A 1,153,433-nucleotide genomic window follows, 5' to 3' on the forward strand; every position below is an offset into this window, starting at 1 on the left:
TCCTAACTTCTGTGAATACCAAAAGTAGTAAGTTCATTCTGCGAATGCCAAAAGTAGTAAGTGCATTCTGTGAATACCAAAATAGTAGTAAGTTTAGGATTGAGTCTTAAGTTCATTCTGTGAATCGGGCCCAAAGATTGAGGCTGGAGCCCGGGAGACCTGAGTATAAGTTGGAGGCTTAATTACCTAAATTGAGAAGGGCTTTTGCGTGGAACCTTAGTGTGAAAAGGAGCCTGTGGGACTTAGGTGTGAGTAGGAGCTTCAGAGATTTAGCAGTGAGTGGGAACCTCAGGGCACCATGTTGTATTTACACTAGTGCAGAATTAGTAGCATAAGACACCTTATCCTTATCCTATGGTCATGCAGATAAGTGCTCAATACAAATGAGGGAGAAGGGGCGCAAATAGGTCCAGCATACAGGCCCCAATAAATACAATGTAGCACCAAAGGAGTATGCAGTTCCTGTCAACGAGGCAGAGTGAGGGGTAGGTTCCCAGCACCTGTTTTCTAGGAAAACTGATGGTGTTAACTTTTGTAACGATCTTTGCTCTGCCTAACTATTGATGAGGCGTGACTTGAACCCGAATTGGATTGGTCCCATGATTTGTCTTATTAAGGTACCTCATTGAAAGGTCATCAGAGTGATTGGTTCATTTTTCATAACCAACTACCCGTGTTGATAGTGAATCAAGATAGGTCCTGAAGAATTGTTGAGTGATTTACACACATAGGGAAAGAAACATGTTGACCATGACTACATACATATAGACACCTCCGACCATTATAATCGGCGGTATCCCTATTCTGGTTTTAATTGAGATGAGTGGGCTTGCAGATTAAAATTCATTTTGGAGCACCACCTCGCCTCATTTTATTTCTCCTCACATCACCTCACATCTACACCACTAGGCCCCTCACACGCACCTCACCTATACGGTTTGGGAAAAAGATCTCCGACAAAGAGCCCCTCATCGGGTGCCCGTCAGGCATTGCAGTACCAGCCTGAAAAGGAGCAAGCCCTATGAAGAAGCATGACACACAAATGGGTGTGTGAGTGCCCCACTTCCAAAATTGGCAGACACCCACACTCCACTAGGACGCTTGGACGCCTCAGGGCAGCAATCGCGCTGTACAAATGTATTTTCATTCATTCACTACTGAGTAAGGGTGTTGACCCAACTAGCCTCCTTCTCTTCTTCCCCCACCGACAGGAACTGCATGCAGATAAGTTCACTGTTGGTAACCAAGGAGTAGGATTCAATTGCTAGGGGTGGGGGGGGGTGCAGGTTCCATTCCATCAAGGAGGGGGTCTGTCGAAGAGCCAGGTTTTGAGGTTTCTTGCGAAGATGGGGAGCGATGTTGTCTGTCTGAGGTGAAGCGGAAGGGCGTTCCATGCTTTGGCCGCGAGGAAGGAGAAGGAGTGGCCTCCCGATCTGGTCTTTCTGGTGCGGGGGACCTGGCGTAGGAGAGCTGGGCTGATCGTAGGGTCCTTTGGGGTGCGTGGAATTTGAGCCGGCTGTTAAGGTATGCTGGTCCGGTGCCGTGGAGGGCCTTGTGTGCGTGGGTGAGCATCTTAAAGGTGATTCTCGCCTCGACGGGGAGCCAGTGGAGTGTGTGCAGGTGCTGGGAGATGTGGCAGTGTTTTGGCAGGTTGAAGACCAGTCTTGCGGCGGCGTTCTGGATGTTCTGTAGCTTGAAGATGAGGTTTTTGTTTATTCCGGCGTAGAGTGCGTTGCCGTAGTCGAGTCTGCTGGTGACCAGGGCGTGAGTGACTGTCTTTCGGTGTTCGAGGGGGATTCATTTGAAGGTCTTACGAAGGAGGCGGAGGTTGTGGAAGCAGGAAGATAAGACAGAGTTGATCTGGCGGTCCATTTTGAGCTCGGAGTCCAGGATGATTCCCAGGTTGCGTGCGTGGTCTGTGGGGGTTGGCGGGTTTCCGAGGGCGGTGGGCCACCAGGTGTCGCTCCAGGCATCGGGGTTTGGGCCCATGATGAGTACTTCTGTTTTGTTGGTGTTTAGTTGTAGGCAGCTGTTTTTCATCCATTTGGCAACGGCTTCCATGCCTTCTCGAAAGTTGCGTCTGGCAGTGTTGGGCTCGTTGGATAGGGAGAGGATGAGCTGGGTGTCGTCTGCGTATGACATGATGTTGAGTCCGTAGGTTCTGACGATGGGGGCAAGTGGAGCCATGTAGTGAAGAGCGTCGGGCTGAGGGAGGAGCCCTGGGGGACTCCCCAGGTGGTAGGTGTGGGGTCTGAGAGGAAAGGGGGGAGTCTGACCCGTTGCGTCCTGCCGGAGAGGAAGGAGCAGATCCAGTCGAGGGCCTTGTCCTGGATTCCTGCGTCGTAGAGTCTGCGTATTAGGGTGCGGTGGGAGACTGTGTCGAATGCCGCTGATAGGTCTAGGAGGATGAGGGCTACTGTTTCTCCTTTGTCCAGTAGGGTGCGGATGTCATCTGTTGCGGCGAGGAGGGCGGTTTCCGTACTGTGGTTTTCTCTGAAGCCGGATTGGGAGGAGTCGAGGATGTTGTGTTCTTCAATGAATGTGGCGAGTTGGCTGTTGATGGCTTTCTCGATGACTTTCGCTGGGAAAGGGAGCAGGGAGATGGGTCTGTAGCTTTTGAGGTCGGTGGGGTCCGCTGAGGGTTTCTTCAGGAGGGGGTTGACCTCGGCGTGTTTCCAGTCGTCGGGGAACGAGGCGGGCGCCAGGGAGCGGTTGATGGTGTTGCAGAGCATGGGTGCGATGGTGTCAGCGGCTCTGTTGAAGATGTGGTGGCGGCAGGGGTCTGTGGGGGCCCCTGAGTGGATTGACTTCATTGTCTTCAGTGTGTTTTTGGTGGTGAGGGCTGTCCAGTCACCAATTGCTGGTTTCCGGGTGTCGGGGTGGTTGGTGAGGGTTCAGTGTGTTGGTTGTCTTCGTCGAAGTTGTCGTAGATGCTCTTGATTTTGTGGTGGAAAAAGGTGCTGAGTTTGTCGCAGAGGTCTTGTGAGGGAGGGATGTCGGTAGACTCGCTGGTGGGTTGGGCGAACTCCTTGATGATGCTGAAGAGTTCCTTGCTGTTGTGTGCGTGGGTGGAGATTTTGTCTTCAATCGTTTTCTCTGATGAGTTGATGGTGAGCGTTGGTGGCGGCTCTGAAGTTGTTGTGGGCTTCTGTGATTTGGTGTTTCTCCTGGCCTTTTGGAGGCGGCGGCATGTGCGCCTGGACTCTCGAAGTTCGGTGGTAATCTCGAAGTTCGGTGGTAACAACACGTTGGGTTCCCTCAGAACTGGAAGTTTTCAGGCTTCGGAGGCGGAGCTGCAGCAAGTGGAAAATACGGAGGCCAGATTGTCTATTATGGAACAGCAAATCAGATTTTTATCTGACATAACTTTTGATTCCCTCTCTGCAGCAGCGGCTTCTACAGGTTCAGCGATCTCCACCACGTGTCATACGTAGATGAGGGCTTGGAAGGCGGACAATGCTCAGAAAGCCCTACTGAGTGAGTTTCCTTGCAGTGGGACAAATCTATTTGGTCCTCAAGTAGAAGAGCTATTAAAAATTTTGGAGGAAGACCGGAAGATATTAACACCTGGGAAAGCTTTATTTCCAGGAAGGGGTTTTGGATATCACAGAACATTTGTATTTATATTCATTAAGCGCGACATTCATCCCGAGAGACATCACGGAGCTAGGAATGAGTAAACCTGAAATGGCAATTGCAAACAGTGTGAATGGAGTGGCTTAAGAAAGCTAGTAATAAACAGTTTCAGTTAGGTTGTAGGGAACAATTTGAGCAATTAAAGTCTTCAAGGGCAAATAATCAGCATTTTGAGGCAGGGGATATGGCTGTGGTGATCGCTATGCTGACCAATCCCAGCAGCAACCTACAGTGTCCCCTGCTACCCATTTAACCACACAACCATGGCTGTCCAGAGAAAGTGGAGGGAAATTCAATTATTTTGTTCTGTTTGGAGAACAGATCTTTCAGAATTTAGGATCCTTCGTCTAGTGGAAAGGTTATGAAACCGACTTTTCCTCTTGTACCGACGACTTGTTTGTTTTTACTACTACATCCCCCAATCCTTTAAAAATCCAGGGCTTTTTGAAAAGGATCCAGGATTTGATAAGGAAGAGATTAGCAATTGCAGCACTAGCTCTCATGATTCTTGACCAGGAGACCTCAGGAAATTTTGTCCGGTCCTAGATTTGAAGAATGTCATTGTTATAACCAGATGGATGATTACAATCATGGGTAATTGCAAAAGAATAGTCAAGCCAGTAATTAAGGAGGACAATTGGTCGTGAAGGGGGTCCTACATTAAATACAGTAGCTCTAGTAATAAAGAACCTCACATTATAACCATACCATTCCATTCATCCAGTGTATTTAATCCATTATTGATTGCTTTGCAGAGTAAAATCCAGCGGCATTCACACTGTGTTAGCGTGTGCGATAAGTCGTTGCCCCTTATTGGAAGACGTGGCTATTCAATCAATCACCAAGTGAAGTCATTATCCGTGTGATTGTAGGAAACAAAATAGGATAGCAGAGGCATATTCTCTACACCACATCTGATACAGCTTCTATGCTGGATAATGCGAGCTTTAATCATCTCTGTGGTTTGTCCGATATATAGCAGACCACAGGGACATTGAATGGGACAAACCACATTAGTGGACCGACAACTGGTAAACTGTGTTGCTGCAGAGGCTCACATTTATCCAACTTGCATGTTAGTTGGCACTGGTACTCAGGAACACATTGTGTGAGTGCATAACTTGCTTGAATCTTTCTGGGAGTACTCTGGAACCATGTCACGCCAATAACTCAAAGGTATTTTCAATGGGGTGCCGGTCTTTCATACTTTTTCTTGCGAGAAACTGCGCCATGGTGATCATTTGCATTTTGTATAAGTGTGTGTACCTACCTCCTCATATGTGGAACTATCTGACCGTTGCATATTATTGGAGTTTCTAAGAGCTACCCAAAATGTGCTCATTTGAACAACTTTGTACACTTCTAGCCAAGCACTTTTTCTACAGTGCAATTTATTGATAATTTATCTTTCATTTTAATTTATCTGTCAGGAACTGTTTTGCATTTTAGACTACCTATGTAGGCCTGTGCTACCTTCATTAATACTCCTCCAATCTTTCTCAAGGAATCTTTAAGTTCAGTCCCACATTACAACAGAGACAGATCCGTTTGATGTCTTCAAGTCTGGTTTTCGGTTCCAGTCCAATGTCTCCTTGTGTACTAATTATAATGCAGTGGACTTTAAGTCCCTTCCAGGTCTAGGATGCAGGATAAATAGTGCCTTGAAGTCACAGTGCTTTCTTTTTGGAAGGGCAGTGTAGCAATAGCTGTATCTATGCTTCAACCTGAACGTAGATGCAATTGAAGGCTGAGGGCCTCATTAATGAAAAGCGGCGCATCGCTGGGCAAACACAGCAATGCATTACTTTTCACAGCGCCATCCTTACGACACCATGGATGGGCCATATTTACAATAAGGTGCTCTGTGGCCCATGGATTTACAGATACATCAGGAATTCTGACGTATCTAATGGTGCAAAAATGATGCATTGCTGGAGTGTATCGGAAAACGGGGATGTATGACGTTACAACGCATGCTTTTACCACGCATGCCTTTACAACGCGGTTTTTACATCGCAAACCTTTACAACGCATAGCGCTTTGAGGTGCTGAATAGTGAGAAGTTTAATTTACTATTCCAACACCAGTCCCCGTGGACACTAGGGAAGGTGTTGGAAAGTAAATTAAACTTATTCCCTATTCTAGAGCGCCCCCCCCTCCAGCGCAATGCGTTGTAATGGCTTGCGATGTAAATACCGCGTTGTAAAGGCACTGCGTGGTAAAAGTTTTGTTGTAAAGGTCGTTCACCGGAAAACGGACACAACTCCAGCAATGTGTCATGACCCATGGGCATGCCCCATGTGAAAAGGTCTGCGTCGACCCTTACCCCTGCTTGAAGCAGGCGTAAGGATTTTGGCGCAGTCAAGTGGTAGAAGTTGCGTAGGGAAATTTCATACATTTCACTGCACCACTTCTACAAGGCTTTTTTACAGGGGAAACACCCACCCTCAATACATTATACCTGACTCAGGTACAATGTAGCGTAGGCCTTTACAAACTGACACATCTGCCTAGATGCGTCACTTTGTAAATGGGATGCAGTGTGGCGAATTGATTATGCTGCTGCATCGTCACAAATAAGTGGCGCAATCTCTTCATAAAGTCTTCTAAATTCCTCCCTTAGAGAAGCTACTGTACCCTCCGCATGGAAACACGCGATGATTATGCCGTTATTAAAAAAAGTTAATGCCGACCCCAGCATTCCAGCCAATTTCCGTCCCATCTCGCTTATTCCGGTATTTTCTAAAATCTTAGAAAAGCACATTAATTCTCAACTGTCCACCCACGTTGAGCTAAGGGGAATCCTACATCCGTCACAATCCGGCTTCCGAGCAGGCTTTTCGACGGAATCCACTCTGCTGGGAGTCTCAGAAAACATCCGTCACCGTGTTGACAGGGGGGAAACCGTGGCACTCATTCTGCTGGACTTGAGCGCCGCATTTGACACGGTTTCCCACCCCATTCTTGTCAATGCCCTCCGATCATCTGGCATCACCGGTTCAGCCCTCAACTGGCTTGTCAGTTTCCTATCCGACCGAACCTTCCAAGTCTTCTCTTCATCATCCGCTTCCCAAACTTTTACATCTGCGTATGGAGTCCCACAGGGTTCCATCTTGAGCCCCTTGCTCTTCAACTTATACGTCAGACCTCTGGCGTCTGTTGCAGAGCAAGCTGGGCTCACTATTTACTCCTACGCAGATGACACCCAGATCATCTACTCTCTTTCCTCTGACTCTCTTGCCCCCTCATCCGCTCTATGTTCAGGATTGAGAAACATCGCAGCCTGGATGTTGGACAACAAACTGCAACTGAACGGTGGAAAAACAGAACTTCTGCTGTTTGGCCACAATACCACTCTATGGGGACCCCAACACTGGCCCACTCAATTGGGCACTCCTCCTACCCCTTCTAAATCAGCACGCAACTTAGGCGTGATCTTTGACGACCAGCTGTCAATGAAAAACCATGTGGTCAAAACCTCCTCCACCTGCATCACAATCATTAAGTGGTTGCGCAAGATCATCTGGATGCTGCCTGCGGACACCCAGAAAACTGTAGTCCAGGCCTTAATCACTTCTAGGCTGGACTACAGCAACATTCTTCTTCTGGGTGCCAGCAAAGAGGTGACCCGCAAATTGCAGACAGTCCAGAATATGGCAGCACGACTGCTCTGCAAACTCCCCAACACTTCTCCTACCTCTAATTCCCTCCGCTCACTACACTGGCTCCGTATCGAAAACCGCACGAAATTTAAGGCTCTCTGTTTCATGCACAAAATAAACACTGGCCGGGCCCCACCTTATCTGACATCCTTGGTTCACCACCATTGCCCCCCCCGCACTCTGCGCTCATCTAGCCAATACCTTTTCTCAGTGCCCAGAATCAGAAAAGCCAGAATGGGAGGCCGCTCTTTTGCCTGGCTAGCCCCTTCACTATGGAATTCTCTTCCCCTTCAGTTACGAAAAGAGCCCAACTACCTTAGCTTTCGCAAACAGGTGAAAAATTGGTTATTCAACATGTAGCCTCCTCCCCTCTGACTTCCCCTCTTTATCAGTTGGTTTTAGCGCCGGGAAACCTTCGGGTAGCTGAGCGCTTTATAAACTTAAATATAATAATAATAATAAAGTCTCAGACAATCCATGAGCGGACATAGGTGCAGAAGAAGCCGCTTACAAATGTGAGCTCTTGGGACCTGGTCAAGGTGCACCTATGCTCATTGCACCATCAGGATTCAAGCAAGCCGGGCCGACGACGGCTGAAATGCCAGAAACCGGTCCCCGGAAGCTTGTTTCCTTCCCAGTATAAGAATTGGCTTGGTAGTTTGGTTTGCCCTGTTCCCATCATGCACTGGGACAGGAACCGACTAATTTGCATGTAGCCAGGTTCTGAGCTGGGATGGTGCAGTGAGCTAAAAAATGGTGATAGATCAAGCCCTGATCTTTGGACTGGGTAGGAGTGTTCTGCTTAATTCAGACACTCTGTTCATCACCACCCCCTTTTCTGAATCATCCTATTCAAAGAAGAGCACCCAGTTCCCCATGGAGGCGGTCATTCAAAGGGGTTGTACCCCCACCTGTTCCCTCTTTGAGGCTCTTAGTGGAGCAAGACATGGGCAACACGTGTAGGCTTTGTCCAATAAACTCCCTGGTGTCTTTGGAAAGAAATGACTCTTACCAAACACCCGCGACATCCAGACATCGATTCTAGATGAACTCCAACAGAGGGTGTAATCAACACATGGCCTTTTGCTGACCTGAATGTGCCAAATCTTTTCAGGGCCTCATTTACTATATTTTGACGCACGGCAGAGCAGCAAGCCTTCCAGCTGCTCGGTCGTGCTTCAAAATGAAAGGGCAGGAATGCTCCGTATCTACAAGTAATGGCGCATTCCTGTCCTTCTCCCCTGCGCCGGAACAGAAAGAGCAGCTGTGTGCCAATGCAGACACTCTTGTGCCTTGGTGCAAGGTTGCCTGCAACGCACTAATGACTGTTGTTGTACAGAAAGGGACACCTTCCTGCACAAAAACAGACATCAATGGCGTTTTGCTCCTGTACCATCGATGTTACGTGGGAACACCCACAGCAACACCCATGGAACACCCATTTCACGCAGAGTAATGCATGAAAGGGGGCCATATTTACAAGGCCATGAAAAATCATGCAGGGTGAATTCATGTGGCCTTGTAAATATGGGCAGGCACACCTAAAAAAGTGACGCACCGGCACTGGCATCGTTTCAGCAGCCTAGCGCCAACACAGGCATGCTGCACCATGGTGCAAGGGTGCCTGTGTTGTCGGCATGATTGTTTAAGTGCAGGAAGGAGCACCTTTCTAAAGAGAAATAATCCATTGAGGTGTGTTCCTCTTTCCATGTGAGCTGCAGAATGCAGCACAAATAGAAAGAGGAAAAAACAAGAAGAAATTATGTTATTTCTCCCCGTTACGCCTCACTTCAAGAGGGGTTTTGGAGCATCCCAGGTTTACATGGTCTTGTAAATCTGGGGAAGTATAAAAATCCATGGTTGTTGCGTGGGAACACCCACCACAACGCCTCCTTTGCTCAGAGTAAGGCCTCCGGTGCAGGGTTCAAGGCTTCCCTGCTCCTTTTTTTCACCTTGTGCATGCTCACCGTAATTCTGCTCCCTATATTTCATTAGTATTGTGTCTGCTGCTGATTTTGTCTATCTCTTCATTTGTGCCCCTCACTCTCTAGTTGTTCCCTGTTTTCCCCGCCGCTATCCTTGACCCCTCCCACCTCGCTCCTCCCTCCCCTACTAATGCCGACCGCTGCATGGTCGCGCAGCGGACGCTCCCAGTTTGCGCGCCGCTTGCGTGCCGAAGGAGCGCCCAAGGCAAGCTCATCTGCACCTGTCTGCGCCTGGCCCGCGCCCAGCACCAGACCCTTGGCTCCACACGACCGACCCGACGCTGCTACGACTCAAACACCCTCCATGCACTCAACGCCGGCCGAAATTCCACCTGCTTCCAGGCCACGCCGAGACGCACCCATAGACCCTTCACCTGCCAAAACTGCAGCTACACCAGCCAGAGCACACCGGCACGTCCTGCCCATCCCTACACTGCAGACCACAACCATCTCAGCTGCATATTGCTCAACACCCTCTCAGTCCACAAGCACACCATCGAACTCTGGGACCTGCTCGACTCCTCCGCCCCGGACGTCGCAATCCTGATGGAGACCTGGATGAACATCTCCTCAGCACCGGACATAGCCATAGCCATCCTGGATGGCTACAAGATCACACGCAGGGACCGGAACAATAACAAACCAGGAGGAGGATTCACCATCATCCACAAGAACACCATCAGAATCTCAATCAGCACAGAGAACTCCCTCATCAAGGCCGAACACCTACACTTCCAGATCCACGTGAATTACAACACCACCCTGAGAGAAACCCTTGTATGCAGACCTCCAGGACCCCAATCACAGTTCAGCGAATCCATCGCCGACCTCATCAGCATGCACGCCGACCGAACTCCACTGGACCGACCACCACTGCATCCACTTCTACTTCGAGAAACACACCGCGCACATCCAACCACAACGTATCCCACAGCGCAACTGGAAAAGTCACCGAAGACCAGCTCACCACCACGCTTGCCCATGACCCTCCACCTGAGCCCTCCGAGACCAACGCAGCAGCCCACAACTTCAGACAATGGATCGACGACTGCGCCAACACCCTCGCCCCGATCAAGAAACGCTCCAACAGGCGCACCAACATGAGAGCCATCTGGTTCAACACTGACCTCCAGAACTCCAAGCACACCTGCAGAAGACTCGAGAAGCAATGGCGCAATGACCTGACAACCACGTAGCCCTCATAAACGCCAGACACAAACACCACCAACTCATCCGATCTGCCAAAAGAACCTCCTTCGAGGAACGCATCGTCAACAACGAACACAACAGCAAAGAGCTATTGAACATCGTGAAAGAGCTCACCACCCCCAGCTTCAGCACCAATGACGTTCCTCCGTCACAAGAACTCTGCGACTCCCTGGCTACCTTCTTCCACCGCAAGATCGCAGACATCCACAACAGCTTCGACACTCAGGCACCGACGACAGACGCCAACACCCCTGACCCAACACCCACCAAACGCACTGACCTCCTGCTCTCCTGGAACAACATCAACGACGAAGACACCATCAAAATCATGAACACCATCCACTCCGGCTCACCTTCCGACCCCTGCCCCCACCACATCTTCAATAAGGGCAGCTCCATCATCGCACCCCAGCTCCGAAAGATCATCAACAGCTCCTTCGAGACCGCCACCTTCCCAGAAAGCTGGAAATACGCAGAGATCAAAGCTCTCCTCAAGAAACCTAAGGCAGACCCAAAGGACCTCAAGAACTTCTGACTCATCTCCCTGCTCCCGTTCCCGGCAAAAGTAATTGAGAAGACCGCCAACAGACAACTGAGCAACTTCCTGGTGGAGAACAACATCCTGGACTCCTCCCGATCCGGCTTCCGCAGCAACCACAGCACCGAGACCGCCCTCATCGCCGCCCCGACGACATCAGGACCATACTGGACAAGGGCAAAACCGCAGCCCTCATCCTCCTGGACCTCTCGGCCGCCTTCGACACCGTCTGCCACCATACCCTGGGCACACGCCTCCTCGATGCCGGGATCTGAGGCAAAACCCTGGACTTGATCACCTCCATCCTCATCGGCAGAATCCAGAGAGTCCGCCTCCCCCCCTTCCGATCCAAAGCCACCACGATCACCTGCGGCGTACCCCAAGGATCATCCCTCAGCCCAACCTTGTTCAACATCTACATGGCACCGCTCGACAACATCGTCCGAGCGCACCACCTCAACATCGTTTCATACGCTGATGACACACAGCTGATCCTCTCCCTCACCAAAGACCCGGACATCGTCAAATCCAACATCCACGAGGGAATGAAGCCCGTCGCAGATTCGATGATGACCAGCCGACTGAAAGTGAATGAAGACAAAACGGAGGTCCTCATCCTCTGCACCACCCCCTCCGCATGGAACAACTCCTGGTGGCCGACCGCGCTGGGACCACCCCGACACCCACAAACCATGCACGCAATCTGGGTTTCATCCTGAACTCAACGCTCTCTATAACTCAGCAAGTCAACACTGTTTCCTCCTCCTGCTTCAACACCCTTCGAATGCTCCGCAAGATCTACAGATGGATCCCCACCGAAACCAGGAGAAGGTCACCCAACACTCGTCAGCAGTAGGCTGGACTATGGCAAAGCCCTCTATGCAGGAACCACGACCACACTCCAGAAGAGACTGCAACGAATACAGAACGCCTCCTCACACCTCATCCTCGGACTCCCTCGCCACAGTCACATTACCACCCACCTAGGAGACATGCACTGGCTCCCGATCAACAAGAGGATCACCTTCAAACTCCTCACTCAAGCACACAAAGCACTCCACAACACCGGACCTGCATACCTCAACAAGCAACTGTCCTTCTACACCCCGAACCGCCAGCATCGCTCCGCCGACCGCGCCCTCGCCACCGTCCTTTCTACACATCCGACGAACGACCACCGGCAGCAGATCATTCTCTCACCTCGCTGCAAAGACATGGAACACCCTCCCCATCCTCCTTCGGCAGGCCCAGGACCTGCTAGCCTTCAGGAGACTTCTCAAGACATGGCTGTTTTACCAGCAGCTGCTTCCCCCACCCTTTTGAGACCCTCACGGGTGAGTAGTGCGCTTTACAAATACTTGATTGATTTATTGATTCAGAGGTTTGCACTGCTTTGCCTCCCTCCAAATCTATGAGGCCATTCAAAGCCACACAAAGTAGCTTTGCGTGGCCTCATAAATATGATTTGATGGTTTGCCCTGCCAGAGCGTCACAAAAAGTGAGGCTTCATCAGCGTAAGGGGCTCATAAATGTGCCCCCTGTTGTTTACAATATGCATGAAGTGGGCTATCAATAAGTCCCCTTCAACCATTGGTTCGTTTGAATTTTGCCCCCTTCAGCCAATGCTTTGAGATGGTGTCAATCTTTTCCTGGCTCAGTCCAGAGGAGTATACATCTCACATCTCATGCTATAGGTGTAACATTTCCACTTCTATGAAGCAGATTCATTGGAATGTATGAGGGACTATTTTACATGCAAAAAGTATAATCGGCCATCACACCTTTTGTGTCACATTTAATTCTTTATGTTATTCATGCATCATATACAAAAACAATCAGGTTGTTTCAAAATCAACTTTTATGCCACCCCTAGGGAGTCATAGGCATTTGAAGCAATGTCAGGTTTATAGCATGTTTTAAATCCAGGAATGTGTCAAATGCCATGGGTGTTACATGGGAACACCCACCGTAACAGCCATTGCACGCCTCCGCATCACAGTGTGAAGCAACGCAATGCCTCGCACCATATCTACGACACCATAAATTGCAGCGCAGGGTGGCTTTCCGTGGCCTTGTAGATATGGCTAAGCCATGTGCACCACCAGAGCATCAAAATAAGTAACGTTCCGCGAGCGCGCATGGCTTGTAAATAAGCCTCTCAATGTCTATTACTATTAGCACTGAAACACATAGTGGTTTACTTAATAGAAAAGTAAATGAATTGCTAGGAACGTCAATGCAATGTTCTTCTTATACTTTCCATTAGCGGGATGACATCCCTGGCAAAGATTCAGCTAACCTGGCAGCCTCCCTGCTCCTGCCGCTGAACTGCTAATGAAATACAAATTCAGCATGACAGATGGTTTTGGCAAAGCTAATAGGTCTGCCTTATAACTGAAAATGCAATCCATATCACTTGGCCTTGCCAATGCTTTCTTTTTTAATTAAATCAATGGAGCTTAAAATGGTAAGAAACTAGACAGTTCTATGTTTCCTCCTCAGGGAAAGGCTGGCTATCTGAACCTTCTTACATGTGTACCTGAGTAAATCTTCCTGGATAACCCCGGCGTCTCATGAGTAACCACACAGGATGCTCAAACCACGGAGGTAGAAGTTACCACAGGTGGGATTCAGAAGGATGCATGTGCCCTCTTCCAAAAGTCTCACACTCAGGCAATGAGGGAGAACAAATGGACTGAAAAGTGTGCAGCCTGAATGAGGTCCTTCTGCAAGGGAAATTACTCCCAACAAGTGTAGCGATTGATGGATGTAATGCCAGGGGTCAGCCCAGAGGGTGTACCGCATGCATAACTAAACTCACTAGGACATCACCTGTGCACAGAAGAGACATTTGAGCCTCTCTGTCAAGTTACCTGCTCAAATGTTGAGTGTCAACTATCACTTGCTGCTTCCTGGAGACTGCCTCATGTTCTGAGACTGGCACAAGACAATGGTATTGGTGTTGTAATGAACACATACCTGAAAGAACCCTCATTCCAGGGTTGCAAGTGATGAGGGCTCCTACTGTCATGCTGAGGAGTGGTGTTTACATGGTTGCACAGTGACAGCACATAGTTGGAAGTTGTCAGAGTTATCCAAGTAGTGAATCAGAGGTTTCAGTGGCCTGGGATACCTGTTCACAACACACCCATGGGTACCGCATGTATTGACACCCATGAGTTCATCGCTTATAAATAATTGAAGGAACTCAGAAAATGCTAGTAACCACTGACGACTTTGCAAAATAGGACTTTTTATCCAATCAAAAATCTGCCACTTGATCCCAAATCCACGCAGAATTATTTTACCAAATCCAAGATTATTTGATCAGGAACATTTCATGAGCATCCTCTGTGGAGCCCCAACCGGAACAACCAATCAGGGCTCTGCTATACACATCAGGCACAAGGATGAAACCACAGAAGGGGCTGTGAAATCCGTACATCTCCACCCTGGCTCATGCCAGGGTTGTACTAACCTACAGAGCAATCTGGCAGTGCCAATGTGTCACAATCACTATTGTAGATGAAACATATTGTCTATTTCTACATAGTTATGATTTTATCTTCTTTTCACTGGCTGGCATAGTACTTGGCCTCACTCCCCTGATGAAGAGTTTCACCCTGGTATGCCCTGTGGTATTCCTGAACAATTCAAGGACACATGAGATGTTTCCACTCTTGAAAACAGACAGATGTTTTTTAAACAAATTGAAACTACGCTTCAAGATTACCAGGTCTGTACTTTCTTTGTACATTGAACAATCCATTATTTTAGACTTCTGGTGTGCAGTGGAGACTATCCTACATTCTTGTCTTATACTTGCCTGATTTTACAGAACAACACAGGTCAACCTGCTGATAATCTATACCATATGCTATTTATTAACCTTTTCAACACCACAGTTGTTTAGACATCCTTTAGAATCTATGCCACATATTATACATTCAAATCCTTGGTATAATGGGACTGGCGCAACAAGTGCACACTGTTGTAACTTTGTTTACCTTACTCCACAATGAGAACACCTACTATGAGGGTTTGCAGTCTAGGTGCTCGAAGAGATGTTATGGTTGTTCTATCTGCGGAGGCATTTAGTGTCCCTGGAATAGGAACTTTCACTGTGTATGCTTCAACTCTGACCATCCTATTCCAAAGTTATTGATTAAAACCAAATTATGGATACCATACTTCTAAATGAATAGGAGTGAGGGGCATTAATTGGTTTCTTAATTCCATCAATCAGCATTTTTATACATCAGCACTGTTACTACTAGGGATATCTGGGCACTGTGGATGTGACGTCAAAATAAAAGTTAGAAACGAGCAGAACGAGGCAGAATAAAGGTTAGAAACAAGCAGAAAGAGGCAAAATAAAGGTCAGAAAAGAGTAAAAATATAAATTAAAGGTCGGAAACTAGCAGATAGAGGCCGAAAAAAGGTCAGAAATAAGTAGAATAGGCAAATAAAGATCTGGAATGAGAAGAAAGAGACAAAACAGAGGGCAGGAAAGAGCAAAAAAAGAGGCAGAAAATGAGCAAAGGAGGCACAAACCGAAAGCAGCATAGGGTAGCGGACTGTGGGTAAGCTGGACAGGGGGACTGTAGCAGGGGAAGCTGGCACGAGAACAACAACAATGCTAGCTTTGTGCCTCAAATTTCTTCCTACTCCACTTTTGTGACGTTGCATGGAATGGTGCTGGTATAATGATATGTAAGCATCGGCTAAGCTGAGTAGTCAACCTGAGGAGCAGGGAGCCGACTACAAAGGTAAGATGATGTCCATTGCTTCACATGGCATATACAATAGTCTCTCGAAATAAAACATACAATGACAAATTTTTCAAAATTTATTAAATACAAAAACCTCTTTGATATGACAATATGCATTCAACATATGCTCTAAAAGTAAAAGGACATTCAAATGTACAAAAATCACTGTTTTCCTATGACACAGGATGTTGAAATATTTTCACATTCAAAAACCGGTGGTTGCCTCAGAGAAGCATTAGACCCTGTTTAGGGCAGACCTAAGAAGACCCCAAACAATTCAAAGCAAATTAAAGTACAAAATTCCAGTCAATTGTGTCCTGTTAGTGTACCTGGAGAACAATATTAATGTTGTTCCCAAGTGTTTGTTGTACAGGCAAGGGACAATGTGGCTTCTGTTGATATACATTATGAAACGACACTCCAGCAAAGGAGCAAATAATATTAAATCATATTCTCTGGATAACTGAGCATTCCAACACATACAAAATTCAACAGTCAGTGTGTGTTAGGCAAATCAATATGTAAGAAAACCTTTCACCCTTGAGGCACATTTTAGCACCTCTACCTGTGCGGAGGATGAAACTTGTCATGGTCTGAAATAGCATCTGATTTGTGTATTCTACATCAACGCAATTTTGTCAAGAGGTAAAATGCCTTTCTTGCACGAGCCTTGCGGTGCTTAAACTGTTCACTTTGATTACATAGGCAGGTATCCTCCTGAGGAATGGCACTTCCGAAGACCTCGTTTTTACATTTCTAACAATTTTTCCACAACTTTGGTCTGGCTTGAGTTGGGATCTAGAAGGGGGCACTGGTACCCAATCCTACTTACTGCATCCAAAGTGCCAAGGCTAGTGAGGTCCAGGAAGAGAAAGGTAGCAACTAAGATGAGTAGACCAGGGAAGACCAGGGTGATATGTTCTTCGGCACTTTAGTGCCACCAGAGAAGGGATGATGTAGCCCTGGGCTCAGCACCTCAGGAAACTTGACAAAATATCTCAGTACAGTAAACTACTAAAAGCATCAAAAACAAAAACTGGATGCCTCATTTACAAGATGCCTGTTCTGCCACAGCGCCACTTTTTATAAAGCTGGGTAGTGCAGGTCTCTCAATCATATCTATGAAGTTACACAAAGCCACACTGCGTGGTTGTGCACGGCCTCATACATATGGAGTAAGGCAAGGCAGGGCAAAGTTTTTCGTTGCCTTACTCTACTTTAAGGAGGCGTTTCATGGGCGCTGCGGCGGGTTTTGACATTCCCAGATTTACAAGGATCAGTAAACCTGGGAATGCGTCAAAACTGTTTCGCCTCCCCAGTGGAGGCGCAATGAGGAGAAAAAACGTTATTTCTTCTAGTTTTTTCCTCTTTCTATGCATTCAGCAGCACACTTAGAAAGAGGAAAACGCCTCCATTGACTGTTTTTGTGTAGGAAGGTGTCCCTTCCTGCATAAAACCATTGTGTCAATGACACAGACACCCTTGCACCATGGTGCAATGGTACCTGCGTAGGCACAAGGCAACAATTTGTTCACCGGAACATTCAGAAAGGACAGGAATGGCCCATCTTTCATTAATACTGCAATAGGGGCAGATGTATCAAGAAACCATTTTGCACTTCTCTAATAGCGATTGTTAAGGAATCGCTATTTGAGAAGTGCAAAATGGAATGTATGTAGAATTTCACTATTTTTTAGCGATTCCTTAAAATTCCTTAATTGTGATTAGCAAATTGCTAATCGCAATTAAGGAATAATTTTCCCATTCATTTCTATGGGCCAGGAGGCCCATAGGAATGATTGTGCAGTAATTCTCAAATTGCGAATTCGCAATTTGGTAATCGCAATTTGAGAATTATTTCAAGGGTGCAGGGGTGTCTCATGGACACCCTGCTGCACCCCTGAAACTTACATGTGTGTGCATATGGCACACATACATGCCCTATGGGCATGTATGTGTGTCACATGCCACCTTCAAAATAGTCATATTTTGTTTTTTAAAAGGATTTCGCAAATTAACACAAACCTCAAATTGGTGTTAATTTGCGATTCCTTAACCCAAATTCGCAATTTAAAAAAGTTTCATACATGCCATTTAAGGAATCGCAAAATTGCGATTCCTTAAATGCATAAGCAAAATAAGGAATCGCAATTTTTTGCGATTCCTTATTTTGCTAATGTGTGATACATCCCAAAAGATGCTAAATGTCCGTTTGCGATTCCTTAAGGCCGAAATTCGCAGAATTTCGGCCTTAAGGAATCGCAAAAGGCTTGATACATCTAGGCCATAGATACTGTGTGCCCGATTCACAGAATGAACTTAAGACTCAATCCTAAACTTACTACTTTTGGTATTCACAGAATGCACTTACTACTTTTGGTATTCACAGAAGTTAGGATTTTGTCTTAAGTTTGTCTTAAGACAAACTTAAGACAGACTTAAGACAGACTTAAGACAAACTTAAGACAAACTTAAGACAGACTTAAGACAAACTTAAGACAGACTTAAGTTAGGATTTTGTCTTAAGTCTGTCTTAAGTCTGTCTTAAATTTGTCTTAAGTCTGTCTTAAGTCTGTCTTAAGTTTGTCTTAAGACAAACTTAAGACAAAATCCTAACTTCTGTGAATACCAAAAGTAGTAAGTTCATTCTGTGAATACCAAAAGTAGTAGTTTAGGATTGAGTCTTAAATTCATTCGGTGAATCGGGCCCTGTGTTATCTAAAAGGAGATTAATCAAGGTACATATCTGGTTCATCATGTCAAAGCATTCAAATAGACAGCACTAATATTCTTTGAATCACTGCCAATCCACAAATAAGGGCCTCACTATCACTGAATGCATCAAATCCTTTTATAAAACAGGGACATCCATAGTGACCTGCGCCTATATTAATACCCATGTGGATGCTTGTTGGTGAGCATCCATGCATGTCATGTGTAACTGGTCCATTGGGAGAACCAGGGACCAGTGACAGACGTGTGAGACACAACAGCACTTATCTTTCAATGCATTTCCCATAGACAGAGAATATGTTAAAGACTTTGTTGCATAAGGCCCTATGCACTCTAGCTCTGTTATAGTTCTTAGAGGCTAGGAAGGATATCAAACAGACATGTAGCACCAGTCACTCACCACCGCCTTCTTGGTCTGCTTGAGATTTCTGCCTGCCAGCAGGAAAAGCTTCTAACTGATTAAAACTTGTAAACAAGTGAGAAGATCCAAGGATATTTTTCAATGGATTTGAACTTGTCAACCCCCGGAGCAACCAACAAAAGAGCGCTACAGGAAGAAACGATCGAGGAACCAATCAAACTCCGGGTGTAGAACAGCACCAAAGGAGGAAGTCAGCCAGAGCCAGAGAATTTTTGGACTACTTTGCTACAGCAGTGCGAGTGGAAGCCAGCCAATGGGCAATGGACCTTCATGTGTTATCCTATCACACCTCATATAATGTGATGAATCTCTGTGAATCTATTGTGGAAATGGACTTGTGGGAGAAATTAGAGAAGGTTGGGCAAGTTCAACATGTCTAAATACTAAGCTTTATAGTCAATGTGGGTGCCCCAAAGAGCTCACTAATATGTATAGAAACAAAAGGTCATCTGGCAACTAGTAAACATCTTGCAACCCCGAGAAAGACCTGCTGCGGGTCGAAACTTTAAGTGTTCACGTCTAGAAGGCCAGAAGTAAGGCTAGCCTAAGGTCATCTAGACATTACCTTGGATCTCTTGAGCATCAAACTGGTCTTCAAAAGCCTTAGGGCCTAATTATCAGTGCCCCGTTAAGTTGCAACCCCTCTGCAAACACCTAGTTCTGCATAGATCATAATTATAAGGGGTGCGTTGTTTATCACATCCGATAATACCCAAGTGTGATAAGGTTCGCACTCCCCATATATTCTGACAGAGCAAGCCATGAAAAATGCAGGAAATACATATTTGTGTGTGATAAGCACTATAATCGGTATAATGTGCCCCATTTGCTGTGTAAAACTCATGAGATGTGGTTGCACCTGAGAAATTCCAAACCAAGAGGTGTCAGATTTTATTGGCGTGATAAATTCCATATAAGCCTCCAGGGCACTCGAGATCAGGCCATGAAAGGTGACACCTGCAGTAATTTTACAGGGAGGAGCCGGTAATCTACAGAGGCACCAACCAGGATGCACCAAAGAGACATCGGGCAGCAGATGCAGGCTGTCTGGGGGATTTGGATCCTGAGAGGGGACGTGCAGATTAACTAAAGAAAAGAGTGACCTGATCCCAGGACGTCACTTCCCAATACCTTCCATGCCATAAGGCAGCATCCTCTACTCCCTTCTTCTTATATATAATGACCTCCACCTCGATTCAGACTGCGCGTTTGACCTGCAGTGGTGATCTTGCACCAGACTTTATTGCCTTGAGTCAGGCATGCTTTCCATGATCTGGGGACACTCCCTATTCATTGCATTTAGCGATAAATGTTTGACCTGCGAATGGTAGAGCCTTCACCCTGAAGGTACATTACAAGAAATGTGAGGGATACGCAGGTAAAAATAAGCTAATGGAAGTAGATAAGCAAATCGTACATGGTGCACTTCCAGTTCATGGCAAAGAGTGAGAACAGTAGAAAACAAATTATCATTAAACAAGTAAAAATGTTCAGGTATTTTTCACTTGCTTAGTAACTTCTATCATTATTTAAAAATGTTTTAACATATTTGATAGCCAATTTAATCTAAAAATACTAAATAAATCTATTTATATAGAATGTGGAGAAGAATTGTTTTTCCCATTTGTGGTCCCCAACTTTGAAGCAAATGCCATAAAGCAAACAGGGCGTGTCGGCCTCTCTCAGGAGGAAGGTACTAACACCTATTCATGACATGTGCAATTAGATGGTGACAGATTCCTAAAATGAAACATATGTATGTGCCTACTGTTTAGTGATCATATGACATTGAAACACATTCTCACAACGGCATAAACCAAATACTTTTCAACCATGGTTGAAAGAAGTTAGTTAACACCCAAACTTCTCATTAGACACCAATAATACAAACAAACAGACTGGGAGACACAGTAGGTACATTACAGAAACACTGCTTTTTCAAGATGGCTGCCTCTTTTTTTTCCCACATTCAATTTGCCTTTTTATTGTGGTCAATCCACATAATTGGTTCTGTGATTTTTCAAAGTGTGTTCTGTGTCGTGTAGGCACAGATGCATTCTTATGGTGAAAATAAATAATTTCTTCCTCTCAATCAACAGCACTTGATTGACTCATTAAAAGAATTGGTGAATATAGGGAACAGTAGAACAAAACATTCAGAGAAAGTTAAGTAGCAAATCCAACAATCGATAGCCAATGGAGCATGTTAAATCAAACTGCCAGCACCAATGACTTTATTATTAGAAGAAATGACTTCCCTAGTCTGTTTTTGTGCTAAAATTAAATCAATACTATAAAATACATACAGTGGGTCTCTTCCAGCATATTCAAACAAAGAAATAAAAAAATATAGAAAGAGAAAAAGTTCTTTGAACTGGACATGCAGATAAAGTCTCAACAAAATGAAAAATAGGGACTCCGTAACAAGGAGGCCCATACGTTCTGTTTTGCACTTAGAATGCAACGCTCTCCAGGTGTCGGTACCTTTCACTGACAAAAATACTAAAGGCATCAGAGCAATCGATAAACTGTGTACATAGATATATACAATTATATATAAAAACAAAAATTCTCCAACAGATTGACCCAACTAGTCAGTCTTCCCCCTTTTCTTCTGAAGTTTGAGAACAGATTTGGCAGATATTACTGACAACCTCAGATATTCATTGTCTTGGTTTCAAACTGGAACCCGTCTTCTGTGCTGCCGTGGAACAAAATGTAGGTCCATGAAAATAAAAATGTCTCCTAAAAGGCCTCCACTGAAACCCATAGAGGGGATATATCAAAAACTCATGACCTTGATTACATCTGTATCAGCCAGTCCGTTTTCTCTTTTTCCTCTGCCCACTTGCGGTGACGTACAAGATGGCCGATCATGATCCGCTGATTTTCTGTATCAGTCCATAAAGGCATCTTTTCAGATGTCAGCTGCTGGGGCTAGTAAAGCTCTGAGGTCTTTATGTAACGTGTGCAAAGTATGGGTTCACATGCTTAGACGTTTCTGTGGTAAAGGGCTCTGTCCTACTGATGCTGGAGACAGCAAGTGTCTATATGTGAGTTGCACAATCCCCCCGTTGAGTGGAAGAATCAATATTAGAACTTCATCAATGCGCAGAGATAAATCCAGGCAAACCCTGGGGATCTTGGTGTCTCAACTTTAAAGTGAACAAGAAGACCATTCCTTAAACTCCCAGAATCCTTTTCCTCTCCGTGACCAACAACCCCTTCACTCTACTTTTTTTATGGTCAGGCCGGTTGTGTCCTGAGCCACGCCCTAGAAGACATGCCGCAGTATGGAGGCAAGGTCTTCCCTAGGAGACTATAGCTCATGTGTAGCAATGGCAAGATCCACACTTGTCTTTGAGTAACAGCTTTGGAAGACCCACCAGATGGTGTGTGTGAGGGAGCTATTGAGGCCGAGGTAAAGCGAGAGACCAGCTTTTAAAACAGCACCCGGTCTACTTTCAATGCCCCCTTGTCGGACAGTGTGAATGGAGACAAGCACCGTTGATGCATTCTTAATCTCTAGAGAAGCACATTCAAAACCCTGGTTTTAACTAGCTCTGCAGGGAATCCAGAGATGCTACTACTTGAATGTTAACATTATATGACACAGTGAAGAGATGGGGCCGTGCTAGATGTTGGGAGACATTTAGAAACTTACCTCTTCCAGTTGCAAATTGGATTCCTACCTTGAGAGCGCCACGACCCTTGGGTGATTGCGCACTTCATAAAATCTCCTCAAGCCATATCAAATGTCGGCCACAGATCTCGAAGAAGCCTTCACGGATTTAACTTCCATAGGAGGCTGCCCATTGAGAACTGTCCCACCTGAGGACCCCAGCAGGCCAGATTTCCGCCTCTGAGACTGTATGCTTCTCCTGTTCCTTTGGTTTGTTGGTCTAGACCTGGGAGTTTAATTAAATGTTTGTCTTGAAAATAATAAAACTGTATCACAACCTGCTAATTTCATACAAATCAGGGCACGTCATATGGCTGGTGACATCAGAACTAAAGATTAATCCAAATTGGACATCAAGCGTCAAAAGTCTCTGGTAACAATGGCCGCCTTTTTAAGGAACATCTATGGTTCTTTTAAAACACCAGCCAAAGACACGAGTTAATGCAAACTAGGGAAGAAAGAGAGTCTCTTTTTGAGAAAGGACAGATGCGCCCAATCCAATCACAATATTCCAAGATCATTGTTTGTCTTCAGCTATATAAAAATCAAAGCAAAAAAACATTGAATCGAGGAATTCGCCATTCTTTTGCTCAGTGTTTTGATGTGCAGTTTCATTATTATTTTCAAACAAAAGTCTGGCTCATATAAGACCATCACAATGGAATTATAGAAAACTATTTCAAGTTTAAAGAACTAACCAATTGGCCCCCACGTGAGTTTTGAGAACTTTTTGCAAGGACACAACTCAGAGAAGGGTTTCAGCAGGCCTCTGCCTTCACCACCAACACACAGTGAGAGGTAGGGTCTTTAATATATGATAGTGTCTGGGCTGGTGGGGATGTGGGCTGTGACCTTGGCTCTTAAGTGGAGGGATGACCGATTGGGCAGAATGTGGTAACCCCCCCTCCAACTTCTCGTTAATTGTACTCTGAATGCAAGGAAACTTGGTGGCCTCAAGGTTGTGTTCAATATAGGAGATTGTGGCCACATGCTCTACAATCAGGTATGGGTGGCTTTTTTGAGTCAATGTGTAAGTTCATGATGGTAATACAGGCACCCGGATGAAAAAGTGGGTTAGCTGGATCTCTGCTGCAGTGATGAAGGTCTTTTAAAAAAGGAAAACGAGGGGGGCCAGCCAGGGCTATCCTCTCGCTGGCCGGGGAGGTGGTTTGCCAATATCCACTGTTATGTTCGTGTACATAGGGCTCTTTGCAAAATGGACCACGCGATATTTCAGGGAGTTGATTCCGTCCCGTCGCATGGTCATCTTGGTGTTCTGAATTTTTGTAAACCTGAAAGAGAACAAATAAAAATATGTTTTATGTATATTCTTTGGTCTCCACATAACTTTTAAACTTAAAATATAGCCGCGGCAGAAGTGAGTCAAAACCAATCCCAATCAGACATTAGAAAAACATCAATGTAGATGAGTTTGAGGCCAAGTAGAATGCCACCAAAATGACCCCCACCGCCAGAACCAGCAGATCCCGAAGCTGTGCGGGGGACCCTTTCCTGGTACTCCTTCATTGCTCTTGACTAACCGGCCACAGTCAAAGCAAGGAAACCAAACCTGGTCGTTAGATCTTCCAAATCAGGGCTAAATTTACAAAGAAAGCACACAATGCAGTTAAGCAAGTTAAGGTGCTGCGCTGTGCTGTGCAATCAGGAGGGGGTAGACCAATAACATATCTACTAAGATCTGGCGCTATTCTGTTCTCTACCTGCTTTTGTGCACTTTTGGCTACCATGCGCCAATGCAGACACCATTGGGTCATAGAGCAAAGGTGTCTGTGTTGTGATAATTATAATGTTTGTGCAGAAAGAGGTACCTTAGTGTACCATAACTATACTTTAAGGCCTTACCCTCTTTTTATGTGTACTGTAGAATGCGGCACACATGCAAAAAGGGAAAACAAGGCGATATAAAAACATTTCTCCTTATGGCACCTGCCTCAATGAGGTGCAAGGCTTTGGCGCAAATCCCTGTCTACAAATCTTTGTAGATGGGTGTGTATCGAAACCCATGGGTGTTTGCATGGGAGCGCCCATGCACCACCCAGGGATCGCCCCACTGACTTATTGCGCAGCATTGCATTGCTTTAGGTTGCAATCTAATACAAATCTCTTGATTTGAGTTGGTTTGTAAACCCCTCCAGTGGGCTTTGCATCAGGTTTGCTCTAAATAAGTTACACAAGCATGACACATAGTCTTAGTAAATCTGGGCCTGAGTGTTCAACAGGGAACAGCAGCAGTGAATTATCACCATTCATGAGCCTATGATCTGTGATCTTTGCTTCCTGGTGGGTGATATGCAATGGTTGCAGCATGTTTTGTTCATTCATGATGTTTTTGACTTGCGTGCATATATGATATAGGAATATGGGATAACCTTAATACCTGTTGCCATTGCCTGTATTCAGCAATGTCTTTTGAAAGCGTGCCATGGAATTGCGTCATGTATCCAGCCCGGGAAACAACCATTACAAGGCAGCTGTTTCCAAGCATGCCATTACAACGCGTGTCGTTACGTGTAGACTTTACTACGCATTTTTTTACTACGTATATGCTTTTACCATGCATGCCTTTACAACAAATTTCGTTGTAAAGGTATGTATGGAAAAAGCATATGTGTAGTAAAAAAATATAGGCATAATCGTGGGTACAGCCGTGTTGGGAGGCGATCCACGCCGTTAGAGGAAACGGAGAGACTCTTCAGCTTCCTCACAACAACGGGCACCGCCCGCTCAAACGAGCTGCCTTCACCGCACGAGCCACGTGGTGAGAGTTAAGGGGGATTGGGCTTGGGCTGGGAGGCTGCTATTTTAGGGGTAGGGGAGGTCATGCAGGAGTAGTGTTTTAGGTTTTAGGGTACAGAAAGTCCTGGAGGTCACGCAGGGGTAGTGTTTTAGGGTAGGGAAAGGCTGGGGGCCAGTTGGTGGTGCGCAGGGGGTAGGGGTTTAGGGTTTAAGGTAGGCAAAGGGCTGGGTGAGGTCACGCAGCGGTAGGGTTTAGGGCAGAGGAAGGGCTGGAGACAAGGGGGTTGCGTTGGGGTAGGGCGTTAGGGTTTAGGGCAGGGGAAGGGTATTTTTTTTTAGAAGGGTTGGGGGCCAGGTGTGGGGTGTGCCAGGTACTGGGGTTTGGCTTTAATGTAGGAGCCACAGAAACCTTAACTACGCATATGATTTTATAAAAAATGCAAGGAAGGTGTAAAAGACATTTTTCAAAAAGTGCGTAAAATCCTCACTTTTGGTAGCTCAGTGGACATGCAATTTATTCCAGGGGCACTATGGCCTCAATTACAAGCGACTTGATAATGAAAGTACCCTGTGCATACACTGGTTTGATCTGGGGTCTCAATTACAAGTGACTCACAAATTTCCCTAGGAAAAAAAATTGCTGAAATACCAGGGGAAAATGCTTGGAAAATACCGGGACATGCAGAATTTGTCTCCAAACCATCAAAATCCTCGTTATCCCCATTTAAAAGCAGAACGTATGTAAAAATTTGGGAAAAATTTGGAAATTAAAAGATTTAAAAATAAATAAATAAATAAAAGCAGAACGCCGGCCATATGTGCTTATTTTCAGTGACCTGGGGTATCAGATTTTAGCAGGAGCAATAACTATCGCCTACTCCTCCAGAGGCACCTTCTAAAGGAGGCCTGTGTCAGGTTAGCCAAGGATCCTGCATATGAACTATAAACACTTACTCTGGTAAGAGGGCCCTCGCCATCTCCGACCTAAGGGGAGTTTGAGGGGATTTTATTATATGAATTTCTAGCAGAGACACAGAAAGTCAGGTACAGGCTTTTTGTGGTCCTTGGTAATATGTTAGGTTTTTATAGCCTGCCTACATTGCTAACAATCGCCTGTGCTGCTGTTTCATTTATTTTTACCTGACATTTCTTATGGTCCAGGGTAGTGTTATATAAAGACCTTTACAATATATAACTGTGGTTTACTTTGACTTCAGAGGACACACTTCTATAAATGACTCTGCATTCGCTGCAGGGCTTGAGGTAGCCTCCATACTAGTCCATCCTCCTCGACCACGCCCACTGATCTTTTCCAAACTTAGAATACGATTGGCATGAGTCATTGAGTCAAGAGGACAAATTCCGCTGCAAGCCACAAAGGAGGCTGGGATGAAGCTATCAACGTGTCACAATGGCCTGCTGCACAAAATGCACTAGTGAAGTCCACAACGAAACAACATTGAGCTTCATGTTTTTCGAGAAGTTGTTTAAGCCAGATATCTCGAGGAGCAACCTCTGTGTCCCACAACACACGGAGGACCTTCGGGAAGACTTCAAGTCAAAAATAACATCCAAGCCTCCATCTTCAAATGTTTAGGACCAGAATGTCCCAGGCCCCAAATTTCGATTCAATACCACTTCACCCCAATCAGACCTTTAGCAAGCATAGAAGTCCTGAAAAAGACCTAAAAAATAAACGTGCCTGTAGAACCATGACCAGATGCATGCACTAAACAAATCCACTCCTCACTGATTATCGACATCAAACATGAAAACAGCATCCCTTTGAAAAGGACCGAATTCCTATTCTCTGAAACATGCCATCAAAGCCCCCTCCTGAGAAGAACATCAGTAGAGATTAGGAATCCGGCAACCAACTACCCGCCAATACCTATGATGCAGTCAGAGGAGCCTCTTGTGAGACCGTGAATCTGGCTTATCCACCACCGGCAAGAGGCCTCCTCTCACTGGACGAAGACAAGGACCTACCCACAGCACTTCTTGACCTATCTGCATCCTAGGATGCAGCTGATCATGGAATTCGACTAAAGAAAAGTTACAAGTTTGTGCAGACATCACTGGGCCGGCCCTGGCATGGATTCAATCCTTCACCTACCGTCCAGTTCCAGTAATGAGGCTGGCAGATTAAACGGATACAATGAGGCAGAACAGTAGCATTGGCAGCACAAAAGCGTCAAAACACCAGAGATGTTGTGGCCAGTAAACAGCTATCCGCTATCTGCCGTTCTCATATTTGCAGCACTCGGAACCAAAGTGTTGTACAATGGAGCTGTACAAACCAGGACAATATGGATGCTTATGTCACTTCACATGCCATGAAAAATTAGTTTCTGGCATGACAATAATGCTAAACACACACAAAGTGATGGGAAGAATGCTGGCAAACAGTCTATACCACTGGAAATTGCTCTAAGTCGCATTCCAACTCTCCCTTTTTTACCTACTGTGCCACTCTAGACTAAGGCCCACCTTCTCAAATCAGTACTGGCCCTGCTCCTTTTGGGATGATATGATACAAGAATTCCTACTTGAGCTGTATTGTTTCAATAATGGCTCAAAGTGCCCAATGTCTCGACCAACAGCCACTCCAAGGGGTTGTCCGACAGTACAACGCTGGTAAATGCATCGCATGACTTTACCTCGAATTTGTTAGCATGCATGTTTTTACCGTGATTATGCATTTACATCACATGCCATGCATTGTTTTTATATTTGAAAAAAATGTATTTGTGGGGGGAGAACCCCAATCCCCCAACTTACCTTAAATGCGTGGTATTGGTATTCGATGTAAATGCATAATCGAGGTAAAAAGATGCATGCTAAAAAATACGACGCAAATGCATACGATGTATTTATCTCTTTGTAAAGGCTATTACCCCTCCAAGGACAACAACATAACATTTAATGTATACGTTTTATTTCATTTATCATTTTTATCTTTTCTACTTTTTCAACATTATTAGGTCTCAGCTCTCAGAAGGCGTGCATGCGCTATCTCCAACTGAGACATGGTATATCTACATCAGGGGCTTCTGCCCGCCGATAGGGTTGCCATTGGCTGGAACCATCGTCATCGCTCCATTTTGGGGTCTCACCATTTGGCAAGACATGCATAAGTCATGCTTCTTCCGGTTTTTAGTCCAGCCCAAGCGACCGCTCTAACCACTGTTGAACATATGCAGAGGTCATTGTGGACATTGTTTCTGGTTTACTTTTTGAAAAATCTCCAGCCTGAATTCAAAAGGCATAAAGGGCAATCCCTCTTTCACCCGGCTCCTATCCTAATGAAGCATTGGATACACGTTACCTTTGATCTGAAGCTCCAGTCACATTCTTCCCATTATGGGTGTTTATTGACAGTTGCAATTCCTCCCAGAAAGAGTGCAGGCCTGTTTTTAACCCACCAAGTCCCTTCATCTGACCCTGGGGGTAGGACTCGCGTACTTTGCGCAACTCATTTGCTATGCGAATTGCATGTAGCACAGTGCAAAACCGCGTAGGGGGCATTTTTTGCTTGCTCGCGGCCCTCAACATCAAGTTGGCGACCGCGAGTGAGCAGAATAACATCCCAGCTAGACTTTTTCCTCGTTCGCGATCAGCAACATCAAGTTGGAAAATAAACCTCCCGGCGAGATTCTCAACGCGGGGAGGTCAGGTTTCTCATTGCGAGTGGTAGCGTATGCTCGCCACCACTCGCGATGAGAAACTACCAGTCCGCGTTGAGAAAGCTGCTGCTCGAGTACAAATCTACTTGAGCGGCAGAAAACGACCGATTGCACTGTGCAAGGTGCAGTTTGCAATGATTGCACAGTGTGGACACGCATCCAACACTGTGCAATCAGTGCGAACAGCAGTTTGCACAGTGCACTACGCAGTTCGCGTAGCTTGCGTAGTGCAAAGTGCACTTCACGTAGCTATGCGTAGCGCTATTACGCGAACTACGCCCAGGGTTACCTTCATCGGACTGATGCGTAAGAACTGGTAACATGCACACTCTCCCGACTGTGATCCCGCGGGTCACCCTCCCGCTGCACAGACTTCATGCTAAATATCCTGTTGATTCTGCCCTAGTCTAATTAAGTTATCTCGCAGGAGCAATGCTGCTTGGTGCACTGGCCAGCTGAGTTCAGAGGGCTTGAGAACCGTAGCCAGGTCCCTTCGGCACCCTCTGGCTTCCCTTCAAAAGCCTCATAGGAGGCACCGCAGACCATGAGGTCTTGTTTCCTGTTGCAGAAACAGGCTGGGCTCTCAAGGGTTTAGGTCTAAAGTGCAACCCTTCGATGAGTGCACACTGAAGCATCTCCACCCCTCCCCTAACATATTAGGCAATCCTCCCGTAGGCAGCTTCTTAATGTGCCAACAGACTACCTTTCTTTCAAGGCAGACAACTTCCTCTTGCTTTAGTCAGCTCGACCATGCGTGTTCTTGTCTTAACGGGCAATCTGATACCGGCTACAGTCTCTCCTTGCCCCAAAAGGCTCCTTTTGCCTCCTGAAAGGTAACCCTGCTTTCTTCTATCATGTGCACCAAAGCACTACCATGTGGTCACTGGCAACATGTTGCAGATTCATGTGCGTTGGTGCAGAACAGGAGTTCTGCCCCATGAACATACAAGAGAAAGGCTATATTCACTTCCCACTATGGCGTTTTCGAGCCACCTGCGCCCTTTGATCAAAGTGTTTAATTGCCTTCACCACTGTTACATGCCGCTTATTCCTCTCAAGTGTGCCACACTCTTTCACAACTGTCTCTATCTTTTTCACAGCTGTCTCCTCTCTCTGATGGCTTTAATCCATCTCTCACACACACCTGTCTTTTTCTGTTTCTCACCTGTCTCTCGGTAGCATCCTTTTCCTCTCTTCCTTGCGTTATTTTTCCCTTCTTAGTCTTTTCACTCTACCCCCTCTCTCTCTCTACCTCCCCTCTGCCTCCCCTCCTCTATATTTCTTCTTTCCTTCGCATGCTTGGGAGCACTAGGAGGTACAGAGATGCATTTTACAGGGGTTGGATCCCCTTGTAAAATAACTAATAGTTTTGAAAGTGTGTTACTTTGCTTAGATCCACGTGCTGATGGGAGTGTTCATGCCTTCTCGTGCACGTGATGTACAGGAGAAGCACAGCAAGTTAACAAGGCTTACTAGAGCCTTATTTACTTTCTGTTTGTGATACTGCCCTTACCATCTCTGAGCCCAGGGTTCACAAGGACAGTTCCAGTGGCCACAGGAGACAAGCCAGTGGTCTCAAATGCAACCCATGGCGACCTCTAAATGATGTCCATGGTTATAGGGCAAGACAGGGCTGGACTTGGTTTGGTATAGAGAATTCTAAAAATTCTAAACCCGGACTGGTCCTCAGCAAGGACTAAATCCCAGAAACCATATGAAGTATGCTGCCCATGGAACAGCAAACTACTTTGGGACCCATAATAATATGGCAACATTCTATGGTATGGGGAAGGTAACCATAATTATATGTTAGTGGGACAGTAAACCTTCCTGTCTCTCCAAAGCAGCCTGTGCTGGTCTCTCTCCACATTCTTTGCTCTCCTTGACCACCCTTCCACCACTACCATCCCCGACTGGCGCAGCCGGGGCAGGCACGGCATCTTGCTGCTCCGTCATCATCACCCACCAGATTATCTCCTCACCACATAATTACTAGCCACATAAATCCAATGCACACCATGCCACATATTTCCACTGCACATATTTACACTCAACACCACATAATTCCACTCCACACCACATACATCCATCCTACTCAATAACACATAGCTAAAAGAAATTCATATTGACAACGCCTATAGCTTTCGGGTTGCCGAGGCCCATTGGCTTTGCCAATTCTTGTTTATAATTATGTTAGCCATACAAATGTAAATTACATATATACAAAACAAAAACACATCATGTTACACATTGATATACACACTTTTTACATCAATATCTTTTTTTTGTATAATCCCCATATCTCAAATCATTCACCACCACTTCAAACACCACACAGACTCATTCTCACTTCAACCACTCATTCATGCCCCAGACTTATCTCACATACACCTTAAGTTATATTCGGGAAAGATCTCTAATTTCTTTTATTGTTGTGTTGTGAACTGGGGTTTTCCAAACATACAGGTTATGGGAACCATTCATCACAAACTTCCAGGCAAGGTCCGCTCCAGAAGTGTACACGAGCAACCCATCTAAGTTGCTGTCGCAGCAACGGTGCACAATCTTCTTAGACACAAAATCGGTACCTAAGAACATCAGTGCAAGATTCTCTAACCGACAGAAAGCTCAGCATTGCTGCCATTAGCACAGCGGGTGCAGTGCCAGCTGCATCCGCACCCAGGGGCGCGCGTGGGACACTGTATCTTACTTGTCGCTGTCCTTGCCTACCTAACAATGGGGCCTACTTAGCAAATGTTTTTTAAAATATATTTTTGGTGAGTACCCATGCCCCCAAATCCTTCAGGAAGGTGGAATTACAAGCGGCGGCATGCAAAAGGTCTGGGGAGCTGAACTCGTTTTGTTGTTGTTTTACCATCGAAGGTCTGTGTAGAGGAGACAAGATCTCAAACGTATCCCTGCACCCTGATGCTGCACGTAAAGATGCTGAATGGCCAATAAACAGTATACCCTCATTTTTGCAGTCGGATGCAAACTAAGGGGCATTTTGACCAGCAGTTCACGCAACTCGGCGCAGTAAGGCAAGTTGCTGCGCTGTGTTGGGTAGAGGGAGAGAGCTGAAAAGCACCACATGTTTGAAAACATGGTGCTGCTCAGCTCCATCTGTTACTGGTGATGGCCCTCTTGTGGCAGCCTAATGCTAATGCAGGCGCCCTAGTGCAATGGTGCAAAGGTGTCTGTGCTACGGTTAGAATGTCTTTAGTGCAGACAGGGACAACTTGCAGCACAAGAAAATCTTTAGAGGCATATTTTACTGTCCACATATGCTGAAGAATGCAGCACGCTTAGAAAGAGGAAACAACAAGGATGGAAAGAGGAAAAGACGAGGAGAAAAGACTATATTTTTCCTCATTACGCATTTGACGGGTAGGCACTCCATTTTGGCGCAAACCCAGGTTTACAATTGTTTGCAAATCTCGGTTGACATCAACCTACATGAGTGCATGCACAGGAAAGACAATGCTCTATCCATGTAACGCCTACCAATGCAAAGTAACACAAGGAAGCGTAATGCATTGCTCAGTAAATGCCAAAATAGATTTAACGTCAGTCTGCACCACAAAAGGGACTCAACCGTGACCCGAAATCTTAGTAAATCAAGGCTGATTAATGGAAAAAGATGCATGGATCCTGGGACTGGAATGATGTCCAAGTACTGTGGTATTTTTGTGCGTGCTTTGAACTCACATTTTAGCTTGAGTAGTGAGGGTGCGTCTTTTTTTCATAATGCAGAGAAGCAAATACCATGAACTTGAACAGTATCATTGATTTGAAGAAAGTCAGCGATTGTGGTCCAACATAGTTCAGAAAGAGCCACGCCTTGCCACATTTTTCAAGGTAAACACCAATAATATAAACATTTGGATTTCACCATCAGTATATCCAAATGTACCTTTTGTGGACATCTTTAAACGTGCTTTTTGGCACATTAGAACAGACATTGGAAAGAGATATCTTCAACAAGAATGGCTGGAGAAAGTAGGGTTAAACAATGCATTTTCAAAGACATTTTTCCAAGTATATTGTCTAAAAAGCCATGCCTCTGAGATACAGTTTGGAACAGAAGCTCATAAAAAAACATAATACTTTAGGGTCTGTTCCCAGACAATTTACCCCTCAGCAAGAAACACAAAAATGCAGCTATTAAAATCCTGTGCATGATGCAGAAACATTGCCTGTAGAGCAGAAAGCAATGATCTTTGCACATGTGGAATAATGCCCGCGCCCTTTATCATGAATTCTTTTCGGATTTACTCACACACAAATGCACTCCTATCCCTGCTTCAGCTCCTTAGAAAGCAGATGGTCAGCATGCACAGGGGTCTCAATAAAAAGCAGTGTTTGCGTTTGCGACTTTTTCTACGCAGTAAATGACCACCGTACATATAAGGCTCCATTTCAATGTTTAACGAGAATATGTATTGTTAAACTCACAATAACCTCACGAGATTCCCAAACGTTTGAGCAGTAGCAAACATATTGCCACCACAAAACTTTTCATAGTAGACTACAATATATCTTAATAATTGACTTAGGGGAGGGAGCTGACCTACATAAACTTCCCTGTTTGAGCTCAGAAGATGTTGGCAGGTTTTGCCTTCATGCCTCAGCAACACAATTTGGAAAATATTATTTTCAGAGAGTTTATAGGAGAGAAGAGAAGAACCCTGGTGATTGATAGGCGATAAAGGCTGATTATTGGAAAAAGATGCATGGATCCTGGGACTGGAATGATGTCCAAGTACTGTGGTATTTTTGTGCGTGCTTTGAACTCACATTTTAGCTTGAGTAGTGAGGGTGCGTCTTTTTTTCATAATGGAGAGAAGCAAATACCATGAACTTGAACAGTATCATTGATTTGAAGAAAGTCAGCGATTGTGGTCCAACATAGTTCAGAAAGAGCCACGCCTTGCCACATTTTTCAAGGTAAACACCAATAATATAAACATTTGGATTTCACCATCAGTATATCCAAATGTACCTTTTGTGGACATCTTGAAAATCTTGTTTAGATAAAGCCTTCCTGAAACTATGTTTGATGCCCTTTACCTAAAGTCATGATGAAGGAACTTTCGAATAGTATAATTTACTATTCTAACGCCAGTCCCCGTGGACCATAGGGAAGGTGTTGGGATAGTAAATTTACTATTTTTAATCCTTTAGCGCCCTCCAGCGCAAGTCGTGGTAACGACTTGCATTGTAATGGCAGTGTGGTAAAGGTACCGCGTGGTAAAAACTTTGTGGTAAAGGATGTTTACCGTCTGTGGGACCACTGCCTGCTCTTAAAAAACGTTTTGCAGCCAATCACACAGGGGAAGGTGTTACATCACATACTGTTGTCCCTTTCCCTTTAAGCCTTTGTATATATTTGATTCTAGCATCTGTCAGGTTTTGTATGGGTTATAAACAGAACTAGAACCTGGTCATTCTGGATCTGCCTGCTGCCAGGATGGTACTGTGACTTAGAGATTAAGCCTCTTTTTAGGTCTCGCCTGTCGATGCGCATGCGCATCGAGCAAGGCGAGAGTATTGGCACTTATCCGCTCTTTATCCACACTGCAAGGAATCGTGGCGATTCCTTGCAGTGCACGAGAAATTTAAGCTCAATGCGCATGCGCATTGAGCTTAAATGCGCGTGCCACATGCCCCCAGCCGCCTGCCTTGCCTACTCTCTCTCACAGCCTCCCCCCAGCTCCGCCCCCTCACTACTTGATTGCACGGCCGCTAGGCCGTGCCTCCCCTACTCTCCTCCCCCCTCCTCCTCTCCTCCCCTGCCTGCCTGCCGCTAGGCCGTGCCTCCCCTACTCTCCTCCCCCCTCCTCCTCCTACTCTCCTCCCCTGCCTGCCTGCCGTGTCGCACCTCTCCCCTCTCCGCCCCCTCCCCTGCCCGCCCCCTCGTCGCATTTCTCCTCCCCCCTCCCCTCTCTTCCGTCCATCCGTCTTGTTTTCTTTCTCTCCTGCCTCTCCTCGCCAATGTCTTTCTACTTGTAACCCCATTCCATCACTCGCCTCACTCTTCCCTTGTCACCCCACTCTCTCCCTTGCTCCTCTCATTTGCTTTGCTTCCCCACCATGTCCTCTGACGTGTGCCTTCCCCTCCCCTACCCTCCCCCGCGGCTCACCCCACCTCTTCTCGTTTTCCCCTCGCCCTCCCCCTCCTCCCTCAGCCATCGCTCCCATCTCTCTTTGATCTGAGTGAATTATTGGTATTGATTTTGGACTGGAAAGCTGCAGGGATTCTCCCTTGCTCCTCCAATTAATTGAGAGCTGCAGGAAAAAAATGTTTCATGTGAAATTCTAAAAGCTCACCACCCCTTCGAATATGTCGTTATGAGAGAAAGCAACTGAATGTGCCCACTTTCCGTGGTAGCACCCCTCCACACCCACATACGCAGTGCGCCGTTAATTATTAAACGCTGGTGCCCCCTCCCCTGCCCGCCGTGTTACGGTGAAAGGCTTGTTTTTGGTTTGTATAATTTAACCCGCTCCGCCCCCTCCCCTTCCCTCCGTGTCGCATTTCTCCTCCCCCCTCCCCTCTCTTCCGTCCGTCCGTCTTGTTTTCTTTCTCTCCTGCCTCTCCTCGCCAATGTCTTTCTACTTGTAACCCCATTCCATCACTCGCCTCACTCTTCCCTTGTCACCCCACTCTCTCCCTTGCTCCTCTCATTTGCTTTGCTTCCCCACCATGTCCTCTGACGTGTGCCTTCCCCTCCCCTCCCCTCCCCCTCGCCCTCCCCCTCCTCCCTCAGCCAACGCTCCCATCTCTCTTTGATCTGAGTGAATTATTGGTATTGATTTTGGACTGGAAAGCTGCAGGGATTCTCCCTTGCTCCTCCAATTAATTGAGAGCTGCAGGAAAAAAATGTTTTATGTGAAATTCTAAAAGCTCACCACCCCTTCGAATATGTCGTTATGAGAGAAAGCAACTGAATGTGCCCACTTTCCGTGGTAGCACCCCTCCACACCCACATACGCAGTGCGCCGTTAATTATTAAACGCTGGTACCCCATTTTAGATTACCATTTCCAAATGGTGCCCCAATCACTCACCAAACGCCGACTGTATTTAAAACTACTGGTCTGTTGCCGGTTCTGTGCCGGGTGTGTTGGCTTGTGTGTTTAGTCTTTGCTGGATGTCTGTTTGTGTGTTGGTTGACTCTATGTGTTATGTGGGTGTGTTTGTGTGCACGCGGGCCCGCGCTGCACGTAGGTTGTTGGTTGGTTAACTGCTGGCTGGATTCTAGCTAGTGCAGGTTGTGCAATGGCTGAGTTTTGCCTCTGTACTGCATGTGTGCGTTGCCTGCTTGTAATGCCATTGCTGGCTTCTAACTGGTTATGCTGGCAAAATCATACATTAATAGTTTAGAGAACAGCAGATTTAGAGTATTTGGAATACATTATCTTCACTCTGTGTATTTTATAGACTGTAAACATTCCTCAAAGTTAGTGTGAGAAGCTGGCTTGGTATATTGTATTGTATTGTATTGTAATTCTTCACTCACCCTCAACCCCTCACCCTCACTCACCCTCAACGCCTCACCCTCAATCACCCTCAACCCCTCACCCACCTTCACTCACCCTCACCCTCACTCACCCTCACCCTCACTCACCCTCACTCACCCTCACCCACCCTCAACCCCTCATCCTCACTCACCCTCAACCCCTCACCCTCACTCACCCTCAACCCCTCACCCTCACTCACCCCCACTCACCCTCAACCCCTCACCCTCAACCCCTCACCCTCACTCACCCTCAACCCCTCACCCACCCTCAACCCCTCACCCTCAATCCCTCACCCTCACTCACCCACACTCACACTCACCCACCCTCACTCACCCTCACCCTCACTCACCTTCACCCTCAACCCCTCACCCTCACTCACCCCCCCTCACCCTCAACCCCTCACCCTCAACCCCTCACCCTCCCTCACCCTCACTCACCCTCAACCCCTCACCCTCACTCACCCTCAACCCCTCACCCTCAACCCCTCACCCTCAATCCCTCACCCACACTCACCCCCACTCACCCTCACTCACACTCACCCACCCTCACTCACCCTCACCCTCACTCACCCTCACCCTCACTCACCCTCACTCACCCTCACCCTGACTCACCCTCACCCTCAACCCCTCACCCTCACTCACCCTCACTCACCCTCACCCTCACTCACCCTCAACCCCTCACCCTCACTCACCCTCAACCCCTCACCCACCCTCAACCCCTCACCCTCACTCACCCTCAACCCCTCACTCACCCTCACTCACCCTCAACCCCTCACTCACCCTCACTCACCCTCACCCTCAACCCCTCAGCCTCACCCTCACTCACCCTCAACCCCTCACCCTCACTCACCCTCAACCTCATGCTAAAGATTTAAAAAAAAAACCCATAAACAATTCTAAAAGCACTAACTCTAATGCTGCGAGACCTATTGCATTTCTAATGCTTGTTCTTACTACTTCTGGATTCTGCTTCTACTTTCAATTGGGATTCTTACATTGGCGACGAGGACGTCAAATGTTTTCAAGATGATATTCTTATATTTTCTGGTGATAAAGAGGTACACTCTGATCATCTTAGAAAAGTGTGTGTTGTTCTGAGAGAACATGGATTAACTCTCAAAAGGAATAAATGCAACTTGTATAGAGACTTAGTGGAATACCTAGGACACAGGTTACCTAAAGAAGGTGTGGTACTCAAAAAATCCCTTGTTGAGGCTATCCTCAAGGCCCCTGCTCCAGATTCGAAAGATAAACTACTCTCTTTTTCAGGTCTCTGCGAGTACTACAGTAAATGTATTAAGAACTTTGCGTCCAAGGTGGAACCTTTGCTAGAACTTACAAGGAAGAACGTTGAATTTGTCTGGGAAGAAAGACAGCAAAAAGCCTTTGAGAGTATCAAGGCTGAGATGATGACAGCCCCCACTTTAAAACGGTATTGTATTAATAAGATGTGCATAGTTACAGTAGATGAAAGTCTGCAAAGTTTGGGAGGGGTTTTGTCACAACGAGCTGGGAAAGGAGTGGAATGTAGCTTTCGCTTCCCACACCCTTAATGAGACAGAGAGGCACTCTGCAGTTATTGAGAGAGAGTCATTAGCTTGTGTGTGGGTCGTGGAGCATTTCCACAACTATGTTTGGGGAGCTTGTTTTATTTTGAGAACAGACCACAAGCCACTTGTAACCATTTTGTCTCCTAGGGGTGGTCAAAATGCAACTGCTCGCATAGCGAGGTTAATGTCTCGCTTACAAGAGTACCATTTTCTGGTAGAATGTGTACCAGGGAAAATTAATGTAACAGTGGATTGTCTTTCCAGGTTGCCTCGTGATTTAAATGAAGAAAGGGATGATGAAGAGATTGTGGCCAATATTGAGGAAGTGGTGTCAGGGAGATTTGGTATCATTTCTGAAGCGATGTGGAGAAGTCCTATGAAGTGTGATAGTTTGCTTCTTAAAGTTACAGAGTATGTGAGAGGAGGATGGCCTCCCAAGAGTGAAATTTCTGCAGATTTGTTTCCTTTTTGGAAAATCTCAGGTGAACTAGAAATGGGGGGGGGGATCTGGTATTCAGGCAAGGTAAATGCATTCCACCCTTATCTCTTCGTGATCGCAGTTTGTCTGTGGCTCATGAAGGTCATCTGGGAATGTCTTCCATGAAGAGATTGGTCAGAACTGTGTTTTGGTGGCCTGGTTTGGACAGATGTGTGGATAGAGTAGTAAGGGAATGTTCTGAGTGTGCTGGCAGTGAAAAGATGCTTAAGTGTAACAGTCCTCCCTTGATTTCTGTGGAGTGGCCGGAGTTTCCCTGGCAAAAGCTTGGCTGATATTTCAGGACCGTTTAACTTTTTACCTCATGATTGCAGATTTGCTTTGGTGATATATGATTATCACCCTAAGTGGCCTGAAATCAAGCTTTTACCTCACGTTAATACTTCTAATGTGATTGAGTTCTTCAAAGAAGTTTTTGCTAAAGAGGGTTATCCGGAAGTACTAATTACGGATAACGGTGTACAGATGAAATATCAAGTTATGGAAGATTTTCTTACTTATTTTAACATTTGTCAAGTCACTATTGCTTTATACGAACCTCAAGGCAATGGTCAAGTGGAGAGATATAATAGAGTCTTGAAACAGGATATTCTGTGGGCACGCAGTTTTTGTGCAGAGTGGAAAGACAAATTGAGAGAGAAATAAAGGCTGTACCGCATAATGCCTCACACGATCACTGAAGTTAGTCCTTTCAAATTGCTGAAACGCAGGGAGGCCATCTCTAGGTTATGCTCATGGTGGTTTAAGAAGAAGAGATGTGTGAGGCCTTGTGGGAGGAACAAAGAGGATGTAGCCCTGAGAGTGGACAAGAAACAATTGAGATTCAAACACTATTATGACATTAGAATAAATGTGAAGCAACCTCATTTCGCTGTTGGTGACTAGGTCAGAATACGTAAACCAGGTATTTTGCTTAAAGGAGAGGTCAAGTTTGGCAGACCTATCAAGGTCATAAAAGTTATTCGCCACAGTGTTGTCACCCAAGATGGTAAGGTATGGAATGTCAGGAGAGTGGCTACAAGTGTAGGTGTCTGTTCTTAATTTTTGTTAAAGAAGGAAAATGTGTTACATCACATACTGTTGTACCTTGAGCCTTTCCCTTTAATCCTTTGCACCTGCCAGGTTTTGTATGGGTTCTAAACAGAACTAGACCCTGGTCATTCTGGATCTACCTGCTGGCAGGATGGTACTGTGCCTTAGAGATTAAACCTCTTTTTCTTACTACTTCTGGATTCTGCTTCTGCTTTCAATTGGGAATCTTACAGACAGGCTCCCCTCTGGACTTTTTCCCATTTGCGAGTGGCTTTCCACCTACTTGAAGTAGGTGGTACACTGGAATTGTTTTGTGACCGCATTCCGGTCGAAAAACAATCATACATTCCTCTGCGGTTCGCTATTAGGATGGGTAGCCCTTGGCACACCCTTTCCCAATAGTGGCTTGTAAACCCTATTTTGTAAGTTGATAACAGGTTACCGACTCGTAAAATAAGGTTAATACATGCTACAGCCATTTTTAGGTCTCGCCTGTCGATGCGCATGCGCATCGAGCTTGCGAGACTATGGGGGCTTAACCACTCTTTAACTGACTTGCAAGGAATCGTGGCGATTCCTTGCAGTGCCCGTGACTTTTAAGCTCAATGCGCATGCGCATTGAGCTTAAAAGCGCGTGCACATCAGTTCCCTCAGCCGCACTCCAGGCCCCCGCGTCGCCCCCTCCCCTGCCCGCCGTGTCGCATTTCTCCTCCCCCCTCCCCCCTCCCCTTATCTGCCTTCCCTCCGTCTGTTCCCTCTCCCCGCTCCGCCCCCTCCCCTGCCCGCCGTGTCGCATTTCTCCTCCCCCCTCCCCTTCTCTCTCTTCCCTCCGTCTTGTTTATTTATTTTTTTACCCGCTCCGCCCCCTCCCCTGCCCGCCGTGTCGCATTTCTCCTCAACCCTCCCCTTCTCTCTCTTCCCTCCGCCCTGACCCTTCGCCATGTTTACTTTTACATTTCAAGTTAGCGCGCAGCTGGAAGTATTTCATTAGCACCTTTCGGACTTTTAAATGGCACTATTTGGTGTGAGATCTCTCTCTTTTTGTTTCATTTAGTTTATTTCACGGGAAAATCGTTTTTTTTGTTCACTCCCCACTGAGGAATCAGAACGCTTGCATTGTGTGTCCACCAATTGTTACGAAACTCTGCATATGTCGACAAATGATTATCAGTTGCAACGACTAGCAGTCAAAGTCATTGTCACGTCTCGTAATCCGTCACCTACCCTTATTACACTCAGCTGTACAGAAATAATAAGCTGTAGAAGGGTCCTGCCGGGTTCACTCTGTTAGTCTTTAGTGCGTTAATACAACTTTATGTATTAACCCACTGAGCTCTCTTTCCTGCATACTGTCTTTATCGGTGGGGCACTGTTAGTGCTACCCAGCGCCATAAATTGTTGGTAACCGGATCGTGCCTGGTTGGTCCTTGGCACAAGTAGCACTGCAGTGCTGATCAGAACATCTTGTAATATGAATGCGTCGTCATCATACACCAGTAGTATTACACATGCCCACCTGGAAATGGATGCTTACCAGTTCCCTCCTTACCGGACACCTCAAACTCGGTACAATGCTACATTACATGTGTAAGCTTAATTTCTCCTCCCCCCTCCCCACAGCAATGCCCTCCGTGTTGGCTCGCTGTTCTTTTAAAAACTACTCGCATTGTCTGAGATAAATGAACGAGCGTTGCTGCTGATCCCTCTAAACCTGCCAATTAGCAGCCCAGCTTGTGTTCAATTAGCTCCCGCTCAGAAGGCATGTCTTCACGGACCCCCAAGACCTCCCGGGCTCCCGTAGGCTGCCTGGAATCTGAGTGGCGCTCGTTAACATCGCATCCCTAATTACTGCTCAGGAGGCCGAGAGCCTCTTTGATGTGCCGCACTCTGCTATTGGTCAATGCGACCTGCATGTTGTCAAGCAAACTAGGAGCAGCGTTAGCTAACGTATGCTCAGAGAGTCAGAGTAGCTCCACTTTACGACTCCATTTTTGTTGTTGTTATTTTAAGGTTAAGGAATACAAGAAAAATAGCCGCTGCTACAAATCACTGAACCCCTACTACACCAGTTGCTCAAAGCTACCAGCTTACTCAGGGCTTTAAGTGGGATGTAAAAACTGGGGGGGGACGGGTGTCTCTTAAAGGGGCGTGGGCAATGTAATTAAGTAAGCTACAAATGGAGGAGCTTCGCGGGCGACCAAGATGGCCGCGTAAGCTCGGAGCCCCGTGGACCGTCCGACCCACCGCAACTATCCTGCCCGAAATCCTGGTCCACATTGGTGGAATTGTAATGCTGGTGGCCTGCTGAGGTGGGGACTGCAATCGGCTTCCGAATCGGTGGATCCTGAGCAAAGTTACGTCGAGCTGAACTCCGCTCTGTGACGGTGCCATTGTCCCTCCGGACTTCGTCACTTCGCACTATCGGACTGCGTAGTGCCCGCCTGCCGCCTTCGTTGGCGAAGTAACTGCGCTCCTGTTTGAGCCTTCGGCACCCTGGTCTTGCCTTCTTGATCCGTCTGCCTTTCGGCTGTGGACCCAGACCTGTTGCCACCTCGCCTTTGTTCTCACGTACCCATCATGGCGGGCAGAGGTGATCCGGACAGGGCATCGAATAAAGGTGGTCGGGGCAAATCGCAAACGCAGAATAATCGCATGGAGCGATATGTGAATCTCAAGTCGCCACCTACATCTGGGGCCGTCTCTAAAGGGACCCCATCGACGAGCCCGCCGGATAGATCGGACCCCACCCTCGTGGACATCATGGGTGCCATTACTAGCCTCCGTGCCGACATGCAGCAGCAGCACGAGACCCTGACTCATAAAGTGGACTCCATGGCTGTTGATATCACCCTCATTAGGGCCGACTTGGGCAAGACCAACGAGCGTGTGAAGGCTCTCGACATCAAGACCGCCAGCCTAACCTCGGACGTTTCCGAGCTACAGACTGAGGTCCGCAACCTGCGGACGACCGCTGATCTATTCTCAAGGCGGCTGGAGGACTTTGAGGGGCGAGCCAGGCGGCAGAACGTCCGCATAGTAGGGGTACCGGAAGGATCCGAGAATGACGCAGCTGACCTATTTGTGGAGGACTTGGTTAAGACTCATTTGGCGCCCTCTGGACTGAGTAACTTTTTCTCAGTGCAGCGTGCCCACCGTGTACCGGGGGGCCCGCCGAAAACGGGAGCGTCGCCGCGACCGATTGTGGCGCGCCTCCTCAACTTCAGAGACCGGGACGCGATCCTCCAAGCTTCCAGATCGCATGGACCACTTCACTACCAAAATGCGGAGGTTCACTTTTATCCGGACTTCACCAGGATGGTGCAGCGTCAGCGCCTGAGCTACGCGGGGGTGAAGAGACGCCTCAGAGACTTGGGTCTCAAGTACTCAATGATGTTCCCTGCGAAACTCCGTATTGAGCACAAGGGACGTGCCCTCTTTTTTGACTATCCTGAAAATGTCAGTGAATGGCTGGACACTGTTTCGCCTACTCGTGACGAGCAAGAGGATGAAGTTGGAGGCGCCTCGGGCGGAGCGGAGCGGCAAGACTGAACTAGGAGCTGATGCTACCCCCGCCTCGAATGACCGCCGGACTGGTGCTTTGTTACTTAATGGTCTCTCCTTCATTTACATGGTGGGTGGCGGGACGATTTCACGGGGATTCCTTACTCCTCTGGGTCTTTCGTAGAGTAGTTAATGGGGCGACAGGCACACTGCTGGTTGGGGGGGCTTTTTAGTCTACTGCAGGGGTGCAGGGTGGGGGGTTTGTTGGGGACAGTTACTTTGTATGTTGTTTTTTCCTTTCTTTCTCTTGTGTGGCAATGGGACATTGGTGCTCCTGAACTGTTTTTGATGCGGGTGTCTTTGGGCATTGGGTGGGACGGGCAGTGGGGGGATGGGGGGTAGGATGTTGAGAATTCTCAGTTGGAATGTTAACGGGTTGGGCGACCGAATCAAGAGAGGGGTGGTGATACAACTGATTAAACGGCACATGCCAGATATTGTCCTTCTTCAGGAGACGCACTTGGTGGGCAACGCTTGTAAAGCTCTGAATCGTAAGGGTTACAAAATGGTGGCGCACTCGGGGTTCTCTTCCGGCTCCCGGGGGGCGGGCATCCTCGTGCGCGCGTCCCTTCCCCTAGAGATAGAGACCACCTTGATTGATGACAGGGGGCGGTACGCCGCCGTGGCTGGAAGATGGGAAGGGCGTTCCCTCACGTTGTTTTCTGTGTACGTCCCCCCGGGGCTCCAATCTAGTACCTTTCAGGACCTTGGTGGTGCCATCTTGTCTATGCCGGCTGGCCGGTTGATAGTGGGGGGTGACTTTAATTCAGTTTGCTCTGGTCTGCTTGATCACCAACCACCCCGCGATCTACGTAGCCCGCAGATGTGGCTGCCATCCTTTCTCGAGTCCATGGGTCTGGTAGACGGATGGCGACTTCTGCATCCCACGCTCCGCCAATTTTCCTTCCTATCGGGTGCACACGGGAGTCTTTCTCGCATCGACTATGTCCTCACATTGGCTTCGGACGCACTAGCCGTTTCCGAAGCCCGCTTTCTGGCGCGGGGCATTTCTGATCACTCCCCGTTATGGGTCTCCTTTGACTTTGGGGTGGTCCTGTTGGAACGACCGGCAGCGGTCAATCCGTGGTATTTCCGGAACTTCAAAACTCGCTCCCTCCTGGCCAAAGCCATTGATCTTTATTTCTCCGAGAACGTGGGCTCGGTGAGGTCGGCCGTTACGCTCTGGGAAGCCTTCAAGACGGTGCTCCGTGGCGAGGCCCAGGCGCTCATCGCTGAGGCCCGCCGGACTAGGGATTCTGACATGCTGGTTGTTGAGCAGGAGGTCCTGCGACTCGAGGCCCAGCTGGGGCCCGAGCCGGACCCCTCTGTCCTGCACACCCTCTCGCTGAAACAAGCGGAGTACCATGCCTTGGCCACGAATGCCGCACTCGCTCTAGCCAAGGAACAGCGAGGCCGCATCTACGATGTGGGCGATAAGGCCGGGAAGTTGCTGGCTTGGTTAGACAGAAGGGAGATGGCCAGCCGTGTGGTGCCCGAACTCCTCGGAGATGACGGTGTGGTCCTTAGGGACCCTAGTGCTATCGTTGACTCATTCGCTGGCTACTTTCGGGGGGTCTATGAGTCTGCCTCTGACTTTTCGGAGGCGGACTCATCGGCCTTCCTCTCGGATATTGACCTACCCTGCCTTTCCGAGGATGAGAGAGCGGACCTGGATAGAGACATCACCGCTGACGAGATTGACCTTGCGATCCGCTCCCTACGGACCGGAAAGGCCTCCGGGCCTAACGGCATACCGGTAGAACTGTATAAAATCCGCTCGGACGCGATCTCCCCGCACCTCCGTAAAATGTTCTTGGAGTCCTTTGAGAGGGGCTGTCTCCCCCTGGATCAACGACTAGCTACCATCGTGGTCACCCACAAGGAGGGTAAGCCACGGGACGTCTGTCGATTGTACCGTCCTATCTCTCTCCTTAACGTGGAGCCCAAGGTCCTCGCCAAGCTGCTCGCCAACCGACTGATTGGCGTCATTAGCGACCTCGTGCACCCCGACCAGTCGGGATTCATCCCCCACCGGAACACCGCCCTCAATTTGCAACGCCTCCATGGTGTCATGGCCAGGGCCCACACTCTCGAAGAGCCGGCTGTCCTGGCGTCTCTCGACGCCACTATGGCCTTCGACTCGCTCGAATGGCCATACCTCTGGGCAGTGCTGACCAAACTCGGGTTCGGACCTGTCTTTGTGAGCTGGGTGAAGCTATTGTATGCGGACCCGATGGCTAATGTTACGGTCAACGATCGCCTGTCGGCGCCATTCCCCCTACGTCGGGGTACTAGACAGGGTTGCCCCCTGTCGCCCCTTCTGTTTGCCTTGGCCCTTGAACCGCTTGCAGCTTTACTGCGTGTGCATCCTGACCTGCGAGGCATTACATGGGCCCCTGGCTTCGAAGACAGGGTCTCCCTGTACGCCGATGATATCCTGCTCTATCTGACTTCCCCCTGCAGGTCCCTCATTGTGGCCTGTGATGTGATCAGACTTTTCGAGCGGTACTCTGGCCTGATTATCAACTGGACCAAGTCCTCTCTATATGTCCTCAAGGGGGATACTCCACGTCTCCCCAGAGGCTGCAGGATTCAGATTGCCACGCGCGGCTTCAAGTACCTGGGCATCTACATCTCTGGTAATCCCAAGTTGAGGCATGATAACAATTTACTCCCTCCTCTTCAGCGGTTACGGCGTGATGTGGACAGCTGGCGTAAACTGCCGCTCTCCCTTCTTGGCCGTGCCGCTCTATTCAAGATGATGGCCCTGCCCAGGTTCCTATACGCACTCCAAAACGCTCAGGACCCGGTCCCGGCGCGCTACTTTCGTGATCTTGAAGGCCTTCTCCGGACCCTCCTCTGGGATGGTCGGCCCCGCGTTGCCTTCCACAAACTCACACTCCCCTGGTACGACGGTGGCATCGCCCTCCCAGATGTGCGCCGCTACTATTGGTCTTCGCAACTAGCTGCCCTCAACCACGGCTTCTATGGCCCAGTGGGGAGCCCCGGCTATGCCATGGATAGATGGCTGATGGGCGATGGTAACTATTATCGGGCCCTATACTCGAAGTCTTTTGAATGACGGTTGACGGGCCCCACCCGTACGGCGGTCCGCACTTGGCGGGCGGTTACTAAGGCACAAGGGTGGCAGGGCAGACTCACGAGGTTCACTCCCCTCTTTGACTCGGACATCCTGGGTAGACTATGGCACACCAAGGGATTTGATAAGTGGGACCTTATCGGCATCAGCAGGGTTGATGATATGCTCTCCAGGGGCTCAATTAAGACCTTCCCCCAGTTACAAACCGAATACCAGCTGGGCGCGACGGAGTTTTTTCGCTACGCTCAACTGCGACACGCGCTGCTCTCGGCCTCTCCGCCGGACGGCGTCATTCCTGAGAGTTCCCCACTGGAAGACAGGATACTAGATGGGCACATGCCGGACAGCGCAATCTCCCTCTCCTATAAAAAATTGATCAATGTGCGCACGGACCTCCTCCTTAGTTTGAGAGACCAGTGGGTGGCGGATGGCCTTGAATTGGACGATGAGGATTGGCAGAGCGCAGTTTCCTCCCCTAAGGAGGTTGCCATTTCTTCCCGTCTTCGCCTCGTGCAATTTAAGATCCTGCACCGGGTGTATATGACAGGACCCCGATTAATGCGCATGGGTTTCTCGCCTGACGGTCTCTGTCGTAGGGGCTGCGGAGCTCTTGCCACTTTCTTGCACATCCTTTGGGACTGCCCGGTGATCGCCTCCTACTGGAGGAGAGTGCACCGCGTTATGGAGGAGGTGACTGGCGTGGCTGCTCACGCTGAAGCCCGTCGATGCCTTCTGAACGTATGGGAGCCTTCCGATCACAACGTTGCGCAGACTAGGTGGGTTACCCTTGGGAACATGGTAGCTAAGAGGGACATAGCCCAGAAGTGGGGTGCGTCCGAGGCCCCCCTGCTGGTACAGTGGAAGGCCAACATGGACTGGTGCATGTTCAGGGAGAAGACAGTCTATGTGGCCAGAGGGAGACCTCGAACTTGGACTAAAATTTGGGGAGCATGGAATGAGTACAGGGGAGATGTGTGCTTACCGCCTGAATCAGTCAGCCTGCATGATAATATGTCTCCCTAGCCTGTGACGCCAACTGAGCTCTATTGTACTGTATTCTCCTGTCACCTTCCCCCTCCCTCCTCCTTCCCATTCTGCAATCTATCCTTGATGCACATTTCCCTGCCTTCTTCCCCTACCCATCCCCGGTGGAGAGGTGTGGCTCACTGGTTAGAGGCGGCAGACCCGAGTGCAGAGAACGGCCCGGGACCAGGGTTCGATTCCCGACGCGGCAGGGTCTTGGACCAGGATCAGCGGACTGATAATTCTCGCATCGGTGCCTACTCCGACCAGGGAGCACACTCGGCAACTCTGGGCATCAGCTTGCCTCATCTCCACAACGGCCCCACACAAACGCCGGGGATGCCTGGTTTCACCTTGGAGACCCCCAGGAGGGACTATCTCACAGGGAAAGCCAGGACGGGTTCCCCAGCGGTCTATAGCGCTACGAGGCCTCCGGGTAGCAGTGCGCTTTACAAGACACAACAATTACAATTACAATTACACCCAGCGTCACACTATCCCCACTGCCACTTTCGCGCCCGCGGGCGCCTTGTTGTTGCATTCATCTTAATATAAAATTAACCTTCGACGATTATGTCTCAATTGTTTGACACTATTTCTCTCCTGTTATTCCTGCTGCCTTGCCTCCGGGATGTCAGGCTGAATAGCTGTGTGTTCTGATTTCAATAAAGGTTTTCAAAAATTTAAAAAAAAAAAAAAGTAAGCTACAAATCTGTGCTTAGCATAGTGTGCCGCCCGACTTGTATTTTGCAGTTTCTGTCATTACATCCAGATATATAATGCAACAAGTAACATCAAGTCAGGACTATTGGCTTCGTCAATGGTTGTTAGTCACCATCACTCTCTCCTCCGTGCTTCTATTCCTTGCTGCACTCTCTGCTCCCTCTCTGTGCTTCTCTCCCCTGCTGCACGCTCGTGCTCTATAGAGATGTAGCCTAACTACCAGAGCTGCCATCTAAGTCACGTAAATACAAAACATGTTGCATTCCAAATGCTATAGGTGTCACATTCGCGAAAGTTATAACTATTGGAATTGTAAATGACAAATCTATCCATTTAGCTATTTTAAAAACCAACACATAAATAAAATATTTGTAATTTACAAGACCAATAGCTCCAACTTTTCTAATGCGAGACCTATTGCATTTCCAATGCTTGTTAGTGGTTGCAGATGGCCTGAATCTCCGATTGCCTCTGCCAAAAACGGTCCAACATGTGGCCCCTAGTGTGGTAGATTTTACTTGGAGCAATTGGTTTTAGGTATGTATGATATAAAACGTTTAAATAAATCAGCTTAAATCCGGCATTACCTCACCAGTTCACAGGCCATTCCCAATCTTTATCTGTAATATGATCACTTATGCCCTTTCTCCAAATCAGCTCTAGCCTGGTTAGTCTAATTTTCAGGTCTTGTACATTAATATAACACCCACTCTCCAGTGACCGACTGTCATATCCTTGCAAAGTTGATGGAATGGCTGTAGATCACAAACATTTGAATCCCTTGCAAATGGCGGCTGCTGGAGAACTCTAACTATCCTCTCCCAAATCCTGGCCATCCGCCACACCATGTAAGGGAGTGGGGATCCACCCTCTCTCCATCATGGGCAGAGGGATGTATGACGTTACAACGCATACCATTACAACTACCTACCATTACAAGCACTATGCGTTGTAATGGTATGCGTTGTAATGGTCGCGTTGTAATGGTAGGTAGTTGTAATGGTATGCGTTGTAACGTCATACATCCCTCTGCCCATGATGGAGAGAGGGAGCATATTCCAAAATGGTATGGATAATCTCAGGCCCTCCAATACTTGTCAGGTGTTGCGGCTGCCATAATTCCTAAATAATGAAACTGATCTACCTCACATTGCAGACACAAACCAAGCAGCTGTCAGCATGTCAACTTTCCCAAGTAAAAATGAATGGTCTTTCACTTGTTGACACGGATGTCAGCCACTCCATCAACTGGTCCAAGATAGTGCATCAATCGTGGAACTGAGGTCCTAGGCGATCAGAGATAAAAAAAGTGAATCATCCACTTTTAGTGAGACCAGGTAAGCAGTGCCTCCTATAGTAATCCGATAGCCACCGAGTTCTGCCTGAAGCTTGGTGGCTAGTGCTTCGAGGGCCAGAACAAACAGGTGGAGGGGGAGAGTGGACATCCCTGCGGGGGTACCCTGCCCAATATTCCAATTATGAAAGACAGTACAGCCCAAACTCACAGAACAACGGGCCGAAGCCCATCGACCTAAGAACCTCCACCAAACGTGTCCTACTCTGCGTATCAAAAACTTTCTCTCAATTGACCACAACCAGGGAAAGCCCCTTCTCATTCTGTGCAACTGAATGAAGAACATGGGTAAGTCTACGAATATTCATAGTTATGCTATGTCCTGGAATGAACCCACATTGATCCTCATGCAGCAGCCACCCCACCACCTATTGCAGTCGTCAATAGACCAGGTTCTCGCACAGTACTTTAGCATTCAAGTTAGCCATGGTAAATGATCAACAGGCCGATGGGTCTGCTGGATTACCATCTGGCATGGGCATCATGCAAATTATGCTCCTTCACATAGTGAGAAGAAGAATCCCTGGAGATTTTCAGCAATCTCACAGACAACTGCAGTGCAAACATTTGATAGAATTCTGTCGGGAAGTCATCACCTTCTGGTACTTTACTATTGACTGCAACACCTCCCGTAATTCTTCTAGCGTAATATCAGCCTCAAGCAGCTCCAACATCCCCTACTGGAAGTGCTTGCATATCCGCCAGCACTGGGAATGCCTCTATTAGATCAGGTGAGCTAGCATGCATATTCTGGTATAAGGCCTACATGTGCTCCTGAAAAGCATATGTAATTGCCTATTGCATCACAGCCAAAGCACCACCTAGGATCTAGGTGAAGCACAGGAGGTGGGCACTCTGACGTCGCAGCATCAAGGCATGCCACCCACTAGCTTTATCCACTTCTCTATGCAACCTTTGCCTGTATTCCTTAAAGGTCAGTCCATCTAATCGGTCCCAGATTTCACCCAGTCTGCGCTGAACCTCCAACTTCCTCTCCTGGGATTCCATTTTATGTTGCTATATTTCAGTCAGCCAGGCTAGCTTGAACCCAGTGGCGCAGCGAGAAAGGGATCCACGGCTGGGCATACCTTTGGCCACTTAGGGCGAACATAGCAAATACACAAGATGATGGACAGAGTGCTAAAACCTTTCAACTACTCACCCTCAGTTTTTTGCCCGATTGGTCTATTGGGTGGAAATATTACTGCATAGTTTCTATGTTTTTCCCCAGGCTGGGGTTTGGGAAGGGGTTCAAATGCATTTCATGGCACAGAAAGTTTAATGTTGTGTAATGTTCCCATATATAGTATGTATGCTTTTCCCGTCCTTCTGTTTAGTTGGTGTTCCTTGAGCATACAAGGTTCGCTTTTGGTTACTCTTTGTAGTGCCATGAGGACATGGTATAGGATAATTTCACAGAATGTCGGTTTTACCCTTTTAAAAACGTAACTAGGTTGATATTGCGTGTATGCTAGAGACACCTTACAGATGCTGAGTCCATTAAGATGTGGAAGAAATGGAGAGGTCAGCTTTATTCCGCTACATTTCCCTAATATTCCAGATGCCCCATCTATCTGGGTTGGCACAGGAGTGCCCTGTCACCTCACCTTTGGAGTCAGATGTAGAGGGCAGATACATACTACTCCATGCATCCTGGAGGAGAGGAAATATGTGTTCTGAATACATATGCACAAAATACTGACGATATGAAATGTTTATAGAGTGCAAGACCTGACCTCTGATTATAAAGAGGTGCAGATTACATGAGCTGTAGATTGTGATTGTGTACTAGATGGCACATTAGCCACCAAAACGTCACACAAAGCCGGGAATGACAGCTGGCCTTTGGAAGTAATGCCCAACACCAGTTTTATTCATGGCTGGAGGGTTCTACATCTGGTGGTCAAGGCATATTCTTGTCATTCACTGATACATAACACCTTCAGTCGCTTCAATTAGCTCTTGGTGGCTATTATTCCAGTCTCCGAGTTGCTCTCTGGCAAATATTTGGGCAGGCTCTTATCAGACCTCTCTCCGTTACTGATGTAATGTACGTGGGGGAGTGTGGGGGGAGGGGGGAGGTCAGTCACCTGCTGGGAAATCCTGTCTGATGTACTGATAGCTGCTGCATGCTTGGACGCTTTCGATACTGTGCTCACGGCCTATTAGGAGGACAACTGGGGACTAGCACCTCCAGGGCGAATGAATGGGAAGCAATGAAAGCTGTGATGAGGGGAATATAGTCGCTTAACTTGTTACTTTTTGTGAACTGCAGGTATGTTTGGGGAATCCATGCTGGACTGGGAGGCTACTTACCCTTGATATCTGTGCAACATTATTTCAAAGTCATTCTTGTTAGCAAAAGTGTTTGAAGTTGTGCACGCCGTCGAAATGAGAACTGCATCTCTTCACGTAAATATCTGGACTCCCATCTCGCCTGTCTTCAATCACTACACTGGCCACTACATTGGCAATCATGTATATTGCATTGCGAGCCATCCATGGACCACTCTTCCTCCAGCATAAACTCCACACCTACTGCAAAAGTATATCACTACAGCCAACTCTTGACTGTGCCTTGCACTGGTAGCAGCTCCTTGCAAGGTCACCCTGCCAAGTTCTAGGGTTCCACTAGAACATTAGACAGAAACCTCGAATTCTAGAGGACATTAAAAACCCGTCTCTGACCTCTTACGCAAATTTATGAGTCTTATCTACTCTGGCAAATAAAGCAGGGGTCGGCTGCATCCTCCAACCCTAGCCATTTGCCTGGCTACCAGTTTGGTATACGTAAATAGGACAAAAACCCTTTATGCCCGGCGTTCGAACCAGGGTACAATGTTAGAAACAGAACAACAGTTCTGTCAGTCGAATCCAATCACAGTTCTGCACCAGTTGTGTGTGGAGCCACTACCATCTACATTTAAATCATCATTATGAATCAGAAGGGCCTTTTGGATTCTAATTAAATTGAAATTGTATCCTCCTCTGTATATACAAACATTAGTGAGAGTGATTACGATGCAGTGCTCAAAGGTTAAGGCGCTGTGACAATGTAAAAAATGATCCACAAAATAAATACACACTCAGGCCTGCTTGCAATTACACAGGTTTGAAATCCAATCATAACTGTTCCTTTTAGAACTACAAATCTTCGGTATATTACCCCTGAGTTTTTGTCAACAAACGTTTCGACCCAATCTGTCATTTTAAAGGGTCTTCATCAGGACGTGAAATGCTCCATCTCTCGCCTACACCAAGGGCGGTACAAAAAGGCTACAGAGAGGCCTTTCAGCCACAAAACCCCACCCCCTTAGTCAGGGGGAAACGGACATACGTCAACACCTGTATTCAAGGCACTGTGTTTCGGGATATGTTGTGTGTGTTACAGATAATCAATCATCCACTAGGTAATTGCTGCAGGACAAACACAATCATAGCACGTTATAGGACCCCTTAATGTAAGGTAACCCATGTGTTTGGTCGGAGCCACCTTCTGAGTGAATATATGGAGTGCAAACACTGTAGAGCCCTCCTTGAAACCTGACCAATGGAGAGCACGGTGTACAATTGCCGTTGACATAAAAGACTCACTATTTCTTTCATACTCACGAATACGGGAAAGTCTTGTGCAATATTCGCTTAAGAAGATATGTCACAAACCACTTAAGCATACAATGTGTTGAAATAGGAAGGAAAAAAAGGCTGATCCTGCTGTTCGGTGTGGACGGCCTTATTTGTGAAGCAAGTTTTTGTCGACTGCTTCTATTACGTATCAACAAGGAGAGAGGTAGGGAGAAGGGAACACTTTTATTCCCCACTGGTCATCAAAAACAACAACAAAAGAGTGTTCGTAGCTCATTGGGAAGGCGAGATTCAGAGCACTAAGAGAAAAACAACACCCATGGGGTGTTATAGAAAGCCCTCACTCACCGACCTAGTCGGTGACATGCTTCATCATTGGGCCCCACTGGGAGTGGCCGAGTGCCACCCCAGTGTGCTTCAACGCCAGATTTACTGCGGAGCGGGTAATGTGAAGTCGTGAGTGGCTAGGTGGTTGTATAGGTGAATAAAGGAAGTGTAAGTGGTGAGGTTAAAAATGTCTTAATTGTATCAACAAATTCCTTTATTGCCTGATCAATAAGACATATATAAAATATGTGTAGGAAAATGAGCCCAATAGATTGAATGGCTTGTTTGCTATAGATTTACGTGCTGGTCAACATGTTTCTGCCAATGTTGGTGTTAATTTACCTGGCATTCGTCAGGACCTATAGTGTACTAAACCCCGGCGGTATGGACACGCTAAGGCCCACCCTACCAAAGGACGTGAAAGTAAAAAGTTATGTCAAAAAAGTGCAACAAAATAATAGGTACTCGCAATTTTGGAGACCACGCATAAATTAAAATGCACCTGTGGAGGAAAGGGAGACAGACACACATGAAAAAGACATACAAACAATTAGATATCTTAAATCAGAGGTGTGTCAATTGTCAACAGTGACTCTGTGCTCTGGTGATACCAACCACACATTCCCACATTGGGGACTAGCAGTGAATTCGGGGCTCCGCCTGTGGGTATGTGCAGGTCTGCGGTAGTGTACAGCAGACCTATAATGCCTTAATCGATGGACTAGGCTCTGATTGATAGGCACAAGGATTGTCCATCGAAGCGCGTGTGTGTATGAGAACGCCTGCAGCCTGTGAGCTATTAGTGATAACAAAATACTAGCGCTACACATCCGGAACTGCGCTTGGTATAGTGCGTGGGAGCAAGTGAAGGATCAATGGGCCAAAGGCCAGTGAACTCTGTTTAGTGCAGGCGAAGTTAAAACAAAAAATAAAAACTTATTAAAAAAGGGTTCTCACTTGACAGGTGAGATTCTATCACACCATAGACCTCGGGGAGGGGGTGGTGACGCAATTGGCACACCCTAGGGGAGGAGGGGAACACAGGGGTTAGACTACATCAAGTGCGCGAAAAGGGAAGCAAACTACTTAGCTGGTAGCGATTCCGTGGCGTTTCAAGCACTTACGCCCTCAGCATCAAGCACCCGCTTGGTACCTGCTACTACCCTCGGAAACCGGGTCTCGTGGATGCAGGGCTGAGACCGGTGCTGGGATAATATGGACAGAAAGCGAGGACGCTTGCGTTTCCTGGGTGGGCGGGGCCTGCGTGGGAGCGCGTAGCCAGAGCCAATCGGTGGCCGCGCTGTAGTGAGGATAGGAGGACGTCTCAGAGAAGACTAGAGCGGAGAAAATGTTATCGCGATGAAATTCCTGAAACTTTATTGAATCCCGTGCTAGTGTGAAACACCACACGCGGGGGGTAGCAGCCTGTGCAGGCGGTACAGTTTTAACAAAGGCGGCTAGAACGGATGCATTATCCAGAATACATAACGCATGTTTAAACAACCTGTGCACACGGTGCAGTGCAGATGGTACAGTTATTGAATGGATACATTAGTCTGAACACAAAGCGCATGACCATGGTGATCATAGCGTATGTGAATATGTGCAGAGACCATTATAAACCCGGTGACCACCATAAAAGGCCGGGGTTCTCCTAGGACCAGTGCATACTGGACTCAGTCTTCCCTAGTGAGGGTACCGCAAGAATGATGACATTCTATGCCTAAAGGGAGGTCCCATGTGGGGACCAGGGCGAGATTCAAGGTCCGAGAGTTGACCATGTGACACGAGATGGTGGGATCAATGCTGCCAGAATGTGGGGAGATGTTCCCACTGTGTATGCTCAAGAGTAGCCAAGTGGCAGAACACATATAGGCCGGCCAGAGGCTAATGGTCATGTCCGATGCTGATTGGCTCAAAAGGATGCAGTGGGATCTACAGGGGGACTGGAGTAGTTCATTTGAGGATAGATGACCACGGGATTTCATTGTTAAGTCCGTGGATGTGGGTACCCAAACGGTACACCGAAAGAGTCTGTCAGTAATATTTGTGCCTCCGTTTATTTGCTCAATTACGGTCCACCTTAGATCATTTGTGGTATGGTTAGTCTGCAAAAAATGGTCACTCATTTTGGTTGAAGCTTTTCTGCATCTTATGTTGCTCCTGTGTTCACAGATCCTCTGTTTGAATTTCCTCGTTGTCATCCCGATATTTCGTAGCTCGCAGGGACATGTGATTAGATAAATCACATTGGCAGATTTGCAGTTGGTGTGGGTTTTCTGTATCCAGGTTTTCCCTTGTTCTAGTGAGAGGGTTTTGGTGGCTGCCGTCAAATGGCTAACACTGCAGTTGGAGCAAGGGAAGTGTCCCGTGATTTTGGGCAGGCCCCATGCATCAGTGATGCTCCGGATTGGGGTGTCTGTGGTCTCTTTCGGTCGGATGTGTACTAGGGCATCCTTCAGGCTGTGTCCTTTTCTGAAAAAAAACAACGGTTTTTCCCATGTCTTTTTTGTGCTTGTGACAATTTTCCCGTTTTTGTTGATGGATTTTTTCATCAAGTTAGAAAGACTGCTGCTGTAAGTAGTCACACAAGTCAATGGTGGCTCCTCAGGGGTTCTCTCAGAGGTCTCAAGGAAGGCTTCCCGTGGTTGATTACGTGCCCGTTTGAAGCCCTTGCTAAGGATGTTGCTCGGGTATCCTCTTGCTTCCAGTTGGTGAGACCTGAAGACTGTTGTTTAACCCCTTCGATGCTGTTGACGGAACGGTTCCGTCATGCACGTCGGTTGAGCTGTGCGGATGACGGAACCGTTCCGTCATGACTCCGCCCACGCAAGGCGGGGTCAGCATGGGCGGGGAATTCGCGCCGCAGCGATGCGGTTAAAGTCCTCAAAGTTGCTGCAGTTTCGTCTAATCCTCAGATATTGGCCATAGGGTAGATTTTCCTTCAGGGGGCGAGGGTGAAAACTGGTGAATTCTAGCAGATTGTTTTTCGCGGTGAGTTTGTAATGGGTTTTTGTCATGAGAGATGTACCTGTGTTGGTGATGACCACGTCCAGGAAGACCACTTCGGTCAAACTGACTGTGTTGGTAAACCTGAGGTTTTTTCTACCGTGTTGATCCATTCCAGGAACTCGTCGATATCGCCTCCAAAAATAAATATTTGGGGCGAAAGGTTTGGTGGTCGGCAGAATGTGTCTAGCCTCGAAATCATAGACATACAGGCCCGCTACACTGGGGGCGAAAGTGCTGCCCATAGACGTCCCGAAGCACTGGAGCTAGAGCTGACCTTTGTACGCGAAGAAGTTCTCCTTAAGTGGGATGGTCGCACAGTCCAGGATAAACTTATTTGGGGTGTTGTATTCCCAGGTTATTGAATCCAGAGCTGAGCCTAGTACCCTGATGGTGTCATCCTGAGGGATGCTAGTGTATAGGCTCTCTATGTCCAGAGTAGCCAAAATCACTGTGTCCTCTTCAAAGGACATGGTTTGTAAGAGCTGGAGGAGACTTTTTGTATCCTTTAAGTAGGTGGGGGTGTGGTCACAAAAGATCGAGAGTGGTCAAGAGTATAGAGCCAGAGTGGTTCAAGTATAGAGCCAATGCCTGACACTATTGGGCGTCCTGGAGGCGGAGACTTGTTTTGTGTGTCTTTGGCAGCGTGTAAAAATATGGGACAGTGCCTTTGCTCTTTGTCAGAAAATCTGCCTCGTTTTTAGATAGATGCCCATTCTCTTCTGCTTCCTTAACCATGTCGATAATGCGACCCTGAAGTTCCGCGGAGGGGTCTTGGTTAAGAGGGGTGTAATTCCTTGTGTCGTTCAATAGTTCCTGACAGACTTTGTCACAGTCAGTAGTGTTCTGAACTACTATCCCGCCACCCTTATCTGCAGGTTTCAATGTGATCGCCATGTCGTTTTACAGGCTTTCCGGGGCTAGGTACTCAGCAGTGTTAAAGTTGCCAAATGTGATAGGCTCTTGGCATGACTCTAGGTTCTGGAGGACTGCTTGTTCGAAGGCTATGATAGCTGCGGGTACTGAGTGGGGTGGTGGTGTGAAAGTTGACTTGGTCCGGACACTTTTGTCCCCATTCCGGAGAGCCGCATTGGGATCATCCTTTCCTTCAAAGAAGGCCTTCAATTTTAGTTTTCTGAAGAACTCGGCGAGTTCGCATTGCAACTTGAACTTATCGGGCGTGCCGTAGGAACAAAACCTAGGCCTTTTTCTAGGACCTTCAATTGTATAGGTGTTAGTTCTGTGTCCGATAGATTGGTGACAAGACTCACCACGTTCCCTGGCCGCTCGTTCCAGGAAGCGGTGTCTTGCTCCGGGTGTGGTTGGCTACCGGGTCTTCTGTATCCCAGGATACCTGGTTGTTGGTCCCTCTTCTCTTGCCTCTTCCTCTCCGGCCCCTCTCTAAAAAAGGCAGCTGGTACTGGGCCTGGTACTGAGGTGGTTGCCAGGCGGGGTTCCACCCCATTGGTGGAAACTGTGGTTGGTGGAAGGGGAAGGGGGCGGTCCTCATCCTGGTGGAAATGCTGATGGCCATCTGGGTTGTTGATTGTAGTACCCAGGTCTACCTCGGTTGCCTCTATTTCCTCGTCTCTGTCCTAGTCGATTGGACCCATTGCTGGACCCGCTGCTGTTTGAGGAGTTGTCATCAGAGTAGTCAGTGTCTTTCTTGTTCCTTGCCGGTGGGGTAAAGTTGGGGTCAGCGTAAGGGTAGATTTTATTGAATTCAAATTGTTTAAGGTTCTTTTGGAACTTGCTGACTTTCGACTGCATCAAGTTCTCCTTGTAGTCGTTCAGTTCGCTGTTGATCTCGTCAAACTTCTTCTTGTAGCCAGTCACAGTCGTCCGGAACTGGGATTCTGTCTCCTGAATTTCGACCTTCAGTGCCTCAGATAGGCGTAAAGCAGTTTTAATAATTAAGACGAGCCAATCACGCGTGCAGTGCCACGCGATAATGGCCCATTCTTTGCGGAAGGTGGCGTCATTAAGAAAAATTCGGGGGGCATTGGTCACCAGGAGCCCTCGTGGTGCCGTATTAGATGTCAGGTACTGCTTGAGAATTGTTCCATGCAGAATGGTGCGAATGCGGTCCCGTTTCTGCTCGGTAAGTTTGTCCCAATCCGAAGTGTGGGCAATGGCTTGAAAGTTGCAGGGTCAGACTAAAAAGAGGAATCGGACATGATTGCCTCTATTTCGGCTTCAGAGTAGGTAAGTCCCAGGTTCGCCATGGTGTGGAGGTCAATGGTGGTTTCGTGAGAAGGGAAAAATAGAGGCTGGAAATAGACAGGTGTATCTACCAGCTTGGGCTGAAAAGGACTCTCACAGCTGTGCGATGCTAATTATGTATCAACAAGGAGAGGGGTAGGGAGAAGGGAACACTCTTATTCCCCACTGGTCATCAAAAACAACAACAAAAGAGTGTTCGTAGCTCATCGGGAAGGCGAGATTCAGAGCACTAAGAGAAAAACAACACCCATTTGGTGTTATAGAAGGCCCTCACTCACCGACCTAGTCAGTGACATGCTTCATCATTGGGCCCCACTGGGAGTGGCCGAGAACACTACTGACTATGACAAAGTCTGTCAGGAACTATTAAACGACACAAGGAATTACACCCCTCTTAACCAAGACCCCTCCGCGGAACTTCAGGGTCGCATTATCAACATGGTTAAGGAAGCAGAAGAGAATGGGTTTCTATCTAAAAACTTGGCAGATTTTCTGACAAGGAGCAAAGGCACTATTCCATATTTTTAAACGCTGCCAAAGACACACAAAAATAAGTCTCCGCCTCCAGGGCGCCAAATAGTGTCAGGCATTGGCTCTATACCTGAACCACTCTCGATCTTTTGTGACCATTTCCTAAAACCGATCATCCAAGACACCCCCACCTACTTGAAGGATACAAAAAGTCTCCTCCAGCTCTTACAAACCATGTCCTTTGAAGAGGACACAGTGATTTTGGCTACTCTGGACATAGAGAGCCTATACAATAGCATACCTCAGGATGACCCCGTCAGGGTACTAGGCTCAGCTCTGGATTCAATAACCTGGGAATACAACACCCCAAAGAAGTTTATCCTGGACTGTGCGACCATCGCATTTAAGGAGAACTTCTTCGCTTACAAAGGTCAGCTCTACCTCCAGTGCTTCGGGACGTCTATGGTCAGCACTTTTGCCCCCAGTGTAGCGGGCCAGTATGTCTATGATTTCGAGGTTAGACACATTCTGCCCACCACCAAACCTTTCGCCCCAAATATTTATTTTTGAAGGCGATATATCGAAGACATCCTCCTAATTTGGAAAGGGAGCAGGGCCCTCCTCTAGGAGTTCCTGGAATGGATCAACACGGCAGACAAAAACCTCAGGTTAACCAACACAGTCAGTTTGACCGAAGTGGTCTTCCTGGACGTGGTCATCACCAACACAGGTACATCCCTCATGACAAAAACCCATTACAAACCCACAGCGAAAAACAATCTGCTAGAATTCACCAGTTTTCACCCTAGCCCCCTGAAGGAAAATCTACCCTATGGCCAATATCTGAGGATTAGACAAAACTGCAGCAACATTGAGGATTTTAAACAACAGTCTTCAGGTCTCATCAACAAACTGCAAGCAAGAGGATACCCGAGCAACATCCTTAGCAAGGGCTTCAAACGGGCACGTAATCAACCTTGGGAAGCCCTCCTTGAGACCTCTGAGAGAACCCCTGAGGAGCCACCATTGATTTACGTGACTACTTACAGCAGTCTTTCTAACCTGATGAAAAAATACATCAACAAAAACGGGAAAATTGTCACAAGCACAAAAAAGACATGGGAAAAAACGTTGTTTTCTTTCAGAAAAGGACACAGCCTGAAGGATGCCCTAGTACACATCCGACCGAAAGAGACCACAGACACCCCAATCCGGAGCATCACTGATGCATGGGGCCTGCCCAAAATCACGGGACACTTCCCTTGCTCCAACTGGAGTGTTTGCCATTTGACGGCAGCCACCAAAACCCTCTCACTAGAACAAGGGAAAACCTGGATACAGAAAACCCACACCAACTGCAACTCTGCCAATGTGATTTATCTAATCACATGTCCCTGCGAGCTACGAAATATCGGGATGACAACGAGGAAAGTCAAACAGAGGATCTGTGAACACAGGAGCACCATAAGATGCAGAAAAGCTTCAACCAAAATGAGTGACCATTTCTTGCAGACTAACCATACCACAAACGATCTAAGGTGGACCATAATTGAGCAAATAAACGGAGGCACAAACATTACTGACAGACTCTTTGAGAAAGAGCAGAGGTGGGTGTACCGTTTGCGTACCCACATCCACGGACTTAACGATGAAATCCCGTGGTCATCTATCCTCAAATGAACTACTCCAGTCCCCCTGTAGATCCCACTACATCCTTTTGAGCCAATCAGCATCGGATATGACCAGTAGCCTCTGGCCGGCCTATATGTGTTCTGCCACTTGGCTACTCTTGAGCATACGCAGTGGGAACATCTCCCCGCATTCTGGCAGCATTGATCCCTCCATCTCGTGTCACATGGTCAACTCTCAGACCTTGAATCTCGCCCTGGTCCCCACATGGGACCTCCCTTTAGGCATAGAATGTCATCATTCTTGCGGTACCCTCACTAGGGAAGACTGAGTCCAGTATGCACTAGTCCTAGGAGAACCCCGGCCTTTTATGGTGGTCACCGGGTTTATAATGGTCTCTGCACATATTCACATACGCTATGATCACCATGGTCATGCGCTATGTGTTCAGACTAATGTATCCATTCAATAACTGTACCATCTGCACTGCACCATGTGCACAGGTTGTTTGGACATGCGTTATGTACTCTGAATAATGCATCCGTTCTAGCCGCCTTTGTTAAAACTGTACCGCCTGCACAAGCTGCTACCCCCCACGTGTGGTGTTTCACACTAGCATGGGATTCAATATAGTTTCAGGAATTTCATTGCGGTAACATTTTCTCCGCTCTAGTCTTCTCTGAGACGTCCTCCTATCCTCACTACAGCGCGGCCACCGATTGGCTCTGGCCACGCGCTCCCACGCAGGCCCCGCCCACCCAGTTAACGCAAGCGTCCTCGCTTTCTGTCCATATTATCCCGGCACCAGTCTCAGCCCTGCATCCACGAGACCCGGTTTCCGAGGGTAGTAGCAGGTACCAAGCGGGTGCTTGATGCTGAGGGCATAAGTGCTTGAAACGCCACGGAATCGCTACCAGCTAAGTAGTTTGCTTCACTTTTCTCGCATTTGATGTAGTCTAACCCCTGTGTTCCCCTCCTCCCCTAGGGTGTGCCAATTGCGTCACCACCCCCCTCCCGAGGTCTATGGTGTGATAGAATCTCACCTGTCAAGTGAGAACCCTTTTTTAATAAGTTTTTCTTTTTTGTTTTACCTTCGCCTGCACTAAACAGAGTTCACTGGCCTTTGGCCCATTGATCCTTCACTTGCTCCCACGCACTATACCAAGCGCAGTTCCGGATGTGTAGCGCTAGTATTTTGTGATCACTTATAGCTCACTGGCTGCAGGCGCTCTTATACACACACGCGCCTCGATGGGCGCATCCTTGTGCCTATCGATCAGAGCCTAGTCCATCGATTAAGGCATTATAGGTCTGCTGTACACTACCGCAGACCTGCACATACCCACAGGCGGAGCCCCGAATTTACCGCTAGTCCCCAATGTGGGAATGTGTGGTTGGTATCACCAGAGCACAGAGTCACTGTTGACAATTGACACACCTCTGATTTAAGATATCTAATTGTTTGTATGTCTTTTTCATGTCTGTCTGTCTCCCTTTCCTCCACAGGTGCATTTTAATTTTTGCGTGGTCTCCAAAATTACGAGTACCTATCATTTTGTTGCACTTTTTTGACATAACTTTTTACTTTCACGTCCTTTGGTAGGGTGGGCCTCAGCGTGTCCATACCTCCGGGGTTTAGTACACTATAGGTCCTGACGAATGCCAGGTAAATTAACACCAACATTGGCAGAAACATGTTGACCAGCACGTAAATCTATAGGAAACAAGCCATTCAATCTATTTGGCTCAGTTTTCCTACACATATTTTAATATGTCTTATTGATCAGGCAATAAAGGAATTTTTTGATACAATTAAGACATTTTTAACCTCACCACTTACACTTCCTTTATTCACCTATACAACTACCTAGCCACTCACGATTTCACATTACCCGCTCCGCAGTAAATCTGGCGTTGAAGCACACTTGGGTGGCACTCGGCTACTCCCAGTGGGGCCCAATGAAGAAGCATGTCACCGACTAGGTCGGTGAGTGAGGGCTTTCTATAACACCCCATGGGTGTTGTTTTTCTCTTAGTGCTCTGAATGTCGCCTTCCCGATGAGCTACGAACACTCTTTTGTTGTTGTTTTTGACTGCTTCTATTAGTCACCTGTCGGTGGATTGAGTCCCTTTGTTAAGCCACCTCTGTATTTAGTTGTATTAGGACACCAACGAGACGGCTGTACGAGGTTTGCGTTTACTTAGGCTGAAGCATTATTTCCTCAGATTGAGTCACCAAGTTGAGCCACCTCCTTTTACCCAGGGCTTTAAGTGGGGTGGGTCCTGCCAGTGCTCAGCACCGGCAGTTCTAGATAGCAGGTGCTGAGAAGGATGCCCTCATCCTCAGAGTGTAAAGCAAATATTAACTCTGCAGCAGTACCACCCTTCCCTGCCCTGGATGTCACTTCAAAGAGACTCTTTGTAGTTCTTTGAAGCTTGTTCAATATTATATACAACAAAGCCATAGTTGTTGCTTATTTATCTTATGCAACTAATACCCATTGACAAAGCCAGTAGTCCTGGCTTGTTGTAGCCGTAATGTTACTTGTTGTATTATATGTCTGGAAGCAATGACAGAAGCAGCAAAATACCAGTGGGGCAGCACAGATTTTTTTTAGCTTACGTGTTTTTAAGCCACACCCTTAATTATATTTCTTTTAAGAGACCTCCCAGTTTTTTATCCCACTTAAAGCCCTGCTCATACCCTTGTATAAGACACGATGGGCGGCTTTGCCGGGCCCTTTAATATCTAGGTTTTCAGCCATGTTTCCACCTCCGAGGGCCGCGATTCGTCGTAGCTACACTGTCCCACCCAGTAGATGTTTGTGTGACACGTTCATTTGTTACACCGTCGCCGCGCGCCCTGACCAGTTTGGAGCACATGACATGACCCTCACACACTTCTCATGTATGCATCACGACAAACAACAACAATTAACTCTGATTTGGACATCCGAAGTCTCATCGGGGGCATGCAGCACTGCAAACGTTTTACAGTACCTTGAATGCTATCACTCTAAAACTTTCCCGCCGTCACAAGTGATGGTGTCACTTAAAATCCCTGAAAGATTCCTCTGCCTTTAATTAATTCTGTTAGTTCTGCAGGCCCGATTTCCGGGCACCTGTCTGTCGAGCTTCACCATAACTCAATCAATCGATACACTATTTTCACCCACGTTGTTTCTTTTTGCCTCTTGCTGCACGGTCAGAATCCTAAAATCGTGAGCACGTACACTATAAGACGTAATGTAATGATCGTGCGTGTCCTGTAATCATTAAAGCACTTTATCGCTACTTGTTCAGGATTTTATATGAGGAACAGTAAATAAACAAGAAACGTTGGTTGAAAGAGAGTCAGGCCCGGAAAAACAGACGTAGAAACGGCTCAAACTTACAGAAATGGTGAAACTTTTGTTCGTGGAATTCAAAGAATTTCAGAGGCGCAATACGGAAATTGTGACTAATTTAGGAACAGTGGGAACCATTTATTGGATACAGGCGGCTTAACACAGTTAGACGGCAGGGGGCGCGCTTGAGCTATGTACACGGAAAGACCTCCTTGCACGTCCCACAGTCACTGTGGGAGAGGGGACGCCCTGCGAAGCGCCCCACTGCTTTCCGAAGTCACTTTTGTGTATTCTAAGTACAGCCTGCATGAAGAAATAAGCGCTACGGCGTGGCCAAAATTCGTCACGCAAAGCTACGGGAACCGACAAAAGAACCCCATACACAAATATACTCGCTCAAAGAGAAAGAGGCATGTTGAGACTATAATTATCCACGTTTCCACTAGGGAAATAATGAATGTCGTCACACACTTTAGAAATCCTGGCTTCATGGTAATTTCAGTACATAAACCTTTCCGCGAAGATGCCACGAGGGGTCACCTTTACCAGATTCATATAAAAGGCATCTCCGAACTCGTTCACTCTAGTTCCTGTCCTTTCCAACGATTAAAATAAAGTTTCTATCTAGGCATACCTATAATAAAAAAAAATGTATTGAATTATTGATTGTCAACTTGGGCTTCAAAACTGATCCATTCACTAAATCGGGCACCATCAGGGCCGTACACAGAACAAAAAGGATCCCTGGCAAAAATGCTTCAACCAGCCGCGCTCTTTTGTTCGGGAAACCCTATATTAGGTTTTTAAGACACTGTTTTTAAAGCCTAAGCAAACAGAGTAAGGTCCACTGGAAGCAGCTGAGCAGCAAATCATACAATATCTTTATGTTTAAGTACTAAAAGCCCAGATTATGAGGCTGTTAACCAATGCATGGTTCGTAAATAAGTACCTAATATGTAATAAGACATGGGTGGAAAGGAGAACCCTTCAGGGATATGACGCCGGCTTGCTCTGGAGCTGGAATGTGGGACCACGGTGGACCACAGTGAGGCCTACACTCCACTTTCACTGGGGAGATAGCTGGAAAAACATTTGCTTATAGCCGTTCATAAGTCTACAGAATAATAAAATGTGCACTATTGCCACTCCCAGCTCAAACGAATCCCTAAGATCCAGCCATCTCCTCTCAGAGATGCCCACCAGCAGGATCAGGAGACTTGAGCATTCAAGATATACCTTCCCTACAGATATGCACACAAACCTCTCCCAAGCCACCCTTTAACTGTCCCCTTACAATTAAAAATTAAGATTCCAGAACAACGTTCTACATTCATTGTAACTACACATAAGACACTCCATCTCCGAAAGCACAACAAAGGTCAACATTTCAATCCCACCAGCCCCAGGACAACCACATCTCATAAAACCTGGTGCAAAGGCAGTAAAACCCGGATTATTCCAAAGACATTTCTTCCTGTGGAGGATCCTCTGTGGTGATCTGTTTGCATCTGATCCCAGAACCTTTTTCTTTAATTAGTTTCCCTGCACCTCCGTTAACAATCTTATTTCGTTTACACCACCAGGATTGTCTCTCACAGTGGTCACTGTGGTGTTATCTGTGATGCCTCATTAAAGCTGTTCTTTTGCATCTAAACTATTTGTTTATTCTATTTCTTCGCTTGTATTACGCAAATTGACACTTTGTAAAGTGCTCTCTTTTCTACTTAGATCTGGTTTGCACTACATACAACTGCAACTAAATCAATAAATAAATAGAGTGCCCCCCAGCTGCAGACTAGGTTTCATTTGCTAGATGTTGACCTCCAAAGATAAAAGATAGATAAGGGCAAAACCGAACTGGACTCCACACATTGGATGACCCCCCCAACAGCAACAGATACTGGTTTCCTAATCTGACAGGACAACAGACACACTGGGGCATCTTTTGTTTTTGGTTTATCTGTGGGATGATGATTTTGCGGAGTTGTTTAGGAAGAACGTGCAGAATGACTGAGAAATTATGAACAGTGACATGATGAAGCAGGGATATCTAATATGATGAGGTGAACATAGATTTCTTTTCAAAGCGGTGTGATTGCCTCCAAAACATATATGGATTGGGCTGAGACTCCCAAGACTATCCATGCTTTCACAGGATCCAAGGCGTTCCATGCTTTTGCAAAGAGTCAAACTATCCTTACTTTCATAGGGAGTCAAAAATAGCCACCCATGAACAGGTAGTCAAGACTACCTGGGCTTTCAAATGACAACAATACTACCCAGGCGTATTCAAGTAATGTAATCCCACAAATAGATATAACTTCTTTTATTAAGCAAGTAGCAGCACAAGAGAGTCTCCTCTGCTGTCCCGGAGCAACGGGCAAAGCGAACCACACTGACCTCACACTGTGCCTGCTTACATATAAACATGCCCACTCCCCACTGTATTCCAGGTCTCGCCCATCTGTTGTTGCAACAACATCGTCTTTGCTTCGCTGCCTCCCACAGAGTTAAACCTCTCACACTGCTCTGCATGGCACTGTGGGCCCACAACATTTCATCCACTGCATCTTTTACATTCTTTCTAGCACTTACAGCCAACTAGTCTGTGCCAGTCAGAAAACGATTGGCGAGTTCTACCACACTGTTGCTTTGAGCATTATACAAAGCAGTCCTTACTTTCTTTATGCTTTATGCATTAACATTTTTTACATCATATTAGAGCTAAGTTGTGTACATTATCCGTAACTAAAAACCTTCTCTATTAAATAATGTTGGACTCAGTATTAACATTCTTCAGTAATGAAATTCCAGTGAATCTGCAACATCTGAACATCGGAATAGCGGGAGTGGCTTGCTGTCGGCCAATATCTAAGAGACTCCTGCTGGTGCTTATAATCAAGCTTATTGGGTGTTGAGACTTAAGTGCGTGGATTCTTGAAAGTGAGCAGGATTGAGCAGGCTGATGACGGCTTAATCTTTGACCACTGGTGGACTGTCATCATGGGGCATATTATCAACAAGTAGCGATATTTATCGCTAATTGAGCTTAGCGACATTTTTTCTATCGCCGGGTTTCGCCTGATTTTAATCGCAGAGATAACGTGCTATTAGCAACGTTTATCTCAAATGCGATAACATTTTAGGCATTAGCGGCGAAATGCGTAAATATCGCTGGTAATCCAGCGATATTCACGCATTATCGCCAATGGGGACTTAGCCAGAATATCCACCTCCCATTGGATATAATGGCTAAGAACTGGTCTGAGCAGGCGTTCGTTTTCAGCAATATTCGCGCTTAGCGTGAATATTTTAATCGCTACGCCTGCGTTGATAATAGGTGATAGCGATGTTAGCGACTGATTTCAGTTGCTAACAGGTTGGGTACGCCCACTTTGCATGTCATTAGCGATAAATATTGCTGACATGCAAAGCGGGCCCCAAACCACTCGCTATCGCCTACAAACTGTCGCTAACTGCTGTTAGCGACAGCTTGCTAATAGGGCGATTAAATTATCGCCGCTTAGCAGCCGAAAACGGCCGCTAAAGCAGAGATAATTTCATATCACCCGCCTTGATAATATGTCCCCATGTTTCTTGCACTGCTTGGCTGGGGGTTGGGGGCAGAATAGAATGTATCAATATGTCAAAACCTGGGGCAATGAAAGAGTATTAAGTAGCAGAATGAAGTCCTGGCAAGCCTCTGTTGTTCAGTGTGGCACTCCTGAATGAAAGGGATTTTGTCCGGCACACTTCTAGCATGTCTGAAGTTGTTCTCATTTTCCTTGAATTTCACATCGCAAGACACCGAAAGGTGTATAGCCAGGCAAATGCGCCACCCAACTGAAGTAATGTAGTCCTACAACACGAAATAACTTTTAAACTTATTTTATTAAGTAACAGTGTAATGGAGTTCCTGTGCCTGTCCAGGAGAAACCAAGAAAGTTACCCCTAGAACAAAGTGACCTGCTCTGGGTCTTGCTTACTTACAAGCCTTCCAGAACTATGGCAGTGACTAGATGTAGTTAGCGCCTGCAGCTAAGTAAACCTCATGGTATAACATATTTAACAGTGTGGCTACCTCACTGTCTTCTACTTTTTCTATATGCAGGTTAAGGGACCAGTGAGCAGGGACATTCCCAAATATTTAAGGAAGGGGCCTGTATGGACTGGAGGTCTATAAATTAGTACCTCGGCTACTGATTAGTGGGGTGACAGGGAGAGGTGGAAGTCCATCACGTCCGTATCTTCAAGTTCCACAATAGGGATAGACATACAGTCGTAATCTTCCTTATAGTTACTCCACCTACTCTTCCCCCAAGACAGTCCTTCCTATAGATTTTATAGCCTCAAGGAATGGCAGTGGTTATTGTAGGATTGGCTGACTCGGATAGCCATGTTTCGGTCATAAACAATAAATCTGACTTCTCTTCACTTAGGAAGTCGAAAATGTTAGCATCATGTTTTTGCAATGAACGAACATTAATCAAAGCTGCAGAGAACTGCCTATTCCATTCCCTAATTTCAGAGGGGGCGGTAGTTACATTTGCTTGTAATGGAGATTTTAGTTGCCAGTCGCACTGGGGGCAGGAATAGCCATCCGTTAATAGAAGTGGAGGACAATGAGGCATAAGGGATATTGGCCCGAAGAGGAGGGCTGTGTGCTCCCCTCCCCATTTAAAAAGGTAACAGGTCCGTGGTGCTAAACTGGCCTGGGGAGGGTGGTCACGTACCCCCCCCATCCCCATAAATCCAACAGTGGACCCCGGGGAATGGGGTCCCAGGGCCAAAAACGGCTTGGGGAGGGAGCCAAGTACCCCCTCCCCTAAAAAAATGTATTGGGCCCCGGGGATGGGGTCTAGGACCATATTATCGGCCCAGGGAGGGTGACACATGCCCCCTCCAGAAAATGTGCCAGGTCCTGGGGGATGGGGTCCCCAGTCCCAAATCAGCCCGGTTCGGAAAGCTGAGTGCCCTCCTCCAGTTTGGTTGCCTTTGGGGGTTTGGCCACAGGGCAGCTCCCTATGCGTACGGCCAAAGGCCATGCGCTGCATGCAGTTGGCTGTATTACCCTGCAGCCAACGCCCCTACCATGCACGGCGGTGGTTGGATTAACATATGGTAATTAAATATTACTTTACATTAAAGGAAACTGTAGAAATTCACTGAAACAAATAAAGGTTACAGGAACGTTATAGGTAGGAAATAGAATTAAAAACACCTTAGAAATGTTACTTTAAATAAAAAGGTTACAGGGACGTTATAGTTAGGTTCAGATGTTACACACACAAAACCATTGAAATTCTGCAGTTATAGTTATACTTATCTCAAGAACTATAACTCATGCCGTAAGGTAACTACAATTTGTGCCCCCGCCATGCATTGTTTGCTCATCAATATTTTTATTGGAAAAGCTGCAGTGATATTATGAATGATGTCATAAATCTCATGACTGTGGAATATTTAGCAGTGCATGGTGGGGGCTCGACTTATAGTCATCTCAGCAAGCCTCTCATTAATAAGCCCCCTATTGTGGACATGGCAGTCCAGTAAAAGACCTATTGCGGGCATGCAAGACTCCAGTAAAAGATCGGGTGTGGGCATTCCAGTCGTCAGTAAAAGACCAAGGGACCAAGTTAGAACTAGTGAAGGCATGCCAAATTCCAGTAAAACACCCAGTGTGGGCATGTGACAAGTAAAAGATTTAGTGTGGGCATCCCTCTCCGTCTCTTTCAACAGCTATCTGTCACGAAGTGAAGGATCTGCTGTTTTCCAGTACAAGATCTACAGCGCACCTGCCGGTTTGAGGTAAGAGGTGTCGTATGAGCATGCCAGTCTCCAGTAAAACACCAAGGGCCCGATGTAGGTCACCGAATTCGGCCGTTACCGACCGGTATTTGGTGATTGAGATGTAGGGGCCAATATTTTACAGAATCGGTAAATTTACCGAATCGGTAAATTTACCGATTCTGTAAAATACCGAATTGGTAATTTTACCGATTCTGGAAATCCCAGATGTAGGTAGCACTGTTTACAGTGCAACAGGCCTTCAGAATTCGGTATTTTATCACCCAATACAATTGGGTGGTAAAATACCGAATTCAGGTGTACATGCACATCTGTGCATGTACACCTGTGCCATGTGACACACAGACATGCCCTTAGGGCATGTATGTGTGCCACATGGCACACAAGCCTGGAATTGAGGTGCTACAGGGTGTCAAAGTGACACCCCGTTCACCCTTGCAGGATTCGGTATTTACCGATTCGGTAAATACCAAATCGGTATTTCCCATTGATTCCTCTGGGCTTCAAGGCCCATAGGAATCAATAGGAAATACCGATTCGGTATTTACCGAATCGGTAAATACCGAATCTTACAGATTTGGTAATTCTAAAATAAGAATTACCTACATCTGCCCCCTTCCTATTTACCTACTCTTAAATACCGAATCGGTATGATGCGGTATTTAAGAGTAGGTAAATAGGAATTACCTACATCGGGCCCTTGGGGCCTTATTAAGAGCTTGGCGTCCTACTATCGTCCCGCCACCGCCGTGCCGACAGGAGGACCGCCAAGTCCGGTGCTGCAGTGGTCTCATGGCGGTGCCTGTATAAGGCTCATAGGTAAGCCTTAACTGCAGATGCCGCTGTGACAGCGCCTGCAGCCCGTTCCTGCATGATGTGGCGTACATGCCACACAGTGCAGGAACTGGGGTGCAATCCAGGGGGGCACAACGTGTCCCCACCCCTCACATGCACCCCAGGCCCAGGAGCCTTAGTTGCCTCTCTGCCACCCTTTTTATGGTCGGCTCGCTGCCATGAAAGGGGCGGGGACAGGCTACCTGTAATATGCACGGTGGTACTAGAGCGGCACTCCCAGCATATTGCTGCCCCCTTCTGCTTCACGACCACCACAGAATCATTGATCCTTGGTGGATCCGGCGGTCCTACGGTGGTCCGACTGCCACACTCTGAATATTACAGCCAGACCCCAAGTGGTGGCGGTGGTCTAACAACCACCGCAAGTTCGGAGGTCCTGTGGCTCGTAATAAGGCCCCATGTGTGAGCATGCTGGTCTCTGGTAAAATATTGAGTATTGCGATGCCGGTCTCCAGAAAAGACTTTGTGCAGGCATTTCTTTCTACTTTTCATAATTTAGTCTAGGCATGGCAGTCTCCAGTAAACACATCTGCTCCAGTGTTCCAGTGTCGATATGCAGGTCTCCAGTAAAATATGTAGTGTATTCATACAAGTCTTCAGTAAAAGATATGATTTACGCATACTAGTTTCTAGTACAAAATATAGTCTAGGCAAGTCGGTTCTAATAAAGGATTTAGTCTCGGCATGCCTGCTTACAGTAAAATATCTGTCTTCACATGACTGACACCAATAACAAGTCTAATGTAGGTATACCAGTCTCCAGTAAAAGTGAAGTATCTAATCTAGGCTTGCTACTAGTCACCAACAAAAACCTGACTGCGAGTTTGACCGATGGTGCGCCATCCAACAGGGTGAGGGAAGACATTACTGCCACCATCTTAATGGACTAGAGTCTCTCAGATTTAGAGATAACTGCCAGCCCAGCAATCATCTTTGTACATTGAAAAGAACCTCTGTCACTGCAGTTCCTTTTACTATAAAAAAAATTGGATGAACAGCAGCTGTCAGTTTTAATGGGCGTTCACCAAACTTTTTCAACTTTTTGTTTTTCAGGAAAAAACTTGTGAAGCCAGTGTTGGTTTTTGAAATGCAAAAAAATAATTACCCCCCCCCCCCCCCCCACACACACACACAAAACTCCCCCCACACCACCACTGCCAGGTTTTACCTGGTGGTGACGGACAGAAAAAAATCTTTACACCACGCACCATATAGGGTGGGCCATGTCATGTCCTTCCTCCGTCAGCCCTACTCCGTCAGTGCCTCAGAGGACGTTTTGCATCAACGAAGCCCATGGGGACTCCATTGACAGAAAAGTTAAAGTTCGCCCATCTCCACATAAGCGGGTGGACTGAGAGCTTGTCGAGCAGGGTACTCCATCATGTTTCAACAGAGTCAGGCAACTCTAGATAGACCCCCTTGACTGGGCCTGCCAGTCACCAAAAAAAGGTATTGTCTTCACGTGCTGGTCTGAAGTAGCAGGTTTAGATTTGCCCGTGTCCAGTAAAACAAGCATTAGCAAAGACAACAGATCTGAGCTTAATATTCCTCCACATTAAAGGCAGACAAGAAAAAAAGGCGAACTGTATCTGAGGGTCCCATGTCAGCACAACCATTCCCTTTTTGTTTCTATTTCAAGTAAAGGTTGGCTAGTAACGAAGTCGTCAATATAATCCTCCTTCAGTTTCCACAACAGGGAAAGGAAGGACTATAATGAAGGCTCCCTTACCACCCGACCTTATTTTTACATAGGAACAAAAAGGGGATAGGACTGAAGGCAAAAGAGCCTTCACTATAGCCTGCTTTTCATTTACATCTAACAACAAAAACACCCTATACTAGCAGCACTTACGAGAAGCTTCTAGGAGGGATGGGATGGGGGTAGAAAAGAGACACACAGAGGGTAGGGTACGGCAGGGTTACGAGAGGATTGTGGGACTTGGAAGCTTGAAACGCACATGGGAAGAAGAGGGGGCAGGGGAGATATGAGAGGGAGATGGGTGGGGGAATAAGAAGAGCACGGAGGGGAGTGACGGGCTTGAGGGAACATAGAAGATGAGATGAGCGAGATACAGACAAGGGACCAGGCAATAATGAACAGAGTTGTAAAGTTTTCATCATGCAACTTAAAGCAAGGGCTCAAGTGCAGGTGGAAAAATACACGCCAACAGCCAATAGAATTACGTAATTGATGAATGATCCACTAGGCTGAACCAATAAGGAGTTGACAAATTCTCGAGCCAATGACTGAAAGAGACTGGTTTAATCAATCAATCAATACATTTGTAAAACGCACTACTTGCCGGCGAGGGTCTCAAGGCACTGGGGGAGGGGAATGCTGCTACTGCTCGAAAAGCCAAGTCTTGAGGAGTCTCCTGAAGGTCAGCAGGTCGTGGGTCTGCCGAAGGTGGATGGGGAGGGTGTTCCAGGTCTTTGCGGCAAGGTGGGAGAACAATCTGCCGCCGGAGGTTGCTCTTCGGATGCAGGGGACTGTGGCGAGGGAGAAGTCGGCGGAGCGTAGTTGGCGGGTGGAGGTGTAGAAGCTGAGTCATCTGTTGAGTTATGCTGGTCCGGTGTTCTGGAGTGCCTTATGTGCGTGGTTGAGGAGCTTGAACATTATCCTCTTGCTGACCGGAAGCCAGTGCAGGTCTCTCAGGTGGTGTGTGATGTGGCTGCGGCGAGGAATGTCGAGGATCAGGCGTGCAGAGGCGTTCTTGATGAGTTGAAGCCTTTTCAAGAGTTTGGCCGAGGCTCCTGCGTAGAGTGCATTTCCGTAGTCCAGCCTGCTGCCGACAAGGGCCTGGGTGACTGTTCTTCTCGTTTCATTGGGGATCCACTTGTTGAGCTTGCGGAGCATGCGGAGGGTGTTGAAGCAGGAGGAGGAGACGGCGTTGACCTGCTTAGTCATGGAGAGGGTGGAGTCGAGGATGATCCCTAGGTTGCGTGCGGGGTCGGTGGGTGTAGGAGCTGTTCCCAGTGCGGTCGGCCACCAGGACTCGTTCCAGGCCGAAGGGGTTGATCTGAGGGTGAGGACCTCCTTTTTGTAAGAGTGCAGCTTCAGTCGGCTGATCCTCATCCATTCGGCGACGGCCTTCATTCCTCCGTGGAGGTTGGTTTTGGTGGTGTGGGGGTCCTTGGTGAGGGAGAGGATCAGTTGGGTGTCATCGGTGTAGGAGATGATGTTGAGGTCGTGTAGTCAGGCGACGTGGGTGAGCGGTGCCATGTAGAACGGGACAGGTCCAGGATGTTGTTCTCCTCGAGGTAGCGGGTCAGTTGTTAGTTGATGGTCTTCATAATGACCTTCGTCGGGAACGGGGACAGGGAGATGGGCCGGAAGTTCTTGAGGTCCTTGGGTTTCTTGAGTAAGGCGTTGATCTCGGCGTGCTTCCAGCTCTCAGGGAAGGTTGCTGTCTCGAAGGAGATGTTGATGGCTTTTCGCAGATGGGGTGCCATGGCAGCGCTGGCTTTGTTGAAGATGTGGTGTGGGCAAAGGTCTGACGGAGATCCGGAGTGGATGGCGTTCATGATCTTGATGGTGTCGTCGCCGTTGATGTTGGTCCAGCAGAGCAGGCGGTTGGTGTGGGTGGTGGTCGTGGGTGCGGGTGTCTCCGTGGTAGTGGGGGTGGTTGTGGGGTTGAAGCTGTCGTGGATGTCTGCGATCTTGCGGTGGAAGAAAGTGGCAAGCGAGTCACACAGGTCTTGCGAAGGTGGAATGTCATTGGTGTTGGAGCTGGGGTTGGAGAGTTCCTTCACGATGTTGAAGAGCTCTTTGCTGTTGTGTGCGTTGTTGTCTAGGCGGTCTTTGAATGAGGCCCTTTTGGCGGATCTGATGAGGGGATGGTGTCTGCTGGTGGCGTTCATGGTGGCTGCGTAGCTGTCCGGTGTTCGTTCACAGAGCCAGTTCTTCTCTAGCTTTCGGCAGGTCTGCTTGGAGGACTGGAGGTCTTCAGTGAACCAGCTGGCTTTCTTGCTGGTGTGGCTTTTGGAGGGTTTCTTGAGCGGGGAGAGGGTGTTGGCGCAGTCGTTGAACCACTGTCTGAGGGTGTGGGCGGCGGTGTCGGGGTCGGTGGGTTCGTCAGGTGGGTTCTGGGCGAGGGTGGTGGTTAGCAGGTCTTTGGTGACTTTGCTCCAGCAGCGGCGGGGTATCTGTTGGGTGCGGTGGTGCGTGGTGGGTTTCCGGAAGGTGAAGTGGATGTAGCGATGATCGGTTCAGTGGAGTTCGGTGGTGTGGCTGAAGGTGACATGGGAGCTTGCAGAGAAGATGGGGTCAAGCGTGTGGCCGGCGGAGTGGGTGGGTGTTGTGACGAGTTGTCTGAGTCCGAGGTTGTCGATCAGGGTGGTGGAGTTGGTGTTGTTGTTGTTCTCGAGGTGGAAGTTCAGGTCCCCGAGGAGGATGTAGTCCATGGAGGCAAGGGCATGTGTGCTGACGCAGTCGGCGATGGAGTCGCTGAACTGTGGTCGGGGTCCGTGGGGTCTGTAGACGAGGGTTCCTCTGAGAGTAGTGTTGGGGTCGGTATGTATCTGGAAGTGCAGGTGTTCGGCGGTGCTGAGGGTGTCATCGGTGTTGGTCGAGACTCTGAGAGTGTTTCTTTGGACGATGGCGATTCCTCCTCCTATTAAGTTGGTGCGGTCCCTGCGGGTGATCTTGTAGCCGTCCGGGATGGCTATGGCGATGTCGGGTGCCGAGGAGGGGTTTATCCAGGTCTCTGTCAGGAAGGTGACGTCTGGGGAGGTTGAGTCGAGCAGGTCCCAGAGTTCGACGGCATGTTTTCAGGTGGAGCGGGTGTTGAGAAGGATGCAGCTGAGGTGGTTGGGTTTTTTCCTGGTCGAAGGGTTGTTGGGCCAGATGCTGGTGAAGCTGCAGTTCCGGCAGAAGAAGGGCCCTTGGGTGCGCTTCGGGGCGGCCAGGCAGCAGGTGGGATCTCGTCCGGCATTGAGTGCGTGGAGGGTGCTGGAGTCGTAGTGGAGACGGGCATCGTGGCGGCCAGGGGTTCTGGCGCTGGGCGCGGTCCAGCACAGACAGGCTTGCCATAAGCGCGCCCACTGCGCACGGCCGCGCAGCGGCTGCCATAAGAAGGGGAGGTGGGAGGGAGGAGGCAGCTGGAAGGGGAGGGTGGACGAATGGGAGCGGGGTCGCAGGGGACGCAGCGGCGGGAAAGCGGGACCGGAGAAGGCCACAGAGGGCAAAAAACGGGCACAACAAAGAAGGGAGGGTGAAGAGGGGCGAAAAAACGAGCACAACTAAACAATTAGGGAAACAGGCCACAACAGCAGTAAGACAGGCAAAAGCGGGATCAGCAAAGGACACAGAAGGCAAAAACGGGCACAACAAAGCAGGGGGAATGAAAGGCGGAGAGAAACGAGCACAAGTAACAATTTTAGAATGAGGCAACAGCGGCAAAAACAGGCGTAGGACACAGAAGGCAAAATGGGCAGAACAAAGCAGGGGGAATGAAGGGGGAGACAAACGCGCACAAGTAACAATCATAGCTTCAGGCAACAGCAGCAAGAACGGGCAAAAGCGAGAGAGCAAAGCAAGGGCCTACCACTGGCCACCACGGATGAGGCGCAGGTAGTAGCCTGCGGGTGGAGGCAGTCCTCGATCTCCCAGCAGTAGCTGGGCTAGGACACGGGCACAGGCTGCTGGCGCTGCACAGCGTGGGTAGCGACCTGCCTGGATCAGGGTCGAGGGTCGAAAGGAGCACCTAACTGCATGATTATTGAAAGTAACAGGTCTCTTGGATAGCTGTGAGGTCAAAAGCCACACCAACAAATGGCCACCACAGAGTGAAATCTTGAACCACATACGACCTCAATAGAGATTGCAGGGCCCACACCTCTAACTTGTTTACATGAATTTAGGAATCTTAGATTTGGGGAAAGTGGGTGAAGTTTGCTCAGCTAATAACTTATTATTTTCACCACCAAATTCACCACAAGAACAAATTAACAAGTACAAGTTGCTGACTTTTCCATACATAGGTTAATGGAGAGAGAGAGACGGCTATTTCATAGGATATTTCTTGTCACTACACCAATCTATCCCTGCATTCCCTGACATTAAATCATTTTGGTGGAAATCTCCTGAGCCCCCTTTTTAGGTCTCGCCTGTCGATGCGCATGCGCATCGAGCTTGCGAGACTATGGGGGCTTATCCACTCTTTAACCAACTTGCAAGGAATCGTGGCGATTCCTTGCAGTGAACGAGAAATTTAAGCTCAATGCGCATGCGCATTGAGCTTAAAAGCGCGTGCACATGCCCCCAGCCGCCTGCCTTGCCTACTCTCTCTCTCACTGCCTCCCCCAGCTCCGCCCCCTCACTTCTTGATTGCACGGCCGCTAGGCCGTGCCTCCCCTACTCTCCTCCCCCCTCCTCCTCCTACTCTGCCTGCCGTGTCGCACCTCTCCCCTCTCCCCGCTCCGCCCCCTGCACACTGGCCTGAATTGTACCGAAGACTGGACCTCCCAGATCTAGGCTACAGCGTTGTCCTGCTTATTGGAACTTTTCTTTTATGTCCATTGGTGTAACTGGACAACTACTGACTTTTGGAAAGCTGTACATGACTCTGACTGGTTATTTACAATTTATTCATGGTTTTTCTTTCTACTACGATTTTCACCTTATCAGGTTCACTGTAAATTGTTTTCTTTCAAATTACTAATGTCGCTCAATTATGACATTGCCTAAATGTTGCTTGGCCCATTTGAAATTGTTCACTGCGTGATTGTGCACTGCGGTATCTCGAATTGCACCACTCTTACTCTTAGAGCTTCCAAGCTCTTTCTTCTGTATGCCCTCAATCCATATTGTGGACCCCTTGGCTCCAGTTCCCTCAAGAGGGCCGCCGCAGGCGCTCTGCATGCACCTTTGGTCTGTCCATATATTGTTTCATTACACTCCCAACCCAAAATGGCCGACACTTTCTGCCGCGCGCCCATTGGTCATTTGCTTCCATGTGACCGCGAGCGGCTTTATTATTATGACAACACATTGCTGAGGGCGTATCGTGAAGATCTCTCACGCCTAGCAAGGACCCCCATTGCGGACCTGCAATTCTTCCTGTGGGGTAAGCCCTTATAGATGCGCGACATATTCGAGGCTCCAGACATGCTTTATTTATTTGAACCCGCCTTCAATTTTTATGTGTCAATTGTTTATGTGCACTTTCCCTTCCCGCAAATTATCCATCAAGGGCACTGTTCCCGCTGGTAAGCTCGTTTATTAGAGCACCCTTTTTTCACTGCACACTCGGTAATTGATACCCCAGTTCACTCTCCCCTCTCTCCCCACAGACGTCTTCAATACTCCCCTTGGCCCCACCTCGTGGTAAGTTTTTTCCGCAATAATGGCAGCCCCTTTTTTGGGCAATATGACCGTAATTAACTGTCTAATTCCTTTCCCCTTAGACACTTGTTATACTTTGCATACAGCGCTGAACTCCTCTCAGCTTCATTCCACCGGTAAGCCTCTCTCACGGTCCCTTACTCCTGCACTCCTTTAGAGTCCTTCACTTATGGCTAGCAATGTTGCATTCCAAATGCTATAGGTGTCACATTCGCAAAAGTTATAACTATTGGCATTGTAAATGACAAAGCTATCAATTTAGCTATTTTAAAAACCAACAAATAAATAAAATATTTGTCATTTACAAGACCAATAGCTCCAACTTTTCTAATGCGAGACCTATTGCATTTCCAATGCTTGTTATTTCTCAGTTTAACTATGCTTCCCTTTAATTTAACAATCCATACCATTTACCTCTTCAGCTTACCTTCAATGAGGTGTATCTGACTACAGTAAAACTAAAATACCTCATCTGGGCTTTCAGGTCACCAACAAAATGTTTAGGGCCTGACTGTGGGTGCTGCTGCAGTGAAAGATCGTAGTGGATGCAAAGTTGAGGGGTGCCCCAAGCGGGTGGAGAGAGAGGGAGAGAGACAGAGAGATGGAAGCACGGAGAGCAAGGGAAATTAAGAAAAGGAGACAGTGGAAGAGTGAAAAGGAGGTAAGGTGATAAGACAGGAAACACTGTATGTGTTGCAGATGAAAAGAATCCTCCCTCTGGTACCCTCTTAGGCTGAAGAGCCAATCACAAGGCTCGGTTGAGTGTCTCCATCACCGAAGCCTCACTCATGTGCTTCAGAATGTGTCTGGCATGGATTTATACAAGTGAAAGGAGGTGCTCCTGACAAGACTGGGGTGGATGGCTGTGGAAAGGGAGCCTTTCCACTATAGTGCAGGGATGAACCTGCGCCTCTGACAGTCCCACACTACACTTTTCCCTTCTCCTAGGAGACTGCTAGAGTGGCACAGGAAAGCGCCAATACAATAAGAAGAAAAAACATTCAGGTGTGATCTTCACCTCCTGCCAGTCACATGTATCTCTTTCACACCTAAGGGATTAAGTAGGCTCAGAACTCAAAGTGAAAACATTTTAAAACAAACAGGTGCCTTCATTAGCACTTTTGAGAAGTGTACTTTTGACTGTCACTGAGTGAATGAAATGTGCTGCTCGTGTTGTTTTAGTGCATAGTTTGCTTGTTACTGGAAAGAGAGGACTTGGATAACGGTCAGACATACTGTCAGTAAACGCCTTTACTTCTCTTCCTCCGATGGGTGCTGCTTCTGAGGGCACAGACGTGTTTCTGCCAAAGGAAGCAATATAGAAAAATTGAGAAAGGTGAGCTCATGGGATAGAAGGCTCACATTACCAATGGGGCCTTTGGAAGGCGGGGGCCCTGGGCAATCGCCCACTTTGCCCATGCCTCAAAGCGTCTCTGTCGCCACCCTGAGAGAAGGAAAAGGTAAGACCAGAATGGCTGAGGCAGCCGGTATCCACAGCCTCTGGAACTCCTGTGCCTCCCCAATCTATCGCCTAAGGCCAGAAGTAGGTGTTGTCATCAGGGGACCATGCTCTGCCAGCCCAGCCATCAGCACAGAGAAGGGAGCTACCTCCACCTACACCCACTATCCTTGAGCAGATGATCATCAGTGTAGAAGGCACATTGACCTTCCACTTGCCAGATGGACAGAAGGCTGGTCCTCCATCCCCCACTTGGTGCTAAGAAGATCAAGCGGCCTGCGGTCAGCCCACTCACAGAAGTAGAACCCGTAGGCACCAGACACGCTGAAGAGGATCCTGTGAATCTCTGGTGGAACTCTACCTGCCTTACGTGGAAAAGAGATCATATTACACTTGTCAGAGTAGGTACCTGGGTAGGTTGTCTCACTAATTTAGGCACTGGTCTCTATTTAGGTTAAATCGGGAAGGCTTGCATTTGCTAAAAAGGGAGAAGCAAACAGCAACGCATACTATCAATCAATCAGGACTAATAAAGCGTGGCTAATCGCCCGATAGGGTAGCCCAGCACTTCCAGGTCCTGGAGGCTTGTTCGAACAGCCAGGACTTGAGGTCCATTCAGAATTCTGGAAGTGAGGTGATGTTCTGGGGGTGCTTGGAGAGGCTTTGCCGTATTGTGGGAGAAGGATCATCCTCCGCTTCTGCTTCTGTGGATGTGGGGAGTATGTGCAAGAGAAAGGGAGGTGGAGCTTAGTCTTCTTGATGCTCGGTGGACGTTCAGGTGGTGGTTAATGTAGGCTGGTCTGTGGTTGTGTAGAGCTTTGTTTGCGTGGGTCAGGAGCTTGAATTGACATCTCTTCTGTACGGGGAGCCAGAGGAGTTTTCTGAGGATGGGTGGGATGTGGGTTCGTCGGGGAAGGGCAAGGATGAAGCTGGCTGTGGCATTCTATATGGTCTGATGTCTCTATAGGATGTGTGTGGTGATTACTACGTAGAGGCCATTGCCGTAGTCCATTCGGCTGGTGATGAGGGCTTGTGTCACAGTGCGTCTTGTGTGTAGGGGTAGTCACATGAAGATCTTACATAGCATGCGCAGAGTGAGGAAGCAGGCGGAGAAGACAGTGTGGAGCTATGATTTCATGGTGAGTTTCTTGTCAATGATGATTTCGAGGTTTCTGGAATGGTTGGAGGAAGTTGGAGTGGATCCCAGGTCTGATGGCCACTAGGAGTTGTTCTATATGTTGCTACTGTTGTCAAAGATCAGTACTTTCATCTTGTCTGTGTTCAGTTGTTCTTCAGCCAGTCAGTCTGTCATGTTCATGTTCATGTTCAAAAGCTTTTATTCGATTTGTACATACAAATCATACAAGCAAAAACACAATTGAAATATTAAAATCACAAAATAATCTTTCCTGAAAAAGGGAAAAAGCTAAAGTGCAGCAAGTGGAAGGTATTCATGCCTCTATAGGTCAAACATGTTCTTATAAAATACACGACGTTCTTACATGGACTAACTGGGAATCAATAGAAATTACTTACTAGGCCTTTACTGGGGACTGTATATTAAAATTATTAAATAATCATTCAATACTGTGGGGCACTGCATAAACACCTTAATACAGACATTGATATAAAATTCAAAGAAAGATAAAACATATGTATACAGACAGGGATAATAACATTAATTTCATCGTGAATAAACCCTGGCAGCTGTATAGCACAAGTACAGACAGGTCAGTAAACAACATTAAAGTACAATACTTTTCCTGGCAGCTGTACATTTTAAAATAAAAGTAGCCAAGAAGAAACAAATCTCCTCGTTCACTAGTAAGGATAAAAATATCAGTCTGTGTTCAGTTGTTCTTCAGCCAGTCAGTCTGTCATGCATCTGTGGAAGATGGCTCGGGTGGGGTCGTCTTTGAGTGAGAGGATGAGTTGGGGGCCATCTGCGTAGGAAATTATGTTGAGACCGTAAAATCTGATGATGTTGGCCAGCAGGGTCATGTATGCGTTTCAGAGCATGAGGCTGAGGAATGAGACCTGGGGGCACCACAGGTGATCTCCTTGAGTTCAGAGGTGAATGGTGGGAGGTGGATCCTCTGGGTTCCTCTGCAGAGTCCCCTTGGATGCCGAAGTGGTGGAGTATTTCGGTCAGTGTGTGGTGGGATACTGTGTCGATGGCCACCAAGAGTTGAGAAGGGTTTGGATGTTGGCGGCAGCTACGATCAGGGCGATTTGGATGCTGTGATTGCTGCGGAAGCCTGATTGGCAGGTGTTGAGTAGCTGGTTCTGCTCCAGGAGTGTCATGAATTGATTGTTATTGATCTTTTCCAGTATCTTCGCTGGGAATGTGAGCAGGAAGATTGGGAAGTAATGTTTGAGATCGCTGGGGTCGGCAAGGTTTTTTTAAGTAGTGGTCTGACTTCGGCATGTTTTCAGGCATCAGGACTTCTGTTGGCGTGAAGAACAGTGAGTGGGAAAACCTGGTCAGGAAAACTCTAGCAGGAAAACCCAGGAAGCTGAGGTATCACTGGATCAGTCTGAAACAAGCAGGAACTAGAGGCCGCAGGCAAGTGGCAAGCTCAAATGTTGTTTACAAATATATCGCCCCAATAACAATTAATAACATAAGATTTACACAAACTGAAGTAAATAATATAAAATGTACACCCAATTAAGTATATATTATTACATTTATACACAATGGGATGATATTTTTGTAAACAAAATTGCTACATACAATATCCTGACATACAAAAGTGCACAAACCCTGTGATAAATGACCTCCCTTCGGCAAAGGGATTTTCCAGAGAATGCGGTCAGCTTTTGCAGGCCTGGAGGCTACACGTCTGATGTTGCCTGAGGAGAACAGGGTCAGTGGACCTGCTGTCTGCATAGAGGCCTCACACTCAGTATTATCTGTACACAATGCTGCCATGCATCCTCAGTCTGAACCTATCAGCTGCCGCAAGAGACTGTACGAGTATTCATTTTATTCCTGCATGCGCAGAGAATGCCCAGACAGGACCATCAATTTGCACCCCATAAAAGGACAGGCACTCTAATCCAGGAGGGCACTACCCTGCTCACCGAGGGAGAACCAGCTAGTAAAGGCCATACCCGCTCCTTAAGACTGCTTCTGGCTACTACTACTTTTGACAATGCACTCGGGCTAATTACTTTTCCTCATTTACCCCACCGGTCTTCCTTCTTTATGATCCTTCCAGGAAGTCTCTCAGTAGACGGGGAGTGGCTGCTGGCTTGTCCATGTCACCATCCTTGGTAACCACACACGTTGGGGCAGGCCCACTTGGGTTTGTGCCCAGGCTGCACAATCATCCTCCAGTGCCCTCTGCGTGACCCTGACACAAGCCATGCAGCCCTGCTTACAACCATCATCAGTGACCCAGGACCTCATACCATTCCGGTGTGCCACCTCTGCATGCACAGCCAGCCTTACAATCTGGCACAAAAACACATTTGCCCAGGGCGGCAGGAGAAAAAGGGGTCGAAATCCTTTCATCAAAGGAAACCAACTGATCCCAACGCTACTCTTTTATTGTTATGGCGAGTGATCGTCAGGCACTGTCTCACCATTGCTAAAGGCCGTTGGAGCGGAGGAGCGTTGCCCCACTTAAATTCCCTCCCAAAGCCCCCGAGATGAACAATAAAGACCATTTTATTTTTCATCGTGTCCCGAACAGGATGGGGGTGGTGCCCCTGAGTGACAGCAGCAGGGAGGAGGGTGGGCTGGCTAGGCACTGTTTAAAGTGTGCCTGTCCCTTTGACCAGCCGTCTTGCGACTGCCAGCCAGACATGAAACCTCTAACTGGGTTAGACTAAGTGCAGGCCTCCGGGGCACTGTGGAGAGATGAGTGAGCCACTCCCTCCAATCAGGGCGCTGCTCTTACAGCATGAGACCCGCTCCAGGATTGGTTAAAGGAGTTGCAGCATCCAGTTCCTGTGAGCGTCGGCGAAAGAAGAGCCGAGGACGTTGTTCGGTAAGTCTTTTAAATTCAATTTTGCGCACATGTCAGCTTGTCCCTCCCGGTATATGCCAGCCGCCACTGCTAAAGGTGTTTACTGGCAACATGTCTGACTGTTGTCCAAAGCCCCCTCTCACCAAACTGCAAACAGCACACTAAAAAAATACAAGCAACTCATTTATTAACTTGGTGACAATTAAAGGTACACGTTTTAAAAGTGCTAATGAAGGCATCGGTTTGTTTTAAAATGCTTTCACTTTGAGCTCTAAGCTTAATTAATCCTTTAAGTGCGAAAGAGGTACATGCGACTGACAGGAGGTGATAATAACATCTGAATGTTCTTTCCACGTATTCATTATATTTTTCTTTCATGTGCCGCTCATGCAAGGGTCTGCTTCCAAATGCCATTAAAGAGTTGACACATTCACTCATGTTATACACTGAGTCACGCAGGCGTCTGCTAAATATAATTCACATCCAGTTAATGAGTTTGAAGTGCAAATAATAACAATAATGTGAGTACCTAACTACTTAAAGAAATCTATTTGAGCATTGATTTTTAGTTCATCATTGCCCGATGTCTGTACCGAGGGACATGGGGATGGATACACAATTAGGTTAACATGTAAGCAGCTGGGAAGTCTGTATATATGTACCTTGTAAAATATATAAGGGCTACGGGTTCTACTCAAGGCTGCAAGGTATGTAGTATAAGGTCTAACTGTGACTTTCTCCTGGTTTTGTGTACCCTAGTCCGCAAGGTGTGGCTCGGTGTAGCTGGGCATTTTTGCTTGAGGTAACATGAACTCTAGGGCCAGCCTGAACTCAACGTCATCCGGCCTAACTCAGTTATTAGGGAGGGGGACACTTCTAGTAGAGATGAGGGTGGACTATCTACAGCTTTGGGACCCACGTTGGCCCTGATGCCTGCTGCCTTGTCAGATCCTCCCAGGGAATACACCTTCATTCTCCAGCAGCCTCTAGTAATCTTCTGTTTTGGATTGCTCTTCGCTTTAAGTATTGTTTGTGCTGTGGGCTTGTGATGAGCCTTATTTCTTTCCCCCACTGCAGGTGCTACTCTCAGCCTCACTATAACCCACTGCTTAGTGAGTTTCTGAAGCCACGGGTGTGGCAGACTCGCCTACACTGATCCATAGCTCGGGGGCGGGGCAAGCATGAATATCCATTCACTGAAATGTCTGAGTGATGGAAGTGAAATCACACGTTCTTTATCCCTCTCAGACATTACAGGATCTCTCCCCTAGTTCCTCAAAAGCATCCTAGATACTCGTGAGCATAAGTAACTAAAGAAAGTAATCAGAGCTCTATGGGCCCAATTTACTTTCTGGTCTTTCCGCTTCTTTCTTAACCCTTGAGATCAAACGTAGTAAGGGCACTGCAGGTGGTGCCAGAGGGCAAGCCGGGGCAGCTAGCCCTAATTGACGTCCACAGTGCCAAGCGGACACGAACAACACAATTGGAGGCACTTGCGCCAAGCCTTTCCCGTTCAGGCTGAGTAGAGCTCTTCTGACCCTCACGGGGTGAAAGAGAAAGGCAAGTAGAACGGTCCTGTTCACTTTCCATCGGCTCTTGTCAGCACCACCAACCACCGGCTGCACAAGAAAGAGCGCTCTCTGGTTCTTGAGCTGAAACACACAGTAACCTGACTTAATGGCACCAAAGGTAAGACCTGATGTCCCTCTGCCAACTCGGATGAAATACCGTAGTTGCAGTATTATTGCAAATGTGGGTCAGGACTGACCAAAACGGGCTAAGGATCCAAGATTCACAAGTATAGTGTAGCAGTATACCTAGGCTCTGGCATAAGCCCTGCGTCCAGACGAAGAGATTTCATCGCTCCAGGACAGTGAAGCAAATTCTATCAGTATTACCAGGCTCACGGATAATCTGATGGGGAATATCTAGCAATCATCACAAGCAATCGTTTTAATGTAAATCAAGAGAAAGTGTATACGAGGAGTTGGACAAAAAAAAACTTTAAAGAAGACTTACTGTGTATACTGCCTGGGCCTCATCAAATAAATTGGGCGTTCCTTCAAAAGAGAAGCATTCTCTGGCTGCAGCAACAGGTTTTTACCATTGCCACCAAAGTGTGGTCTGTATGCAAGGGACGAGCAGTTCTTCAATATGATGCAACTTAATCCTGCATAAAAAAAAGGACTACCTATCCAAGATCTCCCCTTACTAATCACACCCAAGCCCCTCCACCATTAGGAAACACCAGTCCGCAGCCCTACTGGACTTAAGATTAATTTACTACTTGCTAGGATCTGGGATGCGGCTTAGAATTGTTCTTGGGTTGATTTACTTTGTACAAAGATTCTCCTTTTAAAAAAGTTTTATTTAATGATATACAAAAATAAGAATAGAAACAGAAAGTTAGAGGATGCACGCCCCTATAAGGTAAGTTGCAAATATGGATGGATATATTTGGGTAAGAATCACAAAGTCCTGTAACAGCAGACGCTCTTGATTGATATCATTTTAGAATGTGTCGGTATACAATTAGCTATGGACTGTGAAGCTATTTTTCAAATTTACATGACAGCTACTTATATGTATCAGAGGCAGTCATTCTAAAACATTCAAAGAAAAACCAAGGAAAAGTATGAGGCTTTTCAAGGTTGCATGCAAAATAGCATTTTGCCAGTTGGAGCATTCCCTATACAATCAAAAAAACACTTTCTTGCTCCTTCCTTACATTACCTTACTTATCAGTGTGCATTGGACAGGGACTGGTGCTCTGTTGCAGCATCAAATGGTTTTCTGATGACCTTGGTGGGGTCTCATTACTTACCTAATGGCAGACTCTGATTTGTGAGAGTCCTTCTTCTTCCTTTTACCTGAACACTCAAGCACATCACGGTTATCAGTCATTTACCAATAATGTGGTTAGACTGTAGGCATTTGTGTGAGGTACTCTCCTGAGGCATGTCTACTTCTCCAATATTATTTCACATACGCCTTAAATGTAATCTCTGCCCTGATGGTGACCCCTTGATTTGCACAAACATGGGTTGAAACGTCAATGTATTAAGAGTGGATTGTGAGGATTGTGTAGATCTGATATCTGATTGTTACCAAAAACTTAATTTTGGACTGACCCTTTTTCTGGTTCTCCTTGTCAGTTGTTGGTGCCTAAAGGCTTGAATAGGTTTTTATTAATTTCACACTCTTTTCTAAGCATGCAGCACACCTAAGCACTGAGCTGACCACACTTCTATTTATCAGTTTTTCCAGATTGTTTTATACATATGAGCAAACTCTTGCTTTGTTCATACAGGAGACCCATGTTGAATAATTGTTACAATAATTATATACATTCAGAAATAGATCTTTAACCCGTTTAGCGCGTCGAACATTCCGCCCCAGTGCGGACGTTCGATCGCGCTAACGGGATTCGGACGTCCAACGGTCGTGCGCAGCACCAGCGAGGTAGTGCACGCGACGACCGTTGGACGTTCGAAGCACGGAAGGGGTTAAGCCTATCTATTTCTCCCTTTAAGTGTTATTATTTGTACACCTACAACAATTTGCAGGTATCACTTTTTTGTTTTACCTCAGCTTGTGGAAACTCCGTCCCATTCTTTCCTTTTCCCCACCCTAGCCCACAACGTGACAGTGTGTGCACAATCAGGTGAAGTTCCACGATCTAATTAGGTGCCTTTACAGCAGGGTGCGGCTCCTCCACTATGGGGGAGGAGAGTGACCTCACTGCTTGCTCGCAGTGCGAGAAAGGCAAAATATAATATGGTAATTACTAAAAGTTATTACCATTTTATGTTTGCTTTGCGCATTGCAGGCAGGCGCTGCTGCTCTGCTCTTTGACCACTACTCAGTGCTCAAAGACTGTTTGGTCAGCCCTCTCGGGCTGCGCAAACAAGCCATGCACACTCCGACCTTCACCATGAAGGCTGCATTGCAGCTAGCATGGAGCACATGGCCACCCCATTAGCCCCTGGTTGGGCGGCGTCCAGAACAATCCCAAAGCTGCTTGTAACATTGTGATTGGCTTAGGTGAGGGAGCCTGGCTGCCTGCTTCCTGTTCCTGTCAGAGGCAGGAGCCGAGAAGAAGCGGGAACAGGCGGAAAGTTAAGTTGGACTGTCTTTTTTTCTAAATTTCCCCACGATCCCCCCCACCCCCGCGACACTCTCCCTCACGGCCACCCCCCACCCACGATCAATGCCAGCCGCTACAGGTGTGCTTTTGGTGTTTAATTTGTAAATTTATAAATGCAAGGAACCTACCACCAGCTTTGGTGAACGCCAGTGTTGTTCAATACCAAGACTGCCCAATCTTGTTTCTATTACATGGCTCTTTCTTTCACTGCCAAGACCTCCTTTCTCGTCTTCTCAGACTTGCAGGTTTTTTCCTCTCTTCTTTCTCCCTTTGACATTGTTTGCCTGCCTTTCTTTTCCTTCATCTTTGTCTCTCATCTGCGTTTCTTTCTCTTGTGCTGGGTCAGTTAGATAATAAAAAAGAAGTCCTGATCCCCAAGAATGAGTACTGGTGTCTACCACCTGCAATCACGGTCACAAATTGTGCACTGCGCACTTTCAATTACATTTTATAAAATATAGAAGCACAAACCAGGGGATGTTATCTAAAGTAGACAATTTTGCAGCCTTGTGAAGTGGTGAAGATTGTTAAAATTACACAACGGTGCCCAAGGGGGAAATAGCTTGCAAATCCTTTGATTTTAGAGGATGAATGTTTTTTCCCAAAAACCCAATTTTTATAGGAAAAATCTTGATAAGTGGAAAGAAGTGAACTTGCCCAATTTCATTCATCCCGCGTACAAAGCCATCAAGTAGGACATGTACAAGTATTATAGGCCAGCCAAACAAAGCGGTCATACACAGTCCGTAACCATTCAACTGCTAGGTATGGATTCTGAAACCGGTCCATGTCCAGCACATAACTGCAAGCATATATTTTAGACAGTCTTAGATCTATGTTGTTTATGGATTTCCATCTCATAAATATAGTGTTAGGTGCAGGCAACAGCCCAGTCTCATTGCCCTGATTCTCTTCTAGCCAATGCTGAAAGGCTGGACACCTACTTCAACCAGCATGGTTGTAGGGTTTTGTGATGGAGCTTTTTTAATTGGTGTGGAGACTGTCTATGGGTTTTCACTAGAAATACTGGACCACTACGTACAACTGTAAAAATGTGAATTTGCCCCATTCTGAGAGAATTGTCACCAGCAGGTACATGAAGGGAGCAAACTCATTCAATTTAATTTAGTAGATAGATATATGGAACAGTCAGCAGTGGATTTCCCTACTTCACAGGCCAACTTACATGCAATTCCCAAGTCCCTGTAGGCTATTAGTTCAGATAATCTGATCTCCCAATCGTGTCCTCATTTCATTAGGTAGCTGAACTCAAGGTCACAATATGGATTGATTTTGGGAAAAGAATTTGTCACAATCTTTCAGAAATCTATAAAGTGTGAGCAACGTTATAAACACTTGACCCAATCTACGAAGGCAATGTCTTTTCTTCTCAGAGCTTCATCAACTGCGATAGGACCAGCAGGGCTATAAAGACCTTTTACCATTTCAAGGCATTTTCGTCCCTACATTTGTATGTTTTCAGTATTATAAAGGCATCACTTTAATGAATTTGCTTATGTTGCCTTAATGAGATACTTTCTTTTGATTGAATTATTCAGTTACCTTATCATTCTTAATACTGACATAGAGTCTGCAATTTTTCTGAAACTAAGATCTTTTTTGCTCTTGGATGTTAAGTCGTGGCCACACTTACTCTAATAACATCCATAACGCACAGCACAAAAACAAGTCCACTCATCCGCATACAACAATCACTGTTTTCATTTAACCTTTTCCATGCTCAGGCACGGTCTCATGACGAGCTCAGCTTGTCATGAGCCGTGGAACGCTCAGGTGCGGGGATAATTCCCCTGCTGTGCTGAGCATTCCAGGGGAGCTGGTGAACCTGTGACGAGCTCAGCTCGTCATGAGCACAGGAGCGCCGTGCCTCATGGCGAGCTGAGCTCGTCATGAGCATGCAGGTGCTGTGCGCGCCCCCCTCCCCCTCAGCACAGCGGGGGAATTACTCCCGCAGCGAAGGGGTTAAGACCATGAACACACTAGGTCAGACAAAGAATTGAAAAACTCTAAGGTCCTGATTTTGATTTCGGCAGACGGGTTACTTCCACACAACGGTGACGGATATCCAGTCCGCCGGAATATAAGTCCCATTATATCCAATGGGAATATATATTTCAGCAGACGGTATATCTGCCACCGTTGTGATGAAGCAACCCGTCCGACCGAAATCAAAATCAGGCCTTAAGTCACTAAACAAACAGAAAATGACATCCAAGAGAACTCGAATTTGAGAAAAGCACTACACAAATGAGCCAGGTGAATCAAAATGATTGCACCTCTTTTCTGTTGTTCTTCCAGTGATCACAGGAGAAAAAAAGACACAAAGATGGCTGTGTGCACTTGATGTAATCACGGACCCCCTGGTAGCAAATATAGAAAAATAACAATAAGGGTCTCCGTGGTTGTAAAAATGCAAAACAAAAGCATAAGGGGCTCCTTGGTACCAAAAGTAAAATGAGAAATAACAAGTGTCTCAGATGCAGAATATAAAAAGGTTCTTCTGATCTTCAGGAAGGTGCTGCTGATCCTATACAGGAGACGGTAAGCCTCAGGGAACAATGTGACCGCAAGTGGTTGAGAGGGATACTAGAAATGGAAAAGTTCTGCTGCACACATACCCTAAGCCATAGTGCAGTTTGTAATACAGAGGTGGATTCCTGCCCCCTACTGGGAGGCAGCAAATATAACTGTAGAAATTATATTCAATGAGCAATTAGAACAGATGTAGTAGGGGAATGATTGTCGATCCAATGAATAGTAGTATAAAATCGGGTCTTCAGAATGACATATAATATATATACTATATAATCTCCACTGAAATTCCTTATTTTGTAAAAAGGCTTAGTATATATTCATAACTGTATTGTATTTGATTGTAATTGTATTTATATAGCGCTTACTACCCCTGAGGAGGTCTTGAAACGCTTTTCGGACAGCAGCACGCTACTCCAGAGCCCAAAGACGAGTTGGCCTAACGGCTAGGGCGCTCAACCTCGGACCTGGGGATCTGGGTTCGAGTCTCGGTAACGACGCCAAACATCCTGTGATTCTGGGCAAGTCACTTAATCTCCCGTGCCTAACAAAAATGAATGTGTGTCCTCATGTAACGTAACTGGTGCTATGTAAAGCACTCTGATACCCGATTCGGTTCGGGTCAAGCTCGCGCTATATAAAACTCTGCAAAAAAAAAAAGTGGATTAGTGATGGATTAGGAAAAGGAAATCTAAATTGTTAATTTGAGCGATGGATAACCTGAAAACTAGACTGGATTTTGGTACGCTCTGGGTCAATGAAAGCATCCTTATGAGTGAACAGAGGTGGGGAAGTGTAGTGGCTCACCCTGCAACCAACCAGTTTGCTGGCAAAGAGAAGCTGCAGGAAATGGGTACAGAAGAGAGTCTCTCTACTGATTGTTGAGAGATTGTAGGTGATAATTGACTGGTTCAGGTGAAATCGCAGCACAAATGATAAAAGATAATTTGATCTCTATCGATGTTAAAGTGATAAGGAAAGAAATCACTCAATTTGGCTTACCTTGAGTTTTCTAGCCCTGCTACATAATAATACACTGGATGGACTTATTTTAAAAGTTTCTCATGATAAATAAGATCATTTATTGGTGTAATATTTGCCGCATAAAGACAAAATCATAGATAATAAAAATAAATGTAATAATGGCTAATTTTCATTCACCCTCATCAGAAGATAGGCTCAGAGGCCAAGCTTGTCAGTATGACATCTAAGACTTACCTTAAGATCTCAAGCTCTGCAAATATTATGTTACTCTCAGCTGACAGAACTTGTCAGAAAGCGGTATGAATTTAAGAACATTTGATGCTCTGCAAGAGGGTACATCACAATAATTGAAAGTATTCTATTGTTAAACCCCGCCCTCCCCTTCCCCAAATCCCGAGGTCTAGGTTCTCCAACTGTGTCTCTTTTGCCTCCTTGACTTTAGTGCAAAGTAACTCAACATGGATTTTTTATTGGTACAAGGTCTAGGTGTATCGAGCAATCGCTCAGGAATGCAATTACTTATAACCCTTCACAGGAACCTTAAAATCATGTTCATTCCTAAATTTCACCCCTCAATGCTTCCATCTACCTGTGGACAGGCTGGCTTGGGCACTACTACAGACTGATGGAATTCAGTGCCAGAAACAGAAAAGAAAATAGGTGACCATCCTTGCCAAACCCTCATCCCCAACCCAGAAGAAGCTGTGATTCTTGCAGGATAGAAAGGTTTGCCAATTAGACAATTCTTTTCCTAAGTGTGGTCTACTCTCTCAGCACCAGTGTCAGCCCCTGCACACACACCAAGCAGATCAAGCATTTAGCAGGCTAGTGATGTACTCTGTTTCAAAAATAGGCCCCTTATGCCTGAATCGCATTCATCGAGGGATCAATGGCTCACCTCTGAGGATTCGGCTCGTTGTGCTTGTCCCGGTCATGCTTGATCATGCGGTACCTTCCGATCCGTACATCTGGCCTCGACACTTTCATCCCATTCAGTGTGATCCTTGTGGTAAGAGACAGAGAAAGAGTGAGGCATGGGGAAGAGCTGCAGGAAGACACTTTAAAGGTATTTCAACTTCCACCCAAGCATACTGTGGCATCTCTACTTCAAATGTCTTTAATGGTATTTCGAGGAATGTGTTTAACAATATAATTTCCTCTCAGTTTTCGTTGTTTGCAGATATTCAAAGTTTTGTAAGTTGATAAAGGTGGCCTTCAGCTTCATTTGCATAATAAATGTATCCCACAATGCACCTGATCAGGTTTTTCCTTTGCTGTTATTTCTAATTGCAATCTTGAAACGCATAGTTGAGTAGCAACTAGTAAACAATGAAGGTGAATTGGTAAGCGACTACATTCCCATATATAATGTAGAGAGTCAAAAGAAGTCTGCAGAACCTAGCAATGTAACTGGCTACAGAACTTAAAAACAAGGATCACACTAGCCAGGTGTGGTGCAATTTCCATGGCTCTCTGGCAGGACCCTCGCCTCCAAGTGAACAGAGGGTTTTCTGTGCAAGGACCAAATCTCTGGAAGAAACAGCCCTGCACACCAGAAACAGCAATACTCTTAAGGTCTTCTGAAAGAAATTAAAAAACAATATCTTCCACAAAGCCTAATGCATCCGTTACTCCAGCCCACACTACCTCAACTCCATGTCTTATCCAGCAAGAATGCATCTATGATTTCTTGCAACTTGAATGTTCACCAGTTTTTCTTCATAGGCATTCCCAGTAGGCCTGGGCAAAATTTAATTTAAAATTACACCAGTGTAATTCACATAATGTCAGGAATTTTATACTATGTTTGTTACACAAAATTCACAAAGTATGCCATTTTGCCACGTCACATAATTACATGCCATTGATGGTTAACATTTACTGTGAATGCTCCATTCGTTGTAAAAATGTACACAAACTCACGGGAACAACAGAAAGCGAGCAGCATTTCTTCGATGTGCTTTTTTTAAAATGCGCCTTCATTTTGCACTAAAATATAGCATTTACATTTTCCGTAATTATGCATAATTTCAAGTAACTTTGCCAAAATATCACATAATTACACAAATGTAAATTAGACACATTTTGCACCCCCCTAATTCCCAGTGTGAAACCCAACACCTGCAGTTCCCCTTAAGGTTATTGCTATCATGGTGCATGTAATATTAGAATCATAATTAAAAATGAAAAAAATATTTAGTCAAGTGGCTGAATGGACAATCCATCGTTTGAAGAAATCGCACAGCACCTGACAATCAAGAGCCCTGGCAGACTGCAGCTTGCCTTCGTCCTTTCACTAGTTATGAGAAGAAACAGAAGGCGCTGAAAAGCAGTAGGACTCCTCGTGATTAAAGAAGTTCAGACATTTAATAGTGCTTTAGATGCACACTCGCTGCGCAATGTAGGTGCGAATGGAAGATACAGAGCCCGGTCACCCGAAATAAAGGACCAGCAGGCCACAAACAGGAGCATCACCACCCATTCATCTTGACTGCTTGTTTAGATTTGCACCATCACTTGAAAGACTTGGCTACAGGGTCACATTTCATTTTTCACCATGATTTTTGTTTAGATTTTGACCACCCCCCAGTAATTATTAGTGCACCCTGTGATTTTCAGCATCACTCACTCATCCTTAGATCACACCCATATTTCCACCATGAATACCAGTCAGCATAAGTTTCTCGCCTTTAACAGGGACCCAATGAAGGCTGCTGTGGCGCTGAAACTTGATGAAGGTGGTATTGACTATACTATAGTGCCAGTGGCGGCTGTCTGGGAACGGGGGTGGTGAGACAAGGGTGGAGAGGGGATGGATTAAAAAAAAACTTACCTTCTAGCTGCACCGCCGCACGCCGCCTCTCCCACCGCCGCACGCCTCTCCCACCGCCAAACGCCTCTCCTCTGTCTGCTGGAAGCATTGGAAGCATTTAGACTTCCAGACTCAAACCCAGCCAATCAAGACGCTGCACGAGCAGCATCATGATTGGTCTGAGCATCCTGTTTGGAAGCTCAGGCAGTGCCTCGGAGTCAGGGAATGTCCTCCATGGGACTGTGCAACCCAGCACCTTGGAGAACATGACAAGTGCGCATGGTGGTTTGGCCGGCCCTAGATGGCCGGCCAAACCGTCATGTGCACTTACAGGAGTCCAAACCACTGCTCACCTGCTCTGGTGTCACAGATCCCAGCCCGACCCGACTCCCGCATAGAAAAATAAAAAGGTAATAAAGTCCGGTTACTCTAATTTTATTTTTTTGCACTGCTGAAATAGCAGTGGGGAGATGCTCCTTCACCTTCAATGGAGGAACCGCCCCGGTATAGGCCAGGGTTCCCAAAAGTCGGTCCTGGAGGGTTGGATCAAGCCAGATTATTAGCATATCCCCCTTTAGATAAATATTGTTATCCTAAAAACCTGGCATTGGCTCCGTCCCTCCAGGGCTGACTTTAGTAGTACCCTATAGGCAGTCAGGACTGCACGTTTTGGTTCTTCAGTGCAATCAGTAGGCACTGCATGAGTTACCTCATGGCTGACGTGGGAAACGTGCAGGCAGCTTCCGGGCAAAGCACGGGCCCATCCTTGCCAAGAAGGAGCAGGGCCACCCCCTTTTTGCCCAGGCCTTGGGCTCTTGCCTGTACCAGGAGTCGGCTGACAGGTACTGATCAGGAGCGGTTCCACCATGCAGTTGTAGCCAGAAGCTGGGCATACAGGTTACTGCGCCGCCCTGATTTATGTGAGGGTATTTTTTAGTTGTCTTTCACGTGCACCTTACACACTATAGCTCTGGTCCTGAAGAAGCGCCAACGATCCTTATGGCAATACAGGCGTGAAACATGTTGACCTATGTCGTTCTACCCCCGGGTATAGTATGCCATTGGGGCTAGATTTTAATCAGCAGTTGAGTCTGCTCTGGGTACACCAGTTTACCTTCGCTGCATGGTGACCCTAATTTTTTATATCACACTTGCACGTCTCTATATTACCCTCTATTGAACACGATAAACCCATCCCCCACACCCCACACACCCACATACATCAACCGGCAGTCCTGTAAAAAGATCTCCGATAAAAAGACCCTTCGGGGGACCCATAGGGAATTGCAGCGCCGGCCCTACGAGGAGCAACTGCCCGATGATGAAGCATGACACCTTTCGGGGTGTGTGAGGGCAACAGAGGACAACAATATGGTTTTCCTATCACTGGTGGGGGCTGTTACCTAGGATTTCTGTTCTTTTTCTTCTTTTCCCATTTTTTATATGGGTGACTTTTTGCACCCTCTTGCATGGGTGACTTTTGCACCTTGCATTAGGAACAGTGTCCCCTTTTTGGTATACATTTATAATTAAGGAGCATGGACACTGGACCTGAAAAAGCTCCTTGGTCCCCCTCTCTTTTGTTGAAGCTGTCTTGCCCCTACATCACTTGCAGCGAGTTGTCTGTGCTTGATGAATGCCACCTAGTCCATTATAATACTAACAATGAGCTCTGCAGATTATATTTGCTGTACATCTGCCAACGTGTCGGTGCCATGTGTGGTATCTTCAGCAGTCTCTGCTTTTTAGGCGGTACAAAAGGGGGTGGTGATGGACGGAGCATCTGAACGAATCAAACACTCACACCCAGTCAACAGATCTGGGTTTAATCCATCACCGTTCTTTAGCCCACTCTGCCACCCCAGTTCAGACATGGCCATATGCAAATCAGTCTGACCCTGTGCCTCATGGGAACAGTCCAGCCCGAACTGCCAAGCCATGCCTTCCCTGGACCGGTAACAAGCTTCCGAGGACCGGTTTCTGGTATTTGATGGATTAAACCCAGATCTGTTGACTGGGTGTGAGTGTTTGATTGGTTCAGATGCTCCGTCCATCACCACCCCCTTTTGTACCGCTTTGTTTGCCATAAGTTGGCAGGGTATGCTCAGACGTGAGTCCCTTCCTCACTTTGCCACTGTATTCAAGCAAGCCGGGCTGAGGACGGCTGAAATGCCAGAAACCGGTCCTTGGAAGCTTGTTTCCGGTCCAGGGAAGGCATGGCTTGGCAGTTCGGGCTGGACTTTCCCCATGAGGCACAGGGTCAGACTGATTTGCCTATGGCCATGTCTGAACTGGGGTGGCAGAGTGGGCTTAAGAACAGTGATGGATTAAACCCAGATCTGTTGACTGGGTGTGAGTGTTTAATTGGTTCAGATGCTCCGTCCATCACCACCCCCTTTTGTATCGCTCTGCTTTTTAGGCAGCAGCACTGTGGATGCTGGGCCTCTTAAACACATCTTCACAATGTCAAAACCAACAATGCAGGCCACGTATTGCAACATGATTTTGGCTAAAAAGGCAGGACTAACTGAAGGTGTCAGATATACACAGGCATCCTTGCCAGAGGTGTCTGGCAGAGGTCCAGCCATTAGTCTACATGACATCTGTGCCAGTTGATCGTGGCTTCGCCGACACTATGCTGCCCCACCAGCAGCACAGTTGCCAGTTCTCCAAGACACCCTCCTCGTGGCCTGCGAATAAAACTCCCAGAAGCAGTAATGCCCTTTGAGCAGCAGCCACAATTGTACAGCGCATTGAGGCTGCCCGTGACCGCCTGCAGCACATCAGGCTTTTCTGCGCTATCCTAACTCATCTAGATGAACATGGTGACTCTCCTTGAGTGATCACCACTCGCTACCACCCCCCATATTCAGGTGCACATGCCAGTGTCGCAGCGCTGCACCCGGAAGTGCCAGGATGTGATGACGTAACCAGGCACCACAACCCAGCACGCACCATGTTCTCATGCATGCCAGTGCATGGCAGGTCACTCCGAACGCAAGCCACATACCAGCCTCAGGTGTCCAGCACAACGTCAGATTTGTACAGTTCTATGGTGACATGGGAGTAGGTATTACTGGTGCAGCAGGCGTAGCTGGCATTGGTGCAGCAGGCGTAGCTGCCATTAGTGAAGCAGGCATAGCTGCCATAGGCTCAGCAGGAGTAGCTTCCATTGGTGCAGCAGGCGTAGTTGCCATTGGTGCAGCAGGCATAGCTGCTATTGCTGCAACAGGTCTAGCTACCATTAGTGCAATGGGCAGAGCTACCATTGGTGCAGCAGATGGATCTACCATTGGCTCAGCAGGTGTAGTTGCCATTGGTTCAGCAGGCATAGTTGCCATTGGTTCAGCAGGCACATCTGCCATTGATGCAGCAGGCATAGCTGCCATTGCTGCAACAGGTGTAGCTACCACTACACAGGAGCATCTTATATATCAGACGTCCCTTATAAAGACCACCTATTACACCCATTTCAGTGCTCAGGGTAAGAGAGGTGAGAAAGTAGTGCGACTAGGAGAAGTGTGAGTGGGCCTGCTGGGGAGAATGTTAGGCCTGGAAGAGATTGACATCAACCCTACAGAATGGTAACCGCTATGCATCTGCCAAGAGAGTCTGAAGATGCTGCCTAGGCTATGCGCCTTCTACGAGAGTCTGTAGGTCCTGATTTAGGCTACGTGTCTGCTATGAGAGTCTGACGTTCCAGCCTATTCCTATGCTGTGCGTCTGCTATGAGAGTCAGAAGTTGCTGCCTATGCCTATGCGACTGCTATGAGAGTCTGAAGCTCCTGTCTAGGCTATGCGTCTGCTGTGAGAGTCTGAAGTGGCTGCCAAGACTACTGCAATGAGAGTTTGAAGTTGCTGCCTATTCCTATGCTGTGCATCTGCTAGTAGTCTGAGGTTCCTGCCTCTGCCTATACGACTGCTTCGAGAGTCTGAAGTTCCTGCCTATACCAATGCTATGCGACTGCTATTAGAGTCTGAAATTTCTGCCTATGCTATGCGTCTGCTGAGAAAGTCAAAAGGTCCTGCCTATACTATGCATGTACTACAAGAGCCTGAAGTTCTAGCCTATGCTATGCGTCTGCTATGAGAGTCTGAAGTTCCTGCCTATGCCTATGCTATGCGTCTGCTATGAAAGTCTAAAGTTCCTGTGTATACTATGCATCTGCTATGAGAGCCTGAAGTTCCAGCTTATGCAATGCATCTGCTATTAGTGTGTGAAGTTCCTGCCTATGTCTATAGATTATACAAGTGCAGGCTAGATAATGCTCGGTGCCAGAGTGCACCTCATACCTCATTGGGGCTGAATGCCATAAATGCCGATGCAAGTTCCTCCATATGCGCAAGGAGAGGCATGGCTTTCTCCTCATCACTTGTGCCGCATGACATCAAATCACTCATGAAATTAGTCATAAAGCCTATAGATTATAATGGGATCCTTTTGTCTGAAGGATTTTCAGACTGAAAGAGGGAAACGGGTATACTGATTTAAATGGAATATCTTTGTGTAGATAATTTACTTTGAGGTGTAAAACTCTGACCTGCATGTTGCTATCATGTTATTTATTTCTTAAACCTGGCGTGTTGGATATATTAATGCAGCTACTAAAACCACAATTGTAAACTAAATGGAAGGAAGAAACCTGGTGCCATATTCTTCATCGCACCGGCCCTGGAAGCACTTGCAGTCGTCTGTTAAGGCTCGTGAGGAATCAGCCCATTGTTGGCGCCTCAACCACTCCACGGGGAGATTGATCTCCGTGGCATACCTGCCTGAAACCCAACCCTGCCAGAAACGTAATCACCGTTTAAGCTGCCCGTTTAAATTGGGACCATCCGGTTCCTCGCAGATAACGACTGCCCCCTACTCCCTGCCACCGGCCGGCACCCACTGTGTGCGCCTCGCCCAATGCGGCTATCATAGCTAGGAATGATTAGGCTTTACTCAGTCCTGATGATGATCCCTGTAACTATGTAATGGGATCGAAACGCCGTCGACAACTTCTACACCATATACTCTGTTGTGTATCTGTTACTATATTTCAAGTAATGGTGTAAATGTGAATTCTGTTATTGCTATATGCACAGAAAACAATAGCTTTTGCCTAAAAACCTTTCTCTACCTTCTATCCACTCCGCTAACCATGACAATTTGTAAACGTCTGGGTGTGCCCATCTCCAAGAAATTGTTGAAGGTATCTCCTAATATTGTGTTTCTAAATTAAATATTAGACCTCTGCCCGGCTGGGCAAGTCAATTTACAATATAGTTTCCATTGTGTCTATATTTACCTTTTGACTATATCCCTCCTTGCATAGGACCGCTGTTGTCTTTACTCATATTCTTCATCCAGGGCACATGTAATTCTACCTGACTGAAGTGGTAGAGAGAAGGTTGCCCTGGCTCATGTGGAAGATTATTTTGGGTTAAGGTTCTGCAGCTTTGGCCTGCGGACTAAGCACATAAAAAGCTGACTCTTGTTTGATATGCACCAGAGGGCACTGAGAAGTTGTCACATAAAGTTTGGCAATCAATCCCAAAAAGCTGCTGTTCTGACATGAACCTCCAGTGCTGAGGTGTGGGGTTTTGCCAACAGTTGACCTTTGGTTGATATTGGAAATCAATATCTTTATGTCAATAGTAACTACTGCTTGTCTCATCCCGTACGAGAGGTGTAAAGAAAACTGCAGCTGCAAAGCCTGCTACTTGGTGGAAGTGAATGTGGGCACTTTCTCTCTAGATGGCTGTGCAGAGGAAAAAAGAGATCACCCAAAAAGAAACAAATATATATTCGGCATTACACCATAGTATTGTGCGCCTATCATAACGTCAAACAGAAATAATGGCTCCTGGAAAGTGTTGAGTGACAAAATGACACCAGCAGTGATGAGCCAGGGGAAACAAAGCTGCCAAAGAATGTATGCAAGGAAGTAAAATAATATCCTGAATACTGTGCCAGGAGAAATAATAAAAACCAACAAGCATTGGCAAATCCAATACTTATGCAATAGCTATTGGCAAAGCAAATGTGTTTTAGTCAGCTTGTACACCAGCGTGGCTGCTGTTTAGTATGGCTAGAAGTTAGTTACTGAACAGGTGCAGCACTGGCCTAAGTGGGACAAGCTTCACTCACAGTAAATAGGTGCAGCACAGGGGTCTTACCAGGTTGTACACCCGCATGGTTGCTATTCAGCATGGCTAAGAGTTAGTTACAGAACAAGTGCAGCACTGGCCACAGTGGGACAAGCTTCACTCACAGAAATAAGTGCAGCACAGGGGTCTAGTTTCTTGGAGAGCGGCACAAGAGCCAGGCAAACACTTCCTTTCTAAAGTTACTTTATCTAAGTACTGGCAGAAGCAGGACAAGCTTCCCTCGCAGTGACCAGGAGCAGCACGGGGGTACCTGGAGAGGGATAGGCAAGGATGGCAAACGCCTCTCTAAAGCTACTTCATCTGCTTCTGACCAGAGCTGGAGCTTTAACTATTTGGACTCAAGTCTCTGGGTTGTGATTTATTCTGAAGCCACTAAACACTTTGCCAAATACAACACACTTTTGCTGTTTTTGAGAGCTTCTTCTTGTGCATACGAAGACTGACTGGTGTGACATGGGCCCACAGGCTTTAAAAGGAGCGGACACCAGGCAGCTGGAAGTTGAAGCAGGTCACCTGACTGAAGTGGTAGAGAGAAGGTTGCCCTGGCTCAGGTGGTAGAGAGAAGGTTGCCCTGGCTCATGTGGTAGAAAGAAGGTTGCCCTGGTTCAGGTGGTAGAGAGAAGGGTGCCCTGGCTCAGATGGTCGAGAGAAGGTTGCCCTGGCTCAAGTGGTAGAAATAAGGTTGCCCTGGCTCAGATGGTCGAGCGAAGGTTACCCTGGCTCAGGTGGTAGAGAGAAGGTTGCCCTGGCTCAAGAGGTAGAAAGAAGGTTTCCCTGGCTCAGATGGTAGAGAGAAGGTTGCCCTGGCTCAAGTGGTAGAAAGAAGGTTGCCCAGGCTCAGGTGGTAGAGAGAAGGTTGCCCTGGCTCAGGTGGTAGAGAGAAGGTTGCCCTGGCTCAAGTGGTAGAAATAAGGTTGCCCTGGCTCAGATGGTAGAAAGAAGGTTGCCCTGGCTAAGATGGTAGAGAGAAGGTTGCCCTGGCTCAAGTGGTAGAAAGAAGGTTGCCCAGGCTCAGATGATAGAGAGAAGGTTGCCCTGGCTCAAGTGGTAGAAAGAAGGTTGCCCAGGCTCAGATGATAGAGAGAAGGTTGCCCTGGCTCAAGAGGTAGAAAGAAGGTTTCCCTGGCTCAGATGGTAGAGAGAAGGTTGCCCTGGCCCAAGTGGTAGAAAGAAGGTTGCCCAGGCTCAGGTGGTAGAGAGAAGGTTGCCCTGGCTCAGGTGGTAGAAATAAGGTTGCCCTGGCTCAGATGGTAGAAAGAAGGTTGCCCTGGCTAAGATGGTAGAGAGAAGGTTGCCCTGGCTCAAGTGGTAGAAAGAAGGTTGCCCTGGCTCAGATGGTAGAGAGAAGGTTGCCCTGGCTCAAGTGGTAGAAAGAAGGTTACCCTTGCTCAGATGGTAGAGAGAGGTTGCCCTGGGCTCAAGTGGTAGAAAGAAGGTTGCCCAGGCTCAGATGGTAGAGAGAAGGTTGCCCTGGCTCAAGTGGTAGAAAGAAGGTTGCCCTGGCTCATTGGTAGAAAGAAGGTTGCCCTGGCTGATTGGTTGAAAGAAGGTTGCCCTGGCTCAAGTGGTAGAAATAAGGATTCTCTGGCTCAAGTGGTAGAAAGAAGGTTGCCCTGGCTCAGATGGTAGAGAGAAGGTTGCCCTGGCTCAAGTGGTAGAAAGAAGGTTACCCTGGCTCAGATGGTAGAGAGAGGTTGCCCTGGCTCAAGTGGTAGAAAGAAGGTTGCCCTGGCTCATTGGTAGAAAGAAGGTTGCCCTGGCTCAAGTGGTAGAAAGAAGGTTCCCCTGGCTCATTGGTAGAAAGAAGGTTGCCCTGGCTCATTGGTAGAAAGAAGGTTGCCCTGGCTCAAGTGGTAGAAATAAGGATTCTCTGGCTCAAGTGGTAGAAAGAAGGTTGCCCTGGCTCAGATGGTAGAGAGAAGGTTGCCCTGGCTCAAGTGGTAGAAAGAAGGTTGCCCTGGCTCAGATGGTAGAGAGAAGGTTGCCCTGGCTCAAGTGGTAGAAAGAAGGTTGCCCAGGCTCAGATGGTAGAGAGAAGGTTGCCCTGGCTCAAGTGGTAGAAAGAAGGTTGCCCTGGCTCATTGGTAGAAAGAAGGTTGCCCTGGCTCATTGGTAGAAAGAAGGTTGCCCTGGCTCAAGTGGTAGAAATAAGGATTCTCTGGCTCAAGTGGTAGAAAGAAGGTTGCCCTGGCTCAGATGGTAGAGAGAAGGTTGCCCTGGCTCAAGTGGTAGAAAGAAGGTTACCCTGGCTCAGATGGTAGAGAGAGGTTGCCCTGGCTCAAGTGGTAGAAAGAAGGTTGCCCAGGCTCAGATGGTAGAGAGAAGGTTGCCCTGGCTCAAGTGGTAGAAAGAAGGTTGCCCTGGCTCATTGGTAGAAAGAAGGTTGCCCTGGCTCATTGGTAGAAAGAAGGTTGCCCTGGCTCAAGTGGTAGAAATAAGGATTCTCTGGCTCAAGTGGTAGAAAGAAGGTTACCCTGGCTCAGATGGTAGAGAGAAGGTTGCCCTGGCTCAAGTGGTAGAAAGAAGGTTACCCTGGCTCAGATGGTAGAGAGAGGTTACCCTGGCTCAAGTGGTAGAAAGAAGGTTGCCCAGGCTCAGATGGTAGAGAGAAGGTTGCCCTGGCTCAAGTGGTAGAAAGAAGGTTGCACTGGCTCATGTGGTAGAAAGAAGGTTACCCTGGCTCAGATGGTAGAGAGAGGTTACCCTGGCTCAAGTGGTAGAAAGAAGGTTGCCCAGGCTCAGATGGTAGAGAGAAGGTTGCCCTGGCTCAGATGGTAGAGAGAAGGTTGCCCTGGCTCAAGTGGTAGAAAGAAGGTTGCCCTGGATCATTGGTAGAAAGAAGGTTGCCCTGGCTCAAGTGGTAGAAAGAAGGTTGCCCAGGCTCAGATGGTAGAGAGAAGGTTGCCCTGGCTCAAGTGGTAGAAAGAAGGTTGCACTGGCTCATGTGGTAGAAAGAAGGTTGCCCTGGATCATTGGTAGAAAGAAGGTTGCCCTGGCTCAAGTGGTAGAAAGAAGGTTGCCCTGGCTCATGTGGTAGAAAGAAGGTTGCCCTGGCTCATTGGTAGAAAGAAGGTTTCCCTGGCTCATTGGAAGAAAGCAGGTTGCCCTGGCTCATGTGGTAGAAAGAAGGTTGCCTTGGCTCATGGGTAGAAAGAAGGTTGCCCTGGCTCATTGGTAGAAAGAAGGTTGCCCTGGCTCGTGAGGTTGGGTGGAAGGATGGAGAGTCCCATGGCTTGAGGAAGAGAAGATGCAAAGCCCTGGCACATGGTAGCGAAGGACGGTTGCACCATATGTCATTGTACAAAAGGAGGTGTGCCCAGGTCTGTTAGTGAGTCCTGGCCAAGGGTAAGAGAGGTGTTCTGGTTCATGGAGGCAGAGATGCCCTGGATTGGGAGAGGAAGGTATTCTGCGGGACACCCAAGTGTCAATCCTTCCACCTGCAAGGACACATCCGCTGGAGTTTCAGGGCTGGACCCTCTATGGTGGAGCTCAGACTAACTCTGAAAAACGACATGCTGTTGCTGGAGATCAGGTATGGTCAGCATCCTCTCAGCCTTCCACCAGACTGTGTAAATATACCAATATTAATCCTAACCCTACATGTTACTCTTATGTTATGCGTTCATGCTGTTAAAAAACACACACCAATGCTTTGTTCCTCAACGATTGACATCATGTTAGTTTAAGTCAACCACATACTGCTGCTAATGCCCTATGTGCTGACAAGAAAGCCCTATTGTACATGTGCGATTGAAATGTTTTTCTGTTGCAACAATAAAATAATAATAGTAATTAAGGAATAAAGCAAGGGATAACACAACTTGTGAAGAAGGTGTTTTATGACACGTTGGAGAGTGAGCTGGGTACCGTGAAGCATGTGACAGAAAGGCGTGTTTCATGTGGCAGGAAAACCTGCCATGGTCTGGGAAGAAGTAGTATTTGCTCAAGGGGAAAAAAGAGGGCGGATGCTCTTGTTCACGGAAGTTATTGATCTGTGGGAGAGGAAGTCCTAAAAACGAGAAGGCGAAGGCTCCTAATAGAATCACTGGAGTGCAAAGCCTGCTTTTGCTTGAATGAGGCTCTGGCAGTACTTAATTTGAGCCGGTGGTGGCAGGTGGGGGGCCACTGGCACTCATTTTTTGGGGGCGTGCGTATATTTTTCATAATCAGACTTTGATCCAGAGCAAGACACAGAAAAACACAAAAAAGAGAAAAGGAGGAGGTAAAGAATAACAAAGAAAAAAAAGCAGGGGTGAAAAATAACCTTAAAGAGCGAAATAAAGAGGCAGTGAGTGTCTGGTGGTGGATGACTGAGGCATGAGGTGGAATCAAGACTATGCAGCCTTGGTAGTCTGCACCCGCGGCCTTTGATAGCGCCGGAAGTGGACTGCTCAGCCACTACTCAGCAAAACTATGGGGACCGGCAACAGGGCTTTAAGTGGGATGAAAAACCAGTGGGGTCTCTCAAAGGGGGGTGGCTGATGTAATTAAGAGCGTGGCTTTAAAATACTGCCTGACTGGTATTTTGCTGTTTCTGTCATTGCATCCAGATATATGATACAACAAGTTAGATTATAGCTACAATAAGTCAGGACTATTGGCTTTGTCAATGGTTGTTAGTTATGTAAGATAAATAAGCAGCAACTATGGCTTTGTTTAATATCATTTAAAACATGCGTCAGTTCTGAAATGATGAGGCTGTGAAAGAACTACAACGAGTCTCTTTGAAGCTACATCAAAGGCAGTGAAGGGAGGTATTGCTGCAGAGTTGAGATTTTTTTTTTTTTATCCTCGAGGGTGAGGGCAAAAATGGAGAGCCTGATAGGGACCCGTCTCAGCACCTGCTTTTAAGAACTGCCGGTGCTAAGCACCGGCAGGACTTGACCCACTTAAATCCCTGCCCAGCACAAATTATTTTATAAATTAAGCACAGGGCTCAGGCTATGCAAAGATGAAAGTATCGGGGGAGATATCGGGCGAGGCTCAAGGGACTTTAGTCCAATGGTGGCTGCCTCTGAATGGGGGTGGTGTGACAGGGTTTGGGGGTTGTGGGGTGGGGGTAGTGGTGAAAAAATAAAATAAATAAATGTACCTTCTTCGCCGCTGCAGGCACACGCCTCTGCTCTGTCTGCTGGCAGCACCGGAAGTACCCAGGCTTATGGACTCTCCCAGTCAATCACAACGCTGTCTGAGCGGCCTATTTGGCCACTCAGGCAGTTCGCCACGGGGTTGTGCAACACAGCCAAATGGAGAACATGCTGTGTGCACAAGGCGATTTGGCTGGCCCTAAAGGGCTCATCAAGCTGTGATGCGCAAGTAGTGAGTGGGTGCAAACCGCTCCTTCTCCCTCTGAGGCAAGTCAGCCCGCCCCACCTGACCTGGCTGGAGCAAAGAAAAATAAAATGATAACTTCTTGTTATCCGCTTAACCGCGGCGGCAATTCTGCCGCGGTGCGACGGTTTAGTAGAGTGGGCGGGGCCGCGTCAGCCAACGGACGTGCGCAGCACTTTGAAGGTAGTGCGCGCTGTGGCGCTGGTCGACAGAAGCACTCAAGGAGTTATTATCATTTTCTTTTTCTTTTGCACTGCTCAAGTAACAGTGGGTCAGCACTCCTCCCCCTTAGCAGAGGAGCCACCACTGCATTAGTCCAAAGCATAAGGGAGGCTCTGTAAGTGGGAGAGAATGGGCCAGGCTTATGGAAGAGAAATGCTGTAAAAGTGTGAGAAAGAGCAGGCTTCATGGTAGAGCAAAGCCAAGTTTCCTGGAAGGAGGCTGAGCTGGTTAAACATAGAAAGCTTCCATAAGTAGTGTCTTGGTGAGCATGAAGCTCCAGATCACAGGAAGCGGAAGGGTTTGTCGAAGACATGGGGAGGGGCACCTACAACGACTGGCACCAGTGCAGGGCTCAGGAGGTGTAGAGGTGCAGGCCTGCATTCAGAGCAGCCCTCTCGGCTCTGCAGAACGAGGGCACCCAGTCCATGCATCACAGAATTACATTCTATTAAAAGTGGCTTTGCCTTCCCATCATCCCTCCTACCGGAAGCCTGGAAGCATTCCACAATCTGTCTGTGGAAAGACCAGTGAGTGGAAATTGCCTCTTGGGTCCTCTGATTTGGCAGCGGCTACCAACACATTCACTTTCTGGCCAACTCCCTCTTCTCCCTGGGTCTCCAGAGCTGGAGGCACTACTACAGTAGCACTGATGAGCTAGAGACTGCGAGAGATGTGTGGTAGTGTTGGGACACGCAGCATTGATCACTCCCTGCTGAACTTCCATTACTTTGTGAAGTATTATGACTGTAGTGTAGCCTTAGGCCTGAAACGAGGCCATCTGGAGTGGTGCTGAGGTGTCAGAAATGATCAACAGAGGTGCTAAAAAGTTAGTTCGACGTCTATACATGAACAGCCCTTCCTAGTCCCGAGGCCCAGGGGCTGGTAGAACGCGCCGAAACGCTTTACGCGTCTGCTAGTCATGCCATCTGTCATGTCCTCTGTGTGACATAGCTAGAAGAAATGGGGCTGCAGCAGTAAAAGGATGGGAGGAGGTTGTGACAGGAGAGCCCACACCAGGAGTACAGTAAGAAGACAGAAAATGCAGAAAATAGGCATGGCGAAGGTTGAGATCCCCATGAGAACGAGACTCTGAAACGGGGTGAAACACATTGACAAGCCTATTAAAAATGTTCTTGATAGATCTGAACCTCTCACTGGCAGAATCCCAGCTATCCCTCGTGGCTGAACTAATATTTGCAAATAAAAACTCTGAACTGCCTTTCCATTAAAAAAAACAAGCATTGGCAGCTCAGCTTTTGGCTTTGCCAGTGCTTGCTTAGATTTGTTATTGTTTTTGCCAAACGTTTTTGTTGTGGAAGCTAGTTTACCCACATTCATATAAAAAAATTACTAAGAGCAGCAATATTTTCTCAAAGCACACATTGCCATAGTAGCCCCTGGCCTCGATTCTGTGTGGATGTAATCCTTGTGAAAGGGCAGAATCCTGTCAGAGAGAAGTTAGCCAACGGCTGAAATGGGGGAACCACTGCCCCATGTTGAATGCTGTAGTGAACAGAATCAAGGTATAAAAGACACAACAACAAACCAATGGCTGAAGAGGGTTGGCTAAAAGTACAGATAACTAAGTACATATATATATATATATATATATATATATATATATATATATATATATATATATATATATATAAAACAACACGATGCAACTCGATCTTGTCGCAAAAATGGTCAGCACGCTGGTATCCAGTTTTCAGATTTTTTTATTGCAAACCCCCCTCGCCCAGACAGACGCGTTTCGCTCTACTAGCTTCGTATATATATATATATATATTTATTTCAGAAATCTCAAAAGCAAGTCAACATCTAAAAAACCGAGAGATGTGACTGAACTTGTAATAAAGTACTGACACAATCTCTGAACACTAATATCAAACCCATTCTAGACAGAGGTCAGAGCGGTTCAAATGCTGACCAGGTAATATTCATGGCACTCAAATATGCTAGACACCTTAGGCAGACAAGAGCTTTCTATTCCTACCTCCAGTCTCGCCTTGTACCAGCCATGCCAGTCCAAACCCCACTATTTTAGACCATTTAAGAAATACTTCCAGCTGGCCCCACCACAGTGCCAAACTTCACTCCAGCTGGTCCTACCATGATACCAAACTCCACTCCAGCTGGTCCTACCATGATACCAAACTCCACTCCAGCTGGTCCTACGGCTGTGCCAACCTCCACTCCAGCTGTTCCTACCACAGTGCCAACCTCCACTTCTACCCCAACTAATCAATTATGGAACTGGCAAAAAAAGCTTTTCGTTGAGATCTGGTGGATGAGTTTCTGGTGGCACCAGGAACCTGTCAAGTGTTATATGAAAGATGGAGATAGCGGCTTGTCTCTAAAGGTAGTTGCTCTGGTTCCACTGGAAGTAGAGATCTGGAAACGAGGAATGTGAAAGTCATGCTGGATTGATCAGATTTAGACAGAGTTTCTGAATGGCTTTGAAATATGGAGGTAAGCTGTGCACAGAAGGGAGGTGGTTGACTCTGAAGACATGGAGCATCTTCCAAAATCATTTCAAGAGTAAATCATCTCCTAGTGATCCTGGTTTCCAGCACATCCAAGAAGCAATAAGGCACAGCTGTGAATGTGTTTTCAAAGGCCTGTGCTGGTGAAAACATCTATTAGGCAAATTGCACTGTGCCAGAAAGATTCAAGGGAGGGCTTCCCTTTAATGTTCGCATTCACGACTCAGGTGCCTTGCACTAGTATTGAAACGTGCTTTTACAGCGTGACACAAGTCAAGCAGCAAGGGAGTGCTGAAGACACAATTTAAGAGTAGGGTTTGTTTTAAGTGTTGTGTACTTTTAAAGGGATAGAGGAGATGGGTTTCGTTGTTGGATCCTGAGACCAGAGTTCAAGTGTCCCCTAAAAATAAAAATGTGGTATCCCCTTTCAGAAGATCTAAGGAGTATTCTCTGGCTCTGGAGCACATGCAGCCCCAGTAAAGTGCAGCACACGCAAGCACATTTTAAGTCACTAATTTCCATGATGCACTTCCCACCTGAGCCCAATAAAAATGTGGAAATAAGACACTGTTCTTTGTATTAAAACCTGAACAGTCCTACTGCTTAGGTGGTCCTACCTTGTGAAACCATGGTGAAGTTCTTTTGCTGCAGTTTCTGAGAGGCTACGTTTCATATGCCCACATGCATCAAGGTAAATTGTATTCGCAAACGGTGCGAATCGCAAAATTCGGCCATTTGCGAATGCAATTTCCTTTTTTGGGATGCCTCATGTTTTTTTATATTTTCGCAATTTAAGGAATCGCAATTATGTTGCGATTACTTAAATTGCGATTGCATTTAAGAAATCCCAATTTGCGATTTCTTAAATGCAATGCACCACACTTGCGAATTCGCAAATAGGGAGAGGTAAATTACCATGAAGTTCATCTTCATGGTAATTTGCGAAAACCTTGAAAAATGCACAAAAGTGCATTTTTCAAAGTTTCATTTTACACACACACATGCCCTTGGGGCGTGTGTGTGTGAAAAATTTTCTTAAAGTTAAGTTTCAGGGGTGCAAAGGACCTCCCCTGCGCCCTTGAAATAGCATTCTCATTTTGCGATTCCTTAATTGCGAATCGCAAAATGAGAATGGCTTCACATTCATTCCTATGGGCCTCTAGGCCCATAGGAATCAATAGGAAGGGATTCCTTAATTGCAATTCGCAAATTGTGAATCGCAATTAAGGAAAATTAAGAAATCGCAAAAAAATTGCGATTTCTTGATGCATTGCCGTTTGCGAATTCTTAATTGCGATTGATTAATTTTCGCAATTAAGAATTCGCAAACGGCAACATTGATGCAAGTGGCCGTAAGAGACTAGCAGACTATTTTGGATCATCAAAAATGCCTTGTCTGCTTCCATGATCTCCAGTCGGTGATAGCGTCCCTGCAGTGCTTTGTTGTGGATGTAGTTTTAGGGTCTGCACTATGCTCACTTTGAATGTCGACTTAAGAACCGGTGTATAAGCATGGGATTTTTATTATTAATGAGTAACGATGGTCATGCATATTTTTCTTTTTATGCTTTTAGGAAGAATGTAGATTCTAAGGTTGTACCTCATATTTCTAATTTCCTTTTCCTCTTCAACATCTCAGTTTGTCCTATTTCTATCATAAATTTGACAAACATAGATTGCTTATTCTATGTTGATCTCTTGGACTTCCTTCCTTGTGATCAAACATGCTTTCAATTGTTAGTTAGCACAATTGGTGTTTACCCTTCTTATAAATACAAGGTCTTTCGTTTACAATACAGGTTGGAACTAGTAGGTATTCCCAGTACATGGATCTTGTTTATCTCGAAGTAAAAGCAACTGGTTTAAAAGAGGTCAAGAACTTTAGGGAAATCAATGTGAGGAATTTTGTTTTAAAAACAGTTAAAATGAATAAATCGCATAAATCTCTCCACCTATAAAAAAAAAAGACCACCTTCTAATGTGCAGGGTGAATATTGAATACTTATCAAACAAAATAGTTGCCATTTATATAGGCTGCTAATTAAGTTTAAAAAGAACATGGATGCCATTTTCGTTAACTTTTTATCAAGTCTTTACTTCACAGTTCTGTTACCTAAAATGTTCCTGAGACTGTCATGCTTGTTCTATGTTCTGCATTGGTTTTACTTTGCGAGATAATGTGCTTTGATGGGTCTGCTCCACAAATTCTGCAGATGGAAACAAAGAGGGCTTTTAGCGGCAGATGAATCCCTGCACTTGTCACAGCCCCGGGAAGCTCCTCTCTCACATCCCTTGTAATCTATTGGGACAGCTTCACGTAAAACACTGAAGTGATGGCTGACACTGTGACCTTTTGTGTCTGTGGAGCTTGCTAGTCTCCACACAGACTGCAAAGCTTCCCCTTACTACACCTGCCACAATCTACACCCACCCTCCCTAGACTGCAGAACCCGGTCTCCACCTCCTGATGGTCAGTCATGACATCTCTTGACAAAGAGGGGACCTCATGAGGTTCTCCAGTCTGCACTGCTTGCATCCTGGTACCATGCTAGGTACTGAATGCTGTATTACCCCTAATCCCCAGTGAAAGAGTGGCTGAATCGCAACCTCCATCGCTGGTCCCTGGGTGCAGCATCATCCCTTTGTAGCACCCGTGGAATCCAGTGGGTTGACAACATCACAGATAACAAATAACCAAAAACACCTCACCTCAAACAAATTAACAAGAATGAACGAAGGAAGTTCTGTTCTGGCCAAGCCAACAGCTAGTGGCCCATCCCTGCTACCTCGCGTAGTCCCACAACCTTCAACCCAAGTGCCTCCTGAGCTCGGTGCAGCTCCTCCAGCTGCTGCAAAAAGGTGGCTTACGAGGCAACTGTTTTAGCAAGAAAACCTCAAGAGCCATCCCTCAGAGGCTTTATGCTACACAGGACATCTCCACCACGTGGTGCTGTGAGCAACTTCTGACTCCCTCATTAAAGGTAACAGCCTTGCCGTCCACAGGCTCAGCATGGACTTAAGAAACCTTCTTGGGCCTCCATTCTGCCTCGCCCACTTGTCGCCAGAGATGCTTAACGCCCCGCACCATGCAGGAGGTGTAGGACATTGCCTGCCAAAAGGACATTTTCGTTATCGGAAGAGCAGCCCAAACATGAGATGCTTTACATAGCACATTATGGTGTCTGGGATCAAATCTAGGTGGGTGTCTTTCAAAGAGCTTAATATGAATTACAGCAAAGACATTTTACCTAAATGCACATAGAGCAAATTCGAGAAAATATAATACATCTTAAAGGGATCCAGTGTTCTATATAGTAATTAAGCGGTCATTGTGATTTACCATGTGGTGCTTTTTGTCCTATGTTTAGGTCTGCCCTAGAGACAGCTTCAGCTGTCTCACCAGCCTCTGCATTTAAGAATATTCATACCTATATTCACACATAGAAAGGCTGGCCTCTTCATTTTTTGTTCTGTTCAACTGTCATTCACATTTTGCTTCTGCCTACCACATCATAAAGCATGGGACAATGGATAAGCCACTACAGACACTGACTCTCTTGACTGCCATTATTTTTTTACTGATCACATATGCACATCCACCTAGGATGTAAATGAGACTGCTATAAGGCTGCTTGGGATGTAAATGAGACTGCTTCAATGTAATGTATGAGGTAAATGAGTTGTTTATAATGGATTTAAGACTGCTACAAGGCGAATTATGAGTTAATCAGACTGCCTCAAGCCAAAGTCTCTTACTGCAACATGGAGAGAAAAAAATGAATGGTGTGCGCGAGAGCGCATCGACCAAAAAAGGAGATCCAAATATACATAGACAAGCTACAAGCTCAGTGACAGGACGAGATGTGCCAAAGCAGCAATGACAAAGGACATTTGTCAATGTTACCTGCTTCGGCGACTCCCGCCTCTTTCTCGTCAGGCCACCTGGCTAATGCTTTGCACACATCTAAAGCTAAAACAGAAAAGCGCTTCCGACCCAGGAACGCCTGTCAGCAGTCTGCTGAGGCAGCGGTCCGTCCACACGGTCAGCTGTCCGTCAGGCACGGCTCTGTCATCGTTTTTAGGTTTTGCCTGCACAGCGCTCACGCTGTGCTTGTGCAATCCCTTGTATTTAATATATCTTAAAAGGGGCTCTTATCAGTTCCCATAGCTGAATTACTGTGTTCATTCGCTTTTGTGTGGGACCTTTTTTTTATTAATTTCCCCTGTCTGCACGCATTTATGATACTTCTACTAAAGCTGTTCACACTTTTTATGCCCCATTCACTGTCAAGATAAGATCTCTTCCCAGGAAAAGGCAGACAGCTTCTAACAGTATGCTGGAATACTTGTTTTTAATTACTTCGTTGTGTAAAGCAGGTGCTTTAGCCTCAGAACGTTTATGACATTGCCTATTTATGCCTCAGTACCTTTCTTTGCACTTTGTAGGCATTATCTGATTGATGTTTTTCAATCTAGTTGGTCATTATGATCAAATTCTAAATGTTATAATAAACGTTGCATGTTAAAAAGAAAGTCAATATACAAGAGCGATGCTATATTTTACTACTAAACAGGCAGCCACAAGTGCAGTTACCTTGTAGACAACAGGGTCATGATTTGAATGCTGCAGCAGGTGCAGTAGCACGGGAAACCAAAAGTTGTCAGAACTACTCAAAACATATAATATTGTTATATTTGACTATAAACAGGCAGTTACAATTGCAGTTACCTTGCAGTTAAAAGGGACTTGATTTGAATAGTGCAGCAGGTGCAGTAGCACTGGGCCCAAAAGTTGTCAGAACTCGTTTAAACTCTTAATTTTGCTATATTTGATTACTAAAGAGGTAGTCACAAGTGCAGATATCTTGCAGGCAACAGGGTCATTATTTTAATGGTGTAGCAGGTGCAGTGGCACCGGTGTCATAAGCTCTAGGCACCCCACTAAACCCAGATTATTGCTAAATGTTACTACTAAACAATACAGTCACAGTGCATTTATCTAGCAGGCCATAGGGTTATGATTCGATTGGTGCAGCAGGTGCAGTAACACCAGGACCAAAAACTCTAGCTAGCCACTAAACACCTAATATTGCTATATTTTACTACTAAAGAGTCAGTAACAAGTGCAGTTACCTTGCAGAAAATAGGTTCATGATTTGGATAGTGCAGCAGGTGCAGTGGCACCGGGTCCAAATTAGCCATGACCTCCTTGTAACACCAAATATTGCTATATTTTACTACTAAACAGGCTGTCACAATTGTAGTTATATTCCAGCTAAAATGGGCTTGATTTGAATGGTGCAGCAGGTGCAGAGGCACCGGACCCAAAAGTTGTTGGAACTCCTCTAAACACATAATATTGCATACTACATCAATTCATTCTATCATTTCCCTGTTTCCTTTTAATTTTTCAAACTTTTGCTGTAACTTACCCGCACTATATCAATAGTAACAGCACAATATATTGCCTCTTTGTACATAAACAAGTCATAATACTTTAACAGACTTTCTGTAAATTATATTGTACAACTACTCAGCAAGTTACAACTTCCAACATAATACAGCTGCTTATTAATTACATTGGCGAAACCTAATGCATTTACCAATGCTTGTTCACAAGGTGACGTTAAGGGAAGAGCCCCTGGGGACGTCAATGATCGTGGACCAGAGGAAGGCTCATTTATACTAACAATGTGTCTAGGTACAGTGTTTTTAATGGAAATATAGAAGTTCTTTAAGTGTATTGCATTACTGCTGAGAAGTGCAGGTACTCACTCTCTCAAATTAAAGACGTGCAGGTACTCTTTACCCGACACTACCTGCCCATTTAAAGGACTGTCTATGTATGTGACAATATTTGTACAATTTAAGCCGAGCAAAGGAGCAGCAGAGCCCTTAACAGAGGGCGCAGGTGCTGCTACACAATCATTTACAATAAGGCAGAGTATTTGGGGGGGGGGATCCATTCGTCTAAGCAGGTAGTGACGATCAGTTTGGGACCGAAAATTGTAATTGGCACCCAAAAAAAAAAGAGGTCCATGTTTGCAAACAGAGGTATTTTTGAACATGTAAAGACACGTAAAAGTATTTTGCCTGCTATGGAAATCTGCCTAGATTTGAACTTGTTGCAGGCAATGTTTGTTTTAATATCAGGTAAGCCAACAACAAACATTGGCCTATCACACCATAAAACAGGCTCACATCCAGCCAAGGCATACATCCCATACTGGAACCAATGACAGCAACCCTTCGGACACTGCCTGCTAGCTTTAACCCCTTAGTTGCGGGGCTAATTCCCCCGCGGTGCTGGAGGGAGGGGGGCCGCGCGTGGCGCCGCGGTGCTCGTGAAGAGCTCAGCTCGTCATGACCACGCCCGTTTCTATAGAACGCTCAGCACAGCAGGGGAATTATCCCCGTGTGGGAGCGCTGCGGTTCGTCATGAGCACAGCGCCACCGTGCCTCATGACAAGCTGAGGTGTTAAAGGCCAGTCCGACCCCAGAGGTTATGCTCCCGCAATAGATGCATCTTCAGTTCCCGTCTCAATTGCAGGAGGGTAGAAACGTTTGCTGCAGAGCCTGGTTGGACAGATGATGAAGACAACCTGCTTCCTCTAATTTTCTTTCTTTGCATTTCTTTGTTTCGTTTCTAGCAACATCCTGGATAGTGGTATTTCACTGCCCCCCCCTGAGGTGTTACATTTATAGTCAGTGATGCCATTTGCCTATTGGTAAGGATAGCCCTCACTACGGGAACAAGCTGGAATGCTTTGAACCCTTATCAGAGGATCTTTTCTATACCATTGCAATGTCTACCTCTACCGGCTTTCCTCTCGCACCTTTACTTCTTAGGGTGTGGAAAAAACTAGTGCATGAACTGTTTCCGCTGCTAATGCAACTTTGCACTTAGTCACTTGAATCTTGTACGGTACCTTTAGCCTGGAAGAAGGTGATTGTAACTCCTATACTAAAAAAAAACTTCCCTTGACCCAGAGGTGCTTAGTAGCTACAGGCCTATCTCTCTCCTTCCATATCCAGTCAAAATTCTGGAACGTTTTGTCAGCCGGAAACTGTTCAATTTTATGGAGGACAATCTTCTTCTTGAAGGAGAGCAATTTGGTTTTAGACCAAATAATGGCACAGAATCTGCCTTGCGTACGGCCTTGGAGGCCAATCAGTTGTCCTGGTCCTTTAAGATGTTTTAGCCATATTTGATACAGTGAACCACCTTACGATCTTGCATCGACTTGATTAGTTTGGAAAAAAATTTAGCTCCTGTGTTGTTCCTCAAGCAAAGTCCCAACTGCAATTCCTTCGAACTTCTGGCCCTCGGGAGTAGATTTATCTTCTTCTAAATCTGTTTTAACCTAGGGGCTACGTTTGATAATAAACTGTCCATGGAAACACATGTGAACAGAGTAGCAGGCATCTGTTTTACCATTTCTTCGAGGTCTGTGGAAGATGCTCCCACTGGTGTCTCCCACTGCTGAAACACTAATTGTTCGCAGTGCTATTTTAAGCAGAATGGATTATTGGTAATGCCCTTTTGTTCGGTGTACCTGAGTATCTTTTCAACAGATTGCACAGAGTCCAGGTCTCTGCTGCCAATTTGGCCTTAAACAGACGCAGGAGATCATCTGCCTCCATGGCCTTGAAAGATCTGCAATGGCTTCCGTTGCGTCTGCGCAGTTTTTAAACCTGCTTGCCTTTGTAAAACGTACTTGTTCTTATTAGTTTTTTATACTTTTGTGGGAGTTTTCCTGAATTGTGGACTTCATTCAAATATGGCCGACGGTATTCCGTGATGCGGTCGGATCTGAATGCGCAGGGGCACTAGTGGTGCCTCACAGGCACAGGTGTGCGGCATTGACATTTACAGCAGGGAGTTTGGAAAGGGACGCAGTTCCAAGTTCGGTTTGATCTTGCTTCTCTGCAGGAGGAGTTCACAATGGCTTTCCTGTTGCGATTTCGGCACCCAGTGTAGTAAGTATGTGTGATGTGAGGAGGATGGGGCTTCCTTCACATTGGGTGCGCGGTGCTGGCATTCTTGAGGCGCATGTGATAGATCACTACGGAACACCTGATTACTTGAGATATGGCATTGAACCCTTTGGTTCGCTGTGACGGTACCTTTTTCTTTATTTTTAGGTGCCATAAAGCGGTGGATGGACCCTTTGTATTCACATATCATGATATAATACAACTTTTTGTCCGGCAACTTGACTGAACACTGGTATAAGGACGGTAGTGAATGATTAATTTGTAGCCTTTTCATTCTCAGGTGAGACATCTTATTGCAATTTTTTAAGTATTTTGTTTTTTTGTATAGATGCAATGACATGTGGTTGTTCTCTGTTCTCTTGTTCTCCTGCCGCTGACAGACATTAAGGTGCCCCTCGACATCCCTGATCTCACTCTTGGCACTGCCTGACAAGATGGTGGCAATTGAATGTATTGGGGAAACCTTCCTCCCTACAACCTCACACTGTGATCTATATACACAAGCGTCTGGTAGGTTGGGCATGTCTACCACACGATGTCTAGACACCTCATCGAGGCTGCGGTCATGGACACCTCATCGAGGCTACAGTCAGGGCCCCCGACTCAGATTTCCCCCGCTATCAACAGCAGACAGGGTCGGGTTTCTACTGCCGAACTTCTCTTGACGACCTGAGAGATGTTCGTCCAGATGGTACCGATTTCCAGCAGCCTTCGTTCCTCTTGGTCCTGCGCCTGCCTTCCCCAACCAGTCCTGCTCCTGGAGGTTGGTTTTTGCTCCTCAGATTTTTTTGGGGCGTTCATTTTCTGGTGATCTGGGAGTCTGCCATTTTGTGCCGAGGTTGTTGGGGACTGTGGCTCTGGACACTCCACCTTGACTGCCTTTGACCGGTTTCTCAATCCCTGCTTATCGCTGGTCCACGCCTTTGGCCGCCTGCCGGTCCATTGCCCTGGGATGACCCCCACTTGGATGCTCTCTCCCCTCCAGACTTGATTTTCCACTTATGGGGCTCCCTTGTCTCACCCCCTCCTTATAGTCCCCCAACTTTGCAGAGATAACCCAACGCGGTGATTGAATTTGGCGCTGGACTTAATGACTATGTGACTCCACCTGTGCTATTGTCCCTTTCACTTTTTTTGGGCCTTCATGAGGTACTGTTCCTCCACTGCCGGTCTGCCAGAATTGACCTGCTTCCCAGCCCTTTTTTTCAACTCCCCTCCCCTTTTCCCCCATCCTCTTTTGGGACGTGTTATTCTATGTTTGACTAGGCTACTGTATCTAATGTAACTTTGCAAAACTGTTATCTTTATTTTTCCTGACGGCTGAGAGCTGAGCTACATGGCTGATGCCCAGTGGAGCTGCTAGACAGCTATAGAGGAAATTAAACTGGGCTCACCCCCTCGACCATCACCTACCCAGCCGGACATTGGGCACAGTTCTTCTCGTCTCCCCGATGTGTCTCCTTTCCTCCCCTGACCTTTCCCCTCACCTGTCTTGGCCCTTAGTCCCCACCCTGTTTATCTGTAAATTTTCCCTCGTCAATTGAGATCTAGCTATTTTGTCTGATGCCCGATGGAGCTACCTGGTTTAGTTATAGGGGAGACTGGCCGGGGACTCCCTCCTTGGACGTCACCTACCCAGTCGGTCTTTAGACAGACTTCTTTTCGTCTCTCCTGTCGTCTCTTGCCACATCCTCCCTCTATTTATGTCTCTCCTTCTCTCCTCTCTCAATGTATTGAGACTGAACTATTTTGTCTGATGCCCGATGGAACTACCTGGTTTAGCTATAGGGGAGATGGGCCGTGGATTCCCTCCTTGGTCGACATCTACCCAGTCGATCTTTAGACAGATTTCCTTTCGTCTCTGCTTGTTGTCTCTTCCCTTATCGTCCCTTTCTCACCTCCCCTGCAACCTCCACTACTTTTCTCTCTCCTGTCTCTCCTCTACTAATCGTTTTGCCTATTTTTTGATGTATTGTGTAATTGTTGATCTTTTTCTGTTACATTGTTGATTCTCATGTAAAGCGCTCTGATACCTTCCGGTCTAGCCAGCGCTATATAAAACTCTTTACATAAATAAATAAATAAAGATGTTCTTTAATTTCAATCCTCTAAGACGTGGGCATCCAAGTGTCTTGGGTCATAAGGCATATGATATATACTTTATTATGTTCACCTCTAGATTTCTCTCCTGGCAAGGCATTATGTCCAGTAATGATAAAATATGTTACGGTTCCATTCTCTTCTATTTTTGTACCATTATCTACGATGAAAGAGCAGTTTGAAAATAGGATGACGATATTAATTATGCGATGATGAATTGTTTGTGAATAACATGATGGAATTACACACACACAGGAGATGGGTCTTGTCGTCCACATATCTTGACGGCAACTTCTTAAGTTGTGCTGTTTTTAACATTTAACTGAGAGTTGATATATTTTGTTTGCTATTTTTCACTTAAGGTTGGATGGGGGTTCTTATTTGTAACTTTCCATTTAGGAATATAAATGTGTAACAATTGTTTCAATTTGTAGCTCCTTGATTTTTTCTAAATGTGTTTTTTTAAACGGGTCTTAGGAAAACGGGATATACACTTATTCAATTGTACGGTTGTAAATATTCATGTTATAGGTAGTTTTATTTGTGTTTTTTTTAATGGTATCTATTGTCGTTGCAGACCTGAAGAAGTCCATTGTTATGGACGAAACGCGCTGGCTGTTTCTGATGTAAACTTGTGACAGTTTTAAGAAGGATACGAAAATAAAGAGAAGGATTTAATGTACTCTGTAAATTGTTCTTTATTTCTTAATATTGTTATTAATTGTGGTGCACCTCTCTTTGGTAAAAATAGAAATGTCCTTCTTTTAGGTATGTACCATGGCAGCAGTTGCTTATATTGTGTACACGCACATGGCAGAATTTTTTGTGACACTTACTTAGGGATACAGGATAGGCACGGCGACTCTTTGTCCACTGCCTTAATCTTTGCTGTTCTACTTTTTAATTCGCTTTGAATTATTTTTAAAGACCTCCAGGGTAGAGGACCAGTGACACTACAAAACAGACTAAACAAATATTCCGCTGGAAGGTGCCTTCGCTCTGCAACCGCCAACCTTGTGTGCATTCCAAAAATCAGGGAGACCAGAATCAGCCTCCTGCCCCCATCAGATGCCGGACCAATTTTCTGCAATTCAGAAAAGCCCTGAAAATGTAGCTCTTCCCAAAGCAATGCAGGCGTATAATGTAGCACTGTATTTAGCAGCATTTTTGAACACTCTTGATATTATCTCAATTGCAGTCTTCCCGTTACCCCTTCCTTCTCCCTCTCATGTCCCGGCGAGTCTTTACCAGTGCCAGGATACTAGAATGGTCACAGTGAGCTTTATAGATTTTTTACATTTGTCGTTGCCTAGTGTAGGGTGAAGCTGGTCTTGAAGCTTGGAGGGAGAGCTAATGTAGTTCCGTTAGCGTTGGGTTGATATGGTTGAACGTCTTCAGGCTTTCGAACATATGTGCTGCAGTGAGTATGTCTCCTTTCATAGGGTGAAAGTGCTGTCAATGGGCCATGGAGCAGAATTGATGCAACCAGATGAAAAAGGACCATGGCTGGTACTGCTGTTCTGAAATCTGTCATCAGGCTGGAAAGCTTCCCTTTAATTAGGAGGTAGCGCTGGCACCATGTCGCTCTAATTGTCAGGAGAGATCTGTGTTGATGGTGCTTCTGCACTGACTGTCAGCTGGAAAGTGAAGCCGGTCAAGGCATGCATTTAGGATACCGAATGGCCATCTTTTCTGATTGTCACCTATTCATTGTTCACGCCTAAGTGGCTGGATTAACTAGTCAGGTGTGTACCTTACCGAGATTAACAAGCGCACCACTTTTATTTGTGTCTTAATAATTGCTATTAATTCAACATCCAGCTGTAAACAACTCATCAGCTATGCAATCTGCAACAATCTCTTTTCAGCAATCAATCAGCAAACAATCACCTCACTTGTGACTAGTAACAGGAAGGCTACAAGGAGGAGGGTGTTGGAGCAAATCATTATGGAAAAAAGGTATGTCAGTACATCATGGGCATCGCCTGCCATACATTGGTTCCCAATGCAAGCGCCGAGATGCCCTAGGGTAAGTCGAGCGCTATATAAGAACACACATACATACATAGATACATACATACATACATACATTGTGTGCCTGATTATATTTTAAAAATATATTATCTCTGTGGGTGTAGATTTTCTATTGTTAACTCCAGCGAGACAATACTTTTGTAAACAACATTTAGGGTACAATATTTATGTCAGAAAATATTATGACCACAATTTACAAGCACCATACCTGAAAACCCAACAACTTTAAGCTCCATATTTCAAGCAAAGAGTAACATCCATATCCACGTCTCACTATTGGCCAACTGTGGAACAATTAAATTCAGACTAAAGACGATCAAAATCTTCATCGTATGGAAATAACCAAGCACCATGGTGCAGTCCATCTCCCACCCCCACGCTGCGGCTACGACGGCACTTGGAGCTTCCACCTGCATAGTATATGCATGCAACCCTTGTATGTGAAAATGCATACATTGCTGACGGAGATAGGACTAACCTCTATGGGATAACTATATCCCCACAATACATCCATTAAATGGACAGACCCCTCATTTTGTTCTCATCAACTTCCCCTGAAGAAATTTGCATACCTACGACTACGTACGGCTGTCCGATCTTTATACCCCACATTTCCGGATGAACCCATACAACTGAATACATTACAAATATTATTAACGGCTCCCAATCGGAAAGGTCTGGTGACATGCTTATATAACGCAGCCCAAGAGGAACAGGCTGAGAAACCTACTGCAGCTTTGGATAGGTGGGAGCTGACCCTAGGAGAGACAATCGATGAACAAGACTGGCAATACAGCTGCACACAACTCACACTTTCCACGTCGAATTGCAACTTGCGTATCATTCATTTCAAATTCCTCCATCAACTATAACATACGCCGGCCAGGCTACACAGGCTAGGCCTGAGAGAGACTGACACCTGCCAGAGGGGCAATGTACGGGGCTCTGACTTTTTACACACCTCTTGGTCATGCCCACAACTGCAAACATATTGGGACGAGATCACCGCCACACGTCCGAAATGCTGTCAGAGCAGATCCCTAACACTCCGTTGGTAAGCATTCTAGGTGTTAGGAAACGTAAACATGCTAGACGCAGGAAAGTCTTGGCGGTAGCATTGCTGCTTGCTAAAAGGCATATTGCGATGAAGTGGTGAAGCAAAAGACCCCCAGACTTAAGGACTGGATCACAGACATGACCTATTGTAAGACGATGCTAGAGATTTATGCAAAGGATATCCCACAAGCTTCGAGGCATAGAGACTTCTGGGAGCCGCTTGCCCAATACTTACAGAAAGCACAGGAACCCAAATCATGATCCGACTCAAGACGTGAATGGCCCTTACGACACCATGCCTGGGACACCACACAGGGAATAGGCACTAAGGGACACAGTGAGTGTCGGACTGTTGGGGAGTGTAGGAACACATGTAAGGAGAGATAACATCTGCTGATCCAAGAATTACAAATGTGATAACTGATATGTGTATGATGTAGATTGTGACTCCAAATGTTATGTAATACTGAACAGTGTAAACTGACATGTCTTGTGTGATATGAACTACTGTTTGGATGAAAAATAAAATAATACTTTTTTTTTAAACCCTTGTATGTGACTCTTTATTTGGCAGGATAACGAAGAGTGGCTTCCACAGTGAAGGTAGTTCTTTTACTCTGTTGCAGCTCCCCACATTCAATGTTGTGTGCTCCTGTTGTATTTGGAGACAAGCCGCACCCTCAGGTGTCTGCTTTCTTCCAGTCACCTCTCTCTCAGCTCCTCAGTGTTTCCAACACTGAACCCAGGGACTCTAAGCCCTCCTGTGGACTCTTTGGGTAGTTGATATGCTTATCAGAGATTTGCAAGGACCATCTAGAAAAACAATCTTGTTTGCAAAAACTCAGTACTGATTCCTGGTAGTGACACATTTTCTGCAAGCTGTGAGACTCCAAGCAAAAGGAGATTTGCTGTCCTTGATGAGTCCTTCAAAAACTCTACCTGAGATCCAAGTGGATCAAAGCAGTGGTACCAGAGCTTCTGAATCCACCCTACTATTACCATACGGCTTTACTTCTACCACTGAGGACTGACTTTGTATGACCTTTGTAGAAAGTCTATGTACTGAAGCTTCCGCAGCATGTTTAAGTTTTTTCGTGGTCAGTAAAGTCAAAGTCTCCTCTACCAAGGTTACTTCTTTTTCATTATTCCTTGTGGTGCCCTGTAATCAGAAAGGGTTTCTAGAATCAGGGAATGAGACTTTCCAAGGCATCTGTCACCCATTAAAATTGGGGTTCCTCACTCTCTACCAGGGTGGCTAAGTGTCCCGGTTGAAAGAAAATCTGACTTAACCTAATTGGCCTTTTTCTTATCTTTGTCGTCTTTCAAGGGCAATGTTGCGTGCCACTACTTTCTGATAAATAGTGACAACAACACTGTACATTAGGATAACCCTTGGCAGACAGGATCATCCATAGGTAGGTCTTGAATTCATGAGGCTCATGTCGATTAGCCAATAATTCTGCAACCAAGCCCTGTTTCTTCTCAGGGGACTGCTCACATCTTTCTTATGCTGCTACTTTCTGTGCAGTCTTCTTTGCCACATCCACAGCCGCAGGAAAGAGGGCCAAGGCAGGTTGCTGGTCCATCTGAGAATGTTCTCACTACCTCTTGTTTCTGAATTAGGAAACCAGTTCTGCATCTCCTGCCTCAGAATTGCAATTTTCTGCTTAGTTGTCTGCATCCAAAGTGGTTCCTCTACGCAGATCTACACTTGAATGGTGGTTCAACTCCCCTCTCGAATAAGCACCTCAAAATGTCGTAGCACCTGAGCTCTTAAGAATACACATCTTCTGAGATACCCACCAAGATGTGCCCCCTGGCCCAGCAAACTCCAACCCTGCAGCGTTAACATGGGGGATAAATAAATATGTTTCAAAACCCAAGGGTGTTGGGTGTTATATACACCATGCAGTGTTGTATAATGTCACACTCTAAGTCATTCTTGTTTCTCCCTTTCTCTAAGTTGGACAGACATGTAATGGACCATGGTCTCATATCATATGATGGACCACCCCTCCCAGCTGTCATGAAGAAGATGCAGTCCCACTAAGAGGTGCACCTTTGGTCAACATTCATGTCTCATCTCACACTCTTGTGACTGCAGACACTCCCTGTCTTTCCACCAATAGGTGGGTGTCTCCTATTAAAAAAGTAAGAGGGCACAATTGTGTTCTGTGTAGGGATGTAAATATGTAGGGCTACTCATACAGCACCTCTAAAGCTGGGAGGCAATGGAGAGTGGGGCTCATTTTTTTTCTTAAGAGCAAATGCTCTCAGACACAGATGTGTTATTGAAGGAAGTCTATCTCCAGACTGAGTGGGCTTCTGTATTCAGCACCTCTCACCTGTTGTAGATGTCGTCATCTTCTCCGCCCCAGCCCCAGTACTCATTCGGGAAGCCATTGATCTTCATGAACTGAGTCCTGCTCAAGCCGGATACTCCGCCAAAGTATCCTGCGTACGGTAGCCTGGAATGGACAAACAATTTACAAGTCAACAGGTCCTCAAACTTTAACACAATGTGTGCTTGCCTCACTGGTTGTCAGACAGAAGAGTCATCTACAGCAAAAAACAAAATACCATCTTACCATCTATATCTTCTCAAGAAACAAAAACCTTTCATTTACCAATGCACCACTGCCTGCTCTCACTACTGCTGTCTACTAATTGTGTCAACTATTGAGCAAGTGGCAGTAAAATATATGAGGACAAACTCCATCCCAAGCATGAAGGCCCGGCACGATCCACTAAAAATCAAGAAATATGATAATGATTTGCCAGTCTTTCCAAATACTTTTGCAGGATTTAATGCTGTGTTTGAGACCCTGGAAAGAATAATACACTTTGGGATTAAAACATCAATATTGATAAGAGAGGGATAATGGACTGGAACATCAATAAAACTCAAGGTCAAGGGCAATCAAAAACTTCTGCCTCTGTGGCTATGACCGCACTCTGCAAATATTGTTATAAAATAAATAATACTCTCGCCTGCCAAGATGCTGAAACTCCCTCCCACAAATTAGATGAAAGGCCATGGGAAGGAACTATGTTTAAGTATGGTGCTCTATTGATATGATATGCCATTAGTTTATTCAAGGGTGATATTGTGTTGCGGGATGCTAAGACATGCAAGAACTCTATCCTAAATGTAAATAAACAGGCATTACAACACAAAGATTTTTTTTTACACAGATGACCTAAGAGGCACGCTTGGAACAGAAGACAGGGAGTTTTCTGGCTATGGCAATATTAGTTAATTTAAAAGACCATGTTGATTGTAATGTTCACAACTTAAGGCGGGTGTTGCTGCTGCTTTGTGCACTGTGTTGCATTAACAATGTGTCATGCCTTTCTGTCAAGTTACACAGTGGAAGCAGATTCTTGTTGCACCAGATACCTGAAGAGATGGGATCTAGTTAACCTGGATCCCAAGGTCCCTGATGGACAGGGAGATTGCAAGTTGCCTTTAGATTCAGAGAGAAGATACGCTGCCTGTCCATTTCTGAGAGGCACAAGTACAGTGGGGCTTCTGATTTGAAGGGGCTTGCATAAGAAACACTTGGAGTAGACACAGTCAGAAAGAGTTTGAGACAGAGCTGAGGACTGTGGTGAGAGATATTGAGGTCACTTTGTTGCAGAGACTTGCTTTGTACTTGTAGACGACACAACGCATTCATAATTTTATCCTGGCCGTAAAAGAGAGCACCTATAGGTTTTAGAGGTGAGGAGCATGATGTCCCACCATGTCAGGCTGGCGAAGAATTGGGCTCCTATGGTTTAAGGTTCTGATAACTAGGCAGTGGGTAATGAACACTGCAGACAAAGATTACATTTCTATAGTGTAGTTAGGTATTGACTACTGAGCTGAGTAGTTTTTTCCAGAGATAGCAGAGGTGATAGTGTATTTCAAGATCATAGGAAAGAGGTGATGTGGGTGGGAGGAGACGTGTCAAAGGTCCAGTCACAGGACTGCCCCTTGCATTTAAGACTGACTGCTTCTTCGCATCTACTCCTTGAAGATCTCCATGCACGAACCGATGGAGGTCTCACCTATATTAATAATGTAGAAAATATATATGTTAAAGAAGTTAGATAAGACCCTAGGGGCTCTACATGTGAATGGGAGGTTCAAAGTTTAATGGATCCAGTTTGACTATTTGTTGTCGGTTGCTCAGGAAGTGGTGCAGCCTCTTGCATGTGGGGCCTTTTCTGCTAATGGTACTGTCCAGCACTTCAATTATGTTTTTTTATAAGCCAATTTTTATTGACACATGAAAAAAGAACATAAAACAGGATTAATCAGAATGATGTATACAGACAGAAAATAGGAGGACAAATTCCGGTAAGGCAGAGATGACTTGTGTGCCCCCCATTCGCCTGAGAAGCTTGGTCTCCACTGTCTCTTTTAGAATATAGAAAATGAAAATTAACCGTACCCAAAAAGAAAGGAAGACAAAACCCTCCCCCCACCTAGGACACTCTCCGGGGCAACAGTATTAAGGATTACCGCCAAGTCGAAAGAGTGTAAAAAAGCAGTCTTGGGGCTGAGGAAAAGAAGATGCGGAGGGTCAAGTCTGCAGTCAGATAGATGGGGGGCTAGGTGGGCAGAAGGGCATATGGTCTCGCCAGGGGAATAAATGAAGGGCCGAGGATGCATGTACAGAATCACCTAATACAGGCCTACTGGGAATCCTCTTCTAACTGTGGCAGGAGGTCGCAAATGATCAAGTCCCAGTAATCTGCTATGGGGAATTTTTGAATATCCCAAAATTCTTTTCTCTGTATCACATGAAAGCCCCCCGAGCCCCAAGGACCCTCACCCAAGGGAATTTTCATTTCATCCGCGTGGTAGCCCGTCAGTCACGGGGCCACCCACTGGAGCTGGGCAGTCAAGTAGTGATGCCTGAAATTTGGGGCACCATACCTCCCCAGCAGGGGGCAATTCAGTGTGAGCAAAGCCACTCTTTGCCTTCTAGAATACTAGATCAGATCTAAAAGCATGGAACCGAGACACTGCAGGTTAGGCCTAGGGGTTGCAACCGGGAGAGGCCTAAGGGTTGTCACCGGGAGATTGACAAAGTGGTATAACAACCTGGGGAGCATCACCATTTTGGACATGGCTACTCGGCCTGCCATCGAGAGAGGAAGGGTGGTCCAGAAAGATATCTTAGAATGCAACGAGCGCATCACTCTGTCAAGAACATCCGTCCCATGGTATATTTGGGATCTACTGATATTTAAAGGTTTGCGGGACCCATGTCAGGCACCCCAAACCAACTAAGATCAGTCGCTTAGGGAGGTGCTCTGAAAGAGATAACAACAGGGAATTTGCAAAAGCATTGAAATTATTACATCAAGCTGCGGTTCCACTAGTCGTTACAAGAAGTCCCTCACAAGTCAAATGCAAAAGCATTGAAACCCTTTCATGAAGCTGCAGTTCCACTAGTCGTTACTAGGTGTCCCTCATGAGGCAAATGCAAAAGCATTTGACTTGCGGGACACCTAGCAACGACTAGTTGAACTGCACCTCTTTGTAGAATTATTTTGATATTGGGTACTATAATATTCACTGCCCACTGCTAATCTCGTTCCATAATGCTTTGCAGGGCCTTTGGTTGGGATTTTTGCCTAAAACTGTGCTTGGGGTGTGAATACCGCTGAAGGGACCACCACTGAATCTTTCAGCATGATATGCTCTTTGTGTTCAAGGAATCAGCTTGGTCCTCCCCCTAGGTTAGGGGGGACCCCAGAATCATCACCTCTCTCATTGCCCAATATTTTTCATTTTTAACGTTCACTTTTGTGAATTGGTTATATGCTTTTTAACCATTAAAGTTGCTTTATCAAAGCATTTGTGGGTGCAGTTCAGTAGCTCGCTACGTGGAGGAGCAGAGTTTTTGCCTGAATTCCGCAAATCTTCGCAAACTCTGCTAGGGGAGCGGAGCTCATTGCCCAGGCCTACTTTTAAGGCCTTCCATAAAGGCTTTAATTACTGGATATTTGAATAGGGATAAATGTGCTTCTGTGCTCCAATGTAGAACGGGAGTCACGGATCTCCACTAGTATATGATCAAGGAGATCGGGCGTGGGGTCGGCAGAGGAGGCAGGAGATGTGGAGGTCTGTAGAGTTGCAGTGAAGCCCTCCATGATCTCCTCAATGGACGTGTGGCACATTGCTTTGGCATTCGTCAGCTTGGTCTGGCTCATTGTAGATGGCAAATCACAGAATTCGAGTATAAACAGCCCCCCTTCACCTACGGTTGTCCCGAGGGCAGCTATTAGGCCCGACAGGCACCTCTGCAGAGAGTCTGGCACAAGCAGCCTCAGGATCCAGGTCCACACTTCATCGTTCGAGGCAACATCCGGATTGGCAGGGACAACCGCCGGAAAGGACCAGGCCTATGGTCCTCTCTGGCCTCTTGTTAGGTCACTCTATTATTGGGGCCAACACTCCAGCCCCATCTCCACCAAAGGAGGTGGCATCCTCCAGTCACGCCCCCCCAGGATGTGGCTGTGAGACCACCCTTGACAGGGCCGTCACACGCAGCCTCGGGTCACGCTGCCACACTCCCTCATCTGGGGTCCCAGTCTGTGTCAGTGAGGGGTCATCAGGTCTGAGGTTCCAGTCTGGGTCAGTGAGGAGCTGTCGGTAGGGACCAAGGCAGGATCTGCAGTCCGCTCTGGCCCCACCAGCAGCCGCCAAATGTCTCAAGGCTGATGGTCAGGCTCCTTCGGAGCCCCAGGGGTTCTCCCAGGTGGAGACCTCACTACAACTCTCGTCGCCACTTCTGGCTGACCACCAGCAGCACAACTTGGCAGCAGGGGTCCCCCACCGCGCGACTTCCAGGGCCACAGCCATAATAGCCAAGAAGGGAGTGAGGACCTACTGCCACCACACCACTGTCTAGTGCCCGGTGCAAGGCCACTTACCGCCACATGGCTCGGACCCTGGTTTCGGGTTCACAGGCAATTCGGCCACCCCCATGGGTTCCAGCCACCAGTCCGGTATAGCGTGGGCAGGAAAGGAGCAGGCTGTGGGGCACTAGATCCTAACAGTGCTCAGGAGGCCAGGGGCTGCTGCCGCCCTGCAGCCGCAGCCTTCTCCTTTGCCCAGCCAGTGGTAGGTCTTATCCAGCAGGTCTCTTTGACTGTAGCCCGCAATGTCAGCCGGATGTCTCGGGTCCATCCAGGCCCCAGGCAAGGGCCCGGTCTAGCAGCAGGTCATTTTTCCCCCAGGCAGCGGTGGAGCTCTCCTAAGCTCTCCTGAGGTGCTGCCGCCATCTTGTACGCCTCATCACGCCCCTATTATTATGGTTATGGAGTTTGACATTTGCAGTGGCAGAATCCTGCTGAACTGGTTCAGCCATTTCTGCTCTGTTTGTTGGCTTGGTGTTTTTTTATCTCCTAATTGCAATAATTGTGCTTTTGGCAGACACCTGTATGCGTCCAGGTCTGGTGTGCGTGCAGCTGCACAGACCAGTGTTTTAGGAAGTAGGTGTGAAACATATATTTCTTCCACCTGTTTTGAAAACATAACATGAAATTCTACATTTTATGTTTTTCTGGCAGCTTCTGCTGCAAATGAGATTTCCTGAAATATAAAATAAAATGTGGCATTTAATTTGAAACTTTAGAAGCCAAGCTGCAACCTTGGCATTGATAGCATTTTCTGATCAGATAACCTTGGCTTGCAAGTGAAGTGGTGAAGTTAGATTTCAGGTTCTCAAATGCCCTCCAGCCTTTATGAGATATAAAATATGTTCTGACTTAGCTCAGCTGTAATGCATTCTAGTGACATATACACTGCTGTCTAGAATCACACTCACTTTATACTTTGTGTTGATTGCACTCTAACTTTCAGTGAATTTTAGGAATTATATTTTTAACATAAGTTAAGGTCATAGCACCTAACCTAACTGTGAAGTCATTTTAGCCTTTGTTTTTTTCAGTGAAAGTGTATATGTATATCCTCTACTTCAATTTGCATTCACCAGCCAGCTGCCTGAATACCGGGGGTGCTCATAAAGACTCTTGTGTCCGAGCATATACTCATTGCAAAATCCTGTCTACTGACAATAGAAAAAGAAAAAGAACGGCACTCTGGGAGTTTAATCATCATCCATATCCATTCAGCAGTTTAACAGAACGTCAATGTGTTTCGGCTGCCATAGCCTTGTTCAGGAAGTTGGCGTCAACAGGTTTGACATTCTGTTAAACCGCTGAATAGGTATGGATGGTACTTAAATTGGTCTACATCACCTGAAGTGCCATTCTTGTTCTTCCTTTTGCCATTGTTAGAGGACAGGACATGGGTATGCTGGGTAAACAGATGTGTAAAGAGGATGCTATACTTAAATGTTAATATTTTTAAATTAAGGAACTGTTTAGCGACTAAGAAAATGGATTTGCCGAGTAAACAGATGTGTAAAGGGGATGCAGTACTTATGCATGTGTCTTTCTAACTAGTTTTAGCCCCTTTACAGTGCTAACATATAATATAATTTTTAAAGGGGCTAAAACTAATTAGAGAGAAATGTGCATAAGTACTGCATCCCCTTGCACATCAGTTTACTCAGTAAACCCATTTTCTTAGTCGCTTAACAGTTCCATAATTTTAAACTAGTAACATTTTAGTTATTATATACAACATATATGTGTGTGCGTGTGTGTGTGTGTGTATGTCCCTCTCCAACTAGTTTTCATTTCAAGCCTTCATTAACATCTCAAAGCTCATTTACTTCAGCCTGTTCTTCAGGAAAGGCTTTAAATTCAACAGCTTCTATTTCAACACTATGGCATTCAGAAGTGCCAAGCTTTTGTCTTGAATGAAAAATGTTAGCGCTCTAGTTGTTCATTAGAACTCTTTGGGGGTGCTGCAGTTGATCACTAGGGATTTAAGAGAAAGAATGCTGCTGGTGTTGAAAGTACATGTTTTGCTCTTCGTTTCAGAATAGTCTATTTAAATGGATGAGGAAGATATTTGAAAAGTCATAGAAAATGTGTCCTCATTTTAGCTTTCTCGAGCACTAACCATAATTTCTATGACAAAAGAACCATCCATATCGATTCAGCAGTTCAACAGAATGTCAATATGTTTCAGCTTAATTTGTATATTTTGTACAATAATTTTGTAAATTTTTAAAGGAAATGCTTTATGTTTTGCAGCTTCGATTCCAGCAAGATGGCTTCTGGCGTGCCACCATTTTGGCATGGATACAGAATGTTAGCATTCAACTTGTTCAGCAGAAAACAGTGGGAAGCTGTGGTGGTACACCGGGGAATAAACTGACAGGTTGCTGTTGTTGGAAGTGCATGTTTTGCTTAGAATGTCAGAAATAATCTTACATGGCCTCAGAAGATAGAGTGAATCTATAGGAAATGTGCTCTCGTTTTAGCTTCTGGAGCACCTGCCAAAACCTTCATGAGAGAAAACCGATTTCTCTCAAACATCACGTGACACGGGGCCACGCCCACCCTCGTAGCCACGCCCACTCCAGGAAGCTTTATAGCGCTGTGCTTGCTAGAAGCCGGTGTTGACCAGCTAGGACCCTGAGGCGGAAGCCGGGGTGTCTAGTCTGCTACTAAAACGCTGCTGTATTTTAAAACTTGCTCATTTGCACATCAGAATTTCATTTTAAAACTCGATCTTTTGTTGACTGTTAAAACGCTCTAAACAGCGCCTGAAAAGGGAAGTCCTTTGTCTCTTTCAGCGCCGCTGCATCACGTGACACGGGGCCACGCCCACCCTCGTAGCCACGCCCACTCCTCTCATCTCCTTTTACTATGCACAGGACCCGACAGCGCAGCGGTCGAGCGCAGCGGGCACACCTTCAGCACGCCGAAGACACGCCAAAGACTAGCCCGTCTGTGCCCGTCCGTGTCAGGACGGGGCACGAGGGCGAGGCTCTCTCTCCAACTGCACCCTCCCGATTGGTAAGAACGTCCTCCGCTTTGAGAGTGCTGCGCCCTACCCCTAAACCAAACTGCTCTCTGTCCAACCTTCACATAGTCGGAACCCATGTTTGCTCCGAGTGTAAACTATCCACTGACGTCCGGAAACCCTACTCTGACCCACCTAGGAGACGCAGGAAATGTAAAATCCCACGTAATAATGTACAGCCAACATACGTATTTTACAGTACAAACTGCAGATCATTGCCCAAGCACAAGCATGAAATTTTTAATCTCCTCACTGAAGAATGTCCTAGTGCCATCTTCCTAACCGAGACATGGTTACATGACAGTGCTGGCCCAGACGTTGCTATTGCCCTCCCTGACAATTACGCCATTGCCAGACTCGATAGGGAAAAACAGGTTGGGGGCGGGATAGCCATCATTTGTAACAGAGACTACAAATGTACTTTGGAACCTGTTCTAATTCCAGATTGTGAAGCGGGTCTTTTTAAAATTACCTTGAACCCCAATTTCACTATGTCAGGCCTTCTGATATATCGTCCACCAGGTAACCCCTCTCAATGGGTATCAAACTTCGCAAATCTTATTACCCCCTACTATATGTCATCTAGCAATTTCTCTCTGCTAGGTGATCTTAATCTACACCTGGAAGATCCCACCATCCCCTCATGCTATAATTTTCTGGAAGATCTAGCTGCACTGAATTTATCTATTATCAACTCCAGCCCCACTCATACAGCTGGCCACTTGTTGGACCCCATAATAACTAACATCAGTGAACTCACGTACATCGCCACCGTACCTTCTGGCTGGTCCGACCATCACCTTATCAGCTTTAGCTTCTCTTTTCCACCCTCCCCTAGAGCGAAACAAAATACTACTGCCACTAATCGAAGGAATTGGAAGTCAGTCGACATAGACGCCTTAAATGAGGCACTCAAACTAAACCCTCCTAGCCCAAACTCCAACATGGACCACGTAGCAATTGAGACACAAAATTGGCTTACAAATGCCGCTAATAGCTGTCTGCCTTCTACTCAAATCAAAGGGAGTAGACATCGTCCCCCGGCTCCATGGTTTAACGACAGCCTTAAAACCGAAAAGTCTAGATGCAAAGTATTAGAACGTAAATGGCGTAAAAAGTACGACCCTTATGCCAAAAAATGCTATCATGAAGCCAGAAACCACTATCACGCGGCATGTACAAAGGCAAGAGCGGCCTTCGTCTCAAAAGCAATCACCGAAGCAACTAACATGCCCAAAACTCTTTTTGCTAAAGTTAAGGAATTAGCGGGCGCACATACTACAGCAGCTGCACCCCCCTTAAGCGCTCAACAATGTCAGGCATTAGCTTGCTTCTTTACTGAGAAAATCGACAAAATTATCTCAGACATCAATACTAAAATATCTAATGATGATCCTCCCCCTCCGTCTAACCCCAGCCTACCTCAACCCACTACTGTTGACAAAAACCTGCTGGAAGCCTGGCCGAATCTCTCATTAGAGAATCTCAAAGGAATCCTAAAAACTGTCAAATCCGGTTCCCCTAGGGACCCCATCCCTATTAAAATCATAAAAAAATTGGATGACCAGTCCCTGAATATCATTGCCAACCTCTTAAACTTGTCCCTCGACCTCGCCACTGTCCCGGCCTTATGGAAGCACGCCATGGTGACACCCCTCTTGAAAAAGCCTAATGCTAACCCAGAAATACTGGCCAACTATAGGCCTATATCTCTGCTTCCTGCTTTTTCTAAGTGCCTCGAGAGACACGTACACTCCACGCTAGCCACTTTTGCAGAAGAAAACCTCCTACTCCACCCTTCGCAATCTGGTTTCAGGGCTGGTTTCTCGACGGAGACCGCCCTGTTAGGTGTCACTGAAAATATCCGACAACGTTTTGACCAAGGCCAAACGGTAGCACTTGTGCTGTTGGATCTAAGCGCGGCGTTCGATACCATCTCCCACGAAACGCTCCTTAGAGAACTACACACAAATGGCATAAGAGGAAAGGCTCTGGAATGGATCAAATCCTTTCTGGCAAACAGAACCTTTCAGATCGCATCAGAACAGGCCGTATCAGACACCTCACCCGCAGCTCATGGAGTGCCACAGGGGTCCATTCTGAGCCCTCTGTTTTTTAATATCTATCTCAAACCATTGGTAGAACTTGTTGAGAAGCTAGGGCTCACACTCATGAACTACGCTGACGACACCCAAATCATTTTTTCCTTGTCTAATTCTTGTCCCCACTCCCCGTCACTACTCAAGGAAGGATTACTAAAAATACTGAACTGGATGACAGCAAACCAGTTAAAACTGAACGGGGACAAGACGGAAATTCTGATTTTGGGAAAAGACAAAGATCTCTGGAACCCCGCGCATTGGCCAGAACAGATGGGTATTCTTCCTACCCCGGTGTCCCATGCTCGAAATCTGGGTTTTGTACTAGACAACGCCTTATCCATGGATAAGCAGGCCAGCAAAGTTACTGGAGTGTGTCTCACCATAACCAGATGGTTGAGAAAAATCCTATGGATGTTGCCTATGTCAACTCAGAAGACCGTAGTCAATGCCCTTATCACATCAAGGCTTGACTACGGCAACATCCTATATTTAGGCGCAAATAAATCTGTCATTGGACGACTACAAGTGGCGCAAAACGCTGCGGTCAGACTCCTGTGTAAGATTCCTAGGAACGCTGGTGTCTCGAACCATCGCCGAGACCTTCACTGGCTCAGGATTGAGAACAGAGTTCGCTTCAAGGCCTTGAACTACATGTTCAAAATAAAAACAGGAGGAGCCCCAAAATACCTCCAATCCCTTGCTTGCCTTTACACACCTAAGAGAAACCTCCGGTCCCAGACAGCAGCATGGTTCTGTATACCAAGGTTCAAACGTGTAAGATCAGGGGGCAGATCTTTTGCCTATCTTGGACCCTCCCTGTGGAACACGCTTCCTCCAAGCATTCGGAAGGAAGATAACTACCATAGCTTCAGAAAGCTTGTAAAGACCTGGTTGTACGAACAATAATCCCTCATTAGTTCCCTCCGTTTCTGTCTTTTCGCTTCTAGCTGTGTCTAGGCGCCGGGAAACCCTTCTTGGGTAGCTGTTGCGCCCTACAAATTGACAAAATAAATAAAAATAAAATCATATCCCAGCAGGGGTGGAGAGCGGTTTCAAACTTTTCACATGGTAACATCACTAGGGAACTCACTGAAATGTCTTTTTTTTAAGTTCAAAAAAAGGTTTAACTCACTGGAATTTCTAAACAGAGTATAATACCACCAATAAATGGCTATTATTGTGGCTATAATCTGTGATTAGCATTTATGTGCTCCTTTTTGTGACCCTCAAAACCTGGCATCACTACAATGCCACTGTATTTTGGCGGGTCGATAATTCTGTCCTCGATATTCTGGCATACAGCTATGAAAAGGAACTTGATGTAGTGGGAAATGCGGATAGAACCATCGTATTGGTGAATAAGATGCTGGACTTTTGATGGTTTATACAAAAAATGGTGCTTTACCACTGGGACAACAGATGTAACCATGAAAAGCTAAGGTTATGGCGGAAACAGGTATACAACTTGTGCTTCACATAATGGAGGCAATGGGTACCGCAGTGTAAGGGACTGCAATTTAGAGGCAACGTGGACACTGGCATGGCAATGATACTGTGTATACTGAAACAATAAACTAGCAAAACAATTGTATGTACTGACTTAAATATTTGCTTTGCTGCAGCATCAGTAACCTAATGTATAACTGCTTTCTAAACCTTATGCATTGTAGGGTCCGTAATAAATAATCTGTACAAATGCCTGCCCACCAAGCAACACGCCTTGCCGTTGCCCAAGCTCCCCCATGGCACAATGAGCAGCCCCTGGCGCTAATATGCAGTCTTTAGTTTATCAATAGGAAGGAAGAGGAATGGCTGTCCTATCGGTTCCCCGAAACAAGGTACAGTTTATCAAAAGGAGATAGGACACTTGTAACCACTTTTTCCAAGAGATTTGAAAAAGCCCTCATAAACGCTGCGTATCTCGAGAAGCGGTATATTTTGTTCTCCGCCCCACGCAAGCGTTATGGCAACAGTCATTGGGCTTATTCAGTCAGTGTCTTGCCAGCCTCACCCTGCTAATATGCAGTCCTCTGACACAAGTTACTTGGGCTCATTTGAGCACTGATGCCCAAGTGGCAGGCTGGCACACTAACCAGCAGCGTGCCATATTTGAAAAGCACCCTTGTCCGGCTAAGACACTGAGCACAGGGACAGCGAAGCCAACAAACCCGGGTCTGTGATTTTATATTGAGAGTATTTTACGGTTTCCATGTGATTTTTGGAGCAGTTAGTCCATATTGTTCTCCTATGGTGCAGGCATTTGACTCCTGGGCTCACTGTGTGTTGTATTGGGCATCCAGTTTTCCTCGTGGGCTGGGCACACACCATTGTCTGCTATGGGGAAATCTTGCAATGACCGATAATGTTTTGAAATACCTCTTCCTTTCCCGAACTCCTTATAAAACCTCTGGGCTTTTGGACTGCACAGATGGAAATCTGTGTTGTAAAATGAACGCTGGCAGCCTTTTCCCCAAGATGCCTGGAGAGGAAAGCCCCCCTCGACACTGATGGAAATGGTTGGAACCATGGGCTTCCCTGCTTCACTCAATGGTGCAGGGGTGAAACCATTTTCCGGAGAGCTTATCTTCTTCTGCTTGACAATGCTGGAGTGGAGCTGGAATGCCATGAATTTTCTAGATGAAAAGGAAAGGCTCGCTCACGCCGAAAAGTGCGGAAATATTCTAACCTTAAACTGACAGGATTCACTCTTCCTTGTCCAGGAAACAATCAATTACAAGAACCGAAAACCGAAGGGTGGAACGTGCTGGCTTGACGTGGATCCTTCTGTAAATGGATCATCAGCCCTCTGCCCGGGGTCACGTGCCAGCCTCTTCCATCTCCCTACAGGGGGTGTCCTGCAGCTTCTCAACTCGCTGCTCTGAGGCAGAGTAGGGGCAGTGGCTGGAGAATGAGGGAGCAAGCAGGCCTCAGCAGAGAAGACGTTTATTAAAGCTTTGTATCTTCAAGAAAGATCTGTTCATTCAATGTGGATATTTCCGAGGGTGCCCTACATATTTATTCGCACCTTTCCAATTTCTCTTTTCTCACACTCAGTGCTTAATTTGTAAAAAAAACAAAAAATGCCTGGGCTTTCGTCAGGAGGCCACTGCAACTCGCATCACATATCACCCCTGACATTCTGCCAGTGATAGTAACAACACAACTACTAACCATCACACTTCTACAAGCGTGACAATTCGGACTCTTTCAGGTGTCCCCCAAAGCTATACGAATGGCTTGGGCACCAGATAATAGTCATTTTTATGTAATTTGAATTAATAGTTAACTGTTGTGATCATCTCTAAATTAGCCAGACAGCGCCTCCTTGTGGCAGACTGTCACAAGCACCAGTGTTGACAATTAAGTGTCGGTGCCTAGCACCGAAAACCACCAGCTCAAATTAAGCACTGCTCACAGGTTACCAGCTAGTAGTTTTACATCGGCTGCAACCGCTTTGTTAAGATGACTGATCTTGGCGCAAGTTCCCTCCATCAATCCGCTCGGTCATAGGGTCTTATTTGGAAGTGGGTAGCAACAGCCATCCACCACAAAATAGAAGGTGTTGAGTTCTCCCACCTCCACATTAGTCACTTCATTTAGAATCGCAGGAAAACAATGTATTAATGGCAGGGTGGTCCACTACTCCACGGGGGGCAACACTCTTTCCAGTCCTAGCACCAATACGGAATGGCTGTGTATTGTATTATGGTGTATTGTTGCATTGCATAGCGTTTACTGTCCCTGTGTGGGGCACTGAAGCCTTTAGCCGGAAGCACTTCGCTATATGGACAGCTAGCTATGCCATGTAGGCAGGGAATTAGCTTCGGGGGGGTGTTTGGGGTGCTACACCCCCCCACTAAATGTAGTTTCTGATGAATAGTTGGGTGCAGGTACTTTCAGTCGGGTATGGTGAGGTGTCTGTGAAATTTCACCTGGGATTCTAGATGCACACACTGACAAAAACATACCCACGCTCTCTCTCATCTCTGTTTTGAAAGCCCTAAATGTTTTTTGTATATTTAACAAAATATTGTGTTTCCCTCAGTTAGTACTCCTACCAATCGGCATTCCTCTCCCTTCCACTGCTTCTTCAGCACCTCTCACACGCCGTGCTTGTCCTATAATTTAACATTATATGCAGCATGATTGTCGGAAAATCACATCCCCCCAATCTTACTGACCAAGCTACGCCCCCACATGTAGGGTGTGTGCTTGGAAGTTGTTTTGTGATCCTATTTGGGGAGTGTTTCCATGTCGTGTGCGATGACCACAGAGGTGCGGTTATCATGTTATGAGACGCCGCGTGTAGCAGTGTGATGGATGATGAGGTGCGAGAGACAGATGCACAGTTTATTGTTTCTTGCACTCAGGCCGCTTTAAACAGCTCTGCAGCTCCCTTTATGATATTTCATATGATTATAGTCTGTTTAGCTGGTTACTGCACTGGAGGTTGCGCCCAATTGAGGATGGCTCATCCAATGTTATTCTCTCTGGAGGTCCGTTTGTTCGGGGCAGCCACTGAAGCCATGGTACTCTCAAAAAGAAAATCTTTTCAATATTCTTCATGTGCTAGGAGAAAACTCCCAGTTCAAGAGTGATTTTCATTATGTGTGTCCTGCAGATGGACGCTTGCTAAGTAAGGCTATCTTCAGAACAGGTATAAGTGATGGGTGTTCTGTCAGGTTTCCCTGCCACCTCAGAATGTCTGCAGTTGTATTTTCCCTGAAGGAGTTGCCACTTAAAATACAAGAGTCATTCAAGGGGAAAAGGTCCACCCCTGAGACTCAAATCTCTGTCACTGGTACGAAGCGCCTCACCTCAACAGCTGCTTGACAGATCAGCTGCCAAACAACAAGCAAGGTACTTGAACTTCTAGCACTCATTGCCATTCAAACTCTCAAGGCAAATGAGCTCTAAAGCCTTGAGTCAGACATGGCATGGTGGACAAGTATGTGGGAAAGGGAATCTCCTTCGTTTTGGATAAAACATCCACATTAACTTGTCAATACGTGTGGTATCTTTGAGAGTGAAGCTGGCAGTACTAGGCTCTCAAAGTCAATCCCATGCAGCCTCTACTGTGTTGACTTTTACCCATCCCGTCTCAATTGATCGAAATAAGACTTTATCTCCTTTTTTATGTGAAACTACAAAGGGCATGATTTAGATTCTGGCAGGGCCCCTGCCCCGCCAAACTTGTGGTTTTCCTACCTTGGTTAGAGGTGAGAGCATCACCATCAGCTGGCTGTCCTGTCTGACACCCTTCACCTGGCAGCCACTGCATCACAAGGTTACAGTAGTGGTAGCCCTGTTCTATGTTGGGTGGGACTAGGCCATGTATTCACCTGCCAGACCCACCAGTCACATAAAAAAAGAATGCAGAGTGGCCTGAAACAAAAGGGTAGACAGCAGTGCATTCACCGTTGCTGAAAGTGCATCTTTTGCAGAGGCAAATTCACTTTTAGCAAAGAGACAGATGATGATATTTAAATAAGGCGGGCGGTCCTGCACTGGAAGAGCAGAAGGTAGGACCTCCACCAACCAAAGCCTACATGATGTCCCAGTGCGTATCTGCCTCACCAGCCTGGTAGTCGCCAATACCGTTCACTGAGATCTTACCGGAATCCAAACTTGTCCATGGCGATTGCAAAGTGGCGCGGCTGCTCGTAGCAGTGATACAGGTTCCGGTCGTCCATGGGGATGAGGTCCACATCACTGAAGATGAAGCAGTCATAGTCCACTTCCTTCAGGGCCTCCAGAAAGCCAACGTTCAGCAACTTGGCCCGGTTAAAGCTGTCCTCGCCCAGCTGTGAAGGACAGACGACAACATGTCATTTCAGCTTCACGGTCAGGCAAGCAAAAAGAATTGGAGCAGGCAAGTTCAATCGCTGTTGAGTTGCTTAGGGCAAGCAGTGTGTTTCACAGTCATAGACAATGACATATAAGATTCTTCTTGAATTCAGAGTGAGGAGAACTGCAGACACATTTCTGATGGGATATAAATTAACTTCATAATTCAGCATAAGGTACACAAATGTGGGAGCAAGATTTGAAGGCGCTCCTTGCAGTTTACTGACCACGCTACTCACCAGTCAAGTGATGGGCTTGTTTTTACAACAGCATTTTTTCTATAAAGCATCTCAAACTTCAAATCTGCTGTTTCTAAGCTTTGTTACTTCTCACTGATTAATGGTATTCAATCAATCAAAAATCTTTATTTCAGCACTATCTCCATAGGCCATAAAAGCACAATAAAATTCAATACAATACATCATTATTTTTTAAAAAACATGTAAAACATTGAACTATGCCTCTAGAGCTTGATGATAAGATAACAATGAAATATCGAAATTATTAAAGCATTATTTTCCTGATTCCTATTACACTGTAGATATATGAAGCAACATTCAAACACACAGCAGAAGATCCCAAAGGACACAAAGTTCATAGCATCTGTATGAGCATGAATATCGTGCAAGATAAAAATAGGGATAAAAAAAATTCCCTTATGTCCAGATGAAACTGACAAAGAAGCATAAAGTGCAAAGTGCTCTGCTTTGAGGTTCCATTACAAGGGCATGGAGCAAGCAATCTATTCCACTGGTTAATTTTGGGGAAGGAAACAAGTTGATGTACAATGCTCAACCACAATCTCGTTAAAACAAAACGGTGTTGCAAGTTTGACACCTGGGCCAGATAAGGTTGAAAGCCCTCTGGAGAAGTGTAGGTTATATATGCAACTATCGTTTGTTTCTCCTCGTCATCAAAGACTCTCTTTCTTTCCCTTAAATCAGACAGGAGAACCTTAACCTCCAATTTCCCATAAGACAGAATTCTACCTGGATCCTGAAACCCAGAAAAGTCAAACACCGACCTTGGATTGTCATTCATAAAAGATAGCCTTGGAATTTTAAAGGTTAGATCTAAAGCTTAACACCCCCGTATCATAGCCTGTGTAAATTCAGTCTCCGATTTGGCCCAAACTGAGCGCTGTAAGAAAATGGGCTTACAAGCTAACATATTTCCCAGGTGGCTCAGCCATATCTCCCTATGGATGATGGCGGATGCTGTCGAAGGGGGGATACACAGAAGGCGTTTGCCTCGACCTGTAAAGAGCCACTCGACACGAAGCCCCACACTACTCCTCCATAACTAGCGGCAGCTAAAGCTCTTGCTTTATAGATACTGAGCATGTCCTTAATGGGTCGGCTGCCTAGTTTACTGGAAAATCTCAACACACCCTCACACACTCTTTTTATCTTAAGCGAGGTATTCGGAACATGTTCAGCCCAGGAACCGAATACAGAGAAAAGAATACCCATGTAACAAAAGGACTTCACTTTAACTACAGGGGTAGCATCTAAGTAGACCTGTTTAACGTTCCTTGGGACTTACCCACAGATCATTGTAAATGTCTTAGATTTGTTAGTCTTTAGTTTCTTAGAGTCCATAAAACACGCAAAAGAATCCATCAGTCGCTGCAGCCCAACAGCAGTGATTGACAATAGGACCACGTTGTCTGCACAGGAACCGGACAACTGGCAACAGTTGGCTCGTCGGCCTGCAGGGTCCATGAACTATCGTCAAGCCAATTTAAAATGAGAGAATAAAAAGGGGGTCAGCACACACCCCTGTCTTGCACCCCAACTAATTCTAAAAGAGAGAGAACGTTCACCATTAGGACCATACCGTACTGGAGATGAAAAGACCTACAGCTTAAAAACAAGAGAAACTATATTCTCAGGAGCCCCATTAAAGCTCAGAGTACGCCAAAAAATTAAATGATCCCCTAATTCGAATGCACTGCTGAGACCAACAAAGCACAGAAAAAGAGATCCTGGCTTAGCTCTTGTGTAATTTCCTATTAAAAGGTCAAGGTTTAAGCATTGTTCCACCATCTCAAGACCTTTCCTGAATCCATACTGGACTTGAGAAGGATGGAACTGTTGGTTGCCCAGTCCTCTAGTTTCTGCAAAACAATCCTACTCAGGAGCATCACAGAAGAGTCCAAGAGGGAAATGGGATGATGGCACTGTGGATTGGCTCTGTTTCCTTTCTTATGGATAAGAATAATTATGGATCTGGTCCATGATGAAGGCACACAGCCCGATGCTGACTTGTTGAAAATGTGGCTAAGAATTGGTACCCAGAGTTCAACCATCACAAAAAAGGCATCAACTAGTACCCCATCAGATCCAGGTGCTTTCCCTTTGGCACAATTAACAATGCATCCCCGAGCTCCTCCAGCGTAAGGGCACACCAATCTAGAAGGAGAACTCCTCATAGAACTATTTAATGCCGGAGGAACTGACTTTGAACTGCAATATGCCAAAGAGTCAAAAATTCCTTTAAAAAAATGGTCTACCCATGTTTGTGACAGAATATGTAATGTCGAATCAGGACGGGTATCATGTTTCAAATAGGGAGCATTTACGGTGTTCCAAAACAAAAAGGTGTCCAGGTCTCAGCAGCCTCAACCAAATTGATCCAGGCCTTTAACCTAAGCACCTTCTTCCTAGCTGCTAGCGTCTCATTATATTGTTTCCTTAATAATTTAATGGTAGAGTAATTTCTTGGAACATGGTGTATGCAGAAATCAGGCCTTCATTGTCCACAACAGAGGCTAAACTGATGGCAAACTCAACTGCCTTTTTAATTAGCAACTTCATCAATATGCTCATTGGGTCAATTCTTGCCCATTTGCGACGTACTCCATTTGGTCTAACAATATGTAAGATCTTTGAGGGATTTACAGTGCAGTCAGCAAAAAAAACATGGTTATCACTATCAGGCTGTGGTCACTTACTACAGTGCGTTAGACTATGATCCTATGTTCAATTGTGGCACTGATAAACAAATGGTCAATAGCAGAATGTCTACCCTTCTCACAAAAGTATGGATCTGGAGTTTACCTTACCGCATATGGGATTCCAACAACAGAAGATCATATTTGTGGATCAATGTGTTTAAACGCTTCCATACTCACTGTGTTGAAAGTGTCCGGTACCCGCCCCAGACCAGTTAGTGAAACCACACAACCATCTCGGCGGATGGCTGCATTGTTGAATATTAATATCCCCCCCATACGATTGGACAAGCAGGCTTGAAATGTGATAAGAATACATTCAAGTCAGAGTCCAAAGCACGGACGACCTTGCAACGGGTGGAGTCAAACACATTATTGTAGTAATTAATTATGATCGTGTCACTCCTTCCCTTAAAAGCAAATCAGACAAACCGATAATATCAGTAGGGCGTGACCGATTTTCAAATATTGACGGGTAATTAGTCTGAAATCAACAACTGTAGCCCACCCCTTAGCACGTCTGCAAGGGATGGAATAGCTGCTGTGAACAATGAAAAGAAACCCTCAACATGAAGAGGTATCCCCAGCCGGGTTTCCTGAATATATATTATATGGGAAGTAAGAGTAATATGAAGCAGGCAGAGGTGCTTTAAAAATGAATAAATAAATAAACACTCTCAATGCTTTAAAAAGAAAGTTCCCTAATCTGAAATTATTCCATATAATGATGTCCCCCCTTCGTCAGCACTCAGGGCGTCCGGCTGTTGTACCACTAAATGCTACAATGTTTGCATTGTTCAGCATTCCGTCCATCATTTGTTCCTTTTGCTTTTGTGGTACTAGGTGGAAAGGGTATGCCCAGACGTGGATCCTGTGCTCACTGCGACACTAGATTAAAGCTAGCCTGGCTGATGAGGGGTGATGCCCAGAAACAGGTCCCAGGATGCTTGGCCAGGTCCTGTGAGGACCTGGCCAGGCAGTTTGGGCTGGACTGCTACCATGGGGATCAGGGTCAAGGCTGATATGCATATGGCTAGGGTTAGAATGGAATGGAACAGGGAGCAAACAAATGATGGATTTAGGTCCAGATTTCCGTATTGGGTGATTGTTTGATTTCGTTCAACATTCTGCCCATCAATTGTTCCTTTTGCATTTGTCACCCTCAGTGGGACGGTTATGCCCACACATGGGTCCCGTGCTCTCCATGCCTCTGTATTCAAGCTAGCCTGGCCAATGAGGGGTGAAACCCTGAACTGGTCACAGGATGCTCGTTTCCGGTCCAAGGAGGACCTGTCTTGGCACTTTGGGCCTGACTAAGACTGATTTGCATATGGCTGGGTCCAAACTGGGGTGGCGTGGTGGTGAGCAAAAGAACGACGGATTAAACCCAGATCTTTGTGGCTAGGGGTGAATGTTTGCATTGTTCACTATTCTGTTCATCATTTGTTACTTTTACAAAAATTTGAGCAGCAAAAAACAATAATTAAATATTACAAGCAGGTGAGTGCAATAATGGTGCATGCACAATGTAATATGGCACCAAGATGCAGACTCGGACCGGGCTAGTGTTCACAGTTCTACTGGGACTCAATGACACCTTAAAGACATAATCAGAATGCTCAACTGAGTAAATTAGCACAGTACCTGAGGGGGTCGTGGTGTGTAGAACAGTCACCGCTGTCGTAGCGCAGAGCCCAATCCAAGAACAAAGGCCAAGTGGAGTGGGTCTGCCCAGCCTCTTCCTGGCTCTGACCAGTATAAGACAGGCCCGGGCTTTGCCCAGGCCTGGCCTGTGCGCGTCTAGTGCTGTGTCTAGAGTGCATGGTCAGATTGGTAAGCATGGCACTCGGGCAATGGGCCGCTTTTCTGGATTGCATGGAGGCCGATTTGGGCTGTGTCTGTGCTGTTCAGATGATGCCAGCAGCCCAATGGGTTCCTGAGAGGCCTTACCTGAGGTAGATGTTCCTCTACTACCTCTTTTACCAATGAGGCAGAGGTGTCATTCCCAGTCTCTCGCTGGGCCAGCCCAATAATGTATGTAGATTGAGTAGGGGTGAGGGGCCTGTGCAAAAGTGGCCTCACTTACAATCAGGTGTGGTTCACAGGAAAAGTCTCCCCTTCTCTTCATGATACTTAATTGAGTGAAGCAGTGTTTGCGAAAAGGCACAATCCGTAAATGTGGGCTCCTTTTTTTTTAAGGTGCCCAATCCTACTTTGCATCCCAAGCCCACCTGGTAGAGTGCGCGCACTTTAAGCCCAACCTACCCTACTCCAATCTACTCTACCCCATCTCAATCTACCCCACATCACTCTATCCAGCTCCACTCTAATCTTCTTCACTCCGATCTACCCCACTCTAACCCATTCTACTACAATTCAATCTACCCCATTCCAATCTACCACACTAATCTACCCAACCCTCCACTCCAATCTACCCTGCCCCAGTCTACCTCAGTTCACCCCACTCCAATCTACTCCAATTCACCCACACCATTTTACCTCACTCCACTCTACACCAATAATAATAAAAAAATAATAATAAAGCGTTTTATAAAGCGCATGGCTGCACAACTGTGTATCCCCGCGCTAATTGCTGACAAAACTCCCTACGGCCCACCGGAACAGAGTACAGAAAAGTATTAATGGGGGAAGAGATGAGTTTTTAGTTTAGCTCTAAAAAGGGTTTCTGACGGCTCCATTCTCAGATGAACTGGGAGGGCATTCCAGTGTTTTGCTCCAAGGAATCGAAAGGAGCGGCCACCCAGTTTTGCTCTATAGATCCGGGGAAGTTTAAATTGTGACATACCCGAGGATCTGAGGTTTCTGGTAGGACGATGGATAGGAACAATAGTTACTTACCTGTAAACAGGTGGTTCTCCAGTATTGGTGTCTTTCATAGATTCACATGCCTGAATCATTCCCCGTCGTCGGAGTAGGAGTCTCACGGTATATAAAAAAGCAATAAAATGCCATAAAATATATAGCATATCACAGAAATACCAAACCAGGAAGTAAGTAGCCCCAGCTACAGTAGAAAAAACTTCCACCTTCGTGACTATCTAAGTCATTATGTGTTAGTCCAAATTGCAGCCAATCAGGCGACAGCACCCACCAGAATGTTCTCCCCAGAGGCTCAGGCTCTCAGATTTTCTCGCACAGGAGTGAAGTCCCATGCTATTCGAGAGAGTCTCTGGGGGAAGGCGGGCGGGTTGCATGTGAATCTATGAAAGACACCAATACTGGAGAACCACCTGTTTACAGGTAAGTAACTATTGTTCTTCTCCAGTATTAGGGGTGTCTTTCATAGATTCACATGCCTGAATCAGAATAGTAAGCAGTACTCACATTATAACGCTCGTAGACGTCAGAATATCACGTATGCATATAATTAAATATACCTATGTATATAGTAAAGGAGACATGCACAACAGTAATCACATGTTCTGAGCAAACGTCTAAAGAGCATAAATGAGGAGGTGGAAACAGAGGCTCACCTTATTTGAAAAGATTGCGAAGCACTGCTCTCCCAACCGAAGCATCTGCATCATCTGCCGAGTCCAGACAGTAGTGTCTAGTAAAGGTGTGCCTGCTAGACCACGTGGCAGCTCTGCAGATCTGTCGAAGTGGCACACCAGCAAAAAGGGCAGTGGAAGAGCTAACTGCCCTGGTTGAATGTGCTCTTGGCAAGGCTTGTAAGGGCCTACCAGCCTGTTGGTGACAAAGTCCAATCGTAGAGGAGACCCATCTAGCAACGGTCTGTTTTGAAACAGCACAACCCCGGCGTTGCCGGCCATAGGCCACGAACAGTTGGTCTGTCTTGCGGATGACCGAAGTTCTGGAGAGATAAAATCGAAGGCATCTTCTAATGTCTAAAGAATGCAGTGCTTTCTCAGCCGTAGACTGTGGGTTAGGAAAGAATGTTTTAAGGACAACGGGTTCATTAAGATGAAAGTCCAGTGGTACTTTAGGCATGTATGTGGGATTAGTGCGCAATACCACTGAGTCCGTGGTGAATTGAAGGAAAGGTGCCTTAGATGTAAACGCCTGAATATCGCTGACCCTCCTAGCAGATGTCAAAGCCAGGAGCAACGATACTTTCCATGTCAGAAATTTCAGGTCCACCTTATGAATCGGTTCAAAGGGGTGTCGCATGAGCTGGGATAGGACGATGTTCAGATGCCATGCCGGAGGAGGTCTTCGGACCGGCGGAAACATGCGAAATAAGCCCTTGAAAAATTGTTGGATGATCCGTACAGAGAACAGAGAGTTTGATCCATCTTGGCGAAACCTAGAGATGGCTGCTAGGAAGACCTTAAGAGTAGAGTGCGCCAAACCCAGTCTGGCTAGATGCAGAAAGAAAGGAAGGATTTGTTCTGGTGTTGCTTGAATGGGATGTAAGTCATTAGCTTGGCACCATGCACAAAACCGTTTCCACTTGAGTTTGTATGTTTTGATCGTGGATGGAGCCCTGGCTTTTGCAAGCACCTCCTGACAATCTTGTGGAATGTTTAGGTGTGCAAATTCCATGTGTTGAGGAGCCAAGCTGACAATTTCAGCGAGTTCGGGTCCGGATGGTATACCCTGCCTTGCTGGGTGGATAGAAGCTGCGGAATGCGTGGTAGTGGTATAGGGTTGCATTCCGAGAGAAGGAGTAGTTCGGGGAACCAGTATTGTCTGGGCCATCGAGGAGCAATTAGGATCAACCGGCATGGCTGTTTCTTCATTTTCCTGATAACTTTCGGGATCAGAGGTATCGGTGGAAAGGCGTACGCGAAGATTTGATTCCAGTTCAGCGAAAGGGCATCCCCGCACGAGTCCTTGTGGGGAACCCAGCTTGCAAAGAATGGGCATTTCCGGTTCTGGAAGGTTGCAAACAAGTCCAAGTCCGGATGCCCCCACATCTGAAAGATGCGACGTAGAGATGGGAGATGAAGTTCCCACTCGTGAGTGCAGCCCCCGGACCTGCTGAGAGAGTCCGCCAATACATTTGCGATCCCCGGAACGTGGACCGCTGACAGATGAATATCGTGAGTCAAGGCCCAACTCCATATTTCTTGTGCTTGTTGAGATAGTCGGACTGATCTGGTCCCGCCCTGTTTGTTTAGATAATACATGCAGGTGGTGTTGTCTGTCCGTATCAAGACTGTGGCACCTTGCAGAGTTGCTTGAAAGGACTTCAGGGCTAAAAATATGGCGTGTAACTCTAACCGGTTGATGTGCCATTTCATTTGGACCTGGTTCCACTTCCCGCTGACCGTCATGCCTTGGAGGTGTGCACCCCAGCCTGTCATTGATGCATCGGTCGTCACTATGAACCTGGGAACTTCCGTTAGCATGGAGCATCCCACTTGTAGGTTGGATCGGTGGGTCCACCATGCGATTGCTTGTCGCATGCGAGGTGTAATGTGGAGGATATCTTCGAAAGATCCTGTGGCTTGGATCCATTGGCGGCTGAGTTCCTCCTGTAAGGGTCTCATCCGAAGACGGCAGTTGGGAGTGAGCAGAATGCAGGAAGAAAGCATTCCGAGGAATGACTTGAATATGCGTACTGAAACGCACTTTCTTAGTGACAATGTCGTCGCGAATCTTTGAATTTTGACTTGTCTTTCTTCTGAAATGAATACTTGGGCAAGGTTGGTGTCCAGTGTCGCTCCTAAGAAGTCCTTTCTCGTTGTAGGTGTGAGGCGAGACTTCTCGAAGTTGATTGAGAAACCTAGGTTCTGCATTAGAGACAAAGTTTTTTGAACGTGATCTTGAGCCGTGTCGAAAGAACTGGCCTTGATAAGGCAGTCGTCCAGGTATGGATAAATTTGAATCGATTGCAACCGAAGATGGGCCGCTACTGGGGCCAGCATCTTCGTAAACACTCTGGGGGCTGAACGCAGGCCAAATGGGAGGACCTTGAACTGGAAGTCCCTGCCAGCCACTCTGAACCTGAGAAACTTCCGATGCCGTGGGAAAATCGGTACGTGGAAGTATGCATCCTGAAGGTCGAGTGTTGCCAAAAACTCTCCCGTCGAAAGAAATTGGAGGATTTCCTGAAGTGTTAGCATCCTGAATGTGAGTTTCTTCAGAAACTTGTTTAATGCTCGCAAGTCGAGGATGGGGCGCCACTCTCCTGACTTCTTGCGAACAAGGAAAAATCTTGAGTAGAAGCCTCGTCCCCTCTGATGATGAGGCACTCTTTCGATTGCCCCTTTCCGGATCATGGTGTTGATCTGGACGAATAGCTCCTTGAGGTGCGCTGGATCGGGTCCTTTTGGGGGGCAATTTGGGGGGATTTTTACGAATTCTAAAATGTGTCCTCTGGCTACTACATCCAGGACCCATTTGTCTGTAGTAATTTCGGACCAATTTAAGTAGTGCTGGGATATTTGACCTCCAATTTGGTTCGGGTTGGCACAAAGTGATGGCAGGATGCGTTCCTCATTTCTTGTTGTCTCTTCCTCGATAATTAGATTTTCCTCGAGGTTGAGAGTAATTTCCTCTCTTTTGTCCATAGGTTTGTTGCCGGTAAGGCTGAAATCTTTGGTTTCCCTGGGTGGAGGGATAAGAGCGTTGTTGGGCGTATCCTCCTCTATTGTTGAAATTCCCCCTTCCTCTTGTGCCACGAAAGGAAGATTTCCGGTACTGAAGGGTACCCAGTGAACGCGCTGTTTCAGTGTCTTTCTTTATTGCCTCCAGGGCCTCATCAACATGTTTGCCGAATAGTGACTCTCCATCAAAAGGCATGTCAATGATTCTGTTTTGAACCTCCTGCCTAAAGGAGGTTGCTCGTAACCATCCTTGCCGTCTTAAAACAGCTGCACCTGCAAGCTGTCGAAAGGCAGTGGCAGCAACGTCCACAGCAGCGTCAATCATCTCCGAGGAGACACACTCTCCTTCCTGAAGGATTTTCTTGGCCTCAGTGCGATCAGGCTCGGGGAGCTTGTCTACGTACGGTGAGATGTCTGACCACATCTGTCTATCATATCTCCCTAAAATGGCGAGGGAGTTTGCGGCCCGGATGGTCGTGGCTGCAATGGTAGAAACCTTCTTGCCAATGGAATCAAGGCGTCTCCCATCCTTGTCTGGAGGGACAGAGACCTGAGACGTAGGGTTGGAAGATCTCTTCTGCGCTGCCTGTGCCACCACAGAATCGGCTTTAGCTTGCCCGACAAGGCATGCTGGAGAAGTAGCAGGCGCCCTATATTTTTTATCTACTCTAGGGAGCACTGCTGGTAAGGAATTCGGCTTGGCCATGATCTTAAGACCCTCCTTCCAGATGAAATCTATAATTGGAATGGTCCAACTCTGCTTATGAGGGGTAGATTTAAAATCATACAAAAAGCAGTCTTCTTGTTTAGCTTCCATGGTTATTAGAAACCTCCTAGTCGCTCTATCCATGATCCTGTGAAATGAGGCAACGTCCACGGGTGGTGACTCAGAAGCAGTAGGCTCCGCCGGAGAGGGTGTGTTCGCATTGTAATCCTCATACTCCGACGATTCAGAGGCTTCATTCAGCTCTCCTTCTTCCTGATCATCCTGTTCCGAAAGCTCCTCTTCTCGTGGCTGAGGAGATGAAATTGGTGACGTATGCAACGTTGAGCGACTGTCCTCCAACGCATTAGAAGCCCTTGGTCTTGTCCGCGGAGAGAGGGAAGGCCTTCCCTGCGGCAAAGGTGCAGACATCACTGAGTCACCAGACTCAGAAGGTGGGAAACGTCTATAATAGTCACTGAGCATGTACTGCAAGTTGCGGAATAGATCTTCAGGCAGTTGCCTATCAGTGTCAGGTCTGTCAGCACGCGGAGCAGGCTGAACGTCCTCCATGTTATCCTCAACATCTTCCTGAACTTTAATATGGAGTTCGGATGGACTTCTAGCTGGCCCAAAGTTTTCGTCCTCATAGTATTCTTCTTCATCGGAATCCAAGAGCTTGTCAGGCACCACAATGGTAGTAGAAATAGAGTCCACAGTAGCTCTCTTTTTTAATAAAGTAGCAGTGGTCGCAGGAGATGGCAATGGAATCCCTGCTGTTTGCGCGGACCAAACCTGCAAAGTAGTGCAGCTTGAAAGAGGCGGCGTCAACGGGACGCCTGTATACTGCTGACAGTGCTGTCTCGCCGACGGAATCGTCGTCGTCGGGGTCATCGACGGGGTCGTAGACAGTAGCTTTGTCGACGAGTGCTTTGCCGTCGACGATGATCTTTTCGTCGACGAGGTCGTCGACGGTGGTGTCGTCGTCGAGGCCGTCGACGGTGGTGTCGTCGTCGAGGCCGTCGACGGTGGTTTCGTCGTCGAGGCCGTCGACGATGGCTTCGTCGTCGAGACCGTCGACGATGGCTTCGTCGTCGAAGTCGTCGACGGTGGCTTCGCCGTCGACGTCGACGGGATCGTCGACGTAGACTTCGTCGTCGACGAAGAGTTTACCTTCGACGGGAGGGCCGTCGACGTCGATGCTTTCGTCGACGGTGGCAATTTTTTCGTCGACGGGGATTTCAAAGATGAAGATGACAAAATCGTCGGCGGTACCTTGGCCATCGTCGTCGGGGCAACTGTCGACGACGAGATAGGCCTAATCTGGACATGAACCAGTGTGGGCGAAGAAGCTGAAGACATGACAAGTGTAGGCTTCGGTGAGGAGAAAGTCATAGTGCAGGTGGTAGAAGTGGCCACATGAGAAGAAACACAGTCCTTCCTTGACGTTGAAATTGTCAATAATGGCAACTGAGGAGGCACAGATTTAGAAGATTTCTTAGGCACTGTCTTAGTCCCAGACTTCTTAGAGGGCGTAGAATCCCCTTTGGAAAGTGGGATAACTTTACTTGAAGAACTAGGCCCAGGAGCATCCTGGGAAGATTTAGACTTCTTAACCACCTTCGCCCTCAGAGATGAAACATCAGTTTCAGCCTTCCTCTTAGTTGATAGAAATGAAGAGCCGGAACCAAAACTTCCTACCTCAGAGACAGGGTCATCCTTGTTCTTTAGTCTATTGAGCCACAATAGAAGGCGCCCTTCTCTATCCTTGATGGTCTTGGAGGGGAAAGTCCGGCAGATCTTGCACTCCTTCACCTCATGATCAGGATAAAGACAATACAAACATTTCTTGTGGGGGTCCTCCTTGAAAAGTCTTGGCTTCCCACAAGAGTCACAGGCTCTAAACAGGGATTTAGATGAAGACATCTGTGAAAGTTGAAGAATTTTAGTGATATAGAAGAAAAAACTGAGCAGAGCTCAGGGAGACTCCCTTCACACAACGTGCGGTAGAAAATCTGAGAGCCTGAGCCTCTGGGGAGAACATTCTGGTGGGTGCTGTCGCCTGATTGGCTGCAATTTGGACTAACACATAATGACTTAGATAGTCACGAAGGTGGAAGTTTTTTCTACTGTAGCTGGGGCTACTTACTTCCTGGTTTGGTATTTCTGTGATATGCTATATATTTTATGGCATTTTATTGCTTTTTTATATACCGTGAGACTCCTACTCCGACGACGGGGAATGATTCAGGCATGTGAATCTATGAAAGACACCCCTAATACTGGAGAATGAGAAGATTTCTTAAATAGGTAGGTCCTTTGTTGTGTGCAATTTTATGGGCATAGCAAAGACTCTTGAATCTGATTCTTTCTCTAACTGGGAGCCAATGCAGCTTAGACAAGGCCGCTATGGAGGATGTTCTTTTTGGTAAACCCAGTACCATGCGGGCGGCAGCATTTTGAATCCATTGAAGCTGGTGCAGTTGTTTTTGGTTCACACCTAATAGGAGAACGTTTCCGTAATCCAGGTGAGGTGTTATTAGTGTGTGCACCAGAGTTTTCCTTGCTTCAATGGGAATAAGATCGATAGTTTTTCGCAGGATTTTTAACATGCCCATACATTTGCCTATTGTTTTATTGACTTGTGATTTTCCCGACAAATCCGAGTCAATCATGATCCCTAGGTTTTTGACTTTTTCGACTGGGTGGGGGCACTCACCCAGTGTAGTAGGCCACCAAGCCTGGGACCATATTGAGGTTTTGTTCCCTACCACTAGCACCTCCGTTTTGTCACCATTTAAACGGAGGCAGTTATTATCCATCCAGGTGGCAACTGCAGCCATGCAGCTAGAGAAATTGGTGGCAAATTTCTCGCTATCTGGAGTGAGCTTGAACATGAGCTGGGTGTCGTCAGCATAGCTGACAATGCCCACCCCAAAGTTCTCTACGACTCGAGCTAGGGGTTCCATATAGATGTTGAACAAGGTAGGGCTCAAGCTAGAGCCCTGTGGAACCCCATAGCTGATGTCGCGAGAAGATGACTTGAAGGGTGGGCAATGTATCTGGAATGATCTTTTGGCGAGGAAAGATTTAAACCAAGCAAGAGCATGATCCCTCACTCCAATGTCCGAGAGTCGGGACAGCAGAGTGTCATGTAGCACAGTATCGAAAGCTGCACTTAAGTCTAGCATGACAAGTGCAGCTGTCTCCCCCTCATCTACCATCTTGCGAATACACTCAGTGGAGTAAAGAACCGCAGACTCCGTGGAGTATCCAGGTCTAAAACCTGATTGTGTGGAATGAAGTATGTTTCCTTCTTCTAAAAAAGCCATTAGTTATTTGTTGACTATTTTTTCTATAATTTTAGAGCATTGCGGCAAGAGGGAGATGGGTCTAAGATTTTGATATTGGGTAACCGGAATATTAGGTTTTTTTTTGAGAGGGATAACTTGTGCTGTCTTCCAAGCCTCTGGAACATAGCATTCTTGGAAGGACAGGGTGATCAAGTGTCTAATTTGATCAATAAGAACATTGTTCATGATGTCTTTACATTTAGCTAGAGGGCACACATCATTAGGGGATCCTGAATGGATACTATTGATAATGCTGACCAAATTTTCTTTGTCAGGAGTAGTAAAGCAGGTAAGAATGCTCTTTTGGGTAAGGAGTGGTTCATTTCCTTCTATAACAGATTTTGGAAAAGTGGCGTGTATTCTCTCAACTTTATTGACAAAGAAATCAGCTATCTGTTCGCATATGTCATTAGAATATGTGTGCTGCATGTCTAAGGTGGTGGTATCTGTAAGTTCCTTGTAAATGCTGAATAGTTCTTTCATGGGGTTGGTTGCCTCTTCAATTCTTGTCTGGTAGAAGGAACTTTTTCCCTCTCTAACCATTTTCTGGTATGATTTTAACTCCAGTTTGTATAATTCCTTAAGTTCAGGAGAATAGTTTTTCCTCCACTTGCGTTCTGTCGCTTTACAGTGTGTTTTCGCAAGTTTTAATTTTTCCGTGTACCAAGGTTCAGATTTGGTTCTTCTGACTGGGGGCTTGGAAGTCCACGGTGCAATTGTATCTAGTGCCTTACTCAGCCATGTTTCATAATTATTCCAAGTATCTTGTAAGGAGTATCCTGTAGGCGGGGTGTGTTTCTGTAATTCGCTGGTCATGCGTTCAGGGGTGTAGTTTTTCCAATTTCGACGTTTTGTAAACAGAGGTATGTTGGGAGCTAACTTACTCTTGTTAATGGGGATATTAAAAGTAATTAGGTGGTGGTCGGACCATATAATAGATATTGGGGGGACATTTCAATGCCCTCCCAGGTAGCAAAAACTGGGTCAAGAAGGTGACCCTGTTGATGCGTGGGGGAGGTTGATAGCAATGTTACTCCTATCGCGTGTAAAGCAGTCCTAAGTACTTGAGCTTCTTTCGCGTTGTTATCTTCAAAATGAAGGTTCAAATCACCTAAAATCATGAAGTTATTGTGTTTTATAGCTAATTGAGTAGCTGATTCTATAAGCTGACTGCAGAAAGAAGTTGCATTGCCAGGGGGGCGGTATATAAGGAGGCCAGTAACGGTCATCAATGGAGTCATTTTTATAGAGAAGGTCCCACATTCACTATTTGTAATAACTGTATTAGTGAGTGTGCATTGTAATTCCTTTTTACAAATCAGTGCAATTCCACCCCCACGTTGTTTAGGTCTGTCGATTCTTAGAAGGCTATAACTCAGAGGTATCGTCTCTACGATGTCAGGGGCTGAAGATTCTTCTAACCATGTTTCTGTGAGAAACAGCACATCATAGTCTCGTGACTGTAATACATCTCGTAATTCCGTCTTATGTTTTACCATAGATCTGCAATTTAGCAGCAGCATTTTTAATTTGGGTGTGGGGGCCTTATGTGGTAGAGCATTGCTGAATGAGTAGTTACATATATTACAGTGTGGCGGGATACAATTGGGGTCAATAGAATGTAAACAGGGTTTGTTGGCGATTTTACCCAAATCGAATAGAGTCGCGCTAGAATAGAGGATTCTCGGCTGGTCCACCATCTTGTCAGAGCCCAGATCTATGGTAGTGGAGCCAGAGTGTCTAGCCCCGCGCCCCGGTCGATCGCGGACGGGCGCAGACGGGCAGGACTCTGGCTTGACTCCGGCGCGCGATCGGCGCGCTCGCAATGCGCGTACGCTGCGCGGAGCCATGGACGTATGCTTTTAAGCGCTCGGTAGAGCGACGTGCAGCGTGAGCCCTCAGTAAGATGGCCGCTGCCTGACTCTCGAATTAGCCTAGTCCCGCCTGATACCGGTCAAAGAGTCGACCGTGCTACCAGGGCAAGCAAGTAAGAAGTCTCTCAAAAGAATAACCTGACAGTTGTTTTAGGCAAATCGGCGCTAATGTAGCAAACAGGACATAATTAAATCAGTGCAGGGGGGAGGGAGAGGACACACGGGAAAATGGTGAAAAATAATCGGAGCACAATTTTAAAATATCCTCCCGGCTCAAGCCTCAGGAGTAAGTGGTAGCAATCTCAAATCCCCACGAGCCTTTCCTGCTTTTAAGCGCTCGGTAGCGCGACGTGCAGCGTGAGCCCTCAGTAAGATGGCCGCTGCCTGACTCTCGAATTAGCCTAGTCCCGCCTGATACCGGTCAAAGAGTCGACCGTGCTACCAGGGCAAGCAAGTAAGAAGTCTCTCAAAAGAATAACCTGACAGTTGTTTTAGGCAAATCGGCGCTAATGTAGCAAACAGGACATAATTAAATCAGTGCAGGGGGGAGGGAGAGGACACACGGGAAAATGGTGAAAAATAATCGGAGCACAATTTTAAAATATCCTCCCGGCTCAAGCCTCAGGAGTAAGTGGTAGCAATCTAAAATCCCCACGAGCCTTTCCTGCTTTTAAGCGCTCGGTAGCGCGACGTGCAGCGTGAGCCCTCAGTAAGATGGCCGCTGCCTGACTCTCGAATTAGCCTAGTCCCGCCTGATACCGGTCAAATAGTCGACCGTGCTACCAGGGCAAGCAAGTAAGAAGTCTCTCAAAAGAATAACCTGACAGTTGTTTTAGGCAAATCGGCGCTAATGTAGCAGACAGGACATAATTAAATCAGTGCAGGGGGGAGGGAGAGGACACACGGGAAAATGGTGAAAAATAATCGGAGCACAATTTTAAAATATCCTCCCGGCTCAAGCCTCAGGAGTAAGTGGTAGCAATCTAAAATCCCCACGAGCCTTTCCTGCTTTTAAGCGCTCGGTAGCGCGACGTGCAGCGTGAGCCCTCAGTAAGATGGCCGCTGCCTGACTCTCGAATTAGCCTAGTCCCGCCTGATACCGGTCAAAGAGTCGACCGTGCTACCAGGGCAAGCAAGTAAGAAGTCTCTCAAAAGAATAACCTGACAGTTGTTTTAGGCAAATCGGCGCTAATGTAGCAAACAGGACATAATTAAATCAGTGCAGGGGGGAGGGAGAGGACACACGGGAAAATGGTGAAAAATAATCGGAGCACAATTTTAAAATATCCTCCCGGCTCAAGCCTCAGGAGTAAGTGGTAGCAATCTGCCCCCTGTCTACCCCATTCCACTCTATCCCAATCTACACCACTCCAATCTGCCCCACCCCACTCCACACCACTAACTTTTAGCCATGCTGAACAGCAGCCCGAATGGTGTACATAATGGCTAAAACGTATTACTAAAGCCAATAGCTCTCACATAGGCGAGACCTATTGGCTTTGCCAATGCCTATTGAATTCATCACCAGTGCAGTGCTTGTTTCATGCATCATCCTGTTAAGTGGGATGTCTTTAGGATTTCACTGATGAGAACAGGGGCAGTGGAAGAAGATCCCTGCTCACTGACATCGACCTTCTAAGGGAGGATCTCTATTGCGGCTTCTTCACCGAGGCCTCCACAGACCAGTCCTCTGCAGCGGTTGTGGGATCCTGGCAGTGGCATGTTAGTGGGATGGAGGGGGTTCGAGAGGGCATAGAACATCTAGCAGAGATGACAAGCGTGAATGGGTAGGGTGCTCATGGCTCAGTACTGAAGAGCAGAATCTAAGTAAAGATTGAGTTTGTATGTTTGAGTCTATCGGTCCTCTTGGGGTACAGCAGCCCAGTTTTCTTGTGAAACCGGGTTTGTAATGTAGGAATTCGGGATTTTGGACTGCAGGTGGTTTGTGTGCCGCAGCAGTGATGGGTCGACTTGTTCACATTGCCGCCATCATCTCCACGACATTCGTGCATCAATACTGCAGAGTCAAATCTCTTACAAGGTCTCCAAATCTCATAAGTAAAGCCCACTGCGGAGTGCGAGCTCGGGGTAAAAGTCCCTCATCGTCCCTATCTCTCTTCTGTGTCTTTAGCTAAAGGTGCCCACTGTGGGTCCATGAGGGCACGGTTCATGCCAAATTTGTATATGGTTATCCTGAAAATCAGCACTCTTGGGCATACATTGGGCACCCAGGCTTTGGCTCCTCACACCAACCCAGGCTTCCTGCTCTGCCTCTAGGTCTTCAAAATGGTTTTACCACCAGGAGGGCCTCATACTTTTTTCAAAGACTGAATCAACCAGCACTGCTTCATTCCATAACGTTAGGAGTGTCTTAATTGCGCACATCCAGAAAAAAACAGTAATTAGGGGATTATGTCAACATGAAAATATATAATTAAGCTGGAACTAATATTAACAGACTTATTTAGAATAAAGTTTCCTTTTTTGGTCACTATGATTAGCACAGAAATAACTGAGAAAATATAATGTTTCATCATCACTAACTGAAGAATGAGACAGTTAGGGGGGGAAAGTGTGTAAAAATGCTATGGGTTGCTATGTACGTAGGGTTAGCACTAGTGTAGAGTTGAGTTAGTGATAGGGCTAGATTTAAGGTAGTGGTTGTTGTCAGGTTAATGCCAATAACGAGGTTTACGGACAGGTTTCGTTTTAGGGCTAGTATGGGTGATGGTGGTTGAAGTACATTTTCACATGAATTATTTATAAAGGTTCAATAGCATAGGCATTCTATTGGTCCTCATATTGGTATTTCTCCATTAAATGAATCCTTATTCCAGCACAGATAGATATTTAAGGAAGGCCATTGATCTGAGTCCTCACAAAAGTCCTCAGGGTAATCTCCATGGTAACAGTACATGTTGTTACAGGTACCTGCCGCTCAAATTTTAAAACAAACAGAGAAATGTCACATTCACCCAGCCCTGGTCCCTCATGTGCAGAAAAGATGCAAAGGCAAGTGTGTTTTTTTTTCTGGACAGGAATCGATAAAGTAGTTTACATTTCTTGCAGGACATTGGTAACTGTATTATACTGACTAGAAAGCTTCAATTTCTTAAAAGAAAAAAGATTAAGTTTACTTACCTGTAACAGTGGTTTCACAAGCTAGCTTGAGATGTAAAATAGTCCCTCGTGCATTGCAATGCAAGCAGTCCTGAGCTGGTAGAAAAAGGCACCAAACAGCCAACAGCACCAGTGAGGAGACAGACATTTGCACTTCTGAGTGGAGCAAAGCCCACTTGACATGTGTTTTAAAGTATTACCAACAACAGGTCATCAGACAGCTGCCCTGCCAGCCAGACTTAAGAACTGAGCTGCTCATAAAGGCACGAAGCTGATCTGGGGTTTGTGATTGCACTGTAAAAAAAAGTTTCAGAAAATCAAGAAGAACGAATAAATGAGCACATGTTCTTGTTCATTCATCTTGTTTTTGAAGGCAGCTCAGTTTTGGGCACCGCTGTCTGACGTGTCCTCGTGTTCAGAGATGAGGCTTGTTTTGCTAAAACATAAGAAGGGAAGATGGGAGTGGAAGAATTTTAAATGAACTGGAACTAAGCAGAATGAGCTTCCCAGGCAGAATTGTCAATTTTAAGATCAATGACACCATCTGTCCTTGGTTATCTGTTCGGTTGTGTCTGATGTGTTGTACTTTATGTGAAGCTGTCATTACATGAATTATTTGTTTATTATTATTTTATTCATGTGTTTTGTGCCAGCCCTTGAGGCAATCTGGGGGGCATATACCGCTCTAAATTGAACTCAAACACACAAAGACATGATTGTGATGCCTCCGGAAAAGGGTCTGATTCACCGATTCACAAACAAAAGTGAAAATTTGCAGCTGCAGAATCCCCCCCACCTCTTCTCCCCTCCCAAAGCATGGGTGGATATTTTCCCAATTTTTTGTAATTCACAGGAGGTTAACAGATACTACCTGAAAACCTGCAACAGTTTTAGGATTCCGGGCATAAACCTGAAAACATTTGGTGAATTACATTTTCTGTCAAAAATATATATGTCATTTTTTCCTTCGTGGCGCCAGTGCTTAATTTGAGCCAGTGGTTTCCGGTGCTCAGCACCATGACTTAATTGTCAGCACCGGCACGTATGACAGCTGCCCCATGGTGGCACTGATTGTGAAATATAAAGATGAGCAGAACAACTGTTGTTTATTTATTCAATATAAATTAAAAACAATGAATACTTGCCACACAATCCATTCTTATAGCTCTGGGGGCCTGAAACAGTCTGAATTGTCACACTTGTAGCAGTGTGAGGGTTAGTAGTTGTGTAAGTGCTGTCACTGACAGTGGCAATGTGTGGTGCAAGTTGTGGTGGTCTCCTGATGAGGGCCCTGGCTCTTTTTCCCCCCCACAAATTAAGCACTGTACCATGGAAAAGAATCTTACGCACACTTTCCCACACTGGAAAAGATTGGAAATAGTGTTGAAAAGGTTTACCCTTTACTAATCAGGAGCAAATTTGTAAACGTCTCCAAGTTAGGATGTGGTAGAAAATGCGCTAGTGAAGACCCCCTAACCACACATGTAAATTCAAAGGGCATTAGTAGCCTTGTCAGCTCACAGCACCATTGTGTGTCACATGCAGTGCTTAATTTGTCCAAAAGAATAAGTGCCAGGGCCCTCGTCAGGAGGCCACTGAAGCCTGGACCACCCACTGCCAGTACCAGCGCTTCCAATGACAGCACCAGCACGTCTACTGACCATCACATTCTTGAAAGTGTGACAATTGCTGGCCCTCAAAGCTGTAAAAACGGTATGGTGATAGGTGTTAGTCATTTATTATTGTGCATTGAATTAATAAACAGCTGTTGTCCTTATCTCTAAAGTCGACTGACAGTGCCATCATGTGCAGACTGTCATAAGTGCCAGGGCAGAAATTAAGTGCCGGTGCTGAGCACCGGAAACTACCAGCTCAAATTAAGCACCGGTCACATGATCTCGGCTCTCTTCACTCAGTCACTGGTGCCGCTGGACCCCGAGGTCCCTCCACACAGTCGGATCGCAGCTGGAGGGTGTGCATGGATTAATGAAGGCATTACACATTTTTACAACTTCTGAGGACATGGCAGGCAGCTTCAAAGGCTTTTGTTTGGGGAGTACAGTAGTGCCTTTCCGGATAAGGCTGGATATAGAACCTTGCTCCCGCCTCCTTCATTGTCCATCATGGCCATGGTGGTCCGAAAGTCCTGCCCTTTTACAGAACCACCTTACACTAACCCTCCAAACCCATCCGAGAACCCCCCTCCTCACTAATATGGGGATAACCTTTTCAAAGTTGGCAGGCTTGCATTAGACAAGTGATTTTGCACTCGTATATCAGGTGTGCGTAGGTTTGATTTAAGTGGACAAATACCTTTGAGAATTGGGCCTTGGATACACAGGCACTTCCCCGCAGAGCAGCTGGTCATGAGTGATTGATTCATTGACTAAGTACAGTCATTGCCCGCTCACCTAAAACACAGCTCTCAAGCGCGTGTTCAGGCGGAGAATGGTGCAGAAAAAAAACCCAGGCACCAAAATAAATTTGGCCCTAATTAATGAATTAGAAAGCTAAAAAAATGTGACAATGTTTGCAAACTTTGACTGTTTTGAAATTGTAAAGACACTCTACATAAATGTTTTGCAGGACATAGAAGACTGCTTGGATTTGAGCTTGCTGCAGGCAATGTTTGTTTTAATGTCTGGGAAATTAACAGTAAAAATTAGCCCAGCATATCATAAAACAGGCCCCCAGGCAATGAGTATTGGCAAGTCAATAGCTCTTGCCTATGTGAGATCTATTGGCTTTGCCAAAACAGGTCCTCAGCCAACGAGCATTGGCAAAGTCAACAGCTCTTGCCTATGTGTGATCTTTTGGCTTTGCCAATGTCTTTAGCCATGTTGTACAGTAGCATGGCTACGCAGCATGGCTGAAATGAACGTAAGAAAAAAAAGTGCTATGATGCGGCCACCTATGATTTAGCGCTTTTTGGAGGGCTGGATGGGCAAGCATAGACAAGGGGCTGTGGTGGAGGCACGGGTACTAATAAATAGGAAGCAATTATGAACTTGGTCCATGCTCCACAGAAGGAAAAGGTAGTGATGCCCGGCATGTGCTGGTCAATTAGGAGGCAGCAAAAGAGACTTGACAGTGAAGCCAGCAAATGGTAAGCAATCAGTCCGCTCCAAGCCCTTTATTGTGTAGAAAACCCCTCGCAGGGACAGCACATGCTCTGTAAGCAGGTGAGACCTAAAAAAGTTGGATCACATACTGATCTGTCAGATCTGCACTTCGGGCACTGCCTAGTTGGATTATTGGCCAGTCCCACCCTGCCAGTCGCAGTGCCCGGAAGTCACCTGGAGGTAAGTGGAACACGGGGCAAGTGGACAACAGAGGTGCGTTGAGAACAGAGGAAAGACATTTAAAAAAATATATTTTTTTATGGCCTGATCTTGGCCTAGGTCATCAGAGAGCTTTCCATGATCACCTGAGTACATTACACATGGTCATATTTATTAAATTATGTTCTTATGCGCAGGGAGAGTAAGTGATTTGCCCAAAATCTCACATCTTGAGCCGACGTCCGGACTCAAACCTGTTTCCCAGTTCCAAAGTCGGCAGTTCTGGTCTCAGGCCACATCTCCCGTCACTGGGAGTCGATACACACTTAAGGGTATATTATCAATGACCGGTGTTAAAATTATCAACGTTTTATCGGCAGGAAACTGCCGATAAAACGGCGATAATGGGCTTGATAATATTCCCTTGTTAATTCCCATAAAAGCCCATGTTCTGATGTTAACATGGGCTTGTATGGGAATTAACAAGGGCGTATTATCAAGCCCAATGTCGCCGTTTTATCGGCAGTTTCCTGCCCATAAAACGGCGATAATTTTAACACCGGTCCTTGATAATATGCCCCTAATTTCCGCTGGTAGTCTCCGCAGAAGGACACAACTTATACACACAGAAGAAATCATCAGAGTGTTCCTCCATCATTCCTTGCTGACAGAGAAGAGCCTCTGAGGCTTGCCAGTAAAGCTGGCACAGCGCACACGGATAGACCCGTCGTGGGCACGCACAGATGGTTATGCTGAGAATATCTTTAGAAAATGGGTCCTGAGTCTTTTCGGCGGGAAGGCAAGGGCTTGTATTTAAAGAGCCCTGCATATGTGATTTGTAAGATACGCAGAGCTCTCTTTACAAGTGCATTATCCCACTGCTCTATCTCGCCTGCTAAATATCTGTTATCGCTGAATGGATTATTACATGAATACAGTTGAAAGGAGATGTAAGGGCTGATCAGTTGCCAGCTTCCGCAAATTCTCTTCCAGTTACCAAGGTTTAGAACGTAAATGCAGTAATGCAAATCTTGCTTCAGGAAGGTAAGGAAAAACATGTTTTAGTCCTCAAATAACTCATTTTCCATACTGTGCTTACTACCCAGTGTTATTTCGTAATCCTGTAAATAACAAGTATTACTATTGACCTTATTAATTACTCAATTGATCGACCTCCGCAGAATGAAGGCTGATATTGCCATAACAAGATTTAAAGTTGGTACCCACAAGCAGAGACACATATAAGCAACAATCCCTTAATCCTCTGAGCTATTTTACCAGCAAGGAAAACAGCCTCCAGCAGACTGAAGTGCACCTTAGTAACTCACAACGAATGGAGTAAAATAGCCCCTTAGCGGTGTCCGGCTCAGGTAAGCACGGTGGAGCGGTTGGGCGTTGCAGGGGAAAGTCGACAGAAAACGGAACAGGTATTATTTATTTATATAATTATACCTATTCCATCATCTGTCGACTTCCCCCCTCTTCCACACCACGCCTCGCCTCACCGAGTTTACCTGTGCCGGCCGCCGCTGAGCACAGTAAAGACCGTGCACTCTACGCCATTGAACTCTACGCCAATGCAGTCTTTTCTGCACCACTCAACTGCATACCACTCCACTCTGTCACTGCACTCTACGCCAATGCAGTCTACACTACTTTACTTAATACAAATGCACTCTACGTGAATCTACTCTGCACCACTGTAGTTTATGCCACTTCACTCTAGGCCACTCTACAACACTTCACTCCACAAGACTACACACAATGGTGGATGAGTGAAAGAAATGATGGATGGATGGGTGAAAGGGGATGGATGAATCAAACGGTGGATTGATGAATGAGAGAAAGAATGGATTGATGAGTGAAAGGGTGGATGGATGAGTGAAAGGGTGGATGGATGCGTGAGAAGGTGGATGATGATGAGATAAAGGATAGATGGATGAGTGAGTGAGTGATTGAAAGGATGGATGGATGAGTGAAGGGGAGGATGGAAGGTTCGATACAAGGAAGGATGGATGAGTGACAGAATGGATGGATGAGTGAAAGGAAAGGTGGATGGATGCATGAGAGGGTGGATGAAAGGATGTGTGAAAGAATCGATGGAGGAGTAAAAGGAAGTGGGAATGGATGGACAGATGAGTAAAAGCGTGGATAGGTGAGTGGGTGGAAAGGATGAATAGATGAGTGAAATGGCAAATGGATTGATGGAGTGAAAGGGGGATAAATGACTGAAAGGATGGATAGATGGATGAGTGGAAGGGCACCTGGAGAGATGGATAGCTGGATGGATGGGTTTAATGGATAGGTTCGGAGATTGGTGGATAGGTTTTGAAATGGATAGATGGACTAACACAATGGTTAAAGAATGAATGATGGATGAAATAATGAAAGGATGACAGAATGTAAAGGTGAAATGGTAGACTATACCAGGAAGGATGAAAGGATGAATGGATAGATGCTTGGAGCTCTTCTGGAGAGGGGCATGTTGACTTGCCTCATTTGCTTGGTGCCATAAGAGCTTTGGTTCGAAGTGGGGGGGTTATTTTAATTTTCTGGCTACTCCCTTGCAGCATGGTTTCTACTCACTGTAGTTTCCCCGGTGTCAAGTCAGCTTAGAGGTGACTTGTTTCAATGTCCCATATTTCCGTTCTGAATATCTCTGCCTCTGTCCTTGTTTCACGCTCCTAGTTTCTGTAGCCAATTTCTTCTGTCTCGCACCCATCGTTCTGCGGCTTGTCACCCCTTGCATTCCGTGCCCACGCTCTGCCTGACACACATATTTGGCATTTGCATAGCTTCATTTATCACTTGCAGCCTATATCCATCACATCCTTCTCCGGGATGGCATCTGCCGCAGCGGCCTGTCATGGAGAACAGATTGATCGCTGACACTACTGGACGGTGTATCCAGGAGCTCAGCAGAGAGGCTGGTTCACAGCATCACCATGTGCCTAGACCAGTGTGATCCTTACAAAGGCTGCGCGAGCACAAAGTACATTATTTATTTATTTTGAAGGTTTTATATTATTGACCTGGTGGTTGTGCCCGAAGTCAGTTGGACCCGGAGTCTGTGGTCTGGCACAGAAGCCAAGGGGGTCCTTACCAGGATCACCTTGATCCATTTTGGGATGCACTAATACAGAAATCCCAAACAAGGGGTTACCGGTAGACAGGGCCTGGCCGTTGCACCCACCCCCTAGGGGTCTGTCCAGGGAGAGTGCCCTCCGTTCCACTACAAGAGGGCAGCCAGGTGAATGAGTGCAGAGCTTGAGTCGAGCACTCCTCAGATATAGTTGACTTGACAGCTAAGCACTGTGCTGCATAAACCTGTCTACGGATGGCCCTGTGCAGCGGGCACATGAAGCCATCATTCGCTTACATTGAGGCCTCTCCACAGCTCGAAAGTTTACCTGTCCAAGTTACTCCCACAGCTGTAATGATCTAACAGAGAAAGTCCTCTGTACCTCAGATGGCTGTGAAGGAGTCGGTGTCCTTCACTAACACTGAGGTATATCACTATTCCAGCAAATGGGCGCCCTAATACCAGCAGGATGCCAACGTAAACAAGAGGGGCCCTTCTGTATGCAAGCTTCTGTAAGGATCTTCAGAGCCCCTAGCAGTGGGACAAGTCTCCACATAAAACACATGCTTTCATGTGCATAAAGCCAATCCTGCCTGGCAGTATAGAGCTGTTTGGGGTACTCCATGGCCTTGACTACCTTTATGGGTTCATTTTGGTTGGAGATATATTGGGGATGTTTGTGCAAATACTCAAACAGGTCACACTGTATGGGTATTACAAAGATCCCCCTCCTCTCCTGGGAGTGCACCTGGTCCCAGCTCTTTACCACCATCAACCTGGGTACAACTCTGGCATTTGGAGCTGTTTTACATACACGGCACACTTTCCCTTTTTGCGCCATGATGCACCTTTAAATATGTGTGTCGTGCACAAACAGGGAAAGTGTGCCATATTACAGTGAATGTGCTCCCACTATGGCAGCTGCAAGCTTGTGCTGCCCTGGGGGCAGTGCATTCAAGTGAAATACAGAGCGGTTGCTTCAAAATCGCTCTGTGTTCCGCTATGGAGGTTGCAACCCGCCTGTACTTTTAAGAGGGGAGAGCAGTGAGATGTCTGCACCTGACTGCTCGGGGGTCCCTTGAGGTTCCTGGGATCCCCTCTCCACTCCAGAGGGCTGACATCAGGGGGCACATTGACACCTTTTTGTGGCGCACTTTCAGTGTGCTTCCTGATAGCTGCTTTGCCTATGCACCCGCGTCCATAATACCTCGAAGGCAAAGAGATTCCCTCATTTGCATAGGGCCAAACCCCCATGCACATAAGAGAAAGCCCTCTTGGGATTATGCTGGTGTTACATGTGATACACTTTCTGTAATATGGTGTATGGTTATTGTAAAACTCTGCACTGGTTACGGCCTGCCTGTGAGTGTGAATATCCACACCTTCTGAATGCATTGACCAGTGTGTGTTAGCAGCATCTATAGAAGACACAGCCTGGCCTATCTAAGGCGTGCACTTTTGAGTAATCTACACATGTAATATACTCTTACACTGTTAACTAATTTTTCATTCTGATATTGTGAATGACCAAAAGTAGTAAAATTACTCAAAAGTATAAGAGTAAATTGCACATTTAATTTTCTCACAAGTGTAAGTTACCTTTGTGAATCGCCCTAATAGGGTTTCACATTGAAATTGCATGGGGCTTTTCTTTACACTTTTGAGCAACGTTTTCTGCTTTTGGCTATTAACAAAATCTGAGTGTAAAGTTACTCAAAAGTGAAAGAGTAAATTACACGTGTAAATGGCTCACAAGTGTAAGTTACCTTTCTGAATAGCCCCAAAAGGTATTGATCCCAGCAACACAGTTCAGTTCAGTATGGAAAGCAATGTGTCTAAATCGAAAAAAATTACAATTTAAATCATTAGACGCTGACACATTGTCCAATAGACATCTGTGCATTTATGCACTAGTAGGGCCAGCATAAACTCAGAAATAAGGCATATCAAGTAAAATGAATATTTCTGCCCAGCCCACTCAAAACGTAGCACTGGAGTGCACATAGCCTGAGTCCCTCGTGTAGTACAGTCGACTACTCTGTGCATAATTACTTCCCACTGTCTAGCTGACCTGTATAGCAGAAGGTCACACATGTTACTAAGGTGATCTGTACAAAACAAAATCGTCAGCCATTTAAAAGAAGCACATGATGGCTGAGGCAGGTGCACATGCCCCAGTCATCTGGAAATGTCAACAAAAAGCGTGATAATAAAGCAAATCCTTTCTAGAATCACAAAGTGGCTCCTGGGATCCTGGCACAAAGGCTTCCACTAAACTTTACCATAGGAGTGTGTGGGTGCACCGTCCACTAGAATATCTGTATGACAGTGATCTCCCAAAATTGAGGGGATTGGGGAAGGTGTTAGCCTCAACGTTGATTATGTAATGTGTTCCCGAGACAAGATTCAAACAGCATTTTAAAAATAAAGTTTAAAAGAATGGGCTTTATTTAAAAAGGGAGCTCGAGATCAGAAATTAAGGAAAATACATGAAGGTTTACTATAAAAACAAAGGTACAATTCATACAATTAGGAAATGCAAATATAGCAGTAATCTCATCAAAATGCATAGACGCCATTTGCTACAAAGGGTCTCAAATACAAAATAATGCAATAATTTGCAAAAATTGAAAAATGATAATTTTCGAATGTGCAGCAAATCAACTAAAAAACGGGCAGCATCCCTAGAGGCTTGGGAAAGAGTCTAAAGATCTCTGGCTCACCCCCAAATTCAGAGGTTTTTATAAGCATTTTCAGAATAGGAAATCCTGGAAACCGCAAAGCCAGCATGATATGAACGTCTTACCACAAATCATAATTTGTTATTTTGAAACACAACATAACCCTACCATTTTAGCACTAACACACTACATAAATATACAACTGCCCCTTCTGAACTAACGTCATCTGGAGGTGTCAGAAGAAACCAGCTACATAAACAACAGAAATCAAATTGTGAATGAGTGTAATACAGTATTCAAGCAAGAAGAGCCTTGAAAGTAATGAAAGGCTTCCTCAAGCGGGTTCTTCGAGAATAATATATCACACAAGCAGGGGCGGATTGGTAAGACGGGCACTCGGGCATTGGCTCAAGGGTCGGTATCCGAGTATCAGCTGTGGGCTGCTTTTGAGGGCAGCCTGGAGGGCCGATTTGGGTGGTGTCTGTGTTGTTCGGATGCCGCCAGTGGGTGCCTGACTGGCCTTTCTGGAGGCAGATGGGCGTCCATTACCTCCCTCTTATCAACAAGCAGAGGTGCCACTCCCTTTCTCTCGCTGGGCAGGGCCATTAATGTATGCATAGTGAGGGGGGCAGGGAGCCTGCCTCATTTGTTTTCAGGTGTGTTTCACCAATGAGAACTAATCCGTGCATTTTTTTTATCTAAGTAAAGTTCAGAAAACATGTCTCTGTCAGAGGCACCCGCCCCCCTCTCCCCCTTCTTTTTATAAAACGTCACCGAAGCACTGTTTTGCGGAAAGGCAATATGCAAATGCCGTGCACTTCTTTTTAGCGTGCCCGGGTCGATTTTTAATCCCAATCAAACCCTGCATACAAGATAAACAGTGCACATCCTGCTGCAGTTAGAGTCAAATGAGCAAATAAACAGAGAATTTACACTATGGTGCAGCATTTATTATAAACGAAGATGGTGGTAAGGGCTAACAATAAACTAGTGTTAGTCTAAGCCAAAAACATACTTAAACACATCAAATGGTTTCATTTTAATTTCAACAGCTCTATGCCAATACACCTGTGTGAATAAAAATGAAAAGCAACCACACAACGCACATTGAAGTCAAAACATAGAAAAGCTTCTTCGCGTGCACAACTTCAACAGTAAAACCAGTATAACAAGCCAAGACTCTTAGATCACAGGGCCAAACTTAAGACAAAATCCTAACTTCTGTGAATACCAAAAGTAGTAAGTTCATTCTGTGAATACCAAAAGTAGTAAGTGCATTCTCTGAATACCAAAATAGTAGTAAGTTTAGGATTGAATCTTAAGGTTATTCTGTGAATCGGGCCCTAGGACCTCACTTTCTGCCAGCTGCCCCAGGTTTTTTATTACATCAACATGGCTAGACGTGACCTGGTTCCAAGCAAACTTCAGTCAGTTGAAAATATACACGTTTATGCACTGATACAGAGAGAAGGGGTGTCATAGTGCACAGTTATGAATGACTACCTGTGTCAAAGGTCACATTACTCAGGCCTATTATTAGGCATACACTGGTTACAATAGCAGACTGGATGTCTACACCTAGAACCATTGGTTCTGAGTTACTACTGGCACTTTTGTTGTGTGACACATGTTCTGCGGATTTAGACACAAGATATTACATCTGATATTGTGCTGCTGTTTGAGGTTTACTAGGAGGCGGGAGCTTGTCCTCCCACCTCTGCCGCCTGCAGCTTCCCTGATGAAATCCTGCTGTAGGAGAGATGTGCTGCACATGCATGGATTCACTTGGTAAACATTTATCATCTAAGTAAATGTGGACACATACCCATTGCAACTTTTTTCATCCACCAAAAGTAAATGTGGATACAATGGTAGGGGCTACGATTCTGTCTAGAATCGATTACTGTAATGCACTCTATCTGGGAGCATGTGCGACCCAGTTGGCCAAACTTCAATCAATTCAAAATGCGGCAGCCAGAACCTTACTTGGGCTACCTAAGCATCACCCTACATCTAAGCCTATAAAACAACTTCACTGGCACCCAGTCAGACGGGGTGTCGATTTTAAGACGCTCTGTGTGGTGCATAAAGCCTTGTTTGGTGGTGGGGCTGAGGACGTTCAATCATTGTTCTCTCATTATTTGCCATCACGGCCCCTAAGGTCAGCCTCCCATGGCCTGGTACAACTCCCTAAAATAATAAAAAGACTAAGGTGTGGAGGAAAAGGTTTTTTCTTCCTGGCGTCCAAACTTTGGAATTCATTGCCCTTACATCTGAGGAGATTACCGAACAGATCGATTTTCAGGAAGGAAATTAAAACATGGCTCTTTTCCCAACATTAAACATGTCAGTTGGCTGTTTGTCATCTATCTCCAGCGCCAAGACGCCTCGGCAGTAGTGCGCTGTATAAATACCCTCAGTTAGTTAGTTACATACATGAGAAAAATATAGATAAAAACGGAAGGGAAGGTTGAAGAAATATAATCCACGAAACTGGGAGTTCTAATGATAATCTATAATTCTCGAGGGGCGCTAGGTGGCGCCAAACCAAGATGGCCGCACTGTAGTGAGGCTCCCACCGGACTGAGCACATAAACTATCCTTCTGCCCTTCCTGACCAGCATATCCTGCTCGAAACCTACATCACAGTGTTCTGGAGTGCCTGCGGAACGTATCGGTGCCAGGACATATCGGGAAGACTGGAGGACGGCAGAGTGAGCGGAGCCGTAGTCTGGAGCGCCTGAGCAGTTAGCTCCGTGACCTGTGGTCCTGCCGGGAACTAACGCTGGGAGAGCTCGGGGCTTTGCGGCCTGTGAGACGGAGGCGCAGTATTGGCAGCATTGAGGATCGGAGCTGAGGAACCTTGCCGGGGCCGCTGAGCCTACACTGTACAAGCGGTGAGCGGAGCCGTCAGCACCGGGGGGAACCCTGTCGCCTCGGAGACCAACGCAACTGCGGGGCCGTTTCGGCGGTAAACCGGCCACTATCCCTGCCGCTTAAAATTGTGCCGACAATGCTGGGCGGGAGGACATAGGCCCAGGAGACACCCCCCCCCTTGCATCTCCACCAACACCGCACAGGGGATATTGCCGCCTCTCCCTCCCCCGCCTGCCGGTACCTGAGTGCCCCGTGGGTGGCCGAAGACGTCAGAGACTGCTGCACGACCCCGGGGCTCGGGGGCCTGAGCTGCGGAGACTGGGGAGTCAATAGGCGGCCAGCAACGCGGCCCCCCCCATCGCACTGCTGCCACATACTGCGAGACACAGCGCTGAGGACAACGTGCACAGAGGGTGCAATTGGCACGGTTTCAACACACGCTACTGGGGCCTGCATGTAACCAGTGCTGGGGGGGGGGGAGGGGGGGGGAAAGGCGCCAAACACGTCGGACCAGTGCCTTGCTAACAGCATAGTTTGCCAGAAAGTGGATTCAGGGGGACCCCCCCTTCAGTTTACACCCCCCCCCGCCCCCCCCCCCAACCCGGACCGTCTCGACACTGCCTTGGGCCCTGCAGTACAGTGTACAGTGTGCCTGCATATAGCGTTTTCCACACAGCAGAGAGAGGCTCCACGGCAAGAGATTTACAAAGACCTGGCCTCTCATAGGAAATACTTGCCCACTGCGGCTCACAACAGATTTGCCTCCTGGCTCGCTAATATCGTGCCACGCACCCAGCGGCGATCATAGTACTTTACGAGGTCCGTACCTCATTAAGCACCTGACCTCTTCCAGTAATGCGACCACCAGCGCTACAACAGCAGTAGTGTCCTGCACCGAGATACCTGGTGGAGGACACCCCCTGGAGGTGCCGATACCTTGCCTATCAACCAGAACCACTCTCTCGAAGACACCTGCTCGCCACATCGCTACCACATTTCGCAAAGGGCACGAGGTTCATGAGATCCCACCGCCCAAGCTGTCCCACACCTGCTTAGCCTGCCATATCTTGCCTACATCCTGGCTACTGCTGCCGCACCGGCCTCGCGAACGCCAAGACGCGACATGGGCCGCAACGATGCCAAGCAGTCCAAAATACCATTCGAAACAAGGAAAAACCCCAAAGGGTCGCAGGACCCTGAGACCAGCCCTACAGCCACGGCAGCCCCGGGAGACGGCAGCCCCGGGAGACGACTGGAAGTCCTTATTGATAAACATGCAACAGAGCCTGTCGACCATTGACTCCAAAATCGACACCATAAACTCGCGCATGGACAGCGTTGTCACTAAATTGGAGCACCATGATACTCGTATCAAGGAGGCAGAAGACAGAATCTCCGAGTTGGAAGATGGGGCCACCTCTAACAAAAGACAAGTAACTCAAATGGACAGGCTACTAAAAATTATTGCGGAAAAGAACGAGGATTTGGAAGCGAGGTCCCGCCGCAATAACATTCGCATTTTAGGCCTGGCAGAATCCACCAATACGGGGAAAATGGAGGTATTCATTGAAAACCTAGTGATCGAACTCTTTGGGAAAGAATCCTTCTCCCCGCACCTCATAGTAGAGCGTGCCCACCGATCCTTAGCTGCCCGCCCACCACCAGGGGCCCAGCCGCGACCCATCATCGCGAGATTTCTAAACTACAGGGACCGAGACGCGGTGTTGAGACGTGCAAGAGAGATCGGCACGGTGGAATATTGCAACACTACACTCTCCTTCTTCCCCGACTTCACCCCAGCCGTACAGGAGGCCAGGCGGAAATTCGCAGGAGTTAAGAAGAAGCTGCAAGATCAAGCGTTGCCGTACGCCATGCTATATCCAGCAAAACTAAAGGTCTCCCATCAAGGCAAGCAACATTTTTTTCAAACACCGCAGCAAGTGGAAGATTTCCTTAAACAACACAAGAAAGACACAGCCAGAGACCATGCAGAAAGGCGTCGATCTGGTTCTTCCTCACCAATGAACCAACAGGACTAAAGTGTGGCGCGAATCTTTGGACTTTATTCTAGGAAGACAGTAACGGGACTCCACTAGTTTGGTGAGGTACAATTTTATGTTACTATATGATCTGGTCACTATTACACTTCGTGCTCGGTCAACCACCTCCGTCCCACATAGAGAGACTAGGTACCTTCCTAGCTCCTAGTGGGTGTAAGTAGGGAGGTGGTTGGAAGGTTGGGCGCTCCTACCCCCAATGGGCGAGCCCCATCACCCCCACTCTGTTAGTAGAGTATGGGTTTTTGAGAAACTACTTCTGTTTTTAGGTTTGATAGGGGAGGGAATGGTTGGGGGAGGGTGGGATTTATTTGCCCGGCGGATTGGGGTTGCCGGTGTGGGAGGGGTCTCGCTCCACCACGTTACTGGAGCTGCTGAACATTTTGACATGAATTATCGTTGTTGGAGGGGCAAAGAGGGAAGTTGGGGTTTTGGGTCTATATGTGGTACTAAGAGATATAGGAACATGGATGTCACAATCTTTTGCTACATGCTGATGCTTTTCTCCATTCCTTGTATACCAGTTTTGATGCGATACTGGGAACTGGAGGGGAGGGAGAGGAGGTTTTGGAAGATGTTGATGCTTTTCAATCCGTTGCTGTCTGTTGGACTTGTGTTGATATACGTGCCAGCCTTTTTGACCTTACAGTGTGGGGATGGGTGAGGTACAAGACGCAATGCCTGCGCACAAACTCCAATTGTTGTCATGGAATGTGCGGGGACTGAACAATCCTAGAAAGAAAAGACAGGTGCTGGGGTATTTGGACAGGCATGGTGTCAATATAGCTATGTTGCAGGAGACACACCTCGCGCCGAATTGCTCCCCCCTATTTGCTTCTCGATGGGCATCATGTAAAGTTTTCTCGTCTTACTCGAACTATGCCAGGGGAGTCACTATCCTAATAAAAAAAGGGGTGGGCTTCACCCCGGCGGGATCTGATTCAGACTCGGAGGGCAGATATTGTATGGTCTGGGGGAATCTGTACTCTCACATGGTGCTCTTTGCCTGTTATTATGGTCCCAATATTGATGATCCGACTGCGCTGCTCACCTTGTGGGGAAAAATTCAAACCCTGGGCATCGCCCATGTCGTACTGGGGGGCGATTTCAATACTACAGTAAACCCTGCCATGGATAGGTCGCACCCACAGTCTCAACATTATACACGAACCCAACGCATACTGCAGGGCTTCCTGGGGGACCACCACCTGACGGACTCCTGGAGACACTTACACCCCCTCCTTAAACAAGGCACACATTACTCGGCCGTCCACAATACGTGGGTCCGCATCGACTACTTTTTCCTGACTGCCGGCCTCGCTCCTTGGGTACTAAAAACTATACACTTAGCGCGCACATTCTCTGACCATTCACCTGTCCTCCTTACTTTACGCATCCCCCTTGCTGTCTCTCCTTACCTGAACTGGCGCCTCAACCCTGCGCACCTCACGGATTCGGCCTTCAGGGCGGACCTAGAGCAAGACATAACAGACTTCCTTGACCGTAACATTAATTCTGTATCGAGCCTTACTACTGTGTGGGAAGCTTTTAAAGTCACTGTAAGGGGATGGTGCATTTCTAAAGGTGGGGGGGTGCTAAAGTCCCTACGAGGCGAGCTGCGTAGGCTGGAGGCAGACATTCGTACCCTTGAGCGTGATATCCCCCACGGGGAGCAGGGACGCACGAGGCAAGCCCAGCTCCGGGACAAAATAAATGCATACACCGAGGCTGCAGATAAGGAAAGCACATTTCTGGGGAGACCTTTTGCAGCGCGCATATATGGCGAGGGAGATAGGCCGGGGAAAGCACTGGCTTCGGCGGTTCGACCCCCCCGCCACCACAATTATGTTACCGTCCTGCTTGATAACCAACAGGAGCCACAGAGGGACCTCCCAGGGCAGCTGCGGGTACTCTCTGATCATTACCAGGCACTATATACCTCCCATAGGCAGTCGCCACTAGACCTACATGCATATCTTGAGGATACCGCTATAGCATGGATGGGCCCGTCACAACAAAAATTCCTACATCACGAACTAGAGCTGGATGAAATCAAGGACGCCATCATGTCCATGAAATCCGGCAAGGCTCCGGGATCGGATGGCCTACCGATAGACTTCTATAAAACCTACATCCACTTGCTAGCCCCCATTCTTAAACAAGTCTATTATGAGGCGCTGGAGGAAGGACTCCTGCCACCTAGCATGCGCGAAGCCCTGATAATCTCCTTGCTTACCAGGCAAACCCCCAGAACAATGTGACTCCTACAGGCCCTTGTCATTGCTAAATTCTGACGTTAAAATCCTTGCGAAGGTCCTGGCGACCCGCCTGAACCTCTTAATGGATCGGCTGGTTCTCCCGGACCAAGCCGGATTTGTCCCTAATCGCGCGACTTCACACAACCTGCGCACCCTACAGGCGGTACTTCAGGACATTAATCCCAGGTGCGAGGCGGCTGCTGTCTTCCTGGATGCCACTAAGGCGTTCGATTCCCTGGAATGGGACTACCTACTGAAACTAATGGAGCGGATGGGAACTCCCTTTAACTTCCTAGACTGGATCAGATTATTATACACTAAACCACACGCTTCAGTCCTTTTAAATGGTTCCCGGTCGGCCCCCTTTGACATACACAGGGGCACTCGCCAGGGCTGCCCTCTCTCCCCAGTGCTCTTCGCGATCGCTATTGAGCCACTCGCGGCCAAGCTTAGACAACATCATAATCATCGGTCCTTGATCTATCCAGAGCGACAACTGCTCATTTCATTATATGCCGACGATATGACGTTGTACATTCACAGACCGCAAGAAAATCTGAACCCACTCCTGCGCGAAATAACCAAATTTGGGGCCATCGCGGGGATACAGATAAATTGGACGAAATCTGCCCTCTTCCCCCTTACGGATAAGACGCTTCGGTTCCCCCTAGACTACCCACTGCTATGGGAAGATGATGAGATCAAATACTTGGGGATCACGATAACCAGAAACCGGGAAGCCATGATAAGGGCGAACTATGGTACTGTCCTGGACAAATTAACAGATAGCGTCACTAAGTGGATCCACCTCCCACTGTCCATGGCAGGACGCATATCACTGATTAAGATGGTAATCCTCCCTAAGCTGTTATACCTATTCACTAATATTCCATACAACCCGGGATCTCACTTTTTCCACGCCCTTGATTCCCAGTTCTCGAGACTCATATGGGGGGGGAAACAGGCGAGAATGAAGTTAGGAACACTAACGTTGCCGTACCACCAGGGAGGATTTGATGTGCCGAACTTTAGATTATATTACGACTGCGCACAGGGACACTTCGCCGCTTACTGGCTCCACCCACCTCCCTTTATGGCACACCTGGCCGTGGAAGACGGGTACATGAGACCCGAGAAACCATCAGGCTATCTCTACTCGGAGGCCCTTGCCTCTAGCCGTGACCCTTCCACAGTGGACTGCACGGTGGTAGCCTGGCGTAGAATAGCAAAACGCATAGATGTCTCCTTTTTATATTCCCCTCGCATGCCCCTGGCATATGACCCCCGGTTGAGCATCACACAGGAAGAAATTGGCCGCAAATTACTTACCAAGCTAGCTCTGCATACATGGGGGGACTTATACATTCAGGGGCAGTTTCGTAGTGCAGCCCAATTCTTTGGGGAACATACACCCTCTATCATGGATACATTCCTGTACGTCCGCTTGCGACAAAACATTAAGTCCGCCACACCCTGCTTCCCTGACGAGCCGGAAGTCATGGCTCCCCTGCACGCTCTTCTGCAAAATGACGGCTCCCACACCCCCAGATCTTAGGGCAAGACGGAATTGGGAGGAAGACCTGGGTTCCCCACTCTCGGACGAGCAATGGGAGTTCAGCTGCGCACACACAAACTCAGTTACGGGGAATGCCCGGCTCAGATTGGTCCATTTAAAATTTTTGCACCGCTTATATTACACCCCTGCTAGGCTACTGCGCTTCGGTCTGTGGGACAATGACCGCTGCCTACGGTGCAAACGGTCCGGGGCAGACTTCATTCACTTGGCATGGACATGCCCGGCAGTCGCTACTTACTGGATTGCGGTCTTCGAAGCCATGTCTGACATGATATAGGTGGCAGTCGAGCCCTGTCCCAAAATTGCCCTGCTCGGCCACTCCACTCCAGCGATCAAGACACACCGGAAGTTTTTTGCACTGGGATTTCTTCTAGCAAAACGCCACGTGGCATGTAGGTGGGGTAGGGGGAGGGGCCTCAAATTCAAGATTTGGCTACATACCATGGCCACATGGCAGGAACAGCTACACAGCTATGCCGAACTTTTGCCCCATAAATCACGCCCAAAGGACCTATGGGGCCCGCTCACGGCCTATCTGCTCCGGACCCAGTCAGACGAAGATTCCGTCCCTGATGACCGGGAGGGAGGGGGTGGCGCTGCGCTTCCCTCTGCGCCCACAGATACAGGCGATCCACACCCTGCGGCCCCCACTCTCTGACTACACTGCGCGACATAGAGTTTAGATACAAGTGGGGGAATTGTCCCTGACCCCGGGCACATGTCAGGCGAGTGCATGCCTGAGGGATACACCCGCTTTGAGTGAGCGGAGGGTAGAACGTCTGCCCTCATGACTCAGGCGGTATACCCACCCTGCCTTTGGAGACTAGCACGCACTCTGGCTTCTTGGCACTTCCGCTACTGCACAGACACGAGCACGGATTACACTTCTCCCCCTCCCACGACACGCTTCTGAATCAATACACTGCAGAGCACTCTCGCTGATGACATGAGTGGCCTCACTTTGCGGGCCACACTATGAACTTGCTCTGCGCTGGTCTGTCCTTTGCGCCACATACTATGTATGGTGGACTCATTGTGGGTGGGGAACATCCACCTTTGGATTTCATAATGTACTACGAACAGTTATAGTTCCGAAAAAATGATAAAATGAGACCTCAATTGTCCAATGTATGCTAAAGATTTGTTATTTTCCTGATTAATGACGTTTCCTTTGACAGCTACAGACACCTTAAACCGCGGCCGGCCCTGATGGGTTGTAGGCGACATGCTGTGTTAGGCAAATGTTCCTATAGGCATGAACATCTGACGGGACAATCGCTTGCTGCTGAAGCTGCCGGCCTGCCGCCTCAGGTTGTAGGAGACTAAGCTGTGTATTGCTACTGTGCTATCTCAATAAAGGTCTTTAAAAAAAAAAAAAAAATCTATAATTCTCGGTACTTGTGGTCGTCTATCAGTTATCAGTTCTGCACTGCTGCATTGCAGTTTCCACTCCCACTGTGATGTTAATTATTTATTTTAAATACATATATTTCCAAGGTTCATTAATTTTAATTACTCGAGCATGGTGCCTTTATTTGATTATAACGAGTAAGGCTATTGGATGGACATTGAACTTCAGGGGGATGTGTTCAAAGCACTGCATGGTTGGATTGCGCGAAGACTCGGTGCACTAAAGTGCTGTTTCTTTTATATATCACATTCAGGTAGCTGGCACTGGCAGACTTCTCTGCGAAATGTGCCCACTTTACTTGCTATTTTATTTTAACTGAGCTTTTTTTTAAATTCTTCGCCAAACGGATTTTTGAAAGGTATGCACTCTGAAATAAGCAGTGCTTAATGATAATGATGGGCTATGACATGCAAGCAGAAAGAGCATGTAACACAGTCGCTGCACCAGTCGTGTCGCATCACACAGTCGCTGCACCAGGCTGAAGCATTACATACGAATATTTCACATTTTATTAAAGATTGGTATGAATGTCGGCTATCATCATAAACCGACTATAAAATATAAGAGAAAGCCTTGTTTAGGATTTGCATTTTCTGGGTATTACTGGCATCGCTATCTATTTGAACCAGGGGAGCGGAGGGGTATGTCCTCAGCGCCCGACATCGCCATCGCCATCCCAGAGGGCTACAAGATCACCCGAAGAGACCGCGTCAAACAGACTGGAGGAGGCATCGCCATCATCCACAGGGACACCATCCACATCACGACCAACACCGACGACACCCTGAAAACCGCCGAACACCTACACTTCCAGATCCGCACCGACCCGAAGACCACCCTCAGAGGCACCCTGATCTACCGACCCCCGGGACCACGCACACAATTCAGCGAGGACATCGCCGACTTCGTCAGCCCGCATGCCCTCCCCTCCGCTGACTACATCCTCCTGGGGGACCTCAACTTCCACCTGGAGAACAACAACGACCGCAACACCACCACCCTGCTCGACAACCTCGCCAACCTCGGACTCAAGCAGCTGGTATCCACCCCCACCCACCTCGCCGGACACACACTCGACGCCGTCTTCTCATCCAGCAAAGACATCGCCTTCAGCCACGCCACTGGACTCCACTGGACGGACCACAGCTGCGTCCACTTCACCTTCAGAAGAACGACGATCCACCACCACCAGCAACCGGTTGCTCGAAGAAGCTGGAACAAGATCACAACCGACCAGCTCGTCGCTTCCATGAGCCAACACCCCCCCGCCAGCTCAGCGAACCCCAGCCAGGCCGCCGACAACCTCACGAAGTGGATCAACAACTGCGCGGACGAACTCGCCCCTCTGAGGACCCCGCCTAGCAGACCCGGCAGCAAGAAGGCCCCATGGTTCACCGACGAACTCAAGAGCTCCAAGAAGAACTGCCGAGCCCTCGAGAAAGCCTGGAGAAGGGAACCAACACCGGACAACATGACCGCCCTCAAGCTTGCCACCCGGAAGCACCACCAACTGATCCGCGCCACTAAGAAAACTGCATTCAAGGACCGGCTAGACAACAACGCACACAATTGCAAGGAACTCTTCAACATCGTCAAAGAGCTCTCCAACCCCAACGCCGGAAACAACGACATCACCCCATCGCAAGACCTCTGCATCTCCCTCGCCTCCTACTTCCACAACAAGATCGCGGACATACACAACAGCTTCGGCACTCAACCGACGCACGCCACAACCGAACCACCACCCCCCACCACCACCCTCCGCGCCTGGACTCCAATCAGCACCGAAGACACCATCCGCTTGATGAACTCCATCCACTCCGGATCTCCGACCGACCCCTGCCCTCACCACGTCTTCAACAAGGCCGACGCAGTCATCGCACCCCACCTGCGGGACATCATCAACACCTCCTTCGACACCGCCACCTTCCCGGAGAGCTGGAAGCACGCCAAACTCAGCGCCCTACTCAAGAAACCTACAGCGGACCCCACCGAACTCAAGAATTACCGCCCCATCTCGCTCCTCCCGTTCCCAGCCAAAGTCATCGAGAAGACCGTCAACAAGCAGCTGGCCGCCTTCCTCGAGACGAATGGATCCCTCGACCCCTCACAGTCTGGCTTCCGAGCCAACCACAGCACCGAGACCGCCCTCATCGCTGCCACCGATGACATCCGAGCCCTGATGGACAACGGAGAAACAGCGGCCCTCATCCTCCTAGACCTCTCCGCGGCATTCGACACTGTCTGCCACCGCACCCTAGTGCAGCGCCTCAGCAACATCGGAATCCAGGAGAAGGCACTGGAATGGATCATCTCCTTCCTCGACGGAAGAACACAGAGAGTCCGTCTACCACCGTACAAGTCAGAGGCCACCGAAGTCATCTGCGGCGTCCCACAAGGATCCTCGCTGAGCCCCACCCTCTTCAACGTCTACATGAGCCCCCTCGCGGCCATCGCACGCCAACACAACCTCAACATCATCTCCTACGCTGACGACACCCAGCTGATCCTCTCCCTGACCAACGACCCCGCCGCCGCCAGAGTCAACCTTCACGAAGGGATGAAAGACGTAGCCGAGTGGATGACGACCAGCCGCCTGAAACTGAACTCAGACAAGACGGAAGTCCTCATCCTGGGTTCCTCGCCCTCCCCCTGGGGCGACTCCTGGTGGCCCCCCGCCCTGGGCAGCGCACCCAAACCGACAGACCACGCACGCAACCTGGGCTTCATCTTGGACTCCTCCCTCACCATGACCAGACAAGTCAACGCCATCTCCTCGTCATGCTTCAACATCCTGCGCATGCTACGGAGATCTTCCGGTGGATCCCCACCGAGACCAGGAAGACGGTCACCCAGGCCCTCGTCACCAGCCGACTGGACTACGGCAACGCCCTCTACGCCGGAACCACCGCCAAGCTCCAGAAGAGACTCCAGCAGATCCAGAACGCCTCAGCCAGACTCATCCTCGACATCCCACGACACAGCCACATCTCCGGACATCTGAGAGACCTGCATTGGCTCCCCGTCAACAAAAGAATCACCTTCCGCCTCCTCACCCACGCACACAAAGCCCTACACAATCAAGGCCCTAGCTACCTCAACAACCGCATCAACTTCTACGCTCCCAAACGACATCTCCGATCAGCCAGCCACGCCCTCGCCGCCGTCCCCCGCATCCGAAGAACGACAACAGGAGGAAGGTCCTTCTCCTACCTGGCCGCCAAGACCTGGAACTCCCTATCGACCGACCTGCGCCTGACCCAAGACCACCTCTCCTTCAGAAAGAAGCTCAAGACCTGGCTATTCGAGCAGTAGCAGCACCCCCCCCCCCCCACCCCCCTAGCGCCTTGAGACCCTCCGGGTAAGTAGTGCGCTATATAAATGCCTGTGATTGATTGATTGATTGAGCAAATTCAACACTGCATTGAGGTAGATCACAGATACAGGCTTACAAATTCCGCCACATTTGTCAGGTGGGGGTACATAATAAAAAAAAGTCAAGATCACGCTATCGGTATTATACCAGCAGCACAATGCAGGATCTGGGGTTAGGGAGGAGTACCCCTTTGCTGACGCCCATGGACAACTACCAACCAGACACAGTAATGGGCCCAGATCTCAAGCAACTAAGCCACCATTAGAGTTAACATTGATATTGGCAGTATCCGCAGCCGTGTGCAGGAGCATGTGGTCACTCATGTCACATTAGTGTCATTAAGCTTCAAGGGTGGCGTGGATCCTCAATTGTTACATTTTGAGCTCCTACGTAGTACGTGAGATTACCAGGTGATATCCGAGTGGCTTCCAAATTTTCGAAGCACGGCTGGACAATTCTTGGGATTTCAAGGCTTAGTAGATCTCTGCTGCAGAGCCAGTAGGTCGCATGTCCGATAATGTGATTTTTTTTTGTCAATTAGCTTTGGATGTAATTGTGAACGGACTTTGGGGTTAGAGAGATTCTTTGGAGGCCCGCGACCTTCAAAAGAAACCAGAACAGGCATTGTACAGTCCGTGTGGTGGGTGCATGACAGTAGACTTGTTGCGGCATTTTAAAATGGCTTTGAGGTACTGCTATTCAGAATGTCCATCAACATTGTGGCTGCAGTCCAAAAGGCTTCCCGCTTATAGATTCATAACTTGGTGGAAGTCAATTACCAATAAAACATTTTTACAATAGAGCCGGTGAAGCTTGAGATGTGCTCCACTCATTGATAACTTGAATTTACTGTTTGAGGTGCACTTTACAATACAGAAACACCCCTTTTGCTACGATTACGGTGAGCCAGTTTTGCAAATTGAGGGCGGAGTTTGAAAAATATAGTGTCTAGTACTCAATAATTGATGGCAGAAATATTAGTCTATCCACAGGATTGCCTTATAATACCTAATAAGAGTAAACCAAATAATCTTGTTATCTCACTGCATCTATGGTGTCAATACCATCTCTGAAAAAACAGTATATTAAAACAAGCTTAGAGCTGTGATGAAATTCATCACGATTTTATGAATATTGGGCGCCCTCCTTTAAACTGACAGTTATTATCAGTTTCAATTCAAAACTTCTTGGTTAGATGATATACTAAATCTAATAAGACCAACATGGCTACCTGATGAAGGCGTACTGCCAAACCGCGCGTAGAATTACGAATTAAGTTAGCCATGACCACATTGTTTTGTTATTTAATACCATTTACGTATTGAGTTTTTTGCTCTGATCTTTTTATTTTTTTACTAATTTATTTCTAATAGTATAAGCGGAACATATGATTCACATAGCACAATGTCCCACAGTACAAAAACTGTGCTAAAATCACATAGCGTAGAAGCTAAATCAACACCTTCTTCAGATGCTTTGATAAAGCATTTTTACATACTAAAAAGCATATAACCATATCACAAAAGTGAACTTTTTCTATTGAAACAATTAGGCAATGAGAGAGGTGATGATTTTGGAGTCCCCCCTAACCTAGGGAGAGGACCAAGCAGATGCCTTGAACACAAAGAGCATAAACAAAAGCATATCTTGTCGAACTTCAGTGGTGGTCCCATCCTCTTAGGACCACCCCAAGTACAGTTATTGGCAAAAAAACAATCCCAACCAAAGGCCCTGCAAAGCATTATGGGACGAGATTAGCAGTGGGCAGTGAATATTATAGTATCCAATATCAAAATAGTTCTACAAAGAGCTGCAGTTCAACTAGTCGTTACTAGATGTCCCTCAAGAGTCAAATGCAAAAGCATTGAAATTATTCTTACATCAAGCTGCAGTTCCACTAGTCATTACTAGATGTCCCTCACGAGTCAAATTCAAAAGCATTGAAACCCTTTCCTCAAGCATTTGCATTTGACTCGTGAGCCGCAAGCGCGACGCAGCTCCAGCAAGACTCTGAGGGGCCCTACCTTGTTAATGCTGCGTAAATCCTTACGCCTGCTTCAAGTAGGCGAGGGTTTTGACGCAGCATGGGCCCAAAAGGGACTGAGTGAAATCTTTTAGGAGTCGTTCCTGCACCGGAACGCCCCCCCATGTGCAGGAAGGCCTCCTTCTGGCCCGGGCTTTACAATGTGACGCATCTCCCAGATGCGTCACGTTGTAACTACCCCGCACCATGGCGCTTCTTTTGCGCCGCTGCTGCGTCACTTAAGTGACGCAATGATGGCGTAAAAGGGGCGCAAGGGGCTTGTAAATCTGCCCCCACGAGCATATCATGCTCAATTATTGTGGTGGTCCCATCATCCTAGGAGCACCCCAAGCAAAGTTATGTGCAAAAATACAATACCAACCAAAGGCCCAGCAAAGCTCTTCGGATGCGGGGGACGGTGGCGAGGACATGGTCGGCAGAGAGGAGCTGGCGGTTCGGAGTGTAGAAGCTGAGTCGTCTGTTGAGGTATCCTGGTCCGGTGTCGTGGAGTGCCTTGTGTGCACGGGTGAGAAGCTTGAAGGTGATCTTCTTGTTGCCGGGCAGCCAGTGCAGGTCTCTTAGGTGGGGTGTGATGTGGCTGTGTCGCGGGATATCGAGGATCAGGCGGGCCGAGGCGTGCTGTATGCGTTGCAGTCGTTGCAGTAGTTTGGTCGGGGCTCCCGCGCAGAGGGCGTTTCCGTAGTACAGCCTGCTGCTGACGAGGGCCTGGGTAACCTTTTTTCTTGTGTCGGTGGAATCCATCTGTAGATCTTGAGGAGCATGCAGAGGGTGTTGAATCAGGAGGATGAGACGGCGTAGACTTGCTTGGTCATGGAGAGCATTGAGTCGAGGACGAACCCCAGGTTGCGTGCGTGGTCGGTGGGCATTGGTGCGGTTCCCAGGGCGGTCAGCCACCAGGAGTCGTCCCACGCTGAGGGGGTGGAGCTGAGGATGAGGACCTCCGTCTTGTCAGAGTTCAGCTTCAGAAGGCTATTCTTCTTCCATTCGGCAACAGCTTTCATTCCTTCGTGGAGGTTGGTCTTTGCGGTTTGGGGGTCCTTGGTGAGGGAGAAGATCAGCGGTGTGTCGTCGGCGTAGGAGATGATGTTGAGGTTGTGCAGTCTGGCGACGTGGGCGAGCGGGCCATGTAGATGTTGAACAATGTCGGGCAGTGGGATGATCCCTGGGGTACGCCGCAGATTATCTGGGAGACTACGGATTGGAAAGGGGGGAGGCGGACGCTCTGGGTTCTGCCAGCGAGGAAGGAGGTCTCAGATCAGATCAGGGCCTTGTCTCAGATTCATGCGTTGTGGAGGCGTGTGCGTAGGGTGCGGTGGCAGACCGAGTCGAAGGCGGCTGAAAGGTCCAGGAGGATGAGGTTCGCTGTTTCGCCATTGTCTAGCAGGGCCCTGATCTCATCGGTGGCGGCGATGAGGGCTGTTTCAGTGCTGTGGTTGCTTCAGAGCCCGGACTGGGACGGTTCCAGGATGTTGTTCTCCTCGAGGTAGCGGGTCAGCTGTTTGTTGACGGTTTTCTCTATGACCTTTGCCGGGAACGGGAGCAGGGAGATGGGCCGGACGTTCTTGAGGTCCCTCAGATCTGCCTTGGGTTTCTCGAGCAGGGCGTTGATCTCGGAGTGCTTCCAGCTCTCTGGGAAGGTCGTGGTCTCGAAGGAGATGTTGATGGCCTTGCGGAGATGGGGTGCATTGGTGGCGCTGACTTTGTTGAAGATGTGGTGTGGGCACGTGTCTTACAGGGAGCCGAAGTAGATAGTGTTCATGATTTTGATAGTATCGTCATTGATGTTCGTCCAGGTGAGCAGGTGGTCGTTGTGCGTGGAGGTCGTGGGATCTGAGGTGTCGTTGGCAGGTCATTGAAGCTGTCGTGGATGTATGTGATCTTGCGATGGAAGAAGGTGGCCAGGGAGTTGCACAGGTCTTGCGATGGTGGGATGTCTTTAGTGTTGGAGCTGGGGTTGGAGAGTTCCTTCACGATGTTGAAGAGCTCTTTGCTGATGCGTGCGTTGTTGTCGAGGCGGTCCTTAAATGAAGTCCTTTTGGCGGATCTGATGAGGTGGTGGTGTTGGCGCACGGCATTCTTGAGGGCTGCGTGGTTCTCTGGTATCTGTTCGTGGTGCCATTTCTTCTCTAGTCTTCAGCGGGTTTGTTTGGATGTCTGGAGGTCCACGGAGAACCAGCTAGCATACTTGTTGGTGTGTCTGTTGGTGGGTTTCTGCGGAATTCCGTGTAGTGGTAGTAGCCACTCCACCCAGGTGGCCCACGTGTCCACATCTGAGCAAGACCATGACACCATGAGCAAAGTAAGCTTAACACAGCTCAATAATGTATATCTTACAGCTACATACTGAAATCAGTTGTTTAACAGTCAAACCTAATGACCCTAATATAAGGGTAAACAGTTCACACTAACTAAACATACATGACAAATTTTTAATAACATATTTTGCACATATGCTAAGAGCACCTACTAAAATGGTTACATCTGTCATAGAAACTGCTAATCACGGGTTATTTCACGCGTGCAACAATATTGGACTTGATGTCGTCTTGGCATGTTTGAAAATGATTTAGCCTATATGTCCTGTACCTAAATTGCCAAAAACATTTGCAATGATTACATTTGCATAGGTAAGCTTTTGGGACATTTTAGGCATTTAATGTCTTGCGTTAGAATCAGCTCCGAGATGCACTGCAGAATAGATTATTTCAAGTGCAGGGAAGCTCAGGTGATTACCGCACTACACAAATCCCAATCCACATTTCTGCAAAACCTTTCTAATTTACAAGCATAATTCAGCATTCATGATTGAACTTCAAATCAGCCAGGAGCTTCGCATATGTATGTTTATTAAACCCACAAGAACATGTTCGGTTTTCTATATACTTGCTATTCAGTGGAAGTCATTAAGTGAAGATACATCTACGTTAGCCCCAGAGATGAATGCGTCAGGAATAACTCCTATGCATCAACCAACCCCAGTACACCAACGACATGAAACACAACCCGTGCTTCTGAGAAGTGGCGCGTGTTAGGGACTGTTCTTGCACACAGGAAGTTAACTTTACACTGGAAGTGCTTCTGGTATGACATAGGAGAAGAGAACCCTGCAGAGACTAGCAGAAAAGGGCGAGATGAGAGTGTGGATGAGGTCGTGGTCAGAATTAGAGACGATTTAAAGAGAAAATCAGAGAGCGCAGAAAAAGGAGAGGGAAGAGGAGAAAGGTCTAGAGAAAGGAGGAACGAGAAGAGGGCAAACAAAGGTTAACCAGCCCTGCCAAGTACCACGCCTCAGGCGTTAGACTAACACATTTTGGTGGTTGATGTAGTCACATCACTGCACCAAAATGCAAAGTCACGCTTTTATAGCGCCTCCTGAAGTAGCTGACAAACAGCAATGGGAGCGCTGCTATTAACAAAGCAGGGACCGTGTAATGCTCTGGCAGCCCATAGTGTGTTGCAGACTGCACTACACTGTGCAATGCAACTACTGCCCTGATCTGCTCCGGGGTTTAATTATAATTAACATCCTCATCTGCCAGGAGGTTGTTCTGGTTGCGCCAGCCAGGCTGGGCACAGCAGTGCCGTCACTGGCTAGAACACTGCGGTGGCGTTCGCAACATTATCCATTGGCTGCCCAAGACAAAACATTAAGTGATCAAGTGGGCGGCGCGAGAGGTGCGGAAGCTATGTTTGTTAGTTTTGTTGTGAAGCTGCCAGTCCACCACTGCTCGCACAACCGCCTGTACCTCCCATTATGATCCCCTGCTGTGACTGACCGGACCAGGCCTCTGGAGACTACTCATCACAGCCGTGGGACTCACAGTCACTCTCGAGACCGAGGGCTGCTGCCTGCCTGTGGACCCGCTGCTACGTTTGCCTGCAAAGGCAAATAAAACTGACAGCTTCGAGGACACAGTGACCCCTGTCCACTGTGAATCATTAAGCAAATCCCAGACTTGATAGAAACTGCACTTACACCTCTGCTAAATACAGTTCTGTCCTCTGGTATCTTTCCCAAATTATGGAAAACAGCCTCCGTGCTGCCACTTCTGAAGAAACAGTCATTAGACCCTAAGGACCCTAACAACTATAGACCTATCTCTAGGCTTCCGCTGCCAGCGAAATTGCTAGAAAAAGAAATAAATAGACAATGAGCGATTTTCTGCTGATCAATAACATCTTAGACGCATCACAATATGGATTCAGAGCTTATAATAGCATTGAGCTGGCTTTATTAAAATCAACGGAGGAAATCAGAGAGGCCGTCGATAAAGGAGGAAATGCCATACTAATCCTATTGGACCTATCTGCGGCCTTTGATACCGTTCACCATAAGGTACTATTGAACCGGCTATCGGATATAGGAGTAAATGGTTCGGGATGGGAATTGTTGAGATCATTCCTATCAGATAGGTCTCAAACAGTAGACCTTGACGGAAACATCTCAGAACCTTTTACCCTTCCATGTGGGATGCCACGGGGCTCGGCACTCAGCCCGACACTTTTTAATATCTATGTGGCACCTCTGGCCGGTATCATCAGATCCTTCAGCTTCCAGCTCACCACGTTTGCTGACGACACTCAAATTGTGCTGTCGCTGACGGAGGGAGCGGAGAAGAAGGTGGGTGAGCGTTTCCATGAGTATATGGGTTAGATTTCAGCCTGGATGTCCTCTAATTGCTTAAAACTAAACTCAGGTAGGACCAAGGTTTTGAAATTTAGTAACAACCCTGTGGTCTGGACACCGGATTGGTGGCTGTGGCGATTTGGGTCTGTGTCCTGAACCATCAAGGAAAGCCAAGAATCTGGGAATCATCGTGGATAATAAACTCACCATGGCAGACCAGGTTAACATGGTGACTTCAGCATGTTTTATGGTCCTCAGAATTATTAAGAAAATAAAGGTCTTCCTGACTAAAGTCAATCTCAGGACGGTGGTGACCGCACTCATAATGTCGCGTCTCGACTATTGCAACAGTCTATATCTTAATGTTCAAAAACAACATATGGACAGGTTGCAATTGGTCCAGAACGCGGCAGCTAGAGTGTTGACCGGAACATCAAGGTTTACCTCGGTCAAGGGAGATCTTAAAAAACTTCACTGTCTTCCAATTCCGTTAAGATCGCGCTTTAAAGCACTGTCTATTGTCTTTAAGGCAGTCAACGGTATTGGTCCGGATTTTATGAGGAAGAAATTCTCTTGGCATACTCCAGGGAGGACATTTTTGATCTACTGGATCTAAACTCGTTCAGACCCCGTCCCCCTTTTAAAAAAAAAATAACTGGAGAGGGAGAAGTTTTGTTCATTGTGCAGCTAAAGCCTGGAATGAACTCCCCTTCCAACTTAGAAATGCTCCAGATCTAATTTCTTTTCGCAGGGGCCTTAAGGCATGGCTTTTCTCTTACTATTAGGCTCATGTTATGTTTCTCAGCCAATCAGTACTTAGTGCCAGAACACCCTAGGGTAATCACGCGCTCTCTAAGTATTAATAACACAGCGCTGGTAAGATACGTAGGGCCAGTAGCCACACTGCTAGACAGTCAGTCACCATTCAAAGTTGTGTGCTCAGAGCCAGATGCCAGCCACATCCACGTGGAATAACTGGAACAGGCACAAAACCTGGCCCCAGAAGACTCTGATCCACTTCTGTCTCCGAAGGGGAGAGGCCGCTGCAGGCGGGGCTGAGGGGGGTGCACTTCCCGAAGCGCGGTGCACAGATCAGACGAGGCCCAGCAGCGAGTCACTTCCAAGCTGCGGGGGACAGGGGGTCTCAGCGCCCAAGTTACGAGGGGCACAATCTTGGCAGTGCCTGTCTTTGCGGGGCAGCCTGTACCTCGGGGGTCACACAGGCGGCGATGCTTGGACCGGGCAGGTCCTCCCTTTCCTTTGTTAGCGCGGCACGGCGCGGACAGTCACGGCGCTCGGACCAGCGTGGGGCCGGTCTTCACTTTGCAGCTGGCACACGATCAGGCCACAGTCACGGTGGTCGGGGGAGGGACACGGCTGCACGAATTGTCAGAGAGCGTGGCGGCGGGCACAGCGCTCTCAAGTCTCCTTCACTCGGCGCTGTAGAGACACACAGCACACGCCAGCAGCAGCTTCCTTCAGAGGGGTAGCGCCCACTGTTCCTGGGGCGCTGGTCAGGGGGCAAGTTCACAGGCAAGCCCTTGGAGATCTTTCAGCAGAGTTTGGCACAAAGTTCAATAAAAGCAAAAGTCTCTTGGTAGTCTTTTCTTTCCTCTCCTTCTGCAGCAAGGCACCAGACACAGGCCAGAGACAGCACTCCTCCTTGTCCTTCCAGGTCCTTCTCTTCGGGCAGAGTTTCTTCTGTAGCACAAACAGGATCTAATTTACAAGGAGCAGGGCTCCTACTTTTATACCCAGTTTCTTTTGTTCTTACAGGCCAGGGGGGCCTTTGCATAACTGTTCTCAGTCCCTGAGCACTTGTGGTGGGTACTTCTGCTTCTGCATTCAGTGTGAGGGCAGGCACATCAGCCGCTCCCCAGGGGGGCGGAGCCGGCATTGTGAAGACAGGGGGCAGCTTGAGCACTTTGTTGACAAGCTTCGGTCCTTCCTGGGCCAGGTGCAGGCTGAGTCATCAGTCGCTCCCCAGGAGGGCGGAGCCAGCATTGTGGAGGCAGAGCACAGCCTGATGCATCATTCAGGGGAAACTCCCACCACCCACTAAGGTGTCATCCTGCTATTCACAACCTGTCAACTCCCAGCCCTGTCACTCACACACTCAGACAGTCAGATACACACAAGAGCAGAGGCGGGCTGAAATGGTTAGACAAGCAAATGCTAACTTTCTAAAAGTAGCATTTGCAAACCCAGGATATTAAAATAAACTTTACTAAAAGAAGTATTTTATTATTCTGAGTTCAGGCATACTAAACATGACTCTCTACCATGTTCCCTGAGCCTGCTGGGATTATAGAGTGTAATAATTCCAGCAGCCCATTCTGGCCTAAAGGGAGCAGGTAGCCTTACAATAGTGAAAAACGAATTTGGTTGTAATTCACTACTAGGACATGCCAGACACATCAGGGCTTGTCCTACCTTACACTTACAATGCACCCTGCCCTCAGGCCTACCATAGGGGTGACTAATATGAAGTTAAGGGAAGGTTTAGGGGCTGGCAAGTGGGTGCACTTGCCCAGCCAGCATGACAGTACCAGACTGCACGCAGGTTCTGCAATGGCAGACCCTAGTCACATTTTAAGGCTGCTTCTGTGGGTGGCGCAACCAGCGCTGCAGGCCCACTAGCAGTATTGGCATTTACAAGCCCTGGCACTCCTGGTGCACTTTACTAGGGACTAACAGTAAATCCAATGACCCAATCATGGACATCAATCACATGTACAATTTTACAGTAGGGAGCACTTGCACCGCGGCACGGGTTGGCCGTGGCGCAGTGCCCTGAGTAGCGGACACCAGCAAAACATCTGAGGCACAACAGCAAAAAGTGGAAGGGAAACTCCCGCCAAGGTGCCAGGTCTAACACGTGTCCCCTCCAGCTGAAATGTGGGGGGAACTACCCTTCCCCAGGGAGTTCCACATCACTAAGGCGGAAAAATCTGGACAGACCATCAGCATTGGCGTGATCTGTGCCAGGGCGGTGTTCCACCGTAAAGTCCATACTCTGTAGAGAAATGGACCACCTCAACAGTTTTGGGTTCTCACCCCTCATTTGCATCAACCATCTGAGGGGCCTGTGGTCCGTCTGAACTCGGAAGTGAGACCCAAACAAGTAGGGACTTAGCTTCTTCAGCGCCCAGACCACAGCAAATGCTTCTCGCTCTATTGCACGCCACCTACTTTCCCGTGGAAGTAACCTCCTACTGATGAAGGCTACGGGTTGGTCCCAGCCCTCCTCAGTCATCTGTGAGAGAACAGCCCCTACACCATGCTCTGAAGCGTCTGTTTGCACTATGAATTCCTTGGAGAAATCAGGAGCCAGGAGCACGGGCGCCGTGCACATGGCAGTCTTCAGGGTGTCAAAAGCCTTCTGACAGGTGTCAGTCCAAATCACATTCCTGGGCTGCTTCTTAGAAGTCAGCTCTGTCAAGGGGGTCACAATCGTGCCATAGCCCTTGACAAACCTCCTGTAATACCCAGTGAGCCCCAGGAAGGCTCTCACTGCAGTCTGGGTCTTGGGGGGTTCCCAAGCCAGGATGGTCTCAATTTTGGGTTGCAAGGGTGCCACCTTGCCACTCCCCACTTGGTGTCCCAAGTACACCACTGAACCCTGCCCAATCAGGCACTTGCTTGCCTTGATTGTGAGGCCTGCCCTGCGCAGGGCCATCAACACTCCCCAGAGGTGTCGCAGGTGTTCTGGCCAGGTGCCACTGAACACCGCGATGTCATCCAGGTAGGCGGCACTGAACTCATCCAGCCCAGCCAACACCTGGTTGACCAATCTCTGAAAGGTGGCGGGGGCATTCTTCATTCCAAATGGCATCACCCGGAACAGGAAATGCCCATCTGGTGTAGAGAATGCTGACCTCTCCTTTACCCCATCGGTCAAGGCGATCTGCCAGTACCCAGACGTTAAATCAAACGTGCTGAGGAACCGGGCAGCCCCTAGCCGATCAATGAGCTCATCAGCTCTGGGGATGGGGTGCGCGTCAGTCTTGGTGACTGAATTGAGTCCTCTGTAGTCCACACAGAACCGGAGTTCAGGTGTGGCTCCCGGCGCAGCAGCCTTTGGGACCAAGACCACGGGGCTGGACCAAGGACTGCTGGAAGACTCAACCACCCCAAGAGCAAGCATCTTGGAGACCTCCTCCTTGATGCAGGCCCTGACCCTGTCAGTCACTCTGTAAGCCTTATGCTTCACAGGTAAGCTGTCTCCCGTGTCCACATTATGGACGCACCAATCTGTGACACTAGGAACCAGGGAGAACAGATCTGGAAACTGCCCCAGCAACTGGCGGCAGTCTTCCTGTTGTTCAGGGGTCAGGGTGGGTGAGAGGTTAACTCCATCCACTGACCTGTCTTTCTCACAGGCCACTAAGAGGTCAGGAAGAGGCTCAGACTCCTCCTCCATTCCATCATCAGTTGCCAACAACATGCCCACTTCGGACCTTCTCAAGTGGGGCTTGAGGCGGTTGACATGTAGGACCCTTAAAGAGTTCCTGGGCGTCTTCATGTCCACCAAGTATGTCACTGAGCTCTTGCGCTCCACAACCTCAAATGGTCCTGTCCACTTATCCTGAAGGGCACAGGGTTCCACTGGGGCCAAGACATACACCTCTTGTCCAGGCTGAAGCTCGACCAGAGTGGCATTCTGGTCGTACCACCGCTTCATCTCTTCCTGGCTGGCTTCCAGATTTGCCTCAGCAAGTTGTCTGAAGCGCCTGGTCTGGTTTCTGAAGGCCAGCATGTAGCTATATACATTCTGGGGAGGTTTCCTGGGAGATTGCTCCCAGCCTTCCTTTACCAAACTCAGTGGTCCTCTCACGGGGTGACCATACAGCAGTTCAAAGGGGCTGAACCCTAGGGACTTCTGTGGTACCTCGCGGTATGCAAAGAGCAGGCATGGCAAGAGGACGTCCCACTTACGCCTCATTGGACCTTCCAGGCCCATGATCATGCCCTTCAGGGTTCGGTTGAATCTCTCAACCAACCCGTTTCCTTGGGGATGGTAAGGTGTGGTGAACTTGTAGGTTACACCACACTCTTGCCAAAGGGACTTCATATACTTGGATATGAAGTTGGTCCCCCTGTCGCTCACCACCTCTAGAGGGAATCCTACTCATGAGAAAATTCCCATCAGTGCACGCCCCACCACGGGGGCTGTCACTGTCCTCAGAGGGATGGCTTCAGGGTACCGGGTGGCATGATCCACCAAGACCAGGATGAACCTGTTGCCCATGGCTGTCTTGGGGTCCAGAGGCCCAACAATGTCAATACCCACTCGTTGGAATGGAGTACTGACCACAGGGAAGGGTTGGAGGGGAGCCTTGTTCTTCCCTCCGCTCTTCCCACTTGCCTGGCAAGTTGGACAGGTCCTACAATGAGCATCTGAGCTCTTGTGCATTTGGGGCCAGTAAAAGTGGGTGACAAGCCGGTCATAGGTCTTGTCCATCCCCAAATGTCCTGCTAAAGGCACATCGTGAGCCAGCCCCAGTAGGAAGGCTCTGAACTTCTGGGGTACCACCAGCACACGGGCTGACCCAGGTTCAGCAGCCTTAGGCTCTGAATACAGGAGGTCATTCTCCCAGTACACATAATGTGTTTTGGCCTGAACACCATTGGCCTGGTCTGCAGCCTGCTGCCGCATACCCACGAGAGAAGGGCATTCTTTCTGCTCCCTGCAGAATTCCTCCCTGGAGGGGCCTCCTTCTTGCTGCCAATGGGTCAGCTCAGGCAGGTCCCCCAGTTCAGCAATCTGTTCCCCAGTAGGCTCCAGGGCATCCCCCTCAAGGTCTGCTTCCTCCTGGACCGTGGGAACTTCAGGGGCCGGTTTCCCGCGCCCCCTGCGCCTTCTCCCTAAGGCCGGTTCCTGGGCCTCTCCTTCAGGCCCCAGGATCTCTTGATCACCCCTACTGGCTGCCATCGACCGGGTGGTCACGCACGCCCAGTCAGGTAGACCCACCATCTTCAGGTGAGTCGTCTTCTCCACCTTTTCCCAAGGGGAGTGCTCCAAGTCATTCCCCAGCAAACAGTCTACAGGCATGGCCGTTCTCACACAAACCTGCAGAGTACCAGAGACCCCCCCCCACTCGAAGGGAACTTGAGCCATCGGACACTGACTCTCTGAATTGTCAGCATTGATAACCCTACAGTAGGCATGGGGTACAACCTGCTCTTGAGACACCAGGTGCTGCCTCACTGCAGTCACACTGGCTCCTGTATCTCTAAGAGCCTCAGCTTCCCTACCATTGATGGTCACCACCTGCCCATATTTCTTAGTGTTAGAGGGCAGGTAGTTTGTAGGGACCATCTCACTGTCTCCTAGTGAGACTAGGGTCATCTGAACAGGATCTCCACCCCCCGGGACCATCACTTCTTCTCCTAAGTGAACACTAGTCACTTGTCGGGGCGGAGCACCAGTGGGTGCGGGTTTTCCAAACAGGCGACACTTGGGGTCACTGGATATGTGCCCCGGGTCACCACATTTGAAACAATTGAAGGGCCCCTTTGGAACAGGTCTACCTGTCGGGCCCCCATTCTGCTTTGGGGGTGGGGGAGGCTGAGAACCTTTCTGCTGGTCCCCTTGGGGATTACTTTGGGGGCCTTTTTAGAACCCTTTCTGTTTTCCCTTGTCCCCCCCACACTTCTGCTGGGGACCCTGCCCACCCTTGGCGGAGTCTCCTACTGGACCCTTGTGGACCCTGGTGCTGAGCCAGCGGTCCGCCTCCTCAGCAAGCTTCCTCGGGTTGGACAGCTTGCTATCAATCAGGTGCTGGCGTAACTCAGGAAAACAGTGATCAGACAAGTGCTCCCATGCAAATAAATCAAAGAGACCTTGAAAATCATTCACTTTGTTACCCTTTACCCAACCATCCAGTGCTCTGCAAAAAAAAGTCACATACTCCACATACGTATTCCCAGGCCGCTTAGTACACCCCCTAAACTTCTGTCTATACATTTCAGGGGTAAGCCCATACCTGTTCATTAAAGCTTCTTTCATGTGGGAATAGGATCTCTGGTTTTCAGTGGGCAAATCTAGCAGGGTGTCCCGCCCTTCGCTAAGGAACCTCCCCCACAACCCCGCTCCCCAATCCTTGTCAGGGACCCGGTGGGAGGACATGGCTACCTCATATGCCCTAAACCACTGTCCTATGTCATCCCCCTTAAAGAACTCCTTTACTACATCTTTGGGGATGTGCACTCTAGACTCTACCTGCACCGGCGTTGCGCTGCCACCAGAGGGAGGATGATCCAAGGTTCTCTCTTTTAGATTCATCTCCCTCATTTTCACTTCATAATCCATTTGGTGTTTTCGCTCTTCCAGAGCCATTCTTTTGCTCTCAAGCTCCAGTTGGCTCTTCAATTTTAATTCTGCCAGCTTCATTTCATGATCCCTGGTTTCATTCCTGTCTGCCAGCTCCTCTGGCGACAGGCCTCTGCCAAAGCTATGCACGCTGTCTGGTTTTTCAAGATTCACCAGATCCACAGGTGCATTCTGATCCTCAGGTGCCTCCCTAGATTCAATCCAGGCTTTCATGGCCTTGTAGAGCTCTGGTTTGTTCCTGCACCCTGCGTGTGGAACCTTGAGTTTCTTGCAAAAAAACTTCAGTTCATTCTTTGTGTAGTTGTCCAGCTTTGATGCATCCCATTCAAGCTCCGCCGCATCAGAGGCTATGGATTCTCCTCCATCAATGCTGTTTGTGCCAGACATGATTTCAACACTAGGGATCTTCTCTTGGCAAAAATTAAAAAACAAAGTCTGTGGCTAAGTTACTGGACTGTAATCACTATGCAATGGTCAGTAGCTAAGGTAAAACACTGCAAATGTAAATTCGTGATCCTCACCGCTGCGTCCAATGTAGGAAGGGGGAGTCTCTAGTTGGCGCAGTGTAGCACGAGCGACAAGCAGGGACTCTCCTTTCCTCGTCAGGGCTGAGGGTTACCTTCAAGACAACCTCTGCTTACCCTCTAGGTAGTGTGGCTTAAGCAGTCTTAGGCTAATCTCTGGGGCACATAGGGTTAAACATTTGCAATATTACACCATCACAACCAACCCACCACACAATGACACCAAACTGTATTTGTAAAAATATATATTCTTTATATAATTTCAAGCAGGCTTGTAAATACAGTCTTGGTTCAAACTTTAGATATCGGTTCCAGTTTACTTGGTTTCAAGTTGCCACAGTTCTTTCTAGCAATAAGCAATCTTTTGGGCCTTCTGCCCAGGTTCAGCAAGGTTCAGTGTCTTGTAGCGCCTCAATGCGCTTTCCGCTGTCTCCGCTCGCTTCAGAGAGGAGATCGGGCCCGGCCGGCCAAAGCTCACGCTTCCCGCGTGGGCCTCGGGGACCAGGAGCAGTGCGAGCCTCGGTTTCAGAGGCGGCTCGCGTTGTGAAGCAGGCAGCGCGGTGCGAGCTCAGGTTGCAGGATGCTCGCACCGTGAGGACAAAAAGCACAGTACCTTGGACTTCTGAAGCGGACGGCTTCAAGGGGAGCTGTCCCAAGTCGCGTTGCTTCCCGGGCGGGCGGCGATGCTCGATGGGATCACGGGCTCTTCCGAAAAGGGTCCACTTCTGTCTCCGAAGGGGAGAGGCCGCTGCAGGCGGGGCTGAGGGGGGTGCACTTCCCGAAGCGCGGTGCACAGATCAGACGAGGCCCGGCAGCGAGTCACTTCCAAGCTGCGGGGGCCAGGGGGTCTCAGCGCCCAAGTTATGAGGGGCACAATCTTGGCAGTGCCTGTCTTTGCGGGGCAGCCTGTACCTCGGGGGTCACACAGGTGGCGATGCTTGGACCGGGCAGGTCCTCCCTTTCCTTTGTTAGCGCGGCACGGCGCGGACAGTCACGGCGCTCGGACCAGCGTGGGGCCGGTCTTCACTTTGCAGCTGGCACACGATCAGGCCACAGTCACGGTGGTCGGGGGAGGGACACGGCTGCACGAATTGTCAGAGAGCGTGGCGGCGGGCACAGCGCTCTCCAGTCTCCTTCACTCGGCGCTGTAGAGACACACAGCACACGCCAGCAGCAGCTTCCTTCAGAGGGGTAGCGCCCACTGTTCCTGGGGCGCTGGTCAGGGGGCAAGTTCACAGGCAAGCCCTTGGAGATCTTTCAGCAGAGTTTGGCACAAAGTTCAATAAAAGCAAAAGTCTCTTGGTAGTCTTTTCTTTCCTCTCCTTCTGCAGCAAGGCACCAGACACAGGCCAGAGACAGCACTCCTCCATGTCCTTCCAGGTCCTTCTCTTCGGGCAGAGTTTCTTCTGTAGCACAAACAGGATCTAATTTACAAGGAGCAGGGCTCCTACTTTTATACCCAGTTTCTTTTGTTCTTACAGGCCAGGGGGGCCTTTGCATAACTGTTCTCAGTCCCTGAGCACTTGTGGTGGGTACTTCTGCTTCTGCATTCAGTGTGAGGGCAGGCACATCAGCCGCTCCCCAGGGGGGCGGAGCCGGCATTGTGAAGACAGGGGGCAGCTTGAGCACTTTGTTGACAAGCTTCGGTCCTTCCTGGGCCAGGTGCAGGCTGAGTCATCAGTCGCTCCCCAGGAGGGCGGAGCCAGCATTGTGGAGGCAGAGCACAGCCTGATGCATCATTCAGGGGAAACTCCCACCACCCACTAAGGTGTCATCCTGCTATTCACAACCTGTCAACTCCCAGCCCTGTCACTCACACACTCAGACAGTCAGATACACACAAGAGCAGAGGCGGGCTGAAATGGTTAGACAAGCAAATGCTAACTTTCTAAAAGTAGCATTTGCAAACCCAGGATATTAAAATAAACTTTACTAAAAGAAGTATTTTATTATTCTGAGTTCAGGCATACTAAACATGACTCTCTACCATGTTCCCTGAGCCTGCTGGGATTATAGAGTGTAATAATTCCAGCAGCCCATTCTGGCCTAAAGGGAGCAGGTAGCCTTACAATAGTGAAAAACGAATTTGGTTGTAATTCACTACTAGGACATGCCAGACACATCAGGGCTTGTCCTACCTTACACTTACAATGCACCCTGCCCTCAGGCCTACCATAGGGGTGACTAATATGAAGTTAAGGGAAGGTTTAGGGGCTGGCAAGTGGGTGCACTTGCCCAGCCAGCATGACAGTACCAGACTGCACGCAGGTTCTGCAATGGCAGACCCTAGTCACATTTTAAGGCTGCTTCTGTGGGTGGCGCAACCAGCGCTGCAGGCCCACTAGCAGTATTGGCATTTACAAGCCCTGGCACTCCTGGTGCACTTTACTAGGGACTAACAGTAAATCCAATGACCCAATCATGGACATCAATCACATGTACAATTTTACAGTAGGGAGCAGTTGCACCGCGGCACGGGTTGGCCGTGGCGCAGTGCCCTGAGTAGCGGACACCAGCAAAACATCTGAGGCACAACAGCAAAAAGTGGAAGGGAAACTCACGCCAAGGTGCCAGGTCTAACAGCTAATAAATAAATGGAGCTTGCACATCTCATCGAGCTTCGTCCTGGGTTAGGGATTAGCGTAATTAATATTTTGTTAAAGTCATCATGGGAGTGCGCTCATTCCTGCAGGCTGATTTAAACAGTTCTACAGGGACTCCATTGGATCTCGTTGACTTACCTATTGGTATCTTTTAGATGGCTTTGGCTTATTTGTCGGTGATGGGTCATATACGACTAGTCAGGCTCTCGTTCTAATGGAGGGAGATTTAAGGGCAAGAAGAAAATGTCTTTGTTGCGTTTGCAAACTCCCTTCATAGCCCACTTCAATGTAAGGGCATATTTGCCCCAACAACTACAAAACCCTTTCTTATTTGGTCGCAATACTTCTCTTGGTTCTTTATTTGTCTCCTAGCCACTGATTCCAAGTTACCCAAATTTGTGTTTGCTTGGAATAAATATCACAATCCTACCAATGGCAAATGATTGGTATAAAATTCAATGTTATCATCAAACTTTCATATGCTCGTCACTTTCCAACAGTTATTCATCTCAATTGCTTTGAAGACTATCAAATGTGAAAAATACCCGACTTTACCCTCTTTTGAGACTCTACTGTTTCATAGGTAAGGTCAGCGCACCCTTCAATGGCGCCTCCTTCGCTAAGGCGGAGGAGCGTCGCCCCACTGAGCTATGAACAACGGAAAAATAAAATGATAATAACTTAACGCTAATATAATTTTATGTAAGCGTACTGGCTCAGTTGGTTGGAGGGGCGGGGCGGGGCGGTACGGGCTGGACTGTTTAGAGGCTAGGTGAGGAGTGGTAGACATTTCCTAAGTGCGCATCACATTTTGACCGGCGGTTTCGGGCCAGACAAAATGTAATGCGCCCTTTGCATGTTCTCCACCGAGGCTGCAATACATCCTGGGTGGAGAACATGCCCAGCATCTCAGGCCCTGTGTGAGTGCTGAACTACGGTGCTCAGACCAATCACAATGCTGCTGTAAGGCAGCGTTGTGATTGGTCAGGGCGGTATGGGAGACTGCGTGCTTCCTACTGCCCCGGGAGAAGAGAAGAGACAGAGGAGAGGTGGCGGCCGGCATGCAAGGCGGCTGCATCCAGGTGTTTTGTTTTTTTATTCCTTCGCTCCTCTCCCCACCCCCACACCCGTTTGGTAGCTGCTGCTACAGCCCTCATTTCAGTGTAAGTTGTCCATCGGCTCTCTTTCTAAGGACTCTTCAGTGCAGCTGTATTGTCACCATATCTGGGAAGCATTGATCCTCACAGATTGATTCCTCTTAGCTGTGTTTACCTGTAGCTGGTGTTAACCCTTTCGGCGCTATTGACAAAACCGTTCCGTCACGCCCCTCGGGTGGGCTATGCTCATGACGGAACGGTTCCGTCACGAGCCGCTCGCCGCGCCTGCGCGGCGCGTTTCATTAAGCGGGCGGGGCCGTGACGGAACCGTTCCGTCACAAGCACAGCTCACCTGCGAGCCGTGACGGAACAGTTCTGTCACCCGCGCAGGTGAGCCGCGCGCCCCCGCGACCGTTAGCGCTGCGGCGGAATAGCCGCCGCAGCGAAGGTGTTAAGCTCATACTGAAAGGAAATGATAAAGGCTAATGAGGAAGTGGGCACGATTGGTATAATGGCGTCTTTTGACTCACCAACTTTCTTGGCTAAGACTGCCACTTCAAGTCCGGGATAGGCATTCTTGAAGGTATGGAAGTAAGGTAGCTGGGAGTCATACACAGTGGAAGCAAGTGTATCCAGGTCCCGCCCACACACCCATTACCTCGTCATGAAAGCACTACTATATTAGTTTGAAAACTGATGTAAATAAAGTGCTATAATAATGTTATAAATAAATAGGGAACTAAGGGCCTCATGTACCAAGTGATTTTAAGATTGACAAGGTGAAATTTGACCCTTTCTGATCGCATTCCGGCTTTTTTAAATGTATAAAACCCAAATTGTGATTCTGTAACACGTTACCAAAACGCAATTTGGGTTTTAGAATAAATGCAAAATCTGCATTTGGAAAGGGCATGTAAAGGACATCCCTTCCAAATACCGATTTTTTAGCTTATGTAAATTCGGTCCGAAAAAAATAAATATTTTACCACCAAATCAAGTTAGTGGTAACTATTTGCACTTTTTGCACTTGAAGGAGCCTCTAATGGAACTCCTTTGATTTGCAAATGTCGGCCCAAATTTTTTTTTGTTGTAAAAGTATTTCTTTTCTTTTAAACGCATCCCATTTTCCTATCAGGAAAACAGACTGTGTTTAAAAAAAACGACTGCTTTATTTAAAAGTAGTCACAGACATTATGGTCTGCTGACTCTAGCCGGCCATGAATGTGGCTCTAACCAATTGGAAAGGGTCTTAATTTGTGACCTACCTCATACATATTAATGAGGTAAGTCAAATTGTGTCTCACTACGAATTGGTATTTTATGAACCAACCTACAAATACATAGGATTTTTCACAATATACTAACCCCGCCCCCCATCAAGTCAACACCTATTCCCCGTTTGTCTCACTGTCTGGGAGCAATACAAAATGACTAACTCCTAGCTACACCTTTTTATGTGACCCCAAATACAGGCTGCAGGCACCAAATGGTTAGGACAAGAAAATAAATGCAAATTTTCTAAAAGTGTATTTTCAGAATTGTGACTTAAAATCCGACCTTGCAATAAAGTGGGTTTTAAATTAAACTCAACATTCCTACTTGCTCCCAACTGAAGGTTTGCACTAATTAAGTGTAATAGCACTTATTAAATGTAATATCCTATCCTATGTTAGAGATAAGCCTAGCAGTAGTGCAAAATGAACTTAAAAGTCCATGTCCAACTTTTTTAATGCACTGCACCCTGTCCTCTGGGATGTGCCGAACCAACTATAAGGGTGATGCATCTTTATTAAAAAATGGAAGACTTAGGCCTGGCAAAAGGTTTATTTTACCAGGTAGAAATGGAAGTTTACAACTGTGCACACAGACTGCAATGGCAGGTGTGAGACATGTTTTGAGGACTACTGAAATGGGTGACACAATCAGTGCTGCAGGCCCACTAGTAGCATTAAATTTACAGGCCCTTGGTACAGGTAGTACCACTTAACTAGGGATTGTAACTGTGTTTTAGGGAGTGAGCACACACACTTTGGCACTAGTAAAGTACTCAGAGTCCTAAGGCCAACAAAAACGAGATCAGCAAAAATGGATGAGTAAGGCAAAAAATTTAGGGGAAGACGCACCTAAGGCTGACAGGTTTAACACCACTTAAATTGTCATCTTGCAGCTCCAGTCAGTGGCCTATTGTAAAATGATGGGGCCCCATTGCTGAATCTGAAGAGGGGCCCCATATCTCACAAATATTCATTGGTATTACGCAGAATGGGGCCCTTCTGAGGAGTTTGAGAGCCCCTCGCCACATGGCTTGCAGCTGCCAGTGTTACTGCCCATGGTCCCAGCCATCGACAGAATACTCCTGTTCGAGCTGAGCCCTCAGGAACATTTGCTACCACATTATGTCTCTGCTGTTGTCTCTATTCATTTGATTTGTGTTCTTGGCAAGTGTTCTCAGACTCAAAAACCACCAAAATCCATCAGTATCTCAATAAACAATAAATAAACAAGAAATAAGGGAATAAACTGCAGATTGCCTGCTTCGAGTCAGCATTTCACGGCACATTTAATGCAAAATCCAATGTTTGTATATTTGTCTGACACTAACATTCTCTCTTTGTGTACATTATCGTTCTTCTTAGCCTCAAGGTTAGGCAAACACGGTTAAATAAGTGCAGAGTTGTTTGGAAACAAAACAGGCAATCAAATTGTTTTATTAGCAAGGCAATCTAAAATGACCTCAAACAAAAGCAAATAACATTTATTTCAGTTTTGCTTCCAAATAGAAAACCTAACTAGAGGTTTAGCTTTTCAATCTCTAGCTAGGAACTCTTTGTCTCGGGCTTAGAGACATTGCTATAAATACAGAATTATAGATGGATATCTATCAATAATTGGGGTGTTAGCATGAATAACAGATGCAAAATCCAGTTATTCAATGCTCTTACGTCGACAAGAGAAAAAAACAAAAACATATGTGTTCTGTGCTGTGACGTCAGCCTCTTCTTTCCCTGCCTCGTCCAAATCTCTAGCGAACCACTGGAATGGCAGATGGTGGACTGCTTCCAAAGGGATTCTAATGGGACAGACAGAACTTGAGGGCACAAAAAAAAACAATATAAAATTGTGGATAATTAACTATAAATAACAGTGCTTACACTGCAGGCCTCCAGTTGACATCAAAGACAATTCAAGCCTTGCTCCTGATGTCTACTTGATATTACTTAGAACCACTAATTTGTTAGCAATCTTGTTAGTGATTTTTATCCAGCTATAATTTTAGGTATTTTTCACTAGATGGATTGAATTCACATAGACCAGGAGAGCAAAGCTCCAGGCGTCTGTGATGTCACTTGGAACCTTGAGGAGCTTAAGTATTGATAGCTACCGATCTACAATTTTCGATTGAGTATACCTCCATACGCCCTCAGTAGGCAGGTCCCCTGGGTTCATCGAGCAACTAATCACAACAAAGCCTTTCTTACCCTCCATCCAAAACTCTATTCTCTGTCAGAAAAAAATTGCAAATTGAGTACCATATATATCCGACCCACCTCTTCCTGCATTATCCTTGGCAGCAAATCCCTCAATGTTGTACTACTGAACATTGATCCCTAGAATATTGTGGTACAAGAATACTGAAGTCAGAACATCACGGACAAAACAGTGAAAGTTGAGTGCATTCAGGGAGCTATGGATTTACTATTCCCAACTTTACATTTGCATACCATAAAGATATATGTACCACCTAGGTCAATATATGTATGTGGAGTTATGCATAGAAAATCTAGACTTACTTATTGGTTACCCCTAACTCTTAGGCAGAATGATAACTTACTCAGTTTCAGGAAACATCTGAAGACCTATCTGTTTCCTTAAGATCATTGTATTGAGCCTATTAGAGCTTTCAGCGCTAGGAAGCCTATTGGGCCGTCATGCGCTTGATAAATCCCTTTGCACTCAATTTAATTGAATTCTGCGACCTCCCTCAACTCAGCAGAGAGGCAGGGTGACGGCGGACTGAGGTCTGCAGTTTCACAGTCGCCTACACGTCTCCGGACTTCCAGAGGAAGGAACAACTTAGGGGCCAATTAGGATGGCGGACGGACTTTGCCCGTCCGCCATCCCTTTGGAAACAAGACCGTCCGCCACGTATGCGGCGGTCCCGCCATGGCAATTATGATGCGCCCGCCACAATGGCGGGCGCATCAGGCATTTTTAACATTGCGGCGGGCGTTGCTAGGTCTTTGAATTGTGATATTACCTTAATGCATACATTAAAAAAAAGCCAAATGATGAATTAAACATGGGGAATCACAGAGCATAATATGCTATTTATTAGCACTGTTCAGGGAGGGGAGGACATCACGACCCACTCATGGCTTCTCCTCTCATTAGTCATGGCCCCTTACCTCACTCAAAAGTGGTAATAAATAGCATATTACACTCTGCACATCATCTCCATTTATTATATATATGTGTGTGTGTGTGTGTGTATATATATATATATAGGGGACTCGAGGGGAGACCGGACGTGGGAGGATTCAGCAGATGGTGTCATTGTGCCTGCCAGCTACTGGGAACCGCTACAAACAACTTACCTTCCATCCCCGTTATTTTCACCGACCAACCTTGCTGCCACACCGCATTGTGGGAGTTGCAGTTCCAAGATGTGAAAAAACTGCAACAGGTGAATGCGATCATCAAGGGGGAGGAGCGGACCTGTTGGATCTATTCTTAACTGCAGCAGGATACTCACAGTGATTCTTGGGTCCGGTGCAGGGTGCTGAAGAAGGAAATGTCCGAAATGCATTCGCCGCCACTGGAGCAGTTTCCTCATCATTAAAGTCTCTTCTACCTGTAAGCCTAGGTTCCTGCTTCTTCCTTTCCAGGCAGAATTTACCTTCATATATTTCCTGTGTTTGCCAGCAGCGCAGTTCAGGACACGCCTGCCACATTTTGGGTTCAGGCTTCTACTGGCACGCCTCACGGCTTTTCTACTTGTCCGGATACGGAATTTCCTGGCACCCGCCCTGGTTGAAGGAGTAAGCAAGCAGTTGAGGTAATTTACCTCTCTTGGACAATTTGCATTGCGCATTCTAGTCCCTGCCTTATTGACTCTTGACACTGGGGACTGTGGTAGTAAAGGGGACTCGAGGGGAGACCGGACGTGGGAGGATTCAGCAGATGGTGTCATTGTGCCTGCCAGCTACTAGGAACCGATACAAACAACTTACCTTACATCCCCGTTATTTTCACCGACCAACCTTGCTGCCACACGGCATTGTGGGAGTTGCAGTTCCAAGATGTGAAAAAACTGCATCAGGTGAATGCGATCATCAAGGGGGAGGAACGGACCTGTTGGTACTATTCTTAACTGCAGCAGGATACTCACTGTGATTCTTGGGTCGGGTGCAGGGCGCTGAAGAAGGAAATGTCCGAAATGCATTCGCCGCCACTGGAGCAGTTTCCTCATCCTTAAAGTCTCTTCTACCTGTCCCCCTGGGTTCCTGCTTCTTCCTTTCCAGGCAGAATATATATATATATATATATATATATATATATATATATATATATATATATATATATATATATATATATATATATATATATATATATATATATATATATATATATATATATATATATATATATATATATATATATATATATATATATATATATATATATATATATATATATATATATATATATATATATATATATATCTCATACATAAACCCATGTTCAGTGTTCCGTTGCTCACTGGCCTAAAACATCACCTCATGCTGTTGACTCTGTACCTGCAATGGTGCAATTTCATCTCCTTCTACTCCCTGGTGTGTTCTTACAATCACTGCACAAGTAATTTGGTTGGGGTGCATAGCCCAGAGCTGCTTCTACACCCCATGGAGTACAGGTTCCTGAGGAGCAGCCAACTCCCGCTGGATGCAGGCATTGACCCTGCACAAGGGTGTTGATTGCTGGGCCTGCACAAAACGTCGCTCGGCAACTAACCCCTCTGTGCATGGCCTTTGGCTGACTGCAAACCAGACAGCTACACACCAAATAAATGGATCCTAAAGGGTGCAATAAGTCACAAAGAAATAAAAGATCCCAGATATATGTAACTCAAACAGAGGTACTCACCAAAGACCAAAATATATTTACACTATAATGTTACAGCTTCTGCATTCCTCAGGGAGTACAAGGTGGTTTGCTCAGTGGCTGCACAGATGACACAGTTGAATTTTCAAAAAGCATCATGAGAGAAGATTCCATTTGGAATGTGTAATCAATGCAATCCTGAGAGCTCTTGAGATATACAGTTATCAAGTGGTATTGTCAGCGATGTTCAGTTCATCGGGATGCAGTGATTTTAAACAGTACATCCAGATGTTTTCTCTGGAGCCCAGTAGTTCTTCCTTTAAGACATGTTCCACAGGGAAAATCTTCAAATCTGATAGTAAATAATCCACAAGGTTAGAATGATTGACTACAGCCTGGTCAAGTTTCTTATTAATTCTTACCGATTTGTGGTTCCTGAATCGTGTACGGAGATCATTCACTGTTTTGCCTACATATTGTTTTTTTACAGCTTTGGCATTGAATCACATAAATAATGCATGTTGAGCAACATGACAGTTACTGTCTTATTCCATAGGTCCTTCTCGTAACAGAACTAGTTACTGATGATGTTTGTAAAAAGTATTCACATGTGATGCACCTTTTATAGTCACAGAAATGAACCCCTGCATTTGTTACAGCTTGCTTGAGTTCAGCTCTCACAATAAGAGTTTGTAAATTTGGAGCTCTGCGGTAAGCAATGAATGGCGGTTTTGGAAAAACATTTAGCAAGTTTTCATCAATGTATAGTAAGGTAAATGTTTTTTGCATTATATTTCTGTAGTTGGGAGCTGATGGATGATAGCCAACCACAAATGGAGTTCTGTCACTTTTGTTTCTTTTGTTGGTATTCCACATAAGTGCTTCCCTGGGTGACTGCAAATACTTGTCAATTTGTTGCTGTATGGGATGGTCCTTATAGGTGTCCTCATTGCTGCAGATGTGTCTTAGTCTGAGTGCTTGGCTGCAGATGATGCTGACTTTAGTGTGGTGTGGGTGACCTGAAGTCAAGTTTAGATACAAATGAGCATCTATAGGCTAAAAGGAAGTAGAACATTGGAACAATTTACAGCTTATATCAACAGTATCCATCCTACAATCAAATTCCCCAGGAGCAATACTAAACAGAAGCATCAGATCCCTTGTCTGGATGGGCTATTCACCTTTCATGAACAAAAAATTATAACTGTTCTGTACCAGAAACCTACAGATGCTCATTTGTATCTAAACTGGACTTCATGGCCCCCTTCATATTGTTTATTAGGCCCCAAGGAGGTGGTAGTCCCTAGGGCTTCAAAAAGCCTGTGTGGCACCCCTCCTTTTGGTGGTTCTAAGGGCCCGGGGGGGTGGGAGGGGGGGGGAGGTGGTCTGCGCAACCCCCTCTATATGTTTATGTAGCCCCAGGGAAGTAGTGTTCCTGGGGCATAGAAATGCAGGAGGGTCACAAGTGCCCCCGTCTTTTTATATTTATTATACATGTCATCTTCCCGGGACCTGACCCACCTGGGAGCTTTATTAAAAACAAGAGAGCGTCTATTTTTTTTCTTTTTACCACGGATTTGAAGCTCTATTGCATTTCCGCTGCAAAATTTAAAAAAAGAATGTGCTTTTTTGCCCTAGCAGGATCCCTCTGGGTCCCCAAGAGCAAGGGTTTGGGGGTCAGGGTATATCTATCCTCTATGCGCTTTGAAGTGATTATAACGATAGCATCGTTGACTTGATGCTGTGTTTTATATCTTGATCACGGTCAATCTGACCATATACTTTGTGACTGATCACGTCTCACACTTTGAACTATACATGTTGCATCTTTAACTTACTCTTTGGCTTTTAAGGTACTATACTTGATATGATTGCACAACTCTTTCGGGTGCCTTTTTTCCCCAATTGGCACAGGTCGGTGAAATTGGGTCATGTCATCTCACACTATTTTGGACTGGCCTTGTGAAGGCAATGTACTGGTGAGGGTGTACTTGCTTCCACAATGTACTAGTGAATGTGTCACTTGGCTTGTGAGTTTTATATGGCTAGGTCTATTGGTGTATTCTTTTAGTCCATTTTAATCTTAACCTTGTATGTTTAGTAGTTTATTGTTGTATTTATCTTAGACACAAGGCAAAAAATGCTTATGCATGTTAAAATCTTTTGCAGCCCTGACGAAATTCCCAAGGCACGAAAGGGAATGAAACGCGTTGGCTGTGCCTGTGTATTTTAAAAGAAAATAAAGAACGCATTAAAGAAAGATCAGAAGACTTACAGAATCAATGAACTTTTTGTACTGTTGACTTTATCGTGTGCACCTCTCAAATTCTATTGTAAAATTGTTCTGACGGACATCCTTGGCGGCGGATGGTGAGAGTGGTTGCACCACCAGATATTTGGAAACAAAAAAAGTTGATGTGCTGAACCTTGGTCTGCTGCTGCTTGCTTTGGTTTGTTATATCTATCCTGCCCTCTTTTCTTTTTTTTTTTTTTCAAACCTTTATTCAAAAAAGAAGGAGATACATGCGCAGGCCCACAACCATCATGGCCGGCCGCAAAGGCAATCAATGAAAACAGGAGAAGCTGAAGCCAAGCAGTACAGGATATATCAAAGTATACCAAATGTGGTTGTGGGGCTCGCAAACAGGATGTGAGGTTTTCATTTTAAATTTTAGAGAAAGAGTAGGGGCTGCAACAACAAGGACATCACACCTCACAGGATAGGAGCACAAAGGAGACAGTTGGGAATTACCCCAATTACAGTCGGAGATAGGCTATAACTAAAGCGACTATGCAATCCAGGCAGCCACGGCGATAATACTGGACAATAAACCACATTACAATAATCCACATTTCTAAGGATCACCCCAGAAAGCCTACCCCCCAAGAACAGAAAAACAGAGGCTTGTCGAGAAGCCGAAAAAGAAAAAGGAAAGGTGCAAGACCAAGAGACAGCCAACCCTACGGAAGAGGAAAGAACCCTCCCAAAGCCGGAAAAGAGCGATAGGGACCATAGAATAAAACAAACTAAAATAACAAACCCCCCCCGCACCCGCCACCCTGCACCCCTGTAATGGCTACGGCCTAACCCACTAACAGCGTGCCTGTCGCCCCGGAACTGCCCCACAGAAGGGAAATTATATATGAAGAAGTGGAGGAGGAGAAAAACAAACAAGCCCCCGGACACCTGATACCCCCCGCCGGCGGTGACCCCCCCATAGCACAATCATCATCAATAAAGCAAAGAACAGTCAGCATTATCACGGGGAGGACAGTCACCAGGAAAAAACCCCCACCCCCTCCCACCCCCGGCCCGGTGAGATATTCGGTGCAGTCCCGGCAAAAATAAACGGAGCAACCTCAGGGAAATAGAAGCAACCCTGCAAGCCTCACGAGGAGATTTATCGCCAGAGTCATAACAGTTACAAACCAAAGGAGCGTCTCAGATGGTCCAAAGCAGTGGCGAGGAGCAAGAAAACCTCAAAGTCAAAGTCAGCCCTGGCCAGTACGAATCCGTACTGGAGCACATCCCAACCAAGCCACATCCGACCAGAGGTAGTCAAAGCGTCCATGGCGGACCAAGGCAGTGAAGGTGGAACAAAGTCCGGTCTCAAAATGGCGGCATCCGTTATGTAGACGGGCCGGAACAAAGGAAAATGGCGATCCTCTTCGACAAGACCCTGAGACTCGGCAATGAAGAACAGGACATCCAGCGACGACACACCATCGGATAGGAGACTTAGAGGGAAGACCATGTACTGCAGAAGATGAAGGGAAGGTGAGGTCGACTCTCCGAGGAGCATAGTCGGGCCGCCGCTCGGGCCCCTGCAAATGGCGGGTCAAATCGCTCGTCTGGATCACAGACTCCTGTGCAGGCGCTGCAGCGTCTGTGGATGGTCGCGAGCAGGCATCATCAAGTTTCGCCGCCAGGGAGACACATGCGCCGGTGAATTGCGAGCGGAGCGCCCCAATTGCCGCCATTACGGATCTCAATGAATGTGCGCCATCCATCCCCTCCATTCCGGGGTCGAGAGGACGGAGGGGGACACAGTCTCCAGCCCACATCGCCGGGCTCCGGGCACACATTCGGTGATCGCAACAACAAGGGCGCCCCGCACTGGCACACTCAGGACCGACCGTGGGTGCAGCCCGTTAGCCCCCGGACCGGGAAACGAGGGTCAGGCACACAACCCACAGCCACGGTGCAGGAGGATCGTAGCACGTCACAGTGTCTCTTCTCCGGCACCATCCAGCAACAAGGACAAGAGTCCAGAGCGAAAAGAATTATCCAGACCTGGAAGACCGGCCACAATCGCGGTCCCACAGCCGATGTTGATCAGGGCCCTCTCGGGTGATTCAAAAATCGAGGTCCCGGCGGCAGCCCGGGAGTAGGCCAGAAATGGGACACGACATAACTTCGTCGCTGAGTAGGTTAGGAAATCCGGGAAAGCACCGCTGGCATCAGGTAACCTTCAGACATCCAGGCACAGGGCGGGGGTGGAGGATAAACGACAGGATAGACGAGCCGCCGGCGGAGGTCGGCGGAGCCGGGAGCTTATGCGGCCATCTTGATTCGCCGCGTAGCTCCTCCTCCTCTTTTCTTTTTTTTTAAACATTTTTGTGGGACTCAGCTGAACCCAAGTCCCAAGATAGCTGCCAAAACTTCCTGGTTAAAGTGTTGGCAGCCAATCAAATTTCAGCACAGGAACTGTCAGATCCTTGGAGGATCAGCGTCCCTATGTATCTAAATTTGTATTTTTTTATATCTCAAAACCTACTGAACGGATTTACAACAATTCACAAAAAGAGCAGCTTTTCTGAACCAACAGCTATCTTTCTGCCAAATATGGTGCAAGTCTGTTCAGTAGCTCAGGCTGTAGTCTGGTCTAAAATCATAAGGGAATTTGCATTGGGAAAATGCGTTTGGGACTCCCCTTTTTTCTCGACCTGCGCTTGACGGATCACCCCAAAACTTTTAAGACAGCAGCTGAAGGGAGCGTCATACTCATTTTGGAAATTTGACAAGGCTTCGTCAAACAGCACCAAAGTTACTGGAAACAAAAAATGCTCTTCCGAAAGAAACAACGTCCTAACTATCACTACCTACTGGTGAACAATAGTAGATATTACTATCTATCTTTCTATCTGTCTATCTAAATATATATAAGGAGCGCCCTCCGGCAGAAGATATTTGCCACAGAAGAAGTTGAAAGGAAGGGCCACAGGTTTGGCCCGCCTCACCTTTGATGTGAACATTTTGAATATGCCAGGCGTTGCCAATAGGGATCTTCCCTAAGCACGTCGTACCGAAGAATTTCATATGGCAAGGAAGAACAAACAACTGTGGTTGCAGAATTCACCAATGTCACCCTGACCATCGGAAGCAGCCGCAAAATGGTACTAAACCTGTGAAGGCTTTTGGAGAGTGTTGGGGTAACACCTGAGAAGTTTGCCAAGAGCAGCATTGGAGAAAAATTGGAAGTTGGATTACCGACAAGAGGCACTGTGAGACTTGAAGTCCGTGGATGAAATGAAACTGCGAAACGGCAAAAAGTTAAGGTGAACAATATGATATCAATGAGACTTGTGTATTTAACATGACAAAAGAATCAAGAAAGTACTTTAAACCTTAACTGAACGAACTTATTTGATGAAACACACAGAATAACGGACTGCCTCTTTAAAAGTAATGAACGTTAGTCCTTCTTCAATGCCCAAGCCACGTTTGAAATAAGCTAACAAACCGTTTTTTTGTTTCTTTAATAACTTTGGCACAGTTCGAGGAATCTGCACAAATCTCTACAAAAAAAACAGTTCACTCACTTCGACTCTTTCATGGACATTTTTATGCTGACTAAACATCAGTTTCCCATGTTTCTTCCCATAGAAAACTTTGCTCTCCGATACAGAAAAAATTACTGAACTGAATAACATCAAATGTGGCATGAAGTTAGAAGTTAACTCAAAGCGTTCTCATTATTGGTGTAAATCCCCTCAGCAGTTTTCGAAGAAATTTACGTTAAAGGAGTTGCTCAGGGTGGTCATGAAGGGGTTAATCTCCTGATAGAGTTGGTGATATCTGACCCATTATATACTACCGGAGTCCCATGGTACCAAAATGTAAAAAATACTTGAGTCGCATTCCCTGAGCGAGGCTTTCTACCGTAGGTTAATGTGGTAAGCAGCACCTGGGCCCGTATTGCATGAACTAATTGGTCAGGAGCAACTGCTAAAAAAAAAGGTTGCGGAGGCCATTACAGTACTCAGGGACTCGAGCTAATTATCTGCAAAAAAGTGTATGAGTGGGCAGGGTAGGGACATCCTAACCCCCAGGCACTTGTGAGGGGGTTCCAAAGGGGAGTAAATACAAAAATAATTCACTCACGTTGCAGTAGTCTTGGAAGGCCCAGCGCCACTCTTCTGTGAAGAACTGGAGTACTCCTGTGGGATCTGCCACTCAAGCTACACACCAGGCTATTGTGGTGCCTTGCAAGCTAGTCAATTGAAGCTTGCACAGTACCATGGAGTGGAGGTTTGAGGGGTTATTACCATGAGAATACAGCGGTACACACAAAAAACCTTTACAAAATTAATAAATGGGGAAGGTAAAAGTCCATGCATGGCAGGCGTGGACCACCTGCGAGAGTTGGGTGGAGACCCAGGTCCTGCAGCCAGCCCGTGCTGCTCACGGCTAAAGGCCATGCTGCACGTAACGACAGGGACCAGCGCCTGGCTCTGCGGCCAGCCTCCACTGCACACTGCTGAAGGCCATGCATAGTGGATGGTGGGCACAGGGCCTGGCTGAGGCCAGTACCATCGGCTCACTTCCGCTGTGCACAACTAAAGGTCATTTGCAGCAAGGTAGGTCGCATGAGGGCTTGGACGCAGGACTTTCCGGCCATTTTAGGTTGCCGGAGTGTTTGGGTCATTCCAATGTTTATCAGGGTTTTGTTCCAGATCATGTGGGTGTAGATGGAGGAGGCCTGACTTCTGGCTTTAAAACTCTGCACTCACTAATGAGTCTATTCCAGGAGGCAGACCTGTCTCTTTATTATATATATGGGTAACATACAGAACACAACTTTATTTATTTTGCCTCAAATGTTCTAAAATGTACTATTTTTCTTATGCATCCTCCAGGTAAGCGTGGAATATAGACCGACATATTTATTCTCATTGGTCTCTGCATTTGGCTATAAAAAACATTTATGGGTTTTCAATATGTTTGGGAACCCCAGAGGGGATAATACAGAAGCAGCGCATGTCAGGTTTTCAGAACTCATGCAGAAATGCCGGCTGATGTCAGGTCAAGTTTTTGCCTTCATTTTATCACTGTCAACACTTTCTATTACAGAAAGACCTGCACAATTTATCAACTTCATAATATTATTGCATTCTGGAAGAGAGGGCCACGGCTAGAATGCAAAAAGGCCAGCATGGTGGGGGTGGCCTAACACTGGGGAAGGGCTGGAGAAAGGCAGTATGACTTGACTGAGAATCGACTCTGAGGGAGAAGATGATGAGAGAGTGGAAAAGGTCTGCAAAGTGATGGACATGGTTGAGTGAAGAATACTTGCCAAATCCAGCGACCATACTGTTCGTTCCAGATCCTGCGTGAGTTTGAGTGCAGCTTACCTGCTCATTGACTGTTGTGTTTTATAGGTCATTTGTAAGACCCACAGATGTGCTATGCAGGTCGGAACTACACAATATGCAGACATTTTTACTTCATTTTCAGACGTTTTAATTGAATGCTTGTGGAGATTCCATATAGTGGCTACAGGGTACATAGCATAGCAACAAAGTACCCTCTCTGCCAAACTTTCTGTCTGCCTACCTGAATTAAAGGTGCGAGGACTGCCAGATTTACGCCAAAGTAGCAAAGATGTTAATCTTCCTCCGACAGCATGGGGAGAAGTGGCCGCCTGAGGTTAGCCATCTGGCCGGCTGCCCTATTTAGAGGGGCCAGTAGGATGATTTTGTTTTTATTTTACTGTCCCGCACCACCAAGTGGCGATGAAGGACAAAAAAAAACAAAAATGCCCCTGTACTCTAGTATAATAAAACTCCCATGGTGTGGTAGTCATTAGTTTTTTTATTTTTCAAAAACAATCTCCCGATTTTGGAGCTTGTTTTTAACAAATGAAACATTTTGGAAATGTTTGACAGCCGGCCTTTATGTTTAACAGAGCCTGTCATCAGACTTTTGATAGGTACCGCCAAAGCGGCGTTCCTTCCAATGTATAGGGATGTCCAACGGGCATCTCTAAATGTGGTGGTCAGAGAAATCTGAGTGTAGTGGATGTAAAGCTTTCCCTCACCATGTATGTCTTTACTCCATCTGGCAAATCCTAAAAAAATGCCTAGAATTTGGGAACTAAGGGACTGAAAGGTTACAAATACCTCCCAGGGATAGAGAAAGTGTCAGTAGATCTGAATGTAAGAAATTATGCTTTCAAACAGATGGGAGAAAGAGATGAAACAAAAAATTAAGACTTTTATAGAGCATAAAGAGTTCGAAGGTACTGATCAATACAAAACTCTGTTACTGACGAAGGCAGTTTCATGTAATTTTTGTAAACATGGCCTCTAGCTGGTATTGCATTATCAGATATGAGGATAAAGAGTAAGAAGGTACTATAAGAAGTGTGGCCTAAAAAAAGAATGGACTGAAACAAAAATCAAGTTGTAGGCTACTACTGATGTGGTTAAGAGCAATAGAGAGTAGAGTGAGGAAAGTATCTTATAATGCATTATAACTAAAATAAATGTCTTTAGGAAGAGCAAAAAGCCATGTAGGAGAAACTGGTTGAAGATGGAGTCAGGGCTGGGAAAAGGAATGTTGTTATTGGCATGCAGTGTGCCATATATAGCGAGCAGACAAAATGTGTAGGAAAGAATAGCTTAGTGGGTTAACTACTTTTAGGCAGCACAAACGAGCCCCCTCTGTCCGACCCCAACACTCATGAAACACACAAGCCTCGCTGTTTGCTTAAAAAAGACCTAAGATATATATCACGTCTTTTAGATCACTACAAATTCTGAGCTCCCTTCTCAGAGAGGAACTAAAGCGGCAGGTGCAAGCCTGGCTACATTATGGGGTAAATGGCGGATTTGGATTGTGCGTAATTACATGTCATTTTGCATAATTTTCCTGAAATTCTGCGTTTTCATGCAAAAGCAAAACATGAATTTCACACACCCCTGGGGACCCTGCTGTCTTGTCATTTGGGAGATATCTGAACTTCAGGACTAGTGGTTTTGCAGGAGCAGAGTTGTTAAAAGGCCTGGGGCAGGACGGAAGAAATACTTGTGTTGCTGTGGAGAATGACAAACAGAAGGTTGGTTAAACAATGAACACACAAATAACCCCATGGTGAGAGTCTCTCACAATGAGGGACTCATCAAAGCTGGGTTTTTGCTCAGTAAGCAACTGAGGTTCAGGAAAAATGTTCGGTCCCAGCTTGGGTTTAGAAATGTTTAAATATACCTACCCGAAGCCCAACAGACAATGCTGATGTTTAACAAATGTAGAATCCGAAAAAACTCCTGTTACATCAAACATTAACATTTTCCAGATTTAGGGGAAGATTTACAATAACTAGCGCATCCCCAGAGATGCGCCAGTAATTGAGCGCCGCGGCTCGCCACCCATGGTGTGACGCATTTACAATGCGGCATACCATGGGGCAAAAACGGCACAGATGCGTGACGCATCTGTGCCGTAAAGGCGGCGCATTGCTGAATTGTGTCGGAAGCGCGACGCAGCTCCAGCAATGCTCTGGGGGGCCCTATCTGTCCAATGCTGCGTCAAGCCTTATGCCTGCTTGAAGCAGGCGCAGGGTTTTGACGCAGCATGGGCCCAAAGTGACTGGATGAAATCTTATAGATTTTACTCAGCCACTTTTAGGAGACGTTGCTGCGCAGGAACGCCCCCCCCCCCGCGCCGGAACGCCTCCTTATGGCGCAGGGCTTTACAACGTGACACATTTCCCAGATGCGTCATGTTGTAAATACCCCGCACCATAGCGCATCTTTTGCGCCGGCACTGCATCACAAAAGTGATGCAACGGCGGCGTAAAAGAGGCGCAAGGGACTTGTAAATCTGCCCCTATGTCTGTTTGAGTGGTACGTACACTCTGTATGCTTCCAGCTACAGGGCAAAGGGCAGAGCAAGGGTACACTTTTCCTATCTCCAGGTGGTCTCATTTACGAGATTTAATAGGTGTGAAGGATCTTTCTAAAAGTGCATGGATTATTTCACAGTCAGCTTCTAATTTGCAAGTCCTCCTTGGAAATACAGTTTTATTACCTACTGGGGTCCTTCCCACACCCAAAGTCTTTGGTGGAGCTTTCTGCAGACCAGCAGTAATTAGGGCGTCCAGCTTTTTAAAACCCGGACATTCCTGAAACATAGAAGTAGGACTAGACTTTTACACTGGGTGACATTCACACAATGACTAAATTGATAGCTCTCAAGAGCATAGAAAACAGACAACGAGGCACTAGGAGATAATTAAATTAAACATTTAAACAGTATACACGATTATCGATTTTCATTTTCTCTCTGCTGAAACGCTGCTAAATAATTCTACACTAGAACACATGAAAACGTGTTTCCTTCTATTCAGTCGATCCTCTCTGAAAAGTGGGGCGCCTGGACACCCTAGCAAAAATATTCCCTGGTGTGTGCTACTGCTACGCCTCTGATGTGTGTGCTTGGCAGAGTACTAGGTGTGTGTGTCTGGGCCTGATGTGTGCTTGGCAGAGAGTGTGTGTGTGTCTGTCCCTGGTGTGTGCTGCACCTGTGTGTATGCTTAGCAGTGTGTGTGTGCTGCATGTCTGATGTGTGTACTTGGCAGAGAGTGTGTGACTGTCCCTGGTGTGTGCTACTCCTCTGATGTGTGTGCTTTGCAGTGTGTATGTGTGTCAGTGTCTGTCTGTCCCCGGTGTGTACGTGGCAGAGAGCGTGTGTCTGTCCCTGGTGTGTGCTGCACCTGTGTGTATGCTTGGCGCTGTGTGTGTGCTGCATGTCTGATGTGTGTACTTGGCAGAGAGTGTGTGACTGTCCCTGGTGTGTGCTACTCCTCTGATGTGTGTGCTTTGCAGTGTGTATGTGTGTCAGTGTCTGTCTGTCCCCGGTGTGTACTTGGCAGAGAGCGTGTGTCTGTCCCTGATGTGTGCTGCACCTGTGTTTATGCTTGGCAGTGTGTGTGTGCTGCATGCCTGATGTGTGACATTCCAACTAAGAGTGACATGGATGATGGGAAACGAGGGACATTGAAACTGAGAGTGACACTTATGATGGGAAGCCAGGGATATTTGAGCTGAGAGTAAGACCAATGATATAACACCAGGGACATTATAGCTGAGCGTGACAATGATGATGAGAAGCCAGGGACATTCCTACTGGTAGTGACACAGCTGATGAGAAGCCAGGGACATTCCACCTGGTAGTGACACCGATGAAAAGAAGCCAGGGGCACTCCAGCTGGAAGTGACTCTGATGAATAGAAGCCAGAGACATTACAAGTGAAAGTGAAACCACTGAAGACACGGGAGGGACATTCCAACTGAGATTAACACAGATGATGGGGAGGCAGGGACATTCCAACTGAGAGTGACACTAATGATGGGAAGCCAGGGACATTCCAAATGAGAGTGACACCATGATGGGCAGCCAGGTACATTCCAAACGAGAGTGACACCGATGATGGGAAGCCAGGGAAATTGGCAGAGAGTGTGTGACTGTCCCTGGTGTGTGCTACTCCTCTGATGTGTGTGCTTTGCAGTGTGTATGTGTGTCAGTGTCTGTCTGTCCCCGGTGTGTACTTCGCAGAGAGCGTGTGTCTGTCCCAGCTGTGTGCTGTGCCTGTGTGTGTGCTTGGCAGTGTGTGTCCCAGGTGTGTGCTGCACCTCTGGTGTGTGTACTTGCAATATAGTATGTGTCTGTCTCTGGTGTGTGCCGTCGTCTGTCTCCAACGCTCTCTCTGTCTTGCTCTTGTCTCTTTTCTCATATATCCTGCCCTTCGCTTCACTAGGTTTCCTACTTCTGTTCCACTTCATTTTTCATTGACCACAATTGTCTTCTGTGCCACAAAATTCATATTCCCCCACTGTTTCCCACTGCTCCTTAACTGTTAGTCCATGTGATCACCAATCTGCAATAAGCAGTAAAGCCTACATGCTCCCATCAGGCCCCTGCAGTGAGTACGGAGAAGTATAGAAGCAGGCCACCAGTCACAAAAGCAAGACCCACGCAGACCTGCCTGCTGGAACCATAGATAACCTTTATTAACCTTCCTGCTTCCTCAAATTTGCTTGAAAATGCACCATTTTCCCACTATTTTTTCAAAATGTTCTCGGGGGGAAATCCCCCCGAACCCTCCTTGGGGGGGGTTCGGGCTCGCTCGCTATGGTGCAGTATGATTAGCATTTTACGCCGCACCACTTTGAAATGTCACCAGCCGCCACTGCCTATGATGTGCAGAGGTAGGGCATAGGGCACTTTTTTATTTTATTTACTCAGCACCTAATTCCCTTCCATGGTCCACTTGTAACACAAAAGGTGTTAAAGATGTGCCAATGCGAGCCATTTCACATGTACTAATGTAACCCCTTTTTAGGGCGAGCAGACCTAAAAGCAGGCGGAGCCTGCTTTGTCTGCGAAGACAACTGTTGTTGGCGTGTTAGAAGGAATCTGAGACGGAGCTCACGCACGAGCGTCGCTGTCTCAGATTCCTCCTCGGGGCCGCGCACAGCACCACACACGCATGCGCATACACAGAGACACACAAGCGCCCATGCACGCACCCATACACGCACCCATACATACAGAGAACCCACCCCCGCCATCGCATACACACACGCGCGCAGACACACACACACTGCATACACACACGCTCCCGCCCCCTTCACGGCGCTGTGCCCATCTCCTGCCTCGCAAGCACCACACACGCATGCGCATTCACAGAGACACACAAGCGCCCATGCACGCACCCATACATACAGAGAACACATCCCCGCCGTCGCACACAAACACACTGCATACACACACGCATACACAGAGACACACACACAAGCACGCACGCACCCATACATACAGAGAACACACCCCCGCCGTCGCATACACGCATGCGCACCAAGACCCCCGCCGCCCCACTCACCAGGTTCTTTGTTCGTGTCCCTCGGCAGCCATCCGGTCATTCTGGGCAACAGGCGGGTGCCGCGCTGAGACACAGTCACGCAAATCTTCCGGCGGGCACTGGAGCGCGGGGTAGACTCCCGTCTGCTTCCTGTATTTCTCTGGCCCCGCCCCCGTCCCAACACAGATTGCCTGGCTTCCTGTTGAAGCCGGGCTGCGGCGTTTCATTATTTTTCTTCTCAACGGCAAAAATATTAATCTTCACTGGCTGACTCCATTGCAGGAGTTGTAATCTTGGCTCGCTTTAAATTAATTGGAATATAATCGTTTTTAAACGAACAAATTGAATAAAGCCTTCACTTAGGTGTGGGCGGAAAATCCGTTTCGCTCGCGGATTTTGCGGATTTTCGGGAAATTCGCAATCCGCGAGATTCACGAATCTCCCGCAAAATCCGCAAATCCGCGAGCAGCGGATTTTGCTCGCACTGCTCGCACTGTTCGCGTGAGTTCGCGGCTTCCCAGTACAACTTCGCGCCCCGCGAATAAGTGCAAAATTGCAGAAATACGATCTAATCAAAACTGAAACTACTTACCAGGTTCAAAAGTTCAGGCTCATCATTAGTAGCCATTTCCTGTAGTGCTTGCTGAGGGGCCCCTCCAGAGTTCAGTTGCCAGTTGCAACTATTATGTGACCCTGCTCTGAACCTCAGAATAGTTACACATATGCCACAAAGGTCCTGAATTACAGCTAAGGGAGACAAGCAGGAGCCAGGCTGGCAGTTCAAATCCATTAATCAGCCCCTAATTCATTATTGTCAGTTGGGGCAGGGCAGGTGTTGTAACTAATTTTGCAACAATGAAAGCACTTAGCAAGTGCAAAAGTTCACTAATCAGGAAGCACTAAGGAAGCAGGTGCCAGCTAAAAAAATATTCTGTGACACATTAATCAGCCCCAAATTAATTCAGGTCACTTGAGGCAGGGAAGGTGTGCTTGCGTTGCCACAATAATGTACACTGACTGGACAACCAGAGGGTGCTGTGATGAAACAGAGGGTGGCATGGGTGGGCCAGAGGGTGGCATGAGTAGTCAGAGAGTGGCAGTGGTGACAGAGAGTGGCAGCGATGAAGAAGAGTGTCCCAAACAGGCTGGACACGTAGAAACAACAAGTTCGCGAAACTTGCGACCCGACAGGTAAGTTCGCAATTTGCGACATTGTACAAAACCCTCGCGAACTGGCAGAAACCCGCGCAAACACAAAAAAAAAAAAATCCGCAAATTCGCGAGAATTCGCGGATTTTGCGGATTGCGAGTTCGCAAATCTGCAAAATTCGCGAACGCGAGATTCGCAAAATTCGCCCATGCTTACCTTCACTGGACATACGCTCTCATCGTACGAGAAGGCACAGATTACGTGAAGAAATTGCCATAATTGGATATTCCTTGTTTTTTCTTCTTTTCCTCACTGCTGTCTTTAAACGGAAACCCGAGGGAGCCAGGCTCTGCTTGGGAATTGCCGCATCGGATGTTTTCTTTTCAGTTGAAAAGTGGTGGACTTTTGTGCAAGACTGCATTGCCTCAGATCCTAATTCGTCCACTTGAACAAACCGTGTGATCCTGTGCAAACTATGATCGCTTTCTTTAACCTTGTAGAATTCGGAGAGCTTAGTGCTCCAGATATCTAAGTTGAATAATAAACTCGGCTGTGTCAACTTGCACAAAGCGCTCCGAAGTAGTTGACACAGGGTGCGCTGGCGCATTATTGAAGGTACACACACTCAAATGCAGAAGGCATGTTAATGTGTCATGCACCTCTTTCAAGCGTGCGCTGTGCTGCGGAGCAGCTGAACTGTAAGCACATATTTATAAAATCACAATGTTGTTGGTTTGCAAACCAAGCTTGTAGCTTCTTGCCATTGTCGGGTACTGTTTGGAGAAGAGAAGAGATGTCCGTTGCTTTAGCGCTGGCTGTTGATGGGACGAACCTTGGCTAATTGGTCGTGTTTTAGTTAGCGGCTGTAGTGTCAAAGCACTGCCAGTAAGCAACATTACCATTTCGCAGCCCACTAGCCATACTTTCATCAACCACTGGAAGATGAAAGGCTGCGCTGGAGCGTAGACGCAGCGACATGTAGATCGCATGCAGAATGCAGCAGCAGGTGCAGTAGCCCACTGAGCTTTAGTGGCTGGGGATCAAAGCGCAGATAGTTCTTGTGACACTTTCACGCACTATGCCCTCATCAATGCAAGGGGATGTTTGTTTACAGCGGAGATTTCCTCTCCTGGCACCCTGCTCTGGGCACGGTAAACACAGCAGGGTAGTGTTACCAGACACAAAAGGTACTATCGCCTCTTTGAAAGGAGAACAGCTTTAATAAAGATTATATAAATATGCCGCTAAAAGGAGCTTCCTCTGCTGCAAGCCTCACAAGTAGGTTCGATTTTGTTTCTCACGACAAACAAAAGTAGTGCATGAATTGTGCTCCCGTGGGCGCTGCTCGTGCCAGGACTGACGTTGTAATGGCCCGTTCTTTCATTTTATTAATTTTGACCCTCTATAGCGCCTGCGCAAACCAGACTACTTCTAAGTTCTTATATGCAAAATTCATCTTAAAAAATAACGTGGATGCATTTTTACCGACCTCACTATGATGAAGAGCTGAGTTGCACCTACTAATTCACATATCTCCGGAGGCAGAGCGCACAAACGGCTGTTTCCCTATGTCACCTCTTCAATGCACTCAAACGGAGAGCAGAAACGTGGCGCCCAGAGGCCTAACTTCTATTTGTACAGCAGGTGCAGTGGCACCGGTCACAGAACCCTGGGGCCATTTAACCCTGATAATTGGTGCTATTTTCCTTGCACCAGGCCCAATGATATCCATGCTACACTACCGGCTCCTCCTTTGACCCCGCCCATCCCCCCTCCCATCTCCACAGGGCTTCCATCCCTGCTGGGGGCTGCGCTGTCAAGCAAGCTCCTTGCTCCTCGGCTTTCCATTTCTAGCTGACAGCCCTGCAAGGGGCAGAGAAAGAGGCGCTGCTGACAGCAAAGTGTGGGTTTTAAAAAGCATCCTGAATGAGGGGCTTCCTAAGCGCCCCCTAGCCCCCACCGCCTTCAACCCCACCCGTGGTCTGACGGGTCATTGCATGACCTGCATTTATATAATCTGTTTTACATCACTGCACACCCGGACCTCCTGTGCGTTGGGTCACTTTAAATAACTTGTATTCAGGGAACACAAACAGCAGCTCCTGAACCCTACATGCAGCTCTGATCAGAGTAATATGTCCTTTCTGCGTTATGAAGCTTTGTCTGCAGAAGTCAGAAGTTTTAAACCTTTCTCAGGAACGACAGCTAACAATGGGCACTGATTGCTGCTGATGAATCGAAGTGCGGGGGTGACGCAGGCCCGAGTATCTTGATGCGATCTTCATTGGAAACCGTTCACATGCCTACATTTTCTGAGATGTGTGCAACACGGCACGGAATGCTGTAGCGCTGCGCTGGTGTGAACTGCAAATACTGCGCAGCTCTGAGTTTACCCCGTGTTACTTGCTGACGTCACTGGTGATGGTTTCGCGAAAAATGTCACTTTTGTGTAATGCTTAAGAGGATTTATCATTGTGTAATGGCAAATAAGTGTGTGCACACCCTCCAGGACCACTCTTTACACACGCACACACCCACCCGAGGCTAAATCAGCAATATGCGTCCCTTTCAAGGAAGTTTCACGCATTGGCCATGGAACAATGTTACTATTTACCCTCTGTTCCTTGGTTGCGCCTATTTTCATTTGGCGCCGGGATTTCACGCAAAGGCAGGTGCGCACATTTGCGTCACTTAGTGGCTCGTGCCTTGTGTGGAATCCTGGTGGTGCTTGTTTTTATGGCGAATATAGCAGACGAGTCCAGTGAGCACGTCCGGAAATTTCAAATGAGGCAACGTCCGCTTGCAAAGTGAACAAGCATTTGCAATGCAATAGGTCTCACAGATGTGAGCGTTTGAGCTATTGGCATTGTAAATGGCAATGCCTTTTATTTATGTTTTGGTTTTTAAAACATAAATGAAAGGCATTGTCATTTACAAAGCCAATAGCTTAAACTCTCGCAAATGCGAGACCTATTGCATTGCAAATGCTTGTTCAGATTACCAACAGTATTGGTGATCACATATGATGGACGACTGCATTGTAATTACAGACATGACCGGAATGGCAGGCGCAGTGAATTCTCACTGTGTATCAGGAACTCTAGGAGGCACCAGGCACCTATAGACGTACTCCAGCATAAACATTAGTGGTATAGGAGTAAGACACCCGGTGCCAATATGAGATATCACCCAGGGCAAATCTGCCCCATGTATCAAGAAAATAGTAACTCAATGTAGAGGGGCCGTCATCAAACTACGGTGGGGAAGATATATTCTGAGCCGCAGTCCTCTCTCATGAGGGTGGTGCTGCTATGCACTCAGTCGTATTCATTTGTCCACCTTTGAAAGGATGAGAGCAGAGGTAACACCTCCCGGGAGCCTCGCACGTGACTCCAGCATTTTACTCATATACCTTCTACAGCACGTGCACTGACCCGTTCCGCAATCTCACTGGCACGTGCAAATCTCTCATCCGGTGACGATGAGGTCATGTTTCATTATGTTTGGGAGAAGCCGAATGTTATGTTTCTCAGCGATGGATTTCAGGTTTTTCCAGATTTCAGTTTCCGTCAAGTCTGTGCAGGTAGCGGCGCCCTGCAGCTAATTAAGATGCCTTTTGGGCCCAGCTCCGAAAATAACGCTTTCTGTTTCGAGCTTTTAATAACTGGAAATAATCAAGGGGTGCTTTAAATAAAGGTTGTTGCAGTGGGGTTGCTTCTTTATGGCCGAATGGGTCTAATGTGAGGGAAAGCAGGACGCCTTAAACATACCCTTGAGATTTCTGGTCTGTCCCAAGTGGAGATCTATTTACCCAAGAGCACGTAGAACACGCTGCAATTGTGTTACTATGCAGGCGTTTAAAATGTTTTTGCATTTAGGGCCGAATTACGTGTCTGGCAGTCCGAGGGCCGCCTGACTCGCAGGGGCGCAGTGGTGGTGGTTCACCCACCGACGCACTGGTGGTCTGACGGCCATATGCACCCACCACGCATGTTATGAGTTTCAGGACTTTCAGTGGTGTAATGGCAGTCTTTACTCCATGAAAGGACAGAGGGTCCTGAAATAAAGGGGGTCCTACAGGGCTAGGGTGACCAGATTCTCAACAAGCATTTACAATGCAACGATCTCGCCTTTGCAAAAGTTAGAGCTATTGGCATTGTAAATGATAAACTTTTTATTTATGTGTTAGTTTTGAAAAGAGATAAATAAATGGCATTGTCATTTACAATGCCAATAGCTTAATCTCTCGCAAATGCAAGACCTATTGCATTTTCAATGCACTAGGTCGCGTATTTAAGCTATTGGCATTGTAAATGACAATGCCTTTCATTTATACGTTTAAATAAAAGGTTTGTTATTTACAATGCCAGTAGCTCAAAGTTTTGCAAATGCGAGACCTATTGCATTGTAAATGCTTGTTATACAGATTGAAATTAAACTGTTCCTTGCTGATAATTTAATAGCTTCTGGTTTAATTCTTTAATTAGACATGTTGTGCTGATAAGAATTATAGTAATAAGACCTGATTAGGAGCTGGGCGAAACTCAGGTGGAAAGGGGGCATATTTATCCCTCATTAATACCACTGCCCCAGAGTGAGGTATTTACCAGGTGTGACAATTACCTTTTTTATTAATGTGTGCCTAGGGAATGAGGCATAACATGTTGATGTACTATTTATTTGGGGTGATTGTAATTTAGGGAAGCTCAATTACGCAAAATTACTGAAAAATTATGCGTAATTACATGCGAAGCATATCGCCCTAAAGAAATTTCGGGAACGATCTTCACGAGTATGAATTCAGCGTAAAATTTTATTTTTAGGTGATTTCCAGTTGCTCGCATTCAAATTACTGTCGCTCGCATTAAGATTTGCAGGTTTGCGCTAAAAAATTGACCTGAACTGTTCACTCAAGTAAAAAATGTACTAGAAATGCCCCCCCAAACAATTCTCTGAATGGTTCATCTCGGATTAAAATTTTCCCGGAAAATACACGATATGGAGTAGTGGCGTAATCTTGGTAATTTTGCATAATTTTGTCATGCAAAATTACACCGATTACTCCAGTGTAATAAAATTTTTGCCTAGGCCTACTATTTATCACACTAAAATCTGCATGTTTTGCCTCTTTTACAGGATTTTTACTCCAGATATGCATCACCAGGGTCTTCCTGGAGTAATGCATCAAGGGGAAACAGTCAGGGGGATTTCCTTATCAAACAACCCATAAGTACTATAACTGTCAAAGTTCATGTTAGTTTACGAATTGGCACTTACCGCCTGATTCGTAATTAGGCCCTAAGAGGACATTTAGAACTCACCATTAAATACCCTAGTAATGGCTGATAGGAACATGATAAAGAAACATTACTACACATCATTATTACCATAGTGAGAAAAGAGGATTAGCCACACATAGTAATGAGGTTAGGGCCGTTTCCTGGTGTTTTGCCACCCGAGGCAACAATTAAGAAATGCCGCCACTCCCTTTTACTACCATCACTCTCTCCCCCTGTCATCAAGGCTAGAAGAATTAATTGACAGGTGAGACTCGTGGGTGCCAAGGAACATCACTCCGGTTCTATGCATGTTGATAAGCAGGTGACATAGCCCAGATATGTACCGAATTTACGTACAATAACTGGAATGCACTTTATTTTATTGATTGGGCAATCACTGAACTACAAATACAGGGGCCTATGACGTGGGTGCGTGATCGTGCTGGGCACAGATGTGTGTTTGTTTTTAGGTGAATTTATTGTGACTTTTAAGCTGGGGACCAGGTTGGAGTCTGGAGGGAGGCTCAATCATCCTGTGATTCTGGGCAAATCACTTAATCTCCCCGTGTCTACAAAAGAACAAAAATGAATGTGTCCGTCTGTGATTCTGTAATGCAACTGGTGCTCCTGTGACCTTCCAGTCGAGTTTGCGGTATATAAACTACTAAAAAAAAATACAAACATTTCTCAGAGGATGTGCAGCAAGCAGCATAACTAGAATGCCAGGCAGTCACCTCCAGCTGAACGCACGCCTTCATGACACCATCCCAGATCTTATCTATCGTTTTAGTATTTACTATACATGAATCTCTCCTGCACAGTCAGCATGCACAATGCCATCGTTCACTGGGCCTAGCCAAAGACTGTAAAAAGATAAAAAAGCCAATTTTACTGATGTGTAACGCATTTCATTTCTAGTGTGCACTAACGTCTCATAATCTTCCACTAATTCATGTTTGTTCTTCTGACAACGTTTCCCATTGCAGCATCAGGCAAAGTAGCCTGTTGGTTAATGTAAAACTTGTCTTTGCTCCCGAATTTGAAGGAAACGCTTCAGTCGGTGTGACCTAGTCTGAAATCTAGCCCATAGGACTCTCAGATGACAGATAGCCTACATGCTCCGAAAGGAAGGGTTTATCTTGGAATACGAAACCTCGCCACCTGTAAGCGCTGTACAAAATTTTCTTAAAGCATGACAAAATCTTGCCATTGTACACAAAAAACACAGCACATAACTATACTACTCAGAAAATCAATAAGTACATCTACATTGGGCTTTCAATAGTTATCAAACCTCGCGTCTTTTCTCGCTCATGAGCACGACTTTTAGTACATTTCTTCTCTGCATATAATAAAAGAGAAAACGTATTTTTAAAAGGCGCACAAACGACTGTGCAGCATTTTGGTGCCTGTGTTATGTTTTTCAGAAGCGCTTTCTCTAACGAGTACAAGCTACACGTGTGGTTGGTTAAAAATGAACCAGCCTTGTGAAATGCTGGGTAGGGTCAGCACAAAATCAGGTTTTTTGCCGCCCTCTGCCTTTTGCCGCCCTAGGCGGCTGCCTAGTCCTGCCTAACGGTAGAAACGGCCCCAGTTACCGCCAGTATATAGCACACTGCAACAATTCTGTTTATCAGCAGTATTTACCCTATGAGGAATCACTGCTAATAACAGCTCTGAGGTCTTATGTTATTACTAGCAATTGTGTATGGAGTATAACCAGATTACATGAACTTTTTACAATGACCACTGGTTCTAATAATTAACTCACAAATGCAGTTAGAGGAATTATATTTACAAGGCCATTTGTTAATTTTAAAGAAAGTAGGTTCATCGTGTTTATGTTATGTTACGTGAGTATTTATATAGCACACGTAAACCAACAAGTCTCTCGGCGAAGGGAGTCTGAATGGGGAAGAGTTAGGCGAGTAGCATCTAATTGTAGGCCAAAGTGAACAACCAGGTCTTAGTTGTATCCTGAACCGTAGGTAATCAACCTCAAGCCTGAGGAAGGTAGGAAGTGTGTTCCAGAGCTTCGGGCCCAGAAAAGAGAACCGGGTCCCACCAATGTGTTTTCGTCTGATTCTGGGCACCATCAGAAAGTTCTGATGCATAGATCTCAGAGTGCTTACTGATTAGCGAGGCAGTGAATCTAGGGCCAGTTTCTTGGGTAGCTTTAAAAAGAAAACAGCCAGTTTTAAACATAGCTCGCTGCTCCACTGGGAGCCAGTGGAGATCTTTAAACAAGGGGGCAGCGTCTGTCCTTAAGGTAGATGATTCTCGCTGCTTGATTCCGGATCATTTGAAGTCGATGTTTCTGGTATTGTGGGAGGCCTAAGTAAGGTATACAACGGTTAGCACGCATTTTTTACAACGCGGTGCTGTTACCACGCTACTTTTACCACGCAAGTCGTTACAACGACTTGCGCTTCCCTAGAGTCCACGGGGACTGGAGTTGGAATAGTAAATTAAAAAATTTACTATCCAGCGCCCCTCCACGCAAGTCGTTGTAACGACTTGCGTGGTAAAAGTAGCGTTGTAATGGTACGCGTTGTAAAAGTACGCGTGGTACCGTCATACATCCCTAAGTAAAGGGCGTTACCGTAGTCAATTTTCGATATAATAAGGACGATTGCAATTTGGGGACTGGCCTCTTTACTAAAAAAGCTTCTGATCTTACGCAATTTGGGGAGTTGTACAAAGCAAGCAGATGTAACTGAGCCAATTTAGGCGCTCATAGGGAGATCTGAGTCATTTTGAGGGCCCAGACTCTTTATCACTGGTGTAGGAGTAGGTGCCACCCCTAACTCAGGGGGCCAGTAGGAGGGAGTCCAATGAGCTAGTTTATTACTGGGAATAATTATCTCAGTCTTTTCAGAGTTTATCTTTAATTGGTTGTTGTTCATCCAAGTTTTTACATGCATCATTGATCTCCTGACGTAGTCTTTAGATTCGGAGGAGTTCTCCTAGTCAAAGATTAGCTGCATATTGTCAGCATAATTGAAGATCTTTACCCCCTTCTGCCAAAGACTAGAAATCAGGGGGCCTATGTATATGTTGAAAAGAATCGGCGAGAGATTAGAGCCCTGTGGGACACCACAACTCATTGCTACAGTTTTAGATTTTAAAGGTCAGAGCCACACCGACTGTTTACAGTCTGCTAAAAAGGATATGAAACAGTCAAGTGTCAAAACCCCCAGACCTGATGCAGCAATGCGGCCCAACAAAATGTTGTGGTTCACGGTATCAAATGCCGCAGACAGGTCAAGGAGGATCAAAGCCTGAGTGCAATCACTGTCAGCCTGTCATTTAAGGTCATCCATAACAGATAGAATCACAGATTCAGTGGAGTGCGCTGGACAAAAGCCTGCCTGATGGGTGTCCAAGAACTTGGTGGCTTCCAAGAAGGAACTCAGACAGGTGGCTACGAGAGTCTCCAGCAATTTGGATATGGGTTTGTAATTCTCCAATTTTTGGGGATCCAATCCCTGCTTTTTTTTTAAGTGGGGTGACCACTGTCTCTTTGAAAGCTGGTGGTACAGTGCCATGGGGTTTTCAAAATTCTAAAAAATACTTGGCTCCGGAGTCTGAATACGACAATGTTCTTTTCAGAATATCTTTACAAGATACGCATACAGGGCTCCTCCTCAGCTTACACCTCCTCTATTACTCCTTGTTCCCTGAAGCCTTTCTAAAGTTCAGGGGGGCCCTGGAAATTGCATTCTTGGCAGGCATTTGGGCATTCTCAGGGTTGACCGTCTAGGGAGTTAATAGTTCCTGAGTATTCAATGACCTGGAAACCAATTCTTCTGTTACCTTCAATTTCCTCACCTTTACATGAGCTCAGGTAGCCGCCAGACAACATCAATACTTTTTAAAAAACTGATTATATACATAATTAAAATAAATATGCCTCCAAGGCAGTTGCTGACCTTGATAAGGGGTGGTGTCAATGTGTATTTAATATAGTTTACACCCAGACACAAATCCTAAACAAAGAAGTGGGGTGACTAACCTAGGTAGGCAGTATGCAAGTGACATTACGAAGCGCAACATCACGGTGCATGACATCATGGCGCATGACATCACACATGTCATCACAGGAATTGACATCATAGAAAGTGGCATCACAAGCCACGACTTTACAGGAAGTGGCATCACAAGAAGTGACATCAGATCTAAAGCCCTCACATATATTTTTAACAGGTCTACAATGTGTATGTTTGAGTGCATTGTGAGGATAATAGCACAGTGAGCTATGGATGATGATGTGTGACTTCTACACCTTGCAATCCCCCAGTTTTATGTAACACATCCTGTACATTAATTTACAAACGTATATAATTTATTGTACATGTAAAATGCACGTGTTGATATAAAGCGCTCTAATAAAGCGCTCTGACACCCTGCATTGGAATGAGTTGGGCTATACAAGAACAAATAGTGGTACTTAAATTATTTCAACGCCTCCTCAGGGGAAGTAAGCTCTATATAAATGCAATTTGCTTTGTGTAAATACTGGGAAAGACCAACACATCACCTATTCTTACAGTGCATGCATATCTCCTAAACAGGGACTGATCAAAGTGAAAAGCTGCCTCTCATAAGTATGTGTGAAGTGCTAACAAGGTGTGGGCCTTTGTTTCCCCTCTGCTTCATTTTCATTAGGTGTGAGGCTCCTAACTGCTCTCAGCCAAGAGCCTCAAAGAAAAGTAGGCCTGATGATCCCTCAAATTTGAACTTTGTTATAGACCCAGCAAGAGTCTTAAATAAGAAAGCCCCGTCTCTGCCTGAAAGTTGTTGCAGATGGAAAGCAGAGAAAAGTGCAAGTGGTGCTGAAAGTGTCCCGGTGTTTGGAAATTACACCGGGACCAGTTCAGCACAATATTCAGTGTGGTCCAAATTCTCGGCAGGGTGGACGGCGTTCACCCTGTGAAAAACGTGGGTGGACAGGGTCCACCCACATGGTCCCCAACCCCCCCTGCCCTGGTTTACCACTTAGATGAAGAAACTACGGTGGCCATCTTAGCCACATGGAAGATCACCGGTACACTCGTGGGATTGATTCCTCAAAGCAGTGTTTTTGCTGCATTTAAAAAAAGATGTAGGAATAAAAATAAACACCCCATGAATATTTGATGGCAGACGGCAAAATACATGTGCTGAACCAATTCCCAGACTTCGCCTTGAGTGAGGAAAGATGCGTGGCTGACCTGTTCTCTAAGCAAGTATCCAATCAGAACCTTTCTTTCATTCCAGAGAAGGCAGATTGGGCACAGATCAGGCAACGTAATACTTTATTTCCTGCTTTAATTGTCTCCCCGAGGAACTCATTAGCGTGCGGTAATATTTTGCCTGGGAAAGCTGTAGTTCTGTTTGCTGGTGCAGTCTCGCTCGTCAAATCCGCTTTCCTGAACATTCTCTTCCAGGCACGGCTGCCTGCATCGTGCAAAAAATCATTAGATTTTGCCAGCTCGACTTTCTCCTTATAATCAGGGCTTTACTTGTAAAATAGTATGTGCCGAGTGTAAAGTAGCGGGCCCTTTAGTGTTTAGGGTCCTAGGCAGGGCTTTAAGTGGGGTTAAAAAACTAGGGGTCTCTCAAAGGGATGTGTCCAATGTAATTTAGGGTGTGGCTTAAAAATACATAAGCTAAAAATCTGTGCTTAGCATAGTGTGTTGCCCAACTTGTTTTTTTGCTATTTCTGTCATTGCATCCCGATATATCATACAAGTATCATCGTAACTACAAGTATGTACTATTGTCTTTGTCAATGGTAGTTAGTGTTATAGGATAAATAAGCAGCAACTTTGGCTTGTATATTGAATTGAAAAAGCTTCCACTTAAAGTCCTGGTGAGACCACGACAATGTTGCTGTGAAGAGAAGAGAAATCAAGAGAGAAAATGACTCTAAAGGATTTCCCACCCCCTGGAACACTCACCTGGCATGCCGTAACTTCATGCCGTAACTTCTCCACTTGCGAGAAGTGAGCAGTGTGAGCACGCGTACATCGATGTGCCTGCTGTCACTGCAGTCCCAAAAGAAATGACCGCCTGAGCCAGGGCACAAAACAGATCCTGATAGAGGCCTGTATCGTGGCCCTATTTAAAAAACTGCTCAGCGCCGCTGAGGCCCGGCCTACTTAAAGCCCTGTCCCTGGACCCACATACAGTGCTATGAATGACACGGACACATCATGGAAGTAACTGGGACCAGCCACGTGAGCACGTGCGCCCAAGCTGTTTTATTGGCAGGGTCACCTGACTGGTGATGCCTGTGTTAGAGGGGAGTGGGGTGGATGGGTCAGCCCTCAAAAGAGTAGCTGGTAAATATGTATATACTGAACACTAGAAAGTGTCCAGCAGGACACTACATTCCTCCCAAAATGTATTGAAAAACAAAAACACCACAAGTCCAACCTGTTGGACTAAAACAAAAACAGAAATGAACACAACAGGGTCCATCAGCTTCTAAAGTCAAACAGCAGGATAGTAGTGGACATGTGGGCTGATGACAACTGCAGCAGGACATCTCCGCTTGCATTTATAATTTAACCTGGGACGTTCAGGACACGAACGCTGGATGGGAGACGCCAGCAGCATTCTGGCAGCACTGGGTGGAAGCATGTCCTTGGTTTGAAGCTGTTTCACTCTGCTGATGATGAGGACGATTTGTGGTAGGTCTCAATAGTTCAAAAACAGGGTGAGCCAGGAGCATGGTCGGAGTCCATTTTGAAGGTTCATGATGGTGTTGCTTGATCCACTGAAGACAGTCTTGGCATGCTGTGACTTGTTGGAGTGTCTGTAAGACGGCCTAGCTACCTTCCTGAAATCTGCCGGTGGGGCAATATCAAGTCTACCTCTCGCGCTTGGGGGGCTTTGGTTGGGTTGGCAAGGGACGGCTTGTGGGATGTGCTGGTGCTGCATGTGTGCCTACGTCGAGGCAGCTGCAAGACCGCCGAAAAGCAGCTGCCTAGTCGACCACGCAACCTCAGGGGTAGATGGATCCTGGTCAACACGTGCTCTCGCTACCAGGATCCAGATACAATCCAGGTGAGCAGGTACTCATAGGTTCTTCAGATCGTCACTTGTTTTTCTTGTCAGTAGGTATGGCAATGGTGTAGTACTCCATTCCAATTGTTCGATACTCCAGGGGTGGTAGCGTTGACGCACTCGACCTGGGCTTGCCTGATTGGGTTGTGTGCTCCGTGGTGTACCTGGATGACAGATGGTATAGACTTGCAGTGAGCAGATGACTGGAGGGACTTCGTGGCCACTTAACTTGTTATATTGATGGTGCGGTTCTTCTTCGCCTTTGGCATGTTCAGTTGCTAGCATAATACCATCTGTCTCAAGAAACCGACGATTGAGAATGGATGGTCGCACTGGGAAACATGGGATAGAGTTGTGGTTCGCACTTGCTGGTGGCTTACATTTAGTTTTCCCACTGAAGCTATCGCCAGGGACGTTGCTCCGCATTGGTGGCTGGCTTGTGTCTTTGGGTGCACTCTCCAGTAGTGGCACAAGTCCTCCATCTCTTTAACACCCTGTGATCTTGTGCTCATCTGCGGTCGTCCGGTCTTTCAGTGTGACAGGTCTGGTCACACGCACTTCTCCAGTGTGGCAGGTCTGGTAACACACTTATCTTTCTTCCACGGTTCTTGCTCGTGATGTGGCATCCTACAACGTGTCGCACGTGTTTTCTTTACCTTGTGCGAGGTGGGGTCAGGCCACGTTTTGTCAGTTCTCCTCACTGGAACCTTCTGCCAGCTGTAAAGATTAACCACAATGCACCAAAGCTCATTCGATCACTATATCTATGATCCAGTTTGTGAAACAATACACACTTCTCAATTGCAGCAGTTGTAGGAACAGTTCCCTTGTAATAGGTTTCCAATGAGTCCTTAAGCTGTAGTCCCAAGTACAGAGCTTAAAAAAAAATGTGTTTCAGCCACACTCCAAAATCAGGTAATTTCCTTTTATTTTCAAGACAAGCGAAGACACGGCAGCAGCCGACGCGCGTTTCGCCCGCAGGGCTTTTTCAGGGCTGCCAAGGGATACATATGTAACAACTATTGTAGATGTTCCTTTCCAAACAATGTTTACTGTTCATACATATGTCTTTCCGTTAGCCCTCAACATGCATAATGTTAAAACAAGAGGCTTACTTACATTGTCAGCATGTTCAATCCAAATGTTAGTAACTTTGTGTGATGGTATCAATGTCCAGAGGTAAGAATTATTACGTAAAATCAGAATCTATAGCAAAAGGTTGAATACATACTGAGAGGTGAGCCAGACATGCGATTCCTAAGAATGAATTAGAGCGAGTGGGAAAGATACCTTATATAACTAACAAGCACTGGCGTTGCCAATAGGTTTCGCATTTGGAAAGTTGGAGCTATTGGTTTTGTAAATGACATTTTATATTTATATATTGTTATTGACAATGCCAATAACGATATATAAATATAAAATGTAATTTACAAAACCAATAGCCCCAACTTTCCAAATGCGAAACCTATTGGCAACGCCAGTGCTTGTTAATGCTTGTTTCAGTTGTTTCAGCTCTCTCCAAGAGTGCATGTTGTCTCCCTTCCTCCGCCTAGCGCTATGTTCCTCTCTCCCATATATGCCTTTACCGAGGGCAATGTACGCACGAAGGTCTGTAAATGTACAAAAATGAAACACTATCAGTTTTGAAAATGTCTCCCCTACTGTGATTCGTGTGCCAAGGATGTCTCAGTGTTACATAAACAGCCCCTCTCTGCTAACCCTTCACAGACTGCGGTGCCCCCCTGGGTCCACCTCCATGTAATGAAGAAATACCCTCCCCCTCTTTCAAATGAGCCAGGGTAAGGCTGTAAGCCGGTCACTTTAGGCTGCAGAAGTAGCACTACCAGAAGCCCCCCGCCACACACGAGAGCACCCTGGTATTCTCACAGCGGGATGTTATTTGTCACAGAGAACACGGCTCCATGCTGGTGCCGCTCGGATAACAATCCGCAGTGACAGCACTAAAAGCGTTGTGTGTGTTTGTGCTGGGAGGCGGCGGGCTGGGGGCGGGAGGAGTGTTTCACCAGTGGATGGCTGGGGAAGCTTTAGTAAGCACAGTAAATGGGAGGCATCTCGCAGAGAGCGCACACCAGCCATCTCAAAATGAAGACACGACCAGGAGGAAGCAGCTTTAATGAAACTTTAAACTGGCAGCAGCAAATGCGTCTCAAAGCACACTAAACACGCTGCATTCTAAACAAATAATTAAAAAAAACATATTGCCAACCGATGAAATAAAGGAAGCAAAAAAAAAAGATGCCTAGCTCAAGGTAGATCATTCTGTTTCCCACGCAGACCTCTATGCCAGCAATCCCACCACTTTATTACCAGTGGACACTTGTAGGAGATTGCAGAGTTAGGGCCAACTTGAATTGTTGGCCATTTAAGGGCGCGCGCTGTGTGGTGCATGATAATACCGACGCTCAGATTGCAGTTCTGAGTACATAGCACTTAAAGGCTCTTGGCAGTTTTTCACAAATTAGATGTAAACACAAAAGACATTTGAGTCATTCAGTAATTAATCCGTTGACCAGGCACCAGCTACAGCCATCCTGCAGTCACAGCCTTTACCACAGCTCAGGAGCTTCGAATAACCAGAATCAGTTTACGTTCAGACCCCAAAGCACTGCATCATCTCCCACCAAGCCAAGCCTCATCTTAAGCAGCGAAGCACCAACCAGACCCTCTCAGGACTGAATTGGCCAAAGTCGAGACTGTTCCCCCCGAAACCAGATAGGCCCCCTTCGGACGAATTGGGATGCCTACAGTGGGAGCCCACCTGTTGAGAATATCTGGGGTGAGAGTATACCACGGAGCTGCAGATTTAGCGGAGGACAACGGGTATACGTTCCCTCCAATCCTCTATGGAGTTCTGGGGCTCCCTGCCGCTGTCCGTGGCGGGCAGGGTGCCCCTGCTGAAAATGGTGGCACTCCTGCGCCTGCTCTACATCTTAGGGACCCTCCCGATATGGATCCAGAGTGCGACATTTCGAGATCTGAACAACTCCTATCGTTTATATGGGAATCAGGCCGTAGATGTGTTGCCTTCGCCACGATACAATGCTCCACGACGACGGGGGGGGCTAGCGGTCCCGGACCTTGAAGTATATTATCTCGGGGCACAGCTCCAATGGTTTGTGAGGTGGCTGGCGGCCAGAAGGAACCTGGGAGGGACACATTGCCCATTTGCTCCAGAGACCCCAGACCTGGCGAGAATACTATTACGTCTGAAGGGACGACAGTGCATAGACTCTGAAGAGACAAAAACAGTGACACAGTGCTGTACCAGATGGTTGCAGCGCGCCTAGTGAAGAATCCCCTACTCCCCAGACTTGTCCCTGTAAAATGCTCAGGTACTAACCGCACGGACGGAACTGGGCAGGACTGGACGACTGGAGGGAAGCGGGATCGACTGTAGTGGGAGACCTATTCCGAGACTCCCAGATGCTTCCTTCTGAGGACTTCTGCAAGGAGTTTGACCTTCCCCAAGGTCACTTCTTGATGCACAGAGCCCTTACCGCGGCATTTAAGAAACATTGGGGCACTGGATCCACAGAGCTGCGGGCGCAAGTCTGCAGTAGATAAGTGGCCCTGTCAGCAGATAGAATTAAAAGGATCTTCTGTATTTGCAGGGCGATCAGGAGTGACATCCAGAGACCCATGGAGTGATTATGGCTGCAGTGGGAGGAGGATCTGGGAGTTTCACTTCCAGATGAAAGTTGGGAGGCCATTGTGGAAAGGACCCTTAAAATATCCAGAAATATGCGTCTTAAGTTGATAAACTACTATGTCTTACACAGGGCGTACCTCACACCTGCACATATCAGACGATACTTCTAAGCAGATGAGGCGGCTTGCCCTAAATGCGGGGAAAGAGAGGCACATGTACTGCACATGTTCTGAGACTGCCCTGGTCTCTGCCTTTTTTTGACGAGGTGGTAACCACGATAGCAAATGTTATAGATAAATAGATACAGCACACATCAGGCCACTGCTTATTGAGCTGGTTCCCATATACTGCCAAGACGAAAAAAAAAACAGAAGGTTCCAGGACCGTACATATATATTAGTTAAGTGAGAAATCGCTAAGAATTGGAAGTCAACAGGGGGACCCAGAATAGGGACTTGGAAAAGAGAACTAGAGAAGTGGGCAGGCGCAGAAGGCAGAATCCTACTGAGGGAAGCAGGACGGGGTAAAGGAACACTCGAAACTGCACAGGCTTAGGGGAGGCGAGTAGATTACATGCGGGCACTAAACTTGGATGAGGCAGCAACAATCCAATTGGGCCAACACCGTCACCAGACAGGGTAGAAGGCGCAACGGCCCAAAGAGACTAGGGGAAGGCAAACAGCACATGGCCGCTCTAACTACAACCCGACCCCCAATAAGAGTAACAGTTGAGTTAGTAGGCATGCTCATACACTGCTAGATTTACCAGGCTGCAATTAAGCGACTCAATTAAGCGACTCGCTTAGGGGGGAGGGTGGAGAGGGAGTTGAATTAAAACTGCAACAGAACAGAGAGATGATGGGAATGTAAGTTGCAAATGTGCTTGGGTATCCATAATACATGCAATGTATTTAAGTCAAAGCCAATAAAATCGGTTTAAATAAAAAAAAGCACCACCCACACACTTAGGCATGGCTTATAGTCTCTGAAGAGAATTATTTGAACCAGGACGGGACTGGGAACCCAAGGCAGCTCAGGCAATTATGTAGGACAAGCCGCCCCCCTTCCCCCACCCCTCAGGGCAGGATGGGTGCAAGTGTAAAGCACTGCTGCTTTTGATATTGGGGGCCGATATTGCTGCATCGCTGCAAAACCAGACCCCGGTACCAAAAAAACACCCCCCCCCACTGCTACAAAATCGCCCCCCACCCTTACAGCCTCCCAGCAAAATGCCTGATGCTTGCTACAGTCAGTTCGGCCCTGATTTGAGCACTGGACTCTTGAGCGAAGACAATAAAGCAGCAGCGGGTTATGAACACTGGCATCGGCCCTCTGCTGCCAACTTTCCAATATCCTAATAGGCAGCCTCTGACTCGCCTGCTCCCCTGCCTCTCCAGGATATGTGGATTGCACAGGGCTATGAGACAGGCAGAGGCGGCAGGAGAGGACACACAGCAAGCTCCGCCCACCCTCCTGTAGCTCAGTGTCAGCTGAGCCGTGGAAGGAGGGATGAAGAATTCTCCTCGCCTCCTCTTTCTCCCCCAGCTCTGCCCAACATTGAAAAGAAGTTTGTCAGAGTATATGGAGGTTCAGGGGCTCAAGTCACCTTTCTTACACCAAACCTTCTGGGTATGTCTGATCTGTGTGTGCACACAGCAAGGGGTGTGAAAGGCACTGAAGGTTTGAAGACTTAGGGGTTTTAAAACCACTGTCTCTCCCAGAAGTCCGTTTTAAAAAAAGAATTAGGGCATTCTGCCCTCATTGAGTGGAATGTACAAAAAGTCTGATAGCCAACGGGTATTACAGTTCCACTCTTTTGTTGTAGGCTGAAATGAAGCTGAAGCAGACCTTTAATGGCCAGAATAGTCCACTACGACCTACAAGGCTATATTAGAACATTGGAATTTTGGGAGATGCATGAAAAACAATTGAGTGTCTCTCTTTTTTTTTGTCCTCATCATGCAGAGTTTCGAGAAATAGTGTGTTTATAGCAAAAGTAACCACTTAAAGAGAGCGTTTCTTGTTGGTCTGTACCTTCCATGGCCCTTTCCCGCACTGGAGTGTCTCAGGGCCAATAATGGATGGTATAAGCCTTCTCTTCCAACATTCCAATGTTTGTCTTTCTGTTTAGAAAATACTACCCTAAGTGGGTGGAATGCTAAAAGCCTGCTCCAGTGTTAAAGGCCTTTAACAAGGGAGCGGACCTTTAATGGCTGGTAGAGCCCGCTACGGAGGGCTCTAAGGCTATTAGAACATTCTGCTCTTAGATGGCAGAATGTTCTAATTTGTCATTTGTTTAAATCCTTTCAGGATCAGAGAGGCCTTTGTTCACAGCAACAGCTGTGAAATGAAACCAGCATTCGAATGTTGCTCTCCGGGCTTCTATCGTCCATTAGAAGCCCGGAACACTCCATTGTTTTCAATGAACCGCTCAATATTCCAATGTTCTCATTGGAAATATAAAAGTTCAGATTATCTGTGTGCTACAAAGAATTGCTGAACTCTCGCATTAAACGTACTGCACCAGTGATGAGAAGTGCCGGTACTCGTCCCTTCAAATTAAAGAAGTTTAGGTACTCAGCCCCTGACAGCACCTGCCCATTTAAAGGCCTCCTTTTCAGACTTTCAGCTGTCTGGGAAGAAGCTGAACTTGTACAAGAAGATTGCTACTTTACTCACAGGCACAAAGTGTTCGAACTAAAAGCCCATTCCACCTTCAGGAAATACGCTCTGGGCCTCCAACTAAGCAATGTGCCCCCTGTGTGACATTTCAGATGGTTGCCAGGATACCAACCAGCTGATGAGGTTACGGCATGCGGAGCAGGACAAATCTACTTGGCTCACCCAGCCAGGCATTTCCAGACGGGGAGCGTTCGAAAAACATTGTGCCTTCAGACAATATGTTGATAAAAATGTTAAAATCGCCTTTTTCTACCTCCGAACTCACTGAATAAACATGATCACTTGCATTTGTTTTGGGAGAGGTGACTGGGGTAGAAGTGAAATAAACAGAACACATCACAGGTGCCCTTTAAATCATGGGGGCTCTATTCCAAGACACCTCATTTTCAGAGATGGACTACTTGTTACTAAGAAGGGAGTGGAGCCATCTCCCTGCCAGCCTTGCGCATCACCTTGTGTTCAGTGGGAGAGCGCACAATGAAGCGGAACAGATGCACTGCGAGTCCCAAAAGGCACCGAGGTCGCCCTCCTCAATATCCCAAACACACCAAGACAGCAATCTCTACCTTGTTGGATATTTATGTGAAGCCCTGCTGCCTACCACCAAGGGGCAGTGTAGTACATACACACAGCTCCCCAGTGGTTAATTTATAAACAAAAATAAGTTCAGGGTCTCTCGTCAGGAGGCAGCTTGCATCAGTCCATTTCACCTGTGAGCGCCGCCTAAAACAGAACCAACTACTAACTGTGAAAGTGGGGAGCGGATGTGGCATAATGGCCAGAGCTGCCGACTTTGAGGCGATTTGCAGCGTCCGCTCAACATCCTGCGCATATCACTTAATCTCCCCGTGCCTACCATAAATGAATGTGTCCTTAACTGGTGCTCATGAAAAGAGCTGGTGTTGATGATTAAGTGCCGGTGTTGAGCACCAGAAACCACAGTCTCAAATTAAGCACTGCACAGTGGCATAGCAAGGTGGGGGCGGGGTGGGGGGAGTGGTCCACCCTGGGCAGCAAGCAACGCCAGTCTGAAGTCTAGGGCCTGTGGGCCCCACATACGGAGGAGATATTCAGGAACAGCAATTTCGTACACAAGGGCACTGGAATTAGGGGCGTAGGAGGTTGGTACAGCACCCCCAAGATAACCTTGCAAAACAAAGTTCAAAAGACAAATAAGAAATAAAGAGTCAATTAAATTGTGTTCTTAACTTGAACTTTTGCTGTCAGTTCAAAGCAGAGGTCATCAGGTGTCAGGCAAGGTTTCCTGACAAACTGCTGCCCCTTAACATGAACGCTGGTGTTTACTTTTACTTTCCTTGATTTTGTATTTGGAATTTTGCAATGAGAAGGAACTGACAATTTTGCTGGGGTGCAGGAAGCGTGAAAGTAAAGGGTGTAGGTTGTCAAATATTTTGTAACACACAACAAAATCTAAATAGTACATTAACTCAAATATATAAAAATATATCAGGAGCAAAGAAAGTACAAATGAGGTACATTGTTTTTTGTAATTCTAAAGTGTGATGGAAAAAAGATTTTAATGAGGTCGAAACAAACCAAGACACTTTACTTTTGTGATGTGCAATCTGATTTTCATGGGTTGTTTGTTGCCACTCAGGTGTAGCAGTAAAGATGCATGTCTGACTCTATCTGAGATTTCATTTCAAGAGGTCATTTCAATGGAAATGTGCTCTCTGTAAATGGGACTTCCCAGGCACACCATGCTTTAGTCATAAATGTGGGTCAATGTGCACCACTGGATGCACTCGGCTCCCTCACCATTGATACACATGTTCTGTGTGTAATGATTGGATTATTCACTAGGCTTGTGGGGTGCCGGACCACCACATCATCACATTCCACATCAATGTATCAGTTAAAGAACTCTCCGTCCAACCCCGAGAAAGAAAATCTTGAAGAGAAACCTAAATAATGTAGGTCCCAACCTGCTTGCATCCTCTAACTCTAACTTCATGCTTCCACCGGAGGGTGTATCCGATGGGCAAGATCTGACTAACCATTATTTCAATTCCATGATCAGGTTACTAGACAACTTAGCCCCCTTACAGCTGAAAAGAGTAAGCACAAAAGACTCAAAACCCTGGTATGATGGTAGGCTAAACGAAGATAGACGTTCATTAAGAGTAATGGAACGACGATGGAGATCGGCACCATTCTCTGACCATCTCAAGCTAATAAGAAACACAAGAAATTCTTATTACAGAAAGATAAGAAGATCAAAAGCAGACTTCTTCAGTAAGCAATTAGACCAAGCCAAGAATCATCCCAAAAAGCTATTCGAACTAATCAAATCTCAATCTAAGGGTATCTTGCACCTCCCCCAAGCTAATGCAGATACATTACCCAACTGCGAGAAATTTGCCTCTTACTTCATTAGAAAAACAGAAATCATAAAGCCAGACTTGCGCAATTACCTATCATCCCATACAGTTACTTGCATGGACACTCCACTGCCCCCGATATGGGACCCTCTCCTATGCCCCGTAAAGTTAGACCTCAAAAACAACGCCTCCTGGTCATCCTTCAATACTTACAGTGAATTATCTATATTGTAAAAGCTTTCCCCCTGAATCCCTCCAACCACTACACAGACACTCTTCCCGCAAATTACTTAAGAGACTTCATTCCATTGATATTGCCTCTATGGACCAAGATTATAAACACCTCGCTCCTTCAAGGAACCATCTCTGAAATCCTCAAAGCAGGCCAGGTGTACCCAATCCTAAAGAAGCCATTGGTGGACCCTTGACCTGAATAACTATCGCCCAATATCCAACATCCCTATCTTGGCAAAACTGCTTGAAAAATGTGTTCACTCGCAGTTTGCCAACCATATAGATCATTTCAGCTTGCTTGATCAATACCAATCGGGATTCCGTGCAGGACACAGCACTGAATCAGCCATGACCCACATAATTGACGATGCTTTAACAATCCTGGACCAAAACGAAGCCTGTCTACTAATCTTGCTTGACCTATCTTCGGCCTTCAACACCGTCAAGCACGATAACCTGCTTGACCTTCTGAAATACAGAATGGGTCTTTCCGGTTCTGTTCTTAAGTGGTTCTCCTCCTTCCTTCAAGATAGAACACAAAGAGTCAAGATCAATTAATCCCTATCTAAGCTCACTCCAGTCACCTTAGGAGTACCGCAGGGATCATCCCTCTCTCCAACACTTTTCAACCTTTTTATGGAACCACTCACCAAACTGCCCAGGTCTTAAAATGTCCATTATCACATGCATACAGATGATTCACAACTCTACATAAAGAGCCACTCACTTGAGGACATCAAATCTCTTAATGCAACAAACACAGACCTGGCTGGCCAAAAACCATCTGAAACTAAACACCCTCAAAAACCGAATTCCTTTTAATCGCCTCCCCAGTCAATCAACCATCTTCCTCGATTGGCTGAAACACTTGACAGCACTCAATCAGACCCTCCAGGATTTCGCGATTTCGGGGTTTGCCGCGAAATCGGCATTTTTGTAAAAATGCAGCGATTTTTACGTGCCCCATAATAGCAATCAAGGATCAAGGAGAGGTGGAGGGGAGCATGCCATACCCCAAACAACCTGGTTAGCAAAGACGGCTGTCCGAATCCAGTCCAGGGTACCAGGGTAGCCTTGTGCAATGTTGTGCTCTTTTAATGACGATTACGCATTTGCAATGGAAGCACTCAAGGACTCGAGGAAATGAACTGGTAGGTTTCCCTTTGAGACGTGTCATTAGCTTTTAAGCTGCTTAGCAAAGAGAAGCTGCAGGACAAGTTGATAAAAAGAGGAATAGAAAAATAATTTTGGTGGACATTATGGTTTTGTACAGGGACAGGTCATTACAAGTGAGAGTCAATCTGCGAGGAAATTATTTACCTTGTTTAGGACTTCATAAAGTTTAAAGCATGGTTGCTCACTTGTTTCAACAATCGTGTTCTTGCACATGAATGATATGTACCGTGGGAGCCTCGAAGCTCACGAAATAGGCTTGAGATGGTAATTTTTGGGAAATATGGAGTCTGCTATTTGTAGCCAACTCAATCAATTATGTAAGAACTGAAAACCCCATCAAAGCACAATTACATGGAGTGCACATATATTTCCAGAATATCAATCCGAAAATGAACAGGAGACATAAAAGAAGAAAATCAAATAAAAATGGATAAGAAAATAAACCCTGAGGTAGAAATTCTGGAAGAAAACAAATTACTTCTCTACCAGGGGATATTGATCCCCAGAAATCTAAAATACAAAAGGCATGACGGCATTGCCATCAATATATCAAAACTGTCTCTGTAATATCAGGATTCGAAGAGCAATATGGCAACAGAATCACCACATAGTGCTTAGACAAGTCTGCTGATCAGCTATGCATATTTAACAGGCGTTCGGGAAACCGCTGATTTTCTTCATGAAAAGTTTCCCCTCTGCTTCATTTGAATGATCTACTGTTAGGTGTGGGCCAAGTGAAATACTATCCATGCAAAGTCGGCCAAGGAGGGGGAATTTCACTCTACATGAAGTGGATAGTACTTCACCCGAGGCATAGTTTCGCTCAGTTGCATGCAGTTTCACCCGAGTCAATCACTGCAGTCAGATATCCAACCCAACATCAGTCTGCAGGCAAATATGTTTCTCTAATATCAATCATCAATCAGGGGTGTCCTAGCCCTAAGCAGCAGCAGGGAAACATACTTGGCTTCCTTTCTCCAATGCAAGAAGTCATTTTCTCCTGTGCCTTTCCCTGGCAGCCATCCTCTCCTTTCACCAGTGCCAGAAGTCCCAGGGACCTCTGGCAACAAGGAACAGAGAGATGCATGGGAGCTGCTGGAAACTGCTGTGTGGCAGCATGAATGCCCTAGCTGCAGCAGAAGGCCATTTTCCTTTCATGTTTTAAATGGTGTGAAATTAATCTTTTGTAAAAAGTGGCATAGTTTAAGAAAAAAGTGCTATGTACGAATAATTTTTGCTGTCGTAAGCAACCGGATTCGCTAAATCTGGCTGTTTGTGAACGCAAAAATGTTTTTTTGTAATGTACAAACACCAAATTGTGATTCGGTAACTTGTTACCAAATCACATCTGCAATGTAATGGGAAACACAGGCTCCACCCCTGTTGGACACATAAATATTTGTTGACTTGAGGACCAAAAAAATTATGTCAGCACCAGAAGGCCCTCAACCTGGGGCAGAAGGCAAGGCTGGGGGTGGGAGGAGGGAGGAAGAGCGAGAGAGAGAAAGAGAGAGAGGAGTTACTTTCATAGGAACTTTAGGACTTCCTTCAAACAATGTATGCGTTGCGATCAGAAGTACCAGTGCTACATCTCAGTCGAAAATTCCAGGATTTCGCGGTTTGCCGCGAAATCGGCACCTTGAATCCAAACAAAGTGTCTCCATTGTAAATAAACCAAATATACATAGCTTCATGTTGTTAAATAACTCAAAAAACGAAGATATCTGTGTTTGTTGTAGGAAAAATGGCCAAATAAAATGCCGCAAAATTGATGCTAAATTTCCATATTTGTGCCGCAAAATTTCCATTTTTGTGCCGCTAAATTTGCTAATCCATGCCGCTATATCCTGGGGGGTCTGCTCAATGGTCAACCTCTTATTAGCGAGTCAGCAAAATCGCTGGGAGTAATTCTAGATAGTAAACTGAATATGCAGAAACACATCAGCGCCTCCACAAAAGGAGCACATTTTCAGTTGAACACCTTAAGAAAACTCAAACCCTTCCTGCCTGCAAATGGCTTTAAGCAGGATGTTTAAGCGCTAGTAATCCCTATAGTGGACTATCAGAGTATTGCTCTCTGCGGCCTTCCCAGATCGACGACGGCCCCTCTAAGAGCTTCAATGAATTCAGTGGCGAGACTCATCACAGGCTCCAAAAGGATCTGTCACATTTCCCCTGACCTTCGTGCCCTCAACAGGCTACCTTTTGAGGCGAGAATCCACTTGAAAATCACCTGTATGAAGCACAGGGCATTTCATCACAATACACCTAGTTACCTAGCTGGCAAATTGGTGCTATCTTGTGGTAACAGATCCACTAGGAGCTCAAATAACCTGTTACTGAAAGCACAACATTTTGCTAAGAAGAAAACTTACAATCGGACCTTCTCAGGAATGACTCCCAGGATTTGGAATGCCTTGCCCCCAGAAACAAGATGGAACCCTTTCACTGCATTCTTCAAGAAAGAAGTGAAATCTATTCTCATGTCCAAATTCACCTGAACTATTGGTATATCCTTGAATATATTTGTCATTTTTTATTATTAGTTTACTATTATTGTTCTTATTCTACACTATATTTTTCTTATGCGCATTTCGATTATTCACATTTGCCTGTAAAGCGCTCTGATATCCGCAAGGGTCTTGTTCGCCCTATCCAAAACTTTTAAAATTAATACATTGCGGGGGCCCACTTAAGTTTCGTTACACCTCTGCTACCTGATTGTGCCCCGGCACTAGGCAGAGGGGAGGAGAGTGCCATAACTCTGTAAATACAGAGCTCTCCTGCTCACGCAGCTCAACATTTTTGGCTGTTGTACGAGAATTTTGTAAATAGACCTTTATGTGCCAACATGATTGGTGGGGAATCTGAAGCCTCCGGCCCCCCCAATCTTACTGACCAAGCTACGCCCCTGCCCACCAGCCACTCTCTTAAACACAAGCGCCTTGCGCTTTTAAGGGCGGCAGCAGGACCCAGGCTCTTTGGTCACATGCTTCCCGCCTCTGGACTCAGTCCTCCTGAGTGCTGTCCCAGTTTTATTTGTTTCATGTCACATTGTTTCAAGGTTATTGTGTTAGAGCATGTCTTGATTTAGTTATTTTATATGAATGTTCAATATTAGCAGAGTTAGGGCTTTTTGTCATGCAGTAATTGAAATGTCGTTTTTTGTCACTCTATGTTTCCATTGCAGGGTTTTCATTGATAGAAACTCAACAAGCATTTGCAATGCAATAGGTCTTGCATTATTAAAGTTAGAGCTATTGGAATTGTAAATGGCAATGCCTTTCATTTATGTTTTTGCTTTTAAAACATAAATAAAAGGCATTGTCATTTACAATGATAATAGCTTAAACTTTTGCAAAAGTGAGACCTATTGCATTGCAAATGCTTGTTTAAAGGACGCCCCAGACACTTCTTCCCAACCTACCAACCTTCAGCGATAGGACAAAACTGCAAGCTTATCTTAGCAAGTCCATACCTGAATACAGCGTGCTTCGAAGAGCAGCACATGCGCTGCTCAGGATCGACCTAAAAAGTCTCTGGCAGGAGAACGGTGACTGGGCAGGAGAGGGGTGACTGGGCAGGAGAGTGTGACTGGACAGGAGAGGGGTGACTGGACAGGAGAGGGGTGACTGGGCAGGAGAGGGGTGACTGGGCAGGAGAGGGGTGACTGGGCAGGAGAGGGGTGACTGGGCAGGAAAGGGGTGACTGGGCAGGAGAGGGGTGACTGGGCAGGAGAGGGGTGACTGGGCAGGAGAGGGGTGATTGGGCAGTAGAGGGGTGACTGGGTAGGAGAGCAGTGAATGGGCAGGAGAGCGTTGATGGGCAGGAGAGCGGTGAATGAGCAGGAGAGGATTTACTGGTTTGTGAGGGGTGTTGGGCAGGAGAGGGGTGTTGGGCAGGAGAGGGGTGTTGGGCAGTAGAGCGGTGAATGGGCAGGAGAGCGGTGAATGGGCAGGAAAGCGGTGAATGGGCAGGAGAGGGTTGAATGGGCAGGAGAGGGGTGAATGGGGGAGAGGGGTGTACCTAAATGCTAATAAAAAGTTTTTTTTAAAAAATCTCCAGACCTGAGGGTCAGCATGATCTTTTACAATTCTGTTGGTCAGTGGAAACTGAGGACGCCCAAGGATGATGGTGGTGAGGGCAATCATGGATCTCAGGGTGAGTGGGGCTGAGGGACCTAGGAGTGAGTAGCAGATTAAGGGATTTAAGGGTGGGATGGAGATTAAAAACCCGAACATCATGAGACCCGAGGGCGAGTATCAGTGTAATAATGGCATTTTCAATCTTTACCAAGGGTACTCGCCTTACAAGCTTTAAAACACCCAACTTATTGCAAACGTCTCCCAAAATTGGCCCCCTCATAGACGGAATGTTTTTCACAAATTCCCCATCTGCAAATATGGACCACGTTTTTTGATGTGGACGAGAGGGTGCGGGTCTAATTGTGGTCCTAATCTGACTTGAATATCTTTCACTACCACCGGGAACTGCACTTGCACACCTAGCATTAGAGTCTCAGAAGATCACCATACCTGTACTACAAGCAGGGTCAGCCTTTAGTATGTGCAAGCTGGGCCCACGCCCAGGGCGTAGACCCCTATAGGGGTGCAGAAGCCGCCTGCAGCACTCTTTTCTGAGGTGGCTCTAAACAAAAGTGTATTTAAACACTCTTTCTGGAGGCTGCTGGTGCTCATGTCTACATTTTGACAACTTTTGTCTCATGGCTCAACATTCTCTTCTCCCCTCGCCTTCCTCCTACCCCTCCTATATTTTTCAACACACAGTCTGTTAAAGAGGATGGGTGGGCGGGGTGCCACGTTTGGTTTTGCTCAGGGCGCTCTCTGAGCAAAGGCGAGCCCTGGCACCAGGTGCCTTCTTCTGGGGAGGGTGGCACTACACCTATGCTCCAAGTATTTTTTATCAGCATTAGGTAGGGTGACCAGAATTTTATAGCCAAAAATCGGGACATTGCCGAAAAATAGAAGATCTACAATTTTAATCAACCCAGTTACCCAGCGTACAGAATGACAGTGCTCCTTAGATAATTACAGAAGAGGCAGTAAGAACATACATAAAATGCCGATGTTAAAGCCAATAGCGTGTCTTTTAATTAAATTACTTTCTTATTACAGCCGCTAACTATCCCTTCTCTGCAAAACATAAAAAGATACCTCCAGCCGTTTTCAGCAAACCCTCTCTAAAAACCGGGACAAACTTAATTTCCTGAAATGTGCCCGGACAGCGGCAGAAACACCGGGACTGTCCGGGCAAAACGGGGACTTCTGGTCACCCTAGAATTAGGGCACTACATATGCCTTGTGAGATGGAACACTGTGCCTGTGCCACCCGCGCTGGTCTTCACTTCAGAGCCCAATAACTGATCTCTGCTGGAGGGAAACATCTTCTGTCGTACAAGAGATGGTCTCTGGGGTGGCAGACACTGTATTTTACGCCATAAATGGATTTGTGAGGGAGAGGACACACTCCAATAGTTGGACTAGGGGCGAGGTGGATGCAGGATGGCTCTATCACTGTACTCGTGCTGTAAGAGTGAAGGTGACGGGCCGTGCACCAGTACTCCTGGTGCGAAGGAGCTGTCCCTGTAACCTGGGTGCTAGTTCTTACTGGGAATAGGGGCACTGCGCACGTGCCAAAGGTAATTTTTAAAGAGGTGTTCCGGGGGGTGGGGGGTTGTTGCACTGCGTTGCAAGCGTCGGTCTCGGATATAGGGAGGGCCCTATGGAAGATACTGTAGGAGTGTTCTAGGCGTCGGTCTCTGGAGGGAGGGGTGGGCAGAGTACCTGTGCTGTAGCTGTAGGGGGTGATATCCGTGGGGTGCAGTATCACTGTTGCAGGTCTCTGGGGGTTACTGCACGCGTGCTCCAAGGGCTGTCCTCCCTTGCTCCGAGCTGCCCACAGACTGCCCTCGGTGATTCCCCCTCTGTCCCTCCCCGGCATCCGTGACTCAGAGACAGGCACAAAAGGGAAGTTCAAGTTCTATGTTATGTGATCTCGCGGGCCACGTGACTCCATCCACCTTTCTAGCTGCGCTCTTCTCCGTCCAGATTTCAACTTGGTAAACAAGTTTCGTATGGGCCAGGTGCGAGGAGGCGCAGAGCTGCTTTGGCTGGAGCGTCTGGTCACTGCGCATGCGCGTTTGAGCCAGTTCCTTTGGGCGGGACTTCCGTCTTCGGAAGTCTCGCGCACGCGCCCACGGAGTGCCTGAGAGCAGGGCTCCCATGCCCGAGGGAGAGCCCCGGCTACCGAAGTCCCGAATGGTGGTAAGTGGGGCTTAGTTCTAGGGGGGGAGAGGGGGTGCGCTTGTGCGCGTGTGTGTGTATGTGTGCGATGGCGGAGGCGGCGGGGGGAGGGAGGTCTTTGTATGTGTGCGTGTGTGTAGGTGCGCTGGTGTGTGTGTGTGGGGGGTCTCTGTGTGTGCGTGTAGGTGCGCTAGTGTGTGTGTAGGTGCAGCGGCGGCGGGGGGGGTGTGTGTGCATGTGTATGCGTGTGGCTGTGTATGCGTGTGGCTGTGTATGTGCGCATGCATGAGTGTGGGTGCGCGTGCACGCAGTGAAATCCAGCCGAAGAGAGGCGCGTGGCACTTTCTTGTCCTTCATTCCCCCGAGTCAGCTAGCTATAAGTCTCCACCTGGACTAATACCAGGCTCGACCTAAAAAGGGCCTCATTTGTCCTCATGGACAATTGTAATAATCGTGCTAAGGACTGTGGACTGTAATATTCCCCTTTACCGGCTGACGGTTGTGTCTGGGGGCCTAATCTGTCACTCCAACACCGGTGCCCTTGACCCTGGCCATCGGTCCACCGGGAGGTCTGGTTCTGGAGGCATATAGGGCCGCTTCTTTGGGTCCCTCAACGGGACGAGAAGGTTGAGAAAGTCTCCAAGGGGTGCCCTCTGACCCACATTCTTTTGCTGCATGTTCTCACAAATTGTTGGCATTCAAATTGTGATGGACAGGGTTTTTACGTGGTTGTGGTGTGGTATGGTACATTGAGACCCTGATGGGTGATTGACCACACTTTATAAATAACTGATTGAGTGATTTCTGTTAAACGCTGTCTTGTATTCTCCAAAAAGTGCATAATATCGCCATTGGTTACACTATGGCGGTGGGGCAGCTGACCTCCTGTCTCAAGGTAGATGCGATGGAAGCAGGGCCGGCTTTAGCGCTGTTGGCGCCTGGTGCTAATCTTTTGGCGCCCCTCCTCCAATGACCGCCTCCCTAGACTCCCTCACTACCATCTGGCAAAAGTGCCCCTCCTCTCTCCCAAGCCCCTGTCTCCCATACATTTCAGTTGTTTTAAAGTGCTGGTAAAGGCTAGCTTTACTAATCCACTCACCTAGCCTCAGAAAATACAGACCTGTTCTTTGCAGCAGGCATATTAACCCTCTGCGCAACTTTATGGCGAGTCAAACCTGCCAATAGCCAAAATTCTGATCGCTCTCTCTAGCAGGAACTTTAATCACAAGAGTTATCTTGACTTTTTTTATTGCTGCCTGAAAGCTGGATGCACAAGGAACTCTGTAGCAGGTGTTTCTTTAAATTGTAAGAAATTGTTAAACATAGCCCACCCCCCCTGAGGTCAGGGCCTTTCCCTCTCCAGCAGGGCCGGACTGGCCATAGCGGGCACTGGGCAATCCCTGGTGCACCGCACGGGTGGGGGCCAGTTTTGGGCCCCTGGAGGCCGTTTTTGTAACCAAAATCGGTACCAAAATCGGCCGAAAACCGGCCCAGGCAAAGAGCTCAGCGGCATTCCCACCCCCCCTGCCCCCCCACCCCCCCTGCCAGAGGGGGAGGAGGGTGGGGGGGGACGGCTGAGCACTTTGCCAGGGCTGGTTGTGATTCCCAGTCCGGCCCTGCCCTCCAGGTCAGTGCCCAATGCGGCCGCACCAGTCTCACCTGCAGAATGCACTGCCCGGAGTGCCACCTGCAGAATGGTCACTGAGACCATTCTGTTTCCAATCAGAGGGAAAGGGTGCGTGTCCGTTTTTAGTCCATGTGTGTACAAATTCCTGGTGAAATCCAACAGACACCTCACCATACCGGACTGAAAGCACTTGCATGCAACTATTTTCACGAAATACAATTATTATGTGGGTGTAACACCTCAAACACTCCTCCCTCCCAAAGCTAGGCCCCTACTGGTGGGATTATTTTCTGAGACTGCACCTGGTCTGTTGGTGCACCCCTTTTCGGAGTTCATTAGCACACCCTCATGATGACTTCTCTCACCTGGGCATGGAGAGATTTGTCGCAGCAGAAAGCCTTGAAGGGCTTACAGGTGGTATCTTTGTCATGGTAGTGGCACAGTGTGAGTGACAACAATTACTCATTAACAACGCACCCTACCAGAGGTATAATGAAAATGATGGGGCCCCATGCAGAGCGTGATGAGGGGCCCCAGTGCCGTCTCCCATAACTCAGAGGTATTCATTGGTCTTGGGCTGAATGAGGCCCCCATTTAAGGGTTGGGGACCCCCTCGAGGCTTGGGAGCCCCAATGCACCGTAGGCGCTACAAGGGCCTGCGTTACACCTTTACACCCTCAATGTCACAAAGCGTTGAAACGGATGCATGCTATCTTGTAGTTGCTGGTGACCTGTACCACCAATGGTGCAAGAACAATTTTACAGTTAGGGGTGCTACCATCAAGGTTATGATTCTGGGCAAATCACTCAATCTCCCCGTGCCTAACAAAAATGAATGTGTCCTCATGTAATGCAACTGGTGCTATGTAAAGCGCTCTGATATCCGATTTGAGTCAAGTCCGCGCTATATAAAACTCTGTAAAAAAATAAATGGGTAGATTACGTGATTTACCCAGAATCACAAGATGAGGAGCGCCCCTACAGAGACTCGAACCTGGTTCCCCAGCATCGAGGTTGACCGCTCTAGCCGGTAGGCCACATCCTCTCCCCTGTTTCCCTGTTCTCCCATGTTTTTCTAGTATCTTACCTGCACTGGGTATTGGAGAGACTGGTCTAAAATTACCAGTTGCAGTGTGTCTAAGGCAGATTTTTCCCGGAAAGGTTTTACCACTGCAAGACTTGGCGGGGGTCGGGAGTGGGTGTACAGTCCCACTTCTTAAAGATAAGATGAGCAAATCTAATAAAACAGGAAAGATCACGCTCATCCCTTGCTTCAGCACATATAATGAGGCAGGATCAAGTGGGGAATCTGATTTTTGCCCTATCGGCTAGGGACACAAGATCTTCACCGCTAATGAGTGAAAAGTATGTGAGATACCCCTTGATGGGCTTGGCTTGTCTGGAGGTGTTGGACCATTTGGGGTCCCCACTACCCGTGGAAAAGGTGGTGTATATGTTGGTGAACTTTTTCAGGAAGAATTTAGCCAAGTCGTTACAACAAGCTACTGCGGTGAAAGGAGAAGATTAGAGGGTGGGACTAATGAGGAATTTAACTATTTGAAATCACTAATATGGTTATCTCTTTGTCGCCCCTTATTCCATCAGATGTTGATGCATTGTGTTTTATTCTTGGCGTATAAGGGTAGGGTGTGGAAGGCAGACAGAAATCACTTGGAAGCCCAGCTTCTTTTGAGGTCCTAGCTCAAAGGGGGCATCAGGCTCAAGCCAGAACTAGGCACCTGGCTTGAGCATTCAGTGGCTCGCTGACCTTGGAGTTGGGACACGTGGGAGGGGTTAGGATGGGGGAGGGAGAGAATGGATGGATGGAAAGAGTCAAATTGTGTGAAGAGCCTTGTTGGGCTGCTTTCGTTTCCCTGGACTGTGCTCGTTTAGGCGTTGCATGTGCGTGTGTGTGTGTTCTGTATGCAAGTCTTAATGGTACGCTCAGCCAAGCATAGAAAATGCAGGACGAGATGATAAGCGGAATTGACACAAAAGGAAAGGCAGATGTGAGGAGGCTGGATACGAGAAAAAAATACACTAAGAAAAGAACAAAAGGGAAGGAAAAAGTAAGATAGAAAAAATAGAAATTAAGCACAGAACCTGAGAAAGCACAACAAATTAAAAATAAACGCACCAGCTTTTTCTATTAAGATAAACCTGTATTGTGTTCCGAATCCCCACATCACAGAAAAAGCTGGAACGCTAAGGCAAAAAGGCGTCAGAGGTGTCGGAAAGCTTTAATTAGCTTTTCTAATTAAGATGGGCAAAGGGCACCGTTTGAGACAAATGCAATTTACATTTCAATCCAATAAAGGCCGGGGGCTGGTAAATAGCTTTGTGCATTTATCTCTCGGGCTGTCAACGTCATTCTCTGCAGCGGGCTCGAGCCCTAGCAACAGGCTCGCGAGGGGTACCTGCGCCGACGCTCAGGTGCGGCATCTTTTGGAGCTCGCATGCATCTGTGCTTTTGTAATTTATGCTCAAAATTTAAAGCTTTGCGCCATGGAACTTTATTCGGCCTGATCGAATCTTGAACTGCGCTGGCGTAATTTGCATAATTTGGGAATTCCTCATTAACCTTGTTACAGCGAAATGCTCCATCCGCAGAAAAACATTTACCACAAATGCATAGGAACAACAGAATGTAAGTAGCTGTTGTTTGCGGCACTTTTGGTTTCTGCACAATATTTTAGCGCTAGGGCGTCCTTGTGTCAAAAATTAACTTAAGAACACTTTTTGCGCTAAAGCATAGTGCAAAATTACGGAATTGCATTTCGCCTAATTACGCGTAATTTCTATCATTTTGCAAAGCAAATTAGACCAATGCCACACACCCCTAAACTGCAGTCGAAAAAGAAGACCTGTAAGTTTTGAATAAGAATAGCTGGTTAACCTATTCTAGGGGCCTCCTGAATTTGCCATACTTTAGTGTGGGTACACTAGGAAGGAGAGGATGGAGGGGGGGCGAGGGGGGGGGGGATTAGTGCAATTGCAATCAACAATACCAGCCTATTACCCTGCACTAAAAGCTAGCAATTGAAATGGTTTGTTCTGGAATGGGGAATAACCTCACGGAAACAGGAATACCGAATCGCTTTTATCCCCAGGTCTGGCGATGGGGCTTGGGAAGGGGAGATTTGTGCAGTTTGAGTCACCAATACCAGCCGATTGTCCCGCCCCAAAAAATCAAGCAATTAAAATGGTTTGTTCTGTCCGGAATGGGAAATAACCACACAGAAGGGGGGTTAATTTTTCCGTGGTAGGTTAGAACACGTTACCCGCGATTCGTTTCACAGACACCGATAGATACTGTTCATTTTCATTGTTCACGATGTTTATCGTACGGGCGATTTCAACTTTTGCACTTCTATTTACTGCCGTTCTCATAAGCCACATGTTTAACCACGTCTTGGAATTAATCTCACACGTATGTTTTTATGAAGCATTCTCAGCACCAGTATTTTTATTTGGTTAACATTACGCGTTCACAAACGCATTTATAGCAGTGTTTTCACACATTTGATTTATGTGTTTAGGCACACTTATTCATGGATGTTCATTTCGTTTATCTGTGTATATTCTTTATTAATCTCACGCCATGAAAGAGGTGACAAGCATTTGGTTTATGTGGTGCAGGGATACCTCTCCCTGTTTTTTGATTGGTGACCAATCAGTTTATCTTTTGCCTGTTAATTTTGTAGATATTTCCCAGACTAAGAAAGACCTGCCCGAAATGCATTGAGAATTATGTTTGAACTATTGTTACACAACCAATTGATTTATTTTTTAGATGAAGCTCTGATACATTATTAATAAATACAGTTCAAGACCTGACCAGCCCTCACTCTTTCAAAACCATCGTTGAACATTCAGATTCTTCTGTGCCCAGGGGGGTGTCACTGATTTGAGCGTCTCTACCCACATTGATTTTTTATCTACACCCCAGTCAGAGGGTGATACCCCGGTGCACGCCTCAACTTCACACCTGATAGAGCGAGCTTTAGAAATATTTTATTCAAGCTTGTGATGTCATACTCCCATAATTTGAATTAATACATTAATGAGTGTTTGCATGATTTGTTTTATTAATTCAACCTAGATTAAGTTTGCACCACACATGAACACGCGGGAAACTAATTAAATGTGCTCCTGTTGCATTTTCAAGTCTGTTTTAGTAACACATTATTAATATTGTCCTGTTTGTTATGTCTTTCCTATTGTCTTTGTCACCATTAACATGCAGCTGATCATTCATGGCATGTGCTTTTATATGTGCTTATATGTATGTCCTATGTTGTGTTTGTCTGTCCGTGTATTATTTAATCATCTTTTTACTCTTTCAGAAACATAAAGCTGGATTACATGAAGAATGGTAGTTATTATATGTGTTGCTTTATTTGTTTGCTTCTGCTAGTTGTCATTTATTAATGGGTTAATTACTAGCAGGGAAAGGGTGGGTAACAGAAGGGTTTGTTTTACCTGAATTAATTATTGTTTTGTGTTTGTTTAAATAATAGTTTTCTGAAAAAGTGACGCAGGCAGAAAGTGGCGCAGTGACGCAATCAGAAGCAGCGCAGAAAAGGCCTGCTGATGCAAACCCACATGAGACAACTTTATTCTGAAGTGGAAGAAAAGCCTTTTATTATGAAAGTTTTAAAAAATGAACTGCTAAAGACAACTCTGTGGAGTGGGTTTGGATGTGCCACGAAAGTTTAGAACGGTCTGGCTCAAGGCTAAAAGGAAGAGACGTGACAAGATTTCCTATTGCTTGAACATTTTTGCTACAAATTGTAGCGGACTATGGAACTATTGCCAGGATTCTGTACATGAACAATGACTTTGTGTAAAGCCTGGTCTCGTGGTGGAAGATGTCACAGTTTACTGTGGCGTGAGGTGATTCAGCCAATGGAGAGCCAGAATTCAGCTGTTGGAATGTGAAAAATAGTTCGCTCAGCTTTTTTAGAGTATAAGAATAGGCGTTAGCTGCAAACTTTTGGCTTACGCTCTTGATTCCAGAAGGACGTGTTCTGCTGTCCGATGATTACACGTAAGAAATGTAACTTTTAAAGACTTTGTTTTCAGGCGATGAGGGTAGAGTCAGAGAGATAGTTAGGTTTTGGAAATGCTCTTTCTCACTTATTTCTGCTAATGAATAATAATTTCTTGAATTAAGCTCTCTTTATTAAATGCTGAATAAAACTTATATGACTTTTTCTAATGCTTGCTTAATAAAGTTCCAAACCTAAGTTTTCTTAAATATGTTTTAATAAACTTTTTAAAATGACAAGCTGGTCTTGTTTTTGTAGATAGTTTATTGCTAAAAGTTACACAACATATAGTATCCATTCACCTCATTCACTATGTTTATGGGCCTGGTATTGTTTGGTAAGTGTGGTAGTGGAATGTGTCATCATTTATAAAGAATTTTAGTTTCTAGGCTCCATCAATTTGGTAGCTTCAGACGGTTTATATGTTGTTTTTGACATGCATGTTACATATATGTTGGTATAGACATAGGATTGATGTTTAACATATGTTAAGTTTTTGATTTTGTCAGGTTGTTATATGTAGTCTTAAGGAATTTTTCCAGCAGTGTGAAAGATTCCTGGTTAACTGCCGGCCGGCAAGGTAGTGTAGCTAGAAGAGTTACACAGTGCATTTGTCTGTTTCAAAATTGTGGTATAGCATATATCACGTGTTGTGGGCGTACAACACAAGTTTAGGGACCTTAGGTTGCATGGTTGAATGTATAGTGAGGATTGCCTATGAAATTGTAGCATTAAGCAGAGGGACCCGGTGAGCCTGTTTTAAAGCTTTCTGTGAAAAGAGTAGTAGATATATCCAAGCTTGTGTGAAGGGTAAGGGTTGTTTTCTCTTCCAAGGTTAGAGTCCTAGGAGGAAAAATAAGCGTTGATTTCTCTTCCAAGGTTAGAGTCCTGAGGAAGGAAATAAGCGTTGTCTATTCTTATCAACGCCTGACGTTTTCTGTGGTTGGTTCAAGTCCTGCCAAGAATTTGTGTGTATGAACAGGGTTTTCTTTGTTTGAAAGTGTGTGAATGATTTGTAATGTCAACTGGGTTGAGTTTGAACTTGCTGGATCTAGGTGTCCGCTTTTAAATGAGACTCTTTTGATTATTACCTGTTAGAAGGGTAGGGTAAGAATTGCCTTACTAGTGAATGAGACTATTCTGTGAGAATAGCGTCGTCTATTCCACGTTAGGGATACTTGAATGAATGTTTAAAACTATCTCTTTGTTAGAGAAGCAGATAAATGGTTTGTTTTCATGTTGTTGTTAATTGCGTTTTAAATAGATAATAGGAAAGCGTTTTTAAGCCTTCTTGGTAAAGAATGCGCTATTTTTAAAATATTGTAGAGCGCTCTGAAGCCTTTTTAGGTGAAGTCTGCGCTGTTTTAAAGTATTAAATTGTGTTTATGTTATTAAAATACCTTCAAAAGGCATAGCGCGCTATTTTAATTCATTTAAAAGTGCCCCGATCGATAATTGTGAAGGAGGGGCTATTTTAGGAGTGAGAGCGTGTGGGGACAGCCTGCAGCTGCAGCCTGCTGCATACGTCAGAGCCTGCCGCGCTCTGATTGGCTGATGATTCTAGAGTGTCAGAGGAAGCGCTTTCATTGGTTGAAGCGCGATCTATGTTTAAAATACTGTTTACTTTTATAAGTATTTTATCCTTGTTTAACTCTTGCGAAATTGCGCTTTATAGTTACTTATGAAACGTAATTAGGTCCCATCTGCTGCTCTGTGCTGCGTGTGCTTTGCTTCTTAGCCGAGTTTGCAGATTGTTTGTGAAGGAGGGGGGGGGGGCTGCTAGGAGCGAGTAGGAGAGCTGCTATTGGTGGAGACGCCGTCGCGTCATAACCAAAGCCGCGCTCTCATTGGGCAAGGCCTTTGTATGTGTGACATTGCTGGTGCCTTCACGAAGCGTCATTGAGGAGCCGCGAATGTCCTGTTTTGTTCTTCGTCTTGTTTGCGTTGTCAGAGGAAAGGCGTGTATGAGCGCAGTATAAAAATAATACTTCCCAAAGTAAAGATCGATTGAGGGAAGAGAGACTGTAGTAACGCCAGCATACATCATAGCAACAGCTGCTGTGCAGTAATTGGCCGATGCGCAATACCTTTTTTATTGATTATAAGGGAGGGGCTGTATGTGGAGTGGAAGCGCTGAGGGAGAGAGCTTGGAGCTGCAGCGGCTGGGTGTGTCAGAGCCGCCGCGCTCTGATTGGTTGAAATGTCCGGAGTGTCAGCGCACTCTGATTGGCTGATGCGTGTAGACATTGCTTGCCGAGTGACTTTCAGTAAATGAGTATTGCCGATTTGAGGTTTCCTTTCTGTATGGTGGAGGCTGGTGAGCGTTGTGCGTTGTGTGTTGGGCTTTCTTAGCGAGGGAGGGGCCGTTTTGTATAGAGAGAAAGAGAGAATGTATTAGCAGCAGCACTCGTTACAGCAGTGTTGAAATTAACGGAGTAATGCGGAAAGCTGCGTTCTGATTGGCTGAGGCGTTTGTGATGTCACAGCAAAGTCGCGCTGTGATTGGCTGAAGCGCTATTGTGTTATTTTGTTTTAGAATTAATGGCACGATGTTATGAGCCATACCTTCCTCATATTAAATGTTAAATTAATATTACCCCGCTGTTTGAGGTGCGCAGATGTATGAAGGGCTGAGCGCGAGGGGAGGGAGACGCTGAGCGCGAGGGGAGAGAGTATAGCAGCAGCAGTAGTGTTACAGCTACAGCTGTGTTGTGATTGGTTGCGCGTCGTGGAAGCAGCGCTCTGATTGGCTGGAGCGCCGTGCTCTGATTGGCCAAGGCATTTGCGATGCTGTGATTGGCCGAAGTGTTGTTTACATCTGCCAAGGATGTTAGGGCTTCGATTTTTCTAGTGTTAGTGCCCAGAGCTTCGTTTTTTTAAAATGACATAAATAAAAATTAAAATAAAATTGAAAGAAAAAGTCCCTCATTAATAATATTAAGAATGGGCTTTTAGAAGCAGAGTCACTGAGGCTTTGTTCTCATCTGCTGATTTATGCCTAATAACTGATTTTATAAATAAGTGAGCAGAGCGCCTGGTAGAGAATGAGCATTGTTATTAGTACCTGCTGTTATTTAACGTTCTAAGAGCTTAGTGCTTGGCAAAATTTCGGTCCTGAGGCAATGACTTTACTGACCTTGTTTTATTTCTCATACATTTTTGCAGCAAAAAAAATTTATTTAAATTAAAAGCAAGCACATTTAGGCTTATTTTTTTACAGGTACATGTTGCAGAAGGTGTGTAAGTGAAAAAAAGTACATTTAAAACACATGTGATTATATGTTGGTATTTATTGTTGAAAATAAATATTTTGCGTTGCTATTGTTTTTGCAAATTTATGTTTTCCTTTTCAGGTTTATTAAAATTAGCGATGCAGGTAAATTAGGAGTTATATTAAATTGATCAGGTTATAAAGTTATAGTTCACCTGACCTTGTTAAATTAATTAATTAATTGATCAGTAAACGCTATTAGGCCAATTAAGTGAACGTAATTACTTATTAATTATTTTAATTAATTTTAATAAAGGTAAGTATATTAAAACATGGATAAAAATTATTCAAAGAAGAAGAAAACGTTTTTCTGCTATCAGAAAATGAAAAATGTATTTAAAAAGGCTAAAAAGGTTGTTGCTACATGTGAGAGCAAATTAATGAATAAACAGGTGAGTAATGAAGTAACTAGTAAGCATAATAAAGATACAGATGCTACCCCAAAAGAAATGATTTTTAATGAAAATCCAATTCCTGAATTAGCGAATGTAAATAATAAACCTGACAGAGAAGAATTAATTGATCATTATAACAAAAATGTTGTAAATACAGATCAGGATAGAAATTCAAGCAAACGCCCAGAGCAGATTAATGTGTCGCCAAGAGTCCCAGTTCAAATTAATAGAGTCCCAGTCCATACCTCTTCTCAAGGTGTCACAACAGGTAGGTATGATGAGATGCCTAGTACTTCTAAAATTAATATTCCTGATCATGTAAGTTCTACAAATGAGTTAATTGAGCAGTTAACGTCAGACATGGAAGCAGTGATAGTTCCTGTGATAATTGGACCTGTTCCCCCAGTGCTTGGAAAAGATGAAACTAGTCCCACAGCTTTAACGGTCCCAATTCAAAAGTTTGCTGAAAAACTTTATTCTAATGTACCTGAAAATGAGTTAGTAATGATTCATACTCAGCAAGAGAGAGTGATGACTTTAGTTTCACCTAGTGAAAATACTGACGTTGACCTGACACAGCCTGGTGAGTATAAATTACTGAATAATACAATGAGTACAGACAGATTAAAAAGATTACAGGATGATGAGGACATGGAAGGCTTGAGCAATACAGGTAAAATTGCCTCTGCCCATATAAAAGATTTAATTTGGGCTTTGAGAAAAAGGGGTAGTCTGAATAAATGGAAAACAAAATGGACGAAGAAAAAAGAGAGGGAAAAAGCGACTTTAGCTTTTGTAGGTGAGTGTAAAAATCCACAGATGCAGAGTGAGATAAATCAGCAGCAGCAGTTACTGAATAAACAGCTACAAATACAGCGACAGGTGGTGATTGAGCAGAAAGAGATAATTCTCAGACAGGTAACTATTGAGAGAAATAAAATGATTCAAGCAATGGAATTCCCAAAGACACAAAAACAGGTAAGAATGCTCCTAGGCATGGCTGGTTACTGTTGCCAATGGATTAGTGCTTTCTCAGTATTTGCAAAATCATTGCAGAGACCGACAAAAGCAGATATAAAAGACCAAATTGTCTTGAAAGAAATTAAACTTGAGGCCTTTGAGCAATTTAAAAAGAGTTTGAGTGAAGCTCCTGTTCAGGGCATGCCAGACTTCAACAAAGAATATGAGGTTCTAGATCAAATAGCAGAAATAAAATGTGCTGCAAATGGAGAGAAAAATGATCATGTCTCAAAAGGTAATGAGCACGCAAGTACCATTGTTAGATTTTGTGCTCAGAAGAGGGTTGCAATCAAAGGGGAAAAATTCAATGAACATGTTTCAAGCATCCTCATACTAATATTTGCAATTCAGACATGGCAAGAGTTAAAACAATTACAAGATGAGGCACATGATGAGGACAAAAACACATGGCTCAAAGAGGGTTTCAGACAGCAAGAGGAAGATGAAATTTGGGTTTACAAAGGTGGCGGACCTGTTAAGACCAATTGTATGATTGCTGACATGGCACAGATGTACCATGGTCTAGGTTGTTTAGCAAGAGACACAATGATTCAACTGTTCAGGGAAACATGTCTGACATGCCAAGAAAACAATCCAGATCAAAAGACAATTGAGAATTTGGGAACCATAGGCCGGGAGGGTGGTTCATTTGCAAAAATTCAAATAGATTTCTTTGAAATGCCCCAACAAAACAAACTGAGATATGTCCTAGTCATCATTTGTTTACTTTCAAAATATTTAGAAGCTTTTCCAACAAGAAAGAATGACACAATTTCTGTATTCCATCAATTGGGAACACAAAAGGAAAAGGAGCAAGCTCATGATCTATTGCCAAAAGACTTGGTCAGAACAAAGGCTCATTGGAGGAGAAACTGTCTAGTACCCAAGTGGCAGAAAGCAAGTCAGGTGACAACAGATACTGGATGGATGCATATCAGTAATACCCTTTGTGCACCTGTACCTGATAACACTGATGAAGTTAGCGAAAACACTACAACTGATTCAGACTCTGAAAAAATTCCTGAAGAAAATCCAGATCTTGAAGATCGACAAGGTGGTCGACATCTGGATGATGATGTCAAAAATCCAGATCTTGAAGATCGACAAGATGGTCGACATCTGGATGATGATGTCCATGTGAATGAAAGATTGAATGAAGAAGATCTAGAGATTGTGATTCTAGATTCAGAAAATGAAGAAAATCTGCTAGAAAAAGAATCTCAAGCAGAAAGAGAAGATTCAGAAGCAGAACATTCTGAGCAAGAAGATAATCAAGTCCAGGAGAGTATTGAAAAGCAGAAGAGTAGCTCTGTGTGCGGGAACAAGAATCCTGAAACTGGGAAGCTAATGGTGATCCCTGAAGAAGAGGAAGTATTACCAAGTACCAGCTGTAAGGATGATGTTTCTAACGGAGTGAAGCTGCTGAGTAAAGAAGTTCCTTGGTACAGATTTAAAGTCTCAGAAAATGTTACAGATGGGAGTGATGAAGAGTCTGAGATAAGAACATTCGGAAAAAGGGCTTGGAAAGCTGAATGTAAAGAAAGCAAGCCTAAGAAGAAACTCTTGAGAAAAGGTGATGTCTGGCCTAAAGATTTAAAGTTCAAATATGAAGTGTCAAGTCAGAAGAGTGATTCAGACAAAAAAGAGCAAGCTGAAGAGAAGATTGAAATGATTGCCAGGAAAAGCAAAAGACCATTGAGACCAAATGTAAAATACAAGTCTCCAGAATGGGCCTACATAACCATCTCTCCAATAGTTGAAGAGCGCAGTAGCAGTCAGGTGGTCTTGAAAGAAAATGGTGACAATGACTAAGTATAGTTTTCTTTAAGTTAAGGTTTATTTTTGGCATAAGGCTGAAGACATTGTGTTAGTTTTCTTTAAATTGAGATTTATTTTTGGCATAAGGCTGAAGAAATTATGTTAGGGTGACACAAGGTCGAAGAAATTGTGTTAGCTGGAAACACTTCTATGTAAGACACTAGGTCGAAGAAAACATGTTTTAGTTTGAAAAAAAAAAAAAAAAAAAAAAAAGAGAGGGGGTATATACTATGTATTAATTTTTCAAAAATTTTCAAAAATTTACTTTTGTTTTTTGTTTTGTTTTATAATACTCAGATTGATATTTGTTTTGTTGGTGCAAATCAAAATGTAGTTATGTAATTTTAAAACTTAGTTTTTTTTAATAAATTCATTGGGGGTTGGGGATTCAAAGGTGGAAAGGATTCAACTTAGCTGAATAAAGAAAGGGTAAAGGATACAGAATTAGTAATATGTAAGACTCAATACTAATTATGAAATATAGATGAAATTAGAGCTTAAATACTAATCCTGAGTAAGCCTGAAACATGTTCAATAGATAAAAATTTTAATTGAATTTTTTTTTGGGTGTTGTTTGGTGATTTTGAAATCACCAGATGAGGGAGTTGATAGAGCGAGCTTTAGAAATATTTTATTCAAGCTTGTGATGTCATACTCCCATAATTTGAATTAATACATTAATGAGTGTTTGCATGATTTGTTTTATTAATTCAACCTAGATTAAGTTTGCACCACACATGAACACGCGGGAAACTAATTAAATGTGCTCCTGTTGCATTTTCAAGTCTGTTTTAGTAACACATTATTAATATTGTCCTGTTTGTTATGTCTTTCCTATTGTCTTTGTCACCATTAACATGCAGCTGATCATTCATGGCATGTGCTTTTATATGTGCTTATATGTATGTCCTATGTTGTGTTTGTCTGTCCGTGTATTATTTAATCATCTTTTTACTCTTTCAGAAACATAAAGCTGGATTACATGAAGAATGGTAGTTATTATATGTGTTGCTTTATTTGTTTGCTTCTGCTAGTTGTCATTTATTAATGGGTTAATTACTAGCAGGGAAAGGGTGGGTAACAGAAGGGTTTGTTTTACCTGAATTAATTATTGTTTTGTGTTTGTTTAAATAATAGTTTTCTGAAAAAGTGACGCAGGCAGAAAGTGGCGCAGTGACGCAATCAGAAGCAGCGCAGAAAAGGCCTGCTGATGCAAACCCACATGAGACAACTTTATTCTGAAGTGGAAGAAAAGCCTTTTATTATGAAAGTTTTAAAAAATGAACTGCTAAAGACAACTCTGTGGAGTGGGTTTGGATGTGCCACGAAAGTTTAGAACGGTCTGGCTCAAGGCTAAAAGGAAGAGACGTGACAAGATTTCCTATTGCTTCAACATTTTTGCTACAAATTGTAGCGGACTATGGAACTATTGCCAGGATTCTGTACATGAACAATGACTTTGTGTAAAGCCTGGTCTCGTGGTGGAAGATGTCACAGTTTACTGTGGCGTGAGGTGATTCAGCCAATGGAGAGCCAGAATTCAGCTGTTGGAATGTGAAAAATAGTTAGCTCAGCTTTTTTAGAGTATAAGAATAGGCGTTAGCTGCAAACTTTTGGCTTACGCTCTTGATTCCAGAAGGACGTGTTCTGCTGTCCGATGATTACACGTAAGAAATGTAACTTTTAAAGACTTTGTTTTCAGGCGATGAGGGTAGAGTCAGAGAGATAGTTAGGTTTTGGAAATGCTCTTTCTCACTTATTTCTGCTAATGAATAATAATTTCTTGAATTAAGCTCTCTTTATTAAATGCTGAATAAAACTTATATGACTTTTTCTAATGCTTGCTTAATAAAGTTCCAAACCTAAGTTTTCTTAAATATGTTTTAATAAACTTTTTAAAATGACAAGCTGGTCTTGTTTTTGTAGATAGTTTATTGCTAAAAGTTACACAACATATAGTATCCATTCACCTCATTCACTATGTTTATGGGCCTGGTATTGTTTGGTAAGTGTGGTAGTGGAATGTGTCATCATTTATAAAGAATTTTAGTTTCTAGGCTCCATCACACCTTCAAGAACATCGTTGTGCGTGAATGATTAAACATTCGGTCAAAAACGTACTCTTTGCAAACATAACAGCCGGCATGTGTCAGAAAGGTGAAGGCGTTCCAGAGGCCCATAGAATAGGGAGAGATTTTAAATATGCGATGTCATGGAAACTGAAATAGGACCCAATTCCAACTTTAGAGTTTGCTTCCTCTTGATAAGTCTGTCTTCTTTTCCATTTGTCTCATCTTCTCCTCTCTTGACTTGCCCTAGTAGGGTCATTTCAAAGAGACGTTTTCCTTGCGTCTGCCTTACCAGGAAAATGCCATCCTCAACCTTTTCTTTTGTCTCCTCCCCCATGGTGCTGTTCTGTTCTTCCCATATACCCGCTCATACCTTTGCCTGTCTATACGTGGCCCACAGCAGAAAGGGAAACCAATCATACACAGCAAATCCCCTTTTATGTCTTTTGTGGAAGAGGTGTGGCGCAGCGGCCAGGGCGACTGACGTCGGATGCTGGGGATCATGGTTCGATCCCCGGCACTGGTGGCAGGGGTCTGCCCAGCACCATGTGACTCTGGGCAATAGCTTTCCTAATCTTCCCGGTGGCCCCCAGCGCCGGAAAACCTACTAGGCTAGCTTTGCGCTTTACACATACATGATTATTATGAGATGGCAAGAAAGGCGTAAGATCATCATACATGCCCTGGTTACCTCTGAGCTGGTTCCGGCATATCTGGTTCACAGATTATAGATTGTGCAGAATGCAGCAGCAAGGCTGATCTGCATGGTGCCCTTCTGACATGTTATTTCCCCTGACCTGAGACTGCTACATTGGCTCTCGGTGAGCAAAAGGATTGCAAACAAGGCCTTGACGCAGACTTTTAGAGACGTAAGGGGTGGGTGCCCCGGCTATCTTAAGCATAGGCTTAGCCTGTACCACCAGAATCGCGTCTTGAGAATCGTGTCTGCTTGTATGCCATGATATGCCAAAGAGCGTCAAGGGGGAAGGTAATTCTTGGTCAGGGCAGCCAAAGTCTGAAATGCCGTGCCCCCCACAAGCGCCTGATCAAGTCAGAACTAGAGTTCAGGAATACCTTAAAGACTCTGCTTTTCTCACAGATGTAGTACCTCCACGCTCTTCACTTTTAGTCTACACTAGTGCCAGGACACCTCCTTCGAGGTAGCTGCTGCGCTCTACAAAAGCACTTTAAAAGCAGTGTTGATCTGAACCTGCAACAGTGTGATAAAGGTGCTCGGACTTTAGGGTGCTGGAAGACACAAGGTGGAATCGAGGCTAGGCAGCCTCGGTATTTAGCACTGCTAGTGTTGGGCTCCTAAAAAATCCCAGGGTCCTTGTACTTATCGTTATACAAATTAATCACTGCTTATAGGACAACTGCATCAGATGCCCCAAACTAATGCAGTACCCAATGAAAATAAATAGGAGCTAACGGTGACGGTGCTCGATTGGTGAGGACTAGCTGCAGAGAAAGGGAGAGAGGCTCGCTGCTGCGGAGAGGCGAAGAGGAACAGTGTTGATGGCGCGCAAGAACCCTGGGGGAAAGTGCAGAAGAAGGAGCCGCACTGGTATTTAAACCGATTTCACCAGCGGTAGTCGCGAGGATGCCGCGTTCTACTGCGAACGCTTCTGAGAACTCTGGCGATACAGAGAAACAAGCTGTTAAGCCACAACCTATTCGCCCGCACCCTCTTCCTTTTACTACGCCTTCTAAAGACAAAAATTCCCCGCTAACCCCCAAAAACAGAGATAAAATAAAAGACCTATCGGTCAATAAGACTTTTATTAACAACGGGGGATCAGATGGTGCAGGCAGCTCTGTGTCAGCTGGTGAGACGGATACCAATAAATCATTGGGGACTATTGCCCCTAACGAGAGCCAGAGTGTGGTGTCTATGGTGTCTGTGGAGTCTATGAAGGACCCAGGGGAACCAGGGGGAGCAAACAGGGCGCTGATTGTGGAGCTAGATGAGGAGCTGGAGATATCCCTAGTAAATGGCACTTCTCAATCTGGCAACAACTGCAGGAACAACTGCAGGACTAACTGCGATGGCGGTGGCTGCTGCTGTGGCTACGGAAACTACAACTACTTTTCACCTACAAACTTTTCAGTTACAAGCACCAGATTTGAGAACAGAGAGTAGATAGAGACGGTGCTGAGGTGTTAGAAGAAATACAAGAGAATGATTCCAATGATGAATATGAGGAGTTTTCCGAGGAAGGGGGTGGATACGAAAAGAGAGAACATGTTACCTCCCAAGTAAAGGACAGTAACCCCTCGGGCCTTAAGAAGTGGGGAAAGATAAAAAATAAAGCAAAGAAAGGGGGGAGAAAAATGAAACCTATAGTTCTATCTACTACACTAGTACCAATACCTACTGGAGGGAAATCGATCAGAGACCAGACTCCTTTGCTCAAGTGGATGCAACCTAGAGGGGGCGCTAAGAATATGGTTTTGTGTTTATCGGGAACCACCCCCACAGAAGGAGACATTTAAAAAAAATTGCAAAATACTCCCTCTAAAAATGCGGTTTTATTAGATCCAGATCTAGAGCTACTGGAGGTACCTTCAACCGCAGCCTCCGCTGATATTACACCATCTATTGGATATACCACATTGAACCCTAAAGATAAACCCCCTGTCTGTACCACTTCTGGTGGTGAGGCCTTGCCTGTGTCACTTGCTACATCCCCCTACTCTCCCACGGCATCCTCTGATGCTTCTTCCCTGGATTTAATTTTAAAAACTTTAATGATACATCGTCAAGCGGCTCAACAACACTTTCTTCAACTAAGGGAAGATAATAGTATGGTGCATAATTGCTTGCAGGAAGTTACTAACAAATTGAACGGGGTTACAAAGGAGATTGAAGAACTACAACAGAGGGTTGTCGAAGTGGAGGAGATGCTAGTTACTACTACGGCCCAAACAGGTCAACATAATGAAGATAGAGGGTCCTTACAGAATAACGTGGAAGAATTGGAAAATAGGCAGAGGCGGCAGAACTTGAGACTTTTTGGAATACCCGAGGTGTCAGAGGGCTCAGATGCCAGGGCTTATTTGGTTAAATTATTCCAAAGGGCATTTCCGGACCTGTCTGACTGGGATTGGGACTCCCAACTCCAGCGGGTACACAGACTGCCTATAATTTCAAGAAATAAAGAGAGTAAATACCCACGACCAATTATGATTTACTTCGGCAATTACCTGCTAAGACAAGCGGTCTCAAGTAAAGCTAGACCAAATACTCCTGTGACATTAGATAATGTAACTTTTTTTGTAAAATCTGACCTTAGTAAGATTCCCATGGATAAAAGATGGGTGTTGCGCAAACTGATTGATCCTTTTAAGTCTCAGGGGGCAACGGTATACCTTCAAGAACCTTCTCGCCTCAAAGTTATGAAATCTGGACATACTTATTTTTTCACTGATGTAAAGGAGGCTGAGCAACTCCTCGTAAAAATGGATTAAAATACTTAAAACATTTTTTTTCAAAAAAAATTTTTTATGCTTAATGGTAACCCACTGGGGCACCTTCCTTTGGTTTTTGATTTTTGCGTATGAGGATAATACGGAGGGATGGGGATTCTGGGGAGACCTCTCTGACTGGCTGCCGTTTTAGCTGCAGCAGAAGATAGAGGTAGGCTTCCAGGTAGGTACTGGGGGGATTCTAAGGGCTGGGGGGTAGGTTTCGGGGGAGAGGGAGGGGAGGGGAGGGGATAAAGGAGGAAAACTGACAACACAAGCATAGATGAGCTTAGCTACATAGAGATCAGAAGTATTTTTTTTTCTGCTGAAGTTGAATAACCAGAAGCAATGTATCAAATAAAATGTTTAGCCTGGAATGTCTCAGGTCTTAATAATAGAAGTAAAAGACAATTAGTCTTTGAAGAACTTAAAATGTACAATGTGGAGAAGTGTGGCTCACTGGATAGAGGAGGCAGACCCAGAAGCAGAGGTCAGCCCAGGACCAGGGTTCAATTCCCCGCCTCGGCGGGTCTTGGGCTCAAAATTCCACGGACTCGACAATTCTTGCTCCGGTGCCTACTCGATTCACGGGTTCACACTCTGCGACTCTGGGCAATAGCTTGCTTAATCTCCACAACGGCCCCTTGCGGTGGGATGCCTGGCTTTCACCTTGTGGATACCCTTCCGGGGTTATCTCACAGGGGAATACCAGGACGGGTTCCCTAAGTAAGCGCTTAGATACCGGGTCGGTGATTTGCGCTATATAAATGCATGTACAACCATCATTTTGCACTTTTAAATGAGACTCATATTCGTTTTCAGGACCGAAAACAATTGGAACAAGGGGGATATGAATTCATAACTTGGACTGCGTTAAATGCATCAATAAGGGGGGTGGCTATACTTAAGAAGAAAGCATTTAAGGTTGATGTACTTAGAGTTGCCTCTGATAATGCTGGTCGATGGGCAATTTCTCAACTTAATTTAATAAATTCCAAATATGTATTATTTGCACTGTATGGTTCAAATATTGATGACTCAGGGGTTTTTGACCGTCTTAATATAGAATTATTAAACTGGGAAGGGGAGCTAATAACCATGGGCGATTTTAATTGCGTTATGAACTATGCTAAAGACACTAGTAAGCTCCACCCATCTCAACGGATGCGAAAAACAAGAGCCGCTATCCTCAAATTATCTTGCATTCATAATTTAAAAGATGTATGGAGGAATCTTTATCCCATGTTAGCAGGATACACGTACTACTCAGCCCCTCACAAAATGTGCTCTCGTATTGACATGGCCTGGGCCACTGATAATATTTTGGACGGGTGTAAAATGGATATCTGCCCTAGAATAACATAAGACCACAATACCATCCTTTTACGGTTTAATATTTCATTTAAAAAACAAGAACTCAGGTTATTTTAATTCCCAAGATATTTGTTAACAGATACATCATTTGTTACTCAATTGAAAAATCACATAAAAGAATTTTTGGAGTTTAATGTAGAATCTGCTCAACTCATTTATGTGTGGGATGCTTGTAAAGCAAGTATTAGAGGGTTCGCCCAACAATATATTATCAAACAAAACATAGAACGAAAAAACGAGATTTGGGAAGTGACTTCCAATATTCGTTCATTGGAAAAACATCTAGCAGAAGTTATCAGACAAGAGAGTACAGGGGAACGCATTACTCAAAACAAATCTTTACTAGAACTCAAACTGATTACTTTGCGATCTGAAACTAAACAGTTTTTAAGAGAAAGAGTGAGTTTGAAACTACATAAATATAAGATATCGCAATATGAAGGCGGGGACAGAATTGGTAAGATTCTGGCTTAAAAGGTAGCGGAAGACAGAGCTAATTCTTTAATTAAAAATATAAAAGGGGTTGACGGAGTTATCTAGAAATCAACCAGGAGATATTTTACAACAATTTGTTACATACTATAGTAAACTTTATACTCCTGAGTATACACCTACTGAAGATATTTTGCAGAGATATATAAGCAAGAACTGGGCATTAGAAAAGGAAACAGAAATGATAGAAGAAATGGAAAGACATTTTTCACTTACAGAATTACAATTGGCTATTTCTTCCCTTCCTTTGGGGAAAGCCACGGGAGATGACACGCTCCCCATTGAAATTTACAAAAGCTGCAGCGAAGAACTGTTACCTATTTTGTGCTCAGTGATAAATCAAATAGGAGAATCAGGCAAAACACCTGACTATTGGAAAACTGCTAAAACAATATTTTTAAAAAAAAGGATAAAACGCCGTTGGAGTGTGGGTCCTATAGGCCCATCTCCTTGATAAATGCTGATGCTAAAGCATACGCGAAATTATTAACCTTGAGATTAGCTCCTCTCATGCCCAAATTAGTAAGTCAACAGCAACATGGCTTTGTGACGGGTAGAGATACGTCTGCACATGTTAACATGGCCATCACAGCATTCGATGTTGCTTCTACTAACTCCTCCCCACTCGGCATGGTGCTACTAGATGCTGAAAAAGCGTTCGACCGAGTGGGGTGGGACTATCTTTGGGCAATCCTCAGGGAGATTGGCTTTGGGACACGATCTTTAACAAGAATCCAAGCACTTTATGATTCCCCAAATGCGAAAATAGGATATGCTTATTTATTATCCCTGAGTTTCCCAGTTTTAAGAGGCACTCGTCAAGAGTGCCCCTTGTCTCCACTTTTATTTGCTCTCTCTATGGAGCCATTCATTAATGCAATACAGGCTCAGGAACGCATCAAACCTTTTATTCATGGCATCCACTCCCTTAAAATTACAGCTTATGCCGACGACCTTGCAATTTATAGTACTGATGTGGCAGTAGCCATGGTTGGGATTATTAAAGAAGCCAACAATTTTGGTATGGTTTCAGGATACAAATTAAATTTAAACAAAACGCAAATAATTGTAAACCATAAAATGCAGGTCTCAGTCACTGGTATCTGCCACAAAGCCACTTATTTAGGCATTAAAATAACATCTAATATTAGGGATATTAAGGCACTAAACTATGACATCTTACTAAGGGATACAACATTGCTTCTGAAAAAATGCCATAAGGTTCCCCTATATTTGCTTGGGCGAATTAACCTTATTAAAATGAATATTTTACCTAAATTTCTTTATTTATTTAGGTCTATTCCGTTGCTTATTAACAACTTATTTTTTAGAAAATTGGATGGTATTTTTGGTAGCTTCATCTGGGGTTAACAAATAAATCGTAGAGCGCTTTCCCTTCTGAAACTAACACCTAACACCTATTAAAGGCGGTTTAAATTTCCCGGATTTGAAAATTTATTTCTATGCTTCTTTTCTGGGCCGAATTCGCAGTTTCTTTAACTCTAAAAATCCCTACTACTTTGATCAATTTATGTTAGGTCTTAAATCCATACAATTTTTTGCGAGAACCAACGATCCAAATTATTTTAAGAGAGTCAGGTTTAAGACTGCTAAAGACGCGGTACGCATTTGGAATATGATAATGGCTATTGATAAAACCTCGTTTTTTCACCCTAAGTTATCATTGTGGAAAAACCCGGGTCTACCCGACATCTTTAGCGATTCCTCAGGGATAATCTGGTCTAATCATGGTATAACCCAGTTGACTGACTTATATGGCTCAACAGGCTTCTTAGAATTACTTTACGAACTCACCGAAAACATGCGATTTAAATATATGCAGATTCACAATTTTTTATTGGTAAAATGAAACTTAAAGAAATTTCAGATTCAGAAATATGGAAATGTATTTATGGGGAAAAAAATAAAGCTTTAATTAGTCTAGGGTATAAATGCTTTAGTCAATTTAAAACGGACGACAGCCCTAAAATGGCGCAGAAATGGGCTTCTAAATTAGGGATTTGTATATCTCCAAACATCATTTCTACATTTTTTCATAATAGCAATAATTTGGTTCATTCATCCAGTTTAAAGCTTCAAGCCTATAAGACTGTATGTCAATTGTATTATACTCCGCTCAACATTTCTAAGTGGTCAGGAAATAACACTCCCTACGATCGTACAAAATGTCCAAAATGTGACCTGTTCGCTGCTGACCTGGAGCATATGATCGTTTCAAGCCAAATTTTACATATATTTTGGGATAATGTGGAAACCTTACTGAAACAGAAACAATTGATAAATGCTTCATTATCAGCTGAGATGATACTTTTAGGAACGCAACCAATTACTTCTCCTTTCAGGGATTTGTTGTTTATTTTCATATCCTGTGCTAGATTGGTCGTAGCAAGGGCATGGATCTCGGATAAACCACTTTATATAATCGAATGGTGGCGGTTGGTGAAAGAAATTTACGATATGGAACTCTCCCTAGCTAGAATACGAGGCGAACGCTCACTCAAGAAAGTTGATACAATTTGGGGAACAATGTTTCCATGTATGAGTTGACATTTTATTATTATTTAATAAGTGATACACACTTATTTTTGTACTGAATGATTTCTTCTGCTATGTGATTTAGTACTTTATGAACTCTGGAACTTTCTGTTAATGTTTTGTATTCAGTAAGGAATTACTTTTGTAATGATTATATGCTTGTGTTGTCAATAAAAATTATAAAAAAAAAGAAGAAAATACATATCCAGCACTTACATCATTCTAGATCTCTTTAAACTGCTGGCTGAGGTTCATACTGTTAAATCCTGGATGTGCCCTGATGCTATGCAGGGAGCCAGCGAATGGTATAGGAGCAAAACAGACTTTCAGGCAATCCAGACAATAATACGAACTACACTATCTAGATTCCAAGGAGTATTGAAATGGTGTCAAATAGATAGAAAAAGCAAAGGAATTCTCTGCAACTTTTGTAATGCATGGAAAAGTAACTTGCTGCAGCTCAGACTAAGTTTCTCTGAATGATGTAAAACAAGGATTGTCATAGCCAATAAGTTTTGGTTGCCACTCTTTTGACTTTGTCAATGTTTGTTTTCTTATTGTTTTTGTAAAACTTTATTGTTGTGGTGCTAGAAATTGGGTTTCTGGTTGGCTAGGGTATGCACCTAAGCCAGGCAGAACCCACCACTCTAGTCAGGGTAAGGGAGTTACACACCCAAGATATAACCCCTGCTCACCCCCTTGGTAGCTCGGCAGAGCAGTCTGGCTTATCCCAGAGGCAATGTGTAAAGCATTTGCACAACACAAACACACACACATACCAGTGACACAAAAAATACACCACAAAAGAGACTTTACACCATGTTAGATAAAAAAATCTCATATATTGTATAAAAAACACATTAGACCACAATCACATAAATCAATTTGCCAACTAGGCAATTGTCATAAAATCATAGGCAGTGCAATAAAGTTAATACTCATAGGTTCCACACGTCCTGAAAACATTATGAAAACAACACCGTACACCAATAATGTACACATTATGCATGTCCTGAAAATTATACTTGTTATCCTGTCCCAAGGCAGGAAATGTAGGCTTTTTGGGTTACACATAAATCATAATATAAGGCATTAGCCTAACCATAACCTCCATTAATCTCTGTCAGCGCCCCTACGCTCTTCTTATAGGTTGCAAAGTACTTAGGCACCATGTGCAGGACATAGCAGCCCCTAGGTGCCTCCGAGCATAAAAATGAGGCACATCCATATATCAGGTCAGAGAAAAAAACAAATGCAGCAGTTTAAGTTTGAGGCCTAGCACATAAATTGCTTAATTTCAATCAGGCCCGGAACAAAGGGCGCAGGAACACCTGCGCACCTACTGCATGCAGTGTGGTAATTTTCAAGCAATGCTCCCATGGTATGTATTATCACAGCTGCATGCATTCGTGCGGCACAGCGACGACTGGTTTCAGAAAGAGGTGGGGGAGGGAACTTACATGGTCCCCCTCCAGTCCCCAGTCGGGACCTGCCAGTAAGTTGCAATGCAGCCTCTCCGGCTGCACAAGGCGGGAGGCACAAAGGTTCTCCAGTTCGCTGGGCTGCAGCACGCCAATCCAACACGGTTGTGAGTCTTCTGCTCTCCTTCACTCGGGGCAGCGTTCACGCTCTACCTTGCAGTCAGCTTTCACTGAAGAGGCGCAGTGCACTCTACACGGCATCTTGCTCTTGGCGGGGCCGCGGCGTGCAGTGGTTCCTTCTCCGGGCACCTCGAGGCTGGTTGCCAGGCAACGCCTTGTGCTTTTGCAGCACTCGCTCAGGTGACAAGCGGCTGCACTCGAAATCAGCGAACCTCTCAGGACTCAGGCTCAATACAGAGTGGGTAGGGCTCACACCACAACTCAGGCATACAAGCTGGTAACGTGCAATGCTCCTGGTGATTCTTAAAGAGCGAAGTACAAAGAACTTTCAGATAATAAAGCGCTCCACACACGCTTACTTCTTTGCAAGGGTAAATGAAGGGGGGCGTGCTCTCTAGGCAATAAACAGCGCTCACCCTTCAGCTTGGGATGCAAAATAAAGCGCTCCACAAGCACTTTAAAATAAACTGGGTGAAGAACAATCCAATCCTTTTCCCGCTCCAGACAGGAGCAACAACTGCAGACCATCCCACCCCACCACACATCAGGGGCAGCACTCAATACGCAGTTCTTCAGCTCTCCTTTCAGGCAGGTTACTTTGGATCCAGCGAGGATCTTTTTTGCGAAATGTTATCTCCCTGGGACTTCCAACAGGATGGAGTAGTTTCTGTCCTGTAACTCCAGTTCTGTAGTAGGGGTATCTCTGTTATAGTCATAATCTAGTGAATAGTCCCGCCCATGTGCGTGGACCCCGGCAATCAAAAATAATCTCTTAAGGTGTCAAAATAATGCAGAAACTGCAAAGACACTTAAGAGAGAATTTAAAGACAAATAATGCAGCCTATATCCACAGGCTACACTGTCCAGTACTTCAACTAGAATTTCCACCAAAAAAACACCACACACAACACAGCCTGCAGTTTCTACCATAGAGAAACTTGCCTCCCCCAGTCAAAGACTCTGGAATGATATAGAGGAAGGTAGGGACAGACAAGACCCATAGGCTGCCATTATGTGGCTTAAATAGGATACTGTGCCTTTAAGAGAACTTTCCAGAACTTCTCCCAGTATCCCAGAATGCATAGCAGGTCCCTCTTACTTCAGTTCTTTTTGAAGGCGAAGCACGCCAGACCTGTCGCATTCTTGTATGATGAAAAAATCTCCACCGGGGAGGAGGGCGGGCGCTTATGACTATAACAGAGATACCCCTACTACAGAACTGGAGTTACAGGACAGAAACTACTCCTTCTGTAGTAGGGGATCTCTGTGTATAGTCATAATCTAGTGAATAGAATGGCAAGCCCATCCCCACACCAAAGCGGCGGTGGAGAATAATACATAACGCCACTACTGTGCGAACAAATTCCGCAGCGAAGCCTGTCCAACCTGAGCGTCTGCCCTGGCGTCAGTGTCCAGGCAGTAATGCTTAGCAAAGGTATGAACCGACTTCCAAGTGGCTGCCTTGCATATTTCAGCAAACGGCACATTACGGAGCAGAGCCGTCGTGGCAGCTTTGCCCCTGGTGGAATGAGCCTTAGGCTTACCTCCTACGGTCTTATTAGCTTTCTGATAACACAATTGTATGCAGGACACAATCCACCTAGAGATGGACTGCTTAGAGGTCGCAAGACCCGTCCTGGCCGATCCATAATTGACAAACAACTGGTCAGACCTACGAATATCTTTGGTTTTATCCAGATAAAATTTCAAGACCCTCCTCACATCCAGGGAATGGAGAGACCTCTCCGCTGGAGATGAAGGATTCTGAAAAAACGTAGGCAAAGTTATAGTCTGGTTGATATGAAAATCAGAAATAACCTTGGGAAGAAATTTAGGGTGAGTACGCATAACAACCTTAGCAGCATGAAATACAGTATAAGGTTCATCACAACACAACGCCTGAATTTCACTCACCCTGCGGGCCGATGTAATGGCCACGAGGAACGCCGCCTTCCAGGATAGGTGCTGCAACGAAGCCTTATGAATAGGTTCAAAAGGTTCCTTCATCAATCTGGACAGCACCACATTCAATTCCCACGAAGGCGAAGGAAGCCTGACAGGAGGGAATACTTTCTTCAAACCTTCCAGAAAGTCTTTGATCACAGGGATCTGGAAAAAGGAAGTCTGTGAAGGGCATTTCCTGTAGGCAGTCAATGCAGCAAGATGTACCTTAATGGAATGGACATTAAGGCCAGACTGCGCCAAATGTAAAAGATAAGGAAGGATGACATCTTCCTTGCAGGTAGTAGGATCATGGTTCTTAGAATGGCACCATATACAAAACCTCTTCCACTTGTAAGCATATGAAGTCCGAGTGGAAGGTCTCTTAGACTCCTTCAGTATGTCCATGCAATCATCGGGCAGATTCAGATGGCCATATTGCACTATCTCAGGAGCCACGCCGCCAAACTCAAAGACGAGAGGTTGGGGTGTAACATCCGTCCCCCGAACTTCGTGAGAAGGTCCGGCCTGCACGGCAACCGAATGTGAGGAAGGAGAGACCGGTGAAGTAGGTCCGTGAACCACCACTGCCTGGGCCACTCCGGGGCGATGAGTATCATCCGAGTCCTGGATCGGGCCAGCTTGATGAGCACCGCCGGAATCAGGGGAATGGGAGGAAAGGCGTACAGAAAGCTGTTCGTCCAGTTGATCCACAACGCATTCCCCAGCGTCCCTTGTTGGAAGTACCTGGAGGCGAAGTCTCTGCACTTGCTGTTTTCGGCGGTGGCGAACAAATCTACGTCTGGAGTTCCCCACCTTGCGAAGACTTCTCCTAGTACTTCGTCGTTTATGACCCATTCGTGGTTTTCCTGAAGCAGCCTGCTCAGCGCGTCTGCCTGAACATTCTGCACACCTGGCAGATGGGTGGCCGTTATCGACAGTCCTCTGGCTAGAAGCCAGTGCCAGATCGTCTGCGCCTCCTGCGACAGGGTGCGCGATCTCGAGCCCCCCTGCTTGTTGAGGTAATACATCGTGGTGGTATTGTCCGTCTGTACAAGCAGAGAGTTGGTCTGGAAGGACGGAAGAAAGGCCTTCAGCGCCAAGTGGACAGCCCTGAGTTCCAGGAAATTGATGTGATACGTGGCCTCCATCGGTGACCACGTGCCTTGAATCTGTAGAGTCCCGGAGTGCGCTCCCCATCCCAGGAGAGACGCATCCGTCACAACAGTCTGCTTGGGTATGTCCTTGTGAAAGGGAACCCCTTTTAGGAGATTCTCCGCCGAACACCACCACTTCAGAGACTGAAGAGCATGCAGCGACAGTCGAATCCTGTCGTCCCAAGATCCTTTCCTCTGATCCCACTGATCCTCCAAGCACTCCTGCAACGGTCTCATGTGCAGCCGTGCGTGTGGCGTCAGGAAGATACAAGAGGCCATCGATCCCAGTAGAGAAGACACCGTCCTCACTGTTGTAGATGGAGACGTCATGAGAGCCTGAGCCTTCCGAAGGAGTGATAATCGTCGCTCTTCCGAAGGAGACACGCTTGCTGACAGCGTATTGATGGAGGCTCCCAAGTACTGTATGCATTGGACCGGAGACGGGACAGACTTGGCCATGTTGATGTGCAGCCCCAGCTTGTTCAAGAGAACGCACGTCTTCTGGAAGTGTGCTCGCGCTTCCGAGAAGGAGGATGCCTTGATCAACCAATCGTCCAGGTACGGGTAGACGAACACCTTGTTCTTCCTCAGGTGTGCTGCTACCACCGCCATGCACTTCGAGAAGGTTCTCGGCGCAGACTTCAGTCCGAATGGGAGTACTGTGTATTGATAGTGATTGGTGCCGACTTGGAACCGCAGGAACTTCCTGTGTTTGTGTGCAATGGGCACATGGAAGTAAGCATCCTGTAGGTCTATAGCGCAAAGCCAGTCCCCCTGTTGCAACTGAGGGTAAATCTGATGCAACGACAGCATGCGGAACTTTTCTCTGCGAATCCATTTGTTTGCCTGTCGCAAATCCAGAATGGGCCTGAACTCGTTCTTGTCCTTCTTGCGAACCAGGAAGAACCGGGAGTACAGACCTCTTCCTCTCTGAGACCGAGGTACGTCTTCTATCGCCCTTTTCCTCAACAGGATATCCGCTTCCGCCTGAAGCTCGCGCAGCTGAAACTGCGAGCTGACCGGGGGAATAGCTGGAGGAGGGCTGGTGAACCGAAGACTGTATCCATTGCAAACAATATTCAGCACCCACTTGTCCTGAGTAATTTTTCTCCACTCTGCCAGAAAAAGTTGGATGCTTCCCCCTACCGGAGTGGGTAACGGATCCGGGGGAAGTAAGTTCCTAGGGCCTAGGCCCCGCCTGGCCCTTGGGCGCCGGAGCCGACTGCTGGCCTCCCCTGCCCTTCTGCCGCTTCTGGAACGGCTTCCGGAACTGCTGCTGCTGCTGGGAGTGTCCTGAGGCCTGTCCTCGGCCTCGGCCCTGTCCGCCGAACCGCCGTTGGAAGGGGCGGTACTGCTTCTTGGTCTCTTTGGGCTTTTCCAGGCCCACAGCCGTCAGCGTTTCGGCCTCCGCCTTCATGCGGGCCATTTCATCATCAGCATGTTTCCCGAAGAGGGTCTCACCGGAAAACGGCAGATTGGCCACCCTCTGCTGTGCGTCCGGTTTCAGGGACGTAAGCCGGAGCCATGCGTGACGCCGCTGGTTGATCCCGTGGCAAAATCCGTGAGCCGCCAACAGGGAAGAGTCCGCAGACGCGCTGATTATCTGGTTGGCCACCAGCATCCCCTCACTCAGGACTTCCGTGAAGTCTTCACGCTGCTCCCGGGGCAGATGCTCCGCAAAGCGCTCAAGGGAGTCCCAGAGGGCGCGGTCGTAGCGACCCAACAAAGCCGTGGCACTCGCCGCTTTCATGGAGGTCGCGGAAGTACCACAAACTTTCCTTCCTGCCGAGTCCATCCATCTCGATTCCTTGTCCGGGGGAACCGTGGAGGTCGGGGTGGTGGCATGCTGCTTGCGGGCCGCCGTGACGATGACGGAGTCAGGTGGAGGCTCAGCCCTCAAAAAGGCCGGATCCGAGTCGGGAGCTCGGTACTTCTTAAGTAATCGCGACGGGGCCGCCCTCGTCACAGCCGGGGTGAGAAACAGAGCCATAGCAGGTTCTTCCAGGCCCGGCACCAGGGGCAGGAGAGGACGAGACAGATGCCTCTGATGCAGCGTCTCGAAGATGACCGATGTCTTCGGTGTAGGCACCGTCAGGGAGATGCCGAGCTTCGCTGCGCCCCGCAACAGTACGTCCTGAAAGGCCACCAGGTCATCTACCGGGGACACTCTGGTGTCCGGAGACCCCGATAGGGTAGGTGAATAATCCCTGGTCCCCGAGGACCTCGTGTGAGAGCGAGACTCGCGCCTCCTATGGCGGTGCCTCGATCTCGTTGATGATCTGTGCCTCGATCTGTCCTTCCGCCCAGAGCGAGAGCGAGACCTGCCAGCTCGTGGGCGCTCCTTCGGTTTGCGCGGAGGGGTCTTCCTCGGCTCATCACGAGGCGTCTTCGGTTCCTCCCGGGGTTTCGGTTTCGGAGTCCCCTTGGGAGGAGCAGGCAGGGACGGCAGGGAAGTGGACCTCGGAGGAGGAACCTTCGGCTGCGGTGCGGGCCCATGCGGAGGGACCGGAGGTGGAGAAGTGTCCCCTGAAGGCAGTGGCGGTTTGGGCGGAGGGTCCTCCTTAGGCACGGGGGGAGGAGTCGGAGTCCTGGGCCGGGACGGAGTGTACATTTCCGAGTACACCGAGCCCGGTGTCCCTCCAGGCGAGGGGCGCGGAGAGCCATCCCCATCCGCAGGCGACCTCTTCCTCTTGCGACCACCGCTGGAAGCAGCGTGACTCCTGGGACTAGAGTCCCTTTTTCGCCGTTTTGGAGCAGGTGACCTGCTCCCCGACGCTGACCGCCGTCTGCTGGACGCAGAACGACGCTTCTCCGGCGTCGAATGACGTCTCCTGGACTCCGGCGTCGAGCGCCGTCTTCTCGGCGTCGACCGCCTCCTCCTCGGCGTCGAACGCCGACTCCTCGACGTCGACCTTCGTCGTCCTCTCGACGTCGGGCGGCCCGCCCTCGACGACGAGCGCCGCCGTCGCCTCGATGTTCCCGACGTCGAGGAGCCCCTCGACGTCGATCGGCGGTGTCGCCGCGACGGAGATCGACGGTTTCGCCTCGACGACGACCGACGGTGTCGCCTCGACGGCGAGCGTCGGCGCCGCTTCGACGGCGAGCGTCGATGTACGTCACTGTGCCTTCGGCGTCGGTATGATCTCGACGTCGACGAAGACGATGACGTCGACGGCGGCCTCGACGTCGGTTTCTCCTTAGCCGTCGAGCCGTCGCGCCGTCTCGACCCGGAGCCCCGGGGAGAAGGGGAGCACGCCGTCGTCATCCCTCTCGACGCCGTCGTCGATGCCATCGACGCCGACGGAGAATGGGATCGTTGGCTGGACTTCCTGCCCCTGGGGAGCCCCCCAGGGGCCTCAGCAGAGGCAGAGGGATCCCTCCCAGGCTGCCCAGACCCACCTGCAGCACGTTGGCGCCTATCCTCCAGGCCAGCCAGCCTGATCTTCAATCTGTCCCTGAGGGTCCTAGCAGAAAGTTGCTGGCAGATAACACACTCCTCAGGGCCATGATCTTCTGGAAGGCACACGATGCAGACATCATGGGGGTCGCTTTTGGCCTTCTTCCTCTCACATGCTGGGCACTTGACAAAAAGGCCAGGCATTTCGGAGCCCCAAAACGCCTAAAAACAGCACAAAAGTGAGAAGAGAACACCAAGCAGTAACTGCAACACTTTTAAAAGTTAAAAGTGCAAAAAACGATTTCAATAAACCCTTGTAAAAGGGAGAGCTCAATGCCAGGGTCCTGTAAGCAGGAGCCGGAAAAAAGAACTGAAGTAAGAGGGACCTGCTATGCATTCTGGGATACTGGGAGAAGTTCTGGAAAGTTCTCTTAAAGGCACAGTATCCTATTTAAGCCACATAATGGCAGCCTATGGGGCTTGTCTGTCCCTACCTTCCTCTCTATCATTCCAGAGTCTTTGACTGGGGGAGGCAAGTTTCTCTATGGTAGAAACTGCAGGCTGTGTTGTGTGTGGTGTTTTTTTGGTGGAAATTCTAGTTGAAGTACTGGACAGTGTAGCCTGTGGATATAGGCTGCATTATTTGTCTTTAAATTCTCTCTTAAGTGTCTTTGCAGTTTCTGCATTATTTTGACACCTTAAGAGATTATTTTTGATTGCCGGGGTCCACGCACATGGGCGGGACTATTCACTAGATTATGACTATACACAGAGATCCCCTACTACAGAAACAAGCATACACAAGCCCATGGAGATTCTTCACAGGCAGAATACCACAGCAGGGCAAAAAGAGTCAGTCCCTTTCTTCCACCACAAACAAAAGCAGCAACTGCAGCCCAACCCACCACTCACACAGAAAAGGCAGAGTTCTCCACACAGATCATCAGCTCAACTTCTAGGCAGGGTCCTCTTGTTTCCAGAAGTAATCTAAAGTCCTGGGGATTTAGGTTCAATATTTATACCCCATTTTCGTATTGTTCTCTTTGCTTTAGAGTGTCTGAGCTAAGTCCAAACCTGTTCTGTCCTCCCTGGTCCAGCATGACCACAGGGGGTGGAGAAAGCATTGTGCAAAGGAGACACAGCCTATTCAGGTTGTAGCGAAACTCCTCCTACCACTTTAAATGCAGACCAGGCCTATTCAGCTTAGCGATGAGTCACCCAGGCAAGACAGGACACACCTCACTCCCTCCCTTGTGACTGTCTAGTGTGAATGCATATCCCCAGCTCCTGTCACTTCAAAACCAGATGGCGAAGACACAAACGGGAAGAGGCACACAGAATGACAAAGCAAAGAAATACCCACTTTCTAAAAGTGCCATTATCAAACACACAATTTAAAAGCCACCTTCACTAAAAGGTGTGTTATTAAATTCAGAGATCAGAGAGCCTAAACTCCATATCTCTATATTGGCCCAACTGAAAATTACACATGTAAAATGTTACAGTGCAGCTCCAATGATAGCCTATGAGACATACAGCCTTTCAACAGTGAAAAACGAAATACACAGTATTTTACTATCAGGACATGTAAAACACATCACTCCACTGGTGGGCCTACAAACCAGTAGGTCTACAGACCACCCAGAAACAGGGCTATGAACTTGGCAGTGAAGAGTCAACACGCTTCAATGCAACTAGGTTTGTACGTTTCCGAAGAGAATCAAGGAACCTTCCATCAGCGAGTACGCTATCCTCCTGTTTGTGGAGCCCATGGATGTTACAGACTTGAGTTCACCTATCATCTAGCAGTGGGCTTATGATCCTCAGGCAGTAGATATGCAGACCACCCAGCAGTAGACCGGTACCTTACCAGTGCTTTGACAAACAAACATCTGAGCGGTGGAGTGTACAATCCTGCTGCTAGTAGGCCTACTAACCTTTCTGAAGTAAAAATACAAACAAAACGACAGTGCGATAAATCTCTGCCGAATTAGCGGATGATCTACCATCAAAGGCCAATGAATCCCCCACCACCCCCCAACCGCCCCCCCCCCCTTATGGGTCAATGAAGCTTGATGACAAAATAGGGTGAACTAACTTACAGAGAGGGAAAAGCCACACACTGATTGGATGAATGAAGGGTGAATAGATCTCCTATGAGAGGGAATACTTAAGTCTAGAGGGTGATTAATCTGCTATAAAGGTGAAGGAACCTCGAATTAAAATGAAGGATTCCCCAGTGATGGGGAAAGAATGCTGGGCTGCATGGTCAATATTAATGGACAAATCGCTTATAAGGCCTTCACATCTGTGCTCTGCCCAATTACAGCCCGACAAAGAAAACTGTTGTTAATTGCGGCTGAGCAAGCCAAGGCACCGATGCAGGTTGGTGCTTTTTGAGAGGGCTCCTGGCTGTAAGCTCCACATCTGTTATCTGCTCCCCGAGGCTTAGGCACAAATAAAGCTTTCTCTCTTCCTGTCATTGCACATGACGGAGGGTGTGCCTGGTGCTTCGGGTAGCTTGGAGAAAGATTAAGCAAAAAGTGGCACGAGTCAAACCCGCTGCCAAGGTCGTGAGGCAAACTCATAAATGTGTTTCGAATACATTATTCAAATGCGGTTTCTCCATGGTGCTTCTGTTTTCGCTCCCTCCCACCTGTGTCTTTTTGAGTACTTCAGAATCGTACTGTCGCAGAGTTTTGCAGCTCTGACTTTGAAGACCTTCAGGATTCTTCCTAACTGAACACTTATGGTTGTGTTTTCATCTTCCTTCTGCGCATACTTATTCTTTGTCGCGTCACATGGAACCCACAGGGCGGGCACTTGCCTTTGTGCAGACACATATGTAGTCATTTAGACCCACCAGTGGCAGTCAAGCACATGCTGTTCCATGCTAGAAGTTGGGCATCACAGGTCTTGGTTAGGGGTGCCAATAAGGTCACCTCATTCCTTTGAGGTGGTTCTATGTGGTTCTGGGTCTGCAAAGACGTAGGTGGGAGGAGGCAGATCCTGGCATGGTCACAGCAGGCTCAGAGTGAGAAGTTAGCCTGGCATATGATGTCCACTATTCTAGTGGGCACCTTGCACCAGTCTAAAAGACCCTTATTGACAGTGGTTGTAAAGTCAACCTTATAGACCAGCTAGCCTAGTGGTAGCATGGACCAGCAGTCATAGGCTAAGACTTCAGAGAGCATGTAAAGCAAGCTGTTTTACCAATTATAATCCCTTGAATACCAAATGAAAGGACACCACACAAGGTATATATCAAATATATATATGTATTTATTTATAACACAACCCCTCTGCACTCTTTATGAGGTCAGAGATCGAAGTACATCACAAGTTACTCAATTAGCATACGATAAGTAACACAAATACTGTTATACCCTAGGGGCCTCACAAACCATATACTAAGTAAGTGGTATATGAACCACTTCAGAAATAGTGAATAGACCTAGGGCCTAGGGAATCGTTGGGGCTACACTAAACAACCAAAGGTTAGGAAGCAGGAGACCCACGGGAGACGCGTGCAGTGTCTAAACACAGTCACGAGTTACCATTGACTAATAAAGGAGAACGAAGAAGTTACAAAGTTACTGATTAAGGACACCTCCGGATAGACTACGGTAAAACTCCTTTAGACTAGGACACTGCGAGAGTCAAGACCCACGGGAGTACCGGAGTACTCGTGTTACCTCACCCAGGGAAGCCGGGTGCATAGGCGTCTTTTTGTGTCGGGTTTTGTCGTTGTTTTCTATGGAGATCTGCAAAGAAGTGCTGCAGGCGACCAGAGGAAAAGTGTCCGGATGGATCCAAGGGTGTATCGAAGAAGTGAAGAACCTGAAAGCAGAGGGGACAGAGTCTGGGTCACTAGCCAGTGACCAGGAAGGAACCAGGCGGTCACGTTGATCTCAGGTGAAGAGGTGAAGCTTGTCTCTGCAGCCACGAGGACCAGGAGGTGTCGACGACGACCAGGAGCTGGATTCGAGCTGTCCCACGAAGGATCTAGTTGACTGCGGTGTTGGTATCCGGACTGGACCCAACAAGCCTTGGCAAACGCAATCCATGCAGAAAGTGAAGATTGGCTTCGAGTCAGACCAGCAAGGTCTGGGGAGCGTCTCCTTGGCAGGAAAGCTGGAGCATGCCTAGAGCAACCAGGAAAGCAGTTTGGTTTCAAAAGAAAGTCTTCGGAGGGCTAACTAGCCAGTGGGCTAGCAACCGGGAAGAACGCGTTGAGCTGAAATGCAAGAGCAGGCCCCACGCGGCACTCGTGGAGTGTGGAGGGCTGAGCTTCGGTGCAAATGGCGCTCAGGTCTGGGGCTTCTCATACCCCAATGCACAACTGCGAGGGTACCTCGGGAGTCGAGGAGTTAGCAAAATGCAGGATGTCCAGGGTGTCCGGTCGCACGTCTCTCGTGTCCGCCACGGATCTCAGCTTTGCTGTGGATGTGGGTCGGAGTCGGAGAAGTCTGAGAGTCCAGTTTCTGTGTCGCTGAATCTTCGGGTTCCGGCGGGAGCGTCGACAAAGCAGGCCGGCAAGTTACTGGTGGTACCTGTTTGCACAGGGTGGTCACTCCTTGACCATAAGGGAGATGTCCTCAGTCTTCTAGTCGGTATAGAACGTCGAAGGTCCAAGAGTTCTGTGTCAAAGTTCCATTCTAGGATAATCTAAAGTCTGTGGACACAGCTCCTATCTTTATACTGATTTTAGGGGCTGGATTACCTACTAGGTCCCTCCTATGGGTGGATCCGGGAAGGGGGTGGTTACACCCCATTTCCCTTTGTCCAGTTTCGCGGCAGAGCGGGACTGGAGTGCCCGAGCAACTGTTTTGAACCGGGCTATGCATGGAGCACCTTGTGTGCCCCAGGCAGTGTCTGGAAAAGCATCTTTCCATTCAACCCACCCTGCCTCAAAACTCTACAGGCTGTCTGGGGAGGTGCTAGCACCTCCCTGGACAGGAAACCTATTGTCCAGGCCTCCCTTGCTGGAGTTTCCCCCAGCAGCAGGATGTCAGACTCGTGTCTGTGGCAGCAGCATCTATTTTGTGATGCTGGGGCTCTGTTTCACTCTAACCGGGTAAAGCAGAAACATACATGTCTTTTCCCTCTAGAAGGGTGGAATGATACCCCCGCCGCCAGAATTGGCGGGAGGGTAGTATTCCAAAGTGTTTGACACCTTACACAACATGTTTTGATGAAGCTAAACCAAAGTTAGCATTAACCGCGAGGATTATAATGTACTTAAGAGTATATGGTATGGCTATATCATAGAGCATCTATAAGGAGATGGTTCCGAAAGCTGCAGAGGTGCTCAGCTCATGCTAGGGCACCCTCTCACACAAAACCAAGCACTCTACCTCCAGGATTGTTGAGGCCTACCATAGGAGTGACTTATAGGTGCATATGTGTCTATATATAAGGTAGATATAGATATACTATATCTAAGTAAGGGATGATTACACCACCTTACCCAAGCTGAGTGATCAGCCTGTGTTGTCAGTTTGGATGGACAGCCAGGGGTGGCATAAAACGTGCTGCAGCCCCTGGTAGGCCTTGGATCCACCTACGGTACACTATACAGGGGCTCACAAAGGTGACCCAATACCCAATCAGGTATGTACCTAAAGTACATGGTATCAATTTAGAGAGAGAACAGCTGGGCTGTGGGTCTGATTAGCAGGCCCACAGCCACACTAAAGTCGAAAAACCAGAGAATCACAGCAAAAAGTGGGGGTGACCATAGGAAGCAGACCCTACTCTCCTACACTCAGGCCCTGATTACAAGTATAGGTGGTATTCATTACACATACTTAATAATAATACCACAGAGTGTGTTATTTATCTAGTGTGATAAATACCACCTATTGCAAGTTGTTTGGGAAAAACATGTGGATGTTGGTGTTTAATGCATCAAAATCTGCATGATACAAAAAATTCCGTATGGTTTCCCCATTAACTTGCAGCGGGTCTGACCTGCCGGAATTTAACAAAGGTTGAGTTATTTAACAAATCCGATAAATATTGGATGCATTAAATACTGAACAACACATTCCAACCTGTGCGTAAACAGGGGACGGAATATAACAGCCCACTCATGATCAGGCTTTTAGTGTGCTACTTTACAGATCAGTGGTTTCTAGTTTTTTTCCTTGCCCTTAGAGCCTTTATGAGTTAAGGCGTTATTTATCGCATCTGATAAATAACAATAGCGCAGGGTTCGTTATTTAACGGGTATGATAAATAGCACCTATAACGAGTTTCTGCGAATACCTTATGGATTTTGGTGTTGAACTCACCAAAATCCGCATGATACAGAAATTACCGCGTGGTTTTCCCCTGTTAAATGTCGGCAGGTTTGACCTGCCGATGTATAACTACGGTTGGGGTATTTAACGCACATGATGATTATCAGCTGCGTTAAATACCTTCAACCTATGCGTAAAGAGGGGTTTACACAAGGACCGGAATATAACAGCCCATTCGTAATCAGGCCCTTAGTGTGTTACTTTACAGATCACACACAGGTTTCTAGCCTCACCCTTTCCCTTTCAGTGTGCCCATGGCACATGATAAATGGGATGCAAGGAGTGTAGTGCAATAAGGGGCCCTCTTGGTCAGGGGTTATGATGAAGACAGAGGGAACCAGTGGTGCTGGGGGGAGGAAAACAGGGAAACTCGATTTAATTTTTCTACAGCTAGGAAGATGGCTCAATATGGAGATTTAGGAAGCTATTGCCCAGAGTCACAATTTGGGACCCATGATTAGACTAGGCACCGAGACAAGAATTATCAGGTCCGGGGAGATTGAGTCCAAGAGCCGCCGAGGCAGGAATTGAACCCTGGTCCCGGGCCACACCTCTGCATCAGGGTCTGCCGCTCTAACCATTGAGCCACACTTCTCCACTGGCTTTACACCACTCCAAAATAAGAGCTTGACATTAAATAATAGAAACACGCTTAAAACATCAAATACGACAAAAAACATTTTTCAATACGTTTTTTATAATATTTTTATGTATCCAAGCAAAGTGAAAATAAAGTCATTCAAAAAGGGTATGGTTGAGAGGCAAAAGCACTCATCTTCTGATTAGGAACTTGTGACACACGAGTGACCTTGGGCAAATCAGTCCTTCTCTGCCATCATAAAATCACAGGTTTGAGCGCTGTATTGGTTTTTACTAAATATTTACTTAGATGACGTTTTCTTGTTCGGACAACTGTCCGCCAATAAAGCCACTGACAGCAACTCCCAGATGTGTCAAAGGGCCCGGAGGGAGAATGAAATGTGCCAACATCACTCATGAATTATTCACACACCATACTCGTCGTGAAGCGTAAAAGACCATCTTATTAGGAGAGCTTTGTAGTACTGTTTATTAACTTCAATACAACTTTAAGACAACATCAACTTCTTCTAGACATCTCGATCCTGACACAAAACCCCTTCTGCCCCCAACAATTCTCAGCGCCCACCAACTTTTCACCCCCCAAATCCCCACACTCTGGCCTCATTCTTTCACCTTTCAATCACTGAGCTCTTTAACCTCTTCCATGCTCATGACGGCTCCCGGCCGCCATGAGTCACGGTGGGCGTGTGCTGATGACGGCCGGGAGCCATCATGACCACGCCCGCGAGTGGAATCTTCAGCATTGCGGAGGAATTCGCGCCGCAACGATGAGGTTAAACCCCCCAGTCTCTCTCTCACTTACCCTACCAAACATCATTCAATGAAGTCTACTGGTCCTGTTCCAATACCTCCCCTGGTGGACACGCCCACATCTGACTCTCCATCCCCCCAAGCTACCTGCATCTATGGACTCACAAACCCTATCCTAATATGGCATCACTGAAAGCCTCTAGTGCTACCCCCAAAACATGCAGATTGGGTGGCTCAATTGGAATCTCTCCCGGTCTTCTACTGGTGGAGAAGTCAGCAAGAGGCCGAATCCTGACATTCCGAACTCTTAAAAAAACGTTCTGTAGCGCCCGCCTCTTCCTCCTTCCTCTGTCCCTAACCTATACCCTGTCCTGGCCTGCTCCATTTCATAAATTAACCCGGGTGAGACTGGCTTTGCCTGTCGATCCCCCAGGTCCCTTCAATGACAGTGTTTCACCATTCTCCAGCCAGTGGGGACACATGCACTCAGGGGGGCTTCACCCTCTCTTTTAACTGACTCACTACACTGGACATTAGTTAAAGCATCCACAGGCCGCGTGCAGTCACCCTGGGACAGTTCTCAGCCCAAACCAATGCGTATTTTATTCCTTGGTCTCTAATGAGAAAAGAGAACTTGCACAAGAGCACACAGTGCCAGGCAGGTGGCGAGGCACGGCGGCCTGCCTCATACACGCTGACCACTAGCGCATTGAAAAATACAAAACTAAAATGCACCAGATATGTTGCCTGTCTTTGAGTGTGTAAATCAGTGTTTGTTTTCCTCGTGAATTTATATTTCTCAGTTCTTTGCACGGGTGTGGCACAGGTGATGTGCAGTGGTACAAAAGAGGATGGTGATGGACGGAGCATCTGAATCAATCAAACACTCACACCCAGTCAAAAGATCTGGGTTTAATCCATCACCGTTCTTTAGCCGACTCTGCCACCCCAGTTCAGACATGGCTATATGCAAATCAGTCTGACCCTGTGCCTCATGGGAACAGTCCAGCCCGAACTGCCAAGCCATGTCTTCCCCGGACCGGAAACAAGCTTCCGAGGACCGGTTTCTGGCATTCCAGCCGTCTTCAGGCCGGGTTATTTGAATCCAGTGGTAAAGTGAGCAAGGGACTCACGTCTGAGCATACCCTGCCACACTTATGGTGGCCAAAAGCGGTACAAAAGAGGGTGGTGATGGACGGAGCATCTGAATCAATCAAACACTCACACCCAGTCAAAAGGTCTGGGTTTAATCCATCACCGTTCTTTAGCCCACTCTGCCACCCCAGTTCAGACATGGCTATATGCAAATCAGTCTGACCCTGTGCCTCATGGGAACAGTGCAGCCCGAACTGCCAAGCCATGTCTTCCCTGGACCGGAAACAAGCTTCCGAGGACCGGTTTCTGGCATTCCAGCCGTCTTCAGCCCGGGTTATTTGAATCCAGTGGCAAAGTGAGCAAGGGACTCACGTCTGAGCATACCCTACCACACTATGGCGTTCTTTAGCCCACTCCCTTTTGTACCGCTTTTGGCCACCATGAGTGTGACAGGGTATGCTCAGACGTGAGTCCCTTGCTCACTTTGCCACTGGATTCAAGCAAGCCGGGCTGAAGACGGCTGGAATGCCAGAAACCGGTCCTCTGAAGCTTGTTTCCGGTCCAGGGAAGACATGGCTTGGCAGTTCAGGCTGGACTGTTCCCATGAGGCACAGGGTCAGACTGATTTGCATATAGCCATGTCTGAACTGGGGTGGCAGAGTGGGCTAAAGAACGGTGATGGATTAAACCCAAATCTTTTGACTGTGTGTGAGTGTTTGATTGATTCAGATGCTCCGTCCATCACCACCCCCTTTTGTACTGCTTTTGGCCGCCATGAGTGTGGCAGGGTATGCTCAGACGTGAGTCCCTTGCTCAATTTGCCACTGGATTCAAGCAAGCCGGGCTGAAGACGGCTGGAATGCCAGAAAACGGTCCTCGGAAGCTTGTTTCCGGTCCAGGGAAGACATGGCTTGGCAGTTCGGGCTGGACTGTTCCCATGAGGCACAGGGTCAGACTGATTTGCATATAGCCATGTCTGAACTGGGGTGGCAGAGTGGGCTAAAGAACGGTGATGGATTAAACCCAGATCTTTTGACTGGATGTGAGTGTTTGATTGATTCAGATGCTCCGTCCATCACCACCCCCTTTTGTACCACAGGTGATGTGCAGTGGCATAACGAGAGGTGAGGGGGTTCCCCTGCAAAGTAAATGAAAGAGGCCCTCCAAGCTTTGAACCCAGTCAGGACTTCTCAGTGCAAGGGGCTGCCGCCTGTTAAAAATGGCAGAGGGGGCCCCCTGGAGGTCGGGGCTAACCCTGCACCGCGGGGCTAATGTTACACCACTGACGCTATGCAGGCTCAGGGCACCTAAACAGCCCCAGCCCTTCCGAGGCGTTTATCTTGTGCTCGCGTTCTGCATTTTCAAGCGGATGCTTTTACCTCAGACTTGTCGCTCCAGGATAATGCAATTGTGGTCAACTTTGAAAGGTGACAGCGTCACAAGTGTTTGTTTCTATCTGAAATTAATCTGTTGAACCGTGCGCCAAAATGAAAAATATACAAATACATAAGGTCGTTACGCATTCGTAAAGTGTACGTTTACAATGGGAGGTTGATTAATAATGACTATCTCCCAGTCACATGCTGTGGTTTCCAGGGGGATTAGACGCGACCCGGTCAAATAAAACAGAACTCCAGCACGGACTCCTTCACGACCAAACAGAACACAAAAAATATTTCTACTGGAAGTGTCCCACAAAGCCACTGGCTCTGCCCAAGGGTATCTGACTTCTGGCTGGCGGTATACGACAAAGTGAATAAAATCGCCGATTTGTCGTTGATCCCCTCCCCGCTACTGGCCCTATTGGGGTACTCTAAAGATATTGCACCGGCAAGACGGAGACTTGTGGATATGGCCTTCCTAGTTGCCAAACGATGTGTCGCGCTCACCTGGATGCGGGGACCGTCCCCGACGATAGCCAGGTGGTCACATGACATGTTATATTGCTGCACGCAAACGGGGCTGTACAGTGAGTTGCTCCCTCCCCGTAACCGACCTAAGAACTACTGGGCGCTGTACCTGGAGTGGAGGGCTGTGCCTGTGCGGGGGGATAGTGATTAGAGCGACACACATTCAGTCTTAGTGACAGGGAGCATACAAGAGGATGCACCACTTCACGCTAATGTAGAGACTTTGGTTTTAAGAATTAGGACTGTACCTTAACTGCTGACGGCGGAACGGATGGGGGGGAGCACTGATAACATCAATGAAGTTTGAAGTGTGGCCGTATATTGTGTATATGATAACAACACCATCTGAGTTAGGGGTGATGCCGTTGCCTTTGAATAATGTGTAAATGTCACAGAGTTATTGTAATAATATTGTCCTACACGTGCCAATTTTGCGCTACTTGATTGTAAATTGATGAAATTCCAATAAATAAATTAAAAAGAAAAAAGTGTCCCACGAAGCCAAGGGAGCCCCAGCGAAAGAACGACAATCTAATTAAACAAGCATTTGCAATGAAATCGGTCTCGCCTTTGGAAACTTATATGTATTTAGCTATTCAGCACATTAGCCTGGGTGCTGAAACATCTACTGTTCTTTAACATGGTGGGAAAGTAAGCACCAAACTGCGGAACACACCATGTATGGGAACACATGGAGAACATTACTGCTTATCAGCAGGAAATTGTATTGTCCAAAGCTCTGTTTTTAATATAAAATCAGCCCCTGCGGTGGTCATTTAATTGAAAATACAAGATTTGAAAAAAACGATTATTGTCTATGGGTGCTAATTGAATACAAGATTCTATGGCCTGGAATCTAGGGAATGCTAAAGTGATTTTGGTATTTTACTGACCTCTGCTGGTAGTATTCCATCAAGAAAGGTAAATAGTGGCAGTTGCCAGAAAAATTAAAAAGAGAAACAACAGAAAAAACAGAAAACAATTATGGTATTTTACTGACCTTTACTGGTCGTTTTCTATCAAGACAGTTAAATAGAGGCAGTTGAACAGAAAGAAAAAGTCCCTAAGCAAAGGCGGAAGCAGACAAGTCCTAGGGCTGATCTCCAGATTCCACAAAGTACATACAACAGATCTTCCAGACAGCGCAAGCGCTGTCTAGGCTCGACCTAAAAAAGAAACGACTGGTGAGGAATTTAGCACTTAGATTTTAGTTTCATATAAGCAATGGCGAATTTCTTGCAGTATATTCATAATGAATTAATCTTGTATTATTGGTCTGCTAGTGATATTTGTAATGACCATTTATGGATGAAGTTGACCCCTGCTCATTTGAGTCCAAAAAGTGTTCAGAGATTTCTTCATCACAATTAGTTGGACCACAGAATTTTGAACTGGTTGCAATTTTCAGAGATGATTTAAAGGCACCAAGGGATAAACTAGTAGGTTAGTTTAGTTAACCAGATACCCAATAATAACGTAGTACAAGTACTGCAAGATCAGAGGAATGATTTCCTTAATTCAACCAGTGATACCGAGAAAAAGGGCTTATTGCTCCTAGTGCTTAATTCCTGCATTCCATGGTGGGCACATGCACTCATTTTAACAATTGAAACAAAAAAAGAGAGGGGTCCCATAACAAAAGAGACAGGACGCCTTCACAAGACTATCAAGTCAAATATTTGCCATGGGAACTCATACATACTTATACCATTCACTCGTTCATTCACACCCGTCATAATTCATAAACACTCAGAAAATCCCCCAGTTCAAACACAAATTCGTACCACAAAAGTATCAGATTGTGAAGAGCTTCAATACCACTTATGCTAAAGATATAATTTTTCAAAAATTGAATATGGAGTTACAAGGCATGGCTTACCATAGTGTCAGTAAATTGGGTAGTGTTGTCTAACAACTGTTTAGAAACATCAAAATACGGCGCAAATAATAATCAAAGCCTTTTATAAAAAATATGCAGAGGGAGAGACACATAAGCCAACAACATATGTCTTTTTACACAGCTAATCTGTTTAAATCATCATTCCAGGTGCATGATTGTCCCTGTTGCTTATGATCTATTGTATCCCAAAGTTCATCAGATTCAGTCTAGGCAATAAGTTGACATGTTTTTGGGGATAGTAGTAGATTCGACCACCATCTTCAGGACAAATTGATATCTCGCTCATTAATATGCATAAACACAATTAAAACCTCTTATTCTTTACATTTTACTGGGATCTGTTTCGTTTTGTAAAAATCTGGACAGGACTGGCGGGTCCCAAAGTCATATGTTGTAAAAAATCAGAGGTACAAGAAGAAGGCTACTCGTGAATGTAGTCAAAAGGTCTCTGCTAAGTTCACAGCGCCTTGAGCATATAGTGTATACCATCACCCACTAGTGAATAAATCTCCTCTTATCCGAGGTTTGGCGGGTTGAATTCAGCCACAGCCTGTTTAGTCAATTTGCAGGCTTATAGGACCCTCGTACCTTCTGAAACCAAACCTGTATCAAAACGAACACCCACACTTTCCGACATTGGGAACTCCTTTTCGGAGGCCACAACTTATTTTTCACCATAACCCAGAGCAAAAGAGAGAAAGAGAGAAAGACAGAAAGGGAGAAAGGTGGAGGACGAGAGACACAGGAAAGTTGAGACAAAGGGAGAAAATAGGGATGAAAAACAACCTGCAAGAGTGAGATAAAGAGACAAGAACTGCAGGGTAGATGAAGAAAGAGCAATGAGGTGGTATCAACAATACGCAGTCTTGGTATTCCCTAACCCAGAATTCAGCATGACCGGTGTTAGCTCCGAAGAAAAATTTAGCGGCCCTGAATTTACTTTTTTACAGATTAAATGAGTACTAATGTATGTTTTCTAAACTGCAATTCATCCGGGTAGGATTTTAATCTGTTTCTCCTTTTCATTAGCGTAAACAGGACAAACCTACAAAAAAACATTAAAAATTCAGAGCTATCTTGAAACAACTTATTGTTGCTGCTGCGAAAGTTTCTAACTCTTCCAATAGGAATGTGGAGAAGCCAGACATACAGCCTGATTCATCATAGTGAAGTTTTGCGAGTCTGAAATAGCGATTAATAAGGAATCGCTATTCCAGACTCGCAAAACAGGATTCATGTAGGAATCGCAATATTTTTTGCGATTCCTACAGGTTCCTTATTTGCGATTAGCTAATTGCTAATCGCAAATAAGGAATAACTCCCCATTCATTCCTAAGGGCCTAAAGGCCCATAGGAATGAATGGGGAGTCATTCCTTATTTGCGATTAGCAATTAGCTAATCGCAAATGAGATAGCGATTTCAAGGGTGCAGGGGTGTCCAGAGGACACCCTGTAACACCCCTGAAATGTACATTCACACAGATGTTACACACACACACACGTCCAAAGGACATGTGTGTGTGTGTAACATGCAACTTAGAAAAATGCATTTTTCTAAGTTTTTGCTATTTACCACGAGGTTTGACCTCGCGGTAAATAGCGGCCCAAAATTGCGAATTCCCAATTTTTAAATGTTTCATGAATAGCATTTAAGGAATCTCTAACAGAGATTCCTTAAATGCTAATCCTCGCAAATTTGTGATTTCTTCATTAGCAAATTTTGCATTTGGGATGATGAATCCAAAATGCGAAAATTGCACTCGCAAAGGGCCAGATTCTCAGAATCTGGCCCTTTGCGAGCGCAATTTCGCTTGATGAATCAGGCTGTTAGTCTCATGATGCACTTAAATCACAATCACGTTCGGAGACTGGGTCATAAATATGGCTAGAACATAATATTTCAATTCCTCACACCTGGCCTGCAAAAGGGCAAAATTGTCTTACAGGTTACAGTTTCGGGATATTCTTTTTTCATTCTGCTCCCATTTAATTTTTCTTAAATACAATTTTTTCTTTTTATTTTAAGTTCAATAATTAGCATCTTTAAAAAATAGTTTTTTGTATCTTTATATTAATTTTTTCCTCCAATAGGAAAGTGCACATAGTGCCACCAGTGCTTAATTTGAGCCCGTAGTTTCAGGTGCTCAGCACCAGCTCTTAGTGTTAACACCGGTATATGTGACAGCCTGCCACAGGGTGGCGCTGCCTGGCTAATTTAGAGATGACCACAACAACAGTTAATTATTCATTCAATATATAATAAAAATGAATATTACATGCCATCCATGTCATTCTTGTAGCTTTGGGGGCCTGAAATAGTCAGAATTGTCACACTTGTAGGAGGGTGATGGTTAGTAGTTGTGTTGTTACTATCATTGGCCTCATGTCAGGCAGGGGCAATGGGTGGTGCAAGCTGCAGTGGCCTACTGACATGAGCGCTGGCAATTTTTTTTTTTTACAAATTAAGCACCAGTGCCAGAGGAAATAAGGCAGCAAAGAGAATGAATGATGGCGGTTTCCTCCATTTGCCGGTAGTGCAATAATCAAGAATGCACTCCTTGCTTCGAGCTATCGCAAAGGCGCTCAAGTCAAGCACCGCGGTGGGCGGGCTGCCCCCCTATCCACCCCCTCCTCCCGCAGCGAAACAAATCATTCACCTTCTTGGCAGAAAATTCATGTGGGCCTAATCTCTTACTTAAGAATCAATACAGTTCATCACATGAACGATAAAAAAATAACTCCTTTGATTTCATAAGAGGCAACTTGCTAAATCGTTTTTCATTTGGCATAATTCGTCATTGCAAACAAATCTGTATTGTATAGCAAATTAAAAATAGCTTTTTCTTGCTTTCATCCCCTTACTTTATTCTTTGCCTGACTGAGGGTGCAGAAGGAATGGTGAACCGAATGTGAATGAAATAATTTATGCAAAATACCAGTATAATTGGCTTGGAAATGAGAATCCTTTGTTTTGCAGGAATTAGCATGCAGTCTGCACAACATGGCATTCTCTAGAACTTATTAGGTACCAAGTACAATCTGCTAATGAGAGGATGAACAGAGACTTTTGTATCATATCACATTTCCCACCACCAGCTTTGAGTATAGGCAACCCAAAGACTAGATTGAAACCTAAACACTAATAAACCAGAAACCAAAGCAAATCTCACACTAAGGCAATTCAAAAAAAGAAGAAACTCCCAAGCATAGGAAACCCAAAGACTACAGTGAAACTCCAGGGGAAACATCCTTTACCACAAAACTTTTACAACGCGGTACCATTACCATGCAGGTTTTACAACGAAAGTCATTACAACGACTTTCGCTGGAGGGCGCTCTAGGATAGGTAATAGTTTAATTTACTATCCAACACCTTCCCTACTATCCACGGGGACTGGAGTTGGAATAGTAAATTAAACTATTCACTATCCAGCGCCCCCAACGCAAGTCGTTGTAACGACTTGCGTTGTAAAACCTGTGTTGTAACGGTACGCGTTGTAAAAGCACGCGTTGTACCGTCATACATCCAACTCCAGTATCCATAACCTAAAGACTACAGAGAATCCTAAGCGTGCACAAACCTTAGGCTACAGGGATTCTTAAGCATAAGCGGCCCAAAAACTAGAGTTATTTTCAAGCATGGGTGACTCAAATACTAGAGTGAATCTCAAGCATGGGCTACTCATATACTAGAGTGAATCTCAAGCATGGGTGACCCAAATACTGGAGTGAATCCAAATAAGAGTACATCTCAAGCATGGGCAACTGATAGATAAGAGTAAATATCATGCATGAGCAAATCAAACACTAGAATTTCAAGCATTGGCAACCAAAGAATGCTGAGGCTCTCAATCAGGAGCAACCCAAAGTCCAGAATCAAACTCAAGCATGGGTAATACAGTGTCTAAAGAGAATTTCAAGCAAGGGCAACTCAAAAAATGGAGTAACTCTTTAATACAGGAAAACAAAGGACTAGAGTGAATTTTAAGCAGAGAAAACCTAAACACCAAGTGAATCTCAAACATGGGCAATCCACAGACTACAGTGAATCTGAAACATGCACTACGGTGAAACTCAGGCATGGGCAACACATACACTAAAGTAAATCTCAACCATTGGAAACCTGAAGAAAAGAGTGTGTCTTGTGCAAGGAGAACCCAAAGGCAAGAGTGAGTCTCAATTACAGAAAACCAAAGACTAGAGTGAAGCTCTGACATGCGTCACTTAGCCTAGAGCACATATCAGGCACTTGCCAACTAAAGGCTGAAACAAATCTCAGCATAGGTAACTATGGATATGGAGTCAACCGTGAATATAGGAAACCAAAAGACTAAAGAGAATTCCAAGCATGGGTAATTCCAAGACTGAACAGAAACCCAAAGGACACTAGCCAGCACTAATAACACTTGAATTGTTATCGGCTGGATTATTATTGTCCATCTAAGTTGCTTTCATCAGTTATTAACTTGGATATCGCTTTTCTGTTTTGTCCTGAGAGGCCTAGAGTAAATAGGCCGAAACTAGTCGACCATATCACAAGTCCTCTAAAGCCGCAATTGAATTGAGGACTGTTGCTCTAAAAGACTAGAGACATTGGATACATAACTCTTTCAGCTGGTTCTGTCCTTAAGCAGTTTATGATTTTACGGTTCAGAGCTAAAAAAATTGGAACAAATCGTCAATATGATTTGGCAAGGATTGTGCAGTATTTAAGATGCATGTTTTTAATTTTCAATAGATGATAAATCATGAGATTTGGCACAAACAAGTGTAGTGTCTTATGGCATACTAAGTGTGCAGAAAAGCGATATACAAGTTAACAACAGATGAAAGTAGCGTAGTTGGACAATAATAATCCGGCAGATAACAACTCAAATGGTATTAGTGGTGACTAGTGTCTACTAGTTCTATCCTGCTAGAGCTAGCTTTATTTTGTACAGTATTCACTTGCAGCACAAGCTCATCCGTGTTGTATTTCAGCCTATACTTATTGCAAGGGAGTATTTTTATAGCGCCTGTGTGCTTATACAACATTTAGCAGAGAACCCCTGCACAATCCTTAAGAGGGAAGCCCAGTACAGAAGCCATATCACTCAATGAATCCCTCGTGTCTAGCAAACATTACAAAGCAAGGGCCCGATTCACAGAATGAACTTAAGAGTCAATCCTAAACTTACAAATATTTTGGTATTCACAGAATGCACTTACTACTTTTGGTATTCATAGAATGAACTTAGTACTTTTGGTATTCATAGAAGTTAGGATTTTGTCTTAAGTTTGTCTTAAGACAAACTTAAGACAGACTTAACACGATCTCTGCTGATGATATCCTTCTCCTGTGCTGGGCCATAATAAAAACGGGTGTGGTCATGATGAGCTCAGCTCGTCATGAGCACACGAGAGGTATACCTCATGACGAGCTCAGCTCGTCATGAGCATTGAAGGGGTTAAGACAAACTTAAGACAGACTTAAGTTAGGATTTGTCTTAAGTCTGTCTTAAGTTTGTCTTAAGACAAACTTAAGACAAAATCCTAACTTCTTTGAATACCAATAGTAGTAAATTCATTCTGTGAATACCAAAATAGTAGTAAGTTTAGGATTGAGTCCTAAGTTCATTCTGTGAATCGGGCCCAGAGTCTATAAGGCGGACAATTGTATTTTTGGAAGGCCCAGAAACAGAAAGTCTGGCATCTGTCTCTCTCCTCCCAGAGAAGGGCACTGCTAAAATTCCATTCAAAGAAAAAACCTGGGCCTGATTAACTACTGTAGCACAGCTGTGGATGTAAGCCAAAACGTACCTGGTAAAACAGACTCGGGCAAAGCCAATAGGTTGCACCTTTGTTACCTATTGGCTTTTCAAAACCCTTCGGCGATATGGATTGGTAAGTAAAACAAGCATTGCCAAAAGGTCTGGCCTTGGCAATCATTCAAAGTTTTTTTGCCAACATATGCAAAATAAATGAGCAAATATACAAAAAATTGGTTGGCCCAGCAGCACAGCTACTTCACCCCTTTCACTTAAGTGCACTTCTGTTCAGGTGTCTTTCCAAGTGTGATCAGGCAAAATGCTATGACTCACAGCCCAGGACAGCCAATGGACGAAGTGGGCTGACCCACTGCCCAATGCTATTTGCCTTAGTCGGCGGCAGCAAAACATGAATGACATTTCAATAAACTAGAATTGAAGTGGAGTGGTTGAAAGTGACTGTATGTATTTCTATATTTTTATTAGGATCTTTTTGGAAAACAAAAGGCTGGCCAGACAGATAAAGTTGTCCCCAGGCCTTACCTACAAAGGAAATACAATCAGAAAAAGGAGTGCCTCTCCACAACTCAGTAACACCCCTATTCATGGGCCATCGAAAACGCAAGCTGTCGTTTCCAACAAGGTACTTTTATTTATACCATTCAATTAGACATTTGTAATTAATTTGTCGAAAAAAACATATTACATGCAGACAAGACCTGTGTTAAACATAAGTTCAAACCAAAATGAGACTTTTGAATACACAACAGTGTAAGCACAATTTAACAAACACACTATGCGTAGAAAACAATGTATGAAAAAACAATGTATGAAAAAACAGACAGTGACATTTAAACATACATCACATTAAATGGGGAATATATTTTAGCATTTGATTGAAGCAAAGCAGAAAAATGAAGAAAGAAAGAAAGAAATTGAAAGAAGAGACGCGAAAAATGAATTCGAGAATCTTATGACACCAGTGGTAGCTGGTGTATGAATTGTCTTTTTTCACATTAGCCGACGCGTTTCGAATCCTGGGAATTACTATCCGGATTCTCTTCAGGGCATGGTTATTCTGTCTGTGAAGTTATCAAAAAGACAATGTATGAGTATCTTAAAGAAGGGACAAAGTCTCCCTATGTAGTGACACTAAGCATAGAGGACCTACCGCTATTTGAAGGAGGCTAAATCATTGAACGTATGGCAGTGCAGATTGTAGAGGGGTCCAAGGAGATGGAACTACCTACAACAAAGTAAATTAACATTATACCAATTGAAGCACTAATGGGTAGACTAGGAGCGCGATATGAATTGTTTATAGTTGGACATACCGTCATTTATTTGAAGATCGATGTTGGCGGTTGTCTCTAAGTTGAGTGCAGGTTCTTCGTCACACTTTAATGAGTGAACTGGCCTGTGGCGCTGTGTGCGAGAACAATGATGTGAGTCAAGGTGGGGGGAGTTCAAGAGGAAGTTGACTGTTGGACTGGTTTGCTAAAAACATACCTTTAGTTCAAAGTTGAGGCGGGGAAGTCCTAGTTGCTAGGAAGCATTGTTGGTCGTAACCGGCGTGTTAGGTTTCACACGGGGTCCGTTCCCGCTAAAGAAAAAGCGGAACAATTGTCAATGTATTTAGCGCGTTTAACCGCGACTGAAACAGAGGGCAACGGCGGGTGCTGCAGAGGCGCCGCTTACCTTCGTGTCTCTCGTTCTTGGCTCCCTGCGTTCTGGTGAATCCACAAGATGGATGCTATCATCGTTGTCATGGCAATAAGCCTTTGGCATAGCGCTGAGCCTTGTGGGAATCGTAGTTCGCGCTAGTCTAGGCATTGTGGTAATGAAGACTATCTTACTGAAAGACGAGTTTACCACACAGAGACGCGACCTATCCGGACATTAGGTGCCAAGGCACTGTGGGATCAAAGTCTGGCAATTTCAGATAGGCTGTTAAGGCCCTTCTGGACGCTATTAAATTTCAAAATCAAATATGCTTCCATTTTGAGGAGCATTCTGTCAAAATCAACGTTGCTCTGTGAAGGACGTAACGTATGTAGAACCGTCCATTTCAAGTCATTGGCATCATGGTTGGCATTTATAAAATGTTCCACCATGGGGGCAGTCATGATTTTATTTTTGATCCTTGAGCGATGTTGGCAAATGCGTGTATTGACCTGTTGTCTGGTTTTACCAACATAAATGAGGTCGCAAGGGCATCGGACCAGATAAACCACATTCTTGGTTTTGCAATTTGAGAAGTCCAAATGTTTCCATCTGACGGAACCATGTTGGAACTCATCGCCCTCAATTGTGTTAGGGCACACGACACAGGTACCACACTTGTGGTGCCCCGTGATGGGTTTTAGGTTCCACTGGCTCACAAGATCGCTTTTCTTTTTCGGTAAAGATACATCCGCCCTCATGATGTGTTGTCCCACATTTTGATTTCTCTTATACGCGAACAAAGGTTTTGGCAGTGGACATTCTAAGTTCGCCATTAGGTGCCAATTGCTCAACACAGCTTTTCGCAATTTATGAGTGTCTGGTCCAAACGTGGTCACACAGACCAGTCTTTCAAGTGTAGGTTTGGGCCGTACTTGTAACAGAGTTTCTCGGGGGGTGAAGCGAGCTCTTTGTAGAGAATGCTTCAGTAGTTTCTTTGGGTACCCCCTTGCCTGCATTTCTTGACAAAATGTCTCTGCATGGGACGTGAAGTCTCTCAAGTCAGAGCAGTTTCTCCTAATGCGCAATAATTGCCCATAAGGAAGGTTAGATTTCAGATTCCTGGGGTGGGCACTCTTGTGGTGCAAGATAGTGTTCCTATCTGTGTCCTTTTTAAACAGGGATGATTTGAGGACCCCATTGATGTTCACAATTTCGACATCAAGGAAGGTCATCCTTTCATTACTTTGCGCCATCGAGAATTTGATGTCGACATGCCTGTTATTCAACCAGTCATGGAACGCTACCAGATCCGCCTGGCTCCCCTGCCACAGGAGCCAGACATCATCTATGTAGCGGAACCATTGTAGGATGCTTGGTTTGAAAGGGTTGTTATTATCAACGAACATCTGTTCATACTGTGCCATGTACAGCACGGCCATTTCAGGGGCATAAGGGCACCCTCTATGCTTAGTGTCACTACATAGGGAGACTTTGTCCCTTCTTTAAGATACTCATACATTGTCTTTTTGATAACTTCACAGACAGAATAACCATGCCCTGAAGAGAATCCGGATAGTAATTCCCAGGATTCGAAACGCGTCGGCTAATGTGAAAAAAGACAATTCATACACCAGCTACCACTGGTGTCATAAGATTCTCGAATTCATTTTTCGCGTCTCTTCTTTCAATTTCTTTCTTTCTTTCTTCATTTTTCTGCTTTGCTTCAATCAAATGCTAAAATATATTCACCATTTAATGTGATGTATGTTTAAATGTCACTGTCTGTTTTTTCATACATTGTTTTTTCATACATTGTTTTCTACGCATAGTGTGTTTGTTAAATTGTGCTTACACTGTTGTGTATTCAAAAGTCTCATTTTGGTTTGAACTTATGTTTAACACAGGTCTTGTCTGCATGTAATATGTTTTTTTCGACAAATTAATTACAAATGTCTAATTGAATGGTATAAATAAAAGTACCTTGTTGGAAACGACAGCTTGCGTTTTTGATGGCCCATGAATAGGGGTGTTACTGAGTTGTGGAGAGGCACTCCTTTTTCTGATTGTATTTCCTTTGTAGGTAAGGCCTGGGGACAACTTTATCTGTCTGGCCAGCCTTTTGTTTTCCAAAAAGATCCTAATAAAAATATAGAAATACATACAGTCACTAGGCCCAGCCTCCCCACTTGTCCACTAGGGCCAAGCTCCCCTTGTCCTCCTTACCTACAAAGGAGTCCTTGGCGGTTCAAGGAGCTTCTTGTAGTATCTGTTTTCTGTTTTTCCAGGGACAGCGGCAATGGTTGTTACAAGAATTTCTTATCTGGTCTTGAGTTGTGCAGGCCCTGGAGAACCAGCCTGACAGATCCATTCCCCTTTCTCATGCTGAAGCGATTTATTCAATTACTAGGAAACCTAACTGGTCTTTGAGTTTGTAACTAGAAGCGGCAGAGCTCTGCCTCCCCTTTATTAGGCAGCTTTGTAAACCAGCTAAACGCTGCCGACAGCAGGAAGGCGGAGACAAAAAATAAGAAATCCAGATTAGCATGAGAACTGGATTCTGAGACTAAGTGGGTACGAATATTTGATAAATGAGAGCATGAAGCGTAGGACAGGCCCATAAGAGGAGACGACTTCACAGAGCACTGGCTTGACGAGCAGAGAAGCTGGGGAATGGGAAAGCTGTGATTATATGTGAAACGCTGAACTAAGGAGCCGTTCAACGTGAATGCTGTACTCCTAACTGAACATTGATTGGACTATTACATTGATCTGTAAGCATAAAGATGGCAAAGAGTGAATGCTATTTTTAGTTCACCCCGCTCAATTGTGACGCACATGTGACACAAAATGACAAACATAAGGCTAAGAATTGATCGTCAAACAGTGCCTGGGTGATTTCAGATACAGCACACTTGTGTCACTCATTTTTCCAATATTACATTATTTGAGCTGCTGAAAGTCAATGGGCCCGATTCACAGAACTAACTTAAGACAAAATCCTAAATTTACTACCATTTTGATATTTAAGAAGGCACTTACTCATTTCGGTATTCACAGTAGGTAGGAGTCCTAACTTTAGCACTCCTAAATGCCTTCTGTGAATACCGAAAGTCTTAAAATCAGGATTTTTCTCAATTTAGCAGTAGTAAAGTTAGGAGTCCTAACTTTAGGACTCCTAAACTGAGAAAAATCCTAACTTTAAGACTTTCGGTATTCAAAGAAGGGATTTAGGAGTCCAAAGTTAGGACTCCTAACTTTACTACTCCTAAACTGAGAAAAATCCTAACTTTAAGACTTTCGGTATTCATAGAAGGCATTTAGGAGTCCTAAAGTTGGGACTCCTAACTTTACTACTCCTAAACTGAGAAAAATCCTAACTTTAAGACTTTCGGTATTCACAGAAGCCATTTAGGAGTCCTAAAGTTAGGAGTCCTAACTTCTGTGAATACTGAAATGAGTAAGTGTCTTCTGTGAATACCAAAATGAGTAAGTGCCTTCTGTGAGTACGAAAATGGTAGTAAGTTTAGGATTTTGTCTTAAGTTAGTTCTGTGAATCGGGCCCAATGTTCTTAGATATTGATATTTTGCTCTCGTCACAAAAATGTAATTTTCTCAAAGCAAGTATTCTATTTAGGAAGTGCACTAATGTTGGGGATCAGAACTTTGTTTTCGTCATCAAAGTTTCACCCAGAGCAAGAGAGAGAAAAAAAAGTAAAAGGGGGACAGAAGCGGTAAGTGAAAGACGGAAAAACAGTGACAAAGGGAGAAAGCAAAGATGAAAAAGTACCTGCAAGAGTGAGATAAAGAGGCAGGAAGTGTGATGTGATGGATGAAGGAGACTACACAGCATTGGTATTCAGCACCCCAAATATTGATAGTGCCAGCTTAAAGCTTCTGAGCAAAACTTTAGGCCCTGGCACTTATTGTTTTACAAATTAATTACTGTGGTTAAGCCTTGTACATTACAAAAATAGTACTAAATGATATAATAGTACTTAATTCACTGAGTAATCTCTGTTCCTTCTTTCAAAAAATATATTGGTTGCTACTTCGCACAGTTTATGCAACTCTTAAAATAAAAACAAGAACTGACAAAAAGACTTTAAATAATGGACACCTGGAAGTCTAAAAAAGTCCTTTAATAATTTAGTGACCTTTAATGCTTGCAATAGTTACAGAGACATGGCAGAGGTTACAAATAATTCTAGCACTTAGAATGTTTAGAACGTTCTGTATCCCCTCAGCCTCAGTGCACTGTAGACATTTAAACAATCATTACAGGACTATTTTATCAGCCTTGGTGGACCAGGTGCATACCAATATTAAGCCAGGCTATGTACAAGAGGGTCATTTTGGTTTAGGGCATAAGAATCCCACTCCCTTGCTCTTGCGTAAATTTCCAAAGTCCACTCGGTGGAAGTGTGATCAATTGGTCTCATGAAGCATCATGATCGGTGAAGAAGAGGCTGTCCAAAGGAAGTGACCAACAGCCCATCTTCACTCACCTAATGTACCCTGCCACAACAAAAGCAACAAACAGAAAGAGGCTAATGGTTACAGCAGAGCAGTCACGCAGAAGATTTTGGAGAAACCTGACTTCTACTCTCTCACTTTTTTTTCTCAATAGGTGAGAAATAGATTTCAGGTAGGTTAGAACAAGTAAACTGGTGAAGGAGAAAAGCATGAAAAGCTGTCTATGGGCCTGATTTATATTTCGGCGGATGGGTAGCTCCATCACAACCGTGAGCATATCTTGTCCACCAAAATATAAATTTGATTATATCCTATCGGATTTATATTTCGGCGAACATGATATCCTTCACCGTTGCAACAGACTAATGCATGCGGCCACTGAAATAGAAATCAGGCCCTTAATCAGTCAATCACAAGGATTGAGAAGATGCCACCTGGAGAAGGGAGAAGATTCCAGATCACAACAACCACCTACAAGCCTCAATCCAAACATACCCAGGAGGGACGTGGCTCGGACGGCAATGGGGAAAGTTGCCTGAGTCCAGAGCTCCGCTACACCCTGGGAAACAAGTGAGAATCGAACACGTAACCGTCATACTAAAGGAAGAAAGAACCACACCAAAGAGGATCGGAAGAGCCAAAGAAGGGGAAGTGCAGCACGGTGCTTACCGACTGAGTGCAGGAAGGGGTAAAAGAAGAAAGGCAGAAAGGGCCCCAGCGGGTGATGAGTACAAAGATGGCACCCAAAATCTGAGGACACTCCCGCATGGTGCCACAGCGGATAGGAAAAAGATCAACGAATCAATGCATCGCCACCGCCGCTGAAACAGGGGTAAAACTGCCCACGGGGACATCCCCCCCCCCCAACCCCCGCACCGGGCTTGACCAGATTGAATGGGCCCCTTTTGCCCGGGAACAAAAACAAAACTAGAAAAGGGCGCCGCCATTTTAGAGGAAAAAAAGGGGGAGGTCGGCGGCAGCGGTAAAAGGAGAACAGCGCAGGACCAGGAACACCGGTCGCGGTAAGGGTACAGCGAAAGTGTACCGCAACGACAACACCGCAGCCCCCCCCGCCCCCGACTTAGACAAGAGAAGCGACCCCCACCCAACCAAAACAAAAAAACGAAACTGAAACGAACCATTGGAGGCCGCCATTTTAAAGTCCGCCATAAGGGCGGAGAAAAAGAAGGAAACATCGCGTCCTCAGCAACACGGCCCAGGACGGAAGCAAGGGGGACCCAGCAGTTTCCTGCAACAAGACTCGACCCGGGGAAGGAGCAGCCAAAAGAAGTAAGAGCGGATTGGCCACCTGAAGGCGAAACTGGAACAGCCGGGTGGGAGCCGCCATTTTAACAGTACCGGTGGAAGGTCGTACAAGGAGACCAATAGAACAGCGACAACGGCCCGCAGAATCGCGAGAGTCTTCCGCGGAGACAACCCCGCAATAGACGGCCATTTTAAAATCCATAATAAGGGCAGAGAAAAAGGGGGAAACCTCGCGTCTTCAGCAACACGGCCCACAGAAGCAGGACGGAAGCAAGGGAGACATAGCAGCATCCCGCAACAAGTCTGGGCCCGAGGGGGAGAGCAGCCAAAGCAAGTAAGAGCGGATTAGCCACAAGTGCAACCCTCCAAAGGCACCTGAAGCGAAACAGAAACAGCCGAGTGGGAGCGGCCATTTTGAGAGTTGCGGTGGGAGGTCTGACAGGGAGAACAACAGAACAGCAACAGTATCAAGGCGAGACCAACGAGGGGGCAACAAGCACCGCACTGAACAGAAAAGGAGTGACTAGAGGACAGCTGTTGGAAATGGCCCTCCTTGCAGGGTTATTCCCAAACTTTTTGCTTCTTCCTCCCTTATTTTTCCTGACCCGTGGTTGTAGGCAATAGGACTGTGGGCACTTTACCACTGCTGACCAGTGCTAAAGTGCATATGCTCCCTGTGTAAATTGTTATTCTGATTGGATATACATGATTGGCATATTTGTGTTACCAAGAAGTCCCTAGTAAAGTGCACTAAGTGTGCCAGGGCTGGCAATTTAAATGCTACGAGTGGGCCTGCAGCACTGATTGTGCCACCCACATGAGTAGCCCTAAAATTATGTCTCAGGCCTGCCACCGCAGTGCCTGTGTTCAGTCTGTGAACTGCCATGTCCTCCTGGTCAGAGTCCCCACTGACCAGGCCTAACCCTTCCCTTTCTGTGCACATTGGTCACCCCTACGAAAGGCCCAAGGTACCCCCTTGGGCAGGGTGCAGTGTATGTGGAAGGTAGAGCATGTACTTGTGCAGGTGACATGCTCTGGTGGTGAATTACAGCCATTTTCGTTTTTCACTATTGTAAGGCTATCTTGCCCCTTAGGCTATCATGGGGGATGCTGGCTGCAGTGTCTACCAGCATATCTTCCCATAGGAGCAAGATAGGACATAAAAGTATGGTATCCCTGAACTCAGAATTTAATAACACATCTTTTAGGAAAGGTGGTTTTTAACTCCTGTGTTTGAGAACAGCACTTTTAGAAAGTTGCTGTTCTCTTGTCTGACCTTCCTGTGTGCCTTGGCCTGTTTGTGAATTGACTGTCTGGTTTGGGAGTGACAGGGGCTGGGGATTCCCCAGGAGGCTGGCTGAGTCAGCCCTAGACTGAATGACTGCATTTGCAACTTGAGTGGTGGGAGGAGATAGCACCTGGGCCTGAATAGGGCTGTGCCTGCCTTCCACAATGCTGGCTCCACCTCATGCTGGGCGGCTGACGACCCTGCCCCTCACTCTGAAAGGAAAGGCGAAGCCAGGTAAACAAAGTGCTCAAGGAACACCCAGAACTGGTTCAGACCGGGCTCAGGGCCCACTTGCACAAAGAGAACAAACACTTTTAGGGATATAAGTACAGGACCCCTGACAACAGAAAATTAGATTATCCTGGAATCAAGAAGGAGAAAGCTGAAACTGAAGAAGGAAGACTGTTCTGCTGTTGCTCTGCTGGACTGACCTGCTGTTTCTTTGCTGCCAAGGAGAGGGGAAGGACTTTGCTTTGTGCTGTGTCCCCTGTCTTGAAGGAATCTCCAAGGGCCTGAGAAGAGCTGGCTCCCTGTTCTAAAGTCCAAGGAACAAAAGGACTTCACCCCCAGCTTCCCTGAACTCTACTGAGAGAGTAGAATAAACTTATTGAGCAGAGAGCAACTTCCCATACATGTAGGCGGGGGCCAACCAAAGCAGCAACACGGGAAGACAAAAGCAGGTACAAAAAGACCAGGCAAACACAAAGAAACAAGAAGGCACACAGGAAGGGGGCAGCCCTCATACGGAGCCTAAAGCCCGGAAAACGCACAAAAGAACCAGTTTCTACCCCATAGAGGGATAATAAACAGCAGCAGCGAATAGGCCACCGAGCAAAAAACAAGCGCAGGCCCAGTAGAATATATCCACTAAGTTCGCTAAGATCGAGTCCACAAAACAATCGCCCCTAAAGAGTGGTACACAAGGGAGTCGCTAAAACCTGCAGGAGGAAATCCTACTGCAGCCACTGCCAAAAGAGGGTCCTAAAAGACCTTTAAGCAAACGCACCCAGCTACACAGACCCCTACCCATAGCGCAGAAAAAGGAGAGGAGATTCAAGATTCAATAATCAAAAAGAGGCCTACCGAACATGGCAGGAAATGATGGTAAAATCACTCAGCAACCGAAAAAGAACAGAGAGGACACCCCACTCGACTCCCCCATCAAGCAAAAGCAAGATATCAACAGCACGTTGGACATGATACTGAAAAAACTTGCGGAGGTCTATGATCTAGCCAAAACAACAAAGCAAACTGCCGATGCTATACAGCTTGAACTGGCCACGGTCAGGGCAGACATACACCCAGCAAATAACAGGCTATCAGAGGTCAAACAGAGAGTGAGTGATATAGAAGACGGAGACCAAAAGACGAACAAAGCGCTTATAGCACTGACGAAAAAAACATATACACTTCAAAGACGAACTGGATGATCGCAACAGAAGGGAAAACATAAGAATCCTCTGGGTTCCAGAGCGAGACGAAGACAAGGTAGGGTCCTGTATGGCCCTCATCGAAGACATGATCCCCAAAATTACTAACCTCAAATTCGACCAACCATTCAAGCTCGACAAGGCATACAGTGTACCAGCCTTCAAAACCACGAACAGAGCAGGGCCACGCCCTTTAATTTACAAGCCACTACGGTCACAGCACTCGGAGGGCATTTTTGGGGTGGCAAAGAAGAACCAGAACATACAATGGAATGGCCACAGAATAATCCTCACGCAGGACTACTCCAAGTCTACAGTAGACCTAAGGAAAGGCTTCCTGGCCCAGCGGGAGAGGCTAAGAAAGGAGAACACCATCTTCTCGTTTGTGGGCCCCACAAGATTCAGAATTAATGACAAAGGAAAAATGCACTTCTTTGACGACCCATTTGAGCTATCCAGATATCTACAAGGCCAGCACATCAAGAAATGGAGACTTCACAAGCAGGAATGAGCAAAAGGAGAGCCTCACCTGAGCTAAGAGTGGAATGAGCGGGGGAAACAAGACCAAAGACTGAGCACTCAAGGACTAAAAAACGCACCTACCTCATAGTTTGAGACAACAAAAAGCCTCCGGCCTCAAGGCCACCTAAAGGTCTGTACGAAGATTATACACAGAATGGCTTCTCTGCAGGCCAAGCGAGAAGTGAAAGACTATAACAGAGTCTATAGCAGCCTAATGAGCTTACCTCAATCTGTAGTCATCTCCACAGGAGAAGAAGGGCAGACCAGGACTATTCCTCAAGGTCGCCAGGGGAGAGACACCGGAAACAAAAAGACAATTTATAAAGGAAGCTGATGGGAACCAAGAGAGACTAAGGACTAGTATATATCCTTTCTTCTGGCACAAGGGGGTATACCAGGGGGGAAGGGAAAATAGATGCTAAGTAGAGTTATAGAGGCATAGGTCAAGCAGCACCAACAATAACCGAGACAAGAAAGGGGGGAAGGGATTAAGTGAATAGGTATAACTATAAGCGATAGTAGAACTACCATAACGAGCCAACGTATCCCTGGGGGGGAGGGGGACCTTGCCGTTGCACGCCCAAAATACTACAGTGTAATTCAGGGAGGGTGGGAGGGGTGGGAAGGGCAAGGGGGGGTTGTCTTTTATGTCTATATTGTACTGTCTGTCTCTGGGAGCGTCTGTCTGTTTCATCTAGTTCCCCTTGTCTAAACTGTCTATCTCTCTTAGCTACTCTGACACACCCCTCTATCTCCAAACCTCTTTACAAACTGCCCGCTACAGCCACACATAAATACAGGCCCACAAGAAAAAGGTATAAGGGGAGAAGGTCCGAAACGAGAGCGAGGAAACCTAGAGAAGGCCCAGGCCAGCCACAAGAATCACTAGCAAAACAAAAGGGCATGCGCAAAACCCCCCATAGGGGAAGAGGGGGAAGAAACGCAACACCCACACACTATAAACCATGACACAGAATAACAGCCCCTCCCTGCTAGCAAACCTGAAGATAGTCTCCCTCAACGTGAAGGGCCTCAACCACCCGGTCAAGAGGAAAAATATCCTAGACTACCTAGCTAAGACCAAAGGAGATGTTATACTGCTACAAGAAACCAAGCTCTCCCTGGAGGACTCAGCAAGAGTTAGGGCAAGATGGATAGGACAGGTAGCCTGCTCACCGGCAATAGGGAAGAAGCAAGGAGTAATCACGCTGATAAATAAAAACTCAAAAATAACCATTGAAGATCAACACCACGATGAGGCAGGGAAACTACTAATAACACAACTGAAAAGAGGGAGCGTAATCATCCTGGTAGTGAACACATATGCCCTGAATACAGATGACACCGCATACTGGGAGGGAGTCGCGAGGACACTGGAAGCAAGCACACAAACCGACATGACAGTGCTCGCAGGGGACTTTATCCTAGCACTAGACTACACCATGGACAGACAGTCGCAAGCCCATGCTACCCCCGTCTCACACAATATTCTACAGAGCATATGCAATAGGTTTTACCTAAAGGACTCATGGCGACTACAACATCCTGACACCAGAGACTACACCTTTTACTTCAACCCGCACAACTCCTAAAGCAGAATAGGCTACATCCTAATCTCGGGCTCACACACCCACTTAATTGAACACTCCGAAATAGCGGCTAGAACAATCTCTGATCACTCATGCATCAGCCTACAACTGGCGGGGCGACACAACGAGAACCTCACCCACAGGTGAAGGTTTAACAAGTCATGGCAAATCAAGATGACAAGAGCAGAATAAAGCTAGCCATTAAGGACTACATTAGAGACAATGACAGCCAGGCATTGACCCCTAAGACTCTGTGGGACGCGCTTAAGGTGACAGTCAGAGGGACACTACTAGACATCAAAGCCAAATGTAATAATGAAGCTAAGACACACCTAGACCAACTAGAAAAGTACATCAAGAGCCTAGAAACATCCCACATCAATGACACCAGGAATTCCAACGTCTTAAAAGAGCTAACGGAAAACAAATACGAATATAACAAAATCTTGAGTGAATGGATAAACAAATACAAACAGATTAACCTGTGCTATGCAAACAAGGCAGAGAAAATTTTAGCGTCATACCTGAAGCACAAACAAAGGCAACACACCATCTCGTCCATCACTGACTCACACAACAACACGCACACTCAACACAAGGACATCTTACGTACGTTCGGTGAGTTCTACCAGGAGCTCTACAAAAAGGACGAAACACTAGACCACAATGGGTGCAGCGATTACCTGGACAGACTGAACCTCCCCTAAATAACGAATAAGGAGGCACTGACACTAGGAAGGGAGATAAGTGCAGCCGAAATTGAGATGGCGATTAAGTCCCTAAAAGACAATAAGGAACCAGGGCCAGATGGATACACGGCCTCCTTCTATAAAAGCTTTCGAACACACCTGCCCCCAACTATGAAAAAAGTCTTTAACCACTGCGAGAAGGAGGGAGTGGTGACAAAATCAATGATGGAAACACACATAATAGTCATCCCCAAGGAAGGCAAGGACACGGAACGGCCCCAAAACTAAAGGCCCCTCTCACTCATCAACACAGACTGCAAAATATATGCCAAAATCCTAGCCGTAAGGCTTAACACTGTACTCCCGCAACTGATAAGCACCTCACAAGTAGGCTTCCTGAAGACACGTATGTCTCATGATAACACAAGACTCCTGTGCCATGTTCTCGAACAGTCCTCCAAGTCGAATAAACCGGCGGTGGCAATCACCCTAGATGCAGAGAAAGCGTTCAACAGAGTGTCCTGGCAGTTCCTAGAGCAGTGCATGCGGACGTATAACCTGGGAGATAAGTATATGAGGAAGGTATTGGCACTATATGCAAACCCCAGTGAGCAGATAGTATCAATGGGGAAGTCTCAGAACAATTCAACCTTCAACGGGGGACAAGACAAGGGTGCCCCTTTTCCCCAGCGCTATTTTTATTGGCATTAGAACGTGTGATCAGAGATATTATAGCTAACAGAGATATGGTGGGAGTCACCATCAACGACTCCACAGCCAAACTTGCAGCTTACGCAGATGACATACTCATAATCACAGAGAACCCCAAAACCTCCATCACTGCCCTCATGAACACCATAGGTAAATACTCAGCCCACTCCAGCTACAAACTAAAGAGACATATCTGAATGTATTCCACTTAACGTCCACACCACCAGAGAAGTAATAGACAACTCAGGATTAGTCTGGCAACCCAGGTTCATCAAGTATCTAGGTATACAATTTGGCAAAAACCTCAAGGCCACACTCGACCAAAACGAGAAACTAACCCTAGGAAAGATAAAAAGACTCCTGGAATCCTGGTCGCCCAAATTTATTACATGGTGGGGGAGGATAGACACAATAAAGATGATGACCACCCCGGTGGTCAACTACCTGGCGGGTATGCTTCCCATCACACTCACAGATGAATTCCATCGCAAAAGTGACAAAATGATAAACAAATTCCTATGGCAAGACAAAAAACCAAGGATAAGCCTGAAAAAACTAAAACTAGAGAAGAAGCTAGGAGGCCTAAACCTGGCAGATTTCAGAACATTCCAAACCGCATTTATAGCGAGACAGGGAATGTACTGGGTCCTCCCTAACCAAGAATACACGCCGGTCTGGCTCAGGATTGAGAAAGCCACACTAAACAATATCGACCCAATAACAATTCTCACTGCGAACAAACAGTCACAAAAGAACAGCACTCTACTTAAAAACACTAGAGACGCCCTGCTTAAGGTAGATCAAAAACTGGAACGCAGCATTAAAAACTCTAACTGGGAATCGCTGTGGGCAAACTTCAAGATAAAATATAGGATGAACCCCTAATAATAGACTCCTGGAAACAACTAGGGATCTCATACCCAGCCCAGTTGGAGGAAGGGGGAACCCCTAACACCATCAACACACTAAAAGTACGACATAACCTAGCAGAGATAGAACTCTACAACTTCCTCAAAATCAGAACAGCCCAAAGCAAATCAAAGATAACGAGACACAAACCCTCAATCATCCCGTATATGGAGAATCTAAACAAGGTGAGCCACCAGGTGTCCTACATATACAAACTACTCCGCCGTGACTCCTCCAAGCTTAACGGTAAGACAAACAGTTACTGGGATGCACACCTAGACACTGCACTTAGCGAGCAGGAAAGATACAGCCTCTGGTTGTCTCCATCGAAAAACATGACCTCCCCGGAGTGGCTTCTGCACAAGACCTACTGGACACCAGCTCGTTTAGAGGCCCTAGGGCTGAGGGAAAACGACTGATGCTGTAATTGTGACAGAGAACAAGGAGATCTGGCTCATGTCATATTCCACTGAATAAAGGTCAAAACATTTTGGAAAAAAATATTTGCCTTCATAAATAAAACATTAGGCTGCACACTTAAGGAAGAGTTTGCCTCACTCACCACTGCATTTATAACATCGGATATAGACACACAACACGACAGAAACCTCCTAGATTTTCCGCTAACGGCAGCAGTCAAGATAGTACTGACCAAGTGGAAAGACACCTCAAAGCCACCTTCAGGGGGTGGCTCAACTGGGTGACATACCTGAGAGGAGCCGACATCCCGGCCCTAAGAAACACACCATGGAGGAATCCCAACAGGGGTATGTGGGCATTCCTGGACAAATTCTTAGTACTTACGAGCCCCCATGAAAGTGCTAGCCAGTAATAATCGAAGGGTCCAACTCCACGTCATCCACTAGAGCAGGACTCCATACCCCCCCCCCCCCCCCCTGGACTTTTCTCTCTCCCCCCCCCCCCCCCCCCCCTCTATCTCCTTTTTTCAGAGTAGACTGCTGGACAGGGGCCGCTCATGCAAATTTTTGTGTGTCACTCCGTACAGACAGACGGTTACCCCTAGCACAAAGCGCCAATGAATATATGTTTTATGTTATATGTGAGACTGTAGAGATACAGGAACGTTCAAGCCCATGTGCCCTACGAGTACACTGTGCATTCAACAGCTATGCCACTGGGCTGTGACCCCTGTATGTACTAACGCGATGAATACTACATGTTACTTGTCATATGTTGTAAATGTAAGGAAAACCAATAAAAATAATTTTAAAAAAAAACATACCAGGGAGTGGGCGAGTGAGGAGTTCACCAGGAATATCTTCTGCTCTCCTGCTAGACCTATTGCTGGGCAATGTGAATCAATGTCTGCTGATATGGCTCCAAAGTGTGGCAAACACCAGCGATGAACCAAAAATGTCCAACAGAGGCATGCACGGAAAACTCAGAAAGTCTCAGTGTGAATTATTCATGAACAGAGGCTTCATCAAAATATCTGTCTCAGGACAGCACTATACGAAACAGAGTCAGGGGATCCCACTGGCTAGGACATTGAAAATGTGGCTCAATTAGAAATAATGATATCTAGGTTAATGAAAAAAGTTTCACTTGCCAGAGGCGCTGTTCCATGATGGAGTCAGCTGTGCTGACATAATTTAGTAGGTAAAGAGTGACAATTGGAAATAGAAGTGAACTGGTCCCAAAATGTGGTGAACTCTTTGGTATGACTGGACACAGCCACATGCACACACTCTGCCATCTATTACATGTCATCTTTTTCGCTATGTATTCTGATTCCACACCCCAGTGCCTACAAGCGAGCGGGGTTTGCACGGTGTGTGATAGAAGCAAAAATAAACAGAAAACCACACCCAGCCGAATTAAAGCAACAGGACTTGTTGTATAAAATATGCAGTGCTTAATTTGAGCCTGTGGTTTCCGTGGCTCTGCATTGGCACCTTATTTGCAGCACCGGCACCTATGACATTTGGCCACACGGTGGCGCTGTTTGTATAATTTAGAGATGAGCACAACAACAGCTGATTATTAATTCAATATACATTAAAATGACTAATATCTGCTGCCTAAGTTATTCTTTAAACTATAGGAACCTGGAAGAATCTGATATGTTACACTTGTAGAAGTGTGATGGTTGGTAGTTGTGTTTGTACTATCACTAGCGCACTCGCAGGGACATTGGGTGGGGCAAGCTGCAGTGGCCTCCTGATGAGGGCCCTGGCACTTATGCTTTTTACAAATTAAGCACTGGAAATATGTGAAGACTGAAATCAGAAGGGCAGAGAAAAGAACGAACTTGGACTTTATCTTATTCAGAACACTTCTACTTTAGAGTCTGATGATATTGTTGGTATTCTGTGAAGGAGGAACCTGGCCAGGCATAGGAACATTTTCTCGTAGATATCCCTGATGTTTACACAATAGTTTATTGTATCACAAACCTGACACATTCAGCGAACATTCTTTGTATTGTCCAGCAACACAAAGGCTCTTTCGGCATTAATAGCACACAGCAACTGTTCTGCTGCCAACTGCTGCCATACAATAGAACTTGCAAACAAGTCCTGCCAAGGTACCAAATTACTCGTCACAAAGCCGATCAATGGGTGGAAAATGAACCTCATTGTCCAAGGCAGCAGTGACATCACAGCAGTCCCTATGTGGCTGAGGTCACGTGGTTCACACCTTGTCACTTACAAGCCAGTAACATCCAAGTCTGCATTTTCCAGCTCAAACTTAAAAAACAAGCATGAACTCGGCCCATCTCTCCTCTCACCAGCCATTCGAAGAGACCCCTTGTTGTGTGTTACTTTTATTTTGCATTGTATATTTCTTTGCATGTTGTGTTCCTTTAATCCACGTAGGTTGAGCGAGACATGGAATCTCTGTAAGTTCTCCATGGATTCCAGTACAGGTGTCAGTTGCAATGGTGTCCTGGGGCCCGATTCACAGAATGAACTTAAGACTCAATCCAAAACTTACTACTATTTTGGTATTCACAGACTGCACTTACTACTTTTGGTATTCACAGAATGAACTTACTACTTTTGGTATTCACAGAAGTTAGGATTTTGTCTTAAGTTTGTCTTAAGTCTGTCTTAAGTCTGTCTTAAGTTTGTCTTAAGACAAAATCCTAACTTCTGTGAATACCAAAAGTAGTAAGTTCATTCTGTGAATGCCAAAAGTAGAAAGTGCATTCTGTGAATACCAAAATAGAAGTAAGTTTAGGATTGAGTCTTAAGTTCATTCTGTGAATTGGGCCCTTGGATAGGAAGCTGTGTTACCTGGCGCTCACCTGTTCCTTGGATTTATCTAATAAATCTTCATACTTCAACTGCCTCAATTGCATCATTACACCCCTGCACTCCCTGCTCCTAAGAACTATGTAAATTGATACTTGTATAGCGCACTACTCACCCGCAAGGGTCTCAAGGCCCTTGTACGAATACCACTGTGGAACCCATCCTGGCTTTCCCTGTGAGGCGTCCACTCCTGGGCACCCCCAAGGTGGAGGCCAGGCATCCTTCAGCGTTGTGGTGGCCGTTGTGGAGATTAAGCAAGCTATTGCCCAGAGTTGCAGAGTGGGACTCCATGATTGGAATAGGCACCGAGGCGAGAATTATCAGGTCCGTGGAATTTTTGAGCCCAAGACCCGCCGAGGCGGGGAATTGAAACCTGGTCCCGGGCTAGACCTCTGCATCAGGGTCTGCCGCTCTGACCATTGAGCCACACTTCTCCACTATGAAAGAAACATTGCTTAATGTGAGTCTGTTGTTGCAGATGGGGTACACCAGCACTCATTTTTGGGGACCAGCACTTATTTTTCTTCATCAGACATTTACAGAGAGTATAAGAAAGAAAAACAAATGAACTTGGATGATGGAGGAAGAGTAAGATCAGAAAAACTGTCACAAAGGAAGGAACATGCAAAAGTGAGTTAAAGAGCTATGGGGTGGAAGGGGGTGGATTCAAGACTATGAAGCCGTGGCATTCATCATATCAGAATTTAATAGCACCAGCCATGGGTTTCTAAGCACAGCTTAGGGCACACAACTCATTATTTCACAAATTAAGTGCTGGACAGAAACACAAATGCCACAGACGTGCCTCAGGACCCTGCACAGTCATGGGGAAGAGGCCCTCAGTGTCTCGACTGTCAGGGCAAGGCCTGTATTTTCCACCACAAGTACCTTTATGAAGAAACTTGTGCTCCCCCATGCAGAGCAGTGTCCAAGTCGGTCCCGTACTATTGAGGTCAAAATCACCAACATCTCCTATCTAGTTAGTGAGACCCAGTGGTTCATTTGTGCTGATGTTTCTAAGGCTTAGCACTGGCACCTATTTCTTAACGCCGCACATATTTATATTCCATCCCGTGGGGGTGCTGTCTGCCACTTTTTAAACAGAGCACATTAGTGGATTTTTAACAGTTGATTATACAATAAACAAATAATACCAATGCTTCCAGGTCATTGTTACAGATGTGAGTGGCCTGAAGTAGTGGAATAGTCTAAATTATCACATCCATATTAGTGTGATGGTTAGCATGTATCCTTGGTACTGGAAATTTGCAGCACTACAGACAGTGGGTGATGCAAGCTGCATTGGCCACCTGTGAGGCATCTTGGGCTCTGACATTTATTTTCTTAGAAATTAAGCCTTGGTGAGACCTGGATTTTCCGCCAAATGTTTTTAAAGAAACAGGAAATCTGCTAATGTTCAACTGTACTACAGCAGTCTCTGCAAGACTGAGGTCAAGCAAACCAACACCTCATTTTTTGCCAGACAATCAGAGACATGCCTGCCATGTCTCTGGGGCAAAAGCTGATCACTTCTCCTCGGTAATCTGTCACGCTTCTAATAGCTCTAGAAGCATATTCAACATTCTGGACAGTCTTATCAACCCCGACTGTTAATAATTACACCCTCACCAGAACTCTGCGAGAATCTTGCCGGGTTCTTTCAGAATAAGATCCAGCTGATCATTGACAATCTCATGAGTGGTCAGCTAGCTGCAGGGATTTCTGGCCTGGCGACAGATTGCACTATCATGCATGAGGTGGGCACCTCAGAGGAGGCTGTCAGCGACCTCTGTGACCAAGCCCCTGAACCTCTCTGTGGTTTTACACCCCTTACTGTGGAGGAGTTCGACAGCTTGGCACAGGGCATCTCCTCTAGATCCCCCCTTGATCCAGTACCACATAAGATCTGGAAAGAGCACAAGGAAGAGCTGCTGCCCGCCCTTCGGCTGATCGTGAACCAGTCACTTATTAGTGGTACGGTTCCTCCTCAATGGAAGCAGGCTTTAGTCTCCCCCTTGCTGAAAAAGCCCGCCCTTGATCCCGAATGTTCTAAAAACTACAGACCTATCTCTCTGCCACCGTTCCCGGCAAAAATTGTGGAGCGGGCTGTTAGTATGACCAGTTTGGTTTTCGGCCAGCTCATGGGACCGAGACAGCCCTGTTGACCGTCATGGACAAGCTTCAGAGGCGGGCAGACAGGGGACAGGCAGCTGCACTGATTCTGCTTGACCTGTCTGCTGCCTTTGATACGGTCAACCATGGGATTCTGCTGAGTAGGCTGACTGAGTGGGGTTAGGGGTTCCGCCTTGCGGTGGTTCCTGCTCCTTCTTACAAGACAGACAGCAGGCAGTATCCATCCCCCCTTTCAGTCCGCCTTTTCCAAGGTGCTGGATGGGGTGCCTCAAGGCTCAGCTATCAGCTCTATTCTTCTCAATGTGTACCTAAAACCTCTGATTGCTGTTGTTAAGGCGTATAATATCGATATCGTAAACTATGCAGACGATACTCAGTTGATCTTGTCATTTGAGGGTGAGGAGTCGACTACAGTGGAAGCTTTTCACAACTGTTTGCAGGACACGGCCCACTGGCTGTAGAATAACTCGCTACAATTCAACGTAGGAAAGACTGAGGTAATCTTCTGTTCGGCTAACCGGATTTCTCCTCGTCTTCCTAGCAACTTTTGGCCTTCGAATACTGTGTCCTCAATTCAGCCGGCTGCCAGTGTCCGCAACCTGGGCATTATATTCGAAGACAAGCTCACTCTGGAAAGTCAGGTTAAAAAAACTACTACCTCCTGCTTTGCGATCATCAGATCCCTCCGAAAAAAAATTCCCACTACTTCCTTCCCTGGTGCGTGCACAAGTGCTCAGATGCACTATTCTCAGTAGGCTTGACTGCTGCAATGCTCTCCTGCTGGATTCTCCTAACTTCCTGTTGGACAGATTGCAAAGAATACAGACGACAGCGGCTAAACTAGTATAAGGCTTGCCTAGAGGCTCCTCAGCATCTGCAGCCTTAGCTGAACTCCACTGGCTCCCCCTGAGACAGAGAGTACACTTTAAGTCTCTCTACCTTGTTTTTAAAGCCCTTCACAGGATAGGACCTGTGCGCAATAAATTCAACTGGTACACACCGACAAGAACACTGCGCTCCTCTTCAGCTAGATTAGTCACGGTTCCTAGGTTTCGCAAGGTCAGATCGGGGGGCAGATCATTTGGGGTGGCAGCTGCAAAATTGTGGAATAGCCTCCCTTTGGAAATCAGGCAACTCAGAGAGATTCTTCCTTTTAGAAAAAGGGTAAAAACCTGGCTGTTTCCCAGGACATAGTGGCCATTCCCGGTTTCTTGCACTAGCTACCCCTTGAGTCACGTTTCCAGCGCCAGGATGCCTGTTTACAAATTGAATAAATAAATAAATAAATTCCTCACATGGGCATTTCTTAGCAAAGCATGTTTGGTCCTTTTAGGGTCAGTAAGATACTAAGGCCTAAATTCCCCCTTCTCTCAGCTCTGATCTAACATTCTCAATTCTATGTCAGGACTGGAGGCGAGGATTATGCCTTCTGTCTTCCTTTTAATGAAAAGCAGCGAAGATACAAGAAGACTACATTTCCCATGAAACAAAAGGAAAAAAATGTAGTCAAACAAAACACATGGTAACAACCAATCACAGAACATAGCCAATATCCAATCAGGGCTCAGGCAGCCCACCATAGTCCATCAACAGTGTCCCCTTTTCCTCTTTCTTTGCTGCTTCGCAGCAAGTTAAGTACTCTTCAGTGTTTTCTGTCTAGTGCTTAGTGATTCAGTTACGTTTATTTAACAGGCGTGGCTTCGCGCCATAGTTTTTCACTGTTAGTTGTGTTAATTATGCTGTCCTAGAGTAAGCGCTGCTTCCCGCTGTGTTTTTGCAGGTTTTAAGGCTGTTTATGCTAATTATGCGCTTTGTTCTAGGTCGGGCGCTGCTTCGCGCCGCATCGGTAATGTCGCTTTAACGGCTTTGTGCGCTTTAATCGCAGCGCGTGTGCTTTTGTTTTCAGCAAGTTTTTGAGGTAGATTATCTGTCACAGCGTGTGGGCTGCACTGTGAAGATTAGCCGCGGGCACTGTCTCCCGTCCCTAGGCGGCTCTTCGCTGGTGTTTTTTGGCTTCCCCCGCCTGAGGGCGTGGCAGGCAGTGTAGCACAGAGCCATTTGAACTCTCTAGTGGAGTTTTCAAACGTTGCGCCCGCTCCACTGTGAGAACCGGGTCTGGGGGAGACGCCTCGAGGGGTGTATCGCGGAAGCTGAAAGCAGTTAGACTGCCGTTTTCTGGTGCCCACGCTCTTGACTTGGCCCACGACTTTCTGTTGCAGGCAGAGCTGTATGTTACCTGAATTACGCCTGTAAGGTCTTGTATATGAAAAGGGGCACTGTGAGGGACATTACCCAGACCCATTTACCCTGTGCAAGGGGTTTGCTTGATTTTTTGACCAGCGCTGTCCCTGGGCTTAATACCCTGTAATAAAATTCTGCGGTTTATCCGCGTACATTTATACATATTTAAGCTGTCACCCAGCCTGTTAAAGCCTTAAATTGTGAGGCCAGTGTTAGTCACTTCCTCTCTGGGCATTACGCTTTCCTGAACTTCATTATGGAATACTATGAAAATGACTATCAAGAGGAGGAGGACCCCCTTGCAGACATGCCATGAGGGGATGCTTTCTATGAGGCGGTGGATACCTCGATTTATAAAGCTGTTGACCAGGCTATCTCCCCTCTCGAAGATAGGCTTTCACGCCAGATAGAGCAAGCCTTAGCCAAGATTTCCCAGCAGATAGCGCCCCCTGTGCCCCAGGTTCCATCTACCTCTGCCCAGGACCCTCTTAGCCCTCCACCACCTAAACGGTCCCGCGAAGCGGCCGTAGATGGGGACGCTTTCGACCGCCTTAGGCAGGCCTTTATAGCTAGTCGCCCAGTGGTTCCGGCTAAGGTTTCCCCTGCCCCAGACTCAGGATCCCCGTCAAGTCAGGCCTCCCTTCCTGCTGTCCCAGTCCCTTAGTCCCTTCCCGGGACATCGCAGGACCCCCAAGTACCGCGGACATGTTGGACCCCAATAACATAGTCCACCCGCATTCATCTGAATGGACCCCAGCAGTTAAAGTAGCTGCTTATGTGGCAGCTCACATACGGCGTCCTCTGAAAGAAAGAGGCTCGCAACTGCTTATGGGCTGAATGCCCCCGCTCCACTTTGGATGGTAAGGTGGCCCTGACGCCCGATATTGACCCGCGCATGGGCACTTTCTTACAGAAATTTATAAGGGACCCCCAAGAAGGGGATAGATAGATCCCGGAGGGCCTGCCAGAATGAACTCTTGGACGCCCTGGGCCCAATTACAAAGATTCTTGATATGGCTGAGGAAGCGAAAGAGTCAGACTCTATCATTTCTCCTGAGACCCTTTCAGGCTGGGAAATGTAAATTGTGCTCTTTCCATGAAGCGACGCCGGTCCCTTCTCATTAAAACTGACCTGAAGCTGGGGGACCTGGTGGATTCGGAGGCGGGCGCTATCGCCCAAGGAGGCCTCTTTGGCGAGCCCTTCGTAAAGGAGCTTGTTTATTTGTGAACACCTTTACGTCACTAGACCGGGCTCAGTCCACCATCAAGAAGGTGTTCCCCCGTGTTTTTCGGGGGGCCGGTCGAGGCAGGGGCCGCTCGGCCGGTCGCCAGCAACACCAGAACATCCAAAGAGGCTCCCACCAGTACCAGGACCAATCAAGGTTCGGCAACTTCTACCCCACAAGAGGTAAAGGAAGAGGATACCGTGGAGGAGCTGCAGCCTCTAGCCCAGGTGAGAGTTCTCCCTTCTTCCCCTCAAGACGTAGGCGGGCGCTTAGTTCTGTATTTTCAGACTTGGTTGACCATCACACGAGATGCGTGGGTTCTGCAAACGGTGAGGGGGTTTTCACATAGAATTCAAGGGGTCCCGGGTGCAATCGTCCCCTCCTCGTCCTATCCAGTTTTCGGACCAGGACGCCCGCCTAGTGGATGAAGAGGTATCCTCTCTGCTCAGGAAGGGCGCAGTCGTCCTCACTACTCAACATCCCCGAGGTTTTTTGAACAATATCTAACTGGTCGACAAGACCGATGGGGGCAAAAGTACAGTTATCAATTTGAGCGTTTTCAATCAATGGTTGGTTTACCGCCATTTTAAGATGGAAGGATCCATCTCCTCAGGGACGTCCTCCGGCCATCGGATTGGGTGGTTCGGTTGGACCTCAAAGATGCGTACTTGGTGGTGCCAATTTTCCAGCCACATCGGCGTTTTCTCCAATTCCTCTGGGGTCGGCACACTTACAAGTTCAAGCCTCTCCCATTCTGCCTGTCTTCGACCCCTTGGTGTTTCACCAAGGTTCTCAAGCCGGTGGTGGAGTTCCTATGGTCCAGGGGGGTTCGAATGATAGTATACCTCGACGACCTACTCCTGATGGCGACTTGTCCAAAGCGCCTGTCTCAGCATCTGCAGATGGCAGTATCATGCCTTCAAAACTTGGGGTTTGTGATCAACGAGAAGAAATCCCTATTGCAACCCGTCCAGAGTATTACATTCTTGGGATTCGTCATAGACTCCACGGTCTCCACACTCAGCCTTCCGGGCAGGAAGGTGACCTAAATTCGCCACCAGCTGCATCGGATTCTAACCAGGCAGCCCATCCCATTGACCTCTTCCATCCAGGCCAACTTCCCGGGCCCGCTCCACTACAGGGCCCTACAACGGCTCAAAGGGTTCTTCCTGCGCAAGGGGTATCCTTAGTCTCACAAGGTTTGTTTGTCAATCGAGGCGAGGTCCGAGATTCAGTGGTGGTTGGACCACATGGAAGCTTGGAACGGAAGAGCAATCTTCGGTTCCGCTCCGGACATTGTGATAGAGTCGGATTCCAGCCGGCTCGGTTGGGGTGCCAGATGCGGAGATCTCTCTACAGGAGGGTTGTGTCACCCGACAAACAAAAATTGCACATCAACTGTTTGGAGCTCCCGGTGGGGTCCTTTGCGGTACGTTGTTGGACGAAAGACTCAGTGCAGTCGTGTGTGCTTCTGAAGATGGACAACATCTCTGCAGTCCGCTATGTGAATCATCTGGGGGGCACAAAGTCAAAGGCCCTGTCGGACCCGATGGCAAGCTTCTGGCAGTATTGCCTCGAGCACCAACTCTCCATCACAGCGGAGTATCTCCCGGGCAGGGACAATCTGGAAGCCGATTTCCAGTCTCGCCATTTTCGGGATTCAAGTCTCTGGCGTCTAGATCTGTCAATCTTCGCGAATCTGAGCAGCCTTTGGGGCCCGTTCTCAGCAGACCTGTTTGCGTCCAGGCTGGATCATCAGATTCCGCGATTTTTGAGCTGGCGGCCGGACCCTCTAGCAGTTGCCACAGACGCGTTCCTCCGGGATTGGAGTGCGGAGCAGGGCTATGCGTTCCCGCCCTTTGCAATGATTATGAGGGTGACTGTGCAAGTTCGCAGGCAAGCAGCAGATCTGGTGGTGATCACCCCATTGTGGAGGTCCCAAGTGTGGTTTCCAGTTCTTCTGGAACTTTCTTGGGATTTTCCAATCCTACTCTCCCAGTTTCCGACTCTCCTGCTGAGTCCGGACGGGGATCCAAACCCGCTGGTAGTCAGCAATTCTCTGAGACTCATGGCGTAACGGATTTCAGGAGCAGATGGGAACCCTCTGGCCTTTCGCGAGAGGCTGAGCCCTTTATCTCCAAGGCATGGGCAGACAGTACGGTCAAAAGGTACAGATCCGCATGCAACAGATGGACCCGTTGGTGGATGCGACGGGGTCTTGATCCCTTGGTCGCAGAAGTGGTCCACTTTGTGAATTCTTTGGCTCAACTGGCCTCTGACGGCCTAGCTTATCGGTCAGTTAATACCTTCCGGTCGGCGGTGTCCTCTGGCCACGTTCCTGTGGATGGCTCCCCTATGGGCGAGCAACCCCTGATTTGTCGTCTGTTGCGGGGCATACACCTCTGCCTTCCTCCAGAGCCGCGCTACTACGCACTATGGGATGTAAACCAAGTTCTTAACCTATTTCTGTCCTGGCAACAGAATAGGTACCTCACCAGAAAGGAGTTGTCAAAGAAGGCATAATCCTCGCCTCCTAGTCCTTAATAGAATTGAAACTTTCCGTTACGTTAGCTAGGAAATTTTTCATTATTGTATGTTAAGCAGAAGCAAAGCACAATGAGAAGTAGAAGGGGGTCGGAGGCCTAGGCTTGATGACTCCACAGGATATATAGCCCCAAATAAACGTCACAATAAACAAAAGATATCCTGCAGTCGACAATCAACAAGACAAAGTAGAGACCGTGTGAACCCATATACTGATAGGCCAAAAATACGCGAAATCTGTGCGGATTCCAATCACTCACCGAGCCCGGTGACATGCTTCATCATCTGGGTCTCCTTTTTAGGGCTACAACTCCACCCAACTGATGGAGGAGCCCAAGGATGTATTTATCAAAGGTATGATATCCTACAGATGTGAGCGAATATAGTAAACAACAGGTATGGGAAAATTGGTGCAGTGCAAAAAATACGTTATGTGAGTTTAAAATTGAGGCAGAATCAGACTGTGATTTTATTCTTGTCTGATCCTGAACAAATATTAACAAGCATTTACAATGCAATGGTTTCGCCTTTGGAAAAGTTAGAGCTATTGGCATTGCTCATGACATTTCTTTATTTTTTTTTTACTTATAAATAAATGGTATTGGTATTTACATTGCCAACAGCTCTCTCAGCCCACACAGCTCTCTCAGCCCACACAGCTCTCTCAGCCCACACAGCTCACACAGCTCTCACAGCCCACACAGCTCTCACAGCCCACACAGCTCTCACAGCCCACACAGCCCACACACAATGAAATGGTTTCGCCTTTGACAAAGTTAGAGCTATTGGCATTGTAAATGACAAATTGTTTATTTATGTGTTGGTTTTGAAAACAGATAAATAAATGGCATTGTCATTTACAATGTCAATAGCTTAATCTTTCGCAAATGTGAGACCTATTGGATTTGCACCCACACACACACACAGCCACACGCACACCGAGCCACACACACACACACAGAGCCCCCCCGTACGTTCCTAAGAGAAGACCAAAACATGCCAGAGAAGTCTATAACATCACTGGTACTCGGTATTGGTAAGTGGTAACAACCCCAAATTTGAGGGTCAAAAGTAACAGAAGGCAGACAAATCACTGTTTTACTATGAATGTGTATAGACGAAAAACCCAGTGTGTAGTGAAATTTCAATGGTTAATATGCGGTGTAGAGAGGACTAGGCAGAATGGGGTGCACAAAAACTAGAAAAAAAGGTGCTTATTAGGGAAAGGTTGTGTGTGAACACATGTACAAATGTGCACTACAATTAGTATAGGTGATAGCAGATGGCGCGCTGAAGAGCTCATGGGCGCCTATCAATTGTGGAGATAATGCGGAGCCGTAGGGCATGGGCACTCACTGGGTACATCCACTCCTACAAAGTCGCTGGTAGGGGGAAACTCCTGTGTGCACAAACATAATTATGCATGTACAGTATAACGAATGGCACGTAGAAAAGGCACGTGGCTGTAGGGTGCGATGTGGAAAATGGCAAAGAGACAGTACATGGGCATGAATGCGGATAGGGAAACAACATGCAGCGGTGCAGTATGACGAATGATCCAGGGTAGAGGGAGCGTGAATGACGGAGACAGTAGCGGAGCAAGGAATAGAGATTGTGTGGAAACAGTAACGGCGCTGTTAAAACGCACATACATGTAATGACGGGTGGTGAAAGAATGTAATACTGGTGAGTCTGGTGTCGCGTACCTTGACAAACTGTAACAGCTAGAGACGGTCCGAGAAGGATATCTTTAAAATTAAAATAAAGCTCTGGGTGAAATAGCCGGTCGTGGCAGGACGGGTAGGTCCAAAGGTGGAGCTGCAAAAACGGAGAGGAAGAGTTAAAGCAGCTACCGGACCGGAGAACCAGCTCACGGACGGCGTAGTAAAAAAAGGAATCCCACGAGTGATGTAGGGAAGTATCCATCGTACGAACAGAGTATGTGGGTGTGGTCTCTTACCTTACAATAGGTGAAGGAATGCACAGGTAATGTGCTCCACTCGAACTTAAGTCCTCATCCGGGTAATGGATGCAGATGGAGTAAAAGTGGGTGTGTATATACAAGATATGCACTGCTGTGATACGGTTGGTGCATAGGTCAAGAGACAAGTGTAGAACATGTGGGGGTTACAGTTGTGCGACTATTGTGTGCTAATGGCTGACATTATGAATTAATCATTGTCATGTAAGAAGTCATCAAATTCCCTGAAAAGTAATCACCCTTCGCCTTTGGAAGGTTTTCCCTATCTAGGGAAGTATTCACTCTATATTATACAGTGATCATTAGCTTCATTTAAAACTGTATAGAAGTCAAACTCTAAACCTAGTACTGTGTTTAATGCAGTTTACTATCAATGGTCACTTGGTGCGGTTTTCAAAAAATTGCACTCCACCAACCTCCCAGAGTGAGAGCTGCGCTTAGATTACATTTATGAGCTGATACACACTGTGGACCCATTCAGAATCAACCTACTTCAGAATGTATTAAGCGGTTCAATGTCACACTTTATGAGAAAGAATAACGCTCAGCCTCTGTGCCAATATATGTATTCTCTTCTCAGGTCAGTCAACCGTATGAGATCTGATTCCAGACTCATACAGGATCATCTCAAGAAAATACAAATGTTTAACACGTTTTCGAGAAAATAAATTGTTTGTTACATTTCTTCACCGACCTCATTTTAAATGATTATACTGGCTAAATTGGTAATAAAGGTCACATGGATAACAGACTGAGAGCCTTCTTAAATCTCAGTTAAGCTCCTGTAATTTTGCATGTGTCATGATCCTGGACTGTTTCCAGATAGCTACCAGAAGATGGAAAGTTCTCCTCTCCCTAAACTATCCCATGTAAAACTCCACCTACACATACAAAATGCTCCAGGACTTGCCAACCGGCATTTGAGCGCTATTCAATACAGGATGCAGCCCCATGTAAAAACTTAGGGACAAATCGTGCCTTAAAAAATCCTTCAATAGGTACATTTGACAATCTGTCAATTAACCTTACTGTTTCGCCGATGAAAGGATGAAGAAATTGTGTTCTAAAGTGCCTTGAGTTTGCCGGAGCCGAGGCAGGAAATGGTAGGAGCAACCAGCGGTCACGAAATTGAAGAAAATCCTCCTCTTTCAGCAGTGCAAATCAGTTAGTGCCTAAGAGAGAACACTCTGCGCCACATTAGTGGAACGCAGGGTGTGCTAGATGGGGAAGGGTGTGGGAGTCATCGATGCTGGTTCGGTGGAAGGGAGCAGATTTTCCAGTTTGTTTTCTCTGCTATTTGTTGAAATGTGCCAGTTCTTTAGGTAGCGATCTACTCTTCTTAGTCACCACGCCGCACCTAGGCCTGCCGCACCTTGGTATGTGAGTAAGAGGAGAGAGACAGTGGCAGGAAGACCATTTCTGACCACAGGGACCTGACGCACAGTCCGTGAACCTACACCCAAAAGGGTGTTATCAATACCTGGCATAATTCATGTTCAACACTGCGGCACGATTTAAATTTGGCAATCTCGCGTACTTTATTCAGCTGTGAAGACTCCGATGTTCCTAGGATACTCTTTGGAAAAGGTGCTTACACGGCATGTGACACACGTTACAAATGAAAGGAAAGGCAGACATGGGCTGCAACACAGACCCAAGAATTAAAGTCCCAAGGGAAGGAAAGGCAAATTAAACTAGCATCTAAAGATTGGTGAGGCCGCTAGTAAATGCACTTTCATATGGCAAGATTTCCCAAACCCATCTCTGGCTAACATGCTACAACTGTAGCCTCATCCATGCAAATAAATCGACTGAGTTTTGGACATTGTTGATAAATGTCAGCACAGTGTTTCCCGTGAAAGCCACTATCGATGTAAGCGTAAAAAATACTTTATGACCATGTGTAAAATGCATTTCAAGTACAATATCGCTTCAGCTGCCTGTGCTGGGCTCGCAGGTTCTCACGCTGCAGGGCAGGATGTGTTAAGATGATCCGGCCTAAGACTGCCCGCTCCTCTCAGGCTCTGAAATGATCCTCTGCTCCCCGCCTTCAGTGCTGTCACTGTCCGTAGCTCTCCGGTCCTGTTATATTACGGAAGCGGAATGGGACTTCGCCTGCTGCCCCTGTGTGACGTGTAGCCGATCCGGTGTGCAGTGCCTGTTGTCCATGCTACAACTGTAGCCTCATCCATGCAAATAAATCGACTGAGTTTTGGACATTGTTGATAAATGCCAGCACAGTGTTTCCCGTGAAAGCCACTATCGTTGTAAGCGTAAAAAATACTTTATGACCATGTGTAAAATGCATTTCAAGTACAATATCGCTTCAGCTGCCTGTGCTGGGCTCGCAGGTTCTCACGCTGTAGGGCAGGATGTGTAAGATGATCCGGCCGAAGACTGCCCGCTCTTCTCAGGCTCTGAAATGATCCTCTGCTCCCCGCCTTCAGTGCTGTCACTGTCCGTAGCTCTACGGTCCTGTTGTATTACGGAAGCGGAATGGGGCTTCGCCTACTGCCGCTGAGTGACGTGTAGCTGATCCGGTGTGCAGTGCCTGTTGTCGGCGCCTGGGCTCAGGGGTGCTCTTCACACTGGGGCCGATGAACGCTCCTCTCTTCGGAGTCCCGAAGGTAGATCCACTGCCCATGCTCTACCCCGGAAGGCAGGGGAGGCTGCTCCGCGGTCCCTTTCCGTGGCTACAGATGATCCGCTGCTTTAAGTGCTGTCTCTGAAGCTCCCGAAGCCACCACTGCCAGGAATGGCGCAGTGCTACTGTTGTCAGGGCAACAAGGGGCAGGAGGATGATGAGGTTGGAGGGGAGCGAATTCTGGGAAGATCGTATTATACATTGTATTAAATGTACAAACAAGCACTCACCTGGGCTTCCTCCGGCGGCCGTGGTCGGCATGGAATGACAAAAACAAACCCATAAAAAAAAAACGAAACTCCGCCCACCGCCGCGATGACGACATCGCAGAGGCGGAGAGGGAAAAAATCTCGGGAACGCCCACGAATCTGGTCCGGCCATGACGGACAGATCTCTGTTCCAATGGCTAGCCTCCATTTATGGAGCTAGCCAATGGAACAGAGGGCGTAATCCCAAGCCCACTCTGTTCTGACATAAGATTTCCCCTGCGCCCAAAAGCTGCGCAGAGCGCAGCCTTCGGCGAGGCGAAACCTAAAAACAGTGCAAGGACGAATTTCAACAAATAATCGTCCATACCTGTATATGGGTTCACACGGTCTCTTCTTTGTCTTGTTGATTGTCGACTGCAGGATATCTTTTGTTAAGCAGAAGTCCAAACACCTTCATAAACAATCAGAGCAACACACACTAGCAAACACCTTAACCACTCACATCAACTGACACAGCCAAACATAGGAGCCTCATCAACACCCTAAGTGGTATCTCACACCTTACATACACAAAACACACGCTGCACTTCATGCTTATCGGTGCAGGCTCTGCACAAAGAAGGCACAGCTGGCAGCGCAATAGAAAGCAACCTAACATGCAAAGAGGCTACTGTTAGAGTTTTCATGCAATATATATTATTTGCGCATGATTAATAATGCGTATAGAGTGATTTCTGAAATTGAATCTACTTGTGCATACTTATTTGATGTTATTGCCCTTGAAACAATTTTTCTATGATGTGTAAAAGTGCCCTTTCCTAGCCTTTGGTAACCTCAGTTAAGCCTCAACACCACCTTGTTCAAAATGGATGCCTCCTCTTGCTTATTTACTGTTCATTTTTTCTGCAGCAGTCAAGCAGAATCATGTTTGTTATTTCCATTATGTTGCTCTTGCTGTTCTCGAAGAAAGCGGTCGGACATGGACACAGTAATGTTGCAGTTTCCCATTGCCCTTTCGCTAGCTCACTGTACTGCATCCATTCATAAGTTTGCTGTTGCTTTTGTAACTAGTTTGTAGCCATCTCCAGATGACATCAGCCTAGAAAAGGCAGAACCAATATTAATGCAGTCCTACAGTGCTTAGATTGTGGAGCAACATGATGTTTATTAGGACTGTGCTCTGATTTGCTGAACGTGTGAACTGTTTTGCTCGCACCATGATGATTTTGCTGAAACAAATGCTTTCCTATGCAAGAAAAGGGTATATAAACCTCAGATTTTGGGGGTGAGACAGAAGACTTTCTGATGCTACTACGGATGATGCCCATTTTCCTATTGATTTTGTTGCCGATTTAAACTTAAGTTATTCCTACATTCTGCTCATATTTTGTATTGCGCTATTACTGAAAGCCTCTATGGCAATGAATCGTTATGCTTCTGCACCTTATAATTTCTGGATTATACCATATGAATTTGTGTAATACATCTTTTTAAATTCCTATCTCTGCCCTATAACTCATTTATTGAGACTGGCCTTGCTTAAATGTATTGCATTTTTGAGATGCTGGGTTGTGCTCTATCTTGGGACACATTATCTCATGAAAATGAGGTTTAATGTCGGCCAGACCCATCCATTTGTGGCCATGGTATTAAGATGATTTTTGGGGTGTAAATATTTAGGGCCTCCCCACGCCCAAACTATGCTCTCATAAAACTCCTAAGACTTCCTTGATATAATCCCCCCTATCATTCAGGAACAGGATAACACCCCGTGGTTTGGATTCAATTATTTTTAAAAGGAATACCAACAGGATCCGAATACTAGGCCACAGGGCTAGCAGGGTGGTCCGTAGTAAACACCTGGATATTCTCACTCATTTTCTTCACAGTTTTGTGAATAAAACATTTCTAATTAATTCCTGTGAGACTATATTAAGCCATCAAACAGCAGATGTTTTGAAACTTTAGCATTTTTCTTCTGTGCTTAACAGTAATTTTAATGCTGAATTCGTATTTATGCTTCATATGAGTCAAAAAATGTGTATCACTACTATATATCAATGTGGACAGAATATCAGTCACGTTTGTGAAAGAGTACCCATCCACCAAACTCTAAATCAGACACCTAGTGCTTAAGATAAAACCCGTACTATGCAATAAAGACATGTGGAAATGTTTTATAATGTGTTCTTTAAAAGGACACATTAATCCCAATGGTAGCACCCTTAAATTACCTCTCTAAAGTAATAGGGGCACACGTACGAGATTCGGCCCGTTTGCAACAGCTAAAATGGCTTTTGCCGTGTAGCAACCCTATTTTGCGAGTCGGTAACCGGCTCGCAAAATAGGGTTTGTTAGTCGCTATTAGAACAGGACATGCTAAGGGCATCCATCCTAATAGCAGTTGCAGGGGGATGTACAAACCAATATGCGATCACAAAACAACAATATGCGGTCACAAAACAATAACAGTTTATCAACTACTTCAAGTAGGTGGTAAGCAAGTCGCAAACATGTAAGGGTCTCCAGGGAACCCCTTCCAATTTTTGTGAATGGTAGCGAAAACTTTTTTTAAGAGCAGGCAGTGGTCCTTTGGACCACTGCTTGCTCTTTAAAAATATAACAGAAACGTTTCATTTTTCTTTTTGAAACGCCTCCTGTTTTTCTGTAAGGAAAACTGGCTGCAATAAAAAAAAAAAGTTGCTTATTTAAAAGCAAACACAGACATGGTGGTCTTCTGTCCCCAGGAGGCCACCATTCCTGTGTTATTGCCCATTCCCAATGGGTCGCAAATTGCGACCTGCCTCATGATATTGATGAGGCAGGTCAATTGCGACCCCATTAGGAATCGCTAACGTGTCTGCGACACATAATTACATTTCATTTTCCGTGTCTCTAATAGCAAGTTGCAAAAATATTGCAATTAGAGGCTCACAAAATGAATTGGTCATACATGTGGCCCTAAATCGTTTTCACCATGAAGCTTCAAGTGACTCCATCAATTATGGCCAATACTGGCTCCCAATCTGCCTTTAGAGTTGCTAATTAACGAATTGCACACATTTACATTTCTTTCAGGTAGTAGGCGCCGTGACAGGAATGCTGGTTTCTTCTTTAGTTCTCTGTCCCTCCCTCGGCTTCACAGCACAGAAAAACACCCTCAGCGCTTTCAGCCGAGTCACCTGAAGGTTGGCATAAACCGTTCAAAATAATTTTTATTCTAAATAAAGAACTGGTTTTGATAATAATAAAAAACAAAAAAGCATAAGCAAGCTTTTCGTTCCCCGTATATCACATCCTATTTGACATCTGACAGAGACATTCTTTCAATTGTAGTGTTTAGAACACGTGACAAATTCATAAAGTTAAAGCAGGAAGGTGTCTAATGTAGAAAATGTTCCTAGTCGCCAAGAGGGCTCATGTCAGGCGGGACACATCTAGCCAATTGTAGCTCTTAACCAAACAGTACTTTGCATGCTGTGATTTTTTAGCCATTTCGTAAAATGGTTACATCCAAACTACATGTCCCAGAATGCTGCATGCTTTAAGCTAAAGATATCCAAGATACGTTCACATGACTTGGAGCCACTTGGTAACATTAGGGGCTCATAACTTTAAATACTATAAATAGGTTATGTGTAATGTAGTTTACCCTATCCAGGTAATAATTAAGGGTCTGATTGCGACTTTGGTGCTCCTGCGCCAGCTCTCCGCCAGCGCCAAAGCTGCGCAAAGACCACACGCCTGATTACGAGTTGAACTAATGCATGCGGACCGTTCTTTTACTTCTGACCTTCAGAAGACACCTCTTTTCGAGCAGAAGCAAGCAACATTCCCTACCCCCGCGCCTTGATACCCTCTCTGGTAAGTAGTGCGCTTTACAAATGATATGATTGATTGATTGAGTGTTCCCACTGGCGGTGTCCTGAAAAAGGGCACTACAATGCTTGGCATATTATATAGCCATCTTCGCTGCGACACCAGCCACAGTGGTTCCCTGGCGCACCCGATGCAGCGATGGTCGGTCCTAAAAGCAGACTCGTAATGAGACTGACAAAGGACCACCACTGCTGCGCCACCGTGACGGTCCAAGACCGCCACACGCGAAATCAGGCCCTAAGTTATTATCTAAGTGAGACTGGGCGGGGTGAATACCTGCCCGTGACATCACTTCTGGTTACGTCACTTCTAGCAAACTCATCAAGGTCAAAGGTCATTTCTTATACCTCAGTCCCAGCGGGGGTATTTGGAAGTTGGCTCCTTGTTGTGTATAAGGTTATATAGCAGCTCTGAAGTACGTCATAATTTAAAAAAATTGAACCAGCCACCGACACATATACACAGATCAACAATTTAATTCCATGAACAACAGCTGTGGCATCTGCACAGTCCACCCGCATTCACAAGAAAAAAGACTGAATAACTACTGAATGTCACTAAAATAAGATGCTGCAAAAGTGTGCTGCAAAAATTTCTTTTCTGAGCCACAAAATATCCTAATATCCAGAGGTGGTCTGACAATAGGTCTTCCAGAATAGAAAGCTAAAAACTGTCTGTTGTCGAGACCTGAGAATGAGGACAGACTAACAACTGCATCAACAAGCATTGGAAATGCAATAGGTCTCGCAGTAGTAAAGTTTGAGCTATAGGTGTTATTTATTTTTTTGTTTTTTATTTATGTGTTGTTTTTTCTAAATAGCTAAATTAATAGCTTTCTTCTTTACAAAGCCAATAGTTATAATTTTTGTAAATGTGACACCTCTAGCATTTGTAAAGCAACATGTTTTGTATTAACGGGACTTATATGTGACTTATATGTATTGATATAAAAAAAATCAATGGCTTTAAAAAACAATTAATAATTAATACGTAAATAAAATGGATTTTATTTTATATTGCCAATAGCTTAAAGTTTATTAAATATATTTAGTGAAGATGCTGTGGTTGCGCTGAGTGAGGGTGAGTGAGGGTGAGGGTGAGTGAGGGGTTGAGGGTGAGTGAGGGTGAGGGGTTGAGGGTGAGTGAGGGTGGGTGAGGGGTTGAGGGTGAGTGAGGGTGGGTGAGGGTGAGTGAGGGTGAGTAAGGGTGAGTGAGGGTGAGTGAGGGTGAGTGAGGGTGAGTGAGGGTGAGGGGTTGAGGGTGAGTGAGGGTGAGGGCGGGTGAGGGTGAGGGGTTGAGGGTGAGTGAGGGTGAGGGGTTGAGGGTGAGTGAGGGTGAGGGTGAGGGTGAGTGAGGGTGAGGGATTGAGGGTGAGGGGTTGAGGGTGAGTGAGGGTGAGGGTGAGTGAGGGTGAGGGTGAGTGAGGGTGAGGGGTTGAGGGTGAGTGAGGGTGAGGGTGAGTGAGGATGAGGTGTTGAGGGTGGGTGAGGGTGAGTGAGTGAGGGTGAGTGAGGGTGAGGGTGAGTGAGGGTGAGTGTGAGTGAGTGAGGGTGAGGGGTTGAGGGTGAGTGAGGGTGAGGGGTTGAGGGTGAGTGAGGGTGAGGGTGAGTGAGGGTGAGGGGTTGAGGGTGAGTGAGGGTGAGGGGTTGAGGGTGGGTGAGGGTGAGTGAGGGTGAGGGAGGGTGAGGGTGAGGGGTTGAGGGTGAGTGAGGATGAGTGAGAGTGAGGGGTTGAGGGTGAGGGGTTGAGGGTGAGTGAGGGTGAGGGGTTGAGGGTGAGTGAGAGTGAGGGTGAGTGAGGGTGAGTGAGGGTGAGTGAGGGTGAGGGGTTGAGGGTGAGTGAGGGTGAGTGAGGGTGAGGGTGGTGAGGGTGAGGGTGAGTGAGGGTGAGGGTGAGTGAGGGTGAGGGGTTGAGGGTGAGTGAGGGTGAGGGGTTGAGGGTGAGTGAGGGTGAGGGGTTGAGGGTGGGTGAGGGTGAGGGTGAGTGAGGGTGAGGGGTTGAGGGTGAGGGGTTGAGGGTGAGTGAGGGTGAGTGAGGGTGAGGGGTTGAGGGTGAGTGAGGGTGAGGGGTTGAGGGTGAGTGAGGCTGAAACAAATATATGGTTTCAAAAAATCCAAATCGTTCAAGATAATAATGCCATATCTCTAAACTATTTCCTAGAATACACAATTTGAATTGGAGATTACAATAAACTAGTTTCCTTGGTCTGATTTCTTTTTTGCTAGTTAATTAGTCTCTAAACTTGATAATGGTGTTAAGTAATCAAAGCATCATGACAAACGAACAGAACAAACAAGTTCATTGTATTTTGCTTAATCCGATGTTCTCCATAAAAGGAACACCAGGCTTGCTAAATTCCGTGTAAACAATCTTCTTCGTGAATCATGATACCCAAACCAAACTAAACGGTGCGATTTAAAATGATATCATGTGAACTCGGTGAGAGGCCCGTAGACGCCAGAAGCACGTGCCCCACATTCCAAGCACGAGACATGGAGTAAGAAATGCTGTCGGTGGTGCTGAAAACCTGCATTGTAGCGCTGTGAAGTACTTTTAAGCAAAACACTTATTTCTGAAGAAGGGGAAGGTACGCTGCCAACGGTTTCTGTTTGCTTCCGATGCTCTCGTTGTGCCAGCCAAAGAACATACGACACGAGGATGACTGAGTGTTATTGCGTTACAGCAACCAGCAACACACGTGTGGAGATGTTATAGAGGGCGTGCCTTCAAAGGGAAGGTTGTGGATTCACAAACACGGCTCACAGGTTGTGGGGGAAAGAGACGGAATTCAAGGGGCGTGGCCCACTTGGCATTAGAAAGGATTAATTGCTCAGTGTTCAGTAAAGATAAGTACATTGCATCAGGGAGCACTGTGTGTTGTTAGGAGGGCATTGCTGTGGGGAGGGGGGAGGAGAAATGCGACATGGCGGGGAGGGGGCGGAGCGGGGGAGAGGGTGTTAAGCAGCAGGGTACAGACGGCTGAGGGAACAGACGGCGAACAGACGGCGGGCAGGGGAGGGGGCGGAGCGGGGAGGGGGTGTGAAAGCAGCAGGGGCCTGGAGTGCGGCTGAGGGAACTGATGTGCACGCGCTTTTAAGCTCAATGCGCATGCGCATTGAGCTTAAAAGTCACGGGCACTGCAAGGAATCGCCACGATTCCTTGCAAGTTGGATAAAGAGTGGATAAGCCCCCATAGTCTCGCTTGCTCGATGCGCATGCGCATCGACAGGCGAGACCTAAAAACGTACACAAAGTAACCATGAACCTTTGCTCAAGTTAACAGTGCACATCACACCCTCTGCATCAGTTAATGACTGTGTAAGTATAATTGGAAGCATCTGAATATTTGATGAAATTATAAATGATGGATGTCAGAGCTGAGAGCAATCACATTGTTGAAATTCGACTAAAGAAATCAAGCTGGCAGAAATCGGGATTAGTGTATGTACTTCTGAGCACTTACTGTAATGTGCTTGGAAAAGCAGAGCAGAAAAACAATTAAGAATCAATTTACAGGAAAATGTGCGTGCTTTGTTTCAATTTAAAGTTAGGAGCAAGTTTGTGAGCTTTCCAGGAATGTCCGAGCAGCAAAACTCCTGCACGGGGCAAGGATAAGTGTGGTTCCTGGTGGCAATGGGGGTCAATTACCCCACATTCCGCGTGGGATTAGGGAAAGGAGTTCTACAAGGAAAATATTTGCCCCTTGCTGAAGTAAGAAAACGTTTAATTTGCTTCACATTCCCAGACGCAAACATTTCAAAATGATGGCAATTTTGCATATATAAATATTACAAAAGAGAGTAATTAGCTAAGTGTGACATTAAGATAGCTGATTGAAATACTATTATGTTGTTTATGATTGTAGAAGGCAATATTCACCATAGTTTCTTGGTGCTTTGGATACATGAACACAATTCCATAAGCATACAGAAAACAACAAAACAACCAATAGCTGCCATCTCTACACTGCCTCCATTGTAGATATGTGTGGGAGTAACGTGAAGGTCACGGGTTCGATTACCAAAAGGTCTGCTCAACTTTTCATCCTTGTGAGGCCTATACAGGGGGGCAGATTTATGTTAACTGGCGCATCCCCAGGGATGCGCCAGTTAACGTGCGCCACAGCTCCGCCACCCATGGTGCGCCGCATTTATGATGCGGCGCACCATGGTGCAAGAACGGCACTGATGCGTGACGCATCTGTGCCGGAAATGTGGCGCATTGCTGGAGTTGCGTCACAAGCGCGACACAGCTCCAGCAAGGCTCGGGGTGCCCCATTTACACAATGCTGCATCAAGACCTACGCCTGCTTCAAGCAGGCGCAGGGTTTTGACGCAGCATTGGCCTGAAAGTGACTGAGTGAAATCTCATAAATTTCACTCAGCCACTTTCAGGAGGCGTTCCTGCGCAGGAAGGCCCCCCCCCCTCCCCCGCCCTGCGCAAGAACGCCTCCTTATGTCGCAGGGCTTTAAAACGTGACACATCTCCTAGATGCGTCACGTTGTAAATAGGGCGCATTGTTTGCGCCGCAGTTGCGTCAAATAAAGTGACGCAATTGCGGCGCAAGGGCATCATAAATCTGCCCCATGATTTCTATTGAGTGGGGTAATGATTAGCACCTATTATCAGCAGCTAGAAGCAGACAAATGATGGAAGCGACCGGCTTCCATAGCCCTGCTCTTTCATGCAGCGAGAGCCTCAAGCGCCTGGAGGCCCATGTTGTTTGGTAGATATGGGACCCAATAAGAAGAGAGACGTCAGACACTGCAGTGTGCGCATCTGTAAGCCTGGAGGCCCTGCTATGCCTTCTGTCTGAGTAGTGCCAGATGGTGAACTGCAACAGGTGGAGAACAATTGTCCCAGGGCTAAGGGATTTTGCAGTCTCAAATCCTGCAAATCACAACGTTGCAACTTTGCAATGCTTTACAATGCTGCAATGTACTAAAGTTACATTATGAGTAATAAATGTCTTGGTGACTTGCAATGCACACAACTCGACTCCTTACAAACTGTCAGGAAAGAGGGGTGTGAAATGGAACTTCACAGTTCACACTTGCAATGAGATATATCCTTGGTTTGCAGTTACCATCGAGAGCCATTTCCTGGCTACTGACAGCCGAACGGGTGTGGCATCCATTTCAGGGTGAAAGCTGCCTGTGAGTGGCTGCTTCTACTCTGTGAATTAGGGCATTGGGATAGTACTCAGGAGCTCATGGGACCACTGCATGCTCCCCTCAATGTCATTTGCATCATGTACATTTTTGGGGAGGCTAGCCATGTCCCATTAATGGTCAACAGGTACAAATTTGGCGTTCTGCAATTTCAAATGCAGTGCTGAAGCCTTGTGTCCCTCCAAGGTTGTGGCCTTTGGGCACCTTTTGGCAGAACTGAATAGGCAGAGGGAGCCCTGTCTGTTTAGCAAGCATTAGCCTGAATTTTCGTGAATCCTACAGAAAGCGCATTTTATGTTGCAATGGATCAGTACATTTGTCACAATCAAAGTAAACACTGGGCACGAACAAGTCTCAACATTAAGGCCTACTTTTTGACTCGAGGTTTAGTAAATGAGGGTCTTTGAGCTTTTCTAGATTTTATCTAATAAACAAAAGATCTTCAACGTTGAAAATAATTCCGAACTATATTTGTGTGCTTGGATGACATGTTTCTTTAGGTAATTAATTGAAACATACAAAAAGCATTTTCACTGTGGACGCTTTTTAATGAGATACTCTCTAAATGATCTTTTTAATATCACATCTTTTCGCTACTGTTTCAAGTTAGATGTGTTTGAGTCAATCCCCGGCTTTCTATTTGCTGTTCTGAATTTCGAACACAGGGGGCTTCTTAACAGTCATGAGTTCAAGCTCCCTGCTGTCTCTTCTGTGATTCCCTCCAGGTCACAGTATTCAACAGTACATTTGCAACTCTAATGGTAATGTCTCCCTAGACTTCATAAGGTCCCTTCCCTGGCAGCCAGTCATATACCATCTGTTTCCCAGAGACATGCCCACTTCCCTTCTCTTGCGATACATCTCAGGGTACAGGAGCTGGTTCATTTTGCCACAGGAAAGTCTCAAACCTGTCCTAGTTTTCAACAGAGTTCTATTTGCTCAATCAAAATGTGGTCACAAACTATTTTGCATTTTAAATCCCCCATTAAGCCACTGACATTTAGGTGGCATTCTGCATTTCCTCATTAAGAATTCGGAATCCATACTTAGTCCTCTGACCTATTTCCTGACACCTATTATCTGTGGTATTAACACTGGCAAGGTTGCATCAACAGTGCTTTTTTTTACATTTCTATAATTTGTGAATTTAATCCAACCTGCGAAATTCAAATTAGATCATGTCTGCATTGACTTAATCTCCATACATAGAAACAGACCTTTTTTTCTCTTCATTTCAGCTCACTAATCTTCCTTCCTATTAAATATACAATAGTATTTCCTAGTTCTTCTTTGCTCCTCCAACCCCCCCCCCCCTTTGATGGGGCACCACTTGCTTCTTCTATACTGCCCATATCCTGGGAATTTTATATATGTTCACTTGAAAATGGCGATGGTTTACACCCAGGGCCAAGAAAATTATGCAGCAGGGGAGAGCCAAATTATGTGGCACTGTTGAGTAAAATATGTGCCAAGAAAAGTCAAATTATGAGGCATTTTGCAGCACATTTTGTCATAGTACTACTTCACTGTTTTGTCATTTTTAAACTTATTAACACTTTCTGGGCATTAGTTGCATGTCTTTAGTTCCAGTTTAACATCCAAACATAGCATTAAGCTACAGAAAGTTGACCAGTCCTCCTTTGAAAAGAGCCTTCAACTGTACGGCAACATGTGGCGCTGCGTTTTTAGAAACTTTTGAACCGTTTGAGCTAAAAACTATTTTGTTTTGTTAAAATCCTCAAATTATACGGCAGGTGATGGATTTTGTGGCAAATAGGGCAATTTGAAGAGGTAAATGCTTCCTTTTCTGTTTTCTCCCTCTACGCTCTTTAGCAATTGAGCATCTTCAAAGCCCTAAACTAGGATCTCTCCCAGCGGTTCATTAACTGAATTTAAGGAGCATGGATTTGGAGTTGAGTTCCAAATAAGAACTGATTATATGTTTCAAAGTAAGGACACTTTAATTTAAACTGCTTTCTAGTGGCTACATTTTATGATAGAGATCGAAATCAGGTAGCTTTCTTCTCCATTCCTTATAAACATGTACGTTGCAACCTCCTATTATCATTTCCTTCACGTGTTCACTTATTCCATGTTCTCCTGTGGGAGAAACCCACGAGGGTGGTCATTTTGGTTGATAATGTAGTATAGCATCAATGGCACCAGTCTTTCAAACATAATTGCCCCAATGATATAATGTGACTCCAATTGAAGGCTCCACCACCAGTGGCGTAACAAGTGTACCATGGGGCCTGTTGCAAGCAAAGAAAATGTCCAACACCTTCTGTTTTGACAGTAAAAACACTTTTAAAGGGGGAACAGTGGGTCCACGAGGGCCAAGGCCATGGTACCACTGCATCAGAGGCATGATTAATAGCTCCAAGTTGTTATGATAGTTTAAACAATTGCACAATCATCACTATACATACATTTATAAAAACAAAATAAAATGAATCTGCTAATATAAAGTCACAAACATGGCCTCCCCAGTGCCGCACAGTGCATGCACTTTGTACAAACCGTAATTCCATTCAAAACTGTGCATGACAGAATTGAACACAGAGTATGAATATCATACATAAATGTTGTTAACTTCAATAGTAAAATAGCGTAGTGGTCATGTTTTCCATGACGATCTGCACCCGTTCCCTTTTGATGGTTGGGAGGAACGCCTTCAGTGCCAAACAAATTGCTCACAACTCCAACAAGTTTAAATGGAAGCGAGTTTCCACTGTTCACCAGGGTACTCTGTTCGCTACCTCTCACAGATGGCCTACCATCCCAGCAGTGATGCACAGTCCGTACCTTTGGATGGGGTAGGGAGAGGGGTTTAGAAACTGTCACATTGTGCTCGAGCAGCCACCACTGTAAGTTTTTCGCAGTCTCCTCCAAAACCTAGATGAAATCTGATCGATTGCCTTGGTGGTGAGCGCAGTGCAACTTCAGAAGCAAATGCAGAGCCTGCATCTGCCACATAGTGTGGTCCATGGGCAGGATGCAGGAGGCCAAGATGCCTAGGAGCTTCAGACACTGAGACCCAAGTCAGGTGCTGAAACCTTGGGATCAAAGCCCAAATGTCCTGGACTTGTTGAGCCGGAGAATGGCTCAAAAGAGAGAAGAGCACAGTACCCAGATCAGATGAAAGAGAGCAGTTGTGAAGAGGTCAGGTGTGACTTCGGTGCGTTCATGAAAAAGTTCAACAATGTCAGAAGTTGGCCATCATTTGGAGGTGGCCTATGAATGTTTGAGGTAAGAGCACCTTTAGTAGCCAATTGTTGAGGTATAGAAAAATTGGTATTCCCAACCTTTGCAGATGCAACCACTACTATCACCTTGGTGGACACCCAAGGTGCACTTGTAAAACCTAAGGGGATCATAGAGAAATTAAAGTGCGTATGTCCTACCATAAACCTCCGGTAACACCTGTGGGACTGCAGGACGGGGATGTGAAAGTATGCATCCTGTTAATCCAGTGCTGCCATTTGTTCTCTTGGGTTCAGGAAAGACATACCTTGGGCCAGGGTGAGCATTTTGAGCATGTCCTTCTGGAGGAAGAAGTTCAGAGGATGAAGGTCAGAATAGAGTAGAGGCCACCATCCTTTTTCGGCATCAAGAGGTAATGGGAGTAGCAAGCAGTCGCGATTTCTGACACTGACACCCTCTCTATTGCTCCCTTGGCCTGAGAGCCCGAACTTCTCCATGGAGTATGGACAAGTGGCCCTCAGGGAGATGTTGTGGTGTGAAACGTATGTCCAGAGGATAGGATAGGATGGGTAGGGCATATCCTTGCTCTACAATCAGGTGCACCCATTGGTCTGAAGCGATGCTCCACCACCTGGGGTGAGATAAGGTGACCCGGTTTCTCACTGGGCGATCATGTGACGCTAAGGACTAAGTAGTTGTGCGGTGGCTGCGGGGGCGTGGGTTTGGGTAGTGCATTGCCCTCGGTTGCCTGCCCCTAGCCTCACCATCAAAAGGACTGGGAGGCCTGTTGCTGCTGTGGCACAAATTGCTGTTGCTCCTACTGGAAACTCCGACCAAAGCCTAGAAAGGGGCGCTGTGGTTGGGGGAACTATCGAGCAGGCTGATCTTAGCCTAGAGAGTGGGTGGTGGCCTTGAACTATTCAAATCTTTGAAAAGCACAGTCAGCCTTCGCTCCAAACCGCGTAGAGCCGTCCAAAGCTATGTCCATTAAGGAATGCTGTACATCAGAGGAAAACTCTGTGGATCGGAACCATACCAAAGGTCAGCCAGTGAGGGAAGGCAGCAGTCCCTCACTCATCTTAGTGGAATAGGGTCAGTGAGGCTGCTGACACCTCACTCTGTGACAAGGTGTCACTGATTGACACTCAGCCCTGGGAATTTCAGGGCTTAAAACTGATGCACCCAGGTTCGAGGCAATTAGTGACCCTCCCCCGCATCATGATGAGGAAGGCCTCGAGGCACTTTTTTGACCAGACTGAGGAGGTCACGCCCACAGGGCTATGAAATCCTCAGCCTGGTAAACCTCAACTCAAGCAACCAGGCTCCTTCTCATTTAGTGCCTGTACAGCTCCTGGCTGCCTGACCTGAACAAGAAGAGTGTCTGTCAGGCTGACCTTTGTTCAGCCTGATAGACACTCTTCTTGCCAGTAGCGTCCAGACGTGAACTAGTGTGTACTTCATTGCATCGTGGCTATCAGAAATAAGACACTTTAAGGACAGTCTGATACCCTCCAGAACAGCTGGCAAGACCCAGCATGTGCAAGTAGGCATAAGGTGCCCAACAGGACATAATTGAAAAGGTTGAGTGGTGCCATTGTGGACAAATCTGCTTATGTGGTCCCGTCAGGTAGCCACCCGAGATCCTTGGGGCCCAAAGGCACTCCAGCAGGATCCTGAGGGGTACCAACGATTTTCTCCGCAGGCTCTCGAAGCTGGCATAGTTAGTCAATGGTCTTTTTCTGCTCAAGGTAGAGTAGGAGAGGAACCACCGCTGGAGTCCATGCCACAGAACAGTGTTCTGGATGTACCCATGTTGTTGCACGAGTTCGAAGGGTGAGAGTGGTGGGATGATGGAGACCCAGGCTTCAACTTCTTATCCTTTTTTACGGGATATCTTTAACTTACTTGAGCTCCTTCCATATAGAACGTTCCTGCAGTTGGCCTTGGAAACAAGAGCACATCTGGCCCCTGGACCCTAACCTGGACCGCTTCTACAGAGTTCAGCGATGGCTAACTTGACTTGGCGGCCGCTGATGGCTTCGAGATTCACCTTTGTGCAGCAAGGACATGAAACAGTGTCAAGTGAGGTGCCTAAGCACCAGAGGGACACATTGTAGCTGTCCGTCACTGAATGCTGTTGGTGGCAGTCACAACATGGCTTAATCTCCGTTGTTTTAGAGCCCACATTCTGCACACTGTGCAGTGTTTGGTAGAAAAAGACAGTTTTTCTGAGGGAGAAAGTCTGTCAAAAGACAGCACTGCTACCTTCGTGTCCATGTCTGAAGGTGCAGAAAGAAAGGAACACACGTCAGCCTGCAGAGGTGGCGCATATTTGGAGGCCCATTTTTGGAGGCCCTGAAGTCATTTCCAGAGTGGATGGAGCCGCACTATGCTGCCTGTTGGCACAAGAGGGAATTGCTGAAAGGTTTCCGAATTGAGCCTGGCACCTGGGGAAATTCACAAGGTGCGACTCTGTCATTAGAAGTCTCTATCAGAAATGAACTTCCTTTCCCAGGTAACTAAGCTGTTTAAGCTCTGGAGCCACCACATTCTCCCCACCATTCTTCCTGAAAAAGAGGCCTTCATTGTACCTTGACCGTCCATTCTAGGCTCCCAAATCTTTATCACTAGAGATATATTTTGGCCTGCCAATAGAATAGTTTAAAGATGCATAATTTGCATTACTATGCATTAAAACCCACGTAATCAGAAAACACAAATATAGAGTATAACCTCTGCAGTGTCTTGTAAAGAAAAGAATGCTGGAACTCTTTTGGTTTCCACTGTACACTGTAGCCCTGTGACATAAGCGTTGGAGAGATGAGTTGAAGGCAGGCTTAGAATGTTGAGTTCTGACTTACACGTAGCACCAACTACTCTCTATGTGTGGCTTGTTTATTGGCGAGTACCTGGCTGGGAGGATGCTACAACCCCCACAACAGAGACAACGCAGATGTGATCGCCAATGATGACACCCGGGAGAAAAATCAATATGTTCTATACTTAATAGTCCAAGAACGAGCAAATGGATCAATGTATAAATCAATTTCCCTAACAAGACTGAGATAAGCAGCCATGGTACAAAGATACCACATCATATTAGTCACCAGCCGAAGAAAGCTTGCATGCGAGATAAAAGCATTAATAATTTAGTAATTAGTTAAATTAATACGCTGTCCAGTTCACAAGTAATGTTTGTGGTAGGACCCTGTTCAAAACCAGAACTTGAATAATCATTCACCCGTATGGATGTTGGCGGCCCAGACAGCACAGAATGGTATTCCGGAATATCCGCAAGTGCATACGAGACCAATCTCACATGAGCTAGGGATTCTGATCTATGGAGTAAAGAATCATGCTGTATCAGACATGGTGGCACACAATGCAAGCATGCGATTCAAAAACAACTCACAGGAACGCCATCAAAAAAAGCAGGTCAGAAACCCGATACAGGGGTTCAGGGGGCATCTCTGAAGACTGGACAACTCCATTCATCCACGAAACATCTGGCAAGAGCGCCATGTCAGCCATTATCCAGGATCCCTCTATAACTTTGGCCCAGTCATTAACACTGGCTATATTATTACAGATTTAGCTACACTGCACAAGTCTTAAGAGATCAGCTCTTCGCTGCAGTGAAATATTCTTCTCAGTTTGTGATCAGGGCTCATTTCTTCTACCTTCTGAGCTGTTGACATCTATCTACCTTTAATCTGGAAATAACCTTGTGTTACTGCTGCCACATTCCTAAAATGGTACCTCGCTCAGATGTGACACACTTTGCAGCGCGCCTTCCTGTGTGAGGTAGTGCCATCTTTAATCCATTTGAAGATCATGAAGCTGCAGGGCAACCCACCAAAGGTTCACAGGAATTAGTGGCCGCACTATGGACTTGCAGCCGTTTTCTCAAATTTCATTTTGCGTGAACAAACTGAATAACTATTCAATCACGATCACAAATTCTTTAAAAAAATGTTCTTAAAACGGCACTGGTTTTGTGTCTTTACAGAAGCAGACTGGAAAGCTGTACATCGTAAGCCCAAGCTGTAAAAAAATGCATTTGTGTACATTAGCCACAAAGAGAACATGATCAATATACTTTGTTCACTAAAGAGAAGAAAAACCAATGTTTTCGCCGAATGAGCATGCAGAGTGAATCTAATACGTTTGGTACGTTTTAAACTTAGATTGTTTTTGCAAAAAATACCCTTTAAATATCCCTTTGCTACACTTTCCATGTCGCTTAGTGCCTATCATGGAAAATCCAGTCCTTTCGCTTACTACAGCCCACTGGATGAAATGGCATCTCACAACCCCCCAAGCCAGATGTTTAACTCAAAGACCTAAACACAGGTAATGAAACTGTAGAGCAAGTCAGATATTCAATAATGTCTTAGAAAGACCTGAATAATGTGGTGAAGCAGAGCAAAGGTACAACACCCCAGACCCAAGATTCACAAACAACTGCAGGAGGAGAAGCTATAAAGAAAGCACTGTAGTCAGGGAGCAAGTGTGCTCTAGCACTTAGAGCTTCAAGACCAAAACTACCTCTGGGAGTAGGTACCAAAGCATTTCTCAAAACTGCTTGACGGATCCCAGAGAGGAGATTAAGAAAGTTTGACAAAAAGTGGCAAGAGAACAAGTAGGAACCATTGGGTGGAAGGTGATTCAAACAAATTGAATGATGAATAGCAAACGCCTCAGCGAGCAGAACATGGTGGACAGGAGCAGTGCAACTCTATAGGGACAAACAGAATGATTAACAATCATCTCATTATTAAGCATCCCACTCTGTAAAAAATTAATTATTCTTTCCTCTACTTTTTGATAATTTGAATCACCATTTACCAGATAATTTGCTGTGATTAAAGTAAATCCTAGTTTTCCTATACACTATAGGGCCCTAGTTTGTCACGTGCATTTCAATATCAAGTTCGCAGCATTTTCCAATGTCTCTATTTTCTTTTCTTTTTAGATTCTACATTACGAGTGTGATATTTTTTAATGGAAAGTGCACTACTAGGGCTGAGAGCTCGCTATTTTTAACAAAGGCCCAGATAGTCTGCATCAGGAATGTAACAGAAGACATCTGAGGTCTAACAGACGAAGGATACTTAGCGATAACCTTTCCATATCTCCTTCCATCATATAGGCTCACCTGGTTTATGATGTAGATGCCATAGTCAACCTTCTGCCGGCGGAGGATCGGGTGCAAGTAGTGCAGCCAGTACTTCAAGTGGTGGTCCCGGTGTCGGAAGGGTAGGATTATTGCAACCTTCTGCTTTGTTTTGCAGTCTGCGGGTGTGTACTTGCCACCATCTCGCACATCTGGATTCTCTCGCTGAACCCTCTCCATGGTCATTGGGGTAGTGAACTCTATGAGAAGGCGGCCAACTGCAGTAGGGAGGAGACAAAAATCGAACTACGAGTGAGTATGAAACCAAAGAAAAAATTCTAAATAAGCAGTGTCATACATAACTTTTTAATCCTCTCATTATTATTATTATTATTATTGTTATGTCCACTTTGCAAAGGGAACAGCTGACTATCGGTGTCCTGGCACAAACGACCCTGCCCCCATCCAGGCCTTGGATTGTAAATTGGAGAAATATCCACCTCCCATCTGCTCCGCCTGATTTTAGGAATGGTGAAAACGTATTGATTTATTGAACAGAAATCTCTGCTTTGTCAGCTTATGAGTTAAACAACAAAGATGGGGTAGACCCAGTATCCCTATGAACCTGGGCAATTAAGTTATATTCAAAGACAGTTGGTTCATTGGGGAACACAAAATTGCTTTTGTTATCTCATAAAGTTATGTAGATATTTAAATCACACAAAGCAGAATCCAAAGACCATCTACGTATTCATGTACTATTTTATCAAATATAGTCATTCATAAACACAAGTTTAGTAGATTTTAAGAAAGGCTGTACACAAATAGTGAATGGTGCAAAAAAGTGACTTAAAGTGCTCAGTGATTACGGCGCAAGGTGAATACTGTACAATAAAAAGGAAAACGTGTGGTCTATGCGTATTGTACAATTATCACAATGTACACAGTTTTAATCAAAAATGGTACATGATATGTATGCAAAGAATCCACTATGATCGTCGACGTTTCAACCCTTAACTAGCAAGCGTGTGGAGTCAAAAGCGGGTCTTCATCAGGACTGGGGTGGATGGCGGAACAGCCTTAATTTAACCACACTTGGTTAAGGTGTGAAAGGAGTAGTATTAATCTATTCAGTCGGGATTATTGGATTCCACAAACGACCTTCCGTATTAAATTGGACGAGGTTCTGGGATTGGTTATGTTGGTTATACCCAATGAGGCGAGAGCTTCTCAATTTCTTGTTCACGTAGAGCTGCTCTGTCGGTGTAATTACTTCTGCCCGACTATGGTAGGGAATACTGGACTGGTATCATACCTGGGTACCGTAGGAATGAACCTCCTAGTGGAATCCCGAAGTGAAGTGCTTCTCTCAGCGGATTGACCGTAGTGGGACCAATAGTTCCACACTTGTCTGCACGAGTGAATCGGAGGGTGCTAAACGCCAGGGAGAAAAATCTTCCAAACCGGCACTGGTCCGTGGTCTTTGGATTCTGCTTTGTGTGATTTAAATATCTACATAACTTTATGAGATAACAAAAGCAATTTTGTGTTCCCCAATGAACCAACTGTCTTTGAATATAACTTGTCAGCTTATGAGCCAGATATACTGGGATGTTATAATGGTTGACTTTATAAGTGATACACAAAACATTGAACACTATTTTTTGTGCACTGGGCTAATGAAGCGAATCAAAATCTTGCTTGACTGAGTTCATATTAGGAATCCATAAAATAAGTCTGGATGCACCATTTTGTAAGATCTGAAGTCTGTTTATGATATATTTTGGGGAATCAGAGTAAAGGGGGTTACCTTAGTCTATAAACGAGGTTACGAGTGCCTGAGCTACGGTGCACCGGAACAAGATGGGAAGGAGGCAAGAGATTTTTTTAAGGGATCTCAAAATGGTTAAACACTGACATGCTACTGTGTTAATTTGTTTGGAAAAAGATAGAGAACTATCTCAGTGGATCAAGACCATGCAATCATCGACAATTTGGAGAGTGACCCGTTTTACAAAGGCACAGGGAATAGGGCTCAACCAAACCAGACACCACAGTCGGGATTTTTATATCCCTTTCCGACAGCCTGTTCATGATAGGAACACCGCAATATACAGGCTGTCGGAAAGGGATATTGGGGGACCCAAACTGGGACCCTGTGCCTTGTAAAGTACTAGAAAGAGACTAGGAAAACGTACAAGAGCTGCAGTTCAACTAGTCGTTACTAGGTATCCCTCATAAATCAAAAGCAAAAGGATTGAAATTATTACATCAAGCTGCAGTTCCACTAGTCGTTACTAGCTGTCCCTCACGAGTCAAATGCAAAAGCATTGAAACCCTTTCATGAAGCTGCAGTTTCACTAGTCGTTACTAGGTGTCCCTCATGAGTGAAATGCAAAAGCATTGACCTGCAGCTTGATGTAATAATTTCAATGCTTTTGTATTTGACTCGTGAGGGACACCTAGTAACGACTAGTTGAACTGCAGCTCTTTGTAGAATTATTTTGATATTGGATACTATAATATTCACTACCCACTGCTAATCTTGTCCCATAATGCAGGGCCTTTGGTTGGGATTGTATTTTTGCCCATAACTTTGCTTAGGGGGTTCTAAGAATATGGAACCACCACTAAATAGTTCAGCATGATATGCTCTTTGTGTTCAAGGCATCTGCTTGGCACTCCCCCTAGGTTAGGGGGGACCCCAAAATCATCACCTCTCTCATTGCCAGATATTTTTCATTTCCAAAGTTCACTTTTGTGAATTGGTTATATGCGTTTAAGTAGTTAAAGTTGCTTTATCTAAGCATTTGTGGGCTCCGCTACATGGAGAAACAGAGTATTTGCCTGAATTCCGTGGTTTTAATAGAATGCATAGTTTACAAATCAGTTTGCGGAGCGTTGTTCTTTTCCCAGGCTTAGTCATTAGGTGCGCCCAGTGTTAGGTTATTAACGCCAGATTGTACGTTTTTCTTAGTCTCTTTCTAATACTTTACAAGTGTTTTTAAATTCTCTAGGAGCATTATTTAACCAAGGGGCACCATGATTTTTAGGTTGAATTTAACCCCTCCGCTGCGCTGAACGTTCCGCGCTGGTGCGGAACATTCTATTGCGCGGACGGGGCCGGAACGTTCAGCGGACGTGCGCAGCACTACAGAGGTAGTGCACGCGACGTCCACTGAACGTGGCCAGCACTGAAGGGATTAACATCCTATAATGATGCAGTTTTATTGAGGGCAGACGTTACTCAAGGAATACATATTTTCATGGTTATGTTAATTTCCTGATCTTTTCCAGGTGTATGTAATAATGCAAGTGTCTTACTGAAATATTCTGAATTAAGTTTGGACCAGGTATGACTCAGCACCTCTGATCTAATTATAAGGCAAATCATTTTAGGAAGTCAGTAGGGTAGTCTGAAATGTATGTATACATGGTCTTTCCAACGTAGAACTAATGGTTTATTAACTAGGAGGGAATCACAACCTGGTGAAAACAGTATCATATGAGTGTCCCCCATCATGAGTTGGGTACATGATGTGTTGTTCTAGCCCTAAGATAGAGAGCACATCTAAAAATGTTATCATATCGTGGTTATCAAAGTATTTGTGGTAAAGGTTGAGTTCACCTGGCATTAGAAAGTAGGAGGCAGATAGAATGGGGGCTAAAAAGGGTCCGATCTTATTAGGAAAAGCATTTATGGATCCTGGCAGATGGTGAGAGCTCCAGTAATAGAGTATGTGGAATTGATTTGTATAGTATGTAATAGGCCTTCAGAGTGAGGTAGTGCCTCCTGAAGTGTTGTACACAAGTAAATATCCGTGAAAACAATAGTGATGTCTCCTCCTATGATGTGCCCCTTGGCAATACCAGGGCTAAAGTTGCTATTTAACCATTACATGCAAAACCACACCCAATGAAAAGTCTCCACTATGGCCTTAGTTACAAGTCAAGCAGAGTCACGGAAACCCCTTGATCGCCTACCTGGGTCCGGGAGGAGCATCTAATGCTCTGCCCTGCCAGTTTGCAGCATCCCCTTCCTTCTGCTTACTAAGCTACTCTTGACCATTCTCCGGCTACTGCTTGTTTGGGACTTTAAAAATTAGTCTGATTCCAAAACCCATCTATGCACAAAAGCTGTTAAAGAAATTATTGGTGCTGACAGCATGAAGCTACTAAATAATGACGCTTCTCATAGGGCATGGTCTAGATCTTATGAAAGTTAGAGATTTAAAAATGTATCACTAGGAGTCCAGGGATGTTCAGACCATTTTCTGATCCTATTCGCAATTTCCATACAAGCTGTAGAGGTTTCCAGCCACCAGCCAGGCACAGAAACTATGAAATTTTGCCATAACAAACTACTTGTATCAAAGTCAATGGAAGATTTGCTCTACCGGGAAGAAGAGAAGCTCTAAAGCGATTGAGGATTACTAGGTTGTCCTTCAATGTTAATTGCCAACTTTTCCACATATATGGCTGACATATGTTTATAGCTAATTTATGAGAAACTTGCGGCAATCACAAAGTGGGTATCTGGTTCTCCTGGAACTGAGTGTTGCTTGTAGGGTAATGCTTCAGAGGGAAAATAATAAGCTAATTAGGTACATTGAAGGTCAAAAGGCATTTATAGGGTACAAAGGGTGTGAGGAAATGAAAAAGCCAAGAAACTAGCCATAAGAGGCCCAGACATGTAAGGTGTCAAACGAAGATGCCCTTAGCTCCTATGCCTTTTGCCTGAATCTCATGTAAGCTGATAGAGCAGGTTTCTTAAATCCAAATCTCTTGGTGAAATCATCAAACAGAATCCCCATACTAGTCATATTGACCATTGATTGTCGAGGTGAAGTATAAAAAAGCAGCTAACATCTGAAGTATATTGCAAGTACAGTGAAAGCAATATGGCTCCACAAAGAAGAGAAAAGTGAGGAAAGAAAAGAGAGCAAGAATGAAAGATAGGATAATGTCCAAACCTTAACTAACAAATTTAGCTCAGGTCACATGTCAAATCAAACAGCAAAACTGATAGAAGAATATGGTAAGGATGTACATATTTAAATGTTCATGCAGTCTAAATTTATATATTAATCGCACAGCAGGATAATATACAGCACGTAAAATATGACCCAAGCAGGTTCCATAAAGGAACTTCGCTGTTCTAAGTAAAGCATCATAAGTAGTAACGGCGAGAGTCTGAGGAAGGTGTCAGCATCAAATGTAAGTTTCAAAAGAAAGAGTCTGAGTATTCAAGCATGAAGCTTAACACTGTGGTCAGGGGAAGTCGGTAGAGTCGAGAAGAGGTCTTCTCCCAGCAAAGTCAGGATAGGGTCTGATGTATTAGTCTAAAAAGCACACAATTAAAGCATGAAAGAAGTTTCCAGAAGGCTTCTCCTTATCATCTTCCACTGAACCAACCAGATTCCCTAGTCTCCCAACTTTCATCAAAGAAGCAATCATCTGTATGGCGTAAGATGTAACATCTGTCCAGTACTTCTGGTACAGAAGGATGTTTCCCACCGTGTCAGCTCTACATTCAAGTTAGGTAAAGAATGAGAGGCCTGGTAGCAGCAATGGCAGCAAACAAAGATAAAGAGTGGTGAGGCAGGTGGAGGCCGCGGGGGGAGTGTGCAGGAGAACACAGGCATGGAAGTTTAATATTAAAAATAAACAATTTTAAAAGTGTACCTGGTGCTGACGGCCGCTTCGCGCTCGTCTAGATCCAGTTCCTGGTCCCAGCTGTCCCTTGGACAGCATCTAGGACTCCCCATCCAATCCCCGCTCTCAAGCATAAGAGCAGCATGGGGATTGGCTGGAGCGGGCTGGATTAACGCTCGCTTAGTGAGTCTGTGCTGTTTCTCCAAACCGGCTGTGCAATACAGCTGGGTTGGAGAAGCGTAGGTGCACATGTAAGTTGGGCCGACGTAAGACTAACATGCGTACTTAAATGTGCACCTACCACTCCTCCTCCCTCGCCCATGGCCCGGCTCCACCCCTAGCTGCACCTGCTGGCTCAGAGCCAGCATCTGAAAAATAAAACGACAGCAAAATCACATTTTATTTTTCAGCTGCTGGCTCCGAGCCTGTGGGTGATGCTCCTCCATCATTGTGGAGGAGTCGCCACTGCCTGGTAGTGCAGTACGATGAACAATTAACCTATTCTAAACTAACGAGGACATAGATAAGACATATGCCAATACAATTTTAACAAAACTCTTGCAAAACATTGAATAAAACTTCAAGTGTCCATTGAGGCCTGGTTACAGATCAGGCCAACACTAGATGTAAACAGGTTCTAAATGAATACAGTTAGCAGAAGTGATTATGTCATATGAAATTTTAAAGAAAGCATACATTCCTTTCACTGTGATTACATTTTTAATAATTCAGCTAAACATGGGAGTGGCTCTCATTAAAAGGAATATACAGTCATTTACTATAAATGATTAATAAAATGCACACATGTGATCCAGATAAACACACTTTGAGAATATTTGTTGCATGTGAAAGCGGGGGGCACTAAATTATGCAACTCCACCGCCATGCGAAGATGGAGCAAATGACCTAAGATGACTACCACAGAGGGAGAGAAGCCAAAAGCTGGGGAAATTGGAGAGCTAGTCCAGGCCCAGGTCACATGGTTGGCCTAGAAGTCCCGCCATTGGAGGAAGCTAATTATTGCATGCCCCTTGGTGGAAATTACACATAGAAACCCTTCCTGCAGCTCAATAGTGATTCCCCACCCCTCCTTTTGAGAGACCATACATTAACGCTGAATTATGGGGTGGCACTATCCTGCCTCACGGATAAGATTGACCGCTGGATAACTCTCCCGCTTTCTATGGCGGGAAGAGCATCCTTGATTAAGATGGTAATTCTACCCCAATTACTCTATTTGTTCTTAAATATTCCCTATTCCCCAGGCAGACCTTTCTTTACATCCCTCCGATCAGAGCTGAGCAGGCTGGTATGTGGCGGCAAACGAGCCAGATTGGAATGGTCCATACTCACTAGATCTTATGCGGCGGGTGGGTTCTGCATTCCTGATTTTGAACTTTATTATCTTAGCGCTCAGGCACACTATTTATATTTCTGGATTCGATAGCCCAAATACACGCCACAACTTGCGGCTGAACACTGGCTGTTAAACCCGGTTCCGATAGAGGAGGCAGTCTATATGCCTCTGAATGCTCGAGAGCGCACACAGACTACAGTGAACGCCACGATCGCAGAATGACAATGGCTAACAAGCTTGTACGATCTCCCACTGCTATATTCGCCACTGCTCTCTCTAGCTTACCATCCAAACATTCCACTTTTACAGGAGGCTGTCTTCCACAAGATGCAACAACACGTGTCCATTTTAACTTGGGGGAATCTCTACACTGATGGTACAGTCAGGGATTCGGATGAGATGTTCAAGGATACACAACATACTCCATTAGATAGTTTTCTGTGTATCAGACTTAAAAAAGGTATGAGAGCGCTGCACACTGACTTTCTTGCTGAACCCCCAATGCTCCCTCCATTACACGCTATGCTACAGCAATCCTCACCTAGAAGGCTGGTCTAACTTCTTTATCGGATCACACACACAAGACCCACGACAATGGACTCGCCTTCCCGTACTAAATGGGAGGCTGAACGGGGAACCGCCATAACAATGGAGCAGTGGGAATATTGTTGCTCGCAAACGGAGCATGTATCTGCCAGTAGTCGATTTCGGATACTACATTATAAATATTTGCATAGATTATACTGCACTCCAGCTGGTATGCACAGACACCAGCTACGAGACACAGATCACTGTGATAGGTGTCATGCACCACAGGCTGACTTTTTGCACTTGGCCTGGGAATGTCCTACCTTTTTTGAGTATTGGGGCCATGTCTTCACAGCCTTTACCCGGATAACTGATGCACCCATTGAGGCCACACCCTTAATTGCACTACTGAGCTATGTCAAATAGGTCCCAATAGCGTGTCGCAGATTCATAGCACTTGCTTTGTTGATGGCCAAACGACGCATAGCCTGCAAGTGGGGTAGGGGAAGAGCACCGAAATTTTAAAGATTGATATGCAGACATGATTCTCTGCCAGGAGCAATCCGCCCTTTATGCTGAACTTCTACCTAGCAGATCTCGGCCCAGAGATATATGGGCGCCATTCGCAGCTTACCTACTATCCCGTGTTGAGTCGGATGACCAACCGAGTGCTAATGCTTAGGTGAATGCACACTCTTGCGCCGTCATTGGGTGCATTAGATGCCCTTTCCTGCATGCAGTGCACTAATTGATGGCCTCTGAGTTATGTTATACCCCGGTGGGATGTTTCGTATTGTCGGGGCTCCCGGGCGCTCCTCTTCTCTTTTTTCCATGTTAGTTTTAAGTATGTCTGAATATATCGTATGATGGGGTCACTGTGTTAAGATGTGCTAACTATTCCTTGCTGATTATAACTTCCTAGATTTGAGATTGTCAAGGAGCTTCTGTGTTCACCGCAATTCTTTCCTTTTATTGTATGGGTTTTATCATGCACACGTACGTTTGTCTAATGCTTATACGTTAAGAAGCGGTTGTAGGCGGCTTGCTGTGTTAACAAGTATTGATTGCTATTTTTGATGCTGATGGCACGTACTGTCTTTAAGCGCTGCCGGCCAAACGACTGGTTGTAGGCATGATGCTGTGTAACCCTTTCACTTACCTCATAAAATGTGTAAAAAAAAAAAAAGAACCGGGGAAACTTGGCAGCTATGCAGTGCAGTGTCAGCAAACCCCAACGTGTGTTTTCTGCACCTCATGTGTTAACCCTCAGTAGGCCCTGAGACCAGCATGTTTGTCTCAACCCCTAAGCCCCTGTTTTTATTGACCAACCCTATTGTCTTGGTAATATGAGTGTGACCCTAAGCCAGCAAGGACAGCGGCTCTAAGGGTACACAATGTTCTATCGCACAGGCACTTCAGAAAGACTTTGAATGTGTGTGGATTAGAGCACCTGGAAACTGCTGTGCTGTTTTTAAAATGTGCCTCAGGAGAAACGCTCATTCCCACCTCTTTTGTCTTGTCGAGTTAGCGGAAGACGTGACACGCTCATGTCTACATGCATTATGTCTGATAACCCTCTGGGTTACATAACAAATACAGTCATCAAGAGTTCCATTTTAATAGCAGGAAAATCTGCATACTCGCGCTGCTGCACTGCAGGATACCGCGTGGCCAAAGGTGACAAACAAAGGGACACAAATACTCAAGTACCAGCTGAGTGCAGCTCTGGGAAAGAGGAGGCGGGCTTGGGATTCTAGCTGTAGAGTACTGTGCAGAATGTGATTGAAGAATCTGCTGGGCTTAGGTAACCTACATCTTTTAGGAGAGGCTAGCATTGCATTCCTCTGAAGTCATATGAAAGTGCACCCTTTTACTGAATAAAACCTGTAAAGACAATGTATCAGAACATCATTTATTCATCATTCAGGGTAGACTGTGCACTTAACGTGGCAATGCAATCCAAGATGTCATTTCATGTCAAGACAATAATGTGCCCTTGTTAGAATTCGGGTTACTGGTTGAGGGGAGGGGGAGGGAGCTGAAACCCTACTCAAGTAGCAATCACAATTCTTCTCAGGGTGAAGTCACAAAACATCTTAAGTTAATCTAGGCTCACCCCTAGGGTAGCTTGGCACAGAGCAGTCAGGCTTAATTAACTCAGAGGCAGTGTGTAAAGTATTTGTGCAACACACCAGTAACACAGTGAAAACACACCACAAAACTAGCCTACCACAGAGTTTGACAAGCATTTGCAATGCAATAGTTCTCACGTTTGCGAGAGTTTAAGCTATTGGCATTGTAAATGCAATTCCTTTTATTTATCTGTTTTGTTCATTAACTCATTCAAAAAAGGCTTTGCCATTTACAATGCCAATAGCTCAAACTCTTGAAAATGCAAGACCTATTTCAATTCAAAGAAGCAGCTGCCATTGTCCTGGCTGATTAGAAAGTGAAAGCGCCCTTGATGCACTGAATGTTGCAGGAAAGCACGTCGCACCTGCAGTAGGAGAAACTCATTAAAGAAAATAGTGCTTACAGACTAAATAAGACATACCGTGTAACAACCGAAGTAAAAGACCAGTCCTCATGGGAGGTTACAAATGAAGACAAGGCGGTATTAAGAAGGGACTAACAAACCTATTAATGTATCAGAAGCCAACATTTACAAAGAACAATGAAACAAGCCAATTAAAAATATGGGTGGAGAGTGGGCGCGGCTTCTAGTCCACACTCCAATACAGCATGCCTCATAGAGCAATGCAGGCGCTGCTCAGGATTGACTTAAAAAAGAGCAATTTATATGAAATACAACAAAACCAGAATGACAAAAATCCAAGTAGTAGAACCAGAGAATTTCAATTTTAAAGGTTTTAGTAAAAATAGCACAGAAAGGCGTAAAGTGCTAACTGTGAATATCTGGTCGCGCCCGACTGGAACAAAGTCACACGTTCAGGCCGACCGCGATGGAACATGGGCCCACTACAGGGACCCAACTAGGCCCGGTGAACAAAGTACCTTGAATCCTGGTTTGGAGAGCATTGGGAGGATCAGCATTGAAGATGTGTCGCACAGTCGAAGCGACGCGTCGGTTCCGTGGTGTGGTGAGGCTGCCATGCGAGGATCTGTGTCATCATCGAGGATCCCATCAGCGGTGCTTGCGATCTAAAGTCCAGCAATGAGGATGCGGCGAACAGATGGAGCGATATGTCGGGTTTCAAGACCTGTGAGGCTGAGTCCAACTTTGTCGTCGTTGTCTACGCCCACTTCCAAGGGATCCAGGACTGGGGTGGCACCACAAGGCAGGGTAGACTCACAGTTGGCAGAGTCCAGGTGCATAAGAAAGGTTTCTGGAAGCCTGCTAAATGCCTGAGGCTTCAGATCAGGGGGCCATCCAACTAACCCTTGGAGTCATCTTGGGTATTGGGTTCAAGTGATGCAGGTCCAGTCCTCCTCACCCAGACAACAGAGCAGCAGGCAGCAGATCAGCCCAACCGGGCAGCAGTTCCTTCAGAGCAGCTGTCTAGCAGAGTGGCAGTCCTTGTAGCAGCACAGACGTCCTTCTTCCTGGCAGAGTATCCCTAGGTCTAGAAGTGTACTGAAGAGGTGGGTCTAGGGTCCAGTATTTATAACCAATTGTGTCTTTGAAGTTGGGGAGAAGCTTTCTAGAGGGTTCCCTTTGAAGTCCCCAGGCATCCTCCCTTCCCTGTACTGGCTCCAGACTAACCACGGGGTATGCAGTCCTTTGAGTGGAGGCAACACAGAGCCTATTCAGATGTAAGTGGGGCTGTGACCATCTCCTCCTTCACATCCTACCAGTGATGGCCTATCCAGGCACACCCAACTAGCAGGAATACACAAACCCCAACTGACCGCTACACCCAGTCATGTGATCAGAGACAGGCCACAGGCACTAAATGGACAAGGCAGGAAAATGCCCGCTTTCTAAAAGTGGCCTTTTCAGAATTGTCATTTAAAATCTGACTTCACTATAAGGTAGGATTTTAAATTGTGATTCCAGAGACACCAATCAGGAGATTTCTCTCTTCTAATTTGAAAATGACACTTATAAATTTAATAACGCAACTCCAATGGTAGACTATGGAAGAGATAGACCTTACAGTAGTGAAAAATTAATGTAAGCTTTTTTCACTACTAGGACATGTTAAAGGTGTATGTCCTACTTTTTAAATACTTTGCACCCTACACTCAAGGGCTACTCTAGTAGTGACGTATATGTATTCAAAAGGAAAGCCTGGGTCTGTGCGCACACACACAAGCTGTAATGGCTGACCTGAGACATGTTTAAAGGGCCACTTATGCGGGCAGCACAAACAGTGCTACAGGCCCACTAGTAGTCAGTTTACAGGCCCTGGGCACACATAGGTCCATTTTATAGTGACTTACAAGTAAATTAAATATGGCAATTGGATATAAGCAAACATTACCATGTTTTAGGGAGTGAGAACATGCACTTTAGCACTGGTCAGCAGTGGTAAAGTGTGCAGAGTCCTAAGGCCAGCAAATATGAGATCAGCAGAAATGGAGGAGAAAGGCAAAAAGGTTTTAGGGCAGACCACCCTAAAGCTGACAGGTCTGACAGCCCTATATTATGGTGTTTTGCCGTATTAGGCTCTCTCTCCCACTACTAAGATAGAAGCTCTCTAGCCACAGAGCCTCAGCCATCCACATCTGCCTTCTTGCATCCGTTCCAAAATACGCAGTGTGAAAATGTCAGGTTTCTGCGACCTGAACCCTTCATGTGTCAACAAGACATGTGAGCCATCATTCTACTAAAACCACATTCTCCTGATTGGAGACAACCTAGGGAGAGAACCAGGGCACTGAATGTCCAGCACACACTCCTAGGCTAGAGTGCTCCAGCAGTACCTTCAGCTTCCTCCAGGGAGTTCTTCTACAAACTCTAATGACCCTTTTGTACCAGGCACCCAATCTTCCCAACTGTTCCATCTGACCTTCCGTAGTACCGCTGGAACCTGGTACCACAGTTTGTATCTTCCTCTTATGCACGGATTCCGCTCATCGTTACACCCCAACCCAGAGCCAACCATTTTCTCCCTACTGTTCTCCTACTGCTCTTTCTTTACACCCTCATCTTGTCACTTCCTTCCCTTTCTGCCAGAGGAGGGTTTCCCATAACCCACTCTCCATACATCCAGTGAGATATTATGTCTTTAAAATGAATAGTCATCTTTGAAAGATGGCAGTCTGTAACTGTTAAAAATGATTGAGAGACGCCTGTCTGTGATTGGTGGACATCCACGAGATGCCAGTCTGCAATTGTTAAACATGATAGAGAGAACTCTGTTAGTGATTGATGGACACCTCTGGAAAGATGCCACTCTGTGACTTTTACATACTCTCCCCACATCCAGTGAGATATTAGTGTCTCCTACACTGAGAGTTACCTGTGAAAGATGGAGCCTGCAACTGTTACACATGATTGAGAGACGCCTCTCTATGACTGGTGCACATTTTTGGAGATGCCAATCTGTAATTGTTAAACTTGATTGACACCCGCCTGTCAGTGATTGTGGTTCATCTCTGAGAGATGCCGGTATGTAACTGTTAAAAATGATTTAGAGACAGCAGCCGGTTAATGGTGGACATCTTGGGAGATGTTAGTCTGTATCTATTCAACAATTTTGAGGATACTAGACTGCGGTTGTCATAGATGTTTGAAAAATACTCATCTGTGACTTACAAATGCGTCAAAGCCATATAGTTGCAAGGCAATGGCCCCCAACAGCACAGCTGACTCATCTTTATAGGTCAAGGGGTCAACAGAACAAGTTAGGCAGACCTCTCAGAGACACCTTTCAGAGTATCAGTTGCACAGTACATCCTAAAAGCCATATATCTGGCCATGTTATGGACCAAACACACTTGTCACACATAACCGCTTACAGATTCAAAAGAAAATGTGAGACCATCCATCCATCCATACCCTTATATACACCCAATACAAAGCCAGTGGCAGAGCTTCAGCCCGATGCCCTCACCTGGATCTGCCCTAAAATGTACTTGCAAGAAGAACAGATGATGGACGGAATGCTGAACAAATCAAACATTCACCCCAGTCAAAGATCTAAAATGTATTGTCTGACGTTTCTGCCCAGTAAACTCTGCTCTAGTAACCACACCCCCAGAAGTGCTGGTTGCAGGATGACCGAGGCACCTATGCTCAGGGGCACCAGTGGTGCAGAATCTTACCCAGGAACACCGCTCTCTGCAACCCGTATGTGGGGCAGTATTGCTGTTTTCAGTTTGCCGCTATGAGTCCTCCCTGACAATGTTATTGTAGGAGCCTGGTCATAGCAATTATAAATATCTTTTGTGCCCGACCCAACTAGTCTTCTGGGAGTACTTTACCTAGTATGTCAAGCAAGGAGATTTCACCTTCACAAAAGACAGCAGCACTGGGTAGCTGATATAGCCAACAGCTTGTTAATGGAAAGACTTTCGAACACTCTGTTCACTGTGTTTCCTGATATAACTTAGGTTATATTTTCTTTTAAGTTTTTCTCGAAGAATGCAAATACATAGCATTTAACAATAAAAGAAACCATCAGTTAAAGAATAGAAAGACTATTATCCTAGTAAATACGGAGAGCTAAAACAACTTCCAAGTCTACACTCTCTTGGATCCAATAAGCTGGGACAACCTGAACATCCCAAGACGTGTCCTGGTCTCCCTTTTGCTTGATTTAGAAGTGGCAAATGATCAAATTCACCAATTCCATGAACTAATCACTCATTAACTCTATTCACTTTTTTGACAGTGCTGAGTTACACGTCAAGCTGCCAATGACAAGACACGGATTTGGAAACTTAAAAGAATATTGTGATAGCCTCCCTTTTCAGAAGATAATTTACCCCAAAAGTGTTCCCTGAATACAACTCGGCCACCTCAATTTCTCAGAAGGAGAGACCATGGTCCAAGGCAAGGTAGACGAGGGGTGTCCAATGTTGGCCTCCGAGATCTGGCTCTTTGCCAAATTTGCAAGAAAACATTTGACTATGAAAACGACTACCATCTAAATTAATTAATAATAAATGTACTCAATGTAGCTAACCTGAATATCTACATGAAACCGTCTGTCCGGGAACAACACTGGCAAACACTGGTGTACATCTTGAAAGACTTAAAACGTGTCTTTTATGGCAACTAACAATGTATTTTTCACAAAGGAATTTAGGGGCATATTATCAAGAACCAGTGTTAAAATTATTGCCAATTTATCAGCAGGAAACTGCCAATAAAACGGCGATAATGGGCTTGATGATACGCCCTTGTTAATTACCATAGAAGCCCATGTTATGGTGTTAACATGGGCTTCTATGGGAATTAACATCATTCACCACCAGCATAATTCCACTACGTTTGCAGGTTCAATTTCACCATGCTTTGATTGAATACATCACTGATGTCACAATCCAACTCAGAACATCATCATCTATTTTTGAAGCATTGTTAGTAGTCTTATCACATGATATTTGACGTTTTATTACTACCAAGCGGCTGTATCCATCCTGCTCTAACTACAGCACACCCTGTGAACAACGCCTTAGCAAATGGTGATAGCTGGCCCATACAATTTAGCTATTAAGTGACCTATTTCATGATTCCATTTTCATGGTAAGGATTGACATAAAGTGGTCACAAATTGGTTTCCATATTACCTTAGAACATACCCTTTTTTAAATACTTTTCCAACCAGGTTTACTATTGTTTGAGGAACGTAAACCCCCAAACAGACCAACTACAATGGAGACTGCTAGAATCAAGAGATCAAAATTCAGCTGCCTTAACAATTGTTACCTGGTTAATTGTCCATCTTTGAAACTGTTAAAAAAGAATATATACATCTCTCTCTCTCTCCACCCCCCCATCTCTCTCTCTCTCTCTCTCTCTCTATATATATATATATTCGAAACTCCACAACCGCCACTTCCTGATCCACCCAAGACCGGCGAGGCAGGCAAAGTAGTAGACGGACCACTGGATTCACAGATTCTTTACTTTATTGCAGCTGGTAAAACAGGAGGGCAATACGCGTTTTGAGCTTCAAGAGCCCTTGTTCATATATATATATATATATATATATATATATATATATATATATATTACCTACTGGCAGTCGCCAGTAGGTATATATAGTTAGGACCTAGTTACCATAGGAAATTCCGAACATTCTATTGGGAATAACTTTGGCGCAGATTGAGGGATCTGCCTGTAATTTTCCTTAACATTGCCTCGCAATGCTCCGCTCCTTCCCTGAAAGTTTCGGGGGGATTCGTCAAGCGGGGGCCGAGAAAAAAGAGGGGTCCCAAAATGTGTTTACCCCAGGTTAATTTCCATAGGGACATTCTGACAAGGCTACAGCTCGAACGGCTGAACGGAATTACACCAGAGTTGGCAAAATGGTAGGGCCTGGTATGCAGCAGTGTCTTTTGTATGTTTGGTGAAAATCCCTCCAGTAGTTCTTGAGAAAATTGAATTTGAAATTTTTCAAATGGCATTTTCTATGGGACCTTTAGACACGGCTACAGACCGAACGGCTGAACGGAATTACGCCAAACTTGGCAAAATGGTAGGGACAGGTATGCAGTAGTGCCTTTTCTTTATTTGGTGAAAATCCCTCCAGAAGTTGTTGATGAAATTGAATTTGAGCAAATTATATATCTATATGCGCTCAACATTCTATTGGGAATAACTTTGGCGCCGATTGAGGACTCTGCGTGTAATTTTCCAGAATTTTGGCCAGCTCTGCTCCGCTCCTTCCCTGAAAGTTTCGGGGGATTCGTCAAGCGGGGGCCGAAAGGGGGGTCCCAAAACGTGTTTTCCCGATGTTAATTTCCATAGGGACCTTTAGACACGGCTACAGCCCGAACGGCTGAATGGAATTACACCAAACTTGGCAAAATCGTAGGGCCTGGTATGCACATGTGCCTTTGCTATGTTTGGTGAAAATCCCTCCAGTATTTCTTGAGAAAATTGAATTTGAAATTTTTCAAATGCCATTTTCTATGGGACCTTTAGACACGGCTACAGCCCGAACGGCTGAACGGAATTACACCAAACTTGGCAAAATGGTAGGGACAGGTATGCAGTAGTGCCTTTTCTATATTTGGTGAAAATCCCTCCAGTAGTTGTTGAGAAAATTAAATTTGAGCAAATTATATATCTATATGCGCTCACCGTACGCGCACCGTACGAGTACGGTACGCGTACCGTACACGTACGTGCGCGTACCCTTACGTGCACGAGCGAGTTTCTGATTGGCTGGCAGTCGACTGTCAACATTCCAAACTGTCTAAACCAGAAAGAGTTGGCCACCATCTTGTTTTTCAGGAGAACTGAGGCACAAGAGAGCCCAAAACAAGAGTGGAAAACACGAAAAGGGGGCAGGGTAGAGACCCCTAACCCTCTAGCCCTTCTCAGGGGGTCTCAGAAGGACCCCCAAGGTCAAAAAAAAATCCCCCAAAAAATCGAGGTGTACGCACACCGTACGCGAATGGTAAGCGTACCGTGCGCGTACCCCGCGATTTAAAAAAAAATAAAAACATTTTGCACTTGGTGGTCCTTTTGGGACCCCCTGAGAAGGGTTAGGGGGTCAGAGGGTCTCTACCCTGCCCCCTTTTTGCGTTTTTCACTCTTGTTTTGTGCTCTCTTGTGCCTCACTTCTCCTGAGAAACAAGATGGCTGCTCAGGTGGTCCCTGAAGGATAATAACATATATAAACGTTATCCGCTAATAGAATTAGCATTTACAAAACCTTTGAAATTTATTGAAAAAAAATATAGGTTTTACGCCTGATATAGTTAGGAATTAGCATTTAAAAAACCTTGCAAATTCACTGAAAATAACATAGGTTTCAGGCCTTATATAGTTAGGAATTAGCATTTTAAAAACCTTGCAAATTCACTTAAAAAAACCATAGGTTTCAGGACTTATATAGTATTATAGTTAGGAATTAGCATTTAAAAAACCTTGCAAATTCACTTGTCAAATGAGATGTCATCAGTGATGTCATTTGAGATGTCATCAGTGATGTCATCAGTGATGTCACTGACCATGTCATGAATGATGTAATATGTGACATCATCAGCAGAGGATTGCGGGTGCGCGAAATAAAGTTAGTACAACTAACTATATAGGAGCAATTTCAATGGTTTTTTAAATGCTAATTCCTAACTATATAAGGCCTGAAACCTATGGTTTTTTAAGTGAATTTGCAAGGTTTTTAAAATGCTATTTCCTAACTATATAAGGCCTGAAACCTATGTTTTTAAAGTGAAATATATATATATATATATATATATATATATATATATATATATACATATATGTGTGTATAAAAATATATATATCTATATATACACATATATATTTATATGTGTGTATAAAAATATATATATCTATATATACACATATATATTTATATATTTATACATGTAAATAATTCTTGTGTTCTAAACATTAGTGATTTGTAAACAGTGAACCATATAACTTTCAACAAGCATTGTCACACTTACCTCCAAGTCTTACACTATTTACATGGTATGGACCAACATTTGCAGACTCAGTAACTGTCCTGTATGTGACTATGATGTCATCAGTGGTGTTGTCAGTGATGTCATCAATGATGCCATTTAACATGTCATGAGTGATGTAATTTAACATGTCATTAGTGATGCAATAAATGAGGTTATAAGCAGTGCATGTAGGAATCCCAAGTTATAGTTAGCTCAGTAAACTAGACCTGGTAAAATAAGGTTTTGGGGGTTTTGAAACATTATTTTTTACCTTATTTCAGAACCTAACTATAATGTACCTTTAAACTCAGTTTTTTTCAGTGAATTTCTATGGTTCTATTCAATGTAAAAAGTAATATCTTATTACAATGAAGCATCCCTTGGAGAAGCTTGCATGGTACCACAGCACCCGGGAGGTGACGCATGTGTGGCAGCTCCCGTGCAGTACGGCTGGCACCTCACGGGAGGCTGCACTGATTCCTATAGGAGTACCTGCAGCATGAAAAAGCATTTTTTTTTTTTTGGGCAAAGGGAGGGTTCCCTCTGTTTACCCTTAACCTGTGCTACAGGAGAAAGGGTGTCCCTACCCTGCCCCCTTATATCTTCTTTCATTTTAACTTAAGCACACATGTACCAAGTCACTGAGCCTTATAATGGCAGCCACCAAATGTTTCTCCGAGTTACGGCTAGTCAATCAGATCTCTCAGTAACGGTCCAGTGGTACCAAAAAGGATGACAGAAAAAAAGCTTCCACAGGCAATCAGAGTGCCCTATTTTATGATTTTATTTTTTGGGTATCACCTGACCAACCATCCAGATCTGCCTATTGTTTTTTAACCCCCTTATGACTACCATGAGCTTTCTCTTTAAACACAATTTTCTCAAAAACAGCTGAAAAGTTTTAGTCTAACTTTTGTCTACTTTGGTGTAATTACGTTGAATTGTTTTTTCTTTATCGATTACAGAAGTTTCCTAATGGAATTAAAATGGGAAATCACTGTTTTGCCCTTCTGCCCCTTTTTCTTGGATGGCGCTTGATGACAGATCACCTTAAAACTTCCTCAATGGCAGCACGTAGCGCTACATCTGTTCAATAAACAGAAGGACAAGTGGGTTTGATGACATCTGGTGCATTAATTGTGCTTTCCAGAAGTGCAAACGTCGGCTAAATAATAGCCGATTCATAATCAGTCCTGATGTTTAGCATTTGCTCAATGGTTCAGTTTTGAGGTCCTCCCCTTCCCGGCTACACATACTAACCATTTCCGTCCCCGCTCCATATTCCAAGCACTTTCCTTCCTACATAAAACACTGTCCCTTGTCTCCTCCAAATACGAACTACCGATCTTCCTTCCTACCTCCCTTACAGTGGGTACCTTGCTTCCTTCTCAATATTAAGCATCATTCTTCCGCCCTTACCCATGCTAAGCACTTTCTTCTAACTCATTTGAACTAAGCATCTTTCTTTACTCCATCTCAAATCAGCCATCTTCCTTCCATCCTCTCCATACCAAAAACCCTTCTTCAAGCTCCCCATACCAAACACCTTCCATACCAAACAGATTGTCAATGGTGCCAAGTCCGAGAACCTCTCCTTCCCTGCTACGCATATCACCCATTTCACTTCCGCACTTCATATTCCAAGTAACCCTGGGTGGTGAATTCTGCTTCGTTCGCGCAGTTTCCCGCCCTCTGGAGTTTTTTTACTCGCTCGCACTCGTCAACTTCAAGTTGGAGAGCGAGGAAACTCCACGTTCCAGCTAGATTTTTCCTCGCTCTCCGCTCGCAATGTGGAGAAGTGTGGCTCACTGGTTGGAAGCAGCAGACTCTGAAGCAGACATCAGGCCCGGGACCAGGGTTTAATTCTCGACGCGGCAGGGTCTTGGGCTCAATGTCCGCGGACTCGATAATTCTCGCCTCGGCGCCTACTCTAATCATGGGTCCCACGCTGCAACTCTGGGCAATAGCTTGCTTAATCTCCACAACGGCCCCAACAACACTGGGATGCCTGGCTTCACCTTGGGGATGCCCAAGAGGGGCATCTCACAGGTAGAGCCGGGAAGGGTTCCACAGCGTTATACAGCGCCGGGACGCCCCGTTGCTAGGGCAGCTGTGTCCTTTACAAGTATACTACATTTATACATTTACAATGGTCTAGTTGGAGAGCAAGGAAAGTCAACCCCCTGGCAGATTTCTCAACGCGGGCGGTCGGATTTCTCAAAGCAAGTGTTTGCTGCAGGTCGCAACAAATTGCACTGAGAAACCTTCAGTTCGCGTTGAGAATGCTGCAACTCGAGTAGAAAATCGAACAACAGAGAGGAAGCTGCACCCTCTTGCCTTGCATGATGCCGTTCTCAATGATTTTCCAGCGCTGGACGAACACCCAGCACCCAAAATCTGCGCGAATGGTATGACAAGAACACACTCCGCGGCACACGGAATTGCATGCAGCGCAGTGGACTTTTTTTATCAGTTCGTGGTGTTCATTTGGCAGACCTCTGCGAACACCGCCCAGGCTTCATTCGAAGCACTTTCCTTCCTACATCAAACACCGCCCCTTCTCTTCTTCCTACAAAAAGCACATTTCTTCCTTCCTCCCTTACACTTAGTACCTCTTTTCCTCCTCCATATTAAGCATTTTTCTTCCATCCTCCCTCATGCTAAGCACTTTTGTCTTTTTCATCTGAACTAAGAATCTACCTTACCTCGATCTCAAACCAGGCACCCTCACTCCTTCCTCCCCATACCATTCAACCATCTTCCCTCCTCTCCATACCAAACACCTTTCTTTCCTGCTCCCGACTCCCAAGCACCTTACTTCCTTTATCCTTATACCAAGCACTCTCCTTCCCCCTTCCATCATACTAACCACATTTCTTCACTCCTGCCTATACCAAGAACTATTCTTCTGTCTTCCCATATACCAAGTTCATCTTCCCTCTCCCATGCCAACAAGCACCTTCATTCTACTCAATAAATAAAATAATTCTACCCATCCCCTTGTTAAGTGTCACTTTCTCTCCATATATTACACACCTTCCTTGCTGCATTCCACATTTCTAGCAACGTCTTCCATACTAAGCACCTCTCTTCCATCTCCCTTTATTCACCACCTTGCTCACCGTCACCAACACATCAGTAGGACATTAATATGGAACACAGCCGCCAGCGCCGGGCGCACCCTCATCGTGCACGGTATCACTATAAATGTAATCCTCCCACTGAAGATGTAAGCTTGTGTCTACACTAGATTCAAATCGCCACCTCGGGCAGGCAAATGCAGTGCGGCATTGCAGCTGTTTGCACGGGGATGCCTGAGGGTCCCAAACCCTCATGCCCCCTTGAAAAAAGGCACCCTCATGGGGGTACTAACTGTGCATCACTCCTCGTGTGGTGTACAGCCAGTGTGCCTCCCGGCAGCCTGTTTGCCCCTGTGGGCACCGAGGAAAAGGAACTGCCCCATCCTCAGTCAGAGAAACAAAAGCCTGTCCAGTTTCCGGAATTTGAACCGATTTTGGTCTAATTCATTTTAAGGAAAACTGCGATTCCACGAACTGGAACCCAAACACCCAGTAAAACAGGAACGCTTGCATTGATTTCTTTGCTGCAAAATTGCACAACCAGCCTCCCTTGACAGCTAATTAACTAAATACAAGGAAATGGGAGGCAAACAGTGTATCCCTCCTTTAATTACACCCCAGAAATCTGTGTTCTAAAATAAATACGTGAAAGAAACACTGCAAATTGGTGTGTCCCAGATCTGCTTCCGTGCCGAGGCTTCTGTGGAACAGAATAGAAGAAGAAACAAAATCATGTGGTGTGTTCGACAGGAGGCAGAAAACATCAAAGTGCAGGTGCAGAGATGGGTAACTCAAGAAAGAGTACAAAGACAAGAGCAAAAAGGGAAGGGAAGGGAGAAGGGGCGGGGGAGAGAGGGGGGAGAGAGAGGTAGGAGGCAGAAAACATCAAGGCACAGGTGCTAGTGATGGGTAACTCAAGGAAGAGGAGAGAAGAGAAGAGAAGAGAAGAGAAGAGAAGAGAAGAGAAGAGAAGAGAAGAGAAGAGAAGAGAAGAGAAGAGAAGAGAAGAGAAGAGAAGAGAAACTAAACGAGACACAGGGCACTCGAGCAGGGAGTGACAAGGATGGAAGGAAGTGAGGGAGTAAGAAGAGGAGAGAAGCAGGCGGAGATAGGAGGCAAATGAGAAGTAAGGGAGTGATGAGAGAGAGAAAGAGAGGAAAAAGGGGGTATTGGATGCACAGAACATCAAAGAAAAGGGAACTCGAGCGGGGAGCGACAAGTATGGGAGGACACGAGGGAGTGATGAGAGAGAGAAGAGGGAGATAGAAGGTAAAAAAGGAAGTGAGAGAGTGTTGCGAGAGAGAAGAGGGGGAGATAGGAGGCAAAAGAGGAAGTGAGGAAGTGATTGAAGAGAGAGAAGAGGGGTGACAGGATGCAAAGAACATCAAAGCACAGAGCACTAGAGCAGGGAGTGTACAGGCAGCTCGAGCAGATTGTGGCAAGAATGGTGGGGCGATGGAGGGATTAGGAAAAGAGAGACACGTTGAAGAGATAGGACAACCACAAGTGCCAGGGGGCGGGTGGTATTCAGGCAACTCGAACAGAGAGTGGCAAGGTTGGTAGGGAAGTGAGAGAGATAGAGGGATTAGAGAAAGGAAGAGAGAGAGATGCGACTTAAAAAACACCAGAGCCCAGGTGCCAGTAGCAGGCAGTGTCCCGGCAGCTGGAGCAGGGAGTGGCAAGGATCAGAGGGAAGTGAGAAAGGGAGAAATTAGACAGAGAGGAAAAGAGAGATGGATGGCAAAGAACATCAAAGCAAAGGTGCTGTGACCTTGCAAAGGTACCGCAGACGCAGAAACTGCGATGATAAAAAGATGCTGATCATAGTTGACCTCTGTCTGTACTGTGAAAAGAAATGCTAAACTGCCCCCAGTGGTCCACAGGTTCGACCTCACTGCTGTATCTTGTATTTAGGTGGTCAGGTGTACAAGGCCTGCTGTCTTCTACTACTGCTGATCAGTGATTCAACTCACAAGAGATTCAGGGCATGATGTACCAAAGGGTTTCACTCATTCTGAGATCCGAGGCCAGATGCATCAAAGGGTTTCACTCATTCTGAGATCTAGGGCCTGATGTACTGAAGGGTTTCACTCATTCTGAGATCCAGGGCCTGATGTACCAAAGGGTTTCACTCATTGTGAGATCCAGGACCTCATGTACCAAAGGGTTTCACTCATTCTGAGATCCAGACCCTGATGTACCAAAGGGTTTCACACATTTCGAGATCCTGGGCCTGATGCATCAAAGGGCTTCACTCATTCTGTGATCTAGGGACTGATGTACCAAAGGGTTTCTCTCATTCTGAGACCCAGGACCTGATGCATCTTAAAGGGTTTCACTAATTCTGAGATACAGGACCTGATGTACCAAAGTGGTTCACTCATTCTGAGATCCAGGGCCTGCTGTAACAAGGGGTTTAACTCATTCTGAGATCCAGGACCTCATGTACCAAAGGGTTTCACTCATTCTGAGATCCATGGCCTGATGTACCAAAGCTTTCACTCATTCTGAGATCCAGGATCTGATGTACCAAAGGGTTTCATACATTTTGAGATCCAGAGCCTGATGCATCAAAGGGTTTCACTAATTCTGAGATCTAGGGCCTGATGTACCAAAGGGTTTCACTCACTCTGAGACCCAGGGCCTGATGTACCAAAGGGTTTCACTAATTCTGAGATCCAGTACCTGATGTACCAAAGTGTTTCACTCATTCTGAGATCCAGGACCTGACATACCAAAGGGTTTCACACATTTTGAGATCCCGGGCCTGATGCATCAAAGGGTTTCACTCATTCTGAGATCCAGGGCCTGATGCATCAAAGGGTTTCACTCATTCTGAGATCCAGGGCCTGATGTACCAAAGGGTTTCACTCATTCTGAGATCCAGGACCTGATGTACCGAAGGGTTTCACACATTGTGAGATACTGGGCCTGTTTACCAAAGGGTTTCACTCATTCTGAGATCCAGGACCTGATGTACCAAAGTGTTTCACTCATTCTGAGATCCAGGACCTGATGTACCAAAGGGTTTCACACATTTTGAGATCATGGGCCTGATGCATCAAAGGGGTTCACTCATTCTGAGATCTAGGGCCTGATGTACCAAAGGGTTTCACTCACTCTGAGATCCATGGCCAGATGTACCAAAGGGTTTCACTCATTCTGAGATCCAGGGCCTGATGTTATGTTATGTTATGTTATGTTATGTTATGTTATGTTATGTTATGTTATGTTATCATAACTTGTAAAGCGCACAGCTGCCCCACCTAAGGGGCGTCCCGGCGCTTTGACTGGCAGAAAGAACATAGCATACATAACAAAAAGAAGAGAAGTAGCAGTGGAACAGTCCATTAAGGTCCAGGAGGGAAAAGGTAGGTTTTAATAGCCCTCCTGAACATAAGCAGGTCATCTAGGGCACGGATGTGAGCTCTGCAGCGTTTGAACCGTGGAACTGTAGCCAAATGTTGACCCAATGACCTCAAGGTGCGAGAGGGGACATAGGGAGTGAGAAGGTGTTCTAGGATCTGGGGAGAAGACAGTTTAAGAATCTTGAAGGAAATAACTAGGGTCTTAAACTCAATCCTTTGAACCATGGGCAGCCAATGGAGTTTCCGGATGGTTTCCTTCGCTGAACAGAATCTAGGAAGACCCACCAGGGCCCTGGCCGCCGCATTCTGCACGCGCGCTCCATCCGGATAACTTCCACCTGATTGGCCCCCAACAGAAGCGAACTCGCATAATCAAGCCGCGAGAGTATGGTGGCCTGGATTATCAACTGCCTGGTAGGGGTGTCGAAGAATTTTAAGATTGGTCTGAGCCCACGTAGAATACCAAAGCATGTAGCAGCCACTTTCTTGGTGTGTACGGATACCGGAATGGGCGTAGGACCCAGCTCTGGAGGCCACCACTGATCGCCCCAGAGGTTGCTATGCTTACCAACAACGAGAACCTCAGGTTTCTTAGCGTTGAGCTGCAAGCAGTGCGCCGTCATCCAGCCGGCCACTGCTGTCAGACCCTCCCTAAACCGAGAGGCCTCAGAGTCGGAGTCCCCACTGAGTGCCACCGCCGGCTGCGTATCGCCACCTGATGTACCAAAGGGTTTCACTCATTCTGAGATCCAGGGCCTGATGTACCCAAGGGTTTCACACATTCTGAGATCCAGGACCTGATGTACCAAAGGGTTTCACACATTTTGAGATCCAGGGCCTGATGCGTAAATGTAAATGTAAATGTACAGGAATTTATATAGCGCAAAATCACCGAGCGGTTTCTAAGCGCTTGCTTAGGGAACCCGTCCTGGTATTCCCCTGTGAGATAACCCCGGCCGGGTATCCGCAAGGTGAAAGCCAGGCATCCCACCGCGAGGGGCCGTTGTGGAGATTAAGCAAGCTATTGCCCAGAGCCGCAGAGTGTGAACCCGTGAATCGAGTAGGCACCGGAGCGAGAATTGTCGAGTCCGTGGACATTTTGAGCTCAAGGCCCTGCCGCGTCGGGGATTGAACCCTGGTCCCGGGCTGACCTCTGCTTCCAGGTCTGCCTCCTCTAACCAGTGAGTCACACTTCTCCACAATGGATGCGTCAAAGGGGTTCACTCATTCTGAGATCTAGGGCCTGATGTACTAAAGGGTTTCACTCATTCTGAGACTCAGGGCCTGATGTACCAAAGGGTTTCACTCATTCTGAGATTCAGGACCTGATGTACCAAAGGGTTTCACTCATTCTGAGATCCAGGGCCTGATGTACCCAAGGGTTTTACACATTCTGAGTTCCAGGACCTGATGTACCAAAGGGTTTCACTCATTCTGAGATTCAGGACCTGATGTACCAAAGGGTTTCACTCATTCTGAGATCCAGGGCCTGATGTACCAAAGGGTTTCACTCATTCTGAGATCCAGGGCCTGATGTACCAAAGGGTTTCACTCATTCTGAGATCAGGGGCCTGATGTACCAAAGGGTTTCACACATTCTGAGGCTATGGGGAAATGCGCTGGTACTTAGGGGCCCTTGCTCTCTACAGCGGCTCAAATTAAAAGGAGGTTTTAATAATATCACCACATTGCCTCCGCTCCTACTGTGCGCGTTTCTTTTATGTGAAATGCAAGATTATTTTATTATCTTTTACATAGTTGCAAAATTATGTAAGAGAAGAAGGTGAACAGAAAAAGGAACGAGATAGAGATGGCTGAAAGAAGAGAAGCAAAGAGATTAGGAGTGAGGAGGACAATGGAACACATCAGAGTATGGCAAGCAAGAGAAAAAAACAATTATTGATGAAGGAGGGGTGGGGAGGCTATAATTGAGGAGCAGTATTTAGGAGGATGAGACACTGGAGGGATGAGAAGGAAATGACGAACAAAGGATGGACTACCACAGAACTGATGGCAGAAGAAGCCACTTGTAGTGAGGGGGACATTGTGAGAGACAAAGCTCCCCAAAACCCTGTATTGATCATTATCTCACAGTTCGTATGTGCCCCACCACCATGAAGAGGGAGCTGAGAAGACTGAGCTTCAACGGTTTGCTTTAAGGCCCTACCATATATGTAAAAAAGGAGGGCTCTTTCGGGGTCATTTAGTCATAAACTTAAACGTTAGAATTCAAATAAGTTGTACCTGAAAGCAACACAAAAAGAGGCAAATGTATATATGAACAGTATGTCAGTGGCATCAAAGAAAACCCTGAGAGAGCACATAATCATAGTAATGAGACAGTTTATGAAAAAAGTACGTATGATAAAGAGTGCTACTAAACAACAAGTGGTGGTGTGGTGCTCAAGAGATTCAAACGTGAAAAAGTGAAACCACAAATATACAGCACAAAGTAAGTAAGACGAATGGCTGTTAACATTCAGCAATCTAGAGGTCAAAAAGTAATTAATATTGAAACTCAGGGCCACCCCTTAGAAGGTGACAGTACAATCGGTAATTGCTATCTATGTTTCGACCCAAGAATCACACTGCAAGGGTCATCATCAGGACAGAGCCAATGGCATTTGAAAAACATTTGGAGCAACCATAAAGACTTTAATAGGCAGCGGGCAAAAAATAAACTCATCAGATATAATAAAGTAAGACAGACAAACATCTCTTCACTCACGACCCAGAAAGAGGTAGGATGCAGAAATGTACTACTACTGCATCACTACTGCATCTTGGCTTAAGTTCATTCATGGTCCCTGGATGTGTACCCATTCCCGATTAGAGCAGGGTCTGGGCAGTGAGGACTCTCATGGGGATGAGGGAGAGCTCACTTATGCCTCACTCTGCCTCTTGACACGCTGCAACCACTTGTCTGCTTGTCACTATCACTGGGTCCAGCTCTCATGGACATCCATGTGTCCTTTTTAGGTTTTGCCTCGCGAAAAGATGCGCTCTGCGCATCTTTTTTGCGCAGGCAAAAACCTAATGAGAACTGTAGTGTGGGTTTGGGTCGGCCCTCGTCATTCATTGGCTGGCTCCATAAATGGAGCCTAGCCATTGGACGAGGGGCCTGTCCGTCAATGCCGGAGGAGACACGGGGGCGTTCCCGAGATTCTTTGGCTTTTGGCTACGTCAGCCGAAAGCCTCTTCTCGGGAACGCCCCCGAATCTGGTCCGGGATTGAGGGCACCCGCCGGGAAAGGGCATGAAGGTCAAACCAAGCTGCAGGGAGGTATCGCCGGCAGCCCGTCATCCGAGGAGATGGTTGGCTGCAGGGAAAGTAGGAGGCATGAAGATTATACCGTGCTTACTTTGAGCAGCTGAGCTGGTTGCAGGGGTCCACCAGCGCTCGTATGTGAAAACCTGCACTTATTATTGTTTTAACACCAGCCTCCATCCAAAATAAGAGAGAGAAACGGGGTGAAGACTGATAAAGAAAATGGCGGTAAAACGCTGACAAAGGGAGAAAGCAGGGATTAAAAAAACCCATGCATGAGTGAAATAAATGGGCAGGACATGTATGGTGGTTCATGAAAGAGATATGAGGTGGAATCAAGGTTAGACAGCCTTGGTGTTTTACCTGTCGCCCACCCAAAATTGCGTGTGCAGAGTGCAGAGTGGAGATTCAGAGTGCAGAGTGGAGATTCAGATTCCAGAGTGCAGAGTGCAGAGTGCAGAGTGGAGCTTCAGAGTGGAGCTTCAGAGTGGAGCTTCAGAGTGCAGAGTGGAGCTTCAGAGTGGAGCTTCAGAGTGGAGCTTCAGAGTGGAGCTTCAGAGTGCAGAGTGGAGCTTCAGAGTGGAGCTTCAGAGTGCAGAGTGGAGCTTCAGAGTGGAGCTTCAGAGTGCAGAGTGGAGCTTCAGAGTGGAGCTTCAGAGTGGAGCTTCAGAGTGGAGCTTCAGAGTGGAGCTTCAGAGTGCAGAGTGGAGCTTCAGAGTGCAGAGTGGAGCTTCAGAGTGGAGCTTCAGAGTGGAGCTTCAGAGTGGAGCTTCAGAGTGCAGAGTGGAGCTTCAGAGTGGAGCTTCAGAGTGGAGCTTCAGAGTGGAGATTCAGAGTGGAGCTTCAGAGTGCAGAGTGGAGCTTCCGAGTGGAGCTTCAGAGTGGAGCTTCAGAGTGCAGAGTGGAGCTTCAGAGTGCAGATTCAGAGTGGAGCTTCAGAGTGGAGCTTCAGAGTGCAGAGTGGAGCTTCAGAGTGGAGCTTCAGAGTGGAGCTTCAGAGTGGAGCTTCAAAGTGGAGCTTCAGAGTGGAGCTTCAGAGTGGAGCTTCAGAGTGCAGAGTGGAGCTTCAGAGTGGAGCTTCAGAGTGGAGCTTCAGAGTGGAGCTTCAGAGTGCAGAGTAGAGCTTCAGAGTGGAGCTTCAGAGTGGAGCTTCAGAGTGGAGCTTCAGAGTGGAGCTTCAGAGTGCAGAGTGGAGCTTCAGAGTGCAGATTCAGAGTGGAGCTTCAGAGTGCAGATTCAGAGTGGAGCTTCAGAGTGCAGAGTGGAGCTTCAGAGTGGAGCTTCAGAGTGGAGCTTCAGAGTGCAGATTCAGAGTGGAGCTTCAGAGTGCAGAGTGGAGCTTCAGAGTGGAGCTTCAGAGTGCAGAGTGGAGCTTCAGAGTGCAGAGTGGAGCTTCAGAGTGGAGCTTCAGAGTGGAGCTTCAGAGTGCAGAGTAGAGCTTCAGAGTAGAGCTTCAGAGTGGAGCTTCAGAGTGGAGCTTCAGAGTGGAGCTTCAGAGTGGAGCTTCAGAGTGCAGAGTGGAGCTTCAGAGTGGAGCTTCAGAGTGCAGAGTGGAGCTTCAGAGTGCAGAGTGGAGCTTCAGAGTGGAGCTTCAGAGTGGAGCTTCAGAGTGGAGCTTCAGAGTGCAGAGTAGAGCTTCAGAGTGGAGCTTCAGAGTGCAGAGTAGAGCTTCAGAGTAGAGCTTCAGAGTGGAGCTTCAGAGTGGAGCTTCAGAGTGGAGCTTCAGAGTGGAGCTTCAGAGTGCAGAGTGGAGCTTCAGAGTGGAGCTTCAGAGTGCAGAGTGGAGCTTCAGAGTGCAGAGTGGAGCTTCAGAGTGGAGCTTCAGAGTGGAGCTTCAGAGTGGAGCTTCAGAGTGGAGCTTCAGAGTGCAGAGTAGAGCTTCAGAGTAGAGCTTCAGAGTGGAGCTTCAGAGTGGAGCTTCAGAGTGGAGCTTCAGAGTGGAGCTTCAGAGTGCAGAGTGGAGCTTCAGAGTGGAGCTTCAGAGTGGAGCTTCAGAGTGGAGATTCAGAGTGGAGCTTCAGAGTGGAGCTTCAGAGTGGAGAGTGGAGCTTCAGAGTGCAGATTCAGAGTGGAGCTTCAGAGTGCAGATTCAGAGTGGAGCTTCAGAGTGCAGATTCAGAGTGGAGCTTCAGAGTGCAGAGTGGAGCTTCAGAGTGGAGCTTCCGAGTGGAGCTTCAGAGTGGAGCTTTAGAGTGGAGCTTCAGAGTGGAGCTTCAGAGTGGAGCTTCAGAGTGGAGCTTCAGAGTGCAGAGTGGAGCTTCAGAGTGGAGCTTCAGAGTGGAGCTTCAGAGTGGAGCTTCAGAGTGGAGCTTCAGAGCGGAGCTTCAGAGTGGAGCTTCAGAGTGGAGCTTCAGAGTGGAGCTTCAGAGTGCAGAGTGGAGCTTCAGAGTGGAGCTTCAGAGTGCAGAGTGGAGCTTCAGAGTGGAGCTTCAGAGTGGAGCTTCAGAGTGGAGCTTCAGAGTGCAGAGTGGAGCTTCAGAGTGGAGCTTCAGAGTGCAGATTCAGAGTGGAGCTTCAGAGTGCAGATTCAGAGTGGAGCTTCAGAGTGCAGAGTGGAGCTTCAGAGTGGAGCTTCAGAGTGCAGAGTGGAGCTTCAGAGTGGAGCTTCAAAGTGGAGCTTCAGAGTGGAGCTTCAGAGTGGAGCTTCAGAGTGCAGAGTGGAGCTTCAGAGTGGAGCTTCAGAGTGCAGAGTGGAGCTTCAGAGTGGAGCTTCAGAGTGGAGCTTCAGAGTGGAGCTTCAGAGTGCAGAGTAGAGCTTCAGAGTGGAGCTTCAGAGTGGAGCTTCAGAGTGGAGCTTCAGAGTGGAGCTTCAGAGTGGAGCTTCAGAGTGGAGCTTCAGAGTGCAGAGTGGAGCTTCAGAGTGGAGCTTCAGAGTGCAGCTTCAGAGTGGAGCTTCAGAGTGGAGCTTCAGAGTGAAGCTTCAGAGTGGAGCTTCAGAGTGGAGCTTCAGAGTGGAGCTTCAGAGTGGAGCTTCAGAGTGGAGCTTCAGAGTGCAGCTTCAGAGTGGAGCTTCAGAGTGGAGCTTCAGAGTGGAGCTTCAGAGTGCAGATTCAGAGTGGAGCTTCAGAGTGGAGCTTCAGAGTGCAGATTCAGAGTGGAGCTTCAGAGTGCAGATTCAGAGTGGAGCTTCAGAGTGCAGAGTGGAGCTTCAGAGTGGAGCTTCAGAGTGGAGCTTCAGAGTGGAGCTTCAGAGTGGAGCTTCAGAGTGGAGCTTCAGAGTGTAGAGTGGAGCTTCAGAGTGGAGCTTCAGAGTGCAGAGTAGAGCTTCAGAGTAGAGCTTCAGAGTGGAGCTTCAGAGTGGAGCTTCAGAGTGGAGCTTCAGAGTGGAGCTTCAGAGTGCAGAGTGGAGCTTCAGAGTGGAGCTTCAGAGTGGAGCTTCAGAGTGGAGCTTCAGAGTGCAGAGTGGAGCTTCAGAGTGGAGCTTCAGAGTGGAGCTTCAGAGTGGAGCTTCAGAGTGGAGCTTCAGAGCGGAGCTTCAGAGTGGAGCTTCAGAGTGGAGCTTCAGAGTGGAGCTTCAGAGTGGAGCTTCAGAGTGCAGAGTGGAGCTTCAGAGTGGAGCTTCAGAGTGCAGAGTGGAGCTTCAGAGTGGAGCTTCAGAGTGGAGCTTCAGAGTGGAGCTTCAGAGTGCAGAGTGGAGCTTCAGAGTGGAGCTTCAGAGTGCAGATTCAGAGTGGAGCTTCAGAGTGCAGATTCAGAGTGGAGCTTCAGAGTGCAGAGTGGAGCTTCAGAGTGGAGCTTCAGAGTGCAGAGTGGAGCTTCAGAGTGGAGCTTCAGAGTGCAGAGTGGAGCTTCAGAGTGGAGCTTCAAAGTGGAGCTTCAGAGTGGAGCTTCAGAGTGCAGAGTGGAGCTTCAGAGTGGAGCTTCAGAGTGCAGAGTGGAGCTTCAGAGTGGAGCTTCAGAGTGGAGCTTCAGAGTGGAGCTTCAGAGTGCAGAGTAGAGCTTCAGAGTGGAGCTTCAGAGTGGAGCTTCAGAGTGGAGCTTCAGAGTGGAGCTTCAGAGTGCAGAGTGGAGCTTCAGGTTGGAGCTTCAGAGTGCAGCTTCAGAGTGGAGCTTCAGAGTGGAGCTTCAGAGTGGAGCTTCAGAGTGGAGCTTCAGAGTGGAGCTTCAGAGTGGAGCTTCAGAGTGCAGAGTAGAGCTTCAGAGTGGAGCTTCAGAGTGGAGCTTCAGAGTGGAGCTTCAGAGTGGAGCTTCAGAGTGGAGCTTCAGAGTGGAGCTTCAGAGTGCAGAGTGGAGCTTCAGAGTGGAGCTTCAGAGTGCAGCTTCAGAGTGGAGCTTCAGAGTGGAGCTTCAGAGTGAAGCTTCAGAGTGGAGCTTCAGAGTGGAGCTTCAGAGTGGAGCTTCAGAGTGGAGCTTCAGAGTGGAGCTTCAGAGTGCAGCTTCAGAGTGGAGCTTCAGAGTGGAGCTTCAGAGTGGAGCTTCAGAGTGCAGATTCAGAGTGGAGCTTCAGAGTGGAGCTTCAGAGTGCAGATTCAGAGTGGAGCTTCAGAGTGCAGATTCAGAGTGGAGCTTCAGAGTGCAGAGTGGAGCTTCAGAGTGGAGCTTCAGAGTGGAGCTTCAGAGTGGAGCTTCAGAGTGGAGCTTCAGAGTGGAGCTTCAGAGTGTAGAGTGGAGCTTCAGAGTGGAGCTTCAGAGTGCAGAGTAGAGCTTCAGAGTAGAGCTTCAGAGTGGAGCTTCAGAGTGGAGCTTCAGAGTGGAGCTTCAGAGTGGAGCTTCAGAGTGCAGAGTGGAGCTTCAGAGTGGAGCTTCAGAGTGGAGCTTCAGAGTGGAGCTTCAGAGTGCAGAGTGGAGCTTCAGAGTGGAGCTTCAGAGTGGAGCTTCAGAGTGGAGCTTCAGAGTGGAGCTTCAGAGCGGAGCTTCAGAGTGGAGCTTCAGAGTGGAGCTTCAGAGTGGAGCTTCAGAGTGGAGCTTCAGAGTGCAGAGTGGAGCTTCAGAGTGGAGCTTCAGAGTGCAGAGTGGAGCTTCAGAGTGGAGCTTCAGAGTGGAGCTTCAGAGTGGAGCTTCAGAGTGCAGAGTGGAGCTTCAGAGTGGAGCTTCAGAGTGCAGATTCAGAGTGGAGCTTCAGAGTGCAGATTCAGAGTGGAGCTTCAGAGTGCAGAGTGGAGCTTCAGAGTGGAGCTTCAGAGTGCAGAGTGGAGCTTCAGAGTGGAGCTTCAGAGTGCAGAGTGGAGCTTCAGAGTGGAGCTTCAAAGTGGAGCTTCAGAGTGGAGCTTCAGAGTGCAGAGTGGAGCTTCAGAGTGGAGCTTCAGAGTGCAGAGTGGAGCTTCAGAGTGGAGCTTCAGAGTGGAGCTTCAGAGTGGAGCTTCAGAGTGCAGAGTAGAGCTTCAGAGTGGAGCTTCAGAGTGGAGCTTCAGAGTGGAGCTTCAGAGTGGAGCTTCAGAGTGCAGAGTGGAGCTTCAGAGTGGAGCTTCAGAGTGCAGCTTCAGAGTGGAGCTTCAGAGTGGAGCTTCAGAGTGGAGCTTCAGAGTGGAGCTTCAGAGTGGAGCTTCAGAGTGGAGCTTCAGAGTGGAGCTTCAGAGTGCAGCTTCAGAGTGGAGCTTCAGAGTGGAGCTTCAGAGTGCAGATTCAGAGTGGAGCTTCAGAGTGGAGCTTCAGAGTGCAGATTCAGAGTGGAGCTTCAGAGTGCAGATTCAGAGTGGAGCTTCAGAGTGCAGAGTGGAGCTTCAGAGTGGAGCTTCAGAGTGGAGCTTCAGAGTGGAGCTTCAGAGTGGAGCTTCAGAGTGGAGCTTCAGAGTGTAGAGTGGAGCTTCAGAGTGGAGCTTCAGAGTGCAGAGTAGAGCTTCAGAGTAGAGCTTCAGAGTGGAGCTTCAGAGTGGAGCTTCAGAGTGGAGCTTCAGAGTGGAGCTTCAGAGTGCAGAGTGGAGCTTCAGAGTGGAGCTTCAGAGTGGAGCTTCAGAGTGGAGCTTCAGAGTGGAGCTTCAGAGTGTAGAGTGGAGCTTCAGAGTGGAGCTTCAGAGTGCAGAGTAGAGCTTCAGTGTAGAGCTTCAGAGTGGAGCTTCAGAGTGGAGCTTCAGAGTGGAGCTTCAGAGTGGAGCTTCAGAGTGCAGAGTGGAGCTTCAGAGTGGAGCTTCAGAGTGGAGCTTCAGAGTGGAGCTTCAGAGTGCAGCTTCAGAGTGGAGCTTCAGAGTGGAGCTTCAGAGTGGAGCTTCAGAGTGCAGAGTGGAGCTTCAGAGTGGAGCTTCAGAGTGGAGCTTCAGAGTGGAGCTGTGGAGCTTCAGAGTGGAGCTTCAGAGTGGAGCTTCAGAGTGGAGCTTCAGAGTGGAGCTTCAGAGTGCAGAGTGGAGCTTCAGAGTGGAGCTTCAGAGTGGAGCTTCAGAGTGGAGCTTCAGAGTGGAGCTTCAGAGTGCAGAGTGGAGCTTCAGAGTGCAGATTCAGAGTGGAGCTTCAGAGTGCAGATTCAGAGTGGAGCTTCAGAGTGCAGAGTGGAGCTTCAGAGTGGAGCTTCAGAGTGGAGCTTCAAAGTGGAGCTTCAGAGTGGAGCTTCAGAGTGGAGCTTCAGAGTGCAGAGTGGAGCTTCAGAGTGGAGCTTCAGAGTGCAGAGTGGAGCTTCAGAGTGGAGCTTCAGAGTGGAGCTTCAGAGTGGAGCTTCAGAGTGCAGAGTGGAGCTTCAGAGTGGAGCTTCAGAGTGGAGCTTCAGAGTGGAGCTTCAGAGTGGAGCTTCAGAGTGGAGCTTCAGAGTGCAGAGTGGAGCTTCAGAGTGCAGATTCAGAGTGGAGCTTCAGAGTGCAGATTCAGAGTGGAGCTTCAGAGTGCAGAGTGGAGCTTCAGAGTGGAGCTTCAGAGTGGAGCTTCAGAGTGGAGCTTCAGAGTGCAGATTCAGAGTGGAGCTTCAGAGTGCAGAGTGGAGCTTCAGAGTGGAGCTTCAGAGTGGAGCTTCAGAGTGGAGCTTCAGAGTGGAGCTTCAGAGTGCAGAGTGGAGCTTCAGAGTGGAGCTTCAGAGTGCAGAGTGGAGCTTCAGAGTGGAGCTTCAGAGTGCAGATTCAGAGTGGAGCTTCAGAGTGCAGAGTGGAGCTTCAGAGTGGAGCTTCAGAGTGGAGCTTCAGAGTGGAGCTTCAGAGTGCAGATTCAGAGTGGAGCTTCAGAGTGCAGAGTGGAGCTTCAGAGTGGAGCTTCAGAGTGCAGAGTGGAGCTTCAGAGTGGAGCTTCAGAGTGCAGAGTGGAGCTTCAGAGTGGAGCTTCAGAGTGCAGAGTGGAGCTTCAGAGTGGAGCTTCAGAGTGGAGCTTCAGAGTGGAGCTTCAGAGCGGAGCTTCAGAGTGGAGCTTCAGAGTGGAGCTTCAGAGTGCAGAGTGGAGCTTCAGAGTGGAGCTTCAGAGTGCAGAGTGGAGCTTCAGAGTGGAGCTTCAGAGTGGAGCTTCAGAGTGGAGCTTCAGAGTGCAGAGTGGAGCTTCAGAGTGGAGATTCAGAGTGGAGCTTCAGAGTGGAGCTTCAGAGTGCAGAGTGGAGCTTCAGAGTGGAGCTTCAGAGTGGAGCTTCAGAGTGGAGCTTCAGAGTGGAGCTTTAGAGTGGAGCTTCAGAGTGGAGCTTCAGAGTGCAGAGTGGAGCTTCAGAGTGGAGCTTCAGAGTGGAGCTTCAGAGTGCAGAGTAGAGCTTCAGAGTAGAGCTTCTGAGTAGAGCTTCAGAGTAGAGCTTCAGAGTGGAGCTTCAGAGTGGAGCTTCAGAGTGGAGCTTCAGAGTGGAGCTTCAGAGTGCAGAGTGGAGCTTCAGAGTGGAGCTTCAGAGTGGAGCTTCAGAGTGGAGCTTCAGAGTGGAGCTTCAGAGTGCAGCTTCAGAGTGGAGCTTCAGAGTGGAGCTTCAGAGTGGAGCTTCAGAGTGCAGAGTGGAGCTTCAGAGTGGAGCTTCCGAGTGGAGCTTCAGAGTGGAGCGTCAGAGTGGAGCTTCAGAGTGCAGAGTGGAGCTTCAGAGTGGAGCTTCAGAGTGCAGAGTGGAGCTTCAGAGTGCAGAGTGGAGCTTCAGAGTGGAGCTTCAGAGTGCAGAGTGGAGCTTCAGAGTGCAGAGTGGAGCTTCAGAGTGGAGCTTCAGAGTGCAGAGTGGAGCTTCAGAGTGCAGAGTGGAGCTTCAGAGTGGAGCTTCAGAGTGGAGCTTCAGAGTGGAGCTTCAGAGTGGAGCTTCAGAGTGCAGATTCAGAATGGAGCTTCAGAGTGCAGAGTGGAGCTTCAGAGTGGAGCTTCAGAGTGCAGAGTGGAGCTTCAGAGTGGAGCTTCAGAGTGCAGAGTGGAGCTTCAGAGTGGAGCTTCAGAGTGCAGAGTGGAGCTTCAGAGTGGAGCTTCAGAGTGCAGAGTGGAGCTTCAGAGCGGAGCTTCAGAGCGGAGCTTCAGAGTGGAGCTTCAGAGTGGAGCTTCAGAGCGGAGCTTCAGAGTGGAGCTTCAGAGCGGAGCTTCAGAGTGGAGCTTCAGAGTGGAGCTTCAGAGTGCAGAGTGGAGCTTCAGAGTGGAGCTTCAGAGTGGAGCTTCAGAGTGGAGCTTCAGAGTGGAGCTTCAGAGCGGAGCTTCAGAGTGGAGCTTCAGAGTGCAGAGTGGAGCTTCAGAGTGGAGCTTCAGAGTGGAGCTTCAAAGTGGAGCTTCAAAGTGGAGCTTCAGAGTGGAGCTTCAGAGTGGAGCTTCAGAGTGGAGCTTCAGAGTGCAGCTTCAGAGTGGAGCTTCAGAGTGGAGCTTCAGAGTGGAGCTTCAGAGTGGAGCTTCAGAGTGGAGCTTCAGAGTGGAGCTTCAGAGTGCGGAGTGGAGCTTCAGAGTGCAGAGTGGAGCTTCAGAGTGCAGAGTGGAGCTTCAGAGTGGAGCTTCAGAGTGCAGAGTGGAGCTTCAGAGTGGAGCTTCAGAGTGCAGAGTGGAGCTTCAGAGTGCAGATTCAGAGTGGAGCTTCAGAGTGCAGAGTGGAGCTTCAGAGTGGAGCTTCAGAGTGCAGAGTGGAGCTTCAGAGTGGAGCTTCAGAGTGCAGAGTGGAGCTTTAGAGTGCAGAGTGGAGCTTCAGAGTGGAGCTTCAGAGTGCAGAGAGGAGCTTCAGAGTGGAGCTTCAGAGTGGAGCTTCAGAGTGGAGCTTCAGAGTGGAGCTTCAGAGCGGAGCTTCAGAGTGGAGCTTCAGAGTGGAGCTTCAGAGTGGAGCTTCAGAGTGGAGCTTCAGAGTGCAGAGTGGAGCTTCAGAGTGGAGATTCAGAGTGGAGCTTCAGAGTGGAGCTTCAGAGTGCAGAGTGGAGCTTCAGAGTGGAGCTTCAGAGTGGAGCTTCAGAGTGGAGCTTCAGAGTGGAGCTTCAGAGTGGAGCTTCAAAGTGGAGCTTCAGAGTGGAGCTTCAGAGTGGAGCTTCAGAGTGCAGAGTGGAGCTTCAGAGTGGAGCTTCAGAGTGGAGCTTCAGAGTGGAGCTTCAGAGTGGAGCTTCAGAGTGCAGAGTAGAGCTTCAGAGTAGAGCTTCAGAGTAGAGCTTCAGAGTAGAGCTTCAGAGTGGAGCTTCAGAGTGGAGCTTCAGAGTGGAGCTTCAGAGTGGAGCTTCAGAGTGCAGAGTGGAGCTTCAGAGTGGAGCTTCAGAGTGGAGCTTCAGAGTGGAGCTTCAGAGTGCAGCTTCAGAGTGGAGCTTCAGAGTGGAGCTTCAGAGTGGAGCTTCAGAGTGGAGCTTCAGAGTGCAGAGTGGAGCTTCAGAGTGGAGCTTCAGAGTGGAGCTTCAGAGTGGAGCTTCAGAGTGGAGCTTCAGAGTGCAGCTTCAGAGTGGAGCTTCAGAGTGGAGCTTCAGAGTGGAGCTTCAGAGTGCGGAGTGGAGCTTCAGAGTGCAGAGTGGAGCTTCAGAGTGCAGAGTGGAGCTTCAGAGTGCAGAGTGGAGCTTCAGAGTGCAGAGTGGAGCTTCAGAGTGCAGAGTGGAGCTTCAGAGTGGAGCTTCAGAGTGCAGAGTGGAGCTTCAGAGTGGAGCTTCAGAGTGCAGAGTGGAGCTTCAGAGTGGAGCTTCAGAGTGCAGAGTGGAGCTTCAGAGTACAGATTCAGAGTGGAGCTTCAGAGTGCAGATTCAGAGTGGAGCTTCAGAGTGCAGAGTGGAGCTTCAGAGTGGAGCTTCAGAGTGCAGAGTGGAGCTTCAGAGTGGAGCTTCAGAGTGCAGAGTGGAGCTTCAGAGTGGAGCTTCAGAGTGCAGAGTGGAGCTTCAGAGTGGAGCTTCAGAGTGGAGCTTCAGAGCGGAGCTTCAGAGTGGAGCTTCAGAGTGCAGAGTGGAGCTTCAGAGTGGAGCTTCAGAGTGGAGCTTCAGAGTGCAGAGTGGAGCTTCAGAGTGGAGCTTCAGAGTGGAGCTTCAGAGTGGAGCTTCAGAGTGCAGAGTGGAGCTTCAGAGTGCAGAGTGGAGCTTCAGAGTGCAGAGTGGAGCTTCAGAGTGCAGAGTGGAGCTTCAGAGTGGAGCTTCAGAGTGCAGAGTGGAGCTTCAGAGTGGAGCTTCAAAGTGGAGCTTCAGAGTGGAGCTTCAGAGTGGAGCTGCAGAGTGGAGCTTCAGAGTGGAGCTTCAGAGTGGAGCTTCAGAGTGGAGCTTCAGAGTGCAGAGTAGAGCTTCAGAGTGGAGCTTCAGAGTGGAGCTTCAGAGTGGAGCTTCAGAGTGCAGAGTGGAGCTTCAGAGTGCAGAGTGGAGCTTCAGAGTGGAGCTTCAGAGTGGAGCTTCAGAGTGGAGCTTCAGAGTGCGGAGTGGAGCTTCAGAGTGCAGAGTGGAGCTTCAGAGTGGAGCTTCAGAGTGCAGAGTGGAGCTTCAGAGTGGAGCTTCAGAGTGGAGCTTCAGAGTGGAGCTTCAGAGTGGAGCTTCAGAGTGCAGAGTGGAGCTTCAGAGTGCAGATTCAGAGTGGAGCTTCAGAGTGCAGATTCAGAGTGGAGCTTCAGAGTGCAGAGTGGAGCTTCAGAGTGGAGCTTCAGAGTGGAGCTTCAAAGTGGAGCTTCAGAGTGGAGCTTCAGAGTGGAGCTTCAGAGTGCAGAGTGGAGCTTCAGAGTGGAGCTTCAGAGTGCAGAGTGGAGCTTCAGAGTGGAGCTTCAGAGTGGAGCTTCAGAGTGGAGCTTCAGAGTGCAGAGTGGAGCTTCAGAGTGGAGCTTCAGAGTGGAGCTTCAGAGTGGAGCTTCAGAGTGGAGCTTCAGAGTGGAGCTTCAGAGTGCAGAGTGGAGCTTCAGAGTGCAGATTCAGAGTGGAGCTTCAGAGTGCAGATTCAGAGTGGAGCTTCAGAGTGCAGAGTGGAGCTTCAGAGTGGAGCTTCAGAGTGGAGCTTCAGAGTGGAGCTTCAGAGTGCAGATTCAGAGTGGAGCTTCAGAGTGCAGAGTGGAGCTTCAGAGTGGAGCTTCAGAGTGGAGCTTCAGAGTGGAGCTTCAGAGTGGAGCTTCAGAGTGCAGAGTGGAGCTTCAGAGTGGAGCTTCAGAGTGCAGAGTGGAGCTTCAGAGTGGAGCTTCAGAGTGCAGATTCAGAGTGGAGCTTCAGAGTGCAGAGTGGAGCTTCAGAGTGGAGCTTCAGAGTGGAGCTTCAGAGTGGAGCTTCAGAGTGCAGATTCAGAGTGGAGCTTCAGAGTGCAGAGTGGAGCTTCAGAGTGGAGCTTCAGAGTGCAGAGTGGAGCTTCAGAGTGGAGCTTCAGAGTGCAGAGTGGAGCTTCAGAGTGGAGCTTCAGAGTGCAGAGTGGAGCTTCAGAGTGGAGCTTCAGAGTGGAGCTTCAGAGCGGAGCTTCAGAGTGGAGCTTCAGAGTGGAGCTTCAGAGTGCAGAGTGGAGCTTCAGAGTGGAGCTTCAGAGTGCAGAGTGGAGCTTCAGAGTGGAGCTTCAGAGTGGAGCTTCAGAGTGGAGCTTCAGAGTGCAGAGTGGAGCTTCAGAGTGGAGATTCAGAGTGGAGCTTCAGAGTGGAGCTTCAGAGTGCAGAGTGGAGCTTCAGAGTGGAGCTTCAGAGTGGAGCTTCAGAGTGGAGCTTCAGAGTGGAGCTTTAGAGTGGAGCTTCAGAGTGGAGCTTCAGAGTGCAGAGTGGAGCTTCAGAGTGGAGCTTCAGAGTGGAGCTTCAGAGTGCAGAGTAGAGCTTCAGAGTAGAGCTTCAGAGTAGAGCTTCAGAGTAGAGCTTCAGAGTGGAGCTTCAGAGTGGAGCTTCAGAGTGGAGCTTCAGAGTGGAGCTTCAGAGTGCAGAGTGGAGCTTCAGAGTGGAGCTTCAGAGTGGAGCTTCAGAGTGGAGCTTCAGAGTGGAGCTTCAGAGTGCAGCTTCAGAGTGGAGCTTCAGAGTGGAGCTTCAGAGTGGAGCTTCAGAGTGCAGAGTGGAGCTTCAGAGTGGAGCTTCCGAGTGGAGCTTCAGAGTGGAGCGTCAGAGTGGAGCTTCAGAGTGCAGAGTGGAGCTTCAGAGTGGAGCTTCAGAGTGCAGAGTGGAGCTTCAGAGTGCAGAGTGGAGCTTCAGAGTGGAGCTTCAGAGTGCAGAGTGGAGCTTCAGAGTGCAGAGTGGAGCTTCAGAGTGGAGCTTCAGAGTGCAGAGTGGAGCTTCAGAGTGGAGCTTCAGAGTGGAGCTTCAGAGTGCAGATTCAGAATGGAGCTTCAGAGTGCAGAGTGGAGCTTCAGAGTGGAGCTTCAGAGTGCAGAGTGGAGCTTCAGAGTGGAGCTTCAGAGTGCAGAGTGGAGCTTCAGAGTGGAGCTTCAGAGTGCAGAGTGGAGCTTCAGAGTGGAGCTTCAGAGTGCAGAGTGGAGCTTCAGAGCGGAGCTTCAGAGCGGAGCTTCAGAGTGGAGCTTCAGAGTGGAGCTTCAGAGCGGAGCTTCAGAGTGGAGCTTCAGAGCGGAGCTTCAGAGTGGAGCTTCAGAGCGGAGCTTCAGAGCGGAGCTTCAGAGTGGAGCTTCAGAGTGCAGAGTGGAGCTTCAGAGTGGAGCTTCAGAGTGGAGCTTCAGAGTGGAGCTTCAGAGTGGAGCTTCAGAGCGGAGCTTCAGAGTGGAGCTTCAGAGTGCAGAGTGGAGCTTCAGAGTGGAGCTTCAGAGTGGAGCTTCAAAGTGGAGCTTCAAAGTGGAGCTTCAGAGTGGAGCTTCAGAGTGGAGCTTCAGAGTGGAGCTTCAGAGTGCAGCTTCAGAGTGGAGCTTCAGAGTGGAGCTTCAGAGTGGAGCTTCAGAGTGGAGCTTCAGAGTGGAGCTTCAGAGTGGAGCTTCAGAGTGCGGAGTGGAGCTTCAGAGTGCAGAGTGGAGCTTCAGAGTGGAGCTTCAGAGTGCAGAGTGGAGCTTCAGAGTGGAGCTTCAGAGTGCAGAGTGGAGCTTCAGAGTGGAGCTTCAGAGTGCAGAGTGGAGCTTCAGAGTGCAGATTCAGAGTGGAGCTTCAGAGTGCAGAGTGGAGCTTCAGAGTGGAGCTTCAGAGTGCAGAGTGGAGCTTCAGAGTGGAGCTTCAGAGTGCAGAGTGGAGCTTTAGAGTGCAGAGTGGAGCTTCAGAGTGGAGCTTCAGAGTGCAGAGAGGAGCTTCAGAGTGGAGCTTCAGAGTGGAGCTTCAGAGTGGAGCTTCAGAGTGGAGCTTCAGAGCGGAGCTTCAGAGTGGAGCTTCAGAGTGGAGCTTCAGAGTGGAGCTTCAGAGTGGAGCTTCAGAGTGCAGAGTGGAGCTTCAGAGTGGAGATTCAGAGTGGAGCTTCAGAGTGGAGCTTCAGAGTGCAGAGTGGAGCTTCAGAGTGGAGCTTCAGAGTGGAGCTTCAGAGTGGAGCTTCAGAGTGGAGCTTCAGAGTGGAGCTTCAAAGTGGAGCTTCAGAGTGGAGCTTCAGAGTGGAGCTTCAGAGTGCAGAGTGGAGCTTCAGAGTGGAGCTTCAGAGTGGAGCTTCAGAGTGGAGATTCAGAGTGGAGCTTCAGAGTGCAGAGTAGAGCTTCAGAGTAGAGCTTCAGAGTAGAGCTTCAGAGTAGAGCTTCAGAGTGGAGCTTCAGAGTGGAGCTTCAGAGTGGAGCTTCAGAGTGGAGCTTCAGAGTGCAGAGTGGAGCTTCAGAGTGGAGCTTCAGAGTGGAGCTTCAGAGTGGAGCTTCAGAGTGCAGCTTCAGAGTGGAGCTTCAGAGTGGAGCTTCAGAGTGGAGCTTCAGAGTGGAGCTTCAGAGTGCAGAGTGGAGCTTCAGAGTGGAGCTTCAGAGTGGAGCTTCAGAGTGGAGCTTCAGAGTGGAGCTTCAGAGTGCAGCTTCAGAGTGGAGCTTCAGAGTGGAGCTTCAGAGTGGAGCTTCAGAGTGCGGAGTGGAGCTTCAGAGTGCAGAGTGGAGCTTCAGAGTGCAGAGTGGAGCTTCAGAGTGCAGAGTGGAGCTTCAGAGTGCAGAGTGGAGCTTCAGAGTGCAGAGTGGAGCTTCAGAGTGGAGCTTCAGAGTGCAGAGTGGAGCTTCAGAGTGGAGCTTCAGAGTGCAGAGTGGAGCTTCAGAGTGGAGCTTCAGAGTGCAGAGTGGAGCTTCAGAGTACAGATTCAGAGTGGAGCTTCAGAGTGCAGATTCAGAGTGGAGCTTCAGAGTGCAGAGTGGAGCTTCAGAGTGGAGCTTCAGAGTGCAGAGTGGAGCTTCAGAGTGGAGCTTCAGAGTGCAGAGTGGAGCTTCAGAGTGGAGCTTCAGAGTGCAGAGTGGAGCTTCAGAGTGGAGCTTCAGAGTGGAGCTTCAGAGCGGAGCTTCAGAGTGGAGCTTCAGAGTGCAGAGTGGAGCTTCAGAGTGGAGCTTCAGAGTGGAGCTTCAGAGTGCAGAGTGGAGCTTCAGAGTGGAGCTTCAGAGTGGAGCTTCAGAGTGGAGCTTCAGAGTGCAGAGTGGAGCTTCAGAGTGCAGAGTGGAGCTTCAGAGTGCAGAGTGGAGCTTCAGAGTGCAGAGTGGAGCTTCAGAGTGGAGCTTCAGAGTGCAGAGTGGAGCTTCAGAGTGGAGCTTCAAAGTGGAGCTTCAGAGTGGAGCTTCAGAGTGGAGCTGCAGAGTGGAGCTTCAGAGTGGAGCTTCAGAGTGGAGCTTCAGAGTGGAGCTTCAGAGTGCAGAGTAGAGCTTCAGAGTGGAGCTTCAGAGTGGAGCTTCAGAGTGGAGCTTCAGAGTGCAGAGTGGAGCTTCAGAGTGCAGAGTGGAGCTTCAGAGTGGAGCTTCAGAGTGGAGCTTCAGAGTGGAGCTTCAGAGTGCGGAGTGGAGCTTCAGAGTGCAGAGTGGAGCTTCAGAGTGGAGCTTCAGAGTGCAGAGTGGAGCTTCAGAGTGGAGCTTCAGAGTGCAGAGTGGAGCTTCAGAGTGGAGCTTCAGAGTGCAGAGTGGAGCTTCAGAGTGCAGATTCAGAGTGGAGCTTCAGAGTGCAGAGTGGAGCTTCAGAGTGGAGCTTCAGAGTGCAGAGTGGAGCTTCAGAGTGGAGCTTCAGAGTGCAGAGTGGAGCTTCAGAGTGGAGCTTCAGAGTGCAGAGTGGAGCTTCAGAGTGGAGCTTCAGAGTGCAGAGTGGAGCTTCAGAGCGGAGCTTCAGAGCGGAGCTTCAGAGTGGAGCTTCAGAGCAGAGCTTCAGAGCGGAGCTTCAGAGTGGAGCTTCAGAGTGGAGCTTCAGAGCGGAGCTTCAGAGCGGAGCTTCAGAGTGGAGCTTCAGAGTGCAGAGTGGAGCTTCAGAGTGGAGCTTCAGAGTGGAGCTTCAGAGTGGAGCTTCAGAGCGGAGCTTCAGAGTGGAGCTTCAGAGTGCAGAGTGGAGCTTCAGAGTGGAGCTTCAGAGTGGAGCTTCAGAGTGGAGCTTCAGAGTGGAGCTTCAAAGTGGAGCTTCAGAGTGGAGCTTCAGAGTGGAGCTTCAGAGTGGAGCTTCAGAGTGCAGCTTCAGAGTGGAGCTTCAGAGTGGAGCTTCAGAGTGGAGCTTCAGAGTGGAGCTTCAGAGTGGAGCTTCAGAGTGGAGCTTCAGAGTGCAGAGTGGAGCTTCAGAGTGCAGAGTGGAGCTTCAGAGTGGAGCTTCAGAGTGCAGAGTGGAGCTTCAGAGTGCAGAGTGGAGCTTCAGAGTGGAGCTTCAGAGTGCAGAGTGGAGCTTCAGAGTGGAGCTTCAGAGTGCAGAGTGGAGCTTCAGAGTGCAGATTCAGAGTGGAGCTTCAGAGTGCAGAGTGGAGCTTCAGAGTGGAGCTTCAGAGTGCAGAGTGGAGCTTCAGAGTGGAGCTTCAGAGTGCAGAGTGGAGCTTCAGAGTGGAGCTTCAGAGTGCAGAGCGGAGCTTCAGAGTGGAGCTTCAGAGTGGAGCTTCAGAGTGCAGAGCGGAGCTTCAGAGTGGAGCTTCAGAGTGGAGCTTCAGAGTGCAGAGCGGAGCTTCAGAGTGGAGCTTCAGAGTGCAGAGTGGAGCTTCAGAGTGGAGCTTCAGAGTGGAGCTTCAGAGTGGAGCTTCAGAGTGGAGCTTCAGAGCGGAGCTTCAGAGTGGAGCTTCAGAGTGCAGAGTGGAGCTTCAGAGTGGAGCTTCAGAGTGGAGCTTCAAAGTGGAGCTTCAAAGTGGAGCTTCAAAGTGGAGCTTCAGAGTGGAGCTTCAGAGTGGAGCTTCAGAGTGCAGAGTGGAGCTTCAGAGTGGAGCTTCAGAGTGGAGCTTCAGAGTGGAGCTTCAGAGTGGAGCTTCAGAGTGCAGAGTAGAGCTTCAGAGTGGAGCTTCAGAGTGCAGAGTAGAGCTTCAGAGTGGAGCTGCAGAGTGCAGAGTAGAGCTTCAGAGTGGAGCTTCAGAGTGGAGAGTGGAGATTCAGAGTGGAGATTCAGAGTGGAGCTTCAGAGTGGAGATTCAGAGTGGAGAGTGGAGCTTCAGAGTTGAGATTCAGAGTGCAGAGTGGAGCTTCAGAGTGCAGAGTGGAGCTTCAGAGTGCAGAGTGGAGCTTCAGAGTGCAGAGTGGAGCTTCAGAGTGCAGAGTGGAGATTCAGAGTGCAGAGTGGAGATTCAGAGTGCAGAGTGGAGATTCAGAGTGGAGCTTCAGAGTGCAGAGTGGAGATTCAGAGTGGAGCTTCAGAGTGCAGAGTAGAGCTTCAGAGTGCAGAGTGGAGATTCAGAGTGCAGAGTGTAGATTCAGAGTGCAGATTCAGAGTGCAGAGTGCAGATTCAGAGTGGAGCTTCAGAGTTCAGATTCAGAGTGGAGCTTCAGAGTGCAGAGTGGAGCTTCAGAGTGCAGATTCAGAGTGGAGCTTCAGAGTTCAGATTCAGAGTGGAGCTTCAGAGTGCAGAGTGGAGCTTCAGAGTGCAGCTTCAGAGTGCAGCTTCAGAGTGGAGCTTCAGAGTGGAGCTTCAGAGTGGAGCTTCAGAGTGGAGCTTCAGAGTGGAGCTTCAGAGTGCAGAGTGGAGCTTCAGAGTGCAGAGTGGAGCTTCAGAGTGCAGAGTGGAGCTTCAGAATGCAGAGTGGAGCTTCAGAGTGTCAAGAGCAATGCCAATAGCTCTAACTTTAACAAAGGCAAAACCATTGCATTGTAAATGCTTGTTAGGTCTTGCCTAGGCAGGGCTTGAGCTGTCTCTTCAACACATGCTGAGTTCACGATATGGGCTTTAAGCTCCTCCCATGTATTTTATTGGTTCCTTTGAGTACTTTTTATTAACGGCTAGTGAGCACTCTTTCGTTAATCACTTTGTCGTCGTACCTGGTGTTGCAGGCACGACAGCTACGCACTTCACCAACACGTTGCTATGATTTAAGTCTTTTTTTTCATTTCCTTCATTTCACTCCCTTAGCCTGTGCTTGTCGTGTTTATCATTAGTTTCATTTCACTTCATTAGCGTGTGATGCTAGCACAAAGCTAGCGTCTCCGTAAACTCTAACAATGGCGGCCGCACGCCTTTCTTTTGTGCTGCGCTGCTCTCTCACAAGTTTTTATTTAAACTTGTAAGTGGCGGAGCTCGCATTCCCCTCGCAAGCCAACGTTCTTTTTTTTATTATTTCCATGCTGTGCTTAATCTTTTATAATGGCGGCCACATGCCTTTCGTTTGTGCTGTGTGGCTAGACAACATGTTTTTAAAAATTTGCAAACAGTGGAGCATCCGTTCCCGTTGCAAGCCGATGTTTCTTTTCTCTTTTAATTCCACGCCATGTCTAATCTTTCACAATGGCGCCGCGCGCCCTTCTTTTGTGCTGCGCCGCTTTCCCACATGTTTTTAAAACAATGAAAATGGCGGTGAGGGATATCGGGACATCCGTCAATCGGCTGCCAGTATCTGAGTTGCTCTCTCCGCACTCGAGCTGCGACCTCTACGCGGCCAGTGGGCATGTTTGCTTTCATTTTAAAATGACACCACAACAATGGTGCATTTAAGTGCTGTAGTCGGCCGTTGGACGTCGCGAGCACTACCTTCGTACTGCTGCGCACATCCAACGGCCGACGCGGCCCCGCCCGTTTTGCAGAAGTGCCGCACTGCTGCGAAATCGCGGCTGCGGCAAACGGGTTAAAACACACACTAACAAAATTCTCACTTATAATACAAACAAATAAAAATGTATGCTCATCTGTAATATTTCACTTCATACTTGCATTAAGGGTGCAGTAACTTATGTGGCTAATAAAGATTCCTTTACAATTCCACAGGACACCTAGTAACAGCGTATGGTACTGAACACTTTCCTTGCTCCGTGGAATTTCTTTTATTACTTATGCTACTGCTGGGATATTTTTGAACAAACAAAAATACTAAAAACATTATCATTTGCAACGCCAATAGCTCAACATTTCACTAATGTGAGACTTATTGAGTTGCAAATGCGTGTTATTTAGTCGTATCAGATCCTCTGGGACCACAGTACAGATACCTCCGAGCTGGAATATTTTTGCCTACTGAACAAAAGATTTATATATTGTGCTGTTTCTCTCGTGTGTTTCTGTAAGTCCCAATTGGGCCAATTAACATTTACAGATTTAAAATGGTAAGCCGTCTTCTGTGATAAGAAAAGAACGTCAAGTTCATCATGTACTTTTGCTTGATTGCAAAAACCAATAAAAGAAATATGAGGGGAAAAAAGAAAAGAACATCAAGTTTTATTAAGTTAACAACAGCATCCTTCAACGGTACTGTATTCATAGTGTGTCTAGTCATTCACCATACATATGCTGCTGGCTCTGGTTCTCATTGGACAAATGTATCCACTGCAAGGATCTGTCTTTTGATCACAAGGGAACAGGCTCATAGTTCAGCAGGTCCACCCAGCCTTTCATCCCTCTGAGGTCACTAACATTTGTACTATTGGGTTGGATAACAATAAATATATGCTATTCATGGCACAGATACCCTTCAGAGTAATGAACAGGCAAATACACATTCCATGTAATCCTATGGGTGTGAAAATGTGATACAATTACAAGCTATTTACGGTCCTCCCTCACAAAAACAAGTGAGACATCTGTTGATGTATTTGTGTTCTATATTCGTGCAAAAATTATGAAAACACAAACGAACAAATGTAAGTCTCATTTGTTCACTACCTTATGTAATGAGGCTGTGTGTGAAAGAGGAAGTGGGCGAGAATGAGGAATAATACATACAGACAAGTTCAATGGATGGCCAGGGGTCAGACGTGAAATGCTACATCCTGTTGTTCAATCACTTTTTGGGTTTCGCCTGCCGAAGGCTGCGCTCTGCGCAGATTTTCGGCACAGGCGAAATCCATTGTTTACAAAAAGGACTTCAGGAACGTCCCCCGGCTCCCATTGGCTAGCTCCATAAATGGAGGCTAGCCATTGGGTGCCGGATCTGTCCGTCAAGGCCGGACCAGATTTGGGGGCGTTCCCGAGAATTTTTCTCTTTTGGCCACGTCATGCGGCGGTGGGTGGGGCTTTTTTTTTTGCTCGTCGAGGTTTGTTTGGGCCATTTGGTGGCCGACCGCCGGCCGAGGAAGTCCAGGTGAGTGCCTTCCTTTCCCGCCGTCCGTTCCTTTCCCGCCCCCCCTCTCCCGCCGTCCGTTCCTTTCCCCCGCCCCCCTCCCGCTGTCCGTGTGCCTACCCACCACGTTTCTGCTGCTTGTTTATATTTGTTTGCGTGTGTCCTCCTCCCCTGCACTCCTCCACCTTTTGTTTACACTCAGCATGGGCTATCTGCCCCCCCAACCGCTCCCAATGTCCGTGTCTTCTCAACCCTCGGTTGTCCATGCCCGCCCTTTGTACGTGCCACTTCGAGACCGCTAAAGGCTATTTCCCGGTCAAAGATAAAATATAAATGCTTATGTATGACAGTTAATAACTGCCTTTGGCTCTGCTCGTCAGTACCCTTTTCCTGCATTCATGAAGTCAAAAATCTTTTCCATTCACACCGCACATAATCACACAGGGCAGGGGGTGAATTCTCTGCTTGCGCCTTAAACGAAATGTGAAGGATTATGTTTTTGGGATGTGCATTTATAAATGCTTAGTCCTTCCTGAAGTATTTGTGTAAAGGGACCTGCAGTAGAAGGAGAGAACTCAGTACGGCTTTCGTTGCATTGCATCGTCCCATCAGGAGTCCTGTGCAAGGCTTTACTCAGCCAGATAAATGAACCAGAGGACATTTTCAAAGCTAGGGACCAAATTATATTTTTCTGTTTGGACGCTCTTTCCCTCTCGCAACAAGGGTGCGTCAGTCTTATGCTCCAGTCTTCCGCTCTCTTGTGGCTATCTGGCGTTGGCAGATTTCTCTTATGACTTTCACATAGCATCTGTGAATTCTGGACACATCTGCCACGCCCCTGGGCATACAACATATGAAATGCATCGCAAAATTTGTGTGCATATTTAAATATGCACACAGAACCTTTGACCTCCTCCACCACGGCTGCAAGATAGCGTGGCAGCACCGATGGAGACTAGTGGTGTGGACACGCGCCCAGTGGGAACCCGGTGCTTCCTGCAATACACATCTGCTGCTCACTGACGTTTAAACAAATGCAAATCTACCAGCTTAGCTGGAGATACACCACCACTCTATGTAATACTACACAACCGCCCTATCTAATACTGCACAACTTGGGCCATCTTATACTACACAACCAGCGCTAACACTACACAACCAGTGCTAATAGTACACAACCAGAGCTATCTAATATAACAATGAGGCCAGTAGTGTCGAGGGAGAAAATGGCATCCGAGGGCCTTGCACAATAATTCACACTTTCTCTCTAAGCAGCAAGGTGTGATCTGGCCAAATCATATAATCTGCCAATCCCCGGTTTGACAAAATTGAAAGCAACTAAACAAAACATATTCATTAAAAGAACTGGACGCTAAATAACTTCTGCATCACAGTGTAATTTTATAGGCAAGTTCGCGTGACACTGGGGTGTGTGGCAGAAGCAGCACAAAGCACACAACAAACATTATGTGTCTTCGCTTTGCCCTCAGTATAAATTGTTAAACAGCGCCCACGTGAACTGAATAGCCTCACGGTTCTGTAGATAGCGAATGTTTTTGTGAAAGGCACTTAAACACTGTCCGGAGAGGGCAGGTGGTGGTCAAGGTACTGTTTATTATGCCATACCCGGCCTCTCGACTGATGCAGACTGTCTAACATTGGACATCACTAGTTAGGTGTGAGTAGAGACAACAAGCGCTGATACTTATTTACATCTTTTCAAGGACCATATGTCCTATAATGCAAAGGAAAACTGCATCTCTTGAGTGTATTTTGAATGTTCGAAGCCCAGGTGTTGTAGGGTGATTTGGGTATACCCCTAGATGTTTAAAAGTAGAGCACATGCTCTGCATAGGCTAATAAAAAGTAGTACCCCTTTCCCTAATGCGGTGCCTTGCAGTAAGCAGTGTATGACATTTAGAACAAAGTTTTAAATACAGTTTGCCAAACTTGCGCCTCTTGTTGGGCTAAGCTGTCGTGAAGCCAGCAGCATGATGTAACTGCAGCTAGCAGACAATGTAAATTTGCGCTGCCCTTTGATAGAAAAAAAATGTGAACTGCAAAGTTGTCTGGTGGATAGGTCAGAAACCAGGCTGTCTTTTCCTAGCATGTGGATTGCAGCATCTATTTGTCCCACAGTGTGTAGATCAAATTGAGGTTTTAGGGACCATCTACAATGTGCTTACCTTCCCCCTTATCCTTGTTTGTAAATAGGTCACACCACCCAAAGCTTCCTGCATTTCCACACCCTTGTATTCTCTGTGTAATCACTGATTTTCCTGCAAGAAAATGGTGCCAGCCAAGGTATTCTTTCATTCTTTATCGATCGAGTTTCTGTGTCTTTGCCTATAAGTCTCATTCCTGTTCAGGTTTTGATGGAAAAGCAATTGTTGGCTAAGTATTTTTCAGTGCGTGGTAGATGACAATAACGGGGTGGCTGGCCATTGCTTTTTCCTCAGAAACCGTGAATTAGCAATGTATATGGTTACTTGCCTTTCCTCAGAGTGAAAGATTTTGTGTTTTTTTGGTGTTAGTCCTAGATTTTTCTGTGAAGAGAGGTAGGGAGAACATAGCAATACACTCTTAGTCCCCAAATATATTGTTCAAACAGCAAGAAGTGAGATGTGGGCTGCCCTGCCTCTGGTGTGTGTGTGTGTGTGGGGCTCTGGGTGGGTGTGTGTGTGTGGGGCTCTGGGTGTGTGTGTGTGTGGGGGGCTCTGGGTGTGTGTGTGTGTGTGGGGCTCTGGGTGGGTGTGTGTGTGTGGGGCTCTGGGTGTGTGTGTGTGTGCGTGGGGCTCTGGGTGTGTGTGTGTGTGGGGCTCTGGGTGTGTGTGTGTGTGTGTGTGTGGCTCTGGGTGGGTGTGTGTGGGGGGGCTCTGGGTGTGTGTGTGTGTGGGGGGGGGCTCTGGGTGTGTGTGTGTGTCTCTGGGTGTGTGTGTGTCTCTGGGTGTGTGTGTGTCTCTGAGTGTGTGTGTGGCTCTGTATGTGTGTGTGGCTCTGTGTGTGTGTGTGGCTCGGGGTGTGTGTGTGTGGTAGTAATTGCTGTCTACTGAGCTCGTCCGTAGGGTACAATAGGTCTCACATTGCGAGAGATTAAGCTAATAGCAATGTAAATGACAAAACCAACACATAAATACAAAGTTTGTCATTTACAATGCCAATAGCTCTAACTTTTCCAAAGGCCAAACCATTGCATTGTACATGCTTGTTCTTCTATCAGACTGACTATAGCGGAAACCAGATCCAAGACGGCCTTTCCAATATGAAGCTGGTCGGAAACAACCTCTTCTCTCCCGAAAACTGCCCAAAGCGTCCACATCCGGAAGATCACACTGTCTTGCTCATAAAGAAACATTTAAATAAATAAAGTTGATCAATAGATATCTAAACAAAGTGCTCGTCTGTACGGCATTCTGGGTAAGGTAATCCCAGTGCCCTTTCACCGTTTATTCATATATGCACTTTGACAGACCATTACAATCTAGGCATTGGTGCAGGGCTCCATTTGAGTCGGTGGTTTCCGGTGCTGGGAATCAGCACTTAATTCTCAACACTGGCGCTTGTGACGGCTGCCACAAAGTGGTGCAGTCTGGCTAATTTGGAGAAGACCACAACAGTAGGTAATTATTCTTTCAATATACATTAAAAATGACTATTACCCGCCACCCACGCCAGTATTAAAGGATTAGGGGCCTGAAATAGTCCGAATTGTCACACTTGTAGGCGTGTGATGATTAGTACTGTGTTGTTACTATCGTTGGCAGCATGGCAGGGACAATGTGTGTGCACTGTATTGGTGCACACAGCTACCACGCCTCTTGCACTCTAGGATGGACGTCCGAGGGTACTTTCTGCGATCACTGCCATTTGCTAACACAATTAATGACTTAAATGTAGGATTCCCGTTCTAGGTAACCTTCCTGTACACTTTTGCAACTCAATCAATCCCATGTCCTTCTAACCTATCTCGTCTTCAATGTTACAATTAATGTTGAAAAATTGCATTTGAATTTGTAACCCGTCACCATTGTTATATGAGCATGGTTCTCTTTGTCCTATCTATTGTCTAGTGTTCCAGAAAAAGTATAGGTGAAAGTCCACGCTTCACACAGCAAAATATACATAAAATAAAATCAATGTCAACACGCTCAGCCTCAACATGATCCTCTTCTTTAACACCCACTGCCAGGAAAATCACAACAGCACATCTCTAGCTAGCACACCTGACGAAAGTTGAACTTGCATCCCTGAAGCGCACTTTAGATCAACATTCCAAACAATGGCCGTTTATTAACCGTATAGATCTAACACATCCTTACCAGTGTCTGTGGCTCTTCGAAACCCCCTTCGAAGAGTGTCATACAGCGCACTAGATGTCTCACCAAGGCATTGACCAGACACCCACGCCACCGCACTGGATTCCACCCCACCACCCACTGCAGGTCCCGGATCATCATCAATGCCTGCTCCATCACCTACGAAGAAGCAAGCGCTGGTGCACCAGCGTATCTGGCCGAACTGGCAGTCAACGTATTACAAGGAACCAAGACAACAGCTGTTTCAAAACCAACAAGCGCAAAAACTTATAAGACAGGAGTCAAGCCATTTCCTTCCAAACACAGAGGATCTACCTACACAAGGATTCTTGCCTCACACTTGAACTTCACTATCACTCCTGTATCTCAGAAGGTTGCTAACCCCAGCTCTCCAGGGTGCAACTCACCGACCCTTGAAAAAGATCCCCAGAAATTGGACACCCTTTGCTGCCTGGCAACAGTATGTCCCTCACTGTCTATTGGACACTAACCACACCTGCAGAACATGGGTTCATAAGGAGCAAGACATCAATGCTGCCACCTTCCTTGTTCCAGCCATCTGACCGGTTACCGCTGGAAGGCAGTGGTGTCAAAACACAGGAAGATGCGGACCATTTTCATCTCTTCCTTCTGCTAGCAAAGGCAGTAGCCAAAATACAATTACTAACACAATGTTGTCTGCATTGATCAGCTCATCAGCAGGGCCCATCTTATGTAATTTTGAGTTCAGTCTAAAGTAATTACACATCATTAGCATCGCCCACAATGAGAACTCAATTAAAACCTGTTCCCTCGGCACTGAACTATGGGAAGAGCCAGCTACAAAGCACCTCATGCCAGCTTTTCATCAACGCAGAGAGAGTCTAACCCAATTGGGCGAGATAGCATAAAAGAAATAAAATGAAGTGACCTAGAAACACTAGCAGGGAAGAGCATCCTGAGGATGTGTGATCCGCTGTGCTTACGCATAACCTACATCTTTAGGAACTCATGAATGGAACCAGCAACGTTAAGGCTCTCATCCAAGAAATCCAGAGCAAAGCTATTTCCATTCTTCTTTCCAAGAACCTTACAAATGTGGCACAGGACTACTGCTTATGTTATGTTATGTATATTTGTAAACCGCACTATCACCTGTGAGAGTATCCTGGTGCTGAGCAGGTGTGTGCTCCTATCTCTGTCTATGGTAGGATTGTTAATTGAAAAGCCAAGTCTTCAGCTTCTTGCAGACTTCAAGAGAGAAGGAGGCTCTGATGTGTTGTGGGAGGTCGCTCCAAACTTTAAGAGCGATGTAAGAGAACGCCTGTCCGCCTGACTAGGTTTTGTATATACGTGGGATGTGTGCAAGTAGGAGGCCTGTAGAGCAGAGGTATTTGGATAGTTAGTGGAATGATATACAACTGTTACGGTAGGTGAGGCCTGAGTTGCCTAGTGCCTTGAACATGTGTGTGAGGAGTTTGAATCGAGCGTGTTTCTATATCAGAAGCCAGTGTAGTTTTGTTAGGTATGGTGTGATGTGGGTTCTGTGTGGGAGGTTGAGGATGAGCCTGGCTGCTCAGTTCTGGATGGTTTGTTGTCTGTCTTCTAATCAGTTGCTTGGTGGTTACAGCATAGAGGGTGTTTCAATACTTCAGCTTGCTGGTGACAGCTTTTCTGGAGTTCCTTGGGTGCCATTTGAAGATCTTTCTTAGCCTCCTCAGAGTGTGGAAACAGAATGCATAACAGAATGCAGTGGAGGCGCTGACTTGTGCGGTCATGTCCAGCTTGCTGTTGATGATTATTCTGAGGTTTCTGGTGTATGCTTTGAGTGTGGGTCCGAGTTTCGCTGGCCACCAGTTGGAATCCCATTGTGAGGTGTTCTTACTAAAGTCGCTACTTCTGTGTTGTCGGTGTTGAGCTTGAAACAGTTTGCTTTCATCCAGTTAAAGATTTCGGTCATGCAGGTGATAAATTTGTTTCTTGTCTTGGGGTCCTTTTCCAAGAGGAAGAGTATGAAATGCATGTTGTCTGCGTAAGAGAGGGTATTGATGTCATGTGCAGGGATGATGTTGGCCAGAGGGACCATGTATGCGTTGAAGAGGGTGGGACTGAGAGATGATCCTTAAGGCACTTCGTAAATGAGTTTGCGGGCTTAAAAGGAGTAAGGTGCCAGACTGACAGTTTGTATTCTATCCTTTAAGAAGGAGCAGATTCCACAGAAAGTGGGTCCTTGGATGCAAATCTAGTGCAAGCTTCAGATGAGGAAGCCTCTCTAGTAGTCAGAGAATCAAGAGTCCACTCTGACTGTGTATTAAAGTCAAAAGTAGTCCTGCTCCGAAGCGCTAGGTAGCAAGGAAGTGCCCCTGGGGCCGACTGGCCTGAAAATAGTCTCACTAGCACCTGCAGGGTCTGAGCGACCAGAGTATCTAAGCGCACCCTGTCCGCAAATACTGGAGCAGCAGTGGCTGCCTCAAGTAAGTTCTATGCACACGGCCTAGCGAGCTATACTCAGCAGTTCTCAAGTTCCTCACATGCGGTCAAGCAACTGCAGTGACCAAAGGTTCTACACAGCTCCTCCTCGCAGGGTAAGTCTTTGGTATGTCCGACGGAGGTGGTATGTAGTGCGGAGGTCCTGATTCTGATCCAGCATCCCGGTGTAGGTGCATAGAGATCCCCATGGAGGCCTCACTTCTCTAGGAATGATCCTGATCAGGTCACACTTCTTGCTGGTCCCTGTGACCCCTTCTGGCATATGGGATCACCATATCACTGAGGCACATGCGCTCCGACCCCATCAGCACAACAGATTCCTTTACGGCAGCCCCTCCTGGCATACAAGGTGCCAGCTTTTCCCCACACAAGGACAACAGCCCACTCTCAATGGCTATCTGTCGACGGCAGCCCCCACTGACATACAGGGTTGTTCATCCCTCACTGCGCAGAAGCTCCGGCCCGATCAGCACATCAATGATCACAGTTCAATTTGCGGCAGACCCTACCGGCATATGGGGACAATGACCCATACAGCACATAAATGTCTGCAGCTTACTTCATAATGGCCCTCCTGTGGCACACAAGAGTTGATTACTTTTTCCTGCACACGGGCAATGACCCAATTGGTGCAACAGCCGTCTCTTGCACCTTGTAAAGGGAGTCCACTTGACAAGATTCCCCACTGGATCTCGCTCCCTCCCATTCTCTCTTCTTCCTCACAGGGAACACTAGTATTGGCAAGCAGGCAGGCAGGCGCTGGTGCTCCAAGCTCCAGAGTAGATGGTCTTAGATCTCTGGGTGATATCCACTCACCAAGTGGGAGGTTAGCAGCCCATGTTCCCAAGCCCTGCAGAGCTTCTACTCTTCGCACAGCCCGCCTGCAGTTTAATAGTTGACCATTTTTGGGGTCTCAAGCTCCTTTTCTTATAGTCCATTTCCTGACATCAAATGTGATTTACAATTTGAGTCTTTGAAGTTTATTTTGGGGGTCTTCTACTTTTTGAAGTTTCCAATCTTCTGCTCTCTCTTCCTCTTGAAAGCAGCCTGTCACAGCAGGTGTGCTTCCAAAGCTCATAGCCCCCACAAACACAGCCATGGGAGAGCCTAAAGTTCACACCTGGATGTCAGCCACAGCGATTTGTATATCAAAAGGTTAGCCCAGGGCCTCAGCCCTACTCTTTAAGATTCTTTTATCAGCTCTATCTCCTTCCAGAGATATGCCCAGACCCCTTTCTTGTGGCCTCTCTCTGAATCAAAGAGCACCTTATGAACTGTACTAGGGGAGCCTAGTTTGCCTTTCTACAGTGTGTCCCAGCAATCTTGCAGGAGTGCAGCAATACATAAATCTGTCTAGGGGGATTCCTCTACCTCCTTCCCTCCTGTTTCACCATGGAGCCCTGGGTCTTACAAAATGGAGCCCAGAGACAGCCATGTATCGTACCCTTTACAGGCCCACATATGCCCAGCAAACGTATTCAATATACACATTCTGCACAGCACTTTATCCTTCTTGTATGTAACACTTGCATGCACACATACACCCAGCACATGCATTTAACATGCACGCACTGCACAGCACTACATCCTTTACGTATTGTACTACTACAGACACTCATACACCTAGCACATGCATATAACATACATGCACCTAATAGTACTGCATTATCCCTGTATTGTACCCTTCGCTGGTACACATACAGTTAGTACACGTACACCACTTATGCGCTGCACAACACTCCACACTAAATGGATGTAGTCCAAGGGTGAGTTAAGCACACAGCAGCAGAACTTTAGATGAGTGAGCCTGTAGGCCTCACTCAAGTGGCACAGGTAATAAGCATCTGCAATGCAATAGGTCTCGCATTGACACCAGTTTGAGCTATTGACATTGTAAATGACAATGCCTTTTATTTTGGTTTTCATTTTTAAAACATATATAAATGGCATTGTCAATCATAATGCCAATAGGTTGAACTCTCGTAATGCCTTTTATTTTTGTTTTCATTTTTAAAACATAAATAAATGGCATTGTCATTTATAATGCCAAAAGCTTGAACTCTCGTAAAAACAAGACAATGCCTTTTATCATTAATGCAATGCAATATGTCTCGTATTTACGAGAGTTTAAGCTATTGGCATTATGAATAAAAATGCCATTTATTTATGTTTCAAAAATGAAAACAAAAATAAAAGGCAGGGTTCTTATCTCCAAAATGTGCTGTAATGCAGTTGTGCTGTTCGAGTACTTTCATATGAAACCGTTCGAAAATCAAAATTCAGATGCCCCAGATCTATACGTTCTCTGCTGTTGAAAGCAGCATGAAAGTGTAAAAAGAATAACACCAGCAAGCAGGCAGTCATACGGTTAGGAGCTGCTGCTGCATACCTTCGACCTTGTACGGTGTGGTTTATTATCTTTGGTCTTTGAAACATAGTCGATCTAAACTCTCAAACAGGAGGAGATACAAAGATGCAGGGGGGATGAAATACTCTAGGTGACAAGGAAAGGAAGTGGAACAACTAAAGAACAGGTCTGATTTACAGCGGAAACACGAGTAAGGAGACGACGCAAGAGAAACTGTACAGGGGCCGGTTTGCAATCATATAGCACTATGGGTTAAAGGCGGGGTGGGGAGGTTGGTGTAATACAAACACACACTGCACGCTTCCCATGCACGGGCTTGAAGCAGCTGCACCAGAGATGGATAACTGGTGCATTTGTGCAGAGCGCCACGCGAACCGAATGGCTGGTGGGCACTAGAGGGAACGGTCTCGCTCGTTACACTGCTACGGAGTGTGTAGTTTATGGGGAGTCTAAGTGCTTGTAGAAATAAATCTGTGTAAGTCCTTTTGTCATGCTTTGGGTGAGTCAATATTCTGCTGGTTTAGTGACATTAAATGATTCTAATGTCCAAAATCGTTGTCCATAAGTGTTAGGGCTACACCGAGTACATGATGAGCACCGAAGCCACAGTGAAAAAAAGGCTTGTTTTGTTTCAAGGCTGCTCATAGCAGAAGAAAGCACTAATTAGAAACACATGGCCCGAGCAACAGATGGCCCCCTATAAAGATAAGGAATTGCTTCATGACAGCCGTGAAGCAGACAACCCAGTCCAAAAGGGAGAAAGGGCAGTGGCCCAAAAGCATCCTTTTTTTATGGGAAGCCAGAGTTTAGCATAAACGCTGACACGACCCAATGAAAATGATGGGCGGGGCTTCAAGTCCCCTTCTGAAATCTCTTCTCTCACTTTAGGTCTCGCTGAGCGAGCAGCGCATACGCTGAAACGCTAGGCGAGAACTAAAAAGGGCATGTTCACTCCTACTGATCACTACACTGTATGCTGCCACCACTACACTGTATGCTGCCACCACCACGCTGCTGCTGCTTTACTTCCACAGCAATAGTTACACAAAACCTCCACTAGTCAGGGTTATGTTGCGATTAACACATTTATTCGATAATTCACAAACTGGAATGTCACGGTCAGCAAAATAAACAATGGTTTCAGGCCCAGATCTCTGTACAGGGGGTGAAAATTTGACACTGTTCAGCATTCCGTCCATCAATTGTTCTTTTTGCATTTATCACCCTGAGTGGGATTGGAATACCCAGACGTGGGTCCCGTGCTCTCCATGCCACTGGAGTCAAGCTGGCCTGGCTGGTGGGAGGTGATACCCGAAAACCAGTTCCAGGATCCTTGTTTTCGGGCAAGGGAGGGTGTGGCCTGGCAGGTCGGTCTGGACTTCCCATGGGGAGCAAGGACAAGACTGATTTGCTTATGGCTGGGAACAAACTGGAATGGCGTGTGAGAAAAAAACAGATGGATTTAGGACAAGATATCTGTACTGGGGGTAAATGTTTGAAATTGTTCGGCATTCCGTCCTTCATAGTTCATTTTGCAGACAGTCTACAGTGGACCATGTCACAGCAATGGACATGTTTATTGAGAAAATAGGTAGACAGAGGTGTACGGAACAGTAATAAAGGAAGCCAGTTGAGTCACCACATCACGTGCAACTGCATCATGGTCACCTGCATTGCCACCATGATATCAGGGAACATTACATTGTCTCAGGGAACCCCCACAACCCCTCCTTAATATATTACCCTTCCATAATTTTTGATTAATTCCTAATCTTAAATTATTTACATTACATTATCTTTAGCAACAGCATTTCACAAGGTGTAGTGGTGGTGATATAGTGCCACAGTATGTTGTGGTCGCTATGTAGTGTAGACCAGAAAACCTGTCAGTTGGCAATTTACATGCAGTGTACAATAATGAACACAAATGCTTTCATGCAAGCCACCCTTTCTGGATTCAGAACATGCCAGAAGATTGGTGTTTCGATTTGACTGGGAAGCATCCAGTTCAAACAGGAAAGTCATATTTGGAAACTAGCTGCTGGTAGCACATATTGGAGAAGAGGAGCTTGTGAGTAGTAAGGACTGTTGAGAGGGCCTTGTTTCTCATCATTTTGTAGAGCACAGATCCAGAGTTCAAATGTAGTTGTTGTGATAGACACCGGGCATAGGTCAGTTGGGCCCAGGCCTGAGTTGCCAAATTCCAAGAGGCACAGCAGGGAGCTGCCTGACTTAATGTTATGCAAAAAGCAGCTTGTTCATCCCATTTGGTCACAATTATATCCTGTTAAAAAAATTGTAATCAGCCCTCAATGTACCTCAGCATAATTGTTAGTACCCCCATCAACCCGGTGCCCTCCTATCATCTTCCTCACACATCCTGTCTTCACACTGCAGCAAGCCCTCCACCCCCACAACAAACCCCAACTTCCCTTTCCGCCCAAGGCACTGTCCCGGTCAATCCGATTAAGAGCCGGCCCTGCATAGACATGATCTCCATATCCATCACGACCGCCGGACTTTGCTCCAAATTAGGAATGAGTTGAAGATACACTGCTTTAATGAAGACTACCTCACAGTGCAGTAACAGTTCACTTCTGCTACCAGAATCCAACGACCTCTCCTTTCACTCGTTGACTATAGGCTTGTTTTTGACCATGTACAGCAAATGTCTGTTGCCTTTTAGCTAGGTTCAAGCTATAGAAATACCACACAAATATATACAGAATGTTCTGCCTTAAGTTAAATAGCCACAGATTTAACACAGAATTTTTAGGTCTGCCAGGCAAAGAATGAGATGGCTGACTTTAATTAGTCCGGGCTACCTGCTCAGCACTTATTCCTGTGACAACCGGAATAATGTTCAGTTGTGTAAAAGAGGAACTTAGCAGTGAATTATCATTTGTCCAGGTAACATAGCTTACATGTTGCACATTGTGCTCAGCCTGGTGCAATGCAACTGAAATTCTATCACACTGATGCTATCATTGGGCACTATTTTGTTAAAAAGCAGGTGTGCATTTGCTAAAATTAAGTTAGCTGCACCTGAGGCCATCCTGAATGAACCATTCCAGTTTACAGCTTTTTGAGGGATGATACCTCTTTTAAAGAAAACAGAAGCGGCAGCTACCCGCTGGCAGCTGCCTGCACCTCATCCCTGGTGGTCCAGTGGGGAGTTTCTCTGCTCTACCGCTGCCTCTCTGCCTTCTGATCTCTTTTTCCTTCTCTTGTTGGTTTCTCTTTTACTTTTTTCACGTTTTTGCTTTTTTCTACTTCTGCTCTCTTGCCTCTTTTTGTGCATTTTTCCCCATGCGCCTGCGGCTACTTGTCCCCACGGCCCCACCCCCCTACAGCGTTGCTTCCCGCTTTCCCGCCTTCCTGCCTACCAGCTGTCCAGCCTTCTCCCTCACACTAATTATGGCAGCCGCTGCATGGTAAAAGCAGCAATCGCACTGACCTTGTCAGTGAATTGCTTCCCTTCCTGCCTGCTCCGCCGAGGTAGCTCTTGCCCCTACTGCCCCTGCCCCTTGCTGTTTAGAGTTCAAGGCCCTCGTCCACCTGCAGGCAACCGCCTGGGCCTCATCCCTGGTGGTCCAGTAGGGAGGTTCTGTGCTCTGACGCTTCTCTGTCCTCGGTCTTTCTGCCTTCTGATCTCTTTTTCATTCGCTTTTTGTTTCTCTTTTACTGTTCACTTTTTTCTGGTGTGCTCTATTTTTGCAGCTTTTTCCTGTGCCCCTGCCGCTGCTCGTCCCCCACGGCCCAGGCTCATCCAGCTCTGATTCTTGTTTCCTGCCTCCCAGCTGCCCAGCCCTCCTCCTCACACTACTTACCGCGGCTGCTGCGTGAAGAGAGGAGCAATCTTGCTGACCTTGTCAGTGAAGTGCTTCCCTTCCTGCACAGCTCCGCTGAAGTAGCTGCTGCCGCTGACCCCTTGCTGGTCAGAGCTCGAGGTCCTCCACCACCACAGGCACCCGCCTGCGCCTCATCCCTGGAGGTCCAGTGGGGAGCTTCTCTGCTCTGCTGATGCTCTGCCCTCTGTCTCTCTGCCTTCTGATCTCTTTTTTTCTTCTTTTCCATTTCCATTTCCCTTTTACTTTTTCTGCTCTTTTTCCGCTACTGCTCTCTTGTCTCTTTTTCTGCTTATTTTCCCGTGCCCCAGCTGCTGCTCGTGAACGCGGCCCCACCTCCCTCCAGCACGGATTCTGACTTTCTCGCCTCCCAGCTATCCTGCCCTCTCCCGCACACTACTTATGGCAGCTGCTGTGCGGAGGTGCACCAAAGGCAAGCCCGACTGCGCCCGTCCACACCCAGCTCCACGGACCATGGTTCTCAAATTATCCACCGATACAACGCCAGCACCCTCCACGCCCTCAACACCAGACACCATACCGCCTGCTGCCAGGCATCAATGAATGACACCCAATTGCCGTTTTCCCACCGGAACTACAGCTTCACCTTCAATTGCACACCCCCTCCTCCCCCCAACGCAAGACCGCCAGATAATGGACCCAACCGCCTCAACTGCTCAACACATGCTTTCGCCTCGAACACGCGGTAGGGATCCTGGACCTACTCAACTCCATTGACCCCAACATCACCTTCCTCACGGAAACCTGGATGAACTCCACTTCAGCCCCGGACATATTCGCTGCCATTCCGGATGGCTAAAAGATCATCCACAAGGGCCACATCAACAAACCATTGGGAGGCATTGCCATCACACAAAAAAGCACCCTCTGCTTTACCACCGACATGGACTACCATTCGACCAACATGGGGCACCCCCCCTTCCAGATCCAGTCCAACATGAACACCACCATCCGCGGCATCCTCATCCACAGACCCCTTGGACCCCTCCCACTATTCAGCGACCTTCATTGCACCCCACACTCTCACCTCCACAGACTATATCCTCCTCGGCGACCTCAACTGTCACCTGAATAACTCCAACGACAAAAACACCTTGTCTCTGCTGGAGAACCTCACCACCATCAGACTCAAACAACGGGTCACCTCCCAAACCCACTCACACGGACAAACGCTCGACCCCATCTTCTCTGCCAGCGAAATCACCTACAGCCAAACCAACGAGCTCCTGTGGAACGACCACAATTGCATCCACTTCTCCTTTACCAAACCCTCCATACACCACCACACCACCACTACCCTTGCAGATGTTGGAGCAAGGGCAAGCTCATCACCTGCCTCAGCAAAAAAAACCAAAAAACACTGACATTCACATACACCAACACCTCAGCACGTAGCCTCCAGTAACAGTTCTAACTGCACTGACACCTTGGCTCCCCTGAAGGAAGCCTTAGGCAGGTGGCACCGCAAAAAAGCCAGCTAGTTCTCTCCCGCCCTTCATGAATTCAGACACACCTGTAGACGGCTCGAGAAGAGGTGGAGGAGGAGCAAAACCCCCGAAGACCACTCAGCCTTTAAAACCGCCGTCACCACACCACCACCACCCCATTAGAACATCAAAGAATGCGGCCCCACAAGAAAGGATCAATGCCAGCACACACAATAGGAAAGACTCTTCGCTGTGGTCAAAGAATTTACTAGATCCAGCACAGAGACAGCAGACATCCCTCCCTCCCAAAACATCCGCAATGACTTAAGTACCTTATTCCACCGCAAGATTAAGGAAATATACGACAGCTGCGACAGCCTAAATACCCAGGACCCACCCACAACCATTGCACCCATCAGACTCTCCTCAGCTGGACTCCCCTCAACACAGACGACACCCTAAAGATCATGAAGAGCATCCACTCCGGAGCACCATCGGACCACCGTCCCCACCACATCTTTAAAAGAGCCGGCACCACCATTGCCTCCGAACTCTGCCCGACCATCAACTGCTCCATCACCTCCGCCATCTTCCTGGAATACTGGAAATAAGCAATATGCTGAAGAAACCCTCTGCCAACCCGACGAACCTCAAAAACTTCAGACGCATCTCTCTTCTCCCCTTCTTAGCCAAAGTCATCAAGAAGGGCATCAACACCTAACTCTCCAAGTTCATTGAAGCTAATCACATCTCAGACATTCTGGCTTCTGAAGCAGCCACAGCACCGAGACCGCCTTCCTCTCTGCCACAGATGACGTCTGCACCCTCCTCCATGAGGCAAAACTGCAGCCCTCATCCTCCTGGACCTCTCGCCCACCTTCGGTACCATCTCCCACCACTCTGCTAGACAACAAAATCCCAACAAATGAGGTAACCACCAGGCCTATATGTGTGACCACTTACAGCTCTAACACCAACGAAGTGTCCAAATTAATGAACAAACATTGGCGCATTCTGAATAGTGGGACCCTGAACATTGAGAAACCAATGTTTGCTCACAAAAGAGGTAAAAACCTCAAAGACATGTTGGTACATACGCGCCCAAAACCACAACAGCAAAATCAGCTCGCACAACATGGCCTGGGAGGCCATTACCCTTGTGGAAATTGTGCAAGTTGCCACCTCACACAGAAAAGCAAACATTTGACCTTCAGCAATGGTACTAAGTAGGAGCAACGAAAACTAACTAACTGTAATAGCAGAAATGTTATTTACATGATTACCTGCCCGTGTAACTTAGAGTACATAGGCATGTCCACGAGACCCGTGAAGGTGTGAATTGGAGAGCATAAGAGCAACATACGTTGTAAAAAAATCACGACGAAGATGGCGACCCATTTCTTGGAGAACGAGCACTGCGTCAACGACATAAGGTGGACAGTAGTTGAACAGCTGCCGTCAGAACAAGGACTCTTTGATAAAGAGCAAAGGTGGGTTTTTCGCCTTGGGACTAATACCCATGGCTTAAACTATGACATTCCTTGGGGTCTACTGACATAGGGATTGTCTACCTGAACAGACCATCAGATACCACCTTAAGGCCAAACGCATGGGTTGTTGCTGTAACGTTCACCCAACCAATAAGGACCTCATTCCACCTCTACCATTGTACTTTAAAGCCATGAGCTAAAGTCTGAATTCCTTCATGACAGTAGTTTAACATCTAACCTGGTCCAGTGTGACCCGATCTACTAGATTAGTTACATCTTTCTACATCCCCTGCCGACCCATCCAGTGCCTCAAAGGATGAATCGCTAAGGATAAGCGGTTTTATTAACCCCCACCAGCAGGGAGGCTATACATTCAGAAATGAATAGTATCCCCTTGATACTCGTAACAGAAACATCCAGTGACTGTGACCTGAAAGGAACAAGGTCCCACGCAGAGATTAGTGCTCTTTGAGTGGCACACGCATGCGCATATCCGCACGCTACCACCGAACGAGCGCCACACACGAGCGCCACAAACGTGCTGTTGAGCAGTACGCTCCAAAAACATACACGTGTATACTACGGGCAACACGCATGCGCGAAGTCGCAACACTAAGAGATGGAGACGCGAGCAGAACTGGCATGAAGCCCTTAAAAGGGCCGGCAGGAAACGCCAATTATCCAATTTAACAATGATCGGAGCCTGAGAAAAATGTACAAATACCCGTACCTATCACTCCTTTTGGCACAATCACCGGAGCCACAGAGGGGTCGGTCGGTAGGAATTTCCTCGCTGAAATCGTGAGTACACATGGTAGAGAGCAGCATTATCTCCACGACGCTAACGTAAGTAAAAATGGGATTCTGAACTTCATTTTTTCGACAGGTGCTAAATAGCAGAAGGGACCCGGACGTTGCGCTCATGAGGCATTTCTACCCCTACAAAACGGTATGTTACCAGTATATAGGGGCATGCAGTGTCTTTTTCTCTTTACAGGAGCACTCAACATTATATTTGACAATCCCTGAACACCAAGGGTGCAATGTTTTGAATATCGCTAAAAATATCAAATTTACAAAGCAAGTGTGTGTTTTATGTTATATGTTGTTGAGTCTAGTCTGTCCCTTTTTCCCCCACTATTGGCACAATGGACACCTATAGTCTGATCCTTTTACCGCTAACTTGTCACCTGTAACCACCGGTCACTTTACCCATGGTTTTCTAAAAAGTAGACCACCACAAAAAAAAATGTTGTCTATTTTTCTCAACAGGTTGACCATCAAGCGACGTTTTGCTAGGTACATTATTACCTGCACTTTAAATTCTCACTTTTATTAGAATACTTGATAGAAGATAGAGAAACGTGAGTAAGGTGGGGATTTGTGTACCCCGTCCTGAAGAAGGTGTTTTTCACCGAAACATGTTGACGCACACAGAGAGGAGGTAGTGCACATTGTTTGCGTTTTTAACCTCCCACACTTTATTTTAATAGCACCAGCCTGGGGGCCTATTAAAAGTTGTTTTGCTACCCCACGGGCCAGGTAACTTCACTCACTTAGATCTAAACCTTACCATACACTCACATCTAAAATACCCCATCCACACCACACATAGTCATCTTAAGTGCTCCCGCGTACCCGTAGGTCGCAGCACACCGTACCCCGTAGAGGGGTACGATGACCCCGATGATGAAGCATGACACCAAGGGGCCTGTTGGTGTGTGAGGGGACCAAAAACAACCAGGGTGTTCCCCACATTTGGAGGATACGCTCTACGCTCAAGGAGTGGATTCTTTTTGTTTATGTACATTTGACCAGGGAGAACGAATCCATTTCGATACATCTCTCTCTCCTGTCATATGGATACTTCGTTACATATATTGCGTTAAGTTAGCATGAGTGTATTACATGTTTAAACAGACATTTTTCCTTTGGCTTCAGTTTTGCACACGACACCTACTTGTTGTTGTCGCTTTCAACCTAGAAGCGGTGATGTGATTTATTTGAGAATAATATGTTATTAATATGCTATCAGCTTTGCCTGGTACACTTGGTACAACTGTCTGCACACTGAGAGCTGCACACTCTAAGAATAACCTAACAAGGTTGCTGGGAGGCCTGATCCTCGCACCACATTAGACATAACACAAATAATGTTGATGCCAACATTTTGGGCTCTACGCGGGTTTAAGATAGAGTTACACGGAATGAACGTACACACTTGGTGCTGCGCATGAAGAGAGCTGGTAGCTGTTGATGTGATCTACTCCTACTGACATTTAGAGGTATGGGGCCGCCCTGCTAAAGCCCGAATGAGACCGTCATATATATAAAATAATATGATAAATAGGGTGCGCGAAATATAGGTGATATAGATTTCTATAGATTTTGCATTATAACATGCTATCACCATTTGCTTACTATGGATTAGTGACTATGCTGCTGACTCTGATTTTTATAATCTGCATTTTGGTATTATACAAGATACTGCGTTTGAGAACTTTGCATTGAATAATAAATATTTCAAACTTGCACTTGTGTTCTTTGACTCTCAGTTTTGGTTTGAAATGATTATATAACGAAAGAGTGTTCATGTGTTCCACGATTCCTGAGGTATTCTAAAGTTCATGTTCTGGTTTGTCTAAGACATGGGTCATTCCATAATGACCCATGAGACACTGTAGCTAGCTAGGTAAGGGGATTTCTGACACTGAGATGAGTTTTAGATCATCCTAACTCACTGAGGTTCTAGATCTCTATGCACAGTTCTGTGGGAGAACGGAAACCCTGCTACATGGCGCCCGTACGTTGTTGGCCTTATATCATGACACTCGAGTAGTATATCATTCAAACCTTGACACCTTCATTCCCGTTTCCGGTAAACGGTGGTGTCGGAAAAACCTACCTATTTTTTAAATGGGTCTTTTCAAGCTTGAATTCTTCTATAAACGGTTTCTTTGAATTACTACCCAGTTGTGCTACAAAGTGTTCTTTGTCTTCTTTTCTCTTCCTGTGCTACTATGGCCGTGGACATAGCGCAGCATAGCCGCGTCGCGGTTCGCGACCACTTACGGGCATATAATGTCCCTGTGGAAGGCTTGGCTGTGGTTCTAGTGGTGAGTGCGGAACATGCGTACCCGTACGAATTGTTTTATTCCTGGGTAACATTTCCGGAAGTGGACGCTAATTCGGGTGTCTTCCATTCATACACAGCCTCGGCTGTACCGGCGGCTTATGCTCCGTACAGGGCACTGGAAGTACCTATAGATGCTTGGCAGCACGGAGTTTGGTTTGGTGGCGCCCTACCCCATTCTTTAACGGCTCCGAGGTTAGGTCCTTTGTCCATTCCGGGCACAAATTGGCCCGCCTTGGGTGGATTTACTCCTCACCCTAATCGCGCTACTTGTAGTGTAGCTGAACTGCGGCGTCTTCATGAAGTCGCGGTTGGAGTGATTAGGGCGCTTGTTCATTACATTGGTCGTAATGTTCATGGCGCAGCCCCCGCAGGTGCGCAGCTTCGAGCAGAACAGGCTGGTTTGAAAATCAGTCCTGTCTTGGTGAATTCCGTTATGGGCAAGAAGCCCCAGGATAAGGATGATTTTCCTTACTGGCTTGCCGAGAAATTCGACCAGCTGGAGGCTGTGTTTCCTAATACGACTCCGGGTGAAAAACACCGGATTCTTACGCTTAGTTTACCGAAAGATTTAGCCCCTGAACTTGCTGACTGTGAAACTTGGGGTAAGACTTTTGCAGCGGTTTACTCGAGGTGCTATGGCACCCCGTCTGTGTCAAACCTCTCTGCGGTCCTTAAACGTGTTCAGGATGATCACGGACCGGAGTCGGCGGTTGATTTGGGTATGCGCCTGAGCGGCTCGTTTGAGACAGTTTGCGGTTTTATCCTTGCGAATGTCAAGGGGGATGCAGTGAACTTTCAGGTGGCCAATGCTCTGGCGTTAATTCCCGATGCCGAGAAACCCCGTCAGCTAGCAAGAATTATTGTGGCGGCTTATAAAATGGTTGGCCGCACTTCTAAGGGTTTAAAAGCTTTTTCTGAAAAAGAGAAGAAGCAGCCCCAGGGACAGTCTTCGGAAACGGGTGGACAACCCAAGTCCAAAAAACAAAATTGGCCTAAAAAGCAGAATCAGGGTAAGCAACAACAACAGCAGACACAGGTTTCTAGTCCGGCGCCTTCACAACCTGCGCAGTCAGATCGAGTTTATGATTTGCGCGATCGCGCGACGATTAAATCGCCTGAAAGATTTCAGGCTTCTGACCAATGCTCTCCTCGTTCCTTTCAGGACTCATCGGCTCCGTCAACCGGTGGTGGAGGGGGCGGCAGGGGCAGGGGTGGCCAGCAAGGACGTGGCCAGCCCCGCACGCGAAGTGAAGGGGATCAGCGGGACGACTCTACGCCAAAGAGACCGCAGTTTGCCAAGAAGAAGGTCGCTGCCTTAACGGCGCATCGATATGCCCCAGATAGTGAGAACGCGGCTTCGGAATCTGACGTGGGCTCTGACCTTGCTGGACAGCGCGGCGGAGATTACCATAGTGAGAGAGGCCCTCCGTCCACTGTTGAAGGTGACAGCGACTGACACTTATGTTGTGATTGAAACAGCTGATACACATGTTGCTCCCCCTGAACGACTTTTTGAAATTGTCCTGTTAATTGAAGGTGACATGCAGCGAACTGTAAAAGGGGTATTTTGGGAAAATCTTTCGTCTACGTATGACATTTTGCTTTCGGAGGCTGACTGGCCCCCACCTTTTGTTCTCGCAGCTCCGCGAGGGGAGGAGGTGATCCTCCCCAGTTTCGCGCACACTGTATCGAGAGTGGAAGCGCTGCACTTTGCAGAAGAGTGGGCTCTGGCGCTTGCGCCGGCTGTGTACCGAAATCAGTGTGGCTGGGATAAATTGTCCCCTAGCCATGAGATTCCTTTACGGTCACAGCCACAGCCACAACCTCAGTATCCCATACGGCGTGAAGCAAAAGCTTCAGTCGCGGCTATCCTTGAACAATTGGAATATCAAGGTGTAATTGAAACGTGTGTGTCACCTATGAATAATCCCCTTTTTACTGTTAACAAGCCGGACGGCTCATATCGTCTGGTTTTGGATTACCGGCATTTGAACTCGCATTGCCGTAACTGTGCAGTACAGAATACTCACGGCTCTGCCCTAGTGAATAGTCTTGAGCGTAAACGGTTCAAAACCACGCTTGACATTTCCAATGGTTTTTATGCACACAGATTAGATGGTCTAAGTTCCCAGTGGACCAGTTTTACGTGCGGCGGCGTACAAAAGATGTTTAAACGACTCCCAATGGGCTATAAGAATAGTCCTGGAGTGTTTTCCGCCCGCATAGTCTCTCTTTTGGACAGCTTCGATCCAGTTGCTTGTTCTTATGTGGATGACATTTATCTCACAGACGACGGACTTTGGGAGCATCTGTGTCGAGTGAACAGCATAATTTGTAACTTTGCAGACATGGGTTACAAGTTTAACTTTGCAAAATCACACATTGCGGAGTACACAGTGTTGTTTCTGGGTTATGAACTTAACCACGAAGGAAAGGGGTTGGCTCCTCAGTTCCTGGAGAAGTGCGCGCAGTTGCGCTCTCCGACAACGCTGAAAAAATTACAGTCTTTGCTGGGTTTTTTAAATTTCGGAAGGACATACATTCCGGAATATGCCCAGCGTATCAAGCCTTTGTATGCCTTGATACAACCTTCTTTTTCCAAATCATGCTGGCTGCCTGAGCATTCAGCCATTCTGCAGTCTTTGCAGGCTGATTTGCTCGCTTCTGACTACTTACAGACTCGTGATAACCAGACCAACCTGGTGATAAGAATTATCCCTGGGACGGTGGGTTTCACGTACCTGACTTTTAATGAAGGGGATACTGTACCTATTGCTTACAAGTCACACTTGTACACTTCGGCTGAACTGCGTTTTTCCACTGTGGAGAAAGTTTTAACGGCTGTGCAGATGGCAATTCTTAAGGAACGTGCCCTGTCGCAGGGAAAGCGCATGTTGGTTGTTACCCCGTGTCCTGCCTTGGAGGCGGTCACGAAAGCCAGTGTACCGAATTCTAAAGCTTTGCACCCTCGGTGGATTCAGTGGGCTACATCCTTGACATCCCAGGATGTCACGTTTATTTTTGACGCCGCTTTACGGTCGCAGGAGTATTTACAGTATGAGTTTGTTCATCCTGCTCCTTTAGCGATGAGGCCGTTGGAGGATTTCCATTGTATCATTTACACTGATGGTTCGGCGCAGGTTGCGCATGGCTCTAAACATGCCTACGTTTCCGCTTGCGCCATTGTGGTCGGTGCCATGGTGAACGATGAGTTCAAGTCCAGTGTTGTGCACTCGCAAACACTAGGGGACTGCACCGCACAATTGGCAGAGCTTCGTGCTCTTATGCTCGCATTGGAGTACGCTGATCCTTGTGTGACGACTTTAATCGTAAGTGATTCTTACTACTGTGTCCAGTCTTACAATGAGAACTTGTTCTTTTGGATTCAGAATGATTTTCGTGATTCCAAAGGTAGCACAATAAAACATAAAATGATCTGGGTCCGAGTGGCGGAACTTAAAGAGAAACTGCCGCTCGTGTTTGTGATTCATACTCTCGGCCACCAGCGCGTGGGGGTCCACGCTGTTGGTAATTCGCTTGCTGATGAGGCAGCGAAGTCTGCGGTATCAAAATACTTAGTTGCAGCAGTCACGAGGTCCAAAAGCAAAATAGATGATGACATCTTGGCGGCTGTTGCTGCCACGGAGAAGGGAGGTAAATATCCTGCGGGGTTCCCTTCGAAGTACACATACCACTTAAGTCCCGATAAGGTTCCTTATGTGAAAATTCCGGAAGTTGGTGAACGTCTAGTTCCCAACTCGGATCGCAGGGCTTCTCTGATTTCAGCGGCTCATGAAGGTGTGGCGTCTGCGCATGCGGGCGTCTCAGCCACTGTAACTCAGTTACAACAAAGGTTTTGGTGGCGGGGACTGTACAAACAGACGCGCGATTATGTCCTTATGTGTGACATTTGTCAGCAGATTAAGCCTTCTACTGCTGCGCGTCCGCCTCCGACTCAGTTGTACATCTCTAATAAACCGCTTGGTTGCGTTTATTTGGATCACTGCGGTCCTTTTTCATCTGATACTGCGTATAAATACATCTTAGTAGCAGTTGACTCATGCACACGCTTTGTGTGGTTATGGCCGCATCGAAGCGCTGATTCGCGGACTGTCATTAAGGATTTGCGTGTCTTTGTGGGAATCTATGCCTGTGGTACTTTCCATTCGGACCAGGGTCCGGCTTTCGCCTCTAAGGCGTATAAGGATGCTATGGTTTCGTTGGGAGTCCAAGTCAAGTTTTCAAGTCCCTACAGGCCTGAGGGCAATAGTGTAGTAGAACGAATGAACCGCGACTTAAAGCAATCTTTGACAGCCCGAGTTATAGGCACTGGTAGAAACTGGCTGACCCACCTCCATGGCGTGCAGCGTGCGCTTAATAATCTCCCTAGAAGGTCTCTGGGTGGGCGGACCCCATACGAAATGCTCTTTGGTATCAAGATGTACGTCCCTGACCTCGATGGTGCAGACTGCCAGGCCCAGGCCGCGGCCTTTGACGTAGATGAACATTGCAATGTTTTACAGGATCTACAAAAGACCAGAGACAGTCTTACTAAGGAACACTTGCCCTCCACGTCGGATGATGCGTTGCAGATCCCGGTAGTTGGCTGGCTACCCCAAGTTGGAGAACTGGTTCGAGAGAAGATCGATAACAAGAAAGAGTTTGGTCCCTCATATCGAGCACCGGTTCGAGTCCTTGGAGTGAAGGGCACAAGAACAGTCATTTTACCACCACTTCCAGGTCGTAAAGAAAACAGATTTATTTCTATTGACAATGTCAAGACACACAGGGTGGCCGATTCTTCATAGCATGACACCGGCTGTATCCTGTCCTTCCATGGTGAGGCACTCTGTGCTGGCTATTACATCTGGTGCAGAACAGGAGGTGTCCCTCGAGATGCCTGCCATATCCAGTCCTTTATTAAATACTATTCCTGTTACTAACATTGATGAATTGACCTATGCAGATCCTGCTGATTTGTCTATGTCCGATTTACAAGCTCGTTTGGCTAACCAGTCCAGATTCTCTTTTGACTCTGATTCGGAACTTTCAAAGAAACCATCGACTATTGCAAAATATGCCACGTTGTTTAAAAAACATTTTCTAATTCCACCTTGGACATACGTTTGGCTGATACTATTTTCATTTTATCTTTTTATGTCAATTGGTTTTGTGTTTTATTTTTTCCGCCTGATCGATGGCCATTATGTGAAAGAAAGAACAGGAATTCGGTGCCTTAATGGAACATTGGCCCCTCTTTCCTCCTCACATTCAGCACACAGACTAAAAAGAGACTTGAATACAGTAGAGATTACTGCTTGGCCTGTCCTTGATGGGATTGTGTGGGATGCGGTTAGGTTTCAGATACATGGCCCCACAGAAGTTATTAAGGTTCCTAATGTGCTTAGAGTAAACATGGGAGATGTGATTAAGCAAGATATTCGTTCTGATGATTGGGATCTACAGGCCGTAGAAGCATTGTTCTCTGATTTGAAATATTATGCGGCCTTTGATGCTGAGGATTTGTACTTAGATTCTGTCAATTATGGTGATTTGTTTTGTTATCAACATTATGGAAATCATTTCTTACACAAAACAAGTTCCAGGAGGGTTCCTGTGAATTACACACAGTGGGAACATTGTCCTGCTCCTTTACAGGGGAGCTCAAGTACATTTCTGGGAAAATACATTTATTTTACAGATTTAATCAGTCAAATCCTGAGTCGTTTTATTTTAAAGTGAAACAGAAATTCATGTCCAAAGTTAGACTTACCGATACAAAATTACTGTATTCGAAGTCCTTTCTAGACAAATTAGCTATGGATGGTTATGAGTTATGGAAGGAGGCTATTGACCTTAAATCGGTTTGGGGTACCAAAGATTGGCAGGTACAAGGCACTGAGGCTTTGCATCGTGCATGTCTCATCCCGAATCACATGTTGTTTTTAAATTCTACTATTTCCCAAACAACATGCTTTGGATTGGCTACATCAAAAAAATTAAATACACCTACCATCCCTGATTTGGAAGAATACTCAGGTTGGAGTAATTTCACTACATTGTCCATCAGTGGGATACAAGCACTTTTGCACAATTCCTCCTTTAATATTTCCAGTTTTGATCCAGAGGGGTGGCTTTTGTGGCAAAGAAGCTCTGATTCTTGCCAACGTCGTTTTTTGGGTTTGTCTGAAGGTTTTACACACATCAGGCCAGATCCCAGGTTTGAAACAGATCACACTGTTACTACTTATTCAGTAGGCAAATTGTGTCAGAACTGGTTACAACATTCCACTTTGGCTGCAGTTAAACTGCATCTGTCCCAGTTGAATGAGAATATAGAGCTAAATGATTTTATAAAAGGCCCGGCTAGGGGTAGATCTAAACGCTGGCTTTATGCTGTGTATAATGAGATTTGGAAATTTTCACAGATTGAGGCTGCTAAACGCCTGAGAGCTATTGATCAAGCAAATTTGGAAAAAGTGCTTGCAGTGGTCGATAACAGTATTAACATGCTTTCTTCCAGGATTTACACGTTGGATAATATTGTTTCTTCTGTTGTTGATATTGTACATGATGAAGTGTCCACGTTATACCATGGTCAAAATCAGTTGCGTTCTGTAATGCAGTTTGCATGGACCCTACAGACAATTAAGGCTGGTCGAGTTCCCTGGAACTCGTTGAACGTTTCGTCCCTTTTCGCCCCTTTTAATCTGACTGAAAAGCAACGCATGCTTTCTATACGCGTGATGCGTCATTTTCTATGTTACATATTGAAAAGCTAGAATCCTTGCCTTTCTCCGTTGCTGAAACCACTACTGCCACGTGGCTTTTTCATGGATTAATTACATTACCATTTCCCTTATACAAATTTACTAATTGTATGCGGTATATTGCTATAGGACGATATGAGCCACTGGGCAATGCATTCCTACATGAGGCATGGTCATTACCATACACATACAGATGTCTGAAGGATGGAAAAGAAGTGAATCTTAATGGTGAGGAATGCACACAGTCACCTGACCATTCATTAATATGCAGACACATTCAGTTACACGGTTCTTGTAATCAAGACCGGCCAAATTTAGCATGTGTTTTAAAAGGCACGCCAGTTCCAGCAGTAGTTCCCACATTTACATTATTGACTAATGGTAGTTATTTGCTTTTAAACAACGAGTTATGTTGTGGGTTATTAATTGGTGTGGCTTATGTGGTAACTGTATCAGAGCGTGTGGTGTGTTGCAAGAATGTTCTATACCCACCCACGCATGGGTCTTCAGATGTCTCCATCTGGCCACGGATTCCAACCTTGGAAGCGAAGTTCAATGGTTTAAGCAGAATAAGGGCCCTTTTGTCTCAAAAACAAGTGACCCTGAGTTCGGCCCGGGAAACTTATGTCCTTCACATAGCTAACACCCGCACAGAGGTGCAGGCGCTTTTAAATACTGATTTGCCGTTTCATTTCTGTGAGCTGGTGCACCAGATTTTTAATGCTTCTTCCACGACTGGGCTTGCACATTTTTTTAAATTGGTTAGCAGTGGCCTCGTGACTACATTTGAAAAAGTTTTTGGTATCATTCCCACGTTTTTCCACTCTATTTTTTCGAGTTTGTTTGGTGGACTACCTGTTTTACTGGCTGTTGCCGCTGGCATTTTGTTGGTGTTTTTCTTCATAAAACATGGATGCCCATCCTGCGCAAGAAGCCGTTCAACGCCTCCTGACACTGTGCCGTAATCGGATGCTCAATTACTATGGAACATTGCCGCTTGCAGCATTAAGCACGGCTTATAGATTGTCATTTCGGTTCACCGACTTCACGTGTGTCCAACCTGTGTTTCACTGCCTGAGCTGCGAGTTCGATTGGGCCATTGATTTGTGCCTATGCTTGAGGACTGCTCCTGACGTCGATTTTGATCAGCTAATGCGTCCCGTGGTGGCTCACGAGCTGATTTGTTCTGGCGAAAGAGTTATGGCCTTGGCAGCAATAAATGGAGTACTGGGCCAATGGGAGATCTCTGCAGCGGCGGATGCCTTTCTGACACACAGCGATCTGGTGAACCCACCGAGTTGTCCTCTGACGTTACAGGAGGATCCGATGCTGGAGGAGCACGTATGTTCTTTCCCATTGCTGAATTGGATTGCTGAACTATTTTCGGATGATGGCAGCGATTTCATACTGGAGGCTGTTGCAACTTTCTTTGCATATACTTTCCAATCGTGAGATGCCTGGAAGGAATGCTTTGTTATGAAATATGACTATCCCCTTGCTGAATTGGAGGGATGGACTGTGTTCAGATGATGGAGAGTTCAATCACGTGATGTCGCTGAGGATAACGTCGATGTGGCACATGACTTTGGAAATCGGATAAGTGCCTTACTTTTTCTCTTACAGAAATTTGAAGTATTGCGAACTGGTCCTAAATCTCATATTTTTGAGACCTGGCGATTAACTTTTGGTTCGAAAGTTTTTTTTTTTTTTAGGTTTGAGGCCATTGTAGGCATTCATACATATTCATTCATACATATTTGTTTAGCTTATTTTAGCTCAAGATTATTGAACTTTGCTTTCATTTTATGTATCTGATTTAGTATTGCCTTTTCCCTTATGTTTGACGGTGCTCGGATCAATGGGGGGGTGTCATATGGATACTTCGTTACATATATTGCGTTAAGTTAGCATGAGTGTATTACATGTTTAAACAGACATTTTTCCTTTGGCTTCAGTTTTGCACACGACACCTACTTGTTGTTGTCGCTTTCAACCTAGAAGCGGTGATGTGATTTATTTGAGAATAATATGTTATTAATATGCTATCAGCTTTGCCTGGTACACTTGGTACAACTGTCTGCACACTGAGAGCTGCACACTCTAAGAATAACCTAACAAGGTTGCTGGGAGGCCTGATCCTCGCACCACATTAGACATAACACAAATAATGTTGATGCCAACATTTTGGGCTCTACGCGGGTTTAAGATAGAGTTACACGGAATGAACGTACACACTTGGTGCTGCGCATGAAGAGAGCTGGTAGCTGTTGATGTGATCTACTCCTACTGACATTTAGAGGTATGGGGCCGCCCTGCTAAAGCCCGAATGAGACCTTCATATATATAAAATAATATGATAAATAGGGTGCGCGAAATATAGGTGATATAGATTTCTATAGATTTTGCATTATAACATGCTATCACCATTTGCTTACTATGGATTAGTGACTATGCTGCTGACTCTGATTTTTATAATCTGCATTTTGGTATTATACAAGATACTGCGTTTGAGAACTTTGCATTGAATAATAAATATTTCAAACTTGCACTTGTGTTCTTTGACTCTCAGTTTTGGTTTGAAATGATTATATAACGAAAGAGTGTTCATGTGTTCCACGATTCCTGAGGTATTCTAAAGTTCATGTTCTGGTTTGTCTAAGACATGGGTCATTCCATAATGACCCATGAGACACTGTAGCTAGCTAGGTAAGGGGATTTCTGACACTGAGATGAGTTTTGGATCATCCTAACTCACTGAGGTTCTAGATCTCTATGCACAGTTCTGTGGGAGAACGGAAACCCTGCTACACTCCCCCCTTTGTTAGTGATAAGATCATGTCATTCCACCTCGTCGAGAGGGCCCACCCATTCCACCCACTGTTCCCTCAACTTCTCCAAGGAGGTGGAGGTGTTATTAACCAAGGCGTGGTATATGCGGGAGATGCGCCCTTTGCCTACGTCTCCCATCATTGTCTGGGCCTCAGTGGGCCTATATTCGGGGAGCCTCGTGTCATCCCTTATGTGCGTTTGGAGGGCATGTTGCAGCTGCCGATACTTGTAAAATTGGGATGGATGTAAGGAGTAGCGAGCTTGGAGCTCCTGAAAGGAAAGCATATGGCCTTTAGCCCATACATCCCCTAGCTGTGAGATGCCGATAAGGTCATATGTTTTGAATCCCTGTAGCTCACTAACCTCCTGGAGCCAGGCCCCATGCCAAAGGGGCGTACATTGGGTCAGCTTTCGCGCCCAACCGGTGTGGCGCAGCGAGGCCCTCCTGGGCAGTAGCAAGGAGCGTGTCACATCCAGCATTCGGTTGGAATGGCCCCCCCATACATCATAGCTTGGATTTGGGGTAGCCCCAACTCACTCATCTCACGCCTGTAGGCCGGGTCCGCCCAACCCCCATTGAACCAGTCGTGGACCACAAGGAGACGTACAGTCAAAAAGTAAAGATATAAATGTGTTATGCCCATGCCACCGTCAAAGGAGGGATTCCAGCATGCAGACAAAGCCAGGCGCGCACTTCCTCCGCTCCAAAGGAACTTGGTGGCTAAACTGTCCAGTTCCAGGAACCAGGTCCTATAAAAGCAGAAAGGGACATTTTGAAGGACATAAAGAAACCTGGAAAGGATCATCATTTTAAATAATGTCACCCTCCCCAGGGGGTTCAGGGGTAACTCTTTCCACTTATGGGGGTCTTCCTTGGCCTTCTTGACCAACGGAGCCACGTCGACGGACCTGCCCAGCTCGGGAAGGAGGGTAATCCATATCCCCAAGTATTTAAAGGACTGACGCCGAAGCAGTATGGTGGACTGCCAATCAAAGCAGTCCCTAGATAGAGACAGAGGGACCAAAACTGATTTCCCATGATTCAGCCTCAGACCTGAGGCCTGCTCAAAAGATTGCAAAATCTGGAGGCAATGTGGCCCGAGGAGGCTGGTTCAGCCAGGAAGTCGTCTGCATATAATGCGATCTTGTCCGTTTCCGTATTAGGCCACTCCCATCCACGGATACGGTCCTCAGCCTGCATTAGGGAAGCCAAAGGCTCCATCGCCAGGGCAAAGAGCAAAGGGGAAAGAGGGCAACCTTGCCTGGTGCCACTGGCAATGGGAAAGGCCTCCGACAGCACTCCGTTAACTAGCACCCGCGCTCTCGGATGGGCGTAGAGAACCTGAACCACTTCTCCGGATTTCGGCCCAAAGCCCAGCTTGGCCAGCACCCCTTGTAAGTATGTCCAGTCTACTGAATCAAACGCTTTTTCAAAATCTATGGACAGGAGTGCTAAGTATGGGGTAAGCAAGTGCCGGTGGGCTAGAGCCAGCTGGACAGTCCCATTTCTCAGAAAGAGATCGAAGAAGCGATCACCCTTACCTCCTCTGGCAAGACCCCGGGCCCTGATGTCCTTCCCCAGGAATATTACGCGGCATACCGCGAAACCCTAATGCCCCATCTAGCTGTCTTGTTTCATGAGGCCATGGAGAGAGTTTCCTTTCGCCAGAAACGGATATCGCCACCATCGTGGTTTTCCCTCGAAATCCCAGCTGCCTTCCCGCAGATGCGCAGACTATCGTCCTATCTCCCTTCTAAATACCGAAATTAAGCTGTATGCCACCAATCTGGCTTAGCACTTAAAGCCCTACTTAACCCTGTTGGTCCACCCGTACCAATGTGGGTTCATGCCCCCGCGTGGGATCCGACATTGCCTCCGATGAAGGTGTTGGCCATGTCCAACGGGGCCCGATGCACCGTTCCCGCCTCGTCCACCACCTCTGGGATAATACGGTTCGCCCTAGGATATGTGTCTAGCCTGAGCAAGATAGAACCATTTTTGTCTCCCCAACCATAGACTATCTCTAGAGGCGCTTAGCAGCATCTAGGGATAATTGTCTAATTTCGCCCCGAAGGTGGGCCAGTTGTCGGGCCTGAGTGGCATTGTCTGACAGGGTCAGTAGCTGTTCCAAGCGGAGCGCCTGCTCCACCCTCGCGGAAATCTCACGCAACTGTGTGTGCCTCTGGACCTTAAGCTGCACTTTAGCTACGTCACATTCTAGGTGATGTTATTTCCACACATCATTTGTGCACGTGTAGTTTTATCCGTAAAACTGTATGTGCAAATGTAATGGTCATTTCAATTAAAAATGTGTTGTCTGAGTAGGCAGTGTGCTACCACAACATGCATACTCCACTTTATGTCACTCAACTCTACAAACCTCTACTGGACTCTACTTCACTCCATGCCACTCCACCCTACAAAACTCCACACTATCCCACCCCACTCCCACTGTATTCCACTTTACACCATTCCACTGGACGCAACTTTATGCCACTCTGCTCTACAACACTGTATGCCACTCCACTCTATGCCTCTTCACTCAACGCCCCTCCACTCTACACCACTCCGCTCTATGACACTCCACAACACTCTACACCATTCTATGCCACTCCATTCTTACACATTCTACTCCACTCTATTCTAAGCCACTCTGCTCTACACCACTCTGTCACTCCATCCTATGACACTGTATGCAACTCCACTCTACTTTACTCTCCCCAATTCCCTCTATGCCAATCCACATCACTTTACGACACTCTATGCCACTCCACTCTACAACACTTTTTTTATTTCACTCTACAACACCCTACTCCACTCTATGCTCCCCCCTCTATACCACTCTACTCTATGATACTCCACTCTAAACCACTCTATGTCACTCCACTCCATGACACTCTACTCACTACTCCACCACTCCACTGTATGCCACTCTATGACACTACCCTCTATGATCCTCTATGCCACTCCACTCTACACGGCTCTACTCTATGCCCCATCACTCTATGTCCTTCCACTCGACGCCACTCTACCCTACTCCACTCTACACTCCACTATATGAAACTCCTCCACGACACTCACTCCATGACACTGTATTTCTCTCATCCCTACTTCTCTCTATGACACTCCACTCTACTGTCCCAGACAATCCTGGCCCTGCTCTTATGCTTACAACAAGGGGTGGTGAGGGACAGAGTCTCCGAATTAAGCAGAAAGCTCTCACCCAGTCAAGAGATCAGGGCTAAATCCAACACCGTTTTTTAGCTCACTGCACCATCCCAGTTTCAGAACCTGGCTGTATGCAAATTAGTCTGTTCCTGTCCCAGTGCATGATGGGAACAGGGCAAACCAAACTACAAAAGCCAATTCTTACACTGGGAAGGAAACAAGCTCCCGGGGACCGGTTTCTGGCATTACAGCCGTCTTCGGCCCGGTTTGCTTGAATCCTGATGGTGCAATGAGCAAGGGTCTCACATCTGAGAATACCCTTCCACGCTTAGGGTGGACAAAAATATTTACAACAAGGGGTGGTGAGGGACAGAGTCTCCGAATTAAGCAGAAAGCTCTCACCCAGTCAAGAGATCAGGGCTAAATCCAACACCGTTTTTTAGCTCACTGCACCATCCCAGTTTCAGAACCTGGCTGTATGCAAATTAGTCTGTTCCTGTCCCAGTGCATGATGGGAACAGGGCAAACCAAACTACAAAAGCCAATTCTTACACTGGGAAGGAAACAAGCTCCCGGGGACCGGTTTCTGGCATTACAGCCGTCTTCGGCCCGGTTTGCTTGAATCCTGATGGTGCAATGAGCAAGGGTCTCACATCTGAGAATACCCTTCCACGCTTAGGGTGGACAAAAATATTTACAACAAGGGGTGGTGAGGGACAGAGTCTCCGAATTAAGCAGAAAGCTCTCACCCAGTCAAGAGATCAGGGCTAAATCCAACACCGTTTTTTAGCTCACTGCACCATCCCAGTTTCAGAACCTGGCTGTATGCAAATTAGTCTGTTCCTGTCCCAGTGCATGATGGGAACAGGGCAAACCAAACTACAAAAGCCAATTCTTACACTGGGAAGGAAACAAGCTCCCGGGGACCGGTTTCTGGCATTACAGCCGTCTTCGGCCCGGTTTGCTTGAATCCTGATGGTGCAATGAGCAAGGGTCTCACATCTGAGAATACCCTTCCACGCTTAGGGTGGACAAAAATATTTACAACAAGGGGTGGTGAGGGACAGAGTCTCCGAATTAAGCAGAAAGCTCTCACCCAGTCAAGAGATCAGGGCTAAATCCAACACCGTTTTTTAGCTCACTGCACCATCCCAGTTTCAGAACCTGGCTGTATGCAAATTAGTCTGTTCCTGTCCCAGTGCATGATGGGAACAGGGCAAACCAAACTACAAAAGCCAATTCTTACACTGGGAAGGAAACAAGCTCCCGGGGACCGGTTTCTGGCATTACAGCCGTCTTCGGCCCGGTTTGCTTGAATCCTGATGGTGCAATGAGCAAGGGTCTCACATCTGAGAATACCCTTCCACGCTTAGGGTGGACAAAAATATTTACAACAAGGGGTGGTGAGGGACAGAGTCTCCGAATTAAGCAGAAAGCTCTCACCCAGTCAAGAGATCAGGGCTAAATCCAACACCGTTTTTTAGCTCACTGCACCATCCCAGTTTCAGAACCTGGCTGTATGCAAATTAGTCTGTTCCTGTCCCAGTGCATGATGGGAACAGGGCAAACCAAACTACAAAAGCCAATTCTTACACTGGGAAGGAAACAAGCTCCCGGGGACCGGTTTCTGGCATTACAGCCGTCTTCGGCCCGGTTTGCTTGAATCCTGATGGTGCAATGAGCAAGGGTCTCACATCTGAGAATACCCTTCCACGCTTAGGGTGGACAAAAATATTTACAACAAGGGGTGGTGAGGGACAGAGTCTCCGAATTAAGCAGAAAGCTCTCACCCAGTCAAGAGATCAGGGCTAAATCCAACACCGTTTTTTAGCTCACTGCACCATCCCAGTTTCAGAACCTGGCTGTATGCAAATTAGTCTGTTCCTGTCCCAGTGCATGATGGGAACAGGGCAAACCAAACTACAAAAGCCAATTCTTACACTGGGAAGGAAACAAGCTCCCGGGGACCGGTTTCTGGCATTACAGCCGTCTTCGGCCCGGTTTGCTTGAATCCTGATGGTGCAATGAGCAAGGGTCTCACATCTGAGAATACCCTTCCACGCTTAGGGTGGACAAAAATATTTACAACAAGGGGTGGTGAGGGACAGAGTCTCCGAATTAAGCAGAAAGCTCTCACCCAGTCAAGAGATCAGGGCTAAATCCAACACCGTTTTTTAGCTCACTGCACCATCCCAGTTTCAGAACCTGGCTGTATGCAAATTAGTCTGTTCCTGTCCCAGTGCATGATGGGAACAGGGCAAACCAAACTACAAAAGCCAATTCTTACACTGGGAAGGAAACAAGCTCCCGGGGACCGGTTTCTGGCATTACAGCCGTCTTCGGCCCGGTTTGCTTGAATCCTGATGGTGCAATGAGCAAGGGTCTCACATCTGAGAATACCCTTCCACGCTTAGGGTGGACAAAAATATTTACAACAAGGGGTGGTGAGGGACAGAGTCTCCGAATTAAGCAGAAAGCTCTCACCCAGTCAAGAGATCAGGGCTAAATCCAACACCGTTTTTTAGCTCACTGCACCATCCCAGTTTCAGAACCTGGCTGTATGCAAATTAGTCTGTTCCTGTCCCAGTGCATGATGGGAACAGGGCAAACCAAACTACAAAAGCCAATTCTTACACTGGGAAGGAAACAAGCTCCCGGGGACCGGTTTCTGGCATTACAGCCGTCTTCGGCCCGGTTTGCTTGAATCCTGATGGTGCAATGAGCAAGGGTCTCACATCTGAGAATACCCTTCCACGCTTAGGGTGGACAAAAATATTTACAACAAGGGGTGGTGAGGGACAGAGTCTCCGAATTAAGCAGAAAGCTCTCACCCAGTCAAGAGATCAGGGCTAAATCCAACACCGTTTTTTAGCTCACTGCACCATCCCAGTTTCAGAACCTGGCTGTATGCAAATTAGTCTGTTCCTGTCCCAGTGCATGATGGGAACAGGGCAAACCAAACTACAAAAGCCAATTCTTACACTGGGAAGGAAACAAGCTCCCGGGGACCGGTTTCTGGCATTACAGCCGTCTTCGGCCCGGTTTGCTTGAATCCTGATGGTGCAATGAGCAAGGGTCTCACATCTGAGAATACCCTTCCACGCTTAGGGTGGACAAAAATATTTACAACAAGGGGTGGTGAGGGACAGAGTCTCCGAATTAAGCAGAAAGCTCTCACCCAGTCAAGAGATCAGGGCTAAATCCAACACCGTTTTTTAGCTCACTGCACCATCCCAGTTTCAGAACCTGGCTGTATGCAAATTAGTCTGTTCCTGTCCCAGTGCATGATGGGAACAGGGCAAACCAAACTACAAAAGCCAATTCTTACACTGGGAAGGAAACAAGCTCCCGGGGGCCGGTTTCTGGCATTACAGCCGTCTTCGGCCCGGTTTGCTTGAATCCTGATGGTGCAATGAGCAAGGGTCTCACATCTGAGAATACCCTTCCACGCTTAGGGTGGACAAAAATATTTACAACAAGGGGTGGTGAGGGACAGAGTCTCCGAATTAAGCAGAAAGCTCTCACCCAGTCAAGAGATCAGGGCTAAATCCAACACCGTTTTTTAGCTCACTGCACCATCCCAGTTTCAGAACCTGGCTGTATGCAAATTAGTCTGTTCCTGTCCCAGTGCATGATGGGAACAGGGCAAACCAAACTACAAAAGCCAATTCTTACACTGGGAAGGAAACAAGCTCCCGGGGACCGGTTTCTGGCATTACAGCCGTCTTCGGCCCGGTTTGCTTGAATCCTGATGGTGCAATGAGCAAGGGTCTCACATCTGAGAATACCCTTCCACGCTTAGGGTGGACAAAAATATTTACAACAAGGGGTGGTGAGGGACAGAGTCTCCGAATTAAGCAGAAAGCTCTCACCCAGTCAAGAGATCAGGGCTAAATCCAACACCGTTTTTTAGCTCACTGCACCATCCCAGTTTCAGAACCTGGCTGTATGCAAATTAGTCTGTTCCTGTCCCAGTGCATGATGGGAACAGGGCAAACCAAACTACAAAAGCCAATTCTTACACTGGGAAGGAAACAAGCTCCCGGGGACCGGTTTCTGGCATTACAGCCGTCTTCGGCCCGGTTTGCTTGAATCCTGATGGTGCAATGAGCAAGGGTCTCACATCTGAGAATACCCTTCCACGCTTAGGGTGGACAAAAATATTTACAACAAGGGGTGGTGAGGGACAGAGTCTCCGAATTAAGCAGAAAGCTCTCACCCAGTCAAGAGATCAGGGCTAAATCCAACACCGTTTTTTAGCTCACTGCACCATCCCAGTTTCAGAACCTGGCTGTATGCAAATTAGTCTGTTCCTGTCCCAGTGCATGATGGGAACAGGGCAAACCAAACTACAAAAGCCAATTCTTACACTGGGAAGGAAACAAGCTCCCGGGGACCGGTTTCTGGCATTACAGCCGTCTTCGGCCCGGTTTGCTTGAATCCTGATGGTGCAATGAGCAAGGGTCTCACATCTGAGAATACCCTTCCACGCTTAGGGTGGACAAAAATATTTACAACAAGGGGTGGTGAGGGACAGAGTCTCCGAATTAAGCAGAAAGCTCTCACCCAGTCAAGAGATCAGGGCTAAATCCAACACCGTTTTTTAGCTCACTGCACCATCCCAGTTTCAGAACCTGGCTGTATGCAAATTAGTCTGTTCCTGTCCCAGTGCATGATGGGAACAGGGCAAACCAAACTACAAAAGCCAATTCTTACACTGGGAAGGAAACAAGCTCCCGGGGACCGGTTTCTGGCATTACAGCCGTCTTCGGCCCGGTTTGCTTGAATCCTGATGGTGCAATGAGCAAGGGTCTCACATCTGAGAATACCCTTCCACGCTTAGGGTGGACAAAAATATTTACAACAAGGGGTGGTGAGGGACAGAGTCTCCGAATTAAGCAGAAAGCTCTCACCCAGTCAAGAGATCAGGGCTAAATCCAACACCGTTTTTTAGCTCACTGCACCATCCCAGTTTCAGAACCTGGCTGTATGCAAATTAGTCTGTTCCTGTCCCAGTGCATGATGGGAACAGGGCAAACCAAACTACAAAAGCCAATTCTTACACTGGGAAGGAAACAAGCTCCCGGGGACCGGTTTCTGGCATTACAGCCGTCTTCGGCCCGGTTTGCTTGAATCCTGATGGTGCAATGAGCAAGGGTCTCACATCTGAGAATACCCTTCCACGCTTAGGGTGGACAAAAATATTTACAACAATGCACTGGGCCAGGGACAGACTGATTTGCATATAGCCAGATTCTGAGCTGGGATGGGGCAGTGAGATAAATAACGGTGATGGATCAAGCCCTGATCTTTGGACTGGGTAAGAGTGGTCTGCTCAATTCAGACACTCTGTTCATCACCACCCCCTTTTGTAAATCGATTTTGGCCACTATAGGTGTGGCAGGGTATACTCAGACATGAGTCCCTTTCTCACTGCTCCATCAGGATTCAAGCAAGCCGGGCCGAAGAGGCTGAAATGCCAGAAACCGGTCCCCGGTAGCTTGTCTCCTTTCTGGTAAAGAATTGGCTTGGTAGTTTAGTCTGCCCTGTTCCCATGATGCACTGGGCCAGGGACAGACTGATTTGCATATAGCCAGATTCTGAGCTGGGATGGGGCAGTGAGATAAATAACGGTGATGGATCAAGCCCTGATCTTTGGACTGGGTAAGAGTGGTCTGCTCAATTCAGACACTCTGTTCATCACCACCCCCTTTTGTAAATCGATTTTGGCCACTATAGGTGTGGCAGGGTATACTCAGACATGAGTCCCTTTCTCACTGCTCCATCAGGATTCAAGCAAGCCGGGCCGAAGAGGCTGAAATGCCAGAAACCGGTCCCCGGTAGCTTGTCTCCTTTCTGGTAAAGAATTGGCTTGGTAGTTTAGTCTGCCCTGTTCCCATGATGCACTGGGCCAGGGACAGACTGATTTGCATATAGCCAGATTCTGAGCTGGGATGGGGCAGTGAGATAAATAACGGTGATGGATCAAGCCCTGATCTTTGGACTGGGTAAGAGTGGTCTGCTCAATTCAGACACTCTGTTCATCACCACCCCCTTTTGTAAACCTGCTCTTATGCTGCCTAGTATTTTCGGCAGCATGAGAGCAGGGCTTGGATTGGCTGGGATGCTTCTGCATGAAATGCATATCTTTTAAAGTCTGCCAGCACGCGAGGTGGGAGGATTTAATTCCAGGTCAGTTTTATATCCACGATGCCAGTCATCATGGAAATAAAGACAGACAGCAACACTCTTGCAGTTATGAACCAGTTTACGAGAGATTATGCAAAATGGAAGGATTTTGCTTGCTTTTAAACTGACCCCTTGTTAGATGTTGAAATATTCACACAGTACCGCTTGTATGCCAACAGTGGGAACCTCTGAGTGTTGTCCATGAGCTGCAGTCTGCCTGCCTGTGTCCAGCCACAGATGCGATGTGTGATCCGGCAGGCCACAGGCCGGGCCAGTGAGGGTCAGATTAATTCCCCGGTTACTTACCGGTAATCTTCATTACTCAGAGTCCATGTCTTCCTCGCCACAGTAATTGTCCTCCTTGGGACCTTCCTCTGGTATTGCGTTCCTTGCAGTCGGCTCCTTTCGAGCCTTTGGAGTCGGTGGGCCTGGAGTTCTTGACACTCAAATTGGTGTTTCTTGTGGCTATTGCACCTGCCGGGCGTATTGGTGAGCTGGGTGCCTTCCTGCGGTCTGCTCCATTTTTGGTCATTTTGTCTGATCGTGTAGTCTTGTGTCCTCATCCTACGTTTATTCCTAAGGTGGATTCTTATTTTCACCGTTCTGCTGAAGTGGTTCTTCTGATTCTTTGTCCTGATCCTTCCTCGGCTGAGGATTGCCTTCTCCACCTGTTGGATGTGCGTCGTGCATTGTTGGTTTATTTAGTAAGGTTGGCATTTTGTTTGTCAATTTTGGTTTGTCTCGTCAGGGCCTGAAGCCCTCCCTGTCCACTGTCAGTCGTTGGATTATGGAGGCCATACTGTTGGCTTATGGTTCTGTTTCTGATCTTCCCCCTCTTACTGTTCAGGGTCGGTCCACCGGATCTGTTTCTGTATCGTGGGCCGCTTTTAAGGTGGTGTCCATGGAGGATGTTTGCCGGGCTGCCACTTGGTCGTCCCGCATACTTTCATGTCCCATTATCGCCTTCTGATTGGGGGTGGGGGTTCTGTTTCCTTTCCCTCTTCTGTACTGTCGGCTGGGATTCCTTGAGGTGTATGTTTCTGTGGAATATTTGTACCTCTTGTGATTGACATATGTTTCTCTGCATGATTTCTGTGGAGTGTTTTCCTTGCATGAAGCTGATTTCTTTGGTATCGGCTCATGGGTAATTACTGTGGTGAGGAAGACAGGACGAGGAGGTAATGCCCCGGTTACTTACCGGTAATCTCATTACTCCGAGTCCATGTCTTTCTCGCCACATTATAGTTTCCCTTCCCTCCCGGCCCGGTTGGTGGCTTCATGTCTGCGGCTTGGTTCTTCAGGTCGTGTTGGTATTTCTGTATCCTTTTATGGGATTGGCTGGAGCCACTGGGGGCCATCTTGGAGGAGGGAGAGGGAGACTAGAGCGTTTTTTTGTTTTATACTTGGAGTTCTGTGTGGAGCCGGAGGCTCATGGGTAATTACTGTGGCGAGGAAGACAGGACGAGGAGGTAATGCTGAGAAGTACTTGGGTACACAACTGTGTCAGCAGCAGTTACCCTGGGAGAACTCTTGACCTGCATAGCAGCCAGCCAGGGCACTGCTCTACAGAAAATGTCAGGCTGCAGCACGTAGCAAGGCCGGGGTAGTGCCGCAGCATTCCTGCTGGGATTTACATGCGAATACACCAGTTCAAGTGGACAAGCTCCAGGCCAAAGAGCTGCAAGTGGGCTCCTGGGTGTGATGCTGCTGGAGGGTCTGAAGTTGCAGGAGATCTGAAACTGCAGATGGATCAAGCTACGCCTTCGGGCAACACCTGTGCTATATAAAAGTGCATAAATAACAAACTGAAGGGGGACCCCCGCAGTAGTCCCTGATATTATGCGGTGCGCTGTGGAAGTCCCGGATGGTAGTGCTGGTATAGACTCTCTCTCTCTCTCTCTCTCTCTCTCTCCGTCAATATGCGGTACTGAGGTGGCTGGTGACAATAGAAGATGGGTCTATAGTTTATTGTGCATAGATATGCAGCTAAACCTCTGCTGCTGAAGAGGAGTGGAAAGGTCAGTTAATGTTCATTTTCTTGCAATAAACTGCAGAATTAGATTTATTTTGCAGAAGCGGTTGGGCCACATTATATTTATATTTACATGATGCTCAATACGCTACAGTTATGAGCATATTTAACTTTTATGCACTCCACCAATTTTAAAAGTTACCAGCTGCTACTGATGGCAGAGCCAATAGTCTGTCTTAAATATTAGACCTACTAACTTTGCCAATGCTTGTTAGTTCTTAGTACCCCATCCCTGTGATTCTGAGCAAGTCAGTTAATTACTCTCCACATGTGTATAAAAGAAAAAAATATAAGGCATTTGGTAAAAAATCCTAACACATAAAGATGGCAAATGCGTCCATGTCTTAGTGAAAATACATTTGGAATCAGATAAAATCTGTTGTCACAATAAAACACATAATTTCTCGTCACAATAAACATCCATTTCAAAGGAGAAAAGGGCCTCTTTGAAGTGGGTGTGACACCGTAAAACACAGCTACAAACAGAAATATGTTCAACAAGGACGACAGGGATTAGAAAAAATAAAAGTAGTATCCTATTCACACCTTGATCAGTGGATGAACAGCAATCAAGCTGAAGCAATCAGTACATGGTCCAGGCTCCAGCCAAAAGAATAGGAAGTGAAGTCAGCACACACTGGGCAATTAGAAGGCAGAAAATTAGAGTGGAAATAAAGCCAATAAATGTTATGCAATGGCAGGCTGCAAGTCACTTGTGTACAATATCTCTTGCAAGCAAGAGCACTGCACAGGTGAGGCTTGCAAATGGATAACATCTTGTCCGCCAATGTACTCTCTCAGTTCTGCTTACATCGTCGCTCTATTTTTCAACACAAAATAAGCAATGTAAAATTTGCTAATACTGCCATCATTCTAATGCTACTTTAAACTACCGTCACTAATTCCTATATCTTTTTTATTTTTAGCAGTATTACAGTGTGAACTCCACCCGAAGGCATTGGAACGCTTTACATAAGCGCCAGCTACATCACACAAGGACACATTAATTTTGTTTTCTTTCTTTCTTTCTTTAAGCACGGGGAGATTAAGTGATTTACCCTGAATCCCAGCATGTAAAGCATTTTGGCAACTTATTGGATTTGTGTTCATGTGCCCTGTAACAGCAGGATCCATTTAACATGGTGTGTGACATAGATGTGCTGGTGCACACTGTTTAAAAACCATCAATGCAATATGGTGTGTGGCTGGGTTTGATTCGCAAAAACTGTGTAACTGGGGTTTAACAAAGGCTTCAATGGACGACAAAGCATTAGCAAAAAATAGTAAATGCGACATCTTTACCAGACTCTATCGATTCAGTAACAAGGTGGTACATCGGTTTATGGTTATAACGGTTACAATGACCCAATATCATTTTTTCTAACATTACACATGGGTTGCAACGGGAAGGCAAAGTAATCTGCTTGGAAACACACAATATTGATCAAGTACCGACCCCAGGATAACACCCACCGGTCACTAGGCTTCATTGTTAGAAGTTTAAACCTCATATCATCCAAATAAATGCAGTTGTGTGAATTTCATGTTAAAGTTATCAGCTTTTTTAAGCGGCTTCACCTTTCAAAAGGCATCAAGGCGCTTTTTAAGCTGGGTGTCCAATGAACAAATGCGTGGAAGTGTAGTATAAAAACAGCTGTGCAGAGACTCCCTTGGCTGCCTGCCCATCCGCGTCCTCCTCTTCCCGCCTCTCCACACACAGCCAGTCCCTCAGCAGCCGACCCTGCCTCCGAGGCGCGAGGGCAGCGCGAGGGTTAACGCGCTCAATCCCTCGCCCCGGCACCTGAGGGTTTTAATAAAGCGGGAAGAGCGGGATCGCAGGATTGAAACTGCATCCTATGCAAGCGCCCTCATAATCACTTCATCTACCGCTCATCGAAACTGTCTGCTTCCATTTCTCACCGCCGCAAATATGTAAAATAGAGCCTGCTAGGAAAGCGGATTTGCATATCTCAGTGGAGCGTGGTTTTAGAGGGGGCGCGCGCCGGGCCAGGGATGGAACCGGTGGGGCCACCTGCGAGGAGCAAATGGAACAAAGATCGCGCGCGTCTGTGCGCGTGCGCGCGTGTATTCATGTTCTCAGAATGTTAACATCTTTCTTGTGTGGTGGATATGTGTGCATATCCTAATCTATGATACACATATATACAGACATAAGTAGAAAGTCAGAATTGAACTCTAAGCAAACACAGGCTGGTGTATTGCCTCAAACACTGCTTTGTGCAGAAAGATGGATGAACACATCAAGGTGTGGTGCACGGTGAGGTGTGAGTATTTTCTGTGTCGCCTCAACATGTGCGGAGGTGGGGACCGAGGTGGGGCCGTGACAAAGAGAGCTGGGGAACAGGCCCCATCTGCCCCCTCTAGCAACGTCACTGATAACCTGTGTTCCAAAGGGGCGGCCTTGGATGGGAAATACCCCCCTGGCCGCATCACAGATCGAATGTACGATGCACCTGGGGATGGCAGAACATATATACACTGCCCGCCCTCGGGGGATACTGCCTTTCCTAGCATATGCCAAGGGATCCTTCTGTGGAGACTAAATGTACTCTGAGTACAAAGTCTCAATGTAGAGGAACGTGACGGATAACAAGGAAGTCAATCAATCAATCATTCAATCAGAGAATTTGTAAAGCGCGCTACTCACCCGTTAGGGTCTCAAGGCGCTGGTGATCCTCTTGCTGACGGGGAGCCAGTGCAGGTCTCTCAGCTGAGGCGAGATGTGGCTGTGGCGGGGGTGTCCAGGATAAGTCGTGCAGAGGCGTTCTGTAGCGCTGGAGTCTTTTCTGTAGTTTGGCTGTGGTTCCAGCGTAGAGGGTGTTTCCGTAGTACAGTCGGCTGGTGACGAGGGCCTGGGTGACCGTCTTCCTGGTGTCGGTGGGGATCCACCGGAAGATCTTTCGGAGAATGCGCAGGGTGTTGACACAGGATGACGAGATGGCGTTGATTTACTTGGTCATCGTGAGGGAGGAGTCCAGGATGAAGCCCAGGTTGTGTGCATGGTCCGTTGGCTTGGGGGCGGTGCCCAGGGCGGGGGGCCACCAGGAGTCGTCCCAGGTGGAGGGGGATGTTCCCAGGATGAGGACTTCCGTCTTGTCTGAGTTCAGTTTCAGCCGGCTGAGCTTCATCCATTCCGCGACGTCTTTCATTCCGTCCTGGAGGCTGGCTCTGGCGGTGGCGGGGTCGTTGGTGGGGCTGAGCCAGGCCTTTAAGTAGGCCGGGTCTCACCGGGTCTGAGCACAGGCAGTTTTTTTAACCCCTTCGCTGCAGCGGCTATTCCGCCGCAGCGCTAAGGGGGCGAGGGGGCCGCGCGGCGGGCGCATGCTGGTGACGGAACTGCTCCGTCACCAGCCGCGGTTGAGCTGTGCTCATGACGGAGCGGTTCCGTCATGGCCCGCCCCGCTCAATAGAACGCGCCGCGCAGGCGCGGCGGCCAGGCCATGACGAAAGCACTCAGTCATCAGCACAGCGCCACCGCGGCTGATGACGGAGCGGTTCCATCATCATCATGGAACCAGTTAAAGGGGGCCTCGAAACGGGTCTCTATCGGGCTCTGTTTTGTGCCCTGGCACAGGAGGCTTGTTTTTTTTTTTGGACTGTAGTGACAGCAGGCACATAGACTTGCACGTGCTCTCACAATGCTCACTTCTCACTAGTGGAGGAGTTACGGCATGACGTCAAGCAGGGTGAGAGTCGTAGCGGAAGGGAAATCTTTTACAGAGTCATTTTCTCTCTGGGTTTCCCTTCTCTTTTTAAAACGCAGGAACAACAACATCGTCAAGGTGTCACCAGGATTCTAATTGGAAGCTTTTTCAATATTATCTACAACAAGCCATAGTTGCTGCTTATTTATCTTCTGCAACTAACAACCATTGACACAGCCAATAGTCCCGAAAGCCAATAATCCCGACTTGTTGTGGGTATGATGTTAGTTGTTGTATCATATATCTGGATGCAATGACAGAAACAGCAAAATGCAAGTCATGCGGCACACTGTGCTAAGCACAGGTTTTTACCATATGTGTTTTAGGCCATGCCCTTAATTACATAGGCCACGCCCCTTTGAGGGACCCCTAGTTTTTTCATCCCACTTAAAGCCCTGGGCTGAGCGAGGATCCTTGCGGGACGCCCAGATGACCTCGGTGGCCGCAGACCGGAACGGGGGGAGGCGGACTCTCTGGGTTCTACCGGTGAGGAACGAGATGATCCACTCCAAGGCCTTTCCTTGGATTCCGATGTTGCTGAGGCGCTGTATCAGGGTGCGGTGGCATACGGTGTCGAAGGCTGCTGAGAGAGGTCCAGGAGGATGAGGGCCGCTGTTTCCCTGTTGTCGAGCAAGGATCTGATGTCGTCGGTAGCTGCGATGAGGTCGGTCTCGGTGCTGTGGTTTGCTCGGAAACCGGACTGCGAATGGTCGAGGGATCCGTTTGTCTCGATGAAGGCGGAGAGTTGTTTGTTGACGGTCTTCTCAATGACTTTGGCCAGAAAGGGGAGGAGCGAGATGGGGCGGAAGTTCTTGAGGTCCGTGGGGTCCGCAGTGGGTTTCTTCAGGAGGGCGCTGAGCTCGGCATGTTTCCAGCTCTCCGGGAAGGTGGCGGATGCGAAGGAGCTGTTGATGATGTCCCGGAGTTGGGGTGCGATGGTGGAGTCAGCTTTGTTGAAGATGTGGTGTGGGCAGGGGTCGGTTGGGGAGCCGGAGTGGATGGTGTTCATCGTGCGGGTGGTGTCTTCGGTGCTGACCGAGGTCCAGTTGCAAAGGGTGGTGGGCGCTGGATCGGTGGTTGGGTGCGTGGTCTGAGTACCGAAGCTGTTGTGTATGTCAGCGATCTTGCGGTGAAAGAACGAGGCGAGTGAGTCGCAGAGGTCTTGCGAGGGTGTGATGTCGTTGTTGCAGGCGCTGGGGCTGGAGAGCTGTTGTGGGAGTTGTTGTTCAGTCGTTCTTTGAATGTGGTCCTTTTGGTGGTGCGGATCAGCTGGTGGTGTTTGCGGGTGGCGTTCTTGAGGGCTGTCATGTTTTTTGTTGTCTGGTCGTGGCGTCAGGCTTTCTCGAGGGTGCGGCAGGTCTTCTTGGTGTTTTTGAGGTCGTTGATGAACCAGGAGGTTTTCTTGCTGCCGTGTCTGCTGGGGGGTTCTTCAGTGGTGCGAGGTTGTCGGCGCAGTTGGTGAGCCACTGTGTGAGGTTGCTGGCTGCTTCGTTGGGGTCCGTCGTGTCGGCGGGAGGGTTCTGGCTGAGGGAGGTGGTGAGCTGGTCGGCGAAGATCTTGCTCCAGCTTCTGTGGGTGACCTGTTGCGGGTGGTGGTGGGTAGTGGTTCTTCTGAAGTTGAAGTGGACGCAGCTGTGATCTGTCCAGTGTAGTCCGGTGGAGTGGCTGAAGGAGATGTGCTTGCTGGAGGAGAAGATGGGGTCCAGCGTGTGGCCAGCGTAGTGGGTGGGGGTGTTCACCAGTTGCTTTAGTCCGAGGTTGGCGAGGTTGTCCAGCAGGGCGGTGGTGTTGCTGTCATTGTTGTTCTCGAAGTGGAAGTTGAGGTCTCCTAGGAGGATGTAGTCTGAGGAGGTTAGGGCGTGCGGGCTGACGAAGTCTGCGATGGCTTCGCTGAATTGTGTGTGTGGTCCTGGTGGTCTGTAGATGAGGGTGCCTCTGAGGGTGGTCTTGGGATCGGTGTGAATCTGGAAGTGAAGGTGCTCGGCGGCGGTGAGGGTGTCGGCGGAGTTGGTCGTGATGCGGATGGTGTTTCTGTGGACAATGGCGATGCCTCCTCTGGTTTGGTTGACGCGGTCCTTCCGGGTGATCTTGTAGCCATCCCGGATGGCTATGGCGATGTCGGGGGCTGAGGAGGCGTTCATCCAGGTTTCTGTGAGGAAGGCGACGTCTGGTGATGTTGTGTCGAGGAGGTTCCAAAGTTCGACGCTGTGCCTGTGGACGGAGCGGGTGTTGAGCAGGATGCATTTGAGGTGATTGTTGCTGGTGGCTGGCTTGGCGGGTGCGGTGCAGGTTCGGAGGCAGCTGAATTTGCAGGCTTGGTAGGTGAAGGGTCCGTGAGTGCGCCTCGGGGTGGCGTGGTGGCAGGCGGGGTTCCGGCCGGTGTTGAGTGCGTGGATGGTGGCGGCGTCGTAAGTCCGTCGGTGGGCTGGTGTCTTCGAGGGCCAGGGGTCCTGGCGCTGGGCGTGGTCCAGGCGCGGACGGGTGCAGAAGGGCTTGCCTTTGGCGCGCCTTCGGCGCACCCTCTGCGCGTACGCGCGGTCCCCGCCATAAATGGCGAAGAGGGTGGGAGGAGCAGCTGGGAGGCGGGAGCGGGGTGGCGCAGGGAAGGGGATGAGGGTACAGAAGGGAAAAGGGGGGGCGGGCCACAGGGGAGCAGCGGCAGGGAGCGGGGAGGGGTCTGAAGCGGGAAAGCGGTCCCGAGGGGCGAAAAAGGATGAGCAGTTACAGGGCACAAAAAGAACGCAAAAACAGGCAAGATGCAGGCAGAGTACACAAAAAGGACGAGACCTATGCCACGGGGGCAGCGGCGAACACATGGAGGCAGGCAGGGAGGCCGGGCGCACTCAGGGGGAGCCGTGCGGCGAGTGGAGCGACCGTCTCAGACCAAGGTTAGGTCAGGTCACCAGCGTGCAACCAAGACCGATGACTAATAAACCGACCCTTACTACACAAGCCTTACTAGTGGTGAGCGGGGCGTCCGAGCCATTGTAGAATCATCGCTTCCATGATCGCCCTGAAGAGGAAAGTCCGTGCTAGAGTATAGTTCATCCAGAACCACTCCTAACTCTAAAGCAGGCAGTTGAGGTCTGGTGACACACGAGGAAAGGCCTGCACTGTAGCACAACCTGGCTCGGGTACACATGGAACAACCACTGCTTGTGTCAGTCCCCAGCTGACAGCAACGTGCGTCAATTTCCCAATTACAGGACACATGCTCACAACAGGCTAGAACAGGACAGCGAGAGCATCATTTGGGAATACTCTACAATTTGATCAGCAAACATCACGAGTAGCTTTCCTGGTGGTAGCAAACTTCCTACTCTCTCTAGTGCAGGACGCTCAGTCATCGGACCAGTGTACCTCAACAGACGACTAAGCCTCTATACCCCCGCCCGCCAGCTCCGCTCTACCGACCACGCCCTCGCCACTGCCCCCCGCATCCAAAGGGTGACCGCCGGCGGCAGATCATTCTCTCACCTCACCGCCAAGACGTGGAACACGCTCCCCATCCGCCTACGCCAGACCGATGACCTTCTAACCTTCAGGAGAGTCCGCAAGACCTGGCTCTTCAAACAGTAGCAGCACCCCCCCTAGCTCATTGAGACCCTCACGGGTATGTAGTGCGCTTTACAAATACTATGATTGATTGATTGATTGATTATTAAGGACACTCACTGAGAGCAGACCGTGATACAATTTGTAGGAGTATGTACGAGACACAAGCTGAGACCTCCCGCATTACCCCTGTGATCTACCTAAAGGAGTCTGACTAGCACAGTAGTGGCTGTACCTTCTAGGCACGCCCACCATGAGTCTCAATCATCGGTCTGTTATATGGGTTCGTGCGGGGATGTCCAACATTGAACCGGAAGGACCAGATCTATCTCAGATTAGTTGCCATGGCAGGGGCAGCCTTAAGCATGTGCAAGCTGTGCACCTGCACAGGGCCACCAAACCCCAGGGGCCACCACGCCAATGTATATCCTTAATATAATAATCCTCTGAGGATGGATACATATTTATGTGGCGGCACCTGGAAGGGATTTGGCGGCCTCCGGCTCTGTTCCACTTCCAAACACCCTCACCCCCCCCTCTTCACTGGCCTCCATGCTCTGCCGCGCCCGGACCCCCTCTTTTGGGGCCCCCTACCTACGCCTCCTGCCCAGGGCCGCCTTGAGCCTAGAGCCGCCCCTGGCCATGGTCTTTCTTTCAGTAATGCATAGAAATCCGCTCTGAATCCTAAACGAATTGCTAAGGTGAAACAATGAGAAACCCACTGCTGATGTCAGGGCCTAGGACAGTCCAGTCAGCACCCTTTCACAGGTCCACTGCGGCCCCAAGAGAGCTGCACAGCCAGCGCTCACCAGCTGAACATGGCATCCATCTGCAGAAACACAGCCTGCCCAATCCCTGGCAGGATCCTGGAGACCAAGAGACATCAGCAGAGAGATACAGGAACAAGGGTGAGCTTAGGCTTCTACGAGAGCTCTGCTAGGAGAAACACCACCACCACTGAGATCTACCTTGACAACAGCGATAAAGCCCACTCACTTCAGCCAACTCCCAGCTCACCAGCCAGAACCAACCAAATCATGTCAACTAGAAAATCAACCACATCCACCCCATCCACCGATTCACACAAAGAAGGAAGTGAAGAGACCGATCGAAATAAAACCTGAGAAGTCCTCAAGTTGGCGGATTTGACATGACCGCTGACATGGGAGTCTCCCTGCTGAGAGAACATGGAAGCACCTCCCACATAAACAGATTATTTGTCAGCCTGTAAGGATCATGCCCTTCAAAAGTAAGGGCCTGACATGGATATCGGAGTATGGATTGTACTCTTTCAGGGCGATGGAATAAAATACTTTGCAACCCTGCAGGAGTAACCGTACTCCAAATGGAAAGATGTTAGCCAACCCAGTGGGCATCTCTGATCATTGGCAGGAACCGCAGTCAAGGCGTTTCCTGTCAACATGACGGCGCCACTCAGCACACTTTCAATATGTTGTGCTACTATCAAAAACAAAATCCCAAAGCGGGATTTTGCTTTTGAAAATAAAAAAACGAATGGCCCCCTCACCATGAAAACTTTGTCTTATGGTTTGGAGGGTCATTTAAAAGATTTGACTTTTACTTACCGCCACGTTTTTGATGGCAGTACGCAAAAGTAAAAACTGCCCATTCAACCGCCCGCCCACCCTGAATTGAGTGGGCAGTCAAATGGCTAAACCTCTGATGGCCATTACTCTGTCAGGCCCGAAGAGTCTCCGTCGTTGACAAGCTGAAAGTCTGTCCGACTTTAAATGACCCTCTCTGCTAAACTGCAAATCAGGCCCAAAATCCATAGGGGAAAGTAACATTCAGTGTAACTCCATACTTGCTATACTAGGCATGCTCAGTCTGCAGACAACGCAAACCCACAATCACAGACAAAAACACTGGCCTAAGGAGTACAAAGTAGTCAAGTAATTGGTGGGTCTGCGCAGCATAAAAACTAGGTAACAGAACAGATGGAGTGATGTTTACTTACATGTTCAAATAGGATGGGCCTACAAAAAACGTACAGCTACCCTTTCCGCCTACAGGAGACTAACCCCCAGATTAATCATGGTCATGTTTTGCGAGTCCTTAATAGCGAATTTTAAGGATTCGCTATTAACCCCTTTGACGCTCATGACGGAGCGGTTCCGTCATGAGCGTCGGTTGGGCTGTGCTCATGACGGAACCGTTCCGTCATGACCACGCCCGTTCTTAAGAACGTTCAGCATAGCGTAAAAATTTGCGCCGCGCTGATGTGGTTAGACTCGCAAAACGGGATGCATGTAGAAATCGCAATATTTAATGCGATTTCTACTGCTTCCTTATTTGCGATTCACTAATTGCTAATCGCAAATAAGGAATGGATTTCCCATTCATTCCTATGGGCCTAAGGGCCCATAGGAATGAATGGGGAGTCATTCCTTATTTGCGATTAGCAATTAGCGAATCGCAAATAAGGAAGCAATTTCAAGGGTGCCAGGGTGTCCAAAGGACACCCTGTTGCACCCCTGAAATGGTAATGTACACTGGTGTTGCGCACACACATGTCCAAAGGACATGTGTGTGTAACATACAACTTAGAAAAATACACTAAAGTGCATTTTTCTAAGTTTTCGCTATTTACCACGTAGTTAGACTTCGCGGTAAATAGCGGCCCCAGATTGCGAATTCGCAATTTTTAAATGGTTTGTGAATTGCATTTAAGGAATCTCAAATGCAATTAATCGCAATTTAGCGATTTCTAGAATTGCGATTTTTGCATGTGGGATGATGAATCCCAAATGCAAAAATAGCGCTCGCAAAGGGCCAGATTCTCAGAATCTGTCCCTTTGCGAGCCGATTTCGGCTTGATGAATCTGCCTGTAAGGAACCTGTCTCTCAGTCTTGCTCCTATTTAAAGAGTTGCCCTTTAGGGCAGCTACCGCTGTGCTGGGATGTGGAGCCAGGAGGACACGGGGGAGGAGAAAGAGAGGCATAAACTGGCATTAACTTTCTTGAAGATGTACTCAGCAGCAGCAGCAGTGGGTTGTTCTACGTCTCTGTAAGAGCACAACATGAATTACTGTCACTTCTGCACAACAATTACAGCTGAAGGGCACCTTAGCATGCAGCGCTGACACTCATTTCATGTTCTGAAGCTACGATTCCTCCTCTGGGTGTTTTCTCTAAACATTACAGGGGGGAAGAGGAGGAGTGCTCAGGTGAAATCTTAGAGTAAGAGCAGAGTGAAATGTACAGGGAAAGTGCACGATATGGGTTCCCTACTGTTGTAAAGTTCACTTTAACTTACTGTATAATGTTATTAACATGTAGTAGAATTTCACGTTATTTATTTCCACCCTGTTCTACCTGCTTATCTTTAAACAATGTGATTCCCTTTAAACTATTGCACTCTGTTGCCTCCAGCCTGTGGTACATTCCATTCCTCTTTACATTCTTATTGGTACTGAGTTGTCTTCTGCCCACTGACCTCCTTGCTGCCTCTGGAGACACCCTGCTCTTTACTTGTTTGTGCACACTTGAGCGTTGCATTGTCACTACTTCAATTTGGCAACAAGCTGTTCTTGTCCCCAAGAATGCCTTCACGCGGCTCACCAAAGGAGTCAGATATTTGAATATTCATGTGGATTGTGCTCGAGGATCTTTTCACCTGCATTTGTTTGGATTTTGCCTGGGGACTGTACTGCTCCATTTCTTTTGCTGGTGAACCCACTTGGTTGTTCCACTTTTGCACTGGGGCTTCACTTTTAGAGGATTCCTTTGTGTTGCTAGGCATCCGGCTTTTGACTCTTCATGTTGATGTACAGGATATCACACTCACAGCTGTGAGCGAAAATCTGAAATAAGAGGTATCCAGCCGAACCCTCCCTTATGTATCGCTATTTTGTTTCATCAACTCTCTACGTTGTCGTACGTCGTACACAACTTCACACTTAATACTGTATGAGCGGCGGAGCCAGGCCGGCGGCCAAGATGGTCGCCCGGGCTCCCGGCTCCGTCGACCCGCTGCTGGATCTAGCTGTTGAGGCGGCGCTGCCGACACCTTCCTGGACGTCGGAGAGGGACCTGACCCGCCGAGAGTAACTCCGGAGGCTCTCCGAGCTTAAGGGACTGAGATATGCCTTCCCGGTCGGTGTGGCCTACGCGGGACCTCGCGTGATATTGCAGCCGGCCGCAAGTGGAACAACAACGGCCGGGAAGACCCGGAAAGAGCCGGTCACCCGCCGGGGCGTTCTACCCCGCCCCGAACAACAACCTATCGTTCGTTGCTGCGTGCCGTCCCCCCATACCGGACAAAACCCCCCCCTCCCCCGAATGCTGCCTTGCTAAATGAAGACGTGTGACACCACTCTTTATCTCCCTGACGGAGCTTAGTGCGACCCGCTTGCAGCTGCCTGTATCCCGTGCTTCGGATGATCGGGCCGGTTGATGCATGGCGATTTGGCGTCGCTCAAACGCACTGGGTGGCACAGATGGGACCTTCGGTGGGGCAGTTGAGATGGCTACCACATCGTGTGCAACCGGGGGGACGCTCGGATGGTGCACATGATGGCGGCTCTGGTGTGGACTCCGGCGGCATTTATGCCGTGAGCCCCAATTGGTAGCGATATCCTCATAGAGCCTTACCCACCCGTGGTGATGGCGACGCGCATTTCAACAGGAGCGCGGAGATCGGATGCCCCCTCCCGTGTTTTGGCAGCACAGCGTGTGGATTGGGTTCACGTGGCGATCAGACCCCGGCACAAGTGGAAGTACGAGAGAGCCTGATGTCGGTATTTTCTCCATGTGCCTTTGTTCAGTGACTCCCTCTACAATCTTTGGTAAGGCCCAGATGGGTGTCTCTACGCAACTCTACATGTTGCTGATAAGTGATAGTTTGTGCGTGGGGTCTCCTTGATCGTTACAAAGGGCATCGTCGGAATGGCGCTTGGTCCATGGGCACATGGAGTGGTCGGGGATTCCATCGGATGTGAGGCTTGTGGGGACTCATTTGTTGCCCTTTCCCATGTGGCTGACATGCAACCCAGACAAATTGAACTGCCTACTCTTCCTGAACCGGACTTTGTCTTGCTGCGTGGGAGGCGGTCGTGGGCTGTGAACGGCTCTGGAATGTGTCGTGTCCTGGTGTACTGCAAGATTTCCTGCCCTTCTCCGGACATCCTTGACTATTGTACTCTTGGTGTTTTGTTGGCTACGCATTGTGCGGACTGGGACACGTCTCTGATTAAGGCCGGGTGGGTCTGGGTTCCAAAATGGTGATCGTTTTCCTCAGATGCTGAAAGGGGGGGCCCTCATTGAGGTTGGGTGACTGGGTGAGCTGGCGGGGCGACTGCTGTTCTACTTCGGTGGGTGCCCCGGATATTCTGCAACAGCACTGTTATACTTGTAAGCTATGCGGGGGGGCCGGGGGCCTGTACTGGAGGACCCCCCAATATATCTTTTTCTTTTATATTTCCTCTCTCTTCTATATTTCGGGTTCCATACACTGGGCGACAGGCACGCTGCTAAGGGGGAGGCCGTAGCCATAGGCAGGGGTGCAGGGTGGGGGTTAGGGGGGGGGGGTACTATTGTTTTTCCTTTTTATGTTTCTAGGGCCTCTTTTTTCTCCTTTGTCTCTCTCGGCTTTCCCTTCACTTTTCCTCTTCTTCACTTCTTCTGGGAACCGAGTAATAGGCTGCTCTCTGTACGTCCTAGTGGCACAGATTACAGGGGTGGATGTCTCTATAAAGTTTTATGTTGCAGCTGGCATATACTGTATTGGTGGCCGAAATGTATAGCTTATTGTTTATCCTGCTTAAGGTGCGTTAGCGCCAACGTCCTGCCTACAGTAGTCCTGACTGTGAATATCCTGATCTTTGATAACCCCTTGCTTGTATTATTGGATTGTGCGGCATCAGATCCTGTTTTTTCCTAAAACTCTGAAAGAAACCTCTTTAATCCTGGTACCAATATGGTACAGACAATATCCTGAGCTACAACGGGGCATTTGGGAGGCGGATTGTTGCACTCTTATGGCTTGATTGATTTGCTTTGACCGTCTCTGTACTACTGGCCGGCTGTGATGGTTTTAGGCCCGTGATTGTAACAGCTTTCTGTAACAATAAAGGTTTACCAAAAATTTAAAAAAAAAAAAGCTGTATGAGCAAAATCTTAAACATGAGCCATCTGGCAGCAACGTGCTGCATGTGTGGCCATTTTGTTTTTTTGCATGTGTAAGCTTATCAAAACACACATGACCAGTTGCCCTGGTATTTCGAGACTTAAGTTTCCTTGTCCCAAAATCTCACGCTTGTGATTAGACTGCATTTAATCTATAGTGAGTGTATGGTTCACATTATATTTATATGGATAATGTTACTGTTCTTGCGGTCGGTGTACAGCTGTAGATTCACATGCTTTGCATACTCCTGTCATCTAGTGTTGGGTCCGGATGTGTGCAAGTTGTTTTTCTTCGAAGAAGTCTTTGCAGTCACAAGCTAGGCGACTCCTCCTTTCGGTGATAGTGCACATGGGCATCAACTCCATTGTTAGACTGTTTTCCCGCAGAGGGTGAAAATGGAGTTAGTAAGTGTAGAATAGAGATGTCCATGCATATATGTATGTAAAGTGAGAACTGCAACTACTTCAGTAGACTGGGGAGGCAGGTGGGCACATGTGAATCTACAGCTCTACATGCCAAGAACAGATGCTTATTGGGTAAGTAACATTATCTGTTGGAGGCATGTGAGCTGTAGATCACATGCTTGGCATAGACTATACAGCAGTATTCTCCCAGAGCGGTGGCTAGCCTATAGTTGTAGTTGTTTGAAACAGTGTTTTAAGTACTGCCTGGCCTAAATTAGTTTGTTGACTCACTAACACATCTACACAATAGGGTTTTGTGAATCTGTGCGGTGTAGACCACGTTGCTATCTTACAGATGTCAGCTAGGGGAATATTCTTTAAGAAGGCCATAGAGGCCATATTTTGTGAGTTGAATGCGCTCTAGGGGGCATTAGAAAAGTTATTTTTACCTTCACATAACATGTTTGGATATATTTCACGATCCATCTTGAAATGCCTGATTTAGATATGGGATTGCCTTTGTGTGGTGGAGAAAAAGCAACAAAGAGCTGCTTTGTTTTGCAAAATTCTATTGTTCTTTTCACATAATATAGTAGAGCTCTTCTAACCTCAAGTATGTGTACAGCTCGTTCTGCTACAGAATCAGACTGAGGAAAAAACGCAGGTAACTCAGCTGATTGATATGAAAGGCAGAAAGTACTTTAGGGAGAAATTTAGGATTGGTTCAAAGAACCACTCTGTCTTTGTGAAGCTGAAAGAAGGGCCCTTGTATAGCTAATGCCTAGAGTTCACCAACTCTCCTTAGTGAAGTTATTGCTATGAGGAAAGCGACCTTCCAAGAGAGGAATTGTAATTGACACCTGTGCATTGATTCAAAGGGTGGACGCATCAGCCTTGGGAGGACTATGTTTAAGTTCCAAATTGGTGCAGGTGGGACTATTGGTGTTATCACTCTTTTTAATCCTTTCATAAAGGCTTTAATCACTGGTACTCTGCATAGAGATAAGTGTTGTCTGTTTTGTAAGTATGCAGCTACTGCTGCTAGATGTAAGCAAATGGATATGTAGGCTAGTCCAGATTGCTGTAAATGTAACAGATAATGTTTTGCACAGAAGCATCAAGAGGATTGATATTGTTATTGTTATAATAAATAACAAACCTTTTCCATTTTGATGCATAACATGCCTCGGTAGTAGGCTTTCTAGCCTCTTTCAGGATATTCATACAGTCTGGTGGTAATTGTAAAAAATCAAACTATGACTTCAGCAGCCAGATCACCAGGTTGAGTTCTTTGGGATTTGGATGCCTGATTTCTCCATGGCTCTGAGTGAGGAGACTGGAGATGAGATGCAGCTTTTGGTGTGGAAATACTGGTAGCTCCAGCAGGGTGGTGAACCAGGGTTGACGTGTCCATGTGGGACCTATGAAAATCAGTGTGAAGGATGTTTGCCTGAGCTTCCGAACTACCAGCGGAACGAGTGGGAGAGGCCGAAAAGTGTAAGCAAATATCTCTGACGTGTTTATCTATAGGGCATTGCTTTTGGAGAGCGGGTGTGGGAACCTGGAGGCGAAGCTTGGGCATTTTGTGTTTTGCATTGTAGTGAACAGGTCTATGTGAGGAAACCCCATTCATAAAAGTAGGGGAGGAGAACCTGAGGATGAAGTTCCCACTTGTGGATTTGCCGTTTCTGTCTGCTGAGAAGGTCAGCAATCTGATTGTTTATTCCTGGAAGATGCTCGGCCAGGAGATACATTTTGTGGTTTATAGCCCATTTCCAAATGGCTTGTGCTAGGCGTGACAGTTGAAGAGAGTGTGTCCCCCCTGTTTTTGTATATAGTACATAGCTGTCATGTTGTCCGTGCGGACTAGGACAGCTTTGCATATGAGGTGAATTTGAAAGGCTCTGAACGCTAGAAACGCTTCTAGTAGTTCTAGGTGACATAGCTGAACACGTTTGTGCTTTAGACTCCATAATCCTTGGATTGTGTGGTCGTGTAAGTGAGCACCCCAACCAGTGAGCATTGCATCTGCTGTTAGCACTGTCTGTGGAAAAGGGTGGGTGAAGGGTCGCCCTTTGGATACATTTTGTGGGTTCCACCACTGCAGAGAGCGATGAGTGCGGCCACCTTTCAACACTAGATCAGCCAATTGACCTTGCGACTGGTTCCACTGACTTGCTAATCTTGCTTGAAGGGGACGCACGTGCAATCACAATGCAAGATGCCATCATTCCTAGCAGTTGCATTAGGACTCTTGCTCCTAATGATTGGTTGGGCTGAAACAAAGTGAGAAGAGACTGAATATTTAGAATACTGGCTGCATTGGGAGAGGCTAGAGCTCTTTGAGTGTCTATGGTGGATCCCAGATAAGTCTGTGTGTTGGAAGGATGCAAATGGGACTACAACGGAAAACCTAGCTTATGTAGCAAGTGGATTGTGGCTTGAGTGTGTTGGAGACACCTCTGATAAGTGTTGGTTTTGATGAGCCAGTCGTCCAGGTATGGGAAGACATGGATGTGTTGTCTACTCAGATCGGTGCATTTGGAAAATACTCTGGGAGCAGTGGTGACTCCAACGGTAGTACTTTGAATTGGTAATATTGCCCGCTATCACAAATCTGAGATATTTGCAATGAGCAGGTTGAATTGGAATGTGGAAATATATGTCGTTTAAGTCTAGAGTTGACATGAAGTCGCCCTGCTGTAGAAGTGGGAGCACCTGTTGAAGTGTCACCATGTGGAAATGTTCTGACAGTACGTAGTGGTTTAGTTCTCTGAGGTCCAGAATAGGTCTCAAGGAGCTGTCCTATTTGGGAATTAGAAAATACAGGGAGTATAAGCCTGACCTTTGATATTGTAACTGTACAGGCTCTATGGCTCCTTTTAGCAAAAGAGTCTGGGCTTCCTGTTTGAGCAGGCATAAATGTTTTGCTAATATTTTGTGAGCACGAGGTGGAATGTTTGGAGGATTGGCGGTAAACTCCAGACAATAACCATGTTGGATAATTCTTAACACTCATTTGACAGGTGTTAAATGATCGGGGGAATGATAGGTAAGTCATTGCTTGTTAGGAGAAGGGGAATTACGTGGTGTGGATCTCTTGTCCCTACCTTTGCCATTGTTTTCTCTGTATCCTCCTCTAAAGAACCCTTTTGTGGAGGAAGATTGATTGTTGCCTTTGCACGAGGCAGCATTATTGTCTGAGGATGTGGTCTTGGACCCCCTACGTGGAATGAGCCACGATTTGAAGGAGGTTGTGGGGCTCCCATTGATTTAGCTAGCATATAGTATTTTTTCATTTTCTCCAATGCCTGATCTACTTCGGGCCCGAAGAGATGCTTTTTGTCAAATGGAGTATTTAAGAAGGATTATTCTGAACAGAGAACTTCAGTGCTGTGGTGGAATAACTTTTCAGTGCGGAAGCTTTGGGCTCCGTAGCCGTTTTCGATTTCAGCATCGAAGGTTTTGTCTTCGAAGAAGTCTTTGGGTTTGAACCCAAAGGTTTCGGCTCAGTGCCTGTCTTTGGCCGACTTGATCCCGAGCCGGAAGGCTTACCGATGTTTTCCGGTGCCGAGCTGGGAGGCGGGGCGTCAGAAACATCTTCTTAGTGCCTTAGTGCCGAGTTGGAATTCGGAGGCAAGGGGTGTCCGGTACTCATGGGACGTTGACCTTGCGGAATGTCGTCTTCTATCTTGGAGTCCGATTCCGGAATAGATATAGGCTCTTCCGGCTCCTCTTCGGCCCCTTGGGCATGGAATTCTTCTTGCTCAGATCCTTCACCGAAGATATGCGGTGTGTATTTGACGTTCTGGCTTTGCATTTCACGATGTCGAGCCCAACGATAGAGGAGTTTTCTTCGATCGAAACGATTGGCACACGTCGCAGTCTTGTTTGTTGTGTTCTGTAGATAAGCACAAGTTGCACACTTTGTGCAAATCGGTGCACGGATACTTTGCGTGGCACCGAGGAAAGAATTTGAATGGAGTCCGATCCATCGACTGTGAGGTGGACCGGCGCGGTTCAGCCAACAGCCTTCCACGAGTCTTCCGATCAAAATAGAAATTTTGTTAGACCGAAACGCAGAGAAGTGGGATACCCGTACGAAGCAATACCGACTCCAATCTAACAATGGAGTCGATGCCCGTGTACACGATCACTGAAAGGAGGAGTTACCTTACCTCGTGACTGGAAAGACTTCTTCGAAGAAAAACAACTTGCAAACATCCGGACCCAACACTAGATGGCAGGAGTATGCAAAGCATGTGATCTACAGCTCACATGCCTCGAACCACACTTTTTCTATGACTAGCAGAGGGATCAAACACAGGCATTTCTTGTTATTTTGTGTTCACAGCAAAGTTAAGAGGAAACTATTTGTGAACTTGACTTTAAAAAAAGACACTGCAACATTTTCTCTTTGTTACTAACTGTTTACATACAGCTGCCAATGTTTCATGGTTCAGTTTACACCCTACATGCAGCAATGTGGCAGTGCTCCACCATCACTTTTACAGAATCTTGGTGAACAACCAATGAAATGGAGAATATGGTTGGGAACAAATAATGCCTATATGGTGCCATTTGACGGTAACACTTTCTCTTCAATAAGGAAACAAGGTCTGCTATTGAATTCTGTTGGTACAGAACATCTAACTCCTATATCTCCTCCACAATGACTGATTTAGCTCAGGAATATGATGAATGCACTGCAGCTCCTAATAGACTCAAGCTGCAGCTCACTGAAGAACCACATGCGGGGATGGAGCAATTGAACTTCTATTCAAGGCACAATTGGTAACTGTACCAATAAAGAATTATGAGTTTGGTCTATTATAGAGCAATACATTCCTGGCAAACGTATCATGCATTGCGACAAAATAAATCAGGGATAGGCATAACAATCCAACTTTGTCAGATGTTATTGATGTTGTCAAAAGCATTTAACAATATAAAAAATCATTGACATTCTTAAATGAAGAGAAGGACATACACAGAAAAGTGGTTGTAATATAAAATAAAAAATCTAAGTGGGACAAAATTAAATTACAGAGTAACAACTACAAAGCAAATGCAGCAGATGTGGTGGTGGGCCAAATTCAGCAATGCAATTTCTAGTGAGTGTTATATATGAGGGAAAGCAGGATATTTTGCTAATGTTGCAATCCCACCACCAATTCTATTCAAGGAATCAATTCTGATCTCCAAAGAGTTACCAGTGATAAAAAATGATATCATATTGGTGGTTGAAAGTGTAGAGCAAAACATTTTGCCACTTCACAACAGTGGTGCTTATTTCATTGATATGGATCCTTGTAAAACACTCAATTGTGAAGTCATGCTAGATTGTATCAAAATCATACTGCTGGTTGACTGAGGAATATTGTTCACTCTTACATTTCCCCCATTCTTCAAAAAACAGTGAAAGAACAGAAATCTGGAGAGCAATGATGTCAAGATTTAAGTTTATGGGCATTCGTTAATAAGCATGGTGGAATACTTTGTGGTGGCAATTACTTTCATGCCTTATATTGTTTTAGGAAAATGCATGGCAAGAAATGGATAACATATGTTAGGGTGCAGATGCAAAGAATATTTGGGATTTACTCTTGATCCATTATCTGGATACCAATTTACTGCAATAGAACAAAGTACTAAGGATGTAATTTCTCAGTATAAATATATTTCCAAAGAGAGTTGGGGTTCGCAGAGAATTTAGTTGAAACTGGATACTATCCCATTAAGCGCAAACTCAAAGATGCACCTTTGAGTGCCAGAAAATAACTTACTTCTTTACTCAAATAGTTGCAAGATTAAAGGGTCATCAAAGCAGTTGAGCCCTCTGAATGGACCTCTTCCATAGTTCTAGTATTGAAACAATCTGGTTCATTTAGACTATGAGCAGATTTGAGAGCTCTTATTAAAGAAAGATTGGTCAATCGTCACTTGCTGCCTAAAATTCAAGAGCTGTTAGCACATCTAGTTGGAGCAAGGTTTTTCACCTTCGTAGATCTCAACTCTGCATTGAATCAAATCTAGTTAGAGGAAGATTGTAGGCATTTAACCACTTTTATTGCATCTGTTAGTTCATTTAGATATATTAGAATGCCACTTGGGTTGGCACCAGCAGCTTCAGTCTTCCAAAAGCTCATGTGTTTTGGTTTGGGAATCTCGAAGGTATGATGACCTTTCAAGATGATATACTGCTTTATGTGGACACTGTAAAAATGCACAATTTGAGGCTGGCCCAAGTATTGACAATATTACATGAAAAGGGTATGAACCTGCAAATGGGAAAAATAATGTGCCTCACTAAAGAAGTGGAGTACTTAAGGTATGTCATATGTGAAAACTGCATCATTCCCAAACAGCATTTACTTTGTGCTATTTAAGCCTTGCCTGCACCCATAAGAAAAGATCCATAAAGATTGTGCTTAAGATTTTACTCAAGGTTTATTGATAAGCTTTCGCTCATTGCATCACTTCTTAGAGCACTTCTTTATAAGGTGACAAATATTTTTTTATGTAAAGATACCAAATAAGCTTTTGAAAAACTCAAAACATCCAATGTAAGTGCCCCTCATTGTCTCCATTTACTAAAAAAAGTCAAATTGTTTATGTTGATGCCAGCTCTGAAGGTTTAGGCAACAGTATCTTAAAGGTCAAAAGGTTATAGGAAAAAACTGGTAGCAGTGAGATGATCAGTAGTTGTGTAAGTACTGTCATTGGCAGTGCTGGCAGTGACAATGTGTGATGCAAGCTGCAGTGGCCTACTGACAAGGACCCTGGCACTTAATGTTTTACAAATTAAACACTGGATAATGGCTCAGCTGCCCGAACTGAGGATCTGGGTTCAATTCTGGCATAAGCACTTAATAAAAAAAGCAAGTGATTCTGGGTAAATCACTCCGCTAAATATAAAAATATGTGAAATGCAGTGGCAGCCGGCATGGTTCACGGGTGGCGGGGCTGGTGGCACGCAGGTTGCAATTAAAAAATAAAATAAACACTTACCTTGCTGCCCGGTTCCGCTTCTCTCCTCCTGCTCTCTTGCGATAAAATCCAGGAACAGGAAGCACCAGCACACAGGCTACCCTGACCAATCACAACACTGCAATTCAGCTTTGTGATTGGTCTGAGCCTCGTAAAATGGCTGTAATACAGCCTACATGCAAAACAGGGAAAGTGCACATGACTGTTTTGGGCAGCTCGAGAGGGATGGCCAAACAGTCATTGCACATTAAAGAGATTTCTAGGTTCTACCACTTCTCCCTTGCTCTGCAGCCCCGCCCCGGATGACATAATAAAATTATAACTTTAGGTTATTATCATTTTAGTTTTTCCTTTCTTTTCATGCTTCAAGGCGACGCCCTGCCTTAGCAGACATGCCGCCACTGGAGAAATGCATTTGTAATTATGCATAATGTAAATGTATACATTAAATATGTAAATCTCCACTTGGTGTAGTACACACCCCCACATTGTAAAGTGTCCCATTGACAGAGTTACAAAGAAAAAGTCAGCTTCAGGGTTTACACATAATTAGAGGGGACACTGTTAGGACCTTTATAGACCTGGCACTTTAGCACCAAGACAAACATGATGATTTCATAAATATAATGCTGCCACAGTCACAATATATTTACACTTTTACATTTTGTAGTTACAGAAACGGAGAAGAATGCTTTGCATATAGAACTTCTTGTGTGTGATTTTGAGCCAAGTGATATGATGTTTAATGAAGCAGCAATCTCACCAGGCGTTGACTATGGAGCGCAGAATAAGTGGTGTATTATATGAATCACCCACAGAGCAAAAGAGATAAACTAGTTGCCAAATAGACAAAAATACATCATTATAAATAAGAAAATAGATGGACTGAAATATTGAACGATTCATTATGAACAGTACTGAATATATATGCTAATCCAGGAAGAAGGGAAACTTTAATGGACACAGGGGCCGAGTTACAAAGGCTTTTATGATACGTGAAGTTGTACTCCTGCATACTCTTTTACGTACTGTTAAATACCTTTGTAAACTGCCTCCACAACATCTAAAATGGAAACAAACTGCCAATGTTCAGGGAACATTTGTCTACAATTATTGCATATACAGCACTGCCTGCTATTTGCATTGTTACTAATAGGGAGTTGGGTGTTTTGGTCGATCTACACAGGCCTGTAACAGTACGTAAAAGAGTACTCCTGTAATAAGAGTACTCCTGTAGTAGTACTGCCCATGCTTATAAATACCAGTCTGAATCGGCCAGATGTGTAGTACTCAAGTAGTAGTATTTCCCTTACTCAAAAATACCTTTGTGAATCGGCCTGATGTATAGTACTCCTGTAGTAATACTTCCCATACTTATAAATACCAGTATGAATCGGCCCGAAGTGTAGTACCCCTGTAGTAGTACTTACCTTACTCAAAAATACCTTTGTGAATCGGCCCGATGTATAGTACTCCTGTAGTAGTACTTCCCATACCAGTATGAATCGGCCCGAAGTGTAGTACCCCTGTAGTAGTACTTACCTTAATCAAAAATACCTTTGTGAATCGGCCCGAAGTGTAGTACCCCTGTAGTAGTACTTACCTTACTCAAAAATACCTTTGTGAATCGGCCCGATGTATAGTACTCCTATAGTAGTACTTCCCATACCAGTATGAATCGGCCCGAAGTGTAGTACCCCTGTAGTAGTACTTACCTTAATCAAAAATACCTTTGTGAATCGGCCCGAAGTGTAGTACCCCTGTAGTAGTACTTACCTTACTCAAAAATACCTTTGTGAATCGGCCCGATGTATAGTACTCCTATAGTAGTACTTCCCATACCAGTATGAATCGGCCCGAAGTGTAGTACCCCTGTAGTAGTACTTACCTTACTCAAAAATACCTTTGTGAATCGGCCCGATGTATAGTACTCCTGTAGTAGTACTTCCCATACCAGTATGAATCGGCCCGAAGTGTAGTACCCCTGTAGTAGTACTTACCTTAATCAAAAATACCTTTGTGAATCGGCCCGAAGTGTAGTACACCTGTAGTAGTACTTACCTTACTCAAAAATACCTTTGGGAATCGGCCCTATGTATAGTACTCCTGTAGTAGTACTTCCCATACCAGTATGAATCGGCCCGAAGTGTAGTACCCCTGTAGTAGTACTTACCTTACTCAAAAATACCTTTGGGAATCGGCCTGATGTATAGTACTCCTGTAGTAGTACTTATTGTACTGATAAATACCTTCGCAAATTGGCCCCAACATTTTGAAATTTCAACTACATTGTCAGCTAGTGGCATGGTGCAGGCAATGTTATCCTCTAGACATATTTTGTTAATGATAGTAGTTTTAATATCATCCCCCCTGGATGGGGACAGCTTATAGGGCAGTGAGGTGTCGGAAATATTTAATTCCCGAATTGTTTAGTGCTTTGTCGCTGACTGGAATCACATTTACAATCCTGAGGTAGGATTGATGGTGGTCGCAGCTGTGTATAGTTTATTCACTCAGTGTGCTTTTTGGTGGGCAGTGAAGACTAGCCTTTTCTGAAACCAAGGGGCCCATTAGGATGGCGGGCGGATTGCCCCTGCCAGGCTGGCGGTAGCCACCGCCGGCCTAGCAGGGGCAATCCGCCCACCACCCACACCTCCTCCATATTAGTATGGCAGGGGGGACCGCGGTGGACGGAAAGACCGTCTGCCGCTTTTCCGCCCGGTCGCCTTGAGGCCGGGGCGGAAAAGGATTAATATGGTGGCTGTGTCTATCAGACACCGCCAGCCATATTAGCATTGCCCAGAACAGATGCCTTTCCTGGCAGCAATGCCGCCACAGAAAGGCATGCGGTCTTCACTTCGGGGGCCCCCTGCGGGCCCCCGGAGTGAAGGACAGGTGGGGGGTGCACACTGGGGGTACCTGTGGTACCCCTCTGCATTTACATTGACCGCGCGGTGCCTCCCGCTTTGTTAATGTAAATGCAAATGTGCATTTTTAGCATTGTGGCGGGCGGTGCTGAGAGCACCGCCCGCCACAATGTTAACAATGCAGGATGCGCCCGCCATCCGGAATTCGGGACCCCCGCACCCCTGGTCCCCAATTCCGATAGGATGGGGGGCGGACTAAGTCCGCCCGTCATCCTAATGGGGCCCCAAGTTTGGTGCCTGGGTCGATAAGTCATCAGACTTCTCTGTTTCTCATTCCATGAGGATGATGGTTGTTCATTGGTTGGCGGGGTTTGTTGGGTTGTACTGTTGGCGATCCTTACAGCGCCACCTGGTGCAGGTGCAGTACACACCTATGGCGTTTTAATTCCAATACCAGGAGCAGGCAATGCAGGTGCAGTATCTCTGTGGCTTAAGGGATAGCCATAGCATTGTCAGGTGAGATGTGGTGTGGGAGAAAGAGTCCAGGGCTGGACATCAGCCATCAAAAGGACCAAGACACAAACACTACGGTAACGTCAGCAGCGACCAGCCCAGGCATGAGTGCACTGATCATGGACAGTAGAAAGGATATGGGTAGAGATAGTGATATGGAGATAATATTGTATAGTGTCCACTACAATAACACCAAGACATTCTCAGACTACATAATACCACAACGCATACATTTAAAGGGACTGAGGAATAATCACTTAGTATGCATTGATGTCTATATTGAGCTATGTGTTACCATCAATGTGCTGTAGAGTTGTAAATAAAACATAGTGAGGTGGTAAAAGGATAATAGAGCAATAGATGAGTGCGGCAGGATTATTAATCAAGATGAATAAATATATTTTTTTTAATGTAACCAGGCTTTAATTTAAAGAGGGGGAGGATTTTCACCCAGATGTTACTGGGATAAACCTCGAAGTGCAGAAGAAAGAAGAAACACCTACAGTAAGGCAGGAGGATATGGGACGTCACGGTGAACTTGGGAACATGGGAAGAAGAGAATCCGGGGAACAAATAGAGAGACACAAGAAATCCCACGCAGGAAAATAAATAACACAACTAGCTGTGAAGATATTGCATCAGAGGGCGACCAAATGTGGGGTGCAGGGAAGATCTGAGAAATAGAGGAAAGTTCGAACCAGTAGACCCGAGCACTGGGACAAATGTAGGTGAGATTGAGTTGAAAATCAAATCATCCAAGGACTGTAACAATGGGACCAGCATGAGTAGGAAGCATGGGGGTGGTTGTGGATTCAAGGAGGAGGCCGTCATTAGCAGCAGAGGATGAAGGGGGTGAAATGGATGAATGAAGATAGTTGTACCACATGAGGTGTGGGGCGGGGAGCAGAGGAGGTCAGTTTTGGATGACGAGGGTGCAGTTAACGGTAAAAACGCTCACAGCAATATCAGACATGTAAAGGCAGAAAGAGACCGAAGAAAGAGCGTGACAGATTTGCATATATTGTTTTATATGGGTATTCAATTTGCAGGGTTGTTAATGTCACCTTTAAGATACTTTAGAATAATGAACGTTTATTTAAAAGTAGACTACTTCAGGTAAGAATAGTGGATGATAGAGTCTTTTGAGACGGGAATGTCCCCTGCATGATAAATGGGCGTGGACTCTTACCATGAGTGCCCAACTGCATAAGAAACACATTAAGACCCTTAGGGCCCCATTAGGATGGCGGGCGGATTGCCCCGCCGGGCCAGCGGTAGTCACCGCCGGCCCGGCAGGGGCATTCCGCCCGTCATCCCTGTAGAGAAGACCCCCGCCATATTACAATGGCTGGGGGGTCCGCGGCGGACGGAAAGACCATCTGCCTCTTTTCTGCCCAGTCCACATGTCGACCGGGCGGAAAAGGGTTCAATATGGTGGCGGTGTCTGAAAGACACCGCCAGCCATATTAGAATGTGTATTTTGGAATGCCTTTCCGTGGCGGCATTGCCGCCAAAGAAAGGCATGCGGAGTCTGCTTGGGGGGTCCGTTGCGGGCCCCAATTGACTCTGGGGAGGTGGGGGGTGCACATGGGGGGTACCTATGGTACCCCCCTGCCTTTCAAAGCACAACGTGGCAGGCACTGCGCAGTGCCTGTCACGTTGTGCTTTGAAAAACACAACATGCATTTTTAGCATTGTGGCGGGCGGTGCTTTCAGCACCGCCCGCCGCAATGTTAAAAATACAGGATGCGACCGCCACTGTGGCCGGCGCATCCTAATTGCCCCCACGGGACCCCCGGCCTTATGGCGGGCTGTCCCTTTTAGCATGAGGATGGCCCTTAGTTTGGTGCTGGCTACTACTCTAGTGTGTGTAAAGAGGCCAAGGCCCGTCACCATTAATGCCAGGTCTAGATCCTTTTCTGTGGCCTCTAGGGATGCACCAAGCGTGCCCTCATAGCGAGTAAAGGACTCCGGTCCATACTAAGGTGACATATACAACAGTTAGCCAGCTTCAGGCTTTTCTTCTCAAATTATTGATGATCCTGTTGCTTCAACCGAATTAAACAAAGACAAGTCCCAGAATGTTTGGTGAGATACAAGGGCTTGGTCCTATACTTACTACTGACATGAGGCAATATGTAGTGCCTGCTATACAAACATTCTACAGATCAGCTATTGTTGGATTGAGCCGATACTGCGTTAGTAATGTTCAGCCAGAGAGTCCTACTTTAAAGAGTATTTTTGATGACCCAAGAAGGTTAGTAGCCTTCCCCGGTCTTATCACTCATGTCATGTATGTCTCTACTTACTACTTTGAGAAAGAGAGAGGGGAGGAGGAGAGAGACAGGCAACAGAGGCAGAGACTTGTCCCTTTGCTCTTAAGATTAATAACCTTATTGATGAACAGCAAGGGTAATTAGGGTGAACCCATTAACTTGCCTCTGGCTTTTAATGTCTATGTTCCTGCCACCTCTGTGAGAAGCCAAACCTAAATCAATACAGCTTCATTCCTCAGGCCTAACTAAGCCATCATCATAGGATGGAGTATGGGGAACGGGAGACTGACACGTAATCTTGTATGTATGCATGCATGTATGTATGTAGTTGTTTTTATAGTATGCAAACTTGGGTGCGTGGACAGCAGCAGAGTAACTGAAACAGCGAACAGGGCACTAAAGGGAACTGTGCATACAAGGAATACAAGGGAAGGGATATGAGACCCGTGATACCTGGCTAGGTTTAGGGGCCCGAGGAGCTGGTGTCAACAGTGATGCTAGATTTGGTGGTCCAACTGGTTCATGTAATGTAATCCCATACTTTGTATAGAGCATACTTCACCAATCAGAGTTTCAGTATACTGTACAATCTACTGTAATACAGGAGTAAGCATCAAATAACACAATTTAAATGATAAACATTGACATTTGAAGAGTAGTTACTGTTTGCCTAGGGAAAGTGTGTCCAACATGATATTCAGAAAACTGGGATACTGCAGAATGATAAAGTCATTGCAGAACAATTGTTAGATAGGTAGAGATTACAATTAGTCCATTAAAAAGTACCATTGCTGCCTAAGGAACGAGCAGGCCTTACTATACAACAAATGAGGGGTGATAGTCATACTGAGGAGGTAGGTTAGAATAGACCGTAAATATTTAAATGGGGTAAAACAAGTTTCTAAGCTAATAATTTGTTTTTTAGGTCAAGGAAAATCATGCAAATGTGCATGGAATTGGAGCCCACAGAGTAGAGCAGTGGATGAGAAACATAAGGGATGTGTACAGAAATTATGGTAATTAAGTCAATTACAATGTCAGCAAAATCCAAGGATGATAACAGCAAGTCGAATTGAACATAAGGAGTCTCAGCTGGGACATAATAGGCGCAAAATCCATTCAAAACAGGTAGAGACAAAGATTTGCTTATAACAGGAGAGAAAGAGCGGAGAATGGATCAGAAGCAATAAACATATACAGGAATTACAGTCAACATATGAATGAGGAAATTTGCATCTTTTATGAAAGGGAGAATGGGGAATACCCCAACTGCCCCTCCTATAATTAGATAAATGAAGATTACAGTTGTGATCTAGAACAGGGACCAGTGGTAGCCTTCCCAACTACTCACTAAGGAGGAATGAAGATCATAGCCAGTATCTAAACTAGGGAACAACAAATCACCTTGAAGTTTATTAAGAAAGGAGGAATGGAGATTAATGACAAGGGCTGAACCAGGGGACAACAGTCACCTTCGCATCTATTACAAATGGGGAAATAGAGAATAATGCAAAGGTGTAAAATAAGAATACTTGAACAAAAAGAGAGGGGTCCTCATTCAACATAGGGACAGGACACCAGTTTGACAAGTAATCAAAAAGAACAATTCCCTTTGCCTATTTAAACTAGGCCTGGGCGTAGTTAGCAGAGTTTTGCTATGCTGAACTTCGCAAAGTTACAAAAAACTCCACGAAGTTCCGCGAGTGGTGGAGTGCAATGCGAACTGCAGTTTGTGCTAGTATTTCTGCCACTCGGGTAGAAATTCCACCCGAGCGGCAGCTCGCGCTCTCAAACTTACTGTTTGCGATCGCAAACTTACCGTTCGCGATCGGTAGCGGGGAAAAACTCCGCTGCACATCGCAAAGCGGAGTTTTCTGCACTCCGCGAGCTCCGCAGAGTGCAGAAAACTCTGCAAACTCCGCCAATGGAGCAAAGTTCACCACCCAGGCCTAATTAAAACACCCTGTTGGTTACATTCATACCACACACCCAATTTCACCAAGAAATGTAAGTTTGCTCACCAAGGCTAATACAAATATATTTTATTTAATGAGATTCAGTTAAAAAGTCATTTAAAAGTACATGGAATAAAAACATATCAATAATTACACCACAGGATGATTAACATCCGGAAAATCACATAAAAATAATATCATACAAATAATTTAAAAAGGCTCTAAATGAACATGGGAGGGTATACTAGACACTTAGGGGTCTATTATGATGGCGGGCAGATTGCCCCCACCAGGCTGGCGGGGGGACCTCGGCGGACGGAAAGACCGTCTGCCACTTTTCCGCCCCGGTCGCCTTGCGGCTGGGGCGGGAAAGGAATAATATGGTGGCGGTGTCTATCAGACACCGCCAGCCATATTATCATGGGCATTTTACAATGCCTTTCCGTGTCGGCAATGCTGCCACGGAAAGGCAGGCGGACTTCACTCTGGGGGCCCCCTGCGGGCCCCCAGAGTGAAGCACAGTAGGGGGGTACCTATGGTACCCCCCTGCATTTGCATAATGAAAGTGGCAGGCACCGCCAAGTGCCTGCCGCTTTCATTATGCAAATGCTGCAATGCATTTTTAGCATTGTGGCGGGCGGTGCAGAGAGCACCGCCCGCCACAATGCTAAAAGTAAAGGATGTGCCCGCCACTGTGGCGGGCACATCCTAATGCCACCCCCGGGACCCCCGCCCTAAAGGCGGACGGTCCCGTTTACCACTGCCCGCCATCCTAATGAGACCCTAAAGGTTTGTCAATCATAGCACTAATCAAACAGGAATGGTCAAAACATTAATTTGTACAATTCCTTTTTTGGCTAACATATAGTTGATTTAGTGCTTTTACAGCAGCGGCACAACTCGTTTCGTTGGGTTTAGCTGATCCAACCACCTTCTTCAGGAAGAAAGACTTGATCACTCCCAACACTTCAAATCTATAATAAAAACATAATATAAAACCACATTTCAAATTTGGTTTTATATGACATAAAAGCACTAAATCAACTATATCTTGGCCAAAAAAGGAATTGTACAAATTAATGTTTTGACCATTGAATTCTTGTTTGATTAGTGCTATGAATGACAAAACTCTTGGGGCCCATTAGAGTGTCGGGCGGATCGATCCGCCTGACATTTTCTACCGCCCGCATGCCAATTCCCCCCTGCCATATTACTATGGCACCCCGGCAGACGGAAAGACCGTTCGCTGGTTTTCCGCCCGGTCGATGAGTCGACTATGCGGAAAAGGTTTTAATATGGTTGGCGGTGTCTGTTAGACACCGCCATCCATATCACGATGCATGCGGGGATATGCCTTTCCATGGCGGCAACGCGGGGGTACCTATGGTACCCCCCTGCATTTGCATGCCCAACATGCATTTTTGGCATTGGGGAGGGCTGTGCTGTAAGCACCGCCCGCCGCAATGTTAAAAATGCAGGATGCGCCCGCCAGTGTGGCGGGCGCATCCTAATCACCCACATGGGACCGCCGCACTTATGGCAGGCGGTCACTTTTCACGTCGGGATGGCGGGTGGTAATAATGCCCTTAGTGTGTAGTATACCCTCCAATGTTCATTTAGAGTATTTTTTAAATTATTTGTATGATACTATTTTCCAGATGTTAATCACCCTGTTGTGCTATTTATTGATGTTATTTTATTCCATGTATTTTTATATGACTTTTTAACTGAATCTCATTAAATAAAATATATTTGTATTGGCCTTGGTGAACAAACTGACATTTCCTAGTGATATTGGGTGTGTGGTATAAATGACATATGAGTCACCAACAGTGTGTTTAAATAGAGACAAAGGGAATTGTTCTTTTTGATTAATTATAAAATAAGACTAGCCACTGTCTTATCTATTAAAGAACGAGGGGAGAATACAGATAAGATATAAAACAATGAATAATGGCCGCCTTCCAATATATGTAGAACAGGGGAAAGAGAAATAAAGCAAAGGCCTAAATCAGGCAATAAGGCTCACCTTCTCATCTAATATTAAAAGTAGAGGAATGGGGAATAAAGCTACGATCCAAAGCGAGGGTTAAGTCGCATCTATTAAGAATGAAAGCAGGAGGGAGGGGTGGGGGGGGGTTTTATTCAGAGACACCAATATTCTCAGATTTCCAAAATGTTTCATACAAACTCGGTAAAATGTACAATGAGTGTGATTTTATTTTAATTGTTTTTATACAATGTTGATCCTATCTAAGGCTTCATCAAATAACTTTGGGGGCTATTACGACTGCTATTACGACTGCACTCTAGAATCTCGCCCCATAATGCTTTGCAGGGCCTTTGGTTGGCTTTGTATTTTTGCCCATAACTGTGCTTAGGGTAGTCCTAGGAGGATGGGACCACCACCGAATTGTTCAGAGAGATGTGCTCTTTGTGTTCAAGACATCTGCTTGGTTCTCTCCCAAGGTTAGAAAGGACCGCAAAATCATCATCTCTTTCACTGCTTGCTATATTTTCATTTTCACTTTTGTGAGATGACTTTATGCATTTTAGCATGTAAAGATAGAGTTACTTGTGTTTTTTACCAAAGATATGTGAGGTTTCTGTTTTATTAATTGGGATGAGATGGAACGGAGTTCACTGAGTTTTTGTTCAACTCCACAGAGTTCCGCATAGTGGTACTCCGCCAACTTCGCCCACCTTTAAAAAATATGGTGGGTCAGAAATATCGTAAGATAAAATATTGTGGTCAAGAATATCGATTTTAGGTAAGTAATATCGATGTAAAAAATTTCTAAGTGTTTAATATCGTTTGTAAAAATATACTTGTTAAAAATATCGATTTTTTATTAATGTTATGTATTTTAATATATATTTTACATGTGTGTGATGTTTGTTTATTTGTATAAAAATTGTTTGTATTTTTATTATACGTGTTAAAATTTTAGTAGTCATTAATTTATTTTTAATTTAATTTTGCGTTTTTAGTTCGGCAGCGGGTTGTGGATTTATAGCGGAATAGGGTGGGAAGTAATTTAATTATATAAAATGAATTGCTTATTTTTAGTAGTTATTAATAATTTTTTTATTGGAAATTTGCATTTTTATTTCAGTTGTGGGTATATAAGGGAATAGGGTGGAAAGTAATTTAATTATATAAAATGTATTGAAGAATTTATATTTATTAATATTTATTTAATTGTGATGTGTTAAATATGTACATTTATTAATAATTGTTTAATAATTCGTTATGAATAAATGTAAATTAATTAATTAGTAATTCATTATGGTAATTGTGTAATTAATTTTAAGTGTGTGGTGTTTATAGGTGTAAATGGTGTGAAGGGTGGAAAGTAATGTAATTTTTATTGATTAATTATTAATTATATGTTAATGAATTTAACTGAATTAATTAGTAATTTATTTTTTATTGATGAAATATTATTTGTTACTTTAAATTAATTAACTAGTAAATATTGATGGTAATTGTGTAATTTATTACATTAAATCTCCGCCTGGAGATCGGCAGTGACGGCCGGGACCCCTGCAGCCCCAGCCGAACCCAGGACGGCTGGACATGTGCCGAGTTTGGGAACCCGACCCGCCTGAAGATCCGCGGTGACAGCTGGGACCCCTGCAGCCCCGGCGGAACTCGGAGCGGCTGGACTCGAGCCGAGTTGGGAGTCTGATCGTCGTCGCTTGTGCCCGACCCACCTGGAGAACACCTCGCACTGGGTGGTGCTGAACCTGGGACCGGAGCGCCTGGGAGGCACCGGACGGACGGCTGCGTCCCGGTCCCACTGGAAGTGTGGAGATGCCATGCTTGCCTGCAATCACCGTGATTGGCAAGTAATCAGGTTCACTGAAGCCGCCGGGGCGGGTGACAAGCGGTCGGGAGCTGGCACTGACAGATCAGACGCGGGTGATGGTGGGTGTGCCGGCACCTAGAACGGCTCCGGTTTGCTCCGTCTGTGTGCACTTTGGGCAGCGTTCAGGCGGGAGGCTGTAGAGCATCGAGAACGGAGCAATGAGCATCTAGAACGGCTCCGGGGGGCCCTGTCTGTGCGTCTTGTGCAGCGTCCGGCGGGAGGCTTCCCCTCCCCTCCCCCCTCCCAGTGGAACAACGAGATCGGGTTAATGGGCAGCTAGAGCACAAGAGGAAGCTGGTGCCTTGTTGCGACGTTTTGGTGTCATGTGTGCCAATTATAATACACAAGAATAGAGGCGGCCCCCATCGGCTCGGAGGTGAGTTTGGCAATCAGGGCGCCTCTGCCACTGCGACCCTGGGAGCAGACCTGCAAACGCTGGCAGAGGCTGGGACTACAGAGCACATGCTGAGTAAAATGCTGGAAAAGGTATTTACTTTGCCCTACTCGTTTTCTGTTTTTCATTCCCTAAACCTCCTTTGTTCAAAATGGCGGGGGCCATAAAATAAGCAATGAATCCCCTCCTGTACCGCCTGAGCCCACGAGGCCCCTCTACAGTTCCACCTAAGATAACAAAAATCGAGATAAGACTCTCCACAGCAAGCAAGATTCTGAGCCAGCCGGAATAGAATCTGAAACTGCTCGTCCTTGCTCTCAAAACAGCAACAACTGAAAGAGGACTAATGACGCTATCCCCCTACTTGGCAGCCATGTTAGTCTATTCTTTCTCTTCGGCGGCCATCATGGACTAGTCTTTCTGACTATTTTTGACTATTTTTAAGGCACAGATTGCTAGAATGTCTGCCTATTATTGCAGGATTTTACCTCTACCTGTATTTTGAACATTTTTATTGCACAGATTGCTACCTCATATACCTGGGTGGCTAACTATTGTCACTCTTGATCTTTGATTTTTGATTTTTTAATTCAGGTACATTATTGTTTGCATCTGTATTCTGCTCTTTTATTCGATCATTAGTATACTTGTACTTGTATTCTGCGCTATTCTGCACATCTCCGCAACCTGCACGCAATCCCACTTCTCTCCTGCTGTGTACCGACTACCACCTCACATATCATACACGTCTTCTGTATTCTGCACAGTTCTGCAACCGGCATCCATTCTCAATCTTCTCTCCTGCTCTGCACAGTTCCGCAACCTGCACCCACTCCCCTTTTCTCCCCTGTGATGCACCGACTGCTACCTCATATAGCATCATACACTTCTTCTGTATTCTGTACTATTTTACACAGTTCTGCAACCCTCATCCATTCTCACTCTTCTCTCCTATAAAACGCCGACTGCGACCTCATATATTTCTGGTTGCTCACTAGTGTCACCTCTTCTCTCCTATAACACACTGACTGCGACCTCTTATATTTCTGGTTGCTCACTAGTGTCACCTCTAACTGTATTTTGAACACTAGTAATGCAAAGAGTGCTACCTCATATACTGTGGCGGCTAACTAATGTCACTTTTGATTTTTGATTTCTGATTCACGTAAATTGTTGTTTGCACCTGTATACTGTCCTTATATGCTTATGCTGGTTGATCACTAGTGCCACTTGTGTACTGTGTAACTCACTGTATGTAGTTGTATTTGTATGTATCTGCTTTTCCGCACATGTGTACCACTATAGTGCAGTCACCCATACCCACCTAAACCACCATCCCAACATGGACCCTATCGGCAATCACACATATAAAATCAACTATCCACCAACACTCACCAAAAAAGCCGCTAAACGCTTTAAACACAACTTCCTTAGATCGCACCCTGAAACCCCCTTTGCTGACACCTACTTCTCATCGGTCAATGGACCCTTGAACACCGATATCATCTTCCACACCACACGCAGAGCTCAGTGGAAAAAAGCGTTCCTCACCCTACTCAACGTCTCCACCACCAGGAAATCCACCCAGGGCCTAACACTCTCCATCACACCATCCCAACTCTTCCCAGGCAGACCCACCATCACTATTTACAATAATGGGATTGTCCTAATTCAATCGACAGACAGGAACCTGGTACTTCTTGACAACCTGTTTCCCACTTTCAAAGAGCACCTATCCAATCCTCGGGTTTACATTCAGATCACCCCCAGCCCTGAAGGCACAGCACCCACCCTCAACACAGTTCAGCACCAGAACGACACTCGCCTCACCTCCACACCCAGCATCATAATCAATTACCCACCTGCTGCAGCTACCCCTCCCCACCCCTCAATCTCAGACAGAGATCTCGCCCCCTCATTCACCACCCGCTCCCCCATCCCCCCTACCAACCCTCGTACCTCCGCTCATCTTCCCTTATCCCCCCCACACTTTGCACTCCCATCCCGTCCTCCACACCAATCTTCTCAGAGCACCCTTCCTCCCCCAACGGCACCCCACACAACATGACTCTCTCTCCGCCTATCTCCCCCCCTCACTTAGCACTCCCGTCCCGTCCTCCGCACCAATCTTCTCAGAACACCCCTCCTCCCCCAACTGCACCCCACACATGACTCTCTCTCCGTCTATCTCCCCCCCCACTCTGAGCACTCCCGTCACGCCTAGCCTTCACCCCTCCTTCAACCTCTCACCCCCCACTCTCACTCCCCACTATCCCACCTCCTCCCCCGCAACCGCCAGCCTCCACACCGCCCTCATCTACCCTTCCCCCCCTAGCACTGATGCCCTTCCCAATAACGCCAACACCATCCCTAACACCTATCCTCTCTCTAACACTCCCAACCCCTTCACCAGCTCCACCTCTATCCCCTCTCGCAATACCACAAATCGCCCCAGACGCACTACCAATACGATCTCAGACCATGACACACTCGCCCTTCTCCACTCCTACGTCTCGGCTCCCTAAAAGCGCCTAGCCACCAACCACCTGTCCATCCCAACGATTATCTCTAACCCTCTCAGGCACCAAAAGGAAAACTACAGAGGCGCCGTCCCCAACAACCTCACTAATGTGCCCATCACTAAAGAACCCTCCTCCACCCTCTGCGCCCCTAGCCTCAAATGCATACTTCTCAATTGCAGATCGGCCCAAAGACATGCCGCGGAGGTCGCCGACCTCATCATGTCTCATGAACCGGATCTAGCCATTCTGACTGAAACATGGTTGTCTGATTCTTCTACACCTATCTTGGATATCTTAGTCCCCCCCAACTACTGTATCACTAGACTTGACAGGACCAAAAAGACAGGCAGTGGAATTGACAGGACCAAAAAGACAGGCGGTGGAATTGCCTGTATTTACAGAAGCAACCTCTCAGTTTCTAAAGCGCCCGCCCCTCTCTTGCTTCCTGTGAATACCTCTGCCTTGATGTCATCAGCGAAAGCAAACCGGTTTGCACACTACACATCATATACCACCCACCTGGGGACAAGCTCTCCTTCTGCCAACAACTCATGGACACAATATCAACCAATTCAGGACGGCAAAACACCCAAATTTTCCTTGGCGACTACAATCTCCATTGGAATGACAGCAGTGACACAGTGGTAAATAGCCTCAAAAGCTTCCTCAACGCCCTTGATCTCACCCAAATATGCAATAGCCCGACCCATGAGAAAGGTTCTATTCTCGACCTTATCATCTCCAAAGAGGACGCTATTCAACTTGAGTCAATCCAACCTTGTGACTGGTCAGATCATCATATTGTCTCCTTCCTTATCAATGAAAAAAAAAAATTTAACACAGTACAACTTTCTAAGCCCAAAGTCTGGAAAAGGGACATGAAGAAACTCAACCCAAACTCCTTACCGCCTAACAGCTGCAATCTCCTACTTCCCCCGTCCGGCGCTACGGACGTTCAACTCCTGACTGACCACTATCTAAATGCTATGTCCACAATAATCAATGAGGCTGCACCCATGCAACTGAAAAGAGTCTCATCCAAGATCTCCAACCCCTGGTATGACGGGAGCCTCAATGAGGATAGACGGGCCATGCGAATGACAGAGCGCACTTGGAGGTAAAAAACCTATAAACGCTCCTTTTCAGGAATGGCACCCAGGATCTGGAATTCACTCCCTCCTGAAACCAGGCTCATCTCCTCCAACAAACTGTTTAAGAAAGAAGTAAAAGCGATCCTCATGGCTAAATACACATGATCTATTACTCGGTATTTTCTCATGAATCCGCTCCGTAATTACCTGCCTTGGACCCCTCGGTCTACTTGTACTACCTGTATTATGGCTTATTTGATTGTATACGTTCCCTCTCTGTATATTGTTATGTTGTTGACGCACCTGTCTGACTTTGCACACTGTACCTACACCACCTCAACTATCCCTACTTTGGTACTACTGATGCACCTGTGTGACTATACATCCTGCACTCACCTACCTCAACTATGCACACCTTTATGTTATCTCCTAAAACACGTTAAGCACGCTTAAACAAGTATATGCTCACTTTTGTACTTTTATATTATTGGCGCAACTGTTTGACTATGCACCTTGTACAGACATTACCTCACCTGCGACCTACCTCCTGTTTGTTTTTGTTTTTTTTGACCTACCTATGTAACTATGCACCTTGTACCTATCTACCTCAACTATGTAACTATGCACATGTACCTTGACTATCACCCCTGTGCCATTGTAAAGCGCTCTGATATCTGCAAAGATCTTGTTCGCGCTATATAAAACTTTCAAAATAAATAAATAAATAAATAAAATTTTAGGTGTGTGTTGTGGATATTACAGTGTTAACCCCTTGACTGCTGGCCCGTTTCCGCCCCTGTGCTGTAAACAAATGAACAGGGGCGGGCCATGACGAACCCCAGCCGTCATCAGCACACGAGCACCGTAGTGCATGACGGCTGGGGTTCGTCATCAGCATGCAAGGGGTTAAAGAATGTATACTCAATGAATGTTTATTATCTTTTTTTACTAATATATTTTACAATTCATTATTAATTATAGAAATAATTTTTATAAAGAACGTTGATGTCTTTTTTTATTGGTGTGGTGTTATAGGGTAGGAAATAAAATAAATACATGTATGTTTTAAATAATTTGTTTGTGAATATTGGCTCCTTTTAACTAAATATTGTTTATAAATGTATTTTTTAAAATCATATTTGTACCTTTTTGTTATATGTAATTAACATTATAATATGTGTTTTTTTGTATGTTTAATATATTTATTGTATATTTTTAAATTTGGTTTATTTTTAAGATTATTTAATTTTTTCTTTATTGCTTAAATGTTAATAGTAATTTTTGTTTCTCTGCTATCCAATAATTCCCCTACTGTTGCACTCACTGGAGTGGAAATAGACATTTTTACCCTTTTGCTATCCAGCACTTCCCCTACTGTTGCACTCACTGGAGTGGGAATAGTAAATTTTACCCCTCCGCTAGCCAGGACTTTCCCTACTTTTGCACTCATTGGAGTGGGAATAGTAATTTTTACCCCTCAGCTATCCAAAACTTTCCCTACTGTTGCATTCATTGGAGTGGGAATAGTAATTTTTACCCTTACCTATCCAGCACTTTCCCTACTGTTGCACTCACTGGAGTGGGAATAGTAAGTTTTACCCCTCCGCTATCCAACACTTTCCCTGCTGTTGCACTCTTTGGAGTGGGAATAGTAATTTTTGCCCCTCCGCTTTCCAACACTTTCCCTACTTTTGCACTCATTGCAGTTGGAATAGTAAATTTAATTATTTCGCTATCCAACATTTTCCCTACTGTTGTATTTATTGTATTGCGAAATGTACATTTTGATTTTGTTTTAATATTTTAATGTTTTAATTACAGAATTATTTATTTTAATTTAAATTATTGATATATGTATAGATAAAAAATGAAATAACGATAATAGTTAATACATTATTTTAAAGTAAATATATGTTTATGTATGAATTATTATGTTTGTGTGTTAATATTTTTTAAATTAAGTAACTTTTTTGTATTTAGTTAAAATGTATATTACATTTAATTCATTTTGTTAAAGATAATATTCATATTTTATATATTTTATATATATTATTTTATTTTATTTATATTTTCAAATCGATATTTTTAACATCTATATTTTTAACGATGATATTTTTGATTCAATATGTTTGTACTTACCTGTTTAAGTATAGGGAGTCGATGTTTTTACTATCTATATATTTTTTTCGATATTTTTACCATCAATGTTTTTACCATCGATATTCTGATCAGTGAACCGTTCTGTTTATTCAGAAAGTGAAAGAGCAATAAATGTCAAATGTCAGTTTGTCTTTTAACTAACTGATGCTTGGAAAATTAGGTTTATTTTTCTCTCTCTTACTAGAGTTAGAGGTTTTTGTCAAGTGAGCTGTCTGAAGATGTCAGTTATTTTTCTCCAACACATAACATTTAAATGAATAGCCTGTGAATTAATATTACAAATATTTCAAAATAGATCAGGAATTACATAAACACATGTTTTTTAAATTAAGAAGTGTGATGCAAACAAAGGGCGTCAGGCCGGTAAAAGGGACCGCCCGCCATATGTGCGGGGGTCCCATGGGTGAAATTAGGATGCGCCTGCCACACTGGCAGGCGCATCCTGCATTTTTGACATTGTGGCTGGCGGTGCTTTCAGCAACACTTTACGCAATGCCCAAAATGCATGCCGTGCATGCACATGTAGGGGGTACCTACCCCCTATGTGCCCCCCTGGCCCCTCAACATCCTGGGGACCCGTAACGGGCCCCCAATCTCGAAATCCGCATGCCTTTCCGAAAGGCTCCCTCCTGCCTGCATCCTGATATGGATTGCGGTGTCTAGCAGACATCGCCACCATATGAAACCCTTTTCCGCCCGGTCGACTTGTCGACCGGGCGGAAAAGGGGCGGACGGTCTTGCCGTCCGCCATGGTCCCCTTGACATACTAATATTGCGGGGGAAATGGGTGGCGGGCGGGCTAGGATGTAGGGCGGATCGCCGCCGCCATGCGGACAGTGACGATCCGCCCAACATCCTAATCGGTCCAAAGAGTTAAATAGGAGCAAAACAAACCAGAACACTTTACCTAGTGATGTGCAAATAATAAACATTGGCAGAAACGCTATTTCCAAACATTATTGTTTGTGCAAATAATAAACATTGGCAGAAACGCTATTTCCAAACATTATTGTTTGTACACTTTATATTTTATTAGTAAAGCCCATGTCTTTGGGAAAGTTTGTGACCATTCCAATATAAAATCTGCTGATTACAAATGACAGGGTGCTACCACTTCCTGCTTTGGTTAATGTATTTATTAAAAGTGAAAGTTTTTAAGTATGATTTAAGAAACATTCCTGCCCCCACTCTGATGAAAATGCTGTTAACCCCTTCCGTGCGGCCGCGATTTTCCCCGTGTGCGGCCGCCGGCAGAACACGGGCGGGCCATGACGAACCCCAGCCGTCATCAGCACACGAGCACCGTAGTGCATGACGGCTGGGGTTCGTCACCAGCATGGAAGGGGTTAATGAACTAAGAGGCATGTGTATTTTATATGTGGCTCGACTTGTATTACATATGGAGAAACAAAATAGTTGATTAAATCAAACAAAAGATTTTTTTTGCAGCAGACATACTGAACTCGCACATTGGAAGGTGCTCTCATACGTGATAATGATGAAAATGGTGACTTAATAAATAAAATTATTTGCCCACGGTCATATAATTTGAAACCAGTTTATGGGTCAAGAGCATTATAAATATGTCAAGTAGATTATTTAAGTCACAAGACCTCCGGGTCTAGTAAAATGTTTATGATTTTTTAAGATCTGATGTAGTCTGTTGGTATAATGTCATCAGGTGGAAAAGGTAGGCAAATGTGTCTATGGACGGACATAAGTTCATCAAATACAGCTTAGAATTCCTTCTCTTTGTTGGAAGCCAGAGGAGGAACATCAGGGCACGTAAGACATGATTTGTGTGTTTCAGACCCAGGGTGGTGCAGGAGGCATGGTTTTGAACTTATTGGATTTTGACATTTGTCTTGGTATAGATCCCTCCATAGGTTCTGTTTTGGGAATTGATGGCGAAGAAGACAGGGGCTACTACAATGGCTATTCTTTAGGAAGGAGTAGCAGCGGCCGAGCTCCAGTAAGAGGGGGTTTGGGGAAATTCTCTACACATATAGAATGTGTATTTATGTATTTGGTATTTCTATAGCGTGAACATAGCCAAAAGGCAGCAGGGTGCTGTAAACAGCTAAAGACAAGCATAAAGTCAACAAGTAATAGGACAGAACCTGGGTTGTGGACAGGTAATGGATTGTGTTGTAATAACATGAGCGTAAAATATACCCAGAGCTGAAAATCAATTATGTTATGTACTGGTATATTTATTTTAGAAGTTGGGAGCATGCCATACTAGGGTATGGCGTGTTGAGGAAACCAAAACAGTGCGAGTTGATTTGTGCAAGTCTAAAATAACAACATGCCCCAGTTTGCTGCCTGTGGGGGTGTTCGTGTGGGAAAACGTTTGCTTCGGGAATTGCTGATTTTTGGTGTTTCCTAAAACGTTGATTCTTTTTAGGACTGCGCTCTGCTATGAGTTAATATTCCAAGGTAGTTTTCTAATTACTACTATTTTAAATAATTGCTAAAGATTGTTTTAAATGCATCCCAAGTAGAAAGAACAATGTGATTTGTAGCTGATTCATTGGTTTCCTTTGAGCTGCGTCCAAAAGGATAATATGTAGGCTACATGGCATACTTTTACCAATGGTAATACGTTTTATTCATGAGTGTTAACTTGAAGCATTATACTGATACGCAGGAAAGTGTGTAAAAGCAATTTCATATCGTGCAAACACATAAAGCTCAAACTGAAAATAAAATGATGCTTTAAAGAGCAGTTTTGAGAAGTAGCCCCCAGCTGCTTTGGCCCACTGAAGTAGGACGTATGGCTTTATGAACAGATTGTCTTTCGGCCCATGCTGTACACACTGTGTCATCTGTTAGAACACACATTCATTTTGGATAAAAAGACATTAAGTGGAGTATTTTAAAGGCTTAAAATAATGTTTCACCGGGCCACAACTTTGGGAACGATGATCTATGTCCTTTACGTAAAGATGCCGTTTCCCTCCAGCAAGGGAAGCTGCCTCAGCACTCTCTTCTCTTCGGTCAGTCCGTATGCCTCAGAAAACACATTTCTAAGGGAAGGAGACCTATTTCAACATCAAGAAACCACTAAATACACTGTCTGCTCGGGCCCAGAATTGGGTGGCTTGATATTTAGTCAAAAATATGACAGAGTTTATGTTAACGTTTGGCCTAGGCACAGGCAAATGGGCATTGCTCGGGAGCACCATGGACAGAGCGTTGGACTTCTAGGCTGGCTGTGAAGGCATTCAAAGGTTGTGGGTCAGGATCCCACCAAAGTTGCTTCGAGACCAGCATTCTATTGAATAAACATGGCGTTTGCTGCTGGGCATTGCAGAATAACACCATTAAATTGGAGTAATAGTACCCTATTGATGATTGTTTCCTGGACAGTTCACCGGGCCTATTACGTGCCGGGGGCTCATGCAAGGCATCCTTGGCTTCCAGCACTGTTCCTCCCTCAACAATGCCCTTAACTTACAACGTGAGGCAACATACATGTGGGCGAGAGCTGTCGCTCAAAGGCAGGGGCGTCTGCATGTGGTGTCCCATCCTCCCTAAGGCAAGGGTCCAGCTCAGGAAGGGGCAAGGGCATCTTTAGCAAAAGTAGCTTGACCGTTGCAGCAATGCCTGAAATCTAAAATAACTTGAAAAGGGAACTGTTGCACAGGGGAAGCCCTGAAGATGCAGCTTTAGCAACACGGTCGCTGTGTTGGCCACATGTCCAAAGGTTATGCGCGGCCAATGAATTTGCACGCAAAGTGATTACACTGTGGAATTAAGTGTCAGGCAATGTGGCTGTAAAGACGAAATCAATCAAGTTTTTGTAGAGCGCACTACTCACCCGGAGGGTCTCAAGGCACTGAGCGAGGGGGTGTGAGCGGCTCCTTTGGGGTCATTCGAAGTGCCAGGTCTTGAGGTCCTTTCTGAATAAGTGCAGTGTCTGGCTTGTTCGGAGGTGAAGGGGAGTTCGTTCCAGGACTTGGCTCTGAGGTAGAAGGATCTTCCATCTGCTCTGGTCCTGTTGAAACGAGGAAGATTTGCTAGGGCGAGGTAAGCTGACCAGAGGTTTCTCTTGGGGACGTGGAAGGCGATTTGGTCATTGAAGTATTGGGGTCCGGTACTGTGAAGGGCTTTGTGGAGAAGCGTGGCTCAGTGGTTAGAGGCGGCAGACCCGGAAGCTGAGATCGGCCGTGGACCAGGGTTCGATTCCCCGCCTCGGCGGGTCTCGGGCTCAAAAATTCCACGGAGTCGACAATTCTCGCTCCGGTGCCTACTCGACTCACGGGGTCACACTCTGCAACTCTGGGCAATAGCTTGCTTAATCTCCACTACGGCCCCTCGCGGTGGGATGCCTGGCTTTCACCTTGTGGATACCCGGCCGGGATATCTCACAGGGGAATACCAGGACGGGTTCCCTAAGCAAGCGCCTTGGGACCCCTGGGTTAAAGTGCGCTATATAAATCGAAACACATTTACATTTGTAGGTGTGTGTAAGCAGTTTGAAGGTTATTCTTCTTTCGACGGGGAGCCAGTGGAGGTCGCAGAGGTGTTGGGTGATGTGGTCATGTCGTAGGATGTCAAGGATAAGCCTGGCTGCGGCGTTCTGGATGGTCTGGAGTTTGCAAAGGAGTTTTTTGTTGATTCCAGAATAGAGAGCATTTCCGTAGTCCAGTCTGCTGGTGACGGGTTTCCTGGAGTCGGGGGGGATCCAGTTGAACATCTTGTGAAGTATACGAAGGGTGTTGTATCATGCGGAGGATACTGCGTTGATCTTGTGATTCATGGTAAGTGATGAGTCGAGTATGATGCTGAGGTGTCGTGCGTGGGGTGGGTGGGTTTCCGAGGCCGGGGGGCCACCAGTTGATGTCCTAAGCGGAGGGGGTGGAGCCGAGGATGAGTACTTCTGTTTTCTCCTTTTAATCTTGTACTGCAGGCTGCGGAGCAAAGCACCCTGCAGGGCATTGTAGCCTTGGAGCTTCCAAATTAGGAACAGTGCTTTGATCAAAGCAACAGTGAATTCTAAAACCTGAAAGTTCACAAGCCTTTCTAGTTCCAGATAGGGTTATACTGGGTACACAGTGATTCAGTGAGTCAAGGACTAGTTCACATTAAGCAAATGTAGTCCCCAAAGCTACAGGTTACGAAAGCACAGCTATTTCAGGTTGCAGAGAAGGGTAAGAACAATCGTAACTTGCAACGGTGATGCACATCTTAGTGGCACCAAATATGGCATTGCACAGAGACCAGACATGGACGTGACCCTCCATTATAAGGTGCTAGAGTAAAGGGGGGGCTGATCAGGCAAAGGCAAGGAGGTATGCGGAACAGTTGTATGTCCTTGTGCCTTAATTTACCTGGGTTATTTTATGTTTTTACTTACCTGATTACATACAGGTTTAATATCTACTGAGGTGGCGAAGTGAGTTAAAGATCGATGGCGGATTCAACCCAAATCTGTGACTGGAGGTGAGTGTCTGAAAAGTTTCAGCGCTCCGTCCATCATCTCCCTGTTTTTGCATTGTTCGCCCTAAGTTGGCAAGGTATGCCCAGACGTGGGTCCCTTGCTCATTTTGCCACTGGATTCAAGCTAGCCTGGCTGATATGGGGTGTTTCCCCGAAACCGGTCCCAGGATGCTTGTTTCTGGTTCAGGGAAGCCCTGGCTTGGCAGTTCAGGCTGGACTGTTCCCATGAGGCACAGGGTCAAGACTTATTTGCGTATAGCTGGGTCTGAACTGAGGTGGTGAATTGAGCTAAAGAACGATGATGAATTCAACCCAGATCTATAACTGGGGGTGAGTGTATATAAGGTTTCAGCGCTCCGCCCAGCATCTCCTTGTGTTTGCTTTGTTCGCCCTAAGTTGGTAGGGTATGCACAGATGTGGGTCCCTTGCTCACTTTGCCACTGGATTCAAGCTAGCCTGGCTGATGAGGGGGTATTACCCCGAAACCAGTCCCAGGATGCTTGTTTCCGGTTCAGGGAAGACCTGGTTTGGCAGTTCGGGCTGGACAGTTCCCATGAGGCACAGGGTGAAGTCTGATTTGTATATAGCTGGGTGTGAACTGAGGTGGAGAAGTGAGCTAAAGACGATCTGTGACTGGGGATGAGTGTCAGAAAAGTTTCAGTGCTCCGTCCATTATCTCCTTGTGTTTGCTTAATATGAGGCAAGAATACACCTAAAGATCGCCTACATGACCCATAAAGCACTGCATAACAATACCCACAGTTATTTAGCTCTAAAACTAGAGCGATCAGGAGGATGCAGACAAGTGCGAAGTACGAGTTCACTACTACTGAAACCACAATCCTTTCATAAAAATATTTGGTTCTACAGCATTCCCAGGGATTGCACCAAAGATTTGGAACTCCTACCTCCAGTGGTATGTGGAATCTCCTCCTTTACCTCCTTCAAAAAAGAAGTAAAAATGCTTCTAATGAACAAATTCACCTCCTAAGACTTGAATTCTATGCTGTCCTCTAGTCACCCATGCGATCCACATATTACTGCCTACCTCTTTTGTATTTAGGCGAATACCGAATGTTTGTTTACTACCTCAACCTTTAATAACTGTGTATAAACTGTGTATTGTGAAGCGTTCTGATTCCCTCGGGGATCATTCTTTGTTGACTACTAGTCACCTATGTTATCCATATACTACTATATACCTCTTTTGTACGGAATGGCGAATACCAAATGTTTGTATATCACCTCAACCTACTAATGTTTAATAACTGTATATTGCAAAGCGCTCTGATACCCTCGTGGGTCCCGTTCACACTATATAAAACTTTATAAATAAAATAAATAAATCTACCTTCCCTGTTCATCGTGCATGCTTTGTGTACAGCACTCAGCTATTCTGACGGGCATTTCACGTTTAATCCTAGGAGTGTACATTACCCCTTTCCATTACAGCAGTTAGTAGCGATGACTGGGCCCTACACAAAACAAGGCATTGAGGGCACTGCCGTCACCTCATGCTTGTGCAAAGGGATGTGCCAAAGACAGTGAATGTGTGTGTGTGTGTGTGTGTGAGAGAGAGAGAGAGTGAATGATTGCTCAAGGATATCTTTTCTCTTGTTTTTATCCAGTAAGCTTACTTTTACACGGAAGGTACAGTCACAGAACATATCTATCTGTGGAAACATTAAAACCTAAAATTTAATGCAAAATCAACATTTCTTCAGCTCAGAGATCAATATGAAATGACTTTCTCTCACACCGCAAATAATCGCACCTAAGTACTTTTTATGCTATCAGTTCTCGCTCTGTAAAAATTTCAGATTTTTCCACACATGCAAAATTTATGATGTGACACAAAGTTAGTACCATGATGCAAAAACAATAGGTACAGATCTGTTTGTGGATGAAGAAGAATATAGTTGTTGAACTAACTCCTCCTGCAGAGTTGGAGTGCCGCATGTCAAGATTGGGCTCACATGAAACTTGAGATGGTTGTCCCATTACTGGCTTTTCGATCACATTAGTGGTGAAGAGTAGCTGTACATCTGCTATAGAGTTCCTTGTTCATGGAAGAAACATGATCAAATGAAATCTATCTTAGAAACACTCAACAGGCCCCAAGAAGTCAGTGGCAAATGTATTGCACTGTACACCATGCAGTAAGACTTTAGGGACTAATGGCTGGACTGCTTCCCACTCATGAATAACTAATCAACACAGAATATATGCCAGGTTCGCATACCACGTAAGCACCAAATCTTCATGAAACTTTAAAAAGATCCAAGTTTTTAAACAAACCCAAGGTCATGTTTTGAAATCACAAAATGCAGCAATCAACTATACTGTGGCTGACCAGTCAGAATGATGTTTGGCACGCAAAGCGAGTTTTGCTGCTGGAGTGCACACCATTCACTGATAAATATGTAGGCCTTTCCCACTTTTCTTGTACATTACTGCCACCTAGTGGTTACAATCTAACATGGCTGGCTTAACTCGCCTTACAGAGCTGCAGGGCCTGTCATCTAACACATTAATTCTTGTCCTGTCCCCAACAGCTAACTCATTTTCTTTAGAAAATCGGTACAATCATGATCCATGCTCGGAGTCACACTCAATATGTTGAAGCCTTACTTTACTCGCTCCTTAATTTGAGCCGGTGTTTTCAGATAGGTCTCATCAGCACTCATTTTTGGGGATAGGCATTTATTTTTCTGCATCAGATATTTACAGCGAGCAGGAGAGAATAGAAGACAAATGAGGAAACAGGGGAAAACAGAGACGGAAAACACGACACAAAGGAAGAAAACAGGGACGACAAGGGTGGGATAAAGGGACAGCAGTGTCTGCTAGTGGATTAAAGAGGCTTGTGTGAAATCAAAACTATACAACCATGGTATTCGATGCGACAATTTGGGCGTCGACACTCATTCTTTTACAAATAAAGCACTGACTGCCCACAGACACCCCATTTGATACCATACAGTCCTGTAGCTTTACATAGTTATACACAATTGCATGTACAGCCTAGCGCTCTGAAATGGCCACAAGGCGGTATATGAGTCTTTAGAGAAACCACATTTAGGGTGATCACAAGAACACAGTGCTACGAAGCTAAAAAGAGGCATTTGTTGTACCAGAAGTGAATCCTGCCTGCATGGCAGAATACACCTTTGTGGATAAAAGATGGTGGTGGCCGGCCTGGAGACAGTGTTGCGGCATACATGAGCCCTGAAGATTTCCCCCAAAGGGGCACTATATTACAAATGTTCCTCATGCTGGAAGTTTTTGCTCATCATGTGGGATAGAAACGGCACCGGTGATAATGGTGTTCGATGGGCAGTCTAAATAGAGTAAAAGAACCAATAGCATCTGTTCTGCGAAATGGGTCTTCCCAAGGGTGGAGCCAGCAGCAGCTCCACCAATAGGAACACTGTAATCTGCTGCCCTGTGCAGTGATAAGACTAGAGCAGTGGCGGCTGGCATCTCCCGGGAAGGGGGTGTGAGGGTGGGTTGGGGCAGATGCATGCACAAAGTTAAAAAGACTTACTGAACAACATACTCGGCTTCGGAGCTCTTCTTTGCCGACACCCACAGGAAAGGGTTTCAGAAACTCCCTTAACCAATCCTGGTGCTGCTCTCATGCTGTGAGAGCAGAGACCTAATTGGAGGGAGCGGCCTCACTCGGCGCTCCACAGCACCCAGGAGGCCTTCACTTAATCTAACCCAGCTGTATTAAGCAACCTCGGTTAGAGCTTACAAATTGTTGACATCTGGCTGGCCGTCGCAAGATGGCTGGCATAAGGAGCATGCACACTTTAAAAATGCACAGCTATCCCACCCTCCTCCCTGCAGCTGGCACTCAGCAATGGCATTTTATTTTTCATCTTGGGCGCTTTGGGAGGAATTTAAGTGGGGAGATGCTCCTCCGCTCCAACGGAGGAGCCGCCCGTGGATGAGAGGGGCGGGCTGAAAGGCCTCTTGTCTATTTTTAGCAAAAGAACCATTAACATTTTCTTCTAATTGAATCTCCAAGGCAAGAGGGAATTAACACATTTGAAGTCACTCTATTTTGGCTGATATAAGTCTGATTGGGTGTGTTTTTCGGTGTATTCTGTTTGTGTGTCTAAGTACATTTATGGATGTTCTTTGTGTCCCTATGCTCACATCAGCACTGTCCATCAATGTTGCCGGAACACATCAGCACTTCGCTGACTGCTAGTTGACCTCGGTTGCTTACCTTAGTCTGAGAGTTCTGAGTTTTTGAAAATCACATCTCATCACATGATCTCATTCCGCTCTTCAAATTCTTTAGGCCACGTCTTCAAATTCTTTAGTCGTGGACTCTAAAAGTCACGTAATGATCACAGTGTTGAATTGCACACTCCATTATAAAGTACTTGAAACCAATGACCCGCACGCCTGTTTCTACCCACTAGACCATGAACTCTATGGAGTCTGCCTCAAGGCTCGCTTCTTTTTATCGATTTCACATGAATCTACTGGACCGCTAACTGACAGACGAGATGGCGAATGCTTACTTGACTATGCCCCAGCAAGTCCATTCATAGCGGCCCTTGTTCCAAGCCCTTTTCAATAGATGAAGAGCTGAAAATTAACTCCACTGATCCCCATTTGCTTTAAATGTCTTCGGGAATATAATTTCAAATATCATCCTTGCGGCTACGATTGACAGTGGACATGTGGTGTACACTCCACACCTGCCCTCTTCAGACCCAGCTCCTTGACTCCCTAAATTGCATTATAGGGCTCCTGGTTTTATGGTATTTATTTGTTTTACATTTACGCCTGTATTTACTGATATATTTTTTGCTAACTTTATCTGCATTTATACACAATTATTTACGCTTTAATAAGAAAATGAATTTGAAACCACTGCAATTCCATATTTACTTACACAACAAAAGTTCACTCATACTTGAATGCCCAGCATATTTCAGTGATACAAATACCCATGCATAAGTCAATACAATCAAATGAAAGCATGCTCATTTTAGGTTGAACCTCATGCACATCTACAGCGGAGTAAGCCTCATTAGGAAACATTCTCTCCTTTTTAAGTCCCTGACTTGTAAATCCGCAAAGCTTTAGCTTGGCATTCATATCTGACAGCATTTAGAATCACTTTAACACGCCTAATTTCCATTTTATTCATACTTAAAAATAAATACAGACAGAAAAATAGATGGTTTTCAGACAGTATTCATATGGGAAAATCAGTAAAAATGGGAAAATGCGTGCCTTAATTATATTGTAGCATTTGTAGAGTGGTGCAAACCACTGCTGTGCCGGCGCGTTTCATTAAAAAAGGATCTCTCGCTCTCTGTCTTATTTTGTAAGAAGAGGAAGCCATAGACATTTCAAATGAGATGTTGTCTTCTTGTCTCCTGATGAGTGCAGACAGGACCCACCACAGAAATGTCCTCCTATGCTGACTACCAATCCACTTCGAAGTCACTGCTGGCTACCATACATGATACTGCAGACTTTATCATTAGTACCAGAGGGTTGAACCACACCACTCCCTTCCTGATTCAATTACACTGGTCTCCACCACACTATCTGCATCTTCAGTAGAGTATTCGTCAGTCGCAAACCAGTAAACCGCACTGGTGTCTCCTCAGCTGAGGTGAGGAGCGTCGCCCCACTGCTTTTCGTAGTATAAATAAAGGAAAAATAAAATGATAACAACTTGATGTTAATATCATTTTATTTTTTTCCTGCTGCTGCAGCTTTGCGGGTCAGGGCTGTTCTACTGGGGAGGAGTGGTGGGCACTCTGTAAGTGCGCATGAATGTTTGGCCGGTCCATGCACACTTTGCATGTTCTCCACCCAAGCTGTGTTGCAGCCTGGGTGACGATCATGCCAAGGCTCCTACACCCGTCTTAAGGCCAAACCACGGTGCTCAGAGTAATCACAACACTGCATTGCAGCGTTGTGATTGTCTTAGGGGAGCCTTGGTGCTTCCTGTTCCATGTGGATAAGGCAAGACGACCAGAGGAGGTACGTTAATTTTTATTAGCCTCTGCCCCTCCGCCCACCACCCCGATCCGTGTCAGCTGCCACTGGTAAACAGTCAAAAAACTACATACCAAGTAGAGATGAAACCCCTTGCACATCTATGGGCTAGGCAGTCCACAAGAACTAAGAAAACATTCACTTGAAAAAGTCAATCATCCACAAAAGAAATTTCACAAAACTCTCAATCACCTTCCATTTGGTCAAACAAATCGAGCAACATCTTGTTCCCATTTTCCATCTACTGTAGCTTTCTATACAGTTCTTCTTTAATCTCTTTCCTTTTCTACTTAATTTACTGACCTTGAACAAAACTCAATTGACACCTGGAAGATTAACTCTGGCTCTCATCACACTGACAAGAATTTGAAAGCGCTGCAATTTGGACTTTGGTCTGGTCTGTAATTAAACTCTTAAGGTATCTTAAGTTAATCTAATTCATACATTTTATGCAGTTGTACAGCTCCTACCATCACTGTTCTTTTCGTGCAGATTTAGGGAGGCCTTCATTTGGACTGGAAGAACCATTGTTTGATGGTGTATGGTATTGTCTTGACATTTGGTTGTGTGCTGTTAGTAGGGAAGTTGAACCTGTGAATTAACGTGAAAGTAAAGTGAGGTCACTCTCGGAAGATCTTTGTAGTTTCGGAAGGTGTTCCTTATTTATCTACATTTGTGGCTCAGTTGTCTTATGCTCAGCCAGAGTGTAGTGCTTTTCTTCCAGGTCAGTGTCCTATGATGCACTAACGTGCACATGAGGGTTTGTTATGTTTATGCCAGTATCATCTGTGTGTTTCTAAGGTTTGTGCCAGTGTGCTGTATGGCAGTGGAGTTTACTTGGCTGTGCTTTGCTAACTATGCATGTGGCTTTGGAACTGTGTTGAGCACATGGTGGTGATGGGGTTCAGTCTCGCTTGTGCTGTTTGATTGGAACTATTTCTAGTTATCATAGAAAGGATGTTGTGGTGTTATGGTTGGCTATGTTGTGGAGAAGTGTGGCTCACTGGTTAGAGAAGGCAGACCTGGAAGCAGAGGTCAGCTCGGGACCAGGGTTCAATTCCCGGCTCGGCGGGGTCTTGAGTCCTAAAATGTCCATGGACTTGACAATTCTTGCTCCGGTGCCTACTTGATTCACGGGTTCACACTCTGTGACTCTGGGCAATAGCTTGCTTAATCTCCACAACGGCCCCTCGCGGTGGGATGCCTGGCTTTCACCTTGCGGATACCCTGCCGGGGTTATCTCACAGTGGAATACCAGGACGGGTTCCCTAAGCAAGCGCTTAGAAACCGCTCGGTGATTTGCGCTATATAAATTCCTGTTCATTTACATTTACATTTACATTTATAGTATGCTGCTGGATGTCCAGTGAAAGCCCAAATGCAGCTTATCACAGGTGTGTTGGTTGCTTGTGGCAAGGAGTGCATATATATTACACTGAATACAGGCTGTGTGTTGGTTTTAGAATTGGCTAGTGAGACCAGTGGGGTAAAACTAGTAATTCTCCAAAACCAGACTCATTTCCAAACATTAGTGTGGTGTTGAGCACTGCTTAGGGAGGAAAGCACAAGGAGAAAACACAAGGAGAGGCAACTCAACCTTCATAGCTGCAGATATACAAAGCCTAAATTTAGTTTAGACTCTGGTCTTAACAAATACTGAATAAGTTAATATCCTACAGATACATGTCATGCATTAACATTTGAATAGGATCTTCAACGTATACTTTCATTTCTAATCTGGGTGTCCTTTCTCTACAGGCTATGTGGGTTTCCACAAAGAGAGGGAAAGACAAAGAGATAGAGAGACCGAGGGAGAAAGAGAGGGAGGGGAAAAGAGAGAGAGTCGGGCGAGGAGTTTGATAGACCAGGCTGCCCACCATCTTCAAGAAATTGATTCGCTGGTTGTCTGACTTGCTAAACCTTGCAGTAAAGTAGTTTTTTTTAATAAAGGCAGCTTTAAACTGAACCTTTCTGTCTCTGGTAAATACATGAGTTTGTCTCCCTAGTGAATTTGTGATGCAATATAGGTTTTTATGCCATAAACAAGGATTCATACTTTCCTCTCATTCCGCTGTGTATGTATGAAATTGTTCGCCTATAGAATCAGTGAAGTCACGTAGAAAATGTGGTCATGCACAAGTAGTCATGCTTCTCAGTCTCTTGGGTGCTGCCTATATAGCAAATTAGAACAGTTTCCAATCCACGAAAACCTCCAGTAAAGGTCCTTCACTAATGACTACCTTGCTCAGCTCTACAACTGTGCCGTATAATTGGAAATATATGCATAAGAGTTTTTATTCAGCTCCAACATCCACTGTCGTCTCAGAGTACCGCAGCATGCGCGACTGAACATACACCCACACGGAGACCAAGACACGAGGATGTAGTCCTAAGCTTGGTAGGTAAAATGCGTTAGTTTAATAAATGTACTTTCAATTGTTGCGTAAACGTGTTGCTGTCATTTCATTCCTGACGTGAGTGGGGCATTCATAAGAAGGCAGCCACTGAAACGTGAATGATGCCTCCCACCACCAAGGCACCATGGCGGATCAAGAACATATTTTACAAGGATTGCATTGGAGGAGTTGACTATTCAGCATATTTGAGAAAAACATTCTGGGATTAAAGGGGAACGTTTTCATGGCCGTCAATTCGGTATACTACAAACAAAGGGGGGAGGTAGTGGCTGGGTTTATCCTCCTTAAAGATACGTATCACACAATAACTGATGCGGTCTCCAGGAAATCATGTAGGTGATTGGACCGAGGTTGGCCTTGATGCAAGTTTGACGGGATGATCGAATAGTAACCGTATGTATATTGGAGTGCATGTGCATTGCACGCGACCTAGTGTATCCTTATAGGCGGATATAGAGGACAGGTCCTAACGGGACTAGGTTCCCTTTTAGTCCTGAGGTAGAGCCAATAGGGGAATGGCTCGAAACATGTTGACTGCTTATCACTGAAACGACAGACTCGTTAAAGTCTGTGTCTTCAGTCATAACCCCTGATTTTAACCATACCGACTAGGGGCAGGAATAAAATATTGGTCCAACTAGTCAGGTATTTTAAACTCCAATTGTTCCACTCCCCCCCTACTTTCATTATTATTTAGCACAGCACACTAATAAGTGCTCCTGCTCGGGCTCGCGGTGATGGGACCGCAGCCACAGCAGTTCATGGACCACCAAACTCGTAATAAAGCCTTAAAGCAGAAAACCTGGGAGAGTTGTTGTTTGGAGAAACTACAAAAAAGATTATAGTATGATATTCAGGTTTATTACTTGTAGTCCCCAGCATCAGTAAATAAAAGGTATTTTGCGAAAACATTGGCAAAGTTTTAAACTAAAGACCATAATAGGTGGAATAATAAGCAAGAGATCCATCTATAACATTCAGGAGACTATTAAAGGATAGGATTTCATCAAGTCATTTTTATGGGTAAAGTACAACTCCCCAGTCGTTACCACATCCGCAGGCCTTCAAAACATGGTCGATATGCAATGTCTGTAAAATTGGAATTTCAACTAACTCTTAGGGAGTCCCCCCCATCTTGTGTCCAGAAAAGTATAGACAAGATCATGAACTGAAGGACAGAGCATGCACTGTATGTTCTAACCCGTCCCTGCCCAAAACGTTATGTGAAAAGTACAATATTTTCAAAATGCAAAAGGAAAGTTGTACATACGTAAACCATCTGTATGGAGACCTCGAATATCCTGTTACAAGACACTTTAGAGAAGTAATCAGAGTAATACGTCCCTATTAAAATATTGGACTTATCAGAGGAGGCAAAAGGGAGAGAGCACCAAGAAAACTAAAATTCAAATATATTACACAATTGAACCACATGGCCTCAATATCAGTCAAGAATTAGCAAGTCATCTGGTGGAACAGTAAATAGAATCTGTTGCTTTATAAATTACATTTTTTTCCTTTTTTTAACAAAACAATTGTTACAAGCATAAAAGTTTTATTGATTTATTTTTCATTTTTCTTAGGTGTCGGGAGGACATACCCAAAAGAATTAACATGTGGAATAGGAGACCATGAGAAATTAAATACAACATTTGAGTGCTATAAGCACAATGTACACAACAGCACTTAGGCAATGAGTAATAGAAGAGTTTGAGGGACATCTTTAATTACAAAAAGATTAACCACAAAGGCGCCCACAGTGTCAAGATGTTGTCTGTGCAAGTTGCATCAATAAGTGATATTCTGTCTTTCTCTGCGAAAACACATAGAAGCATGAGATGCAGATTGTTTATAAATGGCAATAGACAATCGTGTGGAGTGTTTATTTCCAAACTACAGATTGCTCTTCTATGTCCACTTTTATAACATAGGCTTCCTTCTTCAATAGACAAAATACCATGGAGACTGAGACTTGTTTCCAGGAGTATGGCAGGCTTGTAGTTAAATTATATGCTTACTACTATGTACCTTTATTTTGTAATTCATTAAATAAAACTCCTGCAATATGTCAGTGATGGTAAAAAGTTATATCTTTTGCCAAGACCTGCAGAAGGAAGTGTCCGGAGACGTATAAATGAAAGTAAGAAATTAGGAATGTTAGATAAAACGGATACCTCAAGAGCATTCTCCTACATTGTAAGAAGATCCTACATCAAAACCTCATAATTAAGTATCAATAAAGAGGAAACAGGCTAAAAAAATGTATTACATTTGACTTTACTGTACTTTCGATACCATAATTTATTGGGACAAAAAAAAGAGATTTATAGTGGGTACTAGAAATGGCATGGGGGCTTATCCTCTAAGTTAATTTTGTAGTACTACAATAGTACTACTAAAGTAATTTTGCAAACATACGAGTGTAAATTTCAACCTCTATCCCTCCCATCTTTTCTATGGGGATATCCTCAAACATGTAAGTATCCGCACCTGTGTCGGGCAAACACAAGTCCACCCGACATCGTAATAAGCCCCTTAGTAGTAAATGTCGGAGGTCGTCAGGGGTAGTGGCTGGAAAAAGGGACAAGTAAACTGGGGATGGGGAGGGATATGAAGAAATAAGGAGGGATTTAGACAGGGTTTTGGGTAGAGACATGCACCTACCCACCAAAGAGGAAGCCCAATGCTTTTCACAAACTGCACTTCTAAAGTTACTTCCAACAAAAAGGGACCAAAAACAGTAAGTTACTCACTCCAGCTAAGAACTGAAGTATGCCCAGTTTCACACATTACCAACCACTGTTAAAACAGCACCCTCCCATAAAAAATAATGGCTGAAGGGACTTAAAATGAAACCTTATGGGAAATAATGTTAAATTAAATTATTCAAAATAGTTAAAAATAAAAATAAATATAATTTAAGGTTAAACCCATATCTAAAAACGATTATTTAATTATAAAATATGTTAAATACTTTTCTGAATTTATAATTGATTTCTATTAAAATAGATTTTAATTTTTTTAATTAATTCTATATTCACTTTCAATATTTGTTAATGCACAATAAAATCATTTTATTTTAGGTGGGAATTCATTTTTTAAAGTACACTTCAAACAACATTTGTTAATTTAGCATCATTAAATAAATACAAAATGATGTTAATAATTCTGTAGCTTTTTATTATTTCCTATATTTAACATGAATATATGACATTAATTTACATTAATATTTAGCATGAAAAATATGTTTACTAATTCTTTTTCAAGTTCAATAAATCTTTTTATTTTTCTCTATCAAAGTTTGGGGTGATTAGTATAGCGGGCGGATCGCCAAAAGTCATCACCCGCATGACTTTTCCCCCGCCACATTAAGATGGCGGACGGACCCCGGCGGAGAGGAAAACTGTCCGCTGGTTTTCCTCCGGTAAGCAATCTGCCCAATTGCCCACCGGGCGGAAAATCACAGCAATATGGTTTGGGGCCTTGCAGGCACCGCATCCATATTATTATGATGGCGGAGAAGTGCCTTTCCATAGCATGAGTTTTTTTCTTTGGGGATCCAATGCGGGCCCCCAGGGTGTTGGGGAGTGTGAGGTGTGCACATGGGGGTACCTATGGTACCCCCCTGCATTTGCATGCACAAGGTGGCAGGCACCGTACAGTGCCTGCCACCTTGTGCATGCAAATGCGAGACATGCATATCTATCCAGCACCGCCCGCCACAATGCAATGTATGCGGAATGTCACCTCCACCGTGCCGGTGGCATTCTAATTGCCGGTGCAGAATCGCCGCACCACTGGCGGCCGGTCCCAGCACCGGTGGGGTGGCGGGCGGACGCAAGTCCGTCCGCCATCCTTATAGGCCCCGAAGTCACCACAGTTGAGGTGGAAATCTCCCTATAGTAAGGTATAGAGAAAGTTGAAAAAGTTGACTAAACTTTATAATAAGTTAGTTAAAATATTTTAAGTTTAATATTAATGTATATTAATTTTATATAGTTATTTTAAATGTTGAACAAAAAAACAATGGTAGAGCACCACTAACTTACTCCTGAATGTTATTCCCCTTCTCAAGAAACCTGGCTCAGACCCTGAGGTTCTGGCACAGGCCTATCTCTCTTCTCCCTGCGTTGGTTAAGATCCTGGAGAAGCATGTGCACACCGTGCTCTCCAATTTTCTGGAATCGTACAATCTGCTGCACCCTACTCAATCTGGCTTCCGCCCCAATTTAAGCACTGAGACGGCGCTCTTGGAGGTGTCCGAAGCCATTAAAGAGGCACTGGACTCGGGGGGCAAGGCTATGCTTGTAATGCTAGACTTGTCGGCGGCTTTTGACACCGTCCCCCATGAGGGTCTCCTCGCCAGACTTCATGAGATCGGTCTGAGGGGGACGGTGTTCAGCTGGCCACGAAGGGCAAGAGGAAGAAAGGTCACACTAAAGAACAACCATCAGCCAGAGCAAAGAAACTCAGGAAATCATCTCCTCATCAACAAACACCTCAGCCCTGTCCTGATTCTCATGAACCCCCACGGTTGCTGGCCCCATTGGAGGACATAGACACAAAACTCTCCTTTTTAATTAGTCCGATACTATCACGACTGGACAATATTGAACAAAAAATTGAGGAGTTACTAGGTTATATGTTATGTTATATGTTATAAAGAATTTGTAGCACGCACTAGAGTGTCCAGGCGCGAGAGTGAACTGGGGCAAAGAGATGGGAGCCAATTAAATGAGCTGACTGAACAGATGTGTCTTTAAACGTTTTTTGAAGAGTAGAAAGTCTTGAGTAAGCTGAAGGTCCGCAGGAAGCGAATTCCAGACTGTTGCTGTTTTAACAGAAAGCAACTGGCCTCCCATACGGGCTCTGCTGAAGCACGGAATTACCACCCGACATAAAGAAGCAGATCGCAGAGGACGATTCGGCACATAAAAAAGTGAAACGCTTCCTGAGATATAAAGGTTCATGGCCGTGAAGGGCTCTGTGTATAAGGCTAAGGGCTTTAAATTGTACTCGCTGGGCCACGGGCAGCCAGTGCAGATCCCGCAGATACTGCCGAGCACTAGATCTCCTAGAGACGTTAAAAAGGAGTCTAGCAGCGGCATTCTGTATAATTTGCAGTTTTTGCAGCAAATACCCGGGCATTCCAATGAACATAGCATTGGCATAATCGAGACGAGAGAGTATCAGAGCACGGGCTACCGTCTCTTTAGCCACTCTCAGGAGCAAAGGAAAGATCTTTTTAAGGGCTTTGAGGGTGCCAAAGCAGACCCCAGTCAGTTTTTTAACATGGTCAGCGAACCGTAGATCCTTGCTGAACCACACACCCAGGTTTTTTGCCGGTCCTCCCTCCGAGTAGGGGCAGGGGAAATTCGGTGGCGAGAATGATTTTCTGAAGGCCAAAGGGAATTGGCCTAAGCAAAGCTCTAGCACAGCCACCTCCTCACAATAACCAACTACCACACATATCATGAACAATCCTGCTTGCACCCTTTGTCCCCAGCCAGAACAACCTCCTGTTTTGGATAATCAAGGGTGTGTCCCCCAACTAGGGTCATCACAAAGAGGGGGCCTACAGTCATTGTCAGGTGACCCTATCACCACTCATGCCCTACCATCTCTAGCACCCCCAATAAAACTTGTGAATAGATTAGTTACCCCTAATCCCCTCGAGGGCTTTGGAAACGTCTTCCAAAGACCCGCCACACAACTTTTGTCTGATTCCACGCAGAGACATCCTGAACCCCAAAACCTTGATCTCCCACCCGCAGCGACCCCATATGTACTAGTTTTAGTAAATGTTCCTGTCCTTAATTCCTCACAAAGTAAATCTACCACCCTATTTATTGCGAAAGCGCACGATTGGTTAACCACCCATACGAGGCCCGGACCCTTAATACAGAACCACCAGCTAATGGCACGGAGAACGCCCTGGGTGGGCCCCTCTCCAAAATCCTAGGAGGGTGATTTTGTCATTTAAAATTTTGAGAGCCTTCAATTAGTAAGAAATCTACTCTCACAACCCATAGGCGGTCCAAATACAACTACCATGATTTTCTTTGCACCTTTGTTTTTTTTTATAATCCACATACCCTGCATTTGGGAGGGTTCCATCATACAGCAGCAGATTGCTACCCACAGGGAATAGGATTCCCATGATTAATTCTGTGCATTATTCCACCTCCAATAGATTAGCCCCTTTATCAGGTTTTGATTCCTGTGATTGACATTCGGGCGATAGCCAGATATCTTCTGGAACACAGCCCAAAGGGGCACAGCCAATGGTTGCCTCTCAGCTCTCACAAGGGGGAAAGGAACATCAGTGCTGCACTTTCTCACACATACCAGTCCCCGACCATCAGACAAGTTTATCCCTTACGAGGGACGCACAGGACTTACCTTATTCCTTGGTATCCTGGAATATATCTGGAGACAGCAATAAGCATAGCAATGGGGAATGGCTTCCTATTTTGCCTAACTACCAGATTATTCTTATTCAAGAAACCTGGGAGACAGACCCTATATATATCGATGGGTATAGATCTTTTCAAACTTTGACCCAAGTGTCTATAAGGGCCAGGTCAAGAGGGGGCTTGTTAACACTGTTTTCTAATGTTTGACATTCAAAGTCCTGACATTTATGAATACTTCTCCAAACTTTCATATACTGGTCATTAAAGGACCCGACGCCTGGGATCTTTTATTGATAAATTACTATAACAACAACTTTTTGGATCCAGTGTTGGTTAACTTTGGATAACTTGTTAGAGGTGGTGGTGGAGTCCTACCATCAGCCCCTATATGTAATCTGGATGGGAGATTTCAACTTGAAACCCTGTTCTCAAAATTTCGCAGAGTTATGCGGTATTATGGACCACAAAAATGAGTGCATTCCCCATTTTCATCATGATACTCATGGGAACGCCCTCAATACTATATTAATGAAATTATAACTTGTGATCCATAATGCCATAGTTCGACACACACAGGGTCTGTTTTTTCAACAATTCATAGAGGTGAATATCTCTCTACATTAGATGACATTATTTCATCTGAGGTTCTTTGCCCAAGGCATTCAATATCTAAAACCAACTTCACTGAATTTAGCGATCGCACTACACTGTCAAGGGATTTGCTATGACAAGTGTCCCAGCCCCAAATTAGCCCCAAATTCCCCAAACCAATCATAAGCATATCCTATGGTATTATTCTGAAATGGGAGAAGGCTGATGTGGACACACTCTTTACGAGAATTGTTTTGTCTAACCCGAAGAGCATAAAAACATGTCAGGACCCAACTCTAGACCAGAGGTTTATAGTCGAGGCATTTAACATGTTAATAATGTACCTAAGATCACAGCTGACACGCTTTCCCTCTGCGAGAGATCCTATACCCCATAGGTGGTTTGATAAGAATTGTACGGATGCTTCCCTAAATGTGCTCAAGGCGCTTAAAACACTACTTAGAAATGCAAAACTGATCCGTGCGCTTAGGAAAACCTAATACCTCCCCAGAGCAAATAGACGAAGTCAGGTGAAATTAGAGGCATTGGAGAACATAAAGAAAGCCTCTCCCCTTCGTGATAGCACAGCCTTTTGGAAAGTTATTAATACGCCCTTCCTGAATGACAATAATGCTCCATCTTTGGATACCAATATTGACGAAGACTTATGGGTAAAACACTTTCAGGATATCGTTCATGGGGTAGAGGAACTTCAGGTGCATGTGTTCCCCTTAATATCGATTCTCCCACATTCCTCTCATTTGACCTTGAAGAAATTAAACTTGCCCTGACCCAATCTCCTTCTGGTAAAGCACAAGGGCCCGATGGGGTCCCTATGGATGTCTTCCTAGCCAACATCTCCTTTTGGTCTCCCCGCTAAACCGTGGCTTTTAATGCCTGACTGGTCCCCCTCTTTCTTGCAAACAGTCAATAATCAACAGTCAATAATCATCCTGATACATAAGAAAGGGGATGCCTCTGTCCCTGCAAATTACCGTCCCATTTCTTTGCTCGATAGTTCGGCCAAATTAATGGGTCGGTTAAATAAATTAGAAATATGGGCTGAGGAAAGGGCCATTTTTCCAGAAGTCCAGTATGGGTTCTGACAGGGCAGGGGGACATTGGATCAAGGTATCAATTTGACTCCCACGATTGGTGAATACACGAGAGCCAAAAATGCCCAAATATATTTGCCATTTATGGATTAATCCAAGGCCTTTGACTGTGTGGTTCATAGTAAGCTATGGGAAATCCTAAAGGAGATGGGAGTGGACGATGCTATCACAAATTTCATTAGGGAGCTATATTCAGATGCCACCGCTATGGTTTTTTATGGGAGAAACGGTGAATGCACCAAACCATTTAAAATTGAAAGCGGTGTCAGGCAAAGTTGTGTCATTTCCCCCTTCTTGTTTGCTCTCTACACAAATAAATTAAATAATATTTTGATCAAGACTGCGAAAGACACCCGTCTTTTCATCTACCCTCCCCATCCTGCTCTATGCAGACGATGCCTCTTATTGGCAAGGACACCCATGGCATTAAAAAATCTTATCTCAATAAACAGATTTTATGCTTGATGCTTAAGTTGGACCTGCAAGTTAATAAAAAAGTAAAATCCTATGTCATGACAATAGGTAGTGACAAAAAGAAGAAAACAAGTTACAACTTAGATGGGAAAAGAAAAGATTTTTAATTATTTAGGGTCTGTCATGGAAGCATGAAAGGAGATATTGCAAAGTAGAGTTATTCTAATGATTCAAAGTATTGCAGCCTTATTTAGATTTTCATAAAAACTAGGCCATAAAGCAATATTGGAAATGTTTACAATCTACATGGCAAAAACGCTCCCAATGTCCACCTCTGGGGTAGCAATATGGGTATCATTGATGTAACTCTACTTCAAGTAAAAGAAGATAAATTTAACAAAAGACTGTTGTCAATTCCACAATCAAGCAATATTTTTATAGCCCACAAAGAAGCTGGCATGCCTTTTATCATGGATGCCATAAAATTAGCTCCACTTGCTCTCTGATAATCCATTTGCGAAAGAGAAACTGTGGGTTTGAATCACACAATTATCAAAGATGTCTTAATTTTGGACTATGCCCACAGAAACCCCTGGATAACCTATATTAGCGAAAATCTTATTTCTTTGGGTCTTGCTTTCTTGTATGATACCCCGTCCCTTTGCAAACATTTCCCTAAATCAAGACTTAAAGCAATCTTTTCAAACCAAGTCACTAAGGATATGTAGAACATAAAGGGAAACAAACCGTAAAGTTTAATGAATCTGTACCGCAGTTACTAAATCACTCACATTCATACCTACGGACAGTTGAGAATAACCAGCATCAAATCATTCTAAATAGATTCAGATTGAACCTTATTCCGTTAACGATTGGTTATCCAAACAATTAATTAGTTCTTAAGAATTTACCCCCTGTCCTTGTGACAATAAGACAGCTCAATCAACGTCACATCTCCTCCTTTTTTGCACATTATACTCAATAGAGAGGAAGGTTTTTATTGTCCCGCTTTTAAGAACATTTTTAATGCATACTGTAGCTGCAGTCCTCTTTTTATTTTAGTCCTTAGACATCCCACTGCTCTGCTTTTCACTAGCCTCTTTTTTGTTGGCAGCCTTGAGAACTCGTAAGGCTCCCTGCACTTCATTTATAGCACTTTAAAGATCAACTTTTTTATGTCACAGTTTGCTTCTCTACATATCTGTGTATGTATTTTTTATATCTAACCCATTTATGTAATGGTTATCATTGTGGAGCTTGTACTGTTTTTTTAAATACATTTTGTATTGATTGCTGGCCTGGTCCTAATGCATTTTCCTTTAAATGTAATTCTTTTATATGTGAACTCTTATGCATTTTAATGAAGTGCGAAATAAAGTGAATTGATTAATTGATTGTAAGAATAAATGCATGTCTAAATTCCTCACAACTGTAAGGAACCTTTCTAAATAGCCCGGAAAATGGTGAACTATAACTTTTTTATTTCTATGAAAGTTCCAAAAGAAACGTGTCAGCTTTACATTTATATGAGTGCTTTTAAAAACAATGCGTTCTACAAATTCAGACATATATAAGCTGCACACACTGAGCATTTTAGGACTGAAAATAAAGCCACATACCAAATCTTAAGCCATCTGTTTAACATCAGCCAAGTAGAAAACACACCAAACAAGACTCTGCAGGCTAGAGTAATGGCTGTTAGTTTGTTTTATTTTTATTGCAAGCATCTTAGAAAAGGAAGAAAAGGCTTCAAGCTTGCAATAGAAATTTTAAATGTAAAAAACATTCACCGATGAAGTATGTGATATTTTTATTTAATGAGTCTTTCAGCTGCGCCAGCACTGAGGGGCAGATTTATGTTGCCTGACGAATCTCTGCAAATCGGCAGAGATGCACCAGGAAAGATACGGCACGCAAGTTTATCCTTGCGCCACCCATGATGCGCCGCATTTAAAATGCGGCGCACCATGGTGCAGGAATAAACAGATGCGTGTCGCATCTAGGGCGTGAAGTTGGCGCAGTGCTGAAGTTGTGTTGCGTGCGGCACGCAACTCCAGCACTATTCCAACTTGCCCTATCTCTAACGTGGTGCGTCAAGCCTTACGCCTGCTTCAAGCAGGCGCAGGGTTTTGACGCATCAGCGTTGGGAAAGTGACTCAGTGAAATCTTGTAGATTTCACTGAGTCACTTTTCAGGGGCGTTCCTGCGACGGAACCCCCCCTGCGTGGAAACGCCCACATGAAACCTGACGCAGGTTTCATGTGGCACAGGACCTTACACTGTGATGCATCTCCATAGATGCGTCACGATGTAAGTATGTCGCAATGTGGCGCAGGGTTTACGCTGCCGCTGCGTCACAGAAGTGACGCAACGGCTGCGCAAAAGTGCCGCAAGTCCGACAAATATCTGCCCCTGAATATTTAAGAGGAGACGAGAAAAAGCTGTTACCTGACCAAGCACTCAAATCGCAGGCAGTCACAATGTAACAATATTATTAAAAAACAGTATGGCATACACTTTAAACAAGCATTTACAATGCAATGGCCTCGGCTTTGTTAAAGTTAGAGCTATTGGCATTGCAAATGGCATTTTTTTCATTTTTTGTTTTTATTTAAAACATAAATAAATGGTATTGTCATTTACAATGGCAATAGGTGAGCATTAGAGAGTAATAGAAAGTATTAGCGGACGCAGAGCCACACACACAGAAAGCCACACACACACACAGAGCCACACACACAGTGAGCCCCCCCCACACACACACACACACAGAGCCCCCCACACACACACAGAGCCACACACACACACACACAGAGCCACACACACAGAGAGCCACACACACAGAGAGCCACACATACAGAGAGCCACACACAGAGAGCCACACACACACAGAGTCACACACACACAGAGCCACACACACAGAGAGCCACACACACACACACAGAGCCACACTCAAACACCCAGAGCCACACACACAGAGAGCCACACACACAGAGAGCCACACATACAGAGAGCCACACACAGATCCACACACACACACAGAGCCACACACACAGAGCCACACACACAGAGCCACACACACAGAGCCCCCCACACACACAGAGCCCCCCCACACACAAACAGAGCCCTACACACACACAGAGCCACACACAGAGAGCCCCAAACACACACACACAGAGCCCCCCCCACACACACAGAGCCCCACACACACACACAGAGCAACACACACACACAGAGCCACACACACACACACAGCCCCCCACACTCACACACAGAGCCAAAGACAGACACACACAGACAGAGCCACACACACACACACACAGAGAGCCCCCCCCCACACACACAGGGAACAGAGGCCAGAAAAAACAATCACAACGAGGGAACAGGGGGGGCAGAAAAGCAAACACAACGTGGGAACAGGGGGGGCAGAAAAGCAAGCACAATGAGGGAACGGGGGGCAGAAAAGCAAGCACAACGAGGGAACAAGGGGGGGGCAGCACAACGAGGGAAAAGGAACCTGCCCGCCATCCACCCCCCTCCCAGCTTAGCCCATCATCAGGTCTTGAAGTGCTTGCACCAGGTCTTCCCACCTTGATAAAGAGGGCGTTTGGATTCTGAACACATGGCTAGCGACAGGATCATCTCCCCGCCCTCCCAGAATAGGGCCCAAGGCTTTCTGTCCCACAAAGAAGTGGCCGAGGGCTTCCTTCCAAGTTCCTTCAACTGCTCGTCACACGCCAGTGGGCTTTCGCAGCTCCTCTCAACTCGAAGCCAGCTGTTTTATTGACTATTGACAAGTACCAGGCATGTTTTCACTGCTAGCACAATGTGTGGACCTCGCTATTTGCAGGGCAAGCCAGATTTGAAGCTCTCAATCCAGACATCACATTAGCTTTGCAGCCCCCCTTGCAAACGACAAGTTGGTTTTTCCCCATCTCCAAGGCAGTAATAACGTTTTGCTTTTTCAGCCCTTGCAACATGACTTTGCCTCACTTTCCAAAGGCCGGGTGGCGGTGTCGTCTGACGTCTCGAGGCCGCAAAGCAGTTCTGCCCAGACAGGCTTCACCCCATTCATGAGAGAGGAATAAATTTGCATAATCAACAGTCAACATTCCTGGCATGAAGAAGTGCGCTCCTCCAGACACCGCATCTTGCTTCAGGAGGCAGCTTTGTACCTGCCTGGTGGCCTTGCCGCTTCATACTGAGGGCGTCTCTTCATTTGATTAATCCTAAAGGAGTATAATTTACCAATCACTGGTAACCCCTACACAGACAGACCAGTAACCTTTCTCCATCTCTTAGATTTATGACTGGAAGGTCAAGCTAGATGGGGATGCCGGGTTACTGCTTGGGCTGAAGCAACACGTGAGCTTTAGAAGTTCATTAAACCCAGCGGAGACTAACAGTTTCGTTAAAGAAACACTAGGCTCACACTCTCTAGGAGCCATGAATTTGCCAAATAATCCCTCCCCCAACAAAAAAAACAAAGATGCGTGTCCCCTATCCTCTTTCACTGCAATTAGGTGCCCATCTGTGGCAATTCTTCTCCAGTTCAGTGGGTGCCTGAATCCGGAGTGATTACTATACATTCAATCCACAACGTGTGTCGTGCCCCAAGCAACCCTGGTGCTTTCTGCAGCCCGCTCATCTCCAGCTTTGTGGTTGCCACCCGGCAGCATCTCCGTATCCGTACATCGCGTAACCCGTAACATAAGCCCTTGGCTGCCAGCACTGCATCAACAGCGGTCGCTGGCTGAGCATTTCATCCCCCGTTGGAGATGTATCGACTCCTTCCTGGCTGCTTACAACTACGCAATATCCCCTGCCACGCAGCGACATTACAGTTCAATGAGTGACTGCATTCTACCCCCCCCCGGATCTTATCCTACTCCGTGGTCCTTTCTGTTGCATCGCCCAAAGTGGCTGCCGGTTTGTCATTGTTCCTGCCCGCCTGAACCCATAGGACAGAGTGAGCCAAGGCTCTCCCCTCCCCCACAAATCTCTACCACCACCTCAAAAGCACCAGACACGGAAGAGCAGTGAAAGAGGCCGGCCGTCCCCACAACACACCCACCCCGAGTTCCAATCCCACCCAGGCACTCTCCCACGGTGACCGAAAGTGAGACCCCCCCCTACCTCCCCCCCAGGGGGATGCTGGCAGGGTGTCGGAGGCCAGGTTCACCTGAGGGTCTCAGGGAGCAGCGTCTGGAGGCAGGAGGCACCGACCGGAGGGAGAGCCTGAGAAAAGCAGGGAGGGAGGGCCAAGAGCAGGGGGAGGAGAGAGGCAAGTGAGGTCTGCGATGGTCGTAAGCTGACTGCCATGCTCCTAGTTCTTGTCAAACATCAGGTGTCACTCCACTGGGGGCGCAGACCGGCGCCCACTGTAGTTGGTTGGCACTGGTGGGGTATGGTGGTGAGGAAATTTGTTAAGGAGGTAGTTTTGGGGGCACCATTAAAGAACAGGTTTCTGACAAAGGCTTTATGGAAAACCAACTTCAAATAAATATCTATTTATTTATTTATTTATTATACAGTTTTCTATAGCGCGAACAAGACCCTTGGGTATCAGAGCGCTTCACAAGTACATGATCATGATAACATAGGACAGTTATAGTTAACGATAATATCATATTTGTTGATAAGGATTACAAAGATATTCGATACAACGTTGGCTTTTGGGTAGGTTATATAGAAGTTATATGGAGTATACATTCTTCCTCTACATGCTTGTTTAATTGTCTATTCCATTGTCTTCTTTGTTCTCCATTAACTGGAACCTCTTGGATTTCTCTTATTTGAGTAATTAGCGCCTATATAAGATGATTAAGGAAGGAACTTACTCATTAGAAATATCTTAGTCTCTTTCTTAAAATTTGATAAGTTCCGAATTTTTCTGATGTTCTTGGGGAGTGAGTTCCATATTCTAGGAGCTGCTCCTGAGAATGCTCTATCATAGGTTTTTTTCTTCCTGAAAATGGGTGGTCTCAATACCAGAACTTTGGCACTCCTAGCTGGTCTGCAACCTCCAGATATTTTAATTTTTTTGGCAAGATAACTAGGAGTGTTGCGATGAAGAGCTTTATGCGTGATACAGGCCATCTTTAGCTGGATCCTGGCTTCGTATGGTAGCCAGTTTAAGGCTTTCAAGTGAGGGGTGACATGGTCGAATTTCCTTGATCCTGTGATAAGTCTTGCTGCTGCATTGAGGCACGCTTTTAATGGTGCTGTGGATGTTTTCGGTAGTCCTGCCAATGTTGAGCTTCCATATTCAATCCTCGAAATGATCAGTGCTTGCACAGCTTGTTTCAGATCCGCGTCAGATACATATAGTTTCATTTTTCTTAAGTAGTTCAGATGAAAACGGGCACTTTTTGCCATTGATTTGATGTGGGCTTTCATGTCGAGGTTTTCATCCAATGTTATCCCTAGTGATTTCGCTGAGTCGACTAGAGTAGGAGTGCAATTAAGTGCTGTGATCAGCTTGGACCATTCCTTCACTTCTAAATGGTCCTTTTGTGGAGAGATAAGTAGAAATTCTGTTTTATTGGCGTTTAGTTTTAGATGATTGCTAGTTAGCCAATTTAGAGACATTTTAAGGGCCTCGTTCATTACATTGATGTCATCCAGGGATGAGATCTTTATGTAAATCTGTGTATCATCCGCGTACATGTGGTATGATATTTTGTAATTTCGGAGAATCTCTGTCAGGGGTTCGATATACAGGTTAAACAATGAAGGAGATAATGTAGATCCTTGTGGAACTCCGATTGTGTTAGGGCTTGATGGTGATAGAGCTTGGTTGATCAGAAATCTTTGGGTTCTATTCTGTAGGAAGGATTCAAACCAACTTAGTACCTTGCCAGATATTCCCATCTTTTCCCGGAGTTTGATCAACAGTTTTTCATGATTAACGGTGTCAAAAGCCGAAGATAAATCAAGAAGGATCAGCAGACAAGATCGATTTTGATCTAATGCCTGAAGTGCATCATCGACTATGTGTAAGATCGCTGTCTCCGTGCTATGTCCCGCTCTAAATCCCGATTGACATTCATCCAATAATGAGAAATTGTCGATGTGTTGACTTAATTGATCTTGCACACATTTCTCTATTAGCTTGGCCAGAAGCGGAATGTTGGTTACTGGGCGGTAGTTATTTGGATCTGCTGGGTTCGCCGTAGGTTTTTTGATAATCGGTAAAACTTGTCCTGTTTTTAGACATTCTGGAAGGCTCCCTTGGGATAGGGAGGCGTTTACAATTTCTGTCCAAATTGGAATCACTGTATGGCAGATTTCTTTCAGGGATTTTGAAGGTAGTGGGTCATTGTAGTGATTATTGGGTTTGATATCCGATAGCGTTTTGGCAATGCTTTTCTGATCCAGAATTTTGAAAGTGTCCAATTGTGCCTGGTTCTTTATCAAATTATCCGCCTTTTTTGTTGTGTTAATGTCTAATGATGGAGTAACGTGTTCCAGGTTGTCTGCTGCATTCTTGAGTTCTCTTTCCATATTGTTAGCTTTGTCGGTGAAGAAGTTTGAGAATTCTTCACAGCTTAGTTGCGTTTTGGTGATTTCTTGGGCAGTTTTGGCTAGCTTATTTGATTGCTGTTTTAGAATTTCAAATAATTTCCGTGGTCTGTTTTTGGCGTTGTCTAATTCGGATCTAATGAATTCCTTCTTGGAGTTAAGGCTCTTTTGTTGTATTCATTTCTAATTTTTCTGAGGGATTTCAGTTCCGGGGATGATGGGTGTTGTCTCCATTTTCTCTCTGCCAATCTCAATTTTCGCCTGTCCTCGTTCAGTGTCCCATTAAACCAAGGGTTTTTAGCCTTTTATGTAACTCTTTTCAGTTTTAGTGGCATGATGTCGTCGACTATTTTTGTTACTGTGGTAGAATAGAGTATCACCAAGTTCTTCCTTATTTGCAAAGGTCCTCAATCCCCTCAGAAGCTAACACCTCTTAAGTATGAACCCAGCTAAAAATGTGACTGAACTCATCGACATCTCGCTGCATAAACTAGGCTGTGGGCCCACGCGAACACAAAAATACCTTCTCTCTGACTGCGTTGGCTCCGATTATTAAGTGCTGCCATGGATTCACTAGACATAGTCGCTGAAATAACGCAAGAGCGGCCGGCTACTGACATTTCTCTGTCTGGCCAGGCAACGTCTTCGAGACACACCAACGCACTTCAACTTTGAGAGCACGATCAAGTACTTCCGGGTCAGCAACATGAATGACAGAGAACGGTTTGCAACTAATGTACACTGTCTGAACTAGGCAAACATCTAATTTTGATGCATTCCTTAACCATATTGTCGCATAACTCAAATCCTTTATTTTATTTAGCTTATGAAATTCACACCAATGTTATAATATAGCTGACACAAGTGCGCAGAAGAAGCGCTTCTTCCAAGCAGCCGTCGTAAAGTGCATGAAGAAGAAGAGCTTGCCATGAGACAGCCTTTTATCTCTAAGCCCCGTCCGTTTTGGATTGGGGGCGTGTTTTTTGTTGAGTGACGGATGACGTCACAGATAGAAAGGACAGCAAAAAACACGCCCCTCAATCCGAAACGGACGGGGATTAGAATGACAGGCAGAGCTCTTCTCCAATGGCTGGCCGACGTTTAGGAAGCCAGCTAATGGAGAAGAGCTGGCTCGTTTACCTCCCTACTCTGAGACATAAGATCTCACCAGCGAGACTGCGCATGCGCAGCCTATGCTACCCGAGACCTAAAGAGGACTGCAGCCAAAATAAATAGTTAGTTTAAAGTTAATGTAAAAAAATAAAATAAAAAATATACTTCAACCAGACTGACAAGTGAAGAGAAATAAACTATTTTTAGGAGAATGTAAACAGTGTGCAAAGACTTTGTGCAGCCGCTCATAGTGAAGGAAGGCAATGAATAAAGTGGGCTCACCCCTTGCCCCATGATCTATGCCCTGGGGGGTGGAAGTAAAACGTGAATGACAGACCAATGGATGAGGTCCACTGACCAAAAGCCTCCCTGTGTTTGTATCGACTAAGAAGTCAGTTCACGGTATTTCAAAGCCCAGGCGTGAAAAACACAATGATCCGGATAAAAAAAAATTAGGTAAGTCATGCCAGACACAAGTTACACTCACACTCATGTATCTGAGTAAATGCAACCTATTTAGGTTATTCCCAACACTTACCTATTCAAGCAGGCCTAACTTACTTGTGCTAACTTAAGTAACAACTTTCACTAGCTGTGAGACACATAACATGGTAATAGGGCCCTTCGAACAATGGTCAGATATCTTGCTGTGTATATTTCTGAAGGCAGGTTAATCCAAGTTTGTTTTATGTTTTCACAGCTTCTTCACCTCCAGAATAACAAATCCTTCACCTGAACTGTATGGTAGCTTTAGTAAGGAAACCTCATTAATCACAATATTTGGAAAAATTATAGGCATTTTCGAAATATGTTTTTGGCATGGAAAGCAGAAACTCTCATTAGTATCAATGTAGTTGAATGGCAGCCATAGGCAGGCTGAGTGGTCTTGCCGAGATGAAGAGCACCTTAAGAATCGCTCCTGCCCCCACTGTTGATTGATGGAGTATTACAGGGCGCTTAGATTCTGCCCCTCGCAGGGTTAAACACCGTGTTTGAGGCAGGCATTATACTCTAGGTTGGTGTCCATGAAAACATTCTCTCCTTCCCGCCCTAACAAAGGTAGGGCTCTGAGCAGCATACCATCTATTATGCATGGGAGCTTTCTCCGCAGTTCTGTATGCATACAGCCAGCTTCATTACGCCTGCCATGGACACCATCGCTTTGACGCGATTTTGATCAAACCCATGAATAAAACGAGTGCTAAATGAAACTACGCCTTACAGATAAGGAAAGCCCCTCACGCTTTGACACAACTGTACGCTACAGCTTCATTAGAGGACAGCTTTGCAGGCTTCCACGGTACACACAGTTTTTGACAAGTGGTGTGGGAATAGGCCGGTTGGGTATTAGCAAGCAAACCCGCCCCAGGGCAAAGCATTTCACAAACAAAACGGTTTACTGTATAATGATAGCACAGGTCACAGCAAGTGATACAGAAGCATGGGCTAAGCAGACAGGGTGCACATACGCAGAGGCGTGAGCAGAAGAAAGGGTTGACAAGAGGAGGTGGATCTCGGAAGATAAATCAGTATATATGTATAACAAATATATATATGTATACTCAGATATACATATATGCATACATACATATATACATACGTGCATATATAAATATATATATATATTAGAACATGGCGCAATCATATGAAGCGTCACTGTTTATTTGTCTGCAATTATTCAATTCGCTGTAATTAGTCAATTAGCAGCCAGACCGTGTCAATTCGCCAAAACGAAAATCATTGAAAATAATTTGGGGGCGTTATATTTGGCACCAACTCAACCAGAAGGTATCAGAACACTTTACATGAGCACCAGTTACATTACTGACGGAAACATTCATTTTGTTAGGAACGGAAGATGAAGTAATTTGCCCAGAATCACAGGAGGTTGAGAGTCCTTGAGGAGACACGGACCCGGTTCCCCAGCTTCGAGGTCCAATGCTCTCGCCATCAATTCAGTTGGCCAATGGCGAATACTTCACATTCGTATAACACTGAGTCGGCGTGAAGCTTTTCAGTAGCTTATAAAGTTGTTTAGAGGTGCTAACATTGGTTTGAATGGGTATACAACATCTCTTAATAATAAGAACTGTCTATATACATTTGAGAAGGTTTGACTTTCTTTCCTAAAGATGCGTAATTAATACATATAAAAGGTTATTTGTACGTTGTTAAAGGGGCTTGACTTGATCTAGCTGTTGCATATTACATGAGGGGGTGATTTTGTTTATTTAAGGTGTAAAACTCTTGTGTATTTTGATGATACTAGTTCCAAATACTACCTGGGTTTAGTTAACATTTTAAATGAGAAAAAAAAATAAAAAAGCAATTAATCTGAAAAAGGAGTGAACTCATTTAGGGCAGAGATAGTAAGATCAATACCATTGTTATTCACTTAACACTGCTCCTTATACAGTGTCGTACAGACGGAGAAGGCAACAAAAGGTTCTCTGAGGCTTGAGACAGGGTTCAAGGCTAAAGGTCTTCAGGCTATGAGTGCCAGAGGATGAGTGGAGATGCAATGATGGGCATGTCTCAGGCACTCCAGATGAGGGACTCCCACTTCAAACAAGCAGAGTGAGGATATCACTTGGGAATGTCTCCTGGGGCGAGTTCTTTAAAAAAAAGAAAGCAAGCTGCTCTCTAGAGATTTCATGGACAGAGCAAAGTGCTTGAACATGAAATTAGGAAGAAGGGAAATGACGCTCATATGACAACTAAAGCAGATATTGAACATGGAACACAACAAGGAACGCAAGCAGAGGGCATAGCAACATAAACTTGTCTCCGTGATAGCTACACACTGGTATACCAGGCAAATAAAAATAGGGAATAGAGGACTGAGCTCTCCATCATCTATTTTATTTGTACTCGTTTTGGGGCATTACACATAGAGTAAGAAATGGCATGGGCAAAGAAATACAACACATCATGACAGTAAACATTGGAGAGGTCTACTGTGGAAAATCTGACAGAACAAAATGAGGTCATGAGAAACAAGCATTTGCAATGCAATAGGTCTCGCATTAGGAAAGTGTGAGCTATTGGTATTGTAAATGACAATTTTTTAAATATGTGTTGGCTTTGAAAATATATAAATTAATAGCATTGTTATTCACAAAGCCAATAGCTTACACTCTCCCAATGTGAGTCCTATTGGCTATGGCAATACTTGTTGGTAGCAAGCAAGGACAGTGTTGTGTGATGATGTTGTTGGGCTGAGTGATGTGGTGGTGTCCCAGAGTAATGTGGTGGTATCCCAGAGTAATGTGGTGGTGTCCCAGAGTGATGTGGTGGTATCACGTCCATAGTGATGTGGTGGTGTCCCTGAGTGATGTGGTGATATCCCTGAGTGATGTGGTGGTGTCCCTGAGTGATGTGGTGGTGTCCCTGAGTGATGAGGTGGTGCCCCTGAGTGATGCCCAGAGTGATGTGGTGGTGTCCCAGAGTGATGTGCTGGAGTTCCTAGATTGATGTGGTGGTGTCCTACAGTGATGTGGTGGTGTTGTGAGGCGTGCAGCAGTGTGAGGCATGCAGCAGTGTGTGGTGTGCAGCAGTGTGTGGCATGCAGCAGTGTGCGGCATGCAGCAGTGTGAGTAATGCAGCAGTGTGAGGTGTGTAGCAGTGTGAGGCGGGTAGCAGTGTGAGGCATGCGGAAGCATGCAGCAATATGAGTAATGCAGCAGTGTGAGGCGTGCAGCAGTGTAAGGCGTGCAGCAGTGTGAGGCGTGCAGCAGTGTGCGGCGTGCAGCCTGCAGCAGTGTGAGGCGTGCAGCAGTGTGAGGCGTGCAGCAGTGTGAGGCGTGCAGCAGTGTGAGGCGTGCAGCAGTGTGTGGCGTGCAGCAGTGTGAAGCGTGCAGCAGTGTGAGGCGTGCAGCAGTGTGTGGTGTGTAGTGTGCAGCAGTGTGAGGCGTGCAGAAGTGTGTGGCGTGCAGCGGCATGCAGCGTGCAGCAGTGTGTGGCGTGCAGCAGTGTGAGGCATGCAGCAGTGTGAGGCGTGCAGCAGTGTGAGGCGTGCAGCAGCGTACAGCAGCGTGGGGCGTGCAGCAGCGTGTGGTGTGCAGCAGTGTGTGGCGTACAGCAGTGTGTGGCGTGCAGCAGTGGGAGGCGTGCAGCGGTGAGGCGTGCAGCAGTGTGAGCAATGCATCAGTGTGCAGCGTGCAGCAGTGTGCAGCGTGCAGCAGTGTGAGGTGTGCAGCAGTGTGTGGCGTGCAGCAGCGTGTGGCGTGCAGCAGTGTATGGTGGCAGCAGTGTGAGGCGTGCAATGGTGTGAGGCGTGCATCAGTGAGTAATGCAGCAGTGTGAGGCGTGCAGCGGTGTGAGGCGTGCAGCAGTGTGAGACATACAGCAGTGTGCAGCGTGCAACAGTGTGAGGCATGCAGCAGTGTGTGGAATGCAGCAGTGTGAGGCGTACTGCAGTGTGAGTCGTAAAGCAGTGTGTGGTGTGCAGCAGTGTGTGGCATGCAGCAGTGTGAGGCGTGCAGCGGTGTGAGGCGTGCACAGTGTGAGTAATGCAGCAGTGTGCGGTGTGCAGCAGTGTGCGGCGTGCAGCAGTGTGCGGTGTGCAGCAGTGTGTGGCGTGCAGCAGTGTTTGGCATGCAGCAGTGTGAGGCGTGCAGCAGTGAGGCGTGCTGCAGTATGAGTAATGCAGCAGTGTGCAGCGTGCAGCAGTGTGAGGCGTGCAGCAGTGTGAAGGGTGCAGCAGTGTGTTGCGTGCAGTAGTGTGTGGCGTGCAGCGGTGTGAGGCGTGCAGCGGGTTGAGGCGTGCAGCGGTGTGAGGCGTGCAGCAGTGTGAGTAATGCAGCAGTATGCAGCGTGCAGCAGTGTGAGGGGTGCAGCGGTGTGAGGCGTGCAGCGGTGTGAGTAATGCAGCAGTGTGTGGCGTGAAGCAGTGTGTGGCGTGCAGCAGTGTGTGGCGTGCAGCAGTGTGTGGCGTGCAGCAGTGTGAGGTGTGCAGCAGTGTGAGGCGTGCTGCAGTTTGAGGCCTGCTGCAGTGTGAGTAATGCAGCAGTGTGCAGCGTGCAGCAGTGTGCAGTGTGCAGCAGTGTGAGGGGTGCAGCAGTTTGTGGTGTGCAGCAGTGTGTGGCGTGCAGCAGTGTGAGGCGTGCAGCGGTGTGACGCATGCAGCAGTGTGAATAATGCAGCAGTGTGCCGCGTGCAGCGGTGTGAGGATTGCAGCAGTGTGAGTAATGCAGCAGTGTGCAGCATGCAGCAGTGTGTGGCGTGCAGCAGTGTGTGGCGTGCAGCAGTGTGTGGCGTGCAGCGGTGTGAGGCGTGCAGCAGTGTGAGGCGTGCAGCAGTGTGAGGCGTGCAGCAGTGTGTGGCGTGCAGCAGTGTGTGGCGTGCAGCAGTGTGTGCCGTGTAGAAGTGTGTGGCGTGAAGCAGTGTAAGGCGTGCAGCGGTGTGAGGCGTGCAGCAGTGTGAGTAATGCAGCAGCGTGCAGCAGTTTGCAGCGTGCAACAGTGTGCAGCGTGCAGCAGTGTGAAGCGTGCAGCAGTGTGAAGCGTGCAGCAGTGTGTGGCGTGCAGCAGTGTGTGGCGTGCAGCAGTGTGTGGCGTGCAGCAGTGTGTAGCGTGCAGCAGTGTGAGGCATGCAGCGGTGTGAGGCATTCAGCAGTGTGAGTAATGCAGCAGTGTGCAGCAGTGTGCAGGAGTGTGAGGCGTGCACCGGTGTGAGTCATGCAGCAGTGTGAGTAATGCAGCAGTGTGAGTAATGCAGCAGTGTGAGTAATGCAGCAGTGTGCAGCGTGCAGAAGTGCGAGGCGTGCAGCAGGGTGTGGCGTGCAGCAGTGTGTGGTGTGCAGCGGTGCGTGGCGTGCAGCGGTGTGAGGTGTGCAGCGGTGTGAGGTGTGCAGCGGTGTGAGGCATGCAGCGGTGTGAGGCGTGCAGCTGTGTGAGTAATGCAGCAGTGTGTGGCGTGCAGGTATGTCCTTGCACTTATGTCTCCAAGGCGTGAAAAAGTGAAGCATGTTCCACAAATGTACATCAGCGTATAAACAGGCCCTTAATGTCAGACGACAGAGATACGGGCCAGAACTCGCACCATCTTCCCTTCCCCCACCCTAATTGTATCACATGTAATCATTTTTAGCGGCTAAAAATATTTCCACAGTTCACAAAAGGTGGCATGCTTAGGCCTGTGGGTCCATCAAGAATAAATTAGATAAAAAATACACTCCTCAGCATTGACTTCAAGGGATGGAGAGTGGGGGATGGAGGGTTGACCCCACGTCGATTCTCACACTACCCTCCTCGGTTGGAGAGTGGAAAAATGCAAATGCGCAGTTCCTCTTTGGACACAGGCAGCTGCTTCTATCAGCGCCGGCAAAGTGCAGCAGGACAAAGGGGTAACTCTGGTAAGAAGCATTGGCCGTGCGACATCGCAGAAGTCAGGCAGCCTTCGTTGGGACGGGCGGGGCTTGCAAAAGAAAGAGGAAGGAACCGCCGGGAGAACATCCAGAACCCTGCAGCCTGAATGCTGAAGTCCCTGGCCCTATCAGAGGGACCGGGTGAAGACTGCATGGCACCAGAGGCAACACGGGGCTCCCGAGTGGTGAGGAGAGCCCTGCGGCGTGCCAAGAGACGGGCAAGGACCGAGCCGGTAAGTTAGAGCTTGCAGGCTGTTTGAACACAAGTTCCGTGCACTGGCTGGGGGGAGGGGGGTGTATGTGCGTGTGTGTGTGTGCACGCCTACGTTTGTGTGTGTGCCTGCGTGAGAGAGATAGGGGGGGTGGCTGTGTCTGTGTGTGTGCATGCGTGTGTGGCTGTGTGTGGGCGCACGATTGCGACAGGCTGACTTGCTAGGAATGTGGGACAGGAGATGTGCACGGCGCAGGGCTGTACGTGCGCGCACACGCGATGAAATCGCCGACGGCCCTGCGCGTGCCCATCCCATGACCAACATTCCCAGCAAGTGGATAACATAAGATCGTTCGCTGGATGCAGCGATTCGCGCTGCTAACACCAGCTCGACCCAAAAAAGGCTGACACGAGATTACTGATGAATTAATGAAGCAAGATGGCAGCGGATGTTTTAGTACTATTAAAAGGAGGAAGGAATGACAGGTAGTATTCTGAGGCTTGAAAGATTAAGAGAAACATTGATGGGAAGGAAAAGGCAAATTCTTCAAACTAAGATTGTTGTTTGGATAACCAACGATGAGGGGATCACAAATAAGAGGGGAGTGCCAAACACTAGCCCATTTACTAAAAAAGAGTTCTTCCAGGCCTCGAGGACATTACAATAGATCAGATACTGGGGTCCGATAGAATACATCACAGGACATGTTGGGCTCTGCACAACTACTTATTATTCCTTGAAATTTCATGAAACGTTAGTAAATGATTACTTTTAGACTGAAATGTGATTTGCAATAAAAAGTCATGCATAGAACTGGAAGGAGACCTTTTTGCCAAAAAAATATCTCTCAGGGTTTTTTTCTAAATGAATCAGTCTTGAGCAAGCATATTACACCAATTTGCAAAATATGTATTTTTGAGGAATTAAAAAAATTCATGTAAGATGAAATTGAGGAATATTGTTGGCACTATCTAAATTTTGCCCCGGCCTGCATCTGAGCAAGCTGAAAGATCCAATCCTCATACGGGGGAGCTGGGCGGAGGCCAGCATTTACTGAATAGGGAAGTAATCCTGGAGTTGATGATGAACAAATGTTTCCACGAGTTAAAGACCAATTACTTGACTCTACACATGCCTTACAGTATAATTCTAGGAAATTCAGCTTCACTGTTCAGAACCCCAAGAGATGTTGCTTTACCGCATCGCTGCGGCGGTTATTTTTCCGCTGTGCGGCTTTTTTCTAAAAGCCGCGTTACATGACGAGCTCAGCTCGTCATCCGCACACAACCACTGTGGCTGATGACGAGCATCAGCAGCGAAGGGGTTAATGTTCCATATTTTCGATCTCAACAAAGATTCTTGCGCTTTGCGTTTTTTGCCAAACCTTAGCAAAGTTGGAGAAAATGATAGCCATTGCTAAATGTGTAATCTACATTTGTTGCTGTATTGAGCAGGGGCTGGGCGGACATGATCTGACAAGCTACAATATCTGTCTATCTTTTAGAAACATTGCAAAAGTGCCCATGTGCTTCCGTACCTACAGCGTAGAGTTACCAGGATAGAGATACTGAGCGTCCCTGCTAATGACCCACGCTGCAACTGACTGGAAATGATGCATCAAATAGTGGCAGGGTAGACGATATGTCCAATTAGGGCACAGCTACGATTAATAATGACACAACCAAATGGATTGTTTTTCAGTAGGTTATTCCTTCGGGAGAGTTCGATAAATTGTGTTGTCTTCTAACAGCTAAAGTTTGTTTCTGTACAGGAACTGCCTGAACAAGGTGGACAAGGCTGATAGGAGGCGGCCTCTAGTAGACATAATAAAGCAGTGCTTAATTTGTAAAAATATAAGTGCCAGGGCTCTCGGCAGGAGGCCACTACAGCCTGAACCACCCATTGCCTTTGCCAGCGCTTCCAATGACAGTACCAACACAACTACTAATCATCACACTCCTACAAGTGTGATCATTTAGACTATTCCAAGGCCCCAAAGCTATAAGAATGGTTTGGATGACAGGCATTAGTCATTTTTAACGTATATTGAATGAATAAACAACTGTTGTGATGCTTATCTCTAAATTGGCCAAACCAGACTGTCATAAGTGCCAGAGTTGACAATTAAGGGTAAGTGCTGAGCACGGAAACCCCGAGCTCAAATTAAGCACATAGGTGTTACAATTTAACTCTTGTCCCAGAAGACAGGATATTACTTTACAGAACATGAATTTCACGCAGCCATGTTTCGAGACATATAATGTGGCTAGAGACTTGACGAGCAGTAAGAGTTATTATGTAGGATCTGTCTTCGGATTGGCAGCATAGCACAGTTTCAGAGTATTCCAATAGGCTATCTTAGAGACTTAGGGCCCCATTAGGATGGCGGGCGCGCTTTGCCCGCCCGCCCGCCATCCTATCGGAAATCGGGACCCCCTGCCCTAAGGGCGGGGGTCCCGCACGCACCATTAGGATGTGCCCGCCACAGTGGCGGGCACATCCTGTATTTTTAGTATTGTGGCGGGCGGAGCTCTGTGCTCCGCCCGCCACAATACTAAAAATGCTTTGCAGCATTTACATATTCAAAGCGGCAGGCACCGCGCGGTGCCTACCGCTTTGATTATGTAAATGCAGGGGGGTACCACAGGTACCCCCCCTGTGTGCCACCCCCCTTTGGCCTTCACTCTGGGGACCCACAGGGGGCCCCCAGAGTGAACACCGCATGCCTTTCCGTGGCGGCATTGCCGCCACGGAAAGGCATTGAAAAATGCCCATTGTAATTTTGTGGGCGGTGTCTGACAGACACCGCCTGCATGTTACTCGTTTTCCGCCCCGGCCGCAAGGCGACCGGGGCGGAAAAGTGGCGGGAGGTGTTTTGCTCCGCCGTGGTCCCCCCGCCATTCTAATATGGCGGGGGGAATACAGGGAAGGATGGCGGGCGGATTTCCCCCGCCAGCCTGGCGGTGGCTACCGCCAGCCTGGCGGGGGCAATCCGCCCGCCATCCTAATGGGGCCCTTAATATTTTGCCAATCAAGGCTATTTGTTTGATTCAATGCCAAATATTAGCCTACTTAACTGAAGCGTTTTTGGGTTCTGCATACTTGCTAGTTAGACTAAAGAGTAGGTTTACCTGCTCACTGAGCTTCCCCTGGGTATACAGGTGGTAAGTGCATGTCTGTGCATCGACTCTACATCGACTCTACATCAACAGGAACATTGAGCACGGAGAATTTACATTGACTTTCTACGAACTTGACCCGAAGGTATCGGGTATGATAGAGCTTTCTACGAGCGCCAGTTGAGTTACACGAGGACACATTAATTTTTGTTAGGCACGGGGAGATTAGGTGATTTGCCCAGAACCACAGGATGTTGCGCGTCCTTGCAAAGACTCGAACCCGGTTCCCCGGGTTTGAGGGCGACCACCCTAGCCATTAAGCCCAGTCCTCTCCCCTAATTATTAAAAACATTTAATGTATCTTGATTTAGCACTTTTAAGTTTGATTCGCCTGTTCACATTTTTTATTTAATTTACATTAAATGGATCAAATAGATTGAATACAATACAATAATTTTATTTATCATATTCATGGGTGCAGTGTACTGTATTTTTGTACTTTAATTTAATTTATTTGTTTTAATAGTTACGGTAATGGTTAACATCAAGGATATAGTGTTTGTGTGATATTTATCCTTAGGAAGTGGTTTGAGGTTATCATTAAGCTGTGTGTGAACATTGGAATTCTTTTTTTTATAGGGTTAGGAATGGTCTAGGGTGATCCTAATGGGTGATCTAAAGATCTTTTTGGGCTATGAACAAGGATCCAATGCAATCCTAGGGCAAGGTGAAAGGGTCAATGTAACGGTAGGGTGATGTTGCAACAGTTAACATGGCCTGATACACCAGTGAAATATTTCAGGTTTTTGTTTAGAATTCATGGAAACTGCCCCGGTCCTGAGGAAGAATTGCCTCGAAGATTTTGAAAAGCAATTTCTTGAAGCTCTGCTGCTACAGCCTTGAGTTGGAGATAAAAAAAGAACTTCCAGTTTTATGGAAATGATTCTAGAGCAAACCAAAGGGGGCCTCAGTGCCCGAATCCTTTACTTGTATATTAGTGAGCCTGGATTAAGACTGAACTACACACATGATCTATTGCATTGTTACCAGGCCCAGCGCTGAGCAAGTCATTCTCATTCTGCAACATATTCTGAAAAACGATTAAGAACTTTTATTGTGATATGATAGGAAGACCATCCCTCTATATGCTCCCAAAGGTGCACAAGAATCTCTTAGATCCTCCTATGCGCCCCATCGTGACTGGGTGTGGTACTATTTTTGAACCCCTCGGTCAGTATATTGACACATTCTTGCAACCATTCGTCCAACAATGGCCATCTTACACAAAGGACACCAATGACTTTCTTTTGACATTAAAAAATGTCAACATGACTAGCCCCATACTATTGTGTACCATTGACGTCAAGTCTTTGTACACCTCTATTCCCCACCAGGCTGGACTGGAAGCCGTGGAATGGGCTCTGCTACAACAATCAACAGTAAGAGCCAACAAAGTATTCATTCTAGAACTGCTACATTTTTGTCTATACCATAGCTATTTTCAATGGTCATCTAAGTTTTTTCTCCAACAACATGGAACATCTATGGGATTTGCCGGGGCCCCGGCATATGCCAATACTTTTATGGCGAAATTTGAGGCAGATCACATTTACAACAATAAATTTTGGAATGATCATACCACCCTGTACAGGAGGTTTATAGATGATATCTTTTTGATGTGGTCAGGAACCAAACAAAGTCTGGAATCAGAAATTGAAAGGTTAAATCAATGCTCAGAGCATATTGAATTCCCTTATGCCATCAGCGAAAAGGAATTACCGTTCTTGGATGTTTTAGTTAATATTCAAGAGCTACAAATTCAAACGACGATATACAGAAAAGAGACTGATGTGAACAATTCATTACTGTATCAAAGCTTTCATTCGCAGAATTTAAAAGACAATCTACCGGTATCACAGTACATGCGAATTAAGAGAATATGTTCTCATGAAGATGAATGCAAAAAGAACCTACATCTGCAACATCAAAGATATAAAGACAGAGGATACCCCGAAGAGGTGTTGAAGAAAGCTAGAAACAGAATTGAAGCTTACAGCAGAGATAACCTGTTGATTCAAAAACCCAAAAAACCCCAGGAAAGACAAGTGTTTGTATCAAAATTCTCAACCACATCACAGAAGCTTAAAACTATTATATACAAACATTGGGATCTCTTAAAGAACGAAGTGGATTTCAATGGGATATTCAACAGCAAGCCTATCTTTGCCTACAAAAGATCAAAAAACTTAAAGGAGTTACTGATGACACCCACTAGAGAAACAGAGGAAACGTACAGAGGCATGAGGAAATGCCAAAACTGCGTACATTGCTCCAATGTGATCGAAGGCAAAGTGTTACATCATCCACAAACTGGCAGAGAGATAAATCTACACCACAATGGAGATTGCAATTCCAAAATTTTGATTTATTACATAAAATGCCCTTGTGGAAAAATTTACACAGGAAAAACAGAAAGAAAACTGAAGACCAGGATTTCAGAACACAAAAGCACTATCAGAAACAAGAACACAAAAAGTAATTTAGCCAAACACTGGAATGAGAACAATCACAGCATAGCCCAGATCAGGTTTTCCATTCTGGAGGTAGTTAAAATACATGAGGGGGTTGATCTCACCAGATCCCTCCTCCAGAGAGAAATTCATTGGATCAAATATCTATCCACACAAGAACCAAAGGGTCTCAATGAAAAAATTGACTTATCGTGTTTCCTATAATTCCCCTTCACACGGATACTGTATCGAGTATGATGTCTGTACTTTATTGCATTTGCTTGCCATACGTCGTAATATTCTTCTGATTGGTAACCTTGATTGCTTTATTTTGTGTTTCTGTTTTTCCTCACATTTTAATTTTATTTGCATGTTTAGTCACGCAGCTTGTGGTCTTAAACGCCTTAATTTTCTAATTTTGCACCATTCCAATATGGCGCCGAATAGCGAGTGGAGTTTTTGGTTTTTAGTCCGTTTTTTAGGTCGATGATCGGCTCCGTGTATAGAACCGAGAGAGGGAAGTCACTTACTATTCACTGTTCCCACAGCGTAGCGGTTACAAACGAGAGAGAGTTGGTTGTTGTACACCGGGATTGAAGAGGAAGGTGAGCTTTTAGTGCGAGGCAATATGGTTGATAGCTTAACTGCAGGGTGATTTATCCCGGTTTTATAGCTGTTGGTTTCCTTGTTATTTTTTAGGAGAAGAGCGAGCACTGGGGGCGTGAGACTGTTGTTTGAACACAGGGTTCATTGTGTTCAAGGTAAGATAGAGTTTAGGTTCCGTTGTTTTTTTTTTTGGGGGGGGTTTGTTATACCTTACATTAGGGTCAGAGAGATTATTTTGCGTTTTTTTGTCCCGTTTTTCAACAGAAGGATTAAGCTTTGGAAGAGCGTGATTTTTGTAAGTTCATTTCAGCGTGTGATTTTCACAGAGGTGTTGGTGAAGGCTTTCCTTTAGCAGTAATGTTACCGCTTCCAATATACTACATGGTTGCTTCATTGTATTTAATCTATATGCTTTATAAGAGATTGAGTCATTGTATTCTGTATTTCATTTTACAGGCCCCCGACGAAGAGCTCCATTGAGCTCGAAATGCATTGGGCACACACAGAAAGAAATGTTTAAGTCTAAAGAATTGACATCTATGTTTTGAAATGTGATGATGTAAACATTTGTGCAGATACATAACAGATTTTTTGTTGTTAACTTATGGAATTGGTTTTGAGAAAAGATTTGCTTACAAATGTAAAAATATAATTATTTTTTGGAAAACAAATTTGAGACTGTTTAAGAGTTTATATTTTCAGCGGTTTCCTCCTAACAGCAACAGTGCGCTAAGGTTAAGTGTTGTATACACTTAAGATAAGGTTGTTCAATTGTCAGGCACGTTATAGGACAGACGTGCTACCTCAGCTGCACGCTTAGGGTATAAAATTCATAATCTGTATAATACAAGATAAGATTTCAAAAGTAAATAACTGAGTGCTCCTCTTATCAAAAAAATCAGTAAGATTGCCCGAGCCAAATATTTTTTGCAAAAGAACCAGTGGGAACAAACCTAACAACCAAAAATCCAGAGGCTACGTGCCATCCACAGTCTGGGAGGTGGCAAGGACAGAAGGTAAAGAGGGTTCTGCAAGCAAAGCTTACCCTCTGTCGTTCCCATATGTTGTCCCATCTCTAGCCCCACTGCAGTGTTTACTAGAATGTAGCGGGGCGAAGTATGGGACTCGATAGGAACTCCCAAGTCCTGTCATTCTTCAGCGCCCTTCCCTCAGGAGCTTCTTATGTGATGCTGATGTGGCCCGAAAAATAATTTGGCTAAACCTCACTGTTTGTATTGTTTTCAAGATTGTTCTTACGCACAATTATGTTAAATGGCAAACAAACCTAATGTCTTTGTTGATGAAGGGAATTTTCCTCTAATTTCCCTTCCAGTTCAATTGGTGTCTCGCCACGAACACTGTTTAAAATTATTGGTGGAGTTAGTAGCTCTCCAAATGGTTGGAAGCAGACAACAGCAAGTCCTTCCCCCACCACATCAACGCACCAGCATTTTCATTCAAAAGATAGTTTGTACCTTTCTAATATGAGTAAGGACATTTTGGAGTAAGGCTCCCACCGATACGAATCGGCGATTCCATTCTAAGAAGCCTTTTGGTGCTAGAGATCACTTTAGCAGAGGCCGCCCCCAAAGGGGGCCTCGAGGGCCGGCACCATAACAGCCGCCCGAGCCCTCAAGAAACGGATCTGGTTTATACTGGTTAGCGCCACCGGGAAATGCCGCGCGGCGAAAAGCACCCCAGGCCATCTCCTCCCCCTCCCCAAGAACAAAGGGAAGAAGGAAAGGGGAAGGGGTATATAAGGCGATGCTCTCCCTGGGAAGCTCACTTTTTACATCAGGGAGCTGGGGGAGCGGCACCAACGGTTTTTGAGGCATCACACGAGGAGCTGCTTTGCTCAGCTGTAAGTAATATGTTTATTACCAGGGTGTATGCGCATCACATAAATAAACATAATGAATAAACAAGGACGAGTGAGCGGGGTGGTATGTACAGCAAAACTGTTCAATCCGGACCTTTAAGGCTCACAAAAATAGGCGAGAGAAAGATGAAAAGATGGAGCCTGCCAGGGGCTTGGGTGAAGTAGAGGAAGCTATTTAAGTAGGGTATGTTGTATCGCACATCTACAAGCAGTATCTGACTATCTTCCAATTTTGTTTTGATTTCATGGATGACCCATGGTGAGAGGAGACGGTGCCGTAAGACTCTGAACAAGACACAAGCGTGCCACAACATAATGACAAGGATGGAGCAGAGCACAACATGGCGTTTGGGGGAAGATTGCCATCAGACCTTACCAGACGTCAGCCTCCCGGAGACACAGCTAGAGGTGGGTATCCTAGCGCTCGCGTGGTAAAACAGCATGGGCAGGTACAACAGCATGGGCAGGTCCACAGAAAGAGCAACGGAGGCGCAGAGAGACCTTACAGGGTAGGGGGCGCCGCAGGAAAGTACAAAAGGTGTATTGGTTTTGTATGGAAACACATCGACAGGGCGATGTATAGAAGGAGGGCCACTCACTCTGGGATGCCTCACGGCTGGATGAGTATGCCTGACAAAAAATCGGGGTAGCAAACGGAGACGGCACTCGCAGCCCAGCCCCCGAAAAGTGCCCGAGGCCATCTCCTTTCCCTCCCCAAGAACAAAGGATAGAAGGAAAGGGGAAGGGGGATATAAGGTGACACTTCCCCTGGGCAGCTCACCTTTTACATCAGGGAACTGGGGGAGCAGCACCAACGTTTTTTGAGTCCCACCCACCCACACCTGCAACAGCAGCGTCGAAGTGCTGACAGGGACGAAAAGAACTAAGGGTGCAACAATTGGCGAGGGAGACACACCGGGCGGTGTGTGGGAGCAAGGCCACTCACTTTTGGATGCCTCACGGCTGAGTGAAGTTGCACCATCCACTTTCGGATGCCTCACGGCTGAGTGAAGTGGTCTAACAAAAGGGGGTAGCAAACTGAGACGGCACTCGCAGCCCAGCCCCCGCCGGATGGCTGGGCACAATAGAGTCCAACATGGTAGTGAGCTGAAGCCTAAGTTCGGGAAGAGGCTACCCCATGCGATAAGAGCACAAAGAGAGCACACATCCAACCAAAAGGGGCAGAAACAAAAGGTGTATAGGTTTGATTACGGAAACACACCGACAAGGTGGTGTGTAGAAGGAGGGCCACACACTCTTGGATCCCTCACGGCTGGGTGAGTACACCTGACAAAAAATCGGGGTAGCAAACAGAGACGGCAGTCGCAGCCCAGCCCCCACCAGGTGGCAGGGCGCAGGAGAGACTAGCAAGGTAGCCAGTTGTGGCCTGTCTCTGGGAAAAGGCTACCCCCACACGCAAAGGGGCGTGGAAAATAACAAAGAACAATCTACAAGCTGTCAGGGTGATTTACGACTCTAAGATATGCAAATGAGCAAAGACAAGCCAGTGATTTATAGCCAGCCGATGATTTATGGCTGATGATTTATGATGCCCATGCAGAATGATTTATGACAACAAAATGATGACAGATTTGTGACATAATGATTTAGGACATCCCAATGATTTATGACGCATGATTTATGATGCCCAAATGACACTGAGTGATAACCAATTGTGATAATGTATGATAATGATTTATGACCCGGGCCCAATATGGTGTCCAGGGTAGTTGTACAAATATGACATATGTAATGAGTAATAAAACTACGGCCAACAACCAACACAAAAACAATGACTGTTGGCTGTGTGTAGGTATACCGATACACAGGTATCGGTTTGGTTCCAGGAATGGACGCAGTGCGGCTGTTATGCCCATAGCCTATGCCATCTAGAAAAGACTGCACGGGAATTCGGGAAAACCATTCCAGACATTTAGTTTTGATCAGGGATATGTGGGGTTTTGGGACACTGCCCTTAAAAGAATGCTGTTAAACAAGCAATGGCAAAGCCACTCAGTTTCACCTATCAAGATCTATTGGCTTCATAAACGTTTTTTTACATGTTGCACAGCAGCAGGAGCTGGGGGGTGGGGAGGGGAAACAAACAAATGTGCCTTTGTGCAATGTAACTGGTGCTCATATAAATCATTCCAATACCTTTGAGTCGAAGGGAGAGAGGGTTTGCGTGAAACCACTAGCGGTGGTGAAGGAGAGGCCTAAGACGTATGGAGAGGACCTAGGGCACATGCACTCACACATTGTGACTATAAAGATGTGGCATAACAGAAAGAGCTAGCGACTCAGGGAACTTGGTTCGAGTCTCGGTGTGAGCTCAGCATCCTGTGATCCTGGGGAAATCACGAATCTCCCCAGTGTCTTAAAAACGGGAAAAAATGAATGTGTCTTTTGGTAATGTAACTGGTGCTCCTATGAAGTGCTCCAATAGCTTCAGGTCGAGTAGAGCAGGGTTGGGTTAAACCACAGGAGTGGGTGGGGTGAAGGAGATCACTACGGATGCATGGAGAGGACTGTGATACATGCATTCTCTTAAAGCGCATGTGGAAAATTAAAAAAAGAGTGCCTGCACTCAGTGGATGGACAATGGCCACAGGAATGAGTACTTGATCTGTGGTCTAAGGCGTGGACTAAAACTTAGAAGCCCAGAGGAGGTCAGAGGCCAGTTAGAGCCGCTGACCAATAGAAACACAGGAAACAAGAGTGATATGGATGTTACGTGACGAGCTGGGCTCGTCATCAGCGTGCGAGGAGGCTACGCCATGACGAGCCCAGCTCGTCATCAGCGTGGAAGGGGTTAAGAGTTCTTTTTTCATTGCAAGAGATTTTGCAAGCGCTGTGTAGGTGAAACCTAAAAATTGCACACTGCTTTTTTTATGAGCAGGCTGCTTTTCATCTGCATTTTGAAAGGTTATTACAATTGTCAAAGCTATTTCTTTGACATACTGACAAAATTAAACATTATTGTTACGTTTGTACTTGTTAACTACACATTTTCTTCTATTGTGTGTAACACAATATAATGAGGATAATGGTTCGTTACTGATATGTTTTGTTACAAGTTGTGGGTGTTCTTTTTAGTGCAGTCTATCATGACAACTGTGCCTATTCTTTCAAAGAGTCATTAACTCATCTTTGATTAAGTCTTCAGAGGACGGGTTTAGTTTCAGCCAGTTCTTTTGTGAGATAATTTTAAAAAGCTGTTTTCCTGAGCACTGTTATTCTCTGGCAGATCATTTAAGCCAGGCCTCTCTAGTACTCTCTTACACTGTGATAGGTGGGTGTACCACTATTGTTTTTACTCCCACATATTTCTCATACAAGTCTCTTGCATGTCTGATCTTTGAGTGCTCTCTAGTATTCTCCTGGCAAATTTTACTCCCTGACCAATTGGAGTTTCTTGACTGACTTCAAGTATTCTCCACCTTATTCTAGACCTGCCCCATAGTATTTATTTGCCTAATAATATAACGAGTAGCCTCCAGAATGATTTCAGCCATGTCCTATTATAGTAATCTGCCTATATACATGTATGCTGTACAGTAGAGACCTAACAAGTAACTAGTGTCCCGTCTTAACACCTTGCCTGCGGCGCCGATTCTCCCCCGGTGCTGAACATTCCATTCGCGGGTGTGGTCATGACGGAACGGTTCCGTCATGAGCACAGCGCGACCGATGCTCATGACGGAACCGTTCCGTCATGAGCATCGAAGGGGTTAAACATGGTGTAAAATACCAGGATCTGCCCAGCAAGCAGGTCAGAAACCCCATTTACCCATGTATATCAAGAAACAATTGGCCACTGTGGCATTATGCAGAACATTTCATTGGGAAAGCATACCATTTCTTGCACTTAGCAATAATCAAAGAATATCTAATGTAAGAAGAGGTCTTCGGATTACTAATATGGCTAAGAATGCTCTTTTGATCTAATTTTGTGTTTCGAATGATATCCAGAATATTTTATCAGAATATCGTCTGATATGGATATTGTGCCCTAAATGCTGTAGACAAACCAATCTACAACCAATGGGACGACATTTTTCTTAACAATATTAGGACTATATTTCGTTCTGACATACAATTGGTTTGAATAATACCTCAATATACCATGGTCCACAAAACAAGTATCATCGCTTAGAACTAGCCATGTTCACATGTAGTTTTTACACACTCTTTACTGTAGTCTTTCACCTGGTCTTAAGCCTCTTTGGCTTCACTTCCCTTGACATGTGATAGAGCTCAGCCACTTCCAAAAGCTTATGTCAAGACTATGATTAAGCACAGTATCGCATGTCATGATTTTAGGCTGAGCTACATTTCACTATGCACCACACACAATGCACTCATGAGTAGTGTTTACTATCAGAACAGGTTAGACCTTAGGGTGTACTTCTAGTGCAAGCCTGAGCCCCCAGAACTGGCTTCCATGTACATCTCTTTGAGATCCAGTTTGTATCTCAGTTCATTTACTGGCCCTGAAAGGGAGCGCTTCCTAGAACAGCCTCCTCCTTGAGGGAATGGAAAGCTTGTGGTCTATCGTGTGGCAACTCCAGCATCCCACTTAATGATAGCAATTAATGCATTAGGCCCTAATGACTGCCTTCCTCCTGTTTGATTACCACTCTGTGCGTTCTTGTCAGCCCTGGAGATGAAGTTTGCGGCCACTGCTGCATTAACTCATTTATGACACTCCCTGATCGCATTCTGAAGATATCATCAGACATTATCAGTGTATTAGACTGTGCTAATGCACTACCTCTAATGCATGTGAAGCATGTTTATCTCTACATTATGGCCAATGCAACCCGGAAGAACAAATCCTGCTGAGAAGAATCAATTTACAAGCCCGCCAGCACTCAATTATGGGGATGCTTCTGGACAAACATCATGCCATGCACCTGAGCGTGAGCGGACACAGCCCCAAACTCCAAAAACCACAAACTCCTACATCAGAGGATCAGAGGCCACACATCTCATTCACTAAACCAACATTACAAGGCAATCTGAGAAAACATGTTTCATGTTAATCATCTTTATCAACTGCAATTGCAATGATAGCAGGTAAATAATTCAAAATCACACTCAGGATCCTAGGGAGACAATCCCAAATGAGAACGTGTCATTCCCTCTCAATATCTGACAACTAACAAAAGATACGTTCTACTCGAAACAGGTTTTTTTTGTTTCTTAAGGAAAGTATTCCTTTATAAGGACGAGAACCCTCATTTACCCCAGGGTGACATGCTTCATCAAGTGGCTCCCTCCTCACATCGGGCCGCAAGGTACCTAGTGTGGGCTACAACTCTCCACCAAGGGCAGTGGGTGGAGAGGAGCTGAGGTGTTTTAGATGGGGGGGCGCCTCAATATCTTTATTCAATGGTACCCGTGGATAGGATTAAAAGTTAAGAGGAAGTTCAGAGCAAATATACCCCCTAAGTGGTCAACTTGTTTCTGCCTCTAGAGAATCCAACCAGAGTTCTTGGGCATTCTTCGAGACTAGTAAACAATACAAGCCACTCTGCATGCAGTGATAAAAATAAACAAATTGATCAGATGGCTATACTGGCCGTGATAGTCTGAAGTTATGACAATAATGGGTGATTAATACACCATCTCCATCTGCAAAAGAAAAATATAAAGATCACCTTATATAACAATGTTGCACGTGAAGCATCACAGAGCACATTAACATTTTCAGATCCTTTAAAAGGCAAAAGTCGGTTACCTGATGGAGGAGATACATTCTTCCTCTCTACAGACATACAGTACCCTACGGCCAGCTCGGCTAATGGAATTTAAAACTGGTCCTGAAGAATGCCCAAGAACTCCGTTTGGTCTGTCCTCTCAACTTTTAATCCCATCCACGGGTACCATTAAATAAAGATATAGAGTCTTGCAAGATAGTTTTAAATGTAATTTTGCACTCTGCCCCTCACTCACTCACACTGCTTAGAGGCGTCCTCCATCTAAAACACCTCAGCTCCTCTCCACCCACTGCCTTTGGTGGAGAGTTGTAGCCCGCATCCGGGACCTTGCAGCCCAATGTGAGAAGATAGCCCCATGATTAAGAATGTCACCCTCGGGACAGTGAGGGTTCTCATCCTCATAAAGGAATACTTTCCTTACGAAACAAAAAAAAATCCTGGTTCAAGTAAAGCGTATCTTTTGTGTATTTTCAGCAAATAAATACTGTCTGATAACAATAGACGCACTTCTTCAGGTCACCGGGATATTCACAGTACATCCTAAAATATTTTTTTTTATCAAATCTACTAGTGAGTCTATAAAAATGTCTATATCTTAGCTGAAAATGTCCCTTCAAAATATCCTATTACCTTCATAGAATAGTGAGATATGCCCCTCAAGGGACCTGCCTCATGCTTCAACATCACCACCTCAAGGTTTCACTTGCACAGCAACAGACTGAGCGCCTAGGACCTCACTGCTCCCCCATTTTATGAAACTATGCAACCACCCACGCGTGTGCCGTCGTACACAGCTCTCTGACAGTTTTCCTGCCGAGGTGACAAGATCATTACCAGCGGCGTCAAGAAGCAAAGTAAACCACTCCTGGGGCGGAATTCCCTTGCGATGCAATGCTGACAACATTGGAGTCCACAGATGAGCTGAATGAACACAGGCTGCCAACGCCAATCCAACAGACTACCACCTCACAGGAGTTGGTCTGAGGGCTCCTTGAAAAAGAAGATGGCAAGCTTCATAAATGTGTGCCCCCAACTCACCACCCGCTGTAGAAGTGGGAGGGATGCTTTCAAAAATATCGTCAAATCTAAAACACAAACTGCAAATCCTTATGAATTGTATTCCACAGCATAGGGACCCTGCCCAAGTACACAAGGAAAGTAATATGACACCCGAGGTGCATACCCTCTAGAAGGTCACAGCAACCCCAACTACTACAGGGCAGCAACAAAGGCCTACAGCTGCCCACGAGCCGATCACTGAGACCACACCTCGATGACCAGTCTTGAATAAAGGAGCACTCGCTCACCTCACAGTGGATGTTTTTAGCTTGGACCCCTCCTCAAATGCCAACTTTATTTTTCCACCCAGTTTCCAAAGACAAAAGCTGCCAGAGTAAGGAAAAGAATGCGTTAATCAATATAGTCTCATGGTTTTGAAGAACACACGTGGTTAATCTTCCAGGCAAGTGTTTGTTTGCTGAAGACCTTGCTAGCATCTCCTAGCCTGTAAATGCTTCCCATAAAAAATGTGATGACCACTCTGAGCAGGAGGCTCAGTAATAGAAGCAATTGCTCCCAGATACCTAAGCCAATAAGCAGCCGTCTTGTTATAAGGGAGTAATAAACTCAGCTTGTTAAATAGTAAAAAAGTGAGTTGAACACTCTTACATTTAAAAAAAAAAAAAAAAAAAATCGAAAGCATCCTTACGTATTATAAGCTACTGACGACGCTGTGATGCGGGCTAGCAGGTTTTGTACCAAGTTTCCATGTGTGCGTCATGAAGGTGATCGTCTCTTAAGAAATGATCAGTTGAAAAGATATCACATCTTGCATCTCAGTGGGATCCTTATGTTACTTTGTCCCCTCCCCTCCAACAGGACATTGTAAACATTGTAAATTACATGCTGAATCCTCCTCAAAAATGTACTGTACCGTTGCGGGTACCAAATGTGAGGAATACATACATGCTTTTTATTTCATTCTAAAACATAGACTTCTAACCAGATGCAATTTCCTGCCATCAGCCGCATGACTTCTAAACAGATCAATTAGTGATATGTTGTTTTGAGCTGACCAAGAAAATTATCACCTTTGAAACTTCCAGCCATCTTTCTGGCTCAATCCCTGCTACTCTGGCCCAGGAATCAAGACGTAACTTCACCATACCTTGTCAGCATTTCGCAAGGCCAGTGTGAGTTACCTAAGTGTCTCAAGATTGGAAATGTTGCACCCCTCTTGAACAATCCCTGTTCATGAAACCCCAAGGGATGCATGGGCATATACAGAATTCTTCGAAAAATGCTTTACATACCTCCCCAACAGCTATCAGTAGATTATGAGTCTGATTTAGAGTTTGAAGGATGGGTTACTCAGTCACAAATGTGACGGATAATCCGTCCGTTGGATTGCAGGTTCTGTAGGCTATCATGGAATTGTAATATGGCAGATGGGATGTCTATCATGTTTGCGACAGAGTAACCCGTTTTGCAGAACTCAAAATGAGAGACTAAATTATATAACTAAGATCCATGCAGGAGGCTCCTGGAAAGGTCTGTGGTTACCCAGTTTCACGGGCCTTAAATCTGTCGGAGAAGATCTGTATAGACAAAAGTGGCCAAACAAGACAAAATATTGTCAGATATTAAATCTCTTGTGGTAACAGCATTACAGAGAAAAGATGAACCAACATCTTGCACAGCCAGGTTGCAATCACTATGGGACATCCTGGTGCTAGAGGAGTTATGCCACTCCACAACCAACTCCCAATGACAACTCACATGGACAGCTCCCGGTGGGCTAATTAACAAAATAACCACAAACAGTTATCACACACACAAAAATTAAGGACTCAACCTGCTGACAAACAAGAACTTCCTAACGATTTCTCACACAGTTAAAGGGAGAATATTGCTAAGTTGGACTCAGTAATTCTGTCCTATGAGGAATAAGTAGCATGAAGATGCAGTACATAGGATGAGCAAAGCACAAAGGATTTTATTGAGAGGGGTTCCTTAGTTACCTTGCAGTGCAACTTAAAAAGATTAATAAAGAGAACGTGACCCCAATGCAAGCAACCAAGTAGACCCGCAGTAAACAAAACTGTTAATGAAGGAGAAGTCTATGAATCAAATGGTCAAACTCTTCTTAAATGGGATGGGTTTACCCCTAGCCGCTGAGCATATTCTCTCCTTGGCCAACTTCTCAGCTGGTTTCTTATAAACATTTATTTCGGGGTTTTATAGGTGCTATCCGTAGCCTTTTGGTTATTCGGAGCACTGAGTGGGAAAGGTATGTTATCCGGTCTCATGAAAGAGAGAAATGAAGGTGACAACACACCCAATCAGGTAGGATGGATCCAATAGCTGTCAGTCTTAGATTGTGACCCAGGAAAATCCAGATAGTCTCACAAAAAGCACATCTGAATAATTCCATTTCCAAACCTTTCATGAAACGAATGCGCGTGGGTTCCGATATCAGGGAGGAGAGGTGGAGATGCAAGAGTTTTGAGTCTTGAACTTCCAAGGATCTGCCTCCATGCTTGATCCGCTTGAAAAATTGCTGCTGGATCAAATTAACAGCCGATGGCCAAAGGTTTCTGGCGGCATACACCTTTGCAAGAATTTTGGGCCTTATTCTAAGGAAACTGCGTATATTACAGAGAACCCTGAATTTAATCATGGCTTTGACTAGCAGCCAGCGAAGTCATTTCTTGGAGGTCACAACAGATGTCGACTGCGCGTGCGTCACCCGCAGAGCCATCCTGCCGACACGTTACGTATGCATATTCTACCACTCACCCTCGCCTCTTTGCAAATCTTTTCAAGCTGTTATCCCTGTTTACACCCACGCAGGTCTCAGGTATAATGATGCTGAGGTTGTCTGACAGTGTTCTATGGCTGACGCCTGTAGCTCTGTTTTGTACCTTGTTCTTTGTTATTTTTTTGCTCATAACATTTTAATAGAAAAAAATCATTAGAAAACAGAAAGACTTCTGATCGCAGAACTAAGGTACAATAAGTAGGAGCAGGTATCAAATATTTGTTTGAGTCTTTCTGCCTTTTGATTCCACAGCTCCAAGAAAGAGCTCGGGTGCAAACATCTTCTAAGGTCGAACTGCCTTCTCTGCCTGAGTCTTGGTCTCAAGATGCTCATGAATCGGACCCGCACATCGCCCTCTTTGAGAGCCATCAATGTGATGTAGTTGATACGCTCTGGGAGTAATGAAGCTGGAGGACTGGTAATAACTGCTAGATCGGAGGGTGAGGAGAAGGGCAGCAGGTATGTATACTGGAGTGTAGACATTTAAAATCCCTACCGACACCCCTGGGATCTGTTTGTCATAGCAGAGCTTAAAAACTTAGAGGCATTCATCTCTGTGCTGTAGCAGCTCGCAAACGTACAAGCAAAGCAAAGCTTGCAAATGTATAAGGCTGAGCGGCCATACTGCACCACCAAGGGTGGATACGGATATGAATGCCATATATTCTATCAGAATGACTACACCATAGGCTTGTAAGAAAGGTCACTTGGGACTGAGGCAGGATTTGAGGTCCTCACTCTGGAGTATTTCGGCCTCGTCATGTCTGCTTACCCCACAAGGTAAGTTCTACCTCGGGCAGAGGGATTGCACTGTAAGGATAGTGCACCATACATGTCCACAAGTTGCCACAATGCCTATTGCCATGACAGTGGGTGTGGTCCACTATACAACACTAAAAACAAGGTATTTAAGAGTTTGCAGTGGTGTGACCACTACGCTATCTAATGGGGCTACACATTTCCATCTGCCAGTGTGCAAAGAGCGGCAGCGAGCTACACACCAACTACATGGCTCTTGTATGTGAAAAGGGTTCTTTGACTAGACAAATATGAATTTTTATTATTATTATTTTTATTATCTGAATGTTATTATTTATTATTTGCCACAGCAAGGGAGGGAGGTACTCAAGTGCCTTGGCAGACATGTAGCACGCCATATTTAGAGCTCGCCGCTTGCCTGGAAGAGGACTCTGTGCCTTCAGACGAACTGCGACCACAACATTAGAGTGGGTGATCCATCTGTTTGGTTTACAGAGTACTCCAGTACCTGCGAGGAGGATCACCCTTTCCACCAAACTCTAACTGAGCAGCTAAAAAGGTCCAGGTAGACTAGTTTGACAATTTAGGACTAAGCTTTTGCAGATGTGACAATTGAACTTTACAGACCCATAAACGCAAGCACATTTTGGTTTCCGCCCTGCCTATTTATCATACCAAGCCCCAAGGGGCATAGAACTGTATTTACATTGGACTACTTCCATTTTATCCTGAATCACTAGGTCAAACTAAAGCTGGGCTCGCTAACCTTTAGGAATTTTAATGGTGAATTGAAAGGAAATACAGAGGGTGATGGGATACGTGGCTGTACTTTCGGAGGGATAGAAGATGAATTATACTTTTTGTTTTCTTCTACCTTCAATGGCAAACTGAGAATTCAATGAGTCCCTCTTAATGAGCAATGTCATACCATGAACAAACAAGCAATGCCAAAAGGGCTGGCTTTAAACGAATGTTGTACAGTACTGTGAAACACTACAAGTAGATAGCACGAGCAGAGATATGTATCTTTTGTGTGAGCAAAGAACTGTAGAATATTACTGGTGTAGGTTAAATGATCAGGTGACAATTGCCCTGTGAAGCCAGACCTAAAAATCTATTTAGGTTAATGACTGTTCTCCTCCCATCTGTGCTGTGGTCAGAGAAAAACACTATAAATTATATAGTTAACTAAAATAGTATAATAGCATTTCAATGTCACAGTGTTTCATTTGAGCTGGTGGTTTCCGGTGCTCACCACCTGCACTTAAGGTGCACTTTTCATGAGCACTAGATAAGGACACAATCATTTCCCATTTTTTTTAGGCCTGGGAAGATTAAGTGGTTTGCTCAGAATCACAGAATGTTTGAGCCTATGCCGAGACTGGAACCTGGTTGCCCAGCTCCAAAGTCGGCAGCTCTGGCTCTTATGTCAAATCCTCTCCTCACTTGTAGGGTTTTGTTTAGTTCTTTTATAGACGGTGCTATGCAATGGTCTGGTGGAAGCTGCCTCCTGACGAGAGTCCCGGCACTTATTTTTTCACAAGTTAACCACTGCAATGTCCTGTGTAAATCCCTGAAAATGGTAGCTCAGGGAGATTGGCTAGTAAACAAAATTATCACAGCTGTGTAGAGAGCAAGCTCATTTTTTTTACAAGCACACATCTTCTGCCAATCAAAATATTTATTACTGGCTCCCAACAAGCCGGTGGATCCACGCATATTTGTCTGGAGACAGCTGCGCTGTCAAACGAGCACCACCAAGACCACTGACTCAGCGCAATCTGCCCGCAAGCACACAACCGAACCGAAGACCCTGCAATGCACCCTCCTCAACGTTTGATCCCTCCACAAACATGCCACTGAAATCTGGGACCTCTTCGACAGCACTACAAGGGACCTAGCATTCTTTACCGAAACCTGGACCAACACCACCTCGGGACCGAACATCGCCTTCGCCATTCCCCAAGGATACAAGATCTCCAGGAAGGATGGCCCCACCCGCCCAGGAGGAGGAATCGCCATCGTCCACAAATCCACCCTCCGCCTGAGCACACTCCCGACGAGCCCACAGACCTGATGGAACACCTTCACTACAAGATACTGGCCAGCCCTACCTCCACCCTCCAACGAACCCTCATCTACCAACCCCCTAGACCCAAGCAAACTTTTCGCCAACTCCATCATGGACATCATCTCCCCACATGCCATCGCGTCCACCAACTACACCCTACTGGGAGACCCCAACGTCCACCTCGACAACCAACTAGACCCCAGCACCACATCCCTCCTGGACAACCTCCACAACATTGGACTCCGCCAGATCGTGACCGAACCCACGCACTCAGCAGGAGACACCCTCAACCCCCTCTTCACAACAGGAAACTCCATCACCTTCAGCCACACCACTGAGCTCCCATGGACTGACCATCGATGCATCCACTTCATCTTCAGATCACCCACCATCCACAGACACCAGCACCTGCTCCCACAAAGAAACTGGACCAGAATCACCGACGACTAGCTAACGTCATCACTCAGCAACTCCACCCCAAACATCGCGGAAAACGACAATGCCAACACCGCAGCCCGAACCCTGCACAGATGGACCTTCAACAGCGCCAACACCATAGCCCTTCTCAAGAAAAACAACAACACCCACACCAAGAAAGCTAGATGGTTCACCACCAAACTTCGAGAGTCTAGACGCACTTGCCGCGGCCTCGAAAAGGCCTGGAGGAACACCAAATCCACAGAAGCCCACAACAACTTCAGAACCTCCACCAACGCCCACCACCAACTCATCAGAAAAACGAGAAAAAAAGCGATTGAAGACAGAATCTTCACTCATGCACACAACAGCAAAGAACTCTTCAACATCATCAAGGTGTTTGCCCAACTCACCAGCGAGTCCACCGACATGCCTCCCTCACAAGACCTCTGCAACAAACTCAGCACCTTTTTCCACCACAAAATCAAGAGCATCTACGACAACCTTGCTGAAGACAACCAACACACTGAACCCTAACCAACCACCCCGAGAGACGTAAGCCAGCGATCAACAACTGGACAGCCCGCACCACCGAAGACACACTGAAGACGATGAAGTCAATCCACTCCATGGCCATGGGCCACGGACCCCTGCCCCCACCACATTTTCAACAGAGCCGCCGACACTTTCGCACCCATGCTCTGCCACACCATCAACCGCTCCCTGGCAACCGCCTCGTTCCCTGAAGACTGGAAACACGCTGAGATCAACCCTCTCCAGAAGAAACCCTAGGTGGACCCCACCGACCTCAAAAACTACAGACCCATCTCCCTGCTCCCGCTCCCAGCAAAAGCCATTGAGAAAGCCATCAACAGTCAACTCGCCACATTCATCGAAGGGCACAACATCCTCAACTCTTCCCAATCCGGTTTCAGAAAAAAACACAGTATGGAAACCGTCCTCCTCGCCGCAACAGACGACATTTGTACCTTACTGGATAAAGGAGAAACAGCAGCCCTCATCCTCCTCGACCTCTCAGCTGCATTCAACACAGTCTCTCACCGCACCCTAATACGCAGACGACACCCACATCATCCTCTCCCTATTCAACGAATCCAACACCGCCATACACAACTTTCGAAAAGATATGGAAGCTGTCGCCAAATGGATGAAAAACCGCTGCCTACAACTAAACACCAACAAAACGGAAGTACTCATCATGGGCCCAAAGCCAGACACCTGGTGGCCCCCCGCCCTCGGAAGCCTGCCCATCCCCTGACCACACACGCAACCTGGGAATCATCCTGAACTCAGAGCTCAAAATGGACCGCCAGATCAACTCCGTTTTGTCCTCCTGCTTCCACACGCTCCGCCTCTTACGTAAGACCTTCAAATGGATCCCCCTCAAACAAAGAAAGACCGTCACCAGCAGGCTCGACTACGGCAACAAACTCTATGCCGGAATAAACAAAAACCTTATCCGCAAGCTACAGAACATCCAAAACGCCGGCACAAGACTGGTCATCAACCTACCAAGACATTGCCACATCTCTCAGCACCTGCACACACTCCACTGGCTCCCCATCGAAGCTAGAGTCACCTTCATGATGCTAACCCACTCTCACAAGGCCCTCCACGACACCGGACCAGCATACCGGAACAGCCGACTCAAATTCCACACACCCCAAAGGACCCTACGATCAGCTCAGCTCTCCTACGCCGTGGTCCCCCGCACTAGAAAGACCAGATCGGGAGGCGGCTCCTTCTCCTTCCACGCAGCCAGAGCCTGGAACGACCTTCTGCTCCACCTCAGACAGATTACATCCCTCCCCATCTTCGCAAGAAACCTCAAAACCAGGCTATTCGACAGACCCCCTCCTTGATGGCCTGGAACCTGCGAAGCCCCCCACAACACACACCCCCAGCCCCTTGAGACCCTTACGGGTGAGTAGTTGCGCTTATAAAACATCTGATTTGAATTGACCATAAAAAAGGCTTTCAGAATGTATGGGCATGGTATTGTACAGCAAATTATATCTGAAAGGTATGGAGATGGAGAACAAAAAGCAGTCAAAATAAAATAGGTAGTTTTGTGGAATACATCTATTTTTTATGTATGCCAATACAAATGAAGTAGATTGTTTTTTATATGTTTAAGTAGGAGCTGGGATTGTGCTTCCATTTTATGAATGCATGTTTTTGTTCTCTTTGTAGTGTGCTGAATTGCACTGGTGTTTTGGCCCGAGTTTATGGTTTTTGCGAAATAGATCATATAATTGAAATGGAAATGCCACTTCCTGCTGGCAGTTTTCTATCTCTGCAGCACAATGTAACTGCTGCTTCTTAAAGTATTTGCATCTTTACTTTTTGTTTTAGCAGCTGGTTGTTGGGGCCTCCTATCATACGGCAACCAAATGATTATTTACAAACAGGTCACGTGATCTCACTTCTGTTAATGTCATTGGCTGTCTCTGGAAGGGTGATGTCACTTTGCTGCAGCTGTGATTTGATGGAAAGAGAAAAGGGGTCTCTGGGAAACTCAATGCATTTCTTGGTCTCAAGGGCAGGATCACATAAGCATTCTCATGAGAACCCTGTGGGACTACTGAACAAACCAACACCTTCCTACGAAATAATCATAGAATCTAAGCCAGGGTCGTTTCCTAGCCAAGCGAAGGGTCTATTATTACACAGTGGTGTAATGTGCCTGGACTACTGCCACACGGCTTAGATTCTTAACAGCATGCATTTTGGGGAAATCAGTATTAATGCGTAAATAAAGTGAGCAAGCAGGGCATGGCTGTGGCAGGAGAAGATGGAACGCTGCTGGAACATGACCCCTTCTTTCTTAGTCCAGCCTAGTCTGATCCACGTCACTTCCCCCGCCCTCACGTGCTGTACCCCTCCCCCCAAAACCCTAGCTGTGATTCGAAAGCCCTTATCAGGAAACCGCGCATGAAGGAAATAGAAATACTGGTCACCCCAGTGCTGAGAAGTCTGTGTTACATGTCAGAATAAGCTCAAATCACATAGACATCCTATGACTTAATAAATATTGGATCTCTTGATGGATCACAACCATCAAACTACCCTCTGACCCTATACCTTACTTAAAATACCTCGTATCTCCAAACCCTTTCTCACTGCGATGCTCTTTCCAGAACAGGTTAGATCCCAGTTCTTGCAGTAGACTAGCTGAAGATGTTTTCCTGTTATATTGGTTCATATTATTAGCAAAGAGCATACAACAAACACAAGTAGTGAGGCACTAAAGAAGATTTTAAGATGGCGGCCATAGAGCTTTTACTGCACTGCTCTTCAGAGAAAATGCCCCCCATCGTCCTGAGTGGCTTCTCTCCTCTTTGTTTTAATATCGGACTTTCTGGACCATTAAGAATCTCTATCATTACGATACGATTTCAAAGCTTTATTCGAGCAATATACTCATAAAAGCACAACATACATTAAAAAAATACAAGACATAAATTTGACCCTTTTATACATTCAATAATAAAAACCGTTGTGCAAGCTTTAACAGGAAAAGAGTAAAAACAATTTTAATACACATTTGCTCAAAAATCAATGTACGTTAAAAGAGATAGCCCTCCGTCTGATTGACCATGCCCGCCCCAGGTATTTTGCTGTTCCCACAACAATTGGCAAATCAGTGGAGGTACAAATAATTCTTAGCGCCTCAACACCACTGGATGTCCCTAAGTTCCTACAAACGGGAATTAACCATACTCTTCGAGGGATTGCGTATGCCTTAAAGAGGAATAAAAAGTGGCCTATGCTTTCCTTGGCTACACCACACACCGGGCAGCACGAGTTGGTCGTACTCCTCCACCTGCCCGTCACAGATCTCAGGGGGAGAGAACCAGATCTCAACTGGAAGATTAGCTTCCTGTCTCCCGGGACGGTAATACTGTCCCAGTATAATTCTAGGAATGGACTCTGTTTAATTTCCAAGAAGCGCCCCCCCCCCCCCATCGAGTCAGATCTCGTTCTATTCCAGAGTCTGACATCAATCCTATCCCAATATAAACTTTTGATGGTGCTTTTACTAGGAAAAACTTCCCCAGAGGGATTGTTCCAGAGATTGGAGAGGCCGATTTCACCTAGAGCGGCCCTGAGGTGTTTAAGCCATGTTATTTTCTGGAAAACATCTGCTTTAATTATTGCAAGGAATCCATCGGCATAGTGCCGTATCTCTGGAGTGGTCCAAAGGCGTCGCCAATAAAGAATTGGGCGCAATCTTACTCGTTCACTAACTGATCTTCTCCCAAGATCAAGACCAAGCGGGATTAATGGGGTACTCTGGGGGAGTCCCGTTATACCCCTAAGAAACCTGTTCTCTGATGTCTGCAAGGAAAGAACCTTGTCAAAGCCCCATAGTTCCGCCCCGTAAAGGGCAGACCCAATGGCCTTTGCGTCATAAACTGCCAGGACTGCTTTGATAGGTTTAGATTTTGATTTTTTGTGTTCAACCCTTAATGCTCCCGCAATCTGTTGGTGTTTTAGGACCGCCTTTTCTATATGATAGGACTACTTTAGATCATTGGTGATCTGGACCCCGAGGTAAGTAAATACACTAACCACCTCTAACTCGCAATTATTCAAAAATATTTTTGGGTGGGCTCTACGCTTAGGCGAGAAAGTCATCAGCTTGGTCTTGCCCACGTTCACTTCCAAGCCGTGTTCCCCGCAAAAGTGGTCAAAGATATGTAGGGCGCGCTGCAGGCCACCCGGTGTTTTGGACAGAGTTAATGTATCGTCGGCGAACATCAGGATCGGGACCCTGAGGCCCGCCAACGAAGGTGCATCGACACAGGCATCCAACATCCGAGCCACAATTCCGTTAATAAATAACGAAAAGAGCAAGGGTGCCATTGCACATCCCTGGCGAACACCACGTTCAACGGGGAAGTCGGCGGAAGATTCACCGTTCGTGCCCCATTGGACTCTAGCAAAATTAGCCTCGTGCAGCCTCATAATTAGGGTAAGTAACTCGGTTGGGAGTCCAATTTCACTCATGACTGCCCAAAGCTTTCTCCTGGGGACCAGGTCGAAGGCAGCCCGCAAGTCGACAAAAGCGACAAACAGGCTGCCCCCGCCAAGCACCACCGTTCCCCATTGAAGTAAGGCAAACCGAAACACCTGGTCAACCGTACTTGTGGCCCGCCTAAAACCAGCCTGGTAAGGGGACAATGCGCTATTCTCTTCGACCCAATCCATTAGCTTGTTTACCACCATTCTCCCTACCACTTTTTGAATGGTGGGGGGTCTTTTGCTGGCGGGGGCTCTTACCTGTGGGGGCCCAGCTCCTCTATCTGCATCATACCCACTGCTGCTGCACTCGCTCTCCCCCCCACCGACGCCGCTCCTGACATCGCAGTCGCGGCGGGGAGAGACCAAGACTTCAAATCCCGGCATCCCCTCACTGCCACCGGGGGCGCCGAAACGCCAGAGCATTCTGCAGCGCCCGGAGGCGCATAAGTGGCAGCCGCCCCTGCTGCTGAGCGGGGGTCTTTTGCTGGCGGGGGCTCTTACCTGTGGGGGCCCAGCTCCTCTATCTGCATCATACCCACTGCTGCTGCACTCGCTCTCCCCCCCACCGACGCCGCTCCTGACATCGCGGTCGCGGCGGGGAGAGACCAAAGACTTCAAATCCCGGCATCCCCTCACTGCCACCGGGAGCGCCGAAACGCCGGAGCATTCTGCAGCGCCCGGAGGCGCATAAGTGGCAGCCGCCCCTGCTGCTGAGCGGGGGTCTTTTGCTGGCGGGGGCTCTTACCTGTGGGGGCCCAGCTCCTCTATCTGCATCATACCCACTGCTGCTGCACTCGCTCTCCCCCCCACCGACGCCGCTCCTGACATCGCGTTCACGGCGGGGAGAGACCAAAGACTTCAAATCCCGGCATCCCCTCACTGCCACCGGGGGCGCCGAAACGCCGGAGCATTCTGCAGCGCCCGGAGGCGCATAAGTGGCAGCCGCCCCTCCCGCCTCGCGGGACGCGCGCGGGACCAGCCGGGCTAAGCCCGGGCAAAGGGCGGGCCCTCTGTGGCCCTCGGAGGCCAAAGGAGGTCGGGACGGGCCACCCATCTGACAATTCCTATGAAGAGGTACTGAAATTTCATTTTTCATATTGTGACTTTCCTAGCCATACTGCTTTTTCATTATGTCCTTCTGGGAGGATCTGAACGCACTATGTGGAACCAATTATATACCGGACATACTGCCCACCATAAGCAAGGACACCAGTCCAGATGATGTAAACGCCACCCTGCTGGATCCACTGCTTCACTTGACTAAACACAAAACCTTAGCCAATACACCTCCGACGGAGTTTAACATTCGCAATGGCGATATTGTTAAAGAGAAGCAAGCCAAAAATCCAATTGTACGTACTTGTCCTGCTCTTCTCCCCTCCAACCCAATTACACCGATGGGGGAGACGGTGTATGGAAAAATAGAAAACCGTGCATCACCCCTTCAACCATCTTTGTTGGCCGAGCTTGAACATTTGCTAACATCTCTCATATCACCACTGGTGACCAAAATTAACGATTTGGGGGACAGGTTATCCAGCATTGAACAAACAATGAAAACGCACATTTCACCAAGTATAAAACCGGTATTTTCCAACTGTCCTATCCCCCTCACTATTCCGGAAATACCTAAATCAAATCTCCGTAAGAACGCCTCCTCGCAAACATTGTCGCCTGCTACAGGCCTCAAACCGGCCAAAATTCACCCGCTGATAAAACATACTGAGGCCAAACCCGAACCTGTTAAAATGCTACGAATTGACTTGCCACCTGAAGCCGCCCCTTATGTGTCAGTCATATCTGGGGTCCCACCTTCAAGCCAGGGAAAATATGAAACACGTCAAGACCTTTTAAACAAGGTCATGCCCTGGCTACAGACCAACAGACCCCTGCCACCTAACTTAGATGGTGGAATTTTAAGTGTCAGGAGGGTGGGGTGGCTGGGCGCGCTGCCAAAAACCATCCCTGGGGATTTGGTGCTAATTAAATTCAAGCACATGAACATAGTCCCTTTTTTACGTTCATGCAAGCACAAAGAGTGGGATGGCCCAATTCGCATCTGGGATTTACATGACTTTTATCCGAGCATCCCACCTATTCCGTCATCAAGAACAGCAGTAAACAATTATAACGTCTGGGGTGGGGGACCATGTGTACCTAGTGCCCCTAGCTTCCTAGCTCTTAACAGATTCGAACCTTTGTTCAAAAAACGCACTTTCCGACCTAATAGCACTGTGTGTCCTAGAGGTGTTCCATTTGACAGGGTATTGTTTTAAATTGTTTTTCTATTTGATTAGCTGTCCTCTCTTATCAATTTAATCGTGTTTTAGAAATTGATATATATTGTTGTATTTATCTATGTTTTGTTGTTGCTTTTATGATTTTAAATTCAAAAATCGAATAAAGCTAATCTGAATCTGAATCTGAATGGTGGCAATCAAGCTTATTGGCCTATAGTTAGCCGGGAGGGACCTATCCCCCTTTTTATAAATGGGTATAATGATCACCCCCTTCCATACTTCTGGGACTTCAGCTCCTTTGGCGATAGAATTTCCCAGGAGGGAAACATACCTGACCCACCAACCCATGTCACTTTTAAAGACGTCAGAGGGTATCCCGTCAAGACCCGGGGCCCTTCCCCCTTGGGCAGCACATATTGCAGCTTCTGATTCTTTAAAAGAGAACAAATTCCCAGATGCAAATGCCACTGGAATCGTTTTCACAAACCCAACCTCCTTAGATTCTGCATATTGGGGTTTAAAGTATTCTACCCAGGCACCCTCGGCGACATTGTTATCGGGTTTATTCGGTGTGCCACCTCTAACCCACTTTAATAATTTCCAAAATAACCTGGAGTCCTTGACCCCTGACGCTTCCTTCAACTCTGCCCAATACTCTTCATCCCATGTTTTTTTCGCTAGTAGTAAACTAGCCTTGTAATGCTTCCTGGCCTTACTAATAGCTTCCCTATCCCTCTTCCTAATAGCGCTACCTAAGGCTAACCTGTCTTCCCTGCACTGGTGGTTGAACCACCTAGCTGGTTTAGGTGGTTGTTTCCTGTTTGTCTTACGTGCTCTCATAAAATGTGGTCTTATGAGGGTAAAGAGCTTGTTGTGTATATCCGTTATTTCCCTAGACCCTGGGTTAATGGAATTTTCAGATTCCATTGCAGCGATTGCAGCATCCAACTTGGAACTTATAAAGTCCATTGAATCCGCGTTCGCCAAAACACTTGGCCAATTAGGTCTACGCATATCATTAGTCATTATGGGCATTAGATCATCATTCAATTGCTGGCTACCAGACATGATTGACCACCAATTGTGAGTCACGCAGAGGGGATTGTGATCACTTTCCAATCTACCCTCAACTTTCATATCCCATACCCACTGCCATAGACCATTGTCAAAGGTACAAGCACCTTCCCTATCACCTTTCGTTCTCCCATTGAGAGCTCTCAGCCCATGTTCCAGGTAAATAGCATTCATTAACAGGATGTCTTTAGTCCACCGTTTAACAGGAGCCAAGGTTAGGGTCGGGACACCCCAATGTGTGTCCTCGTCCTGCCCCAGGGGATCATCTATACTATCTAATGGCTCGAAGGTCCTATTCAGATCACCAGCTACTATAATTTTATTCCCCAGTGACTGTAATTCTAGGGAAGTGAACAGGGCCTCTAGAGTGGGGGAATTTCCTGAGTTGGTGCCCCTAGCATAGATATTATAAATATCTATCACTCCCTCCTTTTCTGAAGCCAATCTTAGCATTTGAATGTCCCTACAGCCCAGAACGACCACTTTTGCTTCAATTTGTGAACTTTGTTTCACCCAGATTGTGAGGCCACCCATTGGTCGACCCCTGGCACCTTTACTTGCCGGAATTGAGAAGTTTAGATAGCCGAGGAGAAAAATAGGATCGCATGCCCATGTCTCCTGGAATAGACAGACTTCAAAACCATTAACAAAATCTATCCAATCCTGGGACATCAGCTTGCCGACCAGCCAGGCGATATGCCACGAGAAAAACTTCCCTATACTTGGGCTGTCCCTGGGCACTGGTCTTACAGGAGACCTCGTTGGTGGATTTTTCAGGGTTACATCTATTCCCACCCTATCTCTTGTTACATCTGCATTTTTATGCTCATCCCCCAGGTTACTTAAGGTGCTTGAAGTAGTTGAATCCTCACCCACAGATATTTGGTTACATTCCCCATGTAATTTCTCCAAAGTCACAAACCCCAGGCCAGTATTCATTTCATCTGGTTCCACATTTTGGTCCTTGACAAATTTAACAAAATTCCCACATGGGTTCCGGCTAGTCATGTCCTCTACTTTGTTCATACAATTATCAGGTATCTGTCAATACCCCCACCCGGCTCCCTCAGTACTCCCAAGCGATTGGTATTTGTGCCACCATAATAACTATTCTGTTGAGATGGTACAGTGAAGGGGGTAGACCCTAGAAACGGGACATTAATTACGGATCTTGAGTAATTTGTCATAACAGATTCCACACCCGCTTGTCTCGGATAAAAGAAAGTAAGATCTACGATACCAATTCCCCCACAAGTTGTACCTCCATCATGTTTCGTTATCAGACTTGCCACCCTAGGATCTTGAAAATTGACAACTATATAGTCACCCCCCAATTTCTTAGAAGTACAACCTATCCACTCAGTCCTTCTTACTCCAATGATCAAACCATCAACTTCCCTGGGCAGTGGTCTATTTACCCTTAACCAATGCATTACCTTATTTTTTAGCATTTGGAAGGATTCCTTTTGTCCAGCCAATAGCGGTGGCACATTTATAAGGACAGCCACGTAAGGAAAAGAATCTGGGGTAAGATTCATGTGAGGTATCCTGCGCTGCGCCTTCATTGGAAGCGGTTTAGGCAAGCTATTAGCAGGAACAACAGATCCGGAGGAAGAGATGTCATGTGGTGGTTGGGAGCTATTTGATAGGGTGTTTTTGTTCCCAGAGATGTTTCTGCTACTGCTGGCTGCAGTACCATTACAGGGTATTAGGTTGTTCGATGGAGCTTGAGCGGCACTAGATGGGGGGCCAACACTGCTAGAATGATCTTTTGTGCCCGTAACAACTGTAACAGGGAGCTTAGCTACTTTGGTGGTCTTACTTGGTGGGTTATTCATTGGCTCCAAATTGGTCTTTTTAGTTTTTCCTTTACCCTGAAGCCTACTTGGAGTACCATCCACAAGTGGAAGAGATACAACAGCCGACACACCTTTCCCCTGCCCACTAGGTTGATGAGAGTTACTACACTCCCCTATCCTTATGTGGGACTTAATTAGTGATTTCGTAGTGAAAAAGTTGTCCAAAGTTGCCTGCTCAAAGTGGTCTAGCCTATCCGCTAGTTTTTTGACTTGTTCCTCGAGCGGAGTCAAAAGAGACCTCATTAACTTCTCCAACTCGAGTAGCAGGGTGGGGGTGGCGTACAGGGACTCAGCCACTCCCGTTTCTGGGAGATCGTTGGTCTTAGAGCTGGGACTAACTGGCACATTACCCCCCTCAAAAGGCAGGGGGGGACTACAGGTGGAAGCTCTAGCAACCCCATAGCTAGTGAATCAATGCTATTCGAGCCGGAACTAACCGCCTCAAGAGCTACCCCCTCCTCGCATGTCTTTTCCCCATTGGGACCAACCTCGATAGATTCCTGAGAAGAGCGGGAACATGCTACAACTTTCCTTAATTTTTTGGGGGGTTTGGACAGGTAGCACTTTTTTGGGGCAGGACATCTCTTCCTTTTGGAGCATGGCTTTGCTCTTACCTCTTGATTTAGCACACTCCGTTGGGCCGAATTCGGCTGCCCTATTGATGGATCAATAGGTAAGGGAAATGTACTTACAAGGGGAGTGCGAATATCAGAGTCCACATGCAAATCGGTCAACAACTCAATTGTAGGAGGGAAGGCATAAGGAGTTTCAGCTACCACTAGCAGAATTAGGGATGACCGGGGGGGATCAATGCTGGGAAGACCTGCGGTTGTCTTTTTTCCAAGGGTATTTTAAGAAGTTCGATTGACAACCTACGCTCAGCGCGTCTCTCCGCCAATGCAATCTCTTTATCGATATCGCTGGCTACCTTACAAAAATATTTATCCAAAGGGCCCGAGATTGCTGGCCCCAACTCAGCCTGAGAAGGTATACCGGTGGTGGACGTTGAAGGTGATGTCATATTTGATAATCCAAAGATTTAATGGGAATACTATGTTATACAAATGACAATACCTGGAATCGTTGTGAATACAAGCTCACAGAAGGAAACATAAATGTCACAAATACAGGATGACAGAGGGGGGGCCCAGCCCGGCCTCCCTCGGCCCCTGACGGCCACAGACGGTCCCGCCCTTGTCCCGGGCTTCTCCCGGGACGCTCCCGCGCAGCAGGGATAACCACTCCTTTTATAGGAGAGAGGTGTTCGGGGGGGGGGCGGTCAAACAGGGAGAGCGTCCAGGTGCAGGTGATAACAACGCAGGGACTCCTGGGAAATGGAGTCCCTGTCTCTCACCTGGCGCTCGCAGCCCTGCTAGTCCCACAGGTCCCTGGTCCAAAGTCACAAGCCAAGTGAAGCCCCCAGGCAGACGGGCGATGCGGGACCCGCGCAGCGGGTTCCGCGAGGTTCCAAAGATTTCAGGGGCAAAGCGGCAAACAGAAGGCTCTCCCTCTCCAAGGTAGTAAGGCGTAAAGCGTCTCCCAATGTTGCAAGGGCAAGCAGGCACCTTTCACTCGGTGCTCGGGTCAAACAGGGAGAGCGTCCAGGTGCAGGTGATAACAACGCAGGGACTCCTGGGAAATTGAGTCCCTGTCTCTCACCTGGCGCTCGCAGCCCTGCTAGTCCCACAGGTCTCTGGTCCAAAGTCACAAGCCAAGTGAAGAACCCAGGCAGACGGGCGATGCGGGACCCGCGCAGCGGGTTCCGCGAGGTTCCAAAGATTTCAGGAGCAAAGCGGCAAACAGAAGGCTCTCCCTCTCCAAGGCAGTAAGGCGTAAAGCGTCTCCTATTTATATGAAATGTACATTTATTTATGTGATTATTTACTAAGTAATAATGTAGAAAATAAAGAAATAATATTTCTTTATAATAAATATCCACCAGGTAAAAGTATTTAAAACCAAGTGAACATTACAAAACGAAATAATTAAGCAATGTAGGAATGGTCCTAAAAGGAAAGAGGAAAGGAAGCACACATAAGAATAATGCCAAGCATGACCTAATAATCAAACACTCAAGTTCAAAGAAAATAAATTAGCAAAACAATATAGAAAGCCTTATTTAATAACTACCAGAAAGGCCAACCTAAAAAGAGAGTTTCTTTCTAGCTTATTTATTGTCTAAAGAGAGGTGAAGATAGCCTTCGATTCATGGCCATGCAGCTGAGCAATAGCGCGTGTTAGCAGATGACCCTACATAAGGGAAATGCCTCTGCCTTGTGGGACTCAAGGACGTCACATACTCCTGCTGTGCTTTTTAGACTTGCGGTCTCTATCCTCCACCGGAGGGGACAGCAGAACTCCAACCCTTCAAGGAGCATTTTGTCCACCACAAAACCATATAAATATAGAAAGATTTAATAGCAGTCAAACAATATGGTTAGGTTGATGACCTGAGGATTGCCTTCCCAATGCAATAAGTAGTGCACATAAACATATCCACCCTAAACAAGAGACTATCAACCAGATTCATCAAACCAGAATCGGCTTGCAAAGGGCCAGATTCTGAGAATCTGGCCCTATGTGAGCGCTATGTTTGCGTTTGGGATGCATCATCCCAAATGCAGAAATCGCAAATATAGAAATCGCTAAATTGCGAGTATTTGCATTTAGGGAATCTCAATTTGAGATTCCTTAAATGCAATTCATGAACCATTTTAAAATAGCGAAATCGCAATCTGAGGCCGCTATTTACCGCGAAGTCTAACTACATGGTAAATAGCAAAAACTTAGAAAAATGCACTTCAGTGCATTTTTCTAAGTTGTATGTTACACACACAAATGTCCTTGGGACATGTGTGTGCGCAACACCAGTGGACATTACCATTTCAGGGGTGCAAGAGGGTGTCCTTTGGACACCCTGGCACCCTTGGAATTGCTTCCTTATTTGCGATTCGCTAATTGCTAATCGCAAATAAGGAATGACTCCCCATTCATTCCTATGGGCCTTTAGGTCCATAGGAATGAATGGGAAAGCCATTCCTTATATGTGATTAGCAATTAGCGAATCGCAAATAAGGAAGCTGTAGAAATCGCAAAAATGATTGCGATTTCGACATGCATCCCGTTTTGCGAGTCTGTAATAGCGAATCCTTAAAATTCGCTATTAAGGACTCGCAAAACAGGACTTTGTTGAATGTGGGGGTATGTATGGTCCAAGGACTTCAGCAGAGTGCAGTTTTTGCCAGTTCTTAGGCCTCTTGGCACTATTGATGGTCTGGAAGTAAAGTAGTCTGTCTGCTGAGGGGTTTAGCAGTCAGAGAGCGGGTCTTGTGATCTTCTTGGCCTAGGTGAGCAGGCTATCACCTGAAGGCTGACGTTTTTCTCTTTTTTGGAGGTTGACGGACAAGAGGTTGTAATACTGCGTAAGCTGCACCGGTGATTAGTGGTGCAGCAGGGTGCCATAGGCAGTATCTTAAGCAAGCGCATTCAGCCTTCCTCGTCTCCACTGCATAGCACTGGGGTGCAGTGCACCCTTCTCACCTCTGGAACACAATGCTGCTACTGGACTAATGATAGCTGTGCCCCCTGCATTTGATCAATGTAAAAGAAATCATTCATAAGGTAAGACAGAAGTGTGATTCTACATGCAGGCCTGCCCTGCATTCTAATAGCTTTTCATCTCAAATCATTAGGGGCGGGCCTTTAAGTTTAAAAGAGGAATGAGATACCCGACTGTTAACCTCATATCTTAATGGAGTTTGTTTGTTGGGAACTCAAGTTTTTTTAAAATCCACAATTTTGGGAGTTTCAACATTTTCTCTAGCTGATACTCAGTTTGATCTTGGGACGCTTTTAAGATTGGTGTTGCCTCACTGGGCCGTGACTATGAGAGAAACACTTGTCTTCAAATCTGTGTGGGAGCAAGGAGGAGCCCCTTGTCGATTTGAAAATTGTGCATACGGTGATGTAGCACCTCATTGAAAAGAATGAGTGAGGGCTCTGAGGGACAGGTGAGGATGTGAAGGACATAAGGAGTCCTCAAAGTCATTCTTGTTCACCGCCTGCTTCCTGTCATTCCGTGTGTTCAAGACCTGCCCACTGATAACCCTTTGCCTCCATGAGGCCATGTCCAACAATGAAGATCCACAGTAAAGTACGGATGGGGAAGTATTGACTTGTTATGTTTCAAAGAATGATGGTATTAATTGTTGGTCCTACACTTGGGCTCATTCCTCCCCCTCAGCACCTGCCTGGCCTACATTACCCAGAAGTACCTGGATCAAGATGGCCTGTGTCCCCTTTCCTTCACAGATTGTCACCATTCCAGTTTTCTAGTTATCAACCCCCGGAGGGATGGGGGAGAGGAAAATGGGTTCACATTTTGGACAGTGAGCAAGTGTGGGATGCTCCAAGAGAGCAAGAACAGTGCTGTTATATGTCCAGGAAGTGGTGTGGTCTTGTAGTAATCAAGAAAAGACATGGGCCCTGCAGGACAGGTTTTTTGAGGAGTGACACTGGAAAACCTGTCCCTGACTTCAACAGGAGGCACATAGACATGCCAGGTCACACTCATTGGGTGTGGGTCTCATGCATCTTTGCACGGTTTGACTGTGGACCAGCTTCAATGGCCACATTGACCTCAATTGAGCCCTAACTCTGGGGAACATTGTATTTTTTATGTGTACTAAGGTCTCAAACCCTTGAAAGTCAAAATTCGGGGATGAAAGAGGTTATGAAATTGAGATCGTTTGATCATTCAGAGGGAGACTTATCGGATGAAGGCTTTAAGATTGCCATTCTGGTTCTCTGAGATTAGCCACAAAAAGATGAGGTCTGAACAGAGCACCAATCACCCCATGCCCCTGTTGGACACAGTACAAATACCTTCATTTGCCCCATTTCGAAATTGGAAGCCTCAAGTTCCCAGAAGGGCTAGATACATTGAAAAGCCGGTGCGGCCACAATAAGTGTTTCATCCTCTTACACGCCACAGATTTGTTGACTCGCGAGCCGGTCCACTGCCGGTTCCCCTTTAAGCGGGTGGACAGCCCCACACACTAAATCAAAACTGACTGCTCTTTCCACGCCGCAATATGAAATCCATTCCTTGGCTCCGCAGGCCTCAGACTGCGATATTAATCATGCTCTGCCACCTCCTCCAGCAAATCACCTTCATCATCCAATTCCAACATTCATTTTCTTACATGGCCGGAAAATTAAAGTTAAAAAAAAAAAACAATTCACGGTTAGAATCCAAAGGCGGCGGCGCAGGGATGACGCTTCACCTGGTTGAGGGATCTATTTTCTGCAGTCCTGTGGGTTGATGGGCGGTAACCGCAAAGGTTAAAGAATTTCAGGGCAAATCAATTCTTTTTTTTCCTCTTATGCTAGAGAGCACTGTTGGACTGAAAGTATTGGAATCTGCTGCTCACAAGTCACTTGAGGGTCAAGTAGATGCCTCTACACAGCCCCAGTGTGCCTCAACCCTGCCTAAGATTGTCAGGTTCATTGGTTTGACATGCAATGACGCCAGCTTAAGAAGACTTCACGTTACTTGACATAACAAATCACTTGCACATTTTATATAAGTATTTATGCCTTGGCAGTAAAAATAAATCTGACCCAATAACATGTTATTTATGTAACCGTGCTGCTAGAAGCATATCCACGCATTTGGAAAAACTAAGTCAAGGTCTAAATGCGCGTCCAGCAAATTTGACTTCACACAAGGAAATGGTGCTTCAACTATTCAGGTGGCCTCTTCAATGTGATTTGACCTCACTACACACATGTAACCCTTTGCATTCCAGTTAAAGTTAAATGCCCTTTTTTAAAATAAAATAAACACCCACAAAAAAGTATCATGGCATAAACTATATAAGCTCAGAGCATAATATTCTATGTATACCATTGTTAAAGGAGGAGAGGGGAATTATGACCCACTCATTCCTTTGCCTCTTTTCAGTCATGACCCCTCCCCACATTTAATAAGAGTAATACATGGCACATTATGCTGTGTACATCTGCATGATTGTAAAATATGCCATTCCAGCAAAAAACAAATGCGGCTAAACAAAGTATTTTATCTGGAAGAAGTGAAGTCACAGACTTACATTCACACATTTATCACTACATTGCAAAGGTTCCATTTTATGTTGATGTGGTGGTGGTACTTAACTTGAGAAACCACATAATGCCTCACTGATTACATATTACAAACACTTTACGGAAAGAAACTGGTCCCTTGGCCTTAGGAGGTGTCATCATTGCATGTATTTACCCACATGCACTCTGGTAAAACACCTTTGTTTAAGTGAACACCATGGTAACACATGTGCTGAATACAGAATGCTATTGATGACTATTGTTAAAACTGGCAAATAGTACCATGGCCCATTCAAAGTCTGCTTCCTATAGCTCTTGGACCCTCCCCACGTTCAATAGTAAAGAAGAATATATTAGATTCTGCAACAGGATCAACTAAGGTTATGTGGAGGTCAAAGGGACACTGGAAGTAAATCTCATCTAATACTGGAATTTCTAAGGAAAGCACCATGTCAATGAAATAACAGCCCTTACATGTCAAGCATCAAGATTGTGTAACTGGTCCTTAAATACACTGAGCTTCAACTAGTTATCCTTCCAGAAAGACATACAACCACATCAGAACACACCTTAATGTTAAGACTAAACATACACCTGCTCAGCATCAACCATATTATGTAACCTGTTTGTTACTACCCTGGATAGTCTAGGATTTATCACCAACATTCGATGCTTCTGTAAGACTAAAGACACACCTGCTCAGAAGGTACCTAATTGTTGAACCTTTTTAATCCTTCTGTAGATAATCTAAAACTTAACACCAACATGCAACACTTCTGGAAGACCAAAGACACACCTGCTCATAAGGTACGTTATTGTTGAACCTGTTTAATCCTTCTGAAAATAATTTAAAACTTAACACCAACATGCGACACCTCGATAAGGCTAAAGACTCACCTGCTCAGAAGGTACCTTATTGTTGAACCTATTTAATCCTTCTGTAGATAATCTAAAACTTAACACCAACATGCGACACCTCTGTAAATCTAAAGACACATCTGCTCAGAAGGTACCCTATTGTTTAACCTGTTTAATCCTTCTGTAGATAATCTAAAACTCAACACCAACATGCGGCACGTCTGGAAGATTAACACCACACCTGCTCAGAATCTACCTAGGGGGATATTCACAAGGAAGTGGTGGATAGAGGCTTTAGCCTCCTTGGCTTAACGCTTCTCTCCGCCACTTTGGAAACTCTAGGCTGCACCATATTCACAAGGATATGTAACAGCCTTGCGTTTCCCCCTGCGATGACGCTAAATTACGCAGGCACCCTTGCACCAGAGTGCAAGGGCGTCTGTGTGCAGGGGAGGATTGTGTATGTACAGGAAGGTGTCCCTTCCTGTACATAAAAAATCCAAAATGCAATCCTCTCACTTTCATGTGTGCTGCTTTAGGGACACCTTCCTGTACATACACAAACCATGGCAATTTGCTTTTTTCATGTGTGCTGCACAAGGCAGCACATATGGAAAAAGCAATAACGAGGAGATATAAAGCATTTCTCCTCGTTTCACCTGTTTAAGACCAGGATTTTTCTGGTCTTAATTTTGGTGCTGCCTCCTATTTACGCTACCCTTGTGAATAGGAAAATAACAACACAACTGCCAGTACTGGACACAATTTCTTACTTTTTTTGCAATGACCTTTTATAGATAAAACATAGCGGTCTGTGTTTACTTACGTCACTAGTTTATTAAATCATTTTTACTCACTAGTCCGAATTTCATTTTTTTCTTTTTAAGAGAGTTTTCTGGTGCATACACTGAATATATACAAATATATACAATATTAACAATGTCGAACAGAATTATTACAAATTAAAAACACATCCACACCCTCTCTTGTTCACTCCATACATACCACTCACATTCACAACCGTACAACAAAAACCTCTGAGATAAGGTAATTGCAAAAAAATTAAGACATTGTGTCCAGTACTGGCAGTTGTGTTGTTATTTTGATGTTAAATTGACTTAGCCTTGCTGGTTAGGAGTCAAGACCCTGTATTGTTCTCCTGCTCTTGTGAATAGGGGCAGCGTCAAAATGAATGCATGTTGTGGTGGAACGCCCACCGCAACACCCACTGCACACCCCTTTCACGCTAAATACAGCGTGAAAGGGTGCCTTATTCACACAGAAGCATTAAGCCACGTTAAGTGGCTTAACACTGCCTTGTGAATAAGGCGAGACCCGTATCGCCATCACGTCACTGAAAGTAGCGTTGTGGTGGCGATAGGGGCTTGTGAATATGCCCCCTAATTATTTAACCGATCCTTCTCTCACTTTTCTCATCCTCTCCAAATTTGCGTATAGTGCTTTATTGTGGCAAGGACTGCACTTTGCAAATGCCTTTGTTAAATCCATAATATATAAAAATAATGCAACTCATTTTCTAGTCTGACTATTGGTTAAAAACTGACATTCTCAGAATTAGTGAAGTTCCCAAGAATTAGAGAAAATAATTGACAGGATTTATTTCACATCCATTTATGATAAGTTTCAACTAATGTAAAATATAAAAAAGTATAGGGCCTGTTTTAGAATTTGGTGATCAGCTGTCCATCTATCAGGGTGGCGGACGTCTTTAGATCCGCCACCCTAATAGACTATCGGCCACCAAATTTAGAGACCACTGACACCCCTCTGTGATCTCTGTGCCTTCAGAAGAGCCGTTGTCAGGGTGTTTCCTCTGCAGGCACTGCACGTTTTGGTGGCAGGACACTGCTTATCCGCTTCACTGCAGTCGGGATCCCGCCGCGGTGCTGAAGAATTCTACGCATGTGCGTTTCAGACGGCCCACACCCGCCCTCCGCACACGCCCACCATGATGTCAGACGGCCGGGGGCTGTCCGACGCATGGAAGCGGCTATTAGGCGGCTGTTCAGCAAAAGTTTTTGTTTTTCAGAAACAAGCTCCAAAAGCGGGAGTTTCTGAAACACAAAAAACAAATCGCCACTATACCCTGTCACTTTAGTCCCAGTGTGTACAGGTCAGTGGGCAGTCATTATGTTTTATCCTGTCTGTCGGCCAGAAAGAAATATATCAAACCATCCTCTAAATAGGTTGGCGGGGATCTGATATCCTTCATCTTATGTCCTCAAATAGACAGTCCGCCAGACTCAGATAGAGTAGGCAGACCGAGGGCAGGGTACTTCCCTGCTAAACTGAAAATCAGGCACAATGTTTTTGCATCTGATTTCATTCTCAACATTCACTTAGTCTATGGTCTCTAAGCATTACAATCCCTTTAATTAGTCAAAGCACTATTCACTGTTCTTTGCTTAATCAGCAGTCTAATCATGAAGTGTGAACAAAACAGAAACATGCCATGTAATCAGCCATCTATTGTAATCTGAATACTGTAAGGAGCAGATACAAGAAAGAGTCTTACAGATAAAGCATGTTTTCACAACAGCAGTTTAGAAACAGAAGTAATGTTTCCCCAAATCGTTATTAATCACTAATGTAAATTATTTTGTCTATTTTCTATAAACTACCAAATAGTAAATGAAAGTATTCAAATTACTGTTTTCATATCCAACTAAAGATGGAACCCCAAAATGGGAGTATAAATGGTCATCGAATATTTGTAGGCTTTGTGGGCTGTGTGAAGAAACTTTGCCTCACATTGTAACACTATGTCCAAAAATGTTGCAGGAGAGGAAGACATTTCTAAAACCCATTTTTAAAGAAATGGGAGTTAGAACTTGTAGAACGGAAATTATATTCTGCTTAAATGGTGTCAATGTTCATATTATACATCAATTTGTTCAGTTCGTCCTCAAAGTGGAAAAGAAATGATGTAATGTTGACATCTTAAGTAACGTTACGGCAACAACATAATGATTTTTATTGTTTTTAGGGAGTAGGTGGGCTATTTTACTGCATTTTTAATTCGTTTTGAAATTGTGTAATATATGTATGTTGTAAAATCAAAGGTAATTTTATAACTATGTTTGGCACATTATGTTCAGTTATTTTCATGATTTTAGAGGTCAGAGTAGGTGCACTTTATCCCTGATAGGAGCCTTGTATTATACATCATTTTTTAACATTAAATTATAACTTTTTGCTGCTAGCATAAGGCACTTTAGCTTTGTCGTGGAAAAATTTAAAAACACAAAACTACTGTTTTCAATAAACCTATTCATGTAAAAAGTATCTCGTTTTTTGGGCCATGCTAAGCTAAATTAAACTTTGTGATCCTAAAACCCAATATAACCCAATATAATATTCTTTTCAATGACAATCAAGTCATTCCATCTTGTGGCACTGGTTATACTCTAAACTACTTGTTAACAGTCATGCATTTTTCTGAGATGGATATCTACAAGGGAATATTAATTCCTATTTACATAAAATATAGAAAAATACATAATGAGAAACAAGAATTAGGGTCCTGAATAAGCGTCTTCTCAATTACTTTCTAGGACCATAACACAAGGGTGCCCATTCGAATGCTCTATATACACAGGTTGCCAGCTCAGATAATTAAAATTTTCTGCTAATTATTACTAATTATTCTTTTGAATTGCATCATTCCAGTGAGTTTTGGGCTTCAACCAATAACACTGCAACAATCGTTACCCGACTGATTTGCCTCTTAATTCTTACTGTTTTTCTCCCTTAGAATCAAAATCCATTTAAATATTGAAAGCAGAAGCACCCCCTTTGCTTAATCAGAAATCTACTAATGAAGGGCGAACAAAACAGAAAACTACGGTAGAGAAAACAGTCCATCTTTAAACATTCCATAGTTTGGAATAATACAAAACATATGTTTTACAGTTCACAATAATCTAAACTAAACTAGGCATTGTGATATAAAAAAGCAAATATCCCGCACTTCTTAATGGCAGCTCTTTATTGCCATTTCGTTGTTCTGTTGCCACTATAAACCACTTACCCTGCAGTTACTAAATTATCTGGAATGCAGATTACAGCCAAAGTGAAGCTTTGCTTGATTTATATGCACTATAAAAATACACAACGAGTAACGTGTTTGAAGGTCCAGAAAGTAGCGCGTCTCAATAGCATTACAGAACCGTAGAGCATTGATGCCCAATGATGCAATGTAATGGCTCTGATGATAATCGGTTTCACTTATGCTGACACTGCCAGGACACACACTGCACCACCCACATCCCATTCCACGCCTCCCGATGATACAGCACCAGATGTGGGGCTGGAAATACAGGCCAGGTAAGGCCTGTGAACAGCTGGAACGACTCCACATCCCACACCATATGCCTCTAAAGTAAATGAGCTAGATCTCATTTGGGGGGTTTTAAAACGAAAGTAAATGAGCTAGGTCTCATTCCTGGGTGTTTTAAAACTAAAGTAAATGAGCTAGGTCTCATTCCTGGGGGTTTTAAAACGAAAGTCAATGAGCTAGGTCTCATTCCTGGGGGTTTTAAAACTAAAGCAAATGTGCTTGGTCTCATTCCTGGGGGTTATAAAACTAAAGCAAATGTGCTTGGTCTCATTCCTGGGGTTTTAAAACGAAAGCAAATGTGCTTGGTCTCATTCCTGGGGTTTTTCAAACTAAAGTAAATGAGCTAGCTCTCATTCCTTTGGGTTTCAAAACAGAGCAAGGGATCTTTGCACACAGGAGCAGACGAGACCAGCTCGCCCTTCACACTAAAGCACGCTGGTATGGAGACACCGGGCAACAGTAAATAACTTTTGACTTTTGCTTCCTCTATTTCCATTTAAGCTACTTATGTCTCCGGAAGGTTTTCTACTTTCACCTTCTCGTTTCTCTACCTCACAAATGCAAAGTGGTCTTGTGGCATGACACTTTCAGACAACTTCAATTCAGACTATTCTCGTAAAGAAACACACTGGCTGAGGGTGTTTCATAAAAAGTAGGATAATGTGCAACCATAAAGGCCAGGTATTATAAGAAATAAAGTACCCCATGTATACATTAAGAAGAGTATTGCAGGTCACTGAGGACTTCTGTGACTGTATGAGGGCATCGTCCCTATGGCCCTGTGACTCCATATGAGGACATTATTTGACATGTTCTGAGAACGTACAATTGGGGGGACTGTATCCCAAATGAATGGCTTATAGGGATTGTGGATACATTGTAGTGGCCCATTATCAGGTCACCAGAATCCCTGAAGAGGGTTTATTGGATCTCAACATGCTTTACCCTTACGTAATTTCTGTGGGAAGCATTAATTCTCAGAATAGTGTCCTGCCAGTTACTTACTAGATACAAATATACACTTCCTTATGTGATTTATAATGCTCAATACCACAAAATTGATTGCATGTAGGCATGAAAACTATGACACACGTAAAAAAATATGAGCTTGATACCAGTGTGATAGTCCTACATGACATCAGACATTGGAAGAAATAAAGAACGTGGAAGTAGAATCTTTAGCAAAGAGAGCAGTTGTCTTAAGGAGAGGTGATGCAATGTGTGTAAATAATGAATAATATGTATTCAAGATCAGAATGAATAATGGTGTGAGCAGCTCACTCTGCAGGATCTTGCATATTAATGACTGTTTGAATAGCACTGCGTACTTACAAGTCTACTAATGAAAGGTGCAGCTGTGGCAACTCCGTTTGAGCTGAGGAGCCATGCCCGCTACATTTTTCCTGTCAAGAAGACTGTCTGTCAGTTTGTTAAGCCTGACAGACACTCTTCTTGTTCAGGTCAGGCATCCAAGAGCTAGACATGCACTAAATGTGCAGGCGCCTGGCTGCCTGAGCTGAACCTTGGTCAGGCTGAGGATTTCACAGCCCTGTGGCTGTGACTTCCTCAGCCTGGCAAAATCACACTGTGGCCCTCTCCCTCATACCAGCTGAAGTGTCACTGATTGCCTCGGACTCGGGCGCTTCATTGCTGAGCCCTGAAGTGCGCAGGGCCATATGGCCGAGATACCCGCCACCCCCTCGCAACACAATCCCCAAGGATGGGAAACCGGAAACAGTTCTGAACTTTTGGAAGACGGGAGGGAGTGACCCTCCCGGCCGTATTTATTAAAATATGAAACAAAAATTAAAACATGAAAATAACAGTTTCATATTATGTACAATTTCATTTCCACATTTGCGATGTTTGGCTAACCTTAACATATGCTCTAATACAAAGGTTCTCCTAGCCGAACTAACATCCTACAAAATATTAACTTGTAATTTGAAATTGTACATCCTAACGTTTAAGGGCCAACGGCAAGGTCGTAACCGGTGTCAAGATCCCTAAACCAGAAATGACCCCCTCACTTGTGAGGGGCGACCGCACAGAGGCGTACCTCAAGTGCCACTACCAATTTCCCTTGACTTGACGGGGGCCCCATTAAACTCGACGCCACTTAAAGGTCGTTCGAGGACTCGTGTGAGGTATCTAGAAGGTAGCGTAGACCCCCCTCCCAAACCCCACACAACTTACCACATCTGCCGTCGCAGATGACCTGGCCCCGGGAAATTCTCCAGGAGGGGGCTGTAACCCCTCCTACCCAGGAAGGGGCCTTGACCGCCTTTCCTTTCCTTTCGGCGGCCCATCCTTAGAAGGAACCGCCTCCCCGTTGAGGGGCCAATGGCCACCTCCCCCGAGCGCTCCCATCCGTAATGGGTGACGCCCACTCATAGGGATCTACCAATTAGTGCTCACCGATCATGACCTTACCGCCCGACAATAAATACGACAAACTATCTAAAACTAAATTACTAAAGAATTATATATTATAAGCATGATTATTGATCAACACTAGTGCAAATACTTTATTTGAAAATATCCAATACATGACCATCTTTATTGCAGATTCAAAATATCACGACAGTCGTCACAACCTGAAAGAAAATAGAGTCACCACATCAAAAACTTTATTCACAACAAGTAGCTGTCCTCAGGGGCTGGTGGGTGGGTCAAAATTGGCTCTTCGTTCCGTCTCGAGCTCACGTGCAGCGAGGAGGTGCAGCTTCAGAGCACAGGAACAAGAGGATGCTTTCTTGGCTTGTTGCTCCTTTTATCCGTCTTCAGGGCGGGCGTACACCCGCCCCTGCCTGCCCCAAAGGGCGTGGCCGGCCGCGTCAGTGTCTAGGCCAGCCCACTCCAGGGCGGGAAAAAGGCGCGCCCCGGCTACGCCGCTTCGGGCATACCAGCCGAGGCTCGCCTCCCGCCCAAGATGGCTTCCCGGGGGGATCGTGGTACTCCACCATACGTTCGGGGGGACCGAATGGTCGCCCCTTTCCAATAGTCATTCAGTGACACCTCGTCACAGAGTGGGCGGGGTCAGCAACTCCCACTGACCCCATCCCACTCTGTGACAAGTGAGGGACAGCTGCCTCCTCTCATTGCCTGACATCTTAGTCAGCCAATGAGGGGAGGCAGCAGTCCCAAACCTCCCAGGAGGCTGGGACCTCCGAGGCTTCCCTCTCGGAGAGCTGCATTGGAGGTACGTTTTATGTGCTTTTTATGTTTGGTGCGTGCATGCATGCATGCATAAATGTATGTGCATTTGTAAGTGAGTGTTGTGAATGTGTGTGTGAGTGTGTGTGAAGGCATGGGTGTGAGTGAGTGTGTATGAGTGCGCGTGTGGCACCACTCCCTGATAAAATGCCCGTCCGCCACTGGAAATGAGCAGCGCCACTCAATGGGGTTCTAGGTTGAAGCACTGCCTGTGTGGATACCGTACTCTAGTGCCAGCAATCCCTGCCACCTTGCAGCCAGTAGCCATTGTGTTATGTATTTGTACCAGATAACACCGACCCTACAAGGAAGCTGGATGGCTCCTGTTTTGGAAAAGATCAAACAACAAAGGGGCAACAGACCCGGGGTAGAACCAGGAGCCTATGTTAGGAGGGATGAGTGAAGCGAGGTTTGGGAGGGGCAGAATATCATGCCCCCTCAATAAATGAGCTCTCTGGTTTGTAGTGGCAGACAGCGCCCTGAGTCAGGATGTGGCATTCTCATGCCAGGTTTCAGTGAAAGTGCAGCCTTTCCTTTAAAGATGCCTTCCCCCAGAACAATTGAAATGACCCCTTTTAACCCCCCGCCCCCCCCCACTTTCCACAAACAACTCGGTAGGGAAACATATTATTTAATTTAAAGTCACTGACTCCTGGTGGCTCTATAAACAATTAAAATCTATAAATGTTTAACATTTAAACCTAGGCTTTTGAAGTGCGCCTAGAGAAATGATTTTCACTTGTTTGTTTTTTACTCAGCTACTGGGCTCTAATTTCACAAACAATCACAGGACCCAATTCAAAAGGGTATTTTCTGCGATAAACATATGCTTCTGCACAGGACACGTCGATTTACATCTGCCACTTGCATTCACCATAGATATGCGACTTATGTTCAGTGAAGCCAACCATGCATCGAGGAGCAAGGACACTATTGTTTATCCAAGACATTACCTATGGCAGGTGGTAAATGGTGGAAACGCTTTGAGGCTCATCCCCATGCAAACTGAGGTTCTCGTGACCTACAAATTGACATCTGGGCGGCCATCATGGGCCAATATCTCACTTCGTCAATTCAGAACAAACCCTTCACATCTGCATCAACCAAAACATGCCCTTAGGCACGTATACATCCAAGGTAGCAAGCACTTGTTTCTTCTCTGAACATTCTTAGAGAGAACCTTGCTATTTATTGAGGTGCACAGACATAATATCGACTCCAAAATATCAATTGGACATAATATCGAGTTTTAAATATAGACTGGACAAAATATTGACAGGACAGAATATAGATAACCAAAATATCGTTTTTAAGGTAAGCGATGTAATATCGACTGTTAAAAATATAGAAAGTTAAAATATCGAAGTATATAATATAGATAGTTAAAAATATCGATTTTTTAATAATATCTAATTTTTTATAGAGTATTTTTATGTTATAATGTGTGAAAAGTGTGTATTTATGTTATAATTAATTTTAATTAATGAATTTTGTTTTTATAATTATTGCGTAATTTAATTCTGTAGCGGGTTGTGGGTTTATAGGGGAATAGGGTGGGAAGTAATTTAATTATAAATAATTAAATATGTAAATTTATTTATTGATAGTACATTTTAATTAATTGTTAATTAATTTATATTTGTTAATTAAATTTTAATTGGTAATTCATTTTAATTAATTGATTAATTGGTAATTATGTAAATTTTACTAATTAATTTTCTGTAGCGGGTTGTGGGTTTATAGGGGAATTGGGAGGGAAGTAATTAAATTATAATTAATTAAATATGTAAAATTATTTATTGGTATTTATTTAGAATTAATTATTAATTAAGTATTTATAGGTAATTATATCAATTTTATTTGCCAATTAATTTAATGTAATGGATTCATTGTTAATTAGGTTAATTTTAATTATTTATTTTCTGTAGCGGGTTGTGGGTTTATAGGGGAATAGGGTGGGAAGTAATTTATTAATAATTAATTAAATAATTAAATTTATTTAAATTTATTTAATTGGAAATAATTGTTAAATAATTTCTAATTATTAAATAATTAATGGTTATTTTTTAATTAATTAGTGTTAATAGGTGATCAATTGAAATAATTATTGTTAATTAGTCATTTTAATATATTAATTATTATATTATATAAATGTTTTAATTATTTTTAATTAATTATTAATAGATATTAATTTTTACATTTTTAAATAATATATGAAGTATTTACTTTCCCTAATGTTGTATTCTCTGGAGTGGGAATAGTAATTTTAACCCTTACGCTATCCAAAGCTTTCCCTACTGTTGCACTCTTTGGAGTGGGAATAGTAATTTTAACCCCTACGCTATCCAACGTTTTCCCTACTGTTGCACCCACTGGAATGGGAATAGTAATTTTTACCCCTACGCTATCCAACGCTTTCCCTACTGTTGCACCCACTGGAGTGGGAATAGTAATATTTACCCCTACGCTATCCAACGCTTTCCCTACTGTTGCACTCTTTGGAGTGGGAATAGTAATTTTAACCCCTACGCTATCCAACGCTTTCCCTACTGTAGCACCCACTGGAGTGGGAATAGTAATTTTAACCCCTACGCTATCCAACGCTTTCCTTACTGTTGCACCCACTGGAGTGGGAATAGTAATTTTAACCCCTATGCTATCCAACGCTTTCCCTACTGTTGCACTCTTTGGAGTGGGAATAGTAATTTTAACCCCTGCGCTATCCAACGCTTTCCCTACTGTTGCACCCACTGGAGTGGGAATAGTAATTTTTACCCCTACGCTATCCAACTCTTTCCCTACTGTTGCACTTTTTGGAGTGGGAATAGTAATTTTTACCCTTACGCTATCCAACGCTTTCCCTACTGTTGCACCCACTGGAGTGGGAATATTAATTTTTACCCCTACGCTATCCAACGCTTTCCCTACTGTTGCACCCACTGGAGTGGGAATAGTAAATTTTACCTCTACGCTATCCAACGTTTTCCCTACTGTTGCACTCACTGGAATGGGAATAGTCATTTTAACCCCTACGCTATCCAACGTTTTCCCTACTGTTGCACTCACTGGAATGGGAATAGTCATTTTAACCCCTACGCTATCCAACGCTCTCCCTACTGTTGCACCCACTGGAGTGGGAATAGTAAATTTAACATCTACGCTATCCAACGTTTTCCCTATTGTTGCACCCACTGGAGTGGGAATAGTAATTTAAACCCCTACGCTATCCAACCCTTTCCCTACTGTTGCACTCACTGGAGTGGGAATAGTAATTTTAACCCCTACGCTATCCAACGCTTTCCCTACTGTTGCACTCTTTGGAGTGGGAATAGTAATTTGTACCCTTACGCTATCCAACGCTTTCCCTACTGTTGCACTCTTTGGAGTGGGAATAGTAATTTTTACCCTTACACTATCCAACGCTTTCCCTACTGTTGCACCCACTGGAGTGGGAATATTAATTTTTACCCCTACGCTATCCAACGCTTTCCCTACTGTTGCACCCACTGGAGTGGGAATAGTAATTTTAACCCCTTCGCTATCCAACGCTTTCCCTACGCTTGCACTCTTTGGAGTGGGAATAGTATTTTTTACACTTCTGCTATCGTACGGTAATAATATTGGATATTATTTAATTATATTATTTTACTATATATTTATGCTTTAACAAATATGATTGTAAAAAATGTTTTTATTCATTTCATTAATTATTTAATTATTATAAGTTAATTTAAGCATTTTTAAGTATATTTTAGTAATTAAATCTTAATATTAATTTAATTTAACACTGTTTTTAATAAAGTCGATATTTTTATAAACTTTTTTTTGTAAACGATATTTTGTACTCGATATTTTTGTACTTACCTGTTTGTAGATACAAACTCGATATTTTTGCAAGTCGATATTCTGTCCCTCGATATTATGTCAGTGATCCATCTGTTGCTTCACTTTCATTTGAAATATCTGCCATCCCTTGGCCTTTTTATGGCCTACATTTTGGTTACCAGTTTTATCTGTTTATAAGCAACTATCCCCTTCATCCATTTCAAAGGAAAGTGGACCAGCATTTCCATTTCAATAGAACCTTATTATAACTTTGCAAACAGTTGCTCAACATGGGACCTCCTTCTACAGTTACAGGTTGGTTGATAAAAAGTCCCTGTAAGAGGTTGTATCTCTAACAAGGAAAGCAAACAGTGATGGATGAAATACTTTAATTAATATCATCACTGGTGATTACCCACCTGCATTCCAGTCCATCTTTTGTTTTTTGCTAACTATGGCACTCAGGAAGCGACCAGCCATATGCAAATTAGCCTTAGTCCTGTACCACTAGGAACAGTCTAGCATGAGCCACCAGGCTAGGTGGAAGCACAAGCAGCAGCAGGGTACAGCTTGATTCCTGTGGTACACTGAGCACAGGACCCATGTCTGTCCAAACCTGTTGCACTATGTGCGTTGCACTGAGGAAAACAAAAACCTGATGGGTAGGATGCTTGTAAAAATCCCTTTCAATGGTAATTAGTTGAGGCCTTCCGTCACTGTAATGTTTTTGTTGTGGCATCTCTAAGAAGTCCGGGAATGCAGCCACTGTAAACATTTATTTGAGACAGGACCAGGAATGAAGTAATTTCCTTCTCTTCTGCCACTAGGTTGGACAAATTTGTTCCATAAAACACTGAAGTTGAAGAGAGGAAGCAAAGAGAGAGATGCATCACATGAAACCCATGTTTTAAAGACTTGAGATTAACTCCGGTAGGTCATAGGTGCACACCTTTACTAAGATATGGGATGAGACTATGTTATGGAAAGTGGGGAACCTGCTGTGCAAGGTATGAATGCTTAGTATATTGCTTAAGACAAGAAGCCAGATATGACCTGGAGACTAGTTCCTTTCTCTTTCATTAGCAACCTCACCAGAGTGCCGATGGATGAAATAAGCCTGGTGTTACAGCCCTGGGCAGGCCGAAAGGCTGTTCAACAGTGGGCACCAGCACTCAAACTGGTAGTCACTAATCACATGTATCCCTCTTTGGAAGTCAGGACAGCAGTCTAGAAATACAGCCATTTTTGGAGAAGCGCTATTGTACCTTGGTGAATACCAACAACTGAGTTGTTTTTCACCCAATTGTTCCAACATCTATAACGATAAGAGTAAAGTTTGAGGTATCAATGTCTGGTCTGCATGCCTCAGCACCTCAAGACTCTTCTACTCCCTCCTTTTTGCAGTGCTTGATTTGTAAAAGAATGAGTACCAGTGCCCACAGCACTGCTCAGAAAACCGAGCCAGTGCTATTAAATATCTGTATAGTTTTGAATGTCATCTTATGCCTCTTTACTACAAGACTAGATGCTTTTGACCCATTATCTCACTCTTCCAGAGTCCTGCTTTCTTCCTTTATGACATTGTTTCCTTCCTTCTCTTCCTTCTTCTTAACCGTTTGTATGTTTTCCCTTTTTCTTAGTCAATATCGAATAAGGAAAACAAAAGTGCTGGTCCCCATAAAAGAGTACCGGTGGCCCTCACCGGCAACTGCTGGCTCAAATTAAGCACTGTCTCTTTGATTTGTCTGCATGCATAGGGAATGCAAGAGGCACCCCACAACACACGTGTTGTGGGGCACTCTTAGGGCAAACGTGGGATGCTGTGAAATGTAGGTGAAGGCATTGTGATGGCAATGCATTTGACTATCAAATGTATTGCTAACTGCAATGGTGTGAGAAAGGCTGGTCTGACACAGTGACCTATTATGGCAGCCACGTAGAATATATATCATTTTAGAAGAATAGGTGTCAATAACAGGGTTCTTCCCACTGAGGATTTCATTGCATTGGTGGGTTGAGCCACAGTATCTGTCACTAATCATCTGCTTCCTGCTTGGTTCGCAGGAACCAAGAGGGAAGCAGAGGGAAGGTTGAAGATGCAAATATGTTATCCTCCTAAAGACACTTTCCTCAGGTCTCTGTAGACCGAGGCTAGGCTTTGAAGACATGGGTGGTGCCTGCTTGCTCGCTTTGATATGCCAACAGTAAGTAAATAGGTTTAGAATGTGTTGTTCATGATAATGTCCAATTGGGGTGTGAGGAACAGCAGCGGGACAGAGAGGTCTGGTTAAGTAGACTAGGATACGTAAGAAGTGAAATGGAGCATAGATGAAAAGGCATTTTAAGTGATTGTGAAATGCTCGCACATTTGGATTACTTACCGGCAGCAGCAGAGGGGGCTACAGAAGGAGGAGAACCACGCTCCCCACAAGCCAGCGGGGCACAGAGACGCCCTTTCGACACGCCCTGGCCAGTACTTGACCAGTCGCATAATCCCGCCTTGTGGGACGTGCGCTAGACGAGCAGGCGAAGCCCGGGCCAAGGGCGGGCCCGTTTTAGCCCGTTCGAGCCCGGCAGAGGACGGGACGGGACACCCCTCTAACATCCATGGAACTAATGTCAGTGTATCTAAAACCCATATTGTATTGTGTGCCAGCGGATCGAAAATCCTTGTGGCGACTCCTGAGACAGTTTTTTATCCGCTATTCGCCTTTAGTTATGGCTACCAATAATGATGGGAAGGGGTGAAGTCTAATATGGGCGGTTCTATCGTGGGAACTTTAGAACGCTTCATCACTAGGGCTTCATCTGTACTCTCGCGTGAAATTGAATTGACAGAGAAAAGACTGTCATTGGACCCAGTCTTTGATAAACGCTCATCCTTTGGGCCAATATTGCACTCAATCTCCCCAAATCAACATCATGTGGTTAGTGCTGGCGACACCGAGGTGGGAAGCTCACATCCCCAGGGCAGCCAAGTTTTGGAACTCTCACAAGATAGCAGGATCAATGCACCAGCTAGTACAAGTGCACTTGATCCCTACGCTGAAGAATTAGGTCCTTTTAATATGAGACCACAAACGAGATCCCTACAGTGCTCCAAAGCTGAGAGCGCAAATGTGGCAACAGACCTGGTCGTAAAAAGGAACCGCGGAGGAGCCCCTTTAACAAGTAAAAAAGCTAAACTTAAAAAAGGGAATGACAAAAGTGAAGAATTGAGTTCAAGACCCCCACATATCCCAGCAATAACCCCACAGTCTACTCTAACGGCCACCGCTTCAATGAACTTTAGAGACGTTGATCCGGCAGATTTGGGAACTGCATTTTGGGGGGAACTGGAGCTCATCTTCACAAGGACCTGTCTCTCCATATACGATAGACTCGCGCAGATTGAAAAGAGACTATTGCATTTAGAGTCACGGTCTGGCCCAGTCCAGTTACAGGCAGATTTGAAAGCTTCAGGGGGGGTGCCCACCTGGACGGGAGGCTGCATCCAGGGAATGGAAAAGCAACTGTTAGTAATCAGTTAAATAGTAACTTTATACCTGAAGTCCTGCCGCTGGTAGTAAACTCCAGTCCGCCCACTAATTGTGTGCCCTCACCACCAAGGTAAAGGACCAAAGATAACAACAATGTACATTCCAGCAGTGGGGCTTCGGCGAGGAAAACGGGGCATTTTAGAAATATTGTCGAGAAGCACGCGCAATCATTACCCCGTGCCAATCTCCCCCCAGCATCACTGCCATATGTGGTGGTGCTTGTAGGGGTACCAGCATTAGATATTGGGAAAAATGAGGCATACACTGAGCTTAAGAACAAATGTATACAGTGGCTTAACTGCAATAGGCCTCTTCCACCACAGGTCACTGGGGAAATACTGTTTGCGAGGCGGGTTGATTGGGTTAGGGATAGGCCAAAAACTATCGCTGGTAATTGTGTCATTATCAACTTCAAGAACACCTCTGCAGTGGATTACATATGCAAGGGGGCCTCAGCTGGGTGCAAATCGCAAATCTTACCCCTACACTTGTCCTATTTCTACCCTGCCCCCTACTTGGGCCCGAAGCAATCTAGAGGGGGGCACTCAAGGGGGTTCCTGAACCCACCACTATATAGAAATCAAGTAGGGGTGAATAACTGGGAGGGCCCACAAACAAACACCCCCTGCTCTCCTTTTTTCCCCAGAATAACAGGTTTAGTACCCTAGACCTAGTGGATTGACAACCAGAGGTTAAATCATACCCGCTCCCAGGTGTTAGAGAGCAAGGCTCGCAATTAGCTAGTATGTTGTATACTGTTGATGTTAATTCTATTAGAGACCCCAGTATTGTACAACAAGAGGCTGTGGAAACTAAGGGGCCAAAAGTGCTAATTGCGGGTCAGAGTAGGGAGATGGCTGTAGATTCTGATGCACTTTCCCATGTGACGCAGGAGGGTGCATCGGGGTTGGTCGCCGAGCCATGATCGGGTGAAGCACCAGAACAAATCCAAGTGACTAGGAGGAAGCTGTGTCCTAGTGGTGCAGCACTTGATGTTTATTGTTCTACAGAAGTTCTATGTCCACTTAGTTCTGGGGCAATGGACGGTAAGATTAAAGTCCTGTCCTGGAACCTGGCCGAACTGAGAAATAAACTATCTACTCCTGAGTGGGGCCAAGTTATTGAAAAACATGACATCTGTCTCATGCAGGCGACATGGGCCCTGGAAGAGACCGTATGAGATGGTTTTGCCACTTTTAACTTCTTGGCAACTTCCAGGGGTAGGGGGAGACCTTCGGGTGGCTTGGCGATATGGGTTGGTACGCACTTGGGAGCGAAGGCAGCCCATGTCCCAACCAACTCACTCGACGTTCAATGCGTTCTCCTGACACCGCCTGACTCTACCCAGATTTCCCTTCTTAATGTTTACTCAAGGCCTTCGCAGGGCGGCCAGGAATCTGGCACTATCGACATATTAGGACAGTTTATCTCCTCCCTTGACCCCGAAATAGCCCTATTAGTCGGAGGCAACTTCAACTGCCAGTATGAACGTCTTATTGGCTCAGATATGGCTGACTTAGTGGATGAGGACCAATACTGGCACATCCCTGAACCGTGGATAGCCCCAGTTAAAGCCTGGACACCACTGGTCCTCCAAAATAAATCACTATCCCTTACAGCGTCTCTGCGGGCGTGTAACGGGAGGGTGGATCCAGATAGACCGGGCTCATCTACTTTTAACAGATTAGGGCAAAATTCCAACATTGATTATGTACTAGTCGAAGACAGACATTGGAATAGGGTCTTTGATTTCAGGGTCCACCAACAGAGCGATAGTGACCATAACGCTCTTGTGTTGACTCTGAAATCTGGGAGTTTTGGTTTGTCCAGCCCAGCCTTTGAGCCCAACTCTGCACAACCACCCTTTCTTCTTTCCAATAATCGGCGACGAATTAAGTGGTCGAAAATACAGGATTCGCCGTCTAAACTTGCAGGGATATACCAGCTTGCATTACCACATCTGTTAGAAATGGGTGAGATAGGAGAAAAGGATTCTGATCCAGAAGCCCGGACTAAGGCAGTAGAAATCCATAAACAACTGATTGTAAATCTATCAGATGTTTTCTTCCCTTGTGGAAGTGTGAAGGTTATCACACACCAAAACCACCCATGGTATGACGCATCCTGTCGGAAAGCGAAAAAGGATCTCTTAGCCGCTATAAAAAATGAGGACAGGGCTAGTATCAAGCAGTGCCCGCAGGTATAAGCAGGTTGTTAATAAGGAGAAGAAGAACTGGGAGGAGAATAAGTGGGAAGAATTAAGATTATCTCTCCTGACCAAAGATTCAAAATCATTTTGGTCTATTGTCAATTCTGGGGGTAGACCACCAACCCTAGCGAATATAGCACCTGCAGCATGGGAAGCTCATTTTGGGGCTTTATATACCAACACCGATGAAGAGTCACTATCGCTTGCCACCCCTGGACCCTCCTACGAGCATAGTTTGGAGGCATTGTTGGTTCCTGTGACAGGGGACGCTGAAGAGGTTCGCCAGCTCCCTACTATAGGACCCGTACATGAGTATCCATCGGGCGGGCGCTTGAGTATCGAACAGGGCGTGGGGACAGTGGTTTCTATTGGTGAGCACCGTATGGGTGGGGCTGAAGATATTTCACTCGTGGAGGTTGAGACAGCAATAACCAAACTGCTACCAAATATGGCCCCTGGCTTGGACAAGCTTCCCGGTGACTTATTCCGAGCACGACCTAAAATTTGGACACCATTATTTGGTTGTCCTATTTAATGGAATACTCAAGGGGAGTCTCCCGCCAGATACCTGGCTAGGAGCGGAAATTGTCCCAATCCACAAAAAAGGCTGTCCATTAACCCCGTCCAACTATCAGCCCATCAGCCTGATAGACACCACACAAAAGCTGATGGGCAGGATTATTTTAGACAGAATCCAGGGGTGGATAAAGGAAAATGGGACCCTGTCTATATTCCAAGCCGGGTTTAGGACGGGCATTTCCACAATAGATAACATTTTTAGCCTGCAGGTACTCTTCTGGAGAACGGTATGTGTGGAGGGTGGCAGCCTCTATCTCATATTCGTGGACCTGCGAGCCGCATTTGATCTAGTCCCGAGAGAAAAATTGTGGGCCGTATTGCTGGGTATGGGTCTTCCTGCCCAACTGTTGGATATCCTGATTAGACTCCATGCGAACAATTATGCTCAAGTTAGGTGTGGTCGGCATGGGGAATTGTCGGATCACTTCCCTGTGAAAAAAGGGGTACGCGAGGGGTGTGTCCTGGCCCCAGCTTTATTCTGTTTTTATCCGAACGGGCTAGTTGACCATCTGCTGCATGTAAAAGATAATGATGCCCCTGGGCTGGCGACCGGGTGCGACCCTGCTTTGATGTTAGCAGATGACACTTTGTTGTTATCTAAAACATCAACGGGCAGCCAGCGTACCTTGGATGGCTTCGCAGTTTTTCGTAAACTGCGTGGGTTGGAGATTAACTTGGATAAGACCAAGTTTATGATTTTTAATCCCTGAGGAAAACTCGCCCGAACCCTCTGTTAAACGGCATACGCCTAGAAAGAGTGAAGACCTTCAATTACTTGGGCATTACCTTAACGGAAAATTTCGACTGGGGGTCTCAGACATCAAAGATGGCCCTCAGGCTGTCCCAGGTCGTGGGGGGAATTAGCAAAGTTCATAAATCCTCTGTCTTCAAACCTGCTGCACCAGTCGCAGAAATTTACAAACTTCAGGACAGAGCGGCCTCTACGTATGGTGCAGAACTTTGGGGCCATAAACGATTAATTAACCTTGCGAGGGTAGAACATGGTTTTATGAGGAGCCTATTGGGTTTACCAGCTAGTACACCATTAACTCCGCTGCGTATGGACTTGGAGCAAGAGCCCATAGAGGAGGTAGTAGCCACACGGCCATTGATGTATTGGAAGAGGCTCTGGACCGTGCCTGAACTAATATCCTATAACGAAGAGTTTACTGAGGTATGGGCTTTTTAAAAAAATAGGGATATTCCATGGCTTGCGCGTGTGAGGGCACTCTGTGAACAAATTGGTTTACTAGAGTTGTGGGAGAATCCTGCAGATAGCTGCCCTAGGATAACGAAAGCTGAGCTGTTGAGCTATGTCAGGAATTATAACCTATTATCTCGCCAGAGGTGCCCAACTCTGGGAAGATTGACGGTGGATTTCCTTCAAGTGAAAGTTGAACCGAGCATGGAGAATTTTTGGGATTTAATCTATCCTGCCCTTGCAAGGAAACTCTACATACAGTTTAGGATTGGCAGCCTCCCACTTAGGGTATTTACTGGTAAATGGGCCAATATGGAGATCATTGTTTGCCCAGCTTGTAACTACAAACAAGAAGATATCTTCCATGTTCTGTTTTTTTTGCCCTGCCTACCGGGCAATAAGGAAATGCTGGCTGATTCCACTTTGTAGGAACTTAGGTTTTACCCAGTGTGCCCATGCTTGCAGGGTCCTTCGCTATGATACACACCCCCCTATTGTCTTCGCTGTATCACGATTCTTGTTGAGTATGTGGCGTAGACGGAGAAGTTTCCTATAACCTTGCTATACGTATTTTACTGTACCATTCGATAACTATTTAGTTTAATCTAATTTTATTTCCCTGTTTTTATTGCATATGTAATTTACTGTTTTAACCTCCAGTGATATGTTCTGATTTTATGTACACTTTTATGGTCCTTTAACCAAAATAAAGTTATCCAAACGAAACAAAATGTGTGGCGGTTTAATGGGACAGTAAGAGCCATTGAAGAGATTTGGAAAGTATATTAGCAGGAAAAAATCATCATCTTTATTTCTCCAAAATAAATTGTTCAGAATTCCTCACTATTCAAATTAAAGTCTCGCTGCGCATACATTTGTTGAATATCCTAACTCCGAACACCAGCAGGCTGACCTGCATAGCGCATTGAGACAGCCGACCATAGAGTGTGTCCCACTGCCAGATCCATGTCATCCATCCATTTCATGTTGGTCTCTAAAGAAGAATCACACGATCTCAGGCATGATTTTCTACTGTCACGCTTAAACGCACTGCCATTGGTTGCCACTTAGCATGTGGATGTCTTAGTATCATGTAATTTTTAAACAACTTTGAATGATATAAAGAAAGCTCAAAGAATCAATCAAAAAAGAAAACTGAGCTTTAAAGACCATGTACATTAAAATAATCACTTTATGTGAAATGAGAGTAAGCATTAGTTTATTGGTTGACTGTAAATCAGGGTTTTCCAAAGTTGGTCCTGGAGGGCCGGATCCATGTCAGATTTTAATATAACTACATTTATCTAACTGGGGATATGCTAAAAATCTAGCATGGATCTGGCCATGCAGGACCGACTTTGGAGAGCCTTGCTGTAAATTGTCAACACATTACAGGGATTCAACATGTGTAGGGGGGAAGACAATGAAAACCTGGATGGGACCTGCTTATCTGGTAGCTCCAAGACAAGGGTGATGCAGGCAGGGAGATCAGGAGGTTGTGGTGAGACAGTAGACGGTGTTTGTCACTGAGCCACCAGACCCAGTGAGACAGGTGAACCACTTCACAATCATGATGGAGAAATCTGCAGAAATGAAACTATTCATGCCTGATAGGAATCCGTTGGTGAATTAATTAGCAGGGATAAATGGACGTAACATTTAAGATAAAAGCCATGCACTAATGGGGTCTGTTAACCAGGAAACCATCAGCAGAAAGAGTTTGAAAACCAGAATATTAAGTACAGTTTCTGGATTTGGTGATATTACTGCCAGTGCTTAGTTTGTAGAACATATATATATATATATATATATATATATATATATATATATATATATATATATATATATATATATATATATATTCACTGAAAAAACCATAGGTTTCACACCAGTTATAGTTAGGAATTAGCATTTAAAAAACCTATTAAATTCACTGACAAAACCAGTTATAGTTAGCTGGAAATTTTACTGATATAAAACCAATGAAATTCCACGTTATAGTTAGTTGGACTCACTATAACTTGCGCGTGCAATGCACTGCTGATGACGTCACATATTACATCACTCATGACATGGTCAGTGACATCACTCATGACATCACTGATGACACCATCCAGTGAATATGTGTCTTTCTGAAAAATAAATATTAGTGAGTAATGTTTAAATATTTAAATATATATATTAGTGTTTCACTTTGTGTATAAGTGGCTACATGTGTTGGTAAGTAGCTACATGCGTATGTATATGGGTTATTAGATGTTTCTCTTAGTATCAGTATGAGTGTCTATATGGTTTGGTGGGGGTATTACTTAGCACATAGATGCATGAGTGACTGACTCTCTGTTTGTATGTGTTTTGAAGACAGCATATGTGCAGGACTGTATGGGTGGATGAGTGTGTATATGTGTTTGTTAGTGAGTGAATGACTGTCTCACTAGTGTCTTTATCAGTAACTACATATGTTTTAATCTAGTATATGTGAATATTGATGTATATAAGTGAGTATATGTGAGAGTAAGAGATTGTAAGAGTTCCTGTTTAAATAAGTATGTGTTTCTATAAGTGATTGTTTAAGAGAATAAATATATGTAATTTTCAATACAAGTAAGGTGGAAGTGTGTGTATAACTCTATATTCAAATAAATGGATGTTCAATAGTTTATTTACACGTGTGAGTATGTGTGTGAGTAACTTTTGGATGACTGTCGGTGTGTAACAGGATGTATAGGTGTATCACTTCATATGATGAGTGAGTATATGTATGAGTGACTATATAGAACTGTTGGTGAATGACTGGATGTGCATATAGATGGTGGAATTACTGAATTGCTTGTTGTAACTGATATGGGTATCTCCATTTTTTTTTAAATTTCAGTTTCTATTTTTGAATATGTGTTTCAAGGGTTACATTACAGTGAAAGGAGGTCTGTCACTATGTCACAAGGATGGTGTCATCAGTGATGTCATGAGTGATGTCACTGACCATGTCATGAGTGATGTAATATGTGACGTCATCAGCAGTGCATTGCACGCGCAAGTTATAGTGAGTCCAACTAACTATAACGTGGAATTTCATTGGTTTTATATCAGTAAAATTTCCAGCTAACTATAACTGGTTTTGTCAGTGAATTTAGTAGGTTTTTTAAATGCTAATTCCTAACTATAACTGGTGTGGAACCTATGGTTTTTTCAGTGAATTTCAAAGGTTTTTTAAATGCTAATTCCTAACTATAACTGGTGTGAAACCTGTGGTTTTTTCAGTGAATTTCAAAGGTTTTTTTAATGCTAATTCCTAACTATATAAGACCTGAAAGCCCACCAGGAATCTCCAGTATGCGCCAGGGGACTGCATTGCAGAGAGGTGTAATGAAGCCACAACCCTTTTTACACCTCTCTGCAACGCAGCCCCCGTGCATGTTTGAAGAGGGGAAACTAATTCCCCTTGCATACTGGGGGCCCCTGGGGGCCAATTAGCCCACCTGGAACCTCCAGTATGCGCCTGGGGCTGCATTGCAGAGGTGTAATGAGACTATGCCCCTTGTTACACCTCTCTGCAACGCAGCCCACTGCCGCGTTTGCAGAGGGGGAACTAATTCCCCTTGCATACTGGGGGTCCCTGGGGTCAACTAGTCCACCAGGAGCCTCCAGTATGCGCGAGGGAGCTGCATTGCAGAGAAGTGTAATGAGGCCACACCCTTGTTACACCTCTCTGCAATGCAGGCCACTGGCGCCTTTGCAGAGGGGGGACTAATTCCCCTTGCATACTGGGGGTCCCTGGATCATATCTGCCCAAACACCGATATTCCGAACGATTGTAAATGACTTTTCTTGAGAAACATTTGGATTTGGATTATCATGTCCTATACTTTGGAATTTTTGAAAGACTGACTTTGAGGATGCTATAAATTACTCAAGTCTGCCCGAATTGTGTGGGTAAAATTGATACCTAGTCACTTTTAATAAGAATATACTTATGTCTCCTCTAACATTTGGAAGAAATATCTAGTTATATGACAACGGGATACCGACATAACTTGAAGGAAATAAGAACGCCCTGAAGAAGTTCTGTTGTACAGAACGAAACGTTTCGGCTGGCTGTGGTACATAAACTTAAGGAAAATAAAAGCATTTGAATATACACCAAGATTCAGCGCTTCAATAAGTACTCTAAGTGATATGATTTGATTGGACTCATTGTGAAAGTGGTGCTGTGCCAAACTTTGGAATATTCTCCACTACTCTCTACTACTTACTCTCTCCCACTCTCTACTACTCACTCTCTACTGCTCTCTACTACTCACTCTACTACTTACTCTCTACTACTCTCTACTACTCAGTCTCTACTACTCACTCTCTACTACTCTCTACTACTCACTCTACTATTCACTCTACTACTCTCTACTACTCACTCTGCTACTCTCTCTACTGCTCTCTACTACTCTCTACTACTCACTCTCTACTCTCTATTACTCACTCTCTACTCTCTACCTCTCTACCTCTACACCTCTACCTCTCTACCTCTCTCTACACGCACACATATAGACATATATGCATATATATATGTGCATATGCATTTATATATATGTATGTGTATGTATAAAAAAAACAACTAAACATTTTTTTTTCTAATCAGCTACTTTTAAAACTGTCATTCTTTTTCCCCATGGTACGCTCCCCGGTACGCTCCCCGGTGCGCGTACCGGGCGCTCCCCCCGTGAAAATCAAAAAAAAATATTTTTTTTTTTGCCCCGTGGGGCCCTTTTATGGCCCCCACATCAAACCTAGGGGGTCAAGGGGGGTCTACTCTGCCCCATTATGGTCATTTCCCCCTTTGTTTTGGCCACCTCTTGTGTCTCGATCCTACCGAGACACAAGATGGCGGCCGCTCCGGACTGTTTAGAATGTTTACAGACACCCCAGAGCCAATCAGCTTTCTGCGCGCAAGTCGCGTGACGCGCCCGGTGCGCGTACCGGTGCGCTTACCGGAGCGCTGCTATAGATATATTTTTTTTTTTGAACCTTAATTACTCAAAATCCACTGGAGCACATATCTTGAGACATAGCAAAGGCACATCGGGCTACCAGTCCCTACAATTTTGCCAAGTTTGGTGGAAATCCATTCAGCCGTTCGGGCTAAAAGTGAAATCGACCGCCCTATGGAAATTAACATGGGGAAAACGCGTTTTGGGACCCCCCTTTTATCTCGGCCCCTGCTTGACGAATCCCCCCCTTTCAGGGAAGGACCGGAACGCTGCGAGGCCATTTTGAGGAAATTTTCAGGCAGATTCATCAACCGGCGCCAAAGTTATTCCAAATAGAATTTTCAGATTTAACATTGAAAAAAATCCTAACTATAACTACCTACTGGCGACCGCCAGTAGGTAATATATATATATATATATATATATATATATATATATATATATATATATATATATTTGTAAGTGTAGGACCCCCAAGTTTGTCTAAGGGGCCCACCATGGATGCTGTGTATGCCGGGGTTTCCAAATACAAAGGCTGCCTAATATTGGTTTCTTCTCGTGCTTCTTTCTACCACCGCCCTACACAACCTTTTTCTATTCATTGGAGAGTCAGAATTTTGAAGATTTATTATCTGCCTGCACATATGTTAACTCCACCTTATCAACACGTAATATATTGCCAAAGTGAGTAGATGTGGATTTAGGATAGTATGTCTACACTTCCCTATATACCCTTTCTTTCACAATATGGTGGTAGTTGATCTTGTTGAGTCCATATTTCTGCATGTTGATATTTTTTGTAGTCAATATTGTGAAATACAACTTTTTATTTCTCTCTTGTAGAACACTTTTCGTCCTTGTTTCCTCCCTTTGTGACTGTTGTCCTATATTGGTTTTTCTCCTAGTTTCTCTCTTTTCTGTCATTCTCTGTCTTTCAAAGTCTGATGATGAAAAATAAGTCTCCCTCTTAAAAAATGGCTGCGGGTGCCGCTACTTACTCCCAGCAACACAAATGGAACCCCAGATTTCTGGGTAGCTAAGTAAACAAACAATTTCATATCCGATAGAGTATTTACATTGCATAAACTCACAATCACAAAATCTGTGTTTGGAAGGACTACTAATTTCTTGAAGTAACAGAATAGTCACATTTTGTTTGGGAAAACAAGCATTAAGTCTAAACATTTTACTGAATATCTTTGAAAGATTATCCTAAATCTACTAAAGAAAGTAGGTTAACTTTTAAGCTCATCTTTGTTCTGAAAAGGAAATATTCTGTGTTTAAAAAGATGCCACACCATTTAATTGTATTCAGTCAGGGACATGAAGATTGGCAAAGAAGAAGTATTTTGTAGGAGAAACAAGAAAAGTGCAAACACCAAAGCATGAATGATAGGGCTTCTCCCTACCCTTTGGTTACAGGAACTTACCTAAACCGGGAGGCACTTCCGGACATGGGGGTAAAGGCTGCTCTGTGACCGAGTGGTTGAGGCCAGGCTTAGCGCTGGGAGAGACCCGCTCGCTCGCCGCAGCCACGCCATAGCTGGAGGCTGTCCCATTGGGCCTGGAGATGTTGTAGTAGGGGTGTGCGCGGGAGGAGTTCCTGACATTGAAGCGTGTGAAGAAGTCCAGGCGCTGAGCGTAGACGTCAAAGTACAGGATCATCATGATGATGAAGTGGATGAGGCAGAGCAGGAGGACAGCCTTGCAGATCCTTTCCAGGGTCACTCCCAGCATCAGTCTGGTCATCTTCTGGGAAGAGGCAGGCACAGGTGGGCAGTCATGTGCTCCCTCTGGGCTCCAGCACCGACTGCCAGCGGGTCACGAATCCTGCGCAAGAGAAAAAGAGCACGCTTTAACAACAGGGATCTCTAATCCTACTCCCTCCACCCTTCTCAACACCGCTTTTGAAAGGTTACAAAGCATCAGGAGCAGCCATCAGGCTTTAAATGAAATCTATTTAATGGTGTATCGTTCTTTGCCCGCTCGCTGGAGGACCGCGCTCTGCGCCTAAGTACAGGCCAAGAGCCAGTGATTAACCTTCATGTGCTAACTTTACTCAGTGCCAATGCTCTTCGTGAAAATCATTTAGCATTTTCCCAGCACTCCTAAACGCTTGAATGCCCAATGGGATAAAGACCTATGTGAATTCCATGAACATAAACTAAGCCCCAAGTTACAATTAGCATTCAGAGGCAGCCTACTGAGCCACAAGCATGAAACGCACACATAATATCAAATTAAGGAGGAATTAACACATAGGCTACCATATAGTGCACATGGAGGCGAGTCATTTCAAGTCCAAAAGATCATCCTTGAAATGCAGGTCACTTAGATGAGTGTTTACAAGAAGGAAGCCTGATGCTTTTCAGATCATCATCCTTAAAACACAAGCTAACAGCTTCAGACTCAGCCAAACAAGTGCTGTTGAGTCTTCATACACCCAGATTCCTTGGACAAACACCTCCCCCCATCTATTTAAAGGTTTTGGTGCAAAACCTACAGACCAGAACAGTTAGAGACTAATTTAAAATATTGCTTATTAGCTAGTCATACGCCAATCTAAGGAGCCCATTAAGAGGCTTATTTTGAGTTTGGCGAAGAGGGTACTCTATCACAATGGTGACGGAGTGCCCACCCTGCCAAACTCAAGGTACGCCCTTAAGTATGTCCACAACACTGCTCTGTCGCTGACTTACTCATCCGACGGGCCAACAGAGTAGATAACACCGTAAGCTCTATTTAGAGTGGAGATGTTGTGTCTGTTTTGCTGTTAACATGGCCAGGTAAAATCTAGCAGTGACAGACAGTAAAAATAAATAATGCCTCCCCCACGCCCACACGATAGAACAGGAACCTCTGTGACAGCGGTTCCTGTCAATGTTAAGAGCTGCCTGCAGGGCTGGCAGACAACTCTAGAATATGGGGGCAATATTCTCTGCCATCCCGACTAGGTACCCTCCACCCGCCAAACTCAAAATCAGCTCATAAGTGGAGACCAACAGATTGTTAGGGGAGCACCAAGACCGTATAAAACTCTTGATGTCAGTGTGCGACGGAGAAGTACCGGTGGAATAAAACAATTAACTGTGTCTGCCATGCCATTGTCGTAGCAGAGCTGAGACTTAAAGCACAGGCCTGTAGTACTGCAAGTCTCTTCTCGCTAAAAACACACAAGTGTCGCCCATGCTGCGTTGCAAGTCGGAACCCATGATATGTACAGATGGGGCAGCTGGGCGCTTTCCATTGTTATATAGTTTGGTCATTTCTAATCCGTAGCCCCTTTGAACATTGTGCTTTAAAGTGGACTGAAATGCAACAGCTATGCAGATGATATGATATAGGTAATAATGAGGGCCCAACATACAATGATGGCTGCAGGAACTTTGGCCAGAAATGATTGCCTAGTCTTCCTGATATCCAACAATCAATCCATGATGACACAGCTGTGGTGAAGGCAGCCATCTTCTAGCTGAAAGCAATAAGTAGTAGAATCCTTACTTAAACCCTTCATGCACAGGTGATGCCGCACAAACAATGGAGGTGTCTATATTGGGATAAGAAACTAGAATCTGCCTCACATTGTCTACGGCAGAAGTGGATCCACTGGATTCACTGATTGCAGAGACCGCACAAAGCTTCGGCCTGCTTTGCCTTTGCAATGGCTTCCACTCCCAGAAAGAATTCAATTGGGGTCCTTCTGTCTCATACATTATGTCTTTAATGCAAGCGCTCAGTTTGCAAATGACTATTCCCACATTATACCCAAAGCCGAAGTCCGCCTTTACTGTAAAAAATATAGCAGTCCGAGGTCCTCGAGTATTTATATGTCTTTAAATATTCTCATTCAAATTAATGTTTCTAGAACTCTACACATTAGTATTAGACTGTCAAGAAATATGACATTCATAATGTTTGGCTGACCATGCCATTCGGAACTGGGGTGCCATAGTATACGCCCCTTAAAAGACTGTGTCTGTGGTATTCTACCAGACTACTACATTTTTACTATTGTCCTGCCAAAATGTTGTGATCAAAATAACAAATGAAGCCCCCCCCCGCCCCCATGCCCGTCAAATATGGCCTTGGCAGCAATATGCAGATGCGCAAAATAAGGCAATAAAATATATATTTTTTAAAGCACGTCAGAATTTTTGGGCCCAGAATGCTTATAACAGTCATCCAGAGGAGCACTGGAAGTACTGCTCTGAAGAATTAGTGTTTTGCGATACGTCATCAGAATGACTGCCATTTAAACTACTGTGCCCCTGGAATATGCTCACTGCAAATTCCGTGCCAGTATATTAAAGATGGCATTAGTAATTACAATGTCTCAGGAGGCACCCATCACCATTTCTGTGCCCTAGAACACAGCCATAAGATTTACGATGCAAGTCAATATGCTCATCTAAAGTAATGCCTGAGTAAATGGATGTAACGCTGTATATCTTACAGACCGCGCTGTTATTGTATGCAGAGCTTAACCCCTTGCGTGCGGGGCGTATTTTCCGCCTGTGCTGACTCCGCCTTGCGCGGGCGGAGTCATGACGGAACGGTTCCGTCATGAACACAGCTCAACCGATGCTGATGACGGAACCGTTCTGTCATCAGCACGCAAGGGGTTAATGAGTAATAAAACAGTGTGCAGGGACCTGAGGCGAAGACTGGTGCCACCCAATGAGGGGGGGCAGCGGGGGTTGCTGAATACAAAGGCTACCTAGTCTTGATTACACCTCATTCTTCTTCCTCCCCCAACTTAGACTTCCCGCCTCTATTTCTTGAATGTTATTTTTCATCTCTCTTCTTGTCTTTTTCTTCCTCCTTCTTTCTCCATTTTGTGTCCTTTACACTCTCGTTCTGGTTCAAACTCTGATGTTGGAAAATAAGCCCCAGTTTCAAAAATGAGTGCTGTGCTCCCCACCAGCAAACAGCCACACATATATTTAGCACAGATTTTCCCCAAGTTTATGGTAGGAAATGAATTTATTATATACAGTGGAAGTTTTGGAGTCAGACAAGCAAGTTTAGCTACACCGAGAAGGTGAATATGTAGCTCGATATTTGTTGCCATTTTGGTATTACACAATATAGTTTTGCTGAACTCCAAAAAGAGCACCTCTCAGACGGCAACTGATGGCCATCTTAGAGTCAGGCAAGGGCTGCTTGACACTGAGATAAAAAATAAAGTAATGTTCACAACTGTAGACCGTGTGACTATCGAGCATGATTCCAAAGGTTCACGCCGGGAGGGCAGAGCTTATGGGATGAATGGCATGTGGGAGGTAAGGCCTCAAGATACCTTGGGGCGATCAATGAGTTGTGTTTCAAAAGAGATGAGAATGGAGAGAATTAGAGGCGAGATGCAAAAAAGCTGAACCTATGGTAAAAAGCAGACAGAAAAAGAAGCAGCTGCCAGGCTGTCAGGAAGGAAAATGTAGGAAAGTAGGAAGCAGGAATCCATGGTCATTTCTTTCCTTCCAGGGAGATGAATCGTCCTGAAAATGTCAAACAAGGCAAGCCCCAGATCTTCCTTCAGGTTTCCCACAATACAATAACGTGTAGTTGCCTGTGTGGACGTGTGATACTAGGATGATAGACGGATAGTGAATATAGTTTTAGGAGAAAGTAGTACTACTGTTGTTGAACCATTTCTGCTCACTTTTCCATTGTGAAGTCAGGGGAAGAGTTGTGATCTAGTAGCGAAGTTCTGGTCTTTGCGGGCTGCGGACATCGGTTCTCATCCCACATTTCACTTAACTCAACATTGTGTGACTGTGGTCAAGGTACATACTCTACCTCTACCTAACTACTTTGTACATATCCAAAGAGGAACTGTGCAATTTAAATATACACATTTCCAAGCGAGGTACTCAGTGTTGTACCTCTGGTATCAATGCCAGATACTTCTATAGTATATGAGATTTTGTAATCATTGGTGAGATTCTGCACACTATCTCTCCTCACCACTCCTACTGCCTCCTTCACCTCAAATAACACTCAATCAATCATTCAATTAGCTTATTAGACCTTCATGAAAATACACTCTACATACAAGTAGGTACAGCGCTAGACCACGGAACTGATCACTGCATTTTATCCTTTGAATTGTACACCCAGTACCCTGATCACATTTTCTAAACATTTAATAATAAATAAAAATGAACGTTGTTGTGGGATATACGTCCAACACTATGGGGATTTCACAATAAACGACCTTAAGTCTGTCTATCTGCACTGAGGTTGTTCGTACAAACAGAATTCTCAATGAATATATCGCTTTATAACCACTATTGGGTTTATTAAAGGTATTTGTGTAGAGAAGACTGGCTCACAGTGGCAAAAAATGCCTCCAATAGAACAATAAAATACAAACAGCAGGTGTGATACTGTAAGGAGTTTGAAGCGGAAGACTATTGTTAAGGTAGAATTAGACGTTAGGGGTCGGGCCACCAGCCCAACAGGTCTGTTGAGGATTTGGCACCTGCGACTTTTGAGGAAGACCAGCCACCATATTTAGAAATCCACGACTACCTTGTGAGGGTTTCCTTGCCTTTCGTGTACCTGTTGGTGGGACGCATGAATTGAAGGTTGAGCAGTTTGCCAAGTGAACAACATTTTTTTGGCGCACTCTGGCACACTCTGCAACTTTTTACTGAAACAAACAACTTATGACCCTGATTCAAGGAGAGTTCCCTCCAGTGATTGGTGCCGCGCCCTAAAGAGGCGGGGCAGCCATCACAATAGCCTGGCTGCTTAGTGACAGATGGGCGGCCACTTCAAGAGTTATTGACGGCAGGCTGGACACCCGCCATTTTTGTCAGAATCTCAAAATGACCCCCTTAATCTTTATGATAGGCTCTCAATAGTTGCATTTTCAAGCTATTGTAAACAGAAAGCAGACCTCAATGAGCAGACCGTTAAACCACACAAGAGTTAGAGGCAAAGTCCCACAGGAACCCACCTACCATAATATGACATATCACAATATGTTATGTTCTGGTGAGTTATTTTATATTATGTTGATTTGTATAGCGCACTAATCAGCAAGAGGGTATCCGGGTGCTTGGGCAGGTGTGTAGGTGTGTGGTCCCCAGGGTGCTGATACAAAGAACCAGGCCTTGAGCTTCTTGCGGATTAGTGAGGAGGAGGCGCAGATGTGTTGCTAGAGGTTGTTCCATGTCCTAGAGGGAATGTTTCACCAAAGTGCTAACACTGGGTCATGGAAAGAGAACTTCCAGCAAAAAATGCACAATGGCAACTCGCCACCATATTCTGGTGGCATGGTGAGCTAGTCGACATTTTTTATGATGTTTTCCAAAGACAAGCCCTCCTCAAGTGAAGGTTGGTTTCTGAAAAACAAAAAATCACCCCCCCTTGAATAATTTTTCAGCATGTCGCGGCCAGTGCACTTTGTTCCCTCCCATGACCACAATACTGTGTATGGCACATCCAGGCAGAGAAAAATCATTATCATAAAGCTTTCCATAAACAAGATGATTTTTCTGATGTTCTAGAACCGGCGGTCCTCCTGTCATGTCAGGAAGGTGATTCTCGATAGCAGATGCTGATGCTCTGCAGTGGGAAACTCATTGATTCCCCCACCCCTAAATGAGGATGGAGCACCAGGGTAGCAGACAGAACATCTGGATCACTGACAGAATATCGGTGCCAAAAATATTGTGTGGACAGAATATTGTGTCAAAAATATCGCGGACCAAGGTAAGTGCTAATAGGTAAGTACAGATGTACTATTCTTAACTCCACATCTACGTACCTTGAAGATATATATATATATATTGCCAGGGTATGTACATGTGGAGTTATATATAGTAAATCTTTGCTTACACATAGAAACCTACCTTCACAATGTTTTTGTCCTCGATATTTTCAACACAATATTTTTTTCATGATATTTTGTCTTAATACCTGAGAGTTGTGGTGCTTGCCATGAGATGGTTTAGTTAAAATTCATGATTTTTTTTTGATTTTTTTTTTAGCAGATATGATTTACTGCTTGTGTTTCATGGTACGAAAATGAGAGTTCTCCTTTAAGATAGAAGAAGGAAGGGGCTTCAGTGCAGCGATGGATGAGCAGAAGCGTGAAGGAGAGACAAATATGCAGGTCTGTGAGCCGCAAAAGCATCACAGGCTGATAAATCACAATACATTAAATATATAATATGGAATGTGTGGAGCGACGAAATACACTTAAGGGAGAGCCAAAGACTTAAAAGCTGTATAATGTGCCCAGTGAAGAAACCAACATATGTCTGCAGGCCAAGGAAATCTAGTACAAGTCGCTGATTCGTGAACATCTCAGATCATTAAAATTCAGCACAATTTGTATTTTAAATGAAGAGGAAAAGAGGGAAATTATTTCAGCCGCTTTCAGAAATCTTTCTGAATTAACCACTTCAGCAACCCTGGAGTACATACACGGTGCCACACATGGCCCCACATTACTCTAAAATGCCCATTATACAGTTTAGATTTATCTTTATTTGTCCACACTGGCCAATTGGCCTGATAATAAGGAAAAAGCAACAGCCAATCATGTCAGCGACTTTCCAGCTTATAACTTTGCCCTCTGCGAGCTTCCTTCACTGCAAGCTCTCGAGTAACCGACTGTGAAGTCCACTGCAAGCACCCACTCAAACATCTGCTGTACATGTGAGCTTCACTAGAGACGATGACCATCAGCACATTTCCTGCAATCCCCACCAGTCTTGCACAGTATTTCATGCAGAAGGACTGAAGAGACATTCAGGTGGTCCCACATAGAATGATGCTCGATTAAGAATTCCAAGTTTTGCACCATAGGGCACCCCAAGCCAAAATATATAGCGGCCTATTAACTGAATGTACTTTTTCTATGTCTACTAGGAATTCACAAAGTGATTCATGGAAGGCGTAAATTTATCTATAGTCGGAAAACTCCGCCACAAGTGTGGAGATCTCCACAGATACGAACCCCACTCAAGGGATAGGAAAGTGGGATTTCCAGAGCATGATTTGATTTGGATGTTTGTGAATGCCCACAAACTTTTATGTTTGTGGGCATTCTCGTACTTTTCTCCCTCCCCTTTCCACTTTGGAAAGGGTCTGAAAATGTACTCCAGTCAAGGGCTAGCATAACTCCCTTTTCAATTGTGGTAAGGGGAATGGATCCCCAGCAGACTTAGTGGGAAAATACTTAAAAAAGTATTTCCTTGTGAAGAAAAACAAAAAGGAAAAAAAGTGCATTTGCACAGTGGATCCTATTCCAGCTGACTGGAGTTCCCCGTTATTGAGCACTCCTTCCAGCAGCAATGCTAGTCCACATGGAAAATCACATGAACTTCCCAGGAGTATACCTGGCACAGCCTTCCAGGCATACTGAACATTCTTGTAAACTGGAAAACAGAAGTCAGAGAGCCTTAAATGTTCAAGCTCTTTTTAATTAGGAGCCTGACAGCTTAGTTTAAAGCTTTGTTCGTGATGTTGCGTGCCCTGATGTCAGACTAGGAAAGATCTTCCAAGCAAGAGCAGCCTCAGACTAGCTGCTAGTAAGCAATATCCTGGAATTCATGATCCATTTTCATGTTTTTACATTTTATTTTCTTTGGAATTGGTGCCCCACTTAACTTGAAGCCTTAGTCTACCTTTATAGCCAGGGCAAACCTAAACCTCTGGAAGTTGAAAGCACAGTGCTTTTCCAGCTGATTTATTTCCCCGCATTACAGGCAGTGAGATGTAATAACTTCTGGATGTAGAGAACAGCACAGCATTGACGGGATGCCTGTCAGCCTGTCCTGTGTCCCTAGTTATTGTTTTCTCATTGATCTCCTCAAAGATTGTCTCCTGTGCCTATGGATGGACCCGGCACCCATCTCGGTTATGTTGTGAGTCGCCTCTTATCGTGTACCCTGTCAGTCATGACAGGCCTCCTCGCTATGATCATTTAATTGAATGTCTTTCCTGAAGAACAGGACTGTCAGGTACATTCTGAAGACACTATAGAGTGTCATGTAGCAGCGGCGTGTTACATTATCTCGCTACGCTTCAACGCACCTTGATAAATGAGCTTACAATGGAGAGATGCAGCAAAAGAAAGCAGCACAAAGGTAGACTGTATCAACAGCTTGCTTCAGCCTATATTTGTTTGGAATCATACATGCTGGGCATTACAAAGACAGCTGTCAATAGAAAGGAAAGTTAATTTATTTGGTTTTTATCCAGCGCAAACATGACCCATTAGGGTGACAGAGCGCTTTACAGAAACTGTACAAAGGAACATGTTAGGGGATAGGAAGCAATATAAAAACATTACATAAGAGTACAATAAATATAGAATACAAAATATATATACATGTGATAATGGTAGGCCGGTAGAGAAGGGCACATTAGTATAGCATGGGTTCGGGCCTAAAACATAACCTGGAGCAATAGGAGGCAGAGGGCAATTAGGGAGACAGAAACAAACAGATGAGTTGGAACCAAGTCCAGGTCCTCAGTGTGAGAGGAATTTGTTGGAAAGAAAATGTTTTACTTCTTTCCTGAAGATAGATGTGGATGGGTTTCATCTGATCTCAGTAGGGAGAGAGTTCCAAATGTTCTGGGCAAATCCGGAGAAGGATAGATTCTAGGTTTCCTCATTTTTTGAATTTTTTTGTGGCTTACGAAGAAAGGAGCTTGTGCTTCTAGAGGATCAGTTTCCATCCGTTAGGGTCAGTTTCTGGGTCAAGTAGGAGGGGGTATTGTGGTGCAGCGCTTCGTGGGTCATGCAAGCACTTTTGAAGTGAATCTTGGCATTGGGGGTTAGCCATTTCAGAGCAAGGAGGTCTGGGGTAATACGATTACTCTTTTTTGATCCTGTGATGAGCCTAGCTGCGGCATCAGTGTAGCCTTCATGAATGTTGTTGTGATGTTTCTGTAAATCTATTGGTAAGTATACATTCCAGAGGAACACAAACAAGCATTGATAAGTGAGCTTTCTTTATTTGTACAAATGCACAAATAAATATCTAGGTTTTTAGCTATCACTTGATATTTTTGACTTTGATCTGTTTGTAAGTCCTCTAAGTACCGGGCCACATGTGTAGTTTACCAAAACATTTGAACCAAGTGATCAAGCGGGAAAAACCTCAGACATCCTGGCTCCACCGCTAATAATTTAATTTGAAATTACCGCCTACTCCCGCATGCTATCACCTTTCCCATCACCCTCCTCAGTCCCCCCCTACTTTTATACTCCCCCACTGATTCCTGCCCCTCCATACTAGTTTAATTATTCAATACTTGCTATGGCCTAATGGTATTCCTTATCTTCATTCCCATGTTTTAACCGTACTGTGTAGATTGCTCTAATTGTCTTGCATTTTACCTTTCTGTACAAATGTTATATTGCAATTTTTTTCATTACCCAACCATTGTAAAGCGCTCTGATACCCTCGGGTCTAGCCAGCGCTTTACAAAACCTTTAAATAAATAAATAAATACTTGTCCACAACTCCTCATGCAGAAGAAATCTATAGAAAGGTAAAGGAGCGCAGTCTAAAAAACATGGCGATGTCCTGTGGAGGTAGTAGGAAAGGGATGGGGGCAGATCTTCATTTGCACCTACTGATCTGCCTTTCCTTGAAGAACCTTATGGACCGCAGCATTGTGGTTCATGCTTTAGCCTCTCCTAGCTTTCCATCCATTACAAATTATGTATTTCAATGTTTTTACATTTGTACACATTTTAACACTTTTATTAAAATCTCCTTTCGTTCCTTTATGTATATTTTCCTGCCATTTAGAGGACATTTCCTGCTCAAATAAGTCTCTATTTTGTCATTTGTTTTTGTTTTATACCACATTTTGCAACTGTTTTTCACCACGCAACCCTTTTCCTTTTGCACTAATAATCTACTTTTGTCCTTTCTGCCTTATCTCTTTACTTTATTAGCCACCTGTCTACACAGTTAGTTGCCTTTGTTGCAATTTTGCAGGCTCACGCTTTCATCTTTTTTTGCTTTCATTTTTTTTTCTATAATGTGGCTGATTGCTTTGTTCCTCTAACAGGTTCTACACCTCCTCCGCTTACTCCGGGAGATGAAGGGTTGTTTGAAAAGAGGCGCAGGCATACAGTAAGAATAGAGACAAAAAATATTTTTGACGCTCATGTATTTTATTGCAGAGCCAACCTGCAAGAGATACAATGTAATTAAAAAAACAGAAATCTCTTTTTGGTGAAACATCTGAAACAATTATAATTTTCAAAAATGTCAATGTAATAATTCAAGTGTTTTGCTCCTTCTAAAAAAGCAGACTTAAGTTAGTTATTTGTGAGGCTTAAGACATCAAATCACCAAAGCACACCAAAATGTATCCTTGCGCAGGTGGAAGTAGTTCCTGTGCAAAGGGCAGAAAGATGTCAGAGGAAGGTCGCCTTCAGCATTCTGGGTGGTATTGTGAAAGGTTCATCAGAAGAGCAAGCTTTTTTGTGTGCTTGACCGTCAGCAAGTTTATCCTTGTGCCTCAGACTTCCGCTATTCATTGACGTAATCATTCGAAGAAACGATAATGTACAGAAGATGTGCATCTTTCTTGCACCTCGACTGCCTCGGTGGCATGTTCCTGGGATTGAAGCTGTGTGAACAAGGTTTTAGTATATAGGAAGTATGGCGCTCAGCTAGTTATCGTAGGTGTCAAAGAGTGTATGCGTAGGCTATGGTGCTGGATATTGGTGGTATGAGGGCAAAAGTGCCCTCTAGCGATGCTAAAGGGTGGCTAGCAAGAACATGTTTTTAGGATTACTAAGGAAACTAAAATATATTGTTCCCATGTGGATATATTCGGGTAACATGAGACATTGAAGCTAGCCCGCGTTTCCATCTTCATTTTGAGTTCACGTGGGATCATTGCTGTTGTCCTCAGCAAGTGTTATCACTTGCAGTTTAGGCCCTCGACAATGACCTTTCCATGAACACAGGGCCCGATTCACAGAATGAATTTAAGATTCAATCCTAAACTTACTACTATTTTAGTATTCACAGAATGGTCATACTACTTTTGGTATTCACAGAATTTAGGATTTTGTCTTAAGTCTATCTTAAGTCTGTCTTAAGACAAACTTAAGACAAAATCCTAACTTCTGTGAATACCAAAGTTGTAAGTGCATTCTGGGAATACCAAAATAGTAGTAAGTTTAGTATTGAGTCTTAAGTTCATTCTGTGAATCGGGCCCGGTGTTTTTCGGTCATGATTGCCATTCCGCTCCATTGTGTTTTGTTGCCTTCTGGGCTTGTCCACGAATGCAACAGAGATGCATTGCTTGTGACATTGATGAGACAGACAGGAGCGCATCTGTAGTCCAGGATTTTGCTCTAGGCGCTGGAAGCATTGGACTGTTTTGAGTGGAGGGACCAAAGGCTCTCTATCATCCTTAGAGCACTGGCTAAAGCCTGGTGCCTTGCACTATTGGGGCTCCCGCTCCACGCTCCCATCCTTGTCTCACCAATAGACAGACCGGAAATGAGGATCTCTCTCCCTTCCTAAAACCCTTCCTTGCACATTGTGGGATCACACCTCGAGATTAAATGTGTGTTCAGCAGCCTTTTGGGACATTCTCCAGATCGCTGCTCCCCTCTCCTCTGTCAACAGGCTGTCCCTGACACACCCTATGCCCTCTCTAAAGTAAAGAGCATGCAGCATTGCTCTTGAGGGGTCAAATCTCCACTGTCCATAATTTACTGCTTTTTCACCTCTTTGGGTCTAAATTTCAACGATGAAAAACTACTGAATGCTCGTCCCTTCATGGTGCTTCATTTTGCTGGACGGAATGTCTCCTGGTGTCCTCCACTCCTCCACTCCCCCATGGTGCATGACGGGGTCACCAATCAGAAACAATTTGCTCATTATCACTACCTTCTGGGAGCCTTGTGTCCAACTTTGAGAACCCGCCAGATTCATTGTCATGGTTCAGGTAACAACATAAATAGAATGACATTACTTCATGTCATTTTATGTTATGTTATGTGTATTTGTATAGTGTATCCTTCACCCAGGAGGATATGTTGGCTCTGAAGCAGGAGCTGTATGGGCTGAGTTCAGGTCAGGGCAGGTGAAGAGCCAGCTCTTCAATTCCCTGTGGAATTCAAGAATGGTGGAGGTGGCTCTGATGTGCAGGTACAGGTCATTCCAGGCTTTTGGAGCGAGGTAGGAAAAGGCACAGCCACAGAGCTGGCCCTGTGTATTCAGGGTGTGTGTGTGTTATAAGGAGTAAGGCTGAACAGAGATCTCTTGTAAGGTTGAAATGGATCTTATTTTTGATCAGAAACAAGTATTCTGCTCTGTTTATAGAAAATAATCCATGACCAGTAACCCAAGATTTTTCTGAAAGTCACAAGAGGCAAACAAAGGTCACACCAAGCTGCTCAAACTTTGGAGCAAGCAGGCCAGATCCATGCCAATTTTTCATCCCCTCCAACAACAATTTACATTTAATGCATTTAAATAAAACTAATTTACATAGCCAGTGGTTATCCTACAAATCTGATATGAAATAGGCACTCTTGGACCTGAGCTGGACACACCTATATAGGAGAAATGATTGGAGGCTGGGCCGGGTAACCTTCCTTGCCCATAAATCAGGACCAGGGAGCAGCAGCAGGCCCTCAATGCCAATGTGCTTGGCATGGCTTCCTGTTGCCATGACATTCTTGAAATCTGCATACAACCTTGAAAAATGGGATCTAAACTCCCCTTGCACTGAATAATGAGATCTGCCAAGTACCACAAGGCCCCAACAAACAAACCCTAATCCCAAGGTATATATTCTTTCAGAAAGAAAGAAAAAAACGACAGTCATGTTTCAAGCATTAAAGGTACAAATCTGCTGCTATTTGATACGTGCCAAATACGGGGCCTGTAGTTAATCATCTTCAGCTACCAGGAACATTCATCTGCTTTACACAATATGCAATCATTACATGACCCTTTTGAGAACCCTCCATCCTCCCCTCTGGGAGCAGACATGCGGCACTGATACTAACTCATTTACGCAGCCCCTTTGAAAAAGCTAGTGTGCACTGCTAGGATGCTGTGGAGAGACGTGAGTGAGGCCGGAAGCCACTACCTCTTCTCTGCAGCGGTGCCTCTGGGGGTTCTCCACAGTATCAAGCGTTTCATATCACCCTGACGGATTAAAATGACCAAAAGATCGACTACCAAAATATCACACACATAAGTATATGCAAGCAAGTATAGATTGATCTTTCTTAACATATATGCACCTTGAGGATGCCTGAATCAGAATTCAGTAGATGTGGAGCTAAGAATAGTTATTCTATACTTACTTCTACAGAGTGGCGGCCGGTAATTTCTTCTGGGGGTGAGGCAGAGACACACACACACACATATGCACCTATTTTCACCCATGCATTCATACACACAAGCAGACACATCCATTCACAAAACGCACTAACAAATACAAATACATTCGCAAATACATGCACCAAACATAGAACACTTACCTTAACTGCAGCTCTCTGAGTGGAAAGCCTCTGAGGTCCCAGGAGGGTTGGGACTGCTGCCTTTCCTCACTGGCTTTAGGTCAGCCAATGAGAGAAAGCAGCAATCCTAAATCTAGGAGGTCCCGGGGGGTTGAGACTGCTGCCTTCCCTCATTGGCTTCTCTCATTCAGCCAATGAATTAAGGCAGCAGTCCCAACCTCATCTCAGAGTAGGATGGGGTCAGTGAGAGCGCTGATCCTACCTAACTCTGTGACGAGGCGTCACTGATTGACACACGGCCATGGGCAATTCAGGGCTTAAAACTGAAGTACCCATGTATGAGGCAATCGGTGGCGCTCCCACTCGTCAGGAGGAGGAGAGCCTTGCAGTGGCGCGGGGGGGGAAGCGGTTGGCCCCGGGCAGCACGAGTTTTGGGGCTGCAGCCTCTTACCCCTTTCCCCCTTCCCCCTGCTCTTACATGCGTTTGCCGCATGGGGGCAAATACAGGTGTCACCGGCACCCGCCCGTCCTTACATGTGGCCTCCGCGGGACGGCTAAGTGTCTAGCTACGCCACTAGTGCATCAAGACATTTTTGGCAGGCTAAGGAGGTCACGCCCACAGGGCTGTGAAATCCTAAGCCTGGCACAGTTCAGCTCAGGCAGCCAGAACATCGCATTTAGCATATCTAGTTCCTGGCTCCCTGACCGGAACAAGAATAGTGTCTGTCAGGCTGGCCTTTGTTCAGTCTGACAAGCACTCTTCTTGCCTGGAAAAATGTGGGGGGGTCATGGCCCCTAAGCCCCTATGGACGGGCCACTGATGCTTGTACAAACTTACCTTCACAGTAATATGATAGTTGATACTTTGGGCAAGATAACATTGATTAACATCAGTTTTTTGGGTTTGCCAGGCTTACTAGCATGTGCTACCCCTGACTTACCCTTGGCTCTCCCCGGCAAGGATCTCTCCCGGGCATGGATTTTGATAACCCTTTAGGGGTCATGACGACAGTGGAAGGAGCAGAAAGTTGACAGGAGTCCAAGAGCCCAGCTAATTTCTTGTTGTTTTTTTCTTTGTTTTTCCCACAATTCCTTAACAGCAAATGGGGATGAATCAACGTCTGTACTTAATGACAGGAATTCATAAGAAAATATAGATTTATTTTGTATCTGTGAGACATTGAGAACAATAGAAAGAAGCTGGATAAAACTCGCAAGTGCACCAAATGATGCCCATTTGCTAAGAGGGTGGGACCACCCACTACAACATTGGGTCCACCCTCTTTCAACTGTCAGGGAGATAGAAGTACTACAGCTCTTCCATGCATGACAATTGTTTTTATAGACCTGCCAAATGCAGTGAAGGTACTTTGTGTGAAAGCGAACATCAGCTGAACTACCTCCAAGGTTTCGCAGCACTAGGAAGGCAGAAAAGATTAAAAACATAACTCCATGTACGTGTCTAACAAGTATGTAAAAAAAAGAAAAGCCATGTCTTATGATGTTTTCTAAAAGAAATGAGGTGGACAATAGTCCGGATTTATGAAAGGTGACTGTTCCACAATGTAGATGCCAGCACAGAAAAAGATCGGCCTACACATTTTCATTCATCTAAATCAAGAGATGTTCAAAATAAAAGAGTTGGAAGACCGTAGCAATTCATGTAGGAGCCTACCAGCATCACCTTAGACGAACAACTTCCATCCGTGCACGGCTTTATGTGCTAGTAAAGAACTTTGAAAGAGATTCTCGTATTACTAGGAATCCAGTCCAGCTTTTCTAGAGCAGGCAAAGCATTCCACCATCCTGGTCCCTCTGTTTCAGATAACCCACAGTCTTCTCACCAAATGCTTTGACTTGCATTATTAGGGAGTATTTCCATAGTCAGATCTTGACCAACCAGGGTTAAGTCAGCTACTCGTCATTCATTGCATGGAAGTTGTGGCTTGATTTTTGCAGTTTGGGTGGTTGGATCACACAGGAGGATGCGACTGCTGCCGCCTGTTTTTTCAGTTCAACGTCAGCTTTGATGGGTGCAACTGTACTTGTACAGTCAGGGCCCTGCTGCCGAACCATTCATTTATTTAATCATCATATCCAGGTCTAGCGGTGGGATGGAAATGGGCACTATAATTATAATATCATGAAAACCAGGCCAGGTGAGGGCCGAGCGACTGCCCTGACTCCCATCTAGTCTTGATAGCCAGACCAGGTGGTGGGATGGAAGCAGCCCAGAATTTATCTAAACATGATAACCATGTCTCGCGATGGACAAGGAAGCCACCCTTAATCTATCTTATCATGATAACCAGATCTGGCAATGGACAAGAAAGCCACCCTAAATGTATTCAATCCTGATACCCAGGACTGACGGTGGACGAGGAGGATGCAGTTAATCTATCTAACCATGACAGCCAGACCCGGTGGTGGGCTGGAAGAAGCCCATCATTTATCTAGACATGATAAGCAGGTCTGGCGATGGACGAGGAAGGCGCTCAGAATCTATCTAATCAAGATAAGCCGTGTCAGCACTGGGCCAGACAGGAGTCTTGAATACATCCAACCATGATAGCCAGAGCCGGCGGTGGGCGAGACAACAGTGTCACATTCATCTAACCAGTTGTGAGGATGGGTGAGGCCAACGGCTTACTGACAACTAGCAGATCAGTGATGCCACAGGCGGCTGAAAAGCAAAGTGATGCAACAGTAATTGAATTTCTTTTTTCCTTACTTTCACTTTGTTATTTGTCTGGCTGCTTATCTAACAAGAAAGCAAGGATTAAGGCAGATCTGTGTCTGACTAATCTCTGCCTTCATTTAGTTCTTTGGATTTTTTTTATCAACACTCATTGGTCACTATTCAATATGACGCGCATCTAAACAATACGACACACAACCCAATATAACGTCCAGAGATCACTTTAACTCAGGTAAATTAATGCACCAGAATCCCTAAAAAGCACTGGTTTTCCTTAAAGGGCAACACCAACAAATATATAGAAGTGAAGCACCATATGTATATTTGCCTACTTTGTTACATTTATAAGCAAAGGCTTTTCATAACATCGCATACACACAGCCTTTGCAACAGAGTAAGCCAGAATGGAAATCAGAAAGCTGTGGAGAGAAAAGAAGTCAATGTGAGGGATTCCTGGAGGAAAAAGTAGATACACTTTTGAAGGGAGAGAAGAATAGGCTAGAAGAAAGGAGGAGATATGCATTCAGACACACACTTGATGGACGGAATGCAGAACAAATCAAAACATTCAACCCTAGTCAAGAGATCTGGGTTAAATCCATCATTCTTTTGCTCACCATGCAACCCCAGTTTAGACCTGGCCATATGCAAATCAGTCTTGTGAAGGACCGGGTTTTAGAACCCAGCGACGTCAGGGAAAACGCCCTATGCCTTCGAGTTCCCATGCCTTGGCAAACAGAGACACGGGATACTTCTTGATGACGTCAAAGACCAAAGTTTATTCGCTGCAACCAGGAACAGCGGTCTACGAAGCACACACGGGTGGTTCGCTAGAGGCTGCACAAATTCAATGAGCGGAGCATGGTCTTTTATGCCAAAAATCAAGCCTCAGGCAACATTTCAAATTAGCATTGGGTTCATACAAACTGACCAATAGAAATGTGATAATTCAAAAGTAGCGTATGACGACAGTCCCACTTTCTGTTGTCCAGCCCACCAGAAATGACCAAGCACATTCCAATATTCTTGTTCGCTCAGGCCGGACAAACCCATCATAAAACCCTCAACCCAAATCAGTGATTATGTCGTAAAGGAAGGAACAGAAACAGATTGGAAGTGACATAGAAATGTGGGAGCAGTGTACCATAAACTCTGGCATGCCCTACTCTTTGATCTTTATCTGACCAGCTGCTTAACAAGGAACTGGCTCAGCGAGGTCAGCCTCGGGCAAGGAGTCAGTTCGGCCAGGTCACTCAGAAGTAAGCTAAGGCATACGTGTCTCAAGGACTCGTTTGGCCGTAGTCATCGGCCTATGTGAGGGGAACCACACAAAATGGCTGCCGTACACAAAATGGAACCCGAAGGTTCAAACTAAATCCTGAATACGGAGTGTTCTCATTGATCAATTCATGCGAAAACACTCATACACGCTACACTCGTGATTTGCGGTCTTCTGACACCAAAATCGTCTATTTCCGACGACCTTTATTGAACGGGTTCGGAACACCCGAACCAGACCCACAAACTCACGGAACTACACTTGACCCTGTCCCTCATGGGAACAGTCCAGCCCGAACTGCCAAGCCAGGTCCTCCCTGGACCGGAAACCAGCCTCCTATGACCGGTTTCAGGGTTTCACCTCTCATCAGACAGGGTAGCTTGAATCCAGTGTATCTTTAGAATGCAGGGAAAATGAAGTCAATGGTGCAATTCCCTGGGGAAGGGACAGGTGCAATGAGGAAGAATGATAGTAAAATGGCCGGAAAGGAGCACAATAGAGCAGCATTCCTGAAGTATGATGTAGAGTCACTGTGGGAGATGGAAACATGTAGCAGGGCAGAAGAAAGTAATATTGGAACATGCCTGGAGGAAGGAGCTGCGACTCTGCTCAAAGGGATAAGATTTGAATGTGTGATAGAGGAAGAAAGAATTGCAACCTGGCTGAAATTAAAGGCACTACAAGAAAATGAAAAGATTATTCTGGCACTCATGCTGCAGGAGAGAGCACTGGCTACACAGGAGAGAAAATGAGGGAGCAGCTGGCTGCTGAGAGATGAGGGAACAGAATATATTGCCTGGTGTGATTTCATTACACAAAATCTGTCCTTTTGGAGGTAGATTTTCTATTATTAACTCCAGTTGGGCAATATCTTGTGGACATTGTTTACTACACAATATTTCTTTCTGACATTATTTCATTTATGATATCCTGGTGCCATAACGCTGGGGGTGGGGAGTCGTGGTACTGCACAAGGGACTGAGAAACAGTGTGCACTCCCTGGTGCAGTGAGTAGTTGTAGTGCAGTAAAGACAGAGCAGTGCGTGCTGCCTGGTGGGGGAAGCTGTGGTACTGCAGAAGACACAGGAGAACAGTGCAGGAAGTCGCAGTACTGAATGGAGATAGACGGAAGATGGAGTTTACAAGAACAGAGAGCTTTAATAACCAACCACCATGTTCTACTACCTCACACATGTTTATGTTTTAAATCATTTATAAAGCACAGACTGTCAACCCTGAAGGGATATCCTGTCTCTGAACCAGCAAAAAACAAAAACAGTTACATAATCCCTAAAGAGCTAAATGATATTCCCGCTAGCCACCGTGAGATATTCATAATTGCAGAACAAGCTAAGTCTTCTGCGCTCTCCCATAACTGAGAAGATTTGTTTCTTTCCTCATATGTGCCAGAGGTTTATTCCATCATTGTGCTGCAGCTATGGAAAACCTTGGCACCCCAGCGATGAGTGGAAAAACCGAGGAACTACTGACCTTTAGTGGACTTGCCCCCCTCATAGTGCAGCTCCGGCTGATAGCTGCTGCTGCCCCCCTAGCTGCTGCTGACCCGCGGGTCAGAAGTTCGAGGCCCTCCTCCACCCGCAGGCTCCTGTCTGCACTTCATCTCTGGTGATCTTATAAAAGAGCATCACTGCTCCGCTACTAGGGCTGCCCCGTTGTCTCTCTATTCTGCTTTTAGCCGTCTTTTCCTGCTTCTGTCTTACTGTTTTTCTGTCTTTCTCTGATTTCTCCTTTTTCACCCCTGCCCCTGAGATCCTCCATGGCCGGCCTCCCTCCAGTGACCCTTCCCGCGTTTCCCGCCCCGCAGCACTACTTAATAGCGCCAGCTTCAAGGTGAAAGTGTCCACTGACCTTTAGTGGACTTGCTCCCTTCAAGGCGCAGCTCCGCCTGGTAGCTGCTGCTGCCCCCATTGTTGCTGCTGCCCCCATTGCTGCTGCTGACCCGCTGGTCAGGAGTTCGAAGCCCTCCTCCACCCGCAGGCTCCTGCCTTTATTCTATCTTTCTGTTTTCCTCTGCTTTTTCCTTTTTTCGCCCCTGCCACTGCGATCCCCGCCCCTTCCAGTGACCCTTCCCTCTACGGCGTTTCCTGCCTCCCAGCTGTCCAGCCAACAGTGAGACCACAGTCAGCCCACCCTCCCAAGAGCTCTGCAACACAATCAGCACTTTCTTCCACCACAAGATCAGGCATATCTATAACAGCTTCGACACCCAAGACCCTGCCACTACGCCTGCCATCACTGCATGCAACCACGCCGCAACCCAACAGATCGTGCTCAACTGGACTCTGCTCACCACAGACACTACACTCAAGATCATGAAGAGCATTCACTCAAGAGCCCCATCAGACCTTTGCCCGTACCACATCTTCCTTAGAGCAGCTGCCTCCTTTGCCCCCCAGCTTTGCTGCACCCTCAACTGCTCCATCAAAACCGCTACCTTCCCTGATGACTGAAAACACGCCGAGATCAAGCCCCTGCTGAAGAAGCCATTTGCCTACCCGACAAACCTCAAGAACTTCAGACCCATTTCCCTCATCCCCTTTCCAGCCAAGGTCATCAAGAAGGTCATTAACGCCCAACTCTCTGAGTTCATCGAAGAGAACCACGTCCTGGATACCTCCCAATTCAGCTACCGAAGCAACCACAGCACTGAGTCTGCACTCCTTGCAGCCACCAACGAGATACGCTACCTCCTCGACCAAGTCAATACCATAGCCCTCATCCTACTGGACCTCTTGACCACCTTCAACACCCACTCCCACCACACCCTAATCACAAGACTCCACGACATCGGCATCCGCAACAAGGCACTGGACTGGATCCATTCCTCCCTTACTGGCCGAACACAGAAAGTCAGCCTATCCCCTTTCCTCTCAGAACCTTTAGAGATCAGATGAGGAGTCCCCCAGGGCTCCTCCCTGAGCCCCACTCTCTTCAACATCTACATGGCCCCCCTCACCGCCATCGTCAAAAGCGACAGACTCAACATTGTCTCCTACGCCAACGACACCCAGCTGATCCTCTCCCTCACCAACAAGCCCACAGCCGACAGAGTCAACTTTCACAGCGGAACGAAGGCCGTTGCTACCTAGAAGAAAGACAGCTGCCTCAAGCTTAACTCAGACAAGACCAAAGTACTCATCCTGGGACCCACGCCCTCAGCCTGGGATAACTCCTGGTGGCCCGCCGCACCAGGAACCCTCCCACTCCTACTGGACTCCTTGCTCAAAATGAACTGCCAAATCAACACAGTATACTCATCCTGCTTCCGCACACTCCACCAGCTCCGAAAGACATTCAGATGGATCCCCACAGAATCCAGAAAGACGGTCTCCCACACACTCATCACCAGCAGACTTGACTAAAGCAAACGCACTCTAAGCTGGCGTCATCCAGAATCAGCTCAGGAAACTACAGAACGTCCAAAACGCCACAGCCAGACTAGTCCTTGACATCCCTTGCAGCAGCCACATAACACAACACCTCCGACAACTCCACTGGCTACCAATCAGCAAGAGAATCACCTTCAAGCTCCTCACACATGCATACAAAGCTCCCCACAATGCAGGACCAGAATACATGAACCACCGCTTCGCATTCCACACACCCCGCCAGACAACTCCGTTCTGTCCAACTCGCCCTGGCCTCTGTCCCATGGATCCACAAGACCAGATGCGGAGGAAGGTCCTTCTCCTACCTCACCGCCAAAACCTGGAACACCCTGCCCCTCCATCTCAGGCAATCCGTGTCATTGACCCACTTTAGGAAGGACCTTAAGACCTGGCTCTTCGACTGAACCTCCACACCCAGATGGATCAGCAGCCCCCACCCTCCCCTCAGTGCCTTGAGACCCTCAAGGGTGAGTAGATGCGCTATACAAACTCCTGATTGATTGATTGACTAATAAAGCTTGATCGTTGGATCTCAGAGAACAGGAAGGGTGGTATCACTTGAACCTGCTTGACCAAAAAGAGCTGCTTGGTGGATAAACAGCTATTTGCCGCAAGGTGAAGGGGGGGCCTGCACCCCGCAATACGTGCGGGGGGCGATGTGGCCCTCCCCTTTCCATTCAGCGCCAAGATGCCCAAGGGTGAACGTGTGCTTTACAAATATGTTGTACTATGTTATTTGCATATGGCTGGTTCCTGTCGTCAGCTGCACAGACAGCTCAACAATGATGAACTGTAATGTTGTCTGGAGCGATTACCAATGGCTGCCATTCATTCAAGCATGTGGCTATCATGTTTGTTTTTAACAACACCAATCTAGTGACTGAATGTGCGCTCGTAACATGCGTCTGGCATAACATCTCAAGTATGCAGCAGGCAAGTTCAATTATATTTTTGGCTTGGAGCCAAACCACTGACTAGCCATCACAGTACATTCTGCATTCTGTTCAACAGCTGCATGAGAGCAGTGAAGTTGTTTAAGAGGGAGATGCATGGTTTGTGAACACTGCAGATGGTGGATTAGGAAAGGCGGAAACAAATCCTGAATAAATAAACCTGCCTGCTTCGCTCACGCCACTGGATGGAGTTTCTGGCAGCAAAATCAATCAGAGGTAGGGATGTGATTGTTTATCAAAGCTGAAAGCTGCCTATAATAGAGTGGGCTTCTAGACACCTCAATCAATACAGCGTCACACACACAATAACAGCCATGCTGCTGCATGAACTCAGCTGCTAACGCCTGCATACAGTTACTTCCTGAAAGATGGCGGCGTGGGCTGGATTAAGAGAAGACAGGCATTTACCACAGTGGCATGCCTAGAGGAGGGCCAGATGGGGTCCGTGCCCCAGCTCGATCTGCCCTGGCTCCCCTTTACGCCCCACCATCACAGCGGCATAATGTGCCAGGAGACGACACAGAAAATCAAACATTGCACCTCCCCACATACATTAATTTGTCCAACTACCTTTAAATGCACATCAGTGTCATTTGCAGAGAATCAGCAGCTCCAGTGTGTAGGGAACAGGGTGCAGGGAGCTTCTTTGTTCTCCTTTATGAGATTAAATGGGGTAGCCTAGTACTCCTATTAGTACTCATCCGCAGACCCGGTGGTGGGCAGGCTCTCTGTCTATACATCACTCACAACAGGAATATGATAAAGCTGAGCTAATCCTGGATGGCATCCTTTAGATCTAAAGTTCATCATTTAAGTGAGAAAAGCAGAAAGTGAAATCTAATAGTGAGAAAAACAAAAGTTTGAAAAATTCATTAAAAAAGAAAAAGTAACAAATGGGAAAACCTAAGTTCAAAGGCATACGCTTGGGGATACAGAAACAAATGGAGAAGGGATCAATGTAGGGTTAGGGAGAGCGTAAAGGAAAGTCCTGAAGCAGTGATTAGAGGAAAGGACAGGTAGGATGCTAGAGTTAGGGCATAGGTTTAGGATTGGCAGAGAGAGAGAGTGATGGTAAGGAATTGGATAAGGTGTAAAGTTATAATTAGGGTTAGAGGAAGAGAATGAGAAAGGTTAAGTGAAGGGGTTAGTTTTAGAGTACTTCACAGCACGCTGATGTGAAGACAAGGTAGGAGAGGGTTCAGTTAGGATGGGTCGCCGTTAGGGATAGGACTAAGGGGCATATTACCAAGATTAAGCGATAATTATTGCTTAACACGGTTAGCGGCAATATTATTATCCGTCGATTATTATCGCAGATAAACCTTGCTATTATCAAGGTTTATCTCAAAAGCGATGAAAATCGGCCGAAATTCATGAATATCGCTGAAAAGTCAGCGATATTCATGCATTACCGAGCTAATGCTCTTAGCCATGTTATCCACCTACCATTGGATAACATGGCTAAGAACTGCTCTGGGCAGGCGTTAGCTTTTGGAGATATTCGTGCTTAGCGCGAATATTTCCAAAAGTACGCCTTTGTAGGTAATAGGAGATAGCCATGTTAGCGACTGTTTACAGCCGCTAACATTTTGGCACGCCGGCTTTGCATGTCATTAGCGATAAATATCGCTGACATGCAAAGCGGGCCCCAAGATGATTGCTATCTCCTACTAGCCATCGCTAACTGGTGTTAGCGACAGCTAGGTAATACAGCGATAAAATGATCGCAGCTTTAGCGGGAAAAATTCCCGCTAAAGCGCCGATAAGGCCCTTGGTAATATGCCCCTAAGACACCAGACATCAGAGTTTAGAAAACGTCACAGCATGGGAAAAACAACAAAGTTACTGTTAGGATTAGGATAGGGATTACAGTTTTGAGAGAAAAAAAATACGAGCATTTAACTGGGCTAGAAAGATTTTGGGTAATATTTTCGAAATAACAGCTTTTTTATTCACAGTACTCTTTCCTTCACTTACATTTTCTTTCTAAGCTTTCTCACTTTACTCAAACTCACAACCTAGATTCCAAGTATGGTGCTTGGGCGTTGAGCGCCCCGGGAGCCGGTAACCAGTGTGAGTCTGCGCCTGCCACTACCCCCACGCATGTGGTAGGGGAGCTGCTTCAAACCAGGGTCAGGGCTGCTGCTCATTACCAGCTGAAGGCTACCACATCCTTACATAATATGGCCTCACTACTTTGGGTCCATTGTTACGTGAATAAGTAAGCAAACTTAAATGCAGATTTAAGTTTTCAATATTACTATGCCACAAGGCACACTAGATTAATCTGGTTGAAGATAATGTATGTACAGCACTATGAATGGTCTATCTACTTCTAGACCAAATTTAGGGTCAATGCTTAGGTCCAATAAAACTAAAGCTAGATTTAGAGATTCCTACTTCAACTTCAGCTTAAATGCGACTCTGAAAGCCAAGTATGTTCCCGAGTTCTCCCTGCCTCCTCCTCACGCCTCTCGAGCAGGACCCAATGGCCAGATGTACGACCATGTTATTTTGTGATTCGCAAATTGCGCTCAACTGCGAGTCGCAATTTGCGACTCGCAAAATGACATGTACAACAGTGTCAGAGACACTATTTGCGATTCTCAATTGGGTCGCAAATTGCATGCCTCATCAATATTCATGAGGCACTCGCAATTGGCGACCCCATTAAGAATGGCTGGCCCTCCCAGGGATGGTGGCCTGCTGGGCTCAGCAGACCTTCATGTCTGGGACTGCTTTTAAATAAAGCAGTTTTTTTCCTAAATGCAGCCCGTTTTCCTTAAAGGAAAATGGGATGCATTTTTTTTTTTTTTATGAAACATTTTCATTTTATTTTTTAAGAGCAGGTAGTGGTTCCTGGGACCACTGCCTGCCCCTAAAAATATTTCCCCCTGCATTTGTAAAGGCCCCTTCACTTTTGCAATTGCATTACCACCCTTTTGAAGAGGGCGGTAAATTGCAAGTGTTTTGCGACCCCAATTGCTGTCACAAAACATTCATACATTGCTTGTGGGGTCGCTATTAGGAAGGGAACACCCTTCCGAATAGCGAGCCGCTAAACACTATTTTGCAAGGCGCAATTTATTTGCAACTCACAAAATCGTGTTAGTGCATGGCCAACAGGTTTTTTGCATGTGAAACCGGGTTGCAAAACCGCTTGAGCATCCAAAATCTGGTCGTACATCTGGCCCAAAGCTATAATAATGGCGTGGATGGCAGTTATTGTTTCTTTTTTATGTATATGGAATTATTAAACAATGTTGCTGATGTGAAAATTAGACCGACAGCGCCACTATGTGGTGGGCTGTCATTAGTCCTGGTGTTGAGAATTAAGTGACAGTGCTGAGTCCCAGAAACCACAGGCTCAAGTTAAGCACTCCACTTGAATGTTTCCAAGTGAAAACAAAACACTGTACTGGCAACCGCTGCCTGCCCAATAAGAGGTAAAGGATGGCAAGAAAGATAGTTTACAGATAAATTGGGCCATATGTATCAAAAATTGTTTGCGATTCTCAAATTGTGATTTTTAGCGAATTGCAATTAGAGATTCGCAAAATGCAATGTATGTGGGATTTACTAAAAATGTTGCGAATCCTACATATTCCTTATTTGCGAATCGCAAATTGAGATTTGCAATTCTTTAAGGCCAAATAGCAAATTTCTGGTGCTTCCGGAATTGCATTTAAGGAATCGCAAATTGCAATTCCTTAATTTTGCAATTCTCTATTTTGTAATGGCCTTTTGGGACGATACATCCCAAAAGGCTTTTTCCAGTTCGCAAACGGGGCGATTCTGAAAATCTGCCCATTTGTAATCGGGTAAAAATGCTTGATACATATGGCCCTATGCTTTCACCCAGCAGCCTAAGGTATCCTGGGAGCTGTAGTCTGGCTTCTCATGAATGTGTAAATTTAGTGTTTGAAGTATCACTTTAAAGTCATTAATTTCCGAAATGATGCTTTCAAAGATGTGGGCTAATACTCTTTTCCCAGGTCACTTGCCCTTTGGTTTCAATTTGTAAGGTACCTGCCAAAAGGTCTAGCCTACAGGAATTAAAGATACAATTGTTAGTATTTCTTTATCTATTGTTCTCTTGTACGTTTTCTTCGATGTCTGTACTCATATAAAATAGATGAGGCATTTCCTGTGGGATTTACACTGGGAATAAAATATGCCAACCCATGCATAGCACCACCATCAAAACAAAGCTTGGCGACGGGCCCGCAATATCCTAAGAAACACAATTTCAGGCTGAGATCTCTGCAGCTCCACTGACCACCAAGGTAACTTTCCACAAATGTCATTAGGTTTCTAGCCTCTTAGCACTGCCTGGTGTAAAAACACACCTACTAAACGTTTTGAACAAAATACCAGAAATTGGTAAAGGCTGCCAACAAAAGGTAGGACTTTACCCTCAAAGATTAAGTATGGCGCTTCCAAAACTGGGAAGCCCTCTCTTCGGTCAATCTCTGAGAGGGTGACACATTCTAAAACGGTTGGGCACATCATCTTTGTACTCTTAAAATCACCTCCAAAGTAACACAGTTTCTCCATTTATGTTGTTCTCGTGTAAATGTACTTGTTAGCGCATCAAAAGCACGGGCTAACCTTGGTCACCCACAGCAGACCGGGTATAACCACGGATAACAAAGGTGTGTCCATGCCATGAGGGAGAGGGTAAAAGCACTTTAGAGGAGAGTGGCAATGGTCTATCGACAACTCTGGGTAAGGAGAGGCTCTCCAGGGAATGTTGGGAGATCTTGACTTGGGTTTCTTGATTGCAAGGAGGGCTTGTGAGCAGGGGAGCACCATGATACCAGACATCGAAAGACGCCGTAGATGGATAGACTGCTGTATGTCCGTTGAGAGCGTGGTATACATGAGACGGGTTACCCCAATGAATTAGAAAACAGCATAGGATCTGTGGAAAAAACATCCTCGTTTGATATAAATATCAGTGCATGAGTTCTTATGCTACACATGAGTCCTAAGTGTTTAACTGTGAGTATTACACCATCGATCTTAAGAATCACAGACACTCACAACCAACCATGTTCAGTGTATTTGTGTTGTTGTGTTAATAATGTTAAACAACTAAGAATATGCTTTCCATTAAAAAAATATTAAAAATATTATTTCTCCATGAAAACAGATTATCCTGGCATGTGTTTGTAGCAGACCAGGTTAAGTGGCCACCGTCCTTCTTTTTGTGACCCTTGAATCCCCTCTCCTTCCTCTCTACAGGATTGTGGTGTCTCTTGTAACTGCCCTGGGGTTTCCAGGAGAACTCTGCAGCTGGCCAGAGTTCTATCAAAGCAGGTAACTGTAAAGTAAAGCACATTATAAATCTATTTCTTGTGAATTACAGAATCACTTTGCCTTTTATGTTACTCCTAATAGCAGGACTAACGAAGGAAAAGCAAATGAATCAGACCTTTTAAAAAATTGGCCATCACTTTCCAGGAGGAAAATTATGCATATTAAAGTCTCCTGTGATTGTAAGTAGATTAAAAGGCAATGGAGCACGACCTGAGCTCTGCGGTTACTCCACCGTACACCTCTGTAGTGCGCACCATTAATTAATATCCAGCGTCTCCAGACTCAGAAGGTGCCCAGCTAATGTAGATTTTATGTCCAATTCCCTTCTAATGAATTTTAAGCAGTCGTGGCTCTGATGGGTCTCTATGGACATCTTAGGCAGGCCCAAGGACACAGGAGCACATCTGCCCTGCTTTCTTGAAGCAATTTTCTGTTTACCATGTCAATAAAATCATCAAGTTACATGGGAGAACAATAGATTTCAGACAAAAACATGGTGGCTTCTATGGTGAGAAGGTGCGATTGGCAACGTACGGCTGTCAATCAATTCCTCCTGCACTAGATAGGCATGGTTTAAGAGTGACCTGCAGCCAGGCCATTCCTACATTTCGCCATGCCATGATCTCTGTCCAGGGTTACGTTGTAGTCAGAACAGGGAGCATCTGAAAGACCTGGTTTGATCCTCAGATTTCAAGCATCTTCGCAAGGCGCTATGGTCTTTTTGCTTTTTTCAAGCACTTCCCACCATTGCCTTGCTTTAGCGTTTCTGCAGGCAACCATCCATTTAATTGCTAATTTATGCATTTTTATTGCCTTTTCTTTTCTCTTCCTGGGTTTTGCCTTTTTATTTATTGATTCACTCGATTGTACTACACCAAATTACACTTTGATTAGGAGTGGCACTATCCACGTTAAAAATAAAACGAATTTCAATAAGAAAGCTCAGCGCTGATCAGTTGTCAATGTCTACCACTCTACCTCCAAGGGCCCCAGACCTACGAAGAGACACAACAATACTGTCAGTCGAAACACTACTACTTGAACCTACAGAGCACACAAAAAACATGAACCCTTTCATCCAGACACATGGGCAAATAGCAACACACAGACCTGCCTGCGACAGAAGGCATGGCCAACACGACTGAAAGATGATGTGAGTACCAGCATTAACGTATCAAACAATGATTGACTAACACAAAGTCATGGTATGGATGTATGGCGGTACAACGCGTGCTTTTACAACGGGTACCGTTATGACGCAGGTTTTACAACGCAAGTCGTTGCAACGACTTACTTTGGGAGGCGCTGGATAGTGAATAGTTTAATTTACTATTCCAACTCCAGTCCCCGTGGATAGTAGGGAAGGTGTTGGATAGTAAATTAAACTATTCCCTATCCTAGAGCGCCCTCCAGCGAAAGTTGTTGTAACGACTTTCGTTGTGAAACCTGTGTGGTAATGGTACTGCGTTGTAAAAGTTTTGTGGTGAAGGATGTTCCCCCATGGTACACAACCAGGGACCTCAGCACCACAAGACCACAGCTAAGGTTCGTAAGTGTGCAAATAATGACACAATAAACCTCTTTTGCAGCAATAACTTGATCACCTCCCATAATATTCAGCTCCTTGCTTTAGTTGAAACATGGGTATCCGGACCCTGATCAGTAATTCTAGAGAGAATGTTACCCAAAGGCTTAAAAAAGATATGCAAAAATAGAAACTGCAAAGAGGCAGCGGCATTGTTCTAACCAGATCCAAACAGATAGCAGATCCACTCAGGCTAACACGTTTCACCCACTTCTAAATAATGCAACACAAAAACCCAGCCAGCTATCTACTTATATCTCGCCAATCATCAAAAAATACTGGAAAGAAAAATTAACTCACAATACATAAAAACCGGAAAGAAACATTAACTCACAATACAAAAAAGGTGGAAACTATATAAACAGATATGGGCTGGTAACTTCATATGCTAGAGATGCCTTCAAATGGGTCCCCGCAGACGGTTTTTACTTTTGATTCAAGTGCTTGGGCTAACAGACAAGCATTTACAATGCAATAGGTCTCCCAGCTTTAAAGTTTGAGCTATTGGCATTGTATATTACAATGTGTTACATTAATTTGTTATCAAACTCTGAATTGTTGTATAAAGATGGTAAATGCTGCAAGAAAAAGCAGCACTGAAATGTATAGCTTTCGCAATCGCTATTGTAATGAAGCTGAACAGGCAGGGACAAAAGCATAGTCATAACAATCGATTTAAAAAATAAATGAAAAAAACACTCACTGAAAGTCTGCTTTCGATTCTGCGACTGTCCGCAAACCCAAAACAACGGCCTCCTCCTCCCCCGAGGGCACCTCACCACGCCCTCGCCCCCCCCTAGCTACGCGGGTGCTGACGCATGCAACCGTCAGGGAGGACACCCACGTGTGAGGAGGAGCGGCGGGGGATCGAACCGCGGGCGCACGCGCCCACGGAGAGAAGCCGCGCCCACGGAGAGAAGCCCCGCCCACGGAGAGAAGCCCATGCCCTAGAGAGAGCCCCGCGGTGGCAGCTGAAGACCGGAGTAGCGGTAAGTGGGGGGGGGGGCGCTTGGTGCACGTGTGTGTGTGTGTGAATGCGACAGCAGGGGTGAGTTCTCTTTATGTGGGGGTGCATGCGTGCATGGGCGCTCGTGTGTGTGTGTGTGTCTCTGCGTATGCGCATGCATGTAGGGTGTTGGGGCTTCCCAGGAGACGGCAGCTGAGCGTGTTCGCGCGCGCGTGGCCTACGCCGATCGCCTTTGCGCGCGGCCTGTGCTGTCTCCCGGGAAGCATAGTCAGCAACACAAGCATTTGCAATGCAATGGTCTCGGCATCATTAAAGGTAGAGCTATTGGCATTGCTCATGACATTTTTTTTCTTTAAATCAAAAATAAAACTCTGCCCTCACCACTCTGCACTCACCACCACTCTGCACTCACCACCACTCTGCACTCACCACCATCACCACCACTCTGCACTCACCACCACTCTGCACTCACCACCACTCTGCACTCACCACCACTCTGCCCTCACCACCACTCTGCCCTCACCACCACTCTGCCCTCACCACCACTCTGCCCTCACCACCACTCTGCCCTCACCACCACTCTGCACTCACCACCACTCTGCACTCACCCACCACTCTGCACTCACCCACCACTCTGCACTCACCCACCACTCTGCACTCACCCACTGCACCTTTTCTGTAAGAGATTGATCTGTCGCTTGTCAGAGATGTTGTTTACTGTTCCAGTCTCTGATTTCCCAGGGATCCAACTGCCACCCGACCATGGAGATCCTGGTTATAGTCCAAGTGTAGTACATTAAAGAGAGGTGTTCAATATGCCCTGTGAGATGGAGTGTGTGTCCCCAAATCTGCCCCCTTGGACCTCTGGCACCAGAAAGTAATCTAGTTGGGACATTGTCCTCATCCGACTGAGCAGATAGTAGTGCTGTTCCTTCCGAGGCGACTCCTGACAGAAGTCCATCAGACCCATCGACTGTGTAAAATTATGCAGTCTACTGTTGGTTCGCCGTAGGTGCATTGTTGATGTGAATCTGTCCATCTCGGGCCTCATCGTCAGAATCAAGTCTCTCCCTATGACGAGCACAGACAGCAGACTGTAGCATCCATTTGCCTATCTTGGATAATGCCCTAGTTTACAACCCTGGGGATGGGGATATACCAGGATAGCACCATCACCTGCTCGCTGTTCCACTCACCTCGAATAGCAACCCACAGAGTCCGTCAATGTCTGTGTTACAGTGAGTGAAAGTGATCGATGAGCAAAATAATTCATGCCCGTGAGCCGGATATAAACACAGGATGTGCCAAAAGCTTCAACCTACCCCTACCAATGAAGTCCCATTTAATGCCCCCAGATGTGTTTCATGCAGAAGTATTGAGTCCGGATCCAGCCAGTATAAGTATTTCTGCGCGATTTCCCTATTAATTGTCTGGCCTAGAGCATTGACATCTCACGATAAAATCCTAAGGGTCAGATTAGTGGATACTGAGGCCATCTTCGCTGTTTTGATCGATCTTTTCCGGTTGCCCCTTCTGCCTTCCTTTCCTCTTTCCTCACATGCCTCTGGTCAACCAACCTCATGCTACCATCGCCCTCCCCGCTCCCCACCCTACAGCCCAATGCTGTGAGCTTTGAACTGCCCATCACCCCAAAGTCAGAGGCATCTGTCGCCCCCCCGCCCGCCATAAAGCGAGGCAAGCTACCGCGAGTGGGTTGGGCATGGCGAGTGGTGGCACGAAATAAGGACCTGCTACAGGCCCCTGGGACCGGACATCAGCAGCGCAGCTTTGAACTCGCGGCCGCCCCGGAAGTCAGGCACGGTCGCCTGTGACGGGGGCGGGGCCACGTTCACACCGGAAGAGGAGGCAGGCGGAGTTGTAGCGTCTCGCGGCCCGGGGCTCCTGTGAGCGGTGTAGAGCCCCGGGGCCGCGCCAGCAGGAGGTTGGGCGCCGCATGCTGAGGTAAGGTAAGTTCTGGAGCGCGATTGGTGCACTTGTGTGTGTGTATGCTCGTGTGTGTGTGTGTGTACGTATGTGTGCGACGGTGACGGCGGGGGAGGGGGAGGGAGGGCCTCGGTGCACTTGTGTGTGTGCGCGCGTGTGTGTATGAGTCAGGGGTGGTGTCTGCACTTGTGTGTGTGCGCGCGTGTGTGTATGAGTCAGGGGTGGTGTCTCTGTATGTATGTATGTGCGTGCGTGCATGGGCGCGTGTGTGTGTGTATGCGCATGCGTGTGTGGTGCTTGCGCTTCCCAGGAGACAGCGCCTGGCCACAGCGCGCGTTCCAGTTACAAATCGCCTGGAAGGATGCGCGTGGCCAGGACTGTCTCCTGGGAATGAGAGTCGCTGACAAAAGATCTCCTGGCGGACACAGCGCTGACGCGCTGTTAAACGCCAGGAGACCTAAAAACCAGAGAGGAGCCCCCTCGTGAGGTTTGTGACCTAGGCCCCACAAAAGCTTCTGCTAGGCTGAACAGCTGCTGTTGTGTTGCTTTTTTGACAGCAAGGGACTGAAGATCAGAGCTAGCTTGGATGTAGTCAGAGATTACCAATCTGCAAACACGGCGGAAGACCCTCCATCCGAACACTCACCCACATGTTTACATTCCCTCCTACCATCCTCAATTAGTGTATTTCCACCTTTCTTCTAAAATGTGCGGTAAGGCTCAGCTTACCCCTTCCCCCACACCCAAAGGAATTTGGAAATATATAGGGTGTGACAGTGTGTGCCACAGCTGGAGGTCGTCTTTAGGCCAAAACCAACCCTCAGCTAATCTATCAGTTACCCGGCAAGAAGCTGGCGTTACACTTTCCAGGTATAGATGCCCCCGCCAGCTGTCTTATGACTGCACCTAGGGGTGGTGCCAGATCACTGAAAACAATATTGAAAATGCCCTCTTTCAATGTACCAGAAGCACCCCAGTTGGCAATATTCAATTTTGCTTGGAGTTCTAAAAAACCCTGTGCTGTGCCCTGGTAGTAAAAAGTGGCAAGACAAAAAAAGTGGATGGAGCCCAAGTAAGCAAATGTATTCCTTCTCCACAAATAGTACATATGTGTGGATAAATGTACACCACAGGTATGGCCTTGCAGCTTATGCAAACTAATGTGTTCAATAATAGGAGCATATTTTGGAAGATTAGAAGCCTACATCAATAGGTGTCCTTGGGAAGCTACAGAAGTTCCAACCCAAATCTTGCGCTGCGCATCAGATACTCTTGAGTAAATCCCACTTGGGACGCGATCTCTTCATTTATGGTGATTTCCTCCACATGCTCGTTTCCAGCACACTGAAGGGAATCTACTCCAACATATTTCTTTAAAACACTTCTGCTGCTTCTTTTATATGTAAATATGATGTGACAAGAAAAGAAATAACAATTAAGGAAATCTGCTTTCTCAACATTCTCGCGACGTTCATTCCTTCTTCATCTTAAAAGGGGTATCCGGATTCATCTTTGGATTTTTCACATCATTAAAATTATCTAGCGTGATTCGTTTCGCTGCCATCAGCGCATCGCCACGATTTTAATAACAGTTTGTCACACTGCGAAACACGGTCCCTTAGTGTCAGCTCTTTAATGATCAGCTTTTCTGTAGATATCTGCTGTATATGGTCAATTAAAGTAATTCAACGGCAAAGCTAGCAACTAGAATAGATCAGGAATATGGAATACTTTTGAACAGGCCCTTGTGTTGTTAGAATGGGGTGGGGGGGTCGATGTCAATTGGCTGCTAAACTCCAATGTTTGACTGCTGAAACTTGTGGACCGGGGCTTTCTGATGTTGATTGACTACTTAATGTGTGTGGATGGGGGCACTTCAGTGGTGAATGAATGCTAAAATCCTGTGTGGATGAGTGTTCTCAACATTGAGCGAATGATAAAATCCTGTGTGGAAGGGGGCTCTTCGATGCCGAATGACTGCTAAAATCCTGTCTTGCTGGCGGCTCTTCAATGCAGAGTGACTGCTAAAATCCTGTGTGGATGAGGGTCCTCGACGTTGAATGAATGCTAGAATCCTGGGTGGATGGGGGATCTGATGCCAAGTGACTTTTCAATGTTATGTGATTGCTAAAATGCTATTTGGATAGCAGGGCCACAATTTCCAGTGACAGCTAAAATCCTATATGGATGGGGTTTCTTCGACACCGAGTAATTGCTAAACTCCTAGAATGCTAACATTGTTCTACTACCTCATTCCCACATCCTAGTTTAGCTGGTGAAGCCAAAAATCATAAACGTGCCTATGCAGAAAGGATCAGATCTCAACAGAAGCCTGCTCATACATTTCTGCAAAACGGCTATGTGTGAGTGTGTGTGCAAGCGAACTGCTCAACTCATGGGAGCTGAGCAGAACTGAATGAAGGGCCTTGCAATTCAATATCCAGAAGCACATCTTTAAATGATGGTGCCATATCAAGGAAAGAGTCCTGCGTGTTCATCACTACCAGATGCTGAAAGACCAAGTAGCTTAATCTTCCCAAGATTCACTTGGATGCCATACAGAGTCCGAGGATCTCATTGCTGCTGCACTTTGCAGAATCCCTATAGAAGATCCCGGGCTGGGATAAGAGACTGACCAACCATGAAAAACAGACCCCAAAGAAGCACTACGCAATGTGCTGGGAGACGAAACTAGCGGACAACAAGAAGATATGATGCGGCAGATCAATAGGACAAAAATGAAACTTCCTGAATACAGAAGTGCCACAAAACGAAATCTCAAACAATGACACAAAAACAATGAACAAAATACATTGTAACTCTATACCCAGAGATGTGTGGCCTGGTATTTATGTACATTTAGTAATTTAGGACTTCACAAAGGCTTTCCAGGTTATGGCTGGAATCCTATAGCTTAAGCAGGTTGTCAGACGTTCTCTTGGAACACATTTGTGGATTCTATTTTCGTGTGAAAAAATATACACTTGTCATGGAAAAATCTGCTCATCATATGCATGCGCATTTGCTAACCCTTTTTTTTGCCTTCACAAAAAAAAGATTCAGCCTCCCCTTACCAATTCCTAGGAGTACTGCCTTCTCCTTCCTTCCCTGGAACAGGATTTACTCATTCTTGTCAGGAGAAACGTTGTGACCTTTTCCATGGTGGCGTTGAGTATGACTAGAGTTTGTGAATACCTACAAACATGTAAAATAGAATGTAGAGCGAGTCATGACCGAAGCGGTAGAGGACATGAACAGATGGAGGCAACTACCTCTCACCCTGTTGGGAAGGGCGGCAATGTACGAAATGATTACCCTCCCCAAGTTCCTCTATGCCCTCCAGAATGAATATTATCCGCTCCCGGCCGCCACGCTACCCAAAATCCATGCAGATCTACGCTCCTTTCTGTGGCTGAGGAAACAACCGCGTATTGCACTCCAGACTCTCCAAAGGCACCAATACAATGGAGGAATCTCCCTACCTAATCTAGAAGCGTATTACTGGGCGGAACACCTGACGCCAATCAACGAGTGGATCCATGCTCCGGTCGACCACCCGACATACGCTCTGGAACGACAGAAGCTGTCACCACACAACGTATACCACTATCTTTATGGAGGAACGATACGGAGGTCGCTTCTACCGGCGACGCTGCTCACACTACGGGCGTGGACGCGAGCAACAAAACGCATGGGGTGGGATGGGAGACCAACCAGACAATCCCCGTTATGGCACTGCCGTTGGCTGACGGAAATTAAAAAACTGAAAGGTTTCCAGAGGTGGGACGACATAGGTATTTCGCAGATAGGCGATGTGATATATAGGGGGGAACTGAAGTCGTTCGACAGGCTACAAATGGAATACGGACTACACCGCTCGCAACACTTCAAACATACACAATTGGCACATGCATGGAGAGCACAAAACATCACACTCACGGAGCTGCCTGACTACGCTCCACTGGAAGGTAGACTTTTACAGGAGCAGATAACACATCAGGCGGTCTCGCTCATTTACAAGACGCTAACTAACAATATACTGGGGGACTTAACAAAACTTAGAAGAGTGTGGGAGGCGGACCTAGGCGAGATGGAAGATTTGGACTGGGAGATTGTCCTGATGCACCCACGCGAGGTAGCGATTAAGTCACGGCTGAGGCTCATTCAGCTTAATGTGCTACACAGGACATACTTTGATAGAGTACGCCTCCTCAAAACTGGGAAAATAACAGACCCGCGATGTCTCAGATGCCAACAGCACCCAGGGGATTTCTACCACACTATATGGTCGTGCGAGAAAATACGCATATACTGGACACACATTTTCATGGAGCTGGGGGAAGTCCTGGGGATAGAATTAGAACGAGACCCGAAATTGGCATTGTTGGGCATGACAAACGAAGTAGACCTGCCGCGCTACCAACTCATATTTTTGGTGCTGGCGCTAGTGGTGGCCAAGAGGGACATCGCGAAACATTGGGGGGCCACGGAGACACCAGACGTAGAGGAATGGAGAAGGGGCTTAGATCTCTACATGGCGGCAGAGAGGGTAACATATAAGGCGAGGGGGTGCCCTAAAAAGTTTCAGAGAGTCTGGACGAAATGGAGACAATATCATGGTCTAGAGGGAGGGCAGTGAGGTGTGTTGGATCAGACAGGGAGGGCCTACAACAGGAGTGGGCTATGACTTGAAACCACGAAGACATGTGTGGGGGGGGTATGTAACATTGAAGAGACATTTGAAAGGAAAAGACTGGAAAGATGCGGTGCTGTGGGGAAGTGCTGGGATGGGAAGGGGCGGCGGGGGGCGAAATTGTGACCATAGGGAAGATATACCAAATAGTATGGGGCAAAAGGAAATAAGGTGGCAATGAGCTTGTTGGGATATGTTTATTCGAACACAACAAACACAGTTGGGGGGTGGGAGGTGTTATTATATGTTAAAATGCAGGATGCCGACTCGACAGGGAGGGCACGCACTGAAGCTGATTATTTGATGTTTGTGTGCTTGACCACAGTTGCGCCGCCCAGCCTCCGGGATGTGGGCTGATGGGCCGTGTCCACAACTATACCCGAGCTCAGCATACAATTGATGGTTTGGAGAAGCAGCCCACGGGCTGACGATATCTGTGTTTTATACCTGCAACAAAAATAAAGTTTATAAAAAAAAAAACATGTAAAATAGAAAATACCTTACAGTATCCGGCCCAATGTGGCCTTTAGACAAAGCAAATTTTCCTGATATATAGTTTCACACATTCTGCAATGAACAGTAATTAAACAAGAAAAAGGTGTTTCATCTCAGTCAACTGTCCCAAAACAGCAGAGAGGGCAGCAAGATATATGTATTCATCTGACCAAAACTCTACCCATCACTGAATCTTAAACACCTTCAGCAGCTTAAACTCCACCCATCCGTGAACCCTAAAAACCCCCAACACCCCTACACTCCACCCAATCATGTACTTTAAAAAACCCTTTCTACGTCTGAACTCTGTTTATTTTGACCACTGAACACCACTGAACACCTCTCAGCACCCCAAATATTGCTTAACCCTGAACCAGAAAACATCTCGCTAGCGCTAAACTTCGCTCAAGTTTAATGCAATTTTGGATTTATCCTTAGAATTATGTTTCCTTTAAAAGGTTTCTTTAAAATTGGTTTTCTATGATTTGGTTTCCTCCAATGTGATTTCTCTGTTTTAGCTTTTCCATTAATTCACATAAATTAATGCCAGAGGGTTTGGAATCAGATTCTGTATGACACAGGTGATTATATAAAATAAACTCAGTGTCCAGGGAGCACTATGGGGCATATTTACAATAACTGGCAAATCCCTGCATATTAGCAGGGATCCGCCAGTTATTGTGCCCCATAGCTCCGCCATCATGAATGCGCTGCATTTACAATGCGGCACACCATGGGGCAAAAACGGCACAGATGCGTGACGCATCTGTGCCGTAAAAGTGGCGCATTCCTGGAGTTGCGTTGCAAGCGCGACGCAGCTCCAGCAATGCTCTGGCGGCCCTATCTAGTTAATGCTGCGTCAATCCTTACGCCTGCTCCACTTTTAGGAGGCGTTCCTGCGCCAGAACGCCCCCCTCCTGCCCAGGAACGCCTACATGTAGCGCTGGGCTTTACAACGTGACGCATCTCCTAGATGCGTCACATTGTAAGTACCCCGCACCATGGCGCAGGATTTGTGCCGCCGCTGTATCACAAAAGTGACGCAACAGCGGCATAAATAAGGTGCAAGGGGCTTGTAAATCTGCCCCTATATATATTATATTCAATATGTCTTTAATTTCACATATCAAATAAGGGATTTAAAATAACGAACATTGAAAAGCACAGAAGGCTCTTGGAACATCTGGGGCAGTTGGCTGTGTCCAAATGTCGTCTTAACATGTGTTTAACAGAGCTGCTGGCACTTTGGCGGGCAGTGTCTGAGTCACTCAACACAGTTCAGGGGAGGGCCGTTGTTGTTCAAACTGATTTCTTCATTACATATTTTTGTCAAGGAGACTTACAGAGGCTGGGCTTGGGCAAGTAGCCAAGGTTCATCACTTGAGACTACAAACTTCAGGAGCCTGTGTGTAGAAAGTAGGCGGGTGGGAATTTTGGTTGAGGTTTGCACCCATGGGAGCTGGGACACCCATTAGCCTTACTGGTTCTATAGGTGGAACTGGTAATTCAGAGTTAGGTTTCATTATTAGGTGGCTTCATTATGTCCTTGTACTGAGACGCTGAGTCAGGTAGCTGTGAAAATTCCAGCTTTCTTAGGGAATCTCGTACAACTAGGCGAACATGTAGAAGAACAAGCACAGCACAGCATATTCTGCCGTCAACATTCTACATCCTGACATAAATACCTAGAATAACCTAATCATTCTAACTCTACATTCTATATGACTTATAACAACTCTACCTACCTAACAATATATATTATTACAGCTCTCCTGGAAATATGCTGGTCCAAAAGGTTCTAGAATCAAAGGGTCTGGATATGGGGTCACCCAGGCTCCTACACGGTAAGGGGTGGTACGCACTGGTATCAATTTACTGGAAGAAGATAATAGTCTCACTGCACAACCATTCCTAGAATTCTTCATTGCAGAGTTCCTGGGTCAGTTCTGGCCTCCAGAAATGCAAGATTCTTAAGAATCATTTGTAGTTAGCGTCCTCTTGATGACATTTATGAAGGTTTCAGCCCACTCATCCTGCTCAGGGCTTGCACCTCTCCACACTATGCAGTTTAATCATCCCCCTTTCATCCACAGAATGGCATATCGGGAAGGCCTCTCAAGACCCGAGGTTTGCCTTCAGCCTCTGGGGAAACAATGAAACACAGAATCCTGATCTTAGTGTTTCGTTCTACATGCTTCTGAACTGGGCTTTGCCTCGAAACGCAATTGAAGTGCAGTATTAGTTCAAGGGAGCGAGTATTTATCCAACAGCAGTCAGTCTCTCCTCCCTGTTTAAAGCAGGAGCACTCATCTTTGACAAGGAATGGTTGGACATGTTGGGCTCGCCTTCCTGGCCAGCAGATCCTGGTGCTGTGAAAGGGAAATGGCAAGAAAAAAAATACAGCACCTCTCATTGGCTGTGGATTGCCGAGTGCATGGGGGCAATCATAGAGGCTAGCATAAGTTGAACAGGTGCAGGGGGTGCAATATTCACCCCTTTATCAACCTGTGAATAACTAACACCAGAGGTGTCTGCATTCTTACAGACGCGCTATCCCCCTTCAGCTTCTTGAAAGGTGTTTATGAGAAGGTGATGGCGCGTGTAAATTATGCCCTTTTAGGATTGTAAACACCTACACACTAAATTTTGATAAATCTGTTTTTTGATTTAGTGATGCTGCTGGTGCAGAAACTCAAATCAGCATTTTTTAAGTGGTATGGAGATTTTAACAGTACTGCAGCACAGTTGCAAGAAGCCTTATTCCAGTAATTCCCCATGTTATGATTATTTAGTCCTTGAACTGGGTATGAAGTGCAGAGTGCATGTTTGAAGTGTCACCTAGCCCATATGAACGACTGTTTATTTATTCCAACCGTGTACAAATGTTATACTTGAAAGTTGTGGGAACACGCAAAATCAAAATGCTCTGTTGACAAAGCAATCACTTGCTCAAGGCGTTGTGGGATCATCTAACGCAGAACACGATTATCCATCATTAAGTTAATTTAAAGATGACCTTGCCATTAGCAAACTTGAGATAAACTTAAATCCCTCCTAAGTCAGTGAATGAACAATTAAAACAAAGAATCGCTGACTCCAGATCCCTGACTACGAATGAAACAGGAGAAACCTCTCATCGAATTTGTTCCATTCTGGAATGACCCCCCCTAGTAAGAGGCAAAATATAGTTGTTTAAATTCCAACATTAAAACAAGCATTTGCAATGCAATAGGTCTAATAGGTTTAAGCTATTGGCATTGTAAATGACAATGCCTATTAGTTATGTTTAAAAAATGAAAACTAAAATAAAAGGCATTGTCATTTGCGTAAATGCTAGACCTATTGCATTGTAAATGCTTGTTTTAGGACTTGTGCCCGGCCCGAATGTAGCTCTTCACTCGTACCGAGGGCCTCGGGGCGCTAGCTTGTGCCTAGGCGAGCAATTCAGCAGCAGAGTAAACACCCTTGGATGTCCTCGAGAGAGCAAACCCGGCCTCTGCACTCACGTGCACGCACCCGGAGGCTGCAGGGAGGCGCTATTAATTATAGATCACTCACTATCCCTCAGTGCAGCTGGGACTTAAGGGGGCGGAAAGTTGTCAGCCGAAAGGGTCAGGCAGAAGAGGGCATCTTTTCTGCGAAGTGCAAAGCTTTAAGGAGCAGTGGTCACCGGGCTTTGTGTTGGCAGCGTTGTGATGCAATGCCCACACTGGAGGACCTCCATTTTTCTATGCATTATTTTTAATAGCTTTGCAGCGTTTCAAATAGCAGGAGTTACTACTACAGAACTCACCCATCCTAGTCCTACTGACCTCAGAGGGGGAATGGAGGGGGAATGGAGGGTGTTAAAAGAGGAGAGAGAGAGAGAGACGAAAGAGAGAAGAAAGAGAGAGAAGGGGAGAGTGGGGGAGAAGGGAGAAAGAGAAAGGAGAGAGGGAGCGACAGAGAGAGAGAGAGAGGAAAAGGCAAAGAATGAGAGAGACAGAGGGGGAGAAAGAGAGAGAGGGGAGAGAAAGAAAGCGAGGAGAGGAGAGAGGGAGGGAGAGATTGAGAAAGAGACAGAAAGAGAGAGAAAGAGGGAGGGGGAAAAGAGAGAGAGTGGGGGAGAGAGACTCCCTCCCCTCTGCAGGAGCACTATATAAACCGTGTGCTATAGTGGTTGTGAGTTAACCTGGGTGGTTAATGAGGTGCATTAACCACCTGCACTGGTCTGTGAGTGCGCTGCATGTCACAGGTTGTCTGTCACCCCATGGCTCGTAGTTAAGTGCCCTGCTACAGAGCTGGGGGTGTCTTGTGGGTCACGGGTTCGGATCCTGGGGAAGGTAACTTATTTTATAGTAAATGCATTTGTATAGAGCTTCACTACCGTTAAAGGAGCTTGAAGCGCTTGATGGTAAGTAGCATGGTACTTGTGAACCACAGGGTTAGGAGGTGAGCCTGGGAGTGGTGCACGCGCTTGTGGTGCGCCCCTGCTCGCTCCCGCAAGGTGGATGCCGCCACAAGCACAAGTGTGTGCTTCCAAAAAGAGCAGAGCGACGGCTAACGGTCCTCCTACGCAGCGCATGCGTGCAGCATAGGCGAGTCCTAAAAAATATAGAAAGGATGAGCGCTATTAGACCGTACTGCTCAGTTCCTTGATTGAATTAATTGAGCCTTCTTGCCAAAGATCTAATTGTGAATCCAGTGGCAAAGTGCTCACTTTGCCACTGGTTTCAAGCAAACCTGGCTGAAGACGGCTGTAATGCCAGAAACCGGTCCTAGGAAGCCTATTTCCGGTCCAGGGAATGCATGGCTTGGCAGTTCGGGCTGGACTGTTCCCATGAGGCGTCGGGTCAGACTGATTTGCATATGGCCATGTCTGGACTGGGGTGGCAGAGTGGGCTAAAGAACGGTGATGGATTAAACCCAGATTTGTTGACTGGGTGTGAGTGTTTGATTGGTTCAGAAGCTCTGTCCATCACCACCCCCTTTTGTTCCCCTAGTTAGTTGTCAGCACAACCCAGGACTCAAGGTCCCAAAAATATTTATTAAGGGTAAGCTAGTCTTTCAGCTTGTCCTGGAAGGTATTTTTGGAGGACAAGATGCGCTTGGAGAATCCTAAGCCCGAGGATAAAAGTATAAAAGATAATTAAGAACATCTTTATTGCCCATAAAAACCAAAATATTTGAATTCTCATATGAATTCTCCTTGACTACTTGTTGCACAGGTGGTACCCCTGCAGCCCAACCTTGAAACCTCTCGGGACTTCTAGAATCAACCACTGGACATCTTGGACACACGCACGACTCGTGGCAGCTCCAAACGCCAAATTCCACAAGAATTGGATGTCTCTGCAGTCATGTTTAAAGGCAGAAACTACAAAACCCATGCCCCTCGTATCCTCAATGCTTTGCACTGAGGATTCGACAGGAGTGGAACAAGAGAAGCAGATCTTTTCTCCATTAGGGAACTTTTGCAACACTCTGCTTTAGAAGAAGCTTGATACTCAATGAGGATCAGAGGATCGTCTCTCAAACAGAACCTATTTCATAACCCTTCAATCAAGATAATTGTCCAGCTCTCTGGTACTCTTATTAGTGTTGCAACATAGTTGGAAATCATGAAGAACTGTGGATAAAGCTCTACTGGTTTTAATATTAAAGTTTAGCATATTTCTGTGTTTTGAGCTAGGATTCTCAAATGTTTTGATCAAAACTAAAGCAAATTGACTTTTGGTGAAGAGAACTGTTACACAGTCAGATTGAGAAACTCATACCTAAAGTCTGTGTCACAAACACACGGAAGTCCTTAATAGAGTGTGAACCCAACTAGCTACCAATGTTGTAAAGACATTAGGGTTGCGAAGACCAAGCGTTTTGTGAGGTAACAGTAGCCATAACTTGTTTCTGGTCTTGGTAGCCGATCCTCAAGGAAAGGCAACCAACTTCAGGAGACTCAATAATTCCAATCCCTACAAATGTTTGTTCTGGGTAAATCCCCGTAATTCGCCAATAATACAGCAATAGTAAGCGAATAACAGCAATAGTCAGTGTGTCAGCAATCACACCTCATTTGTTATCTCATTTAACAGGGACACAAGAGGACAAGAAAGGAAAGAGAATTGAGCAGGATCTCTTCCCAAAGGCCTTGAGCAGTAAACCGGTTCATGCCCACGCCAGGAAGGAGGTTTGAATATGTTATAAGAGGGCAGGGATGAGTTTAGAAAGGGGGGATAACTAATCTGAAAGATTACTAAAATCTCCCCTTTCTTTTCAAGCGAGACGCACATCCAGTCTTTGTTTATTTTTATGTATTTTAATATTTGTGCCAGACCCCTTTTCCTTGGGATAATTTTCTCACCACTGAGTGAAACTTAACTTCAGTGACAATTGTAAAGACACGAGGGCCCATGCTGCCTTTGAAATTTATGATCTAACGCCATACGTGTCCAAGTAAGAAGGCGATGTAACATTACTGAATATTAGTACATCACACTGTCCAGCAATAGCTCACCCTGCCCGTTATTTACTCCTACTATTGGTTGTTCGAACTGCCAATCAGTAGATTACAATGTTCATCAGTGCATTAACCTGCTCATCATTACCTCATATGACCCAAGACAGCCAACTATTGGTGAAGTGATATCCCTACTGTCATGTCACTTCTCTAGATGTCAATTCATGTGATCTTTGTCATGGCATATGCAAATTATAGGAACCTCACAAACCCCTTTCTCCAGGGATCGGTTATGCGCAATAAATCTTTTAAACACCCTGCACCTATCCTTGGGTACACACAATCAGGCCCAGCACACCGGGTGATAACTTCAAGTGGGGACGCAATATTGGCAAGTATATTATGGTTTTTAAAGTGCCTGCTGCTGTGTTCCTGGCATCCAGCAATTTTCAGGCAGCAATAAAAACGTCAAGATAACTCTGGTGACTAATGTTCTTCCTGGAGAGGGATCAGAGTTTTGTCTAGTGTAAGTTTTGACTCATTGTAAAGAAGCACAGAGTGTTAATATGCCTCCTGCAAAGAACGTGTACCATGCCATTCACAAAGTGCATATAATGTAAATAGCTCAGTGGCTTACTGGTTTTGTCAGAGAGATCCTTTTGTTACTTGCAGTTTATAAGTTAAAATCCTGATATGGAACAGTGTGCTATTCACTGTCATCAAACAGCTGCATGCACACTGCACGGTACAGATTAGAGAGTTTATTTTTTCCCCAGTCTTTCATTATCCTAATGTTGCAAAAAGGGTTCATTTGGATAGAAATCAATTCTTATTAAAAGAGAACCCCCAACTATGGTGTTACATTTTAAATTCTGAGTTTGTGCATCTCTATTAAACTATACTGCCTACTAATATGGATGACAGGTGACTCTTATACCTTGTAGTCCTCTGTCTTATGTATTATTTCCTATATAATGTGTGGCTGATGCAAAGTGCTCTGACACCCTACACTCATATTACCGGTGATATAAAACAAATTAAATGCATCTGAGAGAGAGTGGTTATGGAGACTTGAGGGGGACTGTTGAAAGGTGGTAGTGAAGGAATCTGTGGCAGAAGTGGTCATTGGGGGGCGCCAACAATAATGTTCAGAGCCTTGTGATAAGTGCATTAAAAATAGACCTGGGCGAAAACAATGGAAAAGCAGGAAACTCAGCAAACTACATAAAAGCCAGTAATTCGGAATTCTGAAAAAATCTGCTCACCTGTTTTTTGTGCTATATTGGGTAAAGTTCATTACAGTTTTTCATAGTAAAAACGTGCTTAGAAGTGCCCCAATGGGCTAGTCGGAATTTAAAATCCAGCACACACTGCAGGTTTGGAGTTTATCGGATGTAATTGTATCTATTCGGGCGTTTTAGATTTTGGCACAAAAAGCAGTAGGTACATGAAATCATGGGCCCTATTCACTGTTACATTCCAGTAGGTGTGACCTGCTGAAATTTAACAGAGGGTGCAACATTTATTGCAACTGATAATTACTTGGTGTGATAAACACTACACCACGTCCAACTTTATTGCACTTGATAATTACTTGCCGTGATAAACAGTGCACCACTGCACCAGGTCCAACTTTATTGCACTTGATAATTATTTGGCGTAATAAACACTGCACCAATGCACCAGGTCCAACTGCACTGCACCTGATGATTACTTTCCATGATAAACACTGTACCAGGTCTAACTTTATTCCATCTGATAAAATACTTGGCATGATAAACACTGCACCACGTCCAACTTTATCACACCTGATAATTACTTGATGTGATAAACAGTGCACCACGTCCAACTGCACTGCACCTGATAATTACTAGGCTTGATAAACACTGCACTACTGCACCAGGTTTAACTGCACCGCACCTGATAATTACCAGGCGTGATAAACACTACACCACTTATAATTGCAACCCCAGCGCAAACAAGCGTTGGCCCAAAGTCCACAATTTTACAGGCCAGCTGGAATCAGGCCCTTCTGTGCTACAACATAACCTTATACTCAAGTTTATTACAACCACCCTGTGCCTTAATGCTGGTCCATAGAAGCATTAGTGTTTCTTTTATTAGTGGCTCCGTTTCGGCATTATGGCACTGTTTTTAAACTTTACAGCTTTGACAAAACGGAACATTTACTCAGGCCCATAACAATAAAAAATATACACAAGTACATAGTGCTCCACACAAACTGTTCTTTTTCTTGTCTATAAACGTCTTTCAGATGTTTTCATAATCCAACTGGAAGGTAATAACCCTGAGGGTGTAAAAGGCAGAGTTATCCACATCTATTTTAATGCATGTGGTCTTAAATACCACACACTTTTCCCATTTAGCTGAACAATATTACTAGTTTATATACAAACAAAAGCAAAATCGTTTTACGTTTAATTATTCTTCTTTTCTCGTATATAAACCTTTTTTTTGTACATGGTCGTTAATCTTTTCAGTTATTACCACATCATGGACGCAATTGAGAAAGCTATCGGTGCAGTTAAGTAAAATTAGGTGAAAAAGAGAATCATTAACGGGCACAAATATATCTTTATTATTTAAAAACTTGACTTGGTGCTAGAAAAATTAACATACTTACACATAAAATTACACCACTACGGTCTAAATTTACACTTGATTAATTCTCCTCATAGGGACTCAGAGGTGTCAGCTATTTTGAACATCTGACGTTGCTTAACACCCACAAACTCATCTTATTCTGTGGTTTCCACCCTATTCAGCGTTAAAGATGTTCCGATAAGTGCAAGGATGCATCTGCTTCCGGGTCGGATTAGGGAGGGAACACTCCCAACCAGTTGGGTGATTAGAAGACAGGGCCTTCTAAATAGGAACAATAATTTCCCACTTTTGTGTGTGCATTCAGTTACACAGAGACAGAGAAAAATGTGTCCGAACTATAAAATTTACGAATTTTAAAAGCAAGACGAATAAAACTAATTACAGCCGTGCAAAAGTGGTAAGTGGGCGGTGGTAGAGCCCACAAGCTGCTGCTGCTGCTATTGAAACCCTCAGACTCGTGTTTTTTAAATTAACTTGCAAACATTGCAATGTGCTTTTAATTTGCTTACTTGTGTTTTAAATTCTGTGGTCACAACGTACCTGGGGCCAGAAGCTTGCCAGTAGGAGGGTGGGGCTGACAGGACGCTTCGGGGGGGCCTTTGCTCGACTGTCCCTCCTTCCCGCCTTGGTCCGACGCGTCGAATAGCGCCGTTGCGCGGAGGGCGTGGAAGGGAGAGCTCAGGCACTTTCGGTGGCGGTCAGCGCTCTAGTCGTTGCAGCAGAGAATAAAGGGAGCTGGGGAGAGCGGTCGCGTGTGGTAAGTGGGTGGTGGTAGAGCCCACAAGCTGCTGCTGCTATTGAAACCCTCAGACTCGTGTTTTTAAATTAACTTGCAAACATTGCAATGTGCTTTTAATTCGCTTACTTGTGTTTTAAATTCTGTGGTCACAGCGTACCTGGTGCCAGAAGCTTGCCAGTGGGAGGGTGGGGCTGACAGGACGCTTCGGGGGCCTTTGCGCGACTGTCCCTCCTTCCCGCCTCGGTCTGACGCGGCGAATAGTGCCGTTGCGCGGAGGGCGTGGAAGGGAGAGCTCAGGCACTTCCGGTGGCGGTCAGTGCTCTAGTCGTTGCAGCAGAGGATAAAGGGTACATGCGTGAGCGGACGCGCCGCCGGCACGCCAAAGGCAAGCCCGTCTGCGCCCGTCCACGGCTGTGCGGGGACCGGGGCCATAACACCTGGACAAATAACTGCTCGAGTGGAGCTTTAGTCAACTCTATGAACTCTGCACCAAGTTATCTAGCGCGTGCAGCCACAGCATGAAGGTCTACCAGGATGTGGCATGTGATCACTGTCCGTTTAGCTACAGCGCTGTAGGTAAGATAAAGCGAGGGGCAACAGGGCTGTCTTGCGGTCTGCTGAATTGTAGATCCATGTGCAAACATTAACTGGACATCTTTGATCTACTCGCAGATAAAAAACCTGACCTTTTATTCCTCACTGAGACATGGCTGGACTCTGATTCCGAGCCAGAAATTATTGAGGCCCTCCCCCCGGGGTACATGATTGTTAGGTTGGATAGGACGTCTGGTAGAGGTGGTGGGATAGCCATTGTTTTTAAACATCCATTAAGCTGCTCACTGGAACCTATGACCATAGCTGATAGTGAGGCAGGTGCATTTATAATCAGGGTCAGCCCGCACATTACTGTGAAAGGACTTCTGGTCTATAGACCTCCTGGCCCACATGCACGTTTTGTCTCCAGCCTGTTGGAAAGAATTACAGACTCAGCTCTACGGAATGACAAATTCCTATTGTTGGGGGACCTTAACATTCACCTGGAGAATTCCCTCGATAAGGGGGTGCAGACCTACGTCAGGATCTACAGTCAGTGCAATTAGGCCTGAATTCCAATTCCCCTACCCATCAGCATGGCTATTTACTGGATCCAGTATTTGCTAATTGGGAGGGAGTTGAAGTGATTACTCCCATCTCTATCCCCTGGTCGGACCACTTCTTTGTTCCCTTTGTGGTAAGTATCCCAGAACCTAGAGCCCCCGAGCAACCTGTGTTACACCACCCGTGTCGCAAATGGGCTGGTTTCTCACAGCTGAAGGTTAATGAAGCTCTGACCCAAGGAGGGCCGCCGGGGGGTATCGACGTAGAAACAGCTTGCCGTAATTTAGAAAGACGTATAAGAGAAGCCCTAGAAGGTGTAGCCCCGCTACGTCTGAATAAAACATCGAATAGACCACAGAAATCTGCACCTTGGTACAATGACGATTTGCGCCTGGCTAGGACAGAGTGCAAACGTCTAGAGAGACAATGGAGGATAGCCTTTCTTAGTCAGGCCAAGCTGGAATACCATAAAAAGCGGAGAAATTATCATGGGCTTATTAGACGGGCCAAGGCCGCTTACTATGTAGAGAGAATTGGGGCAGCAGGAAACTCCACTAAGGAATTATTCGAAATCTATAAGGAGATATCCTCACTTACATCATCTGTTATTCCCACGGAAGGTTCTGGGGAATCCTGCGACCGTATCGCGGGTTTCTTTTCAGAGAAAGTGGAACAAGTATACTCTTCCTTTCCGGGAGCCAAAAAAACGGGTGCAGAGTTTGTGGAGCCAATCGGAGGCGTTGGGGAAAACCAGAGGCTGGATAGTTTTATCACCCCTCCCCCCGAGTCGCTCTGCGGAGTCTGCAGTTCGATAAAGTCTGGCTCACCCAGAGATCCTGCCTCACCAAAATTACTTGGGGAGAGTATTGCCATTCTGGAGCCTTATATCAGGCATCTTCTGGATGTACCTTTTAGTATGCACACGGTGCCTGATAACTGGAAGAAGGCTCTGGTACTTCCACTTCAGAAGAAGCCTAGCATCAGCGTTGAGAAATTGGAAAACCTCTGCCCTATCTCGCTGCTACCTTATTTGGCCAAAGTAGCTGAGAAGGCTGTAAACTTACAGCTCATGGTCCATGTGGAAGAAGCCAATCTTCTCCACCCCACGCAATTTGGATTTTGCTCTACTAATGGCCACGGAGGCCATTAGGCAAGAAGTAGATGAGGGGCAGACAATGGCTCTCATCCTTTTGGACCTGAGCGCCGCCTTTGACACTGTAGCACATTACACCTTGCTACAGTGTCTGAACAAAGGCGGTGTCTCAGGCGCAGCGCTAAAATGATACAATAATTTCTGACGGAACAGAGATTTCCGGTCAGACAGGGCGCCCATGAAACTGGATCAGGGTGTTCCTCAGGGCTTTGCCCTGAGCCCCACCCTATTTAATCTATATGTATCTCCAGTGGCGAGTATAGTGGAGGGTTTTGGAATAAGGATTGTGTCATATGCCGATGAGACGCAGCTGGTTATCTCGCTATCACGGGCACCGGATCTGGCTGCATCCAACTTCAGAGCATGCTTGCAGGAGCTTGCCTCCTGGATGGCCAACAATTGCCTGAAGTTGAACGGTAGCAAGACAGAGGTGCTCGTGGTGGGGGAGGGCCCGTCTGTGTGGTCATCGGCATAGTGGCCGTCCTGCTTAGGTCCAGCCCCTATGCCGTGCTCCCAGGCTAAGAACCTGGGTGTATGGATAGATTCGAATCTTACATTCGAACCTCAGATCAGACGTGAGGTGGGGACTTGTTTTGGTGTCCTGAAAGGTCAGAATCTCATCACTGTCTACAGGCCCGTACGGTCCCTTAGATCCTCTGGGACTGGCCTGATGGTGGTCCCTAAAGTCAAGAAGGCCCGGATGGGTGGCAGATCATTCCGGCTCTTGATGGCCAGGAGCTGGAATAAACTCCCTCTCGAGCTTCGGTTGGAACCTTCTGAGACCAGGTTTAGAAGAGACCTTAAAACATACTTTTTCCTTCATTAATGGGCCTGGGCGCCTTGGACTGGGCAGGGGGCTCTAGGATGTCTCACTTACTACAGTGCGGGGACACGCCGGTGGGCGTAACCAGGCGCTTTATAAGCTTCCTTATTATTATTATTATTAAACCTTTTCAGATTGAAGTTGTTGAATACAAATCATGCGTCATAATGTTAAAATCTTTAAAACGTGGAACAATAAAGCTTCTCCGAGGAGAGCTGTACAGTGTACAAAAAAGCATAAGGTGCAAAGTAGTTAGCTTAGACACATTAAGAGACGGCCAGGCTGGAAGATGGGGGAATATGTAATGATAGGATTTAGTCAAACTGATGTTCAGATCTGGATCATTCATAAAAAGTGCGAAGACGTCCAATAAAGATTGGAGACTGTTAGCAGTCCTTGAAACAAGCACACCGTCATCCGCATACAGTAGTACCGGGGCATCTTTCCCTAAACTAGCTGAAAACTTTTTCAAGCCATTAATGTATAAGGAAAATAAAAAGGGTACCAGCACACACCCCTGTTTGACACCTCTTCACAAACCACTCTAATCCGTGCATGCACTTTACTAGGATAGCAGATCCTGGCTGACGTGTCCTACGACGGCAGACCCTGGCAGACGTGTCCTACGATAGCAGACACTAGCAGACGTGTCATACAATGCAGACCCTGGCAGATGTGTTCTACGATAGCAGACCCTAGCAGACGTGTTATACGACAGCAGACCCTGGTAGACATGTCGTACGATAACAGCCCCGGTGTCCTACGATAGCAGACCCGGGCAGACGTGTCATACGATAGCAGACCCTGGCAGACGTGTCCTACGATAGCAGACCCTAGCAGACATGTCAAACGACAGCAGACCCTGGCAGACTTGTCCTACGACAGCAGACCCTGGCAGACGTGTCCTGAAATGACAGTCCCCGTGCCCTACGATACCACACCCGGGCAGACGAGTCATACGATAGTAGACCCTGGCAGACATGTCCTACGATAGCAGACCATAGCAGACCTGTCCTACGATAGCAGACCCTAGCAGACGTGTGAAACAACAGCAGACCCTGGCAGACTTGTCCTACGATGGCAAACCCTGGCAGACGTGTCGTATGATGGCAGCCCCCAGAAGACGTGTCCTACAATAGCAGACCCGGGCGGACATGTCATACGATAGTAAACCCTGGCAGACGTGGCCTATGACAACAGACCCGGGCAGATGTGTCCTATGACGGCAGACCCTGGCAGACATGTCCTACGATAGCAGACCCTGGCAGACGTGGCCTACGACAACAGACCCGGGCAGACGTGTCCTACAACGGAAGACCCTGGCAGATGTGTCCTACGACGGCAGACCCTGGCAGACTTGTCCTACGATAGCAGACCCAGGCTGACATGTCATACGATAGCAGACCCTGGCAGACGTGTCCTATGATAGCAGACCATGGCAGGCGTGTCATACAATAGCAGACCCTGGCAGACATGTCCTACAATGGCAGAACCTGGCAGACATGTCCTACGACAGCAGACCCAGGCAGACGTGTCCTACGATAGCAGACCCTGACAGACGTGTCGTACGACGGCAGACCCTGGCAGATGTGTCCGAAAAAGGCAGACCCTGGCAGACGTGTCCTACGATAGCAGACCCAGGCTGGCGTGGCATACAATAGCAGACCCTGGCAGACGTGTCCTACGATTGCAGACCCTGGCAGACGTGTCCTATCACATCAGACCCTGGCAGACGTATCCTATGATAGCAGACCCGGGCAGACATGTTCTGATGTAGTCTCCAGGCGATGATAATTAAAGGCTGCTCCATCCCCATTGATTCCATCAGCTCAACACTATTGTTGATGCTTCTTTGGCACCATGTTCTATTTATTAACTACCTCTATTGCGTATTTAAGGCGTATTCATAGCCAAATGAAGGTTTTATGACTATTTCCCAAGTTAAAGAAAAGAAAAGCAGGGATAAGTACAGCCCCAGTGACCAGAGCTCGGATTATTCACAGAGCCACAGTACAGCATACAGATGCTATAACTGTATGGCATGGTACCGGAATATCATAGTCAGGCCATTGCTTGTCATTAATATCTAGTCCTAAAGACAGTTTACCAAAATATCACCACATTGGAGTTAATAAAATAATGTCATCTACTGTGAACAATATTTTTGTAAACTACCATATTTATGTCAGACAATATTTCTGCATGCCAAATTCTGTCAGACAAACTAACTAACCTCACTAATGATGCCTACAAATAGTTGGATCTGCAAGAATAACACCACACAGGTGTGACTATTAAAGAGTTAATCTACAAGGAAAGTTTAGCCATTGATATTACCTATTAGTCTTTAGATTTACTATGAGAATGGCCAAGAAATGTCCTCGTAATCTTCGATCTACCTTAACAGTTCAGTTAATTGTTGGTCAGAATGGCCACCATAACTTCTGACAAACCTAAGGCGTTGGATGAAAGCCACCTCAGTCTAGTGGACCTCCTTGAACACGCATCTGACACTTAAAAGGGATTACTATTACTAAAGGTTTCACAAATACGCACAAAGTTCACTTGCTTTAGAAATATGGAAATTCACTTACATTTCTTTGCACTTCATCTGGCAGTGATGAAGCTTGACGTGTCTAAAGTTCGGATTCCTGTTACCCTTCCTTTATTACAATGTGTGACAGTGCACAGATTCCCAAGACACCTTAGCTCTCAAGGTGGCATAGTCTGGCAATAACATAGCCATCTGCAAAAATAGACTTTTACATCAAGATAGTGCTGATACTGATAGCAAAAATGCACCTAATGCAGCAAAATACTGCGTGGACTGATTAACACTACCTGATATTCCACAATACAGTCACTAATATTAACACATTCTTTGTCAGCAAGTTCCCCAATGTGTGCCCAAGGCATCTCCCTGTCAACAATCTCCCTTTACCTCCTCTGTCTGTGTGTTGATGATAGATATATACATGACACACACATCTGCCTGTACCTCTGTGTATATGTATTGTCTGTCTCATCATTAGGGAGCCCAGGAGGAAGCGCAAACGGTGTGATGCGGAGTCTGATTCCGGTGTGAGTGACTGTCTGCAGTGCAGTGATTGGTGCATTCCTGTAGTGCAGTGGTTGCAGAATGTGTGCATGAACACTTTGGAGGTTTCCAGAGGGTTGACCTAACTCTGGATTGAGACTGAGCAAGGAGCCTCCAGGCGAGTTGCCCATGAGGCAGTGCTGTGGAGCATTGGTCCTACTGCTCAGTGTGGAGGGCAGGAGAGAGAAAAGATTTTCCTTTGTGAGGATTCTGATAGCTCTTGGTCTCTTCCTGGAGGATGGGTGAACCATTAGTAATCTAGGACTTGGATAACCTGGCAGATGCCTAGATTCAAGCCTCTAGCAGGGGAATTCCCATGGGCACACTAGTCATTATCAACGGGGTGATGGAGCGAGGCAAGAAAGCCCAGCATGGATGGCTCCTAATCAGGCAGTGGGTGACGCACTATAGGTGACCATGGTCAGGGCTGCCAAAGCCAGTGGGCTTTTGTTATGGCACCAAGTGGGACCAAGCTCTCCAGCCCAAGAGAGGGTCGCACTCTCAACACTTAACCACAGTCACGGCATATATTTTCCAACCAGAGACACAAGTCATTGGCTACAGTGTTTGCTGACCCGGGTAGGTGAAAATCATTTAGGGATTACAACCACAAACGAGGTAAGACATGCCCCTACTCATGGTCAGGAAGAGAGACCTCAATGATAGTGATGAATGTGCCACAAGTGCCTTGCGTAAGCAAGTGAAGCAGATGATTTAGGTAATGTGTGTAATTGTGTTTATCCGATTTATAGATATCCTTAACTTGTAAACAAGTTTGTATTGTAAATTTGATCTGTGAAGAAATATACAGGGTATGTTGCACATCCTGCTGAAGAAGAGCAGAATGAGACTTGTAAAATTTGTCACTGTCTACTAGACCCCAACAACCTGACCAGATGCATCAATTACATAAGATGATGGTTTATGAGGTTTTGTTTACCCGTATACACTTTGTACACCACACCAAGGATGTATGCCCGCTACTGTACAAGTCAGTGCCAACACAGGCACGCCACCCGACTAGTGTTACTTTCGGAAAAAATAGGTAAATCAGGGATGATATGTACATGACTTTACGATCCTTGATTCTCCTATAGGAACCACAGGATCTAGTAATGATCAACCTCTTGAATCTCAATCAAGTAAACTTATTCATGAATCCAAGTTACTTTCACAAGGCTTCAATTTGACATCCCGTCTTCCTGTGATATCCCTGTAGCCACATAACATGCCCCATGCTACCAGCAGTTCCTAGATGATTATAGCATTGGGTCGCATATCTAGAGCTAGTAAATTGGATAACTATATGAGATTTCAGTGCTTTGTGAATTTTTTCGCTTTTGAAAACCAACAAAGGTCATATAATAAATTCCTTGCAATTTTCAGAGGCTTATCTCACAGCAGAACTCCTTCTAAATGCGACGCCATGGAGGCTTTTGTCCGCTAGCTGTCTAGCAGGCTTCGATTTTTGGCTGAAACCGCCTTTTTATTCATGCTGCCTTTCGGTTCAGTTGCCAAGGCAGAATGAGATATATTGTTCCTGTTTTCCTTTTAGAGAACAAGGCCAAAGTCCACATCATTTTTCAGAGGAAAAAGAAAATTAAACCATAACTTTGACTTTTCATAAAATGTCATTAAATTGCAGTGACTGCAAAGGTTATACAATATAGGCTGCTGATCTTGAAACACTGGCACATTTTTTGTGCTTTGTCTGATGGGGATCAGCTTTCCGTGCTTGTGGTTCTGAATCAAGTTATATTCCTATTTAAAAGAATTTCTGTAGTTAAATAAATTCCCATCAAGGCCTCTTGACTCTAAAACCGGTGCATACAGATTAAAAGCATTACCAGACTACTGCATCAATACCTTCTCCAGTGTTGATAGAGAATGCAAACTAATGTTCAATGGAGTCGAACACTGCATATCCACTCCTATGACCTACCATCTCACATCACATAAAAAAATCAATCCACATCAACTTTTGTTTGCTGACAAGATCTCCATCATATACTGCGACACTGACCTCTAAAGCTCCCTTTCTATAGACCGGGGAATAAAGAGTGCAGTGGACCTTTTAATTCCAAGATCATACTGACTACCACCATCTTCTTTTGGTATCCCAGTCAGCCAACCCTGCTGCTGCACAGATTTATTTATATGTAATCTTGCAAAGCAGGTAATATGCAAATCAGGGACAAGACAGAGCAGGGTGACAGAGCACTTTGCACAGGAAGACAGTCACAATACATACGCACTTTAGATTGTGGTTTTATAAACAGATGCGGAGGACAGATTATGTGTCAAAGTTAGCATGTACTCTCTATTTTAGATTCAACTCCTTAAGTAGATGTCTCTCTTTCGTAGTGCCATTTGCCACACTTCTCTACTCTTCTGCTGATGAATGATTGCGCGGTACAAAAGGGGGTGGTGATGGACGGAGCATCTGAATCAATCAAACACTCACACCCAGTCAAAATATCTGGGTTTAATCCATCACCGTTCTTTAGCCCACTCTGCCACCCCAGTTCGGACATGGCTATATGCAAATCAGTCTGACGCTGTGCCTCATGGAAACAGTCCAGCCTGAACTGCCAAGCCATGCCTTCTCTGGACCGGAAACAAGCTTCCGAGGACCGGTTTCTGGCATTCCAGCCGTCTTCAGCCCGGCTTGCTTGAATCCAGTGGCAAAGTGAGCAAGGGACTCACGTCTGAGCATACCCTGCCACACTTAGGGGGTGGTGATGGACGGAGGTGCATCAGTATTTGCAATAAGCACTGACGCTTTGTAGTCCATACAGTTAGTTCCAGGGTTGTACATGAAGAACACAAAGCCACAGTTTTTTGCTCTTTCGGTGCTCGTTAGGAGATGCTTCATTTTAGCTAGACGAAACCAAATGAGCTGCTCTGTGCCTCTGCCACAGTACATAAGAACTTTCAAAATTAAATGGTCTATGAGGAATAAATTGTACTTTCCTATTTAGTCAACAACAGAAGTACTTTTACTGTCGGAATGTCATGAAGAGTTGACTAAGTTCCTTCAACCAAATGTTATACTGAACAAACTGTTCGAAATAGCTGCGATCTCTGGTTGTTCATTTTTTATAGTTTTATTTTCTAATTACAAAATAACAATCTTTTTCACCATGTCTTATAATCCAAAAATAATATTTTAGCCACATTTTTAACCTCTACGCTCCACAGCTGAATGATGACTCTGTGGCCAGCGGTGAGTCCGTCAGCCCCACCTCCAGGGCCGGACTGGCCGTAGCGGGCACCGGGCAATCCCCCGGTGCGCCGCACAGGTGGGAGGCCGGTTTGGGGCCCTAGGGGGCCGTTCTTGTTACTGGGCCGTTTTTGCAGCATAGCTGCAAAATCGGCCCTGTAACAAAATAGGCCGAAAACCGGCCCTGGCAAAGAGCTCGACGGCACCCACACCCCCTGGGGGGCGGCCGAGCACTTTGCCAGGGCCGGTTTTGGTTCCCAGTCTGGCCCTGCCCACCTCACCCGCCTGGGGCGCTCTACCGATGCCCTGCCGCGCCCGAGCTTTGAGCCAACCAATTCTGAGTCTTTGCAGCTTTTATCACTGGACTGAAGGAGTAGTTTCTGTCCTGTAACTCCAGTTCTGTAGTAGGGGTATCTCTGTTATAGTCATAATCTAGTGAATAGTCCCGCCCATGTGCGTGGACCCCGGCAATCAAAAATAATCTCTTAAATTGTCAACGTCTTAGCATACCCATCCCATACCCATCCCACTCGGGGTGACAATTGCAAAAACCACAGTATGCTCAGACGTGAGTCCCATGCTCTCCACACCACTGGATTCAAGCAAGCCGGGCTGAAGACGTCTAGAATGCCAGGAACCGGTCCTCTGAAGCTTGTTTCCGGTCCAGGGAAGGCATGGCTTGGCAGTTCGGGCTGGACTGTTCCCATGAGGCAGAGGGTCAGACTGATTTGCATATGGCCATGTCTGAAATGGGGTGGTGTGGAGTGCAAAAAAACGATGGATTTAGGCCCAGATCTCTGTACTGGGGTGAATGTATGACATTGTTCTGCATTCTGTCCATTAACTGTGCTTTTTGCATTCGCCTACACATCTTACACATCTACTGTGTTTCTCTGTACATACTGCTACTTATGCCTATTAGTTGTTTTTATTTATCTTACACCAATTTTGGTTTCCTGTGCAGGCACTTTGTTTTCATGTTGTTGCTGTTATTTATTGGCAGTTTTGTGACTTCTGCTTACCCTAAACTAATAATGGTTTGGTGCTTGAAAATATTTATGTAAACTTGGTAGTGTACACCGACATCATTATTTGTGCGCGTTTATTGTGTTTCTCTGCACTCACTGTTTCATTTGCTTATAAGATCTTGCAGGCATATGTGGCACATTCTGTCTTACTCAGGCTAACATCTATTCCCCATTCCCTGTGATCTTTTGTCGTTGCCGTTATCTTTTCCCTACAAGACGTTTCTGTCTACCTACCTATGTTGGTTCCCTGTGCACGCAATGGGTTTCCGCTTCAATGCTGTTATTTATTGCCTGCTCTGAGGCTTCTGCCTACCCTAAACTAATTATTGGGTTGGTTGCCTGAACATACTTACCGGGTATTGTACACCGACATCATTCTTTTGCGGGTTAAATGTGTGTTTTCTGCATTTACAGTTTCATTTACTTATAAGATTGTGCAGGTATTTGTGGCATAGTCTGCCTACCTCACCCAAAGATTTACCCCATGTTGCATACCCTGTGATATATATATATATATATATATATATATATATATATATATATATATATATATATATATATATATATATATATATATTACCTACTGGCGGTCGCCAGTAGGTATATATAGTTAGGATTTTTTCCCTATGGCATTTCTGAAAATTCTATGTCTAATAACTTTAGCGTTTGTGGACGGAATCGGCTGAAATTTTCAGGAAAATGGCACATTTTGTTTCTGAGCAGCCCCTGAAAATTTGGGGGGGGGGGGTCGTCAAGGGGGGGCCGAGAAAAAAGGGGGGTCCCAAAACGCGTTTTTCCCATGTTAATTTCCATAGGGCGGTTGGACTCACTTTTAGCCCAAACGGCTGAATGGATTTTCACGAAACTTGGCAAAATTGTAGGGACTGTTAGCCCGATGTGCCTTTGCTAGGTCTCAATATATGTGCTTCAGTGGATTTTGAGAAATTACCGTTTAAATCAAGATATATATCTGTAACAGCGCTCTGGGCAGCGATCCGGTTAGCGAACTTTTCGCGTATCGGAACTTTGCGAAGCGAAGCTGATTGGCCCTCCGGTGTCTGTCAACATTCTAAACAGTCCGGAGCGGCCGCCATCTTGTCTCTCGGTAGGATCGAGAGACAAGAGGAGGCAAAAACAAAGGGGGAAATTACCATAAGGGGGCATAGTAGATCCTCGTTGACCCCCTAGGTTTTATGTGGAGGTTTTAAAAGGGCCTAGGAGGGTCCAAAAAAAAATTATATATATATAATTTTTTTGCGTGGTAAGCGCCAAGTTCGCGAACCGGAAAGCGTTCTGCGCAGCGTACTTTAAGGATAAAAGAATGATAGACTTTTCTAATACTGTATGTTAATTATTTGTTGTTTTTGTTCGTTTTTTTATTTATTTATTTATTTTGATTTTTAAAAAAAATATTTATTATTTTCATAGTTCATTAAAACTTCCAGCATTATATCATCTGGTATCTCGTCGAACATGGATGTTTCTGTCTCTTGTAAGGTTTGAATAAATTGTTCGTCAAAAGATTGATCCATAAAATCTTCATCCACATTTTCTTCAGTTACAATGTCTTCGGATGTAATCTCGAAGGAAACATTAGTTTCTTCTTGCTCCCCTTCCATTTTTTTGCTGTAAATTGCATTAAAAAAAATTATATTAGAAGACTTAGGGCACTGTTGGGTTTAAGTTCAGACATGTCGTTCTGTTTTTTTAACAGTGAAGTTAAAGTAAGTAAATTCATAATTATAGCAGAGAAGTGTAAGTCAATCAATAAATGTAACAGAGGAGGTTATCTGTATCTATAACTATAGCAGGGGGTCAGTAAATAATTATCAATAAACATTTTTACAAATTAATTTAAAGTGCCACTTACAAATTATCAAATAACTTTACAGGGAGGTGAAAAGGCTCTTGAAATGTAGTTCAGGAAGTAGCAGTGAAAATGGCTGTGTTTCCTTCTCTTCCTTTATATATATTCAGGTATATAACCAATCAAATGTCAGGTAATAAAAATTGTGAATGAAAGTAAAGTTTTCATTGGTTGTCAATTCCAATATTTTAGATGTGTTTTGTGAAGTAATTTACCTCAGGGTATTTAGATAGGTCTACAGGCTAAATGGCTAAATGAAATTTCAATCAAATTTGTGAGAATGAAAGGGATTGTTATGTAGTATGAGGTAATCTATATTTGGTGAGAGTGTCTCTAGTCGTTTTTCTGCTAATTACTTTCCCACCTTTTTTTAGGATCGCTTTCTGGAAAGCGGCCCGGTTAGCGAACCTTAAGCGTCACGGGAGTCCACCATTTTGTGTTTCGGTCGCATTAAGATACAAGATGGAGGGCAAATAATGTTCAGAATGTGTAGAAGGGGGCACGGTAGACTTATCTTGACCCCCTAGGTTTTCTGAGGGTGGCTGAGGAGGTTTAAATGTGCGGAAAAAAAAACATTTTTTCAAAAAATTCCGCGAGGTTAGCTTTCGGTTTGCGAACCGGGGAGCGTATTTTGTGGAAAATTAGCGAAAAAAGTTAGAAAAAAATAATAATTGTGAGTGATTAGATGAAGGGTAGCTCTGAGAAGAGCTTTTGGGTTTATGGTTCATTTAGGTACTTATAAGTAGGTACCAATGCACATTCTTAAATTCAGAATGAAAATTCTGTTGCCCTCATCTGAGAAGTGAACTCCATCTCCTCTGTAGATATCTTGCATGTAGTAACGCAAGTTATTGTTGTACAGGGAGCCCATTCCATGGTCTCTCATGAAAGCTGAAACAGATTTGTTTACATGCTTCCTCGACTTCTCAATTTGTGGACAAAATTGGTTGGACCACCTCCATTTCTGTCTTTGGCATATATTGGAATATACCAAGGCAGTTTGAGGAAAAAGTGCCATTAATTGCTCAAAGGTGTCCTTTAATAGCATTTCCAGACCTACTCCTGTCAAAGTGCCCAAATCATTACCTCCACAGTGCACAATTAACAGGTCAGGTTTTGGCAAATGCATAAAGGTTTTCACCAATGGTATCAATTGGTGACATTTTAATCCTCTTTGGCCCAACCACTTAATTTCCACATCTTGTAAATTGAGGTTGTGTAAATTTCTATTCTCGGCATACCTTTGAGCCCAGTGGATGTAACTATGTCCAACAATCCAGACGTTAAACATGGTGGGAGAAGGTTGTGCTGCAGTCAGATGAAGTGTGGTAATGAAAGGGCAGTTGAAACAGTAGGAGTTTGTAAAGAAAAAAAACTGTGGATTTCCAATGCTAATGATTCATTAGCAGTGATTGGTGTATTTCCATTTCTGAAAACAGAAAGTTAGGGTGCATGGATGTGTTCTTTGAAAGATGTAATTTGAATGGTCAAGGAAGAAACTTTTAATGAAAGATTGCACTGGATACGCAGGTGCACTGAGAGTTCAGAGTTCAATTGAAACATTGTTGTGTGAATTTGCAAACATGAGAGGTCTTCCAGGAGGTCGTTGCTATGGAAAAAAGGTAGAGAGGGCAGAGGGGGGAAGGGTTTTGATTTGAAAAAAGTGAGGGAAGAGTTATGATTGGCTAATATGAGAGATATGTGAAATGAATATCTGTATTTCTGTGCTTTCAATAGCTGCAGCCTCTGGATTGCATACTTTTTCTTCTGCTGAAGACAATTTGGTGTATTTCTGAGACTGTTTTCAAAACTCAAAAAGTATTTGCTAAGGTGAGAAAAGATTTATTTATTTTAGATAGAGAATAGTATGAATTAAGGAGAAAATGATGAAGAAAGCAGTGTTTTTAAACTGTGGCTTTGTCTGTAGTGATATAGAAATAGATTTTGTTACTTAGAGAAATTGTAATTGCATATTCGGTGTAGCATTCTGGAATGCAGTTATACAAGTTATTGTTGTATATGAAGCCCAGTCCATGGTCTCTTATGTAAGCTGAAACAGATATGTTGTTTATAAAAATAGTTTTTGAAATCAATTACATTTCTGCATATGTACTGCTAGAGCTTCATAGGTTGTTTTGGGTCATATTTATAAGGCATTTGAGTGTCTTTGATGTTATTTTTCCTTTTTAAATGGAAAGCGTTCCTCATGGGGCCCTGAGCAGTTCTTAGCCATGTTATTTAATGGGAAGTGGATAACATGGCTCAGAGCATTTGCTGGACAATGCATGAATATCGCTGACTTTTCAACGATATTCATGCATTGCGGCCGTTTTTTTTCGCATTTGCGAGCAGTTCTTCGCCATGTTATCCAATGGGAGGTGGATAACATGGCTAAGAGCATCTGTTGGATAATGCATGAATATCGTTCACTTTTCAGCGATATTTATGCATTGCGGCCGTTTTTTTCGCATTTGCGATAAACCTTGCTAAGGAGAAAATGATGAAGAAAGATGTGTTTTTAAACTGTGGCTTTGTCTGTAGTGATATAGAAATAGATTTTGTTACTTTGAGAAATTGTAATTGCATATTCGGTGTAGCATTCTGGCATGCAGTAACACAAGTTATTGTTGTATAGGAAGCCCATTCCATGGTCTCTTATGTAAGCTGAAACAGATATGTTGTTTTTAAAAACCATTTTTGAAATCAATTACATTTCTGGATATGTACTGCTAGAGCTTTGGGTCATATTTATAAGGCATTTGAGTGTAATTGATGTTATTTTTTTCCTTTTTAAATGGAAAGCATTCCTCATGGGGCAAGTGTCTTGTAAATACGCTCTTACCTGCGCTTGGCAAATTTAGATTTTGATTATGGGAGTTACATAGCCATGTTAATAATGTCCAAAAAATGGTGCTAGGGCATTCCAGAAAACGCTTTCATGTGTCTCAAGGATATTTTCAGTCATTTCCTCTTGAATGCAGGTATACAATTGATTTATATGTTGTGTTTAAAAACGATTCTTTTCTATAATGTTATTTTTTCCTTTTTAAATGGAAAGCGTTCCTCATGGGACCATGAGCAGTTCTTAGCCATGTTATCCAATGGGAGGTGGATAACATGGCTAAAAGCATATGCTGGATAATGCATGAATATCGCTGACTTTTCAGCAATATTGATGCATTGCGGCCGCTTCTTATCGCATTTGCGAGCAGTTCTTAGCCATGTTATCTAATGAGAGGTGGATAACATGGCTAAGAGCATTTGCTGGATAATGCATGAATATTGCTGACTTTTCAGCGATATTCATGCATTGCGGCCGTTTTTTATCGCATTTGCGATAAACCTTGCTAATAGCAAGGTTTATCTGCGATAAAAATCGCCGATGTGCGGCGATAATTTTTGTCTCTAAAGAAGTTATCGCTAGTGGTTGGTAATATACCCCCGCGTTTTTGGTTGCAGGAATCGGGAGGCGGGAGAGTAGCACTGAAATCAGTAGTTTGACGCCTGAATCGGGAGGGTTGGTATGTGTGGATTCTCTACAGCTGGGGCTAGGTGATAGCCTGGGACCGGCCTGGCATCTAAAATGGCTACCGTGTACGACAAAATTGTGGCATTGTAAAAAAGACAAGATGGCGCAGACAATGTTTATCAATAAGGATTCATTTATAACGAAATATTTTATCGCACTGACAAATTGGTTGTCAACACTTCCCGATTTCCTTCGAATCGAACGTTAACAGACGTGACGCAGCAAAGAAAAAAAAAAGCTCACGCAGAGCCGCTGGAACACATGTATCAACATATATGAGCCTTCTCAGCCACCCTCAGAAAATATAAGGGATTAGGATACGTCTCCCGCACCCCCTTATACTTAGTAATTTAATTAAAACGAAGCACAAAATGGTCTCCCACACCCCCTTATACCTATTCCCGTTTTGCCAGCAGTTTGCGGCCCAGTTCGGTGTTCGGAAAGCGCTTCTACCGTGAAAAATATATTTTTTTTATTTTCCCCACGGGACCCTTTAAAAACTCCAACAACATTCCTAGGGGGTCAAGAGGGGTATACCTTGCCCCCTTTCATTAAAATCCCCCTTTGTTTTTCACCTCTTCTTCTCTCTCGATCCTACCGAGAGATAAGATGGCGGCCGCTCCGGTCTGTTTAGAATGTTGACAGACACCGGAGAGCCAATCAGCTTTCTGCGCGCAAAGTTCCGTTTCGCAGGTGGGAGCGTATTTATAAGAAACTTGCACCATGAACAACGCTTTCCATTTAAAAAGGAAAAATAACATTATAGACACTCATATGCCTTATAAATATGACCCAAAGCAACCTATAAAGCTCTAGCAGTACATATCCAGAAATGTAATTGATTTCAAAAAATCGTTTATCAACACGGCACATAAATCAATTGTATATCTGCATTCAAGAGGAAATGACTGAAAATGTCCTTGTGATGCAGTGCTGGTGCAAAAGATTTTCTATGTTAAATAATAAGTAGGACGTTAAGTTTTTGATGACTGTTATTCATTTACTGTTTGGTAATAGTGCTTAATAACATTTTTTATTATATTTTTCCACAGATTCAACTGCAGATCTTTTTTAAATTTGAAAAATGCCTACGAAAAATAGAATTAGAAAGGCTAGAAAACGTCAAAGACAGCAGGATGATGTTTTATTGCAGCAGTCCTCTTCCCCAAATACTTATCAAAACACCAAGAAAGCTCCGGGTAAGAGCACAAAATCATTCTTAAAAAGTATTTTTAGTAAAAAAAGTATTTTTCGCCAAAATGTTTCAGTTCAGAAAAAGAAGAGTAATTTAAATGGAAAGGAAAGACCCATCAAAAATGTTATTGGTAGAGGAAGAGATAACTCTGTGCATGATAGTAAAAGGAAACAACAGTTTAGGGACATTCGACATCGAATGTTCCGTAACAGGATAATAGTTAATTTATTAAGAAATATTAAAAAAGGCCAACAGAAAGCGGCATTTTATAAGAAGAAGAAAAATGTAGAGAAAATTATTGATCATGCTTTTGAAATTAAGCGGAAGTTGTTTATTTTGGTAATCAATAGAATTAGGAAACTAAGCAAGGTAATTTCTGATTTCAAAACAAACAGTAGATGGAAGAGAGTAGTAAATCGTAGTAACTTTTGTGAAGTTTTTTCCGGAGAATGGATGCATAGTTCAAGTTCTGAGGCATTTTTTAATGAGGAGAGTTATTTTCAGGATAATGATTTGATGTTTGCAGTTGACACCAGTGGTCGAGCTTATGAAGTGAAGGATGGTTGTCCAGTTGAAAAGGAAAAACTTGTGACAACAGAGACAGAAGAGGTGCTAAGTGATGAGGTTTTAGGAAGACGTCCTAAGGGTCCTGTGTACATTTGGAAGTGTAGTTCTATTTGCAGTGTGCGACAGGTTTCCATCAATTTGCTTTGTGATTTTATACGGACATTTAATAAGAAAAGTTTGAAGCAGAAAATGAAGTTGTTGCAAAATTTAGATCCTTGCAGAGTGAGACAAATGACAGGTTTGCGTGGTCATTCACTGGCTTGTCTTTCCAGGAGAGTATGCCAGAGTGTTTTTCATCATTTCAGGATGGTAGCAGTGCATCATAATAAAGTGAGAAAATTAGTGAGAATGTTGTATTATGCTAAGAGTCCTGCAATTATGCTTAAACAATTATGTGCTGCTCTTTTGCATGGTTCAGAAATAGATGTGAAGAATATTTGTGAAGAAATTGAGTTTTGTTACTTTAGTAGTAAAGATGAGAATGTTCAAATTGACCCTGAAGTAGAGGGTAATGTTGAAGATAATGTACAGGTTTCCAGTACAGATAATTTTCAGAAGGAAATTGCCACTTTTCAGATGAAATCAAGTGAGAGGCCTAATTTCACTTGTGTATGTTGTCGACGCACTTATTATAAGAATCAGACTAAAGTAGTGGATTTATATGCAAAAAGTGAAAGGGAAAATAATAGTGAATGGAAGGATTTTGCCACATACTTGATGGTAGAAAATTATTTTGATTTAGGATCGGATCAACGTGTGTGTACTTATTGTTGTAATAAATTAAACCAAAACCAGATGCCTGCTAGGGCAGTACATAATAATCTGGAATTGGTTGAGATTCCTTCTGAATTGAAGGATTTAAATACTTATGAATGTATTTTGATTCAAAGTATCCATCCCTTTCAGGCTATTGTAAGAATGGAGCCAAAGACAGGGAAGTTGCCTCCAGCAGATTTACAGCGAGGATTAAAGGGAAGAGTTGTTTATTTGCCTCTAGATTTGAACAAAAACATTAACACAATTGGAATAGAAAAAGTGGAAGAGGAACCTCTGGTTATCTTAGTTAATGGGGTTCCGACAAAGAATAAGAAAATATGGCAAGATTTAGTGGATGTTAGGAAAGTCAAAAAAGCAACAGTGTATTTGAAGACAAATAATAAGTACTATAAGAATGTATATGTTCCAGAAGAGGAAGTAAGTGATGAAGAGGATAGCGATTTGTGTGCTGGCCAAATTGAGAAAGTAGAAGCCTCTAAAAGTGAAGAAATATATGAACATTATAGTGTTCATCCTTTGCATTCCAAGGAAGTCATGGGGAATGCTATTGAGTTGTTTCAAATGAAACAAGCTAAAGGGAGTCCCATTAGTGTTTGGGAGGAAAGTTTGGAAGCTCGGTGTTTCCCACAGCTATTTCCAACAGGTCGAGGAGGAAGATATGATGAGCGACCTCATCAAATTCCTGCGTCTGAATACCGGACTTTACGATTGTATGCAGACGATCCTAGGTTTCGTCAATGCATTCCATATTTGTTTCATCTCCTGTTTGAAAGCGATCTGTCTGGACTGTCATATGCAGTTAACCACATCTTAAAAAGTGGTATACAGATGCGAAATATCTCGGCAAGGGACTTTATGCATAAAGTCAATGTCCAAGACAGTATTTTGGATTCTCACTTAATTAATCTCATGGCGTGTCAGCGTGGTACTAATGAGTACTGGTACCGTCGTCATGGTGATTTAAAATGTATGCTGAGGAACTTAGGAACTCCGACATGGTTCCTCACTCTGAGCTGTGCCGAGTATGGCTGGGAAGACTTACTTGAATTTCTACGGGAGGCAAATGGAAATATTGAAAACATTGAATTCAAGACACCTGGAGAACTGTGTTCTTTGGATCCTGTGAATGTATGCAGGTACTTCAATCATAGATTTGAAGCTATGATGTCTTTCATCACAAATAAGAAGAATCCACCTCTTGGAGAGGTGTTGGATTTCTTCTGGAGAAAGGAGTACCAAGCAAGAGGTGCTCCTCATATACATATGTTGTTGTGGATCAAGGATGCACCTAAATTTGGAACAGATCCGGATGACTTAGTGATGAATTTCATAGAACAGTATTCTACGTGTGCTGTTCCAAACGCAACGGAGAAGAAAAGCCTAAGAGAACAAGTTTTACGTTTCCAAAGCCATCGTTGTGGAAAGTACTGTCGTCATAAATTCAGAAACAAGGACAAGTTCTACACCAAATGTCGTTTCAACTTTCCACGACCGGTGATTTCTAAAGGAAAAGTGAACAGTTTGATGTCTTCACTGCGACATAATGTGACGAGGAAATCACCCAAAAATACATACAATTTGAAAAGGAACGAAGAGTCCAAGTACATCAACGACTACAACCCAGTGATTTTGTCCATGTGGAATGCTAACATGGATATACAGTTTGTGGGTGACAACTGTATGGCTGTGGCTCGGTATGTGACATCTTACATCACCAAAAAAGAAAAGACAGAACTGAAGGATATGTGGGAGGACATTTCCCATGAAAAGAGCCTCAGCAAGAAGTTGTACAGTTTCAGTCTGAAGATGTTGTTGCATCGAGAAATCGGAGCTTACGAATGTTCAGATCGATTGTCTTCAGCAAATCTCTATGCCAAATCCAGGAGTATTGTTTGGGCGAGTCTTGGTCTTGCTGCAACGCGAAATCGGGTTCTAAAACCTGTCCGGGAAATTGAATATTTGGCAGAAAAGGAACCAAACAGTACCGACATTTTGAAGACCAACATGTTGGATACATATTATCCAAATGGAAGCAGTCACCTTGAGAATGTTTGTCTATATGAGGTTCTACAAAATTATATATTCAAGAGGAACATCAAAGAAGATATTGAGAAAGGAGTGTATGCTGTAATTGGAAATGAGGGATGCCTGGTCAAGCAAAGAAAATGCCAATTAGTAAACCATCGAAAATTGAGTGGCGAATCTTCAGAAACAAAGGAGTTTTTCTATTTAGCACTTTTGCAACTTTTCAAGCCTTGGCGTGCAGAAGAGGAACTGCTTGGAGATTTCCTCTGTTACGAAGACTCTTTCACTGCTGCTAAGGATAGCATAGAATGTCCTGCTTTTCCCAAATATCAAGAAATGCTAACTTTGGAAATTGAGCGGGAAGCAACGATTGCAGCCGAGATTGCCAGAGACAGTTCTCAGGACAGTCAGAGTTCTGTTTCATTGAGTCAAGATCCACTTGGAGGACCTATTATCGAAAATGAAGCTGCCACTGCTATGAATGAAGTGGAAAGAGCCATGGCACATGCTCAGGAGGATTCAGTTAACTTAGAAGACTTGGAAAAACAACTCAATGTTGAGCAGAGGAAAATATATGAAGAAGTTACCAAGCAAATTGAGCATGGATTAAGTCATGAGAAGAAAGAGTGCTCATGTACATCGTTGAAGCCTGTCCGACTGTATGTGAGTGGAGAGGCGGGAACTGGAAAAAGTTTCCTTATTAAAGCAATTTCATGCTATTTGCAGGAAAGGACTGAGTCATCGCTGTCTTGTGTTGTCACCGCTCCTACTGGACTTGCAGCACATAACATTAAAGGTATTACTTTGCATCGTCTACTGATGCTGCCGGTGGAGCATGACAACAAATTACAATATCACAAGTTATCTGGGGATGCTTGCTTTGAAGTTTCAAGAGTCTTGAGGAAAATGAAACTACTTATCATTGACGAAGTAAGCATGGTTTCCAATGTCATGCTTGCCTTTGTGCATTTGAGAATGCAAGAAGTACTTAAAACTGAATATGATGTGTTATTTGGTGGCAAACACATCATTGTTTTCGGAGATCTTCTGCAGCTGACACCAGTAAAAGGAGAACCTGTGTTCAAAATACTCACGCATGAAGATACCAGGAAGTGCCTAGGGAGCATTGGCAACGTCAATATATGGTTAAACTTCAATTATGCTGAACTGCATGAAAATATGCGTCAGGCAAAAGATGAAGATTACAAGAATATTCTACAAGATATTAGAATTGGAAAAGTGACCGAGCATGGAAAAGAAGCTTTGAATGCACGATTACTTTCAAATTTATATCCCGAACAAGAGATTGTGGCTGAGAATATTTTTCAGAAAATTACTGAGAAGAAATCCGGAATATGTTTGATGCCAACTCTTGCAGAATGTGCCATCTTCAACAACAAAATGTTGAATTTAGAAAAGCAAGAGATTGTGAAACTTGAAGCTATTGACAAAATAGAGCACATGGGATCAACAATTATTTTGTCAGAAAATTTGAAATCAAAATTGGATTCATTAGAGAAGACTATATCTAAAACAGCGGGTTTTGAAAAGACTTTGAATGTGTGTTTAAATTGCCGAATCATTTTGAGAAGAAATTTACATGTTGAAAGAGGTCTGGTAAATGGATCAATGGGTAATGTTGTTGATTTTCAGAAGTACAGAAATAGAGATGGAATAGAATTTTTAAAAATTAAATTTGATGGCATTGAGGAAGTACAGCTAATTGGTCGTTGTTCTGCTAGGTTTTTGCTTGTTAAAGACTTATATGTTCGCCGTAAACAGTTTCCTGTTTGCTTGGCATATGCGGTAACAATTCATAAATCGCAAGGTTTAAGTGTAGACAGTGCATTGGTGAATATTGGCAGTTCTGTGTTCAAGGAGGGTATGGCATATGTGGCATTGTCACGAGTAAGAACTTTATCAGGATTGTACTTGATTGACTGTGATGTCACAAACATTTGTGCGGATCTAGATTGTGTTAAGGAATACAATAGGTTAAGAAGAGAGTATGCGCCACATTTGCCTCAATATCCTTTGTTTGAGAAACGTGTGGTAGGCCGCAAACGTAGAAATATCAGTAATAGTAGGGAGGTTGTTGCAAAAAGACTAAAAGTTAATGAACCGAAAATTGTTAGCAGAAAGAAAGTGGATTCTGTTGAAGATGTTGTCGGTTTTCAATTTGAAAACAGTTCTGGTGTCAACTGCTATGCAAGTAGTGGTTAATGTTCTCTTTTCACTAGAGAGTTTAAAAGAACAGATTCTGTTGAATTCAGAACAAATTTTATGCTGTTTATTGAATTCTGTTTTCGAGAAATGTAGCAGTGATCGAACAAAAGTAGAAAGTGTGTCTGAAGTTCGTTATCTGTTAGATGAATGTTCAGGGCAAACAGACTTCTCTGAAAATAATCAGCAAGATTGTCAGGAGTTTTTAATGTATATGCTTGATGTATTGCAAGATGAGGGTGTAGATGTAGATCACCTGTTTGGGCTTTCTTATCAATGGCAGCATGACTGCGAGAATTGTAGGGTATCAAGTACTACTAGTGTAGACTCAGAAAGATTTATATATTTAACTTTGCCAGACAGTAAATCAGTCTCCTTTAATAAGCTAGTAAATGCAGCGGATCACAACATGGAGTGTAGCCAATGTAAATCTGAAATGATGTCAACATTATTTATACGTAGATATGGACAGTATGTCATTTTAATGATTCAACGATGTAGGCCTGATGGATCAAAATTGTCAACTTTAATAAAAACAATTGTGGCTTCTCAGCTTTCAATATCAGGAAGGACTTTTGTAACTGTAGCAATTATCTATCACGATGGTCCTTCAACAACATCAGGACATTATACAGCTTATTTAAAGTCTCGAAACGGCTGGTCATTCTGCAATGATTCCGTTGTAACTTTCAAAAAAAAATTGCCGTTTGACCTTAAAAATTCTTACCTGGTGTTTTTAAAACCAAAATTTTAATGAAAGAATCTCGGGATTTCCTGTGAAGAATTGCAAAAGGTTCATGAAGTAGAGGGAATGTAAGTCTGCAATGCTGTCTAGATTATTGGTCCAAAACTTTTAATTATAATGTCAATTTAAAAATCCAACTATATAAACCTGATGCAAGTAAGTCTGCTTCATAGTAAGCAGTATCAGTGTCATAGGAAAAGGAGAACATGAGTGACAAAGAAGGGTAAGATATTAGTAGTCCAGGATTGTGAAAATAATCTCAAATGTTTTTTTTTAGAAAGTTGCGAAAATAGAAAATGTCGGGATTTGATTGGAAGAATTACAAGAGTAGCGAATCGCGGCAATATGATTTGGCCTAGTGGAAACATGTGATAGAATGAGAGAAGTGTTTTCTTCTATGTAACATATTTTTCGTATCGATGGAGGTTTTCTTTCAGAAAGTGGCGAGCTGAAAATATTTATAGCACAACAGAGTGAATGCTGTTCATAGGAGATCCTTCGACGTCATTGAAAGTAAGTTAATTTTAAGGAGTTTTGAAATCAGATTTCTTAGGTTGTATGGGTTTTTTAAACACAGTCATTTTGATTGTGTTTTTTTTCCCCGCTGTTACATGATGAATACGTTCAAGTCACTGATTTAAGTGAAATTTGATACATTCTGAGAACAGCAAAAATAAACCATAAAACATGTATAATTAATGTTCTTCTGTTTGTACTTATGATATACATTTAGAAATGTGAGGTAGATATGGAAAAACTGAGTCTTCTGTAAGTGTCAATTTTAATGCTTATAGTGCTGTATTTCCGGGTACTGTTTTTTTTAAAAAAAGGAATAGGCCTCACCTCAAAGAAAGCTCTTCAAAGCACACATCTTATTTGCATCCTGAAACTATCATTTAAAATATTAGAGACAATTTTATGATGGCTTTACATCTTTTTTGCGCTGCTATTGCATCACTATTGTGAGACATCAGCAGTGCAAAAGAAGTACCATGTTCAAAAATAGGTCTCAGTTCATCAGCATGAAGATACTGTTTATTTAAAATATATATCTTTAGGATTGTGTAGGGGACGTAGAGAAGCAGAGGCTTCTGTAAATGTCAAAATTGTTGAAAACGTGTTTCTTCTTGAACCTTTTCCCTTTTCTTTTGTAATTTTTAAATACATGTAGTAATATTTTTGGAAATGTATGTTTTCTCTTTTACAGATTGAAAGTATGAAAAAATATTTAAAAAAGGTAACAAGAATTATAAGGTAAATGTTTTCTACTCTTTTTACCCGCAATGCACTGCTGATGATGTCACTGACACTATCTCTGATTTACTCTCTATAGCTGTCTTTCTTTTTACATTACTCTCTGTTTACTTTCCTTATACTAACTCTTCTTTTTTTAAAAAAAATATTTTTTTGGTTCGCTTCAAGTTTGCGAACCGGTCAGCGAACTTGAAGCGAACCAAAAGAAATAGAGCTTGCTAGAGTGTTAAACATTCTAGCAATTTTATTTGAAAGGGGAGGTAGTTCTGAAAAGAACTTTTTTTTAATGTTTTTGTTGTTTTTTTTATTTTTTTTATTTTCTGAACATTTTTTGTTTTTTTTGTATTTTTAGAACAGTTTTATGTTTTTTTTGTGTTTTTCATGGAGGGGAAACAACAAAAAAACAGGCATCGAAAAGGGCTCAACAGGAGCAAAGAAAAAATTACTGCTTGGGTGGGTTAGGGCAGTTATGGTTATCAAACACCAAGTTTATTAAGTTTACGCTCATGTTGCCACATGAGAGCATAGCACCACAATGTATGCACGTTAACTTCATGTGCTTGAAGTTTGGCTGTATGTTTGGCACAGTTTCCTGTGCCTCTCTTACAGTCAAATTTATATTAGAAGTTGATTTGGCCACAGGAGTTGTCGGGGGATTATCTTGCAGATCCCTTAACTCTGCCCGGCTGTAATTTAATGGATGCCACCTGACCATATGGCGATGCATAGTATAGTTGCCCATACTATACTTTTTCTCTGTGCCTCGAGATAATCTTTTTTTGCAAATTAGGCAGGTGGCATATTTGGCATTAACTTTCTTCTCCCCTCGAGGAATTGAGAAAAATTGCCAAATGAAACTTGTTTTCCTTCTGGAAACACGGGGCAACTCCGGAATAAATTCAGGTTCATCAGTGTCCTCTTCTTCTAAGTCGTCTTCTTCTTCCTCTCTGTTTGAGATGAATTGAGATGGTGGTCCTCTCTTGTCATGAGGAGGTTGAGGTGGTGGTGGGGGTCCACCAGCTGAAGCAAAGATAGAAGCCATTGTAATCAAAATGGAAAATGGTCTTTCTCTCACCAAGATGAAAGTCAGAGTGAGGAAAGAAGAAGGGGTTTACGTGATTTTGGAAAAGCAAAAGTTCGGAACCAATGAAAAGTGTTATTTTTAGGTCACATGACCTAGTCATACATCATTTGGAAACCAAAAGTGAAATGAACCAATGAAAACTTCGATAAACAAGTCACATGACTTGTTCCGCTCACGTTACGCGGTGCGCGCCGCGTCCCGCATCGTTTCCGGTTCGCGGTTCCGAGCACTTTCGGGAGCGCTAAAGCGGCGCGTCATAAGACGCATTCGCGACAATTATACGTCGCGCTTCCGCGACGCGTCACAGTTCCGCTAACGTAACGTTTACCGGTTCGCGTACTAGATCGCGGCATCAAGATGAGCTAACGGAAAGCTTCCCGGTTCGCTTACCGGAAGCGAAGAAAAAAAATATTTCAATTAAAATTATCAATAAACATCTAAAATATATTTTGGGTTTTAAAGTAGAATACATTTTACAGCTACAGATGTTAGCTTTTAAAAAACCAATGAAATTCACAGAAAAAAACCATAGGTTATAGTCCATATATAGTTAGGAATTTGCATTTACAAAACCTTGAAAATTCAATGAAAAAACCATTGGTTATAGAACATATATAGTTAGGAATTTGCATTTACAAAACCTTGAAAATTCAATGAAAAAACCATTGGTTATAGAACATATATAGTTAGGAATTTGCATTTACAAAACCTTATTTTACTCGCATAAAACCATTGAAATTCCATATATAGTTAGATGCGCTAACTATATATCGCGCACCCGCAATCCACTGCTGATGATGTCACATATTACATCATTCATGACATGGTCAGTGACATCACTGATGACATCACTGATGACATCTCAAATGACATCACTGATGACATCACTGATGACACCTCATTTGACATCACTGATCACATCACTGATGACATCACTCATGTGATAATACGATGAACCTCTTCAGACTCTAATATAACCTTACATACACTCAGTATAAACAGACACTCACAGACTGTCACTCATCCATGGAGTTACTCACACACCTAGTCAGTCATGCAAAGAATCAATCACACCTCCATTTCCTCAACTATACAGTTATACACACCTTACTTATTCAAACATATTCTAACACATATTTACTCTCTTATACAATCCCTGATACAAGCTCACAGTGATCCATACAGCCACTCACACATTCACTGGCTCTTATCCACAGTTATTTATATATGTCAACTCTCACATGTATTGTGTTTTACATACGTACTTACTTGCACATGTAGCACTGAGATATCCATTCACTCACCAACACACCCATGCACAGTCAACCGCCCATATAGCTGTTTCCACATGCACTCTTGAACTCATACACCTAGTGAATCAACTGCTTACACATCTATTCACAGAGTCACACACCTCCCAGCCACCCACACACACACTCAGCCTCCCATTCAAATACATGGGCAAGCAATCAATAACCCATATAGCCACTCTTATAGCTACTAATCAACACATGCAGCAGCTTACACAACAACAGATATAATGATGCACAAATTAATACAGTTTAATCACTAACCCATGCACGCAGTGAGACACATTTAATCACTCACTCATACAGTCAGTCATGCACCTACTAAAACCTTCATCCAGACACTTATACATCCACTCATTCTTCAATATGTAAGACATATTTTAACTTTACAGAAACATACAGTCACTGGATAATGTCATCAGTGATGTCATCAGTGATGTCACTGACCATGTCATGAATGATGTAATATGTGACATCATCAGCAGTGGATTGCGGGTGCGCGATATATAGTTAGCGCATCTCACTATATATGGAATTTCAATGGTTTTATGCGAGTAAAATAAGGTTTTGTAAATGCAAATTCCTAACTATATATGTTCTATAACCAATGGTTTTTTCATTGAATTTTCAAGGTTTTGTAAATGCAAATTCCTAACTATATATGTTCTATAACCAATGGTTTTTTCATTGAATTTTCAAGGTTTTGTAAATGCAAATTCCTAACTATATATGGACTATAACCTATGGTTTTTTCTGTGAATATATATATATATATACATACATGTCTTATAAGATTTTGCGGGCATCTGTGGCGCACTCTGCCTTCCTCACCCAAACATTGATCCCCTGCTGCATACCCTGCGATCTTCCTCCTGTTGCTGTAATTTTCTTAATATATTTTTCTCCCTACAAGACGATTCTGCCTACTTTACCCCAACACTGATTCACTATGCATACCCTGAGATCCTCCTCCAATTAAATTGTGAGGCTATATTATGATAGTGGCACGATTTGTTGATACACACACTTAGCATGATCTCCCAGCACATAGTTGGTCTATGCCTTGCTAATCTATACCTAATTCTTTAGACACCATGTAGAAGGACAGTAAGGCGTGCCAGGAAGAACCCCCTATCTCCTAGATCCTCTCAAGGCTTCCTAAAGCTCTCAATGTGAGAATCACATCCTAACGAGGTTGCATAACAGACACAGTGGGAGAGAAGTACCAGATGGAGTCACCCTCCCACAGTCAATTATAGTCACCCAAGGCTCCATCCTTCCCCTGTGATATTTCATCTCTACAAGGAACCCCTATGGGTCCGACTCCATAAAATTACGATGACACGCACCTGTATCTCCAAATGCCATAAGCCTCTGACATACATGGACCTCATCCAATGCTGGACGTTAGTGATTTGTTTAAAAATAATCTGGGCTCTTCCTCATTAATTGTGACAAGCCCCACACTGCACTCAAAGGCTAGTTCATGCATTGAGTTGGCCAGGCCACTTTTCTCTCTACCTTGACATGGTTCCTGCCTTCTAGTCAAAAATCACATGGAAAAGAAAGCCCAGACCTTTTTGTAACAGCTAAACTTCCTACGAAAGATGACAACCATCCTTCCTCCCAGCTCTCACCTTCCACTCTACAGTGCGAGATCTCATTCTCCTGTTCAATGACAGATTTATTTATTTATAAAGTTTTATATAGCGCGAACAAGAACCCAAAGGTTATCAGAGCGCTTTACAAAAGGGTGGAAGGAAGGTCAAAAACCCAATATCTGCATCAAGTAAGAATACACTACAAGAATAATCGCAAGATTCACAGACAAATGACACAAAGGAGAGTAACACAAAAAACAGGTATATAGCGGGCTACGAGGGGGGCAAACAATGCGGTGAGGAAGAGCAGTATCACATGATGGAACAGTGAAAAAAGATATTCTGTGGTGTGAAAGCCGTGCCAACAGTCCTCCAGACCCTCTGCAACCTCTGGAGGCCACTGTCCACGCGGCCACCTGACTCAGCACTGGCCAAGGTGAGCTCGACCACATCAATGATGGATCTCTCTTCTGGCACGCAAATACATTTAAAAGCCCTTCAGATCATGGACAAAGTAGCCCATACCAGCAACCTCATGAAACTGAATATTGCTAAGACTAAGAAAGAAAACATACAAGTAAACAAGGCATGCATTCATAAGCTGGAAGACATTGATCTGAGACTGATCGCCAGGCTTTTTTCCTGTTAGACGTAACTACATCCTTGCCCAACCCAACTCCACATATATCTGAACATAAGCCTAGTCCCTTCCTTCGCAGCTCTTTTGTCTGGAAATATGTATCCTTCTTGCACTTGGACTTGTGCGTTACCCCATGTGGTTTTGTTTGGATCATTCATGTATAGCTGTCCACTGAAGCTTGAAGGTAGGGGTGTGCTGCATAATTACCACAAATGAAATCAAAAATAAATTAAAAAGCAATTCAGTGGGAATAAAACACACCTGAGTCATTGTGCGACAGAGCACTCCACACCCACGCACTTCCAGCGGAACATCATGTGTTATAATTTAGATTTTTGGAAACATTTTATTCCAATCCTCTCACCATGCATTGAACGGTGACACATGTTTTTATATATTAATATGGAGGTTCAGGGATACTGGCATGTATAGTCAGGCAACTAGGTCCACCAATGAATAGATGATACCCAACTCTGTATTACTGTTTAATCATCAAATTTGCATGCACGGCCCGAAAAATGCTGCCTAACACTCAACTCTAGTAAAGTAATGTTCCAACTACTGTAACCAACTTTTCCCACCCTAACTACCCAAGAATCGTTCACAAAATAAGCAAATTCAACCCCTGAAGTTGTTCCATTGCCCAACTCCTGAAGCTTCGCTAGTGTCCTCACAATAAGCTTCCGGCCTCACATTGACAAACTTGGCAAATCTTGCATGTTTCATCTAGAACCACACAGAAAAGCAAATAATCACATTTCCTAATTCTTTTAAGATCATTCAACCATCCCTTTAACGATATCTTCACCTTCACAAAGTAAATGCATTATAGCCACACGTCTCATTCACTTCTATCATACTGCTCGAAGCAATCCTATACTCTCCTGCTTGCATTGTTTTTCGAAAAAAGTTGACCACAAGTTTCTACACATTTCCACATTAAACTTTGTATAGCAGTAGTTCAATCCAAGCAGAGCAGCTTATCTAATCGCCTCAGCACCAGCACTAAAGGTGGCCGCAGTCTAGACTTCAGCTGTTTTAATAAATCAAATCCCAAACTATACAAAAAGCTTTTTCTTTCAATGCTACTTGAGCATGAAATGCCCTCCTCCTACTCTTCTGTCACAGTGGAATCTCAGAGCATCATAGAAACATTGCATGACATAATTATTGTCTCCGAAATATCGTTTCCCAAAAACATCATCCCATTAAGTGTAGCTTTTCTATGATAAACTCCAGATGGCTGGCAGTGTAATTGTTGGTATCGTGTGTGTCAAAGACCCCAGAGTATAGTGCAATAATATATGTTGTATTTATTGTAGCAATGGGAAGGCTATTGTAAGTCACACGAACAAAGTACACATCCGTTGTTTCTGAGGGACCCCATACTGGAAAAAATCAACCCCCTTTTGGAACCCCCTCTCCAGTATTAAGACTGAGAGTCCCACAGGTTTCTCCATCTCCGTCTTTTTGAAAAGAGATAAGAAACGCCTTCAACTATGCAGCCTGCCCTGTCAACTTCCAGCCTGCAACTGACTCCACTAGACCACTCCTCAAGCTGGAAACATAAACATTTCTGGCATGAGCTGTGCATGTACAATTACAGGAGCTGTGCACATTAAGTCACAGCACGACTCAAAATCATCTAATCCTCAATGTTTTTCTTCTTCTCCCACCTCACACAGGAGCGCATAATCCGAGCCCCATTTTATTGTTAATGTCCCTTTGGTGGTGAGATTTACTACTTGAAAAAAGCTGTATTGCTCAAAGTAGCACACTGTGCTTGAAGTCGGGATATTCAGTGACATAAGGCCTATGCATATCAACACTTCAATGAGAGGAAATATCTGACATTCAGTTATACTGACTCGCTCTATCACATCTTTAAGCACTGCTACCTCCACCAAGCACTAAAAATAATTTATGGAAGGTATGCTTTTCTCTCCGTTGAGTCTCAAAAAAGAGGAGAAGTGATATGCTGGCGCAAAAAAAAAAACTTTTACAGGTGGTGTCCCTTAAATTGCCCTGCAGATGGGCTGGTCAGTAATTTTTAGCTTCAATAATTCTAACATTCACCATCTAAGACTTTTCACCCTCATGGATATGATGAGGGACATACAGGGAAAACTGTTTCTTGTAAAGCTTATAGGTTTTAATCCATTGCGAGTCAGGATCCACATGGGGCCTGCAGAATGCTCACATGAAACCAGCTGGTGGGGCAATACATTAATTATAAGCCACAACTAACTAATTAACGTTGGTAAGGTATACTTGCCAACCCTATGGATTCAGGTGGCAGGCTACAGCTTTTCAGCCAGTCCGCCTAACGCCTATAGATTTTTTATTGCAATCCTGCCGGTTTTTTTTTGAGAGGATCTGCTGTCACGAATTACGGAACTTCCTAAAGTCCTTAGTGGACGCATGTTGTATTTAAAAAATATAAATAGACCGCCGGGGTTCACTGAGCCATTGCATTCTTCGGCCGCTCTACAGAAGAACAATGCAATATGGAGGTTCCTGCTTGTAAACATGCGCCTCCTGGGGCTCCACTGCATAGCACTATGCAGCTTGACTGATCTCCCTTTCATCCCCTGCACCGTGGAGATCACCTGTTACAAGAGTTATGATGAGAGAACCTGCAGCATTGATGTGAGATCTGGGCTTGCATACACAATATCCATCTCACAAAGTGCCAAAGACTGTATTATCTATGCCAGTGGTTCCTAACCTGTGGTGTGGGTACCCCTTGGCGTCCATGAAACATACACAAGGAGTCTCCACTGCTTAGAAAATCATATAATATTAACAGATGAATAAAGTGTATTCAAATAAAGAAGCAAAATGTAAAATTTCTAATTGTAAAACGTTCTCTAAATGTGACGTAATTTAAAATTGAATGGTGAACATTAAGTTAGTATCCTCAGATTGATTTGTAGGAGCAGTGCAGGTGCATCAAACCGAATACAGTATGGACGATAAGTGCCCTCAATTGAATGTAGAAAACTCCAATATTTTAATTAAAACTAAACTTTTGAATTTTTTATATTTCTTTGACTATTAAATAAAATAGTTTATCATTTGTGTTTTTGTTTGGTGAATCTGGTTTCTGTATTTTTCAGCATTGTTCTGCGGATCAAATAATTTAAAATGCTTAAATTGGGGTCTCTGGCTTCCAGTAAAGACTCATAATAATTACAATTATTCGGTGGGGCTCCTGGGGATTTAGAAATTATTAATTGGGGGTTCACAAAAGTCAAACGGTTAACAACCGCTGATCTATGCAATATCTACGGCACCGTTCTGTGTCCTAACATAAGTCAACTCGTTAAGCTAGGACGTGAGTCCTGAGAATAGCGAGGTGGAGAAGACTTAATGAGCGGAAAGGAAAAGGCATTGGCAGACTAAAGTATTATATTGTCTCGTAAAACTTTCTTAAAGGTAAATTATGGGTTTTTATGCTCATAACTCTAACGTATATTATGATCGGTTTTCTTAATATTGGAACAAACTCTTGATGTCATAAATCTATGTAGTCTGCTATATTCTAACATGGCAGTCCCAGTTTCCATCTACGATGGAATTTTTTTAAATGCATTTATTTTGGCCAGTGTTGTGATTGATGACGCACTTGTATCGGTCACTTCTGAATGCTGCTTAGGAGGCCTGTCTCCAGAATGGAACTGAATACCAGGGGTACAAAAAAGAGTCATATTCTGCCTGCCATACCATGCTCATCTCAAACCCGCCTCGGGGTACAAAAAAGAGTCATATTCTTCCTGCCATACCATGCTCATCTCAAACCCGCCTCGAACTCCGACATTGCCATTGCCACTGCCACTCCCAATGGCTAAAAGAAGGTACACCGAACGCCACAAGCTCTGCCCAGGCCTACCAAGAAAATATCATTTGCGTTGTACCCCAAGGATCATCCCTCAGCCCCACCTTATTCAACTTTTACATGACCCCCCCTCTCAGACGTCATCACATGTCACGGAATCAACATAATCTCCTATGCTAACGACACTCAACTAATCCTCTCGCTCACTGAGGAAATCTCCAATGCTAAAACCAACTTCTGCAATGCTAACAAAACAGGAGTACTGGTCTTCGGAAAAAATAATTCAGTTTTGGACGACTGCCAGTAGTCAACAGGAATCGGACCAACACCCACACCGACAGACCACGCACGGAACCTCGTCATTATTCTTGATAGTCAACTAACCATGAAACAACAAGTCAACACAGTCGCTTCTGTCTGCTTCCACATCCTCTGCATGATCAGCTGGCTCTTCAGATGGATTCCCATTAACACCAGGAAGACTGTCACACAAGCCCTTGTCACCAGCCGACTTGACTATGGCAACGCTCTACGCCAGAATTTCCACCCAGATTCTCTAAAGTCTTCAGACTATACAAAACACCACATCCAGACTCCTCCCGGACCTCCCCAAATGAACCTGCTTCACCCTCACCTCAGAAACCTCCACCAAATCCCTATCCAGAAGAGATGCCAGTTCAAGATCCTCATTCTCGCATACAGAGCCCTCCATGACCAAGGACCATCATACATTGACTAAACTTCCACCTGCCCGCAAGACACTTGCGAGCCACATCTCTCTGACTCAACTCCCCACATCCGTCGCAGTGGTGGCTGCTCCTTCATCGCGGCCAAAAGACCTGGAACAACCTGCCCTTCAACTCCGAACAGCTACCTCCCAGGCAAATTTCAGAAAGAAACTCAAGACCTGGCTTTTCCACAAAGACACAGCACACACCCAGATACCCTTAGGGGTGACAGTGCTGCCCTATACAGAAAAGTCTGATGGATTCATTCATTGAAACATAGGACCCCTTATTATCTGCTTTAGAAGAATAAGGCCGCACCCTCAATGAAGAGTGTTAGGAAAAGAAGTCAGAGGATGAGGTATGCATTGTACGTGGTGAACTCAAAAGGCATAAGGTCTTGTGTCTCGCTTTTAAGATTCTGAGAGGTATTGGCCCGGAAATCCTATCCAGCTGTCTTTCCTTTTATGTTCCCACCCGCACCCTCCGTTCCCAGGGTTTGGCCCTTGCGGTGGTCCCCAGATTTAGGCTTAGTCGCATGGGTGGCCGCTCGTTTAGTGTAAAGGCCGCGTCAGCATGGAACTCCCTTCCTGTTGAAATTCGTCTGATGGAGGACCTCTTGACTTTCCGGAGGGCTTTAAAAACTTTCCTGTTTTAGCTGCTTTCATGTTTTTTAGTTTCCTGTTGTGTTATGTTCTACCTTGTCTCTGCGCCGGGACGCCCCTTGGCTGGGGTATCTGTGCGCATAATAAATCAATATAACATAACATAACATAACATACAAAGACAAAATATTGCACCGCACATACATATGATCTAGTTTTCATAACATATCTAAGAAAGTCTATGTGCATGCACATCTTTACTTTGTGGACAAAAGATAGAAAATCCAATCATTTGTTTTAAAAGCAGCAGACTAAACACAAATATACACAAAAAGGTAATTAGTGAATAGCACTGTGTCTTTATCACAGGCTGTCATGCAAACAGCAAGCACTTGCTAAACAAAAAAGTAATAAATAATCAATTAAATGATAGTTGTATCTGCAAAATTAATACACCAAATAATGCTATTTGGCTTCTAATTACAAGAAACAAGTCACGTTGCACCTGCACATAACAAATGAGATGCTTGATACCTCATCATCACTCCTTAGGGGAACACAAATAGGGCAATGTGATCATACAAGAAATATCATCGACTTGAATGATGTGCAAATAGAAATACCTACAGTGACTCCGTCTTTGGAACAGACTCCCTTTCACACAAAAGAGAGACACAAGACAGAAATAGACACCCCAGTAAAATATGTGCTGAAACAAGAGTTTAAATACATGGGCTAGTCACGGGGTTGGAGGTGGTGATCATTGGTACAAAGAACACACACACAGTTCAAAGAAATAACCTACTGACCTTAGCACTCAGCTGAGCATATATGTCCTCAAGGGAAGTTAGTGGTTAGCTCAGACATGAAAAATAGACACTCACAGTACAAACAGGATGGTGTGACTTTTATGGTCAGCAGATGTGCTTGTGGGGGACAACAGAATGTGGCCACGAGGCAACCATTGTATCCGATGTTACAGGAAATGTACATAAGCTATGCGCAATCAGATATGCTTTGAGATTTTCTGAATATAGGCAGGACCGTATCTCTGCCCATAAAGGCGGGGGGATTGCAATAATATATCGCAACTGCCTTCGCGTTAAAGCTATTGATCTAAAACATAAGAGTTGTGAGGCGCTTGCCTTTACGATTACTCTCACCACTAATCAAACATTCACAGGCACTCTTCTGTATCGACCTCCAGGCTCACGTTCGAACTTTCTCTCACAACTCCATCAGTTGAGCGAGTTATCTGCAGACCATAAATATTTCACTTTCCTGGGAGATTTTAACTTTCATCTTGAATCACTGTTAGATAAAGATACCGATCAGCTTATCAATGATCTTCTCGCTGTTGGTATGGAACAGCTGATTAAAGCCCCTACCCATGAAGCAGGCCACACGCTCGATGGCATATTTTCCAACAACCCCTATATCATCAAGAATAAAATACTTCCTTTAACGTGGTCCGATCACTTTGCTATTTTATTTGATATCCAAATCAAAACCACAGTTCCTAATATTATATCTCCTATCCCTCACCTAACTTCGAGAGATTGGAAAAATCTAGACTATAATCAACTTGCACAGAATCTCACTGATGCTTTCATGAGTATAGACAATGTAAGTGACCCCAACAGTGCTGCTACTATATATACCTCTATTTTAGAAGATGCTTTCCTTACCTTAGCTCCACCTAGAACTCTCAAACGTAACAGGAAGACTCCTTCGGCACCATGGTTCACTGAAAATCTTAGACTCCAACGACAACATTGTCGTAATTTGGAACGTCATTGGCGTAAAAACTATAATCCAGCAAGCAGACAAGACAACTTACAAAGCTGCACTTCTCAGCTATAAGCACAGCATAGCATCAGAGAAAAACATCTACTACACTACTCAAATAGACCAAGCTCGATGCAGCATGAAGAAACTGTTTGAAGTTGTAAACCATCTTGCGGAACCACCCAACCCCCCTGCTGAAACATCTCAAAACCTTTGTAACGCACTGGCAGATTTCTTCTCTGATAAGGTCACATCAATTTTTAAGGATTTTAACCCACAAGTGAAAATCTCCGATTCACCTGATTACCAGACACATGATAATCAGACAGCGTTAACTGAATTTACCAGGGTTAACCCACAAGACATCTACAAACTAATTCAGTCAATTAAATATGGCTCTCCTTTGGATCCTTGCCATCCTTCCATACTTAACAATATCCCTAATATCATTACTATACCTTTGACACACATTTGCAACATTATGTTTTCTACAGGCTCCTACCCTACCATCTGGAAAAATACCATCATCAGGCCACTTCTCAAAAAACCTTCCCTGGACCCCTCACTACCCTCCAGTTATCGTCCCATCGCCTCTCTGCCGTTCCCAGCTAAGATCGGTCATGAATAAACAACTGTCCGAATACATTCAAACTAATGACCTGTTAGACGACACTCAGTTCGGCTTCCGACAAGGTCACGGGACAGAGACTGCGCTAATTAAGGCGGCAGACGAAATAAGGGCCACAATGGACAAAGGCGGTCAGGCTGTCCTGATTTTGTTGGACCTGTCGGCGGCTTTCGACACGGTCGATCATGTAACTTTGATCGCCGTGTCGAGGCCATAGGCATTAAACACAGAGCCAGGGATCTTATCTCATCCTTCCTGGCGGATCGTAGGCAAGCTGTTAAGATGGGTACTCATACTTCATCCACCTTCAGCCTTCCTTGTGGAGTTCCGCAGGGTTCCTCGCTAAGTCCGACCCTTTTTAATATCTATGTTTCGGACTTAGCGAGGGTAATAAAAGAGTACAACATCAATTTATTTATTTATTTAGCATACTTATAGAGCGCATACCTGTCACCCAGAGGGCATCCTGGCGCTTTGATCAGAAAACCCCCACACTAAACAACGCAGACGCACAACCATTTACTTGGGAAATAGATAGGTCTTTAAAGCCTTCCGGAATGGAAGATAGTCCTGGTGGCTCCTAAGAGTGAGTGGGAGAGAATTCCACAATTTGGCTGCCGCCACTCTGAATGAGCGGCCACCCATCCTCACTCTTTGAAACCTAGGCACCACCAAAAGGTGAGCCGATGACGACCGCAAAAGACGTGGGGCAGAATACCATGCAAACATGTTTTGTAGTGGGATAGGGCCTAGGAGGTGTACCGCTCTAAACACCAAACAGGCCGCTTTAAATTGGACCCGTAGGTCTACCGGAAGCCAGTGTAGATCGCGGAGCGCAAGAGTAGAAGAGCTGGATCTGGGTCGTGAGAGGGCCAGTTTAGCAGCCTCTGCAGCTTCCCTATCAAGTTTTTTGGGGCCCCCAGGAGAAGACCATTACAGTAATCCAGCCGGCTTAAAATAGTCCCACGGACTATTTCCGGCCTGGCCTGGGGGGGGAGCAAAGGCAGAACTCTGCGTAGCATACGGAGCAGCATCATACATGTTCCCGTGGTTTTATTGACATGTAGGTCTAATTGTAAGTTAGGGCCAAACATGACCCCTAAATTACGAGCTGACTCCGATGCCAACACTGGTTCAGAAAAGGTGCTGGGCCAGAAATCAGTGGGTAGAGGCCGCGGGATCCGATCAGTGGAACAGTGGAGCACCTCTGTCTTCGCGCTATTAATTTGACAACATATGCTGACGACACCCAGTTGGTATTATCCATACACAAAAACGGACCTACTGTTGCAGCAAACTTTAAGAACGGTATGAGGGCTATTAGCAGCTGGATGGCTTCCAACTGCTTAAAACTCAATTCATCCAAGACGGAGGTCATGCTTTTTGGAAACATCCAACCCTTGTGGTCTCCCTTATGGTGGCCTGAGGAACTGGGAACTCCACCTCAACCTGTCAGTAAAGTCAAAAATTTGGGAGTGATATTTGACGACAAGCTCCTTTTCCATCATCACGTGAACGCGGTTGTTTCATCATCCTTTAACATCTTAAGGAAAATAAAGAAACTCTTACCTTATCTCCCCATAGCAACGGGAAAAACACTAATATCCACACTGGTGTTCTCACTTACTGACTATTGTAACGCCCTCTTCCTCAATGCCCAAAAAAAGGTTATTTCCAAACTACAACTTATACAAAATGCCTCCGCTAGAGTTTTATTGGGTATTCCCAAACATAGCTCTGTTTCTGCACATCTGGACCAACTGCACTGGCTTCCAGTCAGAAGTCGTACGAAGTTTAAGACCCTCTGTATTGTCTACAAGGCAATAAATAATATGGGACCCAAATTCCTGAAAAGTTCTTTTAAGCCTTTGGCAACCCCCAGAACGCTGCGTTCCAATACGGCTCATATGCTTCAGATTCCTAGAACAAGGAAAGTAAACTGGGGAGACAGATGTTTTGCCATAGCAGCAGCAAAACTATGGAACTCCCTTCCCCTTAAGATAAAAAGTAGCCCATCCTTGATTATCTTCAGAAAACAGATAAAAACGTGGCTGTTTTCCCAACTGCATGACTCATAGACCTCTCATCCATTGCCTTAAAGTTTTATTTACTGGTCTTCTGCTTTTAGCCTCTAGCGCCGAGACACCCATGGGTAATTGTAGCGCTTTAAAAATTGCAAAAATAAATAAATAAATAAATAAATATCTTTGCATTCAATACTTGCAGCATTATCGGCCGTAAATATAGGTGATCCTAATAGACCAAGACGGAAGACTAGGTGGTTTTTGATGAACAGAGGGAGATAAGAGACCACATTTGACATTGGACGGAGCATCCATGCAATGGTAGACCAAGAAGAATGCTAAAAAGCCAGTGGGTATAACAGTGTGACAAAATGGCATATAGCTCTCTCTCTGTACTTCCTAATGTTTACATCAACAGCTAAAGTTCTTGGTAAGCGGTCGCAAGACATAAAATGAGATAAAAACTGAAATACACTGTAACAGAATACATTTGTTTTAATAAGTCTTGTGAAAGCTGCAATAAAAGACCGTTCAAGAAATGGGGATGCACACAGAGATGGCTCCTTTACCATGAAAGGAATACTTACACAGTGGCACAAAAAAGAAAGAGAAAGTCGGTTTGCAAACAGCATGCCAATGTTGTCTTGAAGTAAAATACCGCGGTGAAAGCTTAGGTAGCTCAATGTGCGTAACATATTGCCTTAAATTACCAAAACAAATAGATTTTTGATCAGCTGCTGGTGCTGATCTGTCTCAGTAGACATCGTGTATAATCAAGTTTCCACAGTCCTTTCTGCAAAGTATTGCTGCTCAACTGCAGAGATGAGTAGACCTCGAGGGATAAAATGCAGAGCCCTTCTCAGCAGTAGTAGTAGGTGAAATGAGAACAGACTACTGAGTTCACCTGGGCCTCCTTTACAGCTTTCCAACTGCCCCATTTTTCAGCTATGCCTCCAGTTATAAACAAGCATTTACCATGCAATAGGTCTCGCAATTACATAGTTTTGAGCAATCAGCATTGAAAACGTTACTGTTTTTTGTTTTCTCTTCATGAAGCATTAATCAAATGGAGTAATTGTAAATGGCAATAGCTCACTATGTTGTAATTGCAAAATCTATTGCATTTCATTTATACTTTAGTAAATTCTATGGAGAAGTGTGGCTCAATGATTGGAGCGGCAGACCCTGATGCAGAGGTCTAGCCCGGGACCAGGGTTCAATTCCCCACCTCGGCGGGTCTTGGGCTCAAAAATTCCACGGACCTGATCATTCTCGCCTCGGTGTCTATTCCAATCATGGAGTCCCACACTGCAACTCTGGGCAATAGTTTGCTTAATCTCCACAACGGCCCCCGCAACACTAAGGATGCCTGGCCTCCACCTTGGCGGTGCCCAGGAGTGGATGCCTCACAGGGAAAGCCAGGATGGGTTCCACAGCGGTATTCCTACAAGCGCCTTGAGACCCTTGCGGGTGAGTAGTGTGCTATACAAGTATCAATTTACATTTCTCTCTCGAAACTACATATTCTTTTACAACACATCAGCAAATATACCAATATATCTATAGCCGGGGTATCAGTTACACCTGGAGGCAGATTTGTCAAGTCTTATTAGCTGTAGCCTTAACAAACTTGGAATTACTGGTGGAATCAGTAATTCTGTACCTAATTCCACAAGCTATTTCTCATTTTACTGGGACAATTAAGCTTTCATAAGAGTAAATATCTGGTAAATTGCACAGGATTCTGGTAATTCCACAGAGCTTGTTATTTCAATGGGGCAGGAAACTAATGAAGTAAGAGGGCAATTTAGCGCTAGCTGGACCCAAGGGTATTAGAGCGATTTACAGCAAGTAAATTATGAGCAAGTATGCAGTACAGGGTATAGTCAAACATGTGGGTCAAGCCGAGAATAGGACGAACAAAGGCGCAGTTGCGCGGGCGGGCAAGGAGGATGCAGTTCAAACAGGGCGCCCCCCCAGAGGTTGGTTTTTTTTTCTCACCGGACGTGAGTCCAGAAAGATTTTCTTGATCCGAGTCAGTGTCACTGGTCAACATATAAGGATAGAAAGAGTGCAGGTTGGAGTGCATCCTTGGCATCTATCGGTTCGTTCAAGAGCTGTCGAGGAAGAGGATTTTGAGCAGATTTTTGAATTTGGGAAATTAGGGTATTGTTCTGATGTCTGGGGATGGAGTTCCAGATTTTAGAAGGTGTTTCCGGCAAACAATTTGGTCGCGGTTTTCTGCTTACGAGATTTCAGTGGGATGAGTAGCAGAGTGTTGGAGATCCTGAGGTTTCTGGACTGGCCGGCCTTTTTGAGTTTGGCAGCCAGGTATTCCGGTTTGCCTGTGTGCAGGGCTTTGTGGGCGAGGCAAGCTGTTCTAAAGCTGGCTCTCAATTCAATTGGGAGCCATTTGAGTTCTTTGAGTGCAGGGGAGATGTGATCAAATACCAGTGACCATTCTGGCTGCTGCATTTAACGTTGTTTTCAGAGGGGGGGGGGGGGTGAGGTGGGATTTTGAAGTCCCAGTAAGGGCTGCAATCCCGTAATCAATTCTGGGGTATACAGACATAATATCGACAACAAAAATATCGAGGTAGTAAAATATCGAGTTGTAAATATCGAGTAGACAGAATATCGATAAGACAAAATATAGACGACAAAAATATCGAATAGAAGGACAATAATATCGAATCAAAAATATAGAATGGACAGAATATCGAATGGACAGAATATAGACAACAGAAATATCGAGGTACAGAATATAGACAACAAAAATATCGAGGGACAGAATATAGAAAACAAAAATATCGAATTTTAGGTAAGTAACTAAGTCAATTGATGGTATTTAATTTTTGCGTAATATAATTCTGGAGCGGGTTGTGGGTTTATAGGGGAATAGGGTGGGAAGTAATTTAATTTTAATTATTTAAATATTTTAAATTATTGGTATTTATGTACAATTAATTGTTAATTAGTTATTAATTGGCAATTAATTTAAATATAATTGGTAATTAATTTTTATTAATTGATTAATTGATAATTATGTGAATTTTATTTATTTTATTTCTGGAGCGGGTTGTGGGTTTATAGGGGAATAGGGTGGGAAGTAATTTAATTACAAATAATTTAATATTTTCTTTTTATTGGTATTTATTTATATTTAATTGTAATTATGTTAATTTTATGTATTTAATTTTTGTAGTGGGTTGTGGGTTTATAGAGGAATTGGGTGGGAAGTCATTTAATTGTAATTAATTAAATTTATTAATATATAAATTGGCTTTTAATTTGAATTAATTGTTAATTATTTTTAAATGATGTAATCATTTATTGTTATTTGTAAATATTTTGTATTAATAGTTAATTTTTTTAGTAATTAAATTAATTTTATTGTTTTAAATAGAATAATTATTATAATATCTTAAATTGGGAATTAATTTTAAATGAATTTGTAATTGGTATTAATATTTAATTTATTTTCAAATATATATGAAGTATTTACTTTCCCTACTGTTGCACTCACTGGAGTGGGAATAGTAATTTTTTCCCCTACACTATCCAACGCTTACCCTACTGTTGCACTCTCTGGAGTGGGAATAGTGATTTTTACTCCTACGCTATCCAACGCTTTCTCTACTGTTGCACTCTCTGGAGTTGGAATAGTAATTTTTACCCCTACGCTATCCAACGTTTTCCCTACTGTTGCACTCACTGGAGTGGGAATAGTAATTTTTCGACCTACGCTATCCAATGTTTTCCCTACTGTTGCACTTTCTGGAGTGGGAATAGTAATTTTTGCCCCTACGCTATCCAAGGTTTTCCCTACTGTTGCACTCACTGGAGTGGGCATAGTAAGTTTTGCCCCTACGCTATCCAACGCTTTCCCTACTGTTGCACTCACTGGAGTGGGAATAGTAATTTTTACCCCTAAGCTATCCAACGCTTTCCCTACTGTTGCACGCACTGGAGTGGGAATAGTAATTTTTACCCCTATGCTATCCAACGCTTTCTCTACTGTTGCACTCACTGGAGTGGGAATAGTACTTTTTACCCCTACGCTATCCAATGGTTTTCCTACTGTTGCACTCTCTGGAGTGGGAATAGTAATGTTTACCCCGACGCTATCCAACGCTTTCCCTACTGTTGCAGTCTCTGGAGTGGGAATAGTAATTTTTACCCTCCCACTATCCAATGCTTTCCCTACTGTTGCACTCTCTGGAGTGGAAATAGTAATTTTTACCCCTACGCTATCCAATGCTTTCCCTACTGTTGCACTCACTGGTGTGGGAATAGTAATTTTTACCCCTATGCTATCCAACGTTTTCCCTGCTGTTGCGCTCTTTAGAGTTGGAATAGTAATTTTTACTTCTACGCTATCCAATGTTTTCCCTACTGTTGCACTCACTGGAGTGGTTATATTAAATGTAACCCTCTCGCTAGTCTACGGTAAAAATATTGTATATGTTTTGTTAATTAATATGTATATATATATATATATATATATATATATATATATATATATATATATATATATATATCCTGAAAGTCGTCTCACCCACAGGAATTCGATCTCAATCACCAGAGACGACGCAAACCCAAAGTCGTGTTGCAGTATTTTTTATTCTTTTTCACCCAGCACCTCCGCCATGACGAGTTTCAGTCCTTCTCGAACCTTGATCACATGACAAGTCACATGGGGAAGCTCATGCAATTTAAAGTGACTGTGCAAACGTAAGTGCAATTGAAATGGACAACAGACTGAGGGTTAGCCACTACTTGATAATACCTGTAAAATACAGTATATTGAGTGTGCAACTAACTGCAAATTCTCTGTGCAAAGTGCATGTAATAAATATTCATAATAAATATTTAAGATCATTTTAAATGCGATTATAAAAGCCATAAAATTGGAAAACGAATAAAATATACACGATTAATTAAAATCTGTGCAATGAATTCCAAATTGGCAAAGAATGACTGTATGTTAATAAAGCACAATAATTTACGCACATATGAAAATAGCAGCATTGAATACAAAAGTGGCTACAACACATGATCAATAAAGCCCAAGTGGGCAATACAACAATGTGTGCATAATAAAGTGCAAGTGTAATTACTCTAAGTGTACCCAACCAAAATTTATAAAAAATATTTGTGAATAAAAACTGTATTTATATGTATATATATATATATATGTTCAACACAAATTGCACCTAAGCATTCAGGAAGCACACAACATCGCTCCGCCATCCGGCTATGCGATGCAGCCTGCCGTCATGTTCCACCTCATTATTCAATTGCCGACGCGTTTCGAGGTGTTGCCACCCCCTCTTCATGGGCTGCGTGATTGAAGACTCGAGGCTCGCATCATTGTTTCAGTTGGCTTTTTATTTGTTACAGGCCCCCCAGTGGGCGTATGTTGCAAGGTTTGTTCACCGATGATTGCTGGGGCCTGTAGTCCGTGATGCCGAGAGACATGGGCTTTTAGTAAGTTCGAGTCTTTAAAACACTGTATTGCATTTCATTAGATACCTTAAGTAGGCAGTGTCCCAATTTGGCAGGTAAGTTGAGCAGTGAGCGGTGTGCCGGTTTCCATCTCGAAAAGTTCGTGATTACCGGCTCTACCCTGCAGGCGAGGTCTGTTGTTCCCCTGCTGGCGATGGTGCTTTCCTCACGGCCGGGCCGCCGTGCGTAAAAATTCAACACAAATTGCACCTAAGCATTCAGGAAGCACACAACATCGCTCCGCCATCCGGCTATGCGCTGCAGCCTGCCGTCATGTTCCACCTCATTATTCAATTGCCGACGCGTTTCGAGGTGTTGCCACCCCCTCTTCATGGGCTGCGTGATTGAAGACTCGAGGCTCGCATCATTGTTTCAGTTGGCTTTTTATTTGTTACAGGCCCCCCAGTGGGCGTATGTTGCAAGGTTTGTTCACCGATGATTGCTGGGGCCTGTAGTCCGTGATGCCGAGAGACATGGGCTTTTAGTAAGTTCGAGTCTTTAAAACACTGTATTGCATTTCATTAGATACCTTAAGTAGGCAGTGTCCCAATTTGGCAGGTAAGTTGAGCAGTGAGCGGTGTGCCGGTTTCCATCTCGAAAAGTTCGTGATTACCGGCTCTACCCTGCAGGCGAGGTCTGTTGTTCCCCTGCTGGCGATGGTGCTTTCCTCACGGCCGGGCCGCCGTGCGTAAAAATTCAACACAAATTGCACCTAAGCATTCAGGAAGCACACAACATCGCTCCGCCATCCGGCTATGCGCTGCAGCCTGCCGTCATGTTCCACCTCATTATTCAATTGCCGACGCGTTTCGAGGTGTTGCCACCCCCTCTTCATGGGCTGCGTGATTGAAGACTCGAGGCTCGCATCATTGTTTCAGTTGGCTTTTTATTTGTTACAGGCCCCCCAGTGGGCGTATGTTGCAAGGTTTGTTCACCGATGATTGCTGGGGCCTGTAGTCCGTGATGCCGAGAGACATGGGCTTTTAGTAAGTTCGAGTCTTTAAAACACTGTATTGCATTTCATTAGATACCTTAAGTAGGCAGTGTCCCAATTTGGCAGGTAAGTTGAGCAGTGAGCGGTGTGCCGGTTTCCATCTCGAAAAGTTCGTGATTACCGGCTCTACCCTGCAGGCGAGGTCTGTTGTTCCCCTGCTGGCGATGGTGCTTTCCTCACGGCCGGGCCGCCGTGCGTAAAAATTCAACACAAATTGCACCTAAGCATTCAGGAAGCACACAACATCGCTCCGCCATCCGGCTATGCGCTGCAGCCTGCCGTCATGTTCCACCTCATTATTCAATTGCCGACGCGTTTCGAGGTGTTGCCACCCCCTCTTCATGGGCTGCGTGATTGAAGACTCGAGGCTCGCATCATTGTTTCAGTTGGCTTTTTATTTGTTACAGGCCCCCCAGTGGGCGTATGTTGCAAGGTTTGTTCACCGATGATTGCTGGGGCCTGTAGTCCGTGATGCCGAGAGACATGGGCTTTTAGTAAGTTCGAGTCTTTAAAACACTGTATTGCATTTCATTAGATACCTTAAGTAGGCAGTGTCCCAATTTGGCAGGTAAGTTGAGCAGTGAGCGGTGTGCCGGTTTCCATCTCGAAAAGTTCGTGATTACCGGCTCTACCCTGCAGGCGAGGTCTGTTGTTCCCCTGCTGGCGATGGTGCTTTCCTCACGGCCGGGCCGCCGTGCGTAAAAATTCAACACAAATTGCACCTAAGCATTCAGGAAGCACACAACATCGCTCCGCCATCCGGCTATGCGCTGCAGCCTGCCGTCATGTTCCACCTCATTATTCAATTGCCGACGCGTTTCGAGGTGTTGCCACCCCCTCTTCATGGGCTGCGTGATTGAAGACTCGAGGCTCGCATCATTGTTTCAGTTGGCTTTTTATTTGTTACAGGCCCCCCAGTGGGCGTATGTTGCAAGGTTTGTTCACCGATGATTGCTGGGGCCTGTAGTCCGTGATGCCGAGAGATATATATATGTATTAAACATTTTTTTTGCATTTTAAAGTTACATTAATTGGTTAATAATTTGACATTTATTTAATTATTTTAAGTATGTTTAAATTAATTATATTTATTTTTATATTACTTTTAAATTAATTTTAAGACATTTAAAAAATTAGATATTTTGACAGTCTATATTTTTTACAATCGATATTTTGGAGTGGATATTTTTGTACTTACCTGTTTGTAGGTAGGCAGTCGATATTCTGGCATTCTATATTTTTACCTCGATATTTTGGTCAGTGATCCAATTCTGGAGAGCACTAGTGCTTGGGTGGCTTGTTGCAGGTCTTTGGGTGGGAGGAAGGGTTTGATTTTGTGCAGTAATTTCAGATTAAGGAAGGCACTTTTTGCAGATTTTGATATATGTTTTTTCTTGTTTAGTTTCGGGTTTAAGGTGATCCCTAGAGATTTTACTGACTCCGCCAGGATGAGGTTGGTATTGAGGGCATCAATAGTTTTGAGCCATTCCGCGATTTGTGGGTTTTCGTCTTTATTGGAGATGAGGAGTATTTCCGTTTTCTTTTGGTTGAGTTTTAGATGATTATTTGAGAGCCAGTCTTGTACCTCCCTGAGCGTGGCGTTGAGTCTCTGGATGTCAGCAACGGAAGAGGTTTCCAGGTAGAGTTGTGTGTCTTCCGCATATAGGTGGAAAGAGATGTTAGATTTCCTGAGTAGGGAGGTAAGGGATTCGATGTAGATGTTAAAAAGCTGAGGAGAGAGCACTAATCCTTGTGGGAAACCCCTGTTAACGGGGTGGAGGTCGGACTCAAAGTTTTGAATTATTATTCTTTGTGAGCGGTTGTGGAGAAAGGAAGAGAACCAGTGGCTTACTGTCTTTTCTAAACCTGCCCTTTCTTGTAGAGTCTTGATGAGCAGTTTGTGATCGACTGTATCGAATGCAGCTGATAGGTCTAGGAGGATGAGAAGGCAGCATTGGTCCGAGTCCAGTGATTTGTGAAGATCGTCTATGACATTAAGGTTTGCAGTTTCAGTGCTGCCGCCCTTTCTGAAGCCAGATTGATGGGGGTCTAGGAGATTGATGTTGTCCAGGTGTTGGGTTAGCTGAGGGAGTATACATCTTTCCAGAATTTTGGACAGAAGGGGTACGTTTGATACCGGTCTAAAGTTGTTAAGATCATCAGTGTCTAGCCCATTCTTTTTTCAGCAGTGGCGTGACTTGGCCAACTTTGAGGCAATCCGGAACGACCCCTGAGCTCGGTGAGCTGTTGATGATCTTGCACCATAGCGGAGCTAGGACGAGCTTCATGTCCTTGGTCACTTGAGGGGGAAATTGATCCAGGGCGTGGGATGAGGGTTTAGCATTGGAGATTAGGTTGATAATCTCTTCTTCCTGAATGGGAGTGAAGGAGGATCATTGTTTTGGGGGGGTTTAATGAGACGCTGTTGTTTGATTCAGACACCAGGGTCACGGCGGAGGGGATGAGATTTGGGCCAAACGCGAGGTCAATCTTGGCAATTTTGTCGTTGAAAAAGATGGTGACGTTTTCACATCGTTCATCAGATGCCTTAATTGAGGATGTTGTTGGCTTAGGGGTTTGAGTCCTGATGATATTGAAGAGTTCTTTGGGTCGGTTTTTTGCGTTGTCTAGTGCAGAGCAGAAGAAAGATGTCTTTTTGTTCTTAATGTGCCTTTTATAGTACCTGCGGGCTGCTTGGAGTTGGTCGGGATGAAGGGCAGTGGGATTATTCCTCCAGATTCTTTCTGAAGCTCTTAGATGTCTTCTTTCTTCATTGATGTCGGTGGAGAACCATGATCTATATGGAATGCTCCTGGATTTTTTTAGTTTCAGAGGCGCAAGGCTCTCTAGGGTGAGTGACATATTGGAGTGGTAAAGAGAAGTAAGTTCAATAGTTGAGAGGTAATCAGTGCTTTTAGGGAGGAGCGAGCTTATTTTTTCTTCTAGTGTCGCTCGATGTATCTGAGTTGTGTTCCTGATCCATTTTGGGGGGTCTTGTAAGGGTGGTTGAGCTGGGATCGTTTGGTTAATGCCGAAAAGAATGAAGTGATGGTCGGACCAGTCGACGGGAAGGATGTGGTCAATGGGGATTGCTTTGCTTTCGGCAATGATTGCGTCTAGGGTTGCTCCTCTGTGGTGAGTTTCTTCTGAGCAGTGTTGGGTCAAATTGTTTTCTAGTAGGAGGTTGTTCAGGGATTGCATGAGTGGGTTTTTAGATTCATTCCATCTTAGATTGAGGTCACGTAGAATTATATTATTTGAGTTACCGAGAGCACAATGTGCAATTATGTCAGAGAGGTATTCCCCGAATTTAGAGAAATTGCCAGGGGGGTGGTAAAGGAGATGGCAGATTACTGGCCTGTTTTCACGTGCCTTGATATTGACTGAGAGACACTCAAAAGTGCTATATAGGCAGGATGTAATTTCCGAGATGGAGATGGTGTTCTTGTGAATGATAGCTATACCTCCTCCCCTTTGCTCTAGTCGGTCTTTGTTGATCATAGTGAATCCCGGAGGTACCAGCATGTTCATGATGGGGCAAGAAAGATTATTGAGCCAGGTCTCCGTGATGAATGCAATGTCTATATCATGGGAGAGGATGGCTTCTGCTAGTTCGTTGCGTGTTTGGAGGCCGATCTGCAGTTTAGGAGCATGTACTTAATGGGGGAATGTATCATTTTTGGTAGTATATTTGAATTTTTCTGAAGTTGAAACAAGGGGGTGGGGTGGACTTAACGTAATCACCTATTCACTACACTAAAATGTCCACTCCCATGGCAGTGACACTGTCTGAATAAATTGTATTAAAAAAACCAAAGATAAGGGAGTGAAGAGGTAGTGCCCTGCAAGAGTACTACGGTAGATGCATCCTCCTCTGTGCAATTATTTAAGAAACAAAAAGATCCACCTCAAAGAGGTGTCTAGGAGCTAACTAGGACATACACTGTGTTTGTTAAAATACCCCTCACACACCAAAAGGTGTCATGCTTCATCATCGGAGTCTTCCCGCCCCGCTGCGGGATGGGGCATGCTACGACTGACGATACGCTAGAGCACTGTTATTGTAGTGCTATGTGAGGTGTATTTGTAGTGAGTGTTGTTTGTGTGCTGTTCGAGGAGCCAACTCACCGTCTGTTCCCGAGTTGAGGTGAAAGTCGCTGCAACTTGCCGGACCCGCTCCGCGGGTCCCGCTGCGCCAGGAGCACCCGAGGGAGTAGAGGAGAAGACCAACTGACCCCTCCCGCACCGGCAGGTCTGCGAGCAGCCTAGCAGGGACTCCGTTGACCAGGAGTCCCTGCGCGGAACACCTGTGGCCGCTCTCCCTGCCGGACACGCCCCTGACAGCTCAAAAGCTGTTCTGTGCTCCAAGTCTGCGGGAAACTTTGTTGTTTGTGTGCTGTTCGAGGAGCCAACTCACCGCCTGTTCCCGAGTTGAGGGGAAAGTCGCTGCAACTTGCCGGACCCGCTCCGCGGGTCCCGCTGCGCCTGGAGCACCCGAGGGAGTAGAAGAGAAGACCAACTGACCCCTCCCGCACCGGCAGGGCTGCGAGCAGCCTAGCAGGGACTCCGTTGACCAGGAGTCCCTGCGCGGAACACCTGTGGCCGCTCTCCCTGCCGGACACGCCCCTGACAGCTCAAAAGCTGTTCTGTGCTCCAAGTCTGCGGGAAACCTTGTTGTTTGTGTGCTGTTCGAGGAGCCAACTCACCGCCTGTTCCCGAGTTGAGGGGAAAGTCACTGCAACTCGCCGGACCCGCTCCGCGGGTCCCGCTGCGCCAGGAGCACCCGAGGGAGTAGAGGAGAAGACCAACTGACCCCTCCCGCACCGGCAGGGCTGCGAGCAGCCTAGCAGGGACTCCGTTGACCAGGAGTCCCTGCGCGGAACACCTGTGGCCGCTCTCCCTGCCGGACACGCCCCCTGCCCTGTCAACATCGTACATAACTGGGCGGGGTCGCCGCTGCGCGGGAGCGCGCGGGAGCGAACGGGGCGAAGACCGGGCAAAGAGCGGGCCGTTTGAGGCCGTTCGAGTACGGCAGAGTCCGGCCTAGGCCCACCCCCCCTGGTCGATTGGAAGGCCATAAGGTAGGCGGCGGATTCTGCACTAACATCTCCCGTTCCTTGGTGTTGCTAATACAGCCTGACATTATTATAAAACCCTGCCATCTGTATCCCCTGCAATGCCGCTACGGTCAGGCAAAGAACGATCTGTGCAAATCCACACTACCAAGGGAGTCGTATCCGGCCCCCTTGACGCTTTTATATCACGGGCTACTGGAATCCTGGAGAAGGAAATTGCCATGGTAGAGAAAAGACTCTCAATAGATCTCATCAGTGGCAAGCGATCGTCATTGGGGGCCTTAGCTAATTCCACCTCCCCTGTGCCCTCTGCCCCACATGCTGCCTTTAACTGCGTCCACACTACCTCTACGGACGTAATCGTCCATCTAGAAAGCATAGGGGTGAGCCCATCAGCTGATATTCAGAAGGAAGAAAGGCACAGTATAGAAGCTTCCCAATGCAGCCAGGGGGATGATGATAATGACTCATTGATTAGTGGGGGGCCTGATCCTAGTCAACTTTCTGGATACCTCCCCCTTAACCACTCTAATAACTCTAATCCTGCTGAAACCTCCAACCACCCCGTACCCAACCCTGGTCCCAACATTAAAAAGAGAAAGCTGGACTCTAGATTGTCGGGGGAGAGAGATTTAAAAATTCCTAAAGTAAATGAAGCCCAAGACGATAGGAGACAGGGGTCTGAGCTCCCTTCAGACCCTCTAATCCCCTCTGTATTTACCAACATGCTATGCCCTTCCCTCTCGGCCTTGGGCTCCTCAAGTACCTGCCCCATGTGCCTTAATAGTGACAACGTTTTGTTAGCAAAAATGGAGGCCATGTTTAAAACTTTACTTCTACCTGTCCTGGAGCGGACAAGGCTCATGACCTCAAAAATTGATAGTATGGAGGCCTTGATTAATTCAAACCATGCGATGCTACAAACATTACTTGGCACAAATCACACGGGTGCCAGCAAAACACTAACAGCTACTAAGGCCCCTGGTAACAACAATATGGCAAGGGGTAAACCACTTCCTAATAAAACCTCAGGGCCGAATACTACCACGCTTAAAGGGGTTGAAAAATTTAACACTACATCCCCTAAACCAGGCACTAGCACCCATGTCCAGGCACCAAAGCCACATTAAAAAACAGTGGATAAACAAAATACTGGTGGGCGTCAAACCATGTGGGACCACCCCCACAACCTACCTCAAACCCTGCCCCCCCTAGCACGCAAAGAGACCAACGTACTGCCCTCACCAACTACAGGGAGGGGGGACGCAAAAGATCAACTACTCCTTGTGTTGATTTACCACCTGAAGCAGCTCAACACACGATTGTCCTGACAGGTGTAGCACCGCTAAAACCATGTACCAGGGATTCTTATGGGGACCTTCGTAATAAAGTCATTTTCTGGCTAAATAAAAACCGACCGTTACCTCCCTCCACTCCTACGGAGATACTATTCGTGAGGAGAGTAGATTGGGTGGGACATGGGACCAAAGACTTGGAGGGAGATTGTATCTTAATCTCGTTCAAAGATATGTGGGTGGTAGATGCCATCCGACGAGAACCGAGGTTTGCAAGACAGGGGGATGTACAAACCTTAGCCTTATCGTATTTTTACCCACATAGGCAAATACCCCCCCAATCCTACCCCTTATTTCGCCAGGCCCCAGCCGTAAGACACCCCCTGGCATTAACCCCTCTCGACTGTCAGCGTCCCTTTCTCTTTAATCACTTTGGTCCCCTCTCTGGCCTTGAGGCTATCGATTGACTCAACGATCCACCCAGTGAGCCTTTCCCTGTTAAAGCAGCAGGCCAGGAGCCTATTGAGCACAGCATGGTGAGTCCATACCAACTCAGTAATCTAGTAGATGAGGGTGGAGGTCCAGTTTCTTTGCTACTTAATCCACCACCCAACATAGTTGTTCAAGAGATCCCGATCAAGGATAACTCCATAGTTCCAATAGACCATGTTAGGCACATAGAGGTTAAAGATGATAAAGGGCGTCCACAGGGAGTTACACAGCCCTTACCCTTGCAACCTCCCTCCATGGTCCACTTGAATGACAATTTGAAAATCTTGTCCTGGAACATAGCGGGTATTAAGGCCCGCCTTGCCTCTACTGATTGGTCGAACTTTGTGGACAACTATGACATCATTCTGTTGCAGGAAACCTGGGCAACTGAGCCTGTCTACAAGTTGGGTTACGTTAACTTTTTTAAACCTGCAATTAAAGGGGGCAAAGGGCGGGCCTCAGGTGGCCTGACGATCTGGGTGAAACAGTCTCTGGGTTTTCATCCAACGGAACTCCCTGCTGAACATCCGGATCTCCTCCAAATCAAACTAAGCAAAGGGAATCAGCAAAATGTGAACATCCTTAATATCTATGCTAGAGGTTTGCCCGGTGGTCGAAGTCCGCCTTTGTTGAACATTATCGACCATATATTTTCGGAAATGGACAGCGGAAATGTCACCATTCTTGCTGGTGACCTAAATTGCATCATAGAACCACTGTTTGATATGGGAGACACCTGGAGCATGGCTGAGGACTCTGCTTGGGGCATCCCCGACTTAAAAGTGGCAAAGAGGGCAAAAGCAACAGAGGCGGCAGTGTCTTGGATGGCATTCTGCCTACAAAAGGGCTTTCGTGCATGTAACGGCCGCTCTACTTCGGACATTAAAGCAAATTGTACTTTTGACAATGTGCCGAGGCAGAGCCGCATTGACTACATCTTGTTGAATATGGAACATTGGCAGTTACTAATTGACATGGCAGTACTACAGCGCCCGGAAAGCGACCACAATCCGCTGTCATTGTCATTAAAGATACCAGGTCTAAAGAGACAGGAGGAGTCCACCGCCACCTACACAGGGGACGCCCAACTTACTAACGATAGGAGGAGATTGAAATGGTCCCGGGTCATGGAGGATAAGTGTCTATGGGACAATATTAATACTGTGGCAAAAAATGCGTTCAATGAAATGTCGCAAATTGACTTGTTGGGGGCGGATTCTGGTTTGGCTAATAATGTGATGGGACTACATACTAAATGCTTTGATCAGTTAAAATCCCTTCTCTCCATCCCGTGCCGAAATGCTCCTACTAAAACAAATCCCTTGCCCCAGAAATGGTACAATAGGAAATGTAGGGAGGCACATACAGCTCTCATTTCAGCCATTAAATCACGGGACATGGTCGCAGTGAAGGCTGCAAGGCTCAATTACAGGAAAACTCTTAGAGAAGCTAAACGGGAGTGGGAAGATAAGTTCTGGTCAGATCTTCTGGAGGCATCTTCCTCTGACAACCAAAAAAGGTTTTGGGACTTAGTTAAATGGGGGAAAAACTCGGACTCTTCTACCCCGGGAAACAATGTGCCCCTTGAGGATTGGGTATCATTTTACTCTGCCCAATTCAGAGCCGATGACCCCGAAGCTATGAATCCCTCGGCCAATACACTCTCGATGACCCCACATGGGGAAAATTAACCTTTACAGTTGCTGAGGCCGAGCTGGCTCTGGCCTTGACTCTCCGAGGGAAAGCTCCTGGCATGGATCTGATCCCGGCGGATTTATTTAAAATCAATCCCCGCCTTGTGGCTCCCGTATATAACTATGATAGCCAACACCCTAGCCTATGGAGCCACAGTCCCGAAATCGTGGAAGGGAGCTGAAATAGTCCCGATCTACAAAAAGGGCGATAAGTCCATCCCAGGAAATTACCGCCCTATCAGTTTGATCGATTCGATTCAAAAGATAATAGCACGTATGGTCTTGGGACGGGTCCAGGGATGGATTGAAACAGAGGGCATTCTATCTCCCATGCAGGCGGGCTTCAGATCAGGAATGAGCACCATAGATCAGGTGTTTAGACTCTGCCTGATCTATTGGAAGGTGGTTTGGCTCGGCGGCGGTACCATCTTTGCTGCATTCATTGATCTGAAGTCCGCCTTCGATCTGGTGCCAAGGGATAAACTGTGGGGTGTGCTGAAAAACTTGGGGTGCCCATTAGAACTGTTAGACCTCATTGTTAGACTCCATGAGGACAACTATGCGAGGGTAAGGTGGGGTGGCCAGGGACAAGTGACGGAGACATTTCCCGTAACTCGAGGTGTCCGCCAGGGGTGTGTCCTGGCCCCAACACTCTTCCTCCTTTTTATTGATCAAGTTGTCAAATTCTTCATGGACACCCCCACTGATGCCCCAATGCTGGCTGGGATGAGATTTCCACTTCTCATCTTTGCAGATGACACTTTAATCCTCTCAAAAACACGTAGCGGACTCCAGCGGGCTCTGGAACGCTTTGAGGAGTACTGTGCCATCAACAACTTGGTGGTAAATGTGGGGAAAACGAAGTTCATGGTTTTCACTAAAAATTATCCAGTTCGGAGCTCCGTGAGGTTGAATGGAGTAAACCTCGAGCAGGTCGATACCATGACCTACTTAGGGGTTACCCTTGATAGCCGTTTGAGATGGAAGGACCAAATTAACATTCAACATCTCAAACTTGCAAGGCTGACTGGTTGCCTTATTAAAGAGCAAAAGGAATCAACTACAAAGCGGGTCCTACCGGCCCTCAAGATGCATGATGTTAAAATCTCTACTGCCATTTTATATGGCGCGGATCTTTGGGGCCATATGGACTTGCTTAACTTGTTTAAAATCCAATGTAGATTCCTCCGTAACCTAGTAGGCCTCCCACAGTCGACCCCTTCGATCCCCCTCTGCCTAGACCTTGGTTCCCCTCCGATCAACGAGATGGCTAGATTTAGGCTGGTGGCCCTGTGGAGACGTATATGGACGTCCCCAGATCTATCTCTATTTGCAAGAGAACTGGCCGAAGTTAGGTCTATCACTGGTTCGGGGAAAATCCCATGGCTCTCTGCTGTCAAAACTATACTTACTGATATGGGCTTAGAACACCTTTGGTCATCCCCCCAATCCAACGTTTTCCCCTCTAAAGATGAGTTCAAATCCCTGTACTGGGCCACAACTCGCCTAAAAAGAGTCCTACTCTCTAATAAAAATAGCCTCACAGGCAGGTTCCTAACATTCAAACTTGACCTATCGCGAGAGCCCTACTGGGACATAATAACTAGACCGCTAGACAAAAAGCTGTACCATCAGTTTAGAGTGGGTTCTTTGCCTCTGAACCCTTTCTTAAACAAATGGTCTACAGGGTCATCGTCCAACTGTACATGTTGTCCAGGTCACATTGAATCTGAAGGAAATTTTCTTTTTGCTTGCCCTAGATATGCTGCACCCCGAAAGAAATGGTTAAAACCCCTGTTTCAAAAATTACCATTCAAAACATCGATGGAAGCAATTTGGGATACTTAGGACCAATACCTCCGAACTTTTTGTTGTAAGTTTGGCAAAATATTTGGGTTGGGCTTGGCTCCTAAGGCTAAAAAATACATGCCATAGTTCCCAGGCCGACCAAAATGGCTCGTAAGCTGTCATAACCTGTTTGATTATGTATCAGTTAAACGATCTGTGATTATAATTAGCTTTTCCATCTGCATTCCTTGTAATCCTCTCAAAAAAGGGCCCACTGATAATGAATACGAACTGTAAAGTCTCTTTTTTTTAATATATCAGGATCTTCATTAATTGACATTTAATTCCCTTTTATCCATTTGTTTTAAATGCCCTTTTGTGCTTGCTTTTCGATGGTTGTTTATTTTTTCTATTCCTAAACAGTTTTCTTTTCTCTTGTTGTTTTTGTTTAAAATGTATTGAATTAGTCAACTTCCTTTGTATTTTAATGTGTCTTTTATGATTTGTCAAAAATCGAAATAAAGACTTGAAACCTGAAACCTGAAAGGGTCAGGGGTGTATGAAAAGTGTGATTTAAAAAGTACCTGGCCTTATGGGCTAAAGATACTTTATTCGGTCATAGGCTGGTACTGTTAAAAAGGTAGATATCATGCTATTAATGTGCTGATTCTCCTTGGAAAGTCAACATGTTTCGAAGCTACAAGGCTTCTTTGTCAGGACTAAAGATGATCCCTCTCTCGCTCACTATGTTGCTATCAATGTGTGGAAAAAACTGTGAATATATACAAAAGTGATGTTAAAAAACAATACCTAGTTGGTATGATTATCGTGTAAAGCTCAGTCAGTATCTCTTAAAATAAGCCTGTAAAAGAGAGCACAATTTTTGTGAGTCTGTGTCTTTGTGTGGGTTTGAGTATGTCGGTGTGTATTTGCGTCTGACTGTGTTTGCGTGCGGCTCTCTCTATAGGTAGGTGTGTGAGCGGGAAAGTGTCTTTGTGTCTGTTGTGTGTCTGGCTCTATTGGTGTATGCTTGTCTGTTGGTGTGCCCCATTACCTTCTTATGTTTGAACGTAGCTGAGTTTTACCCTTCAACAAAAGAGCTACAAGCACATCAACTTATTAAATAAATATGCTTTTTCCGTTAGACTGACTGACAATCTGTGGGGCAGTAATGTACATCCTTTAGATAAGAAAGTGCTTCAGGACAGCCGTGAAGCAAACAGTCCAGTCCGGATGGGCCGTACCAAAAGTAGAAAGGGTGGTAACAATGAAGCCTCCTTTTCAATGGGTGGCCACCGTTTTCCATAAACGATGACGCCATCTAATGAAAATGAGGGGCAGGGCTTCAAGCCCCCTTCCAAAATCTCATTACCAATATGTCTCACAGAGCGAGCAGCTCATGCGCGCTGTAATACTAGGCGAGACCTAAAAAAGATATTTAAGTGGTGGTTCCTCCTTCTCTGTCTAGACAGCCCGAATCTTGATTTCAACGCTTGCTCAAGAAAGAAATATTGCCAATCACCTCTGGTTGGCAATATTTCTGATTGGCAAGACATGACTCTTGCTGTCATTGGGAAGAACAAGATGCAGACTTTGATCTGTACAAGTTGATAGGCAGGTAAATGTGGCTGGGACTTCTCTCACACTTTAAGCAACACTTCAAGTTTGTGCTTTTCCAACATATGTGGAGCATGTATAAATAACTTCATACACCTCAGCCAACATCTCCCATATTGGTCTTCCCACCGCCTCCCTGACCACACACCTCTGAATAAATGCCTGGAGAATGATGAAAATGGGTCCACCTTATATTCTCCTTAAGAGGTTTGAAGTACTGTTCAAAGGATCAAATACAATACAAAGCAACAGTCTGATTAAGTCGCAACTAGGGAATCTATAGTTCAATGTATTAACTTCAGCATTCAAGGCAGCACTATAAATGTTTGCTAAGAAACTCAGAATATGATTAACTGAGGGGAGTCTTATCCTTAACATATAATATTTTCTCGTGCACTCAACTTCCCGACTTTCAGTATCTCATAAACCTTATTATTGCCTCAAAGGGCCCAGTAGGCCCATTCACATAGTTTAAGCTTCAAATTTTGACAGCTTATATTAAGCATATGCAGGCTATGGGCATTGGGCGAGGAGAAAGCGGCCCCATGGACTACAATATCTTGTCCTGGTGCTCCATTCACAATGAGCCACTCTTTGCGGAATTGTGAAAAACGTACCTTTTACAGACAGAGATCATGAACGCTAAAGTCTGTTTTCCCAGGCAGGCCTTGGCCCCAGAATTCACATCCTTGGGCAATGAGGTGCACAGTTGCCCATTTATATAAGAAAGATTTACTCCCAGGTATAAATATTCCCTTATTTTGCAATTTTACGTTTGAAGAATCGGTTTGCAAGAGTAAATTTATGTTTTGTGAACTGCAAATGTGAATTTACACACAAACTACGCTTGCCTAAGTTGTTGAACAAAAGCTCACAAATGGTTTTGTGGATGAACACTATCTGTGCAGAAGCCAGAGCAATTTACAACACTAGTCATGCAGATGCTAGGGCAATTTACTAGACTATCCACGCAGAAGCCACAACAGAATACAGTGCAATCCGTACAGAAGCCAAAACCATTCACAACGCTATCCATTTGGAAGCTGCAACAATTTAATTGATTGGGGCAAATTTCGCTCTCCCAGCCCTAAGTGTCTCCTCCAACTCTCCCCATCCCTTCTAAGAGTTTTCCTTTCCTTGTGTGCATCCTCTCGAGCAACAGTCCTGTCCTGTGTTGACTGCAAGTGGTGTCAATTTTCCATCCAGAGTAGGGTCTTACGTGGGCCTGCTCGTGGAGGTATGTGGTGGAGGGAAGAAGGCAAACATACAGTATAATTGGTGGTGAAAGTCAGGACTGGGCAGCACGGATAGTCTGTCCTTTCCAAAGCTACTTGAAACAAACACATAGAATTCGAACAGAATGACTATAATTTAGTTATAGCATGTTTGGCCTTTGCTTTTCTGTGTTCCGCTTTTCTAAGAAGAATTGGCAATGCCAGTAAACCTGGATGTAAAGGAATGTAATGTGGCAATGTGAAGCCTTACAAGTAAATATCACGGTAATAGATAAGTATCTTTGTGAAAGCATAGAGTTGTAGAATATTGGTCTAGGTTAAAAGGTCAATTGATCATTGCATTGTCAATTCAGACCTAAAAATTAATGTAGTTTGAAAACTGTCCTCATCCTATCTGTGCTGGTGCCAGAGAAAAACACCATAAAGTATCCTGTTATCTAAGACACTTTAAAAGAATTACAATGTTGTGTGTGTGCCCATGAAAGTTCAAGCTTAGGCAGATGGATAAATACACAAAATGATCACAGCTGTGTGGAAGGCAAGCACTTTTCTGTGGAAGCACACAGCGGCTGTCCAATCAAAACATATACTCCTGACTCCCACATGTGGGCAGAGCCAATGCCCCGCTCTAGTGATGGTATCGTCTGGCAAACCAGACCATATAAAGGTAGCTGGCTTTGATGTTTAAGAAAGTGTTTACTGAGAACGTTTAATTGTTTACTGGGAAGTGGTTAGAGGTTAAAGATATCCAATAGACAAAGTATTTTCGCTTTATTAAAGGTAGTGGCACTGAAGTTCTAAATGTTCTATTTGACATTTTTTTCCAATAAAATGTATTCTTCACCTGCCACTTTACACTAACACACCACGTATACAACTGAAAAAAATGCCATTTTGCATTTGATGGCATCTGAATATTATCATTTGAAACTGAAGAATGAGCACTTACAAATGGACTATTTCTTGTAACACATTCCCTCTTCTAGAAATCCCATCAAAAACGTTAATGTAATTCTTCTCTAGTAATGCAACAAAGTTATGGAATTGTTTCCCCCAGGACATTATCATCCCATGGCACATTCAAATGATTTCGACTTGAAAGTCTGCATATTGAATACTTACGTTCATTTCAGTGTGGTGTTAGTTGTATGTAGTTAATCTCCCTTTTGTCACTGTTTTATATGTTCGGTAACATTCAACCCTAGTTTCACACGTATTTAAACTTCTGAAACGCCCACACTTTTGACTTTATTTACTCTTTTAAATTATGTACGATTGCACTTGTAATTTTATATGGTAACATGCCTGGTGTAATGCGTTTTGTCAACCTCTGGAACTATTACGTGCCACCTAAAACAGTAAATAAATAATGTTAAAGTGTTGGGTTGTTTTCTGGAAAGTGTAGTTGAGCTAAATCTGTCTGAGAAATGTGTTGCTGCAAAGTTACACTTTTCGGAACTAAGACGCTTATGTATCAATGCATTTCCCCATAGACACAGAATGGTCAAAAGATTGTTTGGCACATCACACCCCCAAGAGTCCTAAGTGTCAACACACTCTCCCGACCCCACTTTATCAAATTGTGTGATCCTGTACAATTGCCATGACGTTTCCCTACAGCTCAATTTCCTTATTTGCCAAAATGCTGCTTCGAGACCATTCAGCATGTAGTGTGCTCTGTAAAAGAACGTATATTTATGTCTAATGGTTGAAGTCATGCTCTGATTCCCAAGACAAAGTTTCATTCCAGGATTACACTGGGAATGATGATTTGCACTGACCTGCATTCTTTGGTGCAGTTTAAATGAACACTAGTTTGGGCCAACCATCCAGTCACGCAAGGCATTTGAAGAAGCACTGCACTACGCTTGCCTGACTTCACTCCACCCCCAGCCTTTCCTTCACATATCCCCATTATTTTTAACACTCACGTTTTCAATCCAGGCTGTGCCATTGCTTTAACTCATTTTGGGTGCAGAATGGAGCCACCGGACGTCGCGCGCAAGGGGTATTGCTCAGCAAAAGTTTCCGGATCCAGCCTGACGCCTGGGAAATTCAAAGGTAAGGAATCTGCAGCTAGAAGTCTCTATCAGATAGTTATTGTTCTAGATCAGTCAGAGGGTTTGCAATCTCCCGCCTCCACTACCCATAATTACCAGAATGCTGAGCAGCATTTAGATGCTTTACAAAGGCTCTTGTATCCAGTGTCGGCTTGTCAATAAGGGTGTTGGAACGGTGCCCTACCACCTGTGAGCCACCACATAATGACCCAGATATCTGCCCACACTGCTATTTATTTCATTAGCAATGTTCATGAAAACACAACGCTCGTGCTTCCATGAACCCTGGCAGCCCACCGGTCAGGCCTCTCCAGGCTCCTAATGACAGGTAGAGGAGCAGGAGGCTAAGGGAGCTGAGTCACACTTCATCTGCAAAGTGTTGTTCAGGAACAAAGCACTCTGCAAATTGATGTCTGAATTGCACGTGTAGCTGCTTTCTTCAGCTAAATCTCCTCACACAGGCGCAATCCATTTGATTTAGCAGACACAGCGCATGCCTCAGACAGCACGGCATCTCTGCTCAAATCTGGCTATGAACACGCTCATCAGTGGACCCCTGGGCCCAATGAGAATCACCCAGAGCAGAAGGGGCTGGATGTGTGAGTGAGAATAAGTGAGTATGAATGGGAAATTTAGTAGGATTGAGTGAGTGTGCAAGTATGTGTGTGAGTGGATCTATGAGTGAGAATAGGTGAGTGTGTGTGAGCGAGAATGAGAGAGTGTAAGGGAGTGTAAATAACTGAATAAGTGAGCCAGGGAAAGAGAGAAAGAAATAGTGGAGTGAGAGTGAAGAGAGAAAGAGAGAGTGTTATGCTTACATGTCTGCTGCTAGGCATAGTGTAATTGATGTAATTCTTGGCTTATGGAAACTTATTGGGGTTGACATCGTTGGGTAATTTTTGGAGGGCAACTGTGGCATATCAATGGAGGGGAGACTACATAAGAAAAACTGACCCTGATATACTGAGGTATTTTTAGGTCTGGCTTTGAGCCATCTGTCGTACCAGACTATAGTTTTACAAACAAATTCATTGATAATATGCACACACAGAGGGACTTTTGTTGGCGGGCTTCATCAATTGGTCTTTTAAATTATCATTCACCTTTCGCTTCCGCGCACGACGGCTTGCAGCCTGGGGCTATTGGGCAGCCCAGTTTACGCATTGGCTCTCTTTAATTTGAGTGACTGTACAAAGCCAGTACACATTGTTTAAATCTGCATGAAAAGCTGTTGATTTCTAATCAATTACAAAGCTGGTTCAAAACGTGTATTTGTATTTTATTTTTTTGTAATATTAACTTTAAACGCAAGCAATTCATTTTGCTAGCATTCCTTTTTACAGTTTATGTTATAAAGTGTTTAAGTTAGCTGTAGCTGTCTAAAATTTGAGTGCCTAGTTAAATGGTGATTTTTTTTGTTTCCTTGAAAAATTATAAAAATAAAATGCATGGTGCAGTTTAAAGGCTTGTTGTTTAAAACAGATCACTAGAAAAGCAGCTGCATCTGAGAATGTTTTTTTTTTTTAAATATGAAACTTGTATTTCTAGAATGCAGTGGCCATGTTCACGTTTTGGCTTGTCTTCGCTGTTTTTGGTTTTTAAATTATTTTTTGTTGCATATGCTTGTAATAAAAAGAAAAACCCATGACATGAGCATGCCAAGATCAGACCTATTTGTTTTGCCACAGCTTGTTTGTCATGTGAAGCCCATGGCATATGGGCAGCATCAACGACAAAATCCCGGAACTGTAATAATTAATGTAATTCTTGCCATAAGGGCAGGATCCAGGGATATGTGGGTCGCCCATTACAATACTGGCACACTGGAGGCGATTCTGAAGATACATGGTGGATACCCTGCAGCACACTTTGAACCCAAGGGTCCACTCCAGAGAAGCGTTGGGCTTCCTTGGCACAGCATGAAAGTAGTGGAATATCCGATGAGTGACCTTTCAGTGCCTGCGGCCTTTTAGGAATTGTTTGCGACAATTAGAATTTAGAATGCACTATATTGCCCTATTTGTTTTCACAATTTTCCCTGTGGGGGAGCCCCCTTAGGCTGTCGGTCACCTTCGTTTTGCTTCCTGGAATTTGAGGAAAGAATTATGCACCTTCCCTTTCAAAGCTCTCCAGCTCTCGCTGCCTTTTCCAGATTTACACATCTGTAGAATGTGGTCCTACCTTGCTTTTATCAAAGCTTTTGGTTTCTAATATGAACCACTGCTGCCTTTAGTGAATGAAGGGCGGCGAATAACACACTAAATAGACTGCCAAAATATTGTTAGTGCAACCTTCTAGCTGAACATCAGAGCACTCCAGGGGGAGCAGGGGAGGCCGAGTACTTTATAATACAAGAGAACACTTTAAAGGCCAGCACAGCCCGTGGAGCTCAGTGGGGAATACTTTAATTGCGTTCTTTCAAACCCCACTTAGGTCAAAGAAAGCAGAGCTATAAAGTATAACACAGAATGTACTGCTGGAATTACCACGTCTCCGTATTTAAACTTTATGAAAGACAATTAAAGCAAGGCCTCCTCTCCACAACGCGACTTTGTGAATACTCGATTGTGGACGCATACGGCGGCAATCCAGCTACAAAGTAATGCAGAGCTGTGCAGCAGGGTGGGCGATGCAGGGCACCAAGAGATGGTGGGGACAGGATGAGCATCAACAGGTGGTGGGGAGAGGCTGCTGAGAACCAAGGGAGGGTGGGGAGAGGATGAGCATCATCCGGGTGATGGGGAGAGGATTAGCATCCACAGGTTGCGGGGCGAGGATGAGCATCAACAGGTGGTGGGGAGAGGCTGCTGAGCACCAAGGGATGATAGGGAGAGGATGAGCATCATCAGGTGGTGGTGGGGGGGGGGGGGGGGGGTGCTGAGCACCAAGGGATGGTGGGGAGAGAATGAGCATCATCAGGTGGTGGGTGGGGGATGCAGGGCACCAAGAGATGGTGGGGAGAGGATGAGCATCAACAGGTGGTGGGGAGAGGATGAGTATCAACAGGTGGTGGGGAGAGGCTGCTGAAAACCAAGAGATGGTGGGGAGAGGATGAGCATCAACAGGTGGTGGGGAGAGGCTGCTGAGAACCAAGGGAGGGTGGGGAGAGGATTAGCATCATCAGGGTGGTGGGGAGAGGATGAGCATCAACAGGTTATGGGGAGAGGATGAGCATCAACAGGTGGTGGGGAGAGGATGAGCATCAACAGGTGGTGGGGAGAGGATGAGCATCAACAGGTGATGGGGGAGGATGTTGAGCACCAAGGGATGGTAGGGAGAGGTTGAACATCAACAGGTGGTGGGGAGAGGATGAGCATCAACAGGTGGTGGGGGGAGGATGCTGAGCACCAAGGGATGGTAGGGAGAGGATGAGCATCAACAGGTGGTGGGGGGAGGATGCTGAGCACCAAGGGATGGTAGGGAGAGGATGAGCATCAACAGGTGGTGGGGGGAGGATGCTGAGCACTAAGGGATGGTAGGGAGAGGTTGAACATCAACAGTTGGTGGGGAGAGAATGAGCATCAACAGGTGATGGGGGGAGGATGCTGAGCACCAAGGGATGGTAGGGAGAGGATGAGCATCAACAGGTGGTGGGGGGAGGATGAGTATCAACAGGTGGTGGGGAGAGGCTGCTGAAAACCAAGAGATGGTGGGGAGAGGATGAGCATCAACAGGTGGTGGGGAGAGGCTGCTGAGAACCAAGGGAGGGTGGGGAGAGGATTAGCATCATCAGGGTGGTGGGGAGAGGATGAGCATCAACAGGTTATGGGGAGAGGATGAGCATCAACAGGTGGTGGGGAGAGGATGAGCATCAACAGGTGGTGGGGAGAGGATGAGCATCAACAGGTGATGGGGGAGGATGTTGAGCACCAAGGGATGGTAGGGAGAGGTTGAACATCAACAGGTGGTGGGGAGAGGATGAGCATCAACAGGTGGTGGGGGGAGGATGCTGAGCACCAAGGGATGGTAGGGAGAGGATGAGCATCAACAGGTGGTGGGGGGAGGATGCTGAGCACTAAGGGATGGTAGGGAGAGGTTGAACATCAACAGTTGGTGGGGAGAGAATGAGCATCAACAGGTGGTGGGGGGAGGATGCTGAGCACCAAGGGATGGTAGGGAGAGGATGAGCATCAACAGGTGGTGGGGGGAGGATGCTGAGCACCAAGGGATGGTAGGGAGAGGATGAGCATCAACAGGTGGTGGGGGGAGGATGCTGAGCACTAAGGGATGGTAGGGAGAGGTTGAACATCAACAGTTGGTGGGGAGAGAATGAGCATCAACAGGTGGTGGGGAGAGGCTGCTGAGCACCAAGGGATGATAGGGAGAGGATGAGCATCATCAGGTGGTGGGGGCGGGAGGGATGCTGAGCACCAAGGGATGGTAGGGAAAGGATGAGCATCATCAGGTGGTGGGGGGGGGGGGGTGCTGAGCACCAAGGGATGATAGGAAGAGGATGGGCATCTTCAGGTGGTGGGGGGGGGGGGTGGGGGGGGGGGGGTGCTGAGCACCAAGGGATGGTAGGGTGAGGATGAGCATCATCAGGTGGTGGGGAGAGGATGAGCATCATCAGGTGGTGGGGGGAGGATGAGCATCAACAGGTGGTGGGGGGAGGATACTGAGAACCAAGGAGTGGAGGGGAGAGGATGCTGAGCAACAGGAGATGGTAGGGGGAGGATGATGTGAACCAAGGTGTGGAGGGGAGAGGATGCTGAGCAACAGGAGATGGTAGGGGGAGGATGATGTGAACCCAGGGGTGGTGGGGAGAGGATGCTGAGCAACAGGAGATGGTGGGGGAATTTGCTGAGCACCAACAGGTGGTAGGAAGAGGATCCAGAGCACAAAGGGAGAGTGGAGAGAGGATCCAGAGCACCAACAGATGGTGGAGAGAGGATGCTGAGAACCAAGGGTTGGTGGGGAGAGGATGTTGAGAACCACAGGCTGGTGGGGAGAGGATGCCGAGCACCAGGACATGGCGGGGAGAGTATGGTGAGCACCATGAGATGGTGAGGCAGGATGCCGAGCATCAGGAGATGGCAGGGAGAGGATGCTGAGCGCCAAGAGATGGTGTGGGGGGGCGGGGCGGGATGCGGAGCACCATAAGATGGTAAGGCAGGATGCAGAGCACCATGAGATGGTGGGACAGGAAGCAGAGTGTCAAGACACAACAGAGAGATGAGGAAGCGCATGATGGAATGGTGGTAGTAGAGTGCAGAGCACCATGAGACAGCAGGAAGAGGTGGTGGGTAGAGGTTGCTGAGAATCAAGGGATGGTGGGGAGAGGATGCAAAGAACCATGAGATGGTGGGCAGGAAGCACAGCTTGAGAGTTGAGCCTAGCTTCACTGGACCATAAAGTCAGAGAGCGACAACTCTAATTGCTTTTAAGAAGGTGGATAGCCAGTCTGAATAAAAGTCTTATTTGGACTATCTAACCTTTTTTAATACCACTCACTTTCACCGCATCTACGCCACCTAGACCCCTCACACCCACAGCACCATTTTTCGACTTTAGTGTGGCTGTGGGCCTGCTAATCAGACCCACGGCCCAGCTGTTCTCTCTCTAAATTCATACCATGTACTTTAGGTACATACCTAATTGGGTATTGGGTCACCTTTGTGAGCCCCTGTATAGTGTACCATAGGTACCCAGGGCATAGGTGCACCCAAGGCCTACCAGGGGCTGCAGCATGTATTATGCCACCCCTGGCTGGCCATCCAAACTGACACCACAAGCTGAACACTCAGCTTGGGCAAGGTGGTGTAATCACCCCTTGCTTAGATATAGTATTCCTATATCTACCCTTATATATAGACACATAAATACCTATAAGTCACTCCTATGGCAGAGTGCTTGGTTTTATGTGAGATGGTGCTCTAGCATGCGCTGAGCCTGTCTGCAGCTTTCAGAACCATGTCGTTATAGCTGTTCTATGATATAGCCATACCATTTACCCTTAAATGCATTATAATCCTCGCAGTTAATGCTAACTTTGGTTTGGCTTTATCAAAACATGTCATGCAAGGTGTCAAACACTTTGGAATACTACCCCCCCCCCCCCGGCAGTCCTGGCGACGGGGGTAGCATTCCACCCTTCTAGAGGGAAAAGACATGTAGTTACTGCTTTACCCGGTTAAAGTTAAACAGAGCCACAGCATCACAAGATGGATGCTGCTGCCACAGACACGAGTCTGACCTCCTGCTGCTGGACGAAACTCCGGCAGGGAAGGCCTGGACAATAGACAGCCTGTAGTGGATTGGGGCAGGGTGGGTTCAATGGAAACTGCTGTTTCCAGACACTGAATGGGGCACATAAGGTGCTCCATGCATAGCCCGGTTCAAACCAGTTGCTGGGGCACTCCAGCCCCAGCTCTGGTACGAAACTGGACAAAGAGAAAGGGGTGTAACCACCCCCTTCTCAGGTTCCACCCATAGGAGGGACCTAGCAGGTAATCCAGCCCCTTAGTTTGGTATAAAGTTAGGAGCTATGTCTACAGACATTAGATTATCCGGGAAAGAAACTATGAAACAAACTCTTGGACCTTCGACGTTCCATTTCGACTAGAAGACTGATGATATCTCCCTTGTGGTCAAGGAGTGACCACCCTGTGCAAACAGGCACCATCAGTAACTTGCCGGTTTGCTTTGTCGACGCTCCCGCCGGAACTCAAAGACTTAGTGACTCAGAATCTGGACTTTCAGACTTCTCTGACTCCGACCCACATCCACAGCAAAGCTGAGACCCGTGGCGGACATGAGAGACGTGGGAACGGACATCCTGGACTACCTGGTTTTTGCTACCTGTGCAGCTTCTGAGGTTGTGTATTGGGGTTTGAGAAGCCCCAGACCCGAGCAGCAATTGCACCGAAGCACAGCCCTCCACACACCACGAGTGCCGCTTGGGGCCTGCGCCTGCATTTCAGCTCAACGCGTCTTCGCGGTTGCTAGCCCGTTGGCTAGTGGCCCCTCTGAAGACTTCTTTTTGAAACACCACCACTTGTGTGGTTGCTCCGGGCTTGCTCCTGCTTCCCTGCAAAGGAGAAGCTCCCCAGACCTTGCTGGTCAGAACAGAAGCCAATCTTCCAATTCTACTTGGATTGCATTTGCCAAGGTTTGTTGGGTCCAATCCGGATACCGACACAGCCAAAAACTATATCCGTCATGGGACAGTTCAACTCCCGCGCCTGGTCATCGTCGACGCCTCCTGGACCTCGTGGCTGCGGAGACAAGCTTCACCTCTTCACCTGATTGCATCCCGACATTGCCTGGTTCCTTCCTGGTCACTGGGTAGTGACCCAGACTCTGTCCCCTCTGCTTTCAGGTTCTTCGCTGCTCTGATCAACCCCTGGATCCATCCGGACACTTTCCTCCTGGTCGCTTGCAGCACTTTCTTGCAGTTCTCCATAGGATTCATCGACGAAACCCGTCACGAAAGAACACCTATGCACCCGGCTTCCCTGGGTGAAGTAACTTGAGTACTCCGTGCTCCCGTGGGTAATAACTATCCAAGTGTCCTAGTTTAACAGGATTTTCCCGTAGTCCACCCGGAAGTGTCCGAAATCTACTACTTTGTAACTTTTAAGTTCCCATTGAAACTCTATGGTAATTTGCTTGTGTGTTTAGACAATGCACACGCATCCTGTGGGACTCCTACTTCCTAACCTTTGGTTGTCCAGTGTAGCCCCAGTGATTCTCTAGGCCCTAAGCCTATTCACCTTTCCTGAAGTGGTTCTTATACCACTTACTTAGTATAGGGGTCATGAGGCCCCTAGGGCAGAATTTTATTTGTGCTTATTGAGTAACTTGTGCTGTATCTCGAACTCTGACCTCATAAAGCTTGAGAGTTGAGCCTAGCTTCACTGGACCATAAAGTCAGAAAGCGGCAACTCTAATTGCTTTTAAGAAGGTGGATAGCCAGCCTGAATAAAAGTCTTATTTGGACTATCTAACCTTTTTTAATACCACTCACTTTCACCGCATCTCCACCACCTAGACAACTCACACCCACAGCACCATACGGCAAGGAACAAAAGACCTCCTCTAAAGAGCGCCATTATGGTTGCCCTTCGGGTATTGCAGAACCGACCCGACGAGGAGCAGGTCCAAATGATGAAGCATGACACCCAGCTGGCTGTGTGTGAGGACTCTAGTTCCACCAAGGAGGATCCCCTTCCTCCTACCTCTTTATCACTTTATCCGCCTTGGGAAACTGCATACCTTTTGTGATTGGAGTTTGAAAGGGCATGTATGCTGGACCTCCCTAAATATCCCTTGAAGCCCTTTCTCTTGCTAAGTAGCAGGATGCAGAGCACCATGAGATTGTGGGACAGGAAGCAGAGTGCCAAGACACGGCAGAGAGATGATGAAGTACGTGATGGGGTGGTGGTAGAGGTTGCAGAGCACCAAGAGACAGCAGGAAGAGGGTGTGTAGCACTGAAAGATGGTGGAGAAAGGCTGAAGAGAAGTATGAGATGGTGTGGAGAGGAGGAGAGAGGATAGTTAACTCCAAGAAAGGGTGGAGCGAGTATACAGAGTGCCTAGAGTGAGTGTGGAGAAGACCAGAGCACCAAAAGACTGTGGGCACAGGATGCAGAACATCAAGGGATGGTGGTGAGAGGATACAGAACGTCAAGCAAATAGTGGGAAGAGGATAATGAGCACTGCAAGAGGGGAGGCAAGGATGAAGAGCACCACAAGAGGGTGGGGAGAGGAACCACAGTGCAGGATGACAGGTTACAGCAAGGAAGGGAAGAAAGGAAGATGGTGTGTGCAGGGCAGCTGCAGGCTGAGCAGCAGCAGTGGGCAGGTGGTTGCAGGTCATGTTAAGCGAGTAGTTGGGCTCAGTAATGACAGAGAAATTGTTGACAAAGATGCAAGTAGGCTTCATGTAAAGTATATAAGTATTGTAACTCGTTATGTAGCACAAACCTAGTTAGGAATCAATGGGGCACTGTTCATAATAAGGGACGGGATAATTATCGCCTGCTTCCTAGAATTCATTTTTAAGAAATGGTGGGTGTGCAATGGAGAATATTTGCTGATGCTATCATGGTTGCTTTTTTCTGTAGCTGGATCATCTTTCCAGGGTTGAGTGTTTAGGGGAAGACATTTTTAGCAAGGGATGCCTTGACTACAAGGAGAAGGGAGAGATATACCCGGGAGACAAAATACATGATAGGGGATGGAAGTGTGTCATGTTTGCGGTGGCTATGAGGGCAGTAGAATGTCAGCAAGGCGTGGGGGGTTTCACCAATCATTTGAAATTGGTGACTCTTGAGAATTTAGATCAATGCCTTTAGGTTATGGCCTTGCAGCTATTGGTCCTTTGGCAAAAGGTTAGCCCATAAGCAAACGCTTAGCCAATAGGCCTGTAAGGATATTGGATGAGGAAAAACGGTGGAGGACTTGGAAAGCAAGAAAGGGGCCACAGTGCTCTTCCTAACAACCCCATATGCCACCATGCAGTGTGCATTGTAGAGAGGTTGTTGGAGCACTCTTATTACCTTCATTAGGGCACATCGAATCTTTACTGCCCCACTACACTGTGCAAAATCCTAGGTATATCTCTCCCTTCTCCTTGTGCTGACACTTCCGTTCCCAGACTAATACACAAGCATGACAGCTGCTTTTGCAAGAGTAAGAGAAACAGCTAATAAACCAGTGCTAGCCTGTATAGCATTCTCAGTTGTTACAGGCTATAAGTCTCCATCTATCACAAACTGCATGGCTTTGCAGACATGGGGGACATCTTGACATTTGAAATGGTCTGCTATTTGGGTTGCTCTGACTAGTGTGAGGGACAATGCACACAGAAAACTGACGAGTTTCTATTTTATTACTAACTATAAATCCACTGCCTAATAAATATAAACAATTTAGGTTTCGCTGAAGTATTTCGAAATATGCCCAAGTAATCCAAGTAGAAAATATGTCCAAAGTTCCTGCTCTCCTCTTGCCACCAAAGGACACCTTCGCACTCCAGAAGGTGCAATCAAATATTTTTTTTTAAAGGAATAGTAGCGTGTCCCTGCTTTCCAATCAACTGGTCTTGCTCAACAAAGTGTTTTTTGGATTGCTAAAAACTTTGGCGCCCTTTAAAGAATCTACAGAAAACTTTTTTTTTTAAAGTTCATCCACTGCAGTTCTTTCCTTGAAGGTTTTGGGATGATCAGTCAAGTAGAGGCTGAGATACAAGGGGGTACCAACCATTCAAACAGCGAAAAAGGGATCTTTACCCAGAAAGTGGGCTTCTTGTGTGTGAGTTGGAGTAGGTCTGTTCAGTAGTTTTTGAGAAATTACAGGTAAAAATGTTTGTACAGCTGGACGGTTAGGTTTGTGGTACTCCTGCAAGAGACATTCACAAACTTTAAATAAAGGACTAATCTGATTGGCCGAGAGGGCCTCTTTTCCCATTGGCCATCCGCTCCTGCTCAAATTGGCAGGTTGCAACATGAAGAGAAAGGTTGCAGCCACCATTTGAGGACACAATCACATGGACTTTGTCTATTTTTAGTTTAAAATGCTATGTTTAAACTGACATTTGCAACTGACTATCTAATGTCACGTTAACCTTTGTATTTTCAGTGACTGTATATATATATATATATATATATATATATATATATATATATATATATATACACATACATATATACATATACATATATATATAAAAAGGAAAGTATGTCTGTTTGTTTTTTATGCATTACTACACCATTCATCTGATTGGCATGAAACTTTGGGAAGTTGTTGAGTACCCTCCCGCGAAGGTTTCTGGCAAAAAAAAAATATAAATAAATAAATAATTTTAAAAGTTGTTGAGTACACTCCCGCAGAGGTTTCTGGCAAAAAAAAAAGAAAGAAAAATGTGTTATATATCGCCCACCCTGACCCTGGGGGCACTCATAATCTTTCCAATACTGAACGTTTCCAGTTTCCAGTGTGACTCGCTTTTGCAATGACCATCAACAAAGCACAAGGACAATTGCTGCAAGTGTGTGGACTAGATTTGGAGAATCCGTGCTTCTCACATGGACAACTGTGTGTGGCCAGCTCACGCATCGGAAAAGCTTCTGATTTATTCGTGTACGCACCAGACGGAAAAACAAAAAATATTGTGTATCCACAAGCACTCGAATAAATAAACAGAATTAAAACAACACTTTAAAATGTTTTCCATATTAAAATGAATAAGTTTCAATAAAAATGACACAATGTAAATTGAATGTTATCATAACAAGTTTCCTTAAATTTCCTTTCTTCTGAGATCGCAGCAACGCGCGACGGGTAAGCTAGTATATATATATATATATATATATATATATATATATATATACATATATATATATATATATATATATATATATATATATGAAAAACAAAGCTCCTCCTCAGCACACTCTGCGCTCGCAGACACCGCTTCCACGCCAGCAAGAATGAGGAACGGACCAACAAAGTCAGCAAGATGTTTGTTTATTTAATCCAACAGAACCAGCGACGCGTTTCGAGCAAAAGAGCCCTTGTTCACGCTGCAACATGTTCAAATTTGAAATGCTTTTTTATAGACTTTTAATGGTGATATCACCACCCCCTAGTGGTGACCTCCAGTGTTACATGTGTAACAAACAGTGAAAACATACTGTCGCTGTGAGTCTTTTCTTGCATATGCCGTAAAAGAAACATAATTACTGGTTAAATCCGTGTAATTAATACCAACTACAAATGGCATACAATGGAAAGATCAATATGTATGGAGGCTGATAATTGCCAGTTAGCAAAGACATCAATCTCACAAAATATGGATAATCAATATACATACAAAAAGGTATAATTCACTGGCCTAACAATAATTGAATTCATATCACTTCAAGCCATATGTAGTATTTCATATGCAAATCTATACATTTAACAGCGAAAGATAAAGTGCAAAAAGTGTAAAAAAGTGCAAAGTGTAAGAGTCTAAAAAGTGCAAAGTGCAAGAGTGAGCCGCATTACCATCAGAACAGAGATACCTTGTAATTCATATAAGTCTAAATTCCCAATTTCCTGAATTCATAAATGACTGTATTACTGGATAATAGGTTCTCTAAAAGTTACAAATGGTAGAAAAATATCAAAAGGTTAAAAATGGGAATATGTAAAAATAATACCATATCCCATGTATAAATACACGTCATGACCAACTGTACAATAAAATGCTATAGAAAAAGTGAGGAAAATTTCATAATATACCAGTATAATACAGTTCAAATGTATATATCAACAGGAAATAAGCTTAAAAAAACCTAAATACTATAATAAATACAGAACTATGAAATACATGTAAAACAGATGGAAGTGTATGTTACAGAATACATATTCATAATAAGATCTAAGTCTAATAAGTTTATACGCGGTTAGATGTCAAATCGGTTCACTACTAGTGTTTACAGCTCTGTTTGTGCCTCAATAAAGTATCTCCTAATAGGGATCCTAACTAGGAGAAAAAGCACCACACATAGGAGGAAACTGGATTGCTAATATGTACAGTTGGCAATAGTAGGATGTACAGACTAGAAAGTTACAGAAAGTGATGCATTTCTTCGATATTGTTTAGCCCGTTCGGCCAACGGCTATCGAGCTCCAGAATAAATCTTGTCTCCAGTTTCCTGAGCTGCAATTCACGATCACCCCCTGTTTTGGGACATGGGACTGCTCCAATAACAAAATAACTTAGACACGTTAGGTCATTATTGTGGACCCTTTTAAAGTGACGAGCGACCGGATAGGCCGGGTCACTGTGTAGTATTGCCCGTAAATGCTGTAATATCCGGACATGCACCTGGAGCTTATTGCTGCCCACATATCTAAGCCCACAGGTGCATGTCAGGACGTAGACAGCATGATCTGTCTTGCAAGAGAAGTTACCCAAAATCGGTTTGGCAATGGCACTAAAGGGAGTGGAATAGTGTGAAGTAGTGATACCGAATTTGCAGGCTCGGCAATTAGAGCATCTGAAAAAACCTCGAGTTGGGCGTAACCAAGGTGTTTTCATTTTGAGTTCAGGAGCTGCTCTATCCAAAGAATTGCCCATGGTTTTAGCGTGTCTAAAAGTGACAGTAGGGGAAGCAGGCAATCTGGTGTTTAATATATGGTCACTGAGGACGATTGGCCAGTTCTTGTTAATTATGGACTTGATTTTTCTGTCCTCCCTACTGTAAGTAGTGATCATGCGCGGGCAATCCAATTGAGGTTCTGTTGTGGTAAGGGTTTCAGTCTCAGAAGTGGACACTGGAAAGAGACTTTCCCTGGACCGGGATAAGGATTTTTTGATGGCTGTCTTTAAAATAGTATCAGAGTAGCCCCTCGCTTTTAACCGTGTCATTAGTTCTCCTAAACACGTGTCATCGTCAGAAGGAGAGCTGCAGATCCTCTTCAACCTTAAAATCTCGCCATATGGAATTCCTGAAATAGTATGTTTAGGATGCATTGTGTTGCGTGCAATGTGGCATTGCCCGCAGTAGGTTTTCTATGTAGCGCAGTGTTAAGTATACAATTGGTAACATACACCTCAACATCTAAAAATTGGATTCTGTTCTTGTCTATATGCGCTGTGAAGTTGAGATTAAGGGAGTTATTGTTAATGTCTTGAATAAATGAAAGGGCTTCCTCTTTGATACCTCTCCAAGCTATGAAAATATCATCTATGTACCTCAAGAAACAGCTCACATGGCCATCCATCCAAGCTTTGTGGCGCACATTGAGGACCTGCTCCTCCCACCAGCCGACGTGCAAGCACGCATAGCTGGGAGAGAAGCAGGCCCCCATCGCCACTCCTCTAAGCTGTCTAAAGATCTCCTTGCCAAAAGAGAAAAAATTATTGTGGAGGCACCATTCCATGGAACACAAGATGACCTTATTGTGCTCATAATACATAATTGGTCGCCTGGAGAGGTAATGCTTTACTGCGGAAAGCCCTTGTTCGTGGTCAATACTTGTGTATAGTGCCTCTACATCAAGTGAGATGAACCACATATCATTATCCCATTCGATGGTGGAAATTTTGCTTATAAAGTCACTGGTATCACGTGTGAAGCTAGGAAGTTGTTTTACAAAGTCCTGGAGAAAGAAATCAATATATTCCCCCACTTTTTCACCCACACTACCAATAGCCGATACAATGGGCCTGCCGGGCACCGGTTGCACAGCTTTATGTACCTTTGGGATGAGGTAAAGAGAAGGCAACACAGGAAAATTAATATACATAAATTTGTGTTCTTCAGATGAAATCAAACCCTCTCTTTTCCCTTGACCTAACATCTTGTGTAGTTTACACTTGGCATTCTCATACTGTTTGTGTGAGGCTTTGATGTAACATAAGGGGTCTTCAAGTTGGCGTTTGGCCTCATTGATGTAATCCTGTTTGGGCCAAATCACCAAATTACCCCCTTTATCTGATTTTTTGATCACGATTTCATGATTATCTCCTAATTTTTTCATCAACTTGTCATAAGCAGATTTAGTGTGTATCTCCTTTTTCCGATGTTTATTGTTCACTTTTGAATACAGTCTTTTAATGTCATTGGTAACGCAGTCGTGGAAGATGTCTATCGCATCTTTAGGCATTAGAGGGATAAACTTTGATTTACTACGAAATGGAGTCAGACCAGCACCTTTTTGGGAAATGGATATTCTCCTTAAACGACTTTGCGTGGCCTCCTCAGGATCTATTTCCGAATTGTCGGAGGAGTTAATCAGATCATTGGCGTCCAAAAAGGTGTGTGTGTTGGCCGCACATAATTGATTGATATCACTAGACACAATTTCATCGCCTAAGTTGTCTATTTTGTTGAGATCTTTAGCGGATTTCAAGGCAAAATGTTTTTTCAGTTTCAGCTTTCTTATGAAGCAAAAAAGATCCACTGTGGTCATGGCATAATTGAAACTCTGTGCCGGAGAATAATTCAATCCGAATGATAGTAATTGTTCCTCAGCTTTATTTAAGGTAACATTGGAAAGATTAATGATGGTGTTATCCTCTAGTGACGTTTCCCCCATGTTTTCTTCTTCTTTTTTTGGTGTTGTTGTGCACTGGCGTTGTTTCCATTTGCGCCGTCGTGCTTTCCGGCGTTGATTCCTCCTTTGCCTGTTTGTGAGTTGGGTTGCCATGACCTCAGAGTTTGAAGCCTCTCCTCCACCACAAAATCCATTTCTTGCTGGAGATTGAGTGTTTCCAGTCCCATTAAGTTTAAATCCGAGTTGGAAGAGCAAGATGATAAAGATTCCACACTGGATGCACTTGTTACAGATGAGACATCGCTGCTCGGTTCATTCCCTTTGTTGTTAGCAGCGCCAGATACCACAATGTTAGTACTAGAGGCAGGTATGGTGTTATTAGCATTATTTCCCACAGCATTTTTCTATTTTGTGTATGCTTGTCTTTTAGCAGTATTGTACTTGCGTGAGAATGTGAAGATCCTGCCATAGCGATAGTCATCGGCATCTCGAGTAAATTTGGAGGCTTTGCGTGTTTTTATTTTGTCTTCGTGTTTGCGCAACTGTTCATTCATGCTGTCCGTTAGTTTTTTTATCTCTTGGGGTTCCGGGCAAGCATTTATTTCGATCTCAACCGCTTTAATTTGATCCAACAATTTTATACGATCGCTGGCAGCATATTTGATTAATATGCATACGAGATTCATGGAAGCAGCTAAATTGCTTTCCCCCCATTCCTGTAACATAGCTGGATCTGGTTTATCAAAACTAGGCGCCAAGAGAATGCGCAATCCACGGGGAACACGGCCGACCTCCTCATATTTATTTAGGGATTTATGTTCCCACCATTTAGTGCACTCTGCTTTGCGCAATTTTTCTAGCTCTTTGAATAAAAGTATTAAATCCCTCGTTTTAGAACCACTCTGCGATGGTGCTTTGTCATGACCTGAGGGGTTGTCAATCCCATCAAACAACGTAAGAGCGGCTTCCTCCCGCATTTTATCTATTTCCTCTTCATTCATGTTGTTTAAGTTCTGTTATATATTAGGATTGTAGCAGGCAAACGTGGTTCTTATGCCCGCATTTAATTAAGCTGCTTTACAACTTCACCACGGGGTAGTATTGCTTTTAAAACTCACCGCTCGTGGATGACGGGTACCGCTCCGTGTTCCGCGTCCTCCGACGCGATCCTGTGGGGCAGCTCCGACCGCCAGCACTACTCGGCTCAGTTTCAGTTCACCCGGGGACAGCCGCTGAAATTCCCACTCGAGATCCAACAAAGGCGATTTGATGGCGGCTGTCAGCTTGCGGTGAAGGGGTCCGTTACGGAAGCAAATCAACTTCCGTTCAAATATGAAAAACAAAGCTCCTCCTCGGCACGCTCTGCGCTCGCAGACACCGCTTCCACACCAGCAAGAATGAGGAACGGACTAACAAAGTCAGCAAGATGTTTGTTTATTTAATCCAACAGAACCAGCGACGCGTTTCGATCAAAAGAGCCCTTGTTCACGCTGCAACATGTTCAAATTTGAAATGCTTTTTTATATACTTTTAATGGTGATATCACCACCCCCTAGTGGTGACCTCCAGTGTTACATGTGTAACAAACAGTGAAAACATACTGTCGCTGTGAGTCTTTTCTTGCATATGCCGTAAAAGAAACATAATTATATATATATACAAACACAAACACACAAACACACAAAGGTTAAACCTTAGTTATAGTTCAGAAAACTTTATTGATTTATTATGTGTGTACAAACCAAACTTAAACTACACAAATATTAGAAATTATAAAGTTACTAGCAGCCCGTCCCGACGTTGTCCGGGTATGAATTGCTGCCGGCCAGTAGTATATGGTTTTGTAGGATTTCGTTTTGATAGCATTTCTTATCTGTGACAGGCCTGTGAAACGCTCTGATTCACAGTACACTGCTGATGCACTTAAGAGTGTGCGTTCAGTAGTGTATGAACTCAAGTTTCCCTACTTTATATTTCCTTGCAATATTATATAGCGCAAACTCGACAACATGGCATGAGCAGAATTTACATTACAGAAGAACACATTCATTTATGGTAGGCACGGGGAGACAAAGCGATTTGGCTGGAATCACAGGATGTCGAGCTGATGCCGTGATTCGAACGTAGCTCCCCAGCTCTAAAGTTCGCAATTCTAGAACTTGTGGCCGGAGGGGTGTCTAAAAGTGTATGTCGACGCTGGCCATCAATGTGAGAGAAATGAAAAAATATGAGTATGTTGCTGGAGATGTGGGCCGCCGTGCCACCAATGTACTTACCGGGGGAGGGTAAACTCCCATTATTCCGCAACTTTCTTTCCGCATACCATCACTCCGCATACTTTCATCACTAAAGTACCATGACTCCGCAATGCCATTATAAAGCATGGCATAACACTTTTATATGCTTTTACGACGCATACATTTACAATGAAATTAGTTGTAAATGCATGAATGGTAAAACCATGTTTTTTTAATGTTTGGATAAGTTAAGTATGGGTATGGGGTATATGTTTTGGGGTACTGAGGTATATGTTTTGGGGTGTTTGGGTATTTTAAGGGTTCAGATATAGTTTGGGGTTATGGGGTACAGGGGTATTTTTAGGATTCAGGGCTAGGTTTGGGTTTTGGGGTACAGGGGTATTTTAAGGGTTCAGGGCTAGGTTTGGGTTTGGGGTACAGGGGTATTTTTAGGGTTCAGGGCTAGGTTTGGGTTTTGGGGTACAGGTTTATCTTTAGAGTTCAGGGCTAGGTTTGGGGGTACAGGGTTATTTTTATGGTTCAGGGCTGGGTTGGGGTTTGGGGTACAGGGGTATTTTTAGGGTTCAGGGGTAGGTTTGGGTTTTGGGGTACAGGGGTATTTTAAGGGTTCAGGGCTAGGTTTGGGTTTTGGGGTACAGGGGTATTTTAGGGTTCAGGGGTAGGTTTGGGTTTTGGGGTACAGTGGTATTTTTAGGGTTCAGGGCTAGGTTTGGGTTTTAGGGTACAGGGGTATTTTTAGGGTTCAGGGGTAGGTTTGGGTTTTGGAGTACAGGGGTATTTATAGGGTTCAGGGCTAGGTTTGGGTTTTGGGGTACAGGGGTATTTTTAGGGTGTAGGGATAGGTTTGGGTTTTGGGGTACAGGGTATATTTATAGAGTTAAGATGGGTTAGTGTTTAAGGGTGTTGGGGTATTTTAAGGAGTAAGGGTGGGTTATGATTATGGGGTGCAGGGGTATTTAAAGGGAGGAGGGTGGGATTAGCACACGATATGAGACATGGCATGAAGGGCGGAACATACCACACGCCCCCAGCGTTTGTCACGCCCCCAGCGCATGCCCACAGCACAACGCAGACACGCCCACAAGGGACTACTTTGCTGGCACGGTTCTATTACCTTTAAAATGTATATGGTGGGTGTCTGAATAACCTATGTCCTTCTGTTGCAACTGCCCTTTCCAACGCTGTATTGGATGTTGTGATTGGTGCTGTGGTTCCTGAGATTACCCGCCTCAAAGGTTTGGGTTCTCTCTTTATTATATTAGTAAAGATAGTTATATTTTACATTTATAAATTATGCACCTCCAACACATTGCAGTGAAGTCTGTAGCCAGACTACTTTAATTAGAACTTGCCACTCTACCATGCATGTTTGTTCTCACAAATTATGTGATTTGCAATGTCCTCAATTAAATGGTATAAACAGTACATGAAGAAGGCGTGTGTTATAGTCAATATAGTTTGGCTACTGAGTTCACTACACCATGTATAGAGTTTAGCAAGTTATAATAATTTGAAGGCGGCACATAAATAACTATGTTTAAGTTGGTTTGTATAAAAAAAAGCAAATGAATATTTCTTTTCTTTTCTAACTATAACTAAGGTTAAACCTTTGTTTTTTTAAAATAAATTTCAACTGTTTTAAAAAATAAAATGTGATTCAAATCGTAGAATCAAGTGTCATTAATTGGAGTGTCGTACAGTACAATGGAGGAGAGTGTCGAACAGTGTAGTGTCATAGAGTGCAATGTGGTAGAGTGGAGTGTGGTAGAGTGACAGACGTAGCGTACAGTGGAGTAAAGTGTCAGAGTGGAGTGGAGTGGTGTGTCGTAGAGTTGAGTGTCATGAAGTGCAGTAGAGTGGAGAGGCACATAGTCAAGTAAACTGCATAAATCGGAGTGTCGTACAGTAGAGTGGGTGTGTTGTAAAGTGTCGGAAAGTCTTGTAGAGCGCAGTAGAGTAGTGAAGTGTAGGGCAATAGAGTGAACTAGAGTGTTGAGCAGTGGAGTTGAGGGGCATAGAGTGGAGTAGAGTGTTGTAGCGTGGCCTAGAGTGTAGCAGAGTCTTGTAGATGGAGATGCATAGAGTGAAGGAGAGTGGAATAGAGTGGAACAGTGTAGAGTGGAGTGTTGTACAGTGGAATAGAGTGGGGTAAAGTATCGTATAGTGGAGTAAAGTGTCAGAGTGGAGTGTTCAGTTGTAGAGTGGCATGGAGTGGAGTAAAGTCAATTGGCATAGCAAACAGTGGTGTGAAGTGTTAGAAAGTGGAGTGGCGTGTCATACAGTGGATTAGACTGACATGCTGTGGAGTGTAGGAAACTGTCATAGAGTGGAGTGCTACAGAGTGGATGAGAGTGGAGTGGAATGGCATGGAATAGAGTAAAGCACGGTACAGTGTGGTAGAGTGGAAGCATAGAATGTCATAGAGATGTAGAATGGAGTGGTGTACAGTAAAGTACTGAAGTACAGTATAGTAGAGTGGAATAGTGGATTGGCATAGAGTGGAATGACGTAGATTGGACTGTGTACAGTGTAGTCGCGTAGAGTGGAGTGGCATTCGGTGGAATAGCTCAGAGTAGGCTTGAAGTAGAGTGACGTACAGTGGAGTAGTGTAGAATGGAATGGCATGTCGTGGAGTGCAGTGTCATGGAGAGCAGTAGTGTGTTGGTGATTGTAGTGTCATCCGGTGGCATACAGTGGGGTAAAGTGTTGTACAGTAGAGTGAAGCTGGTTATAGTGGAGTGGTGCAGAGTAGAGTAGCATAGCGAGGAATGCAGTAGAGTGGGGTGGCATAGAGCAGAATAGCATAGAGGGGCATTTTGTAGAGTGGAGTACGATACCGTGGGGTATCGTAAACAAGTGACGTAGATTGGAATAGCATACAGTGTAGTGGCATGGAGTGGAGTTACGTAGTGGCGTGGTGTGTCGTGCAGTGGAATAGTGTACAGTGTAGTGGCAGAGTGGAATATCGTGGTGTAGAGAGGAGTTGAGTACAGTGGAGTGGCATAGACTAGAGTGGCATAGAGTGAAGTTGTATAGAGTAGAGTGGTATACAGTGAAATACTTTAGAGCCGAGTGGCGTAAGTAGAGTGGCATACAGTGGAATAGCTTATTGTGTAGCGGCGTTGACTGGAGTGGATTATATTGGAGTAACGTGTAGTAGAGTAGAGTAGAATGGAGTGGAGTGGAGTAGAGTGGAGTGGCATAGTCTGGAGTGGCATAGAGTCGAGTAGCATGTGGTAGGGTAGAGTGGAGTGTCGTAGAGTGGAACAGCTTACAGGGGAGTGGCGTACAATGGAATGATGTTCAGTGGAACAGCGTACAGTGAAGTTGCACACAGTGGAGTGAGAGTGGAGTGGCGTACAGTGGAACACCATACAGCGGAAAGCCGTAAAGTGTAGTGGCGTGGAGTGGCATACAATGTGTATAGATAAAAGTCGAGTGGTGTAGAATGGAATACCATTGATTGCAGTGGCATACGCTGGAGTGGTGTGGAGTGGATTAGAGTAGAGTAGATTGGCATATAGTGGAGTGGCATAGGGTGGAATACCGTACAGTGGAGTGTGTGGAGTGAAATAGCATACAGAGGAGTGGATTGTCGTAGAGTAGAGTGGAGTGTTGTACACTGGAGTGGCATAGCACTGGTGTAACGAAACTTGAGGGGACCTCCCTGTAAGGCACATGCAGGGACCCCCTCTGGGCTCAATCAGGAGCTCTGCAGCCAGAGTGCAGTCCTGAGGGGGGCCCCTGCACCTTGGTGGCCCCCCGCACCACGGGGGCTCCAGGGACCTGTGTTACGCCCCTGTGACATAGACTGGAGTGCCATAGAGTTGAGTAAAGTATTGCACAGTGTAGTGAAGTGCTGTAGAGGGCAATACTAAAGAATAGAGAGGCGTAAAGGGGAATGGAGTACAGTGGAATAGCGTAGATTGTAATAGCATAAAATGGAGTGGCATAGAGTGGAGTGCTGTAGAGTGGAATTGCGTACAGTTGAGTGATATACAATGGAGTGGCTGAGATTGAAGTTGCATACAGAGGAATAGCATAAACTGGAGTGGTGTTGAGTGGAGTTGCGTACAGTGGAATAGTGTTGAGTGGAGAGGCGTACAGTGGTGTGCCATAGAGTGGAATAGCGGACAGTGAAGGGAAGTACAGTGGAGTAGCATAAAGTAGAGCTGTGTACAGTGCAGTACTGTAGAGTGTGGCGGTGTTGAGAGGAGTGGCATAGACTGAAGTGGCATAAAATGGAATGGCGTGCAGTTGAATAGCGTATAGTGGTGAGGTGTTGACTGTAGAGTAGTGTGCCAAAGAGTAGAGCGGAATGGAGTAGAGTGGAGTAGCATAGAGTCAATGGGCTTGTCATAAAGTGGAGTGGAGTCCCACTGAGTGGAATAGCATAGACTGGAGTGGTTGAGAGTGGAGTGGCATAGGTTGGAATGGCGTACATTGGAATAGCATAGAGTGGAGTGGCGTACAGCTTCCAGCCCTGTAATTTCAGGTCTGGGAACACTGTATGGAATACTGCTCTGGGCTATTCATAAGGGGGGCACAGCGGTGTACATTGCAAAATCATACGCAGAAGTTTAGTTCAGTTTCTCATTCTTGAGCTGTCAATATCTGACGCACTGCTGTCAATAGTCCCTCCCTTTTTACAGAACTGTACTTCACATGTTTTGATTTTTTAATCCACACTTACGATTGTAAAAGCAAAAACACAACTACCAGAATACAACATATTATGGTTTGAAAAGCCAGTACAGACTAAAGATGGCACACAGTATATGGATCCACTTTTTACCTATATCAGAGGCAACTGGTGCCCTAGCCTTTTACATTCAATCCATTGTAAAAATAAAACAACAAGACACACAAATTGGTAATGAAATAAAGAATGTGACTTTTGTGTAATAAAAAGTAAGTAAACAGCCCATTATACAGTTCCCATAGAAAAATGTGTTTGCATTTAATTCTGCCCGTCTGAAAAACAAGCCGATTGGGAGCCGTGATTACTGTGTTCATCCTCGCAGACATTTGTAAACACGGACTCAAAGATATAAAGAGAAGAATTACACTGAAAAAAGAAATGTGAAAGATATTTCAGACCCTTTTATGATTGAATCCTTGCAGCAATCACGCCAGATTGGGTGCAAGAGAGAACCGGCCCTGGAGCAGACTGTGGGTTAACTGCAAGCACGTGCAATGCATTTCACGTGAATGAAGGGGGCGGCATGCCTACAAACAGTCGGGGCCACCAGTGGCTGTTGGTAACCCATAAAAAGGTGGATTTAAGAAAAAAGAATTAAAAAACATGCCTAACAATAAACAAACATTTACATATGGAAGAAAAAAAAGTGTCACTTACCCGAGCCTGCAGCACGTCCTCGGTATTCTCCAGTCCCCGGCTCCAGACTTCTCCGAGCACAAGGTCCCACAGCTCCCACAGGTTCTTATTCAATCCAGACACTGCTCTCATGCTGCATGAGAGAAATGTCTTGATTGGCTGGAGCAGGCTGCCTCAGCGCTCCGAAGAGCACCGAAGGCCTGTGACTGCTCTCCAACCCAGGTTGAATTGCACATGTCGGTTTGGCCATGGCAAGGTATCCGGCCCAACCGACATGCGCAATTCACACTGAAAGGGACACTCGTCATTGCTGCCAATCAGCAGCAGTGACCCATTGGCCCCATAAAGCCTCTCCGTTCGGGAGACAGCTGGAAACGTAAAATGGTAATAAAATCGTTTTAATACCATTTTATTTTTCCAGCTTTCCACGCAGCAGTGTGGAGAGGAAGCGCTCCTCTACTCCCATCGAGGAACCGCCGCTGCAGGCCACCCCTGTTGTCAAGGGGTGCCAGCTCGAGAGTTTTGCAGAGGCTGCAGAAATCCTTGCAACTAGGCTGTAAGATAACTCTCAGCAGCAGTGCTGGAATTGGAAGAAAATGCTCCCATAGGGCCGACCTTAGGCATGTGCAAGCTGTGCACCTGCACAGGGCCGCCAAACCCCAGGGGCCGCTACGCCAATATATATCTATACTACTATAATAAAGGAAGAACTTTGCACCTTTGAGGCGGGTAAACTCGGGAACCACAGCGCCAATCCACACATGTGATACATCATTGTAATCGTCAGGGTGTGCAGATGGACATAGGCTATATAAATTTTAAAAAATATGTTATTTAAAAAATTGTAGTCCCTTGTAAGTAGCGCCGGCCGCGACCTGCGTGGTGACATCAGGAGCGCGGGGAGGAGCGGCGTGCAGGAGAGGAAGAGGAGCAGCGGACATGCCACGGGGGAGGAGCAGTGACGAACGGCGGAAGTCGGTGAGGATCGGCGGACAGGCGGGAGGTGCGGTAAGCGGCGAGGAGCGGCGGAGCGGTGAAATGAGGAGGGCGGGGGAGGAGCGGCGGCTGAGGTAAGGCTCCGGGCAGGCGGGGGTCGGGGCGGGCAGGGGCCCGAGCTGCTTGACAATGTCAGGGCGGGCGGGGAGCCGGGCTGCTGCACAATGTCGGGGCGGGCGGAGGTCCGGGAAGCCTGATTGCTCGCAGGCAGGGGCCCGAGCTGGTTGACAATGTCAGGGCGGGCGGGGGGCTGGGCTGCTGCACAATGTCGGGGCGGGCAGGGGTCCGGGAAGCCTGATTGCTCCCGGACAAGGTCAGAACGGGCTGCTGGTCCTTAATATAATAATCCTCAGAGGATGGATACATATTTGCGTGGCGGCCCAAATGGCAGGGATTTGGCGGCCTCCGGCTCTGTTCCACTTCCAAACACCCTGACCCCCCTCTTCACTGTCCTCCGCGCCTCATCCAGGGCCTCCTCTTCCGGGGCCCCCTACATACACTCCCAGCCCAGGGCTGCCATGAGCCTAGAACCGCCCCTGGCTCCCAAAACCCATAAATTGGTGGTCAGGATGTGTCAGGGTCAGGAAAAAGGGGTAGAGTCAGGGATGACAAGCTTGAAAACCAGTGTCTGACAGCCAACGTATACAGATTATTTACAAAAGATCGTTCTAGCTTACTTTATTGTACAAAAGGAGGATGCATTTTAAAATACTTCACATTGTTAAGACACCTGCTGCATTTATCTTTGTGTGCCCAGTAATCTTGAGAAGATTATAATATAAGTAAGCTAACTCTAGTGGTTAATGTAGTTCTGGGAGAGTTTTGTGTTTTGTCCAGTCACATTTTTGACTCATAAAATAGCCTAGAAGGTTAATGTGTGAAACAAGTAGATCATAGAAGTGTTGTTTATGTAGCTAGGTAAGTGGGTTACTGCTTTTGACACAGGTCATTTTCTAACCTTTGAGGCGGGTAATCTCAGGAACCACAGCACCAATCACAACACCCAATACAGCGTTGGAAAGGGCAGTTGCAGCAGAAGGACATCCACCATATACATTTAAAAGGTAATAGCACTGTGCCAGCAAAGTAGTCCCTTGTGGGCGTGTCTGCGTTGTGCTGTGGGCGTGTGCTGGGGGCGTGGCAAACAATGGGGGCGTGTGGTACGTTCCGCCCTTCATGCCATGTCTCATATAGTGTGCTAATCCCACCCTCCTCCCTTTAAATACCCCTGCACCCCATAATCATAACCCACCCTTACTCCTTAAAATACCCCAACACCCTTAAACACTAACCCATCTTAACCCTATAAATATACCCTGTACCCCAAAACCCAAACCTATCCCTAAACCCTAAAAATACCCCTGTACCCCAAAACCCAAACCTAGCCCTGAACCCTAAAAATACCACTGTACCCCAAAACCCAAACCTACCCCTGAACCCTAAAATACCCCTGTACCCCAAAACCCAAACCTAGCCCTGAACCCTTAAAATACCCCTGTACCCCAAAACCCAAACCTAGCCCTGAACCCTAAAAATACCCCTATACCCCAAAACACAAACCTAGCCCTGAACCTTAAAAATACCCCTGTACCCCATAACCCAAAACTATATCTGAACCCTTAAAATACCCAAACACCCCAAAACATATATCTCAGTACCCCAAAACATATACCCCTATACCCGTACATACCTTATCCAAACATTAAAAAAAACATGCTTTTACCATTCATGCATTTACAACGAATTTCATTGTAAATGTATGTGTGGTAAAAGCATATAAAATGTAATGCCATGCTTTATAATGGCATTGCGGAGTCATGGTACTTTCGTGATGAAAGTATGCGGAGTGATGGTATGCGGAAAGAAAGTTGCAGAATAACGAATATGCTACTTACCAGTATGCATCTGTTCTTGGCATGTAGGGCTGCTGACATTCATATCTGTGCATAGATCGCCGCCTAGTGTTGGGTCCGGATGATTGCACATTGTTGTCCTGAAAGAGTCTTCGAAATATCACGAGATAGGTGGCTCCTCCCCTGGACTACAGTGCGCATGGGCATCCTCTCCATCCTCAGATTGTTTTTCGCCATTGTGGCAGAGATGGAGTGCAGTACAGTAAGTGATGACCATGCTAAGTGTAATTCTGAGTGCTGCAGCCGCTACAGGCGCCGGGGAGGAGGGCGGGCGATATGAATGTCAGCAGCCCTACATGCCAAGAACAGATGCATACTGGTAAGTAGCATATTCGCTTCGAGGCATGTGGGCTGCTGAATTCATATCTGTGCATAGAATATATAGCAGTCCCTCTTCTTAGCGGCGGCTGCCCGTGCCAGCTACAGCAGTCTGGAAAAGTGTTTTTAGAACAGCCTGTCCTACAGCTGCCTGCTGTTTGGAGTGCACATCTACACAGTAGTGTTTAGTAAATGTGTGTATGGTAGACCATGTGGCTGCTCTACAGATCTCCTCTAAAGGAATGTTTCCAAGGAAAGCCATGGATGACCCCAATTTTCGTGTTGAGTGGGCTCTTGGGGGAATCGTCATTGTGCGCTTAGCCTTTTGATAGCAAATCTGTATGCATTTAACGATCCACCTGGCTATACCTGCTTTTGAAATGGGGTTGCCTTTGTATTGTGGGGAAAAGGCAACAAACAGTTGTTTTATCTTCCTGAAATCTTTTGTCCTATCTATGTAGTACATGAGAACTCTTTTGACGTCTAGTGTGTGGAGCATTCTCTCCACCACTGAACCTGGATTCTGGAAGAACACTGGCAGTTCTATAGTTTGATTCATATGGAACTGTGAAACTACTTCAGGAAGAAACTTAGGGTTAGTGCGTAGCACCACCCTGTTGGAGTGAATCTGTATGAATGGCTCTTGGATAGTTAGTGCTTGAAGTTCACTAACTCGTTGTAGCGATGTGATTGTTATTAGGAAAGCCACCTTCCACGTCAAGAATTGTATCTCGCAGGAGTGTAGAGGCTCAAAAGGTGGTCCCATCAGTCTGGTAAGGACCACATTCAGGTTCCATACAGGTGCCGGTGGGTGTCTGGGAGGAATAACTCGCTTGAGTCCCTCCAGAAAAGCTTTGATGGCAGGCACACTGAAAAGTGAGAGAAGCTGCCTGTTTTGGAGATAAGCTGCTATTGCGGAGAAATGTATACGAATGGAAGCATAGGCTAGATTGCATTTGTATAGATGTAACAGGTAACATATGATGTTGTGAGTAGATGCATCTAGCGGATTAATGTCGTTGTTGGCACAATAAATGACAAACCGCTTCCATTTCGCCGCATGCTCTAGTGGTGGGCTTTCTTGCCTCCCTTATGATATCCATACAGTCAGGAGGCAGGTTGAGGTAGCCAAATTCTAAGACTTCAGGAGCCAGATCGCCAGGTTGAGCTGGTTCGGATATGGATGCTGCATGTCGCCATGGCTCTGCGTCAAAAGCCTGGGCGTGAGGTGCAGCCTTTGATGCGGTACCACGGAAAGTTCTAGAAACGTGGTGTACCATGGTTGGCGTGCCCACGTTGGAGCAACCAGGATGAGAGTCATTGAGTGTTGCTTCAGTTTGCGTGCCACTAGGGGTATTAGCGGTGCTGGGGGAAAAGCGAACGCAAATATGCCTGGCCAGTTCATCCATATCGCATTTCCCTGCGACTGTGGGTGTGGGAACCTGGTGGCAAAGCTTTGGCATTTTGCGTTTTCCTTTGTGGCGAATAGGTCTATCTCTGGATGACCCCACTGCTGGAAGTACGGGCGGAGTACTGATGGATGTAACTCCCACTCGTGCATCTGGTGGCTGTGCCTGCTGAGCAGGTCAGCCATCTGATTGTCCTTGCCTGGGAGGTGGTCCGCCATGAGGAAGATGTTCCTCTGAATGGCCCACTTCCACATGCTTTGAGCCAGATGAGACAACTGTGGAGAGTTTGTACCTCCCTGCTTTTGTATGTAGTACATGGCCGTCATGTTGTCCGTCCGGATCAACACTACCTTGCTGCACAAATGTACTTTGAATGCTTTTATTGCCATGAAGATAACCATCAGTTCCAGAAGGTTGATGTGCATCTTCTTCTGCTGTGCTGTCCATAGTCCCTGCACTGTGTAGTGGAGTACATGAGCTCCCCATCCCTGGAGAGATGCGTCCGTCGTCAGTATAATCTGTGGCACAGGCTCTTGGAACGGTCGGCCCCTGCAAAGGTTTTGTGGGTTCCACCAATGCAGAGAGTTGTATGCGCGACCAGTCACCAACACTAGGTCTTTCAATTGTCCGTGAGCCTGATTCCACTAACGTGCCAAGCACTCCTGAAGCGGACGCATGTATAGTCTTGCGTGCGGGACTATGAAGATGCAGGAGGCCATCATGCCTATCAACTGCATGAACACTCGTGCTGGAAGCGAGTGTTGTGGTTTGAATTTCCGTATCAGCAATTGCATGCTATTGATCCTCACTGAATTTGGCTGTGCTTTGGTTGCCAGAGTGTCTATCGTCGCGCCCAAGTACTGCCGTACGTGGGCGGGCTGAAGGTGGAACTTTGGATAATTCTGTGAAAACCCCAGATCGTGAAGAAGGTGAATGGTGTGGGACATGTGGGTGGCACATTGCTGGGCCGACTTTGCTTGGATAAACCAGTCGTCCAGATAAGGGTAGACGTGAACGTTCCGTCTCCGTAGGTGTGCAGCCACTGTCGCCAGGCACTTGGTAAACACCCTGGGTGCTGTCGTCACTCCGAAAAGGAGGACCTTGAACTGATAATGCTGATCCTGAATGGTAAATCCGAGATATTTTCTGTGTGACGGGTGTAGCGGTATATGGAAATATGCATCCTTCAGATCTAGTGTTGCGAGGAAATCTCCCTGACTGAGCAACGGTAGAACCTGCTGTAATGTGAGCATGTGAAAGTGTTCTGATAGGATGTACTGGTTTAGGGGCCTGAGGTCCAGTATGGGTCTGAGGGACCCGTCCTTTTTTGGGATCAAGAAGTACAGCGAGTACACCCCTGTACCTTTTTGTTCCACAGGCACGAGCTCTATGGCTCCTTTTTGCAGCATGCTGACTACCTCCTGCTGCAATAACTGTAAATGCTCTGCGGACATAGGACGGTGTCTTGGGGGTATGTTGGGTGGAGTGGATGTTAACTCCAGACAATAACCGTACTGGATAAGCTGCCTCACCCACCTGTCTGTAGTGATGGATTTCCAGACCGGCAGGAACTGTTGTAGTCTCCCCCGACCGGTGTGTTATGGTCGGGGGGCAGTGACAAGACATCACTGTTTGTTAGTGGTGGAGGATCGGGAGTTGTTGTTTCCACGACCTCTGCCCTTGGTGCTGTTTCCACGATAGCCACCCCTATTGTTCTTGTTGTAGGTGGTCTGCGTGCCTCCTTTACTGTATTGTGTCTGCTGGGACACCTGGCCTCTGGAAGCTCCTCTATTGTTGGAGCGACGAAAAGAACCACCCCTGAACTGCTGCGACTGTAGAGCCCCCATAGACTTTGCAGTCTCTGTGTCCTTCTTAATTTTTTCTAAGGTGGTGTCCACTTCTGGGCCAAATAAGTAATCAGGGTTAACCGGCTGATTGAGTATGGTGGTTTGTATCTCAGGCTTGAAGCCGGAGATTCTCAGCCAGGCGTGTCTTCGTAACATAACACTTGTATTAATCGCCCTGGCTGCAGTGTCTGCTGTGTCTAGTGCACACTTAATAGATGCATTTGATATAAGTTTCCCTTCTTGTATTAGCATCTCTGCTGCCTCCTTATACTCATCTGGCAAGTGTTGTAACAGGGTCCCGAGTGTATCATAATGAGCTCTGGCTAAGAGTGCCTGCGTGTTGGAGATTCGCCAGACATTGGCCGCTTGAGCTGCCACCCTTTTTAGGTTTCGCTGGGGGGGCGGAGCAGGCTCCGCCTCCAGAGAAATCTATTGAGTATAGTAAGCACTATGGAACACGCCCCCCCGTCCCATTGGCTAGCTCCATAAATGGAGCCTAGCCATTGGACGAGGGGCCTGTCCATCAATGCCGGACCAGACACGGGGGCGTTCCCGAGATTCTTTGGCTTTGGCGACGTCACGCGACGCCGGGAACGCCCCCGAGTCTGGTCCGGCCGGGCCGTGCTTGCTGCTGTCCTGCCTTGTGTCCCTCCTCCCGCCGTCCCCACGTTTCCCGCCTCCCTCCCGACGTCCGTGTCCTTTCCCGCCCCCCTCGTCCTCTCCCGCCCAATGATCCTCGCTTCATCAGCCTTGAAAAGATGAAAGGCTGCCCTAAAACTGCCTGTCTAAGAAGTCGATTGAGAGTAAAGTTGAGAGTTTTGAACCCATGAACTTCATTTTTGATGCAGGCTTCTCGCGTGACCCCAACGTGTGATCTTCGGCAAGCGAGTAAGGTCATCGCTGTTTGTTATCGTGTCACTAAAGCTGCGAGCACTTAAGAAACAACCCAAACCCGGGTGCTATGCACGCGTGAAAATCTGCGCATTTACGGTTAAAAACATCATGAACAATTTATAGGGAGAGCTGGAGATGTATAGATGAGCACTTAACGGTGGCCTATTTTTCAAAGCATATGGTATATATACATCAGGGCTGAATGCAACCAGGCGTATTATACGGCATGCGTGTCTTCTCTTTCTAGGCTGCACCCTCCAAGGGGAGGAGAGCAGGAAAGGTGCACTTTTCACAAAACACAGTGGGAAACACTGAAATTAAGAGATTCGTGGGGTTGGGGCCTTTAGAAGCAGACCCAGCAACGCACGAAGCAAGATGACATTGAAGACCCCAGGCTACGGTCGCAGTTGTGTCGCCTTTTAAAATGAAAGGGCGCACAGAGGCGTTTTTAATTCACAATGAAAGGGCGAACAGAGGTGTTTCTAATCACAGTCAGCGCTACGTGTTAGTATTATTTACTACTTGCTTTTCTGTGCCTTTTATGCTGTACGTCCTCGCCTGCCGCTATCTACTGAATGTGCGGTATGTGCAATATATATATATATATACAGATACAAAATGTTTGAAACTCGCATTACTGGTGACCGTTCCTAGCGCCTAGACGCGATTCACACCCGTGTCATATGAAGAGCGCGCTCTGCTTCAGGTTGGATTAGCTCCCTTCCGAGCTGTAGAGGGTGATGTCGACTCCTATGGTGCATCCGTGTTCGCGCCTAGAAATGACTCTCTGGATATAGTGCTTTATCTAAGTTTGCTCCATCATGAGATAAGAAAATAAACAAATAGCCCTCGGCTCGCATGGAATTTGCAGCATGTAGGCACTAGACAACGAATACAGTTCCACTTCATTCGTGGCACTGTGACATACAAATGTGCTCATTAATCCGCACATTACGTCGGAAAGCCTGCCTCCACCCCCGAGCTAACACGGCATGATCCCGTGACACCCAAGTGGTCCTAAAATACAATGTAGCGCCCAGAGACGCCTCGGCATGTGGCGCTGATGTGATAGTCGAGCCTCTTCATTCAGTAGTTCACTTGTCCAGCATGCGATTCTGTCCACATGCCAATGGGCAATATTCTGACCAATCGAAACTCTTCAGTGGCCATACTGCCCGTCTAGCACCTCGAGGCCGTTCAGTATCGTGCTTACAGATGTCCACATTCAATCATTCATTCGATGCGTCCTTCTCTCATCCCGTCAAAGGGCGAGGACATATTGTACTCGGTTCTTGCGCTTGTCCCACCGTGTAATGTAGCGCCCAGTGGTGCTCCCATTAATGTATTCACGCGCCCTGCCAGGAGGACACCACCTACCACACCTTGCCCTTGCGGAACAGAACGATGTAGCGCCTAGAGGTGATTTCTTGCTATACAATCGTTCTCTTTCTGAATGGTCGTTCTCCACCCGTGTCTGCCTCAGTCCCTCAAACAACATTAGCACGGCACAACTCTCTGCATGCTAAAGTTATAGCCCTGGGCAGAGTGGCACTTGGACGGGATTCAGTCTGGGGTCTTGTGCCATGCAAGTCTTCGAATTCATTCATTTGTTTACTGATTCCGCACTCCGGAGCCAATAAGGCAGCATTCCACCCACTCTGCGGCGCTACATACCACCACACCACTTCTCTTGCAAATCGTTGTGTTGATGTGTTTTACTTAATTAGTTTTGTTAAGTCAATACACCACGGTAGACATGTTTCTAGACTCCTGTCATTTTTCGAACAATGTATCGCTAGAGTTTTCACAGTTTTAGGTGTTGTGCTGTAGAAGTCCTTCATTTTTTCAGTCATTCATTCATTTTTTCAACATCTCCAATACACGTCCTCAGGCATGCGCTGTCCCATCTGCCATTTGGTACAGTGTAGCGCCATGGGACAATTACAATGTTCTATATAAGGCAGGTGACTGTTCATTATTTCATTCACTCAATACTTGCTTCACTGGTACAGCTTGTAAGGCACTAGAATACGACAGCTCAACAAAACGGATTTCGCATTGTGCAGTTAATTCAAGCGGCAGTCCCCTACACCATTCATGCATTCCTTCCCACCTACCCCCTCCTCCCACTATTATTTTTACGAGCCAGAAAAAACTAATCAGAGGCAATGTTGTGCTGCATAATGTAGCGCCTAGAGGCAATATTGCCGTGCTACGTTGTAAAACCTTAATCGAACGCCCGCCTCTAACCACACGTCAACAAAGCACGGTCTTGCCAGGACTCTTGAAGTTGTTTCAATGCACAATATGGCGCATGGAAGCGATGTGTTTTGGCTCGCGGAGAGGAGTTAATACTCAATAGGCTGGAATAAGATCCCCCAAGTGAAATGAAGAAAGAATGTCCAGGTTGTTGTCTCTTCTCATCATTACTGCCCCCTTGAGTTTCTCACCCCTACAATCGGAAGAATCCCAAAGCAGAGCGAGAGATTGAACCTGTCGCCCTCAAACTTTTTTTTAAGAGTCAGGAGTTGGATTGGTTAAGGATAGCGAAGTCGGAGTATTCGACTTCCTATTTTAAAACCAAGAAGTGACGCGCATTTTTCTGCAGATAACGCACACTTTTGTCATAATCCGGACCTTTTTTTTGCTATACATAACATTCTAGTAGTTTGCCTATCAAATGTTACCCCCATCTGCAGGGCCTGACCTCCAGCGTGATGTTAATTAAGGGAGCCTTGATTGTGTCTCCAGGCTTAATTGAATAAAGGCGTTTCGCTTCTACCCGGTCCTTGCACTGACTGTCGATTTTTAATACCTTTTGTGCCTCCTTTCTGTATCTTGCGCATTTATCGCATTGTGTTCTGATTTTTAAGTCAACAGGACTAAAAACACACTGGGACTTGCAGATTCATACCTGCGCTATGTGGAAAGTGAAACTACATGTCCCAGCATGCCGAGTGCTGTAGACTGGAAAGAAGACTGACAAAGAGCCACTCTCAGGCATTGGCCTGTTAATAGCCATGAGAATGATGCAAATATGTTGTTCAACTCTCAGTCGGTACATGAGTTTTAGACGAGGTAATACAAGTCATTTTGAATTTTCCTTTTTTAAGTTCCTAAATAAGCAACGGCTGTGTTATGTAGTCACTTTTGCTACCTTGATAAGAATGTACGAAAAGATAAGAATATGCCTTTTACCCTTTGTATCATAACGCCGGATATAGATTTTGCTAATAGCAGTACGCACTAGACTCATTACTGTGTCATTGGGCACACGGGGAACACCTTCGTGTCAACAAAGTGATTGCAATATCACTGTAAAGCACAAAGCATCTATTCTGGAGAAAATATGAAATCTGAAGAAATGCAAATACTTAATTATTGTACACTAAATTGTGCACCAACATTATTGGTAATTCATTACTTGCATGGTCACTAAACCAACAAAAGGGTCAGTGCCTAGAGTGCTCCGTAGATTCCACTGCAGGGCTTTCCCTGAGTAAGAACCTTAAATACTACTTTACCAGCACTATATATGCATAGCTCCGAGAGATGTACCATTCGGCTACCACTGTACAGATACTTTCTGTATTTTTGCATCTCTATGTGGATGCAAACGCACTCTTGCTGATGTGTCTGCGCCCAAGCAGTCTTGGGATGGTCAATTAGATGACTTTGAAAGGGTAATGCCTTATGGTATAGAACTGGGCAAACTGCAATACCCATTGACCGCTTGAATCCATTGCGCTTCCCAGCCCACCTGTGGCGATTGTTGATGCACACCTATTGGAGATGCTTGGAGCACAACACTCTAGTGCTGAATTTGCTAACTTTTAAATACAGGGCCCAAAGTTTTTCCTAGCTCACGCCACGATTGCTGCAGAATTCCGGGGTTGCTGAACACCTAAGACTGCTTAGTCTTGGTACCATCTCATGCCTCTTCTTTCAGTCCTTTTATCATACTCCTACTAATTCCTTTTTAGTCCATGCTTTCTTTCTCTATTACTGTTTTCCTCTATTTTGTTTTCGCTTCCTTTTTCAGGGGTGTGGAATTTTATAATATATCCACCTGCCCGTGGACCGCAATTTGCCAGAAAACTACAGATACTGTAAAAAAAAAAAAAACATCCGCTTGCCCCTGCTGGTGCCAAGTAGTGAGGTGACAAACTATGGCAGCATCCTCAATATATCAAAGCTTTGATAGCCTCACTGACTATGCAGTAGATCCAGAGTACTATTCCTTTGAGTCTGTTCACACTAACTTCTACGTTGAAGGGTTTTCACCAACTCCTCTTTACTCTTCTCCCACAATAAAAAAGGTTGAAAGTTTACTCCCGTAGAGAGGAGGAGTAAAAAAATAAATTCACAGGTTGGGGGGGGGGGGGGGAGGGTGTAAAGGGGATGTAGAAAGGATGAATTTGCATTCACACAGATTTCCGCATCAGCAAATATAAGATAACATAGCATGTTTATACACCTGTATTTCTTGATGGGGCACTTTCACCCTGGGGTCTCTTGGCTTATTGTTTCCCAATCAATGGCACTCATGTTATCAATCTTGTAAAGAAAGGCTGAGCCTACCTCTTAGGATTAAAATCTTGGACCATGTATATTTGCTCATGTGAAAAAGAAATACTTATAAGTTTGCTAGGAGTATGGTTTCCAAGCATACTTTGATAAAAGTTTTTAAATTTTTGAAAGCTATACATTGGCCAGAATGCAAGGGCATATATGTGCGGCTGGCTGTGTGTGCGGCTGGCTGTGTGTGTGTGTGTGCGGCTGGCTGTGTGTGTGTGTGTGCGGCTGGCTGTGTGTGTGTGTGTGTGCGGCTGGCTGTGTGTGTGTGTGTGTGCGGCTGGCTGTGTGTGTGTGTGTGTGTGCGGCTGGCTGTGTGTGTGTGGCTGGCTGTGTGTGTGCGGCTGGCTGTGTGTGTGCGGCTGGCTGTGTGTGTGCGGCTGGCTGTGTGTGTGTGTGTGTGCAGCTGTGTGTGTGTGTGTGTGTGTGTGCAGCTGTGTGTGTGTGTGCAGCTGTGTGTGTGTGTGTGTGTGCAGCTGTGTGTGTGTGTGTGCGGCTGGCTGTGTGTGTGTGTGTGTGTGTGTGCGCGCGGCTGGCTGTGTGTGTGTGCGCGCGGCTGGCTGTGTGTGTGTGCGCGCGGCTGGCTCTGTGTGTGTGCGCGCGGCTGGCTGGGTGTGTGTGCGCGCGGCTGGCTGTGTGTGTGTGCGCGCGGCTGGCTGTGTGTGTGTGCGCGCGGCTGGCTGTGTGTGTGTGCGCGCGGCTGGCTGTGTGTGTGTGTGCGCGGCTGGCTGTGTGTGTGTGTGCGCGGCTGGCTCTGTGTGTGTGCGCGGCTGGCTCTGTGAGTGTGTGTGCGCGTGCGCGCGGCTGGCTCTGTGTGTGTGTGTGTGACTCTGTGTGTATCTGTGGGTGCAAATGCAATAGGTCTCACATTTGCGAGAGATTAAGCTATTGCCATTGTATATGACAATGCCATTTATTTATCCGTTTCCAAAACCAACACATAAATACAAATGTTGTCATTTACAATGCCAATAGCTCTAACTTTTCCAAAGGCGAAACCATTGCATTGTAAATGCTTGTTCCTGATGCTTCTAGCACTTTAGATTCCTTGTCAGGGGGAGGAGCACACCCGTTGTTTGCGAGTTCGCTCTGTTACGAGCATTGGAAACAACCAGCGAGTCCAACGGCAACTGTCCCTTGATATACGTAGGGTCCACAGGTGCTGGTTTGTATTTTTTTTTTCAATTCTGGGGTTTACTACCCTTGCCCTTGTGGTCTCCTTACAGATGTCTTGACAGTTCTTTAAATCAGGCCTTTGTTTTGTTCCTCGCTGGGAATTGTAAATAAGAAAGACCTGCAGGTTGCTGCTCCGATCTGATGTAATCAACGTGCGAGTGCTGCTGAATTATGTCCTGGTGCCAGAAAATGACACAAAGACAAATTCAGCATGTTTCACTGGGTTGGCCAGATCCCAGATCCAGCAAAGAAATAGCTGTCATTACTGGGATCCGGCTGGATCTCCCTACTTTTTAGCTCTGCTCCACAGTACATCTTAGACAAACTACACTACACACATATAGAGCAACAAAGTTACCATCGAAGTGAATATCATCATCACCAACTGCACTTATCTCTGATTACTTGCCAAACACGTCATATCCAGCCATGCACTTTACACAGAACTTTGCACACAAGCTACACAGCACAAATATACCATAGAGTTAAGCATCAATGTACTTACAACTGCACTCTCTACCAGGACCTACCATACAATATTAGACAGTACTTTAAGACCCACTAACGCAGAACTCGTAACATACATTCATCACGGCACAAATATGCCATTAAAGCTATTGCGGAATCACATAGGACCACTGGCCATCAACTGCCTTGCACACACACTCTTTCTGCCAGGCAAAGGGCACAGTACACATGCCCGTGGGATGGGGGCGGAGATGGGGCAGACAAGGGTTATTCTTCACCTACTAGAGAAACATGCTTACCTACTGTGTTTTTTCTCTCCTTACAGGACATATTTGTAAACTGTGAAACAATTCCACCTCCCATGAAGGCCCGCTTTAATATCATGTCCTGGGCCACATAAGAACTTCTGACAGCTTACAGTACCCCTCCTAAACTACTTGCAGGCAATCTGGTACATCCCTCTGGTCTCACTCATCAGACCTCAATAACACTCATTCATTCACTGAACTTTAACAATGTGCCGATGGCTAAAGTCTGAAAACCCAGCTAGTCTGAGTTTATCACCATTACTTGTTGAGATTTCCGAATATCACCTAAATTACACATATCCACAAGGTCCATCAGGGGGTAGCTAAATGTTCCTGCTCCATGCGTGTTTGGTCTAACCATACTTGAGCAGAATGTCAGCAGCAAAGAAAAAACACTAATCTAGTGTTAGAATGATTATGAGGCACGGCGCTCCTGTGCTCATGACGAGCTCAGCTCATCACGGCCACACCCGTTCCCGTGGAACGCTCAGCACAGCAGGGGAATTATCCCCGCATGCGAGCGTTCCACGGCTCATGACCAGCTGAGCTCGTCATGAGCACCGGAGCGCCGTGGCTCATGACGAGCTCAGCTCGTCATGAGCCTCGAAGAGGTTAATGAGTTCTATTCACTTTTCAGGCTTCGGTAGGCCTTGAATGTGGCATCAATACGGTATGTGCTGCATGAGGCCTGTGCAGTGCTTAAGTTGTAAAATAATAAGGGCCAGGGTCCTGACCGGGAGGCTACCGCAGCTTGCACCACCCATTGCCCCGTCATCCCTGCCAAAGACGGTACCAAAACAACTACTAACCATCTCTCTCACATGCAAGTGTGACATTTCAGATTATTCCAGGTCCCCTAAGTGAAAGGATTGGCTGGGGGGGCAGGTATTAGTATTTTTAATGCATATTGTATTCATAGATAACCCTTGTTCTGCTCATCTCTAAATTAGGCAGGGTGAGTAGGCCAACAGAGGGCAAAGTGGATCACAGCTCTTGCTACCCAGACCCGCAGGTTGGCAGGCCACAAAATGGACAGGCAATGTACAGAGTGGAGCCTAACAGCATTAAGAGTCTACGATCAGAGAAAGAACCAACTAAAAACAAAATAAACGTTCTGACCCCTCAAAAGGCGTATGTAGGATGGCCTCAACAAAAGGTCTCAGAATTTGATGAGCTAGAAACAAATGTTTTAGTTGAAATGTGTCGATTATGCAGCAGATGCCCAGTTATGTGGCAAAGCCATAATTTTGCATAAAACACAGCAGCCACAGAATTGCATAATTCCAGTGGCCCTGCTTATAGCACATTAACACAATCCTGGCATTTACTACAGAAGCAATATGCATGTTGGTACATATTGTCTGAAATGGATCATAAGGAATGTAAACAACAGAAAGTCAAGGGCCAGTAGATTAAAATAGCAACATAGGCTCTGTGTAGAATACATTAAACACAGCGTCACCATAGGGCTTTGGGGCACAGCTCAAGAAATATTTTGGGGCCCCATTTAGAAAAACTTCTAATTTTATTACACAGTTTCTGCTAATACAAGCCCACGTGATGGCAAGTAATATTCAATCTTACTTAAACATTCAGAGATGAAGATCTCATAGAAATAGCTGAAATATTTCTTGCCTAGTGTCCCAAAAATGCTTAGGGTGACACTTGGTACAGAGAGAAAAGTGATGGATTGAGGTGCTTGAGATTGGGGGTGGAGGGGGTGGTTTTTATGGGGGGTTAGGGGGGCAGTTGCTACTATGCCCATGTCTTTAAACCTCTCCGATGACGTTGGATGCTTAGCACTCTTGTATTAATCTTTAAAACGCATCCTCACCTCCCTTTAGGTACAAAGTGTGCACAAGCAGCTTCTTCCGGGTTTCTAGACACTTAAGTCTTGCACACAGCTCCACATGCGAAGGGAGTGTCTCTGTTCCACTCCCTGCACCAGAATACCCCTACCCTGGCAGCAGAATACCCCCACCCTGCCAGGGCCTGTGGGCGCTGGCCCCTTATACAAAAGAAGTTCAGTCGTGCTGGCAACTCAGCACCCGTCTGGTGGTCTTAACGCCAAGAAGTGATTCACCTTCCGCTGAGCGCTACGAAAAAATTAATTATTGTTGCACTGGGCGGTAATTTCTTTATAACATGTAAATACACAAATGGGCTTTACGTGAACTCACAATATCATCAGATAGTGAGGTCTCTGCACGTGAATGACTCTTGCTGAAATCTTGTGTCACTCCCGAGCGCAATTGAGACCTGCCTGTCCTTAAGATGTTCATATTTCACTGACTCCATCCCATCCCTGCAATATTTTCCTCTGCATCACCCGCTCCATATGGAAACCTCTTTGTGTCTCTATCTGTACCAGCCCTGCCAGCCTTTCAGATGCAGCACCCGACTGACGGTCTCGGGATATCCCCAGGTGCTAGTTGAAACTTTCTAGACGGACACCCTGCTTTGTAATATTGTGCATTAAGGCTATTCTTAGTGCTCGTTTTATCCACCACTGAAGGGTGAAAGGCTGGGCTTGCCCCTCAAAAGTAGCCTACAGGTTACACGGCGATCTCAGCAGCAAGATCTCACCTTACTGGGGAATAAAACAATGCTTAGTGAGTCTCCACTGCTGACAGAGTACATATACATATATTATGACTGACTTTAAAGCTAATTGCAAGAGAGTGCTTATCTGAGGAAATGCACTACAATACGAAGCACGGAGCTGCCCACTCGCGCTGCATGGAACACCCCTGAGACTGAAATCAGTTGCGCCGTGCGCGCTTTTTTTTACTTACACTTTAAGGGGATGACTCAAAAAGCCCCCGCGGCAGGGGCGACCAGAAAACCAGCCTGGGAAATTGAAATTCTTAACACGATGAGAAGCTACAACCCCATCTCGGTCAACACGTTGACACGTTAGCAGCGTTTACAGCAATACTTAACAGAGTTTGCGTTTCCCTTTTAAATTCTGTGCGCATTTGCATAGTGGCACCATGGTATGTATGGGCTGGTGCGACACGCCGTGTACCTCGTTAAAACTGCAACTCTCACAATGGTCTGTTTTTGCAAAGCCCACGAGAACAAGGGTGTCGGGGTCCCGGGTGCCGCACAGCTACTAGCCAGATCGCGTTTGGAAAAAAACAAAGCCGCGACTGGTGGTGCGCGCGCGCCCCTATGCTTTCAATTATCGCGCCCGTGTATGGGCACAATAATTGAAAACATATGGGCTTTGGTGCGCGTAACAGACACGAATAGGAGCTGCGCGACAGCGTATATCCTATTGCGTGTTCTGTTAAAAAACAACACGCACGCAAAGTCTAATCAAAACGGACCATAGGAAATTAACACGCACTAGCGTGTGGAATTCCCAGGTCCATTTTGAAAACCCGGACAAAAGGAATCTCGCCTGCGCGAACACTGCTGCGCAGTGTATCGGGCTAGGTGCGAGACCTAAAAAACCTTTAGCCATGCTGCGGTGCAACATGGCTAAAAACATTGACAAAGATAATAACTAGAATAGGCGAGACATATTGGCTTAGCCACTGCCTGTTTTCTTACTCCAGGCTCTCTAGAGACTAAGAGCCATATGTATCAACAAACCCTTTTACGATTCCTAAATAGCGATTTTTAAGGAATCGATCGCAAAATGGTATGTATGAAGAAAATCGCTATTTTTTAGCGATTCCTTAATCTTCCTTAATTGCGAATTCGCATTTTGCGAATTCGCAATTAAGGAATAATTCCTAATGCATTCCTATGGGCCAGGAGGCCCATAGGAATGATTGCGAAATAATTCTCAAATTGCGAATTCGCAATTTGCTAATCGCAATTTGAGAATTATTTCAAGGGTGCAGGGGTGTCTCAAAGACACCCTGCTGCACCCCTTAAATGTACATGTGTGTGCATATGGCGCAGCGCTGGGTTGGAGAAACCTAAGCGCACATGACAGTTTGGCCGGCCTAAGACAGTCGGCCAAACCGTCATGCGCACTTGCAGTGTGCACTACTGCTCTCCTGCTGTCTTCATGGCCAGCCCCGACCAGACTTGGCTGGCTCTAGAGGGAAACGGTAAAATGATATTAAAATCAATTTATGATTTTTTTTTCCCGTTTCCCTCAGATGGCTCTCAGAAGGGGGGTGAGGTGGACGCTCCTCCACGATAGCGGAAGAGCCGCTGCTGGTGATTTTATATTCACTATTTACACCGTAGTCCAACGTAACCTCGCTAATGTACCTTTTTTATAAAAGGTTGTAGCTCAAAGTAAATAAATCTGAACTATAGCTATGCTAGTGGCATCTATTCAAGAGGGAACGTTAATGTGGAGATAGGCTCTGCAAACAGAGCTGATGCCACCAAGAAGAACAAGAAATGTGGAAATACATTGGGGCAGATTTATGAGGCCGTTGCGCCTCTTTGCGCCGCAATCGCGTCACTTTATTTGACGCAACTGCGGTGCAAACAATGCGCCCTATTTACAACGTGACGCATCTAGGAGACGCGTCACGTTGTAAAGCACTGCACCATAAGGAGGCGTTCCTGCGCAGGGGGGGGCGTTCCTGCGCAGGAACGCTTCCTGAAAGTGGCTGAGTGAAATCTATGAGATTTCACTCAGTCACTTTCAGGGCAATGCTGCGTCAAAACCCTGCGCCTGCTTGAAGCAGGCTTAGGTCTTGACGCAGCATTGTGCACATGGTGCACCCCCGAGCCTTGCTGGAGCTGCGTCGCGCTTGCGACGCAACTCCAGCAATGCACCACATTTCCAGCACAGATGCGTCACGCATCTGTGCCGTTTTTGCACCATGGTGCGCCGCATTATAAATGCGGCGCACCATGGGTGGCGGAGCTGTGGCGTATGTTAACTGGCGCATCCCTGGGGATGCGCCAGTTAACATAAATCTGCCCCAATGTCCCTCAAAGTGTAGCAAGAAGTTATTACGGAGCAGAGAGGTTGTGTCTTCTAGTTCTTTAGCAGTAACCAACAGATTGTTTTAGAATGTTGCTTCATATCACTCAGACATGCCAGATTAAAATGTTTAACTTTTCCCAATCCCCATACACTTAGAAAAATCTCCAGCATCTACAGGTTGGCTTTAAAAATTCATCAGCACTCTTCACACATAAACATTTGATCAACTTGCGATGCCTGGACATGAACTTAGATCACTTTGTTAGAAATACAAATGTGTGTGGTAATCTGGTGAGTATGTCTGTTGTGCTGAAAGGGAGATGCATAACAACTAGTGCTTCATTTGTGCCTGTGGTATTCGGTGCTCGGCACCAGCACTTAATTGTTAGCACCTGCTCTCGTAACAGTCCACCTAATCGTGGCACAGATTTTTTTAATTTTGAGACGAGCACAATACCCATGTTTATTAAGTCAATATACAAAGAAAATGAATAATACCAGCCTTTCGTGCCAATAAAATAACTTTGCGCGGCCTGAAATAGGCTGAATTGTCACATTTGTTGGAGTGCGTGTTAGGTGTTATGTTAGTACTGCCATTGGCAGCGCTAGTAGGGGCAACTCGTGGTGCAGGCTGCACTGCAGTGGCCTTTGTTTTACAAATCAAGCACTGGTAGCAAAAGAGAGTACAGTGTACACTGCACAAAGGAAGTCGATGTCCTGCTCGATTACGTCACCCATGGGTGCTGCTCAGAAATAGATTCAGAAGAGCAACACTCACTCTTCTGAATAACGCACATTGATAAGCAACTTATCAATTTTCATGATGGTGAACACATGAAAAATTATCTGTGTGAACAAAACCTTCACTTTTATCCTTGGCAAGAGTGACAGTGCCTTTTACGTGGTCATAAATCAAAATGTTTTAATAATGATAATGAATACTCTTTGCCAAAAACACAGTTCAAATTCAATATATGGTACATATAAGTTAGCAGAAGTGGACTTAACAGATAATTCTTTAAGGCGTTTCCTGTGATGTATCAATACATTTTCCTTTCTGTTGTACACAAGGATAATCATTAGATCATGACCTTTGTTAGTAGAAACAATTTGGTTACTGGTGGTGCTCTATGTTTCATGGCCATGTATCGTCCAGAAATGCATGCTTCCATGACATATCATGTCAGCATCCTTATTGATATTCAGGGGGCATATTAATTGTGCTCTTATTATAGCTTTCAAGTGTTTGTGATGTCAATTATGCAACCCAGGACAGGAAAAATGGTGCTCCAGAAGAGTGAGCAGCTGAAGGATACAAGCATTTGGGCCTTGTGCCAGGGGGCAGACAAACACACAAGGAGAAAGTAAAGCTGACAGGCACTTGTCAAAGAGAAGCATGGAAACGAGAGTGACAATGAAGCCAACCAATGAAGTTACCTTATGTAGCAAGTGTTTATTAATCTAAAGTGGGTAGGGGTGGCGGTCTGTTCGCACTGTAGTGGATGGCATAATAGGTGTTGCAGTCCACTAGTGACATTTAGCTGACTGGCCCTGCATACATGTTGTACCATATACTAGGGCTTTATATGTAGTTTAAATATACCAATGAGGAATATGCCAATTCAACCATGTTTAAAGGAGAGTCAGAGGCACTTCACCACTGATTTAGCAAGCTTAAAATGAACAGAAATGTATCAACAACAAAAATATACGGTTCAGCAAAAGTTGAATAATTTAGGGTGACCACATAGAAAAGGCATATTTCCCAGATTTACCAACAGGGCCAGAGTGGGAACTCAAATCAGTCCTGGCCAATTTGTCGGAACGGCCCCCACACGGGAGAGGGTTGGGGGGGCTTGCCTTGCAAGCGTGAAGCGCTGCTGCTTAACAAATTCAGAAACCCAGCACTGCTGCTTTTGTTACTGGGACCAAGTTGCAGCACAGCTCGCTGCACAACCTGCCCTAGTAACAAAACCAGCCCCCAACGCACCAGACCTGGCCCCTACCCTTCCAGCCTCCTGGGCAAACGCCCAATGCCCGCTAAGGCCCTGCTTACCAACAAGCTTGGCAGTAGGGGGAGTAGGTTGAAAGAGTAAAAAAGCCTTGCCAAACACATTCATCACAGAATTTTGATAGCGCTTAATATGTGACGTTTTGCTGATAGACGAGACTTGCCTGTAACCAGGTTGCTGACAGCATAGATTTGCCAGAAAAGTAAAACTCAACTAGATCATAGAGATTAAGAGAAATGGTGGGAATCATAGAGAGAAAACCATCAAGCACAACGTCTATAGCAAATATAATTGCCTAAACATGAAGTATAAGGTAAACGCATACTCACATGTGGTGACAGCGTCTCCCAAAGGATGAATTGTAACAAGAGACCTCACCGGTGCATTCTGCATGCATAAATTTATGAGCAGTGACATGCCGATTAAAATATTCATAGCTTTAGAGTGAGGAGGAGGGGACGCAGGGACAGCTACGGAAAATCCTCTGGGACAGGTAGATAGAAGCAGAGCTAGTTATTACCAAGCAGAGAGAATACAAGAAAAGTGTCCAGGAGCTGAACAAATACAGGTGACTAATAGAAGGTGCTAAATCATAGGCAAGATACTGATTTCATAATCATAGGCAAGATATTTGATTTCCTAATGCGTCCATTTCCGGAGGAGGCCCTGTGTTAAAGTCAAGCCAGGTTAGGATGCTAAGAGGAGAAAGAACAAACCAAGAATGGTTTAAACAAGGAGGGAAGGGGGCGTGGCCAAGATGGCGGGCTGAGAGGACGCACTTGCCGAGAGCTCCCGAGCCCCTGGAAACCCTGCACCGCTCACAGCCGCTGATCTCCCCCAGATCGGGCGGCTACCACACCTGATGACCCCCGTGGTGGTGCAGAGCAGTCGGCGAACCCCAGATGTCCCGCCGCGGCGGTGGCTCCGCTCGGGCGCCGACCGAGGCGGTGCCCACTGAGAGACCTACGGGAGGCCCGAGAGCCGCGAGACCTTCAGGCTTTCTGTTCTGGCGAGGTAATCCAGCGACTGCGAGTGGCCTGCGGTGTGCCCGTGACACGGCGCCTGGGTGGGTGCCAAAACAGCCTTCGTCGACGGAGCGGAGCTGAATAGACAGTGGCCGCGGAGGCATAGCCGACCTACGGCAACTACGCAAGACCGGGGCCCGAGAAGGCCTACCCCACGTGGCTGCTCCGGTCCCCCCCTGCCCGCAACGGAGTGAGGTCGTGCTTCCAGCGTGCTTGCACATCCCGGCGAGCCGGCCCTGGTTGCCTCGCGCCCTGCGAGCCTGCCCTTTGACTGTACGCCCTGCATGTGGACCCGTGACGGGGGTCGGCCTCGATTCCTGGGCGTTGGTCCCATTGCCTGTAACGGGCGGCCATTTTGAAGAACTCGGAGCAGCCGCCCGGCCTCGAACGGGGCCTCTGGACTGCAGTGCTCCCTTACTAGCGACTGAGGGACCGGCCAGCTTTTACTGCTCAATTGCCCTGGCCTGTGGCGCCTACTCGCCGAGCTGTGAACGTCGGTGATTCCCACCTCTCCAAGATGTCGAATGCCAGGGGGCAGAGGAGAGGCGATCGGACTTTGCCGGACATGTTGGGACGCGGTGCCCTGCGCAACGGCGGGGCCCCACCTGCCCCGAGCCCACTGGCCACTTCCAGGGGCGCTGACGGCGGAGAGCCCCCAGTGACCCAGTCGTTCCTGGAGTCCCTGTTTAGCTCCTTGAGGGAGGATTTTCAGACTTTGAAGCAGGAGGTGGCCAGAGAGGTCCGGGAAGTCCGAAGAGAAGTGGACTCCCTGGGGGAACGAGTTAACTCTGTGGAGGCGGCTGGTCATTCTAGGGACGAGGAGATCACCCACTTGCAGCAAGAGGTCCTACAGCTGCGAGAACAACAGATCGAGTTACAGGCCCACGCCGAGGACCTTGAAAACCGGTCCAGGCGGAACAACATCAGGGTCCGGGGTGTTCCGTCCAACGAGGAGGGTGAGGACGTGGCCGCCTACCTGAGAGCCCTATTCCGCGAAATCCTGGGGAAGTCTGAGGACTTCCAAATACGTATCGACAGGGCGCACAGGGTTGGCCGTCCTCGCAGGGCCTCGGCGCCCCCCCCCCCCCCCCCCCGGACATATTGGCCTTTTTGCCGGACTTCCCCTTGAAGGAGCGGATCCTCCGCGAGGCGCGGCGGCAGCAGCCTTTCCGCTTCAGAGATCACCCGGTGGCTCTATATCAGGACTTATCCACGATCACGTTACAGAAGAGGAAAACATTTAAGATTGCCACGGACTTCCTTAGGGAGCACGAAACGCAGTATTCGTGGGGGCACCCCTTCCGATTGATTTTCCGGTGGAATGGAACATTGCATCAGCTTCGGTCCCTCCAGGATGTCTGCGGAGTACTGGGGATCACGGCTTCGGATACGGACACCCCGGCGACTCGCCACAGGCGAAGCACTCGAGAGGGCTGGCAACAGGTCGGAGAGAGGCGATCCCCGCCGCCTGCGAGGCCTGACTCGCCCACGATCCGAGCGGACATGTCGAGCGACATCCAGGAATCCTCCAGGGCGACATCGAACGGCGATGTGGCCATGACGGCCTGAACGTACTCCGGGGGGAGTCTACATTAGCCTTTCATCATTGCAGGTGCGGGGGTTCTAGGGGTAGGGGGGGACGGGGGTGCTGGTGGTGGTGGCTGGACGTCCACTTGATCGACTTTCCACGGCCTTGTCCGATAAGGACCGGACTGGGACAATGACGCTTTTGAATGGCTTGGGGAGCGGGGGGGGAGGAAGGGGAGTTGCTGGGGGAAGTTTCAAGTTTGGGGGTCCGCTGGGGGGAAGGGGGTTGGGGGGAGTGTGGGGCTGGGTGTGCGGGGTTCTGGGGGGAGGGGGGGGTCCACACAGTTGGGGTGTTTTGGGGTTCGGGGACTGTACTGTGCCGTTGGGAGGTTTGCTTTCGCTGTGAGATGATGTTTCTTGCTGTGGCCTTTGAGTTTTGCCTAGTGGGCCTTGCCCGCCCTCATGTGCGTTTCGGGTGTTCCCCTCCGTGATGGCCCTTAAAGTTGTTACTCTGAATGTGAAGGGGCTGAATAATCCGGTTAAACGGCGGGCTGTCCTGTCCCTGTTAGAGAACTCCCAGGCCGACATCTGCCTACTGCAGGAGACCCACCTGCTGGCCAAGGACTGTTCCAGAATGCGCACCCCTAAGTTCCCCACGCAACTCTTTTCTTTCAGTGCCTCTAAAACAGCAGGTGTGGCGCTTCTGTTCTCAAGAGGGTTCAAGGGGGAGGTTTTGCAGAAGTTAGCGGAGCAGAAGGGGAGACTCCTGGCATATAGGATCAAGGTGGGGGGCTTGGTGTTTACTGTAGGCTCCATATACGGCCCCAATGACTGTCAGGACCAATTTCTGCACAGGGCGCTGGAAGACGTGGCATCCACTCCTGACAGGCACATTGTCCTGGGGGGGGACTTGAATGTGGTTTTTGATACGACTCTAGACAGGTCTGTGCAGCGGCGCCACCAGTTGGGGGAGCTTTCGGGCTCGGTTCGTACCCGACTGGAGGAGCTTGATATGCACGACATGTGGCGCCGCCTCCACCCCGTGACTCGCGCATACTCCTATTTCTCCCATGCCCACAAGTCCTACGCGAGGCTGGATCATCTTCTAGTGACGGGCCCGATGTTCGAACTGGCCTCGAATGCCGACATGGGGGTCCGCTCTCTCTCCGACCATGCACCGGTGGAGGGCACCTTCCGTCTACCTCCAGTGGCTCGTCCGAGGGGGGTCTGGCGTCTTAGGGATACGTTACTGCACAGGCGATCGACGGTGCAACAGATCCGTGCGGCCATAGCGGACTTTCAACGTGTAAACGACAACGGCGACACTACCCGCGCGACGCAATGGGCTGCCCTGAAAGCTGTGCTCTGTGGCGAATTTATCGCTATCTCCTCGGCGGACAACAAAGATCGCCAGCTCAAAAGGGACGAGCTTACTCGACAGGTGCGGGAGCTGGAACAGGTACATCACAGAACGGGCGCCCCCCGAGTCTGGAGGCAATTGAAGGCCGCCAGGAAACTCCTGTCCGCTCTTGACACAGACAGAGCGGAGTACGCGGTGCTTCGCCTGAAGCACAAGTATTACACCGGTGGGGACAGGTGCGGCCGGCTCCTGGCGCACAAGCTCAGGGTGCAACAACAACAGCACCGGGTGAAGGAGTTAGTTACCCCTACCGGGGGGTCGGTCACGGAGGACGGGCAGATCACGGAAGTTTTCCGCAACTACTACGCTGACCTCTACGCTGGCGAGGCCCCCTCCGCACGGGCTGAAACGGACTATCTAGACTCGGTGTCGCTCCCGTCGCTGACGCCGGATCAGGCCCAATATCTGGAGCGGGAGATCCGGATTGAGGAGGTGGTTACGGCGATCTCCCGGCTCAAGACTGGTAAGGCCCCGGGACCAGATGGTTTTATCCCTCTCTTCTACAAGACCTTCTGCCAGGAGCTCGCGCCTCTTTTGACGCGTCTTTTTAATACATTCTCGGAGCCGGGTGCCATTCCCCCTGAATTTCTTCAGGCTACGGTCTCTGTGATCCCAAAACCAGGCAAGGATCGGACTGCTTGCGGGTCCTACCGCCCAATCTCACTTTTGAACACAGACCTGAAGGTTTTCACTAGCATCCTGGCGGTACGTCTGGCGCTTCATCTCCCGGGCATGGTCGACTCGGATCAGGCCGGCTTTGTACCAGGCAGGCAGACTGTGGACAACACGAAGAGAGTGACTCATATCCTTGAGAAGGCCTCGAGGATTCCCGGGGAACGCATGCTCCTCTCCATTGACGCGGAAAAGGCGTTTGACAGGGTGCACTGGCCTTATTTGGAGAAGGTCCTGGGCAAGTTTGGGGTCGGCGAGAAGTTCCGGCACCTGGTTTTCAACTGCTACCGTTTCCCATCTGCGGTAGTCCGGGTGAACGGGGGCAGCTCTCGGCACTTTCCAATAGAGCGTGGTACAAGACAGGGGTGCCCACTGTCCCCTCTGCTCTTCGCTCTCTATATGGAGCCGTTCGCTCAAAGGGTCCGCCAGAACCCTGACATCATAGGAGTCCGGATGGGAGAGTTCCATCATGCTCTCAGCCTCTATGCGGACGATGTAATACTGACACTCGACGACCCGCGGAGGTCCCTGCCTGCATGTATCGCGGAACTGGACCTCTTTGCTACGGTGGCGGGCTTCAAGGTGAACCTTGGGAAGTCTGCGGCCCTTGATATCTCGCTGACTAGCGCCAACAGAGCTGACCTGCAGAGGCTTTTCCCCTTGAGCTGGTCTGGGGACCGGATTCCGTATTTGGGGATCCTTTTGGCACCCTCACGCCCCGCGATGGTCACAGCCAATTACACAGCTTTGAGTGCAAAGATCAAGGAGGAATTGGCCCGCTGAGACAGGGGCACGTTGTCGCTGTTGGGCAGGGTGGCCGCAGTGAAGATGACCCTCCTACCACAGGTCCTGTACCTGTTCAGGGTGCTCCCGCTACAGCCCCCCAAAAGATGGCTCACGGAGACTCAGTCGGCCATCGCACGTTTTGTGTGGCAGGGCCGTAGGCCTAGGATCAAACGGACTATAGCTACACTGGCGCCGGAGTCTGGTGGACTTGGGATACCGGACCTGCAGAAGTATTTTCAGGCCGCCCAATTGCGCTACTTGGTGGAGTGGAGCCGGTGGGAATCGGATAAACACTGGCTGTTTCAGGACCAGGCGGTAGCAGGCAGAACGCTACAAGGGGTGCCTTTCCTGAGGAGGGCCCATCGGCCCCCTAACCTTTATGCCTCCTTTGTGACGCGGGTCCCGCTTCGTGTGTGGGACTCTGTGGCTACCAAGCACGAACTCACTACCTTTCCCTCTCCCTTCACGCCACTGATTGGTAACCCGGACTTTGGCCCGGGTATGGAGCCTGGAGCCTATGATCACGGGCGGGCGGCCCGCTGTTTCACTTTATATCATCTATATGGCCCAGAGGGTGTCGTTCCCTTCCAGGACTTGCGTCGGGATTATGGCCTCCCCGAGACGGAACGCATGCGGTATATGCAGGCACGTCACTGGGCGTTACAGCCTCAAGTGCGCGCGACGGCGGACCGGACGATCACGGCGTATGAGCGCTGGCTAGTGACTCGCTCGTCGGACGCCAAGCTCATCTCTGACTTGTATAAGATGTTGCAACCCCCCCTTTCACATCTACAACCCGGGTAGGGAGCGGTGGGAACGGGAGCTTGGTCGAGTGCTGAGCCATACTGAATGGGACCACATCTCCTACCGAGCGCGCCACTCCGCCTATCACACCGGGCTCACAGAGACCTTCACCAAAATCACAATCTATTGGTATCGCACTCCTAAGAAATTACATGAAATGGACCGCTCAATACCTGGGACATGCTGGTGCAACTGTGGTCAGACTGGCACACTTACTCATATATTGTGGGACTGTCCCCTTCTGGCTCCTTACTGGGAGGAGGTCCTTAATGAGGTTGACAAATGCTTTGGAATAGAACTGCCCCGCCTCCCTGCCTATGTCCTACTGGGTTTGCCGAATGGATTGATGTACCCTCTCAGATCTAAAAGGGGTAGACAGACAGCGATAGCTTTGGGGTCGGCAGTACAGAACATACTCATTCACTGGCGCTCCACCATGCTCCCCACTGTTGTCGGCTGGCTGCACAGATTGTGGCATGTCCTTGGCATGGAGAAGCTGTCCCTAGTGGTGGCGGGGGACGTAGACACTTTTGAGGAGCTGTGGGCACCCTTCCATAATTTGCTATGCTCAGAATTCAAAGAAATCACTTGTCCTAGGTATCTTAGACTGTTGCGGCTGACACCGCCGCCAGATCCGCCTGTTTATTCGGCCCAAGCTGGCAACTGGTGTTGGGGGTAGACAATAGGTTGGCACAGGGGAAGAGCGAGTGGTTGACGGCACAGTACAGGGGGTGGGAGAGGGGGTTTGGGGGTTGGGGGGGTAGCTGGCTGGGTGGGGGAGGGGCAGGGTTGTTCCCCCCCTTTTTTTTTTTCCTTTTCCCCTTTTTCCCCCCTTTGTTTTCACCCACAGGTGCGCGAGCTGTGAGATCCAGGCACGACTGTGCCCACCGTGCTGAAAGGACTGCCTTTATGTATCTATTGTACCATGCGCACTGATTCTGAGGGGCACCTGTGGTTCTATGTTTGTTTTGTTGTTTCCTTCCTCACTCTGCTTCAATAAAATACTTTAAACCTAAACAAGGAGGGAAGGATTGACTGAAATGAGTTAGCTTTGAAGAAGATCAGAGAAGATCTGATGGCAGCTTGTCGATATGAGGTCAGAAGGTACTAACCACGAGGCCTCCTTGATCACAAGGTTTGAGGCTCCATCATCTTGGTCAAAATCTAATTACTCTTAGCTCATTAGGCTCTACCTACCCCAAGGCATGACACATCTACATTTATGGGGAATTGCCAGGGTTCTAAGAGCTTCCCGCTCCCAAAGAGGCAGTGCTTCTGAAGATTCTGAGGTTATGTTTAAACCTGATTCTAGCCCCTTAGATGTCCAGCAATCAGCTAAACGTTGTGTTTGCATCCCTCTTTTATAAGGCCTTGACTCATCCTGCCACTTTAAGGCCTAACTAAGGACGCTGTGGTTTTCTGGAAAGGCTCAGTACTTCCATTTTGCCACAAGAGGCAGAACAACCAAGTGAGGGCTTGCCAAGGGATGGAGCATTCCAGATGACTTCAGTTACCTACACTTTTCTACAAGCTTCAGCTCCATAGCGATGGACAGTAAAACACTTTCTCTCTCACAATAAGGTTATCACTGATGGACACTTTGGGGGCTTTTGCAAGAGTTTTGTTGAATAACCCTGGCCGACCTCCACGTAGCAGAGTAAGCTTCTAAACAGCACCCAGAAATGCTTTGATAAAGCAACTTTACATGTTAAAAAGCATATAACCAATTCACAAAAGTGAACTTTGAAATTAAAATGACAGGCAATGAGAGAGGTGATGATTTTGGGATCCCTCCTAACCTAGGGGAAGGATCAAGCAGATGCCTTGAACACAAAGAGCATATCATGCTGAACGATTCAGTGGTGGTCCTATCCTCTTACGACCACCCCAAGCACAGTTATTATGGGCAAAAATACAATCCCAACCAAAGGCCATGCAAAGCATTATGGGATGAGATTAGCAGTGGGTAGTGAATATTATAGTATCCAACATCAAAATAATTCTACAAAGAGCTGCAGTTCAACTCGTCGTTACTAGGTGGCCCTCACAAGTCAAATGCAAAAGCATTGAATCAAGCTGCAGTTCCACTAGTCGTAACTAGATGTCCCTCACAAGTCAAATGTAGTACTATGCCCACCCTTAATGTTGAATCACACAACATCATCCCACAAAAAAAATAGCCCCTCATACAGGTGACAAATATTAAATGCCCAGATTGGGAAGATTAGGTTCCCACAATTGTCCAAACGCACAGCTCAGTTTCCTGGTACATGGACTTTCTATCACTGCACAACTTCTCGGTAAAAAAATGTAAGTTGTTTTCTTTGACTTTCTTTGCAAATGTCATTTTGAGAACTTGAAGCAGCCTGCCATTGCATTCAAAATTCTCTGACTGAAGACGCCCAGCTGGCTCTTTGCTTCGATGCATAAATTGAAGTTTTGGGGATCAGGATGTACAGGCCTTGCTTGGCCGTTCACCAGTCCAGGGTAGACTGACAAAAGGTATGATGACCACAGGCAGTACTGTCGGCAATCCTGTTTTAACAGGAAACCTTTTTTTTCGCATTGTCATTTCCAGGCCATTTTGGGGATATCTTTTCCCAAACCAAATGACATGCAGCTCGTGTATACTGTGCTCATGTCAAAAGTGGTCCACAACTTTTATTTCCCTTAACATTTTAGTGAATAACAGAGCCTGTGGGCTCGAACCACGGAAAATGTGGGGTGCCAACAGGACATTCTTTAACCCTTCAGGAACTCCAAAATGTGGTGTGCCAACAGGACATCCTTTAATCCTTCAGGAGCGCCTGCCCCAGCTTGTTATTCCCCAATGTCAAACTCAGCCTGTTTTCCCCAGTCTTTTCGTCAGCTGTTTAGGGACATCTGCTGCTCATCCTTTGAAAGCTGGACTAAAAGCTGTCAGTAAGGAGGGATGTTACTAGCATGTCCAGGGTGTTTTCTGTAACTGGAGATGGACAGGCATAGGCCTCAGATATTTCTTCCTGTACCAGACTGCCAAGGACTAGATGTGAATACGGTCTGTCTTAAGCCCTTCTTGATTGTCTGAAGAAAAGGCAAACCCTCTCAGTAGCCACAGTGCCACCCTGGACAGAATAGCATATGAGAAGAGGGGACTGGTCTTCTTCACAGGCCAACCTGGAAAAAAACACTCCTTAGACACCAAACCCCTCACAAGCACCTGTAAGGTGAAAAAGAACAAGCAGAAACAACAGACTGAGGGAATAGAAAGCCACAATAAAAGACTATAAAAGACAACAGCTTGGGAAAAGGATGATAACAAAAATGTCGGAACGCCAAGTAGGAAATGAAAGATCGAAGTATAACTCACTAAGAAAAAATTCAAACTATAAAGAAAATAAATAAGGGATAAAAATGAATAGGAAATGGGGGCTGAGTTTGAAGACAAATCAGGGAACAATAGGCCTGATGTACAACATTTTCGTTTGTAAAAAGTGGTTGCAAATTGACCATCAACTTTTTGAAAACAGAAAAGAGTGTTTTTAACCGACCTATGTACTAATAGGCTGGTTAGCGGCATTCAAAGTTTTAGGTGCGAGAAATTGGGTTATTGGTAGAGGGATGTGAAACTCTACTCAAGCAATAACCACAATCCTTGTCTGGGTAAAACATAAAAAGTCAGTAAATTAACCTGTACTTAACCCTCTGGTAGCTCAGCACTAAAGCAGTCAGGCTTTACTTAGAGGCAACCTGCAAAGTACTTATGAGGCACACAAGGTCTAGTAAAGTCAAAACATAACACAAGAAAAATACCCCAGCAATTTAATAAAATAGAGAAAAATGTAATAAGTGGCTTGATAATAAAATGAAAAAAATATAATTAGTAGGACTGGGGATACTGAATTAAAAAAATGTAGTAGGCAATAGCGCTTGACCAGGACCAAGACAAGTTCAGGCCAACCACTATGGAGTCCATATCATACTAAATAACCACTGGTAATGGCAAGCAGGGAAAATGCAGGCCCCAACCGGCTTCTGCTGCTCTTTGACGGACGGAGACTTTTTCCACATGACAAAGCTATGCCCTCTGATTGCGCAGTAAGGGAAAATCATAATGTCCTCCCTGTCCCAAGTCCTGGGAAATTTGATTACGCTGACACCTAAAGAAGCCCTGTTTGTAAGACTGAATGATCTTAGTCATACGAGGGAGGGAAGATACCGCAATGGGAAGGGTGAGATAGTAGCAAAAAGCGATATTGCCTACACCGGGATAAGTTCAGCATATTTGTGTGGGACCCAAACTCTTGGGTAGATGGCGTCCACCCTGTGAAACTAGTGGGTAGATGCTGTCTACCCGTGTGTATCCTCGACTTGTGGCTGGAGGTCAACAGATGTCCCCTCGAACTTAGCATCCCTTTTTTTACCTTGCTGATCACAGGCCTCCAAATCTCCCAAAGCAACTACTGCCCAACTACTTCAGATGATATTCATGCTCTTGCAGCATATTATACAGCCGTGTTCTTCTCTGCCTGCTGCAGGCAAAGCACTGGGATGTTCGTGCAATCCACCATCACACCTTAGGGAATTGGCGAAGCTAGAGGTAGGACACGCTCCGATGAGCCAACGAGCCTCCCATTAATCCTGTGCCTTATGCTCGCGGCACGCTAACTGAACACGGTCTATCAGAGCAGATCGATAAATTAATGCGGAAAAAAATCATGTATCTGGAGCTTGGACGTGTAGAACATCCTGGTCAGATTGTACCTCTAACCTCCAAGGTCACACTTCATGTCCTATAATGGTCACTGCCCCTGAAGACAAACCTGATGCCATCACAAATATCTAATGTCAATATTGCTATACATCCTTATACTACATGGAAGCCTGCATAAAAGCCAGTCTTTAATGTCTTTAAAATACATAAGATCCTGTATTAAAGCCTGTCTCTAATTCCTCCTTATTACAGGCAACTTGTGACATGCCTACTCGCCTGTAATTAAGAAAAAGCATTTGCAATGCAATAGGTCTCGCATTTATGAGTTTGAGCTATTATTTATGTGTTTTAAAACAGATAAATAAAAGGCCTTGCCATTTAAAATGCCAATAGCTGAAATTCTCCCAAATGTGAAACCTATTTCATTGCAAATGCATGCTATAAAAAAGTGTCAAAAGCGTTAGGAGAGAGCGTGTCCTGCTCGCAACACAAGGCAGGACAAAGCGTTTTGAGAAAATAGTGCTTGGAGGCTGTAATTAAAGCCTACCGAGCAACAACACACACAACAGGGGGACTCGCCATGAGACGTTATAAAATGAGGCAATACTAAGGAGGGACTACTAGGCCTTTGACCAATGAACAGCCACGGTTTACAGTGGACAATGACACAAGCCAATGAAAAATGAAGGAGGGAGTGGGCGGAGCTTCAAGTCCATATCTCAGTACAGCATGCCTCGCAGAGCAGCACATGCACTGCCCAAGCTCACCCTAAAAATGATACAGCCCCTTAAATTTCATAACTTATTAAGTTGGGTTCTGATGTCAAAATGCCTGCTGCCAGCCAGCAGCAGAGGTGAAGGGCAGGTCACACGCATATTTAAAGCTGCAGTTTCTAAAACGAAAAAACTTGGCTCTTCTGTCATCTGCCCCGTTTTTCTACATGATCAGTGGAAAATGGAAAGGAGATATTTATGGCAATATGTTTATTTTGTGTACACTTTTAGGAATCTACAGGAAAGATACATGTTTCTACATATTTTCAGGTACAATGGGCCCGATTCACAGAATTAACTTAATACTCAATCCTAAACTTACTACTATTTTGCTATTCACAGTATGCACTTACTACTTTTGGCATTCACAGAATGAACTTATTACTTTTGGTATTCACAGAAGTTAGGATTTTGTCTTAAGTTTGTCTTAAGACAAACTTAAGACAGACTTAAGACAGACTTAAGACAAAATCCTAACTTTTGTGAATACCGAAAGTAGTAAGTGCATTCTGTGAATACCAAAATAGTAGTAAGTTTAGGATTGAGTCTTAAGTTCATTCTGTGAATCGGGCCCAGTGTTTTTAAAACCTGGCTGTTACTAGAATAATTCTAATATCTTTGATTCTTTTTGTAACGTGGTTTTTGGTGAGTTTAATTTTCCAATAGGGATTTTACCTACAATTCTTTTATGTGGTTTGTGGGAAGGCTGGTGATGTGCAAGGTGATAGTGGGGCCCTGCATTATAAGGAAAAAGTACCCCCTGTCATGCATTATAAGGATATTGCAAGTCACCTCAGAGTTCCGTGACCTTCTGAAGGCCTATGGTCTTGTTCCTCCATATGGTCATGGAACTCCTCTGTGGCTTGCAGTATCCTTAGAATGTATGGCAGGGGTGCTTTATCCCAAATATTACAGTTGAGCTGTAACACGTCTGGTCACCCTAGTAAAGAAATGATGTAGCTTCTCAAATGTAATAAGTTATTAAAGTTGGCTTCTGACCTTACAATGGGCTGCCAGAGCCAGCAGTCGGGTGAAAGGCAGGTCACTGAGCATAATTACAGCTGTAGTTTAAACAAAGAAAACTGAAACCATCTATCCCTTCTTCTGAAATCTTTTTCTTTTAAACGAAAATGCCATCAGTAGAAAAATGATTTTATGGCAACATTTCTTTTTAAAAAAGATACAGCTCATTACAGGAAAGATATAATCTCTGCATGTTTCTACACAATCTGAGCCAACATAACTTTTGTTAATCTAATTTACATTAAACTGTTTCTAATTTTTTTTGTGTCCAAATTACTGATTGCTTTTTGGTGTGTTTAATTTTGCATTACAGATTCCGCTTTTATTTTCTTATCTGTAACAAACATGAAGGAACAAGACGCCAAGGATTTAAATGGTTTATGGGAATAGTGATGTTGTGACCATGGATCACAAAGAATGAAATACACTCGGACATATGTTAAAGGGATACTGCAATTCACGACAGAGTTGCATGAACTTATAAAGGAACACGCCCTATGGCCTCATTCCTCTATATGGTTAAGGAGCTCCTCGGTGACTCACAATATTCTTATAACATACAGCAGAGCATTAATTATCCAATGTGTAATATTTTAAGTAGCATAGTTTATAATTCTTTGTAAAAAAAAATCCTTTGAGCTAAGATTCTATTTTACATTTCTAACTCAAGATCAGTCTGCAATTTAGCTGTAAGTGTCTCTATTGTCTTACCCTACAACTTAGCCAGTGTGAAGACATAAGCACCAGATTAATGCAGTTAGACTAAGTCAGGGCCACTGGAATAACAAGGCAATGGAGGCCCACATGAGGTAGGATTGACAAATTCTGGACACCCTGTGGCAGTATTATCTTGCTGTTTTGTCATTTTAATCACATTAGTAGTGGGTGGGTAAATGCTTTACTTCATTACCCCTAAGGCTTAACATCTGAGTGCAGTAATCATCTTTTGTAGGGTGAAAATTAACCTGACAAATCACTCTTCCATCGGGCAAGCACTTGTGCTTTTTTTTAGTCCATTTAAGTTAGAAACAAATGTTTACTGAACTTTGTAAACTGTGCAGTATGTGGTAATTGTGAGGTAAAATCCATAATTATGCAGAAAATGATGCAGACACAGAATCGCATAGCTCCACTGGTTATGGTCACAGTCCTACTCTGGAGCACCAGCAGAATCTGGATGCACTGTCTACCAATCCTGGCTCTGCCACGCCCCCATCTACTTGCACTGTGGCAGTGACCACGCCTAATTAATAGAGGGGAAACAAATGAACCAGGAGGGTTCTCATCAATTCTTAGACACGTGTCCTATGAATACAGTCCTATTACATATAAATTTGCTTAATTAAATATTCACTGTATGTCTCCTCTCTTTTGGAATTAGGTGAACATGCCCTGTTCAAATACGTGGAAAGAAGTACTCCAAATCCGGGGGGCAATCATTTGTAGAGACCAGAAGTCTACCTCCTTCCAGCACAACCCAGCTGTAGAGGACTGTAGTTCTAGATCGAGCTCCTATGGATGTGAACCACTTAATGGTCTATGGAATCATCATAACGCTCCACCACCTGTCTGGCTGCAAAAAGCACCAGGACACCACCACACTAAGGATGAAGGAGTGCAAAAAAGAAACAAGCAAGCAGCAGGCCTCCTCAATGTATGCACCCGGAATCTAGAGGAACAATTAAGAAAACAGCTGAAGACACACCTCTGTAAAGAACACTACATCACAAGACCATAACAGTTCACTTCCACTCTTACAAACCAGCTACATCAACAGATATGTTTACATTTTCTAAACCTAACTTCACATCTTCACATATATGTACCTACCTTGACATACTCTTTCACTCTTATCTATGCTTTTGTAAGCCCGAGCACGCATTACAGCTGTGTGAAGTAAATCACTTCCCAAGGTAGGAATGGGAAAATGGCGGGGATGTTGGAATGTAGTTTCTTTTCAAGGAAAATATTTTTTCAGCGGACAAAATAATTAAACTGCACAAATGTGGAAGTAATTCCCCATGCTCCACCGTGCATCATGTACAACTGAGCATCAGCAAAGCCCCTGCACAGACGCATCTGTAAACACACAAATGTTTCCAGGAGTAGGCTTTGGAAAATGGGAATATTGCAACTTCCCATCCCTAAACACGTGAAACCTTTCAGATTTCCCAAAGTGAGTAAATCTACCTCCAAGAGTGCTTGGTGTTCTTTTTTTTTTTAGTATCTGGCCCAGGGCATTTTTTGCTGGCCCAGCAACTGGCCTTGTAATAAACAAAGAAGTAGTCGAATCAAGTGAATGGCACAAACTAGAACGAACACCTTTAGCAGCAGATCGTTTGTATGTGCGGTGTGAACCTGGGCAAACCTACAACATAAGATATGCTCTGCACGAAAGCGCTGAGAGGCAGAGTAAGTGGTGAAAGTGTGCTCTACCAAAAACAAATAACTTTGTGGCAGATTTACAATAACTGGCGCATCTCTGCATATCAGCAGGGATGCGCCAGTTATTATGCGCCATGCCTCCGCCACCATGGATGCGCCGCATTTACAATGAGAGAAAGCATCGCGTTTAAACCGCTAAAGACAAGATTTCTAAGGTAAGCGCAATAAACAGCTAGGCTCATCCGCTTGGAGCCCTTCATTTAGTGTTCTCCACCGTAAACAAACCACTCGTGCGTTTTTTCAGAAAACGACTGTTCGCGCCTGTGAAGCACTGACTGGAATCACATCCCTGCGATTCCTGACAGCCCCGGCTGGGGCCGTAGAGTGGGGGCGAGGTGTGCTGCCAAGACCTAAACGAAAGGTATATTCATTTTCGGCGAAGCAGAGCGCCACAACGCTAGGCCGATCATTAGGTAATACATTTTAAATAAACCCATATTCATCCAGTCCTTTGCTCTTATAGGCACGAGGTAGAAGTCCCTGCCGCCTCACCAGTTAAAGAGCGTTAAAGGTATGATTATTTAATATAACATCGTGTTGTTTAAAGATAAATTTCCATGCAAATTATGAAGGTTTCCCTCATTTCAAATGGGTATAATTTTCCCGCACAGGTTTACAAGAAAAGATAATCCTCCGCCCCCCAGCCCCCCTTTTGGCCATAAAATCGATCAACTTAAGGTATGAATCTGCCAACATTATTACTGTGTTGCAAAGTTAATGTGGGATGTTGTTCTATACACTGGAGACCACATTCTAAATGAAGATAACACCTCTTTTCTAGGGTGGTGTTGTCAATGAAGTCATTTTGGTTGAGCCCTGAATAAAGGATTCGGTCCGTTGATAGAAACCCACACAGGCCAACCCATTACCAACATTCAGGTACTTTTAATTCTATTCAAACGGTTCTTCTTTTTTGAAGAGGCCATTTGGTTGTATTAAAACAGTTTTTTTACATTCCAACAGAACATAATCAAGAGCCCTGATGATAGTTTGGAAACTCCATGCCCAAACTTGAAATGCGTCGGCAATCCAGCAAGAGCTAACTATATACATTAACTGTGTACTAAAATATATTGCCTCACGCTTGTGTGCTCTTGTATTGAATTGGCTCTTTTTTCGTTTTTCTGATTTGTCTGTATCTAATTGTCTCATTGTTACGCTTATGGTTCAGCACTGTATTATTTGTGGGATGTTACACTTGAAATTGTTTTTCACATTGTTTCTCATATAGTTTGTCAATTTCATTGTGTTAATGTAGGTCAATGTTTGTTGTTAATAATTGTGTATGTTGTATTATTGATCTGCTATGAAAAAGTGGTTTTTGAAATAATCATTCAAAAAAAAGGTATAAATAAACATACCGGACCTGATTTAACGTTCGTGTTCATTGGGTCCCTAATATTGAAGTAATTGAGGGAGGGGGCACATTTTGTTGTCTAGCATTTACAATGCGGCGCACCATGGGGCAAAAACGGCATAGAAGCTTCACGCATCTGTGCCGTAAAAGCAGCGCATTGCTGGAGTTGAGTCGCAAGCGCGACGCAGCTCCAGAAATGCTCTGGGGGGCCCTATTCTTACAGAGCTGCGTCAATCCTTACGCCTGTTTCAAGCAGGCGCAGGTTTTTGACGCAGCATGGGCCCAAAAGTGACTGAGGGAAATCTTATAGATTTCACTCTGCTACTTTTAGGAGGCGTTCCTGCGCCGGTACGCCCCCCCACCCTCTGCGCAGGAGAGCCTCCTTCTGGTGTAGGGCTTTACAACGTGACGCATCTCCCAGATGAGTCACGTTGTAAGTACCCCGCATCATGGCGCATCTTTTGCACCGCCGCTGCGTCACATAAGTGACGCAACAGCGGCGTAAAAGGGGCGCGAGGGGCTTGTAAATCTGCCCCCAAGTCTGAGTAGCCTTGTGGTCAACCCATCAACCCAACTTAAGAGTACAGAGGCGAATTCAGCAATATATCTATGCAAGTACTGGGAAATAATCACCCATGTGTTCCTGCTCAGTGATCAGCAACCAAAAGGACAATTTCCCAAGGCTTTCATTACTTTAGATTTCATTTAGTGGCTGTCAAAGCTGTGTCTAAAGATATTTCAAACCCAAACACAAGAAACAAGCTCGCTACCAACTGAAGAGTATTAGTGAAAGTCTCTTGCTTCCTAGTTAGGGCAAAAAAGGAAGGAGGGGGGAACCCTAATTTATTTTTAAAGAACCTGCAGTACCCACCTAGTTGGTGACATGCTCCGTCATTGGGTTCCCACCCTGGGTAACCAATGCCTCCAGGGTTTGCTTTGACGCCTGTTTTACAGCAGAGCTGGTTTTGTTGTGGACAAAGTGAAAAAGTGCAAGTGATTTAAAATTGACTCAAGGCCATCCACCCATTCAGGTACTTTAATAATGGTGGTCTTGTGTAAGTTTAAAATCTGTGAGGGATGTCTTCAAGACTACAATGGTCTCCAGTATCTCTTTTACTATGTGGTCAACATGTTTCAGCCATTTAACACCAAGGGGCTGATTACAATGGCAGACGGACTTCAGCATGTTACCAACTAGGTTGGTAAGAGTTCTTTGAAAAAAACTAGGGTTTCCCCCCACTTTTTCATCGTACATAGGAAGCTAGAGACTTTCACTAATACTGTTCAGTTGGTAGTAAGCTTGTTCCTTGTGTTTGGATTTATATTAGTGTAGGGAAGACGGACGAGCTCTGTGCTCTCTCTCTAGCCTGTTTTGCGCAAGCTAGTTAAAAAAAAAAAATCAGACATAATAAGTTTTCCTGGTGAGGCACGATCATTTGTCTTTGCAATTTTTGTGGGAACAAGGCGCTCTGATGCCTCCGGAACATGTCCGTACTTTATAAAATCACAAAAATAAATAAACAAATGATTATTATTTTTTTTAAATAGAGCTCTGCATTAGTAAGAGTTTTTGCCAACTGTCTGGCTGTCAATATCAGATTTCATAAGTGCCCTGTTTCATTGTACTCAATGTATGGGCCTTGGAAGTTGTGCCGGGCGGCTTCGAAGACATGGCCTGCATCTCAGACACAGGTATCAGCAGGGTGCGCTTTACTCGCTGAAGCGTACTGTCAGCAGTAAAAAAGAACTGTTTTTTAATAGCACATTAAATTCAATTACCCATGCAGATCAACTTAATTCTTCTGTACAGCTTTTTCTTCTTTGCACAAATGCAGTTCCAAAGTTGCTCCACAGCAAATCTTGCCGACTGAAAGGTTGCTGACACAGCAGAAGTAAAACCGTATAGGGCTGAAACTGTAATTGTCAACCAGTGCCTCAAAATCAACAGAAAATTTGTTTCATGTTGATTTACATTTTAAGATAAATATGCTTGCAACAGGCTGAATTGTAATCATCAACTTATCTCTGTCCACCAATCCTGGACTTCTGCCGACCTAACCAGACCCCTTATGACCTGTGGTCTTCCATGTCTACCTATGTTTGACAAATAGCGGCATACCAGGTAGGTGGTTACCACATGCGTTGACATCTCTTTTGATTGTATTATGTTATGATTGCATTTATATAGAGCTTGCTCCCCCCGACAAGGTGTTGAAGCGCAGATGCAATCACGCAATGTCCCATATCTAAAAGATATAATTGCTATTACCAGAATCACTGTAACAAAGATGGTTTGGATATGGTTGGTCCTAGTGAAGCTTTTTGCTGAGTGTATACCCCTCCTTCCTTTAATATGTATGAATAAGCAAGGAGAAATCTCAATTCCTTTTTAAGAAAAGTTGTTTTTTTATTCTTAACACAGAGGTTACATCCTTGTTTTTCAAAATACTCTATAAATTACAATGCTAGAACTGCACCAGCCGACATGTGTTTCGCCCTCTGTGGTCAGTTGGACTGGGGCTTTCTCAATTCTTGACGCTAACATGAGGGATTGACCCTGGATTTGTTTGCTCGAACTACGATAGAAACATCAACATTAATTATATGTATGTGAAGATTGTTCAAGTCTAAAATGGTCATAGGAATTAACTGAGATATCAACTGACCACTGAGGGCGAAACACATGTTGGCTGGTGCAGTTCTAGCATTGTACTTTCATGAGTATTTTGAAAAACAAATATGTAACCTCTGTGTTTGGATCATACAAACATTTAATAAAGAATACAAAAACAACTTTTCTTAAAAAGGAATTGAGATTTCTCCTTGCTTATTCATACATAATAAAAGAAGGAGGGGTATACAATCATCAAAATACTTCATAGTTACATTTTGAGGCTGGAGAGGTCCAGTGCCTCGAGTGAACCTGCACCTAATTTACTTATACCTATACTGAGCAATACCATCCGGGACTGAGATCCCTGGACCTTGTAAAACTGGGATATGGTTGGTCCTAGTCTGCAGTGCAATACTGACCAAGCAATAAAGAACTTGAATGCGTGCAAGTGTATTTACAAGTGGCTGAGATTAATTCTAGACTTTCACCCACTACTGCTTTCTGTTTGGGAGTGTGATGTCCCACCGTTTTCGTGCAATGGGTAGGCAAAGACGCTAATTCTGTAATTCACTGTGATATGAGACTCAGGCTGCACCGAGCTGATGCAGTTCAATAAGGCCAGAACTGGCGTGGGGCTGCTTGTGTTTCCGTTCAGAGGGGACATGACTGAGCCATATATGCTGGATAGCTACTACTGGAGTAAGACCACAGCCAATTTGTACACAGTAGGTCCCTGTCTGAAGTGGCACAGTGAGCAAAGATTTGCACCTGAATTTTACCCTAAGTAAAAACCAGTGTCTGAGAGAAATTCAGGTATTACACCATCCACTTTTTGTTTTTTCACAATTTCAGGTTTAGGCATGAAGTAGCTTGAAGAGTGTAATCCTTATTTTCCAGCGAAAAGAAGATGTTCAACCTAAAAGCTAAAAACTGTTAACTTCCTCATGTTCTGTAAAACCACCAATACTCATATTGGCCTCATTTGGCATTGATGGACCATTGTCCAAAAAATCTGCAATTGTCCCGTCAGTCCACCTCCTTTTGCCTCATTGAGAGGTGGGAATATTAATTTACTTCTGGCTTCACACAACTCAACCACTTTGGACCTGTTCTCCTAGCATGGTAATAAGCACCCTACACTGAAACTGTTCTTTTCAGCTAGGGATCATAATTGTTTATTGGTGAAGTTCTGTATAGCGCGAACATGACCCTAGAGGGTACCAGAGCTCTTTACATAGGGATGCAACACATATGAGGGGGGCAATCGTGGAAGAATCATAGCAATTGACAAAATAACAATAGTTACATGACAACATTGTAGTAAAAAATAGCAATAGATTCATAGCGACTTAAATAGTGGGAAAAAAGAAATAGTCAGTGAGTAGGAGAAGGCGAGTCATCAGTGTGATAGAAGATGCAGTGACTCAGGCCCCCACTGGAATTCAAGATAGGCAAGTGTTCATCAATAATGCTTTAATTTCCTTTTTGTTGATGGAATCAGTCTCATTTCCGTTGGAAGGGAGTTCCAGATTCTTGGGGCAATTCCTGAGAAGGAACGGTGGTAGGTTTTTAAATTTTTTTTATTTCTTTGGTTTAAGTAGAAGGGGGCTGGATCTCCTGGATTTACAGGCACCACCCAACAACTCAAGTTTTTTTGCGAGGTAGAGAGGTGTGTTGAAGTGAAGGGCTTTGTGGGTCATGCAGGCAAGTTTTAGGTGTATCCTTGCTTCAAAAGGTAGCCATTTGAGAGTTTTCAGATCTGTGGAGATGTGATTGTACTTTTTGGAACCTGTGATGAGCCTGGCGGCCGTATTCAATGAGCCTCTGAGGTGGGCCAGTCTGTATTTAGGCAGACCGCAGAGTGCTGCACTGCTATATTCCAGTCGTGATATGACTATAGCTTGTACTGCGGACTTGAGGTCATCGGGGGGGGGGGGGGAAGGAAAGGTTTTAGTTTCCTTAGGATGCTCAGTTTGAAGCTCGCTCCTTTGGTAGAAGCACTAATGTGATCCTGCATGCTCAAGTTCCTATCCAACACTATACCCAGGGATTTCGTTGTCAATGATATGTGGTGTGCAGTTGAGAGCAGACAGATTTTTTATGTATTCCTCAATGATGAGAGCTTGCTTTTAATTAATCTGTGCCTCATCCATTTTTTTCACCCCACCCCAGCCCTGTTTTCAGCCTGGCTCTATCCTTGACACCACACTTGCATATACATTGGTAAGAAATCTAGATTGGGACATTGTAGGCTGCGTAAACATGCAAGGTCAGCACAAAAGAACAGCTGGCAATCTGCTCAAGGGTTTTCAGGCAATGGTTAATCCTCAAGTAAAGTTTACTCTGATAGCATATCTTGTTATTGAGTCTTAGGACAAGACACCAAGGCTGTCGATTCTTGCCGTACCTCATTTGTGCGTTCTTCCCTAAGCTCTATTTACCTCTGGGCGTCCCTTGTTTGTGATCTGCTATAAAAACTCATGTACCCATCGTTCAGTGTGCTCTCTCCTTGAGTATCTCTGGTGGTGGTCGGACGGAGCCCCATTCATGAATGATAAACAAATTACCTATGGTTTGTACTTCGCTCCACTGTTGATTCCTCCTTACTTGTTAAGAACCCGTGGACAAAGTGGTGATCCTGCACCGGTGGATTATTAATAATCCGCTCTACAGGAAAATAAAGAGGAATTCCATTCCGTATCATGCTGTACGAGGTGAGCCTGTGCAGTTAAAAAAGAACAATCTCCCAAAAGTGATGGGAGAAAACGAGGAGAACAGCAGGGAATTTTTTTCCTTTTATAAAAGCAAACAAAACAAAAACAAATGCTTCATTGTGAAGCACCGTCTAAAAATTCCATCCATGTGGTAGAGATCTTTAAATATGGACAGTGGTTGCCTCCTTGCCCAGGGCTACTTGAGACCCCTCGGTCTCCAGCCCAGACGTTGCTCTCAAACTTGTGTTTTGAAATGTTTTTAAGCCAACAAAAAGTTACCTTACTCATAAATTCTCAACTTGGCCTTGTGCAGTATCTGCTTTGGTCCTCATTACAAATTTCGATAGGTCAAATCTGCCAGAATTTGATAGGAGAAAATGGCGCTGTAATTACCGGAAAATGCAGATTTTGGTGCAGTAATCACCAAATTACACATTATGCTTTCTTGCCAGATTTGATAGGGGCTATAAATATCACACTTTCCTCCAGGGTCCCCGCAATGACCACCTTCAAAGCATTAATGTGTACACATTTATGGTACTTGATAGAACCACCTGGCCGTATCAAAGGGGTTGGCAGCCAAAGTTAGCATTAATGTTATGTCTCTACAGTGATGCCAGTGGTAATTTCAATGAGGATACTAAGTCCATTCAAGTTGACCACTGGCCCCATTGGATAACAACTCTCTTCCCATTTATTGGCTACACTAGGTGCCTCCCGGAAACTAGTATGCCCAAACTATGGAGCACCCGAGCCAGACCAGTGGGAACTCAAGGCCCATTCAGTGCAAATCCGTGGCCCAATCGTGGGAACCATTGACCTTGCTACTAGAGAAAAATGGCTAATTCAGAGGACCTCTAGGCAAAGCAAGACTGGTAGATATAGTCGCTAGTTGGGCCCATCTTAGAGACTAATAGATCAATTGATTGGGCTGAGTAGACCCATTTAGTCCACCCATGTTTTATCTACTGCAATCCCTCAGATGTTACTTGGCTTTAGTCTATTTATATCAGTTCCCTAAACCAATCCAAAGGGCATGTTTGCCCAAAAACCATTTGCTGGGATAGTAGTTAGAAAGTGTCCGCCACTTTAATGTAATCCCAAAGGCCTCTGTTGTATAACCAAATTACAGTTGTGAGATACTTGGATCATGTCCATTATGCAGCCACCATTTCTTTCCTCGTCCCACGACATGGGGAAAATTTCTGTCCTAATGGTCTGACACTGTTACACTTGAGATTGTGGTCTGGCCCTCTCCGATATATGAGAGTAGGTACCTTGAGTCTTCGATCCTATGGTGTCGTGATAAGCAACTTATTTTGTGAATGTCAGTGCCTTCACCACTGAGCTTTGGATTATCACGTACTGGCCAGGATCTGGAGTAACCTTGTAAATATGTAAGTAGACATCATTCGAGCTCCCTCCACAACCCCAAGGCAGCAACCAAGCACACAGAAGAGGGGTTGCAAACTCTTGCTAATCTCCATCCTTGTCAGATGTTCCATGCTTGATAACTGCTTCCCAAAATAGTTCAAACGCATGTTTCATGTTACATAAATGACTCCAGTGATGGGAAGTATGCTCACTCACCATGTGTGAAATTCACTTGGGGCAACATTTGTACCCTCCACGTGATATCCCCTACTTGCTGGAAGTAACTTTTCTCTCCATGACTTGGCACCTTAGCACTTCAACATTTGGAGTGCACCATCCTTCAGGGGCATCACCTCCCCTCGTTAGGGTATAGACTCACGAAGCCCCATATATATGGATTAACCATAGGTATAAACGCATTGGTGCCCTCGTTACTATTGTGAAGTACTTTCAAAGAAGATACCTGAATACCATAGTACAGATTTCTGCTTGTCTCTTGCAACTGGGTAACATCTCAATTAAACAAGCATTGGCAAAGCCGAAAGGTTTCGCCTATTGGCGTTGTCAATGTTTTTAAAGATGTTGCACAGCAGCGTTGCCGCTTTTTTTCTTTACTCTAAACCTGTGCTGCTGTGAAACATCTTTAAAAAACACTGAAAATGCCAATAGGCCTCGTACAGGTGAAACATATTGACTTTGCCAATGCCTGTTTTAATTACAAGAGATTGCGCCAGGGCTGTGCAGGCGAGCATAATCATTACAAGACATTTTGTAAGTGCTGTGTAGGTGAAACTTAACGAAGAGCCACTACTTTAAAGAATGGATTTGGTAAACAACCCGTCAAAGTAGCTGCAAATAAATGTGACCAGAGTGTCAACAGCAGTCATGCTGCTGTAGGCGGCACTGAGAAGCACATATGTGTGATGGTGCATGTTGGAATTTTGTGCACCAGTCTGAAGGTGAAACCTTCGGAAGGTGCATCACAGGCATCGACGAGCAAAGTAGCTTTGATGAACGTAAAATGCCAGAATTGTGTTTGGGGAGCAGTTAGCATTCAGTGAGAGGGACATACGCGATTCTGATATTCTTGAATTGTGTCCCATGCTGTGAGGAGTTTGGGTGAAGGTGGCCTGGGACAGTTGAGTTGAGGTTAATATACAGAATGGAGCAAATTTAAGATTGTAAACGCTTGCAAAAACGCGTGCACTATTTAAAAAGAATAGTAATACAGCTTTTAAAAGTGAAAAGGAGGCATAAATACAAATATATGAGGAACATGTGGAAAGCAACTGCAGGAGGGCAGCATAAATACAGAAAAACAACAAAGGTGGTTGAAGGTGCAACGAGAACGGGCAGTGAGTCGGGGTGGGAAAGAAACACAAGAAACGTGAGGGAAGCAACAGCGGGTGAGGGTAAGTGGTAGGGAGCACCAACAGTGGTCAGTGGGAGGGGGTGGGGTAGCGAAAGCCAGACAAAGGGAGCAGGACATGAATGCAGAGATATGCACTATCTAAGAGGGCATACCCCAAAATAAAAAAGTACCTGGAAGAAGCTAGTGGGCAGCGGAAGGACACTGGCCACAACAGGAAACTGTACTTGGTCCAGGTTCCACAGCAGACACACTCTGAAGATTCAACGCTGAAGCTCCGCGAGGACGCAGAAAGGAGCAGGATGCACTAATCATTCGGAATCAAGGAAACAAAAGCAACATGAGAGCCAACCAATGGTAAACACTGGTACGTATTTGATGGGCTCTAAGTCGCTTTAAGGATTTTGGGGGATTTACAAGAGATTTTGCAGGCACAGCGCATGCGCTGTGCAAATGCAACCTACAAATGGAGGATAACCATCTAGCACACCTTTAACAGGTGATGAACCTGTAATAAGGTAATAACTAGCTGAATGTTCTCCTTTGAGATGGGTGTTTTCCTTTAAGATGTGAGCCCCATCTCCTTCACAATGGGGCTCTGTCATCCTCTGAATTTAAACAAGATAAGTGAGTGTAACACTCAGACCACAGTCACCTACTACATCCAATAGGCCTCTCTCCATGCAACATATTTCAGCCTGTCGATGACTTTTATTTCCACCTTTGCCAAGAAGATACCACCTTGCCTCTCTAGGGGTATCACTACATATTCCCTCCTCTTCCAACATACATGTCGCTGTGCTTTGTTCTCCCCATGCCATCTGTAGCTCAAGGGAATGCCAGGGCACACCAACAACACTATCGGATAAAAGTCTGCCTTTCATCTACTTTAATTTCATAGAATTTAACCCTTTGCATAAATGATATGAACCTCTTGGGGTGTCCGCTCCAGGATTTTAAAGAGAGAAAACCCCAACTTGTAGAAAATATTAAAAGTTTCTGAGATCTCTGTCCTTCATTAGCCCTTTAGGTGAAAATCTAGCTGGTGATCCTCGCACTCGTGCTACATCTCGCGATAGCGCCCTTCTCCAGCTCAATGTCTCGGGCAACAACACCCAACATTCTAGCCCGCAGCCCTGCTAACAGAACATTCTACTTCAGAATGTGTTCAGCCCAGGTTCCATGATCTCTCATGCAACACTGTGCCATACATTTAGAATTGGGCGTACAACAACCATATAAAAGGAAGAATTCTTCCACTTGTACTTTACATGTGAAGCGGCCAATATTGTGCCCATCAGAGTCCCCTTTTGGACCGCTACCGTACACCATAATGACAGGATGCTAGAATTATGTTTTGAAGGTCTTCAAAGTAGTCTTTTGTACTTTCCAGACTCATCAAAGGCCCACTGAGAAATATTTGCTCTGAAGAGTAGTTTTGATAATAAATATTTCTCTAGAAACATAGGCGAGTGCATGCTGGCGGCATCAGTAAATCAAGGTACTGCACAGAGAAAAAAAATCTTGCTGCCTGGGAAATCTAATACAACAGAATACGAAGCTGACACTGAACAGCCATCAGAGTATTGAAGTGCCTCCGCTTCGGAGTTGAAAGCCTTGTAGGTAGGCCACAAATTAAAAGCTTTGCTCTGCTCATACACAAGAGAAGAAACTTCGCATTCAGGCTCTTCATGACAGCGACTATGGCTCACATGAAGCCTGGCCCATATTTCTTTCAGTCAAACGCCTTCTCATTACTGTCATACCGTGTCAGAGCAGCTGGATCGATAAAGGAGAATCTTGCAGTCTGCAGCAGGCTACAATGCGGTAACAGTCTAATTATGTGTCACATCATGGTGGGCAGAAGATTTCCTATACCGACTACATTGTGATCAACTGATAGATGATGAAGTATACCGAGGCATGTGGTCATCTCACAGCACGACCACATTATTCCGGAAGCATACAGTTCTAAAAGCAAAGATGGGAAGAAGAAGGAGAAGCACTGATTTTGGAATCTTACGGTCAATGCTTACATCTATCACAGGTAACCAATGGTGACACGTGGCAAGTCCATAACATCCATGGAACAACAATATCCTCAATTTAATGGTGCAAACTGTGTTAACTACTTCTTGAAACTATTATACCGCTATGTTTAAAGATTAAAATCATTACCTCTCTACACCATATCCAAAGTCAGCTCTCTCTTAGGGTTCCCTCTTCAACAGGATCACAGTTACCACAAAGAAATGTGTGTCTGAGTCACTAAGAATTAAGAAGTCTACTGAAGGCATTGAATTAAGTTCAGAAACATGAAATGATTTTCCTAGGGGTAAACTGAGCGCATTAGCTGGCAGAGCACACACACGTTATACATGTGCTCTTTTCGCACCAATCTGTGCAATAGCAAAATGCTACGGTTTAATTGTATGCCTTTTCACACACTTAATCAAGCTTGAACGCCATACAAGTATAATCCTACAGTATAAACTGCTATGTGTTTTTTCGATATATAGGCCCAAGAGTGCACAGGGGCAACTATACTTTTTACAACTTTATCACAGCAGCATTACTATAAATATGCATGTCAATGACACCAAATTGAAGCCTGCATATGGACCTCTTTCATTTTGGAACTGTATTGAAAACCTGCACGGGCAGACCCTTCTGGCGCCATTTTGACTCCTTATTTGACGCAGAAGTCCTCATGATTGAACGTGCATGCCCAATCGCTCATTTCCTGTGTTTGTTAATGCCTATTTAAACCTTTCTTACAGATAAACATCTTTTTGATTATCCTAGACATTTGGGTAAATTAAGTTCATTTACTATTGTTACTTGACTTACTTATCCCAAAGGTTTTCAGTCTCTTACAGTAAATCGAACAGATCAATCAAAAGACTGTAGGCGTAGAACAATTTACAGCAGAATAAGGTGTTAAAACATGTGTAGAAGTGTTCTATTCATAGTAATCTACAATATTCAACAACATGGCGGTAAACAAGTGCCTGCAAATTGGGCAATAGCTGTTTAGTAACTATTGTTACAGACTGCGGAAAAAACATTAAGCGCATACCTGTGGTATTAGCTAAATAAAACCTAATTAGGATTACTTCCTAAAGAGACACAAAGTCAATAGACTCAAGATAAGCAGATGACATTAGAAAAATACTCTACTGGAAAAGTAAGAAGGATAATAGAAAGAAACAGAAAGGAACGCTAACCAAACTCAAATAAAGACTGGCAGAAGTAGCCACAAAGCAGAAAGATTACTGAAGGAACAGAGAAAAAACTAAGATGGCAACAACAAATCCAAACTGTTCACTTGGAAATTCCTTGAACAAGGTCAAAGGCAAATAAAATAGGCACTCCATGAAGAGATGTAAGAACCACTACAATTTATGCAGTGTGAACTTCAGCAGTGACAAATCAGCATATGTGACTAAAAGTATATTTATTGCATCGGTAATGTTTTGGTATTGTATATCACAAAAAATGTTCCCTCGTCAGGTCTTTAGGGTGCCCTACATCATGAAGAATTGCTGATTCATTTTCACATTAAGGAATTACAATAATCATTATTCACAAGATAGCCTCAAACCACGCTGAGATAACAAAGTCTTCTGCCCGTGGGTGGTCTGTTGCAGCGAGATGTTGAGCTCTAGTCCTCTGGGTCCAACCTTATGCTTTGATATCAGGATCTCCATACACAATAAATTTACGGACAAGGGATCCAAATGAGAACCATTCGGTCAATGGTTAGCCTCAAAACCTGGCGTGATAGCAGGGTGGATATTCATGGTACACAAGATACAGCTATGAAGGATTTTAGCCATTATATCATTTTTGATTAGGAGCGTTACAGCGCAACGCAAATGTGTCTTCAGGTTCTGTAGGGATCTACAACGTCGGAGCTGTGGAATGGCCTCAAAAAAGAGCATTCATATTAATACATCGTGTTGATTTCTTTACAAAGGGCTATAGGCGACTAGTGGTGTCACCATGCTGTGGAGTGTAAAGGGACTCAGAACTAGCAGGTAGCAGATTATCACTATAATGTAGCGCAGTGTAGAGAAGGCGGATGCAAGGCGAGGATAATAGTCCAAAGAACAGACTCGGGGAAAAAGAGTAGATCTTTGAAGCTCATGTTCACAAAGGTTTACAGTAATGAAGTCCCACGCCGGGAGATGCTGGCAAGCATCACACAGATACTGCTGTAATTGCAGAAACTTGGTGTCGCGAGAGGGATTCGCTGGCTCAGGTGCACATTATTTTGAAAGGCGAGGCAGAGAGGTAAGTGTGGTAGAAATGTGAAGAATAGATCAAAAGCAACAAAAATATAAGAGAGGCAAATGCGCAGAGCGGTGTCATAGACTTTTCAAGCGGTGGCTGACAGCACTGCAATTCACACCAGTATGCAGGAGGGGGGCGTACAATAAAACCAAACAAATAGATATATGATATAGTATATATTAAAAAAGTGTTGTCTGCATTTTACAAAGGAAACCATTGGCGGATACTTATGATGTGCACTCGTGTAAAGCTCTTGCTCAAGAGATGCCTTAATTTTGAGAAACTGTTTTGCTTCTTGAATGCAGTGCTTAATTTGAGCCTGTGGTTTCCATGGCTCAGCACCGGTACCTAATCATCAACACCGGTGCTTTTCATGAGCACCAGTTGAGGACACATTCATTTATAGTAGGCAATGAGAGATTAAGTGATTCACCCAGAATAAAAGACTGTTGAATCAACGCAAAGATTCGAACTTGGTTCCCCAGCGCCAAAGTGGGCAGCTCTCGCCATTGAGCCACGTCCTCTCCCGACTTACAATTTACAACCATGCCCAGAATTTTAAATGCAACTGTGACTACTAATGGAAGCAAAGAAACCCTCACCTTTCTTCAGTGTCATGGGAAGTATTTTTGAAACCATTCAACAGCTGAGACTCTCTTTTTAGGTCTGGTCTAGACTCAGCTTGAGCTGTGTTGCTAGCCTCATACAATGAAAAATGCAAATAAAAAGTACAAACATACATAGTGAGAAGGGTTTCGGGCCAGTCCACTTCATATATTGGTCTGTTCAACAGTTATTTACATTTTGCTTCCACTCACAACAGCATACAGCATTGACCAGTGGGTCAGCCCAGCCTACTTTAGTCATTGGGTCCATTGCACTGTGAATGACAGCATTTTCCGTCATCACATGCACATATCTGCCAAAAAAGTGCACTTCAGTGCCAAGGCTGGTAGCCCAGTACTTTACTTTGCTGGTGTTTACTTTCTCTTCATAAGTTATCATGCTTTTATTTGTTTAATTCATCCTTGTGGATTATGTCTTTAGTTTACAGACAGCTTACCTAGTCAATAGTACGTCATACCTCATGCAAGACGCTAAAGGGCAGACAGGGGCTACTAGGCCCCAATCAGGGTGTTAGAGGGCATTTCCCACTATTGTCCGGAGTCCGTTCTACATGGCTCTGCCAAATGGGCCAAGTACAACCCTTCCTGAACTTAGGAATCAAGGTACTGAGGTTGAGCGGTCACAGGATTCTAAGGGAGAAAGTGTAGGGGAGAACTAAGAACTCTACCGAGATCCCACAGACATATTAACTTAACGCTTTTATGGAAAAAAAACGTACTTTAATCATAAATAAATACTATACAACACAGTGACAGTGTAATACAGTGTTGCGATCAGTTGAATTTTACAGTCGCGCTCTACAATCCATTATCCCGAGAGTATTCTGATGCATTCATGTTACTGTTCAATTGTGAACAGCGCAGAGAGACCAGAGGACTCTTGCCTGGCACAGGTCACTCCTGGCTCCCTCCATTTGTTTGTCAGCTTCCTCTAGGTGCTCCACATGCCAAGAACATGCTGTGTGTCTCCTCCTGTAGTATCCCCTCCTGCAAGACCAGGTAAACGTCTTCCTTCTCTAAACAGGCAGGCAAGCATCTAGGCTGTTTAAGCAGATTCTCAGCTATTTCAGCATAAAGTGGAGACTTTGGGTGATGTCCCCTCACATCTGGGAGACTGACTGTCAGGCAAACACCAACCATGGGTATACAGTAGCTCTCTGAGTACCGTGTGGAGCACTTGCTTCCTTGGTGAAGAAGAACTTGGGATCGGAATAAAGCAGGAGGTGGATCCACTGTCTAAGGCTTCAGAACTGGTTGGGGTGGATCTCTTTCATATTTCACTTTTTTATTGTTCCTTAGACACAGCCTTTGTGCAAGTTGGTGGCTCTAACAACAGGTAGAAATGGACTTTGCTCTAAAAATTGTCACGTGGCCCAGTCAGAGAGAACGCCATTTTCATGCTCATGTTTCTTAAGTTGCCCTATTTTTACAACACAGTAACTTTTGACATGCGTTTGTATATGTGTTAGTGCAGGAAAGCATTCCCCAAAACTGCCTCTGCTTACATTTCAACTTCGTAGGCACACTATCATGACACCTTGAACATTCAGTACGATGTATAGAGGTCACAGCACAAATGTCATGGATTATTATTGCCCGGAAGGTGATGACACTATCTAGCTAACATAAACAATTGCGGCCTGACATAGACCTCGATATGCCAGCATGGGCACTGGGGGGGAGGGGGGAAGTCAGTGTGTGTGTGTGTGTGTGTGTGCATATATATATATATATATATATATATATATATATATTACCTACTGGCGGTCGCCAGTAGGTAGTTATAGTTAGGACCTAGTTTCCATAGGAAATCCTCAACATTCTATTTGGATTAACTTTGGCCCTGGTGGATGAATCTTTGCGAATTTCTCAAAGAAGATGGCTCGGTCCGCTGCGCTCCTTCCCTGAAAGTTTGGGGGGGATCGGTCAAGTGGGGGCTGAGATAACAGGGGGGTCCCAAAACGTGTTTTCTCCATGTTATTTTCCATAGGACCTTTAGACTCGGCTACAGGTCGAACGGCTGAATGGATTTATAAGAAATTTGGCAAAACTGTTGAGTCCGGTTCGCAGATTACGCTTTTTTTGGAATGGTGTAAATCCGTTCAGTAGTTGCTGAGAAAATTAAAGTTAAAGTCAGTTATATATCTATAAGCGCGAACGGGTGCGCGCACCCAAACGGCTGCGCGTGAGCGGAATTTCTTTTTTGCTGCGTGACGTCTGTTAACGTTCGATTCCAAGGAAATCAGGAACTGTTGACCGCCATTTTGTCACTGCGAGTAAATATATTGTTCATTTCAAAGCGTTGAAACATGGAAAGGGGAGAAGGTACAGATAGTCTTGCTGTGTAGGTTTTCTCGGGGTGTGCAGTAAGGCTCTTAAACGTGAAAAGATATACATATTTTTTTTTTTTAAGTTGCGTGGTGCGCGCACTCGGTCGCGCACACCTATTTACAAGAGTGTGAAAATGGAGATAAATCAGAAGTTTGAGTGCTTTGATATAAGGTGGCTCTGAAAAGAGCCCTTGTGTTAATTGAGTTTTTTCTGCATTTATAAGTAAGTACCGATGCAGAGCCTGATGTTGCAGAGGAAGATTCTGTTTCCCTCATCCGTGAAATGAACACTATCTCTCCTATAGATGTCTTGCATGTGGTAACGCAAGTCGTTGTGGTAAATAGAACCCATGCTATAATCTCTGAGGAATGCAGAAACAGATTTATTTACATGTCTCCTTGCTTTCTCAATTTGTGCTCAATGTTGATTGGACCAATTCCATTTCTGTCTTTAGCATATATTGGAATATACCAAGGCAGTTCGAGGAAAAAGTGTCATCAATTGTTGAAAGGTGTCTTTTAGAAGCATTTCCAGACCTACCCCAGTCAATGTGCCTAGATCGTTCCTACACAGTGCACAATTATAAGGTCTGGTTCCGGGAGATGCATAAAAGTTTTCACCAATGGTATTAATTGGTGACATCTCAATCCTCTTTGGCCAATCCACGTTATTTGCACATTTGGTAAATCAAGGTTGGAAATTCGTCTGCTTGCTGCATATTTTCCAGTCTAGTGAATATAGCTGTGTCCTAAAAGCCAAACCTTCATTTTCAAGGCAGATGCACTCGTACTCCGATGGGTTCTGGAAGTGGAATGGCAGTTAGAAGCTGAAAGTCAGGATAAAAAAATGGATGAGGCTTGGTGTGGTTGAAAAACAAAAAATGATTGGTTGATTCTAATACGTGAAGATTGAAGACTACGTTGCATGTTAATGTTATGTAAAACTAAAAGTACTATTGGGTGTGAAAAAAATGACATTTAACAGAGCTGTGGATAGGCAGGTGTTTCTGGAGGGAAAATAGTGTTGTTACTTTGCTGTAGAACGTTGAGATATGAACTTTTGACCTGTGCCTTCAGCCAGGTGCAGAATGAGGTGTTACCATGGAAACAGCCAGAGATGGCAGTGGGTGATGGGTGACTTTTATGTGACATTGAAAATATTGTGAGGGAGAACCAACTGAAACGTTACGTTACGCGCTCCGCGCCGCGCCCCGGATTGCTTCCGGGAAGCTGCGCTTCGCGCCTCGCGCACCGGAGCACTTCCGGGTGCGCTAACGCGGCGCGTCATATGACGCATTACGCAACAACGCGATACGTCGTTGGGGCTCCACTGGAACTGATCGAATTGGTAGTCTACAGTGTTTCTGGATGTTTCAGACTGAAGCTGGCGTCAGCATGAGAGCACCCCGTGGCTACGTCGTGGCCATTCCGCGAGCAATCATGGCAGTCGCTCCCCACCGGAAGTCTGCAGGAGTCGGGGGCCCCGGTGACTCTTGTAGAATCTTCAAGGCTGAGGGGACGCTTTTGGGAATGGGGCCCATGCCCTAGCAGTCAAGCGTCCGAGTTCCAGGGTTGCCCAGAGCATCCTTGCAGGCCAGGCCCAAGTCTGTGGAGCCGACCGCCATTTCCTGAGCTCCGTGGCAGCCGCCTGTCGCTGTACCGCAAGAGTGGGTGCAATTCAGCCGGATGGCGGGTGAGACGCTGTAATAGCAAGAGCAGGCGTAATTCAGCTGGCCGAGCGAGGCACTGTGCCGCAGGAGCAGGCGCAACTGAGCTGGCCGAGTGAAGCGCTGGGGTGTAGCTAAGAAACCTCCACCTGGGGAGGTGGGAGAGGCTCGTTCGCGCCGCCTCTCCCTTCCAGTGCACCCCACGCCGTCTCCTGGCGCAGGTATATGTGATGGTCGGACCAGGGCACCGCAGGACGTGTCTTCAGGTCAAACGGATTGTGGGACAAGGTCCAGAATGGAAGAGGCATCAAAAGGCAACAAGTTCCGCCTGACCCCGGGAGCCGGCCGCCTATGTCGGGGGCGATCTCAGGCCATACCAGGGGAACAAGACTTGGGGAGGGGGCAGGAGCCAAGCGCCCCCTCCGAGTCCGTGCCACCACACCGCCCCTCGGGGGCCTCCGTCAAGCGGCTCAGGGAGGCACCGCAGGCAGCGGTTCTTCAGATCAGTTGTTCTCACCGGCAAGCAAGAGTGGGTGCAATTCAGCTGGATGGCGGGTGAGACGCTGTAATAGGAAGAGCAGGCGTAATTCAGCTGGCCGAGCGAGGCAATGTGCTGCAGGAGCGGGCGCAAGTCAGCTTGTCGAGTGAAGCGCTGGGGTGTAGCTAAGAAACCTCCACCTGGGGAGGTGGGAGAGGCTCGTTCGCGCCGCCTCTCCTTTCTAGTGCACCCCACGCCGTTTCTTGGACCCTGAAGTATGGCACTCAACATCCAGAACTTATGACATTTGTGCAAGGCAGGGACATCGAAGCCTCTCAGGGACGAAGCATATCCAGAGTCCTTCCTACAGCCTCTGCCTTCCTTCTTACCTAGTTATGGTTTTTTCACTCCCATTCCAGGCTTTTAGTCTGTGGATGGAAAACTATGAACCTACACTCAGCTATAAAAATGTAAAGAGTGCATGAGTCTCATGCTCGATCGATTGAGCTGGGCGGATCAGGCAACTAGAAGGTGGTGGGGGTGGCGGCATTAGCAAGGCATCCCCCCACACAACTTGTCGGACATCACCTCTGGATGTACTGGGTGTTCAATTCCAGAATTGAAACTACTAAGAACCAATTAGAAGTGTTGTTTTCATGTTGCAGCAGGCTGCCATGTAAATAGTTATTTAATAAAACGTTTTACCCTGTTACTTTGCTGGTGTGTTGTGTATATATTTATAATATTTGCATAGTGTTTGTCGTTATTTTGGGCGGGGTGGGCGGCGGAGCCGAGCTGTCTTGCAGCCATCATGGCGTCGAGCTTGGTTCCTCTCACTAGTTTCATGTTTTTTCTAACGATTTATATGTTATAGTTTGCTAGCACGATACAGCGGCTAGTCCGCATTTTATATATATGTCCTTTTTATTAGGGGGGTCCTCCGGTGGAGTCGGACGATCTACCTCTAATAAACGGTCCGGGTTGAACCAACTACCAACAAACGGGGCAGAGATAGGCATGACGGGTTACAAAGGGGACAAAAGTCTGCACTACCTATCCTTCACTATCTGCAAAAACTAAACAGAGTATTGCGACTCTGTGCTTATTTGTGAATAGAGAATGACCCAAAGAGAACCAATTTCGAACAATCATAGGCTATTGGCAGTGGGCAGAGAGGCCATGACACAGAAAATGGCTGTTACTTACGTGCATGATGGGGCCTAAAAGGGACTAGATGGCGTGGCCACTGTTTCGCGACTTTCACTTTACTTTTAACAGTGGCTGTGGTGAACATAAATGAACGCCGCTTATGTATACCTAATTTTAGTCATTTTCCACAAAAAAGCTTTTGATATTTGCTATTAAAAAACCAAAGAAATTCACTGAAAAAAACATAGGTTATAGACCATATATAGTTAGGAATTAGCATTTACAAAACCTTTAAAAATCACTGAAAAAACCATAGGTTATAGACCATATATAGTTAAATATCTCAAGTCCATCTCTGCACTCGATGGAGATACAGGTCGTCGATCAGAAGATGTGCTGGCCACCTGTAATGGTAATAGCGTGGCCAGGGCTCTTGTCGTTGCCTCTGCAAATTGCACAGGGTGCACTTGTTTGACATGCCGCACCATGGTATGTATGGAAAAGGAATATTTTTTTGCTGGATTTCTTCTTGAGAGAACCAAGTCACATATCGTGCAGGTTACTTTTGGTGCATTCACTTTCTTTTGATCTTCAGGATAAGTGAAAAATTGCCAGATGAAAGATTTATTTTTTCTTATTAAAGGTAGTCGATCATTTTGGTCAGATTCGGAAGATGAATGAGATACGGTAGCCATTTCGCCAAAGTCTTCCGAAAGATGTAGGACGTTGTTCTCTCTTGAGAGTAGAAAAGATAGTGAGGGAAGTGGGTGGAGTGCTGCGTGTAAATTCCAGAATTGAAACTATTAAGAACCAATTGGAAGTGTTGTTTTCATGTTGCAGCAGGCTGCCATGTAAATAGTTATTTAATAAAACGTTTTACCCTGTTACTTTGCTGGTGTGTTGTATATATTTATAATATTTGCATAGTGTTTGTCGTTATTTTGGGTGGGGTGGGCGGCGGAGCCGAGCTGTCTTGCAGCCATCATGGCGTCGAGCTCGGTTCCTCTCACTAGTTTCATATTTCTCATGAGGGGTTGTTCCTAATTTTTCTATTTTAGCGAGGTCAAAAAGAGATCCCATCAGTGGCCTACTGATTTTGCTCGATTCCTTTTGTTTTTTCTAACGATTTATATGTTATAGTTTGCTAGCACGATACAGCGGCTAGTCCGCATTTTTTATATATGTCCTTTTTATTAGGGGTGTCCTCCGGTGGAGTCGGACGATCTACCTCTAATAAACGGTCCGGGTTGAACCAACTACCATCCTGATTTTGTATATCTTCTGAGCTGGATTTAAGCACACAATTGTTAAAGTATGAAACGTTTTATATTTCTAAAAAAAATACCAAGGTGTGTACATCCGGTAACGCACAAAAGTTTAAAAAGACATTCGGCTCCATTTACTGAAAAGTTTCATAAGAATAAAAAAGAAGTCTAGGTACAGTCTCTTTGACGTACTATAAGTTCTTTGAGGGGTGTATGAAGAAATTCAATAAGTTCAAATTGCAAAGTTTTCACAAAATATATAGACAGGTGCGAGCACTCGGTCGCGCACGAAAGCCTGGAAATGCGATATCCATTTTATTGACAACTGTTGCCGAGAGTGCGCACACCGGGTCGCGCACGAAAGTTTAGTAAGGCTATTTTTATTTACAGACAAATTTTAATGCGTTCAAAAAAAGGCAAGGTACAGAGTTTCGAATTCTGTATCGCTTTACAAGGAGTCTCTATGCAACTTGAACAGTGAAGAAAACGGCTTGTTTTCGAAAAAAATATTGCCAGAACTTTATTGACAAAAGTATAGGTTGCATACACGACATATTTCTGAATTAGCATTTTAAAAACCAATGAAATTCACAGAAAAAACCATAGGTTTCACACCAGTTATAGTTAGGAATTTGCATTTAAAAAACCTATTCAATTCACTGAAAAAACCATAGGTTTCACACCAGTTATAGTTCGCTGGAAATTTTACTGACATAAAACCATTGAAATTCCCACGTTATAGTTAGTTGGACTCACTATAACTTGCGCGTGCAATGCACTGCTGATGACGTCACATATTACATCACTCATGACATGGTCAGTGACATCACTCATGACATCACTGATGACACCATCCTTGTAACATAGTGACAGACCTCCTTTCACTGTAATGTAACCCTTGAAACACATATTCAAAAATAGAAACTGAAATTTTAAAAAAAATGGAGATACCCATATCAGTTACAACAAGCAATTCAGTAATTCCACCATCTATATACACATCCACTCATTCACCAACAGTTCTATATAGTCACTCATACATATACTCACTCATCATATGAAGTGATACACCTATACATCCTGTTACACACCGACAGTCATCCAAAAGTTACTCACACACATACTCACACGTGCAAATAAACTATTGAACATCCATTTATTTGAATATAGAGTTATACACACACTTCCACCTTACTTCTATTGAAAATTACACATATTTATTCTCTTAAACAATCACTTATAGAAACACATACTTATTTAAACAGGAACTCTTACAATCTCTTACTCTCACATATACTCACTTATATATATCAATAATCACATATACTAGATTAAAACATATGTAGTTACTGATAAAGACACTAGTGAGACAGTCATTCACTCACTAACAAACACATATACACACTCATCCACCCATACAGTCCTGCACATATGCTGTCTTCAAAACACATACAAAGAGAGAGTCAGTCACTCATGCATCTATGTGCTAAGTAATACCCCCACCACACCATATAGACACTCATACTGATACTAAGAGAAACATCTAATAACCCATATACATACGCATGTAGCTACTTACCAACACATCTAGCCACTTATACACAAAGTGAAACACTAATATATATATTTAAATATTTAAACATTACTCACTAATATTTATTTTTCAGAAAGACACATATTCACTGGATGGTGTCATCAGTGATGTCATGAGTGATGTCACTGACCATGTCATGAGTGATGTAATATGTGACGTCATCAGCAGTGCATTGCACGCGCAAGTTATAGTGAGTCCAACTAACTATAACGTGGGAATTTCAATGGTTTTATGTCAGTAAAATTTCCAGCGAACTATAACTGGTGTGAAACCTATGGTTTTTTCAGTGAATATATATATATATATATATATATATATATATATATATATATATATATATATATATATATATATATATATATATATATATATATATACATCTCCACAAGGGATGTCCCGCTCTACACCCAAACGGACAGCCTGATGACACTTATCCGCAGGTAATGGGGAGTTAGATCACCTAGCAGATATTCTTGGCAGATCACCCACCATAACTAGGTTCAGGAGCGCTAAGTAAGGCGCACACTATATTACACCACATATATGGTAGCATATATTCATTGTTTTAGTACAATCATGTTTTGCTAATCATGCCAGGGGTGGGGAATTCATATCGCCCGACGCCCGAGACATGTTGATTTCTGTCAGGGGCAAGAAGATTTAATGTCTAGTTTGTCCGACGGACAACTAGACATTAAATCAAAGTAAACGGCGATTTCCCTGCTCGGCCCCGCCCCCACAGCTATCATCTCGGTGAGGGGCCGGTAGTGTTCTGTCAGACGCAGCTTCTCTTCCACTACTGGTTGTAGCTTCTGTACGCACGCATCGCTTGTGTATTAGGAGTGTGCAAAAGAACAATGGTCTGCCTATGGCTGCTCAACAAGTCTCTGTCATATGATTTACTAATGCCATAGCATGCGTGATGGCACGGGATGCCGAATACAGAACGTAACATTTATTTGCCTTGTTGGTAGGATTCTAAAAATACGTTTTAGTGTTTTCCTAGCTGCTAATGTCTGCGTGGCTAGTGCTGAAACGTGGACACTTTTGCTCTGCAAGCACACGAAGTAGGGAAAAGAGGCGGTAGAAAGAGAATGAAACCGGGATGGACAAGGAGAGGGGTCTTTAAGAGCGTAGTGTCTGCATTTTTTTTGTTGTTTAGTAATTGCCATAATTATACAAGAAGGAACTCCATATTAATGTTTTTTTTAACTTGTTTTAGGTTAAAATAGGAACGCAATATAAAATGGGCTGAGGCACGGTAAATACTTTCTTCCATCTATTTGGTTGTCCGTTTTCTCTCTTTCTTTTGGTGCAGTTGTCTAAACAAATCGAAAGTTTGGTGAATATTGCAATGCTCATGCCGGAGAGTGAGTTTGTATTTAAAATCCTCAACTACTGGTGCGCCCTGAACCAGTCCTGCGTGGGTAGCGCTGGAGAGGGCAATCTCATCTGGCATGCGGGGTCCCGTTTGGCTCAGATTCTCTCCTGTTCTGGCCATGGCAGCACTGCAAGGGTTGGAGCGGTCGGCCGAAGCTGTGCTAAAGAGGGCAGTGGAGTTGGATGGTGCTTTAAGATCCAAGAGACCCTGATTGGCCGCCAGGACGGGATAGACCTTGTCATTTAGGTGCTGAAAGGTGATCTTGTAATCGGGAGAGGCGCTGCCACATTTTCAGTGTGCTTATGCATTACAATTTCATATTTTCAGGGTATTTAAATTTGACGTTATTTTATGTGTGAAATGTAAGAATTATCCTGCCCAGACCCTTAACATGGTATTTTGTAAGATTGAAGAGCTTTTGGCTCTTTTAGCGACATACTTAGCCCAGCATTTTGAAGGCCTTTTATTTGAGGTTGTACTCTTAGCTGACGATTTTTTATTGCGTGTGTGACAGTTCCGTGGATTCAGTGTACATTCTACTGGCAAATGTTGAACACCGAGTGAAATTTTATTGTGAGTAAACCGAATAATGAAGATGTGAAGAAATGCATATCAGAAACTACCTCTTTTGAGCAATGAGAACTGCCACAAAACCCCTGAATTGGACAATCAACATACTTCCGAGTCAATACATGTAGTTTTCCCAACAGTAATACTGTCTCCATTTTTCCCAATGCTCTGTGGAAATGAATCACAAAGCAAGCAGTGAGACCTTTCCCTACAATCCTACCAAATTAGGTGGAATTTTCTTCCTACGTTTACCCTGGACACAGATTTTGTTTGATCTTTGATATGAATAAATATTTGGTCGTGTCCATGATGAGAATGGGCTGTGGAGTGAGCTGTGAATACTCCCAAATGCATTATTTCGTGGGTGGTCATAAACTTCCCAGGGCATACCGACCCTGAAATACCCTCCTGAAACACCCTCTTCTCTCACCTCAGAAAATATTTATTCACAAGAAAAGGTAGGTGCAAGTGAATCTTTTCACAAGTGCACATTTACACTTTGAGCCTAACAACCTGAAAAGCTGTGCTATTTGCTAACCAAAATTAAAATAAGCATTGGCAAACTATAGATCCTAAACAGCCAGAGACTAGGGGTGTCCAACATGTTCCAAGGAGGGCCACACCCATACAAGCTTTTCAGGATTATTACATAAAATAAACATATAACAATTTAATCTAATTGGAACTAATTTGAGTAGTCAGTGGTAATTTTGAAAGTCTGGCCATGGATTCCGACCTGCCCTCGTGGACCTTTGCTGGACATCATTGCCACCTAATCCAAAACTTCCTTGAAACCCTTCCCCTTCTGCAACATTCTCATACATTTGTAGAATGTCCTTCATTAGAACAGAAAACGAGTGGCTTCTTTCAGCCTTTTCTGGAAATCCATGGATAGATTTGCGGGCAGTATCTCTGCTCCAGTCAGGGCCAAGTTAAGCACGTGTTATGCAAACCTTTCCTGTTAGGCACTGCCTATCAATAGGAAGTGTTTGGGTCTATCTATAGGAGGTGTGCTTAAGTCTGCGCGGGGGGTATGTCTCTAGGGGTGTGGTCCTGCATGGGGTTGTGTGTCTGTCCATTAAGTGATGTATGAGTGTACAGTATGCATCTGCAGTGTAGCTATGTGTCTGTGCAATGGTGTTGTTTGAGTGTGCAGTTGGTGTCTGTCCCAGGTGTGCGTGTCATTGCAGTTGGGTTGTGTGTATGTGCAGTGAGTATGTCAGTATGGCAAGATGAAAGGGGAAGAACTAATTAGGCTGGAAGGAGGCCAGACGTTTTGTGACAGACGGCACCTCCCCAACTGCACAGCATTTCTCATCCATTTATTTTTTACTTCAACACTGAGCTACTCCACCTTAATTATGAATAAGTATATTGTGCTACCAGAATATTATATACAAAATTTTGAGCGTCAAGATTTGGAGATGGTAATTGGTAAGCAAAGATTTACTATTCCTAACTCCAGACTCTATATTTTGGTTCTCAATATTTTCGCAGCATGATATTTCTGCAGTAGATATTTCCACATACAACCAACATGGATGGATGTGCAAATATGCTGCAGCTTGTGATTTGGACCAGTATATCGAAGCTACCATACCTGAAGTCAGTTATTCAAGATCCTTCCAAGATAATATGGAGGAAGCTTTTCACCACTTCAAAGAATGTCTTGGAGCAGTCACAACTTGGATGGATGCAAATTGTTTAAAACACAATTCTGACAAATCAAAAGTTTTGGTTTTTACCAAAATGGCCCCTGCCACCTTCTATCTGGTGGTTGCCTGCCAACCACCTGTCCTAATCATACCACGTCTGCTAGAAATGTGTGCATCATCTTTGACTCTACCCTCTCTTTTATGCCTCAAATTAAACATATTTTGTCTGTCTGCCTTACGAAGATGAAAATTATAAAGAAGTTTCTTGATCTGGTTTCTGAAGAGACAAGGAAAACAGTTCATTCTTTGATTTTGTCCCATATGGACTACTTTAACAGTCTCAACCTTGGTCTTCCTGTATATTTGATACACCGACTTCAGCTAATTAAAAATGCAGTGGTACGACTAATCAGGAGAGTGCCGAGATGCCATAATATCGCTCCATATTATAGACATCTGCACTGGCTTCCAGTGGTATAGCGTATCAACTTCAAAACTCTAACATTGGCTTTTAGCACTTATCATGGTGAGGCCCCATGTTATCTCCAGAATAGACTGTCTCTGTATACCCAAAAGAGGGCACTTAGATCCAACAATAGTCAACTCCTGCAGACTCCCAAATTTCTGAAGTCTCATTGTGGAGGTAACCCCTTTACTGTACGCACTGCAAAATTATTGACATTCTTCCTTTTCAGTTACGCTAAATTGACTGTCAGTCTTCAAAAGGCAACTTAAAACTTGGCTATTTGACTCAGTTACATGTTTTATTACTTTGGCCTTCTGTTACTGTCTGCTAGATCGCTGGGACACTACCTTCGTACCAGCTGTGGGCTTTAACAGGTGTCATTTGATTGGTTTATTGAAGATCATTTATTGTTTTGTATCAGTGCTTAAGGAGAATATTGCTTTTCTCAGCATAAAGTCAAGTTTTCCTTAAACATTTTTGCAAATCATTGATATCACTGGTCAGTTTTATTAAAACAAAAATCCATTAATGGTTCTTTGTCATCCCACATTATTGATTTGGGAACAGATGGGGCAAGTAGATGGTCTTACAGGACATGTAGATATATGTTGCATTTTGTCCCATGGACAAGTAGATTATTTAAAAATTTCCACACCCCTGTCATGCTAATATGTTTTGTTCTATTATTAATTGCAGCTCACGTATTTTACTCAAGAATTTCACTGCTTCAATAAATATTAAAACTGCAGGTTGTTTATTTCTTGTGCATTTCTTTGGGTGTGCTCTCATTTGGTTTCTCAGCAGATCTAATTTCGACATTTTAGTGCCTGTCATTATCTATGTTTAGCTATACACATAATTTGTATTTGGAAAGAAGGCATGGCAATAATTTTATACAATGTGCAAGCCCTCTTATCATAAGCTGTCAAAGGCTGCAATGGTAAAAACCTATGCAGACCACTGATGTAGAATGATTTATAAATACTGTAATTTTCACATGTGCATTATTTAGATGCAATGTGCAATAATCAAGATGGTGTACACCATTCTGAAAACATTGAGGCAGTGGTGCAGGCTGAGGATGTTGGAAGGTAGAAGTGGAGGCAGGGTGAATGCCTCACAGTACAGGCAAATGCGTGGATCAATGAGAGCTAGCAGAAGGCCTCCCTCTCTCTAACACCCAACATCCATAGGCTTCCGAGTTGCAGCCACTTGGTAAACTTCCACCTACGAGTGCACACTAGGCTGCCATTCTTGTGCACCACACTAGTAATGGTGGTGTGAAAGGAGAGACTGTTTTCGGCAGGTCCTTATCAAGGAGCTCATACAATTGGCTCTGGTGATCTGGGAAGCATGATCCTTGTAGAATGAACTTCGGTAAAGATGGAGACACAGAGAAACCCAGTGAATTTATTGGGTCTTTTTCCCTGCTACTCAGAATCAGGCGAACCACAGTCCTCGCTCCCATGGGCAGTCAACAGAGTCAATGTCGCAACAAGGCTTTTTCACGTGCAGTGTAGCGTATAGAAATCATATGGAAATAACAACAAGCCCATTGAAGACCTGAACATCAGGCATTTTAATTTAAGTTGTCAACTTGGGAAAAGATAGCTAAATGGAAAGTGAATTTACAAAACCACCATGGTGCACTTCCATTTGCAATTTCTGAAAAGACGCCATGCTGAAAGCGCTGAGGGACGAGTATGAAGTACGTGCAGCTATTACAGACTCGAAATGTCATTGCTGAGCATATGTAGGTCAGCCAGCTTGGCAGAGGTGATCAGGCATGCTGATCACTCAGGGAAAAATATGCCAGCCCAATCTGCTGGTGTTATTACAGACGCGAGCTGGTATCCGGCACCTAGGGGCTTGAGTAGACACAAGGCACAGGGTTGGATCCAAGCAATGTATTTCACACAGTGACTAATCAGAGTCTTGCCGTGAGGCTAGGCTCAGCGGACTCCAAGCCGCGAGGAGGTAGCACTGAAACATATTAGAAGCCAAATGTCGGATGAAAGCAACAATAACAAACGCAAAGGATGCTGGCAAGACATCGAAGTGATCCAAAGTTCAGTCTGAGGCATGCGCAGTCGTAAGGTTTTCCTGCATGTGGCGATATTGGTGTTGAGAGTTTCAAACGTAGCACAGAGAGACCAATAGTTCCATCTTGTACACCGCCTGGGCTATCTTCACTCTGTTATTGGGTGATGACAAAAATATTGTACAATATATGCCAAGCAACCATCTTGTGATGCCCAATCTGACTGCAAGGTAGAGGGCTCTATGTAGCACAGGCACTTATACATAAATAAAAAAAATTCAGCCAGCAATGAAAGAGTAAAATTGGCAGCTCCATCATTTGATGCCATCTATTCGCATAGCCATGTGAATTGGCGCATCCGTAATAAAAATGGCAGGCCCGCTTCCAAATCCATAATACATTTTGAAGCACGAATGCTGGGCCCTGACAACGTGTGGGGCTTTAGGGCTAATGTTCTCTATGCCCCCAACCCATACACCTGACGACCCTGAAAATCCCCTCTTCTCCATCAGCCATGAATGTTCTAAAGCGTTTGACGAACTGAGTGGATAAGATTGCCTGCATATAAGCACATTCTACAGTCGAAGTACATGAAGAACAAGTGTGCTATTCCTACACTAAGAAACTATGACCTTGGTGCAGTCTTAGTAACATCAGAAAAGCCGAGTCGTTTGCCACTTCATAGAGGAAGACGTGGAGAGCCCACTGTCCCTTACTATCCAGTCACCTACCACCATAAAACTGATCCCCAACACCCACATGAGTCCGAGTCCCACCCTGGTGAGTCACCATGTTGTAACATACAAGATACACGGTTCCACACTCAGTCATGTAATGATTATTATTTTATTTGCTTCTAGATGGCAGCCAGCTAAATATGTTGTTAGATGTTGTTATTTAGGTAATGTATGTCTTACTGGCGCATTTTCTGTTATCCTTATTTATTTTTCTTTGGAAAAATCCCCTCACCGGAATATTGAAACGACCAAACATTACTATCCCCTACGTCTGCTAATGTTTTGAACGTTAGGTACAAATGGATTGAATGCAACAAGCAATGCTAGTATATGACGTTGGCGATTTTATCTGAAGATTGGAAACTGTGGGGATGTACGGTGAGCAGGCAATCACAACGATGCATGAGAAACTGCCTCTCGGTAATAAGTTTGTGCGCTATCACACATTAGAAACACTCAGTTGTAACACGAACAGTCGATTTATACAGTATTATTGTCATATTGCTTTGTACAGATTTGAATTATGTTCTAGATAATTCTGTTTTGTCATGTAATGTAAGAAAATTGAAAAATAAGAAAAGACCATTAAAGATATATTTTTTTAAAAGATCAGAGAAGCCGAGTGGATGCCGGGAAAGAAAGTGTTACCATGAACATAGTACCTTTGTGTTTTTGTACTATTTGGGGGTCTACGGTAGCAGGACCATGGACTTCGATTAAAGGTAGTCAGATACTTGCTCCTCCTAATCTGTAAGCAATTGCACGAACAAGAAGCAAGCAGGGTTCTAGGAGCCCTCTTTCCTCACTGCCGTTTCTACTATTTGCCCATCTCCTGATCACTCAGCAGCAAATGGGACAATGTGATTGGCCAAAGGAGGGATAAGGGATCAACTCTGTAATTTTATCAGGCATAAAGGTATACATGAGGTCATCTCCATTACTTCTGGCATCTTGCTGAATCAATGGTCATAGGCAAGACCACTGCTCCACTCAGTGATGCAATACAGTAAATTGGGCTCAACAGTCTGTCTGGACATAGCTCCTAATCATCCTATTCTGAAAGAATAATTCTGAATTCATTTCTGTGGATTCACACAATTAGAAGTAGATCTGCTGCATCATAATATCAACAATAACATTTAGATGGTATGAAATAAACAATATTAAAATGAAATCATTAAATATATATATATATATATATATATATATAAAATATATTTATATATATATAAATATATATATATATTGCAAAACAAAGATGATAGACGGAATGCTGAACAGTGTCAGCTATTCACCTTCAATTCAGTCTGGGACTAATCCCATTGGTTTTTGTTCGCCACACTATTCCAGTTTGGAACTAGTCATATGCAAATAAAAAGAAAATTGTATATATCACGCCGTGGAGGATCCGCAGAGCCAATAGATCTCATCCCCAGATCTGATTGGCTACCACCACCACCTCAACAAGGAAGTGCCAGCAGCCATCTTAGGACTCAGGAATCAGTTCAAAGTCCTAAAAAACGGTTAAATAAAGATATAAGGGGGCAGGGCAGTGATACTCTGACACCCTCAGCCTGGGGGCAAATTTTTATTTTTTTGTAATTTTGCTGCAATTTTGTGGCTCAAAAAAAAAAAGCGGGCCAACCCTCCGCAGTGCACAGCCAAAGGTGTGGCTGCCCTTGCTGAAGCCATGCATTGCTAATTACCACATCTCTCATGACATCTTCTAAGACATCATTGATAATATCACTGCAACATTTGCAATTAATTATTGATGAGAAAACTGTGCATGGCGGGGCAGAGATAATTATATTTGGTGAATTTCTGTGTTTGTTAGCGTTTAAAACATTATGTTGTTATTGAACATTTTACCAAACTTTAACCTTTGTTTTTTTCAGTGAATATATATATATATTCACTGCAAAAACCAAAGGATATAGCTTCACGTTTTACCCACACAAACCCATAGAAATTCAGCATTTATAGTTATGTTTATAGCTATATTTATGTTAAGAACCTATAACTTGTGGCCTAAAGTTACATAATGTTTGTAACGGTGGGCCTGCACTCCTAAATATTTTAATTCTACTCAAATCTCAAATCTAAAGTGTTCTATTCTTAACACTGTTTAGCGTGCTGTTCACGCTGTGGGGTTAGCCCTAAATCCCTTTTAGGTATGATTGCATATGAACAAGGCCGAGGGAAACCCAAGGCTTGCATGAAGGAATTTGCCTAACTGAATATCTGCTTGATAATGTGTTAGTAGATACCAATACTGTACAGGATTTGCACTCCATCTCGTTTTTTTCTTTTCTGACATACCTTATAGACTTCTTAGTGTTTTTGGACCACACCATGCTGATATGTTAAAGCATGAGCTTGCAGTGTTTAAATGATAAGGGACTCACACTAAGCCTTACGGAGATCTTGTTCGTTATATTGACAGTGGCAACTAGATATGAACATTTCAAGAGGTCCTATGAAAGTCGCATCCATGAAACTTTTTTTTTGTTGGAGTAAACAGTATTCAATTACGTCTTTTTCCTTTTTACATACCATTCAGATTTTTTAGTATCACATATAGAAGTTAGGGATCACCTAAATGCATATGAGTTATAGCTGAAGTTAAAGTAGGGTCCATAGGGCATGGGACTCACGTTACACGTTACACATTGCGGATATTGCATTTGCATCAATGGTAGTGTTCAATTGGGATAGGTTGTACAGGAGGTTTTGAGGAGGCTTTTCCGGGTAATCATTTTGTTGAGTGCTTTTCATATAAGATTTTGTAACACCCCATGGATCTCATGACTTTGACTAATTAGGCACATGTTACATTTATTTGGAGCAGTATTTATGTTTGTGAAAATGTGGCACAATAAAGTTTTAAAACTGAGTAGCCTTTTTCCCATTTGGCCCCTTTAAATACATAGTCGGCACACCATACACGTAATTGCGTATGCTGCGGGCGTCGGTATTCGAACACTGAGTTCTGGGTTCGGTGTTTCCTCCAGTGAGTTTCTCAACATGGGACAATTAGAAACGAGTATTAGGGGCTGTAGCAAAGCTTGATGACATATTTTCTGTCTGTTTTTTAGATCATACATCCATTTGTTTCAAGTTAACAGCGGAGCAACACTAACGGTCATATCAGTAAGCTCGTATATTCAGGTGGCGGCTGCTGCTTCACCGTAACTTTTTGTTTGTTGTATACATGCCTAACATAAATTTTGGCGGTGCTGTCTTTGCAGTGTTCTGCTTTGTTCAGATCCTCACTCATCTGAGTATAAAGTCCTATCTGTGGTGTGCGCTCTAGTCTACGAGCGTGTACGCGATGACGCGTCACGCCGTAGACGAGAGCGCGAGGCGCACGCATGCGCAGATGCTGACTAAAGCAAAGGCGCGAAAGGAAAATCGGCAGTTGGCGACCGGAGCTATTCTGAATAAGACGCTCGGCGCTCTATGTTAGCGAAAGCTTGGTTAAATGCAATAAAGCAAGTTATAATATACAGAGGCTCAGTGTATGCTGTGGGGGCGGAAGAGCAACATTATATTGGCGACGAGGCTGAGACACGAACACCACCGAGCACAGGAAGAGGAGCAACAAACCTCACCAGCCCCACACCAGCCTGCGGGACAGAACAGCAACCTGCAAACCAGCACAAGCATAGAGCGTGGCAGCAGCGCAAAGGCACCCCGTGCAAGGACACAAGCCACAAGGAGCCAGGTCAGTGCTTAAGGAGGGAAAAGGGCACACCCAGCACCCTGGCAACCAAAGGCACCACCCCACAGCCAGAGGAGGGGGCACAAACTGACAACCTCACGCAGGCAATAAGGGATAACACCCCAGGGAGCCCTAGGGGTCAAGGTGACACGGCAGGGAGCGCAGGAGCATCCAGTGGGCCCAACCAACCCATAGCCCAAGAGGCAGACCACAGAGGTGAAGCCAAAATGGCGAATCAAGCATCAGCCCTGTTGGCCCCCATCCCGTTCCTACCCAGACCAGGGGAACCCCAGCTAAAATGGGAGGATTGGAGGGAATACTTTAAGAACTACATTGAGGCACTAGAGGACGAAAACGGAGAGGAATACACCCCAGCAAGAAAAAAGAGACTGTTACTCCACAATCTAGGCCCGGAAGGGGTGAGAGTGTTCGCAAACATAGTGCCCAAGGAAAGGGGTGCAACAGAGACGGATGTCTTCAAAAATGCACTAGAAGACTTGGACAACCACTACCGCCCAGCGGTCTGTGTTTCCATAGACCGTTACAATTTTCAACAAAGGAAGCAAGAGGCAGGCGAGTCCATAGACGACTACGTGGCCGCGCTCCGACGCCTGGCCATCACGTGCCAGTATGGTGCTCTACAGGATGAGTACATCAAAGACCAGATAGTCATGCATACCACCAGCAGGGCCGTCCAGGACAAACTATGGGCACAGAATGAGACCTCGCTCAAGGAAGTCATGGCAATGGTGAAAAAAGCGGAAATGTCAAAACGCGGCGCAGATGCGGCCAAAAGAGAAAGCACGCAGAGGCAGATGATCAACAAGATAGACGAGGCCTCAACGTCCGGCAAACAAAAGGGAACGTACGGAGAACAGAGGAAGGAGACGAAATGGACCGGGAAACAGACGGGCCGCCCCAGCACAGACAGCAAATTCTCGTGTTATAGATGTGGTAGCACAGCGCACTCTGCTCAGGATAAACGCTGTCCTGCGTTTCGCGCCAGATGCGCGTTCTGTGGCCTGGTCGGCCATTTTGAAAAAGTATGCCGCAAGAAGGGAAAGAGGACCACGGTCAAGTGTGTGGAATCTGCGACTTCGGAAATTGGCGAGGAAGACGATCTAGAGGACGGAGAAATGGTGCTGTGTATTGAGGACCAGGTGCTGGAGGTGACTGGGAAGCGCAGAGATAAGCCCCGCACGGACATGCTCATTGGGGGAGTGAAGGTACACGTGGCTGTCGACTCAGGTTCTCCGTGGACCATCGTACAACGATCCATATGGGATGAAGACTTCGCTCCAGTAGTGGGGCCAGACCTACTGCCGCCGGATATCAGGCCCATCTCATACACAGAAAACGCCATTCCCTTGGTGGGATGCCGAGACTTCACGTTCGAATTCAGAGGGAGGTCGGCTACATGCACTCTGTACGTCGCAGAGAAAGGCCCTTCGGTACTTGGATGGAGAGACGCTGGGCATCTAGGAATCATACTCAACCCGGGCGGGAAAGAACAGATACTATTAACGGACGAGTGGCCCCTCACGGAAGAAGGAGACTGGAAATCTGCATACCCCAAGGTATTTGAGGGCACAGTTGGGAAACTGGACAAATTTGTCCACAAAATGGTCCTCAAGGAGGGGGCTGTACCTGTGGTACACAAAGTCAGGAACATCCCCATATCCACAAGTGAAGCTGTGCAACAAGAACTCCAGAGGCTGGAGAAACAAGGCATCATAGAGCCGGTGGACAGTTCGGAGTGGCTATCCCCCTTGGTGGTAGTCAAGAAACCGAATGGGAAGGTTCGTCTCTGTGTGGACCTCCGAGAGCTCAACAAATGCCTCATTGTGGAGAGGTTTCCCCTTCCCAGAATTGAAGAGATGCTGGCAAGAACAAAAGGTATCACCCATTTCTCCACCATAGATCTCACGTCAGCATACTATCAAATTGAGCTGCATCCCACGAGTAGGAAGTACACCTCCTTCATCACGCCCTTTGGGTGCTATCAATTCCGAAGGATGCCCTTTGGTCTGGCATCTGCTGCAGCCGTATTTCAGAAGTTGATGCATCGGTTGTTTAAGGACATCTCAGGGGTGCAGTACTTCCAGGATGACATTCTGGTGATGGGCTCCACCAAAGGGGATCACGACAGGAAACTAACCAGAGTCCTAGAGGTGTTGCAAGACAAAGGCTTAACTGCAGAATGGAGCAAATGTAGGATTGGAATGTCCTCGGTCACGTACTTGGGACACGAAATTGGGACACATGGTATTTCCCCGAAGGAACAAAATGTGAAGGCCATCAGGAATGCCAAAGCCCCGAGTACCAAGGAGGAAGTGCGGTCATTCCTTGGAATGGCCGAGTATTATAGCAAGTTCGTGAGGCATTTTGCCACCAGAACATACAGAATGCGTCAACTCATCAGAGACAAGGCGAAGTTTGAATGGGACTCGGAAGCGCAAAACGAATTCGAAACGGTGAAGGACTGCATCAGCCAAGCCGTTCCACTGCAAGGATACGTCCCCTCAGGCAAAACCATAGTGACGACTGATGCGAGTGACAAAGGCTTAGGGGCTGTCTTGGCATAGGAGAGGGAGGATGGATCCATTGAAACCATCAGTTTTGCTTCACGAGCTCTATCTCCGACGGAACAACGGTACAGTGTCATTGAAAAGGAGATGCTGGCGGTCACGTGGGCAATGGGCAAGTTTCGTCAGTTCATTTGGGGTACAAGATTCAAGCTCCAAACTGATCACAAGCCCCTGATCAAAGTCCTGACGTCTTCGGGCCATGAGACCGCGACCCCAAGAATTGCAAAAATGACACTAAAACTACTTGATTACACGTATGACGTGGAATATCTACCGGGAACGCAAAATAGAGTGGCAGATTACCTCAGCCGAGCTGCGGCGATGGAGGATGCACCGGTGGCGGCCCCGGACAAAGAGGAGATGGTAGCCAGCATGGAAGACCATGAGACGACGATCAGTTGTCAAGAATGGGCGGCTGCGTATGAACAAGATGCGGAGAAAGTAGAGATAAAAAGACACCTTACGTCTGGATGGCCGGACAAGAAGAAGCTCACAGAAGGAGTGCGGAGGTTCTACGAGATGAGAGAGGAACTGTCCCTGAGCGATTCAGGAGTCTTCCTATACAGAGGAGAAAGGGTAGTACCACCGGAAGTACTGATACCCAGATTGTTGACACAACTACATGAAGGACATCTGGGCATCGTAAAGACCAAAGCACGAGTCAAGCAAATGTATTGGTGGCCAGGCATGGATGCCCACATAGAAAGACAAGTGAGAGAGTGCGGGCAATGTCAAGGAGCGGACAAAATTCTACGACCACTCAGACCAGCCTTGGGAAAGTTCGAAACCCCACAAAACCCCTGGGAGAACGTGGCCATCGACATACTTGGGCCTGTCCTGGACAGCAGAGGTGTAAACAAATATCTATGTGTGGTGATAGACAAGTATTCTAAATGGCCGGAAGTGGACATACAAGAATCCATGGACACGGACACAGTACTGAAATTTCTGACGTCCTTGTTCTTAAGAGAAGGTATACCCAAATCCATTCTTAGCGACAATGGACCGCAATTTGTCTCGGACAAGTGGACACGATTTATGAAGAGGAACGGGATTGAGTCAAAGCACACAGCCATCTACCACCCTGCATGCAACGGCCAAGCGGAGCGGTTCAACCGTGTGCTAATGGGCTCCATACAAGCAGCCATCTCGCAGGGAAAAGACTGGGAAACCGAAGTAATGAGCATGCTGTGGGCTTACAGGATCACCCCCACGGTGGTGGGGTACAGCCCCTTCCAGGTACTGAGAGGGCGACTCCCGTTCACCCGGGACAATGTCGTGTGGAGGGAGAAGACCATCACCAGCAAGTGGTCCCCAGCGGTGGTTCAGCACAACCTTGAAAAGGCCCAGAAGATTTATGCTGCCCATTATGACAAACGACGAAACACAAAGGATACGGAGCTGGAAGAGGGAGAATGGGTCAAGGTAAAACTGCCCACTCTACAAAAGAAAGGAAAAAGCAAATATAGTCAACCCTTACAGGTCAAGGAGGTGCGAGGCAGGGCGGCCCTCCTCAGCGACGGCAAGGTGTGGTCCCAAGACCGCATGGCTAGAGTCAACAAGATAGTAAGGTGGCCCAAATCAGAGGAAGAGGAGATACAAGTGGAGTCTGGAGAAATAAGACCTTCCTGGGTTCATAACGCAAACGAACTGTGTGAAGGTGTAGAAGAGGATAGAGAAATGGAATCTCCCATCACAGAGTCCACCAACAGGGACTACACACCGGCTGGTGAAGTACAAGGAGAAGATCAGAGAGATGGTGAGAGAGTAATGGGTGAGAGAGAAGCAGAAGACAACATACCGGTAAGGTACACCCGCAGCGGGAGGGCAGTCACCATGCCCTCCAGATATAGAGACTTTGAAATGAGTGGACACTAGAACGGAGACTGATATTGTTTCATTGTCATTGTTAAAGGGGGGAGATATGTGGTGTGCGCTCTAGTCTACGAGCGTGTACGCGATGACGCGTCACGCCGTAGACGAGAGCGCGAGGCGCACGCATGCGCAGATGCTGACTAAAGCAAAGGCGCGAAAGGAAAATCGGCAGTTGGCGACCGGAGCTATTCTGAATAAGACGCTCGGCGCTCTATGTTAGCGAAAGCTTGGTTAAATGCAATAAAGCAAGTTATAATATACAGAGGCTCAGTGTATGCTGTGGGGGCGGAAGAGCAACATTATACTATCGACGGGTAAGCAGCATTAGATTTACCTCAATAGTCCGCACGGGGCAGTGGTGATGGAAAGTAATTAACTTCCCGTACTCACGAGCAACTAAAGGCTACACGTTGTTTATCTTCACAGCGTTTCCCCACTTTTTATAACTCTGGCACTTCACACCCCTGCTTTTATCCCTTATCTTTTTCGAGTGCAAATCCTAGTGTTAGTTATCTGTTCACATTGAAATATTCAGTAGCTCATTGTATTTTTATTTTATTTCTGTTGTAGCTCTGAACGGATGATACTCGTCAATTAAATTGTGAATTCCTTGATCAGATCACCCCTGAGGAAGGGTTTCTAGAAAACCCGAAATGCATTGTGTTCAATTGTAATATTGTTTTTAAGATTCACAACTTGATTTTTTCACTTTGTGCATATGATGATAAATATCCACAATGTAATGAGAACATGTTAGGAATAATAACCTGTTGAATGCAAATGAATGGCAATAACCTCAATTCAAATGTTTTTGTGTTTCTTTCTTTAAACAATTCAGAACAATTGTGATATAAGTTTGTAATGAAAATATTGATAATTAGGAGAGACTTTCTAGTCCTTGGCTGTGCTTCACGCAGGCCTTGGGTTTCCCTCGGTCTTCTAAAGTTACGTAATGGCACGACTTGTCCGTTCTTCACATAAGTATAACTATAACTATAAGTATAATCATAACTGCTGAATTTCTATGGTTTTGTGTGGGTAAAACAGAACTCCAACTAGAATGTCCCTGTACGTTTGTTTTTTCAGTGAATTTCTATGGTTTTAACGTAAAGTAATATATAGCTACTGTACTTTAATACAATAATGCTGCGCATGTCCTTTGGCTGTGAGCGGCAGGGCATGGTCGCATGCCCTGGCCTACAGCCAGGTCTTGCATCCAACACCTCCACATGCACTCAACACCACGCTGCATGTGGCCTTTGACTGTGAGTGCTGGCGGTATGGTATGTGAGTTTTTTTTCCCTAACTGTTCTGAGATCTGAGGAGGATCTGCGTCCCTAGATATCTATAAATTTCTTTATTTAATAACTCCCATTTACAAAAAAATTACAAAAAGGTCTCTTTCTAGACCAACATCTACCTTTCTGCAAAGTTTGGTGTAATTCCATTCAACAGCTCGGGCTGTGTTAGATTTTTTAGGACTCTGTGTACTTTACCACTGCTAACTAGTACTTAAGTGTTAGTGATCCTTCCTTTTATCATTGGCTTACACACAATTACACATCAAATTAACTTATAAGTCCCTAGTCAAGTGGTACTACATGTGCCCAGGGCCTGTAAATTAAATGCTACTAGTGGGCTTGCAGCTCTCATTGTGCCACCCACTTAGGTAGCTCTTTAAACCTGTCTCGGGCCTACAGTTGCAGCCAGTCTGTCCAGTTTTAAACTGCCATTTCGCCCTGACAATACAAGCCTTTTTTCCCAGGCCCCAACATTCCGTTTAATACATGTAAGTCACCCCTAGCATAGGCCTTAAACAGCCCGTGGGGAATGGTGCAGTGTATTTAAAAAGAAGGACACGTACTTTTAACTTTTACATGCCCTAGTAGCAAACAATGCTTAAATTTGTATTTCACTACTGCAGGGTCTACCTCACCTGTAGGATAAGATTGGGTTACCTTATTACATTGAATATGTGATAACCTTTGATTGGAAATAAGTAGGAATGTTAAGTTTGGTCTGTAAAGAATTGTAATGTTAAGCCCTCTTTAAAGGTAAAGTCAGATTTTAAGTCACAATTCTGAAAATTCTACTTTTAGAAAGTAGGCATTTTCTCGTCCTAACCATTTGGTGCCTCCAGTCTGTATCCTGTGTCATATGTTTGAGTGTAGCTGGCATATTTCCTTTGTTTATTTCTCCCACACAGTATCACAGAGGGGGAACTGGGTGTTGGCAGGATGGGCCATTCTCAGTAGATTGGAAGGGCGGAGCGGTCACCTACCACACCTGCATTTCAAAGGCACTGTCCAGCACACTCTCAAAGAACTTTACACTAATCTATTGTCACCCAAGACCCATGGGAGCCAGGGAAAGAAATTTCCAGAATCAGATGTGGGGGAAGTCCAGACGTTTCTCTCACTTCAAAATAAGCACCAGGTACAAATATTGAACCCTCAAACCAACTCTTCAGTACACTCCTGGACCTGTAGATACTGCAGAAGAAGGTCTAGCATGCTGCAAGAAGACTACCCTGCTGCCGGAGGCCTGCCCAGCTGTCTGAGAAGGAAGACTGGACCTGCTCCTATCATTCCAGGCTGAGTGACTCCAAGAGTTATCTGAATGACCTTCTGTTCTGAGCTACAGGGGCACACCAAGCTCCAGAGGCCTCCCTTCACCTGCCAAGCTGACTTGCTGCACTGGACCAGCAAATGGACCTGCCTACGCCCTACTGGCCTCTACTGGAGTAAGTTGCCGATCTCTAAGTGGTGCATCCGCAGGTCCTGGGCCCTTGACTGGTTTTAGAGAAAGCTTCTCCTGGCCTAACTGAAGGTTCCACCAAATCCGTCACGAATCGACGCAAAGCCCCTCAAAGCCTCGCCGCACAGCTGCAAGCTCCATTGGAACCAATGCAGAGCGATACAAAGCCCTACAAAGCCTTGTCACTCAACTGCCAGCCTCTTCAGAGTCGACTTCAAGTGACGCAAAGCCCCACAAACCCTCGCTGCACAGTTCCAGCTTCATCAGAACCAACATTGAGCAACACAAAGTCCTGCAAAGCCTCACCGCACAGCTCATCAGAAGCAACTACAAGTCTCACCACATAGCTTCATCTGAACCGACACCGTATAAAGCGAAGACTCAAAAAGAAATGCCATGCAGACAATGCACCAAGGACATTGGGTACAATCCTCAGAGGGCCAATCTGGTCCTGTGCTCGGCTTGCACTCTACCATGGACGACATGAACTTGTGAGTTTGTTCCGGGCCAGCACGACCTGATATCCTCAGTTGGAGCAATGCGCCTTTAGGCACTATTTTAATTTAACTCTTTAAAGTTGCACATCTCTAGTTCCACTGATTGGATTTTTGTTAGTTTGATCTCTAATAATGTGTTAAACTTTACTGGTGTGGGATTTTTCTTGTGTTGCGTTTTTATTTTGTTACTGTTTAAGTGCTGCATAAATACTGTAGACATTGCCTCTAAGTTAAGCCTGACTGCTTTTGTGCCAAGCTACCAGAGGGTTAAGCATAGGTTAATTACCGTAAGTGAATTTTGTGATTCACCCTGACTAGGATTGTGGCTGTTGCTTGAGAAAGGCTCACATCTTCCTCAACCAGAAATCCAATTTCTCACAAATACTGTTTCAGTTGGCAGCCTAACTAAATCATGCCTAGGTTGTGATGTTGTATGCACTCCTGGAGTTCCAAACTACAGGAAAACAAAATAATCTGCAAAAGTATGATTTTACCCAGGGATAGTCATGCCAAACAACTCAAAAAGATACATTATACTGGTAGGCTCGGCACTCAGGTGTACTATACTTAAATTTAGGCAAGTTCTTTGACATTCTTTCACATTGAAAATGTAAAAAGTTAGAAAAAGATCTCCAAATTCGTTTAGAAAAGAAAAGTGTGCCAGTGAATTTCCAAAATAAAGCACAATTTGTTGTGAGAGAAATTTCAATCATTCTCCTTTATTTTATATCATCACACAGATTTACAAAAAATCTAAAACTCTCCTTTGAATTCACTTACAGGTTTTGTAACTGCTTAAATGTCGAATCCATTATTCAAATGTATTAATATTACCCAATTACAGGTATTAAACATCCCAATACTGAATCCTTGGTTTTCTTTGATGTTGAGGTCCAATGAACGAGTGTGACAAAACAAGCAATGTTAAAACGATTGGAAGAAGCACCGAGGCTTCCTGACTGCTATCACAATGCCCCAGTCACATTTGTGATGCAATATAATAGAATCATATTGATGATTACGTCTTTTTGTTTCGAGCATTAGTGTTATTAGCAAATTGGAGCGATAATCATGAAATCTACCTTTATCCCCAACTTAGATAATCTTTATGTGAATTTCCCAGACAAACAACCCATCTTAGATTCTGATATTCCAATTGGTAAGAAAATCATAAAAAAGAAAAAATATATATATAGAGGTACCCGATATTCACTTGACCCTTTGAGACAGTCATATTGACATTTCTTGAGCTAGAGGATGTAAACTGAATAATGGCTAAGTTACACATAGAGGTGCTTACAAAATCCACAGATATTTTTTTATGGAATTTCACCAGTTGCCAGCCAAAATATTTGAGAAACAAATTCATCTTTTGGACACATCCAAAACAAGTGCGGGGTTTTTATGGCCCCAAGGATGATCAGGTACGAGCTAATGCCATCAATAACAAACAGTAACACACTTTTCATCATGGGGAACACTCTTTTAAGGTTGTTGTCAACTGAGCAAAAAAAGAGAGCTTCGCAGAGTAATGATGAGGCCCTACTGGAATATTGTTTTGACATTCAATTAAAAAATCATCTTGTAAAAATTGAAGATTCTTAGTGCTGATAAACATAAGAATACACATTATATTTGGTTTAAGACGGGATCCTAATATCTGAGACCTTCTTGTCTCGACACATTTGCCACTTCTTAAAATAAAAAATAAAAAACAAGTGACACTTTTTCTGTGCATTTCATCAAACGCCATTGTGCATATGAAGGAATGAAAGAGAATTTAAGAAGGTGGTCTGGAGTCTGATAACATACAAGTTACAGTTCTCAAAGTGTAGTTACTTGTCGATGCAACAATACAACAAAGATTGGGGCATGTATTCAAGATTGTAAGAGCAATACTGAATGCCGAAATTTGTTGATGAGATTCAATTAAAAAGTGGTTTTCAGAAAGTTTATAACACACAGCATGTATCAGGGTTTCCAGGGTAAGAACTGTTCACCAGTTTCACACAATAGGAATAACACTGGGTCCACTAACTCAAGACCGCTACTAAAAGCCTTAATAATGATGTGGACTCATAGGCTTGGCTACAAGATAATAAGTCATGGTGTATACTGCCTGTGACATAGACAAGGGCTAGTATTCTTCCACATGTACTTGAGGAATTTCATGTCCACCGTCGCAATATTTATTATTGATAAACAGTCACAAACTTGGCACAACGCTTGATGATGCACGGCCAATGTCTTTCTACTGTTCTGCAGGGAGCAGACATAACACCCACAATAAATGCATAAAAAACTAAAGATGATGTACTTGGCCCTCTACCTCATTTGTGCTGTAGCACGCCTTCACTTTTTTCCCTCCTAATTTACAACAAGAATGTTCAGGTAATAACAAGGAGTTAGACAATGAATTATGAGCCATCAGACCCACAAAAGCGGGGGTGCGTGGCTTGGATGCCGAGGAGGTAGGCAGCGTGAGCCCGGAGCTCCGCGCCCGATCTCAGATATCATCCTGATAATCCACGCGAATTCCAACGAAATTTGGTGAATCTACTGGCTGAAGGCGCCACGGAAGCAGCGGCGCTCGGAGTGGGCGACCTACGGTTGCTTATCGCCCAGAAAATCGAACTTTAGCTGCTGCCTCAGGGGCGATAGACTTCAATCTAAGATGGCGCCCTGAGGCCTGGACTGGTGACGCAGAGCGCGGAGGTGACTTGAGACCCGGAACCCCTGATATCCCAGTGCCGGCGGTGATTGTTGGACCGGAGGTTCTCTCTCAATCCTGTGAGAAGACACGGGTGACCCTTTTATCGCTTTGGTGGCGATTCGGCGATTGTGCGGGGCACCAGGAAGGCTCACCGAGGTGGACCCAAAATGGCGGCGGCTCTGTGAGGTGATTGCCACTCCCCAACTGTGGACCGAGGCCTCGAGACCTCTTCACTGACGCTTGTCTCTAAGACTCGGATCGACCTTGTGAGAGAGGTCTGGACAGCGCTCACTGCCCTGCGTGTGCTCTGGCTCTCCGGCCCCACTGTCCAGGGAGCTCTCCGGAAGCGAGGTCCTGAACGGCTGACGGACCACGCGGAGATTGGCCGGGGCTCCGGGGACCAGCGATAGTTGTCGCCGAGATGGGGAAACCGAAAGGGAAGGGAGATGGAGCGGCTGACCCAGAAGCGCTGGACGGAGCGGATCATGATCACCCTGCCCTCCAACGCATGCAGGACCGCATACTGGAGGCCATCGCAACCACAAAAGACGCTCTGCAGCAGGACATCGCTCAGGTAGCGACCGGCCTGGGTCTCCTGAAGGCGGAACATGACAAGCTTAAAGACAGGGTCAAAAGCGTAGAGATATCCCTGCAAGAATTGGCCCCGGATCACGAAACGCTAAAGGGCCAGATGGCGGATGCCCTGGACAGGCTGAAAATATTGGAGAGGAGGGCCGAGGACGCTGAAAATAGGAGTAGGCGCAACAACGTTCGTTTGGTGGGCCTTCCGGAAAACACCGAGGGGGACGACATGGTGGGCTACCTCGACAATTGGCTACGCACTGAAGTAGCGCCGGAAGGACTCGCTCCCTTCTTTTCGCTAGAACGGGCCCATAGAGTCCCGGCCCGACCACCAGCTCCTGGCCTGCCCCCTCGCCCGGTGGTGATTAAGCTGCTCCATTACAGAGACCGGGACTGGTTGCTACAGAGGGCAAGGGAGGCAGGGCCCTTCCAGGTGGACAATAGCAGGGTCACCCTGTTCCCGGACTACACTTTCGAGACCCAGAGACTCAGGGCCAGTTTCCTGTCGCTCAAGCGTGAGCTCCGGGGAGAGGGCATCAAATATTCCCTTCTCTTCCCAGCGAAGCTAAGGGTGGTGGTGGACGACAAATCGCTTTTCTTTACCACCTCGGCAGACGCTTGGGCATGGTGGGACACGTACAAGACCGGAACGGACGGAGCCAGAGCCAGGGCAGAGGAGGCTCAAAAGAAACAGCCGACCAGGAAATCGCAACGCATCCGCAAGAATCGAAGGAGAACTGGGAAACCATCAGTGTCGCAGACTGAGGAGGAACGGAAGGCTGCCCTGCAGGCGGTGGTGGACCTATCGGGGGCACCGCGGAGCCAGTCCGGGAAGGGCACGGACTCAGAGGAGCAGGGTACAGGGTCGGAAACAGAACTCTCAGAATTCGGAGGTGCCAAGGGCCCCGTCTTAACGCCACAAACATCAGGGGAGATCGTCGAGGCCTGAGACACTTGCTTTGGAGAACGACCTGATGGTCTAACACTAGGGCGCTGTACCCGTGAGTGCAGCTTCACGTATATGTGGGAGTCCGAGAGTTTTCATGGGGGGATTATGGGGCGGGATGTGCGGGACTGTTCTTGTTTGACGAACTCCCTCGGTATCGGACCGCGCCCTGCTGGCCCTTAAGGTCATCGCAGTGGAGACTGCGAATTGTAGTCTTTCTTTGAGGGGTTTACTTAGTTACAACAGTTTGGATGGGTTCCCTTCCAATTGTGGGGGGTCCTGTCCTGGGGGGGTGAGAACCGAGAGTAGTTGGGGAAGCTCAGGTTGGGGCAGGAGGGGTGGGGGGTTCTTTTGTCTGGAGAGGGTGGGGGGCACAGAATTGGGTTGCCATGAGCGCATGGTCGAAGGTTGTTATTGTTCTATCTGGAAATGCAGGGGAATATGGCTAATACGGGAGCTCTGAAATGTGTGACCTGGAATGTGCGGGGTCTACATACTATGGTGCGCAGACACAAGGTCCATGCATATTTGAAACGTAGGGGGGTGCACATAGCTTTTCTCCAAGAGACGCACCTCACGAAGCAGGAGGGGGTGGCGTTGCAGAGAAGGTGGAGGGGGCAGTTATTTCATACGTCATATTCGGCCTTTGCAAGGGGCGCCTTGATTTGGATACGGGCTGGGGTCCCCTTTCAGGTCACCAAACAAGTGATAGATCCCGAGGGCAGGTTTGTGGCTGTAGAAGGAAGACTTAGGGGCCGAATGGTGTCCTTATGTAGTGTGTATGCTCCGAACGTGGATTTGCCCGCCTTCCTGACAGCGCTTTCGGGCAAACTGGCGAGTTACTTGGCGGGCCCTATGGTCATGGGAGGGGATTTTAATTCGATAGTGGATGTTACCTTGGATAGGTCTCACCCCCCATTACACACATCACCGGTGCATAGAGTAGCAAAGCGGAGATTAGACTGGCAGGAGAGTTGGGATTTGGAAGGCGCCTGGAGGACACTACACCCTACGACACGGGACTACTCCTTCCACTCTAGCATACACGACCTACATGTTCGCCTGGATGTGTTTTTGTGCTCTTCACCCGTGCTTGCAGCGGTAGGGGGCGCCGAGTACTTGGCCCGCACGTTGTCAGATCATAACCCTTTGTTATTGTCCCTGAATTGGATGATAGATGTCTCTTGTGTCCCAACTTGGCGACTACAGCCTGATACTTTGGATGATCTGCTGTTTAGGGAGGCCCTGGGAGAGCGAGTGGCTCGGTACTTCGAGGAGAACAGTGGCTCCACATCCAACAGGGCTGTGGAGTGGGATGCTTTTAAGGTGGTGGTCCGGGGGCACTGTATTGGGACCGTTGCGGGGGCTCGTAAGACATTATTGGACGACCTCGATCGTGCGGAGCGCCAACTGAGAAAGATAGAACGAGAGCGCCCAAATCATCCCGAGCTTCAAAAGGGGGTTTGTGAAGCCAGAGAAGCAATGGCGGTGGACCTGGAACGATTACGTAGTTTCGATCACAAGGTCTATCTGACTAGGGCGCATGCGGAGGGCGATAAGGCGGGGACAATGTTGGCCTGGCTTGCCAATCCGCTTCGGCGGGGTACCCCAATCGTGTCCATTCAGGAGGAGGGAGGCGGGCTTTGCCACACCCAGGCGGGGATCCTAGAGAGGTTCAGGGCATACTATGGAAGCCTGTATGAGAGCGGGCCGACGGGCGGGGTAGAGGAACTGGACGCCTTCCTTGGGGGGCTGCAGTTGCCGCAACTGGAACAATCTGAGGCAGAGGAGCTGGGCCGCGCTATAACGATTGGAGAAATAGGGTGCGCGGTGAAGCAGATGCTAGGAACAAAACCCCGGGACTCGACGGCTTGCCGATCGAGTTTTACAGTAAATATCTGGAGTACTTAGCCCCGCAACTACAATCGGTTTATAATGAGGCACAGTCGCGTGGGAGACTGCCGCACTCAATCTGTGAGTCCCTCATGATCCCCTTGTTGAAACCTGGTAGAGTGAGTGATGCCCCCTCCTCTTATCGACCATTATTAATGCTCACGACGGACTACAAGATCCTGAGCAAAATCCTGGCCAATAGATTGTTAATCCACATGACAGGCTTGATTCATCGTGATCAGTCCGGCTTCATCCCAACGCGAAACACCACCCATAATATCCGTAGACTGACTGGGTTGCTGGGAGCTCGGCTGCCGGAGGGGGCTACTCCATTGGTGTTCTCCATAGACATCGAGAAGGCCTTTGATAGCCTAGAGTGGGAGTATTTATATGGAGTGATGAGGAGTTTCGGGCTAGGGGAGGGCTATATCGGCTGGACCAAAGTCTTGTATGCTGAAGCCATGGCGAGGGTTCGAGTTGGCTCGCTGATCTCAAACTCGTATCCAGTGCGACGCAGAACTAGACAGGGCTGCTCACTTTCCCCCCTTTTGTTCGCGTTAGCGATGGAACCTTTTGCAGCGGAGGCCAGATCTGGACGCTATTATAAGGGACTGGTTTATAGAGCCAGGCCGCACACCATCTCGCTGTACGCGGACGACCTGTTGATGTTTTTGGCAGATGCGGAGGAAGAACTGTTGGGAGCGAGGCGCTTGCTGGAGTTATTCGGGCGGTTGTCGGGCCTGAAGGTCAATTGGACTAAATCTTGCCTGTTCCCGTTGAGACGGGGAGAGCCGTGCCCTCTCACCGCACAGGAACTCAGGTGGGAGCCCCATTGCCTGCACTATCTGGGGGTTTATGTGTATCATACGCCTGCGGATATGCTGGATGGTAATATCACCCGATGCATTAACGCCTTGAAGGGGTGTATGGATTTCTGGGCCACCCTCCCACTCTCATTGGCGAGCCGTATTTCCTTGATAAAGATGGTAGCACTCCCTAGGTTGTTGTATTATTTTAGAACCCTGCCGATATGGATACCCGGCTCAATCTTCCGCCGATTGAGATCACTGATCATAGCATTCATATGGGGCACGGGTCGGCGGCGAATAGCGCTGGACACCCTCTTGCGACCCAAGGATGAAGGAGGCATGGCAGTGCCTGATTTCGAGTGCTATTATTTAGCGGCTCAACTACAAACTTTTACACAGGAGGTCGCGCGAGTGTATCGAGGCCCAGAACACAGCAGGGACGAGGGTACCCCGCGGCATGTACTCGCGTATATTACGCTTCACCAGAAATTACTGGTCGGGGACCTAACGATGGAGGAACAGACGTTTCGGCTCTGCTGGAACCGGGCGCGCAAACAAGCCGGAATCCGTCGAATGTATGCTCCGGAGATTCCGCTGGGCATGATTACGGCCCTGCCGCATGGCGGGGACTGGTCGCGATTGCTGGAGTGGGAGGAAGCTGGGGTCCAGATGTTGGGCGACCTCTATGAGGACGGCGCCTTGCTTCCGTTCCAAGAGCTGCAGGAGCGTTTTGACCTGCCGAGAGGAGATTACCTTCTACATGCGGCAGTGACTAGCGCCATGCAGGACCACTGGGGCGACGGTCTACAGGAACCCGCTACCTCTATGGCGTGCCAGTACACGATGATGGCGGCGGGAACCTTTAAGGCAGTGACCTGTCTGTATTCCCGAATGTTGCGAGAGACCTTGCAGCCGCTTACTGCCTTGAAGACTAAATGGGAACTAGACCTCCAAATGGAGATTCCGGAGGCCAACTGGGGCTAACCGTTACGGACGGCGCGGAAGAGCACGAGGAACGCCAGGTTCCAACTCATTCATTTCTATATTATTCATAGGGCGTACCTTACACCGGGGAAACTGAAACAGTATTTTGGAGTGGACCAGGCGGCCTGCCCTAGGTGCAGTGCACTGGAGGCGGATTTGGGACATATGCTCTGGGATTGCCCTAAACTGGAAGAGTATTGGCAGGGGGTTGGAAGAGCACTGAACAACGCCACAGATAGAGAGATACAATACACCAAGGCAGTGGGAGTACTACACTGGTTTCCACACACGCCTAAGAATAAGACGACCAGCAGGTTCATAGATATGGGGTTGATACTGGCGAAGAGGGAAATAACCAGGAATTGGAAGTCAAAAGTGGGGCCCACGTACAAACGTTGGCTTAGTGAATGTTTGAAGTGGGCGGCGTGTGAAAGTACTCTGCGGTATCAGATGGCTAGGAGGACTGCGGATGAGAAAGCTTTGGAGAGGGCAACGGCGTAGGAGGTGATAGTGCAGGCACTTCGGGATGATGCTGAGGAGGAGGATGGTGAAGACACGGACTCTGACACGGTTGACCCCACTAACACGTCAGGGGCGCACCTTTAGCGAAAGTTTAATTCCTTCTTGCACACACCAGACCTTACATTCTCTGAGATTCTATACTAGCGCTGCCACGGGGGGGGGAGGGGGTTGGGGAGTTGGGGGGTGGTTGTTAGGGGGAGGGGGAGGGGTGAAAACTTAAAAGCAGTCCACGTCCTCCTTTACTATCGAGAAACGGACATTGGGAGAAGAAGCAGGAGATGGACATGTTCTCGACGCGGCTCGACTTCCTGATTGGGGGCACGGGCAGCATGATGGTGGGAGTGGTCTAAATGGGTGCCGTCTCGCTGTATTGATTTATTATTCATTGCTGTAATGTCTATGCAAATTTTTGGTACTGCAATAAAAACGATGTTAAAAAAAAATCAGACCCACAAAAGCGTATAATGACGCTCATCAGCACCAACCACTATTCAGCTGGATATGATGACTATATTTTTTAAAAACCAGCATAAGCACAGCCATCATTTAAAACGTGACTTGCCTGATAAAAAGCCAGAAGTGAACCGCCATCTCTCACTTCTCTGTCCCTATTAAACAAAGAAGTTAATTCATCTGGCAACCAGGAAAAGATTGATAGAAATCAAGGATGCAGTCGCTACTAAGGTAGAAAACATTGCTGTTTACGTGCACCTGTCATTTGTAGACATGATGTCGGTCTTATTACATTGTAGGACCTAGGGCTATGATAATGTTGAGGAACAATAACATTGTTTAGCCTCTTGAGACGCGCGTTAGTGACAAGCTAATATAGGTAAACAGATGTGCATGCAGCGTATATCAGTGTTTTTAACCAGATTTCATGTATATATTGAATTTTAATCAAATACAATAAAATGTGAGTACATGGGAGGTACTAATGAACACTTTCATGAAAGTGAAGTGAAAGTGCTTGAATAATGCTCCAATTGGACATGTTTGAATGGCATCCTAAGTGTCACGTGTTCTTATTGGCTCACTACTAAAGAACTGGATGTGGGTTTGTGAGCAGTGTTCCTAGATTTGTTTCGGGCTCTGTTTTATTATTTTATCGGGGAACGGCTCACCATGCAGTAACAAATAATGGATGAATAGTTTTGAAGCTGTAATCACGCTCCAGAGGTGGCAGATGGTCTAAAACTACAACAATACTGAAAATGGCTTTTAGGTCATTACAATAGGAGTGTTTCATCCTGAACGAAGACAGACTGATTCTCTCCTCTCTTTCCATTAAGAATGAGTGGCCAGGGCCACGAGAAAAGATATAAACACTACCAGGCCCACGACAGATCACACCAATTCTATCAAGTCTAGTTTTTTCAGAGACCAGCAGTGCATTAGCCTTAATATAATAGGTTATATGTGTGACAATGGTCATGTCCCTTTTTGGACAGAAATGTCAGAGAAGTAGAGAATTCCTCAGCAATCTATAGAATGGCTTGTTTGTTTGGTCAGATGCCGTGTGTGTTCACCAAGGATGTGCGGGTGACACTCGTTTCCATTACTCAACCTCCTGACCTCTGTGATTGGCTAATCTTCATCTGCTTCCTGATTCAACCCAACAACTCATCCAAGTGTGCAAAACCTTGGTTATTCCCATGTCACATGACTGTCCACTCATGCCACCTGCATGGCCTTTCGTTGTCAACCTGCCTTCCAGACCCCTCTACAAACTTTGACCTTTAAATGTTGAGCCACATCTCCCTGACATGCTCAGCCCCACTGTGTCTCTTCATCCCCCTTCCCATCCCTCTGCCCTCTGAACTCTGCGTCTGCTCTTCCGCCTCCACCTGCCAATCTCCCCTCCACCCCTCTCCCTCACAACACAAGAGAAGAATGCATAACTCATAAAGTATGTATTATACTCATTGTACTTATGCACGGTTTTCTTCATCCACTGGGCCCTCATCCTTAAAGGTAGTAACCATCTGAACTTCTTCCTATGTCGCATGGATTACTATATATTGTCCTCAACAAATTCAATACTATTATTATATCTGCGATGAAGAAACACAGTTCCTAGTAACATAATTAACGTGTGCACTGTAGCATAGCTTGCCTGCTGCCGAACAGAGAACCTATTCACTCCTTGGGCTCCATCTGTTGCTGGCAACATCCGCTCCAGCAGCACAGATCAATGCCCCGCGGAACCGTATTATCAGGAGGGTCTGGGCTGGAAAAGCAGCTGCTTGGGAAAATATGGGTTTTGTAACTATTGTACATAGAATACAAAAAAATAATTACAGAGACAACTTGTATTTTGTATGGTTCCTTCTCACATCATGGCTTACTGCATCAGTCTAGCATCATACGTCAACCTAATTCGTTTTCTGGACTTTCGGCCTTCCTGAGCCACAGAGATGGATTCACAAATCAAGTTTCACTGACAAACACACACACAGATGCACATAGAGAGACACGCCAACAAACATCCACATACGCTAGTGTTATGCTGAAGGTGGGCCATTGTTGAAGTTGAATCTGAGCCCATTGTCATTCAGGCTCTCTGCATCTTACTGATACCAAACAGTAAGATCCTTCTATGCTTACCTCTCGGGGGGACCTTGCAACACACAGGCAGCAAAAGAGGCCATTCTCAAGTGTAGTCTTTCGAAGACTTGACCCTGCTACAGAGCAGGCAGTTTGGTTTCACACAAGCAGAAGTATTCGAAGGTTACGTTGATGAGGTTTATTTACATAGCCACTTTAAAGAAAGCACTGTGTGCTCATTTCAGTAGCTTGTGGTCGGAAAAAATCGAACATATATTTTGGAATATCTGATAAGGGGAGTAGTGGGTACTTTACAGAGACTATTGCTTGCAGCAGAAAATGAGGCGATGGACATTAAACAAGATGGTGTGTGCAGAAACCTAAAAGAATGGGGAAGGGATGTGAGCCAGTGGCGTAAAAAAACTTGAGGGCAGGCCCCCTGCAAAGTGCACCGAGTTGCCCCCCTCTCCCAGGCCCACCACATAGCACTTTTGCTGAGGGGGCCCTCCGGAGTTCGTCCTCCCGCATCGCCGGGGCTTTTGTTACAACATTGGTGCGCACATGTCATAGGGGCACTACTAAACAGTGCAGTACTTGCTTTTTTTTTTACATATTTACATTATATGTGTATACAGCACGATATACAGAGAGATCAAACAATTTGCCAAGAATCACACACATTTTGAGTGAATGCCGAAGGCTGGATTATAGGCCAGGTTAACACGGTTTACAAACTAACAATGACACCACATATCCACCAGTCAATTTAGGATTGGTTTACAATTTGGAAGAATTCAACGCTCTACACCTGTTTTTGGAGGCCAAGGGCAGGCTCTATACAGGATCGGTGCCCAAACCGGCTCATCTGGTTGCATCAGTACTAGATTCTATGCATAAACAATACAAAGAGGCTAGTGCAGTCAAAGAAGCCCATACTGTACTCACGACCGCTGGATGCTGCAGCTTCAGAACGCAAACTCCTTCAGATTGCTACAGAAAGTCTCTGAATTTTAAACCTGCAAACTAATAGAGAGCAGCAACAAAAAACATACAAAGCCACGGAGCTGCACCGGGAGGACCTAAATTCTAAAAATTATCAAAGCTCTTGACAAGGGTGTGCCATTCCTACTACTGAGATAAGCTTTGAAAGACAAAAGAAATCAGTGAATTGTTTAGCCTAGAGGTAGCCAACTTACAAAACCTGGTGGCAAACTACTCTGTAGCTTACGTGCAACTGTGCTGTCCGAGACCTACACACATTGTACAATAAACACGAGGGGTAACAAAAGGGTAATGTGCAGGGCCAAACAATCCCAGCAAAACATTCAATTGGTGTGGCTGGACACCAAATCACTGAGCAATACATATTTACCATGAAATGATAGTACATGATTCACTGAAGTGTCATGTGCTAGCAACAGCAATAGGGGTGCCACCTAGTTCTGATACAAAAATCGCGAAAATTCGTAATGTTATCCTCGTAGACACTAAACCTTCTTCCCCAGCCCCTGTTCCCACCACAACAACACACAATCGTGTTAGCTCCATTCCATCTACTGAGCCTGTCCCAAGAATGCTAGAGGGCAAACAGGACTAACGCCTGAGTGCCGCTAACAGAACTATGCCCGTCAGCACATATCCACCATAAAGGAGTGGCTCAAAAGAGCTCACCATTGCCACATTCCCAACTGTACATATCCCAGCAAGATGATCTACAACAGTTCACAGAGCAACTAATGAAGTAAACTGAGACACACATTGATTTCTGTGGTCCCCAGGCAAGCTTTGGACCGGCTGGAGAATGACAGATCACCCAGGACCACTTAAGATAAAATCTCCTACTAGTACTGGACTAGGAATATCGACTTGTCTTGAGCCCTGTTGGTCTCAAGACTACCTTTAAAGCAACAGATCACCTGCTCCTCCCTGACTGTCTGCAGAAATTGATGGTCAATCTAAAGGTATGGACATACTTCATGGGCAACATTCTGTAGCAGTGTTTCACCACAATCCGTGTTGTGCTGTACTTTCTTTTTTCAGTAATGACTTGCCAGTGTCGTTTTATCTATACATCAACTGCTCTTAGCAAGCACATCACAAATATTAACAAAGTCATACCTAGGATCAATCTGCAAATCACCTCACGTTTTGTGTCGTTTGCAACTATTCATTTTCTTGGCACCAGTAAGTACTTGACAAATTTCCCTTGCCCTCAGTCCTAGAGTGGTTATGATATTTCAACCTTCCTCTGTATTGCCTCAATTCGTTCCCCCACAATCAAATGCCTTGAGAGCTTAGTAGATGACTGCGCAGAGGGTCCAAACCTTTGATCAAACTTTTAAACACTTACATCTATTTTTAAGACTATGAACAGGGATGTAGAGCACTGACTTTTGTTGGGCAACACATTAAAGTGTCTATTTAAAGGTAGGTAGTCCATAATTTACTGCCACATACAAACAAATGTTCAATTTTAAACCGGCAAGCGGGTTCAGTAAGATAAATACTCAGTGCTGCAGATCACACGTTTGTAAGACACTAAGACCAGATCAGCCTCCAGTCTTTCCCAGAGGAGTAAATTGAGTATTCTAATATTGGGTAACAGTTTATAATGTTTAGAGATGACAAAATGAGGTAACCAGGACTATTAGTATTATTGGCCAGAGCTTTGTCCTTAAAGTTAGTGCCCCCCACAGTCCAAATCAACAATGTAAAGTTGTTGGAATGGTTTGTTTTCTATCAACTGGCTGTAATCACCATTATCTCCATACATTATTACCGAACGGGTGATATCTACAAACTTCATAAACGTTATTACCATCTGGGTGTATCTAGTAAACTCACAACTTTAGGCATGTTTTTACTACTTGGGTGAAATCTACCTACTTCACAAATATTATCACCGGCTGGGTGATATCTACTACGTGTTATCACTGCATGTGTAATATCCATCACCTTCACTAATACTGTCAAGGCAGGCTGATATCTAGCCACTTCACACATTTTATTACTGCTTGTCTGATTTTACCAACTTCACAAATGTTATCACTGGCTGTGTAATATGCACTAACTTCACTAATGCTATCACAGATGGCTGATATCTACCAGTTTCACAAATGTTATTACTGCTTTGGTGACATCTACCAAGTTCAAAATTTAATTACTGCCTGGGTGATATCTTCCAACTTTACAAATGTTATCACTACCTGTGTAATATGTACAACTTCACTAATGCTATCACGACTGCATGATATCTACCAGCTTCACAAATGTTATTACTGTTTGGGTGACATCCACCAAGTGCACAAATGTAACCACTGTCTGGGTGATATCTACCAACCTCACCAATATTATCACTGCCTGTGTAATATGTACCAACATCACTAATGTTATCACGGCTGGATGATAGCTATCTGTTTCATAAATGTTATTACTGTCTGAGTCGTATGTACCAACTTTACTGATGCTATCACGACTGGATGATTTTTATTTGCTTCACACATGTTATCACTGTCTTGGTGACATCCACCAAGTTCACATATGTTATCACTGTCTGGCTGGTATTCATGAGCTGCACAGCTTCACATATGTTATTACTGTCTGGGTGATATCCACCAAGTTCACACATGTTATCACTGTTTGGATGACATCCACCAAGTTCACAAATGTTATCACTGTCTGGGTGACATCCACCAAGTTCACACATGTTATCACTGTCTGGATGACATCCACCAAGTTCACAAATGTTATCACTGTCTTGTGACATCCACCAAGTTCACAAATGTTATCACTGTCTGGGTGACATCCACCAAGTTCACATATGTTATCACTGTCTGGGTGACATCCACCAAGTTTACACATGTTATCACTGTCTGGATGACATCCACCAAGTTCACAAATGTTATCACTGTCTGGGTGACATCCACCAAGTTCACAAATGTTATCACTGTCTGGGTGACATCCACCAAGTTCACATATGTTATCACTGTCTGAGTGACATCCACCAAGTTCACATATGTTATCACTGTCTGGCTGGTATTCATGAGCTGCACAGCTTCACACATGTTATTACTGTCTGGGTGATATCCACCAAGTTCACACGTTATCACTGTCTGGATGACATCCACCAAGTTCACTTATGTTATCACTGTCTGGGTGATATCCACCAAGTTCACACGTTATCACTGTCTGGATGACATCCACCAAGTTCACAAATGTTATCACTGTCTGGGTGACATCCACCAAGTTCACAAATGTTATCACTGTCTGGGTGACATCCACCAAGTTTACACATGTTATCACTGTCTGGATGACATCCACCAAGTTCACAAATGTTATCACTGTCTGGGTGACATCCACCAAGTTCACAAATGTTATCACTGTCTGGGTGACATCCACCAAGTTCACATATGTTATCACTGTCTGAGTGACATCCACCAAGTTCACATATGTTATCACTGTCTGGCTGGTATTCATGAGCTGCACAGCTTCACACATGTTATTACTGTCTGGGTGATATCCACCAAGTTCACACGTTATCACTGTCTGGATGACATCCACCAAGTTCACACATGTTATCACTGTCTGGATGACATCCACCAAGTTCACAAATGTTATCACTGTCTGGGTGACATTCACCAAGTTCACATATGTTATCACTGTCTGGGTGACATCCACCAAGTTCACACATGTTATCACTGTCTGGATGACATCCACCAAGTTCACAAATGTTATCACTGTCTGGGTGACATTCACCAAGTTCACATATGTTATCACTGTCTGGCTGGTATTCATGAGCTGCACAGCTTCACACATGTTATTACTGTCTGGGTGATATCCACCAAGTTCACACGTTATCACTGTCTGGATGACATCCACCAAGTTCACATATGTTATCACTGTCTGGGTGATATCCACCAAGTTCACACGTTATCACTGTCTGGATGACATCCACCAAGTTCACAAATGTTATCACTGTCTGGGTGACATCCACCAAGTTCACAAATGTTATCACTGTCTGGGTGACATCCACCAAGTTTACACATGTTATCACTGTCTGGATGACATCCACCAAGTTCACATATGTTATCACTGTCTGAGTGACATCCACCAAGTTCACATATGTTATCACTGTCTGGCTGGTATTCATGAGCTGCACAGCTTCACACATGTTATTACTGTCTGGGTGATATCCACCAAGTTCACACGTTATCACTGTCTGGATGACATCCACCAAGTTCACACATGTTATCACTGTCTGGATGACATCCACCAAGTTCACAAATGTTATCACTGTCTGGGTGACATTCACCAAGTTCACATATGTTATCACTGTCTGGGTGACATCCACCAAGTTCACACATGTTATCACTGTCTGGATGACATCCACCAAGTTCACAAATGTTATCACTGTCTGGGTGACATTCACCAAGTTCACATATGTTATCACTGTCTGGCTGGTATTCATGAGCTGCACAGCTTCACACATGTTATTACTGTCTGGGTGATATCCACCAAGTTCACACATGTTATCACTGTCTTGGTGACATCCACCAAGTTCACATATGTTATCACTGTCTGGCTGGTATTCATGAGCTGCACAGCTTCACCTATGTTATTACTGTCTGGGTGATATCCACCAAGTTCACACATGTTATCACTGTCTGGATGACATCCACCAAGTTCACATATGTTATCACTGTCTGGGTGACATCCACCAAGTTCACAAATGTTATCACTGTCTGGATGACATCCACCAAGTTCACATATGTTACCACTGTCTGGGTGACATCCACCAAGTTCACACATGTTAGAACTGTCTGGATGACATCCACCAAGTTCACAAATGTTATCACTGTCTGGGTGACATTCACCAAGTTCACATATATTATCACTGTCTGGCTGGTATTCATGAGCTGCACAGCTTCACACATGTTATTACTGTCTAGGTGATATCCACCAAGTTCACACGTTATCACTGTCTGGATGACATCCACCAAGTTCACACATGTTATCACTGTCTGGATGACATCCACCAAGTTCACAAATGTTATCACTGTCTGGGTGACATTCACCAAGTTCACATATGTTATCACTGTCTGGCTGGTATTCATGAGCTGCACAGCTTCACACATGTTATTACTGTCTGGGTGATATCCACCAAGTTCACACGTTATCACTGTCTGGATGACATCCACCAAGTTCACAAATGTTATCACTGTCTGGGTGACATCCACCAAGTTCACAAATGTTATCACTGTCTGGCTGGTATTCATAAGCTGCCCAACTTTACACGTGTCATCCACAGAGGGGTGATATCTGCAGACTCAACAAATCAGAAATCATTGACTGCGTACATTGCGTGACGCCGCTGCTCACTTTGGGAAGTGACTGGTCACATACTACTCATCGGTACTAAGGAATACCGTATCACTCTTTACAGGTCTATAGACCTCCTCTTGTATCAAGAGTTCAGAGTAGGGGACTCAAGAGGAGGACGCAGCAAACAGTTTATTAACTCTCTAAGTTTACACATTCTACCAAGTACATAAGGCTCCTGGTCAGTAGTTCCAGGGATTCTGTTATACCTCATCATGTTAAATTTCCCTTTCTAGTGCAAGTAGGTCATAAACCGAGAGAGCAACCACCAGGGAAATTAGATGTAGGAGCAACATAATTTATTCATGGTCAAATCAAGGGTGAAGTCCTTTAATTTGAAAAATATATATTTCAGTTCTGATAACTTTTTCACGTGTTCATTGTGCCTTTTGGGGGCAACGAATATGTGAACACTTCATTTATGAATTTAAGGTTACTTCTACAAGGAGTGAACGGAGTGACTGCAAAGACAGATAAAAGTATAGCATTCTGAATTATTGTAGTGAACCGCGTGGCGAATTAGAATATAGAAAAGGAATCATTTATTCGAGAGTTCTATGCGGAATCAAAACACACTGCACAGAAAGTGCAGTTTATTATGGCACGGCTTTCAGGACAAATCTTGCTAAAATAAATGATTAAACTCCATGTTTATTTATTTATTTTATGCGTTTTTATATAGCTTGAACTTTACCCGAAGGTGTCAGAGTGCTTTACAATAAAACCAGTAGTATTACATAAGGACTTCAGAGTACATGAATTACATAAAAGATGCGATACAGATAAACTCTAAACGCACATAAGAATGGTTACATAGGCCTTCTACAGATACTAACGGTTAGACTTATATAAATACAAGTTGCAAATTCACTCCGGAATACATTTTGGAGGAAAGTTGAAGTCATTATGGTTGCACAAATATATATTACATATTTACAGAGCATGATCTTCTCGCCACTGCTGGGTTTCTTGCGGTGCTCATTCTGCCAGGTCTTCAGGGGGTTGTTGCACTCATAATCTTGGGCCTGGAGGGATCCCCAGGCTGGTGATGGCTTGACGTCCTCCACGCTTGTTGTCCCGGTTGCCTCAGCATCTCCATGCAGCATCAGAGATCCCGGAGGGCCTGTAGGGTATCGATGGGGTGCGGGAGTTCGCTTTTAAGTTGCTCCACTCAGCACACGGACTGGGGGTCGAGATGGGGGTGGAGGGGCAGCTGAGTGGGACGATCTGCAATCATACCCACGCCAGAGGTGGGCACGGGCTCTCTGTTGGCGCAGAGTTTGTGCTTTCATGTTGGTTGCGGTTGTCTCCTCGCTACCAGTCAGCTGGGCACAGCGGGACACCAGCAGTGGACATGGGGCCACACGGCAGAAGATCAGTGGCAGTCTCTCGAACACCAGACAGCTGTGCACAGCTGAGCAGTACCCACAGCGGCTCCAGGACCAACATGTCGGATGAGACAGGGTCGGGTCACAGAGTGCACATCGCCCTCACCCCAGAGCATGCTTTTTAGCCAAAATGGTGTTCTCCAGCATCAACCTGTAACCCCTGGCCCCCAGGCCATTCACCTGGACAGCCCACGACACATGGTGCAAGGCAGTCTCCCGACCACTGGTCACTGGGCATGGCAGAGTACATCAGTGGACCTAGGGCCACACGTCAGGTGTTCCTAGGCTGGGCCACACAGCATACCACCCTCCTGCAGGAGTGGGCTTCACCCCCAAGAGGGTGGTCTCCAGCATTTTCTTTCTATGTTGTTGTTGTTGTACGGTCCTCGTTGTGTCACCCTGTTCCATGATTTTGGGCTCTACTGTCCGCTATGGGAGATCGAGCGATCGTTTCTCTCTATTTCAGATAAACGGTGGCTAGATGGAGGAGCTTTGCTGAGATTTACACCGAAACAGCGATCCCGACCCCGGGAGCCCTACAGCAGTCAGCCATCTTGGAAGTTGGCATGTGGTAATATTAAAAAGAGAGCAGTTCTTCAGTTCGCTAATTAGCTGTTTTTAGAGCGTAAAATCGAGCACAGTTTCCATAAACGGAAGGCACCAGTTTTCTTTGACACTGTCTTGGGGGAAGGGGTGGGAATGGGATGAAGCTTCTAAAGTGTGGAGAAGCCATTGCTGCTGGACACCAGGACCTCGACGAGCAGACAAATTAAGACTTCTTAACACTGGGGGGAGGTCCCTCTGTGCAGAAATGAGCCATTGCCCAGGAGCACTGACATACTAGACACCCTCCCTGAAGCGCTTCATCCGGAGCCAGGGATTGACATTTTGGAGCGGCCTGGACGCCCCCAGGGTCTGGACGGAGGGGTAGGTGCATCCGAATCACGGTGTCTCCAGATCTCAGTTCTTTCAGCGCGTGACGGTTCTGTGGATTTTTGTGCAGTGCAAAACCTGCCAACTTGGATATGTGCTCACAATATGACAAAAAAAGACACAAAGCGTGATGTGTTTTGGATCATTAACTGCAGTAGCACCTTTCTGGAAGTGGAAAGGCCTGGAACAGACACTTCCGCAGGTGAAAATTAGACACAATGTGATCTGCATTACTTCATCTCTCAATTTAGCAAGGGGTAAAAATGTTTGTAAAACGCACATAACAATTTAAAGCCAACCTTATCCAACTCAGTTTTCCTAGTTTAAAAAACGATCGAAATCCAATCCATGGCAAGATGGCTAAACATTTTTAAATAAACCTCAGCGCGCGCTCACACTGAGTCAAAGAGAAGTATCTGCAAACTAGTGGCTACCAGAAACCTAAAGAGGGCTTCTGGGCCTGCTGGACAGCCAGGCATGGAAGTGAGGGGCGTGTCTAAGTTAAAGACCAAAAAATCAATACACGGATTACACCCTAAAACTCATCTTAAACTTGGATTAAACAGATACAGGTCAAGCAGCAGATAGACAGCTACCGGAGATGAATAAAGTTTATTTTTTGTGTATTTTAAACCAATCGAGGGATTGCTTTTTGTTTGCACAGGAGTCACTGATAAAAGCTAAAGAGAAAGGACACCATAACTCTTGAGGACCCTCTCCGGACATTACTTTTTTATGAGCTCTGAGCTCTTTCTGTTTCATGAACATGTGAAGCTGCTCTCTGAGCTGAAGCCTGGTAGCTCCTGAGTGGAGTCATCCATCCCAAACCAAGGACGCCAAGCTGATATATCTCATGGGATGGAAGTGGGACCGCAGATGGCACGGGCTTTGAATATTCGTGAGAGATGAGAGGGATAGCAGGCAGAGATCCGTCTGCTCCGCCTCATTTTTGTGGAACTGGCTCTTTGATCTGTCTCAACCCTATCAGCAAATTTCTTTACTATGAGAAAGCGGGTAGTGCAAGCAAAAAACAATTTATCGAAAGATCACCCCAGACCTGAGTGATGTCCAAAGATCATTCTGTTCTGGGGTTAGAACCTGCAAAGAACGATCCTAGTTGAGTAATAGACTTTCTGTTTGGCCGCCTACTGGTGTGTACTATCATTTGTCCTCAAATCGACCACAGAGCCTTGAAGTGTTAATGGTTCTGAACTTACAGAACTCAAACCTACTGGCTTACACTTCACTGTGGAGCAAAGGTCAGTATATTCTTTAGAAATAATGAATCTTTTTCCTGAATACATTTCTGGTGTGACCAGATAGCCTTGCCTGACCCAGGCTAAATCTGCTGGCTTTCATAGGGAGTTTGTATGTAAGACAAAAAGAAGTAAACCTATGATGAATTAGCTTGTAGTTTAAAAAAATTATATTAGTGAATAAACCTTTACAATGTCAATTTTACATCAGAAAACCAAAGTTGCAAGTAGGGAATTTAAACTAATTTACACTTGGCAGAGAGCCTACCAAAAAGCTCTCCCTTCACAAGCCCTGCAGCAGCCACCCCTCCAAAAACAGACTTCACTACCATTATGTGAGGGCACTTTTGTCGAAAGTGCACCTGCAGACACGGCAGGAGCATTTATGGGAAAAATGTCATGCTTGGACATGTCACGGCAGCATGCTCATTTTTTTTTTGTTTTGCAGAAACTAACCTCCATAGGTTGTTTTCCGCAAAAATAAATAATCATTGACTATGACGTGCTAGACGTTTTCTCCCAGCGCGTGGGGTCGCTATTTTATTTATCCTCTTTGTGGCTGCCTCTCAAGAAACAAGAAAAAGAAACATGGCTGGAGGCCTGCCCTGATATGCTTTGTCAAAAGCCTCATGATGGATGGACCAACAGAAAACTATTTGAGAAGACAGATCCAGCTAAGGTTCCACCATCAGAAACCCAGGAGTTCGACTGCCTTAAAGGAGGTGAGGAAACCACAAGGGTGGCAGAGTAGGTCACCTGCTGGTTCAGAGCACATCTACTTCAACTGCCACACCTTAAGTGAGCCTCTACCATCGGCTTGTCAATTAACCAAATTCTGTATTCGAGCAAATTTACCCTAACTTTCTGAGCCCAATTCCCCAGATGCATACACAATGGGAGAGTTGCAGCAGCATAAATACCAGTATAAAGTAGTTTATCTAAAAAAAAAAGCTAGGTAAAACAGGAAGAATGATTCAAGAGTAGAGCGAAGCAAAGAAAGGGACACATAGGGCCAAATACAATGCACCATATCCCACTGTAAGGCAAAAAGCGACGTCCAGAATCCCACGAACAAACACTAACAACTTAAATGCATGGACTAGTAATGTTATGGCCAGTGTTCTACCACATATAAACAAGTAAACAGGTAAAAGAAGATCAAACTAGCCAAAGCCACCCAAATAAAAACAAAAAACATAGCACAGTCAGAGAGCTGACGTACGACCCTCTCCCACTCCTGAAACTCAATGCCAGATTCTGGTTGGGTATTATAACACAAAGGATACCTCTGACACCATAAATTACGCTTGTTATTTTTAACACATATGTCCCTTTTATTGACTATGTGCTGTCTTGCGTTTTGACTTTTTCTTTATGTTTCTTATTGTATATTGGTATCTGCATTCATTTCATAGCTCTCCATTATACAAATCATATATTGCTATTAAAAGACAAAATACATTTAAATTCACAGTACATTCAACTGTAACAAAATACATTTAAATTCACAGTACATTTAACTATACACAAAACATATATACACTGTACATGCTACTAATTATTTCATTATGTGCATGTTCATTTAGTTAGTTCTGATCATTCCAAGAAGCAATAATGGTATTCAATAGGTCCTACTTAATATAGTCAGGGGTTCGCTAACTGGGGAGATTAGATATTTAGTCCCTCATTAGTGGCATCTAATAGTGGATTGGAGATATTGATGCTCTCTTGACCTTATTCACATGAGGAACACTGGACAATTGAACAATCTTTCAGTAGAGCACCATTGTATACAGTAATACCCTCCTACACTACCTAGGACCAGAGACACAGCTTCTAAATGAGGGACTAAATATCTAATCTCCCCAGTTAGCGAACCCCTGACTATATTAAGTAGGACCTATTGAATACCATTATTGCTTCTTGGAATGATCAGAACTAACTAAATGAACATGCACATAATGAAATAATTAGTAGCATGTACAGTGTATATATGTTTTGTGTATAGTTAAATGTACTGTGAATTTAAATGTATTTTGTTACAGTTGAATGTACTGTGAATTTAAATGTATTTTGTCTTTTAATAGCAATATATGATTTGTATAATGGAGAGCTATGAAATGAATGCAGATACCAATATACAATAAGAAACATAAAGAAAAAGTCAAAACGCAAGACAGCACATAGTCAATAAAAGGGACATATGTGTTAAAAATAACAAGCGTAATTTATGGTGTCAGAGGTATCCTTTGTGTTATAATAGTGTTACCGATTCCAGCCTCTGAAGTCCTTAATTGAATCAACCCCCCACATATACCAAAAAAAAGATTCTGGTTGGGTGGCACAGGTGATACAGTACTATGAGAAACTAAAGAGGACTAGGCAGGGGTTAGAAATAAAATTAATACAATTAACCAGCAGATTGTTTTCAAAACCAGGTCTGGAGGAAATTTGCATCAAGCAGAGTAATTGGTGTCATTCCTGTAATTTCACATTACTCTTGTGACACAAAATTACCAAAATGTTCGTGATTATGCCTGGTTGCATAGTTTGGGGTAAATCTGGGGAAACATGCCTTCTCAAGAGCACAGGAACAGAGCAAGAGTGGCTGCTGTAGTTTTTGTTCTGTTGCATTTAGCTCTGTTATATGTGAGCAAAATGCATTGCGGATACATTTTGGACATGAGGGTGCATAACGCAAAAGGGAAGCTACGCTCGTCTCATAATTCCATGTAATCTTGCGTAATTTTGCTGTAATTTCACATAGTTACGCAACAGCAAGTTACGTCCACCACAATCAATACAAAAACTGTCAATCTTACATCATTCTTTTCAGGAAAATAATAATTATAAAAAGGCACGCTCCTTGTGCTCTACAGGTAGCATGCAATGAGGTGACCTAACTATAGAACCCTTCGGGTGATAAACTGATAAATCAATCACTCAATCATTTGTAAAGCGCACTACATACCGCGAGGGTCTCAAGGCGCTAGGGGAGGGGGGCGCTACTGATCGAACAGCCAGGTCTTCAGTACCCTCCTGAAGGTCAGCAGGTCTTGGGTCTGTCGTAGGCTCAGTGGGAGGGTGTGAGTGTGGAGAGTGTGAGTTAGATGTGTGTGCTGTATCATCGGTGTAGAGTCTCTTTCTTTCAGTTAGCATTATAAAATACATATCCTAGCTGCTATAGACCACAGTCATCTGACATCACATTAATGACAATTGGAGGATGCCTCTGCACAGTATGAAACAGTAAACTCTGTATTTCCTCTGCAGCTGGATTTCACTTCCATTGAGTGCTGGACCTGTCCATTTGCCTCAGCACTCATGTGCTTCTGTTATATGTACCAACACTGCAGTGATATCAAGGGCGAGTAATCATAAAATGGACTTGGATCAACCCTTCAACACATCACAAGCCACACCAACACCTAGAGTGAAGCCATTTAACATAGTCCAGGGACACTACTTCATGTCAACAAAAACCAAAATAATAACAAAAATTTGCAAATAGATTCGAGCCCACGCTTCATCCCAGCACAAACCACACTGATGCCAAGAGTGATGCTCTTTAGAATAGACTGGGATCAACACTTTAACCCAATTGAAAATAGACTTGGGCCAATACTTCATCACATGACAAACACAATTATAAGGAGAAAGAAGTTTTTTAAAACAGACTCGGATCAGCACTTCAACCCATCACAAATGACACTGACCCCCAGGGCGGGGCCATTTAACCGACTTGGACCAATACCTCATACCATCACAAACCAGAATAATAACAATAGTGAGGTTTCTTCGTATAGACTTGGACAAACAATTGATCCGAGCACAAACCACACTCATACAAAGACTGAGGCTTTTAGACTAGACTTGGGACAACACTTCATTCCAGCACAAACCTCACTAATAACACACAAGATGCATTTTTAAATGCACCTGGGCCAACACCACACTAAGAACAATAGTGAGGTCTTTTGAAATAGGCTTGGCTGGCACTGACATAAACAGAGGTTACCGAATAATCGAGCTGAGCCAGGAGAGGAGCAAGCATTACAGAAGAAACATTACTAATAACCTGAGCGAGTTACTCCATTCAGGTTTCAGGCCTGGTTGTAGTAGAGAGTAAGCTGCCCTTCAATTTGTCCCTGATGCACTGCATATATTGGGCTACTGAAGAACCATGGCTTTTCCTTTCCTAGAATTGTCAGCCGCTTTTGACACAGCCAACCATGCCTTAATGCTATAAACATTGAATGAACGAATGGGTATCAGTGACACAGTTCTGTGATGGTTTGATTCCTACCTCACAAACAAATCAAGCATGCTAAACTCTAAAACTCTCACCTCAGCCCCATGTGCCCCTTCGACAAGATGCCCCTTAAGGCTCTAACCTGTTCCCGAGGCTTTTCAAGCAGTACATGAAATCCCTCATCAGCATTGAGAAACAACTGAACATCTGGTTTCCTCTGTACACTGAAGATGCTCAACATGAAAGTGTTCGGCCCACCGGACTAAGCCAGTATTGCAAGAATACCAGGAGATCTTCAGACATGAACCTCTCAACACCTTATCAAAATGAATCCCCAGAAAACTGAACCTTTAATGGTATCTCCTTCAGTTATGTGCAAAGCAGACTTTATCCAATAATTGTTTGAATGCAGGCCTTTTATTGTCGATAATACAAAATGCCATGGTGTTATTTTAGGCAAAACAACTGAACTTACATACCCACAACAACACTTTCGCCAAATGGGCTACTATCAAGTCAAACTCCTCTGAGTGATCAAGTCACTCATCCCTATAGAAGACTTCATAACAGCTGCCCAATTGATGACACGCTCTACACTCAATTACAGCAGCACCTTACTAAAACAAATACACGTGGCCGCACTAAAAGAGAACCATATCTGCAGATTCAAAAAAGACCCTCTTGGATAGCAAAAAACCCAGATTGATGGATTATCTGTAGGTGTGATACCGCATGGGAAAGACTAATTCCCACCCCTTTTTTTGAAAGACCGCTCAAAGAGCCACAGGTTGGGCTACCTGAAGTTTAATTTGATATTAACTTGACAGATCAAAGTGAAGGAGTTGGCCTCAAGTTGGGCCCCAACCCAATGGCTGTGCCCCGCTTGGCTAGATGGAGGAGCAATCCTAACGCCGGGTCGCTCCAGTTGGAGTAATCTGAGCGCTTTAGAAAACTATTAACATAACATGTGGCAAGCAGTTCTTAGCATGTACTGAGTCAAGATTACTGGTGCACGTAATGCACTGATCGTACCATTGCAGATAACGTGCCAACTTCACTATTTCACAAGAGGGTAATAGGCAGAAAGCAACATCCAGTCAGATGCTCGGTCTTCTGGTGCGCATCAGACCAACAATGAAACATGGCAGGGTGGAGGAAGGGTGAGGATAAAAAATGGATTATTGTTCTTTTTTGGTATTGTTTAGCTTGAACCAACTGTGACTCATCGAATTTATTTTTATTTTATTTATTTTGAGTATTTATAAAGCGCGACTGATACCTTGCAGGCTTCCTGGCGCTGGAGAATACTCTGCTGAGGATAGACCGGAGTAACTAGCAGGCGGGCAGGTTTAGGGGAATAGCCAGGTCTTGATGCGTTTCCTAAATGGGAGAAGTTGTGAGATCTGGCGTATGTCAATGGGCAAGCTGTTCCATAACTTGGCCGCGGCGACCCCGAAGGATCTGCCCCCGGTTCTGGCTTTGTTGAATCTGGGCACCTTTACCAGACAGGCCGAGGATGATCGTAAGTCTCTGGTGGGAGTGTACCTCAGAAACAAAGCTTGCAGGGGTCTGGGCCCGAGTCCGTGCAGAGCCTTAAAGACAATGCAGAGGGATTTGAAAGCCACACGCTGCTTTAAGGGTAGCCAATGTAGCTCGGCCAAGGCTGCTGTGGCCGAAGACCTTCTCGTCCAGCCAAGAGCCAGCTTGGCGGCGGCAGATTGGATTCTTTGAAGTCGGTCCAGCAGCGTGACTGGAGACTCCAGGAGCAGGGCGTTGCAATAATCAAGGCGACTGAGTATCGTACACCTGACTATCAACGCCCGGGCTTGGGCAGGGAGAAGTGGCATGATTTTTCGCAGGGAGCGTAGCAGGGCTGTACAGATCCCCACTGTTTTTGCTACCTGGGTTTCCATACTCAGCTTGTTATTGAGCATGGCTCCCAGGTTGCGGACCGAGGAGACTGGCAGAGGTTTGTCTCTTGTCTCTGGAGGCCAGAATTCACTCGGAAACTGGCGGGGTATATTGGAGCCAGCACAGAACAGAACCTCTGTGCCTGGCATTAAAGTTGGCATACAAGTTTAGGTGTCCAGACAGCAAAAACCTACCTTTACTAAACTGCATCAATGTTGTTTAAAATAAGTCAACCAGAGATAATCCTTATCCATTTCCTATCTTGTCTCTATCTTTCTCTTATCCTCTAACCTCTCCTCCATTATCTATCACCACACCATCCTTCCCGAGAAATAAACATAATGCATCTTAGTCAGGCTCTATGCTAAAAATCATTCAAAGTGGATGCGTATCACGGATGGCTATGACACTGGATGTCAGAACAATTCAAATTTATGATGTATTCAAAATAAATACACAATTTATAATGTATTCAAAATAGATACTACAAAAAAGTTAAAACATTTGTCAATACCGTCAATATTCGTCAATCAGTATCTGCTAGTCAGCGCCATGAAACCTCTGGGTGAACGTGCGCTATATAAAAGATTATTAACATAACATTATTAACATAATACACAAATATATTAAAAGAAGCACTGACAAATCCTTTTGGCTTTGTGAACAGGATGGGGAGGGGAAACTGAAGCAATGGACAAGCTAGGGCCAGAGCAACATGGAGAGCACGAAAGAGCCTGATGGGGCAGGGGAAGCATCACATAGAGGAGAGAGCAAGAAAAATGTGCTCCCATGGAGCGCTATAAAAATAGTTCCCTGAATGTGAGCCCTGTAAGGGCACAAGTAATCTAATCAAAAGGATGCCATTAAAGCTAAGCTTCAAGGGAGGGACAAACACAAAACGGAGAAAAGCTATTGAATAAGTAGAAAGCAAATGGGATTTACATGGCAGCCAACCAGTGACAAGCAACAGGCTTACCCAAAGCTCACTATAAGCATTGGTATTGTCCACAATAGGTCTTTTTACAAAAGACATCTAAAAGCTGTCTACTGGCGAGACATAGCTACACTTGACAGCAAACCCCAAACCAAAAGGCAAGTGGATTATACCCACCTTCATTGCATTACACCTTTCAGACTAATGCTAAAATGCACAATGATGTGGACATATTTTTTCATTATTTGGAATTGTGTTGTGCCCTGAGGGGATGTGCGGTTGGGCCGCACAGGACTCTCGCCTCGAGGTGTCTTTAAGTGGCGTGCAGCTGAGTAGTGCCAGCACTGAAAGGGTGCTCAAGAGAATGGCCAGGCATCAGCCCGATAGAGGTGAAGGAAGAAGCAGTGGGCAGAGGATGGCAGCCCTGGGAACAATATAAGAGAATTGGATTTTATGCGGCATCCTTCACACAAATTCCTCCCCAGACACCTCCGCACGCAATGACAGACACAGCGGATTCTAGCCAGAGGAGAGAAACAGAGGGAGGCAGAAGAGAACCTGCAGAGAAAATAGTCAACATTTTACAAAATTGGGCCCATGACAACAGGAGATAAAAATGCGGCAAGTGAAGAAGAGACGAATCAGGCATGCTTGCAGGCTGCACACAGAAAGAGCAAGCATTATTCTTGGAGGGATAAAAACGACTAGTCAACCCCCTCCCAACAATCAAGGTAAACAGCTTTTAAAAACTGGGTTTCCATGCACATTGAAGTGGTCAAGCTGCTGTGTTGAAATATTTTGGATGTAAAGCTCATTCTTTGGGTCAAGTACTTAGACCTTGATTACAAGTGCTTTGTCAATGGTGCATTGTTTATCACACGGAATAAATAAAGATACATTGGGTATTATTACCTATTAAATGTGATAAATCATCCATTTACATGTTTCACCATGAAGCTTAATAAACGGATTGTTATGCTTAAGGCACCAAAATCTGCATATCCCATATTTACATAGCCTTTTTCACCCAGTAAATTTTGCCCAGGTTGACTAGCCACATTTTATCGCAGCAAAATTCAATTGTAGGATTTTATTGAGTATATCATAATTCTGATACCAGTGCAAGCAAAGGTTCTCATTGATGTTGGAGTTAAACAAGTCCATTGTAACGTAAGAGCCTGTTGTAAGAAATTATTTTGAAGTCTAAAAGCCTGTGATTCTCAAACCTTCAGGCTTTGCAATCACAAAACGCAAAGTCGTAATTTATCAAATTCCTCAAATTAATAGGAAAAGGGGGCAACTAATGTGTCCCCCTTCCAGTGATTCTCAGTCTGCAAGAGCCTTTCCCCAAAAAAAGCGAGTGGAGAAAGTGTAGAGGCGGGCAGGCGCAGTTGCCTCTTAATTGGTCACAGAAAATAACATTGTAACACTATATCTACCAAGATGGGCAACTCCTCATCGTCACTTGGCCTCATTCGCTATTTTATATGACGAGTGCAGTGGCAGGTGGTATAGGATAGCTGCCTAATTTGGTCAAAGGAGGTCTTCCATTCTATTCTTGGAGTCTTAAGGAGTTATTTTATAAAGAAAGATTTATTCATATGCATAATGGAGAAGAACTTGCTACTAACAAACCTGGAGTTTAATTTGTATCGAAATGTTTCTTGACTTTGATTATGCATAATTTAATGTTTTTTTGTATTGTGATTGAACTGCGTCTGTTGTGCCTTTCGGATGTCTCTTACTTTTGACAATGACATTGTCTAAGCTCCTTTATGTCTTTTTTCATAAGTGATCCCATTCCCCCTAAGGAAAATTTGTTTCAGGATTGTCTACAAACTGTTTAATTCCTTTTTAATGTATGTGTATTTATTGTCAATTAATTATTGCTTGTAATATTTGTCTTTTATGATTCTTTTAATAATCGAAATAAAGACTTTAAAACCTAAAAAAAAAAAACCATAAGTGTTCACACTAAGATTCAACTCTCATGTACTCCCTCACACAGCAATGGGTAAGCCATTGCAATAGGCAATGGGTTTAGATTCCAGCTGTGTACGTTTTCTTTAGCTTATTTTGCTCCCTTTTATTTGTTGATTTTATTCATGCTTCAGATCTTAGATAGTACAACTTCAATATGTGATGGATCATCGCTCCCATTTCAAATGTATGTATTGATATTTCATTATTATAGATGTGACCTATCCAGATCAATGCCACAATGCATATTCTAACATCGTAGTATCCAGTAGGGATCCCTCTCTACTGTCTTCTTTTAATGGTTTTTCTTATATTGTTCCAATCTCTTTTCTCAAGACTAATGTCCCAATGTTTTTATCATCATATTGTTTTGAATAGAGATTCTTTATGCAGGTCCTTATCATAATAAGTATATGTTTCATTCATGATTTAGGAGTAATTATTTGGAATGTAAAGGGAGTACGTGTCCCAATGAAAAAATCAAATGCCTTTATCTCACTGAGCCAGATTTAAATATCATATTGCTTTATTCCAAGAAACACATCTGACTACCAGCTCTAGTTAGTAAATTAAAAAGGAATTAGGTTGTTGACAATTATCACTCTCCATCAAGCTCCTAGAAGGGGGATTACAGTGTAATGCCATAAATCTTTGAATATGGAGCAGTTTTCTCAGGAAAAAGGTGATGAAGATAGGTGGATGTTTTTAAATATATTGTTTAACGACAGACCATTGGGCATTCTTAACATCTATGGGCCTAACAGAGATTAGGTTTGTTTTCGGGATAATATGATGAATTATACACAGGATCATTTTACCATGGGAGGAGATTTCAATATATTAACAGATCCTCTCATTGACAAACACCTTAAAGATAAATATGTACCTAATCCTATGCAAAAAGATTTTAGGAGGATGATTTTTAGAGGACTTACTGACGCTTGAAGAACATTTAATTCTCTTAATGAATACATATTTTACTCTCCTTCTCACTATTTGCAATCTAGGAGTGATTACAACATTATAGACAATAGATTAGCACAATGTTTACTTAATACAGAAAAAGGTCCTACTCAGATCCCAGATCATGCTTCAGTAATTCTAGGCCTTGACATGTTTTAAATAGCACACATTTTAGAAGATGGCCCTTTAATGGTTCACTTTAGTTTGATTCTTCATTCACTGCTGATTTGAAGAATTAACAGATAGATTTTTCAGATTTCATACCTCACATGACTCTTTCACTAATATTCACTGGGATTCTTTGAAAGCTACAATTTCAGAATCTATAATTAACTATATTGCTTGTAGAAAAGGTTATCTGAGAGTGAATGAAAGAGGATCCTTGAAAATACAAAACATCTTGAACATTTTTTATACATCCAATATGAAAGAATGTTTAAATAATGGAGTGAAGGATGAAATGGAATTTCATAAACGATCAACAGAAAGTCCATGCGATTACATGTTTAAGAGAAATGCCAAGTTTTACACTGACCAAAATAATTTAGGAAAATTGCTAAATATTTAAAAGTTAAAAAAACAAAAATCTAAATAAGACTGCTTTAAATGAAGGTCTACATCTGAAGATAAAGACATTTCTGCATGTTTGCCAGGGTTTATGATTCTTTATATTCTTTCCGGAAAAAATGTGTTGCTATATAAAATATAGATCAGTATTTTCATGGCAAACATGGAAGGCCTACTCCTAGGATTGATCTAACATTTATAGATAGAAAAGAGCGTGTATGATTTGGAGGTTCTTGCTGCATTAAATAGAGCTAGTCAGTTTAAAGCCCCTGGCCTGGATGGTTTTACGATTCAATATTACCTACAGTTCTTGAAAGTTTGGTACCCAAGTTAATAGGTCAATAAGGAAAGCAGAAGGTTCATTTATGGAAGCCATGTATTGTTTGATACTTATATATGATAAGGATCTTCCTGTTTGCAAACGTTACAACTTATTTCTTTAATCAATTTAGATTGCAAGTTATGCAAGATTTTTGGCATTGTGAATGGTAAAATTAATTCCAGAACTGATTGGTCAGCAAATTAGTTCTGCGAAAGGAGGTTTTAACACTGATGATTCTAGAATAATCTGCAGAGCTTCCTCAAGTACAACTCCTATAGCCGCTCTTACACTTAATGCCAAAAAGGCATTTGATAAGATAATTTGGGATTTCAGATTTTATGCATTAAGATGGTATGGATTTTGGACCAAAGTTCTTGAACCTCATTGCTGTGTTATATTATTCACCAAGAACTTCCTTTTTTTTATTGTGTTACTTCCCATTATTTATATTTAAGAAGGCATGCTGGACATGAATGCACTCTTTCTCCTTATTTGCTGATATTGACTTTAGAGCCATTTTTGGAAAGGCTTAAACCGACTACCTCTTTATCTGGAAATTGACATTTTCTGATTATTTGGGTGATATTTCGTTAAACGTCTCCAAGCCAGAGTCTACTCAACCTGCTTTCTTTTAAGAACTAAAACAAAAATTCTGCAGTATTGGGCTATACACTAAATGTCAATAAATCTGAGATTCTTCCACTTAACAAATATTGTTTTAAAGATTTTTTATAAAACTTTGGGCTGGGTTGCAGTGGGTATAATATTAAATATTTAGGGGTTTAGTATTCAACTCCACTTAAGACATTAGAAGATTTCATTCTTAAGATATTGATAGTAAAATTAAGATTTAGTCAGATGAGTGGTCTCCTTTTTCTTATCATGTGGGGTAGAATTGCAACAATTAAAATTATGTTTCTACCAGTGACTAATTTCATGTTTCCGATGTGACAAATTAAATTTCCATTGGCCTTTTTATTTTAAAAAGTTTACTTCTTTGTGTCAAAGTTTCTCTGGCAAGACCAATAAACATATACAATGCAATGGTCTCGTCTTTGTTAAAGTTAGAGCTATTGGCATTGCTCATGACATTATTTTTGTTTTTAAAACATATAAATAAATGGCATTGTCATTTAAATTGCCAATAGCTTAATCTCTCGCAAATGCGAGACCTATGCATTTGCACCAACACACGCACAGAGCCACACACACAGAGCCACACACACACAGAGCCACAGGCACCCACCCACACACACAGAGCCACAAACAGAGCCACACGCACCCACCCACACACACAGAGCCACACACACAGAGCCACACACACAGAGCCACACACACAGAGCCAAACACACAGAGCTACAGCCAGACACACACACAGCCACACACACCCACCCGCACACACAGAGCCACACACACAGAGCCGCACGCACCCACCCACCCACACACACAGAGCCACACACACAGAGCCACAGCCACACACACAGAGCCACACACACACAGAGCCACATACGCCCACCCACACAGAGCCACACACACCCACCCACACACAGAGCCACACACACAGAGCCACACACACCCACCCACACACAGAGCCACAGCCACACACACAGAGCCACAGAGCCACACACACACACACACACACAGCCACACACTCACAGTGCCACACACACACTCAGTGCACAGGGGGCGATAGGAGGGTTGTTAAGAAAGTGCAAAGGTGTGGATGTTAGCAGCACACCTCTGTATTCTTGCTCACAATTTGTTCATCATCATGAGGGGATAATTCGCGATTTTCTTTAACCATCACATCATGACGGAAGTACCAATAAAATATTGAAATATTAGTTTGTGCTATATAAAAAAACACTTCTCACAAAACACACCAATGCAGTGCTTCTTACCCATGACAGTGGAAAAATTATGGATAGGTCACCAAAGAACACAATCCAAACCATTTTGCTGCACATGGTTTGCTAATGCCCAAAGCAACTGCTCCTATCAGCCCATCAATGTTAAAGCTTTTGCAGTTATAAATCTAAACAATTGCTACCCCGCCTCCTCTACTTCCACCCTATCTGAAATGTGCATATACATAGGTCTCAGGCATGGCTAACTGAAAATTAGTACTGGAGTCCTCCCTCATCCAAGTTTTTGCCATAAATAACGCGTCCAGAATCCTTTTTTTTTTTCACAAGTCATAAATATCTAGAGTGTGTTTATGCAAAGAGTGAACTTTAATCAGCGCCGCCTTCAATTCTATTTGACTCTCTCTGGATTTTGCCCTGTAATTGACCTGATGGTTCAGGGGGTAAACGCTATGTTTACAGCTGCCACATGAGATACTGTCAACACAATCTATGAAAAAGGGACTGCATCCCTTAGTTTCCGGTTCAAGAGCCATCACGAGCCCGCCCCCCCCCCGTAAAATAAATATGACTACTTTCAGAAAGGTCAAGTGGAGAAAGAAGACAGAAGTATTCCCCTCCCCAAGGTTTATAGTAGGATAATGCAGCTTCAGACCGCTGCCAGCACAAAGTTCGATGACAGGGCAGAACAAGGGGGAAAGAACCACCATGTTTCTCTGAGGCGAAGCTGCAATGCCTCGGAGAGACACACGTCATTTTTGGGATTGAGGGGCGTGCATTTCGTTCCCTCCTCTTCCCATTGGCTGGAGTGTAAAATTCCAGCCAATGGGAAGAGGAGAGAAAGATAATAGAAAGAAGAGAAAAAAAACGCCACTGAATCCGAAAAAGACGGGTCTTAAAGGAAGTGATGCCCCTCTCTTCCAATGGCTTGCCTCCGTTTAGGAAGCCAGCCAATGGAGAAGAGGGGCGGGTTAAAGCCCCCATACTAAGAAACATTAAATCTGGGAGCGAGACTACGCAAGCACAGCCTACAGTCCGAGACCTAAAACACGAATCTCTCTGAGTAAACTTAAAAGATTTAAAACAGAAGGAGGAGTGAATTTTGATCACTATCATTCTACTTATGGTTCAAAACAAATTTGAAAAATTATTCAGAATGGTATTGATAAAACAAAAATATGTATATGGCAAGAGTTATTAAGAGAAAGGTACAAAAACCTCACTGTAAAGGACATTGTGCTCATGACACAGAAGCCTACAGATTTATTATAACCTTTAACCAGTAACATCTGTGAAGTATTAATACTACTTCTTAAAGATAGACTTTCTAAGAATGAACGAATATTGAAGTAATCAATATGGAATAATAATATGATTGAAAAATTAACAACATTATATTTTGGAAAGATTGGCTACACTGTCCATCACACAATAACGGATTGTCATATGCACTTCATTAAGCAAATGAACGTTAGTTCTGTGAAAGATAGTTTTAACACTGATAATTCTGATAATTCTACATTTTTTAAACATAATCCACAGAGCTTCCTAAAGTACAACTCCTATAGCCGCTCTTACATTTGATGCCAAAAAGGTGCTTAATAAGCTCATTTGGGATTTCAGATTTCATGCATTAAGATGGTATGGATTTTGGTCCAAAGATCTTGAACCTCATCGCTGTGTTATATAATTCACCAGGAACTTCAGGTTTTTTTTTTAACGGTGTTACTTATCATTATTTATATTTGAGAAGGCTTACTAGACAAGGATGCCTCTTTAATCTATTTTTGGAAACGCTTAAACAGACTCCCTCTTTATCTGGAAATGGACATTTTCTGCTTATTTGGGTGATATTTTGTTAAACGTCTCCAAGCAAGAGTCTTTTCAACCTGCTTTCTTTTAAGAACTAAAACAAAAAGTCTGCAGTACTGGGCTATAAATTAAATGTCAATAAATCTGAGGTTCTTCCACTTAAATATTGTTTTAAAGAATTTTTATTAAAAAATGGGCTGAATTGCATTGGTAATAATATTAAATCTTTAGGAGTTTAGTTTTAATCCTATTGATTGTCTCTCACATTTGCTCTATTGTTAATCCCTCTATAGTGATTGTGCAACAAGACTCTCCACTTTGTCAAAAACCTTGAAACTTTTGTTCAAGCTTTACCAATATCAAAACCATAAAGGAGCTCAAGTCACTGACTCACTAGGCACAATTTCAATTTGTGGAGCCATCATTTATACATTGTCAATTCATTGTAAATGTTAATGCGCTTGGTGTCCTGAATTTTAGAATGTTAATGGAATCTCGAAAATAAAAGAGATGTGCTTTCAAGGAGTCCGGAAAATGGTGGGGATAAAGTTTTCTGGGCACAAATGAAAGCCAATGTGTAATATTCTGGCAGAGGAGCAACTAGGGAGAGAGAACATAATCTATTTTGAAAATTCATTTCAGATCGTATCATACACTGACACGCCTCCATGCTATCAATAAAAGGAGATCATAGTTGTGTTGGTGTGGATGTGAGAGCATAGGATTGAGCTCTAACTCTGGTCTGTAATCACCTCCAGGAGGGGGTATTGACAGTCATAGAACAAACATTGGGGGTAAAATCTACAGCTTCCCCATCAAGTGTCCTGTTAAAGTGAATGCCAAATGTTCAGTGGATGGGGGGGATAGCAGAGAGTAGAAATCGCACATCATTGGTCTTTGAGATTATGATGAGCAAAAGGGATAAATACTCCTGTGCTATTCTATCGGATATCCTAGGGCTACAGAAAACAACTCCCCATCTAAGGGGTACGGGTATGGTTTATTGGAAGGTTGCAGGGATTCAACTTGCCCAAGACAGCTAAGGGTCCTAAAAATCAGTTGAACTTCTCTGGAGAAGGGGGCATGGGTTGGGTGCCTAAGAGAGACATGTGTGTCTATTAGTGGGAAATGGGTCCTCAACATGATTGTACTGTTGAATATTGACACCAACAATATCAAGATCGAAGAATATTGAGGGGCAAAATATTGAAAGGTAAGTGCATCTAGCAATGTAAAGATTTACTATTTCTAACTCCACATCTACGTACCTTGAACATATATGTCCCACGTAGGTGCAAAATTTTGTCCTCGATATTCTGCCCCACCGATATTGTGGGTTCGATATTAGAGGTACACCCTCTATGTGAATGGTGAATATGACGGTACGGGCAAATGGGGATAGTTTAATTGTCACTCGTTCTTTTTTCTCTTTTGAAAATGTCTCAGAAAAATGATATTGAAACATAAAAAGCAATGCAGTGAGACTGAGAAATTAAAAGGACATTACAGACTGAAAATGTGTACACCAGCTCTTGCACAAAATACCTATACCTCTCAGAATTAAATATCTGTTTTAGTTTGGTGAAAATTGGACATCATTCTATTGTACTTTTTACCTCTTAAAGGCATGTACCCGCCTGCAGACCAGTGGTGGCTGGTATTGGAAGGCGGTGGGGGTGAGTCGCAGGGGGAAGGCAATGATATTTTTTGAAAACACACTTATTTGTCTGCCGCTGCCACCAGCCGTCTCCTCGGTCCTCTTCCCCGCTTACAGGAAAGGAAGGAGGATGCACCCGGCTCCCAGATAGCAAATCACAACGCTTCAATGCAGGGTTGTAATTGGTCTGAGCGCTGTGGATTGACACTCAGCAAGAGAATGGGAGGCTGGGCACGTTCTCCATGCAACCTGTAATTCAGCCTGCACTGAGAACATGCAAAGTGTGCATGAATGTTTGGCTGGCCCCACAGGGCTGGCCAAACATTTATGTGCATTTTAGGGAGTGGAAATCACTCCTCCCCTGATCTGTCAGCAGAGCAACCCCACCCGTCCCGCCAGCAAAGCTGCTGCAACAACCGTAAAAAAATAAAATGATAATAGCTTAATATCATTTTATTTTTTCTTTAGTGACACTGCTTAAAAGCAGTAGGGCAACGCTCCTCCGCCTTAGCGGAGGAGCTGCCACTGCTGCAAACATTTTGCCTGCTTAGAGGCTCACATGCCCATGGATAGTTGCTAGATGACACCTATATAGCAAATTTTAAAGTAAAACATCTCCAGGCCCATGGCGAGTGCCGTTCCAATTCCTGGCGCACAAAATACATTTAGGTTTGGTGCAAGGTTTTAAGGCAGGGTTCTTCAAACTGTGGGGCGCGCCCCCTTGGGGGGGCGCGGCACCATCCCAGGGGGGGCGCGTGCTCCACTCCGATCTTCCCTTTGTGCAGCGCGATGTAGAGACTCTCTGTGAGGGCGGGCGATTTCCGTCAGAGTGGGGCTGCAGGGGCCTAAGAGCTGAGCAAAGCTCATTAGCATGCGAATGGTCTCTTAAAGAGGTGTGAAGTTCTCGGGTGCGGCTGCCTGGCTGAGTGTGTGTGTGAGCCCAGAAGCTGTGTCAGCCAGGGCACACACAGGCATGGTGAGATGAAGAGGGAGAGGGAGGGAGGAAGGAGACAGAGACAGACAGACAGAGGGAGAGCGAGGGAGGGAGACAGGCAGACAGATGGAGAGCGAGGGAGGGAGACAGGCAGACAGAGGGAGAGCGAGGGAGGCAGAGTGAGGGAGAGCGAGGGAGAGCGAGGGAGACAGAGTGAGAGAGAGCGAGGGAGACAGGGAGAGCGAGGGAGACAGAGGGAGAGCGAGGGAGACAGAGGGAGAGCGAGGGAGGGAGACAGGCAGACAGAGGGAGAGCGAGGGAGGCAGAGTGAGAGAGAGCGAGGGAGACAAAGGGAGAGCGAGGGAGACAGAGGGAGAGCGAGGGAGGCATAGCGAGGGAGACATAAGGAGAGTGAGGGAGACAGAGGCAGCTAGAGGGAGAGCGAGGGATGTCGGGTGGAGCCGGCCACCAGACGTCCGTTATGTTGCCATGTGGGTGAATAGATGTATGGGTGGAGTGGTGGATGTATGGGTGGAGTGATGGGTGGAATGGTGGATGTGTGGGTGACATGATGGATGTATGGGTGGGGGGTGGATGGATGAGTGAGGGGATGGATGGATAGGTGAAGGGGTGGATGGATGGTGGGAGAGAGGATGGATACATGAGTGGAGGGATGGATGGGAGTGGATGGATGTGTGTATGGTTGGAAGGGTAGATGGATGGGTGGAGGGATGGATGGATCAGTGAAATGGTGGATGGATCAGTGAAATGGTGGATGGATCGATGGGGGGGTGGATGGTGGACGAGTCGGTGGGTGGATGAATGAGAGAGGTGATGGATGGATGTATTGATGTATTGATGGGTGAAGGGGTGAATGGATGGATGGATGAGTGAAGGGGTGGATGTGGGGATGGATGGGTGATTGAGGAGGGTGGATGGACGGTGGGATGGATGGAGGAGTGAAGGGGTGGGTGAGAGGTCAATGGGTGGATTCATGAGTGGATGAGTGGATGGATGAGTGGGTGGATGGGTGAAGGGTGGATGGAGGGATGGGTGGCTGGGTGAGGGGGGAATGGAGAGAGAGGTGGAGGATGGATGGATGGATGAGTGAGGGCATGGATGAATGATTGGCAGAGTGGATGGGCAGGTGTGTGCATAGATGGGTGAGGAGAGGAGCATGGAGATGGATGGGTCAGAGAGTGCATGCATGAGTGGGGGGAGGGTGGAGAGCGGGAGGGATGGATGGGTGGGTGGATGGATGAGTGGGGGGTTGAGTGGGTGGACGGATGAGTGACTGGGTGGATGGATGAGTGGGTGGGGGGATGGCTGGATGGGTGAGAGGGTGGGTGGTTGGATGGATGAGTGAGTGAGTGGATGGGTGGAAGAGTGGATGAATGGAGGAGTGGATGGATGGATGAATGGAGGAGTGGATGGATGAATGAATGGAGGAGTGGATGGATGAGTGGAAGGATAGCTTGGGTGAAGGGGTGAGTGGTTGGATGGATGGGTGGAAGAGTGGATGGATTGGTGAGGGGATGGATTGGGTGAAGGGATGGATGGATGATGGATGGATGGGTGAGGGGTGGATGGAGGGATGGATGGGTGAGATGATGGATGGAGGGATGGATGGTGGATGGGTTTGCAAGTGATTGAAGGGGTTTGGATGTGGATGGGGCACAAATGGAGGGAAGGAATGAATGGTGGGGGAGTTGGTGGATGACAAGGTGTACATGATGGATGGGGAGGGTTGTGATGACTTCCTTTGCCTTGGAGGATTGTGTTTTGAGCTGTGTGGTACGCCTCTGTCGTTTCGCCACACCCACTCACAGGCCTGCAGTTTGCTAGGCACTCTTGTTGTGTTGAGCATTGTTTGCCGGATATGGCCCGTGGTGTGCGCGTTGCAGTCGATCATGTGGTGTGCCGGATTCCCGAGGTTTCGGTCGGGTGGTGGGGGGGCCCAACATCTGGGGGAATTCAGCTGGGGGGGCTCAACCTGGAAAAGTTTGAATACCTCTGTTTTAAGGCATCTGAGGGAGAAGAGCTCCCTAGGTAATCTGGTTTCTACTTGCTGGCAGCTTCCTACTGTTGGTAAGCCATAATACAGCCCCTGGGTGGACCAGGGAGCAGGTGGGAGGTGGGTGCGCTCTACATCACACAACATGACTGGCTCAAAGGAAAAGCACATTTCAAGCAATGTATTATTGGTACAAAGCATCATAACCTATGTTCCATGCCCTCACTATGCAGCCCATTTTCAAAGAAGAGGCACACGCTGCAGATACACACATTCTCCCCATTAGGATACACATGTTTTTAGCATATAAATAGTATTCTTTAAAGCAAGTATCACTTTATAGGGGATGCGTTTTTTAAGCATTTGGAGATGGGAAGTGTCCCGATTCCAGGAATTCAATCTGAAAAAATAATTCCAACAATGTTCGCAGACTGTTTTCAACAAAAACAAGCCTTGGTTGCAACCCAGTCTCAAGCCGCCTGCCTCCTGGGAACGCCCACTCTCCTCCCATTTTATCATGTTTACAACTAAAGAAGCCATCTGCCACTTTTGCATTGTTTGTTAAAGAAACCGGTTGCTACCAAGGATGAGATTCGCTGTTCAGTTTATTGAATATGTTGGAGTATACCTTTTTCCAAATATAAAAGTGAAAGAGCTTCAGGCTGAGGGCAGATCATGTTCATCCTTTTGAGGATAGTAATCACATAAGCAAGTTGGTCCAGGGTCGCTTAGACTGAAGCACCACTCCTAAGTTGGGCACAAATGCATTTGTTCTATTTTAGCTATGGCACACATCAGATACTAAGTACAAACTTCCCTCAATCTCAGGGTTGGACTGGGACAAAAAATAAACCCGGGCACCAAAATAAAAACGGCCTTAATTAGCGATTCCGAGAGTTAAAAATGTGGCCCACATCTTGCAAATCGGGAAAGTTTTAAACTTTTAAAGACACACTGTATAGGTGTTTTGCAAATTTTGAGAGACTGTGTGTGCTTGCTGCAGGCAATATTTGTGGCACTATCAGGGAAATAAACAGTAAAAACAGGCTCCTCAATTAAAATAAATCAACCCACACATTGCCCTGTAAAAATGGCACTGCCAGATTGACCTATAGGCCAGTCCGATCCTGATCACTCATCTGTTTGCCTAACCAAAAACAATATGGTACTATCTGCAAATAGCAACAGTAATAGGGAAAAAAACATGACAGGTACAATTACCACTTGGGACTTTTATTTCAGAGATGCTATTCGGCTGGTAGTGTTTTTGCCCCTGTTTAGGTTGAGCTTACCAGATAACGCTGGTTGCAAAAGACATATTGTGGGCTTACCAAGAACATACAGGGGCTGGGAGCCCTCCCATTATTTACCACTGGTTGCCTTTTCTGTCACTTGTTTGTTTGACTCTTATTCGTGTCCTTGCTTTTCAATCTTGTGTTTGTCCGTCCCATGGAGCATAGTCTCTTTACTATCTCTTTTGAGTGTCTGGCTTCTATGCTTACATTGCTTGCTTTTGAAAATCTATTTTGTTTTCTTTTTGTTTAAGCATTCCACATGAGTGCATGTATTTTCTAGTTGGTTACTTCTCTCCCCCTGTATTATGTGTTGCTCACTGTCACCCAGGTGCATCTCCCTGACCACCTCCATGTTGCATATGGCCTCATGTCCGTAACCCACATTGCTCTCACACCCGTTGCATCTCCTCTCCACCCGACCCTCCATGTTGCTTATTTCCTGCTACCCTCCACATTTATTCCCCACCCACACTCTGCTTTCCTGTCACCCATTACTTCTGCTCATAATCCCTGCATTGTTGTTCCTAACTTTCTATGTTGCTCTCCCCACCCACTCACTCTTTGTTGCTCCCCCATCATTTGTGCTTCAGAAAACACTTTCACACATTTTTCTTTTTATTTGCCCAGCCAAATCAGATAAGCAAATAAAAAGAAAAAGAAAGTGGATGTTTAATTTTGTAGGCCTGTGCACATGAGATGCCTACAAAATGACATGGCTGGCTATGTCATTAGGCATTTATTTCATATTTAGCCATGAGTCACACCATTGGGATGCTGAAGCGAGACCTATTGGCTTTAACAGTGTTTTTTACCATTTGGATCTCAATGACTTTGTAGGCAGATACTGCTTTGAGCATCTCAGTGTGATGCATTTGAAGCTTTAGGTGCTGCACAGGCCGCCCTGCACTGAAGAACAACACCCACTCTATGTTTACATGATAACTTGAGTGAAGACACAAGCGTCCAACTCCATTGTATTGGCAGGGTCCTCTGACTGGAGATGGTAAGCAAGGGGTAGATGTGGTCCAAGTGGGGGGGGGGCCATAGCTGTACTGTGACCATCCTGGACACTACAATGTTGGTAATCTCTGATGACGAGACATCTCGTCAAAAGCACATGTGCCTTTGACTAGAAGTTTGGCAATACATCCTTTTCCTCATATCTGAAATAAGTAATTGCACATACCTGTCACTAGAACCGATTCAGGTGGGAGATAGCCTCTCTGAGCACCCCTGCCTTGGGTCTGTTGTCTTATAACTTTAATAAATAGTATACGCCACTAAGCTGATTCCGGAGTACATCTTTACAGAGACTCAAGATTGTTGAAGTCACAAATGTCTTTATTTTGGCCGTCGCTGAAATTGTCTGTGCTCCAATAGAAGTCAACGGGGGATTACATTCTCCCTATTAATATTATTATCATATTTCAATCTCTCTCTGTCCTCTTCTAAAATGTCGGCCATGTATGCTTGCATCTGCCAGCGTGTGCAACACAAAACAGTGGAAAGCTCATAAGCACTCCTCAGAATGATCAAGGATCCGTGAGAAAGCCAGTCCAGGGTATCTCTGAGGCGTGTTGTCAAGCGGCCAGCCTTGGTTTGAAAGGCCGCCTTCCCATCACAAAGAGCCGCCTCCCGCTCACTGGAGCGGAACAGACAGGCCGAGAATCTGCTGCGTGCGTAAGCGAATGCGTGACTGGCGCGCCGCGCCTGCGTCATTGTGTTAATTCAGCCGCGCAGACATCTTTGAGGTTTAATTAAGTTTCCATTTCAAATCCCCTTTTGTGGATTTTCATAAGTAAACTATCAAACGGTATCCATTGTAAGTTTGATTGACAGGGTTCACGATCGAAAAACCAAAACACTTCCAAATCATATCTCCTTAATCTGAAACACTTTAGCCCCGAGAAAGAAGAAACCCTTTTGCATGAAATGAAAATAAACCCCAAAAAAATGAATAACTGTCTTTAGAATTTCCTTGGGTTTTTACGTCGCTCGCTGAAGGTGAGGTGAACAGAACTACAAAAACAATGGAGAGAGCAAGGGTTATGTTCACCGAAGTGAACTGGGAGTACTCCTGTACCCCTGGATACAACTGTAGAAAAAACAAATGAAGGAGTACCACCAGTGAGAATTCACAAGTCGCTGTAGGGGTGGATGGTTTCTTCGAAGTGGGGGAAATCTCCTTTTATTAGAAACCCCTCACTCATCACCTAGTGATGACATGCTTCATCATCGGGGTCCACCCTAATGACCTAGCGTCATCAGGGTGTGCTTCAACACCTGATTGCAGTGGAGCAGGTTGTGAGTGATGGTGCGTGAAAAAAGAAAAGGTAAGTGTGTTAAAAATTGTCCTGGTTTGAACTTGAGAAAATAAAGAATTTTTATTGGCAAGCAACTGGACAATGTTAAAATTGTGGCGAGATAAAGTGAGGGCAGTGATGAGCCCGTGTATCTCTTTATGTGTTTGGTCTACTGTTTCAACCTTAACGGTTATGTTGAACCAGGTTTTCGTCAGGACCTTAAAACCAAGATGGTGGATGGTCTGCGTCCCCTAAAAGACGCACCCAATCCTACCACATGGGACCACTGAATGGCAAAAATGTGCCCGTGGTGTATGCTCGCTCCACAGTGGGTGAGCTCTAAAAATCAAAACACCTGTAAAAGAAAAATACGGACATTTGTCACATATTGAGCGTATTTACAAGCCTGTAACGTAGTGCTGTGCTTCAACGTAGTGTCAGCATGCTGTCTCACCCTGTTACATGGTGAATTCAATGGTAGCATCATACTTTTAGCGTTACCGGTGTTGCGCTCTACTCCAACATACTTCTAGTGGGAGGAGGGAAGTGGTAGTGCACAATGTGGGGCGGTGAAAATTAACCGCAACTTGCACACTGAAGAAGTGCTGTGATTGTTTTCCTATTCACAACTTTCACGCAGTACAATAATTCATCACCGCGTGATTCTGACTCGCATACTGACTAGTATTGTGCGAGGCTATATCCGTTTTAGATAGTGTATGCATTGTCATAGTAAATTGTACAACACAAGACAAAACAAACATGACACAGACGTATGACAGACAAAGAATATAAAACCAAGGCTCACTCTCAGTGGAGTGTTCGAGGACTTCATAGGGCAGGGGAGGTTACCCTCGTGAATGAACGTATTCTGTAAGGGAATGGTTTTTAAAAAAAGGGCGTTATTGCAAGCGAGGATGGCTTCTGAGTATACAAGCCGTGTCCTGTGTGCGCTCATGGCGGCGCTCGTTGTAAAGGAAAATGCCCTGAGGGAAGGGAGGATCTCTACTTCAGTTTTTCGCCGAGGACTGCAACTTGCAACCTACTGCCTGCCCCGCCCCGTTAGTATTGGGCTGAGTGAAGGCGGGAGTAAATAAACTAAGGACGCTGCCGTGATGGGCGTGGTTAAGCCGCGATCACGTGCGCGGTAGCCCGGCAACCCGAGACATTAGGATGGTGGCTGCACAGGGTCATAGAGGTGCAACACTAACGAGTGTTCGAACCTCGAGCATGGAGGTCGGTGGCAATACCGGGCATAAATTTTTCTAAAATAACAGAACGGAAACGGACTGATATTATTGTCCAAAAATAATAAAATGAAGTGACTACATTATAATCAATCATGAATGGAGAGGGTTCCAGGATCCTATGGAGTATAAGGAACATGGTGAAGTCTAAATTAAGAGCCACCTATGTGGGAACTAAGGCATAGTGTAGCTTAGGGCTATGCTCAAGAGGAGTTTGAATAAATGCCAAGGTAGATCCTCATTGGAGGGGTGCCTGGCTATGGGAATTGTTCATTTTGGATGAATGGTAGACAGCTCATTGGGGGGTCACAAGTGGGCAATTTTCCGCTAGGAGAAAAGTAGCTAGAATTAAAGTACTGAGGCCCAAGGGATATTATCATTAAGGCCAGTGATGTGAGTGGAAAGTCTATAGACCCAACGTTGTTCTTTTTCGTGTAGAATTTTTTGTGAGTTGGGTCCACTCGGAATCTGTTCGATGACGGTCCATCTCATATCGTTTGGGGTGTGGTTCGCATCCAGGAAATGGTCTGTCAACTTGGTGGCGTTTTTTCTGCAGCGTATTGTGCTGCGATGCTCGCAGATGCGTTGTTTGACCTTCCTGGTCGTCATTCCAATGTAGGTCTTACCGCATGTGCATGTAATCATGTACACAACGTTAGTACTGTTGCAATTAGTGTGTTTGCGCTGTTCCCACACTCTACCTTCTTCAAGATTCAGTGTTTTCGTGTTTTCAGTCAGATGACAGACACTACAATCTCCGCATTTGAAGTGCCCAGTGATCGGTGGCAGGTTCCACAGTTCGGTGATGCTGGGGTTGAGGTTGTTGGTTGCAGTTTTAGGTCTTGTATTAACAAGGCTGTCTTTTAAGCTTGGTGCTTTTTTGTAGGAGAAGAGTGGTTTGTCCCATTTGAGCATGCCTGTATTGAGAATTTGCCAATGTTTGTTAATGAACAGAACCCCAAGTCTTGCTGCAGATAGTGAGTCTGAGTTGGCTCAGTTTATCAAATTTTATCCAAGTCTGGAATAGAGATGTGGACGATTTCATGAGAAACCAGAAGACACTATTTGCAATCCCTTCTTTACCATTCATAGCGGCCAAAGTTTCAGAGATCTATGTGAGACATTTTCTTAATTTCAGTGTAATTATGAATGGCATTCAATGACTATGAGTGACACTTTCTCGCAAGCAAACTCAAGTAAAATGAAACCTATAAATATCAGAGGAATACATATGATTTAGTTTACAGTCCTATTTAGCATCACAATCGGGCCTTTGCAGACTATTAAAACAGCAACTAATTGTGTTTTTATCCTGGAAAGGTGGCAGCCCTACTGGAAGACATGCGTAGCCCTACACTTAGAAGTGTGCAACCCGCGCCAGCCGAGACCCACTGTACACTGTGCGAGGTGAGGGCTTACTCGCAAGTTTTTTACACATTCCAGTGTCAACAATCTAATTAATAAGTCATCATCGGGCTCACAAATGTGAAATGTCTGGTGTGAGGAGTTTCTGGGGCCCAGGAGCAAGGGCAGAGCACAGCAAAATACATCCTTTGCAATGCCAGCAGTGCTGTGCCCCTCCACAAGCAACGCCTTCAAACAAACACTGACAGCAGGGTTCTTTTGTACAGGCAGTCGAGAGTCAGGCTGCTGCTGAACTCAGCTGCTAAAATTATTCGCTTTAAAACGCAAATTTCCACATGTACGCTCAATATCACGCTGAGCAGACATGTATGAAGTCATTTTGCAGGCGCAAACGGTGCATATCGCTAAATTCGACCATTTGCAAATGAAAAATAGCCTTTCAAGATGTATGAAAGGCTTTGTAGTCGCAATTTTAGCTAATCACAAAAATTGCGATTACATAAAATTGCATCTACAAATAGGGAACCTCAATTTGAGATTCCCTAAGCACATGTAGCAATCATTTTCTAAATGTGAACTTTGCATTTAGGAAATGCTATTACCATTGACTCCCAAATCAATGATAACCATGTGCAAATTTGAAAATTTCACAAAAATGCATTTTTCAAAGTGTCATGTAGCGCGCATGCCCCTAGGGCATGTGCCCTTTTTACATGTGCACATTTTTTGGGGGGTGCTTCAGGGTGGTCTTAGGTCCCTGGGCACCCTGGGTATTGCATTACCCAATTTAAAATTACTAATTAGGTAATTGCTAAATAGGTAATGCAAAACCATTCCCACCTATGTAATGGTCCAATGGCCCATACGAACTAATGGAGAAGTATTACCTAATAGCGAAAACCTAATTGCAATTGCAAATCTTTAGGAATCGCTATTAGGTAATCACTATTTTCTTACATACCATTTTGAATTCCTTAAATAGCAATTACCTCAAATTCACTATTATGAAATACAAAATGGACTTTTAATACATGTGGCTCTACGTGATTTGTCCAAAATAGCAGAATGATGAGCCTGTGCCAAGACTCGAACCTGGTTTCCTAGCTTCAAAGTCAGCACCTCTGGCCGTAACACCACATGCTTAGTGTTCCAGCTAGCTATCTTCCGACACACTGCTATTTTTCAATGGGCATTTGTTCAAGAATATAAATCGCTTATTAAGTATAAGGAAAATAATTTTTTTTTATCTTGTTGGTACGTGCATAGCTTTCAGTTGAAAAAAAGCACTATGACATGGTCTAGCTGCATTATATCGATTTATTTTTACTTACAGCTATGTAGCACAGCCGCTCACTCAGCTGTGCATCATTTAAAAAAACACTGACAAAGCCAATAGATCATGCATAGGCAAAACCTATTGGGCCCGATTCACAGTATGAACTTAAGACTCAATCCTAAACTTACTACTATTTTGGTATTCACAGAATGAACTTACTACTTTTGGTATTCACAGAAGTTAGGATTTTGTCTTAAGTTTGTCTTAAGACAAACTTAAGAGAGACTTAAGACAAACTTAAGACTGATTTAAGACAGACTTAAGACAAAACACTAACTTAAGTCTGTCTTAAGTCTGTCTTAAGTTTGTCTTAAGTCTGTCTTAAATTTGTTTTAAGACTAAGACAAAATCCTAACTTCTGTGAATACGAAAAGTAGTACGTTCATTCTGTGAATACCAAAAGTAATAAGGGCATTCTGTGAAAGCCAAAAGAAGTAAGTGCATTCTGTGAATACCAAAATAGTAGTAAGTTTAGGATTGAGTCTTAAGTTCATTCTGTAAATCGGGCCCATTGGCTTTAGCGATGCTTGTTTCTGTAGCTATCCTGCTCTTCCTCAATGCAGTGTAGTAGGTTTAATCTAATTTACAACCTAATGTGGAAACCAATTTTAGCTCGTGTGAACCATATTATGAATAATGGTTTCTTAAATTAATTCAAGACAAACGTAGATCAGAGTAAAGATCAAACACAAATCCAGAAAAGCACACTACATATTTATACATATGTGAAATATCACATAATTGTAATGCTATCATGCGCCAGTTTAAAGAATATCGATGTTTAAAAGTCTGATCCCAATCATAATGTCACAAACAATTGATGACCAGTCGTGAATGACCTTCAGGTAAACTATTGGTCTCATCCGATCAATGTGTTTCTTCTCTCATGGGGCTCCATTAATCACATATTCGCAAGTACTATATCTAGCCTGTCAAACTGAGGAGCTTTTTACAGTGTTTATGTCCCATAGCAGGCAAGGCAAGGTCACAAACTTTAAAAAAAAACTACTGAAGCAAGCAGAGAAGGCCCAAGTCCTACAAATGGATACTTAGCTAATTGATATGGCAAAACTTGCATGAATAGAGAAAACATCATTTAAGCCACAAAGTCAAATGGAAATCTTTAACCTGATTCGGGATGACTTTTGGAACAGTGCATCTGTTAACCAATTTTAAGTCTCCCTCTGTAAATATTTGTGATGCCTTTCTGGAACTTTGCATTTTTTAACCAATTTGATTCTCCCTCTGTAGGTAAGTAGTTAATAATATAATGTGGTTAATTTACTGTTGTCTATTATACTTAGCTATTAACTACTCTTCGTTAGAAAAACAATTTTCTTACGTATTATTAATGATTCGAAGTTAACATTTTGAAGATCTGCTTTGATTGTGTTTAATAACCTACATTGTATTATGTGCTTACATTCTAATAAACATTTGAAACTCAGAAAAAAAAACAAAAAAATATTAAGGGTGTTCTGGATTCTGTTCTAAATGCACATCATTAAAGCTTCAGCTTTCAACATTTCATTCATTGTGCCTGGAACTGGATGAATGAATGAAGGAAGGAAGGACTGGTATAGCACAGCTCTACAAACTAAGCCACTTTAAAAACCTTCTGTACTCCAACAGAGTGAATGGCAGGCATGTGAGGTACAGTTTGTTTCTAAAAATCAATTGATGTCTAATTTTCAAATCTAAGGGCTTTTTCAGAGTCCAAGTACTGTTTTCAGTAGGTCATATCTTCCTTGTACACAAACGCCTTTGGATTGGCAATACCTTAGCTGAGCTCAGAGAGTCAGGTTTCATTCCTCCTGTAAAACCCACATACAATTCACACCAAACATTGACCCAAAAGATCGAGGTGGGTTTGGTTAGAACAGGAGTTAAGTAGAGGTCTTATATCCCATCCACAGTATGATAAATGCCACAGGATATAATGCGCTTGTTATAGCGGCAGACAGGGCATTCGCCATGTTAGTGACAGAGTATCCCATCCACCAAACTGTGGATTAACAGCCTGATTCTTGAAAGGTAATTGCGCTCGCAAAGGGCCAGATTCTGAGAATCTGGCCCTTTGCGAGTGCAATTTTTGCATTTGGGATTTAACATCCCAAATGCAAAACTCGGTAATAGCGAATTCGCAAATTTGTGAGGAATTACATTTAAGGAATCTCTATTTGAGATTCCTTAAATGCAATTCATCATCCATTTTCAAATTGCGAAATCGCAATTTCGGGCCGCTATTTACCGCGAGGTCAAACCTCGTGGTAAATAGCGAAAACTCAGAAAAATGCTTTTAAAAGCATTTTTCTAAGTTGCATGTTGCACACACACATGTCCTTTGGACATGTGTGTGCGCAACACCTGTTTAAATTAGCATTTAAGGGGTGCTACAGCGTGTCCTCTGGACACCCCTGGCACCCTTTAAATCGCTATCTTATTTGCGATTAGCTAATTGCTAATCGCAAATAAGGAATACTCCCCATTCATTCCTATGGGCCTTTTGGCCATAGGAATGAGTGGGGAGTTATGCCTTATTTGCGATTAGCAATTTGCTAATCGCAAATAAGGAATCGCATTTTTTTTGCGATTCCTACATGAATCCCGTTTTGCGAGTCTGTAATAGCGATTCCTTATGAATCGCTATTACACACTCGCAAAACGGGTCTTTGATGAATCAGGCTGAAAGTCCTTAGTACTAATTCATCGTGGATAAAGTCATCAGGATTAGCATAAAATATCTCCGAAATGACTTTAAGCATTTTTTTAAAAAAAATATTCAATAGTGGGCCTTTTTTCAAACTATATTATTAATTCTTAATGGTGACCTGCAGTTCATTGACATCATCTACTGCAATAAGGAAAATCCATACAAGGGCCTCAGTTATAGCAAGAATAAAGTTAGTCTCCAAAAGGTGACCCACTGAATTTGAATACATTACCTGTTTGCTGGTGTAAGAGACCAAGGTTGCATCAGTGACCACCACTACTGTTGCTACAACTCTACAGACATCAAACAGCTTTGAATGTTTTTCCCCTGGTTCTTGTGGTCAATAATTGAAAACGGTTGTCTATTGCTTAGTATATGGGATCAGTGCAAGAAATTGCAGTTCCATTGTATATTATTTAGTAGTTGATAGGTGCATTGCTTCATCCGATGTACTCCACTGAGTTGGATGGAATGCAAATGACAGCTGTAGAGACTGTGTTCTGTTGTTTTGTATGCATTGGTGTGAGGTGTATGTTCTGTGCTGTGGCTCCTGTGTTTGTCTGTGTTTGAATGTGTGGCAGAGGGTTTGTATGTGTTTAGATGAACAGTGACGCGTTATCATCTGCATAGCCTTTAGAAGAGTGTATATTGCATGAAAGCGTGTGGTCAGTGCATCTAGTGTGTTCTGTTTTTTTGTCTGGTGTTTGTTCTGTGTTGCGTTTCCTGCATTTTTTTTCGTTCTGTGTGGCAAGGGTTTTGTACATGCACTGCCATCAGTATAGCCTTTAGCAGTGTATATATTGCATGAGCGAATGTGGTCGGTGCATCTAGAGTGTTCTGTTGTTTTGTCTGGTGTTAGTTCTGTGTTGCATCTCCTGGGCTTTCTTGAGTTCGGTGTGGCAAAGGTTTTGTACATTCATTGCCATCTGTATAGCCTTTAGTAGCGTGTAGCTTGTGTGAGTACTTTAGCTGTGTGTAGATTGCATGAATGAGGGTGGTTGGTGCATCTGGTGTGTTCTGTTGTTTTGTTTGCTTTGTTTGAAGTGTACATGCTGCGTCGTATCTCGTGAATCTGCTTGTGCTTGAATGTGTAGCAGGGGTTTAGCATTTTTTTAGATGAGGAGTGACATGACCATCTGTATAGTCCCTAGCACGGTGCAGATTGCGTGTGTGTGGTTACTGCTTCTAGTGCATTCTGTTGTGCTGGCAGCTTGAGGTGATTGTGCCTGATGTGACTGCTACACAGGGCCAGTATTGTGCCCCGTGTGATCAACTGTGTCACATAATTAATGTATTAAATTCTGTGTATCAAGCAAATTACCAAATTAAAAGAAGTGTGAATAGTTGATGGCAATTAGCTCCACAGACGTGGAAGCCTCTTTCTAGAGGTTAGCTCTGTGTCCCGCCCAGGTGCTGGCTCGGATACGCCTCTCTGGTTCTGAGGATGTGTTTCTGCCCCTCGGGATACCAAGGCCCAGATAGAGGTAGAGTCATTAGTCTTGATTGTCTCATCAAGGGCCTCCCTTGATGCTCTCTCATTATATATTTTCGGGTATTAACTAGATGCCTGCATTAGTTCCTTAGATGGTAAATAACCTATGCATTGCAAAAGTTCACTTTACAACATCTTCATATAAATGGCCTGCTAAGTCTTCAGTTTATGATGAGACATTAAGGGGCAGATTTACAAGCCCCTTGGGCCTCTTTTACGCCGCCGTTGCGTCACTTTTGTGTCGCAGCGGCAGCGCAAAAGATGCGCCATGGTGCGGGGTATTTACAACGTGACGCATCTAGGAGATGCCTCTCGTTGGAAAGCCCTGAGCCATAAGGAGGCGTTCCGGCGCAGGGTGGGGCGTTCCTGCGCAGGAACGCCTCCTAAAAGTGGCTGAGTGAAATCTACAAGATTTCACTCAGTCACTTTAAGGCCAATGATGCGTCAAAACCCTGCGCCTGCTTGAAGCAGGCGTAATGCTTGACGCAGCATTGGACAGATAGGGCACCGCCGAGCCTTGCGCCGCCTTTACGGCACAGATGCGTCACGCATCTGTGCTGTTTTTCCCCCATGGTGCGCGGCATTGTAAATGCGGCGCACCATGGGTGGCGGAGCTGCGGCGCACAATAACTGGCGCTTCCCTGGGGATGCGCCAGTTATTGTAAATATGCCCCTAAGTATTGTGTAGAATTCGAACTTAGCTGTTTTGTCTATAGCACATAAAAAACGACCAGCCTGCAATGGGTATAGACCAGAGGCGGCTAATCCGCTATGGCGGAGGAGCGTCGCCCGCCCTGCTGGCCAGCTGAGGGAAAGGAAAAATAATTAATAATAAAACAGCATTATTATCATTTTATTTTTCCTCTTGACGGAGCCGAGTCTTTGGGAGCCAGGCCATGCCATGACAGGTACGGAAGGGGAGTAGTGGACGCATTGCCGACAGTGCGCATGACGGTTTAGCCGGCTGTCTCAGGACGGCCAAACCTCTGCATTGAGATCTCCCCAACCCAAGCTGTATTGCCAGGTAGAGAGAACAGCACGCGTGCGCGGCCTCCCAGTCTCCTTTGGAGCAGAAAACAAGCCGCTCAGGCCAACCCCAGCGCTTCTCTCATGCTGGCCAGCCTCAGCACGAACACAGCAGGAAGGAGACGAGTGACAGAGCGGCAGTCGGCAAGGAGCAGGTAAGTTATTTTCTTTTTTTTGTTTATTCCGTTATCCGTCCATCCCACAGCCCAAACCCCTCCCCCGCCACTCTTCTACGAGGCCAGCAGCTACTAGTATAGATCAGTTTCTCCAGCCAGGTCCCAGTGAGGTCTGCAGATACTGTGGCCAGGATTGAATTGGGACACAAAATAGGCCCAGGAACCAAAAATAAAATGGCCCCTATTAGCAAACCAAGTAGCTAAAAAATTGGCCCACATTTGCAAATCAGGCCAGTTTTGAATTGTAAAGGCAATCTGTATGAGTATTTTTTGCAAGGTACAGGAGACTACATGCATTTGTGTTAGCTCTAGGCAATACTTGTGGTAATTCCAGGGAAATAAACAGTAAAAAAAAACGGCCTACCAGACCACAAAACAGTCACAACAACTGCTAAAACATAAGCTCACATACTGTTGTGAAACCAGCCCATCGGACACTGTCTGATTGTCCTATAGGAAAACCCGACTCTGGTTGTGAATATGTCTGACGGGGACTCATAAGTCAATTATAAGCCGTAACCAGACAGCGTATTAATGCTGACATAGGAGTTAGTGGTCACAAAACTGTCAACATAATTTCCTAAATGAAAATTGGATCAAGCAATAGAAAGGTGTGGGCCCCCTAATGCGGACATAAATTCAGGGATGCTTCCTACAAATTGCTAACAGATACAGTAAATTAAAAAAGTAATAGAGGGTTAAAAAAAATTCACCAATTATCATTTATCAGACAGGTTAAATCTGCTATCATACAGAACTGTTTAGCTTGCGGATGTGCATGACTATACATACCTTTTGAGAGAGAATGTGTTTAGAAGTGAGCAGTTATCTTGTGCTGTGGTATGGCCCATCACACATCCATGTGGGCAACTTGATTTGTTCGTGGCAATCCAAGCAAAACTTTAGCTGTGAAATCAGTGGCAATCAAAACTGAGGGCAAAGCATCCCAAGATGGAAGTGTGCCTTTAAATGGTCCCTTTAATTAGGAGTCCAAATTATTTAGAATACCTACATGGTTTGATGGATTTGGATTTTTATAAACATTAAACTGGATAAAGGTTTTGTTGTAAGTGACAAGACTTGTATATGATAATGATGTATGTTACACACAAGACATGCTGATTGCATGGAAACATGACTGCATTTGAAGTTGGAAAATATGTGAAGAGCCTAGAAAAAACAGACTAATTTAATGGCAATGCTAAAAACTGTGTGCTCGATCACCCTTTCTCTTGAGAAACTTTTGTTTCCTAATTCTATTCAAACTAACAGGACAGAGAAGGAAAACTCTCCACTTCTCCCTGTATGCTTTGGAACCGGAGTTTGCGACTGCAAGGAAAGATGACCCCCATAGACATCTGTCTTGGAAGGAAGAAGGCGCATTAGCTTTAGCAGCTTCTGTATGCTGCTGCAAAGGAGCATTGTGCTGAACATTTGAGTAGCAAAGCAGAAGCCAATACCTTATTTTTCCTGCCTCCCAAATCATTCGAATCCGATGTCAGTTCTCCTCTGACCCCTCATTTAACTTAGAATAGATCAAAAAGAATCGGACTCTATGTTATTCGACCCCTTCTCACTCCTATGTGACAACTTTGACATCAAACCCCAGCTATCACTTTAGAGTTTAGACACCACGTGATCCCTATATGTTGATCTTCAATATGACCGCTTCTGATGGAATACACACATAAACATCAAGTGCCGGCCTGCAGACCCATAGGACAATTCTCAGACATATTTATTGGTAACACAAAATAGCATTACTCACAAGTTATCCATAACCATCTTCCACACTAACCTCGACTGGCTTAATAGGTATCCCCAAAATTGTTGACAGATTGCTCCAACCAGACACTATTCTGGCCACCTATAGCCAGAACACACAACTGATGCAAAGGTCAAAACACTATACGTTATTACTCTCACTTTCATTAAAAAAAAACTGGACCCCTTGCTTTGGAAATAGTACTGACACAGTATCATACAAACTAACCCTTCGCACCTGTGTGACCTTTGACTTTGGACCTGTGCACATCACATGTATACACGGATCCGACCATCCCACTGCACACTTCAAACATGGAGGACCTCTGCTCTGGCTCATGCACACAAATTAAAAAGACTGAGAAAAACATTAGTCACAACGCAGACTCATACAGGCCAGTACCTTCCTTTCTTTACCGATGACATTGGACTTTACGCCTAGTCAATAGGAAATACTGACTTGATCATCTAACATATATGCCCACATATATGTATGATTCGAAATCTGTATATTAAATGTTCCCTGCATGTAATTACGTTGATACCCTTGAAAAAAACTCAAGTTAATTGCTTTAATTGCTTTAAGTGGCGAAAGACGTGTTGGCTATTTCTATATCGAAACGAAGAATAGTGTTTTACTAATAACAATATGATATTAATAAAACTTCCTTGGACACGGCACACCAGCCTCAATTTGTATTTCTACTGCAACCATCTTGCGATGTCTTGTAATAATCCATTATTATGAATAGGGATTCTGGTACTAAACTACTCTTTATATATTCAAATTAATAGTCAGGTTAAGAGTCACCCGATTCGACTTATGACCACCCTACAGCGCGCCATTATTATGGTGACACTTAGACACCCTTACAAACTATTACGAGATCCGCAGTAGAATTTTGGCTTAGTAAACTAACTCGGCTATAAAAGTTGGATGGCTGGCAATATTTAGACCTTTTGGGTAGTGAATAGACTAACAGGCTAGGGATGTGTGATAAAATATGATTGGAGCCTATTCCACATTTGCCCTGTTCTGCTGAGCTGTGTTTATAAAAATTATGATCATTATGATACAAGTGATTTATAGACAATACTGCATAATAAATACTCATTTGTTGGGGGTGCAAGTGCAGGGCTCCTTTTTATCATCACCTACAGATAACAAATCCTCAGCGAGAGCTGCGGGACTCCTAACAGTTGCTACCTAGCATAGCAGAACTCACTGAAAATGGAGTGAGACGCCTGCCAATTCTCCTCTTCTCTAAAAAGATATTTTCTTTTTGGCCAAAGTAGTACAGGGGCTGGGTCTTTAATAATATTGGGGTGAACAACTAGATTTTAATTCAAGAGCACTGACCGACTACACATGTTTGTTCATTAGGGCTCACTAATGAGCACCTTTAACATCCCAAATCTGAGTGTATAGCTTCCATAATCGAGGAATCATTGTCCGCTTGAGTGGCATCTTTCACTGGTAGAGCAGTAGCCACTGTTGCAGCAGATGGCATCAGAGCATGAGAAACTGACCAATAGGAAGTGAGCTTGGGCAAGTGTTATTAGCATTGTTCTAACCACCTTAACACCAAAGATTTCAAAATCCATATTTGACATTTTAGAGACCCATCCTGTCAGTACCTACACTGTTATCACATCTTGGGCTACTGCTACTAAGGCTCGAGTCCCAACCACCAGCCTTCTCTGACTATCTACTGACCTCCTGAAATCGACAGGCACATCCTGTCCAGAAGTTCAGTGGACATACAGTCAGCTGCAGGCTTCTACGAAGAATTGGGGTGAGCGTGTGAACCCTTCGGAACATCACGGACAAGGCCTTATTCGTATTGTTGCCCATTCAAGGGATTCTTCTGCAGGGATTTTCTTCCTTCCAAGAAAAGGAGGCCGGCCTACTTACTCTACATCTCCGGCTGAATGGACGTGTAAGAGAGCACGCCACGCCTGGCTCTGGAAGCAGGGGCGGCTCTAGGCTCATGGCGGCCCTGGGCAGGGAGCGTAGGTAGGAGGCCCCGGAAGAGGGGGTCCGGGCGGGGCAGAGCGCGGAGGCCAGTGAAGATGGGGGGGTCAGGGTTTTTGGAAGTGGAACAGAGCCGGAGGCCGCCAAATCCTTGCCTGGGGCCGCCACACAAATATGTATCCATCCTCAGAGGATTATTATATTAAGGATATATATTGGCGGTTTGGCGGCCCTGTGCAGGTGCACAGCTTGCACATGCCTAAGGCCGCCCCTGCCGGAAGTTGCCAGCACTAGCTACTCAATGTCCTGTGGTGTTGGAAAAGAGCTTCAAAATCAATTCTACAGCACGTCTGTGACGTAACAAAGTCCCTGGAGCCCCCGCAGTGTGAGGGGGCTGCGAGCTACAGGGGCCCTCCTCGACACAGTACCCTGACCTGAGCGCCCCTGAGTAGGTCGGGAGGGTGGGTCCTCCATGCACTTAGCAGGGGTGCCCCCTCAAGTTTCGTTACACCACAGCAGCACGTCACGTGGTACGCTAGAGTATGCTGTGCCGTGCTATGTCATGACACTCTTGATGCGGTACACTATGTTATGTTTGGAACACACACCTGGTGGCTGAGGCTACATCTGAGCAACGAAGGGGAGAACCGAATATAACCTAAAATGCTGAAGCTAGACAGTTAATTAAAGATTTAACTAAAGGAGGGAGTTATACCTTCGTTCTGAGAATATCGTAGTAATATTTTTTTGAATAATTCATTTAAATTAGACTATCAGAGTTTAGCAAACACATGATACAAGCACTTTTAAACAGGCGCGCATTGGCCTATAAAAGACAAGCTAACTGCGTTAGTCACAATAACAAGTGCAATTCAATAAAAAAATCTGCTTTAATGAACCAATCCCATGCAAGGTTTCAATCAAAGAGCCGACAAGAAGTAAGAAGTGTACAACATACCTAGAGATTAATAATCAGCACCAGATAAACATTGGTCGTTGAAACCTAGAAGGTCTCAGGCACATTTACAACTTTTCTTATGCAGTTCAGCAGTTCTCAAACTAACACGCAGGTCTACAATTAATGTGGCCAAGAAGCCACGGATCTGATTGCAGCCAGCATTAACATACTACCTCAACACCTTCACTCCTAGGAGAAACCTGATATGATCTGAAAAAAGCAACTAATGTTTCTTTTCGATGACTGGTTGAGATGTCTCGGCATCGACTGAGTAGATGGGAAATAACATTCTTTATCCTACATAAAGAGAGGACAGCAGCAACATTATATATTTGCAGATTTCCAGATGTATCTGAGCTGAATTGCTGCCAGCAGAAGAAATCTAAATTCAGAAAGCTCATCCGAACCTATTTTGGTAAGGGACATGTGAGACACCTCTGTGGTAACAAGTCAGCAAAGGGTAGAAGCACAACGAGTGTGTGGTCGTGATGGTTCCAGTTCTGCTAGAAGTCTCAGCTGATTGTCTTGAAAACAGAGTATTTCCTGCCACCACAGTATTTCAATGTACAGCTTTGCTCTTGCGCTGAATAACACTTTCCCGCAGTAGACATTGTTTAACTACATTACATGTGAATTATTGTGGATAACAAATGTTCAACCGAAGTGGTTGGCCTTTCTTACATAAATGATCCCAGTTAGGCCCCATCATATTTAGATGCTGACTCTAAAATCTCAAGTGTGTGGTCTGAAACCATTGCTTGTTTTGACCGTAAAATCTTACTAATTTGACCCAGCAAGGCTGCCATTCGTCTGGCGCCTGTCACTTCCCTGGTTCCACTCATTTGGCTTTGAGCTCTACTGGTGTGACTGTTTCAGCGCTGCCGATGTGGCTCACCAAAGAGAACTTCTTTGACTGTCCGGCTCAGGCTACGTAGACCCCTGGTCATCATCTGTTTGAGTCACGATCCCTTACCTATTTATCCTCTATAATTTCCACCCAAGGCTTCTTGAAGCAGAGGCTGCTTGAGTGGTGACCACATGTCACTACTCATCAGTGCACATATACTGATCCATCCAAGTTATTTGAGAACTTTGTAGAGTGAATTGAGGATCTAAACCAACTGCTCAAAGAGATGGTCAATGGTACAAATTTAAGTAAAACATCCACTGATTAGTCACTTTAGTTTGTTTTCTTTGTTTGTTTGTTTTGCCACAGCTTTCAGCTCAGCTGGCATCTATGTCTATTGCTCCCCCACCCCCAGACTATCACTTATCTGTCCTTATAGCCTGTCAATCATCTGACTCCGGCCAATCATCTATCCCCAACCTGCTGAACATCTGGCCACACAGTCTGCCACACATCACCAGGCCCCAGCTGACCACATACCTGGATATTACAACTCCCCTCCCAGTTCCTTTCCCAGAGGAATAGAGCACACTCACCAGAAAGTTAACATAGGCTCTAGAGACTTGCAAGTGACCACAGGACAGAGGGAAAGGGAGATCACCAGCATCTGCCTATGCAGGAGAAAGTGAACACGGACTGTGCGACAAAAGCATGTCCACTCTCCCACAAGGCAAAGAGTGGTGGGGAGAAGACTGATGAGATTAGTTCCTGTGTCTTTGATCCCCTGCCTTCTACAACTTTGTGGCACATGCTACGGGTAGAAGGCAGGTGGCCTTGCGTTGAGAAGTTTCAAGACCCCCCTTCTTGTGCCACAAGCCCAGACTCTGCTAAGGAAGCAAGGTTAAAGTGTGAAAGAATACGAGTTTATATAGCACCCAGATACCCTAATAGGTTGTCGTGGTGTTAAGAGATTTAAAAAGACCAGACAAGCCCACTAAATAAATGTCCAGAACAACCAGCTGTTGAGTCTTTATCCCTGAACAAGAGGTGATTTCATCAGCATTTATAGCCAAGGAGCGAAAAGCCAGTATTTGGCAATCAAGCGAGGGAAAGAACGACAGGTCTTTACAGTTCTGGAGATCGTAAGAACCTATACGCGATGTGCAGAGGTAGAGCGAAGAAGCAGTTTTGGAGATCCTAGGAACCTAAACGACAAGTGCAGAGGTGAAGTAAAGAAGCCTCAAAGCACAATATGGGATCAAATGATGTCTGGATGAACAAAGGTCCAGACTTGCCCAATGTGCGGTGAATATAACAGAGGGTTTTAAAGACAATGCGTTTGGCTACAGGTAGTTAATTGAGGCTGATAAGAGAGCATGCTACAAGCCCGTATGGGAGTCTAAATGTTGAATATGCTGAAGCTTTTGATCGGACCTTTTTAGAAAATCTATATACAAGGAATCATTTCAATCAATATCAGACATAATGACAGACTAAATTATTAATCCAGGCAGCTAAGGTGAAGAAAATGAATTATTTTTGTTACCATTCATAAATAAATAGGCAGGAAGTGTGACTTTGTTTATTTAAGAGATGAAAACAGTCAGGTTGAACACCAATGTTTCTGCACAGTCAGAAGGAGAAGTTGGGAAACCTAATTCTGAAGATCACTAATGGCTAGAAGGGATACAAGAAGAAGCTCCGGGTATATGGACCTAAATATTAAGTTTAGGAGTATTGATGCTCATCCAGAGTGTGAGTGGGGATAAGCACTGACTGAACATTTAGCATTCCTTTATTGTCCTTAAGAGAGACGATTATTTGGGTATCATCCACATACGACAAAGGAGGGAATCCAAAAGTGGAGATCATGTGGGTTGGATGGTATACATAAAGATAAAGACTGAAGCTCAAGGTGGAGGTGTGAGGAACTCCACGTGGTATAAACCTGAGATTATAAGAAACAAGCATTTACAATGCAACGGTCTCGCCTTTGCAAAAGTTAGAGCTATTGGCATTGTTAATGACAACATTTTTATGTGTTGGTTTTGAAAACAGATAAATAAATGGCATTGTCATTTACAATGCCAATAGCTTCATCTCTTGCAAGTGCGAGACCTATTGCACACACAGAGCCACACACACAGAGCCACACACACACACACACACACAGAGCCACAAACACACACAGAGCCACACACACAGAGAGCCAGACACACACACACAAACAGAGCCACACACACACACACACACAGACACAGAGCCACTCCACCAACTGACAAAAGCAAGGATGCACCATCTTAATAAAAAAATAAAAAATGTAATCTTCATTAAATATCCACTCTTGCTTGTATTCTGCCCATGGTGCATCATACAAGCAAGAGTGGATATTTAATGAAGATTACATTTTTTATTTTTTATTAAGATGTTCGTGAGCCACAAAGGGAAAAAAATGACTACTCGGTTAGTTTATGGTCTCCAAAAGCCAAGTATATCTCCAAACACAGATTGTTGTTAAAATTAGGAAGTCAGGTTAACAATATAACGCTTTAAGCCTATTAAGCCTTATAGTACACAAACGTGTTTTTTGGTCTGAAATTACCTCTACCTTCTTTTGAAGAGATAGTCGCCTATTAAAGCCATTATCTGTCTAATAGAGGACCACAACAATCCATCAGTTTGAGTTGTTGCCAAGAACTAAGTCGCAATGCAGGCTAGTGTTAACCTTCCACCGAAATACAAAGAAAATGTTTTTAAAATGCACGTGAAATAGCCAGGTCACCTAAATCGAGGGCTGCATTTACTTCATACACATTTACACTAACTGCCGCCATGTTACAAGTGTTTATAGGAATGAAATGTAGCTAAGACTCTGGGGGAATTATGTGTAACCAGATAGAAGTGGGTTAAGACACTAGACTCGGGGTAACTTTTTATAAAGACAATGCAATAGTACACAAACAGAAGGCTCAGAAGTTGAGAACGCGGAAGGTAAGATTCACGCAAACGTCTGAAACACGCGAGTTGATCGTTTTTTGCCATTTGTATTACTTTGTAGTTGGGGATGTTTCAAGAGAACAATATGTACCGGTAGGAAATAAACGTGCCCGAGTAAACAAAGGAAGTATTCGCACTAAACAGGGCTCGGCAGCATGTCCGATGATCACACGGCAGCGGGAAAACAGGGACACAGGTCTGTGCCGCTGGCTCTTCCGCCTTATCACAAGGAGCGGGCATTGTAAAATAAACCAAGAGAGCAGATCGCACCGTCAAAGACGAAACACTCACTTTCCTCTCACTGCATTGTATTTAACAGCTAACTGACGGGGCGAGGACACGGCCTTTCCGCTTGCCTCTTCGGCTACCTTCAACCCCACTTGTACCCCTGAGTAAATCAGACCCTTCCCACGCACCCGTAGCATCACAGCCCTGCTCGCAACGGCGCGTGGGAAATTGAGGACGCGGCTTTCGAGGCCTCTCTGCCGGCGAGACCTCCAGGACGCTGAGCATGCCGACCCACAGCTTTTTGCGGCTCAGTGAAGGGTAAAGAAACCCATCAAGCTGCTTCACCTGCCTCAGCGACACTTTCAGCCCCTCCGGTAATAACCTGCTCCCAAGAATGTAAGAATGGGGTATTTTACCTTCATCAGCCTCCTGCTGACAGAAGGGAACATTTAAGGCACACGGAACGGAAAATAGGCACAAACAGAAAGTAACGCTGTGAACGCAGGCGTGGCTTTTTTTTTTATCGATCCGCTCCTCGCCGTTTTTTATTTCTTTTTTCGTGTTGTTTTTATAGTCACGATCTAGCAAGGTGGACAGAACGTAAGAAAACCCTGAAGACCAGATAGATCTGCGTGCAGCGCCTGAAGACGTCGCAGGCTCGGATGGGGGGGCGAAGGGGGAGCAGAAGTGGCTGTGCCCAGCAGACTGTTTGATCTGTGACTGGGAGGCGGAGGAGGAGTGACTGAGTGAAGGGAAGAGGAAGAAGGCTCGAATCGACCTCGTTTTTTTTTCAACGTGGAAAAAAGAAGGGAAAACAACACCAAAAAAAGAGAAAAAAGGTTCCGATGTGTGCAACACTGAGGTGGAAAGTTGCAGCATTTCGAGGACTATTTTTATCTCCGGGAGAGACGTTTGGAGTGAAGCACCTCGTCAGCAGTCAGGGGAGAGGGATCAAGGTCGAGGAAGAGGAGCACAGGGGGTTTGAAGAGAAGGGGCATGGATCCGGACTGTCTCTGACACCATTAGCCTCTGTTCTCCTGCCAGTGGCATGTAGCATCCGGAGGGGGCAGCAGCAGCAAAGGGAACTTACGATGAGAGGCGCCCGCCCATGCCCAGCACAGCCTCGAAGCCTCAGAGGCGCAGCGGCGGCTGGCCACTGAGCCCCCCAGCCCCCGGGGGCGCCGCCACGTCCAGGACCTCACCCGCTGAGCCCGGGAGACTCCAAGCACGAGCTGCGTCACAGAGAGCTTACAACCTTGCCCATAGAAAAACACACCCCATAAAATAATGTCCAAAACACGCCCCCCCCAATCTCAAAAGGATGGGGCAACAAACATCAGTCAAAAACACGCCCCATAGAAAAACACGCCCCATAGAAAAGCGGCTTGTGCTCACACTGTCTGTAAGCCCCGTCCTTTTCAGACTGGGGGCGTGTTTTTGACTGAGAACGTCACTAGGTAGAAAACATGTCAGAAACACGCCCCCAATCCGAAAAAGACGGGGCTTAGAGCAAAAAGAGAACGTCACTGAGACCTCTTCTCCAATGGCTGGTCGCCGTTTAGGATGCCAGCCAATGGAGAAGAGGGGCGAGGCTTAACCTCGCTACTCAGAGTCATTAAATCTCGGCAGCGAGACTGCGCATGTGCGCAGCCTACGCTAGCCGAGACCTAAAAAGGGCTCAGAAACAAGGTGAGCCATTGATGAGCATAACCACTAATTCCTAATTTAGAGAGGCACTGAAGGAGAACACAGTGAAAAACAGCGTTGAATGTGACACTGAAGTTCAGTGGAATAGGGGCAGCACCGCCACCTTTGTTCAAAAGAAGTCTGACGTTATCAACTACAGATGGTAAAACAGCTTCTGTACCATGCAGAAAATGACTTGGGGTGTTAAGAAGGTGGTTGGTTTCAAAAGATTCTTTGAGTTGTTGACCTCTTTCTCAATTATTTTAACTTGAAAAGGGAGAAATGTGATGGGACTGTAGTTATTTAGGATGACTGTATCTTTGAGGCATTTTTCTAGAAGAGGTCCCATGCTAGCCAACTTCTTTGTTGAGGGCACATGTTGGGTTCCAAGTGAGATGTTAAAGATCAGTGGTGGGTGCAAGGACATTTAAAGCCTGCCTTCATATGCCACGTGGCAAAGGCCCTGTATAAGGGGTAAGGTGGTGTGTACAAGGAAGTTTCAAGCCAGCTTTCTATCGCTAAGACTGAATTTAATACTTTGCAGGGAGGTTTTAGAAAGCTGAGCATGTAGTGCAAAAATTGAACGAAACTTGGAGTGTAAGCTAACATGAGTTTCTTATATGTCAGTTTTCCCCTTCTCTTGAAGATGCTTAGTGTGTGTGGTGTGTGATGTTATGTGTGTGTGTGATGTGTGTGATGTGTGTGATGTGTGTGATGTGTGTGTGTGTGTTTTTTTGAGCAGAAGTACAATAAAGCGGGTCTGCCTACGAAAAGATGCCGGCCCAGGGCACATCTAAAGAAACTAAACCAGGAACGATGACGCGCGTCGCTCGCACGCGTGAAGGACAAGCAGTTGAGAAGGGAACATGCAGCAGCTGTTTTCAAGCACACCCATGCTTGTGAAGGCATCCGCCTTACGGGAGCGAGTAGCGGCCAATTAGCATGCGCGCCGCTGCTCACTCTCGCAAGGTGGATGCCGCCACTAGCACGAGTGTGTGCTTGAAAATGAGCAGAGCGACGGCTAAAGGCCCTCCTATGCAGCGCATGCACGCTGCGTAGGCGAGACCTAAAAAATGGGCTACAATAACTTCAGCATCATTCTACTGCAGGCTCTATGGTAGTGTTTTGTGATGCCCTGGATGAGAGTAGTACAAGTAACTCTAAAATCACAGCTTATGCTTACCCTAGGTGGGGTGGAAAAAGCCTTAGTGATACATAGGTGTACAGAGCAATAGCAGGTACAACGATCTATGCTTCTTGAGTGATTTTGGCACAGTTGGGACTCAGCAGCGTACACACTGACCTGAGGTTCTCATGAGCCCTCTGGTAATTCTTTATGTTCATTTGGATGTATCCCTGGGTCTCAGGGGCCTAAACAGGGCGTGGGCAGTGATTAGTGTGTGACAGTGGTTGCACACGGTGCACATCAGAAGTGAAATGTTTCATCAACAGACTTTGACCAAGAGAAAGAGAAAGGAAGAAAGGGGAGAAAGAAGGAGGGATAGGAAAACAGCAAAACAGTGACAAAGAGAAAGCAGGGATGAAAAAGAACCTGAAATGGTGAGATAAAGAGGACGTAGAGGGCGGTGGAAGAAAGAGGCATGAGTTGGAATCAGGAGTCGGCAGCCTTGGTATTCGACAGTGTTAGCAGCGGCCCCAACACGTATGTGTTTTTTCACATATCAAATATTTGTCTTAGGTAAGCATGCAAGACACATGTCGGTGGCTGAGGAGGAGACAGGTTGACTAAGCAGTAGGCATTAAAAGATAGGAACTAAAGGTTCAATGAAGCCTGCCGAACATTTGACACAATTCATTACGATTTTCTCATAATTTCCACAAGGCACATTGTTAGGAAGTCTATGAACGTAGATCTCATGTAAGATGATTAGCAGGGAAGCACACAATAAATGCGGTCATGGATACAGTGAGGATGTGGGCGGGATCCTCCGTGCCGCAGACTCTGAGCTATTCGCGGAGGCAGAGACACCTTTTTAATTTACATTACAGAAATAGCTTCACACTTTTATCACCAGGTTTTTAGCTGGTTTTATTTTGGTTCTAGTAATTTGCAACTGAGCTTGATTTTATTTCTCCTGGAAAGATAGCTGTCACAATAAAAATAAAAGATATAGTGTTCTTATTATAGAGTCCGCTATCACAATATTTTATATAAAAAGAAAGCCAAGATCAGATATTGTTTCATTTAATATAATTCACTTCTAACGACACATTTTCATTGCATAAGGCTGGACACCATGAGCTCTAAAAGCAGGGATATTGGGTGGAAGTGGAAGAGAGCAATGAGGTACAGCTCATAGTGGGTCTCATGTAATCTTGATTTGAACATTGCTGACTTTTGAAGGGTCTTCTCTTTATCATCTGTGCCTTTCCGCTTTGTATCCATCACCACATATTCACCAAGTGCAGGTGGTGGCCACCACTGTGACCCGCATTGTTGTTTTTGTCAATGTTTGTTGAACTGCATTGCAAGCATAAGCAAAGCCAATAGCTATACAACGTGTTATGCTGCATGTAGATGCCACGTGAAAACCCTTTTGGAGGAATAGAAAATACAGTCCTAAATTAAAGTTTATTTTCTGTACTTCCAAGATGGCCGTCATGTTATATCTAGATGCAACATGGAGGCCATCTTGGAAGTATAGAAAATTACACTTCAATGTAGCCACACGCTAATATTGGCTTTAACAATGCCTGTGATGCAAATTTCCGTGACAATACTGACAGTAAAAAAGCAGTGGCAAAGCGAAACCTATTGGGTTTTTTCCAATGTTTGTGTAATCCATTTGTAATCGATTTTTGTACCTGATCAAATATTGGTGACATGTAGTAAAGTAAGCCCAGTGCTGCTAGTTCCATTCTATCCATTAAGTTTTATTTATGGAGCACTACACTTAAGTGCTGTTCATAACAAACATTAAGGGAACATTAAACGGTGCATTAAGGAGAACAGAATATGAGTGTACCAAGAAGGATCTACAGACATTCCAGAAGGTGGAAATAGAGAGCGTCTAGGAACATATCAAGGAAGAGGGAACTTAGAGAGGCCTGAAAAAAGTATACAGAGAGGGAGCCAGAGCCACCCATAACTCCGGGAGGTAAGAAGGGCAAACAAATTACATTGAAAAGGGGCACATGGAGAAGGCGGAAAATCTAGTGAGAAGCAGAAATAAATAGACGTGAAGGAATATAGAGCTGAAAAACAGAAGGGCGGTAAGGAGTGGCCATACCAAGGACACATTTAAGAACAATTCATATGAAAAGGAACCGAGGGGACATGGCAGAAGACGTCAAGATGTCGAAGCGTTTTCGAAACGCCCTGTCATCCATTGGTATCCTGTCTACTACAGGGCGATATTACCCCAAAATAAGTTGTTGTTGGACAATTGCAGGCCGCCAGATGTCCCCTATCTGCTAAGAGTCCCCGCAAAGTAGCTGAAAGGTCATACTCCAGACCTGACATATGTCAGTGGAGCTGCGTTAGGCCTAAAATGGCACCCCAGTGAGACCCAGCAGACACAGCGACTCTCCCCGCTGCAGTGAGTGCTTGTGGAGGCTCCCTGCCCACGTGTGGACCAGGTGGCAGTCGTGAAGACCCAGGAGAGGTAGAAGGCCTTCCCAGAACCGGCTGCTGTCGGCCCCGACTTGCTTGGAGACCGCCTCTTCCCGCCGCGAGCTGCTCTCAAACACGAGTGTGGCGACGACCACGCAGCTGGGGACTTCCCGCTTCTCCTCCCACCTTCAAAGGGGCAGAGGCCGGCCACGAGGCCCACGCGGGATGAACACACTAGGGCCCTCTCACAGCAGTGGCTCAGGCCATGCACGAGGCCCTCTATTGCCCCCAAGAGGCCAAAAACTGTTTGCAGCCCCTTCAGTGACTCTGTTGTCTGGACCATGCGGGGATCCCAAAGAGAATGGGATGCTTGAGGACAAAAGCTTCTGGACACCTTTGGTTTCCCAGAGCTCTCCAGCTAAAGCGGTGACCATTTGTGTGAAGACCGAGGGCTGATATTCTCTGAAGGCTGAGTTTGTCCATGAGGTAACCTTGGTGAATCTTGAAGTGCCCTGCCCCGTCTATGCTACTGGGGGGCCTGCAGGCTGAAGCCTATCTCTCACCCGCTCATCCCATGGCCCAACTTGAGGCCTCTCTGTCGAGGCAGACCTAGCTGCACAAATGACCCCTTATTGATTGCCCCCGCGGCAGTGGACCACTGGAGGCCACCTCTGGGACCCCACCGCCTGGGTAATATTGAGACTGCAAGGCGACCAGTGCAGCCAAGGTGGACTTCACAAACCATTGGGGAGGGGGGGCCCTGTCAAGGCGTGGAATGCCTCCCACTCAGAGACTAAAGGGACGGCCTCGAAACCCTTTCCCCCATCCCTCCATACACATATCCCCCTGGTGTACCTCACGATGGGAAAGGTCAAAGGGACTGGTACCCACGCCCAAATGAAGATGGATATGTTTACGATGCAGCCTCTACATGCAACCGGCCTCGAAACAGAACCTTCCCTAGCACAACAACAAACCATCTCCAGTGACCTAGGCACCATCCAACAAGCCATTCAATCCACCAGGATAGGAGACCATGATAGGAGAAATGGGGCCCGACGTAGTGTTTGGACGCCAGGACATATGCAACCTGACCTGCAGGGACTCTGAGGCAGACAACTGAGTCTCGACACTGGAAGATGAGGTGGCCACAATCAAATGGTCTATATCTAAACTCCTTGCAACTACCATAAACCTGGAGACTTCAAAAAGAGGATGGAGGGAACAACGTGCGTTTTTTCAGCTTTCCTGAAGATGTTGAAAGCCTGCACCCTAAAAAATTCCTAGAAACATGGTTTATATCGTGGCTGCCAGAGGGGAAGTTTTCACTTTGGTTCTTGGTCAAGGGGGTGCAGCTCTCCCTAATCCAGCGCCCACCCCTAGGGTCCATCCTGACCCTCTGACAGCCCTTAATCTCAACTACAGGGACAGAGATGCGATCCTCCAAGAGGTCCTTTAGGTAGGAACCTGGACCTTTGACTCCAATCACATCATGATTTTTCCTGATTACACAAGGGCTATACAACAGCAAATGAAACCATATGACAAGGTTAAACAAAAACTTCAGGCCATGAACAAACAGTAGATGCTTGTATTCCCAGCAAAAGGCAAAGAGCTACACAACTCAAAAACATTCTTCTTCGAAATCCCAGAGGAAGCCTGAGAATGAGCCACCAAAAACAGGCCCTTCGGGGCAAACCAGCTCTGACCCACCACCCCTCTGACCACCGCGAACGATGACCATTAGGCAAGCCCCAAAGGAGAACAAGATCACGGAGGAAGAGACTGAGTAATCACAGACCATCCGAATTTTCAGACAAAGGCAGACCCCGCTTCTAGACGGCGAGATACACATAGAAACATACAGACCCCAGTCGGACACTACTCTTGTAGCCGGACATCAGCCCTAAAGCCTCTCAAATAAAATGAAGGGGACAGGTCTAGGTCTCGACCGCCAACACAACTGCGAAACTGATGATGGCGTATCATACGTATAGTTTCCATTATTAACCTATACAGAATATCCTGCCTGACGTTGATTTGATGGCTTGTGTTCAAGGGTGTTCTAGGATGACAAATGCTTCAAGGGGAGAAGTAGGGGGAGAGTGACACGTCAGAGCGTAGGATTGTTTTGCATGAGTTTGTTTTTACTTACGGTTATGCTTTCGACTGTTTCGCATTTACATGCACAGAGACTTGCACCAATGCTCTCTGGACTGGCAATCAATATACACAAATGGAGACTAGCCCTCCTAAACTCTCTGGCCCAATTGGGCTCACCCGCTGCCTATCTGCAATTTGGCCACCTCTCACCTAGATGCTGCATTTAATATTATGTCCTGGAACGTCAATGGCCTCCTGGACCGTATCAAGTGAAGCGCTGTCCTTCAGCGTGCTAAGCGCTTTATGCCTGCTGTGTTGATTGTACAAGAAACACGTTTGCAGGGAACACACTGCCCCGGCATGACCTCTAGCTTGATAGTTCTTTTGCAAAGCCTCTGCAATTAAAGGTCAGATACCTGAGTTTTTATGGCATCTGATCGCTGGTGTTGTCTCTTGTTTATAAGTATGGCGATACTAAAGTCCCAACAAGACAAAATAAGTATGATGTTACAAGCAGCATCTCAATTTCCGATAAAAGCATCATCTAGATTTCCACATAGACAGTTTGCTGCTACAACTAAACATGTCAGCTTTCACTGTGGAGAAGTGTGACTCAATGATTGGATTGGCAGACCCTGATGCAGAGGTCTAGCCCGGGACCAGGGTTCAATTCCCCGCCTCGGCGGGTCTTGGGCTCAAAATTCCACGGACCTGATAATTCTCACCTCAGTGCCTATTCCAATCATGGAGTCCCACTCTGCAACTCAATAGCTTGCTTAATCTCCATAACGGCCCCCACAACGCTAAGGATGCCTGGCCTCCACCTTGGGGGTGCCCAGGAGTGGACACCTCACAGGGAAAGCCAGGATGGGTTCCACAGCGGTATTCGTACAAGCGCCTTGAGACCCTTGCAGGTGAGTAGTGCGCTATACAAATATCAATTTACATTTACATTTACTGTAGGCGTCCATAATGTAATGGCTATTATGAGAAAGAGGGTTAACCCAAGGAAGTCACTGGGACCTGGGTGTTTGACGTTGAGAAGAAGGGGTCCCAGTAGGAAGGACGTATGAATGAAAAGAATTTAAGACAAAGTTGAAAGAAATAGATACATCTATAATGTTTTATTCACATTATAGGAAAGAAGATTGTCAAAACCAAATGTACAATACAAAATCGTATCCGTGCCCCTGGGGGGTAAGGGGGACGTGCAATCGTGAGGGTAGTGTGAGGAGGGAATTAGTGACAATAAAAGCACGTATTATTCAGACATTCTCATAAGTTAAATGTCAATTCGACAGCATATAGACATCAAATCAGATTGACAGTTCGAAATACACATGCCCCTGAATCCGTACTATACACAATTTGGGGTAGGAGGAGGCTGTGTGGGAGTTGAGAAAGTCGACGTTTCGACCCAAGGGAGGCAGGAGACTTTACAATCCTTGCGGGTGGGTCTTCATCAGGACGGGAAGAGGGTGGCGGGGCAAGCAACCTGTTTTAATCAGTGTTGCCGAGTGAAATTAATTTTCTGGGGTCGATATAAGCAACAGGTTTTGGAAAAGTACTGTATATATCCCACAAGGGATATATCCCTCGAGGGTTCTCCTCGAGGCAGCCGAGGCAGACGCTACGCTCTGACAGAGCTACGTGAAACGGGTCAAAGAATCTGAGTAATCCACGGGGACACATGACTGACTTCCCTCAAATCGAAATTTGGAGTGGTCCCCAGTCCAGCACCCGGATCGTTTCGTTCCTTATCTACCCTTGTGGGATATATACAGTACTTTTCCAAAACCTGTTGCTTATATCGACCCCAGAAAATTAATTTCACTCGGCAACACTGATTAAAACAGGTTGCTTGCCCCGCCACCCTCTTCCCGTCCTGATGAAGACCCACCCGCAAGGATTGTAAAGTCTCCTGCCTCCCTTGGGTCGAAACGTCGACTTTCTCAACTCCCACACAGCCTCCTCCTACCCCAAATTGTGTATAGTACGGATTCAGGGGCATGTGTATTTCGAACTGTCAATCTGATTTGATGTCTATATGCTGTCGAATTGACATTTAACTTATGAGAATGTCTGAATAATACGTGCTTTTATTGTCACTAATTCCCTCCTCACACTACCCTCACGATTGCACGTCCCCCTTACCCCCCAGGGGCACGGATACGATTTTGTATTGTACATTTGGTTTTGACAATCTTCTTTCCTATAATGTGAATAAAACATTATAGATGTATCTATTTCTTTCAACTTTGTCTTAAATTCTTTTCATTCATACGTCCTTCCTACTGGGACCCCTTCTTCTCAACATAATGTAATGGCAGCGAGCATAATACAAACAACAGAATATGTCAACTGAGAAAGGAGGTGGACATGATGTTAACACTTCTGCGTGTGTCTAAAACTTCACACATACTAATAGAAAGAGATAAAAGAATCTACAGGCCAGTGCGAGATAAAAATAGAAGAGATTTAAAAGGGTTGTCTCACAGTGTTCACAACAGCAGGATAGCGTGCCCTTCTCTGAGTGTTAATACAAACAAATACAGAAAAGAGACGGACAAACTAGGGTGACCACCTCCTCAAGGTCATTAGGAACACTCTTTTCATTCCTGGACCTTTGCATTCTGGGTGTTCTAGTCTTGTTTCACTAGACTAGCACTTGAAATCAAAAATGTGTAGGTGAAATGCTTGAGCCGGGAAGACATAGGGGCCTGGGAAATAGGCTAAGAAATCAGCCACAAAAGGGTGGAAGAGTATATACACATAATTAGAAATATGGTACTCAGCCATCTGTAAAAGAGTGAGATATATTCGCATTTCTAATTTTCTAATGTCTCTTGATTTTGTGTATTCTCCAAAGGACACCACTATAACAACCCAAAAGTGCTTCAAATGCGCCCCAAAGTGCTTCATCACTCCAGTTAGATAACATAGAGATAATTTTACAGGGGACTGGGAAGAAAGCTGGGTGATTCAGGTTGTACCTCTATTTAAATACCTTTAATCTGTGTAGTCTTTATGCATAATAACTATCACAATAATCATTCCAACCCATTAGGGACACCAGGCAAAACAGTGTGAGCTGTTCTCATGGCTTGAGCAGAGCTCCATATGGAGTCTTGCTTACCTCTCAAGTGGGGTGCAGGTGGAGAAAGATTATGACAGTAGGAAGTATAGGAAAGCACAACATTTTGTGAAGGTTAAGGAGTCAGGACAATGGAGGTTTAGAGCTATAGGTCAGCTGAGCTGTTATGGGATGGAATGATATCCATATGGTGCACGCATGCCGTTGGTGTGGCCTCGTACTCAGTAATGGGCTTGCACAGAGATTGGTTTATCAAGGAAGACTGGAAAACATTATTTTATGTAGGGTAAATGCACATAGATGTTCAAGGGCTACACACTAGAGTGAGGTGTTGTCAATAGGATGAGTGAGGTAAGTAGGGGCATAGCTTGGTAGAAACGTGTCCTCGAATAGGAATGGACCAGATGCCTTGCTTTGCTTCTTATACTTTTCTTTTCTATTTGCTGAGTAGTGAGTTCATGTTGTGTAAGAAAGACCATGTTGAATGGATTGTTGGTGGTACAACAATGAGGGGGGGACAAGCCTGGTCTGTAATGCTTTGAAGAAGGCCAAGAGGCCAAATATGAGTTGGATGTGTCTTGGAACTATATTCCAAACATGGGGAGCTTGAAATGAAGACGACCCTCGTACGCATGTTTGAGGCAGCATGAAGCCACCAGGAGATATTTATAATCTGTACTGTGTGCTTCAGAAGGTACTGTACTACATTTGTATTTAGAACATGTGGCCCTTAACATGCACTGTCTTATATGTGATGCTGAGTGCACTTAAACTGATGTCAAATGTGAGTGATATTAAATCACAAAAATTACTCCGACAGACCATCACGTGGTCAACGATCAAGACAAGAGCGTCCTTTAATTCGAGAAGGGAAGTGTTAGGTGTGAGGATAGATGTCTAACTTCACCCAAAGGTGAGGAAAGGTGGCAATTCCTTTTTGTTTAGTTACCCTCACACACCCTAGTGGTGTCATGCTTCATCATCGGGTCACCCTGACGCCTACAAGTCGGGGTGGGCTCAACCACAGTGTTGAGAGCTCTTTGCGATAGGTGAAGACCAGGGACATCTGTCCTCACACCTAACACTTCTCTTCTCGAATTAAAGGACGCTCTTGTCTTGATCGTTGACCACTTGATGGTCTGTCGGAGTAATTTTTGTGGTTTATTGTTTTGACAAGGGAGGTTACACTCTGACCTAGGATCCTCTCAACCCTCTAGGCATTGGAGATATCCCTGGTTTTCTATAGAGCCTCATAGTGTATACAAAGTGTGAGTGATAGCCAATAGAAGACGAGTAGAGCTGAGGATATGAGATCCCTTGAGTATGAGCCTCGACCACACCATAATCAAACCCGTCTACGTAATAGGGATCTTAGAATACCAGAGTAGCAGCTGGTTACCTGTTTGGTGAATACAAAAAAATGAAAAAAAGACTCTCCCAAGGGGTTTTGAGACAAAGAGACATTTCGACTCCAATTCAGACCTCATTTATAACAACAGTTAGAACCTGGAGTTGATGTGGAATACTAATGCTTGTTGTTGTTGAAGGCAGTTGGCTGGGCTGTAAAGATCAGATTAGAGTTGTTTAGTGACGTGGCATATCTGGTTTGTCCTGTGTGAAGAAAAGAGATGATGTAGTGATGTTATGTGTCTTTGTGTGCATGGGCTGAGTGGGCATGCCCTAGAATGTTGAGTGTGGCTGAGAAAGAGACGATGCCTGGGACACTGGTGTTTGTGTGTTGGATAAAGCCTGGGAGTTTATTACAGCTGGAATGGGAAAAGAGCCCTAAAAGGACCTTTCAGGCTGTGCTTGTAACCTAATGTCCTAACATAAAATAAAGATCTTACCACCTACCTGAGTGGTGTCAGGCTCTTATTTGAAGCCCCTGCGCTCCAACTACAACATTTTGGCGACGAGGATGCTGAACAGCAAGCTGAGGCTCGCATTGAACTGAAAGGAGGGAAGTGTGCAGTTGGTGGCAGTAAGTCTACATCAGAGATGAATGGGGTACAGCAAATTGAAATTTGTCTCCGAGTATTTAGTTTATGACTCCAGAGGGATGTATTAAAATGCAGTATTTGACACTTTTGGAAGTTGCTACAGCTCAGCGATGAATGCTGCTGCAGTGTCGAGATTGTCCTGAATTATTTAAATTCATTACAAATGGAGATGGGCTGGATAAGAGCTCTTTAAGATAGGTCTGTAGTTACTGCGAGCATGAAGGCCAGCGGTGCATTTCTTAACCTGTAGTGCCCTCAGTAGCACATATACTTGAGTCTTAAGCTTCCTTTGGACATGTATGTGTGCTTGGAGGCATGCTCACTGCAGCATTTTATTTTCATGTTTGACCAATGGTACCCTTGTTGGCGATGGAGACAGAGGGCGAGGGTGGGGAGACTGCCAGAAACCCTTCTTGTTTTTAGTCCATGATGAGGCGTCCATGGGAATCCTCTCTGGCGAGGCCAGTGTGCTTACTTTCAGGCTTCCTGTATCACATGAGCATACATGCCAATTGGCCCATTCACGCAGGACACACTTAATCTTGGCTTTATTTGGTCTGTCTCCCACCTGAGATTGCTGCTGTTTTAATAGTAGTCTACGGGGGAAATACATTGTCCCGATTATTATTTTTAGGTCGAGCCCGGGCAGCGCATTCGCTGCTCTGGGAGCCATGCTGGATTGGAGTATGGACTTAAAGCCCCGCCCACTCTCCTTCCATATTTGTCATTGGCATGTGTCATAGTCCTTTGTAAATGCTGGCTTCCGATTCATTAATAGGCTTGTTAGTCCCTCCTTAGTACTGCCTTGTCTTCATTTATAACCTCCCATGCGGATTAGCCCTTTTACTTCAGTTGTTACATGGTAGTCTTATTTACTCTGTAAGCACTATTTTCTTTAATGGTTTCTCCTAGTGCAGGAACTACATGCTTTCCTGCAACATTCAGCTCATTCAGTGCGCCATGCACGCTTTCACAGGGCGCTTTTACCCAAAAAAAAGCATTTGTTTGTCAACTTGACAAACAAATGCTTTTTTAGTAAAAGCACCCCATACCGCGCTTTCACTTTAATAGCGGCCACGGACCATTCTTTAGACACGGCTCTTGTTCAGAAAGGGGCGTGTCCTCTATTAATATGAAAGCACAGCTTGGGGCACTTGTAAACTAAAAGCATGTGCAATCCAATAGGTCTCGCATTTTAGAAACTTTGACCTATTGGTATTGTAAATGACAATGCCTTTTATTTTTGCAGCATGTGTGCATGAGGGCGACTATCAGTGACATCTGTCGCATATTGGCCGGTCCTGGTCACCTTCTCCAATGTCCTCCATTGAGGGCGGGGTTAGTGGGCGTGGCATGATAGAATGAAAAGTGGGCGAGAGAAAATGTGAAGATGTGCCTCAAAGAGCCTCGCGCCGAGAGTGGGAAGGCCAAGGATGCAGGCCTTTTAAAGGGCAATACGCGCCCATGGCATAGTGTCCCGGTCGGCTACCCTGTGCATCTGATAATTTACCGGTCGCCAGCTGGTAGCTTAGGGTTTTGATATATTTCTTTTTATCCATTCTGCATCCGAATGAATTTGCCTCCCTTAAATCGCTCCTATCAAAATAGTTTCCTCGAGATTCACACGTTTGTTTTCAATCTATTTTCAGATTATGATCTTTATTTATCCATGTTGGTTCTTAGTTGTTCTACAAATTTTCACAACTCGATTCGTTTACACCCCTTTATTGCTGGCAATTAACGTTCCCACAATGACTTCTGTTTTTCTCAGACATTTCCCACCTTTGGTCACAATGTTTTAAATTGAACAGCACTTCGTCCTCACCCTCCTCACTTGTTTTTTGCTTTTCTGTTTTCTTGACTCTTATTTGTCGTTTTTCTTGACCATACAACAGTTTTTTCCTCCCTCGCTGTGTGACCTGTGATGTTGTTTGCTGTCCAGGTAGACCTGTCTGTCAAGAGTCGGAGGTCAATGGGTTGGCAATTGGTCCAGGCTGTAAGAACATCTTTTTTCCTATTTCTGTGATATTATATAACCTGTCAATTGAGCACAACACAAAGCTACACAAACTATCCACTATCTTCCATCCTCCCTTTCCCCGTCCATGCCTCAACCACCTTCAGTGGGTAATTTGTAAAATAAAAAGGTGCCGGGGCTCTTGTCAGGAGGCAGCTTGCACCAGCCCATTTCTCCTGTTAGCGCTACTTAAAACCGAACCAACTACTAACCAGGAAAGTGGGAGAGGATGTGGCGAAATGGCCAGAGCTGCCAACTTCGGAGCTGCAGAACCAGGTTCGAGCCTTGGCCTCAGCTCAACATCCTGTGATTCTTGGCAAATTACTTAATCTCTCTGTAAATTAATGTGTCCTTAACTAGTGCTCATGAAAAGCGCCAGTGTTGAGGATTAAGTGCTGGTGCTGAGCACCAGAAACCACTGGCTCAAATTAAGCACTGACCACCTCTACACTTCTTGCTGCAAATCATTGCCTCACAGTCTCCCGGCTAAGTCTAACCTCATACACGATCTCTCTTTCCAACCTTAGTCTCTCACTGATTTCTCGTCCACAGGGTTCTTCGCTCTTCTCCTTTCCTCCCCAGCCCATCTACTTTGATCTCATGTCTCTGTACACAAGTCTTTTCCTCTCCCTATCTCCACGTCATCCATTCTCTCTCACTGGTCCTCCACTTTCCCTGTGTGGTTTCTTCTCTCTGGTTCCACTCTCTTCTGCCACACATTCCTAATTCTTCTCCCATTGCTCCTACTTCTCCCCTGCTCTCTCTCTATATCTCTCATGAAATGTCTTCTCTTCATCTATGACCCACTCCCTTTACCAATACTTAGCCTTCTTTAAGGATGTAGTTTCCATTGGCGCAGCATGTGCAGTGGCACCAAGACCCAGAGGCCTGTGGGAGCCACAGAGCCTTGATTGTTACTGTATTTTATCATTCAAACAGCAGCCAGGGGGCCCATTTTCGTCCTTCCACTAGGACCCATGACACATTGGCCTTCTTCCCAACTGTGCTCCTCTTCCTCTTTTCATTCTGTTCAGTCTTCCACCGTATTTCCCCTTTGAGTACCCCCTAGGCCTTTCTTGGTGAGTTTTGTACACTATCTGCCCCAACCTGTTTGAGGATAATGCATATCCTTATAGAAGACCCCTCACTCACCAACCTGGTTGGTGACATGCTTCATCATCGGGGTCCCACCCCATAGTCCGAGTGACTAAAGGGTGTGCTACGACACCTGACTACAGTGGAGCTGGTTAGTATTTTCTTTTATATGTGCATACGATCAAAAAAGTGAGTTAAAAAAGGGCCAGAACTACTCACTGCAAGTATTTTATTCTTGAGTGCTTGAACCCTTATTAAAACTGTGTGGCACCTGTGCCTAATTAGGTAGACTTCGGTGTCAAAAGAAGTGTTTTTATTAAAAATAGCGAAGTGTGCTATGTGAGGTGTGGTATTTACAGTGCTATTGATTAAAAAGGTCTACATGTTTCAACCATTGTATGTATTCATTGGTTTTCGTCAGGACCGTGTTATTGAACTGGGTGGTCCGCACACGCTAAGGTGCGTCCTGCCCTAGTCCAAGTTAGAGTACACAAATTGTGAACCCGTGTAAAATTGTGCGATTTTCTGTATTTAGAAAAACGCTTTTATTGCGGCACTACCGCTTCATGGGCACCGGCGTTTCCAAGACGGCAAGTGTCCGTCTCTTGCAGCTTCTGATCGTCAGGCGGAAAGACCTACTTGGTTCCGGCTGGAAGTGCCCCGAGTCATTCCTCGGGGCACCTGGGGTGGGACCCTGATGATGAAGCATGTCACCAACCAGGTTGGTGAGTGAGGGGTCTTCTATAAGGATATGCATTATCCTCAAACAGGTTGGGGCAGATGGTGCTGACTATATCACGTCAGCCTAGGTCCTGAGAACTTTTTCTCTGCCTTCGAGGGGTTACTCCTCTTTTGTTTTTTGCATTTAATTTGGGGGACCAGGAGTTCCCGTCTCACATATTTGTAAACTTCCCTCACTCTCTCTTTTGATTTTTGGAGTTTTGTACACTACCCATCCCAATCCTTCCTTTTCCCAGCTGAATTGCCACCTCGCTCCCTCGGTGAGTTCACACTCTCTTCCCGTCGTGTTGCATCTGCTCATCACTACTCCTCTACTTCTGCCTGGCAGTCACTGCCCCTTCTGTACCTTCCTTTTCTGTGCCCCTCAATCACTCAGCACATTTTTTTTACAAAGTTTTATATAGCGGAAACTTGACCCGAATCGGGTATCAGAGCGCTTTACATAGCACCAGTTGCATTACATGAGGACACATTCATTTTTGTTAGGCACAGGGAGATTAAGTGATTTGCCCAGAATCACAGGATGTTCAGCTTCATTGCCGAGACTCGAACCCAGTTCCCCAGATTCGAGGTCATCTGCTATATTGTGTTTCAAAACTGTACAATCGTTTACATAGTGACCTGGCTGTTTGCAATAGTTGCATGTCCCTTTAACAGGAGCTGCCGAATTATTGGACTGTGTCGTACCCCTTTTCTGACCATCAGCTGGAACTGACTGAGCAACTAGCACTTTCATTTTTGTGTCTTTCATACGTCTCTGTTCGTGATCATGTTCCTCCTAACCGTTTGGCCAAACACCAGTCGCCAGCAGGGTAATCTAGTCACTGAAGCAAAGAAGAAATTACCCACAGCCTTCAATTCTTCCCTCCAAGCCAACTCCATTTTAGAGGTGGGTGAGCCACTGGCCTGGCTCAGCTCTTGGTTGTATTAGAATGATGGCAGAACATAAAACAAGCCGAGTTTTCATGTGGCTTCTCCCTGCCACCCACACTCTAACCTCATGCACCAGGGGGGAAAAACACATAATTAACTTTTCATGTAAAGTAGGAGTGAGAAAGAAATACTAATTTACAGGCTGAATTGCACAATATGAAAGCAGAAAAACAGGGATTGGTCCCAGCTTCCCTTCATTTCCAAGATATGTGATCTTGGGCAAATACCTCTCTTGTGTTTGATGTTCTAGACTATAATGTCGCTTCATGTATAAAAAGAATCTAAGCCACAGGCAGCGTGCCTATAACAAAGGACTTACCTCTTAGTTCACTAATGGCATAGTCGGTGGCGGCGCATGAATGTTTGTAAATCCATGTTTAAAAATGCCTCTCTATGCAGTGATATGATCTGATGTACTAAGGTGAAACGCTTCAGCATTGCCAAGGAAATACACTTTTTGAAAAGACTATCATATTTTTAGATTTTTTTGCATAAATTTGATGACAAACACACGCCCACCTCAACTCCATTTCCCTTTAGCAAGGCTGTAGCACCCTCTCTGCGCCCGCTGTCACAGTGCTTACCTTCTTTCTCTCAGATCTTTCATCCCCCTCTTTCCTTCCTTGTTGTATACTTTCATCTGCATCTGAGTGTCTTGTACTGTCTCTTTGCTCCCTTCTCTCTGTGTCTCCCACTCTCCCCCGCTGCTACATCACAAACAGTTTTGTGTCAGCAATAAGTGTGTTTGTCAGCGGTACTGTCCTTATCACGTAAACAGAGGTGTCACATGTAGTTGAGATTGTTGGTGATAAAAGCTGCCGGCGGTGTTTTAATTCGTGCTACACAATCCTTGTTACTGAAATACCACTGGCAACAAAAAAAATACATGATACTGTGCAATATAGTGCTACCATGAAGCACTGGTTAATGGAATTGTAGCTGATAAACTTTCCTACTCAATAATTCTGCCTTTACAGATCCGTTTATAATGGGGTCTCCAAACCGGTCCTGGAGGGCCGGATCCATGCCAGATTTTTAAAATTACTACATGTATCTCAATGGGGATATCCAAAAAATCTGGCATGGATTCGGCCCTCCAGGACCGGTTTGGAGACCCCATATGAAATGGCCAACATCGCCTGCAAATTTCACCACCGCTCAGGCAAAGCCGCTTCACGCGATGGGGCCTGTTACTTTCAGCGGCGGCTCCTTCGCTAGGGCGGAGGAGTGGCGCCCCACTGCTCTGTGAGTATCTGAAAAAGGAAACATAGAATGATAATGCATTGTTGTGTTCATTTTATTTTTCCGTCTGGCTCAGTTGGTTGGGGGCGTGGCTGTAACAGAGGAGGAGGGGGACCAGTGGTGGCACTCTCAGTCTCTGAAGTGTGCATGACGGTCTGGCCGGCCTTCTTGGGCCGGTAAAACAGTCTTGCTGACGTAGCATGTTCTCCACCGGTTGTATTGCACAGCCTGGGTGGAGAACATGTACAGTCTCCCACTCCGTGTCTGAGAACCGAACCACAGTACTCAGACCAATCACAACACTGCTGTAAGGCAGCCTCATGATTGGCTAGGGGGAGTCTGGGAGCCTGTGTACTTCCTACTTCCTACACCTGGAATCCTGGAAGCGGCTGAAGAGGATCAAGAGGCGGCTGGCTGCCAGGTAAGTGATTAAAAACATTTTTTCATTCCCTTCTCCCTTCCTCCTTACCCCCATCCCTGTTAAGTAGCAACCAACACTGATCTCTTACCCTCTGATATACATTTTTTTTTTTTTTTAGTATCAGCCAAACTCGGCACAAGGACATTGGGGAGCTTTATATGACCACCAGATTGCAATATACAAGCCCATTTTTTTAGGCACGGGCAGATGACGTGATTTGCCCAGAACCACAGGATGTTGAGCTGCCGCCGGGACTCGAACCTGGTTCCTCACTTCCAAGGTTGGAACCTCTGGCCTTCGGTCCCATCTCCTCCCCATTTACCCCCTCTGTCTCTACCTGACCCTTCACAGCACTTTACACATCTCCCTCCACTATTCCATCTTCAAAGAGTTCCTCGTCATCCACCTGTCTCCCTCCCACCCTAGCTCTGTCTTCCTCCTCCGCCTCATCTTTTCTCCCCACTCTGCCTTCTCCTCAGGCAGGCCTGAACTGCCTGAGCGCACGGAAGCCTGTCTGATTGCCTCTAATCGTCTCAAATGTAAAAGAATCCGCAAGAATTCGATAAAATGATCCGCATCTGCCAGAAATGAACACAGATGTTGCAAATGAAACTTTTTTCTGAAGGAGCTACACCTGCATTTATGCAAAATTATGGAAATTTGCAAACATGTGCACCAGACTGCAGGTGTCTGGCCGCCTCCCCGAGGCCTTCTTCTTACCAGCACTCGCAATATTTCAATGTAAATCCCTTGCAAACAGGGGGTGGACGCCTCTGCAAGGAAGCCGCGCTCAAGGATGACACACTTGTGTGAAACGGATAAAGAGGTCTCAGAGTCGATGGGAATGTACTGCTCCCAAAACACCATGAGCCGCAGAAGATTATTGCTTCAAATAACATCCCTGAGCAAAGACTGCGTCGAATCTCTACCCCGTGCAGCGCACAGTGCTGCAGACACAGGTGAGCGGTGCAGGCACAGAGCGAGCAATGCAGCACACAGGTGCTCACCTGGAGCGTGCCATGCAGGACGCAGGTGCTCACCACCTGCATCGAGCCATGCCGCGCACAGGTGCTCACCTGCAGCGAGCCATGCCGTGCACAGCTGCACAGGTGCTCACCTGCAGCGAGCAATGCAGGACACAGGTGCTCACCTGCAGCGTGCAATGCAGGACACAGGTGCTCACCTGCAGCGTGCAATGCAGGACACAGGTGCTCACCTGCAGCGTGCAATGCAGCGCACAGGTGCTCACCTGCAGGGAGCAATGCAGCGCGCAGGAACTCACCTGCAGGGAGCAATGCAGCGCGCAGGTGCTCACCTGCAGGGAGCAATGCAGCGCACTGGTGCTCACCTGCAGGAAGAAATGCAGCGCGCAGGTGCTCACCTGCAGCGTGCCATGAAGCGCACAGGTGCTCACCTGCAACGTGCAATGCAGGACACAGGTGCTCACCACCTGCATCGAGCCATGCCGCGCACAGGTGCTCACCTGCAACGTGCAATGCAGGACACAGGTGCTCACCACCTGCATCGAGCCATGCCGCGCACAGGTGCTCACCTGCAGCGAGCCATGCCGTGCACAGCTGCACAGGTGCTCACCTGCAGCGTGCAATGCAGGACGCAGGTGCTCACCACCTGCATCGAGCCATGCCGCGCACAGGTGCTCACCTGCAGCGAGCCATGCCGTGCACAGCTGCACAGGTGCTCACCTGCAGCGAGCAATGCAGGACACAGGTGCTCACCTGCAGCGTGCAATTTAGGACACAGGTGCTCACCTGCAGCGTGCAATGCAGGACACAGGTGCTCACCTGTAGCGTGCAATGCAGCACACAGGTGCTCACCTGCAGGGAGCAATGCAGCGCGCAGGTGCTCACCTGCAGGGAGCAATGCAGCGCGCAGGTGCTCACCTGCAGGGAGCAATGCAGCGCACAGGTGCTCACCTGCAGGGAGCAATGCAGCGCGCAGGTGCTCACCTGCAGCGTGCCATGAAGCGCACAGGTGCTCACCTGCAACGTGCAATGCAGGACACAGGTGCTCATATACAGCGAGTAATGCGGCGCACAGTGCTCACCTGCAGCGAGCAATGCAGTGCACAGGTGTTAGTGTAGAGTGACCACCCGGACACAGGTGCTTATATTCAGCTAGCAATGCAGGACACAGGTGCTCACCTGCAGCAAGCAATGCAGCGCACAGGTGTTAGTGTAGAGTGACCACCCGGACACAGGTGCTTATATTCAGCTAGCAATGCAGCGCACAGGTGCTCACCTGCAGCAAGCAATGCAGCGCACAGGTGTTAGTGTAGAGTGACCACCCGGACACAGGTGCTTATATTCAGCTAGCAATGCAGGACACAGGTGCTCACCTGCAGAGAGTGTTGTAGCGCACAAGTGCTCACCTACAGCGAGTAATGCAGCGCATAGTGCTCACCTGTAGCGAGTAATGTAGCGCACAGGTGCTCACCTGCAACGTGCAATGCAGGACACAGGTGCTCATATACAGCGAGTAATGCGGCGCACAGTGCTCACCTGCAGCGAGCAATGCAGTGCACAGGTGCTCAACTGCAGCGTGCAATGCAGGACACAGGTGCTCACCTGCAGCGTGCAATGCAGGACACAGGTGCTCACCTACAGCGAGCAATGCAGCACACAGGTGCTCACCTGCAACGTGCAATGCAGTGCACAGGTGCTCACCTACAGCGAGTAATGCAGCACACATGTGCTCACCTGCAGCGAGCAATGCAGTGCACAGGTGCTCACCTACAGCGAGTAATGCAGCACACAGGTGTAAGTATACAGCAAACAATCCAGGACACAAGTGCTCACCCACAGCGAACAATGTAGCGCCCAGGTGCTCACCTGCAACGTGCAATGCAGCACATAGTGCTCACCTGTAGCAAGTAATGCAGCGCACAGGTGCTCACCTGCAGCGAGCAGAGCAGGACACAGGTGCTCACCTGCAGTGAACAATGTAGCGCCGAGGTGCTCACCTGCAGCAAGCAATGCAGCGCACAGGTGCTCACCTACAGCGAGCAGAGCAGGACACAGGTGCTCACCTGCAGTGAACAATGTAGCGCCCAGGTGCTCACCTGCAGCAAGTAATGCAGCACACAGGTGCTCACCTACAGCGAGCAGAGCAGGACACAGGTGCTCACCTGCAGTGAACAATGTAGCGCCCAGGTGCTCACGTACAGCGAGCAGAGCAGGACACAGGTGCTCACCTGCAGTGAACAATGTAGCGCCCAGGTGCTCACCTGCAGCAAGCAATGCAGCGCACAGGTGCTCACCTGCAGCAAGCAATGCAGCTCACAGGTGCTCACCTGCAGCAAGCAATGCAGCTCACAGGTGCTCACCTGCAGCAAGCAATGCACCACACAGGTGTTAGTGTAGAGTGACCACCCGGACATAGGTGCTTATATACAACGAGCAATGCAGGACACGAGTGCTCACCTGCAGCGAGCAATGCGGCGCACAGTGCTCACCTACAGCGAGTAATGCAACACGTGCTAGAATGGAGCGAACAATCCAGGACATAGGTGTTAGTATACAGTAAGCGATGCAGAATACAGGTGCAAGCACACAGTGACTGATGTAGGGTACAGAGGCAAGTAAAACAAGCATTTGCAATGCAATAGGTCTCGCATTTACCCGAGTTTAAGCTATTGACATTGTAAATGCCAATGCCATTTATTTATGTTTAAAAAAACTAAGAATAAATGGCATTGTTATTTGTTATTGTAATGTCAATAGCTCAAACTCGCGTAAATGCGAGACCTATTGTATTGCAAATGCTTGTTCTAATGAGGAGTTGGACATTTTGGGCCAAATCACTAAGACATTCAATACTACGTAAAAGTGTACTGTCTGCTTCCCATACTCCCAAATGGTCTGTGTCGGCAACCCAAAGTACAGCTAAAAATGATTTAAAAGTCATTAGTGAAAACTGATTCACAACTTTCATGCACTTGCGATTGGATGCAAATAATTGATTACTTAAACCCACGGATTAATAAATATTACGGACATCCATTGTAAATAAATGTACATACTGGATAAACAGAAATGCGGCAGCGAACACGGTATGTCAGTGCTATGTTTGCCAGAGGCTGGAATGTGAGTGTACTGGGTCCATGCACAGCTTCGTGGTGCGGACACCTTGCACCTGACATTGTGTACTTGTGTTTACAGATGTACTTGAGAGAGCCGGTCTGCCTTCGGGCTTCTGTGGTGCCTACATAGTCTCATTTTTCATTTTTTTTTGGGGGGGGGGAGGGGGGACAACCCCGAAGTCAGCCATAGGAAACATATGCATCTGTTTTTGCAAATAGTGCAAGGAAGTTACAGTATATGTGAGCCAGGGATGTGCAAAGTCAATCGTGCGGGCCCTCTAAGCGACTACAAAGCGTGTCCCACTGCAGAACACAAAGCACACTATAAATTAAAAAGAAAAAAGAAAAAAAAAAGTGTGCATGATTTAAGCAGCATCTCACCTCAGCAAAGAACACGCATTAAAAGGGAGTCTTGGCACAGGCGCGCGCATTGAACACCGGAAGTCGCAGGATAGGCTGGGGAGGTTAAGTAAAGATCCTGAGTAGGCTCTGAGAGGGGTGGGGCTGCAACCATGCCACAGAAGTTAGTAGAATGGCTCGAGAGCCGCACTTTGAAACGGTACCGTGCAGCCTCACCAATTCTCAATGACGCAATCAGATTCAAGGCCAAACTCCCCTCATAAAGCACAGTACACTTCAACAAGTACGTTTTTAGAAGAGGAAGTAACAAAATTCCACGTGTGTAATGAGTTGTGGAAGTCTAAAATATTGCTGACAATTGTTCCCCCTTGACAAAAAAAATCAAGAAAAAGAATGCTAAAATCCATCACCCACATTAAAGATAATCGCGAGGCTGCATTGCTGGTAGTGATATTTTAAGCACACTATGGCCAACCAGCGTCTTTCCAGTTCCTACTTATAGAAAGTAGATTTCTTTCAAGAAAACACTTACAAGTTGTGTTTATCTGAAGCATTGCTAAGCGGTGCTATTAATTTGGAGTATTTTCTAGCTGTGAACAGGCCCCAGACGGTGACGCGCTGAGTAATGCTGACTGGAAAAACAAGCTAGACCCTTGTTGTCCGCCTAATTGTTGGAAAATCTGAGCCCTGATGTTTAAAGGTGTAGGTAGGGCTGGAAAGGGAGAGCACGGGAGGTGCAGAACGGGAGGTGCAGAACGGTGGGCCGCGGATACAAGCACTGTGAAGGGAGAGGCACAACCTATGGGGGTGGAGAGAGAGGGAAGGGATTGCAACGGAGAAGAGAAGTGGAAGACAGGATGAAAGGGAGTGGGGCTGAGTCACATCTGGGCACACACCTAGGGCCTCGAAACCAGCAGCAGCGCAGTGCTTGGTGATGGTGCAATCCCACAAGTCGTCAGCTGATACAGTGTGCTGTACGCGTGCTGCCTCTAGGCACTATATCTAGTGAGTGTTGCGGCTTCCATTGCACACAGTGGTAGTGAGGCTTTGTGCAGCACCGAGAGAGCTGCTGTTATTACTGCAAAGCGCTGTCCATACCTCAGTGGGGTCTGTGAGAGGGCGCCACGAAGGCTGCCTTCCATGCATTGCACGACTGTAACCGATGCCAGCACAGCGCTCTCTCTTGCAGCCTTTGTGCACGTGAACACGCATGACCTTCACTGACCCTCTTTTCAAAGGTTGACCGCTGTTCTTTAACTTCAAAGACAGCGTGGATACATTCTCAGACACAGCAAGAGTTAGAAAGTGCGCACAGACTCGGTCCTCGCAGCGTTAGAGGCTGGCACCCTGATCCCGAGTTTGCTGGAAGCGGGTCATGCGCCAAGCAGCATTGACTGGGCCTCTGTGCGCAATACATAAAGTAGACAGGACATCCGCTGCCATTTGGCAGACACCCAGGTCCCTGGAGACACACTGAGAGGAAGAGGGAGGGACTATTGTGTTGTAAAATGAGAGTGATGAACAGGCTTATTACGAATAAGGAAAAAGGAGAGAGTGCGATCGAAACAGGGTAGGAAGGAAGAGAAACCTGGGAGTACAAGGAAGAGGCTTTCGGTCTGGGAGCACGGACCTGCCGAAAGTGAGAGGAAGAGGGGATGAAAAGCGCGAGCTACGGAGGTAGGACAGCAAGAAAAGAATGCAAAGTAAAAGAGGCAAGAGATAAGAGGTTAGTGGGTGTGAGGGGAAAGGCCGGCTAGACTGAACAACAAGCGTGCACGCCTCGCGTTCGTGCACGTGCAGTCTGCTGTTTTTGGAAGCACTGCACTCGGGCTTGTGGTGTGCCCCTGCTCGCTCCTGCAAGCTGGATGCCGCCACAAGCACGGGTGTGTGCTTCCAAAAACAGCAGAGCGACGGCTAAAGGCCCTCCTATGCAGCGCATGCACGCTGCGTAGACGAGACCTAAAAAGCTATGAATGTCACGAGTGCAAGCATACTGCCAGCAATCCAGGAAACAGGTGTTTACATACAGTGAGAAATCTAGGACACAAGTGATAGCATACTGCAAGCGATCTAGGAAACAGATCCTAGCATACAGTAAGCAAAGCAGAATGCAGGTGCAAGCACACAGTGACAGATGCAGGGTACAGGTGCAAGTAAAAAAAACCACTGAATGACACAGGTGCAAGCATACTGCGAGCAATCCAGGTCAAAGGTCCTAGCACATAGTAAGCGATGTTATGTTCTCTTAAGGTATGTTAAGGTATGCAGATTTGTAGAGCACACTATCACAATTATGTAATGCAGATATTAGAGCACACTATTACAGTTATGCTGTGTTATATTGATTATATTGATAACAGAGATTTTATATATGTTATGTTATGCAGATTTTTAGAGCGCACTATCATCATTATATAATGTTATATTATGTTATGCAGATAGAGCGCACTATAACCCAAGAGGGTATCCTGGTGCTGAGCAGGTGTGAGTCTAGCCGCACCTAAGGCCTAGTGGATCGACTCGAAAAGTCCTGTCTTCATTTTCTTGCTGAATGTCATTCCATGCTTTAGGAGCGATGTAGAAGAAGGCTCGACTGCCGGATCTGATTTTCTGCATGCGTGGGCTGTGTGCAAGAAGGAGTCTGGATGAGTGGCGGTGTCTGGAAGATTTGTGAAAGCATATTTTTAGTTCTGTTCTGTTCCAAGCGAGAGAAGACAATGACTTGATTTGGCAAAGGAGGAAAGGGTCTGTGCAAAGAGGATACCAAGAGGCAAATTGAGGTGCTTCGGGACAACATCCAGGACATCAACCAATCCTGCTATTCGTCGCCTAGGATGAGTGGAGGAATCAAGCACATCTCCAGCCTCCTCTCTCAGGAGTCCCAAGGTATGCTTGAGGATTTTCTGCTGAATATGATACGGGATGGTGTCTCCTACACTGAGTGCGCCAAGAGGAAAACCATCACCACCAAGGATGTGGTACATGCCCTTAAGTGCCAGGAGTGCACTTTCTACGGATTTGCAGCTAAATACTCTACTTACTCCCAAAATAGGCAATATAGGGTACAGATGTCAGCACAGAGTGAATGATGCAGGATACAGGTGCAAACACATGGCAAGTTATGTAGGATACAGGAGCAAGCATAAAAGGAGCAATGTGGGATTCGGGTCCTAGCATAAACTGTCCAATGTAAGATGCAGGTGCCAACACAGAGTGAAGGGTGAGGGACAGAGTTGTTATCTTCGACTGAGCAATGCAGGAGACAGATGCAAGGACAGAGTGGCGGTGCGGGTGACAGCACAGAGTGGAACATATGCAGGATTTTGTGGTGTCACAGATAGAACAATGCAGTGCTACCAAAGACATGGCAAGGCACTTGGAAGGCCTATCTCCTACCTTTGTGACTCCTTTTTTTTTTAAAGGGAACAGGCGTCACAGTGTGTCAGGGTGGACTGCCATGTACCATCTGAGGGAGGGGCCTGGTTTCGGGCAGAGTAGGCAAACAGATGCAGTCAACCTTGGTCTTCCGCCACGTTTGGCCAATGTTTCTATTGAACCTTCTAGGGTTTTCTTTTCGAACTATATATTGCTAACACGTCTTCAACCCTGCTTTATTTCTTAATTTACACCTCTCTTTCCATTTTTTGATTTGCTTTGACCCGGAGAAGGGGTATAAATACATTTTTTCCCTCCCATTAATGGTAAGCGGCTCTAACTGGCACTGCTCTCACAAGTGCATTTGCCATTTCTCACTGCGGATGTTTTATTTTCCGAATTAGATGTCTACATTTTAATTCCCTAGCTTTTTTACATCCTGCTTCTTCTGTCGTGTTTTGGCCCAAAAAAGTTTCTGTTTTAGATCCGAGGCTGAAACCCTGGCTCCGCTCAAGCACACACGAAGCCTCTTTAAGCTGAGTCATCATTTTTTGGCTCGTGAAGGCATGTGGCAGCCATAGACCTTGCATGACTAATGTCGAGGAGGCTGCGGCTGGCCTTCAAACTACACACCTGATACCAGGCAGCATCCGCGGTACCTCTGGGATGGACCTGGAAAGGGGAAGGGGGCTGTCTAGGGAGATGGATGTAGAGTGGGGTACCTTCAAAACTCTTAACTTCCCACAGAGGAACACCCCAGCATTTTCCCTTTGGTTAGTGTATGCAGATATCAAACGAGTGAGAATGTCTTCACTAAGGGGTTGAGCAAAGCAGGTTTGTTCTCTGATTCAAGGTAAAACAAGCACTGGCAAAGCTAATGATCATGGCTTGTAACTGAAATCCCCTCTTCATTGTTCTCACTCATCCATCCTTCCATACAGTCACTCGTCACCCATGCAGTCTATCACGAGATGTAGCACTCTAGGAATACTATTTAGGACTATTAGGTCTTCTATTTTATTGCCACTAGTTGTGTCAATGAAATAGAAGAAAGACCGTCTTGAGACCACCGAGTCCTGAAAAGAGAAGGGCTACCATACAGGCCACCATATAAGCATGGTACCTCTGGCTGATGGCCAGGGACCATCAGAAATCAAATACCATGGCCTTGAAGCAATGAAATAGAAGAAAATGATTCAAGTTAGAAAGTAACAACTGATAGATGACACAGGGAAGAGGTAGCGTAAATAAAGGGCCATAGAAATAAAAGAATCCTAGCGTGGCTTGCCATACCTTACCAAATGTAGAAAGCATAAACGGGGAACATCCATTACGACGCAGTCTTTACAACGCACTACCATTACAACGCTGCTTTTACAACGCAAGTCGTTACCACGACTTACGCTGGAGGGCGCTCTAGGCTAAGGAATAGTAGATTTACTATTCCAACACCTTCCCTACTGTACGTAGGCTGGAGTTGGAATAGTAAATTATACTATTCCTAAATCCAGCACCCTACAACGCAAGTCGTGGTAACGACTTGCATTGTAAAACCAGCGTTGTAATGGTAGTGCGGTGTAAAGACCGCGTCGTAACGTCATACAAAGATATAGGGCAATGCATATTACTGTCCCTCAGCACCTCCCAGGCATATTTTGAGAAATCTCTGTTCTTAGCAAGTATAGTGATACTGCACTTTCATTTCTCATTTTACTTTTAGAAAACACTCAACTTCAGGCAGAAAAATGCCACTTTTAAAGACTTGAGTCCCCATGAAGCAGGCTGGGCTGGTCAAGGTAATTGGTCTTGGGAAAAGAAGAAGCCCCCGAGAGCTCAAGGGGTCCAGGGGCCACCGACCAGCAATGCTCACTGTGGTAGGTGACACATCTTCGGAACAGCTCACATCAGCAGATCATTACTACAACTTCCAGTTATGCCGAACAACCCATCAAGGTGTTTGCAAAGTACCTGTAATAGGATTTCGCCTCCTCGGCTCCATTAACTGCCTGGAGGCAGCAGTCCAGGCTACAGAAACTGAATTCATCACATCCCTTTATTAGATTTACATGCTGTATGCTGGATGTATACATTACACTTCTTGCTCATTGGCACTGACAGGAGTAGCAGAGGAGGTAAAGTTCAGAGAAGCTGTCATTTTAACACTCTGCAGAGATGAATAGGCGTATTTGTTCGATAGAATAAAGCACTCAGCATTCTTCCCCAAGTAGCCAGTGCCAACAACATTATTTTAAAGATAACATTTATTTTACGTTCTACCTAAACGTTGTAAATGTTTAATTTCACTACAAATAATTATCACAATGTCCCTGGCGACATGGCCCATGTAGTGGTGCATTACTGGTGTGTGTGGTGCATTACTGGTGTGTGGTGCATTACTGGTGTGTGGTACATTACTGGTGTGTGTGGTGCAGTACTGGTGTGTTGGTACACTACTGGTGTGTGTAGTGAACTACTGGTGTGTGTGGTGCATTACTGGTGTGTGTGGTGCATTACTGGTGTGTAGTGCATTACTGGTGTGTGTGGTGCATTACTGGTGTGTGGTACATTACTGGTGTGTGTGGTACATTACTGGTGTGTGGTGCAGTACTGGTGTGTTGGTACAGTACTGGTGTGTTGGTACAGTACTGGTGTGTGTGGTGCATTACAGGTGTGTGTGGTGCATTACTGGTGTGTGTGGTGCATTACAGGTGTGTGGTGCATTACTGGTGTGTGTGGTGCATTACAGGTGTGTGTGGTGAATTATTATTATTATTATTATTATTATTATATAATTGATTCTTGGTATAGCACATGGCTACCCTTAGGCATCCCAGCGCTGGTTTGCGACCAGAAGCAGTTCCTGTTTTTACTGCAGTTTCTGGAAAATCCACGTCTTTAGTTGTTTCCTGCAAGAGAGGTGGTGCGTAGTGGATCTGAGCTGTAGGGGAAGTGAGTTCCACAGAATGGAGGCATTGTATGAGAACATGCGTCCCCCCGTTCTTACTTTCCGGCTTTTCGGGACCTTGGCCAGGAACAGATTGGCAGATCTCAGGTTACGCAGGGGACGATGAAAGGAGAAAAGGGTGGAATGAACTTTAGGGCCTGTGTCCCAGAGGGTCTTATGCCACTAGCTGGGCTCATATGGGAGGGCTAGTTCGGCCAGGGGTCTCAGGTACACGTTGAACAGGGTGGGGCTTAGCGAGGACCCCTGCGGAACCCCACAGGTGAGTGGGATCTTCCTTGAAGTGTGATTACCTTCAAATACTTGGAACGTTCTGCCTGTTAGAAAGGACTCGATCCAGGAAAATGCTTTACCTGTCACTCCCACCTCTTTGAGTCTGTCTAGTCGGGTGCTGTGGTTTACTGTGTCGAATGCGGCGCTCAGATCGAGTAAGATGAGTGCCACAGTGCCCCCCAGGTCTAGGACTACCTTGATTCCTCAGTCACTGTTATAAGAGCTGTTTCTGTGCCGTGTTAGAGGCGGAAACCTGTCTGGGAGGTATGTAGAATCTTAAGGGCATCAAGGTAGTTAGTGAGGGAGGTGTTTACATGCTTTTCTATAATCTCACTGACCAGGGGAAGTAGTGATACCGGGCGGTAGTTGCTCCAGGTGTCTGGATTTAGGTTGGGCTTCTTTAAGAGTGCTTTAACCATAGCGTTTTTCCAGCTTGATGGTACTGTCGCTGTGGTTACGGACAGGTTGAGGACTTCCGAAAGTGCGGGTAGTATAGTCTCCATTACTTTATGCAGCAGGTGCGCTGGGGCTGGATCACAGAGGGATCCCGATTTGACTTTAGTGAAAACTGTGGAAAGGGTGGTCATATCCAGGATTGGGAGGTCGCTCAGAAAATTTGATCCCTCTGTACCCCTTTCCCCTTTTGTGCTAGGGTTCTCCGTCTGCTGAGGCGGAGGGAAGGCATTGTATATGTCCAGGATTTTAGTATTAAAAAACTCTGCCAGTTCCCTACATCGATGGAGGGCTGATTCCGAGGGCCTTTCTTGTTGGGGGCAGAGAAAAAGTTTTTTTGCTATTCTGGCAATTTCCCTAGGTGCGTTGGCTGCCAGAATAATTTGTTCCTCGTAGTATTGAGCATGTGCTGTTTTGGTTTCTCTCTGGTATATTTTTATCGCTTCTCTATATTGATACTTTTTCTCCGGGCTGCAGTCCCTCCTCCAGTCTGTTGCGTTTTTGCTTTGTCTCTCGTATTTTCGGGGTGTACCATGGGAGTCTTTTTTCTGTGGGTTTCTTCAAGCTCCATTTGTATGGAATGTTGGCATTGAGGGAAGATGAGATCCATTCATTAAATGAATCATATGCTGTGATTGGATCGGGATTGAGTTTGGGGTTGGTGGTTTCAAGGGTATTGGCTCAGACTTCATGCTCTAATTTTGCCCATGGTCGATCCCAGGTCTTTGAGGGCTGGTCGTTTGTAGTGGTTCTTGATAACTTCCAGATAATTGGTATTAATAAACGGTCTGACCAGGTTACTGGGGAAGGGCTGTTTATTGATATACTTTCTAAGTTTAAAAATACTGGGTCTAAAATGTGGCCTTTGTTATGGGTTGGGCTTGTGACTCTTTGCTTAAGTTGTAGTCCCCGCATATTAAGTATGATGTTGTGTGCATCAACTTTATTAGGGTCATCCAGATGTGTGTGGTGCATTACTGGTGTGTGTGGTGCATTACTGGTGTGTGTGGTGCATTACTGGTGTGTGTTGATATGTGAATGGCTTACTGAATGACTGACAGATATAATGTAGCGCCAACACCCAACAGGGTCTGTCGATGTTGTTCTTAATATGTTTCTTAGCCAAACAGATAGACCTCAATATTTTCTTGGAGATGCTCAGAGAAGAGGAGAGCCCAATCTAACGTGGCAGGGAGTTATAGAACGTAATGGCCTGAACTGAGGTGGCGCATCCAACAGGCAATGTGAAGTTGGCTTTAGACATCGTCAAAAGAACTTCATCTCTACTTCAGCGCATCTTTGGAAAAAAGGAGGAGACTGGGGCCTCTGTTAGAAATAAGGTACCGAGGCCCAACACCCGTGTCACAAAATATCATCGTACCATGACGAATTTGGTATCGGCAAACCGGTAATGATTAGGACAGTATCCCCATGCATTTGCGTCTTGATTGAGTGATGCTATCACCCTTAAATAGTGGTTTCCGTTCTGAACCCTCGGACTCCATTTTGTGAACGGCATCCATCTTATGGCTTGCCCTCATATAGTCAATTGACTAAGGCCGAGGTTGATCCGAAAGGACACGTCCACCTTAGCTGACTTCCCCATGACCTGGCCGAGCTGACTCCACTGCCTCCAGCTGAACCTGTTCAGGCAGTCCCTCGCCCAGTGGCCGAGTAAGATAGCATCAAGGCACAACATGCCATAAACCATACACTACATACAAACCATGTTATCCACACACATACACCTGTCCATGTCTCTTGTTTATGGCCGGTTTTACGATGAGGAGGTGCCCGAGTTTATTGGGGTTTCATCGATATCTGATGGTAGTTCTGGGCCGAGCTGGGTAATCTATCACTAACTGTACACACGAAATTATAGGCTGGCCGTCATGACTGTGCTTTTCCTTTTGTTGAACAAATATGTATATGGTTGCATCATAAAACAAAGAATTCTTGCCTGAAGTGTAATATTTTGTATAAAAGGAGAAAGCTGGTTCTGTAAAAACGAACAGTCTCCTGAGAACTCACATCCCGTGCTGTTGTACTTCTAGGACGCTTGTTACTTGGTTGCAGCCAATAAAACTCGATCTCTGACTTCACCTAGAAGACTCTGTGTTTCTGTGGTCAGGAACAGGGAGAACTCAGAGGTCTTCGGGTGTTATCCCCTGGCACCACCGGGTTCCTAAAAACCCGGCACCTCACAATCTAACGTGGCAGGGAGTTATAGAACGTAATGGCCTGAACTGAGGTGGCGCATCCAACAGGCAATGTGAAGTTGGCTTTAGGCATCGTCAAAAGAACTTCATCTCTACTTCAGCGCATCTTCGGAAAAAAGGAGGAGACTGGGGCCGCTGTTAGAAATAAGGTACGCGGAATCTAGCTGCTGCAGACATGTGAAGGATGGACAAGAAAAACGAATGGGGTCTGTCATGGGAACCTAGTGAGCAGCTGAGACAGGGTCTGAAGGTTGTATGATGGAAGAACGCATTCCGTTGCAACGCATGAATTCACTACGTATGCGTTACAACGCAAATGTCTTCACCACTTATATCCTTTACCACGCATGCTTTTACAACGTATTTTGTTGTAAAGTATGTATGGTAATGGCCCATAATTGTTAAAAGTTTTCCCATAGCCCTGCCCTCAGTCCTTAAGCGGGCCTCTAAACCCTAATTCTAGACCTCAGCGCAACCCCCTTCCTGTTAAAAATTACCGACCATTCCCTAAACTCTAAATCTAGAACCCAGCGCGACCCCCCTCCTAGCTTCCAGCCCTCTTAAAAAGTGCCCGGCCCTTGCCTGGAACCCTAAACCTGTCCCCTGGCCCCCAGATCCTCTCAAATAAAATCAACAATTGCCCCCTTACTTTTTCAGGACGAGGGAACTCTTGTGAAACTCTGCACACATGTCATCAAAAGAACAGAAAGGATATCTTTGCTCCTCTAACGACGCCGATAGCCTTTACCACGCAGGTGCTATTACCAGCATATGCCCTCACCACGTAGGTAGTAAAAAATGCATGGTGAAGGCTATGCGTGGTAACAGTGTATACGTGGCAATGCCTGCGTGGTAAAGGTCCTGTGTGGAAACAGCAGCGTTGTAAAGGCGTACCATAGCACATGGATTTAGGAAGGCCCCGGTGCAGGACATCAGAGAATTCCAAGCGGCCATGAACAGTAGCCCCTATCACCACCGAGCTATACAGCAGGAGGAAATGGGCTTCAGCCCCCTCTGATGGAAAAATAAATTTCAAGCCATCCTTGATTGACACTGCAAGAAGAAAGACCTAATGATAATTTAATATATACATATATACATTAGCGTTGACAGCATTGGATTGAGCAGACACTTTGGGGCAGATTTACAAGCCCCTTACGCCTCTTTTACGACGCCGTTGCGTCATCGTGCAGGGTATTTACAACGTGACGCATCTGGGAGATGCGTCACGTTTTAAAGCCTTGCGTCAGAAGGAGGCGTTCCTGCGCAGGGGGGGCATTCCGGCGCAGGAACGCCTCCTAAAAGTGGCTGCGTGAAATCTACAAAATTTCACTCAGTCACTTTGGGGCCCATGCTGCGTCAAAACCCTGCGCCTGATTGAAGCAGGCGTAAGGATGGACGCAGCATTAACAATATAGGGCCCCCCAGAGCATTACTGGAGCTGCATCGCGCTTGTGACGCAACTCCAGCTATGCGCCGCCTTTAGGGCACAGATGCGTGACGCATCTGTGCCTTTTTTACCCTAAGCGGCGCATCCATGGTGGCGGAGGCATGGCGCACAATAAGTGGCGCATCCCTGCTGATATGCAGGGATGCGCCACTTATTGTAAATATGCCCCTCAGTGAACATGAAAAAGATCAGAAAACTGTGAGGAACCCCATAACTCAACTTACTAAACTGCTGGGTGCAATCTGCTGGGTAGGGTTCGAATTATTAACTGTCCGCAACACAGTGGATTGGTGATCAAAAAAGATCTCATGATCTGCTGTGTCAAAGGCCTCAGAAAGACCGAACTATACAAGAGGGGAGACAGGGCGCTTATCAATAAATAGAAGAATGTCAACCTAAAATCTTAGGAGGGCGGTTTCATTCCTATGACAAGCGACTGGACATCATTATTAATTTAAAACGATGTAGTTGTGGAACCATGTCGTCTTCCAAAAGTTTAGGGAGTACTAGTAAAATATAATTATAATAAGCTGATGGTTAGATGGTTCAGTGGTGGGAAAATTAGATTTCTTTAGTAGAGGTGTAACAAGGTCCAGGCAGGGTCAAAATGCTTAACCCAAACCTTCCTATGAATTTCTGCTATGGCTTTTTCTTCACATGCAAACCTGCCTGTTGGAAAAAGTTATTCTGCATCAATATTTGTCAGGTGTGTAGAAGTGACCACTTCGAATAGTAGCAAGATCCACTGACCTCTTCACTAAGAAGTCTCAGCCAGCAGAGCAATCACCATCTGTGCTAAAACATATTTATCTTAAGTACAATATGATTCTCTGTGAATTCTTTTCATAGTATCGAGGATTTTCAGCATTCATTTCAAACAAATGTAACATCTCTCTAAACTTTTTACCAGATCATAGGATTTCTACTTTTCGAAAATGAAAACAAAGATTTTGAAGTTGTTGTTCTCTTCGCCATATTTAAAATTAGCGAGTAAAACTGTAATAAGATAAAATGTATCTTGAATTATATATTTGAAAGTAATTCCAGCAAGGGTGAACTTTGTTGGACTTGTTGTGTGATTAATCTATAATGACCATCTTGCTGGAGTATCAAGCAATAATAACCATGGTCAAACTCTAAAAACTGTGTAATGTAACTAATCACATGATAATCACGGGCTATTGGAACTTAAACCTCCATGGGAGAAAGAACTGGTATTGGGCACAAATTTCCAGGAAAAAATCATATTGATGTCACCCATTTCAAAGCTGGAGACACCGGTCTATAGAACAGTCTGCTCAGACTGGCCCATGGATACCCGTTCACACTGCTGAAATAAAAGAAAGGTGGCCACCTCCTGTGGGACACACCTTTGCATACACGTAGGACCTTATTATGATGTCAGTCAGAGTTTCCTCCTCCCAACACCAACTCGGAATCAGGACCGACCGTCTCTTGTTAGCCGTACCTCCAGAGCCATTACGATGTGACCAAATACTGGTAGGATTCCAATTGACTCCTATTGGAGCCGTGTTCCGCCCAAAAACTCAGGCTCCTATGGGAAAGTATGGGGTGTGCGGGAAAACAGCACTCTGTAGCAGGCACTTCAGGATGCCTGCCACACATTGCAGGGTTTTACAGGGGGGTCCCTTAGGTACCACCTTAGCCACCAACCGGAGGCCGCAGGATGAAGGGGTCTCTGCTAGGGGCACCAAAAATTCACTTTCCAAAAGACTGTGTCAGGCAGGCCGACTCCGAAATGCTGTTGAAAGCTGACATTGTAATCGCTCGATCGGAAACGCAGTCCGCAGAGCTGTAAGATGCGGGTGCGACCAGCACAGATTCTCCGAGAGCCGGTCAGAACCAATTCGGAAAGACTGTGTGGTTTACAAACCGACCTCGAACATCGTAATTGGTCGCTCGCATTGTAAACCGACCAAGTCGGTCAGAAGGGTTCCGACACAGTTTAGGAGATTCCGACTGTCAGAGGAGGCTTTCCACCTGAGATCGTAATCAGACCCATAGTATACTACAAAGATTCCTGATGGAATCGGACATAGTAAGGTTTTCACATAAACCAATATGAACCATTATTGTAATAAATATCGTATACAGATTATCGACAACACAGCATCTCTAGGATCAATAGATATAGGCAAATACAGGTTTACTATTTTCATCTCTACAAATGTACTGTCAGACTATATACATGTTCATGGTATGTAGATGTGGAGTTAGGAATACCAAATATTTTCTTACCTAAATATATTTACTATTTTGGGTACAATATTTTGGCAGAATTATATTTTCAACTTGATATTCTGCATATAACTGTTGAACAAACCAAAATTCACTAACCAATCAAAACCAGTCAATAAAAATTCAGAACTTGATGTAAAGGATGCGCGTTATTTTTAAAAACTTTACACTACCATAAAAATGGTAAAAAGCAATGGGGATATGTCAAAAGTATAACACAACATCTGCACATTTTTTCTATCTTATTGCATTCTGACACGAGCTTCCTCCCAAATGGGGATTATGATTTGTTCAGAAAAACTCACACATCTGGAAATTTGACACGCTCACATTTCTTAAAGAAGACCCTGCTCAAAAAGAAGCTAAACATTCAGAAATGTGTGTACAAACCTCCAATTTGCATGTTATGTTTCATTTATAGTTGTAAACACTCTAATAATGCAGCGAGCTCGAACCCCACGATAGCAATATTTCCAAGGGTTGTATTTCGGGGTCATTTCACGGAGGCATTCAGAATAAAGAATGTTATACAAAAACAAACAAATAAACATATTTCTTTGATTCATGCCATTAGGGGAAGTGTCCAGAGCATGTGACTCCCAGCCTGAGAAGTTTAAAGGTCGTGGGCAAAGTGGGCAATTGCCCAAGACCCCCACCTACTAGGGGGACTTTGGTAAAATGATATTTCTCAGTTTCTCTAAGGAAACAGTCTTTACCATGACGGCCGAACCACGAGTTGCAGTTACAACATGGTTGTTGCAACGAATTTGTCTTTACCACTCATTCCTTTACCACACATGTCGTTACAACATGCCATAGGGACAGTGGCGTTGGACTTTAAAGTTCCACAATTTCCCTACTGTCCCGCAGACTTGAGATGGAATAGTAAATAAGACCGCTGCAAAGTACAGCGGTTTCCCTAAGGCATGTCGTTGTAACGATATGCGCGGGAAAATGCATTCATTGTAAAGGATGAGGAGTTCCGACATACAACAGTTTGATTTCTCTATCAGAATTTCTCTCCCTCTCTCTTCTTCCCACTACCTCTTCCTCTGTCTCACTCCATTCAGTCTCATTTTAAGGAGTTTTGGGCCTCAGGCAAGACACATTACAGCTGTTCTGTGTGAAAGTTTAAATAAATATAATCTTGTTTGGCATCATTGAATTACTAGAAATTAGATAATAAAATTCAAAATTGTTATGAACAGGAGGCCCCAAAATATGTCTTGCCGGGGGCCAGAAAATGATAGCCAGCAGTGCTCACCACAGCTCCTGGACGGATGTATGACGGTACGACGCGGGCTATTACCACGCGTACCGTTACAACGCGTGTTTTACAACGCAAGCCATTACCACGACTTGCGCTGTAGGGTGCGGACTTAGGAATAGTTTAATTTACTATTCCAACACCAACTATTCCTTGTCCTTGAGCGCCCTCCAGCGCAAGTCATGGTTACGACTTGCGTTGTAAGAGACACGTCGTAATGGTAGCGCAGGGTAACATCCGCGTCGTAAAGTATGTTCCCCCCCTGGACTTGTGGCTATGAACCTATTGCATCGCCCACTAGTAGAAGAACAGCCTGCTCAACCCCGTGATCTACGAAGACGTTTCCATGTAAATCTCTCAGATGGGTACCCATGATCTTTTCACAGAATAAGAAAGTGGGCACTGGGCTCAGAAAACTAGAATACTGTTTTATGAGCGGGTGACCTTACAGGACCCCACGGGCACCATAGGCTATCTTATGCCCGGGGCACTGGTCTCATTGGCCAACACAATTTATAAAGCGTGGCTTATACCTCAAGAGGTGTGTCAGCACTGAAAATGATGCGTCAAAAGACCAAAAACAAAAAAAATATCTGAACACAAAAAGACCAAAAACAAGAAGAAGCATCGGTTGTAGTCCAAGGGCTCAACTGGGCACATGAAAATTCTGCATTACGAGTTGTTGCAAATGAATACAAATGGGAATATGTGGTTGCGATACCTTGAGGATGCCGCATATACCAGCGCTTTCTATCAATCCTACAAAAGCTCTAACTACACATGTAATTCAGTCTAAATAGATTGTTCCAGTCCTGAAGAAAAATGTCATTAATGACCCAATGGAAGTATTGCTCTTTTTTTCACTAAGTACTGAGAAGGATTATATCATTGGGGCTGTCAGCAAGCTCCTGACAACAGCAAGAATAATCAGGACTAGACTTCCCCACTTCTCCAGTTATGAAAAATAATGCAGTTAGCTGTGATTAATACCACTCTGAACAGTATGCAAGATGCATAATTAATGCTAGTGGTCTAAGCTCTCTCAGGCGGTTCCCAGATCCGTGGCCCACTTTAGAGATACAATAAACTGAAATAAAAAGAATAATAAATTACACGAGAACAAAATGTATGTTTATGAGCTACGTAGCGTGTATAATGTATAAGAAATCATGCCTATGAGAAGGTGCTTCGAAATTATATGATGCCCTTGTGGAAGTAACATCAGTTATACCTCTTTGAGAGTGTTTTTAATAACCTAGATCATCATTTTTTTATTGTGAATGCGAAATGGCGTGGGATAGATTTAATGACCGAGTATCTGCCCATGGGGCATGCGGTATTAGTTTTTAATTGAGGTGTATGTTACAGTAAACCCATTCAGTAGTTTTTGAGAAATTAAAGCTAAAAAGATTTGCACATTTTACACTGTGGAGGATTCACGGAGTCAACAGATCTGAAGATAAGATCTGATTGGCTGCCACCACATCGACAATGCTGTGGCGCCAGCCAATTAAGGACCCGGGATTCACACCCCTGTCCTGAAAAAAATGCAAAAAAAAATAGGGGGCAGGATAGGGATACAAAACCCACTTACACCTGGTTGGGGGGTCTAGAGAGACTCTCCCAGGACCAAAAATATATTTTGTAAATTTTACTGTGAATTTGTATTGGATCTGCAGTAAAAAAAAACATGTGGGGCTCTCGTGCTTATAAAAAAAAAACCTTAGGGTGAGCCAGGTCCTGTGGGTGTGGCACATTCTATTTTCTTGGGGAGGAGGTGTGCGGCTTCCCTCTACATGTCTCTCTGATGCCCTGGCGACCACATGCCTGGATCTGATGCAAAAATGCAAACTAAAGGGGAGGGGCGTGCAAACCCTCTCCACATACCTTGAAAGGCCGAAGAAACCCCAGCAACTGCGACCAAAATTACTTAAAAGGGGGAGAGAGTGTGCACCCCCCTTCCCGAGACTGTCTCACTAATGACTCTTACATGCTCATAGAATCAAATGTATGGATGTTAAATACCCCTATGAGCATTGTATACAAAGGAACTAATCTGACCTACATAGGCTGAAAAGGTCTATTCGAAATATTGTGTATTGTTTTTTCATGTCACAAACACCTTTACCTTGTCCCCCACTTGTCAACTCACTATCATCACCCTGAATCTTCTTTTTCCTACACCCATGAGCACTACCAATAAGAAATGCTAAGTGATCCGCTAATGCTATGAATTAGAATCGCATTTGATGTTGGTATCATTTGGAAATTAAATTTCTGTGTTTTTGAATTCATTCCTATTTGTGGTGAGCTGTTGTGTATATTCTCTCCCTATTTTGCTTAAACCACGTTTCTATTTGTACTCAATGATCTGACCATTCTGACCAATTGTGCAAACGTACTGTTTTAGTGACCCAGGCCGGGTGGTTTTTACTTGGGCTTAACCCCGTAAAAACTCAACACATAAGAACTGATCTGAGCAGTCGTTACTTTTCAGCGATATTCACTCTTTTAGAACAAATTTTCTTGTCGCTACGCCTGCGTTGATAATAGGCGATACAGATGTTAGCGACTGCTTTCAGTCGCTAACAGGTTGGGTACGCCCACTTTGCATGTCATTAGCGATAAATATCACTGACATGCAAAGCGGGCCCCAAACCGCTCGCTATCGCCTACAAGCTGTCGCTAACTGCTGTTAGCGACAGCTTGCTAATAGGATGATAAAATTATCGCCGCTTTGCGGCCGAAAACACCAGCAAAGAGGCGATAATCTCATATCGCCCGCCTTGATAATATGCCCCTCTGTTCTTAAAAAAATTCTTTAAAATTCCTTCAAAAGGGTCATTAAAGTTAAGATGCCTCACCTTGAGAGCAATGAAATTCTCCAGTTATGACAAGCTACATATCTATACATCCTTCAAATTACTACACACAACACAAGACATTAGAGAAGACATGGCAGAGATGCCACAGGTAACAAAACGTGCTATCTCCAATGACGTCAAGGTTTTTCTTTAGCGCTACTGGCGCCCGGTGCGACAGTCTTTTTTGGCCCCATCCCATTTTATGGCCTCCTCCTCGGATTCCCTCACTACCACCCAGCAAAGGTGTCCCTCTCTCAAATCATTTTATTTGTTTGAAAGCACTGGTAAAGGCAGGCTTTACTGATCCAGTCCACATAAAATACAGATCTGTGTGCAGCAGGGATATTAACCCTCTGCGCTACTTTATGGCGAGTTAAAACTGCCAGTAGACAAAACTCCGATCCCTCTGTCTAGCAGGAACATTAATCACAAGCGGTATTTTGGCATTTTTATTGCTGCCCGGAAGCTGGATGCACAAGGAACTCTGCAGCAGTGGTGTTTAAATCGTCAGTTATTGCTACACTCAGCTGCTCCTGAGGTCAGCGCCCCCAATCCAGGTCAGACCCGGTGCGGCCGCACCGGTCGCATGGCCCTGCTGCCAGTTCGGGAGGGTTTCTTCAACCTTTGGGCCCAGCACCAAGTAGGGCAGAAGATGAGAACAGTATATTATACTCCATTTAAGGTCGGATTACTAGTGCCCTGGTGGGATAGTCGGAATTTACCGCACCAGATTAACTCCCACATGATTTATTGGGTGTGATAAATTGCACCTCTTCTGGAGTTTGTGGGAGAAACAAGCAGAATTTGGTGCTTCCTGCAACAAACTCTGCATTTCTTGGTGAACGACAGGGGCCTCATTTATGAGGCTGTGCGTCACTTTTACGCCGCCGGTGCGTCACTTTTTATGACGCACCAGTGGCGTAAAAAATGCGCCTTGTTGCGCCATATTTACAAAGTGACGCATCTAGGTAGATGCGTCACTTTGTAAACCCCTGCGCCACATTATACCTGCGCCAGGTATAATGTATGCAAGGGGGGGCGTATTGACGCAAGGAAGGGTCGTAGAAGAGACGCAGTGAAATCTATAAGATTTCACTGCGCCACTTCTAGGACACAAATGCGTCAATTTGACGCATGCCCTTTCACATGGGGCTTGCCGCATGTGAAAGGACACATTGCTGGAGTTGCATCACTTTTGTGACACACTCCAGCAATGCCTCATTTTTGCGCCATACAGATACGTCAGAAATAAGACGTATCTGTAACTCCTTGCGGCATGATGCGTCCTACTGTAAATATGACGCATCATTGGTGTCACAAGGAGGGTGCAGTGAAAAGGTATGCATCACTGTTTTCACGCAGTGATGCGTCACTTTTCATAAATGAGGCCCCTGGTATTTACCTTATTAGATGACAAGGCTTGATGGGCGGATATTGAATAGATGGGGTGAACTTTATCGGCCCCAATAAATGCTGCATGAGTTAAACATCATAACGCTTATAACTGAGAACCCTTTACAAACAAGTCTAAGTACAGCGGCTGCTATTTTAAGGGCCAGTTGTAATCAGTACCTTGGAAAATCAAGGCGGTGCAGCACCAGCACTGCCGACCTGGGGTTGCTCATGGAAAATAGCGCCAAAGCTATGAAAAGTTTGAGAACTTTGTAACTCATCGCAATTATTTTTTTTTTAAAACATGTCGAAATGTTTTTAAGGCAAAATGGCACCTCGATCTGATTCTCTAACTAAACAGAAGCTTGTTATAGAATTTACTCCAGACTTTCTGGCTGGATTCTGTCGCAGTATCAATGCTTAGAGTATCATTTATCAAGGCCGCTATAACACATTTGATACCATTACGTAAACGGAGAGAACTCCAAGTAAGCCCTGCAACACCCAACAACTAACCGCGCAGAGGTAGAAAGGAAGAGTGAGCAGAAAGTGCATCAGACAGCAGGCATCCATCGCTGGAGCCAGGGAGCCAACTCCATGTGCCAACATCTAACAGCCAACAGATGAAGGGTTTCCGCAGGCCTAGCCTTCCAAGAGCGCGCCACAGCCAGAGATGCACAGTCGCTGGGCCAATGCAAGGACCAGAGATGTGTCACCTTCATCGGGACACCTGAAGAAGGACCACTACAGGTCTTGCGGCACGCAACCTAAATTGTTATTATTGACATTATTCCATACCCAGGGAACACAGCTTGGGAAATAGGCTAAAAAGCAAGGTTTTGTAAAAGCACTACAAGAAAGCAGTAAAATGTCATCTTCAATTAAACTATTCAACCTTCCGCTGTGAATATATCCATCTGCACATTAGTGGAAGAAGTAACAATATACATAGTTGGGACCCACTAAAATGAGGAAGGAAACCAGCAAATGTTCATCACAAACAGACATATAACTGTGTAGGGTAATCATAACAAGTTGTGCAAAAAAAAAGTTGAAATTAACTTTTTACTATCAACATCAATGAAATAGAATAAAATACAGTTTAAAATGAATGTTCCAAAGCAACAAAGGCGAAAAAATATATCACAATTTAGTCCTAAAAAGACTCTGGCCAATTGGATATAGTAACATGGCTCGTCAAAAGCAGCGGTAGAATACTTTAAATATGGCATGAATCCTCAGATGTAGAGACAGGACGATGAGGTATGGCATGGATCCTTACATGTAGTGAGAGTGATCTAGTGTACTGATCTACGGTATTGATACATAAAAGTAGAGAAAAGGCACTTCAAGTAGGTCACTGATCATTAAATATAGTGATAGTAGGTTATGAATCTTTAAATGTAGTGATAGAATACTTTAAGTATGTCACGGGTTCTTACATATCGTGATAGGGCACTCCAAGTATGTCATGGACCCTTAAATGTAGTGATAGGACACTTCGAGCAAGTCATGGATTATCAAACCTGGTGACAGGACACTGGGATGGGTCCATGCATATGGGGATAGATACTTCAAGTAGGTCATGGATCTTCAAATGTGGTGATAGGGCACTTCAATAGTGTCATGGAGCCTTTAATGTAGTGATAGAACACCTCAAGCATGCTACTTCTTCATCAAAGACCATTTTGTAAATAGACCTGGTCTACATCTTAAAATGGAAATCCAAGTAGACAATGTAGAAGTGCCCACAGTGCTCCCCCAAAGTGGAGGAACGTGCTTGTTTGTAAACAAAGGTCACAGCTAAAAAGTGCATACACAATAGCATGCAGAAGATCAACATTTCCACTGTCTCTTCGTACGGCTCAAACAGTAAACAGACTACTCAGGGACTGCGTTTTTCCAATGGTTATGGAGATTGCTGAAATTGCCCAGGAAATGAATGTACTCAATTGCAGGGCTAGTTCCATCACCGGGCTCAGGACAGGAGCCGGTTTGCTAAGTTCTGAAGAACCCCCCTGGCAAGCCTTTGCTGCATGGGTGCATAAGAGGCACTGGGACGCTCGCGTCAGCGGGGTGGGCGGGTGTAAAAGTGGATAGGTAAGACGCATGTAGCTGACCATAGAGGTGCCTGGAGGAGAGGGGGGGTGCAGGATACACATTGTGAAGATTGAGCCCCACATGCTAAACAGGAGGTGGTTTTTAGAAAAGGGGCACCTAATGGATCCACTTTTCTCTTGCTGGGATTTCTGTGTTCTATTTGGGGGCCGGCCTTGTGGATAGAAAGTTATTTGAGAACCAATGTGATCCTAGACTTGGCTTTGGTGGTGCTGTGGGCCCTTGTGAAGCATCGGCTGCAAAAGCTGATAACACAGCAACAGAAATTGTCAAAATGACAACTAGACATACATATTTCCCTTCAAAAACGCTGCGTTTGATTCCTAAATACAGGCAAGCTCTCTTCTCACCTTCTTTGGTACTCGTTCAGTTAGTATTTTAACTGCTCCTGCCCTTTTTGGTGACAAGCGTCGCATAGTGCATGTCAAATGTTTTGTAGCATGAAACTGTATTTGTGTGGTAGACATGTTGTCAATGCTTTTGTTGTGCATTTTGTTCTCATTCTATGTTTTTAGAAGATACAAGTGCAATATCTGTGAGTGTTGTATAGGGTGCTGTGTCTACATTTGTTTATCTAATGTCCCATTTGTTAAATGCTCTGTCGTTTCTGAAGGGCATTTCCCTGATGTGTGCCCTGTAAGGGTTATTCCTCATTGTATCACCATGTACAGGCGCTGTGTTCTTGCAGGAAAGATTGCTGCTGGTTTCACCCTGATGTATTTGTACTGTTGGACCTGTGCTCCTCATGGGAAAGGATGCTGGGGTGCTACAGTTTTATGTACGGGTGTATTGTCTTGCTTCTTTGTTCCTTAGAGTAATATTTCCTTGTAGAGGGGACTTGTGGTGTCACATACAAATGCGCTCCTGTACTGAGCTCTTGCAGGAAAGGTGGCATCGAGTGTCATAACCTAATGTACTGCTGGCGCTGTGATCTTGCTTGTCGGGAGACCTAAGGTGTTATGTTCTGATGCGTTGCTGGTACTGTGTGTTTGCAGAAAATGATACTCTGTGTGTTACATACTGATGTGCTTCTGAAATATATATATTCACTGCAGGAGAGGCTGCTAACGGGGGTATATCCGGATGGATTGCTGGTAAGTTGTTCTTGTATGAAAAAGCGCTTCTGGTGTTATATTCTGATGCACTGCTGGCACTGTGTCGTTGCCTGAAATAGTGCTTAGGTTGTTTTGTTCTGGTGTACTGCTGGTAATGTGGGTTTGCAGAAAATTATGCCTTGGGTATTACATTCTAATGTACTTCTGAAATTGTGTTCCATGCAGGTAAAGATGCTTAGGGTGGTGTATTCTGAAGGGTGTTGAAACTGTGTTCTTCCAGGATCAAAGGGTGGAACAGTCCGATGGAGTGCTGGTACTGTAGTCTTTCAGGAAAGATGCCTAGGGTGGTACAGTCAGAAGTAGTTCTGGTACTGTAGTCTTTCAGGAAAGATGCCTAGGGTGGTACAGTCAGAAGTAGTTCTGGTACTGTAGTCTTTCAGGAAAGATGCCTAGGGTGGTACAGTCAGAAGTAGTTCTGGTACTGTAGTCTTTCAGGAAAGATGCCTAGGGTGGTACAGTCAGAAGTAGTTCTGGTACTGTAGTCTTTCAGGAAAGATGCCTAGGGTGGTACAGTCAGAAGTAGTTCTGGTACTGTAGTCTTTCAGGAAAGATGCGTAGGGTGGTATAGTCCGATGGAGTGCTGGTACTGTGGTCTTTCAGGAAAGATGCTTAGGGTGGTACAGTCCGATGGAGTGCTGGTACTGTAGTCTTTCAGGAAAGATGCCTAGGGTGGTACAGTCAGAAGTAGTTCTGGTACTGTAGTCTTTCAGGAAAGATGCCTAGGGTGGTACAGTCAGAAGTAGTTCTGGTACTGTAGTCTTTCAGGAAAGATGCCTAGGGTGGTACAGTCAGAAGTAGTTCTGGTACTGTAGTCTTTCAGGAAAGATGCCTAGGGTGGTACAGTCAGAAGTAGTTCTGGTACTGTAGTCTTTCAGGAAAGATGCCTAGGGTGGTACAGTCAGAAGTAGTTCTGGTACTGTAGTCTTTCAGGAAAGATGCTTAGGGTGGTACAGTCCGATGGAGTGCTGGTACTGTAGTCTTTCAGGAAAGATGCTTAGGGTGGTACAGTCCGATGGAGTGCTGGTACTGGGGTCTTTCAGGAAAGATGCGTAGGGTGGTACAGTCCGATGGAGTGCTGGTACTGTAGTCTTTCGAGAAAGATGCATAGGGTGGTACAGTCCGATGGAGTGCTGGTACTGTGGTCTTTCGAGAAAGATGCATAGGGTGGTACAGTCCGATGGAGTGCTGGTACTGTGGTCTTTCAAGAAAGATGCTTAGGGTGGTACAGTCCGATGGAGTGCTGGTACTGTAGTCTTTCAGGAAAGATGCCTAGGGTGGTATAGTCCGATGGAGTGCTGGTACTGTGGTCTTTCAGGAACAATGCGTAGGGTGGTACAGTCCGATGGAGTGCTGGTACTGTGGTCTTTCAAGAAAGATAGTTATCAGATAAAAAGGAGGACCCCACCACAGCTGATTGGGGACTGGGGGGAATAGTAACTCTTGAAAAGACTTAGGCGTCCCCTCAACACAGAGCCCACATAGGTTGAGTATATTACCCAAAAACTAGCATGCCGTTCATTCCGGCGGGAAAGGTAAAGTTACAGGGTTCAAAAATAACAATCTATAAAAGCACCCTTGAACTAGTGAGACAAGGTCTATGTGTCAACTCAATTCTATTGTTACAGTGACCAGGTTTTCAAAGAATTATGTATGCAGGGGAGTATTTTTTTTTAAACTTAGGGTGGTACAGTCCGATGGAGTGCTGGTACTGTAGTCTTTCAGGAAAGATGCTTAGGGTGGTACAGTCCGATGGAGTGCTGGTACTGGGGTCTTTCAGGAAAGATGCGTAGGGTGATACAGTCCGATGGAGTGCTGGTACTGTGGTCTTTCAGGAAAGATGCGTAGGGTGGTATAGTCCGATGGAGTGCTGGTACTGTGGTCTTTCAGGAACAATGCGTAGGGTGGTACAGTCCGATGGAGTGCTGGTACTGTGGTCTTTCAAGAAAGATGCCTAGGGTGGTATAGTCCGATGGAGTGCTGGTACTGTGGTCTTTCAGGGAACAATGCGTAAGGTGGTACAGTCCGATGGAGTGCTGGTACTGGAGTCTTTCAAGAAAGATGCTTAGGGCGGTACAGTCTGATGGAGCGCTGGTACTGAGGGCCTTTCAAGAAAGATGCCTAGGGTGGTACAGTCAGATGTAGTGATGGTACTGGGGTGTTTCAGGAAAGATGCCTAGGGCGGTACAGTCAGAAGTAGTTCTGGTACTGTAGTCTTTCAGTCAAGATGCTTAGGGCGGTACAGTCCGATGGAGTGCTGGTACTGGGGTCTTTCAAGAAAGATGCCTAGGGTGGTACAGTCAGTTGTAGTGATGGTACTGGGGTGTTTGAGGAAAGATGCCTAGGGTGGTACAGTCAGAAGTAGTTCTGGTACTGTAGTCTTTCAGGAAAGATGCTTAGGGTGGTACAGTCCGATGGAGTGCTGGTACTGGGGTCTTTCAGGAAAGATGCTTAGGGTGGTACAGTCCGATGGAGTGCTGGTACTGTGGTCTTTCAGGAAAGATGCCTAGGGTGGTACAGTCCGATGGAGTGCTGGTACTGTGGTCTTTCAGGAAAGATGCATAGGGTGGTACAGTCCGATGGAGTGCTGGTACTGTGGTCTTTCAGGAACAATGCGTAGGGTGGTACAGTCCGATGGAGTGCTGGTACTGTGGTCTTCCAAGAAAGATGCCTAGGGTGGTATAGTCCGATGGAGTGCTGGTACTGTGATCTTTCAGGGAACAATGCGTAAGATGGTACAGTCCGATGGAGTGCTGGTACTGGGGTCTTTCAAGAAAGATGCTTAGGGCGGTACAGTCTGATGGAGTGCTGGTACTGGGGTCTTTCAAGAAAGATGCCTAGTGTGGTACAGTCAGATGTAGTGATGGTACTGGGGTGTTTCAGGAAAGATGCCTAGGGTGGTACAGTTCGATGGAGTGCTGGTACTGTGGTCTTTCAGGAAAGATGCGTAGGGTGGTACAGTCCGATGGAGTGCTGGTACTCTGGTCTTTCAGGAAACAATGCTTAGGGTGGTACAGTCTGATGGAGTGCTGGTACTGTAGTCTTTCAGGAAAGATGCTTAGGGTGGTACAGTCCGATGGAGTGCTGGTACTGTGGTCTTTCAAGAAAGATGCTTAGGGTGGTACAGTCCAATGAAGTGCTGGTACTGGGGTCTTACAGGAAAGATGCCTAGGGTGGTACAGTCCGATGGAGTGCTGGTACTGTGGTCTTTCAAGAAAGATGCTTAGGGTGGTACAGTCCGATGGAGTGCTGGTACTGTGGTCTTTCAAGAAACATGCTTAGGGTGGTACAGTCTGATGGAGTGCTGGTACTGGGGTCTTTCAGGAAAGATGCTTAGGGTGGTACAGTCCGATGGAGTGCTGGTACTGGGGTCTTTCAGGAAAGATGCTTAGGGCGGTACAGTCCGATGGAGTGCTGGTACTCTGGTCTTTCAGGAAACAATGCTTAGGGCGGTACAGTCTGATGGAGTGCTGGTACTGGGGTCTTTCAGGAAAGATGCTTAGGGCGGTACAGTCTGATGGAGTGCTGGTACTGGGGTCTTTCAGGAAAGATGCTTAGGGCGGTACAGTCCGATGGAGTGCTGGTACTGTGGTCTTTCAGGAAAGATGCTTAGGGTGGTACAGTCCGATGGAGTGCTGGTACTGTGGCCTTTCAGGGAACAATGCTTAGGGTGGTACAGTCCGATGGAGTGCTGGTGATGTGGCCTTTCAGGGAACAATGCTTAGGGTGGTACAGTCCGATGGATGGTTGTGTGATGTTACAACACGATCAAAATGATCGCGGTACATCACATCGCATCTTTAACAACGCAAGTCGTTACCACGACTTGCGCTGTAGGGTGCTGGACTTAGGAATAGTAAGATTTACTATTCCAACTCCAGCCTACGTACAGTAGGGAAGGTGTTGGAATAGTAAATCTACTATTCCTTAGTCTAGAGCGCCCTCCAGCACAAGTCGTGGTAACGACTTGCGTTGTAAAATTTGCGTCATAATAGCACTGCGGTCTTTTGACCGCGTTGTGAAGGATGTTCCCCCTGATGGAGTGCTGGTACTGTGTTCTTTCAGGGAACAATGCTTATGGTGGTACAGTCTGATGGAGTGCTGGTACTGGGGTCTTTCGGGAAAGATGCTTAGGGTGGTACAGTCTGATGGCTGCCAGAATTGTGTTCTTTCAGGAAAGGATGATGATGGTGCTCTGTTCTGATGTACTCGATCCTTAAATGGTGCATTATTCTTGTAGCAAAGGATGGTTGGGTTGTTGTATTTTGATGTACTGATGAAACTGTGAAAGGATAGTTATGGTGTTATCGTTTGAAAGAGTGTTGGTACTGTGTTCCGTGCAGGAAAGGTTGTTTAGGGAGATATATTCTGGTGGACTTTGGGTAGTGCATGCTTGCATGAGAGGGTGCGCATAATGTTATGTTCTAATACACTGATGGCCCTCTACTCCTGTGGGAAATGATGCATAAGATGTTATATTTCGAAGTACTGCTGACACTGTGTTCCAAGCAGATAAGGATGTGTACTCTCTTATATTCTGATTGGTAGATGGCAATATGTCCTAGCAGGATAGGAAGCTTACAATGTGAGTTGTGTTTTGCTATTGAGCTCTGCATACCCTTGCAGATGTTGCTGGTGTGTTTTTCTCTAGAGTTGTGCATATGCTTGCTGGTGTGTTTTGCTCTAGAGCTGTGCGTGTGCTTCCAGATGATGCTGGTGAGTTTCCTCTAGAGCTGTACACGTGCTTGCAGATGATCCTGGGGTGTTTCCTATGGCTAACACACCAAGCTGTGGATACGCGTCCAGATGTTGCTGGTGTGTTTGCTCTAATGCTGTGGATAGACTTGCAGATGTTGCTGGTGTGTTGTGATCTAGAACTGTACATACGCTTACAGATTACCCTGGTGTGTTTGCTCTAGCGCTGTGTATGAGCTTGCAGATGATGCTGGAATGTTTTGCTCTAAAGCTATGGATATGCTTGCAGATGTAGCTGGGGTATTTTGCGCTAAAGCTATAGATATGCTTGCAGATGTAGCTGATGTGTTTTGCTCTAGAGCTGTGCATGCACTTGCAGATGTTGCTGGTGTGTTTTGCTCTAGAGCAGTGCATACGCTTGCAGATGTTGCTGGTGTGTTGTGCTCTAGAGCTGGGCATGCACTTGCAGATTTAGTCGGTGTGTTTGCTCTAGAGCTCTAAATGCGCTTGCAGATGTTGCTGGCGTGTTTTGCTCTAGAGCTGTGCATGAGCTTGCAGATGATGCTGGTGTGTTTTGCGCTAGGGCTGTGAATACGCTTGCAGATGATGCTGGTGTGTTTTGTTCTAGAGCTGTGCAGGAGCTTGTAGATGATGCTGGTGTGTTTTGCTCGAGAGCTTTGCATACGCTTGCAGATGTAGCTGGTGTGTTTCTCTAGAGTTGTGCATACGCTTGCAGATGTTGCTGGTGTGTTTTACTCTAGAGTTGTGCATACGCTTGTAGATGATGCTGGTGTGTTTGCTCTAGAACTGTGCATGCGCTTGCAGATGTTGCTGGTGTGTTTTGCTCTAGAGCTGTGCATGAGCTTGCAGATGTTACTGGTGTGTTTTACTCTAGAGCTGTGCATACACTTGCAGATTTAGCCGGTTTGTTTTGCTCTAGAGCTGTGCATATGCTGGCAGATGCTGCTAGTGTGTTTTGCTCTAGAGCTTTGCATACACTTGCAGATGTAACTGGTGGGTTTTGCTCTAGAGTTGTGCATATGCTTGCAGATGTTGCTGGTGTGTTTTGCTCTAGAGATGTGCATACGCTTGCAGATGTAGCTGGTGTGTTTTGCTCTAGAGTTGTGCATTAGCTGGCAGATGTTGCTGGTGTGTTTTGCTCTAGAGATGTGCATACGGTTGTAGATGTAGCTGGTGTGTTTTGCTCTAGAGTTGTGCATACGTTTGCAGATGTTGCTGGTGTGTTTTGCTCTAGAGATGTGCATACGCTTGCGGATGTTGCTGGTGTGTTTTGCTCTAGAGATGTGCATGCGCTTGCAGATGTTGCTGGTGTGTTTTGTTCTAGAGCTGTGCATACGCTTGCAGATGTAGCTGGTGTGTTTTGCTCTATATCTGTGCATACGCTTGCAGATGTAGCTGGTGTGTTTTTCTCTATAGCTGTGCATACGCTTGCAGATGTAGCAGGTGTGTTTTGCTCTGGAGCTGTGCATACGCTGGCAGATGTAGCAGGTGTGTTTTGCTCTAGAGCTGTGCATACGCTTGCAGATGTAGCAGGTGTGTTTTTCTCTAGAGCTGTGCATGAGCTTGTAGATGATGCTGGTGTGTTTTGCTCGAGAGATGTGCATACGCTTGCAGATGTAGCTGGTGTGTTTTGCTCTAGAGTTGTGCATACACTTGCAGATGTTGCTGGTGTGTTTTGCTCTAGAGATGTGCATACGCTTGCAGATGTAGCTGGTGTGTTTTGCTCTAGAGTTGTGCATGTGCTTGCAGATGTTGCTGGTGTGTTTTGCTCTAGAGCTGTGCATACACTAGTAGATGTAGCTGGTGTGTTGTGGTCTAGGACTGTACATACACTTGTTGATGTAGCTGGTGTGTTTTGCTCTAGAGTTGTGCATACTCTTGCAGATGTAGCTGGTGTGTTTTGCTCTAGAGCTGTGCATGCGCTTGCAGATTATGCTGGTGTGTTTTGCTCTAGAGCTGTGCATACGCTTGCAGATGTAGCTGGTGTGTTTTGCTCTATATCTGTGCATACACTTGCAGATGTAGCTGGTGTGTTTTTCTCTGTAGCTGTGCATACGCTTGCAGATGCAGCAGGTGTGTTTTGCTCTGGAGCTGTGCATACGCTGGCAGATGTAGCAGGTGTGTTTTGCTCTAGAGCTGTGCATACGCTTGCAGATGTAGCAGGTGTGTTTTGCTCTAGAGCTGTGCATACGCTTGCAAATGTAGCTGGTGTGTTTTGCTATGGAGTTGTGCATATGCTTGCAGATGTTGCTGGTGTGTTTTGCTCTAGAGATGTGCATACACTTGCAGATGTAGCTGGTGTGTTTTGCTCTAGAGTTGTGCATACACTTGCAGATGTTGCTGGTGTGTTTTGCTCTAGAGATTTGCATACGCTTGTAGATGTAGCTGGTGTGTTTTGCTCTAGAGCTGTGCATGCGCTTGCAGATGTTGCTGGTGTGTTTTGCTCTAGAGTTGTGCATGTGCTTGCAGATGTTGCTGGTGTGTTTTGCTCTAGAGTTGTGCATGCGCTTGCAGATGATGCTGGTATGTTTGCTCTATAGCTGTGCATGCACTTGCATATGTTGCTGGTGTGTTTTGCTTTAGAGTTGTGCATGAGCTTGCAGATGTTGCTGGTGTGTTTGCTCTAGAGTTGTGCATGTGCTTGCAGATGTTGCTGGTGTGTTTTGCTCTAGAGTTGTGCATGCGCTTGCAGATGATGCTGGTGTGTTTTGCTCTAGAGCTGTGCATGCGTTTGCAGATGTTTCTGGTGTGTTTGCTCTAGAGCTGTGCATGCGTTTGCAGATATTGCTGGTGTGTTTTCTCTAGAGTTGTGCATGTGCTTGCAGAGCTGTGCATGAGCTTGTAGATGATGCTGGTGTGTTTTCCCTAGAGCTGTGCATCCGCTTGCAGATGATGCTGGTGTGTTTTGCTCTAAAGCTGTGGATACGCTTACAGATGTAGCTGGTGTGTTTTGCTCTAAAGCTGTGGATACGCTTTCAGATGTTGCTGGTGTGTTTTGCTTTAGAGCTGTGCATACGCTTGCAGATGATGCTGGTGTGTTTTGCTTTGGAGCTGTGAATGAGCTTGCAGATGATGCTGGTGTGTTTTCCCTAGAGCTGTGCATCCGCTTGCAGATGATGCTGGTGTGTTTTGCTCCAAAGCTGTGGATACGCTTACAGATGTAGCTGGTGTGTTTTGCTCTAAAGCTGTGGATACGCTTACAGATGTTGCTGGTGTGTTTTGCTCTAAAGCTGTGCATACGCTTGCAGATGATGCTGGTGTGTTTTGCTCTGGAGCTGTGCATATGCTTGCAGATGTAGCTGGTGTGTTTTGTTCTGGAGCTGTGCATTCGCTTGCAGATGTAGCAGGTGTGTTTTGTTCTGGAGCTGTGCATACGCTTGCAGATGATGCTGGTGTGTTTTGCTCTGGAGCTGTGCATACACTTGCAGATGTAGCTGGTGTGTTTTGCTCTGGAGCTGTGCATACGCTTGCAGATGATGCTGATGTGTTTTGCTCTGGAGCTGTGCATACACTTGCAGATGTAGCTGGTGTGTTTTGCTCTGGAGCTGTGCATTCGCTTGCAGATGATGCTGGTGTGTTTTGCTCTGGAGCTGTGCATACGCTTGCAGATGATGCTGATGTGTTTTGCTCTGGAGCTGTGCATACACTTGTAGATGATGCTGGTGTGTTTTGCACTGGAGCTGTGCATTCGCTTGCAGATGATGCTGGTTTGTTTTGCTCTGGAGCTGTGCATTCGCTTGCAGATGATGCTGATGTGTTTTGCTCTGGAGCTGTGCATACGCTTGCAGATGATGCTGGTGTGTTTTGCTCTGGAGCTGTGCATACACTTGCAGATGATGCTGATGTGTTTTGCTCTGGAGCTGTGCATTCGCTTGCAGATGATGCTGATGTGTTTTGCTCTGGAGCTGTGCATACGCTTGCAGATGTAGCTGGTGTGTTTTGATCTGGAGCTGTGCATACGCTTGCAGATATAGCAGGTGTGTTTTGTTCTGGAGCTGTGCATACACTTGCAGATGATGCTGATGTGTTTTGCTCTGGAGCTGTGCATACGCTTGCAGATGATGCTGGTGTGTTTTGCTCTGGGGCTGTGCATTCGCTTGCAGATGATGCTGGTGTGTTTGCTCTAGAGTTGTGCATGCGCTTGCAGATGATGCTGGTGTGTTTGCTCTAGAGCTGTGCATGAGCTTGCAGATGATGCAGGTGTGTTTGCTCTAGAGCTGTGCATGCGTTTGCAGATGTAGAAGGTGTGTTTTGTTCTGGAGCTGTGCATATGCTTGCAGATGATGCTGGTGTGTTTTGCTCTGGGGCTGTGCATTCGCTTGCAGATGATGCTGGTGTGTTTGCTCTAGAGTTGTGCATGCGCTTGCAGATGATGCTGGTGTGTTTGCTCTAGAGCTGTGCATGAGCTTGCAGATGATGCAGGTGTGTTTGCTCTAGAGCTGTGCATGCGTTTGCAGATGTAGCAGGTGTGTTTTGTTCTGGAGCTGTCCATATGCTTGCAGATGATGCTGGTGTGTTTTGCTCTGGGGCTGTGCATACGCTTGCAGATGATGCTGGTGTGTTTTGCTCTGGGGCTGTGCATTCGCTTGCAGATGATACAGGTGTGTTTGCTCTAGAGCTGTGCACATGCTTCGTGATGAAGCTGTTGTGTTTCACGTCGTTGTTTCACGCGATCAGAAGGCTCTCCCTGATTTTATCTGCTCGGGCACTGTTCACCTGTGCTGCTTCGACACGCATGATGGAAGGATGCTGAGGTGTTTGTTTGCCCTGCTTGTGAAGGAAGACAAGCGAGGGTTTCTTTTTATCCTGGTTCTGTCAGTCCACTGAAGAAATATGTCGGGTGTTTATTTACTCTGTTGCTGTGCTTGTGAAGGAAGACAGGCTGGTGTTTCTTTTCACTCTAGTTCTGTTAGCCTACTGAAGGAGGGAGATGCCGGGCGTTTATTTACTCTGTTGATGTGCTTGTGCAGGAAGACAGGCGTGTGCTTCTTTTCACTCCGGTTCTGTCAGCCCACTGAAAGAAGATGCCGGGTGTTTACTTACTCTGTTTCTCTGCTTCTGAAGGAAGACAGGCGAGTATTTCTTTTCACTCCGGTTCTGTCAGCCCACTGAAGATGCCAGGAGTTTATTAACTCTGTTGCTGTCCGTGTGAAGGAAGACAGGCGAGTATTTCTTTTCACTCCAGTTCTGTCAGCCCACTGAAGGAGGGAGATGCTGGGTGTTTATCTGCTCCAATGCTGTGCACGTTCTGCAGAAAGATGCCCGTGTGTTCATTAACTGGTATTCCACTGCCCGTGATGTGCATCCTGTAAAATGGGATATTTGTGTTTCTTTGTTGTTGTATTGGTGCCGAAGGCACGTGGTGGTGGTGTGTGTGCCATTCAGTTCTTGCCATGAGAAGCTAGTGTGTCAATACTGTGCATCTGTGTGTGTAAGAGAGAGAGGGGATGGAGGGACGGGTGTGTGTACGTGAAAGAGAGAGTGGTGTGTGTGTGTGAGAGAGGGGGAAGTGGTGTGTGCGCTCGCCTGAGAGTGGTGGATGAGTGGTGAGAGAGAGGAGAGTGGTGTGTGTGTTCGGCACCCTCCGTGTGCCCGCAGATGCTGTGTTGTGCAGTGTTCGCTCTGGTGCTGAGCGCTCCTCGAACGAGGACATGCGCTTAGACGTGTAATCTGCTAATGTCCGTGTGCTGCACACAGATGCCGGAAGCCGCTGTGTCTGTGGCGCTTGCCCTGTAGTGCTGTGGGTCTAGCTGGGCACGGATCTCGGATGCTTCGAGTGCCTCGATGCTGTCCGTCGTCTGGGGCAGGATGCTGGGCATGTCATGGACCTGATGGAGGTGGCTGCTGTGTTTACGTGCGCTGCTGCTCCAGGTCCTAGGGTGATGCTGTGGTACCCAGTGTGCTTCGTGCAGGAAGATGCCGGAGAACCTTTCCTGGCGCTATATGTTCCTGTATTATGCGGGTAGGGGCAAGGTATTGTAGGGCGGGTGGTGCTGTATGTTCTGCCATGCACAGAGAGATAATGGGTGCTGTGGGAAGGGGTGCGCTCTATGAAGTGGTAAGGGATGGAAGCGCTGCGCAGGGGTGCTTATCTGCAAAGGTAAGGGGGTAGGGGACGTTTACAATAGAGGGATGCTGTGATCCGTAATAAAGAGATGGGTTGCAGGCAGAGATGCACACACTCGTTGCAAGAAGGCGCATCTTTCATGCACTCACCTCTCCCGTGCGGGGACTTCTCTGTCCGAGGGTCAGCAGACCGTCGGCCCAGGGGGGGCTCCGCTGCTCTCCCCCATGGCAGGCTCTGGGGGACGGGTCAGGCGGCCCGGCTCTCCTGCCCCCCGTCCCCCGGTGGGTGCAGGTGGTTCCCGGGGTCCGGGAGCGGGGGAGGCCTGGAAGCAGAGCCCGCTGCAGCCCTCCCCGGTGCGGCTGGAGATACCCCGGATCCCGGTGCTCCTCTGCCTCTCCTGCCGCTGCTCGGCTCTCCGGAGAGAGGCGCCGATTGACAATAAAGCACGAAAAAAATGAGCAGCTACGGAGCGCGGCGGCGGCCAGAACTAGCGGCTCCGCGAAGGGCTCTGTGCCTCCCCCCTCACAGCAGCCCCCGCAGGAGGCAGCTGGGATCACTGTCAACACCCTCTCCCCCCCGCGCCGCTGTCAGCAGACGCCCCTCCCGCTCCCTGCTGCCCAGCGAGGCGCCCAGACTCTATCACAGGCTGACGGAAGCCCCAGCCACCCAGACAGTGTCAGCAGACCCCCCCCTCCCCCTGCTGACACATGACTACTGCCGCCCCCTCCCATTCACACATTACCGCCCATTTAAAATACCCTACAGACCTCTCTTGCTGACACATGATCTACTGCTGCCCCCTCCCATTCACACACTCCTCAGACCCCCCTGTGCTGACACAAGTTCTCCTGCCGCCCCCTCCCTTTCATACACTCCACTGACCCCCTCCTGCTGACCCAGGACTACTGCTGTCCCCTCCCGTCCACCCATTATCACCCATTCATACACTCCACAGACCCCTACTGCGGACACATGATCTACTGCTGCCCCCTCCCATTCACACTCTCCACAGACCCCCTTGTCGTGTCCAACATCAATCATACACGGACACCGACTTATCTCTTAGCTCTTTATTAGCACGTGTCTTCAGTTCCCCGTCCCTACTCTAACTGACCCCTTCCTATGTCCGCTCCTCCTCTTCCTCTGGCCCCCTAGCTCCGCCCACTCCCAACTACTGGTGTGCTGACTTCACAACATCTCCCCCCTTTGTAACAAAACAAACAAACAAACTGACTTCTCAGTCTATCTCCACTATCAGTCTCTGGGGTGGACGTATGTCGTGATGAGTGTTCGCCAATAGTTCGTCTTTGACTAGACAAGCTCTGTTGCTGATGTCTGGAGGGATGGGGCCTTCAGTGTCTGGGGTGCCTATGGTGAGCTCAGTTTGATATCGGCAGTCTGTCCTCCATTGTGACTCTTGCTCACGTGACGCTCGGCCTCTTTTCCACGGGGATGTTACTCTGGTTCCCTTCCAAGTGTCTGTATGTATTTTTGCTTCATTTTGCCTTGTCAGGTCGAGACCAACACCGTCTTCCTGTTTCGAGTCTGGGATGCCAGCCGGTGAGGTATGAACTGGGGAGGCAGTCTTGGTATGACTCTGAGATTGATTGGTCGCCTCGGGTTGCCTCTCCCACTCCTGCTCGCGCCTAGACCAGGCAAGCCTTGGAACCGGCTGGGTGGTTGTGTGTTTCGTTCTTATCCGATGATGACTTGGCTCTCCTGGCGTGTCCGGCTTCCTTCGCAGATCAACTGGTTGGTCCGTCTTCATTGGAGTGCTACTGGCCACGATATCTGTTTCCATTTTATAGGACCAGGACCAGGACCTTCGAGTCAACCTTGCCGCCCCTACCCGGGGTGACGGTGTAGTGTTTCCGTCGCGATACACCTGTACTCGATGTGGCAGGTTGTCTGGTGGGGTGATCGAGTGTGCATTGACATTGGTGTGAGACACGTTGCTCTTGACGGGAAAAGTGTCCCTTGGTTCGCAGATGTGTTCAGGTGCTGGGCGCCATGGCCGTTGTCGGGACCACGACTCTGTCGACTCAAAGGATCGGACCGAGATGCTATCTGAGTCAGAGGGGTCCTCTCTCACTTCCCTCTGAGAATGTGTCTTTAAGAATGTTGCGCGTGGTCGTTGTCGGGACCACGATACTGAGGACTCAAAGGATCGGACCGACGTGCTTTCTGAATCAGAGTGGTGCTCCGTCAGTTTCCTCTGTGACTGTTCCTTTGGGAATGTCTTACCAGGTGGTCTTCGGAACCGGGTAGTCCGTGACGAGCTGCTTTCCGTCTCGGAATTGTCTTTGCGAAGCTTCTCGGTGTGTCTTTGTCGGAACATCTTCAATGTTGTCTCATTTGGGAGATTGTTTGAAGATTCTGAGCGTGTTCTTTGTGCTTGACCCCAGGCTTTTGCCTCTTCGTCCTTCTCGCCTGATGTTACCCATCTATGCTCTGTTTCTACGTTGTTTCGGGACCCATGGATGCTTTGGGGCCCATGACTGTATGGATCTTTTCTTGCTTGTTGTTGGTGTGCGGGACCAGTCCGTCTTGTGTGATCTGGTTCTCCTCCACAAGTGTTTGGTGATCTAGTATCTCCGATCTGTTGGTGGTGTGTCCTCCTGCCAGCTGTTTCCTCGGACTCATCTTCGCTCCTTGGTGATTGGTGTTCCGGCGTCGATTTCCTGTGCTGACCACTGCAGCCCCTTCTTCGATGGTTTGTCTTTCTCACCCACTGGTTGTGCAGAATGTCGTTTTGTCCAGGAGTGCAATCTGTCCCACTGGACATTCCCTCTTTGTCAGAGTAGCGTGTGTTATGCGGTGACTGACTCCTTGAGGGACTCCTAGAGGATGGATGACTCCGGGGAATTGTTTTTTGGATGGTTGACTCTGAGTAGTCATTGGTTCTTTCTGAGTGGCCGGACGCTGAGTAATCTGACTCTGAGTATTCCTTGTTACTGTGTCTCCTCCGTTGTCTTTTTTGTCTTTTCTCTGGTCTGCCTTCTCTCTCTCTCTTCTTGTGTTTGTTGGAATTTTGGGTTCTCCCTTCCCAGGTATCTCGAAGTTTTGTACTTAGATGCACATCCCTCAATTTGCCTCTTGTTTGGACTTGCATTCCAATTTCAGCTTTCTTGATAATTTCTTTTAGCGACCAATGTCCTCTCAGTATTTTGTGTCTTGTTTCGGGGTTTTCACAGCCTTCAATTATTCGGAGCCGAACAGCATCCTCATTCGTAAACGTGTTGAAATGGCAGCCTTGAACCAGACTTTGCAACCGCGTGATGAAATGCGGCAATGGTTCGCCTGGTTCCTGCCGTGCTGTGTTGAAGACCATGCGATTATGATCCACCTCTGCCTGTGCATTGAGATGGGCACAGAGTTCCTCTTGGAGTTTATCATAAATGTCTGCTTCTTCCCTGGAAAATGTTCTAATTGGGCATCGGCCCCCGGGGCCCACCAGATGGAGGAGTAACACCAGACATTTTCTTTCTCTTTGCTCACCGTTGGCTTTCAAGAAATCGTCCAAAGCCTCCAGCCACCAGTGCCGTTTGAGGCTCTGACTCCAATCGTCACTCCGTACCACTGGGGGCGATACTTCAAGGTGTGGATTGAAACATTGGGTTACGTCTCCTCCCGCCCTGAGAGAAGGAGGTCCTGATCGGTCGTAGACGCGGGGCATCATGCTGTCCACTTTTCTTCGGGTTTCAGGTGCTTCAGTTTGTGATTTAGCTTGAGCCTGCTCATTAGTTCTTCCTTCAGTGCCCTCGTGTTCGATCGACATTGCACCCTTGAATTTGTCCATGGTTGGCGACACTTGCTTGTTGTGTGTGTTCATTGGCTACCCCACACGCGCATTGGCTCGTGCTGATTCCGTTGTAATCACTTATGCTTTGTCTTTGTTTATGTTTGTCCGTGCTTCCTCTGTTTGATGGACGCACGTTACTTCATGACATTCGCCACTGTACATTCGCTTGCATATCTCACTGTTCGCATTTCCACCCGTGCGGACCTTTGTTTTGTCAATGCTTGTTCGTTGAGTCACTCTTGTGGTTGCTCTTGCTTGTTAATTGATACACTCTCGTGCTAGCATGTGCTTGTTTTGTTTGGTTGCTAAGACTTGTGCAGTGTTGTCCACGTGCCGTTGTCCACGCTTACTGCTTTGCATTTACCAGCGCTTGCGTAGTTGCACATACCAAGGCTTGTTGACTTGCGCGTACCAACGTGTGATTATTTGCATGCACCAGTGCCTGTTTGCTTGTTTTCCCCAGTGTTTGTTTGGTCATTGCCAATGCTTGTTTCCGTTTGTCCAACGTTTGTTGATTTGCATGCGTCAATGCTTGATGATTTGTGTGGATCAATTTTTGTTTACTTGCATGTACCACTGCTTGTTTGCTTGCCTGTATCAATGCTTGTTCACTCTTGGCCAATGCTTGTCCTTACAGGCACCAGTGCTTGTTGACTTTCCTTTACCAATGCTTGTCTTCTTAGATTGCTTCTTGCATTTGCATGGGCTTGTTTGTCGTCTTTTCAGCGCTTTATTATTCTTCACTTGCATTCGCCAACGCTTGTTTGCATGCGTCAATGTTTGTTTTGTTACAGTCACCAATGCTTGCTTCACTTACAGTTGTCAATGTTTGTTTATTCTTCACTTGCATTTGCCAATGTTTGTTTGCATGTGTCAATGTTTGTTTTGTTAGTCACTGATGCTTGCTTCACTTACAGTTGCCAATGTTTGTTTCTTGTAGTCGCCAATGCTTGTTTATTTTGCCAATGCTTGTTTCTTGTAGTCGCCAATGCTTGTTTATTTTGCCAATGCTTGTTTCTTGTAGTCGCCAATGCTTGTTTGCTTTACCAATGCTTGTTTCTTGTAGTCGCCAATGCTTGTTTGCTTTACCAATGCTTGTTTCTTGTAGTCGCCAATGCTTGTTTTCTTTCCCGGTGCCTGACTTTAAAATGGCCGCCGTTGTATTGCACAGAGTTGTCCTTCTCAGACGCCTGACTCTAAGATGGCCGCCGGGAATCTCGTGTTCAACGAGATTTGGGTCGTTTCTGCTCGTTCCTTCGACCGGAGCCACACATTCACTCGGGACTGCAGTTTCCACTCACCACTCGTCGTTTTCAGCCGCGATCCACCGCCAGAGTAGCTGCTGCAGGTGAGATTTCTTTTCTTCGTCCCTTGCCGCCGGAGTGGGCTCCCGGTTGGCTTTTGATTGTTTCTTGTCCACCCCTCACACGTGGGGTGATCTTCACGGCTGCTGCCGCCGGGTGGGCTCCGGTGGGCACGCTCGAGCCTCCAGGCAAGGGGCGAGCTCCGCTCTGTTCGCCGCCGAGGTGGGCACTCGGTGGGCGTTCTCACTTGCGCTTCGGCCGCCGAGGTGGGCACTCGGTAGGCGCTTTTAGCTCCACGCTCCAGCCCCACACGCAGGGCGAGCTTCAGGCCAGTTGCCGCCGGGGTAAGCTCCCGGTGGGCACTTCTGTTCCTCTCTAGGACTCACGCTTCAGGGGGTGAAATTTGAATACCTTCTTGGCGCGCGATCGCGCTAGCTCCACAACCACGGAGCTTCAGGAGCGCTTTCACTCGGCGCTCTTTCTTCTGGCGCTTCGGCGCTTTCACATTGCGCTTTCTTCTTCTCTCGGCTCTTCCCGCTTCCAGGGTCTGCTGGGTCACTCCTAGGCTTCTCCCATAATGCCTCAGGGTCGCAGTTGCAGCGGAGCTCTGGACGCTCCACGCCGCGGGGACGGGGCTCGTGTGGGTGGGCTTGCTGCTGGATCCCACCCTCGTCGCCAGCTGTCGTGTCCAACATCAATCATACACGGACACCGACTTATCTCTTAGCTCTTTATTAGCACGTGTCTTCAGTTCCCCGTCCCTACTCTAACTGACCCCTTCCTATGTCCGCTCCTCCTCTTCCTCTGGCCCCCTAGCTCCGCCCACTCCCAACTACTGGTGTGCTGACTTCACAACACCCCTCCTGTTGACACATGACTACTGCTGCCCCCTCCCGTTCAAACATTACCACCCATTCACACACTCCTCATACCCCCCTGCTGACACATGATCTCCTGCTGCTCTTCCCATTTACACATTATATGATGCTGCCCCCTCCCATTCAAATACTACCGCCCATTCATACACTGCCCAGACCCACAGCTGGTGACACATGATGTACCGCTGATCCTACCATTCACATATTACCACCCATTCATACACTCCACAGACCCCCTCTGACAGATGATTTACTACTGCCTCCTTCCATTCCCTGTGACAGCAGAAGGGGTCTGTAGAGTGCTACAGACCCCCTCCTGCTGACACATGATCTACTGCTTCCCCTTCCAGTCGTACACTCCAAAGACCCCATCCTGCTGACACATGACTGCTGCTGCCCCCTCCCATTCACACATTACCACCCATTCATACACTCCACAGACACCTGCTGCGGACACATGATCTACTGCAGCCCCCTCCCATTCACACATTACCACCCATTCATACACTCCACAGACCCCCTCTGACACATGATATACTGCTGCCCTTCCCATTCACACATTATATAATGCTGCCCCCTCCCATTCAAAAACGACCACCCATTCATACACTCCACAGACCCCTATTGCTGACACAAGATCTACTGCCTCCCCCTCCCATTCACACATTACCACCCATTCATACACTCCACAGACCCCGTCTGACACATGATTTACTACTGCCCTCCATCACACATTACCGCCCATTCATACACTCTACAGACCCACAGTTGCTGACACATGACGTACTGCTGCCCCAACCATTTATACACTCCACAGACCCCCTCCTGCTGACACAAGATCTACTGTCGACCCTACCATTCACACATCACGGCCATTCATACACTCCACAGACCCTGTCTGACACATGATCTACTGACGTCCTCTCCCATTCACACATTACCACCCATTCATACACTCCACAGACCCTGTCTGACACATGATCTACTGACGTCCTCTCCCATTCACACATTACCACCCATTCATACACTCCACAGACCCCGTCTGACACATGATTTACTACTGCCCTCCATCACACATTACCGCCCATTCATACACTCTACAGACCCACAGTTGCTGACACATGACGTACTGCTGCCCCAACCATTCATACACTCCACAGACCCCCTCCTGCTGACACAAGATCTACTGTCGACCCTACCATTCACACATCACGGCCATTCATACACTCCACAGACCCTGTCTGACACATGATCTACTGACGTCCTCTCCCATTCACACATTACCACCCATTCATACACTCCACAGACCCCGTCTGACACATGATTTACTACTGCCCTCCATCACACATTACCGCCCATTCATACACTCTACAGACCCACAGTTGCTGACACATGACGTACTGCTGCCCCAACCATTCATACACTCCACAGACCCCCTCCTGCTGACACAAGATCTACTGTCGACCCTACCATTCACACATCACGGCCATTCATACACTCCACAGACCCTGTCTGACACATGATCTACTGACGTCCTCTCCCATTCACACATTACCACCCATTCATACACTCCACAGACCCTGTCTGACACATGATCTACTGACGTCCTCTCCCATTCACACATTACCACCCATTCATACACTCTACAGACTCCCTATGACACATGATTTACAGCTGCCCTCCATTACACATTACCACCCTTTCATACACTCCACAGTCCCCCTCCTGCTGACATATGATCTACTGCTGCCCCCTCCCATTCACATACTACTACCCATTCATACACTCCACAGACCCCCTCCTGCTGACACATGATCTACTGCTGCACCTACCATTCACACATTACTGCTCATTCATACACTCTACAGACCCCCTCCTACTGACACATAATCTATTGCTACCCCCTCCCATTCACACAGTGCCACCCATTCATAAACTCTACAGACCCCTCCTGTTGACACATGATCACGCCTGCTGACACATGATCTACTTCTGCCCCCAATTCACACACTCCACAGACCCCTCCTGCTGACACATGATCTACTGCTGCCCCCTTTGATTCACATATTACCGCCCGTTCATATACTCTCCAGACCCCTCCTGCTGACACATAATCTATTGCTACCCCCTCCCATTCACACAGTGCCACCCATTCATAAACTCTACAGACCCCTCCTGTTGACACATGATCACGCCTGCTGACACATGATCTACTTCTGCCCCCAATTCACACACTCCACAGACCCCTCCTGCTGACACATGATCTACTGCTCGCCCCTCCCATTTACACAGAACTGCTCATTCATTCACTCCACAGATCCCCTACTGCTGACACATTATCTACTGCTGCTACCCTCCCATTCACACATTACTGCCCATTTATACACTCTACAGACCCCCTCCTGTTGACACATGATCTACTGCTGCCCCCTCCTATTTACACATTACTGCCCATTCATACACTCCACAGACCCCCTACTGTTAGCACATTATCTACTGCTGCTACCCTCCCATTCACACATTACTGCCCATTTATACACTCTACAGATCCCCCTCCTGTTGACACATGATCTACTGCTGCCCCCTCCTATTTACACATTACTGCCCATTCATACACTCCACAGAACCCCCTACTGTTGGCACATTATCTACTGCTGCTACCCTCCCATTCACACATTACTGCCCATTTATACACTCTACAGACCCCCTCCTGCTGACACATGATCTACTGCTGCCCCCTCCTATTTACACATTACTGCCCATTCATACACTCCACAGACCCCCTACTGTTGGCACATTATCTACTGCTGCCAGCCTCCAATTCACGCAGTACCGCCCATTCACACACTCTACAGTCCCCCTCCAGCTGACACATTATCTACTACTGCCCCCTCCCATTCACATATTATCTCACATTCCCACACTTTCTACAGACCTCCTCCTTCTGACACATTACCGCCCATTCACACACTTTCTGCACACCCCTCCTGCTGACACATTACCTACTGCTACCTCTTTCCATTCACACATAACCTCCCATTCATGCACTCTACAGACCCCCCTCCTGCTGACACGGTCTACTGCTGTCCCCTCTCATTGACATCTCACCGCCCATTCATGCACTCTGACACATGATCTACTGCTACCCGCTCCCGCTCACATATTACTACCTATTCATACACTCTACAGACCCCCTCCTGCTGACACATTAGCTACTTCTGGCCCTCCCAGTCACATATGACAAGTCCATTCATGCACTCCACAGACCCCCCTACTGCTGACACATTAGCTACTACTGCTACCCTCCCATTCACACATTACTGCCCATTCATACACTCCACAGACCCCCTCCTGCTGACGCATGATCTACTGCTGCTACCCTCCCATTCACACATTACTGCCCATTTATACACTCTACAGACCCCCCTACTGTTGGCACATTATCTACTGCTGCTACCCTCCCATTCACACATTACTGCCCATTTATACACTCTACAGACCCCCTCCTGTTGACACATGATCTACTGCAGCCCCCTCCTATTTACACATTACTGCCCATTCATACACTCCACAGACCCCCCTACTGTTGGCACATTATCTACTGCTGCCAGCCTCCAATTCACGCAGTACCGCCCATTCACACACTCTACAGCCCCCTCCTGCTGACACATTATCTACTACTGCCCCCTCCCATTCACATATTATCTCACATTCCCACACTTTCTACAGACCCCCTCCTGTTGACACATGATCTACTGCTGCCCCCTCCTATTTACACATTACTGCCCATTCATACACTCCACAGACCCCCCTACTGCTGACACATGATCTACTGCTGCTACCCTCCCATTCACACATTACTGCCCATTTATACACTCTACAGACCCCCTCCTGTTGGCAAATGATCTACTGGTGCCCCCTCCTATTTACACATTACTGCCCATTCATACACTCTACAGACCCCCCTACTGTTGGCACATTATCTACTGCTGCTACCCTCCCATTCACACATTACTGCCCATTTATACACTCTACAGACCCCCTCCTGTTGACACATGATCTACTGCAGCCCCCTCCTATGTACACATTACTGCCCATTCATACACTCCACAGACCCCCCCTACTGTTGGCACATTATCTACTGCTGCTACCCTCCCATTCACACATTACTGCCCATTTATACACTCTACAGACCCCCTCCTGTTGACACATGATCTACTGCAGCCCCCTCCTATTTACACATTACTGCCCATTCATACACTTCACAGACCCCCCTACTGTTGGCACATTATCTACTGCTGCTACCCTCCCATTCACACATTACTGCCCATTTATACACTCTACAGACCCCCTCCTGTTGACACATGATCTACTGCAGCCCCCTCCTATTTACACATTACTGCCCATTCATACACTCCACAGACCCCCCTACTGTTGGCACATTATCTACTGCTGCCAGCCTCCAATTCACGCAGTACCGCCCATTCACACACTCTACAGTCCCCCTCCTGCTGACACATTATCTACTACTGCCCCCTCCCATTCACATATTATCTCACATTCCCACACTTTCTACAGACCTCCTCCTTCTGACACATTACCGCCCATTCACACACTTTCTGCACACCCCTCCTGCTGACACATTACCTACTGCTACCTCTTTCCATTCACACATAACCTCCCATTCATGCACTCTACAGACTCCCCTCCTGCTGACACGGTCTACTGCTGTCCCCTCTCATTGACATCTCAACGCCCATTCATGCACTCTGACACATGATCTACTGCTACCCGCTCCTGCTCACACATTACTGCCTATTCATACACTCTACAGACCCCCTCCTGCTGACACATTAGCTACTTCTGCCCCTCCCAGTCACATATGACAAGTCCATTCATGCACTCGACAGACACCCTCTTGCTGACACATGATCTACTGCTGCCCCCTCCCATTCACACATTACCAGCCATTCATATACTCTACAGACCCCCTCCTGATGGCACATTATCTGCTGCTGCTTCCTCCTATCCATACATTACCACCAATTCATATACTCTGCAAACTCTATCCTACTGACATAGTATCTACTGCTGCCCCTCCTATTCACTCATTTTCTACAGACCCCCTCCCAGGGGCGGCTCCTCCATAATGGAGGAGGAGCGTCGCCCCTCTTGTCAGAGTCATGCACAGAAAAATAAAATGATAATAAAACAATATCTATGCAGGGTAAAGCTCACCCATGAGGGTCTCAAGGCGCTGCTAAAGTATAATTTTATTTTTCTGAGTCTGGCTCTGGCATGCATGTAGGGCGGGGCTGAGTGGGGCAATAACAGGCAGGTTTGTGGGCCCTTAGAAAAGTGCATGTAAGTTTGGCTGACCTTCCTAGGCCAGCCAAACAGACATGCGCAATTCTGTTTCTCCAACCCAGCTGTGTTCCCAGCAGGGTTGGAGAAAAAGCAGCAGACTACAATGCAGTGTCTGAGCAGCAGAGCAGACCGCTTAGACCAATCCTGGTGCTGCTCTTATAGCATAAGAGCAGTGTCTGGATTGGCTGGGCAGCCTCTGCCATCCCAGAGACTTCTGGGAGAGCACAGAGGTGGCAGTCGGCGTCGGAGGCATCATCAAAAGGTAAGCTTTTGAAAATTATTTTCCCATCCCTAGGGCATACTGTCGCTCTTCCCCTGATACACTGTCTACTAACTCCCCTCACCATTCACACACCACCTCCCATTCACACACAGACAACAGCCCCCCTCAATCTGACATATTATCTAGTGGCCCTCCCATATACACACACTACCTCCCATTCATTCACCCACTCTCTATAGCCCCCCTCCAACTGGGACATTATCTACTGCCCCTCCCATTCACACATTACCCCCCATTCACCCACTCTCTACAGCACCCCTCACTTGATCTACAGTTGCATCTTCACTATTCACATTTTACATTCTCTATCACACACACTCTACAGACCACCTCTGTAGGAAGTTGGCTCTATAAGTACTATACCAAAATGAGGTATTGTGTTCACAGAGCCCAGGGAGGCCCCAGAGGTATAGCAGAGACTAAATTATGTAAGTACTAACAGCTCTCTTTGTACTAGTGTGGGTGAGCAGTTCGGCTTATCCAGTGGGTGTGTTAAGCATTTATTATTGTATTTACTCAATCAAGGACTGATTCACCCACTCGGAGACAGAATCCAGACCAATTAAGTGAGTATAAAAAAAGTATACTCATGGTTTATTTTAGAACCAAGCAGGACTTGGCACAGGTAAGTGAAATAGACTTTCAAAATGCAAGACAGTTCAAGGTAATGATTGAAATTGCAATTGTTACAGGTTGGTGATTGTTTTGAAAACAGTTTAAGTTACACAGTAATTACTTTTCGGTATTTTGAGTTACTTTGGATTACTTGAGGTACTGGGGGTGGTAGGCCTAGATACCAGATCTTAGGATCTCTACATACAAGGTAAGTACAACTTTTTCTACTTTGCAATTGAGTTAACTTTTCTCCATACATTAACAGTTCCACACTTTGAAAATGTTTAGGCCCAAAATCTTATTAACATAGGTTCCTATGGGATAAAAATGGTTATCGATTTTGAAGGTTAGTACTCGACTTACAAGGGTGAGTTTTGGGGGTTAGGACCAAGGTTCCTCAAGGTCTAGATGGGCACTCAAGTTGCACCACCAGCTGCACTGGGGCGGCCGTATGCAGAGTGCAGGGGCCCAATGTTACCCAATGGGGCTAAGAGGGCCTTTGAGTAGGGACTGCTGATGAGCAGGCCACTCGGTGTGGGAGCAAAACTCCTAGGGTTAAGGTCAGCATTGCAGGGGCAACGGATCAGCACAGGAGCTGCACCACCAGCTGGGGCTGTGGAGGTGCACAGTGCAAAACAAACTTCAGTACCCTGTATGTCCTAACGGAGACCTTCGGTTTCATAAAGATGCTGCAGGGTCGGGTAGGGATGTTTCCTGAAGGAAACCATCAGCTGGAGAGGTAAGTTGTGATCTTGGGGGATGCCTGCACACCGTCGGTTGGGCCACCCAAGGCCGCAGGGCGTCAGGTGCAGGGGTGTCTTCTGGTGTCGGGTTTTCTTACCAGCACCAGTCGCAGTCGGGAGGACCCTTCAGGTTGAGGGTGCAGGCGTAAGCTTGGGCTTGAGGGAGGTCAGGGATCACCAGATCCCAGGTCAGGATCACTGGGGAGACCTCCTTGGGTGTCGTAATTTAGCAGCGATTAGATTAAGCATTGGTAGAAGACATCCTCTATTTAGAGACTATCTTGTCCGTTTTATGAAATCCATTTTGTATTTCTGGCAGCCATTTTGTTTGCCATGTGCTCTGTCCTACCTTCCTGTTCACTGCTCTTGAAATCTGCCTAGAGACTAGATATATTTATCCTCCTCTGCTTTGCACATGCCCAGTAAAGCTTACAGCTGTCCCTAACTTGTAACTGTCAGGATGTGTCCACCAGAATTAGCTTACTGCCAGCCCTTCCCACTTGTTGCTAGCACACTCTCTGTATGACCTTGTATGTATTTGAAACCAGTATTCTATACCTTGTACCGCCATCTTTTGAGCCCCTGTGTGGGTATAAAAGGACCAGGGGCCCGATGTAGGTAAAATAGATTTACCGATTTTTAATTACCGAATTTTACCGATTCGGTAATTAAAAATCGGTAAATCTAAGGGGTGGATATGTAGGTATTTCCAGATGTGGAAATACCGAATCTGTAACATTCGGTATTTACCGATTCTGTAAATACAGAATCGGTATTTCCCATTGATTCCTATGGGCTTTGAAGCCCATAGGAATCAATGGGAAATACCGATTCTGTATTTACAGAATCGATAAATACCGAACTTTGCAAGGGTGCAGGGGGTGTCACTTTGACACCCTCTGGCACCCCACAAATAGGCATGTGTGCCATGTGGCACACAGACATGCCCTAAGGGCATGTCTGTCTGTCACATGGCTAGGTGTGCATGCACACAAGTGCATGCACACCTGAATTCGGTATTTTACCACACAATAGGATTGTGTGGTAAAATACCGATTTTGTAGGGCCTTTGGGACTCAGAAGAGTCCCACCTACATCTGAGATTTACTGAATCGGTAAAAATACCGATTCGGTATTTTACAGAATCGGTAAATTTACCGATTCTGTAAAATTGTGCCCCTACATGCCAATTCTTGAATACCGGTCGGTAACGGCCGAAAATACCGATTTTTGGCCGTTACCGACCGACCTACATCTGGCCCCAGGCTCCTTCCAGTCAGTGTGCTACTTCATAAACTACCGAAAGGTGTTGTGCGAATGTAGTTCCACCTCATGAGGTTTAATAAACTTTGTCTTTTCTATTCCAGTTTCTGTGCCAACTTCTTCCTATTGGTCTAACGACTCTGTGCAGAGAAGGGTGAATCCCTTGCACTGGTAGGCCTTGCTGAGGCTCACCACCACAGGGGTGTTGGGCTATTCGAACTCACGCCATGGGCGTTGGGTGTTCGGGGGAGTCAGAGTCTGTAGGAAGGTCACAGGGCAGGTCGTCCGGGCTTTGGGGGTTGCTGGCGGCTGGGCTTGTCAGGTCATAGACAGAACAGGCCGGTAGGGCTGGGGCCAAAGCAGTTGGTGTCCTCTTCTTCCTTGGTCAGCACAGCTCTTCGGTTCTTCTTCTCTCTTCCTCGAATCTGAGGAGGCAAGGTACAGTGTTGCCCCAACTACTACATTTTGGGGAGTTAGAGGGGTGTGCAGGTCGGGACCAATGGGTCCTTCCTTGGGGTGGGTACTCCTCCTATTGTGCCACCCCCCGTGGGAGGGGGCATGAACCTCTTCCTAATTGGCTGAGTCCCCTGATCTTCAAGATGGAGAGGGCTGAGATATGTGCTACACCTCGCCTCCCACCTGAGTGTTGGGTTTGGCAAAGGTGGGCACACTTCTCTTCCTAGCTTGGTTTTCCCGCCTATTCTCCCACCCAAACTGGGGACCAGAACCGGTGGCAGTCAGTTGCTGGGGACAGCAAAAGACAGGGACAGCATCCAAAGGAGGCAGGCCTCTGGAGTTTTCCCACTGGTGGACCCAGCCCATCCTGGGGGAGGAGACATGACACCTCTGCCCAAGATGGGCTCTGTTTCTGGACCCAGAGAGAGGAGGCTCTCTACCGAAGGGTCCAGAAACCTGTGGCAGACAGCCATTCAGGAACCACACTAGTGCTAGCTGATTTTCAGGGGGCATCTCTAAGATACCCTCTGAGTGCATTTTGCATTAAATCCCACACTGGTATCAGTGTGGGTTTAATGTGCTGAGAAGTTTGCTACCAAACTTCCCAGTTTTTAGTAAAGCCATTATGGAGCTGGGTAGTTTGTAATGACCAACTCCCAGATCATATACTCTCTTTATGGCTTCACCACACTTACAATGTCTAAGAATGGACTTAGACACTGTAAGGGTACAGGGCTCATGCTACTGTACCCACACCTTAGGGCTAGTGCACCCTGCTAGAGGGGTGACTTACTTGGGCCCCAGACAGCAGATTGCAGTCATGGCACACATGGATGTGTCTTAGGGGGCCAAGTACCAATAGGCAGCTTGGACAAGGCGTGCACAGCTTTCAGACAATGTTTCAACGTTTAAACAATATTATACAAAATGATATTTTTCAGTATATCACATTTATTTTATCCTGTGTCATGCACGCACCTGTTGTCTCGAGAGTGTCCTGGAGATCTGATGCCAAGCTCCCTGCTTCACCCCTATCACCCACGGGAGTCAGGACAGAACACTAACCCCCAAGTAGTGAACAGGGGGAAACAGGGAAACAGGGGAACAAAACAAGGATAGAAGGGGATGAACACAGCTTTCCTCAGGCTTCACAAAGGATAGGGTTACTTCCTGGTCTTTTCTATATCTGGGGCTGTAGCAAAAGAAAACAAGATTTATATGAGACAACACTTCCCACTACTACTCTACATGTGTGTATCATTAGGGGACTCAAATACCTGAAAAACACTGAGGAGAAGCAGGACTTGCCAGGAAATAATAATACCACAGAACGAGGTATCACACCAGATAGATTAATACTGTAAACAAAACAATACCCATTAAAGTTTAGAACCACTTCAGAGGATATTCGACTCTATGGTGTACAACACTCACCCTAACTGATACTGTAGCTGGCCTCATAAGAATCCATCAAATGAGCAACTGAGACAACCTTGTTAACATCACCAGGCACCTCACGATACTACAAACACGAGTGGGAATCAAGACTACTATAAGCCTAATCTCACAGCAATATAAGGCTTACCAGTAGATAGAAACAAAACTGAAGAGTAATAACTAGGAAACAAAAAGCGGAATACAATAGAAGCCCAGACGCTTCCTAACTCACGCAACCCTTCGGAGAATCCGGAAACACTAGCTCCTCGGACGCCCGTCACCGTGACCCGGAACGAGAAACACTACTAGCTGGCTAAACGCGAAGCGCTTCCTATGCGTCTTGGGCGGGGTTAAGTAATGCCTTCAAGCCAATGCGCATGCGCTAACCTCACACATGCGTGTATGGGTCTCCGCTTCCATTTGCCAACCATTGCCAACCCCGGGTGGACCTGTCATGGCTGAGAATGTAAACAACAGTCGGCGCGATTTTACTGAACTAAATATGCGCGGAGGCACAAGCATGACATCCTGTGATTAATATATGTTTTCCTTGTATATTCTTTTTATCAATCCATTGTATACAATTTCCAATGAGGAAACATTTTTCATATATCAAAATGTAATTAACGTAATTAATGCCAACATTTGTTTTCAAATAACAGGAAAAAACTGTGCCCAATGCATTTCGGGACAGAAGTTTCTTCGTCAGGGGCCTATTGTGTAGACAAGGAAGATGATACGGTAAGTTTATATGAAAACAACATGTTCCCGGAGCGAATAAATGAACCTTATGTTAGAGTCACGCTGTTGACTCTAAGTTCATCGGAGAGCTCGGACACGCTGAAATGGATTAGTGAAGGTAGCGGACAGTTATGGATTGTTTATTCGCTACGGGAACGTGTGGTTGTCAGATAAACTTACCATATCTTCTTCCATGTCTACACAATTGGCACCTGACAAAGGGACTTCTGCCCAGGGCCGGACTGGCCATAGCAGACACCGGGCGTTTCCCCGGTAGGCCGCTAGGGTGGGGGCCGGTTTTGGGCCCTTGGGGGCCGTTTTTGTTACCGGGGGTCGGCAATGACGGCCCCCGGTAACAAAATAAGCCGAAACTGGCCGTTGCAACCTGCTCACCTGCACTCCACCTGACCCCATGGGGGGCCAGCTGAGCAGTTTGCCAGGGCCGGTTTCTGTTCTCAGTCCGGCCCTGCTTCTGCCCCGAAATGCATTGGAGCATTGCAATGCGGCGCACCATGGGGCAAAAACGGCACAGTCCAACATAAATCTGCCCCATGTATTCTCAAAACAAAAGGTGTGACATTTCTGAGATTTCACATCTCAGAACAGGGAATCCATATCAATGAAAAAATATAAAGCTAATTCAATGCCATATTGATAAAGCTGTACAGCATTGGCTCACTACCTTCAGTGTGCCAGCTAATGTTACTTTGTGATTTGCTGAATCCTATATACACCTTTGGCTTACTGATATTGGGCCCGATCCACAGAACTAACTTAAGACAAAATCCTAAACTTACAACTTTTGGTATTCACAGAAGTTAGGATTTTGTCTTAAGACAGACTTAAGTTAGGATTCTGTCTTAAGTCTGTTTTAAGTCTGTCTTAAGACAAAATCCTAACTTCTGTGAATACCAAAAGTAGTAAGTTTAGGATTTTGTCTTAAGTTAGTTCTGTGAATCAACCCCCTTGTTGTTAAAAAGAAAAGGAGTCAAGTTAACTTGGGAGGTGTAGGAAGAAATAGCCTTTGCATTTTTGAAGGACACATTTACAATAGCTCCAATTCCCACCTACACTGACACTACTAAACTTCTCTTAGTTGAGACTGATCCTATGGCAAATGTTGTGGGAGCGATCCTTTCACAGTGACATCCTATAAATATGGACTTTCATCCAGTAGCTTACTATTCAAGGATATTGAATGCTGCTGAAAGGAATTATATTGTCCACGATTCCAAGCTTCTTCTTGTTAAAGACACCTTCAGACATTGGAGCCACCATGTGGAAGGTGCGCCTTATGTTTTAACATTCTTGAGGGATCACCATAATTTAGGCTGCCTAAAATCCATTAACCCTTTCGGTGCTGATGACGAGCTGGGCTCGTCATGGCGCACACCGGTCGTGTGCGGATGACAAGGCCAGCTCGTCACGAATAATGGAGATCATGCATCTCCAGCACACAGCGGGAAAATGCACCGCACGCATGTGGTTAAAGGCACGCAAGCCCATATGGTCCGGGATGCCCGCCACCCCTTCCACCACCAATCCCAATGGTAGGAGACAGACACAGTTTGAACTTTTGGAAGGCAGGGTGGCCTCGCGCCCCCCCCCCGGCCGTATTTATTAAAAAATGAAACAAAATTTAAAACTTTAAATTAAAACGTTTCATTTATCATGTACAAAATTCAACTTTCATTACACTTGATGAAGACAGGTATCCAGGCTAACCGTAACAAATCTCTAATACAAAGATTTTCCTAACCGAGTCTAACATCATGACATAATGCATTGCATACGAATTTTGTACATCCTATCGTTCAGGGGCCAACGGCAAGGTCTTAACCGGTGTCAGATCCCTATCACCAAATTTCCGCCCTCACGTGTGAGTGGCGCATGCGCAGAGGGCTTTACCCTCTTAGCCAACTGTAACTTCCCTTGTCATGGGGGCCCCCTTTCACTCAGCGCCATCTTAAGGTCGTCCGAGATCCCGTGCGGGGTATCCGTAAGAAGGACAGTGTGGACTCCCCCCCTTTCCCCGCACTCTCTTCCGCCGGAGCGGATATCCGGCCCCCGGGAAATTCATGGGAGGGGCATATAGCCATCTCCCCCTGGGAAGGGCCTATGGCCGTCTCCCCCTGGGAGATCCCATCCGTAATGGGTGCCGCCCCCCGTGGGAGGGGCCAATGGCCGTCTTCCCCGGGCGACCCCACTAGGGACCTTGAAATCACTGCTCACCGATCATGACCTTACCGCCACAGGCCAGATAGTTGACCGACTATCTGGCCCCCCCACAACTCCTATAGGTCATGTCTTCTCAATCCCACTAGCCAAGCTATCATGTCTCCTATCAATATGTCATTCCCCACCCTGGACAGGTGTACCCCACCGTCTGAATAACAGTGGTCCCCCCAGATGCACCTGTGAGGTATACTTTGAAGATGAGCCGAGCGAAACAATTTCTCCATTTTATTGTTGACCCTCTTTACCGAATGGTTCAACGCTGTCGTGGACCACCCACCCCTCCATACCCTCCTCGGAATCATGTGTGACTAAGCTATTGTGCACCCGGGGAGTGTCTTTGCTAACCAACTAACGGTTGAAAGTATGTGTTCGATTAAAGCTCGTCTGCCCAACCTTACCAAGTCATTGCCCCCAATGTGCACTATGACTACTGATGGCGGTGACCTGTGCCGCCCTAACAATTCTTCCACAAAACTTTGCAGTCGGTCAATACATAGGCCGCCCTTCCCATGGAAGGACACCCTGAAACCATATTCCTCAGATGTGTGGATCGCATCACCTGCCCTGAATATGTCCGCGGCACGCCTCACGTATGAGTGGCCCAGACCACTCGTCTTGCATTCCTTGTTCCTGAAGTGGTGGTTAGCTGATACTGGGCCGGTCCCAATTTCCGCCCTGCATCACAGCCTCGTGAAACTGTAATCCAAACAAAAGACAACAAGCGTGAGTGCACTTTTTCAGTAAATTACAACATGTGCAGCCGCATGTAACGTTTTAAACAATTCGAAGACCAGCGGCCCAATTGTTTAACATTGTCTGCCCGCAGACACCCGGCCGTCGCTTCTGTCGCGGCCCCTATCCTGAACGAATGAGTTCCAAAATCACTCGGGTTCAAGCCCGCAGCTGCAATCGTGATCGCCAGCACCCTCTGGAACTGAAACTTTGTTAACGGGGTGCGGTCAGCATGTCGCAGCAAGGCCCCCCCCCCACGTCGTCACCCTTTGTTTTAGGTAGGCCTCAACGTGCCTCACTGGACAACAGGGACTACCCGGAGCACGCTGCAACACAATGCTACTCCCCTGGGCCTCCTGGTCTATCTTTGACCTGGCTATCGTGATCAGCAGGGAATCCCCCCTCACTTGCGTGTGGTCCCTGCGCAGACCCCCCTCTGTATCCCTTTTGTTGGCAGCCACTAGTTCGCCTACCCGCAGGGCCCCATAGAATGCCAACGCAAATGCTGCCCGGAATAGGACGACCTCACTAGGTGAGGAGCATGTCTCTTCTAGTTTAGCCAACAAAGCGGTCAACCTGTCAAATCCTATTGGATGCCTGGTATCCTTTTTGCTACCCTCTAGGCGCCGCCAGCCGCGCAGTGCCTCTCTGACTATAAAGGAGTCCGTCGGGTCCCTGATCCCCTGGAGCTGAGCCATAAACGATATGGCGGCCTTATACCGACTGGCGGTTGCCGCCGACCGGCCCTCCTCATGAAGTGCCACTAAAAATTGGGTAAAGGACCCCTCCTGACCCCATCAATGCTCCCATGCAGGGCCCAAAAAGGCGCAGTACGAGCGGAACGCCCCTTCATAAGCTTTTCTTGTCCTGGGCACTAAACTGGCTGTCACGAGGTTTTGTAGTCCGGGGCGCCAATTTGCCATAATGCTTCGGGAAATGGCGCTGCCACTAGCTCCGCTGAGGGTAAACAATCCCTGAAAGCCTGCATTTTGAAACGAGAGAGCGCATCAGCTGCATTATTCAGTACTCCCGGCACATGCTTCGCCCTGAATTGTACATTTAGCTTCAAGCATTTCAACACAATTTCTTTCAACAATCGCAATATCCACTTGCAGCGTGCTGCCTGCTGGTTAATGCACTCGACTACGGTTATGTTATCAGACCAAAATATCACAGAGCGGTTTCGGAACTCTTCTGGCCAGGCCGACAACGCTACCCAGTTGGGGAATAACTCTAGAAAACCAATGTTGCTTGTCAAGCCACTTGTTTCCCACCATGCTGGCCATTTCTGGGCCGACCATCGGTTACCAAGGATCGCGCCAAACCCCACACTGCCCGCAAGGTCGGTCCATAAACCTAATTCTGCTGACGAGGCCGGGGCTTTGCTCCAGACTACTCGGCCGTTGAAATCCGCCAAGAATGCCAGCCAAATGAGCATGTCCTGGCGAACCTCTGCCGACAGCCTCGTACGATGGTGCCCCTCCTTGAGGCCAACCATGGCCTGGGCAATGGATCGGGAGAAAGGGCGAGCCATCGGTATAACCCTCAATGCAAAATTCAGCTGTCCCACTGTTTGCTGTAGCTGGTGCAGTGTCACCTTGTCGTTCCGAAGACATTGCAACAAGGAGGCCCTGAATGTGGCGATCTTCTCCGCTGGCAGACGGAATCAACCCTCCACGGAGTCTAGTTCAATACCCAGAAACTCCAGGGAGGTAGTTGGACCCACCGTCTTACCTGGCGCCAACGGGACCCCGAAACCCCGCATGAGCACGCAGAATTCCTGCAATGCCCGTGCACAGTCCCGAGAGCCCGCCGGGCCGAGAAACAGGAAATCATCGAGATAATGCATCACATGTTGGTGCCCTGAGGCCTTCGAGAATGCCCACTCCAGAAATGAGCGAAACATTTCAAAATAGGCACCCAAAATTGAACAACCCATCGGCATGCACATATCCATGTAGTACTTCCCCTGAAATGCGAAACTCAACAAGTGCTGATCCTGGGGATACACCGGAAGTAACCTAAATGCGGATTCAATATCCGATTTTGCTAACAATGCACCGGGGCCTAGGCGATTCAACATTACCACTGCGTCATCGAATGATGCATACCTCACACTGCACATGCCTGCATCGATTGCCTCATTAACGGAAGCCCCCCTTGGTGCAGATAGATTATGAATGAGCCTGAATTCTCCCGGCTCCTTCTTGGGAACTACCCCTAATGGGGAACACACAAAATTGGCCGTTGGTGGTTCACCGAACGGTCCTGCAACCCGCCCCAAGCGAACTTCTTTTGCGATTTTTGTGGCGGCCACCGTCGGGTTGTGCGTAACGGACAGTTGGTTTTTGCATAAGGGGGCCCCCCGGAAATCCCCCACCGGGATCCTGAAGCCATACGAGAAGCCATCTCGCAGGATCCCAGCGGACACATGATCAGGATATTTGTTCAGCCAGGGATTCAAAGCCAGAATATCCACGGGCGATTGTTTGGACCTCCGAGGCACCGTGTCAGTCCTGCTTGGTACCCCCTTTTCCTCCAGTACTATTGCCTCTGGATCGGCAGCTAGTTTCGGGGTGGGAGGTGTTACCACAACCTGCGCAGGCATGCCTGAACCTGCATGTTCCCTGTGGCCTGCTACACGTTCCCTTGTTGAAACCCCAACATACTCCTTGCTTATTCCCATTCCCGCCTGATCTAGACTGAGTATCTCCCCCGTGGGCTGGTCGAAAGGGCTGTGAATGTTTCTGCTGAAAAGCCCTGAAGCCGTTTGCACCCGACCCTGATCCACCCGCCGAGCCCGGCGTGAACTGCGCATGCCAAGATACAGTGTCCAAACAATCCCAAGTCAGTGATTCATTAAACTCTTTCGCTTTTCTAAACGCCACGTCATAACCTTTCCATGCGTCCCCTCCATACTTCTCATGGAAGCCCGTGATCCTGCTCTGGTAGCAAGCAAGGTCTCCCAACAGTTCTGGTGTTCGCTCACCCATAATTGCTACAAACACAGAAAAAGCCCTGATCCAGTTCATCATAGACTCTTCCACCCTGAATTCTGCCATTTTTGCCCTCCATTCACAGGGGTGCCACAAATATTTCTGGGTCTTGGCATATTCTAACTCACGATTGTCCGTCAACAATGAAAACATATTAATGTATTTATTCGCCCACACCATCTCTTTTGTGGCCATAGGAACATGTTGTGCCAAGCATTCCGGCCTTGAAGGTACCGCGCCCTCCCCCATTATTGGGAGCGACCTCTTACCTTCTTCTGTCGTACCTCCGGTCGTGTACGTCGACTTATTCCGATTCTCGACCGCGGCCGAATTCGCAACCTGCAGAGGAATAGAAGGCACGTTCGCTGCCCCAGAGCCCCTTGCCTGCCTGAGCTGGTCGATAATTTGCCTAGCCTCCTCAGCTGGATCTTCTGCAGCCGCGGATCCCCCCGCTCCCTTCTTCAACCAAGGCAACACCGCCGCTAGATGTATCGCCAGTTCGGGGGGTACTTGATCCTTATCCAACGGTGTGATAATCACAGGGATCGGCAATCCCCCATCCGGTGCAGGTACCGGGCTGGCCGCAGGTGTTACTGGGACCAGCGGGACCTCAATCGGGACTGGGGCCTCGCTAGGACCCCCTTTTCCTTTCTTCTTTTTCCCCTTATCCCCCCTGGAGTAACGTTCGGCAAAGCAGGCCCCACAATCCTCTTAGGTCTCCCTGATGGCCCCGCCTGAGCTTCCACTTTTTTCTGGAGCGCCGCTAAGCTGCGACCCAGTCGGTCTACTTTACCAAATTTCCTGTCCATCGCCGACACTTGGTTCACCAGTGTGCAAAACATCCGTTCTATCTCGGAGCTCTTTCCACTCTTCTTTCCAGGCATATCCGACGCTCTGTTTTCTCTCTGCCTGTTTTCCAGCAGCTCCTCGGATATCAGATACGCCTCGACGACTGAAACAGAAAAAAACGATTACCACGTTCACAAAACTGCAGCTTGTTCCCTTGAGGGCTCACGAGCGACGAGTGGTGTAGCCTTCAGAGCGCAGGAACAAGAGGACGCCTGCCTGGATTCCCGCACCTTTTATCTTGCAGCAGGAAGGCGGGGCAGCATCCCCATCCCGCCCAAAAGTGCACAGACTTCCGGGCGGGTGTTAGGACAACCATCTTAGGCGGCAGGGCGTGCTCCAACCACGCCACTATAGGCATACCGGCCGGGGACACGCCCCCCGCCCGCAAAGGTTTCCCGGGCGATCGGGGCACCCAGCCATACGCTCGGGGTGACCGAGAGGTCTCCCCTTTCCAGCTTGCTTGTTGGGCTATTTTCTCTTGATTTCAGTGACTCGTCTCTGTTAAACTAAAAAAACATCATAGGAAGGCAAGAGCATTATTGAGACTGGTAGACGAAGGAACTTTTACTATTCCATTTGTCACCAGACTGGTGACACAAACTTAAGAAATGTTCAGCTACAGAATTTCTGTGGAATCTCAGCAAGCTGATATGAGAGGTGACCACCCCCCAATGGGTTCAACTAGATTCCAGCAAGAGAAAAGAAGTAAATGGGTTGTTGTTTCATCTAAATTGGCTGCACAGCCAAAAACCATTGGTAAAAAGGCAAATCCATCAAGGAGTTCATGACATTTCACCATTGGGCACTCTTGGAATATGTAAGACAATTGACCTTTTTTCCGGATGTTTCTAATGGCCTGACATACAGCAGCTGATGAAAGAATAGACTCAGGAACGCAGAGTAAATCTAGGAATGAAGAGTGTGTGCGCAAGCTAATCCTGTGTTCGCTACACACTCTGCCAATCCTTCTGCAGGCATGGTTTCACATTTCCATAAATTTTATTGCGAATCTGCCCCCCTAATCGGAGTACACAGCCATTCTCGTACTAGCGGATTATTTTAGCAAGCCAGGTCTTGTACCATCTCTAATGAGGTTGCTAATAGCTCCTGAACTAGCATCCCTGTACTTCAAAGACACACCCTGTCTTCATGTATTACCTGAAGGAATAGCTATAGATCGTGGAACACAGTTTTTAGCTCATTTGGGCATTATCCATTTTACGTCCACAAGTTATCAGTTCCACATAGATGAACAAACAGAAAGTGTGTACAGTTTCTAGAACAGTACCTTCGTTGCTATCTAATGGAACATCAAGAAGATTGATTACAGTGTCTTCTAGTGGCAGAATCTGCTAATAAGAGCTTGCTTCACAGTGCCCTAGGGTGCATTCCTTTCTTTTTGCACAAGGGTTCTCATCATTAATTTGACCTTAAGAAACAGCTCCTTCCAGAGTCCTGTCTATTCAGCCTTCATTGAAGATCTTACATGTAACACAGACACCAGCCATCTAACATATTTAAAAAAGCTAAGACAGACTAAAAGAAATTTGCAGCTGTCAAAAGAAGTCTTGTCCTCAGTACCATAAGCACAACTTTGTAAGGTTATGTTTCAAACGCTTCACCATTCCTGGGTCCCATCACAAGTTCATTGCACAGTAATTGGGTCCCCAGGAGGTCATGGGTTTGGTGTGTTCCTTAGAGGTATATTTTCTATTCGACTGGCATTACTGGGTCCATCCAGTTGACCATGTCTCAAGGAGTCTGGATCTCCTCCTCCTCCAGTCATAATTAACAGCTCCTGTGAATTGGAGGAGAAGGCAATCATGCACCCTAATTGTTAAGCGCACATTTGAAATATCTGGTGTTCTGGAAGGGGTACAATGCTTCAGAGCAGTCTTGGGAGCTAGCACCCTTTGTCAATGCCCCTGCCTAGTGAGGTCTTTTCATGATCCGTTTCCTAGCAAATCAAGCCCATAACATGAGCAAGGGGGTGGATGGCTGTTTTGTGAAGGTGCTATGAGGGACACATGAAGCTTCCAGAGGCCCTTTCTATGCAACTGCCCAGCTGCCAGTACCAACTGGACTTGCCCTGAACCATGCTCCTGGCCTCTGTTATAGTGAGTCCTCACTCCCAGATCCTGGACCCTTGGCTGGTGTTAGAGTGTACTCCTGTTGTCCCCAACCTGCAAGAAGTGGGATAAAGAAAAGTTTTGCCAACTCTCTGCCTGGAAAACCGATGGAGAACGGGATCGCCATGGAAGCCACATCTGTTGACAGGGAATCACCGGTCATCCTCAGCTTGTTTGTCGCACTGAAGGATATTTGACTTACAGAAAATTTTCCAAGTCTGATTGTAGAGGGCTTCATTGGCACTGACTGCTGAGCAGCAACCTGTCAATGTGAAAGCCTTCCTGGACACAGACTTCGGTCTTCACCTGCTCGGAGCTTACCTGCATTTGTCAACAACTGCACCAGGATCCCGCTATTTAGCAACCCACTGTCATCGAGCCCCGCTTAGGATTTAGCTTGCAGCTAGCCGCGCCAACAACTTGTCAACAATCAATTTTCCCCCATAAATGTTTCTAAATCCGAAGATAAACTTACCACCGGGACGGATTTTATCCCTGTATTCGAATTGTACTCCATCATCGTCATCGTCAGCCTTAACTTTTGACTTTGACTTGGTATAGCAGGACCAGATAACCACAGTTGACGCTTTATACTGTTTGAATCTATTTTTAAATCAAACTTTAAAAAGTCATATATCTGGTTCAACTCATTTGATTTCTGTCATTTGATGTCATCCTATTTATTAAAATGTACTCTATTTTTCCAAATTAGTTTGGGATTTTTTGTGTTGTGTTTTTCTCTCTATTACTGTTTGAGTATGGTATACATATTTTACTCATTGCCTCTGAGTTGAGCCGGACTTGATTTGTGCCAAGCTACCAAAGGGGTAAGCACAGGTTTATTTAGTGAATTTTGTAGTTTACACTGGCAATGGTTGTGATTATTATTTGAGGTTGTTCTCTCGCCCTCAACTAATAATTTTCTATAATGGTGTTCAGCGGTGGGATTCAGTACTTTTGTTTTTGCATTGCCTCTCAGTGATTTGTGTAAAACTATCACTTGTATAATTTGACATCGAAAACGATTTTTGATTTTTAAATTCTTCTTTAGTTTTAATTGGGCAATTTTCTCTTTTTTCTAAATTTTACTTCTGCCATCTTATTTTGCACCTGTGAATTTTGCAAGAATGGAGTAAGGTGGCTCCGTCAGCAGAGACCTCATATATTTTTGGTAAAATAACAAGCATCTCTGTCTTTATATGTTAAAATGCATATAGTCATTTCACAAAAGTGAAAATGAAGATTTAGTAAGCAGTGAGAGAGGTGATGATTTTGGGATCCTCCCTAACCTAGGGGGAGAACCAAGCAGATGCCTTGAAAACAAAGAGTACATCTTGCTGAACGATTCAGCGATGGTCCCATCCTCTTAGGACCACCCCAAGAACGGTTATTATGGGCAAAAATACAATCCCAACCAAAGGCCCTGCAAAGCATTATGGAACGAGATTAGCAGTGGGCAGTGAATATTATAGTATCCAATATCAAAATAATTCTGCAAAGAGCTGCAGTTCAACTCGTCGTCGTTAGTAGGTGTCCCTCACAAGTCAAATGCAAAAGCATTTAATCAAGCTGCAGTTCCACTAGTCATTACTAGATGACCCTCACAAGCCAAATGAAATATTATATCAAACTGCAGTTCCACTAGTCGTTACTAGATGTCCCTCACGAGTCAAATGCAAAAGCATTGAAACCCTCAACTGAGAGCTATCACTATAAATTCTACAAAGAGCTGAACTGCAGCTTCATGAAAGGGTTTCAATGCTTTTACATTTGACTTGTGAGGGACATCTAGTAACGACTAGTGGAACTGCAGCTTGATTCAATGATTTTGCATTTGACTCGTGAGGGATACCTAGTAAAGATGAGTTGAACTGCAGCTCTTTGTAGAATTATTTTGATATTGGATACTATTATATTCACTGCCCACTGCTAATCTCATCCCATAATGCTTTGCAGGGCCTTTGGTTGGGATTGTATTTTTGCTCATAATACCTGTGCTTGGGGTGGTCCTAAGAGGATGGGACCACCACTGCATCGTTCAGCAGGATATGCTCTTTGTGTTCAAGCCAAGGCATCTGCGTGGTCCTTCCCCTAGGTTAGGAGGGACTCCAAAATCATCACCTCTCTCATTGCCTAACATTTTTTATTTTCAAATTCAAAGTTCACTTTTGTGAATTGGTTATATGCTTTTTAACATGTAAAGTTGCATTATCAAAGCATTTGTCGGTGCAGTTCAGAAGCTGACTTTGCTACGTGGAGGAGCAGATTTTTTTGCCTGTGGACTTAATTACCCAGGGTTAGAATGGAGGAGGTTCTCTGCAACTCTGAAGGCTTCACTGTGGCAGAGTTGACGAAGTTGTGTAAGCAGAGGGAGGATGAAGCTAGCTTAAGGAACAGAAAGATGCAAGTTTCCAGTACATTAGATTTCTTGATTTTCGTAACACATAATCAAGGAGAGCGAGTTAGAATATTTAGGAGAGTTAATTGGTGTAATTAACCTGCATTTTATAATGGAGACCTTGTATGACCTTTAGCCATATCAATATTTTTGTATCACTTCATTAGATTAAAAGAGATCTAACAGTTTGTGAGTGTACACATTATCAAAATGATAAATTGTAAAATATATAACTAAAATGTAGATGTGTTCGGAAATGAATAAATATAATGTTTTGGAAACATGCATCATTCTTTCTACAAGATTGTTCAAAGAAATGTATGTTTTTTGTTGCATAATGTGGGAGTCATTAAGAAGATGCTGCTGATTGCTTATCTGTTTAAAAACAATTCACTTTATGTATGATATATCTGTTTTTCATGTTGATTGACAGCCCTGAAAAAGTGATTGAAGCCTAAAACACGTGTTGGCTTTCTGTTAATATTTGAGATTTATGCGCCACTTGTGGTTACTATCTAACAAGAACTATCAGAACGTAGAATTGTTTTTGAAAATTGACAAATTAAATAAAGGAATTTTAGGGGACAAGCAGGACTCACTCACTTCAATACATTTGTTCTCTCAGATTTATCTGATGGACCATACTACATGGAACCCAGAGGCGAAACCCCCTGAGGTCAGTGACTGCGCCCATGGCGGCCTGGGTTCTGATAGGGATATTTACCCATGTGGGTTTCCTCAAGAAGGTTTTATCTGGCAGGGGAACTGAAGTAATGTCTGCTTACCCGAAGTCCATAGTGGAGGAGTGTGGATTAAACTACAAGTTCTCCACTCCATATCATTCCTGGGCCAATAGGGTTGGTGAAAGATTCAAGAAGATCCTGAAAGGTTTGATTATGGGCCTGTCAGAGCTCCCGCTTGATGTGCCTGCTATTTGCATACAGGGAAGTACCTGAAAGGGGAGTAGGGTTTTATACCTTTGAACCTCTGTTTGGCCAACCTGTGAATGGACCTCTTAATGATGTGAAGGCGAGGTGGGAGCAAACCTCACTAATATTTAGTGAGCTACATGATAGCTTTCAGGATACACAGGAAGCATTTCTGTCAAAAGGCCACTGAGAATCTGGAGGCCTGCAGGAAGTCATGAAACACTGGTAGGAACATAAGAGCCCTCTGGTGGAGTATCAGACTGGCCAAAGGTGTGGGTGATGGAGTCTGCGGAGGCCCAAACCTTGAAGGACCAATGGACCGGGCCCTATGAGGTGAAGGATCAGAAAGTGGAAGTCATCCACCTCCTGGACTTCAAGACATCTAGGAACCCCTTGAAGGTCCTACATGTGAACTGCCTCAAGCCCCACTTTCAGAGCTCCGAATTCAGTATGCTCATAGTGACAGATGATGATGAGGAGAGTGAAGACCTGCTGTCTTCCAAGTAGTAAGATGTCAGTGGAAGGAGCTGCACTCTCTCCTACCCATAACCCCTGAAGTACAATCCCACTTATACCAAATTGGGAGGAGAGAGTGTTTAGTAGAAAGTCATGGTAAATAATTTTGAACATGGATGACAGATGAACCAGGCAGGTTTCCTTCTTATCTAGCCTTTGGTTAGCTTCATCTATCACATTGAGGGTTGCTGTTGCCGTTTTGGGCTGTAAGCAAAAGCCTGACTGGTAGTTGTTCAAGAGATGGTTCTAATGATAGAATTGGTTTAGCTGTTTTTGAGCAGATTTTTTCTGGATTTTTGCAACAAAAGGCAGACCAGTGGGCTGAGTTTCAGGAATAGACAGTGTAATGTTACTTGTTGGCAGGGTCGGATTATGTTTAGGAGGGTGGAGGCGAAAAGAGGGAGCAGGATTCATTGATGTGGTGCTATTGTGTTTTTAGGATTTCTGCTTTTGATTGAGTCTTTGAGTTTCATGAAGACTGGTGTATAGATGCAGAAAATGTGTGAGGATTGTCAGCATACCCCTTCCTATTGACTCATTGTCAACAGATCTCCCCGTACAAAGCCATGTTCAGGCCCTTCGTCATTTTACACATGGCAAAAGACCTCCTCATATTCATACATTGTCAAGTGATGCCCCGGACGTCATCTTCCTCACTGAGACCTAGCTGAACCCTGTCTCTGAGCTGGACATCTGCATCGCCACCCCTGAAGGTTAAATGATAACACACCGCAACCAAATCAATAGACACTGAGGTGGAATTGCCAACATCTACAAGGACACCATTCGCTGCATGACCTCCTCAGTCGACTCAACCCGATAATGGTGCATCTCAACTTCCAACTACCCACAAATGGGAAAAGCACCATCAGAGGCACTCTCACATACAGACTACCAGGACCACATCCCAGCTTCTGCAACGTCATCCCCAACCTCATTCCCCCAATCACCATTGATTCCAAACACTTCATCTTCCTAGGGGACCTTAACTTCCACTTTGATGACCCAGCGACACCAACACAACCGACCTCTTGGAAAGCATGAACAACATCGGCCTCAAGCAACTTGCCACTAACCATACCCACATCAAGGACACACGCACAACCTCATTTTTACGACCAGCGATAGTCAAGTATAACCACATCTCACAGCTCACTTGAACCGACCACTATGGCGTCCACTTTGCCATTTCAGGACCAACCAACACTAGCACCAGGCCCCCCAGCTTCATGCACAGAAACTGGATACAAATATCAGAAGACTAGTGGAACAACGCTCTCAGCTCCAATCTTACAGACACAACATCCAACCCAGAACAGGCTGCGAAGAACTTCTCCCAGTGGATCACTGACTCTACCAACACAATTGCCCCTGCCAAGCCAGCCTAATGCAAAGGCCCAACAAGAAGAGCCAGCTGGTTCAACGTAGAGCTAAAATCCACCAAATGCAACTGCCGGAAACTACAAAGAAAGTGGCGCACCAGCAAAGAGACAGGACACCATACCGCTTTCAAAACAGCACTTAACCAGTACCACTGCCTCCTGAAAGAAACCAAAAAGAGCACTCTAGCGGACCGCATAGATGCTAGCACACACTGCAGCTCGTTGCCATCGGGAAGGAATTCTCCAACCCCGCAGCCACCGGGAACAACACCGCCCCCTCCCAAGAACTATGTGACATCCTAGTGGACCTATCTACAACAAGATGTCAGGCATCTACGACAACTTCAAACCCTGACCCTCAACAGCTGACGGCATCAGCCTACTCACACCCACAAACTTAAATCCTGAACACCTGCTCACCCACTGGGACCCTCTCACTTTTCAAGCCACAATCCCCATCATGAACTCTTTGCATGCAGGAGACAACTCAGACCCCTCTCCCCAAACCCGTCTTCAGCCTCGGGAGCAAGGCAATTGGTGACGAGCTTAAGAAACTCTTAAATACCCCAATCACCTTGGCTTCCTTCCCTGAGGACTGTAAACATGCTGAAGTGAGGCCCCTCCCGAAGAAACCTTCCGCAGACCCAGCAAAACTGAAGAACTACTGGCCCTTCTCCCAGCTCTCCTTTCCTAGCGAAGGTTCTTGAGAAGGCAATCAATCAGCAACTGACTGAACATGTGGAGCACAACAACCTCCTGGAGCCCTCTCAATCCGGATTCTGAACCAATCACAGTACAGAGACAGCCTTGATCGCAGCCACGGATGACATAAGAGACCTTCTGGATCATGGAATAATAGCAGCCCTCATCGTCCTGGACCTGTCAGCAGCCTTCAACAGTCTCCCATCACATCTTGATCAATAGGCTGCACCACATCGAAATGCAATGAGATGCCCTCAAATGGATTGTCTCCCACCGTTCACCTCGGTACCCAAGAAAATCAACTGCGGCGTCCCCAAGGATCCTCCCTCAGACCCGCCCTCTTCAACACGTACATGACCCCCCTGCCCAACACTGTCAGATCGCACAGACTCAACATCATTTCCTACACCAACGACACCTAACTCATCCTCTAGTTGTCAGAAGACCACTCCACCACCAGAGCCAACTTCCACAGATGTATGATGAACGCTGCTGACTGGATGAGAGACAACTGTGTCAAGCTCAACACTGCCAAGACGGAAGTCCTTAGCTTTTGAAACAACATCTCTCCATGGAATGATGCATGGTGGCCTACTGAACTCAGGCCACCGCCCGCCCCGACAGACCACGCCTGCAACCTCGGTAACATTTTGGACAGCAAGCTATTTATGAAAAAACAGGTAAATGTAATCTCATCCACCTGTTTCCACTCCTTACATATTCTTTGCAAGATCTTCAGCTGGCTCCCAGTCAACACCAGAAGGACCGTCACGCAGGCCCTCGTCACTAGCAGGCTGGACTATGGGAACAGACTCTACGTAGGAATCGCTGTACTCCTCTTGAAGAGACTACAGACAAAACAGAACTCAGTGGCTATACTCATCCTCGACCTCCATAGACAAACCCACATCACTCCCCACCTGAAGAAGCTACACTGGCTCCCGATCCAGAAGAGATGCCAGTTCAAGATGTTGAGCCAGGCATACAAGGCTCTGCACAACGAAGGACCATAATACATCAACAAACACATGGACTTCCATGAACCAAACAGACACCTACGATCCACCTCCCTCTTCTTTGCAGACACCCCCGATACCGCCTAAGCAACAGCAGAGAACGCTTCTTCTCACACCTGAAAGCCACAGTTTGGACCGACCTTCCCCTACACCACAGGACTGCCTCATCACTCCAGCAATTCAGGAAAGGATGCTAGACCTGGATGTTCAAGATCACAATCACCACAAAACAGCTAGCAACTCCAGTACCTTGCAGGTGATCTGCCATGCTTTACAAACCCCTGATTGATTGATTGATTGATTGATTGATTGATTGATAGTTGCTAACCAGTGTGAGGTTCCACCTTTTTTTCAAAAGTGTCTCAGAGATGGAATGGATTTGAACCCATTTCTTGTGCCCCCATGGCACTTTGGACATGCAGAATGGGCCACAGACACTTTTGCAGGTCCTCCTGTTATATAGATCGCACAGTGCAAATTTTGCACCTGTGTGATCTCAGGAGGGTGTTTCCTTATTAGCAAGGAGCTGAAGGGATTGCTTTGTGTAGAGCAGGTGCCAGATTATAGTGGATTGTGAAGGGGTAAACAGAGTATCAGGATGTGTACTAATTATACACCACATATGAAGAAGAGCACAGTCAGTGTATCTCGCAAGAGTATCCCTTGGGCAAGCAACAAAGCTTTCCTTGGGTGCCCCAAGTAATTACCTTTGTGGGTACAGTCAAATACTGGGCCCGATTCACAGAATGAATTTAAGACTCAATCCTAAACTTACTACTATTTTGGTATTCACAGAATGCACTTACTACTTTTGGCATTCACAGAATGAACTTACTACTTTTGGTATTCACAGAAGTTAGGATTTTGTCTTAAGTTTCCCATCTGCATCAGCTATACCCAAACAGAAATGCGCTTGGTACTGGCAGGCATGGTGCCACATTTGACAGTCAAATGTAGTGGAGACTTTATTCTGTAAGGTATTTAATATGGGATGCTCAAACACTGATTTTGATAGCACAGGATGATAAGTATGTTGTTTGCACTGCGCCGACTATGCTCAAACTGAGGTTAGTGCTGATCTTACTCAGATGGACCATGTTCTCGAACTGAGGCTTACATGATAAATTCAGCAATATATCAAATTACAATGATGCAGATTTTACCCCCTAGGAACAATGGAAAAGAGTAATTTTGCAAGCATATGGAGGTATATTAATAAATTAGTAAAGTTACACTGTAAAATTGGTTAATCATAAATTGGGTTTCCGGTTTTCTGTTATTTATTTTTTGGATATTTCTGTCTGTATTTATCCATATTTATTTTTTACTAATGTTTTCTGTATTTATCCATATCTATTTTTTTTTAATGAAGTTGAAAATAGTATATTTCCAAATTTAAATAACCAATAAATGTGCATTCATGCTTGACGCCTAATAGATTCCAAGGATAGGAACACCCACAGATGATAAATCAATGCACTTATATGAAAACATGAACATTTTTGTATCACAGTCGTGTTGTTTAAGCCTCTTTACTAAAATTCCATTCTTTTTTTAACCCCTTCCCTGTCAATGTCAATGCTATTGGCCTGGCAGGATTAGCATCTGTAACCACGCAAGCCAAAACTACGCAATGCTTAGCAACGCAGTCAATACCACAAGTGTGTCATTAACACAAGTTCCATTACAGCGCAAGTCATTACAATAACTTGCTTTAGGGAAGCGCTGGACTTTGGAATAGTTCAAATTACTATTCCAACTCCAGTCATTGTATCAGTAGGGAAGGTGTTGGATTTAAAATTCAACACCAGTCCAACGCTGCATTCCCTAAAGCAAGTTGTTGTAATGACTTGCGTTGTACTGGAACTCGTGGTAACGTTGCAGTTGTGGTGCTGACTGTGTTGTAAAGACACTACGGTGTAATGCCTGCGTTGGAATAGATGTTTCCCGCCTGGCAGTCATGACTAGCAGCATTTACAATCTCTCCCAAAAAAAGGCAATTTCCATTTTTATCTACATTTAAAAATAAATTCAGACAGGAAAATAAATAATTTTTAGTCTACATTTATCTGTAAAAATCAGTAAAAAAGGAAAACAGGGAGCCTTAATCACAAATCAATAGTCATCTGAATACAGAATATAGCAATATACGATAGGAAATTCAATTTGACAAATGCAAGTACATATTATTGAAGATAGCATACGCAAAGTGAGTTAAAACTCTGTTTTCTTGAAGGGAATTCCCTAATGCTAACCTATGGTTGTAGGTTAGTCGGGGAATTCTTTAAAGCCGAAAGTAGCAGTAAATATAGCATCAAAAGTAGAACCAAATGTAGGTTCCAATCAAGAAAAAGAGTAAAGGACTTGCTCTTGAAAGAATGAGCAGAAGTATAAGGAACACTGAATCTCAAGCTAGGGAGAGAAAGTTTCCACTTGCAAAGATGGAGACTCTCTTAATATCTAACAAAAATTTGTTTCACAACCCTAAACATAAAAATGAATCCAAGAGATACATCCTACAGATTCCCAGTAAATAAGGGCTAACCAAAAGCCAGTGTTACAAGTGAAACTGGTGTCGGCCTCCTTCTCACAGATAATACAATGCCACGTTCATCCATCATCATGGCCTTCACAAAATCTCACACAGGAGTATTCAGCTCCTAAGCCTCCCAACCTGTGCATGTGCTGAGAATCCTTGTTAATAATAATAATAATCCACACTTGTAAAGCACGAACAATCACCCGTAAGGGTCTCCAGACGCTGGGGGCCGTCAGGAAGATTAAACAAGCTATTGCCCAGAGTCACATGGTGCTGGGCTAATCTTCCGCCAGTGCTGGCGATTAAACCATGATCCCCAGATTCCAGCTTCAGTCGCCCTGACCGCGGCGCCACCCCTCTCATTCACACTAGTAAATTGAAATAAACATTACTTTCAAACAATAAGCTAAAAAAAATTAACATTTTAACAAAAGGCTTGGGTGCCTGGAACAGAAAATAAAATAATGCACAACAAGCAGAAATACAATGTTAACTTAAAAATGTGGTTAAGCATCTAGGTCCACTCAGGTCAATGTTATGATACACATATTCTACTATAGTTACATCAAAAACATATATTTCTCTTGTTCCATTAAATCAAAATGTAAAATAATGTGTAAAATATTGCGTGCAGACATGTAACTAATGGTTATGCATGTGACAGGTTAACATGTTATTAGGCAAAAATAACGACGAGGGCACTGCAGCATCAATTCCACACCCTCTCTTATGGCTCTGAGAACCATTGCATAAAATATCCATCATTTTCCTTGATTGCAAATCAGAAACTGTTTACTGTCGCTGTTGCTTATGCCTAGGTTGCTGTAACTCCTTCAACTCATGATAGACAAAGCATTGTATCTCTTCCAATTCTGTTTCTTATCTCTATCTTTTCAGTCCCTTATCATCAGGTGATTTCTTTTCACCTTTCTGGAATCCAGACCCTTTCTTTAAAATCATCAATTTTAATCCTTTCACCATCAGAAACAAACAAATCACACAATCTCCAATAATCAATGTAGGTCTCAATACAGGGCTTAAAAGTTCACTAAGGGGAGGGCATGTAGTCTTACGGCTAGAGTGGTCGACCTCGAAGCTGGGGAACCAGGTTCGAGTCTCAGCAATGACGCTCAACATCCTGTGATTCTGGGCAAATCACTTAATCTCCCCGTGCCTAGCAAAAATGAATGTGTCCTCATGTAACGAAACTGATGCTCATGTAAAGTGCTCTGATACCCAATGCCTCTGGTCTGGTTCGCGCTATATAATGTTCTAAAAAATACAAGAAAAAAAACAAGCCATTTACCCACAGCAGAAAATCCTTTCCCATTAGCTTCCCACCCACCTGACCCTTCCAATTCCTTCAAGTCTTTATATAGACTTGTAATATTCTTCACATACTTGTGGATCTCCTTGCTCTTATCTGGCACATAAGTGCAGCACTATTGGACACACAAATCTTTGCAAACTCTGCCCTGTTAGGTGAGCAAAATATCTAAAGCTAATCTGTTTTGAAGAACCATAGCTCTCATAGCTACAAATTCTTAATATATGGCACCTAATGCGCCAGTGGTATCAATTGCCAGTCTGTCAACCAAAGTGGACAACTTTCTAATGTTTATATCATTCAAAATCACACCTACTGAAGGAATAAAAGAACCTAAAATAACATCTACTACTTGTGATGCACTACAAACAGATCTCTAATGGGTGGTTTAACTCTTGTCTTCTAATTCATCTACATGATATACTTTGGGAAACACTAACCTCATTTAATAATTACCCACACCATTAGAAAGCAACTGAAAATAAGCTTTGAACCCACATACATAATAAACTCCAGGGATCAGAGATTCTCTTCCAGCCAAAATACATTAATTTTTAACCTCCGCTCTTTGTACACACTTACTCTATTCTATCTTCAGCGACTTCCTAACCCTTTGTTTCAGTGTTATAAAACATAACTTCCCATATCCAAACTCAATCTAGGATGTATTCCGGTATCTTTCAATTCCTGTTCTTCCTTTTCCCAACTAATAGTCTTAGTATTCGATGAATCCTTTGCATTCTGTTACCTTCTTGCCTACGATCTTTCCATAAAATCATTTCCATCTCTATTCTTCCTGCAAGTGAGATATGACAGCAGCGTATCACTGCTCAAAAAGAATCCTATTATAGTTACAGCTCCAACTGCATGATATGGATTCTTACCTATAAACATAGGTAATCCATGTGTGGGGTTGTCATAATTAGAAAAAATGATGACCTAAACTACTTTGTCTATGGAACAAACAAGTGATAATGCTACGAGTAATGGGAATCGTTAGTGGAACATGGTGATAGTCCATACCTCCAGCAATAGACATTGTCAAATAACAACACACATAGCACCCCGTACCATTTATCAGTTGTGAATAACCCTGCAACAGCTTGAATTTGATCAATTACCCTCATCCCTTTTGCTATGCAGAACCTCTAAATTAAACTTATGCTGCTTTTCTACATCATTTAAGCTATGTGGCTCTTCTACAGGGAGTGGTAGATTTGGTTTCAGAAGTAGCTGACTCTGCAGGGGAACTCAAACGTATTAATGAGCGTACCATTCGGATAATATAAACTAGTGATACTATGCCTACTATTGATACTATGACCACTAGTGATAATGTGACCTACTCTGGTTTAGTGAAAGACTCAATATAGTTGTGAACCATAAAGGGAAAAAAATGCAAGACTCAGAAACAAAATCAACAAGCAGTCAATGTGTTTTTATCTGTGCAAGATTCTGCACAACTGTTAACCTATCCACTATGAATATCAAAATCAACTGCTTCAAAGGCAATCTCTCTCCCTGCATCAATCTTCTTCAAAAATGACAACCCTACTCTTCTACGGGAGCCAGAGCCCTAAAGATCAACACAAAATGCAATTTCAAAGTTAATTTATTCAGAAGTGTTAGTTAACTTTAGTTCAGGCAAAATCAAAATTCAGTCAAAGTCCTAATATGGCAGCTTTAATCACATACATTTCTCAAAAAGACTCTGTCGGTCATCAATCTTGTATTCTCAAGTCTGCTTCACTTTCAGCAAAGTATGTCCATTCAGGAGCTGCGTAAATTCAAGGAGGCCCCCATGTTCTCTTCGATCTTCTGACAACTAGCTGTTCAATGTCACTGTCTCTTTGCTCACTTGTCCTTGTCTCGTCATTGATGGTTTCAGGAATGCATTCTTCAGACACAGTAGCTCAATCGCTCACTCTTCTTTGGCCACTTATTGTTTCTGGACAACCCTCTGAACTGACTGATTGTCCTTTCTCCAGGATCAGACTCTGCACTTACAGTTCCTTCAGCTTGCACTTGGCTCAGGTTGGCTTTGTGACACTTGCCCTCTTCTTCTCACTCTAAGCACTCATTTTGCAATGGGGTTTGACTCTGCAAATCAGTGGCTGTTGTTACCACTTCTTCACCAGCTTGCCTCACTCTCTTTGTGTGCGAGGCATGAATCCAGTTTGGAAGGGGCCACATTTGACAGAAGTGTTCATGACCAATATCACCTAAAAGGGGCCATTTCATCGAGAAATCAGGCCTGTCTTTCACATGTGCTTTTTCACCAGCATCCAGTTGCCAGGACTGAGGTCATGGCACTGCTCTTGCCTTGAGAGGGCAGTCGCTACTTATTCCTGGTGAGAAAAAGAACACACCACATTAGCCAGGCCTTTGCACTAGTCGAGAATCACTACATCTGTAATATTCACAAGCGCAGTTGAAGGCACAGTGTGAAGGCTCATGGCTCTGCCCATGAGGATTTCATATGGGGACGAGCCTGTCTTCTGATCCAGAAAACTTCACAGACTCATCAGTTACCAAAGGAAGGGCATCAGGCTATATTAGAGACATGGAGACACACATTTTAGCAAGACGGGATTTCAGCATCCCTTTTATCTGCTCCACAATGTCTGAAGCCTCAGGTCTGTCACAGCAGTGGAACCACTGGTCCACCTGGAAAGCTGCCCAAAAAAAGTTTACTCACCTCATTATTGAAGTGACTGCCAAGGTCTTCTTCTAGAGAAGCCAGGACCCCAAAGCAATAGATCAACTCTCTCAGCAATAATTTGGCCATACTAAGACTGTCATTTCTCCTGGTGGGGGTAGGCCTCCACCCAACAGGAAAAGAGACAAACACCACCAAAAGGTAGTGGCACCTGTTGCACACAGGCACCTCAACTAATTTGAGCTGAATGTGATTAAAGGGCCACCTGATCTTCCTATGTGACCTATTAGGGTTCGGGTTCTGCTTCCCGCATTCCATTGTTGGCAAGTAACAAGTTGGTGACATAACTTTGCTGCAGCTACATTTAGACTAGGATTGAACCAATGAGTTCGGAACAGATAAATCATCTAATTTCGACCTATGTGTGTAGCACTATGGAAAAAATATACCATAGGGGGCAGCATGGAACCAGGTAACCAAGGACGAACTATAGAGACCAAACTTACTCTCATTCTTAGTAAATACAGCAGTGGTCCACCTTCCTGTTCACACACTGGTGCTTCGTCCTGAAATCTCTTCACCTCTTCCCACGTATCACCATGGGCAGCAAAAAATTAATTGAGGAATCATAACCAGTTTCATTAGAAAAATCTCCATTGATTGTGCAAGACTTAAGTGCGCAATATCTGGCAATTTTGCCAGTATATCAGTTTACAGCAGTGACAAAATCATTTCCACTCTTTTGTGCTGTACATTTTACAACAGCTACTTTGGCAAGCTTAGCAATGCATCAAGAAGATCCATAACATAATTCCTTTTATGGATTGGGGAACCAGATGTAGTCATACAACCCTTTTGGGACCGCAGCTGACCAAAGTTATATATCACGTCCAACCTGTACTGACTATCAGTGTAAAATGGTAACTCTTAAATTGTCAGAGACACAACCGGCTCTAGTGAGAGCGAACAGTTCAGCCACCTGTGCAGAGGTTGCATTGCGCAACCAGAAGGTTTCCACTACATCCTCAAATCTGCAAATGGCACGTGCTGCTTTCAAATCACCTTGTTCATCTCTTAGGCAAAAGCCATCCACAAAGATGTCACAAGTCAGCCAGCACTACAATATCAAAGTAGGCATTCAAATCCTTCCCCAACATCTTCAAAATTTCAAAATTGCCAACCTGCATATATTACAGTTCAAATGTGAAAAGATCATTACAAATCCAAGGCACATGCACATAAGCTCCTCCGTGCGCTTCTCTCAAAGGTACATATGAAACTTCTGAGTAACCTTACTAGCCTCTTTTTCTGACGATCCATTATCCTCCCTTGTCTTTTTTTCTTTTCTTTCTGTACCTAGTTATCTCTAAACATCTTGGTATTTCTCCACAGTTGAATGTTCCGACTAGTTCCCTTAATTACAGCTTTAATCCAGGGTTTGGATGTTCTGAAGAGCATCTTCAGTCATCGAGTGTTCCTTTAAGGACTTCTTCCAACTCTACCTTCACCCCTACCACATCTAACGTTCTTAACTCGGATTACCATGATTCAGGGCTATCAATCTCCACAGTTGGCATGCTTACAACAGAAGTTGCTTCAGTTTGGGGTCTTGCCCCCATCTTCTCAAAAGTATCAATCCCAGATATGGCAGTGGTCATGGTAACCACAGGTGTGACAGTTTGAGGTCTTGCTTCAGTTTGGGGTCTTGCACCCATCTTCTCAAAAGTATCAATCCCAGATATGGCAGTGGTCATGGTAACCACAGGTGTGACAGATGTTGCAACAACAGCGGCATTATTTGGGAACATTGATGGGGAAGCTGGTAATGGAATTGGTAGCATTACCTCAGGGGCTGGCACTATCTGTGGTGCCGAGAGTGAAATAGGCACTAATGAGGATATGGGAGTGGAACAGGTGAAATCTGTGGAGGTGTGCAAGTGTACCAGGTTCTACGCCAACGATGAGTTCCTGCTCAACGGGTGCACTAGCATCTGCTTCTGAAGGAAGCAGGGGTTCTACAGGTGGATGATTTCCCACTTCTGTGTGATCAGCTTTTGCTTCAGTCTCACTCCCTTCTTTTACTGCCTTCTTTCCTATTTTCCGACTAGGCAGTACAAGGTACATCTTCATGCTTCCTGATCTGAATCTTACTTTGCTTCCATAAAACTCTTAACCATCCTCTTACCCTTAGTCTGAAATTTTTCTTTCTCTTTCATATGTACTGCCTGCTCCCATGCATTTAAGGCTTTATATTGGGCTGGTATAGGTGGAGGCTTTATTTCATATTACATCCACCTCAAATTCTCAATTATTCTTCGATTGAAAGTATCATGGGGAGGAAATTGCAGCGACCCTTCAGTCGCAGTGATCATATTCCACTGATTAAGCCAAATAGTCATATGTAAACCAACATTGGTTGCCATGTAATGAGCAGGTGTGCCCTTGGGAGAGGCCTCCTTGCGTTATCGGACAGATATTCTAAGATCATCCCTAAATAAAGCCCTTAATTTCTTGAAAAATGTAGTCATCATCATCATAAAACTTTCTTTTGATCAACCATGGATCATAAAAGTGCAAATACAAAAATATAATAAAACCATACAATCGATATCCATTACTCCTTCGATGCTCATGACGGAACGGTTCCGTCATGAGCATCGGCCGCGCTGTGCTCATGACGGAACCGTTCCATCATGATCACACCCGCGATTGGAATGTTCGGCACCGGGGGAGAATCGGCGCCGCAGGCAAGGTGTTAAATATCATACAGATGAAAGATCTCAAGGAACAAACATTGTACTCTTGGATCCACGATATTTCATACAGAGTATCATGCAGGTACCCCTATTCCCCTTAACACAAGATACAAAGCCTGTGTGAATTTTATAATTGCTAAACTCAAATCATGAGAAACCAACATGACAGTGTATGTAGGGGCTTGGCAAGCCACCCAACTAAAAAGGTAAAAGGTAGTGTACTAAGGGATCAGAATTATATATGTACAAAATATCTTACTGATCCCTAAATCACAGAACAATGAGACTTCTAATATAAAGTGTAATTCTTCTAGTATCCGCATACGGACCCGGAACATTAGGTTTTTGGACACAAAAATTTGAAAAAATAGCACTGGACCACCAAGCGTTCAAGTGCAATTTTCCAGTCCCATCTCTTCGCCAAACATTTTAAAATACCAATAGATCAAGATAAGAATATGACTAAAAAGTTAAAAGGTTAAGAACCAATGTTAGAAATACAATCACTAAAACATTCTTAATGAAAAAGGTTAAAATACATTTTAGATTATCTACGAAGGATGAGGCGATGTTGGGTATACTTTTTATAAGTGCTTGTTCGCTAGCTCAGATATACTTTGTGCGCCAGATTCAGGCAGCCAAGAGGACTCTGGCTACAGCAAATACCACTGACCTGGAACTATCCATCCTTTACATCCTCAATGCCTCAGAATACCTCCTATTGTCCAAATTCCTACACAAAGGCAGTAGCCATTTTTTCCTCCGGAGGTTATAAGCAGGGCAGAAAAATTAAATATGGGACATGGTTTCTGATGTTCCTCTACATACCCCCACCTGATGTGCATTAGCCCACTTAGTACAAAAGGATCTAGTTCGAAGAGTCCGATACCGAATTGTAAAAATTGTTTTCGAGCCAAAGAGGGCGTCAAATATGTAATTTTTTCTGTATAAGTAATGCAATGCAAATTCAATGAACATGAATTTTAATAACCAGTTCTTGACCAGCCACAAAGCACATATCAACAACGTTAACTCCCATTCTCAGCATGACACTATGAAACAGTCCACCCATAGCGCAGCACTCTCTGATGTAGCAACCAATCCCAGTGTGGCACACACACCGGCCAACCAATACCAGCTCTAAACCCTAAGACTCAATTTGCAACACCTTACAATGGTTATCACTCAACAGTGGTAAGTTAGTGCAAACAATTATTATTATTTTTTTTTTTTGAAAACCCTTTATTGCAGCATTCATGAAATACAAGGATGGGCCTACAACCGCAGGGGCCGGCCGCTAAACAGTCGCAAACCTTGACGTTTCATATCACAACACAGCTCTTCAGCCGACAACCCTGAGGTCCTGCAGCGATTCAGGATGGATATTGTATCAGGACGCATTGATAAAGCACAGGATATAATAAAGGTCTTCTTTTTATAATATTGAAATGATCGGATCAGGTGCCATACAATCTAACAACAGGATACGGGGGCTGGCCAGGGAAAAAAGATATACGTGTGGCAACAGCCTTTTGTGGGTCTCTGGTACCTATATATCATTATAAACTATAAAACAGTATACATTTTTGTGACCGCCAGTCCTCAGGGCCCGCCCACCCAGTAATACGAGTAACGTAAGAAGCATGGACATTAATTTCAGAGCACAATGAAATCAGAATAAAACACAGACCATACCGATCCTAAGAAAATATGGGAAGGGAGAAAAAGGCCATAGAAAACAAAAAAGGAAAAATAACCCCCCCCCTTCTACCCCCCAACCTGCACCCCTGCCGATGGCTATAGCCTAACCCCACTAGCAGCGTGCCTGTCGCCCTATTAACCTAAACCCTAAAAGAAGGAGAAAGAAGAGAAATGGAGGAGGGCCTAATCATACGGTGTTCCCGGCCCCTTGGCTCCCCCGCCAAAACACAGACACCCCCTACAGCCAAAGACGGATGTGAAGCAGCTCTTACAAAAATCAAGAGGGGGTATCGTGATACACCGCCCAGCTTCCATTATTAAACAGTTCATAGTCGAACTTCCATTACCAGTGTTCCAAGCCATCCCAGTTCAGTTGATTCAACCTTGACCCTTTTGAATCATCACACAAACCCTCCCCAGCGAAACCCCAGAGGACACAAACAAGTTATAGACTAGAGTGAAAGCATTGAAAGTCAATCGATTACCCCCCGTGGCTAGTGACTCCAAGAGGTCTTCACGCGCGGAAAATTCCCCTCTCCAAGTTGGACTGTCCCGATAGTTCTTGCCCCGGAATCGTAGAACGTCCAGAAAAGGGGGATACAACCACAAGATGGGGGAAGAGTTTACAACACAGTTGTCCGGGCGGGGGACGCCTTTCGAGACCTCCGAAGTCGATGATGATGAAAGGCACTGTGATACACTTGTGGTCCCGAGGACAACGTCTTCCTGGACACCAACCGTTGAATCCGATATTAACATCCACACTCGATCTCGCACGGGGTCCTCGTCCGAAGTTGCGAGTGAAACGCCCAAAGTTCTGCCAATATTGTTTCCACCGTTGGCCCAGACGCCGATCGATCCACTATACCACATTCAGTGGCAGTCACAATCGACTCCCCGGGTGAATCAGGCATTTTCGGGGGGGACGAGCAGGATACTGAGGGGGCAAGCGTGGACAGCGACCCATAGTTATCCACAGCCGGGAGAGCCCGGCGCAGCACCGCAGTCCGGGGTCCCGACCCGCCGAACCCCGGCAGGAATCTATACCGGGTCCGCGGTACAGGGATCCCCACACACAATCAGCAGCAGCAGGTCACTTCTATCACAACGCTGGGCACGGAAAACAATAGCCACCAAATTCGGGCGTAGACAAAGTCTCCATGTCGGTAGACCGGACCCTGCCAGGGTCTCTCAGCCGACGTTGTTGAACTGCAACCCGGCCTTACAGTTACTTGAGGCCCAGCTTCACCGCTGGAACAGGCCACGATCTTTAACTCGGTGTAAGTTCGTGAAATCAAATGATAAAAGCTTGGGGATTTCACCACCGGAGTGAGGAACACTTCATCCAGGTAGAGGCTGGGTGTAGAATCAGGATATCGTACAGGATCTCGTGGCGGAATACGGAGGTCGGCGGAGCCGGGATCCTAAGCAGCCAACTTGGTTGCCGTCGTAGCTCCTCCCCAGTGCAAGCAAATATTAAACAAAAAGAAAACTCTTATCTGTTTCACTAAAAGAAAGTGTAATCCCAACCAGCAGGAAATCACCCTGACTAGGGTGGTTGCCTACTCTGGGTAAAAGGATTAACCAAACATCTCACAATAGAAGTAAATAGTCCCTATCTCAATATGCAGCTGATAGCGCTTCATGTTCAGACACCACAAACCCTAGTAGACAAGTTACAACTGAATATACTTCATGCTTATCACAAGATCTTAGACTATGACAAGTCCGAAAACCAACTTCAACTCTTAAAACAAGCAGATTTCTTCTCATAAGAACAAGCCACATGCATAAGGTGAGATCACAAACCTCACTAAAACACGGAGCCCTCCTGGGCCAAAAGTAAACAGCAAACTGTCCAACACAAGGCTGCAAACACCACAATACACAACCAAGTAGGCATAACCCTATTATACTCACATTTCTAGGACACTGCAATCTCTTCAGGAATGCCAAAACACCACCAATTCTCCAAAGTGGACCATTGGAAACTCGGGGACATCAATTGGGCTAAGGCAGATTCTGATGGAATTTGGGGCACATTTTAACTATGTATGTCTTATGAGAACTATCCTCTGCTACCAATTTTGATAATGCTGGATAATAAGAATGTTATTTGCACTGCTCTAACTTTATGCAAACTCAGTTCTGAGCTGATCGTACTCAGATCAGTGGCGTAACAAACCTTGAAGGGGCCCCCTCCGGACTCAATCTACAGCTCCCCAGCAGAAGTGCGGTGCTGACAGGGCCCCCTGGAGGGTGAGGGCTCCCCGCACCGCGGGGGCTGCAAGGGCCTGTGTTACGCCCCTGACTCAGATTAACCTTATTCTTGAACAGAGTCTTAAGTCATAACTTCAGCAATATATATTAGTTACGGTAAAGCCGATTTTTCCCCACAGGAATGACTGAGAATAATAATTTTGCAACCCTACCCTTCCCAATTCACATACTGTCCGACGCTCCTCCCACTGGCATATTGTCAAGAGACCCTCCTTGGACTCATACTCTGTCAGCAGTCCTGTCACAACTAAACAGGCCCCCTTCCCATTATTGCACGGTGTCAATAGACTGCCCGACCTGTCAACAAGTTCCCACACGGACGTTCCAATATCACATTTTCTCAAAGACCCTCTTCTGCTCGTACTGCTAGCTCCATCATGACTTAGGGCCTTATTTAGAGTTTGGCAGATGCAATACGGTATCACAATCATGGTAGATGTCCCATCAGCCCTATTACAAGTGTATTATAGCCTAAGTCACTTATATTACCACGGTTGGATATCCCGTCCATCAACTCTAAATAAGGCCCCAACTCTTAAATTTGATATAGTCGGTATCGGGAGTTACTGGCTAAATTCTACCGATGAGTAATGCAGAGTACCTCTCTCGATGTTCACCCCGAACACTTCAATGGCTTGAAAGCCGGCAAAATGTGTGGGGCAGACATGAGACAAAAATGCTTTAAAAAATGGGCAGGCTCTGATGTGGAAAAACCTATTCTCACTTGTTTGTCCCAAATTCTCAGGGGAACCCTTATACTTTCTCCGTATTCTAGCAACTGGGAAGTATGCATACCAGGGGTATTAGTACTTTATCTTGCAGGAATACCGATACAATATTTCTTCATCAATCATAATCAGTTCCTATATTTACAGTAGGTTGGGGTGAAATTTCAGGTATGCCAAAGTAATTAGCTAATTTCTGGCATTTTCCCTTATACTTTTTAAGTGAAACTCTGCAAAAGTAAGTCATTACACCACATGGCTTAACTTGGAGTTCTGCAGGTAAAAAATCCTATAGTGAGAGCACCAGAAAAAAGCTAAAAGACAGACTACAAGCTCCTCATGTTCACAGCACTTGTGTGTTTTGTGCTATTTTTGTAGAGCGTAGAGCATATTCGTGTCCAAAATTGAAACAGGGACGCATATAGATCATAATGCCAAATTTAAGTTTCACATAATTCCGTGTAATTTCATATAATTTTTGTGAAATTTTGTGTAACTACGCAAAAGGAAATTAGCTCTTTTTGCACACCCCTAGTCCACAGACACCCCTACTCACACACTGGCAATACACATTCCCGTCACACACTATCAAAAGAAAATATCTGCTACTTCTAGTCAGACACACCATTTCACAACGTCAACGGACACCCACGCCACTGACATCCCTGTAATATACCGCCCATTCAATACATACCACCTCCCACTAGCTCATATTATAAACAGAGCCTCCTCGGAGTCACACTATCAGAAACTCCCTGTCAATACGAACCCACTTCTATACTGCCAACAAACCCCCCCCCCCCCACTCTTAAACTGTCTGCTGACACTTCACACTGATATATCTAGTCAACATGAAGCCCTGCAACTCAGGCCTCATTGTGCACCCCCTTTAGGTGTCAGACCTTATCACCAGTCTCACACTCCTCTCACATATGGCAACTTCACTCACGTTATTAGACATCTGCTCAGATGAAAAATGTGTAAGTGCTAGAGTGGTTGTACTTACAGATGCCAATCAACTCCAACTCAATGATAATTGGCTTTAGTGTTGGTGATGCTATTTCCGGTGCATACGAGGAGCCCCTTGGTCCTGCCAAGGTGTTCATCTAGGCCCGCCTTAAAATCTCAACCATCAGATTATTTCCTTGACATTTTTTACAAAAATATATGGGGCCTGTTATTCAGGGAATTTGTGTTTACAAGTACACTTGATCTCTTGTGAAGACATATGTGCTCCTCACATATTTCCCTGCCTCTGTCATCAAGCTGGGCATCCTTCTGAGGAGTAGCACTGTGTAGAGTAGGTGAAATAGAATTAATTAGAAGCTGAAGCCGGAAGTTTCTATTCTTTCAAGTTTAATTCAATGAAATGCAGGAGCCCATGGGGGTGCGTCCTCATCCAGTGAGTACCAGTCTGCAACTGCCTGGCAGTAGCATTCGGAACTCACAGTCACTGGCTATAAATCAAACTTAAACATGTTGCTCGCATGCACAACCGTGAGTGACAACACATAACTCCAGAACACTGTTGTATCCTGCTTTGGTAAATGTAATGCTATTTGACCACCAGTGGAATGTTGCTGTGATGATGCTGTTCTGAAAGTTGGGAACCTGTTAGAGCAGTCACAGTTGAGTGGGCTGAGCAGCAAACTGGCTGCTCCTGGTTGGGTTTCTGTGGTTCTGTACTTCTCATCGTTGTATCCTGTAAACTTCCTCAGTAAATCTTCATTGAACTCATCATGGCTACTTGGAGTAAATCACTACAACTTTATGGCAATGATTTGACGCAAAGAACCTGCGTGTGTTTCCTGTCAAAGCCTTCATTTTCAGACGTGAGGTATCCCCTGATTTTGAAGGACCTGATGATCCTGGCAAGCCTCAGTCAAGGTGAAAGAATTTCGGTGTAACTAACTTGCATATTTAATGTTAATTGGCACTCCGAACCCCACCAGTGACCTTGCCATCAGTCGCCCACAACTCAAGCGTGCCAATTTCACAGTGAGGAGCCTGCTGTCACCCTGCTGTCTAGGAAGACTGGTGCCTTCAGGCAGTCTCTCCACTATCAAGAGGTTCCCAGTTGTGCAACAGTTTTGGCTCATCCTGCTGTGTTCCCGTTTTGATGTGTGTCTACAACCTGTTCTGCAAGTGTATGTGGGTGACATAAGCTTCTGTGTTCTTCCTTTGAGGATGAAGCAGCTACTTCTATGTTACAGCAAGTCAGTCCTCTTTTAGAAACCCTGACTGTAGCATTACTGGACATATTGCCGCAATTATTTATTTATTTATTTATAAAGTTTTATATAGCGCGAACTTGATCCCGAAGACATGGATTGGTGCCAAATTGCCACGAGGATTGGTGTCTTTGTGCCAGCTACGGCATGTTTTCTAAGGTGCTGTGTGTTTAATTTTACCATTTTTAATCTTCCTTTCGGCACCTTTTCCTCGCACTGCCGTAGGCAGTTCAACTGTCAAGTTGTATTTTAAAACAAACTGTGCGCGAGCGCACTCACCTGCCTTGATCGCCTCGAGGAGGAGCTCCGTGGCCTTTCTGACGTCCTTAGAAGCTTGGCTGCTCCAACGCTGCTCACTTACTTGTGTTTAATGCAAAAACAACAATTGATGGACAGAATGCAGAACAATGTCATACATTCACCCCAGTACAGAGATCTGGGCCTAAATCCTTCGTTTTTTTTGCACTCCACACCAGCCCTAGGTCAGACAATGGCCATATGCAAATCAGCCTTGACCCTGTGCCTCATGGGAACAGTCCAGCCCGAACTACCAAGCCATGTCTATCGTGGACTGGAATCAAGCATCCTAGGACTGGTTTCTGGCTATCAGCCGTCTTCAGCCAGGATAGCTTGACTCCAGTGGTGTGGAGAGCATGGGACTCACGTCTGAGCATACCCATCCCACTCGGTGTGACAAATGCAAAAACAACAATTGATGGGCAGAATGCAGAACAAAGTCATACATTCACCCCAGTACAGAGATCTGGGCCTAAATCCATCGTTTTTTTGCACTCCACACCACCCCAGTTCAGACATGGCCATATGCAAATCAGCCTTGACCCTGTGCCTCATGGGAACAGTTCAGCCCGAACTGCCAAGCCATGTCTTTCCTTGACCGGAATCAATCCTCCTAGGACCAGTTTCTGGCTATCAGCCGTCTTCAGCCAGGATAGCTTGACTCCAGTGGTGTGGAGAGCATGGGACTCACGTCTGAGCATACCCATCCCACTCGGGGTGACAAATGCAAAAACAACAATTGATGGCCAGAATGCAGAACAATGTCATACATTCACCCCAGTACAGAGATCTGGGCCTAAATCCATCGTTTTTTTGCACTCCACACCACCCCAGTTCAGACATGACCATATGCAAATCAGCCTTGACCCTGTGCCTCATGGGAACAGTCCAGCCCGAACTGCCAAGCCATATCTTTCCTGGACCGGAATCAAGCATCCTAGGACCGGTTTCTGGCTATCAGCCGTCTTCAGCCAGGATAGCTTGACCCCAGTGGTGTGGAGAGCATGTGACTCACGTCTGAGCATAACCATCCCACTCGGGTGACAAATGCAAAAACAACAATTGATGGACATATCGCAGAACAATGTTATACATTCACCCCAGTACAGAGATCTGGGCCTAATGCATATGGCCATGTCTGAACTGGGGTGAATGTGTGACATTGTTCTGCATTCTGTCCATCAATTGTTGTTTTTGCATCACTTACTTGGGTCCAGCACTAACGTGCCGAGAGCCACTCGATGCAGCATATGCTGCGTGCCGGCATTTTAGCAGTGGCGTTTCTGCACTATGTGGTTTCCTGCTGTTTCTACGTTTATTCCTCATGTGTTTGTCAACCACATCGTAATTGACGAATAAAGTTATTCTCAATTTGCCATTTTTCACCAGCTTCGCGGTTTGGAATCTTTTTGCTTCACATCTCTGCAATGTTTTACCAGTAGACACAATTATTTTTCTACATTTGGCGGTGAGTTCAACATTTTAGTGGTTTGATTCTCAGCACATGGGTTCTGGTGTGGAGATAGTTTCACTCCCCCGGTCAACTTCAGCAACGTTTTTTGTGTTTGTAGAATCGTCATTTGTCTTAAGTCAAAATCCTAACTTCTGTGAATACCAAAAGTAGTAAGTTTAGGATTTTGTCTTAAGTTAGTTCTGTGAATCAGCCCCACTAAGTTTATGGTGCGTGTTTCATTGCTTTCTTATCTGATTGTGGTTAAACAAATGTTTTTGCATGTACATGCTCATTGGCTCTTTTCATGACAGTTGTTCTCACTGTTACCAGATTTTTCACAGGGGCACATCATAGCTGGCTATATAGTTAATTTTGATTGCATGCATATTACTATTACGACTGCCAGCAATGTTTATTTGTGGGTGTTTGCATCTTCTTCGCAAAATCCTCAAACTCTTTGGTGGTAGTTTGCTCCAAACCATGTCTAATTAGTGTTTATGTTAAAACACTAGTCTGTGTCACATTGGTACACATACACATATAGCCTGTTTAATAGTGGTTGGCTTTTTACCTTGTTTATCTACGTTTTGACCTATATTACATTTCACAAAGTTACAGTTTTCCTCATATTTTATTCTTCATAGGATTGTTCAATGATTTCAGTTGGATCTACATTGTGTGTTCATGGACCCTAGGTACTCACTGCTAAGTGTCCATTATTTCAATGTTCTTGTTCACAATACAGTTTTCTCTCCACTGTTATCCTTCATTGGATTGTACAATAAGTTTAGTTTGATCTACATTGTACGTTCATGGAGCCTAGGTACGCACCATTTAGAGTCCATTATTTCAGTTTACATGTTATTTTTTGGGGGATCGCAATGGGTTGTAGTCCCATCTGCTTATTTATGCATGAATTTACATCCTTTTTGCATTTGTTAACCATTTTTATTCCTAGTCATGCAGCAAGCAGCACCCGCGACAATGCAAAATATAGTCATTGCGACCACCTTGGTGGCGGTCGCATCATAATGCCTACTGCAGGACCGCCAACAGCCTGTTGGGCGGCTCCGTCTGCGACAGGGTGGCGGGCAGATGAAAGTCTGCTGGCCATCCTAATTGGGCCCAAAGTATTGATCAAGAGGCACACTAAGGGGCTCATTTATGTGAGCCCTGTGTCTCTTTGTACCAAGTAAAGTGATACATGCATGATGCAGTGCCCTCAATCCGATTTATGAAGTCACACAAAGCCACCCTGCATGGCTTTGAGTGGCCTCATAAATATTGATAAGGCAACGCTGCACAAATTGCTGTGCCGCCTTACTCTGCACCCGGGAGTCATTCCATGGGCACTGATTTTGATGCTGCCCGAGATCTACAAAATTATAGAAACCTAGGGAAGAGCAAAATCCACATGCCTCCTGAGGTGAGGTGTAACGAGGGGAAATATGTTTATTTCTCCTCGTCTTTTCCTCTTTCTATGTATGTTGCATTCTGGAAGAATGGAAGAGGAAAATGCCTCTTAGGTTTGTTTCTGTGCAGGAAGATGTCCCTTCATGCACAAAAACAATCTTGAATGCAACAAAGACAGCCTTGCATCGTGGTGCAAGGCTGCCTAGGTCGGCACTAGGCTGCCGAACCAGCACCACCATAGGTAGAAAGGATAGGAATGCACCGCATTACATAAATGCAGTGCATTCCTGCCCTTTCACTTTAGGTAGTGCAGTGAGGTGCCTTGCTGCCCAACCCTACGTCAAAATCCCATAAATGAGGGCCTAACTGTTCACCACAAAAGGCAGTCAGACCCAACCCGCCTGATGCCCTTCGTGAGCAAGCCCGCCACGCATCCTTGCACATGGAGTTTGCACTCACTCACTGCACTCGCCTGCAGAAGGATCTCTGCTGCACTTTGAAATGGAGGCCAGGTCGCAGCTTCCAGTAAAAGGCAGATGAGTGTCTTCAAACAGCTAGTCCACCTTTCACTACCTCATTGTTCCAAGTGTAAGTACGGGTGTGTGCCTGCACTGGGATCTGTGCATTTGCTGTGATACAGACCACTGTCCTAGTCTGCACCCGGTACTCACATTTAACCCCTTCGATGCTCATGACGGAACGGTTCCGTCATGAGCATCGGTCGCGCTGTGCTCATGGCGGAACCGTTCCGTCATGACCACACCCGCGATTGGAATGTTCAGCACCGGGGGAGAATCGGCGCCGCACGCAAGGTGTTAAGGGTGCACTGCAGAGCAGAGTGGGGCACTGCAACATATATGTGATGCAGTGGCAAAAGTCTTTGCAAGGAGGGGGCAGGCAGCCAGGCACAAATACATGGTTTACGGTAGGATAGCGGTTATTGTTTGTTGGAGCATTCCTATTCAGTAGTGGTGACTGGGCAGTGGCAATGCAGGTCGTAATATACTCAGAGGTGTGCAGATCTGTGACTGGGGGTGAGTGTCTGAAAAGTTTCAGCGCTCTGTCCATTATCTCCTTGTGTTGACTGTATTCTTTATACCAGATTAAATGAAGCTCCAAATGCCTGCTACGCCTCTGCACTGGCATCCCATCACCCAGAGGAGTCTCTTTCAGATCCCAGACTTCTTTATCTGGGTCAACATGTCTCTAGGATTGGTAATACCATGAGTCGAGCTCCAGTGTGGGATGCCTCAATAATTTTCTCAAAGTCAGGATGCTTTTCACTAACGCAGGCTTCAGTCTCCATGGGAAATGAATCGTGCATTTGACATTTTTTTCCTTCAATTGATGTCAGATTTCCCGCAAATATGTACGTTCTCACAGTGCTGCCACAGTGTACTAATTTTTCAAAAAGATGGATCTCCCATCATACTTCAGTTTTATTCCCTCCTTCTATGCTTCACACAGAACTTTTTGTTTGATAAAATACTCCAAAAAGCATGCCTATATCACCCTCAGCTGGGCAGATTCAGTTTTCTTCGGAGGCTGCGTCTTCCCTATGACGTTAAATCTGGTATTCACAGGGACATTCAGGAGTGTGAGGAGCAGTGCTTCTGTGAACCTTTCCATTTCCTGGGCATTTTCTTCTTGTTCTGGGATACATCTCGTGTATATCTTATCCCTTCTAATTCTATTGTCAACATTATCTATCCGATCCATTCATTGTTCATTTGGTATTTGTAGCTAGAGAAGCGCTATGGGCCTCATTTATGAGAAGTGACGCATCGCTGCGTGAAAGCAGTGATGCGTCACTTCTCAGTGCGCCCTTGAGAGAGCGCAAATCTGAGAAAACGTATAAGTGCACCATATTTACGACTTTGATGCACAGGCTTAGCTAAAGCAGCCAAAGTATTAAAATCATATAATCACATATGTATCTGAATGTTTGTTTAGTTGATATAGAGAATCATATATAGAGTCTGAGACTAGTGTAGAAATGTGTGTAATTATTAAATTGATTAGAAGTGTTAATCAGAATCCATGTTGTGTAGCTGCTATTGAAGTATATGTGATGCTGCAAAACGTAGAAATGTGCAGGCCTCATGGCAGTGTATAAAAATTGACAACGTGTACTTACATTTTTGACATAACATGGATTTACCATTATTCAGTAATTGATGCTCACATGTTAAGAATCATGTTTTATAGAAGTGTTTTATATATTCGTGTTTTATATAATCAGAGTGTATTAACCAGAATTGTTTTAGTTTTAGAAATCATGGAGTACAGGCCGCTTGCAAGATAATTTAGTAGGCTTGGAAAGATAAAGTGGCTTCTTTGATCTGCACGTGTTAGTTAGAATCGAGTCTCGTTAGAGCATAAATTGTCATTCCATTGTAAAGTTTATGGCCGGAGATAGATAACCAGAGAGTGGAATTTGGAGCCCTATTCATGGGTGTCTGTTTGCAGGTGCGAGGGGGTTCCAATCAAGAGGGTGATGAATAGAGCTCTGTCTGGGGAGCCAGGCACAGGCCTGGAGGAGTGTATTGGAATGTTCTGGGGGGTACCGGCGAGCTGGAGAAAGAGCCTGGGAAGCAAGTTCAACGCTAACGAGAGGCCCAGAGGAGAGCCATCATGGAAGAAACCAGAACTGAAACCACGTGAGGGGCGTCTCAGAGGGGCGTTCCAAATTTCGATTGTGATTTTGTATTAGGGACAGCTCCCTGGGGTGGAGGCAGAGCAGATGGCCTGAGGACCCTAAGAGAGCGGACGGGTAGGCAGAGAGGGCATGACTGCAATGCATAGGTTTTCATCTAAGACTAAGAGGAGTGCGTGAACTTCTTTGGAAGTCACCACGGCTGACACCTTTTTAGGGTAAGATTCTGCTGAATAGGGATGTCACCTAGTCCAGTGTAGGGACAGTCTAACCTGGTATTTTTCTTCATTCTGTAAATGTCTCGCAAGCTTCAGCTTGTGTCTATATTGGCAAACCTATTAATTCTTGAATTGGCATTGGTGGTATTTTTCTGTCGTTTAAGATCATTCAGAGAATTCATGTTTCTGTTGATGCCAGTGTATCTTTTGAATCTGATATTGAGATGTTTATACCTTCAGTTAACTCTAGCTTTACAATAAAACTTTAAAACTGATCTGTGGTAAGTGGTTCTTCTGAGTCGTGCCAATTAATGTTGGGTTGACCTAGTGGTAGATTACCTATTTACTCAATGACAGGCAACAAAGATTCAGTCGACCTGATCGGGATTTGGATCTAGAGTGATCGGACAAGAGATCAAAAATCCCGCCTTCCCAGTTGGTAGCAGAGGATGGTTGCCTTCTTGAGGAAGGTGATCTAGACTAGGTTAAGATTACCCCGAGGCCCCTAGAGATCGAGAGATGACCAGCAGAAGAATCGCCTGCCGAAGAAGGTGCTGACGGTGCGAGAGAGAAAAAGCAGCAGAGACGGTCGAGAGTGAGTATAAAGGGTCATGCGTTGTCAGATTGCGGTGTTTTGTGTTGTACCTGTGTTGTAATGTCAAGCGGAGTTGAATGCCTGTAGTGTGACTGTGAGACGGTTGTGAGCGCGTGCAACCTGGTGAAAATCTTGAGTTCAGAGAAGAGCTTAAGTGGTTCGGGTGTATCGGACATCCAGAGTAATTGTCAAACGTTGTGAAGGGGGTCATGAGGTACCATTGATCGCCCGCAGGACCGTGATAGGGGGAACGTAAGAGTGAGTGTATGAGTAACGGACGCTGGACGGACGTTTACTGTGTGTAAGTAACCTATCAGTTAAGGCGATCGTCTGAACGTTTTACGGAAGACGTTTCGTCAGTTGAGGTGACAATTACAGTTAGACTGTGGACGTACAGTCAAGAAAAGTGATCGCTTGGTCGGAAGTAATCATTTTTCAGAGTATGAATGGGACGCATGCATGACCGGGATACGAGCTGAGAAAGGAGGGGAACTGCTGCGAAGGGGAGACGAGTGACGTCAGAGAGACCGCGCTGTGATAGGCCGGTTGGTGTAAGACCGCGCTGGGATAGGCCGGTTGCCAAGAGCCGCGCTGTGATAGGTCAGCTAGCAAGAACCGCTCTAGGATTGGTGGATTGTCATCAGGAAGTAAACAAACGATACGAAGTAGTAAAATTGTGAATTGATCATGAAGTGCTTTAGGCGCTTGAGAGCGGCCTTTAAGAGAGACGATAGAGAATCGGTAGACGGGGAAGAGGCCCCGCCGGAGGGTACACCAGCTCATTACATGGCTACGAATGTTGGGTTGCATACTATACTGTGGATCTCTGAGTGGAGTAAAAGAACAGAAGGGAACGAGGAATTGGCGTTCCCGAAATACGGAACGTTTAAGTTAGAAGCATTGAATCAGTTGAAAGCAGTAATGCTCGCGACGAGACCTCTACCCAGACCAACACAGTTTGAAGCCCTTAATGCATGGTTTAGGGCGGCGTACGACCGAACCTTGAACAGGCGCCAGGAAAGAGTAAAACGATCGGTAAGAGCAGTGCAGGATGCTAAATGGGATGAAGAAGCAAAAAGGTGGAGAATACAGAGAATCAAAGTAGATAAACTGTACCCAGTAATAGAAGTCACAGGAGAAAAGAAACCACTAGTGGAGGACGAGGAGAGTGACACAGAGGACAGCCTGATAAATAGGTTATTACTGGATAGACCACCCCCGTACAATAGAGAGATGGAAGGTGCCGAGCTCCAAAAGGGGGATGGGTCTGGCAAAGGGGAACATAGACCACTCCCTATAACAGATTGGGAACCCATCAAAGGTGGGGAAACGCCTCAACCCAGTCCAGTACAGACAGTGGTCGGAAGGTTTGTGGTACAAAAGGTGCCGGAAACAGAGCGTGCTAAGTCCTATCAACTGCCGGACGCTCTCCAAGTACCTGTTACTATAGGTCCTGTAGTGTCGATCTACAACCCAGAGAGAGCACGAGAAGAGGAACAGGTGCGATTAGATAGAGAGAGAGTAGAAATAGAGAATAGGAACAACACGATTAATTCCCAAAGGGAGTTGTCAGGTCCAAGAGAATGGAGCACTCCGTTAAACCAAGCAGGGGAGCCCATAATAGACCAAGAGGGTCAGAGAGGACTGACGGATCTGAGGGGACCACAACCAAAATCCTTTAAAGAGTTAAGGGAGTATTTGAAAGAATGGGATGCTGCCGTAGAGATTCAGAATAACAGGATGGGAGCGGAAGCCGAATGGGGAAGCCAAGACAGCAGAACCTTGTCTCACTGTGGGGCTGGCGAAAGCGGTCCAGAGTGGGACGGGAAGAGTCAGGAAAGTAAAGGAGATACCCGCCATACAAGTGGTGGAAGCAGACGAGTGCAGGAAGATAGGAATACAGGATGTGGAGGGGTGCCTCGCCCCATTCACAGCGAAGGAGATCGGAGAACGCAGGAGTACAGGGATAGCTTTAAGTGCACTCACCATGCACCTGGCGACAGCAGGCCACACTGGAGTCGCGGGAGCATGGAGAGCCGCGAGGTGTCTCGCCATGTGTCCAGCGATCACGGACAGGAACGGGATCGCGGGAACATGGGGAGTTGTGAGGGATCTTATCATGTGCTGAGCGACACCAGACAGCAAGGGAACCGTGAAATCCTGGGAAATGGTGAAGGACCTTACCATGTGTCTAGAGAAATCAAACAGAATAGACAGTATGAGACGGGGGGAAACAGAGCGTTGTTTCATCACACGCCAAGGGAAGATGGAAAGGCATGGGACCTAGAAAGATGGGAACATGGGAAGACTCCCCATAACCCACCTGAGCCTAGGCGTAGGACTCGGAGCTGGGACGGGAGAGAGGTAAATGGACCCTGTAGGAATGATGTATTGAGAGCTGACATAAAAGCTAGGAGACTTGATGTGACCAGTTTAAAATCGGACTTAGAGGACATCATAGATGGTACGTTGCCTTTGGAGAGGATTGACATGTACGAGCAAGATGAGGTACTGTTTATAGCTAAGGATATTACTCGGAAGGCGAGAGCAGTACATGAGAAGTTATCAGAATTAGCCGACAAGTACATGGTAGACTTGTCGAGAACAAAGGCATTACAGGGGAACCATAGGTTGCATTATTCAGATCAGGACCTTGAAGAGAGGAGAACAATAGGATTAAAAACACACATAAGAGAACTGATAACAGGGACAAGTGGGAAGAAAGGTGGTCCAAGAAAGGGACCGTCAGGCGGAGCACAATAGGGATGTCCCCGGAGGGAGGGCTACAGAAGATGGAAGCATACCCTTTGCGAGAAATCGCGAATGGGAGCTATGTGCATGTGCCTTGGAGCAGAGGAGACTTAGCAACATTTACCAATTCTTTTCCTAAGCTGAGGGAAAACCCAGTGGAGTGGTACAAGCAGGTAGAAAGGTTCATAAAGATCTCTAAGGTACTGTGGGTTGACTTGAACACGCTGTTTGACATCGTAGTACCAGGGGACTTGTGGACAGCATGTAAGGTTAGTGTTGAATGGCCCACGTCTGAACCAGAGAGGGATACTCACACGAATGGACCATCTCCAAAGGTTATGGAAAAGTACGAAAGGGTAATGACATGGCTGAAGGAGAAAGTGCCACTGCAGGATATAGATTGGGTCAAAATAGATCGGACCAGACAGGAACCTAAAGAGACAGTTCATGAATATTATGAGAGATTGCTGAAAGCGTTCAAACAGTACAGCGGATTAGATGTAATGGATCCAAAAGATATAGGACAGTTCGTATCAAAATTTGTTTTGGGATTGAGACCTGATATTTGCTTGATGATTCAGCAACATTTGATCTGTTGGCAAAACAAACCATTAGACGAAATTTTGAGATATGCAAGGTATTGCAGTGATGAGATAGATTCCAAAGCAAAGAAGCTTAAGGAGAAGCTGATGTTGGTACAAATGCAGACAGCCGGAAAGGGTGGACAGCAGCAACAGGGAACAGGGACCATGGGTAGGAGACAAAATAACCAGAATAAAGGCAGCGAGGAAAATTTAAATTCGAGACCTAGGTTAGACATTGCGACATTGAAAAAGATGACTAGATGTCACCAGTGTAACGAGGTGGGGCATTGGAAACGCGAGTGTCCCTATAATATTGAGATTGGAGAATTAGGACCGGAGGAAGAGGATCAGAGCAGTCTGGTAAAGGGAACAACGATGCAAACTGGAAAGGCGGTCAAAGGGGGGACCCCAGCTCCTCGAGCCCAGTTCCCTCAACCACCCAGAATAGCGACAGGAGGAAAAACATATAGACAAATGCCACTTTTCGTAGGAGGAGAGGAATGCTATTACGTTGATCCATTGACTGGACGGCGTGTGAGTAACATGGAGGACTGTACCCTTGGGGCAGTTCTGGAGGTGGACCAAAGAGGACCGTATGTAGAGGCTGAAGTAGCAGGATGTCCTACGACCTTCCTGGTAGACACGGGAGCCACTCGATCCACTATAAGATCAGCAGTAGTCCCGGATTTGCCCATGTCAGGGGAAACCATTCAAGTGGTAGGAGTCGCAAACAGAAGAATTACCAGTTCTTTGACTGAGCCAGTATCAGTGAAAATAGGGAAATACAGAGATGAGCATCAGTTTGTGGTCTGTGACTCCAGCCCTGTGTGTCTGTTGGGAAGAGATTTGTTATGCAAACTAAATTGTACCATATATTGCACACCTCAAGGAGTGGAAGTGCAGACTAACGATGATGATGCCGATTTTAAGGTTGCAAACTCACAAGTATGCGTGGAGCTGTATCCTACCTTGACGGTGGAGGAGCTTCCATGGGACTTGAGAGGTGCGGTGTCATCTAAAGAGTGGGATTTCACTGGGGAAGAGATAGGACTGATCAAAGGAGTAGAACCAGTGAAAATCATGGTAAAACCAAATGTCGAATATCCAAGAACGCCACAATACAAATTGACCCCGGAGACGATTGCAGGGATAAAACCCATGATCGAATCCATGATTAAGCAGGGAATACTGAAAGAAATAGTGGGTAGTCCATGTAACTCCCCGATTATGGGTTTGCAGAAGCCTAGTGGGAAATTCAGAATAGTGCAGGACCTTCGCAAGATTAATAACATAGTTGTTTCATGTTGTCCAGTGGTACCGCATCCATCAGTGATATTGTTTCAGATACCATTCCAAGCCGAGTGGTTCACAGTGATAGACCTTTGCCAGGCCTTCTTCTCGATCCCATTAGACGAGGAGAGCCAATTTCTTTTCGCTTTTAAAATAGAAAATCGCGTATTAACATGGTGTCGTATCCCACAGGGGTATACAGAAAGCCCATCGATCTTTAACCAGTTGCTGAAGAAAAATCTCGAAAGTCTAGTACTGCCACGGAACTCGGTTCTAGTCCAGTACATAGACGACCTACTTGTTGCGTCAGAAACTGAGGAAGATTGCAAAATAGACACCATCACCTTATTGAATCACCTAGCTGAGAACGGGCACAAGGTGTCCCCGAGCAAGTTACAGTACTGTCTGACAGAAGTGCAGTACTTGGGTCACCGAATTGAAAAAGGGAAGCGAAAGGTGTCACCAGACAGGATAGAGGCGATCATGAAAATGAATCCGCCTACGACACAGAGAGAAGTCAGGATGTTTTTAGGAATGGTTGGTTACTGCCGACAGTGGATAGCTAACTTTTCACTGAAAGCAAAACCGTTACAAAAACTGACGCACAAGGAGGTGAGTGATCCGGTACCATGGGACAAAGATTGTTTGATGGCATTCTTGCAGTTGAGGGAGGACTTGTGTCGTGCCCCTGCTCTAGGAATGCCGGATTACGAAAAGCCATTCTTACTATATTGCTGTGAAAGAGAAGGTTGTGCCTTGTCAGTCTTGGTCCAAATCCATGGAAATGCCCGTAGACCAGTTGCATACTTCTCGGCTACATTAGACCCAGTAGCCGCAGGGTTGCCCGGATGTCTCAAATCCGTTGCTGCAACGGGTGTCAGCATTGAGAGGTGTGAAAATATTGTCATGGGACACCAGTTAGTGGTGTATGTACCGCATTCTGTTGAATTGTTAATGACCAGGACCAAGACACAGCATCTGACGAATAGTAGGCTCACGCGCTATGAGCAAGTCATTCTTGCTGCAGAGAACGTGACCCTTAAGAGATGCTCTGTTTTGAATCCTGCCACTTTGATGCCACTTCCAAATGATATAGAAGATGATGAATGTGAAGATCACGATTGCCTTGATTTGACTGAACTATGCACCAAACCAAGACCAGATATCATGGATGAGCCATTGACTGACCCCGATGAAATTTTCTTTGTTGATGGCTCATGTGTAAGGGACGATGTTGGTCAGTTGAGAGCAGCTTATGCTGTTTGCACCATCACTGGAGTTGTGGAAGCCGCTTGCCTGGAAGGAGTACACTCCGCTCAGGTAGCTGAAATCATTGCATTGACACGTGCCTGTTTAGCAGGTAGCAAAATTCGAGTCACCATTTACACCGATAGCCAATATGGTTTCGGGGTAGTTCACGACTACGGGCAATTGTGGTCTCAAAGAGGTTACATGACTTCTTCAGGCTCACCAATCAGAAATGGGAAATTTGTACGTTTATTGTTGGAAGCATTACAAGGTCCGGCAGCTATTGCCGTTGTCAAATGCACAGCGCACACTAAAAACACTGATTTTGTGTCACAAGGTAATAGGTACGCAGACGAAGTTGCACGCTACTGTGCAGAGCAAGGATATTCCTTCACAGAGGTGGAAGTGAGTGGGATACATGAAAGGACAGAACTAACTATGGTACTAGAAACTGTAGACACTTGGGATGAGTTAAAAGGCATGCAAAAAAAGGCACCAGACATTGAGAAACAGACATGGGAAACTGCAGGTTGTGTGAAAAGTGAAATGGGTTTTTGGGTTTCCGCAGATGGGAGAGCAGTACTGCCAAATGAATTAGTTAGTCCGATGGCAAGGAGAATACACAGTCCAGCACATCTGGGTAGAGAAGCTATGTTGCGGATATTCAGACAAACATGGTATAACCCTAAGTTTAGAGTGGCCGCAGAAGCAGTGTGCCAAAGATGCATCACCTGTCAGCATTTGAACATAGGGAAAAGAACACCAGTTACACTGAGTCACATTGGAAGGTCCGGTTGCCCTTTCAATAGGATGCAGTTGGATTTCATTGAAATGCCAAGGTGCAACCGCCTTCGATACGTTTTGGTGGTTTACTGCATATTTTCCAGATGGGTCGAGGCTTACCCTACACGCAGGTGCGACACACTCACAGTAGCAAAGTTATTGCTTAGGGAGTTAATACCGCGTTTCGGGGTGCCAACCTCTTTGGAATCAGATAGGGGAACACATTTCAACAGCGAAATTGTGAAAATGCTTTGCTTAGCTCTGGATATAGATCAGAAGTTACACTGTAGTTACCGACCAGAAGCTTCGGGAATTGTGGAACAGATCAATGGTACCATAAAGTCCCGGATTGCTAAAGTTTGTTCATCGACATCCTTGAGTTGGCCTGATGCCTTGCCACTAGTCCTTATGAGCATACGTAGTACACCAGACAGAAGGACAGGACTCTCCCCTCACGAGGTGCTAATGGGGAGGGCAATGAGACTACCATCAGTTCCTACTGCAGCACTGTTGAATATTACAGATGATCTGATCCTGGACTATTGCAAGGGACTATCTGACGCCGTTCATTCTGTGTCTCTTCAGGTGCAGGCTGCGGAAATTCCATCGTCTCAAGACTTGTGCCACGACCTGTGCCCTGGGGATTGGGTCGTGGTGAAGAAGCATGTCAGGAAGAATTGTTTAGACGTGCGCTGGCGTGGACCCTACCAGGTCATACTGGTAACAAACACTGCAGTCAAGTGTGGAGGTCTGCCCAATTGGATACACGCCTCGCATACTCGGAGAGTTCCAGCACCCCTGGAAGAAACAGCTCCTCTCTCGGACGAGAATCCAGCCGTGGATGGAGAAGCCACAGAGGGGACCAGCCAAGCTGTGGGGGTGCCAGAGGAAGCTGGAAGTGTGTCTGACCAAGCTGAAGACGGACAGTATACCAGCGAAACTGACGTCGCCACAGAAGGAGAAAATAGCTGTGAATACGAAACAGACACTGATCAAGCTGTAAGTGATCAAGAGTCGAGTGCAAGGACAAGGAGCAGGAGGGAAAGGCGTGGAGAGGCTAGCTGGCCGGTAAGAAGGAGAAGGCCAAGCCTAAGATCAGCTTCAGAGAGTACCCTCGCTCCGATATCCGAAGACTCAGACTTGGACGAAGGTGCATTGGACTCAGAAGCAGAGAGTCTAAGAAGGTCAAGGAGGGTGCATGTGCCCTGCAGAAGATACGCTACTCCTGAGTGGACCTACCTGGCAGCAGATGTCTTGGGGACAGAGATCCGGGAGGGTGAGGGCAGTGATAGTGGTCAGTGTTGACCCCATCATCAAAGTGGAAGTACAGTTGTTGGTGCCTGGAGTCGAAGCCGAAGGGTTACTGACACTCAATATTCCCAACCCTCCCTACCTAAGCAAAATAAAGGACATGGTCTTAAATGAAGTGGAATTTCCAACGTTTGGCACAGTAGTAACAGAACACGAAGAGTTCATACTTCGCATGGAAATACTAGAGTACGCCATTAGAGCTGCTGGAACGCGTATTGTAGTGGACTGCTAAAAACTTTGTAAATAAGCCAGAGAGAGAAGATAACCTAGCGCCTAGTGGAAGAAGAGAAAACTTAGGGACGTTTCATTTAGTTGACGGAGAAGGGTTAGGGCTGTCTATTGCTGAAAAATAAAAGACTATGTTGCAAAAGGGGTTTATCAGCTTCCAGGCGTAAGAAACTGACTGAGTAAGCAAAAAGAACTGATTGAAGAAATAAACGAAAAGAAGCTTTCCAGAAGAAGCAATACTATTTGAGAACATGGAGGCCGGTAACCCGAACCGCAAGGCAAAATGCATAGTAGGCACACTATTAGCAGGAGTAATTCTTCTTATAGTTATAGTAGTTACAGTATCATACATAGTGGGACATGCAAGTGTAACAAAAGCAACAGATGCAAAGCCTGTAGTGACATCGAAACCTGCTGCTGCTGGTAAAAAGGAGGACAATGCAATTCAGGAGAAAGCGTTGCTGGCAGCAGAGGCCCGTAGGTTACATGTAGACGAGTCACAGGGCAACTTTAAACCAATGCTTATGCCAAACTGTTATATGAATACATTGATGTCATGGAAGCCAAGGATTGCTTGTCTGCATGCAATTGCCTGCTTCTGTAGATGAAGGCATTAGATATCATCATCTTCCATTGACTTATGGCATTACATGTAGTTTATTGCTTAGCATATTTTACGGACGAGATAGTTTTGAATATTACTTTTCAAATTATGACTCAGTATTACCAGAAGTCCCAAACTATAAGCAAATGAACAAATGGGACTATTACAAGAAGGAAGATAGATTGGCGAAATTCTTCCTTCCTTGGGATACACTAGATACTTCATATGCACGTAGAAACAATCTAACTTGCAAAGTATCAGCGATTGAGAAGAAGTTTATAGGGCAAGTTGATGACCGTTACAGAAGGCAAAGGATTCTGAAAATGTCAGGACAGTGGAAAACAGATTAGACCGAGGAGGAGAAGGCACACAAAAGGAAGGGTAGTAATGGTCCAATAGCTTTAGATCGAACACAAAAAGGGAAGTTATGCCTACACAGAAGTAAAACTTACTATGAGAATGTATTTGTAGGTGAAGTCAGTTGTGAACATGCTTTTCGATTAGAATATTATACAAAGGATTTCTTAAAGGGAATGCAAGTTATTCCTAATGTATATTTTGTATGTGGAAGAAATGCCTACGTGAAACTACCTGACAACTGGTATGGTTCATGTTATTTGGCAATTGTCTTCCCCAAAATATATCATGCAAAAGATTTAGAGATCATAGAGGGAAAAGCCTCAGCAAGGGGGAGAAGAGATGTAGGTGATGCTGAGGTAGTTGGAGATGTATTTGGCGCTATGTTCCCTCTTTTAGGATTGATACTTAATGATGTTAAGTCAGGAGATTGGCTACAGTTGTAGACAGATTGTCTGCAAGTACTGCAAGATCACTAATGCTGGTGGAAGGAGAGATGCAATCGATAAGGGCAATGGTTCTTCAGAACCGTCTTGCTTTAGACGTTCTGTTAGCCAAAGAGGGCGGAGTCTGTAAGGCTTTGAAGGTCCAGGAATGTTGCACTTACATTCCAGACAATTCAAAACCTCTTGAGAAAGGTATACAAAATATAACTGAGATACATCAAGAAATTGAAGATCTGACAAAAATAAATGCGTGGGAGAAAGTGGGTCATGGAATGAGTAAAGTTGGAGGTTGGTTTGCCAACATAGGGAGGAGTTTTGTCTGGTACATCCTAAAGCCTATCCTCATAATAATAATTTGCATACTCATATTGTGGGGATTAGTGAGGCTGTATCAATGGTATAGAGCAAACAGGTTGCAAAGATCCATGAGAGAACAGGAACAGAGATTAGCTGCTATCCAAGATAATCAATACAGGAGTCTGAGGGCTCTGGAAACAATAAAGAGAGGGAACCTCGCAATAAGTTCTGTTTGATAAGTCAAAATCGATGTACTAATGGTGATGACCCCTAGAGGTCATCAAAGGGGGGAACTGAGAGAGCGCAAATCTGAGAAAACGTATAAGTGCACCATATTTACGACTTTGATGCACGGGCTTAGCTAAAGCAGCCAAAGTATTAAAATCATATAATCACATATGTATCTGAATGTTTGTTTAGTTGATATAGAGAATCATATATAGAGTGTGAGACTAGTGTAGAAATGTGTGTAATTATTAAATTGATTAGAAGTGTTAATCAGAATCCATGTTGTGTAGCTGCTATTGAAGTATATGTGATGCTGCAAAACGTAGAAATGTGCAGGCCTCATGGCAGCGTATAAAAATTGACAATGTGTACTTACATTTTTGACATAACATGGATTTACCATTATTCAGTAATTGATGCTCACATGTTAAGAATCATGTTTTATAGAAGTGTTTTATATATTCGTGTTTTATAGAAGTGTTTTATATAATCAGAGTGTATTAACCAGAATTGTTTTAGTTTTAGAAATCATGGAGTACAGGCCGCTTGCAAGATAATTTAGTAGGCCTGGAAAGATAAAGTGGCTTCTTTGATCTGCATGTGTTAGTTAGAATCGAGTCTCGTTAGAGCATAAATTGTCATTCCATTGTAAAGTTTATGGCCGGAGATAGATAACCAGAGAGCGGAATTTGGGGCCCTATTCATGGGTGTCTGTTTGCAGGTGCGAGGGGGTTCCAATCAAGAGGGTGATGAATAGAGCTCTGTCTGGGGAGCCAGGCACAGGCCTGGAGGAGTGTATTGGAATGTTCTGGGGGGTACCGGCGAGCTGGAGAAAGAGCCTGGGAAGCAAGGTCAACGCTAACGAGAGGCCCAGAGGAGAGCCATCATGGAAGAAACCAGAACTGAAACCACGTGAGGGGCGTCTCAGAGGGGCGTTCCAAATTTCGATTGTGATTTTGTATTAGGGACAGCTCCCTGGGGTGGAGGCAGAGCAGATGGCCTGAGGACCCTAAGAGAGCGGACGGGTAGGCAGAGAGGGCATGACTGCAATGCATAGGTTTTCATCTAAGACTAAGAGGAGTGCGTGAACTTCTTTGGAAATCACCACGGCTGACACCTTTTTAGGGTAAGATTCTGCTGAATAGGGATGTCACCTAGTCCAGTGTAGGGACAGTCTAACCTGGTATTTTTCTTCATTCTGTAAATGTCTCGCAAGCTTCAGCTTGTGTCTATATTGGCAAACCTATTAATTCTTGAATTGGCATTGGTGGTATTTTTCTGTCGTTTAAGATCATTCAGAGAATTCATGTTTCTGTTGATGCCAGTGTATCTTTTGAATCTGATATTGAGATGTTTATACCTTCAGTTAACTCTAGCTTTACAATAAAACTTTAAAACTGATCTGTGGTAAGTGGTTCTTCTGAGTCGTGCCAATTAATGTTGGGTTGACGTAGTGGTAGATTACCTATTTACTCAATGACAGGCAACAAAGATTCAGTCGACCTGATCGGGATTTGGATCTAGATTGATCGGACAAGAGATCAAAAATCCCGCCTTCCCACCCTCCTTGCGACATGATTGATGCGTCATATTTATAATATGACGCATCATGTCGCAAGGAGTTACAGATACATCAGTATTTCTGATGTATCTGTATGGCGCAAAACTGACGCATTGCTGGAGTGTGTCACAAAAGTGACGCAACTCCAGCAATGTGTGCTTTCACATGGGGCAAGCCACATGTGAAAGGGCCTGCGCCAGTCTTAGGCCTGCTGTGAGGCAGGCGTAAGATATTGACGCATTTGCGTCCTAGAAGTGATGCAGTGACTTCTACGATCCTTTCTTGCGTCACTTTGTAAATAGGGCGCAACAGGGCACTTTTTTTACGCTACTGGTGCGTCACAAAAAGTGACGCACCAGCGGCCTAGAAGTGACGCACAGCCTCATAAATGAGGCCCTTTGTCTTTTAACCCCTTCGACGCTGATGACGAGCTGGGCTCGTCATGGTGTAGCCCGCTCGCACGCTGATGACGAGCCCAGCTCGTCACGTAACATGCGATTTAGAAAAACTCAGGGCAGGAGCGGAATTCCGCTAGCGCGCATGGAGTTAAGACAGTCTGGGCCTCATTTATGAAAAGTGATGCATCGCTGCGTGAAAGCAGTGATGCGTTACTTCTCAGTGCGCCCTCCTTACGACATGATTGATGCGTCATATTTATAATATGACGCATCATGTCGCAAGGAGTTACAGATACGTCAGTATTTCTGACATAGCTGTATGGCGCAAAAGTGACGCATTGCTGGGGTGTGTCACAAAAGTGACGCAACTCCAGCAATGTGTCCTTTCACATGGGGCTTGCCCCATGTGAAAGCATTACAGGCCCCTGGGCAAAGCAGTGCACTGGGCGCCTGCCTACACAATGACTCACAGGAAAAAAATGTTGCATAGATTAGCCTGGGGCACCAATGCTTGTGGGGCCTCCGGGCAAGAGCCCAGCATGCCTATTCGTAAAGACGGTACTCATCCTGCGTGTGCCTCGACATCCATTCCACCTTACAAAGCCACATCTCCACATCTTTGATTCTACCCCCCATCTGTGACACTCTTTCCTCCCATTGTGAGAGTTAGTCACTCCACACCTTCCTAAAACCAACAACATCTGGTGTTACTCTTTGGATCTCCTGCAGGATGGCAGCTAGTAAGATGTCTGCCAAAATATCAAAGAAAAAATATCAGGATACAAGAATATTGTGTCAAAAATATTGCAACTCAAAAATAAAGTGCGATAGAATATAGAACATGAGAATATAGTTTTTTTAGGTATATAATATCATTTTTTTAAATATTGTTCGATATAATATTTTTTTCTTTAATATAGTTGTATAAAATAATTTCTAATTATTTACTATATATTAGGTTTATTTTTTAGTTTTTTTTTCCTCATATCACCAGAAAGCATCTGCAATACTTCAGAGATCCCTCCGTCAAACTATCCGCCCTGCAGCCACTGCATTCGATTTGGTCTGGGTATCCTGCCAGACCAACACCTTTGTCAGTGCCTTGGTGTAATCATTGGATTGGATAGCCGGAACCCATAGATCTACTCTACATAAAAAAGTTTGACCAAATATCGGGAATGATACCCTTTTCCGCACCCTGATCAAAACATACAACCTTAATAGCCGCCTTAACCCATTCTTCCACTTTCAGGGGCAGAGGATCCCTCCATTTCATACATTTTTCTCTTTTGGCGATCAAGATCAGGTAGAAGAGCAGCCCTCTATGTGACCGCCTCAGCGACTTACTAACTTAAACATCCCCTCCGAAGAGAACAAGCGATGTGTTCAAATCGGTATACAACCGTTACCACGCATCTTTTACCACGAAGTACTGTTACAACGAAACCATTACAACGCAAGGGTATTTACAACGCATGTATTTACAACGCATTACACTACAACGCAGATACTATTACAACGCATACCATTACAACGTAAGTATAGGTAAGTTTATCTTTTTTTTAAAACATTTATTCGGGGTATTGGGTTATGGGGTACAGGGGTATTTTTGGGTTTAGGGCTAGGTTTGGGTTATGGGGTACAGGGGTATTTTAGGGTTCAGGGCTGGGTTTGGGTTTTGGGGTACAGGGGTATTTTTAGGGTTCAGGGCTGGGTTTGGGTTATGGGGTACAGGGGTATTTTAAGGGTTCAGGGCTGGGTTTGGGTTATGGGGTACAGGGGTATTTTTAGGGTTCAGGGCTGGGTATGGGTTTTGGGGTACAGGGGTATTTTTAGGGTTCAGGGCTGGGTTTGGGTTATGAGGTACAGGGGTATTTTTAGGGTTCAGGGCTGGGTTTGGGTTTTGGGGGACAGGGGTATTTTTAGGGTTCAGGGCTGGCTTTGGGTTTTGGGGTACAGGGGTTGTTATGGGAGCATCAAGCATCAAGAATCTCACGGCTGTTTATTGTTAGGCTAGGTAGAAGTATCTTACTCAGCCAGGCCTTAAAGGCTTCCGGGTTAGGAGAAATCTTTTCCCTATAGAGTGTAGGGAAGAGAGAGACTAAGCAGGGTTGCATATCCTCCATTTTATTGGAGAGATCTCCATTATCATTCACAACTAGTTGGCTGATGTGATTTCTAGACCGATCTACCCTGGCATTCCAGGCCAACAATGCAGCAACTTTTTCACTATACTCAAAGTTCTGCATAGATTTGGCATACCATTGCGCTCTACACTTTCGGTTTAGCTTAACCATATAGTCCTGCTTTGCCTCTTCCAACAGTTTCTGTACCCGTATCCTTACGTCGGCTGGCCCTGAGTGTAACCAAGATAGATCAGCCTCTAATAAGCCCACTTTATCCTCCATAATTTTTAGGGTTAAACGTTCAGCTTTATTTTTAGAGTAGGTGAGGCTATGTAGAGTACCCCTGTTGTATGTCTTAAAGGCGTCCGATATCAAATCTAGGGAAGGTAGATCCGATATTATCCACAAAATAGCCGCTTCGTCATGGCACACCTTCAAAGAAACGAAGATCATATCCATGTCTTGAACGTTTATGGCCCCAACAATGACGATCCAGAGTTTTGGGATTCACTTACCCGACCCTAGATTGCATACCTCAGGGAGAACTACTAATTATGGGGGGTGATTTCAACCTGCCACTAGACCCAATCACCGATCGCCACTCGAATTGCACCTACCACCCTACACGTTCACATACTAGTTTACGCCGCCTATGCTCCAGATTCAACTTATACGACTCATGGAGACTCCAACACCCTGACGGCTGAGATTACACCTTCTACTCGCCTCCTCACAATTCCTACTCGAGGATAGATTATATCCTCATTAATAGCCCATTCACTCACCTCATCGAAGAAATCAGTATTGCCCCTAAACTAATTTCCGACCACTCAAGCATACAGACCAAACTAGTGGGCTCCAGTTCCATTCTCCCCCCTAAAAGATGGAGATTCAATGCCGAAATATTTTCTGAGCCGGAAAACAAACGAAAGATCGAGGATGCCATCCTAGACTACCTCAATCTTAACGACACCCCCGACTCAGACATAGCAAACGTTTGGGAGGCACTCAAAGCCACTTTGAGAGGAGTAATAATAGGCATTCGGGCTCAAGCTAACAAAAAATTAAACAAGGACGTGTCCACTCTGGAGGGTAACATCAAAAAGCTGGAAACCGCCCATATGGCAGATCTCCAGAACTCGATGATTTTAAACGACCTCACCAAACTCAAATATGAATACAACTCGATACTCACTAGAAGGGCGGGGGTCTGGGTCAATAAGTTTAAGGCTCTAAGAACATGTGAGGGCAACAAAGCTGGAAAGATCTTAGCGTCATATCTAAAACATAAAAATAAGCAATTCAACATCGCCTCAGTTAAAGATAGCAACAATGTCATCCAAACAAAGCAGAACCTAATTCTTAATACATTTAAATCCTTTTACCAAGACTTGTACAAAAATAACGTAGACTTTGACTCGGAAGAGTGTAACAGATACCTAACCTCACTGGGTCTCCCTAAACTCAACGATGATGACAAGGTCACACTGAACTCTCCGATTACCCTACAGGAAGTATCAGCGTCCATTAAAACGCTTAAATGTAAGAAAGCGCCGGGCCCTGACGGGTTCTCAGCCAGCTTCTATAAAGAACTCACGAACTCCCTGAGCCCGACTCTCCTAAAACTATTCCAATCCTTTAGCGTAACAAAAAGTATTACCAATTCAATGAGTGAAGCTACCATCATAGTCATACCTAAAGATGGTAAAGACCCTCTGCTAACCCAAAATTACAGGCCAATCTCCCTAATTAACTTGGATTGCAAAATTTACGCGAAGATCCTCGCCACACGTCTAAATTTACAACTCCCAAAGCTAATTAGTACATCACAAGTTGGCTTCATGAAACAGCGCATGTCTAACGATAATACCAGGATCCTCTGTCACATCATTGAAAAAGCCAGAATACTCGCAGTCCCGGCCGTAGCCATTACCCTCGACGCAGAAAAGGCGTTCGACAGAGTCTCCTGGTATTTCCTCAAGAGCTGCATGTCCGCCTTTAACTTGGGAGAATCATTCACTGATTTGGTTATGGCCCTATACCGTTTGCCTTCTACACGCATTGCTATAAATGGTTCATTGTCGGACCCCTTTCCCTTGGAACAAGGGACAAGACAGGGCTGCCCCCTCTCCCCCTCACTTTTCCTCTTGGCAATGGAACCCCTAATTGCTCATATAAAAAAAAATGAAAACATCAAAGGTGTGAAATTCGGAGATAAGTGCGTCAAACTTGCCGCCTATGCGGACGATATCCTGATTGTAACGGAATCACCAGAATCTTCCATCACTGCACTAATGACCACCATAGATAACTACTCTTCCCATTCAGGATACAAACTCAACCGGGATAAATCTGAGGTCAAACCACTCAATATTTTAACCACCAAAGAGGTGCTGGGGGACTCAGGGCTATGTTGGCAACCAGAGTTTGTGAAATACCTAGGTATCGAATTTGGTGACTCCCTCATGGAGACCCTCCATCGAAATGAAAAAATCACTTTAAATAAAATCAAGACCCAACTAGAGGGGTGGTCCCCCCGTTTCATTACTTGGTGGGGCAGGGTGGAGACCATCAAGATGATGATTTCACCTCTAGTTAATTACCTCATATCTATGCTCCCACTAACCCTCACATCTGACTTCTATCACAAATTAGACATGGCTATCTCTAATTTCCTATGGAAAGGGAAAAGGGCAAGAATCAGCATAAAAAAACTTCGCTTAGACAAATCCGCGGGTGGGGTCAATTTGCCAGACTTTAAAAGGTATGAGGCCACATTCCTAGCCAAACAAGGAGCCCACTGGCTCGCTCCCTCACCTGACTATACTCCTGTATGGCTAGAAATTGAGGAGGAAATTCTAGACTGTATCTCCCCTAGCGCGGCTCTCTCATCTAACCTAAACAAGCTGACCCACTCTAGATCAATATTTCATAACACAAAATCAGCTCTCCTGAAATTTGATAGAATCCTAGAAAACACCATTCGGGGCTCACGATGGGAATCCCTTTGGGACAACCGTAACATTATGTACAAGGGTAAACCCATGCACAATGAAACATGGATCAAAAAAGGCATACTGTTCCCATACCAGCTGTACGCGGGGCATACCCTATTCCTTTCAGTGACCTACAAATCAAATACGATCTTGCACCAATTGAATTCTATAACTTCCTAAACGTAAAAACGGCTTTGTCCAAAACCAAACTCTCCCCGACAGCACCCTCGCTCCCGTCATACCTTGCCAGACTAAACAGACTAGGACACCAGGTTTCCTTTCTCTATAGACTCAGCCGTCCCCAACAATCTGGCCTTACTGCCCCAATTACACAATTCTGGAATAACCTTTCATCCAGGCCAATCACAGACTCAGACTGGACCAACACATGGATATCTTGCACGAGACACAAAATCAGCCCTACACTGTCACAGACAAAATACTGGCTCTTACATAACCGCCTTCTGGACCCCAGCGTGATTATTTGCACACAACCTCACCCCTGATGCCTTTTGCTGGAATTGCAAACGCGCGGAGGGTGACTTGTCACACATCATCCTAGAATGCGACTGCGTGGCACAATTCTGGGGGAAGATATTCGAATTGATCTCAAAGCTTTTCCACATCTCACCGGTAAAAGAGCTCCCTTACCTAGTTTTCGGGTTCACCCAGGACCCATCCCTTGATGCAGATGATAGAGCATTACTTGACCTCCTCCTCTCGGCGGCGGTTAAGACAGTCCTCAGCAACTGGAAAGATACCAGCAAGGCCAATTACGCAGGGTGGCTGAACTGGATAATCAGCTTACGTGGAGCAGACAATATTGCACTCCTTCAGACACCGTGGCGCCCTCCCACGAGAAAACTATGGTCGACTCTTGATAACTACTTCACGTCACATAAGCCACCTTAGAATGGCCCTCACACCATCCACGACCCACCAACTTATGCTCCCCGACTACCTTCATTGCACTATTAATTATCGAAGAAAATTGTCCTTAAATGAATGAGTAAAATGCTGTTGAATTACAATGTCTGTTGCTAAATTGTTATTGAATATGAGATACGGGCTCTACTGTTCTAGGCTAGATGCCAGCCATGTACTTTTGTACTGACATTTACTATGATATATTGTAGCGTACAGTAATTCTGATTCGTAAATTTATGACTCAAATTATGCTAATGGATTTACTTTTTTTATGTCTATGCTGAAACAACCAATAAAAACTTTTGAAATTAAAATAGCCCACACATGCCTGTTTAAGTGTCTCTACTATCTCTAAATCTGTAAGAATTACCCTCTTTAAAGTCCATCTTGGTCTGGATGGCCAGCTATAACCTACAAGGGAAACACAAATTGTGGCGTGGTCTGAGATATGACTAGGGAATATGTTAATGGTAGTTATAGTTTCTATAATAGATCTATCTGCGAAAAGGTAATCTAACCTTGAGAAAAGCCCACGCTTTTTACTATGAAAGGTAAAGTCTTGGCTATCGTCCCTCTTAATCCTCCATCCGTCCAATAGGGCCAATTCATGTATCATATTGTTTAAAGTCTGACGAACCTGAGAATTGTTATTGTGACGACTCCTAGTGAACTTGTCAAGCAGAGGGGCAAGTAAATCATTAAAATCCCCCCGCCCCTTAATTATTATAGGTGCTACGATTTCCATCAAATTCCATTGAAGGTTAGATAAGTGAGTAGGATCGTCGATGTTAGAGCCATAGAAAACCGCACAATCTAACTCTGTCCCTCCAAAATCTAAGAAAGTGATTAACCACCTACCAGTTTTAGAAGATTTAATAACGCAGCCTACCCCCGTTTAATAAAAATAACAACACTTTTATAGTGTGCCGCCTGCTCTGAGACCAGAAAAGACTCTAACCATCAGTATATGGGAACAATGGCTCGCCTCTCAGGTGTGTAAGTGGGTTTTCTGAATCAGACATATATACGATTTACTTTGCTCAAAATATTTAATAACCAAGCCCGCCTGCGCTTACACCTAAGAACATTAACATTCCATGAAAGAAATACTAACTCATTAACCCCCTTTGGCATAAATATTTGGACTAAGTACTATCAAAACTAATACTATAACGTAAATAAAAGCTTTCTGACATGAAAGAGGATTTATTTCTTTTGTATTTTTTCCTGCTGATCCCCACCATGTGTCCCACCCCACATCCATCACCCCACCCAACCCCTTTGCCCTGTCTTCCACCTCCCATGGGGAACCCTCCCTGCAAATGTAGGCATAGAGCCTAGTGGTCTTCTATCATCGGTGTGTAGAAAAATATATTATATCGGGCCTACTTTCTCTCTCGTTCCCCCGCTCCCCTGAGGGCAACGCTACGTGCCTACCCCCTTCTTGATTTCTGCAATCAGATTGCCGACCTTCTCTACTGAGAGTAGGGGTGGAAAGAACTTGCGTAATTGTGCTACACAAAGTTCTACGCAACTGCAGAAAATCTCCACGACTTCGCGGAATTCCGCGAGCTCATGGAATGCGGTTTAATTTTTGTGACAGGACTCAGAGCATCATGCCAGAATGAATGTATAGCGCCTTTCCTACACTACACTGCGTAAATGGCCAGAATAGAAGAGTTGTCTCCAGTGACCATGTATGTCTGTAACTTTGTCACCGTGCCGAAAGGCGCCGGGGTCCCTTGAATGAGCTGTCCATCATAGTGTGTAAAGGGTCGGAAGACATTGCATGGCACTAGTATGTGTGTGGCGGGGCTTCTAAGCGAGATCAAATGCCTCTTGTTTAAGGTCCGAGTCCGATTAGAGCAGCAAATGAGGAGAAAAAACCTCCTGGTCACAGGAACTACACAGGGATTGTGCTTGAGAAAGTCATGGATGAAAAAAGACCTCCATCAAACATCACAGCTAATTTATGACGGTAGATATTGGGAGGAAGCACACCTACCCAGCCTCGACCGAGCTCCCGATTTTTGGGAGCTCATTAATGCATTACCAAATTTGAGCTTTAACTCTGGCACCTGCTGTAAGTGCTTCCTGTTGAGGTTTAATTTTTGTGACAGGAGCATCGTGGAAGAATTAATCCTGCCCAGCATTGCCATTTATCCAAGAAAATGCCAGTTTTGTGCAATACCTCTACTACTTATTTCTTTCCGCCGCAGATCACGGAATTTTGTGCAATTCCGTGTTCCGTGTGGAAAGCGGAATTGCCGAAATTTCACAAATTCTGCGAGTGGAACAGAATTTGCCTCTCACCCCTAACTGAGAGGTGTAGATACATGTGATTGTTCCCCATTGTAAAGAGCAAGGCTGGAAATTTTAACTGGGCCTTAGCCCTGAGTTTGTTCAACTCCCTCATCCGCTTCCCCATTTCCCACTGTTTCTGGGCAGTAGTGTGACACACATCCGATCTTACCGAGAAGAAGTAGAATCCAGCAGACAGAGCGCCTTCCTTTAATGCTGTGGCCAAAATCACCTTCTTACTGGTGTACGTAAGGAAATTGATTAGAATTGTCCATGGCTTCTGCCTCGCAGGGTTCCTATTAAAATGGTCCAGATGTACCAGAGGATCTAGAAGGACAGGTTGATATCCAGTCAATGCTTTAGAGCTGTGTCCTGCAGCAGTGAAATCACAAAGGCCTTGATGGCCGATCCTTCTGATGCTTCGGAGACGTTGATCAGTCTAAGATTGTTCCTTCATGAGTGATTCTCAAGGCATTCTAAATCATCCCTCATTTCCTTGTTTTGCCTCACTAACCAACACATCTCTACAGAGGAGGTATTTAATGCCTGCTTTATTTTAGGGATGTCCTGCTCCAGAATATCAGTTCTTGTAGATACTTCTTCCAATTTCTGGTCTAGGGCTGCACATGAGGTCTTAATCGCAACCTGATTTGTTTCAGAGACGGTAAACCTGCTCTTCATTTCTTCCTTAAGGGCCAAAAGGATATTGGCCAGAGTCTCTAGGGCCTTCTGTGGTACATGACTAATACCTGAATCGGACTGTGGAGGCTTCACTTGCTCATCCTGATTGTCCTTGTCCTGTGTCTCCAGAGCAATGAACCTATTTGCTATTGATATAGGAAGTAGAATGATCGCTTTAGGGCTCCTCCCGTCAACTGTGCTAGAGGGCTGGGGGGCTGAGGAGGGAGGACAGGGGAGAGATATTTTAACCTCATGGGATAGACTTATGTTCTCCTCCGTCCTAGTAGAGTTGTGGCTGCTGAGAGTAACCTGAACAGGGACAGAGGCAAGTGATGCGAGGACCTTATATAAAGATTTTAAAGGAGTTACCGTTACTTTTCGAATGAGTGACCTTCTTTCCGCTTGCCCCTGCTCCTGGGACTCCTATTAGCTGCAACAAACGCCGTCCTCTCCACCTTACCCCCTAGTCCTTTCTTCTTCTTAGGGTGTTGAGGTGATTTAAACTGACCCTTGGTCGCATTTCTTGGATCAGTCACTGGGGGAGACGGTGTCAAAACTGCTAATCCTGGCAAAGAGATGGTTTGTCCTCCCCTGGTGCGAAGAGTGTACCTGCAGAGTTTTCCTGTGGGCAGGGCAGATCTGGGCTGTGAGTTCCTACCCCTCTCCATAGGATGTAATACCCCCCTCCTACCAAGCCCTCTACAGAAGACCTATTGCCTAAGACATCACCGAGGGCTGCTGAAATAACTTGCATGGATGCAGGTGGGCCGGTAAAGGGGACAAAAACCCAACAGGGAGGCAACCCCAGAGGCTCCATCCGCTGGAACAGTTTTACCGTCTTCAACTGGCCGGCAGTAAGAGCCAGTCTCCACTCTCCTGCATTGGGAGGAAGGAGGGCAAGCCAAACCGAGACCCATTTTGTGTGTGAAAAAGGCCGCTTCATTGAAACAGGTGCATATAATATAATAACCACCTGGCAACTGCTTTTCAAAACTAAAGCCTTGCTATACATCAAATAGCAAGAAAACTATTACTAGCCATAGCTGCAAAGGTTTCAGATTGCTCATGACATTTTCATAATTTCAGTGTAATAATGAGTGACATTCAACAACTATGAGTGACAGTTTCTCTCGAGCAAAAATCCAGCACTGAATACGAAAGAAACATAAATATCACAAATTACACCCACTTGAGAAATGAGAAACTCCTGTTGCATGTGTAAAACCAAGCAATTTAGAGCACAGAAAGACATTACCATCAGAAACTACACACTTTTGAGTAATGAGAAGCTCTAAAAAAAATGTGAAACTGTTGAAAAATCTTTGAAATAATAAGTCACCAAGCTTCAGCTGCTTTTCAAGACGACTATTGCATATTCACACAGTGCCTAAATTGCTAGTTAGGACCACATAGCACTATGAATACAGAAGTCAGTAATGTCCACAATACCAACAGGGGTCAAATATGTTTATCTCTAGTTACACACACAACCTAAAGTGATTGTATTAATCAGTTGAGGTTTCATAAGGTAAACATATTTAACTTGCATTATCTATGAACATCCTTCATTTAAAGTGTATAATGGTTAGTTTTGTATATTTACGTGAAGAAGAAAGACCAAAATAGTTGTAGCACATTTTTCTCTCTAAGCCATGTGAGGTCTTTGACCCCCTTAAGCACACTCTGAAAGACATGAATATTCCCTCCAGGATAATATAGCTCTAATTCTTCTGTGCTCTGCTGCACTCTCACCTCTTGTGCCACCAGAAGCCCAGCGAGCGTCTTCGCCAAGGTTGTTGATCAGGTTTGGCAAGTGAGCTGCACACAGTGCAAGTTGTAGGTGGCTGCACACCTCACTTCTAGGACGGGCAGCCAAGGCCCCTGGGTTTGATAACTAGTCAGGCGCCTGAGAAGGTGGGGGCTCGATACACAGGCAGACTGCAGGGAAAACAACACCCTGCCAGCACAACTCTCCTTCACAATAATATAACATGCTTGCCAAGCTCTTGACTTGGCCTCTTTAATTTAGCAACTGGGAAAATTTAACAGCTGCCAACATTAGTCTTACGCTGCAATACATCTGCTCTGCCAAATGCGATTCACCGTAGTACAGTTTATTCGATATGTGTGCACAGCACGCAATACAGATCTCACAAGTTTGAATGTGCTTTCATATGTGATAATGAATAGACGCAGGCCCGGTGAAATAAAGTATTTGCCCAGGATTACACAATTTGGTGAAACAGGAAAGATCGAGTGACAAGCAAAACCACGTTGAAAAGAGGCCTTCTTTACTGCAAAGCAGGTCGGAAGGCAGATATGATTCTCTCTCTTCCTGCTTTCAGATGTCCCTCTTCAGATGTTTCAAAATCACATGTTTGCATGCAGGTGATATTCTGCTGCTAAACGAGACATACATTATTGGCGCACAATATCCAGATCACTAGCCTAAGAGTAGCATGCTCATTCTTATACAGGTGTGTCTTTTTAAACATAAAATTCAGGCATGTCCAATACAGACCTCTCTTGTTGGACTTTGAGACAAATATAGGGAAAAGTGAGGTGTAACTCATATCTTTAGGCCTCGTGCCCCGGCGGCTGTGAAATGCTCACCTGGGTGGGGGCTGTTGAGGCGGGCGTTAAAAAATTCCTCCTGATGACTCTCACTCCGCGAGCACTTTCTCCTCAGTTCAGTGACTGTTTGTCGCCAGCCAATGTTCCAACAGCAGTTATAGTTGGACAGGTGCCTTGCTCTGAAGGAACATGCACAGCACCGGCACCACATTCACGTGTTGCCGCTCTGCTGAAATGAATTGTTCGGATTTTATTTTTCTCACCTGACGACCCAGACCACGTGTTGCCAGCCTACCTCCTGGCAGTGGCCTTCATGATCGCTGGAACTGAAAATATGTCAAGAAGGCTCTGGCTTCCAGGAGACATAGCCTGTCCTCGGTGAGTCTGCTGTCCAATGACAGAAGTCTGTCCTGAGCAACCGCTACAAACACGGTCACTGGCTCCGTGACCTGATGCCCGGCAAGGATTGAATGCAGCCAGCCATGCGGGCGAGTTTTGAAGGCTCGGGACTAGCGAGCACCATGATTGCGGAGCTCGTTAACCACTGTAACCAGCTCCTCGCTGCTTACTGTTCCTTCCAAAACAAACTCCCTGCCTTCGGCAGAAGGATGTGACGTCACCTGGCGGCGCTAGTATGGCTTTATCTCACTAGGCCCGCCCCTGGCTGTGATGTTAGTAGACAATTGGGCTGCGCACTACCGTGCGAGAGCTGAGAGCAGCACATCGGTCATAATTCCAATACATTATAGCATCCAGTGAGACGCCTAGCAGCACTCAGCCTAGCTAAGCTACAGCACCATTGAGGCAGGAGCAGCATGCGCTCCTGCCACACTCCATAATATACTGTTTTAGGCAGCGCTTCGTTGATGCTAAGACACTATGCAAAAGCGTGACAATGCATTTCAGTGCGGTGATGCGGAGCACCACACTGAAATGCGTTAGAGTCACGCCTGATGCGTGATACTTTTTAGTTCTGACACTTTTTTATTTTGAGCACATTTTTTGTACACCACCGTATTTACTCAGTAGGTGTTGTAGTTGATTTTTTTGGAATATACAAGTTACATCACTTGTGTGGATTATAGTAATTGTCTGGGGATTTGCCTTGTCATACACAAGTGGGTATATCCTATGTACAATACTTACATTAAACAACATGAACAAACACTTATGTTACAAATATACAAAAAAACATTTAAACTATACAATTCTCACAATATACATTTACACGGGGAAAGTGTGAACTGTACCCTACTAACTAATTTTAACACTAGACCTTCTTCATGACAACTTTTTATATTTAAGGTCTAGTAGCGCAAAGGTGAAATTTGTGACTGCTAGTTTTTCGCCATGGTTTGCAGTTTAATGTTCAAAAAAACTTTGCGCTAATTAAAGTTCATTTATTCCGGTGAACCAAAAACACGGCAAACCATTTAAACTATACAATTCTCACAATATACATTTACACGGGGAAAGTGTGAACTGTACCCTACTAACTAATTTCAACACTAGACCTTCTTCATTACAACTTTTTATATTTGAGGTCTAGTAGCGCAAAGGTGAAATTTGTGACTGCTAGTTTTTCGCCATGGTTTGCAGTATAATGTTCAAAAAAACTTTGCGCTAATTAAAGTTCACTTATTCCGGTGAACCAAAAAAACGCTGACGCGTTTCCAAGCCTGTGTGTTTAATCGTCAGGCTCTTCTTCAGGGCGTGGGTTAGGTGGGTACCTGTGTGAAAACAACATGGAATGTTTGAGAATGGGGCCTCTCTCTAACACTGAGTCAGTGCTCTTTGGATAGTTGCACATGATTTTACCTTTTCGCAGAAGGCAGTTCGTCTGTCTGTCTGTGAAAGAGCTTCTGGCTAGCAAGTCGTTCTGCAGAGGTAAAGGGCACATCATGTATCTGTTCTATTTATTTAAACAGTGAGTCTCTTTGCGTTATTGCTAAAATCGGTTATAAAAATGTCAGGACATCGTTTTACCTATTTAGTCTGTCAGTGCGGGTCTTCGATTGGAGTTCTATTTTTCCTTTTTCTTTAACCACACTTCATTTGGTGCAAAAGCGGCAGGGTCTGTATCGACGACAAAGTTTTGGCAAGAGTTAGTTTTCGGTGATTAAATCTTACCGAGTATTGTTGTCTCTATTTCCCCATTTAAAGCCGTTACTTACTTCGGATTTCAGCCCGCAGGCATCCAGATATCAAATTCAGCATGACACATAGCAACTCACGCTTAACGTTTCTGGATGTTGAGGTCTTCCACCAAAATAAAGAATTGATCACCACATTACATCGAAAACAAACAGATAAGAATACCATTCTCCATTATCGGAGTTTCCACCCACAAAGCTTAAGAGAGAACCTACCATACAGCCAACTATTAAGAATCCGAAGAAATTGTTCTAGAAAAAAAGATTATCTAACACATCCCTTGCCCTTCTGATCCGTTTTGGACCTTTTTAACCATATATGTATACCCGCATCGTGCAAGACCACATCTTCCCAGCCGACCCCACCCCTTCTGTCCCCTAACAACTCAGACACTCTAAATGCACCAAAAAACATCCACAACATCAATGTGGAACAGGCATGACTCAAAAGGGTTCGTGCAAATCCTTGGCAAAATCTGTATTACTCTGCTCAGCAACATGCCATGACAGGGGTCTCCTGACCGGATTCAGATGACCAACGCTCCCTGGCCCACCCTTATAGCATCCTTGTGCCCAATTCACCCGCTAAAGGCGTAAAACCCCAGAGCAATTTACCCATGCAGGCAATTCACGCTAATTTCCCTACTATTGACACCCTGGGTAAGCCTTTTTCAATCATATCCACGGATAAACTGAATTACATCATCCCTTCGCTGTACCTCATTCGAGCGCCGCTGGGTGCCTGACAGCAAAAACGACTTCTATGCTAGGTTATACGCCATCCTAGTACACTTAGCCAGTGATCCTACCACCAGTTGTAGCATCCTGCATTGCCTACGTACCACAACTGCTGCAACATGGGCGTCAGGATCCTGTCAGCATCCTTGGCCAACCCACAGAATCTCCCCCACTGCGAACAAGACAAAGCATTCGCTATGTCATTGTACCCACCTGAGACACGCAGTGCTCTAAACGCATTATCATGACGCAAACAACCTAGGACAAAAACCCTCAGCAACTGTAACACTTGTTTGTCTCTTGCTGACTGACGGTATCAACTCTAAAAGTCACCTTCATATGTGCAAGCTGACTACCCCATAGTGTCACTGCCACAACTAAGGGGAAGAACTCCAGAAATGCCATGGACCTACCCCCTTCCTTCCATTCTGTCTGCCACTGCTCGGCACACCACTTTCCCTACCAGTAAAGGCCAAAACCTTTGCTGCCTGCTGCATCTGAATGTATCTGCACATCCCAAATAAAATTCCCCTTCCGTGCCAGTGGAATGCCATTGAAAGTTTGCAGAAAACCTCGCCACATTCTCAAATCTTATTTTATGCCTGCAGAGAGACACACATGATGATGAGACAAACTGTTCCCCGCTAATTTCCTCCCTAGCCTCCTGCAAAAGGTTCTCCCTACTCTCATTACCCTACATGCAATGTTGAGATGCCCTAGCAAGGCCTGTATTTCTTTGACTATTACTTTTTTCTGTGCCAGCATGGCGTTAAGCAATTCCAGCATTTTATCCCTTTTATCATCTGGCAACCGGGCTTGTATTTTTCTGGAGTCAAGCTCAATTCCAAAAAAAGACAGTTCTGTGCTGAGGCCCATCATCTTTCCGGGTGCCAATAACACTCCCAACTCCTCCGTAGGCTCTTTGAAGTTTTCCAGGGCCTCCTGGTACTCCGTAGAGCGGAGGTTCCAACAAAGAGAAAATCATCTAAGTAATGGGTCACTAACCTGTGCCCCATCCTTTTCTAAAACAACCACTGCAGAAAGGTGCTAAAACACTCAAACAATGTGCATGACATGGAACACCCCATCGGTAATTCCTTGTCCATGTACCATTTACCATTTAAATGGATACCCAGAAAATCCCAATCATCTGGATGGACAGGAAGCAAACGGAAAGCCGATTATATTTCGCATTTTGCCCTTTCTGCCGTTGCGCCACCATCACTACCAGTGACATGGCCATGTCAACTGATGAGTAAGAAACAGTAGCTTCCTTTTCATTGATTAAATCATTCACCTTGCACCCTTCTGGCAATGATAAATGCTGAATAAGCCTGAATTGTCCAGGTTCTTTCTTGGGCACACCCCCATGGTTGACCCAATCAATTTGCCCAGAGGCCAATCTGGGAAAGGGCCCGCCATTCTCCCTTCCCTCACCTTCAAATTTTCTGACCAACGCCTGTGTCAAGGTCCTGCATAACCCAAACGAAAACCCCACATTGAACCCTTCCCTCAGTACTTCTGCAGCCTTCTGGTCGTCATAACTCTGTGAGGTTGCCTCCGATGTGTCTGCCCTAACTGGCGTATGAGCCTTTTGGCCCAGACCCCTGAAAACCCTTAGCTTCCCTTGACCCCAGAAAATGCTGCTGCCCCCCTGTGTTGCTCCCCCCTGCTGCCACTGCTCCTCCCTGCTGAAAACCCTCGCCCCAAAAGAGTTGACCAAGGGATGTTTCCCCCCGCATTTTGAGCACTCATCGCAAAATCTGCAAAATGTACGCATGCACAGCCCTTTATTGAAATCCCAGCAGGCTCCCTCTGCCCCTGTCTGTCCTCTTCCAGTATTACCCACCCCTCCCTGGGTGGGCTTCCCCTGAAAGGGCCGGTAGACAATTGGGAGTCCACTGGTTGTAAAAATAGTCTTACCCACTCTGGAAGCCCGCATCGTTTGCTGCAATAAATCTGTGTCAAGTGCCCCCATTTTGCCTCAGTATCCCAGGCCATACGGGCCCTGAATTCCTCATTGTATTGTGCCCATGCATAGCCCCCCCCCTGCGATCGGCGCTTTGCGAATATACTTGAATAGTGCTGCGCAGCGTTCCGGGACTTTCTCACAGTAAACACTGGCATAAATCAAGAAAGCAGCTGTCCAGTTTTCTATGGTCAGAGGAACCCTTGGCGGCTTAACTAGCTCGTATTCCTGTTCTGTAGACCCTTTCCTTTGCGTGCACTTGCCTATGCAATAATTTCAGCACTTCAACATATTCACCTTTCCATATGCGCTCTTTAGTCGCCAGCATCAAATGTGCCCCCAATGACTTAGTCACTCCCGTATAAGGGAGTCTCTTAATCTTCTACTCTTTACTTTCAAGCTTCTCTTTATTATCTCCACTGGTTTCTTCCCCTATCTCAGATTTCTCTGTGCCATTGCTAATCACTGGCTTGGCCGGATCCTTCTTACCTTCTTCCTCATAACCCACCCCTATGTCTAAAACATACCCGCCCTTGCGCATCCTACCCACTTCCCCATCCGAAACCCCCTCTCCTCCCGTCCCCACGGAGACCATTACTGGCCCCTCCCTCTTTAAAGAGTTTTACCTGACTCTAAGGAGGGAGCCTGTGTTGCTGCAGACCGCCCTGCCAGTGGCCCCCTGGTCAATCCCGACTTGGTTGGCCTTGCGTAGGTTCTGACTCTCTTCTGGAAACCTGAAAAACACTCCTAAAGACATTATTCTTATCCCCTCCACCCCATCAAAATCATCTCTCAGCTCGCCTTCCTCAAAGCGCTCCTCATTGAAATATTACTCTGCACCTTCGCTCGACCCCACATGGTGGCCTCTTGTGGTAAATATTTGATTTACCGTCTTAATTTCTATGCAGGTAAGTACTTAAACAAAAATAACTCAATCGGAAAGAAAGAGGCAGAGTCCGTGGTGTTAGAGTTCTTAGGGGTTTTATTCCTTAAAAAGGAATGGTCATGGTACCAGATCGGATATCTTGTTCCTGCCACCACTGGGGTGCAGGAAGGGATAGAGCATACTTTATTGACAAGACATAACTTTTATACTTAAAGCATATACTGGAAACCAATACAGTAGGCGTAACAGCTGAGAGAAACAAGATAAGAGCATACACGTGTTAGCAATACGTAATCAGGAGGCGTAAACTGGGCGTGAACATAGAGGGGTGTGCTAGAGAACGTCATATGTAAGTGTCACAAGTAGGTGGGTACTTGGCAGAGTTTTGCAATGTCAGCAGAAATCTGAGGCCTGGATGCGCGCGCAGCTGCATGACGTGTGATTGACGTGGAACTGGAAGGTGCAGGGGACTTGACATTTACACTAGCGGAAAGAGACAGAAGTCTGGCATGTCAGATCAACTCGTACCTAGATCATATCTGATATCTGATGTTTGGGAACCATATTATCTAGAGGGAAAGGTCTCTTGGGCAGAGGCTACCCTATACTGACTGTGAGTGCGTGTATAGGCGTCTACGTGTCTGCATGAGATGCGAGGGGGCATGGGCCTATCATGGTAACAGAGCTATGAATTACTTGCACGGAGACAGTGAGGCCGGGCCCTTTGCTCTGCAGCTGGGGAGATGTTTACTTGAACTAGTAGGCAAGAATGTATGTTTGAAGAGTGGAGCAGATAATTCGAAGGTTGAATACAGTCTTGGCAGGCAGCAGGCTGAGCTACGCGCCGTTAGCCGCGCAGGGAGTAAGGCAGAGGTCACGGGTACAGAGGCAGCCTGGGCTGAGGCTTTCGGAGTCAGAAGGCAGGAAAAGGCTTGATGGCAGAATTCGGGGCCTACTTTGCCAGAGCTGAAAAACGTGTAAAGTACACCACAAAAAGACGTTGGCATGGCATACTTAGGAACGGAATATTCAACCCGTTCAGGGCGGATCTGAAAGAGGACATGTTAACGTTGGACGCAAATGTATTTGCGTCTTCATAGCTGGCACAGGAGGGAAGTTACATGCACTTTAGGCTGGTACATGGAGACGGTGGGGTACACGTTAGGGAACATTTCTTGACCATAAAATTTATATTTCCTCATTCCCTCCTTGTTCCCTACGGACCCTTCATGATATATCGATTCTCATAAACCGATCAGTCTGTTCTTGTAACATTATTTGCTCTTCTTTCTTCTTTTCGCGTTTTAAGTGAAAACTGGAATGTGTAATACATGAAGTGGCGCACAGACCACAAATCGCTGGCCTACACTGTAGGCACAGGCAGCAACTGAATACTATGACAAGGGCAATGCCTAGGAAGGATAGGATCTTCCATCCCCAAGCGGTCAACGTTGTCCAGAACCAACCGGACCAAGTCCAGGTGCCTGGATTCTGATGTATCAAACTTGCAATTTTATGAAGACGTGTGATAGCTTTATATACTGTTGGCGCGTTTTCTGGAATGAAAACACAGCAACTTGACCCGATGACCTTACAGGCTCCGCCCCTATCTGCTAGGATGACGTCAATAACAAGACGATTCTGGAGAACAACAACCCGCATGGCAGATTGCTCCTCTGTTAAGTTACCTAGAGCGGAGGTAGTTTCATTCACTACTGCTTCGAGTGTTCTAGTTAATCTGCGTATTAGTTTACTATTTTGGACAGGACCTGTGAAGAAAAAGAATCCTTTATTGAAATCTGTGTATTGCTCCCATGCCGTTTCAGTATAGTCGACAATCGGGAGATCTCTTCGGAGTCTATCCTTTACTAGATTTGTATTTCTGTGATAATCAGGAGGGGCTAGAAAAACAGGTGGCAGAAGGAATGCAATGTAACAGGTACCATCCCAATCTGGAGGTAAACGTATGTATGCGGTATAGCCGCAAACAAAGTAGGAATGACGGGTAGCTCTAAAGGAAGATTTGCCTTGATCACTGAATTCGACCACAGTAGTACATTTACTATGACCTAAGTGTACTGAACCCTTCTTTCTGACACATAAATCACCTGTGACTGGTAATACTGACATAGCAGGGAGAACTGGTGCAGCTTCAGACTCAACAGTAAGAATCATAAGGTTAATTGTATAATTACTTAATCCATATACTTCATTTTCTAGATCAGTTCCTATTCTAGTGGGAAGTCCCTTCTTGTCAGGATAACAGGCGTTAAGCAGAACTAAGTTCAGGTTTCCCCAAACCCAATTTCCTTCGAAAACAGCAATATCAGAATCTAAGGAATTTATTATTCTAAACCATGCTCCACAGGAGCCATTGTGAGTGAACGGGTACGGAAAGAGGGGCAGAACTCCCTTGTATTTCTGATAGGGAGGGAGTCGGCCACATATCCAACAGTTTGTAGCATTATTAGTCTGATGGGAGTGATGTAACATACTAATGAATGTATTGTTGCGCAGCGCAAGTCTGTAAGATAATTCATGGGGGGGTAACTCACTAAAAGAATGTTCAGCAGTGACGTTGTAAGCAGATTGTTCACGCTTGAAGATAGGGTAGTATATAGGAAGCAATATACTGGCAACAATAATCAGAAGACTTAGAAAAAACATAATCAATAATGTCACTATACAGTGACTACGGAGTGATTTACAATATGTACGTTTCTTGAGTTGTCTCTCTCTCTCTCTATCTCGATCTAGGGGATACATGTCAGAAACTATTTAACCGATTCACCTAGGGGAGGACTTAAACAATTAAACTGTCTGACTTGCTAGATCGAAGTTTAGTTCGGTACTCCTCTTGGGGAGTTTTCTCTCTTTTTGGAACTTTGAAGTCTTAAGTATCGAGGCAGTCCTTGGAGGGGGTGGACGAGTCAGTCTCTGGCAATAGTTCATTACATTTTTTAATATGACTCGTGTGGATCCACCCCTTTCGGCCTTCCACTTTGATTGCGGTCCTCGTGGTAAGAAGGACGATCTTCGGCTCCTTCCAGCGGGGCTCCAGCGGGCTTTTCCTGTCGAAGTTACGAATTAGGACTGTATACCCGGGACGGACATCGTGTGGCTTTACATCAGTGTTGTCAGGGAAGGCTGCAGCAACCTGTGAACGACATGATTGGAGTGCAGACATCAAGGAGGCAAGGTAATCTGTCAGCATGTTACAATCAACATCGGTTATTTTCTTAGGCATGGGCGTCCCCCACATATTCGGTGGTCGTCCAAAGACCACTTCATACGGGGATAGTCCTGATCTCGAATGGGGGACCATTCTCATATAGAACAGTGCAACTGGCAGGGCGACTATCCAGTCGACCCCTTTCTCTTTACAGATTTTAGCAAGGCGTGTTTTCAGTGTCTGGTTATGCCTCTCTACAAGGCCAGCGGCTTCGGGATGTCGGACGCAGTGGAATTTCCACTGATATCCCAGCAAAAGGGAAACCTGTTTCATGAGCTCGGATGAGAATGGCTGTCCGTTATCTGAGTACACAATACGGGGCAAGCCGTACCGTGGGAAGAATTCACGAACCAGCTGCCTGGCAGTGGTCGGAGCAGTGTAATCTGGGACTGGATATGCTTCGGTCCAACGGGAAAGTGCACAAACAACTACGAGGACGTACTTAAATCCTCGACAACGGTCCATCTGGATATAATCCATCTGGAGGACTTCAAAAGGGTGATCAGGAGGATGGAATCCACCTTGCTCTACAGGGACGCTTTTACCTGGATTGAACTGACAACAGATCATGCAGGTACGCACTTTCTGTTTTGCTGCTGCTCGTAAGTGTTTGTTGTACCAGAGATTCTGTAAACTGTCTAACATAGCTTTTTCTCCTAGATGTGCTGGACTATGTGCTGTATTTATTATAACTTGAACCATAGAGTCGGGGAGAAACCATGTAGATTTTCCCTTCGTCATCCAACCTTGAACTGTCTGGATCCCTCCTAGTTCAGTCCATTTCTTAATTTCATCTGGAGTAGCATGTGTCTGAATATCGATTACATCTAGTGTGGGATCCTTAACTGTCATACAATGTGTCTGTACTATTGTCTTTGTCATATCAGTTGTCTGGGTGTGAGTCAATGCTGTATGTTTTGCTGTTTGGTCTGCCAGGTCGTTACCCTGGGAAACGGAATCTGTAACTTTAGTATGTGCTTTACATTTCATGATGGATATGCCTGAAGGCAGATGTATTGCTTCTAACAGTGCTTGGATGAGAGGACCATGTTGGATCTTGGCACCGTGAGAGGTCAAAAAACCTCGTTCCTGCCATAATACTCCGAAGTCGTGTACAACTCCGAAAGCATAACGTGAATCTGTGTATATGTTAACATTTCTGTTCTTGGCTAGTATACAGGCTCGGGTCAGAGCGATGAGCTCTGCTGCTTGAGCGGACAGTGTATCAATACGATATGTTTCTTTTACTTCAGTTTCAGTGGTCACTGCATAGGCGGCCACTAATTCTCCTGTGTTTGTTCTCATACATGAACCATCCGCATAAAGTGTTAGGTCTGGATTTGTCAGTGGAACATCGGTTAAGTCTCGTCGGGGCTTTGTTACTGCATTAATGATCTCTATACAATCATGCGGGCTGAATTAGTCATAATCGAAGGTAACAATGTTGCGGGATTCAGGATGTTACAGCGTCTGATTTCTATGTGTGGCTGGAATAGTGTCAGTTCATAACCTGTCAGTCGTGCTATAGTCAAGTGTTGAGTCTGGGTTCGATTTAAAAGAACCTCTACAGAATGTGGAACTTGTACTGTCAATGGATGTCCTAATACTATTGAGTCGCTCTGTCTGATTGCTAGGGCTGTCGCTGCGACTGACTTTAAGCACGCAGGAAGCGCCTGGGCTACTGAATCCAATGTACTTGAAAAATAAGCACAAGGCTTATGTGAACCTGCTTGATCTTGAGTGAGGACAGACAACGCTGTACCATCACGTTCTGTAACAAAAAGCGTAAAAGGTTTGCTGTAACATGGTGTTGCTAAAACTGGTGCTTGACATAAAGCTTTCTTTAATTCCTCAAAGGCCTGTGTATGTTCCTGAGTCCAAGGAAGGGCAGTCGAAGTCGCTGCCTCCTGTGTTGTCAACTGAATGAGTGGTTTAGCTAGAAATGCATACTGGGGAATCCATTGTCTGCAGTACGAGGTGAGGCCTATAAAGGCCCGCACTTCCTTTTGTGTCTGGGGTTGTGGCATATTTACAATTAACTGAATGCGGTCAGGAGTGAGCTGTCTCCCCACTTTGGACAGCAAGTGACCCAAGTACACAACTTGCTGAACACAGAATTGTAGCTTCGAAGGAGACACCTTGTGTCCCTTGTCGGCCAGAAAATGTAGAACTGTCAGTGATGCTTGTTCACATTCGGGTTCACTTCGTGCGGTGATCAGCAGATCATCGACATATTGCAGTAAAGCGGTGTTAACTGGCATTTGAATACAATCAAGTTGCCTTTTCAGTGCTTGACTATAGATGCTGGGGCTTTCTGTGAATCCTTGAGGTGCGCGTGAAAATTTGAAACTTCGTCCATTTAAACTGAATCCGAAGAGGTATTGGCTCTCTGGGTCAATGGGGACACTGAAGAAGGCGTTCTTGAGGTCAATTACAGTAAAGAACGTTGCTTCTGAATCGATAGCAGTCAATAGGGATGAGATGTCGGGGACCACAGGGTACTGTGGAACGATGCATTTATTCAGTTCTCGTAAATCAATCACCAGCCGATATACTGGCGGTGCATTGGTATCAGTACGTTTAAGAATCGGAATGATAGGGGAATTACAGATATTGGAGTCGGTCTCTACGACCACTCCTTGGGCAATGAGCTCTTCAATGATTTCCAGTAAAGCCACTACAGCATCGGGTGGTAACTTGTATTGTCTGATACGCGGCAAAACAACTCCTGGTCTGAGTGTAACACGGTATGGTGTAATGTGCATGCAACCTACATCGGTTGGGCCTTGTGCCCACAAGTGTTTCGGTACATTTTTCAATCTGACATCGAACTCTCGTAATACATAGTGACCCTTAAAGTCACGCAGAAAGAGTCTAACTCCTTCCGGAGAACAACATATCACAGCTCCTAGAGCCTTCAATGTTTTGATACCTAACAGGTTTTCTGGACATGATTTCGTCAGTAACAAGTCTGTAACACGTGATAATGGACCCACAGCCAGGGGGACTGGTTTCGATACCTCATTTACAATAGGCTGTCCTGAAAAACCAAGGGAAACGTTCTGTGAGCCTGAGAGGGGTGCCCCTGGGACTTCATTATGGCTAATTGTTGTACGACTTGCCCCTGTGTCTATTAAAAACTTTCTGTCTTTTCCCAATACTTGACTGTGTACATAAGGACCCTCTTGATCTACAGGAATCTCAATAAGAGGCAAGCCAACCTCCCTCTCTAGGCTGTTTCATGTGTATCGCTGATAATCGGGATAATCAGATTGGGCATACTGGTTCATCTGTCGTGAAACTTGCTGCGTTGCGGCAATGGGCTGTGGCTGTGATACCGCTGCGGTCTGTGCTGTATGTGGAGCATGCATAGGTTGGGAGTTCTGTGAAGTCTGTTGCTGACCCTGGTCTTGTCTAGGCGGATGCGGTCTTTCCTTAGTTTTACCTGTTGCTATATTGTGTTTCAGGACTGGACATTCATGTACGTAGTGACCTGGCTGCTTGCAATAGTTACATGTCCCTTTAACGGGAGCTGCTGAATTTCCTGTCTGGGTCGTACCCTTTCTCTGGCCGTCGGCTGGAACCGACTGTGCCACTAACATTTTCATTTTTGTGTCTTTCATACGTCTCTGTTCGTGATCCTGTTCTTCTCTAATTCTGTTCTGGTGGTATTGTAACATTTGTAACATCTGTGATGGCGTATTTGCTTGCCATGTACTTTCAACTTTATATACACGATTCTTGACTGCGGTCAAGGAATTCTCGACTAACTTTGATACAAAAAGATGCGGGTACGACTCGCTACCTGGTTTTAGGCCACTATTAATAATAAAACATTTCTCAAATCTTGAATAGAAGTCGCTGGTATCTTCATCGTGTTTCTGTTTACAGGCTGAGATTGCGTCCCAGTCTTCCTTTTTAGTTGTTAATAATCTTGGTAAGACCTGTACTATTAGACCTGGTAATGCTTTTGCTTTGTCCCCAAGGCCTAGCCCTGGGGTACGACCTTTTTCCTCGTCTTCTATTTCAGTCCATATAATCTTTTTATCTCCCACCTCCCATTCTTTTTCCTTGAGTTTCTCGTAGATGCCGGTGGGCAGCAGTACCTTTAACAATTTCATAATATCTGTGTATGTGTAATCTCCCATGAGTAACATATCTTTAAGTTCTCTGTGAAAACCTGTAGGGTCTTTATCATGACAGGGTACTAGTTTCTTCATTTCTAACAATTCTAACTTTGTTAAAGGTGTGTAAACATACACACGTTCCAAGGTATTATTAGTGCCCATAACTGGGTGTACCTCTCGTAAGGGATTCTGTCTGTCAAAATGCTCAAAGTGACACATTTTCCTTTCTGACGGCTGAGCCGGAACATATTGTGGGCCTAAGAAAGCGTTATATTTACGTTGTTGTTTTAGAATTATTTGAATTAATCTGGTACTTAGGCCTCTCCATCTATTCATAAGTAGTGCTTCTAATGTATCAGGTAAGGGCCCTGGATCAGAATGTTGTTGTCTGTATAACGTGATGAGATGCTGAATCATGTATATACTAGCTAATTTCTGCTCGTCTGGGGAAAGGTTCAGAAAAGTCTGTGCTACTGTATCATCATGGTATGTGTTAATATTGTCAGCCCACAGCACTGCTGACCGGGCTAGTTCTTGTTCATCCATAGAATTTAGTACATGGTACCCCATTTGTTCTTGAAGCATTTTATCGGTAACTTGAAACAGATGTTCAGGAGAACTCGGTTTTGATATGCCAGAGAGAAAAACTCTCTTGCTTTCTGGACGAATGCCTTTCCTAAGGTAATTTCTCTTACCCACATATGCTATCGTATCTGTAATCGTTTCTGGTTCTTCAGGTCCTTCTTCCTCCGAAGAATCATTCCTAGCACTTTCTTTTTCCTTTTCGTGTATTTCTATTACTGTCTTTCTGATTTTCTTGTACATGCTCGATATACAATTCATTTTATCATGCTTTCCATCGGCTATATTTTGACCCCACTTTTTTAGTGCTTCCATTTCATCCTGGTCTGCCCCAGGCCTGTCTCGGTCTCTTATTAAACAATTTATAAAAAAACGCAATACATATGCTTGAGTGTCAACTTTCTGGTGTGCCAGGGCCTCCTTAATACTTTCGGGATTTTCCCCAGTCTGGACAAAATGATATATACTGTCTAGGTGATCAGTCATCCCTGGGAATAACACTAGGTAATCTGTGGCTTGTCGCAAGCGTAGTGATGCTATCAACATTCTATCTTCTTTACCGGGTACGGGATCGTATCTGCAAACTGGAAGACGTTCTTTGAGTATGTCGAGACGGGGTGATTGCGGTGTATGGTGCTTCAGCAGGTCTCTAAGGTGTAATCTGTGTGTTGTTGGCGGGGTCTGGAGACCCCCTGTTGCACCTCCTGAGGCGGAGGCGTGGGCATTACTTCTCTGTGGAGTCTGTATCTGTGTCTGAACTTGTCTCTTACTAGGATCGGGCACAAACGGATTCGGTATATCAATCTTGGGTGCGGGAAGTGGTGGAGGTGGAGGAACAAGTGGAGCAGGCTGTCGAACGGGGGAACCTTGTTGTGGTAATGGCGGGATATGGTCTGGAGGCGGGTTGCCACCTCCGTCACCATCAGTAGGCGGGACGCGGGTACGTGGATTGGTGTAAGCGGGTGCTACATCATCTAGATAGGAATTCAGAAATATGTCTTTAGTAGTCCTGTGATTTACTTTAGTTGGAACCAATGGTGCCGGTAGATTTTCCGGTATTTCTGAAGTGGGTTCAGGCGAACCCTCGGCCACAAGATACATGCCATTTACAAGATTGTTTCGTGCGCGGTCTACTTGTTCTGCTTTTACTCGGATTCCTTCATTAACTAATTCATTCTCTCGGGCTCTATCCGACTCTTCTCTATGTCTGTCTTCTCTACGGAGTGCTTTTTCAGCACGTTTATGTGATTCTTTACGCCAAAATTCTATGGCGTCTTTCTGAGATTGTCTGGCTTTCTTTTTCCATAGCGCTTCTTCTACCTTCACGATGCACTCGGCATCCCATGTTCCTGTAACTGGCCATCGGTGTCTCTCGTCTAAGTGCTTGGTATAATCAGCCCATAAATCTAGATACAATATGGCATCTAAGCCATGCTTATGGTACATAAACTTTCCAGGAGTGTCCCTAGGGGGGATAGGAATTTCTTCCTCTAGTATCCCTTTCCTAGTTCCTATCTGTCTTAATTTATTGAAGAACGGCATCTCGTTACTTAGTACTGGATACTTGGTACTGGTTACTTATTCTGAACACAACTAATTACACAAAACACAATAATGTACATCAAACAGTCACTTATACCACGACATTAATTACATGAAAGACATTTTGAACATAGATCTTCTACCCTAGATACTGGATGTACTGCTAAACAGCACAGATACACTGTCGAAGACAGTGCAAGAACTTGAATAACGGATACACTGTCTAAAACAGTGCAGACCGCGTTTGTGTACCCAAACACGTCTTTACCGGATACATAATAATGCACCCGTCTAGATACGTCCCAGCAATGGTACTCACCGGGAAGCACGGAACAGAAGGCCTCGGAAAACTCGACTGGACTGGACCGGACTGGACTCGACTCGACTCGACACGTGGATACTTCGGAAAACTGGTGGGCCTCTTGACACCTCGGACCTTGCTTCTTTCGGCTAGGCTCTGGTCGGGATCCTCCGCACTCCTCACCGCCTCGTCTGGGTGCTGATCGCAGTCTCCGTCACCTCCGTGGGCCAGAGGGAGATACAGGAAATCCTGCCAGTACGCGTAGTTCCGTCTAACTGATGGCAGGGGGCAAAGCTTGCAACGCACCATCCGGCGCGTGGGGTGGGGGAGGGGTCCCTATTCGGGCGCCAAAATAATGTGGTAAATATTTGATTTACCGTCTTAATTTCTATGCAGGTAAGTACTTAAACAAAAATAACTCAATCGGAAAGAAAGAGGCAGAGTCCGTGGTGTTAGAGTTCTTAGGGGTTTTATTCCTTAAAAAGGAATGGTCATGGTACCAGATCGGATATCTTGTTCCTGCCACCACTGGGGTGCAGGAAGGGATAGAGCATACTTTATTGACAAGACATAACTTTTATACTTAAAGCATATACTGGAAACCAATACAGTAGGCGTAACAGCTGAGAGAAACAAGATAAGAGCATACACGTGTTAGCAATACGTAATCAGGAGGCGTAAACTGGGCGTGAACATAGAGGGGTGTGCTAGAGAACGTCATATGTAAGTGTCACAAGTAGGTGGGTACTTGGCAGAGTTTTGCAATGTCAGCAGAAATCTGAGGCCTGGATGCGCGCGCAGCTGCATGACGTGTGATTGACGTGGAACTGGAAGGTGCAGGGGACTTGACATTTACACTAGCGGAAAGAGACAGAAGTCTGGCATGTCAGATCAACTCGTACCTAGATCATATCTGATATCTGATGTTTGGGAACCATATTATCTAGAGGGAAAGGTCTCTTGGGCAGAGGCTACCCTATACTGACTGTGAGTGCGTGTATAGGCGTCTACGTGTCTGCATGAGATGCGAGGGGGCATGGGCCTATCATGGTAACAGAGCTATGAATTACTTGCACGGAGACAGTGAGGCCGGGCCCTTTGCTCTGCAGCTGGGGAGATGTTTACTTGAACTAGTAGGCAAGAATGTATGTTTGAAGAGTGGAGCAGATAATTCGAAGGTTGAATACAGTCTTGGCAGGCAGCAGGCTGAGCTACGCGCCGTTAGCCGCGCAGGGAGTAAGGCAGAGGTCACGGGTACAGAGGCAGCCTGGGCTGAGGCTTTCGGAGTCAGAAGGCAGGAAAAGGCTTGATGGCAGAATTCGGGGCCTACTTTGCCAGAGCTGAAAAACGTGTAAAGTACACCACAAAAAGACGTTGGCATGGCATACTTAGGAACGGAATATTCAACCCGTTCAGGGCGGATCTGAAAGAGGACATGTTAACGTTGGACGCAAATGTATTTGCGTCTTCATAGCTGGCACAGGAGGGAAGTTACATGCACTTTAGGCTGGTACATGGAGACGGTGGGGTACACGTTAGGGAACATTTCTTGACCATAAAATTTATATTTCCTCACTCTCATGGGCCCATAACTCTGCGTACACCGCTGTGTCCTTGGACTGCGTTCGTCTCCTGGTTTTCCGTCCTGCAGAACGATGAGGTCTGTCAGGTGTTGGGGCCAGCAAGCCCGCTCGGGGCCTAAATGTACTGGCCGCGTCGGGACGGGAGTTCTCACCCTGCAATATAAATGATTGGTCTGGTGTGGCGGGCCTCTGACACTCATCCCCTGTCTCCCTTCTCCTTTTCCTATTTAAGTCCACAGTCTTCTCTGCCCACTGACACCCACCTTAAACAAATCACCTACATCCCTGTCACTCACCCCCCCCTCCTCAACCTCACTCCATTGCAGCCCAGTCGTGTCTAACCCTGGCCGGTACTGGTCAAGACCTGTCCCCCGATCCTCCCACCAAACTTTCTGCTTCCCCCACTTTCGCCCCCTTGACCTCTCTTTTTAAATTTAAACCCTTGCCCTCCAAACCAGCTGACCCTTCTTGTGCAAGATTAAAATCCACTTGACCAAATCTACTAAGGCCCCTCACCTCCTCAGTCAATGAGGTAAAAATATCTCCACTTCCCAAACCCAAGTTCCCCTTCTAAATCCCTCAGGCCCTCACCTTGCCTAACCCAACCCGGGTATACCCCCTACTCCTCCCAAACACCAAAACCGCCTCGCCTGCTGCCTCCTTGTGTCCCAGAGAGTCTCTGGGTTCATGTTTTTGGGCAGTTCTCTCACCCTGCCCCCCCTAAAGGCTTCTGCCCCTCCAGATTCCCCCTCCCCCTTCCCTCCTTACCCCCGCCTCCCGCCCTTCCTTTACTAACTCTGCCTGGGCCTCAGCCTCCTTTGGCCCAGGTCCCGAGCAGGAAAGACCTCATTCGAGGCCCTAGCAGAGCTAGCGAGCGACAGACGCGCTCCTCAGCCCACGGGCATCGCCCTCGCTTACTCTCACCGGAGCCTCGGAACGAGCACTAGGCTCCGGCGCATCTGTGGAGAAAGGGGCCACTCTTCGGGCATAAGAGCGGTCTCTAAGACTCACCGCTTTTCCTCTCACCCGCTTTGGGGACATGCAGGCAATGACAGGTGCCACCACAACCACTGAAGCCCCGCAGCTGAACGGATCAATAAATCAAGGCGCCCTGCCTCGTTCAGCAGATGCACCACCTCCAAGATCTTATAATCTTATTTTATAATCTTGCATAACTATGTCTAACTCGCTAAATGCAGATAATTAAACTGCCAAGAAAACACCTAATTAATCAGCCAAGAAAACTATTACTAGCTACCCTGCTGCCAGCCACCAGGTAACCAAAACCTAAAATGGTGACTGGCAAATCCCCTTATATGATGAGGCAAAAGCCCAAAACCTCAAAATGGCTGATCAGGCCAGTCCAAACCCCTCTCAAACTGCCCGGGGACAGACCCCCCTACGTTCGGCTGTCCTCCAAACCTCCCTTCGTCCGCAAGCACCCCCAGATAGGTTAGAGCTACAGAGCACTCCAGAGCACCTAGCCCATTGCTGACTCTTCCCCTTCCAACCTGGACCAGAAGGACAGTGCGGCAATGAAATAGCTCCCAGGCCGCTCCCTCCCACCGCCGGGCTCGGAGCTCAGCACCATTGACGAGGAAGTCTGCAAGAAGAAGGGGTCAGGTGAGGATTCAAATACGGGAATGAGGGTGGGAACTGGGAATCAGAGGGAGAGCCCTCTCAGCCTAACATCGCGGCAACCGATGGAAGACCTGCAGCCGCTTACCTGGCGGCCGTCATTTTCCCCACCAATCATCATTATACTATATATTAAGTAATGAATTATTATTCAGAATTAGTATTATGATAATTGTTAATGTTTTTTTAATAGTTTGCAATTTTTAACATGAAATTTAAACTTTGTGTAAATTTAATTGGTAGCTTTTGATTTAGTTGCAGATTGTTGGTTTTATAGAGTGGGAAGCTATTTAAAATATAAAATATTGTTTTAAATTTGTATTTTTTATGTTAATCAAATTACTAATTGATCATTAATCATGTAAATTATTTGATTCATTGTTATTTTAATTGTTGTTTTTTAATCAGCAAATTTGTATTTTTATATTTTATTTTATTTATCTTTAATCCTCTATTTGAGTTTGCTGCTTGCGTGCCAGTTATCATGCCATAAATGGTCAATGGATGTACATGAACAATAAATTGTATTTCACAACTTAAGTTTTCCCTGCATGTGACTATTTAGGAGATTGAATAATTTACTTTATCTTGAGGGGTGGCATTTCTGCTTGATAATTGATCGTGGAAAAGGTCTTTGTTTTGAATAGTGTCATCTAATTACTCTCTGAGCCTGTTGAAGCGACATTAGCAGCGGTCATGGTTATATTTGATAAAAAATTTAATTAGTGACAACATCTTGTTTAATCAAATAATCAAATTAATTGGAGAAGTGCAGAAGTCTCCAAATTGATATTTACCTAAAAAAAGAAGAGACGTCAAACTCTGTCTGTTTGTATTTTGTAGAAGGTTGTTGCAGAGGGATAAGCATAACCATATTGCTTGAGGTCTGAACGGTCTGATCTAAAAAGCCTTCTCTCCCCTCATTTTGCTTCTTCACATCCTTGATGGGTGGAGTACTGACAAAACGTAGGCCTTAGAGAGAGGATAAGCCTAAGGATGTTCAGAAATTGCTGAAAGAAGGTACATCTGCATTTAAAATGGTGAAAGAGGTTGGGTATGTGTAGAGTACTGAATGCAATCCAAAATGGAATAAATACACAACACACAATAATAAATGGAAGTTTCCTATGGAAGACACCTTTACCTTTGAGAAACTAGGCTTTTTGAGGCATAACAAGCATGATCTAAAACTAATGCCTAGAACTATACAGCTTGAGGCATTCAATAAATGAGATTGCATTGCAACAGAGAAGGAGAGAGCAGAAAGATAGATAATTTAGGAAGTCCTGAGGGGCTGGTTAGAAGCCAGGCTAGATGGAGATGAGACAGCATGGGAAATGGACAACATGGAAAGTGTTCAAACATTTTCTTATATATTGACAGAGACAGTATAGGTTAAAACAGATACATAAAAAAGAGGAAAGAGAATGAAGACTCAGAAGATCATAATGACAAATTCTTTAATGAATTACTGATTTTGAGACCTCTTTCATAAATAGTCAGACTGGCAGAATTGACTCAGGCTACTGTTGGAGTTAGTGAAGGGGGAGATGCAGCAGCAAGACAAGCTCCTACTGTAGTTGTACAAAGTGCCCCTCCAGAAGTTCCGACTACAATGGCAGTGCCTATTACAAGTAGGACATAACACACTATCTCTACAGTGGTGATAGAGGCACCTCCCAAAGAGATTTGTATCAGGATTCTTAAGGTAGAATGTGGTGAGCTGCTTGAAAGAAATGTGGATTTAAACAGACTACTGCCATATATTACTGATGAGATGAGATATTTGATCAAAAAGAAGTCAGCTATGCCAATGAAACAATTGATGGACAGAATGCAGAACAATGTCATACATTCACCCCAGTGCAGAGATCTGGGCCTAAATCCATTGTTTGTTTGCTCACTGTGCCATTCCAGTTTGGACCCAGCCATATGCAAATTAGTCTTGACCCTGCACCCAATGGGAACAGTCCAGCCCGAACTGCCAGGCCAGGTCTTTCCTGGACTGGAAACAAGCATCCTAGGACCAGTTTCGGGCTTTCAGCCCTCATCAACCAGGATAGCTTGACTCCAGTGGCATGGAGAGCAAGGGATCCACCTCGAGTGGGACGAGTATGCCAAGACGTGGGTCCCGTGGAGCACGCCGTATGTAGATAAAACGGACAGTGCAGGAAGCAACGCAGAATAAGATTCTGCTCGACGGCCGTGAATGGAAATCTACAGCAAATCCACTGGATTGCTGTCTATGAATTAATAACAAGCCTAGAGTGTTTTTAGATACGTGTACAGCGTTAGCCTTTTGAAATCATCAATTGAAGTAGGATTCCGCTGGTCAAATAATTTACAGTTCTTAACCAGATTTAAGGGTCAGATATTTAACTCTTAATTCATCGTCCTGAAGATAGTCCAACGGCCTTATAAGCCATCGAGACCTAAACGTTGACTAATGCATCTATTTCCATAAAAAAAAATTGTCTGGGATTGTTTTCTGTTGTGTCAGGTTCAAGTTCCAGTACATAGAAACTTTGGAATAGATGTTCACATACTGGACTCTGAGGTTATAATTTGTGCACAAGATAAATGTACCTTGGTCTTTTGTATGTAGGTTTATTTTGTACCCTATTTATTTGTATTAAATACTTATATTAGTGAAAGTACACATACCCGTGTTTCAATTGTTTTCTGTAAGATTCTATCTGAGTATAAATAAGTTGAATTTAGGTTTGATTTCTCATGAGTCAGCCACCATTGTAGGGCTTGACAATAGATTTGATCAAGCGATTGGTGTTTAGTTGATTGTCTAAAAATAAATCCCTTTTCGGCATCCTTACCTATTCACTTCTATATGTCCCAAGCCCCCAAGGGTATATCGGGTTTCCCCACATCTTATTTACTAAATTCAATTGGAGACATTTGTCTGGCAATAGAACAAAGTGAAGGAATTGTGATGGGCCATACTTTAATTGTTTATGTTCCACACTCTGTTGAAATCCTTTTAACAAGGACAAAAAACATAGCATATTGCAAACATCAGGCTGATGCTTTATAAACAGTTGATACTTGGAGGAGAGAGCATTTAAACTTGAAGGTGTGATGTTTTGAATCCAGCAAAACAGCTTCCGATTTCAGCCAAATGTGAAGGCAGGGCAAATATTGTTGATGATGAATGATGAATGAGAGCATGATTGTATTGAGGTGACAGATGTATGCACAAAGCCAAGATCAGATATTAAGAAAGTCCCAGTTGAGTTGACGGTTCCTGTCTGAGGGATCCATATGGAGGACTGAGAGCTGCTTACACAGTATGTTCTATTTCAGAAACAGTAGAGGCATCCCCCTTACCAAATGTGACATCGAAACATGTGGCAAAACTATTTGCTCTAACAAGAGCTTGCTGCTTGCAGAAAACTTAAATATGACAATCTATACAGATAGCCAATTTGATTTTGGAGTTGTGCATGACTTTGGTCAGCTCTGGTCACAGAGGGGATTTATGATATCTTCAGGTGCTCCTATTAGGAATAGCATGTCCATTTTTGATTTGTTGAATGGAGTTCAAAAACCAACAGAAGAAGTAGCAGTTGAAAATGTTAAGCCCATAAGGCTAGTAATGATTTGGTGACAATAGGAAACAAGAATGCTGACCAAACAGTGAGGTATTGTGCTTGCAGAAAGGGACAGTGGTTTAGGAAAATGAAAAGTGGAGAAGTGGAGAAGTGTGGCTCAATGGTTAGAGCGGCAGACCCTGATGCAGAGGTCTAGCCCGGGACCAGGGTTCATTCCCCTCCTCGGCGGCTCTTGGGCTCAAAAATTCCACGGACCTGATCATTCTTGCCTCGGTGCCTATTCCAATCATGGAGTCCCACTCTGCAACTCTGGGCAATAGCTTGCTTAATCTCCACAATGGCCCCCACAACGCTAAGGATGCCTGACCTCCACCTTGGGGGTGCCCAGGAGTGGACGCCTCACAGGGAAAGCCAGGATGGGTTCCACAGCGGTATTCGTACAAGTGCCTTGAGACCCTTGCGGGTGAGTAGTGCGCTATACATGTATCAATTTACATTAACATTTTACATTTTACATTTAAGATGAAAATTTTACAAATAATGATGTTACACAGTATTCAAATAATGTGAATTGTTTCTTTATGGATTCATCGCAGACTTACGAGCAAAGAGATCTGCAGGAAGACGCTCTAGAGAATGAAAAGTGGAAAGGGATACAATTGGGCTATAAAAAGAATTATGAAGACTTGTATGTGAATAAAGATTAAAAATATATTTTACCTGGTACAATGCTGCAGCCTATTTGTAAATATTTGCATAATAAAACTCATGCAGGGAAAGATAGCCGTATCAGATTATTTAGGAAGCACTGGAAAAACACTGGATTTTGACATGTTGTTGAAGATGAATATGAGTGATGTTTAGTTTGCCATTCAAACAACCAAGGTAAAATAACTATTACTGTTAAGAATCACATTGGCCAATCAGAGGGCCCATTTGAGAGATTGCATGCAGATTTTATTGAGATGCGACTTTGTAAGGGCCTTAGATATATCTTGGTTGTGGTCTGCTTGTTCTCTAAATTAGTCTAAGCATTTCCCACTAGGAGAGAGATAGTCTTACATTACCCAAGCAGTTGAGGGCATTTCGGCCTCCTGACTTTTACTGAAACTCACTGTGGCACTCATTTTACAAACAAAGTGAGTCAAATAATTTGTGCAGCTTTTGAGATCAACCATAGATTCCACTGCAGTCACCGACCACAATCCTCTGGTGCGTTGAAAAGAGTGAATGGGACTCTCAGGAATAAACTGGCACACCTGTGCCTCTACTGGTTTGAAATGGCCTGGTGCCCTTCCCCTGGTGTTGATGAATATAAGAAGTATTCCAAACAGGAAGACAGGCTTGTCTCCCCATGTGGTCATCATGGGCATAGCAATGAGACATGCACATGTACCGTCAGCTGCATTAGTTGCAATAACTGATGATATTATTCTGGATTATTGCAAAGTTCTGGCTGGTGTGGTAAAATCTGTCTTTATCCAGGTGGATGCCATCACAGAAGACTACAGAGACACTCCCTTGCCACAACCTGAATGCAGCGGGCTGGATAATCTTGTATATACACTATCTCTAAAACCACTAATTAAATGCTTTTCATGCACTGGTATTTCATGTCCTAATGATTTATTCTAAATGTAGCATCTCTAATTATATGCCGCAAAGCATTTCACACAGGAGTCAGTAAGCACACCAACAGGTCAGCTAATATTATTATTAAAGTTAATAAATTCATCCCTAAAATTTTGCAGCAAATGTTGTATCCCGTCTCAATGTTAGAAACTATAATAAAATATTTATGGCTAAAAACAAAAACAAATTTTTTCTTCAGCCAATAACAAAAATGAGTATTCACTTCTCATTTCTTATTAAAAAGGGGGAACATTTCAAAATCAAATTTCAAGTTAAAGTTCATCAACAGAAAATTCCACTGTTCTTGTGTTTGCATCTTTTTTTAACCCTTTGCGTGCGTCGGACAGCTGGGAGCTGTCTGACGTCACAGTGGCGGGTGAGTCATATGTGCCCCCTCATGGGCTGTCCTTCAAGCTGATCCCACAGGGGAAGGCCGGCAGGGGAAGCTCTTCCGCTGTCTCCCCGCCCCCCTCTTCCATGTCATCTAATGACATCAGCGTGCGAGGCTGCTGATGTCATTAGAGGATACCGGACACGCTGGAAGCCATTTGCTTCCGGTGCGTCCGCAGGGTAGGAGGTAAGTTTCTTCTTGGGGTGGGGGGTTTAAAAAAAGGCATCAGAGGAAAGGAAAGGATTTTTCTTTCCTCAATCAATCAATCAAGGAATTTTTAGAGCGCGCTTCTCACCCGTTAGGGTCTCAAGCCGCTGGTGGGGTGCATGGGGGGGGTCGCTACTGCTCGAACAGCCTGGTCTTGAGTTTTTTCCTGAAGGCGAGATGGTCCTGGGTCAGCCGGAGGTGGGTGGGGAGGGAGTTCCATGTCTTGGCTGCTAGATAGGAGAAGGATCTTCCTCTGGCGGTAGCTCTTCAAATTCGTGGGATGGTGGCGAGGGCTAGACCGGCGGAGCGGAGCTGGCGGGGTGGTGTGTAGAATGCGAGGCGGTTGTTGAGGTACCTGGGGCCTGCGTCATGGAGAGCCTTGTGTGCGTGGGTGAGGAGTCGGAAAGTGATCCTCTTGCTGACGGGGAGCCAGTGCAGATCTTTCAGTTGGGCAGAGATGTGGCTGTGGCGAGGGATGTCCAGGATGAGTCTTGCCGAGGCATTCTGTATGCGCTGTAGTCTTTTCTGGAGGTTGGCTGTGGTTCCGGCGTGGAGGGTGTTTCCGTAGTCCAGGCGGCTGGTGACAAGGGCCTGGGTGACCGTCTTCCTGGTCGTGGTGGGGATCCATCGGAAGATTTATTGGAGCATGCGCAGGGTGTTGAAGCAGGATGCTGAGATGGCGTTGACTAACTTGGTCATCGTGAGGGCGGAGTCCAGGATAAAGCCCAGGTTGCGTGCGTGGTCTGTGGGTTTGGGGGCGGTGCCCAGGGCATGTGGCCACCAGGAGTCGTCCCAGGCAGAGGGGGATGGTCCCAGGATGAGGACTTCCGTCTTGTCTGAGTTCAGTTTTAGGCGGCTGAACTTCATCCAATCCGCGACATCTCTCATTCCTTCCTGGAGGCTGGCTCTGGCGGTGTCCGGGTCGTGGTGAGGGAGAGGATCAGCTGTGTGTCGTCGGCATAGGAGATGATGTTGAGGTTGTGTTTGCGTGCGATGGCTGTGAGGAGGCTCATGTAGACGTTGAAGAGGGTGGGGCTGAGCGAGGATCCTTGTGGGAAGCCGCAGATGACTTCGGTAGCCGCGGACCGGAACGGGGGGAGGCGTACTCTCTGGGTTCTTCCGGTGAGGAACGAGATGATCCATTCCAGGGCCGTGCCTTGGATTCCAGTGTCGCTGAGGTGTTGTATCAGGGTGGGGTGGCATACCGTGTCGAAGGCTGCTGAGAGATCCAGGAGGATGAGGGCGGTGGTCTCCCCGTTGTCGAGCATTGACCTGATGTCATCGGTGGCTGCAATGAGGGCGGTCTCGGTGCTGTGGTTTGCTCGGAAACCGGACTGTGACGGGTCGAGGGATCTGTTTGTCTTGAGGAAGGCGAAGAGTTGTTTGTTGACCTTCTTCTCGATGACCTTGGCAGGAAAAGGGAGGAGCGAGATGGGTCAGAAGTTCTTGAGGTCCGTGGGGTCGGCGGTGGGTTTTTTCAGGAGGGCGCTGATCTCGGTATGTTTCCAGCTCTCCAGGAAGGTGGCGGAAGCGAAGGAGCTGTTGATGACGTCCCGGAGTTGGGGTGCGATGATGGACTCGGCTTTGTTAAAGATGTGGTGTGGGTATGGGTCGGTGGGGGAGCCGGAGTGGATGGTGCTCATAGTGCGGGCGGTGTCTTCGGTGCTGACCGGGGTCAAGGTGCAGAGGGTGGCGGTTGGGTGCGTTGGTTCGGTGGTAGGGTGCGTGGGCAGTGCGCTGAAGCTGTCATGTATGTCGACGATCTTGCGGTGAAAGAACGAGGCGAGTGAGTCGCAGAGGTCTTGCGAGGGTGTAATGTTGTTGTTGCAGGCGCTGGGGTTGGAGAGCTCTTTGACGATGCTGAAGAGTTCCTTGCTGTTGTGGGGGTTGTTGTCCAGACGTTGTTTGTATGTAGTTCTCTTGGTGGTGCGGATCAGTTGGTGGTGCTTGCGGGTGGCATTCTTGAGGGCTGCCATGTTCTCAGTTGTCTGATCTTGGCATCAGGTTTTCTCCGAGTTTAAGAGGTCGAGTCTCTTTAAGCATTCCTGCTGCACGATTGTGCAACAGGATTGCCTGTTGTTTTGGGGAGCTGCCCCTTATGCAAGGGCAACTCCCCTTTGGGGAGCATTTATTTAACCCATTTCTGCACCCCTGGGAGGGCAGATTAGCCCAAGTAAACAATACATTTTATTGTGTGCCCACTAGGCCGCCAGGGATTTTATTTAAAAAAAAATATGTTTGTGAGGAGCGAACCCTTAGGCAAGGTTTGCTCCCCTTTGGGATAATTTATTTTGGCTGTTTCTGACTCCCTTGGGAGCAGATTGGCCTTGTGATTATAGGCCCATCTGCCCCCAAGTGGGCCTCAGATCGGCCCAAATAAGCAATTAATTTTATTGTATGCCCTCTAGGCCACCAGAGATTTTGTTTAAAAAAAAATATGTTTGTCGGGAGCGGCCCCTTAGGCAAGACCAGAGAAATCCAGCCGTTATATTTGGCTGACCTAACTATAACTCGCGCCCTCGCAATGCACTGCACTGCTGATAACATCACATATTACATCACTCATGACATGGTCAATGACATCACTGATGAGATCACTGATGTCATCACTGATGACATCTCAAATGACATCACTGATGACATCATCCACTTACTTTCTAATGGGGCTCCTCTAATATAACCTTTCATACACCCACTCTAAAATACAGACCGCCATTCTCAAAACCATAGACACACCAATACCATTTAGTAAATACCTACTCACTGATTCATAGGTCTACACACATATCCACTCACTCACCTATACAGTCACTCATACACGCAGTCACTCATCAATACAGCCACTGATATATGCACTCATACACCCATACAGACACTCACACACCACCGCTCATACATAGAGTTACTCACAAACCTAGTCAGTCACCCAAAGAATCAACCACACTGCCATTTACTCACCTATACACCTCACTTATTCATACAGATACTAACAAATACTTACTCTCTTCTACAATCACTGACACAAGGACACACTCATGCATACAGCCACTCTCACAATTACTCACTATCACACATAGTCACATATATACCACTGAGACATCTGTTCACTCACCAACAGAGACATATGCACACTCACTCACCCATATATCCCTTTGTAAACCCACTCATGTACCCATACACCCAGTGCATCACCCACTCGCACATCCATACAGGCAGTCACACACCACCCCACACACCCACATGACACTCAGGCACCCATTCAGGTACTCAGACAATCAATCATTAACCCATATAGACACTCATGTAGCTACTCACAAACCCATGCAGCTACTTACACACCAACTGCCAGACTGATGCAGACATTCACACAGATTAGGTATTCACCCATGCATTCATTAAGACACGTTTAATCACTCACGTATACAGTTAGTCGCATACCTGCTAAATCATCCATTCAGAAACTCATTCACCCACTCATTCTTCAATACACCTTGGCGTATATATATATATATATATATATATATATATATATATATATATATATATATATATATATATATATATATATATATATATATCAAAGCAAGCTTTCATCAAACCAGGTAGGTCAAGAAAGGGTCGGGACACTCCGAAATGCTTCACACAAATTTATTCAGCAACAAGGTGACCTTGTTGCTGAATAAATTTGTGTGAAGCATTTCGGAGTGTCCCGACCCTTTCTTGACCTACCTGGTTTGATGAAAGCTTGCTTTGATATTTCAAAAAACGCCGGTTTTTTGGAAGGGACCGCCACACGGACAGAGCCCTGGACTACCGGTAACTGTTGTTGGACATATATATATATATATATATATATATATATATATATATATATATATATATATATATATATATATATATATATATAACATTCCAGACGACGTTGCGACTTTGCTCACACAAATGGAGAACCACTCCCAACGTTGCTCTCAAACCATGCTTTATTTCAGTTGGCAGCAGCGCACTTGAATCCATTTCCACACAGCGATTTCATGTGCCTTAGTCGCCGTACGCGTTTCAGGAAGGATTCCCTTGTTCACCGGCGGGGCTTGGGGAAAGGAGCGGCTCAGCACATTGTTCAGGTGTACAAAGTAGCAAAGTGACATTTAGTGCAATACAAACCTAGCCAAGAGCCCGAAACATATAGGTTTTCTTATTGCACGAACCTGAAGTGTGCAGGAGTTCTTTTCGAGGATTAAGAGTTGTTTTGGGCGATAAATAGATAGACAATTAGATAGATAGATAGATAGATAGATAGATAGATAGATAGATAGATAGATAGATAGATAGATAGATAGATAGATAGATAGATAGATAGATAGATATGGATAAAAGGTTCATGTATTTAAGCTATTCTGGTACACAATATTTATTTTCAATATTTTTCTATGTGGGGGCACTGTACCCCTAAAATTATGGCTCAGTGGCGTGCCTAGAAGTGAAATGAATTGGAGGACAGTGTTAATTAACCTCAGTTTCATGAGGCAAAGTGTCCCGGGAACAAGGTACAAAACAGCATTTCAAAATGAATTCAAATGAAAAAAGACTGACTCAAAAAGTGAGCTCTAGTGTGGAATTTAGAAAAACCATAAATGGTGATTAAAAAATTCAAAAGGATACACAGTTGGAATAGTAAAGCACAGTGTCATTCATAAATAAACAAATCCATATCTTGCTTGACTCTGTGCAGCAGAAACAAAAACAAAGCATTAACATAATGTAGCATCTATTTTGGACAACATGTCGTAGAGGCCTAATTGAGGATTAGTTACTATAATGCAGGAAAACACACTTTAACAGGTCATAATTTGTTCATTTCAACTGCATTAGCTCCATGTCAGTATACACAAGTGAATGCAAATGTTGACTTAAAGCACATTTTGAATAAAACATAATTGCACATTGTCATTTATTTTGCATACAAAGCAGGTAACCTCTGTATGTTTGTTTCAGATATTCTTGGCACAATTTCACTGTGTCATGATATTTTTGTCCCCAATATTTTGTCATACAACCCCACAACCATCAGCAACTTCTGGCCAAGGTCTTGTCCCTGATCTACAGATGCCTCATTTCTATGGTCTTTTTGTTGCAACACACTATCAAGTCTTTCCTGTACCTTGATTGATTTCTCTTTCGTCTTGTGATTTTCTGCCAGAGTGCATGCAGTGTTGTTCCCTGCTTCCATGTTCTGCACGTGGGGGCCAGGCTGTAATGGCAGCAGCCAACCTGGCATGCAAGGATCAACTCAGTGTCAGCACACAAAAGAAGAGGAAGCTGAACTGGAAAGTCAACATCCAACAAGAGGGGGCAAAATGAAACAGACCCCTGAGAGAGCGCAGATTTGGCTCTTTCATTTGTAGGGGTGCATTATACTCATGGGTAGTTTGCACCCGCACAACATCCTTTGTGGTGTTTACATTGGGTGTTAACGTGAAAAGTGAAGTGTTAGAGTTGATTTCAATGTGAGCATAAAGAAATTAGTGTTGCAACTACATATGATTAGATGAAATCAGTAAACGTGTAGAATTTGTAAATATAGCCAACAAGTATTTACACAATTGATGTACTCATGTAACGTGTTACCTTAGATGTGCTCAGTAATAATGTTCATTTAAATGTGTGATTTCATGAGGCAATGTGCCATTTCTTATGTTGGGCAGTTTCTGTGAGCCTGAATTGTATTTTTCCCCTGTAAGCTCTCGCATTAGATTGATTAGTGGATTTCATGTGCATGTGGAATTTGGTCTTTCTCATGTTTCTGTTGCAGGTGAAGGAATTTAAGAGTTAGGCTTAGGGAGGAGAGGATACATTAAACGATGATACTGATAATAATGGATAGTTGTACTTTCTCATCGGAGTGAGCCTGGGAATCAAGGTCATCTAGTCAAGGCCTGGAAGCATCGCAGCAAGTTACCTACAAAGAGGTGGTTTGCATGTATGGTGTGATGTTGCAATGCATTTTGGGATATTACTTGCAAGTTTATGTATTGAAGTTAGGGACAGTGCCAGGTGGACTTTTGCCGTGCCTTGAGAGAGAGAGTGTCTTAGAATGAGCTCTGTAGCTTTATGTTACTTCACCCATTCAACGTGAGTGAATTTCTTAGGAAGCCTTCTCGTACTGACACCTTTACTGAGCTTGCTTTTGGGGAAATGCTAAGGCCTGTCCATTAACGATGAATGAACTGAAGCCATAGGAAGGAGCCAATACATACAACACAGAAAGTTGCCAGGCATCTTCGTCGTGGAAGTGGACTTCTTATAAAGCCACTATCCCTCATGACTAAGAAGTCCCTACCCTTGAACTTCACCAGCGATAATCCTGATACCTCAAACACCAAAGACCGGACGCCATAACCTTCCTGGCTTTCTCATGAATATTCTGTGATAACCAAAGCTGAATCCCTAAATCCATGTAAGCCAGTTGTTTCTGACAGTGAGTAAATCCAAAAACACGTAGTAGTCTCATTTAATTTGGTTCTAATCTTGCCAGTAATCTACAATTCCTTATTGTCTTTCAGTTGCCAAGTTCTCTGGCCACATTTTGTAAGTTGCAACTCAGTTTTTTTCCACTGGAGCACAGTGCACTTACCATTGAGCACTATGAAAAAATGTAAACAATTATTATTTTTTTTTAATTAGATCTCAATTAGTTGCCCTAAATACCTCTCTGCCCTAATAATGGTCTATTGAATTACTCTGCTAATCTGAAAGGTTGAGCACATACAAGTGGCTCATAAGAATACCCTTGTGGACCAAACATTAATGTACTTTTGGCCTCCCTTGTATCCAAGTTTCGCCAGTTACTTCTATAGGGGCTTTCAGGGGCAAATATACCACATTTTGAAAAAATGTTTGTTGCACAATTGTTTGGGCTTTGCACAATTTACAATTGGCACTGTGTTGTTCTTCTACTATCTACTTTGCTTTATTTCTTACAGATCTTTTATTTGAAGTTTTATATAGTGTAAACTCGGCCCAAGGGCATTGGAGTGCTTTACAAGAGGAACAGTAACATTACACAAGGTCGGATTCATTTTCTATTTTTTTTTAGGTCGCGCCTAGTGCAGCGCGCATACGCTGCTCTAGGAGAGGGCCTCTTGGAATCACTTCAGACTTCCAAGAGACTTCTCCGTGTGGGTCTGCCTCCTTCAACACATCCCATTGGCCTTTGCATGTGGCTTTCAATAATGAAAGCACGCAAATGGCCAAAGATGGGTGCATGTCCCGCCTTTCCTCAAAATGCTCACTTGAATGTTCTAGGGGTCTCGGGAGCGAGCAGCGGTGCGCATTGTGCCAGTTGCATTCCTCCCTAATCGTTATCTTGGCTTTCGCAGCTGCGCTTGTTTTCATTAGAAGCCTGAGGCAGGGGTGCCGGCTTCATGAAAGGTTCACGTCCACTTGATTTGCCATGCTTTATCTTTCTTCATGGCTGCCACACTCTCTTGGTTACTGTGGGCTTTGGAAGCCGTGGTGATGAGTGTTTGTGTTTTGTTTTCTTTTGGGTTACTTTAGGTGCCTTGTAACTAAAAGGTCATCAATTTAGTGAAAGCAACAAGAAGGCGGCCACTCCCCTTTCTGTTTGCGATGCTCGTCAGAATCAGTTGACAAAATACACAACTACGTAGGCTGTGGTGGTGTGCAGTGTGGCATTATATCCTGGTTCCCTCGGCCACACTGTGTTATGGTAAAATGCAGCATTTCCAGTTAATTATTTATGTGCTGCTTTCAAGCCCGCTTTACGAGCGCCGCAGTCCATCACCCTTCTTTCACGATTGGTGATGGAGGTTTTCTGCCCTTGCCCAGTGTGCTGCTGCATATTAGGGTAATTGCATTACCAACGTAGAGTTATATTTAACTTAAAGAGTTGATTTTTACTCTGATTTGCCTGTGCAAATTACTTTTGTCAGTGTGCTTTAAGGACTTTTGACTTTGAAAACAGGCGCTTACGTAATGCCTTGACATTGTTTGATTTTATTACTAAACAGGCAGCACATAAGTTATGTACATTGCAGTGACAGAAATGTAATGCTCTACTTTTCAGTTTCGTTTTCCCCCCGCAAAAGTGTGATTTAAGCACGTTATTTGAAAGTCAGTCACTTGTACTCACGTTTAAAAGTAACGTTACACAGCAAAAATTAAAACGACAGACAATGCAACAAATGCGAAGGGGGAGAATCACAGCAAAAATGAGAATCATGCTTACATCAGTACAATGTAAGCTATATATGGATATTTTTACATTCAAATGAAGTTCCACACCCGATAAAATTACTGTAATGATGGGAAATTACAACTCTGAATGCATATTTTAATAAAACTGCTGCAGCTTTCTGTAGAGCCGCACTTGAGCGCCTAGAACTGGCCACGAATACCCACCTTCACTTACACCCCAGGGTGTCATGGCCATCCTTTTCCGTTGTAACATTACTTTTATTAGTAATAGTGATTTTATTTCAACATTTGCCGGTATAACATCACTTGTGAATCTTTTTGTCTTGTTATACCGCAGCCTGGCTCCTATGCAGCATAGCTGGTAAAAAAAGCGCTGTGACACAGTCAACACATTGCCCCGTCATAATGTTTTTTTATTAAACTTTCTTCCATGATGGCTATTTGAATGCTTTTAATTTCCCAGTCTAACATTCCTATTAGTGATAGCAATTCATTATTATAGTAAGCCCGCATGTAAATAAAGTGTTTACAATGTAGTTATGCAAGCATTATTCCTGGTTGTCTCATTTGGCGCATTCTCGTCCCTTTTGCCAAATTCTTTTTCGGACACACATAAGGGGAATTTGTCCCGTTTGTAACTGCTTTTAACCTCAGATACACATTTCTTAATACGCCCCTTATCTCCTTTGGGTTCAGCGGCCTCTCTCGAAAAAAACATCGGCCCTCTCTGCTCCCCTCCATCTTGAGACTGGAGGTTGAATGCCAGGGTGTTGAGATTTTCCGGAGCGCCAGAGCACTTCCTGTTTTCATGGGAATAAAGGAGATTTGTCTATGAGGTCTCCAAATGGATAAATACCAGCCTGGGTACCTTACAGTCCCATGAAGCTGTGGCGTAGGTGAGGGAAGGGCGACTAACAATTCAAAACAGATTTGAGCAGTGAATTGTCAACAGCAGACGTTATTGGTGACTACTGGTTTTACTACGCATCCTAAGTAATTATTTACTCTTTTTCTTTTTTTTACAGAAAATGTTTATTACATTGCCTTGATCTGGAGGGAAAACAAAGGATTCAGAATAGGAAGTTGGCATATTGGGCGTTAAAGTAATCAGGGATGCAGGTATTCATTTTTTATAAGGAAGGGGCATATTATCAAGGGCTGGCGATAACATTATCGCCGCTTTAGAGTCCGTTTTCGGGCGAAAAGCAGCGATAATTTTATCGCTTTATTAACAAGGACATGCTACCGCGTGTTTCCTGCCATAGCACCTGGTTTCCTATCGTCCCGCATCACTAATGAGATGCAAGGTAGGCGTGCCCCTTACAACTACATTATAAAATATTGCTAACGGTGCCTTGCTGTATTTACAACGAAGCCCCGTCCGGTTTAGCGCTGATTTTTTTTTTTTGCGCGATAACTGAGCCTTAACGCTGGAATTTAACGTTTGTTAAATTTCAGACTAAGGCATACCTAACATGGGGGGTGGATTGTGTGGTAAGACCACAGGCCCTATCACCAAGGATATCGCCATTTTACATGGAACATCGCTGGAAAACCAGCGATGTTCCATGGAAACCCCGATGTTCCATGGAAAACACCGCTATCTTTGGAATAATTATCGCCATTGCGATAATTTTCAGTTAATACATGGCGATAATTTCCAGCGATAGCCGGCGATAAAAAATCTCACGCTAAGCACAACCAGCGATAATTATCGCTGCCGCTTGATAATATGCCCCCAAGTTAGTTAAACTGTCTATAATGCGTTCCCTATAGTGTTGGTTGCCCTTTGCTTCAGAAAGTATCCTGTTGCCGCACTAACGACTGTGCTCAATTGCTTAAAGGACGACAGGTTGTAATGTTTAATATCTCCAACTTCATGAAGTCCATTCATTCCACACACACATAGTTGCCACGCATATTCATATGTCGCATAACAAATGTGCCAGTCTGTCTGCATCAAATTTAAGATTGTCATTTTCAGTTTACATTTTAATGTTTGACTAGTGTAATACTAAAAATATATAAACTTGTGCGTATGTTGTTAATGTTTAGTACAGTTGCTGCCTAGAAAACGAGGATTGGGTTTATTTAATGGGCAGGAGTGAGGGCTCTTAACCTTACAGAGTCAACATACAGGTGTGGAAAGAGCTTGTCTGTTGAAGATTCCCGGTATTGATAGTGGAATGAAATACTATTCTTCCAGATTTTCGTGGCTTCTCTCTCTGCCTTCCCACCTTGTGTGGTAGTCTTTGTGGTATTCACTCCACTTTCTTTGCCCTTTATTGAGGCTTTCGTTACCTTTTGTTCCAGATGTTGGGGGTGACCAGGTGTTGGGGGCATGTTTCATATTTGTTTGCTGAAAGTCAGCATAACGGCGCTAGCCAAACTGATTTCCAGGCGCTTTTAACAACAGAGCCACATGCACCCTCTGGTTTCTAACGTTTTTGCTCCCGGAGTAGAACTTATTGTAAATGGGGGTTCAAACTTTTCGTGGAAGTTGCTGTGCTTGCTTTGATTACAAAGCCACCTCCTCGGTTCAGGGGAGCTCGGTCAAATTAATGACTTTGGACCCTGGTGGAGTCAGCATTCTAATTTTGCTATTCACACAATTCAGACCCATCCAGCATATTAACATTACACATGATAAACTCTGCACACCTTCATTCAAAACCACATAACATTCTACTCACTACTACATAAATGCACCCCACATAAAACCAACCTATACCACAGAGGAACTCACATAAATACTTCCCACACCATGCCAGATAATTACAACCGCAAAACACTCAAGGTGATGGACGGAATGTTGCACATTGGCAAAACATTCACCCCCAGTCACAGATCTGGGTTTAATCCATTGTTATTTTGCTCACCACGCTGCCTCAGTTCACACATGGCCATAAGCAAATCAGTCTTGACCCTGTGCCTCCTGGAAACAGTCCAGCCCGAACTGCCACGCCATGTCTTCCCTGGACCGGAATCAAGCATCCTAGGACCGTTTTCTGGCTATCGGCCATCATCAGCCATGATAGTTTGACTCCAGTGGAGTAGTGAGCACGGGACCCACGTCTGGACATACCCTTCCCACATAGGGCGAACAGCAAAACACACAAGGTGATGGACGGAATGTTGCACATAGGCAAAACATTCACCCCCAGTCACAGATCTGGGTTTAATCGATTGTTATTTTGCTCCCCACGCTGCCCCAGTTCAGACATGGCCATATGCAAATCAGTCTTGACCCTGTGCCTCCTGGGAACAGTCCTGCCCAAACTGCCACGCCATGTCTTCTCTGGAGCGGAATCAAGCATCCAGCTTGACTCCAGTGGCGTAGTGAGGAGGGGACCCACGTCTGGGCCTACCCTTCCCACATAGGGGGAACAGCAAAACACACAAGGTGATGGACGGAATGTTGCATATTGGCAAAACATTCACCCCTTTGACTCGGGGCATATTATCAAGGCGGGCGATAGGAGATTATCGCAGCTTTTGTGGCCATTTTTGCCCGCAAAGCGGCTATAATTTTATCGCCCTATTAGCAAGCTGTCACTAACAGCAGTTAGTGACAGCTTGTAGGCGATAGCGAGCGGTTTGGAGCCCGCTTTGCATGTCAGCGATATTTATCCCTAATGACATGCAAAGTGGGCGTACCCATCGCCAAAACCTAACGCCTGCTCAGACCACTTATTAACCTGTATATCCAATGGGAGGTGGATATTCAGGTTAAGACCTATTAGCAATAATGCCTGAATATCGCTGGATTTCCAGCGATATTCACGCATTTTGCCGCTATCGCCGGATATTTTATCGCTTTGGTGATAAACGTTGCTAATAGCACGTTATCTCTGCGATAAAATCGCTAGTTGTTGATAATATGCACCCTTGGTTCGTCAGCTCCATAGTTTGCAGCTCTTTCCGAAGTTCCGAACAAAAAAGTAATATTTCCTGGATGCTGGGTAGTTCCTCTTTTCTAATGAGTGACTCAAATCTAATTCATTGGAAAATGTTATTCATGTAAGAAGTTGTGGAGAAGGCTTAGTTTTAACCCTCCAGAATAGTTACCCACACTGGGTTACCTGTCAGATGAAACCGTACAAGTGCAGCAGAATCTCCCATTCCTCTGCAGCCAAGAAAACAGAAAACAGAGGGTGGAATGGACGAAAGTAAATGTAAATGTAAATGTGTTGTATTTGTATAGCACGAACAGTAACCCGTAAGCATCCCGGCGCTTGTACTCCTACCACAAGGGAACCCCTCCTGGCATTTCCTTGTGAGGTGTCCACTCCTGGGCATCCCATGGTGAAACCAGGCATCCCTTGTGTATCGGGGGCCATTGTGGAGACTAAGCAAGCTATTGCCCAGAGTTGCAGCGTGGGGCCCATGCTTAGATTCGGCACTGAGGCGAGAATATCCAGTCAGAGGAATTTAAGCCCGATACCGCCGAGGCAGGAATTGAACCCTGGTCCCTGGCCAGTGCTCTGCATCAAGGTCTGCCGCTCTAACCATTGAGCCACACTTCTCCACAAAGGGGACTGCTTTTCATGATCTAGTTTTTCCAAATTGGAGTACTGTGTGGAATTTCCTAAACTCCTTGTAATAAAAAACACATAAATTGCAGGTCACATAACAAGTTAGTTACTTTTATTGGTTTATAAAAACCATTAAAAAAATATTGTGGACCCGTCACGCTCTATCAGTGTACGCTGTTTCTGATAGGGTTCATTTAAAAATATTACAAATCGGTATGGACGATAACCAAGACCTGTGCTGCCAGGCAATTGCCTAGTTCCTTACAAATATAAGTGATTAAATTACTGTAACAGGAATATAAACAAGTAACAAAAAACTTAAAATCACAACTGCAATATCATGCCCGGCAATCGACTGGTTTCACTGATTCATAGTGATAGATGTTCTTCTTCTTTAATAATCATTGGCTCCCCTCCCAGTTTGCTATGTACCAGTTATTACCCTACTCTTTGTTCCCTTTCGATTGTAACCTTTTTGTTTGGTATGCCTATTTGATTTGTTTGGGTTGGTATTCCTTTTGATGCCTGTACTACAACTGTTACCTTCCTTTCCCTCAAACTGTAAAGCGCTCTGATATCCTTCGAGATCATGTTTGCGCTATATAAAACGTTATAAATAAATAAATAGTCTTTGTTATATGGTTGATTTGTTGATTCTGCTGCTGATGTCGGGACTTCTTCGCCTGATTCAAGAATGTCGTACCCAGGCAAGCTAGAGGGATGACTGCTTGGCTGCAGATCTGGATTTGCAGTTGCCAAAGCAGGGGCGGCTCCTACGCTAAGACGGAGATGCGCAGCCCCGCTGCTCTTAGAACAGTGAAAAAGGGAAATATAAAATGATATTATCATTTATTTATTTTTTGCTGAGGAGCTGGGTTAGGGCGGGCGGGGCTGGTGGGTCAGGGAAGAGGAGTGGTTTGTGCACACTAAGTGCGCATCACTGCTTGGCCGGCCATCTTGAGCCGGCCAAACAGTCATGCGCACTTTGCATTTTCCCCACCAGTTTGTAATGACCAGCTTGGTTAGGCTTGGTGAAGAACATGCACAGGCTCCCTGTCCCAAACTGAGCCCTGATCCACAGCGCTCAGATAAATCACAACGCTTGCATTGCAATATTGTGATTGGCTAAGGGGAGCCTGTTTGCTTCCTGTTACTTCTGGACTGGAGTCAGAAAGAGAAGAGAAGTGAAGATGACATGTAGAGACAGTGGAAAAGGTAAGTGTTTTAATAAATAAAAAAATGTAAACCCCCCCGTCCGCCCTCCTCCCCCGTTCACTAGCAGCCGCCACTGAGCAAAAGTGGTGGCCAAGGAATGTTTTTTGTTCTAGCAAACCTGGACAGGTGCAGAATGTGTGAGTGATTGATTATTGCATATATTCACACAAACAGCAGTTTGGATTGGTTGAGCAACTTTTCCAGGATGGTATACCATCCTTTGTATCGAATTGGCCAAAGCGATACATCATAAAAGGATATTTTAGTGCCAGTGGGGTGTGAATTGTCAGGTATGCTTGAAGTTCCAGCTTCTGAAAGGTGTTGATGACCGTCCACGCGTGTCGCATAACAAGAATATAATTCTAAAATCACTCAAACACACTCACTATCATTCATCGTACACGCATATCATCACGCCCATTAATTCCCTCCTTCCATTATCATAAAACTATCTACATATATTTTGAAACACATTTCTCATATTGCAAGAGCCACTCTGGTTCAACTGTGGAGCTATTTCACTGTTTTATCTCAATTTGTGATTATTTTCTTTGATGTTAATAAATCATAAATATTCAGTGAGTGTCTAACCTGTTATATCTTCCTTATTCTTTCTCATTTAACATTTGTTTTCCATAATAGCAGCAGATATACGTTCATTCAGTGGCTACACAAATGTATCTCTATTTTTCATAATAGCTGTCAATATACCTTCGTCCATTCAGTGGCTACATACATTTACCTCTAGATGCAACGTATGAATGATAGTGAGTGTGTGTTGGGGGATTTTATAATCATATTCTTTCTTGTTCTGTGACCTGTAATTTATGTTTGTTTATTACAAGGAGTTTTGGAAATTCATTGTATAACATTGTGTTACAAATTCTGATATAACGTATGGAAATGTGTGCAATATTTTGATAAATTGATGAACTAGAAAAGGCATAATAAATGAAACAATAATGCAAAGAATGAGTTTTTCTGAGCCGTAAATAATTCTGTGGAATGAAATCCAGGAGTATTATTATGGGGAGACGGGGGCAGTTGCTTTAGTAGGTATTGAGATCCAGAATTGTTAGTCACCCTGTGTCTCTGCTGAGCTGTTTTTTGCCAGGGCCGGTTTCGGACAATTTTGTAACAGGGGGCCGATATTGCAGCTATGCTGCAAAACCGGCCCCAGTAACAAAAATGGCCCCAAAGGGCCCCAAAACCTGCCCCACCCTGGGGAAACACCTGATGCCCACTACGGCCAGTCCGGCCCCGCTCTGCGACCGGAAGGGGTTCTATGGGTGTAGCGGTGGATTTTCCCACACATCATCCATGGAATTTAACGCTGCCCTATATTTACAAAGTAATGTAAAACTGGGGAAGCATCAAATCTATATGTCTCCTGATGTGAGGCGTAACGAGGAGAAATATGTTTATTTCTCCTAATTTTTCCTCTTTCATTGAAAGAAGAAAACACCTCGTAAGATTGTTTTTGGGCTGGAATGTGCCCTTTTCCTGCACAAAAACAATACTGCCTGCAATGGAGGAACTGTGCAAGGGTGCTTACGATGGCGCTAGGCTGCCAAAACGGCGCTAGCGCAGAGAGAAATGATGGAATGCACTGTATTGCTTAAATACGGTACATTCCTTCCTATTCACTTTGACGTACGGCAGTGCAGCAAGCTGCATTGCTGCGCAGCCCTACGCCTAAATGCCATAAATGAGGCTCTCAGTGCTTTTTAGGTCTCGGCCTGACGTAAGCAGTACATGCGCTACTCTCGTCATACGAGGCTTCTTGGAATCAATACGATTCCAGAAGCCATGTCCCAGCTCCGCCTTCAGCTTTGATTCGTCACAAATTATGCCAAAGGCAGTGCAATGATTGCACCAAAGGCATGTCAATCCCTCCTTGTTGCCACCCTGCCTCCTTTTAGCCCTGCCCACCGGGATTGGATAGTTTACTGGCGAAGTTATACATCCTCTTTTATTACTCAGTAATCACTCTTTTGTTTTCATTTTCAGCGTGGTACTAATGAGAGTGCACCGCGCTCTGTTTGCGTTTTTAAAATTTTTATTTACCTTTAAACTGAGCGCGGCGCCGCTTCACGGACACTGCGCTCGGATTATTTATATATTTCTTAACTTTAACACTGAGCACAGCGCCCGCTTCAAGGACACTGCGTTCATTGTTAAACATAAGAAATGTTCCTGTGCTGTTTCCTTCAAGAGTTTCCCTTTACTTCCAAAGGGTGTCTCTCATTTACCTCAATGCTCTCTCCCTCCCTGGGCCTCTCTCTCCCTCCTGCCTTCTCTGCCCTCCTCCCCTCCCCCTCAGTAATTCCTCCTGACACTGGCAGGATTCCACCATACTCAGTCTGCAGGAGGACCAGGAGCTAAGATGAAGGGCCACGATAACGAGCACCTCTACAAGATCCTGGTGATCGGGGACCTAGGTGTGGGGAAAACCAGCATCATCATGCGCTATGTGCACCAGAACATCTCCACACACTACCGGGCCACCATCGGGGGCTACTTCGCCTTGAAGGTGCTGAACTGGAACCCAGAAACCGTGGTGCGACTGCAGCTATGGGACATTGGTGGTAAGTGATCGGATAATTCTCTACCGAAAATCTGCCCTTCTTGAACCCGTTTAGACACCCGGTGCACTCTTTCTGCATGATTCCCTAAATCTTTATAAAAAATAAATGCAAAGGTTGGTCTTCAAAAGTACGCCGAGCGGTCAGTTATTTTGATTTATTTTAGAGTCTAGTAATGGGGAAGTTACTTTTTAACGTGCCTCACATGTAACTATTGTTCTCTGCAGTATAATCGCCAATGTTCTATTTTATTATATGTCCTCTGTAGGTCATCATGTACCATAGCACCTTGTTTAGCATCAGAAGATGTCAGGAAAAAGTGTGAATGTGAAAGTTTGTCTAAAGGTTTGTAATGCTGGTATTCTGCGTACAGTAAGATGAATGGTGTGTCATCCGGCTCCCCGCTAGACCCCTTGCCACATAAGTTTTGGAAGGTGTTCCAGGCAGAGCTCTTCCCGCCGCTCCACTCCATCTGTTGCCAGTCATTGACCACGGCCACGGTCCCGGATAACTGGAAATTGGCAGTAATTACTCCACTGCTAAAAAAAGCCACCTTGGACCCTTTATGTCCGACCAACTATAGGCCTATTTCACTCTTGCCTTTCTCAATAAAAATCTTAGAGAAATTGGTCACTAGAGCCCTGTCCAGCTATCTTGAATCCAACGACCTTCTGGACGTGGCCCAATTCAGGTTTAGGCCGGCCCACGGCACGGAGTCTGCTTTGGTGGCCGTGTTGGACGACCTGCGTTCGCGTGTCGACATGGGAGGAGCAGCGTTTTTGGTGTTGCTTGACATGTCGGCCACGTTCGACACGGTGGACCACGCGGTTCTACTAAGCAGGCTCCAGGAGTCCGGGGTAGCTGGCACAGCCTTAGGCTGGCTGGCATCTTACCTCTGTAACAGGCGACAATCTGTGGCTTTGCGGCCTTTTCGTTCGGCGGTGAGAGAGGTAAAACAGGGAGTGCCGCAGGGCTCTGCAATCAGCCCGATTCTCTTCAACTTATACCTTCGCCCTCTAATAAGTCTGATTAAGTCATTCGGCATGTCTGTCATCAACTATGCCGATGACACTCAGCTTATTTTTTCCATCGAGGGCAGGGATGCGGTCCCCCTGGAATCCTTTCACCAGTGCATGTCAGCAGCTGCGGATTGGTTGCGCCAGAACTCATTACAGTTCAATGGGGCAAAAACCGAAGTTCTCTACTGCTCGGTAGACCGTACACCTCGCCCTCTGCCGGAGGGACTTTGGCCATCCTCCACCTTAGGCACTATCACAGCGGCAGACTCAGTCCGTAACCTAGGTGTTCTGCTCGGGTCTAGTCTCCAGCTGGACGCCTTCGTCAACAAAACCACGGCAACCTGTATGCTGCTGCTGCGCATGTTGCGGAAGATTTTGCAACTTCTTCCTCATTCAGCGAGGACGGAAGCAGTGCGGAGTATCATCCTCAGTAGGTTAGACTACTGCAACGCACTGCTTCTGGGGGCCCCCGGCACTCTAATTATGAAGCTACAGCGGGTACAGAATATGGCAGCCAAATTGGCGCTTTCGCGGCCATGGTCTGCCTCGTCTTCCCTCGCCCTTTCAGACCTACACTGGTTACCGGTGCAAAAACGGATCTGTTTTAAATCAGCTTGCTTGGTCTTCAGAGCCTTGCATGGGCTGGGTCCTGTAGTACTGCAAGGTCTTTTTTCTTGGTACTCTACTGCCAGACTTTTGAGATCCTCCTCAGCCTTTTTGGTGACTGTTCCTAAGATAAGAAGGGTGAGGATGGGCGGCCGCTCCTTCAGCTTTACGGCCGCCAAGCTTTGGAACTCTCTACCTCTGGCCCTAAGGTGCAAGCAGGACCTCATGTCCTTTAGAAAGGACCTCAAAACGTATCTTTTTCCGAAGGCAGTGTAATTGACATCGGTAGGAATGCTCTGTGGTCAAAGCGCCAGGATGCCCTTTGGGTGACAGCTGCGCTATATAAGTATGCCTACATACAGTAAAACATGCCCTGTGTTACAAAAACAATCATTAATTTAATAGGAAAAGTGAGTTATGTACCACCATGGTGAATATAGGGGCATATTATCAACAACTAGCGATATTTATCGCTTTTTGAGCTTAGTGATATTTTTTTATTGCCACGCATCGCCGGATTTTATCGCAGAGATAACGTGGTATTAGCAACATTTATCTCCAAAGCGATAAAATATCCGGCGAAATGCGTGAATATCATTGGAAATCCAGCGATATTCAGTCATTATCGCTAATAGAGACTTAACCTGAATATCCACCTACCATTGGATATACAGGCTAAGAAGTGGTCTGAGCATGCGTTAGGTTTTTATGATATTCGCGCTTAGTGCGAATTTTTTCATTGCTACGACTGCGTTGATAATAGGCGATAGCGATGTTAGCGACTGCTTTCAGTCGCTAAGATGTTGGGTACGCCCACTTTGCATGTCAGTAACGATAAATATAGTTGACATGCAAAGCGGGCCCCAAACCGCCTGCTATCGCCTAAAAGCTGTCACTAACTGCTGTTAGCGACAGCTTGCTACTAGGGCGATAAAATTATCGCCGCTTTTCGGCCGAAAACGGCCGCAAAAGCAGCGATAATCTCATATTGCCCGCCTTGATAATATGCCCCATAATTTGGAGCAATGTCTCAAAGAAAACGTCAACGTTTTAATAGTTTATTGTGGCTTCTATAAATGGAACTATTCTATGCGTACAACTGCACTATATCTTCCAATCACTGCAACAGGTGTGCCTGGCATCATTGCGATTACTGATGTAACAGATGATTCGTGGGTTTAACAGCAGATCCCAGACATTCGCTGGTCTATAATATGGGCGTAAAAACGTAGAAATGTGCTGCCAAATATTAGTTCAGATGTTAGCATCCCCACTGCTTTCCAGTTGTTAAGTTAACACAGTGGTGTCTATTGATTGCATCCACCCTCAGACATATGTGGCAAACGTGCAGAGGTCGAGTTGCATTCAAAGGGGGCAGGTGGGGGCTGCTGTCACTAGGATGCTCTTAAATTAGAGTGTCTGGGCATAGTACAGTGCTGCAACTACACAGGGTGCACGGCGACGTCTGAAAAAAATTATACCGAAATGTTGGTTTTCACAGTGCACAGCGAAAGCATGCATAGGTTCACACACTGATGCAAAAGTTATAAGCAAGAAAGTGCGCAACATGTAAATATTTTTTTATGTTTATTTTTGGCATGATTATCAATCAACCTTAACCTTCTAAATTCTGCAGTCTGGCTCCCTGTCACATGGCTCCTCATTAGCCAGTCATCTTTTTGGTCAATTTTTGATCTTGTACGTTAATGGTCCTGTGATATGGGACTACAAGTCCCACAATGCTACTGGGTGTTTGTTTAAAACATTTGAACAGCCGAGAGGTGCTACTCAATCAATCAGCATACTTGTTAAGCGCGCTCCTTACCTGTGAGGTTCCCAAGGCTCTGGGGGGAGGGGGGAATGCTGCTACTGCTCGAAGAGCCAGGTCTTGAGGAGCCTTCTGAAGGCGAGAAGGTCTTGGGTCGGCCGAATGTGGGTAGGGACTAGGGAGGGTGTTCCAGGTCTTGGCGGCGAGGTAGCAGAAGGATCTGCCGCCGGAGGTCGTTTGTTGGATGCGGGGGACAGCTGCGAGGGCGAGGCAGGCGGAGCGGAGCTGGCGGGGGGGTGTGGAAGCTGAGTCTGCTGTTCAAGTAGGCTGGATCGGCGTTGTGGAGTGCGTGGGTGAGGAGCTTGAAGGTGATCTTCTTGTCGACGGGGAGCCAGTGTAGGTCTCTGAGGTGGGGGGTGATGTGGCTGCGGCGGGGGCGTTGACGATCAGTCGGGCGGAGGCGTTTTGGATGCTTTGTAGTCGACATAGGTGTTTGGCTGGGATTCCTGTGTAGAGTGAGTTGCCATAGTCCAGTCTGCTGCTGACGAGGGCCTATCTCACCGTTTTTCTTGTATCGGTGGGGATCCACTTGTAGATCCTGCGGAGCATGCGGAGGGTGTTGTAGCAGGAGGAGGAGAGGGCGTTGACCTGCTTCGCCATGGAGAGGGAGGACTCGAGGATGAATCCTAGATTGCGTGCATGGTCGGTGGGTGTTGGTGCTGTTCCCAGTGTGGTCGGCCACCAGGAGTCATCCCAGGCTGAGGGGGTGGGTCCGAGGATGAGGACCTCCGTCTTGTCCGAGTTCAGCTTCAGGCGGCTGCTCCTCATCCAGTCGACGACAGCCTTCCTTCCTTCGTGGAGGGTGGATTTGGCGGTGTGTGGGTTCTTGGTGAGAGAGAGGATGAGCTGGGTGTCGTCAGCGTGGGAGATGATGTTGAGGTCCTGATGGCGGCCACTTGTGCGAGGGGGGCCATGTAGACGTTGAACAGCGTCGGGCTGAGGAATGATCCCTGGGGGACGCTGCAGATGATGTTGGTGGCTTCGGAACGGAAGGGTGGGAGGTGGACGCTCTGGGTTCTTCCGGAGAGGAAGGACGTGGTCCAGTCAAGAGCTTTCTCCCGACTTCTAGGAGGCGTGTCTTTAGAGTGCGATGGCAGACCGTGTCGAAGGCGGCTGACAGGTCATGGAGGATGAGGGCTGATGTTTCGCCGTTGTCTAGTTGGCACCTGATGTCGTCTGCGGCGGCGATGAGGGCAGGCTCGGTGCTGTGGTTTCGTCTGAATCCGGACTGGGACGGGTCCAAGATGTTGTTGTCTTCCAGGTGGCGGGCCAGTTGCATGTTGACGATTTTCTCAATGACCTTTGCCGGGAACAGGAGCATGGAGATGGGCCGGAAGTTCTTGAGGTCCTTGGGGTCCGCTTTGGGCTTCTTGAGGAGAGTGTTGATTTCGGCGTGCTTCCAGATTTCCGGGAATGTCGCTGTTTCAAAAAAGATGTTGATGGCCTTCTGTAGTTGGGGTGCGATGGCAGTGTCTGCTTTGTTGAATACGTGTTGTGGGCATGGGTCGGACAGAGATCCTGAATAAAGAAAAGGTGGGTTTGTTGTTATAGTTTATGTGGATAGGATTTGTTATTGTTAAGGTGCTTTCTTCAAAAAATATATTTTATGAGACATTGTTTTTCCATCTTCTATATTGTACATTGCTTTAGTGTTTTGTTATAAGTGGCAAGACCCAAAAGCACTTTCTGGGGGGATAGGTAAGGTGCTCCCAGTTTGCATCATGTTGCTGTGTGCCTGTGTAAGCGTAAGGGTGATTTATTGTTGCTTGCACTTCGTCCTACATTAGAGGTGTTGGGTGAGGTCACTTAGATTTAAAGACATGTCTCAAATATGTGAGACAAACCTTACTAAGCCTGAGATTGAGGACTTGTGGAGAATGTGACACTATATTCAGTCGTGCATACGAACCAATGTATGAATGGTCAGTGACTAGTGGGACTGTAATAGCATGTAAGGTGTGTTGATCAGGTGCACCCACTAGCACACACTACATGGAATCGTCACCCAGACGTGTCAATGACTCAACCCTAGATTAGAGGCACCATTAAGCTCAAGAGTATATACCATGTAGGCCATCTCAGAAGCCCTATAGCGAAAGAAGAACAGCCCACTCAAACGTTCTGTTAAGCATAGGGTTGTTTCTAGGTGTTTTACCGCCCTAGGCGAGAAATGAAAAATGCCGCCCCTCCCTTTGACTACCATCACTCTCTCCCCATGTCATCCAGGCTAGAAGAATTAATGCATTAGATATAAAAATAACTTGTATTCAACATTAAATGATAAAACGCATCAAACATTAAATAACTAAATAAGCACTGTTCATGATATTGGATATCGTTATTACATTTCTCTCTTCTAACTTCAATGGTGTTTTGGGTTCTTTCTCTTATTCCAATGGTACCTTCCTTGCCTTTATTCTAGCAAAGTCTTTAAGAAGATCTCTAATGTTAAAATTAATTATTTTTTGCCGTTTGTTTTTTCCTGGCCATCAAAAAATCTAAATCATTAAGCCGGTGTCATTTTGTTTCCTGCAGCCCTCACACTTATTCACAATTATATAGGTAAGTTGGTAGGAAATAATATAACATTAATAGTAAAACGTATTTCTTTCATATGAAACATGAACTGCACTTACCTTTTAGACATGTAAAAAGGAAGTACAAAACCTACCTCTAGCACAACGCGACCGTGCCTCAGGCATGGTCGTTGTGCGGCTCGATCCCGGGACTTCTGGCGCTTTCTCTTGCGGCGGCTCTTGACTCATCGATGCTTCGTCCTAGAGGCACCCCTTCCCGTGTGATGATCCGGTGGAAGGCGGCGATTCAGTGAGTGTTGTATGATGTTGTCACAGAGGTCCGAACGGGTTGAGAGGGAAATCGGAAGTCAGTATCCGAAGTCAAAGTCGAAATTCCATTTCAGAAGTCCTTTTCGACCGAAGTCCTCCCCATCGGCGAGACTTGCATATTTAATAGCGGCGCGCTTGGCCCCCACCCATGGCACCGAACATGGCGTGACGTCAAATTGTAGAAGGCGCTCCCCAATGCATTTTCGAGGTCGAAGGCCATTTAAGGTGATTCCCATACTCATTTTTGTTTACCTTTCGTAATCAGTAGTGGCTCTTTACTTTCTTACTTTTGAGGTAGGTAGAGGCAATGTTTACATTAGTCAAAGTAAACACTTATTAAGTAATTGTTCCACATGCTACTGAAAACAATTCGATATTTTAATTTTTCCTCTATTTCATTTTTTTCTCCTAATTTGCTAAATTTTTTCGTTGTTTGATTTCAAATTGAATTGTCCCTCTCTTGCTGCCCTAGGCGGCCGCCTAGTCTTGCCTAATAGTAGAAACGGCACTGGTTGAGCATTCAACCAGTACTAGGAAAGTCTGCATCGAAATGGCACACACACACATCACAAAAGAAGTTGCAACAACCAACCCCACTCTACATTCCAGGCAAAGTCAAATGAATGCCAACATGTAACTAGTGTCCTGATAGCAATCTACCCCCGGCTGATATCCTCACTAATTACACTTGGACAAGTTGTCAAATGTAGTTATCTCCCAATCCCCTCAAAACTTTCTCACATCACCTGAGCAGGGACTGTGGTCGACTCTGCCAGTCCCTATGAATGGCCACCAATGCCTCAAAGTACATCTAGCATCTTCAGACATGGACTAGCACAGGGTGTTTGAGACGAATCAGGTGCAGCAGAATCATGGGCAGACAGGAATGAGGTCTGAAGGAAGTATCCCTGGTGGAGGGACCTATATCTGGATAAACAGCCCCTGATAAGTGTACCCCAGGCCACCCCACACAAATAACAGTTTATCCACAAGATGCCAGCATGCCCACTATGTCTCCACTGTTCCAGGCTATTATTCTTGGTAGTCTGTTACTCATAATGAGATGTTTGCGTGGTGTTGTGCATGAGGTATAGAGGTGTGATTCAGTTGTAAGGAACTTGTGGTTGTGCGTACCATGAGGAGAAGTGGGGAAATAAACATCCACTGTGCCTAATTTGTAACAAAATAAGTGTCAGGGCCCTCATCAGGAGGCCACTGCAGCTTGCATAAACTATTCCCTTTGCCAGCGTTGCCAATAACAGTACAAACACAACTTCTAACCATCACACTCCTAAATAGTGTGACAATTCAGACTACTCCAGTCTCCCAAAGCTATAAGAATGGCTTGGGTGGCAGATATTAGTAATTTTTTAATGTACATTGAATTAATAAACAACTGCTGTTGTGCTCATCTCTAAATTAGACAAATAGCTACCACGATGTGGCAGACTGGTGTAATTGCCGGTGTTGACAACTAAGTGCTGGTGCCGACAACTGGAAACTACCGACTCAAATTAAACACTGGTTATCTCTGTGATGTTGCTTTCAAAGTAAGGTGAGGTTTGTGGTTTTAGATTGAAGAGCTCCAGTCCTCTATGTGTGGCCTAAGCACAGCAGGGAGCAACACAATGACTGTTGCTACAATAAGGGTTATAGGAGTTCAACCAACAAGTTCGAAATTCCAATGGATTACTTAGGCAAGTGGCAACATATTGTAATTTCCTCAAATCAAAACAAAGTTGGAAAGAGTTCTTTGGATCCACCCAGGTAGGCTAAGTCACAATCGAGGGGAAGGCCACAATCCCCCCACCCACTGTGGGAGATCAAATTGTGAACTTCCTTGGGAGACCTTGGTTCCCACCACCAGCCAGAACCTAGAGTCAATAGTGTTCTTCCAGGGGTTGAGTGGCCTAAATGAAAGGAGCAAGGCTCCACCCTGGAAAGTAGGCTGTGCGAGCCCCAGGAGTGAGCAGAAACCAAAGTGCATTGGTATAAACAGTAAAACTTTAAAAAACAAATCCAGTTAAATTTAGGAAGACGTGAAGGAAGTGAAGTGGGCAGTTAACTAAAGTAGACATAGTGAGGAGCAGTTACTACTTGGCCCAAGAGCTAACTGGCCCCACAACAGGCCCATATATGGCTGAAAGTACAGGAAGAGGACCTTACTCTCCTCGCTCTTATTCTGGGTGCAATGCAGGAGAGCTCAGGTAGGTCAGACAAGTGACAGGGGATGAGAGAGGTAAGTGCCCACTATGTCACATGTGACCCAAGAGACACATGTCAAACATAACTTGTGAGTAGGAGCAGGGCTTAAGAGCAGGCCACACTAATAAGGGAAAGAGCAGGAAAGTAGACTGGCCTGTGAATCAAGTTCAGGTAATGAAGGGGTGTTCACTTTTAGTGATGGGAGAACCAGTGGAACCAAGGGATGTGTGCAGTAGTTCTATGGAGCGGCCACCCACAAATACATCATAGCCTCCTCCTCACTTCCGGTGTTCCACAAGAAGCTGAAGACCTGGCTCATCGATTAACTCTATGGGGACCACACGCCTGCATACCTGCTCAAGTGCTTGGATACCCTCACAGGTGAGTAGTTTGCTATACAAATCGACATCAGATAAAATGAAGCACATTCTATTTTTCAAAATGAAATCCTGAAAGGGGCTTCTTCTATTGAGGGTAAATCATGACTTACATGAAAGATGATAACGTCTGTTGCAAACTCAAAACAAAGGTCAGCCTCATTAACAGTATTGAAATTTATGAATAAGACAGAGGCCTTAACTGAAATCAAGCTTTCGATGTTTTCCAAATGCACAGCCACATGCAATATAAGTAAAAAAAAAATGCATGGGTGAGCAATATATTTACCACACCCACAAGCAAGTCAGGTGAAGTTGGGAAGTTTGGGCTTTCATGTACTAAAGTTAATTAACTCCACCAGATTCTCTGCAACCCATAGAGCACAAAAGGTATATTTGGCAATTTCTAGCTTCAGGGTTTTCATTGGCTGGAGCACTTAAGAAACAGGGGCTGGTGATTACATTGTGTCCTACTCTCGGAGATGTTTACATTTGCTTACTCCATATCTGCATCACCGACTATGCAATATGTTTATTGGGGAAATAGATGACATCACACCAAATCCTGCAATCAGTGAGAACATGGTTGGGAATGAACTTTGCAGGGGTCCCCTTACCTTTCTTTATGACACTGGCCACTAATTACTTGCTTCACAGTAGACCATCATGGTTCAACTCATCAACTCATATTATCCCAGCCCCAGAGTTACCGGTACTCCTAGTAACAGTAACTCTGAAGGGGGGGGGCTCATTTACTTGGCCACTCACACTGAGTACCTATGTGTTACACTACGGCAGAAAAGGAAGCCAGCATTGTCTTGCATGCGACCTGTACTCGAGGTACACCCACCAGTCTAAATTTAAATGCATGGATACCCATCCAAGGGCAAGCTACAGAAAACGTGTAATTATGTACAAATTGCATATGTTAGGCACAGGAACATCATGTGATATACTGTGTGCCCTTTGTTTGTGCATGTTTTCATTTTATGCCAGGGTAGCATGTGAGGTCACACTAGTTTAGTAGATCCGTCGTTCATGAAAACCTACGTCTATTGGCACTGCTCCCACACTGATACAGCTTCATTTCAGATCTAATGGGGAATTGGCACGCTGCAACACAAAAGCAAGTTCAGAGCTGTGTGTAGTAATTCGTGACACAGATGGTAACTCTGAGTTCTTTATTTGCTAGTAAATAAACGCAGACTGCCGTCAGCTTGTCACACTCATGGCTCGGGTCCCTGTGTCAACATTCCACAGTGGGCGCCCGGCTGTCACTTGGGGAGATACCAACATTCTACAAGGAGGAGGGGGGGGAAAAACAGGGAGTGGACTTGGGTGAGCCCAAGTTACAGGTTACAACACATCATCCCCCTTAAGGGAAATATAAAAAACACTGAGGAAACATTACAAACAGCGACTGCAGGTCTGAGCTTGCATGAGTGTCTATCTCATTATGTACTGCCTGTGCCACTGGGGAGATGTTCTGAGTCTATCACTCCTTCTGTCTTGCCTTATGTTTTCTCTTGCTTCGTTACTTCCTGCCCTTCCTATTCCTGTCCCCTGTTCTCTCCTTTCTGCCGGAACCACTCGATCGTGGCTCCATAACCTCCCATCTTCCAGGACCACTGAATTTCTGTTAGGCCTGTGGATGGTCTTGGAGGCATAGAACTTGTCGCCCCCTCTCCATAGTCTCTCAGGTTTCTTTACATAGACTCCTTGACCTTCCTGAAACTTTCTCTCCTTTACTCCCCACTTTTTGTCATACCACTCCTTGTATTTTCGTTGGCTGGCTTCTATCTTTCTCTTGACTTCTCCATGCTCGATTTCCGTTGCCTGTTTTCTCCCCATCCATCCTGGAGAGAGTTTGGTGCCTGCTTTTCTTCCTCTCAATAACTCAAAAGGCGTGCTTCCAGTGGTGGATTTGGGCGTGGTATGGTACGCCCACAGCATGTCCCTTATGGCTTCCTCCATGTTCTCTCCTGCACGGTTGGCCAACTGTACGCATTCCTTCAGCATCCGGTTGACCCTCTCCACCTTTCCGTTGGCCTTGGGACAATACAGTGGCGTACGAATGTGATTCACTGAGCAATCTTTGAGGAAATCCTTCATTTCTTCTGACACCAGTTGGACACCGTTGTCGGTGACCAGAGTTGAGGGTATGCCTTCTTGGGTGAACGCCTCTTTTAGGAACTCAACTATCACTTTTGTGCTCACGCTGTGTACTGACTTGCAGATTATCCAGCTCGAGAAGTAATCCACTAGGACCAATAGATAACAGTCTTGCGGACCTCTTCCATGTATAGGACCTGCAATGTCAAATCCTAACTTGCTCCACGGCACTTCAGGAACTTCCACTGGTGCCAGTGGTGCTCTTCTTGTGATTTTAGTTTTATCGCTCAATGCGCATGCGTAACAATCACGCACCTTGTCCTCCATCTCTCTGTCCATTGTCGGAAACCAGTAGTCTGCACGAAGTCGGGCCTTGCACAGACTTCTCCCAAGATGTCCTTCGTGGGCCAGTTCCACTACTTGGTTCCTCAGGGCTTCGGGTGGGACTAATTTTCCTGATTTCAGCACGAGATCCCCTTCCATTGATAGCTCCTCTCTCACGTTCCAATATGGCTGGATCTCTATCTCCACATCCTTGCATTTCTTTGGCCATCCTGCCAGTATATACCTCCTCACCTTCTTCAAATCTTCATCTCGTTCCATTTGAGTTTCCCAGGACACTTTTTCTACCGCCGCCATTCGCACCTCCAGGATAGAACTATTCTTCTCCTCTTCTTCTTCAACTCCTTCGGTGGGTGCTCTCGACAAGAAGTCTGCAACTCTGTTTTGTTGCCCTGGAATGTAGGAAACGGAGAAGTTATAGGCTTGTAAACCTACGGCCCATTTAGCTATCCTAGGTGTCATGCTTTCCATGTCCTTTTTAGTGAACAGGGCAACCAACGGTTTGTGGTCCGTCTGTACTTCAAACGCGGTACCCCAAATGAAAAACTTATAGTGGCGTATAGCCCAATACACTGCTAGAGCCTCCTTCTCAATGGTGGAGTAATTCTTCTCTGACAAGGTGAGTGTTCTAGATGCGAAGGCTATCACGTTTATCTTGCTACCTTCTTTCTGCGCCAGAGTCGCCCCTATGCCTCTGTTGCTCGCGTCTGTGGAGATGATAGTTGACCCATTGGGATCAAACTTCCCTATATGCGGAGCTTCGATGATGGCTTTCTTGATACTCTTCATGGACAACTCTTGTTCCTTGCCCCATTCAAACACGCTGTCTTTCTTTATGAGGTCTCTCAAAGGCTGTGAAACCATCGCAAAGTCCCTGATGAATTTGGCCATATACTCTGCCAGGCCTAGAAACGACAATATGTCCTCCTTGCTCTTGGGAGTTGGGGCTTCCTCCACTGCCCTCACTAAGTCAAGTTTAGGCTTGATGCCGTCCTCGGATAAAGTATGTCCCAGATAGTCTACTGAGCTTACTCCCAGTTTGCATTTGGAAGGTTTTGTGGTGAAGCCTACTTCTTTCAATTTTTCCAAAACTCTCCTAGCCATTTCATTGTGTTCTTCTTGCCCACATCCATAAATAAGTATGTCGTCTTGAAAACAGACGGTGTTCCTGCAGTCTTTTAATGCATGTTGCATGACCCTTTGGAAGGCAGCTGCAGCTGATGCCAATCCGAATGGCATTCTCAGGAACTTGAAGTTTCCAAACGGGGTGGTGAATGCAGTAAGGATTTGGGAGTCAGGATGGAGTTTGATTTGATAATAGGCCGATGAAAGATCCAGCACACTGAAATACTTGGCCCCTTTTATGGTGCTCAGCATCTCCCCTATCCTGGGAAGAGGAAATCTGTCCACAAGGATGTTGGCATTCAAGTCTCTTAGGTCTACACAGAGTCTTATGCTGTTTCCTTTATCTTTGGCCATGATAACAATCGGTGCTAGCCATGCAGAACTCTCAATTTCTGTGATGACACCTTCACTGACTAATCTCTGGAGTTCTTGCTGGAGGGGCTCCCTCATGCGTAAAGGTATGGACCTGGTCTTGTGCACTACAGGCACTGCCCCCTCCTTCAACACTATCTTGTGCATGTAGTTCTTGAATACACCCAATCTCTCGCTGAACACTTCTCTGAACTCATTGGTGAGGTCCTCTGATATTCCTTCTGGTTCAATTAACAACACCTGCTCTCTATTGTTTGGGTCAAGTGTAATCCCCAACTGTTTCTGATGTCTCCAGCTCAATAAGGTCGAGCCTCTAGTGGAAACATATACCTTCCCCACCGTGTGCCTATCCTTAAAGGAAATTCTCATGATTGCCATGCCCTCTAGTGGGATCTTCCCTTCGTTGTAACCTTTGGGACTGATATCAGGAGGTAGCAATTCTACAGGATGATTGGCAAACTTGTCCTCAAACACTTTCTTGTCTACCAAGGTATATGGGGAGCATGAATCTGCAAACATACAAAACTTGACCCCATCAAGTAAAACATCACATTTAGGATAAACATCGTCATTATTGTCCTCATCCCCCACTTGAAAAACATAAGCCTTTTCCCTTTCCTCTTCCTGGTGCGTTTCCTCAATAACATGTACCGCCTTCCCTGGGGCCTTACACACTTTAGAAAAATGGCCCCACCGGTTGCACTTGCGGCACTGTACGTTCCTAGCCGGACATTTCCAATTATTGGCTAAGTGGTTGGGACTTCCACATTTGTAGCACACTGCCGAACTAGGTTTGCTGCGTATAATCTCTTTACCCTTTTCACCTACTTTGCACACTGTTTCGCTCTCTGTACTAGATTTTCCTTCAACCCTCTCTCTGTTTGAGCCCTCTGAAACCTTCATTTCTCTCATGCAGCGCGCTGTGTGTTCTAGGCCCTTGGCTATGTTAATTGCCTCTTCCAGATTGGGGTTTTTTGTAAGTAATTCCTCTTGTATCTTTGTGTCATTAGTGCACCTCACGAGTTGGTCTCTTATTAAAGAGTCCGTGAGCTGACCAAACTCGCATGTGGCTGACAACCCTCTCAACACTGCTATATAATTGCTCACCTTCTCCTCCCTCTTCTGAACTCTCTTAAAGAACTTATGCCTTTCCATCACTACGTTTATTTTCTCCTTAAAATGAGCTGCTAATTCTCTCAGGGTGCTTTCATATACATTGACCCCTTCTTCCACCACCTCTTCCTCATCTTCAATCAATCTACCGGTAATGTCCTCATATATTTTCCTTCCGTGAGTACCTAGATTATGTAGCAATATGTGTTGTTTGCGTATGTTAGTGTAGTTACTTCCACCAATTGCTATTAGGTATGATTTAAATATTCCTTCCCACCTTCTCCAAGGAATGACTGGTTCACCTAGCTCATTAAGGAAGGGGGGTGGTTGGCTCATTCCAGCTCCTGCCATGGCCATAAAACTTCACCCTTATTGGTAAATGGATATTCAAGTAGAACTGCTGCCCCCAATGTTATGTTAAACTCAACTCTTCTACATTTACTCCTGAGGAGAATCCCCATGCAATGCTAAACACTTTCCTTCTTTTCCTTACTGTGAGACACACTTTTATAACAAAAGCGACACATTCACAATACACCCAAGAGTGTACAGTCCGCTTTCTGCCTCTACCAGTCTACTTTCACACTCCAATGGAATTGCTGCTTTCTCTTGGCTGGCGGGAACTTCCTGTGCTGAGGGCTTCCCTCAACTTGGTTCCTGTGAGGAAATGTATTCCGCCTGGTGGGCTGTGGCTTCCTGTGCTTGCCCCTCCGAGAAACAGCGATACGAGCAGTCACTTCGACTAGCCCACCGAGTTTCCGTTCATGCCCCCAGAAACGAGTCTGCTCCGTTCTCAGGAGGACACACGGTGAGTGCGCTGCTCGACTAGAGCCAGCTGGCAGGCGCTCAGTCAGTCAGGATCCCCAGCTTGTTTTCTACTTTAGCGCCACGCTGCAGCGTTTTCTCCTTCCTTTTCCCATAACACGCTGAGGGCTGATACCATGAGAGGAAACCTCCACTCGTCTCCGATCTGTGAGCGAGTGTAGTTCCCCTCTGAAACTGACCAGATCACCACAGCTTCGTCGATCTTGTCACCGCCCTCACCCTCAATGCGCGCCGTGGGTTCAACGCTGCTACCCTAAGCCAGCACCGAGTCCTTCAGTTTCACTTGGACGACGATGCCCGGTTTGGCACCCGATTCAAGTCCTGAACCCAGCAGTTTCTGTACGCTTTAACGCTCGTGACTACGTCACTCTCAGTCACGCGATGCCCGATAAGACACCCGAGATATGCCAGATAACTAGGGCATTAATAAAAGGAACCGTGCTATGCTGACACCGCGCTGCAGAGACGCCTTACTTGGTGTGTTCTCTGCTCCCACGTCCTCCTGTTACGCGGTCACTTTTCTTTGTAGTGCGATCACAGGCTTCATGAAATCCGATGAGGTAGACAAGCACTTCACAGGTCCAGGGAAACGGCAGTCACTGTCCCTGGCTCAGTTTCCTCCTCCTCGTCGCCAGGAAAAATGTAGTAATTCGTGACACAGATGGTAACTCTGAGTTCTTTATTTGCTAGTAAATAAACGCAGACTGCCGTCAGCTTGTCACACTCATGGCTCGGGTCCCTGTGTCAACATTCCACAGTGGGCGCCCGGCTGTCACTTGGGGAGATACCAACATTCTACAAGGAGGAGGGGGGGGAAAACAGGGAGTGGACTTGGGTGAGCCCAAGTTACAGGTTACAACACTGTGCTTGTGTCAACTTTCAGGGCAACATATCTTTTGCATGCAAAAGTTGAAAGGTGCTACAATTTGTGCTGCTTTTCAAACTAAAAATGCAAAATATGAATGACACATCTCAATTTAATAAGGAAAGCTACTGTCTCAAAAATGTTCCATTATCTCATTGGCATTAGAAGCGGGAGCTGAGCCGAATTGCAAATGCATGGAATCCATGTTTAGCAATTGGCCTGTTGAAAGTGAAGAACGAGATTTGAGAAACAATATAAACACTGAAGTCTCAGAGCCAAACAGATGACAGTTTAGGAAGGCTCAACCACCACATTTCACGTATAAGTTAGATCCATAATATACAAGTTATGTACACGCAGATTGTGCCCTGGTCCCTGATCAGAGAATATTTTAATATGTTGAATGTTATATGTACTTTCAAAATGGCTGCTACCTTGCGCTGTCATGCAACACCCAGTGCAACAGCTGATTTTGTTGCAGCTCTTTACACCATGCAGATCTCTGGTGCAAACTCAAGAACAAGCTGCACTCAAGTGGATGGATCTTTAGTTCTGACCAGGGCTCATACACCAATCAATACATTTAAATAACATGAAGCACATTTGGCTCCACAAAAAGGACAGAGAGTTTGGATTTCCAAACCATGAAGTTTATTAAAGGATTTGCAAGGTTACAAATTCAAATGATTACATTTGTTGTAAATCTGTAGTCAGTGTATAAATGCATTAGTCAATGTGATCAAAATTGTAAATGCAAAGACAAACTACTATAAAGTTACCATAATATAGATCAAATCAGGCTCTGTTTCCCTTGAAGGGAAACATCCCTACTTAGGTAAGCTAAGAAAGGTTGGGAGAGTTGGGGAGAATTCAAGCAAAAAGTGTCAGCTTGAAAAGTATCTAAAAGGCAGAATCAAGTGAAACAAATAAAGATTAATCAAGTAAATAAAGAAAAGAATTGCTCAGGAGTCTGAGGGGCATATTACCAACAACTAGCGATATTTATCGCTAAGTAGGCTTAGCGGCAATTTTTTTATTGCCGCGCATTGCCGGATATTATCGCTGAGATAATGTGTTATTAGCAACGTTTATCTCAAAAGCGATAATATTTCCGGCGATAGTGGCGAAATCCGTGAATATCGCTGAGAATACAGCGATATTCACGCATTACCACTAACAGGGTCTTAGCCATTATATCCACCTCCCATTGGATATAATGGCTGAGAACTGGTCTGAGCAGGCGGTAGCTTTTGGAGATATTCGCGCTTAGTGCGAATATTTCCATTGCTACGCCTGCCTTGCTAATAGGCGATAGCGACGTTAGCGACTGCTTTCAGTCGCTAACAGGTTGGGATACGCCCACTTTGCATGTCATTAGCGATAAATATCGCTGACATGCAAAGCGGACCCCAAACTGCTTGCTATCGCCTACAAGCTGTCGCTAACTGCTTTTAGCGACAGCTTGCTTATAGGGCGATAGGATTATCGCTGCTGAGCGGCCGAAAACGGCCGCTAAAGCGGCAATAATCACATATCGTCTGCCTTGGTAATATGCCCCTTAGTCCTTTGGGCGAGCGAAAGATGCATAATCTTTAAAGGAAGGGCATCTCCTAACTACTATGCATTGTGTTATTTTAAATCCTCTTCTTCCTACAGTTGTTACACCTACGCACAATTCCCATGAAGGGATCCAACCAGGTTAAAATACAGTTCGATAACATGAGCTTCATTCTTTTTCATGACTAACATGCAATGGAGCTTTGCTGAGCGACCTTCAGCAGGATTTCTTTAACAATATGATGCACATTGTAAGGGATGTTTTAATTCCCACGTGGTTGCTCATTATTTCATTTCCAAGGAATTTACAAGGATAAACATTAATATGAGAAAGGAACGCAAAAGATACATCAATTAACATTTGCTGGTACAGCATTGCTCACATAACGAGAAATACACATCATTGTAGAAATATGGCAAATGCACAGCACCCATTTTAAATTGAGGCCTAAATTACCTATGGTTACCTTTAAAGTGAGTGTCACACAGTAAATACATCTGTGTGTTGTAAATTAATGTAACTATACATGCAAAACATTTTAATTATGAAAACAATTCTCCTATCTTGAAAACATGAAATCACTGTTTTTTATACTTTCAAGATGACCATTGTCCTGCATTGTCATGTTGCGTCACAAAATATGGCACCACTTTGAGAGTATGGAAAATAGCTTATTTTAAGTTATTTTAAGATAGCATGTCACCGTTATTGGCTTTTGCAGTGACAATATAGTATTTCTCTTACATTTGAAAAGCCAATAGTAGTGAATTAAATTTGTAGTTGAAGTGGTTTTTTAAAATGTATTTTGTATTTTTTATTGAGCAAAGCAATATGGACATTACACAGACAATTATTAGCAGGATATTAGACTAATAATTTTACATTCAATAAGCCAAATTCATAATAGCTATAAAACCAACATGGATCAAATAGCAAAATATAGTAAAACACATGTTACCACAGTGATGTGCCCGCATCTTAAACTGTTTACAAATATACAAGTTTTGTTTATTAAAATGCTACAGTGCTTAGTGCTACAGTATTCAGGGACAATCCCCCTACACTATTTGAAAAAGTGCAAAACATGCCAAAGTGCTATAGTGCTTTTCAAGTGTGCTTATCCAGCACACAAAAAATGCAATACACCGAACCGCCGAAGTGTTATAGTGCAAGATCTGTAAAATTTCTATTCACTCTATAGTTTCTAAGGGCCAGATGTATCAAGGCTTTTGCGACTCGCAAAGGCTGAAAATCGCAGATTTTCGGCCTTTGCGACTCGCAAACGGCCGTTTTGCGATATTTCACATGTATGAAATAATCGCAATTTATTTAATCGCAATTATTTGCGATTCCTTCTTTTGCATAGCATTTAAGGAATCGCAAATTTTGCGTTTCCTTAAATGATATGTATGACACATTTTTGGTGTGCGAATTTGTGTAAAAAAATCGCATTTTACCATCAACTTGTAGTTGGTGGTAAATTGCGATTTTTTACAAAAAAGCCCTAATTGGCATTTGTAAGGGTGGCATGTGACACTCATACATGCCCATAGGGCATGTATGTGTGCCACATGCACACACATGTAGATTTGAGGGGTGCAGCAGGGTGTCTTTGAGACACCCCTGCACCCTTGAAATAATTCTCAAATTGCGATTAGCAAATTGCGAATTCGCAATTTGAGAATTACTGCACAATCATTCCTATGGGCCTCCTGGCCCATAGAAATGAATGGGAAAATTATTCCTTAATTGCGATTTGCAATTTGCTAATCGCAATTAAGGAATTTTAAGGAATCGCTAAAAAATAGCAAAATTCTACATACATACCATTTTGCACTTCTCAAATAGCGATTCCTTAACAATCGCTATTAGAGAAGTGCAAAATGGTTTCTTGATACATCTGCCCCTAAATTCTTAAAATACTTCCACACAGCATCGAATTTTCTTGTAGCACCTACCCTCATAGCATATGCTTCTTCAAACACCATTGTTCGTTTCATTTTATTTATCCACTTCGAGTAGGAGGGGACATCCTCCGACCTCCAGTTCTGGAAGATTAAAGAGCAGGCAACCAAAGAGCAGATCGCAATAAAAGTCTCCTCTGATTTTGTCAAATCTCCCCTTACCCTAGAAATGCCAAAGTTGGAAACCACATCCTCTGGGTTTAGCCTCTACTGGATTGCCTGGCTTATAGCTGAGAAGATCTTCACCCATAATTGCTCTAATTTTGTACACGTGAAAATGTATTGAGCCAGTCCCCTTGCCCCTCTACCTGGCATCGGAAACATCTATTCTCTACTTCTGGATATCTTTTGCTGAGGGATTTAGGGGTGTAGTATGCCAACCAATGAGACAGGAAGGCCATCCCTTTAAAGTTGGCAGCTCTTAATGCCTTACTGCCTAAATGGGATATTAACTGCCACTCCTGACTAGACAATGTACAATTAGTTTCACGTGCTACTCTTCCTAAAAAATTCTCTACCACGGGGGACACATTGAGTTTCATCAGCTGCGAATACCAGTTACCCATCCCACTTAGTTTGGCTCGATAAAGGGCGCTCACCTGGCTTGTTGGGGCGCCACTTGAAGTGAGATTATATTTATTTATAAAGTTTATAATCTGTAAATACCCAGTAAAGCCAAGCTTGTTATGATCACCATAATATCTACTTTGCACTTCTTGCCAGGTAATTATTTTATTATTCGTTGAAAAGTGTCCCAGCTCCTCTAAACCACAATCCTTCCAGTTTTTCAAACGACTAGAATGGATTGGAAGACCCAAACTTTTACATTCCACCAGCTTTAAATAGTGGAATCCGGAGGAGCCGGCTCGTTTAAAAAAGGATATCAGTCTAAAAACAAAGTCCTGTAGTGTTTTATATCTAGATCTCTTCGGCAGTTAAGCTACTTTTAAGAATGCTGGTAATCTGGGAGCCTCATTCCTGTACCATTTTGGCAAAAAAAATTGTCTATTAATTCCTTTGGTTCCAGCAAGCGAGCTGTAAGATCTAAAATCGCTGCTTCATAGTAAGTTTGAGTTTTAGGCAGTGCTAACCCACCCTGATTAATTTCTAACAGGAGTATTGCCTGCTTAACCCTGGAGGCCTTTTTACTCCAGACAAATTCTCAAACATTGACTCAAGCTCTTTAAAAAACTGTATTAATTTTCAAAGGTACATTAATAAAAAGATAAACTAATAAAGGAAGTATGGACATTTTCAGAAGGGTTCACAGCCTATTAATGTTAACGGTAAGAATGACCACTTGTCAAGCAATATTTTGATTTTATTCCGCATTGAGAGATAATTTAAACTAAATAGCTGCTCATATTGATTAGAGACGAATATTCCCAGATAACCTATTGGTTCCATTCTTAATGCCTGGGGTTTAAGGTTGGGGGGAGAAACTCACAGTCCATATTTAAAGTTAAAATCTCTGTTTTATTTGTATTTATTTTATAGCCCCAATCAATTCAAATTGACTAAATTCTATTAACACCCGGGCCAGATTCGGTCTCTCAGGACTTAAGTATAAAGTAATATCATCAGCGAACAGTTTTAATTTCGTCATACCTGATATTGGGGGTCTAATTTCCACATTGTCAAGAATGCTTACGGCCAAGGGCTTAATAAAGAAAGTAAACAACAAGGGGACATCGGGCACCCTTGTCTGGTCCCACAATTAATGCTTACTGCCCCTATTTGATTTGCATTAATCACCAGCTGGGCCTGGGCACCCTGATAGATGTTCTTAACCTCATGGGTGCTGCTGACGAGCTCAGCTCGTCACGGCCGTTGGAATGTTCGCACGCGGGGCTAATTTCCCCGCTGTGCTGAACGTTCCAAAAACGGGTGCGACCGTGACGAGCTGAGCTCGTCATGAGGGCAGCTCCGCTGCACTTCACGACGAGCTGAGCTCGTCACCAGCACGGCCCCTCCCCCCGCAGCAAAGGGGTTAAACATATCTATGACCTGGGCAGGAACCCCAACTTAAACGCCTTTTCAGCATCCACCATCATGATAAGTGTTGGTGTTGTATTATTCTTAAAAAAGTCGAGAGCTTGAATTAAAAATCCGGTATTCGAGTACATTGACCTTCCGGCAACAAATCCTGACTGATCTTTATGAATCAGTTCCTGCGCTAGTGATATGAAACGTTGGGCCCAAACCTTCATTAGAATTTTATAATCGGCATTTAGGAGACTAATCGGCCTATAGGAGACTAATCGGCTTATAGGAATGAACCTTTTTATGGTTTTTGCCCTTTTTCACAAAGCTTATAATCACAGATTCTTTAAAACTTGAGGGAAAGTAGTCTTTTTTTAACTTTATATTACAGCATCTTTTGTGTTAGTGATGAGATGATGATGAGTAATATTTCTGAAGCACAAACTGTTAGCCAGAAGTGTATCTGCTGTTGTGAGATAATGCTGGTGAATTCTAACCCATAAGACTTTAAGTGAAGTGAGAGAATAGATTGGATTTTAGATATTTTCTGAACCAGAGGTGATCAATGATTAGACGGATGGAGAGGGTAGCAACTTTCAAAGTATAGTTTCTGAAAATAAATAGTATGGCTATTCCTCTGATAGCAAGAGATTTTAGGTACAGAGAGAAGTCTCAGAGATAAAGAGTATAGTTCACGTTGTGGGCAGTAAGGGACATTTTTTTCTATTAACAAAAATGCGGCCAGACTTGTGAAAACCTCTGTGCATTCTGCAGCACACTCAGAGAGAGGAAAATGCCTCGGATGATTGTTTATGTGCAGGGAGGTGGCCCTTCCTAAACAGAAACAATCCTGCTTGTAATGCAGGCATCCTTGCTCCATGGCGTAAGGATGCCTGCATTGGCGCTAGGATGCACATTGTGCACTAGTGCAAGGAGTGGACAGGAATACGCCTCATAATGTTAAATATAGTTAATTCCTGCCCTTTCACTCATCGCAGCACAGCAAGGTGTCTTGTTGTGTTGCGTTGCTTTGTGTTGCCCTGCGTGAATTCTTGATACGTTGGCCCCTGGATATCACTTCTCTGACTGATCACACTAGACATCTAAAGGAAAGATTAATATTTGAGTATACCTTAACGTTTTATTGAAGCATCTAACTAATGCTATAACAAATAGTATGCCTTCAAAATACCTATATGTCTCAGTCTCTGTGTTTTAGTTGAACTCTGAAAATACTGGAACATAAACAATCACTAATAACTTGTGATAACTGGGTTTGGGCATAATCTCATTACCTTCCCTACCTTGTTTTTGTGAGTATACACTCTCTAGTGCTGATATATTCAAGGGTGATTAATAGACTGTAATGTAAAGACACATTTTTCCAAATTACATAGTTTACGCAGACACCAATAAATCACTTCCTGTATCACGTTAAACACAATAGGCCAGACTTAAGATGACTGGCGCATCCTTGCATATCAGCAGGGATGCGTTAGGTAAGATGCGTCACACAAGTTTACCCTTGCACCACCACAGATGCGCCGCATTTACAATGGGGCGCATCGTGGCACAAGGATAAACAGATGCTTGACGCATCTGATGGCGTAAGGGCGGAGCATTGCTGGAGTTGTGTCGCAAGCGCGACGCAACTCCAGCAATGTTCAGGGGCTGCTGATACCAAACATGCTGCGTCACGCCGTACGCCTGCTTCAAGCAGGCGTAGGGTTTTGACGCAGCGGCGTCTGAAATGTGACTCAGTGAAATCTTGTACATTTTACTGCGTCACTATTCCAAGGCTTTTTCCGACGGAACGCCCACCCTGCATACATTACACCTGATACAGGTTTAATGTGGCGCTTGGCTTTACACTGTGACGCATCTCCCTAGATGCGTCACGTTGTAAATAAGGTGCAACGTGGCGCATGGTTTACGCCACCGCTGCGTCACAGAATTAACGCAATGGTGGCGTAAATGTGTCACAAGGTCTTGTAAATCTGCCCCAATATATATACACTGGGGTTATTTCAACAGTCTTTTAAGGTGACCCAGATCTTTCCTGTTTCCTCACGTAATATGGTATCCAAAACGTGCAATCAAAAATATAGGGTCCGATTCACAGAATGAACTTAAGACTCAATCCTAAACTTACTACTATTTTGGTATTCACAGAATGCACTTACTACTTTTGGTATTAACAGAAGTTAGGATTTTGTCTTAAGTTTGTCTTAAGACAGACTTAAGACAGACTTAAGACAGACTTAAGACAAAATCCTAACTTCTGTGAATACCAAAAGTAGTAAGTGCATTCTGTGAATGCCAAAAGTACTAAGTGCATTCTGTGAATACCAAAATAGTAGTAAGTTTAGGATTGAGTCTTAAGTTCATTCTGTGAATCGGGCCCATAGTTATGTACCGCTTCAAGGTAAACTTAGAAACAGTACTTTAAAACAATTACAATTGTTTACAAAACACAACCTAAATCATTAGAATATTTTTCTGTATTCAGCATCCAAGCACACTTTCGCAATAAATCAACCGCCAAGGTCTTCACAAGTTCTTCTATAGAAGTCCTGGCTGAGGCAACATAGTATTTTGGTTGCCTAGCAATGGCTTCCTTGACTCCAAGGACACTTGCGTTTGATAACTACAAAATGGCTGCTACTATTTGTAAACATCATGAGAGGCCGGTGGCTTCATGGGAAAGGTAGTTTCCTGAGTGAAAGTCAGGCATTCTACTATGTGCGTCCTCCATGCACCACCAATGTTCTGAGTGCACTGCCAAACTGTCCTTCCATGGAATACATGTAGAACTTGTAATTGTGGAGCACTGAGAAAAGCAATATGAAATTATACATGTTTGTCGAGGCAAAAAGCTGCATACATCCGTCCAGTTCCTAACAGTTGTGTAGTAATCTCTACTAGGACTCCACACGCGATAAACATCCAGTGTTACAATTCCTCTAAGATCTTTTGTGCTGGAACCAAGTCTTGTGATGCAGAAAGCAAAACTGTGAGAGTAATTGCAGAAGAAACACTGAAAATGATGAGTGATATTCTTAGCCCAGTAATCCAGGTTTATGTAAAACTATGCATGATAATAAAATATATTTATGGGCCTAGGCAGTACATGGTGAGTGAGCCCACCCAGTGCAAAAGTTGATCTAATGGAGTGCTTTTTTGCTGAGCCTTGTAAAAAAGTAGAGACGCAAAGTTCTACACTGTGGTGGAATGTTATGCCTTGCAACGTGAATAGTCACATTCAGCTAAGATGGCTGTGTTGCTGGAACGTTACTCAATTTCTTAAGTTCCTGGATGGACAGCTTCTTGGAGGCTGAAGGACTGTTATGACTCCTGAGTAACCTTATCCTGCCAGATATGGAAATCCTAAATGTGACTTTAAAGCAGGGTTCTCCAAAGTCCGTCCTGGAGGGCTGGATCCATGCCAGATTTTTAAGATAACTACATTTATCTAAATGGGGATATGGATGCGGCCATCCAGTACCGACTTTGAAGAACCCTGCTCTAAAGGTAGGCCTTCAAATATGCACACAATGCACGGATAAATGCTACCATATTTCTAATTTATTGTAAAGGTAGTTGCTTCTTGCCTGGTGTTAATAAGCAAAAACTGAGCCATAACGTCAGTTCTCCTCTATCAATCAAACACCTTGCTCAAAGATAAACTATTCCGGTGTGATGATGTTTTGCTCCCTAAGATGGCATATGGAATACTGTTTTCTGGGCACATTCCATCCCATACACCTCGCAGATACATTTATTTCTGATTAGGTAATGTAGGCAGCAACATATCTGCTTGCAGCTGTTATGTTGTTATGTGATTTGGATTTTTAACGTGCACGGCTACTCAGGAGTGTCCCGGCGTGATGTCTAAAGGGGAGAGAGGAGACTATCAAACAAAAAGGTAAGTTTTCAAAGTTTTCTTGAATACTTGGGTCTTCGATATTGTGTAATGCCAGGGGGAGTGCGTTCCAAGCAGTGGCGGCCTTCCGTGCCAGTGAGCTGCCACCAAGCCTCTGCTACTTAAAACGAGGAACCAGTGCGAGGTGATGGGATGTGATGCCGATCACAACTGTCTGGTTGGCACATGGAAGGCGAATCGCTTTTGAAGATAAGATGGTCCATGGCCGTGAACAGCGCAATGGGCTAGGACCAGCGATTTTAAACTTCACCCGTTCAACTAGGGGAAGCCAGTGAAGGGAACGCAGGTAATGACGCACGCTGTGCCAGGCAGAGATGCACAGAAGAAGTCTAGCTGCCGTATTCTGTACCACCTGGAGCTTTTTTATCAGGTAGCCAGGGATGCCAATATAGAGCGCGTTGGCATAATCGTAGAGTTTTCATCAGTGTGAAGTTTTTTGCATCTTAACATGATATACTTGATGAACAAAAGTCATTATAAGTTCTTCTTCTTTGCTATGACTTATCTTGGATGTGCCGCCTTAACACGCGATCTTTCAGACACTTTCTTATCTAACATAGAACTTGTTCATTGGCTTGTGAAGTTGTTGCCAGCAACAAATCGAATTAAGAGACTTCAGCTCTATAGTCCAACATGAGTCTTCTCACTTTTACTGTACCTGGGCACTTGAGTCGAGGCCTGATTGCAGTTTGAGGAGAGGAGAGAGCACACTGCTGCTGCAGGTTGCCATCAAAGCAGCATTTAACATTGGAAAGAACAAGGAGATTGCTGGCTCTATTCAAGATGACCCAACTTTAGTGGGATTGAGAATGGGGAACACCTACCTAGAGGCCCTGAACAACCATCTGCAGGATCGTGCATGTGTGATGGAGAGATGCTGTTGGTGGACCAGAAAACTTCAGGTGGAAAGACATGTCCTGAAACTAAATGGAAAAGACATCAAGGTGGTGGAAGGAATGATTGAACTAATCTCAGACACTGGTGATCACTCTGGGGAGCATTCCAAACATAAATTTTCACATATTGTGCCATTCTAGACAGATACCAACTTCATACGCATCAGTCTTAGTTCTGTTCCAACAGAAAAAGACCAGCCTGGACAGTCAGCTCAAGTCTCCTCCCCATGGGAACACAGCAACCCCGACTGGTTTCTACCTACTTTTCATCAGTGAGTTATCGCTTGAGTCCCACGGGCACAGTGAGCACAGGACCAATGTTTGCACTTATCTGTCACACATAAAGAGTCTACTGCAAAAACAACAAGACAACAAGATGATACAAGGAATGCTGGAATTCATCTCCGGCACTGATGATTGCTCGACCCAAATTCCCGACAGAGATCCAACGTATGCAAATCAGTCTTAGTCCTTCACCAATAGGAAACAGTCCAGCCCAAGCAGAGGGGAACACAAGTAACGCCAGACTAGATTTGATGTGCTTAGGTCTCACCAGTGAGGTTATAGCTAGAGACCTATGGCACAGTGAGCACAGGCCCCATGTCGGGTACCCATTCACATTGTTTTTAACCCACTGTGCTATCTTTGATGTAGACTCACATTATAGGCCAAACAGATCTTGGGTTGCTTGTGTTCTGGACATACAGTACCTTGCTTGGCAGTTTGAACTGAGCTGTTCCTATTGGAGCAGCACCAAGGCTGATTTGCATATGGGTGGGTCTAATCTGAGGGGAATAAGTGGGCAACAAAAACAACAGACTGGGATGCAGCCCCAAATAATTATCTGTGGCTATGATTAATAGAGGTATTCCATACATCACTTTGGTATGCTCTTCACTGACATTCAGTGGGTCATAGCAGGCAGACCCCCGTCAATACAGCAGGATCAAGTCATGTCCCTGGTACATCTAGTAAACAACAAGTACTTCATCCCCATTGACCTGCTAAAGTACACAACTTGTTTGATACCACAACCTAGGCCTTGTGTTGTGTAGGTAGTTATGAGTATGCCCACCCACCACCTGGATGACAACCCCAATTGCCTCAAATACATCACTCACCATTCACAAAAGGTACCGCCTTTCTTACCCCACCACTTCCTGTGTGTGCACCTTTGACAAAAATGTAAATATGTAGCATTACCTATCTGCTCTCTCTGTAACAATACATGTGTTTGCACTAACCTACAACCTGGTCATCATTTTTTGTACATCTATGCTGGAGTGTCACTTTTTATAACGCTCCGGTGGCGCAATGCCCTGCTCCATATTTACAAGGTAGCGCTAATCCACTTTGCAATCTGCAACACACATAGGAGTAAAACTGCATGAATGCTTGTTTTTGTGCAGGAAGGTGTACCTTCCTGCACAAACACAATCATCATTGCAATGCAGACACCCTTGTATCATGGTGCAAGGGTGCCTGTGCTGGTGCTAGGCAGTTTTTTTGTGCTTGCGCAAGGGAAAACACAGGGCATCCCTGCGTTTTTTAAATGATGCAGCGTGGCGCTGATAAATTGTTTGTAGAGCTGTGCCGCACCATTTAGTTGTTTTTATACCCCTAGGTCTAGAGTGAGTTGAAATGTATTTTTAGTGTGAGTTGTAATGTGTTGACAATGCATTGGTATATGAGAAAGACAGTAAGAACATGACCTTCACAACATCAGCAAGCGTTTGTGCTCTGGATGCACACAAGATGACATATACTTTCAAATGTGAGAAACAAAATGGATCCAAAAATGAAGCAAGGTGGAAGGGAATGTAAAGATGAAATTGATGGTGGGCGCGGCTAGGGACAAATCAGAAAATATCCAGCAGTTTGGAAGGAGTCAATACCCAGATTGAATGTTCAGTAACAAAGAAAATGAAGTCCTCAAAGAAATGTTGCACATTTTATTTAGAATATCAATGTCTACAATGCAAAAATCAATAAATACAACGTTCAAAGGAGACAAATCCCAAGAGCCCAAATAAGCTGCGGGGAATTCTCCACCTTTTTTTCATCCAAAGCCAACTCCCCAGAAATCAAACTCTTGACAGCTTCTGATTCGCTACCCAAACCATCTGGAACCACTACACTCTCCATTGGCAAAGCCTAAAATTGAAGCACAATGATCGGATTTCAAGCTATATGACCACAAAGGCATTGCTAGAACCCTATCGTCTATAAATCCTAATAATCACTACAATGATTCTCTTCCATCTAAAGACCTTCCTTTACTCAAACAGTGTATCGTCCCCATTTAGACCAATATAATGAATGCTTCCTTATCTCAAGGTTCTTTACCAGACTGCCGCAAAACATGTTTAAGTCCTCCCCATCTTAAAAAAAATGACAGGGAATTCTGCCGACCCAAATAATGTTAGGCCATTGATCAACATTCCTCTTTTAGCTAAAATAATGTGTGCAACAACAGTTGAGCCAACACATCCAGAAATTCAATTTGCCTGGTGACTGTCAATCTGGGTCTGGCCAGGTCACAATACCAAATTTGCAATTCTTCATATAGTGGACAATGCTCTACTGGCACTTGATCAAAACAAAATCTGTCTATTAGTTCTTCCTGACTTGTCATTCGCATTTGACACTAAAAACCTTGAAATACTGCCAGCCCGACTTGAAAACAGGATGGGGTTATTGGGTACAGTTCTTGACTGGTTTAAATCCTTTTTGCAGAACAGAACCCAAACATTTTTGGTAATCAAAGATTTGTCATTACCATCCTCTATCTCGATTTGAGTTTTTCAAGGCTCAACTTTATCCCACTCACTTTTTAACCTTTATGTCGAACCACTAACTGAAACTCTTGAGCACACTAACACTTCCTACCACACGTATGCGGATGATACTCAGATTTAAATGAAGATCTCATCGCTGGAGGAGATCAAGTCAATGGATGATTGCTTAAAGCTGACCTTAATTTGGCTAACCTGCAACCATCTTAAGCTCAATATACAAAAACAGAATTCCTTTTAATTTCTCAGCCAAAAAGCTCCTCTGATGTTAAGGAATGGACCAAGTTGATCACTGCTCTAAATTGTACCCCCATTCTGGATGAGTACTCATACCGCCCGATTCATCAAAGAAAATAGCGCTCGCAAAGGGCCAGATTCTGAGAATCTGGCCCTTTGCGAGAGCGATTTTTGCATTTGGGATTCAGCATCCCAAATGTAAAAATCGCTAATTGCGATCTCGCAATTTTGCGAGGAATGACATTTAAGGAATCTCTATTTGAGATTCCTTAAATGCAATTCAACATCCAATTTAATTTTGCGAATTCGCAATTTCTAGCCGCAATTTACCGCGAGGTCAGACCTCGTGGTAAATTGCGAAAACTCAGAAAAATGCATTTAAAAGCATTTTTCTGAGTTGCATGTTACACACACACATGTCCTTTGGACATGTGTGTGTGCAACACCTGTGTAAAATTTCATTTGAGGGGTGCTACAGGGTGTCCTTTGGACACCCCTGGCACCCTTCAAATCGCTATCTTATTTGCGATTAGCAAATTGCTAATCGCAAATAAGGAATACTCCCCATTCATTCCTATGGGCCTTTTGGTCCATAGGAATGAATGGGGAGTTATTCCTTATTTGCGATTGGCAATTTGCTAATCGCAAATAAGGAATTAGTAGGAATCGCATTTTTTTTGCATATTCCTACATGAATCCCGTTTTGCGAGTCCTTAATAGCGATTCGCTATGAATCACTATTAGGGGCTCGCAAAACGGGAGTATGATGAATCAGGCTGTAAATCTCTTGGAATTGCTCTTGATAAGATCTTAAACATGCAAACCCACATGATGGCAAAAAGTGCCTGCTTTCACTTGAGCTATCTAAGGAATCTAAGACCATTCATTTAATCTACGGATCTTAAATTGGCAGTACAGACCGTAGTAATTTCTAGGATCGAATTTGGTTGCACAAAACTTTCTGGGTTACCTACGATCCCCATTGCTCCTCTAAAAACATGTCTTAATGTGGCAGCAAGACTCTTAGCAGGGTCTAAAAAATGTGCCCACATCTCTCCTCATCTGAAGTCTCTGAACTGGCTACCATTCGAAGTCATATTTCAACTTAAACTGGCATGTATTACTCACAAAGCACTCCACCACAAAACACTGATTTATCTTGCTCAACAAATTGAGATTTCTGGGGGAGGCAGACCATCTTGGAGCACCAGGGACCTAGTGCTGAAACTGCCCATCTTCCAGAAGAAGAAAACCTATGACAGCGCCTTCTCCAGAGCTGTCCCTAGAATCTGGAATTTTCTTCCTCCTTACATTAGAAGAATTAATTCTACTTCCTTCAAGAAGGAAGCTAAGATCTTCCTTATGAGCAAATTCCTATCATAGCTGCCGGCTGAACTTAATCCTTAACATCTTTTTTAACCGAGGTTGCCCCCAAGTTCATTATTTATGGAATCTGCTCTCTCCATCTAGTTCTATCATAACATCGTTGTTCCTGTTATGGAACATAACAGAAATTCCTTGCTGGCTGAGAGTTATAACACATTAAATACTAGTATCTATTTGCCTAATATGTCCTCACTGTTTATTGTCAATTCTAAGTACACCGCATGGACCCTATTACTATCTACAGTGTTGTCCTCATGTCTCTTGTGATGCCTCTATCTTTTGTTGTAATTTTGCTACTATGTAATTGTTAAGCGCTCTGATGCCCATTGGGTCATGTTAGCTCTATATAAAACTCTGAATAAATAAATAAATAAGCCATGACAAGGTTGGTTGCATGGGTGGAACTATCAAAAACTGCTTGAGTGGAGTTACTGTCGGGTATTGGAGAAGACATGAAAGCAACCCCGAAAAAGACAAGACGGGTTATTTCACTGTGTTAGCATATGCACCCTGCATGCCCCAAGCTCCTTCCCCATGCTACCATATTTCTAATTTATTGTAAAGGTAGTTGCTTCTTGCCTGGTGTTAATAAGCAAAAACTGAGCCATAACGTCAGTTCTCCTCTATCAATCAAACACCTTGCTCAAAGATAAACTATTCCGGTGTGATGATGTTTTGCTCCCTAAGATGGCATATGGAATACTGTTTTCTGGGCACATTCCATCCCATACACCTCGCAGATACATTTATTTCTGATTAGGTAATGTAGGCAGCAACATATCTGCTTGCAGCTGTTATGTTGTTATGTGATTTGGATTTTTAACGTGCACGGCTACTCAGGAGTGTCCCGGCGTGATGTCAAAAGGGGAGAGAGGAGACTATCAAACAAAAAGGTAAGTTTTCAAAGTTTTCTTGAATACTTGGGTCTTCGATATTGTGTAATGCCAGGGGGAGTGCGTTCCAAGCAGTGGCGGCCTTCCGTGCCAGTGAGCTGCCACCAAGCCTCTGCTACTTAAAACGAGGAACCAGTGCGAGGTGATGGGATGTGATGCCGATCACAACTGTCTGGTTGGCACATGGAAGGCGAATCGCTTTTGAAGATAAGATGGTCCATGGCCGTGAACAGCGCAATGGGCTAGGACCAGCGATTTAAACTTCACCCGTTCAACTAGGGGAAGCCAGTGAAGGGAACGCAGGTAATGACGCACGCTGTGCCAGGCAGAGATGCACAGAAGAAGTCTAGCTGCCGTATTCTGTACCACCTGGAGCTTTTTTATCAGGTAGCCAGGGATGCCAATATAGAGCGCGTTGGCATAATCGTAGAGTTTTCATCAGTGTGAAGTTTTTTTGCATCTTAACATGATATACTTGATGAACAAAAGTCATTATAAGTTCTTCTTCTTTGCTATGACTTATCTTGGATGTGCCGCCTTAACACGCGATCTTTCAGACACTTTCATATCTAACATAGAACTTGTTCATTGGCTTGTGAAGTTGTTGCCAGCAACAAATCGAATTAAGAGACTTCAGCTCTATAGTCCAACATGAGTCTTCTCACTTTTACTGTACCTGGGCACTTGAGTCGAGGCCTGATTGCAGTTTGAGGAGAGGAGAGAGCACACTGCTGCTGCAGGTTGCCATCAAAGCAGCATTTAACATTGGAAAGAACAAGGAGATTGCTGGCTCTATTCAAGATGACCCAACTTTAGTGGGATTGAGAATGGGGAACACCTACCTAGAGGCCCTGAACAACCATCTGCAGGATCGTGCATGTGTGATGGAGAGATGCTGTTGGTGGACCAGAAAACTTCAGGTGGAAAGACATGTCCTGAAACTAAATGGAAAGACATCAAGGTGGTGGAAGGAATGATTGAACTAATCTCAGACACTGGTGATCACTCTGGGGAGCATTCCAAACATAAATTTTCACATATTGTGCCATTCTAGACAGATACCAACTTCATACGCATCAGTCTTAGTTCTGTTCCAACAGAAAAAGACCAGCCTGGACAGTCAGCTCAAGTCTCCTCCCCATGGGAACACAGCAACCCCGACTGGTTTCTACCTACTTTTCATCAGTGAGTTATCGCTTGAGTCCCACGGCACAGTGAGCACAGGACCAATGTTTGCACTTATCTGTCACACATAAAGAGTCTACTGCAAAAACAACAAGACAACAAGATGATACAAGGAATGCTGGAATTCATCTCCGGCACTGATGATTGCTCGACCCAAATTCCCGACAGAGATCCAACGTATGCAAATCAGTCTTAGTCCTTCACCAATAGGAACAGTCCAGCCCAAGCAGAGGGGAACACAAGTAACGCCAGACTAGATTTGATGTGCTTAGGTCTCACCAGTGAGGTTATAGCTAGAGACCTATGGCACAGTGAGCACAGGCCCCATGTCGGGTACCCATTCACATTGTTTTTAACCCACTGTGCTATCTTTGATGTAGACTCACATTATAGGCCAAACAGATCTTGGGTTGCTTGTGTTCTGGACATACAGTACCTTGCTTGGCAGTTTGAACTGAGCTGTTCCTATTGGAGCAGCACCAAGGCTGATTTGCATATGGGTGGGTCTAATCTGAGGGGAATAAGTGGGCAACAAAAACAACAGACTGGGATGCAGCCCCAAATAATTATCTGTGGCTATGATTAATAGAGGTATTCCATACATCACTTTGGTATGCTCTTCACTGACATTCAGTGGGTCATAGCAGGCAGACCCCCGTCAATACAGCAGGATCAAGTCATGTCCCTGGTACATCTAGTAAACAACAAGTACTTCATCCCCATTGACCTGCTAAAGTACACAACTTGTTTGATACCACAACCTAGGCCTTGTGTTGTGTAGGTAGTTATGAGTATGCCCACCCACCACCTGGATGACAACCCCAATTGCCTCAAATACATCACTCACCATTCACAAAAGGTACCGCCTTTCTTACCCCACCACTTCCTGTGTGTGCACCTTTGACAAAAATGTAAATATGTAGCATTACCTATCTGCTCTCTCTGTAACAATACATGTGTTTGCACTAACCTACAACCTGGTCATCATTTTTTGTACATCTATGCTGGAGTGTCACTTTTTATAACGCTCCGGTGGCGCAATGCCCTGCTCCATATTTACAAGGTAGCGCTAATCCACTTTGCAATCTGCAACACACATAGGAGTAAAACTGCATGAATGCTTGTTTTTGTGCAGGAAGGTGTACCTTCCTGCACAAACACAATCATCATTGCAATGCAGACACCCTTGTATCATGGTGCAAGGGTGCCTGTGCTGGTGCTAGGCAGTTTTTTTGTGCTTGCGCAAGGGAAAACACAGGGCATCCCTGCGTTTTTTAAATGATGCAGCGTGGCGCTGATAAATTGTTTGTAGAGCTGTGCCGCACCATTTAGTTGTTTTTATACCCCTAGGTCTAGAGTGAGTTGAAATGTATTTTTAGTGTGAGTTGTAATGTGTTGACAATGCATTGGTATATGAGAAAGACAGTAAGAACATGACCTTCACAACATCAGCAAGCGTTTGTGCTCTGGATGCACACAAGATGACATATACTTTCAAATGTGAGAAACAAAATGGATCCAAAAATGAAGCAAGGTGGAAGGGAATGTAAAGATGAAATTGATGGTGGGCGCGGCTAGGGACAAATCAGAAAATATCCAGCAGTTTGGAAGGAGTCAATACCCAGATTGAATGTTCAGTAACAAAGAAAATGAAGTCCTCAAAGAAATGTTGCACATTTTATTTAGAATATCAATGTCTACAATGCAAAAATCAATAAATACAACGTTCAAAGGAGACAAATCCCAAGAGCCCAAATAAGCTGCGGGGAATTCTCCACCTTTTTTTCATCCAAAGCCAACTCCCCAGAAATCAAACTCTTGACAGCTTCTGATTCGCTACCCAAACCATCTGGAACCACTACACTCTCCATTGGCAAAGCCTAAAATTGAAGCACAATGATCGGATTTCAAGCTATATGACCACAAAGGCATTGCTAGAACCCTATCGTCTATAAATCCTAATAATCACTACAATGATTCTCTTCCATCTAAAGACCTTCCTTTACTCAAACAGTGTATCGTCCCCATTTAGACCAATATAATGAATGCTTCCTTATCTCAAGGTTCTTTACCAGACTGCCGCAAAACATGTTTAAGTCCTCCCCATCTTAAAAAAAATGACAGGGAATTCTGCCGACCCAAATAATGTTAGGCCATTGATCAACATTCCTCTTTTAGCTAAAATAATGTGTGCAACAACAGTTGAGCCAACACATCCAGAAATTCAATTTGCCTGGTGACTGTCAATCTGGGTCTGGCCAGGTCACAATACCAAATTTGCAATTCTTCATATAGTGGACAATGCTCTACTGGCACTTGATCAAAACAAAATCTGTCTATTAGTTCTTCCTGACTTGTCATTCGCATTTGACACTAAAAACCTTGAAATACTGCCAGCCCGACTTGAAAACAGGATGGGGTTATTGGGTACAGTTCTTGACTGGTTTAAATCCTTTTTGCAGAACAGAACCCAAACATTTTTGGTAATCAAAGATTTGTCATTACCATCCTCTATCTCGATTTGAGTTTTTCAAGGCTCAACTTTATCCCACTCACTTTTTAACCTTTATGTCGAACCACTAACTGAAACTCTTGAGCACACTAACACTTCCTACCACACGTATGCGGATGATACTCAGATTTAAATGAAGATCTCATCGCTGGAGGAGATCAAGTCAATGGATGATTGCTTAAAGCTGACCTTAATTTGGCTAACCTGCAACCATCTTAAGCTCAATATACAAAAACAGAATTCCTTTTAATTTCTCAGCCAAAAAGCTCCTCTGATGTTAAGGAATGGACCAAGTTGATCACTGCTCTAAATTGTACCCCCATTCTGGATGAGTACTCATACCGCCCGATTCATCAAAGAAAATAGCGCTCGCAAAGGGCCAGATTCTGAGAATCTGGCCCTTTGCGAGAGCGATTTTTGCATTTGGGATTCAGCATCCCAAATGTAAAAATCGCTAATTGCGATCTCGCAATTTTGCGAGGAATGACATTTAAGGAATCTCTATTTGAGATTCCTTAAATGCAATTCAACATCCAATTTAATTTTGCGAATTCGCAATTTCTAGCCGCAATTTACCGCGAGGTCAGACCTCGTGGTAAATTGCGAAAACTCAGAAAAATGCATTTAAAAGCATTTTTCTGAGTTGCATGTTACACACACACATGTCCTTTGGACATGTGTGTGTGCAACACCTGTGTAAAATTTCATTTGAGGGGTGCTACAGGGTGTCCTTTGGACACCCCTGGCACCCTTCAAATCGCTATCTTATTTGCGATTAGCAAATTGCTAATCGCAAATAAGGAATACTCCCCATTCATTCCTATGGGCCTTTTGGCCCATAGGAATGAATGGGGAGTTATTCCTTATTTGCGATTGGCAATTTGCTAATCGCAAATAAGGAATTAGTAGGAATCGCATTTTTTTTGCATATTCCTACATGAATCCCGTTTTGCGAGTCCTTAATAGCGATTCGCTATGAATCACTATTAGGGGCTCGCAAAACGGGAGTATGATGAATCAGGCTGTAAATCTCTTGGAATTGCTCTTGATAAGATCTTAAACATGCAAACCCACATGATGGCAAAAAGTGCCTGCTTTCACTTGAGCTATCTAAGGAATCTAAGACCATTCATTTAATCTACGGATCTTAAATTGGCAGTACAGACCGTAGTAATTTCTAGGATCGAATTTGGTTGCACAAAACTTTCTGGGTTACCTACGATCCCCATTGCTCCTCTAAAAACATGTCTTAATGTGGCAGCAAGACTCTTAGCAGGGTCTAAAAAATGTGCCCACATCTCTCCTCATCTGAAGTCTCTGAACTGGCTACCATTCGAAGTCATATTTCAACTTAAACTGGCATGTATTACTCACAAAGCACTCCACCACAAAACACTGATTTATCTTGCTCAACAAATTGAGATTTCTGGGGGAGGCAGACCATCTTGGAGCACCAGGGACCTAGTGCTGAAACTGCCCATCTTCCAGAAGAAGAAAACCTATGACAGCGCCTTCTCCAGAGCTGTCCCTAGAATCTGGAATTTTCTTCCTCCTTACATTAGAAGAATTAATTCTACTTCCTTCAAGAAGGAAGCTAAGATCTTCCTTATGAGCAAATTCCTATCATAGCTGCCGGCTGAACTTAATCCTTAACATCTTTTTTAACCGAGGTTGCCCCCAAGTTCATTATTTATGGAATCTGCTCTCTCCATCTAGTTCTATCATAACATCGTTGTTCCTGTTATGGAACATAACAGAAATTCCTTGCTGGCTGAGAGTTATCACACATTAAATACTAGTATCTATTTGCCTAATATGTCCTCACTGTTTATTGTCAATTCTAAGTACACCGCATGGACCCTATTACTATCTACAGTGTTGTCCTCATGTCTCTTGTGATGCCTCTATCTTTTGTTGTAATTTTGCTACTATGTAATTGTTAAGCGCTCTGATGCCCATTGGGTCATGTTAGCTCTATATAAAACTCTGAATAAATAAATAAATAAGCCATGACAAGGTTGGTTGCATGGGTGGAACTATCAAAAACTGCTTGAGTGGAGTTACTGTCGGGTATTGGAGAAGACATGAAAGCAACCCCGAAAAAGACAAGACGGGTTATTTCACTGTGTTAGCATATGCACCCTGCATGCCCCAAGCTCCTTCCCCATGCTACCATATTTCTAATTTATTGTAAAGGTAGTTGCTTCTTGCCTGGTGTTAATAAGCAAAAACTGAGCCATAACGTCAGTTCTCCTCTATCAATCAAACACCTTGCTCAAAGATAAACTATTCCGGTGTGATGATGTTTTGCTCCCTAAGATGGCATATGGAATACTGTTTTCTGGGCACATTCCATCCCATACACCTCGCAGATACATTTATTTCTGATTAGGTAATGTAGGCAGCAACATATCTGCTTGCAGCTGTTATGTTGTTATGTGATTTGGATTTTTAACGTGCACGGCTACTCAGGAGTGTCCCGGCGTGATGTCAAAAGGGGAGAGAGGAGACTATCAAACAAAAAGGTAAGTTTTCAAAGTTTTCTTGAATACTTGGGTCTTCGATATTGTGTAATGCCAGGGGGAGTGCGTTCCAAGCAGTGGCGGCCTTCCGTGCCAGTGAGCTGCCACCAAGCCTCTGCTACTTAAAACGAGGAACCAGTGCGAGGTGATGGGATGTGATGCCGATCACAACTGTCTGGTTGGCACATGGAAGGCGAATCGCTTTTGAAGATAAGATGGTCCATGGCCGTGAACAGCGCAATGGGCTAGGACCAGCGATTTAAACTTCACCCGTTCAACTAGGGGAAGCCAGTGAAGGGAACGCAGGTAATGACGCACGCTGTGCCAGGCAGAGATGCACAGAAGAAGTCTAGCTGCCGTATTCTGTACCACCTGGAGCTTTTTTATCAGGTAGCCAGGGATGCCAATATAGAGCGCGTTGGCATAATCGTAGAGTTTTCATCAGTGTGAAGTTTTTTTGCATCTTAACATGATATACTTGATGAACAAAAGTCATTATAAGTTCTTCTTCTTTGCTATGACTTATCTTGGATGTGCCGCCTTAACACGCGATCTTTCAGACACTTTCATATCTAACATAGAACTTGTTCATTGGCTTGTGAAGTTGTTGCCAGCAACAAATCGAATTAAGAGACTTCAGCTCTATAGTCCAACATGAGTCTTCTCACTTTTACTGTACCTGGGCACTTGAGTCGAGGCCTGATTGCAGTTTGAGGAGAGGAGAGAGCACACTGCTGCTGCAGGTTGCCATCAAAGCAGCATTTAACATTGGAAAGAACAAGGAGATTGCTGGCTCTATTCAAGATGACCCAACTTTAGTGGGATTGAGAATGGGGAACACCTACCTAGAGGCCCTGAACAACCATCTGCAGGATCGTGCATGTGTGATGGAGAGATGCTGTTGGTGGACCAGAAAACTTCAGGTGGAAAGACATGTCCTGAAACTAAATGGAAAGACATCAAGGTGGTGGAAGGAATGATTGAACTAATCTCAGACACTGGTGATCACTCTGGGGAGCATTCCAAACATAAATTTTCACATATTGTGCCATTCTAGACAGATACCAACTTCATACGCATCAGTCTTAGTTCTGTTCCAACAGAAAAAGACCAGCCTGGACAGTCAGCTCAAGTCTCCTCCCCATGGGAACACAGCAACCCCGACTGGTTTCTACCTACTTTTCATCAGTGAGTTATCGCTTGAGTCCCACGGCACAGTGAGCACAGGACCAATGTTTGCACTTATCTGTCACACATAAAGAGTCTACTGCAAAAACAACAAGACAACAAGATGATACAAGGAATGCTGGAATTCATCTCCGGCACTGATGATTGCTCGACCCAAATTCCCGACAGAGATCCAACGTATGCAAATCAGTCTTAGTCCTTCACCAATAGGAACAGTCCAGCCCAAGCAGAGGGGAACACAAGTAACGCCAGACTAGATTTGATGTGCTTAGGTCTCACCAGTGAGGTTATAGCTAGAGACCTATGGCACAGTGAGCACAGGCCCCATGTCGGGTACCCATTCACATTGTTTTTAACCCACTGTGCTATCTTTGATGTAGACTCACATTATAGGCCAAACAGATCTTGGGTTGCTTGTGTTCTGGACATACAGTACCTTGCTTGGCAGTTTGAACTGAGCTGTTCCTATTGGAGCAGCACCAAGGCTGATTTGCATATGGGTGGGTCTAATCTGAGGGGAATAAGTGGGCAACAAAAACAACAGACTGGGATGCAGCCCCAAATAATTATCTGTGGCTATGATTAATAGAGGTATTCCATACATCACTTTGGTATGCTCTTCACTGACATTCAGTGGGTCATAGCAGGCAGACCCCCGTCAATACAGCAGGATCAAGTCATGTCCCTGGTACATCTAGTAAACAACAAGTACTTCATCCCCATTGACCTGCTAAAGTACACAACTTGTTTGATACCACAACCTAGGCCTTGTGTTGTGTAGGTAGTTATGAGTATGCCCACCCACCACCTGGATGACAACCCCAATTGCCTCAAATACATCACTCACCATTCACAAAAGGTACCGCCTTTCTTACCCCACCACTTCCTGTGTGTGCACCTTTGACAAAAATGTAAATATGTAGCATTACCTATCTGCTCTCTCTGTAACAATACATGTGTTTGCACTAACCTACAACCTGGTCATCATTTTTTGTACATCTATGCTGGAGTGTCACTTTTTATAACGCTCCGGTGGCGCAATGCCCTGCTCCATATTTACAAGGTAGCGCTAATCCACTTTGCAATCTGCAACACACATAGGAGTAAAACTGCATGAATGCTTGTTTTTGTGCAGGAAGGTGTACCTTCCTGCACAAACACAATCATCATTGCAATGCAGACACCCTTGTATCATGGTGCAAGGGTGCCTGTGCTGGTGCTAGGCAGTTTTTTTTGTGCTTGCGCAAGGGAAAACACAGGGCATCCCTGCGTTTTTTAAATGATGCAGCGTGGCGCTGATAAATTGTTTGTAGAGCTGTGCCGCACCATTTAGTTGTTTTTATACCCCTAGGTCTAGAGTGAGTTGAAATGTATTTTTAGTGTGAGTTGTAATGTGTTGACAATGCATTGGTATATGAGAAAGACAGTAAGAACATGACCTTCACAACATCAGCAAGCGTTTGTGCTCTGGATGCACACAAGATGACATATACTTTCAAATGTGAGAAACAAAATGGATCCAAAAATGAAGCAAGGTGGAAGGGAATGTAAAGATGAAATTGATGGTGGGCGCGGCTAGGGACAAATCAGAAAATATCCAGCAGTTTGGAAGGAGTCAATACCCAGATTGAATGTTCAGTAACAAAGAAAATGAAGTCCTCAAAGAAATGTTGCACATTTTATTTAGAATATCAATGTCTACAATGCAAAAATCAATAAATACAACGTTCAAAGGAGACAAATCCCAAGAGCCCAAATAAGCTGCGGGGAATTCTCCACCTTTTTTTCATCCAAAGCCAACTCCCCAGAAATCAAACTCTTGACAGCTTCTGATTCGCTACCCAAACCATCTGGAACCACTACACTCTCCATTGGCAAAGCCTAAAATTGAAGCACAATGATCGGATTTCAAGCTATATGACCACAAAGGCATTGCTAGAACCCTATCGTCTATAAATCCTAATAATCACTACAATGATTCTCTTCCATCTAAAGACCTTCCTTTACTCAAACAGTGTATCGTCCCCATTTAGACCAATATAATGAATGCTTCCTTATCTCAAGGTTCTTTACCAGACTGCCGCAAAACATGTTTAAGTCCTCCCCATCTTAAAAAAAATGACAGGGAATTCTGCCGACCCAAATAATGTTAGGCCATTGATCAACATTCCTCTTTTAGCTAAAATAATGTGTGCAACAACAGTTGAGCCAACACATCCAGAAATTCAATTTGCCTGGTGACTGTCAATCTGGGTCTGGCCAGGTCACAATACCAAATTTGCAATTCTTCATATAGTGGACAATGCTCTACTGGCACTTGATCAAAACAAAATCTGTCTATTAGTTCTTCCTGACTTGTCATTCGCATTTGACACTAAAAACCTTGAAATACTGCCAGCCCGACTTGAAAACAGGATGGGGTTATTGGGTACAGTTCTTGACTGGTTTAAATCCTTTTTGCAGAACAGAACCCAAACATTTTTGGTAATCAAAGATTTGTCATTACCATCCTCTATCTCGATTTGAGTTTTTCAAGGCTCAACTTTATCCCACTCACTTTTTAACCTTTATGTCGAACCACTAACTGAAACTCTTGAGCACACTAACACTTCCTACCACACGTATGCGGATGATACTCAGATTTAAATGAAGATCTCATCGCTGGAGGAGATCAAGTCAATGGATGATTGCTTAAAGCTGACCTTAATTTGGCTAACCTGCAACCATCTTAAGCTCAATATACAAAAACAGAATTCCTTTTAATTTCTCAGCCAAAAAGCTCCTCTGATGTTAAGGAATGGACCAAGTTGATCACTGCTCTAAATTGTACCCCCATTCTGGATGAGTACTCATACCGCCCGATTCATCAAAGAAAATAGCGCTCGCAAAGGGCCAGATTCTGAGAATCTGGCCCTTTGCGAGAGCGATTTTTGCATTTGGGATTCAGCATCCCAAATGTAAAAATCGCTAATTGCGATCTCGCAATTTTGCGAGGAATGACATTTAAGGAATCTCTATTTGAGATTCCTTAAATGCAATTCAACATCCAATTTAATTTTGCGAATTCGCAATTTCTAGCCGCAATTTACCGCGAGGTCAGACCTCGTGGTAAATTGCGAAAACTCAGAAAAATGCATTTAAAAGCATTTTTCTGAGTTGCATGTTACACACACACATGTCCTTTGGACATGTGTGTGTGCAACACCTGTGTAAAATTTCATTTGAGGGGTGCTACAGGGTGTCCTTTGGACACCCCTGGCACCCTTCAAATCGCTATCTTATTTGCGATTAGCAAATTGCTAATCGCAAATAAGGAATACTCCCCATTCATTCCTATGGGCCTTTTGGCCCATAGGAATGAATGGGGAGTTATTCCTTATTTGCGATTGGCAATTTGCTAATCGCAAATAAGGAATTAGTAGGAATCGCATTTTTTTTGCATATTCCTACATGAATCCCGTTTTGCGAGTCCTTAATAGCGATTCGCTATGAATCACTATTAGGGGCTCGCAAAACGGGAGTATGATGAATCAGGCTGTAAATCTCTTGGAATTGCTCTTAATAAGATCTTAAACATGCAAACCCACATGATGGCAAAAAGTGCCTGCTTTCACTTGAGCTATCTAAGGAATCTAAGACCATTCATTTAATCTACGGATCTTAAATTGGCAGTACAGACCGTAGTAATTTCTAGGATCGAATTTGGTTGCACAAAACTTTCTGGCTTACCTACGATCCCCATTGCTCCTCTAAAAACATGTCTTAATGTGGCAGCAAGACTCTTAGCAGGGTCTAAAAAATGTGCCCACATCTCTCCTCATCTGAAGTCTCTGAACTGGCTACCATTCGAAGTCATATTTCAACTTAAACTGGCATGTATTACTCACAAAGCACTCCACCACAAAACACTGATTTATCTTGCTCAACAAATTGAGATTTCTGGGGGAGGCAGACCATCTTGGAGCACCAGGGACCTAGTGCTGAAACTGCCCATCTTCCAGAAGAAGAAAACCTATGACAGCGCCTTCTCCAGAGCTGTCCCTAGAATCTGGAATTTTCTTCCACCTTACATTAGAAGAATTAATTCTACTTCCTTCAAGAAGGAAGCTAAGATCTTCCTTATGAGCAAATTCCTATCATAGCTGCCGGCTGAACTTAATCCTTAACATCTTTTTTAACCGAGGTTGCCCCCAAGTTCATTATTTATGGAATCTGCTCTCTCCATCTAGTTCTATCATAACATCGTTGTTCCTGTTATGGAACATAACAGAAATTCCTTGCTGGCTGAGAGTTATCACACATTAAATACTAGTATCTATTTGCCTAATATGTCCTCACTGTTTATTGTCAATTCTAAGTACACCGCATGGACCCTATTACTATCTACATTGTTGTCCTCATGTCTCTTGTGATGCCTCTATCTTTTGTTGTAATTTTGCTACTATGTAATTGTTAAGCGCTCTGATGCCCATTGGGTCATGTTAGCTCTATATAAAACTCTGAATAAATAAATAAATAAGCCATGACAAGGTTGGTTGCATGGGTGGAACTATCAAAAACTGCTTGAGTGGAGTTACTGTCGGGTATTGGAGAAGACATGAAAGCAACCCCGAAAAAGACAAGACGGGTTATTTCACTGTGTTAGCATATGCACCCTGCATGCCCCAAGCTCCTTCCCCATGCTACCATATTTCTAATTTATTGTAAAGGTAGTTGCTTCTTGCCTGGTGTTAATAAGCAAAAACTGAGCCATAACGTCAGTTCTCCTCTATCAATCAAACACCTTGCTCAAAGATAAACTATTCCGGTGTGATGATGTTTTGCTCCCTAAGATGGCATATGGAATACTGTTTTCTGGGCACATTCCATCCCATACACCTCGCAGATACATTTATTTCTGATTAGGTAATGTAGGCAGCAACATATCTGCTTGCAGCTGTTATGTTGTTATGTGATTTGGATTTTTAACGTGCACGGCTACTCAGGAGTGTCCCGGCGTGATGTCTAAAGGGGAGAGAGGAGACTATCAAACAAAAAGGTAAGTTTTCAAAGTTTTCTTGAATACTTGGGTCTTCGATATTGTGTAATGCCAGGGGGAGTGCGTTCCAAGCAGTGGCGGCCTTCCGTGCCAGTGAGCTGCCACCAAGCCTCTGCTACTTAAAACGAGGAACCAGTGCGAGGTGATGGGATGTGATGCCGATCACAACTGTCTGGTTGGCACATGGAAGGCGAATCGCTTTTGAAGATAAGATGGTCCATGGCCGTGAACAGCGCAATGGGCTAGGACCAGCGATTTAAACTTCACCCGTTCAACTAGGGGAAGCCAGTGAAGGGAACGCAGGTAATGACGCACGCTGTGCCAGGCAGAGATGCACAGAAGAAGTCTAGCTGCCGTATTCTGTACCACCTGGAGCTTTTTTATCAGGTAGCCAGGGATGCCAATATAGAGCGCGTTGGCATAATCGTAGAGTTTTCATCAGTGTGAAGTTTTTTTGCATCTTAACATGATATACTTGATGAACAAAAGTCATTATAAGTTCTTCTTCTTTGCTATGACTTATCTTGGATGTGCCGCCTTAACACGCGATCTTTCAGACACTTTCATATCTAACATAGAACTTGTTCATTGGCTTGTGAAGTTGTTGCCAGCAACAAATCGAATTAAGAGACTTCAGCTCTATAGTCCAACATGAGTCTTCTCACTTTTACTGTACCTGGGCACTTGAGTCGAGGCCTGATTGCAGTTTGAGGAGAGGAGAGAGCACACTGCTGCTGCAGGTTGCCATCAAAGCAGCATTTAACATTGGAAAGAACAAGGAGATTGCTGGCTCTATTCAAGATGACCCAACTTTAGTGGGATTGAGAATGGGGAACACCTACCTAGAGGCCCTGAACAACCATCTGCAGGATCGTGCATGTGTGATGGAGAGATGCTGTTGGTGGACCAGAAAACTTCAGGTGGAAAGACATGTCCTGAAACTAAATGGAAAGACATCAAGGTGGTGGAAGGAATGCTTGAACTAATCTCAGACACTGGTGATCACTCTGGGGAGCATTCCAAACATAAATTTTCACATATTGTGCCATTCTAGACAGATACCAACTTCATACGCATCAGTCTTAGTTCTGTTCCAACAGAAAAAGACCAGCCTGGACAGTCAGCTCAAGTCTCCTCCCCATGGGAACACAGCAACCCCGACTGGTTTCTACCTACTTTTCATCAGTGAGTTATCGCTTGAGTCCCACGGCACAGTGAGCACAGGACCAATGTTTGCACTTATCTGTCACACATAAAGAGTCTACTGCAAAAACAACAAGACAACAAGATGATACAAGGAATGCTGGAATTCATCTCCGGCACTGATGATTGCTCGACCCAAATTCCCGACAGAGATCCAACGTATGCAAATCAGTCTTAGTCCTTCACCAATAGGAACAGTCCAGCCCAAGCAGAGGGGAACACAAGTAACGCCAGACTAGATTTGATGTGCTTAGGTCTCACCAGTGAGGTTATAGCTAGAGACCTATGGCACAGTGAGCACAGGCCCCATGTCGGGTACCCATTCACATTGTTTTTAACCCACTGTGCTATCTTTGATGTAGACTCACATTATAGGCCAAACAGATCTTGGGTTGCTTGTGTTCTGGACATACAGTACCTTGCTTGGCAGTTTGAACTGAGCTGTTCCTATTGGAGCAGCACCAAGGCTGATTTGCATATGGGTGGGTCTAATCTGAGGGGAATAAGTGGGCAACAAAAACAACAGACTGGGATGCAGCCCCAAATAATTATCTGTGGCTATGATTAATAGAGGTATTCCATACATCACTTTTGTATGCTCTTCACTGACATTCAGTGGGTCATAGCAGGCAGACCCCCGTCAATACAGCAGGATCAAGTCATGTCCCTGGTACATCTAGTAAACAACAAGTACTTCATCCCCATTGACCTGCTAAAGTACACAACTTGTTTGATACCACAACCTAGGCCTTGTGTTGTGTAGGTAGTTATGAGTATGCCCACCCACCACCTGGATGACAACCCCAATTGCCTCAAATACATCACTCACCATTCACAAAAGGTACCGCCTTTCTTACCCCACCACTTCCTGTGTGTGCACCTTTGACAAAAATGTAAATATGTAGCATTACCTATCTGCTCTCTCTGTAACAATACATGTGTTTGCACTAACCTACAACCTGGTCATCATTTTTTGTACATCTATGCTGGAGTGTCACTTTTTATAACGCTCCGGTGGCGCAATGCCCTGCTCCATATTTACAAGGTAGCGCTAATCCACTTTGCAATCTGCAACACACATAGGAGTAAAACTGCATGAATGCTTGTTTTTGTGCAGGAAGGTGTACCTTCCTGCACAAACACAATCATCATTGCAATGCAGACACCCTTGTATCATGGTGCAAGGGTGCCTGTGCTGGTGCTAGGCAGTTTTTTTTGTGCTTGCGCAAGGGAAAACACAGGGCATCCCTGCGTTTTTTAAATGATGCAGCGTGGCGCTGATAAATTGTTTGTAGAGCTGTGCTGCACCATTTAGTTGTTTTTATACCCCTAGGTCTAGAGTGAGTTGAAATGTATTTTTAGTGTGAGTTGTAATGTGTTGACAATGCATTGGTATATGAGAAAGACAGTAAGAACATGACCTTCACAACATCAGCAAGCGTTCATGCGCTGGATGCACACAAGATGACATATACTTTCAAATGTGAGAAACAAAATGGATCCAAAAATGAAGCAAGGTGGAAGGGAATGTAAAGATGAAATTGATGGTGGGCGCGGCTAGGGACAAATCAGAAAATATCCAGCAGTTTGGAAGGAGTCAATACCCAGATTGAATGTTCAGTAACAAAGAAAATGAAGTCCTCAAAGAAATGTTGCACATTTTATTTAGAATATCAATGTCTACAATGCAAAAATCAATAAATACAACGTTCAAAGGAGACAAATCCCAAGAGCCCAAATAATCTGCGGGGAATTCTCCACCTTTTTTTCATCCAAAGCCAACTCCCCAGAAATCAAACTCTTGACAGCTTCTGATTCGCTACCCAAACCATCTGGAACCACTACACTCTCCATTGGCAAAGCCTAAAATTGAAGCACAATGATCGGATTTCAAGCTATATGACCACAAAGGCATTGCTAGAACCCTATCGTCTATAAATCCTAATAATCACTACAATGATTCTCTTCCATCTAAAGACCTTCCTTTACTCAAACAGTGTATCGTCCCCATTTAGACCAATATAATGAATGCTTCCTTATCTCAAGGTTCTTTACCAGACTGCCGCAAAACATGTTTAAGTCCTCCCCATCTTAAAAAAAACGACAGGGAATTCTGCCGACCCAAATAATGTTAGGCCATTGATCAACATTCCTCTTTTAGCTAAAATAATGTGTGCAACAACAGTTGAGCCAACACATCCAGAAATTCAATTTGCCTGGTGACTGTCAATCTGGGTCTGGCCAGGTCACAATACCAAATTTGCAATTCTTCATATAGTGGACAATGCTCTACTGGCACTTGATCAAAACAAAATCTGTCTATTAGTTCTTCCTGACTTGTCATTCGCATTTGACACTAAAAACCTTGAAATACTGCCAGCCCGACTTGAAAACAGGATGGGGTTATTGGGTACAGTTCTTGACTGGTTTAAATCCTTTTTGCAGAACAGAACCCAAACATTTTTGGTAATCAAAGATTTTTCATTACCATCCTCTATCTCGATTTGAGTTTTTCAAGGCTCAACTTTATCCCACTCACTTTTTACCCTTCAGGTCGAACCACTAACTGAAACTCTTGAGCACACTAACACTTCCTACCACACGTATGCGGATGATACTCAGATTTAAATGAAGATCTCATCGCTGGAGGAGATCAAGTCAATGGATGATTGCTTAAAGCTGACCTTAATTTGGCTAACCTGCAACCATCTTAAGCTCAATATACAAAAACAGAATTCCTTTTAATTTCTCAGCCAAAAAGCTCCTCTGATGTTAAGGAATGGACCAAGTTGATCACTGCTCTAAATTGTACCCCCATTCTGGATGAGTACTCATACCGCCCGATTCATCAAAGAAAATAGCGCTCGCAAAGGGCCAGATTCTGAGAATCTGGCCCTTTGCGAGAGCGATTTTTGCATTTGGGATTCAGCATCCCAAATGTAAAAATCGCTAATTGCGATCTCGCAATTTTGCGAGGAATGACATTTAAGGAATCTCTATTTGAGATTCCTTAAATGCAATTCAACATCCAATTTAATTTTGCGAATTCGCAATTTCTAGCCGCAATTTACCGCGAGGTCAGACCTCGTGGTAAATTGCGAAAACTCAGAAAAATGCATTTAAAAGCATTTTTCTGAGTTGCATGTTACACACACACATGTCCTTTGGACATGTGTGTGTGCAACACCTGTGTAAAATTTCATTTGAGGGGTGCTACAGGGTGTCCTTTGGACACCCCTGGCACCCTTCAAATCGCTATCTTATTTGCGATTAGCAAATTGCTAATCGCAAATAAGGAATACTCCCCATTCATTCCTATGGGCCTTTTGGCCCATAGGAATGAATGGGGAGTTATTCCTTATTTGCGATTGGCAATTTGCTAATCGCAAATAAGGAATTAGTAGGAATCGCATTTTTTTTGCATATTCCTACATGAATCCCATTTTGCGAGTCCTTAATAGCGATTCGCTATGAATCACTATTAGGGGCTCGCAAAACGGGAGTATGATGAATCAGGCTGTAAATCTCTTGGAATTGCTCTTGATAAGATCTTAAACATGCAAACCCACATGATGGCAAAAAGTGCCTGCTTTCACTTGAGCTATCTAAGGAATCTAAGACCATTCATTTAATCTACGGATCTTAAATTGGCAGTACAGACCGTAGTAATTTCTAGGATCGAATTTGGTTGCACAAAACTTTCTGGGTTACCTACGATCCCCATTGCTCCTCTAAAAACATGTCTTAATGTGGCAGCAAGACTCTTAGCAGGGTCTAAAAAATGTGCCCACATCTCTCCTCATCTGAAGTCTCTGAACTGGCTACCATTCGAAGTCATATTTCAACTTAAACTGGCATGTATTACTCACAAAGCACTCCACCACAAAACACTGATTTATCTTGCTCAACAAATTGAGATTTCTGGGGGAGGCAGACCATCTTGGAGCACCAGGGACCTAGTGCTGAAACTGCCCATCTTCCAGAAGGACAAAACCTATGACAGCGCCTTCTCCAGAGCTGCCCCTAGAATCTGGAATTTTCTTCCTCCTTACATTAGAAGAATTAATTCTACTTCCTTCAAGAAGGAAGCTAAGATCTTCCTTATGAGCAAATTCCTATCATAGCTGCCGGCTGAACTTAGGGGCATATTACCAAGCAATAGCGATAATTATCGCTATTGCTTGGTTAGAGACAAAAATTTACCGCAGCGCTGCGGCGATTTTTACCGCAAATGAACCTTGGTATTACCAAGGTTTAACGCAAATGCGGTAAAAATCGCCGCAAAGCATGAATATCGCTGAAAAGTCAGCCATATTCATGCATTAGCGAGCTAATGCTCTTAGCCATGTTATCCACCTCCCATTGGATAACATGGCTAAGAACTGCTCTGGGCAGGTGTTAGCTTTTGGAGATATTCCCGCTTAGCGCGAATATCTCCAAAAGTTGGTAATAGGAGATAGCGATGTTAGCGACTGTTTTCAGTCTCTAACATCTTGGCACGCCCACTTTGCATCTCATTAGTGATAAATATCACTGACATGCAAAGTGGGGCCCAAGATGGTCGCTATCTCCTACTAGCTGTCGCTAACTGGTGTTAGCGGCAGCTAGGTAATAGGGAGATAATTTTATCTCCGCTTTCTTGGCTTTTAAAGCCAAAAAAGCGGAGATAAACCCCCTTGATAATATGCCCCTTAATCCTTAACATCTTTTTTAACCGAGGTTGCCCCCAAGTTCATTATTTATGGAATCTGCTCTCTCCATCTAGTTCTATCATAACATCGTTGTTCCTGTTATGGAACATAACAGAAATTCCTTGCTGGCTGAGAGTTATCACACATTAAATACTAGTATCTATTTGCCTAATATGTCCTCACTGTTTATTGTCAATTCTAAGTACACCGCATGGACCTTATTACTATCTACATTGTTGTCCTCATGTCTCTTGTGATGCCTCTATCTTTTGTTGTAATTTTGCTACTATGTAATTGTTAAGCGCTCTGATGCCCATTGGGTCATGTTAGCTCTATATAAAACTCTGAATAAATAAATAAATAAGCCATGACAAGGTTGGTTGCATGGGTGGAACTATCAAAAACTGCTTGAGTGGAGTTACTGTCGGGTATTGGAGAAGACATGAAAGCAACCCCGAAAAAGACAAGACGGGTTATTTCACTGTGTTAGCATATGCACCCTGCATGCCCCAAGCTCCTTCTCCAATGTGTAAAAACCCTTCTCCAGGGCCTGCAGGATGACATCATTCTCAGCTACCACATTGTATTGTATTGTAATAGCATTTATATAGCACTTACTACTATGGTGAATCGTTGAAGCACTTTATAGTGGGCAACTCAAGAACCCAAGGTTAGTGGTTACTTCAGTAGTTATTGTGCTCTCAGGAAACTGTTCTATGCATTTCTTCCATTTTCTTTGTGATGATAGATTAAGTTAGCAGGAGGTAGGTGATGTTGTTAATATGATCTCATGCAAATGGAAGAAGGGAGGAGTGGATTCACTAGAGGGCATTAGGTATGGTTAGACTGCAATGAATGGGTTACACACAAGGAGAGTTTGTGACTTCTCAGGAGAGGTATGGCCAGTTTGGAGAAACACATACAGAGTGATGCACATGCCTGAAGAGGCCCTGGATTAGCTCTGGGGACACAATGGATTTAAAATGAGAGGGTGGACACTTGTAGGTTCAGGTGTGTCTGGGACCAATTGTACCTTTGGTCATTGTTGGGTGATAGACTGGCCAAGGAAGTAGAAGGGAAGGCAGAGGTCGGCTCAAACTGTGATGGTGGTTGACTTTATCCCTGGAAGCCACCTCTTGTTCCTGTTCATCAGTGTCCTCCTGGCATGTGGTTGCATCATGGACCACCTCTTCTACCTCCTGTTGTCCTTCTCCCAGCCATGGTAATTCAATTACCCTTTGAGTTGCTGGGAGACACAGTTTCTGCTTCAGATGACCACTATTTCTCCTCCTTGTGCTCCTCCTCCTTGGCATTGGTGGTGCTGAGTGCCTGGTGTGTAGATGAGATTATCTGAATATCTCCCTCTTGCACCCTGCTGCTCCCTGCCTGTGTTGGTTGCCCACTGTGCACTGTGCAAAGAGCCATCAGTCCATTTGTGTATGTTATATGTGTAACATATGATGTAGTCACAATGGTTGTCATGCATCTCGCAAATGAACATGACAGTGCAATATTGACATCAATACCTCCAAGCGAAGGGGACAGTTAAACAGGCGTGACTGCTGTGGGTCAAACTGGACAATTCTGGAGAAATTCTAGCTCACCGTCTCATCAACTACAGCCATATAAGTTTGAAGGATTGTAAAGCTTGGTAGGCTATACATTTGTCAGTGCCTCCTTTGACAATAGTTGTGTCAGCAGAAATGAGTGTGGTGTGCCTGTCTGTAGGCAGGACAAAGTACACATGATCACATTCACATGATGTTTACATTCACATGATGTTCACATTCACATGATGTGGTGTTCAGAGCATGAAATGGCTCCACAACATGTGATGTGTACTCAGTTCTACTTGGCTGTAGGAGGATATGTGGTCACCACCATACTGCTGTTCATGGGCTCCAGCTGACCACAGCGGTCCACAGGATCTTCCTCTGTAGCAGAGTGAGCAGGGGGACACAATTTGTAACCGTGACGGGATGTCCTGGGACCTGATGCTGACCCTCTGGCAGACATCCTCCCAGCACTCCCATATGTCCCTGGCTGTCCTAGTGGTAATCTCTACCACAGCATATAACCAGTTCTTGCCAGACCGCTTGGTGTGCATTATTGGTCAGCTGACTATCAGTCTTCCCCAGTGCTTAATTTGCTCCGGTGGTTTCCGGGCTCGGCACTAGCACTTGATTGGTAACACCGCCACTTATGACAGTCTGCCACATGATGGCGCTGTTTGTCTAATTTAGAAATACTCTATACATTAAAAATGACTGATACCTGCCGCCCAAGCCATTCTTATAGCTTTAGGGGCCTGGAATAGTCCGAACTGTCACACTTGCTGGTGTGTGATGGCAGTATATGTGTTGGTACCAGGCGCGCAACACCCATTGGGCTCAAAGGTCTTCAGCCGCCCGTAGTGTGTGTCAGCCTGGCTAAGACAGCTTCTCAGACACACACACAGTTTTTGAGCTGCTGTGGGCTGGCGTTGATCTTCTTGCAGCCGCACCTGAGTACTTCACAAGTCTTTAAAGACCATTTACTTGTTAAACAGGCTTTGTTGTTTTTCATCCCTTCTTAGAGCCCCTGCATCTCCACCCTGCAAATTGCTGGAAGAGTCACCCCCCGTCTAAATTTTTAGTAGTGCCCAATCCTCCCCCCAAAAAAATTTGGCTCTAGTTGCGCCTCTCGTTGATATTGTGATTGGCTGCACTGGCCGGGGCAATGGCTGGTGCAAGCTGCAGTTTCCTCCTGACGAGGACCCCAACACTTTTTTATTTTTTTTACAAATTAAGTACTGATCTCCCCCTGTAGCTGGTGGTACCTTTTAAGAATCCCCTGCCCAATTATTTTCACTTTTGTGTCACAAATCATTCCTCAGCCATTTTGTTTTTCATTATGCAGTTATAGCAGCTGTCTGGAGATGGATGGCTATGCCTTGTGGATGGCACCGGAATGACCGTTTTCCACCTTCCGCTTCATCCACTTCCGGTTACGCACGCCTGGCAGATTGATCTGCACATGCTTTGCAGAAAAGTGACAGAAACGGGTTACACACAGAGCAGGGACTAACTTTACTCAGAGATGAGAAGCAGTCCTATTTGTCATCAGGAAATGCTCTACACATGCATCGACACAGCAGTTCTATTAAGGCATGCAGATGCATTTAGATGCATTATGCTCAGTAGGTGAATTATCTGAACGTACCACATAGGGACAAACAAATTTACACAGATGTCGGTCAAATATGTGGCTAAAGAAAAATATTTACTCACTGCACATGCAGTGGAGAAGCGTGGCTTAATGGTTAGAGCTGCAGACCCTGATGCAGAGGTCTGGCCCGGGACTAGGGTTCAATTCCTGCCTCGGCGGCTCTTGGACTCACTCTCCTCGGACCTGATAATTCTCGCCTCGGTGCCGAGTCTAATCATGGGTCCCACTCTGTGACTCTGGGCAATAGCTTGCTTAATCTCCACAACAGCCCCAACAGCGCTGGGATGCGTGGCTTCACCTTGGGGGTGCCCAGGAATGGACATCTCACAGGAAAGCCAGGAAGGGTTCCACAGCGGTATGAATACAGCCCTACGAGAACTCAGGGTAGAAGCCGCTATATACATACAAACACATGTACTATTTCAACTGCTTGCTAATGGTACTGCCCTGTGTGTTATTGGTTAGTGGCGATGACAACAAACACATACACACATACATGGCACATTGTGTCTTGGTGGCACCAGGGCTCATGGCCATATTTATCAAGGGTTGCATCGCATTTGCACCAAACAAACTGAGTGCAAAAGCGACGCAACCCTTGATGTGCTATTTATCAAGCCATGCAAGGCAATTTGGCATGGCCCTGAGTGGCTTCATGAATTCAATGTAACACGACACAGAGCAAATTTCTGCATTGCATTACTCTCCTCTAGGGCGGTGTTCCATGGGTGGTGTATGGGTGTTTGTTTTTTGTGTTACTCTCCTTTGTGTCATTTGTCTGCGAATCATGCGATTATTCTTGTTGTGTATTCTTACTTGTTGTAGATATTGGGGTTTTGACCTTCCTTCCACCCTTTTGTAAAGCGCTCTGATAACCTTTGAGTTCTTGCTCGCGCTATATAAAACTTTATAAATAAATAAATAAATAAATACCACGCAAAACCCATGGTTTTCTACGCTATTCCCAGATGTACCATAAGTGATTGACCTGTGAATGCACCAAAACTGCTACGGCTCCTCAGGTAAGGCATGAGGGAGAAATACGTGTATTTCTCCTTGTATTTTTCTTTTTCTATGTGCACTGCATTCTGCAGCACACATAGAAAGAGAACAAGCACTGGCGTTGCCAATAGGTCTCACAGTAGGAAAGTTGGAGCTATTACAATTGCAAATAACAATGCCTTTTATTTTTGTTTTCATTTTAAAAACATAAAGGGCTTTGTCATTTACAAAACCAATAGCTCCAACTTTCCTACTGCGAGACCTATTGTGCACTGCAGAGTGTGGGTGAAAGTGGCACTGCATGTGTGTGAGTGGCTTTGAGTGAGTTGCGTTGCGTGGGTGAGTGGCGTTGCATGTGTGGGTGTTGTTGCGTCGGTGAGTGGCGTTGCGTGGGTGAGTGGCGTTGCGTGTGTGAGTTGCGTTGCGTGGGTGAGTGGCATTGCATCGGTGAGAGTGGTGTTGCGTGTGTGAGAGTGGGCTTGCGTGGGTGTGAGTGGCGTTGTGTGTCTGAAAGTGGTGCTGTGTGGGTAAAAGTGGCCCTGCGTGGGTGTGAGTGGATTTGCGTGTGTGAGTGGCGTTGCGTGTGTGAGTGGCGTTGCGTGTGTGAGTGGCGTTGCGTGTGTGAGTGGCGTTGCGTGTGTGAGTGGCGTTGCATGTGTGAGTGGCATTGCATGGGTGAGAGTGGCGTTGCGTGTGTGAGAGTGGGCTTGCGTGGGTGTGAGTGGTGTTGTGTGTCTGAAAGTGGTGCTGTGTGGGTAAAAGTGGTGCTGTGTGGGTAAAAGTGGCACTGCGTGGGTAAAAGTGGCACTGCGTGGGTGTGAGTGGCGTTGCGTGTGTGAGTGGCGTTGCGTGTGTGAGTGGCATTGCGTGTGTGAGTGGTGTTGCGTGTGTGAGTGGCGTTGCGTGGATGAGTGGCGTTGCGTGGGTGAGTGGCGTTGCGTGTGTGAGTGGGAATGCGTGTGTGAGTGGCATTGCGTGTGTGAGTGGCGTTGCGTGTGTGAGTGGCGTTGCGTGTGTGAGTGGCGTTGCGTGTGTGAGTGGCGTTGCATGGGTGAGTGGCGTTGCGTGGGTGAGTGGCGTTGCGTGGGTGAGTGGCGTTGCGTGGGTGAGTGGCGTTGCGTGGTTGAGTGGCGTTGCGTGGGTGAGTGGCGTTGCGTGGGTGAGTGGCGTTGCATGGGTGAGTGGCGTTGCGTGGGTGAGTGGCGTTGCGTGTGTGAGTGGCGTTGCGTGTGTGAGTGGCGTTGCGTGTGTGAGTGGCATTGCGTGTGTGAGTGGCGTTGCGTGTGTGAGTGGCGTTGCATGTGTGAGTGGCGTTGCATGTGTGAGTGGCGTTGCATGTGTGAGCAGCGTTGCATGTGTGAGCAGCGTTGCGTGTGTGAGCGGCGTTGCGTGTGTGAGCGGCGTTGCGTATGTGAGCGGCGTTGCGTGGGTGAGCGGCGTTGCGTGGGTGAGCAGCGTTGCGTGGGTGAGCGGCGTTGCGTGGGTGAGTGGCATTGCGTGGGTGAGTGGCATTGCGTGGGTGAGTGGCGTTGCGTGGGTGAGTGGCGTTGCATGTGTGAGTGGCGTTGCATGTGTGAGTGGCGTTGCGTGTGTGAGTGGCGTTGCGTGGATGAGTGGCGTTGCGTGGATGAGTGGCGTTGCGTGGATGAGTGGCATTGCGTGGATGAGTGGGGTTGCGTGGATGATTGGGTTTGCGTGGGTGAGTTGTGTTGCGTGGGTGAGTGGTGTTGCTTGGGTGAGTGGCGTTGCTTGGGTGAGTGTGGCATTGCGTGGGTGATAGTGGGCTTGCGTGGGTGTGAGTGGCGTTGCGTGTCTGAAAGTGGTGCTGTGTGGGTGAAAGTGGCACTGCGTGGGTGTGAGTGGCTTTGCGTGAGTGAGTGAGTGAGTGGCGTTGCGTGGGTGAGTGTGGTGTTGCGTGGATGATAGTGGGCTTGCGTGGGTTTGAGTGGCGTTGCGTGTCTGTAAGTTTTGCTGTGTGGGTGAAAGTGGCACAGAGCCTTTGATGTGGCCTGGCGCAGGAGAAATGCTGCTGCTGCTAATTAAATATAAAAAGTGTTTAGGGACTCACGGCTGCCGAGAGTAACAAGGCAGTGCTGGGAGGGGGGCTGCACACCAACTGAAGTGCTCTGGTTTCACGGCCTGCGGCCGGCCGTGTGAAGTGATAAGCCTTTGAAGTACACAGGCATGCTGTGACGGAGGTGTGAGAGGTCTGGCAGGGAACAGATGGCCTGGCTGTGAAGCAGGGGGCGGGGCAGCGCTGGGGAAGCCTGTGGGAGGGTGATTGATGCCTTTGATGTGGGGAGGGAGGAGAGCCTTTTGCGAGCCTGCAGGAGAAATGCTGTTGATGCGCTGCATGTTTAATCACGTGATTCACGTGAACTTTAAGAAAACCGCGGCTGAAAGCCCGTGGTTTGAAGTGGATTTTGCCGACTTGAATTCTCCCCATTTCCCATTCCTGCGGAATGGTAAAGGCGAGACCTAAAAATACCTCCGGGGGTTGTTTTTGTGCAGGAAGGAAACAAGCCTGCTCGCGCAGGCACCCTTGCACCATGGTGCAAGAGTGCCTACTTTGGCGCCGGCCAGCACATTTTGTGCGTCAGCACTGGGAAAAGGCGGGAATGCGCTGTATATCGTTAAGTACAGCATATTTCTGCCGTTTCCCTATCATGCAGCACAGCAAGGTGCCCTGCTGCAGTATGTGATATAATGGTAAATTTGACCCTCAGTACATACGAGGGGCTTGCAAATGCCAAGGGTGCTTAATGGATTAGTATATCCAGAGATGCCAGGTGCTCCTCTATGGAGGGTTTGTGGCACGTGGACATGGGTGGAGCAGGTGTCACATAAAGAAGCAAGAGACATACATATGGGTCAGTAGAATGTTTACATCTGGCATTGCTCTGAAGACATTTGCTCAGGGCAAGCTGAGGAAGTTGACACTGCACCTATTTGTGGGACTCATTTTCAAGTGACATTGTCATGCAGAAGGTCACACAGTGCGTTGGTGAGCGTGCCTGACAGATGGACGAGAGACGGCTGCTGTCCTTGTTGCAGAAGTGGCGGGCTGTAGTGTTGTCACCAGGAGGCAGTTGTGAAAAGACACACATTAAGATGTGTTATCAGTAGAGGATTCATTAGTGTGTGACCAATATAGGCAAGAGACGTAGTCACACAGAACATAAATGCATGGGGCATTCATTGCATTAGGTACTGTGTTATTGGCCAACACTAAGGTATACCTGACAGTGTTACAAAACAGACGTCATGACTCCTGAGAGCTATTTGTGAATGTTAAGACGATGGGTCTGATTTAGAATATGGCGGCTGGGTACCGCCTCACAAGCGTGGCGGATATCTTATCCGCATAATTATAAGTGCATTGGGATATAATGCACTAGCATGTAGGTGCACAGGATGTCCGTCATGTTTGTGATATAGTACCCGTCCGTCAAACTCTACGTCAGGTCCTCTGTCATCCTTCCGGTCTGAGAGACCAGTCTATGTGGCGCAGCAGACAGGACACTAGCAGGGAAAGTTGTCACAGTTATAGGGGAGAATGGAAACAAAGGAACTGAAGTGGAGCCAGAGACGGATGACACGTGAATCTATGTGGGGCTGTTTTAAAGTACACTTAAATGCACGCTTTTCAATGGCAGCACATGTAAGATGTGCCCAAGAAGGGAAACCTCCTTTACGACGCAACTTTTACCACGCAGTGCCTTTACAACGCAGGTTTTGCAACGCAAGTCATTACAACGAATTCCAATGGGGGGAGCTGTAGGATAAGTACTAGTCTAATTTACTATCCAACACCTTCCCTACTATCCACGGGGACTGGAGTTGGAATAGTAAATTAAACTATTCACTATCCAGCACCCCCCAACGCAAGTCATTGTAACGACTTGCATTGAAAAACCTGCGTTGTAAAGGCATGCGTGGTAAAAGCATGCGTTGTAACAACGTACATCCGCCCAAGAATGCTAGGTGCGTCTGAGATGTTGCTATGACTTGGACATGCTTAGTGGCATTTACTTCTATGTGTGTATGTAGGACTGGAACTGCTGTGGCACAAACCTGGCTGGGTTATGGGATGTTGTGCCAGTCCTGTTTCTTCCTCGGCGACATGTGTGGGCGGAGTGATGTGGTGGCCCAGTGCTGCTGTGCAGCATGGAGGCTCGCATGGGTAAAGGAGGCTTGTATCAGCATGTGCATATGATGCCATTAAGTGGTATGCGTTTTCAAAGTTCTGCACTGAATTGAATATTTAATGTGCAGGGGTGGTTTGTATTTATTTGAATGGAGCCTGTGTCATTTGATGGCAATTTCTGCTACATGTTGATATGGCGACATCTGTTCGGAGTGTAAAGTATTGCTACAGGTAGTAATGTGTCCTTAACTGCTCTGGCAATGTTCTGGAACCAGCAGCCAGGCAGCTGGTGAGGATATATGTTGGAATAAATATGCTGGTCAAGGGGAGATGGAGGTGTGATCTGGGTCCTCCACTAGGTATAGGAGCTGACACTCTGTACTGGCAAACCTCTCCCTCCCATGCTACCTCCCATAATACCACTTCTATATGTCCCATATGGGGCCTACCTCCACCCACAAAGCACCTCCCCATTGGTGGCATCCTGTCCTCAAGCCATGTGGCCACCTGTTGTGCTCCACTGAAGGTGTGTGGAGGTGGACCATGGAATTCACCAAAGTGGCCAACTACAAAGTTTACCCCAATGACCATCTCCTTCGCAGTGAAGGTCTTCCTCTTGAGTGGAAGGATTTGCATCTTGCTTGACCTGTCAGTAGTACTATGACCCCAAAACACCAAAGGCAAGAGTGGGAAGCCCACCGTGTGGGATGTATTTGCAGCTTCACATTGTGGTTGTTGCTTTATGTTACTGATTGGGGTGTGGTGTCAGTGCTCCCTATTTTCATCCATTTGGATATTTTTGCAGCAGATGCATGCTCCACGCATGAATCTTCCTGTTGTCATTAGGCAGGGATCAGAAGAAATATGACAGTAATGTTTCCAATGGTAACAACACTGTTGCATTTTCAGGCATATGTTTCTCCAACGCCTCATTTACATGAGCAACTAGGTTTCCTGTTGAGCGGATATTTATGCTTTTTTGGTAAATTGTATTTATGCAAGAATGTTCATGCAGCAGCCTGTATATTTCACGCTCACAAATGGCTCTTTCTGGAGGAGGCGCTCGGTCATTTGAAGGCCCTTTATTCTGTTTAATATTTGCTATATGTTCAGATACAGATTATAAAAATGTCAGGTACTGTTTACATTACTGATAATTATTTTAGATGTAAAATATGTTTTCTTATTATTAATACTGCAAAGTGAAGCCATTCTGTAAAGAGAACCACGAGGACATCTTGCTGGGTCCAGAAGACTGAAAGGAGATTTCTAAAATGTCCCCTAAAACAAACATTTGAAAAAAACACATATTCACTTTGAGCATAATTCACTAAGATATTCGGAAATCTATGGGGCATATTAGCAAGAACCTCGTTAAAATTAAAACGGCGATAATGGGCTTGCTAATATGCGTTATAGAATTCCAATCGAAGCCCAGGTTAGATGTGCAGGACATCTAACCTGGGCTACTATTGGAATTCTATAATGCATATTATCAAGCCCCATATCGCCGTTTTAGCGGCAGTTTCCTGTCGCTAAAACGGCAATAATTTTGACGAGGTTCTTTCTAATATGCCCCCAAATGTGTAAGTTAATATCTACATTTGACTCTCGATTTGTGAATTACTGAGTCATAAAAGTTTATGAGTAATCCTGGAAAGGTGCGGCAATCACACAGTTCGAGAAATACTCCTGCATGGTATATGAATTTCCATTTATGTTCATGTGAAGGCAGTCCCAGTTGGGTAATTCTATTAGACATAGCATTTTTGGCGTAGTTCTCCTATCTTTTGGATTCTAACCTCTTGTTTTTAACTATGTGCTGCATTTCGGTTTTGCTGGTGTTGGGACTCTGTGCACTTTCCCGCTGCTGAACAATGCTAAAGTGGAAGTGCGACCTGTCTAAAATGTAATGGTATGTTTGGGTTCTTATGATTGCCCTGCTTGATTTACTAGTAATTCCCTAGTACAGTCCACCAGGTGTGCACAGGGCCTGTAAATCATATGTTACGAGTGGGCATGCAGCACTGATTGAGCCACCCATGAGTAGCTCTTTAAACATGTCTAAGGCCTGCCACTGCAGTGTTGTTGTGTGCAGTTTAAACTGCCATGTCGACCTTGCAAGTGCACCCACTTGCCAGGCCCAAACATTCCCTTTCAATACACATAAATAACCCCTAAGGTAGGCCCAAGTTAGCCCCATTGGCAGTGTTCAGTGTATTTAAAAGGTAGGACACGTACTGTTGGGTTTTACATGTCCTGGTATTAAAATACTGCTATGGTTGCTTTTCACTACAGCAAGGCCTACTTCTACCATATGTTAGCATTGGAGCTGTGTTGTAACATCTTAGAAGTGTATCTTCTAATTGGGAGCTGATAGGATGGAACATTGGAGTTTGGTGTCTCTGGACTCACAATTTAAAAAAACATATTTTAGTGTAGTTGGTTTTTAAATTGCAGGCCTGAAAATGCCACTTTTAGAAAGTGGCATTTTTTACTTTAACCATTCTGGACCTCTGCGTGCCACATAATACACGCCAGGGTCTGGATGCTTTTTGGGCTGTTTCTGCATTCACTCTAGACAGTCACACTAAGGTAGCTGAGGTGTGCCCTGCATATACTGATGGCTCACCACCAGGCTGATGGGCCTTCCTGAGCTAGAATGGTGGGGGTGTTGACACAGACACCTGAATAGGGCTGTGCCCGTCCTCACATAAAGAAGTCTCCACCCCCTGTAGTGTGTTTGGAACCAGATCAGGGTAAGGCAGGGTCTTGTGCACTACAAAGCCTTTTAATTGATGTTTGTCTACATCAAAGGCTGAAATGGTTATAAGTACTGGACCTATGACACCATATACTCAGAACAATTCTGGGTTGAGGACATTCTGCCAGGAAGAAGAGCTGGATTGCTGTCAGGAGGGACTGACACTTTGCTATTTGCTTTGCTGCGTAAGCCTGCTGTTTCTGTCCTGGGAGTGAAAGGACTGGACTTTGCTTTCTACATCCTGCTTCCAATGTTTTCCAAGGGCTTGAGTTGAGCTTTCCTCCTGTTACGAAGTCTCAGGGCCATCAAAGGCTTTGCCTGCAAGCACCTGGAATCTACTTATGTTAGCCCTACTCTGCTAAGTGGTGCCACATCTAGTTCCTGGGCCCTTGGGAGTAAGTTCTGGCGATCCAACTAATAAAATCCACGCATCAACCCCAAGTGTTGTTTGGAACCGTCGCATCATCACTGAAAGTTGACGCAGCACCGCTGCTTACACCGGAGCGTTGTCCCTGCTTTTCATCACAGCATGTCCAAAGAACCACTCCTGCATGAGCCTCAAGCACTGCATCACCGAAGTCTATGACATTTTGCCCCAACTCTGACTCAGTGCCTGCTTCAATGCTGTGGAATCGACACTGCGCAACTTGACTTTCGAAGCATTGTCCCTTGGTGCCGATTTCTTCCTTGACACTGCGCCGAAGTAAGGAACCGATATATTGTACCCACAAACAGCGCATCACCACCCCTGCCTAGCAGTAAGGACCCAACACATCACCTGCTTTTTTGATGCCTCACCTCCCCGCACCTCACATTGACTTTGATTTTTGACCTATCTGAGGATACACCACCCCACCTGACCTATTTTAGTCCCTGGGGACCCCATCCCCCTGAGCCAGGCCACTTCATTGGGGACCACAGAGTTGCCTGAAGGCCCCTGCGGTCCATGCCGGCTCCACGCCTTCTGTGGGAGCTGGCTTCGCTTTTACACACAGGGAGCTGCTGACATGCAGCTCACTGTGTGTAAAAGCAGAGCACTGTTTGCTATGGCATGGCGTTAGTGGTCCTCCAACCAAGCCATAGCAAACTGCAATGTCCTGGGGTGGGCCCCTCAGGATATTGCTTGAGCTAGCCCTGGGGGATGGAGGTCCCCCAGGGCCATGTAGGGCTCCTGGAGTGGGGCCACCTTTGTTCAAATTTGCCCCGGGGAGCTTGGGGGTCTCTGGGGCAGGGTGTCTGCAACAGACCCCCTTAATTATTGCATTTGTGCCCCAGGGAGGAGTGGTCCAAATAGCAGCAGGCCCACATTACTTAAAATCAAAAAACTGTGTGCCTTGGGTAGGTGGCGGTCCCAGGGGTAGTGGGGTCCACAAGACCCCCCAAATAATTTTAATTAGCCCCGGGGAGGTTGCAGTCCCCGGGGCAGGGGGCGGCTGTGAGCTTTCCCCACATAATTGCAAGTAGCCCCTGGAATGTTGCAATCCCTGGGGCTGTGGCCACCCGCATTCATACTTAAAAGTTCCCCGGGAAGGTGGCGGTCCCCGGGGTTGCGGGCCGGCCAGTGGACCCACCCACATTCATAATTAAAAATTAAAAGAACCCGGGGCTTTGAATAGCCCAAGGAGGGGGGCCCGTTTGCCCCTCCTATATTTATTACATGCCTACGGGACCTGGCCCAGTTAGGGGTTTTCTAAAGCATGCGCAGGAGATTGAGTGAGCTTTTTAAAAAACAATGTGCCGCAGATTCGTAGATCCACTCCCGAGTCCGTGGCAAAATAAAAAATAAATGCTTTTTACCCCGGTGGGTCCTATATACGGGGGGGACAGGGTATACCTACCCTGCTGCCTTTTCTTTAATTTTCTGGGACTCAGCTTCAAGTTGAGTCCCAAGACTTCCAATTAAATTTGAGTATGATCCGCGAGTCCACTGCGAGGACTAGCGTTCCCATTTTATATATTTTTTTTAAGTTAGATGTCTGAAAAACTACTGACGGATTTACACCAACATCTAGCTTTGTGCCAAATTTGGTGTAATTCTGTTCAGCAGTTCGCGCTGTAGATGTGTTCAAGAAATGAAATACCCCAATTGACATAACATGGGGAAAATGTGTTAACATGGGGAAAATGTGTTTTGGGCCCTCCCTTTTTTCGCTGCCCCCGCTTGACGGATCACCCTGAAACTTTATACACAGCAGCTGAACTAAAAAGGGGAAGTTTTGGGAAGATGTCTTGAAGATACGTGAAGCTGCACCAAAGTTATTGCAAAACAAAAAATGCTTTTCCTATGGAAACTTTGGTCCTAACTATGACTGCCTACTGGCTGTTGCGAGTAGGTAATACATATATGTATCTATACTAATATAATAAAGAGAGAGCCCAAACCTTTGAGGCGGGTAATCTCAGGAACCACAGCACCAATCACAACACCCAATACAGCGTTGGAAAGGGCAGTTGCAGCAGAAGGACATAGGCTATGCAGACGCCCACCATATACAAGAGAACCATATACATTTAAAAGGTAAAAGAACCGTGCGAGCAAAGTAGTCCCTTGGGGGCGTGTCTGCGTTGTGCTGTGGGCATGTGCTGGGGGCGTGACAAACGCTGGGGGCGTGTGGTACGTTCCCCCCTTCATGCCATGTCTCATATTGTGTGCTGTGGGCCTGTGCTGGGGGCGTGGGCTTGTGCGAGGCGCAGGATTACGGGAAAAAAAGCGAGCGTTGTGCCCAATATTTCATTGTTTTTTCTTCCCAGGTTCTGTACATTACAGCTCCGTGTGTCCACCCTGCTCCCTTTAAATGCCCCTGCACCCCATAATCATAACCCACCCGTACTCCTTAAAATACCCCACTGCCCTTAAACACTGACCCATCTTAACTCTATAAATATACCCTGTACCCCAAAACCCAAACCTATCCCTAAACCCTAAAAATACCCCTGTACTCCAAACCGAGCCCTGAACCCTGTAAATACCCCTGTACATCAAAACCCAAACCTACCCCTGAACCCTAAAAATACCCCTGTACCCCAAAACCCAAACCGACCCCTGAACCCTAAAATACCCTTGTACCCCAAAACCCAAACCAAGCCTGAACCCTTAAAATACCCCTGTACCCCAAAACCCAAACCTACCACTGAACCCTAAAAATACCCCTGTACCCCAAAACCCAAACCTAGCCCTGAACCCTAAAACTAACCCTTTACCCCAAACCTAGCCCTGTACCCTAAAAATACCCCTGTACCCCAAAACCCAAACCTAGCCCTGAACCCTAAAAATACCCCTGTACCCCAAAACCCAAACCTACCCCTGAACCCTAAAATACCCCTGTACCCCCAAACCTACCCTGAACTCTTAAAATACCCCTGTACCCCAAAACCCAAACCTACCCCTGAACCCTAAACCTAGCCCTGAACCATAAAAATAATCCTGTACCCCAAAACCCAAACCTACCCCTGAACCCTAAAATACCCCTGTACCCCAAAACCCAAACCTAGCCCTGAACCCTAAAAATACCCCTGCACCCCAAAACCCAAACCTAGCCCTGAACTCTTTAAATACCCCTGTACCCCAAAATCCAAACCTACCCCTGAACCCTAAAAATACCCCTATACCCCAAAACCCAAACCTAGCCCTGAACCCTAAAAGTACCCCTGTACCCCAAAACCCATACCTATCCCTAAACCCTAAAACTACCCCTGTACCCCATAACCCAAAACGATATCTGAATCCTTAAAATACCCAAACACCCCAAAACATATACCTCAGTACCCCAAAACATATACCCCTATACCCATACTTACCTTATCCAAACATTAAAAAAAATGCTTTTACCATTCATGCATTTACAACGAATTTCGTTGTAAATGTATGCATGGTAAAAACATATAAAATGTAATGCTATGCGTTATAATGGCATTGCAGAGTCATGGTACTTTAGTAATGAAAGTATGCAGAGTGATGGTATGTGGAAAGAAAGTTGCGGAATAATGGGTGTTTACCCTCCCCCTTTAAGTACATTGGTGGCACGGCGGCCCACATCTCCAGCAACATACTCATATTTTTTCACCACCGATTTGAAAAATGCACAGGTCTCTCTCATTGATGGCCAGCACCGACATACACTTTTAGACACATCTCCCGCCACAAGTTCTAGAATTGCGAACTTTAGAGCTGGGGAGCTACGTTCGAATCTCGGCATCAGCTCAACATCCTGTGATTCCAGGCAAATCACTTTGTCTCCCCGTGCCTACCACAAATGAATGTGTTCTTCTGTAATGTAAATTGTGCTCATGCCATGTTGTCGAGTTCGCGCTATATAATATTGCAAGGAAAAATAAAGTAGGGAAACTCGAGTTCACACACTACTGAACGTGCACTCTTAATTGCATCAGCAGTGCACTGTGAATCGGAGCGTTTCACAGACCTGTCACAGATAAGAAATGCTATCAAAACGAAATCCTACAAAACAATATACTACTGGCTGGCAGCAATTCATACCCGGACAACGTCGGGACGGGCTGCTAGTATATATATATTATGATCGTGATCAAGGGAGCTTGACTCCCGAAACGCGTTGATGATATTGCTGTAACCTAATAAAGAAGCCTAAGAAACGATATTCGTGAGTGCCGGATGATCTTCCATGTGAACGGAACTGGAGTTGGAAATCTTATTTTCAATATATATATATATCTATATATATATATATATGGCTCTGGTGGACTGTTTATTTGATAACTGCCAGAAATTCGTAGCCCGGGAAGGACTGACATACCTGCTGACTTTCAGGGCATGACCACATGGATTGGCGATAGTCTCTCAGACTTGCGCCTTAAAGTATTTACCAGTTCCGTGGGTAATATGCAGCTAACGAAAGGCTTTGAAAACTGAATTGTGAAAATACAGTGACATTTGGTAAAATGCCATGCATAGTACATAGTAACAGAGAACAAATAGCTGCAGTTTGCAAAGTAATAATTAAGAGGACTACTTACTCCAAAGACATTGTGGCATATTATCAAGGGGGTTTATCTCTGCTTTTTTGGCTTTAAAAGCCAAGAAAGCGGAGATAAAATTATCTACCTATTACCTAGCTGTCGCTAACACCAGTTAGCGACAGCTAGTAGGAGATAGCGACCATCTTGGACCCGCTTTGCATGTCAGTGATATTTATCACTAATGACATGCAAAGTGGGCGTGCCAAGATGTTAGCGACTGGAAACAGTCGCTAACATCGCTATCTCCTATTACCAACTTTTGGAGATATTCGCGCTAAGCGCGAATATCTCTAAAAGCTAACACCTGCCCCTGAGCAGTTCTTAGCCATGTTATCCAATGGTAGGTGGATAACATGGCTAAGAGCATTATCTCGGTAATGTATGAATATCGCTGACTTTTCAGCGATATTCATGCATTTCGGCCGATTTTTATCGCTTAGGAGATATACCTTGATAATAGCAAGGTTCCTAAGCGATAAAAATCGCCGCAGCTCGGCGATAAAAATATCGCCGCTAAACCAACATTGCGATAATTATCGCTAGTTGTTGGTAATATGCCCCATTGTTTGGGACTATCTGATAACAAACATCATGATGGCGGTGCTCCGAGATGTGCTATGAAGAAATAAATTGAAGTGCTTTCTCTTTAACTATCATCCCGCAGAGAGGAGGTGAAAACTATATAAACACCTGTACGTGAATGTCTTGTTTGCGGCCAGCATTTGAGTAAGGCACTGATGCCGAAACGCGTCATGCTTGGTTGAAACAAATAAATTTGTTTCGTATGTGGAGCCTTTTGTTGGAAATACAAATACATGCAAACCACTGGCACGAAGGAGGCACCTGTAATCTAAGTCTTCGGCAGTTTTAGGGGCTTTGGTGGACTGTTTATTTGATAACTGCCAGATCCGCTGCAGCCTGGAACTAACATCGGGGGCATATTAACAAGGGCCAGCGATAATTATCGCTGGCCCCACATAGTGGTAGAAATATTATCGCTGGCTATCGCTGAAAGTTATCGCCATGATAACGCTATATTAACAATACATAGCGCTATGGCGATAACATTTCAGCGATAGCTGTGTTTACCACGGAACATCCTTGGCTTTCCAGCGATGTTCCATGGAAAACAGCGATAACATTGCTGAAACGACCCTGTGGTCGTATCAGCATAATCCATCTACCATTATTAGTATGCCTTTGTCAGAAATTTAACAGACGTTAAATTCCAGCGTTAAGGCTGAGGTAGCGTGATTTTTTTTATCGCTGAACCTCCTTGTTAATATCGCAAAGCTCCCTTTGCGATATTTTCATGTGTTGTTTTCACAGCCACGCCTTCTTTGCATCTCATTAGCGATGCGAGGCGAGGCTGTGAAAAAACTGGCTCTACATCAAAGAAACACGCTTCCACTGCAATTCTATAACGCATATTAGCAAGCCCATTATCGCGGTTTTAACTGCAGTTTCCTGCCACTAAAACGCTGATAATTTTAACGAGGTTCTTTCTAATATGCCCCTAAGTTCTTTTTCAAAGGCTGACTGTGGAGAAGCGTGGCTCAGTGGTTAGAGGCGGCAGACCCAGAAGCTGAGATCGGCCGTGGACCAGGGTTCGATTCCTCGGCGGGTCTCGGGCTCAAAAATTCCACGGAGTTGACAATTCTCGCTCTGGTGCCTACTCGACTCACGGGGTCACACTCTGCGACTCTGGGCAATAGCTTGCTTAATCTCCACTACGGCCCCTCGCGGCGGGATGCCTGGCTTTCACCTTGTGGATACCCGGCCGGGGTATCTCACAGGGGAATACCAGGACGGGTTCCCTAAGCAAGCGCCTTGAGGCCCCTGGGTTAAAGTGCGCTATATAAATCGAAACACATTTACATTTACATTTACTGTCGGACAAATGCAGAGCAGCTGCTACAGACCGCGTTTTCCTCTTGCTGAATGTCAGTAAAGTCTGTAATGGACTCTCATATGAGCTAAACTTTACAAGGTATTTTGGGCAACGCAGTTCTGATCTACTACAATTCATCCCCTCTGGTGGGTTTGCAGGATCTGGTTGGGATGGATTGTTAGAGGATGAGTCCTGTACAGGGGGCTGGAGGCTTTGACCTCGCACCTCGGCGGTGGCTTGACCACTGGCAATGCAACCACTGTTTGGGACATCATTACTACGAAACAAATTGTCAAAACATAGTCAATTCAATGATTTGGATAATTATACAGTGGATGGTTATTGTTTTAAGGAAAATTGGGAGGGAGGGATTGGGGCGGGGAAAACAGATCTAGATCTCCATCAAGGGGGTACAGGACTTGTATCACTGCCCATGGGAAGGGGGGCGATTGGGCTTGTTTCATGAAGGTGGGGTTTGAATTGGTTTGGGGGGTTCAGGGAGATCATTCTAGCCTTACTGCATACAAGGGAGAGCAAGTGGAACAGGGGGAGTATCTTAAAGTATGACATGGTTTCCCCCATGATGAAATTGCTCACTTGAAATGTATGGGGCATAGCAATCTTTGAAAAAAAGAGACAGGTGCTTGCCTATCTAAAGAGATACAGGATATCTATAGCATGTCTACAGGAACTCATGTCTGGGGAGATACATTACTATGCAGAAGATGCAGATGGAGGGGACAGATTTATGCCACCTCTTATTCTGGGTTTACATGGGGGCCCCTATATGGATAGCCCCTGAAGTTCCATTTCAGCACCTCCATCACGTAACAGACCCGTAACAAAAAGTGATTCTGCATGGCAGGTTGGATGGACGAGAGATATGCCTTATCAATGTGTGTGCTCCAAACTCTGACTGCCCTGACTTCTTCCCTGCCACGGTAGCAGTGCCTACACCATATTTGGGGGCGGGAATGGTTATGATGGGTATGTTAACTGTGTCCTGGATGAGACATTGGACCAGGAGCTCCCAGACAAAATACCAAACCGAGGTTGACTGGGACACTTAGAGATACCCTTTCAGGAATGGGTTTATGGGACATCTGAAGGTTGAGGAACCCAGATAAGTGATCCTTCTCCGGTCATACACAGGTGACTAATACATTCAGCTGATTAGATCAGTGTTTTTTATCCATCGACCTGGCCCCTGATGTACTGGAAATAACCTACCTACCCAGGTTTCTCTCGGATCACCCCCAAGAGCTGCTGACTCTTGGTGTCAGACATCCTAGGCCGGCGATACCTATATGGAGATTGTGGGTCGAGGCACTATCGGATCCATCACAACTATAGGAAGAACAACGGTCTGAAGAAATGTGACAGAGAATGCCTATGTTAGAGCAAGTGCAGTTCACCAGTTATACATTGCTTGTCCCATCACAGGCTGAAGTAAGGTTTCCATCAGCCCACCCTTTTTGGCGGAGCTTCGTCATTTGGAAAACCGAGAGAGAAGGGTCACATGTAGCCAAGATAGTACACGGGCTACATGTACGAAGGTACTGGACCTCTTACTCTCTAGATGACTCAGCCTCTGGGTTTATCCAAGGTGTAAGGACTGGTGGAGTGCAGTGCAAGTGCAGGGTGCAAGTGTGTTAAAAATGACTAGAGGGACAAAAAATAAGTTTATTGAGGATTGTCCGCCTGCCATGTATTAAAAACCGCCTGATACTTTTTTAATATATTTATACTCTCCCTCACCAATGACCCCGCCACCGCCAGAGCTAACCTACACGAAGGGATGAAAGACGTAGCCGAATGGATGATGGACAGCCGCCTGAAACTGAAGTCAGACAAGACGGAAGTTCTCATCCTGGGCTCCTCACCCTCCGCCTGGGACGACTCCTGGTGGCCTCCCGCCCTGGGCAGCGCACCCAAACCAACAGACCACGCACGCAACCTGGGCTTCATCTTGGACTCCTTCCTCTCCATGACCAGACAAGTCAATGCCGTCTCCTCGTCATGCTTCAACATCCTGCGCATGCTACGTAAGATCTTCCGCTGGATCCCCACCGAGACCAGGAAGACGGTCACCCAGGCCCTCGTCACTAGCCAACTGGACTACGGCAACGCCCTCTATGCCGGAACCACCGCCAAGCTCCAGAAGAGACTCCAGCGGATCCAGAACGCTTCAGCAAGACTCATCCTCGACATCCCCCGACAAAGCCACATCTCCGGACACCTGAGAGACCTGCACTGGCTCCCGGTCAACAAGAGAATCACCTTCCGCCTCCTCACCCACGCACACAAAGCCCTACACAACCAAGGCCCAAGATACCTCAACAGCCGCCTCAACTTCTAAACTCCCACTCGTCAGCTCCGATCGACCAGCCATGCCCTCTTTGCCGTCCCCCGCATCCGAAGAGCCACCACACGAGGAAGGTCCTTCTCCTACCTGGCCTCCAAGACTTGGAACTCCCTCCCGACCCACCTCTGCCTGACCCAAGACCACCTCGCCTTCAGGAAGCAGCTCAAGACCTGCCTGTTCGAGCAGTAGCGGACCCCCACCCCCCACAAGCACCTTGAGACCCTCCGGGTGAGTAGTGCGCTATATAAATGTTCTTGATTGATTGATTGATACTATCATTAGGCTAGAAGTGAGGTCAACATGTTTCAGCCGAGAGGGTAACTGACCCGGCTTTCTTCAGGACCTAGAAGGACATTATGTGCTACTGCAGGTGTATCGAATTGTGTCAAAAAAATGAACAATATTAATTAAGTATGAAGAATAAGAATCAGTGGTTGATCACCACCCTACCCGACATATGTCTCATATGTGTGGTTTCCAGAGTTTAATTCTTCATCCCTGTGGAAAAAGAAATGTTGGTCATGGATAGTGTTACTCACTATGAAAAGGTGAACAGTGTACAATGCTCAAAAAACAGGGAGGTATAATCTGTCACATTATCGTGCAGTCATTGTGCACGACCAATCCCCTGAGCCATCAAGTGCTAAGGATGGGAAGGATAACAAAATTTGAAACAAAAAATTAGAAGTACTCACCCAGCTTTGTGTGGGGGAAGCCTCACCTCACCCGGCGATTGCTCGGTGTGTGAGGCCCCGCTCAAGTGGAACAAATGAATCATGGGGGAAAACAAGTGATTAAGTATATTTGCTTACATCCCCTGAAAACATCTCACTACAAAACCTCTATCTTGTATGCCCAGTTAGCCGCATGGTTCCAGTGGCCGGCCTCACTAGCCCCGCTGTGGATGAAGTCGAAACTCAACCCCTAATTTATTTACCAAACAATATGGTTATCACCAGGGGTGAACTGCCTACAAAGAGGGCCATAGATAGAATGGAAACCTGGTGAGGACTTGTAAAATTAAAATTAAAATGACTGAAACAACCCTCAGGGATATTACTGTTGGTGGTTGTTTCAAAACAATTTTTGTGAGAAATGGAAAGACTATTTTCACTGGTAACCATGGTAATGTTGTTATCAGGCTTCTTTAACAACAATTAAAAGTCACTGGTGAAAAACGGGTCAGCGCTCAGCTGTCCTGACTGAAAGTTACACAACAATGATAACAACCCAGTTTAAAAATCCCTTGTGAATACTCTAGCTCTGGACTTACCTATCCGTCAGTACCTCAGGGCAGTCTGCAAGCAATCTGGGAGGTACCGAGGAAGGCAAGTTGGCTGTTCTTATACTCTCGCTGATTGGGAGGCGTGTCCCAATTAATTAATTAACCAATGCCGGCTCTCCGCTATGTTGTAAATTGCGGCTCGTTATGGAGTGTAGAGCCCATTCGCGCATGCGTAAGGGCGCCAACTGATCTGGGACGCATGACCGTAAAAGAATGTCAAACGCGCATGCGCAGTAGTAGAGAAGCGTTTCTCGTAAAGAATCCACCCTTCGCCAAGGTATTTGCAGAGGAGCTCTCTAGATATTTGAGGAAAACTGGGGATGATGGCCACGAGGGCAACAGAATGGGAGGCAATGAAACTGGTGATCAGAGGGGTCTGTATAAATACCTCATATGGGGTGCAACAACAACTTGAAAGAGATATAAAGACTCAGGAAAGGAAATTAGAGGAAATAGAGCCATATCTTCACACAAAACCCCAGCGTATAAAGGAATGGTGTACTGCCCGTAAAGACCTATTGAAGTCCTTACACGGCCTGGAAAACGTTTATTATGTAAGGTATAGGCAGCGCCTGCATATGGAGGGGGATAAATCAGGGGCTTTGCTTGCTGAGTTGGTCAGGAACGAGAAACCAATATCACACATATTACAGATGTGAGCGGCTGATGGGACTGCAGTGTATAACCAGATGGCGATTCTTGTCATTTTAACAGTGCACCTGGCAGAAGTATATACAAAACAATACTCCCCACCCCTGGAAGTGATTGGGGAATTTCTGTCCTCTCAGGGTTTACCTCAGTTAGAGAAAAAGGTGAGCGAGGTGCTTGATACCCCGAATACTAGAGAGGAATTATTGGAGGCCAAACTTTACTACTACCAAATTGAGAAAAATCCTGATTTTAAGACTTTCGGTATTCACAGAAGGCATTTAGGAGTCCTAAAGTTAGGACTCCTAACTTCTGTGAATACCGAAATGAGTAAGTGCCTTCTGTGAATACCAAAATGAGTAAGTGCTTTCTGTGAATATATAAATGGTAGTAAGTTTAGGATTTTGTCTTAAGTTAGTTCTGTGAATCGGGCCCATATGCATTTGTTTTGAGCTCTGGGTTGAATTCTCCGCTCATTCCTGTAACATTTTCGAATTGGGAGATTCGTATGAGGGTGTTGTGTAAATGCAGGGGCACCATTTCTTTTTCGACATAGTATTCAAGTAAATTGCTTCGCACCACTTTGATGTTTCAGATTTTTTCTCGTACCTCATTAACTTCTCTTGTAATGAGGTATCTTTTGTACTGATTTATCTATTGTTATTTCGGCTCTCCCGATGACCCAGGAAACCCGGTCACCTTCAGGAAATTCCAAAACTGCCTTATGACTGAGGGCAGGGAACTGGTCAATAGATCACTCAAGCTGTCAGTAATCCCTAAATCATGGAAGCATGCCAAGGTCATTCCCCTGCTAAAAAAGCCTACTCTGGATGCTTTTATGCCAGAGAACTTCCGGCCAATTTCTCTGCTTCCATATCCGGCCAAGATTATGGAGTCGCATTTTAATATCAGCCTGACCAGGTATTTGGAAGCAAATTACAATTTGGACAGCTCACAAAACTGATTCTGGCCCAGACATAGCACAGAATCTGCCCTTCTGGCAGTTACGGAGGAGCTGAGGGCCATGCTAGATATGGGCAGCACTTCGGTACTGATTTTACTAGATCTGAGTGCGGCTTTCGATACGGTCTCCCACAAGATTCTGCTCCAACGGCTCGGGGAGATCGGGGTCAGTGCCAGGGCTTGGGCCTGGTTTGTGTCTTTTCTATCTGCACGCTCCTTCCAGACCCATGCCCCTCCCTTCTTGTCCAGTACCTACCCCCTCAGTAGCGGTGTCCCCCAAGGCTCTGCCCTGAGCCCCACGTTGTTCAACGTATTTGTCCGCCCTCTAGCCCTCTTGGCCAAAGCCCGGAATATCAATATGATATCATACACCGATGATACGCAATTGATACTCACCTTTTCCAACAATCCAGCTCCACACCAAATGAAATCCCGTGAGGATGTTTTGGCCATCTCAGACCGGATGGCAGATAACTATCTTCAACTTAACTCATCGAAAACTGAGGTACTCCTGGTAGGCCGCAACACCCATAAATGGGACTTTCATTGGTGGCCTGAGGCACCATGCACTCCGCCTCATCCAAAAAGTGCAGTCAATAACTTGGAGTTCCTGGTGGACAATGCCCTTCCTTTTGACTTTCACGCTTAAAAGGTGGTAGGTACATGATTCAGCCACCTTCGCGGTCTAGAACCCATATTGGGGTTTTCGAGGCTCCAACTCAACAAGTGATCATTCAATCGGTGGTCTTGTCACGCCTCGATTACTGTAATGCAAAAACAACAGTTGATGGACAGAATGCAGAACAATGTCATACATTCACCCCAGTACAGAGATCTGGGCCTAAATCCATCGTATTTTTGCACTCCACACCACCCCAGTTCAGACATGGCCATATGCAAATCAGCCTTGACCCTGTGCCTCATGGGATCAGTCCAGCCCGAACTGCCAAGCCATGTCTTTCCTGGACCGGAATCAAGCATCCTAGGGCCGGTTTCTGGCTATCAGCCGTCTTTAGCCAGGATAGCTTGACTTCAGTGGTGTGGAGAGCATGGGACTCACGTACGAGCATACCCATCCCACTCTGGGTGACAAATGCAAAAACAAAAGTTGATGGACAGAATGCAGAACAATGTAATACATTCACCCCAGTACAGAGATCTGGGCCTAAATCCATCGTTTTTTTGCACTCCACACCACCCCAATTCAGACATGGCCATATGCAAATCAGCCATGACGCTGTGCCTCATGGGAACAGTCCAGCCCGAACTGCCAAGCCATGTCTTTCCTGGACCGGAATCAAGCATCCTAGGACCGGTTTCTGGCTATCAGCCGTCTTCAGCCAGGATAGCTTGACTCCAGTGGTGTGGAGAGCATGGGACTCCCGTCTGAGCATACCCATCCCACTCGGGGTGACAAATGCAAAAACAACAGCATTCTGTCCATCAACTGTTGGTTTTGTATTTGTAAATTCAAATCAAAATCATAAATGCGAAGAAAAACTGTTATAAAGTTATCTCAATATAAATCAAGCAAACTTAGTTTCTCATGAAGGGAAAATCTACTCGGCCAAGCTAGGACAAATCGGGAAAATTGGGGAGAAATCAGGCAGAAGGCGTCTGTTAGAACTGGGGGTCTCTAGTTGGCAGAGGTAGGTAACTTAGACCAAATAGGAACCCTTGCTTCTAGTCAGGGTAATGGGTACACTTCTAACCTAACCCCTGCTACCCCCTTGGTAGCTTGGCACGAGGAGACAGGCTTATCTCAGATGCAGTGTGTAAAGAATTTGTGAACACATACAGTAATACAGTGAAAACACTACAAATGGACTCCACACCAGTTTAGAAAAATAAGTCATCTTTACTAGACTTAACACAAGACCAAACAACAAAAATTCACAATACTGTCATCAAGAATAGTCTTCAAAATGGTAAAATATAGCTTAGTTCAATGTAGATGGTAAATGCAACACTTTACTCTCAAAGTACCTTGGGTGCGTCACGCAATACAAACAAAAGGGTCGCAGGGAAGGTGATGCGTCGGTTCCTTGCTTCAGGGAGGTGATGCGTCAGTTCCTGCTTGTGTGAGCACATTTTCTTCTCTCATCCCAACGTCTCAGTGGTAAAAAGTCTTACTCTTTACAGCTGCATACATTTTTATATCTTTTTACTTTCTTTAACAAAATACAGATTTTAAATGCTTTTATTTCAACCTGCCTTGAGTACTATGATTCTATTTATGTCTGCCTGCCCCATTACCTGATTAGCAAGCTGCAATTCTTGCAGAATCATCAATCAGGATTTATAAAGCACAGCTAATCATCCAATAGGGGAACCAGGTGCTTGCAGGTCACAGTGGCTTATTTGAACAGCCAGGTTTTGAGGGCCATTCGGAATTCTGGACGTGAGGTGATGGTTCGGAGTTGCGTGAGGAGATTGTTCCAGGTCTTTGCAGTGATGTGGGAGAAGGAGCGTCCTCCATGTCTGCTTCAGTAGATTTGGGGAGTATGGGCAAGTGAGAGGGAAGAGGAACGAAGTCTTCGGCGGCTGGTAGAAGTCCAGGCGATGGTTAATTTAGGCGGGTCCTTGAATGTGTGGAGCCTTGTGTGCATGGGTCAACAGTTTGAATTGCCATCTCTTCTGTACAGGGAGCCAGTGCAGTTGCCTAAGGTGGGGTGTGATGAGGCAGCTAGACTAAAGCTGAAACATAAGTAAAAAACATTATATTTCTCCAGCTCTGATTCAACTTCATAGGCTTCCCGTAACATACTGCATTCTATTAAAATCTATTTGCTGCAAACACAAGGGGCCCGACTCACAGAATGAACTTAAGACTCAATCCTAAACTTACTACTATTTTGGTATTCACAGAATGAACTTACTACTTTTGGTATTCACAGAAGTTAGGATTTTGTCTTAATTTTGACTTAAGACAAACTTAAGACAGACTTAAGACAGAATTAAGTTAGGACTTTGTCTTAAGTCTGTCTTAAGTCTGTCTTGAGTCTGTCTTAAGTTTGTCTTAAGTCTGTCTTAAGTTTGTCTTAAGACAAACTTCAGACAAAATCCTAACTTCTGTGAATACCAAAAGTAGTAAGTATCGCAAACAAGTAATTCTGTGTGTTCGCAGAATTTCTGCGTGTTCGCTGAGATTTTTTTACCGTTTTGCAGAGATTTGCGTAACACGATTACGCAAATTCCGCCCACCCCTAGTAATAGCATGATAGCCTTGCAAACCCCTCTCTCCCAATTCCAGAACACACCGTTTAAAAAATATTTTTAAAGATAAACCTAATCTGTATTGTCCTCCTTCTTCCCAGGTAAAAATCCCCAGCCCGAAAATTGTATCACTCGCTTGATCAATATCCCAATGTTGTCATCCACCCAGTGTTGGCTCCTGTTGTTACCTCATAAATCCACATAGATACAATTTTGTACCATGAGATGGCGTGTTGCACTCCCATTTTATCTGTAACAAAATGATTTAGGGCCATATGTAGGTAAAAGTGAAATTCCGAATTCTTAATATAGAATTTTACCGATTTGGTATTAAGATTTCGGAATTTCTGATGTAGGTAAAAAAATCGGTATTTTTTAACGATTTGGTAAAATTCAGAATAAACAATACCGAATCCTTAATACAGATCCGTATTACCGATTCTGTATTACCGAATCGGTAAATACCAAATCAGTAATTCAAAATAGCAGCAATTGAGGAATCATCCAATCCTGTGCATCCAGCCCACCTCCCAACCAGGAAGTGCCCACACCCATCAAGGTGCACTGAATCAGAACCTTCTGGAGAGGCAGGGAGTGCAGAGGAGAACACAGAAGCAACTGTAAGAACTTTTCTGACACAAACTGCATAATGGCCAACAAGGAGACTGAAAAAGAAGGTGCAGAAAGGAAAAGAAAGCTATAATTTATCGAAAGGGTTAGAGGCGGCAGACCCGAGAGCAGAGGACGGCCCGGGACCAGGGTTCGATTCCCGGCGCGGCAGGTTTCTGGACCAGGGTCAGCGGACTCGATAATTCTCTCGCCTCGGTGCCCACTCTGATCAGCGATCACACTCGGCAACTCTGGGCATTAGCTTGCCTCATCTTCACTAACGGCCCCACCAGACCGCCGGGGATGCCTGGTCTCACCCTGGAGATACCCATTAAGGGACCATCTCTCAGGGAAGCCAGGAAGGGTTTCGCAGCGGTCGAAGCGCCTTGGGACCCTCCGGGTAAGTAGTGCGCTATATAAATGCCTATACATTTACATTTACATTTACATACAGGTCCTGATTGAGGAGGTGGTTAAAGACCACACAAAGCTGTTTGGGAAACAGTCACTGCAAGTGCCAGAATCGGAGAAAAGGAAAATAGGGCTTGGAATACAGGAACGTGAATGCGATTGGAGTGACCCACCGTGACATAGAGGTACTAAAAAAAAGGTGGTACGATGTCAGGGGCCTCGCAAAGAAGAAGATGGCTGAAAGGAAAAAAACAAGCCAGCCTGACAGGAGGAGGAAGAAATAGGGCACCTGCACTTACTGCACTTGAACAGATCATCAAGCATAAAAGAGATTTTCTAGCAGAGAAGATCAACAAAGCTAGTAATGCTCTGCGAGAAATCTTCTCTATTGTTAGATCTTTTACAGATCCTCAGGCCTTAATCCAGCAACAGCCCGCCTCCCAAGAACTGTGTTCTCAGCTGTCCGAATACTTTGAGGATAATATTACCCAGATTCAGGACTCATTCCCCACCAACGCGAATACTAATGCAATGGTGATTTCACCTGATAGTACTCCGACTGGTCCTATCCTCGCTGATTTCGCAGCGATATCCGAAGAGGCCTCCCTGCAGGAACTACTTAGATGCAGGTCAGGTTCCCCAGGAGATCCCTGGCCAGTAAAACAATTTAAAGCCTTGGCTCCTTTCCTCAACCCTTACCTCAACACAATATGGAACGCTTCCCTTAGTATGGGCTGTTATCCGGAGGTGTGGAAACAGGCTTTTATAGTTCCCATCCTAAAAAAGGCCAATTCTGACCCTGGAAATCCAGCTAACTATAGGCCAATATCCCTCCTTCCGGCCCCAGCCAAGATACTCGAACGACTAGCCCATCAGCAAATTGCGAATTTCATTGAGACCTATGGTCTTTTTCATGACTCCCAACACGGCTTCCGTAAAGGATATAGTACTGAGTCTGCCCTCATAGAGATGGCAGACTCCGTTCGATGGGCTCTGGACCGAGGATCTCTGGCAGTGTTGGTGCTGCTGGATTTATCAGCAGCATTCGACACTGTCTCCCACCCAATCTTACTGAATCGATTGAAAGCCGTAGGAATCCAGGGCAATGTCCTTAAATGGATTAGCTCTTTTCTGTCAAACTGTTCACAACTGGTTCATACTCCCCCTTTCTTACTGTAATTCTCGCTCACTTCGCTCCAACTCTAAAAGCCTCTTCGTCACCCCAAGATTTAAAATATCTCGCTCTGGAGGAAGAACATTTGAACTTGGCGCCGCCCAGCGCTGGAACAAACTGCCTCTTAATTTACGCTTGAGCAAGACCGAACTAGAATTCCGTCACTCTCTGAAAACTTTTCTTTTCTCCCGTTAATCCGCTTTTCCTTGGTTTTTACCTCAGGCCTTCAGTCAATCAGCGCCGGGACACCCGTTGGGGTAGCTGAGCGCTTTACAAAAGACACAAAATAAATAAATAAAATAAACAGCTGGTGGAGTCCACCATTGAGCCTGACAGCGTCAGTGGAATCGGGGATGCAGACAGCTCAGCCAGAGCTGCCAACAAACAAGGTAAGATGCATGCAAACCAAGCTGCGTCCCCCACTCCTTGACCCCATTCCCCAATGAGGCAGTGTGAATCCCACTCCAGTACATGTATCAGTAAACTCCAGCAATGCATTATGGGAGATGTAGTCAGTGTAACACCTATCATAACAGTCATCCCACTGAACACAAAGGCATGTGACACACATCAGTGATAAGCAAGCAGAGGACGGAAAGATAGATTGGCAGATATGAAAATTTATAACTGTTACGTAGTGCTGCCAGACTAGTGAGCTAATGCTCAATTTGCGTCCACAGGCGAGACATCGCGCAGGTCTGCACATGACAAGGCACCCCGGAGGGAGAGATCGGAGGAGGCCATTGCAACTGCGGGGCACACCACACCACCACCGCCGGCATCACCACCACTGCCAGCATCACCACCACTGAAGCATCACCACCACTGCCAGCATCACCACCACTGCCAGCATCACCACCACTGCCAGCATCACCAGCAGTGTCATCACCAGTAGTAACAAGACCCAGGAGGCATGCAGTTGCCAGACTCCAAGAGATGGAGTTGTCATTGGAAGACAGCAGGGGCGGCCCTGGTGATATCAAGGCTGGATTATGCCAACGCCCTCTATCATGTCATTCCAGCTTGCAGCCTGCGAAGACTCCAGTCGATCCAGAACCAGGCGGCCCGGCTGGTTTACGGCCTCCCACGCTATCACCATTCCACCCCCCTTCTTAGGGAGCTTCACTGGCTTCCCGTAAAAGAACGCTCCCTTTTCAAGACTGGCTGCATGGTCTTCCAGGCCCGTCAGGGCACTGCCCCCGCCTTTATCTCTTCTTTAATAAAACCCTATGTTCCCACAAGAGAGCTCCGGTCTTCCTCTAAGTCCCTTCTTCAGATCCCCCGCTTCACACGTAAAAAGTGGGGTGGGGCCAACTTCTCCACCGTGGCTCCAACATTCTGGAACTCCCTCCCTGACCATCTCCGTTCTGCTACCCAGTACCTCTCCTTTCGCAAAGATTTAAAAACCTTCCTCTTCAATCAGGCTTTCCCCGCTTAGCTCTTCATTCCTATCACTCTTGTCTTTTCCCTCAGTTGCCGATCCTGCCCACTAGCGCCAAGAAACCGCATGGTGTACGCTGCGCTTTAGAAATGTTTTAAATTAGAAATTAGAATTAGCGGAGAAAAGTCAACAGTGCCAGTGGATGGCAATAATGCAGGATCGCAGTCCCCCACAGAGCGATCACACACAGGTGCCAGATGCCGCAGGGCTAGGGAACCCAGTCCACTTTTGCAGGGTAAGGAGCATGGTGTGTTTGCAGGGCTGAGGGCAAACATGTTAAAGGGAAAGCAATACAATCAGTACAGCGGCAGATGAGACACGTGACTGCACACATGCAGAACATAGAGAAGGGCATCTGCTCAATGAACACGATGCTAGCTGAGGGCATAAAGGAAATGGCTGAGGGCATGAGGGACATGTCCCAGTCAGTGATGCTGCTGTGCAGCAAGCTTGATGAGGACAGGATGGCACGGCACAGGGAGAGGCAGAAGATGGAGAATCATACAAAGGCGGTGAACCGCCTCTCCACTACCACTTCTCTGCTGTGAAGGCGCTCCGTGGCCATGCAGGAAGGGATGGCACACTGCAGCCGTGATGTTTCATGGGGGCTTGTTAAAGTTACAACTGCACTTAAAGTGCTACTAACTACTCAGGCTGCCAATACTGGTGCAAGTGATGTAGGGGACAGTGAGGAGACGACAAGTCGCAGCAGTATAACACCCCCTGCAACTGAGTCGAGGAGGAGCAGCAGACGTCATGGGGCTGGCAATGGATCGATTGCCAGTGACGACAGTCTGCAAAGGGAATCCAGCAGTGTTGTGCGTGGCCGCAGGCGTTATTGCAAGCCACACTTTGTCTACTGAACTGGGTGACTTAACCCATGACATCCTCGTAGGGTGGTTACAAATAAGACTGGCAAGTTGAGCCCTTTGTGTAGTGACGTAATGCCAATATATTAAACTACGTCATTCAAATGCCACAACTGGCTGTGTCTCCAAACTTACTCAAAAATAGTTGTGTGTGATATCAGCCCGTCTTTGTCTCCCATCTGGTGCTGGCGCCACTCCTGCTGCGTTGGGTTCTGGCTGTGCAAATTCATCATCATCGTCCTCAGAGTCAGTTAATTCAACTTCTGTACCTTTGTTAGTGGCAAGGTTATGCAGCATATCACAAGTTGTGATGATCTTGCAGCAGATGATGGGTGTGTACTGACGTGCACCTCCGCTTTTGTGGAAGCAGCGGAACCTGCTTTTCAATAGTCCAAACGTGCGCTCCACATTTTGCATGTTGATTTGTGCGCCACATTGTATCGTCTCTCACTTGGGGTCGATGGGTTTAGGTAAGGAGTGAGGATGAATGACTGCACAGCATAAGCGATATCACCTAGGTGGGGAAGACAGTGCCATTAATACCAGTCACCAACACATTCATCTGCAGTATACATCAGGGTGTGTCACAGTGATTTAACTAGCAGGTATCCTTCTCCAAATTCTCCCGCAGCCAGGCGTGTGTAGATCCCACTGTTCTGGAAAATGTATGAGTCGTGAGTGCTCCCAGGAAATTTGGCCACAATGACGGGGATTAAGTTGGCTGCATCGCAGATTACCTGCACATTAATGGAGTGGGTGGATTTTCTATTTCGGTAGATGTACTCAGTGGCTGCAGGTGGGCAGATTGGAATGTGTGTCCCATCAATGCACCCTATAACATGCGGGAACTGTGCCTTTTGGTAAAAGTCTGTCTTGGTTTTCAGCAGTTCCACCTGTGTGGTTGGGAAGCTTATGTAGTGATGCATTCTCTGCATCATGGCATCCAAGAACTTGTTAAAGAAACGGGACAGGCAACTCTGTGACACCCCACCTACCGCAGCTATCACCCCCTGGTAACTGCCAGATGCAAGTAGGTGTAGGCTACAGAGCACCTGACCATGTGGTGGTATAGCACGCACCCTTGGTATTGGATGCTCCAGGAGTGGGTGCAGGTCCCTTATCAGGTCCAGGATGGTTTGGGGGTGTAGCCTGTACCTTTCATGGATCTCTGCCTCAGTCAGTTGGAAGAGTGTGATGCGCTGTCTGTAAACGTGCTCCTCCCGTCTCCAGAGCCTCTCTCCTGCTGCCTGTAACCATAGCCGCCTTACAATCACCATAGTGATCACACTGTTTTGGGGCTGTTTAAATACACTGCACCTGATTACCACCTGCTTTCAGTCAGTGGTAATTACCGACTCTTAAATACAGAATTTTGGGAAGTTCGGTATTACCGAATTTTTCTACATCTCTTTTCTCGTTTTTACAGTTTCTTATTTATCGATTCGGTATTTGGGTGTTCGGTAAATCCGAATCGGTAAATTAGAAATCGGTAATAAGGAATCGGTATTTACCGATTCTTTATTACCGATTCCTTTCCTACATTGGGGATTGCTATATACCGGTCGGTAACGCAGAAATCTACCGATTTTCGGTATTACCGACCCGTATTTGACCCACCTACATTGGGCCCTTAGTTCAGTATCCTATTTAGACCCTGAATCACAAAATTCTCTCTGTCAAAAAAAGTATATTGATTCAAGGACCCCTTACCTTTCTTACCGACACACAATTATACACAAAAAATTGTAACAAAAAGACATTAATTTCCATTAGTCTATTACATAAATTCCTTTCCAAAAAGAGTAAGCTAGAGACCCAATTACAATTGAGCCCCAATCACTATTGGACCTCACTTTCACCAACTCATGGGTTTAAAAAGACCACTAAAATATCCTCCGGTCAATAGTCTAGGTTATCTACCCAGAGTTCCCAGTATCAACATTCTGCCTTTCTGTTTCCTGGTTCAAATGTCCTATGAGTTCACGCCTAGTTTTCAGGTTGTCTAAGCCACCTTATTTTTACCTGTTTCTCAACCAATGACAACCATCCTAAAATCCTGTTCCTTCTCTGGTCCATTTTATGGAAGTACCAATCACATCACTTGTTTCATCTAAGCCAAAATCCATGCATATATTAACGAGTGTCGAACGCCCATGCTTATGCTCAGACCCCTATTCTGGCTAATCAATGCCACGCCAGACCAGAGAGGAAACCCTGTATAATACTAGGACTAGCTATCCTCCAATTTTTGTGTGTATCTTTAAGTCGCGTAAAAGTGGCGACCTCCCTAGGATATTCTGTCGCATTATCTCTAACTCTTCTTCCAACCAATCACAGGTCGGCTGGACCAGAGAGGGCATCTTGTATTCTACTAAGACTAGCTATCCTCCAATCCGATGCTGGTATCAACAATTTGAATCTCCAATGTCTTTTTTTGTGTGTCTTTAAGTTTACCTTTTTATTTCCAGCCAATCACAGGTCTGCTGGACCAGAGAAGACCCCCTGTATCCTACTAAGACTAGCTATCCTCCAATCCAACGCCGGCATCAACAATTTGAATATCAAGTGTCTTTTTTGTGTGTGTCTTTAAGTCTACCTTTTTCTCCTGCCAATCACAGGTCAGCCGGGCCAGAGAGGACACCCTGTGTTCTACTAAGATTAGCTATCCTCCAATCCGATGCCGACATCAACAATAAGTAACTATAAATAACTTGCACACATTAGTATTGTTTAGGTTTTGTTTTACAACCATAAATTCATTTAACTGTGTTTTTTTCATTGAATTTCTAAGGTGTTTTTAAACACACATTAAGGTCCTATAACCAGCGGTCACCATAACTTCATGTTAATGATATTTTTGAGGTCATGCAGAAATTTCATTCAACTTTAAAAATGGCTTCTATAATGCACAAATGTTTGTTACCCCAGATGCCCTTGTTCAAACTGCTTGACAATACTCTGCAATAAGGAAGGCAGAAGAGCAGAAGAGGGTTCCAAGAGCAGGTAGGGCTTGTTTTCGCAGTATGCTTCCTAGCTACTGCTAATATCTATCCACTGTCCAGTTACAAGCCGTGTAGCGTGGTAGCTCAGCAGGAGATACCACCCTGCAAGATAGCAAATTAACCAGATGCAGATGGTAACTTCCCTTGAGATTCTGTGCAAAAATTCCACCTGCTCAAAGCTGGTGGAATTTCTTTGCAAAAACATGCCCTGCGTATTGCAACCATGATAGGGACCGGTAATTCCAAGAGGTGCAAGTTATTTTCCATTCTCCATTCTCAGCAGGAGATACCACCCAGCAAGATAACAAGTTAACCAGAAGCAAATGGCAATTTCCCTTGAGTTTCTGGGCAAAAATTACACCTTCTCAAAGCAGATGGAATTTCTGTGCAAAAATGGACCTGGAATTAGGGTATTGCAGGATAGGGACCGGTAGGTCCAAGAGGTGCAAGTTATTCTCCAATCTCCATTCCGGGCCCAAAAACCCATAATTGCACGGTTAACGGCAGGAGTAACAGACCTGGTATCTCAGCGGCTTCTGTATAATGGTCGAATTTGGTCGGATTGTAGGGGCACAACATGTTCATACTATTTGAATTTAAGAAGAACAGTTCCCCTAATTTCTGTCAAAACATAACTATCTCAGGGCGGTTACTTCCGAGAGCTAAAATGTTTCCGCTGAAATGCTTCAGCTGCAGTGTAAGGTGGTGAGGCTTCTGTGCTGTGAAACCGAAGGCAGGCAGACAGCCAAACAAGCCTTTTCGCAAGGGTGTCTGCTTACCTGAAAGAAATGTAAATTTGCACAACGGGTCAATCTGCAAATGTAAAGAAAGCTTGCATGCTGGTATCGGCTTTCATTAATGGAATCATTTTACACTTTCTGATGACACAGATGTATTGTTTTTGAGTGGTATTGGAAAGGAGTTATCAGCTGAGCTGTGAAGTGTGTGCTTTTTAAAAAGCCTTAACACAGGCCCCTGCATCAAAGGGAATGCAGGGGCCTGTTTCACGCCCCTAACTATTCTCCACTACTCCAACCAGGATTGAATCTGGTGGCTCTCTGGTTACAGACACAGACCTCTAATAGAGGTTTCAAAAACTACAATACTGCATTTTCCACTGATTAACTTAACTTGCATTTGTTTAACACTTAAGTAGTGTGTTATTTTATATGTACATATATGAAGATGAAAGACCAAAAAAAGTTACAGAATGCTTTTTTCGCTACCCCTTTGATCCCGCCCTCACGCTTACTCGCCCGCACCCATTGGGCACCTCATCACAGTTACTTTACTATTTTTAATGCACTTCGGCATCTGCTTCCAAATTTGCCCTTTAGTCTGAATAATGCACTGATTCCATTCTTTCTCCCAGTTCCACTTATTCTAACGGCTGGAGCGCATAGTACCCAAGTGGCCTTTCTATGCATTCAGCATCCTCTCCTCCAATACAGATTAGCTTTGTTTTCATTAAATTAATGTCTGTGAACAACATCTTGTGGCTGCAGAGCCCATGCTTCTGATACAATCACAATGCAATTACATAATCTCTTGTCAACTTGATCCAGTATCATCCACAGACAGCAATCCTTTACCGCCTCCATTAATCCAGCGACAACTACACTAATCCACTGCCTGTGGAATCCATACAGCTTAACGCGTGCTGGATTTCATTATGACACCCTGTGAGCACTCTGGATTGAGCCTGTCAACAGGGATGTAGCAAGCCGGGGGGCTGCAGCCGCTTACGTGGGGTAGCCCACACACTGAACCATCTCTATGACTCACTTTCACCTGCATTGGCCATGACAATGAGGAAAGATGGGCCTCGACTACATAAACTGTACTTACTGGACAAATGTGGCGATAAACTGCAGCAAAAAGTAAAATTGCTGACTTTCTTTCCCATCCACCTGTGTCATGATTGGAGTGTCATGACTGGAGCCAGAGGCGCAACTAGAGCCAAATTTCTGGAGGGGGGGGGCTAAGAAAAAGTTTCGGGGGGGGGGGGGGCTGAACCTTTAATCAGTAGGCAGAGTGGAGCTGAAGGGCCTCCAACAAGGGTGAAACAACAGCAAGGCCTAATTAACATTCAAATGGTCTTTTAAAGACCTGTGAAACGTTCGGGTGTGGCTCTATGTGTGCCCGGGATCTGTCTCATCCCGGGCTGCCACACACGATGGGGGGGTGGGCTGAAGCCTGGTGAGTCTAATGGGTGTTGCGCGCCTGACTGGAGCCCACTTGCACTTTCCCTGACTCTTCCTGCTAAGTTTCCTTGCTGCTACGCTTCTCGTCACGCTTTTCCTGCAGTCCTGGTCCGCTGCGGGTGATACGTCGATTGTGCGGAGGGCTGGATCTATTTTCGGGCTCCTTACTTCCGCCCACGCATTTTCCGCTTCCTCTGCTGCGTTAGCAGTCCACTCTGCATCAAAGGGATTTGCCAATATATTCCTGATGCAAACGGGCATGCGCAGCTAACAGCAGTAGGACCTAGTTTGTCTTACCCAGAAATTCGCTTTTTAATGCTTTAAAATATATGTTGTGGTTTTAATATTTGTGTTTTTTGTTTCAAATTCTGTTTCTTAATTTTTATGATTGAACAGAGATGCATCACATAAGCAACAACTCCCATAAAAGAAAGTAGAGCCAAGAGTTAAAGATATCACACTTGAGTTACAGCTTGGTCACAAGTTCTGTGGCAAGAAAACATTTTGATAGTGACATTTGCGATTTGTGGCAGTGAGCATTGTACAAGTTGCTATCGTTCCGCCCTCCAGGGCGAGGAACTTATAAAGGAAACTTACAATATCTAACATAAAAAACTCAACAAAACTTTGATGTCATGGTGCAAAACAATAGTAGAGTAGACAGGAGGGTCGTTCGTCTGGGTCTCTGTGAAGGCAATCTCTGAGCTACCTACAACCAGCTATAATTCTTATATGTGTGGTTTTTAAAATGTTTAAACTTACGTACGCGTACTTGCTCTTTCCCTGACTCTGCCTGCTAAGTTTCCATTCTGCTCCGACTCTCGGCACGCTTTTCCTGCAGTCCTAGTCTGCCGCGGCTGATACGCCGATTATGCGGAGTGATGGATCTATTTTCGGGCTCCTTACTTCCGCCCATGCATTTACCACTTCCTCTGTTGCATTAGCGGTCCAGTCTGCCTCAAAGGCATTTGCCTATATATTCTCAATGCAAAGGGACGTGTGCTGCGGATGCGCCGCTGGCATGAGAAAGGCAAGCCCGACTGCGCCCTTCAGCACCCTGGAGGCGCCTGGCGCCGGCCATGCAGCTCAGTTCCCCACTAGTGAGATTCTTCCACAGTATTACAATAGGGAAAAACTGCTTACCCTTAGGCGGCTAACACCATGTCAGTGTAAAGCGGCTGACCTGAGCTTGGAGGTAGGCTTTCAATGCTATGAGAGCAACTGGTCTCTCCTCCAGCGCCGAGAACTCGCACCCAAGATCCTCTCTCTTAACAATAAGCGTAATAGCAAGTAGGAAAACAGGGGACCTAAAGGCCACTCTTTTAAACTGTCGCTCCATGCAAAAGCATGAACTACACATTCATGACCTACTTCTGGACGACCAACCTGACCTTTTTTCCATCACAGAGGCCTGGCTGTCTGAAGCCTCCAACCCTACTATCACCTCGACCATCCCTGCGGGTTACAAACTCCTTAGGAGGGACCGACCTAGTGGGAAGGGGGAGGTGTCGCCATAATTTACAATCAAAAGCTGGACTGCTCTCCCGTCCCGATTGAAAACATAGAGTCCTTAGGCTTCCGTTGTACCTTATTCCCCCACCAAAGCATAGCTGTTTTTTTGTTTTACAGACCACCCGGTGCAATTGGAAATTTTATTTCTACGCTAAATATAGCCACCACCTCACTGGCCCTAAAATATAACAACTGCCTTATTCTGGGAGATTTTAATATACATATGGATAATATGAAAGACCCTCTAACAACTTTCCTTGTTGGAGACACTGCAGGCCTGCAATATTTTTCCATCTATTTCTTCGGCCACCCATGAGAAGGGTCATACCCTAGACCAGAAATCTCCAAACTGGTCCTGGAGGGCAGGATCCATGCCAGATTTTTAAAATAAATACATGTATCTTAATGGGATATCCAAAAAATCTGGCATGGATCCGGCCCTCAAGGACCGGTTTGGAGACCCCTGCCCTAGACCAAATCTTTCACAACTTTGACATATTGGCAAACCTACCTCTGCTCATTACCTGGTCTGACCACCTCCTATTGAAATTCATCATTCCCAATTCTGCCATAGCCCCTCAGGCTAATGCAGGGCAGAGGGTCCTTAATTATAGGGCATTCCATAAATTATCCATCCCGATGTTAGCTGACAGCCCTCGGTTGTTCCTCACCAGAGCTGTCTGGCAGCCCTGACTCGGATGCCCTCTTAATAGATTCATGGGTCTAAACCAACATTGATGCAGCAGTACCAGTTGTTTCCCGCTCCTCAAAGAGGTCGGCCCCACCAGCTCCATGGTTTAATGATTCCCTCAAATCTAGCAAAAAGAACTGTAGAAAAATGAAACGGAAATGGCGTAAATCCTATCTACCTGAGGACAGGAAGGTGTATAAGGATACCTTAAAAGCTCGCTACATTCTCGTGAGGGTGGTAAAAAAAAACTGCTTTCAACCCAAGATAGAAAATTCCCAAAATAAGAGTAAGGAAATCTTTAGCATAGTTAAATCCTTTACCTCTCCGAAAGCCGGCACAAAGGAAGTGCAATGCATGGAAGAATGGATAACTCATTTCTTCAATAATAAGATTTCTGTGATACAACAAGCCTACACTAGCATCTCAGAGGAAGCACTGACCTTTTACCATAGTGCAATTAGCAAATTTCACTTTTTGTATCCCCGCCTTTACCAGCTTTCCCTGAGCTTCAGCTGGAAGAAGCACTGTCCCTTCTCCAAAGCATAAAGTCTGGCTCCCCTACCGACCCATGTCCAGTGAATATCCTGAACTTTTTAGCTCCCACCATAAACCCAACTGTAAACCAGCTCTTTAATGCTTCCCTCTTCTCAGGCAATATGCCAAAATTATGGAAACATGCAAACATTCTTCCACTTATAAAAAAGGATAACGCCAAACTGACGGACCCTGCCAACTACGGCCAATGTCCCTTCTTCTGGCTCCTTCTAAAGTATTAGAGAAGCATGTAAAAAAGCCCTCCAAAAACACATTGAGAATTGGAAGCTCCTTCATGAGTCCCAATCCGGTTTTAGGTCTAACTACAGCACGAAGTCCGCTCTGCTGGAAGTGACTAAATTTATCAAGGATAAGCTGGAACAGGGAGGCAAGGCTGTTCTGATATTGCTCAATCTGTCCCACATGAGAGGCTCTTGGATAGAATCGCTAACATCGGCTTGGGGGGGACCGCCCTAACATAGATATCCTCCTTCCTGGAAAATAGACCTCAGGACATTTGGCTCCCCCTATCTCATCCCCGGTACCAGGCATGAATGTAGGTGTCCCTCAGGGCTCCATTCTTAGTCCTACTCTTTTTAACATATATCTATCTCCATTTGCATTTCTGGTAGAGGAAGAGGGCGCCAAAATTATTTCCTACGCAGATGACACTCAGCTGATTTTTACATGCGATAAAGAAACCAACTTTGAAGGGACAATAATTGGGTCTTGCCTCACAAAGGATTTTAATTGGCTTAAAATCAATCAGCTGAAGTGTAACCCTGACAAAACCGAAGTCGTTTTCTTTGGTAAACTGGAAACGCCTGACTGGAGCTCTTGGTGGCCAAAAGATCTACTGCCCCTGCCCACGGATAAGGAGAAAGTAAAAAAAATTGGGAATTTTCATAGACAACATACTCTCCATGCGCTTTGAGATCCAAAATCAAACTGGTGCTTGCTTTAACATACTCCACATGCTAAAAAAAGTCCTGCCACTGTTACCACTTGAGAGCAGAAAGATCGTAGTGCAGGCTCTGGTGACATCAAAACTTGACTATGTCAACAGTTCGTAACTCGGTCTTCCCAAATCTCTTATCCAGAGCCTACAAGTGATACCAAAAGGTGGCAGCCAGAGCCATCCTGAGATCTAAACTTAGATCTAGTATAACCCCTATTCTTAAGTCTCTACACTGGCTCCGCATGAAGGAACGGATTGGCTTCAAAGCGTTGGCCCTCTTCTTTAAAGCATCCTATGACTACATAACATCTAGACCCCTAGGATCTTCAAATGCTAACTTAGCCATTGTGCCTAAAATATGCCATGCACGCACGGGAGGCAGATCCTTCGGCTTTCTAGGCGCAAAATTGTGTGATAGCCTCCCTGAGTCTCTGAGACTAACCACAGACCTGCTATCCTTCAGGAAGAACCTAAAAACCTGTTTTTTAAAAAACCAATGGGTCTTTACACACATCTTCCTTTCGCTGGCACGCGCCAGGACACTCTAGTTGGAGTAACTGCATGCTATATCAAATGCACTATTTCCTTTAACTTCAGTGCCAGACCCGTGGACAGAGAAGTGTAAAGTGGGAACCCATGGGGGAGAAGGGTCACTGATGTTCCCCGAAATCCTCAAACCTATGCTGGGTCTTGAGGAGAGCTGCAGTGATCACCACACACATTGCACACCGTGATGGCCTTAGTCTGGCCAGTTAGTGGCCTGCTGCTGCAGGTACAGGTACAGAACTGGCAGATGTGGGAGGAGGGACGTATCTGCATGGGCATGATTTGGTGTGGTATGGACATGTACTGCCAATTAATACAAACCTTTGTGTGATTGTCCGCCCTGTCACGTCCCATCCATAATTAGGGCAAAAGACTTAGATAGCAGATCAGCAGTACTTTATGTGAGCCAGTAGTTGTAGGTGGAGGCCCCCACCACTCATTTTTGGGGGACTCATTGGATATTTCCCAAGAGTAAGAGAAGGAGTGGGTTAAAGAGGTCTGAGGTTGATTCAGCCCTGGCAGCCTCTGTATTTGGCACACTGACTTTTAATAGTGCCGGCCAGGCTTCTGAATAGTGTTTTTTGGGCACATTTCACTCATTATTTTACGAATTAAGCACTACAGGTCAGGATAGCCAAGCTCAACCAGTCTGCCCATGTATGTTATTCTTGACATACAGTCCCTGCAAGATCACAAGTTTTTTTATAGCTTAGTGTTTAACGCCATCCTCATGAGATCCTTTCTGTACCAGCATTGTGTACATTGACAACAGTACACAGTAGAAATCTAGACACAGTAAAAATATTTATAAATGAGAGGATGTGGACTAACGGCTAGAGCAGTCGACCTCGAAGCTGGGAAACTGGGTTGGAGTCTCGGCAGGGATGCTCAACATCCTGTGATTATGAGCAAATCACTTAATCTCCCTGTGCCTAACAAAAATTAATTTGTTTGTCTGTAACACAACTGGTGCTCTTGTAAAGCACTCTGATGCCTTTGGGTCAAATTCACGCTAATATAAAACAAAATAAAAAAACAACAACACTATATCACTATATATAGTGCAAACATGATCTGTGAGGGTATCACAGTGCTTTACAGGTGATATGAAGTAAGTAAGAAGTAAGAAACAAGAGAACAGCCACGTACATCAGAAAGGTACATGCTGTGTAAAATAGCAAATTCAAGGAAGTAGCCTCCATATGATCCAACAGACAAATAATAATCATGAGTGAAGATCAAGAGTCAAACTGTGTGAACCTAGAGCAGAAATGTGTTCTGAAGTGGTGATTTCACTTCTTTTTTGAAGGATGCAGTAGAAGGGATCAGTCTGATTTCCGGAGGCAGGGGGTTCCAAATTCTAGGGGCAATGCACAAGAAGGCTCTGTTGCTAGTTTTCTTTTTGCGGAATATTTGTGGGCTTAGCAACAAGGTGCAGGTGCTTCTAGAGGATCTGCAGCAAACCGATAATTATACATTTTGTGCTAAGTATCCTTGTGTGTTGTGCACAGTTTGTGAGTCATGCAAGCAATTTTTTGTTGTATTCTTGCCTCATATGGTGGCCAGTTCAAGGATTTTAGATCCAGGGAGTTGTGTTTGTTTCTTTTTGTTCCTGAGATGAGTCTGGCAGCAGCGTTAAGAGAGACCATTAGAGGCACCAGCTTGGACCTAGGAAGGTCAGCGACCAAGTAATAAGGATGGGCATATTTACAAAGAATTCACACAACACAGTCAATCAACCGAAGTTGCTGCATTGTGTTACGTGAGGGGAAAGAGCAGTATAGCACCGTATCTATAAAAATACTGCACTGTTTTTTTTTCTCCCTGCACTGGCACACTTAAGCTGCCAAGTGAGAACACACCCCCTTGTACCACTGTGCAGCGGTGTGTGCATATGATTTCAAGCACAGGTTTTGCACTCGAAGGTGACCCTTCCAGTATAAAATACTAAGGGCCTGTTTTAGATTTTGGCGGACGGGTTGCTTTGTCACAACGGTGATGGATATCCCATCCGCTGAAATATAAATCCCATAGGATATTATGGGATTTGTAAATTTGGCAGGTGGGATATCGGTCACAGTTGTGACGCAGTACCTGTCCACCAAAATCTAAAACAGGCCTTAAGCTTTGACATAGCTTGACAGTTTGCTAACTTTGTGTGTGTGCTTTACATTACAGCACACCTGCAAAGTAAAAAAAAAACTTTTCTCTAATTTGTATTTGTATTTGTATCTGGGTTTTATATCGCGCCAAATCACCGACAGGTCTCAAAGCGCTTCTGACCAAGTACAGCAACAAGAGGAAGGGTAGAAGTGATGCGGATTGCCGACCTATCTTACGGGGATGTAAACGCATCCCTGAAGAGAAAAGTCTTCAGGGATTTCCTAAAGCGGAGAAGATTGGATTCTCTACGAAGCACCTCCGGTAGCTTATTCCAAATGGTGGGGGCTTGGACTGAAAAGGATCTGCTACCTTTGGTTGCCATTTTAAAACGTGGGCAAGATAGCAGAAGGGAATTGGAGGATCGCAGAATCCTAATCCCACACCCACCACGAGGAGGCATACTTTTTTGGCGCAAATCCAAGTCTACCAGTCTTATTAGGTACAAAATTGTGTCAAAACCCTTGGATGGTTGCATGGAATGCCCATGTACAACCCATGGTGTGCCCCCTGATGCGAAGTAGTAAAAAACTATATGGTAGGCTGCTGATCATACACTCAACCCTTTGCTACATTGTGGCAATGTCATCCTGCTGTGGCTCCTGAGGTGCATCTCGTCTCCACTGAAGTTGTCCTCCAGTCAACCTCCTTCAGAAGAAAGTTCAACCACATCTCACTCGTTCTTAAGGAACTACAGTGGCTTCTCATTGAGGCAATTATAACTTCCAGGATCTACTGCCTCAGATATAATTCAGCCAATTATTGACTTGTAAGGAGAAGCCGCTCGACATTTTAGGTGTTCAAAGAAGGCTCAGGAGTTAACACCCAAATGTAACACCTGTCAAGCACTGAACCAACCTCTGGAACTGTCACCACCTTCTGGAACTCCCTCCTTGAACAGAAGAACAAAGCCCATGCTCCTCGCTGGCTGCCAGCCTTTTAGCTTTGTCAATTCTTTTTTTGTTTTGACACGTTTTTGTAAATCTTTACTTTTGAGGAGCTACAGGACCCATGCATATATAAAAAATAATCATTGATGAAGAGGAAAAATAGTTTTGGGCCTCACAAATATACTTTGCCATAGTAGTCTCTTGCACTGAAGGGAACTACTTCGTGTGGATGTTCTGTTAATGGAAGAACAGAGGGGCATATTACCAGCAAGTAGCGATATTTATCGCTAAATAGGCTTAGCGATGATTTTTCTATCGCTGAGCATCGCCGGAATTTATCGCTGTGATAACGTGCTATTAGCAAAGTTTATCTTCAAAGCGATACATTTTCCGGCGCTAGCGGCCAAATGCGTGAATATCGCTGAGAATACAGCGATATTCGCACATTAGCGATGAAATGCTCTTAGCCATGTTATCCACCTCCCATTGGATAACATGGCTAAGAACTGGTCTGAGGAGGCGTTAGATTTTGGAGATATTCGCGCTTAGTGCGAATATTTCCAACGCTATGCCTGTGTTGGTAATAGGTGATAGCGATGTTAGCGACTGCTGTCAGTCGCTAACAGGTTGGGAATGCCCACTTTGCATGTCATTAGCGATAAATATTGCTGACATGCAAAGCGGGCCCCAAACCGCTCGCTATCGCCTAAAAGCTGTCGCTAACTGTTGTTAGCGACAGCTTGCTAATAGGGCGATAGAATTATCGACGCTTAGCGGCCGAAAACGGCCGCTAAAGCGGCGATAATTCACTATCACCACCCTTGATAATAGGCCCCAGAATGCCGTCACTTAGCGTGATTTGAAATTAGCCCATAGCTGAAGTGGGCTGACCCATTTTCCCATGCTGTGTGTGCACTGTAGCGGGCAGAAGAAAAATGTGAAAGACATAACAACAAACCAGTGGCTGAAAACAGTTGTCTGAAAGCCTCTATAAGTAAGTATATTATGTATATGATCTTAGCAAAATCTAAAAGTCCTAGCTAACGCAAGAACTACTAAGTTAATTAAAAGGTGTTTTTGCAGTTGGCATAGCAGAAAGGCCTGTACCCATTTTCATATTCCATTGTAAATAAAAGGGGCTAGTAAAAGATAATGTGTTCTTCAGTCTATTACTGATTCCTGTTTATGACTACATCACTGTGAAATATAAATAATATCTAGTGGTAATTCCAATGGTCCAGTTACAAATGGTTATGTGGTTTTGGCCACCTGCTAAACTGCTATGGAAAAGTCTCCAGCTGAATCCAGTTGCCTCTTGAAACTGGCTCTTAGCAAACAGTGGCATTTAATAGTCTCAGTTGCTGTTTTCTTTTAACTTGTATAGCTTCCATTCATCTATGCTGTAAATGTCTGAAAACACATTGCCACCCATCTGCTGGAGCAAAATGATATCCATTGGCTTCAGCTGCTATAATTGTTGAACCACTAAAATGTCCTCTTTTAGTTGTACGCATATTTTCCAATGTCAACAAGAACTTCTAACTTAATTGTATGAATTATAAACCATGTCCAATTATTCTGGATGAATTCACACCTATTGAGCGACCTCCGAAAGAGTCGCACTAAAGAACCTAAGAGACCACTACCGACAATTACTAATATTGAATTAAAAGATCTAAAGAATATTAAAATTAAAAATTAGGATATCTACAACAAGAAAGTGTTATATTGTATCAATCAAAAGAGAGATGTTATGTATATTTGTTGGTCATTTTGAAGGCATGATTAGGTATTCTCTGGCTTGATTATCTCTGCCCTATTTAGGAAGTTGCGAGCAATCTATCCATTATAAAAGGCTTTGTTAAACACATCGGGGAAAGGTACCATCAGGGCATGAAAGCAGGGAGGCTTGAAAATATCTCTCCCTTCTATTTCCCTGTGTCTCATAAAAACACTTCTATGTTTTAGGTCGAGTCTAGGCAGTGCATGCGCTGCTCTCTGAGGGATGCAGGACGTTACAACGCATACTATTACAACGCCTACCTTTACAACGCAATTTTTACACCGCAACATCCATTACAACGCATACCATTACAACGCATGCCATTACAACGAATTCTTTGAAACTACCTTTACAACGCATTCCACTACAACGCATATTACATTTACAACGCATACCATTACAACGCATACCATTACATTGCATGTAAGGTAAGTATTGGATAGTGTAGGGGTAAAAATTACTATTCTAACTCCAGGGGGGTGCAACAGTAGGGTAAGTGTTGGATAGTGTAGGGGTTAAAATTACTATTCTAACTCCAGGGGGTGCAACAGTAGGGTAAGTGTTGGATAGTGTAGGGGTAAAAATTACTATTCTAACTCCAGGGGGTGCAACAGTAGGGTAAGTGTTGGATAGTGTAGGGGTAAAAATTACTATTCTAACTCCAGGGGGTGCAACAGTAGGGTAAGTGTTGGATAGTGTAAGGGTACTATGTGTTGTAATGCTATGCGTTGTAATGGTATGCGTTGTAATGACTGCGTTGTAATGGCATGCATTGTAGTGGTGTGCGTTGTAGTGTCATGCGTTCTAATGGTTGCGTTGCAAATGCATGCGTTGTAATGGATGTTGTGTTGTAAAAGTTTCGTTGTAATGCTAGTGCGGTGTAAAAGATGCGTTGTAAAGGTTGTTTCCCCTCTCTGAGGCATGCTGTGTTCAGGTATGGACATGAAGCTTCACCCACTCTTTGCCCATATGTTGAATTGGCTCTTGTCATTGTCCTTCATAATTGCTTGCTTCTGATTCGTTAATAGGCATGTTAGACCCTCCTTAGTACAGCCTTGTCTTCATTTGTAACCTCCCGTTAGGAATAGCACTTTTACTTCTGTAGTTACACATTATTTTCTTTACCAGTCTGTGAGCACTCTTTTCTTTAAAGAGTTTATCTTACTGCAGGGAGGACATGCTTTCCTGCAATGGGCGTGACGCAGTGCTCTCATTTCGATTTGTGTAGCCACGCAAAGCCCCCCTGCATGGCTTTGAGTGGGCTCTTAAATCATGAGTAAGGCAACGCAGTGCAAATTGCTGCTTTGCCTTACTCTGCATCCAGCAGGTGTTGCATGGGGGTTGCAGTGGGTTTTCCCATGTCACATCCATGGAATTTGGCACTGCCCCAGATTTACAAAGTGAGGTAAACCCGGGGAAGCATCAAATCTGTACGCCTCTCGAAGTGAGGCGTGACAAAGAGAAATATGTTTATTTTTCCACGTTTTTTCTGTTTTCCAGGTAGCCACTTTCTACAAAAAAACAATCCTGCCTGCAATGAAAGCACTCTTGCATCATGGTGCTTTGAAAATAATGATAAACTATTCCTCGGGTCATAAATTTAATGACAGAGGAGACTTAATGTCATTTGTTTTAACATTCCCGGGGGATGCTGTGCTCTCTGTAGCCCCCTAGAAAACTTACGTTAATAGTTGGCGGTGCTCTTGCCACTCTTTGGGGCGATCAAAGAACTATAATATTGAAAACAAAGGGCAATAAGTGGCCTCCCTACTTCCTATGATGAAGCAGAGTTACTGTAACTATTATTCTTTGTTTTGTTCATATTGTGGGTTTCTCGGTCCCACTCGGGAACCTCCCACACGGGACAGGGGGAAGGTTATTCCTACCTTGCGCTCCTATATGTTATTTCCTTTTTTTCAGGACGCTGGGACAGAGTCCCCGAGCCCTAGTATGGCTACCATTACATCTTGGTTGAGGTGGTGGCATCCAGTAGGATCTTATCACTAGATATGTCGGCTCTGTGGATCCTCCGCAGCATGAAATATACAGAAAGTTTGCACCTTATTTTCTCCAAAGCTATTAAACGATTTACACCACATCACAAAAAGCATGCTACCTGGACAAAGATCTGGATTTCTGCCAAATTTGGTGTCATTTTGTTCAGCTAATTTTGACTGTAGCTGTGTCTAATTTTCAGATGGAAAACTGCATGGGAAAACACTTTTTTCTCTGCTTGACTGATAACCCTGAAACTTCCTAGGAAGGAGCTGAGGTGGGTGAACTTCTTTTTTAAATGTTACGTGAAGATTTGTCGAATGATGTCACTGTTATTAGCAAACCAAAAAATGCTTTCCCTTTGAAGCATTGTCCTAACTATAACTAACCAGTGGCAACTGCCATACAGGAATTCTAGGCTTCTCTGCCCGGGATCTGTCAAAGGACAGGAAAGGGCAGGCATAGAGGTAGGGGGGTGACAGGAGGGCAGATATTGTTTTAATTTGGGGCAGGGAGGAGAAGTTGTGTTGTGTATGGCTCCTCCATTACTCATCTGTCCCTGCATAGCAGGTGAAAGCAGGGACAGATAATCTTGGGTGAGGTGTACAAAACATACATTTAAAGATAGGTAAATACAAGGATGCCTTTCACTTAGTGGTTCTGAGTGACACATAGATTTACACCAAATTACAAAAAGCATGCTTTCAGAGTAAAAATCTAGATTCCTGCCAAATTTGGTGTAATTATGTTCAGCTGTTGGCTGATTAATTTTTCCCATGGAAATTGCATGGCAAAAGAATTGTTGTGGAACCCTCCTTTCTCTCAGCCCTACTTGAGGATCACCCCAACACTTTCCACATTAGAGCGGAGGTGGCTAAACATTTTTTTGTTCCGTTTCATAAAGATTCATCAAATGGCACCAAACTTATTAGCAAAACAAAAAATGCTTTTCCTATGGAAACTCTGACTTAAGTATAACTACACATTGGCTATATATCTATATATAGCCTGTGCACTGCGGAGAGTTGGCTGAGCACAAGTGAGTGGCTGCAATTCATCAGTTATTGTTATCTCGAGTCACTATAACTCTTGGGGAAACATCCTTTACAACGCAACTTTTACCACGCAGTACCTTTACGACGTAACTATTACAACGCAAACCATTACAACGCATTGTGCTGGGGGGCGCTCTAGGATAGGGAATAGATTTAATTTACTATCCAACACCTTCCCTACTATCCAAGGGGACTGGAGTTGGAATAGTAAATTAAACTATTCACTATCCAGCACCCCTCAACACTATGCGTTGTAAAGGCATGCGTTGTAAAAGTTGCGATGTAAAGGCATGCGTGTTAAAAGCATGCATTGTAATGTCATACATCCTAACTCTTGCTCTGAGCTAAGTATAACTCACCCCCTTGCCAGCCACTGCTAATGACCCCACATTTTACATCACTCATGACATCGTCTATGACATCATTGATAATATCACTGCAACATGGCAGAGATGTGAGTTACAGTTACCATAGAGATGAGTTACAGTGATTTGAGATAACTTTAATTGGTTTAATATCCATAGTTTTGTACATTTAAAACGGCATGTTTTAACTGCTTACATCTTCACCTAACTATAATGTCCCTTTAACCTTTGTTTTTTTCCAGTGACTATATATATATATATATATATATATATATATATATATATATATATATAATTAGGAATAATAAGTCAGTGCGTACCTGTATACAGAAGACATAGGAGCAGAAGATTTGCTTATGCAACATGCTTTGGTTTGTCACATGGGAAACAGGCAGACTTTCCCATTTTCACAATGCATAACAGTTCACTGATGCTATTTCACACCGAGCAACTGAGGGCTGATTAAGAGCTTGGCACACAGGATACTCCATTGCAAATGCAACGCATCACCCTATCTGCCAAACCGACAGTCTGCCTACCTTATTTAGAATCAGGTAAACCGTAAGTATTCCGTCAACTGAGCCCCCATTGGCTCTGTCTTTGGAATACTTCTTCAGAGGGCCTGGTGGAGTAGGGGCCGTCGGAAGATGCACATAACAACGAGGGTTCACGGTGTTGTGCATGTTTTTATTCATATCTGTAAGGTCAGAGAAAATAATAATGACCTCTAAATCCTAGGAGAAAACTCCAGATTGTGGTGGCTACTAGCCTTCTTTATTTTTCAAAACCAAACTCCTGCTTTGGAAGTTTGCTTTTGAAAAACAAAACAAACTTTGGAAATGTTTGACAGCCAGCCGCCATGTCTGATTTTGTTGGTCAGACATACTGTGGGGCTGATTCACTGAACTAACTTAAGACAAAATCCTAAACTTACTACTTTTGGTATTCACAGAAGTTAAGATTTTGTCTTAAGACAGACTTAAGACAGACTTAAGACAGAATCCTAAATTAAATCTGTCTGAAGTCTCTCTTAAGTCTGTTTTAAGAAAAAATCCTAATTTCTGTGAATACCAAAAGTAGTAAGTTTAGGATTTTGTCTTAAGTTAGTTCTGTGAATCGGGCCCACTGAGAGGAATCGCCATGATGACGGATCCCGTCAATGAAGGGAGATGTCCATTGAGCTGACGGACATCTATAAATGTGGCTGATGGGGTGTCCGTCAGGGTGGCCGAGTAAAATAATCTGCCACCCTGACAGACATTAATCTGTCCGCCAAACTCTCTGACCAAGATTGGGACGACCAATCTATTTTTTAAAACAAATTCAAATGTATTGCGAAAAATGGGTTTCAGAAACAGCTCTGAAAAGGAACTCACTCAATAATCTGGTATATTAAAGTCTGTCACTGCACATGCCTTTCTTTATGTGTCTGCCGGAAAACCAAGTGCCAGGACAAATGCTGAATTGACAGCAGGAAATTGCTCAAGCTACAGAAGAAATAATGCCCATCTGACACATCATTTCCTTGCCAGCTTTTGTATTACTAGTGAGATGCACATATTTCTCTGTCTTTCTGGAATGGCTGGGTCTCCAGTCTCAGGCGATGCTCATCTGACAGCTGGGGTTGCTGGGTTGCAAAGATGGGCACCACTGGCGAAAACATAAATGTTGCAATGGTGACTTCAGCCGATTTATGAATGACATCTTAGAGGTGCTCAGTTTGTGCTCAGTCAAGCAGGTGTAGTGACTATTCACAGCACTACTTAAGCTATGCTTCTAAGGACCACATTAATCACTGTTTGGGCACAAACTGGATTTTACACATGAACTGCAATTTCATCTTTTGCAACTTTAGAAAGAGAAAATTTCAGAATTTGCAGCACAGAATATGTTCAAACATATGGTGCAATTAAGTTATCTCCCATTCTGAGGTGCCATACTTGAACAGGAGCGGTAACGCTGGAGCTTTATGTATCACCGCAATTCCCCTCTAGACAAAAAGGACCAGGGGGCATATTACCAACAACTAGCGATATTTATCGCTAAGTAGGCTTAGTGGCAATTTTTTTATCGCCGCACATCGCCGGATATTATCGCTGAGATAACGTGCTATTAGCAACGTTTATCTCAAAAGCGATAATATTTACGGCGATAGCGGCGAAATCCGTGAATAGTCACGCATGATCGCTAACAGGGTCTTAGCCATTATATCCACCTCCCATTTGATATAATGGCTAAGAACTGGTCTGAGCAGGTGTTAGTTTTTGGAGATATTCGCGCTTAGCGCGAATATTTCCATCGCTACGCCTGCCTTGCTAATAGGCGATAGCGACGTTAGCGACTGCTTTCAGTCGCTAACAGGTTGGGTACGCCCACTTCACATGTCATTAGCGATAAATATCGCTGACATGCAAAGCAGGCCCCAAACCGCTCAATATCGCCTACAAGCTGTCGCTAACTGCTGTTAGCGATAGCTTGCTAATAGGGCGATAAAATTATCGCTGCTTAGCGCTCGAAAACGGCAGCTAAAGCGGCGATCATCACATATCGCCCGCCTTGGTAATATGCCCCTAGTCTTACTAACACTTTGCAACAGGTTTGCATCATGAAAGTGACACAAACCTGGGGCAAGTGTTGCGATGGAATTTACGTTCCACCCAGTGGCAGCTGGTTACTTTTCAAAATGGTAAGGCATAAAAGTTAGAGACGAAATTGACTTTGACTTTGAGAGAGTATAAAGGGAGGAAGACCGATTGATATAAGGAGGAATTTTGAAAATCAGGAAGGGCAAATGATGTATTTTAATGCTATTTTTGATTTTAAAAAAATTGTGAAAATGCAATAAGGGTAGGTGTAGTCTTGAACTATTTAAAAACCGGAAAGTTGTGAGCTTTTAGGTTAAAACTTTAGAGACTGCCCTATATCTTACAATGTTACATATTATCAACAGTTGCACCCTGTCTGTGGTTCGCAGCAGGCACATTACCCCTCTTTGCTATTTTATGGTAAGTCAAAGATATGATTAGACTGAACACCAATATCACCAGCAAGGGCCATAATCACGATAGGTATTTCACTGCTGGTACAAGGTGAAAACTAACATGCTGGGTGCACAAAGATATCGGCAGCATTATTCTAGATATTCTAGAAGTCATCTAGAATAGGATTGTTATCAAATTTGTCCTTGTTATAAACCAGGCCAGTGCTCTGTTAGTGAACACAACTTCACCCCATCCAGTGCTGACCCCTAAAACTACTCTGCCAGTCCTGATTAACCTCAACCCAGGCACTGGTCTCTGTTCTACTCTACAGATACATGTCACACCACTCACGGCTAGGATGAACCACAGCACTACTATGGCAGTGGGTGCACCTGAACGCATCCACCCACAGCACTGGTTATCTTCTTTGCTCATTTTTACAGTGATGTACGTTTTAAAATTGCACTTAGACATAGAAAGTATCTTCTAAATTGTGAAACATTTTCTTTGGCTGACATACAAGGCATCATATAGTATACTTTGTAAATGCAAGAATAGAGAATTTCGATAGAGTTCAAAGTATTTACAGAAATAATTTTTTTTACAAAAACGTATCATTTTGGGGTTCAGAAACTGTTCTTGGGAGGGGGTCATATGGAAATAAAATCTAGGGGCCTGATTATGATCTTGACGGATATCCCGTCTGCCAAATTACAAGTTCCATAGAATATAATGGGACTTTATTTTGCCGGGCAGGATATCCTATCCTAATATAATATATTAAATGAAGGAATTAATTTGCTCACATTTTAATGAAAAATGAATCGAGCCTACGGAATAGAATGTAAGTAATTTGTTATGGATTAATAATTATTATTTAAAAAAAATTAAATAAAACATTATTATTTATGTGTAAATGTATTCAACTTTACTGCTCTTTTTACAGTTTTTATGTAAAATAATTAAATACAAATTATTTTTTATTGATATTTATACAGAAAAGATATTTGCATAATCTTTGTACGATGTTAGTAAAAAATATTTACTTTTCTATTACTTTACCAAAGTTAGCTAAGTAGACATAATATGTTGTTTTCTGTTACATTCTCCTTTTATAATGGATAAAAGGTTATTAAAATATTTTTATTAATAAGCAAAAAGTAAGTAATATTCCAAATATCAACATCAAATTCTATTCACTTTTATTTTGTAATGATTTAAAATAATTTAAATTAATTTAGCATTATTCATTTTAATTAATTTAGCATTATTTCATGGCCCAGTACTGGTGGCAGATAGAGCATGTGCTCTCGTTGGTCCTGGACTGACCACTAGAGCTCATGTCGAGAAATGCTCTTCTGGGCCTCTTGCAGAACTGGGGGGACTCAGACTGCAGGGTACATTATTTGGGATTGCCACATTGATAGCCAAATGGGACATCGCCCGGAAATTACGCTCCAAGAATCCTCCTTCACTGGTTATGGGGCGGGGGGTGTTGGACTGATGTGCTCAACAAGAACAGCCCATCTGTGTTGACAGGGTCTGCCAGCAGAAGCAAAAAAAGATCTGGGGTCAGTGGTGGAAATATCATGGCCGGGCTTTTGATGATTGGTCCATTTATATATTTGCACAGTGGTACTGTTTGTGACGAGGTAGTTATGACTCCATCGTGTTTTCTAATAAAAACAATAACATTTGGGGCCAGATGTAGGTATCCAAATACCGGTCGGTAACAGCCGAAAATACCGATTTTCGGCCGTTACCGACCGGTATTTGGATACTGAGATGTAGGGCATTAAAAAACACAGATTCGGTAATTTTACCGAATCTGTAATTTTACCGAGTCGGTATAATTACCGATTCGGTAAAATTACCTAATCTGTGTTTTGAGATGTAGGTAGCACTGTAAACAGTGCTACAGGGCTTTAACGATTCGTTATTTACCACCAACTATTAGTTGGTGGTAAATAACGAATTCCTATGTAAATGCAAATATGTGCATTTACACCTGTGCCAAATTTGACCGATTTTAGAAAGATGTAGGTAATAATTCGGTATTTTTTACCGAATCGGTAAGATTCAGTAATTACCGAATCAGGATTTACCGATTTGGGTCTCAAAGTGACACCCTGCCACCCTTGAATTTTTCGGTATTTACCGAATCGGTAATTACCGATTTGGTAATTGACATTCAATCCTATGGGCCTCCAGGCCCATAGGAATCAATGGCAAATACCAAATCGGTAAATCCCGATTCGGTAATTACCGAATCTTACCGATTCGCCGATTCGATACAAAATACCGAATTATTACCTACATCTAATTTACCAATTCTAAAATACCGAGTCGGTAAAATTCGGTATTTTAGAATCTTTAAAAAAGATTTACCTACATCTAGCCCTCGGTTATTAAAAAAAAATAACTTCATATGGGGTTTTATATTAAGTTTATTTTAAGACCTTAACTTAATTTTTTCAGTAAGAGGGAGTTGCAATACCAGAGGTTAGCACCCAGTGGTGCTAAACCTACTCCAGCTTTGGGCTGGAGTACTTTAATACCGCTTTAAGCCTCTTTTTGGCTGTAGTAACTATAGCAATACAGTTTGTGAATAGCTATAGGCTTACTGTTTTGTGGGTGTTCTGATGTGCCTCCCACGCCCCCTCTCTAATTCTCTATTAACGCCTCCTTATTCGCCCTAATCCCCTCTCCCTTTAGTGGTAGTATTCCCCATTTTCGAGCCACTCCCCTAGGTCCCTCTCACATTTACTAGTAAAATGTATACATGTCAGGGCAGAGATCTCTGCACAAATAAGTATAGGAGAGATGGAGAATGACACACCACTTGTAGGCTTGTGGATAGCATTTAGTGGTACTGCAAAATATACTACAAAATTCAGCTGGTGAATAACCCCCTAGGGTTAGTAGTTCGGCGCCCTGTATTGCCCTCTCAATGCACCTTGTAATACATATGGTTGAAACCTAAATGCTACTCTCTCACTTCACATTAACCAATCCAGGGTTAGGACTACCACACCATTCATCCAATGCACGTCAACCCGACAAGCGCCAGGGGGGGTCTCTGTACCTCTCTACCATTACACATACCACTGCTCTACAAATGCACACCCACGTGTGCAGGGTTGAATGCCATCTACAGCTCTTTCATTCTCAGCCCTTCCAGGCCTGGGATCACTTTATGACTCACTCATTCACTCCAATGTAGGGGGCTTGTACAATAGCGCTTAGAAAGCAGATCAACCAAATAGAAAGCAGAGAAAAAAATAATAAACACCATTTGCTTTGCAACATTAGCCATTGCCCAGCACAGAGCGTTGTCTCTTCCTGTTAATGGAGAAAGGTGGGATAGACATCCTGTGGCTGATTACTCAATTTATAATCAGGAAAACTCAGATCAAATCCCAGCTTCCACAATGTACACTGTATGACCGTATGCAAATGACTAAACTTCACTGTGTCTTATTTTAATTTGAAACCAAACCACAGAAAACCAGAATGACCCAGATTATCTGAAAAATATCATAAAGACGAGGATGACAAAACATATTTTGGCCAGAAGACACACAGAGAATGACCTAGAATGGCATGTCATTGAGAGACTCACACCCCCCAGCAATTACATGATGGCATCGTTACCATTTTTTTGTCAAATCTGTTTATTGCCATTTTTCAGTCTCATTTCCACAAACGGTACAATGCACAAATACATAGCCATCCAATATATTACTGCAGTGATATTTCGATTGTCAAATACTTGAACACCTTATGCCCCTGAGTTGCTGCAGTGTGCAGTGCAAACATTCTTGTAATTAGCAATTGTGTCCGAGTGTGTCCAAATTCAAATAAACTAAAGGGGGGGCCTATGCGACCCAGCTCCAGGTACAGAGATGAGTTATATTTCCAAACAGCAGACTCTTAACTTTGCTAATGCAGCTAAGCACAGTGCGACATGGTCTTGAGCAGACAGTCAATGTTGTCCCCCCCTTGCCTCTGGTACCCACCCCAATCTCCCACTCCTCCACCCTCCACCCGCTCAGTTGTCCTTCCCCCCATCCCCACATGTCTTCAGCTCCCGTCACTCCTCCACCCTCAGCTTCACGCAATGCACCCTGTAAGTTACCACGTGTGGTGTCCGCAGTGTGCATCCCCTGGTTAGTAGCAATCCCGTCTAGCCCTCCATCGTTCCTTCAGCAGCAGCTACCCCTCCCAACTGCAGATTGCGAAGCATACGTTCCCAAGTCTCTGCCATAGGCTCCCTGCGGAGTCCCACTATTTCCTCCCGCTGTATGGCGGTCCATTCCGCCCTGGCCCACGCCCGAAGGGACAGGATCCAAGCCTGTGGGCTGGATGGATCCCGCGCCTTCCATCTCTTGGTGAGGAGACGCACCGCCACCACCAACCCCAAGTCCAGGAACCAGGACGATGCTTTATCTTTCCGGGGCCTCTTAAATAGATGTAGAAGAAATTCAGGCTAGTTGTATGGGATGTTGCGCCCGGTACAATGCACAAGAAGTCTACCGATGTCCTCCCAGTAAGTGCCCAGCCCTGTACATCCCCACAGAATGTGTAATATGTCAGCGTCTACAGCCTCGCATCTGGGGCAGGCCGCGTCCGCCCTGTGGAAATACCTATTGATTAATGCTGGAGTTAGGTAGGCCCTATGTATTATGTAAATCTGAATTTGGCGAAACTGCATGTTCCGGGGGATCCTCTGTGGTAAATATTCTAGTAATTTACCTTCATCGAAATTTCTATAATATCAATAAGGTCAAGTATGAAGAGAGAAGTCCGTGGTGGTTCGAATAAAGGGTCTTTATTCAGTAACTCGAGTTAAGGGAGAGCTCCGTCACCTGAGGAGGATCGGAAGAATCTCTAACTTTCATCAAAGAGGACATGGTATTTATACACAGAAAAGAGGAAGGAGCTTCCCTTGAGCAAAACTCGGATAGCTGTGTTTGCAACAATACAGAAGTCAGTAAAACTCGGATGGCTGTGTCACAATTTTACAGAAATCATAGTAGCGTTACTGTGTCGAAATCATACAAAAGTCATGACAGGAAGAAGCGTGACTATGTCTTTAATCGTGAGGAAGTCACGGCAGAAGCAGAGCATTGAGAAATAATCCTAGGCTGATTCCTTAGATAAGAGTGAGAGAGAGAGAGAGAAAAAGGAGAACTGGTCGTTGACAGGATGTCTGGTGTCGTGTCTTTCAGCAAACGGGGGCTCTTCTTCTCAGAATTGGTTGTCGTGGTTTAGCAGAACGGGGCCTATTTCTCAGAATCGGCCCAATTATAGGGCAATGGTTACAAATGGGGGGTCTTGTTCTCGGAATGGGCTTAACCATAGGAATGTACAGTTTGAGTGAGGAAGTTGTTTCTCGGCATTTCCCTAACCATAAGAATGTACCTTTGAATTTTAGAGGAAGGAGAGTGCATGTGCAACTTTGTGTGCATGTCATCGGGTTTACTTGTGTTTCTCGTTTGCTTCTTTTCCGACATGGTGGGCTCGGGGACGTGACTGAGAGGGTGTATGATGGGACATTAACTACGAAAAATAATCTTTTTCCACATTCCCTCCTTGTCCCATAATATACCCTTTAAAATTCTTCTTCTTATTAGTCTACTTCTATACTCATTAGGCCGTCTACTTGTTCCTGTAACATGATTCTTTCCTGTTCTTTATTTCTGGACTGGGGTTTAGGAATGCAGATAGTGATACAGAAACTACAGAGAGCTGGGCCACACTGAATACAGAGGCAACAGGTGAAGAGAATGGCTAGAGCAAGACCTAATATCGTAAGGATCTTCCACCCCCATGAGGACAGGAGGCCCCAGAGCCATCCCGTTAGGGACCAGGCTCCGGTGTCTGCGTCTAGCTTCTTTGAAAGTACATGAAGGCGGGAAATGGCAGCATATACTGAGGGAGCATTATCTGTAATGTATAAACAGCAGCTGGATCCGATCAGTTCACATACGCCACCACGGTCCGCTAATATGATATCTAGGACCATACGGTTCTGTAACATCATGAGTCTATCGGAAGCCATCTCAGCCGTGATGTTGTTTAACGCATCAGCGGTTTAGTTTATGGCTCCCTGAACTACACGTGTTAGTTGTCTTATGTGGCAGCTATTGATCATGGGTCCCCAGAAAGGGATGATTCCTTTAAAGAAATCGCCAGCCTCTTGATCCACTGTGTCTTCAGCATCCATGACCCCCCTTCGCCGTCTATTAATCACGTTCGGAGGATCACTTAGATGATAATCTGCTGGGGCGGTGTAGGTAGTGGGGAGGAGAAATGCAATGTAGCATTTCCCGGACCAGCCTTGAGGTAGCCAAGTACGTGCGTGAGGTCCACAAAAAAAAAATAAGTGTTGGGGGCGATGGTCATTGCTGGGAAGTTTAAGTCAGGTAGGGTGTACGTCTTATTACACTCACTGTCTCCCATCTTCTGACCCTTGCCCTTACCTCTTACACAAAACAGGCCCTTATGAGGCACAGCCCATCCTCCCTGCTCTGTCTGTCTCTTCTGAACTGGGAATGTTTCTCTAAAGGAGGAAGTGTTGTTAAAGAGGGAATAACTGGTGTTTTCACTATTATCTGTTCGTCCCCATGTTACAGTGAAATCTACCATCTTTTGAACAGCGCACACAGTCTTTGTTTTTATCTCGTTCCAGGTACTAGTGTTCTTGGTCTTGGTTTCAGGGATGTTTCTAACAGAGGCGGAGAATATCATAGAGAGAGCATAGGTAGATCCAGCATAGCCGAAAGGGAGAGGGATAAAAGGAATACCTCCGTGTACGGAGTGTGGCATTAAGCCGCAGACCCAACAGTTGGTTTTGTTAATAACTAGTTGGTGTTGATGGAGTGTGGAGATGAATGTGTTATTGAAGAATTATTTTCTCCTACTTTCGAGATGCGGGGGAAGATCTACGTGTGAATGCATAGCAGTGTTGTTCAAAAGCGTAGGGGAAGAAAGTGGGAAGGATAGATGAAGGAACCAACCTAGACAAGCCATGATGCAGAAAATAAGAATCATGATAGAAAGAAAAACGGGAACTTTGTTCTGTGATAGTTTTGCGCAGTGAGTCTTTGTCTTCATGATTTCGGCTGCTTAGTCTGAGTAAAGTATGCGCCAGTGACCGGACACTTCCCAGCAGCTTCACCAAGCGTCCGTCTTGGGCTTAATTAGCCACTGGTAGGTCGAGGTCAGGCACAATGTCTCAAGTCTGTTTTGGATAAGATCGCAGCCGCTATTTGTACTCTTCTTTGGGCAAAAGTTCTGGAAGGGGTGAAATAAAGTCTGTCGTTTCAGTGTCTTTAAAGTCTGATGGTTTAGTGTCTCTGGTCTCGGAATCAGCAACAGTGTCCGAAGGAATTGGTCCGTGGAAGGGCTTGCAGTGGCTCACATGGAGCCATCCTTTTCGTCCTTCGACTTTCACGGCGGTCCTCGTTGTGAGCAGCACCAGCTTGGGAGACGTCCACCTTCTTTCCAGAGGGCTGATTCGGTCAAAGTTTCTGACGAGCACCCATTGGCCAGGTTGAAGGGAGTGCTCGTCGGGCGTGGTCTTGTCTGGAAAGGCTGCAGCCACCTGTGAACGGCAAGAATGTAGTGCAGACATCAAAGAAGCCAAGTAATCTGTCAGTACATTTGCATCAATGTCAGTTAGCTTTTTAGGAGATGGGACACCCCAGATATTTGGAGGTCTCCCGTATGCGAACTCATAGGGTGACAGGCCCGTCCGAGAATGTGCCACCATTCGCATGTAGAACAGGGCAACTGGAAGAGCTGTCACCCAGTCTATTTGCTTGTCAGCGCATATTTTGGCCAATTTGGTTTTTAACCCCTTCCATGCTCATGACGGAACGGTTCCGTCATGAGCGTCGGTTGAGCTGTGCTCATGACGGAACCGTTCCGTCATGAGCCGATAGGCTCATTAGAACCTTCAGCACAGCGTGAAAATTCGCGCCGCGCTGAAGGGGTTAATGTTTGGTTGTGCCGCTTCACCAGGCCTGCTGCTTGGGGATGTCTGACACAATTACATTTCCAGGTGTAACCTAACAGTAGGGAAACTGCTTCCATTAACTTAGAAGAGAAGGGTTGTCCATTGTCAGAGTAGATGACTCTGGGCAACCCGTATCTTGGGAAAAATTCTCGAACCAATTGTTTAGCTGTCATTTGGGCACCATAGTCTGGGACAGGGTAAGCTTCAGTCCATCGGGTTAAAGTACAGACCACTACGAGGACATACTTGTATCCTCGACATCTTTCCATATGTATATAGTCCATTTGGAGGACTTCAAAGGGGTGATCTGGAGGATGGAACCCTTCTTGTTCAACTGATACACTTTTCCCGGGATTGAACTGACAACAAATCATACAGGTTCGAACTTTTTGTTTGGCTGTTGCACGCAGATGCATGTTGTGCCATATCAAATTCAGACTGTCTAACATTCCTTTTTCTCCTAAGTGGGCAGGGCCATGGGCAGTTTCTATCATTACGGGAACCATTATGTCAGGGAGAAACCATTTGGACTTGTCTTTTGTTACCCAACCTTGATCTGTGTGTGTACCTCCCTCTTCCTCCCATTTTCTCTTTTTGGTCTCTGTGGCTTGGTTTTGGATGTCTACTATATCTTTGGTGGGATCGATAACTGGACAGATAGTTTTAGTGATGTTTTCAGTGTTCAGTGTTCCTGTCTGAGCAGCATGTTTAGCTGTGGCATCCGCCAGAGCATTGCCTCTAGTGATAGAGTCTATGACTTTGGTATGTGCTTTGCATTTTAGTATAGCTACTTCTGTGGGTCTGTGTACTGCTTCTAGTAGCTGGAGGATAAGATCTCCATGTTGGATCTTTGTTCCATGAGAGGTTAGGAAACCTCTCTCTCTCCACAAAATGGCAAAATTGTGGACGACCCCGAATGCGTACTGTGAATCGGTGTAGATGTTGACTCGTTTTCCTTTAGACCACTCACATGCTTGTGTGAGAGCTATTAGCTCTGCTGCTTGTGCCTGATACCCTCAGCTACGGTCGCTCTCCTCGCAGCTCCCAGTACTGAACACTGTGGTATCGTAGCGCTCACCTGCATTTCTCGCTGTTTTTCCATTTCTGTGATTGCCTATCTGCTTACGCTCACCCGCATCGCCCCCTCTTTACTTTGTACTGTCCTGACTGTCTGCCATTTGTAGCGTATCGTGTTATCATCATCTGTGTAAGCGTAGCGCGCCATTGCTGTAGTGTCATCGCAGCGCCTACGAGCATTAGTGCAATTACAGCCGCCCGTCTGCATTAGTCACTACTCGTAGCGCTTGAGCTTGTTTAGGCGCTTTGGAACCTAGTTACTGCATAGTGAAATAATTAGCGTCGCGCCACTCTTTGAAAGCACGCAGACAGGAGGATTGTCTTGTGCTTGGCAACATCTGTTTATTTTGGTGCAAAACTGCAATTGTGCATAGCGTCGCCTTCAGGCTGTATCTCCATTTGAGTTTCGTTTACTGTCCTGCTGCCATTTTGTGCTTTGTTGTTTTCCCTCCCTGCCCGGACCTCCGCCCCGCCTCCCAGCTGACCCTCCCTCCCACAGATACTATCAGCATTTCCTTCCGGCACACACGCTGTGACCACCCTAATACCCTCAGCTACGGTCGCTCCCCTCGCAGCTCCCAGCACTGAACACTGTGGTATCGTAGCGCTCACCTGCATTTCTCGCTGTTTTTCCATTTCTGTGATTGCCTATCTGCTTACGCTCACCCGCATCGCCCCCTCTTTACTTTGTACTGTCCTGACTGTCTGCCATTTGTAGCGTATCGCGTTATCATCATCTGTGTAGCGTAGCGCGCCATTGCTGTAGTGTCATCGGAGCGCCTACGAGCATTAGTGCAATTACAGCCGCCCGTCTGCATTAGTCACTACTCGTAGCGCTTGAGCTTGTTTAGGCGTTTTGGAACCTAGTTACTGCATAGTGAAATAATTAGCGTCGCACCACTCTTTGAAAGCGCGCAGCCAGGAGGATTGTCTTGTGCTTGGCTACATCTGTTTATTTTGGTGCAAAAGTGCAATTGTGCATAGCGTCGCCTTCAGGCTGTACCTCCATTTGAGTTTTGTTTACTGTCCTGCTGCCATTTTGTGCTTTGTTGTTGTCCCTCCCTGCCCGGACCTCCGCCCCGCCTCCCAGCTGACCCTCCCTCCCACAGATACTATCAGCATTTCCTTCCGGCACACACGCTGTGACCACCCTAATACCCTCAGCTACGGTCGCTCCCCTCGCAGCTCCCAGCACTGAACACTGTGGTATCGTAGCGCTCACCTGCATTTCTCGCTGTTTTTCCATTTCTGTGATTGCCTATCTGCTTACGCTCACCCGCATCGCCCCCTCTTTACTTTGTACTGTCCTGACTGTCTGCCATTTGTAGCGTATCGCGTTATCATCATCTGTGTAGCGTTGCGCGCCATTGCTGTAGTGTCATCGCAGCGCCTACGAGCATTAGTGCAATTACAGCCGCCCGTCTGCATTAGTCACTACTCGTAGCGCTTGAGCTTGTTTAGGCGTTTTGGAACCTAGTTACTGCATAGTGAAATAATTAGCGTCGCGCCACTCTTTGAAAGCGCGCAGCCAGGAGGATTGTCTTGTGCTTGGCTACATCTGTTTATTTTGGTGCAAAAGTGCAATTGTGCATAGCGTCGCCTTCAGGCTGTACCTCCATTTGAGTTTTGTTTACTGTCCTGCTGCCATTTTGTGCTTTGTTGTTGTCCCTCCCTGCCCGGACCTCCGCCCCGCCTCCCAGCTGACCTTACCTCGCCCCTCCCCCTCCACTATCCATATATGACAGATGCTTTTGCGCGCAGCGTTCACGCGCAGCGGTCGTGCCCCATGCGCGCTGAAAGTGCGCCAAAGGTAAGCCCGTCTACGCCCGTCCGCGCCTGGACCGCGCCCAGCACCAGACCCCCTGTTCCTCGCAAATTCCACTCCTCCCGCATTACGTATGACGCCGCTACCCTCTTTGCCCTTAACCCCGGCCGCAAACCACAATGCTGCGGAGCTGCCCCAGGACGTACCCACGGCCCTTTTGCCTGTCACACCTGCAAGTTCACCTGCCTCAGGACCCTCACCAAATCCATTTCCTCCAAACATAGCTCCGACTCTAACCACCTGAGGTGCATCCTGCTGAACACCCGCTCGGTCAACAGACACACAACTGAACTCTGGGACCTACTCGACACTGTGTCACCAGACATCGCCTTCCTTACAGAAACATGGATGAACACATCATCAGCACCCGACATCGCTATAGCCATACCGGACGCTTACAAGATCATCCGAAAAGACCGCACCAACCAAACAGGAGGAGGCATCGCCATCATCCACAGGAACACCATCAAAATCACGACCAGCTCCGACGATAATCTTGCATCCGCCGAACATCTCCACTTCCAGATCCACACCGACCCCAGGACCACACTTAGAGGCACCCTCATCTACAGGCCTCCAGGAACCCGCACTCAATTCAGCGATGACATCACGGACTTCGTCAGCCCACATGCCCTCGCCTCCGAGAACTACATTCTATTAGGAGACCTCAACTTCCACCTTGAAAACAAACACGACTGCAACTCCAACTCCCTTCTGGACAACCTGGCCAATCTCGGACTCAAACAACTTGTGGATACCCCCACCCATGTAGCCGGGCACACGCTCGACCCTATCTTCACCTCCAGCAAGCACATTTCCTTCGACCGCACCACAGCTCTCCATTGGACAGACCACAGCTGTGTTCACTTCAGCTACAAAACCACCTTGACCCACCACCGCCCACAACCTATTCCTCTGAGAAACTGGAACAAAATCACCTCCGACCAACTCCTCACATCACTCAACCTAAACCCTCCCACCCTCTCATTGGACCCAAACCAAGGGGCCACCAAACTCAAGCAATGGATCACCCACAGAGCTGACGAATTAGCACCCCTGAAAAAGCACCAGATCAATTCATGCAGCAAAAAAGCTCCCTGGTTCAATGATGACCTTAAAAAATCCAAGAAGCTATGCCGCACCCTAGAGAAAACATGGAGAAAAAACCCAACCACCGACAACATGGCCACCCTCAAGGCGGCTACCCGCAAACACCACCAACTGATTCGATCCACCAAGAAATCAGCTTTCAAGGATCGTCTCAACAACAGTGCCCACAACATCAAGGAACTTTTCAACATCGTCAAAGAATTCACCAACCCAGCCGCAGCATCTAACGACATCACTCCCTCCCAAGACCTCTGCGATGCGTTATCCTCCTTCTTCTACAACAAAATTGCCGACATTGACAACAGCTTCGAGAACACTCCCGACGAACAACCCTCCCTACCCCCCTCAGATCCTAAACCGCCAACTAACAACCTCAGCGCCATGAACCCAATCACCACTGAAGACACCATCCGCCTGATGAACTCAATCCACTCTGGATCGCCAACCGACCCCTGTCCCTACCACATCTTCAACAAAGCAGACTCCATCATCGCACCCCACCTCCGTGATGTCATCAACTGCTCATTCAACTCTGCCACCTTCCCAGAAAGCTGGAAACACGCCGAACTCAGCGCCCTCTTGAAGAAACCCACAGCCGACCCCTCCGAACTTAAAAACTACCGACCCATATCCCTCCTCCCCTTCCCCGCTAAAGTCATTGAGAAAGCCGTCAACAACCAGCTCGCCGCCTTCCTTGAATCCAACAATTCCCTCGATCCCTCTCAGTCCGGATTTCGAGCCAAACACAGCACCGAAACCGCCCTCATTGCAGCAACAGACGACATCCGAACACTTCTGGATAACGGAGAAACAGCGGCCCTCATTCTTCTCGACCTCTCGACCGCTTTCGACACAGTCTGCCACAGCACCCTTATACAACGCCTCAGCAACATCGGCATACAAGGAAAAGCCTTGGACTGGATCATCTCATTCCTCGCCGGGAGAACTCAAAGAGTCCGACTTGCCCCATTCATCTCAGAGGCCACTGAAGTCATCTGTGGAGTACCACAAGGTTCATCACTCAGTCCCACCCTCTTCAACGTTTACATGAGTCCACTCGCCTCCATCGCGCGTCAACACAACCTCAACATCATCTCTTACGCCGACGACACCCAATTAATCCTTTCCCTCACCAAAGACCCTAACACCGCCAAAACAAATCTTCACGAAGGCATGAAAGAAGTAGCCGAATGGATGAAACATAGCCGCCTAAAACTCAACTCAGACAAAACGGAGGTGCTCATCCTAGGATCCTCCCCCTCTGCCTGGGACGACTCTTGGTGGCCCTCCGCTCTGGGCACAGCTCCCACACCCACAGACCACGCACGCAACCTGGGCTTCATCCTAGACTCCTCTCTCTCGATGTCCAGACAAGTCAAGGCAGTCTCATCCTCCTGCTTCAACGTACTTCGTATTCTCAAAAAGATCTTCTGCTGGATCCCCCTCGAAACAAGAAAGACTGTCACCCACGCACTGGTCACGAGTCGACTGGATTATGGTAACACACTATACGCCGGAATCACAGCAAAATTACAGAAAAAACTCCAACGAATCCAAAACGCATCAGCGAGACTCATATTGGACATCCCTCGCCAAGATCACATCACCGGACACCTAAAAGACCTCCACTGGCTTCCTGTCAACAAGAGAATTACATTCCGTCTTCTCACCCACGCACACAAGGCCCTCTACAAACTAGGACCCGAATGCCTCAACACCCGACTGTCCTTCTACACTCCCACCCGCCAACTTAGATCGTCCAATCAAGCCCTCGCAGCAGTCCCGCGCATCCAAAAATCCACCATGGGTGGCAGATCCTTCTCCTTCCTGGCGGCCAAGACCTGGAACTCACTCCCCACTCACCTCCGCCTTACTCAAAACCACATCTCCTTCAGAAAAGAACTCAAAACCTGGCTATTCGACAAAAATTGAACCCCTCTTTCCCCAAGCGCCTTGAGACCCTCTGGGTGAGCAGTGCGCTATACAAATCCTTGAACTTGAACTATATCCTAGCTGCTAAGAGGACTGTGTTTTCTGTAGTCACAGGGTAGGCTTCTGATAGTTCGCCTGATTGGAGGCGCATACAGGAACCGTCTACAAACAGTGTGTGTTCTGGTGTACTTAGAGGGACATCTGTAAGATCAGACCGGGGTTTTGTGACTAGTTCGACTACTTCTAAGCAGTCGTGAATCTGATTGTCAACTGGAATAGTAGGCAGTAATGTAGCTGGGTTGAGGGTATTGCATCTTTTGATGATGATGTGGGGTTGGAACAGAGTGACTTCGTAACCTGTGAGGCGGGCTATGGTCAAGTGTTGTGTCTGGGTCCTATTCAAGAGTAGTTTTACTGCATGTGGAACTTGTACTTCGAGAGAGTGTCCTAGTACTATGGAGTCACTTTGTCGTATTGCTAGAGCTGTGGCTGCGACAGATTTTGGACAGGCAGGCAAACCTTGTGCAACAGGGTCAAGAGTACTAGAAAAATAAGCACAGGGACGATGTTTGTTGGCTTGTGTTTGTGTGAGCACTGACAAGGCTGTACCTTCCCGTTCTGTGACAAAGAGGACAAAAGGTTTGGTATAATTGGGTGTAGCTAGGACTGGTGCAGAGAGTGCCCTACCCTCCTTTGACAGTAGGTGTCCTAGGTAGGCCACCTGCTGTAAACACAATTGTAATTTCGAGGGTGACACCTTGTGGCCATGTTGTGCAAGGAACATTAGGACAATCCGTGATGCTTGTTCACATTCTGGTTCAGAGCGTGCGGTGATCAGTAGGTCATCGACATATTGTAACAATGTTGTATTTGAGGGCATAACAATGTCATCTAACTGTCTTTTAAGTGCCTGACTGTAGATACTGGGACTTTCTGTGTACCCTTGAGGAGCTCTTGTGAAACAGAAGCTACGACCTTGTAGTGAGAATCCGAATAGGTACTGACTGTCTTGGTGAATGGATACACTAAAGAAAGCGTTCCTCAGGTCGATTACAGTAAAATGTGTGGCTTCAGGACCTATAGCTGTTATCAGAGTACTGATGTCAGAGACCACAGGGTATTGTGGTACCACACACTTGTTTAATTCACGTAGGTCGACCACTAGTCGGTAAACGGGTGGTGCACCGTCATCTGTTTTCTTTCTTACTGGTAAGACTGGTGAATTACATATGTTGGAAGGTACTTCTCTGACTACTCCTTTCTGTATTAAGTCATCGATAATATGGATGAGGGCTTGTTCTGCATCTGGAGGTAACTTGTATTGTCGGACACGAGGTAGGACAACACCTTCTTTCAATGTGACCATGTGTGGTGTGATGTCCATGAACCCTACGTCAGTCAGATCTGTCGCCCATAATGTAGCAGGAATGTCTTTTAGTCTGATGTCTAATTCTGGTGTGGTGAAATGACCTTTGAAATCTTGGAGGAATAGTCGTATTCCTTCCGGGGAACAGCATATCACAGCACCCAGTTCCTTTAACGTCTGGATGGCAAGTAAGTTTTCGGGACATGACTTAGTAAGTATCAAATCAGTGGATTTGTTTTGTTTTTATGTTGTTTTTATGTTGGTATTGTATGAGCTTGCACAAAATGTCTTATATTTATTTATTTTTATTTATTTAGAAGTTTTCTATAGCGCTAACAAGACCCGAAGGTAGCAGAGCGCTTTACAGTAAAGGCATGAAAAGGTGGACAAAAAGACAAGTAACAAATAAAGGTGATCATCAAATGACAGTTAGGGGAGAGGAGAAGTTCGTGCAGTAGGACTTCTTGGCAATAGGATACAGAGTTCTCACATAGTTCTGGGGATGGATGTTGATCCTAGTTACCCAGGACCTAGGGAACGGATGAGGAACAAGGATTTGAGTTGGCTCTTGAATTCCGCATAGGACGGTATGGTTCTGATATGCGGGGGGATAGAGTTCCATATTTTGGGGGCATTTCCTGAGAAGGAGCAGTCCGCAGTTTTCTTCTTTCTGGTTTTTGGTAGGATGAGCAGCAGGGAGTTAGAGCTTCTCAAGATTCTACTTTGGCCAGCTTTTGTGAGTTTGTTTGCCAGGTATTCTGGTTTTCCGGTGTGGAGGGCCTTGTGGGTTAGACAGGCCGTTCTGAAGGTGCTACGCATATCCACCGGGAGCCATTCAAGTTCTTTGAGTGCAGGGGAGATGTGGTCGGATTTTTTGCATCCTGTGATCATTCTTGCTGCCGCATGCAATGTTGTTTTTAATGGAGCCAGGTGTGATTTGGGGATGCCTGTTAGGATTGAGTTCCCATAATCCAGTGTAGATAAAACTAGAGATTGCGTGGCTAGTTTGAGGTCCTTGTTGGGAATGAAAGGTTTGATTTTGTTCAGCAGTCTGAGGTTAAAGAATGCGCTTTTTGCCGAGTTCTTAATGTGGTTTGTCAAGGTTAGTTTGGGGTCTAAGGTGAATCCCAGAGATTTTACGGAATCAGCTAGCGTGAGAGAACCTTTAAGAGCATCGATCGACTTCAGCCACTCGATGATTTGAGGGTTGTCTTCTTTGTTTGAGATGAGAAGAGTTTCGGTCTTGTCGGGATTGAGTTTCAGGTGATTCTTTGTCAGCCAATCTTGAACATCATTTAAGACGGCATTTACTCGGTGGATGTCGTTAATTGAAGAGGTTTCCAGGTAGATCTGTGTGTCATCCGCGTAGAGGTGGAAGTGGATATTGGCATTCCTGAGTAGTTTGGCGAGCGGTTCCATATAGATGTTGAAGAGCTGAGGAGAAAGTACTGATCCTTGGGGGACACTCCTGTTGACTTGCTGGGATTCGGAGGTGAAGTTCTTCATTTTTATTATTTGCGAGCGGTTGTGTAGAAAGGAGGAAAACCAATCGAGAACTACCTCGCCGAGGCCAGCTCTTACTTGCAGAGTCTTGATGAGGAGCTTATGGTCCACCGTGTCGAAAGCTGCGGATAAATCAAGGAGTATGAGGAGGCAGCATTTGTCCGCGTCAAGGGAACCGTGAATATCGTCTATGATGTTCAGCATCGCGGTTTCTGTGCTGCGGCCTTGTCTGAAGCCGGATTGGAGGGGGTCTAGGAGATTGATGTTATCCAGATGATGAGTCAATTGCAGGAGAACGCATCGTTCCAGTGTTTTGGCAAGTAGAGGGAGGTTAGATATCGGTCTGAAATTGTTCAAGTCAGTAGAGTCAAGACCGGGTTTTTTCAGCAAAGGGGTGACTTTTTGCTAAAATGATCTGTTTTTTATTCTGTCATGTTTAATTTTATGCTGTGCTTTTATGAGAAATTATCTCGAATAAAGCTTGTTCAACCGGCCGGCAAATCAGTGGATGTTGTGAGAGGACCAACTTGAAGTGATACTGGTTCAGAAACCTTATTGATGACTGGTGTACCTGAGAAACCCAAGGAAATACTATTCAAGCCAGAGAGGGGTACCTTGGGAACTTCGTTGTGCTGTACTGTCGTCCTACTGGCCCCGGTGTCTATTAGAAATTTTGTTTCCTTACCTAAGAGGTTAGCATTTACATAGGGACCCTTTTGGTCGACCGGGACCGGGATCAGTGGACGACTGTCGTGTTCCTCCCAGCTGTCTAATAAAATTGAGGGGAAAGGATGACACTGGGTACTGATAGAGTTGGGTGGCAGGTTTAGCATCAGTCGGAGGAGCTGATGTGGGAACAGAGGGTTGTGGGGGATAGTTACGGGGTTGGGTCTTCCCAGTGGCAATATTATGCTGTAATACTGGACAGTCACGCACAAAGTGACCTAACCTTTTGCAATAATTGCAAGTAACTTTTTCTTGTGACGCTTGAGCTTGTTTAGGGGTCTGTTGCATTGTATTAGTCTGTGCTACCAATACCTTCATTTTAGTATCCTTCGTTCTTTTCTTTTCTTGTTTTTGTTCGTCTCTAATCCTGTTTTGGTGATATTGGAGCATCTGAAGTGCTTGTGAAGGGGAACTTGCTTGCCAAGTACTCTCTACCTTTAGTACTCTATTTCTGATCGAAGGCAAAGCATTTTCTACGAATTTGGAGATAAATAATCGACTATAGGCGTCTCCACCTGAGGAGAGGCCGCTGTTGATGAGAAAACATTTCTCTAACCTGGTATAGTAGTCCCCTATATCCTCATCTGGTTTCTGTTTGCATGCAGAGATAGCATCCCAATCTTCTTTCTTAGTAGTCAGCAACTGGGAGAGTATTTTCGGGAGAAGGCGAGGGAGTTCTAGGACTAGAGGTCACAGGCCTTGTCCAGCAGCACAAGTACTTTCTTCTGTTTCTAAAGCTGTTCATACTATCTTTTTCCCTTCTACCTCCCAATCTTTTCCTTTTAGTTTGTCGTATGTCCCTTGAGGTAGTAGGACTTTGAGGAGAATGTTGAGATCTTTATAGGTAAAGGAACCCATTTGAAGAATATCCTTGAGTTCCCTATGAAAACCCGAAGGATCTTTTTCGTGAAAAGAGACCATTTTCTTCATTTCTAGTATTTCTATTTTTGTCAGGGGTATGTAGACAAATGTTTGTTGTAGCTTTCCTCCAGAATGTACAACGGAATGTACTTCTCGGAGGGGGAACTGTCCTTGGTCATAGTGATGGGGATTTGCGTCATAACTGTCTGAAAAGTATTGAACATATCGCTGTCGTAGGTCAAGGAAGATATTACGGAATTCTTGTCCCCTGGCCACCCACCTCCCTTCTAAGCAGTCTCGTAAGAGAGAATGCAACTTTTTGGGCAGGCAACCAGTATCTTCGTACATCGTAATGAGGTGTTGAACCATATAGATGCTTGCTAGCCTTTGGGATGTTAGAGAGATCGATAAAAACATTTGAGCGACTATATCAGGGCCATATATAGAGTATTGAGATACCCAATGGGTGCTTGATCGGACTAATTCTTTTTCTTGGGTAGTGAGTGGAGGTTGGTCGTCCATCCAATCATCTAGAGCGTCTTGTGTTCTTTGGAACAACCTATCTGTAGGAGCTGACAATTTCTTATTTTTAATCCTTATTTGTCTACTATTCTGGGAACGAGGGATATGGGAGCGTACTGCTCCTTGAAAAGCATTTTCTTCTTCCCTGTCTGTACTCTCGTTCTCTATTTCCTGAGTAGGGGTGTCTTTTTGGTGGAAGTCAGAAACCTTGCTTGTAAAGAGTGGAATAAAGAGATCTATTTCTTTTATCTTAATATAACTACCTGTAACCACTGCTTGATCTAGTTGTAACAAATTATCAGGAATTCTTTTTCCTGCACTGGCTATCATTCCGATAAAACAGGTGATCATGAATCGTGAGAGGCATTTTCTATGCGCTATGGGTCTATTTTTGATAGATTCCGGTAGGGCTTCTAAATTTTCTCCTGTTCGGAGAGTTTCGTAAATCTTGTTTAGGCAATTTGCAACATTCGGTACCTCTCGTATACCTTCTAGGGCTTCTCGTAGACGAAGGGAGATAGCTGCTTGTGAACCTTCTCCTGGGGTCGGGTCGTAATCACATTCTAACATGGGTGGATCCCTGCCTGAGGTGTCGGAGATGGTTTCGGTCTGGGTGACTATTCGTCTAGCCGTTATTTGATTGGTATAAGCAAGAGGAGGTTCCATTAAGTAGGTGGTAATTAAATCTTTGGGAGCAGAAGTATTCTTAGGACATGGGGGTGCTGTGGGAATACTAGGGTTATCATCGGACTCTGTCTTTTGTGAAAGGACGGGATACATTCCTGTCACGGAGGCCGAGGCCTCCCTCTTTATTTGTTCAAAATTAATATCCGCATTCTGTTCTCGTAACTTTCTCATCTTACTTTCTTATGACATTCTATTTGCTTTCTCTACTTTCCTTTGTTCTTTCTGTTCCCTTTGATGTGCTTCCTTTCGTCATAATTTAATACTCTCTAACATCGAGGGTCTTTTCTATTCCCAACATTTCTTTTCAACTGCCATGATACATTCAAATCCCATGTGCCACTCTTTGGCCATCTAATTGCAATTTCTAAATCTTGAGTGTACTTTTTCCACAAATCCAAAAATAAAACGGCACCTATGCCATACTTGGTGTACATAAGGAAACCAGGAGTATCCTTTGGGGGGACTGGTACATCTTGTTCCAGTAATCCCCTCCGGGTACTTAGCTTACACAACTTCGAAAACAAAGGCATTGTGACAACAACAAACAACAAAAACTTACATTTGATAACTTGATATATCCTGAGTATCAGAATACAAACATACCGTTTTCTAGAAACCTAGAACCCGTCTTGACCGTGCTCTGAAAAATCAGAACCCGTCTTGACCGTGCTCTGAATAAATCAGAACCCGTCTTGATACACCCCCAGCAGTACTCACCGAGGTGCAGAGAACTTGACGATCTTGAAGATCTGGACACTGTCCTAGTTGCGCGGCGCTCTTGATCGGGGAACTTGGCGGGATTCTGAAGACCTCGGACTCGGCAATCTTCACAGGTTCGGGCTCTGGGTCGAGACTTCCGCTGTCATCCTCACCGCCTAGTATGGATGCTCAGACCTCAGTACAGCCTCTCTTGGACACGAAGGAGTTCATGCAGAACACCCTGCAGCGTGCACTCTTTTGAAGTCCGTCGATGTCTTGAAGAGACCGGTTTGGGTCCGCATCACCGGCGTGTGGGGAGAAAGGGAAGTCCCTATTCGGGCGCCAATTTGCTGTGGTAAATATTTGAGTAATTTACCTTGATCGGAATTTCTATAATATCAATAAGGTCAAGTATGAAGAGCAGAGTCCGTGGTGGTTCGAATAAAGGGTCTTTATTCAGTAACTCGAGTTAAGGGAGAGCTCCGTCACCTGAGGAGGATCGGAAGAATCTCTAACTTTCATCAAAGAGGACATGGAAAAGAGGAAGGAGCTTCCCTTGAGCAAAACTCGGATAGCTGTGTTTGCAACAATACAGAAGTCAGTAAAACTCGGATAGCTGTGTCACAATTTTACAGAAATCATAGTAGCGTTACTGTGTCGAAATCATACAAAAGTCATGACAGGAAGAAGCGTGACTGTGTCTTTAATCATGAGGAAGTCACGGCAGAAGCAGAGCATTGAGAAACAATCCTAGGCTGATTCCTTAGATAAGAGAGAGAGAGAGAGAAAAAGGAGAACTGGTCGTTGACAGGATGTCTGGTGTCGTGTCTTTCAGCAAACGGGGGCTCTTCTTCTCGGAATTGGTTGTCGTGGTTTAGCAGAACGGGGCCTATTTCTCGGAATCGGCCCGATTATAGGGAAATGGTTACTAATGGGGGGTCTTGTTCTCGGAATCGGCTTAACCATAGGAATGTACAGTTTGAGTGAGGAAGTTGTTTCTCGGCATCGCCCTAACCATAAGAATGTACCTTTGAATTTTAGAGGAAGGAGAGTGCATGTGCAACTTTGTGTGCGCGTGATCGGGCTTGTTTTCCGACATGGTGGGCTCCGGGACGTGACTGAGATGGTGTATGATGGGACATAAACTAAGAAAAATAATCTTTTTCCACACCTCACAGGTCTCTTGAGGACTATCTTCCATTCTTTATCATCAAGGGCCCGCCCCAGATCTTGCTCCCATTTGCCCCATAAAGCGTCTAGGCTTATTACTGTGTGCACTCTCAGCGACGCAGCAAACCACTTAACCAGGTGTCTCCCCCTTCCCATGACGTGCAAATACTGTATGGTAAGATGTTGTTCGGGCTCCGTCGCAACATCCACCCATCCCTTTCAGTAGGGAGTGATGCAGTAGGAACCCCCCTGGTGGGAGCCCCTAGTCAGTGACCAGCATCTCATATGGTATCAATGCCCCATCCCTGTATTAATCGCCTAGCGTTTGTATGCCCGCATCATGACACCTCTCTAGCATAGGACGTGTCAGAACCCCCCCTCCTCCCGGTAAGCCCTCCAAGGGCACCGCCGGCGTGTATGTAAGGATTGCTCATGTGAGCCTCAGCATCCTGTGGATGCACTGATATGCCACCGTCAGCAGTAGCAGGGTAGGGCGCACAGGGGCGGTAAGTGGGTGAAACAGTACTTGTATTTGCTCCAGCGTGTATGGAGGGTCCCTGATGGCCATGTCCTCCCTTCCTCTATCCGCCAACCAACGAGCAACCCACTGAAGTTGTGCAGCGAGGTAGTAGTGCTCAAAGCAGGGGGCAGAGAATCCGCCCTTATCGGTGGGGAAGAACAGCTTCCGGAGTGCCACCCGATGCCTGGAGGAGCCCCAGACGAAATCACGGAGGATCCTATTTAGCGTTTTAAAAAAAATAAGCTGGCAGAAACAGGGGCAGGTTAGCGAAGTAGTAGAGCAAGCGCAGGAGCATGACCATTTTGGCCAGGGCTACTCTACCCGTGGGCGTTAGCGGGAGTGTGGACCAGAAGCCAATCTGCGATCTGAGCGCGGTCACTGCGCGGCCTAGGTTCCCGTCATATAGATCAGCCGGTTGGCGATAAATCTGAATTCCCAGATATTTAAATGTGTCCGCAATCCACTGAACTCCCGTGCCCTGTAGCCTAAACCCCGGGTCCTCCACTCCATCTCTAAACGCAAAGAGGCCCGACTTGCCTACGTTGACCCGGAGGCCGGAGAGCTCCACGAAGTTACTTAGTAGACGGGCCAGACTGCCCGGAATAGCACTCACATCTCTGACAAAAACCAGTAGGTCATCAGCATAAAGTGGCACTGGTGCACACCGTCCCCCAACGGAATCCTGACGCCCAGTGTCTGGCGCATGGCCGCGGCCAGGGGCTCCATGGCAAGCGCAAAGAGCAGCGGGGACAGCGGGCACCCCTGCCAGGTGCCCCTGCCCACCGCCACCGCCTCCGATACATAGGGTTCCAATCTCACCCGTACCACCGGGACCCGGTATAGAAGGCCCACCATCTGTAGGAAATCAGTGTCAAGCTCATACTTCTCCAGAACTGACTTCAGATACCCCCACTCCAGACTGTCAAACACCTTTTCTAGGTCCAATATTAGGCATCCTGCTTTAGGCCAGTCCTCCGCTGCTCCCGCTGCTACGCTGTAATACCGTCTAAGGTTCAGTGATGTGGACCGCGCAGGTACGAAGCCATTTTGGTCCGGGTGCACCAAGTGTGGGACAACCAGCGCCAACCGCTCCGCTAGGATTTTGGCGTAAATCTTGTAATCCAAATTCAGCATAGCTAGTGAGTGGTACGAGCCTAACTCTGTGGGGTCCTTGCCAGGCTTGGGGAGAGACACTAGAAAGGCCACTCGCAAAGACGGCGGGAGCCTATCCTCATCAATCGCTGTGTTATATAGTTGAAGTAGCCAGGGCGCCAGAATCTCTCTATTGGCCTTGTAGTATTCGGCTGGCTGGACCCGGGGATTTCCCTGTTGCCAGGGCCTGAAACGCTTCCCGACCTCTTCTAAGGTGAGTGGGGCACAGAGTGTCCCGTTCTGGGCATCAGTGGCAGTGGGCAGCGCCCCCAGGTCTAAGAACTCCTCCAGCGCATGCGCGGAGCCAATGTCCCTGGCCGTGTACAGGTGCCCATAATGTGCAATCATCGTCTGATGAATTTTGCGCTGTGTGTAGACCATTTCCCCTCCTCCCGCACAGATGGCTCCCACCAACGCTCCCCGGTCCGATCTCTGCACCAGCCAAGCCAGCAGCCTCCCAGCCCTGTCCGCCTTGGCATGTGTCCTGGCCGTGTGTGCCGCATAATTATGGCACCTTAGCCGTTCCATTAAGGCCACATGTTCCCCTTTTAGCTCCTCCAGTCTGATCGAGTGCCTTCCGGCTCCCTCGCCCTCCCTCTCATATCGCAGGAGCTTCGACTCCTGCCTATTCAGGGAATCGGAAACCGTCCTGCGAATGTTCCTGGTGGCTCCGATACAGTGCCCCCGGATGGTCGCCTTATGCGCGTCCCATTCCAGTAAAGGGTTGGTCGTCGTCTCCGCATTATCCTCAAAGTACGTCAGAATGGCTGTGCCCAACGAGGAGCAAAACACTGCATCCTCAAGGGCGGCCAGTTGCAACCTCCAAACGGGTACTGGCGGCCGACCCGCATCCCAACAAATCCGAAATAACAGAGGGTTATGATCGCAGTGTGTCCTACCTAGGTATGTCGTCTCGGCTAGGAGTGGAAGCATTGACTAGGAGCCCAATATGCGGTCTAGGCGGACATGCAGGCCATGAACCGCTGAATAATATGAGTATATTCTATCTGTGGGGTGTTGTACCCGCCAGAGGTCATGCATCTCCCAGTGGGCAAGCCAGTCCCGCAGCGCCTGCAAATTTGACGCCACTGGTGCAGAGCGTAGCGGGGGAAGGACCGGTCTAGGTGTGTATCCAATACCATGTTAAAATCTCCGCCTAATATCCATGGGAGCCCCGCTTATGAGTGGAGGATTAGATTCAGATTTCCCAGGAATGCGTGTTGGCCAGTGTTGGGGGCGTACAAGGAACCCAGTAGTACCGTCTGATCCACCTGTGCCTCTTCGCATATAAACGGAACTCCGGCCCTTACCCAGATTAGCATGCCGAGTGCATGCGCTGAGTACTCCGTGACGTATATCTGGCCTCTCCATCTCCTACGGAGCTTCCCAAGTTCTGCTCGGGACATGTGCGTCTCTTGTAACAGCGCGACCCCCACCCCGTGCCACTGCAAGAAAGAGAAAACAGAGTAACGGCGCGCTGGGGTGTGCATACGGCAGATGTTCCACGTTATGATGTTAGTATTTGCCATTTCTAGTGGTGTGTTGCCACCTTATGTGGATCAGAGGGTGGTAAGAGTACCAAGTGCGGCCGGCGGGCCGGTGCTCAGGGGGTTCGTCCGCATCTGCATCTTGTAGCTAACTTTAAACAACAAAACATGTTGGGCGATTACCCAATGGGGCATTCGTCCAAACGAACAGTGTGCCTGTCCCTCAGTGGGTTGTGTTCTCAGCGCAGTGTTCGCACAATTTGATGGTGTTGCTCTCATGTGTAGGGCCTATGTGTGTCTGGGAGGTGCTCAAGGATGACCAGCGCGTTGCTCATGCAGGACACATGATATCCCCCTCCTCCCTGTTTACTCAGGCCCGTGGCTTGGTCAGTTGCTTGCCCCCCAGAACCAGCGTTGCCTGCTCGCCTGCTGGAGCGCTCCCCCCACCCCCAGATGCCGCCCCCCTCCCTATGCAGCACCCATGTCACCATGACAGCGTCCCACTCCGGCAGTTCACTGCGCAGCAATCAGTCAATGTTCAATGGTTGACAGGCAATGACCTCCAGTTCTTCCTCCAGGAGCTCCCTCATAGTCACATCAGGAGATCCGCCGTCTGTGGTGTCACCACTGGTAAGTTGGCGTCTTCTGACAGGACTGTGGATGGGGAGGATGCGCCGCTTGCATCCAGATCACTCAGCTGCTGGACTTCCATGCATTCAGTGGTCTTGGTCGCTCCCAATGTCGCAACTGCCGCCAACGCCTCCTGCCTCTCCCGTCTCATCCGCTCCGGACTTGGGGCAGCCTGGCCCGGGTCCACACTCTGTCTGGCCCCTTTCCTCTGTCTCCATCTTCTGGACCGCTGCTCTTGTCAGCCTCCGACCTCCGGGCCAGCGGGCCTCGCCCCTGAACACTGCCTGGTCTCCTCCAGCCAGTCCCAGACGTCAGACGGGGCCACAATGAAGCGCGTGCCCTACTTGGTGACCACCAGGAGGCGCGAGGGGAACAGCAGGGAGTAAGGCAGGTCCAATTCCCGCAGCTGCCGCTTCACGGCCATGTATGTGCTCCTCCATTTCTGAACTGTCGCCGTGAAGTCAGGGAAGAACATCACCCGGCTGTTGCCCACCTTGAGATCTGTCAGCTTCCGGGTCTCAAAGCGGTAAAGCCGTGGGCGGTTTTCGCGTCTTCGGCAGCTCCTCCGCTATGCTGCTGCCCAGTCCTCATCTTCTCCGCCGCTGCCGCCCAGAGTCCGGCCGCTTCACTTCTCAATGGCCTCTGCACACTATGGCCCACTGGCCCTGCTTGACCCAGCCTGTGTGAGAGCACCTCCTCAGGATAATGGCAGGATAGTGTAGGCCCCGAGGACGGAGCTCTACCAAAACGCGTCCACCATGTTAGGCTGCTGGCCACGCCCCCATGATGGCATTGTTACCATTATTCTACAAGCCCTGATATACCAGTTATGGACAGACCTTAAGGCCTAAATGATTATATTCCATGGCCACAAATAAGATAATCAATATTTGATTATGGTCTGAACTTACTTTACACAGCAGAACTGGGGATGATCCTAATGACCATCTGATATGCATACTTATTATTACCCCAAATGCGTGTTGATGGTACACCATCATCATAGGCCCACGTTATTAATTAATATTCCATGGATAGTATAGCAATTTCACTACTTCAATATCCTTACGGTAACATGATTACCAAATTTTAGCATAAACACTCGGGCCTCATTTATAAGGCCCGTTACGCCACCAGAACGTCACTTTTTGTGGTGCAGAAGCCTGCTCCATATTTACGAGTGCAAAAAAACGATGGATTTAGGCCCAGATCCTTGTACTGGGGTGAATGTATGACATTGTTCTACATTCTGTCCATCAACTGTGTTTTTTGCAATTTTCACCCCGAGTGTGCTGGGGATACTCAGACGTGAGTCCCAGGCTCTCCACACCACTGGAGTCAAGCTATCCAGGCTGATGAAGGCTGATAGCCAGAAACCGGTCCTTGGATGCTTGATTCCGGTCTGGGAAAGACATGGCTTGGTAGTTCGGACTGGACTGTTCCCTAGAGGCACAGGGTCAGAGCTGATTTGCATATAGCCAGTGTCTAACCCAGGGTGGTGTGGAGTGCAAAAAAACGATGTATTTAGGCCCAGATCCTTGTACTGGGGTGAATGTATGACATTGTTCTACATTCTGTCCATCAACTGTGTTTTTTGCAATTTTCACTCCATATTTACGAGGCAGCATTAAGCCACTTTTTTGGGCTTGATGTTACCTAGTAATTATCGTTACCATTAACGTAGTTTTCTGCATTAAAGGGGCGTGCAATGGGTGTTGCTGGGGGCGTTCCCAGCAACATCCATGGCTTTTTGACACTGCCTCAGATTTACGAGAAATCGTAGCTCTGAGGCAGCATCAAAAACGTATGCCTCCCCAGGGGAGGCGTGAGGGATACACAACGAGGGGAAATATCTTTATTTCTCCTCATTTCTCCTTTTTCTATGTGTGCCAAAACAATGCCAGCACAGGGGTAAAGGACATGAATACACTGTATTTGCTTAACCCCTTCACTGCGGCGGCTATTCCGCCGCAGTGCTAAGGGGGCGGGGCGGAAATGCGGCGGGCGGATGCTGGTGACGGAACCGCTCCGTCACCAGCGTCGGTTGGGCTGTGCTTATGACGGAGCGGTTCCGTCATGGCCCCGCCCGCTCAATAGAACGCCCAGCGCAGGCTCGGAACCCGCACCACGCAGGCGCGTCGGGCAGGCCATGATGGAGCGGTTCCGTCATCAGCAGGGGAGGGGTTAAATACAGTGAATTCCTGCCCTTACACTTTGGCGTAGGGCAGCGCAGCAAGTTGTCTTGATGAGCTGCCCTACGCCAAAATCCCATCAATAAGCCCCTTGGCGTAGCTTTGAATGGCCTCATAGCTAGGGAGCAAGGCAAGGCAGTGCAAATCGCGTGCTAGGAAGGCGTTTCAGTGGGTGTTCCCAGACAGTACGCATGAATTTTGACGCTTGCCCAGATTTAGAAAACCATGTAAACCTGGGAATGGTCCAAAACCTTACGCCTCCCCAAGGAAGGCGCAACACAGAAAATACCTTTGTTTCTCCTTGCTTTTTCCTCTTTCCACGTGTGCTGCTTTCTGCAGCACACTTAGAAATAGGAAGAAGCCTCCCAGCATTGTTTTTATGCAGGAAGGGGCCCCTTCCTGCACAAAACAATCCTGCCGACAACACAGGCACCTTTGTACCATTGTGAAAGGGGGCCAATGTTGGCGCTAGGCTGCTGAAATGACCCCAGCACAGGGGGAAAGGACAGGAATGCACCGCAATGGATATACACGGTGCATTCCTGCCTTTTCACATTGACGTAGGGCGGCGCAGCAAGATGACTTGCTGCGCTGCCCTATGCCAAATCCCTAAAAAAAAAACCCGAATGTCTACATGGTTCGGCCCGTAATTTGGCTTTTAGAGGCTTATGCATATCTAACAAATACCTCTATTTTGGAGCTGGTGCAGTCCCCACACACTCATGACACGGAAAAACACGCATTGGAAATGCAATAGGTCTCGCATTTTTTATTTTTATTTAAAGCTATTAACATTGTAAATGGGAATGTATTTTACCTACCAAGGGAGGAGTAAGGGACCAGCTGGGGGCTGGCTGCCGAAATGCTCTCTTAGAGACTGATTGGCCAAAAGTATATCAAAGAATCAGAGACTATTTTTAAAATAAATACGTCAGTATCAGTTGGGGGTGTATCTATTAATTGTTATGCAACTGCGAGAGGGCATGTTGATAGAATCAGGCCTGTGCTGTTTTTAGGCACTATTGCAATGTTGCACATGGGACCAAGTATGCAGGATGAAGGGACTGATGGAAGCGGGTTGCTAATAAAGGAGGGCACAACACTGCTGGCTCTGCAGCACCGTGGCCTGTGCTGCCCGGAAGCGTTGTACTAAAGTACCCCAGTCCCAAAACACCAATCCCATATACAGAGCCTTCACAGTGATGCTCGTATCCATAAACGTTGGGCAGAATAGCGTATTGCCTTGTTGACAAGGGACATAAATTAGACAAAGGGACATCCAGGGAAGCACACAAAGACACATGTGAGCAGAAACAGACAAGCATGCAGTTGCATAAAAAGACATAAACACACGCCTATTGATACACACAAAATGCTAAACTAAAGCGCCAGTTAGCCAGACGAGGCTTAATGCAAACCTTCTTTAAGCAGTAATCCCACACCAAAATTAAATAACAGTACAAAGTGCACTGGTATTATGGGTAAAAAGGGCAAACAAGCAAAATAAAATGTTAATACACTGGAATACCGCAAACATGTTTATATTAAACCAATCAGTGGTGGAAATTAATAGAACTGCCAGGTTATATTTTCCTGGAGGTTAGAGAAGCTCTCTGGCCTTTAATTAAGATGGATGGCTGAGCATGACAGCCCCACGTCTGCGCTGGAGGTGTTTATCATCCCAGGAGAGGCGCAGAGTCTCCTGTGAAGCAGAGGGTTGTGGAGAGTCCGCCTTTCGCAACCCCTACTGAGCTGTGAGGGGGTGCGTCAACAAGGCATGCCAGAGGGCAAACTAGGCAGCGAGATGTTTTTAAGTTTAGTATGTATATGTGATTGCTAAAATCATGAATGGAGAAAATAAACTTTATTCTACAGTTGCATAAAAAGACATAAACACACGCCTAAAAACTCCTAAACACTCCTAAAAACATGGCTTTTTACTCAATAATCCTGTTCTTTCTCCTGACTACTCACTCTTGCTGTAGGACTCGCTAGCGCCGGGACACCTCCCCAGAGGTAGCTGTTCGCGCTTAACAAGCTTCTGTATTATTATTATGTGTATATTAACAAGAAAGCGTCTATGTGTAAAAAGTAAGCACACAGGTGGGTAGCTGTGCATGCATAAAAGCGTGGGTGCGAGGGTTTTGGTACAGGCTGATAAAAGGGGCACCAACGCTAAAAGCGTGTTAAACAAAACAAGGGAAGTGCCGTAAAAGGTGCTATAAGGCTTTGAAGCTTGATCACCGAGTGTTTGTAAGGAGGGAGTAGTGCATGTGTAGGAGACTGCACAAACATGTACTAATTGGTCACAGGCCATGCCCTGCGCCTACACACTTCAACTGTGCCTGGTTTGAACTGCACACAGGACATTATCAGTGCTGTTATGTTTCATACAGGTACCCTGATAAAGGCTCAGGTAGCAACCAAACCTTTCACCTATATTTCCCCTGCCATTACACTACATAACGGTTCTTGGTACTGACCTTTTACCTATTTACTGTACTGCTTAAATGACGTGGGGGTTTCTCTGAAAACTAGCCTCATTCATTATGGATAAGGATTCTTGGAATTTCAGCAGGATTACCATCTCCTGCAATATAACTAACTATAATGGTCTTTCCTTCCGTCATCCTAGTCCAAGAAGACACAGCAAGGTAGATCGCCTGAGGGTACCACTTTATGTATATTAACACCATATCTTTGCTGAGGCAGGCAGAGGAGAAAAAGGACTTCCATGCTGACACACTGATGCAAGACGCTGAGGTTCCTGCATGCAGACATTCCAGCTCGCAGTGGTCTGACATTCCTAGCGGGGTGTCCATCTCGAGACCAAGACGGGGTCCCACAATCTCTCACTTCAGGTAATGCGGTTGACTTTATCCTAGGGGGATTCTTGGCTCTACACCTACATACATGCTAGGTACACTTAGGTACATTTAGTTGGGGTCACATCGTAGGAGTACGTATTATTACTGTCATGTATTTTTATGCTTGCCTGTATTCATTGTTTTAGGTCTATGGTAGGAATCTACCAACCTTTTACTCTGTTGGTGCTTAAAATCATTTATATTTGTTTCTGTCTCAATTTTGTTTCAGCACACCTATTTTACACTAGAATGAACTGGTTCAATAAATGCTTTTTGAAATCATCCCCACAGTTTATTCTATGTATCTCTCTGAGACAAAGTGATCACGAGTGACTGCACTGTTTCCACGATCCCTGATGGGACAGAGTTGTCATGTTCGATATTTGCCAAGAACTATTCTCTCCTTGGTAAACGGAGTGTACAGTGGTAGTGTAGCTGGTATACAGGCTAACATACCCGGTGGGGGTATCTGGAATCAGTCTGGACACCAGTCCCTCAGTCTATGTTGTCTAACTACACAACATGTTGTCCAACCTTGCTTTGGTACTTATAACAGTAAAATCTGAGTAGTTCAGTTGTGCTATTCACAAGGTAACTACGCAAAATATTGAGTTAAAAATATCGACTTACATAAATATCGACTTCGAAATATAGAATGGACAAAATATCGAATGGACAGAATATAGTCAACAAAAAAATCGAATTTAAGGTAAGTAATTTAATATTGAATTTCATAAATATAGAAAGTCAAAATATCGAAGTCTATAATATAGGTATTAAATATATCGAATTTTTAATAATATCGATTTTTTTAAAGTGTTTTGTATGTTAGTATATGTGTGAAAAGTGTATATTTATTTTATAATTTATTTTAAGTAATGAATTTTATGTTATTTAATTTTGTAGCAGGTTGTGGGTTTATAGGGGAATAGGGTAGGAAGTAATTTAATTATTATTAATTAAATATTTACATTTATTTATTGGTATTTATTTTGAATTAATTGTTAATTAATTTTTATTTGGTAATTAATTAAATTTTAATTGCCAATTAATTTTACTTAATTGATTAATTGATAAATATGTTAATTTTATTAATTTATTTTCCGCAGCGGGTTGTGGATTTATAGGGGAATAGGGTGGGAAGTAATGTAATTATAATTAATTAAATATTTTAATTTATTTATTGCCATTTAATTTGAATTAATTGTTAATTCATTTTTAATTGGTAATTAATTAAATTTTAATTGGTAACACATTTTTATTAATTGATTAATTGATAATTATATTAATTTTACAAATGTATTTCCTGTAGCGGGTTGTGGGTTTATAGGGGAATAGGGTGGTAAGTAATTTAATTGTCATTAATTACATATTTTTATGTATTTATTGGTATTTATTTTGAATTAATTGTTAATTAATTTTTAATTGCTAATTAATTAATTGTTAATTGCTAATTAATTTGTATTTGTGGGTAATGCATTTTAATAATTAATTTTTATTTTTATTTTTAATTGATTAGTTATTATATTATATTAAATTGGTAATTGCTTTTAATTAATTTTTTATTGGTATTAATATATATATTTTTTACATAATAATTGAAGTATTTAATTTCCCTACTGTTGCACTCTCTGTAGTGGGAATAGTTATTTTTACCCCTACGCTATGCAACGCTTTCCCTACTGTTGCACTCACTGGAGTGGGAATAGTAATTTTTACCCTTACGCTATCCAACGCTTTCCCTACTGTTGCACTTTCTGGAGTGGGAATAGTTATTTTTACCCCTACACTATCGAACGCTTTCCCTACTGCTGCACTTACTGGAGTGGGAATAGTAATTTGTACCCCTACGCTATCCAACGCTTTCCCTACTGTTGCATTCACTGGAGTGGGAATAGTAATTTTTACCCCTACGCTATCCAACGCTTTCCCTACTGTTGCACTCACTGGAGTGGTAATAGTAAATTTTACCGTCCCGCTATCCTACGGTAAAAATATTGTACATTTTGTTATTAATATTATGTTGATATATATATATATATATATATGTTTTTTTATAACTTAAATTAATTATTTTATAATTTTAAGGTTATTTAAGTATTTTTAAGTATATTTTAGTTAATTATTTTTAATATTTCATTAATTTTAAATTATTTTTAGGACATTTACAAAAATTCGATATTTTGACTAACTATATTTTTTTTAACGATATTTTTGATTCGATATCTTTGTACTTACCTGTTTGTAGATAGGAATTAGATATTTTTGTATTCGATATTTTATCCTCGATATTTGTGTAATTCTATATTAGTGTAATCGATATTATGTCAGTGATCCATTCACAAGACACCCCTACTCACATGTTCCCAGACACGTCTGGAGTGAGAAAGGGAACAATCCACCACAGCTGAGTAGGCATATCCTATGTATTGGCTGTAGGTTTATCAAGCATGAAGAGCAAACAGTTTCCTGTTGTGCATAAAACCTTATCTCAGTTTCCTTGAAACGTCTTCTTTTTCAATAATGGCTGACAAAGACGCTGCTGCGACGGCACAACGTGCGACTGCAGGAAGGGAGGAAGAACAAGAAGGTGAAATAAACATTTCAGAAAATGTCAGAACTGCCCTTACTTTAAAACTAGTAGAATATGGAGTAACTGCTAGGGGTGGGACAGTAACATTTGTGATTGAGGCAGACGAGTCATATAGAACAGAGGTATTCTATTCATGGGGTAAATTCCCACAAGCAGATGCACGCACAAATAGATTTCATTTTTACACTGAAGATGAAACACCAGATGAATACTTTCCGTATGAGGACATTGAAATTATGCTCACCTACCAGGAGCACATAAACTGGTTTAAAGGTGCTCTCCTGTACACAAAAGAAAAAGTGAGACTCCGTTCGCTCAGAAGAGATGGAGCAACCTGGCCAGTCTTAGCAGCTTGCACACCGCATCCAGACATTGACACAATGCCAGTAGCAGACTTACGTACACTTCATAAAGAAATAATTAAACTTTACAGAAACCTGACACAATTTGTGATGAGAACACTCACACTTCAGTCAGCAAGGGCAACATCTACATTACAATTCAGGGATCTACTACTAAAATAACTCCACAAACTGTACACGCAGTTATGGATAAAATGCCCACTAGACATGAGCAAATGTCATTCTGGATAGCTCAAAAAATAACACAGTTAGAGACAGTGTTTCTACACACAAACCCTCAAGAAAAACACAGAATCCTAACAATCTGCTTGCCAATGGGGATAGCTCCCCATATAGAGGATTGTACCTCTTGGGGTACAGTTTTCATTGCCATATATACCAGAACTCATGGTATCCCTTCAATAGCAGTAATACCAGATGTATTGAAACAAATACAGAATGAGTATGGAACAGAACTGGCTCTGAACTTAGGGATGAAATTGTTAGGAAATTTTGCCCAGGAATCAACTATTATATTATCAAACATGAAAGGGGGAGCAGCAGCAGTGGCAATATGCCAATGCCTGAGAGATTTCACTCCTTTACAACAGGAACATGAATTACCT

The 1,153,433-nt window shown here is 45.5% G+C and overlaps 1 protein-coding gene across 1 annotated transcript; it reads right to left on the reverse strand.

Annotated features, from left to right (window-relative positions):
* Nucleotides 1-22,724: 22,724 nt before the first annotated feature.
* B4GALT2 (beta-1,4-galactosyltransferase 2) lies at nt 22,725-898,265 on the reverse strand. Its single transcript, XM_086936139.1, has 7 exons — nt 897,969-898,265; nt 572,546-572,945; nt 345,477-345,712; nt 139,018-139,205; nt 123,702-123,824; nt 92,060-92,164; nt 22,725-23,930 (listed from the first exon to the last, which is right to left on the reverse strand). Exons 2-7 carry the CDS (start codon nt 572,862-572,864, stop codon nt 23,780-23,782), a joined length of 1,122 nt encoding a protein of 373 aa, XP_086792265.1. The 5' UTR covers nt 572,865-572,945; nt 897,969-898,265; the 3' UTR covers nt 22,725-23,779.
* Nucleotides 898,266-1,153,433: the final 255,168 nt, after the last annotated feature.

Source organism: Lissotriton vulgaris, chromosome 1_1 (genome assembly GCF_964263255.1).
Source record: "Lissotriton vulgaris chromosome 1_1, aLisVul1.2, whole genome shotgun sequence".
Lineage (NCBI taxonomy): Eukaryota > Metazoa > Chordata > Amphibia > Caudata > Salamandridae > Lissotriton > Lissotriton vulgaris.

Excerpts from the sequence above, each read along its gene's own strand:
- B4GALT2 (XM_086936139.1), bottom strand. The coding sequence starts at position 572,864 with ATGACCAGACTGATGCTGGGAGTGACCCTGGAAAGGATCTGCAAGGCT. Across the intron at positions 123,825-139,017 it reads ATGGACAAGTTTGGATTCCG|GCTACCGTACGCAGGATACT; the intron begins GTAAGATCTCAG and ends TGTCCATTCCAG. Across the intron at positions 92,165-123,701 it reads GATGACGACATCTACAACAG|GATCACACTGAATGGGATGA; the intron begins GTGAGAGGTGCT and ends TCTTACCACAAG.